Source organism: Nomascus leucogenys, chromosome 3, assembly GCF_006542625.1.
Source record: "Nomascus leucogenys isolate Asia chromosome 3, Asia_NLE_v1, whole genome shotgun sequence".
In the NCBI taxonomy this organism is placed as follows: Eukaryota; Metazoa; Chordata; class Mammalia; order Primates; family Hylobatidae; genus Nomascus; species Nomascus leucogenys.
In genome coordinates this window covers 26,201,225-27,354,657 of record NC_044383.1, presented here as the reverse complement: position 1 = coordinate 27,354,657, position 1,153,433 = coordinate 26,201,225, and the positions used below count along the sequence as shown (strand labels likewise).

At 39.1% G+C, this 1,153,433-nt stretch overlaps 1 protein-coding gene across 3 annotated transcripts; it reads right to left on the bottom strand.

The window, feature by feature from the left end:
- Positions 1-361,172: 361,172 nt before the first annotated feature.
- Positions 361,173-964,149, bottom strand: SORCS1 (sortilin related VPS10 domain containing receptor 1). Of its 3 annotated transcripts, XM_012505615.2 has the most exons (27): positions 963,060-963,794; positions 745,516-745,583; positions 619,610-619,709; positions 566,566-566,724; positions 551,583-551,656; positions 519,494-519,558; positions 497,327-497,445; positions 494,647-494,736; positions 487,301-487,480; positions 476,263-476,409; positions 467,463-467,565; positions 467,122-467,198; positions 464,874-464,965; positions 462,648-462,755; positions 460,469-460,586; positions 458,837-458,967; positions 455,307-455,420; positions 440,360-440,531; positions 417,174-417,360; positions 408,412-408,545; positions 406,127-406,250; positions 399,852-399,964; positions 395,094-395,225; positions 385,221-385,320; positions 366,621-366,726; positions 366,343-366,503; positions 361,173-364,549 (listed from the first exon to the last, which is right to left on the bottom strand). In XM_012505615.2, exons 1-27 carry the CDS (start codon positions 963,615-963,617, stop codon positions 364,485-364,487), a joined length of 3,597 nt encoding a protein of 1,198 aa, XP_012361069.2. In that variant the 5' UTR covers positions 963,618-963,794; the 3' UTR covers positions 361,173-364,484. The 3 variants fall into 3 exon arrangements, with proteins under 3 accessions (XP_012361069.2, XP_030663196.1, XP_003255494.2); XM_030807336.1 differs by having other exon boundaries at positions 361,173-366,503; positions 963,060-964,149; XM_003255446.4 differs by lacking the exon at positions 366,343-366,503 and having other exon boundaries at positions 361,173-364,819; positions 963,060-964,149.
- Between the last annotated feature and the right edge of the window lie 189,284 nt (positions 964,150-1,153,433).

The following is a 1,153,433-nucleotide window of genomic DNA, read 5'->3' as shown; positions in this document are numbered from 1 at the left end:
AACAATGAGAACTCATGGACACAGGAAGGGGAACATCACACTCCGGGGACTATTGTGCGGTGAGGGGAGTGGGGAGGAACAGCATTAGGAGATATACCGAATGCTAAATGACAAGTTAATGGGTGCAGCACACCAACATGGCACATGGATACATATGTAACAAACCTGCACATTGTGCACATGTACCCTAAAACTTAAAGTATAATAATAATAAAAAAGGAGTATTTTTCACTTCTTCCCTATTCTGCCCCCTCATCCACACCATGCCAGTGTTTCCTTGTCTCAGGAATTTTATAGGAGTGAATCAAAAGCTTCAAAGTGAAATGTTTCTTTCATGTCTTTAGTAAAAGTTTAAAATCAGGGAAGAAAATACTCTTGGAGCATTAGAGAAAAAGGAGGAGAGTATATTAGTCCATGTTCATGCTGCCGATAAAGACATACCTGAGACTGGATAATTTATAAAGAAAAAGAGGTTTAATGAACTCGCAGTTCCACGTTTCATGTGGTTGGGGAAGCCTCACAATCATGGCAGAAGGCGAAAGGCCTGTCTTACATGGTGGCAGCAAAAGAGAAATGAGAGGCCAGCAAAAGGGATTTCCCCTTATAAAACCATCGGCTCTTGGGAAACTTATTCACACCACAAGAATAGTATGGCGGAAACTGCCCCATGATTCAGTTATCTCAAACAACATGTGGAAACTATGGGAGCTACAATTCAAGATGCTATGTGAATGGAGATGCAGCCAAACCATATCAGAGAGTCTCTACCTTTCTAGATTATAAGAGGAGAAAATGAGATATTTTTCCCCCCAGACGAGTAGGAGTTAGAGGTCTCTGGGTTTTGCAGGCAGTGGGAACACATTATCCAATTCCGGACATCACTTCAGCGTGCTGGTGAAACATGCCGAGGTTGAAGTTTGGCATACTTAGGGAGGACAGCCCCTGGCCCCTGAACTCCTGGCTTCCCTTGCTTTAGTGAAGAATCACACGCCATCATGTATCACTGAACCTCAGAGCCGCCAGTCTTCCAGGAAACACACGGACTTGAACCATAAGGCCAGCAGCAACAACCATGACAGGATGGAAACTAGAATTTGCTGGATTTCCCTAAAAGCACGGACATCTCCCACAAATGAGTGAGGTATTAATAGAATTCCTACCCTTCCCCCACCCCCCAGTGTTCTTTTGTGCACCTGAGTTTGGTAACTACATCACATCCACCACATGTATCTCACCAACAACAAAACATATATATATCTATTGATTTGCAGGTCTTTGAAAGAAAACAAAATATTTGTGAAGAGAGTTGTATGGACTTACAGATGAGGAAAACAAAATTCTGCCGACAGATTTATCTCCAGCTGGTGCACAGCAGAATGCACTGGACCTGACCACTTCAGGAAGCAGGCACCTTCTCATCTCATTTTATCGCCAACCAGTTGTCAGACATCATTTCATTTCTACCAAAATGGGTAGACTTTTATCTGCAACTGTAAGGTTTTCCTGTAGCCATTCTGCTTTAATCAGAACCATAGCATGGATAGAAAGGTCAGAAAACGATTTGGATCTATGAGGTCCAGCCAGCCCAATGCACAGAGGTGTGATTTTAAGTAACAATCCTGCTTTAGAAGTCTGTACGCATTTCTGAAGCACTGCCATGAATAGTTTTTAAGAAGTCCAGTGGATTTTTGGCATTTTCCTCTAAAGTAAAAAACATGCAAGAAACACAGTATATACAAAATGGTTTCTTAATTCATTTTGTACATTAAAGAACTGTTTGGGGAATGCACATTAGATTGAAGAGATCTCAAACAATAAAAATATTGATGACTAAAAACTTGTGGGACAGAAAACTTTAAAAAGAGACTAAAAGTTTTAGAATGGTAAATATTCTTTATAGCTCTGAGTGTTAAATACTTTTTAATCAGCAAACTACAAAACAGTTGCAGACTACTTGATCTTATCATTATATATGTATCAAAACATCACTGTACACCTCATGAATATGTACAATTACTATTTGTCAATTAAAAATAAAACTTTCTTAAATGTTAAAAATTTTTAAAGCCCAGTAGAGTAAGTTGTTTCATCATTCAACCAAATTTTTCTATTTTAAGATGAAATGTGTAAAAGGATTAAAGAAAAAACAGTGTTACCTATTTGCAACTTAGTACCATGTCTAAGAATAAAAATTTTAGGGACAGCCCCACCAACAGATTCAAAAGTACCATATATCAAATAATTTAGAAAAAAATGAAGATGATATACTCTAGATAACTGTGTTAGAGGATCCAAAATGTGACTGTAATGACAATGAAAACACCGATGGCAAAGGTGATTTAGAGAATTTAAATAACATTGTTTAATGAAATACGTGAAAATTGTATTACATGTAGATTTTAACATGCATTGGTAACCAAATTAATTAGTAAGTAAAAATCTACTATAAGAGTTTAAATAATCAAGTGTGTAAAACAAAGAAAACCTCTTGAAGAATCTTTTCCACTGGGAAATAGCTTATATTTGATGATTTTACGTACATAAAAATATATATACATATTATATGCTGTATATTTATATTTACATATAAATAAAGCTAAACTAAAATATATAGCATTGATATATAAACTGTTATTCTATTCTTACAGAACAACATTATAGAATAAAAATAGTGGCCACCATCATTTGATTTTCTTTTTTAATTTTTACTTTTTGAAATAGCTTTAGATGAAGAAAAGCTGCAAAAGTAGTACCTTTATATCCTTTACCCAGCTTCCCCTAACATATACAACTAACGTAGCCACACTAAAGTTATAGAAGCCAGGAAATTAACACTTCGTTGTCTTTCATGGCCCTGACACTTTTAACAGTGATTGTTTCCTGTAGAATGTCCTTCAATGAGGTTTTATGTCTCCTCATGTTTAGAATGAGGTTATACACAGTTTCAACAAGAGTCACACAGAGGCGGTGTGTCTTTCTCAATGCATCATATCAGGATATACATTTGTATATCTTATTAGTAATAGTATTAACCTTGATGACTTGATTAGAGTGCTGTCTGCCAGGTTCCTCCATTGTAAAGTTGCAATTTTTTCCTTTGTAATTAAATTAATAAGTATATAGTGAAGAGTCAATTTGAGATATGCACATTTTCTATTTCTCACAGTACTTTCCCCCACTAATGTTATCATTCATCAGTGGTTTTTGCCTGAAATAATTATTTTGATGGTGTTTTATAAATGGTGACTCTCTTTATTCATTCTATTTGATTATGTAGCATTTCTTCTTTAGGGATTCTGTTAATATTATTAATCATTATTATTCATTCTCTGCCTTTTATTTCTCCTACTTTTTCTTCTATCATTTTTTAACTCTATCTCATGTTCTTTCTCTTGGTTGATTCTCTGACATTCTTCAAAAACTCGTGTGTTAGTTCATTCTCACATTGCTATAAAGAAATACCTGAGGGGCCCGGCACAGTGGCTCATGCCTGTAATCCCATCACTTTGGGAGGCCGAGGCGGGTGGATCACCTGAGGTCAGGAGTTCGAGATCAGCCTAGCTAACATGGTGAAACCCTGTTTCTACTAAAAATACAAAAAATTAGCCGGGTGTGGTGGTGTGCGCCGGTAATCCCAGCTACTCGGGAGGCTGAGGCAGGAGAATTGCTTGAACCTGGGGGGTGGAGGTTGCAGTGAGCCAAGATCACACCACTGCACTCCAACTTGGGCAAAAAGAGTGAAACTCTGTCTCAAAAAAAAAAAAAGAAAGAGAGAGAGAAAAGAAAAACAAAACCTGAGGATGGGTAATTTATAAGAACAGAGGTTTAATTGGCCCATGGTTCTGCAGGCTGTACAGGAAGCATAGTGAGTGGCATCTGCTTCTGGGAAGGCCTAGGAAGCTTCCAGTCATGGCAGCAGGCAAAGTGGGAGCAGGCACATCACATAGTGGAAGCAGGTGTAAGAGAGCAAGTGGGGAGGTGCCATACAATTTAAAAGACCAGATATCACGAGAACTCACTCACTATCACAAGGACAGTATCAAGAGGAGCAGTGCTAAACCATTCATGATAAATCTGCCCCCACGATCCAATCGATCCAATCATCTTCCATCTGGTCCCACCTCCAACATTAGGGATTACATTACAACATAAGATTTTGGCGAGGACACACATCCAAACTATATCACCCTGTATTAAATTTTTATTTCGGTCTCTTCTTTCTTGTAGTTTATTTTTCATCCTGGAAATAATTTTGGTTTGTTTTTTTTTTTCATTTTTTCTTGAGTCCAATCAAGTCTCTTTATTTCTTTCTACTTTTTGTCTATTTTGATGTTTAGTTTTTAAATTTCTCATTCAATGTGTTTTTCATATCCTCAAATGCTTATTTCAGTATATTTAATTCTATTTGGAGTGTTAGCTTGCAGTTTTCTCTGCTTCCTGGAGAAATTTTTGCAGCTGATGTATTTGGCATTTTGTCTTCTGAATTTTTACAATAGCCCTATATGCATTTGTTAATTTTCCTTTTGTGAATGTTTGTGGTATTGAGGTATTTTACAGGATTTTTAGAGGTACCCTGTTCTGTCCATGTAGATAGTAATGGATTTTGTTGTTTATTCTTGTGGTAGGGGAGGATTTAAAATTCTTAGATACTGTGGCTTGCAGATCCTAAGTTTTATCTTAAAGACCTAAATTTTTCTTTTTTCTTCTTTCCCCTTCATAATCCAAAAAGGGGGTTGTTTCTTCCTTTTATTCCCTTTTCCTCCTTCAGAAACTATGCATATCAGAACTGCTGTTCTAAATCATGCATACTTTAAAGTTTCTCCTAATAGTCTATGCTCTGATCTACCTTGACACTTTTTTAGTATTTTCACACTAATGGCTTTGAATTAAACTTAGGCCTCATAGGTAACTGTGCCTTCTCTCTTCAAAATTATTTTCCATCTATGTTTCTTTGTTACAAAGTCTTGCAGGGGGCAGGGGTAGAGGGGGAGCATGAGAGAGTATAGAGCTAGGATCTGGTGACTTTTCTTTTACTTAAGGTATTCTGAAAATTGAACATGTTATGGTTTTTTAATTATCCAGAGCAATACATACACACACACACACACACATACATATTATCTATATACATATATAACATTATATATACATGTTATATATACATATATAACATTTTATATGTTAAATATGTTGTATATGTTATATATTTATGTTTTATATCTTTATGTAATTCCTCTTTTTACTGTTCTGAATTGTTTTGAGAGGAAATATTGGGTAGGCAGGTTGTCTTCAGCTACCTAGAAAGCTTTCTAAAAGTATTATCTTTTTGTTCCTTTGTCTTCTTTCTAACCTTGTCTCTCTTCTTCTAAACTTCTTTCTTCAGGCTATGTGATTAAAATATAAGCTATAATATTTATGATAGAAATATTTTGTGTTCCAAATCATAGAACACAATTTTCTATGTTTCAAATTTTCACTTGTTTAGGTCATTTGCATTATACACATAAAACATCAAACTATTTAATAGAATTATTTCTCATCTCACTTCTGTATGTTACACCTCCTTTAGAGTTATTCATAGTTCCCTTACATTTTTCACAAAGCTCTAGTCAGAAATGAGACAATGTTTATACTTTTTACAATTACGAATGTCCTATTTTAAGTGATTTTTAATAATTTCTTCATTACATAGTGCCACTCTTGCAAAGGGTATCTATTCTGTGGCTCATTGTCCTTTGACTTTTCTCTTCTGTGTTTCTCTGACACATCAATTGTCAAAACCACAGTATGGCTGGTGACAGCTCCTAAGCTGCTGTAGTCAGTAGGGCGACATTGGCACTGAAATAGCCAGACACAGAGAAGGGTCAGTGGCCACCTCAGCAAACAGCTGTTCAGGTTTCCAGCATGATGAAACCAAAGTGAAGGCTACACAGCTAACCACGGTCAGGGAGAAAACAAGTCGGGAGATAGGAATACACAGAACAGAGAGCTCTCTGGAGGCAACAACTGCCAGGATTCCTCAGACGAATCGTCACATCACATCCTCTCCAGTCCAGCCAGGAACTTCTTTCACTGTTTCTAACTATATCATGAATTTTTCAGACAGGAATGGTAAAGAGGTTTCAACTTGCACACTAACTTTAATCCATCGGCTATGAATTATGGAACTTACATGAGTTGACAAACAGTCAATCCCAGTTTGCCTAGGATGTTATTACCATTTCAGACATTTTATTGAAGCATATTTATTAATAGATTTCTCTTTGATTCGCAGGAGGGTCCTAGTTTCAATCATCAATTACATCGTCACCTCACCTATGAGAAAGACCCTCAGTCTTCCTAAAGTTCCGTAGAAACATTTTTGATTGATTTGTGATGTCTCCCCAGAATTATGAATAGTTTTAAACCTGAGAGAGATGGCTGCAGAGCTTATATACCCCATGTTTGGCATGTCCATGTTAATGTATAAGTACGTTGCAAATACTTTGTTTAGCTAGGAGAGTAAAGGAGCAGACAAACGGGAGAGTATAACTTCACAACATGTTCTATATTGGCATATGTAGCTCACATTAATGACAGTGATGATAGTTAGATATATCAGTTGATTAGGGTAAGTGCTTTATAAAAGGTTTATATCATTGTCTTATTTCCTTGATTGTAAGATGCATATTTTTTGCATTTTATCATTGCTAAATTCAAGAAATGTCTCATAATTGATGTAGTTTAATTACCAGGATATTCTCTCTCAGTGTTACATAAAATAGTAGTGCATTGTACGTGTCTTGATTTACTTTCTGTTCTGGTTGTACCTCCATCTCTTTAGGAAGTCTGTCTTTGGACTATAAGAACTGAAGAATCTTAGAATTTACCTCTCACTGGAGCAACCCTTATTTCTTAAGGGTTATTCTTAGAGTTATTTCTTAACTCTAACGTGGATCTATATTCCAAAGTGTTTCTACAGGACTTTTCCTGAGATCATATCCTTGCTTTGCTTCCTTCTTGTTGTAGGCAGAATGAGACCTCCCCAGAAAAGTTTGCATATCCTAATCCTCAGAACTTGTGAATAAGTATGTTATATGGAAAAAAATTAAGTTTGTAGATGAGATTATGATTGTTAAATTGTTAATAAGCTGACCTTAGATAGGGAGATTATCCTCAGTTATCCAGGTGGGTCCATTATAATCACAACACATCCTTAAAAGTGGAGGAAGTCAGAGTGATGAAAAGTGAAGACTCCACTCACTGTTGCTGGCTTTGAAGGAGAGGGAAGGGGCCATGAACCAAGACATGTGGGTTGCCTCCAGAAGCCAGAAAAGGCAAGGAAATGGATTCTTCTAGAGCTTCCACAAAGGAACACAGTTCTACCAACACCTTGATTTTAGCCCTGGGAGACCTGTGTTGGACCTCTGATCTAGAGAACTCTAAGATCCTAGATCCGTGCTGTTTTAAGCCACTATGTTTGTGCTAGTTGTTTATAACAGTGATAGAAAACAAATGCACTCTCATTTCCTGAACGGCTTAAAATCATTTGGTGACTTGCTACTGCACTCAAGGGTCACCTAACATTCCCAATTTAGCTTACAAGGTGCTGTATGATCAACTTTGTGCCTACATCTGTCAACTCTCTTCTTTCTACAAACTCCTTTCCTGTTCACAGCTTTTGCACATTTTTTTCTTCTCCCAGAGCCACTCTTTCCACCTCTTTTCTCCTGGCCAACTTCCCCTCTTCTTTCAAGTTCTGTTTTGTATTTTTTTAAGGGACTCTATAATGATTTTCAGACTTCTAAGCATTTCATTAAAATTTGGTAAAAATTTAAGTAAATAATCACTATGCATGATTTAATATTTTACATTTATCTCCCCTGCTACATGGTAAATTCCCTGCAAGCCTAGATGTTCATCTTGTTCAGCCCAAGACCCAGTACAAAATCTGGCATAAACTATTTCCTGATTGAATGATCAATTTTATGTTGCAAACAGATGAGATAAACTTGAGAATCAAAGAAAATAATAAATTGCCCAAGGTAACATGGCTGGTAAAAGGCAGATGTAGAATTCACATTAAGGTCTTTTTGGTGTGAAAGTTTGAAGACTTATTACAGAATATTCTTTTATATTGCCTCTTACGGACTTTTAAAAATTAACTTCAGAGTACAATATATAAAATATAAGGTAGGACTAGGTTTTGTAAAAGGCATTAAATATGTAAGCAGAGAATGCACAAAAAAGATAGTTGGGGGGCATGTACACAAATACATAAAATATATGAATAAAGTGGGCAAAGCACTATTATGGAAGAATGGCACTCTGCCCTCATCTGAAATGCCAGAATTTTAATCATGAGGAAGCCATTGTTGATTAGGCTTCTGATTGTTTCTCTGATTTTAAGATGCTTCTCAATATAAACAATAACATCAATGATGTGTTGACCCAGCTTTGAGGTCCCATGGCCCACTGTGACTTTATTAAATGCTATTGGGAAAGTTAATTTCGCTAAATTATTTAAGTTCAACTTCAGTCCCTGAAAACAAAGTTATCCTGCCTAACCACTAATAAATTGGCAGAATGTTAAATAGCACTTCAATTTTGTTTCATTAATGTTCATTAAACAACCAAAAAAGGAAGGAAGTTGATTATGTCAAGCTCACAATTTTTAATTAAAATGGAAAGAAGCTGGAGCTCCTAATTTGCAAACACAGAGCTTCAGACAGCAAACAGATAAAGTTTATTGTGCACTGTGAGAAGACAAAAAAACACCAGTTAATTAAAACTTTAGTTTAAAATGTCTCTACTTTAGACATAAATTGCTGTTTTGCATCTTCCTATAAACTTTCAAACTCCATGGAAAGCATCATATACAAAATCTTAAATATTGATGATGCATTTTATCATACCTTGAATCACATGTGCTTGAATACTTTATTAGGGAGCACATAGTAGAAACAAGGCTTGCTAGGAGTCAGAAAATATGGTTCTAGTTCCGACTTGAGTTTTATCTGATTCATGGCATGATTTGAAATATGTCACTAAATCTTCATGTGCCTCAGTTTTCTTCATCAGTGAAATGAAATAATACTTCCTCAAGAATTTTTATTGTTTGACTTGTCATTATTTGTTCATGTGTGTATTGTTACAATAGGTGTTTGGGCTACATTAAAACTGGGTCCCCGGTTCAATTCAGCATCAGGAAAGAATATTCATAGAGTGGCTTACTTTGTCAGCTGGACTCTTGGGAAATTTGATTCAGAGCCAAGGTGGCAACATGTCAATTCAAAGACTGTCTAAAAACCAGACTTCCTTTTATCTTTAGTGCCTGAAAAGAAAGCTCCATATATATGTATGTCTATCACTAGTCAATTTCACTTTATTTAAAAAATTTTATCTGTACCTTAGGTACACAGAATTATTCATGCCCACTCTCCTGACTCACCCTTACAAAGCTCCTTTTATTTCATTATTTTTCTCTTCATTCTCTTTCCTACTGAGATTCTCCCTCTTCTGAAAAATATTCGCACTAGTATATTTAATATATGTTGTTTTGTTTGTTTGTCTGAGACGGTGTCTCACTCTGTCACCCAGGTTGGTGTGCAGTGGTATGATCTTGGTTACTGCAACCTCTGCCTCCCAGGCTCAAGCGATCCTCCTTCTTCATCCTCCCCAGTAGCTGGAACTACAGGCAGGCACCACCACGCCTGACTAATTTTTTGTATTTTTTGTTGAGATGGAGTTTCACCATGTGGCCCACGCTGGTCTCGAACTCCTGGACTTAAGTGATCCTCCAACCTTGGCTTCCCAAATTCCTAGGATTGCATATTTTTACAATGTCCCTTCTTTATACTTATTTAGATATATGTGTATCCTTAAAAAATACATGTTTGTTGACTAAATTTCTATCTGGATCATCGTTTTCAAATGGCCTACATATTTTCTTTTTTGTGTTTGCTTAACATCTTACTTTCAGGAAAGAGTATTTTACATTACTGAACTATAATTGTTTATTTTTTCTCATACAGTTCTGTCAACTAAATTATGAATTTGAAAATATTTTTCAATATATACTAACCATCACTTGTATCTTTTTCATACATTTTCCCTTTCATCTACTCTTATAGTAAATTTGGTTTGATTTTTAAATGTCCTAACCTGCATTTCTTTTAGATTATACATTTTTTTCCAAACAAAAAATAATCACTTTATATGCATCTTTCCTATAATAATTTTAGAGGTTCTTGATTTTTATTCACCTTGGCCATTATTTGAACAATGAGTTTAGCCTATTTACATGTATTATAACAATTCATTTATTAGGATTTATTCTGAATCTTATTTTTTGTGTTTTCTACTTGCCATATTTACCTTTTGTATCCTTCAGGTGGTTCCTTGTATGTATGGATCACAGTAAAAATGTTCCCTATTATCTTCCTAAACTTAAGAATATTTCTGCCTCCAAATTATAGGCACAAACAAGAATCCAACATAATCTCCCCTTCAGTCTCTTTTACCCCTAACATTTTCTACCTACGGCACCATATGTAGAATTTGGGGTTGAATTATGTCCCCCAATGAGTCTCAGTCCTACCAATTATTAAGTATTTAACTTCACACAAGAAAACGGAATGTTCCCATGCTGAGTTTCCTCATTAGTAAAATGTAACATTTTACTAACACACTCACCTCACACGACTTCTTGATGAATCATTTAATTCTAAAGAAAGGAAGGGGTTCATGCATGGTGATGTACCATATATTAAGACATGTACATTTTAATGACTGGGTTCATATGTTTCCTAGTAATGTGGAAATATGGCTGATTAGCTTCTGAAAGAAGACAGCAGGCACTTGATAAACAGAGCAAAGATCTATTTTATAATCGATTACTACTTTCAACCTCAGGCACTGCGTAACAAGGGAAGCATTGGTGTGGCTTATCACAGTTGTGGAAAGCATGTAGCACTTTGAATATGGGGGGAGCACCAAAAGAAAAACTTCACCTAGTTCATATTTTTCTGTAACCAATATACTAGTTTCTCATTGTACCTTAATCATATCATTAAAACAAAAACATGATGTATGAGAAGCTCTTAGTCCTGACTTACTACATTTTATGAAATCAGGTAATCTCAAACAGACTGCTCCTGACATTTGGAGAACTAGGAACAAAAGTATACGTGGATAACTCCCACCTTCTTCACTCCAACCCCCATCCACTGCCACAGACCTAGCTGGTATGTGTACAGACATCTGTCCAAACATCTACACTTCATACCCACAGGGCCTAGGGCCAGCAACAATTCTCCTTAAAGGGTTAATGTGCCTTCAGCAGGATTGATTTTGGGAAAAGGTCCTCATAGACCCTGAAACAAACTTAAAACAGGTTGAGCAGAGAACCTTCTGGGTCCCAGATAATCTAAAATATGGTCTGGAAGAGAACATAAATACATATTCCAGTTTTGGACATATTTCACTGGCTCCACAGGAATCCTTGTTCTGGAGAAGGGGTGGGCATAGCTGGGAACAGCAAGAGCAGGCCCCTGAAAAGCACGGCATCTCGGACAGGGGTCCCAATAGCTCACATATAAGGATATTACGCATTCCAGATTTCTCCAGTGTCAGATTAGTCAGTAACATCAAGAGGCATCTTCTCCAAAACCATTAAGCCAAGTTTTTCCAACTCACGGCCCACAGGCCTCATGCAGCCCAGGATGGCTTTGAATGCAGCCCAACACAAATTAGTAAACTTTCTTAAAACATTATGAGATTTTTTTTTTTTTTTTTTTTTGCGATTTTCTTTTCTCGGCTCATCAGCTATTGTTAGTCTTGGTGTATTTTATGTGTGGCCCAAGACAATTCTACTTGCATGTGGCCCAGGGAAGCCAAAAAATTGGACACCCCTGCACTAAACTTTTATTGTATTGCCTCCTGGGGTAGCTTAGTGAAGAGATTCCCACGTGTAGTATAACAGAATAACCCTATGTATTTTGTTTGTTTGTTTGTTTGTTTTTAGACATCATGTGTGGAAATTTTGATCCATTAATTCTAAAGTCGATCTGGGAATAGATATCTTTAAGAATCTCATTTGCCTTTTTTTCCTTCTTTTCAGTGTGAGGAGTCATTAGTTAACTAGATTTTTCTAATGGAGATGCTAAAAATCTCTGTTCTTATAAGATATATGATTACCCTAAGGGATAATTCAGAGATCAGCAATGTTCAATATGATTATAGGTGATCAGAAATTTGGTGCACTTTGTTGAGCATAGCACCCATCAGAATACAACCTTAAAACTTGTAAGTTGTCAGGAAATGTGTAGTGTTATATAAGTTTAAAAGGGGCCATTGAGTTAACAGTTAAAAAACAGACAAAAATATTAAACCAAGCGTCAGAAGAGTCAAAATATCTAAACTGTAGTCCTAAACCCACCACTAATTGTTGCTTTTTCTGAATGCTTCACTTCCCTTTCTGAACAAAGTTCCTTCTGTAAAATGATAGGTTTCAACCAAATAACAATTAAGTCTTCCCCTTATCCCTGAAAGTTCATTAATATCATTAATATCTAGATGTATAGTAGTGGAATGAACAGAAGAAGTCTGCAATTTTGTATTGCCATCCTGCCAAATGCCACGGCCTTGGTGTGGGTTATAGCCAAAAAAAAAAAAAAAAAAGGGCTTCAGTTTAGAATATTGTACCTGATGGAATTGGAAAGGAATATTATTGGTTGCTATCAACAAATCAGTCTCAAAGGTAAAGTTCTGCCTGGGAGAAAGTCTAATTATATTTTAATTGGTCTTTCAACCAATTCAATAATATGCATTTAAAGTCAATAGATATCCAGAGCCACTAATGAATGAATTTTAGTATGTTTTTCCTCTCCAGAGTATTTTGGTTAGAATGCCATTAGAATTTTGAATTGAATTTTGGATTTTACTAAAGGCAATTGAGGGAATGGTTTTAAGTGGAAACAGGGTGAAAAACAAGAAAAGATGGAGTAAAAGGAACATCAGTGAATCAGGAGCCTAAATTCTCATCCTCTTCATTGCTCAGTGAACAAAGGAAGTTGTTTATTCCGTCTAGGCTTTTGGGTCCTCATGTATTGAAAAGGGTAAGGTCATTCTATTTGTAAGCAAAGAGGTTTTCAGGGAAGATATACTGAGAAATAAAGATAAACAGTTTTGCATTTTTAAAAAGCGCTGTTGACATTTATGCACCAATGATGACATTCTGAAATTCTTAAAACCTGGAAAGAGTGGTACTTTAAACCTTTCTATCCTCTATGAAGAAGGTTAGGCTTGTACATGCAGTGGAGTAGCGAGAGAAGACAGAGAGACAACAAAATGGTACTCATTAGAGCCATTAGGATGACAGTAGTAAAAAAAAAGTGACTGTGAGAGGAGAATAGAAGCATAGGATCAGGACATTGGCTGTTTTCATTTTCCTAAGACATTCCTGCCTTGAGTTTTACCTTTTTCAATCATCAGACGTGATTCTTGCTGTCCTATTATTTCTTCAAAGCTATGCTCTGATAGGGAGCTACTGAATGGGTAAAGCAAATGTATCCATGTTATTATGTATTTCTAGAAAATATTAACCCGGCCGGGCGCGCAGCGGCTCGTGCCTGTAATCACAACACTTTGGGAGGCAGAGGTGGGCAGATCACCTGAGGTCGGGAGTTTAAGACCAGCCTGGCCAACATGGTGAAACCCCATCTCTACTAAAAATACAAAAAATAGCCTAGCGTGGTGGCACATGCCTGTAATCCCAGCTACTCGGGAAGCTGAGGTAGAATAATCTCTTGAACTTGGGAGGCAGAGGTTGTGGTGAGCTGAGATTGTGCCACTGCACTCCAGCCTGGGCAACAGAGTGAGACTCCGTCTCAAAAAAAACACAAAGAAAATAGAAAATATTAACCCATGTTTTTGTGTATATAGATCTATCTAGATACATATCTATATACACATGCATCTCTCTCTCTGTATATAGATACATATCTAGATACAGATAGATATATCTATACCTAGATTTATACACACATACATCTATATACACACACATATATCTGTAAATACACACACATATATATACACACATATCTATATACATACACACATCTATATACACACACATATCTATATACACACGCCTATATCTGTATATACACACCCATCTATATATACACACATATCTATATACACACATATATCTATACATACACACATATATGTATATACACACATATATCTGTATACACACATATATCTATATACACATATATCTGTATACACACATATATCTATATACACATATATCTATATGTACACACATATCTATATATACACACATCGACATACACACATCTATCTATAAATACACATATATCTATATACACGCATATATCTGTATACACACATATCTATATCTACACAGATATATCTGTATACACACATATCCACACACATATCTATGTGTACACATGTAACTATATATACACACATATATCTATATACACACGTATCTACATGTACACACACATATCTATATATACAAACATACATCTATACACATGTGTATATATTTACACACACGTGTATATATTTACACACACGTATATATTTACAGACACATGTATATATTTACACACACATATATGTCTGTCTGTATATATAGAGAGATTTATCTATACACACACACACAGGCATAATGCACATTGAATGAAATAAAAATTGAATCTGGGTCACTTGAAAGTGAGGTTCTGACACAAAAGAAAATTAAAGGTATAGAATAGGCATGTGATTTAAATATAAATGCGATATAAGGATGAAACAATAAAAACACTTTTTATTAAGCATTTGTAGTATGATGACTACTGTAGTGGACATATTTATATATTATTTCATTTTACTCTTCCTATAAATATATATTTATAAATGAGGAGACATGCCTAAGGCCATGGAACTATTCTAGTAAATGATGCTAGAACAGAAATTTGACCTAACTCCATCTGCGGTTGAGGACTGGACATTTTTGTCTAGCTATGCTGCCTTCTGAAAGCTATGCTAGTTATCTTCAGTTATGTCCATGCAGTCTCCCTTTGCCTTTTCCCTAACTATCTCCAAGAAGAAAAAGGTATTGGAGGAGGGTGCTGTGCATTTCAGTTACTTTTCTCTACACACATTTTATCTTGACCCTTTAATTCACTATGATGTTTATCATCACAGACAAGTTATTTGCCCATGTTTCTGTCTCGTCAACTCAGGCAGAAAACTTTTGTGACAATTAGAACATTTAGCCACTGAACTCTCATCCCCTGTGAATCATACATTAATTAGTGTCAGATTGGATACAAACTGTCAAAATACCCAGATGCATTGCACAGATACCCGAGCTAATCAACACCTTATTTTACTTTCAGTCTATTGAACTATATGGTTAACCACTTTCCATGAGAAATGTACTAATTTAATGTAGCTAATGAACTCACCATCCTGTGAACCAAAGAAAGATATATTTACCTCTATTGTTTTCAAAAATATTTACATTTGTTTCAGCCAAACTAGCAATAGGGGTACTTCCTCTCTTTCGTATCAGATACAATTCATACAGTTATCTTTCAGTGCTTTGAGTATTTTATTGAAGTATTTCTCTGTTCTTATGATTACAAGTATATAGATAGTGTGCTCTATTTCTATTATATATCAGAGCCATTAGGTAGATGAATTGTTTCTGAAATTATGAAAATAGTAAAAAAAAAACTTCATTAACCATTGTAAAACCATGTTTCTTACAAAAGTAAAAAACAGTGCAACCCTTAAAACATATTATTCTTTCTCTTTCAATAACCTAAGAAATACAAATCAGATAATTGATTTTTTAGATAAATGTATAAATTTAAATCATATATCAAATTATAATGAAGTAAACAGAAATACAGGTGGCAACTATGAACAATTATGAGGTTTCCTTGCAATTAAGTCTCCAAGTGAGGGATACATATTAGACACTGGCAGAAGGAATTTTTCACAGAAGCAATGAGATTGGACTGACTTGCATTAGAAAGAATTGCACAAAATGCAGATTTAGAGAAAATCCTTCTACTACTCCACCTGTCAAAACAGCATGGCAATATGAGATAGCCACTTCCCACATTTTCACATTTGGGGTGACAGCTGATTTCAAGTACAGATGCCAACACTTTTTTTCATGTATTAAAGTCAGCAGCCACTCCAGCTAGAAGGAAGGCACCTGCCATCTTTTCTGTCAACATCTGACACTGACTTCTCCATATGCTGCAGGAGAGAATTCATAGACTCTCCTCATGTGGTCCAATGGCTCTCATGCCAGATGAAGGGAGAGAAGTAGCTGAAGTTGTCTCCCTGCCCCCACCCTCCCCCACCCAGCCATGCACAGTTGGTGTCATCACAAGGAGGACTGGCAGTGGAGGAGCAGGGAGAGCCACAGGAAGCATTACTTGGCATCGGGTGAGAGGAGTTATCTCTTTTTTCCCTACTCACTTATTCCCTACATCATCATTTGTCAAAAATGTGTTTTATGGACTAGTAGTTCTAGAAGATACTCAATTTCAAAAAGGATTCCATGAATATGTACATTTAGGAAACACTCAAAATGTTAACTCTCTTTAAGCCCATTTGGGACCCTAGGCTACTAAAGGTACTGAGAACTCATGAATTTCTATGTGTATATATATTTAAAAGTCTATAAAATTATTTTCCACCAAAGATGCTTAAAGAACTATTATCCTGGTCAGGTGCAGTGGCTCACGCCTATAATCCTAGCACTTTGGGAGGCTGAGGCGGGTGGATTCCCTGAGGTCAGGAGTTTGAGACGAGCCTGGCTAATATGGTAAAACTCCGTCTCCACTAAAAATGCAAATATTAGCCGGGCATGGTGGCACATGCCTGTAGTCCCAGCTACTTGGGAGGCTGAGGCAAGAGAATCGCTTGAACCCGGGAGATGGAGGTTGCAGTGAGCTGAGATCACACCACTGCCTGGGCAACAGAGCAAGACTCCGTTTCAAAAAAAAAAAAGAAAAATAAAGAAATATTATTCTATAAAACTCAATTATACATTATTTCTAAATACAAATCTTGGGTCACTCATCCAGGGGAATTTGATTCTTCCTTTCACTTTAGTTATATAAAGAGACACTTTGCTTCAGATAAGCTCTATGTGAATAGAGATTTTTTTTGCTATTATATCCCCCACAATTTATTGTAGCTCTAATGTCTAAAGGAGACTCCAACACATAGTAGTTGCATCACAAGTATTTGTTGAATGAGTTGTAAGCTCTTCTATTGGCCTTGGTTCCTTATTTATTCTCATCCCTTTTATCTTCCCCAACAGCACTTATAGCTCTCTTGGTCCATGTCAGTTTGCCTGGCTGTGAGCTCTCCTGTGTGAGTTTGATTTTGGAGTCTTCTTTGTTGTAAGTCATCTAACTAAATCCTGATCCTCTGTCATGAATCTATTCAGCATCTGTTTTGCCTGACTTGTGTTCTACTCTGACCTCTGATACCTATAAGACCTTTCTGTACCCTGCTTCTTGTTTCCCAGTTCTGACTTCTGTCCTGACAACCCCAATCACCTATGAATACATATGCCACCATGAAAGAACAAGAATAAAGCCCATCCAAGGAAGACAGACCAGTTGGACATGGTGACACATTTAGATGTACTGTGAATCATAAGTTTTCTAAACAGCATACAGTCTGGAAGCACCAATGGGACATATTTTTAAACAATGGGTCAAATGCCAGAAGTAAATCAGTGCCAATGTGCAAATTAGGGAAGCTTACCATAAAATAAGATAAAAATAAGAAATCAGCATATCCAGCAAAAAATAGCATTTACCTTTCATGTGCAAAATTGTCATAAGAGCCAACTTGAGTAAAAAAGAGGCACAGGCTGGGCGCGGTGGCTCATGCCTGTAATCCAAGCACTTTGGGAAGCCGAGGTGGAAGGACAGCTTGAGATCAAGATTTGGAGACAGCCTGGGCAACATAGTGAGACCCTTACTCTACAAAAAAACAAACAGCCAGAAGTGGTGGCTCTCACCTCTAGTCTCACTTACTAAAGAGGCTGAGGCAGGAGGATTGCTTGAGTCTAGGAGTTTGAGGTTACAGTGAGCTCTTATCATGCCACTGCACTTCAGCCTGAGTGATAGAGTGAGATTGTCAAAAAAAAAAAAAAAATTGGCACTGATATTGAGATAACTGAATGGCTTAGATTTGAAAGTGTCTTAGACGCTTGCTGCCTTCTGGAACAGAAACACTTATCATGCATCAACTTTTTGGCCTTGATGTATAACTATAGCACCTTGACTCAATTAATTAGAGAAATTTGACAGGTATGCCTTTTTGTTATTTTAATTTCTCAAATTTTTCAGATGTTGGTCGAGGGATACATAATCACAATTAGACAGGAGAAATAAATTCTGAGAGACCTTTTTGCAGCAAGGTGATTATAGTTAATGATGATATACTGTATTCTTGAAAAATGTAAGGAGAATGGATATTATGTTGCTGTCACCACACACACACCCACACACAAAAGATAGCTATGGAAAGTAAATAATTAATTAGCTAGATATAACTATGCCACAATATATATGTATTTCAAAACATCATATTATTGATAAAAACATATCATGTTATCTGTCCATTTAAAAAGAAATAAAGAAAATGCATGGACCAGAAATCCAGAGAGGTCACCCTTTATTCTCCAATACACCCACAGAGACTCTCAGTGTCAGACACTGCCAACCACCACCACAGACTACAATCAGTGTACAACACTCTGGACAGCATCTGTGGGAAGGACGTGTGGGCAGGGTGAGACAGAGCCTTGAAAGCTTTTTTCTTCTATAATTCAGGCAAACTACATGGTGAAACATAATTAAGGTTCAGCCTCATTTCCGTTCCCTTACAGAACTAAGCTACAACGAGAGACATGGAAACAAGAATAGAAAGGATGATTGGTACCCTTAGGTGGCATGAATATAATGAATTAATTTCCCTACAGCATTCTTATGATTGAACATGCTGTGCTGAATGTGGTGAGCCTGCGACCAAGTGCCAGTCATTCCATGACTGCCCTAGCTTTTCAGTGTGTTTAAAATAGAGTGACTCCTATGCACATAAAAGACATGTGTATCAGGATGTTTAGTGTTTCATTTGTTTCAGTAGCAAAGGACCACAAACACACAACCTAAATACATATCAAAAAATAAGAGATAGGGTAAATAAAGAGTACATAAATAAAATACTCTGCAATATTAAAAACAGTTTAACATATTTAAGTGTGATATGGGAGAAAAAGGAAAGCACAGAACAGTCTGCAAAATATTAAACATTTTCGTGTTTTTAGCATGTGTGCATATGAAATATATGCTTATGTATGCATAATTATCTTACAAAGAAACTGGTAATAACTTTCACCTCTGGGACAGAGGAAATATTCACTACATAACCTTTCCTACCAATGGTAAATTTTAAATGCGCATATATTAAGAAAAATACTACCCCTCACACACACATCTAGACACTAAAATCTATATTTCCTCTCAAAACAAAGAAGAAGTGGAGGAAGGAGGTACCGACCATAAATCACACTTTCATTTTAAAATGTCTAAGATGTATTACCTTTACAATTATTCCAATTTATAATCCACATGGTACTTTTCTCAGCCTGCTATCTAGGTTTATAAAGGATTCATAAAAATTGAATAAAACATTTGAGTATATCTGCATATATCCATTTTCCTTAGGACAGAGTTCATAGCTTCCACCACATTCACAAAAGAATCTAAGAACTAAAAAGTGTTAAGAAATACTGTTCAGTTTAGGCCGACTTTATAGACAGCTTTTACTAAATTTTGTAAATTATTTAGATTACATACGATATTATTTGATAAAATAGCCATGTGGCATGGTTTGCTTGGCAGGGTAATAAATATTCATCATTTTTAGTGAATACTATGGTATGTAATCTGATCTCAGCTGGGTGATATAAATTTACAGCAATGATACCTCACTCTGTGCTTTTCAAATGAGAAAACGAAGACTTCCATGCTACTTTCCAACTGGCTAGCGATTCCTTGAGGCACAGAAAAAAGGGAGAAAAACCTTTTGGGAGTACTCAATTTACTCAGGAATTGTAAAACTTGATTTTATAGTAGAACAAAGTTAGATTGATTAAACAATATTTAAACTTATTTTTGAGCCAACATTTGAGATTTTAAAAATTGTGTGCTCCAAGGATGGATACAATTCTTGGTTATAGACTCCATAGTCCTAGAATTTGCATTTTCTCCCTGCATACTTTGGTAGAAATATTTGAAGATACCTGCCTTATATTAATACTTTACAAATTGCAATGCATTTATACATTTTTATTCCTTTATTCATTCAACATTTGAAGGATCAGTAGGTATTAAAAACCAACATACATATTTCTTGCCCTTTTGGAGCTTGTAATCTAATTCAGATACATCATTTCCTTATAACACAGACAGGTATGTAGGTGTAATTCTCTGGCCAAATAACTTACTTCACCTGAACATTAAATGACAAGCAATCAAAAGACAAAACCAGGTCAATTTTTACTATTTGTAGCCTAATAAGACCTGCTATTATTTTCGTATACTGAAATTTATTATTGCCTAATGTTTGCTTTTCTGGTTGTTCATTCTTCTTCCCTCAAAAAGAAAAATGACATCAAAAGGTAGAAATAGGCTTCCAGGCTGACATATAAGAAGCTTAAAGCTCTGCCCTTACAAGTAAAAACTGACCAAAGTGAAAAATAAACTCTTCTTGGATTCATCAGAGAAATGAGATGACAGGGCAAACCATTTCCCCCAAATTAGAGACAGACAGGTGAATACAGAGAACCACAACCCTCCCAGTAGAAATCTATGAGCAGAAATCTCTATGGGAACCAGGACTGGGACAGAAGAACCTGAATTATAATTGATGAATTGCTGGAAGCTCAGCATGGACATCTCTAAGATTTAAAAACTTCACGGAGAACAAAGTCATAGGGACACTCCACAATATTGTGAGATTTACCTCCAGAAGATCAACCGGATTCTCACAGTGAATATCAGAGAAAAATCCTCCAGTGTTTCAGGCAAGAGGAGGGAGAAAGTAACCGTTTTGGAATATATCACAATATTCTGTTCTTAACAAAGCCTGCCCTCAAGAAAAACTATTTTACCAGAGCCCAAAGAAAAGAAGAGGCTAGGAAAATGAATCAGTGAAGGTAAAATAAAAACTTTTATTTTTATTACTCTTTGCTGATCTAACAGTTAACAGTTTCTTCAAATACCAGTAGCAACAATGTATTTCATTTTACATATATTTCAAATATATATTTATATGCTTATAGGTAAGTGAAATAAATGACAGCAATGACACAGGCATGAGGGGAAAGAATGAGAACTATTTTATTATGATAAAATACTACTGATGAAACAGGATAGTTCTGTTCAAAAGTGGACTTGGATTGGTTGTAAATGTATCAGGTGGGTGCCATTACTTCTAATGGCAAAAAGCACAATTATGTTTGCACTAACCTAATTTATTGAAAACTCTAGGGCAAGCACTAAAATGGTTTTTAAAAAGTATAATTGATATGCTAAAGAAAAAAGAGAATATAGAAACATATACAATGCTTAATTAAAAATCACAGGAGGCCAAAAAAAGTATGAAGACAAAAATAGGAAAAATGAATGAGAGTGGCAAATAGCAAACAGTAACAAATATGGTCAGTATTAATCCAACTACATCAATAAACATCTTAAACATCAATAGTCTAAATACACAAATTAAAAGACAAAGATTATCAAGGTATATAAAAAAGATGACTTGATTATATATTGTTTACAAGAAATTCACTTTAAATACAAAGACACATATAGAATAAAATAAAGGGATGGATAAAGGTACACCATGCTAACATGAGTCAAAAGAAAGCAGGAGTAGCTATGTTAATTTCAGACAAGGGAAGTTACCAGGGAAAAGAGGAGCATTACGTAATGATAAAAGGTCAACTACCCAAGGAGACATAATATTCCTTATGTGGATGTGCCTAACAACAAAGCATCAAAACATGTGAAGCACAAAGAGAATATTATCACAAGAAGTGATAAATGGATCCACTATTATAGTTGGAGACCTTAACACCCCCCTATCGAAAATAGATTAATCAGACAGAAAATTTGTAAGGATACAGTTGAAATTAACAGCATCATCAATCCACTGAATATAGTTGACATCTATAGACTACTTCATCCAGCAACGGCAGATTACACAGTCTTCTCAAGTTCACATTGAACATTCATCAAGATAGATCACATTCTAGGCCATAAAGTACACCTTATAAAACTTAAAATAATAGAAATCATACAGCATCTCTTAGATAAGAATTAAACTAGAAATCAATAACATAAAGACAGCTGGAAAATTCCAAAATGTTTGGAGATTAAACAGCAAACTCCTAAATAACACATAGGTCAAAGAAGAAATTTCTAGAAAAATTTAAAAAATATACTGAAATAAATGAAAATAAAAATACAACTTATCAAAACTTGTGGGATATAGTAAATGTAGTTTTTACAGAAAAATATATAGTATTAAATACATATATTAGTAAAGAAGAAAAATATAAAATCAATAATATAAGATTCTACCTAAAGAAACTAGAAAACAAGGAGCAAATTAAATCCAAAGTAATCAGAAGCAAAAATATAATAAACATTAAAGCAGAAATCAATAACATTGAAAATAGAAATTCATACAGAAAATTGACAAAACCAAAAGCTCGTTCTTTGAAAAGACTAAATTGATAAGCCTTTAGCCAGACTAAGAAAAAAATTAACAAAATTACTAATAATCTCAAGTGAAAGAGGTAACGCCACTGCAGAGCCCATAGAAATTAAAATGATAATAAAGGAATATTACAAATAACTCTATGTTCACTAATTAGATAACTTAGATGAAATGGACCAATTCCTTTAAAGACACAATCTGCCAAAAATAACATATGAAAAAATAAACAATTTGAATAGGACTATATCTATTAAGAAATCTGACCAATAATTCATAACCTTCCAAAAAAAGAAAAGCATTAAGCCCAGATAGGTTTACTGAGGAATTCTACCCAGAAGATACAAGTTGAGGGAATACTTCCTAATTTGTTATCTCAGGCCAGCCTTATCCTAATACTAAAACCATACAAAGACATTGCATGAAAGGAAAACCACAGACTACTATCTCTCACAAACATAGATGCAAAAATCATTACAAAAATTAGCAAATTGAATCCAATAATGAATAAAACGAATCAGACAAAATAAGCAAGTGAGATTTATTCCAAATAGACAAGGCTGCTTCAACATTAGAAAATCGATTAATGTAATTCACCCTATCAAGAAGCCAAAGAAGAAAAATCACATGATTATATCAATAGATGAATAAAAAGCATTTGGCAAAATTCAACAGCCATTCATGACAAAAACTTTCAGCAAACTAGAAATAGAGGGAAACTTCCTCAGCATGATAAAAAACATCTACCAAAAAAAAAATAAAAAGTACAGCTAACACAATTCTTAATGAGAAACTAAAGATTTTCTGCTAAGATCAGGAACAAGGCAAGAATGTCAGCTCTCACTATTGCTTTTCAACATTGTACTGAAATTCCTAGATAATGCAATAAGAAAAGAAAAGGAAATAAAATGTATAAAAATTGGGAAGGAATAAAACTTTTTGTTTATATATGACATGATTGTATAGAAAATCTGAAATAAAAAATTCTGGAACTAATAAGTGAATATAACAAGATTTCAAGACACAAGATTAATATATAAAAGGTAATTATTTTCCTATATACAAGCAATGAACAAACAGAATTTGAAATTAAAAACTCATTATTAATTACATTAGCACCCTCAAAACTGAAATAGTTAAGTATAAATATTCAAAAAGTACAAGATCTGTATGAGGAAATCTACAAAACTCTGATTAAAGATATCAAATAAGAACTAAGTAAATGAATAGATATTTCATGTTTATGGATAGAATGATTCACTATTGGCAAGATTTCAGTACTTTCCAGCTTGATCTATATATTAAATGCAATGCCAATCAAAGTCTCAGCAAGTTATTTTGTGGTTATTGATAAGCTGATTCCAAAATTTATATGAACAGGCAATAGACTGACCTAGAATAGTCAACTCAATATGGAAGAAAAAGAACAAAGTCAGAGTTCTGACACTCCCTGACTTCAAGAGTTACTATAAAGATACAGTAGTGATGGGAGTGTGGTATTGACAAAAAGAAAAGACAAGCAGATCAGTGGAACAGAATAGAGAGGCCAGAAATTAATATAAATATAATCAAGTGATCTTTGAAAAGGCACAATACAACGGAACAAAGATAATTATTTCAACAAATGGTACCAGAACTATGGGACACACATTTGCAAACCAAAGAATCTAGACACATACTTTACGCCCTTGACAAACATTAACTCAAAATGGATCACAGATCTAAATGTAAGATGCAAACCTATAAAACTCTTGAATGATAACAGGAGAAACCTAGGTGACCTTGGTTTTGGTGATGACTTTTTAGATACAACACCAAAGGTGTATATAATCGCTGAAAGAAATAACTGATAAGGTGGACTTCATTAAAATTAAAATTTTCTGCTTTGTGCAAAACAATGACAAGCAAAAAAGAAAAGCCACAGTCTCTTGGAGAAAGTATTTTGAAAAGACCTATCTGATATAGGACTGTTATCCAAAATATGCAAAGAACTTTTAACACCTAACAGCAAGACAATGAGCCACCTAATTTAAAAATAGAAAAATGATCCTGGAAACCTCACCAAAGAAGAAGACACACAGATATGAAGAATATGAAAAGATGTTCAATATCATATGTCATTAGGGAATTGCACATTGAAATAGAGATAGCATTACATACCTATCACAATGGCCAAAATCCGGCCGGGCACGGTGGCTCACGCTTGTAATCCCAGCACTTTGGGAGGCCGAGGCAGGCAGATCATGAGGTCAGGAGATCGAGACCATCCTGGTTAACATAGTGAAACCCGTCTCTACTAAAAATACAAAAAAATTAGCTGGGCGTGGTGGCGGGCGCCTGTAGTCCCAGCTACTTGGGTGGCTGAGGCAGGAGAATGGTGTGAACTGGGGAGGCAGCGGTTGCAGTGAGCCGAGATCACGCCACTGCAGCCTGGGTGACAGAGTGACACTCTGTCTCAAAAAAAAAAAAAAAAAAAGAATGGCCAAAACCCAAAATACTGATATCACCAAATGCTGACACCACAGGAAATCTCATTCACTGCTGTTGGGAATACGGAATGGTACAAACACGTTGAAAGACAATTTGGCAGTCTCTTACAAAACTAGACTCTCGCCATATGATCCAGAAATCTTGCTCCTTGATATTTACCCAAATCAATTGAAACCTTTACAGATATTTATCTGTAAATAGCAGTTTTATTTATAATTGACAAACCTTGGAAACAACGAAGTTGTCCTTCAGTAGATGAAGGCATAAACTGTGGCACATCCTGAAAATGAAATAATACTTAATGCTAAAAAGTCAGCTATCAGGCCATGAAAAGACATGGAAGAGACTTAAATAAACATTTCTAAATGAACAACGCCCATCTGTAAAAGCTACATACTGCACGGTCCTAACTATATAACATCCTGGACAAGGCAAAACTATGAAGATGTAAAAAGATTTATGGTTGTCAGGGGCTAGGTGGGGAGGGAGGGATGAATAGACAGATCACAGAGGATTTTTATGACAACTAAACTAGTATGTATGATACTATAATGATAGATACATATCATTATATATTTTTTTCAAATCCCATAGAATATACACCATCAGTGTGAACTCTAATGTTAACTACTGACTGGGGGTTAAAATGAAGTGTCAATGTAGGTTCATAGATTGTAACAAACGTACTACTCTGGTGTGGAATGCTGATGGTGGGAGAAATTGTGCTTATTGGGAACATGGAGAATATGGGAACGTTCTGTACTTCTCTCTGAATTTTGCGGTGAATCTAAAATTTCTCTAAATATAAGTTTATTCATTTTTTTAAAATGTAATATGAAAATCACTGTCAATAAATAAAGACTCCAATCCATTTTTCTATGGGTGTATGTTTTTTAATCGATAAAAACTTTCGTTCTTTCAATCAAAGAGTTTCTAGTGGAACAAAAGCATTTGGTTAACCACATAGAACTTGGTGGAAACGGATCTATTGATACAAAGTTTTCACTGCTTGCTATAAACAGAGAATCTAGCTAATTAGATGCAAATAAGGCTCACTAACAAACACCTAAATAACTCAGCCTTGTCTTCATTAAGCTACAAGATATAGCACATTTCTCAGGGAATTAGACAAGGAGTATTAATCAAAGATGCTTGCAAATACTAATGAGTTTATTGATTGTTGGCCTCAATGTTACCATCAGTGGTAGCAAACCAAATGACAAGAGTTATTTCAGTAAGCAAATGTTAATCTTCAAAATTTAGAATAAAGTTCATTGTTCACTTTTTAGATATTCTGCTCAAAGCTTTTTTTATGCAAAACTTCTTTTGTAGAAAGAGAGCCTGTATGTAAAGCTGTCTCTCACTGTCTGCTACATACAAAGAGTCATGAGCACTTTCTATTTTGCAGCAATCTGGCGAGCATTTGTGGCTGGGAGAGCTGAAAGTTACCTTTGAAGTAAGGGCAGAGATAAATGGCAGATAACAAATAAAAAGGCAAAAGACTGAAAAGCAAAACTGATTTTTTTTTTTTTTTTTTTAGCTAGTGGCTGACCTTGAAGCTGATTTCTCCCTTTACTCCCATATTCTCAGATTTCAGTAGTTTCTTTTCACTTCCCCTTGGCTAAAGGGACAACTAAGTATATACAGTTGTTAATTGGTCTTAATGTTACCTAAGAGCTTTCCACTCCATCAGTATCCCCTGAAACACGGCAGCTTTCTGTACAATAGTTGCTTGGTTACTTTTCTGTAATAAAACGCCCTGTTCTCTACTGGCTGATGATTCGATCGAAAATTTTAAAATGTAATTTAGCCCTTGTTATTTTCCATTTTAAACTTCTTCAGTTGGGCATTTATCTCATTCCTCGATACCACTGATTTGTTTCCATTAAGATTCCCCATGATCAAGCATCACAATTAGCTACTGTCATTATTGATTCCCATCCCCAGGGATTTGTTCATGGTCTCAAAGTTGACCATAGACAGTTTAGCACTAGTCCGTTGAGACTAAATGAAAAGTGAAGGTAGCAGGACTCTTCTAGCAAAGAACTACCTTACAATAGCAATAATAATAAGTACAGGTACATTATTATGTAGTAATGTTATATAAATTTTAAAATTTTATATATTTTAATATTTACTGTTTCAATTCTCACAACAATCCAATAAAGTGTTGCTTTTATTATCTTCATATTGCAGATTAAGAAGCTGTGAAGCACAAAGGTTTATTTCCCAATTTGATAGTAAGTGATGGAGCCGAGATCTAAACCAATGCAAACTGGCTTTACAGTCTATGTCCTTCACCAGTACAATCTACAGTCCAAATAACTGATATTATTGAATGAGTGATAATACTTTCATTAATAATAGCTGCCTATTCTGATAAAAAAAAAAACCTTCCATCTTTGGTCTGTCTTGGCTCTATAATTCTGTGATTCTTGATTTGTTCCAAGCTTTGAAATCGAACTGAGTGATAATAATCATGCTTAGCTAATGGGTCAGTCAGAACCAGAACTTGGGTTTCTTTGTTCTTTATTCAACATTCTTTCTGTCACTCTTACTAGGGATGTAGAGGTTGAACCATTCTGATAAATTACCATTTTTGTTTCCTGCAACAGTAATTTTCTTATGGTTCAATCTAATGTGGGAGAATGACAGTAGCTCTTTCTTCCTATAAAGATACTACATTCTCTGGATGAAAGTGATAGCGGCAGGAGGCAGAGAAATTCTAAGGAGGCAGGGGTGATCCTCAGTGAAACCCCACGTTCAAGCCAAAGTAGCCTGAAACATGTGGCCCAAAATGAGAACTTCTATTCCTATTTGCCCACTCTCTCCCAGTTGTTTTTTCCTGAATAATGTCTTTCTACCAATCAAATGTTGCCTTTTCCAAAACTACCTACAACCCTGTCCTAATCCTGTACCTATAAAGACCCTAGACTCAGTCAGTAGAGAGGAAAGAGATGGCTTTGGAGAAGGGAGATGGCTTGACTTCAGAGAAGGGATGGCCTGACTTCGGGGAGGAGATGACCTGACTTCAGGGAAGCCTACCTGCCCTTCCTGTCCCCTCTCCAGCTCCCCACTCCACTGAGAGACGTTTCCACCACTCAATACAATTGTCCACCTTCACCATCCTTCAAGTGTCTGTGCAACCTCATTATTCTTGGATGATGCACAAGAGCTTGAGACCCAAAAAGGCTGTCACACTGGCCTTTCCAACTCTCTGGCAGCAGGCAGCCCCCATGCAACAAGGTAAGCAGCCAACTAAGCTGTTATACACAGCTGTCTATGGATGGTGGACCTAAGAGAGCACTGTAAAACTTCCTTTGGGGTTTCGGGGTCACAGGCACCCTCAGCTGGGTGCTGCTGTGGGCACCACCTGGAGCTTGCTCCCACCAGCACCCAGAGCAGCCAGCCAGATCCCGCACTCGCTTGCTCACGCCTGGCCTGGCTGTGGGCCCTGCATGGAGTTTGCTCCTGCAGGCACCCAGAGCAGCTGGCTGAGATCCAGGCTTGCATGCCTACATGCTGCCTCATGCAAGGGGTTCAGTGTGGTGGGCCCAGTAAACACTCACCCCTCTCGGGAGTTCGACAAAAGAGGCCAAGAAAAATCCTGCATCATCTAGGGGCTTGCCTGGATTCTCACCCAGGACGGTGAGTAAATGCAGGTCTGTCTCTTCACCTTTTTTTTTTTTCCCAGACTTCTTGTCCTCAGACTTTCTTCCGAAGGCAGATGAAGCATCGAACCTTCGAGTGGCCAGTTAAGGGTAAATGACACAGCTACAGAGGACAGGATGCAGCCCTGCCAGTTCTCTCTTTCTTTTGGGTAAAAGGAATGTTGTTGTTGTTGTTGTTGTTTCACTTCATGGAGGTCTATTCATCGCATGGGACTGGAATCATGTCCTGGGGCAACTGAAGTCATCTCGCTGAGGCCACTCCTCAGCACTGCTGGAAGGCCCCTAGATTTGGCTCCCTCCGCAACCACCCATTGGGGGATCAGCCCAGACCCCCAGACTTTTTTTTATAGTATTTTCCTTCCTTCTTTCATGGTTTGAAATGGCTTCTACCTCTTCTTTTATAATGTTAAGGATGTTACTACAAACTGTGAAATATTACTAGGTAGAATGAGCATTTGGCCATACCATCAGATATGCAGTACAGAACAATGCAATTTCCGTCTGTTCTTAGAGGCAAGGAGGGTACAATGATTAAGAGTCCTCTCCTGTTGAAGGAACCCATGTGCATAGAGGAAGATGTTTTTTTCCCCAGGAACTTCCTCCCAACCCCTGCATTTAAGCTGCTTTTTTTTTTTTTCTTTTCTCCACCACGTCAGGAGTTTACACAGCCCTGCAAATACCGGGATTTTTTCCATGTGAGAGGGTTTTCTTCCCTACCTTAGCACTCTGCTTATGATAGAGAAGCAACAGAGGAGCAACCCCCACAGCTGCTGGCAGCAAATTTGGCGAAGACCATCTGGGATTTAATTTAAATGAATCCATGCACCCCTGAGAGATCTTTTTGTCCCAAACTCAATTCCAAGCTTCAGGTTGAAGCCCTAGAAAGGAAAACTAGTGTCTGGGCATGGTGGCTCACACCTGTAATCCCAGCACTTTGGGAGGCAGAGGAGGGTAGATCACAAGGTCAGGAGATCAAGACCATCCTGGCCAACATGGTGAAACCCTGTCTCTACTAAAAATACAAAAATTAGCTGTGTGTGGTGATGCATGCCTGTAATCCCAGCTACTTGGGAGGCTGGGGCACGAGAATCGCTTGAAGCCAGGAGGTGGAAGTTGCAGTGAGCCAAGATCACGCCACTGCACTCCAGCCTGGCAACAGAGCGAGACTCCATCTCAAAGAAAAAAAAAAAAAAAAAAACTAAGAAAGAAAAACTAGATCTGAGGGATCCCCAGGCAGATGACAATGGAAGCAAAGGGACACAGCATAGGTGGGCAGGACTAATTCCTGCTGCTTAAACCCTCGTTTCATGGATAGAGGTCATGTTAGTATCCATGGAATAAATGAGATCTAGGGAACTCGTAGCTTACTGACAGTAGGGAGGATAGACAGCATAGGTAAGTGAGAATAATCTGCCTTCTAGGCTCCATGCTTCATGGGTGCAGATCCCACTGGCATCCATGGGTGGCATCTGTCTAGGCCAGTGAGGCTCATGGATAAAAAGATGGAAGGAAAAAGGGGACATCCTTTTTTCTCTCCCTCACACACCCCAGGTTTTCACTCAAAGACAGAAAGGAATTAAGGGATGCCTAGTTACCTCTCTCTTTCAAATGGGTAACCAGCCATCTTTAGTCTACATTCCTCTGGAGCATATCCTAAACAACTAGGACTGCTTTGGCCCTCAGACTATGGAGAAAGAATGTCTCATAGCCCTTTACACAAAGGTCTGGCCAAAGTATGATTTGCAGGAAGGACTTGCCTGGCCTCAGGAAGGAACCATTCATTTCAACACCATCCTGCAGCTGGATCTTTTCTTTAAACATGAGGGCAGATGGTCCAAGGCCCCATATGTACAGGCTTTCTTTACTTTGCAGGGTAATCCAGATCTTTGCCAACATTATAAGATTGATCCAATCCTCCTGCTGGCCAGCGCAGGTAAGGCTGCAAGGGACAATCCCAGAAAACTAAAGAAACAAACCACAGGGGCATCTCCAGCAGGGAACATGCTCCCTCCAGCCCTGCTCCTCTGGGTCCACCCAGGAAAAGTTTCTCCTCTAGCTTGTCCTCTCCTAGAAATCCTCACTCTAGACAGGCCCCAGTCTCACTCCTGCCCCTATGACAGATGCCTAGTGAATATGGCCCTAGTAAGGTCCAGGTCCCCTTCTCTCTACAGGACTTAAAGCAAATTAAAGGGAATCTCGGCAAATTTTCAGATGACCTTGACAGGTATATAGGGGCTTTCCAGAACTTAAACCAAGTATTCGAACTCTCCTGGAAAGATGTTATGTTACTTTTGAATCAAACTCTGATTAACAATGAGAAGCAGGATGATCTGCAAGTGGCAGAAAGATATGGGGATGAGCTTTGTATCTCATATAGTATCAGGGAAGGAGATGAGCCTTATCCAGTTGGAAGAGAAGTAGTACCACTGGATGACCCTAGGTCCCAACAATGAAATGGGAGAATTGAAGGGGAAATATTTTCAGGTGTGCCTACTGGAGGGCTTACGTAGGACTAGATCTAGGCCTCTCCACTACTCCAAACTATCCATGATAGACCAGGAATTTGATGGGAATCCCACTGCTTTCCTGGAAAGGCAAGGGGGGGCCTTGGTAAAACACATGTCTCTATCTCCTGATTCAGTCAAGGGACAATTAATTTATTACTCAGGGAGGCCCTGATATCAGGAGGAAGCTGCAGAAACAGGTCATGGGACAAGACAGTGCTTTACAGAACCTCCTGAAAGTGGCCACCTAGGACTTTTACGACAGAGATAGGGAGGAGGCCCAGGAGAGAGATGAGACACAAGAAAAAGGCAGAGGCTTTAATGGCCTCCTTTCAGGCCCACAAGCTCCAGAATCCTTGGAATGCACCTACCAACTGCTGCAAATGTGGCAAGCCATGGCATTTTAGGAAAGACTGTCCTGACAGCATGAGGGAGCCACCTCGACCCTGTCCAATCTGTAACGGGGACCACTGAAGGGCGGAATGTCCCTGGAGATGCAGGTCACCAGGTCCAGAGCCATTCTCACAAATTGTCCAGCAAGACCAAACAGGTTCCCAGGCTCTTTCCCTGGCTCCAGTGGTCCAGATGACCGTTACCATACAGGAGCCTCCAGGTGATTCTGGTAATTGAAGGGAGGAAGGTGGACCTCCTCCTGGACACCAGAGTGGACCTTTCAGTTCTCCTCTCCAACCAGGGTCCCCCATCCTCTTAGCACAACCATGAGGCACATCTCAGGGAAGTTGTTAACCTGGTATTTTTCCCAACCCCTTAGTTGTAGCTGGGGAAACCTCTTTTTCACCCATGCCTTTCTAATGATGCCTGAAAGCCCAACTCCTCTGTTGACCAGGGATATTCTGGCCCATGTGGGGACCACATCCTGATGGCCCCAGGACAAACTATTTGTCTCCCCCTAGTGGAGACCAATATTAACCCAGAAGTTTGGGCAATTCAAGGTAAAATTGGCCAAGCTATAACCACCATACTGGTCCAGATCCACCTTAAGGGTCCCGCCTCCTTTCCACCAGAGACAACATCCCCTGAAACCAGAAGTTGGGAAAGGACTAGAAGCCATCATTGATAACTTGAAGATGCAACGCCTCCTCAAACCCCACAATAGCCCTTGTAATACCCCGATATGGAGGATACAAAAACCCAACAGGGAATGGAGACCGGTCCAGAACTTCTGCCTTGTTAATGAGGCTGTGGATCCAATTCACCCAGTGGTTCCCAATCTGTATACCCTGATAACTGAAATACCTGAGGTAACTAAATGGTTCACAGTCCTGGACGTAAAGAATGCCTTTTTCTGCATACAATTACACACTGACTCCTGGTATTTGCATTTGAGGATCCCTCCAAACAGACCACCCAGCTAACCTGGACAGTGTTACCTCAGGGATTCTGAGACAGCCCCCACCTGTTTGGGCAGGCATTGTCCAAAGACCTCTCTGAGTTTCTTTATCCTCAGGTTAAAGTTTCACAATAAGTAGATGATGTTCTCCTCTGTGCCTCAACTGAGGAACTCTCTCGGGAGGTCAGTAAGGCTCTTCTTAATTTTCTAGCTAACAGAGAACACAAGGTTTCAAAATCTAAAGCTCAGCTCTGTCAGACTTCAGTGAAGCACCTAGGGCTGGTCTTGTCAGAGGAGACCAGGGCATTGGGCAAAGAAAGGATTAAGCCCATCTCCTCCTTTCCTCTCCCCCAAACCCTTAAGCAACTGAGGGGATTCTTGGGCATTACAGGATTCTGCAGAATATGGATACCTGGGTACAGTGATATGGCTCATCCCTCGTATCACCTAATAAAGGAGACTCAGGCATCTAAAACTCACTCCCTAACTTGGGAACCAGAGGCTAAAAAGGACTTTGACCAATTAGTACAAGCCTTGCTTGAGGCACCAGCACTTAGTCTTTCCATAGGGAAGACATTTAACCTTTATGTGTCAGAAAGAAAGGGAATGACCCTGGGAGTTCTAATCCGGGCCTGAGATCCAGCCCAGCAGCCTGTAGGCTAAGTAAGGAGCTTGATTTAGTAGCCAAAGGATGGCTGGCCTGCCTCCGGGCAGTTGCAGTGGCAGCCTTGCTGGTACTAGAGGCTACTAAGTTAATCATAGAGAATAACTTAAGTGTTTATACCCCACATGATGTGGGAGGACTGCTGTCTTCTAAGGGGAGTCTCTGGCTAATGGATAACTGCTTCCACAGATATCAAGCTCTGCTATTACGGGGATCTGCAGTCCAATTAAGAACGTGTTCCTCCCTAAATCCAGCCACCTTCCTCCCAGAGTAAGCTGGGGAGCTTGAACATAACGGCAAAGATAGTACAAACCTATGCGGCCAGAGAGGACCTTAAGGATACCCTCTGAGAGAACCCAGACTGGATTCTCCTTATTGATGGAAGTTCTTTTGTAGAACAAGGGATCCATAAAGCAGGGTATACAATTGTTATGCTGAATGATATTGTTGAGAGCACATCTCTTTCCTTGAGTATAAGTGCTCAACTAGCAGAGCTAATTGCCCAAACAAGAGTGAACAAATTAAGCAAAGGGAAATAAGTTAACATTTATACTGATTCTAAGTATGCTTTCCTAGTCCTCCATACCCATGCAACTATCTGGAAAGAGAGGAACTTCCTCACAGCTAGTGGGTCTCCCATTAAATACCATCAGGAAATTAACAGACTATTATCCTTGGTGTTCCTCCCACAGGAAGTGGCGGTAATATATTGTAAAGGCCACCAGAAGGGGGCTGATGTAATAGCCAAGGGAAATAGGTTGGCAGACCAAGCAGCTAAATCGGCAGTGAGAGGGCCCCAGATTTCTAATCCACTTGAAGCCCTTCTAATCTGGGAGGGCTCCATAAGAGAAATAAAACCTCAATATTTCTCTCGCAGAAATAGAATCTCTTGGGGATACATCTTTCGGTCCTCAGGATGGCTGCAGTTGGAGGATGGCAAGCTTCATCTACCAGCTACCAGCCAATGGAAATTTCTTGAAATCCTTCACCAGGACTTCCACTTTGGTAAGGACAAAACCTATCAATTGGCCTAGAGATTGTTCTCAGGTGAAAATCTGCTACAAACAGTCAACAGGTTGTTAATGCTTGCAAGATTTGCCTTAAAAACAATCCCCTCAATGGATGGCTTCTTTCCCCCAGAACCCAAAGGACAAGGTGCTACCTGGGGGAAGACTGGCAATTGGATTTCACCCATATGCCAAAGATAAGAGGCATCCAGTACTTCCTAGTATGAGTAGATACCTTCACTAACTGGATAGAAGCATTTCTTTCCATGTCGGGCAGAGAAAGCCTCTCAGGTGACAAAAGTATTAGTTAATGAGATAATTCCTCACTTTGGATTCCCCACATACCTCCAGAGAAATAGTAGCCCCTCGTTCAAGGTGGCTGTGACCCAGAGAGTCTCAAAGGCACCAGGCACACAATACCATCTTCATTGTGCGTGGAGACCACAATCCTCAGGAAAGGTAGAACAGACAAATGATATTATCAAAAGACACCTCAGGAAACTGTCTCAGGAGACACTCATCTCCCCTGGACTACCCTTCTTCCCATAACCCTATTATATTTTAGAAACACTCCTTCAAAGCTAGATTTAAGTTCCTTTGAAATGATGTATGAATGGCCTTTTCTCACCAATGATTTCTTGCTAGACCAAGAAACCTCTGATTCAATAAACATATAACTTCTTTGGCACATTTCTAATAGGAACTGAAACAACTGTCAGAGACCCATTCCCATGAACTAGGGTCACCTGTATTCAACCCAGGGGACCTAATGCTGGTAAGGGTACTTCTTTCCATTTCTTCCTCTATAGGCCCAGATTGGGAGGGACCTTACACTGTACTAACTTCTTTCTACTCTTATGGCAGTAAAGGCCACTGGAATAGATGCTTGGATTCATTATACTCTAGTAAGGGACTGAGAAACTGAGACAGTTGCCTCAGTCAACCCAGAAGAGGACCCAAAGTTTCCTTTGACTGATTGACTTCCATGTTCACTATTACTTCCATGTTAATTATTACTTCCATGTTCATCAAAACTTTATCTAAATAATTAGATAATGTTCCCAAAGTAATTTATAGATTCAATGCCATCCCCATCAAGCTACCAATGACTTTCTTCACAGAATTGGAAAAAAGTACTTTAAAGTTCATATGGAACCAAAAAAGAGGCCACATTGCCAAGTCAATCCTAAGCCAAAAGAACAAAGCTGGAGGCATCACACTACCTGACTTCAAACTATACTACAAGGCTACAGTAATCTAAACAGCATGGTACTGGTACCAAAACAGAGATACAGACCAATGGAACAGAACAGAGCCCTCAGAAATGATGCCACATATCTACAACCATCTGATCTTTGACAAACCTGATAAAAACAAGAAATGGGGAAAGGATTCCCTATTTAATAAATGGTGCTGGGAAAACTGGCTAGCCATATGGAGAAAGCTGAAACTGGATCCCTCCCTTACACCTTATACAAAAATTAATTCAAAATGGATTAAAGACTTAAATGTTAGACCTGAAACCATAAAAACCCTAGAAGAAAACCTAGGCAATACCATTCAGGACATAGGTATGGGCAAGGACTTCATGTCTAAAACACCAAAAGCAATGGCAACAAAAATCAAAATTGACAAATGGGATCTAATTCAACTAAAGAGCTTCTGCACAGCAAAAGAAACTACCATCAGAGTGAACAGGCAACCTACAGAATGGGAGAAAATCTTTGCAATCTACTCATCTGACAAAGGGCTAATATCCAGAATCTACAATGAACTCAAACAAATTTAAAAGAAAAAAATAACCCCATCAAAAAGTGGGCAAAGGACATGAACAGACACTTCTCAAAAGAAGACATTTATGCAGCCAAAAGACACATGAAAAAATGCTCATCATCACTGGCCATCAGAGAAATGCAAATCAAAACCACAATGAGACACCATCTCACACCAGTTAGAATGGCCATCATTAAAAAGTCAGGAAACAACAGGTGCTGGAGAGGATGTGGAGAAATAGGAACACTTTTACACTGTTGGTGGGACTGTAAACTAGTTCAACCATTGTGGAAGTCAGTGTGGCGATTCCTCAGGGATCTAGAACTGGAAATACCATTTGATCCAGCCATCCCTTTACTGGGTACATACCCAAAGGATTATAAATCATACTGCTATAAAGACACATGCACACATATGTTTATTGTGGCACTATTCACAATAGCAAAGACTTGGAACCAACCCAAATGTCCAACAATGTTAGACTGGATTAAGAAAATGTGGCACATGTGAACAGGCAACCTACAGAATGGGAGAAAATTTTTGCAACCCACTCATCTGACAAAGGGCTAATATCCAGAATCTACAATGAACTCAAACAAATTTACAAGAAAAAAACAAACAACCCCATCAAAAAGTAGGCAAAGGACATGAACAGACACTTCTCAAAAGAAGACATTTATGCAGCCAAAAAACACATGAAGAAATGCTCATCATCACTGGCCATCAGAGAAATGCAAATCAAAACCACAGTGAGATACCATCTCACACCAGTTAGAATGGCCATCATTAAAAAATCAGGAAACAACAGGTGCTGGAGAGGATGTGGAGAAATAGGAACACTTTTACACTGTTGGTGGGACTGTAAACTAGTTCAACCATTGTGGAAGTCAGTGTGGCAATTCCTCAGGGATCTAGAACTAGAAATACCATTTGACCCAGCCATCCCATTACTGGGTATATACCCAAAGGATTATAAATCATGCTGCTATAAAGACACATGCACACGTATGTTTGTTGCTGCATTATTCACAATAGCAAAGAGTTGGAACCAACCCAAATGTCCAACAATGATAGACTGGATTAAGAAAATGTGGCACATATACACCATGGAATACTATGCAGCCATAAAAAATGATGAGTTCATGTCCTTTGTAGGGACATGGATGAAACTAGAAAACATCATTCTCAGTAAACTATCGCAAGGACAAAAAACCAAACACCACATGTTCTCACTCATAGGTGGGAATTGAACAATGAGAACTCATGGACACAGGAAGGGGAACATCACACTCCGGGACTGTTGTGGGGTGGGGGGAGGGGGGAGGGACAGCATTAGGAGATATACCTAATGCTAAATGACAAGTTAATGGGTGCAGCAAAACAACATGGCACATGGATACATATGTAACAAACCTGCACATTGTGCACATGTACCCTAAAACCTAAAGTATAATAATAAAAAAAAGAGACATAACAAGAACAACAAAAAAAACGTAAATGTGGCACATATACACCATGGAATACTATGCAGCCATAAAAAAGATGAGTTCATGTCCTTTGTAGGGACATGGATGAAGCTGGAAACCATCATTCTCAGCAAACTATCGCAAGGACAAAAAACCAAACACCGCATGTTCTCACTCATAGGTGGGAATTGAACAATGAGAACACATGGACACAGGAAGGGGAACATCACACACCAGGGCCTGTCGTGGGGTTGGGGGATGGGGGAGGGATAGCATTAGGAGATATACCTAATGTTAAATGACGAGTTAATGGGTGCAGCACACCAACATGGCACATGTATACATATGTAACTAACCTGCACGCTGTTCACATGTACCCTAAAACTTAAAGTATAATAAATAAATTAAAAATAATTAGATAATATTAACATTCAATTACCATAGGTTTCTTTTATCTAAATAATTTGCCAAAAACGGCTTTGGCAAAGCAGTACTACTCTTTGCCAATCTTCTTACAAAACATACTGCATGCAGTGTGTGAATGCCAGGACCTGTGTACCTGAGTGTGCTCATGCAATTCAAACCTGGAACACACCTGTCCAGAGAAAGTTTTGCTGCTTGAAGACCTCCTTTTTTGAATTCTTTCTTTTTCACATAGTATACCCACTGGGTGACCAACTAATCATCTAGTTGTTTCATGTAATTCACTCATAGTTGCCAGCACATGTAATGAAGCTATTCACATACGTATCTGTGTGCCGTAGCTCAACCAACTCTTTTCATAAATATAGGATCCAGCTTAATTTAGGCAGCACTCATCTTCTCAACTTACGACTAGTTGTTACTCTGATTTCTCTTTTTTTTATCACTCCTCCTATATTTTATCACTCCTCCTATACTATCATCACGTAACACTTATCTGTTACCCTCATAACTTGTCTCTTGGGCTCTTGCAACTTTTGTCTAAACTACTCTGAATATCCCATCTCTTCAATGCACCCATCACACTGTTGCCACAGTAAGGTTCATGACACATTCTCTTTGTTATTTTTCTATTCAAAAAAGATTGACAGTGAGTCTCCACTGCTAACTAATGAAAATGTTCTGCCTGGCATTCGAGGCCATCTATTCTCATTCACAACATACTTACCACTTGTATTTCCCCCTCCTCTCTTACGTGGGCCAGACCTCTTACTACAACCCTAGTATGTCTCTGTTTGCTCACCTCTATGCTTTTGCTTCAGCTCTTGCCCTAACCTGTTACCATTATATTCACTTGTCAAGGCTTCAGTCAAACGTCACTCACTATCACAAAAATAAAGCTGTACCTGATCTCTTATTTCAAAATGATGACCTCCTACTCTGAAATCAGTGCATTCTGTGCCATTCCTAAAACACTTCCCACATTTTTACATCCTCAAAATCTCTCTAAGTTTCTTGCAATGGGAGACTATGCCACTAATCTTTGACCCCCTGACAAGTAAAAAATAGTTTACACATGTTTAGCAGCAGTAAATAGTAGTAGAATGAGTGGGTGACAGTCACCTCAATAAACTTTGAAGTCTTCTTTAAGAACTCCTATACCATGGGCCTTTCTTTTTGAATCTCCCAAAGTTCTCATAATAGCTCCTATCAAAGCAGGGGGAGGAGCCTAGATGGCCGATAGGAACAGCTCCGGTCTACAGCTCCCAACCTGAGCAACACAGAAGACAGGTGATTTCTGCATTTCTGTTTGAGGTACCAGTTTCATCTCATTAGGGAGTGCCAAACAGTGGGTGCAGGACAATCAGTGAAGCGCACTGTGCATGAGCCGAAGCAGGGCGAGGCATTGCCTCACTCGGGAAGCACAAGGGGTCAGGGAGTTCCCTTTCCTAGTCAAAGAAAGGGGTAACAGACGGCACCTGGAATATCGGGTCAATCCCACCCTAATACTGCGCTTTTCCAATGGGCTTGGAAAACGGCACACTAGGAGATTGTGTCCCACACCTGGCTCGGAGGGTCCTATGCCCACAGAGTCTCGCTGATTGCTAGCACAGCAGTCTGAGATCAAACTGCAAGGCGGCAGCGAGGCTGGGGGAGGGGCACCCGCCATTGCCCAGGCTTGCTTAGGTAAACAAAGCAGCCAGGAAGCTCAAACTGGGTGGAGCCCACCACAGCTCAAGGAGGCCTGCCTGCCTCTGTAGGCTCCACCTCTGGGGGCAGGGCACAGACAAACAAAAATTCAGCAGGAACCTCCACAGACTTAAATGTCCCTGTCTGATTGACAGCTTTGAAGAGAGTAGTGGTTCTCCCAGCACACAGCTGGAGATCTGAGAATGGACAGACTGCCTCCTAAAGTGGGTCCCTCACCCCTGAGCAGCCTAATTGGGAGGCACCCCCCAGTAGGGACAGACTGACACCTCACTCGGCCAGGTACTCCTCTGAGACAAAACTTCCAGAAGAACTATCAGACAGCTGAATTTGTGGTCTCATGATAATCCGCTGTTCTGCAGCCACCGCTGCTGACACCCAGCCAAACAGGGTCTGGAGAGGACCTCCAGTAAACTCCAACAGACCTGCAGCTGAGGGTCCTGTCTGGTAGAAGCAAAACTAAGAAACAGAAAGGACATCCACACCAAAAACCCATCTGTACATCACCATCATCAAAGACCAAAAGTAGATAAAACCACAAAGATGGGGAAAAAACAGAGCAGAAAAACTGGAAACTCTAAAAAGCAGAGCACCTCTCCTCTTCCAAAGGAATGCAGTTCCTCACCAGCAACGGAACAAAGCTGGATGGAGGATGACTTTGACGAGTTGAGAGAAGAAGGCTTCAGATGATCAAACTACTCTGAGCTACAGGAGGAAATTCAAAACAATAGGAAAGAAGTTAAAAACTTTGAAAAAAATTAGAAGAATGGATAACTAGAATAACCAATGGAGAGAAGGGCTTAAAGGAGATGATGGAGCTGATAGCCAAGTTTCGAGAACCACGCGAAGACTGCAGAAGCCTCAGTAGCAGATGCGATCAACTGGAAGAAAGGGTATCGCTGATGGAAGATGAAATGAATGAAATGAAGCGAGAAGGGAAGTTTAGAGAAAAAAGAATAAAAAGAAATGAACAAAGCCTCCAAGAAATTTGGGACTATGTGAAAAGACCAAACCTACGTCTGATTGGTGTACCTGAAAATGATGGGGAGAATGGAACCAAGTTGGAAAACACTCTGCAAGATATTATCCAGGAGAACTTCCCCAATCTAGCAAGGCAGGCCAACATTCAGATTCAGGAAATACAGAGAACGCCGCAAAGATATTCCTTGAGAAGAGCAACTCCAAGACACATAATTGTCAGATTCACCAAAGTTGAAATGAAGGAAAAAATGTTAAGGGCAGCCAGAGAGAAAGGTCGGGTTACCCACAAAGGGAAGCCCATCAGACTAACAGCTGATCTCTTGGCAGAAACTCTACACGCCAGAAGAGAGTGGAGGCCGATATTCAACATTCTTAAAGAAAAGAATTTTCAACCCGGAATTTCATATCCAGCCAAACTAAGCTTCATAAGTGAAGGAGAAATAAAATACTTTACAGACAAGCAAATGCTGAGTGATTTTGTCACCACCAGGCCTGCCCTAAAAGAGCTCCTGAAGGAAGCACTAAACATGGAAAGGAACAACTGGTACCAGCCACGGCAAAAACATGCCAAATTGTAAAGACCATCGAGGCTAGGAAGAAACTGCATCAACTAACGAGCAAAATAACCAACTATCATCATCATGACAGGATCAGATTCACATGTAACAATATTAACTTTAAATGTAAATGGGCTAAATGCTCCAATTAAAAGACACAGACTGGCAAACTGGATAAGGAGTCAGGACCCATCAGTGTGCTGTATTCAGGAAACCCATCTCACGTGCAGAGACACACATAGACTCAAAATAAAGGGATGGAGGAAGATCTATCAAGCAAATGGAAAACAAAAAAAGGCAGGGGTTGCAATCCTAGTCTCTGATAAAATAGACTTTAAACCAACAAAGATCAAAAGAGACAAAGAAGGCCATTACATAATGGTAAAGGGATCAATTCAACAAGAAGAGCTAACTATCCTAAATATATATGCACCCAACACAGAAGCACCCAGATTCATAAAGCAAGCCCTGAGTGACCTACAAAGGGACTTAAACTCCCACACAATAATAATGGGAGATTTTAACACCCCACTGTCAACATTAGACAGATCAACGAGACAGAAAGTTAACAAGGATATCCAGGAATTGAACTCAGCTCTGCACAAAGTGGACCTAATAGACGTCTACAGAACTCTCCACCCCAAATCAACAGAATATACATTTTTTTCAGCACCACACCACACCTATTCCAAAATTGACCACATAGTTGGAAGTAAAGCTCTCCTCAGCAAATGTAAAAGAATAGAAATTATAACAAACTGTCTCTCAGACCACAGTGCAATCAAACTAGAACTCAGGATTAAGAAACTCACTCAAAACCGCTCAACTACATGGAAACTGAACAACCTGCTACCGAATGACTATTGGGTACATGATGAAATGAAGGCAGAAATAAAGATGTTCTTTGAAACCAACGAGAACAAAGACACAACATACCAGAATCTCTGGGACACGTTCAAAGCAGTGTGTAGAGGGAAATTTATAGCACTAAATGCCCACAAAAGGAAGCAGGAAAGATCCAAAATTGACACCCTAACATCACAATTAAAAGAACTAGAAAAGCAAGAGCAAACACATTCAAAAGCTAGCAGAAGGCTAGAAATAACTAAAATCAGAGCAGAACTGAAGGAAATAGAGACACAAAAAACCCTTCAAAAAATTAATGAATCCAGGAGCTGGTTTTTTGAAAAGATCAACAAAATTGATAGACTGCTAGCAAGACTAATAAAGAAGAAAAGAGAGAAGAATCAAATAGATGCAATAAAAAATGAAAAAGGGGATATCACCACTGATCCCACAGAAATACAATCCACCACCAGAGAATACTACAAACACCTCTATGCAAATAAACTAGAAAATCAAGAAGAAATGGATAAATTCCTCAACAAATACACCCTCCCAAGACTAAACCAGGAAGAAGTTGAATCTCTGAATAGACCAATAACAGGTTCTGAAATTGTGGCAATAATCAATAGCTTATCAACCCAAAAGAGTATAGGACCTGATGGATTCACAGCTGAATTCTACCAGAGGTACAAGGAGGAGCTGGTACCATTCCTTCTCAAACTATTCCAATCGATAGAAAAAAAGGGAATCCTCCCTAACACATTTTATGAAGCCAGCATTGTCCTGATAGCAAAGCTTGGCAGAGACATAACCAAAAAAGAGAATTTCAGATGAATATCCTTGATGAACATTGATGGAAAAATCCTCAATAAAATACTGGCAAACCGAATCCAGCAGCACATCAAAAAGCTTATCCACCATAATCAAGTGGGCTTCATCCCTGGGATGCAAGGCTGGTTCAACATACGCAAATCAATAAATGTAATCCAGCATATAAACAGAACCAAAGACAAAAACCACATGATTATCTCAATAGATGCAGAAAAGGCCTTTGACAAAATTCAACAACCCTTCATGCTAAAAACTCTCAATAAATTAGGTATTGATGGGATGTATCTCAAAATAATAAGAGCTATCTATGACAAACCCACAGCCAATATCATACTGAATGGGCAAAAACTGGAAGCATTCCCTCTGAAAACTGGCACAAGACAGGGATGCCCTCTCTCACCGCTCCTATTCAACATAGTGCTGGAAGTTCTGGCCAGAGCAATCAGGCAGGAGAAGGAAATAAAGGGTATTCAATTAGGAAAAGAGGAAGTCAAATTGTCCCTGTTTGCAGATGACATGATTGTATATCTAGAAAACCCCATTGTCTCACCCCAAAATCTCCTTAAGCTGATTAGCAACTTCAGCAAAGTCTCAGGATACAAAATCAATGTACAAAAATCACAAGCATTCTTGTACACCCATCACAGACAAACAGAGAGCCAAATCATGAGTGAACTCCCATTCACAATTGCTTCAAAGAGAATAAAATACCTAGGAATCCAACTTACAAGGGATGTCAAGGACCTCTTCAAGGAGAACTACAAACCACTGCTCAATGAAATAAAAGAGGATACAAACAAATGGAAGAACATTCCATGCTCATGGGTTGGAAGAATCAATATCGTGAAAATGGCCATACTGCCCAAGGTAATTTATAGATTCAATGCCATCCCCATCAAGCTACCAATGACTTTCTTCACAGAATTGGAAAAAACTACTTTAAAGTTCATATGGAACCAAAAAAGAGCCCGCATCGCCAAGTCAATCCTAAGCCAAAAGAACAAAGCTGGAGGCATCACGCTACCTGACTTCAAACTATACTACAAGGCTACAGTAACCAAAACAGCACGGTACTGGTACCACAACAGAGACATAGATCAATGGAACAGAACAGAGCCCTCAGAAATGATGCCGCATATCTACAACTATCTGATCTTTGACAAACCTGACAAAAACAAGCAATGGGGAAAGGATTCCCTATTTAATAAATGGTGCTGGGAAAGCTGGCTAGCCATATGTAGAAAGCTGAAACTGGATCCCTTCCTTACACCTTATACAAAAATTAATTCAAGATGGATTAAAGACTTACATGTTAGACCTAAAACCATTAAAATCCTACAAGAAAACCTAGGCAATACCATTCAGGACATAGGCATGAGCAAGGACTTCATGTCTAAAATACCAAAAGCAATGACAACGAAAGCCAAAATTGACAAATGGGATCTCATTAAACTAAAGAGCTTCTGCACAGCAAAAGAAACTACCATCAGAGTGAACAGGCAACCTACAGAATGGGAGAAAATTTTTGCAACCTACTCATCTGACAAAGGGCTAATGTCCAGAATCTAAAATGAACTCAAACAAATTTACAAGAAAAAAACAAACAACCCCATCAAAAAGTAGGCAAAGGACATGAACAGACACTTCTCAAAAGAAGACATTTATGCAGCCAAAAAACACATGAAGAAATGCTCATCATCACTGGCCATCAGAGAAATGAAAATCAAAACCACAGTGAGATACCATCTCACACCAGTTAGAATGGCCATCATTAAAAAATCAGGAAACAACAGGTGCTGGAGAGGATGTGGAGAAATAGGAACACTTTTACACTGTTGATGGGACTGTAAACTAGTTCAACCATTGTGGAAGTCACTGTGGCAATTCCTCAGGGATCTAGAACTAGAAATACCATTTGACCCAGCCATCCCATTACTGGGTATATACCCAAAGGACTATAAATCATGCTGCTTTAAAGACACATGCACACCTATGTTTATTGCGGCACTATTCCCAATAGCAAAGAGTTGGATCCAACCCAAATGTCCAACAATGATAGACTGGATTAAGAAAATGTGGCACATATACACCATGGAATGCTATGCAGCCATAAAAAATGATGAGTTCATGTCCTTTGTAGGGACATGGATGAAACTGGAAAACATCATTCTCAGTAAACTATCGCAAGGACAAAAAACCAAACACCGCATGTTCTCACTCATAGGTGGGAATTGAACAATGAGAACTCATGGACACAGGAAGGGGAACATCACACTCCGGGGACTGTTGTGGGGTTGGGGGAGGGGGGAGGGACAGCATTAGGAGATATACCTAATGCTAAATGACGAGTTAATGGGTGCAGGAAATCAACATGGCACATGGATACATATGTAACAAACCTGCACATTGTGCACATGTACCCTAAAACCTAAAGTATAATAATAATAAAATAAAACAAAATAAAATAGCTCCTATCTGACATGTGATTTTGCTGTGTTTCGTATATGGTGAAGAGAAACCCATAGTAATTGAATGTTAATGTTAGAAATTGGGCCCAATGCAATAAATGCCTGTTTTTTAGTTTCTTCTCCAATACTGTTGACCGTCATTTATTTGACATAGTATCTACCTGTGGTTCTCTGAAAAATCAGACTGTCTCTGTCCTCTTAGCCTGTGTGCAATGCTGCTACTTATTCCCAGAATGTCTTTTCTCTACTTGACCCTCAGAATAGATTTCAAAACCCAGTTCCAAATTCTCCTCTACAAAATCCACTCTGACAATTTACTTCCATGTTCATTATTACTTGAATAATAAAATTCCGTGTTTATTATTACTTCCAGGTCCATTATTAGCCCTTCATTGTGGCTCTTACCACATGGCATTATAAAATCATTATTTCATTGTCTTTGTTTCCTACCATACTGTGGTTATTTTAGATTAAGAGACAGCTTTGTTTTATTTCTCTATCTCTTATGTCAGCCCAGAAAAGTTTTCTATATACATATACATAATCCTCAGTTTATATATATATATACATATAAACTCATTTATATATATATATATAATCTTCATTTATTATATACATATATATATATATAAATAAAATATCCTCATTTATAGAAGTGGAAAACAGGCTCGGGACATGTAGGCAATTTGCTCAGCTCTCAGCTTAATTAAGCTAGATGACTAGGATTTGAACATAGCTTTAATCTGACCCTGGATTCTGTCCTCCTAACCAGAGGAGGTTAACTGTACTCTATTCACAAAGACAAGCGGAACAATCTTGATTTTTGATCTCTAGGTTTTTGACCTCTTAATCTATTCCTGTATAATTTGGTTATATATATACAAATCAAAACTAGTTAGTACCAAAGTGAGAAATCAAATTCAAGGGGAGAAAGACTGACCAGTCCCATTCTCAAAGCAAGTCTCTAAACCAAGAGAGGGAAGGGCTTTAATTTGAATAATATGTTACATTTGTACTTGGACTAACTTGAACTGAACTTTTTTATCACCAAATATGACCATAGGTTTGCAGAGGAAACCTATGCAATCTGCCCAAAATATTGAAAGAATGATTCTATAGAACATGACTAAGAGATACTATGGGAGTGAAATTGCCTGATATATGTCATTAAACCCCTATCTTTCTAAAAACTCACAATATTAAGATACTATTATCAAATATGTTTAAAAAAACTTACACATAATTTCTGGGGGCTATTAATCTGCCTATTTATAAATTACACAATGTAAGTCATTCTCCGGACACACTTAAGAGCCACTGTGGGGATCTTTTCCACAGATGCAAACACAGAATACCTTTTTGTCTTTCCTAATTCATAATTTAACTTGTTAAGGAGAACTAGATACATAATTGCTCCTTGAAAGGCTATGCTATGAATAATAATTTATAAAATCACTTGGTGGAAATGATACAGAATAGATTTTATAAAGGTATTTTTAAACCAGATAAGTTCTTTTTTTTGTGCTTTTCGGCTCTGTGTAAAATGTTTGCAATAGCTCTATAAACCTTTAGATAGTCTTCTGTTTACAATATAAGTGGTTGCTATTCAGAAGGTCAAAAATACAGTGGCATTTGAGACTGCTTTGTATGAAGACCTTTATGGATTTATGGGAGTGTTTTGCATTTATTTATTTATTGTTATGTTTCTTTCTCATGCCCTTTAAAAATATCTTTAGAATTCAAGCCAAAAGGCTATTGGTAAGTACAGGCCTGAGAGAGACTGGTGACGGCTATAACTTGGCTCTTCAAAATAGTGAACAACAAACAGCCTTAATACTCTCTTTATCAGGTAATCATCCATCAGAAATAATACACAGAGCTTAGGAACTGGAGGCCCAAATCTACAAATTGTGAACTTTTTATAATAAATATCCAGATATGATTATTATTCTTAAGGCCCAAATGCTTAGATGTTTAATAAATAAATACAGAATATTTTACTTACTTGAACTTGGCTGTATTTTTTTGAACTTCATTAATTATACAGGAATAGATTAAGAGGTCAAAAACCTAGAGATCAAAAATCAAGATTGTTCCACTTGTCTTTGTGAATAGAGTACAGTTAACCAGTTAACCTCCTCTGGTTAGGAGGACAGAATCCAGGGTCAGATTAAGGCTATGTTCAAGTTCTAGTCATCTACCTTAATTAGCTGAGAGCTGAGCAAATTGCCTAAATGTCCCAAGCCTGTTTTCCACTTTTGTCAAATGAGGATAATATCAGTATCTGACCCAGGGTGACCATAAAGACTATGATATAACCCATGTAAAGGGTTTAGCATAGTACCCAGAATAAAATAGATTATCAACAGATGCCAACAACTGTTATCTTTCTGACACTAGGTCAATTTGAAGTAATTAGATGGAGCTGGTCAACTTGCCCAACTCCATCTAATTTCTCCCCAGAGTTGAGCCCCAGTTACATAACAGCCAATATTGAAAATGATTATTACATGAAATAACATATATTTTGTTGTGGCTGTTTATCAGTTGTGGGTAACTCAGAAGTTGGAGTCCAATACCAGATTGAGAGAATGGTTAAGAAAAGGCAGCTACTTTATGAAGAGATCCTATTGTTTAGTATGCTCCTGTGTGATTATTCAGAGAAATATACAAAAACCTAAATTTCTAAACCAGTGTTGCAATACAGTGCTTTCTGTAAGTAGCAAATTAGAAGACTGGCTGTCAGCCCACTTGTAACCTGGAGAAATGTATGAAAAATCTGTCTGTTATTGGGGATGGGTAGTCCTGATTCAGAGCTTGGGGAAATACTAAAAGTAAGTATTACCAGTAAGAGACTGACTCCCTCTGCTGGGTACTAGTTGGTTCTTGTTTTATGGCTCTAGTATTTAAATGGTGAAGGTTTCCTTGTGCTATGACTGTTATTAGCCTCTCTCTGTGTGGGATTGATATGGTTTGGCTGTGTGTCCCCACCAATTTCATATTGAATTGTAGTTCCTAATGTTGGGGGAGGACCTGGTGGGAGGTGATTGGATCATGGAGGCAGACTTTCCCCTTGCTGTTCTTGTGATATTGAGTGAGTTTTCAGGAGATCTGGTTGTTTAAAAGTGTGTTGCACTTCTCCCTTCACTCTCTCTCTCTCCTGCCACCATGTAAGGATGTACCTGCTTCCCCCCTTCAACCTTCAACCATGACTGTAAGTTTCCTGAGGCCTCTCCAGCCACGCCTAACTGTGAATCAATTAAACCTCTTTTGTTCATAAATTACCTAGTCTCAGGTAGTTCTTTGTAACAATGTGAGAATGGACTAATACAGGGATGTAAAGTAAGTTACATCTGAAGAAAAATATCACTCCTGTGTACACATGTCCCTCCACATGGAAGACCGAAACTTAACAGGCCTGGATGATTTCAGCCTGGTCTCTTTACTACTGGAGAACACTGAATGGGTCCTGACGTGGCGAGACCCCATCACTCGGGTGGGAAATAATCTCCCTCATGGAGATGTGACAAGCTGAGAAAGTGGAAGCCCGGGGCAATATCAGAGACTTTGGCAAACATTTGGTAGCAGAACTCTAACATGTTCATGGGGTGATGGAGGGCAGGGGGATTTGTCTTAAGCCTTATCACATAGATCCCCCTCAAATTCAGACTTCTGGTCTTAGCTTCACAAGAGATTATAAATACATCCATTAGAAACTTATAAAAAGTGCCAATTTCTAATGGAAATGTTAAGTGGAAAATCTAAAGTGTCAATATATGAAGTAGATTTTTCACAAAATTTCACAATTTGTGCAACCATTTTTTATTTGATGATGGAATGAGAAACAAAAAGTGAAAGATGTGTACCATGGTCTCTCTTGACTCTAAGAGACTGTGATTGTAGGATCAGCAGATGTTCTTTAGAAACTTGTTTCAGTTCTGTTTGTATTTTCTGTAGGTGTTTTTCTCAGCAGTTAATAAAATTCTTTTAAAATGCCAGTGTCTCAGCTTTTCTAAAGAGAACTGGCTAAAAGATTTCCATTCAGACTTAGACAGGGGAAGCAGGTATGGTGCTGGTGAGAGGGAGAGCTGAAGACCTAAGGCAGGTAAAAGGGTGATAGTGAGTGTCAATCATGGGGACACTCCTAATACTACTTTTGCCTATTCAAATTTAGGCAACTTTGCATTTCAATTTTCAGAAGGAAAGTTGCTATTGTACAGCATCCTTCATCTTCTGAGGGCTCTGCTTCAACAAGTTCAAACCCAGTCATTTCATTCGGCAGAGATGGGACTGCATCTAAGCTGTCTCTGCTTCTGTGTAACTATAGGGAGCTCAAATCAGTATTACTTCTGGCTCTGTCTTTCTTTGCCAATCCCCTCTCTCAATTCAAAGGCATCAGTAAAAATGGCTATTTTCTGTTCCTTCCTTTAGCCTATAACAGAACCATGGTACTGGAAAAGACCAAATCTGCATAATATTACATATGTGATTTACTTCTTCCAAAGAAAGTCTGGAGTGAGCAGTGGAGTCCATTGCTAGTTCTGTTGCAACAAGCGTTTCTTTCAGAGGACTGCTAAAAGGTATATGCTAATTGAAATCCGGAGGATGGGGACTAGGCGTCAGTCAACAGATGCAGTCTGGCTTTGGGGAGGCATTTGTCACAGATAACACTGCTGGAAACAAAGCTGACATACTGATCCTAGAACAAGCTGAGCAAGGAGAAGCTCCCTGTCTCCACAGATACACCAAAGACTGCTTTCTGCCATAAAGCACTTGGGCTCCTGCTGCTGCAGGATAAAGCAGATCAGATGCTAATGCTTCTTGTCTGTGTAGGATGAGTCTGACCTTGTTGCCATGGAAGGAAGACGGCTTTCAGCTCGGAGAAATCCAGCTTTATCTTCTCAGCTACAGAGTGTCATTAAATGAGTGCCCTTTTTGAAGGTACAAAGGAGGAAGAGTGAGAAGAGAGGGTAGAAGGAGAGATAAACTGATGAATAAAAACTGTGCTTTCAGACTCAGTGTACAGCACCTGCATATGGTCAGCTAAGGTTTTAAAAGTAGGTAGAAAGGTAGCTGCCCCCGGGATAAGTTCCTCACAAAGGAAAGCGTAAGGTGTCTTACTAAACTTTATATCCCCAGACCATGACAGTGAGAGTCAAAGGACCCTCAAATATATTTTTGAAAGGAATTTGAACTAAACTGTTTAATGTTTGTTGAGGGACTGCAGGGATTACTCAAGTCAGTTACCTTTAAAGTCAATGTGCTCAGAATGTGTGCCTTTGACTGAGCATCTCCGTCAGAATCACCTGGACCCCAACTCAGCTCTACTAATCATAATTTCCGGATAAGCAATCCTCCAGCACCCAACCCACCTCAGCCCCACCTAATCCCACAGGCCCAAGTGAATAATAAACATGCTAATATTTGAGAGATGCATTACCTAGAATCTCCAGAATGGATTTATCACTGAAAAATCAATGTGGACTACCCTTCATCTGAAGCTTCCCTGTCACACCATGCATTTACTCCCAGTTTGTTATCATCTGGTATTGTTTTCATAATTTCTGTATTTTAAAATTGCTTGTTTGCCCAAAAAAACACATTAAAATGGACAAAGGACAGCAATAGGCATGTCTCAAAAGAAGACACATATGCATCTAACAACTATATGAAACAACGTTCAACATCACTAATCACTAGAGAAAGGCAAGTCAAAACCACAATGAGATACTATTTCACACCAGTCGGAATGGTTATTACTAAAAAAGCTGAAAAAGAACAGATGTAGGCGAGGTTGTGGAGAAAAGGGAAGGCTTATACACTGTTGGTGTGAATATAAAGCAGTTCAGTCACTGTGGAAAGCCGTTTGGAGATTTCTCAAAGAATTTAAAACAGAACTACCATTTGACCCAGCAATACCTTTACTAAGAATATACTTAAAGGAAAATAAATTGTTCTACCAAAAAGACACAAATAAACTGTTCTACCAAAAGACATTTCTATGTGCATCACTATTCACAATAGCAAAGACACAGAATCAACCTAGATACCCATTAACATTGGACTGCATAAAGAAAATGTGGTACATACACATCATGGAATCCTATGTAACCATACAAAAGCATGAAATAATGTCTTTTGCAGCAACATGGATGCAGCTAGAAGCCATTATCCTAAACAAATTAAAGCAGGAACAGAAAACCAAATACCACATATTTTCACTTAGAAATGGGATCTTAACATTGAGTTCACATGGACATAAAGATGAAAACAACAGACACTGGGGACTAATAGAGGGGTGTATTAGTCCTTTTTCATGTTGCTGATAAAGACATAACCAAGACTGGGCAATATACAAAAGAAAGAGGTTTATTGTTCTTACAGTTCCACATGGCTGGGGAAGCCTCACAATCACGGTGGAAGGCAAGGAGGAGCAAGTCACATCTTATGTGGATGGCAGCAGGCAAAAAGAGAGCTTGTACAGAGAAAACCCCATTTTTAAAACCATTAGATCTCGTGAGATCCATTCACTATCATGAGAACAGCAGGGGAAAGAACACCTCCATGATTCAATCATCTCCCACTGGGTCCCTCCCACAACACGTGGGAATTATGGGAGCTACAAGATGAGATTTGGGTAGAGACACAGAGCCAAACCATCTCAAGGGGGAAGATGGGAGGGAGACAAGGGTTGGAAAGCTAACTATCCAGTATTATGCCCACTACCTGGGTGACGGGATCATTCGTACAACAATTATAAGCAATCTTATGCAACAATTTGTGCACAATTTACTCGTGTAACAAACCTGCACGTGTACCCCCTGAAACTAAAAGTCAAATTATATATATTATTTGACTTTTAGTATAATATATATATATGTACACATTTGACTTTTAGTTTCAGAGGGTACAATATTTATAACAATATAAATACTTACATTTATAACTATATTGCTTTATATATATAAATAAATAATTTCTTGTTTGGATATGAGTATTCTTTCCTGAACGGCTTTCTACCCTGTTATTACAGTTGTGTTCTCCAGCTCTAAGACTAGTCTGTGAATTTCAGTTGTGTCCTTTTGGTGCCCCAGCCACACTCAGAGCTCTTAACAGGACTCTCTTTACAGCCTGCCCTGACTTATTACTACTATTCCTCTAAAGATTTAAAGATACTATTCCTTAAAAGATTTTTTAGTATTAAAGAGTAACTCTACTCTCATTAGAAAGACATCCTCATTACTGGTGAGCAATTTAGCAGTATGAATTAAGCAAGATTTTTAACCATACTTACCCAGTAAATAAAATAATGATATAGACTAAAAGAGAATGCTAAATATTAATCATGGGATTATTCAACATATAATGGTAAAATTTGGAAGCAATGTAAATGTCTGTGAAATAAGTTTTACATGCTACATGAGGAAAGCTATTAATAATATTCAAATGTCCTGGCCATGTAATATGAATAAAATATTTAAAACAGTATTAAATCATATCATTCAGTTAGCTCTCAATAGATTTTGTCCCTAAAGACTACCTATGCCATTCAAAATTTAGAGTAACCAGAAAAAAAAAGAAAGGAAAGAAACGGAAGAAAATAAAATTGAGAGTGAGCTGGACTGGGGAACGAGAGAGAGAGAGAGGGAATAAATGAAGAAATAAAATTATTAAAAAGATAAAATAGGAAGAACATAATTATAAAGAGTGCACTAAGCAAGCTGAAACCAAGCCTCAGCCAGCTGTCTCCACAGTGTTCTCACCAGGTTTAATTTATCCAGGACTCAGTGAAGTCACTGGCACAATTGCTGGCTAAGATAAGAGGTCTAAAATTGTGTGAACGTTGCCAAAGGCAGTGGAGTTTTGGAAAAGGAATCTCCCCAAATAAGGAAGAATGTAAGGAAAAAAAGCATTGTTTTGGTTCTTGCCAGGTAAAAGCTGCCTTTTCCCTGGCTAGACACCCTAGTATGATCTTACGTATGGGGGAAGCATTAGATAAATAACAGTAGACAATTCAAGTGTAATGATAATGAATTTTAGGCCACAAACTGAGAGATGCAATGAATCAAAATTCTTTAATTTTTTATTTTGCAACTAAATTTCTATTTTAAGCCCCTTCTCTGCAAAGGTATTGGAATATTTGATCTATTTCAGTTTATCTGCACTTCACAGCTTTTTCTCCCTATGCTGACTCTGAGTATCAAGGTATGAGAGCTCATCATGCTGTTAGTTCAGCTTTTCATTGTTCAGTCACTCTTTGTGCCCATCCACAAAGCCCCATTCTATTAACCACCTCTTTCTATTAACTTTGTGTCATTTATGGCTACAAAGGAGTCTTCCTGATACTTCTGTGCCTTGCAGAGCCACTGGAAATATCAAATATCTGCAAGACTGCCTAAGGCCTCATTTTCCTAGACACATCACACAGCCACTTCCTCTTTATGGAGCCTTACTACCTTTCCACAAATTCTTTTCTTCCCTGTATCCATGCATGTGCAATGTGACTGACTTAGCTTTTCAATCCCTTGAATATGGCCTTGTAACTTGTTTTAGCCAATGCACATGTACCAACCACGGTATAAACAGAAACTTGAAACGTGCCAGCACACTTTTCTCTTACTGGATTGGAAACTTGAGACCATCCTGAAAACGTGAATAAGCCTGAGCTAGACTTTGGTCACCTTAACTCTTTACTCCAAACCAGGGCTGGTGGGATTTTAGTCCCCTCACTAGACTGTGTAAGGTGGATGAGGTTTTTTAATTTTTTACATTGTAAATTGTGCAGCATAGTTGTGTACTGAGTCACAAAGGTGCAGTACACATGGAAAAAGTGATAATGTTAGAGAAACCAGAACTAAAATCAGGAAGTCCTAGAGAAAACAAGCAGCAATGGGGCTTAGAGCCTGAGTGTAATATCCAGTTAGTAACAGGGGCAGGGATGTCACAATAGCAGTGAGAAAGAATGCTGAGAATGTGAGTCCAGTTGCATACAGGTTGGTAGATTCAATGGCGGAAGAGAATTTTTCTTACTTCCATGAGTTTTTCACTGAGAGTAAAGGTGGTCTGGAGAGAATGTGGAATTTGAAAGAAGAACTAAAGTGAGTTCACTAGACAAATGTAGAAGGGTGTCTGGGCACTTCTGAGTGGTCCTGGGTACTCACTTAAAATTTGCTGTTCTAAATTAAAATGGAGTCCTAGTGGTAAGGCTGTGTGATTCCTCCAGACACTGGGAGCAGAGGGAGACAAGTTAGGGAGGAAGTTAGGTTTGGGTAGTGCTGGAGTTTTGTGAGATTGTCAGCGGGTGTCGGGGAAAGGTGGAAGGATTTGAAAGTACATTAAACAACTTACTACAATGATGGACCATGAACCCTAAGCTGGTTAAGAGGGAAAATGAGTACATAAGCCAGGAGAAAGTGGAAAAATTGTAGTCTAAGTGGGTTGGAAGTTCAAATGGAGTTAAATTTTTGTCATGGATGGAATGGAGTAAATGAGCATAAAATATAGAAAATGGTGATCAGAGAGATTTGAAATTTAGGCTTTGGAAAGATGGTATAAATAGTACTGACAACAATGACTAGGCAATTAAGAGACAATTGGGTGAAGTGGTAAAAATATGAGAGCCATTTACAACGAATTATCCCCATGACTGTTACTGTCCCCAAGAAAGATTCCAAGTTAAGGATTAAAAAAAAGTGACTAGTGTTAAAATTGGAAGATTAGTAAACAATAACAACGAGAAGGGTGATATGGTTTGGCTGTGTCCCCACCCAATCTCATCTTGAATTGTAGCTCCCATAATTCCCACATGTCATGGGAGGGACCTGGTGGGAGGTAATTGAATCACAGGAAGGGGTCTTTCCCATGCTGTTTTCATGATAGTGAATAAGTCTCACAAGATCTTCTAAAGGGAGTTCCCCTACACCAGCTCTCTTGCCTGCTGCCATGTAAGACGTAACTTTGCTCATTTGCCTTCAGCCATGATTGTGAGGTCTCCCCAGCCATGTGGAACTGTAAGTCAATTAAACCTCTTTCCTTTATAAATTACCCAGTCTCGGGTATGTTTTTATTAGCAGCATGAGAACAGACTAATACAAAGGGATAGCAAGTGGCCATATATGACACCAAATAGCAGGGGTTTTTGAGGGAGAAAAGAAACAACAGCCACAATTAAGAAAGTCTTATTTCTGGGATTCGTGTTGTAAGGATTATGAGGATCAAAAAATAGTGACGAATTCACAGAGCCTCAAGGGAAGCAGTGAATTCAGTAGAGATGCAGTGTTCTATTCATGGCAAGGAGAAGAAATAATAACTGAAAAGGTTAAAGAGACAGAATTTTTGTGATGCTAGAAGATTTTGAGTATTTTGAGAGTTTTGGGGGACTAATGAACAGTATAATGAACAGGATTTACATATTCACATTGGAGGAAAATCCATCTAGGTGTAGAAACAAGGAATTTTAGACTTGCGATGGTGATTGACATAAGCAAGCACATAGGGAATGATTGGTTCTTTCCAAACTATTTAACAGGGAAAGATAAATTATAAAAAATATACTCTTTTTGAGTTTGGTTGAAGTGGTGAATCACAGTCCTTATGATACTGTTTATCAAGAAGAAGAGCTAGATAAACACATTGTTTCTTACTACATCCTACTTTATAGCCAAGAAGAACTAGAATAAAATCTAGTTCTAAAGAAAAGAAAAAAAAAGGATCATATTCAAAATGACCTCACAAGGAAACTTACATGAGGGGAAAGGAACTAGACTTTAGAACTAGACTTTAGTTCAAAAGGAACTAGACTTTAGCCATGATTGTGAGGCCTCATGATTGTGAGACTTTAAAGTCTCCACAGGTTCTTCTTGGCTATTAAATAGCATGTAGTGTAAATTCAGAATATATTTATTGTTAATAGAGCTCCAAATGCTAGCACTTCAGAAATGAGTATGTGGCCATTGTATTTACAAAACTGTCTTAGACTTTGTCAGATCTCTCAGAGTCTTGATGACCAAGATCAGCGGTTTCTTAATTGGAAATGACTGAGCTTTACTCTTCCCCACTTGGGATGAGTCTAGTTTCTTGCATTAAGGTAATGCAAAAGGAACCAACCTGGCAATAGCAGACTGTTTCAGCAAAATGCCTCTGATGTACTTAGTGCAGTCTATGAAATTTAAAAAGGACCTAGGGATGTAGAGACTTTACATCTCCTTCGCCTCCTACTTAATACATTCATTTTCAAATGCCAGTGTTAATACTTTTCCACCTGCACTTGCTAAAATGGTGCAGATTGATTATAACCTTATCAATAAAGTCAGAATTTAAAAAATGGACTGCAAGATTTAACTTTCAGATCCCATGAATTTCTATTGATTTGGGAGTACACAGCCAGGAGTAGTGAGAAAGTAATCTGCAATTTGTATCAAGGATGCCTATTTCAAATGCCTTTGTGTTCCAAAGTTGTTACACTGCAGAAAAATAGGTAACACTGCTGATGAGAAAAACTCATGAAAATCTTCCTAGATATTATATTTTCCTAAATTCAGTTTTAAATGTGAGAATAAGAGATCATGGTAACCTACTAAATATGGGAACTTATGTACTTTAAAAAAACAAATGTAAGTAAAGCTGTAAAAAAAGGATCATATTCAAAATGACCTTACAAGGAAACTTACATGAAGGGAAAGGTTTTTATTGTAACTTTGTCTTAGAATTTGTCTTTTGGACTTTGAAATGCCTAATTATGACAACAAAATGAGAACTAAAAAAAGAACTATATGAAAAAAGAAATTTGCCTACAGTTTTGTCATTGAATATTTCCATGTGTGACTAATTTTTCACGTTCAAGTAGAATAAAAGTATATGAGTAAAGTTAGAGAATTTAAAAAGTATTATACAAATATTTCTTCAAAGATGGCAATTATTTGGTTTCCTTTACAATGTCTAATTTAGGTGTCTTTACTTCTAGATCAAGGGCAATATGAATTGAGTGGAAGCACCATGAATAGTGATGCTTTCTTACTCACCAGACTAACACAACTAGAGGAATACACAGGCAGCAAAATTATGGTCTATGCCAGTAGAGAACTTACCCTGAACTTGCAGACAGAACATTTATTAAACAATACACATAGAAATCTAAATGTTGCTCATAGAGTTCCTACAGTTCAACATTGGCCAAGGTAAATTGGAGAAGGCCATGGGCTAGAAGGGAGGTTGCCTTAAATGAGTGAAGAGACATGATCTAGAGAGGAGATGGTTTTGAGCGCACGAACATGGACAAAGCAGATTTAGTCAAATACAAACTGCAATACACAAGGATATATCATTGTTTTTGCTCAAAGAACAAGTTTGCCTCAAATTATACATTGCAATATGCATGGATTTGACAAAATATAAACATTTTCTCATTGATTATGTTATTTAGGAAATGCATTTTTTTATTTCAGTTTCCAGATCACATAGGAACATCAAAATTTCTCTGCAATCTCTTTTTTAAAAAACAATATCTGTGTTTTATTTTATACTCTTGATTTATTGAATCCTTTGATTTCCAGAATGCAAAAACACAAACATCTAATATCAATTTTGAATATAGTTCTGGGTAACTACGGATTTACTAAATCACTCCTGGACTTATATACCAGGTTAAAAATTTCTGTATTGCTACTCTGTAATGCATGTTTTCTACAAAAAATAAAATAATTCACAGTGAAATGGACAGATTCATCTCCCTGGGAATTAACATGTTTGTTTTTGTGAAGAGAGATCAACATTAATTAATATATTGTCTTTCCTTCCAGTAGCTTTCAATTTTTTATGGAGAATACAAGACATAAATTGACAGAATAATATGTATAAACTTGCGTATGTCCATCACCTAGCTTCAACAATGAACTTGTGGTGACTCACATTAAATTTATGACCATTCACTGTTTTTCTCTGTTATTTTGAAAAAAATTATATACCATGTAATTTTCTTCATAAGTATTTCAGTATGCATCTCTAAAAGACAAGGGCTTTGTTAGACACAAAAACATCATTATCACACCAAAAATAATTTAAAAATCATTTTCAATGTAATCGAATTTGCAGCTAGTATTCAAATTTCCATTGTCTTACAGAGTTCTTGCTTGTTTTTAACATTTATTTGAATTAGGATTTAAATACTGCCCTGACATTGGGATTGCTTGATATATCTTTTAAATCTCTTTTAATCTATATAATCTCTCTGTTTTTGCTCTGTCCCTCTTCTGCAATTTGTTAGCCAAATAAACAGGGTAATTTGGTTCGTGGACTATTAGAAAATTAATATTTTGTTGATTGCATCTCCATAGTAGAATTTAACATGCTCCCCTGTCCTCTGTACTTCCTATAAATTGGAAATTAGATACAGAAGCTTGATCTAAGTTAGATTTTCTTTCTTCAATACTATTTTATAAATGATGTGTTTTTTTCATTAGGAGGGAAAAAATATCTAGTTATCTCTCTTTTTATGACAGTCAATCTTTGTTGTGGAATGTCTACACTCATTTCTTCAGTGGAGATTGAAAATGATTTAACTTAATCCTCCTTCCTCATCAAAGTTCCAGTAAACTTCCCAGGGCAGATAGATAGAAAAAAAAATATTCTAAAGTGCAGAATTATTTAATACCAGACCTCCCCACCCCACCAAAAAAAAAAAAAAAAAAAAAAAAAAACTTCTTGAATTCTACACCTATTGGTCCATTATGGCTCCAGGAATGTAAAAAACCTAATGCCATGAGTCACCCTATGGGGAACAAGTGACAGATAATTTCAAGTTCACTGTATTTGAAGTCTATGCAGGATAATTAATCAGGTGTTTGTTTCAATAGCTTCTTGATTCTTTAATTTTTGCTAACATTCACGAAAATCCCATCAGTGCTGGAGACTGGTCAGACATTTGCATATCCCAGGCAGGAGTTAATGGATGCTTTTCAGTAGCGAGTTAAGTTGCTTCTTCTACTGTTTTTCCAAGCAAGTTGACTGATCACAGGATCCTCTAGGATCAGAGTCATGTCTGAGTGCATTCTGGGTCATGCTGGTTCTGCTACTGATATTCCCTATTACCTTATCTTTCGTTTTTGGTTTTGTGTGGAATGAGAGGTGCCAAAGAGTAGATGCTCAGATGCTCATTAAATGTTAATCTCCAAATTGAGACCTTTTTCTTTTCCTTCCTTTTTTTTCAGACAGAGTCTTGCTGTGTTGCCCAGGCTGGAGCGCAATGGCGCAATCTCAGCTCACTGCAACCTCCGCCTCCCAGATTCAAACGATTCTCCTGCCTCAGCCTCCTGAGTAGCTGGGACTACAGGCATGTGTCACCGCACCTAGCTAATATTTGTTTATTTATTTATTTATTTAGAGACAGAGTCTCACTCTGTCGCCCAGGCTGGAAGGCAGTGGCGCGATCTCGGCTCACTGCAAGCTCTGCCTCCCAGGTTCAGGCTCTGCCTCCCAGGTTCACGCCATTCTCCTGCCTCAGCCTCCCGAGTAGCTGGGACAACAGGCGACCACCACCATACCCGGCTAATTTTTTGTATTATTAGTAGGCATGGGGTTTCACTGCGTTAGCCAGGATGGAGGTCTCAATCTCCTGACCTCATGACCCGCCCCCCTCTGCCTCCCAAAGTGCTGGGATTACAGGCGTGAGCCGCTGGGCCTGGCCTAATTTTGGTATGTTTATTAGAGATGGGGTTTCACCGCGTTAGCCAGGATGGTCTGGCTCTTCTGACCTCTTGATCCACCTGCCACGGCCTCCCGAAATGCTGGGATTACAGGCATGAGCCACCACACCCTGCCTGAGACCTTTCTTAATTCAGACATTTCCACTTCCAAGATTCCCTTAATGGAACACAGAAAAGTACATTAGGGAGGAGACAATGTTAATGGGCTCGTTTACAACCACAGTACACAATCTGCTTTGCACAATACCTACTACATGGCAGTAAATCATTACTCATTTAGAAAACAAATGAATGAAAATTTTAGCCTGTCTGCACCTTTCAAAATATACTTTCCAGCAAAATAGATAATCCATAGGGTTTTTGTTTCCCAAAACCCATGGGAATTTGTAATAATTACACACACAAAAATTTTCCTTCCCTAATCTCTTCTCCCACAGTTACCGAATGACCTGGACACGTTAAACAATATGCAGTTCCCAGAGATTATCTGATGTTCTTAAATATCTATACCTTTGCAAATTCTGTCATCTTTCAAAAACTTCTCCTAACCTACCTTTTTCCTGCTAACCTAATTTTTAAGACATGCAGCTAAACAAGCATTTATTAAATGGGCACAGGCACACTGAGACACAGATGAGAACAGGTTGGACCCCTCAAAAAATTTGCAGCTCAGGGAAACAGACACGTAGACAAAACATGTAACGTGCTGTGATGCACACCAATGTAGAGATTGTTCAGTGGTGAAATGAAGGGGGCAGATTTCAGCTTGTGAGGCTCAGGAAAGGTTTTTTGAAAGAAAAGAAAAGAAAGAAGGAGAAGGAAGGGAAGGAAGGGAAGGGAAGGAAGGGAGGGAAGGAAGGGAAGAAGGGAAGGAAGGAAGGAGAAAGAGAGAGAAAGGAAAGAGAAAGAAAAAGAAAAGGAAAGAAAGAAAAGAAAGAAAGAAAAGAGAAAGAGAGAAAGAAAGAAAGAAAGAAGAAAGAAAGAAAGAAAGAAAGAAAGAAAGAAAGAAAGAAAGAAAGGGGAAAGAAAGAGGAAGAAAAGAACGAACTAGGTATCCACTAGGCAGATCAATGTTGGAGGAAGAGAATTATAGTCACAGGGAACAGTATGTGTCAAGGCACAGAGGCTTGAAATAGCATGGCACAATTCAGAATTCAAAGTAGGTTGCTATGACTGAAGAACTCAGAGGCATTTTTTTAAATTTATTTTTAATGAATATCCACAGATGGGCAGAGGCTAGGACAGGGGATACCTTACATACTGTACTAAAGAATTTGGAATTTATCCTATAGATAAGGGACTAATGAAGTTTTTTTAAATATCAGGTATGACACTGCTAGATTTGGGTTTTAGAATGATCATTTGGTGGCAATACAGATAATATACTGGAAGTAAATTAAATAGGAGTTTTTGAAATTAGTTGGAAAACTATATGGGAGTAACTAGTTTAAAGTAACTTCATTTAAAAAGGCTTTTTCTCATCTCCTAGCATAGGTTGAGTAAGGTAGTTATATAATTTATAATCGCAACCAGGATTCTTTCCAGGGTGAAGTTGGGTACCAACAATAATTACTCAAGAACATTTGAAGTAAATCAGAATTCTCCCAGGTAAAGTGGGATATACAGTGATCTTAAACTTAGGGTCTCTTGAGGGCTCCAATGGCCCATTTGTTAAATGTTCATATTCCTATGTTTTGCGGTTGTTGTTTTCTTGCTTATTTCTCCAAATAAACTGTATGATTTCTGAAGACAGAGCTGTCTCTCACTTTATTTCTAGTCCCTAAGGTTGTACCAGCTAATGGGAGGCTCCCAATAAATGTTTCTTAATTGAGTTTGACAGTCAATGAATTGAAATCCGATTCAAATTCAAATTAGGAGAGTTGGTATTGGATTGCATCCCACTGAAAGAGAATTTTTAATGTTAGGATATTTGCATTCTTGTCCTTGGTTACAGTATATCTCTTCACTAAATGGCCTCAACTTCTCCAAGACCTCAGTTTCCCATCTTTAAAATGAAAGTAGATACTGCTGACTTTCCATATAATACAGAACATCAGATAGGAAAAGAATGTTGTATAGATATGAGGGTTAATGAAATTTTTCCATCCACTGTGTTCCTAGAACTTTGTTTCAGTTTTATTCTCCATAGCCATTTGTACAAACGTAGCGATGCCTTCTGAATATTAAAAATCAAAAAAGTCTTGGGGAAATATTTTTTTCTGAAGTTTGTCCTCCAGCTCCCTACCAATTTTGTATTTTGCTAACATGGCCAGAATACGTTACATTTTCTTACAACTTTGAAAAACATTAATTCTAAAAACTCCAGGAGCTAAGCTTTTTTTTTTTATTTCATCGACACATATTCAACCAAAACTACAAATTAATAGCGTCATTACTGCTATGTCTCTGGCAGAACCAGAGTTCTGCATAGTGTTTTGCTTCACAAATAAAGCATTTGACTCGCAAGAAGACTACACATGCTGATCCCTGCCCTGCTGTGTTCTCAGACTTTGAGAAACAAAAGTCCATTTTCAAGCCCACTAGTTATTTCTGCTCTTGGAGAACAGTTTTGTAATACCAGTTTGGTGCTGGGTTTCATAATAGCTTAAAATTTAAGCTACCTTAGGTAGCTTGATGGGCCTATGAGGTTAGTTTTAATGTTAAAGCTATTCCAAATAGACATGAGGAAAAAAGTGTGTATTCGCTTTAAGCACAACATCTATATAGAGAATAGAGATACCATCTTAAATATCCCTGACATGGTTTGGCTGTATGTCCCCACCCAAACCTCATGTCAAATTATAATCCTCAATGTTGGAGGAGGGGTCTGTGGGAGGTGATTGGATCATGGGGGCGGACTTCCCCTTTGCTGTTCTTGTGATAGCGAGTTCTCATGAAATCTGGTTGTTTAAAAGTGTGTAGCACTTCCCCCTTAATTCTCTTTTTCCTGCTCCCACCATGTAAGATGTGCCTCCTTCCTCTTCATCTTCTGCCATGATTGTAAGTTTCCTGAGACCTCCCCAGCCATACTTCCTGTACAGCCTGCAGAACTGTGAGTCAACTAAACCTCTCTTCTTTATAAATTACCCAGTCTCAGGTAGTTCTTTACAGCAATGGGAGAACGGACTAATATGACCCCCATTTAATATTTTAGCATGACCTAACATCACATGAGCCAACAGTTTTTCCCACCATACTTTCCAACCTTTGGTTTCTATCTGTTTAAAGATAAACTTTGGCACATGAAAAATTTAAAGAGTTTATTTGGGCATTTGGTGATTCATGAATTGGGCCACACCAATTCAAATACAAGTGGTTCAGCATTCCTCTGGGGATGAGGGGCAGAGAGGGCAAGAAAGTAAACTTGTATAAGGTATTTGCAGAAGCAAAACAAAAAAAATATTTGATTTGTTAAAGTGGAATATCCTGTTAGAGGTTAGCCAAAGTCTCTGATTATTTAAGCTTAAGTTTTGTTTCGTTTTACTGTTTCTTTTGAGCTTCAGTTTGCTTACGTAGGAACCCAAGATGCCTAATGACCTTCCAATTAAATTTTTTTTTTTTTTTTTTTTGAGACGGAGTCTCGCTCAGTCACCCAGACTGCAGTGCTGTGGCACGATCTTGGCTCACTGCAAGCTCCGCCTCCCAGGTTCATACCATTCTCCTGCCTCAGCCTCTGGAGTAGCTGGGACTACAGGTGCCTGCCACCACGCCCAGCTAATTTTATTTTTTGTATTTTTAGTAGACGGGTTTTCATCGTGTTAGTCAGGATGGTTTTGATCTCCCAAGCTCGTGATCCGCCCACCTTGGCCTCCCAAAGTGCTGGGATTAGGGGCATGAGCCACCGTACCCGGCCCCAGTTAAATTTTTTAATAGATCCTTTGCTTTTCTTTGGTGATTAAATTTATTTAGATAGCCATAACTTCATGTTATATGAGTCAACAAATATTGGTTACACAGAAATCCTGGAAATTAAAGCAATAAAATATATCTTATATGGTGTTGGTTTATTTTGTTGTTGTTGTTGTTTTTGTTTCCAATAATAGCTTTTCTGTTTTCTTAGATTTGGGCATCTCTTCATACTTAGGAACTAACCACTTTTCTTTCTTATTTGGCTAGCTGAAAATGATGCCATAAGAATCTTCTATCTGTTTCTCTTCCTTACCATGTTTACTCCTGTGTGGTGATGATAATCATCAAACACTCTCTGAAACTGGCAAAGAAAGGACTGGTCAGCAATAGTACAGCAAATTATTATTTACTAAAAAGGAGGTTGGGTTGGAGATCTCATCCAACCTTAAAATACATCAAAGTAGTTCTAACGTTATTGCCAATTAAGTAGCCAGTTCTAAGCATCTAAGGACTTTGCTTACCTGCAGATCTATTACTTATTAAGGACAAAAGGTTTTGGCTCAAAAAATCCTTATAAACTTCAAAGACAAGATTGTTCGATTCGTTGTTTTTGTGCCACTTAAGAAGAGGATTAAGCCCTCAAACCTGTCCCCTCTCACAGAACTAAGGATGTGTAAAAGCATAAAAATCCTATCTTACATTTCACAGCAGGAGCAGGGAGAGGAGAAAAGAAAGGAGGAATTTTAAAGGCATCCTTTTAAAAGTATATTTGTATTCACCTGCTCAGATATTCCCTGCCCAGTGCCATAATTTTTTCACTTTATCTTATAGGCATGGATAAAGAGGAGAGTGGTAGATAACACAGTCTTCATGACCTTATGCTTTTCCCCACTAACGGGCAATTGCTAAACACTTATATTGAGGAAAGATTTACACTGCCTAGGAAAAAAATCCCATGAAATTAAATATTCAGTCCCTAACCTCATAAAGCTTATGATCATTTGGACAGTGTACATGTACACACTTCAGATGTTTTTTAAAACTTGTGTTAAAGGTGATCATTCTTAATCAGGTTGTCTTCTATTTAAATTATCTGCATTAAATTGATGTGTAAGCGCTGAAAATCAGTACTTTTCAGCCAATAGAGTCACTAAGACAAAGAAGAATATTGAGATCCATAAAGTCTTGATTCTAGCTTCCTTTGCTGTGTCCCAAAAGAGCTGTGAAACCTCGGGCCAAGCCAGTTCTCTTCCATGGCCTCAGATTGTTATCTAGAGGAGCATGGGTTGCATTTTTGCTTTCTTTGAATTCTAAAAGTTTATGGTACCAGAGGAAAGAATTCATGGTATCAGAGAACAATGAGTATTATCAGCCAATGTCCAGGCTACCACTATGCATTAAGGTCTTTTTAGGCCACTGATGAGCTCCTTCCCTAAAAGTAGGACTCGTTATGAAAGGTTAGCTATTCCTTCGCAGTTTGGATGTACATTAGGATTTTCTCGCATTCCACAATATTTCTAGGTGCTTACATTTCAGTTGGTATTAATGAGTAAAATCCCTGACCTCAAAATAACTGGACAAATATTTCAGAACTTAGTCCACATTATTTCCTCAGGGGAAGGAAGCAAAGGCAGGTGTCCCATGGGAGAGCTGACCTTGAAATTCATCTCTGCTTAGACAGCATTTCAATATTTTAAATAGATCCAAAATGCAAGCAGAAGGAGTATTTCCATATTCCTTTACCATGTGTAAAACCAGACACCTCTTTAAAAATAAAAACTACTTTGGAATCCTGTTTGCTGGCTGTGGATGCTGATTAGCTCTCTGTGGAAGAAATTTTGCTTCAAGTATATGAAAAAAGTGCTTATAGTCACTAATGAGAACTCCCATATGGGAATGATAAAGATCCCTGTTACATTCTGTCCACAGGCTGCCAAAAGCCCAGGCTGTGTCCTCTGAAGTCAGAGTTTGATATTCCAGACTGAAGCCTGTAGTAATTTAGACAAAGTGTTGGAAATGATCTCAGCCATTCTAATACAAATGAGTTTAATTGAAGCATTTGGTTATGGGGTGAACGCAAATCAAATATTGTGAGATGTTTCAATTACAGTTATTGGTTCTCTTGAAAGAAAGGTTTCACATGCAATAATTTCATCCTGTGTTCCATTTGCTTCTCTGCACTCTTAGGAATGCTGATTCAATGTCAAGTTTCCTTATTATCACAAGGGCTAATTAAGGCTTACTTAATGGTGGTGTAGATGACATGCTTTATTTTAGTGCAGTAAATGATTAACTGAGTTATACATGGGGGCAATGGCCTAAGCTTTTATCTCTGGTGGTGGTCCTCAACCTGGGAAGCAAAAGACAGTTCACTGGTATAAAGGAAGAAAATATTAGAACTAATATATTTGTATTTATGTTTACTTTTTTAAAACTGCAAGCTTTACTCATATATATGTTGCTTCTGTGGTTACTGTTGTGGTTACTGTTGTTGTGGTTATTTATCATAGTCAATAAAAGATGTTTTGATAGAAAAAGTGACTTTAAAACTCAGAGTTTAATAACTGACACTTCAGTGATGCAAGATGATTAGGTTCTAGAGATCTGTACAGCATCATGGTGAAGTTAACAATTCTGTATTGCACAAAAAATTCCTTGGGTAGATCTCCTGTTAAGTGTTCTGAAGACAACAATAATTAAAAAGAGTAAGTTTGGCAGTCTGATGGGAGCATTAGTGAGTATACTAGTGGATCATCACGAATAATAAACTAGTGACTCAAACATAAAAGAAACCCATACACGCATTGGTTACACAAAAAAGAATTTTAAATTTCAAATGGTTTCTTACTCAAAACTGTTACCCACATATTTTTAGATAAATATATTGTACATTATGTGCTTACATATAATTTTTAACAATTTGAATTTAATATGTGAAAACATTTTCAATAAAAGAAAGCCAAGGTAATCGTTTCTCAGCCTTTTGGCTAAGATCAAGTGCAAAAGAAATTCAAGTATTTTTTTTTAAAAAGAGAATTATTAAGAATATCCTAAAATTGAGGGGGTGGAGCCAAGATGGCCGAATAGGAACAGCTCCGGTCTCCAGCTCCCAGCCCGAGCAACACAGAAGACTGGTGATTTCTGCATTTCTGCTTGAGGTATGGGTTTCATCTCACCAGGGAGTGCCAAACAGTGGGTGCAGGACAGTCGGTAAAGCGCACCATGCGCCAGCCGAAGCAGGGCGAGGCACTGCCTCACTCGGGAAGCGCAAGGGGTCAGGGAGTTCCCTTTCCTAGTCAAAGAAAGGGGTAACAGACGGCACCTGGAATATCGGGTCAATCCCACCCTAATACTGCGCTTTCCAATGGGCTGGAAAACGGCACACTAGGAGATTGTGTCCCACACCTGGCTCGGAGGGTCCTATGCCCACAGAGTCTCGCTGATTGCTAGCACAGCAGTCTGAGATCAAACTGCAAGGTGGCAGCGAGGCTGGGGGAGGGGCGCCCGCCATTGCCCAGGCTTGCTTAGGTAAACAAAGCAGCCAGGAAGCTCGAACTGGGTGGAGCCCACCACAGCTCAAGGAGGCCTGCCTGCCTCTGTAGGCTCCACCTCTGTGGGCAGGACACAGACAAACAAAAACTCTGCAGGAAATTCCGGAGACTTAAATGTCCCCGTCAGTCTGACAGCAATGAAGAGAGTAGTGGTTCTCCCAGCACGCAGCTGGAGATCGGAGAACGGACAGACTGCCTCCTAAAGTGGGTCCCTCACCCCTGAGCAGCCTAACTGGGAGGCACTCCCCCAGTAGGGACAGACTGACACCTCACTCGGCCGGGTACTCCTCTGAGACAAAACTTCCAGAGGAACTATCAGACAGCTGAATTTGTGGTCTCACGAAAATCCACTGTTCTGCAGCCACCACTGCTGACACCCAGCCAAACAGGGTCTGGAGTGGACCTCTAGTAAACTCCAACAGACCTGCAGCTGAGGGTCTTCTCTGGTAGAAGGAAAACTAACAAACAGAAAGGACATCAACACCAAAAACCCATCTGTACATCACCATCATCAAAGACCAAAAGTAGATAAAACCACAAAGATGGGGAAAAAACAGAGCAGAAAAACTGGAAACTCTAAAAAGCAGAGCACCTCTCCTCCTCCAAAGGAATGCAGTTCCTCACCAGCAACGGAACAAAGCTGGATGGAGGATGACTTTGACGAGTTGAGAGAAGAAGGCTTCAGATGACCAAACTACTCTGAGCTATGGAAGGAAATTCAAAACAATAGCAAAGAAGTTAAAAACTTTGAAAAAAAATTAGAAGAATGGATAACTAGAATAACCAATGGAGAGAAGGGCTTAAAGGAGATGATGGAGCTGAAAGCCAAGTTTCAAGAACCACGCGAAGATTGCAGAAGCCTCAGTAGCAGATGCGATCAACTGGAAGAAAGGGTATCGCTGATGGAAGATGAAATGAATGAAATGAAGCGAGAAGGGAAGTCTAGAGAAAAAAGAATAAAAAGAAATGAACAAAGCCTCCAAGAAATTTGGGACTACGTGAAACGACTAAACCTACGTCTGATTGGTGTACCTGAAAATGACGGGGAGAATGGAACCAAGTTGGAAAACACTCTGCAAGATATTATCCAGGAGAACTTCCCCAATCTAGCAAGGCAGGCCAACATTCAGATTCAGGAAATACAGAGAACACCACAAAGATACTCCTGGAGAAGAGCAACTCCAAGACACATAATTGTCAGATTCACCAAAGTTGAAATGAAGGAAAAAATGTTAAGGGCAGCCAGAGAGAAAGGTCGGGTTACCCACAAAGGGAAGCCCATCAGACTAACAGCTGATCTCTCGGCAGAAACTCTACAAGCCAGAAGAGAGTGGGGGCCGATATTCAACATTCTGAAAGAAAAGAATTTTCAACCCAGAATTTCCTATCCAGCCAAACTAAGCTTCATAAGTGAAGGAGAAATAAAATACTTTACAGACAAGCAAACAGAGTGATTTTGTCACCACCAGGCCTGCCCTAAAAGAGCTCCTGAAGGAAGCACTAAACATGGAAAGGAACAACTGGTACCAGCCACTGCAAAAACATGCCAAATTGTAAAGACCATCGAGGCTAGGAGGAAACTGCATCAACTAATGAGCAAAATAACCAACTAACATCATAATGACAGGATCAGATTCACACATAACAATATTAACGTTAAATGTAAATGGGCTAAATGCTCCAATCAAAAGACACAGACTGGCAAACTGGATAAGGAGTCAGGACCCATCAGTGTGCTGTATTCAGGAAACCCATCTCACATGCAGAGACACACATAGACTCAAAATAAAGGTATGGAGGAAGATCTATCAAGCAAATGGAAAACAAAAAAAGGCAGGGGTTGCAATCCTAGTCTCTGATAAAATAGACTTTAAACCAACAAAGATCAAAAGAGACAAAGAAGGCCATTACATAATGGTAAAGGGATCAATTCAACAAGAAGAGCTAACTATCCTAAATATATATGCACCCAACACAGGAGCACCCAGATTCATAAAGCAAGTCCTGAGTGACCTACAAAGGGACTTAAACTCCCACACAATAATAATGGGAGATTTTAACACCCCACTGTCAACATTAGACAGATCATCGAGACAGAAAGTTAACAAGGATATCCAGGAATTGAACTCAGCTCTAAACAAAGTGGACCTAATAGACATCTACAGAACTCTCCACCCCAAATCAACAGAATATACATTTTTTTCAGCTCCACACCACATCTATTCCAAAATTGACCACATAGTTGGAAGTAAAGCTCTCCTCAGCAAATGTAAAAGAACAGAAATTATAACAAACTGTCTCTCAGACCACAGTGCAATCAAACTAGAACTCAGGATTAAAAAACTCATTCAAACTGCTCAACTACATGGAACTGAACAACCTGCTCCGAATGTCTATTGGGTACATAATGAAATGAAGGCAGAAATAAAGATGTTCTTTGAAACCAACGAGAACAAAGACACAACATACCAGAATCTCTGGGACACATTCAAAGCAGTGTGTAGAGGGAAATTTATAGCACTAAATGCCCACAAGAGAAAGCAGGAAAGATCCAAATTGACACCCTAACATCACAATTAAAAGAACTAGAAAAGCAAGAGCAAAGACATTCAAAAGCTAGCAGAAGGCTAGAAATAACTAAAATCAGAGCAGAACTGAAGGAAATAGAGACACAAAAAACCCTTCAAAAAATTAATGAATCCAGGAGCTGGTTTTTTGAGAAGATCAACAAAATTGATAGACCGCTAGCAAGACTAATAAAGAAGAAAAGAGAGAAGAATCAAATAGATGCAATAAAAAATGAAAAAGGGGATATCACCACCGATCCCACAGAAATACAATCTACCATCAGAGAATACTACAAACACCTCTATGCAAATAAACTAGAAAATCTAGAAGAGATGGATAAATTCCTCGACAAATACACCCTCCCAAGACTAAATCAGGAAGAAGTTGAATCTCTGAATAGACCAATAACAGGTTCTGAAATTGTGGCAATAATCAATAGCTTACCAACCAAAAAGAGTCCAGGACCTGATGGATTCACAGCTGAATTCTACCAGAGGTACAAGGAGGAACTGGTACCATTCCTTCTGAAACTATTCCAATCGATAGAAAAAGGGGAATCCTCCCTAACACATTTTATGAAGCCAGCATCGTCCTGATACCAAAGCCAGGCAGAGACACAACCAAAAAAGAGAATTTTAGACCAATATCCTTGATGAACATTGATGCAAAAATCCTCAATAAAATACTGGCAAACCAATCCAGCAGCACATCAAAAAGCTTATCCACCATGATCAAGTGGGCTTCATCCCTGGGATGCAAGGCTGGTTCAACATATGCAAATCAATAAATGTAATCCAGCATATAAACAGAACCAAAGACAAAAACCACATGATTATCTCAATAGATGCAGAAAAGGCCTTTGATAAAATTCAACCACGCTTCATGCTAAAAACTCTCAATAAATTAGGTATTGATGGGATGTATCTCAAAATAATAAGAGCTATATACGACAAACCCACAGCCAATATCATACTGAATGGGCAAAAACTGGAAGCATTCCCTTTGAAAACTGGCACAAGACAGGGATGCCCTCTCTCACCCTCCTATTCAACATAGTGCTGGAATTCTGGCCAGAGCAATCAGGCAGGAGAAGGAAATAAAGGGTATTCAATTAGGAAAAGAGGAAGTCAAATTGTCCCTGTTTGCAGATGACATGATTGTATATCTAGAAAATCCCATGTCTCAGCCCAAAATCTCCTTAAGTGATTAGCAACTTCAGCAAAGTCTCAGGATACAAAATCAATGTACAAAAATCACAAGCATTCTTGTACACCAATCACAGACAAACAGAGAGCCAAATCATGAGTGAACTCCCATTCACAATTGCTTCAAAGAGAATAAAATACCTAGGAATCCAACTTACAAGGGATGTAAGGACCTCTTCAAGGAGAACTACAAACCACTGCTCAATGAAATAAAAGAGGATACAAACAAATGGAAGAACATTCCATGCTCATGGGTTGGAAGAATCAATATCGTGAAAATGGCCATACTGCCCAAGGTAATTTATAGATTCAATGCCATCTCCATCAAGCTACCAATGACTTTCTTCACAGAATTGGAAAAAACTACTTTAAAGTTCATATGGAACCAAAAAAGAGCCCGCATCGCCAAGTCAATCCTAAGCCAAAAGAACAAAGCTGGAGGCATCACGCTACCTGACTTCAAACTATACTACAAGGCTACAGTAACCAAAACAGCATGGTACTGGTACCACAACAGAGATATAAATCAATGGAACAGAACAGAGCCCTCAGAAATGATGCCACATATCTATAACTATCTGATCTTTGACAAACCTGACAAAAACAAGCAATGGGGAAAGGATTCCCTATTTAATAAATGGTGCTGGGAAAACTGGCTAGCCATGTGAGAAAGCTGAAACTGGATCCCTTCCTTACACCTTATACAAAAATTAATTCAAGATGGATTAAAGACTTACATGTTAGACCTAAAACCATAAAAACCCTAGAAGAAAACCTAGGCAATACCATTCAGGACATAGGCGTGGGCAAGGACTTCATGTCTAAAACACCAAAAGCAATGGCAACAAAAGCCAAAATTGACAAATGGGATCTAATTAAACTAAAGAGCTTCTGCACAGCAAAAGAAACTACCATCAGAGTGAACAGGCAACCTACAGAATGGGAGAAAATTTTTGCAACCTACTCATCTGACAAAGGGCTAATATCCAGAATCTACAATTAACTCAAACAAATTTACAAGAAAAAAACAAACAACTCCATCAAAAGGTGGGCAAAGGACATGAACAGACACTTCTCAAAAGAAGACATTTATGCAGCCAAAAAACACATGAAGAAATGCTCATCATCACTGGCCAGCAGAGAAATGCAAATCAAAACCACAGTGAGATACCATCTCATACCAGTTAGAATGGCCATCATTAAAAAACAGGAAACAACAGGTGCTGGAGAGGATGTGGAGAATTAGGAACACTTTTACACTGTTGGTGGGACTGTAAACTAGTTCAACCATTGTGGAAGTCAGTGTGGCAATTCCTCAGGGATCTCGAACTAGAAATACCATTTGACCCAGCCATCCCATTACTGGGTATATACCCAAAGGACTATAAATCATGCTGTATAAAGACACATGCACAGTATGTTTATTGCGGCACTATTCACAATAGCAAAGAGTTGGAACCAACCCAAATGTCCAACAACGATAGACTGGATTAAGAAAATGTGGCACATATACACCATGGAATACGATGCAGCCATAAAAAATGATGAGTTCGTGTCCTTTGTAGGGACGTGGATGAAACTGGAAAACATCATTCTCAGTAAACTATCACAAGGACAAAAAACCAAACACTGCATGTTCTCACTCATAGGTGGGAATTGAACAATGAGAACTCATGGACACAGGAAGGGGAACATCACATGCCAGGGACTGTTGTGGGGTGGGGGGACGGGGGAGGGACAGCATTAGGAGATATACCTAATGCTAAATGACGAGTTAATGGGTGCAGGAAATCAACATGGCACATGGATACATATGTAACAAACCTGCACATTGTGCACATGTACCCTAAAACCTAAGGTATAATAAAAAAAAAAATAAATAAAAAAGAATATCCTAAAATTATTTTCAACTTTCTACAATTTATGTGTCCCATTTATGTGTCTATTTAAGACAACCGAGAGAAAATATACACTAGTTTTACTAACCTTCACAGAATGCCTACAAAGCTTAAAAAATTAATAGATAGGCACATGGATTGAAGAAAATATTCATAATACAAGCAAAAGTAGACAATAAGAAAATGATTAAACTTGTCATAGGTGAGTCCTTCAACAGCTATTGCATAGAAAGAGTACCAGTTAAGTTAGCATTTACAGAAATGATATTTTAATAATGTCATTTAAATAATAAAAATAATTGGCCTGTAATCCCAGCATTTTGGGAGGCCCAGGCTGGTAGATGGCTTGTGGTCGGGAGTTTGAGAACAGCCTGGCCAACATGGTGAAACCCCATCTCTACTAAAAATACAAAAATTAGCTGGGTGTAGTCCTGCATGTCTGTAATCCCAGTGACTTAGGAGGCTGAGGCAGGAGGATCGCTTGAACCCACGAGGTGGAGGTTGCAGTGAGACGAGATCACACCACTGCACTCCAGCCTCGGCAATGGAGCAAGACTCCATCTCAAAATAAATAAATAAATACAAATAAAAATAATTATTGAAACTATAATAATGAATTTCTCTAAAAGCATTCTGTTGAGAGAGTATTTTCAACATGGATTTTAGAAATATCTTTGTTTGATAATTCTGTGGCAAAAATTAATGTATGTCGCTGATAAAATTCCTCTCACCAGTGTATTGTTTCGTAAAAGGTAGAAAACTATCCAATCTACTTAAAAATATCCAAAATATATTTAATGGATTTCAGTCATTTGCTTAAAATAATTTGTATTAGTTTATTAATAATTAATAGGAATTAATTACTAGGAACGATCAGAGAAAGTGAAAATTTACTAAATTAATTTTGAGAAAAACACATAATTGGTGATTGAGACTAAAAATTGAGAAGCTCTCTTTTAAATGTAAGTTTCAGGGGTCCAAGACCTACAACTGATTTTTTAATAGCTGTATTCTTAGGACCTAGGACCAGTCATGAATCCTAGCAGGTACTATTAAATTAAGTTTAGGCTATCTCTGCCTCTTTGCATATTTTAAGTTCAGCATAAAAACTTCTCCATACATAAAACCACAACCTAACTGGATATGTAAACAGACTATAAATTACTCTTGTGCCAATCACTGAGTTTCAACCAATCAAAGTCAGTCGACTAATCACACTGTGCTCAAATAAGGCAAATGCCAAGCGGTAGCCAATCTGGCTATTTCTGTACCTCACTTCCATTTTCTGTATGTCACTTATCTTTTTCTATCCCTAAATCTTTTCTCACTATGTGACTGTGCTGGAGTCTCTCTGAACCTATTCTGTTTTAGGGGCTGCCCGACTCACACAACATTCTTTGCTCAATTAAACTCTGTTAAATATATTTTGTCTAAGATTTTTATTCTAACAATATTCAATAAATATTTGTGAAATGAATGACTAGCCCTATACTGGCTAAATAAACTACAAGACACCCAGTTAAAGTTGAACTTCAGATAAACACCAAGTTGTGTGTTTTTTTTTTTTTTTTAGTGTATGCCCTGTGCAATATTTGAGACATACTTACATGTTAAAAACTATTATCTTTCTGATATATAGATTTTATTTTGTGTCCCATATTCTTATTTGCTGAATCTGACAATGCCATCTCAGAATTTTTTGAAGTTGTACGGGGTGTTTAAAATAATCTAGTGTTACAATTCGACATGAGATCTGGGGGGGGGACACAGAACCAAACCATATGAAAGGGTATCAAGTTAGTTCCATTTGTATATAAAGTATGAAACTCCTAAACAGATATATGTGTCAAGTCAGCCTTGAAGCACCACCAATCCCTAAATCCCTAAGAATTTGTCACTCTGAAAAACAATACTCTTTTGTTTTCATTTTTGCTTAGTACCACTCTTAAAACAGCAATGTTACTATCACAAAAGAGGAAAAGAAATTAATTTTTAATTTCCATCTTTAAATGATATAAAAAACTTGAAGCAGACCATGCTACTCTGAGAAACTGGATAAAATATCAAGCATATGTAAAAGCATCAAGTTCAGCTGTACAGAAAAAATGCTTCACATACACAGGAGATGAAATTGTGACTTCCTAGGCATAGTGCTTGGCACACAGTTGGATACTCATAATCAAAGTTGGACCCTCAAAGGAAAGAGATTAATATTTTACATTAAGATATCCCAAAACCTAATACATTATGATACAACCAACAGTAAAATTCTCAATGAACAACAGTGATCCCTAGGCTAGTAGGATATCAGGTCATGTGCCGATTCTCTCAAAAGAAACCATTACCTCTTTTGTCCTTGGACCTGAAGTCTGAAAAAAAAGTATTTCGCCCTAGTCTCTATCATCCCATATGCAAATTTTCTTTGATGTTCACTTCAAGTGCAATCTTGTCCATGATACCTGAGCTGAAGCTAGAGCAGTGACCATCATTCTCCTTCCTTTGCAATATGTATGACCTTATGATAGTTCTTCTGTTGTTTAACCTTAAGTGTTTGTGTCTTCTCTTTTCGATTGTGCCATGGAGGCTATAAGCTTTGTGTAATCCAACAGAGAACTTTTTGTCCAATAGAACTTTCTGCATTGAAGAAAACAGTTTAAGGCTACATTGTCCTATACAACAGTTGGTGGCCACAGGTGCTTGTGAAGCCATTTAGAAACTAAATTTTTATTTACTTAAACTTTTTTTTTTTTTTTTGAGACGGAGTTTCGCTGTGTCACCCAAGGCTGGAGTGCAGTGGCGCGATCTCGGCTCACTGCAAACTCCGCCTCCCGGGTTCATGCCATTCTCCTGCCTCAGCCTCCCAAGTAGCTGGGACTACAGATGCCTGCCACCACGCCCAGCTAATTTTTTTTTTATATATTTAGTAGAGATGGGTTTCACCATGTTGGCCAGGATGGTCTCGATCTCTTGACCTCGTAATCCACCCGCCTCGGCCTCCCAACGTGCTGGGATTACAGGCGTGAGCCACCGTGCCTGGCCTACTTAAACATTTTTAAAGTAAAAAATCTACTTTAAAAATTTTTTTTTTTACTTTATTTAAAACAATTTAAGTCTAAATACACTCCTGTGCCTACTAGGTATCATATTGGTCAGTCCAGATCTAGAACATCTGACATAGCTTCCTGAATATAGTATTTATTTTTCCTTATTTGTCTTCAAAGGCACAGAAAGACTCATTCAATTATTCTCCAAGTCTCAATGATGCTCTGTTGGATGCCACTTACTAGTGAATTCATTTCCTTACTTGAAAGCTGGTTGGCTGCCAAGGCACTGATCACTTTAGAAAGAAGAAGTCTTACTTTGTCAGGAATATTCTACCATTTTTAGCACTAAATTTTTCACTGTATAGATGACTTATGGGGAAATGTTTAATTCTAGGTTCTCTTTTCGCTCACAATCCTGACTTTCACCCTCATTTGTTGACCTTGCAAAAACATTTTAATATCTACATCAGAAACATTTAATTAAAAATTAAAATATGAAACAGCTACATACACACACATTTATATACAGAGTAAATTTTTTTGAAGGCATGACTCAGTGCAGAATACCTGGACCTTTTTCAGGATAATAACGATAGCTACATTGATGTTCCCATAGCAATTGACTGTTATCAAAACAAATTCACATAGCAGTGAAATTGGAGAAAGGTGAGAAAGTCCCACAAGCAAGAAAGGGTAAAACGGCATTTAATATTCATCATTTTAATTTTCCAAAAGGAGAAATCACACAGATGTAGATATTGGCATAGGAAAACTTTGAATGTACAAGCACGAATATTTTAACGGTAGTTCTATCTATATGGTAACATTTCTACTGGTTCTTTTAACATGTTCATGAATTCTAAGTGAACTAAATTATAAAAATTGAATATATTTTTTGTACAATGAAGACATTCATAAAAATAATGAATGCATCTGTACATGTTCCAAAAGACTTGGATATTCTGATACTTTTCATTTCATTGATGCTCCGATTTCAAACATTAACACCTCAGACATATACCTCAATGAAGCTCAAATAGTTTCTGGTCATTTGTCCTGAACAAACTTTTCTGCTCCTGTGCCTTAGAATCCATCATTTCACCCAAAATTGTCAACTGTTTGACCTTTTGCTGTTCTTCATCTCACATTTATGACCATTCCCTGCATTTCCAGGGAGGATAGAAAGAGGATAACAACACAAATGAAACTGTCACAGTGAACTAGAACAGGAAAAAATACAAGGAATTAGGGATTCTGAATACTGGTAATAGCTATGGCATTAAAAAAAAATACATTCGTCAGTTTATTCACTAAATTAACATTTACAGAGTGCAGGGGAAGTATCCGACATATGCTAGGTATCCACGCTGTGATGGTAAGGGGAAAAGACAGTCCTCCGCCACATTGTTTGACCATGAGAAGTCATCTTACTTTTCTCAACTTTGGCTCTCTTTTCTGTTATTTGAAAGGGTTGCGAGGCTCTCAGTGGCCCTCTTTAGCTATACATCTGTGGATTTACAGCTTTTTCTCTCTGTTAACTTGGAAAGGGGAGAATCTTTCTGTACCTACCCTAAAGCAATCAAACAAAAAATATTTTGGAGAAAAGAGAAGGGGAAGAAGAATGAACAACTGAGAGTTTTTCAGTACTGCTGTGTGCCCTGTGTGAGCTCACTACCATCTCTAGGAATAAATGCAGCAATGGCAATGATATTTTTTGGTTAATAACCTCATAAATATATTTACTATTTCTTGGAATCCTAGCTATTATTGGATCAATTTATTTTTAAGTATCACATGCTATTTGGTGTCTGGCTAGGGAAATGGCCAATGATATCTAGGAATGGGACTACATACCACATACTGCTTTTGTGCAACTGTCCTTGTATTCCAAGATACAATGGCTTCAGCTACATACACACATCTCTAAAACCCTGTGTCTTTTGTTCACCCACTTTCATATGATCTTCCACTTTTATTGCTCAGAACATCCATGTGATTGAAAGTGTGGTTCTCACACAGGTCATTAAATGAGTTTCTCCCTGCTTATAACATCATTAACAGAGCCAGACTGCTTGTGTTGCAGTGTTAAGAGTTCATGGTTATAAACACATGTCTCAAGGGATCAAGTTAATGGTATGAGATGTTAGGATGTTAAGCAAGGTAGGGAACGAGGGGATAGAGTCACACACACAAAAATAAGTGAGATACTGCAGAGTCTGGTAATCTAGTCCCATTATAAAGGAACTATAAGTACACAATCATGAAATTTAAAAGAAAATGCAATGAGAAAGATCTTCCCATGACTCTTCGTAGTTAAGTGTTATATAGTCTTTATGCAACATTGAAAGGATTAAGGAACCTGCCATCTTTAAGGAATGTGATAAGTAGATCCTTGTGTGCAGATTGTGGACTTCAGTTCATAGAGTTGTGCCTTGCAAGACAGCTGTTTCATGGTGGGCATTACTTCAGGGAGGTTACTGCATAGAGACAGCTTTCAGGACATTTTGCTTTGTGATGTGGTGTATAATTTCCCTTAGAAGCCCAATTAAAAAATCTTCAGCAAAGCTGTACATTTTTTTTCAAAGCTTTTGAAGTTGTTATGTACTCCTTTGTATCACTGTGCTGAGACCAGATCATTTCTACGATGAGAGCAAAACTAGCCAGTTTTATTTGGATTAGCCATTAATTTTGGTGAAGTGGAACAGTGAGGTAGTAGTTTTCAGTACTGACCAAATTTAATATGCAAAGCTTACAAAATATCTTTCCTATTACTCTCAGAGCAGCAATGATTCCTGATCTGAAATTATATGCAATCAATTCAGAAACCTGATTTTATTATTACCATCTGTTCCTAGGGTGTATTGGAGACTGCTTCTGTGCCCCAAATATAATTATTTCAAATGATTCTGGACCAGCTTACATATATCTCTCCACCCTGGTGCACAGAGGGCCAAGGCGTCATTATTACTGTCATGATTATTATTTATTTTAATAGTATAATATTAAATAATGTAAAATAATGATTAAGAATATTTAGTTTCAAGAGAAAAGCATATTTTTGTGCCTTTCAATTTGGGTAAAATGGTTTCAACCTTTGAGGTTATTCAACCAGTTTAGACGATCTAAAACATACTTTGTCACTTTGCCATTTTGGACTTTTCTTCTCTACTAAGTACACCAGTACTTTTGGGAGCCCTTTATTTGGCTCACTGAAGATGCATCTTTGCTTATTTTTGGAAGTGATTTTTATAGCCAAGATTTGATATTTTGCGTGTTTTTTTTTTTTTCACCAAATGTCTTAACTATCTGAAAAGTTCTGACACATTTTCCTTAAAACTTTTGTCTTAGGAAGCCATGACAGTGGAAAGATCTCACAGAGGCTTTGGGGTTTTATAGACCTGAGTTCAAATTCTGATTTTAATTTTAAAATATCAGTCAAATTGTTTATCTTCTAAACTATAAAATTGAAGTATATTACTTCACTTCTGTAAGGCTCAGTTTTCTTATAAAACAATACTTCTTATAAAACTATTTTTAAAATCTTTTTTATTTTTGTGGTACAGAGTAGGTGTATATATTTATGGGGTACATGAGGTATTTCAAACAATGCACTTTATAAGAATATTAAATACACATATAGTTTTTTGAGAGGTACATGTGCGTTTATGTGTGTATATCTCAAGAAACTATGTTTCAAGAAACTATGCATATGTTTTGGTTGTAAGATCAAATTTTTTAAATTCCAAATACTTCTCACACTGTTTACAAAAGATAAAATGTTGGTTTCCTGTTTATCTGATTATATGGCAGTAAAACTCTAATAAAATTATCACCTTTACAGTCTGGGGGATATTTCTCTTTCAGTTAAGAAGAATTCAGGGATTCTTTTTCCCTTTGGTAAAAAATTACTCTTCTCCTGAAAAGAGGCTGCACAGATGTCTAATGATCCTATACTTTATACTGGCCAATATACTCTATTAGCAGCTGAGATACCCTCTATTTTTTCAGCCAGAATTGATGTATGCTTCCTGAAGTTTTGTGAGACCACTAATATACTGCAAAATAAAAATATATATTTATTACTTCTGTGCACATGAGGCTACGGGCATGATTCTGATCTAATCCTCTGATGGGGCATTTAATAATATTATTACTTCACTGATCCAGACCAACATGTACCATGGTCAATAAATAAAATGAGGTAAAAATGTCTGCTCCTCTAGTACCTGGTCGGGTTCCAAGTCTGTAATAATCTAGAGCTGAGTACCCAGTTGTCCAAATTAGGACAGGGTTGGGAGAAGGAACCTAGAGGTGAGGCATTGAGAGTAAGAAAATGAAGGTAACTCACGATGTGTCAGAAGGTAAGGGACAGACAGTTGGAAAGCAAGGGCTGGAAGAAGTAGAGAATTGGATCGACTCCCTGAAGCAAACATTCAGATATTCATGACGGCTTTATTTCATAGATGCCTATAATCCTGGATGGAGTCTTGGGGCAAAAGTTAAAGAACCTGCACTAAACAGACACAGACACTACGCAAACTTAGTAAAGGGGTCTCATCCAATTCTTCACGCTATTCATCTAAGCAAGCATTAATTCAGAGTCTACATAATATCCATGTCTACAGATTTCTGCTTTTAGGGAAGCCAGATCCAACAACGCAAATGTATTTTATATTTATTTCACCAGTGTATAAAAGGAAATCACTGATGCTTTGAAGGAGAAGCCACAGACCTTCCATCTTGGCTTCCCTACAAACAACCTTTTATGTACCTTTTTTTAGCGGTCTCACACTGACCCCTCTAACGTCTTTTCACCATAGTCCTAGCTACTGAAAAATCCCATGTATTTTCTAAGATACTGTGAGTCCATATGCTCAAGTGTAGCAATTATTTTCTTTGCTTCCGGAGGGATTAAGAGGTAGATTTTTAAAAGCCAAATAATTAAACATAAAAATGTAATATTATGATCTGTATTTAAGGAACAACAGTGATGTTCACTTTACAAATTACAGAAAATAAAATATAACAAAATCTGTGTAGCTGGGGGAAAGGCAGAGTTTTGTTGTTCCTGGTAAGTGATGGATGATTACCATATTGGAATCTGGAGAAAGGCTGCATTCTAGCTAAGGTTGAGTTACAATTGGATTAGAAAAATACTCCTGTTAGGATTCAAGAAAAGGAAGTAGAATGTTTGCTGGCAGTTTAGTAATAAATGTGCATGCCTCAAGAAAGTGCAAATGTTTGTCTTGTGAAGATATAGTCCCCAGGCCCCATCGTTAAATCAAAACCCCAAACAGGGCATCACCTGTGCCACCATCTTGTGATGCTTTAGTTAATTGGTTGACCATTCTTTTTACCCAAAATGAATTGCCTCTGATAAGCAAGAAGGGCTGAAGGCAGTTTTTAAACTGTCAAAAAGTGATTTTTAATCACTATAAATGTTTTGCTTTAGAATTTAAGAAACCCTTCCCTGCTGGCATTAATATACCTGGGCTCGTAGAATCAATGGTGCTAAGGGACAGAGGATGTGCTTTGGGATTCTCTACATCTGGGTTTTAAGTCCAAACTCTCCACTATTTCAACCACTGCCAGTTAACTAATGACTTCACCCTGGGCGTAGTACTCACACTCCATTACCTTATTGTTCTGTAGAATGAAGATAAGAATGCCTACCTCAAAAAATTTAATCATACATGTGATAATAAATGTAACATTGTCCACCTAAAAGATGGCCTGAAACATACCAGCAGCTCAATAATGTGCTCTCCAATATGGATCTTAAATTCTTGGAGGCTAAAAATACTTCAGTGGGTTTTAAGGAAACTTACGTGGACAAGCAATGCTAATGAAAAAGATATTGAGACAAACTCTCCCTGGAAAAAAGCAATGATAGCAGTTTTCATCATTTTTTGTTTTATTTAAAGACTCCATGAAAAAGAACAAAATAAAAGCATTTTTAGAGTCTTAGGCAACAACATATTTTAGAAAGATTCTATCCGTGATAAGTTTTGGAAAGAGAAAACTCTCAGGCTAGGAGAAATGCAATAGAAATTAGAAGAACAAATAAACAGAGAAATGGAAACTGAACTATGTTGTAAAAAGGAATAGAGAGGAAACAAAGAAAAGCAGAAAAGGAATAAATGGCATAGCTAAAACATTAGGTTTAATGTCTTTATCAAAAATTAAAAAGTAACCTGTGAGTTACAATAACAAATATTCACCTAAAATTCTGGGACCTTTTCCAAGCTACTCTAAAATTAGGAACTTAAGGAATTTTGCTCATTACACTTCCTTTACAAGTCATTAGTAAGGGAAAATAATATGTTACTATTATTTTTTAATCTCAAAATGAATCATTTAAAAGCGGCTCTCCGAAAATAGATTCTGCTGTCTCAACACTTTTACACTGTTGGTGGGACTGTAAACTAGTTCAACCGTTGTGGAAGTCAGTGTGGCGATTCCTCAGGGATCTAGAACTAGAAACACCATTTGACCCAGCCATCCCATTACTGGGTATATACCCAAAGGACTATAAATCATGCTGCTATAAAGACTCATGCATCCATATGTTTATTGCGGCACTATTTACAATAGCAAAGACTTGGAACCAACCCAAATGTCTGACAATGATAGACTGGATTAAGAAAATGTGGCACATATACACCATGGAATACGATGCAGCCATAAAAAATGATGAGCTCATGTCCTTTGTAGGGACATGGATGAAACTGGAAACCATCATTCTCAGTAAACTATCTCAAGGACAAAAAACCGCATGTTCTCACTCATAGGTGGGAATTGAACAATGAGAACACACGGACACAGGAAGGGGAACATCACACTCCGGTGACTGTTGTGGGGTGGGGGGAGGGGGGAGGGACAGCATTAGGAGATATACCTAATGGTAAATGATGAGTTAATGGGTGCAGCACACCAACATGGCACATGGATACATATGTAACAAACCTGCACATTGTGCACATGTACCCTAAAACAAAGTATAATAATAATAAAAACAAGCTACTGAAAATTATTATTTTGAGACCTACTTATGCCCTTGTACCAACTGTTCTGTTACAGAAAAAAAATATTTAAATTTAGGATAAAATAATTTTGGGGCCTTTTTTGGTTTTGTGAAACCAGGTGGCTCATAGTGTAAAAAATAACATCCATGTCCAAAGCTCCTTTGAGAATTGCAGACAAGAACCATAGGATGTTAGTACAAAAGGGATCTCAGGCACTTGTGTTTTATGGATTAGGTCACTGGAGCCCAAAGAGGCAAACCGTTCTTTCATGTGGGTGCTCTGGTCAAAAAACGTAGCAAAGAGAAGCTAGTCAAGTTAAAACAAACAAACAAACAAACAAAACCAAATCTGAATCATAGAAAGTAACTTTCTTGGGATTATCAACACAATCAGCCTTTGGAAGTAAGAACTGTATCTATGCAAATATGTGTCTGAGTATGGGCAGCAGGCTTTGTAGATTGAGTGAAAACATTTGCTTCTCTGCATGACTCTGAGTAGAAATAAAAGAAACACTGATTTTTTTTCCTACATAAAGTAGAAAATGCTTGACTAATCTCTGATTGCTATTTTGCCCCATAGTCTTGCCTATTATTAGGTTTCTTGGCAAATCAGATTCTTTCATTTGCAGTGGCTATAATCACATGAATTACAGGTTTCATTTAGACTCATCTCACCTCTCCCAGTGGGAAGTATCCTTCTCTCACTTTCAGCAGACAAAAATAACGGCTGCCAATATGAATGAGGAATCAAGAATGTTCAATTACACAGCTGATCTCTGTTATTCGTGAACATTCGAGGACCTTGTACCTTGCTCAGAGCTGTGTCCTGCTGAAAAATTTCACTGTGACCGTTTGATTTCTAGAATGTCCTTTTGGGTAATCTGCATGCTGATAGTTATCAAGCCCTGTTATAACCTGCATTCTGTCTGTTATCAGAAACTACACCTTTGCTTCTCTAGGCTATTAATCTTCATGAGACCTTAGAATTTCTGAAGAGTATTGAAACTTGAAACCAGCCTATAGGGTTTAATGAAGTTTCATTTCCAGTTTATTTCGACAACTCCATTTCAACTCTGCATTCTAAATGTTTACACAAGAAGCTTAAGAAAACACTTTTAGAATCTAACCAGAAAGGTAGACAACATGGAGAAACCACATCTGTACATATAGAGGCCATACTCATTAAATTGTTTTGAAGATCAAGGGAAAGAGGAGAGAGGGAAAGGAACATTGATCTGTATAATATACGGCAAGATGGGACTCAGCAGTCCTATCTTGACAGTTGAAGAACTTGATTAAGTAACTTAGGGCACAACCTAGGCATCATCTTCTCCAAAACACTGTCCCAAATACCTTCTAGTCCAAGCTTTAAACTAGGTCAGGTGCTTCTATTGTTACTGTTTTTTTCTTAACAACAATAGTAATAATTGTCTGGAAATAAAGAATGAATGTTTCAGGGCTTACTCTACGATGAGCTCTGTAATATGCACATCCCATGTATCATCTTATTTAGAGCACCCTCTAAAAGTGATGTTGTTTTCAACAAGTTACAGATAAGAAAACTGAGGTGTTGGGAAGTTAAATAATGTCCCCAAGATTACAAAACTACTAACTGGCTAAACTTGGAATTCAAATTCAAACAATATTAGCCTAGAACAAGTCCTCTTGCCTAATCCACTCTGATCTATACATTACACATTCTTTAGAAGAAGAACCCTCTTCCCATTTATTTTTGTATTATTCAAAGTCTGTGGAATGCTTGGCGCATATGTATTTAATATTTGCTGAAAGAATAAACAGAATAATTACAGCAATCTGAAATGCTAACCAAATCTGTCTCATGCCAGTGTTTTTCACACAACACACCCTCTAAAATCAATTTTAAAACAGACTTTAAAAAGGGTACATGCTATTCAAATATAAGGTATTAGTAGAAGTTAGAATATTCACATAAAGGGATGCTCCTGAGTTTGGTTATGATTGGATCTCTTTTTAGAGAGCTATATTGAGTTAGGGGTTGCTTTAGCAAGTTGGATTCTCAACAGTTCTTAAGGGGGCAGAAATCCAAGCATGGCTGCTCCATATGCATGAATTTGGACTGAAAGATTTAGAGAAAGGTTGTGGTAGAAAAGAAAGTATAGGAAAAAAATGAGAAAATATGAATGAGGTGGCTTGTTTTCCTTATGTAACCTGCTGCTTGTTTTATTAAGCATAGGTCTTCTGCAATATGAAATAGTTTGCAAAAGTTTTTAAATAGCCTAAAAATTTAAACATTTAATGATAGAGAATTGTTAACCTAAGCCATAATCTAAAACCAAAGAGAAGGGTTCCTTTAGCTTCTAAGACGTTGGAAGCATTGAGAGCTGAACCCTATGGGACAGTAAAGAGACTCACATTTTATGTCTGTATTTTTACAGATATCCTTAAGGCATGAAAGTTTATCCTTTCACCAGAGACTACAATTAATATTTCAAGACTGAGTTAGATCTGCTCACCTAAAATGGAACAGAAGGCCCCAAGGAAAACAATGTCAGGAGAAGGGTATGTAAAAAGACAAGTTACTGCCTAAAAATGCACCCTTAAAAAGTATGAAAACCTTTAACTAGAAAGGAAAACACGGCTGACTTTTACCTTAAAAAAATGTAATAGAAATTCCTGTCAGGTCTCTTCTGCCTGTGGTGAATATTTAAAGTCTAGATACAATATATTCCTTTTGGAGATGGACTATCAAATCACTTGAGAGTCTTTGAATATAAAACACAGAACCAAACAAATCCAAAGCATAATTTAAGACAGTCTTCCCCTACAGCCCAAGTTAGTCTTTCCACATGGTCAACTTTTCCTAAGGCCCTGGTCCGTAGAAAAGAAATCAGATATTTAAATACTGTTCATGAGGAAAAAAAAAAAAATTCCCTCCACTCTCCCCTGTAGATAGATTACTAAATGGAGTTCATATATTTAAGAAACATTTCAGAAATAGTTACAGATTGAGAAAGCTCCAGTTATAACCTTGCTATCAAATAACTAGGCTAAACCATTTAAAATTGACTATATTGAAACTAAAGTAACTTTTATTGCTATACTTTAGGTGTCTGTCCCCTCCAAATCTTATGTTAAAATTTAATCACTAGTGTGGTAGTGTTGGGAGGTAGGACCTAGTGGGAGATGTTTGGATCATGGAGGTCGAACCCTCATGAATAGATTAATGCCCTCCTGGTGAGGTGAGTGAGTTCTCATTCTGTTAGTTTCCATGAGAACTGTCTGTTGAAAAGAGCATGGCACTTCTCTCCCAACTTGCTCTGCTCTCTTGCTTCCTTTCTTGCCAGGTGATCTCTGCACAAACTGGCTCCCCTTCACCTTCCACCAAGAGTGGAAGCAGCCTGAGGTTTTCACCAGACACCCAATCTTCCAACCAGCAAATCATGAGCCAAATAAACCTTTTTTCTTGACAAATTCCCCAGTCTCAGGTATTCCTTTATAGCAAAACAAAATGGACTAAGACACCTAGGCCTTTTTATAATTAGAAACAATGTATTCAGCTATGTGAGCTGGAACTGCATCTGTAACTGGTGTTAGTAATCCAAGAACCATCGGCCAAATCTGGCCTGCTAATTGGATATGGCCCTTGAGCTAAGAATGTTTTTGTTTCTGTTTTTGTTTTTTGCGGTTAAATCGCTGAAAAATATTCAAAAGAAGAATATTTTATGTCTAAAGATTATGTGAAATTCAAATTTCAGGGCTCTTAAAGTTATGTTGGAACACAGCCATATCCATTCATTTATCTACTGTCTATGGCTGCTTTCACTCCACAACAGCCAAGCTGAGTAGATACAATGGTGCTTGGCCCATGGTGCCTAAAATACTTACTACAGTCTTTTTCAGAAAAAGATTGTGGATCCTCAATTTATGACATTCCTGATTTTTGGGACAACACCAATTTCACATATTATCATCTATTATGAGTATATGTGTCCTAATCATTTGTAAAACATGTACTGTAACTAGAAATCCCCATCTGAGTAGTATAAAGTGAGTCAACTCTCAAAGTAATCAAGTCCATGGAATGAAATAGGCACTTGAAACAGGAATGTATTGCTCTTCATTTTTTTCTTTATTGTTTATTTCTTTTGCTCTCCCAGTTGTTGTTTCTCATTCACAGCCCAGTGAAGAGTCCAGATTTTGGCTGTATTTACTTAATACTGAATGACCACAGGATCCTTCATGGTAAAACACCCTTAGGAACAACATGTGGTTCAGCTTATTGGATATGAGCCAGCAGCTGTGCTGAGAATGTCATCAGGGTTCTTTCATGCACATGGGGCTCTGGCAATCCAAAGAAAAATGAGACACAATCCCTGGCCTTGAAACACTTCCGACGTATAGAAGAACATCACCAAAGCTAGGAAGGCACAAGATGTGTTTGCTAGGTAATCTGGTACTGCAGTTTCTACACTATTATGGTAGTTATCCATAGGTTCTTGGCAATATATAAAAAAAAACCAGCATCATTAGTGTTTTATAAAGACAAATTCGTTCATTTTAAAAACAATTATTTTTTCCACATTTGTAATCTATGTTTTAAGTTAAAGCCATTTTTATTTCATCAAACAATAATGACACAGTTATAGCGATGACAATTGTATATATTTTAATGCTTTATTGACCTTATTAAGGACACGTCCAAAGCACAGAGCCATAATAATAATAATAATAATAATGTGCAAGAAATTCCAAAGTCTAGAAACTGGTTGACAAGACCAAGCAGTGGAATAATGGTTGGAAAAGTTCAAAGATGAGGTTAGTGTGTTCAAATCGCCCAGAGTCATGATTGCCAAGTGAAAGAATTTAAATGTAATTTATGAGTCAAAGGGGAGCCATTAAAAGTTTTTGAGTTAGAGAATGACATAATTAGAGCTGTGCTTCAGGAAGATTAATTTGGCAGCAGGAAGGATTGGCTGAGGAAGAGACCGAAATCAGGGAGCACATTTTGAAGAAGATTGTTACTTCCAAATGAGATGTAATGAAGTCCTGAAACAAGGAACCAAGGAACCGTCACAGTGGGAATGCGGGGCGGGCCGGGGGGGGGGGGGGGGGGGAAGGGAAGAGATGAGAGACACATGTGTGGGGTCAGACTTGATGGGACACTGTAACTAACTGAATAAGAGGATTAGAGAGCAAAAAGAGTCAAAGAAGCCTCCATGCTTAAGTGCTAAGTGACTGGATCAACTTGGGTGCCATCAACAGAAATAGGAAATGGGGAGAAGGAATACATTTGAGAGTGATTGCAAGATGCAATATTAATTCTAAAATAAAAAGCAAAAGCTAGTCTAGATTTAAGTCACAGTGTATAGCCACTGAAAACGGGAATTTGACTAAGTAAGTGCTTTAACACTTCATGTCCTTTCCACTACACTGCTTAGAGCTATGCCTGCCTAGGGCACATACAACAGAAATCTATAGATCTGTATTTCCAGAGGACTGTAAGTTCACTGTATTTTGCAAATCTAAGCAAGCAGATACAGTGAAGGTTAGTCCCCCTTAACCAACAAAGCAACACAGAGGAAAACCATCAAAACATCTAACATTCTTACAGATTCCTTAGTTTCCAGACACAATAATGAGTCTCCAAAATTTCATAGGAAACCTGCATTGTTTGTGTACATTGCCTGGATCCATCGGCTACTAACTTGGCTCAGAAAAACAGCCAGTATGCTACATTGTAAAATTTTCACTCCAACTACCTTAGTTACTAGCACCTAGGACCATGGATCGTAAATAATTCTAACAATTCTAACCTTCAAGAATGTAATGAATTATGAGCTTTTCATCAGAAGACATGAGGATCAATAAAAGCAGAGGGTTTCTAGATAAGCACATTCTATAATTGCTGCTTAGGACTGAATAAATCAATTTAATATCACACTTCAGAAAAGTTTTCAAAAATGTATTTTCCCCCAGATTTATTAGAGTAATAGTGTGTGTTGGTTCATGGTTCCATCCCATTTCTTTTTTAATATAACCTTTTAAGGAAATTTAATTTCTACTTCAAAAGGAGTTACATAAAACATCAATTTTCTATAACTGTATTTGACACATTTATGTTTTATTTTTTTTTCCCTGGAGGAGATGAATCCATCATTCAGTTACTTCTCAATTTATCTTTTCTTTTTTTTCAGTGAGCCAGCAACTTTATCAGGCTTCTTTAGCAATTAGATAACAAATAGGTATTTAACTATTCTTTACTTGGAATCTAACAGTTCAGGTAATGAGGCTGAAACAGATGCATGTCAAGCTGGCCATTTCTTTCCAATTTAATATTCCTTTTGCAGAATAATTAAAAACGCACACTTGCTGATTACCTACACAGTCCAGAAAATTGTAAATAATTGTACACATCAATGCTAAATGCCAATAACTATTAAAAATTCATTTTGATTATTTCTGTTGTAAAAAGCAAATTAAAAATTAACACAGGCCATAACACAACTGCTTGAATTTATTTTGAGGCCTGTGTGTATTAATATAAATGATTAAAAATTTGCTGGTCTTCGAAAAAATTGTTTGCAATGGAAATAAGAGGAATGCTTACAGCTCAACATTGTAAACTCCTCAAATATTTAATAACTGATGTTTTGAATGTGAATAAAGAATCTTGATAAAACTAATGTCATCTAGCTCTTCAAGGCTTTCTTAGTGTTCCTGTCAACAAGGTATTATATTCATGACTTTAAAAGCATGTGTTAAATATTCTATAAGAAAACAAAATAAGAGACATATGAACATACAACAAAAAAATTAGGCATATAAGAGGAAGCTCTTACAGAAGAAGGAATATTAAATGTTAAAGGACGTTACTCTTTAAAGTTCATAGAACTTCTTTTGCTATTGAATTAAGCTCTATTACCCAAATAGCTTCAAGAACTCAAAGTAAAAAGGGAAACAGCAGACCTTGGTGGTCCTATAAACTTCTCACCCAAGGACTTGAAAAGAGAGGAAAGTCCCTCTCCCTTCCTCTCTTAGTTCAGAGTGCCCCACGGAGGCACAACCTTCTGAAGCCAGGGTCCCAAGGGCACATCATTGTAACTCAACCCCAAGAGTAATCAGGATATTTGGAAGTAAATGAAGGATTTTTTTTTTGAGGGGAGAATAATCAATAATAATTACAAAACAGCACTTGTAGAATTCATTTTCAATCAGAGATAATTTTTAAATGAGATGTTGAAGGAAAAGTTTAGAGAGATTACCATGCATCTTGATATCAAAAAATTTTTCATCCCTGGCATCTCGTGAATCAGTTTCCCTGTCTTCATTTTTTATCTTTTAAATTCAGCCAAGTAATTTTCAGAAGACAACACTTTTGTTTTTAAATATTGGGGCTTTAAAAGTATCTTTCCTTTTGTTTTTAATCATATACTTAATATGTCATGAGCCTGAAAATGGAATGGTGACTGGTCATCTTTTATGAGGTGTTTCTAATAAATTGAGGATTTTATATCAAGAATAGGTTTCCCTATTCCTTGAGCAAAGCAAAGTTACAGAATCAGACTCCAGTCTAACCTTGTAAGCATTAGCCAGCATTCTAAATTTTTGCTTGATGCCAAAAGTGTTTGATTGCCCAAAGCATTGTAATTTGACTTCAGAAATTAAGAACTTGCATTAAACTACTGATAATTCATACAAATTCTAGCCCCTAAGTAGCACATACATAGACAGTACAGTATTATCTCCTTTACTATTGAATATTGTATGTGACGATTGTATTAACTTCTGAAAAGGATGCTTAGCAAAGCAACTGAAGCTAACCAAATATAGAGATGGCTTTGAATTATCAGTGTCCTAGTGATTAAAGTTGTAACTAGAGTTAGTAACCAATTTCTACCTTGAAACACGTGCTAAAATTGTTTTCTTGTCTTGAAAATTCTTCTGAAATAGCTTTTTCAGATACTCAGCTGAAAATTGAGTATCCATCCCCTTATCTGGGCCCTTCTACCAATTGCATAGTTACTTCATGGTGACTTTTCTGCCAGTGTTACAAGTGCAACTAATCCTACCAAAGGGAAGATTTGTGTTGAGCCTTTTCAGTAAATCAAGTTTCTGTGCCTGCAACATCCCTCTTAGCTACACTAAACAATCTTCCCAGGGAGAGGGAGGGCGGAGAGAGAAATAGGAAGTTCTTAGCAGATAGTTCCTGCACTCCAGACACACTGATCCCTCATTGCATGGCTGCTTTTATTTTAATCCCTCCAGAGGAGCCAGGATGATGCAGGCATCTAGCTTAGTACATAACCCAGCCAGCTCAGTAACAAAAAGCTTGTGAATAGCAAACATGAAAATCTTTATAAGTAGTAAACATAGAAAGAGACTAGCAGGAGGACAGTAAGTTCTTGATTTCAGACACCATGAAAAATTGCCTCTAGTAGATCAAGAGTGGAATCACACCCCTTTGGAGCACAGACTTAATAACTAAAATAAGTATCCTTTGCTTTTGGAAGGTGCATCAACATTAGCCACAGTTATTTAAAAAAAAAAAACAGAGAGGAAAAGGAAAAAATAAAGATGAAATAAGGAAATGAGAAAGAAAGGAAATGGCAGGTGGATCCTGAAAAAGACACATTGGTCAAAAAAAATTGCAAATGATATTTGTTATTAATATACAGGATATCCTTTTCAGTGGGCTTTAGGACACTCTCAATGGGAAGACTCCAACCTGTCTATAATGACATCCAATTGTATTTTATCTTGTGCTCAATATGGAATTGAATGTCAGTCTCTACAAACAAAAAGGTTAAATGAATCCAAATTGTTCTATTTTACAGAAATAAGTATGATCTCTATGATCTCGTTTCATTAATGTCAAATATATAATGTTTTTGCATTCCTTTTCTACACAGTCTTACCACTATTAGTGAGCAAAATATATAGTGCAGTAATTAAAAGCACTGGTTTAAAAGTCAGAAAAACATAAGTTTGATGCTAAAATCACCTATTACCTGTGTGATCTTAGGAAGACAGTTTGGCTTTTTTATGTCTTAGTTTATTATTTGTAAAATGATGGTAAAAGTATCCATCTATAAGATATTTGTGGGTATTAAGATAATGTAGATAGCTCCTGGAATATATGTATTCAATATTACTTGTTATTATTATGGTGGTATTGATAAGATTGTCAGCATTGTTTTTGAAAATCATTTATTATTTCCCAAAGTAAGTTGACTCTGCTCCCTGGGCTATTTAAAGAAAATAGATACATACTTAGCTTCAGGCTTATACACCACAACTACCTTAATATTTTTCTCTTCCATCTTGGAAAAGAGAATATTCATGGTTTGGGGGAGTGTACTGTACTATGCCTTTTTCTTATCTGCATCAGAGCACTTTTAATTATCTCTTGCAGTGAAACGGAAGAATAAAATGAGGATATACAGTTCAAATTCATCTGGAACAGGATTAATGAAAAACACTCAGTCCAAGTGATAGAGACTAAAAAAATGTAGGTGGCAACTTGAACTTCCTGAGACAGGGCATACTAGGCAGAAAAACAAAAAGCTTTTTCTTTTTTTTTTTTTTTAAAAAAAAAAGCACTAAGATTTTGATAAGTAATCTCTTTTCAAACTTAGTGTATTATTACTAGGACACCAAGAAATATTTTATTCGTAATACAAATGCCCCATAAAAACCAAAATCCTTGAGCATGAGGTCTTTGCCCAACCCTGAAAGCACATTGAGAATAAATCAATGCCTGTTCTTGCAACTTTATTTAAATTGCAAATCCAAATCCCTCGTTACTGCGATTTCTTTTTTTCTGTTTGTTAATATTATCCTTGTTCTAGAAGAATTCGTGAGTCAAAAAGCTCTACATGACAAGTAGACAGACCTCCCCAGAGATTACTTGCAACAGGGCCAGTACAAAATAAATCTGGAAACAATCTATTTGTTGGAAAGATTTGGAGAACCATCTAAAGATTTAGTGTTTGCATGTGCAGGCTCAGATCATTTTTGTTTCACAGCTTGCCCTTGATTGGCAGTGTGGCCATGTCTAAACCTGTTCATCTCAAGAAAGAGTAAGTCAGTATAAGGAATTTATCAAGGTAGCAGTTATTTTTAACACCACAGAACTGGAGACCTGAGCAACTTCAAACAGTAAATCCTAAGTGCTGAGAAAGAAACTCTAGACAGTCAAGTCCAATGCTGCAGAGTCAAGAGAATCTATAACCTGTCACAGACCCTGACAGCTTTAATTTCTCACTAACCTCATTTGATAGATTAGGAAAAAGCAGACAGAAATGGACCACAAAGGAGTTCTTGATGATATAGAGAAATAGTAATTGAAATATAGTAATTCAGTCATTCATCCAACCATCTGACATTTATTGAAGACCTACAAATTGTACGGCATCCACTGAGATAATTGACTTGTGGAACCAACTTGTAAACATGTAATTATCATGTAAGAAGATTTTTGTAAGTATTTTTTTTTTCACTTTATTCATCACAAAACTGTCTTTTTCCCCACATTGGTACATGGAGAAAAGATACATTTTTTAAATCTTTGTTTTTTTTTTTTTAATACTTTAAGTTCTGGGATACATGTACAGAACGTGTAGGTTACATAGGTATACATGTGCCAGGGTGCTTTGCTGCACCCATCAACCTGTCATCTGTATTAGGTATTTCTCCTAATGCTATCCCTCTCCTAGCACCCCTCCCCCCGACCTGACAGGCCCTGGTGTGTGATATTCCCCTCCTTGTGTCCATGTGTTCTCATCATTAGACTCTCACTTAGGAGTGAGAACATGCAGTGTTTGGTTTTCTATTCCTGTGTTTAGCTTGCTGAGAATGATGGTTTCCAGCTTCATCAATGTCCCTGTAAAGGACTGTAGGGACCAGCCCCACAGGGTCGGTGGGTCTCTCCCTGTGTACGGCGATGAGAGAGTGTAGAAATAAAGACACAAGACAAAGAGACAAAAGAAAAGGCAGCTGGGCCCGGGGGACCACTACCACCAATGTGCGGAGATCAGTAGTGGCCCCAAATGTCTGGCTGCACTGTTATTTATTGTATACAAATCAAAAGGGGCAGGGTAAAGAATGTGAGTCTTCTCCAATTATAGGTAAGGTCACGTGGGTCACGTGTCCACTGGACAGGGGGCCCTTCCCTGCCTGGCAGCTGAAGCAGAGAGAGAGAGAGGAGACAAAGAGAAAGACAGCTTACGCCATTATTTCTACATATCAGAGACTATTAGTACTTTCACTAATTTACTACTGCTATCTAGAAGGCAGAGCCAGGTGTACAGGATGGAACATGAAGGTGGACTAGGAGCATGACCACTGAAGCACAGCATCACAGGGAGACGGTTAGGCCTCCGGATAACTGCGGGAAAGCCTGACTGGTGTCAGGCCCTCCACAAGAGATGGAGGAGCAGAGTCTTCTCTAAACTCCCCTGGGGAAAAGGAGACTCCCTTTCCCGGTCTGCTAAGTAGCGGGTGTTATTCCTTGACACATTTTGTTACCACTAGACCATGGTCCACCTGGCAATGGGCATCTTCCCAGACGCTGGCGTCACCATTAGACCAAGGAGCCCCGTGGTGGCCCTGTCTGGGCATAACAGAAGGCTCGCACTCTTGTCTTCTGGTCACACCTCACTATGTCCCCTCAGCTCCTATCTCTGTATGGCCTGGTTTTTCCTAGGTTATGATTATACAGCGGGGATTATTATAATATTGGGATAAAGAGTAATTACTACCAACTAATGATTAATGATATTCATATATAATCATATCTAAGATCTATATCTGGTATGACTATTCTTGTTTTATATTTTATTATACTGGAACAGCTCGCGTCCTCTGTCTCCTGCCTTGGCGCCTGGGTGGCTTGCTGCCCACAAAGGACCTGAACTCATCCGTTTTTATGGCTGCATGGTATTCCATGGTGTATATGGGCCAGATTTTCTTTATGCAGTCTATCATTGATGGGCATTTGGGTTGGTTCCAAGTCTTTGCTATTGTGAACAGTGCCGCAATAAACATATTTGTACGTGTGTCTTTATAGTAAAATGATTTATGATCCTTCAGGTATATGCCCAGTAATGGGATTGCTGGGTGAAATGGTATTTCTGGTTCTAGATCCAAGACACTTATGCGGCCAACAAACATATGAAAAAAAGCTCATCATCACTTGTCACTAGAGAAATGCAAAACAAAACCACGATGAGATAGCATCTCACGCCAGTTAGAATGGCAGTCATTAAAAAGTCAGGAAACACCAGATGCTGGAGAGGATGTGGAGAAATAGAAACACTTTTACACTGTTGGTGGGAGTGTAAATTAGTTCAACCAGTGTGAAGACAGTGTGGCGATTCCTCAAGGATGTAAGTGTAGTTATTAATTGACTACTCCCTAAGCTTATGGCTCCTATTTTTAAAAAATCATGCAAAATAACATTAAAAATAATAAAATTAAAATACACAGAAAAAAAACAAAAAAATGCACAAGGCTTTACAGAGAAAATTATAAAATATTATTGATGGACATACAAAAGCCATTAATAAATGCAGAGATATAGTGCGGAGAAAGTCCTCACTTAACATCAGTAGGTTCCTGGAAACTGTGACTGTTAAGGGAAACAATGTATAAAACAAAACCAATTTTACCATAGACTAATTGATATAAATAATAATTAAGTTTCTATGGCATAATTCTGGTCATAAGATCATCAAAATTCTAAATAAAGACCCAAAATACTTCTAATATTAATCGCTGATATTAATATGAGTTATATGTATATTTAAGAAAGGTTAAGAAAAACAAGGTAATTATTTACTCAAGCTGAATGCTTTCATGGCACATTGTTTATTGTCATGCATTTGCATGATTATGAAATTTACTTTTATAATAATTAACATTCATTCATTCACCTTCCAATCTGCTTATGCAAGTTGAAGGGGCCCATCCTGGGAGGCTGTCCCAGCAGCTCAGGGCACAGGGCAGGAGCCCACTCTGGACAGGATGCCATCCCATTGCATGCTCACACACCCCTCCCCCTGACTCACTCAGACTGGGACCACATTCATATGCCAGTTCACTTCACACGCACATCTTTGGGATGCGTAAGGCAAGTGGAGTACCCAGAGAAAATCCACACAGACATGAAGTGAACATGCAAACCACACAGGCAGGGGCCAGTGCTGGAAATCATTCCTATTTTTCTCAATGTTATAATGAAAAATGTTGAACAAAGCTATGTTATTCAAGGACCTGCTATAATCCTAGAATCATGGATGAGAAGATGAAATAGTAAAAACTTACTGGTGTTTTTCTAATTAAAATATTAAACTAAGGTAATGAAAGTTACATTAAAATCCCAATAGTGTTTTTCATGAAACTTTATGAGTATCTATCTATCTATCTATCTATCTACCTATCTATCTATCACTATAAGATCAAGAGCAGTCAAGAAAATTTTAAAGAATAAGAATGAAGGGAGAAAACTTACCTACTATATAATACCAAAATGTATGATATTATAATAGTATAACTGGCACATAGACAAATTGACCAGTAATCAGAATAGTAAGTGCAGGAAAAAAGACTCATGAGTATCTTAAAACTTGATAATGACGGGAATGGCAGGTTGTCTGGAGTGGCCACTGCCATCACTGCAGCTGCAGCAGGGAGGTGTGGGTGCTGGCTATAGGAGCAGCAGTGGTGGTGGTGGGACCCCTGTGCCCCACATCTCCAGTGCAGCTGACTGTATCACTCCCACCCTCGCACAGCTGGGCAGGACCTTCTCCCAAGCCCAGAGGCTCCACCATGGCAGGAAGAGGGTGGGGGGGCGGCTGGGCTGCCGGTCCTACAGACTGGGAATTTGCTGTGCTTTTCCAGGCCCACCATGGCCACCTATGGAACAACAGGCACCACTTTCTCCCCTAAGGCCCATAAAAGCCCTGGACTCAGCCAGACTTGAAGAGACAACAGGACAACCAGCTACAGAGAGGAGCTACTCTCTCTGCTAAGAGCTAAACACTTGTTGGGACATCTTGCCTTTGAAGAGGAGCTACCCACTGCGGGTCTCCTCTGAGGTGTTCTGTTGTTCAACAAAGCTCCTTCTTGCTCACCCTCCAGTTGTCTATGTACCTCATTCTTCCTGAACACAGGACAAGAACTGGGGACCCACCAAATGGCAGGGCTAAAAGAGCTGTAACACAAACAGGGTTGAAACACGCCCCTTGCACATCACCTTGCAGGTGACAAGAAAGAAGAGAAGAGCTGCAGCCCTTTGGGGAGTTCAGACCTAGGAGCTCCCTGAGTGAGGGCTGTGACACACACTCTCTTTAGGGCTCTGTGGTTCCTGGCATCTCCAAGCTTCCAGGTGCCACCACATTCTGCAGTGTCAATGGAAGCTGTTCATGGTTAAGTCTAGTCCAGCCACAGCCTTACAGGGAGCTGACACCCATGTTGGTGCCTGGAGCTGCCCACCCCACCACAGCTGGTGTGTCTGGCTGTGTGCAGTGGCCAGAGCCCATGCTTGTTCACACACCCCTTGCTGCTCTGCACCTGGCTTGCCCTTGGCAGGCAGGGGATCCAGGCCGGTATTGTGAGCTGAGCACAGCCTGATAGCCCAAGTGGGCAGAATGAGCCCAGCATGCCAAAGCAAAACTCAAACAAAGGTGCCACTGGCCACAGAGGTTTCCATCTGGTGAGAAGACACCCCAAAGATCCCATAACAATAACATACCAGAGATAAAATTATTAACAATGCTGAAATAATTCGTAATTTATATGCATATGTACTTTATATGGTACACAAAAATAATCTACAGACATATTAAGTATCTAATTATAAAAAGCAAACTTTTAAAAACACTTTTCTAAATAAGAACAATTTTAATGACCAGAACATTGAGAACAAATTAGATAGTAAAAGCATAGAATATAAGAGCAAAGATTGATTTATTGAAATAGTTATGTAAAACATGTACATAATGCATAGATAGGTAAAGACAAGTGATATTGAAAGTGACAATAATAGCAATGGACAACACTGCCAATATTTTGTGTTCAAAGTATATAAATATCTCTTTCTCCCTTACATCCTATAAATCGATAGGAAATAAATACAATAAATGGACAGAGATTATGAACAGACAATTCACAGAAGATAAAACACAAATAGACAAAAAATGGACATATGCTCAATTTCACTTGAAATATAAAAAATGAAAACAATAATATATCACATCATGCTGGTGTGTCCTTTTTTATGTTTGAAAATAGAGAGAAACTGGAACTCACTTACTTTACTGTGGAGAGGGTAAATTGGTATAGCTCTTATTAATGAGTACTATGGTAATATCTTCTAGAACAGAAGATGTGTAACTTCCTTCCACCAAGCAATTCTCTTATTCCTAAAAAGCTCAGAAAAGTCAGCAAGGAGTTTTATCACAGAACATTTTTCACATCACGATTTGTAATGGTGAAAAATTAGAAGCATCTCAATATTCACGATAGGAGAATGGATAAATATATTGTGGTTAAGGCCACACAGTGGATTGCCATAAAGCAGCAATGTAAATGACAGAGCTACAGAGCTACATTCATATCTATACCTAGGTCATTACCTGTTGAGCTAGATAAATCTCAAAAAAAAGCAATGTTAAATAAACGAAGTTGCAGTTGGAAAATATAGTGTGATATTACTCATATAAAATGTAATATGGAGATTATAACAGAGTATGATATATTGTATATAATATACATTCATGCATATAGTTTGCTTCTTACAGCTGCACATATATCATTGACAAGTGTTAAAAATATTTATGAGGACAGTAAACAACACATCCAAAATACTGGTTACCTTTGGAATAAAGGGTAGAATGAGATTGGGGAAGCATCAAAGGCATAACCAACTGTAGCTGTAAAAAGAGCAATAACAGGAGAAAAAATGTAATCTAAATATAAAACAGAAAAGATAAGATTTGTTAAAATTAGATGGCAGATACAGATGTTAGTAGTATTCTCCACATTTTCCTTATATTTAAACTAAAATTATGCAAATGTTAAGTTTACTCGAATTAAGAATTTCGAGCCTAAAATGTTTAAGTCTGAACGACTCAACAGGGAGTCCTTGAATGTTTTGAAATCATACAGCAGTAAAATAAAGACCACTTTATTCAGCTGAGCAGCAAGAAGCCCTCAGTGACTGCAAATAAATATAATCAACCTTGACCTATTTCTCAAACTCAGATGTATAACTGTCTTTTTACATCTCTACTTGGATGTCCCAGATGGTTTCCCTGAACTTCCTTCTTAAATGTGCTACGCCTGCAGTCTTCCCATTCTCAGATAACAATTCCGTCTATCCAGTTGGCTCATAAACTTTGGAGTCAGCCATGTCATTTTTGTTCACTTGCCACATCCAGTTATCTCTAAATCTCACTGGCTCTATATCAAAATACATTCATGTTTTACTTCCTACCACCTCCATTGCTACCATCTCCACCCAAACCACCATTTCTCTTGCCTTGATTATTAAAATGCCCCCTAAAGGGGTCCCACTATTTTTATTTTTGATACCCTACATATTCACACAGAAACCAGAATAATGCTTATAAGAAAAGATCATGTCAACATTTTGCTTGAAAATTCCCAATACCTCCCTATAGTGAATGCAATAAGGTGTCACTCAGGTATCGTCTAAAGTAAAAGAATACCATTCCCTAGTTGCTGGGAGTATTGGCTGCTAATAACTGGGTCTCTTTCTAATAATTTTCTTTGGCTGAAGGAAGTTGTCTCATCCAAGTTTGTACTTTCTTCCTAGAGGCAGGTCTCACCCAGTGACTGGCCAGTGCCATGGTGCAAAGATCCAGGCCACTTTAGAAAATCTCTGAAGGGTCATCTCAACTCTAAAGCTTCCCACATGATTTTCGGAGCTTCTGTTGCAATTACATTACAGTCAAACCACTAACACTCTAAGGAAGTAGGAATTGACGCCCACCTGGGGGAAAAAAATGTAAGTAAATTTTCGGTAACCTTAGATCCATAAATAGGATTCTGCACTTTAGGTAAGCTAAATTTTTATAATAAAGAATCTCCCCTTACCTCCCTGGACAGGAGGAGTAACTTAGTAGAGCTGATTTTTTTTTTAAAGGCCAAGATTAAAGCCATGGGGACAAAGATTGAACAAAAGGGTGGCAGAAGCTTTAAAGTTGTAAAAGTATAATGAAAGCAAAGATCCAACCTTTGCACAGCACCTCCTTATTAATGCATTGCCTACAGGCTACAAGGTCATCAAAACCTACATGGCTTGCCCAGCATTGATTTATGTATTCCTTGCAAGAAAAAAATACTTCTCTGAGTCTCTTTGATAAGAAACTATTATAATATTCTGCATTTTGAATACATTTAATGCATGTTCCTATGAATTTTATTATCTAACACATAATGTAATCTTCACACAAAGCCACTAGTGAAATCATTAGGACCAGCATTATTCCCAGATGGCATGAAAGGGCACTCAAACACAACGGCTTTGTTAAACACCTAAGATCACACTAAATTCATCAAGGAGTTTGAATCTTTCTGCTAAATATAATCACGCTTTTCTGTTTCCTGCAAGAAACTGCTGTGCTGTGAAAAGGGGACTAAGAAGCTTCAGTGGATAATAATGAAATCTGAGATCAAAAGTGTTTTCAAGTTTTTGTTAGAAACAAATCTGTTAAGAAAATGCAAACTGTAAAGACACTAAAGTATAGCACAGATAAAACACTACAAGCTCATAGTAAGAAGGAAAAAAAATTCTAAAACCCTTTATTTAAAAGGAGATAATTTAGTACAAGTGAAATTGTGTTTCTTGCACATTGAAAAAACATATTTCCTTTGTTTCCCTTTTAAATTATGAGTAACGTCAATCACTCAGGAGGAAAGAAGCATGTCAGAATATTATAAATCTCTGAAGTTCAATAAAAGCCTTAATTGTCTTGATTCAGAAAACCCTCCTCTGGGATTTCTTAAAATCTTGTTTCATTATAATTGAAATCTAATCAATATGCAGTTCTGATTACTTATACCCGTGAAGGAGTTATTAAGGTTCTGCATACAGAATGCCATAACCAGTTGATTAAGGGGAAAGAAAGTCAAACTCACTGTTAGTAGTAGAGAGAAGAAATAACAGTGGATTGACTTAGAATTCCAGTTTCAATAATTGTGTAGGTAGAATTTAAGTCATTTCACAATTATATTCACTCATCTGCTTAAGATATGGAACGCTGTAATTTCTTTGTCACAAATGAACTCTACAAAGTGAGTTTAAGTTTTCAAGGTACTCGGCAGTGTGAGCCAGGTTGACAGCAAAAGACCCTGTAATACTTCACCGAATGGTCCATGATTGTTATTTCATCAGGATTGTATGGGAGTATGTACAACAAACTTGCATAAAACTTTGTGGCAAAATAAAAACAATGAAAAATTGAGAAACACTCCTTACAGTGTGCCCTGGAGATATATGTATAGGTCATAGACATCCCATGAAAGATAAAACATTGTGAAGAGGAGAAAAACCTATTATGGGCAAGGAAATGCTGGATTTTAGCTGTGTTATTGTGGTAAGTCCAGGCCAACAATTCTTGGCCAGTTAGAAGAATTAGTATACAAATGGGTCCCTGATTTCTACCTGAGGTCTGGATCGGTATTTCTAGACTGACAAACGACAGTTGTTACTTTTTTATCTCTTTTAAATCTACCACAGATTGATATTTTTGCAAAATATAGTAAATATACATTACTAGAAAAATGAAATAAAAAATCAAAGGCATAAAAAATGTAAGCCTTTTTATTATTAGATTTAATAGGCATAAAATTACTTGTAATCTGCTATAAAATTATATAAGTGCTTATTCTCAATTTTAGAACTTATCTCATCATGGACAGGTAACAACTTGCAGAGTGACACCCACCTAAAGAATTGTATGTAGTAGCACTAATTTATTGCTGATAGGTCATGATCAGGATTTAATGATGATGGATAAGTGTAATTAAATGCTTGCTATATATGAGGTATTTTACTAAATTATTTAATTTTTTCATTTTAAATTTTAAGTTCCAGGGTACATGTGCAGGATGTACTGGTTTGTTACAGGGGTAAAGGTGTGCCACGGTTGTTTGCTGCACCTGTCAACCCATCACCTTGGTATTGAGCCCCGCATGCATTAGCTCTTTTGCCTAATGCTCTCCCTTCCCATGCCCCACCTCACTACAGGCCCCAGTGTGTGTTGTTCCCCTCCCTGTGTCCATGTGTTCTCATGGATCAGCTCCCACATATAAGTGAGAACATGTGGTGTTTTGTTTTCAGTTCCTGTGTTAGTTTGCTGAGGATAATGGCTTCCAGCTCCATCCATGTCCCTGCGAAGGACATGATCTCATGCCTTTTTATGGCTCCACAGTATTCCATGGTGTATATGTTCCACATTTTCTTTATCCAGTCTATTATTGATGAGCATTTGGGTTGATTCCATGTGTACTGGTCCATTTTCATGCTGCTGATAAAGACATACCCAAGACTGGGCAATTTACAAAAGAAAGAAGTTTAATTTGACTTAAAGTTCCATATGGCTGGGGAGTCCTCACAATCATGGCGGAAGGCAAGGAGGAGGAAGTCACATCTTACATGGATGGCAGCAGACAAAAAGAGCATTTGTGCAGGGAAACTGCTTTTTTTTTTAAATCATCAGATCTCATGAGGCTCATTCACTATCATGAGAACAGTGCAGGAAAGACCCACCCCCATAACTCAATCACCTCCCACTGGTTTCCTCCCATGATACATGGGAATTGTGGGAGGAACAATGTGATTTGTGTGGGGACACAACCAAACCTCCTAACATTCCACTTCTGGACCCTCCCAAATCTCACGTCCTCACATTTTGAAACCAATCATGCCTTCTCAACAGTCCCCCAACGTCTTAACTCATTTCAGCATTAACTTGAAAGTCCACAGTTCAATGTCTCATCTGAGACAAGGCAAGTCCCTCCCACCTATGAGCCTGTAAAATCAAAATCAAGTTAGTTACTTCCTAGATACAATGGGGGTACAGGCATTGGGTAAATACAGCTGCTCCAAATGTGAGAAATTGGCCAAAACAAAGGGGCTACAGGCCTCATGCAAGTCTGAAATTCATCAGGACAGTCAAATCTTAAAGCCTGAGAATGATGTCCTTTGACTCCATGTCTCACGTCCAGGTCACACTGATGCAAGTGGTGGGTTTCCATGGTCTTGAGCAGCTCTGCTCCTTTGGCTCTGCAGGATACAGCCTCCCTCCCAGCTGCTTTCACAGGTTGATGTAGATCAACGTGTCTGAGGCTTTTCCAGGTGCACAGTGCAAGCTGTCAGTGGATCTACCATTCTGGGGAGTGAAGGATGGTGGCCTTCTCACAGTTCCACTAGGCGATGCCCTAGTAGGGACTCTGTGCGAGGGCTCCAACCCCACATTTCCCTTCTGTACTACCTTTGCAGAGGTTCTCCATGAGGGCCCCACCCCTGCAGCAAACGTCTGCCTGGACATCCATGTATTTCCATTTATCCTTTGAAATCTATGTGGAGGTTCCCAAACCCTAATTCTTGACTTCTGTGCACTCACAGGCTCAATACCATGTGGAAGTGGCCAAGGTTTGGGGCTTGCACCCTCTGAAGTCACAGCCTGAGCTCTATGTTGGCCCCTTTCAGCCACAGCTGGAGTGCCTGGGATTCAGGGCACTGAGTCCCTAGGCTACACATAGCACATGGACCCTGGGCCCAGCCCACAAAACCATTTTCTCATAGGCCTCTGGGCCTGTGATAGGAGGGGCTACCATGAAGATCTCTGACATGTCCTGGACACATTTTCCCCACTGTCTTGGGGATTAACATTTGGCTTCTTATTACTTATGCAAATTGCTATAGCCAGCTTGAATTTCTCCCCAGAAAAAAATGGGTTTTGCTTTTCTATCACATTGTCAGGCCACAAATTTTCCAAACTTTTATGCTCTGCTTCCCTTATACAACTGAATGCCTTAACAGCACCTAAGTCACCTCTTGAATGCTTTGCTTAGAAATTTCTTCTGCCAGATACCCTAAATCGTCTTTCTCAAGTTCAAAGTTCTTCAAATCCACAGGGCAGGGGCAAAATGCTGCCAATCTCTCTGTTAAAACATAACAAGAGTCATCTTTGCTCCAGTTCCCAACAAGTTCTTCATCTCTATCTGAGACCACCTCAGCCTGGACCTTATTGTTCATATTGCTATCAGGCTTTTAATCAAAGCCATTCAACAAGTCTCTAGGAAGTTCCAAACTTTCTCATATGTTCCTGCCTTCTTCTGAGCCCTCCAAACTGTTCTAACCTCTGCCTCTTACCTAGTTCCAAAGTCAATTCCACATTTTCAGGTATCTTTTCAGAAACACCCCACTCCTGGTACCAATTTACTGTATTAGTCTGTTTTCATGCTGCTGATAAAAACATACCCAAACTAGGCAATTTACAAAATAAAAGATTTAATTGGACTTACAGTTCCATATGGCTAGGAGGCCTCACAATCAGAGTGGAAGGCAAGGAGAAACAAGTCACATCTTACATAGATGGTGGCAGGCATAAAGAGTTTATGCAAGGAAACTCCCTTTTTTTTTTAAACCATCAAATATTATGAGACTCATTCACTATCATGAGAACAGTGCAGGAAAGACCTGCCCCCATAATTCAATCACCTCCCACCAGGTTCCCACCCACAATACATGGGAATACTGGGAGTTACAATTTGGTTGGGGACACAGCCAAACCATATCACTATGTCTTTTGCTATCATCAATACTGATGCAGTAAACATATGTATGCATGCATCTTTGTAATAGAATGATTTATATTCCTTTGTGTGTATACCCAGTAATGGGATTGCTGGGTCAAATGATATTTCTGGTTCTAGATCTTGAGGAATCCCTACACTGCTTTCACAATGGTTGAACTAATTCACATTCCCACCAACAGTGTAAAAGTGTTTCTACTTCTCTAACCTTGCCAGCATCTGTTGTTTCTTGACTTTTAAATTATAGCCATTATGATTGGCATGAGATGGTATTTCATCGTGGTTCTGATTTGCATTTTCTCTAATGGTCAGTGATGTAGAACTTTTTTTCATATGTTTCCTGTCTACATGAATGAATGTATGAATTCTTTTCCTATTGTTTTTGTCAGGTTTATTGAAGATCAGATGGTTGTAGACGTACAGTCTTATTTCTGAGTTCTCTGTTCTGATCCATTGGTCTCTGTGTCTGTTTTTGCACCAGTACCATCCTATTTTAATTACTGTAGCCTTGTAGTGTAGTTTGAAGTCTGGTAGCATGAAGTCTGGTAGTTTTCCTTTTGATTAGGATTGTCTTGGATATGTGAGTTCTTTTTTGGTTCCATATGAATTTTAAAATAGTTTCTTCTAATTCTGTGAATGTAAATTGTCATATTTAATCCTTACGACATTCTTGTAAATCTTAATTATTAGCCCCATTTTGCAGATGAAAAAACCGAAGCTCAGAAAAGTAATCTAAAATTTTCCAAAGCTTTTAATGTTAACTTCTACTTTCTTTCTGAGAACTCGTTTAACTAAATGTCAGCTGTACATCTTCACTTGGAAGTTCCAGATACCTTAAATTCAACATGTCCATAATTGAACACAATCTTTCTTTCCATATATATTTCTTATTTGGTATTGTGTAATTCAACCTGCAGCCATCTTAGGTGCTACATACAGAACCTACTTTTCAATAACACAAGGAAATATTGGCCTAATATTAAGCCTAAATATGAGCTGTTTTTCCCCTCTTCTTAAGCTACATTTTATTTATTCTTTATCTACTATAAATTAGACTGGGTCCTGCTGTCATGCACATTTTGTCAGTTCTTACCAAATTCTCAATTTTGTATTTTTACTCAGTATTTTTCTACAACACTCCAAATTACCATTTCAAATTTGTCTCCTTGTCTCCCACTCTCCTGATTTAGATCTTTGTGAACTAAAATCTGACTGCCCAGAAATTTACTGGGACTCTAAGTTGTCTTGTAGTTGACCTTTCTCTCTAAGATCTAAAGAAGCCTTTGAAGGTGAAGCTAGACAGCTTAATATAAGCTTTAAGAGCTCATCACTACAACAGATTGGGCAAATTTCATCCCTGCTATTGTGCAGGCTGCTCAGGAAGTTTGCCAAACACCTGCATTTTCCATGCTTTTCTCCCAGAAATAACTACTCGGTCACTGATGTCTATGACATGAAAGACATTCAAACTTCCAACCAAGAAATCTCACCATCCTCACCTGACCACTTAAAGAAGCTTTGGGCCTAAAATCCAGATATCTTCACCAGCTGCTCTTCAGAATCAGAAACTGGGTTGTGGTTGGCTACAATCATTCATTTTTGTTTTTATTTCGTCATCATAGAAATGCCACTCATTGAGTACCTGATGGCTCACACCATCCGGCAAATATCCTCTAATACCAAGTCTCAACAGATAGTTCAGCTGTTCCTTAATAGATAAGAGAAGACCAAAAGGACCAGGTGCAGGCACTCATGCCTGAAATCCCAGCATTTTGGGAGGGGAAGGTGGATGGGTCACCTGAGCCCAGGAGTTTGAGACCAGCCAGAGTGGGCAACATGGCAAAACTACATCTCTACAAAAAATACAAAGATTAGCTGGGCTCAGTGACATGCAGCTGTAGTCCCAGATACTTGGGAGGCTAAAGCAGGAGAATTGCTTGAACCCAGGAGGCAGAGGTTGCAGTGAGCCAAAATTGTGCCATTGCATTCCAGCCTGGGCAACATAGCCAGACCCTTTCTCAAAAAAAAAAAAAGAAGAAAAGAAAAGGAAAGAAAGAAGACTTAATATCGTGAAAATGGCCAAACTGCCCAAGTTAATTTATAAATTCAATGCCATCCCCATCAAGCTACCAATGACTTTCTTCACAGAATTGGAAAAAACTACTTTAAAGTTCATATGGAAACAAAAAAGAGCCCACATCGCCAAGTCAATCCTAAGCCAAAAGAACAAAGCTGGAGGCATCACGCTACCTGACTTCAAACTATACTACAAGGCTACAGTAACCAAAACAGCATGGTACTGGTACCACAACAGAGACATAGATCAATGGAACAGAACAGAGCCCTCAGAAATAATGACACATATCTACAACTATCTGATCTTTGACAAACCTGACAAAAACAAGAAATGGGGAAAGGATTCCCTATTTAATAAATGGTGCTGGGAAAACTGGCTAGCCATATGGAGAAAGCTGAAACTGGATCCCTTCCTTACACCTTATGCAAAAATTAATTCAAAATGGATTAAAGACTTACATGTTAGACCTAAAACCATAAAAACCCTAGAAGAAAACCTAGGCAATACCATTCAGGACATAGGCATGGGCAAGGACTTCATGTTTAAAACATCAAAAGCAATGGCAACAAAAGCCAAAATTGATGAATGGGATCTAATTCAACCAAAGAGCTTCTGCACAGCAAAAGAAACTACCATCAGAGTGAACAGGCAACCTACAGAATGGGAGAAAATTTTTGCAACCTACTCATCTGACAAAGGGCTAATATCCAGAATCTACAATGAACTCAAACAAATTTACAAGAAAAAACCAACCCCATCAAAAAGTGGGCGAAGGACATGAACAGACACTTCTCAAAAGAAGACATTTATGCAGCCAAAAAAACACATGAAAAAATGCTCACCACTGGCCATCAGAGAAATGCAAATCAAAACCACATTGAGATACCATCTCACACCAGTTAGAATGGCCATCATTAAAAAGTCAGGAAACAACAGGTGCTGGAGAGGATGTGGAGAAATAGGAACACTTTTACACTGTTGGTGGGACTGTAAACTAGTTCAACCATTGTGGAAGTCAGTGTGGCGATTCCTCAGGGATCTAGAACTAGAAATACCATTTGACCCAGCCATCCCATTACTGGATATATACCCAAAGGACTATAAATCATGCTGCTATAAAGACACATGCACACGTATGTTTATTGCAGCACTATTCACAATAGCAGAGTTGGAACCAACCCAAATGTCCATCACTGATAGACTGGATTAAGAAAATGTGGCACATATACACCATGGAATACTATGCAGCCATAAAAAATGATGAGTTCATGTCCTTTGTAGGGACATAGATGAAACTGGAAACCATCATTCTCAGCAAACTATCACGAGGACAAAAAACCAAACACCGCATCTTCTCACTCATAGGTGGGAATTGAACAATGAGAACACATGGACACGGGAAGGGGAACATCACACTCCGGGGACTGTTGTGGGGTGGGGGGAGGGGGGAGGGTTAGCATTAGGAGCTATACCTAATGCTAAATGACGAGTTAATGGGTGCAGCACACCAACATGGCACATGGATACATATGTAACAAACCTGCACATTGTGCACATGTACCCTAAAACTTAAAGTATGATAAAAAAAAAAAGAAGAGCAAAAAAAAAAAAAGAAAGAAGACTTATACTGTTCAGAGGAGGACTGTCTCTTGAACAAGCATCTTGTCCTTGCTCAAGCATTAGTCAGGCTCCACTGACTGCTCTTTTCAACTGGGCCTTGACCTTGGCCCTGTCCTGTCTTTGGCCTGCCTAAGGTAGCCTTAGCAAGAAACCTGCTAAGACAATTTAGTGAGAATCTCCTCGCCCTTGGTATATGATGAAGTTGCTCATTCCCCGCCTTTAATTCCCTACTTTTAAGTCCTTGGCTTGCATTCAGCAAGAATCTTGTTAGGTGAGGTTAACAAGAACCTTCTACCCTTAATGTCTCCTAAATATCCTAATATCCTAAATATCTCACATAACTGTTTCTCACTGACAAATGGAAACTATTTAATCCTGTTATAAGAACAATGTACCACAGTTACATAAGTGAAGACCATAAGTTTTGGATACAAATTTTTTTGTTTCAATCCTGGTTTTGCCACTTACTAACTGTAGGACTTTGGGAAATTAAAGAGAAACTCTCATCTTCATTACCCCATGAGGTTGTGGTAGCGGATGTTAATAGTTAATATGTGTAAAGCATTTACAAAATTGCCTGCACAACATAAATTTCAACAAGTGTTTGTTATTTTTATTCTTGTCACACCTCTACACAAGTAAGGGTTTCATATCAATGGAACATTTGATAAATTTCTAATTTTTTTATTGTTACATAAAATCCTGCTCAATCTCAGGTTGATTGGGTTAACAATTGGGTTGACCCAATTGGACTGTCAGGATAGAAAATATTTCTTTGGAACAGACCTCTAGCATGCAATGCTTGGTATAGTACAAGAAAGAAGATTTTTAGATCCTCATGGCAACAAAATAATAGGATAATTACCATAAATACCCCCCAAAACAGCTCAAGATACTTTATCCCACTTCTCATCATCCATGAGCATTACTGATTCATTCTCTGGTGTTCCAAAAATTATCAATGATGTTTTACACTTCTGAAGGGCCAATTATTTCAGGGATTGGTTAAGAAAAGTATGCTTATAACCAATATTTGACTTTATTTAGTATAAACACAATGCTTCTTTTTTCAGTTAGTATTCCCATAAAGAAAACCAGGTTTCAGAAAAGAAAGCTTAGTTCAAACCATTATATTAAGGTAACTGTTCTTTAAAACAATTCTAAGTACATTTTAGCTTTTGGTACTGTTGCTTAATTTTCTAACCAGAATTGCAATTTGCAAACTACAAAATCCCTGTCAATTAGGGGTGAAAAGAAAATTCGCCACATAATTACCAATGATGGTAAAATAACTTAATTCTCACTAACAGGCATCTTTTATGTATTTTTCCCCTTGTCATTACACAATCATGTGAATAATAAGTTGTAAAGTTCAAGAAGAAAATTCTTTCTACCCACCAAGCTCCCAGACCATTATTTGAAATTCTACAATAGATTGTGTCCATGTTGAGGGAAGGAGGGTGTCAGGAGTTTGTCCAGCTTCTGTGGCCACTGAACCACACAGAAACATGACATATTCTATTGTTTTGGTGGCCAGAGACCTCTCATGATGCCCAGATGTGCAGAGAGGTATTTGAACCACACTTGGTTTTGTTTTGAGCAAATAACAAAGCTCTGTTTTCCAAGGGACCTGTTTCTGCTTTCTTATGAGGTCTGACAAAGCGAATATATTTGTTTCATTTTTTAAAAAATGTAGGCAACCAATACCATAAGTTTGTATAAGGAGCATTAAGCTCTCTCTGACTCATTATGATATACAGAGGCATGTTTACTCCTCTATGGAAGCGCTGCTTAACTCAGGCTGATTTCAGAATTACTTGTCTTCGCTCTTTTCCAACCTCAAACTAATCTCTTCGAAGATAAAAATCACCTTCCTTTTATCTTTGCATCTCTCACACTATCAAGGCCCAATTCTTTGTGACCACAGGCAGTAAATAAATATTTTTTTTAAATTTAGTTGATTATTGTTCATCTCTAAAACCAGAAGTTGTGTGTGTTTATTTAGGGGAAAATGGGCTTTAATGACTTATTTTTTGATTAAAAAAATAAGCTATTTTGCCATCCTAATTGCCATGGACCTGAGAATAGAGTTTCACAGAGATGACTTTAACATAAAGACAAGAAATAATTGTTTCCTCATTCCCAAATGCCAACATTTTGCAAATTATGTCACAAAACTCACCACAGAAACATGTTTTTTTCCAAGGGTAATTCAGAGGAGGAAGAATACTGTTCAGTTTCTATAATGAAAGTGGGTAGAATTTGTCCTTAAAAGCCATGACGAGATTGTTTTTAAGGTTTGTGTGACTGTAATTACCCTGGGGCTGAATGTAGTAAATGCAGTCTATAAAACAAAAAAAGGCAATAAAATTAGCTTCACTCCTTAAATGGTTATACCTTCTGACTATGGGATGGGGGAGAAGGCATTATTTTTAAAAATCACATTCCTCTTGAATTGTTGAATAGAATAGCCCATTGGAAGGCCTTCTGCTAAAAAGAAATATGTAGATCTTCTAATGACTTCCTATTTAAGGAAAATAAAATTATTAAAAATAAATAGTTCAGTGGATTTGTAAATGCTATTCACACAAGTAGAATTGGTATGTCTATTTTCTAAAGTGTTTTCTATGATGTTTAAGAGTTACCCTATATTCAAATGATTTCTTTTGGTTAAGACTTTATGTAGGCTGGGCGCGGTGGCTCACGCCTGTAATCCCAGCACTTTGGGAGGCCGAGGCAGGTGGATCACAAGGTCAAGAGATCGAGACCATCCTGGCCAACGTGGTGAAACTCCGCCTCTACTAAAAATACAAAAATTAGCTGAGTGTGGTAGTGGGCGCCTGTAGTCCCAGCTACTTAGGAGGCTGAGGCAGGAGAATTGCTTGAACCCAGGAGGCGGAGGTTGCAGTGAGCCCAGATCGCACCACTGCACTCCACACTCCAGCCTGGCCACAAAGCAAGATTCTGTCTTTAAAAAAAAAAAAAAAAAAAAGCCTTTATTCAATTACATTTGTATTATATTTGTACCATAAACTATCAACAATAAACATGCCCTTTGTGCTATAGTCACACAATGCGATAGAAACCACAGAGTCTTCAGAGCCAGCCAAAGAGCCCACCAGTTATCAATCTCTGCCTTATAGGAGATCATCTTCATGAGTCTGAGCCACCCTGACCTATTCAAAATTGGGCTTATTTGGGGGTATGCTATTGCAGCATACAAATGCACTAAGTCACAGATACTCAAGGAAACAAGGAGGCCTTTTTCCTCTTAAACACAGAGATGAGCAACTACAGTCTGCAATACCAGCCATGGATGAGAGTGAACCAGCCTTACCACACTAAAAGATCTTGCAACTATCAGCACATGTTAGTAAGAGGGTAAAATTATTGGTGCAGAAATGATGAAGGAAATAGAGTATTGTTTCCATTGCAACTAATAAGGTGGTATTTTTCTTCATTACAAAGCCTTGACTTCCTTCGCAATGAACTTGTCTCTTAAGCTAACCCTCACCAAGTCAGTAGTATACAAATTAAAAATATGTCTTGACAGTAATAATGATTCTAAACTCTATTGTCCAAGGAAACTTAGCCAAAACCCATAGTCCTCCAACCCTCCCACTTCTATAGTACCAAGTATCCAGATTTTCTCTGTTCTATTGGTTCATCATTTTGTAAATACTGAGCACCAGCTCTTGAGCAGGCACTATGTGTGACACAGGGAATAAAATGATCATCACTCTCTTGTTGCTCAGAATCTTATAGTACACACACCTAAGAAAAGTAATTTTAACAGTAGAGTATTGTTATAAGAGTCACACAGCAGGGGGTGGTTGATTCTTGGTTGGAAATCCAAGGAAAACTTCAACAACAGGAAGGTACTATAGCATTACAAAAAAAGTATAAAAAAGAGGAAAGGATGGTTCATGTAGTTCGATAGTTTAACCCCAGATTAGAACTATCCACAACTCCCTATTGCTCTTTAAATAAACTTTAAAGTCCTTATTGACAAGGTCTTTATGGTCTACATGAGTTGACTTCTGATTAACTGTCCAGCATTATCAATGGATTTTGTCCACTAGATTTTCAGAACGTGCGTTTTTAAAGTATTTACTATATTTCTACCATGAACCAAGCATTGTGCTAGGCCCTGGGAACACAGTTGTAATAGCAATTAAAGTCCACATGGGTGAAAAAGACAATAAGTTAATTAATAACCAAATAAAGACAATAAGTTAATTAAAAACCAAATAAAGTTCCTCCTAGGATATATATACATATCCCATCCCTCATACTAAATATTTTGTTTGCTTGTTTGTTTGTTTTGAGATGGAGCCTCACCCTGTTGCCCAGGCTAGAGTGTAGTGGCACCATCTTGGCTTACTGCAATCTCCGCCTCCTGGGTTCAAGAAATTCTCCTGTCTCAGCCTCCCAAGCAGCTAGGATTACAGGTACCCAGCTAATGTTTGTATTTTTAGTAGAGATGGGGTTTCATCATATTGGCCAGGCTGGTCTCAAACTCCTGACTTCAGGTGATCCTGCCGCCTCGGCCTCCCAAAGTGCTGGGATTATTGGCATGAACCCCCGTGCCTGGCCCATACTATATATTTGTATGAGAGCTGGGATATATGTATGTGTGTGTGTGTGTGTATACACACACACACACACACACCCTAGGAACCTGTCGCCATATATATATGTGTGTGTATACATAATATATATATATTATATATATTATATATATACACATAATATATATATATATATTATATACACACACACATATATATATGGCGACAGGTTCCTAGGGTATATATATATATATATCTTAGTTATTGAGGAATTCCTCAGCCATAAGGAGATCTATTCATAGGGCTAGTTTCCAGTAACAGTTGATTAGCAGAAGTATCATCCTCCCTCAATGCAGATAGCACCAGTTGGGGAAAGCGGAATAAAAAGAGCCAAAAAAAAAAAAGAACCACAAGACAAATTAAGACCAAAATATGGCTTTTAGGATTCTGAATACACACTGTACTCAGAATTCAATGACAAATAGCAAATAAAATTAAGGTCTGATGGAATAGGAGATAATTATGGCACGTAGTAAGAATGATGAAATAAAGAAGGTGTGGTAACAGAATAATGAAGTAGGAGTTAGTCTGGGGTGGGTTTAGGGCTTACTGAACAAGTGATAGTTAAGTATAGAGCTAAAGTTTAAGAAGGAACCCGCCTTGTCAAAAGCCTGGATAAAATGCATAGGTCAAGTATTAGTGATATGGACAGGAGGCAGGAGGGCGGGGTCCCCGGCGAGGGCTCCACCTTCAAGCCTGGGCCCACAGCCCTAAATGAGAACAGCCATTCCTGTTTTCATGCCTGAAGGTTGCCCTTTCCAAGACCACTCTGGCCCACCCCGCCCCCTATCCTGTGCCCATAAGAACCCCAAACCCCAGGCTCCATGAGCAGGGGAATGGCAGAGTGGCAGAGCGACAGGGCAGAGAAGGAGAAAAGAGACAAGCAGCTCAATGTTGAGAGGAGAAGAGGCAACTGAGTGTGGGAGATTACAGATAGACGCGGCTTAACTTCCGAAGAGGAGCAGCTGGGCTTCAGAGAACGATCACCCTTTTCCCACTCCATCCCCTTTCCGGCTCATCCATCCCACTGAGAGCCACCTCCATCACTCAGTAAAACCTCTGCATTCACCGTCCTTCAAGTCCATGAGACCTGATTCTTCCTGGACACCGGACAAGGACCCGGGTACCAAGAGGGCAGGGTGTAACAGACTTGTCACCTTGACTCTCCACTGAGCTGGTTAACACATAGCCATCTGCAGATGGCAACTGCTGAAAGAGCATTAACTGTAACACACCTGTAGACACTACTGTGGGGCTGGAGCCCAAAGCTCACCCCAGCCACAGCACCTGCTTGCCTGGGTGCTCCCCCTTCCATAAGGGGTTTGGGCGCAGTGGTTGAGTAAGCAAGCCACAACCCTGATCCAAGTCCGGTGAAGGGGTCCAGGGAACTCTTTTGTCTCATTAGGGTTCTCCAGAGGGACAGAACTAATAGGATATATGTATATATGAAAGGGAGTTTATTAAGGAGAATTGACTCACATGATCACAAGATGAAGTCCCACGACAGGCGTCTGCAAATTTAGGAGCAAGGAAGCCAGTATGCCTCAATCCGAGTCCCAAAACCTCAAAAGCAGGGAAGCTGACAGTGCAGCCTGCAGTCTGCGGCCAAAGGCCTTAAGAGTCCCTGGCAAGCTACGGGTGTTAAGTCAAGAGTCCAAAAGCCGAAAAACCTGGAATCTGTTGTTCGAAGGCAGGAAGCATCCAGCATGGGAGAAATATGAAGGCTGGTAGACACAGCAAGTCAGCTTCTTCTACCTTCTTCTGCCTTTTTCTAGCCACTGTGGCAGCCAATTGGATGGTGCCCACCCACGTTGTGGGTGGGTCTTCCGGAGGGTAGGACTTCCTCTCCCAGTCCACTGACTCAAATGTTAATCTCTGCTGGCAACACCCGGAAACACCCAGGTACAATCCCAACAAGTTGACACTTAATATTAACCATCACAGATCATGAAATGGAAAGTAGGATAATATGTCAGGAGGGATGGAGGGGCTTGATGATCCAGGACTTTGCAGGCCCTTTTAAGGGTCTGGATTTTATTCAAGGCACATATAAAATTCATGGAGCTCTCTTTTTACCTCAAGCTTTTGCACATGTGGTCCCTTTTGCCTGATTAACGCTCCTTCTACCTTATGCACCTGGCTAATTGTTAATCATATCAGAAAAAAAAAGTCTGAATTCACTTTTGCATCCTCAAGGATGGCTTCTATCAGGTGTTCGGTGATTGAAGAAAGGAATGGAAATATACAGACAATTTTTTTCCTTAATAAGACCTTGATACATTGTGAAATAATCTCTCCTTCATTTCAATGACAAATAGCAAATAAAATTAAGATCTGATGGAATAGGAGAGAATTCAACTTTAAGTTTGAGGAAAGAATCTACTTGCCTCCACTGAAGAATATGTACAAAGTATTGTATGTAATTCTTTATACTGTGTACTCTGAATTCTAAAAGCCAGATTTTGCTCTTAATTTATCTCGTGGCTCTTTTTTTTTTTTTTTTTTTGGCTCTTTTTATTCCGCTTTACACAACTGGTGCTATTTGCATTGAGGGAGGATGATACTTCTGCTAATCAATTGATACTGGAAACTAGCCCTGTGAGTAGATCTCCTTGCAGCTGAGAAATTACACAATAACTAAGATATATCTATATACACACACACACACGCACATATCCCAGCTCTCATACAAATATATAATATAGACCAGGCACGTGGGCTCACGCCAATAATCCCAGCACTTTGGGAGGCTGAGGCAGAAGGATCACCTGAGGTCAGGAGTTTGAGACCAGCCTGGTCAATATAATGAAACCCCATCTCTACTAAAAGTATAAAAATTAGCTGGGTACCTGTAATCCCAGCTGCTCGAGAGGCTGAGACAAGAGAATTTCTTGAACCCAGGAGGCGGAGGTTGCAGTAAGCCAAGATGGTGCCACTGCACTCTAGCCTGGGCAACAGAGTGAGACTCCATCTCAAAACAAGCAAACAAAAAAATATATAGTATGAGGGATGCGATATGTATGTATATCCTAGGAGGAACTTCATGTGGCTATAAACACAGTGTTTATACACATGCACACACACACACACGAAAGCAGGTGTGAAAGAAATTAGTACATATGTGTATAGCCACATACAGAAAAATGCCTATATTCATAATGTTAAAAAATGAACAGTTTTGTATTAGGTCACCAAGGTTATTGAAGAATAAAGAACACCAAGGATGATGCAAGTACAGAGAACACTCAGACTCTCTCTCCTTTAGGAAGACAACTGTCTTTTAACAGAGCTATTGATATATGGAGTGTAGCTTACAGGAGGCATGTTGCTAGAACTTTCTAACGACTCTGCCATGGTACTTTCTCACAAGGGGAATGTGGCTATGACTGCTGTTGTTGTCAAGGATGTGCTTAACACATCCCACGAGGAATTTCTCAGCTGCAAGGGGATCTATTCGCAGGGCTAGTTTCCAGTAACAATTGGTTACTGGAGAGAGGAGAAGCATCATCCTCTCTCAATGCAAATAGCTCCAGTTGTGTAAAGGAAAGAAAAAAAGAGCCGGTTGCTGTGAGTAATGACTAATTAGGAAAATTTTGACAAGGGTGTAATTTTAGTTGGTGATTCGCAGCACTGAGATAATTTCATGCTTTGTGAAAATCATTTGGTGAAAAGTTAATTTGAACCTAAACTTTATTTTTGTAGGAATCCAGTCAAATTGATTTGACATTGGCTAATAGTTTTATAACAAGCAATCAGGATGAAAGGACTTCAGGAAAAAATTTAAAAGCCTCTCTTTTTTGCCATGTGATATCTAAGCAGCATCAGAAAGACTCCAGCAGCTATCAATATACACTGAAAATGTGTAATTCAGTTTTGGCTAGATGGGAATGGGAGAGAGAAGTCTATATATTTATTTAACCTATAATTTAGGTAACAGGTGATCTACTCACTGTTCCAAATGCAAAATACTGGCAAATATTTATTTGGCTCAATTTATCTATTTTACAAATATGTAAACATTTCAGTATGCCACATTCAATACAGTCTTTGAAATTCTTAAGTATGAGATGGATGGACCCTTATAGAATTTGGCATCCAAAAGTGACACCAAAGCCTATAAAAGTTATCCATTTCTTCAGATTTCTGAAGGGAATCATAATTTTTAAAATGCGTCTAGCTAATATAATTATTATTTCCTTTGTAGTAACTATTTCTCAGTGGTAAACATATCTTTCTAAATCCTTTAATGCTATGAGGATTTTTATGAATATTTTAAAAATTCACAATCCCACAATGTAATTCATTTTCTATGCTGTAAAATATCCAGAAAGAAGTGTTCTAATCAACAGTCTAAATGACTATTATAGGATTAGTTTATGTACCAATAGAGCAGAGATTGACAAAGTTTTTCTGTAAAAAGCTAGATAATAAATATTGTAGACTTGTGAGCCATATATTCTCTATCACAGCTACTCAACATTGCTATTGTAATTAAAAAGCAGTTAAGATAATATGTAAAGTAAAGGGAGTATATCTGTGTTCTAATTGACCCTTTTTTAAAAGAGCAAGCCATGAGCTAAATTTGGGGCATAGTCTACAATTTTTCAATCTCTACTATAGAGGAATAAGAAACAGTTGATACTGAATATACATTTTGATGATAATTCTTTTATCATTGGGTTGAAACCATCAGCTTTTATATAAGCTACATTAAGGACCAAAAATAACTAAATAATTGTATCTGTATATAAATATATGTGTATATATAATTATTTAATTATTCGTGGCCCTTTGTGAAGCTTGAATTACATATATAACTGAATTATTATATAATTTTATAGTATTTATCTATATATATTATTTTCTATACAACTGTAGAAATTTAAATAATATATAAATAACTATATGTGCATTTCTGTATATACACACACATAGACATACATATATACACACATATAGTTAATTATGATTATGATAAAATATATAATTGAACATCATGGACCATCCTTTTCTCTATTTTCATACTTTATACACAGACACACACACACACACACACAAAAGTAGGAGTGAAATAAATTAGTACTACTTTGTAGCTACTTCTATTAACTCAGTAAAATGTTGCTTTAAAATTATTGTAGATTTGAGAAAATTAATATTTCGGATTGTTCCTTATGCACAATGGCCCGAATGGAGAGCCAAGTCCCATGCATTCTGCTTCCTTGTCTCTCAAATTTGTTTACCTCTCTATATTCCCACAACTGGCCAAGTCATCAGTATCATCTCCTTTCTTGACCACAGCAATAGTTTCTTAACTTACATTCTAAAGCCAATTCTCCATCATGTCTTGCAAGCACTTCTGCAAATCTCCATTCTGTTGCCGAAAGAACAGTGATAAAGGAAACTCTAATCATGTCTCATTTTCCCTCTTGTTTGAGGCTTCCAAAGCTTCTGACTATGTTTAAGGCAAAGTCTAAAGTTTATGTGGCCTACAAAGTCTTGACTTGCTATTCTTTCTTTGAATTTATTGGGGTTTTGGGGGGTTTTGTTTTGCTTATAGACATTTGCACATACTATTCACTAGAATTCTTTGATTAATAATTGTCTCCCTAGCAAGTTTCATGAGGGCAGGTAATATATATTTCAGCATCTAACCTAGTGTTAACATACAGTAGATGATTGATATAGTAAGTGCTCAATAAGCACATGGAAAGCATGACTGAATGAATGAACAAATGAATGATATCTTAGAAACTATATTTAGACATTAATTTAAAATGTTATGCTTTCATGCTGGAAATTGGGCAAAACAATTCATATTACTCTTAAAAATAATTAACTGTATGTATTTCCTTTTTCCCTAGCCTATAACTTTTTCTATAAAACCTTTCAAGAGCCTCTCTCCCTCCCCTTCCCCATGTAGCATTTCAGTCAGCTTTCATCAAATACAACTGATCAGGTATTATGTTTTTTCAGATCGGTATAACTAATTATCAAGTAAGAGCTTTCATTCCCCTTAAAGCATTCCTAATCTGAGACCCTAGGAGGGACTTCAGCGTAATGGAGAGCTGGAAATGTTCCCAGGTCTTAGATCCGACCTGCTGACAGCTTCTGGTTATAAACTATTCAGAGGAGCAAAGCTGTTAGATCAATTTGTCTTGTAGAAGTTCTAAGACAGCTTGCTCACGCACACTTTCTTTCTGATACATTCAGCAGTCTACAGCTCTTTTGCTGAGCTGTCAGAAGACGTGACTTTCCAGCTGTTAAAACAGCTGTCATCTTCATCCTTAAGGGAGCGCAGCAGTTGCTAAAGTTTTGGGGATTTTTTTTTCCTCTGGATAGAATTTGCAAAATGCTTGAAACTTTGTCCTGTGAGAGCTGATCTTCCTCATTCGACGTTGCTACAAAACCTCCTGTATATCCGTGAGTTGTGCAGGTGGAGGCGGAATTGTGGAGTAAGGGTAGAAAGTCATAAATGGACTCAGGATGCGATTTGTAGAGAGAATGTTATTTCTAGATTTGGTGGGCTAAACGGTATCTTTGTTCCAAAATTCAGTTAATTGGCTCAATATTTAAAGAAGCCTTGCTAGTAAGAAATATGAAAGTACCAGAAAGATACTGATATGTGTTAGTCCAAACTGCACCGTTTTGTGAGCTCCCTGCTATTTTGCAGACCTTAGTCAAAGATAAACATTTCACGGGGGTTCGGGCCATGAGAAATCTCCTGCCTAACCACCTGAACACAAGGCAGACAAAGGCCCAACTAAAGAAACATCCCTATCGTATCTTGCTGGACAAAGATCCAAGGAACACCATGATGACATCCCACCAGAACAAGGCCCAGAACCACTTCATCATGGGAACATCTTATCAGTATCCTGCTGGGCAGCAAGCCATACTGCCCAGACCCCTCCCTCCCGTACCTATAAGTACCCCCAGCCTGTAAGCAGTGGTGGGCTCTGGCATTAGGCTGGTCCCCCACTTCTGCAGGTTTTACGCTGGGCAGAAAGCCTGCATTTGCTGTTGAGCCACCCTCTTTCTGTGTGTGTGTGTGTGTGTGTGTGTGTGTGTGTGTGTGTGTGTCTTTCTTTAACCCTTGCCTTCCCTTTCAAACCTAACAACATGTATCAGGAGCTAAATGTTTTCCCAAGTCCCTATTGAATGTCTGAATACACTCAATCATATAAATTCAATATTCTTGATTAGAAACCTAAGTTCTTGGTAAGTTTTCATGATTTTTATGTTACATTTGTGATTGTAATACAGAGGAAAATTGATGTAAATAGATCATATGTATATAATACCATGCATTTCCAACCTTTTTGGAGAAAATAGAAATCATTTAATCAAAATACATCATTTTGCAGATGAGGAAACTTAATCAAAACAACCAAGTTTAAATAACTTACCCAATATCCCAGAAATAGTGAGAGTTTGAGCCAGCATTCAGATATCCTGACTTGTTTTCAAAAGTACTTTCTATTACATCACACATAATTGTATTACTAAAAACTCAATTTTATCTGTCATTCTACAAATAAACTTTTTATTTTAATTAAGATGTATGATTTTATTTTTTAACCATGCTTTAAAATTCACAACTCTAAATTTTATACAAATGAGACTTTTTCCCTCTTGTCTTAAGAAGTGGAATAAAATTCACACATCAACTTACACTAATTAGGTGCATTTGACATCCAAACGAATAGAAGCTTTCAAGAAATAAAAAAAAAAAAGAAAAGAAAAAGGTTACGCACATTTAATGAACTCTCACATTCTTTTCAGAAGAAATTATTTTTGTCTGCTAAATTCGAGTGAACACATTGCAAAATAAAGACCCTGCTTCCACTAGATTTTTGTCTTCAAATGTAGTTTTAGTCACCCCCTCCATTCTGCTCTCCCCAAATCAGAACAGCTTACTTGCAGTAAACCCAAGTATCTCCTAAAGCCCGAACTCTTTAATTACTAGTATAAAGCAAGCATACATTTCTCCCTTAGGTTTTTTTTCTATAAAGATATAATGACATAAACGTATGACAGTAAGTTTCATCTCCATAAAGAAGAAAGGTTTCCATATAAGAAGTGATTGATATAATAGCTGATGTGATAATAACTATTAGCTACTGTGATAATAATAACACTTGTACTACTGGTAATACTATCTACAATTTTTCCCTTTTTGCCCTAATCAGACAGAAGCTTTGATGTGCCTATTTGTTATTTGGCTCCTGTCCATTAAAACAGATAAAGAGGTTTACTGATCTAAAGGATACTTTGTCACACAATCATACAGTTATCTACTGATTCACATCCTGAGCCAAAATAAGTTATCTACAGACAGGACTCTAGCTTTGTGATCTCCTGGGATAAGAAGTCAGCCCCGGCCGGACGCGGTGGCTTACGCCTATAATCCCAGCACTTTGGGAGGCCGAGGTTGGGTGGATCACCAGGTCAGGAGGTCAAGACCAGCCTGGCCAACATGGTGAAACCTTGTCTCTACTAAAAATACAAAACTTAGCCGGGCATGGTGGTGGAAGCCTGTAATCCCAGCTACTCAGCAGGCTGAGGCAGGAGAATCGCTTGAACCTGGGAGGTGGAAGTTGCAGTGAGCTGAGATCGTGCCATTGCACTCCAGCCTGGGCAATAGAGTGAAACTCTGTCTCAACACACACACACACACACACACACACACACACACACACCCACCCAAAGGACATTCAATATTACATACTGAGACATTAACCAAGCCCATCAGAAGCTCTGTCTTAGGGTATTTGAAGGCAAGATTACATAAATGCAAAAAAATGCATGACACAGTAGCTGGTATAAGGTGTGTACTAATAAGTGAAACGAATATTAGAAATTGCTATAGAAGTAGACTGGGAAGCGCAGGATAGTCTGTATAAATAAAAAATCACCAAAGGGTTGCTGACATGGCTTCCTGAGCATCCTGACCTCCTCTTGTGTCCTCAAAATTGATCCCATCCCCTTAGTCAATCTCTGTTCTCACCACCTGAAAGAGCCTAACTCTATCAAAGTGGCTACCACACATTAGGCACTTTGTATATTTTGTCATATGTAATGGAAGCCATTTAATATGTTTGGGCAGAGAGAATAGTGTCACACTGTCAGCATTTTGTCACCTAACCTTGCTTAGTGAACATGTTAATCACTTTGATGTAACAGAGGCAAATAAATCTCTCTTCATAAATTTCTAGTATTCAGAGGTATGCCTTAATTTAAGGAGGCAATTCAACCTCATGTGCCATTCAGAGGTATGCCTTAATTTAAGGAGGCAATTCAACCTCATGTGCCACACTTCCAACATTACCAAGGGATATTTTGAGATGAATGAAAGACTTAAAAACTTAGGATAACTCAAAACCTAAGAATTTAGTATTGATGGGTCTTTTAAGGATGGATATAGAAATGATAACTGCATTGTTTTTCTTTTAGTATTTGTGAACAAAGCTCAAAGGAATAATTAGATATGGTCAATACATCAATATATGCCAATACTTTAACTGAGAAGAAAAGAACAATGCCACTTGGAGGCAAAACTGTAGTATAAAATGTACCCAAACTATAGAATGTTGAAATGGTATCAGTGAAGCCTGCCACATTATCAGGAAGTAGCTCTTACTTCCTGAAAATAGTTACAAAAGTATACCTCCTTGCTTTTTGTTTTGAAAAAGCAAGAGTTGAACTAGAAGAGATACAGGAAAATAAAACCATCCATAAATATGTATACGACACTTAAAATGAAGAGGTTTCAAATAGAAATTGTAAGAGAGAAAAGAGCTAGTTCAGGCTTAAAGGATTTAAACTTGTGAAAGGCATATAGCAAAATGGTCTCTGTGTGTGTTTACTCCCCCTCTTTGTTTCTCTCTGCATGAGCCTAGAAAACTTAAACTGAACGTTACTTTTTCAACTCAAAGACCTAACATTCAGGGAAGTTAAAATAAAAAGTTTCTGTAAGCAACGTACATTTCAAAGTTGGTATTGGTAGGTGACCTTGGGCCATGGTAGATATCCAGTGAGTATTTAGTGATTCGTAACACTTAATTTTAGAGCCTAAAGGAACTTTAGATAACTATCATTTATTGAGTACATATGATGAGCCAGGCATTTTGTTTAGATTATCTCACTTTATCCTCACATCAACCCCTGAGGAGGGACTTTTCTTTTATTTATTTATTTATTTATTTATTTATTTATTTATTTATTTATTTTTTATTTTTATTTTTTATTTTTTTTGTCAGCAAAGCATTTATTTATTTAGTGAAGTGGCTATAATATTGACACACAGATTTGCAGGAGCATCCAAATCTTGAGAGGGGGGGAAAAGCCTTTTTTAATCAAATGAAACCTTTTCTGTGATGGCACCAGAAAGGTTTATATCTTTTTTTTTTTTTATTATTATACTTTAGGTTTTAGGGTACATGTGCACAATGTGCAGGTTTGTTACATATGTATCCATGTGCCATGTTGATTTCCTGCACCCATTAACTCGTCATTTAGCATTAGGTATATCTCCTAATGCTGTTCCTCCCCCCTCCCCCCACCCCACAACAGTCCCCGGAATGTGATATTCCCCTTCCTGTGTCCATGAGTTCTCATTGTTCAATTCCCACCTATGAGTGAGAACATGCAGTGTTTGGTTTTTTGTCCTTGCGATAGTTTACTGAGAATGATGTTTTCCAGTTTCATCCATGTCCCTACAAAGGACATGAACTCATCATTTTTTATGGCTGCATGGTATTCCATGGTGTATATGTGCCATATTTTCTTAATCCAGTCTATCGTTGTTGGACATTTGGGTTGGTTCCAACTCTTTGCTATTGTGAATAGTGCCGCAATAAACATTCCATGCTCATGGGTTGGAAGAATCAATATTGTGAAAATGGCCATACTGCCCAAAGTAATTTATAGATTCAATGCCATCCCCATCAAGCTACCAATGACTTTCTTCACAGAATTGGAAAAAACTACTTTAAAGTTCATATGGAACCAAAAAAGAGCCCGCATCGCCAAGTCAATCCTAAGCCAAAAGAACAAAGCTGGAGGCATCACGCTACCTGACTTCAAACTATACTACAAGTCTACAGTAACCAAAACAGCATGGTACTGGTACCACAACAGAGATATAGATCAATGGAACAGAACAGAGCCCTCAGAAATGATGCCGCATATCTACAACTATCTGATCTTTGACAAACCTGACAAAAACAAGAAATGGGGAAAGGATTCCCTATTTAATAAATGGTGCTGGGAAAACTGGCTAGCCATATGTAGAAAGCTGAACTGGATCCCTTCCTTACACCTTATACAAAAATTAATTCAAGATGGATTAAAGACTTAAATGTTAGACCTAAAACCATTAAAATCCTACAAGAAAACCTAGGCAATACCATTCAGGACATAGGCGTGGGCAAGGACTTCATGTCTAAAACACCAAAAGCAATGGCAACAAAAGCCAAAATTGACAAATGGGATCTCATTAAACTAAAGAGCTTCTGCACAGCAAAAGAAACTACCATCAGAGTGAACTGGCAACCTACAGAATGGGAGAAAATTTTTGCAACCTACTCATCTGACAAAGGGCTAATATCCAGAATCTACAATGAACTCAAACAAATTTACAAGAAAAAAACAAACAACCCCATCAAAAAGTGGGCAAAGGACATGAACAGACACTTCTCAAAAGAAGACATGTATGCAGCCAAAAAACACATGAAGAAATGCTCATCATCACTGGCCATCAGAGAAATGCAAATCAGAACCACAGTGAGATACCATCTCACACCAGTTAGAATGGCCATCATTAAAAAGTCAGGAAACAACAGGTGCTGGAGAGGATGTGGAGAAATAGGAACACTTTTACACTGTTGGTGGGACTGTAAACTAGTTCAACCATTGTGGAAGTCAGTGTGGCGATTCCTCAGGGATCTAGAACTAGAAATACCATTTGACCCAGCCATCCCATTACTGGGTATATACCCAAAGGACTATAAATCATGCTGCTATAAAGACCCATGCACACGTATGTTTATTGGGACTTTTCTTATCACTATTTTAAAGTTAGGATAAATGAGGGTTGGAGAGGCCAAGTGACTTACCCAAGGTAAGAAGATCTACCCACAGATGCTGAAGTTGAACTTCACATTCAGGGGTGAAAGCCTGTATTTCAGCCTTTGCCTTTGAGTGTCACTTATTCTAACCCCCATTCTTTCAACGAGAAAAATTAAAGGAAAAATAGAAACCGATTTTTGAGAGTTTAAATACCTAGACTAAGGTCACATGACAAGTCTACGACATGGTTGGACTTGGAAATGGTCTCAGTGCTATCGGTTCAGAGCGCTGACCTTCCTCCCATTCTATGTTCTGGTTTGCTTTTCTGTTTATAGGGCACTGATCTAAAAGTCATGTGGGATAAGTCTTCAACCTGCTAGGTGATTTTCGGCAAGGCATTTTCACTTTTCTGGCTTATATTTTCTTCATATTTAATATTTGAACCTTAGGCTGTCAACCAAGATTCTTTCCATTTCTAAAATGTGACAATTATTTCCGTGACCTATGACTCTGCTGTCAAGCTATATGGCAAATGCCGCAGCTATGATCCCAACTTTTGATCAAGCTGATCAGTATAGTATAATTTTCAGAACTGGAATCATGGCCTTAGGAGTCAGAAAACCTAGATTCAAATCTCAGCACTATTTCCTAGTGGTGAGACTTTGGGAAATGTATCTAATAGTTCTCAATCTCAGATCTCTCATCTGCAAAATGAAATTAAATATTGCCCCTACTTTAGAAGGTAGTAAGAATCAAGTGTCATGTCTTACATAAAATCTGAAGAACTGGCAGGGTTGAGCACTCAACAAGTGTTAGATGATGATGATGGTGATGATTAGGATGGAGATGGTATGATAATGGTGATATCGGGAGATGTCCTAGGATTACAAGACTTATAAATTGGCTCTCTGCTGTTAAATGCAATATAAATTTGTTCCTAATAATAATCTTTGATAATGATGTACAATAGCGACTAAAATAGAAAAACATAGATGAAGATGAATTATTGCATTTATTCTAAAGGCTGATAGAGTCAGAACTTACACAACTAATGACTAGTCCCTTTCTCTCTCATTCCCCACTACCTTCCTTTCCAACCCTCCCCACCTTGTCTTTCCTTTTCTACCTTTTCTCTTCTTCTTCCTCTCCCCTAATAAATCTGATTTAAGTAGATAATTTCCCTAGCAAGACAATGATAGTGGTTTTATAAGCATATACAATTGTATAAAGGATATGATGCCAATTTGGTAGAAAATATAAATTAATATATTTAATTTATGTACTTATACATGAACATATACGTATAAGTATACAGGTATGTTTTGTATGAAAATTTCCCTACATGTAATATATCTGGATTGTGTGAAATTGTGATGTTTACTTCTTTCTTTATACATTTCTGCCTTTCATAAATAAATGTATTACTTGTAGTATAAGAGGGGGGGACTTTTTAGGTCAAAATCATAGCAAAAATGTTATAAGTAAACATAGTCCATCAGAATCTTATCAATGGTTATTTCTAGGTAGTAGGATTAAAGGTAGTATCTGTTTAACTCTTTATCAGCTACTGTCTTCCCATTTTCCTAATTAAGTATGCACTAATTTTATAATGTTTTTAAGGGTTATTTAAAACCATGTATCAATACTCTAAAAATATGGTAGAGAGATTTATGCCTACAGTTTAACCATTTGACTTATGGACTTAAACAGCTCTGCCTGTGAGACAGCTATAACCTCACACTTCAGAAAGTCATAATTCTTTTCACATTGAGCAAGTCCTTTAATTTATACCTCACTTTCCTCTTCTAGATAATGAAAGATAAGTATTTCCCTTGCAGAGTTATCATGAAGATTAAATGGGAAAATGTACATGGAGTGCCTATAACAATGCTTGGCACTTAATCGACCCCAAACTACCATCACCCCCCACCAATCCAACATTGTCTTTTATTTCTTCTAATGTCTGCAGGGTAAAGAAGATGGAGGCCTCTTGGCCAACAAATTGCTTCTTAATTCTACCTTCCCTTGAGTTCCTAGTATATCTCCGCAGTCCCATCCCATTGTAATCTGTTAAGAGTTCTGCAAAAGATCATAACCATTAGGATGGCACCACATAATGAAAAATTACTGCCTAATTTAACAAATCCTGTATGAACGTCCAAAGGAGCAAATAGCAAGTTGAATTATGACCCCGAAGCAAAGAACTGTTTACCACAGTGCTTGTTCATTAGCTAAAATGCAAGACAATTTGTCTACTCAAAGTAGTCTCAATGCACAGTTGTTATCATCAGTACCGGTGCCATTCTGAAATGATGTGACTTTGAATGGAATTGCTTTGGATAAAAAAATGTCACTTCAATTCACTGTGCATTTGAATTTCATGCTGCTCACCCGTGGTATCTGCCACACAAACTCACAACACTGTGTTTACTGACAAGCCAAAAGAGCAGGATAAACTTCAAGGAGACATTTAGATCTGAATCCTCAATGAGAGAAAGTCCTGAGATTTGGTGATCATTTATGGTCTTATGATGTATGCCAGTGTCTGTCAGCTCTGAGAAGATGAAAGATAATGGATCACTAACTCCTAGCCAAAAAGGATGGTGTTACTAAATAAGGAACTACAGCAGCTATTGTGTTAGGTCAAAGGAAAAGCAGACATTTTCCCCATGGATGTTTATCATGAGCTGTATCAGAGGGTCTGGCACATTGTAGGCATTTTATAAATGTTTATTCCAATAAATTGGTTAAAAAAATAATAATTTATATTAACTTTTTATCTGGATTCTAGTTTCCTATTATATACATATCTGTTAGGAATCAGTCTGCTTTAGTGAATGTCTGAGCTTGATCTTTTAAAATTCATAGCTTCTATTTTTGCGGTAGTGAGACTGGATATGTGGTTACTATAGAGAAGCAGTAAAAGGAATATAGAACCTAGTCATAATGAACAAAAGTAGAATTAAATTATCATTTTCAGGAAATGTGTATGAATAGCTATAATTTACTGCTTATGATGGATCAGGCATTGTAGCATTTTATTTATGATTTCGTTTAGTATTCCCAACACAGTTGTATCACATTGAGTACTATTGTTTCTCTTTTGTAGATGGCAGAACAGTTTTATTATTGCTGTTGCTAAGCAAACTACCCCCAAAGTGTAGTAGCTTAAAACTACAAACATTTTATTATTTATTTCGTATTTTATTATTTGCGGGGATGGCTTTTCTTGGTTCTCCAAAGTCTGGAATCATGTCTAAGAAGGCTTGAAGGCTAGGGTCACTCAAGGATTGAAGGAAGAATTCACCTGCGATCTCCTTTGCTCCCACATTGGGCATCAAGGCAGAAAAGACTTGAAAACCAAGACTACTGAGTGGCTTGCCTTCCTTGCAGTGTGCCCACCTCAGTGTTGTCAGACTTCTGACCTGGTGGCTCAGAGACCCAGGTGTAAGTATTCCAGAGACCAAGGCAGAAACTGCATCATCTTCTATGACCATACCTACTTCTGCCAAACCCTATTTTTTTCCAGCTTTACTGAGGAATAATTGACAAATAAAAATTGTATATATTCAAGGTATAAGACCTGATGATGTGATAGATGTGTACATGTAATGGTTACCACAATCAAATTAATCAACATCAGCCATAGAAAGGGAGGAAAACTTGCCATTTGTGACAACATGGATGAACTTGGAGGATGCTGTGCTAAGTGAAATCTGTCATACTCAATTGATTGAAGAGTCACAAGCCACCCAGACTCAAAGGGAAGGTACATAGTCCCCACCACTTGAGGGGAGGAGGATCAACAAATTTGAGGTAGATGAGACTTAAATAAATTAAGAAACCTGATGAACTTTCAGCCCTGCAGTTGGGACCCAGATTGTTTCAATCTAAATAACAGACCATTAAGTCTTCAATTCAAGTGGCAAACTGAGGTTTTCATGGGGGAGGGGGGAATATTTTGGAATCTGTTTCAACAGCAAACAGAAAATCTGGGGGGAAACATTGTCATTACCAAATTAATTCATATTTTAAGGAGGTTCAGTTTGTAGGGTAAAATACTTCCCCATAACCATTTTTTCACTATGTACATCTTCAACAAATCCTTTTTTTAAAAAAAAGCAATAATGGTATATTGCAGTCCAGTCTCCCTGGATTGTAGAAAATTTCAAGTTAATGAAGTCTGAACTAATCAAGTTGAATGCAGCAATAATTGTGCAGTCCCAGTGAGAGAAGGAAGAATGGTTATTTAGGATCTATTTTGCTTTAGGAGAAGGGTCTGTGGCTTTTAAGGAACTTGCTAATTGTTTGTGCAAGTGCACACACAAATCCCTTAACCCAGTGTTTGTCAAGAACACAAATGTGTCATATTCTGGAAGTCTCCTTTATAAATTGAATAATAGACTTCAGCTCTAATTAACATTGGAATGTACTCTTACACTGTGGATTGTTTTAACTGACTTAAGAGATCATCCAGTCCAGTAGTTATCAAACTCTATGAGGGACAAAGGGAAAAATTTTTGTCTTTGCAAGCCATTCAGTCTCTGTTGCAACTACCTAACTGCTACGGTAGCCCAAAAATGGCCATGGGCAATACATAAACCAATAGACATAACTATATTTAACAAAAATTTATTTATAAAGACTGACAACGCGTCAGATTTGGCCCTTGGGCTGTAGTTTTCTGATCTCTGTCCAAACCTTTTATTTTGCAAATGAGAAAACTGAGGCCCAAAGAGAATAGCATATTTCGCTTTTCCATGTGAACCTGAAAGCAATGGCTGGAATTATCTAGATCTAGAAAAACTCCAACAATAAAGACACATATGCTTGATTTCATGAGTTTTAAACCATCTTCTGATTCTTAGCATCATTAATGAATATTTATTGACTGCCTCCCTGAGTCTCTAAGTTCTATATACTGCATTTGGCTTGCAAAGTATCCATTTAGCTGAGTTACATTGATTATACTGTTTCCTCATTATTCTTACCAAAGCTATTTAGAGCCCTTCTGATTTCATAAGTTTTCAATGTGCAACTCTGAATGTGCTTAATTTTCTTTTATTGGAGCTTCTAATATTCTTTGCATCTCTTCATTTATTCTTCATTGAGGAACCCAGACAACAAAGGATAGTGCCTGTTAATGATGCCACACATCCTCGCTAATGGCAGTTAGTATTTTTCTACTCATATCAAGCATCAGATCTCCCTGTGTGAGCACCCACCAGAGAGAAATGGCTGCAAATGTTCATAGAACAACCATCTTTCCCCTGCTCCTGCCTATCTCTATTCTCCTGAGAACCAAGATCTGAAAACACAGCAGTTTTGAAGTTTCACTGAGATGTTCCTCTCAGAGGCACTTGACCTTGTAGAGCATGAAGTGCGGTTTTGCTCTGCAGTGATTCATTGGATCAAACAATAAAGAAAGACTTTTACTCCAGCTATTTGGGAAGAAAAATTAATCTACAAAAGATGTAGCTGTTTAGAATAGTTCATCTTTTCCATGTTTGGGGCTATGTTGCCCCTCTCAATGGCAATTTCAGTTGCACAGAGAAAAAAATTGTTCTTAAGACATAGTTGAATAAATACATAAATCACATTTTGCATACTCAGAGTTCAAAGAGGTCTTACGTGTCCTTTTGTAGCAGATTAGTTTCTGAAACATCTGGTAACCTATTTGTGTCCCATCCATTGAACAAAAGAAAATACCAAAACTCCTTAGCTTGGCATTCAAGGTGCCCAACACTCATGCTTCATTCTTCCTTTTCAGCTCTATTGTACAGAATTTTCCTCTTACAATTTTATGTTTATTATGGATTTTCCCCAGTGTTTTATGCTTCCGTCTTCAGTGTACCATTGCTCTTGCCTATAGTCTCTTCGTCCTTGCCTAATATCCCTTAATCCCCTTAATTTCCTACCTCTTCTTTGAGGAGCATCCCAAATGCCTATTTCCTCACACAGTTTTTCTTGATCATGCACCTAGCAATTTCTTCAATATTCAACTCAGAAATCTTGTTATTGCTACCTTTATTATGACATTTAGCACATACTCATTTGTATTATAACCATTTATAGTTTTCTTCCTCTTTAAGGTTATTTTACTCATCTCTGCATCTTATTGAAACACAAACAGGTTCTTTTACTCCTCATTAAGGGCATTTAGTAATTATTTAAGGATGAGAGGATGGTTGGATGAATATATTTTAAAAATTGAAATTTTGCATCATTATATTTTGTAATGACTGAGAAAATCTTGATATAGTCTATATGGTATAGATCATGCTGGAAAGATACATGAAATTTAATTAATATATATTTTGCAAAATACCTGAACATACTGCTGTCATTTAAAAACATAATGAGATAACCTCTCTCAGAAATGAGCTATATCCTGAAGCACTTACAGAATAAAAGAATTTATATGAAACCTGAAACCATTTAACTTAATGCTATAAAATATTATATGTGCTATAAAAACATGCTCAGCCATGCCTAATGAGTGAAAAAAAAATCATAGAAATTAAATTTTAATGAATTTCTTCTTTCTCCTTTTCCATATATCATCTAATTTGCTTTTTCTTTTATATATTATCCACTTTAAATATACTCAAATTCCCCAAGAAGTTGGCTAATATATAGTGAATAATAATATTTGTCTCACTATTTTGGAATGATAGGCTAAAGAGGGGATGCTTTAAACCTTTCTCTATAGAACAAATGCATCTTAATTAAAGCCAACAAAATATTTCTCAAAATGGCTGGATTTCAAGTAGACGTTGATGTCCACATCCCCACAAAACATTTTTTCCTTGTCCTTGATTGAAACTAAGCCCTTGTCCTCTTTAGCTTAGGATATTCTCAAAATGTCTAGCAATTTTAATTACGATGCAGAAGGAATTTTAATTATGATACAACATTTAAGTTCTCCAGTTCTACTGGTCCACAAGGAAGTTTAAAATAAGAGTTTTATTGTTGTTTATTTATTTAATAATCAAAAGAAAGTTAAGTGAGAATATAGAGAATAAGAATCATAAAAATCATAGCTATTTAGATTGAGGAAAATTAGACAACTTCAAAAACAAGAATAGAAGACAAATGCAAGGAACTTTAGATACAAAATTCTTGCTAAAGAAGCTTCAATTCCAAGTGCAGTTTTATCTGAATGATATACAGGACTGCACGTAGCTGGCTGTTGTTCACTAAAGTAGAGAATACTCCTTGTACTAAATAACTGGGGAAATGGACCGGTTCTTAGATTGCCTGTCAGAGCCATAGCCCCTTTCTGCATGAAACTGTTTCACCCATAGCCCTCATTTGTTGTTTGCAAAACCCTATGCAGATCCTATGCCCTTGCCCAATCCCCAAGAAATAATAGGATTTAGGGGGACAATGATACCCCCAAAAGTAAATTTTCAGGCTGGTCAGCAACAATTGAAATGCTAAATCCTCAAAAATAAATCATGGGCTGGGTCAAGTAGATTCTCAGGAATTTAAGCTAAAACAAACTAACAAAACCAGAAAATTAGGCCATTACCAGAAAGAGGGATGATCAAAAAATACCTTGAAACAGAATTTAATCCATGACAGGTCCTAATATATAAAATTGTGAGTAAGCCAAGCTTATGGAAAAGGAGCATCACTGAGGGAAAAAAAAAAAAAGATCAATTTATAGAACGTGTAAAATAACAAAATAAGGCCGGGCGCAGTGGCTCACGCCTATAATCCCAGCACTTCGGGAGGCTGAGGCAGGCGGATCACTTGGTCAGGAGATTGAGACCGTCTTGGCTAACATGGTGAAACCCCGTCTCTACTAAAAATACAAACAATTAGCTGGGCGTGATGGCACGCACCAGTAGTCTCAGCTACTTGGGAGAATCGCTTGAACCCAGGAGGCGGAAGTTGCAGTGAGCCGAAATCGCGCTGCTGCACTCCAGCCTGGGTGATAGAGCGAGACTCCATCTCAAAAAAAAAAAAGCAGTGAAACGTTTCAATGGCCCTGGGGTTTCTAGTGATTCTTCCCTCCTGTTGAGCCGCCTCATCAGTTGCATTGCATTTTACCCAAAATGAATAAAGTTATAATTTCCCTTAAAAATCCTTTGGGAGAATGGCAATATAGACACAAATATTATTATTTTTCTCCTAGCTTTGAACCAGTTCATGGTTTCTTTCACTGAGTACTAGATGAAGTGGCTATCTTGTTTTGTAAGAAATTTCGTGTGAAAAAAAATAACTATGCTTCTTTAAACTCTGTAATCCCCAGGATTTCATGTGATGTTTTCACCAAGGAAATAGCAAATTCCCATTTTCCAGCTGATGGTTACTCCTGGAATATGCTAATTGAGTGTGGAATAGTCACAAAAATGTCTCACGCATTTCAAATGTTTCACCTCTCCTCATAGAAAAGCCAATAAAATGGAATTTGCACAAATTAAATGTGGCTGTCTCAGAAGGTGCCCCGAATCTTTACACATGCTCATCTTGTTAAATAATCACTGATGCTTTATATGAAATAAGAAAGCATTAGTCTTTTGCAACCCAAAGAATCTAAATAGACTGGAAAAATCTGAAAAGTGTGCATTATCACTTTGTTTACAGAGAAATTGGAAAGACAATTGGCAAGAACTAAAATTAGCTCTATTCAAAAATTATCAGAGAGAATTGTAGAGCATGCAGCTCACAAAAATCTTATATGTCAGAGGTGAAAAATCAATGGACTAGCTCATGGTTTTATTAAAAATGACCCATGTTTTTCAAGATGGTCTTTCCCATTATGGACTAATTATCTCGCTTTTGTTTGACTTGTCGTTCTGTATTGAATACGCCATGTGCCTTCCCTTCTCCAAACTCTGGACCCACCTTGTCTTCCAAGCATTGCTTCATAGAGGTGTAACTACAAAACTTCTTACCTCAGTGGCAGCATTTTCTATGGCTTTCTGCCCCTGTGCCTCTCTGGGTGTGCAGTGGTAGTGTTGAACAGCTGCTGGAAACCACCCAGCACTCACATATGTGCAAACCAGAAGTGAGAAAAAGTTAGTATCCCAAAGAGTAACCCTTGATCAGTTTGGTGGACAATAAAGGGAGATGTCCACAGATACATTCTTCTTCTGTCCCTCTGCTGGGTAATCCTGTGGCACATTCAATTTGCTACTCAGACCATAGGTGATCACTACAAAAACAGACCATAGGGCACATCTATACATAAGCTCTTCTTCTTTCCCTAATTCCCCCTCTTCAGCCCCTTACTTCTATTCCCTGAGATCACTTTCCAAAATAAACTACCTGCATGCAAACTCTTCAGTGAAATTCTGTTATCCAAGACTCAAATTATCCAAGTGGTACTCGAATTATAACATACCCCAAAGTATGGAAAATAATTATGAAAGCAACTAATATTTATTGAACATAAGCTATGTACCTGGTGGTCAGCAAGTGCTACCTTGTTTAATCTTCATCCCAGGCTTTTGTTGGCTATTTTGATCCCCTTGTTCCACATTAGATATCTGAGGTTCTTAAAGGTAATGAAATAGACAAAGGTTACACAGCTAATAAGAAATAAAATAGGGATTTCAAATCCTGATTGTCTGATTCCAAACCCACCTTCTTTTCACCATGCCACAGGGCCTCCCTTTTATAGAAAAGGGCCAAAGTTGGCCTCTGTACGTTGGCCACTGGGCTGTTTATTTCTTCACATCTGGATGAGACCCATTAGCTTAAAAGCTCTGTAGCACCAAACCTGAATTTTGTATGTCCAGTTGTTTCAACATGGCCATAATAAGCAGAATTTTTTAGCCATTTAGAGCCTGCTTGCTTTGCATACCCCACAAAACTGTGCCAACATCTGCTAGTCATCGGTAAGCTAAGCCCCTGCTCTATACATACCCCATGCCACTGCTGCCTTTTGAAGCTCTCTGACCCAGAGTCTCCCCATGCTGTTGAGTGATATCATGGAGACAGGTGCTGCCTTTCTGATCTGTCTTTCCTTTAGGAGTTCTTTGCCTTCCTGCCTTTCTGGGTGGCACCCGTCACAGCCGCTACATGCAAATTTGTCAAAGGGTCACCTAAAAAAGCTTGTATTTTCTGCTGCCACCTCGTGGCCACATCTTTTTTCTTGCTCAGACTCAAAATCCCTGGAACCCCTTACACTCCCACTCTAGCTTGACTGCTCTTGTAGTCTGTTTATCTGGCTAGCATGATAAAAATTTCACTTAAAAATAAAGAGAGCAAAATTGAAGACTAATAAACACACGACTTGTTTGATAGAACAGGGAATAAATCTATAAAATGCATGACCACAAGAGGTGACCCAGGATGAAAATAAAAATTGATGCCAAGAAAATTCAGATAAATTCAAAAATGTCAAGGTCATACTGGTGTTTTAAGATTTTGAATGTCACATTGACTTAATCTTTCAGATTATAGTCAAAGAAGTTTAAAATGCGAAAGAAGGGAACTTTTTTGATTATATAGTTATCCTCCATGGCTACTTGCCGTATTTCTTAGTAACTAAAATAATATGTATTGGACATTTATGAAAGTAAAAGCAATGCTTTTTCTACATCACATCCTTCAGTGTTACTATTATAAGGGTAATCTTCAGCTGAAGGACTTATGAAGCAGAACCAAGGAAATGATTTTAAAGAATTTTTGGCCAATTTTACTCCAAATATTTAGTATCTGACTCTATTCTAGCTAATGTATTTTATTAATTTTATAAAGTGCCTGTGCTACCAAAGAGAAGAGCCATTTGATTCAAGGCCACAAGCTGGCAAATTTAAACACTGAACTTTACTAATTTTTGACATTTCTATTGCCATAAATTAATATTTCCAAAATAGTCTCTAACGTTCCTAAATTTTATAACCTGGCATGTGACAGTAATCCCCAAATTACATATTACAAATTAGACCAATTACTGTATGGCTTTAGAATGAGGCAGTAAAGAAATTGGAATATGATTTAAGTTGTTACAATGAATGAAGCATATGACTGGAAACTAGTAGCTGGGTATTTCAAACATCCAAAATGCGTAAAGAAGTTTTATCCATTAAAGACCTTTGCCACACGCTGCATGACTTTTGAATACCTCTTGCTTGCAAATACTTCATGTTACTTTATTTCTTCATTTCTAGATTTTAAAATTTATCCTGGCATGTTTTTCCTATTGCATAAAGCATTATATTTCCTTCTTGTGTAATTCTCAAGTAAGTCTAGTTGGCCAATAGTTAATCTAACATTAGATTTTATTCTAGCACCTTCTTGTTTAAATTCTACTAACTTCCTGAGACTATTGTATGAAAAGGCTTCTGGATTCTTAAAAATAAATGTATTTATTATAAGTGGGTTTATTTATTATTAATATTGTGCCTAATACAATCATGCAAAAGTATTCAATATATAAACACATATTATTTCACTATTTTCCTCTTATTCCTCCTTCCTTTTACTTTTCCTCCATATTACATACAAGGTTTTATATTGATTTGCTTGATTTTGTATTTAATTAGTTTATACTATTTATGAATTTCATTTTGTGAGTAAATGGGATATAAAAATATTTGTAACAAAAAGAAGGCTGTTAGTCCTGATGGTTATAAAAACTACTTTTTAGACATTATTAAGAAAAGGTTGTCTTACCTCTTACTGGCTCTGTAGCCTCTAAAAATTAGGTTTTATCACTTAACCTCAGACTTCTCAGGTGTGAAAAGAGAATCATAATATTGCCTCATAGGAATAGGTTGAGGCTAAAAATGAGATGATGCATGCCGGAGTGCCAGGCTCATATAGATAGTCCTCCCTACTCTTATTTATAGTTTGAAATTATACGTTAAAAACAGGTGTTCACCCACAAAAACACAAACTACCATCAGAGAATACTACAAACACCTCTATGCAAATAAACTAGAAAATCTAGAAGAAATGGATAAATTCCTCGACACATACACCCTCCCAAGACTAAACCAGGAAGAAGTTGAATCTCTGAATAGACCAACAGCAGGCTCTGAAATTGAGGCAATAATTAATAGCTTACCAACCAAAAAAAGTCCAGGACCAGACGGATTCACAGCCGAATTCTACCAGAGGTACAAGGAGGAGCTGGTACCATTCCTTCTGAAACTATTCCAATCAATAGAACAAGAGGGAATCCACCCTAACTCATTCTATGAGGCCAGCATCATCCTGATACCAAAGCCTGGCAGAGACACAACCAAAAAAGAGAATTTTAGACCAATATCCTTGATGAACATTGATACAAAAATCCTCAATAAAATACTGGCAAACCGAATCCAGCAGCACATCAAAAAGCTTATCCACCATGATCAAGTGGGCTTTATCCCTGGGATGCAAGGCTCGTTCAACATATGAAAATCAATAAACGTAATCCAGCATATAAACAGAACCAAAGACAAAAACCACATGATTATCTCAATAGATGCAGAAAAGGCCTTTGACAAAATTCAACAACCTTCATGCTAAAAAACTCTCAATAAATTAGTTATTGATGGGATGTATCTCAAAATAATAAGAGCTATCTATGACAAACCCACAGAAAATATCCTACTGAATGGACAAAAACTGGAAGCATTCCCTTTGAAAACTGGCAGAAGACAGGGATGCCCCCTCTCACCACTACTATTCAACATAGTGTTGGAAGTTCTGGCCAGGGCAATCAGGCAGGAGAAGGAAATAAAGGGCATTCAGTTAGGAAAAGAGGAAGTCAAATTGTCCCTGTTTGCAGATGACATGATTGTATATCTAGAAAACCCCATCATCTCAGCCCAAAATCTCCTTAAGCTGATAAGCAACTTCAGCAAAGTCTCAGGATACAAAATCAATGTGCAAACATCACAAGCATTCTTATACACCAATAACAGACAAACAGAGAGCCAAATCATGAGTGAACTGCCATTCACAATTGCTTCAAAGAGAATAAAATACCTAGGAATCCAACTTACAAGGGACATGAAGGACCTCTTCAAGGAGAACTACAAACCACTGCTCCATGAAATAAAAGAGGATACAAACAAATGGAAGAACATTCCATGCTCATGGGCAGGAAGAATCAATATCGTGAAAATGGCCATACTGCCCAAAGTAATTTATAGATTCAATGCCATCCTCATGAAGCTACCAATGACTTTCTTCACAGAATTGGAAAACACTACTTTAAAGTTCATATGGAACCAAAAAAGAGCCTGCATTGCCAAGTCAATCCTAAGCCAAAAGAATAAAGCTGGAGGCATCACGCTACCTGACTTCAAACTATACTACAAGGCTACAGTAACCAAAACAGCATGGTACTGGTACCAAAACAGAGGTATAGACCAATGGAACAGAACAGAGCCCTCAGAAATAACACTGCATATCTACAACTATCTGATCTTTGACAAACCTGACAAAAACAAGCAATGAGGAAAGGATTCCCTATTTAATAAATGGTGCTGGGAAAACTGGCTAGCCATATGTAGAAAGCTGAAACTGGATCCCTTCCTTACACCTCATACAAAAATTAATTCAAGATGGATTAAAGACTTACATGTTAGACCTAAACCCATAAAAACCCTGGAAGAAAACTTAGGCAATACCATTCAGGACATAGGCATGGGCAAGGACTTCATGTCTAAAACACCAAAAGCAATGGCAACAAAAGCCAAAATTGACAAATAGGATCTAATTAAACTAAAGAGCTTCTGCACAGCAAAAGAAACTACCATCAGAGTGAACTGGCAATCTACAGAATGGGAGAAAATTTTTGCAACCTACTCATCTGACAAAGGGCTAATATCCAGAATCTACAACGAACTCAAACAAATATACAAGAAAAAAACAAACAACCCCATCAAAAAGTGGGTGAAGGATACGAACAGACACTTATCAAAAGAAGACATTTATGCAGCCAAAAGACACATGAAAAAATGCTCATCATCACTGGCCAGCAGAGAAATGCAAATCAAAACCACAATGAGATACCATCTCACACCAGTTAGAATGGCCATCATTAAAAAGTCAGGAAACAACAGGTGCTGGAGAGGATGTGGAGAAATAGGAACACTTTTACACTGTTGGTGGGACTGTAAACTAGTTCAACCATTGTGGAAGTCAGTGTGGCGATTCCTCAGGGATCTAGAACTAGAAATACCATTTGACCTAGCCATCCCATTACTGGGTATATACCCAAAGGATTATAAATCATGCTGCTATAAAGAACATGCACATGTATGTTTATTGTGGCACTATTCACAATAGCAAAGACTTGGAACCAACCCAAATGTCCAACAATGACAGACTGGATTAAGAAAATGTGGCACATATACACCATGGAATACTAGGAAGCCATAAAAAAGGATGAGTTTATGTCCTTTGTAGGGACATGGATGAAACTGGAAACCATCATTCTCAGCAAACTATCACGAGGACAAAAAACCAAACACCACATGTTCTCACTCATAGGTGGGAATTGAACAGTGAGAACACATGGACACAGGAAGGGGAACATCACACACCCGGGACTGTTGTGCGTTGGGGCGGGGGAGGGATTGCATTAGGAGATACACCTAATGCTAAATGACGAGTTAATGGGTGCAGCACACCAACATGGCACATGTATACATATGTAACAAACCTGCATGTTGTGCACATGTACCCTAAAACTTAAAGTATAAGAATAATAAAATTTAAAAAATAAATATATTAATAAATTAATAAAATTTCAGAACTCAAACAACCCACATTTTGAAATGGGTAAAAGATCTATACAGTCAGTTAATCAAAGAAAATATACAGGTGGGAAATAAGCACACAGGAAGATGTTCAAAACTCATCATTAGAGAAATACAAATTAAAACAACAATAAGGTATCATTACATACCTATTAGAGTGGCTCAAATCCAAAAATCTGACAATACCCACTGCTGGGGAGGATGCGGAACAACAGGAACTCTTATTCATTGCTGGTGGAAATACAAAATAGTATTTCCACTTTGGAAGACAGTTTTGCAGCATCTTGAAAGCTAAACATAGTCCTAGCATATGATCCAGTAGTTGCCTTTCTAAGTATTTAACCAATAATTGGAAAACTCATCCACACAAAAACCTGCACAAGAAAACTTATAGCAGTGTTATCCAAAATCATCCAAAACTGGAAGCAACCAAGATGTTATTCAATAGGTGAATGGATAAACATACTGTAAGATACTGTCCAATGAAATATTATTATTCAGTGGAATACTCATCAGTAGAATAGTATTAACATTTAATGATAAAAAGAAATATGCTATCAAGCCACTGAAAACACAGACGGATCTTAAACATCGTTGTTAAATAAAATAAGCTAGTCTGAAGAGTTACATACTGGATGAATTGATTTAAGTGACATTCTAGAAAATACAAAATTATAGAAATAGTAAGCAGATAAGTTGTTGACAGGTGGTGAGCACGTGAAGGTTTGAAGAGATGAGGAACACGATATTACACGTTGGCTGCCAGCTGTCCCTCCTCAATATAAGTGGCTTAAAAGTGATGCTATCATGAGGCGTAGAGAAAATGGTCACTCATGCGATGCTCATTGGATCACTTAGGAGTAAAGATGAAATTATACCTTAATTCCAAACTTACTAAAGCACGGTTATTACCCAGTAAGTTGGTATTAATCATCAATATGTCTCACACAGATCCTCTCATCTATATCAAAACCTCAAAACAATAGTGTAGGCTTTACTGTTTAAACCAAACAGCCCATCTTGATATTTGGTCAGACAAGCTTCAACTAATCTATTAGGAATCTTGTTCTTTAATGTTATCCCTGCCTATCCACATGAGTTCCATTAGAAGGAATTGTCTAATATAAAAGCCACATAAAGTTATCACGAGTCTACATACTTTTGTTTCTCATATGAGAGGGCCAACTTTTAAACTGTAGCATTTTCAACCTTTGGAGTCTCCAAAATGTATACCGTGGATGCCTCTAAACGTATAACAATAATGTTGTAACCAAACAAAAGCGTGTAATGGATGAGTGCTACAGACTATAGCTTTCTTTTTGCCCACTAAGAAGAATTTTGGCATGACTCTCTCAATATCCTTTCCATCCCTCTCATCTCTTGCATTTCAAGAATGGGTGTAGAAAAAAACAAAAGGCAAAAAAAAATAGAATGGGCACAGGAAAGAAGGCAGGAGGATTCTGGGAGAGGATTTAGGAAATTATTGCTGTGGTGTACTATTATCACCCTCATGGGGTTCCAAAATGTGAGGAAGAAACTTGAGCCACATTCATGTAATCCTGGGTCTTCTTTTCTTATTTTGACATGCAACCTTCACTGAAGAGGGAGCTAAGTTCCCAAGATCAGACCTTTACTGGGTAGCAGAGTCAGGTCACAGTTCCAGTTCAAACTGGTTACAAAATCTGCCCTACTTTCACTACGCCAAAGATTCATGGTTGGCTTAGATTTTAATTCACCTGCCTGGATTGAGCTCTCAGCTCCTACAGAGCCTGGATTTGAATCTCAACTGTCTGGCCTGTGGCTATAATGGCCTAACATCTCATTGTCTCATGTTCCTCATCTGTAAAGTGGTGATGATAATAATGCACACTCGATAGGATTAATTGTAAAGAATAAACCGTGTAATCTGTGTAGAGACATACGAATATAAATTGGCACATAGTAAGCATATAATAAATGTTAACCAAGACTCGGTTTTCCTTTGGATCACTTCTCGGTAATTATGTGAATTAGGTTGTTTTGCTAAATTTTTAAGGAAACAAAATATTTACATTAAATAAATTATATTTCCTTTGTCATTAATTCCCATTTATTGGGACAGCAAAATCTTGAAAATCTAGTTAAGGTGTTTCAAGAAGTTATAGTGATTATTTTCTTTCCTGCTCATTACTGGCTACATAGATGATACATTTTGTATTAAGTTAATTTGAAATCTCGAAGAACTTATTTTCCAAGGACTGCAATTTTCAGGGATATTTCTTAGTTTAAATAAAGTTTTTTCCAAGTCTCTTTGATTTAAAGAAACAATGATATACATCAAATTGAACACTTGTCTATGTTGCTTACTCTTTCCCACGTGGGCTTGTCACTGACAAAAAAAGAAAATCAGTTTAAATGGAGCTATCACAGATGGTTCACCCAGATAGCAAGGATGCTTTATAAGCTGAAACATCACCCAATAGGAAAAACACATGAACAACAATGAAAAGGTCTCCAATAATGCAGATATTATTATTATTATTATTATTATTATTATTATTATTACAGGGGCAGTTGAACCACATTTTGCATGCAGTCAGTAAAATTTTTTTAACCATGTTGAGAATCCTTTCCCCCCACAATCTGCCTTTGTATCTTAATGCTTTTGGGAACCAGTAGACTAAAAACAATATTATTTATGTTAATTGTGCTGTGAACTGCATTAACAAAAAGGCTTAGAAAACATTTGTGATATTATGCATTTAAATTCTGTCTATATCCTCACCCTTCAGTGACAACAGCATTTGCACAAATGGTGACAGATTGAAAATAAATTCATATTTTGTGACAAGCTTGCAAATGTGAAGGGAATATTAATGGCAAAGCATGAACAAATGGAAAGCACTGGATTTTACAAAAGAGAATTTCAAGTACACCACCGCATCCAAGAATAAGGTTTAAGGGTAAAGCAGGTAACTCATCTACAAGAATTCCTGTAACTTAGACTGGAATAATACACACCTGCCACAGGCAAAATGAAGGGCCACACTGTGAGTGTTTTAACAACGGCATTAACAAACATCTATTCTTAACTCAGACATAGAGAGAAAATCAGAAACTCTGAATGGAGAATCTGTCCACATCAGATGTATTAGTGATAGTGGGTCACAAAGAATGGAGGAGAGCTCATTTGTACTATGTTGATACTCTCACTTGAATAGCTAGGATTCAACAGTTGTCAACGGAGCCCATGCATAATATATGAAAGCACCATACAAGTGTAAACTTGATTGTTGAATTACAGTGATCTCAATTTAATCTTATCGCAATCTCCATACAGGAAGGACAAATATTATCCCGCTACAGATGAGAAAAAAACTAAAACCAGGGAAGTTGTGATTTGCCCAAAATAACAGGCAACTATTCTTCTACATTAATACAATTGACTCCCTGAGAACACACCGTTTCAGAAAAATGCATGGATTTCCCTAAACCAAGTTTCCCAGGCTGAATTCCGTTTCTCATGTATTGACAATCCACTAACATCTTAACATCTTACACATTGAGTAGTGATACTTCTTCCTCTGCACAGTGCGATTTTTGCATCAGAATCATATTATTCATTGAGCGTTGCACAACGATATATCCACACACTTAGAAGCTTAACAATCACATATTCATTGTCTCACAGTGTCCATGGCTCAGGAACCTGCAAAAAAGGGATAATTGATCTGGGTTGCAGTATTATCTGAGGCTCAAGTGAGGAAGTTTCTGTTTTCCAACTTACTCATGTAGTTGGCAGGATTCAGTCTCCTGCAGTGGTAGTAATGAAAGTTGGTTTCTTGCTGACTGTTTCCTGGAGGCTACACTCAACTCCTAGAGGCCACCCACAATTCCATACAACATGGGGTTTTCCAACATGGTCACTTGCTTCCTCAAGAGGAGTCCTTCCTCCAGCAAGTCCAGCACTGCAATGTTATGTAAATTAATCATAAAATTATATACAAATAATGATGTACATCCTGTCACTTTTGTTGTTATATTGCTTAGAAGCAAATCACAGGTGTCACCCACACTCAGGGGTAGGGGATCACATAACAGCATGAACACCAAGAAGCAGGAATCATTAAAGCTCCTGTCTGCCATTGCATGAAATTGGTCTGTGCAAAAATCTAACTGCAAGTGGCCATAGTCACTATTTACTTATGCAATCATATTAATAATTTGCTGTATTTTGTCATTCTTATGAAAAGATTAAAAAATTTGAAACTGTGCCAATATTAGTAATAACAATTTTTAGGCTCACCAATTCAATACTAAACTAGAAATTGTTATGTAAATATTCAGTCTCTGGCCGGTGTTATAACTTGGAAGTAAAAAAAGGAAATTAAGGAACATATAAACAGTCTAAATATATATTGATAATGGCCGTATCTAAAAGAAAATTGTGGGATTTATACTTGGTTGTGGCTCTATTGAAACACTTCTTATAAAATGTAAGGGCACAAGTAAATTTTTATAAGGATCAATTTCATGCAATGGCACATGCATTCACTGTGTGTGAAAGTAAGCACTGCCTCTGGTTAATAAGTGGTCAGTTGGGAGGCCGAGGAGGGCAGATTGCTTGAGACCAGGAATTCGAGACCAGGCTGGGCAACATGGGGAAACATGGTCTCTACTAAAAGAAATACCAATTTATTTTTTTTAAGGGAAAAAGTCAGGCGTGGTGGCTCATACTTGTAATCCCAGAAATTTGAGAGGTGGGTGGATTGCCTGAGCTCAGAAGTTTGAGGCCAGCTTGGACAACTTGGTGAAACCCTGTATATCTGCAAAAATACAAAAAATTAGCTGGGCGTGGTGGCACATGCCTGTAGTCCCAGCTACTATTGAGGTTGACCTGGGAGGATCGTTTGAACCCAGGAGGTTGAGGCTGCAGTGAGCTGAGATCGCACCACTGCACTCCAGCACTCCAGCCTGAGTGACAGAGCAAGACCCCGTCTCAAAAAAAAAAAAAAAAAAAAGTGGTCAATAACTCAAAAGGAGATTCTTTATTTGTATTAAACTTTTCAAGTTTAACTGTCAAAGATTAAATCTCACTATGGCAATGTCTGCTTAAAATCCTCCAATGCATTTCACTGCACATAAAATAGTCCAAAAATCGTTAACATGGCCTGCAAGGCAGCGTGATCTGATTTCTGCTCACTTTCCAACACTCTCTCCCCATACTCTTATCTCAGCTACACGATGCTTGTGTTAACTTCTCAGACAACCCGCACTCCTCTGTACATATAGCTGTGGCTGCTCTCCATGCACTTTCACCATTCACTGACTCTCTTTTCTATGTATTACTAATATTGTAAGTAATTTTTCCTCAGAGAAGCCAAATTGTTTTGTAATTACCTTGTTGAAGATGGAATTTATCTCAGTTTATAATTGCATACTCATTAAAAAATATATACATTATTACTTGATGAGTAACTTTCTATTAGACCAAAAGTGAGTAAAGCAGAGACTGGCAAAGTCCAATTATGCATATGGTATATGCATAATATTCAAATACGATACATATTGCTCAGCACCATGCTTGGGACATAGTAGATGTTCAATAAATATGTTTAAAGATGAATCAATTAACCAAAAAACGAGTCAGGCACCAATGATTACCAGTGTTTCTACACAAGAACTTTCATCTCCCGTTTCCTAATTCAATCTCACATCATTTGCCTCGCTTTCATTTTTTATTTTTGTTTTTATTTTATTTTTTAGTGACAGGTTCTCTCTCTCTCACCTAGGCTGGAGTGCAGTGGCACGACCATAGCTCACTGCATGCTTGACATACTGGGCTCAAGCAATCCTCCCATCTCAGCCTCCTGAATAGTTGCGACTATAGATGCATGCTATTGTGCCTCACTCTAACTCATTGACTGTTCTATGTACTTGTAGAAGCAAATGGTAATCCATTTTCAACAGGTGAAATTAAATGAGATTTTTTAATTTGGATATAGGAATATAATTAAGACTGAGAATAAAAGTATAGAACTTTAGAAAAATTATTTTTGCCTTATTTTCAAAGATGAACATGGTATTAAGATTCTGGAAGTAAAGAAGGCTTTTATTTTCTTTACAGACAAGTGGGGCCCAATCTTCTCCCTTTTGTAGCTTGTGAGTACTTACTTAGTATATAGTTTAAAGTGTGTTTAGGTGTCCATCGAAATCACACACACATACATAACTTTGGTCCTGCAACCTGCCATTTAAGAATCAATCATACAGGAGAAATATTAGAAGACACATATATATAGATAGTTGCTGAGCATTGTTATAAAATCAAATCAGAACTGTCATAAGTGGTGTTTATTAGTAGTAATATGTTTAAATAAAATATGTTATATCCAAAGTATGGAACTATAGTATATAAAAATTATTAAAAAAATGGATTCACTCTTGATGGAAAGATGATAATATGTGTTGTATAATTTCACGCAGTTAAAGAAGTGGAAGAGACAGTACTTCTTTACAGAGATGCTTCTCGACTTATAGTGGGTTATGTCCTGATAAAACCATATTAAGTTGAAAATATCATAAATCGAAAATGCATTTAATACGCTTAACCCACCAAACATCATAACTTAGCCTAGGCTACCTCAAAGTGTTCGCCACATGTTACATTAACCTACAGCCAGGAAAAATCATCTGGCAACACGATGCACTGCAGAGTAGCAGTTGTTTATCCTCCAGTCGTTTACCTCCTGGTGGCTGAATAGGTGCTGTGCCTCACTGCTACTACTCAGCAATGTAAGAGTATCCTACCACATATTGCTAGCCCAGAAAAAGATCAAAGTTCAAAATAAAGTATGTGCCTGCAATTCCAGTGCCTTGGGTGTCCAAGGTGGGAGGATCACTTGGGGCCACGAATTTGAGACCAGCCTGGGCAACATAAAAAGACCCTGTCTCTACAAAAAAATAAAAATTTATCTTGGTGTGGTGGCACATACCAATAGTCTCACCTACTCGGGAGGCTGAGGCAGAAGGATTATTTGAGCCCAGGAGGTCAAGGCTGCAGCAGCTCTGATTACATCATTCACTCCAACCATGGTGACACAGCAATACCCTGTCTCTAAAATTTAAAGAAAAGTTGAAAATTGCAAGTATAATTTCTACCAAATGTGTATCTCTTTTGAACCATCAAAAAGTTGAAAAATCATTGTTGAACCATTGTTAAGTTGGGGACCATCTGTATACCCAAATATAAATATGATCATAAAGAAAGGGGTGGATAAATTCAGGCAAATAAAATTAAGTTTATTTCTGAAGAAATTGTATTATTGGAATGGGGGGTTATCTTTATATATTTATACTTTTTTCTGAATTGCAATGAAGCAATATATATGATCTTTAACTGTAACATACAAATCCTTTTATTTAAGGAATAAGACAAATTTCCTAAAAGCTAAATCTTGGAGGCAGTTTTCACGGAAGTTAAATAATCAAAGAGAATTCATTCTTACATTACAGGAAAATTTGAAAAACTAAAATAAAACAAATTTTGTACTACAGTCTCAAATATAATCAGCAATTATATTCAAATTCAGGAGGAAGAAAGAGATTCAAAATGATTCTGAGATAGGTCTTCATGATTTGCCTATTGTTATTTCATTCCAGCCTTGACATGGAGTTAGTCTGCTTTAATTCTGTTAGAATTAATACACGCTGATTGTAAATAGATCTGGGGTGATCTTTTTCTCCCTCCTACTTCAGCTAAAAAAATTTCCATTTGCTGGCTCTATAAGGGAACTCTATGGGCTCTGCCATTTCACGTTGTTTTGTTGACTGGTCTTCAGTAAATGTTAAAATCAAATGAAGATATCACATGGATCCTTTTGGATATTCCCTTTAACGTCTAAGAACCTCTGCAGAGAAAGCTTGGTTCAACGATATCTAGTTGTCCCAGGGTGGATGTTGCGATCAGTATTACAAAGAGTGAACGCATCTGCTCTTTTAAAAGAGCAGTGGTATATGGAGTAAGTGGAGTCAGCCACCCTTTCTACTACTTCTGCACAGTGGTGGTGAGGTGAGGCTAGTTAGAGTAAGACACCCCGTCACCACTACCAAACATTAATGGTATACTTAATCCATAGAAAGCAAGCTCTTGAAACTTTAAGTCAAATTGCTTCTAATATTGTTTTCTCTACACAAAGCATCTCTGCTGAATTTTCCCTATTGTGACAAGCGATTTGAGTCCTCAAATCATTTCTTTCCTATCATTCAAATCTTAGATCATCAATATTATTTGAAGTGAAAATCTGCACTTTAATAAGATGTTGCAATTATGGCTGAGGTTTATAATCTTTTTGTAAGTAGGTTGAATTTAGAGCAATCCGGATGTTTTCATAAGGAGGCTCTGTCTTGATTTGCAAGGGCATCAATAAGGCAGACATTTCAAGTTGCCTCTAGTCATGCAACAGAAAGTAGTGTGAAGGCCATTTATCCAGGGCATTCATTCCACGCTGGTTCAACCAAGCTCAAAGCATCTGTTTTCTTTATTAGCACACACACTGCTTGAATTACCCTGATAATTGCCTAAACTCTTCCTTTTACTTTGCCTGTGGGGACAGTCTGCCAACATCCAGGGCCTCAACCAAGAACGACAAGAACCCACAGGAGGCTGCATTTCACTCTTTCCAGCTGAGGGAATAATTGGAGCAGAAATACAAGCTAGTCACCAGATTTTCCCACTTGATTTCGGTGCTTATCTGTCCTTCTAAAAATACTCATAGGTATTTTTTTATCAGTGTGTTATAGATCAAACCACATCATTCACTTCAACTGCCATCTAAGGCTGCTGTATTTTTTAATGGCATCCAATTTTCCAAGCAAATGAGAATTTGCTGAATCAAAGTTACCAAGTCTATCAATAAGGTAATGTCAGTTTCAGGATGGAAAAGCTCACTTGAGTTTTAATGAGACATTTATCTTCTGATTATTTTTTGTTAGATTCTAAAAAAAAAAAAAGTTGATCATCTTCCTGAGAAATCTATGGGCTGTAAACTATGCAGTTCAACAACATCACTTTCATTGATACATGCAAGTAGCTAAAAGAGAGCCCACTGTATCCAAGGCATGATTGGGTTGCGGACAGGTCATAAAGACAGAAAAAAAACTTGACCTGCCCCTGCCCCTTTCTCCACTCTAGGAGAATATAATTTAATTAGGAAAGGAAGAGCTCAATTCAAATTGCTAAGTAAGGAATTAAGACAAAAGAAGAAGAAGAAGAAAGAAAAAAGTCTTAAAAGGAGAGCATGGAAAGTGGTTTATTATCTAAAGAGAAAGAAAATTATTTTTGCCTGTGTCAAGGGGCAAAATAAGAAATCAGGAAGATGTCAGAGGAATGAGTGCATATTTGAAGAATAGATTAGAAAAAAATGGAAAGGGGATGTGTCACAAGCAAAGTCTTCAAAAAATCTAGGGTGTCTTTGAACATGATAATCTTTGCTCAGCTATAGTATCAAATAAGTATGTGTTTTAAAAGACTTGGCCAGGTGCGGTGGCTCACGCTTGTAATCTCAGCACTTTGGGAGGCCGAGGCGGGCGGATCACAAGGTCAGGAGATCGAGACCACGGTGAAACCCCGTCTCTACTAAAAATACAAAAAATTAGCTGGGCATGGTGGCAGGCGCCTGTAGTCCCAGCTATTCAGAGAGGCTGAGCCAGGAGAATGGCGTGAACCCGGGAGGCGGAGCTTGCAGTGAGCTGAAATCGCACCACTGCACTTCAGCCTGGGTGGCAGAGTGAGACTCCATCTCAAAAAAATAAAAATAAAAAATAAATAATAAATAATAAATAAAAGACTTTACTCAAACAATTCAGGGAATTGGGAATTCCCAAAGATTGTCCAAAGCCAATATAACAAGTGTCTACACACAAGAAAGAACAAATGCCCAATCTCCAAAAAACTAATGTATCAGTTATCTTATGCTGTGTAACAAGCTATCACTAAACCTAGTAGTTTCAAACAACACACAATTATTATCTCACAGTGTCAGGAGTCTGGGCATAGCATAATGGGTTCTCCGCTCTGAATTTTACAAGACTGCAATCAAAGTGTCAGCCAGCCTATGATATTTTTAGAGCTGGGCAGCAACTTCCAAGCTCATATGGTTGTTGGCAGAATTTAATTCTTTGTGGATGGTAGGACTGAGGCTCTCCTAGAGGCTGTCCCAGTTCCTTGCCACGTGGCCCTCTCCATAGACTGTTCACAACGTAACAGCTTGCTTCTTCAACACTAGCAGGGAGATTCGTTCTCTCCGCTTCCTAAGAAGGAATCTTTTACAGTATAAGCATCTTATCACTTTTGCCATGTAACATTACCTGATCAAGAGAGTAATTTCCAAACACATTTGCAAAAGGCTAATGGTTAGAATTAAGACACGGATCCCATTCATACTCAAGAAGAGGAGGGTACACAAGGGTGTGGTCATTGGGAGCCACCACACATGGAAACAATATAAATGGATTAATCAGGCTGGCATAATAATATTCACAAATACGGACTGGACATTTGTCTTTGTGCAACTATGAATTATAACTCATTTTCATTTTCTTTATGTTTACAAAGGAGTAAAACTTACAGACAGTATCAACCTTAGACCTAGGCAACTAGACTGCTGTCGCTGGCCCTATACTGTAGAGGTCCCTGCTATAGCACTCTCCCAGCTGTGTCTTTCCATATAAAGCAAGAAGTAAGTGAAGCCCAGGAAATAATCAAACTAGGGCTCTGCTCGGGATTGAATGTTTCTGTCTCCCCACTTCACGAATGTGTATGTTGAAACTTTAATTCCCAAAGTGATGATATTTGTAAGTGAAGCCTTTGGGAAGTAATTAGGGTTAAATTAGGTAATGAGTGTGGGGCACTCTTTCTCTCTTTCTGTGTGTGTGTGTGCATGTGTGTGTGTATACACACCAAAGAAAGACCATGTGAGATCATAACCAAGAAAAGAGTTTGGTTTTTTCGTTTTGTTTTGTTTTTGAGATGGAGTCTCGCTCTGTCGTCCAGGCTGGAGTGCAGTGGCGCGATCTCAGCTCACTGCAAGCTCCACCTCCCGGATTCACGCCATCCTCCTGCCTCAGCCTCCCAAGTAGCTGGGACTACAGGCACCCGCCACCATGCCTGGCTAATTTCTTTTTGTGTTTTTAGTAGAGACGGGTTTTATTGTGTTGGCCAGGATGGCCTCGATCTCCTGACCTCGTGATCCACCCGCCTCAGCCTCCCAAAGTGCTGGGATTACAGGCCTGAGCCACCGTGCCTGGCCTAGAAAAGAGTTTTAACCAAGAACCCAACCATGCTGGCATCTCAAACTTCAAGCCTCCAGAACCATGAGAACCGTGTGCTGTTTAAGCCACCCAGTCTATGGTATTTTATTACAGCAGCCTGAAATGATGAAGACGAACTCACATACCTCCACTTTTATGCTGCCCTCTGGGTACTCAAGTCTGCAGAATTCTCTGCCCAAATAGCCCCAAACCTGCTAACAGAAGCATGAGCCCTCTTCCTCAGTCTGTCCTCCCAAGGGCAGAGCATGCCATTGGGATGTATGTACCCTTATATCCTGGGAGTAGTTCAAGGGGCAGCTCTTTAAAGAAGGCATTAATTGTCAGAGATAGGACTTGTGGTTTGAGGTGTCCACAAACATGCTTCAGGCTGGAACCAGGGAAAGGAATTTCAGAGTTAGACATTTGACCAAGTATTCTTCACCCATCCTCTTTCCTCAAGTCACACAAATGTTAGAGCTGGGCCTGTTTACATCTAGAAACTCGAAATCCCACTTTGAGTAGATAATTTCATTCGTTCTCATGGTCTCAAGTGACAACTCACGCAAATGTTTGCCCTCTTTGCTGAGTGAGGAACAGCCTCTAGAGAAGTCAGAATGCAAAACTCTACCTCATTATAAAAGCAAACACATTTTTTAAAAATTGACAACCATTCAGGAAAACAAATAGTTATCTGAAGGATTATTGTGACATAACATACCTGATACACAAATGTTTTAAACCACATATTTTTAAGGGAATAAAAAGATGTGAGTGAAGCAGTTTGTACTCTCATCATGTAATGCATGAGAGAGATAATAAATGTTGGCTGTAAAACTCCAAAGAGCCACTGGGCAAAAAGAAATGAAATTTTTCACAAAAAAAAATATTAACAGAAAGTATTGTTCAGAAGATGAGAAGACATTTCTGACTTGAGGTTTTAGTGCTGAGCACAAGCACTTCTGTACATACTCTATTACCAAAAGATCATAAAAGAATCAGGTATTAATACTACTCCTTGGAGGCTGTCCTGTCTGTTTACAATATGGCATTAGACAGGTTTTGGAACTCAATAGCTTTCTTCCAAGTTTTCATTTTCCAACTTCATGGCCATTCCAGATAAACATCTGTGCTTCATATCATGTGCTGGGCACATTGCTACTGAACTGATACCAAATGGCTTTTCCTCCATCTGTTGCCTGCTGAGGTAACACTTGATTACAATTTTTTAAAAAGCAATTCAGTCAGATCTCAACTTCCACTGTGTTTGACCCTTAAAAGGAAAAAAAAAATCTGGGCAAAAACTCAGTTAACATTAATAGCAAAATGACTTTGCATAGATTGGGCTTTTTGTGGGTTGTTAAAATTTAAGTATCTTTAGAGGTATGTATCATAACGGACCACAGGTTTCCCCTTGTATATGCATAGTAATGTCTGTAACTTCAGTGGTAGAAATTGATTTAATATAAAGCCACAAGAGTGTGGGTGTATATGGATAACATTACAGAAAGTTATTCCCCCTCTTTGATCTAGGCCTCACTTGCCAGTGGCACCTTCTTATACATAATATGGCTAGGTCACACCAAAGTACTGGTCAAGAAGATAAAATCAAATGAGGTTGAATTTACTACTTTAGTTCCATCAGCACTGACTTAACTGCCAATGCCATTTGCCAAATAGATTTTTTAATAATAAAATAGAAAAAGGATAGTAATTTCTGTCATTGTGCCAATAACTAAATGGCATTTATTAAGTACTCTTTAAAATGACTATTGTTTATTACAAAATCATATGTAATTGCCATTCAACATTACTCATCTGCATGAAATCATTACTGGTTATTGGAGTAAGTTGGTCTATGTCAAGGCAAGGCAAGAATAAAACACATTGGTCCTTTAGTGGTCTGAATCTCAGATTTTGAAGTATAGTGTTTTTAAGAGACCATCAACCCTTACTGATCTTGGACCAAATGTTAGGAAGAGCTACTCTTGTGAGAGGTGGAGTCTTCATCACACCACCGGAAAATAAGAAAAATTAAGCAATGTAGTAAATCTTACATTAAACTGAGCATGTTCATTTTAAGGTATCTTTTATTCTGAAATTATGTTCTTTGCACTGAGCTTTTTTATTATCATTTTTCCCTACGAAATAATGCTGAAACTGACAGAGCAGGAGCACCATCATCTCTGACAAACACGGCCACTTTCAATTCCAGTTCCCTTTCTAGCCTCATGCCTCTCAAGAAAATCACTTCTCTTCTAACTGCAAGCAGCCAGGAAGAGCAGACAGTAAAACACAGATAAAACAACTTGGGCACAGAGGAAGGTGGGGGAAAAGTCTCTTAAGGAACTGCCAAACTTCACCCTCATACCATGGGCCCCAGTAAAACAGTGAGCCTTAATAAGCACATTCCTTTCCCTTCAGGTGCACTAAGATAGGAAAGCTAAAAGCAGACTCGGGGGATAAGCCTGCAGCTGCAAAAAGATGTATGGAAACAGACACATAACTCTCCCTGCCAGGTAAGCACAACAAAAAGACACAGAAGCAGTCCCAGCCTCTGATAAACTCTCCCACCCTGAATCCTTCAAAACTCTTAGTCTATAAGAAAGTGTGCCTCTGACCTAACTTGGCCAGAAGACGTCACTCAGGTTTGTTTTCTCTAAAATAAATCTGTCCTGACTGGAGAGCCACCTTTTCGTGTTTCTTTCCTTTTTCATTAATTCCTACAGGAATTAATCCATTTTTTTTTGCTATGATTAATGTTTTTACTTGGGTAAATGAAAACAAGCAACCTTAATTGGCACCGAAAAATTATTTTGAAATTTTAATAGTCTTTGAAATCTAAACATCTGAGGAAGAGTGCTGTATCATTAAAAGGTGCTTTTATATGCACTTTGTGCAGAATGTCTGGGGTATTTTTCTGGAAAACATGTTCAAATAATCAATCAATAGCATGTCAAATAATCAAGATCTTTACAGTGCTTTCTGTTAAGAATAGTGAAGAGTGGCATTTGGCAGCCAAGGCTCAGTTTCTTACTTGAAATCTATAAAGAAATGAAAGTCAAAACAAAGCAAAGCCAACCTCACACCAGGATAACAAAGAAAAGAAAGGGCAAATGGAATAAGTTTCCTCGTATTCAGATTATTCCTCCACACGACCCACTTCTGTGTCTTCATTTCAACATCTGGGAGGTGTCCCAGATTCTGCAATGCATGTGCATGTTAATCACGTAGATTTCAATTTATTGATTTAATAGATTTCTATGGAGCATCTGCTATGGAATAGATATTGCTCTAAGCAGCAGAAATATAATGGTCAACATAATGAACAAATTTCATGGCACTAATATTCTTATGGGATATATGTTTCCTCCTGAATTGTTTTTTGGCAAAAGAATCCTTGCTAAGACCCTTTGGTTATGATCAAAGAAGTCAGAGTTAAACAGAAGTCCATTGAAAGGGTATAAAGGCTGGGTACACTGGCTCATGCCTGTAACCCTAGCACTTTGGGAGGCTGAGGCGGGCAGATCTCTTGAGTCCAGGAGTTCAAGACCAACCCAGCCAACATGGTGAAACCCCCTCTCTACTAAAAATACAAAAGTTAGCCAGGCATGGTGGCAGGTGTTTGTAGTCCCAGCTACTTGGGAGGCTGAGGTGCAAAAATCACTTAAACCCAGGAGGCAGAAGTTGCAGTGAGCCAGGACTGCGCCACTGCACTCCAGCCGGGGCGACAGTGTGAGATGCTATCTCAAAAAAAAGGTGGGGGTAGGGGGGTTTAAAGTATCCATATAATCCAACTGCAAGAACAAAATGTCAGAAAATCATCCTATCTGCTTTCCCTGGAACTGTACAGATTTTAGTTTCTGCTCTTCACTGGTCCACAGAAACTACGAATTCCACAAGCTCTTTGTTTTGTTCTCTTTTAATGTCAATATTCTTGTGGCATTTTCTTTAGTTTCTTAACAGAGAGATTTCCTTTACTTTTAAAATTGTGGTAATATATACACAGCATAAAATTTACTATTAACCATTTTTAAGTATAAAGTTCAGTGACGTTAAGTATATTCACACTGGTGGGCAACCATCTCCACCGTCCATCTGTAGAACTTATGTCTATCTTCCCCAACTGACGCTTTGTAGTCATTTAAATAACAAGTTCCCATTCCCTCCTTCCCCTCACCCCTGTAACTGCCACTCTGCTTTCTGTCTTTATGAATTTAACTATTCTTGTTACCTCATATAAGTGGAATCCTGACAATATTTGTCCTTTTGTGACTGGCTTATTTCACTTCACTTAATGTCTTCAAGGTTCATCTGTGTTGTGGCATGTGTCAGCATTTCCTTCCTCTTTAAGGCTGAATAATATTCAATTTCATAAGGCTAATTCTAGCTCACTCCAGATAATGTTTTTGATTTCTATGCCTACCGACTACTGCTTGATCCTAGTCTTTAGTCTTCACTCAAATTTTCAATAGGTAATTTAATCAACCAGCCCATCAAGGGCTGCCAAGCCTGAGTCAGCCATTCATTCATGTTCCAATTAACAGCAGCCACTGAGGACAAGAGCATGTGTTGCAAACATATCCCTTGGATGCAATTATTTGTAATGCAATTTGCAAAACACGTATAGAATGCAAATAAGTATGGATAGAGTAATGAGTGCTTCATAAGTAAATACAATTACATTCTGAAACCATAACTTAAATTAGGCTTCCAGAGGATACCAGTAATGCGAAAGGTGCTGGCAATGTTCTTTATTTAAAAATGTGCTGTGTGAGTAGAACTAGTTGATTGCACACAGCAAGGAGGATTTCTGTAGAACACATTAGGACAGACAGGATTTCCACTGCACTCCACTCCAAAGAGACATATAGCTTCATATCTTTTTCAGCCTGGTTCCAGAAGTATGTAGTTAATAAGAAAAATAAAAAGCAATTTACATTTGAAAATCCCATAGCAGTTGTAGACACTACCTTAGCCACATGGTATGATATAGTGTTAGCCTTTCAGTACTTTGACACTATTTATTTCTCATGGTTAAAGTATATAGAAGTGCATACGGTGAAGGAATGGGCAGGAAAAAAATCAAAAGAAGGTCCAAAAGAATGGTATTTGCTGTATAGCCTTTTGGAAGACAGAATTTATAGGGTACTTCGCATAAGTAGGATAACTTTTATGTTCACCTGTAAGTAGAAAATGCCCAGTCACACACTAAAAAATAATCTATTAACAACAAAATATTATAAACATGAATACAAAATACGTAGTGAATTTCCTGGCATATAGATTGCACTGTGTTCTCAGTATGGGCAATATTATCCACAGGATGTGAAAACTGGTTTTTGGGAGGTGAAAAAAATGTAGAAATTAGGATAGGTTGTGGCACTCCAAAGGACAGAGTATATAATCAGTTATACAGTATACCCATGATATTAAAAATAATGTTGGGATGCTAATTAGCAAAAAAAAAAAAGGTCTACAAATTATCCTTATAGGAGGATGGTCCATAATTAAAAAAAAAAAAAACAGTGAGAAACACTGTCTTATATTCAACACACAGCAGTTGTTGGGGCAGCAGTGATAATGTTTCTAACAACAGCACAAGAGAAAGCAACCAACGTGCAGCTAAATGAAGACAAAAAGTATAGCAAACACATTTTCCAAGTCAATGGAACATGCTAAATGCTAGTGTACTTGTGGAAGTATTAGGACAAAATGTAAATATGGATGTTGAATGTATGAGAAAAATAAATAGACAAGCTTTTCTCTTAAAAAGTAGATTAGGTGCAAATTTTAGAATGGTCTTCCACGTGATGATTATCCCATATTACCAACTTAGAAGAAATTGAATTTCTTCACAGTGTTGAAATAAGATCAGTGGAAGATAGTAGGAATCCTTTCCACGTAGTTTTTCTGAAGATTGGTCCAAAGTTGGCAAAATACATGGAAGAGGATCAGATAAAACCCATCAACACACTCCAACGTGGAAGGAAGAAGGTAAGAGGGCACCATGGACAACACAGGCAACACATATGTGGAAACTAACATACTGTGACTGATCACCATTGTGTAATAGCTTCTGCAATGGAAGGACAGAGGCTACATCAAGTAAAAAGCCAAAGTGGGTGGGAGAATGTATCCTGATAAAGCAGGAATCTTTTCCAAGTATCTGCTTCAAGAAACTGGACAGACTCATAAGGCAGGCAATAATAGGCACCAGATATAGAGTGCACTTGGTATGATATCTTGATGTGAGTGCTTGTAACACCAGCTTCTTCTTCATCTCCAACCAGCTAAGCCTTCAGATCACTGAGTGGACAGTAAAACTTACATCAGCTCTCCATCTATCTCTAACTGCACATATTTGAACAATAGGGAAATTAAGGAGAGTATAAAAAAAAACCACTGCAAATTAAAGGACTCTATAAACTTTTACTCAATCAATCATAAATAAGCAGGCAGAAATATATGAAGGAATGAATGAAATATTCTACAGCAGAAAAGCAAAAACAAAAAAAAGCACTTAAAATTCAAAGGAAAAGATAACTTGGAATAAAAATGTATCATAGAAATAAAAAAAATTCGAAAAAAAAATCATGTTAGAATCAATAACAGTGCTTTAAAGTGATAAAGTATATTTATATGATAATTATATGCTAATAATTTTTATATCTACCTTCAGTGATATGTTAAAAACATGTGTACACACACCCACAGGAAAAAATGTCATTTACAAAATCACTAATATAAAATAATTGGGAACAAATTTTAAAAGTAAATTCACAATGCCTATGAAATAGCGTATTTATCAAAATCCATATGGAAAACTAAATAAATTAAATATTTAGGCAAAACAAGGCCATTTTGAAATAGAATAATGATAAAAAGTTTCTTCTGCTTTCAAATATTAAAATAGTAATAATGTTAACCAGATTAGTGGAAGAAATTTAAAATTTCCCAAAGAGAAGTTAGCATATGACAAAATGGTATTTTTTAGGTGGGGGAAGGAAGGTTGTTTGTATTTATTAGTGTTTCTAGGACAATTCGTTAATTTGAAAGGTCCTAAGGCCTTGTCTTATTTGAGCAAATTTTTTTTCCTTTTCTTCTCAGTTGACTGAATTCTGTTTTCATCTTAATTTTTTGTGTGTATGACTAAAATAGTTATTACAACAGAGGCTACTATTGAGTTTTTAAGGAAGAGTGTAGTTTAATTTTATGTTTAATTTGGCTCACATAAAAATAAGAGCGTCTCCCTCTAGCACCACTAGACTTTTTCTGTCTGTACCTTGTGATGTAAATGTTGCTATTTGACTTTCACCTTCGTTGTTTCCTTTAATGTGCAAATTTAAGACTATTTAGCTGAAAACTGCCTAGGGTTGTGAAACAGGTTATCAATAATCTGAAAGTCTAAGACAGGAAAAAAAATCTATAAAATGTATTTCCATCAACATGCCTAATATGTCTTTATATGTATTTATGTGTTGTGTACACAGGGTTTCACTACTAAAAATATATTAAAGAGCTCTAATTAATTGGCTTAACGAAAAGTAAAAGCACTTAGATACTAAAAAAGAAAAGACTAGTCAAACGCTTTTTTAACTTTATTTAACTTAAGTAAAATCTTTAATAAATAAGCTAGGTTTAAAATTATTGGTAAAGTAATATTACAAATGTCTTAAGAATTGCCAGCATACATTTTTGTTTGCATTTATCAATCAGTCAGTTTCATACTTATCCCTGCCATATGCCATAAGGTGTCAAAATTTGGCATAGGGGTTACAAAACTATAAACCCATATGGAATCAGAATTATCTTTGTTTTTGTAATTTTTAATAAATAAGACGCTGATATGGGTTTAATGAAAATAGCTGCATCTTGAATTTAGTAAGATTACCATAACTTCTAATCCTGCAGCTCTAGGCAATCTAGTCCAGAGACAATAAGAAGGCTTGTTTTGGGAAAGGAATGTTACCGTTTTTGTTTCAAATCTAAACTATAAACTAAGTTACTCCCAAAGTTAGTTCAGCCTATGCCCAGGAATGAACAAGGACAGCTTGGAGGTTAAGTGCCAGATGGAGTCAATTAGGTCAAATCTTTTTTCACTGTCTCAGTTAAAATTTTACAATGGCAGTTTCATAACTTTAAATTCATGACTATCACAGTTTTCATAAATAATTTAGGTAAATAATTAAAATAAAATAATTAGGGAAATGAAATGGGATAAATACTTGCAGACAAGCTGTTCATAATTTAGAATATAAAGTTAAATTAAATAATAGATATTTCATTATTTGGGCATTTTCCAATAAATATATATTGTAGGAAAATACTCTTGCTAAAAAAAAGAGAGAAGCCATTAAGAAAAGTGAACAAGTTTTGTCTAATTCAAAGCCTATTTAAAGGTTATGTATAAAACAAGGAAAAAGGAACCAGGAAATAAAAAAAGATGTAAAGAAAGTTATAAAAATAACGAGGATTTTTTGAAGTTAAAAAAAACTTAAAGAAAAATAATTTTATATAGAAAAAATATTGTATGGTCAACTTAGCCCTAAAATAAAATAACTGGTTGTTTAAAAGGAAGGATGTTCAGAACAAACCAGAAAGTCTGAGCATGCATGTAATGGTCAGTGTAAGTCCCAATAAGAGGATTTATATGTTTAAAAAATATATATTTTATATAATCAACTTGTCATATTATAATCTTTTGGTTTGCTTAGGAAAAAACTGATATAAAAAAATTTTTAATTAAGGTTATTACATCCATGTATCTTCCCGTATATACTTTCAAAGTCCTTATAACATTGAGTTACAGGACTTTAACTCCTGGGTCTGAAAAGGACACCAAGTCCTACTAACTCTTAAACATTAACAGCAATTGAAGCCTCATCTTCAGGCCCCATAGAAGATGCCAATCAAAATAAACTGCATTCCTGAGTCACAGGGCAAAAACAAATTAAAGGTATTCAATTCTTCAGGGCCAAGGGATTATCACAGAAGAGATGGGCATGTAAGATTGTAAGGGCCAATTTTGAAAGATAAAATAAGTTCAGTTTCTCTACATATTAATCATTAGTGTCAAATGCACACTGATGCAAAAACAGTATATGGATCACTGTGTCAGATTAACAAGGTTTGCTTGAAGTATTAACCAGCTCCTTAATAAAAGTGATAAAGGTTATAAGAGGCTTATGTAAATTATATTTTATAATCAAAATTAAATTTTATAGATTGTTTACAAAATTTTGAAAAACACATGTAATTGGCTTCATGCTGTTTTTATTAGGGCTTGTTATTTAGGAAATTAAGTCACCTCTCTCAAAGAATGAAGGTTTTCACTAAAAACAAAATCCTTGAACGATCGCTTTGGTTAAATAAATGACTCCACAATGACCTGTAATACTATTTTGTCATATCAAATGTTTTAAACCTTTTATATTTGACAAACTTTCCAAAATCAAATTATAAATTATATATTTTTCTAACCTAACTAATCCTTTAAAACATTAGGTTTCCTAAAGTCCAAAAATGACAAAATTTGGCTTATTTGGTATAAAAATTATACAGGAAGCATTTGTCAAATATAAAATGGTGTTTGGTTTTCTTTGGGGTGTATTTGCATAAATGTGTTATTGGTATGTGTTCCAAAGTTATGGGAAACTCCTGTAATTCTAATATAACTTAGTGTACATTATTAGTAATAATCATAATTGTTATGGTAAAATTTCCTTGTCAATTGTATGTTTTAAATATGGCTGCCTTAAAACTTTTTTTCATCCATGGTCAATTGTCTTGTTTTGGTCCTCTTTAGAAAGTGGTTTAATAATCAGCTATAAAACTCCAACAGGTGCTCTTAAATGCAGGTTTCTGATAACTTTGGAGATTGTGACATCAGAATAGAGGAAAAACTTTCAGTACTCATGGAGAGTAAAATATTCATGAATATCAAGCAGAACAGGAATGAACTACATGGACTGAACCAATCTTTCTGACTTTTTGCTTAAAATGTTTGTTGATCCTTGTTTTGTTTTTCAGAGACTTAAAACTTTTCTTTTGAGCTAATGACAGCTTTTAACAGTTTAGTATACTCCTATGAACAAAATTTGGAGCATATTTTTTTTCTCTCTACCTGATTTCTCCAGATTTTGGAAACTATTTGTGAGTATTCTTAACTTCTGGCAATATAGTTGTTTGCATAAGTGCAGTAAGAATCTGTTTTCATTTGTAGCAGGACACAGTTGGAGAAATTGATTATTTTACCAAGGCTTTGACTGGATTGGAATGCTTTCCTTTAAGGAATCAAATTTGACTTATGGGGCCAATAAAGCCCTTGGTAAACTGGCCTTGTATTTTGTGTACACAGTCCTGTACAGGGTTTCTGACCTGTGGTAAGTGAAAGTGTCATTTTCTGACAGGTGCAGAAATCCCAGGTTTATCTTGGAACCTCAAGAGGAGAGGAAATTCACCAAATTCATAGGTAATTGATGGCACAAATCCATGGTTGTGCTGGGCTTTCAAAAAGTCTTATCTGGGATACTTCCTGTGGAGCAAAGTTCCATCAACGCCTATATAAAAAATAATTAGTCTTGCTGCACTGTATACAAATAATTAGCCCAAGTATAATAAGCAAACCAGTCCTACCATGATTTGTCTTTAGTAAAATGGGAAACTGGAGAGAGAAAGAAAACGTTTTAAAATGATTGTACACCTATTTTTAAATTCTAGTTTTGCCTAATGTTTTCTTTCTTTTTTTCAGTGTTTGTTATTTAAAATTTGGATCAAATTCTAATTTTTCTTGGCTATAAGTCTTCAACATACTGTTTTCGACTTTTTTTCCTTCTTTTTTTTTTCCATTTTTGCTGATTCAGACTCACTGAAAACTAAGCTGTGCTGTCTTAAAACCCTGCAAAGTGAAGCCAGACAACTTAAACTTCAGAAGAAAATAACAGCAGCCTATTTACATACATAAGCCACTTTCATACCTGCCTACTAACGTATGGACTTTGGAGTTATGTAGCCTATATTGATTTTTTAAGGATTGCTCTTCTGTCATTGTTTTCTTTCCCTTCCTCCTCACTATTTTCTCTTCACAGGACATGAGACTTCGCAACCTGCTAAAAATGAGCTTTTGGGACCTACCCATTTAGAAATAAATCATCCTAGCCTTGAGAGATCAGATAAAACCTGAGATCAGAGGCTCCAATTATTGGTGGAAGAATTGTGAATATTATATTGTAAGAACATATTGATTGGAGATATTGTTAAGCTATTTTGGAAAATGTAATCTGCCACATTTATAACATTTTCTTTCTTGAAAACATGTATATTAGCCTAGCTGTTATATAAAACACCTCAAAATTTGATTGGTTTAGGACATTAAAGATTATTGCACAGTCAATTTTCAGTCCAATGTGATGTGTGTGTATAGGTGGGCTGGAGATTTGTCCTATATAGTCATTTATGAATCTGTTGTCTTTTAGGCTATAGTTCTAATATAGTCAGCAAACAGATGGCGTATGAATAGTATGAAGAGTTTGGATACAGCACACCTGCCTGTCTTGGGCGAAAAGGGACACTTCACATCACTGCCACTTGCATTTCATCATTTAAAACTAGTACTTCAACTAGATGCTAAGTGTTTAGGATGTGTAGTTTATCTGCGACTAGGAAGAGGAAAAAGCTTGGAAACCCATCTGCCCTTCTCTGTTATTACATATGAGTTATTCACATAATAATTTCCTTTAGCCTTTTGTGTTGCAAATATATTTTCTAGCTATTCATTTTTCTTCTAACTTTGTATTTTTTCTGCTATTCAGTAGAAAAATATGTTACATTTTTATGTAGCTATATTTTTATTCTTTTCTTGATTTTTGTGGTTAGAAAATCTGTATACTTTTATTTTATATTTATTTTATTTTATTTTTTGAGACGGAGCTTCGCTCTGTCACCAGGGCTGGGATGCAATGGTGCGATCTCAGCTCATTGCAAGCTCCACCTCCCGGGTTCATGCCATTCTCCTGTCTCAGCCTCCCAAGTAGCTGGGACTACAGGCACCTGCACCACGCCTGGCTAATTTTTTGTATTTTTTTTTTTTTTAGTAGAGATGGGGTTTCACCGTGTTAGCCAGGATGGTCTCGATTTCCTGACCTCGTGATCTGCCCTCCTCAGCCTCCCAAAGTGCTGGAATTACAGGCGTCAGCCACCGCTCCCAGCTGGTTAAGGCATTTTATCATCAGGACCTTAATCCCCTCATCCATTACCATAGAATAGTCTAATCTTTGTAGAATGTCATAAGCTATTTTAACACAAGCATACTTAGTTAGATGCATCCAACACATAGCATTGCTGACTGTGCAGCACAGTGCCCTACTGAGTTTTCCCTTATTGAGCTTACAGACTGATTGAAGCAGAGTGCACCGAGAAATACAATTAAAAGAAAAAACTATTGATAATAAATCATTCATTGGCTTCCCAACCCATCAAACAATGCATGAGATCATATATTTCTGCCACTCTGCCCACTGAATCATTATGTTCCATGCATATCAATGTACTAATTCCTAAATTTTTCTAGCTATAGAATCTTTGCGTTTGCTGTTCTCTATGCCTGAAACTCTTTTTCCTCAACTATTTGTGCAGCAGGTCCCCATCTTTTGTATCTGAGTTTAAATATCACATTCTCAGAAAAGCCTTCCCAGACAACCCTTTCACTCCCCTACACATATGCACCAATACATAGGACATACCATAAGCGATAATTGCTTTATTAGTATGTGTATTACCTGCCCCACCTCTGGAGTGTAACTTTATGAAAGCAGGAGCTTTATGTGTGGTGTTTTCTAACTATTGTATCCCTACATTTAGAACCACGTTTGCTGCATTATAGGATATATTAGTTATCTATTGCTGCAATACAATAATATCACAAATGTAATAGCTTAGAACAGCAGACACTATTATCTCACAGTTTCTGTGGTTAAGGAATCCAGATAAATTTTAGCTGGGTCATCTGCTTAGGGTTTCACAAGCTTTTAATCAAGGTATAGGCCAGGGCTGCAGCTTCATTTGAGGCTTATCAGGGAAGGATGTACTTCCTAGCTCACTCATGTTGTTGGCAGAGGACACAGTTTCTTGAAACTCTAAGAAAGAGGGCTTTATATTCTTGCTGACTGGTGGCTGGAAGTCTCCTTCAGTTCTAGGGGCTGCCCATAGTTCCTTGCCATGTAAGATTCCCCACTTGCTTCCTCAGAGCCAGCCAGAGAGAGAGAGAGGGTGGGGTGGAGGTTTACAGCAAGATAGACATTACCATCTTATGAGACATAAACACATGATCACAAAATCATGTACATCCCATCACCTTTGCCATATCTATTGAATGAAAGCAAGTTACAGGTTCTTCCTACCCTCAAGGGGAAGGGATCACATAAGATCATGAACACCATGAACACTAGGAGGTAAAAATTATGGGGCCCACCTTAATGTCAGTCTGTTCCACAGGGGCAGGGTAAATATTTATTTATTTATTATTTATTTATTTATTTTTGAGGCAGAGTCTTGCTCTGTAGCCCAGGCTGGAGTGCAGTGGCACCATCTTGGCTCACTGCAACCTCTGCCTCCCTGGTTCAAGCAATTCTCCTGCCTCAGCCTCCCAAGTAGCTGGGATTACAGGCACCTGCCACCATGCCCAGCTAATTTTTGTATTTTTAGTTGAGATGGGGCTTCACCATGTTGGCCAGGCTGGTCTCAAACTCCCGACCTCAAGAGATCCGCCCACCTCAGCCCCAAAAGTGCTGGGATTGCAGGTGTGAGCCATCTCGCCTGGCCATATTTATTGAATAAATTGAATTAATGTTTCCCCAAAAAACTCTGGCATTAAGCAATGATTCCTTAAATAGAAAAGTGAACTGGGATAAGAAGTTTTCTATTCATTCCATACAAGTCTGGGAAGGAAGGATTGAGTGTAGAGGCATTAAATAAAACATATTAGAACTTTGCTTTAACGGATTAAAAAAAAACTATTTTTTCTAATATATTTTTTATTATTTAATCCTAACAGAAACAATTGAAAGTGAAAGACTGAGTAACGAAGGTAGTTTATAAGGGCTTCCGAGGATTTGCTTCAGTTCCCATTATCTCTAAGCACATCTGTCAACATTTTTGATTTCTTTTAGATGAGGTAGAAAGACCTCTGACATTTCAAATGTATCATGCTATTCAGATTCCCATTCTTTGGAATGATTTCAGAGAATGTATTTCAGGAATAAGAAAAGTCATGAATGTCTAATATTTCAAGCACAATAGACTGACTTGTAGGGAGGGAAATAAGAGGTCTGAAGTTTTAGATCAGGTGGCTTTAAGTTCTTGATGATACAGGTGGGAAAGTGTCCATTTATTCTTTGGAGCAAATGAAAACATAAGTCTAGTCAGGCATTTAGCATCAGGTCTTTGAGTGATATATTTCAGTTTTTGCTATGTTTTAATGACAAGTCCAGAATTGTCTGGGGCAAAGGAGAAAGAAGCTTTATGCATAAAACCTTTCATTGGCCAGAATATATTCTATGTGTCTGTATGTCTTCCCAGACTCCAAATTGTCATGTTCAGGTGATTGCACTTGAGGTATTTAGGCTGAAGATTTCTAGTTTATGGAACGTGTGACTTTCGGAAAAATTTTTAAACTCCTTTAGACCCTAATTTCACTCAGTGTAAAGTAAGAACACAGGTATATGTCTGGTATTTCCACAGTGAGCCCACTGATCTGTGTCAGGCTCTTTAGAGTCATTGTTGGGGAAGCTTGTATAAAAATACAGATATCCTGATCCCTCTCCCTGAAGATTCTGATAGAGCAGGCTGGGCTGGTCTGGGACTATGCATTTTTAAATTTTTCCCAGGAGATTACAAAGTATATTTGGAAACTGTGGATTATTAAGTATATTTTGTATCCAACACTCTATGTTTATCCTATCAGAAGAGTTCCAGGTCTTCTAGGTCTTAGGGAGAAATGCTAATCATGAAAGCTTGAGCACTAGGTTAATTCTATCTGAACAAGCAAGTCAAGAGGGAGTATCTAACCATATTTCTAGCTGAAACAGGCTTGGCCTCAACTTTCAACTGTCTCTTTTTTTTAGACAGGGTCTCACTCTGTCCGCCAGGCTGGAGTGCAGTGGCATGCTCACAGCTCACTGTAGCCTTTACCACCTGGGCTCAAGCAATCCTCCCACCTCAGCCTCCCTAGCAGCTAGGACTACAGGTGTGCACTACCATACCTGACTAATTTTTGAATTTTTTTGTGGATATGGGGTTTCATCCACCCTCCTCGGCTTCCAACAGTGCTAGGGTTACGGGAGTGAGCCACTGTGCCCAGGTAAATTTCAACTCTTGTCACACATCATGTGTTGTGGTTGCTCTGATTTCTTTACCCGTTTCACTGCCTTAACCTCTGGCCAGTCACCACCATTATTTTTATGGAGGAATGTTTCCTGTGAGCTTCTGCTTTACCCCATGGCTGCACGTTCCTTGTAACTTAGAGCTAATACTTTTATTCCAGGTCTGCTCCTGAGTATTCTAACCCTAGTTTATTTATCTTCAACATTGGTTTGGATCACGTGAACAAAGAGGATGTCAAGACTCCCACTCAAAAATTTATCAATGGTAGGATCCTAGTTGCATTGTAAGTGGTAGCAAAGGTGCTGAATGACGGTCCCAGGTGCTGAAGAATTGAGTGGATGAAGCAGGAAAGCCAGATCAAAAGGAGGAATAGAAATAAATTTGAAGGTTACTAAAATGATGGAAACACTTTACTGTGTGTGTGACGATGATGATGGTGGGGGTGATGATGATCTGAGTTGCTTTATGAAACTGGATCCTCTTCAACAGCTCCTTCTTCCCCAGAGAAGTAGGGAAAATACCTGTACGCAGTGATTCAAGGCACTATACATGTAGCCAATCCATCTGTGGGTGGCAGAATCATGTCCTCCACCCCAAAGATATTCACATCATAATTCCATAATCTGGAAATATGTTGCTTAATATGGCAAAAGGGATTTCATTTATGTGATTAAGTTAAAGACCTCGAGACAGGGAGAATTTCTGGATTATTTGTGTATGCGAATCTAATAAAATGGGTTCTTAAAATCAGAGTACCTTTGCTGGAAAAAAAGAACCAGAGAGATACAGCACGCGAAGGACTATACCTGTTGTTTCTGGCTTTTAAAATGCAAAAAGGGGGCCCTGAGCCAAGGAATGAAACTTGTCTCTAGAAGCTGCAAAAAGGAAGGAAACAGATTCCCCAGGGAAAAACACAGAGGTGCCAAAGGCTTGATTTTAGCCCAATGAAGACTTCCAAACCACATAACCGTGGGAATATACATTTGTGCTGTTTTAAGCCTTATGTTTGTGGTCATTTGTTATGGCAAAAATAGATAAGAAATGCAATATCCAAAAAATGTTTATCATTTCCCCGGACCTTTTTCTCCAGCTGAACTGGTTCACAGACTATACCTCCCTTTCCCAAATATTTTTGCTTTCTGGAGTTTTTTGCTTTTGCTCACCATTTTACCACTTGTGACATTTTCAGTCTCCCTTTCTTTCATCTGATCCTAATTTCCTTTAAAGTCCAGGCAACATTCTACCTTCTCTGTTCAGCTTGTTAATGTCACACTAAAAGTTGTATATATTTTACTCAAACTTTAATAGTATCATACTCACCGTTCACTTACAAGCTTATAGTACTAGCATTTTTTTCAGTGTTTAACTCTTCAAGAGATATATTGTTTAAATGCAAACATTATTTTACAACAATATAAAATCGCAATTGTGTCCTGAAGGGAAATAGTAGCTCTGTATTGTAATTATATATACAACTGCTTTAAAATCCAAACACATTAAGGCAGAGTATAATAAAATAGAGGTATTTAAATATTTTTAAAAAGAGAGAAAAAATATTTTATGACAGCTACTTCCCCAGAAAGGGGAAGGGATCTCTACTGTCTATCGTGTTCTAGTCACAGAAGGGAAGTGTAATGGTTAAAGGACCTGCTTGAGAGACGGTAAAAGAAATAGCAAGATCTCGACTGGAAATTTGTATCTCCCACAGAGCAACGGAACCAAGTAAGACGGTGGTTCTCAACCACGGTAATTTTCTCACTAACAGGACATTTGACAATATCTGGAGGCATCGTCCTCACTGGGAAATGGTCCTACGGGCATTTAGTGGATATAGCCCATGGATGCTGCTGTTAAGCATCCTACAGTGCCCAGGAATGCACCCCACAATAAGAGTTATCCAGACCCAAATTCAATCATGCTGAAGTTGAGAAACTCTGCTCAAGGGAAACTCTAACTTCAGCCAAAATGGAACATTGATTAATGAAATAAAAGTGAGAGAACTTCTTAACGGATTTTGAAATGAAAATTGTGAATAAAGTTAACAATTTTACTTATTAAGATCTACTATCTAAAAATGTGAAGTCTGTCTATCAAATAACCAGCATAAACTCTTAGTAGGTAAATTATAAATACTGAGGTCATAGGAGTGAGACCCTGGCAGATCACACTGAAAGGAAGATGGCTGGAATTATTAATTATAATTCATAATTGATTGTAAGGTTGTAAGAAATATAATTTTGACCTTGCAATTGTGAAATACCTCAGTGAGGCAGAAAACAGAAACCAGCATGGTTACATACAAAAATTTTCAGGCCAGGTGCGGTGGCTCATGCCTGTAATCCCAGCACTTTGGGAGGCCAAGGCAGGCAGATTACAAGGGCAGGAGTTCGAGACCAGCCTGGCCAACATAGTGAAACCCCATCTCTACTAAAAATTCAAAAAAGTAGCTGGGCATGGTGGCGGGCGACTGTAATCCCAGCTACTCGAGAGGCTGAGGCAGGAGAATTGCTTGAGCCCAGGAGGCAGAGGTTGTGGTGAGCCAAGATCGCACTCCAGCCCAGGTGACAGTGTGAGACCCCATCTCAAAAAAAAAAAAAAAAAAATTCAAAGAGCCCAAATGAGTGAGGAAATATAGACAGCGTATGAAAAAGGATGTGGTGATAAGTCATAATGATCACCATCAGCAACATTAAAGTGGCTTTGTAGAAAGTACTAAGGAAATGAGAGTTCCACAAAGATTCTATTGTTTTAATGCTATTGTTGACAGATACTTAGGCTATTCAACCCCTACATTTTCTGCTTTCTTTGATGAACAAAAAAATGATATGCAATTAATTATGGTAAATGATTACAGAATTGCAGCTGGGTGCGGTGGATCACGCCTATAATCCCAGAACTTTGGGAGGCAGAGGGGGGCAGATCACAAGGTCAGGAGTTCGAGACCAGTCTGGCTAACATGGTGAAACCTCATCTCTACTGAAAATACAAAAATTAGCTGGGTGTGGTGGTGTGTGCGTGTAATCCCAGCTACTCGGGAGGCTGAGGCAGGAGAATTGCTTGAACCCGGGCGGCGGAGGTTGCAGTGAACAGAGATGGCACCACTGCACTCCAGCCTGGGTGAAAGAGTGAAACTCCATCTCAAAAAAAAAAAAAAAAAAAATTACAGAATTCCAACATGAGTGAAAACCTGAGACAGAGGATAACAATTCTAGGCTCAACCTGCATACTGGGATGCTGAGGGAAATTAGTTAGCTGAGCCATATCCATCTCCTTGGAAGAAACAGATAGAATGGGAATGATACAAAGACATTAAAGATGGGCAAATAAAGGTCTTTTCTAGTCTCAGCATGTAGAACACAGATTTTACTAACTTCTGACTGGCAAGTTTTGTGTAGGAAGGCTTCTAGAATTATGTTGCGATGGAGTGATTTGTGGGTTTTAAGAGGATGAAATAGGTTTGCTAAAAACATGAGTAATTTAAAATGGGCAGTATCAAGTGAGTCATATTCCATTTTTATAGAGTTGAAAGATGGCTAAGTCAGACTGATATACACATGATTTAGTAGGATTGCAGTAAGGCATTTGAAAATCCTTTCCTGATAACTGTATATAAAGTATTAAAATAAGTTTAAGACACTAGCAGAATTCAGTAGATTCATAATTGATTGAAGTACCATGCCCAAAGAGGAGCAACTGATGAATTGATTCCCTGCAGGATTTGGTCCCCAGTCTATCTTGATCAACATTTTTGTCAGTGACTTTGGTGAAGGTGTTAGAGGCACTATTTTTCAAATTTGCAGCAACATAAACCTGAAAGTATTCTTGAATAAAATACATTAAAAAATCAGGAACTAGCTGAGATTGTAGGGAAAACCCAATAAATATTCATAGATTTATAGTATATCACAGTTGCAGGAAATTTTAGTCCAAATCTTCATTTTGAAGGCAAGGGGGCTAGGGTACAGGGTGGTAACTTATACAGCTCACATATGGGTTTACAGGAAAGTTGCAAACTTATGGGTTTACAGGAAGACTAACATAAAGTTACAGGCTGATTATCTCAAGCAATGATCTGAATATTAATAAATTGTAGCACTGGCAAAAAAGAAAGAAACAAACAAAAGAAGTTATCAAAAAGCCATCCCATTCTGAATTAATAAAGCTGTAGTTATTGATGACAAGGAGGTAATAGGTTCCAGATTTCTTTCCTCTTACTTCCAGTGTCTGTAAAAAGTATTATACAGCTATTTATAGACACTAAAAAGAGAAATCAGTTTTCTCTCTATGCTGAAATTTCGTGTCTGAAAAATGACCTACATGGGACTGACTAAACATATAAAGAATGCCTTTATAAGGTAAACTGATGTGCTGAGAAAACAAAACAAGAAAAATGAAACTTCAGAGGCTGCAATATTTATTATAGAAATACAAATATATGTGCAATTCGGAGTTTCTGTGTGATGTCAGTTAGCCTATGCACTGGCATAAGAACTTGCTGTTACTGTCATATAAAGTCAGATCAGATGAGGGTGTTAATTTATTTTTCTAAATATGTGTCACACTGCTTTAACATGCAAAAAAAAGTCATACGATGTCATTGTAAGGACAAGCGAAAGTATTGATTATGGCCTCACTCAAAGGAATGACTGACACTTTCACGGCTATCCCAGGGAATCTCAAACCAAAGAAAACTCGATCTGCGAACCTACGAAGGTTGGAAAATAGAGTTCCTATTACCAGCTCACAGAACTAGGATTGAGGGGAATTGAATATTAAGGACAGGGGTGATTATATCTATTAATATGAGAATATAATAAAATATTCATTGCAACTGCATGGATATCAAATTTGATGAAATCAATTAAATCATTCATGTATTCCTTCCTGTCTTCATTGAACAAATTTCACTGAATGTTTATCACATGTCAAGCACAGTGATAAGAGCTGGAGATACAAAAATAAACGAAATTCAGCCATTGCACTCAAGAATTTAGTGTTTAGGAGACACATAAACCTCCACCAACATTTTGCAATGAAGCATAATATGTGCTATGAGAATCAATTCTATTAGGTAAATGGTGATCTCATGGAGAAAGGGATAAACAGATTAATGGAGTAAAGAAAGTTTACTAAGGAAAAGAGAATACAAAACTGGCCATTAATAATCTCAGAAACTTGTTCTGAGTTTTATAGAAATCTCTTCTTAGAACAGAAGAGTCGAGCTGACATTTTTCCAGGTACAGTGGGCCCTCTGTATTTGTGAGTTCAGTATCCAGGGAATCAACCCACTGCAGATCAAAAATATTTGTAAAAACATTGTTTCATACTAAACATGCACAGAGTGTTTTTTTCTCAACATTATTCTCTAAACAATACAGTATAACAGCTATTTACATAGCATTTAGATTGTATTAGGTATTGTAAGTAATCTAGAGATGATTTAAAGTTTATAGGAGGATGTGCATAGGTTATATGTAAATACCATGTCATTTTATATAAGAGATTTGAGTATCCAGGAATTTGGGTGTCCTACGGAGGTCCTAGAACTAATCACCCACGGTTACTGGAATGACTGTACTGGAATATTAGATGTTAATCTGTAACTGAGTTTCTATTAGGTAGAGAAATAGCCAGAAAATCTAGAAATATTCAAGTCCTATTTCAGAATACATCTCTACCCCCAAATTTCTTAAGAGAACAATATAATCAAGAAATAATGGGTACCACAAAGTAGAATAGCAGTGTGTGACGATCCCCAAATCATACACTGAAACATGAATCTCAGATATTGCTGCACTCTAGCTAAACACTGGATATGTAACCACTGAAGGAGAAGGATAAAGGGGAATAACATCAGATCCACTCCTGGACTGGATCCTTTTAGCACTCAGGCAGCATGGAATACACAGTGTGATAAAGCCAGATACATCTATCCACAATAATTACAGCCATGCAAAAATCAGACAAATCCATAGCAATTCTTCCTTGAATAGTCTTGGTGGGGATGAAGACAAGTGAGAAACTAAAGGAGCGATTCCTGGAAACCCTTCTCTTAAATGACCAACTGAGGGATGACACGCTAAGTTGTCAATTAAGAATGCATCTTGGAAGCACATTTTCCTTATCCTTTGTCTTACAGTGTACATGCATATTACAGTCTACAGAGTAGAAATGTAAATAATTCCATACCTATTTCTAGATTCCGATCATTAAGAACAGCACTCTGTGAACAGCAGTTCCTAGTGTTATGTCATTACCAGAACAGACTTTAAAAAATTTAATGGCACTCAAAGTTGTTTGCTTTAACAAACAAATTAGGGCATTAATAAAACATTAACAGTAATAATAACAACCTCTAGCAAGTACCATCTCGATGTTTCATAAAAGAAGTAATCATTTTAAAGCCAAAAATATAGGAAGGGGAACTATTATAGAAAAACCTTTTTAAATGAATAACAATAGCATTAGGAAGGACGGAAAGCATTCTTATTGTGGTACGGACCACTGAAACTGCAACCATACACTTGTACTGGTCCAAAGATGGGTATGTGGAGAAAATTGCTCTACAAACTTTATACTCACTTACTTATACTCATACTGTTTAGAACGAGCATCTTAAGAATTTTGGAAATCGTCATCCCTTAACCAATTGAACATAAGACACATTGGCATATTATCCTTTCTCTGGCAGAGGGAAATATTCATTAAAAGCCACTACTATTGCTCAAATTGTATGTATTTAAAACATTACTTGAGTTCATAGATTTACCTCTGCTCATACAAGTCTTCTAAATCTCTTCAAACCTTACCTCCCCAGTCCTCAATGTGAGTGACCATGGTCGGCAGGCAAGGACATAGAGTGTCTGAGGGAGATTTGGGAGATTGAGCCTGTCTTCAAAGTCCATTAGAACTATTTCAGTTATCAGAGATTATTTTGATGTTGTCAATATTGGAAATTTTTCCATAGTACAAGAATGGTAAACAGTGTCATATTAACCGCAAAATTTGGGGTTTTTCTCAGAATAATGAACCTCAAAACAGTGTTAAAGTCATTAAAAAGAAGTTTTATAAATATATGGCACAGAGCTGTCAAATTGAAAACAACTTCTGAAATAAAAAATAAAAGGAAAATAGTTGCTTTAAGAGTTTTATGGCAAATTCATAATTCAAAGCAAGGCTCTCAAAAGCCACTGTTCCCAGTGAAATTATCAGCTGAATTAGCTTCCTAGTCAGAGCATCCCGTTGGAAATTCACTTCATCAGCATGGCTTTACGTGTAACTAAAACAAGGCAGCTTATGAACAAACACTTAAAGAAAGGGTCTAGTTATGAACTTCAACCAGAAAGGTATTTCCTCTGCCCATTCAATCTGGATTCCTGTGCAAGGCTGCCCTTTATTCAGAGTTATGTGGACAGAGCAGATGCTATTTCATAAATATTTCTCTCCTAAAAAAAGGAGACAAGATTCTCTCTAGAGAAGACCCTGTCACATATCATTCTCTTCAACTAAGTTCTAAATATATTTGCTATGTGCAAAAAGGGACTAACTAGATTTAACCACTAAGCACAACTTTATGGCCCTAATCACACAACACTGACTTGATAAAAAGAGTCAACTAAGTCTCATTTGAATGTAAAACTTCAAATTGCTGTTCATCACTTGAAATTAAATAAGGCTGAACTGAGTTATGCATTACAGTTTCAGCCTTCATGCTCAGTGTGTGTGTCTTAATGAGTCATCTCTCCTTACAATAGACCCTAGTATCCTTTGCCATACTTTCTAATATACAGGTGGATTTTAGATTGTTAATGTCTAAATATCTACCTTGCATAACTAGACATTGCTATCTCAATTCTGTACTTATGCAACACCTTTTGTTTCCCACAAAAGAATCAGATTTATTCCTTTATTACAACATGCTAGAGTCATTAATATTCATTAACTCAATGCCTTGTACTCAAATCACTTGGATAACTTGTCCTCACCACTATATAGAAGATTCTTTGGACCGGCCGTGGTGACTCACGCCTGTAATCCCAGCACTTTGGGAGGTGGAGGCGGGCGCATCGGCTCACACCTGTATCCCAGCACTTTGGGAGGACGAGGCGGGCAGATCACTTGAGGTCAGTAGTTCAAGATCAGTCTGGCCAATATGGTGAAATGCTGTCTCTACCAAAACAAAACAAAACAAAAAAATCAGCCGGGCATGATGGTGCACGCCTGGTAGTACCAGCTACTCTGGAGGCTGTGGTGGGAGAATCCCGTGAACACAGGAGGTGGAGACTGTAGTGAGCCCAGATCATGCCACTGCACCCCAGCCTGGGTGACAGGGCGAGATTCTCTCTCAAAAAAAAAAAAAAAAAAAAGGTTTAGAGTGCCGAGTCTCCCCCTCCTCTCGTTCTCTGTCCTGATTTGTGCCTGGAAGGCTTAAGACTAAGAAATGCATCCCTCCAACTCCCCTGCCCTCTGCCTTCCCATTGGATTTGGCCAATCACGGTGCAAAAGTGGTTGGGGGAGCCATTAGCAAGAGAAGGAGAGCAATATGAAAGCATTTGTTCCCCCCACCCCGCTCTCCGCCTGCCTTACTGTGGTTCTAAGCATGGCTTAGTATCCTCAGGTGATCACTGCCATGACAATGACTTTCACTCTGCTCCGATTGCACTGTTTCCTTTTTTCCTGGGGTACTCATAGCATCTGAGGAGTTCAGCTCCTGGTTAAAACCCTGCATGTGCTTTTTCAGGCCTGCCCCTAGGCAATGACAAAAGTTTTACCTGAGAGGCCTCACGTGGGACAGCTGGTCTCCACATCAACTTGGCGCACAGCCAGTACAGTGCAGTCTCTAGGACGAGTTGCAGCCAAGGGCTGGGGCCCCTCTGGCCAATCACACTGTAACGCAGGTTTGCATTCCCAGCCCTAGCAGCTTCAGTACGAGGTTAGTGTCTCAGGCCTTGGGCAGAGGTCTTCGTCAGGTGCCTCCAACAAGAGCTCCTTACGTGGGGAGACTCCGGAAATCTTGAAGACATTTCTCCACACTCTGACACAATATCTAATACTTTTCCACTCCTAGGCTTTCTTCCCCACTCCACTCCCTACACAATCAGGGTTCATCAACTGCCGAAGTCTTTCGTTTGGGGCTCCCTCAAGAGGGCAAATCTGCCCAAATCTGTGCTGATCCACCTGGCCCTTTACTGGTGCTCTTTTCCATGGGGAAAAAATGGAACGGTAGGAGTAGGTGATTTCTCTAGTTTCAGACTCTCACTTTTATTATTGCAATAAGTGATTAAAGGCTTAACTTTCTCATTTTTGGCTTGTTTTAAATGGCTACACTGACACCTGGCAGCTTAGTTCTCCCTTTCCCAGCTCAGCTGAGTTCCTAACAGCATTTTGCTGCCTGTAGCTCTAGATGCTTCACCATCGTTTGGTGGTTCCCATAACCCTGCCCACACTTCTATAAGTAGTAACTTTACAAAATTCTCATCATTTATTCTTGAGTATGCCATTGTGTTCTGAAAACCTGTATGATACACTGCCTGAAGAGTTTTAATATGCAGGCAATGTTGAATAGCATTGATAGCAACCTTATGTATCATTAGAAGGAATAAGCACTTGCTTTTCATGTTAGTTTCTTAAGGCTTCTGTAATATAATACCACAAATATATTGTCTAAATAACATAGATATATCGTCTTACAGTCCTGGAGGCTAGAAGTCTAAAATTCTAGGTGTCAGCAGTGCCATGCTCCCTCTGAAAGTACAAGGAAAGGATCTGATGCCATCCTCTCTCCTAGCTTCTGGTAGTTCCTTGGCTTGTGACAGCCTAACTCCAATCTTCACATGGCATTTTCTGTGTCTGTGTGTATGTGTGTAGGTGTGTGTGTGTGTGTCCAAATTTTCCCTTTTTATAAGGATATTATTCATATTGGACTAGTGTTATCTGCAATGACACTACTTCCAAATAAGGGCACATTCTATGGTTTGAGGGGTTAGGACCTCAACATACAGATTTTAGGAACACACATTCTAACTCATAACAACCTTGTAAGGGAAGGATTTCATAATGAATTTCTGTGCTTTTTAAATTTTTCTGTTGTTATTTTATATCTCTTTCTTTGGGAAATGGTCTCCCATACTCGGGAGATGCGGTTCAGGTGGTGCTGACATCACTCACATGACCCAGAGCTGGTTAATCAGAATCCTCCATCTAATTAGCCACATTGATGATTAGTTCAGGGATGGGCAAGTGACCCAAGAGAAGCCAATGTGAGTCACCCCCATCCCTGTAATTTTATTGAGGCTATTATGATAAAGGTCCATGAGAATTATGCAAGCCTAGGGCTGCCAGTGCCCCTTTTCAAATAGAGAGAAACTGCCTAACAAGTAAACAACCCTGAGAACAGACACAAGAGCTGCAGTGAAACAATGCCTTGATGATGTAATTTGAGCTCCAGTGTATGAGCTGCACATTTTGACTTCCTAGGTAAAAGAGCCAATAAAAATCTGGGTTTAAATGAATTTGAATTGAGTTCCTGACACACGCAAACAACATAGTCTTAATATATAAGCCAGTGTGGCATAAATAGGTCCAGACTCTAGGGCAGTGGCTCTCAAACCTTAGTGGGCATCAGAGTCACCCGGCAGGATTGATAAAATACAGATTGCTGGATGCCATCCTTGGAGTTTCTCATTCATTACATTTTGGGTGCAGCTTAAGAATTTCATTTTTAACATGTTCACCAGCCCTGATGCTGAAGGGCTGGTGCTGCTGGTCTGGGAATCACACTTTGAGAACTACTATTTTATTTTTACTTTTTAATTTATAAACATTTTTTTATTTGCCAGGAAGACATGGGGAGAACTACCATTTTAGAGAGATCATTGAGGTGGCAGCTTGGTGACTGAAGTAATTCTAGCAAGCAGAACTGAAAATTACATTACTTTTGTTGTTCTTATCAGTTTAAAAATTACAACTGACTGAATGAAAATGCTATTTGGTCTCTGGCATCTTATAAGTGTTTTTCTTTTTCAGTGACATCCAAAACAAAGCCAGTTCCCATGCTCCAGGGCTTCATCTAATTTCCATGCAAATGACTAGATCTGTGGGATGTTTTTGCAATTTCAGAAACCATTTGCACACCTCTTTTAGAGAAGTACTTCATTGCCACTAGACTGATGAAACCGTCCATGGTAGAACTCAAGCCGCAACAATCCCTTGAGGCTAAAGGAATTTATTATTACCTAGCATCAACCACCACCAAAAAATGTAATCACATGCTGCCTGTTCATGTATGATGGGTTGATTTTGACACCAAGCACTCACCTATGACCTTTTTAATGTGAAATTATTTCTACAGGAATGTTCATTTGGATAGCAGCCTCTCTCGAACCTTGATCAGGTCAAAGTATTTGCTCAGTCAGTGAATGCATTTCTGGATTCAAAGTGAACAGGCTGTCAGGGGTGACAGAGGAGAGAATGTAAATGGCAAAAATTCCAAATTCTCATAGCCATGACAGTCAGTGGCATGGTCTAAAGGGTCTACAGTCTAGGGGCACAATACTGGCCTATGAATCTAGAGACATTGGCTTTAGTCTCCTGGTGTTGGCAAAACTGGTATGAACAACCTTGAAAAGTTATTTAACTTGTCTGAGCTTATCTGAAAAGATAATGGATTCAACTAATTGAACTCTACATTTTATTTCAGCTCCCTGTCTACTGTGCATGTGTGGTTTTGATTTCAACTGAAGAAGTGACATTCTGACTTGGAATTCCATCAGATGAAGGGAAAGCATTGTGAGAAAATTCAGAGAAAATCAAACCAGCGTTGGATTCAGACACAACTGGCTGTGAATCCTGGCTCTGCCACATCATAGTTGTATAGCCCTAGATAGATTTACTAAATCACTTCGAGTTACAAATTCCTCATCAGTAAAATTTAAGTAAAAATACTTACCTTGAGTGTTCTTATGAGGATTAGAGTTAATATATGCAAAGCACCATGCATCAGTTCTCAATCAAGGGTGGTATAAACCACTTGATGTTTAAAGAATCTCTGAAAGTAAAAGCTTCTGAATGTGGAACAGATTCAAATAACAAGTAAAAACAAAAGCAGCCAGCATCAGGCCCAGCCCAACAGAGTTCTCTCTCAGTGTCATTTCTTGGCTCCCAACGAAACATCTGATGTGTGCTGGGTTTTGACCCTCATTGGCCTTCAAGCTTTTGCCTCTGTACTGCCCTGAATTACTCTTCAGCTGTGGCTTTACCTTGGCTTTTTTCCTATGTCTCTGTTTTGGCACCTGCTTATCACCTGGCTATACTCTACCCTCTCCAGCTTTGGACTTCTTCAAGTGAGTGTGTTGATGCCTGTTTCTGGCTTATGACATGGTTGCCGTATCCCTGTATGCTATATTTTTCCTTAATTCTAGTATGCTTATACTAATAAGAGTTTATACAACCAGTATTTCTATAAAAATTAACTAAAGTGAAAACTTTTGTTTGCAACTTACTCATTCTTGGTACCACTATGAATGTAAATGAGCAACCGCACTGCTATGACAGCAACAAGAGATAATGAAAACTGTTGAAAAAGTCAAAGACTGAAAGGAGTTTTAAAGACAGAGGCACTGGAACCAATGCAAGACAGCATTTTGAGCAATTCTCTATTTCCAAATTTAATGGTGAGACACAGAGGCACAGATCTCAGGGGAAAAGATTATTACCTATAATGAATAATAAGAGACCGGCATTACCACACCCTAGTAACCAAGACAAGGATGGATTCTGCAAAGTAACTCCAGAGCTGGTAAAACTGTGAAAGTCTGAATATAACAGTCACTGTGGAATCACCAAACCTAATGTTGCATCCCTGATAGCTATAAACAAATTAGATTTATTCAGCAGGGCAGTCCAAATGCCTGAGCCACTCCTAAATCGGCCTAGAGGTAGAAGAATGATCTTAATGATGTATGACAAGACTTGCATTACAAAATAATTTCAATTACTGGATGTGTTAAAAAGCCACTTTGCAGCTGTTAGAAAAATTTACAAATAGACTTTAAATACATCTAATGCAAAACAGGCTTTAACTTTCCTGTTTCAATTCTAACTTCACTCTCACCTGTAGAAACCAGCTGGGGAATGGATCTAGGGACGAGGACAGAAAGCTCCTAAGGAAATTTGGATGATATGAAGCAAAGAAAGCTGTCTTCCAGTTTAGAGGAATCTTCCTTATCCGAATGTCATCATGGAAGAAGATGCCTCATTACTTAGGTTATTTCAAATTAAACCAAAATTCTGACTCAAAAACCTCACTATGTGGGCTACTAGAAGATTACCTTAAAGACCCGTCTCAAGAATTCTCACCAGACTCCTCAGGCCAGCTTTGGAGGTCCTCTATGAACTGGTACCACTTTGCCTGTGCAACCCTCAAAAGCACAAACTCTGTAGTGAGATCTATAGTCCATTTTCCTCATCATTATACCACCTATAAGCTGAGTAATGTGGGCAAGTTATGTAACTGCACCTCAACTTTCTGAACCATAAACTAAAAGTAAGGCCTTCTCATGTAAATTTGGTTTTAGATTTCACAAAATTATATTCTGAAAATGACTTACCTGACACATTACAATAAGAATAGTTTGTATAATTAAGGAACATCCGCTGTTCCACTCACTTTGTTTTCCAACGGCAACAAAGTTTTGCTATTTGCCTCTCACCAAAAAGTTTCCTGAATCCTCTCCAACTACACTGAGGCTGCCTATCCCTGAAGGTTTAATTCAATTCCCCATTACTCCATGAATTCTTCTATGGATACCCCAAACCATAGTCACCTATCCCTTTATTAAACTATTAAATTCAATGTTACCTCCCATTTTCACAACTATAGAAAGCTATTTCCCAATTCAACTGCTTCATATAAGCAATCCTATCCTTCCAGTCAGAAATGAAAGTTGGAGACAAGAAGAGCTGATTTTTAAACCTTTTTGTTACTCATAGTAAGCCCAATGCCATGACATCCACAAAGTATTGTGCAAAGATAATTATCAATAGTATATCCATATTAGTAAGTATTTTTGATGTTCAGTGCTCTCAGAAATATAGTATGACATGGCCATAGTACCGTAAGACAGCCATAAATAAAAATTGGATATTAATACAAGTCTACATAACTGTGCCATCAAAATCAAGAGTACAGTAAATCTGTTTTCCTGGATCCCAACCTACAAGGCAAGGCAGAAAGGATGACTACACACACACACACACACACACACACACACACACACACTCAGGAAACAGGAAAATGAGGCATAAGTTGAATATCTCTCAAGAAGCACTTTCAACATCAAATAACAGAAAACATGACTCAAAATGGACACGTATTTGTTTACATAACTAAGAAAGCCAGGAATGACCAACTGTAAGTCATACCCTGATTGCTCTCTGTGCCCTGGGTCTGATCAGCTGTACTCACACTCTCTTTGGGGTAGCAATATGGTCGAGCACAGGTGTCCCCAGTCCCCGGGCAATGGACCAGTATCCGTTTGCGCCCTGTTAGGAACCAGGCCACATGGCAGGAGGTGAGTGGTCGGCAAGCACGTGAAGCTTCATCTGTATTTACTCACCATTGCTCACATTACTGCCCAAGCTCCACCTCCTGCCAGATCAGCGGAGGCATTAGATTATCATAGAAGCGTGGACCCTATTGTGAACTCCATGGGCGCGGGATCTAGGTTTCACAATCCTTTTGAGGACCTAACGCCTGCTAATCTATCACTGTCTCCCATCGCCCCCAAATGGGACTGTCTAGTTACAGGAAAGCAAGCCCAAGGCCCCCACTGATTCTACATTATGGTGAGTTGTATAATTATTTCATTATATATTACAATGTAATAATAGTAGAAATATGGTGCACAATAAATGTAATGCACTCGATTCATCCCGAGACCATCCGCCTCCCCCTGTCCGTGGAAAAATTGTCTTCCACGAAACCGGTCCCGTGTGCCAAAAAGTTTGGAGACCTCTGGTCTAGCAGATCTAAGCCTCCATTCTGTCATGATAAAGGAAGGAGAAACAGAAAAGAGTGCTTTTCTCTCAGCAATCCCAACAACAGTCCCATTTCATTGTATTGACTCTGATTATCTGCCTGTCAGTGAACCAATTACCACAGCCAGGGGCATGAGATATTCTGATTGACCAGGCTAAGAAGCATGTCTGCTCCTGGAGTGGTGGCTTAGCTGACTCCACAGAAAACCTGTAAGCTGTAGGTAGGAGAAAGAGGGGGTTCCCCTAGGGGAAAGCTGAAATGCTATTATCAGAAAAGGGTGAATAACTTCTAGACAATATAAACAGCACAAACATTTGTGTTCCTCGTAAAAATGACTAGTTAGTTGATATTTAAATCCATAGATATGAAAATCATCTAACTTTCCCACCTCATACACATCTTTTTTTCTAATTCGTGAAGAATATATCCATGAGTGCAATGTGTAAAAACCAAGAGCGATTCTTTGGAGAACTATAGTTCACTGTCTGAGTCTCCTCATTACACAGCTTGTTGATTTCCACAGATCAGTCAGTGGTAAAACTGGAATTCCCAAAGTCTCTTTGCCTACGCTACTATTAAGACCATGCATAAGATAAAAGGACAAAGCACTGGTCTAGTTTCAATCTTCCCATAAAGAACCTACCACAGGCCGGGAGCGGTGGCTCATGCCTGTAATCCCAGCACTTTGGGAGGCCGAGGCCAGTACATTACTTGAGTTCAGGAGTTTGAGACCAGCCTGGCCAACATGATGAAACCTCATCACTACCAAAACTACAAAAATTAGCCAGGTGTGGTGGTGGGCACCTGTAATCCCAGCTACTCGGGAGGCTGAGGCAGGAGAATCACTTGAACCTGGGAGGTGGAGGTTGCAATGAGCCAAGATCACATCACTGGGCAAAAGAGCGAGAGTCTGTCTCAAAGAAAAAAAAAACAAAAATCCTACCACAGAGCTTTGGAAGTTTACAGACAGCAAAGAGTAAAGATAATCAGCCAGTATAATTTTTTTTCTTTTTCATGAAATGTAAAAACAGGATCCAAAGAACTATGATCATTATAGATTCTCATTCCCACCCCATGTTCTCAGAAGCAGATTTATTTCATTCTGGTTAATTGCATGCTGCTTCCAAAAATATGCAATTTAGGGTTCAGTTTGCTCCTTGCTTTATTTTTAATTGCATTTCTGTATTGTGTTTTAATTACTATAATTCAAATCAAATTAGATGTTGTTCTTTTACTTATTTAGAACACAAAATAAAATAAGTAAATCTCTGCCCTACAAAACGTCAAAGGCTTTGTGCAAAAACAGCAACAACAAATATTTATCAAGCACTTGCAGACATAAGACAGGTTCCATTTCAGTCTCAGGAGATAAGTGCTCTGTGGGTGATGAAAACAGGGCATCATGATAGAAAAGGATTGGATGGTCAGAGGAGGCTTGTTTCAAAAGACAGTAGTAAAGTTGAAGTGTGAATTACAAGAAAGGTAGCCACGCAAAAATAAAGTATGTTTCAGTACGCTAGTGCAAAGACCCTGAAAGGGACTGAATATTTATGTACCCTCCAAAATTCATATGGTGAACCCCTACTCCCCAGTATGATATATTTAGAGGTGACAACTGTGGGAGGTAATTAGGTTTAGATAAGGTTCTAGGGTGGAGCCCTAATAATGGAATAATGCTTTTATAAGAAGATACCAGAGTTAACCCCACCCCCTGTTACGTAAAAATCCAGCAAGGTGGCCATCTGAAAACCAGGAGAGGGTTCTCATCAGACACAGAATCTATCAGCACCTCAGTGACAGACTTCCCAGACTGTAAAACTGTGAGAAACATACTTAAACCACCCAGTCCATAGGATTTTTGTTATAGCGGCCCAAGCTGACTGAGACAGACCCTGAAGTGTGAGCAAGCTTGGTGTGTTGGGAATGGAAAGAAGCCACTACATATATGTGAGTATGGTATATTTGTGGGTGTATTAGGGATGGGAGGTAGGGGGATTGGTGGTTTTATTTTGTTTTTCTTGATTACAATAAATTCAGGAAAATCTGGTATAAATAATGAGGTCAGAGAACTGGTCACAGGCCTGGTCAGATAAAATTTTATAAATCAGAGTAAGGAGTTAGATTAAAATCCAAGTTCCACTGAAGGGTTTTATTTCCATCAGTGGGAGCCAAGTTATTGGCTTCAACTTCTTAAAAATTTAACATAAAAGGCATATGGACAAAGGGTTCTATTGAAAAAAATTGAAAGCCAAGTATTTGTTAAAGACATCCAGGCAAGATAGGGTGGTGATTTGAATGACAGCAGTAGGAGCGGAGAGACAGAGAAGTGGGTACATATTTGATGCATTTTGGAAGCAGAGGCAAGAAAAATGTGGTAGTGGATCTTATATGGTAAGAGGGGAAAATAAGTTTGAGGATTGCTCTTAGCTTATTGACATATGCAACTGAGTGGGTGGTTTTACCATTCACTGGTATGGGAAAGAATATAGGAAGAGTTGAGTGAGAATAAGTGACAGTCAAGTACTACATTTTCTTTATCCATTCATCCATTGATGGACACTTAGATTGCTTCCAAATTTTGGCTATTATGGAGTACTCTTCAGCAATAAAAAAGCATGAGATTCTGTCATTTGCATTATGTTAAGTGAAGTAAGCTAGGCACAGAAAGACAAACATCACATGTTCTCACTTATTTGTGAGATCTACAAATTAAAACAATTGAACTTACGGAGACAGAAAATAGAAGGATGGTTATCACAGGCTGGGAAGTGTTGTTGGGGTGGGGGAGTAGGTAAGGTTAATGGCTACAAAAAAATAGAAAGAATAAGACCTAGTATTTGCTAGCACAACTGGGTGACTATAGTCAAAATAATTTAATTGTACATTAAAAGGCAACTAAAAGTATAAATTAAAAAACTAAAATTAAATTAAATTAAAAATAACTATAAATTTAAAAATATATATAAATTTTATTTATTTATTTATTTATTTATTTTTGAGATGGAGTCTCTCTCTGTCGCCCAGGCTGGAGTGCAGTGGCGCAATCTCGGCTCACTGCAAGCTCCGCCTCCCAGGTTCACGCCATTCTCCTGCCTCAGCCTCTCCAAGTAGCTGGGACTACAGGCGCCTACCACCACGCCTGGCTAATTTTTTTGTATTTTTAGTAGAGACGGGGTTTCACCGTGGTCTCGATCTCCTGACCTCATGATCCGCCCGCCTCGGCCCCCCAAAGTGCTGGGATTACAAGTGTGAGCCACCGTGCCCGGCCTATAAATTTAAAAATAACGAATTTAAAATAACTAAAAATTTAAAAATATGAATTTAAAAATAACTAAAAGAGTATGGTTTGTGATGCAAAGGATAGATGCTTGAGGTGATGGGTAATCACCCATTCACGCTTGTGATTATTATGCATTGCATGCCACATCTCATGTAACCCATACATATACATACCTACTATGTACCCACAGAAATTAAAATAAATAACTCTAGTTCAGACCTCTTAAGTCTATGATATCTATGAGAAATCTAAACATGTGGTAAGTAGGTAGTATACACTGGCGCAGAGTTGTGGGAAGAGGTCATGTTGTGAGTAGTGAATTGGAAGATGAAGGGCATATGCATGGTATTTACAGGCAGGAGGCTAAGTGAGTTCGCCTCAGAAGAGTGAGTACTTAGGGAAGAGAAAGGAGTCTAGGACGGAGCCATGGAGCAATGCAATATTTAAAAGCTGAATAGAGGAGAAGCAGTTAGCAAAGTAGGCCAAGAACAAGCAGCCTCAAAGGAGCCTCAAAGTAGGAGAAAAGCCAGGAAGTGTGCTGTTCACAGAAGCCAAGAAAACAGAATGAGAATAGTCATGGAATAAACAGCCACAATCAGTGCTTTTGAACGGAGTTTAAGATAGTTTAACAGTTTAAGACAGTTTAAGAAAAGAACAGAGACATAATCAGTGTGCTGGCAATGTGGATGTCATCGATATGAAATGAGAATAGTCTCAATGGAGTGGCAGGGACTGAAGTACAATTATAGTGGGCTGATAAGAGAATGCAAGAAGATAAGGTGGGAACAGCAACTACAGACCACATTTAAAGAATCTTACAGGAGAACAGGAAAAAAAATAATGTTGGCAGTAGAGTCAACAGAATGTACTTTAAGATAGGAAATATTGAGATATCAATAGGGGATATAGTGATAGTGGAATTGTTCAACAGAGAAGGAGAAATAGATTATTCTGGAAAAAGAATTCTGTGTAAAGCAGACATGAGGTCCTTGAACAGAAGAGGATAGATTCAGGAGACTAAAAGGGGAGGGTTGGTCTCATCTAGGAACAAGAATACATTCAGCCATGGTAAGAGAAGGACAGTCAGAATAAGTATATTACATAAATGCAGGTGGGTTAATAAATATGATGTTGAAAAGATAAATAAGTACCTTTATTCCTATTAGCTCAATAAACTATGAGGGAAATTACAGCTGAGAATTAGAGGTTGTTGAAATGGATGAGGCTTGAAGAGAGAAAATAAGTCATTTGGAGAGTAGAAAAATATACATAATTGGCCTGTAGGGTAGGACTTCTGGAGAATACTGTGTCTACATTTGAAATGAGGAATACACATACTCACTATGTTTGATTATTCTTCACCATTCCTTGGCATTTTGGTGTAAGAAAGAAAAAACAATATTTTAAGGTAAGTTCACTTTTTCTGTGACATAGAGATATTAGACATGAACAACCAAGGAATATTTGTTCAATAAGTGATGTAAAATCTGTAAACACTGACCCTGTGATGCCAAAGATACTGATAAGAGAACATTAAACATTCAGAGCAAAGCGAAAGAAAGTGGGGACTAAACACAGAGAGCAAAGCCTTCCTCAATGAGTAACTAGCAATCTGCAAGACTAAATATTAATATATTGGAGGGAAGAAAAGCCGCCTTACAATTCTACTGGTAAGTGACATTTTTACTGCCAGTGCACAACTTTTGCAGTGTCTGCTTCACCCACAACTTCCCTTCTGTGATAACTTCCCTCCCTGCTCAATCTAAGTTACGGGACCCTGTTGTCTGTTTGCCCTGATGGTCCTCTTTTCATGGCCATACCTGATTGATGCAGAGATGGATATGTTATCCATGTTGCTCCATCCACTTTGTCTTGATTGTTTGAATCAGGATTAATTGATGCTTATCATTTTCTGCTGGCCATTTGATCCAGACCTGTAAACTTGGGAGCTGAAAAATTAAGGAAAAATGCCCCCCTAAAAAGAAAAAGGTTGAAATCACCTGTCTAGAAAGAGAGGGCTTTCTATGCACCTGCTTTGATTTTTGAGAGCTTTACAGTACCAGGTTTCAAACTACCCTTGGACTTGACTCTACTTCCCAACATAAGGTTCTAGGAAAAAGTCCTATATCCTTATAATGAGGTCTGCTCTCTTGCCTAAGCATTGGGCTTTTTGTAATTTTGAAGCGAAGAAATTCCCAAGTCTTAAAGTTAACTTTGTGTAAATATATAAACAGTGTCAAGAATCCTCTCAAAATCGAAATCATTTATTTCAATTTATGTAATTGTTCATATAATCAAACAATACCTGTTCCCCAAAAACCTATTGAAATAAAAAATTCAAAAAAAAGCTAAAAACAAAACAAAAAGAATCTTCTGAAAATCATAAGATGATATGAGGAAAGAACAGTTCAGTGTTGACTGCCATGTGCTTGCTCATAGGATATGAGGAAGAAAGTAAGTATAAAGTGAGGTTCTATCAAAACACAGACTCTTTTCTCAGCTGTACTCAGCTAAGCACTTTTACCAGCTCTTAATGAAAAAGAAAAATGCATAGTGGCATCCCTATGTGTAGCATTGAATGTTGCCATATTAAACCATGCTAATATAGATTATGTAGCAAAGTGTATATGCTTATTCCATAGCGTGGCCTCATTCAGTCTCAATTCATCTTTCTGTTATTTTCATAAATTTCTAAACCTAAGATCCCTTCCAGATAAATTAAAGATAAATAACACAACTGAACAGACACCCTGCATGGCTATTTCAGACACGATTCCTATACTAAGTGTGGATTAAAAGAGGTAAACAACACATCTGAAAAAAAATACGCTGTTTTAACCATACTTATACCCATCTAGGTGCATTACAAGCTGAATTATAATTAAATATTATGAGGAACTATGGCACCCTGGAAGAGCAGTGGGGAGAAAGGACCAAAGTGATTGTCATTGCTGCCAAGTTCTACTATTAATCGAAATTTGCTCTTTGATATCAACCTGGATGCTTTGAGGAATGTGTAAAGATCCACAGTATTTTCATCACTAGGTCTCCTGCCAGTTAGCATGCCACCTTCCCAGGTGAGAAAAAAAGACAAAACAGACTCATGGAAAAACTCCAGAACATGTATGAGGAAAAAATATACTTTTTTATTCCAGCATTGCCAATACTTGATCATTTTGGCTTGTATTCCACTAAGCGTCTGTAATAACTTGGAAAAATCTGTCACATGTTCTTAGTCTAAGTTTAGTGTATTCATCTCTATGGGGATTTAGCTAGTTAATCTCTAATATTCATTTGGGCTTTTATAATTTCTGGCATTAAAAATCAATGCAGACTTTTAATTTTCTTAACCCAAAGTTGGGAATAAAAGTATTTATTCTCTATCTACCTCAAAGAGTTGTTACATATGAAAGCTATCAGACTGGCACGGTTATATAAGGATTGGCATTTAACTGAAAGTAGACAGCTAAGCCTGTATTTCTATTTTAACTATTTTAATGCTTTGTATGAGCCTGCAAATATGGCCTGTTTAATCATTTAGTCAATTCAAAAATCTATACAAGTAGATTAGTAATAACTGCCAAGGGCACTATATTGATTCAATTCAATTTGACAAACATTTATTGAGTGATTATTATGTGCTGTTTCCTGCAATAGGTCCTGACTGTGATATGGTCCCAGATCTTGAGTGTTCACAATCTTGCAGAAAGAGAGAGTTTTATAAGAGAGGCATATTAAGAAAATGCTGTGGATAATTCAGATAATAAATTAATATGGATATGCATGTGTGCATTTGTGTGTATTCATGTATAATTTCAGATGAAGATAAAGAATGGCTAAAAGTAGGTGAATAATGGGCAAAGGAGGTGGAAGTTCTAGCTAGGTGAGTCATATGAGGATTCTCTGAGGTGGTGAATTTGAAAAAGTGGTAAATAAAGTAAGAGGGGTGAGCAACATGAAGATGTAGGGGAATAGTGTTCCAAGCAGAGGGACAGCATGCTGCTGGTCGGGAATAAAGTTGATGTGCACAAGAAGCCACAGGAAAGCCAGTGTGGATGAAGCAATGAGAGAGAAAAAAGGGTGGAAGAAGATTGGGTCAAAGAGGTAACCTGTGACAAATAAGAAACAGCCTTGTTCAGTCACAGTAAGGATTTCATTCTGAATATGATGGAAGCTCATTGAATGGTTCTGAGCAGATCAGTGGCATACTCTGATGTGCATTTTTAAAATGTCACCCTGGCTGCTGTGTGGAGAAATGATGTGAGGAGGGTGAGGAAAGAAACCGGGAAACCATATCAGAGATCAGCATCACTGGCCAGCCCAGAAAGGATGGCAGCTTGGAGTAGGATGGAAAGCAGAAGTGGTCAGATTGGGGATATGTTTTGAAAATAAAGCTTAGAGAACTTGCTGATTACATATAAGGTATAAAAGAAAGAGAAGGATGGAGGAAAACTCACTGTTTTTTATCTCAACAATTCATTTAAAAGTAGTGCTTGCAATTATCCAGAAAGATGAATTCTATAAGAAAATTACTAGGGACTGTCTGTTGGGGAGGTATCAGAAGTACTGCTTGGAGCATGTCACCTTTGACATGCCTATTAGATGCCCAATAGATGTCAAGAGGGCACCTGGATTTTCATGTGGGCAGTTCAAGAGAGAGGTCAGGGCTAGGGATAAAGCGGGGGCTTCATCAGCAATACGTGGTATTTAAAGCCGTGAGTCCAAATTAAATCACCTAGTGTGTGAGGGAAGAATGAACATAAAGAATAACAAGTAATGAAGGCTAAGTGACATCATAGATACAAAGCAGAGTTCATAAGAGCTCAGTCAAAGATGGCTTTAGGAATCTTACCAGAGACAAAAATATGTCTCATGAGGTTTAATGATATTAGAGATCATGGAACATACACACATACGCATATTCACAAACACAAGCAAACACACACACCAAAAATTCCCCAGAACCTCACCAGTACAAAATAGTGATCACTTTTTGTATTGTCCTTTGCTGTCTTTTTTCATATACCTTTATTTTTTCAGAATTATCGTAATACTTTAACCTTATAGTACTCAAATACACAATATAAGCATATGATAGGTAACTGCAAATGTGACATGCTGTGTGGCAGACATGAGAGAAGGGGTCTCTGAACAGTATAATCTCCATGTGATGGAAGGTACCACAGAGAAGGACTCAATAAATATTTGCTGAGTGAAGTAGCAATGAATACCTGTATTCCATAGCTAGCCTCCAAGTCAGAAAAATATATTTGTGGATCACTAGGGGGAAAAATGTCAAAATTGGTCCTATGCTCATTTAAGATCCTTAGGAATATTATTGAGGTGATGCTTCCTCTTTCCTTGGGCAAATGAGCCACAAAGTCACATAAAGACAAAGAAGGTTGTGCATTTTCCTATCAGGTTCCTCATGACACACTTCATTTAAATGAAAGCATAGCATTATAATGAGACTTCTCCAATCTTTTGTTGCTTGACACTGAATTTTCAAAAATTAGTCCAAGTATCAACTAGCTATAAATAATGAAAATGTACATTCCTTGCATTCTTGCTGCTTTCAAAAGGATCATTCTGTGAAAGAAATAATAAACTGGAAAGTCTTAGGAGGAAAGGATGGGCTTACTCATTAGTGTTAATGATGGTTGCCTAGCTGACAAAATTCTGTTTTATCCACAGCTGATTCAATTTCTTTTTCTTATTTCTGTAGAAGAATAAAGTTATACTGAATACCAGGTACTCTAACCAAGACAGTCAGACAGAAACTCCCTTTACTAATGATATAATGGCAGCTACCATTTTAAAAGGCTAGGTTTTTAGTAGGCTTAAGGCAATATCTTTTTTGATCCACATGGCAACCCTATAATATAGTTAAATTATTATCATTGTGCATGTATATGTGCATGTATGCACATACACACAAGGTCATAAAACTTATAAATAAAAGAGCTGGTGCCTGAACTAAGATCTGTCTGATGTCAAAGTTGCAATCTTAAGCACTATGCTACAAAAAAGGTCCCAGAGACTTCCTGTAGCGGTGATTGGCAGAGAAAGTAATATAGTATAATGTGGAGGGGTTTCAGAATTATATAATTCTCAATTCAAATATCAGTTAGCAAATTTCTCAGATCCTCTTCTTGCTCATGTATAGAAACCGAAATAATGATTTGCTTTTCTTGGGACAACTATGAGAATTAAGTAAGAAAATTTATGCTAAGTCATGTAGTATTGTATCTGGTATTACTGAATTCCAATCCCCTTGAAAATACGTATTTTATTGTATTGCAAACTCCTAGCACTGTATTTGTGGAAAAAGCTAAATATATATATGTTGAATAAATCGCATACAATAGGCACTCCTACAAAAACAACTGCCTAATTGCCTTGGGATACCGCAAAACAAAGTCAGTGGGTTATATCTTTACCCTGTAGAAAGGAGATAAAGAAAGGTGACAGAGTTTACTGCTGTAGCTCTGAAAGAACAAGCCTCCTAAATCAGATATTTTACTTTGTGCCCAGCTCGCTGGGTACATCCTAAGGAGACCACAGTGTCCCAGAGTAGTGGAGATCAGCCTATTTTGGTCTGAGAATTTTCTGGACAGTAAATTAACATATATGGCACGTAGCCCTACTAAACATTGCTTATTGTAAGTTGTTGCTTTTATGAGGAAAAATTAAATGGGAGTCTCCTGGGAGCATTATTTTAGAGAAGGATATCCCCTGAGTCATGAGAATACTTAAAGAAATCCGTGGTGCTGCCTCTGACTGTTATCATTCCATTTTCATAACAGATAAATTTCTCTGTGAACCTAGAGGAGAAAAATCTGTGTGTGTGTGTGTGTGTGTGTGTGTAACAACTGGTACCAACCAAACGAATGAGAATCAAGGATGGCAACTGTAACACTCAACTGCCTTGCCAAATTCATGGAACTCCATATCTGACATTAACCTCCAACAAAGTAGAAGAGTCATAGGGTTACCCACTGAATATAGATAAATAAGGAATGAATCGGGACAATACTGAACATAACACAAGGGACTTGCCATCCATAACGTATATTGGGAGAGGTGCTGTACACAGAGGCAATAACAAAAAAAGCCAAACCATAGCAGACCAGATAAAGGCCAACATTTTCCTGTTGGTGGGAATTTAAGTTAGTATAACCTCTATGGAAAATGTTATGGAGATTTTTCAAAGAGTTAAAGTAAGTCTACCATTCAATTCAGCAATTCCACTACTGGGTATCTACCCAAAGGAAATAAGTCAGTATATGAAAAAGACACATGCACACGTATGCTTATTGTAGCACAATTCACAATTGCAAAGATATGGAAACAACTGAAGTGCCCATCAATCAATGAATGGATTTTTTAAAATATGCCTAGCATATACCATGTGATATAGTTTGGCTGTGTCCCCACCCAAATCTCAACTTTAATTGTATCTCCCAGAATTCCCATGTGTTGTGGGAGGGACCCAGGGGAGGTAACTGAATCATTGGGACTGGTGTTTCTTTTTTTTTTTTTTTTTTTTTTTTTGAGAGTCTTGTTGTCGCCAGCTGGAGTGCAGTGGCGATCTCGGCTCACTGCAGCCCCCCCGTTCACGCCTCCCCTCGCCTCTCCGAGTAGCTGGACTCAGGCCCGCCACCGCGGCTATTTTTGTATTTGTAGACGGTTTACCGTGATCTCCTCATGATCCCCCCCCCCCCAAGTGCTGGATACAGCTGACCCCGCCCCCGGTGCTATTCTCTTGATAGTGAATAAGTCTCATGAGTTCTGATGGGTTTATCAAGGGCTTCTGCTTTTGCTTCTTCCTCATTTTATCTTGTCGCTGCTATGTAAGAAGTACCTTTTGCCTCCCACCGTGATTCTGAGGCCTCCCCAGCCAATGTGGAACTGTAAGTCCAATTAAACCTCTTTTTCTTCACAGTCTCGAGTACGTCTTTGTCACCAGCATGAAAATGGACTAATACACCATGGAATACTACTTGGCCATAAAAAAGAATGAAATGTCTTTTGCATCAACTTGAATGAAACTGAAGGCCATTACCATTTTTTTTTTTTTTTTTTTTTTTTTTGAGATGGAGTCCCACTCCGTTGCCCAGGCTGGAGTGCAGTGGTGCGATCTCGGCTCACTGCAAGCTCCGCCTCCCGAGTTCATGCCACTCTCCTTCCTCAGCCTCCCAAGTAGCTGGGACTACAGGCACCTGCCACCAAGCCCAGCTAATTTTTTGTATTTTTAGTAGAGACGGGGTTTCACCATGTTAGCCAGGATGGTCTCTGTCTTCTGACCTCGTGATCTGTCTGCCTCAGCCTCCCAAAGTGCTGGGATTACATGCATGAGTCACTGGGCCCGACCCTGAAGGCCATTATCTTCAGTGAAGTAACTCAGGAACAGAAAACCAAATGCTATATGTTCTCAATACTGTATGTTTAAGTGAGAGCTAAGCTATGAGTATGATACAGAGTGGTATAATTCATATTGGAGACTCCAAAGGTGGAGGAGGGTCTGAAGAGAGTGAGGGATGAAAAATTACCTATTGGCATTGGGTACAATGTACACTATTTGGATGACAGGCACACTAAAATCCCAGACTTCACCACCATACAATTCTCTCCTGTAACCAAAAACTACTTGTACCCCTAAAGCTATTGAATTTTTTTTTTAAAGGCTAACATTTTCAGTTTGGTCTCACTAATTTAGACTGTGGAAATCAAGCATACCTGGGTTTGAGTTCAGCTCTGTCATTTGCTAGTGGAGTGATCTTAGGCAAGTAATTTCTATTCTAAGCTTCAGTTTTCTCATCTATAAGAGGGAACAGTAACAGTACCTACTTTACGGGCTGTTAAAACGTTTAAAAAGAGAATGCTAACACAAATCCTTTACATTTACTAAACGCCCAATAAACATTGATGGAGGTTGCGGTAGTAGTTAGTTCTGAAAAAATGTTAGTCTTATTATGGTTTAGAAACTGGGCTAAATGCATTGAATCCTTGTAATAACTCTATAAAATCACTGCAATTATTTTCCTCCTGCAACAAATGAAAAGACAGAGGCAGAGAAGATGATGGAGAGACTTGACTGAATATACAGCTGGTATGTGGTAGGAATACAACTGCAACCAAAGCAACGGCTGTAATATCTGGGCTGTAACCAACAATGGCAGTAGAAATAGAGGTGGTAATAGCAACACTGTAGAAGTGTGGTAGTATAATAAAAAGTATTAATGTCATCCTTCTTCAATAAGTCATGCGGCAATTCATTTATTTATTCATAAAATATGAAATGAGTATTTGCTTCTTGCCAGGTAGTCTGTGACATTTAGAAAGCAGTGACTAGCTTCCAGAGAGGCTGAGGAAATGTGTACAGTGTACTCTGAGGTATCAGACCAGCCCCACTAGTGTTATGTGACATGGGGAATGTTGCCTAATTTTCTCAGCTTCTTTGGCAAAACTTCATAGGATTCCCACGAAGATTAAAAAGGATAATCATGTAATGCACCTAGAATGTCAATATAGCATTTGATAAATGTTAAACCTGCAATCTTCTCTTCCCTTTAAAGTAATTGGGTAGATTTGTATTTACATTTACAAAGTTAAACAAATTTAAAAAGGGTAGATCAGTGACACTACAATATGTTTCAATATCAAATATGCAGGCAATATCAAATTCCTTTCTTCCTTTCTTTCTGTCTAGCATTCCTCCTTCCTGTCTTCCTTCTTTCCATCATGTGCCATGTACTGTATACCCACTAGAAGTTAAAAATCATCTCTAGGTCTCAGTTTAAATTTCTGTAAAACCCACTACATGTCATTCCTTAATAAAAGTGAACCGGACAATAAAGATATGATTAAATGCCACGTTTAGCCTTCCAGAGCGATGACTCTGTGCTGAAGTGATTAGGAACAGCCTCCCACAGAAGATAAACCCTGAGCTGGCCCTTGAGGATGGAGTATCTGGATAGGAAAAATAAGCTAGGAGGGGCAGAAGCAAAAGGTGAGAAGCTAAAATGTGAGAGATGTTTGGTTTCCAGTAAAGGATATAACTTGGCTAAATACACTGTTTACAGAGAACAGCTATCTTAATTCCTTCATGTTAAAGAAACTTTGGTTTTGTTTTCTTTTTTAAGACGAGGTCTTGCTCTGTCACCCAGGCTGGAGTGCAGTGGTACGACCATAGCTCACTGCAGCCTCGACCTCCCCAGAATCAAGCGATCCTTCTACTTCAGCCTCCAGAGTAGCTGGACCACAGGCACATGCCACCACAACTGGCTAATTACAAAAAATTTTTTCAGAGATGGGGATCTTCCTATGTTGCCCAGACTGGTCTCAAACTCCTAAGCCCAAGCAATCATCCTGCCTCAGCCTCCCAAAGTGCCAGGAATACAGGCATGAGCCACCATGCCAGCCTATAGAAACATTTTTTTAACAATAACCTTGCAGTGAAATCCAATGCATACCTCAGAAAAAGTGGAGGCACTCTGATTGAAGTTGGAGAAGAAAATCCAGAGATCTTCCCACCAGCTTGTCTTTTGCCCCAGAGGATCTGCAGAGCACCTTTGGAGGAAGAAATGTAAAATAAAGAAAAACAGGAGCTCCTTTAAAAGAGCAGTGAAAGCTTAAAAATTTACCTGGAAGTAGCCTAAGGAGAATTTTGAATAGAAATCTGAGTAATCCTGTACACAATGGAAATTGAATGAGGAATTAGAGCCAAAAAAAAAAACATAATTAAAGTTATGTTAAGAAAAAAATAATTTGACTTAGATGGAGTCTGATTTGGCAGATTAAAATATTGCCTACAAGGTGATTAAATGAATATAACTAGAGTCTAGTTGTAGTGCCCCACAAAGATTCTTGTAGGGAAACCAAGATTATGTGAATGGCAATAAAGATCTAACCACAAATATGGATGTGCCTCTGAGTGTCCCCTTCCAGAGAGAAGGAAATGGAGCTCTACTACCTTTTATCAATTTTAGAAGTTTGAATACTTTTGTATATGAAATCAAATACATGAAACTATTCTTCCTTAGTTATTTTTCGCAAATCCATGACAAAGTGAACCTACATTAGTTGTCTATATCTTTAACAGTAGTCCAAAATCCCAAATGAAGGCAAAATTATACTGGTAAATTAGCATTTGATTTGACTCAAAACATGTCTCATTAAACAATCTTAATATGTTACATTAGATGAATGGTGCTGATAGGCTTACCTGTTGAGGAATGCTCCTAAATAAAACTTCTGAAATGTTTTCCCAATTTTTTTTTTCTTTCTATTCTCTGTATAGACCATGTGGTAGGTAGAATAATGGACTCTCAAAGATATCCATGTCTTTTTTTTCTTTTTTTTTTTACTTTTTTTGAGATGGAGTCTTGTTCTGTCCCCCCAGGCTGGAGTGCAGTGGCGCAATCTCACCTCAATGCCACCTCTGCCTCCAGGTTCAAGCGATTCTCCTGCCTCAGCCTCCCCACTAGCTGGAATTACAGGTGCATGCCACCACACCCAGCTAATTTTTGTATTTTTAGTAGAGATGGGGTTTCACCATGTTGGCCACGCTGGTCTCGAACTCCTGACCTCATGTGATCCACCTGCCTCAGTCCCCTAAAGTGCTGGGATTACAGGCTTGAGCCAACATGCCCAGCTGATATCCATGTCTTAATCCCTGGTACCTCTGAATGTGATCTTACATAGCAAAAGAGATTTATAAATGTAATTAAGCTAAAGATCTTGAAACAAGAAAGTTTCCTGGATTATCTGGGTGGTCCTGTGTAATGCTGAGAGTCCTTATAAATGAAAGAGATAGGAAGAGTCACAGAAAGAGATGTGATGACAAAAGTGTAGTCAGAGTGCTGCTGTGTGAGAAACATTCCACTGGCCATTGCTGTTTTTGAAGATGGAAGCGGGGTCATGAGCCAAAGAGTGTGGGCAACCTCTGGAAGCTAGAAAAACCAAGGAGACAGACTCTTTTCTAGAGACCCTACAAGGAATACAGCTCTGTTAACACTTTGATTTCAGCTTAGTGAAACCCATTTTGTTCTTTTGACCTTTAGAAATGTAAGATAATACACTTGTGCTGTTTTAAGCCACCAAGTTTTTTGGTGATTTGTTTTGCAGCAACAGAAAACTAATACAGAACCATTGCAATGACTTAAATGATGGTTAACTAAGAGAGCATCTTGGAGGTCAAAGAAGTTCATCAACTCATTCACAGAGTAAATTCTTATAACATTTTTTCTATTGGCCACCTCACCCCTCTAAAATTTCCCAGTGACTATCTATGCCCTCACATACTCAAATTATCTTGAAAATGCTACTTTAAGACATGAATCAGTTGTGTATTCATGGAAGGTTAAAAAATCATCCCGAGGTCTCAGTTTAAATTTCTGTAAAACAAGATCAATAAAAACACCTATTTCATGGTTTGCCTTTTTGTAGAAGGAAGTGGAAGTTAGATTTAAGCAAAAGTTGTACAGTTTAATATGTGTACTTATCAAAAAACTGTGTTTGCAAGAAAGATAACTGCACCGTACTATGCATTTTGTTGAACTCTCAAGATAAAGACATGGCCTCCACCTTCAAAGAGTTTATAGTCTTACACACTTGATGCTCAGTACATATTGACCCTACAATGTTGGCAAATAGTAAACTCTCAGTAATAATGACTTGTAGTAAGTTCTTATGGTGTTTGCATACAGTAAGTGTCAGTAAATATTTACCAGCATTGCTGGTAAGGATACGTTTAGCTAATAAAAACATGGTGGGCTACTCAATACTTTTAAGCTGTATTAAATATGTTGTATGCATGCAATGATGTTATACAAATATGTATACATTTTCTCCATAACTATACATAATTTACTTGATCAATTATTGGAAATTTGCAACAATATGGCCTGTGTAATATGTCAATTGATAGTAAACCCTAGCATGGTTGTAATTATCTGCTTAAACCATCTTGGAAATACTCCTATGTAGTTGTGATGTACTACGAATTGTCTTTGCTGGTACCTGATGTTAGGGAGAGGCCTGAATATATAAATATTGCACTAAAACTAAAGCTAATGATCTGTGACACCTTGTCCTATATGTCAGATCGACATGGGAAATTTAGCAAATGCAGGAAAGTTTCCAAGCGAAGAGCAGATTCCTTACTTTTCTCACTTTTGATTTTTCCAATGTCCATGTCTGCCCAGCGACAGCAACATGCATCCTTTAGAAGCTGCCAAATGAAAACAGGAATACAAATAGAGTGGCACACTGTCACTTAAGTAAATCACACCAGCCTTGAATCCCAGGGAAGGTGGCAGGGCAAGTTGAACTTTCTTGAAGACAAGATTAAAATGCAGTTCAGGGAAATGTCACTGAAATGAATGCTTCATATTCGAAGGCAACATATATTTAAAGAAAATGAAATCTTGGTTAAAACATTTTTGAATCATGTCTAAGTGTTCCCTATAAACTAGAAAGATTTTGCTTGATTTACTTGGTTCAATTTCTAGGCTTTTTCCCCCTCTGTGCTTATGGCAAGCTATCAATCATCAAAGCTGTAATCAGATTTTGCAGAAGGCCACCAGCATCATTTTCAATCATTTAAAAATTTTGCCAGCCTGCCTCCCTTCTTTATGAATCACAGAGATTAATGTGAAAGAGTTTTTAAATGCATTTTAGGAAAATTAACAAATTATGATTGTTTCTTCTTAACTCACAGCTCACCATTTTACCAAACATTATGCATAGTCTTTGTTATAGCTGCTAACAGTTTTATTGCTCTGAGAAAGAAAAATAGTAAAGGCATCCTATACTTAACATTGAGATGGCTCTTTGGACAGATAATACGGATATTCAAAATAGAAATCTTTAGGGAAAGGTGTTTTGGGGAATACATATTTTACCCCCAGTTATTTTCCTGGATAAATAGCTTCCAAATAAGGCTTTGGCTCAAATAGCAACATAAAACTATGAAAAGAATTTTGTCTCCAGGTTGATCTGGTCCTGTCTTCAGGCTGGACACATGGTCACACAAAGGAGTGTGTGTGTGTGTGTGTGTGTGTGTGTGTGTGTGTGTGTAAGTTTATCATTTAAGATATATTCAGCTGTAAAACAGAAGATTCTGAGTGAGCTAGATAAAACAATATAGTAAATTAATTCTTTCAAATAGAAAGAAGTTAAGAGGTAGAGTGGCATCAGAATTGACTAATTCAGAATCAATACTCTTTCATCTGCTCTCCTCAATGTGTACAATTGACCCTAATCATGATCACACAATGTTGCTATGGCTCCAAATGATGCACACATGCATGACAGCAATCAACAGGAGGAACATTCTCTCTCACCTTCTCAATTCAGTGAGAAAACTCTTTCCAAGAAGCTCCAGGAGACTCCCTTTATTTCCCCTCAGCCATTGACTTGCTAAAGAGATAAGATGGAACCATCATTCTTAGCCTAAACCAATTACTATTTATTCCCTGAGTTAGGAATGGAATTATTTTAATTCCATAACCATGCAGAAGTGAGTGGATATCTGTACAAAATCACATTTACATTAGAATGTGTGGGGTTTGGGGGCTGAGGATGGACAGAGTGTTTGTGAATGGATGTTGGTTAGAGCAGGCATTCCCCAAGCCCCCAGTACTGGTCTGTGGCCTGTTAAAAACCAAACTGCACAGCAGGAGGTGAGTGGTGGGTAAGTGAGCATTACCACCTGAGCTCTGCCTCAGACCAGCAGCAGCATTAGATTCTCACAGGAGCACAAACCCTATTGTGAACTGCACATGCAAGGGATCCAGAGTGGAACAGTTTCATCCCAAAACCATCCCCCAACCCCCATTCATGGGAAAATTTGTCTTCCATGAAACCAGTCCATGATGCCAAAAAGTTTAGGGACCACTGAGTTAGAGCACTAAAAGTGTCTGCTATATGAGCAACTGATCATTTTCCAAAATGGAATTGTACTATATATTTTTTCAATTAAAAATATATACCAGACTTCAATTAAGTCTCATAATATTTAATTATATGAATATACAACATTAGCTATTTGGTACATTTGAAAAGTAACCCCATTTCAAAATATTCATTTCCATTGTGCAGAATATTTATATAAATATATATATCTTTAAATACTGATGCTTTTATTTTTTGAATTAAAATATATTTTTTCAATTAAAAATATATACCAGACTTCAATTAGGTCTCATAATATTTAATTATATGAATATACAACATTAGCTATTTTGTGCATTGGAAAAATATTCCCTTTTCAAAATATTCATTTCCATTGTTTAGAATATTTATATATATAAATATATATTTATATATATTAAAATATATATTTATTTATATATATATATATTTATATATATTTATATTTTTATATATATATATCTTTAAATACTGATGCTTTTATTTGTTTGCCATGAGATATATTTGTAGGAGTGAAAATGTTAGGTTAAAAGACATGTAATTTTGAAAAAAACAAAGATATTACCAGATTATTTCTCTGAAATGCTGTAACATTTCTATTTTGTCAAGAATATTTAAAACTACTTTTTTCCTCTGCACTCCTACCAGGAAAGTAAGTTTTCACTCTTTGGTTTGCCAACTGGATGGGTGAGCAAATTGTTACTTTAGTTATATTTTAACTTCCACTAACAAAAGTAACTTTTCATGTGTTTTTTGACTGTTTGGATCATTACTTTTATAAACCCTCACTGCATATTTTTAAAGTTTCCCAACCCATGCCTAAATTCCCTAGCTTATCATTTAATACCATAAAAGTATTAATAATAGCTATTTCAAAGGCTGTATTTGATCATTTCAAATTTGGATCTCCTATCTGCCTGACTTTAGTATTTATTTTTTGCCTTGGTTTTTAGTCAAATCTCACCTTCTTGTTCATATGATGTTACCATATAGGAGACAGGGCTAATGTGCAGCTCCCACTTGGATGGACAGAACAGTGTATGGAGACTCACACCGTAAACTTTTGCGCCAAGAACCACCACAGGAACATAACAGGAAAACCAAAAGAATTCACAGATCATTTGAAAGAAGCAGCCCGCTGCAGCAAATTTCACAGGGTTACAGCGGGGGAAGCTTACACCCTAGAGCAAGGTCTGAACGGAGCACTGCAGGAGTGAGACTGGCCTTACCAACTGTGTGGGAGCTGAGTGAGGTCTTACACTTCCAGCTATCCCCCACTTCTCTGGTGAACTATTTGACAAAGCAGAGGCAGCCACAATCCCCTCTGGAACATAATCCCTCACTGTCCTGAGAACCACTCCACATGCCCCACGGTTGCCGTGGCAAGCCACGCCCAAGGAGAGTCTGAGCCCAGACCCACCTAACCCTGCCCCCAACTGACGGTATTTCTCCCCCTGTCCTGGTAGCCAAAAGCAAAGGACATAAACTCCTGGGAACTTTATGGCCCTGCCCATCACGTGAGAAATCAGAATATCTACCCTGGCCAACTTAGGGCAAGCTTAGATCCCCCTACTACTAACCCATCTGGTGCTCTCTTGAAAGCACCACCTTTTGGCTGGAGGCCAACCAACTCAGGCCATTACAGCAACTAATGACAGAATAACCCTGTTGCCAGGAAAGAGAAAATAATATCTAATTCCACTGCCTTCAAAATCCTGGCTAACCAGTGGTCCTGAGTCTGTGGACCTCATAACAACATTATTGCTAGCATAACCAGCATTGAGAAAGCCAGCACACTAAACATATCTACAACCAAGGACTCTCACAGTGAGAGTCTCTTTCACTCCCCTACCACCTCCACCAGAACGGTTACTGGTGTCTGCTGCTGGGAGTCATAAAGATGGATCACATCACAGGACTCTTTGCAGATATTCCCCAACACCAACCCAGAGCCTGGTGGCCCCGCTGGGTTGCTACACCCCAAAGGGCATTAACAATCACTGCAGTCTGCCTCTCAGCAAGCCCCATCCTTAGGGGCAGGGGGAGAACAGCACATGGAGGCATCACCCTGTGGGACAAAAGAATCTGAACAGCAGGCCTTGAGTTCCAGACTTCCACTGAAATAGTCTACCCAAATGAGAAGTAACCAGAAAAGTAATTCTGGAAATATGACAAAACAGGGTTCTATAACACCTCCAAAAGATCACACTAGCTCTCTGGCAATGGATCCAAACCAAGAAGAAATTTCTGAATTGCCGGATAAAGAATTAAGAATATTTATTGTTAAGTTACTCAAGGAGATACCAGGGAAAAATGTAAACCAACTTAAGGAAATTTAAAAAACAACACAGGATATGGATGAAAAATTCTCCAGAGAAATAGACATCAAAAAGAAAAAACAATCCCAACTTCTGGAAATAAAAGACAGATTTAGAGAAATACAAAAGGCACTGCAAAATTTCAACAGTATACTAGAACAAGTAGAAAAAAGAACTTCAGATTTTGAAGACAAGGCTTTCAAATGAACCCAACTGGACAAAAACAAAGAGAAAATAATTTGAAAAAATGAACAAAGTCTCCAAGAAATGTGGGATTATGTTAAATGGTTGAACCTAAGAATAACTGCTGTTTCTGAGGAAGAAGAGATATCTAAACGTTTGGAAAACTTATTTGAGGGAATAATTGAAGAAAACTTCCTGGCCTTGCTAGAGATCTAGACATCCAAATACAAGAAGCTCAAAGAACACATGGGAAATTCATAGCAGAAAGATCATCTCCTAAGCACATAGTCATCAGGTTATCTAAAGAAGGAAAAACTCTTAAGAGCGGTGAGACAAAAGCATCAGGTAGTCTACAAAGGAAAACCCTATCAGATTAACAGCAGATTACCTAGCAGAAACTTTACAAGCCAGAAGGGTTTGGGGTCCCATCGTTAGCCTCCTTAAACAAAATAATTATCAGTCAAGAATTTTGTATCCACCAAAACTAAGCTTCATAAGTGAAGGAGAAATAAAGTCTTTTACAGATAAACAAATGCTGAGAGAATTCGCCACTAACAAGCCAGCACTGCTAGAAATGCTAAAAGGAATCTTAAATCTTGAAACAAAACCTTTAAATACACCAAAATAGAACCTTTTTAAAGCACAAATCTCTCAGGGCCTATAAAACAATAACACAATGAAAAACAAGGTATTTAGGCAACAACTAGTATGATGAATAGAACAGTACCTCACATGTCTATGCAAAGATTGAATGTAAATGGCATAAATGCTCCACTTAAAAGATACAAAATTGGCTCACCCCTGTAATCCCAGTACTTTGGGAGGCAGAGGTCAGCAGATCACCTGAGGTCAGGAGTTCGAGACCAGCCTAGCCAATACGGTGAAACCCGTCTCTACTAAAAATACAAAAATTAGCCAGGCATGATGGTGGGTACCTGTAATTCCAGCTACTTAGGGGCTGAGGCAGGAGAATCACTTGAACCCGGGAGGTGGAGTTTGCAGTGAGCCAACATCACACCACTCCAGCCTGGGTAACAGAGCAGATTCCATCTCAAAATAAATAAATAAATAAATAAATAATACAGAATGGCAGAATGGATAAAAATCCACCAATCCAGTATCTTAAACCAAGTATCTGCTGTCTTCAAGAACTCACCTAACACATAAGGACTCACACAAACTTAAGGTAAAGGAATGGAAGAAGATATTCCACTCAAATGGAAACCAAAAGTGTACTAGTCCATAACAAAATGCTAGCTCTAAAGAACTACTGCTATAAAGAACTAACTGAGACTGGATAACTTATGAAGAAAAAGGTTTAATTGACTCACAGTTCCAAAGGCTGTACAGGAAGCATGACTGGGAGGCCTCAGGAAACTAACAATCATGGTGGAGGGCAAAGGGAAGCAAGGATATCTTACCATGGCAGAGCAGGAGAGACAGAGTGTGAAGGAGGAAGTGCTACACATTTTCAAACAACCAGGTCTCATGAGAACTCTGTCTGGAGACAGCACTAGGGGGATGGTGCTAAACCATTAGAAACCACCCCCATGATTCAGTCACCTCCCACCAGGTCCCTGCCCCAATATTGGAAATTATAATTCAACATGAGATTTAGGTGGGAATACAGGCTCAAACCATACCAAAAAGCAAGCAGGAGTAGTTATTCTTACATAAGATAAAACAGATGTTAAAGCAACCACAGGGGGAAAAAAAAAGACAAAGAGGGGCGTTAGGATGACATTATACAATAATAAAAGGATTAATCCAATAGAAAAATACCACAATCCTAAGTATATATACACCTAATACTAGAGCTCCCACATTTATAAAACAATTACTACTAGAACTAAGAAATGAGATAGATGGCAACACAATAATAGAGGGGGATGTCAATACCCCACGGACAGCCCTAGGCAGGTCATCAAGACAGAAAGTCAACAAAGAAACAATGGACTTAAACTATACCCTAGAATAAAAGGATGTAACAGATATTTACGGAACATTCTACCCTGAAACTTCAGAATACACATTCTTTTCATCAGCACATGGAACATTCTCCAAGATAGACCATATGATAGGTCACAAAACAAGTCTTAGTAAAATTTAAAAAAATTGAAATCATATTAATTGAATATGTAATTGTAGAAAACACAATCCTGGCCGGGGTCAGTGGCTCACGCTTGTAATCCCAGCACTTTGAGAGGCCGAGGCGAGTGGATCACGAGGTCAGGAGATCGAGACCACAGTGAAACCCCATCTCTACTAAAAATACAAAAAATTAGCCAGGCGTGGTGGTGGGCGCCTGTAGTCCCAATTACTCGGAGAGGCTGAGGCAGGAGAATGGTGTGAACCCGGGAGGCGGAGCTTGCAGTGAGCCAAGATTGCGCCACTGCACTCCAGCCCGGGTGACAGAGCGAGACTCCGTCTCAAAAAAAAAAAAAAAAAAAGAAAACACAATCCTAAAATTCCCATGGAACACACACAAAAAACTCTGCATAGCCAAAGCAAGACTAAGTAAAAAGAACAAATCTGGAGGCATCACACTTCAAACTATACTACAAGCCTATAGCTACCAAAGCAGTGTGGTACTGGCATAAAAATAGGCACATAGACCAATGGAACAGCATAGAAAACCCAGAAATAAAGCCAAATACTTACATCCAACTGATCTTTGACAAAGCAAACTAAAAACATAAAGTGTGGAAAGGACAACCAATTCAACAAATGGTGCTGGGATAATTGGCAAGCCACATGTAGAAGAATAAAACTGAATCCTCATCTCTCACCTTATAGAAAAAAACTAAAGATGGATCAGACTTAAATCTAAGACCTGAAGCCATAAAAATTCTAGAAGATAGCATCAGACAAACTCTTCTAGACATCAGCTTAGGCAAAGAGTTCATGTCTAAGGACCCAAAAGCAAATGAAACAAAAACAAAAATAGATAGGGCCTAATTAAACTTAAGAGCTTCTGCACAGAAAAAAAAAAAAATAATTAGAGTTAGACAACCCACAGAGTGGGAGAAAACATTCAAAAACTATGTATCCAAAAAAGGACCAATATCCAGAATCTACAAGGAACTCAAAGAAATCAGCAAGAAAAACAAATAATCCCATCAAAAAGTGTGCAAGGGAAATGAACAGACAATTCTCAAAAGAAGATATATAAATGGCCAACTAATACATGAAAAAATGTTCAACATCTCTAATTATCAGGGAATTGCAAATTAAAACCACAATGAGATACCACTTATTCCGGCAAGAATGGCCATAATAAAAAAAAATAAAAATAATAGATGTTGGTATGGATGGGATGAAAAGGCAACACTTTTACACTGCTGGTGGCAATGTAAACTAGAATAACCACTGTGGAAAACAGTATGGAGATTCCTTAAAGATGTAAAAGTAAAACTACCATTTGATCCAGTAATCCCACTACTGGGTACTACCCAGAGAAAAAGAAGTCAGTGTGTGAAGAAGATACTTGCAAACTCGTGTTCATAGCAGCAAAAATATGGAACCAGCCTAAACGCCCATCAACCAATAAGTAAATAAAGAAAATGTGAGAGAGATATATATGCCATGAAATACTACTAAATGATAAAACAGAATGAAATAATGGCATTCACAGCAACCTGAATGGAGTTGGAGACCATTATTCTAAGTGAAGTATATCAGGAATGGAAAACTGAATATTGTATGTTCTCACTTATAAGTAGGAGCTAAGCTATGAAGGCACAAACGCAAGAGAATAATAAAATGGACTTTGGTGTCTTGGGGGGAAGGCTGGGAGGAACGTGAGGGATAAAAGGGATACAACACTACATGTTGGGTACAGTGTACACTGCTTGGCTGACAGGTGTACCGAAATCTCAGAAATCACCACTAAAGAAGTTATCCGTGTAACCAAAAACCACCTGTTCCCCCAAAACTATTGAAATAAAAATTAAAAAGAAAAAAATAAGTAAATTGGTAATTAATTTTATATAATATAATTGCATATTATAATTTTACTAAATTAGTATCCATATCTGTATTTTATTCTCACAAATCAAGCAAAAATCTCCTCCTCATCTCATTTTTAACAAAGAATATTTAATGATAACCTGCCTGTGAAATATTTAATGAAAACCTGCCTATGAAATATTTAATGATAACCTGCCTGTGAAATATTTAATGATAACCTGCCTGTGCTAGGGTAATGATGAACATAACAGTCACAGTTCCTGACCTGGTGGAACTTAAAACCTAGTGAGAGAGGCAAAACACACGCAAATATTTCCCTAAACATTTAAAAATAGAATTGTAGGAAGGGTGGGAGGGGTACAAAAATATAGTTAGAAAACATGAACTACTATTTGATAGCACAACAGGGTGACTATAGTTAATAACAATTTAATTGTACATCTTAAAATAATTAAAAGAGTATAATTGGATTGTTTGTAACATAAAAGGTAAATGCTTGATGGGATAAATAACCCATTCTCCATGGTGTGACTATTATGCATTGCACGCATGTATGAAAACATCTGGTGTATGTCATAAATACATATACCTCCTACACCTCTATGGCAAGTGCTGGAAAGAATAACACCATTTTAAAGCTAAAATTGAGAGAGAGAGAGTAAAAGTTTTAATGGATTATGAGAAAAAGGTAAATACTCTGTTCATCACAGGCAGAAAGTAGTGATGAAAACTAAAAGTAACCTCAACATTCTGTTTTTGCACAAGTAGTAAAAAATGCTCATTTGTTATGAACACTCTAACTAAATGCTTTTCACATTTAATGTGATGACATGAAAGATCTACCTAAGGATGGCTTTGTAGAAACAGAAAAATCATTCCTACCAATGCTCTAATCTCCCCACTCTCTTAATGTTTTCTGCTATTACTATTATAAATTGCCAGGATGTGTGACTCCTTTCCTCAGGCAATACCTCTTCTAAAACAATCTTTCTATATGAAGAGGAAAATGCGTAACCTTTATTCATATTTTAACCAGTTGGTTCCTTTCCCATATTTGCCATCTCCTGACTTATATCCTCTCTAGATTTGCATGTCTTCTGAAACACTAGTTCTAGAGGACCATGACTTTAACTTGCCAAAATTTCTGCACAGCACCTAGATAAACCTTACATACTAAAGGGTTTTTTTGTTTGTTTTGCTTTTCTTTTATTATACTTCAAGTTTTAGGGTACATGTGGACAACGTGCAGGTTAGTTACATATGTATACATGTGCCATGTTGATGTGCTGCACCCGTTAACTCGTCATTTAACATTAGGTATATCTCCTAATGCTGTCCCTTCCCCCTCCCCCCACCCCACAACAGGCCGGGTGTGTGATGTTCTCCTTCCTGTGTCCATGCGTTCTCATTGTTCAATTCCCACCTATGAGTAAGAACATGCGGTGTTTGTTTTTTTTGTCCTTGTGATAGTTTGCTGAGAATGATGGTTTCCAGCTTCATCCATCTCCCTACAAAGGACATGAACTCATCATTTTTTATGGCTGCATAGTATTCCATGGTGTATATATGCCACATTTTCTTAATCCAGTCTATCGTTGTTGGACATTTGGGTTGGTTCCAACTCTTTGCTATTGTGAATAGTGCTGCTATAAACATATGTGTGCATGTGTCTTTATAGCAGCATGATTTATAATCCTTTGGGTATATACCCAGTAATGGGATGGCTGGGTCAAATGGTATTTCTAGTTCTAGATCCCTGAGGAATCGCCACACTGACTTCCACAATGGTTGAACTAGTTTACAGTCCCACCAACAGTGTAAAAGTGTTCCTATTTCTCCACATCCTCTCCAGCACCTGTTATTTCCTGACTTTTTAATGATCGCCATTCTAACTGGTGTGAGATGGTATCTCATTGTGGTTTTGATTTGCATTTCTCTGATGGCCAGTGATGATGAGCATTGTTTCGTGTGTCTTTTGGCTGCATAAATGTCTTCTTTTGAGAAGTGTCTGTTCATATCCTTCACCCACTTGTTGATGGGATTGTTTTTTTCTTGTAAATTTGTTGGAGTTCTGGATATTAGCCCTTTGTCAAATGAGTAGATTGCAAAAATTTTCTCCCATTCTGTAGGTTGCCTGTTCACTCTGATGATAGTTTCTTTTGCTGTTCAGAAGCTCTTTAGTTGAATTAGATCCCATTTGTCAATTTTGGCTTTTGTTGCCATTGCTTTTGGTGTTTTAGACATGAAGTCCTTGCCCATGCCTATGTCCTGAATGGTATTGCCTAGGTTTTCTTCTAGGGTTTTTATGGTTTCAGGTCTAACATTTAAGTGTTTAATCCATCTTGAATTAATTTTTGTATAAGGTGTAAGGAAGGGATCCAGTTTCGGCTTTCTACATATGGCTAGCCAGTTTTCCCAGCAGCATTTACTAAATAGGGAATCATTTCCCCACTTCTTTTTTTTGTCAGGTTTGTGAAAGATCAGATGGTTATAGATATGCGGCATTATTTCCGAGGGCTCTGTTCTCTTCCATTGGTCTATATCTCTGTTTTTGTACCAGTACCATGCTGTTTTGGTTACTGTAGCCTTGTAGTATAGTTTGAAGTCAGGTAGTGTGATGCCTCCAGCTTTGCTCTTTTGGCTTAGGATTGACTTGGCGATGCGGGCTCTTTTTTTGATTCCATGTGAACTTTAAAGTAGTTTTTTCCAATTCTGTGAAGAAAGTCATTGGTAGCTTGATGGGGATGGCATTGAATCTATAAATTACCTTGGGCAGTATGGCCATTTTCACGATATTGATTCTTCCTACCCATGAGCATGGAATGTTCTTCCATTTGTTTGTATCCTCTTTTATTTCATTGAGCAGTGGTTTGTAGTTCTCCTTGAAGAGGTCCTTCACGTCCCTTGTAAGTTGGATTCCTAGGTATTTTATTCTCTTTGAAGCAATTGTGAATGGCAGTTCACTCATGATTTGGCTCTCTGTTTGTGTGTTATGGGCATATAAGAATGCTTGTGATTTTTGCACATTGATTTTGTATCCTGAGACTTTGCTGAAGTTGCCTATCAGCTTAAGGAGATTTTGGGCTGAGACGATGGGGTTTTCTAGATATACAATCTTTGATTTGTTGTTTTCTCAGATTCAAAAGGCTCTTCAAAGGGCATTTTAAATTTGATGTTAGAATGAAGCGTGCCTTGAAAAATTAACTTTTATACACAGATGTACCATTTGTTCTTGGTTCTGAAGCAATATTGTATAAGCATAAAATAATCTTCACTGAATTCTATTAAGACTATATAACATTCTAGACAACTGAAAAGGCTTTTTCCTGGAAATAGATATGGAACACTACAGAACATTTTTGTTTCCTTGGTTGCAGGGATACATTATATGTTAGGGCCAACACATTTATATCACAAGAAAGTCATGAACCAAATCATTTGGAGTTCAGAAAGTTGTTTAAACATGTCAGAGAAGGAATAAATTGTAGGCAAAATGTGGTGTAAAGGTTAGCATTCAGGAGCTCATCTATGGCATTGGTAGTCTCCAGTGTTCATTTGTTTTAAAGATAAATCTAACGTATCACAAATAGAAATCCAATGACTTTAGCAGAGTAGATGCTGACAATCTAAAACTAAGTGAAACAAACCACCTCCAATAAATTCATCAGTCAATGATCATTTATCTTTCATTTTATCATCATATTCTCAAAAACACAGTTAATATTAATTTGTGGAACAGCAGAAATCTGATGTTATAAGAATAAACACAGAACCTGATTTTACAGGATACATTATTCACCATAATAAAATGATGAAATGTTCAATACCCAAACCATGAACATGAGCTCAAAACTAGTCACTTGATGAAATTTAAAAGAAGAAAAAAAGAGAAATAGTCTCTTTGTTCAGATATTTACTATTTCAGTAGGAAAAAAAGAAGAGAAAATATTGGCAAAGTATTTTAATGTACTGTTTTAGGTCATTTGTTATTGTATTTGGAGAGTGTATTTTGAAAGCTTGGATCCAATTGGTTGAAGCTTTGGAGTCATGAGGAATTCTTACATTTTTAATCCAGAAAAGTTCCTCACAAAGGAGAGGATTTAATGTGGGCTTTGGAGTTCATATAAGGTTGGACCAGAAGGAGTTTTCTAAAATGTTCATTATGTTCACTTGTCAAATTGCCAAATTATCTCCTTGTTACTACAGGTCGGATAGTAATCCCAAATGGATTCAGTTTCTTCTTCAGCTTCCCAATTAAAATTAGCATATCCAAACATCAAAATTATTTTTTAAATTTCATCAGAAGTTAGATTTTTTGGTAATTTTATCAGTCTTATGATAAGCTAGAGTCAGAAATGGGCCCCTAATGTCATTTATGCAACCCCACTGTTTTGCTTATGAAGAAACTGAAGTCCACAGGCGTTTGAAGTCATACAGTTAGTGATCCAATTGGATGGAACCTATGGTTCTCTTATTCTTAGAGTAGGACTCTTTCCATCCTAGCACACATGTTCTCTAGCTCAAACTAGACAAAAATAAAAAATTTCATGCTGAGCTTTCCGGTCTACATTTCTCAGGCTCAAGTTTGATCTGCTTTTGAGAAACTATGCTGTTTTGAGATTTTCATGGGCAAAGATAGAAACAGATTAAGTAACTTTGCTTTACAGTCGTATATGATATTTCTCTTAAAACTTGATCTCTATATCTATGTCCCCATTAAATTCTAATAGAGTTGAGTCATAATTTTTAGAAATTACTTGTTTGAAGATCCTCTAAGTCAAGACAATGGATTGAGATACAGAGGACTCATGGTACTATCCTGTGTTGGTAACCTCTTCCCTCATAGTACTTACGTAAGTAAGCACTTACATAAGTAAGTACTTACATAAGTAAGTACATAGTGATGTACTTACATCACTGAATCATAATGACTTTTCCAGTATACCAAAAAATAGCTAATCATTTCATGTGACATGTCAGCATATGTTTGAGGGTGGAGGGTAGGATATGACTATGACCTAAGAAATATTCACAGGCTTATGTTATATTTTTGGAAAAGAGGTACTTTACCATCTCTATTTTCATTCATACAGTGCTTAATTTTACTGGAGGCAAAAAAAAGGACAATGTGAGAAGAGTTCAGCCATGCATTACTTTTTAAAAAAAAGAAACTCTGGAAGATTTTTAAGAATAAGATGGCATGAATATTCCTGCTCTATGAAAGCAACAGAACTATTTTCTCTATGACCTCTTATCTAAATTTCACCAGAAGCTTCTGAGGTTAAAGTTAAATTTTATAATTCATTATTTCTTATCCCTAATTGCAGAAATATTTCTAAAATCTTGAGTCCAAGGCCATAATTTGGAAGTGTGCAGATGTAGCCCACCCTCATTTAAAGTTGATAAGAAAAAAATGAGTTAAAAAAATAGAGATATCCCAAATGACTACACTTCATTCCTCAATATTAAATAATAGACATATCCTCACCACTCTATTACAGTTCTGTTGGCTATGGGTGATTAATTCATTAAAATAAACAGATATATGTTGTGTCTTTGCCATGGCCCAGGCATGGTTCTCCTCATATTTTGGTGGGAAAAGACAGAAATAATGAAATAAATGTATCATATTTCAGGTGATGATAAAAGAGAAGAAGAAAAATTAAGCAGGAAAAAGAATATGGAGAGTAAGACATCACATGGGTGCTTTTTTATATAAAGCAGTGGGGAAATAACTGTCTAATAGGGTAATGTTTGAGCAGAGATTGGAAAAAAAATGAGTCATGTATATGCCTGGAAGAAGAGAATTCCAAGAAAGGAAAAGAAAAGCTCAAAGCCCATGAGGTGAGCGTGTGCTCAGCACGTTAAAGGAACAACAGAAGAGGCCAGGGTAGCTGAAGAAGAATGATTGACAGGGCAAGTGGTAGGAATTGAGGTTGGAAAGATGATAGCAGTTACATCAAATTGAACTTTGGTTTTTACTCTAAGTGGAAAACCACTGGAGAGTTTTGAGCAGAGTGTTAATGAATATTTGCTGCTGTATGCAGGATGGACTGCACAGGGACAAAAGGTAAAAACAGGGAAATAAGAGTCTGCTGAAATGACCCACACGAGAAATACGGCAGCTTGGTCCAGGTGGTAGCTGATGAATGTGTGGTCTTTTTTCTTTTTTAAATTTCAGCTCTTGAACATATTCAGTGGGCTCTTTCTAACCTCATAGATCCTACCTACTCAAGCAGCCTTCTCTCTGCTGAATCTAGCTAGCATCAAAAGATCACATAATATCTCATAAACACATAATTATTGTTTGTTAATTAAAGATAATACAGATTGTTTTAATTAACAATAAAAAAGACCTTCTGGAGCTGGCCATATTCTCTTTCTAGCCTCTGGCTAGGTTGTCACCACTACACTGATGAGCGTTGTTGCGGATCTACTGATTCTCAACTTTGTGTTCAAATATACGGAGGCTTCCCTAGGAAGGATGGTGAGGGAAAACTATTAAATTCTTTCTCTTCTCACTGTGAGACACATTTCCCATTTAACTCTGCTTGGGCCTCACATTGTAAGGTAGGGGTCTAGGTGGAAAAGTTTCTCCCAGAGTGTGAGGGAAAGCCACTCATTCCTAGAGAGGTAGCTAAGGGTATGGGAGAATCCTTCCTACTGCTTTCTCCTCTCTTCCATCCTTTTAATCCACACTGGGTTAAAAAGGGTTGGCTTCTTTTAACAGCCTTTGTGTCATATCATTCTAGTATTTAGCAGCAAGACTTTGTCTGGATGTAATCGGCAAAAGAACTTTGGAGAAGTCTCTCTGGTTACCAAACTGATTGTCTTGCTAAAGAAGTCAAGTAGCTTCTTTTCCTTATTTGAAGCAAAAAACTTGGGAGTTAAGCCTCGGAGATGGAAAGCTACAAGAAAACATGATTTAAGATCAAAATACATCAATTTGTTGTTTGCTAAATATTATTCCTGGAACAGCTATGATAAATGCTGAATATTGGATCAGTGAAGAAATGGTAATTGTTCAATAAATGGTATATATTAGCTTCCTAGTGCTTCTATAACAAATTATAAAAAAAAAAACCTTATGGCTTAAAACAACATAAATTTATTCTCTTACAGTTCTACAGGTTAGAGATCCACAATTAGTCTCAGTAAGCTAAACTGAAGTGTCCATAGGGCAGTGTCCATTTTGGAGGTGCTAGGTTTCCATTCCCTTGCCTTTCACAGCTTTTAGAACTTGGTGGCATTCCTTGGCTCATAGTTCCTTTACAACCTTCAAAGCACATGACTCCATCTTCTGCTTCTGTTACAATACAACCTTCTCTGACTTTGCCCCTCTTGCCTCCCTATTACAAAGACCCATGATTACACTGAGCAAGGCCAAATAATTTAGCAAGATCCTTAGCTTAATCACATCTGCAAAATTCCTTTTGCCATATAAGGCAACATATTCACAAGTTCAGGAGATTAGGGCCTAGACATCTTTGGGTGGGTTCTATTCATCACATGATGCAAGATAAATTGCCTTTCTTTCTCTCTCTTTCTCTCTTTTAACAGCCTTTGTGTCATATCATTGAATTGAAATTGATCCATCAATTGAAGTGTGAAGAATTGAAATAGATCCATCAGTTGAAGTGTGATGAACTGTCATCAATTCTTCAGATTGCCATTGATCCATCAATTTCAATTCTACGAATTTCTCAGAGTAAATTTTTAAATACACAAATATATATTGAAGCTAATTTACTGCCATGATTGGTTGCTAATGATTGCTAATGATTGTGATTAGTATGGGAAGTCTATAGATCTGATAGCTATGATTCTCTAAATTTATTTTACTATATACACTAAATATAGTGTGTGTATATAGAGACAGCAATATCTATATGTAGCAAAATACAGAAATATCTATATATACACACTATATATATATATAGCTCTCTCTATATATATAGTGTGTATATCTATATATACACACACACACTCAAACACACCTAATTGTATTTAAACTTCACACTGTATACCTCAGTAAATTATGCAGAGATTAAAATTTGAATGTTAATTATGACAGCATCATTTATAACATTTTTCTTCCAGGAAGGGTCATGACAGATAAAGTCAAAACATGACAGAAGGCTCCAGAACAATACAGCAACCCATGTTGGTTAATGTAATGTGTCAACTTGCATGGGCCATGGTACCCAGATATGTGGTCAAACAATGTATTGAATATTTTTGTGAGGTTATTTTTGAATAAGATTAACTTTAAATTAGTGAAATTTTAATAAAGCAGATTGCCATCTATGTTGTGGGTGGGTTTCATCCATTCAACAAAGGACTGAATACAACAAAAGACTGACCTCCCTGCTAGCAAGCGGCAACTCTGCCAGCTGATACTCTTCACACTTGTACTGCAACATCATCTCTATCCTGCCAGTCCTCCCTATAGATTTTGGAATTGCTAGTCTCCTTAATCATGTAAGCTAATTCCTTAAAATAAACCTCTTTTGATATATACATCCTATTGATTCTGTTTCTCTGAAGAATCCAAAACTAACATACAAACTTAAAGGCCAAACAAACTATATGTATAAAACAAAAAGGGTAAATATCCTAAATATATAAAAATGTTGGCCAGGCGCGGTGGCTCACGCTTGTAATCCCAGCACTTTGGGAGGCCGAGGCAGGCGGATCACGAGGTCAGGAGATCGAGACCAGGGTGAAACCCCGTCTCTACTAAAAGTACAAAAAAATTAGCCAGGCGTGGTGGCGGGTGCCTGTAGTCCCAGCTACCTGGGAGGCTGAGGCAGGAGAACGGCGTGAACCCGGGAAGCAGAGCTTGCAGTGAGCTGAGATTGTGCCACTGCACTCCAGCCTGGGCAACAGAGCGAGACTCCATCTCAAAAAAAAAAAAAAAAAAAAAAATATATATATATATATATATATATATAAATGTTTTGCAAATTAATAGGGAGAAAATAACCCCAAATGCTACAGGAAAATGAATAGAAAAATATTGGGGAAAAAAGAAAAATACATCTAAAAAAAGCAACGGATAAAAATAAGTACAGGTGCTCTAGTTTTCAAAGACTTATTGTTTAAAAAAGTAAAACAAAAGGTTGGCAAAGATTGAAAAAAGTGGGAACACCCAGTATTGTTTAAAAGGGAAATCAGTATTCACAACCTATTGCTTAAAATGTAAATTGCTATGCTATTTTCTAGGAACATACTAGAAATTTAGTTATACATATCAAGGGTCTAATAAAAGACATTGAATCCATCAATTTCAATTCTATACATTTCGCAAGGTAAATGTTCAAATATGCAAATATATATTGAAGCTAATTTACGGCCATAATTAGTTGCTAATGATTGGGATTAGTGTGGGTCATCTATATATCTGATAGCTGTGATTCTTTAAATCATAGCAATATAAATGGAATAATACACAACCATTAAAAATGTAAGAATATGTCACATATAAAATATATTGTCTATTAAAAACAAAATAGTGACTATAATATATTTTGATGCATTGTACATACATTTATGTACATACATGGGAAAAATCAGAAATCAGAAAGTATATATGACAAAGTTTTAGGAGTGATCGTCTCTTGGTGATACAATCTGAGGTAGTTTTAACTTTTTTCATTTCCTGCAACTGTATTTCTTTTTTACTATCCATTGATTTTTTTATTTGTATATTCTAAATTTTCAAAAAATAGGTTAACCTGGAACAAGAATTTTTTAAAGCTATTCTGCATGAGAAATGTAATGTTGTCAAGTTGCTTTAATTTTAAGTTAATAGTTAATAAATAAAAAATAGGGAGTACAGGAGTAAGGTGGAGTTACCCACTGTAGGAGTAAAGCAGTAAAGAGTACTGATGATACTCTCTGTGACAAGATGTTCTTTATAGTCGGCATTTTGTCTTCCTTGTTATGTAAATACATCGTTGGAAGCCTAAGTTCCATTTCAGTTTAAAGAGCTTAGCTGAGTTAGATCAACTTCTTTTAACAGATAACTTAATCAAATACTGAGATAACAACAGACCAGGGATGTTTTGATATTGTCACAAACTGAAAATAAAGGACTCACAAATGTCCTTCAAGAAATTAGTGAAAGTTAAAAAATACAATAACTGAAACATTTTAAAAATCACTAGAGGGTTACAACAGCAGATTTGAACAAGCAGAATAAAAAATCAGCAAAATGAAGAGAAGTCAATTGAGGTTATCCAGTCATAAAAACTGAAAAAAACAGAATGAAGAAAAATGAAGCGATAATTAGAGACCCGTGAGATATCATCAAGTTCAACAAGTATGCATACACATTCTGCAGAATCCCAGAATAGAAGAGAAAGAAAAAGGAGAAAGAATGTTCAAAGAAATAATGACTAAACTTTTACCAAACTTTAAGAATAACATTAACCTACACATCCAAGAAGCTCAGCAAATTCCAAGTAGTATAACTCAATGCTAAGTACACTTAGACACATGATAATTAAGCTGTCAAAAGATAAAGACAAAGAGAGGATCTTGAAAGCAGCACAAGAGTGTCTCTTTATGTACAAGTGTTTTTCAGTAAGATTAACAGCTGATTTAATATCAGAAATCATGGAGATAGATAGAAATCAGAAGATAGTAAAATGACATTAAGATAGCTAAAAAGAAAAAGACTGTCAACTAAGAATTTTCTATATCAAGTATCACTATTCTTTAAATATGAAGGTGAAATTAAGAGGCTGTGCAGTAAACAAATCTGAGAGAAATTTGTTTTATAGCAGAGCTACCATAAAGCCTTGTCTAAGGGAGTCCTTAAGGCTTAAGTGAAAATACACTAGACAGTGATATGAAAAATTAAAGAAAACCATTAAAGATAATTATGAAGATAAATACAAAGAACAAATTATAAATATATTTTTGATTTTAATAATTGTTTCTCTTCTAAAAACAATTATTTTAAAAAACAACTGCATAAAATACTAATTATAAAACTGAGTTGATATACATACTTTTATATGCACAGATATGTAATTTTGTGCATGACAATAACAGCACAAAGTGGGGAAGAGGGAATGGGGTTATATAGGAGTAAAGTTTTGGCATATCCAATTGCAAAATATTGCATTAAGTTGGTATTAATTCAAAGTAGGTTGTCATAAATTATGATGTTGATTGCAACCTTCAGAGCAACCAATAAAAATAATTTTTAAAATAATATTGTCAAAGAAATAAAAAAATAAAATTATACACTAGCACATATCCATTTAATACACAATAAAATAGTAATGAAGAAATAGAATAATAAGAATGTGTGACAAATAGAAAACAATAACCAATGGAAGATGTAAATCCTACCTTATCAATAATTACATTACATTTAACTGTAGTAAATATTACAACTGAAGTAAACAGAATGATAAAAAGAGTAAAAAATAAAAACAAACACGATCTAACTATATATCATCCATGACAGATACACTTTAGATTCAAAGACAAAAATAGGTTGCAAGTAAAAAGATGACAAAATATATACGAGGAAATAGTAACAAAGGTAAACTGGAGTGGGTATAATAAATATTAGACAAATCAACTCTAAAACAAAACCTGTTACTAGAGATTAAAAAGCACTTTAAAATGTGTTAAATCTATCAAAGCTTTAAGAAGATATAAATATGGCCGGGCACAGTGGCTCACGCCTGTAATCCCAACACTTTGGGAGGCTGAGGTGGGCAGATCACCTGAGGTCAGGAGTTCGAGACCAGCCCGACCAATATGATGAAACCCTGTCTCTACTAAAAATACAAAAATTTGCCGGGCATGGTGGCATGCGCCTGTAATCCCAGCTACTCAGGAAGCTGAGACAAGAGAATCCCTTGAACCCAGTAGGCAGAGGTTGCGGTGAGCCGAGATCACGCTATTGCACTCCAGCCTGGGCAACAAGAGTGAAACTCCGTCTCAAAAAAAAAAAAAACAAAAAATAAAAAAAGAAGTAGATATAAATATATAAACATATAAGCCTCTAACGAAAGAGCCCCAAAATATGTGTATCAAAAATAGGCAGAACTGCAGAACCGGAGGCAGCAATAGACTGTTCAATAATAATAGAGACTTCAATTACCCAGTTGCAATAAATATTGAACAAGACAAAGATAATCAACGAAATAGAAGACTTTAAGAAAACTATAAACCAATTAGACCTAACAAATATCTATAGTTCACTCCTCAGCAACAGAATACACATAGTTCTCAAGCACACATGTAACATTCTCAAGGAGAGAGTATATACTAACCAATAAAAATAAGTCTCAATCTATTTAAAGGATTGAAGTCATATAGAGTATGCTCTCCTACTACAATAGAATAAACTTAGAAGTGAATAATAGAAGAAAATTTTGAAAATTTGGGAAAATGTGGAAATTAACACACTCCTAAATAAGCAAGGGGTCCAAAAAGAGATCACAATAAAATCAGAAAATTTGTGATAATAAAAACAAAAACACAAAGTACTAAAACTTTTTGAATCCAACAAAGACAGTCCTTAAGAAAATTATAAGAAAAAATATAGTAATAAAAATTATAAGAGAAAATTATAGTATAAACACATTTAAAAAGAAAGTTCTCAAATCAATAACCTATTCCTTCACTTTATGAAACTAGAAAAAGAAGACTAATACCCGAAGCAAATAGAGGTAGAAAGCAATAAATATTAGAGAGAAAATAAATAAAATAAGAAATAGAAAAACTAGAGATAACTGACATAACAAAATATTTTAAATAAATTAGCAGAACTGACAAAACTTTTAGCTAGAATGACCAAGAAAACAAGAGAAAAACAAAATTAAGAATGAAAGAGGAGATATTACTATTGACCTTAGAGAAAAAGAAAGGATTTTAAAGAATTATGTCTTTTTTTATGTCATCAATTAGATAACTTACATGAAATGGATAAATTCCTATCCATACACAAACTACTAAAACTGATTTTTAACAGTTGACATTCTGGATAGACATACAACGAGAAATTGAATTAGTAATTAAAAAAACAACAAAAATTTCCCACAAGTAAAGGTCCAGTACCAAATTCACTGGTGAATTCTACCATACATTTAAAGAAAAATTAGCACAAATCCTTCACAAAGTCTGCCAAAAATTAGACCAGAAGAAAACACTTTCCAACTCATATTATGAGGCCACTGTTTCTCTGATGGGAGGCATCAAAGATTTCAAAAGAAAAAAAACAGATCAATATTTCTCATGAATATTGACACAAACATCCTCAACAAACAAACTAAATCAAGAAACACATAATATACACCATAACCATGTGGAATTCATCTCAGAAATCCAGGGTCAAGTCAACATATGAAAGTCAACTAATATAATACATCATATTAATAAAATACAGGACAAAATCTACATTATTAATAAAAGTCAAATACACACATCTCGAAAGGCACAGAAAAATCATTTGATGAAATCTAACACATTTTCATGAGAAAAGCACTCAAAAAACTAGAAATAGGAAATGATAAAGTTTTCTCTGAAAACACACAACTATTAGTCGGGCATGGTGGTGTGTGCCTGTAGTCCCAACTACTCAGGAGGCTGAGGCAGAAGAATTGCTTGAACCCAGGAGGAAGGGTTTGCAGTGAACCAAGATCACACCACTGCACTCCAGCCTGGGCGATAGAGTGAGACTCTGTCTCAAAACAACCAACCAAACAAAAAACAACGAAAAGAAAACACACAACTGACTTCATACTAAATGGTGAAATACTGAAAACTCTGAAGGCATAAATGTCCTTCCTCAACACTTCGATTAACATTGTCACTGGAGGATCTAGTCAGGAAATTAGGCAAGAAAAAGACATAAAAGATATCCATATTAGAAAGGAAAAAAGAAAATTATCTGTATTTGCAAATGGCATAAACTTATATATACAAAATCCTGAGGAATCCACCAAAAAATTTTTAGAATTATTGACCAAGTTTTTCAAGTTAAAAAATACAAGATGCATGTTCAAAATTCAATTGTAAAAAGCAATGTTTTCACAAATAGAAAAAAGACTCAATTGTATTTCTAAACACTAGCAACTAATAATCTTAAAATTAAATTAAGAAGATATTTTCATGTACAATAGCATTAGAAAGAACAAAGTAGAAATACACTTATCAAGAAAAGTACAGGATGTATACACTGAAAACTGCAAGTATTGCTGAAAGGAAATAAATGAATATGTAAATAAGTGTTTTCATGACTTAGGAGACTTAATATTGTTAAAATAGCAATATGCCCAACACTGATCTACAGATTTAATGCAATCGCTAATAAAATTCCAACTTCATTTTTGGATGAAACTGACTAGCTGATCCTAAAATTCATTTTGAAACGCAGTAGACCCAAAATAGCCAAAACAGTCTTGAAAAAGAAAAAGAACAAGGAATCACTCTTCCCACTTTCAAAACTTACTACAAAGCTACAGTACTCCATAGAGCAGCAGTACTGGGATAAGGAGAGAGGTATAGATCAATGGAATAAAATTGAGTCCCCAAAGATGTGTGTGTGTGTGTGTGTGTGCGTGTGTAGATAGATAAATCTTCACACACTCATTTTCTCACATACCACTTACATGTATGTGCTAGTAATGTGTATCACTGTCAATTTTAAAAAATATGTTATTTTATTATTTTTGAAACAATTATTTAGGCTATGACTAAGGAACAATGGCCATCTGGTAGAAGTATATTTAAATTTCAAGGTTACTCATTTTGTATAAAAGGAAAGCAGCCCTGTGAAAGGCTATAAGTGCTTCTATGCAGTTGGTAAAAAAAATCATCCTAGATCCTGATCCAAATAGAATTCTTGATGAAATTACATTTTTTCCTGTCTTGATATCAATGGACAGTTTCAAGTATTTTTGTTAGCTTTTATATAGTTACTTCCCAGATGATAATAGAAAATAAAATTAGTAGTATCCTAATAAATATATAAAGAAACAATTACATTGCCTTTTAAGAGCGGCGAAACAGAAAAATATTATTGGACAGAGAAAGAAATGAATAATGTCTTTCTAACAGCTGGACTATGTGTATGAAATAATGCAGAGCGTCTTCTTTACCAATCAATGTGCTTAATTGAATTCCACATCATGTGAGATGCACCCTTTTTTCTATCCACTGATTTGGATTATATTATATCATTGTCCTACTATAAAGATGGAGGCACCTTCCTTGAGCTCTAACAACTGAACAGTGAATAACAAGAAGGACAAATTATCAAGCCCCAGAAGCCCAGCTTCTGTAATAAAACCCTTTATTACCTTTCTAAAGTGATCCTTGAGAAATGCAGATGGGAAACAATACTTTCATTGATGAGAAATGAAAATTACTGTCTCTTCTCTATGATGAAAATTTATGAGAACAAATAGCAAAAAGATAGCATACTGTCAAAGTGTTATAGTGAGAGCAGGTAAGAATATAACACAAAAGTTTATTTCCACACTGTCCCCCTACCCCAACCTTTGGTTTCTGGTAGGAATGAGTGAAAGTTCTCCTTTTTATTAGACTCCACTGTCAAGTCAGAGCATCATATATTGTTGCAGATTTAAATTGCTATTTTTCTTAATTACCTGGTTCAGATAAGCAAACGCCAGCTAGGCAAATTTTTTCATTTAAAAGCCTCCAGGAGGTCTCTGCTTATATTAGTCTTCTATTGCTACATAATAAATTACCACAAAATCAGTGGCTTTAAACAAAATACATTTATTTTCTCACAGTTTGTGGAAGTCAGAAGTCTAGATGTGGCTTAACTCAGCCTTCTGCTTTTGGTCTCACAAGGCTACGATCAATAAGTCAGGTGAGCTGTATTCTCATCTGAAGACTTGACTGGGGAAGCATCAGCTTCTCAGTTTTTTTCAGATTGTTGGCAGATTAATTGTGGTTGTATGACTGATGGGCTCAAGCTTTTTGTTGGCTCTTCAGCTGGAGACTATCCTCAACTCCTAGAGGCCACACATAGTTGGTAGAAGCCCCCTGCAATTCCTGGACACATGAGCTTTTCCAACTTGACTACTGAATTCATGAACCCTACAAAGAGCTTAGGTGGAATCTTATGCAACATGAGGTAAATGGGAGTAACAGCTCATCATCTTTGCTATGTAACATAAACCAACCAGGGGAGTGATACTTATCACCTTTGTCATATGCTATTGTTTTAGTTTAGAAGAAAACTACAGGTCCTGCCTACACTCAAGGGATGGGGATCACATAAGGGTATGTACAATAAAAGCAGGGGGTAATGGGAAGTAGTCCTAGTGGCTGTCCACCACACTATTTTTGCACTCAGCAACTCATAGACAACCCTTTAAAATTTAAAAACATATCCTTGAAATAAGACAGACATTTTCTGGGACTCGTTTTGTGCTGCAATAACTACAGGGCATTGCTTCCTTCAAGAACATCACTGCAGTAACAACCAGACAATTGGGGCTGAAGGGCTGGAGCTCTACAAGCAAGTTCATCATCAACACCCCATTGGTTATATCCATAAACCTCACATCAAAAGCCCCTGCAATAGGAATACCAATGCAACCCTAGACAGAGGCCAATTTAAAGAGGCCAACCACAAGCTGCATTATAATCTCCCACGAAAGGGGGTGGTATGCATCCTTAACACCTTTGTATTCTGAGACACACTTTATTTTGCTTCTAAAACTAGTAGGCTCAGCCTTTGGTTCCTTGAGGACCCAATTAATTGAAGGCCAAAGCATAGAATTTCCTCTTTCTTTTTTTTCAACTGCAATTGTCTGAAGTTAAAAACTCATGTATCTATGATATTCTAGAGATGAGCAGACCTGTGTTTGTCACCTGTGCATATCTGTAAGGAGACAACAGTCCCCTTCAGGTGCTTGGCTCACTTTAAAAAAAAAATACTTTGTTTTCTTTTATTTTGAGAGACTAAATTATGCCTCAAACTCAGGTCTCACATTGGTGACAGAATCATTAAAAAGTAAGCGTTTGTTCCTGCTTTTGACCTAGCATTGAATCACTTCCAAAGACAACTCTCAATTCTGGAAAAAGTGATCAATTACTAGGAAAGAAAGCACATGGGTCTCCGGTGAAATAATGGCAGTTGTGGATTAAGAGAACAAGTGAGCTTGGGTTGCCAGGAAACAGGCAACATGATTCATAAGTATTTATTTTTTTCCTTTTAGTTCTTAAAACTACCTTTCATGGTGACCTATTTTAGATATGCTCAAAGAATTAATTCCCACTATTAGGTAAGCACAGGGAGTTAGTTATCTTGGTAACATAAAGCAGTTTTAAAGACTTTGTAAGCTACTTTGCTCATTGAGAAGATAAATAGGATGGTGGAATGAATCATGCTGTAAACACCTCACCACCCATCATCCCCCCTGGAGGCCTTCCCAGGTGAACTCATTCCAACAGGCATTTGCATAAAAGAAAAACTCATAAAAACTAAGTGGGAAAAAATTCACTCCAGCAAAAAGAAAGTATCTCCTGGCTTGGGTGGGAGGTGGAGTGGGGTAAGAGAAGGCAAAGGAAATGACTTGAATTAGAGGCCAGAGAGAGACATTTCCAATAATTTCCATGGATTGAATTTAAAAGGATGTCTATATAATAGTTTTCAATCTTGGCTGTACACTAGAATCACTCTGGGAGCTTTTAGGAATGCAGATACCAGGGCCCAGTCTAGACTAATTATATGAACATCTCTAGAGATGAGGCCTGGCATGCATTTAATTTGAAAGCATCCCAGGTGTTTGTAATGTGCAGCTATGGTTGGAAACCTTTGCCTAAAGCCAGAAAGTGACAGCTTTTTATGAATGCAAATGCCCACCTCAGTGCTCTTTTGACTACATTTGCAAATTGTGGGACACATCCACAAACCAGCATCAAGCCCTCTGCGACAGTGCTCTGAATTATTTAAGTCCTCAAAGTGATTATGACGCAGCGCCTTTAGCTGATCCATGGTCCACAGGCTTTTAGGAACCACTGCTCTAGGCTGGTGATTTTGCCTCTTCCTTCTTGTCATCCATTAACGACTGGGGGTTTAGGATGCACCACTGTGGGTTGGGAAAGTTGCCCATTGTTTACTAGATTCACTAACATTTATATTGCTTCTACTTTGGGCTTTTATATACAGAAATATATAATCTTCAGTCCTTGTCCACATTTTGCCAAAAGTCACAAAAGCTGCACATTTATTAATAAGATCTATTCCTACAGGGATTCAAAAAAGGGAAGAAATCATGGGAAGTTTGTGAAGGCAGAGAAAGCTTTATGGAGTTTGCACACATTAAGGGTAACTAGGATGAGAATTACCAGTGAAGGAAGTGAGTATGGTGTGAGATATTTCTAGAAGTGACATCAACAGAGAAATAAAAGGCTAGGACATGTTTAAGAAATAGTAAACATGGTTTATGGTGAGGAATAGTATGAGATGATACCGAAAATGGAGACCAAGAGAGGATTGAATGCCAGCATTTAGGATTTTGTCCTAGAGGCAATAGATCACGGTGTTACATAACAAATTAATGAAGACATTTTGATGTTCATTAAGGTGGAAAAAAACAACTCTAACCACAAATAGGCACATTTTTTGATCACTTACTGACAGAGATATTAGCCAATGGTTAAATGAATATTACACGTAATAGACTGTGTAAGTAAACTTGACAATTTACTCAGAGTCCAGGGTTTGTTCATTTACAGCATTTTTCATCTGCCACCCCTGCCATATTTTGGCAAAGCAAATACACACATATGCATACACATATACATAACATCGTCCACATGCAAAAACATACATAATTACGCATTTGAAGTGGAAAAACAATTTTCTTTACGTTACTCATTCTCTAAAGGGATCATACAAAGAGGGTGCAATAAAGATGTTCAAGACTCAACAGAGACATTGGAGATTTTGTGGAAAGATAAGTGGATTTTTAGATTGCTTTTGCTACTAATTAACAGTGTGACTGTGGGAAAATCACTTCCAACTCAGGGAGTAAATATCTCCAGTGACAGAGAGGCAACTATAGCAAGCCAGTGAGTGAGAGAGAGAATTAAGTCCTTAATATTTCCAGGACTATACAGCATACAGTGTGTGTTTTTAATAAATTAGTAAATGTAGTTGAGTACTTTTCAATTAATAAACTTACTTTCTCTCAACAGTAAAGTAGTAAAATATCTACTTTAAAGCAAATTATTTGAATACAAAATTTGGGATCATATGGCTGACATCATGATTATTCATAGTTTGCCAAAAAGTAAACCTTTGCTCTCACTGTGGCCATATTTTCTGTAACACTCTTGAAAAACACTGAGAGGTGCAGAAAAAAAAGGGAAAGAAGAAATAAATATGAACTAGTCAGAACAGGTCATAACACATTTTCCTAAAGCAAGTCACACACTACCAAATTAAGACCAAACTATTTTCACAACAGTAGAGGTTTCTATAGATTTACTTAGAATTTAAGCAGAATTTACTGTTATCTTTTAAAAATTGTATGAAGCAATAATTAAAATGATTGCTTAGCACAGAGAAAATTTTCAGAGAAAGAGATTTTTATTCCACACACAGATATGTACCAAAACATATCTAAGTATTGGTGAATAAGAAAGAGAACATTAACAGAAACCAAAAATAATTGATGTCTGTTTTTAAAGAAAGGCTTTAAGGCTCATTTATAAACAAAAACTCTTTTTGTATCCCTTTCCATGAACTTATTCAGTGGATTATAAATTGGTTGGCAGACCAGTACTATGGATGATTATGGGACAACAATGTTTTCAACACAGTGGTTTGTAAGTAGTGAAATCAAACATTTTCCAGAGACTGAACTTCCCTTTGCCCTCATAAATTATTCTAAATGTGAGAAATACACTTGTTTCTAGACATCTAAAACCATTTAGGACATAAGCTTCCTCAACACTGGATAAACTTAAGAGGAAAATTCAGAATGTATTTGCACTGCGTTCCTTGCAACTCACAACACTGGCTTTTAACTTATACCTAGTAATTCTTTCATTTTCTTCCACATATTGTCTCTCAAACTTAAAAAATAAAAAAAAGTGTTTTGGTTTTTTAAAACATTTAAAATATATACAGAAGTAGAGAGAATATATAATAAACTACCCATACCCATTACCTACTTTCAACAATTATTAACACATGGCCAATCTGCTATTGGCACCCTGGGTTCTTGCAATCTCCCAGAACAGAAATCAGGAAAGGTCTCCAGACATAGCAGCAAAGAAAAAGAGAAAGATTTATTTAGCTTGTGCACAAGAGAAGTCAGCAACAGGAAAGGAAAAAGGTGAACTCCTCTCTGAGGGCAGTGTGGGTTAGTTTCATAAAACTTTCCTGTAGGAAGGGATCATGTCAGGGCATGTATAGAAGGGGTTTCTCTAGCATTTATATAGTGGCTTTACATGCTTCAACATACACCTCATGTAACATTAGCATTTTAAATTTCTATACCTGGGCGTGGTTTTTATTATTAAAATAAGGAAAAGTTCACTATGAGTTCAAACTTAAGCCTAGCTGCACAAACAGGGCCTCATGGAAGTCTCTAGCCCCCTAAAGCAGATACATGTGGTTAATAGTTTCTTGGGGCCAGGCACAGTGCCTCATGCCTGTAATCCTAGCACTTTGGGAGACCCAGGCCAGTGGATCACTTGAGGTCAGGAGTTCGAAACCAGCCTGGCCAACATGGTGAAACCCCGTCTCTACTAAAAACACACACAAAAAAAAAAAAAAAAAAAAGCTAGGTGTGATGGCAGGTGCCTATAATCCCAGCTACTCAGGAGGCTGAGGCAGATGAATCACTTGAACCTGGGAGCTGGAGGTTGCAGTGAGCAGAGATCGTGCCATTGGCACTCCAGCCTGGGTGACAGAGCGAGACTCCATCTCCAAAATAAATAAATAAATAAACAAAAATTTAAAAAAAAATAGCTTCTTGGGCCTTTGATGCTGATTATCTGGAGATTAAATAAGCTACAGCTTGAGTAAGGGGCTTTCGTTCTTTTTCTCCAGGCCATATTCAAACAGGAAATCAGCAAACTTGCCTGTCTCATTCCCCACTTGAGAGATTTTATGCTCCTTATTGTTAAGGAGTGAAGGTCTTTTGTTGTGGAGCTACTTTCTGCTGAGCAAGGACATAGTCCCTATATCTGTTCCTAGGTGGAGTAGAAATTTCTTGTGGCTTAGTGGAATGGGCTATATCGCTCTTGGATGGCAGTTTCTGGAACAGGCTGGAAGCCTTGCATGACCATTCACTTCGCATAAAACTGTTTTAGTCTAGAAGACATAAATTTTACCAGAAAGTTAAACAAGCATGGTTCAAAGATTAAAAGAAGAAAGACAGCTAACACAGGCCCTAAGAAACGAAGGAACCAAGTTATAAAGGGTAAGGCTGATTGGACAGCACTCCACACTGAGTCAGTTCTTGGGTCCCCTTTACCAAAAGAGTATAACTACATTGCCTGAATGTTAACCTCTACTTGCTCTGTAGTATTTATTTAGGTGGATCAGGCCATAAATAAAAGATAATATAGTGATAGCATGACTAGTACTTAAGGCAAAATGTAGGTGGAATCAATATGTAACAGTTTACCAAAAAAAACCATCCTTTCAATACAGCATGTTATAAAATTTAGTCCACCCAGGTATTTGGGAGTGGAGTGTGTATGGCTTGGGGACTATAGGATGAACAGGAACAACTGAGTCATTCACTGCCTAAAGGTCTTCAACAAAGCAGTATTCCCCAGGCAGGACTGGAGTATTACAGGGGGATTGGCAGGGCTGTATTAGCTCATGCTATAGAAATTTTTCCAGGAAGGGCCATATCCTCCGTTGGGCTTCTGGCCTGCAAGGATATTGGAGTTTGCATGGGTAGCATATGGCTGGCTTGAGTTTTATTTTAACAGGCTTTGTACTGATGGCCTTTCCAGAGCACTGGTGTCCCATACAGACTTTGTCACTTTAGTTAGTATTTGCTCTGGGACAGGGGATGGTTGCTGACTTTGGGGAGCCAAAAGGTCCAGTAAAAAATGGATTTCTTTCTCAGGGGATACTGAGACTTGGATATCTTTCTGTTGGAGGGAAACCGAAGCTTCCAAATTGGATAAGAAAGTCATGAACCATTGAAGGAAGGGAACACTCAGAGACATACAGGAAGGAAGGAATGATAGCCTTAGATCCAGTTTCACAAGTCAAAGGAAAGACAAACATCTTACATTACTATGGTACACTTGTTATCATTAATGAACCAGTATTGATATATTATTATTAGCTAGAGTTTATATTTATTTAAATATCCTTAGAGTTTTTCCTAATATCTTTTTCTGTCCCAGAATTTTATCCAAAATACCTCATTACATTTAGTCATCATATCTCCCTAGGTTTCTGTGGGCTATGACATTTTACAAATTTGTCTTGTTATTGATGACCTTGACAGTTTTGAGGAATACCAGTAAGGTATTTTGTAGAATGTCCCTTTGCTAGAATGGTCTAATATTTTCTTATAATTAGATTGAGTTGTGGATATTTAGGGGAAAATCACAGAGATGAGTGATGAAAGGTGTCATTTTTATCATGTCATATCAAAGGTATATATTTCTACAGCTTATCACTATTAATGTTAACCTTGATCTCCTTGCTGAGGTTGTGTTTGTCAGCTTTCTCCATTATAATGTTATTTTTTCCCTCTTTTTCCATACTTCTCCTTTTGGAAGGAAATCACCATGTACAGCCCAGACTTAAGGAGTGGATAATCACACCTTCCCTTCTTAAGAACTGAATAATCATGCTTTATCTTCTTGAATGCAGAGGATCCACAAAGCTTATTTGGAATTTTTGCATGGAAAATGTGTCATTACTCCCCCATTTATGTATTCATTCCATTATTTACTTTTATCAGCATGGACTTATATTTATTTTATACTTTGGGTTATAATCCAGTATACTCTATCTGTTTTGTATTTACAATCCAATACGACTTCATTTTGCTTTTCTAAGTGTTTCAGCTGTAGCCCTTGGGAGCTCTTTCGGTAGGCTTCTGTGCCCCTTTGATACATACCTTCATCGCTGCGTTTTATTTTGTTTTTGAGTATTTCCTTACTTTCTAGCACAACAAGATACTCCATCCTCATCTTGCGTATTTTCTGCGACAGAAAATACACGATTTCTCCAAGTATTTCTTGTTCCTTTATTGGAGAATGGTATTAAAAGCTAAGCTACTGGGTGTCATTTCTTTTATGCCTTCTTAGCTGACAGAGCAAAGAAACATATATGCATATATTAAACACTCTGAATTCACATATCTATAAACATATTTATATGTAACCACCCATATCTGTATTAAGCCAAACATAAACTTATACTGATGTCTCTAACTCAAATTTATTACCACATGAGTCATTCTAGGCACCTCCCCTTTCTCATCTGTAAACTCCCACTGCAACAGCGACAAACCTTGCTCACACCATCTGCCATCCATTTAATTGTTCAATTCCAGGGTACATGTATAATAAAATTAGATATGTTAACTCATATCTCTATGGAAAACGACTTTATCAACCAGCATATAGTATTTATGCACAGCTTATTTTGCTTTGTTTTTATAGACCCCACTCAGTTCCAAAGTTACTTAATCAGCACCTTTTCCACAAATCCTTCAGTGAGCTGTTTCATATATTTATAATGCAGTCATACTTTTTGCCAAATTCTGCATTTTATCATGGGCTTCCACCAGCTTCCTAAGTTATTTTTTTAAATTTGCATACATTAAGCTTTATTCTTTGTGCTATAAAGTTCAGTGGGTTTTGACAAATGCGTACTACTATACATCAACAATTATAGTACACAGAATAGTTTAATAAACATAAAAAAAATCCTGTATCACCAATTCAACCCTCCTTCCTTCCCAAATTTTCTGCAAGTCCTGATCTTTTTAATGTCTCTATAGTTTTATCTTTTCCAGATATAAGTGGAATCATATAATATGTAACCTTTTCAGGCAGCCTTCTTTCACTTAGAAATGTGAATCTAATATTTGCCCATGGAAAATATTTGCAAACTACCCATCTGATGAGAGATTAATCACCAGAATATATAAGGAGCTCAAACAACCATATAGGAAAAAAATCTAATAAATTAATAAAAAATGGGCAAAAGCTCTGAATAGATATTTCTCAAAACAAGACATACAAATAGAAAGCAGGCATATGAAAATGTGCTCAACATCACTCATCATCAAAGAAATGCACATCAAAACTACAATGAGATCACATCTCACCCCAGTTAAAATGGCTTATATCTGAAAAAACAAAAACAAACAAACAAACAAAAAACAGGCAATAATCAATGCTGGCAAGGATGTAGAGAAAAAGGAACCCTCATATAATGTTGGTGGGGATGTAAGTTAGTCCAACCACTGTGGAGAACAGTTTAGAGGTTCCTCAAAAATTTAAAAATTGAATGGCCATATGATCCAGCAATTCCAGTGCTTGGTTTATACCCCAAATAAAAGAAATTTGTATATTGAAGAGACATGTGCACGCCTATGTTTGTTGCAGCACTGTTCACAATAGCCAAGAATTGGAAGCAACCTCAGGGTGCATCTACAGGTGCATGGATAAAGTAAATGTGGTACATATACACAATTAAGTGCCATTCGGTCATAAAAAAGAATGAGATCCAGTCATTTGCAAGAATATGGATGGAACTGGAGATCATCATGTTAAGTTAAATAAGCCAGGCACAGACAGGAAAGCATCGCATGTTCTCACTTATTTGTGGGATCTAAAAATCAAAATAATTAAACTCATGGACATAGAGAGTAGAAACATGGTTACCAGAGTCTGGGAAGGGTAGTAGAGTAATGGAGGGGAGGTGGGGATGGTTAATGGATACAAAAAAGCAGGAAGAATAAGATCATCTATATGGTTGCACAACAGGGTAACTATAATCAGTAATCAAATGTGCAACTTCATTTGTACATTTGCAGAACTTGGCAAAAAGTATAACTGCATTATAAATATATGAAACAATTCAGTGAATGATACAATAATCAATGTACAACTTAATTGTACATTTTAAAATAACTATAATTGGAGTATTTGTAACACAAAGGATAAATGCTTGAGGGAATGGATACTCACATTGTCGATGATATGGTTGTTATGCATTGCATGCCTGTATCAAAACATTTCATGTATCCCATAAATATAGACAACTACTATGCACCCACAAAAATCAAAAATTAAATATTTTTTTAAAATAAAATTTAGTTTTGAAAATTCAGGAAAAATAAACCTAAAAATAAAGCATCACATATTAGAAACAAAAAAAGATTTGTTCATGTCATTTCATGGCTTAAGAGCTCATTTATCTTTATCACTGAACAATATTGTATGGATGTACCACAGTTTTCTTATGCATTCACTTATTTAAGTACACCTTTCAGTTTGGGATGATTTATGAGTAAAACTGTTATAAGCATCATTTGCAGGTTCATATGCACACATAAGTTTTCAAATAAGCTGGGTAAATACCAAGGAGCACAATCACTGCATCACATATGAAGACTTTATTTAGCTTTGTAAGAAAGTGATGAACTGTCTTTCGAAGTGCATATGTAATAACAGTTTGAAATTCACCAATTACATCCAGCGGAATAAGCCAGTCACAGAAAGACAAATACTAAAAGATCTCATTTATATGTGGAATTTTAAAAAGTGGAACTCATAGAAATAGTGAGTAGAATGGTAATTACTAGGAACTAGGGAGTGGGGTGGGGTGGGGAGATCCTGTTAAAAGGATAAAAAATTTCAGTTAGGAAGAATAAGAGGTCTATTCACAGTCAATAACAATGTACTATATTCTTGAAAATTGCTGAGAGTAAGTTTTAAGTGTTCTCACTTGATATGGTTTGGATATTTGTCCCCTCCAAATCTCATGCTGAAATGTGATTCCCAGTGTTAGAGGTGGGGCCTGGTAAAGGGTGATTGAATCATGAGGGTGGATCCCTCACAAATGGCTTAGCACCATCTTCTTGATGGTAAGTGAGTTCAGGCTCAGTTAATTCACTTAAGACCTGGTGTAAAAAAAGAGTCTGGGATCTCCCTTTCTCTCTCTTGCTCCTGCTCTCACCATGTGACAAATCAGCTCGCCCTTCACCTTCCACAATGAGTAAAACTTTCCCGCGGTCCTGACTAGACGCGCATGCCGGCGCCACGGTTCCCATACAGCCTGCAGAACTGCGAGCCAATTAAACCTTTTTTCTTAGGTATTAATTTACAGTAACACAAGCAGACTAATACATTACCACAAAAGATAAGTGTATGTGAGATGACATATAGGTTAATTAGCTTGATTTAGTCATTCCATAATGTACATATATTTTAAAACATGTTTTACATGATAAGTATATTTAATTTTTAAGTCAATTTAAGAAAAGAAAAGGAAGAAAGGAGGGAAAGAAGGAAGGAATAAAGGCAGGAAGGCAGGAAGGAAGGGAGGGAAGGGGAGGGGAGGGGAAGGGAGGGGACGGGAGGGGGAGTTCCTGTTGCTTCACATTCTCACCAGCAATTGGAGTTTTACCTCGCCTTTTTTTTTTTTTTTTTTTTTTTTTTTTTGGAGACGGAGTCTCGCTCTGTCACCAGGCTGGAGTGCAGTGGCGCGATCTTGGCTCACTGCAACCTCCACCTCCAGGGTTCAAATGATTCTCCTTCCTCAGCCTCCTGAGTAGCTGGAACTACAGGCACGCGTCACCACACCCAGCTAATTTTTGTATTTTTAGTAGAGACGGGGTTTCACCATGTTGCCCAGGATGGTCTTGATCTCTTGACCTCGTGATCCACCTGCCTAGGCCTCCCAAAGTGCTGGGATTATGGCCCTGAGCCACCGCGCCCGGCCTCCCTCTTGTCTTTTACTCTATATGTCCCTTTTGTTCCTTTTCTTTTTTTCTTTTCTTATAGTTACTATTTTAAGGAAACTGAACCTTTGTTTCTAGACGTTTCTATTTTCTTTATTTTTCTGATTTTCCTTCCCCTGTTTCTCTGTCCCCCATATTGTTTGTATCTGAAAGTTAAATCTAGAAGCATGATTAGATTTAGGTTTAATATTTCAAGATTCGATTTTTTGGACAAGAACACTTTATAGGTGATTTAGTATGTTATCCATTGCATCCCATCCAGGATCACCAAATTTCTAGTTCCCTCTTTTTGTGATCTTAAGTCTGATAGGTAGGCTTAGGTGTGGTCAGTCTGATGCATCATTTATAATGGTGCCTATCAGCTTGTCTTCTAATGGAAGATCTATTCATATGGTTGTCTCTTAACTGGTGCCCCAGTGGAAATTACTCTGTCTTCTGTACCTTCTTACTTGTTCTTAGGATTTGTCCAGTTTATCTTGCCATTACAAAGCAATAGCGTTGTTAACAAGTATTAATATTTATTATTTATTTATTTATTTTGAGAAGGAGTCTCACCCTGTTGCCCAGGCTGGAGTGCAGTGGCATGATCTCAGCTCACTGCAACTTCTACCTCCCACGTTTAAGTGATTCACCTGTCTCAGCCTCCCAAGTAACTGGGATTACAGGTATGTACCACCACGCCCAGCTAATTTTTGTGTTTTTATAGAGATGGCGTTTCACCACGTTGGCTAGGCTGGTCTTGAACTCCTGACCTGAGGTAATCCAACTGTCTTGGCCTCCCAAACTGCTGGGATTACAGGCATGAGCCACCATGCCTGGCCCCAAGTATTAATTTTTAAATACGAAATAATTGTTTTCAAACTATAGTCTCCTCATTAGATTCTGATGACAACTAGATATGCTCCACTGTCACATGATAATTCAATTTCTTCCACCAATTTTACCCAGTCTATACTCTAAATAATTTTGCCATTTTATGCTCCTACTTTGTCTCTTCTTGACCACATTTATGCCTGACAGAACTGGGTATACACTCTGTCTTACATCATAAATCAATACCTGAAGCTCTTTAATCATTCTCTTTTCTAAATAGTCCCTGATTTATTCATTTGGCATCTTTTGAGCAGTATTTGTCCCAAACCCAAAGCCATATTGTGAAGCAATCATTAGAGCTGACATCTATCTCAAATGGTTGCTCTAAGACTAAAGGAAATAACACGTAAAGCCCTATCACATTTTTGTCACATAAGAAATACTTAAACATTACTCATTCTTAACACCAACTTCATGTTCTATCCCAGGGAATTTCTAGTGGTGTGTATAAACATTTTATTTTTTCAGGGGGTTGATTAATGCTGAATTGCATTTTCATTGTAGAAATTTGGAAAACTCGTCATAAAAAAGAATATAATGGTCACTTATAATCCTAACATGCAATAATAATGATTGTTATAATTTTAACATATCTCTTTCACTTTTTATGAATATTTTTACTTAGTTGAGCAAATGCTATAATATACAGTTTCGCATTTTTTCATTTAATGCATCCCATAATTTTATGCCTTTTGAAATACTTGGTGAATATTATGCTTAAAGCTACACTATCTTTCATGCAATGCTGTGGATGAACTTTGTCTCAATTGAAATTCTTTACCTTTCTGATTCTATTTCATCTTCCCCGATACAACCCTCTAAGTCCCACCAATGTAAGTCATATCCTTCCAAACTGAAAAACCTCTTTCCATCCCAGCACTTTGGGAGGCCGAGGCAGGTGGATCACGAGGTCAGGAGATCGAGAAAATCCTGGCCAACATGGTGAAACCCCATCGCTACCAAAATGCAAAAAATTAGCCAGGTGTGGTGGCATGCACCTGTAGTCCCAGCTACTCAGGAGGCTGAGGCAGGGGAATCACTTGAACTGGGGAGGCGGAGGTTGCAGTGAGCTGAGATGGCACCACTGCACTTCAGCCTGCGTGACAGAGCGAGACTCCATCTCAAAACAAAACAACAACAAAAAAAACACCTCTTTCCTCTTTTTCGGACCAAATCTTCTCAAGGCAATCTCACTTAAGGATCAAATATAGTTAAGTCCTCAATTAATGTTGTGCATAGGTTCTTGCAAGACTTGAAGCAAAATAACATATGATGAAACCAATTTTACCACAGGCTAATGGATATAAACAAGAATTAAGTTCCTGTAGCACATTTCTGGTCACAAAAACATCACCAAACTTCTAAATCAAGAAAGACACAAGATACTTTTAATATCAACCATTAAAATAAATGCAAGTGAAAGAATCCACCAAATTTTTGCTCAATCCGTGAGTGATGGCAATTGTAGTGGTGGTGGGTTAAATCAAGGAACAAATGTTTGCAAAGCAAAAATTGGAAGGAGCCTCTTCTACCACGCAGTTCAAAAACAAACAAAAATAAATATGGCAGGCTCACTGAGTGCCTTCAGACCATATTGTTTATTGTTGTGCATCGGTATAAATGTCATATACTTCGAGAATTTTTATTTTACAATAGCTTGTATTAATTAATTATATCATTCATCTGCCACTCTGCTTATTCTAGTTAAGCTTAGCAGGAACCTGTCCCAATAGCTCAGGGCCATGGCGGGAACCAGCCTCGGACAGGACATTATCCCACTCTAGGACGGACTCACACACACCCACTTTCACTCAGACTGGGACCATTTAGACATGCCAGGTCACCTAAGGGGCACAGCTGTGGGATGTGGGAGAAAACTGGACTGCCCAGAAAATACCCACACAGAAATGGGGGGAGAGTGCAAACTCCAGCAGACTGTGGTCTGGCCAGGAATCGTGTTTTTTCCCCCTTGTTAATGTTATAATGAAATGACCTTGAACAAAACAACATCACTCAAGGGTCTGCTGTATACCCTACAACTAGAAAACGTCTTTATAAAAAAATTCTCTTAAAAAAATAGGGGATACAAAACAGCAGAGAGCCTTCTAAAGCAAAATATAGCATCCACAACTAAATTAAAGCCCAGGTTGAAATTATTTTTGTTAATTTTAACTACTAGATTGTTCACCTTCAAATTCTATCGCCTTCCTACTTTTTTTTTTTTTTGAGTAAGAGAAAATGGCCACAGTGTGCTAGTCTCATTGGCATGCATTAATGTGTTGTTTTTCATTCTTCTAAACTGATAAAAGTTTCTAGCAACAAAATTGTCTCTTTGAGATCTCAAATGAGTTATTAAAATTCAGCTTTACTTTAAATCTAAATGGATCAGAATAGCTTACTTGTCTTCAAACTAGAGATTTTGCTGTTGATTTTTTACAGTTTGAGACCTTAAGTAGTTTTCAAACCACAAGGTGCTATTCATTTTCCAGAAAATTTGAATTGATGTAAATTTCACTAGAGACTATAACATATAATAAAATAAAAACATATTACAATCACTTCCTTTCCATAGTCTATTAATTTGGTAATCCTACCAAAAAGCTGTTAAACTCCATCTGTCACAATTTTTTTCTTTATAAACCAATTCTATTCATTGTTCATGATTTTGTTACTTTGAGAGGCTTTTACAGGTTCTTTTTTTAATAGCTGTTCCGTTACCGAAGGATTTAAGTTACATTCATTGAATCATAATTACCACAATAGCGGTTCTTTCTATTCTGGAAAATTGATACAATGTTGGCATTCCATCCTATCATTTCCCAGTTCTCAGTAAATTTTCATAAATAACCATCAGCAGTAGTTCAGTAACTTTTTCAACAAAATCCATTAACACCTTAGATGGTAAATCATTCAGACCTTGCATGCTTGTTTTGCCCAAGTGTACCCTTACCTGCTTTTAATCAACAGCTATTTTTGAAAGTATTATGTTACACTGAAATCCTAGAGTGAAAATAATGATTTTGTGTAAAACAATTTATTTCTGTGAAATATAATTCCTATATTCACACCGTGTAATACAGTAGCAATATTCTAAGAAGACAGACATGTGCGTCAGTAACACACAGCATGAAATCTGTGTTCTGAGACTATCTCCTCCCCTGCTATGAGTGCTCCAACTTTACCTCTTCCTTTTGGTTGCATAGGAGAGACATCCTGTTCAGGTCCTGGGACATCTTCTATGGCTTCTGGATGTGAAAATGAATCACATTTACCTAAGTAAATAATAGACTTTGTAGTTGGTTGAATAGTGCATACTTCACACCCGCCACCCCCCGCCACAAAAAAAGATGCCCATGTCCTAACCTCCAAAACCTGTGAATGTGATCTTGTTTGAGAAAAGTATCCTTGCAGATATTAGTAAGTTAAGGATCTCAAGATGAGATCACCCTGATGTAGAGCTCCTTGTAAGAGAAAGCAAGAGGGAAACTTGCGCGTAAAGACACACAGAGGGGAAAATCATGTGAAGATGGGAGTAGATTAGAGTTATGCTGCTACCAACAGAGAAATGCCAAGGATTGCAGGCCACCAGAAGCTAGGAAAAGAGACATAGAGGAGGCATTCCCTGAGAATCTCCAGGAGGAATTAATCCTGCTTACACGTTGATCCTGAACTCTGTCCTCCAACACCATGAGAGGACACATTTCTGTGGTTCTAAGACACTCAACTTGTGGTGATCTCTTACAGCCGCCATAGGAAGTTGGCTCTTGGAGCGAATATGCAAACCTGTAGATAATAATATTTAAATATAAAAATTCTCTACTCTTTCATTCTTTTATAATCAAGTAAAAGTGTGAAATTATCTTTTAATTAGAATCTGCAGAAAGCTATTATTGTTTGTAATGATAGCTTTTAATTTCTTTCAAAGGAAGAGTCCTATCTACAGTGCAATAATTTTATCTAGAGGGTGGGTTGGAAAGATGGATTTTCCCTAGAACTGGCTAACATTACTAGTGCTCAGAGTCAATTACTTTAGCCATTGAAAAGTAAAATTAGTGAGGGATTTATAAGTTTAGCTATTTGTTCCTCTCACTAGATATTGGCACAATTCTGATTCCTAGCCAACAGACTTTAATAGAGGTTGACTACAAATGAAGAAAATACTTGTAAAACTTTAAAAGTGATGTGATGAGGTAAAAAAGAAGGCCTTAGTTGAATGTAATTGCCCTATGAAGAAACTAAAATATTCATAGGTCGTGAGTGGCACATGTTTTACTGCAAAGTCATAAAGTAACTCATCCAAAACTATTCGTCTAGGTCTTTAAAACATGGTGAATACAATCCCTTCTAAGATCTGCCCTTGATTTATCACAGTTCATTCATAGCACCATGACAGATAGTCATCTAACTGCTTCAAAGTCAAGGCACTTTCTCTGAGCAAACACTTCATGTTCTTTCTTATGGGTTAGGAATCCAATAAACAATGTTCAAACTAATATAGAATATTAAGTAAACCAAAAATAACAATATTCAGAGATGGTGAGGGCACTAGGAAACAGGCTCCCAGGGTACGTGAAGGAAACAGAAGGAGATCTGTACAGATACCCAATAAAAATCACCATAAATTTTAAAATGATTAATGGTAGTGATGTCTATCATGATAACATATCAACATACTAAAAATACAGATATAGAAAAACATAGTACAATACTTTACTTGGAATTAAGTTTGTGTAGGTAACAGAAAACCTAAAATAATAGTGTTTTAAACAAAATAAAATCTATCTAGTTGGCAATCCAGGCCTGCAATATGATTTGTTTTACAAAGACTTTAGAGACCCACATTCCTCTAGTTTTGTACTCTTCTGTCATAAAGAAGTGATATTCATTCTTATGATATAAGATAGAGTTCCAGCAATCATTCATATTCCAAATTGTAGAATGGGAAGACTGAGGGAAGCAGGCCAAGAATGGCTCATATATATCTCTTAAGAAATTCCTAGAAATTGAAAGATGACATGCTTATATCCCATTGCCCAGAAGTGTATCATATAACTGTATTTAGGCTGAATATAGTATCTTTATTCTAAGAGGTCATAGGCCCATCAAAAAGTTATATTACAGAAGGGAATAATGAACAAATAGTCATCTCTGTCAAATATATAAATCCTGATATATGAGAAAATATTTTTAAGCATCTATGAAACATTTACTAAAACTGAGCACATACTTATTTAAAATACTGATAGATTTTCCAAAATAGAAATAAAAATGGTATTCTCTGAATGATATTCAATACAATTAAAACATTATATCAAATGATAGAGTATCAAATAATAGAACATCTCTTCTAACTTTAAAAGTAAATCAAAATTTTAATTGCAGTAATGAAAACACAATTTCACTGACCAGCTAAAGCAAAGTTTATTGAAAATAGAGTAGCTTTAAATACTTATATTGTTGAATGAATAATAAGAAATACTTTTTAAAATGGGAAAATTTAAAACAAGGAGATAGCTGGAGTGGCTCATTAATATCAGGTAAAGTAGATTTAATACAGAACTTAAATTATTGATTTAAGAAACCTTTTGGCTGATTGATTTGAGAACTTTTCTAATATGAGTTTTATTGCTATAAATTCCGCCCCCTATACAATGCTCTAGCATCTCACAAAATTTTATGTGGTACTTTCGTATTTCTTCAGTTAAAAATATTTTCTAATTTCCCTCAAGACTTTCTCATTAGCCCATAGGTTATTTAGAAATATGTTGCTTAATTTCCAAGTGTTTGCAGAATTTCTTTTTATCTTTTAGTAATTGATTTCTAGATTAATTCTATTATTGTCAGAAAACATATTTTGCATGATTTCAAAACCTGACAAAACTTGATTTTGTTAAGGTTTAGCTTATGGCCCAGAACATGATTTATCTTGGTGACTGTTTCATTTGCACTTGGAAAGAATATGTATTATACTATTGGTTGGAGAATCCTACATGTCAATTAAATCCAGTTGGTTGATGTTGTTGTTCCATTCTTCTATATACTGAATGATTTTCTATGTACTAACTCTATTAATTATACTGAGAGAGAAGTGTCAATGCCCAACTGTAATTATGAATTTGTCTTTTTTCAACTTGTAAATTTTATGGGTTAAACAAAAAACATTTAGGCATGACTCCAAAAGAACGATGCATTGAACTAAATATTGATAAGGTACACTTCCAAAGAATTACATTTTTTTGCTCTGCAGAAAGATACTGTTAAGAAAATGAAATTACAAATAATAGATTACTTTTTAAAAAATTATAAATCACCCGAAAGAGAGAAAAAAATAACCCGGTTAAATAATCAGCAAAATACTTGAACAAACACTTCACCAAAGAGAATATATCAATGGAGAATAAGCACAAGAAATAATACTCAATACAATTAGTCATTACAAAAATGAAATTAAAACCATCATGAGATATGACTACAAACCTATCAGAATGTCTAAAATAAAAATGACTGACAAGACTACGTGCTGAGAGGACATGATGAAGCAACTGGAATTCTCGAAGATTGCTAGTGGGAATCAATCTTTAGGAAAAGCTTTCCAGTTTCTTATAGATTATACATTTACCATGTGGCCCCTGAAGTTTAACTCCTAGGTATTTAACCTTTGGAAATGAAAACTTAAATTCACACAAAACCTCTGTATAAATCTTTATAGCAGCTCTATTCCTAATTATCTGGAAATTAGGCCAAACTGGAAATAAACCAAATTGACTTTAATGGGTGAATTGATAAACTGTGATATATCTATGTAATAGAATACTACTCATGAATGAAAAGAAGAAACTGTTGATAGATGCAACAACTTGAATAAATCTCAAAGGCATTGTGTTCAGCAAAAGAAGACAGTGTCCAAAGGTTGTAGTCTGTTTGATTCCCCTTAGATGACATTCTTGAAAAGACAAAACTGTAGTAAGTATTCGATCAGTGGTTGCCAGATGAAGAAACTGATCTTTCTCCTGACTGTGGTTAACACAAAAATATTTGCATGCTAAAATTCATAAAACTATACACCAATATAAACTAAATTTTATTCTATATTAATTTAAAAATAAACAGTTTAACAGAACAAACACAACAGACACACATTCATATATGCATATAAACTTCCTGGAAAGGTGCACAAAATATGTTAACTGAGTTTTTTGGAGGGGTTAAAGTTTACATTTTTACTGTATGTACTTTTAAATTATTTTTATATATTAGAATATGTATATAATTATTTCAATAAAAGTAAAATTTAAGAAATAATATTTGGGATTGGATCAAGAGATAAAATAAGATTTATAAAATTGTGCAGAATCTACACATGATTGGTTCTAGATCATTGATACTCAGTTTCCGGTAGTCTGTTCCTCCAGTTCAAACTGAAGTTATCACCCAAAAAAGTCAAGAGAAAAGAATCAGCCTGCCTAAAATGTTCTGAAACTGCATGTGATCGTGAACAAATGTAAACTGGTTGTCCTTGGCTGGATAAGGTCAAGTTAAGAGCTTTGGAAGCATCTATGCAACAAAAAAATCAATAGTTTTGTGTATTAAATGTCTCCACTGCAAGCAAGGTCAGAGAAGAAAAACAATACCACTTTGCATGTAGTGTTCTACAAGCCAAGAGATAAATCCTTTCAAATGATCTGAGTTGGAGGTATACATTATCTGAGAATTGGCAATTTAGCACAAGCTGATAAATCATTTCATTTGACCTAAAAAGTGTAGAGAAGATATGATAGAATGGCACCAAGTGCACGCTCTCTTGGCATGCATATTTTATATGGGTGACTGAGGACTTTTTACATTCCTTTTCTGTATCATAAATCAAATGTACTATTTCAGATATGGGAATCAGAAGTCTTTTATCCACGATTCAGCCACACTGAAAGTCTTAAATGGCAACAAGTTGCTTATTTTCTCTTTTATTTTGTAACAGCAATGCATTTCCAATGTAGTTGTCGAATATCCAAGTAAAATGCCCAGTCACTTCAGGACTTAGTTTTTTACCTGCAAGTATACACCTAAACTATTTCAGCAATCAGTATAATCCACAAATTCTAATATAGGATCCCTTTACAATATAACTCAAATTTGCTTTGTTCTGTATGCCTAGCCTTGGTACCTTAATTCAGGTCCTAGACATACTTGCCCTATTCTAGTAAGTGCTTTTTAAGGAATATTTCTAGACATTTTTCAACTCCAGTTTACTATATATATAAATTGCAAAATTTTCTTCTTAAATCACTGTTCTATTAGCACCATTCCTTCTTCAAAATTAACAGTTCTCTATTTTTTCAATCAATCCTACACACAAAAGCATAACACTTAAAAACCTGCCCCAAGCCTGTTCCATATAAACGTATGCCCTAAATCTGGCCACACTGGGCCCTTTACCATGTCCTGAAGATATTTGGCATATTTGCATATGTTGCTCCTATAGTTGTAAATTTCTCTCCCTTTTAATTTAATCCATATTATTTAGAGCCTTCCATTTCTTAAGGCAAATTTCATATGCCATCTTCTTCCATGAAGGCTTCTCTGTTTAGTTCACAGAGAAAGATGATCTTTCAGGTCTCGGAATACTTACCATTTAAGTTCTGTGGTAACCGCTGGCCAAATACTCCACAGAATCTAATTCTTGTCAATTTCTTATTTCCCTTAGCAATTAGAAAGAACACAGCCTCCTTCCTAGAATCTATAGTACTTAGCCCAGCCCTGGCGCACAGAAAATGTTCAATAAAAACATGTCAAATTATGGAATATAAGATTTACCACTTGTGGCTACAACATAGGGTTTGTATACAAGAAAACAAAGTGAATTAATTAAGCATAAAGAGCCACACTAGAGTGTCTGTGCAGAGGACTTAGGCTCCAGCTGTGGCTACAACATAGAGTTTTTAATCCATGAAATCAGATTTATAGTATATATCATTTCTTTCCTAACACCTAAAATTCTTCCATTTGATAACGTTTGTTTTAGCAACTTTTTCTCACACCTAGAAAAGCATTTTAAAGTACAGCTATCTCTTGGAGGGATGAAGGATTAACTTTCTTATATATTAAATTTATCAATTCCTGTCTTTTGTCAAAAATTCAGGGTCCCCTATTAGGAGACTAGCTTAGACTTGCATGAAAGGCAGGAGGTTTGACTCAAAGTAGAGGGCAGGCTCCGAAGACAAATGTCTCCTGATTTCAGCACTCATGAGAGCTGTGGTGAGCAACAGCTCTCATGCAAGTATAGATCTAAACTATTTCAGCAATCAGTATAATCCACAAATTCTAATATGAAAAATAAAATATGCAAGTATAGATCTAAACTATTTCACCAATCAGTATACTCCACAAATTCTAATATAGGATCCTTTCACAATATAACTCAAATTTGTGATGTTCTTTATGCCTAACCTTGGTACCTTAATTTGGGTCCTAGACATACTTGCCCTATTCTAGTAAGTGCTTTTAAGGAATATTTCTAGACATTATTTTTCAACACCAGTTTACTACATATATAAAAAACAATTATAATTATATAAATTGGATGGGGAGAGGTAGGGAGGGATGGAACGTTAATCCATGGAGAGAGGTAACAAAAGTAAGCCTTGAATTCTATGAATGGTCCACGAAGTGAGCATCCTGCCAAAAATGGCTGCTGAGCCTTGAAACAAAAAAGGTCCTTCCAAGAGATATTGGGGAAATGGGAAGGAAGTTAAAGAAAGCTAATGTTTACCAAGTTTAAATTATATACTTACATCCATGATCTTCTTTGGTCACCATTTTATACATCAAAAGTAGATAGTGCTGCCCCCCTTGTGTAGAGACAGTGATGTGTATGTACTTTTAAAATCACACACACACTTAGAAATTGTGTAGCAAGGATTTGAAGATGATTCTGTCTGATATTAATCACATGCTGATTTCAGTACAACATATTGCTCTATCAGAGGTTAGTTTTTCAGGGTATTTTACTTTAGGCGTGATGAAATTTTGGCACATTACAGTTTCCCTCTCCTCATTTTAGCAGACATTGGTAGTTGATGGCGGTACCCTTTGAGCCTAGATTCTATAGTAGCGCCTTCCTAACATAGTGGTCTGAGAGGCCACTCGAAATCAGAGTTCTTTGTCTGAGCTGAAACTTATTAGAAAAGCCTAATACCACTGACTTTTATCTGTTAATTTATTTTACATTTGGGGGTACATCTGCAGGTTTGTTACATGGATATATTGTATAATGGTGAGGTTTCGGCTTTTGGTTAATCCATTACCCAAACACTGAACAATGTACCCTAAATAGGTAAAATTTTCAACTCTCACTCCCCTCCTACCCTCCTCCCATTGAAGTCCCCAGTAACTATTATTTCCATCTTTATGTCCATGTGTAGCCATTGTTTAGCTCCCACTTACAATGAGAACATGCAGTATTTGATTTCTGTTTCTGAGATATTTCACTTAGGATAATGGCCTCCAGTTCCATCCATGTTGCTACAAACGACATGATTTCCTTCTTTTTTATGGCTTCATAGTTTTCCATGATGCATATATCCCAAATTTACTTTATCCAGTCAGCAAATAATAGACACTTACATCGGTTCCATGACTTTGCTATTGTGAATAGTACTGCAATGAACATACAAGTCCAGGTGTCTTTTTGATAAAACAATTTCTGTTCCTTTGGATAGATACCTAGTTGTGGGATGCTGAGTTGAATTGGTAGTTCTATTTTTAGTCCTTTGAGAAATCTCCACACTGTTTACCATAGTTTAACTAATTTACATTCCCACCAACAGTGCATAAGCTTTCCCTATTCTCCACATCCTCACCAACATCTGTTACTTTTTGACATTTTAGTAATAGCCATTCCAAGTGATGTGAGATAGCCCATAAAAGTTTTAATTTGCATTTCTCTTATAATTAGTGATGATTGTTTTTTCATGTTTGTAGGCATCTCGTATGTATTATTTTGAAAAATGGCTATTCATGTCCTTTGCCCACTTGTTAATGGGCTTATTTGCTTTTTCTTATTGATTTGAGTTCCTTACAGATTCTGTATATTAGTCATTTGTCAGATGCATAGTTTGCAAGTATTTTATCCTATTGTATAGGTTGTCTGCTTACTCTGTTGACTGTTTCTTTTGCTGTGCAGAAGCTTTTTAGTTTGATTAAATTCCATTTATCAATTTGTGTTTATGTTGCATTTGCCTTTAAGATCTTAGTCATAAATTCTTTGCCTAGGCTAATATCCAGAAGAGTTTTTCCCAGGTTTTCTTCAAGAGTTTTTATATTTTAAGGTCTTACATTTAAGTCTAATCAATTGTAAGTTAATTTTTGTATATGGTGAGACAAGGGTCCTGTTTTATTTTTATGCATATGAATAGCCAGATTTCCCAGCACCACTTATTAAATAGGGTGTCCTTCCCGCATTGTTTATTTTTTTCAACTTTGTTGATGCTCAGTTGGCTGTAGGTATGTGGCTTTATTATTGGGTTCTCTATTTTGTTCCATGGACCTATGTGTCTATTTTTGTACCAGTATCATACTGTTTTGTTATGATAGTCTTACAGTATACTTTGGAGTCAGGTAACATGTTGTTTTGCTTTGTTCTTTTTGCTTAGGATGCTCTGGCTATTCAAGCTCCTTTTTGGTTCCATATGAATTTTAGAATACTTTTTTCTAATTCTGTGAAAAAATGATGTTGGTAATTTGATAGGAATTACATTGAATCTATAGATTGCTTGGGCAACATGGTCATTTTAACAATATTGATTTTCCCCATCCATGAGCATGAAATGTTTTTCCATTTGTTTGTGTCATCTACAATTTTCTTGATCAGTACTTTGTAGTTCTTCTTGTAGAGGCCTTTTACCTCCTTGGTTAAATTGTATTACTAGATATTTTTGTTTTTGTGTCTTTATCATAAATGGGATTGAGTTCTTGATTTGGTTGTCAGCATGAGTATTGTTTGTGCATAGACATGCAACTGAATTTTGAATGTTAATTTTGTACTCTAAAACCTTACAGAAACCATTTATCTAGTCTATGAGACTTCTGAAAGAATCTTTAGGGATTTTTAGGTATAAGATCATGTCATCAATGAACAGAGATAATTAGACTTCTCTCTTCCTCTTTGGATGTCTTTTATTTATTTCCCTTGACGGACTGTGCTGGCTAGGACTTCTAATTAAACTAAAGAGCTTCTGCACAGTGAAAGAAATTATCATCAGAGTGAACAGGCAACCTACAGAATGGGAGCAAATTTTTGCAGTCTACTCATCTGACAAAGGGCTAATATCGAGAATCTACAATGAACTCAAACAAATTTACAAGAAGAAAACAAACAACCCCATCAAGAAGTGGGCGAAGGATATGAACAGACACTTCTTGAAAGAAGATATTTATGCAGCCAACAGACGCATGAAAAAATGCTTATCATCACTGGCCATCAGAGAAATGCAAATGGAAACCACAATGAGATACCATCTCACACCAGTTAGAATGACGATCATTAAAAAGTCAGGAAACAACAGGTGCTGGAGAGGATGTGGAGAAATAGGACACTTTTACACTGTTGGTGGGACTGTAAACAAGTTCAACCATTGTGGAAGACAGTATGGCGATTCCTTAAGGATCTAGAACTAGAAATACCATTTGACCCAGTAATCCCATGCTGGGTATATACCCAAAGGATTATAAATCATTCTGCTACAAAGACACATGCACACATATGTTTATTGCAGCACTATTCACAATAGCAAAGACTTGGAATAAACCCAAATGTCCATCAATGATAGACTGGATTAAGAAAATGTGGCACATATACACCATGGAATACTATACAGCCATAAAAAATGATGAGTCCATGTCCTTTGTAGGGACATGGATGAAGCTGGAAACCATCATTCTCAGCAAACTATCCCAAGGACAAAAAACCAAACACCACATGTTCTCACTCACAGGTGGGAATAGAACAATGAGAACAACTTGGACACAGGAAGGGGAACATCACACACTGGGGTCTGTCGTGGAATGGGGGGAAGGAGGAGGGACAGCATTAGGAGAAATACTTAATGTAAATGATGAGTCAATGGGTGCAGCACACCACAGCAACATGGCACATGTACACATAGGTAACAAACCTGCACATTGTGCACATGTACCCTAGAACTTAAAGTATTAAAAAAAAACAACAACAACAACAACAAAGAAAAATCCCTACCAAAAAAAAAAAAGAAGAAGAAGTGGTGGAGCATATACCCTTATCTTGTTCCAGTTCTTAAGGGGAATGCCTTCAACTTTTCCCTATTCAGCATGATCTTGGCTGTTGGTTTGTCATATATGGCTCCTATTTTGTGATATGTTCCTTCGATGCCTAGTTTGTTGAGAAATTTCATCATAAAAGAATGCTGGATTTTATCGGATGCTTTTTCTGCATCTATTGAGATAATCATATGGTTTCTGTTTTTAATTATGCTTCTTTGGTAAATCACACTTATGATTTGCATATGTTGAATGATCCTTGCATCCATGAAATAAAACCACTTGATCATGATGGATTATCTTTTTGATGTGCTGTTGGATTTGGTTTGATAGTATTTTGTTGAAGATTTTTGCATCCATACTGATTAGGAATATTGTCTGGTAGTTTGTTTTTGTTCTTGTGTCCTTGACAGATTTTGATATCCGGATAATACTGGTTTTACAGAATGAGTTAAAGAGGAATCCACCCTTCTTGAATTTTTGAAATAGTTTCAGTAAGATCGACACCAGCTCTTCTTTGTAAATCTGGTACAATTTGACTGTGAATCTGTCTGGTCCTGGGCTTTTTTTTTGCTGATAGATTTTTTTTATTACTTATTCAATTTTATTACTAGTTACTGGTCTGATTAAGATTTCTATTTCTTCCTGGTTCAATCATGAGAGATTCTATGTTTCCAGGAATTTATCCATTTCCTATACGTTTTCTAGTTTGTGTACTAGAGATGTTCATGGTAGTCTCTAATGACCTTTTGTACTTCTGTGGTAATGTCCCTTTTATCATTTCTGATTGTGCTTATTTTTTAATTAATTTTTTTTTTTTTTTGAGACAGAGTCTCACTCTGTCGCCCAGGCTGGAGTGCAGTGGCACAGTCTCGGCTCACTGCAAGCTCCACCTCCCGGGTTCACGCAATTCTCCTGCCTCAGCCTCCCAGGTAGCTGGGACTACAGGCGCCCGCCACCACGCCCGGCTAATTTTTTGTATTTTTAGTAGAGACAGGGTTTCACCGTATTAGCCAGGATGGTCTCGATCTCCTGACCTCGTGATCCACCTGCCTCAGCCTCCCAAAATGCTGGGATTAGAGGCATGAGCCACCACGCCCAGCCCTGATTGTGCTTACTTGAATCTCCTCTCTTATTTTCTTGGTTAACCTAGCTAGTAGACTATCAATTTTGTTTATTCTTATAAAAAAAAAACTTTTTTTCATTGAACCTTTGTATGCTTTTTTTTTTGGTTTTAATTCCATTTAGTTCTGCTCTGATCTTTCTTATTTCTTTTCTTTGTCTAGCTTAGATTTGTTTTGTGGATGTTTCTCTAGTTCCTTGAAATGTGACATTACGTTGTTAATTTGAGATCTTTCTTTTTGATGTAGGCAGTTATAATTGTAATCTTTCCTATTAACCCTGCTTTTGCTATTTCCCTGAGGTACTGGCATGTTGCATCTCTATTTCTATTTCTTTCCATTTTTATTTTTATCTCTGTCTTGTCATTTGCTCAAAAGTCATTCATGAGTAAATTGTTTAGTTTCCGTGTACTTGTGTGGTTTTGAGAGTTCCTCTTGGTACTGATTTCAAATTTTCAAAACCACTGACCTCCAAACTCATTAAAAGAAGTCATAATAATAATCACTACCAATTTACGCAGCACATTTGAAGTGCTGAGCATGATACAAGACTTTTAAAATATATCATACCCAATAAAATTGAGTGAATTTGTTTGCAATATTTGCTACTCCTTGATTTCCAGATCAGCAGGCTTCCTTTTTTTTAATTATTTTTATTTTTTTGAGACAGAGTCTCACTCTGTCACCCAGGCTGGAATGTAGTGGTGCAATCTTGGCTCACTGTAACCTCTGCCTCCCGGGTTCAAGCAATTCTCCTGCCTCAGCCTCCCGAGTAGCTGGGATTACAGACACATGCCACCAGGCCCAGCTAATTTTTGTATTTTTGGTAGAGATGGGATTTCGCCATGTTGGCCAGGCTGAGCTTGAACTCCTGACGTCAGGTGATCCACTCGCTCAACCTCCCAAAGTGCTGGGATTACAGGCATGAGCCACCACACAGCAGGGTTCCTTTGACAGATCATTATGATTACAAAAGTGTTCCTGTCTCCCCAATTTGTTTCCATGTGTCTTTTTCCAAATCTGCACATTTGTTTGAAGAAGAGGTGCTTTCCAAACGGAGAAGAATTCTTTGGCCAAAGCTACCCATTATACACCTGAAACTCTGATAAAGCTTCTTCAAGTTTAATTTTAAGAAATCAAACTAGAGGTCCCACAGCAGTCTGTGTAGTACCTGAACCAGCTAAGGTGCCATCCCAGAATAGACCATTATTTGGTAGTGACAGAACATATGGCAACCAAAAACTGGGCCCATTAGTTGACCAATAATTTTCCTCTTTATCTTTCTTTTCCTTGGAGTATAAATCACATTTATCAATTCATGTTCCTTAAAATATTTCAATGGACTCCTAATTCTCTTAGAATATCCAAAATACAAAATGTTTTCCTGATCCAGCATCCCTCCCACTTCTTCCACTATGTCTTTCACCTTTTTGTCAGCATTCTTCCCATTGCTCACATTGGCTTCACTTTATCGTTTAATCTCTGCTGCCATCCCTCTTGCTGTGAGTCTTCACTTCTTTTTTTTTGAGACTGAATCTCACTCTGTCGCCCAGGCTGGAGTGCAGTGGCGCAATTTCGGCTCACGGTAACCTCCGCCTCTGGGGTTCAAGTGATTCTCCTGCTTCAGCCTCCCGAGTCACTAGGATTACAGGCATGCGCCACTGCACCCGGCTAATTTTTGTATTTTTTTTAGAAGACACAGGCTCTCACCATGTTGGCCAAGCTGGTCTTGAACTCCTGACCTCAGGTGATCTGCCTGCCTCAGCCTCCCAAAGTGCTGGGATTACAGGTGTGAGCCACCATGCCCAACTGAGTCTTCACTTCTTATTCTCTCTGCCTGGAATGTTGTTTCCTTGTTGCTGCTCAGGTTTGGCTTATTCTTCTCCCCTTAGGGCTCAACTCAAATGACAACACCCCTGCCGACTGGTTGTTCTAACTCATTAGCTTGTACATCAACTTCTGGGAGGGTTTCACAATTTCTTTTTTTAATTGGTTTGTTTACCAGTTTACAGAATTTTTCTCAAAATACTAACTTATTGTAATTATTTTACAATGATAATTTCTTTCTTCCTTTCATTATATCATTAAATATTTATTGAGTACCTTTGAAGATACAGGAGTGAACACAAAGTCCTTGCTCTCCTAAGTTTATTTGTTATCAGAGGAAAATAAAGAAATAGAAAAACCAGATATAATCAGTTCTCATTATTTGTGGTAGTTATGTTCTATAAAGTCATCCCTAACACTGAATTAGTGAATACTAGATCATCACTCCTAAGGGAAATATACATTAGGTTCCTGCCGGCCTCTGGTCACAAAATTTTCATCAAGCGATCAATATATAACTTTGTTTTAAAGTGCGTTTCTGTTTAAAGGCATGTTATTTAATATATATTGTTGATTTATTCACATTGAACTCATGGCCAGTAGCACTTTTTAACTCATGCCTGATGAAGCTGATCTAACACATATATTTTCTCTGGAAGGCATACCACAGCCTTCGTGCACTTAGAAACACTAGACAGTACTTTAGCACCATGTTTGGAGGCCCTTTTTAACAGCAAAATCAAGAAGAAAAAGCACAAAGATGGTAAAAATTGGGCACTAAATAGACTGAAAAAAGGACATTTGTTTGCAGTACAGGAGCTGAAAAAAGAAGGCAGAATGTCTCCTTGTTAGACCTCAGCTGAAAACGTACACCTTAGCCTACTCAAATTTTTCACCACTGCCCTTGTCTGTGAATAATGATAAAAGTGCCATGATTATTGATTTTGGGGTTACAAATAAATTTTAGCAAGTAAGAAAATTCACAAATATTGAATCCTCAAATAAAGAGAATCAACTGTAATGACAGATAACTAGAAGTATAAGAAATACTATGAAGAAAGATTTAAAGACAGAGTAAGGAGGGTGGATGGATTATTCTAGATGGCTTGGTCAGGGAAGACCACTCTGATGAAGTGAAATTTAAATAGAGCGTTAAATAAAATGAAAGAGTCATGCAGGTATATGAAGAAAAGAACATACCAAGCAAAGCAAAGACCACATGCAAAATCTGGGGGAGAAAATGTGCTTGAAATGAAAGGAGCTTGACGGAAAAGAAGGAAATAATATAGAGTTGGGGGTTAGGGAACTGATATGTGCAGACCATTTTGAGCCTTGGAGTTCATTCTTGTGGTGTAGTTTTTTATCTAGAATGGGATAGAAAATCACTGGAAGGTTTTGAGTAGAAGAGTATCAAGAGCTAACATTTTTTAAAAGGTCCTTCTGGCTGCTGTATGGAAAATAGAATGTATGGGTCAGTGTTGGAAGCTAGGAGACCAGCTGGAAGTCATCACAATATTCCAGGTAAGAAAACATGGTAGCTTAGGTAGGGTAACAGTAGAGATAATATTTAGGACTCATGGAATTTGGGTTATGTTTCATGGATGCCATTAAGAAAATTTGGCATAGATTGTATATTAATACATCAAAGTGCAGGAGACAGATGAGAGAGGGAGGGACAGGGATATAAAGAGAGATTATAGATGTCTGCAAGATTTTCTGCCAGATTGACTGGAAGAATGAAGTTAGCATTTTGGGTAGAAGCGTAGAGAAAGAATAGATTCTCAGAGACGTGGGTGGTGAGAGGAGAATTAGTTCCGTTTGGGACAGTTAACTGGAGGTGCAAAATAATCATCCCAGTGAAAATGTCAATTAGGGAGTTAGACCTATGATTATGAAATTCAAGGGATAAGTCCTGACTAAAGATAATTGGGGAGACATTTTTTGGGCTTTGATTTTTATCTAGAATGAGATCAAGAAAATTATTGCTTTTAAGCTATGAGATAGATGAGATCAACTAGGGAGTAACTAGAAGTAACCCTGTGAAGAGATCTGAGGACAATGGAATGTACGTTTCAAGAGAGCAGGAATTAAATGGGGCACGGTGGCTCATGCCTGTAATCCCAGCACTTTGGGAGGCAGTGGCTCAGACCTGCAATCCCAGCATTTTGGGAGGACGAAGCAGGTGGACCACTTAAACTCAGGAATTTGAGACCAGCCTGGCCAACACAGTGAAACCCCATCTGTACGAAAAATACAAAAATTAGCCAGGTGTGGTGGTGCACACCTGCAGTCCCAGCTACTCAGGAGGCTGAGGTAGAAAAATTGCTTGAACCTGGGAGGTGGAGGTTACAGTGAGCCAAGATCATGCCGCTGATCTCCAGCCTGGGTGACAGAGTGAGACACATCTAAAAAAGAAAAAAGAATCAAAACAGGAGAGCAAAAATAATACCATTTTCAATGTCTGTCCAATGATATCCACAGTAAATAACATTGAATTGTTTTGGAGAATACATTAAAATTTGTATATGGATAAAAAGGTGCACTGGGGATTTGTTTTCCTTCTTTTTCAATTAACTTTTAAATATGTATTTCGTGTGTCTACGGAGCCAGAAGGAATAATTTTTTAATAGCTAAGTACTTTGAATTAGATTTGATTTTCCCTTTATTTCATTTTATTCAAACAGAAGTCTCACCTTATTGGAACTTGCTTGTGATTTTTCAGAGAGAGACTGTTTCTGCAAATCTGAGCTGATAATTAGGGTAAAGAAGAATTGCTCCCAAAATGTCAATCAAACAGAGGAAGTTTATTCTCCAGTTTGACTTTCCACACCCACTTTGAGACTCACAACTTTCTAAAATAACAATGATAATTACTGTTGTTGTTACCAATGTTGTGAGCTGGTACAGAACAATTTTTAAATGTTAATTCCTGTGTTGGGTCGTCAGCATTTCATCTTTCTCTTTCAAAGCTTGTTGTAACCCCTAACTGAGCAGCCTTCTCAGGAAAATGAGCCCACCTGATTGATTATGCTATAGAGTCAGAGACATCGAAAGGAGAAATGAAAGAGACAAGGCCACACATGGCCCTGTTGTAAGCTTTCCCCTATTTCACTATACACATCAGATAACTAAATTTTCAAAAATAAAAATAGGTGATGTAGGCCAGGCGCAGTGGCTCACACCTGTAATCCCAGCACATTGGGAGGCTGAGGCAGGCAGGTCACCTGAAGTCAGGAGTTCAAGACTGACCTTACCAACATGGAGAAACCCCGTCTCTACTAAAAATGCAAAATCACCTGGGCATGGTGGCACATGCCTGTAATCCCAGCTCCTCAGGAGGCTGAGGCAGGAGAATCACTTGAACCTGGGAGGCAGAGGTTGCAGTGAGCCGCGATCGCCCCATTGCACTCCCACCTGAATGACAGAGCAAAACTCCATCCCCCTCCCAAAATAAATAAAATTAGAAAAATAGGTGTTGTCTTGAAGATTTTGAAACCAAATTTAAATTATAAATCTCCCTGTTCTGGTCTCTACATTTGTTTGGGCATTTGGGGACTTTATAGCATAATACATACTTCCATTTAATAACTGCATTTCCAAATCAGATCTCCTAACATCATTGAATTATTTCTCCAGGCCCCCTCACTTTGAAGAGAGGTCCCTGTTCAGTACTGGAGACATATTCCAAAGGTTTACTGGTTTCTATATAGCTGCAGAAATACAGACTCCTTTTGTTTTAATCAAATGTGCTCATTACTGTATATTTGAACTTTGTCTACTTATAAGCTCTTAGTGGACAACAATATTTTGCTCTCCTACCTCTAAAGCTCATGAAAGAACTTCCAAAATGTTTGTCAAATAAATAGCTTCAAATCATCTGTATCATAATTTCACTTTGACAGTTTTGAGTTCTTGGGGGAAAAGCGAGTAGCCTAGTTAATAGACCAGCTCTGAAGGGATCATGGGAGATCAGCTAACAACTTGAGAAAGACAGGAGATGATGATTACATGTTATTTCAATGAGTATTTAAATCGCACCTTGGAGTCGTTTCCAAGATGGCCGAATAGGAACAGCTCCGGTCTACAGCTCCCAGTGAGATTGACACAGAAGATGGGTGATTTCTGCATGTCCAACTGAGGTACCTGGTTCATCTCATTGGGACTGGCTGGACAGTGGGTACAGCCCATGGAGGGCGAGCCGAAGCAGCGGGGGGAGTCACTTCACCCGGGAAGCACAAGGGATCAGGGAATTTCCCTTTCCTAGCCAAGGGAAGCCATGAGTGACTGTACCTGGAGGAACAGTACACTCCTGCCCAAATACTGAGCTTTTCCCATGGTCTTAGCAACCGGGAGACCAGGAGATTCCCTCCCCTGCCTGGGTCCCACGCCCACGGATCCTTGCTCGATGCTAGCGCAGCTATCTGAGATCAACCTGGGATGCTAGAGCTTGGCAGGGGGAGGGGCGTCCACCATTGCTGAGGCTTGAGTAGGAGGTTCTATGCTCACAGCGTAAACAAAGCAGCAAGGAAGCTTGAACTGGGCAGAGCCCACCACAGCTCAGCAAGGCCTACTGCCTCTCTAGATTCCACCTGTGGGGGCAGGGCATATCTGAACAAAACGCAGCAGACAGCTTCTGCAGACTTAAAGGTCTCTGCCTGACAGCTCTGCAGAGAGCAATGGTTCTCCCAGCACGGCGTTTGAGCTCCAATAACGGACAGACTGCCTCCTCAAGTGGGTCCCTGAGCCCTGTGTAACCTGACCAGGAGACACCTCCCAGTAGGGGTCCTCAGACACCTCATACAGGCATATGTCCCTCTAGGACAAAGCTTCCATAGGAAGGATCAGGCAGCAATATTTGCTGTTCTGAAGCCTCTGCTGGTGATACCCAGGCAAACAGGGTCTACAGTGGAGCTGCAACAAACCCCAACAGATCTGCAGCTGTTAGAAGGAAAACTAACAAACAGAAAGGAATATCAACAGAAAGGACATCCACACCAAAACCCCATCTGTAGGTCACCAACGTCAAAGACCAAAGGTAGATAAAACCACAAAGATGGGGAGATACCACAGCAGAAAGCCTGACAATTCCAAAACTAGAGCGCCTCTTCTCCTCCAAAGGAACAGAACTGGACAGACAATGAGTTTGACAAGTTGACAGAAGTAGGCTTCAGAAGGTTGGTAATAACAAATATCTCTGAACTAAAGAAGCATGTTCTAACCCATCTCAAGGAAGCTAAAAACCTTGAAAAAAGGTTAGACGAATGGCTAGCTAGAATAACCAGTGTAGAGAAAAGCTTAAATGAACTGATGGAGCTGAAAACCACAGTACGAGAACTTCGTGAAGCATATACAAGTTTCAATAGCCGATTTGATCAAGTGGAAGAAAGGATATCAATGATTGAAGATCAAATTAATGAAACAAAGTAAGAAGACAAGATTAGAGAAAAAAGAGTGAAAAGAAACGAACAAAGCCTCCAAGAAATATGGGACTATGTGAAATGACCAAATCTGCATTTGACTGTTGTACCCAAAAGTGACAGGAAGAATGGAACCAAGTTAGAAAACGCTCTTCGGGATACTATCCAGGAGAACTTCCCTGACCTAGCAAGGCAGGCCAACATTCAAATTCAGGAAATACAGAGAATGCCACAAAGATAATCCTCAAGAAGAGCAACCCTAAGGCACATAATCGTCAGATTCGCCAAGGTTGAAATGAAGGAAAAAATGTTAAGGGCAGCCAGAGAGAAAGGTTGGGTTACCCACAAAGGGAAGCCCATCAGACTAACAGCAGATCTCTCGGCAGAAACTCTACAAGCCAGAAGAGAGTGGGGGCCAATAGCCAACATTCTTAAAGAAAAGAACTTTCAACCCAGAATTTCATATCCAGCCAAACTAAGCTTCATAAGTGAAGGAGAAATAAAATCCTTTACAGACAAGCAAATGATAAGAGATTTTGTCACCACCAGGCCTGCCTTACAAGAGCTCCTGAAGGAAGCACTAAACATGGAAAGGAACAACCAATACCAGCCACTGCAAAAACATACCAAATTGTAAAGACCATTGACGCTATGAAGCAACTGCATCAATTAATGGGCGAAAGAACCAGCTAGCATCATAATGACAATTCACACATAACAATATTAACCTTAAATGTAAATGGGCTAAATGCCCCAATTAAAAGACACAGACTGGCAAATTGGATAAAGAGTCAACACCCATCAGTGTGCTGTATTCAGGAGACCCATCTCACCTGCAAAGACACACATAGGCTCAAAATAAAGGGATGGAGGAAGATCTACCAAGCAAATGGACAGCAAAAAAAAGCAAGGTTTGCAATCCTGGTTTCTGATAAAACAGACTTTAAACCAACAAATATCAAAAGCGACAAAGAAGACCATTACATAATGGTAAATGGATCAATTCAACAAGAAGAGCTAACTATCCTAAATATATATGCACCCAATACAGGAGCACCCAGATTCATAAAGCAAGTTCTTAGAGACATACAAAGAGACTTAGACTCCCACACAATAATAATGGGAGGCTTTAACACCCCACTGTCAATATTAGACAGATCAATGAAACAGAAAATTAACAAGGATACCCAGGACTCGAACTCAGCCCTGGACCAAGCAGACCTAATAGACATCTACAGAATTCTCCACCCCAAATCAACAGAATATACATTCTACTCAGCACCACATCACACTTATTCTAAAATTGACCACATAATTGGAAGTAAAACACTCCTCAGCAAATGTAAAATACAGAAATAACTACAAACTGTCTCTCAGACCACAGTGCAATCAAATTAGAACTCAGGATTAAGAAACTCACTCAAAACCGCACAACTACGTGGAAACTGGGCAAACTGCTCCTGAATGACTACTGGGTAAATAACAAAATGAAGACAGAAATAAAGATGTTCTTTGAAACCAATGAGAACAAAGACAGAACGTACCAGAATCTCTGGGACACATTTAAAGCACTGTATAGAGGGAAATATATAGCACTAAATGCCCACAAGAGAAAATAGGAAAAATCTAAAATTGACACTCTAACATCACAATTAAAAGAACTAGAGAAGCAAGAGCAAACAAATTCAAAACTTAGCAGAAGACAAGAAATAACTAAGATCAGAACAGAACTGAAGGAGATAAGAGACACAAAAAAACCCTTCAAAAAATCAATGAATCTAGGAGCTGGTTTTCTGAAAAGATCAACAAAATAGATAGACCACTAGCCAGACTAATAAAGAAGAAAAGAGAGAAGAATCAAATGATAAAGGGGATATCACCACTGATCCCACAGAAATACAAACTACCATCAGAGAATACTATAAACACCTCTATGCAAGTAAACTAGAAAATCTAGAAGAAACGGATAAATTCCTGGACACATGCACCCTCCCAGGACTAAACCAGGAAGAAGTTGAATCTCTGAGTACACCAATAACAGGTTCTGAAATTGAGGCAATAATTAATAGCCCATCAACCAAAAAAAGACCAGGACTAGACAGATTCACAGCCGAATTCTACCAGAGGTACAAAGAGGAGCTGGTACCATTCCTTCTGAAACTATTCCAATCAATAGAAAAAGAGGGATCCTCCCTAACTCATTTTATGAGGCCAGCATCATCCTGATACCAAAGCCTGGCAGAGACACAACAAAAAAAGAGAACTTTAAGCCAATATCCCTCATGAACATCGATGTGAAAATCCTCAATATAATACTGGTAAACTGAATCCAGCAGTATATCAAAAAGCATATCCACCATGATCAAGTCGGGTTATCCCTGGGATGCAAGGCTGTTTCAACATACACAAATCAATAAATGTAATCCATCACATAAACAGAACCAATGACAAAAACCACATGATTATCTCAATAGATACAGAAAAGGCCTTTGACAAAATTCAACAGCCTTTTATGCTAAAAACTCTCAATAAACTAGGTATTGATGGAACCTATCTCAAAATAATAAGAGCTATTTATGACAAACCCACAGCCAATATCATACTGAATGGGCAAAAACTGGAACCATTCCTTTTGAAAACCAGCACAAGACAAGGATGCCCTCTCTCACCACTCCTATTCATTGGAAGTTCTGGCCAGGGCAATCAGGCAAGAGAAAGAAATAAAGGGTATTCAATTAGGAAAAGAGGAAGTAAAATTGTCTCTGTTCGCAGATGACATGATTGTATATTTAGAAAACCCCATCATCTCAGCCCAAAATCTTCTTAAGCCAATAAGCAACTTCAGCAAAGTCTCAGGATACAAAATCAATGTGCAAAAATCACAAGAATTCCTACACACCAAGAACAGACCAACAAAGAGCCAAATCATGAATGAATTCTCATTCACAGTTACTACAAAAAGAATAAACTACCTAGGAATCCAACTTACAAGGGATGTGAAGGATCTCTTCAAGGAGAACTACAAACCACTGCTCAACCAAATAAAAGAGGACAGAAACAAATGGAAGAACATTCCATGCTCATGGATAGGAACAATCAATATCGTGAAAATGGCGATACTACCCAAGGTAATTTCTAGTTTCAATGCTATCCCCATCAAGCTACCTTTCTTCCCAGAATTGGAAAAAAACTACTTTCAATTTCATATGGAACCAACAAAGAGCCTGCATAGCAAAGACAATCCTAAGCAAAAAGAACAAAGCTGGAGGCATCGCGCTACCTGACTTCAAACTCTACTACAAGGCTATAGTAACCAAAACAGCGTAGTATTGGTACCAAAACAGATATATAGACCAATGGAACAGAACAGAGGCCTCAGAGGTAACACCACACACCTACAACCATCTGATCTTTGACAAAGCTGACAAAAACAAGCAATGGGGAAAGAATTCCCTATTTGATAAATGGTGCTGGGAAAACTGGCTAGCTGTAGGTAGAAAGCTGAAACTGGATCCCTTCCTTACACCTTACACAAAAATTAACTCAAGATGGATTTAAGACTTAAATGTAAGACCTAAACCCATAAAAACCCTAGAAGAAAACCTAGGCAATACCATTCAGGACATAGGCATGGGCAAAGACTTCATGACTAAAACACCAAAAGCAATGGCAACAAAAGCCAAAATTGACAAATGGGATCTAATTAAACCAAAGAGTGTCTGCACAGCAAAAGAAACTACCATCAGAGTGAACAGGCAACCTAGAGAATGGGAGAAAACTTTTGCAATCTATCCATCTGACAAAGGGCTAATATCCAGAATCTACAAAGAACTTAAACAAACTCACAAGAAAAACAAACAACCCCATCAAAAAGTGGGCAAAGGATATGAACAGACACTTCTCAAAAGAAGATATTTATGCAGCCAACAGACGTGTGAAAAAATGCTCATCATCACTGGTCATCGGATAAATGTCATCTCACACCAGTTAGAATGGCGATCATTAAAAAGTCAGGAAACAACAGATGCTGGAGAAGGTGTGGAGAAATAGGAGTGCTTTTACACTGTTGGTGGGAGTGTAAATTAGCTCAACCATTGTGGAAGACAGTGTGGCAATTGCTCAAGGATCTAGAACTAGAAATACCATTTGACCCAGCGATCCTATTACTAGGTATATACCCAAAGGATTATAAATCATGTTACTATAAAGATGCATGCAGTCATATGTTTATTGTGGCACTATTCACAATAGCAAAGACTTGGAACCAAACCAAATGTCCATCAATAATAGATTGGATAAAGAAAACGTGGCACATATACACCATGGAGTACTATGCAGCCATAAAAAAGGATGAGTTCATGTCATTTGCAGGGACATGGATGAAGCTGGAAACCATCATTCTCAGCAAAATACCACAAGGACAGAAAACCAAACACCACACGTTCTCAATCATAAGTGGGAGTTGAACAATGAGAACACATGGAGACAGGGAGGGGAACATCACACACTGGGGCCTATTGGAGGGTGAGGGCCTTTGGGAGGGATAGCATTAGGAGAAATACCTAATGTAAATGACGAGTTGATGGGTGCTGCAAACCAACATGGCACATGTATACCTATGTAACAAACCTGCACATTGTGCACATGTATCCTAGAACTTAAAGTATAATAAAAATAAATAAATAAATAAAAATAAAATAGCACCTTGGCTATTTTTGACATTAGTCACTTTTTCCCATGTCAAATATAAGATCTGGAATGAGATATCACTTTTCTCTTTCTAGACATAAGTATCCTGAGACAAGAATGTCTTTGAGTGACTCACAATTATGAATTTCTTTATCTAGTTTTCAACAAATATCTATTGAGCATCATGGATAAGCCTGGGATGTTATGTGTGTAAGTTCTTTGTCATAGGTATTATTATTTTATGGAGAAGCTATCTCTAACCTGTGGTGCTATCATTATGAAGGATCCAACAAAGGTCCCTTTCTGTGTAGAGTAATAGAGTGTTGGCTTATTTGAGATATTAATATGTCCTTTAAAATCAGCTAAGGATAAGAATGCTCCTCTGAGTAGGAAACCCAAAGGGAGCTGAAGAAGGTCAAGTAAGCAATAGAGTTACAATTAGATGTTTATGCTCAAATGAGTTAGAAGTAAAGTGAACAACTGACAAACTTTTATGTGGCAGGAAATAAAGTGGAGTAGTCTCACAGGGAAATCCTTTGCTGGGAAGGAAAATAATCTAAGAACGGCCCTATAAAGGTGTCCTAAGTTCAAAGCCTACATTGCATTTACAGTAGCAGCAGGACCTTCATAGTGTATAAGCTTAACTAATTGTATGACTTCTTTATTTTATATCTTTTCCAATGTTACTTAGCATTAAAAAAAATTTGTTTTGAAAACAGAAGCCTCTTGTGAATGTGCCAGTAGTAGGACAGAAAAGAGCACAGCATGATGATGGAAATAAAAATCAAGGAGCAAAAAACCCTGTACCTACCTGGGTGGCATGTTACAAATTCATATTCCTAGGCCTCCCTCCAGACATACTAAATCAGAATTCATGGAGACAACCTAGAAATTATTATTTTTTAAAAGCATGCTGAGTGATTCTTGAAGTCACTAAATGTTGATCCTTCTGCCTAAGGGGACGATGATGTCATCTTCATCATCTTCCCTTTCCATTCAGAGTGTCATTACACTAGACATGTAACTCTGCCAAGTACTCTAGATTCAATGTTTTCATTACAAAAATATATTTGTTTCCTCTTGGGAGTTTTTCAATGAACTTTAATTTCACCACATTCTTTTAATTAGTAAGGAGAGGTCATTTAAAACATCAGAAAAATAAATTTGTACAACTCTTTATTTAGCCCACATATACTTACCTTTTGACATTCAATTCAGTTGTCAACTTTTCCTGGAATCTTTCCCTTATATCACAGCCCAGTCCAGTCTAAATTAGGTGTTCTTCTTCCATATTATTAGAATACCTTATAATTAACACTGAGACACTGTGGTGGAATTATCTATTTACATGTCTGTTTCCTAAGCCAAACCTTCTTCAAATCAGATCTTGCATTACTTGTCATTCATATTTTTCTAGCATCTCAACCAGGACTTAGAATATGATAAGTGCTCAGTAGATTTTGGTTGAAAACAAACATGTATGCACGAATAAATGAATGAAAATATGGTTCTGAAAGGAGCATTGAACCAAGCAAACCTGAAACTACAATTTTAGGAACCAAAGTTTTGTAGTTTAGTTGACACTTAAGGACACAGACAGACTTATCTGGGAAACAGTTCAGATTACCTAGTTGTAGAACTTTGAGAAAATGAAACCTAATACTTATCTTGCCACCACATCTACTTCCCAAAGCAATTGAAGGGAATAGCTAAACCTACTATTTTTTTGCATTGGTTCTAAGGTGACTAACGTCTTCAGTGTCTTATCAACCTCAGCAACTAACAGATGTTTTTTCACTAAATAGGTTTACTATTTTCCATGCAATGTACAGACTGAAAATACAATTAACCAACCTGAAAACTATAGAGTAATGAAAGAACCCAAGAAATGGGAGAAGAAACAGAATTATTAGTCTTTCAAAGGCTATTTGTGCTCTTGGAGCATCGTGTCTTGCCAAGTAAGGTGGAAAGAAATGTTCCTATCAAGGTGAAATATATATATATATATATATATATATATATATATATATATATATATATATCACCTGGTGATATATACATATATATCACATATATATATACACACACACATACACACACATATATATGTATTATGTATATAGCAGTACATTTAACTATATATAACACATATATTTAAGAAAAACAAAGCGTTTCCCCAGTGCTGAGGTTATATTTGTTTTTACATGTGTTAGATTGTGCTGTGAGACAGCAAGTTTGCAATGAAAGGACAACTTTCTCAGCTCATTTCCAATGGGTTGCCTCAGAGTCACCAGCTTAGCCACTAATAAGTTCTAGTCTAGTTGCTTTTCCACAAATCACCAACTTAAAGTAGTCTCCCATTGGTCTAAGTACAGCAGAAGAAAACAAAACAGATTTCCCAGCACCAGTATGCTGAAATAAGTGAGATATAGACTGGCTCACAGTGGCTTCTTGAATAAATTCGTAAACAAAGAATGTTTTTGAAGGATCAAACTGAGAACAATGAGAACAGCTTATGTTAGCCACCTAGGTAAGGATTGACCTTGAAAGAGTCTAGTTTTTCCATTTCTATTTTGTGTGTGTGTGTTGGGGGGGAGGGTGTACACACAATTTAAACACTTTCACGCTACACATAGTGCCCCTGGTTTTTCTAGAAAATTGCTTAACAGAAACAATCCAAGGCTTAAGGGAATCTCCCTTTCTCTGCCACTCTAGTTTGAAGAACCAAAATTAACTTATACACTATTAGCTTTAAAACATGTATCCCTCTGCTGAGATTTCCTCCTTAAATTGAAAACTTTTACCCTAGCATGAAATGGGATTACAGCTCTCCATTGGAGCCAATCTGTAGACCTTGGGGTCAGGAGGCCTCCTGTTAGTGAAGAGTCTCAGGAGGCCTTCTCTAAACTTTTCTAAACTGATAATGTGAAAATGGGTGCTCTGACATGAATCCATGTCATTAAAAGACCAGGAAGCCATGAAGGTAAGCTAACATTCGCCATACTTGTAAACCACACCATGCAAAGTGTGGTTAATCATACCCCCAAAAAGAAGGCAGCCGAGCAACTCCGGTGGCATCATTGATAAGCCCAATGCCTCCTTCTTCCGTAAACATCCCCCCTTTTTTTAACATTCAATAGTTACACTGAAAGTTAAAGATGACTTTATTAACAATAGTAATAATAATTGTAGGGCTTTTTGTCCGGTAAAATGCTAACTTTTATATATTATCCCATTTAATCTTCTCAAACTATACAACAGAAGCTAGTTTTACTTTTCTGGGTTTTTTTTTTTCATTTTTTACTTTATTTTTCATTGAAAAAATAATACATGCAAATGATAAAATTTCAAATACAACAAAGAGGAATACAATAAAATATGATGTTTCTTACTCTGTGGTTTTCCAGATGACTTCCACAGAAGAACCATTATAACCAATTTCTTAGTCATTCTTTCAGAAACAATCTACATATATAAATCTGCAAGAAAATATATCATTTTTCAAGGCAATGGGTAGATATTATGCACTATCTTACACAAGTCTTGTTTTGTACTTAACTGTTCATATTGAACATTTTGCCTCATTGATGCATGAAACCTTACCAGATTCACTTTAATGCCATCACAGAATAGATATACCATGATTTATTTAACCCTCTCCTCTTGATGAATACCCAGCACAGTAATAATTCATGAATAGAAACAACCTAAGTTTTTTGTGTATTAGCTAGTTTAATCCTCATAATTAGCTCAATGAGATAAATGTTATTATTAACTTCATTTTATAGATGGGGGAGCAGAGTCTTAAAAGAGGTTAATCATGTGCCTGAGGTGACAGAGCTAGGGTTTAAAACCTGGGTACTTAGCAATAATGCTGACCATCCTTTGATTTGTTTATTTGTTTATTTTGCTTATTTTCTCTCTGTCTCTCCTCCTTTTTATTCTTTTTATCACTTCCCACGGCCTCCCAAACGCATACAAATACTTCCAGATATTTTCTCTTCTTTCTCCCTTGCTTATTGGTCAAGTACACTGGCAGAGCCCAGTTACATTAAGCTCAGATTGAATGGACTCACAAATCTCAAAGCAAAAGCTCCTCCTTGAAATGAAATTGTGTTGGTAAAGGTTCCATCACACCTTCCTGAGAAATTATGCCGAAGTACTGTGTTCACAATAGAAGGAACTACCCGAATCTACAAGGCTGAATTCCACACACACTCCTCTTTCTCCTCCTCCTCTTTTCTCTCCTTCTCCTATTTTCTTCCTCTTATTTTTCCTTTATATTCTTCTTCCTGCAACTGTCTTTACTTCTGGTCAATACTATACAACAAATAGATATCTTTGATTCATGTAAAAATAAGATACGCAACCACACAAGCATCTTATCAGTATATGTTCAACTTCTCCTTCATCCCTAATCAGACCATTAAGCTGTTTGTATTGTGTTTTGTTGTTTTGTTTCATTTGTTGATTAGTTTGTTTTTTTCTGAAGATGTGAGGCCCAGTCTGTTCATATACAAAGACTTTGCTTTTTACTCTGCTCTGTCATGTCACCATCCTAGCATTACCTGTGACTGGCTGATAACTGGTTTCAATGCTTCCAGAATGGCCCTGCCCTATACACATAGCTGTAAGAAATCTGTACATCACATTCTGCATTATACCTCTGATTTTCCTGTCCATGACACATAGAACAATGCGCTCTCATCAAAGGAGCCAGATTGGACAAGAAGAGTCTGAGAAGAAATCTGGAAATGTGATAAAACATAGTATTAACAGCAATAAGAAAGTCTGATAGGCTGGGGGCGGTGGTTCAGGCCTGTAATCCCAGCACTTTGGGAGGCTGAGGCAAGCGGATCACCTGAGGTCGGGAGTTTGAGACCAGCCTGACCAACATGGAGAAACCCCGTATCTACTAAAAATACAAAATTAGCCAGGTGTGGTGTCGCATGCCTGTAATCCCAGCTACTCAGGAGGCTGAGGCAGGATGATCGCTTGAACCCAGGAGGCAGAGATTGTGGTAAGCCAAGATCATGCCACTGTACTCCAGCCTGGGTGACAAGAGAAAGACTTCATCTCAAAAAGAAAAAAAAAAAAAAGGAAGACTGATAATGATAATGTTGCCCCACTTGCTATGTGCTGGAGTGTTTACGTGAATGTATTCGTTTGCTAGAGATGCCATAACAAAGTACTATAAACTAGGTGGCCAAACAGCACAAATTCATTGTCTCACAGTTCTAGAGGCTAGAATCTAAGATCAGTGTGTTGGCAGGGTGGGTTCTTTTGAGAGCTGGCGGGAGCAAGTTTACCATTTTTCTGTCCTGGCTTTTAGGGGTTTAATGGCAATCTGTAGCATCCCTTGGCTTAATAATACATTACCCTGATCTCTGCCTTCATGTTCATATGTTCCCCCTGTATACTTGCCTCTGTGTCCAAATTTTTCCTTTTTATAAGAACACCAGTTATACTGGATTAGATTCTGCCTTAATAACTCACTTTAATTTTATTACTTCTGTAAAGACTCTATTTCCAAATACAGTCACATTCTGAGGTGTCAGTCTGTTAGGACTTCAGTATCTCTTTTTTCTGGCACACAATTCAATCCATAACAGTGTATTACCTCATTTAACTTTCATCACTGCTGTTCACTATCATGAACTATCACCCAGACTTAAAAAAAAGAAGAAGAATATTGAGGCTAAGAGAGTTAGATAATTTACCAAAGGTCACAGAAACAGAACATGGCAGGGCTCAGATTTGAATCCACAGCCTGAGTCCCTAACCACCATGTTCTATTGTCTCTAGGTATAATAGTTTTCTCTAAAGCAGAGGTCCCCAAACCCCGGGCCACAGACTAGTACCCATCCATGGCTTGTTAGGAACTGGGCTGCACAGCAGGAGGTGAGTGGCAGGCAAGTGAGTGAAGCATCATCTGTATTTAGAGTTGCTCCCCATCCCTTGCTCGCCTTACTACCTGAGTGCCGCCTCCCATCAGATCAGCAATCAGCAGCAGCATTAGAGTCTTACAGGAGCGTGAACCCTATTGTGAACCGTGCGTGAGAGGGATCTAGGTTGCACATTCTTTTTGAGATTCTAATGCCTGATGATCTATCACTGTTTCCCATTACCCCCAGATGGGACCATCTAGTTGCAGGAAAACATGCTCAGGGCTCCCACTGATTCTAGATCACGGTGAGTTGTATTATTATGTCATTATATATTACAATGTAGTAATAATAGAAATAAAGTGCACAATAATTGAAATGTGCTTGAATCATACCAAAACCCCCAACCTGGTCCACGGGAAAATTATCTCCCATGAAACTGGTCCCTGATGCCATAAAGGTTGGGGACCACTGCTTTAAAGCATGGCTTTGGCAGTGCTAATGAATAGTTTCTATTACAGCATCACCAGTACAAGCAATGATGTCTCTACACCAACTGCATAAATCTCCAGCTAACATAAACACCACGCATTAATCTTATCTATTTATTTTAGAGATAAGATTGTGAGTGATTGCTGCAAAAGGGCGTTTGCTCTTATCTACCACAACAGGAGGAAGAATTATGCCTTTGTCTCTAAATGCAAACTGACCTGATGAGCAAAACATTTCACCATGCAATACTGTTTTGTGGCAATTGTGTGTCATCTTTGATATGGGTGTGTCTAACAAAAAGCTTCTTGCCAACCTTCCCTTTATTTTTAGGACAAAGTCTCAGGTCCTAAATATGACATCTAAAAATTGGCTTCATTTTCCAGACTCACCTCCAGCACCTAATAATATGTGTGATCTCCATAAATATCATGTTGTCCTTTTAACATGGCATTGCCAGAAATGTTCTCCCACCCTATAATGTCTTCCCTATCCTTTGAATAACCCAAATCCTAGCTAAAGTCCGATCATCATTTCAGATGGGTCTACAGTGTTACCTCTTCCAGAATGAATTTCCTGACCATCCCCACACTCCTAAAGCTAGGGTGGGTGCCCTTCCTCAGAACGTACTCTGAGCACCTCTCACAGTTTATTGACCAGATTCAGGTCCATCAGCTTTTCTGCATCTTTTACTTGGTTAAAAGGATCTTGAGGGCAGGGTCCATGTTTGGATCTGAGGCCCAGGTGTTTTATATGTAGTAGGAGATCAGTGCTAAATAAATATTATAAAAACTAGACTCAACTTAAGTTCCTATTGATCCTAGCATCTCTGAAAATCTAAGAATGATTTTACCTTCAAGACAGGAAAAAATACTTTTTGTCTAATCAAGGGAAACAGAAGGTGACTTGACTCCAGTTATAGATTTAGCAAAGGCAAATTTGACAACAGGAAGAAATGGGGGAATACTTTATGGCAGCTAATCTTAAATTTCATTGTGCATAAAATTCAGATTCCTCATTTACTGTAGTAGTTCTGAGGTGGAAAAAGAATTTTCCCATCTTAATAGGCATCAAGAGTGACTCCTAAGAACACTAAAATCTGAGAATAAGTTCTGTAGGTCTTACAATAAAATCAATAACGTGAAAATGTAACAAAATTAATGCCCAGTTTTTTCACCACTTTTCAAGACATAGTGTTATTATTTATTTATTTATTTTGAGATCGAGTTTCACTTCTTTTGCCCAGGATGGAGTGCAATGGTGCAACCTCGGCTCACTGCAACTTCTGCCTCCCAGGGTCAAATGATTCTCCTGCCTCAGCCTCCCAAGTAGCTGGGATTACAGGCATGTGCCACCATGCCAGGCTAATTTTATATTTTTAGTAGAGATGGGGTTTCACCATGTTGGTCAGGCTGGTCTTGAACTCCTGACCTCAGGTGATCCACCAACCTTGGCCTTCCAAAGTGCTGGGATTACAGACGTGAGCCACTGCGCCCAGCTATAGTGTTATAATTTAAAACAAGGGCAAATTCATAAGTCATTCTGTCTCCCCAGCTGTCTCTCTGTCACAGGTCTTTTCTTTGATTAGAGCCCAGTTACGTCATTTCTTCCACTTCTTATTCAGTACAAAGCCCTCCCTAAAAATTTGAGTTTCAGTATCTAATTACACGTCATGGGGCTGTGACTGAGAAACTCATCTCAGATCACCTTATTAAGGCTTCTGAAAATAAAGAAGAGCTATAGCTGAAGTCATGATGTTTGTGACAAAGCAGGTAATTCATCACAGCAACACTCCCCATCTCTAAATACCTGTTTCTAAGTTTGCACTTAAAAAAGGAAATTTTAGATTTTCCTTTTTAAAATGTAAACTTATTCTCAGCCTTGACTGAAAAGTACCATAAGCAAAGATATAAGAGCATTTGTTTAGATAGCACCATGACAAAAAAAGAAATCTGACCTTGTGATGGCCAAACTAAGTTTCCATATCTTAAGTGCCCTACAAATTCTCTATCTTTCCAGAGCATTAAAATAATCAAATTTATGCTCCGGATGAGGGAGATGGCCATAAAGTGAAAGTTCTGTGTGAAATCTCAGGCCTCAGGGGGCTGCCTGTCTTTTGTGGTGTACTAGTTTTATCATGTTAACAAATCACCTAGTACTTACTCCAGGTCGGTGATATTATCTGAGAGGAATTTCACATCCATAGAATTTAAGAGAATTAGGAGCTCTAACAGTCTTCCTGGCTATACGTCTAAAGTAAAATGAGTGAGCTTTCAGGAACTGAAAACATCTTTGGCAATGAATATAACTTGGATGAAAGATTAAAGTCTACCAAAAAAAATGTTGGCCCCGTACCCACAGACTTCATAACTACTCCAAGAACTTCTGTCAAAACTCTGGTTCAGCAAGCTGGCTCTCCTCACCCTCTCAAAGCTATGTATTTATCCCTTGATACAGAATGCTGGGGAGCTCTCCATGGTAGATTTATGGACTTCTACCCACTTAAGACTGAATGAAATATCATCAGGATTATTAAGAATTATGCCTTGATGGTTGCAGTAGTTCTAACGAAGTGAATGTAACCTATACAAAGCAAAAATCAAAAGGATGAACATCTGAGTTAGCTGAGTGCAGCAAACAAAGAGACTTCTTAGTAATAAACTAAATGAACAGATCCATTTGTTAATATTGAGCGTTTTCTATGTGCCAGGCCCTTCCTTTATATGTACTAACTCTCTTAACCCTTGGAGGGACCCTAGGAGTGGGCATTTTCACCAGTCTCCTTTTGCTTCAAGGCTCAACCTGCCGAGCATCACACTAGCAGCAGAACTGTGCATCCTGCCTCTGGTGGGTGCCTCCTTCGCCCCATCTCCTCCACAGTAAAAGAACAGTGGAAAGTGAATCTTGATTATCACGAGATCACTGATGGAAGTTACAAACTGTCCAGTCTATTTACAAAAGACCCTGAATGAGCTTGGATTTGATCCACTATTAGGAATGGAGGTGGAGAAAAAGAACAACTGCTGTCAAAGTCAATGTAAGCTATTTTGAGCTTTAAAATCATTTGCACTCTTAAAGCTTTTCCTCGCTTCCTATATTCAGAGCAGTATCTTTAGTTGTGAGTTTTGACAGAAGCCCAGTGAGCCAAAATCCTGTTACAGCAGTTGCTCTGGAGCCATTTCTACACTGACTGGAACCATGAGGTACTGAACATAACCTATTCATAAGCAGTGAAAATTGAGCTGTTTATTGTTTAAAATCACCAGTGATAGCTTATCAAAATTTGCCATTGTGACACATGAATGGTGTATTTCTAAGCTCCTTACATTTGTTTCCTTGAATTAAAATTCACTAGAGCCTATTCCAAATGCTAATAGTGGGTAGTGAATTGTTTTTTAAGTACAATTATTTAAAAAAAGAGTAAATGTTCATTATTCTCATCATGTGAGACAAAGAATGCTAATACCCTCTACATTTCAGACTTTTAATGATGGATAGGTTCATCAAATTGTGACTGTTTCCTTTAAAAATCTGGTAGGGGAACTACTCCTAAAGAACTGAAAGGTTTCTCTGTCCATTCTAGTACTGGATAAATGAAACCCAAAGCTTGCTGATATAGATCAGTTTTTCGAATTACAATCAGCAGCAGATAGCTTAAATCCATCTTAAATATTTATTTTATAATAATTTAAATGGATTTAATTGACTTTTATTTATTTATTACAGTTTTTGTGAATACTTTGCTCACTAACATTAAGGAACTATTAAATTTATGTTTAGCCTTCCACTTCCACCAAACATACGTTCCTTCACAGAATTAAACACTGCATCGTTGTAGTTTGTTTCAGAAGGTATTTTGGAAGATTTCGGATTTAAAGACATATGGCTGATTCTCTATAATATATTTGGGTAGAGTAAATTGGAATTTTAAAACTTAAAGAAACATGAAAATTCATCTAATTCAGAGGTAATCAGAGCATGTTCAGCGGAATTCTGGTTGTTTTGTGGAGTGGCCTCAAGTACAAAGCTAACTTACTGAGGAGTGAAGAACGAAATGATGGAAAGAACTTTAATCTTTAATGTCATGGAATTTGCCCTAGGATCACCCCATCTCTTGATTGATTGATTGATTGATTGATTGATTGATTGATTGATTTTGAGACAGAGTCTCACTGTTGCCCAGGCTGGAGTGCAGTGGAACAATCTCGGCTCACTGCAACCTCCGCCACCCAGGTTCAAGGGATTCTCCTGCCTCAGTCTCCCAAGTAGCTGGGACTACAGGCACATGCCACCACGCCTGGCTCTTTTTTTTTTTTTTTTTTTTTTTGTATTTTTAGTAGAGACGGGGTTTCACCATGTTATCCAGGATGGTCTCGATCTCCTGACCTTGTTATCTGCCCACCTCGGCCTCCCAAAGTGTTGGAATTACAGGCGTGAGCCACGGCACCCAGCCTCTATATTTATTTCTTCACCATTTTGAGTTTCTTCATTGGCCTGGTCAAAAGCATTCTAATTGAGATGCCTTCTAAACCTGCACTGTACAATATGGTAGCTACATTCCCCAGATGTAAGATGCAGTGACCATAGCTGAAGACATACTTTAACCTAAACCAAAAAAGCTCCACTTTTCCCTGAAGTGCAGCAGCAAGTCCCAGCACACACACACACACACACACACACACACACACACACACACACACACATTTGACTCTTTCCTCCTCTGTCTTGCTGAAGGGTTAAATAACATTTTAAAGGGAAAGACACCAATTATCATTTGAGTTCTGAACCTCAATATAAGGACTGTCAAATTAAAAAGCAGAAAATGGAAGCAGTGTAAGGTTTTCCCCAGTATATTCCTCGGGATGATACAAGGATTGGCTATTAGTTCTCTTAACTTGGAATTTAACATCAATATCATATAATGTTTTGTTTGTCTTGTCTTTGTCCTAGATCTGTAGAGTGTGTGTGTGTGTGTGTGTGTGTGTGGTTTCTTTGGGTTTTTTTTTTTTTTGAAGTTTTCAACATAAATCTGGTAAAAGCAGGTGCTTTCCATATACATTCTCATTCTCTACTAACATTGTATCTAAGAATGCATACCCCTTTGACCCCTCAGTGAAGTCTTGGAATTTTATTATGAATCCAGTTTCTTTGTAATTTTATTTTAACTGGTAATTATATCAAAGTGTCATTTAGCTTGCATCAAAATGGCACATCTTTTTGAGACAAGTTCTAATTTGCACTACTTGTTCTAGTGAAACCTGCCTTCAGAAAGATTAATAATGTGTGTATGTCTGTGCTAAACTACTTCTTGCCATAAGTAAGCATGTAGAAACTTATGCTAAGATCACTGGTTTCTGGTCAAAAAATAGTTCAATGAATTGGTTGAAACCACATAAATCTAGGAAGTTTTATTTATTGCTTTGAGTCTTGCATACTCATTCTTGCATACTCATTCTTGCATACTCATTCTATTTTGGCCCCATTTGCTTATGGGAGATCTTTATGCCCAGAAACTTCTGCTTTGAGACAGGGCCCACATTCAAAATCCTGCTCAATTCAATGCCTGCAATGTGCTTTAAATAATAGTGGTTAGTGATCTGACTGCACTTTAGTTTTCAAAAAGTTTTTCTATGCACTTTCACATTTACAAGTTGTATCTGAGAAGTTATACATGTCAACAAGAAGTGACAGAATTTTCTTTCCCTGCTTTTAGTCCTCTAACAATGTGGAATATTCTCTGAATCAGTGTTAAAATGATCCAATGCCCTTACCTTCAGATTTTTCTTCCTATTCCATCCTACTGACTTTTTAAAGCACATTCTATTGTCTTCTTGAAGAGACTGGAAAGGCAAATCATCAGTTAGTGCATTTAGGCTAAGTAATAGACAATCCAATTCAAAGTATCCTTAATATTAAGGACAATAACTCCCAAGAAGTTCCAAAGTAGGGTAGCTCCAAAGTGATCAGCTTTTATCAGCTCAACAACATCATGAACCCATTGTATATTAGTAAGGGATCTCCAGAGAAACAGAACAAACAGGATATATAAAAAGATAAATAGAAAGAGATTTATTGTAAAGGATGAGCTCACATGATTATGGAACTTGTGAGGTCTTATGATCTGCCATCTGCAAGCTGGAGGGCCAAGAAAGCCCATGGTATAGCTCCAGTCCAAACTCAAAGGCCTGAGAGTCAGGGATACCAATGGTGTAAGTACAGGTTCAAGTCCAAAGGCCTGAAAACCAGGAGCTCCAATGTTGAAATGCAAGAGAAGATGGATTTTTTTTTTTTTTTTTGAGACAGAGTCTTGCTCTGTTGCCCAGGCTGGAGTGCATGGCGTGATCTTGGCTCACTGCAACCTCCACCTCCTAGGTTCAAGCAATTCTCCTGCCTCAGCCTCCTGAGTAGCTGGGATGACAGGTGCGTGCCACCACGCCCAGCTAATTTTTGTATTTTTAGTAGAGACAGGGTTTTACTATGTTGGCCAGGCTGATCTCAAACCCCTGACTTCAGGCAATCCACCCGCCTCCACCTCCCAAAGTGCTAGGATTACAAGCGTGAGCCACTGCGCCTGGCCGAGAAGATGGATTTTTTTAGCTCAAGCAGAGAGAAAGCTAATTTGCCCCTTTTCTGTGTTTTTCTTCTATTCAAGCCCTTAAGATTGGATGATGATTGGTGAGGGAGATCTTTACGAGGTCTACTGATTCAAATGCTAATCTCTTCTGGAAAAGCCCTCACTCAAACACCAGAAATAACATTATAGCAGCTATCCAGCCATCCGGCATCCCTTAGCCCACTCAACTGATGCAAAATTAACCATCACATGTCTGTGATATCGGTCCTCCCTCTTAGCCATTTTCAGCTTGTTGGCTTACCCTCGTGGTCACAAAAAAGGCTTCCGCAATTCTAGATATAACTTTCAGATGTAAAAATTTCCAAAAGAGGAAGGACAATTTCTTAGTATATTTAGGGAAAGCTTTCCTAGAAGTCTCCCTGATTTTCCCTTGCCTGCACTTGGCCAGAATTATATTGTAAACCAATTCCCAAGCCATTCACAGGAAGAAGGAGATGAGATTCCCGGGACTGGCTTAGTGAAAAATATGTCCATGCTTAAGAGAGTGGATTGCCCAAACAAAAGTAGTTCTTTTAGACTCTATTCATAGGCAACTTGCTGTGTCTACATGTCTATCGTATTATGGGAGAGTGAAGCTGGACACTGTGCCTTCACTAAATAGCACAGGATTCAAGTTTCATTGCAAACTTCAGTAAAAACAACAAAAAATGAAAAAGTCTCCAAACAAACAAACAACAACAAAACAAAACAAAACAAAAACCCAGCAACAATGAATGAATCTACCAATTTTTAAAATCTCAGAGAAGAAACAGTTCTGTTTTAACTACTGGAAGATCTGGACAGTCTAAGAAAAATGGGATAAGGTAATTCATTTTAGATTTTACAGGGTTGTGGTCAATATTTTCTTAATGCTGCTGTGAGTGAATTCTGGATAAAGATGCCAAGAGCCCAGAATTTCTCAGAGGAAGAGTCAACAGACAATATATTCTCCCATGACCCAATGACTATTGCTTGTCTCCTTTAGAGCAAGCACAGTCTCTAAGGTGCTGACCATCAGGAAGTCAAGATCCCTGAAAAAATGCAATTATGACATCCGTAAACCTAAGTAGTGTCAGGTTGAGAAATGGACCTCACCCCTTATCTTATACCTATCTAACATTTAATGTGCCCTGCTCCTAAATTTTCAATATAATTTTTGATCCAATATTAGGTTGGTACAAAATTAATTGCAGGCTTACCTACAATTAATTTTGCACCAACCTAATACTGAAGTACAAGGGGAAAAATGTGGTTTTCATATATGCTATAGAACCATTTAAAGAATATTTGCAGCCAGGTGCAGTGGCTCATGCCTGTAATCTCAGCACTTTGGGAGGCCAAGGTGGTGGGATAGCTTGAGCTCAGGAGTTCAACACCAGCCTGGGCAACATAGTAACATTTTGTCTCCAGTTATAAAGAAAAAGAATTAAAAAAACAAAGGACATTTGGGGTGTCAGAGTTTATTAGTTCTTCAGCACTGCAAGATTTTTATGAATATAGAAAATCAACACGAAGCACAAATGTGACTATCATCTTGTGGAGATACTTTCTACCTAATACTCCTCTTAGTTTTATCAGGTTATGCCTAGGGCTACCATTAGCCCAGTGATTATGGGAAAATAAAGGAGTGCAAAGATAATGTAATGTACTTTTCTTCTTTCCTAATGTGATTTTCCTTGTTTAGAAGAAAGGGAAATGTAATAAGCTGTAAGCAATCTGCTACATAAAAGAAGCACTTCACAGCCTTTCAATTTGTCTTCTGACTTATCAGAAACAGAATTTCTTTAAAAAATTTGTGAGTTCACTGAGCAATTGTGGGAGGTCCAAATTCTTTAGAGGTTGGAGTTCAAGAATTATGATACTTTTTATAATCTAGGTGGTCTTCATGGGCCAGGAGCAAGAACTGGCTACAGTTGAACAACCCCTCTAGAGTTCATGCTGTGGTTCATCTACTTGTGAGTCCAAACTCCTGTCTGAGGAGCATAGTGTGACTGAGACAAAATCCATCCTCAATTTGTTATTTATCATTCTCAAGGCAAACCTCAGACAAGCTCATAAGCACATTTTTTTTTTTTTAGTTTCAAGTCTCATTTGTAATCTAAATGCTATTGATTTTCCTACTCTTTGCTAAACCAGACCTTGTTTGCTTTCCTAAGTGATTTTTAGGGGAGGGGACAACTCTCAGGCACTTGGTCCTAAATCTCCCTAAAACTGAAAATTTCAACTAAACCTCTGCAGCATCCAGTCTCATAACTGTTACAAGCTTATTACTTAGATACAATTAGAGTCCCTTTTATTTTGGAAACAGAGACCACCAGAATCCATTACCCTAAGTCAGATAAATGTTGCCCAACATTTATCCAATGAGATATTATTTAATGCTGTTGATATACGGGTGACTTCACTCAATTTAAGGTGGTGGAAGTCTAATATTAGTGTCCAGACAAGAGGTCCCAAGCCACAATGTAACCATTTACTTATCTATTACTACTTACTTATTATTTTTACCCACAGCAGCTCGGGGAACTTGAGCAAATTGCTTAATGCTTGGGGGCTTTTTCTTCATCTATAAAATAAGGGAATTGCACTAAGTAATCCCAAAGTTCTCTTCTGCCTCTAAAACTGGATGATTATACGATTAAATCACAAACAATAATTGTGTCTACTAATCAAATGAGTCAAAAATTTGTTTTAAAAATGATAATGGAAATTATTTAGAATAGTGGGAATAAAAGAAATATCAAAATATATCCTCAGGAACGTCTCTGTATTTGACATCCTCTGAGCCCTCAAAAACTGTAATCGCTTAAACACATACACTGTAGGCAGAAAGAACTATAAATTTTACAGGATGCTTTACAGCTTTACTAAGTGCTTATATGTCTATTACATTGATAGACTTTTACAATAAACCTCTAGATGGTTATTATTATTCCCATTATACAGATGAGTAAATTTGGCTCCGCTGAAATAAATCATTGACTTGGGGATTGAAGCTAGTAACTTGAAACCAGGTTTGAGATTTTGCTGTTTCAACACATTCATAAAATCAAGGTTTTTCCTTAACCTTATTGTGGTGTTAGAGACTACATATGGTCCTTTCCCTGGGCTGATTTCTAATGTTCCTCTAAACCCCTTTTGTTTGTTAAGTCATTATACAATGTGAAGGATTTGACATTTTACAATGTCATCTACCCATCGAATAATGCAAACTTGTCTCCATTTTTCAATTTTTTTGTCTCTCAATAGAGTTTTAATTTTTCTCCATGTAGGTTTTCTCCATGTAGGTTTCAATTTTTCTCCACAATATATTAATTTATATTCAAACTTTTTAAAAAGCATTGTGGGTTTTTCTTTTATAGTTTCTAATTTATTACAAATATTTGAAAACCCTATGTGTTTCATTTATTCATATATAGTTGGTTATTTTAATTAAACATCTTTTTATTTTGTGTTTTATTTAATTTACTTCATTATGGTTAACTTTTTTAAATTTTGTTTGGCCTTAATTTGTTCTACTCTTTAATTGAAAAACAGAATAAAACAAATTTCTTGTCTTGCTGTAAATAATTACATGCTCTTATTAAAAGATACAAATGCTGCAATCAAACAACAAAATAAAAGAATAAAAGCAAATTTAAATCCCACCATTCAGAAAGAGATAAGTTTGAAAAGCATTGTGGTACATTATAATATAAATTTGTTCACTTTCAAAAAAAATTTTGTAGAGACAGGTTGGTCTTGCTCTGTTGCCCAGGCTGGTGTGTAGTGGCATGATCATGGCTCATTGCGGCTTCAAACTCCTGGGCTCAAAGAAACCGCCACCTCTGCCACATCAGCTTCCCAAGCAGCTGGGACCACATGTGTGTGCCATCACACTCTACTAGGTTTTTTTTTTTTGGTAGCAATGGAGGTCACACTATGTTGTCTAAGCTGGTTCCAAACTGCTGCCCTCAAGCAATCCTCCCACTGTGACCTTCCAAATATGCTGGGATTACAGGTGTGAGCCGCCATGCCTGGTCTTTGTCCTCTTCAAAAAAATCTCTGTTCTATAGTTTGAATGTCTCCCCGAAACATTAATGTGTTGAAAACAACCCCCAGTGCAAGTGTTAAGAGGTAAGGCCTCTCAACACAATGAGGTGATTAGGTCATGAGGGCTCTGTTCTCATGAATGGTTAATGTCTACCTTTATCTTGGGAGTTGGTTAGTTATCACAAGAATGGGCCTGTTATAAAAATGAATTCAGCCCCATCTTGCTCCTTTGTGGTCTAGTGCTCTCTTGCCCTATTCCCTCCCACTACAGGATGAGACAGAAGGCCCTCACCAGGTGTGGACCCCTTAACATTGAACTTCTCAGCCTTTAGAACTGTAAGAAATAATTTTTTTCTTTATAAATTACCCAATCTGTGGTATGCTGTATAGCAACACACAATGGACTAAGATAGGGTGCTTACGAGGTGTTTATATTTTCTTTATTTTCCTTTAATTTCTTCTCGCAAAATTGGAATAGTACAGCATATACAACTATATCTTCCTATGTTTATCATTTTTCCATGCCACTCAAATGTAATTTTAATGGCTGCATATTTTAGCATACGGATTCACCAAAACACAATAGCTATAGTGAGTTGAATGGTGACCATTAAAAAAGATATTTCTAGCTGAATCCCTGAAACCTGTGGACATTGCCTTATTTGGAAAAAGGGCCTTTAGAGATGTAATTAAATTCAGGATCATGAGACAAGAAGATTATTGTGGGTCCTAAATCCAATAGATGTCCTTATAAAAGGCACACAGAGGAGACAAACAGAGATGAGGAGAAGGCAATGATACCCCAGAGCCAGAGACTGGAATGATGTGGCCACAAGTCAAGGAATGCTGACAACCACTAGGAGATGGAAAAGGCAAAGAATGTGTTCTTCCTTAGTGCCTCCAGAGAAATGTGGCCCTGATAACACTTTGATTTAAGATGTCGGGCCTCTAGACTGTGAAGGAATACATTTCTATAGTTATAAGCCACTAAGTTTGTGGCAGTTTATTACAGCAGCCATAGGAGATTAATACAATAGGGAATCTGATATTGTTAAACATTTACATTGGTTTCAATTTTGAACATTATCAGTGACACTACGATGTATTTGTGTTTATCTCTGATTTTACACTAGATATTTAATTACTAGCTGAAGAAAGTGAACAGTTTAAGATGATTTTCAGGGAAGTTGTAATAATTGCACTTCCAAAAGCCACATATGATGAACCCTTCCACTGTCATCTTGCCCAAAACATGTATAACAGTACCATTTTATATACTTGATAGGAGACAACACCTTGATATTTGAATTTGGAATATATAGTGTCATACTTGGACATAGTTTCATAAGCTTATCAAACAATTATATTTCTTTTTTGAAATTTTCTTTAAATTTGCAATTTTTCTTGGGGGGTTGCTTATGCAAGAGCTCTTTATGTATTAGTGTACCTTGCCTTTAAAAATTTTACAAATTTACTTTTGCTGGTATTTCATTTGCCTTTCCATTTGATCACATTTTGTAATGCATAAGTTTTATTTTCCTTCTTATTATTGTCAAATATTATATTTCCCCATTATATATATAAAATTATATTTCCCCATTTTACATATATAATATTTCCCTCATTATACATATTTAAGTATTATATATTTAATATATATTATATATAGTTCATATATATTAAGTATATATAATATATATATATATATTTAATATATAATGGGGGAATATAATTTATATAAATTATATTAAAGCATAATAAGCTTTAGTTTTGGCTGAAAAAGAGAGGAGGAAGTTTATAGGTACTAGGAAGGGGTATGGCAAAGCAAATAAGACAGCATGTTGTTGACCTTATTCCCAGCCCAATCATGAGCCCTGTGGAAGGAAGAGTTGCAGCTAACAGCTAGAAGTTCTGTTTACATGTAGGTCTTATACACATATGCTTTCCTACATGCTTCCTACATTTTATTCAAATAGGACTAATTTCCTCATGCACCACCTGCAGTAGGCAGAATTCTAAAGAAGTCTTCCCACCCCCACCCAGATTCCTGCCTCCTAGTTACTCAAACACTAATCTAGGTGCTTCTGTGAAAAAACTGCAGATGAAATGACAATTACTAGTCATCTGATTTAAAAATAGGGAGATTACCCTGGTTTATCCAGATGGACATAATGTAATCACACAAGCCCTTAAAATTGGAATGGGAGGTAAAAGAGGAAGGAGAGATTCAACGCATGAAGCGGACTGAACTCACCAACCCACCACTGCCAGAGGGAGGCCATATGAAAAGTGTGACAGTGTTATCGGAAAGGGGTCCCAATCCAGACCCCAAGAGAGGGTTCTTGGATCTCATGTAAGAAAGAATTCAAGGCGAATCCATAAAGTGAAAGCAAGTTTATCAAGAAAGTAAAGGAATAAAGGAATGCCTACTCCATAGGCAGAGCAGCAGCATGGGCCACTGGTTGCCCATTTTTATGGTTATTTCTTGATTATATGCTAAATAAGGGGGGGGGTTATTAATGAGTTTTCTGGGAAAGGGATGGACAGTTTCCAGAACTGGGGATTCCTTCTCTTTTTAGACCATATAGGGTAACTTCCCGATGTTGCCATGGCATTTGTAAACTGTCATGGTGCTGATGGGAGTGTCACTTAGCATGCTAATGCATTATAATTAGTGTATAATGAGCAGTGAGAAGAACTAGAGATCACTTTTATCGCCATCTTGGTTTTGGTGGGTTTTGGCCAGCTTCTTTGCGACACAGCCTGTTTTATCAGCAAGGTCTTTATGACCTGTATCTTGTGTTGATCTCCTCTCTCATCCTGTGACTAGGAATGCCCTAACTTCCTGAGAATGCAGCCCAGTAGGTCTCAGGCTTATTTTACCCAGCCCCTATTCAAGATGGAGTTGCCCTGGTTCAAACAACTCTGACAAGAGGAATGCAGGCTGCCACCAAGTGTAAAAACTGGGCCCCACCAGAGTCAGTGTATTAGTCTGTTTTCAGGCTGCTGATAAAGACATGCCCAAGGCTGGGCAATTTACAGAAGAAAGAGGTTTAATTGAACATACAGTCTTGTGTCTGGGGAAGCCTCACAATCATGCCAAAAGGCAAGGAACAGCAAGTCACATCTTACACAGATGGTGACAGGCAAAGAATGAGAGAGCTTGTGCAGGGGAACACCTCTGTTTAAAAACATCAGGTCACATGAGATTTATTTACTATCAAGAGAACAGCACGGGAAAGACTTGTCCCCATGATTCAATTACCTCCCACGGGGTCCCTCCCACAACACGTAGGAATTCAAGATGAGATTTGGGTGGGGACACAGCCAAACAATATCAGTCAGCAAGGAAAGAGCAGCCTCAGTCTTACAACTGCAAGAAGCTGAATCTGGGCAACAACCTGAATGAGGCCTGAAGTGGATACTTGCCCAGATCCTCCAGAAAAGAACACACCCCTGCTGACACCTTGCCATTGGCTTTGTAAGACTGTAAGCAGAGTGCCCAGACTCTAAGCTAAGTGATGCAGCATCCAGATTTCTGACCTAACAATTGTGAGGTGATAAACAGGTATTGTTTTAAGCCACTAAATTTGTGGTACGTTGTTATGGCAACAATAGGCATTGAATAGATCACTCTCATTTATACACCGCTTTATTATTCTCGGTGTATTTTGCTTTGTAAAGCTGTGATACCTCTGCATCTTTCCTTTGCCCCTCTACAGTCTGAGATGGAATAAGAGTGGGACACAACTCCTTTTTCTTTTTTCTTCTCCTCATGATAGCAAAACCCACACCACTACCTTACTGATGCTATAGCTGCTCACACCGAGGCTTTAGTCATACATACAAAGAAAATAGCCATTCTTCAGTGCTCTTGCAGTGTTTTACTTAAACATTACTTAAACATTTCCAGAAACTGGCCTCAGGAGATTCAAATATGGAACCAAGTTGCAGACTGTCCCACATCCAAAAGATGTGCTGAACAATTCATTGGCCGCCTTGCTGCCTCCAGCCAGACCACCAGGTTGCCCATTACCCAATATGACCATGGCAACCAGATATGCAAACCTGCATACCCTACCCCTAATGTCAATTCCTGTACTTTGCTTCATAAAAAAAAGCCCTACATGCTCTTTCTGGGGAGCCAGCCAGAGAATCCTTCCATCTCTGCCATCTCCCTTGCACTCTAGCACAAGCCCCAAAATAAAGACTTGTCTGGGAATTCTTCTTGGCCTCTTGTTAGTTTCAGTTACATGGGAAGCCTAAGAGCCTGCGGTCTATGACAAATCTACTCAAATCTCACCTTCCCTTCAAGGCATCACCATTCCTACCAGTCTCATAAAGTCTTTATAAACCTGAGACCTCTCACCTCCTCCATGTCACCTGCTCCCCAGAATACTTCACACTTCTCTCAAAACACTTATTCTATTTAATGAGTAATATAGTTATTTAAGCACAAACTATTATGTCCCCTCTAAATTAAAACTTATAGAAGGCAGCCTTAATTTCTATATTAGCCAGTTTTTTCTGTGTCACAAAAAATTCCAATATCTTAGTGGCTTATAACATTCAAAGCATTTATTCTTCTGCTCTTGCTCTGCAGGTTAAGCACCAATTAACTGATCTAGTTTGAGCTCTGCTGGGCAGATGTGCTGCAGCATGCCCATCCAGCTGTGCTTGGATGCAATCTACGGGTTGGGCTTAGATGTGCTCCATGTATCTTCCTATTTGGGCAGAAAGGGAAGTACTTAGGCAACCTGCTTTACATGGCAGATCAAGAAATACAAGAGGGTACTAACCATCTAAGCACATTTTAAGCTTTTGCTTCTATCACATTCATTAACAACTTATTCACCAAACAAAGTGTCATGGCCCAGACCAAAGTGAAGGAAGGATACATTCACCCACCATGGATCATGGCAATAGGGTAGATTTATAACTCTGCTATAAGAAAGTGAAAAATTGGAAGCTATAATTCAATTCACCTAGGTATTCTCCATGATAATATTCTTATCCTCCCCTTATCTGATGTAAACAAAATGTTTAGCACATTGTCTTCTGTGTATTGGGTGGCTGGCATGAAATTGATTTACTATCCCTCCTTGGCCATACTACAGGAGATTTCTTCCCTTCCTGGTCATTCAAACACATATTCCCTTTTATCATTCTCATAAATGCACTTGCCTATGTTCAATTTAGCAGTTGGTTCATTTATCATTTTTAAACATTACTTTCAGCATGTACTTTTTAGCCCCCTGGATAAGTCATGAATTCCTAAAGGAGAAACTGCTTCATTTACTTACTCTAAGGCTCCTACACAGTGTTTAGCTGAGGGCTGAATAAAGTAAATGCCCAATAAATACCAGATGACTGTTAGTTCCCATTAAAAATGATAAGACTTCTTCTCTGGGAATTTTCAGAATGTGTTGCCTGTCTTTCTATATGGAAAACGTCAGTGGTGCTCAGCTCATTACAAACCTGAGTGCCAGCCTTAGCTACATTTTATTTAAGTAGGAATAATGGTATATAAATTCTCTCACAGAGCATTGACAAGCTGATGTATGACATTTTCTGTCAATCTGGGCTTGTTCTATCAGGGTAACTGACACTGTTCTTGAAATACCTGTGGATAAAGTGCACATCTGTGCTGTTGGGGGAATTAAAGGAATTCCTCTTTGCTTGTAACAAGTTATTGGTGATAATCTAAAGCTACTATTTGTGTGGTTGCTGGACATGTTGAGTTTTTAGAGGAATACACGGCATGAAGAAGGCTTGGAGGCAGAAAGAGTGCTACTGCTGTCCTGGATCACATTCTATAGGACAAAACTGCAGGCAGCGAAAGCTCTTCAATATACTCTTTTAGCTGTAAGGTAATATCACCTCCTTGACTTCATTATTATTCATAGATGTGCCTCTGACGGGTTAATAAACCATTCTAAAAGACTTTGGCATTGCAAATCATGCTATTAAGAAGAACCATGACATTAGAAATTAGACTGAACAAGTTTCTTAAGAATTTCTAGCTGGTTTTATCCCACAGCAGTTACAGAAGACTCTGAGGCATGCTCTGGCTTCATCATAAGATCAGTTGACAGCAGAGCCATTGGTAAAAATAATCACTTTGGTGTGTATACAAAAAACAAATGACTCTCTGTTAACCAGAGGAGCAGAATCACATGGGCTTAATGCTCTCAATGATACTTAAATGCCTTGTGCTCAAACTAAGTAGACCCTAACACTGTAACATCATTATGCAGTCCTGCAGCTACTACAGAAACAGAGAGAGAGAGAGAGAGACTTTTAATGAATTACTGCCTGTCTACCAAAGTAATGGCTTCAACAAGGTTGAAATTCCATAGCATCATTATTTTTGGAGATTCTAGAAAGCATGCTAGAAAGTGTACAGAACCGAAACTGCCTTTGCCAAATTATGACAATAAAAGAAATCTGACATACTCGACTCCATTTTCCTTCTAACCTCTAAGCTGTCCTTGGTCATTCCTGGGTGCAGAACAAGCTAACTTTGAGAGAAGAAATTTAGTTTATAGCTTAACCCTTAATGCAATGATGATAACAGCCTTCCCCAAAACTAAACTTCCTTTATAAAACCCATGAAAGGCCACAGGTTAGAATTATGAGAGGGGCCTGAATTCTGCTAAGATGTAGGCATAAACGATAGCCAGCCATTGTTCTGCAGGTCACAAAATTTGTAACTTTCCCAATTATTCCTGTAGATAACATCATTATTTTAAAGCCTAAGATTGGCCTTTTGAGATTTTTTTTAGACTTTTACATTTCTGAAGATCGGTTGACTCTACTCTGGCTGCAACTCCTGACTCAACATGTCCTGTGGCCTCCATCCAGAGGCAGAAGCAGTGCACGAGGACCATTTTCCACACTCCCTATGATTTCATTCCCAACCAATCAACATTTCCCACTCCCTAGCCCCCTGCCCATCAAACTATCCTTGAAAAACCCTAACCTCTGTGCCTTTGCGGGCACTGGTTTAAGTGGTAACTCCATCAACCACATGGCCAGACTTGCATCAGTTAAACTCTTTACTACAAAGCCACAATCTCAGTGAATTGATTTTGTCTATGTAGTGGGCAGGAAGAACCCATCAGGTGATTACAGGACTTTATATCACAAATATTCCATTTAAGTCATGGCAATACACTGACTTTGGGCAAATCAGTTTATCTTTTGGGGCCTTCATTGTCTCACCTATAAAATGTAAAATAATTTTACCTACCCTCTTTATTTCCTAAGGTTGTTGTGAGGGTTGCATGGTATCATATTTTGAAATGGTCCTGTAATTTAGAAATAATCATATAGAAAGAGACTGACGGTTAATATGTTGCATTTTATAGCAGAGGCAACAGGGGTTCAGAGAACCTGAGTTTCCCAAAGCGATGAGTTAATTATTACCTGTCAGTACTTATGGGATAATGAACATAACAATAGCAATAAACATAGCTAGTACTTACTGAGAATTTACTGTGTGATAACCACTCTTTCACGCATTCTGTGTGTTAATATACGTAGTCCTTTCTGAAACAAACTGTGGAGTAGCTACTCTTATTATCCACATTTTTCAGGTGAGCCATATCAGAGAGAGATTTAAGTAACTTGTCTGAGGTTATACAATTAGCAAATGGTAGAGCCAGTATTTCAACCCGGGAGTCTAGGTTCAGAGTCTATATTTACAGAACAAGTTACAGTCATTTATATGTTTTTTGCAGATATGAAAGATCTGTTTCAATCAATTCCCAACAGTTAATTGAGCCTCAGTGATGAACATTAGGGTAATACTTGCCGCTTTCTAAAAACCTCATATGTAATCATTTTCTAATCTTGGGGAAGTTGTTCTTTCTTGTCTAGGTCTTTGCATGGAGATTTGGTGATGGTGTTGGTGTTTTACTTTGTTTTATTCTATTTCCTTTATGGTTCTGTCCACCAATTTGTTGTGTATTATATCTGAACCCCTTGATCTGTGAATCGGCCCAGCTAAACTCTTATGTCTTGTGCCATAATACACTTTACAAATGAAATCTCACCCCATGGCTTACATTTCAGTCCTGACTTTAAGTGAACTACCAGGCTAAACTCAGTAATGGTTCTAGCAACTGCCCTCATTAAAAATATGCATGGGATTTCTATAAGCAAGTCTTGATAATCCATCCTCGGTGAAAATCATTGTTAGTCTTTTAAAAATGAAAAACTCTGTCTCTCTTTCTGTCTCCTTTTCTCTTTCCCTCTCTTTCTCTCTCACACACACAAATATACGTACTCAAGCAGAAAAAATGTCTAAAGTGTCTTGCTTTTTGATTTAAAAAAAAAATGGGCTTTGTCCTACAGACCAAAATCTAGCTTAGTCATTAAACATTTAAAATATCATATTCTTGGTATTGAATGAAAAGCTCCCAAAATTTAGTTCATGATAGTTCATTGCCAAAATAAAGAAGCAAAAATGTAAAGCCAGAGTAAAATCGTTCTGCACAGTTGCTTAAAAGCTGAAGATTGTCTGGGGATCATTAGGATTTAGTGTCTGTTTTATCCACACACATGGATTACACATGGATTACAAAAAGTCAACTGCATAGTAATTAATTCCTCTGATACTGTATAGTTAGGGTTGATAGGTAGACACGAGCAGTGTGGGAGAGGATTTCCCCCACCAGAAATGTCAGGCAACCATCAGGTGATGGTCAGGCGGTTGTTAAATTGTCTCTCTAAAATAACTGGTTGCAGCCAGTGCCAGGGAAAAGTAGTCTCCCAATAGATAGAAAACACCTGAAGCTGGTGATCAGCAGCTTCCCAATAAGATCTCAGGATTTGGGCAACTGGGCTCAAGCATGCACAGTAAGAGGCAAAATGGTGGAGTTTAACTGGTATATGCCCTTCCTCTAGGAACACTTGACTGGTAAGGGAAAAACACCTCAAATGAGTATGCACACAACTTCAATAAACACACTGTGAATGGGACCCCTCCCAAGTTTGGTTAACAAGCATTTTGTTGAAACTGATCAGTGGGAACAATTGGTTCAGCTAATTATTCATGAAAGTAAAAAAAGAAAAGAAAAGAAAAAAAAAAAGAAAAAGCAATTTGTAGGGTCTGTAAAAGGTCAGTGTGGCGATTCCTCAGGGATCTAGAACTAGAAATACCATTTGACCCAGCCATCCCATTACTGGGTATATACCCAAAGGACTAGAAATCATGCTGCTATAAAGACACATGCATACGTATGTTTATTGCGACACTATTCACAATAGCAAAGAGTTGGAACCAACCCAAATGTCCAACAACAATAGACTGGATTAAGAAAATGTGGCACATATACACCATGGAATACTATGCAGCCATAAAAAATGATGAGTTCATGTCCTTTGTAGGGACATGGATGAAACTGGAAAACATCATTCTCAGCAAACTATCGCAAGGACAAAAACCCAAACACCGCATGTTCTCACTCATAGGTGGGAATTGAACAATGAGAACTCATGGACACAGGAAGGGGAACATCACACTCCGGGGACTGTTGTGGGGTGAGGGGAGGAGGGAGAGACAGCATTAGGAGATATACCTAATGCTAAATGACGAGTTAATGGGTGCAGCAAAACAACATGGCACATGGATACATATGTAACAAACCTGCACATTGTGCACATGTACCCTAAAACCTAAATAAAAAAAAAAAAGGTCTTGCCATAGGTAAACAAGGGGAGTGTCCATGAATCATATTTAAGTCATATAGTGAAGGGTAGTTCCTTGAAGCTGTTTCCCAGAACACAAAAGATTTAGAGGATTTCTTAAACATTGTGGTTTTCAGAATCCCAGGGTTTCAGTAAAGTTTAACATTGACCATTTCTATTGCTGGCAACAAAAGAATATGAAATAATGTACCACCTCAATCCCCAAATGGTATGATCTGAAGCTGCTTTTAACATCATATGTCATCTGATGCATGATGCAAATAAAAGAAGAAAGAGAGGAGGAAGGGAGAGAGGAAGGAAGGAAAGGAAAGGAGAAAAACAAGCAAAACCTATCCATATGATGGGAACTGGAAAGAATAGCAAGTCCACCCAAAACTCATACAAGAAAAGGGCATACTGCTCATAACCTAAAAACATGCAAACCTGGGTCAAACAGGGTCACAAATGACTGCTCAACATGTTTTATCCTCCCTGTGAAATCTTTGCAGATGTTTTCCCACCTTCCTACTGTATCACAGAGAAAGCCACCAAAGCCTGCCTTGCACACTAAATCTGGTGCAAGAACTGCATACACATGATGTAATGCATTGTCTCAAATGCCTCATCCTCCAAAATAAGAAAAGAAAAACTATGAAATGTGAGATACATTAATAATACAAAGAACTTTTCTCTTTATATTTTCTAGTCTTTGCTGTGAAGATTTTCAGAGTTATTGTAAATTTCTCAGCATCATTTCCAATGTGAGTGCATGCTAGATAAATAACCTCAAAGAATTCCTGATGGGCACACTGCATAATAATCCATAATCACTCCAGGAACAAAATAAAGCCCACTTAAAATATCCTCTTATTTGAAGTAAAATGCATCACAGTACAACATATTCATTGCAAAAGACAAGAATATGCAAATCTCTTCCCCACCCCTTTGATCATCATGGTCAATGTCCTTATTACAGCAATTGGTCAGCAAAGAGAAAACTTGGTAGTAATACTCAAAGAACCAACATAAGGTTAATATTGTTTTTTAACAGAAAGGAAAATAATGATACTTGACTTGAAATGCCTATAAGTTCCTCATTAGGATCTCAAAACCACGTTATAAGTTGTCGTTTTTCTCCTAGGACATGATTCGATTGTTTCTGGCTTGTAACTGATCATCACCTCTTTATGCCTATTTTATGGAGTCCCCTCATGAACAGCAATCTGCTTCTCTTAATAGCACCTTCTTTATGGAACACATCATTTTCATTTACCTGCTCTTGGACTTTGTGTTAAATCCAACTAAATCAATTTTAACAAGCCTCTTCTTCAATTGTGAAGAGGCAATTAGCACCCAGTGATGTCACCCAAATTCCCGTAATTATGAAGCAAATGTCTTCCATCTTTCTTCGTAGTTTTAAAATTCTGACAACATGGCATTTTTACTGATCCATTCGCGAATAGAATTTAATTTGTCTTTTTTTAAAACAGTCCCATTTCCCCTAAGTTGTCTGAGTTATGTAAGAAAAGAAAATATCCTGACACCCAGAGAAGTATCTATGAAATACCTTAGTTTTTATGATGCTCCTGCCTAAGGGGAATTCTCTATTAAGAAAGGGGTTGATTCTAGGAGAATATGGTGTCTAGTTGACAGAAATTTTCTGCTCCTTCTCTCATATTCTACCCTGATCTGTCTGCCTAAGTGTAAAATCTTCTCACTAGTTTCTTTTTAGCTTTCTGGTTCTTTAATTCTGGTCTCATTACATTATGCTAATCCTCATCTTGCTGAATTTGTTGCCTATTAGACCACATGCTGAAATAATCAAAATCCCTCTGTGTTACAGAGTCACGATCTTTTTATCTCTCTCTTGGCTGAATGCCTCCTAGATCATTTCAGGATGCAGATCTTTCCAGTGACTAGAAGTCTCTCTTCCCATCCCAGCCTCTTCTATATCAAATACCATAAGAATGGCAGTGAGCTGCCTTTGATTATTTAAAAGAGACCTGTTCTCAAAGTTCCCTTTATTTCGAAGAGAAGACAAAGTTGGTTTCAGTTTGGAAATGGATTTAAAGTTGTCTCAATTTTGTGTCCAGGGAAAATGGCCTATGTTATAAAAGCAGATCCATATGTTTGTATGTATGGTAATTTCACTGGAAACTTCCTTTTTTTTAAATCATAGATAAATGACAACATGCCATGGCTTTCTTTCTATGTTTATTTTTATTTTCTTTTTTCTTTCTTTCTTTCTTTCTTTTTTAAATTGAACCAGCATCTCACTCTGTTGCCCAGGCTGGAGTACATGGGCACAATCTTGGCTCACTGCAACCTCCGCCTCCCAGATTCAAGCGATTATCCTGCCTCAGCCTCCCCAGTAGCTGGGATTACAGGCATGTGCCACCACACTCAGCTAATTTTTATATTTTTAGTAGAGACGAGGTTTCACTATGTTGGCCAGGCTGGTCTTGAACTCCTGACCTCAGGTGATCCACCCATCTTGGCCTCCCAAAGTGCTGGGATTACAGGTGTGAGCCAACATGTCCAGCCTCTTTCTATTTTTAGAAGGAGGAATGAAAGCTATCCTTTCTTTTCTTTGAAAAGCAATACTAAAAATATTTCAAATGCTTTGATGCTTAGAAGAAAAGTAGAGAAAATGGCATTGCACATTTAAACATTATTAAACATTGAACACTTATTATCATGTATACGCTGCAAGATGGAGGGAGGAGTAAAAAAAGAGTAAGATGACTTAACACTGTCCTATCTTCAATGGCACTAATTATCTCATGGGAGAAAAAGAGAAAAACTTAAGAAACAGCATAGAGGTCCTTTCGAAAAGCCTAAGAATTTTTAAAAATTCTTTGGGTTAAGTAATGAAAGGCAAGGGCAGCTAGCGTGAGAACAATCTCCCGAGCAATATTGTTCTGTGTGTTTGCTAGGCTCCCAAGCCTGAAATTATCTTCCCTCTATACCACCTGAATGTGTTCACTTATCCTCAAACCATCTGAAATCACATTAATTAACAAATTGTGTTAAATTAAAATGGTTCTTAAAAAATGAAAGTGCTACTCGGAGTGTTATCATTCTGTCAGTAGCTCTGACTCTTGTGTGAATTATTCAGTTTCCATTTATTTTATGAATAGATAATTCCAGAAGTACCAAGGAGATGGGACAGGGAAGGAGGGTGTGCTCTTGGGGCATGAGACGTGGTTGGGTGGAAGATAGGCAAGAATGGGCCATCACAGTGGGAGGTTTAGGGACATATAAAAGCCTAGATGACAAGTAGAAGGTAAGAGAAGTAGAGAGACAAAAGAGGCTCCCAAAATAAATCTTCTTCTTCAGTTTGCCTAGAGTCAGCCATCTCCTCTGGAATGGGGAAGAAATGGTGCTACCTTCTATTTAGATCCTCACTCCTTCTTGTTCTTTCTTTTTTTTTCTTTTCACCTTCTCTTTCACTTTCACTTCATCTTCTCCTCTTATTCTTTCTCTTCTCTCCATCTTCTGATTCTGTGATTCAAAAATTCAACCACCACACTAGTATTATATATATTCAGTTGCATTACATGTTAAATCAGTTTGGGGATCCTGGTCTGACAAAGGAATTATCATTCTAAAAGAAATATGTTAAGAATTTGCAACAACCAAGTTACACCACATTTTGGAACAAAAACAGCGTGTAAATCAGGTCCAGAATACCATCGGCACGCTAAGGCATGGATTACACAGCTTCTGGTTATACTGATCCTTACTAATTTCCCAAGCATAGCCAACTCTGGATGGCATTGGCCTGCTTCCAGCTCAGATTCGTGACAAACATGCTGGGAAATGATAGAAACACAGAAGATAAAACACACTTTTTTTCCCTTTCCCCAAAATTACTTTTTTTTTTTTTTTTTTTTTTTTTTTTTGAGATGGGTTCCGCTCTGTCACTCAGGCTGGAGTGCAATGATACCATCTCGGCTCACTGCAGCCTCAACTTCCTGGGCTCAAGGGATCTTGCCACCTCAGCCTCCTAAGTAGCTGGGACTACAGGTGTGTGCCACCATGCCCAGCTAATTTTTAAATTTTTTATAGAGATGGGGGTCTTACTATGTTGCCCAGGTTGGTCTTGAACCCCTGGGCTCAAGCAATTCTTCCACGTTGGCCTCGCAAAGTGCTGGGATTACAGCCTGAGCTACTGCACCCAGCCTGCCACAGCTTTGACTGTGCTTCTGTTGGTTATATCCATTCAGAAATAATCATGTTAGTATCACTGTATCATAAATGCTTCCTTGCTTTCATTTTATTGAATATTTTTGGAATCCATCCAAAATACTTTCTATTCTTGATCACTTCATTAAAATCACAAAAGAATATGTCCAGGGTTTAAATGTTGTGTCCTGATATTTTTCTGTATAAATCTTGTATCCCCATAGTCTGACCAGAGTTGATAGAAATAGATCTTTCCCTTACAGGGAAGGAAATTTTAGTGGAATAGGTCTTTCTTTCTGAATGTAACATTTTCACATGGTGTTTGTTAATTCATGGATGTACAGCTATTCTTGAGTTTGCCATGCGATGTTGGTTAAATTATAACTGAAGTCTATTCTCTAGTTTACCAAAGGTCAAAGCCTATTTCACTTAAGCCATGCTTGTATTCATTATATACGGCAAGGTATAAAAAGCCAAAAATTCCAGAGTCCAGAAATGTTCTATACTTCTATATACTCATGGATTGACAGATAATTATGGGTGTGGTTCCCTTTGGTAGAGCTACCATCTCCATTACAGATCCACCATTAGGCCAAATTCCGATATCCGTAGCATGTTTTCTCTCATCCTCATTCAGTCTTTCCTACTGCCATTGTGTTTCTATCTACAATTGCAGAGAAAGTCCATCTAAATTCATGATTTCATTTGGGTCACTTATAATTGCCTATTTTGATTCCCATGAGAACCTGGCATTAAATGATTAAACAGTAGACAAAAGGTGGCATTACTCAAGAAGAGGCCTTAAAACACACACAAAAAAATACAACTATGTCTGCAATTCAGTAAATATAGTCAATATGGTAAATCTTAGTGTTGAATTAACATATGAAACAAAATAAATGCACCACCATATAAGAATAAAATCAGTCCTCCAGAGAGCTAGCAGATGGTTAAGCTTGGATTTAGAGGTCTTAGAATTGTCTTGTTACTTCTATAACCTTCATGATACCCTCTTACCTTCTCATCTGGGTGTGTAACATGCATCCCACCCATAACATGTGCTTGCAAATAATGCTTTAGAGAGTAACATGAACTTAGACAAGCCTATGGACCATCTGAATTCAGAATCTGCTTTTACCTGTGGCTACAGAGGTCTATTTACCTCCAATCTCTGGCAGTCTACCAGACTTAACTGATCCCATAAAGCTGTACCAAAATTCTTTCAACTCTTCAAAGGAAAAAAAAAAAGCCTTCTGTTTTTGGAGTTTTACCTCTGGCAGGTTCTTCCTACTTCTCTCTCACGAATTCAGGGCAGAGTAAATGTCTCTTACCAGGCTAGCTCAGCTCCTATGATGTACTCTCATAGTATGCTAGTATGCTCTTTGTTTCTCTGCTAACATCCACACACACTGTAATAAACTCAGTTTGTGTAACAGTACAATAGTTTAGAGATGAGATGATACAAGGTTGGCATCTAGAATGAAACAACTTCCCCCAGAGGTCCTCTGAATTCCCTGGGAGTGGCAGCCTGTCAAGCAGCACTGTTTTGGTACATTCTGTGGCCATTGCAAAGTTCCCCAAACATTCTGTAACAAAGGTTATAAAGATGGTCCTTGATTGGCAGGTGTCGATGGAGAACTTTGCAAAAGAATTTTATGCAAAATTGGAGTGGAGTTCCAGGGTAGACTGGGTACACTAAGGGACCTCAGCCTCACTGGTTAGAAACAATGGAAAACCCCATATGGAAAGACGCTGGTTTAACAGCACTGAGGCAGGTTGGATCCCAGGGCCACAAGAGGAAAGTGATTAAAATAAGGTAGGAGAGAGTGTCTCACCATTTCCTTACTCAGACTCTATTTGTATCACCTAAAATTCCTCGGATATACACTTCCTGGTGAAGTGACTCATTCCTTCTCATGACTGTTTCATGCAGAACACATACTATCTCAGGTAAAGGTAGTAAATATATTTTTAGGTATGTCACAAAGGGCTGCCACTTTTGCCCTCTGTCACATCTGGTACCGTCTCCTAGGTACCAAACTAATTGTTTTTGTTCTCATCTTTTAGGAATTTGCTGGCCACTAAATAATCATGCCAACCAGACTGTTTTAGACTGGAGGCTTAGGGAAACACTGTGCCAGGAAGAAACAGTCCCAAACTCCTTTCGCTGTAATTTCAATCTTGTTCTTGTTTTATGTGGCTTTCCCTTGATTGTTAGATACTCATATTTCTGGTAGGATCTTTTTCTTCTTCCTTTCTTCTCTACTGCTATTCCAAGGACTTAAATTTCCAGTCAAGTACCTCCTAACCCCACATTTCTTTATAGATTAATCTTACAGTATAATCACACATTTTTTAAGGAAGCCTTTCTACTGAATTATAACTAATATTTGTTGAACTTTTACTATAGACTTGGCACCATTTTAAGCACTTTACATGTATTCACTCTTTTGATCTGTATAGTAACTCTGTGGAGAAAGGTACTCGACATGCTCTATAAATGAAGCAATTGAGACACAAACACAGCTAGGAAATGACAGACTGGGATTCAAAGCCACAGAGTCTAGTTTCAGAGCCCAAATTCTTAGCTACATCATGTTGATACAATTCAAGTATCATCAATGGGGTTAAATATATGCCAGCCCCATCACAAGATACAGCAAAATAATAGCAAGCACTTCATACATAGCTAAGATCCAGATTAAAAGTTTGCGTTGAAATCACTAAATTAGCAATTTAAACTTCTGAAACATAAATTGGATTGTAATAGATATCAATGGGAAGTCTTTGTTTAATCTGGGAAAATAATTATAGTCACCAATGGTATGGCACCTGCTATAAATAGGAAAAAGCAGTGGCACAGATCTATTGATGACTGGTACTATCGTATCTACTTTGGGAGATATGGATTTAATCTTGGATCCAAAGCTGACTTTTAAAGGTCTGACCTTTAAAAATCTACTTTCCTAGGGCTCCATTTCCTCATATAAAAATGGTGCTGGGAAAAAACATTTCGCTAGATGTCTACTACATGACAAGCTCTCTGCTGATAATGTGGATGCATTACTTCATTTAATAGTCTGATAGGTGTTTAGCATCATCTCCAATATATAGGGTGAGAACCTGAAGGTCAAAGAAGTTAAATAACCTGACCAAAGACAATGGCTATTCAGTGACACAGCTAGAATTTGAATCTAGTTCTACTTGACTTTAATATCTCTCAAATTTCAGCTGCACCACACCAGCTTATAGAGATAATATACTTGCTTGTAGAGATAATATGCTAGGACAGAATTTTGAGTTTTGAATGCAGAAATGTATAAGATAAATAACTAATGTTATGACATACCTGGTAAGCATTCGATGTTAGCTTAGCAGGGAGACAAACTTGACTTTACAAAAGGTTTCCAAATTTTATATATTGGTTCTCTAAAGCAGAGATATGGTATCATAATCAGCTAAAAAATATTATGAGTCACATTAAACAGCTTTCAGGATATCTCAACATCAGAAGAATTGATATGTTATTTTAATTGTGGGGTTCTATGCCAACTATATAATTTACCTAATACCTAATAAAGCCTACATGTCCAGCTCTATAGAAGATACTGTCAGGCCCTACAACATGTCACCCAACTCTTTCCTATTTCAGTGTACATGGACTAGAATTTCAACTTCTGGCACATGGATACGTTTGCCATTCATGTCTGTCTCGGGACTCCAGAGCCTCTCTGCCTCTCTTCCCTGTAGCATGAAGTATCAGGGAATTAATGCCCATTAAGAGCAGCCCCCAAATAATGACTGAAGACTATTGGTGTATATATGGCTCAATTTCATCACCTCTCCATTGGTATAACTCTGGGTCCATGTTCCACACTATTTTTTAGAGTTCTCCAGCTAAACTCACAACGAGTCACCCTAGTTGTTTACCATGGAAAGTAGCTTATTAAGCTACACATTCTTTATTTACCTCCTACCCTTTTCCATCTCCCTTCCCTGATTTCTCTACTAATCTATTTGCAACCAAATATTTGTCTCAGAATCTGCCTCTGTGGGACGGTAAAATAAGACAGATTACTTCAGACAATCACATTGGTGGAATTCGTGGACACCAAATAAAAACTCCTCTCTCCCTGCCGAGTTCTGTATTAATTAAAAGTTGTTGTAAGGGAATAAACCAAGTAGAGACCAGAAATATCTTTATTGCTCATTAATCTGTTGAGTATTTCTGGGCAAATGACCCTAACAATGACCTTCATAACCATGCAATAGCACCCTCAGTATCAGGTATCCCTGGACAGGGTATCTCCTGCCCCTTCCAGGTGAGAGGCAGCCCCCCTTAGGAAATACGGCAGAGAGAGTAGAAGCAAATCATAAGTCTTTGAGTATATTACCCTGAGAGAAGGAAGAGAAGAGATCTCTCCATCTCTCCGGGGCAGAGTAAAAATGCAAAGAGAAATGATAAATACTGTACTAGTTGGTATTAATCCACATGAAAAGAAACATCAAGAGTAGAGAAATCATGCTTCTAATATGTATTCAAAAAATTTGAGTCCATTAATATGTAAGACAATACTTTGAACTTTGATGCTGATTTCTTTTTTTAAAAAAAGCTAGATTAGAACTTTTAAAATTATTATTATTATTATTATTATTAATTATTGAGATGGAATCTCACCCTGTCGCCTAGGCTGGAGTGCAGTGGTGCAATCTTGGCTCACTGCAACCTCCACCTCCAGGGTTCAAGTGATTTTCCTGCCTCAGCCTCCCAAGTACCTGGGATTACAGATGTCTGCCATCATGCCTGGCTAGTTATTATATTATTGTTATTATTATTTTTAGTAGAGATGGGGTTTCACCATGTTGGACAGGCTGGTCTCGAACTCCTGAACTCAGTGATCCACCCACCTTGGCCTCCCAAAGTGCTGGGATTACAAGTATGAGCCACCATGCTCAGCCTAGATTAGAACTTTTAACCTAATGTCATTCATAAGGAGCAACTAGTTTTAAGTACAACTTTTTTATCATTAAACATTCCTGCATTTCTTTAACATCACTGAGAAAATGACTAAGAACAAAGGAAGACTGTTTGTACTGTTACCTAGCCTCTTGTCAGCCTTAGATTCTACAGATAATAGCTAGACCAAGTTTTATAATCTTAGTACAAGTCCTAAATTAGTAATGTGTCTCAAATTCTTCCTATTAAAAGAAATTGTCAAAGTCAGAAATGGGCAAAACATCACATTTACAGGTTACATTACAAAATATTTCTCTATATCACATTAGATATAGATTATCATTATTATCATATTTTTAAAAAATTGAAATTACATCATTTAAAAGCCTTAGCAAATAAAAATTAAGAATAATAATGATTTATAACTTTACAATTACAAAGTTAGGAAATTTCAAGGTGTTTTAAGATATTGGACTCAGGTAAATTATAGTGAAACAGATGACCTTAATACTATATTATAACAAAAAAATCATTATATTTAGTAGGCATTCTCTAAAAAATCAATGGCCAATCATAAAAAAAATTTAATTTTATATCTGTTTACTATTGGGAATCTAATAGTAATCCAAGTCATGCTAATAGGCACCATACATTTTGGAAGTCTCAACATTTTTATTGCAGATTAAACAGCTCTCCTTGTATGTTACACAACTTGCCTCTGCCCACTGGCAAACTCTTACAGGCTATTTTGACCTAACTCATTTACCAATTGCCCCCTGAACTCCAAGCCAGCCACCGAAGTCTGTTGAACTATAGTCATTATTGTATTTAACAAACTCTATTATGTTCCTGTACTATATTTTCAGGTTTCTGATGACAGATGCTGTGTGTTATGCCTCACCTGTCCCAAGCACCCTGCTCAGAGCCAGACAAGTAATAGACAATCTGTAAATTTTTTCAATGACCATTTGACATGAGACATCTATATAGTTCAGACCATGAGTTTGAAACACGTACCATTAATATTGTCATATAAAAATTATCTTTCCTATATTAAGCAGCACAAAAATCTGGAGTCTCAACTAAATAATTTATCCAGGAAAGTGTAAACTTAATCCCTTTGACTCTCTTATTACTTTATTTAATCAATAAAGACTAGAAGAGAATATATGAATAAAAATTAAACTTATTCCACCTATACATGTAAAACTCAAAAGCATGAATATCTCTCTTTAATCAAAATGGAAGGATAGAGGGCACCTGAGACACTCATCAGATATGTGTATCACAAATTGCCTGTGATATTTCCTTGCCTAACATTTAACCCAGCGCTTAGGGAAATAACATCCATTATTAGGTCTTCTATTTCTCCACTGAGTTATGATACAATGCTTTAAGATAATCACTCTATTATTTAAATACTATTCATATGTCTTGGGAGAGATATAGGCAAAGAAATTGTTACCTATTGAACTTTACATGGGAATTAATGCAATAGTAAATCCCAAAGTATAAGACATTATTAATTTGAAGCACCACTAGTACAGAATTTGTAACATCTATGATAAGAAGTTGATTTGTAGTTTTTAACAAACCATATATAATCACACATAGGTACACATACACAAACACACAAGCAAAAGGATAATTTATGTCAAAATTATAGAATTAGAATTAGGTTATGCTAGGCCAAATCAATTCCTTTAGAATTTTTTAAAACCTGATTTTTTTTTTCTAACAATACAAATAAACCATATCTGTGGTAGAAAATTGGGAAATGTAAGAGATGTCACCCGTATTTACCTTTAGGCAGATTTGACTATTGATACTTTAGTTTATGTCACTGGTGTATATACTGAGCTTGAATCTTTTAAGTTAGTTCAGATTTCCTAATAGATTTTCTTTACTTTTATTTCTTGTATTTCACACTTTTCATTTATTAAGCAAGCAATGATGTAATTGCTCTGAAGAGCTTTGGAAGTATGAGGTAAGATATGGCATTTCAATATAGTTGACTGTACATGATTTTTTAAAACACATAAAATGGTGTTAAGTTAGCAAGAAAGGATATTATTAATTAACACAGATAGTAAAGTCAATCATCTATTGAGAGAAGAGAACCCAAGACTTCTTGGGGGAGATAGCATAGGCTTCCCTTACCTATTTTATTGTTGATTATACAGAGTAAAGCAAAATCTATTCATGAATTCTTCTCAGGGAAAAAATAGCCTAAACTCACTATAAGAAAACAAAAAGGCAACCAGAGTCCAATGGTTTAAAATCTATGTGAACCAACTATCATTGCACCATGAACATTTATTGAGGTTCTACTATTTGGACACTACTGGAATTTATACAAGACTGAAAAAAATCTTAATATTTATCTGTCTTTGTGGATCCCACTTTTCAGTGGGAGAGACAGATGTCTAAAAAATAGTAATGTCAATTATAATTATGCAACAATGTAGTGAAGGCCGTGGTCAAAGTACATTTGAATACTATGAAAATAGGAGGTGGCAAAGGATTTGCTCTGCCCAAGGACTAAAAGGGGTTTTGTTTTACAAAGGAAGCCAAGAAAACCCATGGGTTAATACATTTCAAAGACTGGTGGATTTTAGAAATTAGTTGTTTGTGTATGTTTGGCATCCATTTACCCATATACCAATAACCACAATAACTACACCGTGATTTTTCAAAGGGAACCCATCTGTCTTCTACTTTCATTCCAAATTTTGACCCATGCCTAGCCAATTAGATGCACTTTAGGCAATCCAGTTAGAGTAACTGATTCAAAGATGGGCCTGCCATTGAAATACATGTATGGGAATTGTTTGTTTTGTTCAGCTGATAGGTAAAAACCCAGTGCTGTCTATACCATAAGAAGGTAGAAACCTGCTTAGAACACAACCCAAGGATAGGACAGAAGTTACGTAGAGAGAAACAGACTAAGCTCTAATGATATTACTTGAGGTCCTGAGCATAGCTATGCATAGAGCAAACTCCAATACTGGGCTTTGTAATGATATGACCTTGAGGAATGGAGGTGTGCAAAAGATTTCCTATAGCTTAACACCCTTTGAATTAGTTTGCATTCAGTTGAAGAGCAGGAAATGCTAAGTGTTCTAAGGAGTTAATGATGAGCATCTTAATCTAAATGCAGTGCAAGATATAAGGAGATAATGAAAGCACCAAGTGAGCAAAGAATAACATTTTTTCTCTAAGAAAGAACCTATATTTATAAAATGTTGTCCCCACCAACATCTGGCATGTGACAGGATATACTGCTTTTATAACACCCCTACCAAGAATAAGAGCCTCTTTATTCCTACTTCTATGAGTCATCATCACCAAACTGTTAGTGTTTGTGCTGATTAAAACCCTCCTAGGAACACTGAATGCTTTGTTTTGTTTCAGACAGATTTTTTCCCCCCCTGCAATTTCTCTTGTTGACATGCCAGCAGTGTTAGAGACAGATTGGTGTGATTCCATTCATTGTTACCTTCTGAAATGAAAGCTGCCACATAATAATTACTGGTGAGAGGGTGCCTGGTTGTGGTGTCACTAGTTGCAGCAAAATAGAGATGGGTTTATTTAATCTCCCCCTCTACAGCAGGCTATTTGTCTCATTATGGAATAGGGAAGCTACTTTTTTTTTTTTAAAGGGAACAGGATAAAGACACAGCTAAGTAAAGATTTGCATGTTTTGAGTGATCGTAGAATTGGTCCTCCCGAACTGGAAAGCTAGCAGAAATGAACAATACTGATTAAAAAAAAAATGAATGGAGAAGATAACAGAAGGTGTTTGCTGCTGTCAAACAGAATGGTTTTCTTTAACTTGATAATAAATCCTCCTTGGGAAGTGTAAGAGTGTCTTTAACTACCAACACAAATCTGGTTAATTCAATTAAGCAATTAATGGCATTTAAATTAACTAGATCAACAGACACTGTTAAAACTGGTACAAGACATGATTATAGTAGGTTATGGAGACAACAATGTTGACATCATTCACTTAAAGAATAATTTTTCAGAAAGGCCAGAGAAGGAAGCAGAGTTGAGTATAACTGAAGAAAGCATCAGCTTAATTATCACAATTGAGAAATGTGCTCACTGTACAGAAGGACTAGAAAGAAAATTACAGGCTAAAAATACTAAGTAACAATGCCAGCTGAGTATCCCAACAATTGATTACTAACTAGTTATGTGAAACTAATGGTGTAGGAAGACATTCCCTGGCTGTGTGTGTGTGTGTGTGTGGGTGTGTGTGTGGGTGTTTGCTTTGTTTTGGTGAAGGTTTCTTTTGCTGGGAGGATATGGGACTGCAATCACAGAACAATGGCAGATTTAGTTCAATCACTCTAAACAGTGGTCATCAGCAGCAGCACCATCCTACAGCCTACTTAACCACAATCTATTGTTAGCTGCCATTACATTTCTTAGGCTAGCTGAATGTGTAGGACAAAGCTTAGCAAAAATTATAGCTTTCCCCAAACAACAACAAAAAAACCCACTAATTTCTCAATGAGATAGGAAGGTGAGATGCAGAAGTTGGGTCACCCAGATATTTTGAGAGTAGTGCATTCCAAAGCCTGTACTTTACTAAACTGCTACAGTGATATTAGCAGGCATTTATTTAGAGAAATTGGCAAGCATGTTGTAGGGAGTCTTGGGTTGTCTAAGAAAAAAAATCAAAACAAAAATTAAAAATAAAAGAAACAAACAACATCAGAAGATGGTATATGCATTGGATAAAGAGCCTACAGTTTTCTAGCAGCTGTAATGGGTCTGGGAGTTTCTTGCTTCCCACTCATTGCACAGACACACCCTCCCCATCCCCACCCCCACCCTCCCCTTTGTGATCCTAAGGCAGTGGCCCATCAAGTATATGGGATTCCTATTGGGAGAAGGACTGACTATGGAAGTTCTGTCTCTTTTAATGATGCTTCCTAGAAGTTGGATTCGAGAAACTCTCAAGAATCTGGAACTTGGAGTCCACTGGTGGATCATACAAATAGTGTGTTAGCAAAACAAAGGCATGCTCTTTGCCGGTTTGCCTAAGATCAACCCAAGCCCTTTTCCTTTCCCCAATCATCTCTTTATGATCATCTCTCCTTTCCCGAAATGTTTTTAACATGTAATGTTCATGTTCAAAGCCGTCCCCATTCCGGAACAAACAACAAAATCATGTCTTCTGCCAGCAATTCTGACGTTTACTAGGACCAGCATTCCTCAGGCTTAAAAAACATGTATGGCCTTTGATTCATATTTCTCACTATTGCTTACTTTTATCTAACCATTTGCTAAGCATTATCAGTTCTACTATTGCAATTTTTCATATATTTTTCTATTATTTACAACCTCATGTACTACTTCAAGAGCTTTCTCACTTACCTCTTTTTAGTCTCTTCTACTGTAATGTGGTATAGGTCACACACTTAAAAAAATAAATGGATGTACAAATACTCATCTCAGAAACTTTTTCTGGTTCACAATTACCCTCAACAATTGCTCCCCATTCATTTAAACTTCTCTCATTTCTACCATTTCTTATGAAACTTTTAATCGACAGTAATTTTTGGACTATATCACTGATGAGCCCACTATTCTCTAGGAAAAAAGTACAGAGAGCTATGTGGGCTTTTTGCACATTTTCTCATTTTAATTTTTTATGATTGATTGTTTTGACTTCTTCAAATGTTTAGTGCTCATTCTCCTTGAGTCCATTTTTAAAAGCATGTAAAAATGTATTAACCATGAGATGAGAAAACAGAAAAAAAAAAAATCTGCATTACTATGAAATGCAGATCTCATCAAAGAGGTATTGAGTAAAACTTGCTTAAGTGCTGACAGGTTGAAAAAAATCTTACCCTAAACATAGTAGTCAGAATAGATTAGGGATTTTCTGGAGTGAATTAGGCTTCATGCACAATCAAGTATATGCTTTATCATTTGCTTTGCTGTGACCAAATCTTGAGCCAACAAGAAAGGAAGAGGTAGTTTCTGCACAGAAATTTTTCATGGTTTTTACAGCTATCCAATTTCTGAAAATACAGGTTCTCCCTTTTTATTCCAACTTCCGAGCACTTAGAATCCCATTTGGTTTTGATTAACTCCCACATTTCCACCTGCCTGCAAGATGGCTCCATTCTGAGTGCCTCCAATTGAACACAGTCAAATTCAATTTACCACATCTCCACCATAAATCATCTCTTCCTTGAGAATTCTCAAGTTTTGTGCATGAGTCCCACCTTTGCTCAAAGCTTTCAGGGGCTCCATTTGCAAAGGTATTAGGTCTAAGTTAAATAATGTGTGAACAGGTTTATTAAACAACAAACAAGTATGGCATTGACAGACTCATCACCACCTTTGACTTACTTCCAAGTTTTGGCATGTTTCTTAAAATCAGTAATGAATATAAGATGCACATACAACTATAATCACCTTCTAGGGCTATGTTAAACTAGGCAAAGCAAAAAATATAATAATAATTTAAATAAAGAAAAATACTTGACCTTATATGGAACCATAATAATTCCTAACAATTACATGCTACTTGCACTTTGCCAGGTCATTGCTCTAAGAGGTTTATCTATATGAACTCAATCATTCCAACAACTCTATGTAATGAGTGTAATAAAAGAAAAATACCACAGTTTCCACCCTTTCTAATATATCCACCACTGTCAGATTAATTTTTCCAAATCATAGCTGAGAGCATAGAACTTATCTCTTATAACTTCAAATATGTTTCTATTGATTAATAAATAAGTTCAACTGCCTAACCTGAAATTCACAGTCCTGCATGTTCTGACTCTAACTTTCCTACCTTTCACCTTCGACTCCACTACTATAACTCCATACTACTGGCTTCTATCTATAAACATATCCAGTGCTTCCCACTTCCACATTTTTTTCCCATACTTTTCCTTCCACTTCTCCTAGATCTGCCAAATGAAATTATACATAGACTCTAGCTATCAGTTTTTGTTACCAGTTTTTTTCTGAAGATTTTAATTAACCCACCTGTATATGACCTCCCCATCTATGAAACTGAATATATTGTTGCAAATCTCTTAGCATTTACCATGTTCCCCCTTGAAATTCAGCAATTTATGACTATATTTTTCTACACTATGTTGAAATTTCAGTGAAGAAGAGTATTTGCCACTTCTTTTTTCAGAACAGAATAAGTTGATGAATAAAAAATAATTAGAACAGTGTCTTATGCATGGTAAATGCTCAATGAATAAAAGGCACTATTAGCTACAGAAACTACTGAATTTTCATGAGAAATCCAGCAGCACCATGGTCCTTGGACTGAAGTGCCATTTTTCCCATTTTAGAAGTGGAGAAGCTGCATCTCAGGCAGGTTAAATGACATTTCCGTATTTTTATATGGCAAATAGTGGTAGTACAGCAAGGTTTTGAACAATACCTTTTTGATCATAAGACTAATGCTTTCTTTAGTATATTTTGCCATCTGTCAACACAGTGGTTCTCATTTATTAAATTCATTACTGGATTCTGAGACTAAATTAAGTATTAATATGTTGTTAATTTGAATTGTTAATGTCAGGTCAAGTCTAGCTTAGTGCCTCTGGTTATAAATAAAGTTTTATTGAGATACAGCCATATCCATTTGTCTACATATTGTGTATGTTTGCATTTATGGCAGAGTAGCTGTGACAGAGACCCATACAGACTAAAATATTTCCCATTTGGTCATTTACAGAAAAAAATTTCTGATCTTTGGTCTATGTCCATGATTCTCAACTCTGATAGACATTTAGAATCACCTACTGTGGAGTCCCACCTCTTGAGTGCTTATTAAATTGATACGGAATGGGAACCTGTGCATTTGTGGTGTTTAAAAACCTTGCAGTTGATTCTAATGTGCAGTCAGGCTTAAAAATCACTGGCAGGGAAATGCCTTTACAAACTGATTGTGATGACAATTGATGCTGGATACAAATTTAGAAAATATAGCTAACTCGCAATTCAGCACGATTTACTCAGTGATTGCATGAGGCTTACAATGTGTAAGCACTAATTTTCTGGCTTTGATAACAAAGCCATTGAAAAGAGGAGAGATTGGCCTCCTGATAAAGGCTGGGATGATTCTAACACCTACTTCATTTCCCTAAACAAAACTACATTTTATTTCAGAGGATCAAACAAAGGCAGTTAATTAGAAGATTATTTGTGCCTTGATTAGAAGCCTCACTTGCTGAAAAATACAGAATGCCACTTACATTAAACACAATTGAAACAAGTGGAATACAAGTTTTGTGTACTTGTGTTGTCAATTAAGTATGTAATCAGCTTATAATTGTCACCACTATTGTCATGACTGTCTCATAATAATGATCCTTGCATAAGTGTACATACACACACGATCTCCATCCCACATTTATGTAGGAATGTTTATAAATCATGCAATCACAATTTTTTGGCTGTGTGTGTGTGTATGTGTGTGAACAACAGAGAAGAGAACTATCTAAACCCTACGAAGATTAAGTTTTATAGCTTGTGTCTTTCTAATTTTATGGCAATGTGATGGTCTCTGTGAATTATGAAAAGAAGTCAGATGAGGGCAAAATCTGTAAAAGGAATGTGTCTAGAGTTTTTATACTCACCTAAGTCACTAAAGGTATTTCCACCCAATACTTCCTACAGGGTTGGTGGAGTTCCTAGTGAGGTAGGAACTACTTCTTCCTACTAGGAAGAATATTCAAAGTATGGAATAACCAGGGTTCAGAGTTTAGTATCTGGTGTCATTAGAATGAGTTATGGAAGCCAGAGAGGAATAATGCTAGTTATACCACTGCTTTTCTAACTCAACTCTATGAGTTAGAAACTAAGCCGGCCGGGCGCTGTGGCTCACGCCTGTAATCCCAGCACTTTGGGAGGCCAAGGCGGACGGATCACACGGTCAGGAGATCGAGACCATCCTGGCTAACACAGTGAAACCCCGTCTCTACTAAAAATACAAAAAATTAGCCAGGCGAGATGGCAGGCGCCTGTAGTCCGAGCTACGCGGGAGGCTGAGGCAGGAGAATGGCGTGAACCCCGGGGGGCGGAACCCGCAGTGAGCAGAGATCGCGCCACTGCACTCCAGCCTGGGCGACAGCGAGACTCTGTCTCAAAAAAAAAAAAAAAAAAAAAAAAAGAAACTAAGCCTATGCCTGTAACATCCTCACAGAGAGCTGAATCCTGCGTCACTGAAAAGAGAAGACAGGCCACAATAATAATGTGGAAAATAATGTTAATAGAAATCGTTACTTTTCCCCCAGAGGTAATGGAAAGAAAGAATCTACCTCTGGTTGCCTCTCTTGGTAGCTTCCTCCCTTTCGAGGGTGTATTAGAGTTCTAATATTAACCATCACAGGAATGATTTCTCTGGTTGTTGAGGCTGCCAAAGTGCAACTATCATTGGTCTTTATTTCTCTCTTGGGGAGGACTAATATGCTAAAGGCTCAATGTGCCACTTGGCCTTTCTGCACTTGATAAGCTACGAGGTCAGCTACTATCTTCCATGCAACCAGCTGGGTAAGTTATTAGGAAGCCTATTCTAAGTTCTCATTCCTGCTATGTTTTTTAATCAAAACAGGCAGAAATGAAGCCTCCTCCACTGATTCAGAATTTGGACAGGGGATGCATGTGATTAACAGTTTCAAACCCTCAACAGTAGTTTCTGGCATATTTACCATACTTTATATGATTCAAAGCATAGGCCCTTCATAGTAGCCCTGCGAGGTCACTGAAATTGGTACTTGTTTCAAATCCCTTTTGAAAGTCTCTGGCTCTCTCCTCCTATTGCACTCATAGAGCTGTAAAATAATCTACTGCAACTTATTTATCCATCTGTCCATCCTTCCGCCAGATTTGTCCCTTTTGGCAGCACACAGGATTGCCCAAAATTCAGGCGTTCCTTCCTTAACAAGCTCCAACAGTTGAATTATCACGCCCAAGAAGTCTTCAATTCCTTAACTAAGCATAAAAGTCACAAACCTGATGGTATGGGCACACCTAGATAAAGAGAGTAGAAGAAAGTGGGACTGCCAACCTCACTCTCTAAATAAAAATTATTGACCTGGTACCGTGTGCTAGGCACTGGAGATACAACAGCAAAACAGCAGTAGTCTCTCGTTTCAGAGAGTTTACAGTCCAATGGCCAAAGTTTACTGGTACATTATCTTGATTAGCCATCGGATACTCTACAAGCCTCACTTTTATGCGTTTGTTTCTTAGTTCTCTTGCTGCTCCAAACCTGCACCATGAAAAGAAGGATATATACTCATAATACTACAGCTACAGGGAAGAAATGACAAAGCTATGAAAAGGCATTTGGGCAATCATCATTAGAGGGCCTGTTTCTCATTCCTACTCTTCTCGGCTTTGTTTTAAACAAGAGCGTGAAAGGGATTTTGTGAAATTGGATCCTCCTCTTTCCCAAATCACAAGACCAGAAAACTACCCATCATAAATAAAAAAGCAGCTCATTCATCCCCATGGCATCTCATGATAAAAACAGAATTTATAACTTAAGGTAGAAATACAGTAGTAGGAATAAACTTTTAAAAGTAAAAATTGTGTTTCCATTTAACTGACTTAATGGAAGAATTACCAGGGAAAAAAAAGATAACAAAAACAAGATAGAGAAAACGGCCAGAATTGTTTCAAAACATTATAGAACATTTTTAAAGAGATAGCCCTGAAGCATCAAAGGCTGTTCAAGATTCAGCAATTAAATAAACACAATTTGTACAACACTCTGAATTATTATCTCAGTAATGAGGAACATTTTTCAGAGATTTGTTCTGCATTAATATACTGGAAAACAGATGGTCATAATAATTTTAAGAACACATCAAGAGTTAACTTTGACCTCAGCTTGCTTCATACATCACAAATCACAGATCCTTAAAATCGGAGTTTGAGTGCAAATTCTGTCTTTTTATGTTCTTTTCTTTTTTTAAAAAAAATCATAAGCTCCAAGATTTCCTTCTTGAAAGAATTCATCAACCTCTCACAGTTTGGAGACACAGAAGGAAATTCGGAAGAATTCTAATCAGTTTGGGTATTAAATAATTGCAATGAATATTGTAATCTTTGCTAACTTAGTCATTATCACTGATTTGCTTTTCAGAATAAGCCAAACACAGGTATCAAATTATATAGTTCATAGTATACTGGTATGTTAACAACGTATTAGTGCAGTTTTTTATATTTCGGGAGGTTGTTTCCTGCATCTAACTTTTATCATGGTGTTCCTCTTATAGTTTCTAAAACCAAAGGTCTGAAACCAATAACGTTACATTTCAAAGAGCATGCAAAAAATAAAGCCCTGCTATTTCTCAGCTGAATGTCCTTGAAAAAGTTACTTAACTTCTCTGAAGATTTCCCATCTATAAAATAAGTACAAAAGTACCTACCTAGGGCTGGGCGCGGTGGCTCATGCCTGTAATTCCAGCACTTTGGGAGGCTGAAGCGGGTGGATCACGAGGTCAGGAGATCAAGACCATCCTGGCTAACATGATGAAACCCGTCTCTACTAAAAATACAAAAAATTAGCCGTGCGTGGTGGCAGGTGCCTGTAGTCCCAGCGACTCGGGAGGCGGAGGCAGGAGAATGGCGTGAACCTGAGAGGCAGAGGTTGCAGTGAGCTGAGATCACGCCACTGCACTCCAGCCTGGGCGACAGTGCGAGACTCCATCTCAAAAAAACAAAAAAAGTACCTACCTAAAAGTTTAACAAGAAATGAAAGAATTGTACAATATTTGTTTTCATTTCTCCAAACAACCCACATCAACCTAGTCATAGCAATGATTCTCATATTCACCATTTTCCCAATTACTCTTTTCTGACATGTATATTAATCTTTATATAAAGAAAGATAATTTTGCTAAAAGGTATCTGGTTTCTGAAAACATGCTAGAAGCAAAATTATCCATGGTTCTCACACTGAATTCAGGTTTTGGATGTGAGATGTGAGTTTTGGCACCAGGTGTGACAATGGTTAATAGCTGCCAAGAAACTGCTGCTGCACTCTAAATATATTACAGTTTGCCCATGTGAATTATCTCCTCATGTTTGCTGAGAGAACAGTGCTTACCTGAAATGCTGCAGTATCATAAAATCATTCTTCAAAAATACATTCTGGTTGAAGGGGAGATATTTCAGTCAGACAAGATTCTCAGGCTGTAAGGTTTAAGAAATTAAGCCAAGTAATCAATGGGTTTTATAGCTCGTAATGGATGAATTCATCTTTCACTTAAATAACCTGAGTAGCTAAAAGCTTTTGATAATGTTCTCATTATAAGATTCAGTTGTTTAAAGACAAACTGTTTTCTACAATCGACCAAGCAAATTCTGTAAATCAAGTTTCTGGCACCTTGCTATTACAACCTTATATAAATATCTTCCTTTCTGAAGAAGATTTTGGGTTCATAGAATATTCATTGTGTGCCTGGACACTCTATCAAGCAAAAAGAAATTATACGTGATTAAATAGAATATATTATTCTGCCTTATTTGCATAGTAAGTCAGATCTACACTGGGTCACTGAGTACTAGTTACAGCATCTAACAAGTTATACCTTAAACCTAACTCTCAATTTTCAAATAGAAATAATTGTAAAGGGATATAGAGTCTTTACATTGTGAAATTACAGATGGATCTTCAAGAATATGTAGACTCTTTTAACATAAGCATTGCAGCTATGTGGTGTCATAACAAATAATTCTATCAATTAAAACAGTTTGGGGTTTGACCCACTACACAATGGCTCATATACCTGCTTTTGAGACTACTACATATTGTGTTAGGGTATTATAGATAGATAAAACTTTTCTTGCAGCCTAGCCTCAAATAAAAGCAATAGTATGTCTTTGCTTACATCACTCTCTGTTCTCCCAATTTCCTGTTTGGATAAGAAGATATTAACTGCCCTATCCTCAATGGAGATGTATACCAAGATAACTAGACCCAAATCATATAGTCACCATTAAATATTTAAATTATTAAAGTATTAAAATGGAAAGTAACAATAATCCAAATTTTATCCCCATTATGATCTTATAATTAACCATTAAGTACATAATAATATAGAAAAAAACTTGTCCGGGCACAGTGGCTCACAGCTGTAATCCCAGCATTTTGGGAGGCTGAGATGGTTGGATCACCTGAGGTCAGGAGTTCGAGACTAGCCTGGCCAACATGACAAACCCCATCTCTACTTAAAATACAAAAATTAGCTGGGCATAGTGGTGCACATCTGTAATCCCAGCTACTTGGGAGGCTGAGGCAGGAGAATCACTTGAACCCAGCAGACAGAGGTTGCAGTGAGCCAAGCTCACGCCATTGCACTCCAGCCTGGGCAACAACAACGAAACTCCATCTCAAATAATAATAACAATATATGAAAAAAATACCATTCAGGACCTCTGTGACAATATTACAATTGAAATTTACTCCACATGTAGACATGTGTACACAATGAAAAAACTATATTGAATGTAAAATACATGCACTAATAATGATGCATCTACACAGTAAAGTGGATGCTCCCAAGTTGGAAAGCTAAACTATGTTCTTCCATTATTTCAGATACATCTGAAGACAGGTGATTCAGGTCCTCCAGAAGCCTATTTATATAATAGATCTGGTGGCCTTCTGAGAAATAACTCATCTCAAGAGAAAAGGAAGATGAGGAACACTAAGTTGGTACATGGACAATAGAACAATGCTGAAGAGGAAGGTCAGTCTTGAGTGGAGAAGAGTATTGACCACCCACAGCTTTATCATCCCATCTTTATAAATTTAGGTCTGACAGTTAAGTCCATTAGTTATAATTTTGCAGTGGCTCATGCCTGTAATCCCAGCACCTTGGGAGGCCGAGGCAGGAGGGTCATGAGGTCAGGAGATCGAGACCATCCTGGCTAACACGGTGAAACCCCGTCTCTACTAAAAATACAAAAAATTAGCTGGGCTTGGCAGCTTGGTAGTCCCAGCTACTCGGGAGGCTGAGGCAGGAGAATGGCGTGAACTCGGGAGGCAGAGCTTGCAGTGAGCCGAGATCGCACCACTGCACTCCAGCCTGGGCGATAGAGTGAGACTCCGTCTCAAAATAAATAAATAAATAGACAGACAGACAGACAGACAGATAAAATAAAATCAGCAATAATAGAAGAGCTGCCTTTACCAAACTTTTTGAAAGCAATGAGGAAATGAATTAGTTCTATTATGCAACCTAGGTAATAGAATAAATCAAAAGTAGGGGAGTGAAATATCATCTTTCTTGGCATCATGTGTTGGTAAATGTGAAATACGTAAGTTAGTGTGAGCAAAGAGCTGGACCAGAGAAAGAAGGAAATGGCATAGCATATCGAGGAGTCTTTGATGGCCTCAGCAGAAGACAATACAACAGCGGAGGAGAAAAACAAATAAAAATAAGCAAGAGTTCATTAGCATGTATCATTCTTATGTCTTTGTGTCCTCATAGCTTAGTTCCCAACATATTGGGTGATGGGTGCACCAGGATCTCATAAATCACCACTGAAGAACGTATTCATGTAACCAAATACCACCTGTACCCCAATAAGCTATGGGAAAATAATAAAAATAATAAAAAGTAAATACATATATAAAATAAAAAATATACTTCATAAAGAAAAAAAGAGTTCATGAGCATGTAAGATGCCCCTTGGATACTTCAATAACTGTTTGGATTGAGCTACATTTTTGTAACCTTTTAGCCTGATAGTATAGGTGATACATAATGAATAGAAAAAATAGAAAAGGCACAAATTAAAGCAAATATAATTCATGTGTGAGCTCATCAAAATCAGGAAGAATTAGAGGAAAGTGGAGTTCTTGTAGATGAGCACAACAAACAACTATAATCATAACAAAATTATATTATTACTGCTATTGTGATCTCAGCTTACCCCTGAACAGGATAGTCTTGTTAATTTTGTAGGTTCACATTAGTATACAATAGACATGAATGTATACCATAAATATGGATACATAGGGATGTCTTATGACTCCCTCATTAAATAAGCCATTTTCTCCTAATTCCTAGAAGTCAACTTTTCCTGTCACTTGTATATTTGCAAATCTAGGCAATGACATCCCTTGAAACATGGAATCATCAGGCCAACAAAATATCTAGACAGCATCAGATGTATTTGCTCTTCTCTTAGTTGAGTGCTAGTAACTCTTGGCTTACTTTCTATTTCCTGGAATTTCTGTAATAAGTACTATAGCAGTTTACCTCCTTCAGAAGCAATCAACACAGTGATTAATATTGACCTATGGGATACAATTTCATATCACTAACAGAGTGAAATCAACATCAGTAGCAAAACGATGCATATTTTAAGCATGATTCAGCCCCATTTCAACAGTATTTAGTATACTATTATACCTGAAGTTTTGTCATTTTCTCAGAAAATTGAATGTTCTAGAGTGATACTGTCTCCATTTATTATTGCTTTACCTAATATTCATGTCTACAATGCAATCAGATAGTACCCTAAATATTGTACCACGACAGTATAATACAACTGAGAAAAGCTTGATGCCATGGTATTAAAGGCAAAATTGATTATAAGACATTACAAAAGAAAGTATCCTTTATTCAAGAATTTTAGAGTACAAATTGATTAGAGATTTGAGATGAACATTCTGTGACAGAGTGAGCTCCAGATCCTTAATCAGTTTCTGAACATTTGAATCTCAACAAATTGCATATTCCCTGACACATGATAGATATTCAAGAAATGCATATTGAATAAATGACTGAATGAATCCTCTAGTTTTGAGAATGCAATAGAGCTGCAAAGATCTACTTTCCCCAACCTCTGTAAGATGAGCCATGAATAATAGATTACTGGACGTTATTAGGTAATTGCTCTATTGCTGACATCGGTCACATGGGATCTGTCCGGGTGGTCTTCCTCTTCACTCTGTATCTCTCTGTTCAACCTACATATTTAGTCATCATTCCCACCATCTCACTTCTGACTCCTCTTCCCAAAGCTCTTCATTCTTACTGTAAGACCTGTGGATTTCAATTTCTTATCCTGACTTTCAAGAGTTTTCATGATCTGTGGCCTACTGAATCTCCTTCCCTATTGTTCTCTTTCCCTTGTCTTTATCCTGTTTCTGCTGGAAATACTCATGGTTTCCTGATCCATCAACATTCAACAATCATTTCCACCTCTATGATTTATGCCATCAAGTTATCCATGCTGCAAATATTCTTTGCTCCCTTCTCCCCTTTCTAATCCCACTCAGTCTTTGATATCTGGACTCAGGCCCTCTTATGGTTTGAATATGTCCCCCCAAAAACATGTGGTGAAGACTTAGCCCCCAGTGCAACAGTGTTGGAAGATGTGGGCTAATGGGAGGGATCAGGTCACAAAGACTCCCCCCTCATGAATAGATTACTGACAATTATAAAAGGGCTCGGTGCTATGAGTTTGATCTCTTGCTCTCTCACTCTCTCTTGCCTTTCTGCCATGAGATGAAGCTGGAAGAAGGCCCTTGACAGTTGCTGCTACCTTGATATTAGACATTCCAGCCTCCAGAACCGTGACAAATAATTTTCTTTATAAATTACCACATCTTTGGAATTCTGTTATAGCAACATAAAACAAAGACAGAAGTCTGATACCAGAAATGGGGCTGTTGCTATCATAAACACCTGAAAATTTGGAAGCAGCTTTGGAACTCGATAATGGGTAATTTGGAGAAGCAGGTTATAAGAAGCCTATACTGTCATGGATGGAGCCGTAAGGGCCATTCTGGTGAGGGCTCAGGAGAGATGAGTTGTAGAAACTCTGAAATTTCTTAAAGATTACTTAAGTGATTGGGATCAGAATATTGATAGAATTACAGATAGTAAGGCCATTCAGATGAGGTCTCAGATAGAAATGAAGAATGAGATATTGGAAACTGGAGTAAAGGCCATCCTTGTTATACAGTTGCAAAGAACTTGGAGGAATTGCGTCCACATCCAGGGACTTTGTGAAGTGCAGAACTCAACAGTGATGAACTAGAAGAAATATCTAAGTGGCAAAGCATCCAAGATACTGCATGGCTTCTTTGGCTGCTTACAGAAAAATAAGAGAAAATAGAAATGCCTTAAAGATGGAATTTATAATTATAAGGGAAGCAGAGATGAAAGATTTGGAAAATTTGCAGCCTAGTTATGTAACGAAGAAAACGATATGTTTAGGAGAACAAATCATGAGTGTGGCCAAACAAGTTTGCTAAGAAGATTAGTATGGATAGAAGAAAGCTAGATTCCATTCATCAAGAAAACAAGAGAATAACCCTGATAACCCTTCAGAGATTTTTGAGGCAAGCCAGAATCTTGAAGGCAAGGCTTCCACAGAGGTGCCAGCAGAACCTCAGGATTTGCTTCCCCTGCACCATCTTGTCTCTATTCCCTGCATTCCAGCATCGTGCTTTTCAGCCACCCCGGCTTTGGCTCAAATGGGCCTAGATGTGGCTTGTGCCACTACTCTGGAAGCAAATCCTTAAACCATGGCAGCATCCACATGGTGCTCACTCAGCAGATGTACCGAACATACAACCTGTGGGGTCACAGCTGCCTCTATCTGGATTCCAAAGGATGTCACTGACAGCCTGGGGGCCCAGGCAAAAATTTGTCACAGGGGCAGAGCCACTGCCCGAAGGATGTCACTGACAGCCTGGGGGCCCAGGCAAAGACTTGTCACAGGGGCAGAGCCACTGCAAAGATCTCCTACTTGGGTAATGCTGAGCAAAATGTGGGGGCAGAGCTGCTACAGAGATTCCCCCACTAATGCAATGCCTAGTAGAGCCATGGCAGCAAAGCCATCTCACAGACCCCAGAACTGTAGGTCCACCAGCATGCAACTGTAACCTGGGAAAGATGCAAGTATGAGACTTCATCCATTGAGAGGTACTGAGTAGACTACACCCAAAAAAGCCATAGGGATGGGGCTGCCTGAGGCCTTGGGAGCCAGTCCCTGCCCGTGTGCCCAGGATGCAAGACATGAAATCAAAGGAGATGATTTTCCAGCTTTAAGACTTAACATTATTTTTCTTGTTGGGTCGTGGACTTACTTGGGACCAGTTATCCCTTTCTTCGTACCTATTTATCACTTTTAGAATGGGAATGTCTATCCTATGACTGTCCTGCCATTGTATTTTGGAAGTACAAAAATTGTTTTGATTTCACAGGCTCACAGATGAAGAAAATTTGCCTCGGGATGAATCCTTCCTTGAGGCTTCCTCCTATCTGATTTATATGAGACTTTGGACTTTTGAGTGGGCACTGAAATGAGTTAACACTTCAGGGCTATTGGGATGGAATGGACGTATTTTGCATGTGAGAAGGACATACATTTTGGGGGTCAAGGAAAGAATGCTATGGCTTGAATTACTCAGAAAAGCATGTCAGAAACGTAATCCTCAATGCAACTCTAATGGGAGGATTTAGGTCTTGAGGGGTTCACCTTCATAAATAGATAATACCAATGATAAAAGGGCTTGAGGCTACAAGTTTGATCTCTTGCTTTCTCAGGCTTTTTTGCCTTTCTGCCTTCCACCATGGGATGACACACCAAGAAGGCCCTCACCAGATGCCTGTACACCGATATTGGACTTCCCAGTCCTCAGAACTGTGGAACTAATCCATTTTATTTATAAATTACCCAGTCTGTGTTATTCTGTTACAACAACACAAAATGGACTAGGACAGGACCTGTGTGAACTGTTTTTGAACTACTGATCTTTTATTGATCTCTTATTCATTCACTGTTAACTTACTATGTGCAAGATACAAAGTCACTAGCTGTCAGAGATGCAAATATCAGTATGACACAGGTCTGGGTTTTTAAATTCTTCTATTTCAGAAGAAAAGGTCAACATGTAAATAATTACAATGCGAAGAGATAAGCACAAACCTGAGTGTGTACAGACCGCTACGGAAATACATTTATAACTCTTATGGTCTTTATCTCATACTTGAGAATGCATTGTACATTTATTGTCTTTGTCATTTTCAGGTGTTGTATAAGTATTCAACACGTTTCAGTTTTTCAACTTTTCTCTTAAATGTGTACACAGAACTGAACACATTGCTAAATTTCCGTTCTTTGATTACAAAACTGAAGGTTAAACCTTATGATTTCAGTGGTCTTTCAGCCTGTGCGTCTCCCAATTGCAGATGTATTCTCACTTCACCCAGCAAATGAATCCATATTTCTAACCCATAGGCCTCCAAAGACTTTAATATTTATGAAAAATGCATCATTTCTACATCAGTACAAACCAATTAATAAATAACTTGTTTTTGAAAGGATTATAGTATTATAAAAGCTTACAATCTAAACAGACATATATTGCTATAAAGAGAGACTATATATCTCTATGGACCTTTTCCTGTCCAATCTCACTCCATGCTTTCTTCCCCTGGGCTTTCACTTTGACTTTATGTGAAGAAGACTGTCTCAAAGAGTGGACAGAATTGGGGCCCCCTTTGGTCCCAGTCTTACTTCTTTCACTAACTTGGCAAAAGTGGCATCCAGAAGCCACATAATCATTCACTATTTCTATTTCTTCCCTTTAGAAGGAAATGAAGTGTATGTATCTTGTTGACTTCAGTGAAGATCATGTGTGACTTTTACATGTGATAATAAATAGGCAGTGCCTGGCACATAGCTATCAGTTAAGTGGTAAGTATCATTTTTTATTAATACATTGTACATTTTACACTTATGTATTCTTATTCTCTAGTAACTTAGTTTTACTCATTAATCATGTCTTTCTGAATCATCTCTAAGATCTTAGAGGGCAAGAAAAATAAAAACATGTAAAAATATTTTTATCCTGCAAGTGTCTGGGTGCATATTAATAAATACTAAATACATGCTAAATTAATGAATAAATATATGAATAAATACAGTGCTTGCTCTGGGCCCCACTTAAATAATGAATAGGTAACACTGAACCTCAAGAATCTTATGGGTTAATGGTTCTATAATCATGGATTCTGACTTACTATGAAAACAATAAACTTTATAGAAATCCCTAAGAAAATAATTTGTTCTTTATTAAAGCTAAAATGAAAAGAAATAAGCCAAATAATATTAAGAATTTCCTCATTTCACAAAGAATGGATGCTTCTTGATGTTGGAATAAAAGACTTTAGATGATATAACCCTTTATTAAATATTGTTTCTAAAACTATCAGATTTAGAAAAGGTGTTTGAAATTAAGTTTGGTGTGGAAATAAGAGGAAGTACATTAACCTAGTTAAGTCTTTTTCAATTTTATGCTAGAAGAATACAAATTATTTTTATCAAAATTAATGTTCATAGTACTGGTTCTTTGATGTCAATGTCAGCTCAGCTGCCTTCCCAAAGCACAAAGTCAGTGCAGGGGCTCAGAGGTTTGTATTTCCCACTCAATTATCTCTAAGAAAGATATATAAAGACATATTTGCATGAGTCTAAGATATATTTGCATGAGTCTTTATCTCTAAGGAAGATATATAAAGATGTATTTGCATGAGTCTAAGACACCAGATCAAAGGAAAGAAACTGAGGGCCATCTGCTTGTGAACAATGGGCTTTATTTCATATTTGATTCTAGTGGGCAATAGGCTTTAGAATGGCAGCTAATTTCTCATTCTAGTTCACAGGGCACACTTGCTATTAAATGAAAATGGTAAACTGGTATATACAAAGTATTCAGTAAATCATAGGTAATGTCTTATCTAAACTTCAAATCAGACCTATTGAAGTAGGTGTTATTATTCTTATTTTGTAGATAATGGAATGGAGACTCATATACATCTTATAAATCTGGTGTCATATAGACCCAGATTTGAAACATGGCTTTGCCAATTTCTAACTCTGTATCTTTGGGTAAAGTGTGTCCTCTCTCTGCTACATCACCTGTGCATTCTCCCCTCCAACAGCTAACTTCGGTGGAACTCATATTTTGTGGAACTTCCTCATTCACGATCTGATCTTTATTCTTAGACTATACAGGCTGGATGTTGATTAGTACTGAGCTTTCTTCAAGTTTATTCCTTTCATATCAGATGCATTCAGATGCATAGCCTAGCTCTCACATTTTTTTTTTTTTTTTTTGAGACAGTCTCGCTCTGTCGCCCAGTCTGGAGTGTAGTGGTACAATCTCCGCTCACTGCAAGCTCCGCCTCCTGGGTTCACGCCATTCTTCTGCCTCAGCCTCCCAAGTAGCTAGGACTACAGGCGCCCGCCACCACACCCAGCTAACTTTTTGTATTTTTAGTAGAAACGGGGTTTCACCGTGTTAGCCAGGATGGTCTCGACCTCCTGACCTTGTGATCTGCCTGCCTCGGCCTCCCAGTGTGCTGGGATTACAGGCATGAGCCACTGCACCTGGCCACTCTCACATTGTTAGTGCCAAGGGAATTTAGAGCTTATTGTTTTGCTTATACATGGCTTAAACTCGTGAGCCAGGGAAGTATTCTAACTTTTCATAAATGATTTGTCTCTTTGATAAAATTTCACTTGATAATTCAGAAAACTACAGGACACCTTCAGTAGATCAGAGCCCAATACTACACAAACTTTTTTATAGTCTTTTCAGATCATCAAGCTGAATAATGAATCTGAAGTTTCCTGATGTCTTTTTTGCCTTGAAGTTTAAATTAGATGTGATATCCCTTGGGTACCATTCAAAAGAGTTCTAATGACGGTGTAAAAATATTGAAAGAAGCTAAATGAGATTCTCTTATTTAAATATACATAACTATATACGTACTACCTTAACTTCATTGAAATGAAAAGGAAAGACCTAACTTCAATGTTAATATCATTCTCCAACTGCCTGACTTTATATATAAATGCCAATAATTTGAAGGTTTTGCAAGATGGAAATTTATAATTACTGCAGATTTCATTAGCTAAAAAGCCAACATTAGAAGGCAAAAACTAGATTTTAATGAACGATTCTTAGGAAGGATGTCATGAATTGGTATCTGGAGAATATAATTATGACTTAAAAATCAAGTATATTAAATGAGTCCAGGAAAGGACTAGATAGAATAAAGATTAAAATAACTTCAAAGGCAGGCCCCTCTTGAACCACTCTTCCCAACCCCTGGGGGAAAATAAAGTAGAAGGGAAAGAAATAAGAAAGAATAATAAACCTGTGTTTTAAAAATGTAATTTGTATTTTAATGCTTTATAGTTGATGGGAAATATTTGAGCTGACAATTTTTACAGTTGCAATTTAACACAGTAAATTAAAGGCTTTGGTAGCAAGTAAATAGATTCACAGTGATTGGTACTGAAATTCAATGGCCTTCCACGGGTTATTGTCCAAACTCTGCCTTGTCAGACTTCATGAATCCAGTGCCATCTTCAGAGCAGTTAATGACCAAGATAAATTGAAGGTATGAGTTTTCCAATGCAGCCTGGGAAGAGATCTGCTGCTGATGGTGATAGAAATAATAAGAACAAGTAATACTGTTTTTATAGCCAAATGTGTAGAGCAGTTTTCCATGCCACGCAGTGTGCTAAACATTCTATATACATAAAGTGTGCTTACTTGAAGAGATGATTTAACAGGGAGGTTTAAGAGTCAAAATATAAGAAAAACCTTCCCTCACAGTCTTAGTTTATTTCTAGTAAGTATTGTGTATTGTGTCATAATAGTTTCACATTAGTTCAACCTGCAGTTTCATTTATATTTTTAAAATAATAATTTTAAAAATAAGTAAAAGGAAAATAATGAGCTCCCTCTACTTAGTAGTAATCATTAAGTATTAGCATTTTATTGTAGAAGCTAACACTTATAAGAAGTTCTGAAATCACTATGTCTGCCTAAGAGTATTGTGCATGCAATAGATCACAGAGAGCTAGCGTTAGTCTTGCAGGGGAGAAGGAATCATAATTCAGTCTAGGTAGTGGTCCAGTAATTCTCAATTGACACTTGTGGTCATCCATAACCCCTTCCTTTTGGCTAAAATTTATCTTCCTTTCTATGGTCTCATTCTGAAATATCTCTATCTCCTGCGATTTTTATTTTATAAATGAAACAAAGATAATTTTTATAGCTCTTTCTTTGTTTACAATTCTGTTGTGGGGGCAACAATAGTAAATCATTTCAAAAACGGACTCTGCTCAATTGTTAGAGACATTTTGGTCCTTCTGAAAACTTCATACTAGTTTGGTGTTATTGTTTTCATGAGAATGCAAATTGTGCATATGTGTATGTGTGAGAGAGAGAAATGATGATTAAGGAATGGACTCATATAATTATAACAAGGAGATACAGAGAACACACTCACAGGCACATTTAAGGCCTCGGATACCGATCTTCTTTTTTTCACTATTCCTCTGCAAATCCTAATTGTAGAACAACAAGACTATTGCCTGTATTTGCTAAAGTATTGTCTCTCCTGCCACAAAATATTTGCTAATACTGACTCTTTACTACCTCCATCTCTGTCTATTGAAATGTAACCCACATTTTAGGAGTCAGCTGAAATGCCACCATGTTTGTGAAGTCATCCATTACCAGGCTAATCACAATCCCCCTCTTCTTCAAAAGCCTTAGAAATATCCTATGGAAATATTTTATATACTGTGATGCTATGTTAGTCATTCATTTTCTCTCTTACTACTTGAAAAATGCTTGAAGACAAGGTCCATGACTTCTGTCTTTATCCTCATTACTGCTCCTTGTTGAGAACTCGGCATTTTGTACAAATTCAATAAATGCTATTGAATGGTGTGTGCCTGAAATGAAATTTAGGTCCTATAGAATTTTCTCCTTCAAGATCTCATTTAAAAATAGTTCTTGCAAATAAGAATTCATTACTTGAGTTTATATACCTTAGGATTACCTTTTTTTTTTTCAACCAACTCACTTCAAATAATATAAACTCTAGGATTAAATGCAAACACTTCGCAATCAGATTACCTAGGTTCAAATCTCAGTTCTGCTGCTAAATAACAGACAGCTTGGGCAAGTTACTTAACTTCCCTTTCCCTCAGTTTCTTCATCTGTAAAATGGACTTGATTATAATAATACTGATTATTATTACCAATCTTCTAGGGTCATTGGGATGCTTAAATATAAGTACATGTAATATAAATATATGTAAAGTGCTTAAAAAGTACCTACCAGCAATAGTGTATGCTGTGTGAATAAATAGTAACTGTATTGCTTTCTGTTAGATAGATGAGAGATTTCAAACTGGCACCCACAGGCTGAACCTATTCTACAGTTATGTTGTGTTCAGCCTAACACTGTTGGCATACACAATACTTTTGAATTTGTTGTCAATATTTACAGAGGGACATTTTGCATAAAATCCAGATTTTCTAGATTCTCTTAGGAAAAAAAAATGGATAAAACAGAGGTCTTTGTTTCTCAAAAGAAAAAAAAATTAGCTGGAAGCAAGCAAATGATGCCTGCCTCGTTTAGACAGGGCATGTGTTCTCTGGTGTTCTGGGATCCGTAGCTGCTTGCTGCCTCCCTAATTCAGAGCCCACATGCCACATGCTGTTCCTCACATCACAGCTTATCTAATGCATTCATCCAAGCTGTCTAGGTGGATGAGACTTCTGCTGCATGTAGAAATTAAATGTAGAAATTTTTTTTAAAAATTAAATTAAAAAATAATTCATGAGTATATGATAAGGCTCACCTATAACAAAAGCATACCTAACCTGTATGGTAGGTGGCTGAGTCTTCTACTGAAAGTTACAAATTATGTTAGTGCTATATTAATTAAAAATATTTTTTCAAGATATATTAAACATAGATAAACTGGATATTGCTTAGAAAAAAAGAAAATAAATAAAATATTGCAGAGAACTGTCTTAGAAACATTCCATGGAATGTAGAAGACTCCAAAATTAAAAAAATAATAATTCATGAGTATATGATAAGGCTCACCTATAACAAAAGAATACCTAACCTGTACGGTAAAGTCACTATTACAACGACTATGATCTTGACCACCTCTCTTACTATTAGTCAGTGTTTATTGAATAAATAGTATTTACCAGGTGCTATAATAAGCACTTTATATAAATTATCTCTAGTACTTAATGAGAAATTTGCAAGTAGGTATTGTCAATTTAAGTATTTTACAAGTGAGGAAATAGAGGTTCAGTGAAATATAGCTACTTGTGCCAGGGTCTGTCCTGCAGACCCCAGCTGTACAATAGGTGAATAACGTACTCAGACACCGATATTCAACGGAAGAGTAGGCTAGTGGGCCAGGCCACTGACTGAAAGAGTTGTAGCAGCCATGGCCCGGAACAGCTGGCCCTGCTGGCATTTATTCAGTACACATTAAATGACAAATGTTTTGAGTCAACACCACTAGAGGGTAATTAACCCTGTCGCCCTCTCCCCAAGAGAGACATCCTGCTCTCAAAAGATCAAAGGTTAGTTTTAGGACCACATGAGTAAACAAGATATTTAGATAAACTCCCTTACATTCCTTGGTACCTACTTTAAGATATTTACTCAAGGTAAAGATTAGGCTGCCTTCAGCCAGATCTATTACTGAAGCTTATGCAACACCCCCGGGCTTCCAAGAAGGTTTGTGACTATTTCTTATAACTATCTTTAAAATGTTTCCCACCAGCCTGCCTGAACTCCCCCATACTTGCCCAAAGTCAGTGCTGGTGTCAGCAAGACAACCCAGTACTATCTGGCTCCACACCCAAAGTTTCTCCATCATGTTGGCTGACCTTCTCCTTGTCAGCCTTTCTGGCTTCTCTTACACAATGCATATCCACAAATAGGGGAAGACTGAAAGGGGGCGATTTTAGCTCCATTTTACATACAAGGAATTAAGTATAGACAGACCCCAAAGAAAGAAAATGACAGAAGTGAGCAAGCATAGTCCTGAAACAAATGCAGACCTTGCTTATCTATTAGAAATATTCTGAAAATATAATTCAGAAAAAAAGATATTGTCCCCATCTATGCTACAGCCCGCTCTATTCACGTCTTCTGAAGTGAGACAAAAGCCTTTAAAGATATAATTTTCAAGCTGTTGATGCTCAGCTCTCTTTTAGAATGTATAAAAACTTATTGTTTGAAAGCTTAACAACCCTTTTCTAACGAGGCAGAGAAACAGTGCAGTTCCATTAACATACAAACTGGTAAGTATATTTCAAGCAAGGGAAAACTCACTGTATGTATATAAACAGTGAATTAAGTACCCATTATTTATTCTCATTAAGACACATAACAAACATTTTCGTAATTCTACTAAGAATTATTTTGCAGTTGCTTGTTAATTTTTGTTTATATTTTTATTGAGCTCTTTGTAACTCAAAATACTATTGTTTTGCTGAATCATTTATAATACTGCTAGAAATTATACTTTACGATGTCTTTTGGGGATGGAGGATCCATTTTGGCAAACCCTGTTATCTTTTCTGATTCTCCAGGAAGCAAAAAATTTAATGCAATACTTCAGTTTCAGAATAAATTACTTTGGATGCCCTGAAATTCTGTCTTCTCTATTTCTTTCTCCAGAAAAAAAAAAAAGCAAGCCATAAATTGCCATAATAATAGTCAGTTAGTTTTGATAGCCAGGTATAAATTTTGTTAGTGCTATATTAATTAAAAATATTTTTTCAAGAGATATTATAGATAAACTGCATATTGCTTAAAAAAAAAAAACAAAAAATTAAAATATTGCAGAGAAATCTCTTAGAAACCAATTCATTTAAGCCCTAGAATTAAATCCAGAGAATGTATAAGCTCTTAAATGTTCACGATCACTCCACTATGGCAGCCGCTGTGTAAGTTTACCAAAATTATTTACAAGAAAATGAGCTGTTACCTCAGAAAAGGGGAAAAACTTGTCTCAAAATCCTTTATATTTGTTCAAATTTTTACACTTGCTAGGCTCCAAGCGCATTAAGGGCAGAAGGAGGGGAGAAGAATCCTAATAAATAACATATGGGGGAAGAATCTCTTTATCTCAATTTACATTACAATGAGTATCGACAACCATAAGCAAAGTGACCAAATGACCAATCGCTGGGCTCTATTGGAATTCACCGTAATCTTATTTAGATTTACCTACCCATTCTGTAGTAATTAAAGATGTCACAAAAATAATGCCTTCCTTACTGTAGTATGAAATTAGCAAATACTATAAATAAGGAATAATCAAATTCAACTATTTTAACAGTGAACTGTCACTATGTTGTTTTTAATCTATATGTACAAAATAATTCGTCATTTATATAGCACCCAATCCCTTGAATATGTCAACACATTAATCTGGCTTTCTGTCTCCTGCAAGTTCTCAATCATCTTTACATGTACAAACAGTCACATTGTAAGGCAAGCAAACATCCTAATATATTCATGCTATTATTGTTCCTTGGAAAAGATCCAGAGCCTCAATAAGGCAGTGATTGGAAATGCACAAAGTATTTTAATATCCTAATTATTTTGATTTAACTTCCTCTAATAGTTTAAATTGATACTGAATTTATTTAGAACCCATTAGAGGTTTTTTGTTTTTTTTTTCCAACAGATTATAAACACAGGCTGAACTTAATCTCAAGACAAAATTAATTATTCATGCTTTAAATTGCCAATACACTTCCAAAAACCTGCCACCCCCTTCTACATTCAGGCTTTTATTTTAATTCCCTTTCCATTTTAGGAAAGTAATTACTGGCAATGTGTATGTCATTCTGAAGAGCAGTGAGACCTTCTACCCACTGATCCAAACACAAAACAGACACTCAGAGCTACAGGGAGAGAAGCTGGCGAGCATCATCAATGCAATATCACCATCACAGGCTACCATTTCCTCACAACTGAGCTACCAGGGTGAAAAGGACAGAAAATCACAAGAACCATCTCTCTTGCATTAAAGACAAGAGAACCAATCACTAAATTGTCTCCCACACACACAGAAAACTCAAGGCTGTCTTCAAAGAACACAATGCACTTCTTTGTAAGTTAACACTTGCCTTTTTAGTCATTTTACTGAGTATAAAATGTCATTTTGGAAAGGAATGGGTTTTTGACCAAATGGAAACATCACATATTCGAACTTGTTAGTAACCCACTGTGGCAACGCAAGACCTTTTGATTCTTAGGTTCCCAAACCTGAGTAGGGTTAGAGAATAACACTGATGATTAATCAAAAACCTACCAATGCCAATGCCAAATGGTGCTAAGCATGTCACACGTATTAATCCAGTTCAAGTTTCAGAGAGGCTTGTAAGTTCTATCTTAATTAATTTTACAAATTAAAAAACAAATACAAAAATTAGAAGGAGGAAGCAATTTGCCCCAAATCCTGGAGATGGTAATAACAGAGGCAGGTCTGTATACCACCCCCAACCCCCACCCCTTTATTTATTTAGTTTTTTTTTTTTTTTTGAGATAGACTCTCGCTCTGGCTCCCAGACTGGAGTGCAGTGGCGCGATCTTGGCTCACTGCTACCTCCACCTCCCAGGTTCAAGTGATTCTCCTGCCTCAGCCTCCTGAGTAGCTGAGACAATAGGCACATACCACCATGCCCAGCTAATTTTTGTATTTTTAGTAGAGATGGTGTTCTGCCATGTTGGCCAGGCTGGTCTCAAACTCCTGACCTCAAGTGATCTGCCTGCCCCAGCCTCCCAAAGCGCCGGGATTACAGGCATGAGCCACCACGCCCATCCTGGTCTGTTTACCTCTTAACCTAAGGTGCTTAACCACCATGATGCTGCCACTCAGCACCAGTGGCATCTGTGTATTTATTCGTTCAACACATAAATCAGAACATTGTTGCATAGGGCCTTGGTTTGTGTTCGAGGCTGTGAAAAATACTAAGATGGTTAAGACATGATCCCAATACTCAAGAAACTTCTAATGTAAGAGGATAGATATACTTAACAAATAAACATTTTGATTATAAAGAATGAAGGCAGCAATTATGAAGAAAATTTAATTTTCCTTCAATAAGAGATCCCCAAGAATGTATTAAATAAATAGGAATAAAATAACAAGGGTGAATACCTTCTAGGTCAATCAGGTAGAATCTGGAAGACCTGCAGTGCAGCTTAGATCCATCACTACGTTCAGCATTGCCTTGGGAAAATCTTTGACTGTCTTGTCCCAGATCCCCCAACTGTGAAGAGGAGGATATATTACCAGATCAAATATAAAAATAAAATATACCAAAAGTCAATAGAAAATAATACAGCTCTATTTAAATGTAAGATGATATTTTCTCCAGTTTCAGCTGTGTAACTCATTTCATCTCTGTCTTCTGATGTCAGGTGACCCACCTGCCTTGGCCTCCCAAAGTGCTGGGATTACAGGCCTGAGCTTTGTCTTTTTCTTCTCTCCCAGCTGATTTTCCTAAGGTGGGAAGGTTTGATTAGTGATGTTACCCAGAAGCTTGGGCAGAGGAAATTATGAGATTAAAAAAAAAATGAGAGAATGGTTCAAGAGGTTTCCCTTTCTTTCATTTTAGTTGAAGGGGCAGATGGAGAGTAGCTCCATAAGTCATCTATCCCAGTAAGGGATGTAATTTATTTCTCTGGTTCCAGGACACAGTATTCCAAACAATCACTGTTAGGTCCTTCTATGTCATACTACCAGCCTACCAATTAATAATCTCAGTAGATATAATGGCCAAATACATGACAAGTTTCTAAACCATAGAGTACGCTGCTCCTTCTCCTTACTCCCTCCAGTGATTTTCCCTTCTTTGTCATACTCATCTACTCAAACTGCAAATAATCTTTGTTTCACTTCCATACCCTCAATACGGACTTCCTTGGTGAAAGTTTGGCTGTTTAATGAAAATCCCTGAAACTGACTTCTGGCTTCAATACTTCATAGCTGTATGAGTTTGAACTAGTTACTTAAAATTTACCAAGGGGTTGGGCGCAGTGGCTCATATCTGTAATCCCAGCATTTTGGGAGGCCAACACGGGAGGATCACTGGAGCCCAGGCATTCAAGACCAGCCTGGGCAACATTGCAAAACCCCGTCTCTACAAAAAATAAAAAAAAATAGTAGTGGTGTGCACCTGTCCCAGCTATTCCAGAAGCTCAGGTGGGAGGCTCACTTGAGCCTGGGAGATTGAGGCTGCCATGAGCCATGATAGTCCCATTGTACTCTAGCCTGGGCAGAAGAGCAAGACCCTGTTTCAAAAAAGAAAACAAACATAGAAACAAACTCCAAAAGCTTACTAAGGTTTAGCCTACTGTAGGAACTTAAATAAGCTAATGGACATAAAACATTCAGCACAGTGCTTGGCACATAATAAGTGAATGAGAAATATTAACTTGTATTGCAATTCATAATCCCCAAAGCCTTAATAAACTCTTTCTCTTCAATGTAGAAATTTTACAACTTTTTTTTTCTGTGCCGCTCATTTGGTCATTAACATAAACTCTTTTTGTTTTGGGGACCCCCTCTTTTAGAATTTTTTAGGTGTGGCTTTCTAATTCAATTTTGGGGAAAAGAATTCATGAGCTATTTGTTTCTGCATTTTCCATAGCATCTAGCAGAATGCATTGATGTGAAAGGCACTCAGTCATATTTGTTGTGTGAAAAAATGAATAAATGGGTGACTCACTTGGCTCCTGGAGTGTGGCCTCTGGATATTTCACTTGTTTGTTCCTCTGCCCTGACAAGAGTCTGATATTTGCATTATCTCCCAGTCTGTGGACAGCTCTTGCCTTTTTCATATTCTGCTGCATATTCTAGGCAGCCAGCTTTCAGCTCTGCACTCCACTGTGGCTTATTAACAAAGAATAAAACTCACACCGGCAGTGCTGAAGGCAGTTAGACTCCAGGGCACCCAAGCAGAGTAGGAGTCTGAATATTTTGTTAATGGACAAGAAAACACATTAAAAATTCAACAGCAGCTTTGAAGCCAAGTGTGGAAAAATGCACTCACCAGATGGGCTCATGGCTCATGCCTGTAATCCCAGCAGTTTTGGAGGCCGAGGTGGGTGGATCACTTGAGGTCAGGAGTTCGAGATCAGCCTGGCCCGCATGGTAAAACCCCGTCTCTACTAAAAATTCAAAAATTAGCTGGGGGCCGGGCGCGGTGGCTCAAGCCTGTAATCCCAGCACTTTGGGAGGCAGAGGCAGGTGGATCACGAGGTCAGGAGATCGAGACCATCTTGGCTAACACGATGAAACCCCATCTCTACTAAAAATACAAAAAATTAGCCGGGCGTGGTGGCGGGCACCTGTAGTCCCAGCTACTCGGGAAGCTGAGGCAGGAGAATGGCGTGAACCCGGGAGGCGGAGCTTGCAGTGAGCCGAGATCGCGCCACTGGGGGACAGAGCAAGACTCCGTCTCAAAAAAAAAAAAAAAAAAAAAAAATTAGCTGGGCATGGTGGTGCGTGCCTGTAATCGCAGCTACTCGGTAGGCTGAGGCAGGAGACTCTCTTGAACCCGGGAGGTGGAGGTTGCAGTGGGCCGAGATAATGCCATTGCACTCCAGCCTGGGCAACAGAGTGAGACTCCTCCTCAAAAAAAAAAAAAAAAAAAAAATGCACTCGCCATTCAAGACATTCTTTCCAGGGAAAACAAAGGTGAGTCCTCACTTGAAAACAGACCCCATGCCTACTACCTGAGACAGAGGAGTGTCACCGAAAACGTCTGGGCCTAAAAGTGAAAACAGGAAGGATCAGATTCCTATCAGTCACTCTCTATGTCAGTTTGGGTAAGCAACTTGCCTATGAACCTCAGTTTCCCTCGTGCAAAAGAGAAGGAACCAGATGTCTTCTCACATTCTTTCAAAATGTACAGTTATATGAATATAAAATGTGTCATACATGGAATGAGACATAGCATGGTAAACCAGAACAGCATGAAGGAGTTTGGTTAAAAATGGGAGAAGCATGTTGATGTTCAATTTAAGAAAATTGAAGCCCCATTTTAGTGGATCAGGCACATATAATTCAGCCAACATTTGACATTATTCAAGATAATCACTTGATTTGGAGTCAGACTATAGACAATAGAGGGAAAGAAGTTAGATGCCATGTGATACAACTCAGAACCCCCCCTAGAGCACTGCTCAATGTAAATAAAAAGCAAGTTATCTTATGTCTTGATATTTTAAAATGAGTTTGCCCTAAAGTACATGTTGTTATGAAGGAAAGCACATACTTTATTTGTTTAATTGCATCTTTTAAGAAGTGTTGACCAGAGTGAGAGAGACACTGTACAATGTGTCCTTACGAGTTCTTGGAGAAAACAGGTTATGAAAACAGGTGAGGTTTTTTGTTTGTTTGTTTCATCTTTTCTGTTCCAAGGGAATGTGAATTCAAGGGCAGGTATCTGAATTTAAGGAATTCCTTGTCCTGCAATTCTTAAGAAATGCAGATTAGTGACCAAGTGCAGTGGCTCATGCCTGGAATCCCAGCACTTTGGAAGGCGGAGGCAGGCAGATCGCTTGAACCCAGAGTTCGAGACCAGCTGGGCAATATAGTGAGACTCCATCTCAGTGGAAAACAAACAAAAAGAATGCAGATTAGAAAAAAATCTAAAAATTTCCTACAATCACCTCATGTCCCTCTGACACCTATATCCCTACACACACACACACACACACACACACACAGAGAGAGAGAGAGAGAGAGAGAGAGAGATCCAGTATCAGTGTCTCTCCCAGAGGAGACACTACGGGTAAAGGGGAGGAAAAGAGAAGGTGGTGGAAGAAGTTGTGTGCCATTTCTAACTATTTTCCAACGACCCACAAATGTTCCAAGTTGCTTGGCAAGCATGCTACACATAAAATTAAATCTGAAGTGCTAATTTGGCACAATTTTTTATTCATAACATCAATTCTCAACATTAATTTTGACTTTTTTTAAAAGATTTCCAACTGGAAGTGAAAAATTACTTGGCAAACTAGTATTTGGTGAGATATATGATGGCGTCCCTGCTTCTGGCTACAGGTGACTAGTGTTCTTTGCCCCTGCTTGGTAGATGGGTGCTATTTCCTTGCTGGGCCTAGTAGCCAGCTTTTACTCCAACTCTGTGCTATTGACTCTGGAGAGCTGATAAATGGAACTTATTTCCCCACTCATGACTTGGTTTGTAAGCTCATAAATCACAGCAAACTCTCTGAAATCCATTCGCTCAAGCCTCCTCTTGATAAACCAGAGGTAGACACCTGCTAGAGGTCAGGAGACTGGCTCAGAGATCTGGGCTCTATACCTACCTACTCTGTTAGGGTCACTAGTAAGTCATTGCCATCATTAAAACAACGACCAGTTGGAACATTTGCCGTTGGAGGTATATGTGTGTGCATGTCTATTGCCATAACCAGGAAGGAGGTGAGGGTTGTTTGTGCCTGCAACTGAGAGAGAGGAAACGAGGTGCAGGGTGGCTATATAACATGCTACTGAAAATCAGAATGCTTAACTTTAGGTAATAAATCTTACTAGCATGTGTCTTAAAGTTGTTTTCTCCACCCACAAAATTCAGGCATTTCCATATCACCCTTGTGATTTTTGCCACATCTGTGTGCTCATATATCAACGAAAATTTTTATTTACCTTGCTTTATTTTCAAGCCAATATCCATCTTAAAGCTTGTCTTAAAAATATAATCCATAAAACTGTAGGTTTTATTTTCTGCTCATGTAGTTTATAATGCATAGTAAAATAAACACAAAAGTATTAAAAGTTTTAAAAAAGTATCTGTGTGGCATCTGAAAAAGTGTTTTCATCATCAGTAAATTGTATAACACACCTAAAAATACTGCTCTATAAGATTCACCACCAGTGATATTAAAGGTCAGTGCACTCGTGCAAAAAAAAAAGACAATTTCTTGATGAGAATGTTTTTGCCTATTGTACTTTTCAGATGAAACCAAGCACGGCTGGGGTATGTTGCAGAATTCAGGCTTGTAAGGGACCACCAAAAACCTCAAGTCCACTTGGGAAACCACCTCCATGTATATGAGATAACCAGAGTACATTAGTTAATCCAAAAGAAAATGCTTTATGATTGGAAAGACAATATACAACACAGAGCAATGCTATGAATTAATGGTTTTAGACTATTGAGAGAACAAAGCTCAATCAAAGTCCTTTACCCTTGAGAAAAAGAGACAAAACTAAATTTATCAATAACCCTGCAAACAAATCTTGGACCAAAATTAACTGCGAAGAACTTTTTAGTAAACCACACTCTATTTAATACATTTAGTTAATTATAAAATTTATCACTTAAAGTGATAAAGGTAAAGTTTGGTTTACCATCATAGACTTTTTTCAGAGTTAGAGGTACAGCAGAAAGGATCAGGCTCTGATGCTCTACTCGGATGTCAGATGTAAGTTTGAAGAACTGGGGCTGTCTGGATAAGTAGGAGCTCCTGAGCTCTAGTGATTTGCCTTGATAATTGTACAGGGCATGGAGGGAGACCAAAGTCCTGGGCAGGCAAGCAGGCACCTTGATCATGCCCTGTGGGCCCATATCATAACTAGCCTTATATATTAATATAAATGGCAACTTTATCAAAAGCAGAACAGACAGCAAAATGTAGATAGCTCAGCCCAATGTAACTTTAATCCTGGGAAAAGTTAGAACTCTTACTTTAGGATCAGACAGTAAAATGAAGAAATTTTGTTCCTGAAAGACATATGTCCACTAGGACATATTACATATTTTACTACAAAGACTTGAATGGGCTTTGGCTGCATTCATATATATATATATGCTTTTGTTGCTTATGCTTCTGGGGCCATATCTAAAAAAATATTTGTCCAGACCAATGCCATGGACATTTTCCCTTATGTTTTCTTCTGGTTTCAGAGTTTCGTGTCTTATGTTTACATCTCTAATCCACTTTGAGTTGATTTTATATAATGTGAGATAAGGGTCTAATTTTACTTTTCTGCATGTGGCTATCCAGTTTTCCAATACCATTTATTGAAGAAACTGGTTCTTCCCCTACTGTGTGTTCTTAGCACCTTTGTCTAAAATCAGTTGGCTATAAATGCATATATTTGTTTCTGGGATCTCTATTCTTTTCCATTGGTCTAAATGTCGGCGGTTTTAGGCCAATATCATCCTGTTTCTGTTATTACAGCCATTTTGTTATTGTTTTCTAGCTGTTCTGTAAATCCTTTGCTCTTTCTTCCTCTCTTGCTGTCTTTGCTTATGGCTAAGTGATTTTCTCTACTGATATGTTTTGATTCCTTGCTTTTTACTTTCCTGCTCTTGGATTTTGCTTTGTCATTACCATGAGGCTTGCAAAAAATATCTCATAGTTATAGCAGACTATTTTAAGCTAGTAACAAAGTTGATTGGGAAAAAAAATCTCTAATTTTACTCCACTTCCCCTCAAATTTTGAATTTGTGTTGTCAACATTTATACCTTTTTATATTGCATATCCTTTAACAAATTATTGCAGTTAATAGTATTTTTAATATTTTTGTCTTTTAACCTTCATAATAAAGATATAAGTGATTTACATACCACCATTACAGTATTCTGAATTTGACCATGTACTTATTTTTATCAGTGGGTTTTATACTTTCAGATGTTTCTTCTACTTTATCTCATCTCTTAGTTACTGGTTGCTATAAAGTTTGCAGAAGCATCCAAAATATAAAAATGTATAAGCCTTACAACAATATTCTTTCATTTTTTTCTTCCTGTCCTTTCGGCTATTCTGTTTTGTTTTGTTTTGTTTTGTTTTGTTTTGAGACAGAGTCTCGCTCTGTTGCCCAGGCTGGAGTGCAGTGTCACGATCTCGGCTCACTGCAAGCTCCGCCTCCCGGGTTCACGCCATTCTCCTGCCTCAGCCTCCCGAGTAGCTGGGACTACAGGCACCTGCCACCGCGCCCGGCTAATTTTTTGTATTTTTAGTAGAGACGGGGTTTCGCTGTGTTAGCCAGGATGGTCTCGATCTCCTGACCTCGTGATCCACCCGCCTCGGCCTCCCAAAGTGCTGGGATTACAGGCATGAGCCACTGCACCCGGCCTCGGCTATTCTTACCATCATGAATTTTTTAACATACATTTTAAAACCCACAATCAATTGTTACTTTTGTGTTAAGCAGTTTATTTTTTAAGACACTTAAAAATGAGGAAAAATGTCTTTTATATTTACCATTGGTAATTATCTTCATTGATTTATGTAAATCAAAGTGTCATTCTGTCATCACTTCCTTCCACCTGAAGAACTTTTAAAATATTCTCGTCGTACAAGTCGACTGGCAGAAAATTCTTTCAGCACTTGCCTGAAAAGTTTTCTTTTACTTTAATTTTCAAAGAAATTTTCTCCTGGGTATAGAATTCTAGATTATCAGATTTTTCACCAGGAGCACTTTAAAATTTTGCTCCATTATCTTCTGGCTTGCATAGTTTATGAGATTTCTTTAAAATTTTTTTTTATTCTTCTTCCTCTTCATTTGGTGCGTTCTTTTTCTCTGTCATAATTCTTAGCTTTGCTTCTCAGTATTTGATGTGTCTTTTATCTCTCAAAGCTTTTGCAATTTTTTGGTTACAGATTTTTATCTTTTTGATTAAAAAATGCTTTTTTGTGGATTTCTATAATGTGTCTGTCTATTGTTTTCATCAAATTTGAGAAAATGTACTTGTTTATTCAAATATTTTTCTGTCACTTCCATTTTTTCTGGGACTCAGATTATATGTATGTATATTAGATCAATTGATACTATTTTATATGTCACTTAGGCAATACTCTTCTAGTTAGTTTTGCTTTTTGTCTTTTTGCTCAGTTTGGATATATTCTATTGCTTCATGTTCAACTTTGATTATATTTTCTTCTGAAATTTCTCATCTTCTATTCATTTTATGCTTAAGTTTTTAAATTTGGGTTTTTTTAAATTTTTAATTTCTAGGTGCTTGTTCCACTGGTTCTTTTATGTATTTTTTCTTCTCTCATGTTAATCTTTTAAAACTTTTTCATACTTATAAAAGTTGTTTTAACATCCTTCTGGACTAGTTCTATTATCTCCATCATTTCTGGTTATGGGTTTTCTTTGTTTGTTGTTTTTTCTCTTGAGACAGAGTCTCACTCTGTTGCCCAGGTTGGAGTGCAGTGGCACGATCTCTGCTCACTGCAGCCTCTGCCTCCCAGGTTCAAGTGATTCTCATGCCTCAGTCTCCTTAGTAGACATGTGCCACTACGCCTGGCTAATTTTTGTATTTTTAGTAGAGATGAGGTTTCATTGTGTTGGCCAGGATGGTCTCAAACTCCTGACCTCAGGTGACCCACCCTCCTCAGCCTCCCAAAGTTCTGGGATTACAGGCATGAGCTACCACGCCCAGCCACTGGTTGTGTTTTTAATGACTTATCTTTTTGCATGTCTTTGGCATGTCTGGTAATAGCTCAATATTGTGAATGTTCCATTGTTGAGTGCCTAGATTGTGTTGTCTTCCTTTAAAGAACACTGAGCTTTGTTCTGTCAGGCAGTTAAATTATGTATGGATTAGTATGGTCCTTTTGCCATTTGTTTTTAAGCTTTTCTTAAGTGCATCTAAACTAGAGCAACCTTCATTTCAGGATAGTTCAGCCTCACTCTTGAAGTATCAAATTTCTGGGAAATTTACTAATTACCGTGACAGATCACTGAGGACTGGACTCTGGTTGAAGTTTCAACGTCTCTTTACTTTCTGTGAGCTTCGGGTCGCTCAGCTTATTATTCTGTGATTCTTATTTTTTCATCCTTGTGAAGTTTCACTCTTTGAGAACCTTACAGAGATATTTAGATATCTTCTTCTACATTGCTTTCTCTTTTCCAGTGTTCTAGCTACACTTGCAGATACTTCAGTCTCCTTGAACTTTGATCTCTATTTTTTCCATTTAGCAAGATCACCGGGCCCTTTTTGTTTTTCCCTTTCCTGTACCAATGGTTTGAAAACTGTCCCTAGGTAGAGAGCCAGGAAAATTGTAGTACTCACTTCATTTATTTTTCATCTCTCAGGTATCATATTCCGGCACTACCTAGTGTCTGAAGTCTGAATACTGTTAGTCAATCTATTTCGCCAGGCTTTATAGTTGTTAGGGTGGTTTTTCATGCTCTTTTATGTGCAAAAATGGAAGGAAACCCCATACTCTCCATATGTATTTTAAATTTTTATAAAGTATACTATGATTGAGCATTTTCACAAGACACTTTGAATTTTCAACTTTCTGAATCTCATATAAAATACGGAATTTTGTATTTCTGTGTCATGCCAAATAGCTAATAAATCATAGTCTTTCTCTTTTTAGTAGAGCAATTCCATTGTAGGAAAGAACAAAGAAGACTTTAAAGTTAATCCTTGCATGATGTCTGAACAACCTACAAAATGTTTCTGCTTCATTGGTAGCTTACATTTGAGTGCCTCCCAGAAGAAATCCCATCCCATGATAGAACACTCAATTACAAAGTGCCTTCTTAAATTGGCCTAAATTCTTTCTTCTTATACTTTCTAATATCTGGCCCTTATGTTAGCCATTGGAATCATTCAGAATTTAATTTTTTACATCACTCGCATCTGATTTGTATTCAAATCAGAAGTGAAGTAGTCTATACGGAATGATGCACGAGTACGGCCCTCAAGTTCCCTAGCCATTCTCTAGTCCAAATTAAGCATTTCCTGGTCCTTAAATTATTTCCCCTATGACACGACTTAGCTCATTCCAGACCACTTTGGCTGCTCTCTTTTAGACACACCTTGTGGAAATTATCAATGGCTCCATTTGTTTAAATGCCATGCATATTACTCACAGTCAACAAGCCTATGTATAGGCAGCCCGTAGCAAAAAAAAAGCATGTCTTTCCCATATATCCAAATTGGGTATATATTTTGTCACTCTCCCAAATCAGGATCTATGTAGAGCTCATTTTATTAGCTCCAACAAATTATTGGCATGGGCCAAATTATTGGGAACCTCTAGGTTCCCAAGACTGTTGAATCTTGGAACATTAAAATGGGAAGGGGTGAGGCAAATTATTCACATGGTGTAAACTCAGTGAAAACCTAACATAGCTCAGGTCGCAGATGGGAATTATTCTTGCTGAGTTGTAAATTAGTGACTTAGCAGTTAATGTGCATGATTGAGTTTTACTAGATCCCTTTACACTCCTTAGAGTAGATAGTGGAAGTTGATCATGCATCTAGAGACAATATGGTCTGTAGTCACTAAATCAGCACCCAGGCTGTGTTGACATGTGCTTGAGCAGAATAAAACAGTGCTGGATACTGCCTTATCTCTGGTATACGTGGCCTCTCCAAATCCAATCTCTAAACAATCCTTAAGTCCCACTGCCCTTCTTGCATTTTTTTATCCCCTTTGTCTCTCTTTTTCGTCAACCTTCCCCCACCCAAAATATCTAGGTTCCAAGTTCTAAAGTTTGTCTTCTATTTTATATTCTTTCAAAAATCTCTTATCTATGCTAAGTTATTCTTATTTCCTTGAGTACTCTTTTTGTTTTAATTTCTGCTTTGCCATCTTATAATGGTGAAGGATGATTTGCTATCTGACTGGGGCATGCTCAACATGACTAATCATTAGGGAAATGCAAATGAAAACTACAGTGAATTATCACTTCGCGATTCTCAGGATGACCACTGTAAAAACAAAAACAAAAAAACCCCACAAACTGCTGGTCATGGTGGCTCACATCTATAATCTCAGCACTTTGGGAGGCTGAGGCAAGGAGGATTATCTGAGCTCAGGCATTTGATGCAAGCCTGGGCAACATGGCGAAATCCCATCTCTACAAAATTTAGCCTGGCATGGTGATTCATACCTGTGATCCTGTCTACTCAGGAGGCTAAGGCAAGAGGATCACCTGAGCTCAGGAGGTGAAGACTGCAGTGAGCAGTGATTATACTCCAGCACTCCAGGCTGGGTGGCAGAGCAAGACCCTGTCTCAACAAATAAACAACAATAACAACAACAGAAAATAAGAAGTGTTCACAAACGTGGAGAAATTGTAAGACTTGTGCACTGTTTGTGGGAATACAATGTTTTAGCCACTATGGAAAACAGTATGGAGATTGCTGAGAAAAGTAAAAATAGAATTACCATAAGATCTAGCAATGATCTGTTGCACAATGATGTGCATATGGTTAATGCTACAGTACTGTATACTTAAAAGATGGTAAATCTTATGTTGTGTACTTCCTACCACAATTAAAAAAAATATAGTGGATACATATAATAAAGGCATTTGACCTTTTTTTTACAAGATGGTGCTGAAGGCAAAGAAGGAAGCTCCTACCCCTCCTAAAGCCAAAGCCAAAGTGAAGGCTTTGAAGGCCAAGAAGGCAGTGGTAAAAGATGTCCACAGCCACAAGAAAAAAAAAGATCTGCAAGTCACCCACCTTCCGGCGGCCCAAGACGCTATGACTCCCAAAGCACCCCAAGTGTCTTCAAAAGACTGCCCCCAGGAGAAACAAGCTTGACCACTGTGCTATCACCAAGTTTCCACTGACCACTAAGTCTACCACAAAGAAGATAGAAGAGAACAACACACTTGTGTTCATTGTGGATGTTAAAGCCAACAAGCACCAGATCAAACAGGCTATGAAGAAGCTCTATGACACTGATGTGGCCAAGGTCAACACCCTGATTAGGTCTTGTATTAGTCAGGGTTCTCTAGAAGGACAGAACTAATAGGATAGATGTATAAATGAGAGGAAGTTTATTAAGGAGTATTGACTCACACGATCACAAGGTGATGGTCCCATAATAGGCCATCTGCAAGCTGAGGAACAAGGAAGCCAGTCCAAGTCCCAAAATCTCAAAAGTAGGGAAGCCAACAGTGCAGCCTTCAGTAGGTGGCCAAAGGCCCCAGAGCCCCTGGCAAATCACTGGTGTAAGTCCAAGAGTCCAAAAGCTGAAGAACTTGGAGTCTAATGTTCAATGGCAGAAAGCATCCCGCAAGGGAGAAAGATGAAGCCTGAAGACTCAGCAAGTCAACTCCTTCCACATTTGTCTGCCTGCTTTATTCTAGCCATGCTGGCAGCCGATTAGATGGTGCCCACCTAGGTTGAGGGTGGGTCTGCCTCCCTCAGTCCACTGATTCAAGTGTTAGTCTCCTTTGGCAACACTCTCCCAGACACACCCAGGAACAATAGTTTGCATCCTTCAATCCAGTCAATTTGACACTCAATATTAACCATCACAGTCCTGATGAAGAGAAGGCATTTATGTTCAACTGGCTCCTGATTACAATGCTTTGGATGTTGTCACCAAAATTGGAGTCATCTAAATTGAGTCTGGATGGCTAATTCTAAATATATATAGCTTTTCACAAGAAAAGAAAAGAAAAGAGAGAGAGAGGCAGGCAGGCAGGCGGGCGGGCAGGCAGGCGAAACAGTAAGCAAAATTGAAGGTCTTTCCTAGAGCTTATGTGGATGTTTTAATTCTATTGACGCCAGTGCTAGATTTTCCTATCAATGATTATGTCTTAAATAAAATCTTTTTTTCAGAGTGGGAGGCAGAGGGAATCAAAAGAGGAGGTTATAGTAACCACGGTAGGAGCTCTGGAAATGAGGCTACAATTTAGTCATCAAACTAAGGCAGCTAGGTTTGCAGAACCAAAAATGCAAATTGTACTATTGCAACTACAGTAGCCAGTGCTTTAGAAGTTTGAACATTAGATTAAAATCATCACCTTGACTTGAACTTGGAAGCTGACCAAGAGCCAGTGTAAATTAAAAAGCTAATGTCCTGAGCTGGAAATCACCCAACTGGCTTCAGAAGAAGCTGCACATTAAATTCAGGCAAAGGAATGCTTCCGTGTTATCCACAAAGTGAGCTGTACCTTATGAGGTTAATGTTGCTGTGACAAGTCTAAAAGTCACTAAGTGTGGCCACAGACACACACACACACACACACACACATACACGATTCTATAGTCACATGAGAGGATTCTGTGGTTTCTGCCCACATGGCTTACATTTCTCCCTCATCTTGTAAGAGCATCTGATTTTCATGTGGGGGAATCACAAGTCCTAGTCAAAGTGGTTGGGATGGTGCTGACCCACCCTAAGACTGAGCTAGACAGACAGCCTAGGTCTTGTCAGAGAAGTTCTTCCTGCTCGTCACAGAGATGGGTCAGCAACTGCACATAATCCAAGCCAGGCTTACTAGTGTTATTTATCACTAGGGTTTAGAGAAAGTCCTTTCTATTTTAGCACCAGTGACTAGTAGGACAGGTAGGAAAATAGCCCGTTTAGGAAGGGAATTACTGAGAAAGATACCCTTCTTCGGCTGCAGTTACTAAGCTGAAAGAACTAAGTTTCTAGAAGCCATTCTAGAGACAAAGAGTGAAATAGAACCAAGGGATAGTTACTTTCCAGATGATACTTCGCAAAATCCTGGATGCAGATGTGTTCATAAAAATCCTTTAGGCCTAAGTCAGTTTGAATTGGTATTCTATTATTTACAACAGGAAGAGGTCTGAAAATAACACTGTACCCAGTTGAATGATGCTATAGACATTTTCTCTTCTTACTAGGTCTATATCTGATATTCTCACCTGATTTGTAAGTTCCCTGAGGCCCCTTCGAAGGACTCAATCTCCTTTGTTACTTACCATAACACATAGCACTATCCCTGGGACATAACAGATGCTCAATAAATAATTGGCGATTAAGTCCTCTCTCCCTCAACCATTCTCTACCATTTCTGCATTTGGGACTCCAAGGTTCTAAGTGGAGTATATACTAGTGGGTGTATCCAGTAGTTTATTTGTTTGTTTCCTTTTTCATGAAACTCAGTGTGTGTTTTTAGAAAATGCATTAAGTTTTTGTTTTGTATTAAAACCAACCCTCCACTCTCAAACACACACATACACAAGAACAAAAGCAGCCTCTTCAGACATCTCTATATCTCAGTACACTCATCAGGAGTGTTTAATTATAAGCTGTTGGAGTTTGAATTACCACTCATTAGCTATGTAACTTGAGTAAAGCATGTCACCTCCCTGTGACTTAGTTTTCTTATATGTAAAGTTGATTCATAACAGGCTTTACTTCATCACATTATTGTGATGAAATAATACTTCACATTATTGTGACAGTCAAGTCATTAAATACATATGAAATATTTAAAACAGTCCACAGAGTAGGTTCTCAACAAATGCCAGATTTATATTGTGGATAAATGTAAGGATGAGTAAAGACTTTTCTTCATAGGGAAAGAAAATCCCTCCAAATGATAGATGAATAGAACAAACAAGCAAAACAAAACAACAAATGAAAACATTCTCATTTTTTTCTCACAGGTGCCAAGGTTATTATTCTCTGATGATTACTTAAAGGAATTGTAGAAACCATTATTGATGGAAACTGAACACATTTTTCTCATTGAACAGGTAGCAAAATGGTACTCACTAGAGTTTAGAGAATGTCCTTTTCATTTTAACACGAGTGACTATTAGGACTAGTAAGAAAATGGACAGCCCATTTAGTCCAGATAGTTACTCCATGAGCGCCAGCTCCATGGCTGCCAACAAACTGGGAAAGAGTCTGTGCCACTCTGAACCTTACCTGGCTCAATCTTGGGCATTGATCATGTATTGCAGTGGAGCTTTGCTGCTGGAACTCATTAAGAAGGAACCACTAAGAAGGAACCAATCTGCCTTTTCCTGAACTGATCCCATCACCATCACTGCCTCTTTCCATTTGCCCCCCCAACTTTTACTTTCATTTTTGCTGTCTCCCTACTTGTTTTCAAAGCCAGTGCCTAAATTTCCATTTCTCTACTGCTACCCCATTTGTTTTAACAGGAAGAAACCACTTACACATTGGAGAAAGGATGTAATATTTTTCCAGGAGACCATAGAATAGGCAGTAGTGTTCAAACTTAAAAATGGACCACTTTTTTTTTAAAGGGGAGAAAAAGCTTTCCAAATCTCAGAGAAAATATTTTGTATCCTAAAATAAGAATCATTGATTGGTAGGGAAAAATTAGGGACATAAGATTCTTCTAGTTAAAATTATGGCTTTGCTCATTACTTGAGGTACAGCTTTGGGAGAGTGACGTAGCTTCCTTGAGCCTCAAACTCCTGGTTTGTAAAACGAGAATATAGTAAGGACTGTCTGAGAGGATGGTTGTGGTGATCAAATGTGTTAGCATGTGAAGAGGGTATGAGTTGCTAGACAAGCAGCAATTTTCTTTTCCCCTCTTTCCTTACACACTTTCTCCTTAGTAAAAGACAGTAATTTACCTAAGAATAAATTTGATTAACTTCAAACTCTGCATTCCATCCTAGAATTCTCCAGAACTTCTAAATGATTTTAATTTGCACACATTAAGCTTCATTTTTTGTGCAGTAAAGTTCAGTGGGTTTCGAAAGTTGCATAATGTTATTTATTCACAGTTATAGTGTCACAGAATGGTTTCACTGTCCTATTCAGCTCTTCCTCTGTTTCTTCAGAACCCCTTGCAATCAGTTTTTGATGACAGTGAAATAAGCTACTATAAACATTCGTGTGCAGGTTTTTGTGAGGACATCAACTTTCAAATCATGATTGAAATAACTAACAGTATGATTTTTCAGACACATCGCAAGACTGTGTAGAGCTTTTTAAGAAACTGACATTCTTCCAAATGGCTGTCTTATCTAGTAGACCCCCCAAGGAGTATATGATTCCATAGGAGTCTGAGTCTTTGAATGACTTTGGCTGTGTGACAGACAGACTCTAAGGTATATCACAATAGTATACCCCACTGGTATTTGTGTCCTTGTGTAATTTCTTCCCCTTGAGTAATCATGGATCTGTGACTTGCTTCTACTCTCACCAACAGAATGTAACAAAGAGATGGGATGTCACTTCCATAATTACTTCATGTTATATACATCTGCGTCTTGCTAGCAGACTTGCTCTGGAGGATCTCCTTGCAGGATTAATGAAGTAAGTGACCATATAATTAAAACTCACATGGGAAGGAATGAGGATCGGCATACAAGAACTTCAGGTGGCCTTTTGGAGCTAAGGACAGCCTCCAGCTGACAGCCAACAAGAAGCGAGGTCCTCAGTTCTACAACTATGGGAAGATAATTCTGCTGACAATCTGAGCTTGGAAGTAGATTCCTCTCTGGTTGATCCTCTATGTGATAACCTAGCCCTGGTCAACACTTTGATTGCAGCCTGTTAAGACAACTACACAGAGGAACTAATTATGCCCATATGCCTGGCCCAAGGAAACTGTAAGTTCAATTTTCATTGTCATCTGTCTTAACATCTTAGTGGTTTACTCATTAATTAATGAGTTAAGTAAAATATTTGACACTTGTGAATTTGATGTTGTATTAGTTAGGATTCCCCAAAGGAACAGAATTGGTAAGATGTGTACAAATACAGAGGGAGGTTTATTATAAGGGATTGGCTCCTACAACTATCAAGCCTGGAAAGTTGAAAATCTGCAGTGTGGGCCAGCAGCCAGAGACCCAGGAGAGCCAAAGGTGCAGTTCCTATCTGAAGATAGTCTGCTGGATAATTCCCTCTTGCTCAGAGAAGCCAGTCTTTTTATTCTACTCAGGCCTCCAACAGATTGAATGAGGGCTGCCCACATTTTGGAGGAGAACCTACTTACTGAAATTCATGAATTTAAGTGTTAATCTCATTCCAAAACACTCTCCAAGTTGACACATAAAATTAACCATGACAGATATTTATATGAGACTGAGGATTTTTTTAATAAATTATCTTTTAACAGAAGGGTAAGGAGTGTTAGCAGCCGTGTTGAAGTGTTGCCATTTCAGAAGACTTCACTGAGATATGAGAGGACAAGCCGTGTGGAAAATCAGAACATTCCAGGAAGAAGTGCAGGGGCCTGGTGTAAGAGTGCACTTCTCTACAAGACAGGCAGGAGGCTAGTGTGGCTGGCACAGTGGGAGCACAGGACAGAGGAACAGGGATGGAGGTTGGAGCTGTAACGGAGCGACAGATCATAGGCCACTGAAAAGATGAAGGATGTAGGGTTGTAATCGAGTGAAATGGTGAGCCATTTCTTGGTATGAACAGAGAAATAATGAGTTAATTTTGCAATATGTTTTGTCTGATATAATTTCAATGAAAATAGGACTTAATAGCAAAAAGTCAGGTGCTATTTCAGGAATGTCTAAGATGCCATTTGAACTGCAGTTCAAAGTATTTAAGGGAATTATCGAAGATCACAAAGGTAGCAAGTGAAGGAGACAGGTCTGTTTCTCTTTTCCCTATGATATGCTGACATCTCGGTCACTCTCAGCAGGAATCATCGAATTAGTCTAGGTAGGAAAAGACCCACCTCCTCTTTTCTTTTCGGTGAGCTCGGGACTAGGATTTGTATGCAGTGATGAAAGCCACTTCTGCCTCCTACTAATGCTCTTTGGCTTAAAAATGTCAGCTTGTTCATTTTCCCAGATTTCAATCTACTCAGTGATATAACGAAACATGTTTTTTCCCCCTTTCCTCCAGTCAAGAGGATAAGAAATATTTCCCTGGATGATGCTGTTACAATATTCAACAGCAGCTCTCTGGAGAGAAAGGATAATTCAAAATCTTAAATAAGATATTCAATTTGAGATTAGTTAAGTGGTTATTTGGCTGAAAGGGATTTGACAAACAAGAAGCACTTCTCTATCTTCAGGTAAAGGAAATATTCAGTTGGGTTTAATTAGCAGTGGGATTTTTAAAAATGAGGATTCTAAGATCAAGTGCAAAATACGGGTCTGTGATTCCCAAGTATATTTTCTCAGAGATCATAGTTAATATACAGACTGTAGTCATGCATTTTATTAACAGTTATGGTCTTGATCAATTCATTTTAAAATCACACAGCTTTCAAGTCTGGTAATTTTAGGCTTGGAAGAGCATACATCGTGAAAAAATGTTGGCACTGAGTTTCTTTAGAACTCCCCAGTAAGCATATTCAACCCTGGCATGGCGGAAATACTTGCAGGTTAAAGTGAGCCCTTGTCTTTGGATTGTCTTTGTATGGATTTCTTCATGGGGCCTGGCGGCTCAAAAACAAAGATACCATTGACCAAAATCTCAACGATGATGAAAAAAATATACAAGTTCTAACAGTGGGAGATAGTGAGTAGCTAGTTTTGCACTGTGAATATTTTACATGTTGTAAGTGTGGGAAGACCTAGGCCACTTCCTCATTTGTCCTTTTGTCCCCCACTATTCTTATCCCTGGTGTGGAAGAAGGCTTTAAGCATGACATGTCAAAATTCTACTCTGAGAGACTGTGGGTATTAGAAAGTAAGAGGCTTGCTTGTTTTTGCAATACTTCACCCATGAAGAATGTGAGCATTTAATGCAAAAGATTCATAATGGAAAAACGTAGCTGCTGTGAGGTAAAGTCACCCCCAAGGAAAAAGTGACAGAAAGGAAGAGAGAGACAAAAGAAGGGAAATGTGAACTCTGGATGGCTATGTGAGCCCCAGGTGTCCCTGTAACATTGATGGGAGAGGCGAGAAGGTAAGACAAAAAGAGATTTTCTCTGGCTTCTGAAAATTATGGGGCTTATGGAAAGCTTTCTGAGATGCTATCGTGCTTTTCCACATTTATAGGGCATAAGCGTATGTTAACATGTTTATTTTTTGCTGTTGTTGTTGTTTTGAGGTAGTCTCACTCTGTCGCCCAGGCTGGAGTGCAGTGGTACAATCTCAGCTCACTGCAACCTCTGCCTCCTGGGTTCAAGCGATTTTCCTGCCTCAGCCTTTTGAGTAGCTGGGATTACAGGTTCCCACCACCATGCCCGGCTAATTTTTATATTTTTAGTAGAGATGAAGTTTCACCATGTTGGCCAGGCTGGTCTCAAACTCCTGACCTCAGGTGATCCGCCTGCCTCGGCCTCCCAAAGCGCTGGGATTGCTGGCGTGAGCCACCATGTCAGGACCATATTTTTTTAAGTTCAAAAGAATGCCTTACATATAATATAAGGCTTAGAAGATGAATATATGCATTTATCTTTTAATTCTTCCAATGATGTACTGTAGCCAGCTCATAAAGACTTGTGAGAACTGATGGCTAAGTTTTTCTGGAACTTGTGAGGCAGTTATTAACCACAGGTAGCTTGAAATTGGCCATGGTAGAAATATTTACACACTGGAATCCAGCAAATGGTACACATCAGGGTTTCCACCCACTCACCCACATGGAGAGCCAGCTGTTAAACCTTTCTCAGCACACTGCTGAGGTTTTCCTCTCACTGCTCAACTACATGCCATGTGTTTTTCTTCACTTCCCATCCTGCTTATAACCTTCTCCTAGATCTCACAGACAGCACAATCTCTGAACACACTTATCCCCACACAGTCCACGTCCTTCCTGACCTCTCACAGCATTTGGCACTGCAAACTGACCTCATCTTCCCTTTCCTCCTGCTATCCTGTCCCGTGCAATTCTGAACTCTTTTCTTGATTCCTTTAAAAAATTCTGGTTTTTTCCTCCTTCTTGCAAATGTATCCATTTTTTAAGAAGCTAAACTGAACCGTCTTCATTCCTTCCCCTTTGGCCAAGCCATTCCTTGCCTAGTTTATATGATTGCTTATTTACATTATTGATCATCCCCTATTTTTCATGGTTCAGTTCTAGGTTAGTATTTCAACAGCCTGCTAGGTGTGTGCACATGGGAGGCCCACTGATATTACAAAGTCAATCTTTCCAGAAGCAAACACATTATCTCTCTGTGTCTCAACAGGTCCTTTGACTTCTTTATTCTTGCCAATGATGCCATCATCTGACCAGTTCCATATACCCTATCTGATGACGACAGATAATTTAAAAAAAAGAAAATTTTGAATAGTTCTTAACATCTAATTTACTGAAAGTCTTGCTAAAAACAACCCTTATAATTTATCCTCATAAATGTTGCTCCTGACGTTCCTCTTGTTCAACACGCTGCCTTAGCTGAGGTCTCCTTGTTTGACCTCTTTACCATTGCACCAGACTTCTGATTTGTTTTCCTGCCCCAAATATCCGCTGGAATGGGAGGCACTAGATGTAAGGTAAAAATCCCTAAGACATTCCAATGATAAACCATCTATATTGGTCTTATTAATAATTCATGTCCCTAAATTCTTTGTTATCTCCCCCTTCAAGAGTTGGAACCCAATTCCTTCCTCTGACTCCTGCCCCTGCCTGTGTTTGAGAGTAGGCAGGACTTAATGACCCAATCTTTTTTTTTTTTTTCCTTGAGACGGAGTCAGAGTCTCACTCACTCAGCTCACTGCAACCTCTGCCTCCTGGGTTCAAGCGATTCTCCTGCCTCAGCCTCCCGAGCAGCTGGGACTACAGGCATGTTCGACCACGCCTGGCTAATTTTCTGTTTTTTTAGTAGAGACGGGGTTTCACTGTGTTAGCCAAGATGGTCTTGATCGCCTGACCTTATGATCTGCCCACCTTGGCCTCCCAAAGTGCTGGGATTATAGGCGTGAGCCACCGCGCCTGGCCAGTGACCCATTTCTAATAATACAATAGAGCAGAAGGGACAGGGTGCAACTTCAGGGACTAGGTCATTAAAAGCACAAGGCTTCCTCCTCATTCACTTTCTCTTGGAATGCTCTAGGGGAAGCTATGTCATGAAACGTCATGAAGACATTTAGGCAGCCTATAGAAAAGCCCAGGTGGGGAGGAACTAAACGTTCCAGTGAAAGCCATGAGATTGAGCTATCTTGGGGGATCCTCCGGCCCACTCAAGTCCTCGTATGATTGTAGTACTGGCCGACAGTTTGACCACAGCCTCATAAACCCTTGAGTCAGAATCACCTAGCTTACTCCTGGATTTCTACCTCTTTGAAACTGCAGAAGTAACAAAGTTTGTTTTTTTTTTAAGCTGCAAAATTCTGGGGCAATATGTTACGCAGTGATAGATAATTAATACACCATCCATCTTACACTCTGCTCCAAAGTAAACTTTAAAAGCAGAGTTCTGAGCATACCATTTCACTGCTAAAAACTTCTAAAGGCTTTGGAATTGAATTTTCTGCTCTCGATAAAGACCTATCTTTTTAGTCTGTTAGTTAAGGCCTTCCATGATCTATCGCCAACCCACCTCTTCAGCTTTATATCCCAGAATACTCTCTATTGCCATTGCTGTTTCAGCCAATCTGGAAGATGATCTATTCTCTGTTTAATATGCTCTTTCCTATCTTAATCTTGTTCCCAAAAGAAATGTAGTACAGTTTTTCATGACGATCACGGAGACTTTTATCTTCATCATTATTTAAAACCTTTTTCCTTAAGGAAATACAGACATGAATGCTTCTCTTAATTACAGCAGAAGGATAGAGATTTAGAATGAAAGATGAAGAAAAGAATATGTTTTGGGTCGGCTGGGTGCGGTGGCTCACACCTGTAATCCCAGCACTTTGGGAGGCTGAGGCGGGCAGATCACTTGAGGTCAGGAGTTTGGGACCAGGCTGGCCAACATGGCGAAACCCCACCTCTACTAAAAATACAAAAAATTAGCCGGGCGTGGTGGTGCATACCTGTAATCCCAGCTACTCAGGAGGCTGAGGCAGGAGAAGTGCTTGAACCCAGGAGATGGATGATGCTGTGAGCCGAGATCGCATGCCCCTGCTCTCCAGCCTTGGCAGCAGAGTGAGACTCCATCTCAGAAAAAAAGAATATGTTTTGTGTCATCTGGTATTTCTGCAGATGAGGACACCGGAATAACTGTTTTGGTTGGTCAAGAGTGTGACTCCATCCTCTATTCTGCTCTGTCTCTCTATTCACTTTGGGCCCACTTCTTCCAGAGCTGCTATTTCTGAACTGTGTCAGGGTGTCCACCATTCTGGCTCTGCCTGACCAGGAGGTATATGAAACCTCCCTGATATTAAAAAATTGTGCTCTATTTCATTCGTCACCTGGCTAGAGAAATTTATCTCTAATCCTTTTCTTTCTTCTCTTTTATCTGTTATATGCTTAAGTGCTGTTCTTCATGCTTTTACTTTGAGGAAAGCGTGCTTATGCAAAAACAGTTAACATTTTTAATTTCACTAAAAAAACAAAATTCTATCTCAGTCCTTAGGCACCAGTAGCTGCTTTAGCAAAGGCAGAATTTTGATTTCTCCTGCCTGGTGCTTTTGTGTTGACGATGGGGGCATCTCAAGTCCTGTTACACTCTGTCCATTTAAACAATCTTAGTCATGTGAGTAAACTGAGGCCTGTTCTTGCCAGACTCCCCCATGGGAATAGAATAGTTAGGCATGAGTCAACCATCTGATATGCCTTTAAAGTAGGCAGTGACTTGTAAATGCTTCCATCCTCCTGAGGTGCCAAACCCCATTCAATTTTTTAATCTGGAAGATAAGAAAGTTATATTTTCTTCTTCAAGACTGTCACATAATTGTGTGACATTTCTTAGACAATGACAATCTGCCAGCTTTCCTATATGAAAAAAGTGTATAGTCTGGGGTACTGACGACGTGTGCTGGGTAATTTTGTGTGCCTACTTGGCTGAGCAATAGTGCCCAGTTGTTTGGTCAAACACAGTCTACATGTTGCCTTGACAGCATTTTTTTTTTTTTTTTAGATCTGACTATCATTGAAATCAGTAGACTTTGAGTAAAGCAGATTACCCTCCCTATTGTGAGTAAGCCTCACCCAGTTGAACACCTTAAAAGACTGTGCTCCCAGGAGGAGGAATGAAATGAATTGTGTCTTAGGAATCAAGACTGCAACATCAACTCTTGTTGGGATTTGTAGCCTGCCAGCCTGTCATGTGGATTTCAGTCTAAGACCCCATTATCATGTGAACCAATTATTTAAAATAAATCTCTCTATATATGTATATATCCTTTTGGTCCTGTTTCTCCAAAGAACCTGAACTAATACATGACAATACTGCATTTATGCCATGTTTATCATCTATTAAACAACCAGGTATAAACATCTGTACTATTGTACTGCTGCTAGCATTGCTTACTACTGCTATGGTTCCTAACCAGCATTTATTGACTGCTTAGTACATACCAGACCCTTCACTAAATATTTTCTGTAGATTATATTTTTAAACCACACATTAACCATTTGAAGTTGCTGTACATCACATTTTATACAATTGAGTTGAAAGAGAAAAAGAAAACACTTAAAAAAAGAGAGAAGAGGAAGGGCCAGGAAAGAAAAGAAAGAAAAGAAAACCTTGCTGGCCCACAACCATCAGTAAGAGGAAGATCCAGGACATTAACTCAGATCTAACTCCAAAAGGCATATTGGTACCAAGACCCTGACCTTCGGTTCAGGACGATCCATTAGTAACTTGTGAATTGAGGCTCTGCCGTTAGAGACTCCATATGCACATTGATAAAAATCTCCTTTTGTAATTTCATTCACTAGTCTTACAAGGGCAATTTCTAAGTCGCTGGCCATGGTGAGAAATGGGTTAATACTGAACAAATAAGGATGACTAGTTATTACCAAAATGCAGTCTAGGAATCATATCTACAGAATGGCCTGCTTCTTTAGAATAATTGAAAAATAGAAGAATCACACTCCATTTAGTTTATTTATGTGGCATCATTGGGCCGCTAAGGGTTTTACAAAAATAAGGCCTTTTTTTCCACTTAAAAATAACTGAAGCATTTCACTTTAAATGCCAAAAAGCATTTTAATAATTGTCAATGGATCTTTAGAAAATACACTATACTCGTGGCCCCTCCCCCATCAAAAAAAAAGACTCAACATAATTCAAATGATCTTTCTGAAGTAGAACCACCATTATGACCATACACCTTTTGTTCATAGAGACACCTTCCAGGATTGCTTACATATTTAATTCTTTTTTTATTCCTTCATTAAAGTGCCTTTGATGTCTTGGATTTTATACATTTCTCTGCCTCTTATAACTTTTTTTTTTTTTTTTTGAGACACAGTTTTACTTTGTCATCCAGGCTGGAGTGCAGTGTCGCGATCTCGGCTCACTGCAAAGTCTGCCTTCCAGCTTCAAGATATTCTTGCTTCAAGAATCCTGCCTTAGCCACGCAAGTACCTGAAGCTACATGCACACGCCACTACACCTGGCTAATTTTTGTATTTTTAGTAGGACAGGGTTTTGCCATGTTGGCCAGGCTGGTCTTGAACTCCTGACCTCAAGTGATCCACCTGCCTTGGCCTCCCAAAGTGCTGAGATTACAGGCCATGAGCCTCCACTCCTAGGCCTCTTATAACATTTTGATTACCTTAGGCTATCTGCTGCTACCTCTCACCAATGTTATCAGCAGTCCTTATTGCTTCTATGCAATGTATTTAAATCCAAAACCATTATGTTTACCGACATCTTCTTTTCAAAGAGAATTGTTATGCTTCCGGCTCCAAATCTCACATTTAACTCCTCTTTATTTCTGGTTTCTCGTGTTTAACATATTACCAAATTTTCCTGATGACACTTCCTCTAATTATTCTTTTTTTAAAGTTTTGTTTTTAATTGACATGTAATTGTACACAATCCTTATGTGATGTAGTCATACATACAATTTTCAGACAAGATTTATTAAAGTATAAGCATTCTCCTCTCTTCCCTTCATCTAGTTGTTTAAAAGGAACCTTTTGGAATGAAGAATCAGGGGAATGGGTAGAGCCTAGATCAGAGATTAGATTTAAGCAGCAATCTAAACTGATTTACACAATAAAGAACCCAGGGAGGTAAGTGCAGACCCAAGTGGAAGATAAAGGAAAAGCTGGAGGAGCGCGGGTTTGACTGAGAGACTCCCAAGCAGTTGTGAGGGGAAAACTGGGAGGTGTAGAAACAGGTGCTTTTGAGAATTGTTGCTGGAGTTATGAATCACATCCCTAGCAATATTCCTTGAAAGATGCAAGTGAGGGTTAGAGTTTTTTTATTACAAGTTGATGACTAGATTGCTACTTTTAAAGTTATATGCTTCAGAGACTGTCCTGTGATTCAGTATTCAGATTGTGTTTGTTGGATGAGTGAATGAATAGACTCATAAACAAATGCTTTCTTTTTCTCTTCCTTTTCAATTATTTATTTATTTTTGAGACAGGGTCTCACTTTGTCACCCAGGCTGGAGTGCAGTGGAGCAATCACAGGTCACTACAGCCTCGATCTCCCCTGGCTCAGGTGATCCTCCCACCTCAGCCTCCTGAATAGCTCAGACTACAGGCATGCACCATCACGCCTGGCTAACTTTTTCCCCGAGACAGGGTTTTACCATGTTGCCCAGGCTGGTCTCGAACTCCTGGGCTCAAGCAATCTGCCTTCCTCAGCCTCCCAAAGGGCTAGGATTACAGGCATGAGCCACCGTGCCTGGCCTCAAATGCTTTATTTTTCATGGGTTGAGAGACAGCTCATGGCTTCAAACCACGGATTTTGTGGGTTATTTTTCTCACAGTTCTTGAACTTTTTTCTACTCATTCTAAGGATCTTGGCTGTGTTCTGCATAGATGGGGATAGAGGAAGGTACCATGGAGAAAAGAACCAAGACTAGCAGTGTGGCTTAGGAAAGAAGACGCAGGAGTCTTTGCTGTTAACTTATGTGTTCATGAAGAAATTGTTGAAACTTGATCACATGAGGTGCTGCTCAAGTCGATGGTCTAGCATGATGCATAGCACATAATCAGCACTCAAAAATACTTACAGAATTGCTTCTAATTTCCCTTTGAGCTCTAGAATTCTGTGCATCTATGATTCTAGCAAAGCAGTGCTGACTTCTTAATACAGATATCTTCTGAGCTCTGAAAATTTGAACTCATGCTGAGTTACTTTCTGCCTCTGCTTCCCAGGAGTGGATGGCAGTAAAATTTGTAATGCCTCTGAAATTATGCAGAGTGGGCTACTGTAATATGCTTAATAAACCATCCTGGCATCACTTTCGTTTTGTTCCTAGAAACTGCCTACCACACATTCTACCAAAAAGAGCACATCGGCATATACACAAAGTACACAAACCTGCTGGGTTCACCAAAAAGTTTCGTCTGCAAAAGAGTTCAAGGCAAGTTACATGTTCACTCACTTTATTTGTTGTCCCCTAAAACTATGCAGAACTAGGACAAAGTCAGCGTTGATAACAAAGGAAAAACGATAATGTGGAGAATGTGGAGGGAAAGAAAGTACAGACAAAAAATTCATTTGAACCTGATAACAAACGGGCGGTTGCTTTTATGTAGGTGGCCCTTCTTCATGCCAGTTTTGAGGGACTGTCAAGGAAGCTCTGAAATTACTAATCAATCCCCAGGGAATTTGGAGGAACTAGAATCCACTGTGTCCCAGAACCAGTGCCACCAAGGATTAAAGCATGTTACGAGTCACCAGTTCAATCTGAGAGGTTAGGAAGCTTTTAGATGTGGGTCTGGTGTGCCTGAGATTAGCTCTGAACACATATTTTTGGTGAATTTCAGCTATTACTTTGTCTTCACTGCATGGCTTAGAAGTGGGGACCTGGCCTTTGCCTCAGCTTTTTGCTGAGACTCCAGATACCTGACAATGGCCCCTTGAACCCAGATGCCCTGATTTCTCTGCCACCTTCTGTCCTACAGAGTTTGCCCTTCCCAACCTCCCATCCCACGTCCCTTGTTCATAACAGACTGATATTGATTATTGTGGATACCCAGGGACCACCTGGCTTAAAACCACCAGCTAGATTGCTGACATAATCACTGATTGGAATCTTGAGGTAATGTGTTTCGCCTATGGGCTTGGGCCCAGCACAGTCAATGTGTTGTATGCCTCTTCAGACACTACATTAAATTCAAGAAGCAGTCTCTCCGATGGGTCAGTCCTGCCCCACCAGTCCTCTCCTGTCTTACTTTCTTATTCCTTCCCACTTGAGTTTCAAAATGCCTCATGACTCATCAGGACATCCCAAACCAGTTCTTTGCTATTTGCAATAATACTGTGGGCTCTCATCAGTCAACAAAAACAAATATATATATATATATTCATATATATAATTCATATATATATTCATATATATAATTCATATATATATTCATATATATAATTCATATATATATTCATATATATAATTCATATATATTCATATATATTCATATATATAATTCATATATATTCATATATATAATTCATATATATATTCATATATATAATTCATATATATATTCATATATATAATTCATATATATTCATATATATAATTCATATATATTCATATATAATTCATATTCATATATGTAATTCATATATATTCATATATGTAATTCATATATATATTCATATATATGTTCATATATATGTTCATATATAATTCATATTCATATATGTTCATATATAATTCATATATATATTCATATATATAATTCATATATAATTCATATATATGTTCATATATATGAATAAAACCAATTCATAGATATATATAACCATTCATATATATATGAATAAAACCAACCAAACCAAAAAAATGCTTAGTAAAATGATTTCAGATATAAAGAGCCACAAGGCTTCATTCTGTATTAAAGAAATTTTCCACTCATGGGCCAAAGCGAAGAAGGAAGGTCTTGCCCTACAATGAGGCCACTGAAGAGAAAATTCATGCATGAGCATGGGAATTACATAGGGGATCCCATCTCTAATAGGTTAAGCCGTATCTATATATATGGCTTATATGCAGCACTCTGGGTGCTGTATGAGCTGCTGGGTTTCAGATGACTCAGTGTTGGTATTTGGAAAATACTTACTCTATATCCGCTTGTTTACTGAAGTGAGTAGCAAATATCAGTTCTTTAGTTCAAGAGAGCTTAGATGGCCCACCTCCCCTATGTACCCTATCAACTAAGGTCAAAAGGAATACGTCTCTATTTGTGTAACTCAAAGTGGGGCTGAGGCAGAATCTGGTATATGCATTTACAAGAATAGCTCTTTTCCTCGTGTAAATTCTTTCCAACAGCCACATTTGGAGCAGAGAACTGCATGTGCATGCAGTTTTGTTGTTTTGAACCATCTCTTATTTGGGGCTTACCTGTAGGAAGACTGGAGGAGTGTATGGGTAGAGTGAAAGAGGATTAGGAATCATGGGTTGAAATTCTGACTTTCCTACTTTACTGGCCATGTGATCTTGGACAAGTGAATTGAACTTTCCAGACTGAAGTTTCTACATTGTAAAGTAAACATACCTACCTTAAAGTGTTTGCAGGTTTTAAATCATGTATTCCTTTATTCCTTATAACATAGCGAATGTACCACAAATCACCACCTTTAACTCTTCTCCTTTCCTATAGCCCATTGCCCTCTACTTATATCAAACTATTCATTCTTCTGTCTGTCTCAACACTGTTTAGGCTATATTTGTGTAAATTCAAGAGGCTAAAAAGATTTACAGTACATTTGGAAATAATATCTAGAATGATGCACTAAACAAAATAACTTTCTGATTTGCCTGCCATATTAAAACAAACCGAATCTGCCCTCCTAGATACACTAGAAGCAATGTCAGGTTGTTTCTACAGAAAAATCCCATCTCAGGTTAATTATTTCCCATGTGCTTGCCAGTGTAGTACTTTAACCAGAGAGAGAGATTTTACCAACTTTCATCTACCCTCCCTCTCCAGATGCCCAGATTTGATTCCATAAATCCCTAGGGACATCTATTAAATCCCAACTAGGAGAAAAAGCTCTGCAGAACAAGAAGGAAGAATTGAATCTTTTCTGGGCATTCTTCCAGACAGAAACTTGGCTGTGCATGTCACTAAGGACAACTGTGTCTGCCTTGCTTTTGTGCCATCTGAAATGCAGCACACTGAAGAATTTGGAAAACAGTCTCTGTTGTATTGAGCAGTTTTCTGATTTACTCGAGCACGTAAGTGGGCTTTGATGTGGAACAGATCCAGTGGGGTTTCTAAGTTTCCCAAGCTTGAGGCCCACCTAGTGTTCAAGTCTTCTTGACCCACTCTTTGAGTTAGCTCAACCTTTCAATTATTATATACCCCAAAGATGAGATTGACATATTATTCATCTTTTAGGAAAAAAATACAGCACAGAAGTGAGCATTTTGGTGTCATAGAGACCTCCCACTCCATGATCATGATGAACAAGTGAATCACTTCAGTTGCCCAAGCTCCACTTTCACCAAATGTAAAAGAAGAAAAGCATTCCTACTTCGAGAGCTTGTGTGGATTAAATGAGATAATGGGTACACAGATGACACATTATATTCAAAATGGTAGCTGCTTTACTATTTTTTCATCATATATTTTTCACTCAAAAACAACTTCCTTATTCTACACTTTTGCTTCATTCATATCTTTTATTTTTAGGTAATGTTTAACTGTGCACTTGGGAATTAAAATCTTGGTAGCCTTTGCCCCTTTGCACTTAGTGTTCACATGTGGTCATACCAGTGTTTGGCCCTGGATTTTTCACTGAGACTTTGGTTCACTCACAACCTGACAATCAGCATTGCTTCTGTGCCCTAGCCTTGGCCAGTGAGAACCTCCTGCCTCCAGTTATTCAGCAGACACTCGGTGAGGCTAGTCCCTGTCATTTGTCAAGTGTGTGTGTATGTATGTATGTACATGTGAGGTATTATATCTTGGTGCTGTTACTAAGTAAGGTTGGCATTCTTCTTGTGGCTGAAAGGTGTTAAGGAAAGTGAGTGGCTGCTGGTTAGGCAATTAAGAAGTCTGCTACACAAGTTAAAGCAAGGGTATCTTCCAGCAGGTTTGCATCTTCTCCCCTAAAAATAACTGTTCTGCCTTCACTTCTCTTGCTTACCCCAGTCATGATAACCGAGGAACAACAAAATCTTCAGACAGTATTGGTTTGCGATACTCAACACACAGTCAAGCAATGGGTCTACGCCCATTAGTAGCACATGTTTCTGTATGTTTATGACCCATAACTAACTACTATTACCGTATTGTTGTTTTATATCCAAGAGTGTTTACTTCTATGTGTATGTGCACATATCTAAATAATGTATAGGCTGGGCATGGTGGCTTATGCCTGTAATCATTCTAGCACTTTGGGAGGCTGAGGCAGGTGGATCACCTGAGGTCGGGAGTTCAAGACCAGCCTGACTAACATAGAGAAACCCCGTCTCTACTAAAAACACAAAATTAGCCAGGCGTGGTGGTGCATGCCTATAATCCCAGCTACTTGGGAGGCTGAGGCAGGAGAATCACTTGAACCTGGGAGGCGGAGGTTGCAGTGAGCTGAGATCGCCCCATTGCATTCCAGCCTGGGCAACAAGAGCGAAACTCCATCTCAAAAGTAAACCAATAAAATAAAATAATGTATAAATATGTATGTACACATATTTACCTTACACTTACACTGTAAAATGTTATTAATTACATGCATGTATATATGTCTGTATATATATGTCTGTGTGTACATGTATATTACATATATACACATGGATCACAAAGTTACAGTTTAAAAATTTTAAACATTTGAAATTTCATGAGCTAAACTGCAGGTGCCATAATTGCAAAATAATATTTGTATCTCAATACGAATTTAAATTGATAAATATAAAGTAAAAAATTGTCTTATCTAGAGAAGTTGTTTTTAACTTATTAAAGGAATTTAAGTATATGCTGTCAACAATTATGAATTTTCCTATAACTTTTATATATTATTTACAATAATTACATAAATAATTAGCAAATATTAGAATATCTTAGAAAGTATATAAACAAAGATGAAGGGAATTAAAACACCCATAGTTTTACAAGTTAGAAATAACTTGTGTTACTATTTTTCATCTCATTCTGTCCTTATTTTCTGTACAAATTATGATACTACGTAAAGTCTTAAATTCTGCTTTCTCTTAACATCACATGAAAAATTTCTCATGTACTTATTCTTTAGAAGAGTTTTAACGAAATTATATTTTATTATATGCATATGATTGTTAACTAGTTTATACATAGTGCTTACTGAATCCTTTTTCTGCATCTACAAGCTTTATTAGTACTCACATAAACAGGAAGATGTTATGAAGATAAGTATAAACGCATATATTGAAATATTTTACTTAGTATTGTTTATAAAATGTTTTATGATTATCTAGAGGCCTTGAGTTTATTTTTAAACATTTCAAATCTTCAGCTGTTTTACTTTTCTTCAAATACTTCATAAATGTCTTTTTCACACCATGTTTTTTTGTTGGTTTGTTTTTGGAGACAGTCTTGCTCTGTTGCCCAGGCTGGAGGGCAGCGGTGCAATCCTGGCTCACTGCAACCTCCATCCGCCAGGCTCAAGCGATTCTCATGCCTCAGCCTCCTGAATAGCTGGGATTACAGGTTTGCATCACCACGGCCAGCTAATTTTTGTATTTTTATTACAGAAGGGGTTTCCCCATGTTGCCCAGGCTGGTCTCAAACTCCTCGACCTCCCAAAGTTCTAGGATTACAGGTGTCAGTCACTGTGCCCGGCCAGCCATGTTTTTCTTTAACAAGGGTTTCTGACCACAACTTAACATTCTTTGGGCCAAAGCCTCTTTCTAAATATTTGTTGCTGGAGTAGGTGGAAATTGGATGATGTTCTAAGGTCTGTATAAGTGAATAGGGCTGCTGGTCCCTACACCAAAAGGTCTCAGGCAGAGATGATAATTTTAATGAGGATTGGCACTATTTCCTTATCTTTTTCCTCTGCTGTCAAGTAGGGTTTCTTCCCTCTACCAGTACTTTTAAACTACCGTCTAAATTATAGTCAGTTCTGCTATCAAGCATTTTTGAAAATATAAATTTGTTCTAATGTAATTGATACATTAAGGAATAATTTGAGGATAATTCAAATGCTGTGTTTGCTTATGCAGGATTTTGTCAATGAGAAAAACTAGATGAATGCAGAAAACTGCACCCAGCTGAAACCAGCTGTGTAAAAGTACATAGAACACATACACACACACACACACACACACACACACAGACATGCACACACACCCCTCAAACATCTACCAGCCGTGTCCACTTGCCTGGTATATTACAGCCACATTATCTGTATTTGGTGTTGCCAATTTCCGTCTGATTTCAGGTAACTTCCCTTCTATCACTTCACAATAACTCACACTCTGTAGGCATTCCAACGCCCGCTCTCATAAGCAAACTTCAAGTCTTTTTCAAGGTAAGTGTTTTGTGCATTTCTTAACTATTCAGTGTGTGTAAAACTATGCTACTATTTTTATTCAGTTTGTACCTTTTTAAAAATGTGTCCGGAGACACATTACACTGAGATATGACAAAGTTTTTGTGTGTTGTGCCCCAGCCCCATCTTTTTCTCTAAGCTTTATGGGCTTTAGTATACCATTTGGCATAGAGGGATGATTTTGGAAACACATGTTACATAATGGTACAACTGAGTGTACAGATGATCTCTGGGAAAGACCCTGCTTACGTGCAATGGAAGAGCTATTTTCCTTTAAACTCAGAAACATTTCTAATTGTTGTTTAGGTTCAAAATTGTTTGTTTTCTGGGCACGGTTGTTCTAAGGTGGCTTTTGAACACACTGGGACCACGCAGGTGTCTAAGTGGCTGTCTCCTTTTTAGCCTTCAGATCCTGAAGAGGTTTTTGTTCGGCATCTGGACATTTTTGTTTCCGAGGACCAACTCTCCCCATCTCCTGCCCCCACCCCTAGTCACTCTGGCCACCCTGTCGCCTATCATGTTTTATTTTTACATTTTGATATATTGAAATTATATGTTTGACGGCATTGCATATGTTACATTAAATTATATTATTTGTTCCTTGTTCCTACTCAGATATTAGTTCATAAAGGCAGACATGTCATCTGCCTTGTTCACAGAAGATTCTCACTGCCTACAACAGTGTCCACCACATACTGTTCAATAAATATCTCTATGCTGTAAAACACGGGTCTCTTTCCATGTGTTTAACACGAAAACTTTATAACAGCCATTTGCTTGTATTTGTCCATCTGGAATTATTTTGGACTTCCCTACTATACAAGCCTCTGACTAACATGCATTTTCATAGTACTGTTAACTCCTTGGGGAATAGGTAAACACATTATATAGTAATCCAGAAATCAAACTTAGACCTTTGTTTTTTATGCTCGTTTCTAGCCATTTTTTTTTCTTCTTCTTAAACTGCAATTATTTCACTTAATGTCTAAGAACAGCTCCGGGAATACAGCAGCTTAAGTGGTAACAGAGATGGGCAGGGATATGTTGATTCTTGACAAACACTAACTGAACATGTAATTAGAGGTGTTAGCCGGGGTAGAGGAATCGGACTGTGAAGCCACCTCAGAGATCATCGCTGAATAAAATGGACTTGCTCACACTACGCTGAAAATCAAGGGCTGAGTTCCAGCAAACATTTATCTAGTGCCCCCTAATGGCAATGCCCAGTCCTACATGCTGAAATAATAAAACGAATAAAATAAAGATCCTTCTTTAAACGAGTGTAGAATTTGGTGAGAAAGGTGTAAGTGCCACACATAAACATACAGCCAAGTTCTAAATATGTGATGTTTAAAGAAAAATACGTGAACATAGTCACAGAGAAAGGAGCACCTACTATGTATTATTTATTGTTTTGAGACAGTCTCACTCTGTCGCCCAGGCTGGAGTGCAGTGGCGCAATCCTGGCTCACTGCAACCTCTGCCTCTCGGGTTCAAGTGATTCTTGTGCCTCAGCTTCCAGAGTAGCTGGGATTACAGGCATGCACCACCACACCCAGCTAATTTTTGTATTTTTAGTAGAGACAGGGTTTCACCATGTTGGCCAATCTGCTCTCAAACTCCTAGCCTCGTGTGATCTACCCGCCTCAGCCTCCCAAAGTGCTGGGATTACATATTATTACTTTTTAGACACAAGGTCCTGCTCTGCTGTCCAGGCTGGAGTGCAGTGGCATGATCATAGCCCACTGCAGGCTGTAACTCCTGGGCTCAAGCAATCTCCCCCAACCCCTCACGTTGGCCTCCCATAGCTCTGGGATTACAGGTGTGAGCTACAGTACCTGGTGCATTTGGGTTGGGGGAGATATATTGGTTATGATATGGGCTGGCCATGAAAGGGGTGCTGTGCCAGTCACCTGCCTGTGTTCTCTCAAATCCATTTCCCACTCCCTCCCGGTTCACTTTGTATTCCAGAAAACAACATTTCCCAGGCTCCACTGCCCACTGGCTTGTGGCTGGGTTTGCGCAGTTAAAAGGATCGGCAACAGCAGAGAAGACCAGAGCAAGGGAAAAAGCAAGCTACTTCTCCCTACCCCTCTGCTTGCGCAGCACCACAGGACAGGCAGTGGTCACGTCTCCTCCGTGGCTCCAGATCCGGCCAGACAAGTCCTCCATGACTTCAGCTTCAACCTGGTGGTCCTGACTCCAAGGCTCTGGTAATACCCGGATCTCTCCAGCACAGGGAAGTGAGAGGCTTCCTAATAAGGCTGATCTTAGAGTTGCCTCACCTGCTCCTATTTGGTATTTTTGTTCTTCCATTAACCCAGCAACAAATTTTCTGTATTAACTCCCCTCTGTGTGACGTGTATAGGGATGCTTGCTGTTTGCCTGACACAGGTGATACATTGCTTCTGATAGGAAGGAGGTGCATGGACTCTGGCCTGGAAAGGAATAAAGATTCAGGAATTTAGTCTGTGGGAATGGAAAGGTTAAGGGCCACCTAAAGTGACAGGAAGTTTCACACATGCTGAAATTGAGCTGAGGCAACACCACTCTCTGTCTGGGAGGCCTTCGGGAATGCTAGGGAGGGTTTTATGCCTGTACAAATGTTTCAGCCAAATATCAGCACCAAATGATGCCCAGGGAGAAATGCCACAGAGCTGAAAAGATGGATCCAGTCTACCACGATATTTCCTGCTAACTTTAAATCAAATATTTGGGACTCTTGGGGAATGACTCACCCATAGTATTTGGAAAGGCAGAGCTGGAAGGGATCTTCTTCTTCCAAATTAGATGCACGAGAGCACTAAAGCTCTTATACGTTAAAATGATTTGCTCAAGGTCACACAGCTGGCGTAGCCAGAGGCGAAATCCTCTTTCCTGATTCCAGGTCCACAGCTGGTTTTACTCATCTGCTGTTGTTTACCACTCCCCATGTTTCAGTTCATTCCATGCAGGTTCAGTCATTTGGTAACCACAAGGTTATGAACAAATTTGAATGGGTTTGTTCCCCATCAATAATTTCTAACTCTGAACTAATAATAATGAAGACGTACTCATTCTAAAATAACCAGCTTGGACTAATTTTTAAATCAAAGTAATTTAATAAACAGACATTGTATAGTTAATTGAAATGCAGGTAGAATTCAGGTAGTACATACATTCTGCCTTGTTAGTAAAAAACAGCAAAAAACCTCGAGCCTGCGGTGTTTACTATTTCTTATGCAATTAGCCTTTATGAAATCCTATACATCCAACACTTCTATATTTAGAATGAACATCAAGGGTTTAGGATTAAAAAAAATACCTGAGGCAAAGACTTTAGAGACATTATCTGTTTAATAAATATGATTGTAAAAGCAATAAACAAGAGCAATTATACATTACACTACATAGTCTTTAACAAAAAATACATCAAAAAAGTCATTTTAAAATTAGAAGTAGTTCCAATACTATAAGAAAACTTTCTTTCTTTTTTAAATTGGCTTCCTATAAAAATAAGTCGGCAAATGAGAGATTTCAATGCTCAGTTGGATTCCTGGAAAACACAGAACAGCTGCCAAGCACCCCATTGCTCTCAAAGTTGCTGTTTGGAACTTCTGAAAAAAAAGCAAAGCAAACCTCTGCATTTTGGACAGTGAATCCAATTAAAAATAAGGCAAGGGAGAAAGTGTTGCTTGGGTGGTTCACGGTAGAACATGCACAGTTTGCATTCTGGGATTTTGGAAAACGTTGCAGTATCGGATTTTTAGCTTGCCCTGAATCTTACCTTCCACATACATCCCTCCCTACACACTCCTCTGACCTTAAGCCCACCAAACGCCTTGTGTGTTTGCACCTGCGATTAGCGAGTAGGTAGGCACTTAGGTCCCTCCCATTTGTAGGCTCTCATTACTGCCTTCTATTTGAGATTCAGCTGGAATGGCCTAGTACAATGGTTCTCAAACTTTAGTATGTATCACAATCATTGGGAGGGCTTGTTAAAATAGATGGCTGGGCCCACTATCACTTAGCAACAGAGAACACCACTATTCATCCCCTAGAGTTTCTAATTCAATAGGTATTGGCTACAGATCCAGAATCTGGATCTCTAACAAGCCCAAGTGATAGTGATACTGCTGATCCAGGTACCACACTTTTGAGAACAACTGGCCAAAGTCATAAGAACAACGAGGTCCTCCTCTCTGAGCAGCACGTTGCCTCACTAATCTCCTACAGATGGGAGGGAGCTTTGAGGAGAGGCACATGAGGATCCTGGAGATGCTGAATCTCTAGCTGGCCATCTTTGGTCCCTTCCCAAAATGCCAGGCATCTCATGTCGACCTCTATTTTTAATTAGGATTTACAGCCCATTCTTCCCTATGTCTTCCCATTCATTTATTTCTTCAACAAATAGTTTTCATACTACTACTCTAGGCAAGGCACTGTGCTAGAATAAGAGTGTTATTCCTTTTTCATACTCTTCTAATTAAAATGAATTGAACTGCAACTCTGAGGACTCCCTGTGCTGGTTTGAGTGAGCCTCTTTTGATTTTCCAACACTTTGTCTTCCAGATTAAATTTGGGAGGCTCCAGCTGAAGAGGATCAATAAGGATGTTTCCTTTGAGATAGGAAGCCTGGCAGGTTGGGGATCAACTGAGTTCTACAAACAGGTGACTGCCTCAGGTATAGCCCATTTCCCAGATTCACATGGGGTATCCTCAACCATAAACATCTCTGCCTGACAAACTTCTGACAGCAGCTTTGCTATTCTTTCTGTGCCTGAACTACATGAAATCATGGGCATCAGGATCTTTAGGACACCCTCATTATCACCAGGGCCTGTGTTATACCCTGTTGGCTTAGGGACATAGCAAAGAAGGAGGCTGAGCATACTAAGAGGTTTATCAGAACTTCTTTCTCCTACAGTTTATAGTGGGCCTTGCCCAGTCCATAATACTAAAGGGGCCTCTGCTGAACAGACTTTTGTTGCCTCTTTCTCTGAGCCTTCTTTCATGATTACCCTGGGAAAAACGGGGTTTCTTCATGCTTTGTGCCAATCTTTTTTGCCAGTCAGTAACTTTTCTCCTTTTATACAGACTTAAATCTTTCCTTTAATGATACTATGATACTCAGAGTTCAGAGAGCACACATGAAATCACTGGGATCATCCTAAATAATCAAACTCTCACCCTAATGTAAGACAAGACCCCCATTTATTCTCTCAGACTGTTTGACACTCTTAAACACAAAGTCCATTAACCTGTTTCTCCTTCCAGTTAAAATCAGTTTTATTTCACAAACATTTCTATTCTATTGTGAGAGTGGAAATACTGGGTAATAGCAACCATCACAGGAGGAAACTGCCCTGCAAAATTGTCACACATTCAAAATATTTCTCACAAGATTCTTCTGGAATCAGATCGCACGAGATTTTCGTTGAGGTGTGAGAACACCACAATTCATCTCTATGCTTTCTTTTCCAAAGTACATGGCCAGGTTTGAATTGCTTTGCATATATCAACTCTTTCACATACAGTATATGTTTCCAGGTGGGAAGAGGCAGGGATATTTGAAAAAGGCAGGTTCTAGAGGAAAAGACAAAGATACATGAAACTGAACCCTGCTGTGCAGGATGCAGCAAGGTCCATGGGCACAGAAGCTGGCATGCTTGGGAATGTACAAAACTGACAAAGGGCTCAGAAACTTGCGAGTAGTGGAGGCAGGGGCGGCACAGGCCAGGCCAGTATTTAGGAAACGTCAGGGTTAATGTCCAGAATCTAGCAATATGTTTCGGAAGAAAAATTGAGAACAGTTGAAGGACAACTTACTTGGGGTTTGGAGGGAAGAGATTCAAAGATATCAACAGATCATGGTCACACATGGATGACAAACAAATGTGAAGACAGGACAATGGGTAACTAATGGGATTCCATTTCCTACTGCAGTTGGGGTAGGAGTAGGGAAAGCTGCAAGGGGAGGCAATCATGGTGGAAAGAGATGAATAGGAAACCAAGGTCCATTTCTGACATTCTTTGCCTCCCTGCCTCCCTTCCTTCCTTATTCTACCGGCACAAAGGGGTCTTCAACTCGCATCTTTGTTCCTGTGGCCACAGAGAGTGCAGAAAGCAGCCTCGTGGCCACTGCTGACCAACAGAGCTACCAAAGCCAACTTAAAAGGGAAATGACAATATGGAAAGTGGAACAGAGAAACAGCTCAGGGTTTCAAACTCCTGTGCATGTCTTTGTGTCTTATGAAAGGAGCTGGGGTAGCTAATCCACCCATCAGCCTTTAATGCTAAAATAGCTGATAAATCTAGAGCCAAGAATATTTCCAAAAATACATGCAGATTTCCTTGGCCTATATATGTTATGAATTTTCTACAAACACGACCGATCAGAAAAAAGAGAGAGAAGAAGAAAGAGGGAGAGGGGAGTGTTTTCCATTAAAATAGAGCACCTGTACACTGCCCCTCCAGACATGTTCTCAGAGTATTGTCCACATGCACAGGCTTAAAGCTAAAAACCCTTGTTGTCTGTGTCTGAAGAATTAAAAAGTCCCGATGCAGTGAGTGTTTGTTTGTTTGTTTGGATTTTGATTGTTTATATTTTATGTTTTGTTTTTGTTTGGTTTTTTACTGGCGTCCTCCATTCAAACATTTACATAGGTAGGGGTTTCTTTTGTGCTTTGATTCTCAGCAACTATGTAAATACTTCCTGGCAAAATAGGAAACAGAACAACAAAGGAAAGAAAAAAAACACAAAGTTAGTGGTCATGAAGGATGATGCACTTGACAAGAGCGAAATTCTTTCCTGATCAGCAGGTCGCCTGTAGCCTTTGGGGGTTTTCCTTAAATTGCATACTGTGCCCCAGCAGATCCCCGCTTTGGCGTTGAAGGCGGAGTGGCGTGTCTTGCTCTTTGCAATCGGAGAGATGAGTCACCAGGTTGAGTAGAAGGGGAGGGAGGGGAGGGTAAAGCTACTCTCCTAAGAGAAAACGTGTAACACTTACTCATTTAATGACACTGGAAAGGGAAAGGTGTCAGAGACTTTGCAATGTGCTGCGGTATCTTCTGGAGAAGGAGGAATTACTGCTTTAATAAAGCAAATAGAGGCTGTGCTTCACACCCTACGGAAATGCGACTGAGAACCAAATGATCCCCAAAATGCACTTAGAAGCTTTAGGAATGAGTAGACAGGGTGAATGCCTCTCTGGACTTGTAGACAGAAAAGACTTTTTTCTTTTTAACCCCAAGCAATTACACATTTATTACTTCACCTCTCCAAATAAAGTGCACTGTGAAAATTGGACACCAGATGTGACTGCAGTTGTTATCATTATCTATGATAGGAGCCAGTCACTGCATTTACATTTCCCCTTAACACAGCCACAGACCTTTCCCATATTCACTTAAAAAGGGTTATGTTTCCATTTACATACTCATTGTTTTCCAAGTAAGATTAAAAATTGTATGTAAAGGCCTTCTAGGTGGCTTGGCATTATCACATTAGCGTGGAGCATGAATGGTTATATAATAATTTATTCACTGTTGTCAGCAATGCAGGATCTAGATGTAAACATATAAGGCTTCAACTCCTAACGCCAACAGACAGGAGGAACCAAACAGAGAAATGGATCAGCAATAGTGGCTTCATAGGTTTGTCTAGCCTCCTGGAAAATTTCTGCTGCAATAAATACCAGAATTTAGCCAGTGAACGTCAGATTCTCTATACCTTGTTGTTGGATTCCCGTGCCTACTTCGCAGGCAGAGAGAGCGCCATTGAAATATGAGAAAGTCCATTTTACAACTTCTGGTAAGGGACAGTCAAAAAAGAGGAAGAAATTTGCTAATCTGCTCTGTAATAGTCTCACCCACCAGTGTTCTCTCTCAGGATGCTCCACTGCCTGGATGTCTGCAAACATTATGCATCTTGTTCTCAATCTTAGGTTCCAAATCTCCTGAGGGAAAGTTCCTAGACTACCAATAGACGTAAAAAAAAAAAAATTCCCTGGATGATCAGGCTGGCCACTCTCATTATGTCACTCCTCTACTGGCGTTCCAGAGCAGTTTGCCCTCCTTAGAGCTGTATCCAGTTGAGGCTACCATGTTTCATTCTAGTCAATACATACCGTGTCCTGCAAACCCTACCCAGCCCTCTGGTCCACCAGCCTTAGCTTCTGAGGCCTCTCCTTCTTATATACTATTAAAGCAAATGCTTTGCTCTTTGCCCGTAAACATATAACATTTCAACATTTTAAGCCCAATATTTTAGTGAGGGTTTTGCAAAAGGAGGAATAAACTAATGAGAGAAAAAAAACTAGATAGAAGCAAGAGGTTTGTTTTTCCCCCATCCCAATGAGAGGAAACAGGGAAAAAGCCATCTCAGCTGTTTCTCTCAGGGGTGTTAGAGCAAAAGAAAGTGGTTATGTCAAGCCAGAAAGGGGTTAGAGAGAGAGTCAGCCATTGCCTACTCAGCTGAACAGCTGATGGCTACTGGGAATCATTTACCTATGAGCTGGGATTCCACCTTCTCATCTATAAGCTGGCCAGGCCTCCTTAGTTCAGTCTGAGGGACATTGGGCCTGCTTTCAGAGTGACTGACTGGACTGATCATCTCTTGTTCTTTCTCATTCTGCATCTGGGCATAAACATTAATCCCCGGGATCTTCCTAAAATATTAATAGAAACCATCACTGCTGTGCACATCACTGTAACACATGCTTCTGAACCTGTCAGGGAGAAGGAAGAGGTCAGGGGTGGGGAGACGTGGATGGAGGGACACGCACCTTTTAAACTTGTAGATGACGAACACTGCCAGCCCCACAAACACCACTGAGAGCAGCATCAGCATGGCAGATCCACTGTGGGTTGGAGTGAGGTCCACCAGAGGGGCTTGGGGAGGAAACAGAGCAGAGAAAGATGAGCAGAGAACTGGGCAGGTGAGACTCTATGAGAGGCTCAAATGTTTCACACACAAGCATGGTAAGTCCCGGAAAACCATGTGGGGTATACACACACGATGCATGTCACATGGCTGACATGGGATGCATCTGAGCCCACCCCTACTCCCACCCTAAATGTTCCTGCTCTGCAGCAGAGCAATGAAAAGCACAGACCCCAGGGCCAGGCTGTCTGGATTCAAGTCCCACTCTAACTAGCTATGCGGTCTTGGGCAAGTTGCTTCACCTTAATGTACCTTACGTAGTAAAATAAAAATAATGGTATATACTTCATTGGGTTCTTATGAGGATTAAGTAAGCTAATGTATGTTGCACATTGAGAAAAGTGCCAGGCACATAGTAAGTCATGTAATTATTAGATTTCATTTCTACTGCTGCTAGTATTATTATTATTAATCAATATTTATAATATAATAAATGTAATAATATTTTATTATACTCTGAGTGTAAGCTTTTTCCACGAAGCAAAACAGATCGCCAGTAAAACAACCTGCAGGAATATATTTGTGAATTCAATCAACCCGTCACCCCTACTCCAGTAGTTGTCATGTGAGAAAAATAATTGGAAAGTTGTCACACGTGAGAGAAAGAACAGCAAAGTGATGGAGCATGCTTGTATTTTTGTACACAGGAAACTGATGGCCAAGTGAATATTTCACAAGGGCAGCCGCTGAGATGCTGAAGGAGGGATATGCCACCTGGCTGTCTCCACAATTTCCCAAAAGCTCTGACAGCCCTCACCAAGATGCTCCAGCCTCTCAAACACAGGGAGTTTTTCTCTCAGACAAAACAGAAGCCTCTGCCTCCATAAAAGAGTCTCCCTCCCTGAGTTTCCCCTTAAGGTGCGGTCTGGAAAACACTTCTCTCCACCTCTACACCTTCCCCCATCTCACAGTCAAACCTATTGTACCTGTAGACTTTGTAATTAATTTCTACCCTCTTAAAAGCTGACATTTTGCAAATGTAGCGCAGCTCACGCATAAAAGACAAGCCACATGTACTCCAGGGAAGCCTTGGTGCTGACCTTTACCTTCCATCAACTTAAGCAAAGCCTGATACCCAGAAATACAGGTGACCTTTAATCACCATTTTCTGTGGTTTTCTCTGGTGTGAGCTGAGAGGGCAACGTTCTAATCACCCAGGTAAAAAAGTTCAAGAATAAGTGACTATAATACTGATGGTCTCAGACAAGACTCTCAGTTGCTTCTGCTCTGTCTGTTTTTTTCAGGATTACATCTCAGCCACTCTGTACTGATACTGGAAAGCATATTCCATCTAACCACATAGTTTTGGTGAAAAATGAAAGCCACCCCTTCCTTCTCAGAAAATAGTCATTTCAGGAGGCACTGAATATAAGGAACCCTCCACTATTTTCTCTCCCCTGTAAGTCAAACATCACCTCAGTTTTGAAATGGGAGTATGTGAGTTCGTGTGTAAAAGATGGGTGGGGTCTCACTGCCGTGGAACACCCAAGGCAAATTTTCTTTTGGTTCAAAATTAGAAAACAAAGCTCTCAATGCCATCGGCAGAGAGGTCCAGAAATTCTTCAGAACTCACCCTGCAACTGGTAGGATGTCATCAGGGGAAGAGAACACCTTCCATTTGTCATAGACATTATCACAGTTGATTTTCACAAATGGAAGGCAGTGACTATGATCCTCATTAAACAGATAACAATGAAGTTCTCATTGATTAGTGTTGTTTTAAAAGGACTTAGTACTTACTAGTAAACGGAAGAACTAAGACTTGAACCCAAATCATCATACACACACACACACACACACACACACACACTTTCTATATTCTCAATCCTGGGCTAATTTCAGTAAAAGACATATTTCTGAGGATGGGGATTAGGACTAAGACTATAGCACGAGAAGCAAATTAACAAGTGGCACAAGTTAAAATATTAAGTTTTAAAAAGAGCAGTAGGAATAATAAATCATGTAGTCTTAAGTTTGGAAGACAGGTATATGTATACATATATGCATACGTGTGTATATATGTATGGATATGTATGTGTGCATGCAAACACATACACACAGAATACAGAAATGAAGCCTCATGTACCTACCACTCAGCTTCAACAAGCATCACTGACAGCCAGTCCTATTTTATCCAATCCCACAACCTCCAACCATTGGATTGTTTTGAAGTAAATCTTGGAAAACCTATAATTTAACCACCTATGACTCTAAAAGATCTCTCTCTCTCTGTCATCATTATCACAATACCATCATCACATTAAGGAAATTATATTAGGAAGATGTTTTAAAGGCAATCTTCTAATGCAAACCCTTAATTTGTCAGGGAACAATGGAGGCTCAGAGAGGGGCCACAGATGATTGGGATGGTTAGAGGTTGAAATAAAGCTAAACTTTTCACTCCTAACTAAATGCTCTTTCAGCACAACCAGAATACCAGTGATATGAAGCAACTAAGAATACTGAGCTTGCTTGAAAAGGTTGGCATTTGAAATAAATGGAAAACTAAGAGAGGAAATTACTTTGTCCAAGCTGTCAGCAACACAGAAAGCAAACTCGCATATGCATGCATGTGCGCACACACACACACACACACACACACACACACGAACCTTTTCCCTTCTCTTTCCTTCCTCCTTTCTCTCCCTATCCCCAGGTTAAGTCTTTCAATTCTAAATCATTTACACTTAAATCATCATTCTTCAACAAGCAGCATTAACACTGTTAAGTAATTAGCATATTATTCTGGGAAAATGAACTTCTGTATCCCATTTCTAAAATGTGTGTTATCCATTCACCCTCCCCATCTCTGCATCAGTCAGTCACTTCTCAGAAGCAGGAAGCAGGAAGCAGGAAGCAGGAAGCAGCCAGCAGCAATGGCCAGAGACTGACTACCACTGCCTTCTGTGTTCCGTGGGTGGCGAATGCTTGCCGATCGGTGCCTGAGTATAAACGGACCTATTATTGCTCCACACAACAGCAGCTGAATTTCTTAGTTTGCCCAGCACTTAGGTGCATTTGTGTGTGTTTTGCTGAGAAATGGAAACTTGTGATAAATGAGCTTTAGCTTGTTGTGTGGAATTAGCATACATTAATCCCTTTCCAGTTGCAGCTTAAACAAGGTAGACGCGTAGGGGAAAGTGCTGAGCAGGTTTTGCCATTATTCATGCACAAAGTAAAACTTGGATACAAGCAGTACTCCAAGTGACTCAACATTTTTTACTTGCACATATCATTTCTAAAATCCTTTCAGGAATTTGGAAATGCACTGAATTTTTATATTTTATTCATGAGGACCTGGGATGATAATAATGGGAACACTTACAATAATAACAACAATTTTCTTGTGAAAAGTGATTGCCATGTAGTAAGTGCTAAATAAATGGTTATAGTTGTATGTATGAGAACAAATTCAAAATTCCACATTTGGGGTTAAGTAATGATATGAGCCCTTTTCAGAATCAGACCTGGCTCTGTCACTTACAGACTAAGTGACTTAAATTAAATCTCAGTTTCCTCATCTGCAAAATGGAGATGAAACTAGTGTTTAGTCTAGAAATTTGTGAGATTAAAATGAGATGGAATTTATAAAGCACTGTCATAGTATTTGGGACAGACTACATGCCCAATATTTCTAACATTGTCATATTATTGCTATCATATTTCTGAAAGTGTATTCTTCTACAGAAAAAAAAAATCCTGAAAAATGATGACAGTTCCCTGGTGAGATAATTTGGGGCAATGATATATACAGCATTCCTCATATGGAGATTCACAATGTACATCAGTATATTAAAGGGTCACAGCAGCCCTTGCAGAAAAGAACACATTTAACTTTACCATAGTCTTTCATAAACTCATTTGACCACAGACCCTTTGCAGAACTAGGTTCCACGTAACACTCTAGGAAATGCCTCTCCCCAGGCACTGCTTTCCCCTGTTGCTGCAGTTTTTTCATTTTGTTTTGTTTTGTTTTGTTTTTAGATGAAGTCTTGCTTTGTCACCCAGACTGGAGTACAGTGGCACAATCTCGATTCACTGCAACCTTCTCCTGTGTTCAATGAATTCTCCTGCCTCAGCCTCTCAAGTAGCTGAGATTACAGGCACCTGCCACCATGCACGGCTAATTTTTTTTTTTTTGTACTTTTAGTAGAGAAGGGGTTTCACCATGTTGGCCAGGCTGGTCTCGAACCCTAACCTTGAGCAATCCACCCTCCTTGGCCTCCCAAAGTGCTGGGATTACAGGTGTGAGCCATGGCACCCAGCCCCCCTTGCTGCAGTTTTGCCCTTTGCTTGGTTTATTTCCAAGTTTTAAGGTCAATAACATGGTAGCATCACCCAGTGAAGCCATGCAGAACAATCTTATTGTTGTCCAGGGTTCACTTTCATTCTATCAAAAGGACATTCCTGGAGAACTGCTACTTGCACTATGACCCTGAAACTTTCAACTCTAATTCTAATCCAAGAGTTAGTGTTGTCAGGATGTTGTAGAAGTAATTTACCATACCTTGATTTTATTTTTTCCTCTCCTGACCCCAAAGTAGACTCAATTCAGGCTTGAGTTACATGCCTTGAATATCACAAAATCCATGTGGTCTGAAGTATTTTTTCAGAAATTACAGTGATATGGGAATAGCACAGAGAAAGTTTATCCAGAATGCAGAATTGGCAGAAAGGCTTCCATTTACAGAGTACTCTCAGTTGTCCAATGGGCCTTCCCTCCATTTAGAAACAAATCCAATCATCAGAGTCTTAAAGTTTGCTATGTTATTGGGAAAAAGCCACAAGACTGCAGACAAGACTAGGTGGGAATTTCCAGGGAAGTCTCTTGTTAAAGTAGCCAATTGGGAGGCCATTAGACTGAGGCAGCTCTGGCATCCTGGGTTCCTATGTAAGCAAACCAAAACCCAAGTAAAGAGTAAATAGTCATATTCTAGGAAAACAAAACTTAACCTTAATCAATTAGAAACCACTAACTAATATCTAACGAGAGACTGTCTACTAGAATGATCCAAAGAAGGCTATTCCTCCATTTTAACCAATCAAATATTTTCTTTGCCTAAGCTTTCACCTTCACCCCATAAAAGCCTCATGCCTTTTAGGGAGCCCTAAATCAACTGTGATCTGGTGCTAACTGATTAATGAATCATTGTTTGCTCAAATAAACTCTTTAACATTTTAATGTGTCTCAGTTTGTCCTTTAGTAGCTCTAATGACAAGTTAAGCATTGTTTCTGAATTTAAACTGAGGGTGAGTCTTCAGTAATATCCACTGACAGGGAGTTGAGGTCACTTAGCCAAGTAATGACAAACATCAGTAACTCCAAGACCAAGCATCATCATAATAAACAGACAAGAGGAGAAGAATGACTTATGGTTTTCTAAGGTTGGAAGGTAATTCCTGGCTATTATGTGAAATATTCCTCAAAGTGTAGTTTACGGACTACCTGAATCAGAATTACTTGGAGCACTTGTGAAAATATTGTTAGCTAGGCTTCACTTGAAAAAAATATGTAGAGTCCAAAAAAAATTAGCCAGGCATCGTGGCAGGCGCCTGTAGTCCCAGCTACTCGGGAGGCTGAGGCAGGAGAATGGCATGAATCTGGGAGGCGGAGCTTGCAGTGAGCCGAGATCATGCCACTGTACTCCAGCCTGGGCGACAGAGTGAGACTCTGTCTCAAAAAAAAAAAAAAATGTATAGTCTTTGAGAGTAGGTCTCCAAAATCCATATATGTGACAAGGTACACAGGTAATTATTACGTATAACAGTTTGAGAATACTGCATAGCAGGCCCCAGCTATTCTCACTCATAAAACTTCCAGTCCTGTATTTAGGGCATGGCTGACTTTTATATTCTCTGGATCACTAAAACAAAGCAAAAATACCTCCCCCTACACACACAAATGTGCCCCTTTGCTGTTGATAGTAGCTCAATCTGGTGATGGCTCCAGAAGAAAGTTTTTTAAACTACCTAAAAGCATCTTGGCCAGGCGCGGTGGCTCACGCTTGTAATCCCAGCACTTTGGGAGGCCAAGGCAGGTGGATCACGAGGTCAGGAGATCAAGACCACGGTGAAACCCCGTCTCTACTAAAAATACAAAAAAAATTAGCCGGGCTTGGTGGCGGGCGCCTGTAGTCCCAGCCACTTGGAGAGGCTGAGGCAGGAGAATGGCGTGAACCCGGGAGGCGGAGCTTGCAGTGAGCCGAGATTGCGCCACTGCACGCCAGCCTTGGTGACAGAGCGAGACTCCGTCTCAAAAAAAAAAAAAAAAAAAAAGCATCTCAAGTATCCCCTAAGTGAGCAGTCAGCCTCATGTAGATATGGATTACATTGCTGGCTCAATCCTCTACCCTTCTCTGTGTCTAAACTTTGTGCAATGAGTTTGAAGCTTGTCTCACCTAAAAGGCAAGAGGTAAAATCTGTTTCTTCATGCCTTGAATCTGAGCTATCATTATAATCCGCATCTGGCAATGGAAGCAATGGTGTGCTAATTGTGAATTTCACAGCCTTGCATACCTCTGCTTTTTCTCTTGGAATCCTACCACTGCCATGTGTGAGCAAGATCAGAACAGTCAAAGGATGAAAGGCCATGTAGAGGCCAGGTTAATTATTCCAACCAAAGCATGCTAGAGCAGCCTGAAGGCAGCTGACCCGTAACATGTGAGACAGACCAGCCAAGATCAGCAGAGCTCCCTAACCAACAACCCATAGCTGATTGCAGACAGACAAGTGAATGTAGATAAGACTAGATGCATAAGCAATAATAAATGCTTACTATTAAGCCACTGAACTTCTAGGTGGTTTGTTACATAGCAATAGCTTATTTACTTTCCTCAAAGGTCTCTTTCAACCGGTTAAACATTCAATTACCAATTATTAACTTTGAGCTCCACATTAGCCAATTTTTGGTATAGTCTTCTATCCCCACTCTCAGGGTGGAATGGTAAAAGTAAGAAGACCATACATATTATTTTCAAAGATAAGACACTTTAAGAATGAAATGGGGTGCTATTAAAGCTTACACTGATATAGCATAGATAACCCAGGACAGTCCTGATCACTCTAGGTATAAGAAACTTGGTGTCTAAAGGGTAGCTTGTCTTATGTTCTGGAATCTTGTCTGTATTTTATATGTGTTATCCTTCTTTCCTTTACTTTTTTTATTCTTTTTGCTAATTTCTCTTGACTATCTGCCTTGCCTTCCCCTGGGAAACTGCATTTCTGATGCATGTTTGTGCCCCTGTTTCCGTTCATCTGACTGTTCCTTGCTGACCATTCTCTAACCAGGAGTTTCCAGACATATCCTCTAGCCTGGCTAACTCAGTCTAGTTACCCTGTGATCATTTCAGTCCCTTTTATGGTCCCCCGTAATCTCAGAAAAAAAGAAATGGTGAAGAAAGAATTTATTAGAAGTTAGGCCAGGCATGGTGGCTCATGCCTGCAATCTCAATGCTTTGGGAGGCTGAAGTGGGTGAATCTCCTGAGGCCAAGAGTTTGAGATCAGCCCGGGCAAAATAGCAACACCCTGTCTCTACAGAAAATAAAAATATTAATTGGACGTGGTGGTGCGTGCCTGTAGTCCTAGCTACTTGAGAGGCTGAGGCAGGCAGATCGCTTGAGCCCAGGAGTTCAAGGCTGTAGTGAGCTATGATGTGCCACTGCCCTCCAGACTGGATAACAGAACTCGATCCTGTGTCTAAACAAAGCCAACGAGCAACCTCATTGCTGCACGCTAGTAGGTAGATGAAAATATCACATTTAATCATATTGCGGGGAGGGATATATTCAGATATATATCTACATGATAAACCCATTATTGTTTATAACACCATAATGATTAAATAACTATGAAAAGCCGCTGGGTCTATGTATCTGTGCAACTACCTAATTACTTGAAGATAAAAAATATATTTATTGCCGGGCGTGGTGGCTCACGCCTGTAATCCCAGCACTTTGGGAGGCCGAGGCGGGCAGATCACAAGGTCAGGAGATCGAGACCGTCCTGGCTAACACAGTGAAACCCCGTCTCTACTAAAAAAAATACAAAAAATTAGCCGGGCGTGGTGGCGGGCACCTGTAGTCCCAGCTACTTGGGAGGCTGAGGCAGGAGAATGGCGTGAACCCAGGAGGCGGAGCTTGCAGTGAGCCGAGATTGCGCCACTGCACCTCAGCCTGGGCGACAGAGTGAGACTCCGTCTCAAAAAAAAAAAAAAAAAAAATATATATATATATATATATATATATATATATATATATATATATTTATTTATTTTGGGGAAAAATAAAAGGAAGAAAAATAAAGGGAAGAAAACATATCGGTACCACGGCTTTACTTAGAAAAGACTTGTAAATAATTACTATGTAGTTAATACGGTGACCAGAAACTAAAGAGACAGATAAACTTACTGGCTGTGGAAGAATTTCACCAATACTAATTTCATCCCTAAATGGAAAATGTTATTGCAACAATTTACTCCACTTTACAGTTCAGAGTTCCACAACTCCTGTTTGGCATCTGCATCCATAATGTTGTGGCTGAGATTATACTGTAGTTTCTAAAACTTCTTGACGAATGGTAATTCTCCCTTCAAGTGGAAAGTCTTTTTCTCGATGTGAAACTGTAGTGCAAAATTCACGATATATCACGACCTAGGTTGAAATTTGAAGTTTCTTATTCCCTCCCAAATTTACTCATAACACATCCAGTGGTAGCAACTGAAGCCTGGAAATATTAATTCTCTAATATCTCTGTGATAACATGTTTTTATTACACCTGCAAAAGAAATTAAACCAGTCAGCAGCAGCCATAGAGGCCAAGATAACACAAGATAACAGTTTTATTAAAAAACCCACACATACCCTTGACAAAGGACAGTTTTCCTACACTGAGCAGCTTAAATAAGGCAACTGATAGACAGGAGCGGGTGGAAGCAATGTTTCTGTGTATTTTTTTTTTTTGGTCATGTTTTTTATTTAACCTGAGGTTTGAGGCTCTTCCTTTGATAAATATTAACCCTTTACCATTTTTATATTGTGCGTTTATCCAGAACTCCAGATGAATAGCGACCAAACCGGAAAGCCCAGCTTAGGGCAACCTCTGAATTCTGAAATATGTACAGAAATATAGTGAAATGTAGCTGTATCATTTTATGCTCACACTGGCACATGAACAGCATCTAGATAATAGTATTTGTTTAACTCTCATAAAACTCACGGCTGTTCAATTACATCTGCCATTAAGATGCCAGTTCACACTTTAATCACGTTTCAACTGCTTCATGGCCACAGCTCTTGGCTGGCCTTTGCCATTCATCTAGATTATGGATTTAATATGCCCCAGATTCAGGGGCATGTTTCATTTTCTCCCCCTTACTCATTGTCATTTGCCCATTCTGCCAATTAGGTTAGCTCCAAATATTCCAAGAAATTAGATTTTAATGTTTATTACTAATTTCCTCCTGTACTTAATATCACAGGCTCTTCTTATTTAATTCATGCTTCTGTTTTAGTGGATGCCTTGAGTTGTAAATCAGATTTATTACTGGAGATAGCCGTTCACCTTTCCTTGTTATGCAGATGGATTTCTCTCTGTGAAAGGCTGTTGAACAGTGGTTGTTGAGACTAGTGAAGAGGCCACCAACATAAGCATCATTAGCGGAAACTTGCTAAAAATGAAGAGTCCTGGGGCTGGGCACGGTGGCTCACGCCTGTAATCCCAGCACATTGGGAGGCCAAGGTGGGCAGATCACGAGCTCAGGAGATCGAGACCATCCTGGCTAACATGGTGAAACCCCATCTCTACCAAAAATACAAAAAATTAGCCGGGCGTGGTGGCAGGTACCTATGGTTCCAGCTACTAGGGAGGCTGAGGCAGAATAATGGCGTGAACCCAGGAGGCGGAGCTTGCAGTGGGCTGAGATTGCGCCACTGCATTCCACCCTGGGCAACAGAGCAAGACTCCTCCCCCCCAAAAAAAAGAAGAAGAAGATTCCTGGCTCCTTGGGATTCTTCACTGTGTGTGGTGAGGCTTAGAAAATCTCTATTTTTATAAAGCTTCCTAAGTTAATTGCAATGTAACGTCACGTTTGAGAACAACTGCTATTTATAGCAGATATCTCCCACCCTGAGTTGGAAAGAGTTTTCTAACTACGGGCCAGGGTTTCATGTATCTCAAATGCTTTGAGGGAACTAGTCAGCTCCAGCTCTTTTAGTACTTTGAGCAGAAGTCCCACCATCCAAATTGCAGTTCATTTGCCCAGTACATAACTTACAAAGTGCAAATAATGCCTAAAGGGTTGTTATTTGCTATTTAGGAGGTATCCATCTAGTTAGGCTTTTGCCTTCTCAAATAAAAGGTCAGTGTTGCCCCTTGCTTGCCCTCTTTTTACTTTCTATTCTCATGGAAATCTTACCTATTCTGTCTTAGAAGAGTCAACAGGTTTTCAGGTCATTTCCCACTCCTTCCTTCTCCCCACCAAATATAAGGACTAAATTTACTCATGACCAAGGGTTCTCATGAGAACAAAGATACAGGGTTTGATAGAGCTTGAAAGATAAACCGGCAATTAAGGCTTTAACTTATCACCTGTCAGCAGGTTCCCCTCACCTGATTATCTGCTATGAGATGGTAAATTAAAGGTCATAGTTGAATGTATATTCTGGTCCTGGTCTTCTGACCTGAGTTTCCACTCCCTATTTCCAGCTTCCTGATGGGGTTTTTCACTTATATATTTGATGACATCCAACCCAACATGAACCACCAAATTTATCGTCTTCGACAACCAAAAAAAAAAAAAAAATCTCCACCTCCCAGGTCTCTATCTCGACTAAATAAATTACCACATCTTGCCACTTGAGTTGTAAACTTCTGTGTATAAATACTTTGTTAAAAAGAGAAATGATAATGGAGTTTTGCCCAAACCTATTATTAAAGAAAAAAAAACACCAAATTCCTTCTAGCAGCCTTTTTTTTTTCATTTTCCAAATTCATTATACCTTATCATCTCAAATTTGCATTAACAAAATTTCTTCATTAGCACACAATGGATGATGGACAACAAAGTTTATAATATACTAGCATATTATTTTTCCTGAATTTTATCCCTCTCCCTCTGCTCATAATTTTACCCTCAGTAAATATACTAATTATGAATATTTGAGGGTATATCTAGAAGCCCCAATCCATGTCAGACAACACATAATTTTATACATAAACCATATAATTTCTGTGCCTTTGCACAACCTGGCCTCTCAACCTGCAATGCTTATTTGCTCTTTTTTTGGTGAATTCCTATTCAACCTTAAAGACTCAGCTTTATTAAATCTTCTGCATAGAACATTTTTTCATTCTCCTTATTTAGAATTTAGTAAAGTTTCATGAGACTAGTATTTGTGCCTCAGGTCTAGCCAGCTCAGTGTGAGTGAGGGCCCTCACTCATCTCATACGCCCTGATAAACTACAGGTTTAAAGGAATAATTTCAAAGTAAGGCATAGAGTCATGTGAAGAATAAGATGATGAATCTAAAAATGGATCCTGCCCTTGAGTAAATTTCAAGTTACTAAGGGCAATGAGAAAACTATTGGCATTTTAGGGATATTTTCTTAACTGCTCAGGTTTGTTCTTCCACAAGTAACTATATGGATCAAATGGTGTGCATTAGATTCAGAGCCTTCCAGATTCTTGCTAGAAAAACTCTCCCTAAAATGACATCATAGCTGTTTTATGTTTTTGTTTTTGTTTTGAGATGGAATCTCACTCTATTGCCCAGGCTGGAGTGGAGTGGCACGATCTCAGCTCACTGCAACCTCCATCTCCTGGGTTCAAGTGATTCTTGTGCCTCAGCCTCCCAAGTAGCTGGGGCTACAGGTGCACACCACCATGCCTGGCTAATTTGTGTACTTTTGATGGAGATGGGATTTTACCGTGTTGGTCAGGCGGGTCTTGAACTCCTGACCTCAGGTGATCCACCCACCTCATGCTCCCAAAGTGCTGGTATTACAGGCATGAGCCAGTGCACCCAGCCCATTATAGCTCTTAAGATATATGATACAGAAGGTCAGGGCAAATGCATACATGAGAGATGGGGAGGACAAGGGAGGCATCACAAAAGATGTGAAGAAGGTTTGGCTGGTTTGTTAAGGTGAGGAGTGTGCAGTCCAAGGTATGTGACCATGAGCTATGCCATGAAGTGAAGCTGCTCTGATACTGAAACCATGTCTTCCAGTGGCCAGAGCAATAAAATAAGGACCAGTGATTCAGTCTCTTTTGGTAACAGTCGCCTACCAGTCGTTCTCCCATTCTCTCTCAGATCTCTCATTCTGGGACTCAGAACTCCAGGAAGGATGGGCCCAGTTTTCCTTCAACTGCCCATTCCCCACAATGTGTATATAAACAATTACAATGCACATTTAAAGAACACCTGCCATAAGAAAAAAATACAAAGATTCCCTAGATGCTTATTGTGTATATGAATGCAAGTCTCCACTGATGAGTTATTTGATAAGAAAAAGCATGTCATGGGGACAGGTTCACAAATGAATAAACTGAATAAACTGGATCTGAAGGTTAACTGCGGGAATGGGATTTTGAATATATCTCTGCAGGTTATAAATTATGCATATAATATATCCATAAAACAGTATTTGTTAAGCACCTGATATGTGCAAGTTATCTGCTAGGTATAATGATGGAGATGATATAAAGATATATGAAGAAGCTGATATAAAGATACGATGAACCATATCCACAAGAAATTCAATAGGAGTGATTCAAAAGGTGATGGTCATGATCATCCTCATCATCATCAGACAGATAGAGATCTAAAAATCCATGCTATTTCTGACAAAGGGAAGACGTTTATCCAGGCAAATGTCTCCGGAAAGATGTCATGCAAATGTTGGCATTGAGCTGAGCCTTAAAGTACAGGTGGACAAGGAGAAATAGGTGAAGAGGCGGGGAGAAATATTCCAATCTGGAATATCATGAGTAGAGGTACACTTTGGTCAAGACAGCAGTGCTTCCAGTCTAACACTAGCTTGACTGCATTCTATTCCCTTTTCCAACTCTTTGTATTGTTTTTGCAACATCATAGCCTTTGTTTGCTAAACATGGACGCCAGCTGCCATCAGGTACTAAAAGTCAAAGGGAGCCACTCAGGCCATGACTCTCCCTCAACCTTCTGGATAACATGCTTTTCGTTCTCCCTTATTCTCATACAGGTTCAAGTCTCTCCTTTCTGCAAAGTGAATTTCAGAAACATACCTGTCAGGAGTGGTTAGACCCTTAAGAAAAACTGCATGAAAACCAAGAAGCACAGGAATGGCTAGGAACAAAACAAGGACTACATTCAAAATTTATCTCAGCTTAGATACCACAGTTGATGAATTCCCAAATGGAACGCGTTGGTGGGTAGGGGACAGACACAATCCAGTCTCTAATGACATTCAGGTATCTGCAAATGCTTTCCTTGTGTTCCCATAAAAGCAAACAGGGAACTGAATTTGAAAACCAAAATAAGGCTAGTAAATTCTTGAAAAGAGACAGTTCTTTTTCCTTGGAGACAAACCAAATTATGCATTGGCTTCTCTCATCAACAACATACTCTGGCTCAAACATTTTTAAAAGAAGGCTGCTGAACATCTGCTGAGCAATTAATGGGATGCAGCAGCATGTTGTAATGGTCCCTGGGAAGGTATTAGCAATCCTGCTTATGAGACATGAAATGTTGCTAACAATGGTTCTTTCTTTTTTTTTCTTTTTCATTTTTATTTTCCCCTGCCTACAGGGGAGATGAGAGAAACAGAAATAGAGTTGAGGTGGAAGTTCTGCATCTAATACTCCTCCCCACTGTTTCTCTTTTTTTTTTTTTCAGGCTTCCTTCTCCTTCTCTTCCTAGCCACCCAAATATTAATGTGTTAACTTCAACCTAATAAAAGCAATTGTGGTGGCTCATGCCTGTAATCCCGGCACTTTGGGAGGCTGAGGCAGACAGATCACTTGAGCTCAGGAGTTCAAGACCAGCCTGGGCAACATGGTGAAACCCTGTCTCTACCAAAAACACAAAAAAACTTAGCCAGGCATGGTGGCATGGATCTGGTCCCAGCTACTTGGGAGGCTTAGGGCTTGAGCCCAGGGGGCAGAGGTTGCAGTGATCCGAGATCACGCCACTTCAGTCCAGCTTGGGTGACTGGGTGAGACCCCATCTCAAAAAAAAAAAAAAAAGAAAAGAAAAGATAAAAGAAGAAACAAAACTGTGGCAAGTGTCTCGGCCCACTGATACCCTACCAACATGCCAAGTTTTCCATGAGTGAAGGGGGAATTCCCTCCACTGTTTTTTGTATATGTGGGGTCTACCACCCTATTCAAAGTGTAGTTTTTTTCTTTTAATCAGGTAGCTAAAGGTAACGTAGGAGCAGTCACCAACAGGAAACAGATCCCTCACATATTTTACTTCCTTATCACAATTGTTGTTCCAGTTGACACATGTTTGTCTGTTGCATATGAAAATCGAGCCCTGAGTGACTGTGCGCCTGTGGACACCGCCAGCTCTAATGCGTTATGACCAGCATAGCCAAACTCAGTATAGCAAAAGTTTCCAAGACTCAGTTATTCCATCAGCCCATGACATTATCTTTGTTTACTTACCAAACTGGAGCTAATTATCCACATATAAATCTATATCTACTCCAGTTGCTGAACTAACCATGACAGAAAACTTAATAATGCCAGTTGATCAGGCTTGGAATTATATAGCCGAAAGACCCTACTATCAAAACTAACAGGAAAGATTTCTACAATGGTTGGAAGTCATAGAATTTTCTCACTCTCTCCAAATTAGTCCAGGCTAAGATTGGGCTTTTATTTGGAAATGGTTTTTTTTTTTTTCTTTGGTGACTTTGTGTTACACATACCTATATTGCGAGGGGTTCTTCTTTAAATCCCAGTGTGCATATCTGGGTCCCCAAAATATACCTCCCTTTTGCCAGCCTTTCTTCCCAGGAGTCTTAGTCCTGCTTCCGAAACTCCTAGTTATAGAATAAACTACAAACATGAATTGGAAACATTTTTCAGTTCTTCCCAACTTTGCATTGTTTTTTGCCATCTGGAGTTTTTACCAGTGGGATTAACATCTCATGGTTATCAGGAATTGACTTCCCTTCCCACACGGAGCTATAAATCCAAGGACCTTTGGATGCCTTTGCTGTATTCAGTTTCTCTGGCCAAGCCAACTGGCCAAACCAGTCTCAGCTAATTACCCACTTTTTGATCTCAATATTTCAGCTCGGTCCCAGCTCTAAACCATTTGTCATTGAAGAAAGTTTTCTTAAGTAACATTTAAAACAAGGTTTCCTTTTTTTTACATACCACTTCTCCCTAAAGTTAAATACGGTAACATATCAATCTTTTAAATTTTTTTAAATTCACACATAACAATTATACATATTCATGGGGTACATGGTGATGCTGTGATACATAAGCATAGTGATCAGATCAGGGTAATTAACATATCCATCATTTCAGTCACTTATCATTTCTTTGTGGTGGGAACATTCACTATCTTCCAAAATGATCTGAACCATCATTAGAGCATAATGCAATAATCAGTTAAATAAAAACCAGACACAGATGGAGGAGAAGTATGGAAGGAAGAAAAAGAGTGAAATGTGAGCAGCCTCCAGAATTGAAGAATGGGAGAAATAGGGTTAGTTCCAGGCCTAGCTTGACCTCCAATGCTCTCCTGTTCAACAGAGCAAGGTCTCTGGACTCAAAAAGGCACTGTTTTCTGATACACCAAGCCTAAAGATAGTGTTCATTCAAAGGCTGCTTATGCTGTAAAAGCAAATTTTGTATCACGAAGGATAGACAAGTTGGCCACAGCCCTTCAAACCCAGACTTCAGTATGGAATATCAGGCTTAGTTGTTTTTAATTTCTAATCTCAGATGGAACAAGTAGTGGCTGATGAAGTTCAGTCTGCTACCTAAACAGGCTTGATGGTCTGATTAGATTAAATAAATCAGTGAATCTTTTAAAACCAATATTCAATGGTTACTTTCTACTCAGTTGACAACATTTGTCAGTGGCTTGGCTATTAGGATGACTACAACTCTTGTTTCTGGAATTTGGTCATTCTCCCATACAACTAGTCATGTGTGACTCTGCCATGTGCTACCCCCATTCACCAAACACCAAAGCTCAACATTTTGGGCAGGAAAAGGCCAGTCAGGACCATCAAATGCCCTGAGATAAGTTGGCAGCCTTTTCTTCAGAGGATTTTCACCAGCATACAATTCAGAAAGTGGCTTTTACCAGCAATAGTAGTTTATGAGGGCAGAGACTCTGTCCCCTATGCTGACAACATTGCTTGGCCCAGCGTAGGCAGGCACTCAGTAAGTATCTATTCAATGGATGTGTTAGGATGAAAAGATGCAGAATAGGAGATGAGCCCTACTCAATCCTCCTTGCTTCTTACAGTCATCTTTTTCAAGGAATGCTCTGAATCAGTCACACTTCTGTTCAAAGGTCTTCATGTCTTCCTAGACCTTGGATGGCTTACTCACTAAAGTACAAACGGCACACCCTGGCATGTTTCCACCCTCCACACCTCCATACTCCATGCTGAGGAACAGTGACTTTAAATAGTGCGATTGAAAAAACAACAAGAACAATAAAATATTCTATGAAATCCAAAAAGAAAAAAGATAAAATCCAAGAGGGTGAGAAGTCAGTGGTCAGCCTGCTTGGCCCTCCGCTAGACCTAGCAGAGCCTCGTGAAATCTCCAGGAAACCAGAGAATGGTGCTTGTAATAGCTACTTTTTTGTCCTCATTTATTCAGCATCCCCAAAGCCCTTAAGGCTTTACTTCCTTGGTGCTTTGGTGCTTACAATGACCTCTTGCATTTAATCCTATCCATCCTTTGAGGTTCTTCCTCGAAACCACCTACTCCATGAAACAATCCTGTATCATTTTGACAGGATGTAACTCATCTCTGCTTTAAATTTCCTCTACAGCTTTAGTTGCTAATAATAATAACAGTAAAAATAAATATTAAAGCTATGTTTCAGACACTATCCTAAGCGCATTACCTGAATTAACTTAATCTTCACACACTCCCACTGGCAGAGATGCTATTACCATCTCTGAGGCACACAGAAGTTAAATGTCTTTCCCAGGATTACATAGTAAGTAACAAAGCCAAGATTGAAACCAATGTTCTGACTGGAAAAAAAAATCCATGTGCTTAAATATGTTACGTAGTCTCTCTCTATATAAGCATTTATGCAGTTTGCTCATTGACTACTCTCCACTGCCTATTCTTCCCATCCCACAGTACCACTGCCATTGCTACACCGAACTTCCCCGCACCACAACCAGGTTATAAGTTTTGTGAAGATGAAGACCACTTTTCACTGGTGTTTGTACCTCATGGAGCACAAGTACGGTACTCTGCAAAAATAAGTACTCAATAAATATTGTTAATTTATTATGAATATATGACAACAATGTCGTTTCTAAGTGCTTGTGTTATCATTGAAAACTATTCTAAGCTACTTGTGTTATCATCTATTCTAAGTTACTTGTGTTATCATTGAAAACTCTCCATAAGCTTAGAAGGAGGATCCCCCATCCTCACCACCACCTTTTCCGTTGAAGAGATGGAAGCTCAATGACATTAAGTAAACTGTAAGACCATGACCGATTCCAGGTTCAGTTCCCGGGTATGGCCCTGTACCACTCCTAAGTTCCTGCTATCTCTACTGTGCTACATTATCCTGAAACTTAAAGAAAGCAAATTATTTGTAATATGAATATGTTGAAAATAAGATTTTGCAGAAAGACCCCCACAAATGTATTTGTTAATGTTATTTTCAAGATTTCTGATGAGATAAATAAAGCATGCTTTCATGTGAGATGTATCTAAGCGGTTCGCTGGCAGTTTTTGCCAGAGACAAGTATAAAATATTACCTTCTCACTGGGTCACCCAAGTTGGAGTGCGGTGGCGTGATCTCAGCTCACTGCAACCTCTGCCTCCCGGGTTCAAGCGATTCTCCTGCCTCAGCCTCTCAAGTAGCTGGGACTACAGGCAGGCGCCACCACGCCCGGCTAATTTTTGTATTTTTAGTACAGATGGCGTTTCACCACGTTGGTCAGACTGATCTCAAACACCTGACCTCAAGTGATCCACCCACCTCAGCTCTCCCAAAGTGCTGGGATCACAGGCGTGAGCCATCGAGCCCAGCCGAAAGTGTCACCTTTTTCTGTTGTTTAACTGGTTCTCCATTAAGGCAGAAACACCAAGCAAGGGAACCCCCAAGATCTGAGGACTGATTTGATTTCTGATCAGCATTGTTACCATCTAGCCTTTTTATGAGGAAGGAAGCACAGACTGGGATTCCCTTTGCCAGAGCCACCAGCCAAAACCCAGGGACATGGACACTGACCTGCTGTTAACTGAGCCGCATGGACGAGGACTCGGACTCCTGGCTTCAGCTCGAAGTGTACTGAGTTTTGGTTGAGCTTGTGGATCAGCAATTCTGATATCTGAAAAAAGAAGCATAGTTAGTGCCACCAAAAGTGTCATACTGATTATAAACAAATAAGCTTAGAAATATTTACTATTTTCACCAAGGCATCACAATATTATACCCGTGAGTTATATAAATAAGGTTTATATGATTTTGATTTAATTCCAGAATATGCAGATACAATTATTTTTAAGCATGACCTGTCTTTACGTACTAATTGCAACAAAATAGGAGAAACTATTAGTGAATGAAAATAATTATACTCTTTAAAAATTATTCTGTATGACCTTAGAAAACTTACCCCCAGTCTTTTGAGAGAATATTTGTTATGCATAAGGACTTAAAAGAAGTATATACAATTTACACATTCCGATAAGATTCATATATATTCATTTTATTTCCATTCTATTTCCCAAACCATGTGATTTTCACAAAACACTTTATGAATATTTATTGTATGGTAAATATAGTTCTGCTAAAATACACAATTGAAACAAAGTACGGCCATAATGTAAGTAACAAATTGGCTAACCTTTATTTCATGCTTATAAATATTATCTAAACTGTTCCTCAGGCTGACACACGGGTACTGGGAAGACCCATGGAATTCTGGACTATGAAATATTTAACCCCAAGCATGGGGCAAATAACTTCATTTGGGTAGAAATAGTGTAAGGTAAGGTTTTATGGATGAGGTAAAACGGTTCGTCTGTTTAGAGTAGAAAACCCACCTCCATTTGCTGTGTCCTTTATAATGTTGAGGAATTTCTGAAAAGTTACGGGGATAACAACACTCCTATTATTTTATTATTATTATTATTATTATTATTATTATTATTTGAGATGGAGTCTCACTCTGTCATCAGGCTGGAGTGCAGTGGCATGATCTCGGCTCACTGCAACCTCCGCCTCCCGGGTTCAAGCGATTCTCCTGCCTCAGCCTCCTGAGTAGTTGGGACTACAGGCGTAAGCCAACACACCCAGCTAAGTTTTGTATTTTTAGTAGAGATGGGATTTCACCACGTTGGCCAGGATGGTCTTGATCTCTTGACCTTGTGATCAGCCCGCCTCAGCCTCCCAAAGTGCTAGGATTACAGGCGTGAGACACTGCGCCCAGCCCACTCCTATTATTTTTATCTGGTCTGCTAGCCTTATTTTTAATATTCTAATAATCAATTTAATGTTTTACTTAACATGTTATTTAAGTCTAATTAGATGCTTTCTGACCATCATTCTGCTAATTAAATTCTTAATTTTTTTTTCCTTTTCTATTTGTTGAGTTTTACTTACTCCAGTGAGTTGCCAAAATAACACCTTTAATCCCTTTATTTGTTAAGCAGGGCCTGACGGCTTAGATAGGAAACAGAGAGTCACCTGCAGAAGCCCCTGATTGGTGATAGAACTGAACTGCCCCACAGATAAACTTCTCTCCTGAACAACAGGAACAGAGGATGACCGTCACTGCCCAGTCATTGAGCACCTGGGATCCAGTGCAAGCCCAGCCTTTCAAATGCTGTCATTTAGCAAACAATGTAGAAAAACAAGATTGTCATAAAACTATGCTGAAAACAAAAACAACTTTATTCTGTATATTAGGCTACTTCCTTTCTTGGGTGCTGGGAATCATCCAGAACGATCCAGGTTTACAGAAGTGGATTTCTGGCCGGGCACGGTGGCTCACTTTGGGAGGCCGAGGCAGGTGGATCACTTGAGTTCAGGAGTTCGAGACCAGCGTGGGCAACATGGTGAAACCCCATCTCTACTAAAACTATAAAAAATTAGCCAGGCGTGGTGGTGCACACCTGTACTCCCAGTTACTCGGGAGGCTGAGGCCGGAAAATCACTTGAACCCAGGAGGCAGACGTTGCAGTGAGCCAAGATCATGCCAGTGCACTCCAGCCTGGGAGACAGAGTAAAACTCTGACTCAAAAAAAAAAAAAAAAAAGAGGAGGAGGAGGAGGAGGAGGAGAAGGAGGGGGAGGGGAAGAAGAAGGAGAAGGAGAAGTGGAGAAGTGGATTTCTAACACAGATTGCATACAATGGTTTTCCTCCGTGTTCTTATCTTTTAATTGGCAGAGTCTTTATAGGAATCAGACAGTGGAATTTTTAGAGGTCTATTACAAAGGTTTTAGCTATGAAATACACACACATACATGCACACACACACAGATACTGAATTGTGGAAAAAATATTTTTTATTCAAATACGAAAGACTTGTCAAAAGTAATTAAGGAATTAGCCTGTTTTGCCAAATCTATCACATGGACTAAAGGGAACTATATGTATTTGTGGAGAAAGACTCCACTTTCAACCAGGTGAAGCCATATTTCTTTCTTTTTTTTTGAGACAGAGTTGGAGTCTCGTTCTTTTCGCCCAGGCTGGAGTACAATGGCGTTGATCTCAGCTCACTGCAACCTCCGCCTCCCTGGTTCCAATGATTCTCCTGCCTCAGCCTCCTGAGTAGCTGGGATTACAGGTGCCTGCTACCACATCCGGCTATTTTGTTGTTTGTTTGTTTGTTTTGTATTTTTAGTAGAGACGGTGTTTCACCACGTTGGCCAGGCTGGTCTTGAACTCCTGACCTCAAGTGATCCGCCCGCCTCGGCCTCCCGAAGTGCTGGAATTACAGGTGTGAGCCACTGTGCCTGGCTGCAATATTTGTTTTTTTATCACTGAGAATGTTTTCTCTTCAAGTGAGATATACAAATAGCTAAACCAGAAAATGGAGTTTATCAAAATAATATATTTTTAATTTATAATCTCCAGGAGAGACCCTTGTGAAAATAATTAACTACTTGGTTTTGTTTTGGTTTATAACATTGTTTCATTGGCTCTATCTGTATTGCTTACAAAATTTTAAGAAGGAAATTTAAATTTTAAAATTATCTGGTAACAGAAAGTATGTTTCATATATTTAACTTGCATCAAAAGACATTCAACAATGAACACATGCTTTGTGAGAAAAAATTTGCATAAGAAAACAAAACTAAATAAAATTTACATTGCATACAAGAATAATCTCAATTAGAACTATGTGCTTTTCTACTGAAATAAATGAGTATGAAACTGTTGACAGATTTGGACAATATTTTAAATGTTTTCCACACCACTTGTAGAAGTGTTTATCCTGTATTTTTTAAAAAGATTACAAGTAGTTACATATATTCTAAAGGATATTATATATGCTGTGAACACTATTTTGGTAAAGTTGCTTATTTCTTACTATCTTTTCTAGCAGAGCACGTCTTAGGTGTTAGTGCTGGCATCTTCACGGAAAGGAATATGGAGCTTAAAGGAAATACCAAAGTTTGTTCAGTTAATATTTGAAGAGTTGAGACTAGACTTTAGCTTTGTTTGACTCCTAATCCTAGGGTATCTCCATTAAAAATATTTTCCTTGAACAAGCTGACAAAGAGAGAGACAGCAGAAGAGTTGGAGAGAACTCTGGCAGGATAGGTTTGTAAGATGAGAAAATACAGCACTTTTATTAATTATGCTGCCTCCTCTCATTCATCTGTGAAGCACCCGAAGTTAAAACATCCGCCCCAATGCCCAGTGACCAATATGGGCTACAGGAGTGGGGATTTCCTAACACCATCCTCAGAGGGGCCGCTTTCTGTTCACCAGTTGCACAATTGGCTAATGTTTGGGAGAGTCTTCAGCTATGGAAAGGAGTAGAATAAGTTGCATTCTACTGAAAAGTATGGCAACAGCCTAAACGAGAAGAAAAACACTTGCCTGATAGAGACTCAAGTGAAATACTGTGTGATTTCTAGGAGGAAGACTGAACCTGCTAAAGCAAATTGAATTTCTTTCTTTTTCTTTTTCTGTCTGGTGAAAAGTGTGTTGTCTTAACAAATTTCATTTATCCTGTATACAGTCATCCCTCTTCTGCTGCTTTCCAGCACAGTCCATTTTCTATTCCACATCAGCTAAACAATCACGACCATAGAAACAACACATTATTCTTGGTATCTGCCTATTTGGTGGAATATGCCTACTATTCAAGTGCAACCTACATTTCATTTAACGTACCACTTGAAAGGACAGTGGAGGCTCAGTTCGAATTTTAGGAAAGCTCCCATCGAAAGGATGTCTTGGGAAGGACCCGCGACAGGGAAAACACCAATGTTCCTTATTGTCTTCTTCACACAAGATGAAGATTGAATGAATGCAGCACTCAGAATCAACTAGATACGGCTGTGGTCAGGGCCTTCAATCAAGAAAGGTCAATTTTTTGCTCACATGTTGTATCCATGGCAGCTATGCAGTGGTGTTGGGCTCGCTGTGGTCACACAGGGACACTGGCTGGTGGAGCGGCCATCACAAGCATTTCCATTCACTACATACAGCACAAGAGGGAAAAGGAGCTAGCAAAATTCTACAATGTGCATTTGAATACTTTAGCTCGGAAGTGGCACATATCACTTCTGCTCCCACAGTCCTGAGGCTCTGCCCCAGCAGAAGAGACTCATGGGTACAGCCCCAACATGTACACTGAAAGCAGTGGGCTGGAAATATTTAGTCACACAGTGATGGTTACCACACAAAGAACACATTCAACGCCCAAACAATTTCTAATGAAACCAAGAGGGGGAAACACCGTCAGATGATCAGAAGGAAAGTGGCAATTCTTGAAACATGAAAAAATAAAAATTTTAAGGACAGTAGAGTAGTTTATAAATTCATAGAACACGTAATCCAAAGAAGTGGTACAAGGTAAAAATACAGATGCAAATGGGCTTAGACAAATTTATGAATGGCAAAGCTACCCTGGGCCAAAATACTAATATTTATTTTGAAGGTGGTAGGATGAATGCAAATCTTACTGAACATAATAGCATTCTAGTGCCATGTTTAGAGAGGGTGTTGCCTGGGATGACCTGGGAGCTGGCTCAGTTGGTCAATCTTGATTCTGCCACACTATTAAAATCTCTTCAAGTAGCAGTTGAGGAATATTCTTTTTGTGTTAAACAGAGGAAGATGTTTTCCAATTCATACATTTTTTGCATTGAATGACAGGGAAGCAATGGAGCCAAATACCAAATTCTAATTAACAGTAGCTCAATTTCATTCCTTCATAACACACACACACACACACACACACACACACACACACACACACACACACATAAATTTAGCCTGATTAAAGTGCCTAAGGGGTCTCCTGGATAATGGTGCATGAAGACACAAATCCATCATAAATATGTGTTTCCTTTGGATTTCCCATCATCCACTTTAAGCTTCTCTCTACCTCCTCCTGACAAATTGGCTCTGGTCTACCTCTTACCTGCTCCACTTGCGGTTATAGTTCTCCTACTTCAGTGACCTTCCTTGTAAACTCCAGAGTATTTTTGTAATTTGACTCCCCATGTTAAGAAGATCTGGACTGATAAGCAAAATGTGTGGATATACAGAAAATAGAGATGAATTCCATTTTATAATAAATTTCTGTTTTCTTAAAAGCTGTCACCCTGCTCCCTGTTGAGATCTGCCTTTCCTTTCTTCCTTAGGTTTCAGGCTCTGCATCTGCCAACCACGTAGAGTAATAAAAACAGCCAAGGAAGAAATATATATATATTTGTGGTTGACATTTTTTTCACATTTTTTTGTTCTTTTTAGATGTTCTAATGTCCTTTAAGGATCCTGAAAGACAACACACCTAGGCTCCTTATCTCCCCAGCACAGCATCACAAACAATCACGATAGAGCATGGTGGTCTTTCCTCCCTACAGGAGAGACAGAAACAAATTTGTTCACCCCTGAGGACTCTGAGGGGAGTAAGGAAGTGGGATGCTTGAGGGGCAGGGCTTGCTCCACATATGAGCAGCTGGCCTCAGGACAGCAGCACGCGCTACCCTTGATGAGGCCAGCTCAGGGCACAAGAGCCTTTTCTCACTCACCAGAGATCCTAAATAAAGGCTGGTGGAACCCTCCCAGGCAGAGGTCACTTGATTAACCCAGCCCGCCTCATCTTGATAACAGGGTCAAGTACTTCTCACTGTGAAGAATTTTCAATTTATTTCACAGACAAGATAGCTCGATCCAAGCCAGCATCGCTGCTCCCCAGGAAGGCTCTCAGAGGAAGCTAAGGAAGGAGGACTGAAAGTCCTTTGCTGGGGCCCTGCCCTCCCATTCTTTAGGGCACATCTGTCTAGGATCCCAGTTCTTTCACTGCAGGGGGATCTGCACTGCACCTTTACAAGAAAGGGGGCCAAGGCGTGAAATGAGGGGATAAGGACAGCCCTTCTCAAGTTTCAGCTGAGATTTAGAGTACAGCCATCAAAGGAGGGGGTTCATTTCTGTTGTTTGGGTTTGCTTTGCATTTGTCTTAAATTTCTGTATAATTTATGACACCAGAAGTCAGCTGCGTTTGCCTCCCAGCATTCCCTCTCCCTTCCCCACAGTGTTCTTTGAGGAATCCATGTCCTTGTCTAGTCTTGGTCCATTTGGTTCATGGAGGGTATAAAACATCTCAGTTGTCACTGACAGCACATTATCCCCAAGACTGCAGGGACTAGCTAAGAGACGACCACTTTAAACAGGTCAGACCAGTGAACACTGTGAACCTGGAGCTCTCGCTGGTGCAATCAGGTGAGAGGTACCGTCTTTGGATTGGGTTGATAAACTGGCTAAATAGAAGTTGGGGATGCCTGTGGCCATTCTGACTTTCCTATGCGTTGGCTTCATTCTCAGGCCAACTTCCCATTGGTAGCCAAGAAAACAGACAGAGAGAGAGGAAGAGAGGGAAGTAATTTAGTGATACTTTTGAGTGGTTCTGAATTCATCTACACCTCAACTGTATCTCTGGACTTCTCAGTTAAATGCATTCAAAAACTCCCTTTTTTTACCCATAAAGTTAAGTGATTAAGTCAGAGCAGAGAATGAAAGGACCCCTCCTGGATTGAAAACTATGGGTCTCCAGGAGACACCCCTGTCTCACAGGGTCTAGACATGTGCCTTGGTTTAATAAGTTGATTTCATGTACGTTTTTCCATCAGGGTAATAATGTTCTCCACAGCTAAGACACTAATTTCTGATGTGCTCTGTTTGGCATTTGTAAAGTCACTGTGTCTACTTTGCTTTGAGTCCTGGAATAGGCTGATACACTGGCAATTTCCTTAAACAAATTTACAGTCTCTAGCTTGGTACTTTACTTTCTTTTCATGCTATAAATCTGCATAACTCGCATGAGCTCATGCCATTCAGACACATTCTTTCCTTATTGTCCTTGTTTTTCTCCATTTTGAGTAATTGCATTCATTAATGTTTTTTCCCTTATTCCCACCATCTTCTCTTCCAATACATGCCCTTGACTATACCAGTCTATTTAATAGGCCTAAACTTATTTTTTTTCATTTTCCACCTCTCTTCTTACCATATAATGAACATGAATGTAACCATTGTCTCTGTACCACCAGTGAACATTTACTCAAGGCCAAGTACTTTGCTGTATCATTTCTTTAATCCTCTCAGATGCTCCATGAGATAAGTGTGACTTTGGCTCAATTATTCAACTTTTCTTGTCCTCACTTTCCTCAAATGGACATAATAAATATCAGAGGTGAAACTAGAAACTGGTTGATATTTATGTAAACCTGTGTTCTAACAAAATAGACAGACTTCTCTACATGTGTGCCAATTCTAAGTCACACAGCCTTCAAGCAAGCTAGTTAGTTTCAGATCTCTGATGACATGGTTCACCGATGACTGATACAGGCTGCCTTGACGGCCACACTCAGCTTTCCGAGAATGCCTTTGCAGGAAACACCCAGAAGAGATGGAGAATGAAGGGAAACAAGAAGTCTAGAGAAAGCAGACAGTCAAAGCAAGACACATCCACACATAAGCATAAGAAGTTTCACAGAATGGACCCCTCTTCTTTCCAAATTTCTCCTCAAATAATGATGTAGAAAATATAACACTTTTAGAAAAAAAACATGGGAAGCGTGAGAAATAAAAGTGCACAGACGATGTGGTAACTAGGAAAAAAAGGTGACTCTAAATCTGTACCCTCTTCCATATTTGAAAAGATTAAAATCTGGGTTTCATGAAAAACCAGTAAGATTTAGAGGAGGTACAACTGCAAATGTTCCTATCTAACGGCTTTGGATAGGGATCTGCTTTCCCTCTAGGTTCTTGACAATGTTGTGATAAGAAATAATCTATTCTTTCTCCCACCAAAAGGCAGTGCAGATAATAATTTGTAGAGTGTGCTGGGAAGCTGAGGTGGGAAGTGAGGTTAGATGCAAATCTGAGGTGTTACCTGCTGCCCACCCTTCAACTCCACTTCACTGTTGAATGCGGTTCGACAGGGCTTTCCATGAGAGCTCTGCTCTTCATTACTTGCACACAGAGAAAATTATACAGGTGAGCCTTCTGTCAAGTGAGAAAGTGGCAGCTGAAAAGAGGGTGTGTGCTAGGAGGTGGGCCATGCCATAATTTGGGGTTGTTTTTAATAAGACTATTATAGAAGGTTCTCAAGTCATCCTGGAAGACTAAAGATCATGGGGCTAGATTATGGGTTTAGTAAACAGAAAATCTCCAAGTACTGGAAGGGAAACAGCCAATATTTACTTAGTGGCTGAGGGGAATCTTATTTTTAATCTATTTACCTGGAAGAACTGATAAATCGAAATCATTTGGTTTCTAAAAGGGCAACTACGCCAAGACTGATCATTTTAACTGAATGGACAAAGAAGGATAACAACGACACAATAATCCCCACTACAGAGATGGGAGAGTTGTTTAAAGTTAAAAGGAGGAAAAGGAAGAAAAAAGAAGACTAAAGGGGAAAAGAGAAAGAGAATCACACAAATACACACACAGATACACACACACACACACACACACACACACACACACACACACTCAAATGCTCCAGAAGGTAGTGGAGATGAAGAGGAGGTGAACCCCACAGGGCAGCAGAGGTGCTCTGGAGCCAATGTTACTCATTACAAACACAAATTAGATCATCAAAGGATTAGTCATTTGTATAAAAGTTGTACCTGTTAAAAAAGATATGCATATCATGTCATTTGATTCTCACGGCACTCTTGTGACAAGTAAGATATTGTTCAGCGACTTGCTTTTTTTTCCACTTGATATCATGGACAATTTTTTGTGTCGGTATACATAGATTAATCTAATTCATTGTAAACTCCACAGAGTATTCCACACTGTAAATAATTTAGCCATTCCCTGCTGATATGGTTTGGCTGTGCTCCCACCCAAAACTTATCTGGAACTGTAGTTCCCATAATCTCTACTTGTCATGGGAAGGACCCAGTGGGAGGTAACTGAATCATGGGGGCAGTTACCTCCATGTTGTTCTCGCGATAGTGAGTTCTCACAAGATCTGATGGTTTTATAAGGGGCTTTCCCTGCTTCACCCTACACTTCTCCTTGCTGCCATCATGTGAAGAAGGACATATTTGCTTCCCCTTCCGCCATGATTGTAAGTTTCTTGAGGCCTCCCCAGCCATGCTGAACTGTAAGTCAATTAAACCTCCTTTATAAATTACCCAGTCTTGGCTATGTCTTTATTAGCAGTGTGAGAACAGACTAATACACCTTAGCATGAATGTTCCTGCATGTGCTTTTGGTGAAGCTGTAGTTAGGATCACCAGTTTATGGGTCAGAATGGAGGCTCAGAAAGTTGAAGACTCCACAAACGGTTGGTGCCCTCACTCTTAAGCCCCAATTCTCCAGAGGCCCCTCAGACTAGCAGTGGGTGTGGCTTTGACTGCAGAGAGAAGCTGAAAACGTCTCCTTTTTCAGGGGGCTCACCTGCTCCAGGTCGTCAGTTGACCTTTTGTTTTCTCCCGCTGGATCCTGATAGGGTAGGACAAAGAGTTCAGCAGTAGTGGGTAAGCCGGGGAGCACCGCCACCAGGATGTGCTGGCCTGGAACCCCTGTGGCCTGAGGGACAGACACAGGGGCTCACATTAGTGCTGCAGAGAAGAAAGCAGAGAAGGGACCAAGTATTTGGTGGGGGGATCCGGGGTAGGCAGAAGACACAAGAAGGGACCTGAAAGCAGAGGCCTGGGCGTATCAGGCAGGGGGTATATGAGAGACAGCACTGGGCTATAGGTCCAGGCTCTGGAGTCAGGCTGTCTGTGATTTAATCCCAGCTTCAACACCGTGAGACCTTAAGCTCATTGCTTGTGTTCTCTATGCCTACATTCCTTTAAATAGAAGACAGGACAGTTGCAGTACTTGTGTTGTTCATAGGTGATTTTGAGGATTAAATGAGTGACACATGAAGCATTTACAGTAGGGCCTCGGAATTCAAATGTTAGCTCTTCTTCCTAGAGAGCATCCCCAAGGTGGGGACCATGCCAGTGAGAAGACCTTCACTTTATCGTCTGCCCCTCATGCCTTAGCCCTTTCCAACCTAGCTTCCTCCATCATCCCACTGGAGTTACTCTTCAAATAGACCCATCACATGCTAACCACCTAACCTAAGATGACATCCCCATATCACAACCCTCAGGAGGCCCCTGTTGACTTTTCTGCAGCATCAGACCTGATCACCAGCCCTGTTCCCTGAAGCACCCTGAGCCCTCCCCTTGGCCACACTGACCCTTCTGTTAAAATTACAGATAGCACTTAAGGACTTCTTGTTTATCCTAGCTCACTGTTCTCTCTCTTGAGCTTATACTCCAGGGTTTCCCCTGAATCCTCTCTCTAGATGCTTCTAGAATCAATAACTGTAATCCCAGCTTCTCTCTCCAGCAGTCCAATTCAGATCATGTTCACCTGTCCAAAATGCTTGCAAGAATTCCCATTGCTAACAGGATTAAGGACATATTCAAGGCCTTTTGCAATATGGTCCCACGCTTCCTTTCCAAATTAATTACCCACAACTCTTATGCTCTTGCCAAATGGGATGATGTACAATTTCTCAATATTTCAGCCTTTTCCTGCAAATGTTTCTGTGCATGTTATCTCCACCAGAATGTCTTTTCTCTGCCTTTGCTACTTATCCTTCATGAGTCATCTTAAAGCTTATTTATTTCATTATTTCCCAATTAGGTGATTATTTGTTTTTGAACTCCACTGTGCTGCATTTTTTTTTGAAGTGGCAAGAAATTCCAGGTATTAGGTCCGACTCTAATGTTTTAAGTTACTTAGCACAATGCCAGGTACTTCCTGGGTGCATTGTGCTATGTAACTTATATTATTTGATGCGACCTCCAACAATGTTACTATTATAAGTAACTTATAATATTATTTTAGGCAACCTCCAACAACAACTCTTTGAAGCAAATATGATTACACTTCACTTTGCAGTGAGGACATATCACATGCTGGGGTCCTCAGGAAGCTGACCCTGAGTTTAGTATGTAGGATGTTTATTAAGAAGCACTCTTGGGAACAACACCTATGCGAGCAAAGGGAAGGAAACAAACATGGACAAGGGAAAAATTGAGCTGCCACGTAGGTCCATGACAACTTCAAGAGACCCCAAGGGGAGACAGAATGGCCCATCAGAGTTGTCTTAAATTGGGCTGAGATGGCCAGGACTTTACATAACTGCACCAGCCTGTCATCAGACATGAGCCACCCTAAGAAGTGACACAACTTGGAACCAGGCTGGTGAAGACTCTGCCCATAGCCCTCCCAGAAAAGACAATAAGTGTCTCCCTGAACAGAGATCTGGGTGGTGCATCTCAATTTCCACTCCAGGAAAGATGGTGGCTGTAGGAAGATTAGACAGTGGTTCAAGGCCATCTAGGAAGTGACTGCTGATGCTTTTGAAGCCTGGTCTGGCTGTGAAGCCTGTGTTGGGACCCAGTGCTCTGTACCTCCCTTCTCCAGACACTGACAAACAACAGCTCCTATTATAGCAAACCCCATACTGTTTTATGCCCTTACTAGACTGTAAACTTGGAGATTGTGCCTGAATAATCTTCATTGCACACAAAAATGTTTATAATGACATTCAATTAAAGATTTCATTGTGAAATGTCAATAGCAAAAGCCATTTTGATGAAGAAAAGGCAAACAATTTAATATCAAATTTTGTTTCATAATGAATAGGAAGAAAACTGCAAATAAGCTGACTCTCAGTTGTACCTCTCATAGGGTTTATTAGTGTACACTTGGCAATGTGGTCCCTTGGGACTTAAAAAAAAGTGGCCAAGTGCAATTACTGATCTCAAAGTCAGTGCAAATTGCTAGGAACCAAGCTCTGCATCAACCGCCTCTTGGGATTGGGTAACTAGAGAGCCTTGGGAACTAGAAGGTATTAATACCACTACCACCGCTGCTATAACCCTGCCCTGAGGGATAATGAGTCAATCTGTGTATTCTGCATATTCCTGATTATGCTACACAGCCGGCTAGAAATATTGATGAGCAGTAATTTCTAGCCTAATGGACAGCTGGTAGAAAGGTGGAGGTACAGGGCATCTGATCTCTAGGTAATAAGTGTGAAGAGAAATCAGCCTGGAAGGCTGGACATTGCTGAGCTAGTGCTTGGTTGATACATCACCTGGGGGAGTTGGACAGATGGAGGACCTATGGGGACACAGGTCCCTAGAATGCTGCAGATGAGAAGAGATGGGCAGTGGGTTCGTTAAAGAGCATAAGTCATCCTTCTTGGACAGCAGAGGACAAAAACCAGTTGTTACCCTAGAGACAGACGGCTCAGGGCAGAAAGGCCTATTCCTTTTAGGGTTGTAGTCTGGTAGTTGTGCCTCCTGGTGGTGATAATGTGTAACCACCAATCATGTCACAGATGCTGAGAGCCATAGAGACAGAGGCGGGTGGCATTGCTCAGAGGCACATGAAGATACCCCTTCTTTACCCCAGTATTCCATCTATCCCTGTTTCTCCTTGGAATAAGGAAAAGGATGGCCCTAGAGTGGAGTGGTTAGGAAACCACAAAAATCAAGATTCAAACCTTGATGGTTTGACTCCAGAGTCTGATCTTTAAGTGCATGACTTTGGATGAGTAACCTAATATCTCTGAGTTTCATTTCTTCACCTACAGAATGGGTAGTTGTGCAATCACAGTTTCAACATCATAAGCTTATTTATTTGGGGGATTAAAAGTGTTAAAATAATGCAAAGCACTCAAAAGAGTACCTAGAATATTTTAAGTGCTAACTAAATATTAACAAAGGTAATGAAGACGGGGAAGACCAGCTCCTTGCAAGAGGCTGGATGTAAGATCTGTTTTCTGAGCAGGAGTTATCTGAATGCCTTTATTTCATCATCTTTTTGTGTCCTGTGGCACCATGTGGTGGCAGCAGGAAAGAATGTTCAGCAAACCTAAATTGATTTTTATTCTGAGCTAAGAATATGCCCCGGGAGTGGATAACTCACTTCTGATTTTCCGCATTTGCACAATAAGCTCAAGCTGCCCCATGAGCGGCTATCCCACTCCTCTGCTCACTCATGAAAGTAGAATAAGGGGCCTGCACGATGGCTCACGCCTGTAATCCCAACACTTTGGGAGGCCGGGGCAGGTGGATCACTTGAGGTCAGGAGTTCGAGACCAGCCTGGCCAACATGGTGAAACCCGTCTCTACTAAAAATACGAAAAAAAATAGCTGGGCGTGGTGGCAAGCACCTGTAATCCCAGCTACTCGGGAGGCTGAGGTGGGAGAATTGCTTGAACCCGGAAGGCAGAGGTAGCAGTGAGATGAGACTGAGCCACTGCACTCCAGCCTGGGTGACAGAGTGAGACTGTATCTCATAAAAGAAAAAAAAAAAAAGTAGAACAAGGAGGGGCAGATGTGCCTAAAAGAAGGTGTCTTCTCTAATTGCCAGTGACATTTGCTCAGGGAAGGATAAACCACAACCACCTTGTTATTCTCTGAGAAACCTTAGGAAGCTTTGTCAAATACACAAAAGCCCAGACATTGGACTCAGGCCCTTAATTTCAATTTTGCAGCTTCATCCTCTATTAGATATGAGAGTTTAGGCAAGTTACTTAACCCCTCTAAACCTCGGTTGCCTCATCTACAAAGTGTGGATAATAATTCCTTTTTGGGGCTGTTACAGTACAGAAATTTTCTTTAAAAAATGAGGAAATAGAAATATGACTAACCATCATATACTGAATGCCCACTGCACTGTTATGCTCACAGTTGCAGAAGTTGGAACCTGGGACCACTCTTACTAATTGTAGTCATCCAAGGACACTTGCATGCTGAGTTCCTTCACTGGCATGTACAGTAGCTGGTTTTATACTTCCTAATGGCCTAATTGTGAACTCTGCTACAGAAATGTGGACAAGGGAGTTTAGGATATACTTGTCCTCCTTCTCTAAGCAGAAGAAGAGTCACAGAGGGCTAGGACCCCATGTTTGTCCATGGTTCCATAGTTGCATCCCCTTTAGGCCCTTTGATGTGTCTGCATGTGTGGGACTCAGGTTTGCAGACATCAGGCCAGAACTTCCCATGGGCTTTAGCTTCTTCCTGCTGGGTTTTTTTGTTTGTTTGTTTGTTTTTGTACAAAGCTCCCCTTTCCGTGAAATTCTTCAAGCACAGAGAGAAAAGGTACCCGGGAAGAGGAGAAACTGTGTGCACTCACTTCCACCAGGGATTTTTTGATGACTCGGCCGATGTCCCTCCTCCACTCAGGGATGTCTGGGTTGTAGTCATCCAGGTTTGGAGAAAAGGACAAGCGAAGAGACCGGAATTCCTCTGGGGATATAACAGTAGATGGATTACTATAAGTCAAATAGTCCTGTCAAGAGGTTTGTTAGACTTTACATTTCATACAAAATGGAGGGTCCTTCCCCTTCACACTTACCATAGAGACCTTTTTAGAAGGCAAGTCACTACCCTGTGAATATCTCACCAGCCCCTTCTTTTCCTTTTTTTTCTTTGTTTTAAGGAGCAGAGAGTTTAATAGGCAGGAAAGAAGGCAGAAGAAAGAAGGCAGAAGAAAGAAGGAAGAAGCTCCCCTGTATAGAGACAGAGGGAGGGGCCTCCAAAGCTGAGAGAGGAGACCCCCCCTCAGACTACCCCTTGCCCGCCTTCCCCCCCTTCTCCTTTCCCCTGTCTCCCCCTTTCCCTCTTCTCTCCCCCTCCCGCCCCCCCCACCCCCCCGCAGTGTGCCAGATACCAGCCAGTTATATGAGGAGGCAGTGTCTGATTTGCACAGGGCTCAGGGGATTGGTTTGACCAGGCATGTCATTCATGATATAGACAGGGAAAAAACTGGCCCTCCCACCCTAGCCTTTTAATATGCAAATGCAGGGTGCCATGTTGTTCTACACACATAGGGATACGTGGGGGCAGCCATGTTGCCAGCCACATGTGAGGGCAAGGGCAAGAAGAGGGCGGGGAATTGCCATGTTTGGTTGGACCCAGTTTCTAATGGCCAGCATTTGCATACCAAAAGTTGCCAGCAGGCTCTAAGAGCTGGTAGCCCTTATTTTCTAAGCCAAACCCCTAACTTTGTTCCATGCCTATCTTTGCAGCCTTTGCCCATTATTCCTAGTTCTAGGTTCTGCACTCCTGGATAGTAAATGATCTGGAGCAACCTGAATGCATGGCAGGTTTACAACCCTGGGCCTTTGCACACACTGTTCTTCTGCCTAGAATGCCCCATTCTCCCCACTGTCCATGCACAACATATTCAAGCTCTAGTTCAAGCACTCCCTGGCTCACTACCCTCCCCCATCACATTTTAATTTTCTTTTTTATGGCACTACTCTGTTTTGTACATACTTTTGTTATTATTATAGGATTATGGAATAATTATTATGATGATTAGATATTTACAATTATCACTGTAATCATTCTATTGCTATTGTTTGTTTGCATGGAAGATTCATTTAACGGAATTTTATTTTATTCAGGGATTTTCTTCATTGCCTCTGTAGCACCGGAGTTAGTTTGGTTCTCCAGGAAGTAAGATGGTAATTACACAGGCAAGGATTATATGAGGGGAATTCTCTGTGCGAGAAAGTGAGCAGGAAGCCACAGGAGTCATGGAGAACCATCGACCACTGTGCGTGCATATAGGACAGTCAGAGAGAGGAAGAAAGAGTGGATGACTACTCTGCAGTCTGGGGAAGGTTCAGTAAGCCTGTTCAGAAGTCTTGGAGCCAAAGTCGCTGGCAGAGGAGTACCCTGCATCCCAGGAATGGTTCAGCCTTAGTATCCCTGCTATACTCTGTCACTGGCAGGGGTAAGTCCCTGGAAGGTGAGCCCTAGCCCTAGCTTGGTGATAAGCTTCAGAGCACAGCACTGGTGGCCTTGGTCAATTACACTCTCTGGAGTTGGAGGTCTGTGAAGCCCATTCTTGTGGCCTCAACACTCCTTACCCAACATAGTGTTTGGCACATAATAGACTCAGATCATATGGCTCCCCTAAAACCTGCCAGTGTCTCCACATTGCATTTAGAATAAAATTTAGATTCTTACCACAGCCTTCCTGGCCCTACATAACCTGGTGGGGACTTCCTTTCCTTTCTCCTGTCCTACCTGGCTTTCCTGCCTTCTCTGTGCTCCAGGACCTGTACTTCCTTGTGCTCCTCAATCCTGCTGGCTCTGTCCACACCAGCTCTCTCCACTTCACTGCACTGTAGCAAACTCCCCTCTCATCATTCAGTCTCTCCCCGAGAGGCCTTTCCAACCACCCAACCTCAGGTAGCCTCCCTTCCACCATCCCATGCACCCTTCATCACTGGACCCTTTGTCTCTTTTTCATACTCAGTACTATTTAAATTATTTTGTTGTCATCGTTATGTCCTTCAAACTGGAATATAAGCTCAATAGGATGATGGCTGATGGCTCTGTGTTCCTGGCCCTTGGGACAGTGTCTAGCACACACAGTAGGTTTTCAGTTACTATTTATGAGTCATTTATAATAAACATTTGTTGAATAAATGTACACTTAACTTGTAGTGGAGGGCTCCTTGAAATTTATGCATTTATTTATTTAATAAACATTTTTTATGTTAAGCATGCCCTTTTGTTTCATTAGGGTCTAAGCGACATTGGGGATGCCAATTTACATTGAGGAAGCATAAAAGCTCACTTGTACATTTCCTAACAATGCTAAGGAGTTATCAAACACATGTTTTGAAGATTCTGACATTATAAGGTATGTTTTCACGGCAGTTAATATATTCCAAAGAGGTATTGTTCAAAGCTTGACTATTTTATGAGTCACTGGTCACCTATGTGAATATTAACCTGATGGAGAACAATGAAACGTATGTTAACTAATAGTGTGGTAAACAGCGGTGCCAAAGAATCACCCATTAAGTCCTCACTTTTTGCTACGAAGATGTAAGTTTATGTCATTCTCACTTTCTCCGTACCTCTTACCAAACTGCAGAGACTTCATCCACAAGGCGGAATGTTTATCTTAGTAAAAGGACACAAATGAGAAAATGATGCAGCTCCCTCCGTAATTACTTACCATACTAAGCAGCATGGCAGGGAGGCAGAATGGCAGGGAAATGTACTTTAAGTTGATTCAAGAAATAGGGGATGTGTGTGGGCGGACTGAAAAGGGTAAACACCAATAATATATATTTTTTGCAGCTGTTGAGAGAGATTAATTCTATACATTTGCATATTTTTATTTACAAGCAAACTTGTGCCCTGGAGCAAATTAGAAGAAACAATGCAAACTAGATTTTATTTCTTTTAATTGATAGTGTGGCTTTGGGTAGACAAACCTTCCCCTGTCAATTTCCCAAATGTGATGCTTTTTTCAGTCCCATCATGACAAGTCTTCATGTTCCCCTCAATCTCAGTAAACTTCAAACAAGTTTCTGTTTCTTCCTGACTGTAAGCTCCTGGACTCCCTTTTCTTAGAGTATTCTGGAAAACTTACAATTGTAAATTCCTTCTCTGTCCCTTGAGATGTAAATCTTCTACAACTCATGAATGTCTTTCTCAAGGACCTGGGAGCCATTCCTTTGAAATGTAATCATCGAGAAAGATAGCACCCCTCCCTATCTCCCAGTCTCTGCGGGGAGAGTAGGAGACTGACTTCCCTAAGCAGCACTCAACTCACACAGATGGTCTAATCACACTGAAAACCCACGTGCTTCCTAAAGTCCTCCAGTATTTTCCCACTAGCTAACCCCAGCGTTTACAAATCTTCCTGCCTTTTCTTTCAGCTGGGTTCAATCTTTCCTGTTTAACTTTGCCTGGTGCAACTGTTGTTTAAGGAGTCACACCTGTCATTAAAACTGTCCGATCATGGAGCCAGGTGTGGTGACTCATGCCTGTAATCTCAGTACTTTGGGAAGCTGAGGAGGGAGGAGTTTGAGACCAGCCTGGGCAACACAGGGAGATCCCATAACTTTCTGATTATGTATATGAATCTCTGGATAACTCATCTGACTGAAGACAAATTAAGGGTGGCTGATGGTGCAGGAATTTGATTAGGAGGAGAACCTTGTCAAATCTCTTAACAAAGAGACATATGATAACCTATTTTTATAAAGACTGATTCACCCTTGGGTGATACCTTTAAAGAAATTGTAGAAAGAGGAAGAAGCAAGCATAGCAAGGCATGGGAGGTGCTTACAAACATACCCTCTGGATTCAGAATTCCTAGCTCGTTTATTATACTTATCTCATTTTCTCATCTGTAAAATGCATAATTATAGAATATTTCTCATAAATCTGAGCAGATTTAATAAAGCAGATCAAACCAAATGCTTAGAACAGATGCCAGTGGCTAGTAAAGTCTTCATCAATGTTAATTACTATCACCACCACCATTGTTATTATCATATTTGTCACCAAACAGCAGAATGACTTTAAGCCAGTAATTCCCTATGTCTGGGCCATAATTTCCTACTTATAAAACGATGGGCTGGACCAGATAAGGCCAAGATTTAAGGTTATCTCCATGATTCTAATGACATCACCAACATGCATAACCAAGAGGACATCTGTTGGGCTAATAGGTCAGTGCCCATTAGTGCAACCTGTGACATCCAAGAGGGAGAGAAAGGAAAAAAAAAATCCAGTGAAAATAAATGTGAATCAGTTAAGTAGGATAGTTTCAGTGAATGGGCCTTGAGTCTAGATGGGTTGGGTTGCAAACACAGCGGCACCACTTGCTGGCTGGGGCAAGTTATTCATCACTCTGAAAAAAACAGGGATCATAATATCACCTGCTTTACACTAGGGTTGTTATGAAGAATAAATGCATTCCCAGCACACAGAAAGGAGATGGAGAAGGGAAGAGAGGCAGACTTTGCCGCACTCTACACAGCCACTGTTTGGCCACCTCGTACCTTGCTAATGGGACATTGGTAGGAAAGTCACAGCCCTGGTTTATTTCTTATTATCTGGGCTGATCAAGCCTTTCAGGAGGAAGACAGAGAGAAGAAATTATAAAATCTAACACCCAGCCATGAAAGGAATAGTGTCCTTAAGGCCTTTTGATCCTTAGATGTGTTCAAAGTTGCTTACAAATTATTTTCCGGTTTTGAAGGTCAAGTTGGCAAGATGAGCATTAACAGAACCTGACTCCTCACAGGAAAATCCAGTCCCAAATTATCTCATCAAAATCAATTGATTCTGGAACTGGGCAATTGACATTATTTGGACCACAAGCTAGGCTGTCTGTCTCTCTCTTGCTCTCTCTCTTTTTTTTTTTTTTCTTTCGAGATGGAGTTTCTCTCTTGTTGCCCAGGCAAGAGTGCAATGGCGCGATCTTGTTCAGTGCAGGCTCCACCTCCCGGGTTCAAATGATTCTCCTGCCTCAGCCTCCTGAGTAGCTGGGATTACAGGCATGTTCCACCATGCCTGGCTAAATTTTATATTTTTAGTAGAGATGAGGTTTTACCATGTTGGTCAGGCTGGCCTCCAACTCCTGACCTCAGGTGATCACCCACCTTGGCCTCCCAATGCTGCGATTACAGACGTGAGCCACCGCAGCCAGCCTCTCTTGCTCTCTTTCTCATCCTCCTTCCTTCCTCCCTCCTTCTGCCTCCTCCTCTCTCTGCACAGCATCTCCTTTTCCTATCTAATTTCCACTTCTTATAGTTCAAAAGCTAATTTTTCAGGATTCATATGTACCATTTCCATATTAATAATAAATATTTTTGCCATGTACTAGTAACACTTAGTGCATATCCATATGACTATCTTTCTATGCAGAAAAAGATTTACCAAAATGAAATCAGTCCATCGTGGGTTTTTTTATTTCCAGTTTTCAATCAATGACTCCATCTTTTCATTTCAGTACACTTTCATTCCATCTAATCCTGTGACCATATTCAATTTCCCCAACTGATCACAAAATTAGCCGTTTGTTCAAATATCCAGTCTATGGCTATGCACAACATATAATTGTTATGACTCTTCCATCACTCTCAATCTAGCAGATAATTTTTTTTATGATACAGATTTGTGGAAAAGGTTTTTAAAGTATTTAGACAATGGCAGATTTCCCTTACTAATCAAGAATTTTAAAGTTGAACTTGAAAAAAAGAGATTTAACATAAGCTATTTTATTTTGTAACCGGTATTCAAATATTACTAACATTCTGAGTCACATGAGTTAGCCTTACAAATCCTAAAATCCACTTTACCCTATGAGTGAGTGAATAGTCACTCTACCTCTAAGAAAACCCTTTCTGGATCTTGTGACACTGTTTTACCAGTGATTCAAATTTCCCTACAGGAGAAGATGAGACTTGCCTCAGCTCTTTCTCAACTACTGCCCTCCATTCTCCAGGTAAAAGTCACAGCTGGGGGATGGTCTCGGGCATCATGGCACAAGAGAACCTCCTCTGAGCATGAAGACAGCAGTAGAGCCACCGAGATGGGCACTCACCATATACTGTGATGGTCTTTTCCACTGAGATGGGCACTCACCATATACTGCGATGGTCTTTGTGTCTTGTAGGATGGCATTCCCAGCTGAGACCTGCACTGTGATGGTATTCATTCCTTCCGAAGTAAATCTGAAGGATATGCTTCCCTCCAAGGTGATCAAAGGCTAAAATACACAAGGGCCCAGAGTGAAAGAAAAGCTCTTTAGTTACAGTTGAGACAGCCACTAACTCTGAGCCAACAATAGGCTGTCTAACCCAGCAGAGGCTCTTCCTGATGTACCACAATGGCACCGAGTCCCTCTATGCCTCCCCATCATCTCAAGTCCAAAGCAGAAAAGAGGCTATTGGAGCAATGACTCCAAGCAAGTCTGCCTATTCATTGTGAATTCCTGATATCATCCTGATTCAGGGCTGGGGAGATGCACAGGTCTTGCTTGCTGGTGGAATATATGTCTCTCCTTATGCATGACCTACTCATATCAAGCAGATCCCTAATACAAGGAAACGATCGAAGCAAATGAGAACAGGGGCTCATAGTAACCCAGATGGAAGCAGCAGTTACTGAAAATCTATAAGCTGCCATGTGTTCATCTCCAGGGTGTACGATTTCTGTAGAATTACAACAGAACATGAATCCGGTACACCAAAACCATACACTAGTTAAACAGCAGTGGCCTTGTATGCTGGCCCCGTCTGAGAAGCCTCATCAGCAGTTTCCTGGAAGTAGCTGCTGTGGAAACAAGCACTAATTGGATAGTGGTTTGAGGATTCAAAATAGAAAAAAAAGAAAAAAAAATTTGGAGGGGTGCCTGCAATACAATCGAATGCTGGGGTCCTAGAGGAACAAATATCGGCCTCCTGACCTCCCTCGACACACTCCTCACAAACATTTATTTCCCATCTTTTCTTAATTAATTTAAAAACCAAAATTCATTTAATTCCCTGTATAGCAGAAAGAAGACTAACGCCCGGCATGTGAAGCCTTTTCAATGGGGTCTCTTCAGAGTCTGGTTTTCTTTTAAAAGGAAAAATAAAAAAATAAAAAACAACAGGGGGTACAAAAGAAAGTTGCTCAGTACGTTCACCTTCTAGTACTAGTTTTCAGGGAAATGACATAGATGCATTCCTGCTCTTCCACTATGGATAGAGGGCCCACCATGGGCTGAGTTTACACACGTAGTTTCAGATGAAATTAAAAAGGGTCTCTTTTCAGTTTAGTTATGGTTGCAGTAGAGGCGAGAGGTTCTTTCCACTGTTTAGGTTCCTCCTGGGCCTGTGCAAAATTATGTCTCCAGCTAAAGCCAAGTTTCAGCTCCAGAGCAGAAAAGTGTTTTTATTAAAATAAGAGACATCATATTTGAAGAGCAAAGTCACCAAGTGAAAGCAGCTCTGCTGGAGGAAGATGGAGGGTTTCAGTCCAGAGCAGTTCATCCCAGTGTCCTTTGGGGCCTCAGCTCTATTGCCTAACTTACATTTGGAAGCACTTTAATTTCTGAGACTGGAATGAGTTCAAAACTGAAATAGACCATGCATCCTGGTGCAGAGGAAAGAAAAATTAGTGGAGGCATCAGAAGGCCTTAAATTTGGCCTCTTATGAAGCAGCTGGAAGAGATCAAAGCAAACCACTCCAGCTGCATCACCCTCACTTTTCTCCTGTGCAAAATGAAAGACTTAGAGTAAATGAGGTGTTAGGTGTCTACTAGATTGAAAATTGCCACTGACCTTTGAGCATAGGGAATATTTGGAAAAACGTATAAAAGTTAAAGCTGACCTAAATAAATAAGAGTTTTGATTTAGGGTAAGGAGGCCATCGGGGGTGGGTTGTAATGGAAATCTGTTGCTTGTGCCTGTCCAGCATCCAGTTGCTTTGTTTTCTTTTGGTAATCACTTCTCCCCTTCTGTAGTTCATGTGGTTCCAAGGAGACTGACTCCCTCACCTACCTCTCTACTCCCAGCACTGTGATTAACGCCTGACCAGTAAGACTCAATTTCAGGACTGCTGTTACAACTTTCAGGAAATAGAATTTAATTTCTCTGCTAAGCTAGGGCTGCTAAGGGTCACTGCAAAGACAAGTACAGCTGGAGAAAAACGTAAACATAGAGGAAGGCAGAGATGAAATGCAGAAGGTGGAGAGGGGCCAGAGAGAGAGAGAGAGAGAGAGAGAACATAATGATGAGATACTTGAGCGCCAAGGGAGCTTGTTGTCCTTGAAGCTACAACTGCTTCTACACTCTTGGGTTCATAAGCCATTTCATTCCCTTCTTTGCTTCAGGCAGCCTGAATTGCGCTTCTGTCCCTAGACCACATGTGGAAGGTGAACCCACCTCCGTGTTGTTTCCGTACCACCACACGTAAGTGAGGGTGCCCACTTGGCTGGGCCACAGCACTGCCGTCGCATTGACCTCTTTGTTCTTTGTGGTGACAAAGGGAAGAGACAGGTGCACGTGCTCCAAGGGACCTGAGGCACAAGAGAAAGAGAGGCCATGGAGGGGGAAGAGCTTCCTCTGCTCTGTTCTCCCTGCTCTGAAGAGAACACACATTTACTCCTGAAGCCCCCAAAACCCGGCTGCCATATTCCCCCAAAGAAGTGTTCAGATGCTTCCCCCACTTTGGAGAAAGAATACATTGAGCACAATTGCATCTTGACATTTTGCACTTACCAATCTTTCTACCAGTTCTAAAACCTGAGTTAGGTGTGTGTAAAAGTTAAAAAAAAATTACAGGTAATTTATGAAGTCCTTACGAACAGGCATCATTTGGGATTTCACAAGGCAATGCAGTCTTTCCAAGAGGTTGTATCCTTGGTGGTGAACCAGAGTCGTGAAGACCTCATAGAATCCATACTGATGAAGGGTGGATGGACAAATCTTCAAACCACTCTCCATGTAATTATCCTTTATTATTTATTGGGTTTTAAAGGTCTGTGTATGTGGGAACGTGTTCGTGCATGTGTCTGCAAAGCTGTCTAGTTAGGTAAGCATGGCACACACACTGTGTTTGGGGTTAAATTAAGTTAATTCAGGACAGAGGTGTGTGTGTGAGTAGACAGAGAGCTCTGTGGTTCTCAGAAGACGCTCACCTAAAATATAGAATGATTTTATCCACAGTGGCCTATAGAAACGGGAAACCTTAATTAGATGTACCAACCTCAAAAAGATATGAATGCCTTCTTCATAAAGAACCACTAGGACCTTTCCTTCAACCCTCAGTCTTCCCTTTGAGTCACTGTTTCCAGGCAAAATGCAGCTTCCTATGCATTTGCCATCCCCATCTTGGTCCCATGAGGTGGAGGAGAGAGGAATACCTTGGGCCTATTCACCTGGTTTAGTACCTCCTCTTCTGCTTGCCCTGTACATGTAATCCCCAGAGTCCCGTGTTGAGACTTTTCCACTCTCTACGTACTTTTCTACTAGGCAACACCATGCACATCTTAACCTTCAAATATCAAATGCATGTGAGGGGCTCTAACACCCCTTTCTGGGCTCTAGACTCCTTCTGGGGGGGTCTAGACTTCTTTGGCTCCAGCAGTCAGATGTTCTCAAGGACCCTGTTAATTCCCTCTCCTGTATTCTCTACAGTTTGGTGATTAATGCTCATATTCATCCAGGAGCCCACTGCAGAAACAGAAAGTCAATTTCAATTTCTTTTTTGTCATTCATATCCATTTAGGAAACTGATGATTTGGTTTCATAAATATCTCTAAGATATTTATCTCACCCTCCCCAATCTGGGGCCCTGGTTCATACTCTAAGTACTTTCTCACTTCTCTTCCAGACTTTCCTGCCTGTAACCTTTCACCACCCGAATCCACCCTCCAAATGGCTGCAACAGTAATTTTTCTAGAAAGCCAAGCTGATCAAGTTACCCATACTTGTTCAAAATTAAGATTCCCATGATCTAGCTGGGTGTGGTGGCTCATGCCTGTAATCCCAACACTTTGGGAGGCCAAGGTGGGTGGATCACAGGGTCAAGAGATCGAAACCATCCTGGCCAACATGGTGAAATCCCATCTCTACTAAAAATACAAAAATTAGCTGGGCATGGTGGCATGTGCCTGTAGTCCCAGCTACTCAGGAGGCTGAGGCAGGAGAATTGCTTGAATCTGGGAGGCAGAGGTTACGGTGAGCCAAGATCACACCACTGCACTCCAGCCTGGTGACAGAGCGAGACTCTGTCTCAAAAAAAAAAAAAAAAAAAAAAAAAGATTCCCATGATCCAGTTATAATAATAATGATAGCTAACACATATTGATTTAAAATCTGTGAGACAGAAAACAGAGGCTGAAAACTTCTTGAGGGTAAGAATTCTTTATATTTATCTTCATACACAAAGACTAGCAGAGTTTCTAAGACATAATAGATGCTCATAGATGCTCAAGTATTCACTGGGTAAAACAAATGATATAACTTCCCATGTCTGTCTTTGTTCATGCTACTCCCTCTTTAGAGAATGAAAAGTCTGGTGATCAGCATGCAGAATCAAACTGATCTTCTGGCTTATAAAGCATATGTTGAGAAGCAGTTGATTATAAGCCAGAACAGTTCAATGAAATAATAAAAGGGTAACATTTACTGAATGATGACTACAACTAAATGTTCTGCTAAGGACTCTGTTTTTCTTATTTTATCCTCACAAAACAATCTTATGAAGTAGGCACTAATATCCTCCCCGTTTAGAGATGAACAAAGTAAAGTGACTTTCCCTAGGTCATACAGCTAGGAAAGCAGTTTGGTTTCAGAGCCCTTGTTCTGAGCAGATGGAAGTGTTTGAAAGAAGCTTTCCAGTCAAACAAAATAGCTATTAAGAGTTGCTGCTTCCTGATCAGGTAAATATGTTCCAGGCATTGGAAAATGCACTTTCCACCGGGTTTCATTTATTGCACAAGTCTTGCCATTTCCCTATCAAATGGTTTGTTCCAGCAAGCCATGTCCTGGTCCACCCCAGGGCCTTTGGTTCTACACACCTTTCTTATGGCACCTGTCAGTCTTCAAATCTCAGTTCCAGCATCCCCTCCTCTGTGAAATTCTTCCTGAGTCCCTTGATCTGAGTTAAATGAATCCATTAGAATACAATGACCAGATAAGCTATGCTAGAAATGCTAGTTACATTCTAAAGAGTTTCATTTTGTCTCTCACATGTGAGCTTTTTTTTTTTTTTTTTGAGACGGAGTCTCACTCTGTCGCCCAGGCTGGAATGCAGTGGCACAATCTCAGAGCATTGCAACCTCTGCCTCCCAGGTTCAAGCAATCCTCCTGCCTCAGCCTCCCGAGTAGCAGGGACTACAGACACATACCACCATGCCTGGCTAATTTTTGATTTTTAGTAGAGACAGGGTTTCACCATGTTGGCCAGGCTGGTCTCGAACCCCTGACTTTGTGATCCACCCACCTCGGCCTCTCAAAGTGTTGGGATTACAGGCGTGAGCCACTGCGCCCAGCTGAGCATTTTTTAAAAGTCATAAACCAGAGTAAGAACAATGCCTATATGTCATTGTCTCAATGAAAAAATTTGAATCTTGTTAGTAAAACATGGTAATTCATTCACTCTTTTTTTTGTTTTGTTTTGTTTTGAGACAGAGTCTCCCTCTGTTGCCTAGGCTGGAGTGAAGTGGCATGATCTCGGCTCACTGCAACCTCCACCTCTGGGGTACAAGCAATTCTCCTGCCTCAGCATCCCAAGCAGTTGGGATTACAGGGGCATGCCACCAAATCTGGCTAATTTTTGCCCGGCTAATTTTTGTATTTTTAGTAGATACGGGCTTTCACCATGTTGGCCAGGCTGGTCTCGAACTCCTGACCTCAAGTGATCCGCCCACCTCAGCCTCCCAAAGTGCTGGGATTACAGGCATGAGTCACCGCACCCAGCCCTGACTCAATAGTTTTTGAGTCCTGTGATCTCTTGGGTATTATTCTAGGTGCTGGGGATACCTGGCATTTGGTGGAGCTTAGGTATTTCTGAGGGAGGAGGGTGCTGAACGCATAAAGCAGAGGTAGGTGATAGAGTGCTATTTTTGAAAGTGCGGTCATGGAAGGCCTCTCAGAAGAAATGGCATTTGAGCAGCAACCTGAATAAAATGAAAGACAGCACCAAGTATCTATTTGGAAAGTTCCAGGGTGAGGGTAGAGTAAGTGAAAAGACCGTGAGGAAGAGGGATGCCTGCCATGTTTGAGAACTTTTCTTTCTCTTTTTTCTTTTATTTTCACATAACCACGTTTTGGTCAATGACGATTTTTTTTTTTTTTTTTTTTTTTGAGACGGAGTTTCGCTGTCACCCAGACTGGAGTGCAGTGGCATGATTTTGGCTCACTGCAACCTCTGCCTCCCAGGTTCAAGTGATACCCCTGCCTCAGCCTCGCGAGTAGCTGGGATTACAGGCACCCGCTATCATGCCCGGCTAATTTTTGTATTTTTAGTAGAGATGGGGTTTCACCATGTTGGCCAGGCTGGTCTCGAATTCCCAACCTCAGGTGATCTGCCTGACTCAGCCTCCCAAAGTGCTGGGAGTACAGGCATGAGCCACCACGCCCGGCCAATGATGAATTTTCTAAGAGAAATTCAAGACACATAGTATGTTGGCCTCCTGGGCCCTGAAATACGTACGTGTGTGTTTGTATAAGTTCACGCTTACATGCATATACATTATCTATGCATACACATATGAAATTTATCTTTCAGATTCCCACAGCCTCTTTTATTCATTTACTTTTCACAGGTTTAAAATACCTGGTTCCTGCTATCCAAAAGCCTGTTCTTTGACCATCTCTGTTGATCACAGAGGGTGCAGTATGCCCTAATGGAGCCACAGAGGTGAAACTCCAGACCCTGGAGGCCCCCAGCTGGCTGGCTGTATTAAGCAGGCAGCTGAACTGGCAGATGCAGCTCCATCAGGCAGGTGCCTGCAATGCACAAAAGGGACAGTAGGTGGCGCCGCATCATTCCATATGAATTTTTCTGGAACGGTGGTTGAGAGAATTGGGGAATTGGGTGAACTGGGTTTCCACTCTCTTTTCTTGTTTGTAGCCCTCCTGTGCTGCAGGAAACAATTGACGCCTGTGAGGCTGCACATTGTGTGTGTGTGTGTGTGTGTGTGTGTGTGTGTGTGTGTGTGGTGTGTGTGTACTGGGTGCTCTGGCCTGCCTGCATTTATGTTCTGGAGACCTTCGGCCACCTAATTAAATATTATGCACATATCATATTGCTATTTGTCTGCAATGCTTTAAAAAGCTACTAGAAGAAATAAGAGTGATTCAAACTATAAAGGTGAGATCCTAAAACAGAGTTTCTCAAACTCCAGTGTACATAAAAATCATACTAATCTGTTCAAAGCAGATTATGATGCCATACTTCCAGGAATCCTAATTCAGTGGGTCTGGGATAAGACCCAGAACACTACATTTTTATCATTTAATTTGGGGGCAGGTGGCTCATTAAGCCACACTTTACAAAATCCTAGTCTGACGTTTGCTGGTCAATAAAATGATGGTGTGAATAGTTGAAAAACTACGTAGGTTTTCCAGTTAACACAGATAACTTTACTCTAAGATGGGGCCAGAAAGTCATCTGCACATGGCCCCTATATAAGGGAACAGCTAAGAGAAGCGCTTTAGGAAAGACTAGAAGATCCACCTTATCTTTTTTTTTCTACTTCCTGTTCTGCAAGTTTACAGTCTTCAGTGATTTTTTTTTCTGCAAGACTGGCTGCGACAGGGCAGCTTTCTGAGCAGAAATCTGCATGCTCTCTAAATCCTCTGCCCCATCTGACTGAAGGCAACACTGGCTGCAGCATGTGTCTCATTAGTTTGCAAACTAGCAGAGCACAGTGAATACCATCCCCAAGGAATTACCAACTGTCAGCCTACAAGAGATTACCAGGCGCCCAGCAAGACCGGCCCACTCCTGGAAACACTACGCAGGAACATTGGCTCCATTTGTTTCAGATGACCTTTGCAAATCCATGTTTTTTTTTCAAACCCCCCGGTTTGGAATCAAATCACTTTTCTGCACTGGAGAGTGGTCGGAATGTGTATGTGAGACAGGCAAAGGGCTTTCAGGATCGCCCCAGAGGGTAGGAATTGGGGAGGGGCAGAGGACAGGCTTGGCAAGCTAAGAGTTGCGGCTAATTGTCCTCTCCCTCACAATCCACCAAGTCCAAATGTATATGCTACTTTGTGATGATAGAAAAATCAAGTTTTACTAGGTGCCAGGGTACCATATATTTTCCTTGATGGGACTTTTGGGAACGAGATGCGCATCTACTTGACAGAGGAGAAAATCAAGGCTCAGAGAGATGGAGTGACTTCCCCAGGAGTTTGAACCAAAATCTGGACCTAGTCAGAATGCCCGACTCAGTCCAATGCTTTTCTTTCCCCTTAAAGCCACCTCTCACTGCCATATCATGGCACTTTGGCATCCACAGTAACTGATGACACCCTCCAGCTTTAAGATGCCTGAGAGTGTGACTCAGTTATGTTCTTGTTCTGACTTGCTTTGAGAGTAAAGTGATGCCAGAGTCACAGTGCTTCTCCAATCCTTGATTTCTCCATCTGAAAGAAAAGGCCAGAAGTCTGTTATGGCATAGATGTGAAGATGAGCAAAATGAGTTTGTGTGCATAGCAAAGCACCCTGGATCCTTTAGGAGGGAGTCGCTAACCAAGCATGTCAGAATCTGCTGAAACAGTTATGACATGAGTTTATATGTATGTGAGTTAGCAAACAGCTTCAAACATGACCTTGCTTTTAACACAATTAGTACCAAAGAGCCAGGCTTAGAAAGAAGTTCCACTATATGAGGCATGCTTATCCAACCACTTAACCCAAGATGAGTCTACAAAATTAAAATCAGAACATGAAACATTCCATTACAAATTATCTTCCTCTAAGGTTAAGGTCAAATATTTTGTCCAATCAACTAGGCTAATGAAATGAAAGAATTGCAAATGAACGAAGAAACTGGTTTCTTTTAGAAGGGTTTCCGCAGCCCTTAATCTTGAGCAGAGACAATCTCTGTGTGTGTTGTTTTCCTCTCGAGGATTTCGTTAACTAGGGAGGAGTCTTGCCGGGGAGCAGTAGACACCCCAAGGGGTATGATCACACACACAGGAATGAGAAAAAAACCTAGAGTGACAAGGAGGTGAAGCTATGGAAGATTTAATGGGAGACCCTGAAAATTTTAGATCAGAAGCTGATACTGGCTTTTAAATCAGTATTTACATGTGATTGGACTATGGTAGATGTATAACAAATTTGTGGTACATGGAACACAATTATAATTTGTAAGGAAGCTAGCTCTCTAGCAAAATTACCCCTTATAGAATAAGCTATGAGATATGACATGATCTAGGTAGGAGCCATTCTCGGCAAATGTGCCATCATTTTTATTGCCAGTTATTTTTGCTACTAATCATTAATGTTTGTGATGTATTGTTAAAGATTTTAGCACGATCATTTCTATGATACCATTGTTATCATTTCCCTATGTACTAACCTATAGGGAGGTATTATGTCTTAGTAAGTGGCAAGTCCTGAAAGTCTATATAGGACGAGTTAGGGATGGGAGCCCCCGTGATGAGTCCTGAACTATGTAGTTGTGTAACAAGCACACTGCTTCCAACCAAAATGTTTATGTTTCTTCAAGATGATCTGTAAAGAGTAGGGAGTAGATGGTAAAAGCTAATGGAGATAGCTCCTCCAATCCCAAGCCGTTCTTGGCACTGACACTGACCTTAGTTATCAAGAGCTAGGATCCTTGTGGCAGGTGGACCTGAGTCTGAAGCCTGGTTCAGGTAGTAGGTAGGCCACTTCAAACAAGTAACTTCAGCTCTCTGAACCTCAACACTTTTTGTAAATAGGGTTACTAATAGTGCCTACTTCCCAGGACTGTTTTGAGAAGTGAGATAATATACATTAAGAGCCTGTTTAGTACAAAGTCTGGAACACATTGTAAACTATAGCCAAAAATAGGCAGATTGAGTTGGCATACTGAGAATCATGTGTAACTTTGTTCAGACCCAAATAAAGGAGTGCATGTTTCTTTGGAGCACCTCTGCTGTGAGAGTACAGGAGACAGAGATCAGAATTACTGACATGTTAGGAAGACTCAACAACCAAAACATCTTTTGGTCATCCCTTAATAGTCTTGCCCTCTCACTGGACCACAGCAGCTAAAAAAGAAAATGTTCTAATTGATACTTTGTGCATTCAGTTTTGTTCCATGGGCAAGGTGCAGAGGAGAGGCATGGAGTAATAATGCCTGGCCTTGAGACTCTTGGACAAAAACTTGATATTTGAACAAGGCCATTCATATAAAGGAGCTACTTTCATTTAAAGGAAACAATTTCTTTAGTAACCAACACAAGTCCTATGACTGGGAAACTCCTTACACCTAACATATCAATGACACATGTTTTAAGCACACATAACTTAGAAGTTATTATTGTCTCATCATACTTACTCACATCTTTAGAATCCCCAATGAGGGAAAAGCTTTAGCGTTTCTTGGAACTGTTTCCTACCATAGTTTCCTTAACACTGTTTTTATACTCTTTCTCTCTACACCACCTTCCTTCTAACACCAAGTCATCCACAGATAGAAGCCCAGGAAAAAGGAGCAAAACTCTAAAAGGATTATTAATAGCAACATATTATGAGAGGACAGAAATAATCAGATGGGGAGAAATTTCTTTACTTGGGCTAATTCTCAGTGCATTAGATTGAGTGGTGCATGTGGATTGTTTTCAACAATTTCTGACCCCCCCAAAACCAAATTTCTTTGTTTCAACCAAATAGCTCTGCAAGTTGCTCAGGTTCAGCCTCCAGATTCAAGTGTCGTATCTTCAAGGCACCCGGGGTAAGCAGAGGAAATGCAATGAGAATTTGAAGCAATCCAGAGAGTCCAGGATTATTCAAATTTTACTCTTTGATTTTCTTCTTACTCTTTCCTTATTTTGATCTCTTAATCATTTCTTCCCCATTCCCCTTCTGCTAAAAGATAACTAGTGCACTTCTTCTAGATATAACATTGTGAATTCAATTTGAAAAGGACACAATATTTAAGATAGGTCATAAACCAACAACAGTAATAACATACAAGTTACATGTAAGTACAGGACGGCGCTGTCAGAACCCAGACTGTTGTCCACCTGCACGGTCACACGGAAAATGCCCACGTTCTGATAGACGTGTTTGATCCCATCTTCCGTGGAGCTGAGATTGACGTAAGACACCGCGATACCATCGCCAAAGTCCACTTGGATAAGTGTCCGCTGAACATCACCCTGAAAAACAACCCAACATCAGAGGAAATGAGTCAGTGTTCGGCTGCTCCTGCCTAGGGGACTGGGGACTACGGCTTGTCCTAATCCCTGGCTCAGGCATGACAGCAGCCCTGGCTCGCTCCTACAGCTAGGAGCATCTGCCTGCCTTTGACAGAATCCCTGTGACATTCCCTGGCAGGCAAGAGTTTGCTGTGATGGACACACTCCAAATCTGAAGGACACCAACTACTGTAAGTTTCAGGGGTTTGAAAATTAATAGTGCTTGATTATCAGCTGCAATGTGATATTCAGTTCCTCCAAAGGCTTTGGTAATAGTCTTAGCATCCACAAGGATAAAAGGTGTACACACATAACTTTAAAAATTTAGCTTACCTGGGTCAGGCACAGTGGCTCATGCCTATAATCCCAGCACTTTGGGAGGCTGAGGCAGGCAGATCACAAGGTCAAGAGATCAAGACCATCCTGGCCAACATGGTGAAATCCCGTCTCTACTAAAAATACAAAAATTAGCTGGGCGTGGTGGCACATGCCTGTAGTCCCAGCTACTCGGGGGGGCTGAGGCAGGAGAATTGCTTGAATCTGGCAGGCAGAGGTTGCAGTGTGCCAAGATCGTGCCAGTGCACTCTAGCCTGATGATGGAGTGAGAATCCGTCTCAAAAAAAAAAAAAAAGAAAGAAACCCAAAAAATGTAGCCTACCTGACTGACATGGTAATGGACCACTTCACTTTCTGTGTCTTCAAGACCACCCCTCAACCCGAATCCCCCTTGTTATTTCTTGTTCCCTAATTGTATCATAGGAAGGATTGAAGACACTTTGCCTGATATCTGCCAGGACACTGTACCCAGCCCTATTATTATCTGAGATAATAGTGGTTAATTCTTTTATGCTTTAGCATTTCAAACTATCAAAATGATCTCATGTTATTCTTCACAGAGTCTTAGTCTAGTCTGGAGAGAGGAGTAGGCAATCTTCTCCCACTTTACAGATGAAGAAGTTGAAGTCAAAAAAGATGTCATCACTCGTTCAAGGTTAACACAGCTAGTAAGTGGCAGTCCTGGGATTCTAACCCACCTTTCTGCATTTCCAGGTCATTCACTATAGAGAGAATATAGCACTGTGGGCAATCAAGGCTCCCTTGGGCATGAATTCTCATGTGCCATTAACAAGCTGGAAGACTTCATGCAAGTCATTCAGTCTCCTTCAGTCTCAGTGACAAATCTATGAACTGGGTATAATAATACCTTCCTGTCTTAAAGAGTTGTTGTAAAAAATATGCAGGTAATTAATTACAGATTAATTGGTCATCTGTACAATGCTACATAAAAAATGACTATAAATCAATGTAGCTATAAAAGACCTACAATTGTCCCTTTAAAGGTTAATTGAAATTGTATGATTCCAAATTTCCCATGGGTAGGCAGAAAAAGATAAATTCTGCATTATAAAATCCCAGACCTGTAAAAAAAAAAAAAAAAAAGAAATGGCCTTTGGAACAACAGTTTAGATTCTTAAGGAAAAAAAGTTGCTTAGACCCCATTGACAAAAACCAGCTTCCTTCACACACAGTCCACCCTTTAACAAATTTTGTTGTTGTTAGCCTTTCCCACTTTCAGGAAAGAAAAAAACAAAAACTTTTGAACTAGAAATGTATTTTCGATTAAGTAAGGTTCATATGGTATCATATTTTTTGAAAAGGCCAAGTTTAAAATGTTGACATTTAAAAGATTAATTCACAGGGAAAAGAAAAGCAGTTCAAATCCTATGAATCTGTGTGACCTACTCCTCTGCTCTATGCCCAGCCAAGCATTGTGTGTGGGGCTCACAGCAGCGGACTCTCAATAAGTACATAGGCACAAATTCTCCCCTAGGGTAAACAGAGAAATTCCATTCAAAACTACAAAATAAATATCCAAAGCCCAGACATTGTGCACTTACTTGAATTCCCTTCACTAATAAATATAAATGTCAACTATTCTTGCGGATGTGTCCTTCATTTAAACAACCAAAGTGGACTGATCAACTTCTCATTCTGTTTCCAGTTAGTTTCCACCCCTAGTTTTCAACAGAGCTTCCGGGAAGCCAGCGCTAGGTGTGGGCAAGGGGAAAGAGCCCACTTTTGAAGCAAGTATCTGAGGGAAACAGCAAGGGTATCTGGGGTTATCCATGGAATAAAACAAGGAATGCAGTTTCCACTAGAGAGGGGGAAGGACATGAGGGAAGAGGGAGACAGACAAGTTTAATGTACTTTGTGGAGACAGAGTGAGCATCAGGCAGGAGCCATCATTTGCAAAAGGACAGAGAGGAGATTCACACCTTCAGTCAACTCTACTCTAGCCTCCATTGAGAGACAGCAGACACTCACACAGCTGGGAAGAATACAACTTTGGCTGCCATTGCTTGAGTCTACCTTGCCTTGCCCTTTCTGTCTGGTCTTCATCACTTCCATTTTGTTGTCCTGGATCAAGCCCAGTTACATAAAAGCCCTCCAATTTCTATCTCTCGTGATGTCTACTGTCTGTCTTGCTGCGTTTTGTTTCATGATAGGATTCCTCATTGTCCATTCATGGAATGTTCTCTGCGTATATAGTGGGTGAAAGGATGGAGCTACTCAATGTTTGGACTAGTGCATTAGTAAGGCTTCCATTTCAGTCAGGCTGTTAGTGTGTTAGGTCAGGTATTTTACATATAATTATCTAACAGATCATACTTTACATGATAGAATCGGGTATTAGGTTTAACATGCACCTGACAGCCCCTGAAGACAAAGGCATGGAATACTCCAGTCAAACGTGAAGTCCCCAGGACCTCCTGATATTGGGACAGGCCTCTTGGCTTGGACTCTGCACTAGGAGATAAGAATGCCAAGGGGCCATGTATGACAGCAGAAGACAGCAGATTATACTCCTGCTGTCGCTTTCCACTAAAGGTGAACAAACTGGATTCCATGCCTTTTCCTTCAGGAGCTCTCAGGCGAGTGGTGAGACTATTACCACTGTAACAGCTTCACACTGGGGCTCATCTGTCATCAGATTCTGGTGTTCCTGGGCTCAAATGACCACTGGAAGCAAGGATGCCAGCCACTTTCAGAGAATAAGAAACTGAGCAAGGGATGGCAGCCCAAGTCCTAATAACTATTGAGTAGGCACACTCACCCTGCCGGTGCTCTGGTCATTCACTTGTTCACCCAACTGTCAGATATTTATTGAGTGTCTATCTCATGTCAGTCACCAAATGGGACAATGTTATTAAGCAAGCAATAGCCAAACAAACAAAACAAATATGGCCTGGGCTTTCATGAGCTTACAGATCACTAGTGAAACACACGCACTTTAATTAACTAATCATGCAAATAAAAATTACTGCAGGGTGACATGAAGGAAAGGTACATGGAGTTGTAAGCTTTTGCAACATGCAGGACTGGAGAGCTGATCTGATTGGGAACTTCAAAGAAGGCTTCCAAAAGGAAGTGATATCTGAGCTGAGAAGACCTGAAAGAAGAAGGTAAATTAACCAAATGGAGGAGATGAATGAGTGAGGCACAAGTGAGAGAGTGCAGGCCAGGGGAACAGAGGGAACAGATGTGCAAAGGCCCTGTGGTAGAGGGAGATAGTACGGTTGAAGAAATTAAAAAAGAAGGAGGAAAAAGAGAGAGAGAACAAGAACATGTTACCAAATGAGGTTAAAGCAGAGAAAAATACCTTTTGGGACTTGTGGGTCAAATTCCTGATTTTTGTCTTTCTCCTAAGAGCAATGAGAAGCCATTCAAGTGTTTTAATTTTCAAATGTTTTTAAAATTTTAATTGATAATAATCACACATTTATGGGGGTATATGTGATATTTCAATACATGTATATAATGTGTAGTGATCAAATCAGGGTAACTGTGATATCTATAACCTTGGATCTTCTTTATTTCTTTGTGTTGGAAACATTCAAATTCCTTTCCTCTAGCTATTTTGAAATATATAATAAATTATTGTTAATGATAGTTAACACTGTACTGTGCTATAGAATATTACAATTTATTCCTCCTGTCTAACTGTGATTTTGGACCCATTAACCAATCTCTCCCTGTCCAGCCTCTTGTAGCTACCATGCTATTCTCCTATTCTGTGACATCAACTTAATGATTCAAGTGTTCTTAGTAGGGGTTTAAGGGAAGAGGGCATGATGGTATTTTTAATTCAAAATGATCACTCTGGCTATGATATGGAGATGAATTGGAAGGGGATCCAAGTGTGCTGGAAAGCCAATTTGGAGGTATTCTAGGATAGATGATAGTAGATTAAACAAACAAACAAACAATCTCGAGCAGAAAATCCTACGCACCTTTCTGTCAAAATTAACTCTCATAGTTTATTGGTTATGAAATCAGTGATTCTGAGCCTTTGATATCAACATCTTTTTTAGGAGTTTTATTTCTTAATCTGGATGTCCAACTACTACCCAAGATCCAGCACTGTTTTGAGGCCTCTCAGATGATGCCCAGTCGTGCTGCAGTCTGAGGTCTGTAGCCGATGCTGGGCTGTAGCAAATGCTGAGGCCCTTTCATTCTGATTGTTGAATATTTGGTCTTCTTGTGGTCAGATTCATCTGAAGATGAACACCACAGCACAAGCTGATGCTATTCTTATTTGATTTTAATATGATGAAAAATCTTTACCAGGAAGCTTTAGGATTGTAAGTACTAAGGGTGTATTAATAAGGCTGGAAATGCAAAGACTAAACTCATTGTTTGTGGACTGGAGCATAATCACAAACCAAAGTGTCATGATACATGCAGCCAAGACTAGCAAACTTCGCTAGGCAAATGAGTTGCTTGGTGGTTCTAGGGCAGAATGTCAACTCCGCGGGGCTGGGAAGTGTCTTATTAATGGCTGTATCTTCAGTGCCTTAATGCAATGATCCTTTTTAGTTCCGTATAATTTGAAAATCGCACATTTCTATTGTGTGTGTCTGTCAAAATTCTTTCTTACATATTATCTCATGTGCATGTTAGGACGCCTAGGAGATAGAAAGGACGGATGTTATTTATGTTTGATATACCAGAAAAACTGGAGCACAGAGGGGTTAAGTAAGATGCATAAAGTCACGCAGCTAGTTAGAGACCTACAAAAGGGTTTAAGAAGATCTGTGCTTTGACTTGACCTATTCAGTTCAGTTCTCTTTGAGTTTCTTTAATTGAAATTACTTGCTTTGTGAATTCAAGTGAGATTGTGCCACTGCACTCCAGCCTGGGGGAGAAGAGCGAGACTTCATCTCCAAAAAATAAAAAAATTAATGCAATTTATCAAATGTATTTATTGTATTGTAAGTTGCACTCTTTCTTTCAGACCAAGAGGATGGTGGTAACAAAGATAAAGCATTATTTTGTTTTCTTGCTTGACTGTATTCCTGGCTTTGACTCTCTTTTCCTCTCTAACAATGATAGGTTGGCATTTACCCAATACTCCGCTTCTGTCTACCTGCTAGTAAAACAGTATCATGTTTAAGCCGTAAAGAAGATAGAGAATATGAGAAACAATTGGTATTCATAATCAGTAGTAAGGAAAGTCTCGTGTATAATTAATTGAAAAATACTTCAATCTAATAAATCAAAAGAAATCATTTCTGAAACTAAATCCGGGCTGGCAAACATCTAGACTTTTATAAAATTCTTTAGATCTAATGCTCTTTAGTCACATGTCCTAATACAGACACAGAATTGAGAAGACTAGTTCAAAAGAAGTGCCTGAGAAAGGCACAAAACCCACATGAAATCCACGTCATGATTCTATTCTCCAAGGGCACTGCTGACTTCTAGAATAGAAAAACAAATATATCAAATGGCTACCAGGAAGCCAATATTAACCTGAGCAATGAAAGGTGTGTGAACCCATCAGTTCCTGTAACACAGATTCAGAGAACACTGGGACAATAAATGCTACGGAAACTCATCAAGGAGAGCCTCAGTCCAGAAGTGAGACTCCAAGATGTCCCTTAAGGCATCAGAGACCCACTGCAGACAGATACCAGGCTCGTATATCAGAATCTGGTCCATGCAAGCACGACAGTGGCCCTCACTCAAGCTTCATCAACATTTTTCTTGGAAGACAGCAGAAACTACATTGCAGAAAAATCACTAGTATAACCCATTTTTAATAAAAAAATAAGCAACAAATAACACAGTAAATATACCATAAATCTGTATGTGTTTGTGTGAGTACAGAGAAAGGTGATGGAAAAGATAACCCAGACTGTTGATATTGATTACCCTGGGAGTAGAGTGAAGTGAGGGGCAGGAAGGCAACAGCTGGATTAAAAGAAAGAAGGAGTGAATGAGGGGAAATAAATATTTCTCCAAATTTAAAAGGGGGTAGAGTACTGTACAACACAAGAAACTACAAAATAAAACATTATACCTCTACTATTACTGTAAATATTTAAATATGGGTTAAGTACATTGGAAATAACCAATGTAATAAAGACCTTGTTTTGACTGATGATGGAATACAACCAACTGAATTTGTTGTTATTTTTGTGTTATTTTGACCACAAAGTAAGATTTTTCACATATCATTAAGCGGCACTGAGTGACAGGAAGGAAATCAGATATTTCAGCCATTTCTTTGTATGACTAAGGGTATTTAGGCAGAGTAGGGGGTATGAAATAAAAGTAACTCACCATTATCCTGCATACCCTACTCTAGGGAGGCAGACTTAGGTTACCAAGGTCTCAACAAGGGGTGGAAAAAGAAATAACAGTTCAAAGTACCCTGGCATTCAGAGAAGAAATTTCATAAGCCAGTGTAGTAAATGCATGGCATGCGACTTTGTACACAAAGTGAGAGTGCAAGTAAGATTGATCTAGTTGGGTGCAGTGGCTCATGACTGTAATCTCAGCACTTCGGGAGGCTGAAGTGAGAGGACCACTTGAGCCCAGGAAGTCAAGACTATAATAAGCCATGATTGCACCACTGCACTCCAGCCTGGATAACAGAGTGAACCACTCTCTCATTAAAGAAAAAAAAAAATAGAAAAGGGAAACAATTGCTCTATAAGATCCCCTGGGTGGTCACTAAGGGAGAAGAGAGAGAATATTTCTTGAAAGTTTACTGTGTCAGAAATAATAGCAACTACTTTCTATATATTATCTTATTTAATCTTTGTATCAGTCTGTTCTCACACTGCTATAAAGAACTGCCTGAGACTGGGTAATTTATAAAGAAAAGAGGTTTAATTGGCTCACAGCTCCACATGGCTAGGGAAGGCCTCAGGAAACTTACAATCATAGTGGAAGGGAAAGCAGGCACGTCTTACGTGGCGGCATGTGAGAGACAGTGTGTGTAGGAGGAACTGTCAAACACTTATAAAACCATCAGATCTCTGAGAACTCACTCACTTTTATGAAAACAGCATGGGGGAAACCATCCCATGATCCAATCACCTCCCACCAGGTCCTTCCCTCGACACTGGGGATTATAGGGATTACATTTCAAGATGAGATTTGGGTGGGGACACAGAGCCAAACCATATCAATCTTCAATCCTAAAAGAACTCAGACCTGTTCAAATTTGCCTAGAGTCACAAGACTAGTTTGAATCAGGCTGTTCTTAACTCCGAGTCCAGCACACTTACAACTCGTTCATAGAAAACACTCAAACTACTCTGTGGTGCTCATTCCCAGATGGGTGCTAAAGAAAGAATTCACTGATGTATGAAACCAAAGAACTTTGTAAGCTTCGCTAACTACAACCCTTTAGAGGAATGCCAAAGTGATGTAAGATGATCCCAGTGTAATATGCCAGGCTCTGTAAAATACCTCAGAAGCTACAAAATGTGTTTGTGAGGATTCTTGGTGGTGTGAGTGTTTGACAAAGTCTGAGATGACTAATCAGGAAACAACTGTTGTAACTGTGTTGGACCTTCTTGTGTGACATTTTATAATAGTAAACTGAGCTTTTCTAGAACAGTTAAAAACCAGTCTAGGATAAAAGGCAGCTGCACATGCCCTATCTTCTGTTCCCAAGCAAGTTCTTCATCCTCTCTGGCTTCTCCTCCAAGAGGTGCTGGCACTGCTGAAAGCCAAAGTTTCCTCACCAAAGCAGCTAGGACAGAGTGTTCCTAGGATGTCTCGTTTTAATCATGCCCTACAGGTGTTTCTTCACTTTCAAAACTGAGCTCTGGAAGATGACTCTAGAATGTCCAAATCCATGCATAATTACAGAGTACTGTCAGTCTTCTCCCCTTGCCTATTCAAAGATGGTTTTCTAAAGCACATGTCTTTCTCCAAAGGTGCAGACCTCCTGAGCTTCTCTGCAAGCAAAACCTACAGTAACTTAGATGCTCTGACCTGGGGGATGAAGAGTTGCCACAGTGAAGAGGATAGTGCAGAAGGTTTTACAATTTTTCTAGAGAACTCAGATCTGTCAAGGCCATGAATTTCAGAGACAGCACACTTTGAACACACCAAATCATTTGCCTAGATTTATGACATTTCACTTTCTCTCAGATGAAATGAAGATGGCTGTTTTTTGAGGCCCTTCTATGAGGACTCAGATCCTTGGGACTTGCCTAAGTAAATACCCAAATACTTCTGGATCTAATGCCCAGATCAAGACATTCCAATAGGAACATCACAAAGTGGTTTGGTCCTTCCCTTAGACATGGGTGATATTACCATGTATTTGACTGAATCCCAAATTTCCCTTTTATGTCTTCTGTACTTGGTGTCTGGTTTAAAATGGAACAGAATACATAAGGCAGGAAGAATACTTAGCTTGTGTAAGCAGATAATGACTACGAGCTGGGGCCTCTGTAATCCCTCTAGATATTGTGGTACAGAGAGGTTCAGAATCTTGACCCACTGCACTTTGGAAGCACTTTTTAGAAAATAAGGGACATTGCTATACTGTTACCACTGCATGGTGGCTGTAGGAATTACATCAGCAGGCTCTGGCTGGAAAACTAGGGGACTGCCAAATGTCATAAATCTTATAAATGTTTTTGAATGACTTTTGGAATTCACTCAAAAAGTAAAAACATTCAGCTATGTAATTAGAACAAAATTATATATACTTCAAAAATAGTAGGAAGTTTCCTTTAGGAATAAATCTCTATAGAACCAGGTTTCCTAGTAGTAAAATATGTAACAGAAATATGTTAGCTTTATCAGAAGAAAGAAAAAAAGAGAAAAAAAGCATGGTATATTCATTGGGAAAATATAGAAATACATAAAATAATGACAAAGAAAATTAAAATCACCCATAATTGTATCGCCCACAGATTACCTTGTTAACATATTGGTGAATACCATTTTAATCAATGAGAATGCACATGGACACAGATTCCACCCCTATAACACTGGAATCACTCACTATAGTATTGTTAGCATTATGCAGTCAACATGTTCAAATAGCTTAAACTTTTATACCTAGTATCACTTGGTGGTCTTCACCAAGTCATAAGACCTCTTCTATGAAATGGATATATGATTTCTTGCCCTGGAAGTCACTTCATCCCCCTTCTAAATTATTAGGTTGTTGTGAATTTATTTTAAAGAGGTGCTGTATATGAAAGAGGTGCCCTACAAAAGTCAGGTGGCAATCTGGGAACTAGAAGACCTAGTTTTGTGTCCTTCGAAAAACATTGTTTATTTGGACCTCAATTTCTCTACCTGTAAATTAAAAATGGTAAGACCTAATGATCCTAATTGTCACTTCCAAGTCAGATAATCTGTGATTTTTACAATCCTATTATTCTTGTTATTGGCATTATTGTGCATCCATATATATATATATATATATATATATATATATATATATATATATATTCTAACATCAATTTGAGCTGCGAGATAAGCTCAGATCTCAGGTAAAGACACAGAACTGATTTGAGTGCTGCTGTCAGGTAGAGACTTTCCACTGCACATTAATGGTAGACCAGCTTGAGGACTAAGCAGCTGAGCAGAGGGTCATGGAATAATAAATGGCAAAGTGCAAAGCCAGAAGCCTGAGGAAGTTACTCACTCAGGCGAGGACTGCTTGGTGTGGTGAAACCCTGATTCAGGGGTGGTGAACACCCATGTGGGTGAAGTGGGACATTAGTATTGTCAGGGCCTCAAGTAGGCAGATTAGGAAACTGAAAATCCAAACTGAAGACTATTTCATGAATCCAGCCTCTGGGATGTTTGCTGAACTGGAACTGTCAGTAATGAGCCAGGTATCTAAGTCAGATTAAAGTTCTTACCAAAGATCTTTTCTTTGAGACCCTAAAGAACAGCAACACTCCAATATATGTGGATTAGTTTTGAGGGGAGAGAGAAGTGGAGCCTTAGAAAGAGTTGCTAACCAATCCAACTTGAACTTCAGACATTAGGCTTCTGGCAAAAGACAACCTATATTGCCTGCCTCATTTCCTTCAACAACAAAAAGCGAGAAGAAATGAAGTGGCTCAATTACCTTGCTAGAGTCAAAGAGAATAATGATGAACGGAGTAAGGAATAACAGGAGAAAGCCTCAAATCTCTAAGGCTCATTGAAATCAGCTTCCACTTCTTTGTATGGAAGGAGAAAACAGTTGAGGCATCTACATCAGAACTAAGCTGGCTTAGAAACTGATACCTGCCTCACGAGGTCAGGATATGGAGACCATCCTGGCCAACATGGTGAAACTCCGTCTCTACTAAAAATACAAAAATTAGCTGGGCATGGTGGCATGTGCCTGTTATCCCAGCTACTCGGGAGGCTGAAGGAGGAGAATCACTTGAACCCAGGAGGTGGAAGTTGCAGTGAGCCAAGATCACGCCAATGCACTCTAGCCTGGCAACAGGGTGTGTCTCAAAAAAAAAAAAAAAAAAAGAAAAGAAAAGAAAGAAACTGATGCCTGCCTCAACTTAACACTGCTTATTAACCCTTTGTGCCACCACTAAAGGCTCCAAATAGCCTTTTCTGCAGATGAAAAAGTAGGTCAAATTCTGTCATGAATTCAGACGAGTGAGTATCTCGCAGAAATTTTTATCAACAGCCATCTTCTCTACCATCTGATGGCTGATAGCATCCTGCAATACTTATGAAGTATTAATACACTGTGGGTACTTTAATGATCCCATAAGTCTTTCAATGTATGTGAAATTACAGATCATTGAAACCTGTCTAATGAGGACACAGTCCTCACGTTTTGGAGTTAAATCTCACAAAAGTGATAATCATGAATTTTCCTTATTAAGTTTCAGTCTTTGTATGTAAATTGAAGTATTACGACAATGAGATACAGATCAGTTTTAATTTTTGTCCCTTGCCTCAGATTTAATTTGAAAGTCTTAAATTATGCAGAGAATTGCATCTCTTTGTTCTTACAGCTGTTTAAAACAGATTTAATTATCTTCCTAAACATGCAGATACTACTTCTGCCTACCAGTTCTCTCAAACTAACACCTCCCAAATCAGTGTTGTTGAGTTCTTCAGACTGATTAGGGCCTTTGCCATCGATCCTGTGCCTTCAGGTTCTTGCATTGGATTTCTCTGGGAAGCTGAGTTATTGTGTTGAAAGTCTATAGGCTCATTAGGTTCTCATTAGTGGTCCAGAGGACATCCATCTTGAGTGAGTCTCCAAGCACAGAGATGCCACCTCTCACAGCATGCTTGGGTCTCAGTGCAAAACACCTTCAATCGGCTTCGTAAAAGTCAGGCATAGTTTGAAAATGTTCGGGATCTTAGACTCAACTTTATGGACTTCTCTACTCTTCTTCCAGTTGGTTCTTGGATTAATTGTTCTTTATTTTTAAGGCAATGATGATGCATAAATGCGTTGCGTGTGCTTGTGTGTGCGCACACGTGTGTTCTTCTTGCATCTGCCACAGTGAGTCTGGGATGGAAGTATGACTGCTCCTTTGCCTTCTGCTGCTAATGAAGGTTCTGTCATGAGAGTACACTTGGAGAGAACCCTAAAAGCAGCAGGAAATGAGGCAGGTGGTATTGATGACATTGGAATTTTTCATCAACCTCAGGATAGCTATGTTGTTCTCTGAGTAACATATCAGGTGAGCCAAGTTGTGGGATTTTGGAGGAATTGTGTTATGGAGGTATTTCTGTCATCTAGGTTTTGAGGGTGACCTCATACGCTATTTGCAGGAAAGAATCCCATTTCTTACACATACTAAATCTGTAATTTTCTGGCTTGAGTCCATACTACTGTATATGAAATTGCAAACTAGTATCAGTGTACCTAGCCTTTATTTTCTGTCAATAAGAAATTCTGCTCTTTGCTCTGGTTTTAGCCATGCTTTCATTGATATTCTTATGCTAGAATTAGGACATGCACTAGGAAAGGATTAAGGAAGAGATTTAGATTTCAGATGAAGACTTTACCATGTTTTGACTGTTTTTCAAATGTTAAGAGTCTTTTCCTTTTAAGTTTCAGTTTTATCTCTATGCTTCTTAGGGAAGCCTATCCAAATCCACATACGTTTATTGAGTTTCTACCAATATGTTAGGCACATTGTACAGAGATGTGGGAATTGCAATCAGGAGTGACACGATTTTTAAAGATATGTATAGTTTACTGGCAGATGCCAAAAATATTATTACAAAATAATGCAATAAATTATTAGCCAAACCAAAACATATATTCCCACAAACTAAAGTCCATTAATGAATGAAAAGTACATGATATAAAATTGGCAGTTGGTAAAATATTTGTCAAAGAACAAATAAATAAATACAAATATCTAACTATTTGCTGAGACAGTTGATTCCTCAGGTCTCTAATGGTTTAGGTGAAATGCAGAGGAGATGGAAATTACATGGAGGGGTTTGTATGCAAGTAACTGGGACAAAGAAAAGAGGCTTAGATCAGTCTGTAACCCAATCTAGCCCCATCAAAGGAAGACAAGACTGTAGGAGAAACTTGAACCATGAGTTAACATGGATAGAGGCACAAGCTGTGGTACTCACGTGAAAAAAAATATTGTAACAACTTGGGGAGGTGAATCTTTGGCCCTCTCTGCATTAATCACACTGTGATGTCATATAAGAACCTAGCAGGGACCTCCAGGTTTCTTTGGTACCTAGAAGACTTGCTTTTTACAGGCATCAGAAGCATGATCTTCTGACTTCAGAAGATCCCTGTATTTATAAAGAATTGGTACCAGAAATGGGGCAAGAGTCAGGCACTATTTTCAAAGTAAATTCAGAAGGATCAAATTCAAATAAGAAATGCACTCATATAGATTTTGAGGAGAATAAAGACACCATGTATTGCTAGTAGGGGCACATGCCAGGGATTTTTTGTTTTTGTTTTGGATTTAATTAAAAAATATTATGGCCTAATTTATACCCAAGCCTCTGAAGAAATACACGTATTGTAAATTCCTCGGGTGTTGCATTCATATCCTACGTTTTTGCAATATTGTTTAGAATAGATAAGCAGTGTCAGGCACACTAGGCATTCAACAAAGGCATCATTTTCCAAAGAGGGGGAACCCAGAGAGGATTTCGCATCTCTCTTTGCTGAAATGTTTTTCCACAAATGGATCCCAAGCCATTAGTATTCTCAGAGAAGCCAGGAGGAAAATTCTGGTAGATTTATCGATTAGTGTCTAAGAATATAAGAGCCACAGGCTAAACTGGCTTGGTCATTGGTGATTTGGCCTTTTCTTTCTACTCCTTGATCTTCGTGACTACTTATAGCCATGGGTTTCTACAGAGGCTTAGGAGCTACACGAAGTTCTTAGAAAACGGTTCCTTCACCATGGAGAAGCAATAGAAAAACAAGATACCACAGATCCCGGATTAGACCCTAGGCTCTAACAGTTAGCAGTTGTGTGATCTCAGGTAAGTTACTTGCCTTTCTGTGCCTCATATAAAATGACACTAAAATGACAATAACACTTAATTTGCACAGAGTTGCTGTTAAGACCTACATGAGATATTTCATGAAAAGCACTCACAAACTGGAACAGTGGTGCTCAATAAATGTTGGAAAATCACATTATTATCATTGTGTCGAGTGTCAATTCTCCCCAGCTTTTCAGAAACACTCTGTGTCTCTTCATTCTGCATTGCTAATCACGTGCACCTCCCGTGCCTACGTATATAATCCAGAGGGTCACAGAGAAATTGAGGGTCTTTTTCTGCAAGGAGGAGTCTGAATCATTAGCACAGCATCTCACAATCACATGTGAGGTCCTCAGGGCCTCCTGATACGAAGAAGGTGCTCTTGGCTTGGTGCTCTGCACCAGGAGAACAGAGCGTCAAGAACCCAGATCTGACAGCTGGAGGCAGCAGATTTCATCCCTGCTGCTGAAGCTTTGCGCGCTCAAGTGGAATGAACTGACTTGTTATCTTTTTTCCTTCTTGTGCCCAGAAGGCATGAATTCACATATCTTTGAACCAGATTCCCCAATCTGTTCCCACATCACTCAACCCAGTGTGAGATGCCTGATGATGATCTTTGTTACATGGAAAGCAGAGCTGAACAGATGAGAACCAGGCCTCTGTCCCTGAAGTGTGTTCTCTATCATTTGCACAAAGGTTGGAGCTAATCAGAAGTTAAAGTTCTTGTTTCAGATATTGCTATATTGTGTTCTTAGAAATGGAAAAACTTTCTGAACTCTGCCATAGTATAAAGATCTGCTGCTTCAAAAGATGACACTTCTCTGGGTATCAGGATCAGGTGCCTCCTGTCTCTGGGAAGACGACCTTCACATTCACCTTGCAGGTAAACACAGGGTGGAAGGTCGGCCCTAAGCGTACCAGAAAGGTTTTTCTTATGTTTCCTTTTTTAGCCCAAAGACCTAAATATAAAGTACTATATTTTATATGGATTTCCAAAATGATTTTTAAGTAAGCTTTTTGTTGAGTAAAATATACATTAAAAACGTACAAATCACTGAATATACAACTTGATTTTTACAAAGTGAATGCATCCATTAACTGCTACCCAGATGAACCAACTGAAAACTGCCAGTACACCCAAAGTTCTCCAATCACTCCACCTCCAAAGTTAACAATTTTCCCTTCTATTACCATGAATTATTATTATTATTATTATTATTATTAAGACGGAGTCTAGCTCTGTCACCCAGGCTGGAGTGCAGTGGTGTGATCTCAGCTCACTGCAACCTCTGCCTCCCAGGTTCAAGCAATTCTCCTGCCTCAGCCTCCCAAGTAGCTGGGATTACAGGTTCCCGCCATCACGCCCGGCTAATTTTTGTATTTTTAGTAGAGACGGGGTTTCACTGTGATGGCTAGGCTGGTCTCGAACTCCTGACCTTGTGATCTGCCCGCCTTGGCCTCCCAAAGTGCTGGGATTACAAGTGTGAGCTACCACGCCTGGCCACCAGGAATTATTAACAGCTTTGACTATTTTTGCATTTTAATTAAATGGAATAATCCAACATATATTCTTTTTAGTCTGACTTCTTTAGCTCAGCAATGGATATGACATTTATCCAAGTTTTTTGCATACAGCTGTAGTTTGTTCTTTTCCATTGCTGTATGACATTCCATTCTGTAAATATACTATAGTTTATGTATTCTACTATTCATGAATGTTTAGATTGTTTCCAGTTAGGGCTCTTATGAATACTTTTGCAATGCATATTATCTTACATACATTCTGGTGCGTATGTGTATGCATTTCTGATGAGTATATACTTCAAAGTGGAAACGCTGGGACATAGGTGGTATACATGTTCAGCTAGAACAGTTAATGTCAAACAAGTCCCAAATGGCAGTCTGTATCTACACTCCAAATAGCATTATATGAGTGACCAGCTGCTCCAGGTTGTCAATAACACCTGGTATTATTAGTCTTTTTTTTTTTTTTTTGAGAGGGAGTCTCACTTTGTCACCCAGGCTGGAGTGTGGTGGTGCAATCTCAGCTCACTGCAACCTTCACCTCCTAGGTTCAGGTGATTCTCCTGCCTCAACTTCCCAAGTAGCTGGGACTACGGGCACGTGCCACCATGCCCAGCTCGTTTTGTTTGTTGTTGTTTTTGTTTATTTGTATTTTTAGTAGAGATGGGGTTTCACCATGTTGACCAGGCTGGTCTTGAACTCCTGACTTCAAGTGATCTGCCCACCTCGGCCTCCCAAAGTGCTGGGATTACAGGTGTAAGCCACCACACCCAGCCTATTATTAGTCTTTTTAAATATAAACCTTCTGATGGTGCACAGTAATATATTATTATAAATTAAGTTGCATTACGTAGGGATGTTCAGAATTTTTTCATATGCTTATTGGCTATTTGGTTACTCTGAGTCATTTGTTCATTTTCTGTTGAGTTACCAGTATTTCCCTTATTAATTTGTAGAATTTATTTATACTCTTCTAATTATGATTCCCTCATTGAAATTATGTTTATTTTGCATAATAAAAAAATAAAAAACATAACAAAATTATTTTATTATTTTATTAATGTAATAATACCTTTTCAATAAGGTATATTATTACAAATACTTTTTTCCCTCTAGGGCTTAATTTAATAATAATAGCTTATTGAAAAGGTATTATTACAGATACCTTTTTCCCCTCTAGGACTTAATTTTTTATTTTCGAAATAATGCCTTAAATAACAGAAATTCTTAATTTTAATGTAGTCATATTTAAAATTAGTATAATTAGGCTGGGCATGGTGGCTCATGCCTGTAAATCCCAGCACTTTGAGAGGCTTAGGTGGGCAGATCACTTGAGGTGAGGAGTTCAAGACCAGCCTGACCAACATGGTGAAACCTTGTCTCTACTAAAAACACAAAAATTAGCTGGGTGTGGTAGCTGGCACCTGTTATCCCAGCTACTCAGGAGGGTGAGGCAGGAGAATCGCTTAAACCCGGGAGGCGGCCAAGATCACGCCACTTGCACTTCAGTCTGGGTGACAAAGGTAGACTCCATCTCAAAAAAATAAAAATAAAATTAGTATAATTATAAAGAAATTTGTTAGTATAATTCCTTTATACTTAATGGGTCTTCTTTGTTGTTTTAAAAAAGTCTTTGCATAACACAAGGTCATGAAGACACTCTTCTGTGCTTTTTTTTAGAAGTGTTATTATTGTTGGGCACGGTGGCTCACGCCTGTAATCCCAGCACTTTCGGAGGCCGAGGTGGGCGGATCACTTGAGTTCAGGAGTTCGAGACGAGCCTCACCAATATGGCGAAACCCCGTCTCTACTAAAAATACAAAAATTAGCTGGGTGAGGTGGCATGCCCCTGTAGTTCCAGCTACTCGGGAGACTGAGGCAAGAGAATCGCTTGAACCCAGGAGGCGGAGGTCGCAGTTGAACCGAGATCTCGCCACTGTACTCCAGCCTGGGCGACAGAGTGAGACTCAAAAAAAATAAATAAATACATAAATGTTAGTATTAGCTTTCTAATTTTGATTGACAATCCAGTTATAATTATGTTTGTATATTATGTGAGATATTCATGTATTCCCGTATGGATATTCAAAATTGTAGCACCCATGTATAGAAAAGATTATAATTTCTCCACTGTACTGCAGTGTCCCATTTGTCATAAAGTGGGTGTGTGTGTGTCTCTCTCTCTATATATATAAAATATATGCATGTATATATGTTTCTTGACTCTCCTTGTTCAGCTTGTGTATGATATACATACATATATATGTGTATATATATATGTGTGTGTGTATATATATATATATGGTAATGTCAGTCATCCAAATTTGTGAGTCACCTTCAAAAGTATCTTTGCTATTCTTCAGGTCTTGACATTTTCTGTAAATTTTATGATCATATTGTCAATTTTAATACACAAAACATGCTGGAGATTTTTATTCAGATTGCTTTTAATTCAGGTCAATATGAAGAAATTGATGTCTTTTTATAATATTGAGTCTTCCAATCCATGATTAGGGTGCATCCCTCCATTCATTTAGGTTTTTTTCAAAATTTATTTCCAAATTTGTGTTGTTTTCTGGGTAGTGCTATTGAAAATAAGTTTTTAGATTTGAATATAAATATTTGTTGTATTTTGATGCTATTATAAACTTTATACACACACAGAATTTTCTACTTGTGTAGAGGGTTTATATGTCCAGGTATCAAGACTCACCCTAACTCTAGTGAAAATATAATGTGTTTGCGATTAGTAATTAACACAGGTTTTAAATTCACACCAAGGGAACAGAATAGAGTGCCTAGAAATGGAACCACAAATAGACAGTCAATTGATTTATGACAAAGGCTCGTAGCAATTCAGTGTGAAATGAAGTCTTTCAATGGTATTGGGACAATTGGATATGCACGTGGATGAAATATAGAAACCTGAAAGAGTTTTATTCAAGATAAATCATACACGTTAATGTGAAACCTAAACAGAAATCTTATGGTATGACTTTACAATGTTGGTTTAGATAAAGCGTTCTTAAGCCTGATGAAAAGCACTGAAGTAACAAAAATCACTAATTTTCAAAATGTAATTATCGATATTTGAGTATATACCTACCATTTTTAAATTTTAATTTTAATATGTTTGAGACAGGGTCTCACTCTGTCAGCCAGGCTGGAGTGCAGTGGCGCAATTATGGTTGACTGTAGCTTTGAATTCCTGTGCTCAAGTGATTCTCTCACCTTAGCCTCCCAAGTAGCTGGGACCACAGACACACGACACCATACCTGGCTATTTTTTAAATTATTTTTATTTTTTTGATAGTTGTCCAAGCTGGTCTCAAACTCCTGGGCTCAAATGATCCTCCCACCTTGGCCTCCCAAAATGTTAGGATCCACCACACCATTCCTATATCTACCATTTTAGTATTTGTTTTCTATTTGTCTCAACATGTTATGTTCTTTTTTTCTCTTTTACTTGCCTTACTTTGAATTAATGAAACCCTTTTAAAGTTACTTTAATTCCCCTGTCAGTAGCTTGATGATAAGATTCTCTTACTACTTCTTCAGTTGTTACTGAATACAGATACTGAAGCACACATTCTGGATATGTTGAAGTCTAATGTAAGTTAGTACTTTTATCTCTTTATAGATGTATCATGAACCTTAAACTACTTTAACTGCATTTAATTTGCTCCACATACTGTGTTATTATTCTAATATATTTTAATTCTACATATATTTTAAATCCCACAGCTTATTATCATTCTTGGTCTGCACAGTTATTATTAATTTCAATTTACCCCCTTTCTTGCTCTTCATTCATTCTATTATTTTGTGTGTGTGTGGTGCCTCTGTCTGGGTCATTTTATTTATATGTGAAGAATTATTTTTAGCATTTCTTTTTATAGACATTGGTTTATATGACAGATATTGCTATGGAAGGAAGTGCTGGGAAGGGAAGGGAATGGCCCCTTTAAATGATAGGGAAGCACGGGGGTGGGGGCGGAAGCGCGTGGTCCCTGGCTAGGGCTCCACCCCTGGGCCTGTTCCCTGGGACCCAGGTGAGGACAGGCCCTCCTGCCTTTGCACCCAAATGTTGTGTTTCCCAAGACCACCCTAGCCTGCCATGCCCCCATCTTGTGCCTATAAAAACCCCCAACACCCTAGCAAGCAGACACACAGGCAGATGGACGTCGAGAGGAATGCACCGACAGGCACCAGCATGCCAGCAGGCCACCGACCAGCAGAACTATACGGAGTTTAGCTGGGGCAGTTGGAGGAGAGCCCGGGCCACTGAGTGGCCCAACTCCATTAGAAAACCTTCCCACTCCATCCCCTTCTGGCTTCCCCCATCTGCTGAGAGCTACCTCCGCTCAATAAAACCTTGCACTCACTCTCCAAGCCCAGGTGTGATCCGATTCTTCCAGTGCACCCGGGATACAGAAAGCCATCTGTCCTTGCGACAAGGTAGAGGTTCTAATTGAGCTGGTTAAGACAAGCTGTCTATAGACCGCAAAACAAAAAGAGCACATGGTAGCAAACGCCTACGGGGGCTTCAGGAGCTGTAAACATTCATCCCTAGACATTGCCGTGGGGTCAGAGCCCCACAGCCTGCCTCCGTTTGCTCCCCTAGAGGTTTGAGCAGTGGGGCACTGAAGAAGCGAGCCACACCCCCATCACACGCCTGCTAGGGGGACAAGGGAACATTTCTTGTTTCAATATCTCTATTAGTGTTTATCTAAAAAACCATTTATGTTTTCTGCAGCTCTTCAAAGGTGTCATTCCATTTTCTTCTGGACTTTTTAAACACCTCTCTTTGATTTTAGATTTCAGCAGTTTGAATGTAATACCTCAGTGATTTTTCTTTGCTCATATTCTTCTTGAGTTTGCTGATTCTTTTAAATCTATAAGTTAATATGTTGATATCTTTCATCAGGCTTGGAAAATTCTCAGCCCTTCCCTTTTCAAAAATGATTCTGGTTCCTTATCTCTCTCCTCTCCTTCTGGGGCTACAATTGCATCTGTGTTAGACCTTTTTATCATTTTCCAGTTGTCTCTTACTGTTTTTTCTCTATATTCTATTTCTTTCTTTTATGCTCTAGATGGTATATTTCCTGCTGTCCTTTCTTCCATTTAACCTCTATTCATATGGGTTCAATTTGCTGTAAACCCAAGTTCTTAATATCAGTTATTATATCTTTATTTTTACAATTTCTATTTGGTATTTCTTACTGATTACCACTCTGAGGTTCAATTTTCCACCTTTTCTCACATTCATGGACATATTAATCATTGTTATTTTACAGGATATCTTAAATAAACACTATATCTCATCCGACTGTTCTTTTCTGTTTTTTCCCCCTCTTGGTCCTGTATCTTGATATACTTGGATTTTTCTAAATGCCCAACATTTTATATGAAAAATATTAGGTAAAGCTCTGGTTTATGTTATTTTCCACTAAAGAAGGTTTACTTTGGTTTCTAACAATCATTTTAGAGTTGAAGAGAATCACTCTAATCGATTCAGAGACTGAAGTGATTTCAGATTGGATTTCTGGGTACAGAGGGCTTGTTCTAATTTGGGTTTGCCTTTACTCCTAGGATAGAGATTTCCAGAAGTTCCAAGAACCAAGTCTTAGATAGTTCACCAGGGTCCTCCTACTTGATAAGTCTTGAATTCAAATTTTTATCTCCCCGAAGGGTAATACTTCTAAAAACTTTAACTTCTCAGCCTCTTATTGACTACTTTCTATGTTTCCTGTGTTACTTAGGTATCACGAAATACCTCAGAGAGGAAAAAGGCCCTGTATGTGTGCTGCTTCCCTGTGCTTTCCTTCTCCCTGGGACATGACCTCATCAGTCTCAGCTTTGGAATATCCTCAAAGTCCAATTTTTATCTTCCAAGCCTTGTGAGTTTTTAACACCTGTTTAGCCAACACTTTCTACTTGGCCTTTTCCTGGAAATCTGAAATCTGAACCTCCTCTATAGTGTGGCATATGAATTGCTAAAGTTCTCAAAAGGAAAATATAGCATAAAATGTTGGACTCACTGCAGTGAATTTCCCATCTCTTAAGAAAGGAATTTTAGCTTCTCAATCCTCTTGACAGTTCTCTCAACTCCTAGTCCTCCTTTTCCTCCTCTTCATTTTTCTTCTTCTTCTCTCTCTCTCTCTGTCCCTCTTGCTCTAAATATATACACATATATTTGGTTTACTGCAGGCCAATCTGTCATAGTCTCAAGCAGAAATCGCCAAAGAGTTTATTTATGTGAAAGATGAGCAACTCCAATTTGCCTAAATTGGCCTGTGTTTTTCTAGTTCCAACTAAAGAATTTTTGGGCACCTTAGTATTTAGAAGATTGGATATAATTGAGAGGCACTCATTAAGGAGATAATCAGGAAAGGAGTATTGGGTTACACAGTCTGTAAATGGCCCTTGGACCAGAGATATGCACATCATTTGAGCTAGAGTTTCAAACTCGTTATTTCACAGTTATTTTTCCTATGAGAATTAAAATACTAAAAATTTTCATCAAACCTGACAAAGCACTCATAATTGCTTCATCTTTCCACCGTCTTATCACACTCCAGAGCCTCCGACTTCTCTATACCCCTAGCCTTGCCATTGTTTTGTTTTTCTTGAAGCACAATGCACAACCTGTGAACTTGTTAGAAATGTATATTCTTGGGCCCTACTCCAACCTACTGAATCAGAATCTTTAAGGATGTGGCCAAGAAAACTGTGTTTCCAAATGCTCCCCAGGTGATTTTCTTATACACGGTAAAAACTGAGGGTCCCTGGACTATCAGCAGAGGAAGCTGGAAGTCAATGTTATATATTTTAATCCTGGATGTCATTGTTAGTCTTTAAAATCCCTTCGTATTTACAGGACTTTACACAATGGTAACCATAATTAGGTACCCAGAAAACGTGACTGAGGATAGGACTGCTTGGTTTAATAATTGAGATGATTTAATGTAAGTACTTATCCTTTAGAGACCATCTTCCTCATTTAAAAGATGACAGAATTCTTGTATATATTCAAAAATATATAAGATAAATTTCATCTTATCCACCACATAAATTCCAGACATTTCAGACAACCATAATCTGGCAAATAATAATGTATGCTTTTAATGAGATCTCTGAGGTGCTACACAATACAAACTCTTAACTGCCAAAGAAATTACACCCAATTATGTTTACATTGGCCTCAGTGCCATATGCATGACCATCGTGTTGCCCTTGGAAAAGAAAACCTGCAGGCTGAGAGGCGATGAAAGTATTAGCATCTCTTAGGTTAGTTTAGTATGTGTACGTATTAAATTATTTCAGGAATATTATTTATGTATTCTGAGAAAATAGATTTTGCTAAAAGCACCAATAAGGCAAGATTAAATCCAACAGATCCTCCAAAAGTAAGAGATTAAGTATGAGTGAAGAACAACTTGCGGTGAAATGTAAGTAATTCAAGAAATAGATCAGGGAAGGTGAAGTGATAACAAAAAAAAAAAAAAAAAAAAAAAAACAAGGAACTAAAAGTAAAATAAAAATTTTTAAATAGCATCTAAAATGGAGAAAGTTGAAATAGATATGGAAACAAAACCATGCTTTATTAAGAAAAGTCACTGGCCCTAGAAGGTAGGGGGGAGATAGGAATCAGTCCTACCTCTTCTAATTGCACCATGAGAGTGACGTTGTGTCCTTGTTCCGCTGTCAGCTTTCCATCAGCCGTGACTATCCGCAGCCCCCGTGGGGCTTTCCCTGGGCACTTCTGTGGTTTGGCAGTGTACTGTTCCCTTACTCCATCAGTGCAATTATTGGAAACCACCTTCCTGTACCTAAATGGAAAAAAGCTCAAGTTGTAAACCAGCTCATTATAATGTGAATCATTCCCACGTTTTTAAATTAGACATAGTGCCTAGCCCTGAAGACCATCAGTAAGCACCTAACCATCCTTCATGCTACTATGAAGAGTAGGGTTAATGCATATAAAGCACCCAACAGAGAGATAATCATGGTCACACGTTGTATCTATTACTAGCATTGTAACTGAGTTTTATTCATCTATTAAGTTAATAAATCACTTCATTTTGGAGTTGTGGGAAATGCACAGAAATAGAAGATACAGCCCCTACTCTCACTAAGTTTATAAGCTAGTTGGAGAGACATAGATGGCTAATCTAGGAGATAATTCAAAGGCTACATAATTAAGGACTAGAATGAGTAATAAATATTGCAAAGGAATTTACAATTCAGAGAAAGAATAGATTATGATAGATATATGACTCAACATTCATAGATCTCATAGAGACTGCTACAGTAATGGTGTAGCACACAAAACCCTGGCTAAATTTGATATTTTTACTCAGTCTTTCATGAGAGGTTATACTGGTTAAATGATCAAACCTCACATTAAAGAGACTTCCGTTTTTGCTGATTGATGCTCTTTTGCTTATTTCTTGTTTTAGCTTTAACAGGAAAAAATAATTCTACAAAATTAACCTATATAATTTATCAGATTCATACAAAATTAAAATTTACAATTTTAGGATGACAAACCTTCAAGATTTTTGAGGTTCAATGTTATCTAGCCATTATCGTTTTATACTGTTGGGTCTGTAGCAACCACTTTATGTATGTATATATTTGATTTCCCAAGTTTACTTGCCTAGAGTTAGTGGTAGAGCCCAAATAAGAGGCAATCAAAGATTAATTTCCACTCTTGTAGACCAGAGGTCAGCAAACTTTTTATATAAAGAGCCAGACAGTGAACGTTTCAGTTTTGCAGGTTATGTAGAATTTGTCACAACTACTTAACTCTGCACTTGCTGTATGAAGGTGAATACAGACAACACATAAAAGAACGTATGCAGCTGGATTCCAGAAAACCTTTATTTACAAAATTGGCATAGTTTTCCAATGCGTTTAAGTCTAGTGAATGCCCTTTCCTCTGCGAGAAAGTCAAAGGAGATACTGTCTGGAAAAGTACTTTGAAGACTATAGATCACTACAATGTCAATTATTAATGCTTAACTCATCTCATACATTAAATATAAGAATTAAATGGGTTAACGTACACAGAGTACTTGAAAGTATCCTAATACTCTTCAAGTGCTCATAAAATATTACCAACTATTTCTATTTAATATTATTACTATTTCTCTTCTCTGTTCAAAACCTTCATGGACTTCATATGACCTTAGGATAAGCTGTAAATTCTGTAATCCTGGGCATGAAGCCCTCCGCTAGCTAATTTAATTCTACTTTCCTGGACTCTTTCTCCCTCATGAGCCTATGTCCATTCTCTTTTTAATCTTCTTGAGAGTACTTCTGTTTCTCCCTCTCTCTTTCTGCTTCAATGTCCTCCTGCATGCCCTAGCAGCTGCCTAAAATTTGCCCACCCTTTAAGGTACAGTTTACTTCTTGTCTTCTCTAAGACAATTTCCCTGAATATAAGAGTAAAATGGCAGGAATTTCATATTTAGAGAGTGCTTACTATGTCCTAGTTATTGTGCTAAGTTCTTTACATAAATTAACTCATTAACTTCAGAAGTATCCGCAATAAGGAAGATGTTGTAATTATTCCCAATAAACAGATGGAAGAATTGAGATTCATAGGTGCCAACTAGTTTTCTCAAGATCAAATAGCCAGGACCTAGACAATTTGTCTCTAGCACACATCCCCTCTTTACTACTGCAATGCTACTTTAAATGGAGTAAGAGTATCCTTCCTCTAAACCCCTAAAAGTATCCTTATGATTTACTTGATAGGAATTCTTTATACCTTGTATGATTTTCTTCCTGGTGTGACTGTGTGAAATTCAAGCTCCTTGAGGGCCTCCTTGTGTTCCAGATATTCAAAGCTGGTAATCAGGAGGTCCATACCAGTAACTGTACCAGTTTAAATGTGGAAATATCTGCATAGTAATTGGTTATCACCACATCCCCAAACCCTTCAAGCATCTCACTCACCAACCCAGCTATGCCGATCCCTGTCCTTAGAGTCCTTGCTTCTCACAATTAGGAAACTTATGGGTTAACACCTAGCCCATGAGGGGGTCACCAAAACTCCGCTCCAGACACGAGATAACTGCCCATGCTGGTTGGTCATTGTTATTCCTAAGCAATTTGAACATCATTCCATCTGATTTTTTTTTTTTGACAGTCTCGCTCTGTTGCCCAGGCTTTACCTGGCTCACTGCAGCTTTATTGTGGCTCACCGCAGCTTCCACCTCCTGGGTTCAAGCGATTCTCTTGCCTCAGCCATCCAAGTAGCTGGGATTACAGGCATGTGCCACCACGAATGGCTAATTTTTGTATTTTTAGTAGAGATGGCGTTTCACCATATTGGCCAGGCTGGTCTCAAACTCCTGGCTTCAAGCGATCTGCCCACCTCAGCCTCCCAAAGTGCTGACTAAAGACATGAGCCACCAAGCCTGGCCTCATCTGATATTTATTTTTTAAAAAATCCTTTGTAGTTGCTTATAAGTATATGTAAAAGAGAAAATAAGGGCAGGTGAGAGAAGGAAATAAAACACAAAATGCAGACACTGGTGTATGATAGCACCCTGGTACCAGCAATAGTAGCAAAAAAAAAATGACCAGCGATGCCACCCAGGTTAATTGTGGCATCTCAGTGAGTTTCACCATGCACCAGAGACTGTCTACAGGTTTCAGAGGCGAGGCACTGTGCAAACTGAAGTCAGGTTATGATTTTTAATCACTCGGCATCCAAGCACACCTGTGATTCTCTCTTGGTGGGCGGCTATAGAAACATGGGTTCACCATCACCACTAGCATCATCAGCTAGAGAATATTCTTTTGTTTGTCACTGTTCTGATCAATCATTACCTTAGGCTTTCCTGAATCCTGCAATAACAGGAGTTCTGCTTAAATCCAAAGCACGAATCCATCCCCCTGGGACTATGCCACAGAAAAGGCTGTTGGTAATTTTTTTAAATGCTCATTAAAAACCATTCTGAAACCATTTTATTTCCTGTATGAAAATGGCATCACATTAGCCCTACCAGACCTGTCCCTGAAATTTAGAAGAAAATTGTGCCGTAATACAGAGTTCATTTACTCAAGTAAGCACACACCTGCTTTTTGCATTACAGAATGGTTCTATTTTCATCCCAGCAGCTGTCCCTGGGTCTGAGTTACATAAATGAATAATGCATTTAATATGTTATTAAATGGGGCTGCTACCTCCGTAATAACAAGGCAACTTATGATTATGTTGGACCTGCGCTCTGAATATTACTGGGATGCATTTAGTTGGTAAAGCATTCTTCAATCTGCCAAGAAGAAAAGTGCTTTGTAATGGCAAGGGAGTCTTTGTACAATTACTGAAAAGGAAACATTCTGCAAATGTGCCTTTGATATTACCGATGGCTCACCAGTAGATAGGATCTTACTACTCCAACAACCCCAATTTCAGCTATTCTCTTCCTCCCTATCTTGATATGCCTCTGTCACGTTTTCCTTTTTGCCCCTACCCTCTTTGACTTTGCTTCTTTGCTACCTGGAAGTCTTAAAAAAGATGAAGGCAATAGGCTGGGCGCAGTGGCTCATGCCTGTAATCCCAGCACTTTGGGAGGCCGAGGCGGGCGGATCACGAGGTCAGGAGATCGAGACCATCCTGGCTAACACAGTGAAACCTTGTCTCTACTAAAAGTACAAAAAAATTAGCTGGGCTTGCTGGTGGGCGCCTGTAGTCCCAGCTACTGGGGAGGCTGAGGTAGGAGAACGGTGTGAACCTGGGAGGTGGAGCTTGCAGTGAGCTGAGATTGCACCACTGCACTCACTCCAGAGCGAGATTCTTTCTCAAAAAAAAGACAAAAGAAAAGAAAAAAGATGAAGGCAATATTTTTCTTTGTGAAAGTAAAACCGGAAGGAAGCATTAAAAGTCTTTGTAATCTGTGACTTTTCTATTTAGTAGGGTTTTTTTTGACATTTTGAGGTGGTGATGGCAAAATACAGATGTTTTTGAGTATTCAGTGTATATTAAGTGACAGTAGCTTAGTAGCTTAGTAGATGTCAACCCCATCTACCCTTTGGAATTAGCTGGGAGTACTTTTAAAATAGATGGATACCCAGGCTCTGCAACCAGAAATGTTGATTTAATTGAGAATTATGGGGATCAGTTTGTTTTTGTTTTTAGGTTCCCCTGGTGATGCTAGTTTGTAGCCAAGGTTAAAGACTACAAATTTAAGAAGTCAAAAACAATCGATGTTGGTGTGGATGTGCTGTAAAGAGAATGCTTATATATGGCTGGTAGGAATGTAAATTAGTACAAATTAGTACTATGTCTATGGAAAGCAGAATGGAGATGTCTTAAATAACTAAAATTAGATCTACCATTCAATCCCACAATCCCACTACTGGGTATCTACCAAAAGGAAAAGAAGTCATTATATCAAAAAGACACCTGTACATGTATGTTTATCACAGCACAATTCACAATTGCAAAGATATGGAACCATCTTAAGTGCCTATCAGCTGATGAGTGGATAAAGGAAATGTGGTGTATATGCACCGTGGAATACTACTCAGTCATTAAAAAAAGAATGAAATCATGTATTTGCAGCAACTTGGATGGAGCTGGAGGCCATTATTCTATATGAAGTAACTCAGGAATGGAAAATCAAATACCACATGTTGTTACCTATAAGTGGGAGCTAAGCTATGGGTACACAAAGGCATAGAGAGTGGTATAATGAACTTTGGAGACTCAGAAAGGGTGAGAGAAGAAGGAGGGTGAGAGAGAAAAAACTACATTTTGGATACAACGTATGCTACTCGGATTACAGATGCACAGACTTCATCACTACACAATATATCCACGTAACCAAAGACCACTTGTACTCCAAAAGGCATTGAATTAGTATATATATAATAAATATATATCTCAAAAATATATAACACTATATATGTGTGTGTGTGTGTGTATGTGTGTGTGTGTATATTTATTTTTTCAAGAAAATAAACACTACTGATCAGAAGGTTAAAACTAGTGTTGTGGAACCAAACTGTCTGAGTTTAAATTCATTCTCTTACTCTATGAATTTGGGCAATTTACCCATCGTCTCTCAAATCTTTGATTCTTTGCCTACAAATTAGGGATAATTATGGAATCTTTTCCTAAAGTTCTTGGGAAGATTAAATGAGACAATGCATTGAAAAGGGCTTAGCATAGATTTTGGCACATTTAGAACTTAATAAATATTAAAATATAAAAAGTTAGAAGAAAGTATTTAAGTATCAAATATTAACTTGCTATGATATTTCAAGTTTCCCCAAAATAAAAGTGACATTCTTATTGCCAAGGTCGTCTTAAGATCAAATCCAATTATGTCAATTCCTTTCTTAAAATCATTCAAAATTCCCCATGGGCTTATTCTAAAGAGTAAAGTTCAGGTTTAAAGTAAAGATCCACGACCTGACCTCAATGCATTTTTCTAGCATCGGCTCATTCCATGGCCTGACATGCGCCCTGAGCCAAGCCATTCTGTATACTAAATGCCTTCTTTTGCCTGGGCTGTTCATTCTGCCCGGGATGCTCTTTCCTACTGGCAAACTTCTACTCATTCTTAAAAAACAAAAAAATCAGCTTCAAAATCATGCTTTTTGTGAAACCTCCTCTTCCCTTTTGTCACGGTAGTTATCACAGGCAACCAAGGTGAAACTGGAACTCTAGGTCTTCTTGTACTCCAGGGGGTGTTATTGTCATTGAGCAACAGTGTTCCTCATTTGCACTCACAATTTAAAAACAGCATAAATAGTCTATTTTCTTGGCTTGTGCTATGTGCATTTGCTTTCAAGGGAAAATACTGCCTTGTTGCAATGACACTAGACTTAATGAAGCAGGAAATGAAGGAAGCCTTGGGGATGGAGAAGGGGGCTAGTCCTGGGTAGAATATATGGCTAAGACTTAAAATCTTCCAAATCCACCACCTTAGTAATGTAGGTGTGCAATGACAAAGCAGCTATATGTGTTATGTTCATGTGTGTAAATTAAAAGAGCTAAGTAACTATAGATCTCTGACATGAAGATACAGGGCTACGATGGCATGGCTTAACAATTAGGGTAGAGAGAGATTCTTCTACCCTGCATCCAGAGAAACTGCTTCTGAAAAAGTAGTAGTGGTGGCAGCCTAGATTTCCTGATCTCCAGTGAAAAGGGATTATACCAGACTTCCAGGCTGACAGACCTCATTGGTGGCTGTATATTAACCATTGTGACTCTTCATCAATAGACACATGCAGCCCCAAAATGGTCATTTATTCTTTAACTGGGATCTCATGTGACAAGGTATGCTCAGGGGTGGCACTGTGTCCACATATCAACAATAATCTTATGTAACAGCCACAGCATCAGCAATCAGGAATAGACTTCCATGGCTGGCTAAGCAGGCTTTCCAAGTTTCTCTCTTCAAGGCAACAGCTCTATGGACTATTCCCCTCAACGGAGTAAACAGACCTAGAAATTAGGGGACAGGCATAAGACAGAAGACGAGGTAAAAAGAAGAAAGCTTCTCTTGCATTAAGCAGGATGGAAGCAGACGTCATTTAATTTGAATAGTAATAGGAATGTGACTTCGTTTTGAACATGAGCTTGATGAAATGGTGAAATGGGACATATGGCCACACACACTTCACTAAATCACTTAATATCAAGAATCATACTGATTGAGAATGCCTCACAGAACCCACTCTCTCAGCCCACCAGTTGTACGACTAAGGTATATGAATTTGTTTTCTATCTTTTGCGCGCCTACAGTCCAAGGAATTCTAATATTGAATCCTTTCAATTGGTCATGGAAATGTTAAAGCTTGAAGGGGTCTCTAAGATCATCCAATACTATCCTTTTGTTTTTCACATAATGAAAAGGAAACACAGTTTAGAGAGTTGCACCTCACACAGGGGACGACTGGCATGTCTGGGACTCTGGACTAAGTTTGGTGTTCTCTTGCCACTGTACCATAGCACCAGGATAAGAATTGTTAATGCCAAGGCCATTGATGTGGGCAACAATCGCCATGTGAGAAAGCAAGTCTCCATGTACAGTTTCCTTCATTTCCCAACCCCAATGTCATGCATGAAAAGACGGAACACCTCATTTAAGAAAGGTTTTCTTAAGAAAGTTGACTCTGTAGCAACCAACAGTTACTGAGTGTGTGCAGTGAGGCTGTATGGTTCTTGGCTAGAAAACAGCTACAGAGGCCCCTGCAGTGATGAGTTTGTAAACAATGCAAGTGATTGCCTTTTCGTGGACTTTAAACACATGCACCATCTTTAGGGCCAATTATTCTCCGTGACGTACACTGAAAAATATCCTTGAGAGGAGATGAGACCAAACATCAAAACCCCCACAAGGCAACCAAAACAGAATCACCTGGAAAAGACCAAAGCCCTCAGAGACACCGGAAATAGCAGATCCAGGAAATGACAGGTTAGCAGAATCTAAGTGTTTTATGGCTTAGGTAGAGAGGAAGTTTTCAAGTTTTTATTTTTAATTGACATATTAATTATACATATTTATAAGGTACAGTGTGATGTTTTGATACATATATATTGTGTAATGATTAAATCCATCATATCCATCACCTCAAACATTTATCCTTTCTTTGTGGTGAGAATATTCAAACTTCTCTCTTCTGGCTATTTTGAAATATACAACATTATATTATTAACTATAGTCACTCTACTGTGAAATAAAACACCAAAAGTTATTTATAAAAAGCATCTTTTAAAACATTCCAAATGTATCTTGATAGTATAAAGATAACTATTTTGCTAGAATTTATGCGTGTATTTTTTCTTGGACCCACTATATATTTGTAAATAGATACTGAACTTAAACTTCTTAAAAATGTCTTTATTGTATAAATATCCCCATTGGAATCTCTTGAATCCGGGAGGCGGAGGTTGCAGTGAGCCGAGATCACGCCGCTGCACTCCAGCCTGGGCAACAGAGTGAGACTCTGTCTCAAAAAAAAAAAAAAAAAAAAAAAAAAAGTCCCCATTGCATATTGAGAAACTAACCCTGGAGAGCAGTAAGAACTGTCTCTGTACCTTGTTCCATGAGGAATTAATGGCCCTTATAAAGAAACTCTACAGATAGAAATTTCTATACATACTTTCTAAAGCACATCTAGAAATATCTCCAACTTAGTAGCAAGAAGAAATCTTTCCCTTGAGAAGATTATCTTGGTTTCTTAGAATAAACCAACCCAATGCCCACTTTATTTTATATTTACAAAATCTTTTACCATTGGCATGAAACAAGCAACATGCTAGTTAATTTAGCAACTTAAATTTTGCAGTATGCTCCCTGGTTCCAAAACAGTATAAACAAGATTTAACCATATATAAGTATCACTAAATGAGCTTGTGCTTGTGGATGTACATACCGAGATATTTATAGATACCGAAAGAGAAACAAAGAGGAATAAACTTGGGGTTATTTCAGCACTAACATGAAATAAAATACAAATGAATACTGCTTTCATTTTATTTGAGCAAAAGGAACTCGCTCAGGAATCAGCTAAACACATTATCTGGCCTGAGTGGCATAAAGGGACAGACGTGCTTTGATGTACAGTGCTTTCATCACTTTCTAATTATGTAACTTTATGAGCCTATGCAGGTTACTATTTTTGTTTTACAAATGAGAAAACAGAGACTTACATTAAATATGTCTCAGATATTATTACTGCAGTGACAATTAAACATCAAATACATGTCTGGACTGTGGATTCATAATAAAAATAAGTTTTTTCCCTTCTTTCTTTACTCTAGAGGAGTCTTCAGACAATAGCTATTGGTGATTGTGCACATTTTATAAGGTGATGACAAGGTGCTAGGCATTGCGCTACATGCTTTACATACAGTGTCACATTTAATCAAATTCTGAAGGCAAATAACAAAATGTTATAGGTTAAGGAACTAAGGTCAAGGAAACAAAGTCACTTACTAAACATAACAGTAAATGGCAGAGGTTAGATTGAACATCCTTAATTGTTTCATTCCAATTACTCCCTTTTTCACCAAACAAAACATCCCCAATTGTATTTCACTCTCAATCCATAACAGGCTGAGGCCCCAGTACCAGCCTTCTTGCTTTCCACCTTCATGTAAAATGACTTGTAGAAGCTGTGAGGGCAGAGGGTGAATAGGGGCAGGGAGCCAATCGTGGAGAACACAGCAGGCTCTACCATTCCACTATGTGGGTGTGAGAAACCCTGATGCCGCTGGGCCAAGGAGCAGGACTGGTGGTTACAGCCACCTGGAGGGACATTCTGTACCGAGTTCACTTTTTATTCCATCCATCCTTTCTAAGTCCTAGCCAGCACCTAAAACAAAAATTGTGCAACTATTCACTTCTACATAGTGAGGATGATAAATATTTTGGCATCTCATCAAAATAGCATTTTATTGGGCACAATAATAACCGATGCCAGGATTTCCCCATCGTGGAGAAGCAAGTAAACCTGAGAACACTGCTATATACACAGGGTAATAAGGTGACAGTGAAAGTAACCACAGACATTTATATAGTGAGGTATTTAAGAACATTTTTTTTTTTTTTAAAAAGGAAAGATTTCCTGCATGCTTCCAAGTAAACTCTCAGAAAGGTGATGCTGGGAGGTTTGGTCGTTCACCCCACTCAATTCATTTTCCCACTGCATGTCTGTACCACGAGCTATGCTGTAAGAAAAGGGTGAGACAAATGAGGTGCCTAGGGAGCAACATTTATGAAGGGGCTCACTCTCTGGCCAGCCCTACACTTGCGATTCCTTTGTGCTTCATCCCAGCCCTGAGGCTAATACAGATTCTGCACTGACTGAGCATGAGGTGACCATGGATGGCTTAAAATGGCACTGGACACAGGGTTCTTGGTGGCTGCTTAACTCTGTAAGCATGCAGGCATTGGCATCTGGGCTTGTCCTTGAGAAAACTACCATTGTGGCCCTTCTCCAGGATCATTTCTTGTTCCTTTTGCATGAAATGACCTTCCTCACCTTATTAATTTGGCTAAATCCTACTTCTCCTTCCCCTCAGCTTTCCTTTACAGAATCCACTGGCATTTGAATTTTAAAGGAGGATGGCACTTAATACAAATGAATCTCTAATTTTTGGGACTCACAGGCAGCCTGTGAGCAGGAAGCTGGTGTTTTAACCCTTATAAGGGAGAGATGTGGCAATGCCTGATACCCAGGTCTGAGACATACCCAGTTGGCTGAGTGGAATTTGCATTATGAGCTAACAGAAACACCTCCAATTGCCAAAAAAGACTTCATTATCTTTGTATTATTTGTATAACAAGTTTTATGGGATGCGAATATTAACCGCAGCATTATTTATAGTGGCAGAATCAACAAAATAACCCAAATGTCCACTAAAGAAGGATGACTGATAATATTATAATACTACTTAATACTATGGAATTAAAGAAATGAGAAAGTACCCTTATATATTCTGACTTAGGAAGATGTTTAGGACACATTTTTGAATGAAAAAGGAAAATAGAAGAACAATGTATCTAGCAGGAAATCACATATAAAAACAACCTCCCAAATTAATTTGTGTATTTTCTCTTGGGACAAGTATTTACTAGAAAATGCAAAGAAAAGTGTTTGGAAGCATGCATATCAAACACATCACAGTTGTGTGGGGGAAACGGGGCCAGGATTAAAGTGATGATGTAAATTGGCTTTTAAACATATAAAATATACACATTTATTTTGTGACTAAATATTTTTAAGTAAAAATCTAAATGTATATGGTAGCATTATTAGTGGCTACACCATTATATACTGAATCTGCTTATAAAATACGACTGAATCAACACATAGCCAAATGACATCTATGGTGAGGGGCTGGAGTGACATTAAGGGAGGCAGAAAGTTCTTTTCCAAGTTCACCAACATTTCACCTCTTGCCAGCTCTTGAGTTGGCTACAGACACTGCAAATGGGAATTCAGTGGTGTGAGGCTTTCTTTGTAGATGATTTCAGGCCTTTGTCCTAGGTAAGAGTCTTCGTGTTCCTAATGCAAAATGTGTAGTTTAGACAACATGCTGATCAGTGGGGTTATTATGGACAACCATTCCCGTGACTTTAGTGTGTAAGGCCCTATTTGCGTATTCACTCTGCCACCTATGAGCATCTTACTTATCAGAGCAGGACATTTGCCATACCCGCTGATGGCTGGTATTTATCATTATGTTCTCTTTACACCAGCTTGCTCACCAATGCTGATGCTTTTCTGCAAAATGTCTAAATGGAACAGGGGAAACCAGTGGATGTGGCAACTTAACAAAAATCATTTGGGGTCAGATGCTATCGTGTAATACCCACTGAAATGAACAAGCCCCTGAGAGTGAAGGTGGGGTCCTAGAAGGTAGTGTTGTAATTTTGTGACCACTAAACATAGCAACTGCATTGACCGACATTTATATACCTGGACACTTATTGCTAAGTTACATTTTAATTGACATTATAATTTTAATTTTATATGGCATACATGGTATTCCTTTTGAATATAAAATTACTTAATCATCGCTGATGTTTTATTTGATGTTAGTCAGAATCTGTAAGATCTCAATGGGCCGGGCACGGTGGCTCACGCCTGTAATCCCAGCACTTTGGGAGGCCAAGGCAGGTGAATCACAAGGTCAGGAGATCGAGACCATCCTGGCTAACACAGTGAAACCCCATCTCTACTAAAAATGCAAAAAATTAGCCAGGCGTGGTAGCAGGTGCCTGTAGTACCAGCTACTTGGGAGGCTGAGGCAGGAGAATGGTGTGAACCCAGGAGGCGGAGGTTGCAGTGAGCCAAGATCACGCCACTGCACTCCAGCCTGGGTGACAGAGCGAGACTCCATCTCAAAAAAAAAAGAAGAAAAAAAAAAAAGATCTCAATGAACTGAAGAGTGAGGGGTCACAGGTGTCATTCAGCCCTGGTCTATGATTGAGTAGCATCTGGAACAATTTGATCCCTCTGTGTTTCAGCCTCCTATCATCAGTACCAAAGACAGACTAATATAACTTCCTTGACTGATTGAGCTGGTTAAAAAAAAAAAATCAATTCTTACATTAGCTTGAGGGGTTTCCAATGCCCTTTACAGTGTCTAAACATGCTAGTACCTGCAAGTAATAAAACTCCTGTCATTTGCATTCCTTCCCCATTAAGTTTAGTTATTTTATCAACCTTTTCATTTTTTCCCCCATGGTACTATGCTAAGACCTCATTGACCCATTGCTGTAAAAGTGTTATTTGTATTTCCTTGGATGTCGTGTTATCATTCAAAAAAATCATAGCTTATTCCTTTATTCAAAGGTTCTAGGAATCCCTAACATCAGAAATAGGAATCATTGCAGTCCCTTTCTATGCCTTTTCCTTCCTTGAAAAGAATGGTATCTATTATTTTGATAATCTTTTAAAAAAATTAAACATATTTAAAATTTCAAATACAGAGTACATAAATGGAAGTCTCATCTCCTCAAGTGGATTCTCTGTACTGTAGCTGGCTCAAGAAAGGAGAAGGGGCTTCGTCAAGTAGAACTGGCTGACTGGTAAGGTTCCTACCTCCTTATTTCTCCTTTCTCCTTCTTCCTTCCCTTTCTCTCTCTCTCTCTCTTTTTTTTTTTTTTAAGAGATGGGGATTTCCCTATGTTGCCCAGGGTGGCCTTGAACTCCTGGACTCAAATGATCCTTCCACTTCAGCCTCCTGAGTGACAGGGACTATATGCATGTGCTACCACACCGGTGCTTTTTAACTTTTTATTATCAGAATTTTCAAATATGTATGAAGAAAAGTAATGTAATAAATTCCCATGTACTCATTACCCATCTCCAAAAATTATCAATACTTATCTGTTTTTTAACACGTTAAAACAAAACTCACACAAATACGTATCTCTAAAAAATGATGCTTATTTTTTCCTAGCCTAGCCAAAATGCCTTTATCATGCCTAAATATATAATTGTTTAATATCACTTATGATGGTTAACTTATTATGTCAACTTGACTGGACCATAGTATGTCCAGATATTTGGTCAAATGTTACACTTCTGTGTGTTTTTAAATGAGATTAACACTTAAGTCAGTAGACTGAGTAAAGCAGATTGACTTCTCTAGTGAGGGTGTGCCTCATCCAATCAGCTGAAGGCCTGAATTCAACAGGCTGACAGTTCCCAAAGTAAGAGAGAATTCCTTCTGCCTGATGGCATTCAAATTGGAACACTGGCTTCTTTTCCTGCCTTCGGTCTTGAACTGAAAGATAGGCTCTTCCTAGGTCTCAGGTCTGCTGGCCTTTGGACTAGAACTACAACTTTGGCTCTATGGTTTCAGGCCTTCAGACTTGAACTAGAACTACACTGTCAGCTCTCCTGGGTCTCCAGCTGGCTGACTTACCCTGCAGATCTTGGGACCCAACTACCTCCATAATCGAATGAGCCAATTCCTTACAATAAATCTCTTTTTTCTTTTTCAGACAGAGTCACTCGGTTGCCCAGGCTGGAGTGCAGTGGCATGATCCCAGCTCACTGCAACCTCTGCCTCCTGGGTTCAAGTGATTCTCCTGCCTCAGCCTCCTGAGTGTCTGGGACTACAGGCACACGCCACCATGTGTGGCTTACTTATTTATTTATTTTTAGTAGAGACGGGGTTTCACCATGTTGGCCAGGCTGGTCTCAAACTCCTGACCTCCAGTGATCTGCCCACCTCAGCCTCCCAAACTACAGTGCTGGGACTACAGGCATGAGCCACTGTGCCTGGCCAATAAATCTCTTTCTAAATAAATATACATCCTATTGGTTCTGTTTCTCCTGGAAAGCCCCAACTAATACATTACCTGAATTGGTATATGTTCAATTTTCCTCAATGGCTCAAATGTGCTTTTTTATAGATCATTTGTTTGAATCAGAATTTAAATAGGTTCCACACACTATTTTAAAGTTTATAGATACCTACTACATTTGAGACAAATTTATGAATTTTTTTCTTTATTATAGTATTTCTTAAATAATATTGCATAAGCCCCATGACACAGAATATTAAATGCCAAATTTTAGAATGTGATTCTGGATTTACAAAGGTCAGAATGCATGTTTATATGTGTCAAGACTGAATATAAAGAGAAAGCAAAATATATTCGTATTAACACTAGTACACTTTTGAAAAGTCAGTGAGTTCCTTTTGTGATTCCAGGTTCCACATCTATAAAACAGAAAATGCAAATATGAAATATGTATTTGGCCTTCCTCATCGTGGATACAATGAGGGTAAAAGGTAACTTCACAGGATTAAATGGCTTGAAAACAAAGTGTCGAGAAAATGAAGACATTTTTATTTTAATATCATCATCATGATCTTCATCCAAGAAACATTTCTCTTTTTTAAATTTGCAACTGGAATCTTATTCTCACATGAAACTTGCACTATTAGTGAAAAGTTGTGCTTCATTGCTAAAATGAACAAAAGCAATTACATAGTGCTGTAAGGAAATATCCTTGGTCCTTGATCAGAAGTAATTCTGTCATTATAACATGTGCTCAAAAGCAGCAAAGGTTGGCCTCTCAAGGTCACTACTCCAGACACTTACCCGGTACTATTGAGGTAACTCTGTCCCAAGCTGCAATCCTTTGATAGAGAGGATGGATTGAACCAAAATGCGGGCAGGCACTGGCCATTGCTGTGTCGCTCATAACCATAGTCGCTGTTAGGAAAGAGCCGAGAAAAACCTTTCAGTAGGTGGCGAAATTACTGAAAACAATTCCATGTCAGTTCACAGCCAAGTTCTACACTAATCAATTAGTCAAAACAAACAAACAAAAACAAAACAAAAAAACAAAAACATAAGCATTCCCTGAATCAATGACTTCTCAAAAATAGAACCTTTTTCATAGAATATCTATCAATTATTCAGGAAAATATTCTACACAACCGGTCATTCCATTTAAACACTCTCAAGCTGAGAGAGTAGATTGTGTTCTCATTAGAAGGATACATAATACAGGTGGCTGGGCCCAGAGATAGCGGTAATGAGAAAACAGGCAGTGGTGGAACTCAACCCTTGGTGAGAAAAGCATCGCAGAGTTTAACACGGCCACATGTGGCACAGTACTCATTACTGGCGATGTCTTTGGGATGCTCTTCCAAGACATCTGGATCTGCCAAGTAGAGCTGAGCCAGGTCTCTCTGTGTACACTCCATATGCTTCAAAATTACAGCCAAAAAGGAAATGTCCTTCAGGAGTGTCACGAGCATTCCCCTAAGGAAATGGATCATACTAGGAAGTTAGTGCTGCCAGTTGGGACTAACTGCTTTAAATCCTCTCTCTACTTTGGAAATAGTCAAGACTTCCCTCTCAGCCTCCTCTCATTCATGCTTCCAGGGTTCTCTGAGTTGCCTGATATTCTTGGCTTCTGGCAGATGAACCTGGGCACAGAGAATGACAACAAATTGCACCTCCACATGCACAGACAAATCGCAGGCATCAATCGGCAAGCATTAGTATGAACTGGCCCATCTGTGTAATGGAGGTGAGATGCTGGCACACAAGGGTCAGGAAGGGAGAAATAGGCTCAGCTCAGGGGCCTGTCACCAGGCAGCTGGTACTTAGAATTTTGCACATACCAGCAGGATTTGGTGCTGGTTCAATGCAGCATGGGTAGGAAGACTTCAGAATTGCTGCCTATAGGACGACCAGTGTTCGCTTCGGGGAGTTACTTTACAAATGCTGGAGAGGGACAGGCAAGGTCATTTAGGGGACTGTCCAGGAGAGGGCCAAACCAAGGTGAAACACTCAGTGACAATCACCTTTCATTATACTACAGCCAGGTGTAATCACTGAAACTCCAGCTACTAGCAGAAACCCAACAAGGTTGTGATAAGCCTTCCCAAATATTTTCAGAAATCATGCAGTGACAGAAATCCCACTAGACCAGAAAACCTTACGATGAACTCCTTCATGATTCATTTCCCACTTCTCAGAATGCATTTCAGCTGGTGGGATGAGTAGCGGATTCCAATCACAAATGAATGCAAGGATTGGGCCAAGACTAAGGGGCACGACGGATGCAGGAGAGGAGAAATCTAATTGCTTTCCTTATCTGGTATTCCTTTCATTCTGGACTAGCTTACAATTGAAAAAGAAAAATGACAACAACAACAACAACAACAAAAGACTGGCTTACTTTGAAGCCTGTAGAAAAGATTCCCAGAGAAGCAAATGTTTCGAGGAGAAATCAGGACATTGGGACATCTCATCTCATTTTTTTTTCTCTTTGGTTTTCTACCAGAGAATAAATTTTGCCTCCTGCTAAAGAATGGCTGTTTCTTACAGCAAAAGCTAAAACACTAATGTAAGATGCTAACTTCCTTTGCAAATCTTCTTTGAATAGGGTAGATGAAGAAGAAGCAGTGGCTTCAGAAAGAGGGATGCAATGAATGACTTAAAATCTCATGGTAGTTTTCCCTGTGAATGCATTTCAGGATGTCAGTCCCGAAGGGTAGTACAGAGATAAAATATTGTTGTCATTGTAATAATATTGCACTAAAACAGAAGTCACAACTGGAGAGGCCCCTGAAGATTTCGTTTTGAGCTCCAATGTAACTGAAGCTCTGTTGCTCTCTGGCTGAGCCCCAAGAGATACTTCATTGGCTCTTGGCTTGGCGTCCTCACCAACAAGGGGGTACAGCTGTGGGCTACTGGTCTGACTGCTGGCTGCCGCTCCTGTCAGACCTTCCTAGTACTATTTACTCAGAGAATATCTCCAGATGTCTACCATAAGAGAAGGCTTAACTTTTCTAAGATATGTGATGTGTATGTACACAGTATCTCAGTTCAATCACTGATATTTTAATGATTCAATATGTAACCTGAGATTGCTATACAGCTAGAAATAAATTGTTGAAGAATGACTTTAGTTCTTATGCGGGACAAGTTTTAATTCTTTAACACATATGTACATATTTAGTGATTGTGTTTTCTAAATTAAAAACAAATAAACAAATACATGAAAAGCAAAAAGAATAGGGAAGAAAACAATGGAAAATGAGATGGAAAATACCAAGGGAGTTACCACCTACTTGTCCTCAATACTTTGTAAGCCTTACCTGAACAATTAACACTGACAACAAGCCAAGGGCTTCACGGTGCCCACAAGCTAGCTTTCTGCTGAGCAAATGTCTCAAGAAGGACTCTATGGCACTCTGAGTTTAGTTAGTTTAACCTCTAAATGTCTCAGCACTTCTCCAGTTTAAATTAGCTTAATCCTGGTAAAGGAAAAAGTCTCCTTTATCACTACGTTCATCGAGTTACAGATTTGCAATGCCATTGAATCCATCCTTGCTCTGAGTTCAGCAACATCTTCCATGAATCTCATAAGCTATGGTCAGCTAACTACGAATTGAAAACTTGCAGGGACAGAAAATTTACTGCCTTAAAAGGCTATTATTCCACTACAGGAAATCCTAGATTCTAGAAAGCTTTCATCTTGAGCACAAATATCTTTGTTTGCTCCCTAAAAAGTCCACTTACTGTTTCCAGTGTTGCTGTTTGAAGCAGCACAGAAAGAATCTGCATTTTTTTTTTTTTTTTTTTTTTTGAGATAGTCTCACTCTGACGCCCATGCTGGAGTGCAGTGGCGCGATCGTGGCTCATTGCAATCTCTACCGCCTGGGTTCAAGCGATTCTCCTGCCTCAGCCTCCCGAGTAGCTGGCATTACAGTTGCCCGCCACTATGCCCAGCTAATTTTTGTATTTTTAGTAGGGACAGGGTTTTACCATGTTTCCCAGGCTGGTCTCAAACTCCTGACCTCAAGTGTTCTGCCCCCCTCAGCCTCCCGAAGTGCTGGGATTACAGGCATGAGCCACCACGCCCGGCCAAATCTGCTGGTAATGAAGATAATTACCAGCCATTTTCCGAGTCCTCTTTCAGTATAAAGAAACTCTTGATTATCCCACATACACATGCACATAGCTAGTAAACTATGAGGTAATTTTATAAGAATCTGAAGCTTGCCACTTAGCCCTATGTATGTTACTATTATTTCAATTCTAAGCTTTCATTCAGGCCCATGTGGATTTGATACACCGAATGGCTCCAGGAGACAATTGCACAAGCTCACCAATCAAAATCAGCCTCAGTGCAGACACAGGGTTCAGATTCCATAGCTCCGGCATATTTTCCTTGCATACACTTCCGCTCTGATTTTCGCTTCTTATATATCCTTTTTGCTCCCATGATACATGCTTCCCCCTGTAAGCAGAGAAGGATCACAGATACTTGGGCACATAGCTTGGACTTTCCCTGCTCCACATGAGTGACATTTAGGGAGACATCTGCACATCTTAGTGTAATGTAAACTTTGGTAGCCCTGTTTGTGCTAACAGCATTGTCCTTTTGCGGTCTAGAGCCCTATTATACAACCTGACTATAAAGGCAATCCTAACAATCATTGAGGATTATTAAATAACATCCTTAATTTTGTATGCACTTATCAAACCTTTATTTGGCCAAGTGTTGGGTGCAATGCTATGAAGGACACACACACTCAGCCTGTATACCTAGTGTATTGCCAATAAATCTGTAGTAATTAAGTTCAATTCCCCTATAATAAAAGATTTATACAGCTGGTCATTTATGAGAGCATGAAAGAGGAACATTGCTAAGAAATATAAAGATCCATTTTGCCTCGATTTATTATGCCTCGGCCCACACAACTTTACGGCACAGATTTTAATGTTCCTCTACCAGACAAGCGAGAGAGCTAAATTCAGTGTTTTCCCACAAAATAAATAAAAGCTTTGAATATCACAATCCTTGTGCATCCCAAAGGAGAAAATACCAGCAATGTAAATGAGCGATTTTATTGTTGAGCCTCTGAATATGGTGGGTGTTTCCAGCTAATGCAGGGCCCACTATCAGACACACTCCTCCTTTTGTGTTTCTGAAAGATCAGAGTAGAATTTTGCTTAATCTACTGTACACCGTCTTTCTTGAGCAAACTCACTTTAACTGGCTTCATTACACATCTACATTTACATATATTACTTAGTCTAGGTTTGAGGTATCTGACGTTTTTCTGCCTGAATATGGTGATAGCTTTGCAGCAGGTACTTCTACCATATCCTTTGAGAGATCTGTGGAATGACTTGTACCTTGGGAAATCAAGGGAGAGACACTTCCATCCAAGCATTTTGATATAAGCTGAATATGTGAGAGGCCAGGACAAATGAAAGTTTTCTATTAATAATTCTGCATTCTCATACCAGAAGTACCTTGCAAGGAGGCAAAAAGTACTATACAGCTCCAAAGAATCAAGGCAAAGGGGAAGAAGGATTTCTCCGGCAACACTCACCCGGCATAATTTTGTTATTTTATGTCCCTGCTTGCATTGCTAGATAAATTGAAGATCTCTTCCTCATCCCTGCCCCCACCATGCAACCATATGACATTCTCGGATGAATTATGTTTGGATCTGAGTGCTGAATTGGTGTTTCATTTTGAGTTGTAAGCCTAAGCCAAGCACATTTGAATTTTATCTCATTATATCCCAGCACAATAAAAACAGAAAGGACTTCACAACAAGCTATTAATGGTGACTTTGTTCACTGCTGTGGAACACAAATGTGTAAGAAAACAGTAGATGGACATTGTGGCCTAGAGCATCCTAGTTCCTATACCTTAGCAACTAGCTTTCCCCCAACACCACTCATGCTTCCTGCCCAGGCCTTAGTCTCAGTTCTTTTCCGCCTACCTGGCTGTGCAGCTGCCAGGGTCTGTAGTCCTCTTCGGCACACCGTCTATCAAAAATGGACTTGTAGTCTACTTTGACCAGCTGCCATTCAGAGCGGTGGCTGAAGTGTCCAAACACTCTATAGAGTTCATGGTGATAAAAATAATTACAACGATAACAACGTAATGAGTAATAACAACAGAGAGCATTTGTGGAGTATTCACTGGGCTAAGCACATTACATGAATCCTATCAATTAATCCTCAAAACGCATTCACGAACAGGGTACTTTTTTTTTTTTGAGACAGAGTCTCGCTCTGCCACCAGGCTGGAGAGCAGTGGTGCAATCTCAGCTCACTACAACCCCTGACTCTCTGGTTCAAGCAATTCTCCTGCCTTAGCCTCCTGACTAGCTGGGATTACAGGCACGAGCCACCACACCCAGCTAACTTTTTGTATTTTTAGTAGAGATGGGGTTCCACCATGTTGGCCAGGATGGTCTCGATCTCCTGACCTCATGATCCGCCCACCTTGGCCTCCCAAAGTGCTGGATTACAGGCGTGAGCCACCGCGCCTGGCCAAGGAGGGTACTATTACTGGATCCACTTCACAGATAGGTAATATGAGATTCAATGAGTTTTGTTAACATTGCAAAAAACAAAATCAAGTCATAATAACAGGTAGAACCAGACCCAGAGTGTTTAATTCAAGAGCCCACTTGTACATATTGTGCCACAGGATTGGTTGGGAAAATATGGTTGAGAAAAACAATCATAAATGCTGTATTCTATGTAGTCCAAGATTAGACTTCTAGGTTATCTTGCTAATGTACATAGTTCCCATGGTTTCCATGCTATTTTACCTTCCCACCAGCCCCTAGTGAACGTGATCAGCAGAACCAAGTACTAATAATGGTTTCCTACATTGCACATTCTACTCTCTTTACGCAGAGAGACTTAAGTATTTACTGAGATGTTTGAATTACCAACCATAGGTTTGAAGAAAAGCCATGAAGTGGCCTGTTGGGTCAGTTTTTTAAAATCTGTTTTGAAAATATAAAAATTGAAGAAAGACAAATTATGGAATGCATTGCTAATTTAGCTATGTTTCCCATTGAGGAAAGTGTAGCTATTAGGCATATTAGATTTTTATTGTTGTTTTCTACCATTAAAAAGTAGAAGTGGTAGGCCAGGCGTGGTGGCCCACGCCTGTAATCCCAGTACTTTGGGAGGCCGAGGCGGGTGGATCACAAGGTCAGGAGATCGAGACCATCCTGGCTAACATGGTGAATCCCCGTCTCTACTAAAAAAAAAAAAAAAAAAAAGAAAAAAAAATTAGCCGGGCGTAGTGGTGGGTGCCTGTAGTCCTAGCTACTCGGGAGGCTAAGGCAGGAGAATGGCATGAACCCAGGAGGCGGAGCCTGCAATGAGCCGAGATCATGCCACTGCACTCCAGCCTGGGCGACAGAGTAAGACTCCGTCTCAAAAAAAAAAAAAAAAAAAAAAGTAGTAGTGGTAGGAGAGAGAATTAGAAAGCTTACCAAGTATTGACTTTGGCTTGAAAGTTTTCATTGATGACCAGATCACTACTTTACAACCTTCCCTTTCTATTTTCCATGTCCAGTTTTCCAAAGGAAGGAACTATTACAGTTTCCTACTTGAAATTCAAAGTCCATGTATTGAAACCCATAGGCAGGGTCATTAATCTTTCACAAATTAATGATAATTACATTCCAGACAAAAATGAGTATAAATGCAAATTCACAAGAACAGACTGTTCTCACGGTTTTCCTAATATGCCTCACAGTTGGGTTAGGTAAAGAGCCAGGGAAAAATACAATGCTTTATGGCATTTTGATGAAACTCTATGTTCTGACTTAAAGTGAACTCATTCCTATGTACCTGAGATTTTCTACATATCCACGTTCTTTATTATTAAAGTTTTAAATGTACAGCTTTATTTCCTATTGAAATCATCACTTCTAATTCCTCTAAGCGCCTCAGTCTGGGTCTCCTAAAAACTATCAAAGAACCAAGAAAATAGCTGCCCACATTTTTCTTCCCTATTTGCTGTACACTCTTGCAGTAAGATGCAACAACCTTGAACATAACAGCTGCAAATCAAACAGGCTTAGCTATGAAACATTTTTGTGGATTACTCTTTTCTATGAAGGCTGGACCACATCATAGTTTTCAACTTACGTCATGATGAGAGTCTCTTCTCCAGGCTCACCCAGAACCCCATCCACAAAAAGTGGAATAGATGTGAAACTGTATTTGCTCCAAGATCTCCCTTCATCAAAACTCAACCTAATGATATAAAAAATATCAGTCATCAGATCTCCAAAGGAAAAAAAAAATGTCATTTCAAAGGAAAGATACTCTCAACCCAGAGATAATACATTTTAAAAGTAGCTAAGACTTTGTCAAAATGAGCCTTTCATATGAATAAGTATTCTTAATTAAATCAGAAAGTAGAAATACAGTTAGCTAAACCATCAGGACACAGATGTATTAAAACATCAATAAAAGGAGAGCTACATTAAATGAGAATAACTATAAGTCTTTTATAACATTGTTGAAAGTTTGGATATTTTATTATTATCTTAGACCTCAAGCTCTTGACCCTGTCCAAAACCTCTCTACTGTCTAACAAGTGATCCTGAAGAGTGATGACCTTGTAAGACTTACTTAGATTTCAACCAACCCATCCCCAAGTGACCAAGTCCTCAGTGTGTCCTTCTTACAACTATAAATCCTGGTTGACCTCACTGAATGAATGAGTACAGGATAGGCTCTTGAAAGCAAGAGAAGATAATTCTTCAATCCTGATGGTCACTGGAATGGTCTAAATGCTTGTATCCTCTCTAAAATTCAAATGTTGAACATCTAATCACCAATGTGATGATATTAGAAGGTGGAGACATTGGGAGGTGATTAGATCCTAAGGGCGGACCACCCATGAAAGGAATTAGTGATCTTATAAAAGAGGCCCCAGAGAAGTGACTTGCCCTTCCACCATGTGAGTATACAGCAAAATGGTGCCATCTATAAGCTCAAAAGTGGAGCCCTCATCAGACACTGAATCTGCCAGCACTTTGATACTGGACATCTCAACCTCCAGAACTGTGAGAAATTAATTTCTGTTGTTTATAAGCCACCCAGCTTATGGTATTTTGTTATAGCAGCCCAAATGAACTAAGATGGTCACCCAGGACCTTTTCTTTGCTCTGCGTTTCTTTATGGATGCCCTTGCCCAAGCTTAGCCTTTTTTTTTTCTCTCTCTTTTGCAGCTTTCCCTTCAGTCTTCAAACTAACTAACAGTAGAAGGAAAACCAGGCTTTTGATTTTGGACAAACTCATATATGGAGGGAACCACTTTCAAAAACACAGTTGAAAGAGCCTATTGATAACTCCTCTGGAAGTTAGTCCTTATACATCCATCTGTGGGACATGCACAGGCAGAACTGTGGAATATCACCTCAAAAAAGAAAAATAAGAAAGCAAGATCAGGAGAAATGAGACTGGAGCAGAACTGTCATGAGCTGATCATCTCTGTGTGGAATGTAAAAATGGATACAGATATTAAACTCCAGGAGGTGTTATTTGGGAAAGATGACTGCAAGAAGTCAAGCTATTCAGAGACTATACCTGATCATGAACATTGTTCTACCTGTAATCATGCTGAGAGAATAATATACTGGTGAGGGTGTGAGGGTGAAAGTATCGTCACACTTGCAAAGTATAATGCAATCTCTCTCTCTGTGTCGCTCTCTCTTTCCTACCTCCACTGTTCTAGTAGACCTTGACATTCTGAAACTGACCCAACTGTCCCATAGTACTGATGTTTATGGTTTCATTGAATAAACACAGAAATTGATCCTCCTTGTCTTAAAACTTGAGAAAGTTACATTTGTCTTATCTGAGTTCTTCTCTCAGGAAACTAACCATCAGGCCTCCCAGGTAGTATCAAGGAGCTGAAACTTACCAGATAAAGGCATCTGGACAATAAGAAGCCAGGCTACTTACCCATCATGATTGCCTAATTGACAGCTTGCTTCCTGTTGACCACTTCCTCTTCCTCACCTCCTCTTTTTTTACCCCTCCCTAATTCCTCTTTTCCCACACCTGGTTACATTTCTTCCCTCTATATAAACTCCTAATTTTAGTCATCACAGAGATGGACTTGGGACTGATTGCCCATATCCTTGGCTGTAGCACCCAATTAAAGCTTTCTTACCTGGCAATATTTGTTGTCTCAGTGGATTGGCTTTTTGTGTGGAGAGTAACAGGACCTGAACCAAACCTCGGCATTTTGGTAACAGATTTATTACAAAAACAGACACAGTTTGATAGCCTGACTCCTAGACTGATCTTAGCAGTGCAGGACCATCAGGTGCAGATCTCACAGGCAGCTGGTGCCCTTACCAAAGATGTCGAATTGGGAGAGATGTGTGTTTCATAGCAACCAGGACTCCACCTTGATCCAGGTACAAAACACTGTGCTCTTCTTCAAAGATCTGGATGAGGAAAACACATACATGGACACACATCCACATCCACACATACCCAGGCTTCAGAGAATCAGTCTTCACATGAGAACAAAAATCCTTCCCATGATAAAAATAGGTTTCCCTAAATCTTTGGGAAAATAAAGCTATAGAACAGTTCTTCCCAATATGGGCTACTGTACCATTGGTGTTACACAAAATAATTTTAGGTGTATATAAAATAAATTTGAACAATGAATATTTATGGGTTCATGCTTAGATTCCTTCATTTTCATGGTAATTTCTATTGATTCCCAGTTATGATGGTGTCAGAATATTGGTTAACTGTCATACATTATACATCTCTAGACAGAGGGAACCTTAGAGATCATTTACTCCAACAGTCTCATTTTCATAAATAAGAAATCTAAGGTTTAGAGAGACGTGGTAACTTGCCTGAGATCATGCATACAGTAATGGATGGAGCTTGGACTTGCTGCATTACAGTGCCCTTTCCAGATCTTATTATTTTGAAGTTACAACTGTTATCAAAGAAAACTGTTCTTGTTTAATTAATAGATGTTCCACCAAAATCATGGTGAGTTCTGTCGTCATCTTTGGGTACATGTGTCATTGGGTCTTTTTCCAAATGTAGAGAAAGAAATTTGAAGTCAAATGGAGACATAATGGAAACAATCTCTAGATCCTTTCTGTATAAGATGCATGCTGTTTTCTCAGTCAGATTATTAGTGTAGCCTTGCCTGGAGTTACATTACAGACAATCTTCTTCCACTTTGTTTATTTCTTATACCCAAGATGCAACCAAAGACTATAGAAGTAAAGACTTCTTGGCCAGGCGCGGTGGCTCACGCTTGTAATCCTAGCACTTTGGGAGGCCGAGGCGGGCGGATCATGAGGTCAGGAGATCGAGACCACAGTGAAATCCCGTCTCTACTAAAAATACAAAAAAATTAGCCGGGCACGGTGGCGGGCGCCTGTAGTCCCAGCTACTCGGAGAGGCTGAGGCAGGAGAATGGCATGAACCCAGGAGGCGGAGTTTTCAGTGAGCCGAGATTGCGCCACTGCACTCCAGCCTGGGCGACGGAGCAAGACTCCGTCTCAAAAAAAAAAAAAAAAAAAAAAAAAAGACTTCTTTGCCTTGTTTGGGGTGTTGGAAAGAAGAAAATGAGATCCTGGCTCTCTATTCTCCAGAGGAAGTTTATTTAGAATAGTCCAGATTTCTACACACCTCCAAGATGAATTGCTATTGGGTTTCTTATGCAAATTTCTTCCCTTCCTCCTCCGCTCACAATATCAGAATCCCACTGAGGATCTATAAAGGGTCTGAAGCTAAGAAATGGCAATTGGAACGTAATGTGGACACCTCTGTCTAAAATTTAAAGCAGAGTGCTCTCATCGCTAAGTGTGATTACCTGTGCATTAGATTTCAATTTACAGTGCTAGTTATTGTATGATAATTAAACGTCAGTAGGTTATTAAAACATATTTATTGAAGTATAACAACCATGCATTAGGCGCATATCTTGTTAAGATTGCTAAACCTCATTAAATGCCTGTTTTGTAAGCTATGGGTATCTAATTTTCATTCAGAAGAAAGGCAGGAAGCACTTAAGCTAAACACACACGTTTAAAGTATTCCATTTCTTCTTTCTCTAACATATGCATCCTGATGGTTATTACTCTGTCTTTTGCACATGAGATTTAAACGTCTCAGAACACCACCTGGGTAATGGCCATTTCTATATCTGCATTCATTCCTATTCTGACTTCAAGGCAAGGGGAATTTATGGAGCCAACTCAGCATTAGATATGTAATCTACCCTTAAGGCTGCATATTGCCTATATGATAAACCCTTAGGAATTCTGGTTTTCATCTGTGGGAAAAATTTGGTCAGACTTAATTTGGTTTCATTGTGACTTATAAACATCCTTACATACAAGCTCTGAATAAGGAACATCTTTATTAAATAATAAAAAATCAAATTCCATAAATATTTGCTACACTCCAAGATTTAAGACTTTTATATCAAAAAGGAAAAATAAACATATTCACAGTCATTAGGATTTATGTGTAGCACTGCTGAAAAAGTTCCCAGATTTGAACCAAGCTGGGCAATTTTTATGTTACTTAAACTTCAGCGATTTGACCCAGGGTATTTTCTTACCTGTCTCCAGGTGTTCCCTGCATCTGAAGAGACAAACATGCTGATGTCAGTGTCTGACAATTCAGAACCTATATTACCTAGAAAGAGAACGGTGCCATTAGTGAAAAGAACTTTCTGCAAAAGCAACAATGGACTATATTGGCACGTGCATTGCCTGAGAAAGATTTTGACTGCAAGCATTCTGTCTGTGCAGGGGTTTTCTGCAGACTTGCTTCAGGGCCAATGGTTTAGGTGCCTTTCAAAAATATTTTCAGCTTGCTCATTAAGTTCCAAGTACAGATATCTAGCTTCTTAAAATAAACACTATTTACCACAGCCAGCAAACCAGGCAAGCTTCTTACCTGATGCCACTATGATGCTTGGAGCTGTGTCTTTGCTAGCAATGATCCCTGATGTGTAGGGATTCTCAGAGACCTTCAGGTGAAGGTGTAGTGAGCAATAGGGCTGAAAAGAGAAATAATGAGTGCCACAAAAATCACATAATCAAAATGGTAATTTGAAGCTCAGAATCCGATCATCCATCCATCTAACCAACCATCCCACTTATCATACATCCATGCAGCACTCCAACCACCCATTGTTATCTATACCTGCCTAACATCTTTCATCCCCCAAATATCTAGTGTCCACTAACTGTAAAACAGCCTTCAAGTTAGTAAAGACCACCTTTATTTTAGGTATAATATAATTTGGTCTTTGTCATTACAGAGCTTACAATTTATATAGAGGGCATGAGATCCTTCTATTAATTAGCATAAAAAGAGAATATTTTAACAGCCATAAAAAATGAAGAGACAAAATAGTATGAGATTCTAGAAGGTGGAGAGACTATGCTGAACTTTGAATCATGAATGACTCCAAAAAGAAAACAGTGCCCGAAGCAAAGATGGATAGGCTATGAACAGTAGGTAGATGTTCAAGAGGTTAAAGAATATTTCAAGCCTGAGTAATAGCAATAACAAAGAAAAAGAAGCAGAAAAGCTGAGCAGCACAGTATGTCGTCAGAAAAGACTGAAGAGGAGAAATAGGATATGAAGCCAGGAGAGAAGGTCAAGTCAAGCTGGGAGGATTTTGAAAAAGTAGGTTGGTATCTCTTAGTCATTCTCCATTTGAGACCTTGGTCTCAGTTGTATAGAAAAAGTATGTGAAATTATCCAAACACCTGCCAGACAAGTGACCCAGTATCTCTACCAGGATATTATCAGAATCAGAATTATTCCATACAAAAGTCATACTTGTAGACAAAACGCACTAGTAGTAAAAATTTAAGTGAAAATGTAAGGGACTTGTTTGTGCAGAAACCTCATTCAAATTATCTGATTGAAATATCAACAGTTTTCAAGAAAAAAGGATAACAAATCTTATATGAATTTTGTTTAAAATAGTTCTTGTACTGAGTTGTCAAAAAATATAAGTTTGTGTTTGAACCCACATTTCTTTTCATATCTCAGGAAGATTACTTTCTAATCTTATCAACTTGAGTTTCTGGAATTACCAATGTATCTCTGTTATTACTTTTATTCTGCTCTGTAAGTTTCAGCCAGCAGACATTCAGACACCTACAGATACAATGATTAAATTTATATAGGATGGAGTAAATGACAAAGTGAAAATGAAACTCAGAAATAAAAAGAGCCAGAACGCTGGTGAAATAAAACAGCAGATCACAATTGGATATTTTCTTTACTACCAACAAAGTAAAACTCTCAAGATGCACTAATAGTAACAAATGATCGGTTTTGCATAAAAATTTCACGTAAAGCTTTCAAAAAAAGGAGTTTTGACTTTATAACGTTCTGTAAGAGTAAAGAGGACAGCCCCTATTAGAAGAAATATCAGGCCTAGACTCTTGGCTTTTATTTGTCCAAGAGGAAGATCAGAACAGGTATAATTAAATGCTGTGGATGTTCCAGAACAGCATAGTACAACACTCAGATGATGTAAGACAGGGTAAACCAGGAGTGCAAAACCAGTTTTCCATGAAAGTCTTCCTGATAACTGCAGCCTATCAGGGTCTCCTCTCCTCTAATCTACAACAATTTATTTCACTATGCACAATCTTGTATTATCTATTTCAGGTATATACAGTTATATCCCTCTAAGCATATACTCTATAAATAGAGATAACTGAGGCCGGGCGCGGTGGCTCACGCTTGTAATCCCAGCACTTTGGGAGGCCGAGGCGGGCGGATCATAAGATCAGGAGATCGAGACCACCGTGAAACCCCATCTCTACTAAAAATACAAAAAAAAATTAGCCGGGCGTGGTGGCGGGCGCCTGTAGTCCCAGCTACTCAGAGAGGCTGAGGCAGGAGAATGGCGTGAACCCGGGAGGCAGAGCTTGCAGTGAGCCGAGATTGCGCCACTGCACTACTGCCTAGGCGTCAGAGCGAGACTCCATCTAAAAAAAAAAAAAAAAAAAAAAAAAAAAGATAACTGATTAAGTACTGCTTTGCATCTTTTGTGAAACCTAGCATAGAATCTAAACAAGATAATAAACAGAAGCTTGCAATATCAAGTAATGCTTTTTTGTTAGGACATGAAAGATATCACTTTACTATTTTACTTAGAGCAATGCCAGGAGTATGTGGGCTGGATTATCAACCACATAATCTGAATAATGTTATGAGCATCTGTGTGGCATTCCAAGAAGTAGACTACTGCTTGTGGATTATCCCTAGACATATGAGCTTAACAGAGGACTTTCTGCACCACCAAACAGAGGACATCCCTAGCCAGGAGAGCACCCAACTTGCAATCTTAAGCCAGTTGCTTGCCTTGGTAAGGGGCAGTTGCCATCACAAAGGAAAGATGTCAGGCCAGGCATGGTGGCTCATGCCTGTAATCCCAGCACTTCAGGAGGCCAAGGTAGGTGGATCACTTGAGGTCAGGAGTTCGAGACCAACCTGGCCAACATGGTGAAACCCTGTCTCTACTAAAAATACAAAAGTTAGCCAGGCATGGTGGCGGGCACCTGTAGTCCCAGCTCCTCAGGAGGCTGAGGCAGGAGAATCACTTGAACCCGGGAGGCGGAGATCACACCACTGCACTCCAGCCTGGGTGACAGAGCAAGACTCCACCTCTAATACAAAACCAAAACAAACAAACAAAAACAACAACAAAAAAAAAACAAAAAACAAGAACAAAGGAAAGATGCCATTTTTCCATTGGCTACCTCAGCATGCCTCTGTTGCTATGGCTTTCAGAGGGCTGAGATACATTAATCTGAGAAAAAAAGACACCAGTTCACTCAGTAACAGCAACATTAGAAATGATCTTTTGGTGCACTTTTTTCTCCACTCTCACATTTGTAGTACTGGATTGCCCCCAGCTGGTATAAGGAAAATATTCTGTGGCTTTTTTCTTTCATTTTCTTCAAGGAAGTTATATAGTCTACACAAAGGTTTATGGAAAAAACGTTGTGAAGTGATTCATCTTCACTTTTTTAACTTAAGCTGTTGTACCGACCAGTTTTGGACGTTTGTCCAAGTTAAGTCATAAACAATTAATATAGTTTATATTAGTATATTTTATCATAATGCTTATCAAACCCCACCAAGTTTCTGGAGGACACAGGACAAAGCTCTCCAGTCCTTATGCACATTTTGCCCAGGCTGGGGGCACATCATAGGCTCCTCTCTTCCTTTCTCTTGTCTTCTGCCTTCTTTTCTCTCATTAGCAAATATGTGCTGAGTATCTACATATGCTAATAGTCACAATAGTTATCTCCAAGTCAACAGAGTCAAAGCACAGCCTGTTCCAAAAGCAGCTCTCTATTTTCCTGACCTTTCCACATTAAGAAAATATGGAAATGTACACCCAAACCACCAATGCCAGCAGCTGACCTACAGAGGACAGAACGACCAGCACACATGCTTGGAAGCTGCCCTTTGCATCCTTACACATAGTCACAGGCCATGGCCTATCATCAATTGGTAAATTCTAGGAGCAACTAGACCGTTAGTCTGCAATCTTTTCTGGGTCAGGTACAAAGTTTGGGGATCTGATGCAAACTAAAGACCAAGAAAAAGTGCACACAGACAAGTGTACAGAGTTTTTCACTTAATTTCAGGGAGTCTGCAAACCCCTGAAACCCATAAGTGGACCTCTAGTTACTAGTTACTAGTTACCTTTCTTTGCCTGATTCTTTTAACCAACAAAATACTTTGGCTATTGCAAGTGTTCAATAAATGTCTGCTGAATTTAACTGATCCGTTATTATTGTTTACTTCAAATATTTATCATTTATTCCTCTTGTCTAACTGAAACATTGTACCCTTTGACCAATATCTCCCTATTTCCCCTGACTTCTAGCCTCCAGTGACTACCATTCTGTCTCCGCTTCTATGAGTTTGATTGTTTTAGGTTCCACATACAAGAGAGAAATGCAGACTTGGTCTTTTTGTGCCCGGCTTATTTCACTTAGCACAATGTTCTCCAGGTGATCCATTAATTATCCACTGTGTTTCTAGCATTGTGGATCCCAATGGGGAATTACCATGTAATGGAATACATTTCCCCACCATGTAAGAAATCAACTTTAAAAGCTGTTATATTACTTAAGGGTCAACCAGCTTCAAATCCCAATTCTTTCTCCTCAGCCTCTGTATCAACTGCCTTTAGATCCTATCTTCATGGTACCTTTATCTCCATGGTATCTAATCTGCATATTGTACTGAAAAGACAGATCAGAGCTTTTGTAAAGAACAAGCTCCCAAATAGTATCCTCAACGCTATTTCCCTCCCGAAATACATACTCATTTGTATAATTTCTTTCCCTGACTTGGAACTCAAATTTATTACATCTTCAATAAAGAGTCAACGGCAAAGAGGAAGGACGTCCCTGGATCAACTGGCTGGGTATGGGGAATTCAGCTCCAGCCCAAATCAGCAAAATATATGGAGTCACAGACAATGCAAGAAAGGTGAAAAACAGATTCTCCAATGGAAGAAAGGTGAAAAACAGATTCTCCTGGGGTAGCTGCCTGCTTAGCTCCAGTAGAAAACTGCCAGATAGGCCGGGCGCGGTGGCTCACGCCTGTAATCCCAGCACTTTGGGAAGCCAAGACGGGCAGATCACGAGGTCAAGAGATCAAGACCATCCTGGCCAACCAACATGGTGAAACCCTGTCTCTACTAAAAATACAAAAATTAGCTTGGCATAGTGGCACACACCTGTAATCCCATCTACTCGGGAGGCCGAGGCAGGAGAATCACTTGAACCCAGGAGGCAGAGGTTGCAGTGAGCCGAGATCGTGCCACTGCCCTCCAGCCAGGGCGACAGAGTGAGACTCAGTCTCAAAAAAACAGAAAAGAAAAGAAGACTGCCAGATGAATCCACAAAGTCAGCACCTCTTTCCATGAAACACTGTGCTTTCCCTAAGGGCCCAAGGATTTGTCACAGGCTCAGTTCAGCTCACATCTTGCCTCTTGGGAGCCCAATCCTGATGCACTGGAGGCAGGTGGACCATGACCTGTAATATTCTATCTAATTGTACAATGCAGTCTTCAGAGGAAAGAAATCCCAGCTGGGCCTTCCAGGCAATCAGTCTAAAAGTCCTAAAAATATAGCCCAAATTACCCTAGATGTTTTATTTCTATAGCATAGATTTTTACCAGGAACACTGCATTCGGGCTGTAATTCTGAACTTATTCCACATCTGTAACAGCCCTGCTGGAAAAATCTCTTTTCTAATCACTAGGCTGTGCTTTCAGTGACACTGTCACTTTCCAAGTACTCACAATCTAAAATCACTTTTTATCTCATCTCTGCCACCAGCTCCCAAGCCTAAAGAAGGTTTTTAACAGTCTTTGTCTCCTGTAGCCCGAAGATTTTCTTTCCTATTTAGTGCCTTTGGCAGATCTTTGTAAAGTGATTTTGGTCTCTCCTCCCTGCTTCCCTTTGTCATTTCCCCTTCTCACCTGCAGCCTGCTTTCTGAAGCTCGGGTTGAAACTACATTAAACAACAGGGTTAACAAAGAAGGAAGGCTGGAAGACTCCTGAGTTCCATACATCTGTATCCCAATAATCCCTCTTTCTTCCATCTTAATGAGCTTCCTGCTTTTGTTAACTTTGGGTTCCACTTGAGCCCATGAGCTTCAGAAGGTAGACAATGTGACAAATCCTCCAGTGGACTCTCAGAGGGAATGAACGGCTTCCATTAAAATCCAAATGCGAAACTGTCACGATACCTTTCGATGGAGTGCATACTCCCAAGTTGGCACCGCTAATGTTGAGCCCCTCCCACACGGGTTGAGCCCCTACCACATGGCAGGTATGATTCCTGGAGTTGATTCTTTGGAATGGTCAAAAAGACAGGCACCGTCCCTAGGTTCATGAAGCCCACACTTCAGCAGGCAAGATGGACAAGAAAATTAAGCAGTACACCTGCTCATTTCAGATAACAATAAGGACCATGAAGAAAAAAAGAGTTAAGACAATTACAACTTTAGGGGATGCTCAAGAAAGTTCTCTAAAATTAAGATAATGAAGCAATGATCTGAAGGCCAAGAAGAAGCCAGACAAAGAGAAGGACATTTTAAGAGAAATAATAACAAATGCAAAGACCCTAAGACATACATGAACATGGTGAGTTCACGGTACGCAAAGAAACACCCCTCCTCCACCCTGGCTTGCATATAAGGAAGAAAGGGAGGAAGGAGAGGCTGGAGACCAGAGAGGATAACTACACAGGGGCCAGATCACATGGGGTCTCATCGCTCATGATATAGTATTTTTATTTATTCTACATGTATTAGAAGCCATTAGAAGGTTTAAGGAAAGAAGGGATATGATCTGATTTTTCAAAAGTTCAAGTTGATAACATTTACACACAATTTTAAAAAACAGCAATCTAATATATAGTAAAATAAAGTGGATCATTAGTTGCACTGGGCTGAGAGTGTGGGTTCTAACTGCAAAGAGGCACAAAGGTATTTTTTAGGGCAATGGAAATGTTGTCTTGATTGTAGTAATGGTTATATCGGTATACATAGATATCTGTCAAACTTCATTGAACTACACTCTTAAAATCGGTATGTATGTATATTTTACCTCAAAATAAAGTTGATTCTTTAAAAAAGTGGTCCCATTGGCTGCTGTCTAGAGAACTGATTGCCAAGTAAAAGTGGGAGGACCAGTTAGAAGCCTGTCACTGTGGATCAGATGAGCAACAATGCTGGCTTGGATTAGAGCGTCCCAGTGGTGACGGGGAAGTAAGGTGATACTACATTTATATTTTGGAAATACAACAAGAAGAGTTTCTGACACTGGGTTGGGGGTGAAGCAGGGAATACCTTGCTAAGCGCTTAAAAGCCATTTTTAATCGTTCATTTACGATGCCAGAGTCCCCAGGCGAGCCCATTTAGGTGACATGGTTAATTCTCTCTCACAGGCATTTAATCTCCAAAGTGCAGAGTAGAGACCAGCTTAAGGAACTGGCATATCCCATGCATCTTTGGTTAAGCAGCACTACGCTCCAACTTGGCTATAGCTGAACTAGGAAGGTGGCCCTGTTTTTTAAAATGCCACCGAACTGTGCCTTGTGTAGAGTAGGTATTCAATAAATAGCTGCTACATTTACTTACTCTGTCACTGGCATTGTGCACTTACTGTAACAACTGGCTTTTTCCCCCTGTAAATTGCCAGTAATAAGGATAGAAGCTGAGTGGGAGGCTGAATTTTAGACTGCTTCCCTGATGCACAGTGACAACTGTGATATCCTCTGCAACTAATAAGGTCAAGCTATGGCTGCTGGCATCTCCTCAACTAGGAGGGTGACCCACCTACAGCTATGAGAGATGAACCTGCAAAGTGACTGTCCAGACTTTATGGGATGGAAGGAAGCAAGCTGAGTGCGGATAACATCAAAGTCAGAACCGCATGAAGAGTGTGAATAACTATATACGTGTAGTTCATACACACACACACACCCCTCCCCTACGAACCCTTCTTACTCAGATGAAGTAGTCCTCCCTCTAGGCTTACACAATCAGCTCTCCTTTTTCTAAATTTAGACACAACTTCTGAAGTGTTTTACAGACATTGATAGTATTAATAATGTTTGCAATTTGCAATTTGCCTCTTCCTCACCTCCTTCTGCATTCACTCGGTACCAAAATTGGGGCAGGCATCAGAGCTACTAAGAGGAATAAGATGTGGCCCTGCAATCTTCCATTTATTAATCTAGTCACATTCAAGTAGCCAAGTAGACTGCAAACTCCTTGAAAGCAGGATTCATCTTTGATCCTCCTTTTGGATGCCATCATATATCAAATATATAAATAAATTCATACTAATCTATATACTGCTCAAACGTAAGGCAACTAAAAGAAAGTCATACTTTAAAGTAGGGGTCAGCAAACCTTTTTAAAGGGCCAGATAATAAATATCAGGCTTTTTTTTCATGATACAGAAAATAAATACCTTGGCCTTTGTTCACCAGTCTCTCTCATGACTGCTCAATTCTGCCTTTGTAGAGTGAAAGCAGCCATTGACAATACGTGAATGAATAAGCATGACTGTGTTCCAATAAAACCCTATTTAGAAAAACAAGTGGTAGGCCATATTTTTCCCACAGGCTATAGTTTGCCAACTTCAGTTTTACGAAATAAGACATAAATGAAGAGAACATATTATAAAGAATACCAATAAGGGTATAAATCAGTGGTTCTTACCTTTTCTGAGGCATAAACTCCTCTGAAAATATGACTAAACATCTCCACAGGAAAATACACCTACACGACTCTGCATTCAGTTCATCAACTCTACAGCTGAATTTATGTATCATTAGTTCTGTAACAGGTTACTCATGAGAAAGTATGTTGCTCAGTGTGTATCCTCACCAGGGATAGAAACTGTCATATTCTCCCTCAAACTACCATTTGAGGCCCTCATCAGAGCTTGGGCGGGAACCAAGGATCCTGGAAGGGCACAAGAAATATGCCCATGTTCTCTCATCTCTTTGGCACATCACACTAGGCAATGCTGTGAGTTTTCTACACCCTTTGCCTTCACGCCCTTCCCCGCTCCCTTTTGTTCATCAACTGAGCAAAAGTCCCAGAATTATCCTCATCCTCTGTTAAATATCCATTTCCATCCCTCTACTGTGTGAGGCATTCTGCTTCAATATGAAGACTCACCAGCAAGCAGTGCACGGGGTCCCCCCTTAGATCCGTGTCCGGCGCCTGCAGCAAACGCCAGTCTCTGCCTTTGTTATACGTGATGAAAGTCTTCACTTGGTTGTCAATCTTCTTGTTAGCCAAGAACATTCCCTTTATCCCTGCTACCTGGGAAAAATTGACATGGCTGAAAAATACATCAATTTGAGAAGGGATAGATTTGTTTACTTTAAAAAAGAAAAGAAGGCTGTCAGAGTCAGCTGAGAGCACCTGTCTTGGAGGAAAGAAGGGTTGACGATGGGGGAAGGAGGTGACGCTCAAGGTATAATGACTTCCCAGGCTACTGGACAAACAACAACAGATTGGTGATCCTTATCATATGGGGGTCACAACAAGAGTTTGATAGGGGCTTCTTATTACCCCTAACATAGGCTGACAGGAGCCTGCAGTTGCCAAGAGATAAATTCTCATGGTTTCAGCTCTCTTGTTTGGTAAGTAATAATAAATAAATAGGGGCTACTTTTATTGTATGCTAGCGTAGCACCCAGAGTCTCAAATACTTGATCTCACTTAATCCTTAAAACACTCCTCTTTGGTATCGTTTATTCTGTTTTACAAATGAAGAAAGCTCAGGCTCATCCAAACAAAGTGACTTAACTAAGGTCACACTGCCCAAGGGCACACAGTAAGTATCAGACTCGGGATTATTAACCCACAACTCTCTGGCTTCACAGCTCATGCTCTTAATGCCTACCTCAATTATCAAGCTATCTGCAGGCATGAGCAGTTGAAAGAGGTCAGTTAAAGCTCCTGAACCAATTACTGTTGCTTTATTTCTGTGTAAGATCTCTCTGTTAAGCCACCAGAATACACTGAACCTAAGAGGACAGCTTTTAAATTTAAATAAATGGCGGTTTCCCTAAATCATCAAATACTCCCTACTTTGTTTTTATAACATGGTTGGTTTCAGCCTAAATAGATGCTATTAATTATTTGGCTCTGAAAATATGATTGTCTTCTCTCTTCTATATGTTAGGTAAGACGCAATAATTAGTAAGTTGTCAAAATATTGCAAAAGCAAATAATTGTGCATTCTATTTTTCTTGTGTTTTGGAGTTTATCAAACACATTCATGCATATTTTACCCTGCTTGCAATTGTAACAACCCAGGAAAACTGGAGGGCAGTGAGGAAAAGGACTGAAACATGTTGAGGAATGCATTCCAATGCTGCATGTACATTATCTCATTTAATACTCAGAATAACCACGGAATAATTATCATTAGCCACATTTTGAGGATGAGGAAATAGACACTTTGACTTGGTGGCTTTCTGGAACACACCTACGGAGTAAGTGAGCAGGCTAACAAGCATATTTGAACCTACTTAACTTGGGCCCTTTATAACATGAAAAATTTTTAAGCAGATTAGTGAAGCAATAGCTGTCACCTCTTCAGACCTTGCCAAACACCAAGCACTATGTCCAGTACTTTATTTACAAAACCTCCAATACTCACTACAAACCTGCACCTGCAGCTTTTAGCCCAATTCTACAGATGAAGAAACTGAGATCACAGAAAGTTGAGATTCACACCCAGATCTGCCTGACTTCCAACATTGTTTCAACAAATACAGCTTGAATTTGTCAATTCTAAGAGGTTGGGTTTCAATCGATAGAAGACACACATTTTGCCTTTGCTTTTGACAGTCAGACCTCATTAGTGTGTACCTGCTGATCTGTCATCTGGGATAATTTATAGTTGGGCCAAATTTGTACTCTTTTGAAACAACAAGCATGTTAAACAACTAAATGGTATAAATGAGTTGCGGAGAGGAATATTTTGAACTATTATACTCAGGAAACAAGGTGCATTCTGGGCAATCAATAGCAGCCGGAACAATTTCTTCTGCATTGTCTAACCTCAACAAATGTGGAAGGCATAAGCTCCAGGAGCACTCTACCTCCCAACAGCAGTGTGTTAATTACAAATAATATTTAGTAATTCACTACACCAGCTCTGCAAGGGCTGCCCACCAGGGAACTCCATATTGGTTTTGCGTATGTTCAAGAAGCTGTTACATACTTAAATATGAATAAACTGCCAGTTCTTTAAAAAATTAAATTACGTAAATCAGAATTTCATAAAGTCATACTGGTCTTTCCTCTCTATCATTCCCAGAAATGACAAATGACCCTGTCTTAGCCATACAGCACTCTAAAGGGTGACAATAAGGGCAGAAGGAATAAAAATGTTACCTATTCCAGTAGTTTCATTGCCCATTTTCCTTCCTACCCTCTCCCTCTTCTGGCAAGGGTGCCAGTGCAGGGTTATGCATGTTTGGGAGCTGGTTCATTTGATTTGCAGAAGTGGTGACTTTATTGGCCCCCGACTGCTTGGCATTATCAAATGCCACTTGAGCAAAGAGCTGCGCTTTGTAATTCATCTCTGGCAGCTTGGCCTTCAGGTTTATCTTGAGGAATAAAAACTTGGCGAAGTAAAGAGAATGTGTATCAACAGGGGACAGAGCTGGAGAGGGTCTGCTTATTGCTTATTTTGCTCTTGCAGCCAAGGCACTTTATCCATTTAAGGTAGAGTTTTTTGTTTTGTTGTTTTCTTTTGCTGCTTTGGCCTGGTCTGCAAAGGTAGTCAGTCCTAGTCTTAGGTTTTTGTGCTATTCACTGTTCCTTTCACTCTGAGCTTCAGAAATCCATCTTTCTGTGTGTCTCACGGAAACCCCTAGGCACGCACGAGCCACTTTCTTCCAGTGCTCTATTCTAAGGTCTCATCTTATGTTTCTTGGAACCTCTACCCTCTCACTGTAGGACTCTGGATATCAAGGGAAATAATACCAAGCATTAGTGCCCCAAATGTGGAATGTGTGTGGGTGTACATGTGTGTACCTGTCTATGCATGTAGTATATGTCTCTCTTTGTGTGACTGTAAGGTCTGAGGTTCCACTGAGGATGAGGGGTCATGTTTATGTTTAGATAATCTCTCTGTAGCCACACTGCATGCATATTTATGGAAGATTGTGGAGCTGAGGGATGGGGTAGGGTGGGGTAAAGTAGTATTTCCTACAGAAGCCATGTCTTCCCATAGACACAGAATTTCTGATAACAAAACTCCCATGGGAATGGTACATCCCACTGTTGGAAGTCTGTCCTCCTTTGGGAAAAGAATTGTTGCCTTTACTGACCTTCTGAATTCTGCATAAAGATCTTTAAGAATTCTGAGTGTGCTGGAATGCTACTTTAGTCCCTTTGCTTCTCCTACAGAGAAATTTGCTATCAGACATCTCAAAAGTAATTAATAGTTATTTCTTATTATTTAATATCATATAAGTCAAGATATCATTTTAATTAGACTAAATATGAAGTGTTATAACTCAAACCTTAAGCATAACACAAAGTCACAAAGTACATCCGTGCATTTCCTGTTGCCAATATGATGGTCTCAGAACACTTCCTTCCCTTCGCTTATCTGACTCTCTTTGTTCACAAAGGCTACCCCCAACTCTCTCAGAAAGCCACTTGATGTGCCTCTATCTATTCATCCCTCAAGATTGAGCTCATAAACCTTTTCCAGAAACCAGAATCTGTTTTCATCCTGATTATCCCAACACTTCTTCTCTGTTCTTTAATTTGTGTCTCATACAGATGGTACCTGTATCTTGGCTGTCAAGAACTGTGGAATCTTCCTATGGGGCTCGATCTTCCCATAAACATCTCTAGTACTCCTTATACTCTTTATCATAAATTAATTCCAATTTTGTCATCCCCTGTGACCTCTCACATTATGGTCTCCTACTCTAATACAACCTTCGGATTGTCATTCACTCCACCAAACTGCTCTTTAAAATTAATAATAGTAAAGTAACTTTATACAAAGAACTCTGTTTGTTTGTTTGAAACAGGGTCTCTCTCTGGCACCTAAGCTGGAGAGCAGTGGTGTGACCACAGCTCACTGCAGCCACGATCTCCTGGGCTCAAGTGATCCTCCCACCTCAGCCTTCCAAGTAGCTGGGACTACAGTTGCACACCACCATGCCCAGCTAATTTTGGGGTTTTTTGTTTGTTTGTTTTCTTTTGTTTTTGGTAGAGACAGGGTTTTGTCACATTGCCCAGGCTGGTTTCAAACTCCTCGGCTCAAGCAAGCCACCTGCCTTGGTCTCCTAAAGTGCTGGGATTACAGGTGTGAGCCACTGCGCCAGCCCCTGTTTTTGTTCCTACTGAAATAGGCAGTAAGAGTTCTGCATTAGAAGGTACAACACCCAAGCCTCTGGTAACCACGACTGGGGAGAAGATGCGAGGAGGAGAAATGGGGAATGACTACTAATGGTTGTAGAGCTTCTGTACTGGACGATGAAAATAACCTAAAATTGTGGTGGTGGCTGTGCAGCTCTGTGAACATACTAGAAACCACTGGATTTTACATTTTAAGTGGGCAAACTGTATCATATGTGACTTATATCTTAATAAAGCTGTTTTAAAGGAAAGATATAATAATAATGGCAACCCAAACTTATTGATTATTAAATTTCAGGTACCAGAGGTTGAACGTCCCTAATCCAAAAATCCAAAATGCCCCAAAACTTGGAATGTTTTAAGCACTGACATGATGCTATAAGTGAAACATTCTACACCTAATCATATGTGATGGGTCACAGTCAAAACATAATCAAAACTCTAAAGAAAAGAAAAATATTTAAGGTGATGAATAATCTCAAGTATACTGTTATTTACTAATTATATAAATGTATTAAATTATTATATATACCCTGAAAATGTGTGCCTATTATGTACCAATAAAAAATAAAAAATAAATTTCTAGAATACAAAAAAACTGTTTCATGCACAAAATTATTAAACTTGTTTAAAATTACCTTTAGGCTATGTGATAAGGTATATATGAAACATAAATTAATCCTGTGTGTACACTTGGGTCCCAGTTCCAATATATCTCATTATATATATAAGCAAATATTCCAAAATCCAAAAATATCTAAAATCTGAAACCCTACTGGTCCCAAGCATTTCAGATAAGGTATACTCAACCTGTACGTGAAAGGCTTTGCAAACATGAACTTGTGAATCTCTGCATGCTTTAGAATTCATATTATCTTCATTTTACAGAAGAGAAAACTGAAGTTCAGACGTGGCTAATCACTTGCCTAAGGTCATCCCACTGGAGAATCTTAGATCTGGACTCCAAGTCAGTCGGTCTAACTACAGAGTCTACACCCTTAGGCCTGTGGCTGTACTGTCTCTTCGAACTTCTCTCTCATCCTAGAGTGGCCTGAGAGAAATATCGTATCAGATTGTTCTACTCAAAGAAATTGTATTTTATTCAGTCATTAGTACATTTACTCTAGTCATTTAACAAATATATTCTGAGCATCTACTATGTATCATATGATCTTCTAGGCACTTGCAGATATAATACGTAGAAGATCTCAACAGCTATCTTTTTCGAGAGTTAAAACGTGCTAGGTGCTGGGAATTTGTGTTTCTTTGGTGACTTGAAGAAAAAAACGCAGATATCTCCCCTGCTTTTTAGGTTTACTTTCTGGATAGTTCTGTTCTGTTCTTATGGGAATCAGTCTTCCCATAAATATCTCTAGTACTCCTTAGGCTCTTTATTATAAATCAATTCAAAGGAACTTATGTATTTGTGTAAGAAAACCTTTTGGAAGCTCCACGCAGAGGCTAAGTTGGGAAGATTCCTGTGCAAGAGTTTTTGCTTATTTCTGCCTTTAATGCTGACTAAAAGATGAATACCACCACCCTCTCAGTCTCAGACTTAAATTACAAATCCTAAGTGCCAAAATTTGAAAAAAAAATTCAAAAGATGAAACAACAACTGTGGCAAGAAAGAGAACATATTCATGGCCACAATTTCTTTTGGCTTTGCGGATGAGATTTTTTTCTCAAGAAAGGACAGCAGGAAGGATAAACATGAGGCCGGGGTGCCTTCACAATCAGGGAACCCATTGGCCAAGAAAAACCTAAATGTTCTTTCCTTCTCTGTTGCCCCAACCAAAGAGCACTCTCCTCCTCAAGAGACAGGAGCCTGAAATAATAGTACATTCTTTTATTTTATTATTATTATTATTATTATTATTATTATTATTATTTTGAGGAGGAGTCTTGCTCTGTCACCCAGGTTGGCACCATCTCGGCTCACTGCAACCTCCACCTCACGGGTTCAAGTGATTCTCCTGCCTCAGCCTCCCAAGTAGCTGGGACTTCACCACACCCAGCTAATTTCTGTATTTTTAGTAGAGATGGTTTCGCCATGTTGGCCAGGCTGGTCTTCAACACTTAGCCTCTGGTCATTCTTCTGCCTCCGCCTCCTAAAGTGCTGGGATTACAAGCATGAGCCACTGCACCTGGCCAATAGTACATTCAATATCCTGTAATAAATGTATCTTCAATAGGAGAGCATTTTTCTTCTCTACCTCCTAACCTAGATTGTAAGAGGCAGTCTTTCTCCAAGAAATCAAGGTGTATGCTATATTATCATAACCGTTGAGTTTTCTCTTTCAAAGAGAGGGTATTCATAATGTACAGAAGACACTGTGTGTAACAGAACATGCCCTGGTCACTGGCTGTCCTTCATGACACCCACCAGGGCTCACTCATGTATACACACATTCTCGTGTATTCTGTATTTGTCAGCCAGGTGGCTTCACTCCCAATACAACCCTTTGCACTCAGCTGGGGTGAACTGTCATTGTCTATTAAGCCAAAGTGCTCTTCATCATCATTAATTAATATTCCCTTCCCAAAGGAGAGAAGGTATCATCCAAACCTGTCAGGCTCCCTCTCATCATCCACACTACACAAAGACATCAGGCATCACTCTTCTCACACACACTCAGCACATTTTTTTTGCTCTGGCCACCATCAGACATGCAGTGCATGATGCACACGACGCACTGGACCATTCATTCTATTCAGGTGTGATGGAGTTTTAGGGCACTTGTTTCCAGGCTTGTCTTACACAAATATGTCCACCCGACAAGACTGTGAGCCATGTGTAAATATGGCCTGAACTTAGCTATAACTAAGGACTTGGCACTAAAGGTGCTGCATAGATAGGTCTCAGGCAATCAAACTTCTGATTCTGTTTACACTGACTTTTCCCCAGATCATTTTCTTCTTCCAGTCTTCTGTTTTCCACTGGTATGCAAAGTCTAACCCTATTTACCCTGCCCTTCTATGTTCTTCAGTCTTAATGCTATCACTCTTCCACAACCAAATACAAGCCCAGATGCTGATCCTTCAGGGAAAATGTGACAGTCTACAGTTGAGAGTTTGCACACTCTAGGGTTTAGGTCCTAACTCTGCCACTTACCATCTATGGGGTCTTGCAAAAGTTGCTGTATTCTCTCTGCCTCCATTTACTCATATTTGAAGTGAAAGTGACAACAGTCCCTACCTCATAAAGTTAATGTATGTATTGAATGAGACAGTATGGAAGGTTCTTTACACCATGCCTGGCACAAAGTGGCCCAAAATATTAGCCATTATTAATGATAGCAACAAAAGTCATTTCTAGTATTTTTGCTCCGAGGCCAACTTTCCTAGCTCTCATTTCTTGGCTCTCTTGAATGGAGTCCAATTGACACTGGTGGAAAATTCTGATATTTCAGTAACTAAACCATACAAGCTGTACCCTCAACACTTTGTCTCCAGCATTTCTCTCTCTCATTCCACACATACACATAGTTCTAGGGTAGAGAACACAGAATCTGTAGCCAGGTTCCAATGTATTTGCAAACAAAATGCTTAATTTTAATAAGCACAGTGCTTCCTTCTGCATTTTTTACAAAGACCCATCAGCAATGCACATCCTTGATACACAGATCTACATGTTTATACATTATACAGTTCACCTCTGCTAAAATAGCCTGAAGAGCTCACAAATGCAGGAATAGCACATAATTGGCATGCAGAAGCAAACAAACAAAGAACAAAGGCCATCTTCTTCACTCACCTTAAATGTGAGCAGACATGCACTCCATGTATGCTATCTCTGTAACCCCCACCTCATGTGTTGCTCATCTTTGCTCCTTAGTAATTCATTTATGGATTTTCTTACTTCTCATTTATCTCTAAACTCTCATCATTCATTGCAATTCTACTGGGAAATTCATGCTGGATGGTTTTCAGCTTCCTGCTAGCCAGAACAATCAGATTTAAGGGAACATTTGTGCCAGGCTCCGTGTCAGCCAATATTCTTTCTATCTAGGTAATCAGCAGATACGGCACTGCCGTTCTGATCACATCAATTTCAATTCAAGTTGCTGTGAACTGTCAGGCTAATAAAACAAAGACTCCTCTCTCCCAGCCCCAGGATGCAGAGCACCTTTACATAATACAGTCACACCACTGCTCAAAATGATGATAATAAGAGCCAGCAGTTTCCCTACAGATAGTCAACTGCAAGAGAGGCACAAAGGGGAAACACAAGATTAACAAAGCAATGTTTGGCATGTCCAGAGGTCGCCTTGTTTCCTCTTTTCATTCCATACCTGTTACCGATGCTTGAATTCAGAAAACTAGTCATGAAAATAGCTGCAAATAACAAGACATTGCAAAGTCATTCCTGTTTAAATTTGTTATTTTTTCATCATCAAGGCACCAATTAAAATGGTTTCATTTCTGGCAGGAAACAAAATTTATCCAGAGGATCAATTCCATGTGGACTCAAAAAGAGAGAAGAGGATAATCAGGAAGGGGAAAATGGAACCTGAAAGTCAGAATATGTTTTTGGGAGACTAAGGATAGAACGAGGGCCAGGAAAGAAAACTGGGGATTAAGCTTGGGCAGTTGCTTTGACTTCATGCCAGTGGATGCTCACAGCAAGAATCCTTCCATTTTAAGTGTTCAGTCAAGGCAAGAAAATGCATGGCATTTCAACAAAACATACTTCAAGTTAAAATGTTTATAATCTATTTACAAATGAAAAGAGAAATGTGGTAATTTACACTTGTTTATGAGAAGACAACTACTTGGTATAGGCCGTAATCCCAGCACTTTGGGAGGCCGAGGCGGGCGGATCACAAGGTCAGGAGTTCGAGATCAGCCTGGCCAATATGGTGAAACCCCGTCTCTACTAAAAATACAGAAGTTACCTGGGCATGGTGGTGGGAGTCCCAGCTACTCGGGAGGCTGAGGCAGGACAACAGTTTGAACCCAGGAGGCGGAGGTTGCAGTGAACCGAGATCGCGCCACTGCACTCCAGCCTGGGTGACAGAGTGAGATTCCATCTCAAAAAAAAAAAAAAAAAAAAAAAGAGACAACTACTTGGTATAAAGAATGTCATATGGCTGCACTAATTGAAATATGGGAAGATGTAGGAATCCAAAATAATATAAATGTTTTGGGCATTTAAACAATGTGGGTAGATGTTAAGGCTATGTAGTGGTGCTTGAACACACTGGAACATAATATTAATGATGCTATCTATGATTTGTTGAGCATTATTGTATTTTAAGCCCTGTGCTCCGTGCTTTGAAAGGATTAACTCATTTAATCCTCAGAAAAATCACATCTAGTAGGTATCATGTTTATCTTCATATTTTAAGCAAGGAAACTGTGGCTCAGAAATTACTGGATTTGTCTCAAGGAATACATACAAGTGGCATCGCTAGGATTTAAGCACAGGCAAACTAAATCCAAAATCTGTACTCTAAATTAAATTTTATTCAACATGAAGTTGAAACTAAATCATCACAATATGTAAATTTCTTCTAGAATACAGTTTGAGGCTGTCGTACATGATACTGTATTTATCTGAAACATGGGCAGGAGAAGAAGTGGAAAAACTTAGGAAAGTATGCAAAAGTTTGCAGTGCATTTTTCTAAACATATACACATAAACTAGACCCTATGCTAGTCTGCCATAATTTCTATTACAAATACCTGGGCTCTAAATTTGGCATACAGTTTACTAATACGCTTTTATACATACACAGAAGTTTAGATACTAGAAGAAAATCACTAAGAACCTCTGAAGGAGAAGGAAGACAGAACACATTGAAAGGAATTACAATGATAGGTTAAAATTTCTTAAGTGAAATTAGTTTCTTTCATACTGGATATACCCTTATTCTTAGACAAACAACCTCTTGACTCACTGCACTTATTCTCAACTAAATGACAGTGTCATTATGACTGTACATATCTGAATCCATTTTAGATTTTTTTCAGATAGAATATAGAATATAGAATTTACACTTCCCAAATTCTGAATGTTTTCAAATGGCTTATTATAACCTATTATAAATCTTTCCTAGCTCATGATAAGACTGACGAATGGCTAAAATCCATCCCAAAGCAGCAGTTTTCTTTTTAGCTAACTGTGCCTTCAATGGCAATTAAAGCATTGGTATTTATCATGAAAGCCAACCAATCCAACATACATGATTTTCTTTTGAATCTTGGCCATTCTGAGAAACAAAGACTCTGCGAAGCTCTGTTCTTGTTGCTGTAGTTGTTTATTTTATTTTTCTGGATTTAGGAGACAAGCACCTGTTAATCTTATGTCATTCTCTGGCCCTGTGAGAAAAAGGCCATTAGCCAAGGGAGCTTATTTAACCAGAAAGGTCTTCAAGTCCAAATGGAGTATCTTCTGACTGGATGCAGGAGACCTTATCCCCTTCATTCTTTCTTCTGAGAGACAAGGGAGTGCCAACCACCATCCCTTTACTCACAGCCCTGTCTGCCTTTCAGAACTATGTCCAAACATCACATGCAGACCACTCTCATCAAATCCTGTAACTGACTGCCTCCCCAGACATTCCGCAAGTCTGCTAAGCCTTCATGTCCTATGGAGTTTGTCAAAAAAGAATCCCTCCCAGAATCCCCCAGAGATCTTCTGTGGATTGCAAATTAACTAATAAAAATGTTCTGCAAATCTCTCCATCTCCCAAGAGAAATGAGGCCACATAAGGAACTGTATTAAAATGACCAGGAAAAGAGTCCATGCGGGGTTTCCATCCGCCAGTTGGGCACTACTGTGGTTTAGGACCACATATGCCTCGTGACATACCTCATAGAGGTCGATCATGATGTTGCCCTCAGGGCCTCTGCTGCTCTGGACATTCTCCAAGGCCAGGGTGAAGTACACACCACGTGTGTCTGAGATGTAGAGGTTGTACGTGTCATTCTGGTTCCATTCTTGGACTGCTGCGAACACCTGATTCTCATCAGTGCTGATAACATGCATGTCCTGTGAAAAGACACAAGGTCGTGAAGAGGGAAAAAGAGTTTTATACATTAACCTGGCAGGCATCCAAAGAGTGTGGAATCAAATGAGGAACACCAGAATGAGCACTTTAATTGAAGATAGCTTCCTTTTGCATATATGAGAAATAATAATTAGTTAAGCATTAATCATATGTTTCCTTTGTCACTTGAGAGGTTAGGCAATAAGGTCATGAGAAAATAGGATGGAGGGATTTTTGATAGATCAGTTTTAATTGCCTCATTACATAATTTGAAAAATACTTTATTAAATATGTATGATTTGGAGAATCAAGCATCCTGATATTTTTGCCAAGCACAAATATGATACTTGCTCAGAAGGCCTATATGGGGTAGATATGAGGAAAAGCTGGAGGAACAGAGAGAAAACAGACAAACCCTGCATCTCTCAGTGTGGCTCATGGACCAGCAGCAAGGACACCACCTGGAAGCTTATTAAACATATAGAACCTTGGGCCTCACCTGGTGAATCGAAATCTGCATTTAACAAGATTGCTAAATAATTACCATGCATATTAAAGTTTGAAAAGCACTGCCTGAATTCAGCAACCCCCAGCCAGTCTCCTCTACCCTCAGCCCTAAGAAAACCTTCACTAGAGAAACCCAAAGTACTAATCCTCATGTTAGTGTGTTCAAAGACTTAGCTGCTTATCAAAATCTAAACTGAGAGGTTCTGCAGGAATCCTCCAGTGAAAAAGGGTAAAAGACAGTCTGCATAACTGATGACGTTTTCAGAGCCTGGTTGTCCTGGAAGATAGAATTAAAGCAAAGGTAGCATGGAGGCAGTGAGCAAATGCCCCCGGGGTGGGAATTTCAAATTCCTTTTCCCCCATTCATAACTCTAGAGAAGTACAATGGAAGCTACCACAGTCCAAAGCTTGCTGACTCAGACTAAGGCCTGCTTTCTTCTTTAGGGGATGTCTGTTCATATGTTCTTGCCTGCATTTTACTCTTTGCCCAAGAGAGTAGACATAAAACAACTTCCAAAGTAAAAAATTAAGGCTAAGTAACCAAAACAAACAAATAAAAACAAAGATTGCATATAACCACAAAGGTAGAAGAACAACGTAGAACAATTCTTGTTTTTGGCATCACTTAGTACTCTAATCTTTCCAGATGCACCATACTCTATTTTAGGAGATCTGACAATCTTCCTGTTAACGATTCCAGTGCGGGGAAATTCTACCTAACTACTAACCTAAATTTCTCATTGTCATATATGCCCATGTTCTCAATCAAGCAGCATTTCAGCTCTGACTCTGCTCTAGATGTGTAGGAACAAGACTCTCTATCCTCTTTAAACTCGTGATCCCAGAGGGAGAAGTCCATATCCAAAGGGTGTTATATTCCTCACCTCTACTCAGGCTCCATATGACATACTCAAGTTTGGTAACATTTTGTAGAAAGAACCCCAAGTGGATAGGTCAAAAAATGAATCCTGCCCATTAATTTAATGAGTGCTTCTATCCGTTGAATGTCTATTTATGTTTCTCCTGGTAATTATTGCTCTCTTTAGGTATCTGCAGGGGGACTGGTTCCACAATTGTTCTCAGATACCAAAATCCACAGAAGCTCAAGTTTCTTATACAGAGTGGCATAATATTTGCATGTAACCTACGCACATCCTCCTGTACACTTTAAATCATCTCTGGATTACTTACAATACCTAATACAATGTAAAGGCTATGTAAATAGTTGTATCATTTATTTAATTTGTATTACTTTGTATTTTTTTAATATTTTCAATCTGATGCAGAACCTGAGGAGACACAGGTCCAACTGTATGATTGATGTTTTTTAAAAAACAGCCTCATCCCTCTCAGATATATTTCTATATTAAATCTAAACTTTTTTCTACTTTCTTCTATCAGCAGCACAAGAAATGAGCTTTTAGAACTGGCATTCAGAATATTCCATTTTTCTGGCAACAGCAACTGAATAGGTGATGGGCAGGTGGCCCACGTAAAGTCAATATGACATGTTCCTAGAATGACTGCAGAGTTATTAGGGAGAGACAAAATTAGTGTCTCACTATTGGTTTGTAAGCAGTAAGAATAAAAAAGAAAATTCCAGATATGCTGGAGACATATCTTAGAGGTAAAGGATGAAACTAATCCTGATGAAAACAGAGTCAGCGGATGGAGAGAGATGACCCAATCCTGTGACATTTTTTGGTCCCTAAATGTGGACCTTTAAGAAGCCCATCCCACTGCCAGACTTTTCAGTTAAAGAAGACAGTCTAGCAAAGTGGCTGAAGCATGGACTTTGGAGTAAAACTACTTGAGCTCAAATCTTGGCTCTATAACTTAGCCATGTGAATGAAACTCTGTGTCTCATAATTTCAATCTGCAAAATAGAGACAAGGATAGTAGGTCCCCCATGGAGTGGTGAGGATGAAATCAGTTAATCAGTGTTAAGCACTCCTAATAGTGCCTGGAACTTAGCATATGCTCTGGGTATGTTAGCTACTCTCGGTTAGTGAGCCCTTACATCCCTTTTGTTGATTAATCCAGGTTCATTTGACCTTTCTGTTTATCGCAAATACTCAAGTCCTAACTATATACACGACAAGAAGTGGTTCACCCAAGTGTTTTTGTTGTTATTGTTTAAAATAAAATTTAAAATTCTTTGAACCGGGAGAAGCTATATCCAAGTGTTTGGTTTCTTTCTAATGGAGAGACTTGTCTGTGGAAATTAGCTCCAGAGCTGTTCCTGCATTGACAACCAAACCTCCCATGGCTCCCCGTCCTATAGGGCAAAGACCTAAATCCTTACCTTGGCCTTGAGAAGCATCAAACAACTATTCCCAATTCATCTTCCCTTCTTTGTCAGTAAGATGCAGCATAATCCCTGAAGCCAAGTTAAAATATCTCAACAATAATCTGACCCCCGCATAGCTAATTCCCACTTCTGTGATTTACAGTGAATTTCTGCACTGGTGAACCTCTGAGTTTCTCACAATAGACATTTGACTAAATAATCCTAGGCTGGAAGAGTAAAGTGCATCACCTATACCGGCCACTTCTCCCAAGACTTTATTTTGTAGATTTGGATAGGAAAACACAGGTGTATCAAATATTGTGGTCTAGGTCACTTAGAGAAGTAGTCACACAATGATAACAGATTAAAATGGCCATCTCTAGATATGAGCTGAGTTCCAATCCTTCCTTTGTTTCATATAATTATGTTGAACAGCCATTTTCAAATGATATTGGTCTTAAATATTTTAATTGAAAAGTTTAAAATATTTACATATCATCTTTCTTTTATGTCCTTCCTTAAATCCTGTTTCTATTGGGAGAAATGTGCTTTTTCTCCCAATGTGGCACTTTATGTTGAATGCTTTAACCGAATCACAGAATCTGAGAGCAAGGCGTGATCTTACAGATTTTGTATTGAAGCCTTTTCTAAAGTCTGCTCTGTAGGACAGCAATGTTGTTAGGATTTTAGTAGACTTGAAAAGGAGGAAGGGATCCTTTGGTAAAACATATTAATTAATGGTGAGTTAAAGAGCTTTCTTGCTCATTGGACGTTCTAAACCTTCAACATACCCGTGAGCTACTGTTACTCTCTAGGCAAGAAACACAGAATGAAGTTTATTCCTTTTTTCAGACATATTTGACCACACAACCAAATTCTCAGGAAGGATTACTAAGGACATTTTATTCTAAGTAACACATATGAGAAAATATTGTTGTGAATCTGAGCTCCTTATTTAAAAAAAAAATAAAGAAAAGAGATATTGACAAACCAGCCCAAGGTTTCAAAGCAAGTTAGTGACAGATCTGGGTCCCTAATCCACGTCTCCTGCTGCAAATCAAGCAGCCTTCACATCACCTGCATCCTGGTCCACATCGATCTTCCACCACGGAGACAACTAGATCCATACTAATAATAATATTACCTTGCTTTTATAGAGTATCTGTCCTCCAAAATGCTCAAAGCACTTTCGTATGTATTGCCTCATTTGTCTCACTTGAGTAGCTCTGAATGGGTTCCCAGCAAGTTAAAGGAAGGAAAACTCACTACATTTCCCTGTCTGGAGGGCCACATGCTCTTAATGGCAATGGCAATATTAAAATCTCCCTACCCACTATCATTCTTTACTACTATATTATTAAATTTTTTTTGAGCACAGCTCAGGGTGACTGTGATCTTTCAGGAGCTGATACAATGGTAGTGGGTGATTAAAGAAAATTGCGCATAAATGTACTGGTTTGTCTCGATTCCTTTGGTCGGCATGAAGCTTTGTTCATTTCCAGTTGCACCAGCCCTGACAGGCCATGAAATATACGCACCTTTGTCGCAGATCATTCCACCCAAGCTGGGGTTTCTTTTTGAAGGTATAATGGGATTGTAATAAAGAATCTCATTGCCTTAAATAATAAACACCCACCTGGACCAAATAATACATTCATTTGCTGTATTAGCCCCTATTTTTTCTAGGAACAAGCTAAATTAATCACTGAGTTCTACCCTCAGAACCCAGATAAGACTGAGTAATGGAACATGCTCTTCTGGGAGAACAGGAGGAAGAAGACAGATGCAAATTTGGGTTCAAAGTAAAACTTTTTCCTTCCATATTGGCTAGATGCCACTGGGGGCAACTGTCAGCAGTGGTCTGTGTGATGGCTATGAACAAGCAATGCAAAGTATCTGTTTCCCAAACCTCCAGCAATGAGTCTACAAACGTTTCTTTGATTTTAAACTATGATTTCTGGGGCTCCTTAAGTCAATGGGATTTTCTTCTTAATGTCCCTGACAGTATATGGAATTTTGAGGGGTGGTGATGCTATGTTTTAATAACAGAAGCTATTAATTTACCTTCAAGGTAAGTAAGTATAATATAAAAAAATACTACCTTGAGAGTCAGGAGACTTAAGTTCTAGCCTCAATTATGCTACAAATAGCATTTGATTTCAACCAAAACTTATGTCACTTAAAGAGTCTATTCCCGGCCGGGCACGGTGGTTCACACCTGTAATCCCACCACTTTGGGAGGCTGAGGCAGGCGGATCACGAGGTCTGGTGCTCAAGACCAGCCTGACCAATATGGTGAAACCCTGTCTCTACTAAAAATACAAAAATCAGCCAGGCTTGGTGGCACGTGCCTGTAGTCCCAGCTGCTCGGGAGGCTGAGGCAGGAGAATCGCTTGAACCTGGGAGGCGGAGGTTGCAGTGAGCCAAGATTGTGCCACTGCACTCCAGCCTGGGTGACAGAGCGAGATTCTGTCTCAAAAACAAAACAAAACAAAACAAAAACAAAAACAAAAACAAAAAACAGTTTATTCCCAAGAGTGCGCATAAGATGAGGATATGGTCTCCATTTCCACATCCCTCTTGAACAACAGCAGCATGTCATTGCATTGAAGATAATTCTTTTTTTAAGGTGCAAATCCTGCAAGTCAACTACTTCATTTATTAGTCAATCAAAGAAACAACAATTTATTTCAATGCTAAAGAGGAAAAAAACAAAACAAAACCCGGCTCTGTTGTATTTATTGAGTTTACATGTTCATTTCTCTGACAGACCTTTCTAAGAGATTATCAGAGGCAATTTGAACAACACTCAGTTTTCCTTTTACATAGTGATGTTATCCAATTCTTATCTAAGGCACAATTTAAATGTTGTAAATTCTTGTCTTATTGGAAAAAAAAACAAAAAAACACTTAAGCCAAATCAAGAACAACAAGAACTTAAATGTATCCAGACACAGACATACATACAGTTCTGGATAATTACCACAGTCATTAACCTCTCAGTAGCTGAAAATAACAACTATGAACATAGCTATAGCTCCTTCGAGTTAACAGTGCAACTCAGTGTGTTACTACCTCTAATGGGCTGAGGCTCACAGCCCACCTTTCACTATGTTAGGGTGAGGGAAGGGTGGTAGCCAAGAAAGAGAATTCATCCTGGAGAAACCAGAACAATCTGTTAACACTGGCTCTCCTGGGAGAGGAGGCCTGCTGTGCCCTTGTGTTATGTCTATTATATAACTTCCTGGGCAGCTATCTGGTGTTGGTTCAAGACAACATACGACAAAGTCACGGATGAAAATATAAGAGAAAGAGGCATGGAAACTCAAAAAAAAAAAGTTATGTATGTTCTTTGTGCAAGCCAAAGGCTTCAAAGTTGAGCTATAACTCTATTTAAACCTGCAGAGTCCCTTTCTTATAGCCACATACATCTCCCTTACTCTAAGATTAAGGCACAATACATTTACAGTTCCTAGTCACTTCAAATACATCATGATGGCAGCAAGATCGCAAATACACAGCTGTGAGCTCCCGAGTCAGTTTGACCTCCACTAGGTGGCGCTCCATATTAACGCAGTTCTTCAGCACTTCTGGAAGGACAGCCTGGGGACGTCAACAGCTGAGGGTCTTTAACTTTTTTGTTTGCCTCTTTTTTTCCAAAGGGTACACCTTTGGGGAAGTCTAAAAAATTAGCTGCGCCTCAGAACTCTAAAGACAACCAGTCTCATAAGTTTACAGGGCGCTGACTGGCTGAGAGAGAAAGCAAAGGCTGGTGCCACGTCACGGCATCACCGCTCAGTAAACAACTGATAATCAAATGGGACAGAAATGGATCGCAGCTGTTGCACTGATACATAACACATCCGAAAAATATTTTGTCTTGTTAGAAAACAAATACATATGGCTTGAAAATCTTTACTATTGAAAAGCAAATCAATTATTAAAATTCATATGAATGTTCCTATAGCAACAATCTCAGAGACAGAGAAGAAAGAAAGAAGAAAGAAAGAAAGAAAGAAAGAAAGAAAGAAAGAAAGAAAGAAAGAAAAGAAAGAAAGAGAAAAAGAGAAAGTAAGATGAAAGAAAGAAAGAAAAAGAGAAAGTAAGATGAAGGAGAAAGAGAAAGAAAGAAAGAAGGAAAGAAAGGAAGAGAAAGAGAGAGAGAAAGGAAGGGAGGGAGGGAGGAAACAGGAGGAGGGTAGTAAGACTGACCAAAGAGACAGTAAGGCAGAGCAAACTTGGGAAACAGAGATGAGAGATGTAAAGAAAACATGACTATGAGAAGCTGAAAGAGTCCTTGGGAAAGGGATGGAGGCTGGCTTCTGTGAATGAGAGTCAAGAGTGAAATGAAGAAAGTGATTTAGGCCATACCTTGGGCAAAGCATATTTCGGAAGCTTCATTTGGGCAAACGCATTCCTTCGGTAGGACACGTAGTAATGTGGCCGCCCTCCTGATGTCAGCTGGATCATAAAAACAAGATTGTAAGAAGCTCAAGCTACTATAACAGGCACAGGTCACAGAACAGCCACCTGAATGGAAGGAGGTAGCTTCCAACACAACAAATGGCATTACTGTCTATTGCGGACAAGTGTAAAGAATTGGCATTCAGTTCAAACACAACTTATAAAGAGTATGTGAGCTGGTCAGAGGCCCAAACTGAACCTACTGGACAAAAATACAATTCTTAAATTTGCACTGTGGCTCAGATGCCAGAAAAAATTTTGAGTTATTTTTTTCAAATGATACTAACCTTGGGGTATGTTGGCTGATTGCCATCACCAGCCCAGGTCTCTAGACCCAAGTCTATGACCCTACAAATAGGTCCCTGTGCCATATCAGAATGAAATGGCCCAAGTCAAACAGTGGCAGAGCTGGAGGCTCACATCTCTGGCCACTGAATTCCAGTTTGATGGTGTTACGCTGATGATTATGGGCACATGGCACAGACAGGAGTGCTGGCATATTAGACAGAAAACCAGGCTAGGATTGGGATTGGTGTCCAAATTCAATCTAGGTCTCTTCTATTTAATTTAGTTTTTTTTTTTGAGATGAAGTTTCACTGCTGTTACCCAGGCTGGAGTGCAATGGCACCATCTCGGCTCACTGCAACCTCCTCTTCCCAGGTTCAAGTGATTCTCCTGCCTCAGCCTCCCGAGTATCTGAGATTACAAGCCCTTGCCACCACACCTGGCTATGTTTTGTATTCTTTTAGTAGAGATGGGGGGGTTTCACCATGTTGCCCAAGCTGGTCTCGAACTCCTGACCTCAGGTGATCCGCCTGTCTCGGCCTCCCAAAGTGCTGGGATTACAGGCATGAACCACTGTGCCCAGCCTTTTAAAAAAATTTTTAAAGCTAAATCTTACTCTATTGCCCAAGGCTAGAGTGCAGTGGCACAATCATAGCTCACTGCACCCTTCAAGTCCTGGGCTCAAGCGATCCTCCCCAGGAGCTGAGACTACAAGCAGGTGCCACCACAGCCAGTTCCCCCCCAGTCTTGTCCAAAGCATGCAGCCCAATGAATCCTGGTGGGTGTGAGAGAGGGCAGGAAGGTACAGAGGGCAGGTAGAGAGGGCAGGTGTGGTCTCCAGCCAGCATATGAGCAACCTGCAGGTACAGTGTCAAGGGCACCACCACCAGTCTCTCTCACTCTCTCCTTCATAGCCACTCTTAACCCCTCTAAATGCCTGGAGTTTCAATGACAGCTGGAGTCTGCATACTCAGAATGTCAATAAATGTGCGTGTTCATCACATTAGGAATGTGACTTGGAAAGATCATCTTCACCGTCATGTGGCCAGATCACCTCTTAGGTGAGGTGTTACAGGATGTTCATGGTGGCATGGGTAAAGACTGTATGAAATTCCAAATGCAGAATTGATTCTCATTTGTAAGTCATAGATGTGGATCACAAACTGTTATTAGAAACCAGAAAAGGTTCCTGGGAGCAGCACAGATACAGAAATGAATTATTATAGACAGAACCAATACGTGTAACTATTCGAATGTCCCTTGACAACTTGATGCTGAAATTGTCAGAGTATTAATTACTAATTTCCCTGAAGAATAAAGAAATGGGGTGTGTGTGTGTGTGTGTGTGTGTGTGTGCGCACGCGATCATATGTGAAACATTTTAAAAGTACACAGGCTGGTGGGCATTTAAACAAATTGCATCCTCAAAGCATGTAATTAAATATTCTAAATCACAATTTCTTGTCGAAATAAATGTAATACTGTCTAGAATGGGTCTTTATATATGTATACTTTTATATATACGTATAAGCTATTTAGTAATTGTACCTTTGTCATTTTTAACATGGAAGGCGGTAACTGAGTTTTTAAATGCATTGTCCAAACAAGCTTAAATTTTTCCTTGAATGCTGAAAAGCAGTGCAGCGTATTTGCTTCTTGTCTCTACTAACAACTCAGGAAACGTCAGCTTCTTAAACTGTTCTCCACTCTCTTGGGGGTGAAAAACCTGGCTGAATACATCTGCTCTGAAGTGTCTTTATTCTAATCACAGTTGGTGCATGACAATAAAAACTGATTACTCTCCCCCTGGCCTCTGCCTCCCACTATCTCCAGCCACCCCACAGCTTCCCTTCCCATTCCTGCTTCTCCACTTTTAAGGTGGGTATTGGGGAGGGGGCTGATTGGCTGACCCTTTCCCAGATAGAAAGAGACTGACATATTTGTTCAGTCCCTTTGATAACTGGGAGCTTCTTTGGAATGCAGGTGTGGGGGACAGATCATACTGTGTATCATCCTAGAGACAATCTCACTACTCCATGCGACGCCTTCACGACCCCATGTTGATAAGACCCTCCGGACACAGCCCAAAGAAACTCACGACTATTCTGTTAGTATAGAAGATTCCACACTCAGTAATTATCCTTTTGTTGAAAAGATAGTGATTTTCCCCTCTCTCCCTACCTCCTTCCCTCCCTGCCATCCTCTCTTTTTGACTCTTAATGGAGCGTAAAGCAGGCAAAAGGGACAGAAACAAGGAAAAGAAAGGTTTCTGAGACAATCAACAGAAGTGGATTTTTTATACCTGAACAAACACATAATGATCCTGAACAATCAAAGAGTCTGGGTCAATGTAGCCTGGAAAAGGTTGATTCCTGTTGGCCTCTGTACAGTTCTGCATTCGGCAAGTTAGATAATGTGAATCTGAAAAAAAAAAAAGGAAAAACATGGGGTTGAGGGGGATATAAGACAGAGCTTTAGAGTCAGGGTGGACGTTTGCTATTTCCCTTACCATTTCCAAATTTCCAATTCTTTTTTTTTTTTTGAGACCGAGTCTCGCTCTGTTGCCCAGGCTGGAGTGCAGTGGTGTGATTTCAGCTCACTGCAAGCTCTGCCTCCTGGGTTCACACCATTCTCCTGCCTCAGCCTCCTGAGTAGCTGGAACTACAGGCACCTGCCACCATGCCCGGCTAATATTTTGTATTTTTAGTAGAAACGGGGTTTCACCGCGTTAGCCAGGATGGTCTCGATCTCCTGACCTCGTGATCCGCCTGCCTCAGCCTCCCAAAGTGCTGGGATTACAGGCGTGAGCCACCGCGCCTGGCCATAATTTCCAGTTCTTTAAACAAGCCTCACAAACTTTGTTAAATCCGTTTTTGTCATTGTTATTATTTAAATTATTATCATTATTATTTTACTTACTTGCTCCTAATACCACCTACATCATCTCCTGGTGCTTCCAACAAGTCTTGATATCCTAGAATACTAAATTATTGCTAATTATTTTTTCCCTCCCAAACCCAAATGAAAATATTTTCAAAAACTGGCAATAATACTTGTGATTTCATGGTCAATTTTTTCTCATTAGTAGATTTCACCTTCACACTTTGATCTTTGACAAAGAGGAAAACACACATACAACTAATCATTCATCATCTAATGATAAGAATGATGTGGTTATAAGATTCTAGGTTAAGTAAGATAAGGGTTTTTCTTCCATAATTCATTAGAAGTAAAACAGAGCCGGGCGCTGTGGCTCACGCCTGTAATCCCAGCACTTGGGGAGGCCAAAGCAGGTGGATCACAAGGTCTGAAGTTCACAACCAGCCTGGCCAAGATGGTGAAACCCCATCTCTACCAAAAATACAAAAATGAGCTGGGCGCAGTGGCAGGCACCTGTAATCCCAGCTACTCAGGAGGCTGAGGCAACAGAATCGCTTGAACCCAGCGGGGCAGAGGTTGCAGTGGGCCAAGATCACGCCACTGCACTCCAACCTGGCTGACAGAAAAAAAAAAAAAAAAAAAAGCAAAACCGAATTGGGAGGAGTTCCTTGAGTCAAGACTTTGCTTTTATTTTACAATTGAATCAGTTAAGACCCTGGATCTCACCTGGAGATAAATACAATATCAGTAATGACAACTCTTACATCAGTTTGGTCTCTATTGCTGGAAATATATTTTAACAGGGAGGCTATTCCTGTTTTTTGAGCACACTATCCTGGCCTCTATCTAATCAGATTATGTTACTCCCTTACTTAAAACCCCTTTTGCCTCATTGCATTGAGAATAAATTCAAACTCTCCACCACCCACCACGCCAACCCTCCAACCTCCCCCACTTCTCAACCATGCTAATCTCTTCTACTCTCTCTGTGATTCTTCGAATCCACCCTACTTTATGTTCAGGAAGTTGGCCAAACTTTCTACCATTTTAAAGACTCTTCATTTGTATTCCCTCTGCCTAAAATGCTTCTCCCCAGGCTGTTCTCAAAGCAGGTTCTAGATTTCAGCTAGCTCACTGTTACATCTGAGGATCTTCCATGATTATTCTTCATCACACACCATCCTATTAATTCTATGGAATTTATCACAATATAAAATTACCTTGTTATTTCTTTCTTACTCAGCCCTGCTCCCATTAGAATGTAATCTCCATAAAGACAAATGCCTTTTTTGTTTTTGTTGCTGTTGCCGTTATTCACTGTTGTGTCCACCAGATCCTGATACTGTTCCTGGCACATAGTAGGCAATAAATGAGTATTTGTTGGAACATGCCACTTATTGAAATATATCCTTTTGAGTATAAAAAATGAGTTATTTTACTTGTTTTTGATGCTTAATGAGTAGGTGGGTTTGATTTTAAGATATCAGAGACTTATGCAGAATTCCATTTTTCCAAATGAAAATATCAGAAGATGATTATTTACAGGAAATTGAGGTGGGGAATAGTATGTAGAGATAGATAAGCTAGATATAAGGATTCACTAAAGATTTCTCTTAAGAAAACTAGGAAGGCAGAATTGTCCAGGACCACCTTTACTTAAGGAACTTATGTGTACCTGTATTCTGCAAAGAGTGCCACTAGGGGGCGGCATGCACTCTTGCTCCCTCTGACCAATGACTGATGGAGTTTCTGATAAACTCTCAGTAGACAATGGTGGAGAGCCCTACACACCATCTTCCTTCACCCTGCTGCCATTTCCGAAGATGGGGATAGCTCTCAAGTGCTTTAACCTGTCTAGTCCTGGTGAAGCCACCTCCAAAATTAAATTAGAGTCCTCTATTCTTCCTTCCTTATCTCCTTTTTCAGGCATTCCTGTAATTTCATGTTAGAGCAGAACACAGGATCTTTTTCCTTAAAGACAGTTTCTGGGACTCATCCCTTCCCAGAACGATCCTCCCTCTAGCGCACAAAATCTTTACCTCACAATTTTACACTCCACCAGACTGTTTTACAGCTTTTAAGTGACTTCTGTTTTCTAAAATGTAGCTTGGGGGTCATAGAAACAATGGAGATTTATGACGATAAGAACTGGGCTTGAATTCTGGTGTGGTTTACTTATTAGCTGTGTAGTTCATAGGAAATCCTTTCATCTTCCTGAGTCTTGCTGTTACTGCAATGCTAATCAATGTTCCGTCTTGGTTTTTCTGTTCATGGTACAGAAAGCAAATCACTGAGACAATGAATGTTGCTAAGGAAGAAGACTTCAATCAGGTGCCACAGCTGAGGAAATGGAAGATTAGTCTCAAATCTATCTCCCTGACAAACTAAAATTAGGAGTTTATATAACAGGGAGGAAATGTAACCATGTGTGGGAAAATAGGAATTAGGGGGTGTAAGGAAGAAGAGCTGATCAACAGGAAGCAAGTTGTCAGTTAGGCAATCAGGATGGGTGAGAGGTCTGGTGTCTCATTGTCTAGATGCAGTGATCTGGTAAGCTTAAGTTTGTTGATGATACCTGGGAGGGCTGATGGTGGGTTTCCTGAGAAAGGAACTCGGATAAGAACTCGGATAAAACAAATGTAACTTTCTCAAGTTTGAAGACTGGGAAGATCAATTTCTGTGTTTATTCAAAAGAAAGCATAAACATCATGTTCTATGGGACAACTGGGCCAATTTCACTGCCTCCTTCATCTATTAAAGGAGGATGCCAATATCAACTATCTTGTACTTTAGCTGTAAGAATTAATTAAAATAACATAAATGCTAGATGTTTTGAAACTCATACAAATGTTAGTTGTTAAGAATGATAATATTTCTTTTTTCTGTTTTGCTGCCTTTCATAATGATGAGAAGTTTTGGGAACACACTTAAAAAGACTAGTTAAGCCAAATTTAAATATTCCAGTTATATTTCTGAATCAGGTTCTTTGGTGAGCTGCTGAACACCCATTCTTCTCTGCCTTTTTGCTGAAAAATCCAGTATTGGATCTGTCAATTCATCTCTTCTCCATGTGACTCAGAAGTTCCCATATGTAAGGATGAATGTTGTCACTCTAAACCCACTTAAGCCTTCCTTCTCCACTTGCCATTGGTTGTTTTAGAAGAGGGCATTTAAACCTAGTACTGGTACATGAGAAGTGAGGAGAGAGCTTTTAAGGGGAATCTGAGAGATATCAGGAGATACAGCAGAAGATCTTCTGCCTCTGTAAACACTCTGTCTCAATGTGAATGGCTCTAGGCTTCTGGTTGCCCAAAGGAGCCAGTCTTACAGTCAAGCTTATATAATGAGTATGACAACTAGATGGAAAGTACCCATTCCCTAATGACATCATTGAGCTGTTGATGGTACTGAGCCTCAAGCTGCCCAACCTCTGTGCTTCTTGTTATGTGAGATAATGAACAAAAACAATGGCTAAACACAATGAGAACTTGATTAGGAGGTCTTGACCTTCAAATTACAAATACAATTTCCAACTAGAATTTTTAAGACTGACACCTAATGAGGACTTGATGCATACACAATTCTTGTTTTGTTTGCATTAGTATCTGATGGCTCTTTTCTTTTCCTTAAGACCTAAATCTCCTCTTCAGAGGTCTCTGTACAAAGGTAAGATGGAAAATAGTAACATATCCTTTTCATGTTTCTAACTCATCTATATAGAAATTATTAATCTAAGGAATTTAGGGAGAAAACAAAGATGGAATTTAACATTTGTTGATCATCTGTGAGCCAGGCAGTCTGAAGCATGTTCACATAGCTATAGCACATTTAATCTTCACAACACTACAGAGTATACCAACTGATTAAGCAGATAGAATGAAGCTAAAAAATAGTGATTTGTAGAAATGGCAGTATGTGGTTGCAATGTGGTCAGGCTGCCTCCAACTTTGATTTATTTCTACGATACTATGTTGCATGAAAAATCCCAGTGAGTTTGGGGCCAATTTTTGTTAAGTATATTTTGGCTTCTATCTAATGTTCAAACAGATACCCCAAGATACAAAATAAGAACACCTTAATATTTTTGTGTGGTAATTTGGCAATATGAATCAAGATACTTAAAAATGCAGGACCAGCCTGACCAACATAGTGAAACCCCATCTCTACTAAAAACACAATAATTAGCCAGGCATGGTGGCACGTGCCTGTAATCCCAGATACTTGGCTGGGAGTCTGAGGCAACAAAATCACTTGAACTCAGGAGATGCAGATTGCAGTAAGCCGGGATCACGGCACTGCACTCCAGCCTGGCAACAACAGTGAAACTCTGCCTCAAAAAAAAAAAAGATACCCTTTGACCTAGGGTTTATTTCTGAGAATTCTATCCAAGGAAAAAATCAAGGATCAATGCAAAGATTTAACAACCAAGATATTTATCAGTGTTATTTATAATAAAAAATTTTAGAGAAAACATAATGGCCAACAATAGAAAAAGAACTTAATAAACTATGGAAAATTTAGAGTTTGCTATTAAAATCTTGCTTTTATGAGGAAATACTTAATATATTTTATTTTATAGAAGTAGGTTACCAATTAGTAATATTATTCCAATGTTAATTTCCTAGCTTTGAAAAATATACCATGGTTACATAAAATGTTAACATTAGAGGAAGCTGGGTATAAAGTACATGTATTCTGTACTATCTTGGGTGACATTTTTGTGTATCTAAAATTATTCCAAAATAAAAGTTTTTAAAAAGTAGGTTACCCAAATATGTGCATTATGGACCTGAGTTTTTTGCAAGTTGTATATATAGATACCTATAAATGTATGTTTGCACAGGAAAAATGAATAAAAGATATGTATGAGATGTCAACAACAGTGGAGAGGCACTAATGTGAAAGAGGTGGCAATCTGTACAACAAATCCCTAGTCCAGCCCCTCTATAGCCGGGCAAGTAGGGGAGGGGGGAGTCAAGATGGACTTGTGAGATCAACTGCCTCTAATCTCTCTGCTTGTTCTTTCTCGACTTCCCATGCCTCATATGGCTGTTGAGCTGTGCAATAAGCCTATCTTTGGTCTGAGAATCACCAAGTGTAAAAGTAGGGACAGAAGAAAAGCCCCAGAAGAGGTCTTCAAACCACTTCTTGCTCTGAGTGGCTCAAAGTGAAATTTGCAAGCTGAAGGGGAAATGATCCATTTTGAACAGTCTGCCCGTGGTAAAGTGTTCCTGGTTTGTTCCCTTTCTCCTCCTAATGGAAACAGAGAGAGATTGGCTGCACTTCATAATGAGGGACCAAGCATTCACTCCCCTTGGGGCTTGCTGTAATAGCATTAAGTATGATGAACTCTTTCCATATTCAATTCTGGTGAGTGTATGATGTGATTCCATAGGAAGTATCCTGTAATTTGGCATTAATTAATGTCAATTAATGCATGCAACTGCTAGACGTTAGAATTAATTTCATTACTTTTCCTACACAGACGTTTTCCTTGCCATAGGTAATTAGGACACTGTGCTGTTCTTTTCAAGCATCTTCACTCACTCTCTGCAACAGCCGCTGCTTAGAATAATGCAATCCCCATCCACCCAAAACCTGTGCTGTTCTAGAGAAGGGAAGCTGCTTATAGAAAGGTAGGCTTTGAACAGAGGATCAGAGGTATAAATGCAGGCTCAAGGCCTGCTAGCTTAGTAAATCACTCCACGTCTCCAAACTCTGATCTAGAAAATGAGGATAAAGAATATCCATCTTGCCAGAAGTTATGGCATTTGATGACCTTAGTGTTGAAATGTGTTGAGTCTAGCACCAGGTTAGACTGTACTCACATAATGGTAGCTGTAGTTGGTATTTAAGTCCTCTCTCTGTAATCACCAATACTGCTCAGTGTGTCTCAAACTAACCACCTGTAAAGTGTTAAGGATATTTCTACCTGAGGCAGCTTTTTTTTTTTTTTTTTTTTTTTTTTTTTGACAGAGTCTCACTCTGTCACCCAGGCTGGAACACAGTGGCAGCGATCTCAGATCACTGCAACCTCCCGAGTTCAAGCGATTCTCCTGCCCCAGCCTCCCGAGTAGCTAGGATTACAGGCGCATGCCACCATGCCCGGCCAATTTTTGTATTTTTAGTAGACACAGGGTTTCACCATGTTGGTCAGGCTGGTCTCGAACTCCTGACCTCGTGATTCGTCTGCCTCAGCCGCCCAAAGTGCTGGGATTACAGGAGTAAGCCACCATACCCGGCCACTTCTTTCTTTTTATATTCTATTTTTGTTTGGGTTAAAGATTTTTTAAGTACGTTTTTAAAAACACCATGAAAAAATATTCTCCTTGTATAATAATTAAGACAAATACAGATCTTCTGCATAGGCAGTACAGTGTGTGGTAGTGGTCAGCAGACAGCACTGCAAAATAAGCAGGGCTACAGGGAGCATGTGGAAGTCATCTCTGCACCCAACACACAGGGCCCATCAGCGGGTGTGGCAGGTGTTCCGTCTTCCTGTTGGAGCGATCTTCTAGGTCGTAGTTCCATCTCCAGCATGGCGTGCTTCTCTGAGAAGGTCATTGACCAAGCTCGGTTTTAGACTATTTCTTTACATAATGGGAGTTATTAGAAGCTTAGAAACAAAACGGATGTTAAAAATCAGACTATGACTTTAAGATCCAACAAATCTTTACCATAAATTATCCACTGAAACCTGTTTCCCTCCCACTGCTGCCAAAACAAAACAAAGCTCCGTGATGTTGCTGGCAAGTCTGTGTCTTGAGGGCTTCTGCTATTTCTAAACAGAATGCTTACTCCTGGCTGACTCCCTGTGTTCATTCAGAGTTCTGCTGGTTTGAACTGCCTTTTCCTTTCCTGTTACTCAGTCCAAATACTTCCTGGACCTTCTTCTGTGAAGTTTTTCCTGGGGCTTAGACAAACCTTTCCATCCCCAGAATGTCTTCATTGATAACAGCAGCAGCGGCATTAACCTCCAAAACAACCAGAGCAACCTTTCCTCGGGGTCAGGAACTGTGCTAAGTGGATCACATGTTTTTTTTCTCTCTTAAACTTTGTTTAAAATCCAGGCCTGACTCGGTGATTCACACTTGAAATCCCCAAACTTTGGGAGGCCAAGGCGGGTGGATCACTTAAGGTCAGGAGTTCGAGACCAGCCTGACCAACAGAGCAAAAAAAATATTACAGATCTCTGGGACTCTATCCATCCATTCTATCATTCAACAAGTATTTATTTAGCACCAAATACTTTAATTTTCCCTAATATTGTAGAAGTTTAATTATAAACAAAGCTAGAAACGATGCATGCAAGCATAAGCACTTTAAAATCACCTATTCCCCATTGTTTCCACTTGGAAACAATTTAAATCAGCAATTTAAGCAATCTGTTTAAAAGCAGAACAGATTTTAAAGCCATACAAGCGCATATAACTTTTCCTTTTGTTCTACTGCTCTATTACTTATTTTGAAACTTCTGTATTAAATGTTCTCACTCATCACGCACACACACACACATGTCAACACACTGCTGTTCATATACAATTAATTCCTATCAGGATTCTAGTGCCCTCTGTCACATGTACCAGCTAGAAATTGAGAATATCAAAAGTGAGATTCTAGTCTTGGCTCCAGAAAGTCTACACAGAGGACAAGATACTTCTGTGAAAATTATAAACTTACATCAAATGTTCTAGCTTGACATGATGAGTTTGTGATTTAGCATTGCTTTCTTCTATGAAATTTCTTGATTTGGGACCAGTGTGATTGACTAAATATTGTATTTTATTGTTGGCCTTTAGGCATTCAGGGAAAATTCTGGGATCATAAAATTTAGCCAAGCATGAAACTAAAAACTGGGAACATGAGAGAGAAAACAAAAGAATACTATTAGGTTGGTGCAAAAAGTAACTGCAGTAATTGCCAAAAACCACAATTACCTTTGCACCAATCTAATAATATAAATACAGAAAGTTCACTGTCCAATTACAATGCAGCATGGTGAGTGCCTGCTAGGAGGAATGGAAGTGCTATGGGCTTGCTGGTGAAATATTTAACCCTCATACTTCTGCACAGATGTTTTACTCTGTGCTAGAAACTTTTCCTGTGACCCTGAATTTATTTCACTTTCTATCACACAGAGCTGTGGACTTGTTATTCCTCCATGGCCTATTTCGCCCTCTTTAGGCTAGAGACTATTTTACTATTCAGTCTATGTTATAGAGGGAATTACTTTTGTCAGGGACGGGGACATGATGGAAAAGCTGAGGGAAAGCCTAGAAGGCTGCCTGGAATGATGACAAGGATAACTCATCATTCCAGAAAGAAGGAGCACTGGGCAGGAGCAGAGAGGCATGAGAGAATGTGAGATGTGTTTGGGGAACACTGGCTGTGTGTTTTGCGAGAAAGTCCTACTGGAAACCCACACTAGAACCTACTTTAGTTGGGTAAAGACAGAAAATCATATACAAAGTCACACTCAATCATGGAGAACTGAGAACCACATCACATAACTTTCTGTGTCCGGAATCGGTTCCTTGCTGTAGGTTCTTGGTCTTGCTGACTTCAAGAATGAATCCACAGACCCTCACCGTGAGTGTTACAGTTCTTAAAGATGGTGTGTCCGGAGTTTGTTCCTTCAGACGTTCAGATGTGTCTGGAGTTTCTTCCTTCTGGTGGGCTCATGGTCTTGCTGACTTCAGGAGTGAAGCCACAGACCTTCGCGTTGAGTGTTACAGCTCATAAAGTTAGTGCGGACCCAAAGAGTGAGCAGCAGCAAGATTTATTGCAAAGAGCAAAAGAACAAAGCTTCCACAGCATGGAAGGGGACCTGAGTGGGTTGCCACTACTGGCTGGGGTGGCCAGCTTTTATTCCCTTATTTGGCCCTGCCCATGTCCTGCTGATTGGTCCATTTTACAGAGTGCTGATTGGTCCATTTTTACAGCGTGCTGATTGGTGCATTTACAAACCTTTGGCTAGACGCAGAGTGCTGATTGGTGTGTTTTTACAGAGTGCTGATTGGTGCATTTACAAACCTTTAGCTAGACACAGACTGTTGATTGGTGCGTTTTTACAGAGTGCTGATTGGTGCATTTACAAACCTTTAGCTAGACACAGAGCACTGATTAGTGCATTTACAAACCTTTAGCTCGACACAAAAGTTCTCCAAGTCCCCACCCAATCCAGAAGCCCAGCTGGCTTCACCTCTCATGTCCAAATTAAGTTTACAAAGACAGCAGAGAATAGGAGAAGGAGTTAAAGAGAGACAGAGACAGAGAGAGAAGGATAAAAAGTAGGAAGAAAAGAAGAAAGCAAGCAAGAATGAAAGTGGGAAGGGGGGAGGAAGAAATGAAACCATTTAGCTCATGAAGGAGAAAGCATACAGTTTCCAGTTTCTTCTCCACGTGTATTATTTTTATTTTTGGAAGGGGGAGTGAGGGGAGAAGGTGTGCACATTTACTTAGATGTGTCTACATGCTATAAGATTAATTTCAGAACAGAGAGACACTGCCTCTAAGACATGTGGATACATTGAATGAACAGTTTCTTTTTTTTTTTTTTTTAGATGGAGTCTTGCTGTGTCACCAGGCTGGATTGCAGTGGCACCATCTTGGCTCACTGCAACCTCCGTCTCCCAGTTTCAAGCGATTCTCCTGCCTCAGCCTCCCAAGTAGCTGGGACTATAGACAAGTACCACCAGGCCCAGCTAATTTTTGTATTTTTAGTAGAGACGGGGTTTCACCATGTTGGCCAGGATGGTCTCAATCTCTTGACCTTGTGATCCACCTGCCTTGGCCTTCCAAAGTGCTGGGATTACAGGCGTGAGCCACTGCGCCTGGCCTCAATTAACAATTTCTTGATTATTTTTATCACCCTCCATACCAGCTATCATACCTGAAACATAGGAGATGCTCAACAAAGAACAGTATGGCACAGTCCTTGTCTCAGATAATGGAATAAAGACAGATGACACGTTTGCCCGCCCCTCTCTCTATTCCAGCCACCTGGCCTTCTGTTATGCCTCAGCCATGCTAAGCATGCTCATATCCATATCCTTTGCATGTACTCTTCCATTTGTCTGGAATGCTCTTCCACCAGGCAGACACACAGGTCTCTCCCATATTTCCATATAGACTTGGCTTAAATACGAAATGCCACCTTATCCGAGATTTCTTCCTTGATGGCCCTCTTTCTCTGATCACTCTCTATTCTCCCTACTCTGTTTTTCTCATACATTTGTAGCTCCACTTCTCATACAAATACCTCATACATTTTTTATAACATCTCCCCTAACTAGAAGGTAAGCTTTATAAGAGCATCAATTCCTAATCATCCCTCATTCATGCCTAGAAGAGCATCTGATGTGGCGTAGATGTCCAACAATATTTTTTGAATGAATGAATAATAGGTCCAGAGTGAAACAGACCTGGCTTTAAATCCTAACTCTGAAACAATGGAAAAAACACTTAATCTTTGTAAGCCCTATTTCCCCATCATTAAAATGAGGAAAATAAGAATAGTATCTACCTCCAAGGATTGTTATACGTAAGGCACCTGAAAAGTATCTAGTGTGCTCACACCAGATAAATAATAGGAATATAATGCATGATCCTAGCATCATTGTTGCTTGAGAATTTACAGGACAAAGGAAGAAAATATGTGAGTAAATGCCAGGGTCTTTACGATGCTACTTTTTTTTAAAGCAGGAGCCAGGAACATTAGAAAAATTTTTTTTTTTTTTTGAGGCGGAGTCTTGCTCTGTCGCCCAGGCTGGAGTGCAGTGGCGCGATCTCGGCTCACTGCAAGCTCCGCCTTCCGGGTTCACGCCATTCTCCTGCCTCAGCCTCCTGAGTAGCTGGGACTACAGGCGCCCGCCACTGCGCCCAGCTAATTTTTTGTATTTTTAGTAGAGACAGGGTTTCACCGTGGTCTCGATATACTGACCTCGTAATCCGCCCGCCTCGGCCTCCCAAAGTGCTAGGATTATAGGCATGAGCCGCCGCACCTGGCCTGAACATTAGAAATTTTTCAGCACTTCGGGATTACCACATCTGCATGTTATACGGAGTGCTGCTATTTTATTCTGAAAGATACCAAAGACCCAAAGCCTAGATCTTTGTCCTAAAGTTAAGGCCTGTGAGTGAAAAGTTTTTTGTGCACCTTTGTTCTCTCAGCCTCAGCATGGAAGATAAGGACACAGACCTTCATGCAGGTGGGTGGGCACCTGGGAAGCAGAGGAAGTGGCATATAATGGCTACAAAGAACCCAATTTGAAAGCTGCCCAGCTGAGCCTGTTGTTGTACTGTCACTATCAGGCTTTTCAATGCTGTGCTAGGAGGCCCGTGTTATCTTATTTCATGCTTTTCTGGGTGGTTGTTAGGGCTGTCTTCAGGCTGCTAAATCAGAGAGGCCAAGTGGATATCACTAGTCATTGAAATCAAGAGCCTTTTGCAATATGAAATATGGGGTCAGAATAACACTGCTAGAAAAAAAAAAAGCATAGTACTAGATTCTGGCTGTACTAGCTAAACCTTGATGCTTTATTTGGGGATAGAAGAGAGGTGAGAATGTGCATTTTCTCAGCATGTCGGGAAGTGGTAAGGATCTGTCAGAATCTGAAGTTGACCAGAAATGGAAACGTCTGACCTCTTCCAAGGTCTACCTTGGAAGTTATTAATAAATTGACTAAAAAAGAAGATAAAGGAAGACTATGAAATGCAGGGTCTAATAATGGCAACTGTTGTGCTACTGCTGGAACTTTGGCCAAAGTGGGGATGCCAATTTGATATTTTTAAATGTGTGTATCAATGCCAAAGGTTTCATCTTTTCTATTCAAAAGATTTGATTTTTTAAAGTTCACTGAAGAAGAAATAAAGGTAGTGAAGAAAAACAAATAAAAATTCTCAACCTCACTCCTAATTAAATATATACAGATTAAAACAATAAGGATATGCCTTTTTAAAATCTGCTCTCAGATGAGTTATATTTGAAAAGTCTTCGATAATGTCCAGGATTGCTGAGGGCTTGCAAACACAGGCATTTGCATACTGATAGACTATTCATTGTTACAAATATTTCAGGAGGCAATCTGACAATGTCTACAAAAATTTGAAATGCATATACTCTCTGACCCAGGAATTTTCCTTCCTCAAATTCTCTTTCCGTTTGCTGCTTACACGAGCTTGAATGCTGACTAACCAAATAAATAATATGTGTGCATGTGTATATATTCGCATTGTTTGAAATAGCCAGAGGTCTCTATATCTATAAAGGTCTCTATAATTTAGTAATTACTAAATATAGTTGACTTTATAATGGGGTTCTATATATCAATTAACCATGAAGTTGCTAAATTTATATGTGCTGATATGAAAAGATTTTTAACTTATATTTGTATTCACAAACACTAAATTTGCCACAACAATTTTTCAACAAGAACATGCGTGTAAGTATATGTGTCTATACATATACATCTTCATCTGTATAAGCCTAAACAATTTCTGGAGAAATACAGCAAATATATATATATATACACACATATATATATATAATAATAAAAAGATGAGGTTTTATATGTATATATATATATCTTTTTATTGTTATCATTGCTATTTTTGTTGGTATAAAAGTAATCTATTTTCATGGCAAAAACACTCTATAGCTGAGATATTGAAGACTTTGAGAACTGAGGTCTCTATTACCTCCCCAAAGCATTTCAGCAGCGCTTACCTTATCCAGATTTTGACACACTTACTGTTCAATATGGAAACTAGGTTGGAAAGCTGGCAGATACGAAATAGAAAATGAGATTTCCAGTTCTTACCCAAGACCAGAATTAGTGGGATGCATCGTTATATAAAGTTGTGAGTTTCTTTTATTTTATTTCTGCTTGTTAAAATGCTAGTTTGAGGTTCATTTCACAGAGTTCTCAGGCAGTCATTTTCACAGTTGGTTAAAGGGCCAAGGTTTGTTGTTCCCCAGTGAATGAGATTAGTCCTTGGGAAACTTGTTATTAGGTTACTTACTCATGCAAATAAACACTGGGACCAGTAATTGTCCCCTGTCCCCTGTTCCTGCTGGCACAGATCACCACCAGTACAGAAACATTCAGGATGTGGGTTGGGCCTTTTATTTCAGAAGTAAAAGGGAGAAGCAACAATGGCCAAAGGTGGTACCGCAGGTTCTCTTACAGATGACCATAATATACAACTATAAATCCATGTGTAATTGCCATGTGAAAAATTCTGATAAAAGTTATGTTATTTTCCTCCAAAATCAAATATGCATAAAATGTGGCACCCAGTTTCAGTGAGGTAGTAAGTCTCCTGCATTCATCTGTTAGTGCTCCAGGACTTCACAGACCCAGTGGTTAAAGACGGCTTTCAGTAGATATACCTAAACAGTGACACACTAATATATTTATTCAACAAATATTAAATGTTTCATCCGGGTGTGGTGGCTCATGCCTATCCACGCACTTTGGGAGGTCAAGGCAGGAGGATCGCTTGAGCCCAGGACTTTTAAGACCAGCCTGGGCAACACGGTGAGACCTTATCACTACTAAAAAAGTAAAATAAAATAAAAATAAAAATAAATGTTTTGGGCTCTAAGTTATCTTTTGGACAAAGAACAGAGATTAAATAAGATACAACTTTTCACACAGCTTTCAATCCAACAGTTTGGTCAGCGTTTTCTCTTTAACTGTATGCATTACACACACACACAAATGCACCTATGTTAGGTAAATCAATAGAATGTAGGTTTCCTTTTTAGTATTTTAATGTACTGGGCTCCTACAATGTACACACACACATACACACACACACACACACAGAATATTTAAACAATAAAATATTTGCTTCATGGATAAGGACCTGTCAATTTGTCCTCTTTGAACTCAGGGGCCAATAATAAATGCCACATCCCATAAATATGTTCAAAAATTTCCAATAATACATCCCGTGATTGATTGTAGTTGAGCCTGCTCTTTTCAGCTCACCTCCCAAGGCAGAAAGTAATACAAGAAAGAATAACATCCTTGTCACAGATGTAAACTACAGGATATCTACATATCAGAGGAGAGTTGGTAAGAAACAGTGCCAACCATAGACTCTCACAGAACAAAAGCTTTCTAGAGGATCTAAGATAAAGTACTAGTTTATATAAATAACCACACATTCCTATGCAGACACTTGTCATTTTGGAGGCAAAGGTTCACAATCTGTGCCATGGACCCCATCAGCAATCTGAGAAAGCCTGTGGACCCATTTTTTCAGAATTTTTTTTTTTCTTTTTGAGACAGAGTCTGGCTCTGTCGCCCAGGTTGGAGTGCAGTGGCGCCATCTTGGCTCACTGCAAGCTCCGCCTCCCAGGTTCACTCCATTCTTCTGCCTCAGCCTCCCGAGTAGCTGGGACTACAGGTGCCCGCCACCACGCCCAGCTTATTTTTTGTATTTTTAGTAGAGACAGGGTTTCACCGTGTTAGTCAGGATGGTCTCGATCTCCTGACCTCGTGATCTGTCCGCCTCGGCCTCCCAAAGTGCTGGGATTACAGGCATGAGCCACTGTGCCCAGCCCAGAATGTTTTTAATGCATACAATAAATTACCCAGAATGGACCAAAAAAACTAATTCAATTAAATTTAAATAAAGTTATCAAAAGATTATAAAACAAATATTTAATACCCTTGTATGTACTTTTTAAATTAATATATTATATATCAAGATCTACTGGCAGGTCTGATAAGTACTACAATTTTGAGGAAAGAATGAGCATAAATAATATTTTCAGATACAATGACTGTATTATGATTTAAAAATTTCTGTGATTTCTATTGCAACAAAGTCGCTTATATTGCTAATACTACTCCAGTTTATTTTCAACCCTTACCATTGAAAGTAATCTTGTAAGTTATAAGGTTTATAAAAATAAAGATATAAGGCAAGGCATGGTGGCTCACGCCTGTAATCCCAGCACTTTGGGAGGCCGAGGCGGGCGGATATCAAGGTCAGGGGTTCAAGACCAGCCTGACCAACATGGTGAAACCCCATCTCTACTAAAAATACCAAAATTAGCTGGGCATGGTGGTGTGCACCTGTAATCCCAGCTACTCAGGAGGCTGAGGCAGGAGAATCGCTTGAACCCAGGAGGTGGAGGTTGCAGTGAGCTGAGATTGCACCATTGCACTCCAGTCTAGGCAACAGAGTGAGACTCCATCTCAAAAAAATAAACAAAATAAAATAAAATAAAAATAAGGATATAATTCTTTTTTCTCATGTAAAAAACTAACGCTTTCCAGAGCTCAGCTCCCCTCAAATATGGGAACTTCAATGGAAACAGAAATTAAGTATAACATGTAATCCAGGGACATCTGAAATAGACCAAAACTAAATTTTGAATAACAAACCCAGATAAAGATTCACAACACACTCCATGGGGAAGAGCCAAACTGGCAAGTGAGGGATTTTTCCTGTGTCAAATGTCTCAGTGTCTTGACTACAAAATATGTGAACACACTAAAATCAGAAAATAATTTCTGGTTCAAAGTCAAAAACATGATGGCCAGGTGTGGTGGCTCATGCCTGTAATCTCAGCACTTTAGGAGGCCAGTGTGGGTGGATCACTTGAGGTCAGGAGTTTGAGATCAGTCTGACCAACATGGTGAAACCCCATCTCTATTAAAAATACAAAAATCAGCTGGGCGTGTGTGGGAAAAGGAAAGAGAGATCAGCCTGTTACTGTATCTATATAGAAGGAAGTAGACATAAGAGACTCCATTTAGTTCTGTATTTGAGATGCTGTTAATCTGTGACCCTAGCCCCAACCTTGTCCTCCCAAGAGACATGTGCTGTGGTGACTTAAGGTTAAAAGGGTTTTGGGCGGTGCAGAATGTGCTTTGTTTAAAGATAAAGGAGAAGGCCGCCTTTAGGAATAAGGTGGGGCTTGCTGAAGCAATACTGCTAAAAGGTTTATGGAGATGTTCGCATATACATTTCAAAGCACAGCACCGGTGATGGTAAAGATAATCATGAATAAATACTAAGGGAACTCAGAGGCCGGTGCCGGTGTGGGTCCTCTGTAAGCACAGCACCGGTCCCCTGGGTCCCGCTTTTCCTTCTCTACACTTTGTCTCTGTGTCTTATTCCTTTTCTCAAGTCTTTCGTCCCACCTAACGAGAAGCACCCACAGGTATGGAGGGGCAGGCCACCCCTACAGGCGTGGTGGTAGGCACCTGTAATCCTAGCTACTGGGGAGGCTGAGGCAGGAGAATCCCTTGAATCCGGGAGGCAGAGGTTGCAGTGAGCTGAGATTGTACCACTGCACTCCAGGCTGGGCAACAGAGTGAGACTTCATTTCAAAAAAACAAAACAAACAAACAAAAAAACCATTATATTATTGTAAAGTATATTTGGCATATACTCTATAAGATGTACAACCTAGAATAAAAATAACGGGTTCCATATACGTAAACAATAACGAATGGGGTCAGGCACAGTGGCTCATGTCTGTAATCACAGCACTTTGAAAGGCCGAGGTGGGTGGATCACCTGAGACCAGGAGTTCCAGACCAGCTCAGCCAACATAGTGAAACTCCCTCTCTGCTAAAAATGCAAAAAATCAGCTGGGCGTGGTGGCGGGCACCTATAATCCCAGCTACTCAGGAGGCTGAGGCAGGAGAATCACTTGAACCCAGGAGGCGGAGGTTGCAGTGAGCTGAGATCACGCCATTACACTCCAGCCTGGGCAACAAGAGCAAAACTCCATCACACACGCAAAGATAAATAAATAAATAATAATAACAATAATGAATGGATGGAGAAAAAAAGAGAGGATCTCAATTAGGAAATGAGAAAGAGGTCAGCCATGGTGGCTCACGCTTGTAATCCCAGCACTTTGAGAGGCAGAGTCAGGTGGATCACTTGAGGTCAGGAGTTCGAGAGCAGCCTAGCCAACGTGGCAAAACCCCATCTCTACCAAAAATACAAAAATTAGCCTGGTGTGGTGGCGCACGCCTGGAGTCCCAGCTCCTTGGGAGGCTGAGGCAGGAGGATGGCTTGAACCCAGGGGGCAGAGGTTGCAGTGAGCCGAGATGGCACTACTGCACTCCAGACTGGGTGACAGAGTGAGACTCTCTCTCGGGAAAAAAAAAAAAAAAAGGAAATGAGAAAGAGATAACACAGAGATATGAAATTCTTAGCGCAATTGATGAGACTGTAACCTGATTTTTTTTTTTTTTTTTTTTTTTTTGAGACGGAGTCTCGCTCTGTCGCCCAGGCTGGAGTGCAGTGGCGCGATCTCGGCTCACTGCAAGCTCCGCCTCCCGGGTTCACGCCATTCTCCTGCCTCAGCCTCTCCGAGTAGCTGGGACTACAGGCGCCCGCCACCGCGGCCGGCTAATTTTTTTTTGTATTTTTAGTAGAGACGGGGTTTCACCGTGGTCTCGATCTCCTGACCTCATGATCCGCCCGCCTCGGTCTCCCAAAGTGCTGGGATTACAAGCGTGAGCCACCGCGCCCGGCCTGTAACCTGATTTTGATAAATACACTGTCGAATTTTGCCCGCTACATTTGCTAACACCTTGCTACCCTGACCTCTTTGTGCTATTTACTTCCAACCTCCTTCTGTTTATTTTGTTACTGTTGTTGTTGTTTTAACTGGAGCCTTGGTTATTGAGACATCTCTTTCTCTCTCTTTTTTTGTTTTTTTGTTTTTGTTTGTTTTTACACTGTGACAGGTCAGGTGTTATGCTTACACCCTTTAAATCAATTGGTAGGTTTTGTTTTTTTTTTTTCTGTTTTGTTTTGACAGGGCTAACTTTTCAAATTAAATCCTTTTATTGAATTTTCACTCTTGGATAGTTTCTGAAGATGCTGCCTTTGCAAAAAAAAAAAAAAAGTGAAGTAAAATAAATAAAATTAGAACTGATATATTTCATGCTTTGTGAAAGCTAAGCCTGAGATGACAGTTTGGCATCATCAACCGCCATGCCTTCAGGGAGCACGGGAATAATGCTGGCTGTAAGAAAATGTGCAGATCACAGAGAGTGATGGCCTCATTGTTTTTAGGATAAAGCGTCATGTGCATTGGATGCCACAAGCCAGAAAACAGCAGCATATGCCCAAAAGCTTGAAAATGAAAGCAACCCAGGATGCCACCAATTGCATCCAGAGCTTCCTAAAGTAGGTGTGCGATCATGGGAAACAGACCCTCAAGCTCTTTCACTAATTTTCTGTTGTGGAACTTTGCTACTCAAAGCATGTTTCACAGACCCGCAGCATGGATATCATCTAGGAGCTTGTTAGAAATGCAGTCTCTCGGCCAGGTGCGGTGGCTCACGCCTGTAATCCCAGCACTTTGGGAGGCCGAGATGGGCGGATCATGAGGTCAGGAGATCAAGACCATCCTGGCTAACACGGCGAAAGCCCGTCTCTACTAAAAATACAAAAAATTAGCTGGACGTGGTGGTGGGCGCCTAGTCCCAGCTACCCAGGAGGCTGAGGCAGGAGAATGGCGTGAACCTGGGAGGCAGAGCTTGCAGTGAGCCGAGATAGTACCACTGCACTCCAGCCTGGGCGACAGAGCGAGACTCTGCTTCAGAAAAAAAAAAAAAAAAAAAAGAAAGAACAAAAAAAAAGAAATGCAGACTCTCAGGCCCCTACTGAATCACAATGCAGATCTTAACAAGGTCCCTAGGTGGGTAGCATACATGCCAAGGTTTAAGATGCGAAGCTCTAGCATTTTCAGACAACCTGGTAAGTGAGGTGAGATAGCCACTGGTAGCCCTGAAAACTGGTCAGCCGGGTATGCGGTCACTCAACATATGCTTAGTGAGATCTCTCTACATGTAGATGCCATGGCATGTACTGGAGACATAACGTTTTTGTTTTGAGATGGGATCTCACTATGTTGCCCAGGCTGGAGTAAAGTTGCTATTCACAGTTGTGTTCATAGTGCACTACAGTCTTGAACTCCTGGGCTCAAATGATCCCCCTGCCTCAGCCTCCTGAGTAGCTGGGACTACAGATGTGTGCTACCATTCCTGGCTCTGGAGATACAATATTGAATATGATATACATGGTCCCTGCTCTCATAAAACTTACAGACTGGTGGCGAGAAACAGTTGTGATTGAATAATCATGTAAAAAGAAAGTATAATTTCAAACAGAGAAGAACGTGATAAAGAAAAAAAAACATAGTTGTATAAAAGCAATCAAAATAAGAAACTCATTTAGATTGAGAGTTTATGAGAGGCTTTTCTAAGAAATAGGCGATTAACCTGAGGTCTGAACCATCCACAGTAATGAATTATGCTCGATTGGTCAGGGTACGGGCAAGAAAGAAGGATATTCCAGATAGAGAAAACAGCATGTACCAAGGCTTTATGGCAAGACACACACCCCTGTATGTTCCAAGAATTGAAAACTCGCCTAAAGGCCTGAAGGCAAGGAGTGAGGAGAGGGCAGACTAAGATTAGGCTGAGGGAATGGGCAGGCACAAGTTATGCTGGAGCTATAGGTCAAGATGAGAATTTAGCTCTTTATCATCAAAGCAATGGGAAGTATGCAAGACTTTTTTTTTTTTTTTTGAGATGGAGTCTCGCTCCTTTGTCAGGCTGGAGTGCAGTGGTGCAATCTCAGCTCACTGCAACCTCCGCCTCCCGGGTTCAAGTGATTCTCCTGCCTCCGCCTCCCAAGTAGCTGGGACAACAGGCACGCACCACCACACCCAGCTAATTTTTGTATTTTTAGTAGAGATGGGGGTCTCACCATGTTGACCAGGATGGTCTCTATCTCTAGTAAGCAAGACTTTTAAACAATGATGTGTTTACTTTTGCATTAAGAAAATATTGATCTCTGTTATGTAGCAGGAACTGGACCTTGGAATCCAAGATAACATCACCTGCTCCAGGGAAATGGAGTAGTCACCACCAGAGCCAGCCCCCCGAGGAGGTGGGAAAGCTGCTCTGATCTGTTGAGCTCATTCTGTGTCAGGCACAGTGCTGGGCATGTTACACGTGGCAGCTTGGCCTGGGTTACAGAGGATGATCCTCAGTCTTGACCCCTAACCTGTGCCCCCACTGACTCCGTCAAAAAATATATTCACTCCCCCAAAAGGGAAACAAACCTTTAGAGATGAGAAATCTCAAGGTACATGCATAGTAATGAAAAATGTGTGGTTTCTGGGGAGTTTGGGTTGTAGGGGTGACCTGCTTTGTTTGGCTGTAAGCTGGTAAAGTGCAAGATCTTCTGCCTTTGTGTTCAGAAGAGCTAAGGAATGGTACACAGGCACAACGGCAGTGATTAGGGTGCTTTTGGATTGTGAGGGATATTTTAGAAACTGGGAATGTCTTGGAAATGAGATGGTCACGCTGGGCCAGCGCTGGGCAGCCTACAACAGCCTCATTGCTCTGTGGTAATTGTGGATAGTCCATTCTCTTCCTCTCCTCTACATCTGGGACCTCTTTCTTTCTCCCTGTCTTTTCTCCCCTCACCCACTTCTATATACAGTTTCCCCCTTTTCTCAGTTTCTTTTACCCCTCTCACCTGGAGTGCTCTATCCTAGGCCTAGCGGTACCCCCTCAAATGCTTAGCCCTTCTGAGGATCCTCCGTACCAGAAAAGGGGAAGGAAACATTCATTGCTGGTGTTAGTAGGTCAGGCATTGTGTGAAGTATTTTATATGCATGGGTTTCTTGAATTCTCACCTGAATAGGCTCTGTGAGATAGACATCACTGTCCTCTACTTATTTACCATATTAGCTTAGCTATATTATTACTTAAGCTTTCTATGCCTTTGTTTCTTCATATGTGAAATGAGAAAAACAACCTACAACGTTGTCATGAGGCCACAAAGTGTAGTCCTGTCCTTCACTGCAGCATAACCACCGAAGTTGATAAGAACTACTGACGGGTGAGCAATTCACTCAACTGACTCTCCTCCTGCTGCCTCTGATGGGGACATACAGAAAAATTCTCTTTTTTTTTTTTTTTTTTTTTTTTAATTCTTTCCAAGTGTTTTGTGAATCTCCAAACAAGACAGTGAGGCATAGCCTGGATGGTATCTGACAAAATAAGGAGACGGAAGAAACAATTCAACACAAAACAGTAGCAGCAGCAGCAACAACAAAACATTTCAGGAATCAACAGTCTGGAGGTATTCTCTTTACCTGGAAAGACACTTTGATTGGATGAGAGGGCTGTGCTGGTATCACCACTATCAAAATATACATATTTCTAGATAACCTATATATTTATATTTATAAGTATATATGAAAATATATATTTATGAAAAATTATTAAGACTATTTTGCATTACTGAAGACAGGAAATGTCTTCATGCCCAAATCACACGATTATTGCCACTGTGCCATTATGCCTGCCTACCTATCCTTAGCTCTTCTGAACAGAAGATACCTGCACTTTACTAGCTTAGAGTCAAAAGAAGCAGGTCACCCCTGCAACCCCAAATCCTCAGAAACCACACATCCACTATTACTCTGCATACACCATGAGATTATCACACAGACTCAGTTCATGACAGAGTCATAGAACTAATATTACTATGAATATTGCGGCAAAGTTGATTTACTTACGACCATCCACAGTTCTGGCCTCAAGATGCACAAGGTCTGGTTCTTTATTTGACCCCATCACGGACCTAAAAAATGGAGAAACATGAAAAGAAACATCCATATTAATGACTTCACGTGTGCCTTAGAGGAACTCGGCAGAGCCCCCAGACTATTAATATCCACAGGCATCTAAACCCACAATCCTTAGAATATATCTACTCTATTTATTTATACAGCCTGACAGTAAAATTTCCACTTAAAATAAAAATGATAATGAAAACTTCACTTGATGAAAGGCAGGCTGCATTCCAGCAAGGATGTTGCATGTTATTAGCTGGGACTTGCATACAGGTCCTATGCATGTTGTGTGTGTACTCTTGCAACAACCCCAGTGACAGTGTATTAAACTTTCAAAACTTATTAGGCAGATGCCAGGCATGCTGCTTCAGCTGGGTGACTCGAACAGTGATTCCCGTAGCACACTGATCTAATTAATTTTTTCACTGAAATGTGCCAAACCATCTACTACTGCCCTATGAGCAAGCCCTGTGACTCAACCAATACAGCAGCAGTTACAGCAGAATGACGATTCTCTGTATTGTCGAACCCGTGTGAAGAGAAATAGATGCACCTCACTTTCTGATACGTGCCTGAAACCATATGTGTAAGCAAAATAAAAGCCTATTTAAAATGCCTTGGAGACACATATTATTTTGTGTAATCCTGCAGTAAGCTGTATTAAATAGAAAATAATTATTATTCTGGAACATAAATAATTTGGGCAATCACATTTTATCTCTAGGATTTTTATACAATGAGATTAATTAAACTTGGGAACATCTGCACTTTTGGAAAAAATCAAGCTTTGCAGAACTTTAATTTATTCCATTTCTACACAGAAAACTGTGAAATGCCTCCAAACTGGTACCTCTGCCTGCCTCCAGCCACTCAGCCCAGCCACTCAATCAAGGCTAGAAAATGCAGATGTTAAAACTACTTATCCCCGGCCGGGCGGGGTGGCTCATGCCTGTAATCCCAGCAATTTGGGAGGCCGAGGCAGGTGGATCACGAGGTCAGGAGATCGAGACCATCCTGGCTAACACGGTGAAACCCCATCTCTACTAAAAATACAAAAAATTAGCCGGGTGTGGTGGTGGGCGCCTGTAGTCCCAGCTACTCCGGAGGCATGAACCCGGGAGGTGGAGCTTGCAGTGAGCCGAGATCACACCACTGCACTCCAGCCTGGGAGACAGAGTTAGACTCCATCTCAAAAAAAAAAAAAAAAGTACTTATTCCTCCAGAGCCTAGTGTGGTATCCACGACCCTACACAGACTGGGTCCATCTCACTTTTGCTGCCTCATCTCCTGCCACACTGAAAGATGTTGCCATTGCCTGAAAGTGCCACACTCATTTCCTCGCCCCTCTGTGAGTCTCTGTAAGCTTCTGCCTTCCGCTTGACATGCTCTTCTCCAGCTTCACCTAACCCCTGAATCATAGTTTAAGACACAACTGAAAAGTCAATTCCTCTGTTAAATATGTCTCATTTACGACAGGGAAAGCCTTTTCCTCCTATCAGCAAGTGTTTGTTATAAATCCTGTAAGATCCTTATCAGAGTTTGTTATAAGGAATTATTTTTGTGTTTTTTCAATATGAAGGCATCCCCTTCCCCCAACAGACACACACACAACACACAAATACAAAAGATACACACACAGAGATACCCAACAAAGCTACTGGAGGGTCTTCTCTTTACACACTTTATATTCATAGGTATAGTTCCTGGTATATAACAGTCAAATGTGAAATGAAAGAAGGAAGGAATGAAGGAAAGACTAAAGAAAAGGAAAGAAGTTAGGAGGAAAGGCAGGGAGGACAAGAGGAAGGAGGTAAAGAGAAAGAAAGCGAAGGAGCTATAAAGGTCTGCGGGTTTTCTGAAGTAAGTACATTAATCATTGTCCTAGGGGAATTCCCAGAACTCTACTTACTTAAACTCATTTTCCCAACTCAAAGAAGCTGAGGGCTAGCTGGCTTAATCACTCTTCATCTGGAGAAAAGAAGTCTCCTTAAGGCCCTGTTATCGCTGTCAATAAGTTTTCTCTGATAGATAACATGGCCTGAAATTCAGAGCCTATGCTTGAAACATTAAATCCTACTTTGTTCTTCCCCTAGGAAGCAGATATTTCTTAATAAGGGTTTCATAATTTCCCTCATATAGACATGAGTGACATGCATTTGCACATTTTAATCACTGGAATCTGCTTGAATCCAGGCAGAAAGTGACCCTTTCATCAGCATTTCCGTTAAGTACTGCAGCGACTACTAGGCTTTGGGTGGTGACTCTCCTCACACTGAAGCATTAACTGGATCCACAGGTGACCTCTTCTGACAAGACCACAAGTCACAAGCATTAAAAAAGAAAATGAGCTGCTTGACAAGCCTCAATCCAGAAAGCTCGGCAGTTAACTGTTTTATTTCAAAATGGGCAGTTACATGTTGTTCAACTGTCCACCTTGCTTTAAGTTTCATCCTTGAAATGACTACCACCACTTATTCCCAGGAGAAACCCAGCACCCCAGAAACACAAGGTTAAAACTAGCATGCAAGCCTATCTACTTGGCTTATGGCTAGTGTCAACGGGAGGCAAAATAATTACCCTGGATTCCGTGTAGCTTTCCAAGTGCTTATGGTCTCAAATAAATAATAGCAGTAGTTTTTTAAAATCTTGTATTATCTTTAATGGCAAAGCTGTTGTTTCCAGTGACATAACCCACTGCCTTATCAACAAACAAAAAAGAGGCAAGGCTGGGTGCAGGGGCTCACGCCTGTAATCCCAGCACTTTGGGAGGCTAAGGCAGGCGGATAACGAGGTCAAGAGATTGAGACCATCCTGGCCAACATGGTGAAACCCCGTCTCTACTAAAACTACAGAAATTAGCTGGGTGTGGTGGTGCATGCCTGTATCGGGAGGCTGAGTCAGGAAAATCCCTTGAACCTGGGAGGTGGAGGTTGCAGTGAGCCAAGATCATACTGCTGTACTCTAGCCTGGGCGACAAAGCAAGACTCCATCTCAAAAAAAAAAAAAAAAAAAAAAAAAAAAGAAAGAAAGAAAACAAAAGAAAAAGAAAAAAGAGGCAAGAGCAAAACAGAGTTCTTTGTTCTCCCCAAATCTACTGTGGTTAACAAACCTCCTTATTCTGCCTAAATGTTTTCTCATCTATAGTAAAACAATTACAACTACAAAACAAAGCTTTACATATGAAAGTCAAACCACAGTGTTTCCAATAATTTTTATTTGATGATGTCCTCACTCCTAGACCTGTGGTCCAAGAGTATCTCTAGCAGTCACAGATGATAAAGAATTATTGCTGCTTTTACTTTATGACCTAGTGAGTTCTTAATTGCTGAGGCCAATCAATGCTGAATGTCTGTATAAGTGCTGATTTTAATGGTCCTGTCATTGACCAGATACCTTAGAAAAGCATACCACTGCAGTTGACCCAAATGATATCATTACTCTAGCCTATATATGTTCCTAAATTTTAGCTGGAGCTACGGAGTTAGGTGGTATTCTGTGTGTTTTAAGACCAACTATGTGTTTCATCATCATCCTCATCATCACCGTCATCATCACCATAATCATCAAAGAAAAACAGCGTCAACATAGAATTTAATACAAAATGAACTCTTCATGGTCTTACTTGCAGAATGAGATCTTGAGACTGATATTCAAGCATCTCTATCCAAAGACGTTGGCAAATCTGACTTCTGGTATTGAGCGTAAGGGATCGGGCACCTTTGTTTTATGCCTCTAGATTATCCAGCACATATCACTGTCATAGTTCATAATGATTTGCCACATGTCTGCATAAATGACTCTCTTACCACACCGGACTCCCAAAGGCAAGTGTTCTGTCTTTTATCACTGAACTCTCTATGCTTGCCAAAGTATGGAGAAGCAAGTTTTCTCAGTAAATATATATACAACATTTTTGCACCAGTCAATATTTACTAATGTCCAATATAGCATGTTATTCATTTCTGGGACTGAGAACCTCTCTGTAAATATATGATAAAAATTTTGTCTAGGATATTTTAATTATTTAAAAAAAGGCAATAGGTAGATGTATCTTGTATACCTTTATATTGCCTTTATGTTGAACCAGGAAAATGAACTCCCTTCTTGAAATGAATTTTATGGAAGGGAAAGGGAGTCTTTCTGTGTACATCCTGGTGTCTGCCTGGGATCTCCTCTCATCCTTCTGCCTTCATAACTCTTATTGCTGTGGCTCAGCTGCAGATGACTGAAGTTGAAAATAGGCTTCTCAGCAGGGACGCCACTTAAGCCAAGTTGGTTATCCTTTCTGAGACTTTCAGAATGATGAACATACTTTTGCACAGAAAAAATTAGGCCATGTTATAATTGGTGACTCATTTGTCAATCTCCTTTATTGACAGACAGACTCAAACCTTTCTGTATCTCTGTGCCAGGCACCTTCATGCCACAGATAGATTATCAAAAAGCATTAACTGAATGGTTTGTGAGAAAAGAGAAGTGCACAAACCAGCCACATCAGCATGTATTATCTGTGTATGTAACTTTTGTTAAGTTAGTTAACATCTCTGTGCTGTCACTTTTTTAGTCTTTAAAATAAGTTAACATAATTTTTCCTGTAATATACATCTTTAAGTACCTAGAAGATTCCTGCACACAGCTAGGGCTCAGGAAATAGAGTTAATTTATTTCTTCTCTTTTTTCCCCCTTTTTATTTCCAGAAATGGGTGGGGGAATATTAATACCTAAGAAATTAAAATTTATGTTGGTATTAAAAAATTCTTGACCAGGCGCGGTGGCTCACACCTGTAATCCAAGGATCACCTGAGGTCAGGAGTTTGAGACCAGACTGGCCAACATGGCAAAACCCCGTCTCTACTAAAAGTACAAAAATTAGCCGGGCATGGTGGCAGGCGCCTATAATCCCAGCTACTCAAGCGGTTGAGGCAGGAGAATCGCCTGAACCTGGGAGGTGGAGGTTGCAATAAGCTGAGATCGTGCCACTGCACTCCAGGCTGGGCGACAAGAGTGAGACTCCATCTCAAAAAAAAAATAAAAAAAAAAATTCTTGATATATCATGGATGCCTTGCTAACAGAAATGATTTATCAAAATTATTAAATGTCATAAGTCAATAGACAAAAAAATGAGTCAATGGCTCAGAGATCAACTATATGAATAAATAAAATTCAATTATTTATTCATTTATTTAGTCAGTGAAACCTTCCAAACCCCTACTATGAAATAAGAATGAGGGCTACATAATTACTGCTCTTAAGAGCTTTAGAACTACAGAAGAGGCAGTAACCCAATGAAGAAAGGGTTCTAACATTCAAGGTGCTATTTGAAGACACAGGAGAAATGAGCTTTCACCTGCAGATGGAAACCCGGAGGAAAAGCAAGGTCCAGGAACCCTTTGGAGTAAATGAATCAAATCTTCAAGTATATGCAGCAATAGGATCAATGGACAGAAGGAGTGAAGAGCATTCTATTTACAGACAAATGGCAGGTACTGGGGCCCTAGCTCAAAGAAAGGATGACCCATATAGGCATCTATTGTAAGTCAATAGGCTGGATCCAGTGTTTCCAAAGTAGATTAGTAAAAGAAAACTGAAAAGACACGAGGGGCCCAATCAAAAAGCACCTTTTGCGTAATGCTAAGGTTTTGTATTTGATCCTGAAAGCCATGAGACAGCACTAAAGAAAGGTAAGCATATACATTTATAAGCAGGTGAAAAGAACTTCAGTCTTGGTCTATGTGTGGTCCTTGCTATTGAGGGAGTATGAGGTGAAGTTGCACAGGTCATCTAGATGAGTTTTGTTGATGAAAACAAGACAAAGCCCATTGCAGCCTCCTGCATCTATACTCCCAGTATCTTAAGTAGGTGTTCGCATTTAGGAGCTATCTTGAAATAAAACCTAAAGATCACTAAAGACAAGAATATGAACACAAATAAATCACACTCTGAAACAGTATACCAGTGATGTGAGCAGCACAACATCAGCCTTCTGAAATACAATCAGCCACATGCAGCCTTCGTAGACATTTTCTACAGAGAAACTCAGAAATGTCACTAGTTTATCATTCGCCTGACATTTTGTCCAAGTTTACACCAGCTTAATATAGTGCCCAATAAATGCTGCAGAGCCACAAAATGTCCTGATGTAGATAACCTCAGAACAAGTATTACAAAATAAATATCATGATGGGATAGCACCTATTTATTCAGATTCCGAATTGCAGTTAATGGCATACGGGAAGAAACGAGGAAGGACCTGCAGAGGAACAGAGGCTGGAAGGATGGAGAACCCTGCCTTCCTCTTCATGTTCCCACAGCCCCTCTCCATAAACAAAGCCCATGAGGGCAACAGGTCCTGTCTGCTACCAAAGTGCCTGGCAGGTATTGGCAGTGAGATACCCTGGTTTCCTCTCCTACAGTCAAGGGTTTCCCCTTCACCTGCCACTATAATTAGGCCCTCAGACGAACATCATCAAGATAACCCTGGTTAAGGCCACAGCTTTTGTTTCTGAATACAGCATCTTAGCCTGAGGTCTCAAGTGCTGTCCAACAAGGGCAAATGGGCCAGATAATCTACAAAGCAGCCTAAGGCGCCATTTAACCTCTCCCTTTAGCCTAAGAAACATGTCTGCTTTCTGCTTTTATTCCTCTGGCCCCCCACACTGTCACATTGGTTCTCCAGAACCAAAGGTACCTACTAAAAATAACAAATAAATAGATCAATAGATAAACAGACAGATAAAAACGATGCTTAATCTCCTTAATGCATAATGGCCTACTGAGAATCAGCATTGCCAGCAACCTGAAGCCCTCCACATGCTTCATTTTTTCATCCTTACTACCCAAGCCAGAAGCCCAAGTGTTTATTGCTATGATGTCTGCAGCAAAGTGTGTGTGTGCATGTGAGTGTGTGTGTGAGTGTGTGTGTGTATAGGTGTAGGGGAGCAAAGCGAGGCACGCAAGTCTGACCTGGAATGAAGAAATACATAAAGCTCAGGAGGGCAGTGAGGAGGTGAAGATGTTTATTGAGCAAAGGGCTTGGTAGATAGGACTAAAAGTTTAAACAACAATGTTTAGAAACAAGCAACCTGTCTCTAGAGACATCACAATGACCAGACCTAAACCAGCCAAGAAGCTTTCTGCAGCAGCTCTCCCCTTCCTTTCCCCACTTTCCCTTTTCTAATTTAATGACTTTGCTTTTTCCATCAGTGTTTCCTTTTTTTTGTTTCCTTCTTATTTCCCCACTTTTATGCCCCCTCTTCGTCTTTGTTGTTTCTTAAATAAATATTTTTTTTTAAGAGGGGCGTGGTGCAGGCATGGTGGCTCATGCACTTTGGGAGGCCGAGACAGGTGGATCACTTGAGGTTGGAAGTTTGAGACGAGCCTGGCCAACATAATGAAACCCCGTCTCTACTAAAAATACAAAAATTAGCCCGGCATGGTGGCACATGTCTGTAATCCCAGCTACTCAGGAGGCTGAGGCAGGCGAGTCGCTGGAACCCGGGAGGCGGAGGTTGCAGTGAGCCGAAATCATGCCACTGCACTCCCCTACCCACCCCGCAAAAAAAAAGGATAAAAGTATGTGGGGGGTCTAAAGACATATCAGGGACCATGCTCAGATCAGTGCTCCTGATCCCCAAACAAAAATCACAGTGCCAATGAGATACAGAGAAATGCATTTCAACTGATCAAAAAGAGCATGAGATTAAGGTAAAGGAAAAGCTTAAAATATTTTTAATAAGGTTTATCTTTTTAAACTTTAGTGGTATCACACCCTGCATATTTTTAGCAACTTGTTAAATGTACTCAATAATATATCTTGGAGATGGCTCCATACCAGAACGTAAAATTAATGAGATAAATCTCTAACTATTTTATTGCAACCTATTAAATGAAAATATCCAATTTATTCAGTCATTGCCTATTGATGGACCCAAAGAAAAAATACACATAAATGGGGAAAAAAAATTGGAGATACACATTAAAAATTCATAATTGTAGTCACTTTTGGTAGAGTTTGGGGTTTGTGGGTAATAGTCAAAGGGATCCTATCCTTATCAGTAATTTAAGAATTTTTATAAGGAAGATGTATATATGCAACAATCTAATAATTAATATAGCTGTACTATTAATAAAAAGAAAATATTCTCCATCTGGAAAATAAAGTCTAAGTGGGTAGTAAACGTGGACAAATCACAAAGGGAGAGAAAAAAGGATGAATGACATTTCCATAGGGAGGAGACCTGAGATTTTCTTAAATCTTGAATACTTAATAAGTCTGATACCATCTTAGTAAGAGGGCCAGGAAGGTGAAAGCCTGGAAGAGTTTTGGACAGAGAGGCAGTGCTAAGGACCTCCTGGAGGGGCGTGCTTGTGTTGATGTTAAATTCAGCATTGAGAGGAAGGAAGTTGGAGATCCTGCGTGGGGCCAGAGGGGCCACAGTAACAGAAGACAGGAGAAGAGAGAACCTCTCTACTTCTCCTCTCTTTATCCATTTCTGTTAAGGACAAAGAACTTCAGACTAGAGGGTAGAGCAAATAGAAGTTTAAAGGAATTGCTCAGCGCAGTGGCTCACACCTGTAACCCTAGTATTTTGGGAGGCTGAGATGGGAGGGTTGCTTGAGTCCAGGAGTTTGAGACCAGCCTGGGCAACAAAGCCAGATCCCGTCTCTATTAAAACTTTTTAAAAAGGCCAGGCACAGTGGCTCACGTCTGTAATCCCAGGGTCTCACTATACTGCCCCAGCTGGTCTTGAACTCCTGGACTCAAGCAATCCGTCCACTTTGGCCTCCCAAAGTTCTGAGATGACAGGCGTGAGCCGCTGTGGCCAGCCAGGGATTGTTTTAAAAGGCAAGGTTAGTGGACTAGGTATTTGAACTACAGACTCACTATGGACGACCAAAAAGGTTAGGTAAATATTAAAAGTAGTAAGAGACCTAGCAAGGAAATAAAAGAATTATGAGGCCAAAAACTGAGAGAAGATGGAAATTCAGAGAAGAAAGTCCTGAGTTTGGCCCACTTTTCCCCTGGGGAAAACTGTCATTGTTTTGGCTGGGCATGGTGGCTCATGCCTGTAATCCTAGCACTTTGGGAGTTCAAGGCAGGTGGATCACTTGAGGTCAGGAGTTTGAGACCAGCCTGGCCAACATGGTGAAACCTCATCTTACTAAAAATAAAAAATTATCCTGGCATGGTGGCACATACCTGCAATCCCAGCTACTCGGGAGGCTGAGGCAGGAGAATCACTTGAACCCAGGAGGCAGAGGCTGCAGTGAGCCGAGATTGCACCACTGCACTCCAGTCTGGGCAACGGAGAGAGAGAGACTGTCTCAAAAAGAAAAAAAAAAGGAATTGAAAATTTAAACCAGGCCGGGCGTGGTGGCTCACGCCTGTAATCCCAGCATTTTGGGAGGCCGAGGCAGGTGGATCACAAGGTCAGAAGATGGAGACCATCTGGCTAACACGATGAAACCCCATCTCTACTAAATATACAAAAATAAATAAATAAATAGCCGGCCGTGGTGGCGAGCGCCTGTAGTCCCAGCACTTTGGGAGGCTGAGGCAGGCAGATCACGAGGTCAGGAGATCAAGACCATCCTGGGTAACACAGTGAAACCCCATCTCTACTAAAAAATACAAAAAATTAGCCAGGTGTGGTGGCGAGCACCTGTATAGTCCCAGCTACTCAGGAGGCTGAGGCAGGAGAATGGCATCAGCCTAGGAGGCAGAGCTTGCAGTGAGCTGAGATCGCGCCATTGAGCTCCAGCCTGGGCAACAGAGTGAGACTCCGTCTCAAAAAAAAAAAAAAAATTTAAACCTGAGCATTTTGCTGCTGGAGATAACCTGACCCCATGGAAATGACATTCCATAAGAGAATTCCAGAACAGCTATCTCCACATGTTTTGTTTGAACACATCAGGCAAGGGGGTGAAAGTAGGCACCCCCAATACATGATGGTTTATTAGATATAAGTTGTGGAAATGCAGTACAGTACTTACATACTAACTTTAGAAAATATACACAAAATAGAAACTAAAATAGGAGCAAAGAATAATCAAAAAGTATCTTTTTCCCACACCTCAGTGAATCACCAATTACCCTCCTAGGGTGCAGGTGCAGGTAAGTCACCATGGAGACTGTTGCTCTAAACTGAGGATTCCTGGAATATCCTTAATATTTAACACCAGGTATGGCAGATGGTTGATTCTGAATTAATTTTTTAATGAATAAGTGAATAAATTTTTGAATATGTTTACTGAGTAACTACAAATGCTAGGTGTAGTTCTAGATATTAGGGGTTTAGCACTGAATAAAAAAGAAAAATCCCTGTACCTTGTGAAGCTTACAATTCAATATGGAACACAGAGAAATTAAAAATAAACATGTCAGTTGATGCTCATAACATTTCTTGAAAGCTGTGTGAGGAAAAATACATAAAATACAAGGCATTTAGCTGCATCAGGAAAAAAAAACCCATTGTTCCCCGGTGTCAATCAATGGCTGGTTTCCATCTATTAAGTGTGAGATTGATGTCATATAGAGCCGCAAGGCTATGCTCTTGTTGGTGTCCTGCTCATCAATTGTCAACAACTTGGGTGAAAATACATGTTGTGTGCCTAGAAAATTCATACATGACACAAGTTCAGGAAAAATAATGACAAGATAAGAGAAAGACATGGTTATCTCTGAAAGCAATTTACTTGCCTAAGGGCATACAGCTAATAAAAGATACAATCAGACTGGAACCTAGGCATTCTAATTTCTCTAGGGCTCTATAAAACACCTGTAAAAAAGGGTAGAGATAATAGTACTGAATAATACCATTGTTGTGAAAGGTAAAAGACGAAATATGTGTAGCTACGACTACTGTCAAGAGTATGAATCAAGGAATCCTTTAGGGACAGAAAGTCTGTTAGAGATTAACTAGTTCAAATACCTCCTGCTACAACTAAGAAAGCCCAGGCTTCCAGAGAGCAAATACCATGTCCAAAGTCATACCACTCAGAGTGTATCAAGGTTGGAATTACTAACCCAGGTCCTTAACTCATCTCAATAATTCTTTTCATAGAAAAAAAAATTACCCCTTAGTGTCTGAGGCAACACAGTGTTAACTAGGAAGGTAATGTGTGTGTCTTACACGCTAAAAAGATAAAGAGAAGCCAGTCTTGATGGCTCACACCTGTAATTCTAGCAGTTTGAGAGGCTAAGGTAGGTGGATTGCTTGAAGCCAGGAGTTGAAAACCAGCCTAGCCAACATGGTGAAACCCCGTTTCTATTAAAAATACAAAAATTAGCTGGCGTGGTGGCATGCACCTGTAATCCCAGCTACTTCTGAGGCTGGGGCAGGAGAATCACCTGAACCCAGGAAGCAGAAGTTGCAGTGAGCCGAGATTGCATTATTGCAATCCTGCCTGGGTGACACAGTGAGACTCTTTGTCTCAAAAATAATATCTCTCTCTCTCTCTCTCTCTCTCTATATATATATATATATATACACACATATATATACACATATATACACACATATATATACATATATACACACATATATACATATATACACACATATATATACATATATACACACATATACATATATACACATATATACATATATACATATATACACATATATACATATATATACACATATATACATATATACACATATATATACATATATACACACACATATATACATATATATATACACATATATGTATATATATGGAGAAATAATGGAAAATCCTGACATTTCAAAATCCTGCAAGCATTATGTGTATTGGAAGTCATAAGCCTAGACATATTTGAGGGGTCCCATGTCCCAGAGACTGGAAACAGACTAGATATTAATTTCTTCAGCTTAGGCCTTAAATAGCAGGGTTTCTAAGTTTGAAGGTGGCTTTTTTGCAGTCACTTGCAAAATGACTAATAAATTCTCTCCCTTCTCAGAAAACACAGTGTCAGTTTTTACAAGGACACTCAGTGCCTGGCCTGTAGGTAAGGCTGGTTTAGCTATCCTTGTAGTCACTTTTCCATACTTCGTCAGATTATGATGACACAAAGCCTTCTCTTGCTTTATTGTTGGGTATTGGTACTTCTGCAAAAATACACTAGAGGCTATTGCCCTCAAATACTTCAATTGAGAATGAAAAGAGATCCAGTCAGTAAAGCTTGGAAGGGAGTAAGAATTGAACTGGGTTAGATATAGGAGGAAATTAGATTGATCTTCATCGCAGAGGCAATTCCTGGGGTGTGAAATGGCAACTGCTCTCCTTAGTAGAGGCTGAGTATCCCTTATCTGAAGTACTTGGGACCAGAAGGTTTCAGATTTTGGATTTTATTTTTCAGATTTTAGAATGTCTGTATATACATACTGAGATATCTTAGGGATGGAACCCAAATCTAAACACAAAATCCATTTATGTTTTTTAACACCTTGTACATATAACCAGAAGATAATTTTATACATTTTTTTTTTTGAGACAGAGTCTAGCTCTGTCACCCAGGCTGGAGTGCAGTGGGACAATCTCAGCTCACTGCAGCCTCTGTCTTCTGGGTTCAAGTGATTCTCATGCCTCAGCCTCCCAAGTGGCTGGGACTATAGGCACACACCACCACACCCGGCTAATTTTTGTATTTTTAGTGGAAATGAGGTTTCACTATGTTGGCCAGGTTGGTCTCAAACTCTTGACCTCAAGTGATCTGCCTGCCTCAGCCTCCCAAAGTGCTGGGATTACAGGTGTGAGTCACCACACCTGGCCAATTTCATACAATATGTTTAGTAGTTCTGTGCATAAAACCAAGTTGTGACTGCATTTCGACCAGAACCCATGGCATGAAGTATGGTATGAAATTTCCCACTTGTGGCATCATGTTGTCACTCAAATATTTCAGATTTTAGAGCATTTAGGGTTTGGGATTTTCACATTAGGGACGTACTACCTGTACTTTGTTTGTTGATGAAAAATTTCTGGAGTTCTGAGTACAAGGTGTGAAGGGATTTGGACCTGGGCAAAGACAGGGAAGTTATTTTGTGAAAATACTTTGAAGGCTATGCCAGTTTGCTTTTGAACTCATTAACTGCTTGGCCAAGGAAATCAGTGTGATGACAAAAAAAGAAAAACACTCCTTTTAATTTATCTCATTTTGGGGTCTGTTTTTAAATCAGTAGTCCACTATGGATGTGAATTCCTAAAGTTGGTTTTGAAAATATCTCAATGTGATAAAGAAAAGAGAGCAGAGGAGGAGGGAAAGGGAAAGAGAGGGAGTAAAAGAGAACATGGGAAAGACAGGATAGGAGAATGAGACGGGCAAATGAAAACACTGGAGACAGAATGAGGATAGAAAGGAAAGACAAGCCAGAGAGAGGAGACTTTCTTTGCTATGACTATTCCACAGGGGTCACCATGCCCTCCTGCTGCCTGGCTGCCACCAATCCCACCACACCACCATCCATCTGGAAATATGTTTGACTGCTTTATTATTATCATTATTTGTATATTTTATTTTATTTTATTTTATTGAGAAGGAGTCTCATTCTGTTATCCAGGCTGGAGTGCAGAGTGCAATGACGCGATCTCGGCTCACTGCAACCTCTGCCTCCCATGTTCAAGCGATTCTCCTGCCTCAGCCTCCCGAGTAGCTGGAACTACCGGAGCACACCACCACGCCTGGCTAATTTTTGTATGTTTAGTGGAGATGGCGTTTCACCATGTTGGTCCAGCTGGTCTCGAACTCCTGACCTCAAGTGATCCACCCACCTTGGCCTCCTAAAGTGCTGGGATTATAGGTGTGAGCCACTGCACCCGGCCTGTATAGTTTATTTAAATAGCATGCTTTAAAAATAACACTGCTTTGAAAAATCTGACTGCAAAAGGAATATGTATTCATTGAAAATATAATACTAAGTATACAGAAGTACAAAAAGGAAACTAAAACATTGTTACAGTCCCTCCATCTAGAATTAACCACCTTTAATATTTTGCTGTTAATCCTTCAGTACTTTTTCAGTGTTTGTGTAGGCACTCTTTTTTCTTTTCAAGACTTTTGCATCATATCACGAACACAGCATAACACATAATGTAATATTAGGATGCACTGTTTTGCCAGCTGTACAATATTCTATAGTTGACTTAACTAGTTTTCTGATCACAGAGTATTGGTAATAGCTATTGTTTTACTTTTATTTATTTATTTATTTATTTACTTGAGATAGAGTCTCGCTCTGTCGTCCAGGCTGGAGTGCAGTGGCACAATCTCAGCTCACTGCAAGCTCCACCTCCCGGGTTCACATCATTCTCCTGCCTCAGCCTCCCGAGTAGCTGGGACTACAGGTGCCTGCCACCATGCCCAGCTAATTTTTTTGTAGTTTTAGTAGAGACGGGGTTTCACCGTGTTAGCCAGGATGGTCTCGATCTCCTACCTCATGATCTGCCCACCTCGGCCTCCCAAAGTCCTGGGATTTCAGGCTTGAGCCACTGTGCCCAGCCATCATTTTACCTTTAGACATGATGCTGCACTGATGATCTTTGTAGGTAAATATGTGTATGCGTCTCTAATCTTTCTGGTTTTTCAATAAGAACAATTGTTATAGGAGGAAATATTGTAGTCTTCCCTTATCCACAAAGTTTAAGTCCATAAGGTATAAGAGTGCTTAAAATGTTCAGAATATTTACCTTATTACTATACCATATTTTTCATGTATTTATTAGTCGGTCAATTTAGAATATTCATTCTTTGTTTTGGGAATTAAAATGACTTAAACACAGAGATTAGTACCCTGCTTACAGGTCTGTTTTGTTTTTCAGGAGCAGACAGGCTTGCTTTTTTCCTTGGCTAAGACAGAGGAGAGACAGAAAAAGGTAAAACAGAGTGTGAGTGTGAGTGTGTGCGTGTGTGTGTATGTGTATAACATCTTCCTTTTGGAAAAGATGTGTGAGTTGCCCAGCTGAGCAAAGAGGAGAGCTCAGAACTACTGGGTGAGAACCCCGCCTCCATGGTCAACCAAGAAAATCAGTCACAGAGAAAGTGCATTTTCTTCTGACGTCTCCATTCCAGGTCAGACCCTAAAATCCTTCTTAAAAAAAGACAAACAAAAACTTCATTAGCCAAAAAGTCTTGCCCTTAATTAGCAGGTCAACAGGATCCTCTGGACAATAGCTCAGAGCCAGGGCAGAGGGACACCTAAAGTGAGAAAGGGATATTAGTAACGAAACAACAAGGGCCTGGTGCGGTGGCTCACACCTGTAACCCCAGCACTTTGGGAGGCTGAGGCGGGCAGACCAAGAGGTCAGGAGTTCAAGACCAGCCTGGCTAACATGGTGAAACCCCATCTCTACTAAAAATACAAAAAATTAGCCGGGCCTGGTGGCAGGCGCCTGTAGTCCCAGCTACTCGGGAGGCTGAGGCAGGAGAATGGGTGAACCCGGGAGGCGGAGCCTGCAGTGAGCGGAGATTGCGCCACCGCACTCCAGCCTGGGCGACAGAGAGACAACGTCTCCAAAAAAAAAGAGAAAAGAAAAATAAAAAAAGAAACAAAACACAATCCAGAATTGAGCTTTTTCACCGTGTTTTTTGGTCTCTTCATTGACTGAGCAACTGAACAATGGTATAATAAACAAAAGGTGAAGGAGGAACAATTATTCCTTCCAGAAGAATTCCAGTTAATAAAAAGAAATGATCAAAATAAAGACAAACTTCATTAGCACACTACAGTAATAATTGCTCTAGGCAAGATTGGCTACAAATACTAAAGTTAGTGCGCAAAACACATGTTCTCAAAGTATCTCTCCAAAATCTTAATCAATTTTCTGGTCATATTAACATATGCTCACACACTTTTTGATACTCATCCTGTCAGGAGTTAGAGCTTAAGTCTCCTTCCCTTGAGTGGGGGCTGAACTTAGTTACTTGCTTCCAACAAACAGAGTATGGAACAAGAAAAAGAGTAACTTTCCAATGGAGAAACCTGGGAGCTTCCAACAAATAGAGTACGAGACAAAAAAAAAGTAACTTTGCAATGGAGAAACCTGGGAGAGACCCCCTTCACCAAGTGATCAAAGTCAACATCATCAGTAGTAAGACATATTGATATTTTATACTCCTTGGTATGACATGATGAGAAGGGTACATCATTTCTGTGATATTCTTCCCAACAATCTATAACCCTGTAATCATGAGAAAATATCAGACTAACTAACCCAATTTGAGGGGCACTCTACAAAATACCTGACTAGCACTCTTCAAAACTGTCCAGGTCATCAGAGACAAGGAAAGACAGAGGAACTCCTATGGATTTGAAGAGACTAAAAAGACATGAAAAATAAATGCAATTTGGGATTCTGGATTGTATCCTGGGTCAGGAAAAAAAAAAAAAGCAGGGGATATTAGTAGAAAACCTGGAGAAATTCAGATAGTCTCTATTTTAGTTCACTGCTTTTTACCAATGTTAATTTTTTATTGGTAAACATTGTACTATGGTAATGTAAGATGTTAACATTAGGTAAAGCTGGATGAATAGGATATGAGAACTCTCTGTATTATCTTTGTAATTGTTCTGTAATTCTAAAATTATTTTTAAATAAAAGAGGAAAAAAATCCTATGCCCAATCTTATTAAGGACATGAATTAGAGCAAAGCCACAATTTCCTACAAAGAGGAAAGTAATCTATTTAGTAAGTCAGCCTCATCACATGGAACGGACTGGTTATGCTGTCATTAAAGCAGGTAAACAACTGTATCACTTCAGCTGTCATGTACTTATGATTCAGGCATTTCAACAATCACAAAAAAATAAAGCTACTTCTTTTTCAAAAAAGTGTTAAGGTTGTTATAGTGGCTCTTATTTCTGAGATGTTCTTATTTTTGATTTATTCATAAGCAGAAAACAATGCTGACAGCCAGAGTTCTTATTTATCCTTGGGCTTCCCTGGTTACCACTGAAAGAACCTGATAGCAGATGACAACATAAAGATGTTGGGTCCAGGAGCTGCTGAAATGTGAGGTCAAATGTAAGGCTTGTGCCTGATGTGGTTGTCTGCTATGTCTCTTTTGGATTCCTCTCTCTTAGGCATCTTGCTTTCCTTGGCTACTGAATTACTCAGGAAGGCCAGCTGATCATAGAAGGCAATGGAAGAGCTGGTTTGTTCTCTGGGATGGTGAAGCAGAAGCTATCCCAAGCGCATAAATATTCTAACAAGTTTCATCCTGTCACAATAGAGTCATAAAATTGCTCTGTTCAGCACATGATAATGGCTTTGTAATTCAATTACTGGTAATATTTGTCTTCTGGGATTTATCTGCCTTAAACTTCAGCACTCATGTAAAACCCTTTACCATAAATCTCATAAATGCAGGTTCTGTCCCCCACCCCAGGGCACGTCTTGCCATGCCTGTGAAAACCTTGACAGCTTTCTCTAAATTATAGAATTGTTCTGTTTAGAGGTGTTGATTTTTTTTTCTTTTTTTTATTTATTATAGTTTAGGTTTTAGGGCACATGTGCACAATGTGCAGGCTTGTTACATATGTATCCATGTGCCATGTTGGTTTGCTGCACCCATTAACTTGTCATTTAGCATTAGGTATATCTCCTAATGCTGTCCATCCCCCCTCCCCCCACCCCACAACAGTCCCCAGAGTGTGATGTTCCCCTTCCTGTGTCCATGAGTTCTCATTGTTCAATTCCCACCTATGAGTGAGAACATGCGGTGTTTGGTTTTTTGTCCTTGCGATAGTTTACTGATGTTTTAAGTGCCAAAGTCAACAATAAAAAATAGTGGGACAGGTCCATTTCCTCTAGTTATTCTCTTTAGAGGAAGATAGATCCTGCCAGAGAGACGAAGTTCCATTCCCAAACAAAAATGATGTTTCCATCCATTTCTCTAGCATTTTTAAGAAGAGATTCCTGCAAGGCATAGGGGGTCAGATGAGATGTTTTCTAAGTTCTCTTTGATCCTGAGATTCCGATGCATAAATACATCAGGGCTCATCACCTACATAGATTCACTAGTCTTACAGTTGGTTTTAGAATTTTCCTCTATCTACTCTGCCTTTCTTTTCTGCTCAGTCAAATAAGTCAACCTTCAATTTTTGGGTCTTCTCTACTCTTCTGTCTTGAATTTAGCATTCTGCATCTCAGTAGTTATCTACTATGACAACCCTATTTAACCTTCAATTTGAAAATGTACTTAAAGATACAGCATGACAGCTAGATAGGAAGAATAAGTGCTCATGTTCTATAGCACAACAGGATGACTACAGTTAACAATAATCTATTATATATTTTCCAATAGCAAGAGCAGAGGATATAGAATGATCCCAGCCCAAAGAAATAAATGTTTGCGAAGATGGATATGCTAATTACTCTGATCTGATAACTATACATTATATGTATCCCATAAATATGTACTATTATGTGTCAATTGAAATATTAAAATAAATAAAATGAATAAATAATGCCACCTCATCCCCATTATCTGTCCTACGTTTTTCACTCACTCAGAAAATATTTATTGAGCACCTCTTCCATCCATTCCAAAATGCTAATTTTTTCTCATTTTAACATCTTGTACATCAGTAGGTATCTTATGATTGTTCAAATGTTATACAGGCATACTTCGATTGCACTTCATTTTATTGCTCTTCACAGATACTGAGTTTTTTTGTTTTTTTTGTTTGTTTGTTTTTTACAAATAGAAGGTTTGTGGCAGCCCTTCATGCAGCAATTCTATCAGTGCCATTTTTCCAAAAGCACGTGCTCACTTCATGTCTCCGTGCCACATTTTGCTAATTTTTGCAATACTTCAAACTTTTTCATGATTATGACACCTGTTACGGTGATGTGTGATCAGTGATCTTTGATGTGACTATTGCGATTGTTTTGGAGTGCCACAAACAACAACCATATAAGACTGCAAACTTAATTGATAAATGGCATGTGTGTTCTGACGGCTCCACAGACCAGCGATTCCCCCATCTCTCTCCCTCTCCTCAGGCCTCCCTATTCCCCAAGATGCAAGAATATTGCAACATTCACTTATTCGTGCTAGTCTGGAATGAAACCCACAATATATCTTAGATATACCTATAGTTTAATTGGCAGGATTTTTTTGCTGATATATAAAATAATAATGCATCTTCCTTTGATGAAAATTTAGACTTTATGATATACAGTACGTGCCACCAACTGTTCTAGGCACTTTGCTGTCTCCGCTCTGTGGTCAATTTCTTCTTACACGTGTGTGTGTGTGTGTGTGTGTGTGTAACAATGCTTTCCTTTTGTCTTCTCCCACATTTACCTATGTTTTCTGCAGAAAATATGTCAATATTGATTATATTGACTAATCCTACATCTCAGTATTTCAGTATTTTGCTTTCAGGATATAGAAAGGGGAAGCATGACTCAACCAGAGGAGGAATATTACCCAAATATACGTAATGTGGCATACACAAATGCTCTCATTTTGGGGAAAGTTATTTATCACATTTAAGTTATGGAGGAGCAGAAATGCCATCATGCTAGGTAGAGGCATAATTTTGCTTTTGTTTTAATTTGGGAGTTATACATGGTTTCAAAATACCTGCACAGGTGACAAGTTTTCAAAGGGTAGACTGTGATTTACTTCTGCCTGAACTATATTTCTCAGAGTCTCGGTATGGTTTCATATTAGAATTCGCCAAAAGGAAATATGAGATTTGGAAGGCAGGAAAGGAGTGCAGTCAATTCCTTCCAAGACTCATTTTAGTTAGTGGTAGTGAGAGAGGCAGATGCAGATGTCCCGACAGGTTCTAGTTTGTCCTTGTTCTTCTCTTCCCAATTCCATGCCCAGTTTTACTTGAGACTGCCTGCCTCGTGACCTCAGGCCCCAAAGCTGCTTGGCTGCAAACTCACTGAGCAGTAGCTATGCAGGGGAAATATCCTTCCATATGCTTCCTTAGGCATTCTCTTTGCAGTCCTACCTAAGCAGCTGCAAGCCCCTTTATGGAAGGAACTGTGTTTCCTACATCTTTGTGGCCAGAATTTGGCCTGTAAAATCACTCCATTGAAATTAATTAAATGAGTTGAATAATATAAAGTTGAGAAGCTACAAATAAAACCTTCAGCTGATTTTCTATCACCTGATTTTGGACAAGAAAGAAGTAAAATACATGCACACATTAAAAATTCCCATTGATAATATAAATTATTCAATCGAATCAAAATGAGATTGCCACATTTCAGAAACACATTAATACCCAACTCTTCCCTATTCCTCTTTTTAGTAGCAGTTAACGTTTACTCATCACGTATGTAACCAACCTGAATGATCTCATTTTAATCCTTATAATGATATCTACCTTCCATAAGGAAGATACTCTTATGAGGACCATTTTACTGATGAATACTGTAAGGCTTAAGGAAGTTAATTAAAGAGCTCAATGTCACACCCCTTGAAAACAGGATTCTGGCAAAGGTATTCTGACTCTAGAACTCCCATTTTTACACATTAAACACCATCTCCTATTGACTAAAGGCAACATTCAAAGTCGATAATTGAATGAACAAGGATAAGCATACAAGGACATGATGCAAACTCAGAGGCCCTTAATTTGAAAGCTAAGTGAGGTGTGATCACTAGAGCCAAGTCAATTCCTTCTAATAAAATTCTAAATTAAGAAGACACAATTATGAGGATTTTTTTTCCCTCTTACCCTCATTCATGGCAATCACTCGCATTCTGCCACCACAGGAATTCTTAGTGAAGTCTCGAGAAGTGACTGAATATCTATTGTTCAAAGATAGAGAAGCTGCAGCCTATGGGGACAGGCATCATCAAGATAAGGATGACAGGAATCAATGATGGCCATTAGTGAATGAAAGTTGCATGAAAAGTGATGGGCTCACACTGCAGCAGGGGAAATTTAACTTAATTTGAAGGGAAAACTTGCTAATCACTGTTAAAGATTAAGAAGTGGAGGAGGGGCGGGGTGTAGTGGCTCAGGCCTGTAATACCAGCACTTTGGGAGGCCGAGTCAGGCGGATCACGAGATAGGAGATCGAGATCATCCTGGCTAACACGGTGAAACCCCGTCTCTAGTAAAAATACAAAAAATTAGCCGGGCGTGGTGGTGGGTGCCTGTAGTCCAAGCTACTCAGGAGGCTGAGGCAGGAGAATGGCGTGAACCCGGGAGACGGAACTTGCAGTGAGCCGAGGCGCCACTGCACTCCAGACTGGGCGACAGAGTGAGACTCCATCTCAAAAAAGAAAAAGAAAAAGAAAAAGAAAAAGGCCGGGTGCTGCGGCTCATGTCTGTAATCCCAGCACTTTGGGAGGCCGAGGCGGGTGGATCAGGAGGTCAGGAGATCGAGACCATCCTGGGTAACATGATGAAACCCCCTCTCTACTAAAAATACAAAAAAAATTAGCTGGGCGTGGTGGCAGGTGCCTGTAGTCCCAGCTACTAGGGAGGCTGAGGCAGGAGAATGGCGTGAAACTGCGAGGTGGAGGTTGCAGTGAGCCGAGATCACGCCACTGCACTCCAGCCTGGGCAACAGAGCAAGACTCCATCTCAAAAAAAAAAAAAAAATTGTGGAGGAGGTGCAAAAGGGTTAGCGAGAGGCATTCATGTGGAGATCATTAGCAATAAAAAAAGAAGAAATACCATGCCTCTCAAGGTAGTAAAAATTTTCTTATCTAGCATTCCTAATGCAGGCACTAGAAATGCCTCAGTACAGACCTTGGGACGGGATCTCTGGGACGATTCTCTGTCACTTCTCCCTGCTCCTTATCCAAACCATACAGGATTCTACTCAGAGGGCAGGAGCTCAGAATTAGAAGAGACTGCCTGGGAGAATAAGGGGAAGTATAAAAGAAGAGCGAATAAAGTCCATTCTCAAAGAACAGGGCTTTCTGAGTTCTTCTCCTGAACTCCATATTCTGAAATGTATCAAGACCTGTCAAAATCAGCAATAAAGGACAGGCTCGCACTGTGAGAGCAGTCTAGGATGAGTCTTTCTGTTTTTGCTTGAATTTCTCTGGTTACAGGGATCTCATTACTCCTTAGGACAGCCTAAGGAGTTAATAAATAACCTAGTGCATAGAAAAGTGTGCCTTTCATGGATCTAAAATTTTCCTTCCTTCAATATATACTTCAGCGATTTAGAATTCTGGCATTTTCATGCTAGAGGGAAATACAGAGGTTACCTGCTATAGCTCTCTAATTTAACTAATGAGGTCTACTCAAGATATTTCAGTCTGTGTGTTGATGGATTTATATGTGTACACGTACAAGCATGTGTAAATCTGATGAATTTTAGTACCCTGTGTGTGTGTATGCACAAGTTTCTGCTGCTCTATTTACTGTAGTACACAAAATAGAAATATGTTAAAGGCAGAGCCTTGAACCTTAAAAAACTTATCTTCTAGAAGGAAATGAAAAGAAGACAATAAAGAAATATATGTGGAGAACATATTAAGTGCTAAGTTACTTAATGGTAATAATGATAATATGTCATTTTTAATTCTAAAAATAAGACTTTGTAGCAGGAAATTGAAGCTTGGGCAGGTGAAATTTTTTCTTGGAATCACCTAGTTAATTAATAGTAAAGCTAGAAATTTACACCTGAATATGTTCATCCTTAATCCATGCTTTTCCTACCAATCACATATATAGACCTGCAATCCGGTACATGGTATGATATATTACATTTTATCTGTGACATCGTGACATTTAAATTCAGAGAAGAAAGAGATTTCTTTTGTCCCTAAAAGCAGGAAGAACCAAAGAAGGCTCCATGGCAGAGGTGGGCTTTGGTATAAGGCCATAAAGATCCACTGTGATCCTAATGACAAAAATCCTCACACAGCATCTTTGTATTCAAAGACGAAAACTGTCCTGGCTCATAATAGGTGCTAAAAATTAATCATTGCTAAAATAAATAAGGACAGATGTAAGAAGTATTGACAGATCCATAGACTTACTAGTGCTTACTATTACTTACCTGGCCTCCTGGAATTTAGCATACAGAATTGGAGTGGGTAGTAGGTCAGAAAAAGTACATTCGAGCCCACAATGGCAAGAACCTAGTTAGATTCTTCCTCTTCAATTTATGTTGCAAACAATGAGGAATGAGACAAATATTTGATTGGGGAGACACAAGAGTCCTTAGGCAGTGATATAGGAAGATGAATGGAGAGGCTTTTTCATTATTTCTCAGTGGGGTGTTGGTGGTGGAGCTAAACCAGGGTAATGCTAAGGAGAATGGGAGAGGAAGTGGGCAGGGATAATACTATGAGGGAAGAACTGACACAACTTGGAAATCTACATATTTAAGAAGAGATAAGAGAGCAGAGATAAATATGACCCAAGAGTGGTCACGCTGGGATATGAGGAATAAGGAAATATGGAAGCCTATTTTTAAAAAGCTGATTCTAAATGGTAAGATACTCCACTGCCACCTCAACATAAATTGAAAGTGAGTGATAGTATTCATTTTGAAGTTTTCTGCAGACAGTGACCTGCTTCATAGCTTTGAGTAAGAGATGAGGCAGAGTGTCTTGGGGAAAAAAAAAAGCCATACCCCTTTCCTAATATATTGTCTATATATCTGGTCATTTTTATCTAATAGAGTTTTATGCTCTTTCTCTCCTTTTTTTGTAACCTTTTTAGACTTCATCCCATTTCCAGTTTGCAGAACCTAGAGAAGGAAAAATGCAGAGGCTCAGTCTCTTGTTACTGAATCCACTAAATTCACGAGGGGCGGGAAGAGGAAAGAGTTGCAGCCATCTCGTGCCACATTCTCTAAGTCTCTTTGGTGTGGGTGGCTTAAAGAAGTCTTAGGGGTGCTGTGCTGAATGGCTGGTATATCTGAAGGAGGAAGAGAAATGGCCATGGTGACCTCGTGTATATAAAACAAACTATCAAACAACAATAAGAGAGATAAAAACCTGAAGTTGGCTTGGCAGCAATATTCAACAAGGCCTTGAGAATGAATGATAATGATACAAGTCAGAATCAGAGAGAGAGAGAGAGGCTATTTTATATTCTGGAGTGTTTTCTGATCATGGACAGGTATGTTATCAAAAGTTTATGAAGCTGCCTCTTTCGTGTCAGTCTTGATACTCAAGGTTAGAGGAGAAAATTTGGGGCAGCGATAATAGGCCAGGTATACAAAAAAAAAAAAAGTCACTTCAAGGGGTAGTGGTGAGGCCCAGTGGATGTGGATAAAGTACCTGCCAATGTAGGATTTTTATGTAAGAAGAGAACTCAAGCTCAAGCCAGACTGTATTGGTCCATGGCAGTGGGGACCATGAAGATACACTGGAGGTAGATTATAGCATAGTGTGCAGATAACACAGGCTCTCTAGCCAGACATACCTGGGTTTAAATTTCATTACTATTGTCTACTAGTGTGAGACATTAGGCAAAATTATATAAGCTTGTGTTTATTTATTTACCTGATTTATTTCTCGACCAAAACATCTCTGGATAATGGGTACCTCTTGTTGATGTCTTCGTATTATCCTCCCCATGTCTTTTGGTAAAAGCACCTTAGTCTCTCCTGGGGCATCATATTCCTTACTTTCTGCCCATGTGGTTTAGTAAAATTGATTCTAGCCCCAGGTCTATCTATGGGCATTTTACTTAATCAGAGCCCATAAGATTTAATTCTAGGAGTTTTTCTGGAACAAGCAAGAAGTCCTTTTTTTTTACATTGGAGTGAATTGGGAAGATAGAAGCTTCTAGAGGCCACTGCAAAGAGAAATTGTGCCCAAGTGAAGCTAAAACAGAGGAAAGCAGAGTGGAATGATGGGGAGAGATCAAGATCTGATGCCTTTAAGAAGCCTATGGATATAGTGGAGTCTAATAAAGTTCCTTCTGACTTTCCAGACGCATAAGCCAGTATCTCTTTAAAAATTTTTTTCTTCTTAAAACAGGATGCATTTTTCTATCACATCTCTTGAAAGAGTCTTGATCAATAAACCATTTCACATCAATTATTTGAGGATTGATTTAAACAATATATGCAAAATACTTAGCACAAGGCTTGGCACACAGTAAATGCTCAACAAATGGGACTTGTTGAAAAAGATGTGGAATGGGAAGTCATTCACATTGACTGGCATTGAACTGTGGGGAAGAATGAGAATGTGTATACATGCTGAAATGCACTGAGTATAGCATAAGGATAAACATTATCCTTCTGCTATATAATACAGATGTCATATAACCCCCGGAGGGACATTCTTGAAACATAGCTGGCATTCCAAAATAACAAAGGTTCATTGCTGAGCCAACTCTTGATTTTCCATGTGTGAATTAGTCACAGAAAATATGTATCACCATTCAGCTGTCCCTACTTCAAGCCAGCTGTCTGTATGTCAGAGCAACATAATCAATAAGGTAAGGCTGAACCTATTTTTAATTAAGTGAAACAGCCCTAAGATTGCATTGTCTTTTGCATAATTAATAGATTGCTGAAGAATTTCTAATGAGAAATGCCTTCCATTGCTTTATACTATACTTGACTCAGATCCTAACAAACCACATTCACTATCCTCGAGTAGAGAATTTGGCTTCTGACAGGAGGTTTCCTTATTTAAGGCATTTGGATACCACTGATCGTCCACCACCATGTTCTTTGTTCAGTGTCAAATGCAGCACCTTAGCTTTTACCTACTGAAGTGCTAAACTAAAATAAAATTTCAAAATTTAAAGTTTTTTCTCCTGTCTTTTATTGGAGGAAGAAAAGGGAGTAAGTCTTGAATTTGAACTGATCTTTCAAAACCTGGCTGTTACAAATTATGTGTTATGTTGGATAAACTACATCACTTCACTTTTCTGTTTCATCAAAATGGGGATAATAACCACTACCATATAATCTTGTTAAGAGGATCAAATAGCATGATTATCATCTGGCTAGCTAGACCAATGTAGTTACTCAACAAATACAAATCCCCTGATGGAATTATATCCTTATGACACTCAGTTCTCCCATCTACATATTTTTTCCCTAATAAGAAAACCCATCTTCCCTTACAGTAACATAATCTTTTTGTGTGTGTGCCTTTTTTTCCCTTTTTAGGAATTACATTTCCTCCAACCTTGAACCATGCAGTTTGATTAGGTCTCAACCCCAGACTGTATTTCAATTCTTGGGGTAGATACATGTCTGACCTACTTGAGTAATGAATTATCTTGTATGTCCTTGATCCAAGCCAGGCCTCTCAGATTCAATCCCTGGAAATAGAGAAAAAGAGACAGACTAGCTTGATGGGGCTTCTAAGCTGTTAAAATGTAAGCCTAGGCTGGGCACTGCGGCTCACACCTGTAATCCTAGCATTTTGGGAGGCTGAGGCAGGCGGATTGCCTCAGCTCAGGAGTTCAAGACCAGCCTGGGCAACATGGTGAAACTCTCTCTACTAAAATACAAAAAATTAGCCAGGCATGGTGGCATGTGCCTGTAATCTCAGCTACTCAGGAGGCTGAAGCAGGAGAATCTCTTGAACCCGGGAGACAGAGGTGGCAATGAGCCGAGATCACACCACTGCACTCCAGCCTGGGTGACAGAGAAAGACAATGTCTCAACAAAAACAAACAGAAAAGTAAGCCTAAAGCTGCTAGTGTCCACCACTGTCACAAAATGGGGAAAGCAAACCTGATCATGAAGACAACACAAAGAAAAACAAAACTAATAGAGATAGAAATAGATATGAATAATATTAACACTGTTACCCAGTGGACATTCAATATGGTTCTTAGGCACAAGGCATGTAACCAACTCACAAGAAGCATCTCATTTGATGAAGTAGGTATTAATTATTTTACAGGGGAAAAAACTGAGTCACACAGAAGTTATGTAACTTCCCCATGATTTTTTTTACTTAGTAAATGGCAACGCTAGAAATTAAACCTCAGTGTCCTTGAACCCCTTGACCTACAGGTTGTACTGCTTCCCAATATAATTGATTTCCAGCACAGGAAACAACAAGACCACTGTTGCTGTCGGTTAAATTAAAAGGACACCTATTCTATTAATGGTAATATTATGCTGTCTCTTACATGATGTCCTATGTATGTAAATCAGTTTTAGAAACCATCTGAACTCCTTGGAGGAAAGTTCATATTTATGGTTGCTATGGTAATATTAATAAAACCAGCTCAATACTCCCATACACTGTTCTTTTAGATAAACATAGAGATTGACCCTTCTGCTGTTAAAGCTTGAAACTTGTATTTGTTTTATCTGAGTTCCTTCCTCAGGAAGGATCTTCAAGCCTCTCAAAAAAAAATTATTAAAGAACTGAAACTCACCAGATCATGAACCAGATGCCTCCTTGCCCCTCCCTAGTTCCTGTTTTACACCCTGTTACATTGATTTCCTGCTATATAAACCCATACTTTTAGCCAGGGAGATGGATTTGAGACTGAGCCCCCGTCTCCTTGGCTGCAGCACCTGATTAAAGCCTTCTTCTTTGGCAATACTTGCTGTCTCAGTGACTGGCTTTTTGTGCAGTAGGGTCTTGACCAAACCTCCAGTGCTTTGGTAACATTAGCAGAAACCACTGTGATAACATAAGAATAAGCTGTTACATGCCATAATTATTTCACAATTGCTATTTATTACTTCCAGAGGTGGCATGACCATTGCTACCAGAAATAAAAATAATTATCAACATGTTAGGTGATGAGGAAAAAATATGAATTTGTCTTCATATCTTCTCTAGGGAAATTCTGTTATTACCCATGGTAACTTAACAATTTGATTTAACACTAGAGAAATCTCCCTCAGTCCCATACACACCCCCAATAGCCAGGTTCCAAGCAGAAATGATTAAAGGAGGTTTCTTTTAACTATACTTGCTGAATTATCCTAGATAGCCCCATAGTTCCTACATAATTTGAAGTAATTGGTTTCCAGAAGTGAATCTAATAAATATTGCTTTGATTGACAACTTTTCTGTCAGCTTAAGGTAGTTGCTCAGAGTTAGAAATTACAGACCATGTGGGCAGAGACCGAGATTTTCATCAACAGTCATGGTACTATGCAATTTACGAGTTCCCATGCCTTCTCTAGAAAAATCAGCTAAGCTTAAGGAACCCTTGTGAGCCATTTGACAAGCACAGTTGGCACTGTGGTCAAAAGAACTTTGGGCTCTCACCATTGATATGCCTGAGTGGGCTAGACTTCCAGGGCTCACAGTCCCAGCCAAGAATGTAAGGCTAAGAGGCAGAGACAACAGCATTTGTTGATTTAGTAGAGCACAGACTTTGGTGACAGACAGCCTTCATTCAAATTCTGGCTCTGGCACTTTCCAGCTGTGTGACTTTAGCCAAATTGCTTACCTTCTCTATGCCATAGGTTCCCTCTCTGTTAATGATGATAATGAAAAGCTTACTTCAGAAGGTTGTTATGAGGATTAAATAGCTTAAGTTTAAGTAGTGCTTGTTGCACTATTAAGACTTGAATGGGCAAGATGTGTCTGTATTCAAAAAAACAGGAGGTTTTATTTCTTTTACTTAACAGATCAATAAGAATTCATACACAATACTGTGTAATGTTTTTATAAAGATAATTTTATGGCTTTTGATCAGAAGAGCTTTGCTAATCAAGCTTTCATATAGAAGATTCCTTCTTCAAGGAATAGGTAAGAAAATATTGCAATTAGCACTGGTAGAAGCAGTGGTGAGGTCTGCTCAGGTTATAATAATGCATAAATAAGACCTCTGGTGACATAGAAAACACTGTATATACATACCACTTACATGGGAAATGTTCTCATCTCGGTTCCTTTTTCTTGCCCATCCTTTCAATATTTTTCATTGTTTCTATTGGTAGGAACCAACTTCTGCAAAGTCCTCTGAATGGCTACTTCCTACCCTCTAGTGCTGGGCACCATGTACAGATATTTGCAGTCATTTGAAAGTGGGACTTGAGAAAAGATTTATCCCTCATGCTTTTTCATTAGCAAAGCAGCAACTCCATTTCCAGGATAAACTAGGAGGACAACATTCATTTATTTCAGTCCTTCATTTGCTTATTTTCTGAGGCCTTTCTACGCACATATAACACCCCCAAAAAGGCAGAGAATGAAAGAAAAAGACATGAACCCTCTCTTCCATAAACTAACTTTATACTTTATAGGCAAAACACACAGAGATGAAGGTTTCTCATGAATACGATACAAAATTAGTTGAGAGAGGGAGAAAAAAACGCTGACCAGAGAAGGGAGATTCAATAAGAGACAGAGTTGAGTTCCTGGAGACAGAAGATGTCAATTTGGACTTTAGAAGCAAGGCTCACAGCATCCTGAACAAGAGCACCAGAGGGAGAGAGGTAAATAAGCTTCTGTGCAACAAAAACCTCCTTTAGTTACAAATGCCTCGTTACGATAGGGGAAAAAGTGGTATCTTACCATATAGAAGTCTCCGTGTTACCTCTGAGCCAGTTTGTTTGCAAATGGCTTGTCTAACTTTTTCAGGCAGTTTTGCTAGCTTTTTAAGAGATTTCTCTAATGTAGTTCTCTGGCTTTCAACTCCCACAGGGGTTTTAGGGCAGTGTTTGAAAATGAGAAAGATAAAAATGCATTCCTTTTAGAAGTTCATATAAAAGCGAAAGAATTGGAGTGGAGGTGGGAAGCTATTATGTACTTTGGTGATCTATTCTGCCTGTAACTCTAAAGGCTGATGACAGGCAGTGTGATTTCAGGAGGAATCAAGAGGAGATACTTTCAACTGCCCTCATTGCAGGGAGCTCATTGGCTCCTAAAAGGTCACTGTCACAGTGATTTCTGAATGACATGAATAAAGGATATTTAAACTCTTGTCTGAGCGAATTCCTTGTAATATGGTTTATAGTAGTAAAAATCTTGACACAACCTAAATGTCTTTTCCACAGGCAGATTAGAGAAATTAGGGTAAGGTAGAATCACGTCTTTGGCAGGAGGTAGGATGTACGCTCAAAGGTATTGATAAATATTAATATCAAAATCACACTAGAATGTTCTGTGCTTTGTTCTTACTTTGCCAGAATCTAAGATCTTGGAAACTTAAAAGCCACAGTTAACTTCTGATATTTTCCTTGTTTTCAATTTTATCCACCCATTCCCATGGACACAGCCACCTCTAGTTTAATTAGGCAGATGAACTGAAGCGGTTAAAGAAAGGAATGCTATTTCCTTTGTCCCTTTCTTTGTCTTGCTGCCCCCTTCTCTCTTTCTCTTCATGTATTTCTCTTTTCCCATACACACATCCCATTAACATATATAGTTTATGTTTTGCATTAATTAGGCATAAGATTTACCTCCAATCTATATTCTTAGAGCAAAATGATATGTAGTCAACTAAAAATAATGATATATGCATAATAAACTGCATCCCTCAAAAAAAACAAGGCATAGAACAGTGTGCACAGCTACCATTTATGTAAATGCAAGTATCTCTATCTATGTATGTTAGGGACTGAATATTTTTGTCTTCTCAAAATTCATATGTTGAAACCATAACCCACTCTGATGTGATGGTATTTGCAAACAGGGCCTTTAAGAAGTGATTAGGTTTAGCTTAGATCATGAGGATAGGGTCCTCATGATGGGATTAATGCCCTGATAAGAAGAGGAAGAGGCCGGGCGCGGTGGCTCACGCCTGTAATCCCAGCACTTCCGGAGGCTGAGGTGGGGGGATCATGAGGTCAGGAAATCAAGACCATCCTGGCTAACATGGTGAAACCCCATCTCTACTAAAAATACAAAAAATTAGCCAGGCGTGATGGTGGGTGCCTGTAGTCCCAGCTACTGGGGAGGCTGAGGCAGGAGAATGGCGTGAACCTGGGAAGCAGAGCTTGCAGTGAGCTGAGATCGGACCACTGCACTCCAGCCTGGTGACAGAGGAGACTCCGTCTCAAAAATAAAAACAAAAAAAAAGGAGGAAGAGAGATCAGAGCTCTCTCTTTCTACCATGTATGGACACAGGCAGACAGGAGCCATCTGCAAGCCAGGAAGGGAGTTGTTAACAGGAACCAAATCTGCCGGCACCTTGATCTCGAACTCCCCAGCCTCCAGAACAATGAAGAATAAATATCTGTTGTTTAAGCCACCCAGTCTATGGTATTCTGTTACTGCAGCCCAAGCAAAGTAAGACTACACACACACAAACACACACACACTAACACACACACACACACACACGCACGCACATTTGGCAATTCACAGAACATTTCTAGAAAGATAATTGAGAAACTAGCAATAGCAACTGTGTCCCACATGACAAGGAGAAGGCCGGCCAGGCACGGTGGCTCAAGCCTATAATCCCAGCACTGTGGGAAGCAGAGGTAAGCGGATCACTTGAGGTCAGGAGTTCAAGACCAGCCTGGCCAACACGGTGAAACCCCATCTCTACTAAAAATCCAAAAAGTAGCCAGGCATGGTGGCATGCACCTGTAATCCAAGCTACTGGGAAGGCTGAGGCAGGAGAATCGTTTGAACAAAGTAGGCAGAAGTTGCAGTGAGCTCAGACCGCACCACTGCACTGCAGCCTGGGCGACAGAGTGAGACTGTCTATAATAAATAAATAAATAAATAAATAAATAAATAAATAACAAGGAGAAGGCCTACAAGATCCAAAATCAGGAATGAGAGGAAGATCTACTTTTAGACTAAATAAAACCTACTTATTTAGACTGAAAATCTTCATTTGAATATGCGATATATGTGTATATAATGCTTTTAGTAATAAAAAGTCACTATTAGATTTTTTTAAATGTCTGTCTCAAAGGTTCCACCAAAATATAACAAAGCAATTCTCATAAAGCCCCTGCAGTTCACTAACCTCCATAATCCATTTGGGGTTTTTCAAAAAGACTGACACATTTTTTAACATTCTCTTAAATTGTTTCTTACTCTAATGTCACATCCTGCCCTGAGGGGATGTGGGCATGTCCCAGTAAGAACAGACCTTATGTGAGAGCACTGGTGAGAACAAGATTCCAATGGTCATTTACTAGGTCATATATGACTAGGTCATATCTTAATGTGCTACAAGATAAAGTGAGACTTACCAGTAGAACCTGTTTGGTACAACCCCTTCTTGGATAAGCTGCCATCTTCTCCCAAATTCAGCAGAGCTGTATAACTGTAAAGAACAGAAATTACTCAGTACTATGGTTCTATAGTACATTAAATATACAAACATCAGTTCATTGGATCAATAGCAATAATAATAATACCTAACATTTATTGAACACCTGCCATATATAAGGTGAGTGCTCCACATGTACCATCTCTATTCCTTATACAAATTCTGCAAGGCAGATTAATATCTTCATTTTACAGCTGAGGAAACTGAAGCTTAGAAGGATTAACTGACTTGTGAGAAATTACATGCCAAATAAGTAGCTGAATGAAATGGAATGCACACCCTGTTCTGCCTGGCGATAAAGCTAGCTGTGCCACTTGACCTAGCATGTGCCGAGCATTGTGCGGAATGCAAAGATGTACAAAATCTAGACCTGGTTCTGGAAGAGCACGCAATGTAACCTGAACCTGGCTCCCATAATGAGAAATGCACGAGGCAGCCAGTGATAAAATAATGCAGAAGACAGGAGCCAATTTAGGGATGCTTTCCAGATGCTGTGGTGAAACAGCTGGGACCTGAATGAATGACAGCATTCAGATGGACAAAAATAGCATTATTCACAGAAGGAACAACATGAGTCAAAGTGGTAAGATAGGCAGGGACAAGATATAAATAAGCCTAGCTTATCTATGTGAGCTTATCTAAGTAATAATTACACATTATTCAGGCATCTAGCCAAGGAGAATCTGTAAGTTTTCTTTCTAAGTCTTTTTTATTTTTCTTTTCTCCTTTTTTTTTTTTTTTTTTTTTTTTTTGAGACAGAGTCTCACTCTGTCGCCCAGGCTGGAGTGCACTGGTGCGATCTTGGCTCACTGCAAGCTCCACCTCCTGGGTTCACGACATTCTCCTGCCTCAGCCTCCCAAGTAGCTGGGACTACAGGTGCCTGCCACCAGACCCAGCTAATTTTTTTTGTATTTTTAGTAGAGATGGGGTTTCACTGTGTTAGGATAGTCTCAATCTCCTGACCTCATGATCCGCCCACCTTGGCCTCCCAAAGTGCTGGGATTACAGGCGTGAGCCACCGTGCCCAGCCTATTATTCATTCTTTGGCCATCGTGCCTGGGGGAGACTGGTTTCCTGGGTACATTTCATGTTTGATATATTTTATAAGTGCCAAGGAAAGATGGGTGACAACTCCCCTCATAGAGATAACAGAAGATGGGACAGGTCACACCATCTTAACTGAGAACCCAAACAGCCAGTGTATGCGTGGCCTGCTTCTTGTTCCCAGCATGTCCTGAACACCTGGTATTTCAGCACAGAGGACTGTACAACAACAGCAGGCACCCAACCCGAGAGCATCCGCTTCTCTCTCTCTCCCCTTTGTCTTCTTTTTGTTAAGCCCAGAGCTCTACTTCTTTCTATAAGTTTAACAGGAACAGAGTTCATACCATTGCGGTGTGCCTATGTCATATAGATATATCTATATTTAGTAACATGCAAAGCTTAATGCAAATGTAAAAGTATCAGGACAGTTCAAAATAATAGTATGTCTGGGTAACAGGCTGAACTCATATACATGCTGCAAGAATAATATATAAACTCTGTGTGCTCCTACGGCTACACCAAAGGATTGCTATTCCTGCTCCCACAGAGAATTCATCTCTATGAGGAATTGTTGGGCGCCAGCATTTGTGGTTCTTTTTTTCTCTTTTTAAATTTATCCCCTAAGCTTGAATCTGGAGCCTGTGGACCACTCAGGTATGTCCCATGACATTTGTTTATATCTTCAAAGAGCAACTTTCTTATTTGTGAGCATATAGAGGCCCCTCAAGCAGTGGGTATACAAAACAATCCACTAAACCAAGCCTCTCTTATTCAGCTCAGTGAGATTCTTTCAATTTACTCTCTCCGAAGGTAACTTTCGGTCCTGGTGGGCTGGCCCTGTCACCTTCCCACACACGCCTTGCTGTGCCTTCACTGAGGCTGCCCACTCTGGCAGAAGTGGCTTCAAGACTTTCCTTCTTCAACACCAGGCGTGTCTTCAGAGCCAGATGAAAGGTCACCTCTTCTATGAACCCTCCTCTATGTACCAAGATTCCTACCAGTCTCATCTCCAAAGAACTATGGAACAAGAGCAGATGCTATCAAACTACCCGCCACGTATTTATGTTTAATTCTCTTAATAGCCTTTCAAGAGAACCTTTCACGAATGCAAGGTAGAAATTCCTTTCTATCTAAAATTACTCTAAAATATCTAAGACCACTTCTTGCCTCTCTAATGAGATTGCAAAGCTTTCAGATGTTGGAAATCCTATCCTTCTACGTGTACAGGTACCTCAAACACAGTAGATGATAAAGGAAAAAGATAATGATTTTGCACCACGTGAATTTCCTAGTCATGTTTCTACCTAATAAAGAACCCAGGTTTCACAATTGGTGGACAAAGAAAATTTATCAGATGAATATGTTTTGCTTCCATGGATTTATAACTAGAGGCGTATACCTAAAAAACACACAAATAAAACACACATCCACAAAACCCTATAAATATCAGTATATTTGAAACTCCCAAGGATTTGAAAGCAGAGTCTTGAATATTCACTTTTAGACAAAACTGCTCTGTATTCTCCACCTACTACTTCAGATATTTTCTCCCTAAAAAGTTAATTGTCCAGCCTGGTGTTATACCTACTAAAAAGAAAACAACAACTCTGCCATTCAAGTTAACGTGTTAATTAAACCCTCAGAGTCTGGCAGCAAAGTGCTCCTCCATAAAGAAGGTAATGGTAGCAAAGCATTTTACCCAATGACTGTCTCAGCCACCAGTGGAAGGCTTTCCCTGTAGAATGAGTCAATGTCCTCTAATAAAATTCATAGTGTTGGCAGCACCTAAGTAAGATTTATTTCCCTCCCTGTCTCTGGCTCCAAGGTTTCTTTTGACTGTCAGAACACAGAACTGAGAACTATCATTACTTCCTGTCACATCAGAGAAAGCAGCAGCAGCTTTCTCTAGCTATGCCAAGCTTAGAGAAAGATAGAAAGATTAGGAAGAGGATGAAAGAGTACTTAAACTAGTTTTAGGAGGGCAATATTCCTCTACTAATGCCGTGTCATGAACTTAAAAATGCCATTCTTGGCCGTATGCGGTGGCTCACGCCTGTAATCCCAGCACTTTGGGAGGCCGAGGAGGGCGGGTCACGAGGTCAGGAGATCGAGACCATCCTGGCTAACAGGATGAAACCCCGTCTCTACTAAAAATACAAAAAATTAGCTGGGTGTGGTGGCTGGCGCCTGTAGTCCCAGCTACTCAGGAGGCTGAGGCAGGAGGATGGTGTGAATCCGGGAAATGGAGCTTGCAGTGAGCCGAGATTGCGCCACTGCATTCCAGCCTGGGCGACAGAGCGAGACACTGTCTCCAAAAAAAAAAACCAAAATGCCATTCTTAGAGGGTTTGATTTTGTTTAGCTAACATTAGTATAAATGTTGAAAAAGAACTGAAGGAGCAGAAATGTTAGAGAACAGGGAAAGATTCTGGTTATATCTGCAATAAGAATGCAACACAGAAAATCCTTTCTGTGTAAAATCATTCTAAAGTATCTGTGACTACATTGCATTAGTAAATACAACTTAATGAGCACAAACCCAGCCCTCACCTGTGCTCAAGATCTATTAGCAGCCTTAGGGCCTAACCCTCCAGACTGTCATTATGCTGGTCTGGGGCTATTAGCACTTCTCTCTCTATTTTGACGTGTTCCTCTCCTGAAGGGTATTTTTTTTTTTTTTTAAAGACATCTTTCACATTGGCTTGTTTCCTTGCCATCTGTCTTTGTTTGCTTTAAGAAGAATGCAGATAAAAATACACTTAATTCCAAAGGATGAAATTGCCAGGGTTAGTTTCATTGAGAGCTTTGAGCCAACTGTTAGGCATCTCTGGCACCATCCTCTGGATGTCTTCGGAGCTGCAAGTTGGATGGTGGGCACTGACAAAGAGGGACGCCACAGCAGGACAAAATAGCCTGGGGGAGGGAAAGAATGGGATGCACTGGTTTTGGGGAGGGAAAGAATGGGATGCACTGGTTTTGCTCAATTCCTAGTCTACAGCAGATGAAGATGGGATGAGAGAAGGGTAGCAGCCATTTCCAACTTTCATTTCCACCTTAACATCCACATTTTGGTTAAATCCCTAGAAGAGTGACAACTTGCTACTAGATAAGAAATTCAACTCCTTGTGGTGATCCACAAGCTTGCAATTGTCAGTGTCCCTAGAAAGTCTTTTCAATATCCCTAAATCGGATCAATGTATCCTCTCTTTTCAGATTGCTAGACAGGTGCACGTGATGGAATTCTCTTTTGCAGCTGGGAAATGAGTGAAAGAGCATCCATTTCACAGAAATTTGTGCTAGGAGAATTCCATAGAAGCTAAGAGTTGTGATAGCGTTTTAAGTCTTTGGTTCATGGGACCAGATGTTGTTCACCACAAAGCTTCCCACGGTGGCTTCCCCGGTCAGGGGTCAGGTGGGCAGTTTCCTGGGGATCCTCCACACAGGCTCCTTAGGAGGCGCCTGTGTTGGTGGAAAACATCCTGCTGTCGGCTCTTTTCAAGGTTGCCTGCCCACTCCTCTTTCCTTCTCTCCTCTTAACATTTTGGAAGCAGGGGGCCTGCAAATTGTACTTCTTGAAAAGGCTGACAGAAAATCCTACCAGTTCTGTTTTCTTTGCCTCATTCTAATACTGCCCTGGGGATGGCCGGGGTACAAAAAGCACTCATCCACCTCATGACTCTCTGCTTCTCACTGCTGTTCCTGCATCCTTTTTTAGCAACAAAGAGATGGTACCTTAAGGACTTCATATACATTCCTAATGCCAGGCCTGAGGCATCATAAATATCAAGTTCTTTATTCCATCACCCTCAATGGGAAGAAAGAGAATCAGTCCAGAGAAAAATGTGGTCCTCAGAAGTATGTTCTGATGCTCTGGTTCCACAGCGTAGGAGGGGGCCAGAACCCATGCTAAGGGGAACCAAAATCTGCAACACTTAAAAGGATTCCGTAAACTTCACTAAGAGCTGACACGAGTCTTTACCTTGGCTGTTCAGTACAGAGAGCAGATAGTGAGAGAGCCATGATGCCCAATCCAGATCCCCACACCCAACCCTGCCCCAATAGATTTAAGTTTCTCAAAGAAAATGTTGTGTATTAGTGATATCACAGACAACCTACAGTAATGTGTAACATTTTGTGCACAGTGTTGTAGTGGCCTATGTTGTAGAGAAAAAGTTTGGAATTTGCAAAATAATTCACAGTGGGCTTTGTAATACAATTAACATGTCTTAGAATGAAGACATGCAGAAAAACTGTTCTAGGGGAATGGGTCAGTCTGTGCAAATAAACAGAGGAGCAAAACTCAGGGTGGTGTTCTCACATTTCTTTGGTCAATAGCAAAAGACCCAGTTTGGCTGGGATGCATTACAGAGTGAAGTAGAAGCTGGGGCTATAAAGAGAGCCTGGAACCAGGCTGGGTAGGTGCAATCTTACCAATACTTGTGGGGAGCTGATGTAGACTGGATCCAAATGTCAGTAAGGTCAAAAGATAAGAGTATCAAAGCTGGACAGTCAGGCTTTGCTGATGAAGGCTGGGCAGGAATGATGGCCTATTGCTGGTTCCATCAATCTCTCCTGCAGCTGGATTTATCAAATTTGTCACTGCCCATTCCCCAGCTGTCACTGAAGTCTGTCACATGCCCTACAGTTGAGGGTGGTGCTGTGAAGCTTGGAAGATTAGACTTACGGAACTGGAGTCGGTTGGGAAGGGAGGGTCAATATATGACTGTGGGAGAGTTTGATTTGTGACCACCTCCTGTGCATCCAGGTCTGCAGGTATATAGGAAAATGATAAGATAAAATCTTGGCCTTAAAGATTCTTATTTATTTATTTATTATTTATTTGAGACAGTCTCGCTCTGTTGTTCAGGCTGGAGTACAGTGGTGCCATCTCGGCTCACTGCAACCTCTGCCTCCAGGGTTCAAGCGATTCCCCTGCCTCAGCCTCCCCATTAGCTAGGATCACAAGCATGCACCACCACACCCGGCTAATTTTTGTATTTTTAGTGGCGGGGGGGTGGGTTTCACTATGTTGGCCAGGCTGGTGTCAAACCCATGATCTCAAGTGATCTGCCTGCCTTGGCCTCCTAAAGTGCTGAGATTACAGGCATGAGCCACCGTGCCCAGCCTCTTAAAGGTTCTTAAAGACAAGTGTTGGTGGCATAGAACAGATGAAGAACTAGCTAAAAATTTGGACATACAAATACCTCTCTTTCAAAGCCTACAAAACTATCAAATAGCACAATTGTGCCTGTTCAAATCTTAAACCCAATTGCTTGTTTTAAAATGTTCATTTCTCCTTATTCTTGTAGCTCTGTTTTTTTTTCCCCAAATGATTAGAAACAGGCAAATCAAACTGTTCCAGGTAGCAACTGAAAAATAATGATACGACCTGTTTAAACATGGTATCTAAGGTGAACGTAAGCCTTCCTTGTTTGCATATGATGGCATTTCAGCTTGAGAATTTGTTTTATAAACAAGTGTTGGGGTTGACATTTAGCGAGCTCCCTGGTTTCCACTCTAATTGCCAGTTTAGTACTTGGATACTTAAATTACTTACATATTCATGAGATTAGAAATCAGCTCTGACATTGGGAAATTTCAAGCACATGAAAATCCTGCCAAACCAGCATGGTATATAACGCTCAACATATTTCTTATAAAAAACCGAGTGCCTTTTAACTTAATGCAGTGCCTTGGGGAAACATGATGGCATTAGGTAGATATCAGTTTCCTAAGTGTTTGTGCTTGTGCAGAAATCATTTGAATATCCCCAGGGGGTTGAATTTCAAGGATCAATTTGTCTTTATCTCAATCTTGCCCTTTTGACATTAAGGGGCTGCTAGGTCTATTAAAAAACAAATAGAGTTAATGTGAAGATAAATACTTTAATATTTAATGGTTTTCTATTATTATAATCAATAATATTTCTAAGTACCACAGATCCATCTGTCCTGTTCCATTCATTCTGCTTCCATGGGACCTTTTAGTGATTGTCTAAAAAGGCATTTAAATTAAATTGATTAAAGTGCCTGTAGCGCTACGTACTGGAAAGACACTGGGATAAGACAGCCTCTGACTTAGACAGGCTTTGTCTAATTCCAGCTGCACCACACCAGGGGTGCTATCTTTCAGGTCTTTGGATAATACATTGGCTGGCATCTACGCCATGTTTGCTATGTGCCAGGCTCTGTGTTCATATTTTGCATGCGTTATCTCAGTATCATCAAATAGTCCCATGAGCCAGGTACTCTTATTACTGTTTCCACTTTACAGTTGGAGAAACTACATTTAAATGACCTACTGAAGATCACAGAGCAGGGGTAGGACCTGACAGAGCAGACAGCTGATCCTCTTACAAGCTCACTCTACTGTCGGTCAGTGGTGAGAAACCTAAATATGACTGAGATTTTGAAAGTGCTAGCATCTATTTCTTTATTAGTAGTCATTATTTCCCAGGGAATGTCTGCCATTCAAAGCAGCCATAAGTATTGCCCTTCCGTGAGGGCTCACTCAGGAAAAGAAAGGAACGATTGGCTGGGCGCGGTGGCTCACGCTTGTAATCCCAGCACTTTGGGAGGCCGAGGCAGGCATATCACCAGACCAGGAGTTCGAGGCCAGCCTGGCCAACACAGTGAAGCCCCGTCTCTACTAAATAATACAAAAATTAGCCAGGCGTGGGGGCGGGTGCCGGTAATCCCAGCTACTCGGGAGGCTGAGGCAGGAGAATCGCTTGAACCCGGGAGGTGGAGGTTGCAGTGAGCTGAGATCATGCCACTGCACTCCAGCCTGGGTGACAGAGCTAGACTCCGTCTCAAAAAAAAAAAAAAAAAAAAAAGAAAGGAACAATTACAAGGAATAAAGAGAAGATTTTTTTATAGATATGTTTATAAATATACATGTAGAATAGATACAAAACTTTAAAAACATTGCAGGACTGGTAGAGAGAGAGAGAAGGCAGAGAACTAAAATTAGTTCTTTTTAAATAAAACTTATTTTATTCATGTTACTAAAATTCTGTCATTGGCTGTTCATCACACTGGCAGTCCATTTTTCCTTTTCTATCAACATATGATTTTAACTGAAAGTCAGACTTCGTTTATGGAGAGAATGCTAGCTGTTAATATTTAGAGTTTCCAGCCGGGCACAGGGCTCACGCCTGTAATCCCAGCACTTTCGGAGGCCGAGGCAGATCACTTGAGGCCAGGAGTTCGAGACCAGCCTGGCCAACATGGTCAAACCCAGTCTCTACAAAAAAAAATACAAAAATTAGCCAGGCATGGTGGCAGGTGCCTGTAATCCCAGCTATTCGGGAAGCTGAGGCAGGAGAATCGCTGGAACCCAGGAGGCAGAGGTTGCAGTGAGCCAAGATCACATCACTGCACTCCAGCCTGGGCAAGACAGCAAGACTATGTCTCAAAAAAAGGAAAAAAAATTAGATTTTCCATTATTTGTAAACAGAACCTCCCTATCAAAGCCTGTTTTCTGCCTTTAAAAGTATGTTTTGGTATCTGACACATATGTACCAAAAAATGTTGAAGGGAAGGCCAACATACAGGCTTTAGGATTTTCTGTTTATTTCATAAACTGCGATCCTTTGGAATTTAAAGAAGATCAGGAATGAAGCAAGTTTTCCACATGTTCTTACTTGGACTGCAGACTCATAGAGCTCCAAAATAAGTGAGTCAATATAAACTTACAAATATTCTAGAACTGCCCCAAAATAAAGGGTGGCCCACCAAACTGTCCTAAAAGTTTTATTCTCCCTCGACAAAACTAATCATTTATTTGAATGTAATTTTTTCAAAAAATCGCAAGAAAAAAAATTAACATCTTCTCAAATAAAATCAAAAGAGAGACCCATGAACAGAGAAAAACAAAGAATGGGAAAGAAGAAAGGACAACCACAGGGCAGCAGATGAGGTTTATTCGTCCTATGCAGTGCTTCTTCTTAAATTTCTGAGGTCACTGTTACACACATAAAAATAAGAAAACTTCACATTGAAAACAAAGCAGAATTACTTCTCTCAAAAAAAGAAAGAATTCTGAAGGTCTGGTGACATTGGACCCACCTTCCTACATGGCAAGAACAGCAGGCTAGAGCTTGACAACATCCCTCCCTCCTTTTAAATGAACACCTGCTCTCCAACTTCCCACAGCCTGGACCCAGCCTCTTTTGTTCAATTGTACTTCTTGCCTGTTTGTGTAGGAACTGCGTTCATGCTCTAGGTGGTCTTGAACGTCCACAAGGGTGGGGACTGCACAGGACAGGAGAAGAGCAGCCCTTCCTGCTCATGGTCAGGGGCAGCAGGCCCTTCTCTGGAGCTACCTGAAGAAGAGGTCTGGATAAGGACAGCAAGGGGCCTCTGCTCTCCAGCCACTCAGCAGCCCGAGTCCTGACAGCGTTCATGTTGGTTTCACAACATTGCACTCTCCCCTTTACAAATCACGTCTCCATTGCAAATCCTAGCAGAGGCTCCATGAGCCCTTACCCCAGCATAGACAGCAAAGCTGAGGTATACACAGATTCTTGTATTTCTCTCCTGTTTTTTTTTTTTTTTAATTTCCTTACAGTCACATCTGCTCTTTGTTTTCTCTCATTTCAAATGTTTCCCAACACATCATGTTTAGTGAGGTGTTTAAGACAGACTGAGAGATGCCGTTGGAGGCAATGTTTTATAGCACAGTTTGTACACTAGTTTATTGCCAAATTAAAACAAAGATGTAATCTGGCAGACTCAGCCTTCTGCTAAGCCTTCCTTGGGTGGTTTCCTGTATTGAGGCAAGAAAGTCAGCTAGCAGTGAAGTAAAGGACTATATCTCTTTTCTCTTATCTGCTCAGTTTCCAAATACAAAGACATTTTTTTAAATGGGTAGAATGCTTGGTTTGCCTACTGTTTAAATTATAGAAATAAAAAAGTAAATTAATAAAAGAAAGCAACATTTTGGTGCTCCTATAATAAATGCCATAGAATTCTTCACACCTTCCACAAGGATTCATTGTTTTAAAAATGTGAGGGGTGGGACTTTATACACCAAGTAGCCCCCTGTCCGCTTGAAACAGAATCTCTATAATTGTATCTATAATGTTCCTTTTTCTGAAAATTTCAGGGCTTTCCAAAGGCACATCCTCACACAGGCCCTTCAGAGGCCAAGTCCAGCTCCTATGTCTTTACTCGGTAAGTCTCAGGGCAGGGTTTCCTATGTACCTATGCTACTTATTTAAGAATTTCTATGGGTAAAGGGCTCCACGCCTTTTCTTTTCAGTCATTCTAGTGGTGCCTGGATAGCCACATCCCCAGACAAGATAGCATTTACCTCTTGGCAACTATGGTGATGGTTAATTTTATGTGTCAACTCGACTTGGCTAAGAGATGCCCAAAGAGCTGATAAAACTTATCTGGGTGTATCTGTAAGGGTTTTTCTAGAAGACATTAGCATCTGAATCAGTAGGCTGAGAAAATCCACCCTCTCCAGTGTGGACGAGCATCATCTAATCCTTGGAGGTGCTGAATAGAAAAGGCAGAGGGAGGGTGAATTCCCTCTTTCTTTTTGAGCTGCGATATCCATCCGTCTCCCCTGGCCCTCAGATATCAGAGTTCCTGGTTCTCAGGACTTTGGACTTGGACCAGGACTTACAGCATTTGTTCCACTCCCACCCAATTCTCAGGCCTTCCAACTTGGACTGAATTATACCACCGGCATTCTTGGTTGTCCAGCTTGCAGATGGCAGATCTTGGGACTTATGAGCCTCCATAATTGCATGAGTAAATTCTCATAATCAATCAATCTCTCTCTCTCTCTCTCTCTCTCTCTCTCTCTCTCTCTCTCTCTCCCTTCCCCTTATTGGTTCTGTTTCTTTGGAGAACCCTTAATAATACAACCACCTAGATGTTGAATATCACAAATAGATTTCTCCTTCTAAGTAAAAAGAAAAAATATCAAAAACCTTGGTTTGTGAATTCTGAGGACATTCGGCCATACACATTTTTCCCTGATTAAAACTACCTTTTAAAATCTTAATATGACCCTCCCATAGAACTGATACCCAGTAAAATTCTATTTTGGGCCAGAAAGGAAAATCTGTTCAACAAAACTCTTTGAGTCCCTTATAATGCCCACATCAAAAAGCCTCCACTGGGATTTAGGCACCCAAAATGAAACACAGTTAGAGCAGGGTACCACAGCTCATATGGGGTCTATCCTGCAGGCCAGAGCTCCAAATTCTGTCCTTAGGAGCTTAAACGTCGCATTCACTGAAGGAGAGAAAAAGCAATGTCAGAGAGATAAGGGAAAAATAAATGTGGCTATGTGTTCAAAAGACAGAGAGTATGCCTTAAAAAAACAAAGAAGCCAGCAAATAAAAAGAAAAGAGGAGGACCCTGTTCATAGGAATTGCCACCTCAGTAAGGCATTTTCTAAGGGACTGTTCACCACAATTTGATGTAAAACAGCATCCAGCAGAGATAACACTGACTAAGATCCTAGCTGGGAGATCTATAGCAGTGACATTAGCAGCTGTCACAGAAAAACTGACGAGCAATACTTACATGAAAGAATAAATGTTCCTGTTTCCTGGGCATGTGCAGTCACTGGCGAACCAACACCAGCACATGGTCCTCCTTGTTGCCACATCTCATCAGTGCTAAAAGCTCCATGACCCATGGGTGCCTGTCAGCTTTTATTTCCATATCACTGACCCACCTGAGTGGCCACAGACCCTCTCAACTTGACTTCTAGCCAATGCCATCAGCTAACGGCTGCGGCTCACCCCCTTCTGGTGAATGCCCCACTCCCTATTCTGTAATTCAAGCCTTGAGATATGGAGGTCTTCTCTGATTCCTACTTGTATAGCTGGCTATCCACAATGTGTTTTTTCCAGTAAGATTTACCCTTCATCAATCTCTTAAAGAAGCAGAGAGGTCAATAGAAAGGCTGACTCTTATCCATCTGTTCATCTCAAAATATCACCTTCAAAAATGAGAAGCCTGGCCGGGTGTGGTGGCTCATGCCTGTAATCCCAGCACTTTGGGAGGCCGAGGCAGGTGGATCACAAGGTCAGGAGTTCGAGACCAGCCTGGCCAACAAGGTGAAACCCCGTCTCTACTAAAGATACAAAAAATTAGCTGGGCATGGTAGTGTGCACCTGTAATCCCAGCTACTCGGGAGGCTGAGGCAGGAGAATCGCCTGAACCCTGGAGGCAGAGGTTGCAGTGAGCCCAGATTGCGCCATTGCATTCCAGTCTGGGTGACAGGGTGAGACTTCATCTCAAAAAAAAAAAAAAAAAAGAATGAGAATACTATCAAATGTCAGGTAGCCCCTTACCCCATTTGTAGAATATCCACATGTGATACCAATTAGTGATTTTTCCCTTTGAGAAAATTTATTAACCTCTTAGATATTTAGATCCTTAGCCTCATACAGAGAAAACAACGACAACAACAAACAGATGAAGACTGCTTCCAACTCTAAAATGACAGGATTCATTGGGTCTGTGGTCACAAAAGATACCTTTTGGTTCTTACCCTTAGCATCTGATGCCAGGACTGCTGTAATATCATCCCAACTGGTCTTGTTTTTGACCTTGTATTACCGTAGTTTATACTCATATTACTACCGATTAACCCTTGAAATCTATAGCTCTAAATATATCATTCTCTGGACCCAAATTTCTGAAGACTCCTAATTAAGGAAACAAAAATTAGTTTTCCTAAAAAATCAAACAGCCAAAACAGTGAAAAATAATAAAGATTAGGTTCCAAAGTGTGTGTGTGTAAATTATAACTACCTACAACAAATTTTAGTTTCAGCCAAATAGAAAAATTTGCAATTTTGTAAACATGATTTTTACAATTTCATGTATATGACATTCCTGTTGTAAAAAATTGGCCTCCCCTACTGTTACAATACAAATCCAACATCTCCATTAAAGTCCAACTGAAGTCATTTTGTAAGACCTCTAGAGTAGACAGATTACTAGATCTCTATCTCCTGAACTTTGGGCTACCAATTTAATGTAATTCATTCAGTCACTTGTCTATAACTAACATTCAGTGACAGCACTGCCTTTGTGGCCTCTCTTAAACTATTGGTCAACTCATATGTGTTAATCATCTATCTCCAGATGGATAGAATATTGTTATTTTAGATCAACACTGTATCATGCATGGCACTTAAAAGAGATGTGGCATCTAATATTTGTTTCTTTTTAAATCACTTTGGAAGGGTACCTACAATTATAATTATCCATACAAACACATTTTAACGCAAAGGAAACCAACGCTAAATACTGTTCACCATAAGTAGCTGGGTTGAAGTCACAGCTCAGGCATCCTAACTGGTCTTGTATCATCCACTCTGCCACAGTGACCATGGGAGGCACTCTTTGAAGTGCTGGGAACGAAAGGGTTACATATTTGGGCATCTCCTCCAGCATAATTGCAAAGATGCAGAGTTTTTACTTAGGCAGGTAAATCTGGCCCTCGCTGTGCTTCTGGCATCGGGGAGGGGGGGAAATTAACCAACTGTCGAATAAAATGTAATAACCCTGTGGATTAAATGACTAATACTCTGTCTGAGCTGGTCAGGCTTTGCCTCTGTTAACTGTACCATCCTGGACCAGATGCACTGTGGCTTGACTCCAGAAACAAAATTGTACATTCTGCTGAAAGGGTAGCCAGGCTGCTCAAGAGGAAAAAAAAAATGAAATGTAAATTCTTTCTATTTTTAGGCTTAATGTGCATTTTATTTGGCAGTAGGGGCATCATGAATAAAACTCCAATCTTAAGAATTTTAATTTGCTTCCTTTAAAATGCTCCTGTCAGTAGAGACCTTGGGAAGTTGCTCATACCATTCTCCTACCTTCAAAAATGCCACCCATCTATGCAAACCCAGACAAACAAAACCCCAGAATACTCCCCTCACTTAGTTAAGTCCAGCATTTCTTTAAATATATGTAATTTCTAATTCATGATTCCTCTAAGGAGAATGCTCAGAATGACTTCACTGAATAATGCATTTCACAAGGAGTATTCTAGTATTTCAACAATTATCCCTCTGGCTTTTATGGCCAGAGTCTCTGTCACATTTGCCTGTGTAAATGCTCTTTCTTTTCATTTTAATTTAATTTTATTAGCTATTGCTAGCCTTTTATTCTACCTGAGAATGCAAGTTCCTTAGAGGCAGGGACCATATGTATGTTATAGCATATATGTCGTATAGAGTACATAATACATATTATAGGATGACATTTTATGGGTCATATGCACACATACACACACACACCTAATACCATGAGCTCATTTAATCCTTTCTTACGAAGTGGACTTCTCCTTCAACCTTACCACCAAGTGAAGAAAAGTTCTGAGATGACTAGGTTCTGCATAAGGTTACCTATATACATCATTATTATTCCTCTGGCCATTTCTCTCAGTGTTTTAGAAAAACCCTACTTCGTGTTCTTAACCTTTTCAGGGTTATGCTTCCCTTTAAGAGTCTGAGAAAAGCCACGGGTCCTTTGCCAAGAGAAATGATCACCAATCCACAAACGTAAGACACTATCTCCAATTCAGTGGGGGTCAGAGGCTCCTGACTGCCTTAAGCATCTATGCTGAGAACTGCTTCTCCACCATGTCTTACTTAGTACACCTAATCTTTATTTGGTAAGTGGTTTCAGATATTTACATGATTTAAACAAGCAACCTGAGACTCTCCTTGCTTTCCCTTGTCCCATTAGCACAGAGGTCAGGCTACCGCTCAGAACAAAAATGATCATTGAGCTGAAATGGAGAGATGATTAAATTAGCACGATTTTCCCCGGAGAACCGTGCTTCATTGTCTCAAACAAGGTAAGTATGCTCACCTTTTGGTCTTGACTGTATGCCAGAATCCAGTCTTCTTGTTTGGGGTGAAAAAGCAAGCTTTGAATGTAGAAGTTCAGCCGGTACTTTTGATAAGTTGCCCCTTCATCTGAGCTGATCAATAAGCTGCTCTCAATCTCCGGGTCTGTGAGTAACATTATCTGCGGCAAAGAATTGTTGGAGAAAGAAACAACAGAAAATTAAGTTTACAAATTTGCAAAACTTGAAAATTAGCTAAATTCTGACAAGGGAAGGACAGGGGCAGGCAAAGAATGCTTGGCCAAACAGGGACCTTGACTCTGTCAGGCTTATTCTTCCATCTTGGATCAATGCTACAGAAATATTTCTACAAAGAAATGAAGGGAGTAGGAGAAGCTGGAAGAATGAGGGATGAAATAGATAACTATATTCTCTTCTCTTTTAGGGGACTCTTTGTTTTATTTCCAAGGTTATTTCCTGAACCTGGAACACTTACCCTTCTTCACTTCTTCCTACTGTGCCTTATGTACTTTCCATTTTGGGGGACTAAAAGACTGGTTATAGTCTGCTGTGGGAAAGGTGGAAGAGAGAGACGATGGAGTCCATTGTTTTTCTTCCCTACCTCAAATCTTTTCATTCCATTTCAATGATTTCCTATGTCATCCTAACCTAGCCTGATTTTCTGAGTCTTAAGTCAAAGTCTAGGCTCTAAAGCTTTCTCTAGGAATTTCACAAAGGCTATTTTACCCCACCACCCTCATCACCTTCTAGCCTACTACATAATTTACTTATTTATTTCTTGTCTATATAACCTCTACTAAAAAATAAACCCTGTGCGAACAGAGATAGCTGTCTGTATAGTTCACAGATGTATTCCCAGCAGCTAGACTAAGGTCCAGTATGTATGGTACACTGATAAATATTTGTCGAATGAATGAATAAATGAGTGCATAGAAAGATGCCCGGAACACTCTGAGATATGGATGGAAGCTTCACAACTTCTAAGTCCACATGACTCTCTAAAACTCTCTGAAAGAAAAGTTGGTTGATCTGCACAGTCTGCACCACAGAAGAAGCTATAAATACGAAAAAATTCACAGCTTCAGACGTTTTACACTGTCTCACTGGGATGCCCAATTTTGTCCAGAGCAATGGGATCAATCACAATAGCAGCAAGATGGAGCAGCTGCCCTCAAAACTGCCTTAAATCCTCTCATTTTATGCCTTCAGGAATGTGTGATAAATTACTTCATTTCCAACTCTCTGTGGGTCTCCTTTCACTCAAAGTGTGCACCTAATGTCTCCAGACAGGTGGCCTTAATGCTACCCATTGACCTCTTCCCCATCAACTCATTAATTGGCACTTTCTGAATTTGGTTCAGGGAAGCATGAAATACGTGCTTAACATGTTGCTGTTATGAAGAGAAATCACTGCAGCCCAGGGCTTAAAGATTACCAGCTGAGGATGCTGCACTTCCCAGAAAGAGAGAGAGAGAGGGTGGCGGGGGGGGGGGGGGGGGTGGGGGGTGGGGGGGGGGTGGGGAACAGAGTCATATCTTAAAAGAGCAGAGTGCCAGGTAAGCACATGGAGCTTTCTCAAGCATTTGGAGGCAATCATATTAAAGCCTCCGAACAGTTAGTGTCATCTTTGAAAGTGGTGTCCTGTCTCTGTAAATGGCACAAAAGGATTGCATGCCAGACACTCTGCCCAAACTCTGTTTATGTTATCCAGGACGAATTTAAGGTTCCTTGCTGTTCTTTCAACCTCCCCTTCTTGAAGAGGAGAAAAGGGATGTAATGGGGTGAAGGCAATGCTGTTGCTGTCAGCTACACTCCCGACAAGATGAAAAGCGCACACAAAGTTGAAGACTAATTGCCTCTTGTACCATGTTCCAGGAAAGCCACTGCCCACCAACCATAAATTCTGACAAAGTTACGGATTTCTCTGTCTCACATTCACCAAGCAGACAGCGTTCCCTCATCGGATGGCTGACAAGGAGCCATCAGGTAATCTGCTAAGTACAAACTCATATGGTTTCATTAAAATCTAGTATATGCATTAAGCAAGTACATTTAGATGGCTCCTGAATTCACAGGAATATTTCCAGGTGAGTTCATATTTATGAACACATAAAAGCTGTCATTTTTTGAATAACAAGCCATCAAATGATCATATTGTTTTGTGTCTCCAATCACAGTTAACAATAATGTAAAACAACCTTTTTGCACTACTGCCAAAAAGTCATTTCCATGGTAATGTGAAGAGGCTCAATTTTATAGAATATCTATTGTCTCAGGCAAGGTGATTCCCTCCCCCACACTGATTTTCTAGTTCCCCGTTAGCCAGAATATGCTTTCCTCTTTTCCCATGAGTATAGCTCTCCCCACCCGCTTCTCCTGGCAGAATACTTAATCAAAATAAAAATTAAACACAATTATAAACTAGGCCTACAGAATATTCCCAAAGCAAGCTGATTTTTATCAATCACTTTAAAGTTCTTTTGATACCCATTTATGCTCCACGTGATCAGACTGCCTAAGACATCATGCATCAGGTAATATTGGGTGCGAGTGGCAGAGTAATGAACGTATTTCCCAACAGATGGAAATTTAATATTATACAAATAAAGCGACTTGTATCCTTGGCTTTTTTTCTGGATATTGAAAATAGGCAGACCAAAATCCCACCTTCTCTATGCAGCCCTCACCTAAAACTCTCCATCTGAGAATTTGACATTTTGGAAATAACGGGAAATAGTCAGAAATTTCCCGGTGAGCTTTATAGGTATGTCTGTACTACAGAAACATTCCAGTGGTTGCTCTCTTAAATTTCTGTTCAATTCTACTTAGAACAAACAGGTCAATCTGGATCCAAATAATTAGTTATTTTTCTTATTGCAGAAACAACTCCATAAGACCTCTAACAGAATTCAAAAGAAAAAAAAAAAACAAACTCATGACCCTATCATTGCAAGTTAAATGATGTTTGTGTTTCTTTCTACTTCTTTATCCACATCTCTATATCCTAGTGTGGATTGAGGATTTTATTTTATTTTATTTTTTTTAAGTTTGACATTATGACCCATTTTTTTTTTTTTTTTTTTTTTTGAGACAGAGTATCGCTGTTGCCCAGACCGTAATGCAGTGACACAATCTCGGCTCACTGCAACCTCTGCCCTCTGCCTCCTGGCTAATTTTTGTATTTTAGTAGAGATGGGGTTCGCCATGTTGGCCAGGCTGGTCTCGAACTCCTGACCTCAGGTGATCCGCCCGCCTCAGCCTCCCAAGGTGCTGGGATTACAGGCATGAGCCACTGTGCCCAGCCCCCCAAATATTCATTTTTAACTGAGCCATAAACACACAAATGCACACACATTAACACACATGACTGTATAACGTACTCCAATTAATCACAACCTTCAAATTAATTAAATTATGATTGTTGTAATGACTGAAACATAGTATGTACCTAATTATTAATTGAATAAGTAAAACCTTATTATTTTAGTCTTAAATTCAAATTCTTTAATAATTTTGCTTCAAATGAATTGATGTTTGTCCTATCATTTTATCAGTAATAAAATATAAATAAGCTAATAAGTAAAAAGTTTAATGAGATCTAAATAAAAAAGGCTTAACATACTTGAGAAATAAACACTGTAAATAATAAATGTGATCCAGTCCTTAGACATAGATGATATTGTTCATAAATGAATAAGTCATATCTTCTCACAAGATTTTCTGCTCAGAAGTATTTTCAAAATAGTAAATTCAAATTAGCAAATATTCTTCAAAAACAATAGATTACATTTCTTAAATATGCCTAACAATCCCTATTTTTGCTAGTTTAGAATGACTCTTTATCCCCTTCTGACTCTTCATGTAACTTTGAACAAATAATGTTTTGTTGTGTTTACTTCTCTGTATTCTGGAGTATGTTCTGGACAACAGAATTTTAGGAGGCATGAATCCAAGCTTCGCAGATTCCTAAATTTAGTAAGCTCTCTAAAAAGAGAGGTCATTGTTTGCCTGGATCAAAGCTTGTTCCATAGTAGGTCCACATACCGTTGTAAATGAATAAAGGAATGAATAAATGAATGAGTCCTTTTCATTCCTGCCTTCTGCCACCTGCAGCCCAGGGACCCCTGCAGCATTGGGATTTCCAGTCCCCTTGAGCAAATCCTTGCTGTTCTGCTTGAGGCAAGGAAGGTGAAGATAAGAGAAAGAGACTGCCTTTATCAGGAAAGTAATTATTCCCTGTTCAGATCCACCCATGAGTGATTAGAACCAGTTTACTTACGCCTTGCAGGGTGTGCCGACTGACTGCACCTGCAGATGAATTGTTTCCATAGAAAGTCAATAATGGCAACACAGGATCCTACCACCCAACTCCAAGCAATCATTCATCACCCACTTCAGAAGCAGGAAGAAACTTTATTTGCTTTTCCTAGAGTAGACAAATGAACATGAAATGCAATTTATAGATTTCAAATACGTCATTTCTTTCTTTTTTTTTTTTTGGTATTAGTCCTTCTGACAGCTCAGTGTCATCAAAAATTAAATGCACTTTGACTGTCTTTGGCTTGCTCCAGATCCAACATATGGCTACAGGAAGTAATTCTACAAAAGGTTGGCAGGCAGCTTTCTGATCCTTCCAGGTGTCGTCTCCTGTGGACCTTCTTCCCAGAGGAATGCTGCTACTATTTAGTTTTCCAAATTCTTTTCCTAGATATGTTTTTCTTGGAATTCCACCATTTATTGGTTTATGTGGTGTGGAGTTAATAAAGAGTTCTTCACCACCTCTGGGCATACACTTCTTTGTACCATTTCTTCGGTCCTAATGGAAAAAGTATTTATTTTATGTGTTGTTCATTATTTGTTTGCTCATTTGTCTATTCTTTGTCATAAATGGGCTGGAATCAAGCAGAGGTAATGGGCTGCTGTGTGGATATCTCTCTTGCTTTACTCAGAGCTTAATTCAGCTCCAGATGCCCATATCACAGGTGCATAATAAATGCTTTTCATAATGATAATGACAACAGCAAAGAAAAACAGCAACAGCAGCAATTAGGCACTCCAGTTATCTACTGCTACCCACTTTATTCAAACAGAAATATTTCTCTCTATAAACAGCATAAAAGTCTATTTGCAAACCTCTGACCTCAAAATTAAAAACAAATTAAGCAAAATGTAATCAGAGAAAGTAAGTCATCTGCTGACCAATGAGGGTGGAAAAGCTACCTATTCTCAACGAGGGCTGAGCACTTATCCTTCCCAGATGAGCTGAGGGAAAGAGCAATTAAGTGCTTATCAACTGGCAACTATTTGGAGGACAGTGTTAGGGAAAGTTGAACAGGATCCCAGAATGATCCATGGAAAGAAAATCACAGAAATACAAATAGTGAAGGAAGGGGAGGAAGGGGATTAAAAAGAAAAAAGCTCAAATCAAGCACACACTGATAGAAATGAGTCTGTAAGAAGATGGAAATGACACAACCAATTTTCCTAAATCCCATCTTTCCAAACTCAGCGAAGCTTACCTATGTGCCATCTTTGTTTAATACCACAAAATCGCGTCATTCAATACTAAGAGATGAACAGAACATTTGGGCAACAGACTGTCTACCTGAGACCCAGAAAGTGATTCAGTGAAATGACTGGGAAACTATGGCATTGTATTTTAAAGAGTTTATTCTGTCCTTTTGATTTCAAACTGGTTTTCTAATGAGGATCCACAGACTCAGATTTTTTAAGGGAAAAAAACAAGCATAAAAAACATTTTTTAAGACAAGATCTTGCTCTGTCGCCCAGGCTGGAGAGCAGTTGAATGATCACAGCCTCAAACTCCTAGGCTCAAGGGATCCTCCTATCTCGGCCTCCCAAAACACTCAGATTACAGGCACGAGCCACCATGTAAGGCTGGGAAGAAACATTTTTTTAAGGAGCATGTAATTTCAGTCCTTCATATGTGTGTTAATTGCCTTGTCAGGAGACCCAATCCATTATTATTTGTAACAATAATGCGGAGTCATTCAGTACCTCTTGCCCAATTCCATGGAGCACACGAAATGAATAAGGTTTATCAGGAATGACAACATATGAGTTACAGTCCTTGGAAGATGATTCAAAAAAGAAAACGTATAGGACATCTCTTCGTATTTCACCTGGGACTACTGAACACAGTCTTCTCCTTTGAGACAATTCAGAGAAACCCAAACGTACAAACACTATTTTAATGTGAGAATCTGCTTCCACCACTGTGAATGGCACTGAACTTCTATAAAGGAAATACATGTCCATGTATATATTTCCATGGCGGGTTGATCTGCAGGGCTGAGCATGGGGCTGGTGCACCACAGACTTGTGTTCCACAGGAAGAGCCATAACCTAATCCTAAACCTGGCTCTAGTCAATGTCTTCATGAATGTGTACTTTTCCTCACAAAATAGAAAAGAAGGGCCGGGTGCAGTGGCTCACGTCTGTAATCCCAGCACTTTGGGAGGCTGAGGAGGGTGGATCACGTGGTCAGGAGATCGAGACCATCCTGGCTAACACAGTGAAACCCCGTCTCTACTAAAAATACAAAAAATTAGCCGGGCGTGGTGGCGGGTGCCTGTAGTCCCAGCTACTCGGGAGGCTGGGGCAGGAGAACGGCGTGAACCCCGGGGAGCGGAGCCTGCAGTGAGCCGAGATCGCGCCACTGCACTCCAGCCTGGGCGACAGCGAGACTCTGTCTCAAAAAAAAAAAAAAAAAAAAAAAATGAAAAGAAGGGAGTGTGCTTAGTGAAGGTCATTCACACCATGAGAAGAAGGGTACACTACAATCACAAGAAATAGTAAGGGGCCTGGGTTTAAAAACTCGGATTTGAATTTCTTCTCTGCTATTATTGGTTGTACCACTTTATACCTTATAGATCATATAATCCTTTTTTTGAGTCTCATTTTCCTCATTGAAGATAGTAGTGATACCATAAACAAGTTGCCATTTATTGAGCTGTTGTGTATCAGGCTCCCTGCGAAAGCTTTAAACTAAATTATTCCATTAAATTGTTTATGAAAACTACTTTAGGTAGATATCATTATGTCCATTTGATATCGGGCTTAGAGAGATGAGGCAATTTGCTCAAGGTTGCACAGCTAGTCAGTGGTAAGGTTATCTATGCCCTGCATAGATTCATGTGAAGATCAAATAAGATTATCTGTGCAAAAGCACTGTTAAGTCTTGTGCAAATATTACTACGTTTACCTCACAAAGGGTGGCATATTTAGTACTTTATGTTCTGCTAAAATATGACAGTTGAATTCCAAAAAAGGGAGAGAGATGTAAATCTGGCATTGCAAATATCTCATTAAAATATTGCCTAGATGAAAAAAAAAGAGGCAGCAAGAAGAAATGGGGTATAAGATAATGGAGAATTTCAGTAACAAGTGTTAGTAAGACACTATATTCTTGAATAAATAAAGATAATTCCTTGGTTTTAAATATAGAGTCAGAGGATCAAACTAGCCAGTCATGGTTCATACCCCAGATTTTTCACAATGGCTCTGGCTTCCTTTACCTTATCCTTCCAGCATGATTCTTCCGTAGATTGGATTTTATGCTTTATCACAAAAATGGATGGGAAAAGGATAATAGAAATGGGCAAAAATATCTGATGTAATGTTCTTATTGGTGGAGAAACATTTTCCCACATGCTAGTTCCCAAAGAAGTTTATGCCAAAGCAAATAGGAACTATTACAGTGTAACTGTTTTCCTAATAAATGCATCCCATGCTTAATTGTCATTTAAAAAAACAGACTCATTTTCCTGGAGAAATTGCTATTATTAATATCATATGAGGTGATAATGGAGAATATGGAATATTCACTAATGCTTAGCATTGGGTCATCTGGTTTAAAAAACTAAACATGGGGCTGGGTGCAATGGCTCACGCCTGTAATCCCAGTACTTTGGGAGGCCGAGGCAGGCAGTTCATGAGGTCAGGAAATCGAGACCATCCTGGTTAACACAGTGAAACCCATCTCTACTAAAAATACAAAAAATTAGCTGGGCCTGGTGGCGGGTGCCTATAGTCCCAGCTACTCAGGAGGCTGAGGCAGGAGAACCGCATGAACCCGGGAGGCGGAGCTTGCAGTGAGCCGAGATGGCGCCACTGCTCTCCAGCCTGGGTGACAGAGCGAGACTCTGTCAAAACAAACAAACAAACAAACAAACAAACAAAAAACCCTAAACATGGTATTTTAGAGGGAAATAATGATGTACACATTCAAAGAATGTTTTTATTATTGCAGTCACTATGATAACTAATTAAGTACCTTGAGAATATTTGAGCCACCTTAAAAATCTCATTATCCTATAGCCCCCATTCCAACCCAATCAGAACACACTTCCTTCATCATTACAAGTCCCAAAGTAACTTCTCTCTTAAATCCCCAAAGATCTATAAATGCCAAAAGGTTACATCGTTTTAAAAGGTTAGCTGCTATCAGAAGGAGCCATGATGCTAAGAGAAACAGACATTCATCTTCTTTGCTCATGGGAAACTTTACAAGAAATGATGTTCATTTAATGATAAGAAATCTCTTTTTTCCACAAGAAATGATAAAGAAACTCAGGTGAGAAGGAAGAGAGAGCAGGAAAGAGAAGCTATCAGTCTATTTTACCATTGATTTAAGTGAGGGAAATCCATTTTTGGTAAAATCTGTAAGTTGTGTACTTGATTTTAGAGTTTGAATAAGTGTCAAGTTGAAAGTCAGGAAAGTTAAATGAAAAGTCCATAGACATTAATCCACTCTAAAAATCAGTGAACAGAATTCATCCACATTCTTCATCCTTTGCTGTATTCGTATCATCATCCTAATGAAGGAGTTCAGGAAATGCCATCCCAAAATATGCTCCTTTGGTACACTGATTACTTCAAACTGAGGGCCCTTGGGGAACAGCCAATGCTTGCAGGAGCTCTCTCTGAGCTCTCCTTATCTGTCTAAAGAGTGATCTCCTAAAATAACTCAATTGTCACAAATTCCTTCCCCAGGAATCTCATCAACCAAAGAGGAACTCAGATTACAGAAGAGACTAGAAGGTGACATTACACCCAGACTGGCTATCACTTGTTCTTCTGAGGGCCCATTCGTCTTTCCCAAAATTCATTTACTTTTCCTTAAATTGCTTACATCCCTCCTCTCCTCCCTCCTATGAAGCGGGCATATAAGCTTTTAGATCTTACTGGGTTTTTGGTATTCACTTTTCTTTCATGTGATGCCCCTGTACATGTCATACATTTGTTTACCTTTTATCTTATTAATCTGTCCAGTGATGGTTTATTTCATGGACTCAATTATGAAGCACTCAGAGGGTAGAGGGAATTTTTTTCCCTTTCCTACACTAACAAGTACGTTTTAATTTTACTTATATTAATGCTTCATGATAAACTGGCAAATATACTAGGGTGTACTGGGGAAGATGAATGAAGTCGCAGCCGCGTGAGACCTTGCTAATGTATTTGACTATTAAAGCTTTCCTGAAAAGACTATGGAGACCACCAGGGATTTCTCTTATACAGGATTTGCAGATTAGTGAAGTGAGAATAGCCTGGTGCAGCTCTACTGCAGAGCTCTTTGGAAGATGGGCCTAGAGGGGGTCATCCAGGAAGAAGTCTCTCATATTAACAATGAGGTCCATTTCATGTAAAATTTTCCTTCCTTCTTCAGTTATTTAATGACAAACATTGATCATCTCAAGTTGTTGTTGAGAGGTGGAAAAGGGTCAATGTGCTTAATTGACATGCCAGAGCATAATTACATCATCTGCTGCTTTCCTCTCTTTTTGGATTTCAGCCACAGCAGGAAAGATAGTAGTGCGGTGTTTTATGAAGATGAATTTTTTCATGACTGCATATTCTAGGTTTAATTCTATCTCAATATACTTACCTCAGAAGCAGTAGAACTGACATAGTATATTAAAGAGAAAAGTAGTTCTGTTCTACTTATGTATTGTATAACAATCTATCTCAGAACAGTGGCTTCAAACCAGCATTTTGTTTTGTTTAAGATTTTGTGGGTCAGGAATTTTGGAAAAGCTGAGCTGAGTAGGTAGTCTCAAATCCACATGATGTCAACTGTGGCGGCCAGAGTTGGATATTTCACTTCCAAGATGGCTCCTTCATTCCTGTATCTGGCTTAGCCTCTCTCTTTCTCCCTGCATGGCATCACATCCTCCAGACCCCCCACGTGGCTGAACATCACATAACATGGCAGTTTCATAATAGTTGAATTTCTTATATAGCAGTGGTTTCCTTCAGTGTGAATGTCCCAAAATCAAGTATTCCAAAAGGCTAAAGTGGAAGGTGCAAAGCTTTGCATGACCCATCCTTAGAAGACCCAGGACATCAATTTTGCCATATGCTATTGGTCAAAGAATTCTGGGCCAGATTTAATGGGAGGAAAAAAATAGACTTCACCTCTCAAGGGAAGAAAAGCGTCCACACGCACACACACACAAACACACACACACACAGAAGGCAGGCCATATTGAAGATACGTAACCACAACTATCTGCTGTAAAGCTTGTCACTTATAATTTTTAAAAATAGATATGATAAAAAGTTGTAATTATTATATTCAATATGAATTAAAATGTCCTCATAATCACAGTATTCCTGGGATATAGATTATCTTGAAGTTGCCAGATTTTTCATTGGGTCTTATCTTAAACTTGTGAAGGCTGAAAAATTCTAATCTGTTATCAGTTTAAGGTGAGTATATTTATTGAAGACCAAGTGAATTGCATTGTTTAGTCCCTCTCAGGGACATTAAGGGAGCCAAGGTTGAGTAATTTCAGTGTGTGAATTTTCAGGGTACATAAATTACCCAGATTAAATTATAGAAGAATAGACCAGTTCAATGTTCATTAAAGTGTGCATAAGTAACTCTCTAATAAGAGAACCTGTATCTAAGCATTATAATCCCCTCATTTAATTAAGGATCTGATACCACGAAATATGGGTTTCTTAAGAGCAAAGTAGTCCTTGTTCTTCTATGCTCACAGGGAAAGCACCAGTATCATTTACAACATAAACCAGAAATTGAAAATAGGATACTTAGTGTTCCCTTCAGTTTGGAAAATGGATCTTAAAATAAACCTACTGATTTTTAGGTATCCTTGGGCTAACAACAACAAAAGGCCATTTAGGTCTGAAAGTGAATGGTAAATGTATTCTAGAAACATACAGAAAGTTCAATTTTTATCATGCCCAGGCCCACATAAAACCATCTAAAATTTTTATTTTATTATTTTTTAAAATTGTATTTGCATCCTGCTGCATAGCTCAATTCCTACTGCTGCTATGCCAACCCTATAAAACACTCATCTGCTCCAAGTTATTACCAACGGGGAATCCACACTTCAAGAAAATAACCACAAAATCAGCTCTCTTAACTTCAGTGGTATTTCTCAACACCCCAAAAGTATTTTGTATGCAAAGGGAACAAAAATGTTGCCTTCTTTACACCTTTTCAAACAACACGATCTTTTATGTCTTTTATGGATCTGGGCTAGTATCTTTTATACAGCTAGTCACCACAATTGCTTATAGGTGAGGATCCTCATCAATCAGAATAACTCCTAATCAAGGACCACGAAGTCCAATTATAAAAGCTCCAATTCTGTTTTGTGACTATACAAAAGCCATTTTCAGACCCAGGTTCATGTTCATGATAAGTTGAATAAGCTCATGAAGATACTGTCATTTTAAAAGTTGTCTGATCTTGATTCAAGAGCTGCCTTGATCATGTGAAAGACAGTTCATAGATGGTTTGGATTTCTTTGAATGTGTCATGAATAGGGTGAACATACATTACATGTTGCCTTTGAAAGTCTTGGCTTATTCCTAAAGCACCATCATAAATATTATTACTGACATTCAGATATGACTTGGATGATAAATTAACTAATTAAACAACCAAAAGATCTCATGAGAATTCACTCACTATCATGAGAACAGCATGAGGGGAACCACCCTCATGATCAAGATCTCTCCTTCAACACCTGGGAATTACAATTCAAGATGAGATTTGGGTAGGGACATAAAGCCTAACCATATCATTCTGCCCCTGGCCCCTCCCAAATCTCATGTCTTTTCATATTTAATAACCAATCATGCCTTCCCAACAGTCCTCCAGAGTCTCAACTCATTTCAGCACTAACTCGAAAATCTATAGTCCAAAGTCTCATCTGAGACAAAACAAGTCCCTTCTGCCTCTGAGCCTGTAAAATCAAAAGCAAGTTAGTTACTTCCAAAATACAATGGAGGTACAGGTATTGGGTAAATGCTTCCACCAAATGGGAGAAATTGGCCACAACAAAGGGGCTACAGGCCCCACACAAGTCTGAAATCCAGCGGGGCAATCATTAAATCTTAAAGCTCCAAAATGATCTCCTTTGACTTTATGTCTCACATCAAGGTCATGCTGATGCAGGAGGTGGGCTCCCACAGTCTTGGGCAGCTCTCCCCCTGTGGCTTTGCAGGGTACAGCACCCCTCCCACACCAGCTACTTTCATGGGCTGCTGTTGAGTGTCTGTGACTTTTCCAGGGGCAAAGTGCAAGCTATCAGGGGATCTACCACTTTGGGGTCTGGAGGACAGTGGCCCTCTTCTTACAGCACCACTAGGCAGTGCCCCCGTGGGCATTCTGTGTGGGGGCACTGACCCATTTCCCTTCTGTACTGCCCTAGCAGAGGTTCTCCATGAGGCCTCTGCCCCTGCCTCAACCTTCTGTCAAGACATCCAGGCATTTCCATACATCCTCTAAAATCTAGGTGGAGGTTCCCAAACCTCAATTCTTGACTTTGCGCACATGCAGGCCCAACATCATGTGAAAGCCACCAAGGCTTAGGGCTTGCACCCTCCACGGCAATGGCGGTGGTCCCTTTTAGCCATGCCTGCGACAGAGGGCACCAAGTCCCTAGGCTGCACAGAGCAGCAGCAGTGCCCTGGGCCTGGCCCACAAAACCATTTTTCCCTTCTATGCCTCCAAGTCTCTGATAGGAGGGACAGCCATGAAGTTCTCTGACATGCCCTGGAGACATTTTCCCCATCGTCTTGGCAATTAATATTTGGCTCCCTGCTACTTACGCAAATTTCTACGGGCAGCTTGAATTTCTCCCCAGAAAATGGGTTTTTCTTTTCTACTGCATTGTCAGACTGTAAATTTTTCAAATTTATGCTCTGCTTCCTCCTGAATGCTTTGCTGCTTAGAAATTTCTTCTGCCAGATACCCTAAATCATCTCTCTCAAGTTCAAAGTTCCACAGATCTCTAGGGCAGGGGCAAAATGCCACCAGTCTCTTTGCTAAAGTATAGCAAGAGTGATCTTTGCTCCAGTTCCCAACAAATTCCTCATCTCTATCTGAGACCACCTCAGCCTGGACTTCACTGTTTATATCACTAATCAGCATTTTGGTCAAAACCATTCACCAGTCTCTAGGAAGTTCCAAACTTTCCCACATTTTCCAGTCTTCTGATCCCTCCAAACTGTTCTAACCTCTGCCTGTTATGCAGTTTCAATTTATATCAGTACTCCACTCTCTGCAGTACCAATTCACTGTATTAGTCTGTTCTCACACTGCTCTAAAGAACTGCCCAAGATTAGGTAATTTATAAAGCAAAGAAGTGTAATTGACTCACAGTTCTGCATGGCTGGGGAGGCCACAGGAAACTGACAATCATGGCAGAAGGCACCTCTTCACAGGGCGGCAGGAGAAAGAAGGGGTGAGCAAGAGGAACTACCAAACACAAAACCATCAGATCTCTTGAGAACTCACTCACTATCATGAGAACAGTTACAGTGGGGCGGGGACCATCCCCATGATCCAGGTCTCTCCCTCAACACCTAAGAATAACAATTCGAGATGAGATTTGGGTAGGGACACAAAGCCTAACCACATCATGGTGTCTCCTCAATTCATAAACAATTGGTACTGGACTTAATTCATTCACTTTGTTACTGTAACACCAGAGGTTTGGTCTAGGTCCTGATGCTCACCACACAGAAAGCCAATCACTGAGACGATGAGTTATTACCAAGGAAAAAGGCTTTAATCAGATGCTGCAGCCAATGAGCTGGGAATTCAGTCTCAAATCCATCTACCTGACTGAATGAAACTGGGGGTTTATATAGCAGGGAAGAAATGTAATCGTATGTAAGAAAACAGGAACTAAGGAAGGGCAAGGAAGCAATCAAAGTGAAAGAGGGGTCCAAGCTTCTCATTGACAGGATGTGGTAATCTGGTGAGTTTCAGTTATTTGATTTTTTTTGAGAGGCTTGAAGGTCCTTTCCTAAGGAACTCAGATAAAACAAATGTAAGCCTCAAGCTTCAATTGACCAGAAAGTTCAATTTCTATGTTTATCCAAAAGGACAGTCTATGGGACTATTGGGCTGGCTTCAAATTCAGAATAAAAGAATGAAGACAAAGAGTGCTCCTAGTGACAGCAGGACAGGTTTTTAAGCTACTTGTCTGATGTCTAGCTCTTGCTAGGTATGAATCTTTGTGTCAAAGATACAATAATTTTGTTTCTTTTCATTTAGTCATATTATTTGCTTTAAAGTTTACGAATTGTGTCCAAATATGAACAAGAAAAAATATGTATTAAATATAGACAGTTTTGAAAAATGTCCCCCCAAACGTACTCAGAATAAAAGAACAATCACTTAAGCATCACTGTGCAGAGATTATTGTCACTGATACTTTGATGTTTGTTTTCAATCTTTATTTTATGCATATATAGATATACACACACATACATAAAGGTTTGTGGGTGTCAGAAAGAGACACAAAGTGAGAGAAAGAGAAATTTATATAGCAAGAGGGTGTCGCATGACACTTTCTGCTTTTTAACCTGCTTTTCCCACTTCAAAGCCACACTGCGAAGATTTTCTACGGTATTCAATATTCTTCTGTGTTATCATTTTTATTGGTGACGTAGTATTGATTGTACAAATATGCCACTATGTAATTAATCTCTTATTTACCAGGTTTCTAATTTTCACTAATATTATGATTAATGTAGATTAATATTTCTGTATGTCAATTACTATTTCCTCAAGTAATTTCCTAGCAGTGAAATTTATGGATAAAGAATATGAATTTTGGCCGGGTATGGTGGCTCACACCTGTCATCCCAGCACTTTGGGAGGCTGAGGCGGGCAGATGGATCATGAGGTCAAAAGATTGAGACCATCCTGGCCAACACTGTGAAACTCTGTCTCTATTAAAAATACAAAATTAGTTAGGCATGGTGGTGCACGCCTGTAGTCCTAGCTACTTGGGAGGCTGAGGCAGGAGAATAGCTTGAACCCAGGAAGTGGAGGTTGCAGTGAGCTGAAATCAGGCCACTGCACTCCAGCCTGGCGACAGAGTGAGACACCATTTTGACAAAAAAAAAAAAAAAAAAAATATGAATTTTGTAACCACTTTTGATACACACTACCAAGTGTTTTTCAGAAGAGTATACTAATTTAATTGGAAGTGCCTATCACAACACTAGGTTTTGTCTGTCTTTTTACATTGTTTTCTAAGATGACTGGAGAAAAAGATTTATTTTATGTCAATACATACCACTTTCATTCCTAATGACAGTGAATTTTTTCATTCCTTTTTCCCTCCCTTTTATCCTTTTGTCATTTATGTTTACTCACTTGAAATCCTCATTTGATACATGGACTGGTCATGTTTTTCTCCATTTAAAATTATGGGTATGTCTCTTTTACTTATTGGTTTATATACATTGTTATTCTTACTTCATAGTCTGTTTATAAGTCTGCTTATGCACACTTTCTATCTTCATCTATGAAAGGGGCCGGGCAAGGATCAGACTACACTGGTCGCGGTCAAGAGATCTTTATTGGAGGTATCGAGCGGAGAAGGAAGAGAAGAGAAGAAAGAGAGCTGCTGGTGTGCTGGGTTTTATATCCCTTGGGCCTACGTGGGGTGGGCCCAAGGGAAGGCGGGAGATGCTTCTTTCTGATTGGCCCTCCTTTGGCGGGTTCAGACAGTGCCCGGTCAAGGAGGGGAGAAGAACCCGGAACCGGCGCCATTAAGGTACCCCTGTTGCCTAACAATCTACATTTCTGGAAAAAGACAATACAGTAGCATTCTGCACATATTATACACACATAGACATGGGTGATCCCAAGTGCGTATTTCAAGCTCGAAGACAATTAAGAAATTAGAAACTCTAAACTGCATATTTCAGTAATTGTGTTCCCAAAATAAAGGAGATGTAGAAAAACATTATTTCTCCTTTTTGTACTATGTCATCAATTCCCAGTCAAACCTTTCTGGTTATCCTTTTATCATAAATTCTAAGATGTTAAAAAATAGCTCATTGCACAAGAAACTCAAATTTGTTAAACTGCTATTTTAAAAGATTTTATACTCACATGACGTTTTTCATTTAAGCATTACACAGCACTTTACAAATGTTAATTAGGATATTCCAACTGGAAATTGAAGCAAATCTCAAGAGAGTGAAATTAGGCATGGAGAGGCATAATCATTCCTCCAAGATTATTCCAGAGCATCTTTGGCATTTCCATGGCTCACACCCCAGTACCTGGTTTCCCAGGACTGCATCTTAACCATTAGAACACATAATAAGCAGGTCTTCTGAACGGTAAGCATGGGCTTATAGAGTAACTAACTAACATTTTAAAATTTGTCTAAAACATAAGTGAAAATGTGAAATAAATAGAAATTCTCTCTTTGACACACGTTACACTCAATTCATAAGTGATACACTAAATGGAACCTTATAATGTGCCTTGTCTATAAAATATTTTAATGAATATATATAAATACTCAAAAAAATTAAAATTTTTAGAATCCTTTTTTAGGCCTTTCAAGAACAAATAGAAAAACACGACTTTTGGAAAAACATGACTTTTTTGAGAGGAAAATTTCATTCTTTGTGGGATGAGCAGATGTTCATCATTCAACCATTCATTTCCTTTTTTTAAAAAAAAATCTAATTTAAGAAGTTTCTGCAACCAAGTGACAGTCCCTGTGCTTAAGACTTGGGATTAAATAATGAAAAAGACACTAAATGCCTTATTACAACTGACAACACCACAAAAATAACAGCTCAGTGAAACTACCATTGCAGAGCTATTGAAATATACAAAATTTTACTAGAACACGGAAAAGCAATTTTTTTTTTCTATTGCTGGAATAAGAGATGCAACCACAGAATACCTGACACCAAAATTAGTTTTGAAGGAAGTAAAGGTGTTCAATAGAATGAATAGGAAAGATTCATGACAGGGGAATCACGTATGCAAAAGCACAGGAATGCGGGCGTGCATTACATGTTTTGGTAATGTCAAGTTCCTCAGGTTGGCTAAAGTTAGGCAAAGCAGTCTATAGCCAGGTTGAAAGATCCTTACTTCCCAGGTAAAGGGATTTTGACTTAAATAGCAACAGAACCTATTTATTCAGGGGCATACATACAGAATCAAGATTTTTAAGCAGGGGAATAGAAAGAGTACAGCTCATTTAGAATGATCACTTTGGAGGTAATACAGAGATTGTGTTAAAGACAAGAGAATGGGGGCCAGGAAGTTCAAGCTAAGAGGTTATTACATTGGTTCAGCTAAGACGAGTGTTTCAGAAACACACAATAACAGCGTTAGGCAAAATAAAAATACTCTTAAATCCAGGCAGATGACCAGTTAAGCATTACCCAAAATATGCCCACCAGGATTCCAAGCATACTTTATAGTTATTTCCAGCCAAATGTATAAGTACTGGCAATTCTGAAAATACTTTTCCAAAACACACTACTTATAAAGCTACTGCTGAGTCTGACAACCAATCCTCTTTAAGGATCTAACAGGAAGAGAGAATAAACAAAACATATGTCTCCCCAATTTAACACTTGCCAACAATGTAAATGAGCACATGTGCCTTTTCAATGTTCAACAAATTCCTCAAGCCACAGAATACAGAATTGCCACAAAGGAAACCATCAGGCTACAAAGAATGATTTCAGTGGCAGACTTTTTCTTTGGCAAGGAGCATAGTGAAATGCAAACATTAGAACCCCATAGTCCACAGACTGACTCTGACCAGCACCCGAGTTCTGTTTGATGTAGATAATATTGGCCCAAAGAGCACTGTTTAACAGATTTTCCAAAAATGTCCAGATGTCCTGGACATTATTCCCATATGACCATACTCTACAAGAACTCTAGAACTGCTATCCCCTATAGAGAGGTCATAAGCTTTCCAGGTTACCACCGCTCAGATCATCTTTTGTTATCTTGTTAAAACTAAAAGCAGGTCTCTGTTGGCATTTCTTATTGATGTAAGGGGAAGAAAGCATACATTCTTAGCTAAAACAAACTATTGTATCCTTCTGGCTGTTCAAACAGAACAACAAACAGATTTAGTGGGCAGAGAGCACGTTAAACACTGGAAATATTCCTCACTTCCTACAACGTCCTATGCTCACTAGCATTGTCTCCTTTTCTTTTTCTTTTTTTTTTTTTTTTGAGACGGAGTCTCGCTCTGTCGCCCAGGCTGGAGTGCAGTGGCACGATCTCGGCTCGCTGCAAGCTCCGCCTCCCGGGTTCACTCCATTTTCCTGCCTCAGCCTCTCCGAGTAGCTGGGACTACAGGCGCCCGCCACCACGCCCGGCTCATTTTTTGTATTTTTAGTAGAGACAGGCTTTCACCGTGTTAGCCAGGATGGTCTCGATCTCCTGATCTCGGGATCTGCCCACCTCGGCCTCCCAAAGTGCTGGGATTACAGGCATGAGCCACAGTGCGGCGCCCTCATTGTTTCCTTTTCTTAAAATAAAGTTTCTGTATTCATAGAATCCCTAGTCACTCCATTCATCAACAATTACCTGGGTAAGTCAATAGGTATTTGAGTTGAGACTCCTGTAGGAGCTAAGATCATAAACTTTCCCAGGGGTCCCCCAATTCTGCTCACTCGCATGACCTTAGGAAATCACTTATTATGTCTCATCCTTTATTTCTGTAGCTATGAAATGAGGCTAACAATGCACAATTCACAGAGTGGGTGTTCATTATGATTTGATGGAGCTAACAATGAATGTAGCATTTTCTAAGTGAAATTAAAAGTTATAACACCATAAGAATTCAACAGTCGTGTAAATTTGGGGGATATCAGAATACAGAAAATAAAACAGGTTCCTTTGGTTTATTAAAGTCTTCGGAAAGTGCATCCTGCAGCAAGAAGAGTCGAAGATAATTTGCCAAATGTATTCAAAGATATAATCTAGTTTTTTTGTTTGTTTTTGTTTTTTTGCCCAGGAAGCTTCCAGAGAACTAAGGTTCTGAGAAACATATTTTGGGATGCTAGTGATTGGTTAGTATCCCTTTTTGGCACATAGCAGATACTTAAGAGTTATCAATTCATTCTTAGAACTGGATCTAGAATTTCTGTAAGGTTTAGATCAAATTCAGTTTTTTTGAGTTTATCTGTGAAAACAAGATGCAAAACAATAACAGTAGGAACACTGAGGACTAGACCACGTGATCTGGGGTTGCTGGCTAAAAGAGGGGTTAGAAGCTCTGGCTATAATGATACTTCCTGTTTCGGGAGATGATCAAATCCACATCATTCTGAGCCATTAAAATAATGGGTGTTCGTGTGATCTTTGGTATTTATAGGGATCAAGGTATTTGCTACATACTCTGAAGTTATCCAGTATAATGAAGGAAATTTGCTACAACTCTAGAATTAAGAAAGAGATTCAATGGGAACATTCTGTAAAGGTGGGTCAACCTCTAAGAGACAGCAGGGGGAGGCAGTGTGCCGTGGAATGAGATACGGGGTCCATCTCTGCCACTGTCTAGTTCTAAGACACTGGGAGAAAACCAACTAACATCTGTGAGCCCCAATTTCATCATCGTCAAATGCTGAGTTAGAAGAGAAAGTTTCTAGTGATCTTCCAGTTCAAACATCATGTGGTTTTTCTGGGGTGAGAGATGCATGCTAGTGAGGTTATGAGCAAATCAAATTTTAGTGAATCAAATTTTATATACCTATAAATTGATATTACATTTTCCAAAAATGCCATTTCTCACCACTAATTGATCTTCCTGTGGCACTGGATCTTAGCATTTTAGTCTTAAGTTTTGCCCTTGTTTAGCAAAACATACAAGGACTGCCTGCTATTTTTTAAAATGTCTGCACTGCTTCTTTGTGTAAAGTGAAGAATTTCTACATTTACATGTTGACAGTTCAGATTTTCTAAAATCAAGGTAAACCTAGGGTGCCAAGGACACAGCAGGCAGAAAGTCTGTGCTAAACGGAAGCTTTAAATTACAGAAACTTCAGCACGTTTCTAAATCTAAGATCAGAAATTTTCAAGATGTAGATTTTCTTGACATACAATGTTTCTCACCAGTCCCTTTATCAAATTTGTTTTTTTCCCTGAAGGTAAATTCTTCTACTGCTGAATTATACTCATAAGTCCCACCCCGGTAAGGCTCAATTGCCAATGATACTTATAAGATTATATTTACTTCTTTGAGCTAAAATGTAAAGGTCATTTTCTGTATTAAAGCTCAGCCTTTACGCTAAATATCTTTCTTCCCTTTTCCTGGGAAAGAGAGAAACAAAGATTGACAGGGACGGGGACAGTGGGGGGTGGGAAGAAAGAGAGCAAGCAGAGTTTGGGAAATAGAAACTTTCACTAAGGGATCTGAAACTGGTTCCCTGGATCCTAACCAAATTTAATTTGTCTAATCCATAGTTGAACTAGAGTTTCCATTCAAACCAAAAGTAAATCTTACCTAGAAAAGAATGTACCTAGCCGGGGAACAGTGGCTCTTGCCTGTAATCCCAGCACTTTGGGAGGCCAAGGCGGATGGATTACAAAGTCAGAAGATTGAGACCATCCTGGCCAATATGGTGAAATCCCGTCTCTACTAAAAACACAAAAGTTAGCTGGGCGTGGTGGCGGGTGCCTGTAGTCCCAGCTACTCCGGAGGCTGAGGCAGAAGACTCACTTGAACCTGAGAGACGGAGGTTGCAGTGAGCTGGAATCATGCCACTGCACTCCAGCATGGGCGACAGAGCAAGACTCAGTCTCAAAAACATAATAATAAAAATAAAAGAATGTACCTTTCTCAGACAGGATAACAACTACTTTTTTACTTATCTTTCATCTTTATTCTAAGAGATTCAGTAAGATTCTTTACTGGGAAAAACACTGTCATTTTGCTCTGGCTCTTTTTATCTGCATCAAAGTGTTTCAAAAATCTCTGATAATTTTGGAATTCCTAGACAATGGCATTTAACCCAAATATCCAAATTTTTTTTTCAAATACATCATTTGGCTAAATTTCTCTAAGACTGAAAAGTAAACTACATGATGTCGTTAACTCTTGGAAATCTTGACCCCAACATCTATACTTAGGTGATTTTCATGAAAACCACACAGATTTTCTTCTAAACTCTGAATACAATCCTTTTCCAATTTAGTCTCTTGCTGAGGAGTTTTTTTTAGCTATGCCAGAATATGTGAAAAACAGAGAGCAGAAACAACCAACCAGGTGCATTCATGAATTTTTAAACCAGGTCTACGGAAAAACATGAAAAACAAAACCTCTCCAAGCACCCTTGGGGTAAAACATCAATCTGAATATTATCCAGTATCATCTCCATGTCTATACCAGCCCCAGCAGATGGCCAATTTGCTTTTACCCCCTTCAGTCCATGCAGCCAGACGCTCCCAGATGATGGCTTTTTCAGACTGCATCTCTGATTGTGCAGTCCAGGCACCCAGGGAGCAGGGCAACCCCGGAGTGGCACACAGATGTAAAAAGTAAAAATAACCACGGAATCCTCTAAAATATGTTTTTAAAACTAACAGTAGGCAGAGATGGGCTAAGATATAAAGCAATCTGACACAGAAAGTTTACTGGAACTTTCCTTGAAATATGAGGTACCATTTCTTATGGGTCCTGATATGGTTTGGCTGTGTCCCCACCCAAATCTCATCTTGAATTCGCATCTATTGTGGGAGGTACCTGGTGGAAGGTAATTGAATCCTGGGGGGGCAGATCTTTTCCTTGCTGTTCTTGTGATAGTGAGTAAGTCTCATGAGATCTGATGGCTTTATAAGGCAGAGTTTCCCTTCATAAGCTCTCTTCTCTTGCCTGCAGCCATGGGAGACATGCCTTTCACCTTCTGCCATGATTGTGAGTCCTCCCTAGCCCCGTGGAATTTTAAGCCCATTAAACCTCTTTCTTTTGTAAATTGCCCAGTCTTGAGTATGTCTTTTTATACTTGAAGTTCTACGGTACATGTGCACAACGTGCAGATTTGTTACATATGTATACATGTGCCATGTTGGTGTGCTGCACCTATTAACTCATCATTTACATTAGGTGTATCTCCTAATGCTATTCCTCCTCCCTCCCCCCCAACTCACAACAGGCCCCGGTGTGTGATGTTCCCCTTCCTGTGTCCAAGTGTTCTCATTGTTCAATTCCCACCTATGAGTGAGAATATGCAATGTTTGGTTTGCTTGTTGGTCAGACTCCAATCTGTTCTGGGTACTGTTCATACTCAGTATCTTCTCTCCAACCTCTATCAGCTCTTTAGGTCTCGTTATCTCAGTGATACATTTTGGTGTCTCTCCAGCTTGTATATTGTTTATTGACTGATGTGAATAATGTAGGGAGGGTAGAACATTCTTTGAAAGTTATGAACAACTGATAAGAGTTTCTGAATGTAGTGTCTGTCAGAATTGTTACAGCCAAGGGATGCAATGAAATAGATTACTGTGCATTTTCTCGCTGGCTCCCAATCTAGGTTTGCGGCAGAGAATTTCTGGGAACCGTTTCCCATTACAGTTGATTTCTGCAAGGACATTTTTCAAATCAGAGTCTCTAAACATCTACTGTACAGATGACTCATGTGAACAAAAGTCACACGTGACCATTTAACAATCAGCCTGTTTTACAGGTTAAATTCCAGGAGACTATGGGGCCAATTTGCGGGGATAGCATCTGAAAAAGAAAGGAATTTCCAAACCTGAGTGTTTCATTAGAAAGAGGAAGTCAGTTGGGCAAGCCACAGGTAATCTAAACAAACTGATGGGAGAGAGTGAAAAAGTACTCATCATAATTATTGCATCAAAGAAAATCTCTTCATTATCAAAAATGAGGACCCTGTGCTTGGGGACAAATTTGGCTACTTGCCATATCAGCTGCAGTTTGGAAACATAATTAACGACTGTGTATGGAAATAATTAATCTTGTGCTCTTGGGGAAAATTGATAGTGAAATGTTGTTTTTCAGAACAGACAACTGAGGATTATGTTGTGGAATTTGGACATCTGTAAACACTGGTTGGGAAGGAGAAACTTCTAGGTCAGCGATATCATGAATCCAGTTTGCATATTTTTTGGTTGTCTTCTTGGACAAGAGATGGACAAAGGTATTCTAGCAACATATCCAAAAACCATGAAAGAACTCTGTTCTAAAAAGCAAAACAGGCCGGGCACGGTGGCTCATGCCTGTAATCCCAGCACTTTGGGAGGCCGAGGCGGGTGGATCACGAGGTCAGGAGTTCAAAACCAGCCTGGCCAAGATGGTGAAACCCCGTCTCTACTAAAAATACAAAAATTAGCTGGGCATGGTGGCAGGCACCTGTAATCCCAGCTATTCAGGAGGCTGAGGCAGAGAATTGCTTGAACCCCGGAGGCGGAGGTTGCTGTGAGCCGACATTGTACCACTGTACTCCAGCCTGGGCGAAATAGCAAGACTCTGTCTCAAAAATAAATAAATATTAAATAAAAAATAAAAATTAAATAAAAATTAAAAAAAAAAAAAAGCAAAACATCCAGAAAGATCCTTGGAATCCCTCTGAAACCTAAGGTCAAGTAACACTATTCTTAAATGTAGAGGACTTTGGGTTTAAATCACCAAAGCCAAATCCTTTCACAGAAGTCTTTGAGTAAACTGTATGTACTTTTTTTTTTTTTGAGACGGAGTCTCGCTCTGTCACCCAGGCTGGAGTGCAGTGGCGCGATCTCGGCTCGCTGCAAGCTCCGCCTCCCGGGTTCATGCCATTCTCCTTCCTCAGCCTCCCGAGTAGCTGGGACTACAGGTGCCCGTCACCACGCCCGGCTAATAATTTTTTGTATTTTTAGTAGAGACGGGGTTTCACCGTGTTAGCCAGGATGGTCTCAATCTCCTGACCTTGTGATCCACCCGTCTCAGCCTCCCAAAGTGCTGGGATTACAGGCGTGAGCCACCACGTCTAGCCAAACTTTAGGTATTTTAAGAGTTTTATCAATGGGAAAAAGGATGCTTACCTCAGTCTCTACATAGCAACTTAGTAATGTGGGAATTCTTTAAATTCTCAGGTGTAGATTCCATCTGCTCTTAGCCTCTTACACCAGGACGTTACTGATATGAAAAATTTGTTATTTTATTTTTAATTTTCCTAAACTTTAAATTTTCATATTTTAATATGCTTGACTTATACATTTTTTTGTTAAATGGATTCTTGCTCTGTCATCCAGGCTGGAGTGCAGTGGCCTGATCTTGGCTCACTGCAGCCTCCCTCCGCCTCCCAGGCTCCAGCGATTCTCCTGACTCAGCCTCCCAAGTAGCTGGGATTACAGGTGCACACCACCACACCTGGCTAATTTTTGTATTTTTAGTAGAGACGGGTTTCACCATGTTGGTCAGGCTGGTCTTCAACTCCTGACCTCAGGTGATCCACCTGTCTCAGCATCCCAAAGTGCTGGGATTACGGGCATGAGCTTCTGCGCCAGACTTGACGTATACTTTCTGATCAACTCTCTTGTTTCAATCCTACAACTTCCATTATAGATATGTCTTCCTGTCTCACTCATGATGAATAATGTAGATCTTATGTTTCTACTAGGTAGTAGGTTTCGTTTGCTAATTTCTTTCACTCGAAGTCAGCTGCCTGGTAAATAGAAATGTATTCTCTCTTTCAGAGGTTGCTGCATCAGGCTCCTAAATATTTGCACTGCCTCCACTCCTGCTCCTCTCTGACTTTCCAAAATGGACATTTAGTCCATTTTCTGCTTAAAATTTCCAATGCATTCCAGTCTTTTTCAGCATAATATTCAAAACCCTCAGCAGCTGGTACACAAAATCTTTTATGATCTTACTCCTGCCTCCCTTCTCAGCTACTCATAACTCTACTTCTCACATCCACAACTCCAGGTTCCCTGCTCATGAACACTCTATGAGCCTATGGATTGTCTTTCTCATTGCTGTTTGCTCCGCCAGACATACTTTTTCATCCCCCTCTGAAAATAGCTGAATTCTTCTTTAATCTTATTTAGAGATGACTCCCCTTGGAATCTTTCCCAACTGTCTGTCTATCTCAAATCTGGGCCAGGTACTTGTCTCATGGGCTTTTAAGGAACCCTGCCTCTTACTTGTCATAACCCCTGGAAGTTAAACATTTGCCATATAATATGCATTTTCCTCTATATTGGAAACTATAGAGAAGATGTATCTGTCCATCTTACCCCTCACGTAGAATACTGTCTCACATATAGTAAAGATTCCATAAATGCTGGTTAAATCAATTAAAGAGGACGACCTTGTTGGAGACAGAGCTGGGGGCTCAGCATAGGACCGTAAAATTTTGGTAAATATTGTTGAGTGGCCTGAAAGTAATCTGAAAACCATGGTGGAATTTGACCCCCTCTTCTGATATATTTTGTATTGCTCTTTCAAGTCCTTTCATCCCCATCCCAGAGTGAAAACCACAAGTCACCTGGTTCACTGTCACTGGTGCAGGGATAGGGTTTAAGATTGGGTCATGTTCCTTCTTCAACAGAAAATTCTTTTTTTTTCTTTTTTTGAGACAGAGTCTTGCTCTGTCCCCCAGGCTGGAGTGCAGTGGTGCGATCTCGGCTCACTGCAAGCTCTGCCTCCCGGGTTCACACCATTCTCCTGCCTCAGCCTTCCAAGTAGCTGGGACTACAGGCGCCCGCCAACACGCTCAGCTAATTTTTTGTATTTTTAGTAGAGATGGGGTTTCACCGTGTTAGCCAGGATGGTCTCGATCTCCTGACCTCGTGATCCGCCCGCCCCGGCCTCCCAAAGTGCTGGGATTACAGGCTTGAGCCACCGCGCTCGGCCTCAACAGAAAATTCTTATCCAGCCTAGGAATGTCACACTGATAGAGGCAAGGTCCATCTTTGTGAGGCTGTGCCATCCACTTTGGAAGTAAAGGTGGGGATGAAAGTAGGCAAAGGAAGATGGTTCCTTGCCTCTTTTTTATCAGAAGTGAGAAGGTACCCATTTATTTTCTCAGCTTCAGGTATATTGAGCGACTGTCCTCTGAAGATCTAATATGGAACTTCAAATATAGATACTACTCTGGCAATTTCCGCATCCTAGAAATTTGGGTATATCAAGCTACAGTTTCACAGGTGAGGTAACAGGTGAGGAGCAATACCACCATCTGAAAGTATGACTCCCATCTGAGATGGGAGTCAAAAGCAAAGCAGGGAAAAGGTACAGCATTTAATAAGAATGACCCTCCTTAATACAGAGAAGCTGCAGGTGTGGACGGAAGGCACTTGTATAGAGGTCCACGGAATTCTTTCACCTTAATCAGAGGCCAATTCAAAATGTAATTGTAATTGTTTCAAATTAAGTATTTATACAACATTTGTTTCTAACTTCAGATTTTAAAATTCCTTGTTAAAAGTACCAAAATGAGGCGAGGCGTGAAGGCTCACACCAATCTAGAACGCAGACCTTGGGCCCAAACCTCTGCTCACCAAACCAAAATCAGCCAGCTTGCAATATTTATAAGAAGCTTAACCAACGTACCAATAAATGAAAATCATGGTTCAAGAATGAGAGTAGTATTCTTGATGTAATGCCAGCACTTTGAAAGGCCAAGGTGGGAGGATCACTTGAGTTCAGGGGTCTGAGACCAGCCAGGGCCACTTTCTGTTTCTACAAACAAATGTTTTAAAAATCAGCCAGGCATGGTGGTGACCACTTGTGGTCCCAGCTACTTGGGAGGATGAGGTGGGAGATCGCTTGGGCCTGGGAAGTCAAGGCTGCAGTGATCCATGATTGCACCACTGCACTCCAGACTGGCTACAGAGTGAAACTCTGTTTCCGAAGAGAAAATAAAATAAAAGAAAAGAAACCTAACAAATTGAAAATCTTAACAATTTAGTTATAAAAATAATCCTTCTGACCGGGCACGGTGGCTCAGGCCTGTAATTTCAGCACTTTGGGAGGCCGAGGTGGCCAGATCATGAGGTCAGGAGATCAAGACCATCCTGGCTAACATGGTAAAACCCCGTCTCTACTAAAAATACAAAAAATTAGCCGGGAGTGGTGGTGGACGCCTGTAGTCCCAGCTACTCAGGAGGCTGAGGCAGGAGAATGGCGTGAACCCAGGAGGCGGAGCTTGCAGTGAGCCGAGATGGCGCCACTGCACTCCAGCCTGGGTGACAGAGCGAGACTCCATCTCAAAAAAAAAAAAAAAAAGAAGAATCCTTCTACATGGTAAACAAAAGCAAGAAACATTGCTTAACCACAACAAAAATCAAAACAAACACACACAACTTAAATTTAATTAATAAAGTAAAAAGAAGCTTATAAGTATACCAGAACCATTACAAAGAACAAAAACATATTTAAAATTCATAAAATAAAAGAAATGCCAAATATAAGATGCTTGAAAAAGGAAGATGAGAATGTAATCTAATTTTGAAATATTTTTCAGTGGAAGATAAGCTTCAGTTATTTAGGAAATCCACTTAAATAGACTTTTCCTAGCATGGTGCACTCACGAGTGATAGTGAAATATATGGACCTCTTAATGAACATATATTACAGCAACCCCTGGTACAGAAGTGTACTCAGAATTAAAGCAGGTTGTCCCAGAAAGAATATCATTGTTTCTAAAGATAGATAACCATTACATAGGATATAAGTGCACTAAGAAATGGTATTCATTTATATTTACTTTTGCAAACTAGCTCCTGGTTATTCAGTATTTTCGGAATGACCATTCACTGATACCCTAAGATTATGTGCAAACTATAATATGAGAAAGTGAATTTCAAAACCATTTGTATCAACCTTGTCATAACCTTTTAAGCCTTCCTGAGCACTACGGATTTATCACTCCCCAGGCCTTCCAAAGGACTTAAAAATGTATTTTACCTCAATATACAGCAGTTAAGTTCATTCACTGTAATCACTTGCTAATGGACATCATAGCTGCAAATTAAACTAAAATGGTGTTTGGAGATAACAAATCAATGGGTTAGATTAAAGGATATTATTGAACAAGTAGCAGAGAGTCTGATAAGGATCTTAAGAAACTAACTAGGGAGATTTGAAAGGATTAACTTACTCCTTGAAGAGGTACCTCTGATGTTGTGAGGCTTGGAATCTATTATCTTTGGGGGCCCCCGTGCAGAAAGCCAGCAGCTGCAAATTACTACTTAGTTTTACAAAGCAAAGTTCAAGTAAAGACAGCAGACTGCAGTAGACATCAAAGGAACTACAATATGTTAAGTAGAAAGGACCTCATGACATTTATAGGAGATCTTTTTTTTTTTTTTTTTTTTTTTTGAGACAGAGTCTCGCTCTTTCGCCCAGGCCGGAGTGCAGTGGCGCTATCTCGGCTCACTGCAAGCTCCGCCTCCCGGGTTCACGCCATTCTCCTGCCTCAGCCTCCTGAGTAGCTGGGACTACAGGCGCCTGCAACCACGCCCGGCTAATTTTTTGTATTTTTAGTAGAGACGGGGTTTCACCGTGTTAGCCAGGATGGTCTCGATCTCCTGACCTCGTGATCCACCCGCCTCGGCCTCCCAAAGTGCTGGGATTACAGGCGTGAGCCACTGCGCCCCGCCAATAGGAGATCTTAAGGTTACTATCCATTTAACTCATTTAAAAAAGATCCTATGATGCTAAGTGCTTTATTCCCAATGCCAGGAATATTAGACAAGTTGCCCAAGGCTACCCTGCTTGTTGACTCACTTGCCATCTATAGCTTCCAATACCAAGCTCGTGCCATAAGAGAAATGATTTGCCTATATGGTATCTGGATGTGCCATTTATTAATTTTTTCTGGATATATACATATAAATCACAATGATCTAAAGGAAATAGACTTTAAAAAAAAATCATGGGGGAGGCTGGGCACAGTGGCTCACACCTGTAATCCCAGCACTTTGGGAGGCCGAGGCGGGAGGATTACGAGGTCGAGATCAAGACCATCCTGGCCAACATGTTGAAACCCTGTCTCTACTAAAAATACAAAAATTAGCCAGGCGTGGTGGTGCATGCCTATAGTCCCAGCTACTCAGGAGGCTGAGGCAGGAGAATCACTTGAACCCGGGAGGCAGAGGTTGCAGTGAGCTGAGGTCACGCCATTGTACTCCAGCCTCCAGCCTGGTGACAGAGCAAGACTCCATCTCAAAAAAATAAAATAAAATAAAATAAAATCATGGAGTAGCCTCTACCCATGGGTATAAATCCTGAGGGACTACAGCCCATCTGATGAGAGAAGCCTTTTTTTTTTTTTTTTTTTTTTTTTTTTTTGAGACAGAGTCTCACACTGTCGCCCAGGCCGGAGTGCGGTGGCACGATCTCCGGTCACTGCACGCTCTGCCTCCTGGGTTGACGCCATTCTCCTGCCTCAACCTCCCAAGTAGCTGGGACTACAGGCGCCCACCACCACGCCCGGCTAATTTTTCTTTTTTTTTGTATTTTTAGTAGAGATGGGGTTTCACTGTGTTAGCCAGGATGGTCTCGATCTCCTGACCTCGTGATCCACCTGCCCCAGCCTCCCAAAGTGCTGGGATTACAGGCGTCAGCCACCATGCCCGGCGGAGAGGAAAGCTTTCAAATAAAGAAAACTCCACCTTCCCTATTATTCATGACAAATGCACAATTGCTTGGCTCTTTTCAATATCCGGCCTTATTCACATAATATCATGCTATAAGTGGAGCTGAGATTGTGTATTTTAATTCCCATAATCCTGAACACAATATCAATAAAGCCATGGGGAAAAAAAGCACATATGTTCACCATCCTACTTCTTGTCATAATTTGGTATAAGATTAATTCAGGGAAACCCAATTAGTTTTCCCTTTCTTTATCTTTCTCTTTAGATTACTTCTCTAAATACTTAGCTTGTACTGCAGTGTTGGTCAATGACACTATCAAAGGTTTTCTGCTAACATAACAATCTGCTTTGAAGAAGGAAGGAAGGAAGGAAGGAAGGAAGGAAAAGGAGAGAGAAGGAATCTCAGTAGGGGAGTGCAAGGACTGTAGATAAAGAACTTTCTCCTTCTGTTTGTGTGTAGAGACCACATAGCAGCACTGAATGGTAAAGTGTCTTTTTTGAAACTTTAAACTTCTGTTTAAATGGCATTTACAACATGATAAAATAAATTGTTTCATTCACTAAGCACTGGGACTCCCAATTACATCTCTCCCCTAAGAACCCCAAGGCCCCATTGCCTGCCCCTGCTTTTTGAGCTCAGTTGTTTGTAGATCCATGCAAGAAAAGTAATTTCTCTTGGTTGGTGATTTCTGGCTGTGGTTTTGCAGGTTTTTCACTGAGATGTAAAACAAAGGCCCTGACTGCTCAGTCATTTAAGGAAGACTCCCTGGAAACTTTCTGCAAAAGGTAGTAATATTAACAGCAATTGCCCTGGCCAGAATCCATTGCAAGTAATTGCATTCCACCAGGTAGTTTGTAACAAAAGCCTCTTCCCATGCAGTCTTCTGCATCTCTGCCAAGAATACAACAGCAGCTAAGCTCCAACTATGTTTGGGTCAAAACAGTTTCTGGAGTGAAGTCATTTAAGGAATACATACAGTGAGCCCCAACTGCCACAGCCTCCTTTGTCATCTGCAATGATTGCTGTATTAGTTTGCAATGTCAATGCATTCTTTACATCTTCCCATTTGCCAAGATTCAGCTCAAATCTCTTCTCTTCCAATGAGTCCTTCAAAAGCCTCTCAGATTGAGATCAATTGCACCCTTTTCCGAGTTTCTTCTTCTACATGGTATTAGTGCCTTTATTTTTATTTTTATTTTTTTGAAGGAGTTTCGCTCTTGTTGTCCAAGCTGGAGTGCAATGGCGCGATCTTGGCTCACCACAACCTCTGCTCCTGGGTTCAAGCAATTCTCCTGCCTCGGCCTCCCGAGTAGCTGGAATTAAGGCATGGACCACCACGCCCGGCTAATTTTGCATTTTTAGTAGAGACAGGGTTTTTCCATGTTGGTCAGGCGGGTCTTGAACTCCTGACCTTAGGTGATCCACCTGCCTCGGCCTCCAAAAGTGCTGGGATTACAGGCGTGAGCCACCGCACCTGGACTAGCGCTGTTTTTAAATATTGAATTCAGCTCAATAAATGCTCATCCTTTTGTTTGTGACCTCTTGGCCCTCACTCCCATGCAATGAGCTAACAGAATATGTGTTATTATCAATATTTGGAGATAAAGTAAGAGTGGCACCCAAAACTGTGTGGTTTTGTGTGCACAACAGAAAAGAGTATATTTATTTATTTATTTACTTACTTATTTATTTGAGGTGGAGTCTCGCTCTGTCGCCCAGGCTGGAGTGCAGTGGTGTGATCTCGGCTCACTGCAAGCTCCGCCTCCCGGGTTCACGCCATTCTCCTGCCTCAGCCTTCCTAGCAGCTGAGACTATAGGCGCCCGCCACCTCGTCCGGCTAATTTTTTGTATTTTTAGTAAAGACGGGGTTTCACCGTGTTAGCCAGGATGGTCTCGATCTCCTGACCTCATGATCCGCCCACCTCGGCCTCCCAAGGTGCTGGGATTATGGGCATGAGCCACCGGAAAAGAGTATATTTAAAGCAAAGTTTCTGAATGTCTTTCTGTTAGCTGGAGGGGTAATCAAAACCAGAGGACTCCACTACCTTCATCCCATTTAGAGATCTTTGTTCTCAATCTGAAACTCCCTCCACTCTAGAGGTGGCAATTTCTTTGCATGTGTTTGAATAAACCAAGTCAAAATAATAACTTCAAGGTATAAGCCTCCAGGAATCATGAAGCAGTTGTCCCTTTTACCGCCAGTTGTAAAGTAAACAAGACATGGGATTCAAGCCAACTCATTAGACTCAGATTCAGTCTTTGCATGATGATTTTCTTTTTTCTAGACAAGACTTTTTTCTTTCTTCTTCTTTTTCTTTTGTTTTGTTTTTGTGGTTGTGAGGGGAGGGGTGAGAATGGGGAGGAATAGGTATACAATAAAATAAATAAATAAATAATAAAAAAAACCCTTCCAGACTAAAAGTCTCCAAGTTCTTAGACATTGGAAATGAAGTTGACCCTGGGCTTGGCACAGGGACAGAAGATGCCAGGGTTGGAGGAGCTCACTCTTCTCTTGGCTGAGATGCTCTGCAGCCAGGCTGCCCTTTTGAGAAGACGGCATGATCCAGTCTGTACTGGGCTCTCAGGAAGGCTCTCTCATCATGCCAGGATCCCCCTGCTAGCCCTGTACAATTCCACTCATCACGGCAGGATCTTGAAAGACATGACAGTCAAAATGCAAAATGGAGATGAGTGACAGCCCAGCTTTGGCAGCACTGGGCAGAGGAAGGCTGAGCTCCTGAGTACAAAGGAAGGGGCTAGGAAAGGGGACATCTGGTGGTATCTGGACCATTTATTCTTCCATCAGTTCTACAGCCTTCATAGACTCCCCTTCACTATATATATATAAAAAAAAATCTCCAGAATCTGTTTGTAGGCTGATGTGAGCACCTGGTGCTCTATTAAAGTGAAAGAACCCTCTTCTGTGTATTTGTGTCTGTCTCTTTTCAAATAACAGTCCTTTTCTTCCCTTGTGTTTTGTTATTTCACTTTAAGGCACATCTATTGTTTGTGGATGGCAGAAGGGAGGCACTACAATTATGGAATAAAACATGTCCATGATTAATAGCATCTTTCTGTGGGGAGGTGAAAAATGTTTAAGTTAGCCGAGAGCAGTGGCCCACGCCTGTAATCCCAGCACTTTGGAAGGCAGAGGCGGGCGGATCACCTGCGGTCAGGGGTTCAAGACCAGCCTGGCCAACATGGCAAAAGCCCGTCTCTACTACAAATACAAAAATTAGCCAGGTGTGGTAGCACGTGCCTGTAGTCCCAACTACCTGGGAGGCTGAGGCAGGAGAATCACTTGAACCTGGGAGGCAGAGGTTGCAGTGAGCTGAGATCATGTCACTGCATTCCAGCCTGGGTGACACAGTGAGACTCCATCTCAGGAAAAAAAAAAAATGTTTAAGTTCAGTGACAGGCAGTAGCCCACTAGTCCAAGCTGCCTTAAAACTACATGAGTACAAATTCAAAGCAATATAACCACCTCTTCACTTATCTTGCAGGCAATGATACATGTTAGTATTCCCAAATTTGTTTTTTAAAAAATACCTGCATTTAAAAAAAGAAATGTTTTGCTTTCAAGGGCTCTTTGAACAGTACTTTGTATCTAATAAGCCTGTGTGGGATGCCTGTATTTCATACCAAGACAGAGTCACTTGCTGGGCTAAGGAATAAAGTTAGAACTCTGGAATAATGGAGTGGAACTTTTGAAAAACAAAATTCCAAGAAGCTCCCCTCCCTGGGCTTAACAAATGTCTTTGAATACACCATAATAGTGGCCTCCCAGGGCTCTGGCAAGTTCAACTGCTAAAAAGCATTCTATGCCATGAAGTAACTAAGAATTATGAATTCCAGTCCCCACTTCATTTCCTAGGTGGAAGAGCAGAGGGGAAAGGGCTACCTGCTCACTGTGCTCTCCTAATGCACTCCTAAAAGCTGTGGCTACCCATTTCCTTAAATTTCAATGATGTTCTGAGCATGTCTATGTACTCTCTTTCACCCACCCAGCAGCCAAATGCAAAATACAGCTGTCCTTCTAGGAGATAAATCATGAGGCTAGTTTTTATGTCAAAGGGACAAATGGAGAAAAAGGGTATAATTTCTTTTGTTTTTCTTTTTTTTTTTTTGAGATGGAGTCTCACTCTGTCGCCCAGGCTGGAGTGCAGTGGTGCAATCTCGGCTCACTGCAACCTCCGCCTCCTGGGTTCAAGCAATTCCCTGCCTCAGTCTCCCAAGTAGCTGGGATTACAGGCACCTACCACCACATCCGGCTAATTTTTGTATTTTTAGTAGAGACGGGGTTTCACCGTTTCGGCCAGGGTGGTCTTGATCTTCTGACCTCATGATCTACCCGCCAAGGCCTCCAAAGTGCTGGGATTACAGTCGTGAGCCACCAGAAGTTTTCAAATCAAAACTTCCACTGTCCAGTAGACGACAGCTGGTTTCAAACACATAACTTCAATATTTTATCCTTGCATCACCAACACCAAGAGCCTTTTCATAAAGAAAAAATGTAACCAAGAGTTTCACTGAAAAATAATACCTTCCTGTTGGCACAGCTCACCTCTGTTTAGTAAAGTGTAGTACTTGGTCTATGTGCAGCAGAACTGCAGGGGGATGGAAAAGTGGCACATGCTTGTTAAAATGCAGATTCTCAGAACTAATGACCTAGAATTTCTGAGAAATAGGCCCCCAGATCTGCAGTTTAACAAGCTCCCTAGGTGATTTTCATATATGCGGACGTTTAAGAACCTCAGTAGTAATTTAGCCACTTCATCCCACTAATCCCTTGAAAGGCAACTGGGCATATCTTTAGGATTTTCATTTATATTGGGAAAAGCAAAAGATATCAAAACATTCAAGCAGCAGCACTCTGCTATAAATGGCTAAGAAACAGAAATTACTGTTACTACTTGCTTCATTGAGCAGTGGCTATTAACTCCCATGCACCCTTGGGGAAATAACTGTGGCCCTAGGGAGATTATACTCTTTAGTTACTATGTAGAGAATGTGAATGTTAACCAAAAACCTCGAGAAAATCTCCAGGTTGCCACATCCTTGCACGGTTACCAGCTACATGACCTGGACAATCCACTCACTGAATCTTCATTTCCTCAACTTGAAAATGGAGTTTATCGTACTTACCTTGACGGTTTCAGAGTGTTTTTTTTTTTTTTTTTTTTTTTTTTTTTTGAGATGGAGTCTCGCTCTGTCGCCCAGGCTGGAGTGCAGTGGCAGGATCTCGGCTCACTGCAAGCTCCGCCTCTCTGGTTCACGCCAATCTCCTTCCTCAGTCTCCCGAGTAGCTGGGACTACAGGTGCCTGCCACCACGCCCGGCTAATAATTTTTTGTATTTTTAGTAGAGACGGGGTTTCACCGTGTTAGCCAGGATGGTCTCGATCTCCTGACCTCGTGATCTGCCCCCCTCGGCCTCCCAAAGTGCTGGGATTACAGGCATGAGCCACTGCACCCGGCCTGGAGTTTTGTTTTGTTTCTGCATCTACTACCACCATACGTGGGAATGTTCTGAGTACATTTCACATATGCATATCTTAGAGCTTACAGTTTATTATAATCACTGATTTGAGAAGCTGGAGCCATTGCTGTTCTATTTCTTCTTTAAAACATGTGAGTGTGGGTTACTTTAAATACCACTTAGCTCAAAAGGCAAAGGCAGATTTCTAGTCCAATTCAGGTCTAGTTGTAAACAGCTTTCTAATATTTTTCTTTATATCTTTCCCTGTGGGTAGTTTTATTAGTTTCTTTTATAAATCTGATATAGAAAAAGTGTCTGTCACTGAAAAAGTGGGGGAGGATTATTCACTAGGATCCATGTGCTCAGTGTTTGATAGAGTAAATGCAACATATATGTATGCATGTATGTATATTATGTATATATTAATAGCTATTATACTACAGAGGAAATTTCATGGAAGAATAGCATCTCTCTTTTCTAGGGAGCTGAGAAAGACTAGTAGTTCCTACAGAAAAAGCAAGTATCTACAGATTTAATGGTAGTATATCTCAAAGGTTAAAGGTAACGATAGAGCCACAAGCTTTGATCGGAGCCCATGAATAAAGCTGTACAAGGGAAAGAACAAGTCCTTCTCAGCACACACATGCAATAATGTAATAACCATTTCTCAGCTGTGGCTTCTCCAAGGAGCATCATTTAGGGCAATGGAATCTAAGCAGATCCTTGCACCAAACATCAGCGAATTGTATTGTCCCTCATGACACTGGCAATAGGTAAGTGAGTAGGACAGGCGCATTTCTTTGTTTCTTTTTCTTTTTTTTTTGAGATGGAGTCTTGCACTGCTGCCCTCGCTGGAGTGCAATAGTGAGATCTTGGCTCACTGCAATGCCCGCCTCCCAGGTTCAAGCTATTCTCCTGCCTCAGCCTCCTGAGTAGCTGAAATTACAGGCACCTACCCCCAAGCCCGGCTAATTTTTTGTATTTTTAGTAGAGACGGGGTTTCACTATGTTGGCCAGGCTGGTCTCAAACTTCTGACCTCATGATCCTACCTACCTCGGCCTCCCAAAGAGCTGGGATGACAGACATGAACCACTGCGCCCAGCCTGACAGGCGCATTTCTGAAATGCATTCCCTCCAATGGAGAAAAGAAACCCAGAGTAAACGAATGTACATTGTGAGTAAAGAGAGGCAGCTGTGGGCCACCAGGAAATCTTAAAGTTAGAACAAGAAATATTGCCTTGTTACAGAAATGGCATGACATCTCCCTGCCATTGAAAATCTATCTTGATTATTGTTGGCAACTCTAATCTTAGAAATATCAAGGGCAGGTGGAGTGGGCTCACGCCTGCAATCCCAAAGCATTGGGAGGCTGAGGCAGGAGGATCACTTGAGCCCAGGAGTTTGAGACCAGCCTGGGCAACATAGGGAGACCATGTACCTACAAAAAAAAATGTTTTTAAATTAGCTGGCAGAGGGGACAGTGGGCAGTGTCATGTGTGTGTCATCCCTATTTACACTGGAGGCTGGGGTGGGAGGATTGCTTGAGCCCAGGAATTCAAGGCTGCAGTGAGCTATGATCACACCACTGCACTCCAGCTGAGGCTACAGAGTGAGACCTTGTCTCAAAACAAAAACAAAAGAAATACCAACGAGAAAATCCATCAACTTCCTTTTATCTGTTACATTCATTCATCCATGCGTATATTTATTCACTGACTTACTGGCAAGTATTTACTGAGTCCTTCCTAGAAACCAGTACTGAGACCCGGACTTACAACAAGGTTTTCTTGGGATCCTCGATACAGAATCCTTTTTTTTTTTTTTTTTTTTTTTTGAGACGGAATCTCACTCTATCACCCAGGCTGGAGTGCAGTGGCGCAATCTCGGCTCACTGCAAGCTCCGCCTCCCGGGTTCACGCCATTCTCCTGCCTCAGCCTCTCCGAGTAGCTGGGACTACAGGCGCCCGCCACCACGCCCGGCTAATTTTTTGTATTTTTAGTAGAGACGGGGTTTCACCGTGATCTCGATCTCCTGACCTCGTGATCCACCCGCCTCGGCCTCCCAAAGTGCTGGGATTACAAGCGTGAGCCACCGCGCCCGGCCTAGAATCCTTTTCAGAATTCTAAAAGCATCAAGCTTATCCTATAAATCTGTCAAGGCTGTTATCCAGAAATGACAAGCTGAATTATTTTACATAAGGCAACTTAAAAATATGACATATGGTTTGCCTTTACATTTTGTCTGTGCTTTGTATTTTATCTGAGATTATATAATTCGTATTTAAAACGTGAAATTTATTGAAGATCTACAGAGGAATCAGCCTGAAGAACACTAGTAAAAACTAACCTTCCAGACAAGAAAACTGGAGCAAGGTTTGGAAAACAGTAAACTATGACAGAAGAACATAGACCAGAAATGCAAAGATCAGGGTTCTAGTTAAAGGCAACCAGTCCCTAACTAGACCTCACATATAAAGCAGCAATGCCTTAACCTCTCCTACCCACCTCATGGTATTTTTATAAGGATAAGATGATTACACATTCATACACACAGTTCTGTAATCATTCTGAAAATATACTATGTTGTAAATACACAAGGTGGTCCTGGCGGGGCGCAGTCGCTCACACCTGTAATCCCAGCACTTTGGGAGGCCAAGGCAGGCGGATCACGAGGTCAGGAGATCGACACCATCCTGGCTAATGTGGTGAAACCCCGTCTCTACTAAAAATACAAAAAAATTAGCCAGGCATGGTGGCAGGCGCCTGTAGTCCCAGCTACTCGGAGGAAGGCTGAGGCAGGAGAATGACATGAACCTGGGAGGCAGAGCTTGCAGTGAGCCGAGATCGTGCCACTGCACTCCAGCCTGGGCGACAGAGTGAGACTCTGTCTCAAAAAAAAAAAAAGGTGGTCTTATATTCTGTCCTTTTATTTATTTTTTAGTTTTTGAGACGGAGTCTCACTCTGTTGCCTAAGCTGGAGTGCAGTGGCGCGACCTCAGCTCCCTGCCCTGCAACCTCCACCTCCCGGGTTCATGCCCTTCTCCTGCCTCAGCCTCCCGAGTAGCTGGGATTACAGGTGCATGCCACCACACCCAGCTAATTTTTCTATTTTTAGTAGAGATGGGGTTTCTCCATGTTGGTCAGGCTGGTCTCCATCTCCTGATCTCATGATCCACCCACCTTGGCCTCCCAAAGTGCTAGGGTTACAGGCGTGAGCCACCCAACCTGGCTTCTGTCCTTCTAATAAACGATATTTGGAAAGAAAAAAGGAAGGAATAAAGGGAGGGAGAGAGGGAAGAAAATAAAGAAGCAATAAACTAAGCAGCTGTAGATACGTAATATCCAATTTCAACAAGGCCCTCTCCCACATATTTATTTCAGTGTTCTCTGTAATTCCCCCGAGTTAGGTATGTATGGGAGGAACATAATGAACCATGGGCAAAACTTTGTATTTGTAATAACTGAAGCCAAATGGTTTGGGTTTGATAATCTTCTGGGCTTTATCAAATGAGCTTGATCAGTTTCCATTGGTACTTGGGTAAGAGAATGCTGACTTGGGTCTCCAGGGAGCCAGATGGCCTCCTACTCATCATATTATACTCCCAGTCTATACCACCAAGGCCTGTGGGGTAGGATAAGTGAGAATCTATGGCTCTTGGGAATTTTTAAGCCCTCGTGTAAGTATAATCTTCACAAGTCTATAACATTTCAAATAGCAAATACAGGGGAGAAGGGAAATATAACTGCAGAAATCACTTCCTCTGCAGATCAAATAATTAATTGCATTTTCTGCATGTGGTTGTTAGCACTAAAAGTGCAAGGGGGAAGTGGGAGGAAGAGGCTATTTCTACAAGAAGAGGCCAGTTCTTTCTGTCAAGCTTTAACTTGCTTAGATCTGGAATTTTAAATCAAACAGGGAAAGGCAAATTTCAAGCTCCATTTACTTTTTAGCAAATTGGGACTTCTTGTCTCAATCTGAGTATACTCAAGACTTCTTTTTGGGCCACTGTGTTTATATTATGGCCATTTGAACCAAAATAATTTGGTTGGTAGAATTTGGCTTCGAATCCCATTAAAATGTCAGCAGCATCAAACCCCTAACACAACAGAAGGTAGTGGAAATAGAAGAGTGAAAAAAGTTACAAAGGGAATTATAAACATTTCAATACCTTTTCATTTTTATTTCTCTAAATTAGCACATCTTTAAGGCTACTGGTCAGTCAGAAGTACCAATCTTGCTACAATGAACATCTGAGATTTCAGACAATCTAGTTCTGTCTCTAAATGCCCTAAACCTAAATTTGATTATAGGAAGAAACTTCTGTTTACCTGAGAGGCTACCAGCCTAGCAGTGTGCTGGCAACTCATATAATTTGATAGGTAGAGGGCTCAGTGCCTGATGTCCCACATGCTGGGACTTTGGTCTCTCTGTCAGCTTGCCATAGAGCATACCCAGCTATGCCTAGGGCAGAACAGCCCTGCAATTAGCAACAAATCATCATCAGGAAGTAATTAGAGAGCTCTGCTGTTTTTTGAAGCTGGGATAATCCTACAGGCAACTTCCCAATTTTTTCCTAATTATTTTATTTATTTAGGGTCATTATTTATGTTGACACAAAAGGTCATTTAATTGAAAATGATTGGTAATTCTGGTGGTCTGCCCCTCTTTTGAAGAAAGCATACATTTTCATTTGCAGGTCCCTCTCTTCTTGTTTGAAAAAAAAAATAATAATAAAACAAAGACTAAAATGAATGCATCCCACCAGTTGCAATGCGCATCCAGCCAGAATTACAGCAAACACTGGCGCTGCAGGGGTAAGAAGCAATGGATTTTAATTGGTGCCTAGGGGTAAAGGTCAGCTCTCTTGGAACAATGGGCATCTATGGTAGTAATTGACTGAGTCCTCTGTGGGAGTCTGTAAATGTCAGCAATGTACTTCCAAATGGAAGCACAAAGGGCTTGGGCTCAAGGAACAAAGACAGTATTAGTGAGTGGAGAAAATATGTAAATCAGTTGGTTAAATAATGCACTAACAAAGCAAAAGTGGTGGACACACACAAACACACCACATCACAGAGATTCAAAAGAAAACAGACTATTTCAATATCAAATACATGCCTTCCTATAAGATCGAACATCTCGTTCCCCAGCACAAGTTCAGCTGTTTTCCTGGACAGCCTAGAATCCAAACACTTTAATTATTTGAGTCAAGTTGGATGGGTTTGGCTCCTAAGAAAAGCTACATCCATCCCAGTGAAATCTGGATACTGATGGGGATAGCATCTGTAATTAAAGTTGTAGTTATTCTTGTTCAAGGGAATTTGGGCCCTTTTTAGAAAGTAGTAGAGAAAAAGATGAAGTACTAATCGTTGAAACACCAGGCCCCTCCTGCTTCCCCACAAATGGGAAGGCTGCTTCTTTTATTGCTATGCTTTACTCTATTTTTCTCATTTCCTCATCTTTCCCAATATTCACCCACTCCCGTGATCCATACCACCTCCTCAGGGTCCAATAAGTTTAGAGAGACTGTATTCTCTACATCAGCAATTTATATAAACTATCTATCAAAGGAACAGTTTATAAGCTTTAAGAGGCAAAAGAGTAGAATGTGTAACAGATAATACCAAATTATTAAGATTCTAGAGAATGAAAGATACAGTACCTTTACCAGTATAAACCTGATGCTCATTTCCAGCTACATACTTCTCCCTTCCATCTGTGAGCTCTCTGCAGACAGGGCCCTGTGTTATGCATGTTTGTATCTCTACTGCCTGGCAGTCAATAAATATTGGTTCAACTAAATGATATTTTTCTGTTGTGAATGTAATGACTTTGTGTTATGCTGATCTGCTTCATTGGTTAGCTTAAGCCCTTTTATGCTGCTTCCCTGACTATGTGAGATTACAGCCCTCTTTAAACTCTTAAAGCCTTTGTCATCTGTACAATCCACTCTACTACCTTACGTTATTTAATTGCATCCCTGAGCTGGGATGGTAAACTCCGTAAGAGCAAAGTGAGGTTCATGCTTCTTTTATATTCATCTTTATGCTTGCAGAGAACAAGGCACGAGCCAGGTGTTCAATAAAACATGTCAATTAATTTCTTCTTAATATTATACCCCCAAATTTCATCAATAGTTCTGACTGGCCAGTAGTACTTAAGATACATGCTGAATATATCAAATCTATAATAAGGTGAATTTTAGTTCTATTAATTCAATATTAATAATGTCACCACTGCCCATTTATTGATTTTATAAGCAAGACAGGAAGAAAGTTTATTGCAACTGAAAATAAATTACATTATTACATAAAAACTGTAATTCAAATAGGTCATGAGGATTTTTTTTTTTTTTTTAATGGATTCTCGCTCTGTCACCAGGCTGGAGTGCAGTGGCGAGATCTCGGCTTATTGCAACCTCCACCTCCCTGGTTCAAGTGATCCTCCTGCCTCAGCCTCCCGAGTAGCTTGGACTACAGGCACACACCACCAGGCCCAGCAAATTTGTGTATTTTTAATAGAGACGGGGTTTCACCATGTTGGCCAGCATAGTCGCGATCTCTGGACCTCATGATCCGCCTGCCTCGGTGGGATTACAGGTGTGAGCCACCGCCTCCGGCTGGACTTTTTTAGGATTTAATTAGTATAGTAAGATATCAGTGGAAATTAACATGTTTTACGAGTCAAAATAGACACTCTTAATCATTTAAATCTGAAAACTACGCCAAGATACGCATTGTGAGCTTGTGGACACTAGGTTCTCATAGTACATACACTGAAAGACTGTTTTCATCTTCCTTTCCCCTTCTCCTTTGACAAATATGTGCATCTCTGTGAAACCTTCCTAGTATCCAAAGATACAGTTCTGTGTACATAGCTATCATGATACGTAAGTACTGTGCTGTAAGAGATTGTTTATACATTCATCTCCTCAACCAGACTCTGCAATCATTAAGAGCAAGAATAACGTCTTATATTTCTATTTCCCAGTTCTTAAAAAAGATCTGGAACAAAATAGGCATTTAATACCTTCTGGTTGAGTTGACAAAAGACAGCGTAAGGCACGGCCATATAATTTGGAACAGTTAAGAAGAGTAACAATGAGACTAACATTTGTTGAATGCTTGCTAGGTCTCAGACACTGTTCTTTGCTGGTTTTGACTCTTTATTTCCCACAACTACTTTAGGATACTGACACAATCATTATATTTTAGTTTGGAGAGGAGAAAACTGTGTCATGCAGGGGTTTACAACAAATAAACCAACAAATAAAATGTCTAAGGGCACACAATTGGTATGTAGCTTAGCTGGAATTTAAGGCCAGGTCGCCTGGCTCCAGGGTCCATTATATTAAATACTGTTCCACAACTAATGACGCCGCTGAGCAAAAATTCATAATGACCACCTTCAAATAACAAAGTGTATCTCTGCAGTGACAGGAAATAGGTGCTGAGTTGGTGTAACTGACGAGTGCAGAAAATACAAGGTATACATATAAATACAAGAGATCACTGCACAGTGGTATGAGGGAGTAGCTGAGAGAGAGAGCATTAAAAGGACAAAAATCCATTAAGTGTGGGCAGCAGCGATGATATTTGAATCTGCTGCAGGGGAGCTGGAGAACCTAGATCTAGGCCTACCACACCCCCACACTTGAGTCATAATTGTGCTTTCCTTCCTGGCAAAACCAATTTCAACCACAGCCATCAACATCTTTTACCCCTTTGAAACCACTCAGGAAGAACAGAAAGATAAGGGTAAATTGTACTCCCTCTGAAAGCCTTAATAAGTTCCTGGTAAATTAGCTCTCCTCTCTCTGAGAGATCTCAAGAGATTCTTAAACTTCTACTGCTGAAAATATTTACAATTTTATTATTTCTTTTTCTTCTACCCTCTGTCTTCATTGTGCTCTTTGTATTAGCATTCTCCCATTACTCTGGTTACTTTAAATTCTTCATAGTAATCTCTGTTGTTTTCTCTCTCTCGGCTTGACCTCTGTATCCTTCCTTCTATGCTTCTTCTCTTATCTGTGAGAGGCTGTGTATTCCAGATATTTTCTTTTTACGTACCTTTTGTTTTTTGGATTCATCCACATTGTCATTTTCTCCACTACAAGCATGTTCATTTCCTGGTGCCAGATGCCGTCAATCAAGGAAACACTTAGCATTCTACTCCCCAAACACACATACTGCCCCAAGCAGCCAGGAAAAGATTTTTCTCTCCAGCTGTTATGTCATATATATCCCATACAGCAGGCCTTTTCACCTATGAGCATCTAAGCCTACTTGTTACCTACAAGCTATAGTTTTTGTTCTGCAAAGCTTAATTTAAGTAGTTGACTTGAAAGGTTGTAAAACAAGAGCACATTAGAGGTCAAGGACCCAGTACAATAGGGAAGTGATGATTGGAGGAACAAAGGGACAAAACCATCAGAAGAAGATCTGGTCAAGGGAAAGGTCAGGTCAGCAAAAGAAATGTCTGAATAGAAACAATTTAGCCCCTGAGGCTGGTGGTGCACTCTTAATTTCTCCAGGGGAGAAATAGTGGTTTTATTAAAGATTCATCCATATTGACTTTGTTTTCATGACAGCACCAGGAGAAAGCTTGGGGCAGTTCTGATACATTGGAGTGAAACATCTCCACCCTAGTAAATATCGTAAATTTCCTGTAGCGGCCAGCATTCATCTCCATCCATCATAAGAGCAGCACAGGCTATTCACTAGAAACAAATGTTCTAGATACAGTATGTCAAACACAAGATGATGGAAACCCCTGAGAAACCACAGGGAGTGTGCTGGAAGCAAACAGACCAGAATGTTGAAAAGACCTCTGACCATTTTCCACAGCAGAGCATAACTTGGAACCAACCAGAAATAATGCATTTGACCTTCATAAAAGGGTAACGGATGGGCACTTAATATTTGGCCAGCCAGACCTCAGAGAAAATGAGCTCTAATAAGGACAGATGATGAGACAAAAATAAATAAATAAGTAGACAGATAACTTTAAAAACAAATTGTTCCCAAAGAAGATTATGCAGATAGTCTATTATGCTTACTTGAAGAATGGTCAGCTTCCAAAAGGTTTCCTTTTGTATCTGAGAATTTCTGATCACTTGGCCACAGAGGCAACGTATTTTCCAAGAACCACTCAGTGATAATAAAACACATGCAGTTTCCAGATCAATCTTCATAATATTTATAGAGTAATTTAGGCTATCATTACCTTGATTAATTTCATTTGTTACAAAGGTATAAAACCAAAAGATAGAGTTCTATTTTTTGATGAAAAAAGCATTATCTAAACTTAGAAGAGATTTATAGGTGGACCTATCTATTACCTTTCTACCTATTTATTGAGCTAGCTAAATACCTGTATCTTTTAAAAATACATAAATGTAGCTAATACAATTTTGAATTACAATGTCAATAACATATAAACTTGATCACCATACAGATATAACTTAGTTTTTAAAGTCACCAATTCATGATTAATATGTAATGCATTAGATGCTTCTTATATGTGACAGACATAACACCTTACAAATGAAGAATAACAAATATGTTAATTAAGCAGGAAGCTTCTTTCTATCAAAAAAGTACTTTGTACTAGGTAGGGCATGGTGGCTCACGCCTGCAATCCCAGCACTTTGGGAGGCCGAGGCGGGCAGATCACAAGGTCAGGAGATCGAGACCATCCTGGCTAACACTGTGAAACCCCGTCTCTACTAAAAAGACAAAAAAATTAGCCGGGTGTGGTGGCGGGCGCCTGTAGTCTCAGCTACTCGGGAGGCTCAAGCAGGAGAATGGCGTGAACCTGGGAGGCGGAGCTTGCAGTGAGCTGAGATCGTGCCACTGCATTCCAGCCTGGGCGACAGAGCAAGACTCCATCTCAAAAAAAAAAAAAAAAAGTACTTAGTACTACTTAATACCACATGAAGTAAAACAGTAAACCACCAGTTAACCTGATCAGTTCTGAGAACCAGGCAAATTAGCAGATATGGGGGACAAGAAAAGATAGGAGGAAGGAAAAAGTAAGTTTTGGAATGTATGCATTGATCAGAATTTATTGCCTGAATCTGATTTATCATTAATTAATTTATTTTTTACTACATCAGTGTTAGATAGACACAGATAATATCCCAGAAAAATCAAGTAGGTACTTACTGTGTAATGTAACATATTGTATTAAAATTTAAGAGTGTAGTGCTATTAGCATTTTTAAATTTATGAATGTTATAATAGGTGCTTTGATTTATATAAACTAATATAGGATATATGGCAATTTCAGGTATAGGTCAGTGTACAGAGAGAAGAGTGTCTTAGAACAGTGTTGTTTTTCTCTATGTTCCAAAGAGCCCACGAGTTCCAGAGGCTTCTGCAGGGACTTCTTGGAGTGACGAGGGGTTGTGGAGTGGGCACTGCTCCTGGCACTCTAACCCTGTTTCAAAGAGAGCATTCTGCACTTACTATTCTGTAGCTCATTTGAAACCCAGGGGATAACTGTTGGAAAATCACTCCGAGTAAAAAGACAGATGCAGCATGCTTTCTTGGATTTTATATTTTTAATGCTCAAGAAGAAAACAGAACAACGCTTCATGGATTGAAACAGTATAAACACTCAGCGGTACCCAAAAAAGGATCAAAGGAGAGGACCTTTCCCTTTGGCCATCATTCCTCAGGTGAAGTGTAGGGAAGTAAGGATTTACTTACTACAAGTCACTTTTATTGAAGTTTGGAAAATGCCACTTCCACTACGTCTCTGAATTCATGAGTGGCATTTTTTTTTTCTTTCTTTTTTTTTTTTTTTTTTTTTCGGAGTCTTGCTCTGTTGTGCCCAGGCTGGAGTGCAGTGGTACAATCTCGGCTCACCGCAACCTCCACCTCCCAGTTTCAAGTGATTCTCCCACCTGTCTTCCAAGTAGCTGGGATTACAGGCACTTGCCACCGCACCCAGCTAATTTTTTGTATTTTTAGTAGAGACAGGGTTTCAGCATATTGGCCAGGCTGGTCTCAAACTCCCGACCTCAGGTGATCCACCCACCTCGGCCTCTCAAAGTGGTGGGATTACAGGTGTAAGCCACCGCTCCTGGCCCATTTCTTTATGAATGAAACATATATTCTTTTTTAAAAGATTAGAGGCAAATGGATGATCTTGTGTACAAAGGGACAGATGAAAGAGTTAGGGTGGAATGAGCAAGTGTTGCTTGTCCACCAAGGGAATGTCAGGCACCCCCTTTGATGTATTATACAATACGCTAGCTCCTCTTGGCCTCGATAGATAATGTCAAGTGAGTGCTATGCAAAGTCCTGGCATTTTAAATATTAATCATGTTCTTCTTGGTTAGAACAGACAAAATTATACATTATGACCTAGAAATGACTAAAACCTACAGAGATTCTTTACTGTTCTTGTTTACTCACTTGAAATACTTAAATTTATAGTTAGAGAAAATAAAGGAGTCAAAGCTGATTTCACAGAGCATTTCATTTAAGTTTCAGCCTAGGAGTCCAAAAGCGAACCAAAGTTCAATTCAAATATTCAGTCATGTATTGGACACCTACTGTATATCAAAATCCTATGCTCAGCACATTAAAGAATACGTAACTGATTAAGGCACTTTATGCCATCTAGGACCTTGCATTCTAAAGGGAGTATTAAACATGGTCAAGAACAACTAGAATCAGAAGTGAGAGTAAAGTGCTAGAAAAAAGAAAACAGATGTCTTGGAGATAAGATGGAGTGAGCAAGTCTCATTAGGGAAATTGATTAACTTTTATGGAAGAGGTGGCATTTAAGATTTACTTTCAAGGTCTAATGATCTTAGCTTATCATTCCCCAGCTGCACGTAACTTCAGACAAGTCACTAAACTCTCTGGGACTCAGTTTCCATATCTGTTAAAGAGTAGAATTTTAATATCCCCAAAATCTTTTAGATTCAGATTCAATGATACATGATTCTTCCTAAGAGAAGGTGGTGGATCCTATCAACCATTCCTCTTTGCTGTCCTCCAAAGTCACATACATGGGCCTGGTGTGGTGGCTCACGCTTGTAATCCCAGCACTTTGGGAGGCCGAGGCGGGTGGATCACCTGGGGTCAGGAGTTCAAGACCAGCCTGGCTAACATGGTGAAACCCCGTCTCTACCAAAAATACAAAAATTAGCCAGGTGTGGTGGTGCAAGCCTTTAGTGCCAGCTACTCAGGAGGCGGAGGCAGGAGGATCGCTTCAACCCAGGAGGTGGAGGTTGCAGTTGTGCCACTGTACTCCAGCCTGGGCAAGAGCAAGACTCCATTTCAAAAAAGAAAAAGGCCAGGTGTGGTGGCTCACACCTGTAATTCCAGCACTTTGGGAGGCCGAGGCAGGTGGATCATGAGGTCAAGAGTTCAAGACCAGCTTGGCCAAGATGGTAAAACCCCATATCTACTAAAAATATGAAAATTAGCTGGGTGTGGTGGTAGATGCCTGTAATCCCAGCCGCTTGGGAGGTTGAGGCAGAGAATTTTTTGAACCTGGGAGGTGGAGGTTGCAGTGAGCTGAGATTGTGCCACTGCACTCCAGCCTAGGCAACAGAGTGAGACTTCATCTCAAAAAAAAGAGAAAAGTCACATACGTGATACACAAAGTACTCAACCAAATGACAAAAGGAATTAAGCATGCTCAGATATAAAGAGACAAGAAGTCAATAATCAAACCCTTATTTATATAAAGAGACAAGAAGTCAATAATTAAACCCTTATTTAGAAAGTGCCACATACAACAGGGTAATTAAAACTTAAATATCTGGAGAAAACACAGCATTTAATGCTGCTATGTACCAAGAGACCCATAGGAATGACCAATGTATTCTGAGGAGCTAGGGTCCTGTTTATAGAATAAAAGTCTTGGAAGAGTCTCTCAGCAGGAATGATGTAAATTAAGTGGTGATAACACAGAAATGAGAAAAAAACTGGAGTGTGAAGGGGGTGCAGAAAACATAAAGAACAAATGCTGTCTACGTTTTTTCTTTGCTAGAATATAGTGTGCTGAGACCACAAGGATAAAACAACTAAAAGAATTGGCTTTTCCAAGTAAAAAACCAAAACAAAACACTTCTTTTTTTCTTTTATTCCCCGGTGAATTCCACTACGGGTTTTATATTCTTTAAACCTTGAAGATGTTACACGATCCCTTGTGAAGGTCGAACAGCTCAGGTTGGTTGGGGGTGATGGGAAAGGTATGGCTGATAAAGACACACAGAGTATATATAAGTTTTATTTTTAGGCAGAATACACATCAACTCAGAGAACTTGAGAGTGAAATTGAGATTTCAACTTTTTTTTTTTTTTTTTTTTTGAGATGGAGCCTCGCTCTGTGGCCCAAGCTGGAGTGCAGTGGCGTGATCTCAGCTCACTGCAACCTCCGCCTCCCAGGTTCACACCATTCTCCTGCCTCAGCCTTCCGAGTAGCTGGGACAACAGGCACCCACCACCACGCCTGGCTAATTTTTTTGTATTTTTAGTAGAGACGGGGTTTCACCACGTTAGCCAGGCTGGTCTCAATCTCCTGACCTCGTGATCCGCCCGCCTCGGCCTCCCAAAGTGCTGGGATTACAGGCGTGAGCCACCGCGCCCAGCCAAGTTTTTTTTTTTTTTCTTTGCTACATTTGTATTAGTTCTTCCCATCACCTTCTGCATCCCAGCTGTTCCTTTCCAGTAAAGGTTAAATCATCTTTTCTTATAGCAGACTGTATGTGACTAATACACCTCTGCTGACACAAACAAGCCTTGGGATTTATCATGAACTGGGGTGGGAGGAACTGCTCTCCCTCTGAGACATGGTGACAGATAGCCAGCCTGCCTCTCCTCTGGCACTGGGACCACTCAGCCTTTTCTTCTGGGCCAACCTCATGTATCAGTGGCCAGATGCAGGTTTCCTTTGAAAGAGACTGAACAATCTAGGCTAATACCTAGGACCCCTCTTTGTATCTCTTAGTCAAGATTTCTTACACTGACACATGTTGAGATTACAGTTTTTACTGTAACAGACCTAGCCAAGGAAAGCTGCTGTAATTTACAGCAGGCTTGCAGGGAAACAGCCAATGGATGATCATTAATTCAAACTGTAAATAAGATCCTGCTTTATTCTGGACTCTGATCCCCGGTAGTGCCCCTAACAAGCTGCCTGCAAAGGCAAGGCATGAAGCCTGCTGTTTCCAACATGATGATTGAAGAACTGCTCTTGTCCACACAAATGGCTAAAAATAGCTATAAGAATGTGAAGGCAAAAAAGGTTTCGGGGAATGCAGAGAGTTACCCTGATGTTGTCAGTTTTATTCCAGTTGCTCTCACTAGTGTGAAAAGCAGAGAGAAGTATCTGGTACAAAAGATTCTGACTTGCTAGATAGCACCCCGGGGACCTGAGAGAATACATACAACTTTTTAAAGGAGTCTGCCCTTTTCACTGGAGGATAGCTTAAGTCCTAGAAGAATTGGAGCAAATGTGAGCACTGCCTTTGTTCTGCATAATTAACAGAGCCTGAAATTTCTTTCTTCTTTTTGTTTTAACATAAATTCTCATTGATTGGAGAAAATATATTCACACTTCAAATGTTGTGCAAGTACTATCTCTTTGATTCAATTATGTCCTTTGGGTGGGTGGAGCACATATTTCATGGTGATAAATTCACCTTATAAGTAGAAAAACTGTGCACAAATATACTGCCATGTCAACTTTATTGATTTGTGTACCACTGTTAAGACCTTCATCGTCCTCCAATATTTCTTAAATCTATCAGCATCTCAGAAAGTGACCATGAAGGCCTCATTTATCTATAGAGGAAAAGATCCCTTCCTTTAGGTTCACTCATAACATTGTGATTTAAACAGCTCAGGACCACCTCTGCTCTGAAGGGTAACAGTCCCAGAGAAAGCCATTCCCTCATAGTCATGCACAGGGACTTCTCTTTTTCTAGAACTAGGGTGTGTCAAGTCTTAAGAACAGTAAAATGCCCATGGCTAAATGCCCTTTTAAACGTCCTTCAGGTAACTATGGACTAATTATGCAGCCTGATTCATGGTATATTGACTTGAGTGGATTTGATGGTTAGGCTCTTTGCTGTATTATTACCTCTCTGCTTCCCTTCCAGTCTTAGCAGCTATATCTGGACTTGAGCATCTCACTACTTAAGTCCTGCTCCTGAAAACAATCCTGAAGTTTCTGGATCATCACCATATATTCTGCAGCTACAGAAAAGCCTATAGTTAGATTTGACATTTGGCATATTTTTTTTTTCATGTTTCTCTCTAACAGCACCAATGAAACAGAGACTATCATTGATTACTCTGAGGTCTCGTCCAGGCATAAATTTCTTCCATTTTCCTGTATTACTTTACAAATGGAGAAAATGTAAATGATTCACCCGGAGTCACCTGTTAGGTGGAAGTAGATTCAAGGCAAGGACTTAGATTTCTGAATCTTAGTTCAGGGATCTTTCAATTACAAAACGTCATGCCACATTTAGTACTAGAATATAGGACCTCTGAGGATGAGTTGCTGGCTTATTTCTCTTTATATCCTACAGTGCATAGCACATTGCCTAGCACACAGTTTGTTGACTGTTAAATTAAATTTGCTAAAAATGTGAACTAGAAGAAAAATCAAGAGAGATTGTAAACATCAATACAAAGCCAACAAACAATTAAATTTCATTATAAAAATAAAAGATATAACTTCAGTTCCTTAATTTGGGACTGCATACAGCAGATCAAAATTGTTTAGATGTAATTGTTGATGAAGTAACCAGCCAGTAAAGGGAAGATAGGAATGTTTGGGTATAGTTCTAAATTTGTGAGGTTGACATTATTGGTTGTGTGGTACTGTGGCCATCAGCCATACACAGCTATATCAATTTAAATTAATTAAAATTAAATGAAATTTAAAATCCAATTCCTCAGTAACACTAGCCATATTTCAAATACTCAAAAGCCATAAATTGTTAATGTCTAAAGTACAGGAAAGCTTAGAAGAAAATTTCTATCATCAAGTTCTGCTGGACACTGCAGGAAGAAAAAAGAATGAAGTGAAGAGAAAACATTAATTAAGCTTTTACTATTCTGTGCTAAGCACTTGAAATGTCTAATTTCATATAATCCTTACAACTTCCCGCAGGAGGTACGTAGGTAGGTACTATAACTCTCCCCCTTTTAAACTGAATCCTACTGTGCTTGGAGAGATTAAGTAAGTCACCATGCTTATATACTTTGTAATCAGTTTAGCTGGGTTTTCTCTCTTCTTCTTACTCCAGAGTCTACGCTCAGCTGAAAAGTTATGACGTTTCTACTGAAGAACTTGAAATGCTTACAGCCAGAGTGAACATTACACTTTATATTAGTGGTTCTTAATCCTAGATACCTATCAAAAGCATCTGGGGGGCTTTATCAAGATATAGTTACCTGAGCCCTAATCCAGAGCAACAGTGGTGGGGCTAGAGCTTGCACATTTGGGGACCACTTTTGACATGCAGCCAGAATTGAGAGTGTACCTTCTGACATGCAGCCAGAATTGAGAGTGATTGCTTAAGAGATATTTTCATCACCTTCCATATTCCAGATGGCAAAATGCAGACCCTACCCAAGGTCACTAACAGTAGCGAATGAAAAATCTGAGATGAGAACATAGACATCAGTGCTACCTTCATAACACATTATGGTTTAGGGTATGTTAATGAATGACACGTTTCTATTTCCTGATTAATACTATTAGTTCATGTAACCTATGTACTACTTAGCAATTGTATGTCAGAATTCAGAATTTGATAATGCAAGTTTATAAAAACAAAGGTATAGATGTAGTACCACTCCCATTCAGGGACAAATAAATGTCTTCCTCATTTAAAAGGAATATTTTCTTCCTAAAAAATGACATATCTGAGGAGTAGATAAGCTCTCTTAATAGGAAATGTATGACATAGTGCAAAGAGTATGACTGCTAACCAAGACACCTTAATTCTAGCCCTAATTATGGCCGTAACTCTGCAATGGGCACAAACTATTTCTTTCCTCTGAATCTCAGTTTTCTTATCCGTAAAATAACGGTGTTGTACATGATGATCTCCAAGGCTTCTTGCAGCTAAGATCCATGCTCGGAAGAGACTAATCTTATCACTCTTTCCAAGCTACTCTATTCTGCTAAATGCACTGCATTCATCCTGACATTTGTGTGCAGACTGAACAAACTTTAAAAATGAAACTTCCTATCTGCTGTAGGACAATGCATTCACTTACATTCTAGTTAATCTATTTGTTCCATGTCAAGGAAAAACTGGGACATCAGATGAAAATCCATCTTTTCTGCTGTCTTGTCAAGACTCATTCTGATTCTTGCAATTGACTGGTCAGAACTCTTAGTAGAGAGTCAGCAGCATCCACCCAACAAGACTCATTCTTTGTAGCTGCCTTTCAGAAATGGTAATGATCTACCTATCCCTCGCCCTCTTACATTCACAGCTGCTGATCTGAAAATTATGATGTGTCAGACATTTTACAACCTTAACATCCATCAACCCATCTTTACATTTCTAATCCCAGCTTAACTGTAATGGATTTTTAGGTAGCTAGAGAGGTTAGCCAACCAAGACAGAAGTCACATCATGAATGAGTAGCATGCTGAATATACATTTCTTACCTTACGCTTGTTGGTAGGACACACATAGAGATAGCTCAAAATGGTTTTCAAACCAACTTTATCATTCAGCTTCTCATAGGTTGTTCCATAATCGGTTGACCTATAATTCAAAAACAGCATTAATGAGGACAGAAGTATACGTCATTTGGCTGCTTGTCAGTATAATGCATGCTTTACATAGTAGAATGGCTCTCAGGAGGTTTCTCAATGATTCATGTGGTATATAATGATGCTTAATTATGTACACAGTAGCATCATGTGAGTGGTTAAAATTTGCATTTAAATTGAATTGGTAAAAATTAAAACTCCATCTCTCTACTGCTCCTTAATGTACGCACATTGCATAAAGAATGTGGTTAATTTAAAAAGATTAAGAGATGAGGGTGTCCCTTGATTTGACCAAAGAAGTAAAGAGTTTTTAGTCAGATATGACATTTCCAAACTTTTACTTTATGTTTGGCACAGCAGAAAAGCAGGTTCTCCTGATTTATCTACAAATTGTGTTTTCTTCCATGAGTCAGGGAATATATGGTGGGTCAGTCCCTTCAAAGGTCAGTCAGTCTTTTCTGAGAGCAAGAAAATGTCTCAATAATAAGTGAGATTTCATGAATTTCATACTCCATAGCCTTTTCCAGTGTTAAGCAATCCTGAGTCAGGAGGACATGACTTCTCGACACTGACTCTGTTTTTCCTATAGAGTCTCTCAACTTTAGCCATTGGTCATAAATTATTCACTCAGATTAAATAAATTGCTTTTAATTACCTTCTCTAAGAAGGTCTACTCTATTTCAGAATTTTAATCTTATTATATCATCATGACAACTATGTACAGTAGGGATTATTATCTGTCTTTGATGAAAATGGCTGAACTTCAGTGACTTGTTCAAAGAAATTAAAAAAATTTCCTGATAAATGGACAGCTAGAAATTGAATTCAGATATTTTAGCCTAAGCCCCATGTTGCTTTCATTATACCTCAGCTTTTTTTTTTTCTTTTTTTTTCCTTTTTTTTTTTTTTTTTTGAGACAGAGTCTCGCTCTGTCGCCCAGGCTGGAGTGCAGTGGCACAATCTCGGCTCACTGCAAGCTCCACCTCCCGGGTTCACGCCATTCTCCTGCCTCAGCCTCCCGAGTAGCTGGGACTACAGGCGCCTGCCACCACGCCCGGCTAATTTTTTTGTGTGTGTTTTTAGTAGAGACGGGGTTTCACTGTGGTCTCGATCTCCTGACCTGGTGATCCGCTCGCCTTGGCCTCCCAAAGTGCGGGGATTATAAGCGTGAGCCACTGCGCCTGGCCTTTTTTTCTTTTTTTAAAAAAAAATTTTTTTTAAGAATATAGATTTGGGCACAGTGGCTCACACCTGTAATACCAGCACTTTGGGAAACCAAGATGGGTGAATCACCTGAGGTCAGGAATTCGAGACCAGCCTGGCCAACATTGTGAAACTCCTTCTCTATCAAAAATACAAAAATTAGCCTGGCCTGATGGCACACGCCTGTAGTCCGAGCTACTTGGGAGGCTGAGGCACAAGAATCACTTGAAACCAGGAGGCGGAGGTTGTGGTGAGCTGAGATCACACCACTGCACTCCAGCCTGGACCACAGAGCAAGACTCTATTTCAAAACAAAAGAAGTCCAGGCACAGTGGCTCACACCTGTAATCTCAGCACTTTGGGAGGCTGAGGCAGGCAGGTCATGAGGTCAGGAGTTTGAGACCAGCCTGACCAACATAGTGAAACCCTGTCTCTACTAAAAATACAAACATTAGCCAAGCATGGTGGCAGGCGTCTATAATCCCAGCTACTCGGGAGGCCAAGGCAGGAGAACTGATTAAAGCCGGGAGGTGGAGGTTGCAGTGAGCCAAGATCGTGCCACTGCACTCCAGCCTAGGCAGAGCCTTGTCCAGAGCAAGACTCCATCTCACAAAAAATAAATAAATAAAAAGGAGATAGACATAAAATGATGTAAAATTTCCTCTCAGCTTTCTTTTCTTAGGAGATTGTTGATAAAAAACATTCATTCATTCATTCATTCATTCATTCATTCATTCATATTTGTAGTGCTCCTAAGACATACCAGACAGTGTTGCTAAGTGCAAGGACATAGCACACAGCCTCTACTCTCAAACAATTTTATTTGAAAGAAAGAAATATAAACAAATATTTATAATATGTTAAGTGCAAAGATAGAGATAAGAGTTAACAATGTTTAGAAATTAAAGTTGATTTAATTAGAAAAACACAAAAATTGTAATCATCTTAATTGATTTCTGAAACTGGTAAAAGTTACAAATTCCTATAGGCCATATCAACTAAGCAGAATTGTGTGTTAACAACCTCACTACCATCCATTCAGTATACACGGTGGACCAAACACTGGAGCAAGAAAGCTGCATAAAAGTGATCCTGGAACTAGGAATTAAGGATTTATTCTGGCTGGAGATTCAAGATATTTCTTCCTAAAATTTATACACAGATGGCAAACAGAAAATGGTCAACACTTTAGAGGATTTAGATGCCATTCCTAATCGCTGAGGAACAAAGTACTGCACAAAACTTCTTGAAAGAACTATGAACCCTGAAAATGGGTAAGTTTAGAAAACAAAATTAGAAAGAGCATCATAGACTAGATGTTACCTTTGTAACAAAAATATATACCTGGCTTATTTCAGGACCAGTCTCTGCACTACTAGAATCAAACACACATTAGCTTGATAGTCAAGAATATTTGAGGAGCATTCCAGAACTATTTCACGGATATCTTATTAATGAATCACAACAAAACTTCTTAACATCTTCCTTCCAAATCTTTTTTCTACAAAATTCATAGCTTATTTGAAGGAATTCCCTGGTATTCTCTAAGAAATATCTAAGATTTCTTTCCTAGCCCAGTACACTTTTTTTTTTTTTTTTTTTTGAGACGGAGTCTCACTGTGTCACCCAGGCTGGAGTGCAGCTCGGTGATCTCGGCTCACAGCAACCTCCGCCTTCTGGGTTCAAGCAATTCTCCTGCCTCAGCCTCCCGAGTAGCTGGGATTATAGGCACACATAACACATCCAGCTAATTTTTGTATTTTTAGTAGAAATGGGGTTTCACCATGTTGGTCAGGCTGGCCTTGAACTCCTGACCTTAGGTGATCCACCCACCTCATCCTCTCAAAGTGTTGGGATTACAGGCGTGCGCCAAGGCACCCAGCCCCTAGTCCACTCTTGGTGTTTTGTCTTTTTTTCCATTCTTATCTTAACCTCCTGAGTCAACATTCTCTTTCTTGTGTGTCTCCCGCATCTTGGTAGCCTTATTCTACTGAGAGGTGACAGCGTGCTGGCAGTCCTCACAGCCCTCGCTCGCTCTCAGCGCCTCCTCTGCCTGGGCTCCCACTTCGGTGGCCCTTGAGGAGCCCTTCAGCCCACTGCTGCACTGTGGGAGCCCCTTTCTGGGCTGGCCAAGGCGGGAGCCGGCTCCCTCAGCTTTCAGGGAGGTGTGGAGGGAGAGGCGGAGAGCGGGAACCGGGGCTGCGCACGGCGCTTGCGGGCCAGCTGGAGTTCCGGGTGGGCATAAGCTTGGGGGGCCCCGCACTCGGAGCAGCCGGCTGGCCCTGCCGGCCCTGGGCAATGAGGGACTTAGCACCCAGGCCAGCAGCTGTGGAGGGTGTACTGGGTGCCCCAGCAGTGCCAGCCCACTGGCACTATGCTCAATTTCTTGCCAGGCCTTAGCTGCCTTCCCGTGGGGCAGGCCTCAGAACTGCAGCCTGCCATGCCTGAGCCTTCCCCCGCCTCCATGGGCTCCTGTGCAGCCCGAGCCTCCCCGACGAGCGCCACCCCCTGCTCCACGGCGCCCAGTCCCATCGACCACCCAAGGGCTGAGAAGTGCGAGCCCACGGCGCAGGACTGGCAGGCAGCCCCGGTGCAGGATCCACTGGGTGAAGCCAGCTGGGCTCCTGAGTCTGGTGGAGATGTGGAGAACCTTTATGTCTAGCTCAGGGATTGTAAATACACCAATCGGCACTCTGTATCTAGCTCAGGGTTTGTGAACACACCAATTAGCACCCTGTGTCTAGCTCGAGGTTTGTGAATGCACCAATTGACACTCTGTATCTAGCTGCTCTGGTGGGGCCTTGGAGAACCTTTGTGTCAATACTTTGTATCTGATGTGATGGGGACATGGAGAACCTTTATGTCTAGCTCAGGGATTGTAAACGCACCAATCAGCGCCCTGTCAAAACAGACCACTCAGATCTACCAATCAGCAGGACGTGGGTGGGGCCAGATAAGACAATAAAAGCAGGCTGCCTGAGCCAGCAGTGGCAACCCGCTCGGGTCCCCTTCCACACTGCAGAAGCTTTGTTCTTTCGCTCTTTGCAATAAATCTTGCTACTGCTCACTCTTTGGGTCCACACTGCTTTTATGAGCTGTAACACTCACCGCAAAGGTCTGCAGCTTCACTCCTGAAGCCAGTGAGACCACGAGCCCACCAGAAGGAAGAAACTCCAAACATATCTGAACACCAGAAGGAACAAACTCTGGACACGCCGCCTTTAAGAACTGTAACACTCACTGCGAGGGTCCGCGGCATCATTCTTGAAGTCAGTGAGACCAAGAACCCACCAATTCCGGACAAACTACCTCCTTTTATTGTATAGTTTCTTTTCTATTCATTATTCTGAACAATACAAGTTCCAGAACACAAAAAAACAGATGCAAAATCTACCTGGGGGCAGGGGATGGTGGGAGAAGAATGAAACGTGTAAATACTGCTACATTAATAAATTTAGCGTGATGATAGGTGGAAATCAGTAAGACTACATGAGAGACGAGAGAATGGTTCAATTTTCCTAGTGGAATAATGAAAAAAGAGACTAAAGGCTGGGCGCAGTGGCTCACGCTTGCAATCCCAGCACTTTGGGGGGCCGAGGCGGGCGGATCACGAGGTCAGGAGATCGACACCACAGTGAAACCCCGTCTCTACTAAAAATACAAAAAATTAGCTGGGCGTGGTGGCGGGCGCCTGTAGTCCCAGCTGCTCGGAGAGGCTGAGGCAGGAGAATGGCGTGAACCTGGGAGGCAGGGATTGCAGTGAGCCGAGACTGCGCCACTGCACTCCAGCCTGGGTGACAGAGCAAGACTCCGTCTCAAAAAAAAAAAAAAAAAGAAAAAAGAGTAAAAAAGTAGGAACTAGTCTATAGAGAGTGTGATGAGTTTCTTATAATTTCTATTAACTTGATCCCTGAGCTACTCGATGACTATTTTTACATTTAAAAAAACAAGCCATAGAAAGGCAAATGAGGATTATATTATAAGGATGCTACATACAATCATCCTTATTTGCATGTGTGTGTGTTTGTGTGGGTGGGTGAGTGGGTGCATATTAAACTCTAATCCCAATGGGACAAGATGACAATAGAGTGACTTAGTCAGATTTATATTAGCAACATTTTTTTCAGAAAGCTTACACTGTGTTATTGGACATTTTTATCTTATTGTAACATAATTCATCCACCAATCCAGATCCCTCAAGGTATCTATCATTATTTTTTGGTGCCATCTCTTGTTTCTTGATTTTACAAAGCTCAGAAGTTAACCCAAATTTTGATAATTCTCCACCCGAGCAGAATTGCATATTTAAATACCATGGCTTTGTAATAAGCAATTGATAGAGAGAAAATGATGCATTTTCACACATCCAAGTGGTATAGATTAGCGGTTGTCCAAGGGTGTCCCAAAGAACTAGAATTAGATAGAGTGTTGACAAGTTTCATCGGTAGAACCAACAATCAGCTGGCGTACATTGCTATGGTGGTACAGAAGTAAAAATAGTAAATACTTTCAAACCAGTTGATAAATAGTTACTGCACCAAGTTCTCTGAGTAGCTGTTCCTGCGAGCCTTATCACCTATGGTCTCTCACTCAGGGGCCTCTCAAGTTTCCTCACAGTCTAGCAATCAAAAGATTGAGGCCTGGCACAGCAGACATCCTCAAAAAACTTGCTCCAGCACCAAGACCAACACACCTGTGCTGATCTGTCGATGCCTTTGCCAATCAGGCTGCTCCCCAGTGGGGGACACAGTGACCTTGGGTTGGCACTGCGTCATGAAAGGCAATTTCTTTCTTTTGTTATTATTATTATTATTTTTTTGAGATGGAGTCTCGTGCTGTCGCCCAGGCTGGAGTGCAGTGGCGCGATCTCGGCTCACTGCAAGCTCCGCCTCCCGGGTTCACACCATTCTCCTGCCTCAGCCTCCCGAGTAGCTGGGACTACAGGCACCTGCCACCATGCCCGGCTAATTTTTTGTATTTTTAGTAGAGACGGGGTTTCACCGTGTTAGCCAGGATAGTCTTGATCTCCTGACCTTGTGATTCACCCACCTCGGCCTCCCAAAGTGCTAGGATTACAGGCGTGAGCCACCGCGCCCGGCCACGGAAGGCAATTTCTAGTGCCCATTTGTAAGCCCTGATTCACAGCTAAGAGATGCTTCCAGTTCTAGTCGCACATTTATGGGAGCCATAGTCTCCTATGGACATGAGCTCCAAAAGAGCAGAGGATGCTTTTTGCCCAACAAAGAGGTTGGGCAGCAGACTGGCTGGTGAGCCGATGTGCTGGTTAAGTATTTTAACTATCATCCCTAGGTATGGGAGAGGACATTTTCCAAGAACAAAAAATATTGAGAAATATATGATTAGTCAACATTTAATGTTCCTTTACTTCATAACTTTTCACAAACTATATTATTCTAATATACATTGTACCTCTTAAAAGCATATTTCATGCGACATTTTCCCAACATATTTGACGATAGGATCCATTCTTGAGGGATATCTAATGAGATTAGTGTTCTGAGAAACACACTTGGGGAAGCATAAGATCAAAGACAAAGAAAGAAAAAGAAAGGTATGGATCTTAATTTCATAAGAAAGAGGAACTATAAAAGTATCTTAAATGAAAATTGCAAACAGAAATGCCAGCCTGTACTAACCATAAAGTGACTACTGTTGTAATAGAAAAACAAAAAACAAAAAAAGGAAAGGATCTTAAAATGTGTATCTTAAATAGTCATAATTAAGATGCGACATATGCAGCCTTGAATTCTTTACTTGTATCATTTAAAAAAAATCATTTCAAAGCAAGCATTTTTATTTTCAGGCTTTGTTTACAGGTTGACGTATCTATAAATGAAAAAGAGAGCTTCTGTCAACACCTATACCGTGCCAGAAGAAGCTAAAAGCTTAACAAAATAAGAATTCCATGAAAATAAATATGCAAGTGATTAAATTAAGGCTTACTTTCTTCTGCTTTTGATCTTTAATCCTTACACTACTGTTTTCACAAATATATCTTAGTGGCTTTTAGAACATTTGAAAGTATGTCTCTATTTAAGTATTTACTATATACATAGAGCTGAAATAAGTTGCTCTGCAGAGTTCAGAAACCACCATCTGAGGCATCCCACGCGCCTTCCAAGAGGTTATAATCTTTTTGAGATGGCAAAATCTCCTATCACGCTTGAGAAAAGGATCAATATAGGATACAGCTAGTTTCCATAGGAGTTGCAGAAATGCAGTGTGTGACTGGAATTCCTTCACTATAATCTTGTGCCATCAAATGGGATCCTAAATAAACACAGAATCATTATAATCTAAATTAACCCATAAGCACAATGACTGGCACAGAAGCAAACTATAAGTGATAGCTTTTGTTACTCATTTTCTAACTTTTTTTCTTGATTGTTTTTGGTGTTCTTTGCTCAATACTTACTAACACCTATAACATGAACCCTCTCAAGGAAAACCCCAACCACTGAAAATAATTTTGAGTTAGGTTGCTTAGAAGAAAAGATATTCATAAAGCAATTACAACATTTTAAAAATGTAGCATAATTTAGTCTATCATATCTCGAAGGATATGTGCTAGTAGTTTTACGTGGTACTTGGATCACAGAGTTAATGGTAAGAACTGGAATATAAGAAATAAAGATTCCACACTCTCCTTCTATAATAATTATGTCAGAATTCCATTTCTGAATAGACCATTATGCTTAAAAATCCTAACAGAAGCTGGGCGTGATGGCTTATGTCTGTAATTCCAGAACTTTGGGAGGCCGAGGTGGGAGGATCAACTGAGGTCGGGAGTTTGAGAACTTCCTGACCAACATGAAGAAGCCCCATCTCTACTGAAAATACAAAATCAGCCGGACATGGTGGCTCGTGCCTGTAATCCCAGCTACTCAGGAGGCTGAGGCAGGAGAAACGCTTGAACCCGGAAGGCGGAGGTTGCGGTCAGTTGAGATCGCGCCATTGCCCTCCAGCCTGGGCAACAAGAGCAAGACTCCGTCTAAAAAAAAAAAAAAAAAAAATCCTAACAGATAACATCATAACAATGAATGCTCCTTGAGTACATACAATGTTATCTGAGCTCTTCACATGTAGAATCCTATGAGATGGACACTGATATTAATATCACATGTTACAAATAAGGAAGACTAAAAAGTGTAACCTGCCTGCTTAAGACTAAAGAACTTGGGAGGTGCACCTGGCGCGGTGGCTCACGCCTGTAATCCCAGCACTTTGGGAGGCCGAGGCGGGCGGATCACGAGGGCAGGAGATCGAGACCATCCGGGCTAACATGGTGAAACCCTGTCTCTACTAAAAATACAAAAAATTAGCTGGGCATGGTGGTGGGCGCCTGTAGTCCCAGCTACTCGGGAGGTTGAGGCAGGAGAATGGCGTGAACCCAGGAGGCGGAGCTTGCAGTGAGCTGAGATTGCGCCACTGCACTCCAGCGTGGGTGACAGACTCGGTCTCAAAAAAAAAAAAAAAATAAAAAGATCTTGGGAGGTGCTGAGTGCGCACTGGCCGGCATCCTTAACTCCATACTGCCATGCCTCTGTCAAAAGCCACCGGGAGAAATCTGCAGTTAAGGAGATGTATTCAGAAAACCTAGTTGAGCATTTTTCAGTAAAAGAAACATTAACTAAAACTCTTTGCGGTTTTATATGGTGTAGACCAAAGCCTGGCTTTTCGTTATACCCATTAAAAGACAGACCTGCCAGGGAAAATTGATTAAATAAAGCAGTTTCAGGTCCACAGCAACACAGGGTGGAAAATAAGTAGTTCTCATATAGCCCATCCCTACACATGCATAGCTTCCCCCATTATCAATATCCTCCTTCAGAGTGTTACATTTGTTACAATCAAAGAACCTATAACGAAGCATAATCATCACCCATAAGCAGAAACTCTCACGAGGATCTATGAGGAAAAGAAGGTATATCCTTTATCTGATCCAGCCTGACTCCTGTGAAGGCTGAAAATATGGACAAAGTGATTGGGCTCAACCAGTTAATGACTTGATGATGCCTTCTCAAGATTAGCAAGATATCTCAGTCTAATAGAAAAAGCAAGTTCTTGAAGAAAAACACAACTGGAATCAGTCACTCACTGTTACCCATTGCAGTGCCTACATGACTTAGTTGGACTCCTAGCCCACTTATGTTGCCCACTGCAATGCCAGTATGTCAAAACTAGATTCCTATTCAGCTTTAACTCTGCTTATTTTTAGCAAACAGGATGTCTGTGGTCAGGAGTTCCTTCCTAGAAATAAACCAGCTGAAGTTAGCAAAATCCACAACTGCAGCTTACTCAACTTCTGAAGAACTTATAGTTTCATTATAATCCAATTTCCATGCTGAATGACACTCCCACCAGTATCATGACAGTTGACAGTTACCATGACAATGACTGGAGGAGACCAAGAAAAAATAGAAAAGAGGCAGCTCCTTGATTCCAGGAAAGTCTCAGTCCCTTCAAAAGAAAAGCATAAATATTCCTCCCCTTGCTCTTCAACCCAACCCCCTATGTTAAAGATACCCTGTATTTGTAACTGCCTGGTTCTCAGGAGCTGGGAAATTAATTTGCGAGCTACGTTCGCACTTCTGCAATTCCATGATGATTGAATAAAGACAGTACTGCTTGACACTCACTTTCAGTTTTGTGTATTGGCTTTTGCAACACCAAACAGGAAAAAGCCCCCTTTGGGGTAACTGAGACCCCCCAATAACATCACTATCTAGTAGGCAGTCAGTGCCCTGGTTTCTACAACAAATAAATCTCTCAGTACTCCACAGAATTTCATGTATAATTTGCATTCCAATTGTCACCTAATAGGATTGCAATATAATTGTGAGCTGCCAGATACCCAATCCCTCTCTTTTCTCTGCCTCCCCCCCACTCCACTCACATTCCAGCCTTGTCCCTTCACTTGGAAAGCTTTTTTCCCAGACACCTAATAGACAACTGTCTTATTGCTTTCTGAACAATGCCCATATTGTATGAAGTGACAGCCTCCCTCACCCACCCCTCAGCACACTCTGCCCTTCCTAGGTGCTTTTATTTTCTGTTCACAATATTTATCCCTATCTGATAGATTTTTACTTATTTTTATTGTGTCTTTCTCCATGGGAACAGGGCTGATGTCTGTTTTGTTCACAGATGTCTTCCTAGCACTCAGAACAGCACCCTAGGCACAGTAGGCACTATTTGCTTTCGACTTCTTCCTAGCCTGATGGATGCTTGCTTTTCTTGTGTTACCCAGTGGACTTCCATGAAAGAAAAATTGAGAAGCTCATATGGTTTGGCAAGGACTTTTGGCTACAATAGCCCCTGCTGTTAGACGATACAATCGGCTGTGTGGAAAGAAGGGACACTAGGATGGTGACTAGGTTCTATGCCCTCTACTTTTTTTTAATTGATAACCTTGATTTTTAGAGCAGTTTCAGGTCCACAGCAACACAGGGCGGAAAATAAGTAGTTCTCATATAGCCCATCCCTACACATGCATAGCTTCCCCCATTATCAATATCCTCCTTCAGAGTGCTACATTTGTTACAATCAAAGAACCTATAACGAAGCATAATCATCACCCATAATCATTGGGGTACATTCTTGGTGTTATACATTCCATGGGTTCTGACAAATGCATAATGACATGTATCCACCACTTGACATCATAGAGAATAGTTTCACTAGGTCAAAAATGCTTGGTCCTCTTCCTATTCCTTCTTCCTATTCCCCTAACCCATAGTAACCACTGATCTAGTTACCCTCTCCATAGTTTTTCCCTTTCTAGAATGTCATATACAGGCATACCTTGTTTTATTGCACTTTATTTTACTTTGCAAACATTACATTTTTTACGAATTGGAATTTTGTGGCATCCTGCAGGGAGCAAGTCTATTGGCACCATTTTTCCAACAGCACGTGCTCACTTCATGTCTCTGTGCCACATTTTGGTAGTTCCTGCAATATTTCAAACTTTTCCATTATTATTATATCTGTTATGGTGATCTGTGATCAGTGATCTTTGATGTTTCTATTATAATCATTTTGGGGTGCCCTGAACCATGCCCATGTAAGATGGCAAATTTAATCAATAAATATTATGTATGTTTTGACTGCCCCACCAACCAGCCATCCACTACCCCTTTCTCCCTCCTTCTCTTTCCTCCCACCCCTCAGGCCTCCCTGTTGCCTGAGATAAATGATATTGAAATTAGGCCAGTAAATAACTCTACAATGTCTTCTAAGTGTTCAAGTGAAAGGGGGAGCTGCACATCTCTCACATTAAATAAAAAGCTAGAAATGATTAAACTTGGTGAGGAAGGCATGTCAAAAGGCAAGACAGGGCAAAAGCTGGGCCTCTTGTCAAACACTTAGTCAAGCTGTGACTGCAAAGAAAAAGTTGTTGAAGAAAATTAAAGGTGTTAATCCACTGAACACAAGAATAAGAAAGTCAAACAGGTTTATTGCTGATATGGAGAAAGTTTTAGTGGTCTGGCTAGAAGATCAAACCAGCTACAACATTTCCTTAAGCCAAAACATGATCCAGAGCAAGGCCATAATTTTCCTCAACTCTATGAAGGCCAAGAGGTGAAGAAGCTGTGGAAGAAAAGTTTCAAGCTAGCAGAATTTGGTTCATGAGGTTTAAGGAAAAAAGCCTTCTCTATAATGGGTAAGTGCAAAGTGAAGCAGCAAGTGCTGATACAGACACTGCATCAGGTTATACAGAAAATCTAGCTAAGATCATTGATGAAGGTGGCTACAGTAAACAACAGATGTTCAATGTAGAGGAAACAACATTCAATCAAAAGATGATTCCATATCGAATTTCAAAGCTAGAGAGAAGTAGTCAATGCTGGTTTCAGAGCTTTGAGGGACAAGCTGACTTTCTTGTTGGGGGCTAATGCAATTGGTGACTTCCAGTTGAAGTCAATGCTCTTTTATCTTTCTGAAAATCCTGGAGTCCACAAGAATTATCCTAAATCTATTCTCCTTGTGCTCTATACATGCAGCAATGAAGTCTGAATGACAGCACATCTGTTCACAGCATGGCTTACTGGATATTTTAAGCCCATTATTGAGACCTATTGCTCAGATAAAAAGATTCCTTTCAAAATATTACTGCTCACTGATAATGTACCTAGTCATCCATGAACTCTGACGGAGATGTACAAGGAAATGGATGTTTTTTTCATGCCTGCTAACACAACGTCCATTCTGTAGTCCGTGGATCAAGGAGTAATTTTAATTTTTAAGTGTTATTATTTAAGAAATACACTTTGTAAGGCTACAACTACCATAGATAGTGATTCCTCTGACAGATCTGGGGGCAAAATAAATTGAAAACCTTTTGGAAGGGATTCACCATTCTAGAAGCCATTAAGAACATTCATGATTTATGGGAGGAGATGAAAATACCAATATTCACAGGAATTTGGAAGAAGTTAATTCCAATACTCGTGGATGACTTTGAGGGGTTTGAGACTTAAGTGGAGAAAGTAACTGTACATGTGGTGACCATATCAAAAGAATTAGAAGTGGAGCCTGAAGATGTGAGTGAATTGCTGTAATCTCATGATCAAAACTGAAACAGCGAGGAGTTGCTTCTTATGGATAAGCAAAGAATGTGGTTTCCTAAGATGGAATCTATTCCTGGTGAATGTGGTGTAAACACTGTTGAAATGACAACAAAGAGTTTAGAATATTAAATAAACTTAGTTGATAAAGTAATGGCAGGATGTGAGAGAATGAACTCCAATTTTCAAAGAAGCCCTACCATGTGTACAATGATATCAAAACAGTATTGCATGCTACAGAGAAATTTTTCATGAAAGGAAGAGTCAATTCATGTAGGAAACTTTATTGTTATCTTATTTTAAGAAATTGCCAGAGCCACCTTAATCTTCGGCAAACATCACTGTGATTAGTCAGCAGCCATCAACGTCAAGGCAAGATCCCCCCACCAGCAAAAAGATTATAATTCACTGAAGGCTCAGATAATAATTCACATTTTTTAAATTATATATATATATATTTTTGGACGGAGTCTTGCTCCGTCGCCAGGCTGGAGTGCAGTGGCATGATTTCGGCTCACTGCAACCTCCACCTCCCGGGTTCAAGTGATTCCCCTACCTCAGCCTCCTGAGTAGCTGGGACTACAGGCGTGCGCCACCATGCCCTGCTAATTTTTTGCATTTTAATAGAGACGGGGTTTTGCCACATTGGCCAAGATGGTCTAGATCTCCTGACCTCATGATCTGCCTGCCTTGGCCTCCAAAAGTTCTGAGATTACAGAGGTAAGCCACCATGCCCGGCCATAAAATATTTTTGATTAAGATATGTACATTGGTGGCCAGGTGCAGTGGCTCACACCTGTAATGCCAGCACTTTGGGAGGCTGAGGAGGGCGGATCACTTGAGGTCAGGAGTTTGAGACCAGCCTGGCCAACATGGTGAAACCCGATCTCCGCTAAAAATACAAAAATTAGCCTGTCATGGTGGCATGCACCTGTAATCCCAGCAACTCAGGAGGCTGAGGTGGGAGAATTGTTTGAACTCAGGAGGTGGAGGTTGAAGTGAGCCAAGATCACACCACTGCACTCCAGCCTGGGCAACAGAGTGAGACTCCATTTCAATAAAATACACACACACACACACACACAGTTTTTCTAGACATAATGATATTACACACTTAATAGACTGTAGTATAGTATGAACATAACTTTTATATGCACTGAGAAACCAAAAATTCATTCACTTGCTTTATTGTGATATTCGGTTTATTGCAGTTGTCTGGAATCAAATCCACAGTATCTGAGGTATGCCTGTAGTTGAAATCATACAGCATCTAGCCTGTTCAGATTGGCTTCTTTCACTTAGTGATATACATCTCAGCTTCCTCCATGCCTTTTCATGGCTTGATAGCTTCTTTTCTAAGTGCTGAATAATGTCCCATTGTCTAGGTACACCATAATTTCCAGTCACCTACTGATCTCAGTAAATCTCAGTTGCTTCCAAGTTTTGACAATTATAAATAAAACTTCTATAAACATCCATGTGCAGAATTTTTTGTAAACATGTTTTCAACTCCTTTGGGTAAATATCAAGGCACGGGATTGTCAGATTGTATATTGAGTATATTTGTTTTGTAAGAAACTGCCAAACTGTCTCCCAAAGTGACTATCATTTTGCATTCTGACCAGCAATGAATCAGAGTTCCAGTTGCTTCACATCCTTCTTGGCATTTGGTGTTCTCAGTGTTTTGGATTTTGCCCATTTTAATAGGTAAATAGCAGTGTATCATTGGTTTTTTAAAATTTGTAATTCCCTAAAGACATACGAGGTTTAACATATTTTATATGCTTACTGGGCATCTGTATATGCTATTATTTTATTATTTTATTTATTTTTGGTTTTTGAGACAGAGTCTCACCTTGTCTCCCAGGCTGGAGTGCAATAGCGTCGTGACCTTGGCTAACTGCAACCACCACTTCCCAGGTTCAAGTGATTCTCCTGCCACAGTCTCCTGAGTAGCTGGGACTACCCTTGTGAACCACCAGGCCCAGCTAATTTTTGTATTTTTAGTACAGGCAGGGTTTCGCCATGTTGGCCAGGCTGGTCTCGAACTTCTGACCTCAGGTGATCTGCTCACCTTGCCCTCCCAAAGCACTGGCATTACAGGTGTGAGCTATCGTGTCCGGCCTATTCTTTCATGAGATGTCTGTTCAGGTTGTCTTTTTTTTTTCCGAGATGGAGTCTCACTCTGTTGTCCAGGCTGCAGTGCAGTTGCACGATCTCGGCTCACTGCAAGCTCCGCCTCCAGGGTCCATGCCATTCTCCTGCCTTAGCCTTCTGAGTAGCTGGGACTTCAGGCGCCCGCCACCATGCCCGGCTAATTTTTTGTATTTTTAGTTGAGACGGGGTTTCACTGTGTTAGCCAGGATGGTCGCGATCTCCTGACCTCATGATCCGCCCGCCTCGGCCTCCCAAAGTGCTAGGATTACAGGCTTGAGCCACTGCGCCCAGCCAGGTTGTCATTTTTTAAAAATGGCTTTAAATATAAATTTCTTTTTTTTTTGAGACGGAGTCTTGCTCTTTCACCCAGGCTGGAGTGCAGTGGCGCGATCTCGGCTCACTGCAGGCTCCACCCCCGGGGGTTCACGCCATTCTCCTGCCTCAGCCTCCCGCGTAGCTGGGACTACAGGTGCCCGCCACCTCGCCCGGCTAATTTTTTGTATTTTTTTATTTAGTAGAGACGGGGTTTCACCGTGTTAGCCAGGATGGTCTCAATCTCCTGACCTCGTGATCCACCCACCTCGGCCTCCCAAAGTGCTGGGATTATAGGCGTGAGCCACCGCGCCCGGCCTAAATACAAATTTCTTAACGTTGAGTTTTCTTTGTTTTGTTTTGTTTTTTTAAGATGGAGTTTCACTCTTGTTTCCCAGGCTGGAGTGCAATGGCGCGATCTCAGCTCACTGCAACCTCCACCTCCCAGTTTCAAGAAATTCTCCTGCCTCTGCTTCCTGAGTAGCTGGGATTACAGGCATGTGTCACCATGCCCGGCTAATTTTGTATTTTTAGTAGAGACGGGGTTTCACCATGTAGGCCAGGCTGGCCTCGAACTCCTGATCTCAGGTGATCCGCCCACCTCGGCCTCCCAAAGTGCTGGGATTACAGGCATGAGCCACTGTGCCTGGCCCTTACTGTTGAGTTTTAAGAGTTATGTGCGTGTGTGTGTATTTCCCCAATTTACTGATATGAGTGACAAATGTAATTGTATTTAAGGTATACAATATAATGTTTTCATATAGGTATACATTTTGAAATAATTACCACAATCTACTTAATTATATGTCCATTACCTCAAACATTAACTGTCTGTGTATGCAGTGAGAACACTTGAGTTCTCTAGCAGCATATTTCAAATATGCATTGCATTAACTAGAGTTACTATGTTGTAAATGAAGTATCCTGAACTTATTCATCCAATAATGAAAAGTTTTTATGCTTTGACTCATATTTCCACTTTCTCCCAACCCCCAGCCACTAGTAACCACCACTCTACTCTCTGTTACTATGAGTCTGGCTCTTTTACAGATTCCATATGTAAGTGAGATCATGCATCATTTGTCTTCCTATGTCTGGCTTATTTCACTTAGCAAAATGTTTTCCAATTTAATTCATGTTGTGGTAAATGGCAGGATTTCCTTTATTTATTCATTTATTTTTGAGATGGAGTCTCGCTCTGTCGCCCAGGCTGGAGTGCAGTGGCGTGATCTCAGCTCACTGCAAGCTCCGCCCCCGAGGTTCACGCCACTCTCCCGCCTCAGCCTCCCATGTAGTTGGGACTACAGGCGTCTGCCACCACGCCCAGATAATTCTGTGTTTGTATTTTTAGTAGAGACGGGATTTCACTATGTTAGCCAGGATGGTCTCCATCTCCTGCCCTCATGATCTGCCCACCTCAGCCTCCGACAGTGCTGGGATTACAGGCGTGAGCCACTGTGCCCGGCCAGGATTTCCTTTTTTTAAGGTTGAATCATATTCCACTGTATATATAATACATTTTCTTTATCCATTGATTTCTCAAACACTTAGGTTGTTTCCATATCTTGGCTATTGTGAATAACGTTGCAATGAACACAGAAGTACAGCTATCTCAAGATAGTGATTTTATTTCCTTTGGATATGCACCCAGGAATAAAACTGCTGGATCTATATGGAGTATATTTAACTTTTTAGGAGCCACCATATTGTTTTCCATAGTGGCTACATATTTACACTCCCACCAAAAGTGTACAAGGGTTCCCTTTTCTCCACATCCCTTGTTATCTTTTGACATTTTGATAAAAACCATCCTAATAGTTGTAAGGTGATATTTCATTGTGGTTTTACCTTGCATTTCCCTGATGATTAGTGATGTTGAACATCTTTTCATATACTATTGGCTTTTTGTATGCCATATTTGGAAAAATGCCTATTCAGGTGCTTTGCTCATTTTTAATCAGGTTTTTTGTTTAATTTTGCTATTTACTTGTATAAGTTTCTTATATATTGTGATGATTGTTTCCTTTGCTGTGCAGAAACTTTTTTGATTAGTATATTCCTAGATTTTCCTTATGGTATCTGTGCTTTTGTTGTCAAATTAAAATAAAATCATTTCTAAGACCAATATTTTTTCTTCTATGTTTTCTTCTAGGAGTTTCATGGTTCCAGGTCTTATGTTTAAGTTTTTAATCAATCTTTAATTGATTTTCATGTATGATATAAAATAAGGATACAATTTCATTCTTTTGCAGGTGAATGTCCAGTTTCTCCAACACCATTTGCTGAATTTCTTTGTATATTGTATATGACAGGTCTTCATCAGACAGGTCTTATATAATTTTTTCCCAGTCTGTGGCTTGTCTTCTCATAATATTGGTATTGTCATTCTCAGAGTTTTAAAATTTAATGAAGTCTGGATTATCCATTTTTTTTCATGGATTGTGACTTTGGTCTTGTATGTGACAAGTCATCACCACATCCAAGATCATTTAGGTTTTCTTCTAGTTATCTTTAGGAGTCTTACAGTTCTGCATTTTACATTTAGGTCTGTGACACATTTCGAGTTAATTTTTGTGAGGGCTGTAAGGTCTGTGTTCCAACTTCCTTTTATTTGTATTTATTTATTTTTGCCTGTGGGTATCCAGTTGTTTCAGCACCATTTGTTGAAAAGACTTTCTTTTCCTCATTGTATGGGCTTTGGTCTTTTGTCAAAGATCAGTTGACTGTATTTATATTGTTCTATGTCTGGGCACTCTACTCTGTTCCAATGATCTATTTGTCTATTCCTTCACACAATAACAAACTGTCTTGATTACTACAGGCTTACAGTAAGTCTTGAAGTCAGGTAGTGAGTGTTCCAATTTTGTTTCCTTCCCTCACTACTCAGTTGACTATTCTGGGTCTCCTACATCTCCATATAAACTTTAGAATTATTTGTCAACATCCACAAAATAACTTGCTACATTTTAATTGAGATTGTGTTGAATCTACAGATCAAGTTGAAAAGAACTGACATCTTGGCATTATTGAGTCCTTCTGTCCATGGATGTGGAATATCTTTTCATTTACTTAGCTTTTTAACATCTTTTATCAGAGCTTCATAGTTTTCCTCATACAGATCTTGTGTGCATATGTTATTAAATTTATGTCTATTTTCTTTTTTGGTGTGTTAATGTAAATGGTAATGTGTTTTTAATTTCAAATTCTGCTTGTTCATTAGTAGTATATATTACTTTCATATATTAACTACAATCTTGCTACAATTACTTATTAGTTTTATTCACTGCTGTTGATTATCTAAGATTTTACACATAGATGCTTGTCTCTGCAACAAAGATAGTTTTATTTCTTCCTCTTCAATCTGTATAACTTTTATTACCTTTTCTTGTCTTATTATGTTAGCTAGGACTTCCAGGTGAAAAACAGTGGTGAGGAGGTATTCTTGCCTTGTTCTGATCTTAGTGGGAAAGCTTCGAGTTTCTCACCACTAAGATCCTAGCTGAAGGTATTTTGTAGATGTTTCTTGTCAATTTAAGAACGTTCTCTCGGCTGGGTGCGGTGGCTCACACCTGTAATCCCAGCACTTTGGGAGGCTGAGGCAGGCGGATCACAAGGTCAAGAGATCGAGACCATCCTGGCCAACATGGTGAAACCCCATCTCTACTGAAAATATAAAAATTAGCTGGGCTTGGTGTTACATGCCTGTAGTCCCAGCTACTCAGGAGGCTGAGGCAGGAGAATCACTTGAGTCCGGGAGGTGGAGTTTGCAGTGAGCTGAGATTGCGCCACTGCACTCCAGCCTGGCGACAGAGCAAGACTTTGTCAAAAAAAAAAAAAAAAAAAAGAAAAGAAAAGAAAAGAAAAGAAAGTTCCCTCTATTCCTAGGTTGCTGAGAGTTTTTACCATGAATCGGTATTGTTTTGTTATTTTCCCTCATCTATTGGTATATTATGTGATTTTTTTTTAGCCCGTTGATGTGATAATTACATTAATTGATTTTTGAATATTAAACCAGCTTTACATATCTTGGATAAACCCCACTTGGTCATGATGCACAATTCTTTCCAAACATTATTGGATTGAGGGGTTTTGCATCTTTGTTCATGAGAGAGAACTTTCTGTAAGTTTGCTTTTTTCTCCTAACGTCATTGGCTGGTTTTTGATATTGGAATAATACTAGCATCATAAAATGAGCTGAGAAGTATTCCCTCTGCTTCTGTATTCTGCAAGAGTTTGTAGAAAATTGGCATAATTTATTTCTGAAATGTATGGGAGAATTCACCAGTGAACTGACTGTGCCTGGTGCTTTCTGTTTTGGAAGATTATTAATTATTGATTCAATTTCTTTAATAGTTACAAGCCTATTCAGATTTCTACAGTATCTTATGTGAGTTTTGGCAGATGTGTCTTTCAAGAAGTTGGTCCACTTCTTCTATGTTATTAAATTTGTGGGTAGAAAAGTGTACATAATAGTCCTTTATTGTCTTTTTAGTATCCATAGGATCTGTAGTGCTCTCTCCTCTTTCATTTCTGACATTAGTATTTTGTGCTCCCTCTCTTTTTTCTTAGCCTGGCTAGAGGCTTACCCATTTTCTTGATTTTTTTTTTTCCAAAAAAACAGGTTTTGGTTTTGTTGATTATCTATTTTCAGTTTTGTTGATTTATGCTCTAATTTTTTATTATTTCTTTCCTTCTGCTTATTATCAATTTAATTTGCTCATTTTTCCCTAATTTTCTGAGGTGGGGGTTTAAATTATTGATTTTATATTTTTTCTTTTTAAATATATACTTTCAACATTGTAAATTTCCCTCTAAGCATGGCTTTTACTGCATCCCACAAACTTTAATAAGTTACATTTTCATCTTCCTTTACTTCAAATTATAGTTTAATTTCTCTTGAGATTTTTTCTTTGATCTATGTGATATTTAGAAGCATGTTGTTTAATCCCCACTTATTTTGAAATTTTTCAGCTATTTCTTTTATTGATTTCCAGTTTAATTTCATTGTAGTTGAAAAACAGACATTGCATAATTTCTATTTGTTTCAGTTTGTTAAGGTGTGTTTTATGGTTCAGAAAGTGGTCTGTCTTAGCAAATTTTCCATGTGATCTTCAGAAGAATGTGTAATCTGTTGGTGTTAGGTGATATTGTCTAGAGATACCAATTTTACCCTGTTGGTTGATGGTGTTGTTGAGTTCAAATATGTCCTTATAATTTTCGCCTACTAGATCTGTTCAGTTTTGAAAGACGATGTTAAGGTCTCCAACTATAATAATGAATTCATCTTTACACTTGCAGTTCTAATCAGTTTTTGCCGCATGTATTTGGACACACTCATGTTAGGCATGTGCATATTAAGGACTCTTATGTCTTCTTGGCATATTGACTCCCCTTTATCATTATGTAATGCCCCTCTTTACCCTGATAATTTTCTTTGCTCTGAAATCTGCCCTGTATAAAATTAATGACTCCAAAGACCTTTTAATTACTGTTAGCATGGTATATCATTCTCTAACCATTTACTTTTAATTTGAATGTATCTTTGTATTTGAGGTGGGTTTCTTGTAGACAACATATAGTTAGGGCTTGTTTTCCTGATCCACCCCATCAATCTCTGTCTTAATTGGTATATTTAGATCACTGACATTTAAAATGATTATTAACATAGTTGGATTATTACCTATCACATTTTTACCATTTTCTTTTTGTTTCCTTTATTCTTTGTTTCTATTATCTTTCACGTTTTCTGTCTTTTGTGATTTTAATTGAGCGTTTTATACGAATTTACTTTCTCTCCCTTCTTAGCCTATTTTTTTTCTCTTCTTTTTGACTCTTTTTAGTATTTGCTGTAGAGTTTGCAATACATATTTACCACTAATGAAGTTCACTTCTAATAACAACACACTACTTCATGGGGAGTGCAAGCACTCTGTCATAACAACTTATTCCTAATTCTCCTTCCCAATCCTTTTATTATTGATGTCATTCATCTCACCTGTACATAAGCATACCAGGTGTGTATGTGTGTGTATAGATATATATGAGCATACATAATTGAATACATTGTTGGTATTATTTTGAACAAAGTGGTATCTGTGAGATTATTACTCAGAAGAATAAAGGTTTCTGTGGTACATTCACTTATTCATTCTGGTGCTCTTCTTTTCCTTACATAGATTTGAGTTTCTGTCCTGTATCACTTTCCTTCTCTCTGAAGAACTTCTTTTAACATTTATTTCAAAGCAGCTCTACCAGTAACAAACTTCCTCAACTTTTGCCTGTCTGAGAAAAGTCTTTATCTCTCCTTCACTTTTGAAAGATAATTTTGCAGGGTACAGAATTCTTGATGTTTTTCATTATTTTTTCCTCTCAACACTTTAAATATTTCATCCCACCACTCTCTTCTTGCCTGTATAGATCTGAGAAGTCAGATGTATTTTTCATCTTTGCTTCTTTACAGGTAGGTGTTCCCCATTCTGCCTTAAAAAAAGTTTTTTTAAAATCTTTGATTATATGAATTTTGAATATGATATAGCTAGGCGGGGTTATGATGGTTTTTGTGGTGGTTGTTTTGCTTTTTGACATTTATCCTGCTTAGTGTTCTCTGAATTTTCTGGATCTGAGGTTTGGTACACTATTTTGCAGAAATTCTGTTATCATTGCTTCATATATCGCTTCTTTCTCTTTCTTTCCCTTCTGTTATTCCCATTATACGTATATTACACTTTTGTAGTTGCCCCACAGTTCTTGTTCTGTATTTGCACTTTGATGGTCTTTTTTTAAGTTTTGGAAGTTTCTGTTGAGGTATCATCAATTTCAGAGATTCTTTTCTCAGCCATGTCCAGTCTACTAATGAGCTCATCAAAGGCATTCTTCATTTCTATTACATGGTTTTGATCTCTAGCATTTCTTCCTGATCTTTTCTTAGAATTTCCATCTCTCTGATGACATTATCCATCTGTTCTTCCATGTTGTCTGCTTTTTCTATTAAAGCTCTTAGCATGTTGATCATACATTTATAAAAATTATCGGTTTTTCTAATTCCAACATTCCTATCATATATGACTCTGGTTCTGATGCTTGTTTAATCTTTAGGAACCATAGTCAATAGGCCTTTAGTTGTGTGGTTGTAATACGGGGAGGCGAAGAGGGAGGCAAAACATTCTTTTTTTTTTTTTTTTGAGACAGAGTCTCGCTCTGTCACCCATTCTGGAGTGCAGTGGTGCCATCTCGGCTCACTACAACCTCAGCCTCCCTGGCTCAAGCTATTCTCCAGCCTCAGCCTCCTGAGTAGCTGGGATTACAGGCATGCGCCACTGCGTCCAGCTAATTTTTGTATTTTTAGTAGACACAAGGTTTCACCATATTGGCCAGGCTGATTTCGAACTCCTGACCTCAGGTGATCCGCCCACCTCAACCTCCAAAAGTGCTGGGATTACAGGCGTGAGCCACCCTGCCCAGCCAGGCAAAACATTCTTTAGTTCTATGACTAACTCTCAGATTTTTTGGGAGCCTTTGCCCCTGGAATGTGAACTTTACCAGTGCTTCTCAGATTTCTTCCCTGCTAAGGTGGAACATAGTAGCCAGAGGAAGTTGCAGTTGCTTATTTCCCTTCCCCCAGTCAGTTATGGTCTGATAGATCCCCAGCAGGTGAGGCTCTGTTAACTAGTTTCTCCTGAGGGCAGGTCTTGTTAAGACAGAATGCTCTTTTGCTGTGCAGAAGCTCTTTAATTTAATTAGATCCCATTTGTCAATTTTGGCTTTTGTTGCCATTGCTTTTGGTGTTTTAGACATGAAGTCCTTGCCCATGCCTGTGTCCTGAATGGTATTGCCTAGGTTTTCTTCTAGGGTTTTTATGGTTTTAGGTCTAACATGTAAGTCTTTAATCCATCTTGAATTAATTTTTGTATAAGGTGTAAGGAAGGGATCCAGTTTCAGCTTTCTACATATGGCTAGCCAGTTTTCCCAGCACCATTTATTAAATAGGGAATCCTTTTCCCATTGCTTGTTTTTGTCAGGTTTGTCAAAGATCAGATAGTTGTAGATATGTGGCATTATTTCTGAGGGCTCTGTTCTGATCCATTGATGGATGTCTCTGTTGTGGTACCAGTACCATGCTGTTTTGGTTACTGTAGCCTTGTAGTATAGTTTGAAGTCAGGTAGGGTGATGCCTCCAGCTTTGTTCTTTTGGCTTAGGATTGACTTGGCAATGAGGGCTCTTCTGTGGTTCCATATGAACTTTAAAATAGTTTTTTCCAATTCTGTGAAGAAAGTCATTGGTAGCTTGATGGGGATGGCATTGAATCTATAAATTACCTTGGGCAGTAACTACCATCGGAGTGAACAGGCAACCTACAAAATGGGAGAAAATTCTCGCAACCTACTCATCTGACAAAGGGCTAATATCCAGAATCTACAATGAACTCAAACAAATTTACAAGAAAAAAAAAAACAACCCCATCAAAAAGTGGGTGAAGGACATGAACAGATGCCTCTCAAAAGAAGACATTTATGCAGCCAAAAAACACATGAAAAAATGCTCATCATCACTGGCCATCAGAGAAATGCAAATCAAAACCACAATGAGATACCATCTCACACCAGTTAGAATGGCCAGCATTAAAAAGTCAGCAAACAACAGGTGCTGGAGAGGATGTGGAGAAATAGGAACACTTTTACACTGTTGGTGGGACTGTAAACTAGTTCAACCATTGTGGAAGTCAGTGTGGCAATTCCTCAGGGATCTAGAACTAGAAATACCATTTGACCCAGCCATCCCATTACTGGGTATATACCCAAAGGACTATAAATCATGCTGCTATAAAGACACATGCACACGTATGTTTATTGTGACACTATTCACAATAGCAAAGATTTGGAACCAACCCAAATGTCCAACAACGATAGACTGGATTAAGAAAATGTGGCACATATACACCATGGAATACTATGCAGCCATAGAAAATGATGAGTTCATGTCCTTTGTAGGGACATGGATGAAACTGGAAACTATCATTCTCAGTAAACTATCGCAAGGACAAAAAACCAAACACCGCATGTTCTCACTCATAGGTGGGAATTGAACAATGAGAACACATGGACACGGGAAGGGGAACATCACACTCTGGGGACTGTTGTGGGGTGGGGGGCGGTGGGAGGAACAGCATTAGGAGATATACCTAATGCTAAATGACGAGTTAATGGGCGCAGCAAAACAACATGGCACATGGATACATATGTAACAAACCTGCACATTGTGCACATGTACCCTAAAACTTAAAGTATAATAATAAAAAAAAAAAGACAGAATGCTTTAGTGTATTTCAAAATGGTTACTTTTGCCCCCTCCCTGCTTGAAGTACAAAGGTAAGTTCCCCCACCAATTGTCACTGTGGGGAGCTGGTAAAGTTCCTGGAGGTAAAACTCACAAAAGTATGAGGGCCCTTCTGACTAGGTACCCACGAAGTTCTTAACTCTCAGACATGTCCACACTGAGCCTCCAGCAAACCATCAACTACTGTTTAAGTTTTTGTAACTTAGCACTGGTTCCTGTGGAAGTTTCTCCTTGTGAGTTTCTGCTCAGGTAAATTGTGATTTGCTGTGTCTGCCTGTTGGTCTTTCCAATTCGGGGGACAGCATTTGTCCTATGACTTCACTTGTAGGATGATCTGAACAGAGTTGTTAATTGTTCAGTTTCTTCAGCTTTTAACTTGCTAGGAAAATGGACAAACTGTGAACTTCTTACATGCTGGACCAGAAACCAGGAGTTCACCTCTCTTCCTTTTAATCAGAAAATCTCTGCCTGGCACCCATTTCCTGATTACTCTAAGTGCCCTGAAAGCAGTGAACGTATCTTTGTTCACCCCCAGATCCCCAGTCCCCAGGACAGTGCTGGCACAATCAGGTGGCTTCTCCACATGAAGGGTGAATGAATGCCTAAAGGGCACGTACTGAACCAGGGATGAGCCAAGCTGCTCCTTCAGTAAGGCTTTAGAAAGCATACAGATATCCTGACCATCTCCTTCCCTACCCAAAACCCCACAGAGGGAAGATGCCTTATTTCAGAAACACAGAGCCATACTGCCAAGGTCACAAAGCAAAGACTCAGGCTATAGAGGGAAGCTTGGGCACAGGAAGCATCAGGGCATTACTCAAATCACTGCCCACGAGATGTCCTGAAAGCGGAACAGTGTTCACCTCTAAATCAAGCAGCTGCAGTGTCTGTGTTTTGTTTCTTTCCTAAAATCATTAAGAGCAGCCACTTTCATTGCTCCTAGTGCATTTGGCAGCATAAAAATAGCTCCGAAAGCCAAGGGCGCATTGGCTGCATCACAGACTCTGCTCCTTAATAACTTAGGATGCATGAGGTTAAAGCAGTGAGAATAATTTAGGGTTTGGAAAATGTTTGCGAGTGAGTCGACATTTAAATAACTTCATTATCATTCATTGACAGATTTTTTTTTAACCTGTCAGTGCAATTGATATTTCTATTACCATGTTATAACAAACCCCTGCACATTTTAAATACAGTCACTGGATTCCACTAGTCTACCCACTGTCAAGAAAATATCTTCAAATCCATTTTTCATAATACCTCAAGAATATAATAGGAAATCTACATCAAACGATGACGTGGAGCTGAAGGAAATTGTCTCCTGCTTTCTAAGGATTCTGCCCTGAAATACGTTTGCCTGTCAGCCTAAACATATAATTTAAATGTGCTGCCGAGACATTATGGTGCATTCTGAGCTGAATGAGCTTCCCTCTCTTTCCTGGATTCCCTGAACCTTTCAGGTTAACTTGCAGAATTAGCTAAAGGGATTAAACAGTAGGTTAAGGGGAAGTCATGTAAAATTGACATAAAAGTATTTCCATTCTGTCATATATCACAGAATTTTTAATATCACATCAAAAGCTTTTATTCTTTAAATATAAGGTACTTTTGTGTTAATAAGTGATAGAAGTTCTCATCTATCTAGTAGTCTGTTCCATTTTTCTTCTCCTAATTATATCTTTATTCTGTGTTCTTGATGTTTCTAGTCATACAGATCCGGTGAGATAAGAAATTTGGGTGCATTTGGCCGGGCGCGGTGGCTCATGTCTGTAATCCCAGCACTTTGGGAGGCTGAGGCGGGTGGATCACGAGGTCAGGAGATCGAGACCATGATGAAACCCCGTCTCTACTAAAAATACAAAAAATTTAGCCAGGCGTGGTGGCGGGCACCTGTAGTCCCAGCTAAGGCAGGAGAATGGCGTGAACCCGGGAGGCGGAGCTGGCAGTGAGCCGAGACTGTGCCACTGCACTCCAGCCTGGGAGACAGAGCAAGACTCTGTCTCAAAAAAAAAAAAAAAAAAAAAAAAAAGACAAGAAAAATCTGGGTGCATTTGATTGGGGTTGTGTGCAGACAGTGACTTTTCTGCTGTAGGTTACCCTTACCACTGACATGTCTGCTGGTTTATTTTTGAGTATAAAAGTAACTTACATTGGCCCTGATACCTGGATCTCTATTTTGCATAAGAAAGGGTAAAGTAATTTAAGCAGAGGTCTCCTGTTGATCTCTTTAGGAGCAAATTGGAGTACTATCCTTCACTAGCTGATGTCCATGACATCCTTCTTATACAAACACACAATTGTCTGTGCACAGTGTATCCAATATGTACCCTCCACTCTAGTTCTACTGCCATTCCTAGGGCAGACCATCACTATTTCTGCTGTGGCTAGAACTTGTTGCAGGAGTCCAGGTAAATTTACTAGCAGCTCCCCCTCATAGATGCGGCCTCTCTCATACCTCCATGTCTCTGCAGAGGCAATATCCACTGCTAAGCAGGCAAGCTGGTACTAGTGAGGAGGGCATAGGGCATGTATTCCTTCTCACCTTTTAACATTCTACTCCACAGTTTTCTTCCCAGGGATGCCACTCCTGACCATGCCAATCAACTAGCAGTCAGCCTGTGTTCTTTCTTCCATGACAACCCAGATTCCCTGGCATTGCATCGTTGCTGTCAATGCTCACAGTTGTCTGTGCTAATAGACTGCATTTTCTAAAGGCAGGGATAGATAATAATTTACCCTTTCACTCTTCTTTCAGTCGATCACAATTCATTTATACACTTCAAGGCTGGACTCAAAAATCCCTTCTTTTTTTTTTGAGACAGGGTCTCGCTTTGTCACCAGGCTGGAGTGTGGTGGCGCGATGTCGGCTCACTGCAAGCTCTGCCTCCTGGGCTCAAGTGATTCTCCTGCCTCAGCCTCCTGAGTAGCTGGGACTACAGGCGCATGCCACCGTGCCCAGGTAACTTTTGTATTTTTAGTAGAGACGGGTTTTACCATGTTGGCCAGGCTGGTCTTGAACTCCTGGCCTCAAGTGATCTGCCCACTTTGGCCTCCCTAAGTGCTGGGATTACAGGCATGAGTCACTGTGCCTGGTCAATATCCCTTCTTTCATTGAACCTTTTCACATCCCTCTGCGGAATGGAATGCCTCTCTCATTTATACAGTATGTGATTCATTTGAATCTCTCCTTATTGGCCTTTATATGCTGCCATGTATTACATTTACATGGGTCTGATCTCGCTTACCAGATGGCCATCTACTAGGAGCAAAATGCATTTATGCTTACTCTTCTGTATCTCTCTCCATCATTTAGCTGCTTCTTACAATCCAGAAGGTGCTCAGTGTTGCTAGGTTGAACCGAACATGCTATCCTGTAAAGTTCTCCTTTATCACCAGAAAATTCAGTTTGAAAAATTTCACATTTGGGTTTTGCATTTCCTTTTGGAGGGTTTGGGAGCAAGAAAACTTCAGGGCTTCCAGCTGAGTTTGTGTTGGGTAGGAATAATTATGAGACATAAATATAAGAGAGATTAGTGACTCACTAAGGAAGAACTCATACAAATGCAAATGCAAAATGTATTATATATCAGTTTGTTTAAATGTCTATAAATACAGCTATGGAAAATAAAATATCCATTTGTCAGTCATAAGGGTAAAGATAAATTTAGGAGGAGAGGAACATATCTTTTTAGCTTTCTGACATGTTCTATCTTTTGATACAACCCCAATCTCCAGGTACTTCTAGTCTGACAGGCAGAGCATCCCTCCTCACACTGTGGTCAAATCTTCATAGGCTGCATTACCCTACACTCCTAAATTATGTGGTTTATGAATAATAGTGAACATTTATTGAGCGCTTAAGATACCACACACTGGGCTAAGCACTTCATAAGTTTTACCTCACTGAATTCTCTAACATCGCACGAGTTAAGTACTGGTAGGATCCACATTTTACAGATGAGGAGACCAAGACTTAAGGAAGATGATCAGCTTGCCCAGTGCCACATAGGAGTGATGAACATGGCCTAGATTCAAACTCAGGCAGTTAGCCTCCAAAGTCAGCATGCTTAATACAGAGATACGGTGAACTGTCCATTTAGATATGGTACTGTTCATAGAATGATGGCAGTGTGTCTGAAAAAGAATCGATTTTTCCTAATGGAGCTCCCAGAACTTACATCACTTGCCTTCCAAACAACAAACCACTGCTGTTTGTAATATTGGCGAGTTGTTATCCTAAATTCAATTTTTTATTAGAATGAGGATCCTTAATCCAAGCTTCTAGTAAACTAGGAGTTCAACTGTATTGAAGGTAACACGGATTACTGCAGACTTCCCCCCAGTTGCAAATGCACTGTGCTTGAAATGAAATGGCATACATATACACATCGTTTATCTTAGAGCCCTTGTTAGAAAATGAATTGGAGCTCCAATTCTGCCAGTGTGTTTCACTCTCTTCTCACACGGTACTCAGTTGGCTGAAGACGCAGTGTTATTGTCCTGACTTAAGAATATGCAAAAATAGGCCGGGTGCGGTGGCTCATGCCTGTAATCACAGCAATTTGGGAGGCCGAGGCAGGCAGATTGCCTGAGATCAGGAGTTCGCAACCAGCCTGGGCAACAAGGTGAAACCTTGTCTCTACTAAAATACAAAAAAAATTAGCCAGGCATGGTGGTGTGCGCCTGTACTCCCAGCTACTTGGGAGGCTGAGGCAGGAGAACTGCTTGAACCCAGGAGGCGGAGATTCAGTGAGCCAAGATCTCACCACTGCACTCCAGCCTGGGGGACAGAGTGAGACTCCGCCTTAAAAAAAAAAAAAAAGAATATGCAAAACTAAATAAAATACTTGCCAAATGAAGTCAATGTTACTTGGCTCTCCTAACTTTTCCATCAAAACATACATATGCAAATTATGAAAAAGGTATTCTAGAAGGACAAGCTACTAAACATATAGCAGTGACAGTGGAATTTACTTGATCCCTTAAATTTAAAATGATTCAAATACCCTCAATTGGCCGGGCGTAGTCGCTCACACCTGTAATCCCAGCACTTTGGGATGCCAAGGCAGGTGGATCATGAGGTCAAGAGATCAACACCATCCTGGCCAGCATGGTGAAACCCCATCTCTACTAAAATACAAAAATTAGCCAGGCGTGGTGGCATGCACCTGTAGTCCCAGCTACTCGGGAGGCTGACGCAGGAGAATCACTTGAACCCAGGAGGCAGAGGTTTCAGTGAGCCAAGATTGTGCCACTGCACTCCAGCCTGGTGACAGAGCGAGACTCCATTTCAAAAAAAGTGTAAGCTGTTCTCTAGGTGTCATAGTCTAATGTCAACTTGTTAGGTTTTTTTCTTGTTTTCACCATAGATGATGGGATTTTCAGTCTCATAAGAAACATGTTTAACTGAGCTTTTGTTACCTTTAGTTTTCTAAAGGTTGAATGAGGTAAAAAATGAATAAATCAATTCCTCATCTGTAATTGGAGACGACTGGACCAGCTGATCTCTAGCTTTGACTCTAACATTTAAGAATTCCAGTATCAGGGAGTTTTAGGGAACTGAACATCTATAGTGAAACCTATTACACACGTGAAAAGTTAAACTTATGGATCAATATCATCCCCAAATCACTGGAGACATTCAGGGTCAGAGTGTCAGGGTGAACGTACATCTTCTTTGTGTATTACACCCTGTCTGTTTTCTGCTTAATTTCTTGAAGGGTGAAATAATTGATGCTATCCAGAAAACATGGTTTGCCTATTTGTGCGTATCATTACAATGTCTTTTAATATCACCATTTATTTTGTCCCTACCCACTGCTTTGAGGAAACCTAAAAATCCTAGAAAATTAGAGCTTCAATGACATTTTAGAAATAATCTCATCTCTCTTCAATGCTTTTTTTTTAAGTGGCAGAAGAGTTTAAGCCCAAGTCTAGTCCTCATTAAAACACTTGTTCTCCATTTCACCCCCAACCCAACACACACAGTTTACCTTCCTTATTAACTGTTTCACAATTTCATATAATTTCATAGGATCAATAAAATAGTTTTCATATAATAAAAAGTTTGGCTGGGCGCAGTGGTTCACGCCTGTAATCCCAGCACTTTGGGAGGCCGAGACGGCGGATCACTTTGGGAGGCTGAGACGGCGGATCATGAGGTCAGGAGATCAAGACCATCCTGGCTAACATGGTGAAACCCTATCTCTACTAAAAAAAAAAAAAAAAAAAAAAAAAAAAAAAAAAAAAAAGTTTCAGCATTCTGATTCTGCAGATGAAGTAGCTGAGACTTAGATTAAAGTAAGTCAAGCATTTAGTTGAGACCAAAGTCATGAAAAGAATCCAGGTTTTCTGATTCTCATGGTAAGATATTTCTTAGAATTATACATTATCAAATAGGCAAAGGCACCTTCAACTCGTCGATTAAAAAAATTTTATAAAGTGTATCCATTTTAGAATTAGCTAATACTGTAAGAAAAAATGTGATAATATTTCTGTAGAAGTTGATTTTCCCGCAAATAAACAAAACAGAAACAAACAAAGAGGTCTACAAATGTAAAAAACTGTGTCCTGCTACACTTCAGAATCATACCCAACTGAAAACTGTAGTTACATTTGGGAGAGGCAAGGTCTAAGAGAATATTAAAAATAAAAATATTATATAAAATGCTTACAGAGGGCTGGGCACAGTGGCTCACACCTATAATCCCAGCACTTTGGGATGCCAAGGGGAATGGGGGGGGGGGGCGGATCACTTGAGGTCAGGAGTTCGAGACCAGCCTGGCCAACATGGTGAAACCCTGTCTCTAGTAAAAGTACAAAAATTAGCCAGGTGTGGTGGTACGCACCTGTAATCCCAGCTACTCGGGAGGCTGAGGCAAGAGAATCGCTTGAACCCAAAAGGCAGAGGTTGCAGTGAGCTGAGATTGCACCACTGTACTCCAGCTTGGGCAACAGAGCATGACTCCATTTCAAAAAAAAAAAGAAAAGAAATGCTTACAGAGAATGAATTCCAGCATCCCTCATGAAATAGAATTCCAGCATCCCTCATGAAATAGAGACGATTTTTTTTTTTTTTTTTTTTTTGCCAAGATACCCTTCAGTCACTGATCTCTATTCCTCCAGTCTGCATGTAGTGATTCCCAACCAAGTCACAGGCAATATCTGTTTCACAAAATCTGGATGGTACCACTGACAGGGAGTAGAGCTCTAATATGCACCATCACACTAGACACGCTGACATTTGCCCACAAGTCCCAGGAGAATTACCAGATTCCCACTGCCTTCAGATTTTCCTTAAAAAAAAAAAAAAAAAAGCAAAGTAGTACAGGAAAAGGTGCCAGTCCCATCTCACAATCTTTCCAGAGTCCCTTCCCTGGATTCTTAAATGCTTTGAGATGAACACAGTGTAGACGAAAACACTCAGATTCTTCTTGGCTTGGGTTCTTTCTGTGGCAAAGGCAAGACCTGAACAACCAGTAACAGATGCTGCAAAATGTTCACCCAAAGCCCAAGACTTTGATGCTTCACAACCCGCACAAAATGTAGCCTGTATGAAGTTAATACAATTATTAGAAACTTAGTATAGAAAAAAATCTAAAGTTGGCTCACTAGAAGCAGCTAGTGTGCCTGGCTGTTACGGAGAAAAATGAAAGTAGTGAGTAAATACAACATCCTCGACTGAGACAACCAGGTGCTCGCATTGGGACTAATCAAGAAAACAACTCAACTCACGGAGAACAGAGAAAAGCAAGGCAGAATGATGGTCCACTGGGGAGCAACACAAAGCCAGGGTAACCTCCCCCACCCAGGGAAGCAGTGAGTGAATGTGTGACTCTGGGAACACACACTTCTCCCGTGGATCTTTGCAACCCTCGAATCAGGAGATCCCCATGTGAACCCACTCCACCATGGCCTTTAGTCTAACACACAGAGCTAAGTGGAGGCTTAGCAGAGCAGCCACTCGGGCACATGCAGAGATGCAGGAGCCTTAGATACTCGGGCTTTCTGAGCTTCCCGGCAAAAGCAGCTGGAACTCTGGCAAAGCAGGAGGTTAGACCCTCATATATACCCTTAGGAAAAGGCTAAATCCAGGGGAATGAGTAGCATCCATCTGCAGGCCCTACTCCCACAACACATCAGGATAAGACCTGCTGATGTGGAACTCCAGCCAGCCACTGGTAGCAACAATTGCACCTCACTGAGCTGGAGCTCCTAGGATTGGGGGGTAGGGGTAGGGGGTGCCATATTGGCTGTTTGGCAGACTTAGCTTTTTCAGTCTTCGGGCTTTGGAAAAACCAAGGTAACCAGGGGCTGAAGTGGACCTCCAGAACAGCACAATTGCTCTGTGAAAACGTGACTAGACTGCTTTTTTTTTTTTTTTTTTTTTTTTTGAGACGGAGTCTCGCTCTGTCACCCAGGCTGGAGTGCAGTGGCGCAATCTCGGCTCACTGCAAGCTCCGCCTCCCAGGTTCACGCCATTCTCCTGCCTCAGCCTCTCCAACTAGCTGGGACTACAGGCGCCCGCCACCACGCCCGGCTAATTTTTTGTATTTTTAGTAGAGATGGGGTTTCACCGTGGTCTCGATCTCCTGACCTCGTGATCCACCCGCCTCGGCCTCCCAAAGTGCTGGGATTACAAGCATGAGCCACCACGCCCGGCTAGACTACTTTTTAAAGAAGGTCCCTGATCCTGTTCCTCCTCACTGGGGGGGGCCTCCCAAACCAGGGTCTCCAGCCACCCTCAGTGGTGTTCACTGGCCAACAGAGGTTTCAAACCTCCCTGAGACAGCTCCCAGAGACAGGGGTGGGCCACCAACTTTGCTGTTTTGGTGACTTAGCTGTCCTGCCCTTTGGGCTTTGGAGAGACATAGGTGACCAGGGGCTGAAGCAGACCCCTGGCACAGCACAGCTGCTATACAAAAATGTGATGACAGCTGCTATACAAAAACATGGCCAGACTGCTGTTTAAGGGGGTCCCTGATCCAGTTCCTCTTCACTGTGTGGGGCCTCCCAACCCGGATCTCCAGCTACCTCCTACAGGTGCATTTGAGCCGGCAATGGGTCCATACCTTCCTGGGACAGAGCTCCCAGAGGGAGGGGCAGGCAGCCATGTCTGTGGGTTCGCTGTTGATCCCTCCAGGTACTGGAAAACCCAAGTTGACTAGGAACTGAAGCGGACCCCCAACATACCACAGCAGCCCTATTAAAAAGTGGCCAAACTGGGCCAGGCGTGGTGGCTTATGCCTGTAATCCTAGCACTTTGGGAGGCCTAGGTGAGTGGATTGCCTGAGCTCAGGAGTTTGAGACCAGCCTGGGGGAACATGGTGAAACCCCATCTCTACGAAAAATACAAAAAATTAGCCAGGCGTGGCAGTGGACACCTGTAATCCCAGCTACTCAGGAGACTGAGGCAGGAGAATCGCTTGAACCTGGGAGGCGGAGGTTGGAGTGAGCCAAGATTGTGCCATTTCACTCCAGCCTGGGCGAGAGAGCGAGACTCCATCGCAAAGAAATAAATAAATGAAATAAAATAAAAATAACAATAAATAAATAAAAAGTGGCCAGACTGTTTGGGAGGCCCAGGTAGGCAGATCACCTGAGGTCAGGAGTTCAAGACCAGCCTGGCCAATGTGGTGAAACTCCAACTCTACTGAAAATACAAAAATTGGCCAGGCGTTGTGGCATGCACCTGTAATCCCAGCTACTCAGGAGCCTGAGGCAGGAGAATCACTTGAACCTGGGAGGTGGAAGTTGCAGTGAGCTGAGATCACGCCACTGCACTCCAACCTGGGTGACAGAAGAGACTCCGTCTCAAAAAAAAAAAAAAAAAAAGTGGCCAGACTATGTGGATGCCTGTTCCTGTATCTCCTCACTGGCCACCCCCCACTAGGGCTATTGAGCCAATAGCAGCTCTGTAACTTCCTGCACAGAGCCCCCAGGGGTAACTGAAAGCCTCTATGCCACTGACTCTGCAGTGGAACTGCCCTGGCTACCCTCCAACAAACAAAACAGCAAAGACCCTAAGTGCCTTATCCACACCTCCAACAAGCTGCAGTCAACCCAAGAAGAGGAGGTCACTCCATCTCCCATGGATCCCCTCCAACCCCACTCATTACCAGACAGGGAACCTGCAGGTTGGGCCCATAGCACAGACCCTCCATCCTGGGCTGATTACACTGAGCGACTGCTGACCTGCATCTCTCTGGGGTAGAGTCCCCAGGAGACATGCAAAAGACCTTTAGCCACACCACTACTAAGGTCTCTTCCTCTGCTATCTCCAAGTTGGGGAAGGAACATAAACCCTGAGATTTTCCCAGAGCTGCAGTGGGCAGCCCAAGAGTGCCAAGCTGCGATCTACAGCCAGAACTCAAGAGGGATAAAAGCCCACCCTTTCGGAGCACTGAGAGGGAACAAGGCTGCAAAGGGGAGGAAACATGGGGGAGCCACACAACCTAGCAAGGATCTACCAACTGACAAATACACCGAAGCACCACCTACTGGATCATTCCTCAAAGCCTCAGCACCAAAAATATCTTGCTAAAAACCCCACTGTGAAATCAAAAACAAGAAGTCAGCTTCAAATAAAAACGCTGCAGAAAACCTCGACCCTGTGAGAACATTTAGAAAAGACATCTATTGACTGTATTTAATCTACACCGCAGTTAAAGGAACACCCACATGCAGAGATGAGAAAAAACCAATGCAAAACCTCTCGTAACTCAAATGGCCAGTGTCATATGTCCTTCGAATCACCACACCAGTACTCCAACAAGAGTTCTTAACCAGGCTGAGCTGGCTGAAATAGCAGAAATAGAATTCAGAATATAAACAGAAATGATCACTGAGATTCAGGAGAAAGACAAAACCCAATCAATCCAAGGAAACCAAAAATCACCATAAAACAATACAGGAGCTGAAGGAGGGAAAAGCTCACACAAAAATACCCTGATATATCTGACAGAGCTAAAAAACACAATATAAGAATTTTACAGTGCAATCACAAGTATTTTTTTTTTTTTTTTTGAGATGGAGTCTCGCTCTGTCGCCCAGGCTGGAGTGCAGTGGCGCAATCTCGGCTCACTGCAAGCTCCGCCTCCCGGGCTCACGCCATTCTCCTGCCTCAGCCTCTCTGAGTAGCTGGGACTACAGGCGCCCGCCACCACGCCCGGCTAATTTTTTGTATTTTTAATAGAGATGGGGTTTCATCATGGTCTCGATCTCCTGACCTCGTGATCCGCCCGCCTCGGCCTCCCAAAGTGCTGGGATTACAAGCGTGAGCCACCGCGCCTGGCCCAATCACAAATATTAACAGCAGAATAGAACAAGCTGAGGAAAGAATCTCAGAACTTGGAAGACTGGTTATCTGCAATATGACAGTAAGACAAAAAGAAAAAATAATGAAGAAGATTATTAAAAAAAAAAAAAAAAACTCCAAGAAGTGTGGGATTATGTAAAGAGGCCAGATCTATGAATCACTGGCATCCCTGAAGGGGAAGGGGGGAAAGCATGCAATTTGAAAAACATGGTTCAGGTTATTGTCCATGAAAACTCCCCCAACTTTGCTAGAGAGGCCAAAAGTCAAATTCAGGAAATACAGAGAATCTCTGCAAGATTCTACACAAGAAGGTCATCCACAAAACACATAATCATCAGATTTTCCAATGTCAAAATGGAAAAAAAGAATGTTAAAGGCAGCCAGAGAAAAAAGGTAGGTCACCTACAAAGGGAATCCCATGAGGCTAACAGCAGACCTCTCAGCTAAAACCTTATAAGTTAGGACAGATTGGAAGCTTATATTAATTTTTTTTTTTTTTTTTTTGAAATGGAGTCTCGCTCTGTCACCCAGGCTGGAGTGCAGTGGTGCGGTCTCAGCTCACTGCAAGTTCTGCCTCCCAGGTTCATGCCATTTTCCTGCCTCAGCCTCCCAAGTAGCTGGGACTACAGGCGCCCACCACCACACCCGGCTAATTTTTTGTACTTTTAGTAGAGATGGGTTTCACCAGGTTAGCCAGGATGGTCTCAATCTCCTGACCTTGTGATCCACCCGCCTTGGCCTCCCAAAATGCTGGGATTACAAGCGTGAGCCACCACACCCAGCCATATTCAACATTCTTAAAGAAAAGAAAATCTTTACCAAAGATTTCATATCTGGCCAAACTAATTTCCTAAGTAAAGGAAAAATAAGTTCCTTTTCAAATAAGCAAATGTTGAGTGAGTAATGGAACACTAAGTATAGAAAGGAAATACTACCAGCTAATACAAAAACACACTTAAATACACAGACCGGTAACAGTATAAAGCAACCACAAAAACAAACCAACATAATAACCAGCTAACAACACAATGACAGGATCAAATCCACACATATCAATACTAACCTTGAATGTAAACTAGCTAAATGCCCCACTTTAAAGGCACAGAGTGTCAAGCTGGATGAAAAAGCAAGATCCAATGAAATGCTGTTTTCAAGAGACCCATCTCACATGTAATGACACCTATATGCTCAAAATAAAGAAATGGAGGAAAATCAAATAGGAAACAGAAAAAAGCAGATGTTGCCATCCTAATTTCAGACAAAACAGATTTTAAACCAACAAAGATAAAAAAAGACAAAGAAGGGCATTACATCATGGTAAAGGGTTCAATTCAACAAGAAGACCTAACTATCCTAAATATATACACACCCAACACAGGAGCACCCAGATTTATAAAGCAAGTTCTTAGAGATCTACAAAGAAACACAGACTCCCACATAATAATAGTGGGAGACTTCAACACTCCACTGACAGTATTAGATCACTGAGGGAGAAAATTAACAAGGATATTCAGAACCTGAACTCAATATTGTACCAAATCAATCTGATAGACCTCTACAGAACTCTCCACCCAAAAACAACAGAATATACATTCTTCTCATCATCGTATGGTGCATAACTCTAAAATTGACCACATAATTGGACATAAAACAATCCCTGGCAAATGGAAAAGAACCAAATTCATACCAAACACACTCTCAGGCCACAGTGCAATAAATGTGGAAGACTAAGAAAATTGCTCAAAACCATGAAATTACATGGAAATTATGCAACATGCTCCTGAATCACTTTTGGGTAAATAATGAAATTAAGGCAGAAATGAAGATGTTCTTTGAAACTAATGAGAACAAAGATACAACATACCAGAATATTTGTGATACAGCTAGGGTAGTGTTAAGAAAGACATTAATTTCTGCATTAAATGCCCACATCAAAACCTTAGAAAGATCTCAAATTAACAATCTAACATCACAACTGAAAGAGAAGCAAGAACAAATCAACCATAAAGCTAGCAGAAGGCAAGAAATAACCAAAATCAGAGCTGAACTAAAGAAAATCAAGACATGAAAAACTATTCAAAGGATCAATGAGTCCAGGAGTTTGTTCTTTGAAAACATTAGTAAGACAGATATGCCACTAGCTCGACTAATAAAGACAAAAGGAGAGAAGATCCAAATAGACAAAATGAGAAATGATGAGGGAGGTGCTACCACCGAGCCCACAGAAATAAAAATAACTATCAGAAACTACTATGAACACCTCTATGTATACAAACTAGAAATCCTAGAAGAGATGGATAAATCTGTGGATACATACACCCTCCTAAGAATGAACCAGAAAGAAATTGATTCCCTGAACAGAGCAATAACAAGCTCTGATATTAAATCAGCAATAAACAGTCTACCAACCAATAAAAGCCCAGGAACAGATGGATTCACAGCCAAATTTTACCAGATATACAAGTAAGAGCTGGTACCATTCCTACTGAAACATCTCCAAAAAATTGAAGAGAAGGAACTGCTTCCCAACTCATTCCATGAGACTAACATCATCCTGATACCAAAACCTAGCAGAGACACAACAAAAAAAGAGAAAACTTCGGGCCAATATCTTTGATGAATATCAATGGAAAAATCCTCAGCAAAATACTTGCAAACTGAATCCAGCAGCACATCAAAAGTTAATCCACCATGATCAAGTAGGATTCATGTCCAGGATACAAGCTTGGTTCATAGGCAAATCAATAAATGTGATTCATCACATAAATAGAACTAAAGACAAAAACCACAGGATTATCTCAATAGATGCAGAAAAGACTTTTGGTAAAATTCAATGTCTTCTATGTTAAAAACTCTCAATAAAATAGGTATTGAAGGAACATACCTCAAAATAATAGGAGCTATATATGAAAAACCCACAGCCAACATCATACTGAATGGGCAACAGCTGAAAACATTCCCCTTGTAAACCAGCACAAGACAAGGATGCCCTCTCTCACTGTTCTTATTAAACATGTTATTGGATGTCCTAGCCAGAGAAATCAGGCAATGGAAAGAAACAGAGGGCATCCAAATAGGAAAAGAGGGAGTCAAATTATCCCTGTTTGAAGATGACATGATTCTATATGTAGAAAACCCCATAATTTTGGCCCCAAAGCTCCTTCAGCTGATAAATAACTTCAGCAAAGTTTCAGGATACAAAATCAATGTGCAAAAATCACTAGCATTCCTATACACTAACAACAACCAAGCCGAGAGCCAAATCAGGAACACAATACGATTCACAACTGCCACAAAAAGAATAAAATACCTAGAAATACAGCTAACCAAGGAGGTGAAATATTTCTAGAATGAGAATTATAAAATACTACTCAAAGAAATCAGAAAAGACACAAACAAATGGAAAAACATCCCATGCTCATGGATAGGAAGAATCAACATCACTGAAATGTCCATGCTGGCCAAAGCAACCTACAGATTCAATGCTATTCTTGTCAAACTACCAAAGATATTCTTCATAGAAAAAACTATTTTAAAATTCATATGGAACCAAAAAAAGGGGCTCAAATAGCCCAGGCAATCTTAAGCAAAAAGAACAAAGCTGGAGGCACCACATTTCCTGGCTTCAAACTATACCACAGGGCTACAGTAACCAAAAGAGTGTGGTACTGGTACAAAAACAGGCACATAGACCAATGGAACAGAATAGAGAACCCAGAAATAAAGCCACACACCTATGACCATCTGATCTTCAACAAAGTTGACTAAAACAAACAACAGGGAAAAGACTTTGTATTCAATAAATGGTGCTGGAATAACTGGCTAACCATATACAGAAGATTGAAGCTGGACCCCTTCCTTAGACTGTATATAAAAATCAACTCGAGATGGATTAAAGACTTAAATGAATAACTCAAAACTATAAAAATCCTGGAAGACAACCTAGGCAATACCATCCTAGACAGGCAAATACCATCCTAGGAACAGGCAAAGATTGCATGACAAAGACACCAAAAGCTATTGCAACCAAAGCAAACATTGACAAATTGAATCTAATCAAACTTAAGAGCTTCTTCACAGCAAAAAAGAAAAGAAAGAACAAAACTATCAACAGAATAAACAGATAACCTACAGAATGGGAGAAAATATTTGCAAACTATGCATCTGACAAAGGTCTAACATCCATTATCTATAAGAAACTTAAACAAGTGTATAAGAGAAAAACAACCCCATTAAAAAGTGGGCAAAGGACATGAACAGACACTTCTCAAAAGAAGACATATATGCAGCCAAAAAGCACATGAAAAAAGATCAATATCATTGATCATTAGAGAAATATAATCAAAACCACAATGAGACAACATCTCACACCAGTTAGAATGGCTATTACTAAAAAGTCAACAAATAACAGATGCTGGCAATGTTGCAAAGACAAGGAAACACTTTTTTTTTTTGAGACAGAGTCTCGCTCTGTCACCCAGGCTGGAGTGCAGTGGCGCAATCTCGGCTCACTGCAAGCTCCGCCTCCCGGGTTCACGCCATTCTCCTGCCTCAGCCTCTCCGAGTAGCTGGGACTACAGGTGCCCGCCACCACGCCCAGCTAATTTTTTGTATTTTTAGTACAGACAGGGTTTCACCGTGGTCTCAATCTCCTGACCTCATGATCCACCCGCCTCGGCCTCCCAAAGTGCTGGGATTACAAGCGTGAGCCACCGTGCCCGGCCGACAATGAAACACTTATACACCATTGGTGGGAGTGTAAACTAGTTCAACCATTGTGGAAAGCAGTATGGCGATTCCTCAAAGAGCTAAAAACAGAACTACCATTCCACTCATCCTCAAGGAGCTAAAAACAGAACTACCATTCCACCCATCCTCAAGGAGCTAAAAACAGAACTACCATTCCACCCAGCAATCCCATTACTGGGCATCCCATTACTGGAGGAATACAAATCATTCTACCATAAAGACACATGCATGTGAATGTTCATTACACCACAATTCACGATAGCAAAGACATGGCATCAACCTAAATGCCCACCAACTACAGACTGGATAAAGAAAATGTGGTACGTATACACCATTAAATGTTATACAGCCGTCAAAAAGGACAAGATCATGTCTTTTAGGGGAACATGAATAGAGATGGAGGCTATCATTCTTAGGAAATTAACACAAGAACAGAAAACCAAATACCCCATGTTCTCATTCATAAGTGGGAGCTAAATGATGAGCACTCATGAACACCAACAAGGGAATAATAGATTCCGGGGTCTACTTGAAGGTGGAGTGGGGGATGAGGGAGAGGAACAGAAGAAACAACAATTGCCTACTTGGCTTAATATCTGGGTGATGAAATAATCTGTACAACAAACCCCCATGACATAAGTTTACCTATGCAACAAAGCTTCACATGTATCCCCCAACCTAAAATTAAAGTTAAAAAAAAACTTGATGTAGCAATGTAGTGTGATAGTTCATTTATTTATTCAACAATTATTTATGGAGAGTCTACCATGTTCCATGACTTGTTCTGGCCACTGACAATGAAAAAAATAAAGAAAATAAAATACAAAATTGATGTCCTCATGGAGCTTAAATTCTAGTGGAAATAGAGTACAAACAATAAACAAACATATAAATAATTTTTAAAGGGATGGTACATACCATGAAGAAAAAGGAATCAGTTAAGGAAAATAGGTAGTTAAAATGGAGTTTACTACTTTATATAGCATAGCCGAAGAAGGCCTCCCTGAAACGCATTTGAGAATAAATCTGAATGACATAATTGGGCCAGTTGCATGTGTTGAGGAAGTATATAACAGGCAGAGAGAAGATCAAGTGCAAGGACACCAAGTCAGACCAAGCTCAGGATATCTGACTTATGACTAGGTGGTGAGCATATTTGAGGCAAAGTCTGTAGGTGAGGAAGAGAGTTGTAGCAAAGATGATCATTCACCATGATAACTGTGGCTAAACCACAATAAGCCTTGCAGACCATGTGAAGTCAGTGGAGGGTTCTGAGAAAGGGGAGAACATGACTTTACTAAGGTTTTAATAGAATAATGGCTCTGGAGTTACACTTGGAAGCTTAGCTCCCAAATGCAAAATAGGGATAGGCATGCCTATTCTCATAAGAATGTTGGAAAAGTTAAATGAGATACTCCCTAGAAAGTTCTCAGCATGTAGTAAGCATTTACCAATATAAGCAGTTACTACTGTGGTTGCAATGGTTAGTCATAATAATTTGCTTCCAGGGGAACACAGGAGATATGATCTGAGGTACCAAAAGACAAAATTAGACAGGACAGAAATTTATTGCTGTCTTGAATCTATTTATCTTAAATCTCAAAGGAAGAAACAAACATAAAGAAAAAAAGAATGGAAAGTAAAGATGCATCATGTTTTCTTAAAATTAACATAATTTCCTTGGCCAGGTGTGGTGGCTCACACATGTAATCCCAGCACTTTGGGAGGCCGAGGTGGGCGGATCACAAGGTCAGGAGTTCGAGACCAGCCTGGCCAATATGGTGAAACTCCATATCTACTAAAAATACAAAAAATTAGCCGAGCATGGTGGCAAGCACCTGTAGTCCCAGCTACTTGGGAGGCTGAGGCAGGAGAATTGCTTGAACCCAGGAGGCAGAGGTTGCAATGAGACGAGATTGCGCCACTGCACTCCAGTCTGGGCAACAGAGTGAGAACCCAGAAATAAATGGGTAATCCCAGGTATTCAGGACGGCTGAGGCAGAAGAATTGCTTGAACCTGGGAGGCGGAGGTTGTGGTGAGCCGAGATTGCACCACTGCACTCCAGCCTGGACAACAAGGCAAAACTCGTTCTCAAAAAAAAAAAAAAAAAAGATAATTTCCTCGATATTTATATTCCTAGAGGATATTTAGCAGGGCATGTTAATAATAGTGGGGCCTATGTAATTTGCATGTTGGGCTTCAAGGACTGAAATACTCCATACTTGAAACCAGGTATCGTTTTCACAAACTTCAGAAAACACTGCTTGAGGAAGGTGAATTGTTGGCATATATTGTTAGAGAACAGACTTTCTGATACCATGGCCTACATAAACTCTTCCGAAACCATTTTGGCCCCATGACTTATTTATTACCCCTGCCAAAGTCACCTACTTTAATTTTCAACATACGTTCCTGCTTTTTAGATTCCTATTTTTCAAACTATATTTCTCTAATTCTCTCAAAAAATAATATATCCTCCAATTCACCTCAATTAGACAGCATTTTCAATTTTCAATAACTGGCTCCAATTTCTAATTGCACCAATAACTCCTTCACCTCAAGGCCTTTGTACTTCTCTCACTTCAGAACATTTAATGTTTATATGCCTACCTTACAAGAAAAGCAATTAGGGGTCACCCTTCCAAAAAGAGTCAGTGCCAGGGCTCGTCACAGTAATGGGCTCTGAAGTCGCCAATGCAGGTTTTGCCAATGACCTGCTGAGTGACCTTGGGCAAGCTGCCCAACCTCTCTGGGCTGTGCTTTAAAAATGCTGATTGACCTCACAAGGTTGCTGGGAGGAATTACTACTAATCAACCTGACTGTGAAACATTTAGTCAATATAGAGTACTTTATAAATATTTACTAATATACAATGAGCTCACTGCATCTAAGAGCCAGGAGATTTGTATAACCACAGAAAACTCTGTCTGGACCTCATAATAACAGTCAACATTCTGCCTGAAATGGTTTTTTAAATCTTATATATTATCCGCATTATGGGATGATTTGGTTTCTTATCCTAAGTGAGGAGAATGAATTAGATCAGGGAAGCTTTAGAAGTCACTTACAAGTCAAAGAAAACAATGATTCTAGTCCATTAAAGTGGCATAATTATATGCAGAAAATAAATTATTATGACATTCATAATAAAGTGTGTGTACAACTGAGCTTATCACTCAAGAAACCAAGTGAACTAAGGATAATATATGACAGACACTGTTTTGTTTACTTCGGATAAAATACTCAATAAAACAAGCAAAGATCCTACTCTTCAAGAGCCTGCATTTTAGCATAAAAGATAATCAATCCAGCCAACCTGACTATTGAGATTTTCTTGTTTACATAAGTACTGAGATGAAAACAAAACTGTGTTGCAGTAAAAAGTGACAGTACTTTACATTGGATGACCTTGGAAAACCTCTCCTAGCAGATGACATAAGCTGGGAGGCACATGGCTGTGCACTGGAAACAGAACAAACTACAAGTGCAAATGTCTTTAACCTGTATTAGAGGAACCACAAGAGAGTCATATGCTTATAGTTCAGAGGGTGATGAATAGAAAGAGGCACGCAGTTGCTAGGTCACGTATGGCCTTTATTGGAGTACAGGATAAGACATTTGGATTTTATTAGGTGTAAAGTAAGAAATCATATGAGGGATTTCAGCAAAGACATGTCATGAACTGACAACATTTTTGTGTTTTTTCTGCTTGTTTTGCTTTGTTTTTATTTTTTAATGTATTATTTTATTTAAATAGCTTTTGGGGTAAAAGTGATTTTTGGTCACATGGATGAATTATATAGTAGTGAATTCTGAGATTTTAGTGCACCCATCACCTGGGTAGTGTACACTGTACCCAATATGCAGTTTATCCCACATCCCCCTTCCACTCTTCTCCTCCTGAGTCTCCAAAGTCCATTATATCACTCTGTATGTCTTTGCTTACTCATAGCTCAGCTCCCACTTCTAAGTGAGAACAAACGGTATTTGATTTTCCATTCCTGAGTTACTTCACTTAGAATAATGGCTTCCAGCTCTATTCAAGTTGCCACAAAAGACATTGTTTCCTTCCTTTTTATGGCTGAATAGTATCCCAGGATGTACATATACCACGTTTTCTTTATCCATTCATTGGTCAGTGGGCACTTATATTGGTTCCATGTCTTTGTACTTGTGAATTGAACTGCAATAAACCTACACGTTCAGGTATCTTTTCATATAATGACTTACTTTCCTTTGGGTATATATTCAGTAGTGGGATTGCTGGATTGAATGGTCAATTTACTCTCAGTTCTTTAAGGAATCTCCATACTGTTTTCCATAGAGGTTGTACTAATTTACATTCCCACCAGCAGTGTATAAGCGTTCCCCTTTCAGCATATTCATACTAACATCTATTGTTTTTTGACTTTTTAATAATGGGCATTGTTGCAGGAGTAAAGTGGTATCTCACTGTGGCTGTAATTTGCATTTCCCTGATGATTAGCAACGTTGACCATTTTTTCATATGTTTATTAGCTATTTGTATATCTTCTTTTGAGAAATGTCTGTTCATGTCATTTGCCCACTTTTTGATGGGATTATTTCTGACAACATTTTTGAAGGACAATTTTGGCCACTGAATAAAATACAGAGTGACAGAAGTAGAAAAAGTAGGGAGGCCAGTTAAGTGACACTGATGGCTTGGACTAGGGACTTATGCTAGGAGTTATTTCTGGGCTTTATTTTTCAGTTAGAAATATAGGCTATGATCAGTTATCATTTGCCTCAAAATATAGTCATTTATAATTAGTTTGATTTATAAATCAAAATAATTTCTATTTATTATTTATATTATTTTCTAGTTATGACCTTTAATATTTCTTCAATTTAAGCTCTTCTTCGGCATAATTCTGATTCAGTGCCTGAACCTTCCTTTTCACTTAGAACCAGGCAATTCCTGAAGCATTCTGGTTAAATATAACACTGTAAAGAATGCAGCTTCTCTGACATTGAGGGTGCGGTTTTTATAATCAACATGAATAATTCAGCAGTGCATTATTTGTGCTTTATTATCGTTTACTTCAACTTGAACTGTAGTTAGAAGTTATGGAGTTTTTTTAATCAGCAGAAGCTCATCCATCACTCTGCATCCCTTGTATCTACCAGGTTATAAAATTCGTTATTTACAGCAACAATTGCGATGTGAAATGAGAATCAGTATTTTGTTCCTCTGACATCTAACCTTAGGTCAAGCACAGGATCTAGGGATGGATTTTTACAGGAAGTGAAATGAAAGCACACTGCTGGAGATTAATGCCAGTCTGGTTGCTCTAGGGAATGCCCTCTCTGGCTGCCTCCCAGAAGAAACATGGTAAGTAATGTGGATTGTGTGTCAAATCTACACAGTGGGTGGCAGTGGAATGACGGACAGGATGTCCAAGTGGTCTGGCATCAGAGTCCATGAGCCTAATTTCTCAAAATGAGTTATGATCTCCTAAAATCCTGTTCAGAGATTGCTTGGGAAAGAAGTCTCCAGGACTCATTACTTCATTCATTCAGTCTTCAGCTCTTTATTATATCATTTATGTTGTTAGCTCTGCTCTAAACTAATTTCCCATGTCACAATATAACTTCTCGTGTCTCTTGCAAATACTACCAACATGAACAGCCACTTCAGTCAGTCCTTCTCTTCCGATAACTGAAGAGGTGGCATTTTCATGTCATTAAGAGATTTTTCCAGAGTAAGCTTCTGGAGGACAAAGACTGTGCCTGTACTGTTTCCTTTGTAAAGTGCCTAGCATAAAGTCTTTATTAATTAGACATTTACCTAATGATTCTGATAATGATGAGGCTAATGAGAATCACTGGCTATTTTTATACCTCGGAAAACATTTCAACTCTTTTGTGCTTTAAAATGCCTGAAAATCTTTAGGGAGAACTTTTCTTTTGCCACAGCTCGATTTTTATACAAATTATGAACAATACAAAATCTTCTCAAAAATTCAGGGATCAAACTCAGGCTGGTTAATGGGCTGTAAGAGAAAATTCTAGTATCAGTCTACTTTTGAACAAATAGAACTCTATTCAAAGAATACAGTGGGGATGGGCACAATAGCTCATGCCTATATTCCTAGCAGTTTGGGAGGTCGAGGAGGGAGGATTGCTTGAGGCTAGGAGTTCCAGACCAGCCTGCACAACATAGAAGGACCCTGTTTCTACAAAAAATTTAAAAAAAATTAGTTGGGCATGGTGGTGCATGCCTGTAGTTCCAGTTTCTCAGTGAGTTATGATTGTGTCACTGCACTCCAATCAGGGTGACAGAGGGAGCCCATCTCAAAACAAAACAAAACAAACAAACAAAAAATACCTGAATATAGGCCCAGCAAAAACATGGGTAATGTTTGGTGACAGGTGGGAAATAAAATAAATATTTGATCTATGTATCTAGGATTTGCGGGATTAGAATTCTAGATTAGAATTTGGGAATATGCAGGTCCTGACAGAATCCAGTCCCTCGGGGAAGCCACACTCTGTGTACAGCTTCAGTGAGGAATTACTTCTACAGATGAATCACCTTTGAAATGCAGAACCATGTTCGGGTTCTGTGGTGCAGAGAAGAGAGGCAATGGGAGGAGACATGCCACAAAAAAGGAGGAAGATTCTTCCATAATACCTGGCAGGGTATTCTTACAGACATAGTGTCTTACTTTTCAGAGGGTAGAAACAACCCTCAGAGTAGTAAGGAGGGTTCCAAATGTCAGTTTGTGTGACTTCAAAGTCCTTAGTCATAATCTCTACCCGATACTCTCTCTCTAACATACTATCCAAGAGTGAATTGTATATTGCTGGTTTCTCTACTCCTACTCCTAGTCTATGAATGTCCCCATGGTATAAATGCCCAGGTCATACCATACATGACTTCAGGTCTCTGTTTCTGGCAAGGTAGTAAATTTTTATGAGCGGACCAAGAGCAGACAGGGCTTTTTTTTTTTTTTTAATCCAGATACTACAGAATTCCCTCACCTTGCCACTGTTTCTCAGCTGGGGTACCACTGTCTTCTGCGGGACTCCTTGTGGGAGGTTATAAACTTGTCACAATAATTAGGCATATATATACTGCAGGGGGCCCGGGGATATGCTATGTTCTGAATGTTTGTGTTCCCCCTAAAATTCATATGTCGAAACCTAATTACCAATATAATGGTATTAGGAGCTGCAGGCCTTGGGGCAGCGATTAGGTTATAAGGCCAGAGACCTCATTACTGGGATTAACACCCTTATTAAGGGGCTGCCTTGCCCCTTTCTGCCATGTGAGGATATCATCTATGAACCCCAAAAACAGCCTTTGCCAGACACCAAATCTGCCAGTGCCTTGATCTTAAACTTCCCAGCCTCCAAAACTGAGAAAGAAATTTGTTTTTTATAAACTACCTAGTATATATATATATTTTTTATAACAGCCTGAATGGACTAAGACAGGAAGTTGATGTCATCACACATAATTTTTATATGTCCCTCTGGGTTTTTGTGTAATTTTTTGTAAAATTTATATGTAATTTTACATATAAAATCCTCTAGGTTTTTTGCATTTTTTACATATATTAATGTTTACAGAATGTGACTCCCATGTAAGTGAGGAAATACTGTATTCTTTTTTTAAAAATTTCTCTGGGTGCGGTGGCTTATGCCTGTAATCCCAGCACTTCGGGAGGCTGAGGCTGGCGAATCACGAGGTCAGGAGATTGAGACCATCCTGGCTAACACGGTGAAACCCCGTCTCTACTAAAAATACAAAAAAAATTTAGCCAGACATGGTGGCGGATGCCTGTAGTCCCAGCTACTCGGGAGACTGAGGCAGGAGAATGGCGTGAACCCGGGAGGCAGAGCTTGCAGTGAGCCAAGATGGTACCACTGCACTCCAGCCTGGGCGACAGAGTGAGACTCTGTAAAAAAAAAAAAAATTCATTGATAACTTATCATGAGTGAGCAATGGTGAGCATGCCATTTATGAAAGTCACATAACTGATGACCACACTGCTCACGGAACTTGCCAACCCTACTCACTTGCATCAGTCTTCACAGCTCTTCTGACAACTTTATTACTTTTGGCAGTGTAATGTCTAAACACTCACATACTAAAATACATTTTTAATCAATTCAGTTATTATATATTACACTCTTTTTATCTCTACATTGTATTACAGTTAGGGGATTATTTAGTTATTTTTAATCACATGTGTAGGTGAGTGTAAGTAGGCAGAATTTTCCCTCCTCCTCTCCTAAAGATGTTCTTCCCTAATGAATACGTTTGATGACATGACAAAAGGGACTTTGTAGATGTTAAGTGTGGTTACTGATCAGCTGTCCTTAAAATCAGGAGATTATCCTGGATTACCCAGGCCGACCTGATATAATCTCATGTGCTCCTAAAGGCAGAAGAAAAAGAGAGATTTAAAGTGTGAGAAGGACGGCCCCTGCCATTGCTGAAGATGAAGAGGGCCAAGTGAGGAGAGCTGTGGGTGGTGTGCAGGAGCAGAGAACAAGCCTTAGCTGTCAGCCAGCAAAGGCACAGTGAACTCAGACCTATAGCCTTAGGACCTGGATGTGCCAATAACCTGAATCAGCACAGAAGAGAACGCCTCCCCAGAACCCCCAGATGGGAGTCCAGCCAGCTGATACTTTAACATCAGCCTTGTGAAACCCTAAGCAGTGAGCAAGCTGAGCTCATCTGGACTTCCGATCTACAGAATTGTGTGAGGTAATATATGTATACACTTTTAAGATGCTAAATTTATGGTAATTTGTTAGGAAGCAATAGAAAGCTAATGTATTTTCATGTGAGATATTAGTTCTGATAAAGCTAATAATGACAGCACAAGGTGGTTGATGGCTAAGGTGGCTGGAATGCAAAGTGTTCACAGTATCATTATTTGGAACTCGGGACAGATATTGATCAGGCTGCAGTGATAGTTCAAAATGAAGTCTTTAGGTATGAGAGTTCCATTTTACTTGTTGAATAAGCATGCTCTGTTCTTCCTGATAGTCAAAGGTATAAAAAGAATTGTTGCACTTCAGTCTTACTACATTTAAAGATACTATGAAATAAAGACTAGCTTTGGTGCTAAAAAACTATAAAATCATCTTTTTTGTGTTAAAAGAAAAAATACCTATGAACATACTTAGGAAAACAAAATTTTTCAGTTGAAGAGTTCCTAAATATGTCACTGAAGGGCATTAAAGGGCCAGTTTTCTAAAGGACAGTCTGTCTGACATTTATGAAGCGGGGAGAAGGATACAGTCTGTTAAAGATTCAGATTCATGGGTTTCTTTCCCAAAGCTTCTAAACCAACAGGTCTTGGAAGTGCTCATAAATCTACAGTTTAATAAGCTTCCTAGAATTAGTACAATCTACTTTGAGAAAAGGTTTAGGTAAGGGAATTATATGAAGAGTGTTTGAAACTCCATAGGATAAACAGGCTAAAAATAACCTAACAAACAATGAAGTAGAAGAGAAATGGAACAAGTGTATCAGTATACCTCTTTGTGCAAATTCAGCTACTACCCTAAGAAACAAGCAGTAGGCCCAGTTTCAAAAGCAGAATAAGCCGGGCGCGGTGGCTCATGTCTGTAATCCCAGCACTTTGGGAGGCCGAGGCGGGTGGATCATGAGGTCAGGAGATGGAGACCATCCTGGCTAACACGGTGAAAACCCGTCTCTACTAAAAATACGAAAAAATTAGCTGGGTGTGGTGGTGGGTGCCTGTAGTCAGTCCCAGCTACTCGGAGAATGGCGTGAACCTGGGAGGTGGAGCTTGCAGTGAACTGAGATCAGGTCATTGCACTCCAGCCTGGGCAACACAGCAAGACTCCGTCTCAAAAAAAAAAAAAAAAGCAGAATAAATCTCCTCAAAAGACATGACAAAGAGCAATGACTTTTGAACAGAGAGGCTATGCGGTCCAGTAATATGACTTTGGGCTTCAGGGACAGCTAGACCTTCATTAACATCCTTACTGGTTCACTCACAAGGTAACTACAGGAATTTTCTCCATCTTTTTAAGTTTCAGTGTATTCCTCTGCAAAATAGGAACAGCAGTGCCTAATCCTTAAGTAAGTGTTGAAGATTAAAATAACTATCGTCATTTTGGCAAACTGTAGCTATTTAATAAATATCTATTCTTTTGTCTGCTCTCTGTTAGAAACAAAAGCTCCAAAGGTGATGAATATATTCCAAATTGACTAATCCCACTCCTGGTCTTTAATCTTTTCAGAGAAAAAAGCTTGCATCCCATTATTTTTTAAAGGCCAGAAAAGGAAATTCATTAACATCTCTTAGTCATTTGTTCCAGTAACATCATTTATACCAAAAATGCCTTCTTCAAATCCCACCTAATAAAACTCGAACCTATTATCTATCTACAACATGTACTCACGAAGTAGAGAAGAAATTAAAATGAGACAGCTGATGTCACTAGAGACCAATGGGCTTAACAGCAAGAGCTGAGAAGATTCAAATTTGTTGCCACCTTACTAAGCTACCATTTTTAGAATAGATTTCTTATCCGGTATCCTATTTATCCCCTGTGAATGGGTAATAATTATGGCAACAATCCCCCTTTGATATGCTTGTATTCATCCAACCAACATTTACTGAACATTCTATTGTATGCCATAGGCCCTGCAAAATACTATGGGCACAGAAATGAACAGAAGTTAGTTGGCTGCTCCCTAGGATCTCTGAGGGCAAGCTTAGCTTAAGTGAAATCTAAGTTACTACCTCTTTCAGATGCTCCACGGAGGCAATAAATACCTAAGTTCTCTGCCTCTGGATTTAGTACAGTTGCTTCTGAGTTATTATTTGTCATTCCCAGCTTCACCCAAGATACCTGGAGAATGAACTGCAATTCCCCTGGTTCCACCATTATGCTGTGAATCTGAGCATACTATTGGGAATATGGTCTACCAGAGGTGTCCAATCTTTCGGCTTCCCTAGGCCACACTGGACGAAGAAGAATTGTCCTGGGCCACACATAAAATACACTAACATTAACGACAGCTGATGAGCTAAAAAGCAAAAAAAAATCATCAAAAAATCTCATAATGTTTCAAGAAAGTTTATTAATTTGTTTTGGGCTGCATTCAAAGCCATTCTGGATTGGGAGTTGGACAAGCTTGGTCTAGGTCAACATTTGGCAAACTTTTTTCTATAAAGGTTCAGGCACTACATATTCTTGGCTTTGTGGGTCATAGAATCTCATTTGCAATTTTTCAGCTCTCCCATTAGAGCATGGACAATATGTAAACAGATAGGTGCAGCTGTGTTCCAATAAAACTTTATTTACAATCAGGTGGTAGGCAGAATTTGGCTGTTGTTGACCCTAGTCTAGATACTTTAGGCTAAAATTCCTAGTTGCTGACTTTTTAGCTTTTTAACCTGAGATTACACACGCACACTCACACTCACACGCACACATACGCAATCTATTTGTGTGGAGGCGGGGTCAAAAACACAAAAACAAAAACAAAACAGTGGTTTTCCTTACAAAGGTATTCACTAGAGAATTTTAATGAGATTAACCATGAATTACATTAGATGGAGATGCAGCACAGGCTTGGATTTGGGACTCTGCACTTAACAACCTCCTGGCCGGGTGCGGAGGCTCACGCCTGTAATCCCAGCACTTTGGGAGGCCGAGGTGGGCGGATCACGAGGTCAGGAGATCGAGACCATCCTGGCTAACACGGTGAAAACCCGTCTCTACTAAAAATACAAAAAATTAGCCGGGCGAGGTGGCGGGCGCCTGTAGTCCCAGCTACTGGGGAGGCTGAGGCAGGAGAATGGCGTGAACCCCGGGGGGCGGAGCCTGCAGTGAGCCGAGATTGCGCCACTGCACTCCAGCATAGGCGACAGTGAGACTCTGTCTCAAAAAAAAAAAAAAAAAAAAAAAAACCACCTCCTGATGATTGTTGAGGTGGAACACTGAATGACTCCATTTCAAAAACAAACACAAAACCCCAGCAAAACTTTCATAGAATCAGGTTCCATTCTGATTACACTGAATGACCATCACCACATACACATTGTATAACATTTCGTCTACAAAAGCCGTATGATTGCAGAAATAATTGTTGAAAGACCTAGAAGAGGTTCTACAGAAGGTGTCCCAGCATCTTTGGAGATATCCATCCAGTCTGTTTTCCTCACCATTTGTGGAAAGCCACTGACATTTCAGAGTAAGATGTTTTTCAATTTGATTTGATTTTAGAAGACCCACTTGTAGCCAACCTGAGATACATGTATGATCAACATGAGCATGTTATAAGCCTTCAAAGTGCTTCTGAATGAGGGGTGAGGTTTATAAGCTTAGCATATATTGTCAGGAATTTTAATAACATTTTCATAGATTTTTTTCTTTTACCCTTTGATCTTGCAGATTCTATGCCATGCTCAAAGATTGAATGGGGGCCATAGGAGCTAAAGTGCAACATCATTTAAAAATATAATTAGCAAATGTATTTTTTTTTTTTTTTGAGAAAGAGTCTTGCTCTATCACCCAGGCTGGAGTGCAGTGGCATGATCTCAGCTCACTGCAAGCTCTGCCTCCCAAGTTCACGCCATTCTCCCTCCTCAGCCTCCCACGTAGCTGAGACTAAAGGCGCCTGCCACCTGGCTAATTTTGTTGTTGTATTTTTAGTAGAGACGTGTTTCACCATGTTAGCCAGGATGGTCTCGATCTCCTGACCTCGTGATCCACCCACCTCAGCCTCCTAGAGTGGTGGGATTACAGGCGTGAGCCACCACCCTCGGCCTGCAAATCTATTAACCAGTGGTCTTGGTTGTATATCTATTGCCAGCTCTACTCATTTCCTTGACTTAAGCTTCTCTGACTCACCAGGGAAAAGAAAATGATGATATTTCCGATCTTGCACAGGTAAGTTGACCTTTCATACAGTGTCACAGCAGGAAGAACCTGGCTTGTTCACTATTTTTTTATGTTGGCATCTGCAGTCCGGTACAGAGTCTTGCTCAAAATTCATAATGCACCCATAGCTAGAGTTCTGAGCCAATAGATTGTTATTTTTTTTGCTGAGAACATAAGTCATTTCTCAAGCCATAATATATATCTACAACCTTGCTTCCTCTCTCTAATTCTGTAAACTACTTAGCATCTGGGAAAGTTGTAAAAACTTACTCTGTCTTCTCTTATTTCCTCTTTTCCTCTCTCCTTTTTTCTTTCTCTCATTGCAACTATATTCATGGCACTCCTACAATGTTCTGTGAGAACTAAGGCTCTTGGATTCCAGTGATATGAAAATTTAAGCATTAAATTCCTTTTTACAAGCTTTTGAATAGTCTAGTCACAGCCTATTGTGGAAAAAACAACTTTCTCTCAAATAGAGTGCTGAGATAATGTAAGATTATCTAAGCTATAACCACCTTTCTCTGGAAGCATCAAAGATTGTCTTTTCTCTTATATTCTGGAAAAGCTTTCCCACTCAGCAGATGAGGCACCTTAACCTTCACATTCTATTTTTTTTTCTTTTAAATTTATGGACACCATTTAGGGAGATTTCAATTCCCATTAATAATATGTGCAATTGATCTACATTTAAGAGAATTTAATCATGTCTTGGTGACAAATTTAGCTTAAAGCAGAGCTTCACTTAGGACTTCCAAGTAAATTTCCATTGAAAAGGTCAATTTCTAACATTTGTCAGTTAAAGCCCATACCAGACAAATTAAATTTTCCTCCACTTGTCTGCTGCACGAACACTTTCAATGCTGAATATCACCCGTGGTTGTCAATTAGGAAAACTGCCACCCTGCCCAAAAAAAATCATAATTGAGAAGTTTTTAAAAGAAGACCTGAATATTTATTTATCCAAGAGTTAGAATATTTTTTCATACTAAAAAGTGATCTATCTCATGGTGGCAATGAAAAAACAAAATAAAACACTGTCTTACTGGATGCTGAAAATCAATTCAATGGTCTAAGTATGTGAACATCTGATATTGAAGAAAGAAGTCAGGGCAGGGCCTAAACCTTTACTGAAGCTTATGAGTTTCACTGGGATACAAAAGCACCTTAGCAATTAGAAATTAACATGTAATCATCAAGGATAAAGCCTGATAAAATCATGGATCCCTTGTTATACTGAAGACAGTGTGTGATTTTGGATAGTAGAAAATCTATGTTGTTTAGAATTTCTGTGGAAGGCTTTATAAAACAAGAAAGATATTGTAAATAGCCAATTTAAACAGATAAATAGAGGCTAAGTGCTACAATAATCATATAATTTTTTCTTCTTGCTTCTCTGTATTTTCTAATTTTCAACTGTATGTATGATTTTTTATTAGAAATATAATAAAGTTTTTAAGGAGAAAGTGGGGGGGAACTTGAAGAAAGGGGGAAGAAAAAATTAGTTTTCAATTTCCTCTAGTCAGCCTCAGATCAAATAGAACTGGATGTTCTGGTTTCTCTCCTTTTTGGATCTCAATTATTGAATGCTTCATAATTAGGCTGAAGAAAAGAATTCATGGCCAAACATCTAAAAATGATTTTTGCCCATGAGGTCAGCAGCAAAGGAAAGAGATTTGGCAGATCTTACAAGAGCCCTTCTTTCATCGTTGCAGGAAATGTGAGCAACTAACAAGGCTGTCTGGAGGACAGTGGAGGAACGGCAGCCTCAGAATAGGGGAAGCAAGGATGCTCAAGTATGATTTACGTGCTTATCTTCTAATATAGTGGAAGAAAAGGTTATGGTAGCCATGTGATATTGTTTGGCTGTGTCCCCACCCAAATCTCATCTTGAATTGTAGCTCCTACAATTCCCATTTCTTATGGGAGGGACCAGGTGGGAGATAATTGAATCACGGGAATGGTTTCCCCCATACTGCTCTCGTGGTAGTGAATAAGTCTCATGAGAACTGATGGCTTTATAGGGGGAAATGCCTTTTGCTTGGCTCTCATTCCCTTTTTGCCTGTCACTACGTAAGATGTGCCTTTCACCTTCCCCCATAATTGTGAGGCCTTTCTAGCCATGTGGAACTGTGAGTCCATTAAACCTCTTTCTTGGCCAGGTGCTGGCTCACTCCTGTAATCCCAGCACTTTGGGAGGCCGAGGCGAGCGGATCACCTGAGGTCAGGAGTTCCAGACCAGCCTGGCCAACATGGTGAAACCCCATCTCTACTAAAAGTACAAAAATTAGCCTGGCATGGTGGCAGGCACCTGTAATCCCAGTTACTCAAGAGGCTAAGGCAGAGAAGCGCTTGAACCCAGGAGGTGGAGGCTGCAGTGAGCCGAGATCACACCACTGCACTACAGCCTGGGTGACAAGCGTGAGACTGTTTCAAAACAACAACAACAACAACACCCAAAACCCTCTTTCTCTGTATTGATTACCCAGTCTCAAGTATGTGTTTATCAGCAGCATAAAAATGGACTAATACACCATGGTGGATTATTTTCTAAATTTTTTTCCTAGATTTTTTCCAGAAATTAGTAATTCTTAGTAATTCTTAGAATCAAACATCACACACACACACATACACTCTGTCATCTTGGGTTGAGTGATAACGTTAACTAAGCTCTCCCAAGATTATAGAGGAGGCTGTCTTTTCCAAGTACCCTGTGATTACTATCGATCTGTTCAGCTCATTGCAACTCAACCTTACCAGGCTGGTCATGAAAGAAGGAAGAAGGATGGATGTTATTAAAGATCCTGAATATCTACTCTGCAGGTATCATTCATTAGAAGTAAACTAAATGTACCAACATTCACGCATACAGAAAAATTATGCAGCAGATCCATTCTCTTTCTAGAATCCAGACCCTATAATGCCATAAAGTTCAGACAGATTTAAGTGGAAGTTTCTACGTGAAAGTGTAATATGGAAGCTCAAATGTATTAGACGATACAAATAACTGAGCAAAGCAAAGGCTAGAGTAGTTATCGTCAGCAAACAGCAGTTATTTATTAAGCTATCATGTGCCCAGGACTATGCCAGGCACTAAGCAGAGAATGTTTAGAAAAAGATGACCAGGGACCTAGAGACTGTGACCTTGAAAATATAATGGTCTTCATAAATGAGAGTCAATGGCTTCTGAAACAGAGTAGAAATATCAATTACAACAAGTCTTACCAACAGATTCATAAACACCACAGAGTACCAATGAAAGCACACATCAGTCACATGAGACAGTATTAATGTATTATCACTAATTCATATACCGTTTAACAACTGGCCATAATTGCGCTTTTTCAATACATGTAATAACATTCAATGAATTGTTAAAACTAAGGAACTGTTGATACATTAAAATGAAAATGACATTTAAAATATGTTAATGAATATTATTTTGAAATAATATCACTACTTGAACTTAGCAATAATTCACATCTTTATAGTATTTTGGGTTAAAAAATAGAAATCAAGATGGCAAAATCATGCCTGACACTCGGTAATCTTAGATGGATTAGAGAGTTATCAGAAAATGAAAAATGTTATTACTTTGGCACAGAGACTATAAGTTTAAATATAACCTCAGGAGGCTGAGGCAGGAGAATCACTTGAACCCAGGATGCGGAGGCTGCAGTGAGCGGAGATCACGCCACTGTACTCCAGCCTACACGATGGAGCAAGACTCCATCTCAAAAATAAATAAATATAACCCCCTAATAAAGAAGCACATATAAAGTGCTTAGAAAATAGCCTTTCAATAAGTGGTAATTATTAGCAGTAAGACAAATAATTAGCTTAAAACATACACATGCACTGACAGTTACAGAATCACTCTTAAAAGGATCTAGTATTGAAGACTTTGGAAATTTGCTTTCTTAAGCTACATTCTGTAATGTTTACATGACTATTATTTTTTCATTACAAATACATTGTTTTCTAACGTGGGCAACTTAGTGATATACACGGTATTCTGTATTCTTTCTGTTGCATATAGATACACTCTAACTGAAGATGGAGTGACTACGTAGACAAAGCTGCAAACTGCATGCTCACCTGGACAGGTTACTCTTCCCTCTATCATTGACTTATTATGTAACATGAAGCAAATTCCCAATTCCCAACTCCTTGGGCCTTAGTCTTGCCAACTATAAATGGTGAAACTGCTGGCTCCTCTCTGCAATCCATGGTGTCATACAGATAAGTGAAATAGAATCTGAGAATGTTCTTGGGTTTTTATAGAAAAATATGGAACACAAACTATTCTTCCATTCTTCAGAAGCTGATTTGAGGTAGTGGTTTATAGAATAGATGGAAAAGAAAAAAAAGTAAAATACTATCGGCCAAATACAGAAGTTAAGTCTCAGGCCTTCTAACTTCATAGTCTGCTTAGTAAGATCAAACTGACCGAGGCTGCTCAACAATTGGAAGGTATTTGGTGCTGGTGCCTGTACATTAAGGAGGTTCATGCCTTTAAAATTTTTTTCATGATAGAAACAGCAGTGGAAAAGAAGAAAATATCAAGACTATCATCAACATAAGCAAAAGAACCAAGACAGCCCTATTTACCATAAAAGTAGGGTCAGTATTTAGCTCAGTACCTGGAAACCATAGATGACCAATAAATATTTCTTGAATGAAAGTTTTCTATCCTGGTTTTACTAGTGGGAAATCAATTAGCCTTGGTTACATTACATAAAATGAGGGTAGTAATAATGTGCTTTGTTGGCTTCACAAGTTTCTATTCCATGACCAATTTAAGTGTCACTTCGATAACCATCTCAAATGGAAATAACCTACTCTCCAACTGGACTGAATATCCTATTTGCATGTCAAAAGATAAATATAACCAACAATGCAAAGCATGAAATGATATCTTATATCCTCAAATAGATTGTAAGCTGGTAAGAGTAGGAGAATCTACGTCCTGGACCTTGCTCCAAACATTGTGCCAGCCACTGCAGGAATGGAACAGAGCTTATGCTGAATAAACTAATTAACCACAGATGTGAAAGCATCTGTAAAATTTGAAAGTATTTAAAATCACAAGGTGCGGTTTTAGAAAGGTTTATGTGACACAAAAAAGTACTGGGAATAAAGATGTGAAAAACATCAAGGTCATTCCAATAAACCCTTTTTTTCAATAGGAGGTAAAATTTTTTATGGAAAGAATACTTGTCTTTACTCAAAAGTATTCAGAAATTAGAAACAATTTTCTATGGGTTCAGAGAAATATGGGGAAAGGCAAGTTGTTACTTTTTGAGATACTAGGTTAAGCATCCTCTTCTCTGGTTCCCCAGGCAGCCAAGAGCTTGGCAGAAAGCCCAATCTCCTTGCCTCAAGACACTTAGTGCCCTAATGGACATACAACCCAGCCACTGCTCCTGCCAACACAGCACCAAAGAACCAAGAAAAACAGACAGCAATTGTAGAGCCTTCCCACCCCAAATATGTTCCACTGACCAGCAACAATGGTGTCACCTGGGAGCTCATTAGGAGTACAGACTCTCACACCATACACCACACACCATCCATAACAAAACAGAGCCCCAAGTAATTTGTGTGTCCATTTAGGTATAAAAAGCACTTCCCGGCCAGGTGCCATGGCTCACACCTGTAATCCCAGCACTTTGGAAGGCCGAGGCAGCCAGATCACGAGGTCAGGAGATCAAGACCATCCTGGCTAACACAGGTGAAACCCTGTCTCTACTAAAAATACAAAAAAAATTAGCTGGGCGCGATGGTTCATGCCTGTAATCCCAGCACTTTGGGAGGCCAAGGTGGGCAGATCAAGAGGTCAAGAGATCAAGACCATCCTGGCTAACATGGTGAAACCCGGTCACTACTAAAAGTACAAAAAAAATAGCTGGGCGTGGTGGCAGGAACCTGTAGTCCCAGCTACTCAGGAGGCTGAGGCAGGAGAATGGCATGAATCCAGGAGGCAGAGCTTGAAGTGAGCCGAGATCCCACCACTGTACTCCAGCCTGGGTGACAGAGTGAGACTCCGTCTCAAAAAAAAAAAAAAAAAAAAAAAAAAAAAAAAAAAGCACTTCCCTAGACCTAGCTTGATATTAGGACACCCTGCTCTTCTGATGACTTTACACTACTATTTCTCAAAGTGCAGCAGGCAATGGAACAACCTAAGGGTAAATTATCTGGGGTTTTTGTAAAAATACAGACTTCTGAGTTCTACCACATACCTAGTAAAGTTACCGGGATGGCGAGCAGAAGTCTGCATTTTAAATAATCACTCAAGGTGCTTCTGATGCACAGTTAATTTTGTGCACTATTCTTCCTTGGTGACTGAAAATCCTTGGCTATTTCCCTCCCATTTCCCTTTCTCACTGGGAACTCTTGACATTTCAGGTTGTCTTTCTCTCCCTCTCCCCACTCACCATTTACACAGATTGAACCTTTTTTTCTATCTCTAAATAATCTAGGGATTGTTTTCCTCTAATAAAATGGCTACACTCTTGATTAAGGAATGTGATAAGCCTGCCATCAATTACCTTAATTGATCTGACAACCTGATTATACCTAGAAAGGGGAAAATTTCCTCAGTGGAGCCTTATTAAAAAGGAGAAAACAAAACAAAGGTCTATGTAATTAAAATGTGATTGCTGGTGATGAGTATGTAAAATCAGCCCTGAGAGGCATTAGTGATGGGAAAACTTTTCTAAATGACATCTTAGGAAGACAAAGGAACACAAACTGGTCAAATAAATCAGTGGGCTACTAGGGGAGAATGCTGAATAGAAACACAAGGGACTCGTCTCAATTCTTAAGTTACCAAAAGTTTTGAAATTAACAAATCCACTCGCTCATGATGTAGAGAGCCCTAACATTGGCCCTGTTTGTATCTCTAAGAACCAAAGTAGAATGTCAGTTACTGGCACCATTTGTGGTTTTACATTTATATACATATATATATATATTTTTTTTTACTGGAAAATCATGCTCAAAGTAAAAGCTTGACACCACATCTCAATAGGAATTGAATAAGTAATCCTATGAAGCAGAGTTCAGAGCATCGATTCTACTTTATAGTAACCATCACAGCTCCAGCAAAAAGAGCAGCAATCAACATGTGCTCCTGATTCAAGGATAATTCCTCTAGTAGTATTTATGATACATTTTCTTCCCTGACTCATTCTTAGTGGAACATATCTTCTGAATTTATCCCCTACTTGAGTAACCCCCAGGCCTTCAGGAACAGGAAAGCAATATGGTTCCTGTATTACTTTACATAACAAAAATATCTAGGTCCTAAGAGTACTAAGAAACAGAATATTATTAATTAGGATGAACTGTCACACTGGAGTACTTGATGAAATTAATCAAGCTGATGACTGGTCTGGAGGGGATAGGAAGCTATTTTTATAGTGCACCTGTAAATTGTGCTAATAACCGGTGGTCCCTTAGAAATCTGAAGAAAAAGTATTTTTAGATGAACAACAAGTTAGCAAAAAGTTGATAGAGTGATCAGAATGAATGAAAATGCCTCTTGTACAGTTAAGTATCGAGTAGGTATCAAATATATGAACGAATGGACAGATCTGAGTTTCCTGTTCTCTTGACCTATATCAAGACAACAAAGTAATCAGAAGTTTCAATTGGAATTCTTTTTTTTTTTGAGAAAAGACCTTGCTCTGTTGCCCTGGCTGAAGTGCAGTGGCATCACCATAGCTCACTATAACCTCAAATTCCTGGGCTCAAGTGGTCCTCCCACTTTGGCATTCCAAGTCACTGAGATTACAGGCATGAGCCACGGCATCCTGCCAGGGATCTCCTTTAAACTGAGTATAACGATCCTCTTTGATAATTACACAGAATAAAGATTAAAACAGACCAAAAGGAATCAGCATCAAAGAAGATTTTTGTCTTAATTTAGGGCTTCAACTAAACCAATCCATTTTCTTTGTTAAAGACATACAGGAGAATTAACAGGCCTGTAGTTTTGACAATCTACTCCCATGCCTAAATCACTTAAGAAATGTACTGTTCTTTCGTTTCCTGTGAGGGTCCAGGGCTGGGGAACAGGAGGTAAACCATTCCTTCTACTACCACAGCGTTCTTAATTGTGTAAGCATCAAAATGCCCTTAATTCTGACCAATTCACTCCAAATGTAACGTTCTATGCCAGACTACATTTGCATGTGACCCTGAACACAAAGCCTTCTCCATGTCTCAGAGCAAAGGTTCCTGGCATTTTATAACCTACATGAGTTTGCTACTAGGCTGATCTGCAGATGTGAAATTGAATGAAATGGACCAAGATTTCCCTTGAAGCCAAATCAAATGGGAACACGTGTCAACAACTCACCAACACTCTTTGGTCACCCTAGAGTTAAACAACAGTTCAAATAGGATTGCAACTGCAATCTACTTCTCTTACTCGTAAACAACCTTTTATTCTAAGTCACCTGGAGTTTGACTTAGTTTAAACAGATGTGGTTATTTACCTACTTCAAATAGTCTCTGGACAATGCCTTCCATCACAGCGTATTAACTGGAAAGCTCAGCGACTGTGTAATTTTTATGCTCCACAGAACACCTAGCACATTTCACTCTTCTGTGCAGGCACTTATCAAACTTTTTTCACAGTTCAAAGCTTTAAATTTGAATAACAAAGTTGTACATACATATATGTTGGGACTTTATCAAGACCCATGATTTATCCACCCATTTATTCATTCATTTATCCATTCATTCTACTTATTTCACAATTTTTCATGAAGTCTTCTTTAGGCAAGATGTAAGTATAAATGAGGATAATTCAACCCTGCCAGAGTTCATAGTGTGTAGTATTACTGGCCAAATGAAGTCAAGTCTCCAGCCCTCTAACTTCTACATGTCTCCAGATAAATTAAACTCCACTTACCAAAATAGGTTATCTAAGAACTGCACATTTCAAATGAAAAATTTTAACTGTATTTTTTATAGTGTCTAAAACTCACTCAATAAAATCACAGAAAAAAAAGGGGCATTTTGAAAGCCTTTTTTTTTTTTTTGAGATGGAGTTTTGCTTTTTTTGCCCAGACTGGAATGCAATGGCATGATCTCAGGTCACTGCCACCTCTGCCTCCCAGGTTCAAGCAATTCCCTGCCTCAGCCTCCTGAGTAGCTGGGATTACATGTGCCCGCCACCACGCCCAGCTAGTTTTTTGTATTTTTTTTTTTTTTTTTTTTTTGTAGAGACGGGGTTTCACCATGTTGGCCAGGCTGGTCTCGAACTCCTGACCTCAGGTGATCCACCCGCCTCAGCCTCCCAAAGTGCTGGGAATACAGGTGTGAGCCACCGTGCCCAGCCTTGAAAACTTTAATCAATTGCCATTCCCCTATCATCACCCAAGCATAGGGCTTTTGGTCACCTTCAATAAATACTTTCAAAAATAATAATGGATGAAGCCAACAAAAGGAATGAGAAACATTTGTTTTGATCTAAAACATTTAGCTCAGATTTTATAACACATATAGTTAAATAAATTTAACTATATTTATTTTTTATTCTTTTTTCCCTATTAGCCTATAAGCTCTCTGAGGGCAGGGGCTATGCACTTCTGACAATTCATGTATTATCTGCACCTAGCACAATGCCTGGCATATATTACATGCAATAATTATGAAATAAATAAGTTAATGATGAATTAAATCAATGCGGTATAATTTTACACACCGAAAATTATAAACATCTCTAAATAGCTTTCAAATTAAAACATAATGTTGCCACATATTGCATGCAAAAAAATTATTAGAAGATTACTGCAGATCATTTCAGTGCACGAGGAAAGGTAATTTCTCTTTTCTTTTGTAGAAGATTCACAGGAAAAAAAATGCGAGTGGAAAAAAAAACAGGAGAAAGAGTGGAGTTCAGCTCAAATGACAAACTAAACATTTTTATTCAATACTTCATAGCCTTCAAAAATGGATAATTATCTCTCCAGCTCTTCGGGCCAGCAGCATGAGGTTGAATACATCATCAGTTCTGATATTAAAACATGAGTTTGCAAGTAAACAGGAAGTTTATCTTATAAAATGGAGCTTTTTATTTGCACAGAAGATTTTCATTAATAACAGAGATGGACTTTCAACTACTTACTACAGCTGTGGCTCTCTCCCTGACATATGGAGCTTCTTAAAAGAAAAAAAATACAAATTAGGAGGATTTTTCAGCAAATTCAATTCCTTTTCTCTCCCAGAGGGGTGGGTGGAAGCAGCAGGTGGCAAATTCATTTTTATCTAATAACATTTGATCATGTGACATATTTTATTTCCACAGTTGATGTAACTTAATGAACAGCAAATTGGGAAAATCCGTCAGCATGTAGGAAGTTAGTGGCGCATGTGTGCGTGTGTGTGTGCGTGTGTGTGTGCGTGTGTGTGTCTGTGGTGTGTGTGTGTGTGTGTGTGTGTGTGTGTGTGTGTGTAGGGAGAATAGAAAGGCCTCTGTGGTGCAGATAAGGGGAAAAGGTTGCTGTTACATGTTCTGGGTAGAAAACTTTTTTTTTTCTTTTTTTAAAGACATTAATTCCAATCCATGTTGACAGCAGTCTAAAGGAATTATAAGGGCTAAACAGACCATCTTTATTAAACGAGATCTGGTGATCTCAGGCAGGTCCTAAAAGAAGTAGATATACAAAAATAAACCCCAAGACTGACAGCAGAAATGCTGGAGACCTCCATGGTAGGGTTACAAGTGCTGTGTGGAATAAACCTGTGTAGCCAATGAAGGAATATGAGGAACTGAGGGAGCCATCAATCTGACAGTTTCCACTAAGAAAAGCAGTTGCTCATGAGTTTCAAACAAAGTTACACTTAGTTTTAGGTACATGTAGTACCACAAAAACAGGCTTTCTAAGCTGGTAAAATAAAAAAAGACTTGTTATTTTATCACATTACTGACATTGCCAAGGATCCTAAATTCTAGAAGAAAGCCAGGAGTTCTGGCTAGTTCAGAAACACTCAATGTAATCTTGAGTAAACAGTTTTTCAGAAGCCTTGGCTTTCTCAACTGATGGAATGGGGATAATGAGAGTATATACATTATTTGGCATTTGAGAGGATTACATGAGTCTTTTTTTGTAAGTACCCCAACATATTGGCTTTTTTCATGATTGATATAAACCAGATGTCAACTGGGAGAATTCCTGATGAAGAAAACCAGGTAAATTTGGCCTAGTCAAGCTTTCATACTGTACTCACCCTACTTCATTTGTCAGTGTTAAGACCTCACAGTTAGATGATTTCCTGCTCTCACCTTCCTCAAGTCCGTTTTGTGCTTTCTCTGTCCCTTCCCTTTGTAGCAGGGGTTTTGAAACATCTGGAATGCCCAGGAAATGATATGAAACAGCTGTGCTAGAGGTCCTCACTTACCCTAGACCCTCATTAATTCTATGCATGACCTGCGACTTTCAGGTTTTGTTTAGAAGGTAAAAATAAATTGGAGATGACCAGGTGTTGGTGGCTCATGCCTGTAATCCCAGCACTTTGGGAGGCCGAGGTGGGCAGATCACCTGAGGTCAGGAGTTCAAGACCAGCCTGACAAACATGGTAAAACCTGGTCTCTACTAAACATACAAAAATTAGCCGGGCATGGTGGCGTGCGCCTGCAGTCCTAGCTACTTGGGAGGCTGAGGCAGGCGAATCGCTTGATTCGAAGAGGTTGTAGTGAGCTGAGATTGTGCCCCTGCACTGCAGCCTGGGAGACAGAGTAAGACTGTCTCAAAAATACTACTACTAATAATAAATTGGAGAGGATGTGGAGAAACTGGAACACTTGCATAATGTTGGTGAGATTACAAAATGGTACAACCACTATGGAAAATGGTATGGAGGTTCCTTAAAAAATTAAAAATAGAATTGCCATTTGATCCAGTAATCCCACTCTTAGGTGTATGTCCAAACAGGGTCTCAAAGGGATATTTGCACACCCATGTTTATAACAACACTATTCACAATAGCCAACAATAGCAACCCAACTGCTCACCGATGAATAAATGGACAAAATGTTATCATACATACACATATATATATACACAAACATACATATATGCCTACACACATGTAATATTTAGCCTTAAAAAGGAAGAAAATTCTGAAACATGTTAGAACATAGATGGAACTTGGGGACATTACACTAACTGAAATAAACCAGTTACACAAAGACAAACACTGTATGATTCTACTTACATGAGGTATCTAAAGTAGTCAAATTCATAGAAATGAAAAGTAGAGGCTGAGTGCAGTGGCTCATGCCTATATTCCCAGCACTTTGGGAGGCCAAGGCGGGTGGATCACCTGAAGTCAGGAGTTTGAGACCAGCCTGACCAACAGAGTGAAACCTCATCTCTACTAAAAATATAAAAATTAGCTCAGTGTGGTGGCAGGTGCCTGTGATCCTAGCTACTCAGGAGGCTGAGGCACGAGAATTGCTTGAATCCAGGAGACAGGGGTTGCAGTGAGCCGAGATTGTGCCACTGCACTCCAGCCTGGGTGACAGTGAGACTTTGTCTCAAAAAAAAAAAAAAAAAAAGAAAAAAGAAAAGTAGAATAGTGGCTACCAGGGATTAGGAGTAGGGGAGAAAAGACAGTTGCTTAATAGATACAGAGTTTGAAATTTACAAGATGAAAATTTTTTTAAGATCTGCTTCAAAACAATGTGAATATATGTAACACGAGTGAATTGTACAGTTAGAAATGGATAAGATGGAATTAAGATGGTTAATTTTAGGTTATATGTTTTTTACATTTTTTTACAAAACAGATTGAAATGAACTTTGACCAACTAGATCCACTCTCCCTGGAAACTTTCCCCAACTAAAGCACCAACCCATAACATATTACAAATATTAACACTTTATATAACTGAAGCTCAGTGTTAGAGTTCACAGGGAGAGATCAAATGACTCAAGGTCACAGGTTCAGATGTTCTTACACATTACTCACTCTATTTCCATAATCTATGCCCCAAATACTGTTTTTTTTTTGTTTGTTTGTTTGTTTTTGAGATGGAGTCTTGCTCTGTCGCCCAGGCTGGAGTGCAGTGGCGCAATCTCGGCTCACTGCAAGCTCCGCCTCCCAGGTTCACGCCATTCTCCTGTCTCAGCCTCCTGAGTAGCTGGGACTATAGGTGCCTGCCACCGCGCCCGGCTAATTTTTTTGTATTTTTTTTTAGTAGAGACGGGGTTTCACCATGGTCTCAATCTCTTGACCTCGTGATCCACCCACCTCGGCCTCCCAAAGTGCTGGGATTACAGGCATGAGCCACTGCGCCCAGCCTGTTTGTTTATTTTTTAAAGGCAGGGTCTTGCTCTGTTGCCCAGGCTGGAGTGTAGTGGTGTCATCATAGTTCACTAGACTCAAGCAATCCTCTTGCGTCAGCCTCCCAAAGTGCTGCAATTACAGGCATAAGCCACCATACCTGGCCCCCAAAACTGTTTATGTGCATTGGTCCAGAAATGACAAAGGTTTTTAGAATTTATTGTCCATGATCAATTTTCTGTTGCCTTTTATGATCCTCTTTCAGTTTATCCTTAATGTATGTCCTACATTAAAAAAAGATATATCTTTTCTATTCACTTCTCCTTGGCCTGACATCTTAATATTTTACAATCCCATCATAAAAACATCAGCTTTTGTGGTTGGGTTTTTCCAACACCTCCATACCATTTCCACACTGGAAATTCGCCTCTGTGTATCTGTGTGTGTACATGTATGTGTGCTTCTGTATGTGACTCAAAAGCCATTATTCCTTCCCAACATTCAAATTTCCTTTCAGGAAATTAACCTCTCTCTCACTAAAAAAAAATGTCATGAATAGGATGGTTTAAAAAAGGGGCCAGAACTAAAGGGGACAAAATCCTTGTCCTTCCACTATGCAGAGCCACAGAGTGAGACTGTAACCAATGCTTAGTCAATAGGACACATGAGCTCAGGACTTTGAACTTTGAGAAACATAAGAATGGGACAAACATTCGGTGTTTGGGCATTTGCTAAACAGCATCCTGACTTGTTAAGGTTCCTATTTTTCAGTCCTCTGGTGCAGCCTTGGCCACTGGCCATTCCTTCACTGGGACCCATGGCGATTCTGTAAACACCACTTATCCTGCACGTAAATTCCCCTTCAGTGAAAACAGCCAGAGTGGGTTGTTGTTGCTTTCAACTAGAAAACGTTGCCTGATGATGTTTATTTCCACAGCTCTTTCAAAAGAGCAATGCCATGGTTGTAATCTCAACCTCCTAGGGCAATGTGAAATCCCCTTACTCTCCTGGTTCTCTATGGAAAGGTTTTGAAACTGTCTCCATGTTTCTAATTCCAGTCTTATCATTTTGCTCTTCAGATTTCTTTAAATCCATGCTGATCAGATACTGTTCTGCCCAATGATGTCCTAAAAACATCTATTAAAATAAACCCACTTACAGCAGAGCCTGCTAATCACCCTCCACCTAATTAGATGTCTGACAGCCAACTTCAGCAGGACTGCTATCCTTCTGCTGGGCTTTCTATGCAGGAGTTTTACAGGTACATTAGGAACCAGTTAACCACCTGCATCATAATTTTCTTCCTCTGTTTACTCATGAAAAGACAACCATTTCAACCATTCCGAAATGAGCATGGCACTGGAAACCTCCCAGCATCAAACAAATGGCCACTGTCACTGATCAAAAGATAATTTTTGCGTAGGGGGTCGGGGGTAGCTGTCAGGGTGCAAATCTAGGATACACTGCTGAGAAGATGTAGGTGGTGTGGCTGACAGCAGTTGGAGCCAGACTTGTGGGGGAGTGGAAGACACAGGGCTGCCAGCCTGATTAGATCATTCTTCTTATTCCCTCTTGGGTTTTCCTTATTTTTTCCCAAAGAAATAGCTCCTAATTGTAATGATCAATTCTGACGGTCCTTTTTCCATTCTAAGCCATTCATTGTTGCCTTTATCTTTATTATCACCTTTTCCCACAAACCCAAAGGCCCATTTATTTATACTCTGTCCACAGCTCCTAAGTAAAGGAACTCACTGCCTGGTCTTGACTTCTTTGGTAAGAATAGTGCTGGGTTTTGGACTAATTTCTTTCTCTAGTTTATAGATTAATTGATTTTAGATTTACATGGTCCTTAGTGGTTTACCAGGCAGATTCTTACTCCATAAATCATTCATTTCTCACAATAATCTTTCCAGGTAGTGAAGGACCCACTCCAAAGTCCTACCAGTAGAACGTGGTAGCGCTGACGATACAGAACCAAGTCATATTTTTTCTGTAATAGTTATAAGCCAACCCTATTCTAAGACATTTGCTCTTCCTGTCAGTCTACACATGAACCCAAGTGGCAGCCATGAAGTTCCCTCTCTGAATTCCTCACTAAGCCCTGGGGATTTAACAATATAGGTTTGGCAAGAAAAGTAAAACATTCTCTATGTAGACTGAAAACTAAACTAGGCATTAATAGGCGAAGAGTGAGGGAAGGAATGGTGGATCCTAAAGAAAGATAAATAAGCAACATCCTGCCCTATTACATATCCCAGTCCTCTCCCCTCAAAACCGGCCAGCTCTCCCTCCAGCACCCCGTGTGGATGAGCTGCGGGACTATGAAGTCAGCTGTCTAGTCTGAAGTTCTAAAAGATCATCCAGGGCTGTGCCATCTCACTTACTTCCTTTTCATTCCACCTGTTTACTATTACTTAAATCCATTCTGCCACCAGGGCTTTTTTTTTTTTTTTTTTTTGCCAAAATGTTTACAGTAGCCTCTGAACTGGTCTCTATGCTTCCAGGGCTGCATTTCCACAAAGCATCTTCCAAATATCACTCGAAGATTTTTCTGTGTAGAGTCTTTTAATGACTCCCAAGGCTTTCAAGATAGATTCAAAATCCCTTAACTTCCTTCATAAGTTCCTGGCACCAGCATGGATCTTTAAATTCAACAATTACCACTTGCCCAAGTGAATGCTTCCTTCCAAGTATATAGGGTTACATGTAAATAGCAGAATAAGCCATGTTATTTCACTATTCCATCCTTTTGCACTCTTTCTCTATACATATTATATACGTATATGTATACGTGTACCTACACACACACACATATTTTTTTTTCCTCCATGAGATGTCCATCTCTTCCTTCTCTGCAAGGCTACTACCTACTCCTCAAACCTCAAAAAAGAAGCTCAAGGGACATCTCCCTCAGAACCATCCTTCCCAAACCGCACACTAAATAGGCATATTTTCCATCATGAATTCTCATGATTGCTCTTCCTATGAATTTTCATTGCATCCTGTTTTTGCATTTGAAATAGTGTACACTTACCACACTGTTGGCTTACTTCTCTGTTTGTAAAAACAAAACTATGAGCTACTTGAGTTCAGAGCCCATGTCTCAGCCATTATATCCCCGGTACCTTTCCCTGTGTCTGGTAACAACGCCTGTTGAATAGAATTGAAATCAAAAGCTATTGATCATGCAATATACAATATCCACTTATATCCTATTAAGCACCCCACTGCTCTCTGTGGCTTTTCTCTAGTTGCAAGAGTCTCCCTCCCCTTCAGTGATTACAGAGTCAGACAGCACATGCAGGTGAATTAACACCCACTGTAGCAGCCCTCAACCAATGGCCAAAAAGAGGTTATATAAATACATCCCTCCTATAGGATAACTCAGAGGTGTGCTCTACACTGACTTCTACACTTTCCCAGTTAGATTAAGTTTCAATCATCCCCAGTGGTGAATGGCTCCAATGGCTCCAAAACATTGGCTGACATTCCATCCCTAACATCCCCACTCTCCAAACTTTATTTTCAGGGTTTGTCTTGCAAATAAATGACTTATATCAGAATCCTACCCTCAGAATCTGTTTCTGGTTGAACTCGACTAAGACGTACCCAATACTATGTTTTTAAGTTTAAAAATAATTATATAACTCAGTGAAGTAGGAATTCATATCATCCTTATTATACAGATGAGGAAGCTGAGGCACACAGAGGTTAAAGTTCGGTAAATTTAGAACATGTCATTGAAAGGACAATCTATCATAAACGGGTCTGCACATTTTGGTTTTGGTTTGTGTGTGTGTGTGTGTGCTTTTTTCCCACTAACTTTCTTCTTCTGATCTCTTTAGCATCATTAATGAAAATGCTCACATACCAGCGGCTGATGGTGCCCTTGATTCAAAAGGCAGCCCTCTGGAGAAGGATTATAGCCCAGCACCTAAAATAGCTGAGCCTGGCAACTCAGTAGAGTGGTAAACTAAACCTCTCCCTAAAATAACACAGAGATCACTCAAGGGGAGTCGCAGGAACAGGGCTGCCATTGTGATTACCTAGGATAGGAGGGATTAATTTACAGGTATTAGAAAGCAGCCCAATGCAATGTACAAACATTTCTATCGGTTTTTTTTTGTTTTGTTTTATAATTTTTATGCAAACTAGACATGGTAGAAAGCTACGTAAGAGACAGAAATTTATCTACAGCACAAATAATGGAGAGGAAAACACATCAAAGTGTTCAACTTTATAAAAATTAAAGGTATGCAGTTTTTTGGTTTTGTTTTTGTTTTGAGGCAGGGTTTCACTTTGTCACCCAGGCTGGAGTGCAGTGGCATGATCTCAGCTCACTGCAGCCTCAAACAACTGGGTTCAAGTGATCCTCCTGCCTCAGCCTCTGAAAGTACCTGAGACTAAAGGCATGTGCCACCATGCCTGGCTAATTGTTCTGTATTTTTTGTAGAGATGGGGTGTCACCATGTTGCCCAGGCTGGTCTCTGACTCCTGAGCTCAAGCGATCTGCCCACCTTGGCCTCTGAAAGTGGTAGAACTACAGGCATGAGCCACTGTCCCTGGCCACAAAGTTAAAAAAATTAGATTTTACTGGCCAGATGCGGTGGCTCACGCCTGTAATCCCAGCACTTTGGGAGGCCGAGGTGGGTGGATCACGAGGTCAGAAGATGGAGACCATCCTGGCTAACATGGTGAAACCCTGTCTTTACCAAATATACAAAAAAATTAGCCAGGCGTGCTGATGGGCGCCTGTAGTCCCAGCTACTCAGGAGGCTGAGGCAGGAGAATGGCGTGAACCCAGGAGGCGGAGCTTGAAGTAAGCAGAGATCACGCCACTGCACTCTAGTTTGGGTGACAGAGCGAGACTCTGTCTCAAAAAAAAAATTAGATTTTACTATTCTATCACAATATTAGCAAATACTAAAATATGATAATGTACAATACTCATGTAATTAGTAAAACAGGCACTCTGGTATAATATCAATGAGAGTATAAATTGGTGAAATCTATTTCAAAATGCATTTGGCATTTTATAATAGGTTTCTTGATACAGACCCTAAACTTGATCTAGCGATTTTTAAAATAGTCTCTAACCTTTAGTCCAGTATTTTCCCGGCATGGATTTGCCTTAAGAATACAACTCACACCCATGTATACTTACATACAACAAAAATTTGTCTTGAAAATCATCAAAATATTATTTATAATAGCTAATTAAAAAGAAATCACCTACATGCCCACTAAGACAAGAAAAAGAAATAAATGATTTAACCATACATTAGAATACTTAAACATTAAAGTTTGAGATTTTGAAAACTACAAAATGGCATGAGAAAATAATATAGACAGCTTAAAAAATGCAGGGCTTATAATTTCATATTTGGCATGAACTTATTTTAAATATTAATAAATCAAGATAAAAGAAAATCACTTGAAGAGATTCATAGTTATAACTGGTAGTGGTCTTATGGGTTACTTTTTTATTTACATTTATAAAATATGCATGCATAATTTTTATATTTATATGAAGTTATTTTAAAATATGAATTTGCTATACTTAGGAAGTAAACCTATAGGTGGTTATTCCTGCATAACAAGACACCAGGGATTAAATTAAAATTACTGGGCCAGATGCAATGGCTCACGCCTATAATCCCAGCACTTTGGGAGGCCGAGGCAGGTGGATCACAAGGTCAGGAGATTGAGGTCATCCCGGCTAACATGGTGAAACCGCGCCTCTACTAAAAATACAAAAAATTATCCAGGTGTGGTGACAGGTGCCTGTAATCCCAGCTACTCAGGAGGCTGAGTTAGGAGAATCACTTGAACTCAGGAGGTGGAGGTTGCAGTGAATGGAGATCACGCCACTGCACTCCAGCCTGCGTGACAGAGCGAGACTCTGTCTCAAAAATAATAATAAAATAATTAGCTGGTAAAACGAAATAATTTATGTAGTGCTCTCTTTGCCTAATTCATCCTCCAAATCTGGAGGGTTCATGCTTCCTTCTTCCTTCCATTTTAATGTTTCCAACCATAATATCCACCACTGGACAGTCTTGTGGTTCATGGGCATTTGCTAATTCTAAGGGTTCATGGACTCTTATGAATGCATTTGTTTTTGCGGTTTCCATTAAAATGGAAGTTGACAAGTATACAAAGCAGTAAAGCCAAGGCCATACAGCTGGTAATGAATTGCTTTCCTGACTGAAAAAAAAAGAGGTTTACTGTGAGTGCCAGTTGCTTCTTGTCCTCTCCAAGAGTTGCGGCACAACAAATGTTACAGAATATAAATCTATAGTCCAAGACAATCCTATTGTTACTTGGCTCTGTGTTAATTTCTGACACCATCATCTCTCCATAATCAGCAAATTTGCCTGAAATTTTGTAAATTAATGAACATTGTTTGTTTTGGAAGATCAAACTGACTCAGCAGGACTTTTTCAGAGAAAAGAAAAGAGTGAAGATTTTGAAGGGAAAGCAACAATAAACCAAATGTATTTTTAATTACCTTTAAATTACATTAATAACAACATTCTCAGTAGGACAAAGGGATCAAATTCTACTTACTATGAGATTTTGCATTAGCTTGGGAAAATGTTTTCTTTCTGCTTTGGTTGGTTCTGCTTTAGGGACTAGTCTGTAGATATTTGCAAATCTCATAATTTATGTCTATGCATGGGACAAAACAGTTTTATTTGCCTGTTTATTGTGGTCTCTCTGAAACAAATGATGGGTTGCATCATTACCACTGCTTTCCTTATAATGACTTCGAAAAATCATCCTTCTTCCCTCAATCCTCACTTAGAATCCAGCAATCAGAACTCTTATCTCTTGAAAAACACAGCTGTTTTGTGCTTATAGATGAAACAGAGATAAATTAATTGGCATTGCCTAAGTTTATGAAGCTGCTACTGAAATCATAGATATAATCCAGCTCCTTTAAATTTCTCTCCAGAATACTTTCAATAGTAGATACTAGGGATATCCTCATTATACAGATCTAATATCACTATCTATCTTATAGGTGGTCATGGAATTTGCCAATTAAGCAGATTTATACCAAATTTAAAAGTTAGACTTGGTCTAAATGTTTATTTAACAAACCTTTACTTAGCGCTTTTTATGGTCATTGAATATCCTCAGCTCTAATCAAGACATATAAGGGCCTTCTAGGAATTTACCTTCTAATGGAGAAAAGGAAATATACATATCAATGGCTCAGCCCCAAAAGGGGAAAAACAAAAGGTGCCACAGAGAGGAATGCATGTAAGTACCATGGGCATCTACTGATGGGGAAAAGAATCACAGCTCTGGGTGTGTGAGGATTGTAGAGGACTGTTGAGGAGAGCAAGCCTGGTGCCTAAACTGAGACTTGGAATAGATCATTAATTGTCAGGGCATCCAGACCTCCATCCCATACTTTGGACAAACCCGCAAAGTCATAAAAAGATGCACAGCTACGGGGCGGAATGCAGCTAAACTATCTAGGTAAGATTTTGGCTAAACTATGCCATGTTTAGAAAAATCTTACCTAATTATCCCACAAATGGATCCAACTGATAGACCCGTTTTGGCCCATTTGTATTGAGATATTCCATCTAGACTAAGAGGAAAAGTTGGCAATGGAGACTTCTGTACTGAGCAATGTTAATTTGCTAACTTCAAGAAGTAAAATTATGTAATTAAACACATTTTAAATAAAAACAATGTTATACTCAGAAATCAAAAATGTCCTACAAAAAGTATTGAGTGAAAGTGGAAATAATAACTGCAATTACAGACTAATTAGAAAATAATGAAAATGCAAACACTGCTGTCAAAAACGGAATATAACACAGCTCTACTGTGTAGATGAATAAATGTTTAACTTTAAATACTTTCATAATAGTTAAAGTTAAAAAGTAATTATTTAATTGAAGAAAGTAGAAAAATAACCGCAATTCTAAAATAGCAGGAGGAAGCAAATAAAAGTAAAGGCAGAAAAGGTTGACTTAGAGAAGGAAAAATAAAAGAAAAATACTAAATTGCTAAATAAATCCAAGAGTTGTTTCTTAGGAAAACATAATTAGTACATTATATTAAGCATTAATGTATGAACCTGGTGAATTTATTTAGAAAATTAAGTTGGAGAAGGAAAAGATAAATGCACAATCTTTAAATTATAAATAGATTTCTCTTTTCAATTCCATGTTGATATATTTGAAAATCTAGGTGGAATAAATACATTTCTAAGAAAATAGACGTTATCAAAATATAATAAAGATTTTTAAATGTTACCAGAATTGTGGAGCAAGATTATAAAACTATTCTTGTCCCACAATTAGAAAACTATTCTTTCCTCCTCCCTACATCACCCTGTTCAAGAAAAGTTTGTAGTGGATGGCCATTTTGCAAGTGATTTAAACATATATAAATTTAATTTCCAGGTAATTTTCTAATTAAAATAGTTATAATGGAAAGGAAAACATTTGCAAAACAAGCTGAGAGGGTTAGGGCTGTTTTTCCAATACTACACCATTTGGCTTTGGTCAAATCTCCACTTCTGTGAGTCTCACCTTCTCCCTCAATAACACAAGCAGAGGGTGCATGTTTACACATGTGTGCCTGTATGCATTTGTGTGTATATCAGAATGATAAATGTTATCGCATGTCTGCTAACTCTATCAAACATTGAAACACTGAATTTTAGAATTAAAAGGCTCTGATTCGCTTTAAAACAATCCCATAATGTATTATCAGTCTCTCTGATAATCTGCAAACTTTTTGTACTATCTCTGAGGTCATAACTAACTTAATTTCTATCCTCTTATAACTCAATGTCATCTACCTCACATCAACAGTCTTCCATCCTTTGGGAAAACTTTTAGGTTTAACCACTTGTATTAGTCTGTTTTCATGCTGCTGATAAAGACATACCCAAGACTGGGAAGAAAAAGAGAAAAAGAGGTTTTTGTTTGTTTGTTTGTTTTGAGACAGAGTCTCACTCTGCTGCCCAGGCTGGAGGGCACTGGCATGCTCTCAGCTCACTGCAAGCTCAGCCGCCTGAGTTCAAGCAATTCTCCTGCCTCAGCCTCCCAAGTAGCTGGGATTACAGGTGCCCACCACCATGCCTGGCTAATTTTTGTATTTTTAGAAGAGATGGGATTTGCCATGTTGGCCAGGCTGGTCTTGAACTCCTGACCTCAGGTGATCTACCTGCCTCGGCCTCCCAAAGTGCTGGGATTACAGGTGTGAACCACCGTGGCTGGCCAGAAAAAGAGGTTTAATTGGACTTACAGTTCCACATGACTGAGGAGGCCTCAGTCAGAATCACGGTGGGAGGTGAAAGGCACTTCTTACACGGCAGCAGCAAGAGAAAATACGGAAGAAGCAAAAGCAGTAACACCTAATAAACCCATCAGATCTCACGAGACTTATTCACTATCACCAGAATAGCACAGGAAAGACTGGCCCCCATGATTGAATTACCTCCCCTTGGGTCCCTCCCACAACACATGGGTATTCTGGGAGATACAATTCAGTTGGGATTTGGGTGGGGACACAGCCAACCCATATCATGACTATAACTTAATTAGAACAATAACAGCTGAGTCTGATTTCAGATACACACCTGATAATCCAGATACATAAATTCAATGTTCCGCTTGGATCCCAAAGGATCTGTCATCAATAGAGTATGGGATGTTCAACTGTAACACCCAGGGAAGGGGCTGAGTACTCAGTTGAGGGAATGTGCCATGGACAAAGTTGCTGTAATATCAAAGAATCAGCATCCAAACACAATAAAGGTATTATAGACCTAAAACAATGCTATTTCACTGTGCTTTTTCTTCCAAGCTAACATATTGACAAAGATTGAAAAACAATGATAATACTCATTGCTGCCAAGTGTGTGGGGAAACAGGCACCCAAATAACTTGCCAGTAGATGCATATTTAGTGCAACTGTTCTAGAGAGTAACCCGTACATGATTTTGCTGGAATCTTTGTAAGATTTTCTTATTATTTCCTAGCAGTGACTTTGCTAGGTCAATGGGTTTTATCCCAGTATTACATACAATAATAACACACTGGAAAAAAACTAATGCTTAATAATAGGAAAACCAATAAATATTTTATGACATACCCATTAAATATTGTGACATATTAAAATAATATAGATTCATACTGACATGAAAATACGATTAGTACACACTGATAGAAGAAATAAAGGATACAGTTCAAATATATTGTCATTAAACTAGCTATTTGTGTCCATACATACAGAAAACAAGGAAGTATATATACCTAAAGATTAACAGTTTTTATCTGAAGTTGCTAAGATTACAGTGGATTTTATATTATTTCAATTATTTTAATACTGAAATCTTAAAAATAAGTAAATATTACTCTGATAATCAGCAAATTAGTAAATATGTTCTTATTTTGATAACAAAAATGAGTATCCATGAATAAGGTTAAAAAATTATGTCATGGCTGGGTGCGGTGGCTCACGCCTGTAATCCCAACACTTTGGGAGGCCCGAGGCAGGTGGATCACCTGAAGTCAGGAGTTTGAGACCAGCCCAACCAACATGGAGAAAATCTGTCTCTACCCAAAATACAAAAATTAGCCAGGCATGGTGGCGCGCACCTATAGTCCCAGCTACTTGGGAGGCTGAGGCAGGAGAATTGCTTCAACCTGGGAGGTGGAGGTTGCAGTGAGCCAAGATCACACCACTGCACTCAAAAAAAAAAAAAAATTATGTCACATATACAGAAACTCTATTAATACTGAAATTACCGTCCTATTTCCAAATTTCTTGGGAGAGTTTTATTAATAGCCACAGACTATTATCCTTTCTCTGACATCTTAAAAGTATCCATCATTTGTCACTCAGCATATGGTGCCTTAAGTTCTTGCTGACCATTTTTCTGGGTGGAGATCTCTCTATACAGGTCAGGACTATATGTCATTATTTATATGTATGTATTTATATGTCCCTCTATGTATTTGAATCCCTGGCCTCTAAATGGCAGCTGATATAGTGTCACACTCAACTATTTTCATTATTTTCCCCTAATGTTGTTGGGTAACAGTTCCACGGGTTATGAGCTGGGGGCATATGCCAGCACCCCTTGTCCTAACTTCCTAACTGGCATATGTCTTAAATACGGGTTAGGAGTTTTTACCATTGAGTTGTTCTAAGAAGTTTCATGAGCACACCATTACGTAGAATATAGATGTCAAACCTGAAGCGGATGTAACTGCCTATCAACACTGATGGTTTCCAGGAGCCCTCCGCTGGATCCTTTTTTATTCTAATGAGCATTTTTGTCCCTTCTCTGGGCTGGAGTGAATGACTTCTGTCCCCTCTCTGGGCTGGTGTGGATGACAGAACCTTCTCGGACTGAGCCACAGCTGAAGAGAGCTATGGCTGAAGCTCTGCTCGGGGAAATTTGTCCCCTGCAAGGCCCAAGCTGGATGCATCTTCAGTGGGATTGTCCATTCTGTCCATTCTTTCCTGACAGCCCAGCAGCCCTTACACACAGCACACCATTAACAATGGAGGAAGCCTGTCACAGAATGGCGCTCTCTGAGGCAATGGAAACCACCCTACGTGAGCAGCTGCGCAGCTCCGCTTTTCCCAGTCAACCTCTGAGCAGTTCATTGGCGACTTCAAGAACGAATCCAACCTACATCTATGGAAGCCATTAAAATCTGCCCTAGGCATCTTCAGCCTCCACCACCCAATTTCTGTTTCTTCAGCCATCTTTAAACTGTCCATTTACTCCATTATTTTTTTTTTTATCTTCATGGTACTTGTATCTTCCCTGTCTTCTCTGCTCCTTCAGATTCTTTGGAAGAAATGTTTGCCTGTCTTCCAAGGTCAGCTGTTTCTTGAGATGCACACCTCAGCTAACCACACAACAGCCACTAGGCAAGCAGTTCCTTGCCCTCTCCACCCTTCTCCTTCACTGGGTGCGGTATCCTAGGCTCCTTGATGTTTGGGAGAGAGGTTCTGACACGGGCTTTTGAAAATCCACAGAACATATGGTCTTTGAGGACTGCATTTAATTTTCTCCTGGCTGTCTGGCTGCCTTGCTTGCCCTCAATCTATTGCTCTCATGCTGAGGACCCTTGCTGATTTCACCGGGGTGAAAAGAATGCATTTCCTTTTGTCACAAGTCACCATCTTTTCCTTGCAAAGTAGCTATAGGTATAGAGTGGAAGGAGAATACAAATGACAGAGAGAGAGAGAATATACTCAGGAATAGAAATTGGGAGGTAGAAATGCAGACTCACACCTAGATGGTTACAGAGAGAGGGATTCTTTGCCCCCAGACCATGCATCAGACCAACTCTGAAATTCACATTCTCATTTCTCTACTTAACCTCTGCAAAACAGCATATGGGCATGCCTTTCCTAGTTACTATGCATTACAGTCTAAGTAGGGGGTGGTGGTGTGTGCTTATCTATCCAGTTGACAGCATAAAATCCCTTTATCCCACATCCTTCCCAAGAGTTTTGTGCATTCTGCGAATGATTTATTTTTGGCTCCAACCTGGTTTCTCCATCTTTTTTACAAATCACCTCCAGTGGACCTCCACTGTCCATGAAATTCGTTCTCCTTTCCTTAATATCTATGCACATACACACACACACACACATATGCACTGACCAAATGATACCTATCCACCCAATATGATTGCAGTTATTGCTATGCATGTGGTTGCTGATGTGGGGGGAATGGTTAAGTCTCCAGAGCTTGTCACAGTGGGGAAGAATCCATGTTGTATATCATGGCAAGAAAATGACTTTAAAAGCTGTCTAGCAATTTTCACTCACTCTTACCTACATACTGGAATTTTTTTAATAGCCATGCCTCTCTGTTTTAGCAAGTCCAAATAACTTATCTAAATATATAATGCAAAGCAATTCTATTCTCTGTGGCTTCTACCTCTAAACTAATATGTGATTTTGATCTCCTTGGCACATGCAACAAGTTTTAAATATAGTTGAGGTGGAAGAAAGTAGTTGATAACTGGGCTCTGGATACAAGAAGCCTGATTTCCTACTGATGTGAAATTTGGGGTAATCTACTTAACAATTCTGTGCCTCTGTCTCTTTACATTGTGTGTGTGTGTGTGTGTATAGAGAGAGAGAGAGCGAGCTCACGTGCGAGAGAGAGCGCCACATTTTATATAGTTAATGACAGTATTGTATTATGGGGTTGCATGAAGCTTAAATGAGAGGAAAAGGTGCTCATCTGGCACCTGGCACAGAGTTAATCCTCTTAAATGTTTGCCTTAGACAGGGGGTCATGCAAGAGGTCTCATCCCATCAGTCACTGAAGAAATGTGTAGTATACAGATAGATTATTACCAATGATATCAGTTAATATAACCGTCTCTCACAGAAGGCAAAAACAGCTCTCGTAATTTGACAGTTGGTTTTCAATAGCACAGTTTTCCTCCACTGAACATATCAAATTATTATCTACTGAACAAAGACACATATACAATGATAATGTGACCACAGCAGTATTGCCCATCCATGGTCCTTCAGTGTGCTGCCAGCAGGATTCTACCTGATCCTGGACCATGGCACGTGCTATTGTTCATTTTTAATTTTTTTCTTTAAATCAACGATATTTCTTAGTTTTGTTCTAAGATAATAACTATGACATCATAGGTCTAATGAGCTGTTAATCATTGCTTAATGTGCATAAGTAGCAATAACTAACATTTTAAATCTGTCTATCCATGTTTCAACTATGATAATTACCTGGATTTGGAAGCAGAATAGTAAGACTTGAATTACTATCCCATCTAGGTCTTATATATTTCTGATGCCTGTTCTTGGATGAATCACTTAAACTCTCTAAGCTCCAGGTGCTTCATTTGGTCCAGTTCACAGATCTCTTGTAAAGATCAAGGAAGAAAATGCAAGTCAAAGTATTTTGTAAACTGTAAACCACTGGGCAAGTGCATGGTGTTAATTTTCCGTAAATGTCCAAGAACTCTTTGTTGTGGCTGATGACACCAGTAGATTAGCTTTCAACAACAGAAAAGCTGGCTTTTCAAAGGGAAGTGAACGTCCTTCATTCATAAGCTCCCTGGTTGATGTGTCTCACTCAGGATTTACAGCAGAGTATACCACCATCCGGTGACACATTGAGATTCCCTTCTGTAGTAGCAGTGGGGTCACTGTTGGTACAGATAACACCACCCTCATGTCCACCGAGGACAACAAAACCTGCAAATGTCCTTTTCTTCTCCTCTTAAATTTTGTTTTTTTTTTCAGTCACACAGCCTCAGCCCTATCCTATTTATAGATTAGCTGCATGCATCAGTACCAGACAGCCAGGATCACGAACTCAGTATTGGGCAGTGTAGTCCCCACAGGCGATGTCACTGACCTCACTAAATACTGTCAGCACCTGCAGTCACAGCATCGGCACCTGGCATTTCTCGGCTGATCCAAGAACTCCTGTGGCTTTGCAGAGTACTTACACCAGTGGTTCTCAATCCTGGTTGTCCATTAGATTCACACTGGGAGATTATTTTCAATGCCAATAACTGGGACCCATCCCAAACCAATTTAATTAGGATCTGTTGGTGGAAGCGGGGGACTCAGGCATCAGTTTATATTAAAAGCTGCTCAGGGGCCGGGTGTGGTGGCTCACGCCTGTAATCCCAGCACTTTGGGAGGCTGAGGCGGGCGGATCACAAGGTCAGGAGATCAAGACCATCCCGGCTAACATGGTGAAACCCCGTCTCTACAAAAAAATACAAAAAATTAGCCTGGTGTTGTGGTGGGTATCTGTAGTTCCAGCTACTCAGGAGGCTGAGGCAGGAGAATAGCGTGAACCCAGGAGGTGGAGCTTGCAGTGAGCTGAGATTGTGCCACTGCACTCCAGCCTGGGTGACAGATTGAGACTCCTTCTCAAAAAAAAAAAAAAAAAAAAGCTGCTCAGAAGTAAAGGCTTCTTCTGCTGCTTTAGGTTAACCGTGGCCAGACGGTAAGGCTACACCTACTGAGCATGGAGAACAGTAAGAATGAAATCCAATTATTGTGCTTAGTTTGGCCAAATCCCGTAAGTCAGGATAACCGAACATGAAACAAAACAAAACAAAGCAAAACACAATAGTGCCCACCCCTGACAGTCCACCTGTACCACTTTTTTTTTTATGAGATGATCCTTTTATTTCTTACATGGGAAGATCTTGTTAAAGTGTGAATTTCTGATTCTCACTCCCAACCTAAAGGAATCAGAATCTCTGTTTGCCAGGGAATTTGCATTTCAATAGGTACCCTAGAGCACCTAAGCCCACAAAGTTTCGGACCACTGCTTTCTAAGTGATTGCATTAAGGATCACTGTATAATCCTTCTGGGGTTTTCCGCCCTGATTGCAAAACAAGAAGAAATATAAGATACAGATTCCTGGTTCTACCCCATGCATCCTTGGTGTAGTCCCTGCATTGCTTTTTTTGTTTGTTTGTTTTGTTGTGTTGTGTTGTTTAATGGAGTCTCACTCTGTCTCCCAGGCTGGAGTGTGTTGGTTCAATCTCAGCTCACTGCGACCTCCACCTCCTGGGTTCCAGTGAGTCTCCTGCCTCAGACTCCCAAGTAGCTGGGACTACAGGCGCACACCACCACGCCCAGCTAATTTTTGTATTTTTTAGTAGAGATGGGGGTTTCACCATATTGGCCAGGTTGGTCTCAAACTCCTGACCTCGTGATCCACCCGCCTCAGCCTCCCAAAGTGCTGGGATTACAGGCATGAGCCACTGCGACCGGCCAGGCATTGCTGAATTTTTTTAAAGATTCATATAGAGTACTGATTAAAAGCCAGACTGTGAGCCTGTGTGATAATGGCAATGCCACTGGACTGTAAAGAAAAAAAAAAAAAAATGCAAGGCTTACATTGCTAAAGTGTCTTTTCTTTGACCAGGTGTCATTTCCAAAACAAACTCCTCCATGTCAATTCTCTTCAGAGTGAGAAAAAGAAAAGTCTCTTTCTTGTCCATTTGCCTTTTGCACACAGAAAGGCACACAAATTTAGAAAGTATTTAAAGCAGTGGGCGCTTCGAATGTTCCTTATTCAACGCCAGAACCAAAGGCTCCCCAGGCATTATTAAACACATTGATGAACGCTGCGGCTGGATTGAGAGAGAAGAAAGGTGCTGCTGGAACTGCGATACACCAATTCTTCATTTAAATATCTTGTAAGTAAAGACCCAGGAACTGACTTCATGGATTTTCATGTGGAGGCAATAGTATTTACATCTCAAAAGCCTACTCTACAGCTTTCTCAGTTATGCTGGCTATTGGGGATTCCTGAATGAGCACAGGATGAAATGCAACTTTATCTATTAGGGAGACAGGGGTTTCGTAGCTGGGTGCTGTGTATGGTGAGGAGGTTATTATGGCATGAACAAATGCAAACTCAAGCCAATTATTGCTTCAACTGCCTGGTGAGCTTTTCAGTAGGACTTTAAGGCATGCAAAATGGAGTACTAGTTCTTGTCTCAGCTCATAACTTCACACAGAAAGATCATTTTTCCTGTAAATGCTGAAGGCAGGGTGAAGCCCCCAGAGCAGGCCACTCAAATCTCACTCAGCAGGTGGCCATTGGAACTGAGCATCTGAGGGACAGAAGCCTAAGAAATGTCCTTGAGTTGCTACATTCTTTTAGGAGGCAAAAGTGAAAAATAAGAGCCACCTGCCACTCACAGAGAAAAGAAAATACAAGCTGACTCCCTTCTGTGTTTGTAGGTCCTCCCCAAACCAAACCAAATCAACCAATACACACATCCATCCAGTGGGAAGATGGCTGTGAAGTTCTCATCTCTCTCAAGTCTCTGATTGACTTCAAAACACTGTCATCAATCATTCTAATAAGCACTTAAAAAGTAAATCAAAGGCTATTAAAACACTTTTGACATTGAGCTTCCTTCCTCAAGCAAACTATAAACGCCCAGAATTTACAACATTTGCTGAAGGAAGGGAGGAGGATGCTGGATTTTAAAAACAAATTTATTAGCTTGTTTCTTATGCTGTTTTTTTTTTTCTCCTTTCTCCCCTTGGGACAGTAATAAACTAAAACTGCTAGATGCTGTTACAGACTGTTAAATTAGTAGTTAAGGTTCTTATCATTATCCAAGCTATTCTGGATTTCCGGGGGGTGATTTATAAGTATGTGCTAGCAAAAAGCCACAAAACACTGTCTCTTTTAACTAAAGGGGCCTGGGGCTATATGACCAACATCTATACACAATGTGCCAAGCAGTAAAATAATACTGTATGTCACTCCCCTCACATGCAAAAATACTGGACAGAACCAAGTAAGACTGTGAAATAAACTGACATCAATGGCAGCCATGCTCTGTCATTATTGTGCATCGTGACTTTGGATAAGTCATTTATCCTCTCTGGACCTCAATTTCAACTGAAAAAGGCATGGATTGACCTAGATCACTTTGAAAGTCCTATTCCAAGCTACAGTCCTATTATCGAATTATCCAATTACCTCATTAGCCAGCACAACATTAATCAGTTACCTCAGGGCTTACGTGAATGACTAGTGTGGGACCTTAATTCTCATCTCTCCAAATTATGGCAGGTGGAAGTGGTACCCCCTCATGCTGGCAAATTTCTAGTCATTCACTTTCTCCCTTCAACACATGCTCAACATTGATCTTGGATTTATACTCCCATTGGCTCCTTGCTCAGTTTCCAATCAGTGGTGCTGACAGCAGGATGTACCCATTTCAAGCATGTGGAGTAACAGATACCAGACTGCGACTGGGGCGAGATAGCATCCACTAACAGAAGGACAAGTGTCAGCTTTTCATTAAGCAGGAGCACAGTGGCTGCTTATCTTCAGCTCAGTTCCAGACCTGCATTTGGTAACTACGCTTAGGTGTCTCAAACTGACCTCAAAGTCAACTTTTCCAAACCTGAACTTGTGATATTCTCCTCCAAAATGGGTCCTGTTTTAGAGTTTCCTCTCTCAGTGAATGGTACCACTATCTGTCCTGTTAGGCATGCTAGGCACCTAGCCCTCATCTTTGACACCTCTATCCCTTTAACTGGTTCATCCCCAAGTGCTATCATTTACTCCCTGAGAATTTCTTACATAGAAACAAACCAATGCATTTCTACCAATAAAACCTTAGCTTATGCATTATCCCTTCCCTGTTTCTATAATATTTTACTACATGATTTGGCAGCACTTCCTCTTCGACCTTTCAAAATACATATTTGCCCACTCCTTCCCCTCCCCATCCCACTCCACTGCCATCCTGCTCACCTCCCTCCTCCTCCTCCCTACCTGTGTGGTCTCATTTCACACCCCACTCTCCCAGGCCCACTCTACTCTAGTCACATTGGAGTCATTTCCATTCCTCTTTCATGTTGTGCTTCTTGGATCCACATGGTGATTTCCCAGAGAATTTGATATGTATGAAATATTTGGGGAACATAGTAGACTCACACTGAAAAAAAGCTGAAAACTGAGGCTGCGTGGCTGTTTTAAGTGAGGAAGAGTGGCTTCATTACAGATGTCTGACTTCCAATAATTTATTGCGCCCTTCCAGTTTGTTGCACTCCGAGTGTTTTGGGACACCTGGACCAAGTGAGAGCCACAAAGTAGGAAGAGTGAGCCATAACCTATTTTGAAGGGACCTGGCTCCAAATTCTCCTCCAGGAAGAGCAATGGAAACTTCTAGGAGAAAGCCAATTGATAAGAAAGGTGCAGGAAAAGATTGCTTGCAATGAAAGGTATCCTAAAAACCTTGATGCCTCTATCGAGACTTCCTTCTAACTTACTTCACCTGGTCAATGTCTACACACCTCTTGCTCATCACTTTACTGAAAAAATCTTCCCTGTCACTCTTGCCTAGGTAGAATCCTCTAGCATAGGCTTTCATAAAGATAAAGATCTGCACATCCCAGTACTTAACTCTGATACTGTATTCAATTAATTTTTTTATTTTAGTGCATTCCCTTTCACTAAAATGTAAACATTCTGAGAGGTGAAATCATTTCTGCTTTTGGTCACTAATATGTTTCCAAGGTCTAGTACATCAAAGGCACTCAAACTATTTATTTAATAAATGAATGAAGTGGAAAGTTGATTGATGGCAATACATTTTTTTTCCATTATACTATTGGCTATTCCAGGTCCAATTTTTTTGTTTCTAATTGTGTATGTGTGTGTGTGTATACACATACACATGATTGTATATATGATTATATATTATGTATATATGTATTATGTATATTATATACATATATAATTATGTGTATATATGCACACAATGATATATAATTGTGTGCATATATACACACACAGATATATAATTGTGTGCATATATATATATACACACACACACATATGCACAATTAGAAATCAGAAATTGGACCTGGAAAAAAATTTATAAAATAAAATAATAAATTATATAAATATATACATATATTTCCATTAAAGATCTCTTCTACATAAAGTTGCTTATATCAGCTTAACAAAGAAGACGGTTTACTTTCCAATTTTTCTTTTATTTTTTTGAGACAGAGTCCCACTCTGTCGGCCAGGCTGGAGTGCAGGGGCACGATCTCAACTCACTGCCACCTCCATCTCCCAGACTCAAGCAATTCTCCTGCTTCAGCCTCCCAAGTAGCTGGGATTACAGGCATGTGCCACCATGAATTCTTGTATTTTTAGTAGAGAGGGGGTTTCACCATGTTGGCCAGGCTGGTCTCAAACTCCTGACCTCAGATAATCTGCCCGCCTCAGCCTCCCAAAGTGCTGGGATTACAGGCGTAAGCCACCTCACCCAGCCTACTTTCCAATTTTTCTTTTTTATCCTGTCATTTTTCACCTGGCCAGCTTGTTCTCAGCTGAAGTCTGATGTTCTTGGAGAGGTGTTCCCAGACCATCCAATCTAACAAAACTCCTGTATAATCTCTCTCAGGGCAGCTCTAATTTTCCATTCCAAATATGATTACCCCAATATACAACAAATTTTGTGTTTCTTTTTTTAACATTTGTGTTTCTTGATAAATTCTAAGCTTCTTGAGGACAGGCACTACATCTATTTTGCTATAATTGTAATTAATACCCAAACCTTGCAGAGTTCCTGGTACATAGTTGGTGCTCAGTAAGTACTGTTGGCTGAAAAATTACTTCCACTAATGGTCTATAGCTTTGGTATCCTGTGCATCAAGGCTCTATATCTCTTGAGGAAAGACATGATATTTTTGCTTGTTTAGTATCCCCCAAGGTACTAAACCCACAGTTAGATTAGGCCGGGGATTATTAACCCTGGAGGACAGATGATTCTTTTTCATGCAGTACATGCCCCGTGTACTATAGCATGTTTAGCAACATCTCTGGCCTCTAGATGCCAGTAGCATCTCCCACACCCTGTTGTGACAACTAAAAATGTTTCCAGACACTGCCAGATATCCTAATGTGGGCAAAATCTGCCCCTGACACCCTGCTGAGAAGCAGTGGATTAAGTACTTAATTTAATCAATGTTGATTAATAGATTGCAAGGTGGCTTGGCAATCTCTGGGTTCTAAAGAGTCCCTCAGACTCTGAGAGGAATTATTCCACTACAGCCAAGGTATAGAACAAATATCTAAAAATATCTGTCAGCTCCTATGAGTGGTGCTCGCTTCAAGTGCTTGAAACTGATGCCAGTTTGGCCAGGAGCCTATGCTAACTTCTTCCTTAGTAATTGTTTTCTCAATAGCTGCAGCTCATTTTGAACATCCTTGGAACAGTACATAAATTTTTATCTTATTTACTATTCCCTGAACTCGCCAATTAAGTTTCCATCATTGTAACTTTAAAAAAAAATCTTCCTGTCCAGGACATCCTCCTGAGGGTAAGAATATGCAGCTGTTTTACTGAAGTGCCTTCTGCCAGACAGCGGAGAACCCAAGCAAAGACGTTTCTTTTTTTTTTTTTTTTTTTGATACAGAGTCTCACTCTGTCGCCCAGGCTGGAGTGCAGTGGTATGATTTCGGCTCACTGCAAGCTCTGCCTCCTGTGTTCACGCCATTCTCCCGCCTCAGCCTCCTGAGTAGCTGGGAATAGAGGCGCCCGCCACCACGACTGGCTAATTTTTTTGTATTTTTTTTAGTAGAGACGGGGTTTCACCATGTTAGCCAGGATGGTCTCGATCTCCTGACCTGGTGATCCACCCACCTCAGCCTCCCAAATTGCTGGGATTACAGGCGTGAGCCACCGTGCCTGGCCAAAGATGTTTCTTAATAGCGAATATCCTGGTTGAACTTTGTCTTTTGCTACGTACTCTCACATACAATGTCTCACCAAACAGTAGGCGTACTGAAGAGAGGGGAGACAGGGAGATGGGGAAGAGCAAAATAAGGAGAGGAGGAGAGGGAGAAAGGGGGAGAAGGGGAGAGAGGGGGGCAGGGAGTATTCAGTGGTCAAAAAAGCAAAAAACAAGCAATTATCTCCTCACCAGAAGTTTCAACATCTGGCTCAGATGAACAGAATAGGCAGGGCTGAAAAAGTTTTATACTTAATTTTACTGAAAAATTAACTACCAGGAGCTTTCATAATAACTTCCTGTTATACAACTGCAAAATAATTGAAAATTGTAGAGTGTATTATACTTCTTCTTCTTTTTTTTTCCTTGGGACAGTCTCATTCTGTTGCTCAGGCTGGAGTGCAGTGGCATGATCTTGGCTCACTGCAGTCTTGACCTCCTGGGATCAAGCAATCCTCCTGCCTCAGCCTCCCAAGTAGCTGGGACCACAGGTGTGCACCACCACACCCAGCTAATTTTTGTATTTTTTTGTAGAGATGGAGTTCGCCACATTGCCCAGGCTGGCCTTGAAATCCTGGTCTCAAGTCACCCACCAACCTTGGCCTCCCATAGTGATGGAATTATTGGCATGAACCACCATGCCTGGCCTGCATATTGTACATTTTAATGTCTTCTACAGTACAGACCACTTAAATACTTCTATTTAAAGAGGTGATGGTATGATAGCTATGCCCTTTTCACTGAAGAAAGGTAAAATATTTGCCAAACCTCACACAATATTAGTGTGAGGCATTTAAATCCAGGTCTTCTGAATTTTAAACCATATGGGTCTTTTCCCCTTTTTGCTCCCACTGACTCTTAAATGGAAAACATCTAATACTACTGATTTCCCATTTTCTGTCCGGCGAGTTGTAGTCTTTTTCTATTACTCTGGAATATGGTCTGCCTGGGAAGAGGATGTTTACTGGGACCCCTGTCCAGGAACATGTAAGGATTCCTGAAGAGATACACATTGCTTCATTATCGGATACCTTGGTTTAAGTGCCTTGGCTGAATTCTGATAGGTGTGTGTGTAACCCGCAATACCACAGAGCATGAAGTGAAAAAAACGGAAATTCCCTGAGCTACTTGGTTCAGAGATGCCTAATGGTACTACATAGTAAATGTCATGAAACTACTCAAAAGCAGGATGTTTTTAGTTCTCACTTCTAGCAAAAAAAAAATAAAAATACATAAATAAAGTCATGCTTTTTTCTATAGATTGGGAGCAACAGAATATGAGTGGAGTGACCATGTATGTCCTGGTTGGTTCAGGACAATCCTAATTTATTCCCATTGTTTCAATATGAATATTTATAGTGCCCATTCTTAAAAAGGTTCCAGTTTGATCAAGATAAACAATATAGTCATGCTAAATATGGCTTGAGTTTCACAATATACCTGATTGGTTTAACATATTATCAGGTTTCAGATTTAGTCACTTTTAAAATGGGTATGCTTCCTCCTCAGAGGTTGTTGATGACGACAGAAAGGTTTTATGGAGTAGGTGGTAAATGCCTCCTCCTTCCAAAGTTATATTATCACTTCCCAAAAAAGCAGCTTTGGACAGCCACCACTGTTACCCCCAGTCACCACTTTATGCCAGAACAACGACCCCGACAAAGAGAAAAGCAGACAGTGAGCACGAGCTGCAGGGAGACACCGCCCACCCACTGGGATTCAAGGCCAACATTCACATCCAAACCTATGTCTGTAACCACAGTGGTAAGTAAACATGACTAGTGACTTAAAGCATGGTCTGTGTTTCTTTCTTTAGGTTTTATTCTTCGGGAGCAATCTCCCTTGCTCCTGCATACAATCTCTGGCAGGCCCCCAGGCTTTCTATTTATTCTTTCATAATAGATAGTCCCAGAGTCACTTTAAATCACATGCATGGTCTTAATTTCTGTAAATAAAATGTCCGGCTGAAGACAGTAATCAAAATCCTGTATACAACTGTATTAAATCCACCCCTTCTCCCTCCCATGTCCTCATCCCTACACCCACCCTGTCCCTGAATTCCCCCACCCTTTTCAGGCTGACACCTGCACTGCAGAAAGGGTGTGTGGTCATCTGCTCTTCAATGAGCCTAATGGAGTTTCTTGACTCAATTTGCCGCCTTGCCCCAGGAAAGCAGGAGAGAAAAGCGTGTAGGAAGTGAGGGCTGTTCTTTTGCGGCTGGGTGGTTTCCAGCACTCTGGGTCTGGCAGATGGTGAAAGTGACTCTTTTTCTTTGGCGCGCTCTTTAGAATCTCTTGCTGGATCTCTGCCTTTTGGTCTTATGACCTGGCCTGGATGGATGCATCTCCAGTCCAAATAGCGCGTCGAGTCACCCTCCTCAACTGCTTGTCAACTTCCAGCTCAACTCCAGCCCTTTTCCCCATGAGGCCTGCTTGTCCCTCCAGAGAAGTCTGCTGAACGAGACCTAAGAGGACCCCAGCAACAGTCTCCATGGCATGCTCCTGGGAAAACACTCCCATTTTTCCAGCTCCAAGGCACCACGGCAAGAACATCTCTAGCTCATCGTCTTGCAGGTGGTCAGCTCTTGCCTCTCCCTCTCAATTTCCCAGGCAGGCATCACATCTCAATCTACAAACCATTTTGATTATCTCAGTCAAACGTTATGTTCCAGCTTTTATAGCCCCAAATTTGGAGAGATACAGGTAAAGCTCTCTTGAAGCCCATACATTCATGGGGCTCAAAGTGAGGGGAAGACTCCTCCTACCCCTACGTGATGGGGAAAGAAAATAGCCCAGAACTCTGATGACTTTTTCTCAAGTTCTCTTCACTCAGCTCCTTACATACAAGACCTACAGAATGCCTCTGCTTCCCTGGTCCTTATCAGGCTCCACTGATGCAACAGGAATCAAATTCCTGAAATAGGGAAAATGGAGTTCAGAGCATAACTTCATCTGGATATAACAGACTTAGAATATTCTCTCACTTTCTCCTCTCTTAATTCCATTTCAATATTCTTTATCTGACTCCTCTATTTGATTGAAGAGTGCAAATGTTATTAAACAGGATCATTACATAATCATTTAATAACAAATGTTATTAAAAGAAGCACTTGCTTAATAAATCAGTGCAAGGGACACAGGGAGTGGGGAGGAAGGAGAAAGTCTGTCTCACACATGCCTTGGAACCATGACATCCATTGCATTGCTACCCCTATAGAAACTATAAGGACTCAGTAAAAACATAAGAAACTATAAACTCTCTGTGGGTATTAATGCTAAGGGTCTAGTGCCCCAAAAGGCAAAACCAGGTAAGCAAGCCGACACCTATCCTCTACCTATTACAAATTCAATCTGAACAATGCTTATTTCTTTGCTATGTTGCCTGCGTTTCCAGAAAAGCCCTCTCTAGGGTCTGACCTCATGTAATTCATGCACCTTATTCCCATAAGGGAAATCTAAGAAATTGCTTTCCATTGTGCTGCATCTCATATCGAGTTGAGAAATCCCCTCTGATCTGCTGAACTTTTGAAGTCCCAGAAGTAGAAAAACATTAAGAAATATAAGAAAGGTCAAAAATCTGAAAATGCCACTTGTAAATGGACAGTCTTATTGAGTAGACAGGTCTCCTCGGGTGGTGAACAAAGCTTACATTAGAGCTTAGGAAAGAATGAAAGGGATAAGTTTCTTTCAGCACTTTAATTTTGAGCCAAGGACAAAGTTATGAATTTCAGAGGCGGGTTCCAGGTAACATATGCTAAACACACAACTACCACTGAGCACTAACACAGAACCTCAACAGAGTAAGAAATTACAGGGTTGCCTTGCTAGGGATGTGGGAGATAAGAGCAGCTGACTTCTCAACATGAAGACTACAGCAGACTCTGGCACCTGGATAGATCTTCTGTCATCCCCTGAAGGGCTTCCAACAATAAACAAACAACACAAATAGACAAAGAAAAAACAAAAGCCTGTTGATAATAAAGTCAAAACTTTGATACCATCAAATAATGAAACCATTCAAAGACATTTTGGGGGTGTTTTCTTATTAGGCTTTTTTTAAGGGTAGCTTTAGGTTCACAGCAAATTTAAGTGAAAGTACAGAGAGTTCCCATATGACTCCTATCCCCCTCCCCTGTACACACACAGCCTCCCCTGCTATCAACATCTCCCCCAGAGTGGTACATTTGTTGCAACTGATGAACCAACATTGACATATTATTATCACCCAAATCCGCAGTTTACATTAGGGTTCATCCTAGACTTACACATTCTACAAGTCTGGACTAATGTATAATAACAATGTGTCCACCATTTTGTATCATATAGAATAGTTTCACTACCCTGGAAGTCCTCTGTGTTTGATCTATTCATCCCTCCCTTCCTGCAACCCATGACAACCATGCAGTTTTATTTGTTTTTGTTTTTGTTTTTGAGATGGAGTCTCGCTCTGTCCCCAGGCTGGAGTGTGGTGGCGTGATCTCAGCTCATTGGAACCTCCACCTCCCGGGTTCAAGCAATTCCCCTGCTTCAGCCTCCCAAGTGCCTGGGACTACAGGCGCGCATGCCACCACACCCAGCTAATTTTTGTACTTTTAGTAGAGACGGGGTTTCACGATGTTGGCCAGGATGGTCTCGATCTCTTGACCCTCGTGATCCACCCGCCTTGGCCTCCCGAAATGCTGGGATTACAGGCGTGAGCCACCACGTTCGGCCAACCATGGACTTTCTTATTGTCTCCATAGTTTTATCTTTTCCAAAATGTCATATATTTGGAGTCACAGATAATGCAGCCCTTTCAGATTGGTTTTTTTGCTTAGTAATATGCATTTAATTTTCCTCTATGTCTTTTTATGGCTTAATAGCTCATTTCTTTTTAGCTGAATAATATCCCATTGTACGGATGTACCAAAATCCATCCACTTACTAAAGGACATCTTAGATGAATTCAGGTTTTGAATGAACTTTGTGTGAATATATGTTTTCATCAATTCAGTTGAGTAAAGGCAGCTTGATTGTTGTATCTTACAGTAAGATTATGTTTAGTTTTATAAGAAACTGCGGGCCGGGCGCGGTGGCTCACGCTTGTAATCCCAGCACTTTGGGAGGCCGAGGTGGGCGGATCACGAGGTCAGGAGATCGAGACCACGGTGAAACCCCGTCTCTACTAAAAATACAAAAAATTAGCCAGGTGTGGTGGCGGGCGCCTGTAGTCCCAGCTACTCGGAGAGGCTGAGGCAGGAGAATGGCGTGAACCCGGGAGGCGGAGCTTGCAGTGAGCCGAGATCGCGCCACTGCACTCAGCCTGGGTGAGAGAGCGAGACTCCGTCTCAAAAAAAAAAAAAAAAAAAAAAAGAAACTGCGAAACTGTTTTCCAGTGTGGCTGAACCACTCTGCATTTCCACCAGTAATGAGAATGAGAGTTGCTGTTGCTCCACAGCCTCACCAGCATTTGGTGGTGTCAGTGTCTTGGATTTTAGCCATCCTAATAAGTGTCAGTGGCATATCACTGTTTTCATTTGCAATTCTCTTACACGGTGTTGAACATCTTTCCCCATGTTTATTTGTCATCTGCATATCTTCTTCGGCCAGTTATCTGTTCAGATCTTCTGCCTGTTTTTGTTTGCTTGCATGTTTGAGTTTTTAAAGAAAGCTTTTTTTATTATTGAGTTGTAATATAGTGCTTGTATAGTGTGGATGACAGTTCTCTATCAGATATGTCTTTTGCAACTATTTTCTCCCAATCTGTGGACTGTCTTCTCATGCTTTTGATAAATGACTTTAAAATAATCTGGCCGGGCGCAGTGGCTCATGCCTGTAATTCCAGCACTTTGGGAGGCCAAGGTGGGCAGATCATCTGAGGTCGGGAGTTCCAGACCAGCCTTACCAACATGGAGAAACCCCATCTCTACTAAAAATACAAAATTAGTCGGGCGTGGAGGCATATGCCTGTAATCCCAGCTACTTGAGAGGCTGAGACAGGAGAATCGCTTGAACACAGCAGGTGGAGGTTGCAGTGAGCCGAAATCGTGCCACTGTATTCCAGCCTGGGCAACAAGAGCAAAACTCCATTTCAAAAAAAAAAAAATCAACTTTTTAATTAAAAACAATTTGCTTTAGTGAGAAATGCATGATAATGACAGTGTCTGAGGAATTGCTCAGTGATTGAAAGGAACATTTTATTGTATTAGATAAACGATGTGGTAAAAATAAAGCAAAGCAAAATTAAAACATGCAAATAAAATTTTGATTTTTAATATTATGAAAATTCCAGTTTATCTATCTATCTATCTGTCTGTCTGTCTGTCTGTCTGTCTGTCTGTCTATCTATCTATCTATCTATCTATCTATCTATCTATCTATCTATCTAATTTGCATTGGGCAGGAGCTACTCCAAAACATATGGAGGCAAAAGCCAAAAGAGGAAACTGAAAAGAAAGGAAGCATAAGAACAAGAGGATAGGTGGTATGGAAGGACTTTGTCAAAAATAATTGTCCACCATCCTCATTTTCTATTTTTACAGATGTTGGTGCTGCTGCTAGTGACAGCCCTGAGAAACAGATTAATAGGGATTCCCAAGTCTTTTTTTTTTCTTTTAATTTTTACATTTAACTGCAGGGATTTGTTTTGTTTTTTATGTTAAGGCAACCTGATTGCAGTGTGAATTAATGCTTTTTATTTTGACAAGAACGGACAAGCAAGATGGATTCCTCGTGTAACTTTCTTAAGTATCTCAGGTTTATATGTTTTCATTCTGTTTTCAACAAACTTCAGATGTTCTGATCTATGCAAAATGACAATTATTTTCCTCACTCACAAGATATATTTACATTAAAGAAACACATACTTTCTAAACCATATCTACTTCAAAAATTATTTTAAAAATAGTAATTTTATATGCTATATTATATATCATATCTTATGTACTTAAAAATCATTTTGTAATGATTATTTGCAAATTAAAATATCAAAGCTCTGGCAGTATTGCTCATTTGGAGAAGAGGAAGACTCACAATTCTGCATAAATGATTGTCTTCTCTATTGTTTTTTTTTTTTTTTTTTGTACAGCAGAAAGGCCCTTTTCCCTATCCTATCTGCCTCTGCCAGGGGCCAGAGCAGCCTCAGATTTTCTTCCAGGGCCCTTTGTGGGCCAGCACTCAGGCTGCCCTCTCTGCATCATTAGTGCTGCACAAGGTATAGCATTCACTCCATGCTTCTGGATTCCTGGATGGGACCCACACTTAACTGGCTGTCCCTGCAGCATAAACTTACCTAAATTACACTGGCTCCCTACTTACCATGAAAATAGCTTGAAATACAGAGGCTAAGAGGCAGCCCCTCCTGATGGCCTCAAGCTTGCTTACTGATACGTAACCTCTTCATATCCCAAGACAAAATCAGATTGAGTCTCTCCAACCCCAGCAGCAATCTCTTCCCTCACTGTTCCCTCCACTTAACAACTGCTTTTAAGAAGTGAGAATATTTTAGCTCAAACAACAAGCTTTCACTTTTATATCTAGAAAACCTAAAATTTGTTCATGCAGCATTTTACACATAATTGCTTCAAGGGTATTTCTGTGTTTTTATGATGAAATTGTACCTTCCCAGCAAAACAACACAAGAGAGAACAATTGCACTGTATATTTGATGGCAACACTAGAGCCCGAGGGAGGGTCCCCATTCCATGGAGAGGTAAAGCCAATGATTTTGGTAAGACTTGGTAAGGGGCAGCAATGACAGGTTTATTGGGCTCTCTAAAATAGTTGTGTTCCTGGACAACTGTGTATAAACAATTTATGAAAAATAAATAATGTTTTATAGACTTTATCAGAAATTTGATATTTAAATAATTCTAAAATAAGACACTTTGAAAGAAAAAAAAAAGACCGAGAAATAATTTCCTAGATGGCAAATCATGAGGCTTATACCAAATATTATACATCAATGCACAACACAAGAGTAGATCAAGATATGGAAAGTGCATTCAATCCCAGCTAAAGCATAGAGTTATTTGTATCCTTAGAGTTATGTTTATCACAGCATTCTTTGTGGTAATGAAAGAATAGAAACAACCTAAATGATAAGCAGGGGGTTAATATTTTTAAGATAAAAATAAACTAAATCCATACAAGCCATTATGCAGCCATTAAGAATATGTGCTTTTTAAATAATTGTGTGCCTTGAATAAAAAGACTAAAGTCAAAAATAACTGAGTTTTAATAGTAGCTTGCTTCCTAACGAGCTATTTAATACTGAACTCATCTCTTTATCTTCCTGAGCCTCAACTGTCTCATCTGAGAAGTGGGGATTCAAAAAAGTAACTGCCTGAATGGGCTGCTGTGAGAATTAAATGAGATGATACCCTTGAAGTGCTTAGCCAATTATAAAGTTACCTTTTATTGAACATTTACTGTTATTAGGTTGAGGCACATTAAATTTCCATTTTTATAGTTTCAAGGTAGTCAACATTTGAAAATCTCATATGGTTAAAACTAACAAGACAGTAAATAAACTAGAGTATAAAGTCTCATCCATAGGAACAAACACAAATACAGCAGGTGTTAACTCTGAAGTAAAATAATTATTAATAGCTTTTAGTAGCATTTACGGATTTTAGTAGCATTAAGATGGTACTAGATCAAGGGTCTCAAACCATAGCCATTCTTCCTCCAAAATTTCTAAGGAATATATATTCACATATATATATATTCACATATATATTCACATATATATTCACATATATATTCACATATATATATTCACATATATATACACACATATATATATACACATATATATATATACACACAGAGAGAGAGAGAGAGAGATAATGACAAATGCCTATGTTGGTTGTAGTATGAGTTTATCCATCCAGTTACTGGAGTGAAAAATAAATAGAAAAACAATACAATAATACATAATACAATACTACATGGCTCAATGTTGTCACCACAGTTTTTCCGAGGTAGGTACTTGGATGAGAGTGACAGGACAGAAAAAAGCTGAGTGCATGATCCTGTCACAGCCAGGCCCTGAGCCTCTAATGTAATACCCCACAGAAGCAAAGCCACATGTGAGCATGCGACCTCACATCTCACATAGACTATGAGCAGACGTGTCCCATTCTGGGAAGGGAGAAAGAGGAGTAGGAAAAAGAAAGGCTAAAAGGTGTCTCAAAAGGGGAAAAGGAATTAACAGCTTCTGACCACCTACCCCCAATAACTATTTTTTATCTATTTTTTGCCTTATAGCAAATAAACTTTCTGCATTTTTCTATTTTTTTCAGTGAAAATATATATACCTATACATATATATTCACTGAATTATAAAATTAAAATTTTATATATATATAATTTTATAGGAAAAAAAGAACAAATCTTTTTAAAATTGCAGTTACATGCAATTAAAGCATACTGGTGATGAGACATATTAAATCATCCATAAGAAATGCACAGGCTCTCATAGGTATGAAAGCAATGGCTCCTTCTGTGTCACTTTGTCTCCATGAATATGCTTTAGTAGTTAAGAACTGCTTCATGTTCAAGGGTGGCTTAGCCTTAGAGGAGAGACTTAGAAGAGGATTATACTTTTAGATCAGAAGAGAATGAATTTTTCCCCAGAACAAATGATTTCTAAAACCCTTAGAAATTGTGCATTACTCATCCTTTTTCCATCTTCTTTCCACTATACATTTTATGTGGGTATCCCTGTGGCAGTTAATAGAAAAAAATTCAAATCACAAAAGGAAAGAAAGAAAGAAGGGAAAAGACCTGGGGTATCAGAATTAAAAAGAGATGTGAATTGGCCCATTAGGGAAAACTGAGATCTACAGAGATGTGGCTTATGTTTACTTTCCCTCCGTACTAACATGACCTTTTATAAAAAGAAAAGCTCTGTCTCATTTTCTTTTTCCCTCTCTAACAATGAAGCCACACTGAGACAGATTACAGTGCTAATCAGCTTCTAGAAAAGCAGATCAACCAAAAAAAGCCTACATTGCAGGCTTTCTGGTCCATTTTCCCTCCATTGTTTTAGTAGCCTGAGTTTATGGGAAATCAAACTTTGTCAACTTAAGCTGCTGTTCCTGGCTGAATTTTGGAGTAGTCAGCAAGGTTCCTATAACAAACAAATGACCACACACAATTGTGAGGGCACTGGCATGCGCATGCACGCACACACACACACACACACACACACACACACACAAGTATTAATCAGAGCACTCGGTTGCTGAGATCCCAGCAAGAAAGATGAAAATAAATGGAGTATGGTCATTAAAAATCCTAAACTAATATTTTGAATATGATGTAAAATGAATGATTGCTAACAGAGAAGGGATGGGAGGACCTCTTTTGCTTAAGAAAATGAATGAATTAAAAGGTTAAGACTGATTGGTTACAAAATCACCAGGAAAGGTCACTCCTAACAGAGTCATTATGCTTAGGGTAAACAGTCATCAGCTACCTGCAAAATAAGTGGCAGGGCTGCTGTATATTTAATACAAATTATTTGCAGAACCCTCAGCTATCCTTGCTTCATTTTGCTACTGGGATACATGGAAGCTGGCATTGTATGTTCATATGTGTATTTATGTATTTGAGCATCTCATTATAAATTATTATCTTCACATCCAAGAAAATAGCCAGCTCACAGGCACACCACCAACACAGGAGGGCTTTATATATCACATGCTTGAATCAGGTGCATTCTGTTTCATCTTGCTTTGTTTTGGTTTTTTCTTCAGAATTTGGAAAGATATGATGGTTCTTAGGAGTCAGGACTTTTTCTTTCTTTATTTTTTTAATAATATGATTAGTCAGATAAGGCTTCTAGGTGAAACTTCTTCAAAAGTCCAGGGAACCTAGTGTTCTAATGCTTCCTCACTAACTCCTTCTGAAACCACATCTGCTCAAAGCCTTCTCAATCAAGACATGGGGAATCTGCCCTTCAAAGAAAAGGTAATTTCAGCAGATCTCAGGGGAGTTTTGCAATCAGAACTTCCTAAGACACAACTGTGGTGGAACTGGCTATGAAATGTATTAATGCAGATACTGTGGCTTTATAATCCCCACCAATTACCACAAATTATAGCCATGTGATTCTGGAAAAGCCACATGCTGTGGAGTTGAATCCTGGAAAAATATACACCAGTTGTCTAATTTCCTTCCTAATTTTAAGAAGGCTCATCAAAATCCTTGCCCTACCCTTCTTCTCCTAGAAGACTCTCAGGGACCAAAAATACTTAAGAGGCATTTGTTCTTAAATCCTATGTAGCGAGCTCCAGAAATACTTTTTTGGCTGTTAATTAATTTAATGTTGATAAGCCTACTTAACGTACACTCCAGTAAACTAGTGACATAAAAGGAAATGTGGTCCTACCATCAAGGGGTTTACAGTAGCAGTAGGACAGAAAAGTGATGAAATATAGTCAGCACAATGGAGCTACAAAAACAACTGCAAGAGTAGAATCTCAGAAGTCAGAACTCACTGAGAAGAGCAGCACGGAAGCGGGTGGGGAAAATACTTGGTAATAAGGACAGGAAACTGTTTCACCATGCTGGCCCTTCAGTGTAAAGTCCTCTGAAAGATGGCAATCTCCCCAAGTGCACAAATAGAGATGTTTGCTCGTTTGTAACTCCCGAACCGGAGAGCCACTAGCTCAGAGGCATCATCATGGGAAAGCCCCCTGCAGTTTTTGGGGATGGTGCTTTATGAATAATGGAAACTTTCAAGAATGATTTTGGTTTAAGAACAGGGATAAGTCCTTCTTTTAGGGTTGTGTATGTCAGCAGTCTGCCCTGGTAAATTATCTGCAGACAGCACAGTCTATCAAAATGAACTCACTGCTGTTCATTTTTCCCGCCTGCCGTGCAGTTTATTAACTACCATCCATTATTTTAAAAACATTTCTGGAATCAAAGGTAAGAGCAAAAAGAAAAACAAAAGCGTAATAGGAGATAAATGCACTGCGAATGCTGGTCGTATGTGCTAGTAAGATAGGAAAAATATCTCATGGGGAAAAACAAAAGACAATTTTTTCCGTAACAGCAGTAATATTCACAGGCTTGAATGCTTCCAGGAAGCTTAGGAAAGCACAGGGTTTGGGGACGTTGACAGTTATACCCTGGGGATGTTCTCATGGGGAAAGGTTGTGTCAAGCAGATCATTAGTCAATTTGATCCCCCATTTACAAAGCACTGATGTTATGTGAATTTTTACCCCCTTCCATACACACTGGTAGAAGCATACTATAGTATTAATATAGTCTACATATTATTATTTTTGAGAACTACCTGACTTTTTTGATATATTTGAGTATATCCTGAAATTTTTAAAAAACAAAGTAGAAAGCATTGTCTTGAGTAAAAATAACTTCACATTTGGCTGCTGATAGCTCCCCTGATACCATTCATTTGGCATCGAATCCCCCTTTCCTGAAGCAACTCACAGCACTGCTGTCACCTGTGTTATTACTGGAATCTTAAGTTGTTATTTAACTTTGTCACTGGTGACAAAGCAAAGGTATACCTTGCTGCCTTAGAGTGATGGTGATCTTTCTCCCCAGTTCCCACCACATATGTGTATGCCTGTCTTCAGCACAATTTATGCTTGCTTCTTGGACAAAATGACACCTTAGCAAGACTCAGGAAAATGAAAATGTTAACTATCCAAGAGAAACAAAGCACCATAATTCCAAGAAATCTAGACAAAGTTTTGCTCTAAGGACACCCTTGACAAACATGCAAAATGAGCTTGTCTGCTCTGCCTTCTGTAGAATCAGAAGCACCTTCAAGGTGAGCACTCCCCTCGCAGCAATGGTAAATTTTAGCTGGTTTGTGCCAACACAGTTGCAAGCTAAATGCTTAAGTGGGGATTAGACTCCAATTCAAACCACTTTCCAGGTACTGCCTCCTCACTTTATAATGTTATAGAATGACTACCAATAGCTGTGATTCTGAAAGCAATCTGAGACCTAGGCCTCTGCAATTTAAAGCATATCAGTGATTTTGTCAACATTAATTTTCCCCACCCTAATTTACGTTTCTTTCACACCACAAAGGGATCTAAGTTTATGATTTACCTGGACAGCACGATCCTGTTCAGGTCTAAATGCAAAAGAGATTACATGTGGATGATGAATTTGCATCCTTGTAAATGCAGAATATTTTAGCCATGACGAATGGCAAGATGGGAGAACATGTTCACTGAAACTAGAAAGCCCGGAAGTAAGGTATCAGCAGCATTAATGAGCAGCTCAGTCAAGCAAACCCCAGAAAAATAATGGGCCAAAGTTCATCGATTCTAGGTACTTTCCAGATTAAAATCACCTGGGTAGCTTTTAAACTACCTGTGTCCTGGGCTCAGTCCTAGGGATTCTGATTCAACTGGTCTCGGGTGGGGCCACACATACACTATTTTAAAATGTTCTCCAGAAGATTTTAATGTTCACAGGATTGACAGCCACTGAGTATAAAATGTATTTAGCATATTTCCAGGCTTAGGATCAATAGAGTGGTAGTTAAAATACAATCAATGATTTATTAATTCATTGATTTATTAAACAACTAGTTAATGAGTACCACTATGTGGTAACTCTCGTGCTACAAGGCCAAGAAGTTGCAAACTAAACACTTACTCTCAAGAAGTCCAATAGTGAAACACAATGATATCTGAACAGACAGTTGTATCCAGGATGCCCCCCAACCCCCAGCTATGGCAGAGGAAAGCACAAAGGTCAAGTTTTACCTGCTCCAACTCCCAGGTAAGGATAGCTAACACCCACAGAGGACTCTACAACTTGTAGAGCACACGGAGCACCATTAACTTTACCAGATATCAATAGCAACTTCAACTATGAAAAACATTTTTGGCTGTGCACAGTGGCTCATACTTGTAATCCTAGTACTTTGGGAGGCCAAGGCAGATGGATCACCTGAGGTCAGGAGTTCAAGACCAGCCTGGCCAACATGGCGAAACCCCATCTCCACTAAAAATACAAAAATTAGCTGAGCATGGTGATGCATGCCTGTAATCCCAGCTACTTGGGAGGCCGAGGCAGAAGAATCACTTGAACCCAGGAGGTGGAGGTTGCAGTGAGTCAAGATCACACCACTGCACTGCAGCCTGGGCAACAGAGGGAGACTCCAGCTCAAAAAAAAAAAAAAAAAAAAAAAGAAAAAAAATTTCAAAAGTCAAAATATAATAGACATTGGCGTGGATGTGGTGAAAAGGAAACATTTATACACTGCTTATGGGAATGTAAATTAGTACAACCTCTTGGGAAAACAGTATAGAGATTTTTTATTTTTTATTTTATTTTTTTTTAGATGGAGCCTCGCACTATCACCCAGGCTGGAGTGCGGTGGTGCGATCTCAGCTCACTGCAAGCTTGGCCTCCCGGGTTCACACCATTCTCCTGCCTCAGTCTCCCGCGTAGTTGGGACTACAGGCGCCCACCTCCACGCCTGACTAATTTTTTTTGTATTTTTAGTAGAGATGGGATTTCACCATGTTAGCCAGGATGGTCTGGACCTCCTGCCCTCGTGATCCACCTGCCTCGGCCTCCCAAAGTGCTGGGATTATAGGCGTGAGCCACCGCGCCCAGATAGTATGGAGATTTTTTAAAGATCTAAAAGTAGATCTACCATTCAATCCAGGAACCCACTACTGGGTATCACAATTCACAATTGCAAAGATATGAAACCAACCTACATGCCCATCAACCACTGAGTGTATAAAGAAAATGTGGCATATATACACCACAGAATACTACTCAGCCATGAAAAAAGAATAAAATAATGTCTTTTGCAGCAACTTGGATGTTGCTGGAAGCCATTATTTTAAGTGAAGTAACTCGGGAATGGAAAACCAACTACCGTATGTTTTCATTTAATAACCAGGAGCTAAGCTATGGGTACATAAAGGCATACAGAGTGACATAATGGACACTGGAAACTCAGAAAAGGGTGGATGGAAGGGGGAGTGAGGGATAATAAATGACATATTGGTTTGCATTTCTCTGATGGCCAGTGATGATGAGCATTTCTTCATGTGTTTTTTGGCTGCATAAATGTCTTCTTTTGAGAAGTGTCTGTTCATGTCCTTTGCCCACTTTTAGATACCATCTCACACCAGTTAGAATGGCCATCACTAAAAAATCAGGAAACAACAGGTGCTGGAGAGGATGTGGAGAAATAGGAACACTTTTACACTGTTGGTGGGACTGTAAACTAGTTCAACCATTGTGGAAGTCAGTGTGGCGATTCCTCAGGGATCTAGAACTAGAAATACCATTTGACCCAGCCATCCCATTACTGGGTATATACCCAAAGGACTATAAATCATGCTGCTATAAAGACACATGCACACGTATGTTTATTGCGGCGCTATTCACAATAGCAAAGAGTTGGAACCAACCCAAATGTCCAACAACGATAGACTGGATTAAGAAAATGTGGCACATGTACACCATGGAATACTATGCAGCCATAAAAAATAATGAGTTCATGTCCTTTGTAGGGACATGGATGAAATTGGAAAACATCATTCTCAGTAAACTATCACAAGGGCAAAAAACCAAACACTGCATGTCTCACTCATAGATGGGAATTGAACAATGAGAACACATGGACACAGGAAGGGGAACATCACACTCTGGGGACTGTTGTGGGGTTGGGGGAGGGGAGAGGGACAGCATTAGGAGATATACCTAATGCTAAATGACGAGTTAATGGGTGCAGGAAATCAACATGGCACATGGATACATATGTAACAAACCTGCACATTGTGCACATGTACCCTGAAACCTAAAGTAACAAACCTGAACATTGTGCACATGTACCCTAAAGCCTAAAGTATAATAATAAAAATAAAAATAAAAAAAGACCAAAAAAATGACATATTGGGTACAATGTACACTACTCAGGTGATGGGTACACTAAAATCTCAGACTTCATCACTATACAATTCACCCATGTAATCAAAAACCACGCGTATCCCAAAAACTATTGAAATTAAAAAATATTTGCAAATAAAAAACGAAAAGAAAATAATTTTTGGAATACCCACTTACAAATGAGGAAAATGACTCAGAAGCATTTAGGTATTTTATAGTTAGCTCTTTTCCCAGTTTGCTTTTACAGTCAGAAGACCTGAGTTTCAGTTATGTTTCTACCTCTTAGAATGTGCCTAGCGAGTCCTTAAAATATTTTATTTACTCTTCACTGTAACCTAAGTTGATTAAATTATTATTATCCCTAATATAGAATATAGAAACAAATGTCCGAAGAGATACAGAAACTTGGTGGAGATAATATTCTAATATTTACCATTTTAAGTCCTCTAATTTAGTAGTCACGAAATACCTGACTTCCTACCTGCAAAATGATAGTGGGTTGACCTGTCTGGGTCTACCTGTAGTCAACCAATAATGAGTTATAATGGATACATTTAAAAAAAAAATTCCTAGAAGAAATAGGAGTAGCAATGTTTTATCATTAGCATTCCAAAATATGCAAGGACACCTGCTGTAAACAAGGCAAATATTTGGGGCAGCAATTATTAGAAATATAGAATGTTAGAGCTGGGTTGAAAATCAGTCTGTCTACTACAAATTTTTTTTCTTAAAAATGAGAAGACCAAGATTCTATGAAATAAAACAATTTGCCCAAGATCACACAATTAGTGGCAGTGCTAAGTTTAGAACACAGGACATGCTCACACCTACTCTCAATATGCACAGAACATACTATTTACTTTTCACAGGATTCATCAAAGTGATGTCACTTTTTACTGTTTTGATTGTCTTTGCAAAAGTTTGAGGGAAATTCAAGTAGGTGAAGCTATTCCAATTTGCATTTAGAATTTCTAACATTTCCAGAAAGTACTTTGAAACTTGAGAATTAAATTTAAGAACTGGTAGCCTGTAAACTCAAATTACCCCTATTATCATCTGATTGGAGCATATCTGAATGTTAACTATTCTTTACTGCCTCCTGAAAATCTGCAAAAGTGATCTTTGCAGTATGGTGCAGGAAGCTATCTATTCTTAAATACTGACTAATTGCTGAAAATCTCACTTCCCCTTTTCTCTAATTTTTGACTTGGCCTCAAGCCATCAGTTGTGCTTAGACTTTGGGATACAGCTCTTCACCAATCTTTTTCCTTCTTGTTTCCATTTACATCCTGACCAGTATCTCATGGGCACTCAGTTGCATAATTTTCTAAGGCAAACAATAAGATGGCTGCTAACTATTCCATGGAATCCTGTTCCCAGAAACAGCACAAAACTGAGATGAAATGCAGTGAAGAGCTACTCAAGTCCAAGACAGGAACATAGATTTGGTTAGACAATCTCAGAGCAGGCTTTTTCTTAACCCTATTGCATCTTTCAGTGAACCAACACCAATACTTTCTGGCATCAAGAAGAGAAGAATGTATGGAACATGCCACTAATGGAGAGAAGTCACATTTAATGAGATTCTACGATTCATCTGGAGCTTCAAATATCTTCTTCCTTGCAATAAGTCTATATGAGATATATATGTGAGGGAATAAGTTTTTGTGAATGCTGGGAAGCTGGAAGCAGACCTACTGTTCAGGAATTTCCTGCACTCTGATTTCCTCCAAAGATCAGGTATGGCCTTGATGATGAGAAATTTGGCATAAACCCCTGAGAAAAGTTACATCTTCATTCCCTTAAGAGGAAGCATCAACTGCAAAGACTGTCCTTGAATATAATGCAAGGTTCAACTCTAAAGGGATAACAGAAAACAAAATAGTTGACTTCTCAGATATGGTAGGAAACTATCCTTCAAGGACAAAATTACTAGCAAGTCTTCATGACCACTCTACTTCTGATAAATTTATGCTGTGGTTAAATACTATCAACTCAATCTAATCTTAAATTAGCATATATGTGTCCACTCCAGTCTAAAATGCAGTCTAATAACCCCATTTACCAGATGATATGGTTTGGCTGTGTCCCCACCCAAATCTCATCTTGAATTGTAGCTCCCATAATCCCATGTGTCATGGGAAGGACTCATTGGGAGGTAAATGAATCATGGGGGTAGGTTTTTCCCATGCTGTTCTCATTATAGTGAATAAGTCTCACAAGATCTGATTTTTTTTTTTTTTTGAGAGAGAGTGTTGCTCTGTTGCACAGGCTAGAATGCAGTGATGCGGTCTCAGCTCACTACAACCTCCGCCTCCTGGGTTCAAGCGAATTCTCCTGCCTCAGCCTCCTGAGTAGCTGGGATTTACAGGTGCCCACCACCATGCCAAGCTATTTTTTTTTTTTTTGTATTTTCAGTAGGACAGGGTTTCACCATGTTGGCTAGGGTGGTTTTGAACTCCTGACCTCAAGTGATCTGCCCTCGTCGGCCTCCCAAAGTGCTAGAATTGCAGGCATGAATCACTGTGCCTGGCCAATCTGATAGTTTTATACAGGGCAGTTCCCTTGCACATGCTCTCTTGCTTGCTGCCATGTAAGACATGCCTTTGCTCCTCCTTCACCTTCCACCACGATTGTGAAGCCTCCCCAACCATGTGGAACTGTGAGTCCACTAAACCTCTTTTTCTTTATAAATTACCCAGTCTCAGGCATTTCTTCATAGCAGTATGAAAATGGTCTAGGCTGGGCATGCTGGCTCACACCTGTAATCCCAACACTTTGGGGGGCCAAGGCGAGTGGATCACCTGAGGTCAGGAGTTTGTGACCAGCCCGGCCAACATGGTGAAATCTCGTCTCTGTTAAAAATACAAAAATTAGCCAGACATGGTGGCAGGCACCTATACTCCCCACTACTTGGGAGGCTGAGGCAGGAGAATTGCTTGGCCTTGGGAGGCAGAGGTTGCAGTGAGCCAAGATCAAGCCACTGCACTCCATCCTGAGCAACAGAGCAAGACTCTGTCTCAAAAAGAAAAAAAAAAAAAAAAAGAAAGGAAGTGGTCTAATACACCAGATGAGGAAAATGAGGTCCAGAGAGGGCATCATTAACCACAGCTTGGACAGGTTAGATATCCATCTCAACTCTATCTTCTCTACAAGCATAAATAATTCAGAAGAGAAGAGGATGCAGAAACTAGGGTCTGGCAGGGAGTGTCAAATTAATAAAGAAAGCAGGCCCAGGAAGTAGAGAGAAGAGAGACCAAAATTCACAATCTCAATCTGCTCTAGTGTACAGGCCTATGTCGGGAACTTGGCACATCAAGTTGATGTTTGTCATTATACACTAGCTTGGTAGCTGCACCTTGATCTTTGCCCTACTACAATGAGTCTAATAAGAAAAATGGCCTGAAGATGTTTTCAGTCTGATGATATCCTGTAGAGTTTTATGTTTGGAGAGATGGGGAACATGGATGAATTAGTTCCCAAGAGCAGAAGTAGCAAATTGATGGACCTCAGGCAACCACACTAGCTAGTAAAGCTAAGCTAATCAGGACGACCATGGATACAGCCATGGCAGATGCATCCTGCGTCCTGCAGTCCAGACAGTAGCTGATCTCACTATTCCTTCCTCCTTCCCACATGCTTCCTGGTGACAGGAGGAGCAATTGTATCATGTGCTTAGATGGCCCAAAGAATAAGTAGGCAGCAGCCATTTTGAGTAACAGTTGTGCAGTTCTGCAGATTCTGTAAAACTACTCAAAGAAACAAAGTGGTTATTCTAAGCAGGGTCCACAAATTCCTATGTCATATCAGCATCAGAACATCAACCTCTGACCTCTGGGGAGCTGCCAAAATGGGAACTCAGAGGCCAGACCTCTATTAATAGTGCAGCACTTGGTGTCAGCAAAACTCTGACTGCCAAGGTTATTGTAGGCTGGGACCCCCTGCTGCCTAGCAAAAGTATAGTCTCCATGTTGTGACATTAATTTGTTAAGTTCTGAAGAGACAGATTATTGGGACTGTGTTTTTGTAACCCTAAAGAGAAAATGTTCCATGTAATGTAGAAGGAAGAGAATAGTGTAAATTCTGACTCTTTTTTGAGGTCAGAAGTGATAGATTCCTAATTGGGAGAAGGGCAATACCAAATTTAAGAAAAATGATCTAGGAAACTGACAAATAATGGCAAAATAAGAAAGAAAACTGACATCATGATAAATAACAATCTAGTTCCAAAGATTTCCAGACAACATTTTCCTTGCCCCAGCAAAGAGAACGTATTCATCAACCTGCAGGCATGGCTAATCCAAGTCTTCAATTATTTCAAAGGGTATATGTTTGGAATAATGCAATGAGTATAAATTTCCCAATTAATTTGGTTTAGGGTTGGAGATGGGGAAGAAAAAACTTGTGAAATTATCTTACTTCTTTCAAACTCAGATAGTTAAAGCGAATTTCACACTGGCCTGACTCGATGTTCTCATTTGAAAGGGGCGATGATGCGGGACATTCAAAGATAAATTCCTTTCAAAAGTCTTTTTAAAGTTTTGGTCCCCAGAAGTGATGGCAGAAATAAATACACCTTTCTGAAAGAAAACGCAGTCCTGTGCCTTTCAGGAATTGATTGCATCTCCCGCTTCTGCAAGCTAAGAAGTCATAATCCTCTGCAATCACAGATTGAAGCCAATAAACCAAAGGTGATGACCTTGCTAATATATCCCAGCAGGAGAAAGAAAGAAAGCCGTGCTGAGGAATAACTCTTCAGCACACCACTTCCCTTTGGAAGGAGGAGAAGAGCTGAAAGTGTCCCAGCCTGATTTTTGGAGGAGCCATACTGTATTTCGGAAACTTCACCTGAAATAAGAAAAAGGTTTTTCTAAAGTTCTCCAGTACTGTTGCTCTCATCTTCCTTGTCCTATGATATACAGGGCAATGCCCCCTGAGCCATGGATACTCGCTTCAGTGCCACACATAGCTCTGGTGGCCTTTGCTCAAAGTTGAGCCAGGTCCATAGTGGGGTCCTGTGTCCTGTTACCTAAAGTGAACTGTCAGGAGACAGCACAAGGTGCAGCCCTTGGGACTGGGAATTCAATGCGCCAGACATTACATTTGTATTTGAACAAATGTACCCCTGCTTTAGTGTCAGATTAGCTTCCAGCACTCATGGAAGCATCATTACAGACATTCAGCATAGCAGTGTCAAGCTACATGCTGAAATTAAATTAATATCTGTCACCTCCCTCAAGTGCAATGACAATAGATTAGAGCAAAACATTACATTTGAGTAAACTATCTTCTCTTAGCCACTGATTACTTGTGCTACCTAATATGGGACACGCTTTATAAGAATTAAACCCACAGATGACACATAGATAATATATTTTTTAAAAATCTCCTTTCCTCATTACACTTAACTTGGCACTTCTTGTTACTGAACATACGACTATGCACCAAGGTCTGTAGTTGGTGTTGGGTATACAAAAATGAAGAAGATAGCATGTGTCCTTCAAAATGTTCCTGGTACAGGTAAGAGATGAATAGAAAGTGCTTAAAATTTAAACCAATACATTCAAAAGGAAAAATACGTACAATAGAAAGAGCACATGAGCAGTAATTTATTCTCTGTGTTGGTCAGGCATGGTGGCTCACGCCTGTAATCCCAGCACTTTGGGAGGCTGAGGCGGGCGGATCACCTGAGGTCAGGAGTTCCAGACCAGCCTGGCCAACATGGTAAAACCCCATCTCAACTAAAAGTACAAAAATTAGCTGGGTGTGGTGACACACACCTGTAATCCTAGCTACCCAGGAGAATGAAGCAGGAGAATTGCTTGAACTCAAGAGGTGGAGGTTGCAGTGAGCTTAAATCATGCCAGTGCACTCCAGCCTGGGTGACAAGAACAAAACTCCATCTGAAAAAATAATAATAAATCCCAGCACTTTGGGAGGCCGAGGCGGGCGGATCACGAGGTCAGGAGATCGAGATCATCCTGGCTAACACAGTGAAACCCCGTCTCTACTAAAAATACAAAAATTAGCCAGGCGTGGTGGTGGGTACCTGTAGTCCCAGCTACTCGGGAGGCTGAGGCAGGAGAATGGTGTGAACCCGGGAGGCAGAGTTTGCAGTGAGCCAAGATTGCGCCACTGCACTCCAGCCTGGGCGACAGAACGAGACTCTGTCTCAGAAAAAAAAAAAAAAAAAAAAAAAAAAAATATTCTCTGTGTGGATAGAGATGGCTAGGGAAAGATTCCACAAAAGATTGTCCGTGTGGGGTTCAAAGCCTAGGCTCTGGAGCTACAGTGGGTTCAGATCTCTTCTTTATACTTAGTATCCTTATGACCCTGTTAGGGTTACCTCCCTATGCCTCAGTTTCCATGTCTACAAAAAGGGTATAATGATAGTACCGATCTCATAAAATTATTTTCGGAATTTGTTTAGTTAATACATATAAAGCACTTGAAGGCATGTCTGGCATATAGTAAATTGTCAGTATAAATGGCTATCAGTATTATTTTTTAGGCAAATTGAATAGAAGGGGAAAGGCATTTCCAGCAAAGACCACAGAAGTACAAGATCCAAGATTTGTGTTTGTCTGTTAGTTTTGTATTATTAATGAATGTTTAGTAGGTGATCCACACTCAACATCAGTGTCACCATAAGCCTATTAGGTAAGTACACTTTTTCTGATGAGAAAATGGAGCAGAGAGACTTAAAAAAAACTCTCCCCACAGTCTCAGAGCTAGTAAATGGACAGAGCCTAGATTCCTGCCCAGACAGCCTAAGGCCAAAGCCCACATGCTGACCCATGACATGGATGGCCTTCCAAGGGCACATGTTGCCTTGGCAGAACCTATAAGTAGTTCACCGTGGCTAGAACACACAATACCCTTCCTTTACTGAGAATTTCAGTAAGTGAAGCGAACGATACCAAGGAATGTGGCTCCCAGTAGGAGAGGGATTGGAGAAGCCAAAGTAAGGTCAACTTAGACTCCAGAAAACTAAACTCTAAAAAGTATTTTTAACTATAAGAGGAAAAGAAATTTTGGAATGGGCTTCAGAGTAAGTAGTAGGGTAAAAATTGGTGACTAGCAAGAAAACCAGTATTACTTCAGCCTAACATCTGAGCGACTCACTCTGTGTTGACAATGGTATCACAGGGACTGCCAGTTGTGGTTAATCTGTAAGTCTTAGTTCTGGGAATAGAGAGCTGCCTGGAGAAAATCTCCCATAACCAGGATGGAGAAGGCTGCTTAGTGTTCCCCAAAGGTGTGGAGGTGGGTTGTCACTCACAAATAACTCGGGGATGTGGGGGGAATTGACAAGTAGATCTAGTTGTTCCATATACGTGCAGAAAAATAGCAGTGTCTTCTCCTAAGAGAGCTGAGTGGATTTCTTAAAAGTAGCTTTTATAAAACGCTTTTCTGATTAACTCCACCTGCTCTGACCAGTTCCCATTCACAGAGTTCCCTGGGGACAAGGTATGTTCCAAGTTTTATAATACAAAAATTCACACTGCTCTGGGTATTATTTTTTAAGAGTTCTTCAGGCTCTTAAATATGAATGGATCGGAGGTCCTACTGTTTCACTGTTTGTCCTTCTCCCACCTCCGGCTTCCTTTTCTTCTTTCTCTATTTGGTCAAGACCTCTTATCTACCACTCAAGCCCCTCAGTTCCCCAACCTCTTGTCCTTCCTCCTGGAAGCATAACCAAATGCCTTCTTGTGTGTTACACAAGCCTCACTGGGACAAAAAAAAGCACAGCCATGCTGACCCCAGGGTGTAGCTTCATCTGGATCTCAGCATTATTCAGCACAGTGCGTGCCAGCTCCTGAGCTGTCCCTCTCCTGTCTTCTCAGTGACTCTTCCATAATGTCAAGTCCCATCTCATGTCCATCTCCCACTCAACATACAATCAAATGGCAGGACACCCCTCAACCCACATCGCTCAGGAAAGCTGATTCGTGGGAGTTCCTATCCTGGCCTCCTTGCCTCCTTTCTTGGTAAAAGGAAAGCTCCCCTCAGTCCACCCCTTGCCCTCCCTGATCTACTACGGCTGGATAATTCCTCCACCTGACCTTGGATTCCATACCTTCCCTACCACTCAATTCTCTATCAGTTCTCTGTCGGTTCTATTCTCCACTAATTTTTCTGTATTTTCAGTCTCTTTTCACTCATTTCTCCCTGGAAAATGTAAACATGGCCAGGTTTGTTCTCACTTAAAGGAAGGAAAATGTTCCTTTAGTCTGTCACCTCCTTTCTGCAAAATCACGTCTTTTCCTTTTATTTCCCTTCACAGCTCCTTCTTGAGAGAGCTGTCTTCATATCCTGTCCCCATTCCCTGACTGCTCATCCACTAGTCAGAGATGCTCAGTGGGCATCACTAGGACAGACAGACGCACCTTCTCAGCCACCTGTTACCCAACCTTCCCTCCAGCACTTCGGCTGAGCCAATGTCTTCTGCATTGACAAATTTGGTGGCTACTTCACACATATTTTTTTTACTTAACTATCTGTGGTGTTTAATGTTCTTCTCACTTGTTCCTCTGCCTAACTTTTCTTCCAGCTTTCAAGGAGCAACTCCTCCAACTCCTCCTCAGACTTTTGTTTGTCTAGAAACTGGGGATCTCCTCGGTTTTTCTCTCATTTTCTTCTGCACACTCTCCCTAGGCTCCTATGAACACAGCTTCCACTGCTTGAGCTCATGCCTTCTAAATATGTCTTCACATCAGTCCTTCTGCCCGGACTCCAAGGCCATGTATACTTTAATTATCTGAAAATTTCCATTTGAGTTGTCTAACTCTCTCTCAACCTCAATCTGTTAAAAAAATAATTTAATAGGCCAGGTGCGGTGGCTCACGCCTGTAATCCCTGCACTTTGGGAGGCCGAGGCGGGTGGATCACGAGGTCAGGAGATCAGATCGAGACCATCCTGGCTAACACGGTGAAGTCCCGTCTCTACTAAAAATACAAAAAAAAAATTAGCTGGGCGTGGTGGCAGGTGCCTGTAGTCCCAGCTACTCGGGAGGCTGAGGCGGGAGAATGGCGTGGACCCGGGAGGCAGAGCTTGCAGTGAGCCGAGATCGTGCCACTGGACTCCAGCCTGGGCGACAGAGGGAGACTCCCATCTCAAAAAATTAATTAATTAATTAATTGTCTCTTCACCTCATCCGCATCTCCCATTCCAAAATTGTCTTCCTCCATCTTCTCCTAGAAAATAATCTCACCATCCTCTGGAATGTCCAAGACAAAAGTGAGAAAGTCATTGCAGATATGTCTCTCCCTTTCACCTTCTCACTCATCCAACAACTGGTCCTGTTCATCTTTCCCTTACAAAATCTATTAAAATCACCCCCACCCTCTATATGTCATACTCCACTTTTCCACTCTCTAAAAAGGTTGGCCCCTTCTCATCTCTTACTTCTTGCTTCATTGACTACTATGTTCATGGTCACCAGTTTTGTTCTTTGCCAGGTGAATCCACAACATGACACCAAGGTAATTTTTTTTGTGTGAAATTCACATCTCATCAACCCTTTTACTTGCCCCAGACCTTTCAAAGATGCATTACTTCCTCTGGGATAAATGTCAGAATACTTCGCACAGAACTGACCCATTGCACACACAGACTGTATTGTGATTTAGCGCAATTTCCTCAATATGCCATGCTGCCAGCACCTACAGGTGCCTGAAATATGGGAAGTACTCACTAAATAATCAGCCTCCCTTACTAGTCTAATTCCTACTCCTTCTTTGAGATTCAGTTCAGGTCTCTTCTCCTCCAGGAAGCTCTTCCTTCCCCATCCAGAGAACCTATGGTACTTCTACTATGGCACTTGACATACTGACGTAATCTCTCATTTATTTGTCTGCCTCCCCAAGAGACTGCAAATTACTTGAGGACAACAATCTGATCTTCTTTATATCTGGATTTATACCAGTTAGCATGGGTCTATGTATGTATGTATTTATACATTCAATTAATTTGCCAAATTTCACCTGAATACCTTTGTGCCAGGCAATTTCCTGGACACAGAAAATAAGACAGGCAAGGTCTCTGCCCTCAGGGAGTTTATATTTTAATGGTGGCATCAGACAATAGACAAGTAATAAATAAAATCATTCTAGATCATGACACATGTAGTGAATGAAAGAAACAAAGAGCCTTGTTTTTTTTTTTGGAGATGGAGTCTCGCTCTGTCACTCAGGCTGACATGCAGTGATGTGATCTTGGCTCACTGCAACCTCTAGCTCCCGGGTTCAAGCAATTCTGCCTCAAACTCCCGAGAGGCTGGGATTACAGGCACGAGCCACCACACCCAGCTAATTTTTTTGTACTTTCAGTAGAGACAAGGTTTCACCATGTTGGCCAGGCTGGTCTCGAACTCCTGGCCTCAAGTGATCTACCCACCTCAGCCTCCCAAAGTGCTGGGATTACAGGCGTGAGCCACCATGTCCAGCCAAGCCTAGCTTTAATAGTACAGATACGAATGGCTTCTTAAAAAGAAGTTGGTATTTGGACTATCACCTGAAAAATATAGAGGATCTAGTCATGCTGAAAGAATAAAGAGACTTTGTGTTCCTAGAAGGTATGAAATTGTGTTCTGAGGATCTTCTGACTTTCTTTGTGCCCAATACAGGACAGTACACTCAAATAGCACTTAATTTCCATTGTTTGATTGCTTATTAAACTTAAATTTTGGCATAAAAGGACAATCCAAAACAGTGAATACATAGTAAAGCCTTCTGAGGAACTATGAGGATGTGGAAGGTAATTGGATGGTGGTGATCTGTATCTCAAGGGACTTCACAGATGTAGAATTTTACCACGTGGTGTTCATACCAATGTACTAAAACGGGAATTCATATTCTAAATACTTCCTGAATCTATAGCCAGGTTTGATATCAGAACGTCAGTTGCTTTGCTTTCTCTAGTAAAATTTTTTGCCTTTGCTTTCTCAGCTCACATTGACAAAGTTATTAGGACCTCAAGACAGTGTTTGCTTTACTGTGTATTTCATCTATTACTTGCTAAAAGGAGAAGTGGGGAACTCAGCAGGGTGTCAATCAGTGAGGCAAACAAGGAGAGCACGGGTGCAAGCTGAGGCCAGACTCTCACAGACAGCCTCACGCATCTCAGGAAGGTCTATAGCACCTTTTGGATGAATACATGTAGATCCTTGTAGAACCAGCTTTCACATGGCGAGTTCTAACATTTTGTTAAAATCAAGGGAGCTGAACAGGAATGCCTAGAGCTCTATGGAAATAACAGATTCCTTGAATCTCTGGGCTTTTCCCACTTGGCACTGGTTATGCTCTTCTTCTTTGACAGCAATGTCATGGAATTTCACGAGGTCATGCAGCACATTATTCAGAACTGTATCACCTACACGTAAGGCAGTAGGTTAAAAGTTTAGGATAGAAACAAGTATATGACACAGGCCTGGCTTTCAGTGACACTAAATCATTTCGTAACATACTGCTTCAAAGCAAAAAGCATTTAATGATACTTAATAAGACCAGTTCTATTTTGGGTGTGAACCAAATGAAAATAAGACATGGTCATAGTCTTTGGATTTCCAGGTTAGTATGTGATATGGTTTGGCTGTGTCCCTACCGAAATCTCATTTTGAATTGTAGCTCCCATAATTCCCACATATCAAGGGAAGGACTTGGTGGGAGGTAATTGAGTCATGGGGGCGGGTCTTCCCCTATACTGTTTTCATGTTAGCGTGTAAGTCTCAGGAGATCTGATGGTTTCATAAATGAGAGTTCCCCTGCACAAACTCTCTCGCCTGTTGCCATGTAAGACGTGGCTTTGCTCTTCCACCTTTTTGTTTTTTTTTTTTTTTGAGACAGAGTCTCGCTCTGTCGCCCAGGCTGGAGTGCAGTGGCGCAATCTCGGCTCACTGCAAGCTCCGCTTCCCAGTTTCACGCCATTCTCCTGCCTCAGCCTCTCCGAGTAGCTGGGACTACAGGCGCCTGCCACCACGCCCGGCTAATTTTTTTGTATTTTTAGTAGAGGCGGGGTTTCACCGTGGTCTCGATCTCCTGACCTCGTGATCCGCCCGCCTTGGCCTCCCAAAGTGCTGGGATTACAAGCGTGAGCCACCGCGCCTGGCCTCTTCCATCATTTTACACCATGACTGTGGGGCCTCCCCAGCACTGTGGAACTGTGAGTCAATTAAACCTCTTTCCTTTATCAATCACCCAGTACTGGGTATGTCTTTATTTGCAGCATGGGAACAGACTAATAATACAGTATGGAAACAGACAAACATCACAATAACTTATGCACACATTTTACCCTGTGTTTAGCACACTTCTGTAACTAACCACTGAAAGTCTGCTCTTAACTAGATTTGGGGTTTCTGCAGGACAGGAACAATTATTTACTTATATGCTTATTCCCACTGACTATGTAGTACACTGCTTGGCATGGCATACAGATAGGTCTAAGAGATGTTTGTTGAACAAAATAAATATACATCTGATAATCATTATAAGTCAAAGATACATAATTCACTACAAGATTAATGAGAAAGAAGCAATTATTTTTGCCTGAGGAGTGAGGGAGAAAGAGAGGTCCATAGTGCCACAGACCAATACACATATGAAAAGATGATCACCATCACTTGCGATCAGGAAAATACCCATCAAAATACACTGAGATCAAGACATCACTTTCATCCAAAATACTGATTTAAAAGTTATGTATTGGAAATTCCAGTCCTGATGAAAGCCCGGGGAAATCTGCAAACTATTATTGCCTTCACGTGTATGATTTGTTGGCACCTTCTTGGAATGTAATCTCAAGTATCATTTACAATATAAATGCATTCATTTTTGATACAACAATATCATCTTAAGAATTCTCTTGTACTTTACGAAGGTAAAATTACCAAAGTAAAAGGATATGTTTACAGATATGTTTATCAGAGCACTGTGTGTAATAACAACTCTTGAGGAAATGAACTAAAGATCTATCGGAAAGGTAACAGAGAAGCAGTGTAGCGCAGGCATTCAGAGAATAGTCAGGAGCCAGCTCTGTCTGACTAATTGGCTGTCAGACCATTGAGCATGCTACTAAATCTTTCTAAGTCTTACTTCTCTCATCTAGAAACTGGAGCTACAGGCTGGGCGCGGTAGCTCACGCCGGTAATCCCGGCACTTTGGGAGGCCAAGGCGGGCAGATCACCGGAGGTCGGGAGTTCGAGACTAGCCTGGCCAGTGTGGTAAAACCCTGTCTCTACTAAAAATACAAAAAAAATTAGCCGGGCGTGGTGGCAGGCACCTGCAACCCCAGCTACTCGGGAGGCTGAGGCAGGAGAATTGCTTGAACCAGAGAGAGGCAGAGGTTGCGGTGAGCCGAGAACATGCCATCACTCTTCACAAGAGTGAAACTCCATCTCAAAAAAAAAAAAAAAAAAGAAAAGAAACTACAGCTACAAAGAGTGCCTATTTTATGGGGTTGTTAAAAGGATAAAAGCACTGAAAACACTTCTTGCTATGTAGGAAGCAATACATAAGTTAATTAAGCATGCAGTTGTTGAATTCAATATACTGTACGATATGCATACACTGGGATGCTTATAAGTCTGGCCCATTTTTTTCAATGCATTCATCTGGACAGACACCCAAGAGTCATTGTTAAGTGAAATAAATCAGGTTGTCATAGTCCAGTGAATAGTATACTTCTCTTTTCTTAAACAAATGAAAAAGTAGACCTACGGTATGTATATATCTGTTGACATTTTTTAGTTGAGTCATAAAGATATGAAGAGAAAAAATAACATCACAGATATCAGGAAAGCTGGATCTAGGTGGTATTTTAAGAAACTATTCATAGTTTTTTAAAAAAAATGTATCTGTATTTTTTCTGGCTCGTTGTAATGAGCATACATTACTTTTGTGATTTTTTTAAAAAAACAAGGTTTAGTAAAATAAATGTAGGCAGGGTGGAGTGGCTCACACCTGTAATCTCAGTGCTTTAGGAGGCTGAGTTAAGGGGATTGCTTGACGCCAGGGGTCCAAGACCAGTCTGGGCAACAAAGTGAGGCCCCGTCTCTACAAAAAAAATTTAAAAATTAATCTGGCGCAGTGGTGTGTACCTGTAGTACCAGCTACTTGGGAGGCTGAGGCAGGAGAATGGCGTGAACCCGGGAGGCGGAGCTTACAGTGAGCTGAGATTGTGCCACTACACTCCAACCCGGGCGACAAAGCAAGACTCCGTCTCAAAAATAATAATAATTGTGTAAGTTCAGGAACCACAAGCAGCTCCAAATGACACAAATATGGAATGGGAGTTACAAAACACTAAGGAATCTAGAATCCAAAGAGTCACAATCCAGAACACCTCCGGATCCTGCCTGAGTGCTTGACTAGCTCCCTTAGACTTTGGAGAGGTACTAAACATTTGTATGCACAGGTGTGAACAGCATCATTAAATCTGTGTGACATGAAGAATTCTCTTGCCTGGAAGTTATCGCACTCTGGTTTTATTATTATCTTTTTTCTTTTTAGGATGTGCATATAGCCTTGTGTTTATAGTGGAGTGAAAACTGGATTTGGTAGCAAAACATCCTTCAAAGCAGGGACTAACAATCTGACCCAAGCCACCCACTGCTCTTCCCCTGGATGTGGCGTGGAGGAGAAGGGAGGTGTTGGGACTCACCCATAGGGCTCGCAGAAGGCTCACAAACACGCACGTGAGTTCCCTTCAGCCTGAACCCAAGGAGTTCTCCAGAGAGCACAGGCTGCCCTCATCCCTACACAGCCTCTGACTCAAGGCTATTATTCACAAACACTACTGGGGAACTTCTCTTGATAATCACGATGTGTAATGCCCATGAAAATGTGTCTCCTGAGAAAATGGGACAGGGCTGGCTATCAATACAGAATCACATCAAAAGCCTAACACATTCTCTCTCCTTAAACTGCACTTGCTTTGTGCCCCTCCAAAAGCAGGTTTTGCTGTTTGAGAAGTACGTACTTCTGGAGACCTAGTTAGAAGCCTGCTTGTGTCCCATGTGGATCTGAGAACAGGACATTGAATTTGAGAAGTCAGCTATGTCAGGCAACCTCTAAGACAGGCACTGCAGGCTGTGTGCTGCTTTAAGAGAGTAGACTTCCAGCTCCTTCCAGAATTGCCTAGGGCTTTCTCACCAGCTAAGCCTCTCTCAACAGAGTGCTGATTGCCCTAGCACAACAGGGAAAAAAAGATGAATATATTTCTTCTCAGAAGTACTATATTCTAGATTTTGACATTTTATTTATCTCAACCTTTAAGCTTATCTTGCGTCAATATGGTAAAACCGCCACGGTCTCCAATTCTCAAAGCTTAATCCACTATAAAGTTAAGACAATTTTAAGGTGCAGTTAATTGTTTTGCATTAAATCATCCCCCTTTCCTCTCAGTTTGACTCCCTGAGTGAAGAACACCACAAAATGAAACAAAAATCACCACCTTGCTCCAAGATTAAGGTGTAATCAATGACAAGACCAACTGGGAGCAAAAGCTCATTAATCTGGTACAGTGACATCTCTCTCTGTCTTCCCTGGTTTGTTGATATCCAGCAAGGCTTACAGCCCTAGGACATCACTATAAGGTCAATAGCCTCTTGGCCTCTTGCCTACCCTACCACCTCAAGGGTATTTGCCAGTTGCCCCTTTCTGACTCTCCAGCTGCTAAAACTTGTAAAGAATAAGGGCTCAATTGAAAAGTGCATGTATCTACTTGCTGGACAAGAAGCCATTTCTCTGTCACCCAGTATTTTTCAGGAATAAGGCAATTGCTGCTCAGAATGTTACAGCACATAGAAAACCCTATCCACTCTGTATATAGTGTTTGTACGTGTGTGTGTCTTTGTGTATATATATATATACACACAATACATATATAGATATTATATAATAATATACACATATATTTCTATAAAATATTATCTTGTTTATTTGTTTGGGTATAGAAAGATCCACCAGAAGGCAGAGCTCTGGAAGACAGATAAGCAATGAACATATGGAGTTCAGTAACACGTCTGTAAGTCTGTAGGCTACTACTTGCTAATTGTGCGACCTTGGGTGCACCATAAAAATGAATTAAGAGGATGTAATAACACATGTCTAACACTCAGCATCATGCTGACACATAGTGAATAACCAATAAAGGTTTTCAGTATTATCATTACTACCATTATCACTAAACCAGCAAGGGGCTGGGTTCAAGGACTCAAAAGATGAGTTAAGACGAGAAAATATCCACATGAGCAAAGTAAAGAAGTAACACTTATCTCATATTTTTATTACAACACTTATGGTTGTGTAAGAGTCTATTTACATTATATGTATCTTATTCTGAGATCTGGCATTTCTGGGCGGCTGCTTCAATAACTTACTCAATACAATTACATAAGGGGGGATACATGCAAGTGTATTTCCCTCTCACCTTGACTGTCCACAGATCTTTGTCCCCCTCTAAAAAGGAACACCTGGCCGGGCGCGGTGGCTCACGCCTGTAATCCCAGCACTTTGGGAGGCCGAGGCGGGCGGATCACGAGGTCAAGAGATTGAGACTATCCTGGGTAACATGGTGAAACCCCATCTCTACTAAAAATACAAAAATTAGCCAGGCATGGTAGCGGGTGTCTATAGTCCCAGCTACTCTGGAGGCTGAAGCAGGAGAATGGCGGGTGAACCCAGGAGGCGGGGCTTGCAGTGAGTCAAGATGGCGCCACTGCATTCCAACCTGGGCGACAGAGCGAGACTCTTTCTTAAAAAAAAAAAAAAAAAAAAAAAAAAATCTGGAGGACAGAGCCTATCTGCTATTGATCTAGGTACACACACACCTTCCCCTCACTGGACCAGATCGTTCCAAGGCATAAAGGAATTAATCAATACAACACTGTTGAATAAATAAAAGAAATAAAATACAATATAATAAAATTATCTTTGGATGACCGTGAAGTTTGTTGTGTTAACTGCTCTGTTTAAGAACAGAGTTACTGAGCACTAGCTCTATGCTAAGTCCTGTACTCGGGGCTATGGGTACCTTGCAAATGTCTAAGACTTGCCTGAGGTCATAGTCCCCAATTTTTGGCATAGGCAGGTTTTCTGAGCATAAAGTACTGAAACCGCCCCAATAGTCCCATAGACACTTCTTTTGGATAAAAATAGGAATTGGCCCTTCCTGTCTTAAAGCTTGAAACTTAACATTTGTTTCAACTGAGTTCCTTCCTCAGGAAAGGCCCTGGAAGCCTCTCAAAAAGTATCAAAGAACTAAATCTCACCAGCTCATTGCATTCAGCCAATGAGATGCCAGGCCCCTCATTTTATTTCCTCACCCTTCCCTAGTTCCTGTTTTCCAACACACTGTTACATTTCTTCCCTGCTATATTAAACCCCTAACTTTAGTGAGTCAGGGAGATGGATTTGAGACTCATCTCCCATCTCCTCAGCTCCAGCACCTGGTTAAAGCCTTCTTCCTTGGCAATAATAGTTGTCTCAGTGATTGGCTTTCTGTGCAGTGACCAGCAGGGCTGAGATTGGATCCCTGGTGTTTTGGTAACAGTATGAGCTGGTGCAGGAGAAAGTCAGTTTGTGCTAGGCCATCTAGTTTCCCTCAAGCAAGGCTGTGCTAGACAACTCAGAACCATAAGGCTTTCTCTTCCTGACCCCTGTCCTCTACCCACCCAGGCCTGTCCCACTCCTCCTATGTATTAACATACCTACGGAGGTTCCATGAACTCTGAGTATGGGCACTGTGAGCTGTTCAAAACTCCTACCGAGGTTTTATATATGACATATTATATATTATAATATAAAATATTATACATATTTTTCCACCTTATTCTCCCTTTTCTAAATTACATTGTCAGTAAGGTACGTGTCATTCCTATTAAAGTACTAAAATGACCAGACGTGGTGGCTCATGCTTGTAATCCTGAAAGTTTGGGAGGCTGAGGTGGGAGGGTTACTTGAACCCAGGAGCTCAAGACCAGTTTCAGTAACAAAGTAGGGCCCTGTCTCTATAAAAATAATAATTTTAAAAAATTAGCCTAGGGTAGTAGCAAATATTTGTAGTCCCAGCTACTTGGGAGGCTAAGGTGGGAAGATCACTTTTATCTGGGCGTCTGAGGCTGCAGTAAGCTGTGATCATGCCACCGCATTCCAGCCTGGGTGACGGTGAGACTCTGTCTCAAATAGTAATAATAATTTAAAATAAATAAAATTATCAGTTTCTAATATATCACATACCTGCAGTAGTCACACCAGTATATGATATATGGCAAATGACTATTAGGCGTATATTTTAAAAATATATTATGTATCTGTGGGTATTGTGTGTGTGTGCATGCATGCATGTGCACGCGTGTGTGTATACACATGGTCATCTCTCAGTATCTGGAGGGGATTGTTTCCAGAACCCCCCCATGAATACTAAAATCTGCAGATGCTCAAATTCCTGATAGAAGATGGTGTAGTATTTGCATATGACTTACTGACCTTCTCCCTAGTATAGTTAAAATCATTCCCAGATTATTTCTAACACCAAATACAAATATGATCTAAATAATTGCTATACTGTATTTTTTTACTTGTATTGGTGATAGTGTTGCGTTGTTTTTTTTTCCCCCAAAAGTTTTGATCCAAGATGGGTTGAATTAACAGATCTAAAACCCACAGATAGGGAAGGCTGACTATATGTATATATACAGTCATGTATCACTTAATGAGGTGGGTGAATTTTAAGAAACATGACCTTAGGTGAGTTTCTCATTGTGTGAACATAATACAGTATACTTACACAAACCTCGAAGGTATAGCATACTACGTATGTAGGCTGTAAGGTACACCCTATTGTTCCAAGACTGCAAATCCGTACAGCATGTTACTGTGTTGAACACAGTATAATTTTGGGCAATTGTAACATCATGGTATTTGTATATCTAAACATATCTAAACAAAACAGGTACAGGAAAAATACAGTATAATTTTACGGGACCGCTATTGTATATGGTTTCATTGACTAAAATGGCATTATGTGGCACATGACAGTATGCATCCTTCAGTGAAATTCATCTTAAGATTGAGAAGCCAGCAGGTCAATTCTCGCCACACTTTCCCAGACTTCACCCAAGTAGACTGCTCCTTCAGAAGGGAAGCCTGATACTAATGGAATGTGATGCCATTTTTTAAATTAACCCTTTCCACTAAGTTTGAAAAGGATATTCTTCCTAGACTGGGCCATTAGTAACAATGCCCCATTATGGAGAGAAAAGCGTACTGAATCCGAGCTTCCACAGTCTAGGGCGACCTGCTCCTCAGGCCCCGCAAGCATGCCCTTTCCACTGTGCAGGTGGAGAGTTATGACTGCTGAAGCCTCTGTCCCAGTGAGACAAAACTGCATTAGCTATTAAATTTCTAATATGCAGACTATACTTTATATGGAAAATGCACTGCAGAAAAAAAATGCTGGCTTTTACTCTTGTACATGGAGATCCATTAGAGAAATCTATCAGGGAAGTATGAAGTTGCTCAGAGTCACAGAGATTCTGATGAAGGGTTACAGAATTGAAGCAATATAGTAGGTGCTGGCTCCTTATTGCACAAAAAATGACACTTTTATTAAGGCCTCTACAAAACTTCCCAGGCTTTCAGCTTACATCCCTGTAACTAGGGACTATACCCAGAACTGGCAGCTTGGTTTTCAGGCTTCAGGCTGTCTAGTGGCTTGAAGGTTGGGTTTCACTGGGGGCTTGTGCCTATCTGCCTAGGAATTTGTCGGCCTTCTACCACTATCACAGTAATTTTTCAAATGAATAGGTACAAATCCCTTAGCATAGAGGAGCTCCTTGAATACCAGCATGACTGGGCGGTTGGGCTACCAAGGGTCTAAAATCATGGATGGGAAACTCTTCTGAGACCCAATATGTATTTTTCTTTCTACCTATGGCTCACACCTTCCCCATTTTGAGCCTATAAAAACCCTGCCCTCAGCCACACGTTGGGACTACCTGCCTTCTGGTAGGGACTACCCACTTTGGGTCTCCTATCCACTGAGAGCTGTTCCATCACTCAATAAAACTCTTCTCTGCCTTGATCACGCTCCAGTTGTCCATATAACCTCATTCTTCTTGGATGCAGGGAAAGAACCTGGGACCCACCAAACAGTGAGTGAGAAAGGAGCTGTAACACTGTAGCCTTCCTGTCCTCTGTTGGGGCCAGGCAGCTGCCCCACACAACAGGAAGTAGCAGTGGGGCCGGGCCAGCCTAGGAGCCATGGGCTAGAGCAGAGCAGTGGGACTGAACAAGCTGTAACACGAATGAGCTGAAACCCCCCCCCAACCCCATTTGCTGTACTGTGTGGCTGGTGGGAAGGAGAGAAGACCTGTGACCCTTCTGGGGGCCCAGACCTCAGCTCCCCAAGCCATGGCTGTGTCATGCTGTAACACCCCCTTTGGAGTTCCATGATTGCTGGTGTCTCCGAGTTTTTAGGGTGCCACCGCATTCCCCTCATCCAGACACCAGCACCCAAGGCGGAAGCCCCTTGCTGTACACCTGGTCCAGCCACAGCCTTGCACAGAGCCAATGCCTGGAGCTGCCCACCCCACCACAGCAGCTGGTGCACCTGGCTTGCCCTTGGCAGGCATGAGATATGGACCAGTAGTATGAGCTGAATGCAGCCTGATGGGCCAAGTGGGCAGAGCAAGCCCTGTGGGCACAAGCGAAAGTCAAGCAGAGGTACTGCTGGCTGCGGAGGTCTCTGGCTGGCGAAGAGGCACTGAAAAAATCCTGTATCATTTCCACACTCTATACGTGTGAAGCAATACAGTGTGAATCCCAAAGATAAGGGTGTGCATGAGTATGAGTATGTATGCCTGTGCTGCTGGTGAGCTGCAGGACCGCCATGGAAGGGAAGTTAGTAAAGGAATGTTGCCCTGGGCCAGGCGCGGTGGCTCATGCCTGTAATCCCAGCATTTTGGGATGCTGAGGCCGGCAGATCACCTGAGGTCGGAAGTTCAAGATCAGCCTGACCAACATGGAGAAACCCCGTCTCTACCAAAAATACCAAAAAATTAGCCAGGTGTGGTGGTGCATGCCTGTAATCCCCAGCATTTTGGGAGGCTGAGGCCAGCAGATCACCTGAGGTTGGAAGTTCAAGATCAGCCTGACCAACATGGAGAAACCCCGTCTCTATCAAAAATACAAAAAAATTAGCCATGTGTGGTGGCGCATGCCTGTAATCCCAGCTACTCGGAGGGCTGACTCAGGAGAATCACTTGAACCCGGGAGGCAGAGGTTGCGCTGGGCTGAGATCACGCCATTGCACTCCAGCCTGGGCAACAAGACCAAAACTCCGTCTCAAAAAAAAAAAAAAAAAAAAAAAAAAGTTTCCCTGGTAGAGAGCCTCGTTCTGCAGACTTAGAGGCTGTGCTGATTCTTCTGCAAGGAGACTTCCAGTCTCACTTCTGCTCCTATAAACTCACAGGTCAGTGAGACAGTGCATAAACACAACCTATTGTACAGGTTATCAAAAGAATCTGGCTGACTAAAAGAAGGGGTCTATAAAGAAAGTAAAGCTCTGGCCTGCCTGGAGATAAAGCCCAGCGCATCACTAAAGGAAACAGAGAAGAAAGAGACAAAGCAAGCAGTGCACATTACCAGGAACCTTCCTGCCAGGAAAAAGTGGGTGGGACAGCAGTAGCAGGCATCACGCTTAAATAACACGGTAATTATTAGCTCCATTTATCTACATACCTCCAAAGCGAGCTCTCCGTGATGCTCCCCAGGTTATAGTCATAGAGCTTTGTCAAAATGAGAATCACCTGAAGGCAAAAGAAGAAATCACGGTTAGTCTCAAACAATTACAATCTCTTAGAACTGAAATGGCCCAAGGGAGAGCTTAAGGATTCCTTTAATAGGCGCTTAACATAATTGAATGAATTGTTACAGCATTTGCCGCACTGACTGGGGAAGGGTTGGCGTGTCTTTCTGCTTAGGCCTATCCTCTCCCCACCTTTCTCCCTGTCACCCTGCAGCAAGGGTTACCTGCTCCTGCAGGCATTTCTTTCCCTAGTGGGTTTAACACTTTTAGGGAAGGCTGGCAGAGCTGCCAAATATGCACACGACTCAGGTACTCACTGAGCAGATGCCTGGGAGAAAGGAAGGTCAATGATTAGTTTCCAGCCCTAGTAGCTGGGTGCATTGAGCAGGTTACCCAATGTGCCTAGCTACCATCTTTTTAGGAGACAGCAAAGAATTATTTGAAAGAATGTCAGTATGCCCATTTATTAAGGGGGATGAAGAGTAATGCTATCTCCCAAAAGAACTGCTGTTTGAAGTTAAATTAGGAAACAAATACAAATTACATATCTATTAGCATGTGGTTTTTTTTTTTTTTTTTTTTTTTTTGAGACGAAGTTTCACTCGCTCGTGTTGCCCACGCTGGAGTGCAGTGGCACGATCTTGGCTCACTGCAACCTCCGCCTCCCGGGTTCAAGCGATTCTCCTGCCTCAGCCTCCCGAGTAGCTGGGATTACAGTCGCCCACCACCACGCCCGGCTAATTTTTTTGCATTTTTAGAGATGGGGTTTGCCATGTTGGGCAGGCTGGTCTCGAACTCCTGACCTCAGGTGATCTGCCTGCCTCAGCCTCCCAAAGTCCTGGCATTATAGGCGTGAGCCACCGCACCTGGCCTAGCATGGGATTCTTAAATGTTAATTCCTTCCCTTTGCCCTATGTGAGCTTGGTTTTAACTTCCTTCTGACTTCCAATTTCTAGGAAAGCCATTAAATAGAAGCCACATTGGCAGGGCTAAACGACAGCATTTTAACAGGAGCAAATCTATTTCATGGGGTCCAGATAATTACTGTGTAATATACTTCTTATGGAACCGTCCATAGGAAACAGAGAAAATCAAAAATTAGGAACAGGTCTCAGGAAAGAAGCCGTAGAATTGCGGAATGCTAAATTTAAGCTATATTCGCTTCACAGCAAATCCTCCTCTGAAACCGAAAGCAGCACTATTTCCAACTTTACCCAGAGGAACCTAAACTATTTCATTCTTTCAGAATTCAACAAACATTTATTAGGAGCCCAGGATTTTGTCTGATGCCAGAAGAGAACACAAAGAAAAACAGATTCAGTCTATGAGTCCGTGATCCAGTTAGGACAGAAGCGCTCAGGAAAGAAAAGGGAAGTGGATAGAGCTATATACCCCTTCTCAGTCACACCGCAACCCTTCCCATCACAGCTGTTCCGGAAGACAGCTTCTTCTGGTGTCTGCAGCAATGAACAGAGTCCACCTGGTTACTTGAAATACATGAGCCCAAGGACACTTGCGAAGATTCCACAGAGCAATGTGTGTTCCCAACCACTGATTTCTCCACCTTTTACTTGCTCTTCTTACGTTAGGGAAAAACATTATGGGTTTGCTCAGTTTTCTGTCGAAGTTCATATTTTCCTCCTGGTACTCATAACCTAGAACATTTGGCCCAGCCCAGCTGTTTCCAACTCAGCAGAAAAATGTTGACATTGATTTCCTGAATTCTTCTCTGAAGGCCAAGGGGTCCGTTCTAGCCACAGTGAGCATAGAACATTCTAACCTTAAATTCCGGGGCTGCAAGCTGCTGAGGAATGCTGAGTCCAAGTTCCACTCTACTAGCACAGCGTTTGAGTTATTGAAGGCACAAGCATCAGTGAACACATTCTGAACTTTTTAATTTCACAGCAAGCAAACCTTAGGTTTGTTCTGAGTTCAAGGAAGGAAAAAAAATTACAGTAACTTAAAAACAGGCAGAGATCCCTGAGTACCTGTCATCTAAGGCCACCCCTCTCCTAAACTACAGCACAGCTTCCTTCCTTCCAGGTCCTGTTCAAAACTTTTGCTTCTTTAGCAAAACGTGAGCATGTGTGAGGTGCGGGGCACCCTATGGACACATCAGATGGCATGCCTGTGGTGGGGGCATATGCTTAACAGACCTATGTGCCAATTAAGTCGCTCTCAGTGCTAAATTTCAATCACCGCCATCCCAGGAACGCTGATCAGTGGCAGCAGGGTGGCTGTTTGTTTGAAGACACAGAATGATGTTGCTACTCCACCTCAGTACAATTTTGCCGAATAAGCCTATAAATCCCCCACCAAGAAAATAGGGGTGTGGGCATAAAGCATTTCTAGGTAGTTGCTCTCCTGATACAAGACCGCATTAAACTAAATAATGAAGTTCAGCTGATCACAGGCTGTGTCTCCCATTCTTGTGATGAGGGAATTCAAAGGCGCCCTGGAGAAGGAACCCTTTAACCCAGCATGTAATGGTGTGGAGCCACTCGCACGAGCACACAGAAATTGTTTAAGCAATCCCAGGGCAGGAAGGCAGGGCGGTAGAAACCGCTCCCTGCCTCTTCTTGCAGGGCTAGTAAAACTGAAATGCCAGTGATACACTCAGGCAGTTTATCAATACAGCACCAGAAGGGGAGTCCTTTATGACATTTGAAAGCATATCTGCTTGAATCAATCTATTTAATCTTTCTGTTTTCAGAACGAGAGCAAGAAAGATGGGAGAACTGCTAACCTTCAGTTATGTTTTCAATCGATTATTTGAGATTTCTTTTTCTTTTTTCCCTTCACTGCCTCTGTGCATTATTTACCATCTTATTGCTGAACAACGATGCATCCTTATGTTAGATATGTTTTGTTGTTTGTTTGTTTGTTTGCTTTTCTGTTACGGCAATACTATTTAACAAATCAGTTTCTGTTAAGGGAGCCAGAGCCAAAATCACTACATTTAAATGAGAAAATGTGAAAAAATGCAATTGTCTCCCTATTCTGGTTATATTCTCTGTTGTCTTTGTGTATTTTTCAAACTCAAAATGGAACAAAATGGAGCTGTTTTGTTTGCTTTCGTTTTTGTTTTGAGATGGGAGTCTTGCGCAATTGCTCAGTCTGGTCTCAACTTCTGTGCTCAAGGGATCCTCCCACTTTAACCTCCCTAGTAGCTGGGAGTAAGGTGCAGGACACTGTGTCCAGCTTTCAGTGGAACTTTTCAATTAAGTGAAATGTTGTATGTGCTTAAATAATATACACATAATTTATTTTTATTCATTCAGCACACAATTTTCATGTATAGAAAAACTCTGAGTTCAAGTGTATTCAAGTTCAACCAAAAAGCAAAGCTGTTTTGATGAACACACATACATCTCAAAATGCATATGAACACATATACCCCCACACAAAGTGGCATATCCATCAGCACCCCATTTATTTCTGTATCTTGTTTTCATTATACAGTGTTCAAACATCCCTGATTCAAAACAAGTGGTCACCATATGGTACTAGCTTTTTAAGGTTCCTCGCTAAATCTTAGGATATTATCTTTAAATAGCTATGACCCAAATTATCTACGACTTGATAACCTTCCCCTATGCCATACCAGGACCTCAGCATCAAGTTATTTCTGGGATTTCCACAGTGACATGCTTCAAGTATCCCCCTCACCAGTCTAGGACTTGCTGTCACCACATGACATCTGCACTTCCTCTTCCACTGTGACTCCTTCTTGCCACATCTATCGCTTACAAAACTTTTGGGAGGAACTTCACTTGGTCCATACTTTTTTTTCTTTTTCTTTTTTTGAGACGGAGTCTCGCTCTGTCACCAGGCTGGAGTGCAGCGGCAAGATCTCGGCTCACTGCAACCTCCACCTCACAGGTTCAAGCAATTCTCCTGCCTCAGCCTCCCAAGTAGCTGGGACTACAGGCGCGTGCCACCACACCCAACTAATTTTTGTACTTTTAGTAGAGACGGGGTTTCACCATGTTGACCAGAATGGTCTCGATCTCTTGACCTCGTGATCCACCTGCCTTGGCATCCCAAAGTGCTGGGATTACAGGTGTGAGCCACCGCACCCGGCCAGTCCATACTTAGAGAGAGGATGCCGGTGCCCACTCACCAAGCTGCTGTTCTCAAATTACTCATTCCTTGGAGGGTAGAAGGGTGCCAGAAACAGTGCCAGGTCAGGTTCTGTGCAGGAATGGGAGAGGGTCCAAGGGAGTGAGCAAGGGCTTCTTCTCCCACAGCACTGAGCCACATTTTCATAACCCGGGCTCCCAAACTATTAGTGACCTTTTGCTCAGGCCCTTACAAAGCTCCTACTGAATAATTCCATCAACTCTAGCCCTCACTCCCTCTGGGTAGGGAGTTGAGAAACCATCACAAAGGACTCTGTGAGAGGAAAATGTCAATTCATTCCTTCCTTCTAGCCCCAACCTCTTTCTGCACTGAGTTACAGAACAAAAACATTCACAAACAGATGCTGGTATATGGATGACTAATAAGACTGTTCCACTGTAAATTACCAAAAGTCAGCGAAAAATATTCTGTTGTATCAAAACGGTAGGGCAAGAAGCCTTATTTACAGGTATGCATTGAAATGAATTAACCTGCCAGCAGCATAAGACAGGCAGTCTCTCCTCTGCCAATTATCAGTCATGTAACGCCTTTGACTATGACAGCATGGTTTTTATTATTAACATAAAATATAATTTAGAAATGAAACCCCAAACATTTAAGGAACCTGAGAACACCTTCCTGGTAATCTGGTTCTACACACAGCAACTTTTGACAACTTATGTATTAACTAAGTATTAGATTGTAGAGAACCAAAATTTTTCTATGCTTTTCTAAATAGAAGCATAGGAATTTTCCATTTCTTTTCTTAAAAACAAAAATATAGTGTCTTCCTCCTTTTATTTACAAAAGAATTCACCCCACAGAAAGTGGGATGGAAGTGAGGCAAGAGACTGGAGGAACTTATTTCCTGGTCCCGGCAGGGTGAAATGAAGAAAACTGCAGAACTAGCAGATGGTGCCAAAGGCAATCTCTAGTTGCCCTCACTGCTCTCCTTAGTGTAAGACACTCCCACCAGTGCCGTGACAGTTGAGAAGTTCCATAGCAACACCTGGAAGTTACCACTCCTTTTCTAGAGATTTGTGAATAGCCCACCCCCTAATTTGCAAGTAATTAAAAGTGGGTATAAATATTGCTAGCAAACAGCCCATACACTGCTACTCTGGGCACACTGCCTATGGGTTAGCCCTGCTCTGAAAGGAGTAGCCATTCTGCTATACATTGCCACTTAATAAACCTGCTTTCTTCTACCATCAGCTCACTCTTGAATTCTTTTCTGAGTGAAGTCAAGAACCCTCCCAGGCTAAGCCCCAATTGTGGGGTTCACCTGCTTTGCATCAGGAGGTTGGGGGGGTGTCAGTGGATTTGTAAGGATACTTAGCCCACCTACTGCTCATCCAAGGACATCTTAGAAAATGGGGACATATCAGGGCTGGGTGTGGTGGCTCATGCCTGTAATCCCAGCAATTTGGGAGGCTGAGGCAGATCACCTGAGGTCAGGAGTTGGAGACCAGCCTGACCAACATGGATAAACCCCGTCTCCATTAAAAATACAAAATTAGCCTGGTGTGGTGGTGCATGCCTTCATCCCAGCTACTTGGGAGGCTGAGGCAGGAGGATTGCTTGAACCTGGGAGGTAAAGGTTGCGGTGAGCCAAGATCGCAAAATTTCACTCCAGCCTGGGCAACAAGAGCAAAACTCCATCTCAAAAAAAAAAAAAAAAAAAAAAAACCACAACAGAAAAGAAAAAGAAAATGGGGACATATCTCTTCACTCTTCAATTAATAATTTGCCTCTATGTCCAACTGTGGAAGCAGTATCAAATCTCAAAAGAAACAAAAGTATGGGCTTAGGATTAGAGTACACGATCCTAAAATGTCTTCCATTCCTTATGGTCTATATTTCCAAATCCTGAATAATGCAGATGATGACTAGGTCCTAGTCTATAAAACAGCACTATTTTGTGTTCCTCTCAACCACAGGTGATTCAGGGATGGCATGGGCAGGTGCTTCTTGTAACACATGGGAAGACTCCACAGCACTCAGCCATACTAATAGTCATAATTGCTCTTGCCTGAGGTGGGCCATGGTCTGGCTTGGGTGAGCAAGGGAACAGCCATATTGAAGATGCCAGCAGGTTGGGCGGTGCTGATGCTGGCTGCCTTTGTCCTACTCCCACCATCTTACAGCATGCCTTAGTGTTTTTTCATTGTCCAAGCTCAGATAGCCACCTCTCTGCTTATTTCAGCAGCTTGCTAGAAACCACTTGTTCAGATGTATTTACAGATCCTGATGAAAGCAAATATGGGGGAAGAGAATAATAAGGAGCCTGAAGAGATTTGGAGTAATCTTTCATGAGAATCGAAGGGTTGGATAAAATAAGAGAGGAGTGTTCAATGGCCAGAAATTTGTTTTTGATTGTTTTCTTTGCACTCCAATTTTAGGGAAAAGAAGCAAACTCACAACACTAGTTTTCCTTAAAATATGCATGTTCCAGATTGTGTGTCTTTGGCTCAGTAAGTATTTATTTGACTTTCCAACTTAAACAGAGGTTCTCATTCTTTTGGGGATCCAAGAATCCTTTAAGAATATGATCTGATACAATTTATGGGCATAAAAGAATAAATATAACTTTAATAGTATTACTCATCTCTTGAATCCTGGGAGGTCATACATCCAAGAATAAGAACTTCCATAATTTTCAGAAAATAAGAGCTTTCTTTAGAAGAAAAGAACTTTCAGCTCCAAAATTCTGCAGATTTAACTCAATAAACATTTATTAAGCTTTGTTAAAAGGCAGTAATTTTAAAATACATGCTGTGCAGAGGCCAGGCACGGTGGCTCACGCCTGTAATCCCAGCACTTGGGAGGCCGAGACAGGCAGATCATGAGGTCAGGAGATCGAGACCATCCTGGCCAACAGGGTGAAACCCCCTCTCTACTAAAAATACAAAAAAATTAGCCAGGTGTGGTGGCAGGCCCCTGTAGTCCCAGCTACTCGGGAGGCTGAAGCAGGAGAATGGAGAAAACCCGGGAGGCGGAGCTTGCAGTGAGCCGAGATCGCACCACTGCACTCCAGCCTGGGCAACAGAGCAAGACTCCATCTCAAAAAAAAAAAAAAATACATGCTGTGAGGATACAAAAAAAAGGAATGATATTTGATATGAGTCTCTAAAAGCTCAGTCTTGTGGAGAGGCAGACCTGTACACAGGTACTTACAAAATATGAGGAAAAAAGATGTGAAGCAGGAGGAAAGTGTTTCTGTCTTTCAAGGAGCAAGTAAGAGAAGTGTAATCAGGAGACAATTCTTAGAAAAGGATGCATTTAAGACAAATCGCAGAAGATGAGTGTGATTCTGATGAAGATGAGAGGTATACAAAGGGTACGGTAAGGAAAGGAACTGAGGGAGAAAGCTCAGGGAGCATTAAGAAAAGGTCAAGTCTTCTGGTTTACCTAAAGGTTAGAGTATGAGTAGGGACCCAACACAATGTCAGAATACAGAGATAGGCTTTGGCACTATTGTGGAGGACCTTAAATATTAGGCTGGTAGTGTGCTCTGCTCAAAACAGAAAAGGCTTTGGAACCAGAAGACGACCAGATTTTGATTTTTAATTATTTTTTTATAGGCAAGGTCTTACTCTGTCACTCAGGCTAGAGTGCAGTGATGCAGTCATAGCTCACTGCAGCTTTGAACTCCTGAGCTCAAGTGATCCTCCTGCCTTAGCTTCCTGAGTAGATGGGACTACAGGCACACACCACTATGCCTGGCTAATATTTTATTTTACTTTATTTTAATTTTTTGAGATGGAGTCTCACCCTGTCACCCAGGCTGGAGTGCAGTGGTGCAATCTTGGCTCACTGCAACCTCTGCCTCCCGGGTTCAAGCAATTCTCCTTCCTCAGCCTCCTGAGTAGTTGGGAAAACAGGTCCCAGTGCGTGCCACTGCACCTGGCTAATTTTTTGTATTTTTAGTAGAGATGGTGTTTCACTGTGTTAGCCAGGGTAGTCTCGATCTCCTGACCTCCTAATCTGCCTGCCTCGGCCTCCCAAAGTGCTGGGATTACAGGCATGAGCCACTGAACCAGGCCTAATTTTTTTTTTTTTTTAGATATAGGGTCTTGCTATGTTGCCCAGGCTGGACTCTAACTCCTGGCCTGAAGTGATCCTCATGCCTCAGCCCCACAAAGTGCTGAGATTACAGGTGTGAGCCACCATGCCTGGTCAAGACCAGATTTTGAGTGCTGGTTTAGCCACCAGATCTAGTAGAATGCCGTTTGCAGCAAGAAACAGAATGCTAATAGTGACTCAAGCAATAAGTGGTTCATTATGTCATATAGCAGGAAGTCCAGAGTTTACGCATTTCCAGGACTAATTTAGCCGAACAGTGTCATCAAGGACCTAAGCAATGTCCACGTGTCCTCTCTGACAGTGTCAGCACTCAGTGCTACTTACCCTCATGTTTGCAAAGCAGTCATAACATTTCTTTTCATCACCTGAAGATGTGGCTATATTCAGCAGAGTAAAGAAGGGCCTCTGGTGTATACATGGGTTTTTGTTGTTTTTGTTGTGTTTTTTTCTACCTAGGGAAGAAACTCTTTCCCAAAAGCCCTGCCAGCAAACTCCCTTTACCCTCACCAACCAGGATTCTGCCACATGCCCACCTGCGGTTGCAATAAAGATGGAGAAAACAAGAAACTGGTATTTCCACTTGACATTTACTATGATCAAAGGTGGGTTCTGCCAGCAAAGAAAGAGTAGGGAATGGCTGCTGAGTAGCAAATACTAGGGTGTACCACTGTGTGATTTTCAGTAAGTCACCTGAAACCTGAACTAACATGTAGCATTTATTTGATGTCTACTCTGTGTGCCAGATATCATAATTAAGAAATTTCAATTATCTCATTGTTTTCTGATGATGAAATTGAGCCACAGAGAAGCTAAGTAAGTTAAATTACCGAGCTAGTAATTTGAAGTCTAACTCACATCACATATGGAATCCTAATCACTGTGCTAAACTTTCCTTTCTGGTATCCTGTCTAATATGAGAATGATGATTACTAAAGGCAAGGCAGAACCACTGAAATGCCCTCACTTTCTGTTCATTTCAAAAACATTTATTGAAGCCCTGTTATCTGTCAGACATGGTACTAGTCACAAACCCTTCTCTCTCACTCTGCCTTCTTCTAGACATTGCTGGAGTATATTTTCTGGATCACAGACGTGCTTGAGTTTTTACTCTTTACTGACCTCAAGTCAATGGCATTTTGTGGTCATTTTAAAATTTAATTATTACATTTTTTTAAAGTTTTGAACCCTGGTAAAATCCTCTTTAGGAATTGATCCTTCCATTTAAATTACTGGAGAACTTGGCTGCTGCCAGATCAGGGGTTCCTGACAGCAAATGCACACGCAGCTAACTGCAGATTTCCACAGATGGTTTTACAGTATCATCATTTAGATTTAAATGAACGCATAATTACACTCTTTTTGAGTTATCAAAGGGGAAAGAAATCAATAACGGCTAAGCTGGATCAAGGTGCTCCAGAGGAGAGTTGAAAGGTTGATAGAAATGTGTCTGGAATTGGTGGGTAATACATACGCACGCACACACCACACACACTCACACACGAACATGTGAAGTTAACAGACAAAAGTAATCTGATATAGACAAACATACTTGACGAAATGAAAAAACAGTAGGAACAGTGAGTTAGTGAAATGAGTGAAACTAATTTGAGGTACAAGAAAGCATCCAGAAAGCAGTTAGTGGATTTTTGCCTCTGAAAAGTATTTAATCCCTAAATGCCCTTTATATTTTGTAGCAGCCCACACATAATTTAATGTCATGTTTATTTATGTCAAATCCTCTGCATGGCACTGAAATTGAGTGAGTGAAACAGCCACTGCATCCTCCCCTGAGGAAATTAAAAGGCAAGCCAACCAACAGTGACGCAGACAGAGCTAGGGACATACAGATAACCGAATCAACATTAGACACAGCAAATTGTAGCACACGGAAAGCCCTAGTGAAGAGCAAAAAACTTTTTGTAAATTTGCTATACCCTCCTGACTCTGTTTCCCCACAGAGCCAGAGGTCATTTGTAGCTAAGACATAAAATCTGCACCTGAGTTGCAGGACTCTTCCTGTCCCAGGAGCTGCCATGTGAGAAATACTGCAGCTCTCACTCAAGGGAACTCATGTGTTTTCTCCCTTTGCTGAAAGCTAAGTTCCTTCCTGTTAGTAACAAGCCCAAAAAATAAAAATAAAAATAAAAAGGTTATAATAAGGCTAAGCCAAACTATCAGACTCTAGTCACAGAGTCAGGTCTTTATATTTAGTAAACAAAACTAAACTTGTCAAATCCACTAGACTTAAGTTGCTTTTTGATGCAAATCTTGAAAATACAACATTTAACCTTTGACAGGTTCGTCTATTTCCCAAGTTCAGAGATGCTATCCACTCAAAAAAAAAAAAAAAAATGCACTCCCTCCAAAATCTATTAATTTCACATTTTCAAACCGGAGAGACTGAGGACACTTGTCCTGTTTCCTCCTCTGCCACCTCCTTCTCCTGTTCTTTATTTTGAATAATAAAAAGAGGATAATTCTCAAAATATATATCCATATATAGTACATAGCTGACCACTGCATATTCTTCTTCCTCTTGGTAAATTATTCTGCCCCAAATGATTTTGACTTTCTTTTACATTAAATCAGGAAAATAAGGGAGATGCTAAATTAAATATTTTTTTCTAGAAAAAAACCAAATAGCTGCACCAATGTAATCCCAAAAGAGTAGCAAGATGAGATAATTATACAAAATGTGAGGAAAATGCATATTCAAGACAAGATCTTTCTACATATGGATAGTAAAATAGAAAAATGAAAGAGGCCTACAGACCCAAAGCCAAGGCTTCAAGACCTGAAATTAACTGGGGCCAGGGAATAGGGGGAGAAGCTGGCAACTTAGCGTGGTTGTCTCCAGAGCTGCAGTTGGAGGAAACCACATAGCATATCTTGCGCAAGCCCATTGTTTTATAGTTAAAGAAACAAACCCTGTTCTCATTCCCCTCCAGTGCTTAGAAGGGAAGAGAGATTATATCCAACCTTCTTTAAGCTAGTACCTACTCAAATTAGCTCACCTGATATGCAGCTGCACAAACACAGACAATGCACAGAATTCTCAGTTTAGAGCTGTAAAACAATGAGGAAATATTTATTGTATTATCTTCTCTCTGAAAGTCTATTAAAAAAAAAAAGAAAAAAAATGCGGGCCGTGGTGGCTCACGCCTGTAATCCCAGCACTTTGGGAGGCCGAGGCAGGCGGATCACGAGGTCAGGAAATCAAGACCATCCTGGCTAACATGGTGAAACCCCGTCTCTAAAAATAATAATAAAAAAAAAGTTAACCAGGCGTGGTGGCGGGCGCCTGTAGTCCCAGTTACTCGGGAGGCTGAGGCAGGAGAATGGCGTGAACCTGGGGGGCAGAGCTTGCAGTGAGCCGAGATGGCACCACTGCACTCCAGCCTGGGCAACAGCGAGACTCCGTCTCAAAAAAAAGAAAAAGAGAAAAGATGTGCCAATACTTAAGAGGGATACAACCCAGGTTTTGTAGGAGCAAGATGGAAGGGAAGTAAGGGCTAGAGAAATTCTCTTCCAGCTTCCCTGATGTGATGATCTCAGAAAGACAGATTTCCATGCTTTCAAATCAGTATCTGTCTGAATTATAGACACTATCTAAATATTAAGATTCTTCCTATGTGAGAACCCACACACAAAGCGAACACACCATTAAGCAGCAAACTGTGTGTTAATGATGAGGGGCCCTTCTATTCCTATGCCTTTATATATTTAGCTTCAATAGGAAGAAATGAAGCAAGTCTTTCCATTTCCACTTCGCTACCTTGTTTTTTTATGCTGTTTATTCACAGGTCTGAAGAAGTCAACTCAATTCTAAAAAGTATTATTTTTCAAGGTTAACACAAGACACTTGCAGGAAGCTAATAAATAATGCTATGCATATTACTGTGTTCCAAGTGTCAGAATATAAACCTCAGTAAGAAACTGGAATAAAAACTGAAAAGAATGCAAGCTTTTAACTTTTTTTTTCATTGTCTCCTCTCATTTACCATAAAGTACAACTAACAAAAGCAACAGAGAGAGTCAATAAGCAAGTATCAGATCTTATCTTTTACTATGGGAAAGTCTTAATGTAGGCAAGGGAGGAAGAAAAACATTTTACTCTCTTAAGAAATTATAGTCAACAATAACAACTGACTTCTCTATTAGCAGATCTTTTGTTTGCCTTGTCTGAGTGCTAAGGTGTGGTGAGACACAATTTGCCTAAAAGGAAATTCAAAGCTTAAAAAAATCTGGCTTGAAACTAAAATGTAAGTAACATCTTAAAATTCCAAGTAAAATGTATTAATAAATAACAAGGCTTTCTGTTAGGGAAAAATCCCACGGAGGTCAAGTGATTTTTATATATTCCTTGTCTTTTAGTCACAGAACCAAAATGTTTCCATGTGATTCTAGTTCTAGTTCTTTACAATGGCATGGCTAGTGGGTGGGTATAAAAATTTAGCATTTTGTTATTCTTTTAAAAGAAACTTAAAATTGGAAGGGACTGGAAAGATTATCTAACTCCATCTAACTCCAACCACCTCATTTCACAAATAGTGTAGGTTATACTTTTAGAAGAACCAGTTCTTGAATAAGGAATATCTGAGAGCAAAAAATAATCTTAATATATCATTTGCTGATTTTGTCTCTGAAGCAGGCCTAGGTACAGAAGGAAGGACTGGATTGGGCCAGTTCTGAGTTGGAAGAGTTGAGGGAAGTAGATCTAGGACCAGGACTAGACCCAGGTTTTGTGGGGATGAAAGTTATTCAAAGTTGAGCTTCTCTTTAAGAAAAATAATACAAAGTCATAAAAAAAAATGAGATCTAAAACTTCATATTTACTATCCCAAGAAATTAGATCACAAGAAATTAATAGTGCCTTAGAGATAGACATACTTTTGTTCTGAGATATCTTCAGGTGGTTTAGCAGAAATGAGTATACAGAAATGCTTTCTGATTCCACCCTGGCTTCCTCTCTCCACCTGGAACAATCGACAACTCCTCAAACTCCCAGCATCCATAGGAGCCAGTGCCCGTGAAGGCTCTGAATCTTAAGCTTCATTAGCTTCACTGTAAATTCACCTTCAGATAGGATTCCCCATTAGATGCTCATTAAGCCTTTTCAATGAAACTATCCATTTTAGCAGTCCTAGGCTATGAATCAGGAGATATGGACCTGAGCCCAGGCTCTGCTGCCGATACTCTGTGACACTAAGAAAGTTAATATACTCTATGGCCATACCACCCTGAACGTGCCCGTTCTCGTCTGATCTCGGAAGCTAAACAGGGTCAGGCCTGGTTAGTACTTGGATGGGAGAAAGTCAATATACTTCTTTGGGCTTCAGTTTCCTCTATGGCTGCACCACATGTTTGCCAGGGTCTCTTCCGATTATAATACCATTCAATGCGGAATACCTTGGCCTACTCTACCTTCAGTGTTGCCAGTCTTAGTAAGTACTATTGTCATTGTTTAAACTAAGAATTCTGAGTCTTCCTTGACTCTATTATCCCCTCCCCTTCTTCCCTCCAAAGGTAACCAACCTCTTTTTTTTTTTTTTTTTTTTTTTGAGATGGAGTTTCACTCTTGTCTCCCAGGCTAGAGTGCAGTGGCGTGATCCTTGCCCACTGCAACCTCCACATTCTGGGTTCAAGTGATTCTCCTGCCTCAGCCTCCCAAGTAGCTGGGATTACAGATGCGCACCACCACGCTCAGCTAATTTTTTAAATTTTAGTAGAGACGACAGGGTTTTGCCATGTTGGCCAGGCTGGTCTTGGACTCCTGATCTCAGGTGATCTGCCTGCCTTGGCCTCCCAAAGTGCTGGGATTACAGGCATGAGCCACCACACTCGGCCAATCTCTAAGTTTTATATACCTCTCCCATCTAACCTCACCTCAGCCTGATCTGGGCTACATCAACCAAAAGACCGCAATGCTTCCGACAACTCTTTTTATTTTTTTTATTTTTTGAGACTGAGTTTCGCTCTTGTTGCCCAGGCTGGAGTGCAATGGTGTGATCCCAGCTCACTGCAGCCTCCACCTCCCAGGTTCAAGCAATTCTCCTGCCTCAGCCTCCCAAGTAGCTGGGATTATAGGCGCCCACCACCATGCCCAGCTAATTTTTTTTTTTTTTTTAATTTTCAGTAGAGATGGGGTTTCAGGCCAGGCTCATCTCAAACTCCTGACCTCAGGTGGTCTACCTGCCTCAGCCTCCCAAAGTGCTGGGATTACAGGTGTGAGCCACCATGACCAACCTGCTTCCGAAAACTTTTACAGCATCTTATCTTGCTTTTCTCAGGTCACCCTTTACACTGTTGCCACCACGATATTTTAAAAAATAGCAGTCTAAACATCTTTCCACACTCCTTAAAACATGTCTGTAGCCTCTCACTGATCTCAAAGTTTAAATTTCAAAATATGACCTCTAAGTAAGAATGGGCTGGCCCCTGTGCTCATGTTCAAATCAGCATCATGCCAGTGCCCCATATCCTCTCACAATTCCATGTGAACTAATACGTAATATCCTCTTGCTGACCTAAGAAATTTCAGTATTTGTTGATCGTCTGACTGAATGACTGTGGTTATATTGATGATGGGCTTTTCCAGGCATTAACAACATGTTTCAGTTACATGAGCAATTATTGTAACTAGCCTCTTGAGTTGAGTCACATCAGAATACCCTGAGAAATTGCAATCTACCAGCATTGCCCTTTTATCAAATTCCAATTTTAGGAATGACATTCCAAATACTTTGGATTTCCTCTTGAAAGCTTAGGCTGATTAAAGGATTAAATGTTACACACAATTCAATGCTGTGTAACTCTTTTGTGAGGGCTGAGTAGTTGTAAAACATGTCTATGATCTAATCCAAAGGTTTATTGATTTTCCTGTCCTTTCATTCAAGAGTGTTAGCTTTCACGCACGGCTCTGTGGGATTTTTGAAGGTTGGCCAGGACACTGCAGAGATCCACTTCCCATTCTGTCAGTTTCTTCTATCTAGGAAAAGACAGCCCTGGGTCAGTGCAAATATAACAGTGTGCAGATTTTGAATCAAAGTTTGAATTCCAGATTTTTCAGCTATTTCCTTTGAGACTCTCAAAATCTCTTCCTCTGTGTAATAGGAGGAAGGCCAAATAGAGTATGTATGGTGGCAGGGTGAGGGCTAATGCAAGAGGTTGAAAGGGCTAGATTCTAGTTACAGAGCCAATTTTAACACTCTGTATGACTTCAGTTAATTCATTTAACCTGTTTTTATTATTAAAGGGGACTGATAAAATTAGAATTCCCCAGGCCAGGCACGGTGGTTCATGCCTGTAATCAATCACACCTGTAATCCCAGCACTTTGAGAAGCTGAGGTAGGCGGATCACCAGAGGTCAGGAGCTTGAGACCAGTCTGACCAATACAGTGAAACCCCGCCTCTACTAAAAATACAAAAATTAGCCGGGCATGGTGGCATGCACCTGCAATCCCAGCTACTCAGGAGGCTGAGGCAGGAGAATCACTTGAACTTAGGAGGCAGAGGTTGCAGTGAACTGAGATCGCGCCACTGCACTCTAGCCTGGGTGACAGAGCGAGACTCTGTCTCAAAAAAAAAAAAAAAAATTAGAATTCCCCTTCTAACTGGATTATCACTGACTTTATTTTTGATTTGTGTCATTCTCCTAAGCATTTTGAATAACATAATCTATATACCTTCTCAACTATCCTTTAAAGCAATATGTCTTACCTTTCTTCTTTTTTTTTGGCCATAAAGTTTGAGTGACTTGCCCAAGATCAGTTAGGTTGGGAGGCTGAGATTTGAACCTGAACAGTCTGAGTCCAAAGCTCAGTACCGTAGACAAGAGTAAACAGATACCTGCTCTCATTACCCATCATAGCTATGTGGAGACTTAGCAAGCTGACAGATTTGAGTTAAATGCTTTAGAGATGAATTACTGTGGGAATAAAGAGAAGGGGACAATCTCTAGCTAGATGCAGGTAGGGACCTTTTCAATCTCTTATAACCAGCTAGGTGCTTTATACGCAGTATGTCATGTAATGCATTCTACAGCACTGGGGAGATGTTTTTTTGTTGCTGTCTTAGAGAAGATGAAAACTGGCTGGGGCTCGGGTAGTACATATTTAATCCTGGATCTTCTTGGCTTCTGATCTGGAAGTAGGGCCTTGAAGGATTGCTTGTGTTAGCTCTTCTACCATTGAGGCTGAGGGGTCATCTTTGTATCACATTCACTGAGATCTCCGTGGATTCCACGGGCAGAGAGCACAAACCCTTGCTCGACCCTCAGCAGGTATAAAACACGAAGGGGTCGTGTTCAGAAAAGAGTGAAGCTTCTCAAGAATTTACAACAAGACCATCTGTCTTCTCCTCTGCTAAGGGAAGACTTTCCTAAACTGAAAATCACTCCAATGTCCCCAGTTCAAAGAAAGGAGATTTCCAGTAAAGAAGGTTAAGGAAGGCTAGAAACAAATGATACCTCTATTCCAAGTGGGAAATCTGTTGCAGGAATGGGTAAGTATGTCCCTGCTGCTTCTCTCACTTTATAATCCCTTAATCCAAAATCAAGACACCAGTGAAATTTAGAAACCCAACACTCTGTCTGCTCCAGAAAATGCAAATCTCCCAGGAAAGAACCCACTTGTTTCCTGGCCTTGTGACAAGGCTTGGGGCCATTGTGAATCACTCTCTGCCAAGAAAAAGAGCCACTGTTCACAACATGGAATAAGAGTGCAAGGGGGTCTTGTAGGTGACTCACAGAGCCCCTGGGGGCAGGAGAGACAAGCATGTCTGCCAGAACTGCTGCTGCTGGCGGCTGTAGAAAAAAAAAAATCTATTTTCTTCAAAATGGAACCTCTTCTTTAGGTTTCCTTCAATTTTTTCCCCCTTAAATCGTCCAAGATTAATGTGGCAAAAATAAAATGCCCCACAGGCTGCTTATTTTGACGCTTACTACAGCACATAAAAGTGAAGAATTAGCATGGAATGAATAATTTATTTAGTGTTTTACGTTGTTTTAAACAAATCACTTCCATGAAAGCAATGTGTATTCAAGCAATAAATCACTGTTTAGCACTCTGTCAGGAGGAAAGATACCACTTGGCAGAATTATTGAATGGCAGTGCCTGGCAGGGAAGCAGGCACAATAAAGATAAAGGTGATGTCCTTGCATAACAGGAATTTGTTTGGATCTGGAGTAGGATAGGGTGGAGTGCGAGTCAGTCATGAGGCTTTTTCTTCCATTTACAAGTGATAAATGAGCACCTACTTGTGCTGCTACATTTGATGTTATGACTAGCACAGGGTAACTTGCTATGACATCATAGCTATCGTTATTTATTTTATGATTGCAATTACTGTGGGCCAAACATGGGGCCAAGGTGATGGGGATATTCCACTGCAACAAAACAATGAGTTCTATGCTCTTAAATTGATCCTTGGGGTCTTCAGACAACTTTATATGATGTGATAAGTATTATGATAGAAGTGTATGCAAAATGCCTAGTAGGGGGATGGGAATCTGGAAAGGTTTTATAAAGATGGTTTCACTGTATCCAGGCCTATTTAGCCAAAGGGCTGGAAAATGTGAAGCACGTTCAATACAGAAGCCTTTGTGAGACCAGAGGAATGCAAATGTGAAGCCCAGAGATGTTTGGGTGGAGAGTGAGTATGGTGATGCGGTACAACTCAGTGACGGGGAGGACAGCAATCAGAGAAGGGTGGCAGGAGAAGCTTAACGAGAGACCCACAAGGATGCAGGGTGACCTTCACAGGCTCTAGAGACTGTGGCCCCTGGATAAATCAGCCGTAGACACCAGAAACCAAAACCAGATTCAGTCTCCAAAGCAAGGTTTTGAAGCTATTATTTACCAGCCTTGCTAATTACCAACGCTGCCTGCAGCAGAACTACAGTAGGAGAAACCAGTTCAGGTCAAAAGAAAGGAGGACCCTGGTACTCTTCTTAAAATCAAGTCAAAGGTAGAACTGTTCTATTACCCCAGCTTTACGCAGTTTTGAGAATGAAAATGCAATCCAAGGTTTTGTTGAGGATGGAAACAAAACAGTTCCTTGGGAGATAAACTACCTCAAATGACAAATTTCAAAATGTCTCTTCTTTTTAAATTGTCAGTGCCACAAACAAAACCTGAGGTCTAACATTCACATCAGCAATGCCTGCAGCCCTCTATCACTCCTGGCAACTCCTGACAATTAGTACAGGCTGATAATTCCTACTGCTTACAACACAGAAGGCCAAGGGCTTGGGTTCTACACATCTGGAGGAAAAGCAAAACCCTCCCATTCTATCAACTGCTTCAGAGAGTTTCTCAATTATCTCATTTCCCTCTGATTTAAATAATAATAGTAACAGCATGTTTCCCTCAGAGTTTAGAGATCCAAAATTTCCCAACCTTACCTTAAATGGTTTAAATGAGAACAAACTTCCAGTTTCTTTTAGGTAGTTTCAACTTTGCCAATATTTTGCTGAAAGCTGGAAACAACACTTCTGGCTACTAGAATGAAGCTGACAGGCACTGAGAAATGTCATGAATCTGCCACTTCTCATCACCTTAACAATATTTGCTGCTTTTTTAAAAACTATGTTGGTGTCAGCATTTTATCGGGCTCAGAGAAAACTCAAAATGCTGTTGGCCAGAAGCCAGCCAGAAATGCTTCACCCTTGGGAAGAAATTAATCAATGAACAACTAACTATTGAAGGTTTACTATGTTCAAGGAAGAGCTGGTAGACCCTGTGGGACAAAAAGAAATGCACGAAATGTAATTTCTGCCACGCAGGAATTTACAATCTAGGTAGAATCTGATTGTCACTCTCCTCTTCAGAAACACTGAAGGTTCCTTTGCCTACAGGATTAACTCCTGATTCTTCAATAAGACATCCAAAGTCCTTTCTATATAGCACATATCTCCTTTCTGGTTTTTTCTGCTGCCACTTCTTGCAATTCTGCAATCCTGTAATACTGACCTTCTTGCTTTCTTTGAACCACAACGAATGTTCAGGCCCCTGGAACTTTCTCAATTTCCAATACACAGTTAAAAAGCCATCGCCTGGCTGGGCGTGGTGGCTCACGCCTATAATCCCAGCACTTTGGGAGGCCGAGGTGGGTGGATCACCTGAGGTCAGGAGTTCAAGACCAGCCTGGCCAACATGGTGAAACTCCATCTCTACTAACAATACAAAAATTAGCATGGAGTGGTGGCACACCTGTCATTCCAGCTACTCAGGAGGCTAAGGCAGGAGAATCGCTTGAACCTGGGAGGCAGCGGTTTCAGTGAGCCAAGATCATGCCACTGTAATCCAGCCTGGACTCTGTCTCAAAAAAAAAAAAAAGCCATCTCCTTCATGAAGCCTTCCCAACTTTTTTTTTTTTTTTAAATTTAAGTTCTGGAATACATGTGCAGAACATGCAGGTTTGCTACACAGGTATATATGTGCCATAGTGGTTTGCTGCACCTATCAACCCATCATCTAGGTTTGTTTTTTTTTTGAGACGGAGTCTCACTCTGTCACCCAGGCTGGAGTGCAGCGGCGCGATTTCGCCTCACTGCAAGCTCCGCCTCCCAGGTTCATGCCATTCTCCTGCCTTAGCCTCCCGAGTAGCTGGCACTACAGAAGTCTGCCACCACACCCGGCTAATTTTTTGTATTTTTAGTAGAGATGGGGTTTCACCGTGTTAGCCAGGATGGTCTCAATCTCCTGATCTCGTGATCCGCCCAACTCGGCCTCCCAAAGTGCTGGGATTACAGGCGTGAGCCACCGCGCCCCACTGCCATCATCTAGGTTTTAAGCCGCACATGCATTAGGTATTTGTCCTAATGCTCTCCTTCCCCTTGCCTCTCACCCCTAACTGGCTCTGGTGTGTGTTGTTCCCCTCCCTGTGTCCATGTGTTCTCCTTGTTTAACTTCCACTTATGAGTGAGAACATGTGGCGTTTGGTTTTCTGTTCCTGTGTTAGTTTGCTGAGGATGATGGCTTCCACCTTCATCTGTGTCCCTGTAAAGGACATGATCTCATTCTCTTTTATGGCTGCATAGTATTCCATGGTGTATATGTACCACGTTTTGTTTATCCAGTCGATCATTGATGGGCATTTGGGTTGGTTCCATGTCTTTGCTATTGTAAATAGTGCTGCGATAAACAGACATGTGCATGTGTCTTTATAGTAGAATGATTTATATTCCTCTGTGTATATACTCAGTAACGATATTGCTGGGCCAAATTATTTCTGGTTTCTAGATCCTTGAGGAATCACCACACTGTTTTCCATAATGGGTGAGCTAACTTATACTCCCACCAACAGTATAAAAGCGTTCCTATTTCTCCACAGCCTTGCTACCATCTATTGTCTCTTGACTTTTTAATAATTGCCATTATAACTGGCATGAGATGGTATCCCATTGTGGTTTGGATTTGCATTTCTCTAATGATCCATGATGAGGAGCTTTTTTTCATATTTGGCCACATAAATGTCTTCTTTTGAGAAGAGTCTGCTCATATCCTTTGCCTACTTTTTGATGGGGTTTATTCTTGTAAATTTGTTTAAGTTCCTTGTAGATTCTGGATATTAGAATTTTGTCAGATAGGTAGATTGCAAAAATTTTCTCCCATTCTGTAGGTTGTCTGTTCATCAGAGTGAACCACCACTCCCCACTAATTTTTGTATTGTTAGTAGAGGCGGAGTTTCACCATATTGGCCAGGCTGGTCTTGAACTCCTGACCTCAGGTTATCCACCCACCTTGGCCTCCCAAAGTGCTGGGATTACAGGCGGGAGCCACCATGCCCAGCCAGGAGATGGCTTTTTAACTGTGTATTGGAAATTGAGAAAGTTCCAGGGGCCTGAACATTCATTGTGGTTCATCAGAGTGAACAGGCAATCATCTGTGCTTCTTTAGTATCATGTTTCTATTACGAGTGAAGCAAATTACTTTTATTATTTGTTTAACCTGTGTCATTCACTGGATTGTGAATTTGTTCCCGCTGAATTTTGTTTTGTTTTTATAATTTCTTGTGCGAGGACAGCACCTGACATAAAGAAAGCACCAGTATATTGTCAGTGTATAATTACACAATATACAAATATGCATCTTTTAAATATGAGCCAATATGGGACAAATGAGATTATTTGTGCTGGAATACCAGCAACCTTGACCCATAGTACGGCTTCAATAAATAATTTGTTTAATCCAAATCATAAATGTCCACTGAATATCATAAAGAATGTTGAACTGCAAATTACTTTGCAGAATGGTAGTACATTTTCAAAATGTCAGAGTTCGAGTGAGCATGATATGTTTGTGGTTCATCATTTTTTTTTTTGAGATAGAATTTTGCTCTTGCTGCCCAAGCTGGAGTGCAATGACATGATCTCGGCTCACTACAACCTCTGCCTCCTGGGTTCTAATGATGCTCCTGCCTCAGCCTCCCGAGTAGCTGGGATTATAGGCACCCACCACCACGTCCGGCTACTGTTTTGTACTTTTAGTAGAGACAGGGTTTCACCATGTTGGCCAGGCTGTTCGCAAACCCCTGACCTCAGGTTATCCACCCACCTCGGCCTCCCACAGTGTTGGAATTACAGGCGTGAGCCACCATGCCTGGCCTGTGGTTGGTTAATCATTTTAACCAGCCTGGTTGGAGATCAGAATGATGTTAGAAAATATGACTGAAAAGATAGAGGACGGCCTTTGTGAGTGGTCTCTCTAATTCCGGACTAAGAAATCCCTAGGAGTCTTTATATGTATAATAAAGTATGGAAAATGATTATAGATTTTTGAGCACAGAGGTGATACATACAGTACTAGAAATACAAAGTTTAATCTGACAGCTATGTAAGGAATGGGTTAGCAAGTATTAAAGTTTTTCTTCAAAGACTAAATAGTGGCTAGGCATGGTAGCTCACGCCTGTAATCCCAGCACTTTGGGAGGCCACAGCAGGCAGATCAGGAGGTCAGGAGTTTGAGACCAGCCTGACCAACATGGTGAAACCCCATCTCTGCTAAAAATACAAAAATTAGCCGGGTGTGGTGGCGTGCACCTGTAATCCCAGCTACTCAGGAGGCTGAGGCAGGAGAATCCCTTGAACCCAGGAGGCGGAGGTAGCGGTGAGCTGAGATAGCACCACTGCACTCCAGCCTGGGTGACAGAACGAGACTCCATCTCAAAAAAAAAAAAAAAAGACTAAATAGTAAGTATTTTTGGTTTGTGGACCACAAGATGTTTGTCACAACTTCTCAATGCTGCAGTTGTATCACAAAAGCAGCTATAGACAATATGTCAACAAATCGACATGGCTATGTTCCAATAAAACTTTATTTACAAAACAGGCAATGAGCCAGATTTGTCTCTCAGGCTGTAATTTGCCAACTCCTGGTCTAGAGAAACAATGGTAGAGAAGACATTTAACAGTCTATTCAAATGTACTGGTATAAAATTTTGGAGGCTTGGCCCAGGGTGGTGGGAGTCGAAATGGAGCCAAAAAAGAAAAGTTGTTCCAGGAAAAAAGAGGGTGAATAATTGCATACTTTATGGGACAAAGTAAGAGAATGAACAGTATCTTTTCATGGTTTTAAACAAAGAGAACTGGGAGCATAAAGGTACCTTTGACAGGCAAGGTCTTCTTAGTTACCCACTCCAGAAAATCTTCCTTAGGAACTTTGGAAGTCAGCAATTCGAAAAGATACACATGTGGAACCCAGAGTCAAGATAATCACAGAATTCTAGAGAATTCTGGTGCTACAGGGGGATTTAGAGATTATTTAGTTCATTTTCTATTGTACCAGATGAACTGACCAGCAACAACAGTGGCCTCAAATCATGTTTGGTTTGTCCTACACAATATTAGCCCTCAGTATGTTTCTAAAAACAAAGTGGCTCAGTTCTCAGCATTGAAAAATATCAGACTGGAGTTTTTGCTTCTCTAGAAAAACAAACAAACAAAAAACTGGAAGATCTGGAGGTACTGCGCTTATCTTCCCACATACCAAAATTAGCTGGAAGAGTGTGGCAGCTACCTGCTGCTTGAAGGATGTGGGCTCTCCATTCATTCACAGGAGCCCCCTGCCATCACCCGTGTGGCCCTCTCAGGCATTTAAGTTCGTGTAGGCTGATTTCAATGCATATGCTATGGAGTCAGACTGCCAGGCTGGTGTCCTGACTCTGCCACTGTGGGAGGTAACTTAACCTCTAGATGCTCCAGTTTCTTCATCATGAAGGTATAGAATATTGTCAGCTCATACTTCATTGGATTATGATGATAATCAAGTGAAATACTGAATGTGAAGCCCAGCCACATGGTAGTCCTTCAAATGTAAGATATTGTGTTTATCATCATTATGGTGAATGAAAGCTTTTTAAAAAGTTAAATAAATTGCCCAAGTCCACATTGGCAGTTGGTGACAGAACCAATGACTCTAGAGCAATTTCCAAAACCCTGAGCATGTTCCACCACAAATACATTGAAGATTATTTGTAAAATCTAACAAATGCATGCCCTGAACCAAGAAGGAAAACAGAGCCAATCAGAGACGATGTTGGGCCAATGTGTCTAACCATTTCCGTGGGGTATGCCCAAATGTAGCACATTGGAACAAACATATAATAATTGTATGTCTGTGATCTACTTTTTTTGCCAAAGCTACATAAAGGAATTATAAACATTTATTCTACCACTGGTAACAGTAAAAACCAGGCCACATGTTAAACCAAGTTTGATGACTTTTAGTTGCATTCTATCCTGGACAACAATAGTAGGTAGAAATACTGGCAAGAATACCCCGGAGCAACTCTGTCCTGTTTTTAAATTCTCAGTCCCTGCCTGCTTCAAAAGTGGAGGAGAAAAAGTGCTAAGTCAACCAACTTTCGCTAATTAGTTATTTCTATTTGGTGACTGCAAATCAATGACAAGCAAACTTCTCATACCTTCATCCTGGCTGAGAAATTTTTCTGCCACTCACCATCTATCACTCTGCCTGTAAGTGGCCTTGCTGAGCTCTGTCTAAATAGCATCCAGTGCTCCTGTTATACATATTCCCTCTTTTCCGCAGCCTACAAGAAAATATGCTGGTGGTAGCTGTTTGTAATAAGCTGAAAGCTTCATGAGACCAACTGTAATGCAAAGGTCATATTTTCTAAGCTTTATAAATTGCAATTTGTAAGGTTATAATGTCACATGCTGTCAATAATTCAAAGTGGAGAATTACAACTGTTAACAGGTCATCAATTCTTCATTCTTCTCCTTCAACACTCATTCCCCAGGGGGCTTTAATTTATTTCGTTTAAGCTTGATTCCTTGAACTTTGAACTGAAGGTTTCATTTGTTTATGAGGAAAAAAAAAACAACTGGGTGGCACAATGCAAGCAATTCCTTAAGTTTCAAGGAATCTGAACCAATACAGAGATCGCAATTTAGATAGGAATGACTCAGAAAGTCTATTTTCCAGGAGTGTAGTGTTCTAGAAAATGTCTTTAGGTTGTCAGTATGCAAGAAGCTTAACACTTATCCCTCCCTCCAGATAAATAAATAAATACAACAGGAAGGAAATGTTGCTGAAAACACTGAATACTGAAAGCTAAAGGAGTTTCAATCTGTTTGCAAGAATGCATTTGTGTTAATTATCTGCCACCAGGAGTCTGTCCAAATGCTTTCTTTGGGAGAGTAATTAAATCTGAATTCTAGTGCAATTGTGAGTGCTGAGCTCGTTGCACCTGGCTCTTTTTTGAAGTTAAAAACTTTTTCGAGTGTCTGATGAGAGCTATGGATGCGACATACACCACTTCTAATAAACACCAACTACAAACAAAATGCTGGGACAACCTTCTAAAGTTCATTTATTTAACTCTAGGTAAAGAACTTCAATTATAGAGATGCAGATGATCTTTCTCATACAACCAACATTCTTTCAAAATAGAGCACAGAGGCTGATGATGTAATCACTTCCCTTGGGTACTTATAATCTCAGAGGACTCAAAAGAATAACTGTATTTTTCATCTTTGGGGATTTTTTTTCTCGTCTCCAACAATAGCCTGAGGCATACTATAAAATGGCCGTGCTCAGGAAAATAACCAACATCCAAAAGAAGAAAGCAGGACAAGGCTTTCTCACCACATTGCCAAGGAACATATAACAGACTGTTTTGTTGTTTGTTCTTCCTGTCCCTCTTTCTTGTGAATGCCCTCCCAACTACTCGATGCTCCTGGTGTCTACTAGGGTTTGAAGTCTTCATGGATCTCCTAAGAGAAGCCCACGAAATAGTGTAAGCACAAAACATTCATTGTGGGTTCCTGAGTTTCTGACCCCAAGACCCATTCAAACATATTGACTTTCATTGTTTTTGTGGAGTTCCAAGTTCCAGGTCACCAAGAATCAGGCATCAATACATTAGCCGAGGCACAGTAATTATTTCTGTTAAGGATTTAGGTACCTAGGAGTTCTCAGGTATAATATTAAAAATTGGAACATAGTCTTCGATTAGATTGTGTAGAAAAGGTTGAATTAGATCCTTTAACCACAATAAAGGCCACTACTGAAATCTAGTCAAAGAAAATATAATCTTTAGACTCAACCAAGACTTGATGCCTATGATTTTCACTGTGCTGACTTGTAAGGATAATATTAATTTGTATGTGTGTATATACATATAGCTAAGTAAATATTGACATAGAGAAATTGCTAACAAAATTGTACTTCTGCCTTCCATGGTAAGGATCACACTTTTTCAGCATACTGTATATTCATTAGCCAAGACAGCTTAGCTTGAGATTTCACAGTATGTTAGTCCGTGAAATGCAGAAATGTAAACAGAGAACTGTGCCCAGTTTCAAGGATGACAAGCTGGTTTAGATTTTAAGGGGGAGTAGGGGGCACATGTCTTTATCAAACTATTACCATTTCCAGAAATCTATTTGAACTCAACATTTAAGAACAATATCTTTTCAAGGCATCCAACTGTTAAGACACTCTCCGTTGCCTTGTTTTTCTTATGGATTTGACTTTGTCCTCAGTTCCTTAAAGGGATCACTATTACAGGTAAAAGATACAGCCAGGATGATTAAGTATTCCAGAAATAACAAAGCTTTGGCTTGCTGATTACAGTTTACTAAAACTGCATTCTAAAATTATCAGAATATTATCAGTTTAAAATTCACCCATTAATATGTTGCTCCCCAGTGTTAATTTCTAAGAATAGAAAAATAACCAAATAAAGAACATTTGATTAGTCCTGAAGGCAGCCTATTGAGAGCTTTTTGATACCAGAGATCTTATTGTATTCACCTTATATCACAAGTGCCTAGCTTCCTGGTACAGAGATTTAATAACTGTTGATCAAATGAATGAAATACTAAAGGTGCTTAAAAAAAAAAAGACATGCAAATGAGTGATTTTTAAATATTTATTTTGGCATCAATATACAGTTTATTTCCTCATTATCTCAGAGGAGGTTTATATATATATTTCTATAAATATATATACATGTCTCTATATATACACATATTTCTATATATATACATATTCCTATATATAAATATATATATACATATTTCTATATAAAAAAATATATATACATATTTCTATTCTTAGAAATTAACGCTAGGGGAGCAACATATTAATGGGTAAATTTAAAACTGATAATATTCTGATATATATATATAGTTGCTTGTATTATTTACAGTTACACTCTAGTATTATTTTCTTATATACTTTACCTCATAGGTAGTAGACAACCTAATGTGTAGAATTCTAAAATCAGAGGAAATCGTTCTTCTCTTTCCACAGGACAATGAGGACCCTATCAGCCTTGCGTTTATTCTGACACAATAATTGAAGAGTCAGCTATCTAAGCAAGAAGTGCTTCCTATTTCCCAAGGAGCTATTTGTTTTTTCTTCACTACTAGAGTTCCCATAAGCAACACTGCCCATGGTCTCTGAAACCAGATTTTGCCCCTATTCGTAGCCAGGAATAGTAGCCAGGAACACTAAGGAACAGTGTTCCCTGGTAAAGATTTAAGTTCATACATACGTTGCCATCTCTGTGTCTGATTTTACTACACAACACTAAATTGAAGAACTTAACACAGAACAGCAGCAACAGCAAAACCGAAGCCTAAATCACCTAAACCGTAGCAATGGTGGGAAATTTTCTAGCAGGAGGACCAAACAGCATAATACTTGTTACCTTTAAGTTGCCTAGGGCCTTAATGGCAACTTGTAAAGGTCATATCTAACTTGGTATTCAGAAGTAGGGTGATAATTAATAAGAAAGCTGGTGAAATATTTTAAAGAAAACCAGTTATTAAAAAATTGTAAATGCAGGAACTAATGGCTTTTACTAACTCCTGGGTTAATGGAAATTAACAATACACGTTATGTCTCACAGGACTTGGACCACATATTTTAAAAGGCTGACATATTTTAGTCAATTATAAAAGGGAACCATAAAGACAAGGACGTCCTACTGAAGTATTATCTCAGTAATCAGAAAGTCGGATTTTAGGAAGATAGCATGGCATCTTATAGGTAAGAGTGATTAGTTTATATTTTTTATGTATTTCTCCCAGGGACACAAGCTTATTTACTAACTCACATATAAATTGCCCAACAGATGTCTAAAGCATTTCTGATTCCTTTGCAAGACTTTAGACAGAGCTAAACTTAATTTCTCAGAAATTTTTCTTTTCTTTTTTTTTTTTTTTTTTAGACGGGAGTTTCACTCTGTCCTCCAGGCTGGAGTGCAGTGGTGCCATCTTGGCTCACTGCAAGCTCCGCCTCCCGGGTTCACGCCATTCTCCTGCTTCGGCCTCCTGAGTAGCTGGGACTACAGGCGCCCGCTACCACGCCGGGTTAATTTTTTGTATTTTTAGTAGAGACGGGATTTCACCGTGTTAGCCAGGATGGTCTCAATCTCCTGACTTTGTGATCCACCCGCCTGGGTCTCCCAAAGTGCTGGGATTACAGGCGTGAGCCACCGCGCCTGGCCTATCATTCTTAATTGTAAAAGTTACTGTTATCACCACCGTTCATGCGGTAGTAAAGGGCATGAAATTAAATTTTATCTTTATAGACACACACTTTTATACTTATTTCACATCTGATTTCAATCCTGAAACCTCATGGACATAGGAATATGATGAAAACATTAGTAAACATGAACCACCTTCTCATTAAGTTGTTGAAAAATATAGGGCAAGCAGGCCGGGTGCCGTGGCTCACGCCTGTAATCCCAGCACTTTGGGAGGCTGAGGTGGCCGGATCACCTGAGGTCAGAAGTTCCAGACCAGCCTGACCAACATGGTGAAATCCCATCTCTACTAAAATTACAAAATTAGCTGGGCATGGTGGTGTGCACCTGTAATCCCGGCTACTCGGGAGGCTGAGGCAGGAGAATCACTCAAACCTCGGAGGTGGAAGTTGCAGTGAGCCAAGATCACGTCATTGCACTCCAGTCAGGGCAACAAGAGTGAAACTCCATCTCAAAATAAATACATAAATAAATAAAAAATAAATAAAATAGGGTGAGCAAATCATGTAGTCATAGTTCTATGATCGTCATGCATGTCCTCTAATGACTTGTGAGTGGAAACATTACATGAAATACGTTATAAACCAAGATGAAGTTATCAGAGGTCTTTGATTTGAAATTACAAAGTGTATTTTTTCTCTTATAAAACATATCCTTATGTCTTTTTTTTTTTTTTTTTTTTGAGACGGAGTCTGCTCTGTCCCCAGGCTGGAGTGCAGTGGCACAATCTCGGCTCACTGCAAGCTCCGCCTCCCGGGTTCACGCCATTCTCCTGCCTCAGCCTCTCCGAGTAGCTGGGACTACAGGCACCCACCACCACGCCCGGCTAATTTTTTTTTTTATATTTTTAGTAGAGACGGGGTTTCATTGTGGTCTCGATCTCCTGACCTCGTGATCCGCCCACCTTGGCCTCCCAAAGTGCTGGGATTACAAGCGTGAGCCACCGCACCCGGCCTATCCTTATGTCTTATGCTACATAGAAAACCCAGAATTATGCTAAAAACACTCTAAATGCCTTGAAGAAAAGAATGAGAAGAGGAAAGGAAATGAATGTCTACAGGGTGTCACCTATGTTCAAGACAACACGTGAAGTCTGTTCATGTACTATTATTTCACTTAAGCTTTTTTTTTGAGAGAGAGAGAGTCTCACCCTGTCACCAGTTTGGAGTGCAGTGGCACAATCTTGGCTCACGCAACCTCTAACTCCCTGGTTCAAGTGATTCTCCTGCCTCAGCTTCCCAATCAGCTGGGATTACAGGTGCGCACCACCACACCCAGCCAATTTTTGTATTTTCAGTAGAGACGGGGTTTCATCATGTTGGCCAGGATGGTCTCCATCTCCTGACCTCATGATCCTCCTCCCTTGGTCTCCCAAAGTGCTGGGATTACAGGCATGAGCCACTGCACCTGGACTCATTTAAGCTTTCACAACAGCCCTACGGTTGTTGGCAATCTTATAGATGATGAATATGTGACACAGAGTACCCCTTTCCCCAAGGGTTCAGTCATTAAGCATAAGATACAGGACCCAAACCTTGTCTATCTCCTCACAGATCTAGTAAGTGCCTTCCACATGCTTGTGTTCTAGTGGTGATCATGATTTAACAATTAAAAGTTAAGAATCAACCTCATATTAGGTAATAGTCATGTCAAAAATGAATTTTGGAACAATGAATACTATGTTTTAGCAGTTTGATTATGATATGGCTAAATGTGGGTTCCTTTTATCTATCTTAAATGAGTTAAGTTTTTTGAAAACAAATTTGGAAACTTTTAACTTATACATGATATATACGTACATACAGCATGTATATTCATATATGTATAACCTATATATACACACACATACATGTGTACACACACATAAGTACAGCACACACATACATATACACACACCTATATATACACACACACACATACACACACATATGTACAGCAAATATATATACAAACACACATGTAAAAAACATGCTAAAATCCCCAAATTTGGTTTAAAAAACTTAACATATTTAAGTAGCTCAACAAATCCAAAATAGGCTAGATATAAAGGAAACCATACTTAGCCATATCATAGGCAAACTGCTAAAATAATCATTATTTCCGTAATTTGTTTTAGACAAGACTGTTACCTAATATGAAGTTGATTCTTAAGAATATATATACAACCGTGTGTGTGTGTGTGTGTGTGTGTGTAACTTTTTTATACCCCATCTCTCTCTTTCCTCTCTGGTACTCTATGTACACAGATTGTAAATTGCTTGATATTTTTCCCACAGGTACTAAAGCTCTGTTTATTTATTTTTTGAGACTTATTCTTTCTCTTTTTTTCCTCAGATTGGATAATTTCTATTCGTCTTTCTTCAAGTTTAATGACCTTTCCTTACACAGTCTCCACTCTGCCCATTTAATAAATATTTTCATTTTAGATGGTATGTTTTCACTTCTGGAATTTTTATTTTGCTTTTTTCATGATAGTTGCCACTTCTCTTCTGTGACCCCCATCTATTCTCTCATCTTTTTCTTTAAGCCCTTAAACATATTTGCAATAGTTGCTTTAAGTCTTTGCTGTTAGCTCTAACAACTGGGCTATCTTCAGGCTGGTTTCTCTTGGCTACTTTTTTCCTTGACAATGGGTAATATTTTCCACTTCCTCTGTATGACTAGTAATTTTTGATTGTTCGTCGAACCTTATGGATGATGTTGCAGGGAACGGGATCTTATCTTCTTCTGAAGAATTTTTTCACTCCTAATAGGCGTTTAAAAAATTACTGGCTGAAAACCTGGAACGTGCAGAGGCTTAGCTTTACATTTTCTTTGGATGAGACTCTGGATTTTCACTTAGGCTTATGGAAAATTCCTTTATTCTGGTACATAGTCTTTATTTGTAAAGAGTGTTTTCATGGAAGGCTCAGCTACTTACTATGCTCCTCTAAGATGGCAGAATTCAAACTCCAAAGTCTGTTTCCCCTGCAGGGATCAGAAACTGAAATCCTCTCTCAGCATTTTCAGTCTTGACAGTTTCTATCTGCTCCTCAGAATTCAGCAATCAGCAAGTATTTGACTCAGATTTTGAGGCTCTTAACTGCCATGACTTCTTCATTCTTGGGACTTCTCCACAATCTCTAGTTCCTCTGGAAGCCCCAAGTTCTACCCATGGACACCTTGTGTGCAGCAGCTCTCTTCTTGGAGCATAGCCACCCAATGCCTTATGGACCGGGGAGTGCCCTCAGGGGAGAAACTGTATAAACATAGTTCCTGCCTATTGAGGTTCTCCTCTTTCATGGGTTAAAACCCATTCAGTTTCTGTCTGTTGTTGATCCCTCTCCACTGCCCTCGAACATTTTTTTCTTCTTCCTCAGAATTTATAATTATTATCTGCAGAAAACCTAGAAATAAGCTGTTCCACTATCACTCTGGGGCTCCTTCTTAAAATAACAACCCTGTCTTTTTCAAGTTCTGTCTACTTTCTTAACCCTATTTTAAATAAGATAATTTTTATTGTATTACAAAATCACTTGTTCACTTATGTTCTAGGAAGACTTTTGTTTTCTTTTCTGAATTTATCCAAGGTGAATTCCCTCAGGGCCAACTTTAACAAAAAGTGATAAAAACAGAAATATACTGACCCTGTTACAGTAAAGGCCATTTCACCAGACTCATCTTCCTCTCTCTCACTATATTACAGAAGAATATGGGAAGCGATCAATCTGCCACTTCTTTCCATGCCCCATGACTTTTCTGTATTGTGTCCAATTAAGCCATCAACAGAAGTAATGGGAAAGGCAGATGCTGACCGCTAGCTCACCTGCCAATTTTGGACAGCACCTTTATTCTACAAATTAAGAGTCATGCCATACTCACTTTCACCTGGGGAGCAAAGGAATCTAGCCACTTACTTCCAAGTTCTAAAACGGTGGTGGCTTTAAAATTGTTATTTTTTCAGATGTGTAACCAGAGGAAGGACAGCATTCATATCTCAGCTGATAAGAAGGCTGGTGGATGAAAAATATATTATCTCTGACTACCACTGGCTAAGGTAAGACTGCTTAACATTAGTTGGAATTAGAGGGTTGAGAATTACACCAGTCTCTCAGTTGGACGTCTTAGCGTCTGAAAAAATCTGCCTCCTTCTGGAGAGAATCCCTTATCCAGGAAGCTACTGGGTCAAAAAGTGAGTAAATAATCTGACTTTTTTTTTTTTTTTTTTTTTTTTTTTTTTTTTTTTTTAGAATTCTGCAAGAAGGTCACCTTTTAAGGCTAATGTGGGACAGCTCCTAGAAATCTTTTGACTGCCTTTCCAGATTTATACACTCGCAGGATGCCTGGGAATTGGTAGAGTAGGAAAAATGCGTTAATATTTAACACTCATATAAGCACTATAAATGGTTGCAATGCTCTACAACAAATAAAAAATCAGGTCTCAAAATGTGCCTTCTTAACACAATTGTAACACTGAAATATCTTCAGAATTTGTAATAACCTCCCAAGGGAAAAAGCCAGAAGTCCCATCACTTAAAACTATAGTATACTAAGCAAAGTGGCAAAGAATATTCTATAAAATAGAATCTTGTACTGATGAGACAAGGATCAAACGTCCCTAGGAGGGGCTTTTTTTTCTCTAATGTAAATGATGTTAGAATACTGCAAGTGCCTGCCAGACACGGTGGCTCACACCTGTATCCGCACTTGGGCTAGCACGGTCAAGGCGAGGAACCAGCTGACCACAGTACCTGCCTACTAAAAATACCAGAAAAATAAATAAATTAGCGGTCGTGGTGGGGCCCTGTAGTCAGCTACTCGGAGGCTGAGGAGGAGAATGGCTGAAGCCAGGAGGTGGAGCTGAGTGAACGAGATTGCCCACGCGCTCCAGCCTGGGGACAAGTGAGACCTGTCTCAAAAAAAAAAAAAATAGAATACTGCAAGTGCCTAAATTTTCCTTCGAGGCTATCTCCCTTGGCAGTACGCTGATTCTGCCAAGTCCACTAACAGCAGTAACCTTGATGTATGGGAACTTAACTCTCACTCCTTTTCTCTACTACCGATCTTCAAGCATGATCCGTTCCTTGTTTCCATTCAGCAGGGCACTTTTGACACTTTAAGATCCACTCACAATGTAGTTTTCCCAGCAGTCTTTCTAATCCTCATCCTCTCCCCCTTCTTGAATAGGGCTTTCTAGTTGCAGCAACAGGCACTGTGCCCCTTCATTTATACACATTTATATAAACCATTCCAAAGCAGAACTTCTCTTTATATACTCATATTTTTTCTTTTTTTTTTGAGACAGAGTCTCACTCTGTCGCCCAGGCTGGAGCGCAGTGGCGCAATCTCGGTTCACTGCAAGCTCCACCTCCTGGCTTCACGCCATTCTCCTACCTCAGCCTCCCGAGTAGCTGGGACTACAGGCGCCCGCCACCACGCCCGGCTAATTTTTTGTATTTTTAGTAGAGACGGGGTTTCGCCACGTTAGCCAGGACGGTCTCAATCTCATGACCTCATGATCCACCTGCCTCGGCCTCCCACAGTACTGGAATTACAGGCATGAGCCACCACACCCGGCCTACCCATGTTTTCTTAATTCAGCCTGATTCACGTTGTTGTTAATGTTAAAGGTCATTTATTGAACAGGTGCAAAGAAGGGCCACCTTGGAAACATTTCTTTTGCAGTGAAAATACCTCTGGAGTAGTATAAAGCTTTCCTTTATAGATTACCTGCTCAGAAACAAGTAGCAAGAGGAGACTGTTACTCTAACATATTTCATCCAGTCAAGATCTGACTAAAGCAAACATTTGCCCTATCCTAAAAACGAGTCCTTCTAACAGATTTGGAAGTCTACTGCTATTTCAAAGTTTTCTTTTTTTGAGATGGAGTCGCTATGTTGCCCAGGTTGGAGTGCAGTGATGCGATCTTGGGCTCACTGCAACCTTTACCTCCTGGGTTCAAGTGATTCTCCTGCCTCAGCCTCCTGAGTAGCTGGGATTACAGGTGTGTGCCACCACACCTGGCTATTTTTTGTATTTTTAGTAGAGATGGGTTTTCACCATGTTGGACAGGCTGGTCTTGAACTCCTGACCTCAAGTGATCTGCCTGCCTCAGCCTCCCAGAGTGCTGGGATTACAGGCATAAGCCACCACACCCAGCCAAGTTTTTCTTTCTTCAGAACAAATGCTGGTCCTTTTGTCATGATGTATGATAGTACAAATCACAAGGGCAAATGGGGACCAAACGTTTGTAATTAAGAATGACAGGACTTAAGGAGATCAGAGAAAATGTAGACCTTCATCTCCCATCTTCCATTTCTACCTGCATCCCATTTATTTAGTTAATGCATAAGGTCTACTTCTGAAAAACTGTGAGTACACTGTTAAAATTAAACAGACAAAAACCACCAATTAAAATAAACTCTTATTAAAAGAGGTTGTAACTTAAGAAAATATATAAACACTTCTTTTATTTGAGGCACACTACCCTTTTGCAAAATGAATATTTTAAAATCTGTGCTTTTCACAGTTATAATAGTGGCTAAAATAATCTTGCTTAAAGGGACCTTCATGCCTAGCCATTGGTTACTGGAGCTCAGTTCTTGTACATCATGTTGAAAAGAAAGCTGCCACTTTTTCACCTGTTCAGTATTCCACGAGACTAACTAATCTGACTTATGCTTATGTTCACCCATTTGTCAAATACCAGGTACAGCATAGAACTTTATGTTCCATTGCCTTTGACTTACATTTTATATTTGACATGGAAGGCCCTCGGGATACAGGAGAGCTTTCCATCCACACCAATACCTATTCAGCACGTGTTCTATCAGCCAGAGTGTTATTTCAGCTTTCATGTTTTCTGGTTGCAGAAGTCAAATGGCTCAATAATTCTCCCCACAGTGACATGTTTGACAAGCTGGATAGGAAGATGACACTCACATCTTGGCCTTTCTATTCCTCAAATAAATGAAACTAAAACATAAAGCAATGAGAACACTTCTAGTTGGATTTAACTGGTGAGCTGGCCTGAGATGTTTGAAAGCCCACAGATCTTAATTATAGTGGGCAATTCTTACTTGAAAATTGATTTTCTCTGAACAGATCTTCTCCATGTGAGTCCTCTACTTATGCCTGTCAGCTTCACTGACAAAAGTAGTTATGCCTTTTGAAACAGAGTCAACAGAACCAAGAATGGGTAAATCCATGATTTTTGGCTTTGAATATCACTAATAATTATCTACTTTTGATTAAAAAAAGTATTACCCCTGGAGCAGAGCTGGATTTTAACTCCCCGCTACATTACAAAAATCACTAGAAGGGGGAAAGGGAAAAGAATAGGGAGAAAGACAGTAAAGAGAGAAAGACAGATAAGGAAAGAGGAGAGACAAGAAGAGGGAGGATGAAGTTGAGGTTGTATAAAGTCATTTTTGCATTTTTCTTTTGTAGCTTCATTTTAAAACTATATAAATGTCTCATTAATTTCTACATTTAGAATCTGATTCTGAGAGTAAAAGTAAATTACTCTTTTGGATCTTTTTTATCTCCACTTCCACCAGTGACAGATCTGAAAAAGATGAAATATTTTACGCAATTAAACTTTGCATGTGATAACGTGACTCATTGTGAATATTGCCTCAAAAACTTAAGAGTGAAGAGAGATATAGAAAATAAAAAGGTGAAGACTGAGCAATCAACACAGGATCACAACGGACAGGCTGTTGGATGCTTGTTTGTATTTACTTCTCGGTACACACCTCTCTCAAGCACTGTTCGGCATGAGCTTAAAAGCACAGGCATGGTGGACAAAGAAGCTCCTGACTTCCGTATATTCGTCCCAATATTCACAGTGCTCAGACTTCCTCTCATAGTCATGATAATGAGGAATTAGAGTGGTCTTCTGGATAAGCTCAAGCCAGGAAAATAGAGGCTGATTTTGGACTTAAAAGCAATAGATCATGACAGAGTAAAAAAATACCATATATGTACTAAAATTTTTTCCAAGATGGAAAACCTATAGGTAGTTCCTAATGATCTATATTGCAGACCCCCTTTTTCTAGTCAACTCTAAAATCCAACTAATTCCTTTTCTTTTCTTTTAGGAGATGGAGTCTTGCTCTGTTGCCCAAGGTACTGGAGTGCAGTGGCACAATCACAGCTCACTGCAGCCTCGAACTTCTGGGCTCCAGTGTTCCTCCCACCTCAGCTTCCCTAGTAGCTGAGACTATAGGTGTACACCACCACACCTGCTAATTTAAAAAAAAAAAAATTGTAGAGATGGGATCTTGCTATGATGCCCAGGTTGGTCTGGAACTCTTGACCTCAAGCAATCCTCCATCTCAGCTTCTCAGAGTGCTGGCAATACAGGCATGCACCACTACACCAGACCTAGCTAATTTCTTTTTTTTTTTTTTTTTTTTTCTGAGACAGAGTCTCGCCGTGTCACCAGTGGGGCATGATCTAGGCTCACTGCAACTTCTGCCTCCCTGGTTCAAGCAATTCTCCTGCCTCAGCCTCCCGAGTAGCTGGGATTACAGGCATGCGCCACCACGTCCAGCTAATTTTTGTATTTTTAGCAGAGACAGGGTTTCACCATGTTGGCCAGGATGGTCTCTATCTCCTGACCTTGTGATCTGCCCGCCTCAGCCTCCCAAAGTGCTGGGATTATAGGCATGAGCCACTGTGCCTGGCCGGGCCGAGCTAATTTCTTACAGTGCTTTCATGTCAGGTTTAGATACTGTATCTCGAGTCAACGTTCTAAGCACCTCTTCAGATGCCCAAGTAGGGCTGGAAACGCTACCCATACATGTCTTTTCAGGAAATCTTTGTGCGTGGGCTCTGACAGTAGACTTCTCACTTGTTTGTGACATCAGCTTTACACAAAGCTGCACTAGTGGTTTTTATTACATCTGACTGCAAACTGTATTCACACTTGAATATTACTCTCAAAGCAGCCCTGTTCCTTTTTATCAGTCCCATTTTACAGATGAGAAGACTGAGATAAAGAGATAAATGACTTAACTATCAAGGACACAAAGGACATGATAGAGGCTGAACTCTGAATTAGAATTTTTGACTTCTAGAAGAGTACACAGGCATTTCTTTTAAAAAATTATTTTCTTAAAGCTAAAAACTGGATAGTATTTTATTCATTCTGTAACAAGTATTAGCTCAAATTAGGCACAGTATCATGCCCCAGTGTTCACAGTTGAAACTGTCTACACTTTGTTTGAATGTATATATAAGGAAAAAAAAATACTCTTTTTAAAGTTGAAAAGCAACAAAGTAAATTTTATTTTTCCAAGGATGTAACATAAAGAAGGGACATTTTCATATATAGAAGGGAAAATGAGGCCAGGTGCGGTAGTTCATGCCTGTAATCCCAACACTTTGGGAGGCTGAGGTGGGCAGATTGATTGACTCAGGAGTCTGAGACTGGCCTGGGCAACGTGGTGAAACCCCATCTCTATCAAAAGTACCAAAAATTAGCCAGGCAATGTGGCCCATGCCTGTAGCCTCAGTTACTCGGGAGGATCGCTTGAGCCTGGGAGGTGGAGACTGCAGTGAGCTAAGATTGTGCCACTGCAGCACTCCAGCCTGGGTGACAGAGCAAGACCCCATCTCAAAAAAAAAAAAAGAGAAAATGAGATGCAAACAAATTCGTAATTCATAGTCTTAGTAAAAACAATAAACCCACTTTGCTATTAATACAAGCCCATTAAAACTAATTAAATTTAGTCCCAAGGACTTTCAGGAAACCTGCATGATATTGAAATTCTCCTACCTACAAAATTGATTTTGGGGGGGGTCAGCTCTTTATGTAAAATGACTACAGCATGACAAAAATCTGTCTGGAATATACTGAATGTCTTAAAAATTAGGAGTCAAAGAAAGTAATATAATCAGGTATCTGTTTCTTTATGAGTATACGTTACTATTCAGTATGTAATTCAGTGCTAAGAAAACCGGGAATTAAAAAAATAGGATTATACCATAGAAGTATCAAATAAGGATGGCATAGATACAGATATAGCAATTGACCTGTATTTAAGCCAACGACAGTTTGGAAAAGGACTCTGAAACCATTTTTTTCTTGAAAATGCTATCAATTTAAATGGCAATTTTGATTTTAGCAGTTGATTAAAACTATTTCAGACAGAAGTATATGCCACTGAGCTGTTTTTGCCCTGAAGTAAAAGTAATGGTTCAGATTCAATTTAAATTTTGCTGGCAAACGTGCTATTTAGCATTACTTGAATGTGAAAATACTAGTGAAGGTTTAACAACTCAGGATATAACATTCTGAAATGGTGCTGAATATTTTTGAAGAGAAGGAGAAGATGAAGAGGCAATAACTCATTGACAGCAAACTGGCTTGAGTTGACATCTCATAAAGGCAGGCACCAAAATGTATTTTGCCCTGCCACCCTTTCTCCACAGAAAGCAAAGTGAATCTATCCGTTTCTCTCATAAAAGTTAAATGGAAACCTTGTCAACAGAATGACTATTAGCAATAACTGAAAGGAGGAAAATAAAACACACAGGAGAGTGGATATTAGCAGTTAAAAAGTAAGAACAGCCAGCCAGGCGCGGTGGCTCACGCCTGTAATGCCAGCACTTTGGGAGGCTGAGTCAGGTGGATCATGAGGTCAGGAGATCAAGACCATCCTAGCTAACATGGTGAAACCCCGTCTCTACTAAAAAAAAAAAACAAAAAATTAGCCGGGTGTGGTGGTGGGTGCCTGTAGTCCCAGCTACTCGGGAGGCTGAGGCAGAAGAATGGTGTGAACCCGGGAGGCGGAGCTTGCAGTGAACCAAGATGGCGCCACTGCATTCCAGCCTGGGTGACAGAGCAAGACTCTGTCTCAAAAAAAAAAAAAAAAAAAAGGTAAGAATAAGGTAACAGAGAATAGAAGAACAGCCTTAGAAATGAGTTTGAATAAAAAGGTACTGCATCTGCCTGGATGGGCAGGAAAACTAACGGGATTTGTTCAGCAGGTTCTATTGTTTTGTTTTTTCTGCTATGCTCTGGCATGGATTGTCAAAGTAAAGCTACCAACAGGTTATCCTACAAGTTGAGAAGGCATGGGAAAAAAAAAGTCCTGTGTGGGTGTGGAATTTTGCCTTCACTTCACTGGGTGAGATATATGTTCATAAAAGTTATCTGAAGTGTTGCTTTTCTAATGCGTCAAATTGCTCTTTTCTTCCTAAGTTAGGGCTACATAGGAAGTTGAGCACTGACATTGCTCAAAAAATATTCGTCATGGTAGAAACAGTAAGCAATTGCAGCAGCAACAATAATAATACAATGCTAAGTGATAATTTTCTAAAAAAGACAAAATCATGATTTTCATGCAGGCATAAAAAGGATATGGGTTAAAGATTTTATTTTACTTATAACAAGGGAACCTGGCAAATGTTGTGACCAGTCAAAGGAGAAGTTCAAAAAGCACCACTTTTTACAGATTAAAAGAATGTAGAAATGAGGCCAGGTGCGGTAGCTCACACCTGTAATCGCAGCATTTTGGCAGGCCGAAGCGGGTGGATCATGACCACCCTGTGATCATGTTCAAGTTCAAGACCAGCCTGGCCAAGATGGTGAAACCCCGTCTCTACTAAAAATACAAAAATTAGCCAGGCATGGTGGCCTGTAATCCCAGCTACTGGAAAGGCTGAGGCAGAGAACTGCTTGAACTGGGGAGGCTGCAGTGAGCCGAGATTGCGCCACTGCACTCCAGCCTGGGCGACAGAGTGAGACTCCATCTAAAAAAAAATAATAATAATAAAAATGTATAAATGAATGTACAAATGCAGGCAAAACTACTTGGGGTCGGGGGAGTCAACTGAGCCTCTATACAAGGGAACAGATTTTGCTTGTCTATAGCTAAAAATTATTTTGCACTGCTATCATTCATCTACAATTTAAATAATTATAAAATAGCTTTCATAGAATCAGATAACTACCAGAAGGGTATGCTAAAGACAAAATGCATATTTTTCTGCCGAGGCACATTTTTCTCCCTAGACCCAGTGAATTATTTGAGCTCAACCTTGGCCCCTAGGATCCTTAGAAATCAGTTATAACCGCACATGAAAGTCAAATGCACAAGTTCTCTCAGACATTACCCTGACCACCACTTGCCTTTCGTTGTACCAAAAAAATCAGAAGCATATTGTTTTCAGCCCTACAGTTTTCCCATTTGCAAATGAGGCATCCCAATGATATCACAGCAGGCAAGAAAAGTGCTGATCATTCTGGATGATATGACCAGAGTGTGTCGCCTGCATAATGTGATTAGTGCTGGTACTCTTTGGGAAGATGAGAAAGCCCAATTTGTAAGGGACTTAAACTCAATGTTTCCAATACTCAGGAAACCTTGCTTAGTTCCTATCTTGCAGTATAAGTAATATCCATGTTTTTTTCTAAAAATGAAGGAAATATGTCTAAAATCACAAGAGAAACATATGGGACTCAATTTCCATTGCTATTTTTTTCTTGGATTTTCTTTTCATTTAGGGAAAAGGAAAGAGGTAGGAGGAATGCATAACATTCTCTTTAACATCCCTTTTTTTTTCTTTATAAAGCTGCACCAGATTAGCCTGGTTCTTTAAGCCCTTACATATAGCACTGCCATTCCAAGGCAGGTACCACATTAAAATTATTCTCTGATATTCTTTCTCCTGGTAATTTTAACTCCCCTGAAGGCAAGAACTATCCATTACTTACCTTTAGACTCAGCACCTTGTCTGGCCCACAGTGGGTGTCTTATAAATAGTTGGTGAACTCAGCCTGTCCCCGGAGCCATTCTCTGTGTGCCTGCCCTCACCTCTGTGTCCCTGACTGTCACTGCCTCTGAACTTACAAATCATTTTCCCATGCTTGCAGCTTTGATATGCTCCTAACACTTCACTGCTGCGACAGATTCTCTTATTTTGACCAAATGCTTTTCTCTTTGACTACATCTGGACTATACTAAATTACTTATGCTGCTACAGAACAATTCTCCCCAACTCAGCCCCCAGTAAAACATTGCCCCAATTCATCTCATCTCTAAGCATGTTACACTCATCCACATAGAAGCCATGTTCCAAGTCATCTGAAGGAAAACTATAAACAAGACCAGACAGAGTTTCCTTTACTTAGGAAACCTTTCCAAGTAGCATCAGAAATGAGAGAAATATATACTCCTCTACTAATGGCTTTCCTGAAATGTTTATATAGACACTGTAGTTTAAAGGGTAAGAGTATAACCTGGCCATTTTGCAGAACAACAAAACAAAAAAAGACAGTAAATAAATTCAAAAACATGCTTCTCCTTGGTGAACCACTTCTCTCCAACATACTAGGTAGCATTCTTTCTCCACTGTCTCCCAAGCTCCTTAACCACTACCTCCCAGTAACCACCCTCTCAAATGGCCACTTCCCCTAGTGGGAAGTGTATGAGTAGGGAGAGGAAAGAGGAAGGACTTTGCATTCGTGACCATATATTCTGGTTACTTCCCAGATTCAGCAGATTTGTTCACTGTCTGCTTCTAATTAAGGAGAAGACCTCACTTAAATGCAACAGATGAGCAGCCTTGCAAATAGAAGAAGAGAAGCTTAATGTACAAAGCCTTCTTATGCGAATGTCAGGCCCCATAATTTCACAAACATATTCTAATACATACATTCACATGTTTATATCCGCTTTTACATAATTCGTTGGCCTCTTATTTAAAAGTGCCTGAGCTAAGGGTAGTGTGTAACTATTCATGCAAAATAATAGCTACAAGAATAAGCTCAGCTTCTGAAAAGCCATGCCTTTGCAGTGTCAAAATAACAGCACTCATAAAGCTGGCTCGGTTACCTGAACTACTAGGGTCATTCACGATGGCCTTTCTGGTCATGAGGATTCCCAACCTCTGGCTTCTTTCATTTTTTTGATGTTCAATTAAGAAACACATTTTGTTTTTGCAAGGAGACCTAGGTAGGGGTGGGATAATGGAGCAAATGGCACAACTTCATCTCGCACTCCTTTTATTCTTAAAGGTGCACTTTAATACGACAGCCAGTCTTAAACTATTTTAAAGGCTGACAACTTGACCTGGAACAAAAATAAGCTGTATTAGATACTTTCAGATATACAGTTAATGCGAAACCACTATTATCTTTTTTACATTAAGAGAAGGGCAGAATGCCATCCCGTTTCATTTCTCCAGTAAATCAAACTGAATTATTCATTAGCACGAAATGTTTCCAATCCACCCCCTACCACATACACACACCATTACCTCATTTTAAAAAACTGGTGGTTTTATCTCCTCTAAAAATAACCTCTGTGATACATTGAGCTCCAAAAGTTTAGGACTTTGCAAAGATTAATTTCTGTGGTTAGTAAAGGTAACAGTCTTTAGAGTAGAATCAGACTGCAAAGACAATAAATGAGCAATTAAGAAGTATGTCCTTGTATTATTTTTGAGTTCTCCCATTTGCTGCTGACTACAGAAGTTTGGTGCTGAATAATTCTTGGAATCTGAGGTTGGTCAGAGGTGACTCTAAGTAAATTCTTCAGAAATAAGTAGTAAGAAAACTTCTAAAGTACCACATTTTGTCAAATGAAGACAGGTCCTAAAATGCCTTTCCAAGAGCCTGCATTAAAATATAGATTTACATAATTCGGGCTTAATGGAAAAAAACAGGTAATGCCCAGCACTTCTAACCACTAAAAACATACACACAATCATACACACACATAAACTGGCAAATATGCACACACGACTGCCACCACCAAACATACATACACACACACACACGCACACACACAAACAGGCAAACATCATTTGTCTTCTCTAAGATCAGATCTCTGGGCACTGCAGTGTGTATTTCACACAGAATCCCATTTTCCGTCTTCTACTCTGACAATTTTGCATCTTCTGTGTCCTGTTTCATTAACAGGAGCTCATCAGAGCCACATCAAAAAGTGAAGATGCATGGTTTCTATTACCATTTATAGCACCATTTGTTTCATTTAAGAAAACGTGCTTAGTCCCTGGCCTTAAATTACACAGAAGAAACAGGATTCTGGAGTTCAGGGTACATATTTATTCTCTCGTCTCTTCACTTTGTCAGAGGAGAAATCACTTTGAGTTGACTTACAAGACAAACTGTTTCCATTTGCACCAGGAGGAGCTTGGCTCTCACAAACAATAATTTAGCTTCAGGGACTTCTGAGCCATTCTTGTTTCCAAATCAGGCACTAGCCTCCAGATTATACCTCCTTAATTCAGGCTTTACAAATTCAACCAAGGGCTGGGCTCAAATTTACTTCCTCATGATGAAAACAGGATTTCTCAAGTGTAACAGGATAGGGGGAAATTTTATTATCTTAACAACTGATACCAGAATTCTTCTGAAGAGTAACATTGGATTTGGTTGAAAATATACCTGGATCATGGTTTGTTGTTTGAAAAAAAAAATCTCAGCAGATGTCAGCTGGGCCAGGCATCACAGGAGGGAATGTTTGGGGTTTCTAGGGGCAAGCTAGAAAGAAGCAGGTGAGGAGGGAAGTAGAGAAGGGGGGGAAGGGGAGAACCCACCTATGATAGGGCAGAAAATTGTACTCCCAGTGACACCACATCACCCTCTCGCCATCAGCAATTAAGTCTGCAGAATTAACAATGATTTGAAATAAATAATTTTTTAAAATGTTGTTACTGTAAAAAACAGAGAAAAGTTTGTACTTTCTTGTGTGCAATGCACACCCAGCAGTTGATGTCAAAGTGGTCCTGAGAACATGCTCCCATCTTTCCCCCAAAAACCGACTGAAATGTTGGGAAGATTTTTAGGTATGAGTCCATTTGGCTGGGCACAATGGCTCATGCCTGTAATCCCAGCACTTTGGGAGGCCGAGGCGGGTGCATCACTAGGTCAGGAGATCGAGATCATCCTGGCCAACATGGTGAAACCCCGTCTCTACTAAAATACAAAAAAGAAAAATTATCCGGGCATGGTGGCACGCGCCTGTAGTCCCAGCTACTCCGGAGGCTGAGGCAGTGGAATCGCTTGAACCCGGGAGGCAGAGGTTGCTGTGAGCTGAGATCGTGCCAGTGCACTCCAGCCTGGTGACAGAGCAAGACTCCGTCTCAAAACAAAACAAAAAAAAAAGAGTCAATTTTACCTCAAACCTGAATTTCTATATGCGTCAAGCTAATACCTGGCTTACACAAAATAAAGGTTTCAATTAGTTTGTACAGGCAAGAAGCTTGAACAAATAAATACAAGATAATAAGTGATATTCATATATCTAAGATACTCTTCAACATATGGGCTCAAATAAATATAATATGAGGCCAAGTATGAAGTGTGGGACTAGGGGTGAGGGGAAGGGGCAATGCCAGTTTAGGGAAGGGTAGGAAAGGAAGATATCAGTGACTATTTTGAGAGAACACTAGAAGACGGATGTTATTTGTAGAAGCAAAAATAGTGGGAGATTTAATAGAGATCATGTAAAGAATTTTTTTGTATAAATTTCTTGACATCTTGCCACTTTGGATTGAAGAATAATAAAAATGTTTTCCTAATGACTACCAGTCTAGTCTCTGGAGTGACTAGCCCAAGTCTTGAATACAGGAGCTCCTTAATGTTAAACTGAATCCCAAAATGAAGCTCGGCATAAAAATAGGCAGAGGGGCAAGAAGGGGCAGAGTGTAGACAAGGCATTTTTAAATGTGTAGTTTGCCTGGAATTTAAGATGTGTGATGGGGATTGTTGCAAAGGGAATATGGTTATGTTGGGCTGGTGCCAGATGGAAAGGTCTCTAAAATAAAATGTCATTACCTCTTTAGGCAGTAGGGAGTGCAAAGGGAGGACTCTTGGCCAGGGAAATGTAGGATGAGGCACATTTCAGACCAATTACTCCAACATCATATACAGAACAGAGAGGGGTCAAGTTTGCTGGTGGAGAAGCCTGTTAGAAGCCTTTTTAGTAATCTACTTACAAGCAAAGACATGGGGGTTCAATCTGTGATAGGAATAATAGGAACGAAATAAGTAGGACATTGTAAGAGATAGAAATAAATGATTTATTTTATTTTTATTTTTCTGAGATGGAGGCTCCCTCTGTCACCCAGGCTGGAGTGCAGAAGCGCGATTTTAGCTCACTGCAACCTCCGTCTCCCAGGTTCAAGCGATTCTCCTGCCTCAGCCTCCCATGTAGTTGGGATTACAGGCACGTGCCACCACACCCAGCTAATTTTTATGTTTTTAGCAGAGACAGGGTTTCATCATGTTGGCCAGGCTGGTCTGGAACTCCTGCCCTCAGGTGATCTGCCCACCTCAACCTCCCAAAGTGCTGGTATTACAGGGGTAGGCCACTGCACCCAGCTCAAATAAACTGTTTATAAGCAGGTATTTCTTCAAGTCAGCTTAACAGCTATTTATTAAGCATCTTCTATGTTCTCTGGCAAAGGCAGTTAAACCTGGCTCTAAAAGGATTCCCACCAATCTGTTACTATTGGTTATATGTGAGATTTGAATTGAAAGAGAAGGAATTTATTAACTTTTCTTTCTTCATCTATTTTCTTTTCCTTTGGGTTCTTACAGTAGTAATGTGTCACATTTATGATTCTAAAGGAAAAAAATCCAAGAATATATAAATTTTAAAAAATGTGTTACACAGCAAATGAACACAGCGAAGACCACTGAATTTGTATGCCAAGGACAAGAACGGCCCTGAGCAAATTAAAAATCATCCTTATCTCATTACTAAAGCAGACCCAGGAGCATCACCACAAAAGGTGTTAAGCTATTAGTTTGTGGTTTTGAATATAGCCCCAAGTAATAAAGCCATGTTTCAATTTAAAATGTTACATTTTTCATGCTTCTCATTAAGCCAAACTAATATCTCTCTCAATAATTCTGAATTAGTAAGGTCAGATTGTATTGGAACTAAAAATAATTATGGAATGAGTGAATCTTCCCAGTCTCCTTTAATTACTGTGTCAGACCAGGAGCCTGGGAAAGCTCCTACCTGAGGCTAATTGAGGAAGCTTCGAGAAACAGACACTCTTTTGGGCTATTAGATGCCTTGTCTCTCTCACTGTGAGCAACTGTCTCCAGCCCACATAGCACATAGTGAAGCAGAAACTCTAGCTAATGAGTTCTCATTTCTATAGCTCCAAAAACCTGGGAGAATGTAAGAACACATAGCATAGCTTTCCTGAATATGCTATACTACATGAATCGGATGTTTGCTGGAATTGCATACTCGCAAACTAAGATAATTGTGCCTAGAAAATCCAGGCCGCATTCCATACAGAGAATGTCGTCTGTGTCTACCAAGAGGCAACTGGTAGGTTCCATGATTGTCTCTTCATAATGGAACAAGTCTGATTTTAAAACCTAGAGGAAATAACAAGGGTTATTTTTAAACAGAGATGTACAAGTGCCAGATCCTTTTGTCCTACTAATTGCTGACATGCATCATTCAAGGTGGGAGTTGTTACTGAGATTCCATTGGGGGACTGACAGTCTTACAGAAATCAGCTTTGGTTTGTATCACTGGGCCCACTCATTACTATAAAAAGTTGTTCTAGGCCGGGTGTGGTGGCTAACATCTGTAATCCCAGCACTTTGGGAGGCTGAGGCAGGCGGATCACCTGAGATCAAGAGGTCGAGACCAGCCTGGCCATAATGGTGAAACCTGTCTCTACTAAAAGTACAAAAATTAGCCAGGTGGTGGGTGCCTATAATCCCAGCTACTTGGGAGGCTGTGGCAGGAGAATCACCTGAATCTGGGAGGCAGAGGTTACAGTGAGCCGAGATCATGCCACTGCACTCCAGTCTGGGCCACAGAGCGAGACTCCATCTCAAAAAAAAAGAAAAAAAAAGTTGTTCTACAATAGGTATTTAGCAGCATAAGTAATATATTTGCAGCTTATATCAGCATCCTTCCAATGGGGTAGCAATATAAGAATATGATGTATATTTATGTATAGCCAAAGTATGCATGTGTTGTGTGTATAGACAGAATGATGAATTCCCGTGTGTGTGTGTGTCTGTCTGTGTGTGTGTGTGTGTGTGTAATAATCCAGAGACTCACTTCCTCTTAGCTATCTCATACAACAAGAATATTAATCTTTTAAATAAATGCCTAAGGCAGAATATTGGATCTAATGCATTCTTAGTGTCTATTTCAGATCTAAAAATCTAGCCATAAAAATGCACCATCATGTTGTACTGTAATCCTTAGGGTAATGACATTACCTGCAGTGTTGGTCTAATTCTGGATGGAGTCTCTGGCCTTGTGAAGGAGGCTGCCTGAGATGAAGGCATCTCACAGAGAAGATCCTGCCTCTGGCTCAGGACTAGTGTGCCTCTTGTCACATAATTAACATGGCCCTGAATAGCTGGGAAGAAGGAAGGGGGCAGGGAATATTATAACAGAAACTCATGATTCAAAAGCAATCCATAGCAAATCCCTTTTTAAAGCAGAGAATACTACTGGCATTATATGTAATAACTCCCGATATCCAAGTTTGTATTTTTAAACAGGTCTCTACAATCATTTTTCAGTCCCCTTCTTTGGTAATTCCTGTATCAGTCTGTTATCACACTGCTAATAAAGACATACCCAAGACTGGGTAACTTATAAAAAAAAGTGGTCAGTGAATTCACAGTTCCACATGGTGGAGGAGGCCTCACAATCATGGCAGAGAAAAAAAGAAAAGCAAAAGGACGTCTTCCATGGCGGCAGGAAGAGAGGTTGTGCAGGGGAACTCCCATTTAAAAACCACCAGATCACATGAGACTCATTCACTATGATGAGAACAGGATGGAGGAAACCACCCCCATGAGTCAGTTATCTCCACTTAACCCCACCTTTGACTTGTGGGGATTATTACAATTCAAGGTGAGATCTGGGTGGGGACACAGCCAAACCATATCATTTCCTGATTAAACTTCATGATTTATCAGAAGCAGCTACTCTTCTGGGAAGCCCTCCTTATAATACTCTTCTATAGGTCCATACTTTGGGTTGCGGGCTGGCATCATTAAAAACATAAAACTTTTCATCCGCACTCTAGTTGAGGCATTTTTAAAGGACAAAATTACAAATTCCCACAAATATGCTGGTATGTATGTGTGGGTGCGCCTGTGCGTGTATGTGAAAGTGGATTTCTAAAGATAGCCAAAGCAGTGACCCTACAAAACAAAACAAAAACAGCAAGTCATCCACCCCTGATTAAACTTTCTCCAGTTGCCTGCCAATATGGGAGGATATTTTAATGTAAACCACTGAAAAACAATATGCTTATACAGAGTAAGAGCCCTGGGGTGGTCACCGCTAAGAAAATTCCAGCTATAGCAATCAATTCTAAGGAAATAATTGAGATATGGTCAAAGATCTCTGCATAAGGGAATCCCATCACGGCATTATTTATAATACAAAATGAAAAGCCAAGACAGGCGTGGTTGCTCACACCTATAATCCCAGCACTTTGGGAGGCTAGGGTGAGAGATCACTTGAGCCCGAGAGTTTGAAGCTGCAGTGAGCTATGATTGCACCACTGTATTCCATCCAGGCTGGGTGAGACAGAATGAGACTTTGTCTCTTTCGAGGGCGGGGGTAGGGCTGGGGGTGGAGAAAAAGCTGAACACTATATAAACTTTAAAAACTAGAGATTGTTCTAAATACAGAAATTTTAAATGTGGAATCATATAGATATGAGAAATTATGTTTTTTTTGAAAACTATTTCACAAATAAAGGCTGAAGATAAAATGTTAACTGAAAGACAGGAATTTTTTAAAAACTGCACAAGCATTATGTTCTAAAAGTTGTATTTCCCTTTTTCCATATGAATACCTACATATTATGTACACTTTGTAATAAATGTTAACACATTTATCTCTTGGTAAAATTCTGCACAATTTTCCTTTTTTGTACTTTTCTGTACCCTATGTATTTTCTACAATAAGATTATTTTACTGTTGTAATCATGGGGAAATTTTATTTAATGAGTGGGACCATACAATATTTTAAAGTGACAAAAATAGGCATATGATTCTCACATATTTCCTGACATTAAAATTATATGAAGATTTCGGTCCCATTTTTATTCAAGATTGTTGACACCTAAATATAACTATCTAAATGAGAACCTAGAATTATTTGGAATGAATAAATATTTCAATTTCTATACCACCATGATAGAAAATTATATCAATTGCCCATTCTTGATTTTGTGCTAATTTGTTCAAGGCTGAGGTGTGTCATCTTTAGGCTGCATTTTGACCCACTCCCCCTTCACATTTCCCTGCATTGTCCAATTTAATACATAGCACAGCACAGCAGCTTTATTTCTTTATGTCTCTCCTATTAGATTTTGAGTTATTTGAAGACTGAACTCTCATTCATGTACTCAACACGTACTTATTGACACCTTAATATACCATAAACCCTATTCTAGGTCCTCATAGTAGAACAATGCAGCAGGGGAGAGGGAGATGTGGATGACAAAAAGCTCTTAACTTATATCCTTGTGTGTCTGTATCCAGCTAGCCCTGTGCTTAGCTCCTGGCAGGTACTAGAAAAGCAGCTGTTCAAAGAAAGAAAGAAGACCAGGAGGAAAAACAGGTGTATTACATCAGAGCAACAAAAGAATAGATGACACAGGGAGACACTATTTAACATAAGTAATGAACAAGTGAAAGAAACCTAGGAAGGTAACAAGTAGGAAGTCAGAACTGTTTCTTTCTGGAAGGAAAAAGAAATTGGACTTTGAAAGAAGGAACATGAAAATAGTAACTTTCAGCCGGGCACAGTGGCTCACGCCTATAATCCCAGCACTTTGGGAGGCCAAGGCAGGCAGATCACGAGGTCAGGAGATGGAGACCCTCCTGGCTAACACAGTGAAACCCCATCTCTACTAAAAATACAAAAAATTAGCCAGGTGTGGTGGCGGGCACCTGTAGTCCTGGCTACTCAGGAGGCTGAGGCAGGAGAATGGTGTGAACCTGGGAGGTGGAGCTTCCAGTGAGCTGAGATTGTGCCACTGCATTCCAGCCTGGGTGAGGAGCGAGACTCCGTCTCAAAAAAATGAAAATATTTACTTTCAAAGTACATCCCACAGAACTGCAGATTCTTCTATTATTCTCATTCCTTTTAAATTAATATTTTCAATGATTATAAATAAAAAACAAACTTACATACTCAAATGCGCTTATAGCAAATCTTAACATTCCAAACTGTTAATTTTTTCTAGGTTAAGTCATTTCCCTTGTATCTCCATGTCCCGACTAGACCTATGCTTAGCATCTAGTTTGTTCTCAATTTTGTAGTAATTAGTTTTTGTGTTAACCTTGGTCTAAAACTTCCCCTGCAATCCCTGTGTAATCATTTGAAATTTCTTCAAAAGGTTCATTTACTATGAAGGTGGTAACTGTGTGTGGTGATTAAAGACAGTCACACATTCTTTGGCCTCTTCCCAAGGCAGAGAGGGGGTCTTTGTCTTGCCCCTTTTAACTGGTGCAGGATCTTGTTTTGACAATAGACCATAGTAGAAATGACACTGTGCCATTTTCCAGATGAGGCATTAACAAACTGTTAGCTTCCACTTCTGTCTTTTGGAACATTCTGCCTTAAAACCGAGCTGCCATGCTGTGAGAAAGCCCAAGGAACACTTTGGAGAGACCCTAATGGAGCAGAAAGATATCCCCTGGCTGAGTTTCCAGGCAACAGCCAGCACCATCTTACCAGTCATGTGGGTAAGCCATCTTGAAAACAGAACTCCAGCCCCCGCTAAGCCCCTCTAGTTCACGCCTCATACAACTGCCACTGGCAAGTCCTGCCCAAAGTGAAGATTCATGACCAAAATAAAGACATGTTGGGGTTTTAGGCCATAAAGTTTTAGGATGGTTGGTAACACAGAAATAGGTAAGTAGAACATTCTGCATGAATCTTTAGAAAACATTGTAAAAACTCAGACCTGTGTTTATCCCTTTATACATGAGCCTTCTAGTAGAGAATACACTAACTACATTTCAGCACCTCTACGCCACATCCCATTGAATACCATGCAACGCTCAGGCCCACATTACGCTTACTTGATAGACGTGCGGTAACAAATGAATATACAACATATTCTTCACTTGTTCTTGGCCAAAAGGCCGAGAAGTGATGAATATACAACATATTCTTGTAGAATTTCAGTGCTGATCTAAATTTTAGCTCCTCCCATGATATTATAAAGTGCTTTGTATGTTGTCTAAAACTAAGATTTATTTGTTTATTGTAGATTAATTATTCACATTAGAAATGCAGTATTAGTTTTATAATTTTTTTTTAAAAAGACTGTGATAACATCAGTTAGACTCAAAATGAGAAGGCAGTTTTTTCTATACTAACATCATATGATTCTTCATCTAGTACCAGTGACAATTTCAATAGTATATAAAATAGTAGTGTTGCCAGTATTTTTCATAAAGCCACTCAAAAAGACAGTATAATTTCATTGGTTTCCATTTTTAAGGTGATAGAAGTCCAAGCCCTCAATGTAATTTATGCAGTACAATTATGCAAAACAGTGTTCTAGCCAAGTCACAAGGTCATTTTTATATAAAACACAAATATACATTCTAAATTTTCTCTGGGACAACTAAACATGTAAATGTTATTTAAAAGAGCATGCAAAGATAATTCAAATACATTGATTAAAATGCAGTTGTAGCATTTAAGATAAATTGCTTCATCACATGAAAGATGTTCCCACAACAGGCTCATGCCTGTAACCTCAGCGCTTTCGGAGGCCGAGGCAGGTGGATTATGAGGTCAAGAGATCGAGATCATCCTGGCCAACATGGTAAAACCCCGTCTCTACTAAAAATACAAAAAATTAGCTGGGCATGGTGGTGAGTGCCTGTAGTCCCAGTTACCCAGGCCGCTGAGGCAAGGGAATCACTTGAACCCAAGAAGCGGAAGCTGCAGTGAGCCAAGACTGCGCCACTGCACTCCAGCCTGGAGACAGAGCGAGACTCCGTCTAAAAAAAAAAAAAAAAAAACAAATGGTTATTGTAACTCTCTATTTTGTTTGCTTTGGTAAGTTGTGGTCATACAGAGATACCAGAAAGATTTGTTATTTGGTTAAATTATTCCACATTGATACAAAAAAAATTCTGAAGGGTCTGAATTAGTTTTTTAAATACATGATCAAGTATGGGAAAAATGCAGTGGTATCTGCATATAGACGTTGAAACAGCAACAATAGGAAAAACTGTAAAATGTGACCCTTGTAAAAGCTATTCCCCAAATATTATCAGGTTGTTTTTGTGTGTTGCATGGAGTAGCACCATCTTTCAATTACAGTTGCTTAGACAATACAATGTATACTGTTCATAAATTACAGACATTTTAGAATTACTTGGGCAGAGAGTTCCAGATTGTTATTTTTTAACTGAAGTGTTCAGCTCTTCTGATCAACATATGAAGGGCAAGTATGAATGTTTAAATTGAGAAGAGAAATCACTACTTTTTTTTCTCCATAAAATAGAATATAGTTTTTAGTATGCAAAATAAGCATAACACAGAACACGAGGTTGTTGAGTTTAGGACTATGGATAAAGTGACCAGAATGACATTCAAAGTTAAGTTTGTACTCAACATATAGAGCAAAGTAAATTCTTCTGTTTCATGTAGTTGCTGAGACAGGCACCAAAATATGCAAGATTTAAAAATATATATATGATTGAAAATATCACAACCTCATAATATGCACAAAAGTATTTTCTGACGAAAATGTTAGACTTACTAAGAAACCTGTTTTTTGACTTCCTTTAAATTGCTCTTTCACCTATTGAGAGATGCAAATAATTATTATCAGAGCGACAAAGAATAGGTGCATAGGGACACACTATGTAATGTAAGTAATGAGTAAAAGAAACTCAGGAGGGTCACAAGACGGAACTCAGAAGTGTATCTGGTACTGATTCAGTATGGAAAGAAGACTAGTAGAAAAACTGAAGTATATCTTAAGATTGAAATTTGAACTGTTGAAAAACTTAAGATGTGGAACTATGTATGGAAGCCAGTATAATCTCAATTCTGAAAAAAGAATCTAATCACTGCATCAAACGTATTTCTAAAATTAGTAACAGTCATCTACAACACCTGTTTTCAAATGTTTGTTCATCAAAGTAACTTCAATATTTGAAGCTATGGAGTTCATAAGTACATTAATTTATACATTTATTAAATGAAATGCTGTTTTAATACTTTCTGAAGAATGGAGTAGGGGAGATTTCACAAAAGATTTATAAAATTGGTTCCCTGCTAAGTAAGTTTGAAAACCCACTGGGCCAGAAAATTTTTCAAACAGTTGCTCTGCAGGACAGAATATGAAAGAAAATCCCAGCCATGCTTAATCATGCTCCACTGAGTTGAGGCCCAGTTACTTGCTCACAAGGCATAGCTTTTTTTTTTGTTTGTTTTTTTTGTAGTTTCTCTGAATGAGTTCTTCCATTTTATGGAAAAGAAAATGCCATTCAGTTAAATATCCTGCATCGGTGAACATCCATCACTCAGTTCATCTCCCCTGCAGATGTGTTTCTCCACAGCTTTGTGACGTCAACCTGCATCAGGCGTTTGCCTTATCCACAAAGCACAAAACTTGGACCATCAGCCCAACTCAGGAAAGTTAAGTAGGAGCCGACTGAATAACTGAGCTAACCATGGGGCCTGTGGTCATTTCGAGAGGCCTCAGATCTCTGAATAAGTTGGCAGTCCCCTTCCTTTTGTAAGACAGAGTTTGTAAGCAGCTTCCAATGGAGATAACGGGCAATCGCAGTGTCTACTGGCAGAGCTGTCCTGCATGGCTTCTTTTCCGCCATAGTGAACGTGTCTTGCAGATAATTTTAGTTTCTCTCACAGAGCTTTCAAACCAGATACCACCCCACTGAGACAGGAACACAATGATTTTTTTCACATGCCCCACCAGAAAATGCATAAGTCAACTGAACCACATGGAGCCAAGCCTTGTGATTCTTCAACACGCTGTAAGATCTGCCTAGACGGATGAAGGCAATTCCCACACACTGGGATGAGCAGGAGGACAGGAACTTCAGGAGGAAAGAAAATAATAATAATTCTGCCCTAATCACCAAGTAATGCTGACAGGTGACTGATAAATAGCAGCTTCCTTGATGTACCTCTTAACTTTTTGGCTGTGGACAAAATAAAGCCCTCTTTCTTGGGTCTGTTTTAGACCCACTCTCCCTTTCACAGAGCATTATCCACAGCATTGAAAACTTGTCAGTTCATATTTCTTAAACCACTTTTCACTTCTTATGCCAATGTCGCCTCCTATGGGGGAATAATTGAAAGTCTGCAATGGAATGTAGTGATTAAACTCATCAAGAGCAGATGATAAGAAACACAACCTTCCACATAAAAGGGAGAAAAGCATGTTTGTCTCCATACAAATTCATGCAAGCCTCAGACAATTGCTCTCTTCTCCTGTAAATGCTGTGTCTTTGCTTCTGCCCTGCAAGCTACCCAATGATCACTCCATTAGATGCTACACGGACTCTTGTTCAATCGTTAACAGCCACAAGGTTTACTTCGCAGCTATCCACAACTCCTTGCAGAATTCCAATGCTCCAAAGAACTTGACAAGTTACCTCCTGCAAAACTGGAGACCAATGAGATGCCTAGAGATTTGTCAGATAATACAAGAGAACAGACAGAATGTTTCACCTTCTCCTTACAATTCTCCTACTTATTTTTAACTTCCTGGAACACCAAAAGCCATTGACTGTATGTAGGGTTCTCTATCCCCAGGCTGTTTTACTGTATGCCATGGAGGTCCTAAGTAAAGAACCAGCTAATCTGCCATACCTGGAATATTCTGGGTTATAAAACATTGGATCACAAGGTTGTCTGTTTAAATATTGAGATATCACAATTTTATATCTATAAGGACTGGTGAAATAACGAGATCTTCATTTCTAAAAGAAAAGAAAAGCCCACAAATATGTTTACTGTTTTATCATTTTTTTTAGTAATTTTTAACATCAGAAGAAGTTCCTTGAAGATAGCATGTTCAAATGTGCCCAGACAACAGGTAGAATCAATTGTTATTGCAGCAGATTTTTTTCGTGAGTTCCTCCAAGACCTTGTCTAAGACTGAAATGGGGACATTTTTGCTTAGTTGCAATTTCACGCTTTCCTTCCATTTTCCACGTTATGGTTTAGCCTCAAGGAATAGCCTTGGGTATCAATCCAGTCTCATCCCTCACACCCTCTTCCCATCTTTATGGCTAGACATTTGAGATATGTCAGCAGAGGCTTGCAGAACTGCAGTGTAGTATAACAATTAAAAGCCAAAGTGCTGGAGTTGAACGGGCTTGAGAAAAAAAAAATTCAAACAGGGATGCTCACAGCTCATAGGGTTTTTGGTGGGAATAATGGAGATGATACATAAGTGTTTGATAATAATAATAGCTAGTATTCATTTAGCTTTTATTATGCTAGCACTTTTTATATATTAACTTCTTTTGTTTTCACCAGAGCTATGAGAAAGATATCATCATCCTCATTTTACAGGTGAAGACTGAGACATGAAGAGGTTAAGGAACCTGCACAGAGAGGTCAAGTTACTTGTCCAGTGTCATAGAACTAGTTCATGGAACAATCAGAATTGGAACTCAGGTAATCTGCCTCTAGTGTCCACATGCTGCACCACTACTTTATAAACAGAACCTGGTACAGAAGGATTGTTAACTCACTGTGACCCTTTTCCTCCATCACTTTCTTAATCCTATAGTTCCCCACAGATACCATGGGATTTATCATCTTTATACTTTTATTTATAACATTGTGCATGTTTTGGCAAGCTCCTCTCTTTGCCCATTTCCTTAACTAACTCTTACCAAATATGAAGGATGCATCCTAAGCTATCAACTCCACTAAGATGTCTGCACCTGTCTCTTCCAGGTTGAGTTGCTTGTTTCTCTTCTATACCTCCTTAATGCCACTTCATGTCTTGGCCTCCTATTATCTGTCAATGTGTCCAATTTTCTCCATTGATGGAGTTCCTTAAGGTCGAGGAAATAGCATTCAATTCCATATCCTTAGGGTCTTGTAGAGTACCTGGTACACAGTTGGTAGCTAATTAATGTTGAATAAATAAACAAATAGAAGTCTGAACACTGCCCCTTGGCTGTCGGAAGGCTCCCTTCACAAAATTAAAATTCACCTGCCTTAAGTATGTTTGGAAGAGGTAGGGTAAGGGATCAAGCTACTAGGAAAAGTTGGGTAATGTGGGTCACATTTAACCGAGTCCAGGTTTCACTGAAATTCAGCAAGAAACCTTGCAGAAGTTAAAATATATATAATAAGTGGCGTGGAAAGGTTTCAGATCTAGCCAGGAACTCCACTGAGCACTGAGATGGAACCTGCCACCAAGTAGAACGTAATCAGATCTGGGTTAACCTGGAGTCACACACAGATAGCTAGCAGGAGACTCTCTTTTCCTTTGAGTAGGCTAATAAGAGGCCATTATCCATTGTATTTTATTTCATTGCTGTTCTCTCCCTTCCTGTAGTATCAGTAGGATTAACATCAATAATGGGGCTGTCTTTGTATTTACGCATTGTAATTAAGCCTAGATGAAACCTAAAGAGCTCTTTAGGGATATTTATTAGCATGCAGAACCACCTCAGCTTGTAGGCTACCTTTGGCCAGTGGTTGGAAGACAGAATTAAATAAAACATCCACTGTGCAATGACACCATAAATTCCCTCCAGGACTCCTCTTGCCAGCGTGTCTGACCTCCTCATGCCACAAGGATACAGAACCAGGCTGCTGAAGATTTTGTTTCTAACAAGCTTATCATGGTTTAAAAGGTCTGTAAAAATGAGTCACCCATGTGACTCTTGACTCTAGTTCCTAATTTAGAATCTCTAGATTGCCACAGAGAAGGCCCCCCCAGTTATTTCTGGCTACCCTTAGAGGTGGCTTAAAAAGAGAGAGAAAAGGCTGGGCACAGTGGCTCATGCCTGTAATCCCAGGACTCGAGGTTGAGGCAGGTAGATCACAAGGACAAGAGATGGAGACCATCCTGGCCACCATGGTGAAACCCCGTCTCTACTAAAAATACAAAATTAGCTGAGTGTGGTGGCACATGCCTATAGTCCCAGCTACTTGGGTGGCTGAGGCAGGAGAGTTGCTTAAACCCGGGAGGTAGAGGTTGCGGTGAGCCAAGATCATGCCACTGCATTCCAGCCTGGACCAGACAGAGGGAGACTCCGCATAAAAAAAAAAAAAAAAAAAAAAAAAAAAAAAAGAGAGAGAGAGAGAAAAAGAAACAAAATAGGGGAGGAGGAAGAAAACATCTTCCAGCTTTTTTTCTGGCCTTTGCTTAGTGTTGCAGGGCATCAGCCTTCTTGTGGGGGCCACTGTCCATTTTTCTGGATACTTCAGAGCTGTTAAAATGTTTCAAGGTGTCAAAAGTTTGCAAAGTTTTCTGTGGCAAAATGAGAAACTAGGAATTGCCAAAATGCTTCTTTCCTCCTTTAGGTCACAGCCAAAATGGAACTGAATTCCCTTGCTTTCTGTTATGTTACAGCAACAGTTCTCAAAGTGTGGCCCCTGGACCTACAGCATCTGCATAACCTGGGAACCTGTTAGAAATGCAAATTGTCTGGCCCAATACCCAAATTTAAAGATACTGGAGGTGGAGCCCAGCAGTCTGTGTTTTAACAAGCCCTCCAAATAACTCTGATGGGCTTTAAAGTTTGGAGATATTTTACAGAATTTCTACAGAAAAACAAGTTTTACTTTTTTAAATTTATCTTTTCACCACATAAACTTATTGCATACAATTTGATGAGTTTGGATATGTACATGTTCTTAAACCACATTCTTTTCTCCCTCTAAGGATGCTGATATGAATTCCTAAAGGAAGGAATAGGCAATTGTGGTTGGAATATGGTCAGGATCACCCTTCCCTTGCAACTACTAAGAGAATATATTACTGAATCAATATCCCCTGCTTAGAGTCAGGATGAATTCTTTGCAAGGACGCTCCTCAGACCCTTGTGAACCCTGACTTCTCTAGCGCAGCTGCATCCTTTCACCAGAGTATACCCTATATCTAAATCACAGAGACAGATTATGCTGAACCCTATGATTCCATGAAGGAAATCATTCATTCAACGCATTCTACAAATACGTGTTGAACACCTACTGTGTACAAGGTACTGTTCTTCCCTTGGGATATGTTAGCCAACAAAGCCAAGACCTCTGCTGTTGTGGAGAGATAGAAAATAGATGGGCCTTACTCAGTAAGTACATTGTATGGTATGTCAGAAGGTGACGTGTGTTATTGCCATCACACACACACACAAATAGAGCAGGGCAAGGAGGTTTAAGGTGATGTTCTTAGGTTTTATTCAGAAGGTGGTATTTGAGCAAAGAGTTGACAAAGGTGAGGGAGTTAGACATGCCAGTAACTGAGGGAAAAGCATTTAAGGCATCAGGACAGTGAGTACAAAGGCTCAAAAGCAGAAACATCCCTGTCTTGGACAGTGACTGTTCTAGAATTAAAACACTGAGAATTGATGCTGTATATGAAAACAATATCCATACTCACAAATAATTTCAAAATGGAAACTATAATAATACCATATCATGCAACACATGGCCTCCTGGCTGTCTCAATGATCTATAGTCTTCAACAATGAGGACAGATGTTTTGCAAGGACTCTCTCCCCATTATCTCCTTGAGAACATTTGATGAATTAGAAGAGTTCATTTGTATAATTTTGAATAAAGGTGACAGATTTGTAAAGGTATCAAAGAAGCAACTTTGGAATAGAAAATACCTAAGTCAAAATAGACTATTAATATAAGAACTACATATTGGGTATAATGTAAATGACTTGGATGATGGGGACACTAAAATCTCTGACTTTATCACTATACATTTCACCTGTGTAATCAAAAACCACTTATACCACAAACCTACTGAAATAAAACAAATGTTTAAAAATAGACTATTTAATATGATAAGACAATTGGCCGAGCAGGTTTAAGAATGTCATTAATAATAAAAATTTGAGAGAGCTACACTATCAGATATGAATATTTTTAATAAATCTATAATATAGTATGGAAGAATAGACAAATTGACAAACATGGAAGAACAGAGAATTCAGAAATCAGCTCACAAGATATAGGTGCATAATGTATGACAAAGGTTGCACTGTAGAATAGTCAGAAAAGATGGCTTTTTCTATAAATGGCACTGAGTCAACTGGATACATCCATACAGGAAAACAAAAAATGAATCCTGACCGTTAAGTTACACTATACACAAAAATCAATTCAATTAGCCGGGTGCAGTGGTGCACACCTGCAATCCCAACTACTCGGGGATGCTGAGGCATGAGAATCACTTGAAGCTGGGAGGCAGAGGCTGCAGTGAGATGAGATTGTGCCACTGCACTCCAGCCTGGGCAACAGAACAAGACACTGTCTCAAAAAAGAAAAAAAAAATCAATTCTAGGTGGATTATATATTTAAATGTGTAAGGCAACACAATGAGATTTCTAGAAGATCATATAAAAGAAAATCTTTGTAACCTTGGAGTAAACAAGGATTTCTTTAATAGGACACTTAAGCACTAACCATAAAAACAAAAACATGGTAAACTGACTATTTTAAAATTGGAAACCTCTACCCAACACAAGAAACCATTATCAGAGTGAAAAGGGAAGGTATCCAATAGGAGAAGATATCTGCAATCCATGTAAGTAATAAACGACTCATACCATAAATGTATAAAGAATCCTTCAATCAAAAGGAAAGATAGCCTAACAGAAAAAAAAGAGGGAGAACACAAACAAGAAATTCACAGGAGAGCTAAACAGCTAATAATCATTTTTTAAATGTTTAATTTCATTATTCTTTAGCAAAACAAAAATGAAAATCACAGTGATATTCTATACATACTCATTAGCAAAGAATAGAAAGACATGAAAATATTGACTTGGTGAAATGTGGAGCCACTGGAACTCTCCTACACAGCAGATGGAACTGTAAATTGCATTAACTAGTTTGCAAAAGTGTTTGACAGAGTATATTAACAGTAAGCCATCCTTACTTTATAAGCCAGAAATTCCACTTCTAGATAAAACTGGCAAAAAGGCATATATTTGAGCCTAAAACACACACAAGAATATTTGTATCAGCACTATTTGTAGCAACTAAAAACTGGAAACAATTCACATGCCCATAAACCATGAAACTGATAAATTAACTCTGGAATATTTATACAATAGAAATTATAAAGCAATGAAATGAGCAAACTACCGCTACATGAAATAACCTATATAAATAAATCTCAGAATTACAAGTTGGTGCAAACAAAACAAAAAACAGACACAAAATAATAGTGTGCATAGTTCTATTTACAGTTGGAGCAAAAACAGGCAACAACAATCTATGGAGTTGAAGTCAGGAGTGTAGTTAGCTTTGACAGAAAAGGGAGTGATGGGGTTCAGGATTCACTACTCTAAAATATAGTATCTTGACATTTGAGGAAACAACAAAAGCAGGAAGTCACTGTCTGATTTTCTATTGCCTTCTTCCCCAAAGCAGACCACAGAAGAATTTTTTTTAAGTTTTAAATTTTTTATTTTTAAATATTTTTTGAGACAGCGTCTCAGTCTGTCACCCAGGCTGGAGTGCATTAGCATGATCTCAGCTCACTACAACCTCCACTTCCCTGGTTCAAGCGATTCTCCTGCCTCAGCCTCCTGAGTAGCTGGGATTACAAGTGCACAAGTGCGTGCCACCATGCCTGGCTACTTTTTTGTTTTTGGGTTTTTTTTGTTTTTTTTTTAGTAGAGATGGTGCTTCACCATGTTGGTCAGGCTGGTCTTGAACTCCTGATCTCAAGTGATCCACCAGCCTTGGCCTCCCAAAGTGCTGGGATTACAGGTGTGAGCCACCGCACCCTGGCACAAAAAAATTTTCTGACCTCCCTCTGAAGCAGTTCATAAGACTCTGAGACAGGTGCCCACCCTATACCCAGGGGAAAGGAATGTCTTTATCTCTAAAGACACAGGGGCACAGAGAAGAATCTGAACAAACTGGTCTTGCTAAGTTCCCCCTAGTTGATTTCCATTAGATCACATGCCCTTTGTCCAAGCACACTTCTCCACAACTCTCCACTCTTTATTAAACCTAAGCATAAAAATACAAAGGGTTCCCTGTTTGAGTTTTCATTGCTGAAGGCGCCTACGTCATACAAAACTTACATTAATTAAGCTTGTATGCTTTTCATTTCTTAATCAATTTTTTCTTATAAGTGCCTCAACAACAACAAACTTTCCTCTCCAACAGCAGGCAGCAGGACTAGATTTTCTGGAGTTCTAGGAATGTTCTGCCTCTTGATAGGGGTGATGGTTTTATAGAAAAATTTTTTTTTCTTTTTTTTTTTTTTTGAGACAGAGTCTTGCTGCCGCCCAGCCTGGAGTGCAATGGCGCGATCTCGGCTCACTGCAAGCTCCGCCCCCCGGGGTTCACGCCATTCTCCTGCCTCAGCCTCCCAAGTAGCTGGGACTACAGGTGCCCGCCACCTCGCATGGCTAATTTTTTTTTGTATTTTTAGTAGAGACGGGGTTTCACTGTGTTAGCCAGGATGGTATCGATCTCCTGACCTCGTGATCCGTCCGCCTCGGCCTCCCAAAGTGCTGGGATTATAGGCGTGAGCCACCGCGCCCGGCCCGAAATGTTTCTTTTATAATAAATAACTTATTGAACAGTGACTTCATGATTTGTGCAAATTTCTGTATGTATGTTACACTTTAATAAGAAAGAATGTTTTTAAAACTGAGAGAAAAATAATCTAGGCTTTTAACAGTACAGTTCGGTGGAAGCAACACTAAACCAAATAGCTTGAAGTTCCAGCTTCTAGGCTCAGCTCTGCTATTCAATAGCTATACAATTTTAGGTAACTTACTTTACCAATCTGAGCCTTGTTTTTTTGCATCTGTGAAGAGGACCTCAGCTCATATCTCAGCTGTAAATATTAAATGAGATTACAATTGTGAACTGTTTTGTAAACTCCTAAGCATCACATAAATATATGATGTGAACTAGTGGGTAAATTGTATTTGTAGATTGTACATCTAGCCTGTAGCCATTATATATAGCCTGTATTTTTTTAAAAATAAACATTTTTGAAAAATCAGATTTGTCATAAATATTGCTTTTCAAATTACAATTAAATATTAGACAATCATGCAGTCCTTGGCTCAAATTCCTGATGGCAACAGCTGAGTAAAAGTTGAGTAGCATCTGTTTTTCAATGGACCATGTACTCTGGCTCACCATAGTCCCTATCATTCATTTGTATTGACAGAATGAGTACTACAGAAATATGAGTTTGGGATCCACAGAAAATGTTATTGCTAGGATTTTTAAAAACTTGTCTAAATTAGAAAGCTCAATCAGATTGCAAAGTTCCAGACTGAACTTTTGGTTCAGGATCTGCTGAGAGAGAGAGCCCATTCACTCTGCCATTTCTTTCGTGTGATGCATAGTTCAGTCTCTGCAGGGTCCTTCTAGCAGGCAACCCATTTAATGCCCTAACCGTCCAAGCAGGGGAAATGCCATTCAATCAAAATGTATAACTAGAATTTCAGAAATGCCAAAGGCATGCTCAGACGGGCTGTACATTTATTTCCAACAGCAGGTATCTGCCAGACGTGCACTTCGTGAGGTGTGCTGTACTTAGCCCATTGGGGCATGACTATCTCTGCCCTTTTGAAACTTACAATCTACTTAGGGAGGCAGCTACTGCACAGAAGTCTGTTGGATAGACAAGGAAAGTAAATGCCAGAGCAAGAGCTGCAAACAGAGTGAGTGCTCTGGGGCCCCAAGGAAGGAACAATCATTGTGAACTACAGAAAATCTGACAAGGCGTTTTAGAAGCAATGAAATCATTAAACATATGGACCTAAAATTCAATGAGCCAAGGCCATCCCATTCCCTTTTCCTAGGCAGTGACCACGAAGGCAATGACCACTGAGATGAAGTCAGTTTGGGATAGGTGCTTTTACCTCAAATTATCCAAGTCACTCTACCCAGACAAGAATGATAAAAACAAGATATGAATAGGACAAATGTCTTTACCTTTTATGCTAACCAAATGCACAGCTTCTAATCTTAGGACTTCACTAATGGCCTTAAAATAAAAATGTTCCTGTCTTTAGAATTGCATGTAGTAAATAGACTGCAGTACAGAATCAGAACAAACTCAAAATGAGTAGGCCTGTAGGATTCTGTTCAAATCTGATTCCCAAAAGTGTTATCTGGAGTATCTGTCCTCTTCAGCCCTTGGGGAAGGAGGAAGAGGGAATGCTGGCATCCGTAAGTTTGAAGAATTTAACTTTTGTTCTTATAGATGTTAGCAAACTAAAGACACAGAACAAAGCTTTAGGGAGAAAATCTACTTGATTTGCAATTTCTAGATGTTTTTGTGATTAAACATAATCTATTAACAGTGATCAATATGCCTCAAAAGGTGCTTTCAGGGAATTCTGTTTGGTGATTTATTTTTTGAACCCAAGCCCTCATGCAGTGTGGGAAAATAAATGAGCTGAATTTGTGTGTCCTGTTTTTCTTCCTGTTATAGCTTTCCCTAATCATCAAGAAACAGACCTTTCTAAAGAATTTTGGAGGCTATGAAAAATTTCAGACTTGATTGGGTGGTTTATTCAGACGATGTTATTTTAAGGAATTTTGGATAACACAGAGCAGCAATCCCTAAATTTTCTAAGCAAAATATTTTTTTCTACAGCACTAAATTCTCAACTTAATCAACTTCACTTTTCCTATATCTACATACATTGTACACACTTTTATTTATAGATATAGAGCATTCATTTGGGTAATTAAACTTTCTCCACTCTTTTTTTAATAAAGAAGGAAACAATTTTAAAAAGGGAGAAGGTCTTGCTATTTATTGAATGCCTATTATATTCCAGATATTTTGCATACAAAGAGACAGGCATAGGGTTTGGGTACACACATGAATACACTACATCAAGCAACAGCCTTGCATTTGGGATCATACTATAAATGCAAACTGTGTGTGTGTCCTTACAGTAGCTACACCTGGGAAGGAAGACCGGCTATGTGGAAAAACTGTTCGTGAATTTAAGAATACGCATATTTGGCCAGGCGTGGTGGCTCACTCCTGTAATCCCAGCACTTTGGGAGGCCGAGGCAGGCGGATCACGAGGTCAGGAGATCGAGACCATCCTGGTTAACATGGTGAAACCCTGTCTCTACTAAAAATGAAAAAAAAATTAGCCAGGCGTGGTGGCAGGCACCTGTAGTCCCAGCTACTCGGTAGGCTGAGGCAGGAGAATGGTGTGAACCCAGGAGGCAGAGCTTGCAGTGAGCCAAGATCATGCCACTGCATTCCAGCCTAGGCAACAGAGCAAGACTCTGTCTCAAAAAAAAAAAAAAAAAAAAAAAAAAGAATACACATATTTATCCCAACCCCTCCTCCCAAATACAGGGCAGTTTTAGAGATTTCATGTTTCTTTGTGACCTTCTTGATCTAAAAATTCGTTAAGAGCAAGTATGTTAGAGTCAGGTAGGCTTAGTCTTGATACCTAATTCTATCATTTCAAACTGTTATAGGCAATTGATAAAATATCTTCCCTAAGAGTTAAAATATCTTTCAATGAAATTTCACAAACTCTTTCACTAGCCTGATCAATTATTTACATGGCTTCCTGAAGTTCTATATTAACTATCTTTTGCTTTGGTTTAAGCAAATAACATCTTCTATTCTACTTTACGTGATTGGGGAAACTGTTTTTTATAAATACTTTATATTAAGTTTTTTTATAAGATGTAGTGATTTAACAACCAGAGAAATGATATTGTTGCAAACATGGAAGCAGAATAGCTCAGCCAACTCCCACTTGTGGGGATCGCTCTGATCTCCAATATTGAGCAATTAACATTTGAGTTATCTTTCCATGAGAAGTTTTGATGAAATTTTAATGGCCCTCTCCCTCATTTACAGGATGGAGGAGGATTGCAGAGGCTGAAGGGAAGGAATACGAGATTTCAGAACCCACAGGCAAGTGGTTCTTGGCATACCCTCTGCCATATGCAAATTTTGGGCATCTCTTCTCTCTTCTATTTAGGATGTTCACTTCTTTCAAAGAACTCTGGTGAAGGCCGGGTTAATTAACTTGCATTCTCATTAGAACAACACAAATGATGACACACACTGGTCCAGAGTCCAGACCAATCTTAAATCAAGACTTTAAGTGGAACCATGGCTGAGGTCCAGTGGGAGCTGTAAAGGACAAGTGAAAGATTATTTAGCAGAATTTCCAAATGTTAGCTTTAGAAACAACCCTTAATTAACAATCATTGAGGTCCCTTATGTGCTAGGTCCCATATGCTGGACATAAGAGATCCTTAAGGCAAGCTCCCTGGACTCAAGGAGTTCACAAAGTAGTGAGCTCAAGATCTCCTACAGTCATTAGCATGTCTAACACCTCCACTGTTAGGTCTAACAATAAGGCAGTGGACACAGGTGATAGAGCAGTACCAAACAAGTGACTTAACTCTGTAGTCAAGGTTAAACACTGGTGATTAGGTAGTTCAACTCCACCTTCATTTTGCCTGTGGGTTAACTGTGGTCTATAGAAATGCATTGTAAATTGACCAGTCAGAAGAACAACACAGCAGTGGTTCAGGGTTTAGGGTAAAGAAAGCACTTGAATCACTTGTTAAAATGTGGATTTCTAGGTCTTACCTCCAAGATTCTGATTCAAGGTGTAAGATGGGAGTAGCTGAAACACACCAGGTAATCCTCCCTCTGGTACAGCACAACACACTTGAAGCACTTTTCCATAGAGTAAAACCGTAAAACCCCAGTAAATGAAAGGCTTCGGCTCCAGAGTGGGAGACCTGGATCTGAATCCGGATGTGACACATGTTCAGAGACGATAAGTGGTCAGTCCAAGTTCACAGTGCAGTATGTGTTCAGTAGAAAGGGAGTCATAATAACTACTTGCAGTGCTATTGTGAGAGTTACATCAGATAATGCATGTAAATTGCCAAGTCCAGAGCCTGTATGTATGTAATTCTAGCCATCATTAGTTGCTGGCCACATGGTGTGCTATTGCAGAATCAGGACCCAAACCCCAGGTCTTTCGATTCTCAGTACACTGCTTTTTCACCGCCACACAAGGATTTCCAGGAAACACTGACCTTCCTGCATCAAACCGAAACGATCAAGGGCTCTCCCTCTCAGGCCAATAACTTTTCTTACATTTTTCTGCCACTCTGTCCCCAAACCACTTCTCTGGGGATTTTAATTTTTTGTATTCATTTTAGCACTTCAGAATTTTAGGCAATATATACCCTTATTTTTCATGCACCAAATTTAACCCCATAAACATGTGCTAGAGGGCATAGGTATCCAAAAAACACAAAGCATAGCTTGTGACATGAGAATTTTTATAGTCTTAGGAAAATAACACAAGTTCAAACTAATAATTCAAGATAGTACACAATTATATATTAATATACAGTAGAGACTGGAAGGACTAATGAAGTTTAAAGCAAGGAGAGGTCAATTTGTCCTAAAATGGGAGGAAAAGACGTCAGAAAGGTCATGGAACCTCAGTCAAGCAAGGAAAAATAGAGGAATTTGCTGTTATTTTGAAAAATTTCAAATATTTACAAATTAAGAGAAACTATTATAATTCTTACTTCCTAAAGCTTTCAAATGTGTGGTCAGAGGATCAGCCACATCAATGTCACCTGGAAGGTCTTAGTTTATTTGTGTTGTTCTAAAAAAAAAAAAAAAAAGAAAAAGAAACAAAAAATAAAACCTAAGGCTGGGTGACTTATAAAAGAGAGGTTCAGGTCATTTGAAGTCAGGAGTTTGAGACCAGCCTGACCAACATGGTGAAACCACGTCTCTACTAAAAATAGAAAAATTAGCCGGGCATGCTGGCATATGCCTGTAGTCCCAGCTACTAGGGAGGCTGAGACAGGAGAATCTCTTGAATCCAGGAGGTGGAGGTTGCAGTGAGCTGAGATTGTGCCACAGCACTCTAGCCTGGGTGACAGAGTGAGATTCTGTCTCAAAAAAAAAAAAAAAAAAAAAAAAAGAGAGGTTTATTTGGCCCATGATTCTGAAGGCTGTGCAAGAAGCATGGCACCAGCACCTTCTTCTGGTAAGAGAATCAAGCTGCTTTCATTCATGGCAGAAGGGTAAGGGCTGGTGTGTGCAGATCCCATGGCAAGAGAGGGGGTGAGAGAGTGAGAAGAGAATTACCAGGCTCTTTTTAACAACCAGCTCTCATGGAAACTAATGAGTGAGGACTCATTATTACCAAGATGGCATCAAGACATTCACAAGGAATCTGCCCCCATGATCCAGATATGTCCCATTAGGTCCCACTTCCAACACTGGGGGTCAAATATCCAAATTGCAGCATGGGAATTTGGTAGAAATATGGAATTCCATGCCAACTCTAGATTTCTGTAACAGGAATCTACATTTTAATAAGATCACGATTTGTGTGTAGGCTTTGAGAGGTAGTAGCATAGTGAGCACAAAAGTACCTATCACCCAGTTTCAACAAGTACCAATACCTGGTCAATCTTGTTTTATTTGTACCTCTGCCCATTTTCTCCCCTTATTTTTGGATTATTTTAAAGGAAATCCCATATATTCTATCACTTCATTGGTAATTTTTTCACAGAGTATATCTTTAAAAGACACAGTCCTTTAAAAAAAATGACTGCAAAACATTTACTGCGCCTAAAATATAGTAATTTATGACTATTATTAAATATTACAGAAGGATTTAGACAGTTAAGGGAGAAGAGTATACTCTATTTTGGAAGAATCAGCAGAGATCTAACTAGCTGGCTTGAGGCTAAGGGTTAGTATTATCAGTACTAGAGTGTTGTGAAGCTGAATAATCAACCACAAAATCACCTGATGTGAAACACAGTCTGTTACCAGTAATATTAATTATGTCCAATGACTTCTGTCAGGTGTTATATCAAGGGTCACACATCAAAATCTAAAAAATGAAAGGCACGGTCTTATCAATGGGTTGCTTAGGTAGTAAAAAGTACTGAAAATGTTAAAACCTTTAACCCTGTAAATGGTTAGTCTATAAAGAAAAATAAACTTCTAACACTCCAGCTGAAAGTTCTAGCTAAAACAGATTTAGAACTATCTGCCTGTCAAAGTCTGAAAGAAGGAATCAACCCCAGTAAATGCTAGCTTGGGTATAAACAGTTCTTGAAGGCTCAAGCAGACTCCAGCTAAACCTTATAACCTCTGTGGGCTTTCATGGATAGTGCCTCTCTTTTGAATCAGGTGACTGAAATTACAATGGAAGCCTGGACATGAAATAAACTATCCTGGAAGCTATTTAGGGGGTTAAACTAGGGCCAGCTGTGGTGGTATTGTTTCATGATGTTTAGTGTATTTGCATATAGAGAAGATGAAGCAAATCAGATACATTGGATACAAGACCCAAAACAAAATAACTGATTACAGGGTAAAACAAAATGGTCAATTTCTGTTTCAGGGGTACTCCAAGGAGAATTTAAAAACTTTGACATGTTTTAGGAAGATAAATGCAGACGGTCAGGCAAAGGTTAACTTCTGGAGGACCCTAGATGTTAGGCTGAGGAGCTGGAACTTAATTCCACAGGCAGTAGGAACCACGGGAGTCTTTTATGGGATAAAAACAGCCCTTCAGGAAGGTGCATCTGACAACGGCAGTCAGCAAGCATGAGAGCCCACAAGTGGGAGGACCAGCAAAGGGATTGCTGAAATAATGCTGGCATGAAGAGATAAGCCCTGGAATGGTTGAAGAAGGTCAATCGAATATCAGCCTTGAGAGTTACATCACCCTCTCTTCACACAACACAAAAGCTCTTGTCTCTCCCACCCAGGACACCATGAATTCCAACCTGAAAATCCACCATAGGTTGCAGGATTGAGATCCCCCCACACACATCAAAAGGAAATCACAGGCATGGAGCTAAGGAATACATGACCCAAATCTGCAGACTTTCAAATGAATTTGGGTTAATTTTCCTTTACACATTGGAATGTTTCAAAGTTTATAACAAGATGGAGATAAAATGTTGTTCACCTGGATTTCTTTAGGTGAGCAGAATAAAGCATTTATTAAGAGGAATAAATTTATTTGAAAGAGATGCCCTGATTAAAGCTTGTAGTAGAGGCTACTCCTAAAACAAAGTTTTTGGGTTTTGGCAGGGCGTGGTGGCTCACACCTGTAATCCCAGTATTTTGGGAGGCCGAGGCAGGTAGATCATGAGGTCAGGAGATCGAGACCATCCTGGCTAGCATGGTGAAACCCTGCGTCTACTAAAAAATACAAAAAATTAGCCAGGCATGGTGGTGGGCGCCTGTAGTCCCAGCTACTCAGGAGGCTGAGGCAGGATTATGGCGTGAACCCGGGAGGCGGAGCTTGCAGTGAGCCGAGATTGCGCCACCACACTCCAGCCTGGGCCACAGAGTGAGACTCCATCTCAAAAAAAAAAAAAAAAGTTTTTGGGTGTTGTTAAAGAGATGCAGAGAAAGAGAGAAGAAAAAAAGATAAAAGAGGAGAGCAAGTGTCATGGGGGAAGGGGAGCTGTGCTGAGTGTGATGTGACACCATGCCATGCCATGACCCTTCACATTGACAGTAAAGCCACCAAATTACAAGATAATTGACATGGGTCAACTTGTACATCTCTGGGTGTAAAGCAATTAAAGAGCAGATTGTCAACAAACCTGAAACCTAGCCCACATGTGCAATTAAATTTCTGCAAGTCAAATATGAGAGCATTTCTTAAAGGAACTCTCTAATGAGTCTTTAAAAATATGAATAAATCATGCCCCAATTTAGTTGGTAATTAAGGTGTTTGACTATCAGGGGTATATGTGTGTGTGTGTGTGTGTGTGTGTGTATGTATATAAAATATATATAAATATATAAATAATATATATAAATATATAAAAATATAATATAAATATATATCATATATATATAATAGAATGGTCCTATAACTCCTCTCTGAAGGCATGACAAGAAAAGAGAAAGCCTGGTTATGTGATTTGTAACTGTTTAAAATAGAGTCAGGGGATGGGATAAGGAAGGAAGATTTGGAAGCCTTCCAAGATCTGGCTGAGTGATGTGCCTCCTCTCACCTGGATAATGATGTTGTTAGGGGCTGACTGAGGGATGAGTAGGGTGATGGTGGCTCTCCATTCCTCACTAATGTCCCCATCTGAGCATCCATTTTCTCATTAATGATCTCCTTGACACCGACTCTATTTACATGACATTGGGATTAATCAGCCAGGAGTTTTTTAGCTGCAGGAATCAGGCAATCCGTGTAACTCAGCGTGGCAGCGTGACATTATCACCAGCTAAGCAATATTCGTTCTGTATGATCACCATCTCCAGGGAACCTGCTTGTGATAGGACTTCAGGTGCTGAAGTCATAAACCATTACACACATCCCCGAGCAGCCGTATGACACCTTTCCTCAAGGACAGCCACGGAAAGCCACACTCTGTATCCAGCCTGATTTATTAGCAGGATCAGCAAGGGCACCACAGAAGTTTCAGTCACCAGCTGCTGCAGGGAAGGATACCCTTTCTCCACTTCTGTGGCAGGTCCATATATACAGAATTACTCGAGACTCCAAACACAAACCATTATCTCTGTGGCAAATTATCTCTGTGGATTTCTGTCAAGGTATCCCTACCACCGCATCACAATTACTCATTTGCCTGCCAGTCAGCCCCGAGTGAGAATGTGAACACTTTGATGGGAAGAACAGTATTCACAGTTCTCTACCTGTTGTCTGGCATAAAAGAAGTCCTCAAAATATATATGGTGAGTGAGTGAAGGAATGAATGAATGAGTTTTGGTGAATGAGATAATGGTTATTTTATCAAAGAAAGAAACAGAAGTTGGTGTTAAATTTGCTTCTCTTGTCTTATTTTATCACTCATGAATTGAATTAATGAACAGTTCTTAACAGGAAGGAGGTGCTTTCTAGCTTGACTTCTGCCAGGTAAATCAGTGGCCACTGTATCTTAATCTGGTAAAGCTTCTCAGATGGTTGAAAAGGAATTCCAGGGTTTACACGAACATATATTGGAAGAAAGCATTAAATAGTTTCTCATATAACTACCCTTAAATGCTCAATTCCCCATCCTTTTCCTTATGTGAAATGGGCGTCAGGGAACAGAAAGAGGCTCATATTAAAACACACTTGGGTTACGCTCCCATCTGCACCACTTCCGGTTTCTGTAACCTTGGCTGACTTGGTTTCCCAAGAGCCTCTGTTTCCTTATCTGCAAAACCAGAGTAGTAATTTAGACCACATGTGATTTTAGTCACTACTATACAGTGTAAGTGAAACGCTGAGTGTAAAGTTTCTAACACATTGCCTGGGACTTCATAGGTGCTCATTAGTAAGAAGACATCATTTTAATCAATCAGTTCTCTTTAGAGAGATTAGCAATATTTGGTTTGTGTGAGTGATGGGCTATATTGGTTAAATCCTCAGGAACCCCTTCATAATTCAATCAAGCACTGTTGTAGAAACCAACCAACAATCCAACCATGGAAATAGTGTTTTAATTATGTGCTACATCTGCTGGTATACCCCAAGGTTTTCATCTGTAAGCCATTCATTCTCTCATTATCTCTCTCCTTTTCACTGAAGGGCATCACAGATTGCATATGCTCACTTCTAAATCAAGGAAGAAGGAAGTAGATGTGTGATCCCTGCAAGCCACTTAACCTCGCCTGACATCTCTTTGTTCATCATTAAAATGAATCAGTTGGACTAGACAATCTCTCGGGTCTTTTGGCTCAATGGTTTGTGATTATAGGAAATGAGCACTCATAGTTCCTAGATACCAAATCATTAAGTCAGTCCAGTTAAAAACTATTAAACCAACTGAAGCCAAATAATTTTCTTAACTTTGCTTTAGTGGGAAGATTACTATATAGTAAGCCCATAGCATGTACAGATACTTTGATAGATGCTGTCTCATGGAATGTCAATCAATAGTTACATTTTCATTTAAGCAAATTCTTGGACAAACCTGACTTTATGTTTGTTTTTATGAGAGGATGTTTTGGTCATTCACTGGCACACTAGCATCATTCTGTAACACTGGAAGGATACCATAAAGGCATTTGCATGATGGCCAATATTCTCTTTCACTAGTCAGAAGAATGGGTTTACCTGTTTTGGAGCATATCTGTCGGAAGAATTCCCACTAAATCTACTTATGTGGGAGCTCACATCCTCCTCACCATACACTTCTCATTCACGCATTCAACTGCAAGTATCAGTCTTGGTATTCCTTTTCCTGCAATTCTCCATAACCACAGTGTGTAGCAAACATTCAGTAAATGTTAGCTTCCTCTCTTCCAGCAAAATCCTAAGAGTGAAAGGAGAGCCACTTCATTTTAATCCTATTGCCTAAATTCTCAATGCATCATTCAATTAATCCAACAGATATATATTGAAACTTTATTTTGGTAAGAATTAGGTACTCTAGATATGGGAGAAGGTAAAGAAATTAGGCCATTGATACTTTAGACATTACAATTAAGAATGGGGAACAGACACTAACCAAATACACCCACACATACCTGCATGTATATATGCATACAAACTCATTCTATTTTCTCACTCCTATCCAAGTTTTAGGTTGGCAGCCAGGCCCTTTATCTTTCTTGTATTAGGGACTTACTAGTGTTGAAAACATAAGCCACATTCTAGGTAGAGGGAACAGCGTATGTGACATCTCTTAGGAAGGAACATCACAGCAATGAAAGAGTTGATGGCAGATGTGTTTGGAAGGCAGAGAGTGGAAAGTAGAGGAGCCTAAAGTGAGCCTTGGAGGGACACACACATGTAGCAAGCAGTGCCATGTCGCACAATAACTTAGAGGGTCCAAAAGTATTTTAACCGTTTTTCTACTTAAAAAAAAATTAAAGACATCAGGAGTGGTCTACTCCGTGTTGCTTTAAGAACATCTCTTTTGTCAGGTCAAGTGCCAGTCTCCACATTCAATACTTAAGTACCAGGTGACCGCAGAGAAGCATAATAATAGCATTATTAAAAGTAATGGCTGTCATTTACTGAGAATGCCTAAAGTTCTAAGCTAAGTACTCTATATCCATTATATAATACTCATCTTCTATCTACACCCTGAGGTAGGCATTATTTTTGTCCCTAAGTGACAGATAAGAAAATGCAGTTAAATATCTTGCCTGAGGTCAATTTGTAAACCCCAATTTGTATGATTCTAACTTCTCTATGCTTTTGCCTGTGTCCCACACTTTGTGTCTCAGTTCTCCACACCCATAGCTCTGCTATCTAGACAAAGGAAAATCACAAATATAACAGGTGTAGGCACATATTCATAAGAGGTTTTAAAGCTGAATTTCACAGAAAAAAGCAATTTAACTTGGTGTTTTCTTTGTTTGGAGGCATATTGAAAAGTTAATGAAAAAACACAGTAGTGGCAAAACTCACTTGATTTTGAACAGGAATAAAACTTTTCTCAATTAATACAAGCCATCATTTTAAAAGCAGGCCTCATTTTTACATTATGCCGAGTTTAAAACTGAAAAGATTTTTTAAAAACCAAAGAAAGGGAAATGGAAATAAAGGGGAAAGCTATACAAGAAGGAAAAATGATTGGATGACAACTAAGAAAATGACAAAATCACAAGGACAAAAAAGGAACAAGACAAACAGCAGAAGAATGAATGAAAAGGGTCACACTGTAGAGGGCACAGGAGATGCCAAATCTTCTGCAATTCACCCAAATCTCAGAATTTCATGCTTCCCATTACTGTTCTTAGAGAAACAATTAGATTAAAAACCACTGCTCACAGTTCTCAAACTGTTCTTTTCTCGGAAACTGGTTTCTGAAGGGACAGCTCAGCCTATGTGCAGGGTATTCATGCAGATGGAAGCAGAGGTCTACACAGAAAATTAGACAAAAAAAGTCAGAAGTTTCTCATCTTGGTTTGAAAATATTGATAGAACCACCTTTTTTCTAACCCCTGGACCATGAGAATTATTACATGTGTCAATAGTTTCTTCTTTCATTTATAGCTAAGCTAGTTCATTTGGTTTCATCAAAAGGTAACTTTCCAGTGATCCTTTTCAACCCTTGCCAGATTTTTCCATTTCTAATGCATTTTTTTCTAGCCATGGCCCATAATATAATCATCAAATGAGCAATCTGAAAGCAATTGATCATGCCTGTAGTCATTTCAAGAATCAACGCCTAGGGCTTGGAGGCACAGAGTAACATCACCTGGCAAATTGCCTTGAATGACTATTTCCATTCTTATTAAAAAAGACTGAGTTTTCTGCAAGGTTTCTGTGATGTTACTAGAAAAGAAAAACATTGCATTAATAGCCTCAAAATGTGAATGACAACCAATTTATATCTCTCTTTTTTTTTTGGTGGGGGGGAACAGGGTCTCACTTTGTCACCCAGGCTGGAGTGTAGTGACACAATCATAGTGCACTACAGGCTGAACTCCTGAACTTAAACAGTCCTCCCTCCTCGCCCTCTCAAAGTGCTGGGATTACAGGCATAAGCCACCATGCCTGGCCAAAATGACATCCTCTCTGACTTACCTCTCTAACACTTCAAACCATATTTGTGTTCCACACCAAACTCAGCATCTTTTCTGCTTCTCTTTAGCTCCCATTCCCAACTTTTCTTCACTAGGACCCTGTGTTTCTGCTTTTCAAAGCCAGAAATCTGGACTAACATTGACATGTTATTCTTCTCCATATGTTATTCCATCACGTTTAGAATCCCAGACATATGCACAGTCCGGTGTACCGTGAACTTTGTGAAGTGGAAAGTCCCACAGGAGTGAAGAGTGCCCACAGGAATCAGTGGTAGCATTTGCAACCTTTTGATAGAGCCAAGAACAGACAGCCTTACTGCTTCTCTGTGGGACTAAGACTCTGAAGGATTGCAGTTTGAATTGGATCTGTTGCCCTAAGCTGCATTCCATATATATAAATAAATGTAACACACGCAGACACACATCCATTAGTAAGAACTCTTGTTGCAACAATTAATAGGCATCAGCTGGGACTAATTTAAGCAAGAAAGGGCAAAAAAGGGAAAGTTATTACATTTATAAAGAGGCATGGCATGGATCAAAAGCCTTGAGGGCTGAAATTAGGACATAAAAACCATCAAGATCCCTGTAGTGCTCATTGTCCATGTTTTTCCTTGATTTCTCTTTACTTATCTGCATTTTTTCCTTTCTTTTGCTCTTCAGTTCACATTCTGGGTGACCGTGTCCACCCTAGAACTCCTGGAGTTTCTGTTTTCTGTCAGTTACAGAAACGGCCGCTGCCCCTCAATTCTACCTCTAGTTTCCTGGAATGGGAAATCTGGTATCAACCAGCAATGAGTTAGGAGAGCTGAGTCACTTACTATAAATAAGGCTGCTGAGAACCTCCCCTTGTTGCCCTATGGATATGTGGAGATGTCTCCAGAAAAGAGGGGTCTTGTGAGTTGGGCGATTCTCCACAGCATCTAATGCCGCAGGGGAAATGACAACAGAGCTGATATTGCTGAAACTGTTCACCGAGAGAGGCAATCATTCAGGGCTGAAACAACACAATTAAGGCTCCTTCCCACCCTCTCTTCACTCTGCGCACCTTAAACTACATGATACCCTCACACTGACTGCTGCAGTCATCAACCTAGCAACAAGAATTGACTACTGCAAGGATTTTTGCCACAATCACCACTGAACCTGTCCACCCTGAAATCTGCCTGTACAATGATCTCACCATCTTCTTTTTTAAAGGAAGGCGTATGTATTTAGTCTGTTCTCACACTGCTATAAAGAACTACCTGAGACTAGATAATTTATGAAGAAAAGAGGCTTCATTGACTCACAGTTCTGCAGGTTGTGCAGGAGGGGTGGTTGGGGAGGCCTCAGGAAACTTACAATCGTGGTGGAAGACAAAGGAGAAACAAGCACATACTCTCACAGCCAGCAGGAAAGAGAACAGGCGCAGACGGGAAGTGCCACACACTTTTAAATCAGCAGATCTCGTGAGAACTCACCATCACGAGAACAGCAAAGGAGAACCTCACCCCCATGATCCAATCACCTCCCATCAGGCCCCTCCTCCAACACTGAGGATCACAACTCGAAATGAGATTTGAGTGGGGACGTACAGCCAAACCATATCAGCATGTTTCTAAAAACCAGTAAAATGTGCTATGCTTTCCCAATCTTATTTTTCATAAAGCCTCAGTCTCACAGCTACAAAAAGACAATAATATGATTCTTGGCAGAGGCATAGCATAGGCTGAGCAAAGTGTCTGATCTCGATAGCAAACAGGTGATGATAGAGAACTTGAACAAAAACACATTCATCTAAAAGTAAACACCAATTTCTATATGCCAAAAACTATGCTAAGCTCTTAGTCCAATTAAGTTAGCAAATTACCACATAACAGTTCAATAAGATATTCTCTCGTTTTACAGACTGCAGATCAGAGAGATTAAATACTCCCATTAACAGTATAAAGAAAGTGGCTAGAGTTTAGCTAGCTAGTTGTTTTCCCCTCCTTGAGGCTTATCGAAGTTTTTGCTGCTTTTCTTAAGTCCTCACCCGCATTCTCTTATTTTCAGAATTCTGCCATCACTAGTACAAGTAAGTGGGTTTCTGCTTCCAGGAGAACTTTCCAGCCATGTTGGGTGAGGGAGCCTGGAGCTGGTGAGCCTCCAGATAAAGAAATACAGAGTTATGCAAGGCAGCTGCATGTGGCACATTAATCACTCCTGATGCTCTGGGAGAAGTGAGATACAATTATAAGCCAGTTAATCCCCTAGTTCATTGGTAGTGGGGTGGGAAAACTGTTAATCAGCATCACAAACACATTTGGAAAGAGGTTTCCAATAGACAGCTTGGAGAGAACAGAGATAGGAAGATCAATTCAACAGGAAAATCTCTTATTTGTCACATCTGGAAGCACCCTGGTTAAGTCTTAATTAGATTGTGTAGTAAAGAAGATCTCAAAAACAGAAATGGTGGGGAGGGGTAGAGAGGGAGCTGAAGGCTGGTGAGTCAATACAGTTGGCCATGCTCCAAGTATCAGAAAAGAGCCCAGAGTCAGGAGCACAGACACTGCTTCATCAGGGAAGTGTACGTGAGAGACATGTGTGCGCTTTCCACCTTTCTTTCCTTCATACCTCAATTAAAAAACAACACTAATAGGCTGCGCATGGTAGCTCATGCCTGTAATCCCAGCACTTTGGGAGGCTGAGGCGGGCAGATCACCTGAGGCCAGGAGTTTGAGACTAGCCTGGCCAACATGGTGAAACCCCGTTTCTATTAAAAATACAAAAATTAGCCGGGTGTGGTGGCAGGAGCCTGTAATTCCAGCTACTTGGAAGGCTGAGGCAGGAGAAATGCTTGAACCCTGGAGGCACAGGTTGCAGTGAGCTGAGATCCCGCCATTGCACTCCAGCCTGGGAAACATGAGCGAAACTCCATCTCAAAAAAAAAAAAAAAAAAAAAAAGCAATATTCATGGAAGAAACAAAGCCTCTCTGCAGCTCCATCTAAAACCTAAAGAATGAAAGACCCATCTCTCCCAGCAGGATGAATTAGTTGGACATTGACTCCCGAACTTTTCCACCAGAACTCCCTTTACAATTTTTCCCCATAAACAGTATGTTTTATTTTTGTAATCAAATATAAAATAATTTACTCTATTCACTCATTTTTAACTAAATTATACAAGAATGCTAAGCTGATCTCTGGATCATGGTGATATAATCAATGTAATCATCATCCAGTCGAAGAAATATCTAAAAGCTGGAATGACTTCGCCATTCTGTATAATCAAGAATACAAATGCATGTACCATTTTAATTGGGCATCTGTAATATAAAAAAAGCTTAGTATATTACCACCTTTTTTTTTTTTAATCCCAAGAAATATCTAGATTAGATGGAATACACTGACCCAGATTCAGATGATTTCCAGGCCCCCTACATCTTTTTAGATGTGGAGACTTATATTCTGTGCCAGTGTTTTTCTAAGGCAACTTAGAGCGTTTGGTCCAGTGAATCTACAAAAAAACAAAAACAAAAACAAAAAAAACACAGAAAAACTTCACATGTAACATTACGCATGGTTCTCTTTGGAGGAAAGCATAATGAATCAGGTGCTGTGCTTCTCATCAGGAATGTGTCTTCCCATTACATGATTAAATGAGAGTACCTTCACCTGAACCCAGCAGCTTAGCGCCCTACCATTCAAGCAACGCCATACCAGCAGAACCATGCTTTTGCAAAATGGAGTGAAAAAAATCTCATGTTTATCATTAGTAACAGATTAAAAGTTAATCAGGGAACTATGTATAGTGTTAAATCATCTGGAGCTCCACGGTCAATCAGATTTTCTACGGATGAGGCATAGGGCTCACTGATTGATTGCAAACATCACCTACAATTTGGGCTTTTCCTCTTCTAACTTGCTTTGCCTGTCAATGGAAAAGCTCCTGTCTCACTTAAAAGCTATTTCACATTTGAGGATCATTAAATCACTAATGTGTTTTAGAACAGACTAATAGGTAAAGGGACGGCACTTCTAGAATACTTACACTCTTAAGCGCTTTACTTGGATGGCCTCATTTAATCCTCACAAATATCCTATGAAATCAAACTTATAACTATAGTTCCCATTTTATATCTCAATACTATATATTAAAAACAATATATAAAAATATATATATTTATAACATATATTATATATAATATATATAGTTTGTAAATAATATATATATATTGTTTGTAAGTGCAGAATCAGGATTTGAACTCACACAGTGTGATTCTTGAGCCTACGTATTTCTAGTATCCCATAACGTTATATTTGCTAGGAGTAGAGCGAAATTAAAAGCCCATCTGTATGTATAGTTTCATTTAATCCAGCCTGCTTGAAGGGGAAAATGTGAAAATGTTTAACAGTTTGGTCATAAGAAATGTTGAGTTATTAGATCCTTTCATTTTGATACAGCAATAAAAAATAATATGAATAAAAATAGTATAACAATTATTTTCATAGAATTTACATTGTAGTAGGCATTCTAAGTAATCTACAGATAATTTAATGTAATGTGTGTAGGTTTTATGCAAATAGTACACCATTTATATAAGAACTTAAGCATCTGCAGATTTTGGTATTCATGGGGTCCTGGAACCAATCTCTCATGGATACTGAGGGACAATTGCATTTGTGAGGTAGAAATGAGGAGTCTTGAACCAGTGCCAGTATTCTCTATGTTCCCAGACATATATAATACAGACCTATAATACATTGAGGAGAGAGTTGATGACACTGGCATAAGTGAACTTAAGTTCTCTGCCCACCAAGCCTAGAGGTGACCTCATCAAGCTATTTGGGTTGACTGGCCCAAAGAGTCAATGCATCTCCCTGAGCTGGTTCCACGGGACTGTTCTTAATGGAGATTTCAACACGTGAGAGCTATACCTGATAGAACAGACTACTGCCTCAGATCCAAAGCACTGAGACCTTTTTAAGCAGCGCTTCCTTCTCATCCTGCATCTCATGAACACCCTCTGTGAAAATATCTGTACCCAGACCACCACCCAACTCTCATTTGAGTGAAGGAAATCTCATGGTTAAGAAAATGCCAAATTCTAAAACATTTAATTGGATGCTATAATCATCCTCCTTATCGTTCAGGCTTCTATTTATAAAGAAGGCTCCATTCTTGCTTGTTTTCTATGTGATTATTTATGTTTTAAATTAGGAACCAGGCTGGGCACGGTGGCTCATGCCTGTAATCCCAGGACTTTGGGAGGCTGAGGCAGGTGGATCATCTGAGGTCAGGAGTTTGAGACAAGCCTGGCTAACATGGTGAAACCCCTACTCTATTAAAAATATAAAAATTAGCTGGGCGCGGTGGAACACACCTGTAATCCCAGCTACTCAAGAAGCTGAGGAGGGAGAATTGCTTGAACCTGGGAGGCGGAGGTTGTAGTGAGCTGAGATTGCGCCACTGCACTCCAGCCTGGGCGACAGACTGAGACTGTCTCAAGAAACAAAACAAAAAATTAGGAACCAAATATATGAAGTCAGTCTACCGAAAGGCTCAGTGATGGTGAGATGCTTCCATGGTGACACAAGTCATGTAACTGGCTGTGAAGTGCGTGAGGGCAGGCTACCACAAGCTCCTGGGGAGGAGCAGTAGGCCAATGTACTCATTTCAGAACTGCATACAGCCCTGATAGCTCAATAAGAATCAAATAACCATAATATGTTTGCATTTCTATCTGGCTCCCGGACTCAAAGAAACTTGAATAAATATTGGCACATTTTATAAATGAACTGTGGGAGTGGGGAAAGCCAGCATCTTTCTCATATAAAATCAGTTTCAGGCAAAATTGTGGAGAAACTTTGTGCAGTTTTCAGAATATTGAACATTATATTGTTTTCCATGCAAATGACTCATCCAATTCTTATAATACCCCTTTGAGGTAAACACCAGAAAAGGATCATTAGTCCCAATTGCTTCAGCAAGACAGGCTAATAGGAGAAACTTGCTCATCAAGAGCCAAACCAAATTTCAAAGGGAGAAACTTTCTATGTGCTTTGTTTTGAGGTCATTTTATTGATTTTTATTTATTTCTTTATTTTGAGACTAGGACTCACTCTGTTGCCCAGGCTGGAGTGTAGTGGCGCGATCTTGGCTCATTGCAGTCTCCGCCTCCCAGGTTCAAGCGATCCTTGTGCCTCAGCCTCCTGAGTAGCTGGGATTACAGGGGTGCACCACCAGGCCCTGCTAGTTTTTGTATTTTTAGTAGAGACAGGGTTTCACCATGTTAGGCTGGTCTCAAACTCCTAGCCTGAGGTGATCTGCCTGCCTCAGCCTCCCAGTGTGCTGGGATTACAGGCGTAAACCACTGCACCTGGTCCTTTATTTGTTTTTAATTCCTCCATGTAGTTATTTACAGCCAGGTGTCACCAAACAAAACTATAGAGGAAAAACGGAGATTGATCAAAGACTGAACTGAAACTTCATAAGCTTCCCTAGATGGGGAAAATGAAAAGAAAAACAAATTTCTCCTACAGCTGTAGAAAATGTGTAGGAAAAAATGTAGGGTGAAGCAGCTGAGAAGGAAAAGCAAGCAAGCACTTAGCCATGTAATGTACACGGGTCCTAAAATCACACAGAGGTGACTTTCAGCTCTGAATCGGCTGCCTAGTAACTATGTGGTCTCAGGCAAACTGCTTAAATTCTCTTTGTTTTAAACTGGTAAAATGGGGATAAAGAGGAAGGTAGACACCGCCCACCCCCAACCCCGGGCTGGGGGTGGGGGACGGGGTGGTGGTGGTGAGGACTAAATGAGATAATGCACATTTAATATTCAATATTATACTCTGTCTTTTAATCCCTGCTCATAGATTAGCAACAATTAGTTCTTTTTTGGAGACTAACAGAAAAGTTACCGAAACCGAACTTTAACCAAAGTTTAGGGCATGATAATCTTTCAATCCTGAATGCTAATAAAAATGCCAAGGAATCACCTTTAGAGTTAATGCAAAATAAAGAGGAGTCATTTACAAAGCAAAACAGAAACTACTAAGCACAATTAAGCTAAGTAATATGAAAGTAATCTAAAAAGTGTAAAATAAAAAAAGGATGACTTTCTTTGTAAACAAAAAGAAAAAAGAAATCACGCCTGTAATCCCAGCACTTTGGGAGGCCGAGGTGGGTGGATCACGAGGTCAGGAGATCGAGACCATCCTGGCTAACAAGGTGAAACTGCTTCTCTACTAAAAATACAAAAAATTAGCCGGGCGTAGTGGCAGGCACCTGTAATCCCAGCTACTTGGGAGGCTGAGGCAGGAAAATGGTGTGAACCCGGGAGGCGGAGTTTGCAGTGAGCGTAGATTGCGCCACTGCACTCCAGTCTGGCGACAGAACAAGACTCCATCTCAAAAAAAGAAAAAAATAGATAGCTCTTATTATTTTGAGATACGTCCCATCAATACCTAATTTATTGAGAGTTTTTAGCATGAAGGGTTGTTGAATTTTGTCAAAGACCTTTTCTGCATCTATTGAGATAATCATGTGGTTTTTGTCTTTGGTTCTGTTTATATGCTGGATTACATTTACTGATTTGCGTATGTTGAACCAGCCTTGCATCCCAGGGATGAAGCCCACTTGATTATGGTGGATAAGCTTTTTGATGTGCTGCTGGATTCGGTTTGCCAGTATTTTGTTGAGGATTTTTGCATCAATGTTCATCAAGGATATTGGTCTCAAAAGTGGGCAAAGGACATGAACAGACACTTCTCAAAAGAAGACATTTATGCAACCAAAAAACACATGAAGAAATGCTCATCATCACTGGCCATCAGAGAAATGCAAATCAAAACCACAGTGAGATACCATCTCACACCAGTTAGAATGGCCATCATTAAAAAGTCAGGAAACAACAGGTGCTGGAGAGGATGTGGAGAAATAGGAACACTTTTACACTGTTGGTGGGACTGTAAACTAGTTCAACCATTGTGGAAGTCAATGTGGCGATTCCTCAGGGATCTAGAACTAGAAATACCATTTGACCCAGCCATCCCATTACTGGGTATATACCCAAAGGACTATAAATCATGCTGCTATAAAGACACGTGCACAGGTATGTTTATTGCGGCACTATTCACAATAGCAAAGAATTGGAACCAACCCAAATGTCCAACAACGATAGACTGGATTAAGAAAATGTGGCACATATACACCATGGAATACTATGCAGCCATAAAAAATGATGAGTTCGTGTCCTTTGTAGGGACATGGATGAAACTGGAAACCATCATTCTCAGTAAACTATCACAAGGACAAAAAACCAAACACCACATGTTCTCACTCATAGGTGGGAATTGAACAATGAGAACTCATGGACACAGGAAGGGGAACATCACACTCCGGGGACAGTTGTGGGGTTGGGGGTGGGGGGAGGGACAGCATTAGGAGATATACCTAATGCTAAATGACGAGTTAATGGGTGCAGGAAATCAACATGGCACATGGATACATATGTAACAAACCTGCACATTGTGCACATGTACCCTAAAACCAAAAGTATAATAATAAAAAAAAAATAAATAAAATTTAAATAACTATAAGGTACCATTAAAAAAAAAAGAAAAAAAAAAAGGATGACAAACTTCTGAAAGTATGCCAAACTAACTGAGAATTCTGGCCCTATATAATGCTGCCCTCTTGTCTGTCCTGTAGAAACTTCTCAAATGTAAATGTGCCAAGAATATTTTAATATTCTTTAGCATGAGCCAAAGTCACTTAAATGTTCTGTTCTGATTCTTTCCTGCTTCTCAGAATAACTGAGCTCAGCCCAATCTTTCTGGAAAAGCAGCAGGAAGAAGCATCCTTCTTTCCTCTCTGGCTCCCCTGTGGGATCAGCTGGAAGGGATGGGGAGCCTCTCAGTCTCAGCAGTCACCAATTAACCACCTCCTAAGAGCTCAGCAGCTGATCTGTTTTTTAAAGAGACTAGACATCTTCCGCCACTGCAATCTGTGTTAAATAGAACTTGATATCTGACCACAATAACCGAAGGTTAAATAAACACATTTCTTCACATAATATAGTAAAATAAGGCTACTTACTAACAACTAAGGGCCCGGAACAGCGGCTCACATCTATAACCTCAACACTTGGGGAGGCTGAAGTGGGAGGATCACTTGAGGCCAAAAGTTCAAGACCAGACTGGACAATGCAGTGAAGCCTCATTTCTACCTAAAAAGAAAAAAAACAGCCAGGCTCCTCCTTAAGTCCAGGAGTTGACGCTGCCATGAGTCAGGATCACAATACTGCAGTCCAGCCTGGGTGACAGGGTGAGACCCCATCTCTAATAAAAATAAATAAGTAACCACTAAACCTAGCAAGCCAGTGGCAAAGTGATAATATTTATATCCTTCCAGGATTCCCAAGTCACTGCTATCACCACACTAACCATGCTACACAATAGCCAATGACTCCATATGATACGTGTGTTGCTTTAACTAATGGCCCAGGGTTTTGGGGTTTTTTAAGTTTTCTTGTTGCCACGTTAATTTTCTCTGGGGGCTTATGCTCAGATCAGTAGGAACTTCAGCAGCAATTTTCTTTTATTGACTTTGGGTTGCTCTCCACATTTAATTATGCCAGATAATAAATGCAGAAATACTATATGGAATCCAAATCACATATCCAGAACACAGGGACAGAACATTTGTGAATTCACCCCTTATCGTATTTGGCCCAAGACTCAAGGACAAATTTCTTCACTGAGCAGCTGAGAAGTAAAATACCCTCTAACTTTAGTATGTAAAGCCAATCTTTAGTTTATAAAGACAAGAAAAGCACCTTTCTGAATTTAAGCCAGTGACAAGAACTCTCTAAGCCTCACTGTCCCCTTCTGCAAAATGATCATGATAATATCAGCACGCATCTCATAAAGAAACCTGATTAGGAGTGTTGTAATGATTACATAAGATGATGTATATAGAACACTTAGCATAGTACCTGGCAGAGTAGTCAAAAGGATTTGGTGATAGCACCAGCAGCAGCATCATTAGCACTTAAAAAACTAATGAGACTGTATAAATGTCTGAAAGCTAGATGGTATTTACCAGCGTTGGAAACTTTTAACCCAGCAATCTATCTCCTGGTATCTATCCTAGAGAAATAATCTCATACACAGCCCAAGGAGCATGGAAGAGGCTGTTAATATAATACATTGTTTGCTATAACAAAAAAAAGTCCTCAAATAACTTAAATGCCCATTATTGACAAAATCATTAAATAATATTTTATTGTACAATGTAATACTATGCAATCATGTTAAAGAATAAGGTAGATTTACATGTACTGACACACACAAAAATCTCTAAGATGTATTATTGCTAAGCAGGAGGAAAAATGCAAGTTCAGAACAAATGTGTAATAGGAATAATTTGAATTTAGGGAAAAAAACAGTAAAATACAATATATTTTACCACATAAATTCCCACATAGTGATTAACCCAGGACAGCACATTGGAAACAGGGTCTTTCTAGCTGCTGCAGTTAAGCATTTCATGATGTTGTCTATCTCTGCCACTTTCTGAAATGTCCTGGCCAAGAATGAAATAGATAAACATTGAGTTGAAAAGCAAGAAAGGACAACTTCTAAAGGGGATTAAAAAAAAAAAGAAAGAAAGAAAAGTGAGAAAGGAGATTTCTGATAACTTCAGCATTAGGATCCAAGGGGGCCTGAAGCTAGGTCTATCAGCTTGACATTTTAGTTACAGGGGCAATGATTCCTCTAGTTATTGAGTCAGTTTTAGTCCCACGTGTGATTTTTAACTTGCAATTGAAATACACTCAAACTCCCAGTTTTTTTTCCTTCCCCTACACCCATGGTTTTTAAACATTTTTGTTCCTATATTCAACAGAATTTTATATAGAGGCCCAGTATGTAAATCCAGCTATCTAGTGAAAGGTGAGGAAGTGAGAACACAGACCTCAGAACCCTTAGATTGGTCTGACAGAGGGGCTAACGTACTACATTTCAAACGAGGCTTTCAGAGCATGTGTCTCTGTTTCCTAGACAAACCAATTAGTGTTAAAGTGCCTCGATTTCTTTATCCCAAATAAGAATAATAATATGTTCCTTATCTATCTTTTAGGCTTTGATAACATGAAAAGCACAGCTCTTAAGGCATTTTGGAAAAATGCAAATCTTTCTTAAATTAAAAATTCTTGTTCCAGTTTCAAATCTGAGTCCATAATAAAGATTTCATTAACCTTAAAATGCACTATTTCAAGCAAAGAGATGGTAGCCTTTAAAACTTCACAGTGCTGTCAACCCTAAAGTACAGCAAACTCTTAAGCACATCTCCTGTAATTATGCTTGAAATAATCACAGTAAATAAAAGGTGATGACAAATCAGACAGCCACAGATCTCCTGCTGTGGTTTAGAACTTGTATCTATCAATTTCATTCTGTCTTTGAGTCTGGTGTAATCATTTCTGGCATTGTAGAATTATCCAGCAGCACAACAAAAACAAGAACTATGAAACGACAATAACAACAACGAATAGCTTTACCCTGGCAGGAAAGGGCCTGGCATTTACCAAATTCTAAAACAGAATTTTCAAAGAGACTCACATCATCTAGATTTATAAAGAGCTTTGGAGAGCATCTAGAATCAGGCTGGTAAATAAGTTTTCTCTCTTATGCTAACTTGGATCTGTTGGGTAGTGACTACTTTTTAAGGCCATCCTACTTCCACATGAATGTGTTGTGACAGATGGGCAATATCTTCCTTGCACATGGAAAAATAAAGTGATGGTTCTCATGCTGTGTACAGGGAACCCCTGATTTTTACCAGTGGGGAAGTGAACTATTTTTTTTTTTTTTTGAGACAGAGTTTCACTCTTGTTGCCAAGGCTGGAGTGCAGTGGTGCAATCTCGGCTCACTGCAACCTCCGCCTCCTGGGTTCTAGCGATTCTCCTACCTCAGCCTCCCAAGTAGCTGGGATTGCAGGCACCCGCCACCACGCCCAGCTAATTTTTGTATTTTTAGTAGAGATGGGGTTTCACTGTGTTGGCCAGACTGGTCTGGAACCCCTGACCTTAAGTGATCCACCCACCTCGGCCTCCCAATGTGCTGGGATTACAGGCGTGAGCCACCACGCCTGGCCGGAAGTGAACTATTAAACACTGACACAGCTTTATGGGTAAGAAGGCCATGTTGGAGCTTCTGTGGTTATCCCAAGAATAAACTTATTTGTTAAGATATTTAAACTAGATTTCTCAATTTATCCCAAAGATCCCAGGCTTCTAATTCATTCTTTTTCATGCTGTGTCACCCATTCAAATACACTATTAACTTAAGCTAAAAAAATTTTGTCAGAAGGGAAAAAATAATAAAAGAGAATTCTGTAAGACAAACCTTTTTAATCATAAGAAAATATTTCCAGGGAAATGTTAAGACCTCTCTCTGGATCGTTAAGATCTAGGCTGGGTAAAAAACCGGAAAGCATCTAAGGAAAAAGAAAACCCCTTTTTGCCCCATGTCTTCAGGGAGGAGGACACAGCAAATGGGAATTTTAGCAAGACTTTTCTGTCACGGGTTTTCATTCAACCTGCAGGTTTTATGTTGGGAGGTAAGTCTTACAATGTTGATTCTGCCGTCTGAATGATTAATGTTCTCCCTTGCCAGATAAAACGATGCTCTTTTCATGGAGACATAAGGCAAACAGGCAATAACTGCACTGAGTTTTAGGAAGAACAGCTCTCCAGCAAACAAAGCAATACAGTTTTTCTGATTTTCTTTAACATTATTTAACAAGGTAACGAGTCTTGGTACTCATTGCGGTGGGCTCCTTCCCGTCCTGTCAAGCTTGCTAAGTATCTAATTTCTCTATTGTCTTCAGCTGTTCAAGGTCATCATGGCCCCCAAGCCACCCTCCTTCCTGCCACAATCTGGCCCTGACCTATCCCTTCAGCCTCACATTTCACCACCACCAGCCCCTTCTGCCAGCCCTATGATGCCTACTAAATTTGGCCATAGAGTGTTTCATTGTGGGATTTCATGATTAATGCCTGTCTACCCCACTAAGATAAAAAGCTCCATAAAGGAAGATCTGTGTCTATGTTCAATAAATAGTCATTGAATGGGGAACCAAATCATCTTTCCGAAAGTCCTGCTCACTTCACGTCTAGGTCTTTGGTAATGTTCCATAAAAGTAGGACTTCCACAGCTTGTCCATACTGATATTCTCCTGGCGGGATGTGACTTTCCTTGCTGTTGTTCCCATTCTTGTTCACACGAACAACAGGTTGCCTACAACCATCAATGTCAATTCTTTTCTAATTTTTCACTTCTCTATCCTGCTAGAAACATCAAAAAAAGCCTGTGATGGAGAACCATGTATACTGAAATCAGGAGATCTTTCTTTTTAACCATTTGTTTTCAATATTTTTCTGGTGATCTTCACCTTGATTCTCAATCTCAATCTTATCTAACCAAATAAATGCCTAGTCATCGCCTCATTAAACAAGAAAACAAGGAAAAGGAAAAGAAAGAAGTCAAGATATCCCGCGTGACTAACATGGCCAAATTCTGTGTTTAGCCTTAAGGATTCAAAATATAAATAAATACATAAACACACACACACATGCTTTCCCCCACAAAAGAAAACTCACTAATAAATAAGAAATATGGCCTGATTTTAAAAAAAACAAGCATTGTAATTTATGAAATAAACAAATAAATAAGAAATAGGTCCTGCATTTAAAAAATGACTCATTCTAATTTGTAAAAAAAAAAAAAAAAAAAAAAAAGTTGGCCGGGCACAGTGGCTCACGCCTGTAATCCTAGCACTTTGGGAGGCCAAGGCGGGCAGATCACAAGGTCAGGAGTTTGAGACCAGCCTGGCCAATATGGTGAAACCCCGTCTCTACCCAAAATACAAAAAATTAGCCAGGTGTTGTGGCAGGCGTCTGTAGTCCCAGCTACTCTGGAGGCTGAGGCAGGAGAATGGCTTGAACCAGGGGGGCGAAGGTTGCAGTGAGCCAAGATGGCGCCATTTCATTCCAGCCTGGGAGACAGAGTGAGACTGCGTCTCAAAAAAAAAAAAAGTGACACGGGTGGAGCCAAGATGGCCGAATAGGAACAGCTCCGGTCTACAGCTCCCAGCCTGAGTGACACAGAAGACGGGTGATTTCTGCATTTCTGTTTGAGGTACCGGTTTCATCTCACTAGGGAGTGCCAAACAGTGGGTGCAGGACAGTCGGTGAAGCACACTGTGCACGAGCCAAAGCAGGGCGAGGCATTGCCTCACTCGGGAAGTGCAAGGGGTCAGGGAGTTCTCTTTCCTAGTCAAAGAAAGGGGTAACAGACGGCACCTGGAAAATCGGGTCAGTCCCACCCTAATACTGCGCTTTTCCAACGGGCCTGGAAAACAGCACACTAGGAGATTGTGTCCCGCACCTGGCTCGGAGGGTCCTATGCCCACGGAGTCTCGCTGATTGCTAGCACAGCAGTCTGAGATCAAACTGCAAGGCGGCAGCGAGGCTGGGGGAGGGGCGCCCGCCATTGCCCAGGCTTGCTTAGGTAAACAAAGCAGCCAGGAAGCTCGAACTGGGTGGAGCCCACCACTGCTCAAGGAGGCCTGCCTGCCTCTGTAGGCTCCACCTCTGGGGGCAGGGCACAGACAAACAAAAATTCAGCAGGAATCTCTGCAGACTTAAATGTCCCTGTCTGACTGACAGCTTTGAAGAGAGTAGTGGTTCTCCCAGCATGCAGCTGGAGATCTGAGAATGGACAGACTGCCTCCTGAAGTGGGTCCCTCACCCCCGAGCAGCCTAACTGGGAGGCACCCCCCAGTAGGGACAGACTGACGCCTCACTCGGCCGGGTACTCCTCTGAGACAAAACTTCCAGAGGAACTATCAGACAGCTGAATTTGTGGTCTCATGAAAATCCGCTGTTCTGCAGCCACCACTGCTGACACCCAGCCAAACAGGGTCTGGAGTGGACCTCTAGTAAACTCCAACACACCTGCAGCTGAGGGTCCTGTCTGGTAGAAGGAAAACTAACAAACAGAAAGGACATCCACACCAAAAACCCATCTGTACATCACCATCATCAAAGACCAAAAGTAGATAAAACCACAGAGATGGGGAAAAAACAGAGCAGAAAAACTGGAAACTCTAAAAAGCAGAGCACCTCTCCTCCTCCAAAGGAATGCAGTTCCTCACCAGCAATGGAACAAAGCTGGATGGAGGATGACTTTGACGAGTTGAGAGAAGAAGGCTTCAGACGATCAAACTACTCTGAGCTACGGGAGGAAATTCAAAACAATAGCAAAGAAGTTAAAAACTTTGAACAAAAATTAGACGAATGGATAACTAGAATAACCAATGGAGAGAAGGGCATAAAGGAGCTGATGGAGCTGAAAGCCAAGTATTGAGAACTACGTGAAGATTGCAGAAGCCTCGGTAGCAGATGCGATCAACTGGAAGAAAGGGTATCGCTGATGGAAGATGAAATGAATGAAATGAAGCGAGAAGGGAAGTTTAGAGAAAAAAGAATAAAAAGAAATGAACAAAGCCTCCAAGAAATTTGGGACTATGTGAAAACACCAAATCTACGTCTGATTGGTGTACCTGAAAATGACGGGGAGAATGGAACCAAGTTGGAAAACACTCTGCAAGATATTATCCAAGAGAACTTCCCCAATCTAGCAAGGCAGGCCAACATTCAGATTCAAGAAATAGAGAGAACGCCACAAAGATACTCCTCGAGAAGAGCAACTCCAAGACACATAATTGTCAGATTCACCAAAGTTGAAATGAAGGAAAAAATGTTAAGGGCAGCCAGAGAGAAAGGTCGGGTTACCCACAAAGGGAAGCCCATCAGACTAACAGCTGATCTCTCGGCAGAAACTCTACAAGCCAGAAGAGAGTGGGGAACAATATTCGACATTCTTAAAGAAAAGAATTTTCAACCCAGAATTTCATATCCAGCCAAACTAAGCTTCACAAGTGAAGGAGAAATAAAATACTTTACAGACAAGCAAACGCTGAGTGATTTTGTCACCACCAGGCCTGCCCTAAAAGAGCTCCTGAAGGAAGCACTAAACATGGAAAGGAACAATCAGTACCAGCCACTGCAAAAACATGCCAAATTGTAAAGACCTTCGAAGCTAGGAAGAAACTGCATCAACTAACGAGCAAAATAATCAACTAACATCATAATGACAGGATCAGATTCACACATAGCATTATTAACTTTAAATGTAAATGGGCTAAATGCTCCAATTAAAAGACACAGACTGGCAAACTGGATAAGGAGTCAGGACCCATCAGTGTGCTGTATTCAGGAAACTCATCTCACGTGCAGAGACACACATAGACTCAAAATAAAGGGATGGAGGAAGATCTATCAAGCAAATGGAAAACAGAAAAAGGCAGGAGTTGCAATCCTAGTCTCTGATAAAATAGACTTTAAACCAACAAAGATCAAAAGAGACAAAGAAGGCCATTACATAATGGTAAAGGGATCAATTCAACAAGAAGAGCTAACTATCCTAAATATATATGTACCCAACACAGGAGCACCCAGATTCATAAAGCAAGTCCTTAGTGACCTACAAAGGGACTTAAACTCCCACACAATAATAATGGGAGATTTTAACACCCCCCTGTCAACATTAGACAGATCAATGAGACAGAAAGTTAACAAGGATATCCAGGAATTGAACTCAGCTCTGCACAAAGTGGACCTAATAGACATCTACAGAACTCTCCACCCCAAATCAACAGAATATACATTTTTTTCAGCACCACACCACACCTATTTCAAAATTGACCACATAGTTGGAAGTAAAGCTCTCCTCAGCAAATGTAAAAGAACAGAAATTATAACAAACTGTCTCTCAGACCACAGTGCAATCAAACTAGAACTCAGGATTAAGAAACTCACTCAAAACCGCTTAACTACATGGAAACTGAACAACCTGCTCCTGAATGACTATTGGGTACATAATGAAACGAAGGCAGAAATAAAGATGTTCTTTGAAGCCAATGAGAACAAAGACACAACATACCAGAATCTCTGGGACACATTCAAAGCAGTATGTAGAGGGAAATTTATAGCACTAAATGCCCACAAAAGGAAGCAGGAAAGATCCAAAACTGACACCCTAACATCACAATTAAAAGAACTAGAAAAGCAAGAGCAAAGACATTCAAAAGCTAGCAGAAGGCTAGAAATAACTAAAATCAGAGCAGAACTGAAGGAAATAGAGACACAAAAAACCCTTCAAAAAATTAATGAATCCAGGAGCTGGTTTTTTGAAAAGATCAACAAAATTGATAGACCGCTAGCAAGACTAATAAAGAAGAAAAGAGAGAAGAATCAAATAGATGCAATAAAAAATGAAAAAGGGGATATCACCACTGATCCCACAGAAATACAATTTACCATCAGAGAATACTACAAACACCTCTATGCAAATAAACTAGAAAATCTAGAAGAAATGGATAAATTCCTCGACAAATACACCCTCTCAAGACTAAACCAGGAAGAAGTTGAATCTCTGAATAGACCAATAACAGCTTCTGAAATTGTGGCAATAATCAATAGCTTACCAACCAAAAAGAGTCCAGGACCTGATGGATTCACAGCCGAATTCTACCAGAGGTACAAGGCGGAACTGGTATCATTCCTTCCGAAACTATTCCAATCAATAGAAAAAGAGGGAATCCTCCCTAACACATTTTATGAAGCCAGCATTGTCCTGATACCAAAGCCTGGCAGAGACATAACCAAAAAAGAGAATTTCAGACCAATATCCTTGATGAACATTGATGCAAAAATCCTCAATAAAATACTGGCAAACCGAATCCAGCAGCACATCAAAAAGCTTATACACCATGATCAAGTGGGCTTCATCCCTGGGATGCAAGGGTGGTTCAACATATGCAAATCAATAAATGTAATCCAGCAAATAAACAGAACCAAACACAAAAACCACATGATTATCTCAATAGATGCAGAAAAGGCCTTTGACAAAATTCAACAACCCTTCATGCTAAAAACTCTCAATAAATTAGGTATTGATGGGACGTATCTCAAAATAATAAGAGGTATGTATGACAAACCCACAGCCAATATCATACTGAATGGGCAAAAACTGGAAGCATTCCCTTTGAAAACTGGCACAAGACAGGGATGCCCTCTCTCACCACTCCTATTCAACATAGTGCTGGAAGTTCTGGCCAGAGCAATCAGGCAGGAGAAGGAAATAAAGGGTATTCAATTAGGAAAAGAGGAAGTCAAATTGTCCCTGTTTGCAGATGACATGATTGTATATCTAGAAAACCCCATTGTCTCAGCCCAAAATCTCCTTAAGCTGATTAGCAACTTCAGCAAAGTCTCAGGATACAAAATCAATGTACTAAAATCACAAGCATTCTTGTACACCAATCACAGACAAACAGAGAGCCAAATCATGAGTGAACTCCCATTCACAATTGCTTCAAAGAGAATAAAATACCTAGGAATCCAACTTATGAGGGATGTGAAGGACCTCTTCAAGGAGAACTACAAACCACTGCTCAATGAAATAAAAGAGGATACAAACAAATGGAAGAACATTCCATGCTCATGGGTTGGAAGAATCAATATCGTGAAAATGGCCATACTGCCCAAGGTAATTATTTATAGATTCAATGCCATCCCCATCAAGCTACCAATGACTTTCTTCACAGAATTGGAAAAAACTAAAGTTCATATGGAACCAAAAAAGAGCCCGCATCGCCAAGTCAATCCTAAGCCAAAAGAACAAAGCTGGAGGCATCATGCTACCTGACTTCAAACTATACTACAAGGCTACAGTAACCAAAACAGCATGGTACTGGTACCACAACAGAGACATAGATCAATGGAACAGAACAGTCCTCAGAAATGATGCCGCATATCTACAACTATCTGATTTTTGACAAACCTGACAAAAACAAGCAATGGGGAAAGGATTCCCTATTTAATAAATGGTGCTGGGAAAACTGGCTAGCCATAGGTAGAAAGCTGAAACTGGATCCCTTCCTTACACCTTATACAAAAATTAATTCAAGATGGATTAAAGACTTAAATGTTAGACCTAAAACCATTAAAATCCTACAAGAAAACCTAGGCAATACCATTCAGGACATAGGCGTGGGCAAGGACTTCATGTCTAAAACACCAAAAGCAATGGCAACAAAAGCCAAAATTGACAAATGGGATCTAATTAAACTAAAGAGCTTCTGCACAGCAAAAGAAACTACCATCACAGTGAACAGGCAACCTACAGAATGGGAGAAAATTTTTGCAACCTACTCATCTAACAAAGGGCTAACATCCAGAATCTACAATGAACTCAAACAAATTTACAAGAAAAAAACAACCCCATTAAAAGGTGGGCGAAGGACATGAACAGACACTTCTCAAAAGAAGACATTTATGCAGCCAATAAACACATGAAAAAATGCTCATGGTCACTGGCCATCAGAGAAATGCAAATCAAAACCACAATGAGATACCATCTCACACCAGTTAGAATGGCCATCATTCAAAAGTCAGGAAACAACAGGTGCTGGAGAGGATGTGGAGAAATAGGAACACTTTTACACTGTTGGTGGGACTGTAAACTAGTTCAACCATTGTGGAAGTCAATGTGGCGATTCCTCAGGGATCTAGAACTAGAAATACCATTTGACCCAGCCATCCCATTACTGGGTATATACCCAAAGGACAATAAATCATGCTGCTATAAAGACACATGCACACGTATGTTTATTGCGGCACTATTCACAATAGCAAAGAATTGGAACCAACCCAAATGTCCAACAACGATAGACTGGATTAAGAAAATGTGGCACATATACACCATGGAATACGATGCAGCCATAAAAAATGATGAGTTCATGTCCTTTGTAGGGACATGGATGAAACTGGAAAACATCATTCTCAGTAAACTATCACAAGGACAAAAAACCAAACACTGCATGTTCTCACTCATAGGTGGGAATTGAACAATGAGAACTCATGGACACAGGAAGGGGAACATCACACTCCGGGGACTGTTGTGGGGTGGGGGGAGGGGAGGACAGCATTAGGAGATATACCTAATGTTAAATGACGAGTTAATGGGTGCAGCAAAACAACGTGGCACATGGATACATATGTAACAAACCTACACATTGTGCACATGTACCCTAAAACCTAAAGTATAATAATAAATAAATAAATAAATAAATAAAGTGACAACTAAACAAATGCAATGATGTATTATAGGTGCTGCATCAGATAGATGGAAAGGGGGGCCAGTTTTATATCGAAGGGTTAACACATGCTGCAGGAGATGGATGGCATTTGATATAAGGCTTTAGGAATTCATATGAAACTGATAGTGCCCTGAAAGATAGGGAGTTTAGGCCAAAAGAGAAGGATGAGCATTTGAGTAACTTCAAATCCTTCAGGCTTGAGAGACCAGGACCGTATTGTGAAGGACCATCAATGCCAGGTTAAAGAGCTGGACTTTATTCTGCAATGGGGAACTGCTGAAGGGGAGCAATCCAATCACACTTCTGTTTTAGGACAGTGGCTATAAGCTTAAGTGTGCGTAAGATTTACACAATCAAACACTGAGATTCTGATCCAAAATACCTGATTTCATTATAAGGGTCCTAGGAAGCTGAATTTTAATTAACCCTGGTGGTTTTCAGGTAAGTACTCTGAGGTCCATACTTTTCCTAAATTTGCTGCAAATAGGAAATTGCAGCTGCCACTATTGACCAGAATGAAAAGGTCAGTAAAATGAATCTGACCTTTCCCAATGTTCCTACTGTACAATTGGGAGGTATTTTCAGGGTATGCAATATCTGACTTGAACTTCATATTTGCTGAGTGTTACAGGGCATGGACAACTTGGGCCCAGCCATGCATTCTGGTTTTCAATTCAGCTCATCACCAATTCTCCACAGAAAGGGAAAAGGGTCAACCTATCCATTAGGCAGAGTTTGCAGAATGCCTAAGGCACACAATAGTTTTAAGGGGCCATGCCAATGTTTTAATTTATTTTAAAGTCAGGAAAAATAATTTTAAGTTGAGAAAAATGTTTAAATAAATAACATGGATATATATTTATGTGTGTGTATGTGCGTGTGTTTTGTGTGTATATATATATATATATTTTTTTTTTTTTTTTCTCAGTTGGGGTCTTATTCTGTCACCCAGGCTGGAATACAGTGGCATAATAACAGTGCACTACAACTTTGAATGCCTGAGCTCAAGCAATCCTTCACACCTCAGTCTCCCAAGGAGGTGGGACTACAGGTGGATGCCACCACGCCTGACTAATTTTTTTTTTTCTTTTTTTGAAACGGAGTCTTGCTCTGTCGTCAGGCTGGAGTGCAGTGGTGTGATCTCGGTTCACTGCAACTTCTGCCTCCCGGGTTCAAGCAATCCTCCTGCCTCAGCCTCCTGAGTAGCTGGGACTACAGGTGCGTGCCACCACGCCCAGCTAATTTTTGAATTTTTAGTAGAGACAGGGTTTCACCACGTTGGCGAGATGGTCTTGATCTCTTCAATTAGTGATCCGCCCACCTTGGCCTCCCAAAGTGCTGGAGTTACAGGCGTGAGCCACTGTGCTCGGCCACCTGGCTAATTTTTAAATTTTTTGTCTCACTATTTTGTCCAGGTTGGTCTCGAACTCCTGGCCTCAAGCAATCCTTCTGCTTTGGCCTCTGAAGGTACTGAGATTACAGGCATGAGTGACTGCATCTGGCCACATTAATATATTTATTGATAATATTTGTTTATCAATAAATATATGTAATACATATTTCTGTACTACTAATAATATATCTATATAAATACAATCAACATATATTTTTATGGATAAAGAGACCCCAAATGCAAAAGTGCCTAAGGTCTACACAAATCAACATACAACCCAGAAAGGATGGGTGAGAAAATGCAGAGGTTTAAAAACTCTTTATACATTGGGTGCTGACATGAGCCTCATCTATGTCAGAGGGTGGGAAAAGAAGCATATTTTTGATATAAACAGGAAGCAAAGAATCTGAAAAGAGGAAGGGCTTTGATTCCAAAGAAGGGATTATTTGGCTTTCTAAATTCCTGTTAGTTGCTGAAATCTAAAAACCTCCCAGAAAAATGCAATCTTGAATTAGGATAAGCCTCTCATGAGGACCCAAAACACTCTGGGTCTACCAGTTAGCATAGAAGGTATGGAAGAGCATAAAGCAAAGAAGGCTTGATATTTCATAAATAGTCCCTCTATCATGATGGTAGCTACATATTTGGATTTCATAAAGTTTCCAGGAAAGGATCATCTGGTATTCTGTTTTGTTGTATTTTATTTTATTTTATTTTATTTATTTTTTGAGATGGAATCTCGCTCTATCGTCCAGGCCAGAGTGCAGTGGCACGATTTCATCTCACCGCAACCTCTGCCTCCCGGGTTCAAGCCATTCTGCTGCCTCGGCCTCCCAAGTAGCTGGGATTACAGGTGTGCACCACCACACCTGGCTAATTTTTGTATTTTTAGTAGAGACAGGGTTTCACCATGTTGGCCAGCCTGGTCTTGAACTCCTGACCTCAAGTGATCTGCCCACCTCGGCCTCCCAACGTGCTGGGATTACAGGCGTGAGCCACCGTGCCCAGCCAGCATTGTTTTATTTTAGATAAAGTCCAGATGTCAGTAGAACAAGTCATTAAAAACAAAACTACCATAGTGGATGTCGATAAGCCCACATGACATTGTGCAACCCTGAAACTTTAAGATTGTCTATACAGCCCTGATAGGTTATTATTTCATTACTGTCGCTTTAACTCACTTTTCCACCAGAAATTTTATTATTAGGCATGGTATCTATTTTACGTAAGGAAAATGGGTTATTCTGATTATCAGAAAAAGTACTTTACATATTTTTGTTAAAGTTGCTCTTATATTCAAACTTCTCACTTTAGCATTCAAAGCCCTTCAACACTTGGCTACAAGCTAACTTCACACTCTGTTCTCTCAATAGTATCCTGCTCTTTTACTACACTCTAGCCAAAACGGACCATTTGTTACTGAAGTGCGTTGCCAATGTTTTCCCAATGTTATGTCCCTGCTCCAGTTGTTCTCTGAGAATGGAGCCCCATCTTTACCCAAGCCCATCTCTCATACCCCTGTTTAGGAAGCTTGCCGGGTGCGTTCGCTCACGCCTATAATCCCAGCACTTTGGGAGGCAGAGGCAGGCAGATTGCCTAAGCTCAGGAGTTCAAGACCAGTCTGGGCAATGTGGCGAAACCCTGTCTCTAAAAAAAAAAATACAAAGAGTAGCCAGATGTAGTGGCACATGTCTGTAGTCCCAGCTATTCCGGAGGCGGAGGTGGGAGGATCACCTGAGCCTGCGAAGTCAAGGCTGCAGTGAGCCGAGCTGCAATCGTGCCACTGCACTCCTAGGCGACAGAATGAGACCGTGTGTCCAACAACAACAACAAAAAGACTTTACTCTCTGGCTACCTGGATGGGGCCTTTCCTTCTTTCTAAGTCTTTTGATACTGTTTTGTACTTTTCTTATTGCCTCAATCATTTTAACACTGTATTTTAGTTATGATTAGGTATTTTCTGTCTTGATTATCAGACTGAAAGTAAGTGCATTACAGAGAGTGAGCTTTCGTATACAGCACTGCATGTAACTGGCGCTCAGTAATGCCTGACAAGGTCTTTGTAACCACATAAATCACCTTAGCATATCATCTCACTGTCTTTCTACTTACTTTGCCTCATGTTTCTTCACAGTCCTTAACACTACTTTAAATCCTATACTCTACATTTATTTGTTAATTTGTCTTTCAATCAGGGTATAAGTTCCATGAGAGTAGGAGGGCATTGTCTCATTCACTGCTGTAGCCCCAATGCCTAGGACTTTTCCAGGGATGTGATATTTGCAAAGTAAATATTTTTCAATGAATTATTTAATAATATCTAATAAGCACTTATAAATAAATATTTTATGGGGTATGTGAAGATGGAAAATGTCTCATGACCTTCAGAGTTGAGCTATCTCCTCTATGGAAGCTTACTTAAGCGTACCTTTTCACACCCCTTCACGTCGTAGGTGACAACATTTTTTGGATGGAGTAGAAAAGCAATCTGTATTCAGCCCAAAGGAAAAACCACAGAAGGGACAGAACCAGAAACAGAAGGATGGCTTTTTTTTTTTTTTTTTTTTTTTTTTTTTGAGGTGGAGTCTCGCCTTTTCACCCAGGCTGGAGTGCAGTGGCGCAATCTCGGCTCACTGCAAGCTCCGCCTCCCGGGTTCACGCCATTCTCCTGCCTCAGCCTCTCCGAGTAGCTGGGAGTACAGGCGCCCGCCACCACGCCCGGCTAATTTTTTTTTTGTATTTTTAGTAGAGACGGGGTTTCACCGTGGTCTCGATCTCCTGACCTCGTGATCCACCCGCCTCGGCCTCCCAAAGTGCTGGGATTAGGATGGCTTTTATGAAGGAGTTATTTTGACACAGCCACATGGCACTAAGGCCATGTTTAATGACAGTAGCGGTAACTTTGTGTTTCAGAAACCTGTCCTAACGACTCTTTAAAAGGAGAATAGCAACACATTGAGGGCAAAAGAGTGTGTCTGAGAGAGAAGCAGACGATATACACCCCAGGGCAGGTGGTGAGCTCTGCTGGCTGAACCCAAAATTTCAGCCATCTAAGAAAATATTTTGTCTGCTACATGCTTGGGTTGGGACCTGTCACAAGTTTAAGTGCTAAAACTTACTCATTGTTACATTTCTATTACTAGGAAACTCCAGCTTCTTTAAATAAGAAAACTTTCCTTTTTGTGTTTCACTTAGCATTGAAGTTTATCTTTAATGTATTATTCAGGTTTGGGCAATGATTAATTAATCAGAATCCTTTTGTAATGGGAGAATAGAACTAGGCTCTTGGCTAAATAACACCAGATGCTCCAAATTAGATTCTGTCAAGCAGATGACAGTGTCAAACATTATTGTTAATTATGCAGTAAAAGTTACAAGAGGCTAAAGATGAATTTGGATTTTTAGGAATAAAAATTTTCCTGGTGTCTTGGATATATGTACGATGCTACCAAAATTCCACCTTTAGCTAATGTTTTGTGTGAAGAGATAATAATCAATAAACGAAACGTAATATACATCAGCTTAGAATTTTGGCTTCAAGCCCATTTAATGAGGGATATCAGCGTATAAAATTAGTTTTTCCACAAGTGTACAAGCATATTCCAAGTGTTTCAAGGAATCTGGCCCACTAAAACATGATCCTGTGAGAAAAGGTCTAATCAGCCAAAAACCTTAACCCTTAACTTTAAAAATTAGCCTAAGGGGGAGATTCAGTCAAAACAGATATATTTGTTAGTTGTATTTCTGAATCTTAGGTATTAGTGGATTCAGTTTAATAGCTGATGCTTACACATAACGGTTAGATTTCTTTCTCTTTTTTTTCTGGCAATTGACTATCTAGGGCTGACAGGTTTTTACAGAAAATGGTCACTTTTAAACACCTGACAGAGAAAAATCACATGTGAGAAATGAATCAATCAAAGAACAGGAGTGTATGCTTGAGACATAGGGAAAATTCCTTTTCCACAATCAGAAGCAGTTGATTCCTGTGAGGAGAAGAATCTAAGACATTGCTTTCTGATTCTGAAGGATGTATTTTGATTGTAGAACAGCTCAATAGAAACCCCAGTGAGAATAATGGCACTCTATTTAGGCTTTATTTCCAGAACCTTCTAGTCCCGCTAAAAGTAGGCACAAAATGGCTTTAGTGGCACCTCTCCTCAAAACTGAATTCTATATAGAATTTAATATGCCACAAGTTCATCTTGTCAGCAGTTGAACGAAAGCTCCTGTGTACTTCCAAGAAATGGATCAATGGACACTTCAGTCCATTCTTATAGTACAGAGGAAATGGGACTGGGTATTTTCTTTTTAGAACCAAAAGTATCAACCAGACCTTCTTAAGTATATATATATATATATATATATATATATATGGTTTTTCAGGCTAGAGAGTGAAGCTCTCTATGTCAAAGAAGAGTGGGCTGAATCTTCCCACTGCTCAGGCATCATCCCTCCCTCCACATCTTTACAACAATCTAGATGAGTCTTCCTTATTCATTCATATATCCTTTCAGTCTTTTATTCATTAAATCGTTTAATATATAGTATGAGCCAGGTTCTGTGTGACATAAAGTTCATTTCTTCCTTCTTTCCTTCCTTTTTCTCTCCCTCTTTCCTTCCCTCCCTTCCTTCCACAAATAACAATTGAGCACCTACAATGGATCAGGCACTCTTTTCAGTATTAGGCACACAGCAGTAAGCAAGAAAGTCTAGAATATTGTTCTCAAGGAGCTTATAGTTTAGTGGATGGCAGCACACAGGTAAACAGAAACAATAAATGAGAACATTTCAAATTTCAGACAGCCACGTGTTATGAGGACAAGAAAACAAGGCACTGGGATAAAGAGTGCCTCAAGTTGATGTAATACTTCAGATCTTTCCAAGGAGCTGAAATCTTACCAGCCATAAAAATATCTAGTAGATGAACAATTGTCCAGGCTCTGAGCTGAGAGCCATTTTGTCAAGTCCATAGGACAGAAGGCTCAGTATGTGTCTAGAATATTGAATTGGAACCTGAAAGATATTTACAATCCAGTGTGGAGGTTCCTAACATGTTTCTAGTTGTCAACGCCAATAGGTGTATGAAGAAAGTTTAGACATTCATCCAGAAAAACACCCATCCATGCTTCTAGGCACACACTAAGTATTTACTATATTATTTCAGGGGGTTCATGGATCTTTTGAAGCCGATTTGTATAAGCCCTGGAGATTCATGGACTCTTGTCAGAGTGGTAGAATGATTTTTAGTGTTATGATGCTCCTCTTAAAATAAGATTGAACTAATTTGTACTGGGTTGCATGTCTGTGCCAAGCGTTTTCAGATACATTAATAATTTAACATTTATAAAATGAAACCAAGAATTCCAGAGATGCAGTGAGTTGCTTAAGACATGCTAATTCATGAAAGGGCTGGTACTTGAACCCAACTTTTTCGATGCTAAACCTACCTTGCCAATATCCTCTTCCTGACTTAGGGTATAAGAAAATTGTTGGCACAGACTTTTCAGTGACATAAATCATCTCTGTGTCCTACCCTGCCTTGGTCTTGCGGACTACTGGTGTTGCACAGAACTGCTTTGCAAAGTCACCCTAAATGGACTTCTACAGTCTAGCCTCAGCCTAGGCTTGGATCTTTTTTTTTTTTTTTTTTTGAGACAGAGTCTCGCTGTCGCCCAGGCTGAAGTGCAGTGGCACGATCTTGGCTCACTGCAGGCTCCGCCCCCCAGGGTTCACGCCATTCTCCTGCCTCAGCCTCCCGAGTAGCTGGGACTACAGGCACCTGCCACCTCACCCGGCTAATTTTTTGTATTTGTAGTAGAGACGGGGTTTCACTGTGTTAGCCAGGATGGTCTCGATCTCCTGACCTCGTGATCCGCCCGCCTCGGCCTCCCAAAGTGCTGGGATTACAGGCGTGAGCCACTGCGCCCGGCTGGCTTGGATCTTTTGTTATTCATGCTTCAATTGTTGCTACCCACACCTAAGAATTTAGAATTTAGTGTCATCTGCAGGTTTCATTAGCAAGCTGCTTATTACAGCTCTTCCAGGTCATTAATGAAGCTATTAAATATGTCTGGTTCTGGACTTCCCTGTGGAGGACTGCTGGCTACTTACGAGGACTCATTTATCATTTCTCCGCACTGGGAATCTATGGACAGCCTCAGACTCAGGGATGACACTCCAGTCCAAATCAAGGATCATTTTCAGATTTCAAGATCTGTCTAATCAAGTTGCATCTCAGGTAACTGAACCTTGAGAGGTATCACTCACTGCTTCTAAGAAAAGTGACCATATAAATTATCAACCTACTGGCATTTTTTTTTTTTTAAAGTTAAAGGGGGTATAATTACCCAGGACAACAAATGTGATGAAACCCTACAGGATAAATCAGGCTGAATGTCACCTTAGTTCTCTACATCTTCAGATTCAAGTATTATTTACTGAGCACCTACTACTTGGTAAGCACATTTGTAAGTATCAGCACTTTAAAGGATAATGCAAAAACATAAGTTAAATTCCAACCTCCATGGTCACAGAAACACTTTCAGAACAACGATGTTACAGAAATCTTAAATCTGCTTCTGCTCTCCCAAGGATTTATTTTCCTCTTCTTCTCATATATCTCTATGAATTCTTATTCTGCTACCTGTCAACTTCTGTTCTATAATGGGAATTTTTTTCATTGAAATTTGTAAATTATATTCTAGTGAAATAGGCCCTTATTAGAACATTAGTGATAGAAAAAGGCCTGAAATAGGTATTTGTAGAAAATGATCCTTTCTTTCTCATTGAGTTCCATAGAAGATTCACAACAATGAAAGGAACTCTTCTCTTTCTCCTCTCACCATTTTTACTGAAAGCCATGTGGCTCTCTATTATTTTAAGGATGTAATCCATACAAGTCAAATATCAGCTACTTTCTGAATATGGGAAAACCATGAGTCAATGATATATCTAACTTTGAAATACATTTTCTATGTCTAAATCAAAAGCGAACAGGCAAAAATCATGCTTTTCCCTCGCTTAGAGCCGCTCAATTATTTCACTCCACTGTCTAAGAAACCCTGTCCCAAGCCAAATTCTATTTAAACTCTTTGTGATTTCCACTAGCAGAGTACTGATGCATTAGTCTCTCCAAATATGTACCCCCCACTTAAACTTTAAAATGCATACCTCTGGGGAAATCCACTTTACACATTTATGATTTATTATATGGAAATAAGAACAGCTTTTAGCAGGCTTTTTGCCATTACTGGAAGCCTTTAAAATCTTTAGTTCAAGAACAAAACAATCCACAGGTCACAATTTGCCACAAGTAAATGATGATAGGCAAAGGTTAGGTAGGTAGTTGTATATAAACTGCAGAGTGAGCAAACATGAATATTTATTCTTTACCAGTTGCATATTTCTTCTTCAATTAGAATTTTTAGTCAATTGAAAAAAAAATGTCTCCAAATGGAAAAGAGGGTTGACTTGTATCTTTGAAGAGTTACAATATTTGCAACTCACATATGGATAGCAATACAAATTTTTCCCACTGAGTTCACTGAAAATGCTTGCAAAAACCTGCCTGGGGCAAAAGAAGAGGCAAATCAAATGATTCAGAAGCAAAATAGGTTTCATTATAAATACAAATAAGCAGAAGCCCTGGTATCTTGTAAAGATTTTGCTTTCTTACCTTCACTGCTAGGGGTTTCCAAGAGCTCCTTCAATCATATAGTTTACCTCCTGCTGCACATACCTTGTCTGCATTTCTGAAATGCACATGCCTGTCTGGCAAACAGCACTCGTTTCTATACAGAGTCCCTATGGGGGTACAATCACCATTGAAGTCAGTAGTTCTGAACCTTTGTTGCACACTTTAGAATCCTCTATGGGAACAAAAAACTGCTGATACCTGGAACCCATCCCAAACAGATTCAGATTTAATTGATCAGTAGGACCCAACTATGAGAATTTTTAAAAGCTCTCCAGGTGAATCTAATTATGTATCAAGTGTTGAAGGCTACTGATTTAGATGAAATTTATTTTTAAATGACTCGACAACAAGTGGTTGAAAACGAATATGCAATATGATTCAGAGAAAGGAAACTAGAAGTAAAAATCTTTGCAACAGAGGTGATGCAAGTGAAAATGTGAACAACAGTGCAAATATTTTAACGACTTTAACATTTTTACTGTGATAGGTTGGTGAGGCAGACCCTGGAACAATGCAGAATTCTAACTATAATAACATTTTTTTTTAAAAAAGTATATGTAATAATTGGGAACTTTTGTTGGGGGGTTTCCTGAGGAAGCTTCAGCTGAGATCTAAAGAATGGGAAAAAATGGACCAGGTAAAGACAGAAAGAGTCCAAGTAGAGAGATTCTCATGTATATGTCACCTATGTGACAGAAAAGAGCTGGATGCGTTTGGTGGACAGAAAGAAGGAAAGTCTGGCTGGAACGGAGTGCAAAAGGGCTAGAATTTTAATAGGGAGTCAAGGATAACCATGGAAATGTCACATTCACAGCCTTGCTGAAAGTCTAACTTGACAGTCTGGGGCAGGAAGTGAAATAGGTCATCTAAATGCTGTGAACTCTACTCCCTGGGACATTCATTAATCAACAGCCAAGCAGCAAACCACAGGGTATGAGCTATGCAAGCCAACAACCAGAGTGGTCTAAGTTGTGAAATTGAGCCCCAACATTTATTTTGACTGGACTTGAACAAATTATTTACCATCTCTTTGCTGCATCTGTATAATGCAATTAATAGTGAACTTTCTTCCTCAGGCTTACTAGGTAAAGATAAAGTGGTATCACATTTGTTGAGTCCTCGTCAATACGACATGCCTAATAAGTGTTAGCCACTCTTATTAGAACTTAGAAGAGCCCATCAGATAGTCAGAGACACAGACATGAACACAGATACCTCTGATCCAACAGAGAATGTGCTGAGGACCATGGGGAGCTGAAATATAATGCTGGAAGAGCACAGAGTGGAAGGGATTAATTTTGAATCACGGGACCAGGGAGGTCTTCATGGAGAGAGAAGGAGGTGTCTGAGTGAAGACTTGAAGAACAGACCACATCACCTTCCTAGTTTCTTCTGGTTTATTTTGCCTACATCAACAACTCTTTTATCCCTGTTACTTTCTGTGTTCTAACCAACATCAAACTCAGCATCAAATTACTAGTAATCTCTCATGTTAAGCCAGAATTTAGAAGAGAAGCAGAGATCTGGCACAGGGGAAAGAGGCATTGATGTAAAGGAATAGATAGTGAGTTTAAGTTATATAGGCAGGTCTTAATACATGTCCAAAGTTTTCCTAGGATACTTGCAATGAAGATGACTTTGGTACATTTTTATTACTTACAGAAAAATAATTTTTAAAAACAATTTTAAAAAGCAAAGCCAGTTTTGTATTTTTACCCTTCACCAGTGGGCAGAAAATATTGCTCTGGGCATATGAGTGCTGTTGTAAGTGTGCTCTGCAGGATCTGAGCAGGCGATAGAACTCGTCCGTTAATACACAAAGTTCTGCACTTTTTTTCCTACCAGGCAGCAGCAACAGCCATTTGATTCAAAGGGAGGGGAGACCCATCAGAGTGACAGGAGACTAGAAAAATAATACAGCTGAACATTTCTAATTAACACCTGGAGTTACCTTGTGGTTTCTTCCAAAATAGAGAAGAGATCAGGATACACCAGGCACCAGCCTGCTAAGAGCACAGACTAGCTCAGCATGAGCCATGTCAGGACAGAAACGAGGAGACATATTCTGTTCAAGGGAGTTTCTATCAGAGCCAGTCCATAACTACCTTTTTTCTTCTGAAGACTGAAGTCACCTAAGGGGATTGCTTTGAGAGATTGCCCCCTTCTTTACAGACTCCCCTTTGACAATCTGAGCTCCAGCCATGAAGAAACAAAGCCATTTAATTTCAGAACCCAGTAGTTTCTTTATGACATTTGGCAGAAAAAAAAAAGTGAGAAGTTGTGGAATGAGCTGCTTGTAGGCATCGGTTGTTACAGGGTAAAAGTGTCGGGGGGGCTTCAATCACAATAAACATCCCATCAACCATTATAAATAATGTGCTCAGGAATGAGAAAGGACCTCATAAAGGAGCCTACATGAAGCAATGTATTTTTATGGTTTAGTAAGCTGAGCAATAGGCCAGGACTCTAGAGATTCTAAACTATCACTATGCCCTGAAAGAACAAGTCATTTACTGAACTCTGCTCTCTTGTCTCATTGGGAAAGCATGAAGCACGATCACTGCCCCACCTTGCAGGGTGACGCAGAAGGAGAGCTAGGAGCCATCCGTGCACAAGACATAGATATAATGTCCTTCTCTTGCCACTGAGCTTTCCTTTTAAGTTTGATTGTTCTCTGCAGATTTCTGAGAAAGAGAATGAGGTGTCATGTATTCTGAAGGCACAGAAACTTGGCTTTGAGAAGGCAGCAACTTACGAGGACAGAGGTAAACTATCTCTTATCATATAATTAGCACATAACCATCAATAGCTAATTCAAACACTTATGGAAAGCAAAATAACATTTCTCTTTCTCACTCAACCATTTATAAGTGATAAAAAGCAAGAGGACAAGAAATGGGGAGATAAGTTAATTCAATTTGCAAATGCAATGGTAAAACGTGTTCTCTGCTCACCCAAACTTCTTCCAGGACAGACAGAGAAAGTCAGAGTTCTGTGTCTAACTTTACTATAGTTTTACAGTAAATAACCCTAACCCAATAATGTAGAAGAGGTTCATGTCACCAAAAGGCCAGATAATTGATATATTTCAAACAAGACAATTTAAGCTGAGTTTATGTTCATTCCCTATTTATGCCTGTCCCCCTTTCAGCATGCCCGGTGGCTTTCTTGTCACCATGTGCACAGAGGCTTTCCTGATTGGCTTCAGAATCCAGTTCCCGCTTTCTAAATCCTCAATCACTTGACCACTATCTTTCCCTGTCCTGAATGTTATCACTAAAACTTCAAAGAGCATGGCTAGGACACACAAAGAAGTAAAATACACACCACTAGAGCATGAAAGACTAGAAAAGAATGAAATCAGCACTGTTGATTCTTAAATCATCAGTGGATAACCACTTTATGAAAGAGATCCATCCCCAGAAAAAACTTATTCATAAAATGAGTTTCTTGAACAGAAATCTTACTTACAAGGGACCATCATTATAATTTCAGCAAATGTATTATTTCTTTTTTTTTTTTTTTTTTTTGAGACGGAGTCTCACTCTGTCGCCCAGGCTGGAGTGCAGTGGCGCAATCTCGGCTCACTGCAAGCTCTGCCTCCCGGGTTCACGTCATTCTCCTGCCTCAGCCTCTCCGAGTAGCTGGGACTACAGGCGCCCGCCACCACGCCCGGCTAATTTTTTTGTATTTTTAGTAGAGACGGGGTTTCACCATGGTCTCGATCTCCTGACCTCATGATCTGCCCGCCTCGGCCTCCCAAAGTGCTGGGATTACAAGCATGAGCCACCGCGCCCGGCCGCAAATGTATTATTTCTTATACACACAGAAACACACAACTCAATATCTAGGTTTAGTTCTTAGATAAAGGAATTAATTAAGATAAAGCCCTGTTCTTTATATACCTGGATTATAAAACGCTATCAGTCTCCGTCTCTTGGGAGTCATATCCTCAAACCTGGGGCTCACTTTTCCCAATTTCTACCTCTGCAAACAAGGGCCCAATTGCATTCGACTCCAAATCCAAACCAAGTAATTCTTTCTTATGTTAAACTGAGCCAGATACAGTTTCTACACATGAGCTGTCACTAGGTCTCCTCTCTCTTCTGTCCTCTCTCCTTTTCTCTCCCTCTTTCCTGCCCTCTCTAAATCTGGCTTCTAACAATGTCTAATAGAACTGCATTATTTGATTTGCCAAGCATTTTTGTTGCTGTTGATGGAAAAAGAACACATATATCCTTTTCACAATGCAACAGTCAAAGGACAGAAATAACAACCTTCCTATAGTGGAAATATGTCCATGGACCTTGTGTTTTGTTTGCTTGTTTAGAGAGGAGTCTCACTATTTTCCCCAGGCCGGAGTGCAGTGGGCATTCACTGGCATGGTCATCGCACTCTACAGCCTCAAATTCCTGGCTTCAAGCAATCCTCTGGCTGCAGCCTCCCAAGAAACTGGGACTACAGGCATGAGCCACTGTGCCTGGCCTTACTGGCCTTGTTTTAAAGATATGTAAGAGACCCAAAATCAACTTTTTTTTAACTTTATTTTTATTTTTTATTGAGACGGAGTCTTGCTCTGTTGCCCAGGCTGGAATGCAGTGGTGCGATCTCATCTCACTGCAAACTCCACCTCCCGGGATCATGCCATTCTCCTGCCTCAGCCTCCCGAGTAGCTGGGACTACAGGTGCCCGCCACCATGCCCAGCTAATTTTTTGTATTTTTAGTAGAGACGGGGTTTCACCGTGTTAGCCAGGATGGTCTCAATCTCCTGACCTTGTGATCCGCCCGCCTCGGCCTCCCAAAGTGCTGGGATTACAGGCATAAGCCACCGCGCCCGGCCTAAAATCAGCTTTTATTCAACATGACAGAGAACTAGGGATTTCTGGTTAATACACATTCTGTCTAATATATAATTTTTATTTAAATAGCCAACGTGGATTGTCATTCAAAAAACCCAGAACATGTTAGTATATTATTAACAATGCAATTACCTTGACTATAATTTTCTTCAATGATTCAGAAGGCACTCCAGGCTGCCTTACTATTTCAGGAAGTAGAAACTCCCAGTGCATAATGCCTGAGTTTGAATCCCAGCCCTGTCACCCATCTGTATGGTCCTGAGCAAGTTACTCACCACTTTTATGCTTCAGTTTCCTTATCAGTAAAATGGGACAATAATACTTATCTCATAGGGTGGTGAGTTAGAATATACAACTGGGCCCGTCACATGGAATCCAAAAAATAAATGTTAGCAATCATAAATACTGGAATTACTAAATATCATTATATGAAAGTACTGGCTGACATGAAATTTTCGTTTATAGTTCAGTTACTTAAGATTTTATTTTCAAGTAATATAATTTAGAGCATTACAAATCTTACTCTGTTTGAATATCAAATGGCAATAAGGTAAACACAATTTTGCAGCTTTTTCGAGAAAACTAGGGACATCACCAACTAAAAAAGCACATTGCTAATAGCTCTGCACTGGGTTTTTATCATGTGCTAAAACTCTTCCCTGTAATGCATCTTGTGATGGAAAATCAATAAGCAATTTTTATATTTTCATTGATCTGAATTTGTTTCTATGATTAGTGTTCATATAAAAATTCCTTAGCATAATCTAAATCATCTCTAACACAAGACATAAAAACCTGTCTTTGTTGTTTTCTCACTGGAACCTAGGGTTACAAGCAGGCCAGCCAACAAGTCAAAACAAGGGAATTCACTCCACAGAACTAGAATGAGGCCAAAAGCAAATCCCACGCACACATTACAAAGACACTCTTTCAGCAAAAGTGACAAATGCAAGCATTCTAGTTTCACTGAAACTGTGACATGATATGGCTATAGTTTCCTACACAATCTTATTTTTCAATGTTCTCTACTTCAAGATAAGGACCCTGAAACAAAAGCAATTACTTTGCTTTGTTTTCCACTGTTTAAAGGCATTATCTCTGGTTGAGACAAAGGCTCTATGCTGTCTGGTAACTGCCCAGATGACAGAAGAGATGCACACGATCCCAGTAAAACAAGAAGCCCAGATTTCCTGTGAGGTCATAAGTGACAACAAAAGAAAAAGTCACTGAAACGCTGTGGATGTCAGGTTGAAGGACCTGCAGCTCTGCTCTTGTAAAGAATCCAAGGGATTCTGTATAAAGGATGGGCCTGTTTAGGGCTTTGACTATGAGCTTTATTATGAAAGGACCTTTGGAGCAATAGGAGATGAGGCAGTGATGAATTCTGTAAAATGAAAGGGACCTCAGAAGTCCATCTGGCCCATCCTTCTACCATCAAGCAGGCTTATGATCCACAATCCAGACAGTAGAGATCCTACTTTATTTTATGCTTTTGGATGTTAAAAACAAAAGTAGATTAAAAAAAAAAAAAACCTCAGTAATCTACTCACAGACTCGAGAGTAGACATTCTACTAAATGAAATAAAATTGAATTACAAAGTACATTAGAATGCCAGAGATTTGATTATTAGGAGGGTCAAAGAATGCTTCTGACAGATGACACAGTGATCTTTAATCTACCATTTGTCCTCATACACAGAATTCTTATCATTGATAGCACATAGCTGTACTCTAGCTGACAAATCTCCTGCCAGACCTCATCACACACACACACACACACACACACACACACACACACACACACACACACACACAGTATCCCATATCAGATACGTACACATGCACACTGGAATATTAAAACGTAGACAGAAGGATGGAAATGACAATAAGGATCTGAAGTTTACATGCTGTCTTCAGAATGTTTTATCCATCTGATTTTCAATCATTTATAACACATTCAATAATCTGTTTTCCCCTCATCTGTAAAAGTGGGGTACTAGTACTGAGGAGGGTTCTCGTAAGATTAAAATTAATTAATAGATGGGAAAGCCATTTGAGGATAGCAAAATGTACAGTGAGGCAAATTTCTTTGCTATAATTTTTTATTGTCATGTGCTTAGTGAAGCCTCAGATGTAGCAAACCTAAAAATGGAAGCTGCCAGACCTTCTCTGCCCTCTGTTCAGACGGGATGGTTCAGTCCTCATATTTCCCAACATCCCCTCAGGCCTCAAGGACCTTCCTTGGGATCAAAGTCATTTTTCTGTGGTCAGGAAAAGGAGCTGCCCAATCTTTATCTTTGCCAACAACCCTTTTCCTTTACTTTGTGATATTTGTGACCATGAGACTCACAGTTTTCTAATCTCTTGACACTTGCAGTCGTGTTTACTCTTAGACAATATCTTTTTACATGAAAAAAAGTACTAAATGTAACTCATTTTAGCACTTCCTTTATTATCTCATACCGTGTCTTTCTTTCCAATGAGATTTTTAAGGAGCCTTAAAAAATCATATTTTAGTTAATTTTATTGAATCACAAGCCTCTAAACTAATGTCTTAAAAATTCTCAATAAATGTGTACTGAATGAAGTCCTCACATTTTCAAATATCTTTTCCCTTTTTCTTTCCAAGTTAAATAAAAAAATTTATCTTCTGTTTCCACTCCAGCCAGATATATCTATGAGTAAAAAATAACAGTAATTTTGCCTGACAAGTATAAGAGCTATGCTAGTGATGTATTCCATCAAGAAAAAGGAAAGACAATTTTAAAGAAAATTAGACATAAAAATGAACCAGTTCACTCTCTGCAAAGTAATCTGATGGTGTTTAACGAGAAGTTTTACCATTTCTTATCATCTGTATCAGGGGAGAACATATACAAACAAAAGATAAAGGATAAAAGAAAAATAACTTGTTCAAAAACATCCGTAATGAATACTTATAACATGAAAACTAAAAGGAATAAATTCCCAAGCAAACATTAGTATGGTATCATAACAAAAAACTACATATCTAATTAAAATGCTTTACTTTCAGTGTACGAAAGAAGAAAAATGACTATTTTTCTAGTAATAGTTTAAAAATTTAGAACACACTATTTTTTAGTAAAATAGATAATAAAGATACCATCTATCAGGTTTTTTGACATCTCTTACATGAAAGCCAACGCAATACATCCCATTTATACTACAGTAGAAGAGAAGAAAACCCTATATTTAAAAAGCCAACATTCTTCCCTTTTTAAGATGATAGCAAAAGCTCCATAACTCGTTACGTTTTCCTTTTTGCCTTTTGTGAACAAGTCAGTACAAAAATACAATAGATCTTGAGTTCTGGTCTAATTATTATTTCACTCCTTTCATTATTTGCTTGCTTTATTTCTCACGTACCTTATGACTTCATTTTCTCTCTCTCATATAATGTTAAAATAACTTAAAATTATTTTGGAAATAAGTAGGGCATACTAAACACATGAATGACTCATTAAAAATTGCAAATATGCCGATTACATGTCAATAGAGAAATACATTAACAGAATAAGGTGAAGTGAATAATATATGTGAAATAAATATTAGAAGCTAATCTGAGCGGACATATTGGTAGCTAACCTTTATTGAGATTTTACTCTGCATTAGACACTGTTAAATGTATGTCACACTTTATTATATCAATTAATCTTCACAGCCATCCTCTAAGGTAGGTATTGGTACCGCACCCCCAAGTCCCTCAGCTTTAGATAAGGAGACACATAAAGAAGTTCAGTGATCTGTCCAAATTCACGCAGCTAGCAAGCTACCTGTGTACAATTTTAATATGTACAGTTTATTTTCTTAACTTCAAAGAGCTTAAATTTATAACAATAACCTTTATTTATAAGGAGAATTGACATTGAATTTAATCTCTTCTAAATTTCATGGAAAAATACAAGCTATCCCTTTGATCTTCAGCATATTTTGCTAACATGAACATTTTTAATTTATTAATATTTCAATAGTATTGTTTTCTAGTATTTCAACCACAACATGGCAGAGGAATGAGGTAGATGAAATTAGTTTGGGTGGTGGCACATTTAGGTTATAATTACAGTTACTTTAATTATAATTATAATTATAAGCATAATTATAATTAAGGCACATTTTTAATTAAAATACTCATGAAAACAGAAGGAGATGTAATGTTAAATCACCACAGGAAGGTAGAACTCTTGATCACCCATCTACCACAGCTAACGATAATTAATGCAGCCTAGCTGGGACATGGTCAGAATTTCAGAGCCAAGAAACTAGAAGTTAACTGCTCAAACACCCCAGAGAGACTCTGCCACAAAAGAGAGTGCAATTGCTCTATTGTGATTGAATTTGCAAAGCACCTAGGTTTATGACATGCCTTTATTACCTCCTTTCCTTTTACGTCAGTATCTCTTTTCTCTCCAATTCCCATAACTCAACAAGATCAAGGATACTGCATCTTGAAATGTGAAGTCAGTGGTAAGGATGTGTGAAGACTCAGGTGTTTTTTACAGTGTTTCGGTCTGCTGTTTTGTTTTTGTTTTTTCAAATAATTCATTGAAAAGGGGGGAAAATCCATATCACCTATTTCAAATTACTCAGGAATAAATATACTTCTATAAAGCCAGACAATCAGCCAGAGTAAGTAAATGACCTTTCCTTGACTCGTAAGAACCTTACTAGGCTCTGTGAGAGGTTCTGTGATGAATGACTGTGAGACACCACAAAGTTAGCTAAGAGAGGAGTATGTACTAGTATAATTATATTCCTACATACATGCTTATGCACATCTGTAAAATATGCATCAAAAAATATAAATGTAAATGGGTATGGGTATGGGTAGGTAAGGAAAAGCATCAACATACAAGGAGTTACTTCTAATTATGGAATACGGGAGTCTGTTTTCTTCTGTAGTTGATTTTCCATTTTCATGTTTTCTAAAATAGGTAGTAGTTTTAAAATAAAACTGTTTTAGAAAAAGTTTCACGAGAAATGGGGATACTTGAATACTTGTATATTACTATTTCTATGAGAGGAGAGCACTCCAAGCTTATGGACAGCTGACAAAGTTCTGCAGGACAAATCATTTAAAATCATTTAAAAGCTGGTAGCTTTTCCCATTCTGGTTAATAAAAAGTAACCATGTGTACCATATCCAGAAAAATCAATTCTCAAGCACTAGGATGTCTGACACTAGAAGATGTTTAATGCAATTTAATATCCTTTTGATAATTGGAAAGGCAATTCACAATGTCATGGTTCCTCATTGTCATCATAAAAAACACAAATTCTCACTGACTATGAGTCTAAGATAAGCCTGGTTATTTGACTTTTCATTTTTGTGTTCTTCCTGAAAGGGACTTAGCTTCATATGTTTATCAATTAATATGAGCACATGTGGGTGCAGATGGTAAGATTGTGACATCAATCCTTAGCTCTCTTATACCAAAGTTACATAGCTGAATGAATTTGCAACTTCTTCCTCATTCCTCCATATTCCCAATGAGAAATGGAGAGTTCATGACAGTAACTCTCTGGCTGCATTGAAATCTGAGTGCATTTTAAAATATTTGAAACGAATGTAGAATGGGAAGAACAGTAAAGATATCAGACTTAAAATGTTCAGTAGAATTCAACACTTTCTAGGCCTCACTGAGTCGAAAAACATTAACCAACCATCTTCATTATTTATACCCCTATTCCATCCCCACTCCTTTCACTAATAATTTTTGTTCACAAATCTTTAAAATCCTTTTAGACGGCAATCTGTGGTTTTCAATTTTCCTTTCGAAAGGAGTTGAAGTCATTTCTATTTTAACATTTAAACATTTTTTCTTAGCTAGGGATAGAAAAGATTGAATACAGTACCAGCAGCTGGGCCTTACCTTCTTAGAATTCTAAACTCTGATCTGGAAGGGGCATTAGAAATGATTTACCCTTATTTGTCCCACCCTTGTCTCCTCCGACACCCACAATCAATTAATGCATTTGGCTTGATTAATTCTAAGTCTTCAACAACCTGACACTCAAAGATATACTTTTCCTACCCGGGGGAAATGGTGAGAAGAAGCAAATCCACTCTAGCTCACAGTTCCTGCTATTCCCAAGGAAACATTGTTTGGGAGCCAGAGGTGATAACCAGTAAAGAGACTGCTTTGCGAAGCCTTTTCTCCAGTCTGCTTCCCATCATGCTCCAGTTTATGTAGGCAATCTTGTATGCTGACCTGCATTTATATGCTGGGGTTTTATTCATACTTAATCCTCTGAAGGTGTATTTTTGAACATCTATCCAGAAGTGAGATCTACTAAATTCTTCCCTTCTCTTCTTTTGCAGACAGCAACCTGTTTTGGTGTTGATACACTGTGTTATATTTTTGTGTAATTATGCCATCTCTGTAAGCTCTACAAGACTTTATTATACATGCCTACTGGTCCTGGAATAGATTAAAAGAATTAACTATTTTTGCAAATAGCTTCCATCTCTGTGATCTTCATTCACCTTCAAGACAACCATGATGGGTAGTCACTGTGATTCTTATTTAATAGAGGAAGAAAGTGAATTTCAGGGTTTGTGCCTAAGGACACCATCTAAATAGTGGCAAAGCAGAGTAGAGAACCTGAAGGAAGGCAACTCCGGCCTCCAAGCACTGTTTCCCTGGGAACAGCTGGAACTGTGAGCTCAAGTGGATTTGCTTCTCCTTACCATTTCCCTCAGGTAGGAAAAGTATATCATTGACTGACAGGTTGTTGAAGACTGGGAATTAATCAAGCCAAATGCATTAATTGATTGAGGGTGGGGGGAGGCAGGGATGGGACAGATAAGGGTAAATCATTTCTAATATCTCTTCCAGTTCAGAAATCCAAGAAATGTCTGTAACATGAATGAGCATTCACTTTCCCTACCAACACCACAGAGCCTAAGAGAGCTCTGCACACACTCGGTATCCCTAACTAATGTTTTGGCTCAGCCATGAGAATGCAGCAAATCACGCTTAATAAAAAGAGCCATGGTTAACACTGAGTGCTTCAAAACTTCTAATATTATGTTGAACATTTCTTTCCTTCCTTCCTTCCTTCTTTCCTTCCTTCCTTCCTTCCTTCCTTCCTTCCTTCTTTCTCTTTCTTTTTCTTTTTTTTTTTTTTAATAGGATTTGGCTCTGTCACCCAGGCTAGAGTGCAGTGGCGTGATCTCAACTCACTGCAACTTTCGCCTCCAGGGCTGAAGTGATCCTCCCACCTCAGCTCCCCAAGTAGCTGGGACTATAGGTGCACCGCCATGCCAAGATAATTGGTTTTGTTTGTTTGTTTGTTTGCTTTGTTTTTGTTTTGTATTTTTTTTGGCAGATATGGGGTTTCTCTATGTTGCTCAGGCTGGTCTCGAACTCCTGAGCTCAAGAGATTCACTGGCCTCCGCCTCCCAAAGTGCTGGGATTGCAGGCATGAGCCACCACTCCTGGCTCTATGCTGAACATTTCATCCATAATCCCATTTAATCCTGCCTGAAATGCTAAGGATGAGTACTATAATTTCTCTCATTTTAAAGATGAAAAAGTTGAGGCTGAAGCTCCCAAGCTCAGTGAGTAGCAGAGACAGGATTCAAACCCAGCCTGTTTGATTCTAGCACCAATGGCTTAACCAATACCTTCCCATTCTAATAAAAACATATTTCTCTAAACCTTCATAAAGTAAGCGCTCAGTCTCTACAGAGACTGAATCTTTGAAGAGAGGTGGCACTCTTAATGGTCACTAATATTTTTATGACTTTTTTTCAAGTGTTAAGTTTGCATCAAATTAATCTACCTGACTCCTTTTCTCATTTGGTCTGGAACGGAGAGGGCAGTTGTAGCTCTGAGTCCATGCTTGGGGTTCCAAGCATCATGATCACTTTCTGTTGCCATTTATTCATGAAATATCTTCTACATTTAACCCTGGAGTTGTCACTGTACTTTGATCCAAGAGCCTCTAATCCCTTCAGGAAGAAAACTACTCTGTGAGTTGCTACCATGTTCATTATCCTTCAATTGCTTTACCAAATAAAAATGTTTTTGAGTGAAATGGGAATGTGTTATGCAAGCCGAAAGGAAATCTAGAAATATTACTTAGTATCTTTAGTCTTCCTTTTCAAATATGGTATCTATCTGAAAGTGAAAAGCCAGCCATCTGCTATAAGGCTCTACAACTGAGTCTATTGCAGTGCACTAGACACTGGAGACCCAAGGCTAATGAGGAATGAAGTACAGTGATCAAGAGTCATTGAGTTAATTATTGTTAAGCTTTGACTCTCATCTTAAGATTCATATGTCTACTTTGTTGTAGTAATTTAATCATTTCTATTATTATTTTTTAAACACTGTCCAAATCCTTTTAGGAAAAACTCAAAATGGGACTGAGTTCTCTAAAAAAAGACTGAGTACTATAAAAGGAGGGAGAATAAATAGTGTGTTCCCAACCATATAAATGGAAGGAAAGGAGAACTGACAACTGTTGACTTGTCATCTTGGGATATGGCAAATCATCTTTCTGGCCATAGTTGGGCCCTCTGTAATATAATCTTGCTTACCTAATTAGCCAACCCTAATACTAGAGGTGGGATTATCACAGAGAAGTTCTATCCCTACTGTGTCCATCACAGCTCTTTGCTAGTTGAGAAACAACTCAGAGATTTAAAAAATGGGGAATGTGGGAGGGGTACAGTAAAACCACAAAGAGTTTATTTGTAGGGTAGCATTGTTTTATGGGAGCTGGCTGAAACTCAAACTCATACTGGAGAGGAAGCAGCTCTAGAGATTTCAGCTGTGGGATTTTGATGTCATTTTTCCTGAGTTCTGGCATTCACGGACTCACCTGCTCTCTAAATGTGTACTATCATTTCTCCTGACTCCTTACTGACATATTAATAGTTTCCCTGGATTCAAATCCAAACCTTAGGAAAAAGAGTGGATAGTTAGTTCAACTTTACTTTTTTTTTTTTCTCCAACAGGTTGCTGTGCAGTTTGCAGACACTTATCTGGGTAATCATCTCCTAATCCTTGTGTGTATCTGGGAAAAGATCATATTGGCCTCATAGACTCAAAACTGCAGGCAGGAACAGTCCCTTTGAAATGGAAAATAAATTAGTCGAGAACTCCAAAACATCCCAGTGTAAATTTTGTATGCATATAACTATATTGGTAAGATATATGGAATGGTGTGTGCTTTTTAGGAAGAGTAGGCATGAAATTCAGTCCATAAATACAGCTTTTTAGAAATGGCTACTTTCATGATTTTATATAAAAAGATTTAATTTATCAGTAAGAGAGGCATGCAACAGCATGTAAAAGCAACTGGAATCGGACTGAGTTCAAATACCTGTTCTTTCAATTATTAACTGTGTGATCTTGAATAACTCACTTTACCTCTCTGATTCTCATTCAGTTTCCTCATCAGTGAAATGGAGATAACAAATAGCACCAACCTCACATGAATTGTTGTGAGGATTACATATTTGTTAAATAAATAAATATATGCTAGTACTCAGAAAGTGCCTGGCACATTAAGAGTGCTATCTCAAGTGTTACCATTAATGATGATGCTGATGACTCAAAGCTCCCATCTCACAAAGATGTCAAGAGGAAGAAGAAAGAAAAATAAAAAGAAACGCTGCTTCCATGGCAAGCTTGGTACAGAATAGTTTTGTTAGCCCTCTTAAGACTCCCTCTCTCATTCTTTCTCTGAGGTTTTGCTTGCCCCTACCAAAATGATGTTACTGAGAGGCATGCGAATTGCTTTCAGAAATCATCATCCTCCTTCCCCTCCCTAGTTTGGAGGAATTCTTTCTAATCTGCTTTCGGGAAGCCTTTTACTACAAATCTGGAATCCACTCAAGATCTGGGCTTTTGGAAAGAAAGACTTGAAAGATCTGTCAACGACAACCATTGTTTTTCCTACCAATTTTCTCACTGAGGCAACTGAACTCCCAGCACACTACCTGCTTGTATTTGGTGAAGCAGTGGACGATAACAAGGGGGAACAACAGACTAATTCCTCAGGATATTATGAAGCCACACATGCCTTATACCAGTTAAACCTTATGACAAATCACCAGGAACCGGGTACTAAACATGGTTAGTCTTTTTCTGAAGGTTAAGTGACCAGTAAGTATTTGAACTAGCATTACTTCAGGCATAAGTCAGCCTGACTCTAAACTTCAAGAGTTATAATCCATTTCAGAAAGCTCACCATGATGTGCCGGGCACGGTGGCTCACACCTCTAATCCCAGCAATTTGGGAGGCCAAGGCAGGCAGATCAAGAGGTCAGGAGATCAAGACCATCCTGGCTAACATGGTGAAACCCCATCTCAAGACCATCCTGGCTAACACGGTGAAACCCCATCTCTACTAAAAATACAAAAACAAAATTAGCTGGGCGTGGTGGTGGGGGCCTGTAGTCCCAGCTACTTGGGAGGCTGAGGCAGGAGAATGGTGTGAACCTGCGAGGCAGAGCTTGCAGTGAGCTGAGATCGTGCCACTGCACTCCAGCCTAGGCAACAGAGTGAGACTCTGTCTCAAAAAAAAAAGAAAGCTCACCATGATCTTTTTTTTCTTGGGGTGGAGGGTGGCATCGCCCAAGTACAATAAGCAATTATATATGAAACCTAACTGGTGAGAGACAGCACATCACTGAGAGATTCCCAGTGGTGCCTAAACATATACTTGTTATTTTGTTGTTGCAGCTGGTTATTTCATCCATCTTTCTGACTATAAACTGAGTTCTCAATCCAAAATGTGCCTTGAATTTATTCTGACATTAAGGGTATACTATTGATTGAATAAGCACTTCCAGAGGAGTGCAGCATTCTCCAGCTAAGGTGGTCCTCCAGTATATGCATTGAGAAATCTATGACCCAGAGAAGAGGGATGTGATCACAAAACTGTGACATCTATGCTTACCCTATCAGCACCTCTAGAGCTGAATTCACCTCTATTATTTCCATATTTCTGAAATTCTATTGCAGACTACATTTTAGAAATCACATGTCTATTTTCTTTCTTTCTTTCTTCTTTTTTTTTTTTTTAGAAGGAGTTTCACTCTTGTTGCCCAGGCTGGAGTGCAGCGGTGCCATGTCGGCTCACTGCAACCTCCGCCTCCCAGGCAGATTCTCCTGCCTCAGCCTCCCGAGTAGCTGGGATTACAGGCACCCACCACCACACTTGGCTAATTTTTGTAATTTTAGTAGAGATGGGGTTTCATCATGTTGGCCAGGCTGGTCTCGACCTCCTGACCTCAGGTGATCCACCCGCCTCGGCCTCCAAAAGTGCTGGGATTACAGGTGTGAGCCACCTCGCCCAGCCCACGTGCCTATTTTTAAAAAGCACCTTTGAATTAGATAAATTAGTCTTTGTTTGAAAGAAGTAGTACAGAATCCAAACAATGTCTTATGCAATGATTATCACCTTCAATGCAAAGAATGAATATTTACCAGCTGCCTCTTTAAAAAAATAAGATATAATTCACATATCCTAAACGTTACTATGTAAAAGCATGCAATCAAGTGCTTTTTAGTATATTCAAAGATTTGTGTGACCATCATCACAATCTAACCGGAAAACATTTTCATCACCCCAAAAGAAACCCTATAGTAGTAACTTCCCACTGTCCTAACTCCCCAGTCCCTGAAAACCACGAATCTACTTTCTGTCTATATTCTTTGTGGAAGTGTCTACTCAGAGCATTTCATGTGAATAGAATCATATAACATGTGACTTTTCGTGCCTGACTTCTTTCACTTAGCATAATGTGTTCAAGGTTTATTCATGCTGTAGTATGTATCAATACTTCATTTTTATGGCTGAGTAAGATCCCATTATCAGTTTATTTGTTCTTGGGTTGTTTCCACATTTTTCCTAGTACGAATAATGCTGCTATGACCATTCGTAAACAGTTTTTTGTATGTGTGTGTGGACATATGTTTTCAGTTCTTTGGTGTACATAGCTAGGAGTAAAATTATTGGATAATATGTTAACTCTATGCTTAACTTTTTGAGTGACTATCAGAGCGTTTTTCACAGTAGCTGCATAGTTTTACACTTCCACTTAATGGTCTCTTTCTGCACTCTGAGAGAAAAAGAGTTAATGAAAAATAACAGAACAAAATTGCAGAATTTAAAAGCTAAGTGTCACGCACTTATCCTCCATTTAAAGTATCTTTCCCTAGGCCTCCTACTATGATTTGGTGGCTACAGAATCAGAGTTCCAAGAAAGACAAATAATTTACTTTCATCATTTATACAATCCATTTCTTTTATTCTTTAAATCCACTCTACTGGTTCTCACAGAATACGAGTAATACAGAAAAATAATACCTCGTTTGTGATTGAACTGTAGCAAAATTTTCACAATAAAATTTCAAAAAGCAAAAATTTCAAAACAAAAATTGTCATTATCACTTACTGAATGACTATGTTACTGAATACTCTTTTGGAGAATCTAATTCATGTACACAGACACACACATACATATATATATAATTTTCCTATGAATAGGTATGCTATATGAAGAGATTTGTAATTATTGTAATAGAAGGTAAGATAGTCCCATAAATGAGGCTTTCTACTGACCTCAGTCAGTAACCAGGTGGCTTTCATGTGGCATCTGCTAGGTGCTTGACACTAAATAATGCAAAAATGCAAAATGTAAACATTTGCTTTGGCTATATCCAGTCTGAGGCTGGGCACAGGACAATGACCGGCAGGAGTCAGAGTCACAGCCCATCTGCCTCAGAGTCAAGTTGCCAAGAGAGGGAGCATGGACCTTGGCAGAGAAAACTGGTTGTCCTCCGCAGCACCAGCCTTTACAGCAGAAAAAATGCTGGTATTTTTTTAAGTGGTTGTTTTTCTTTATGTTCACTCTCCAAATAATTCTCAAGCCTCTTCTTCTTTTTTTATCCATCTATATTTCCTTTACTACCGTAACAGGGTTGAAGTTTTTATGGGCCAGGGCTCCAGTGAAAACTTAACAAAAAGAAAACTTCTCTTTTGAAAAATGTCCGCGTACTCAACTTTTACACAGAGTTGCGGGAGCTTACGTGAATCCCCTGAAGCCAACCTACGAACCTCTTCAAGGACACCTGCCTGCATTATGGTGAGTCATTTCACCCCTGCAGCCCTTGCAGTGTGAATAAGGATGTCCTCCTACAGTTGTTCTGATGAAAAATGTGATCTTTTCTTTGTTGAATTGTCACTGGGCGCACCACATCCCGGGAAAATCATCCCTCTAGATTAATCTACTTCCTTGGATCTAAGAACTGTACTTAGTAAAGCACCCCTCAATTAGCATTTTGCCAACTGGCACTGGTAACAAAGACAGGTTCTGACACTCACACTAGTCAGTCCAGTCAGCGGACAGAAACCACGTCACTTACTTAAACAGAGAGAATTTAAATGGAAGAATTGTTAACTATTACAGTATTGTTAACTAGATAACTGAATATGTAAAAAGAGAACTTGAAGATATTACAGAGGAAGCAACTACAGAAAGCAGCTACCCCAGGGCCGAGAGGAAAATGGAAACAGGTTGGCAATATGAAAACTCAGAAATATAGAGGAGAGACCCAATGAGTTAAAACTCTGAAGATGGGATGCAGCGTGGCTCCTCTGGCATCTCTGGTGGAACACCATGCAATTTGTTCCTGGAGTGTTGGAAAAACTGCAAACTGGATGCAGCTGAAGCTGCAGGAAAGAACTCCTGCTGCCCAAGTGAAGATGCATTGCCGGGATGAAGCTCAGGGTAACAGGAAGGAGACAGGGAGCAAATAAGGAACCAGCCCTGACCCCCTCCTTCAACCCTGCAGTCTTCCTGAAGCACCCTCTGCTTGCAGAGCTTAACAGGGAGCCTGCAGGCAAAGCAGGAAGGCTGCAGAGGCCTCTCCGGCTTCCTAAAGCAGAGTGCAGAGGGGAAGGTTTGGAGCTAATAATAACTGGCACGCAAATTATCTCAACGAAAAGTCTCTAGATTTTGTTAAATTCTGAAATCAGCAATTGAAAAAGTTTTCATCTACATAATAGATGCCTTGGAACGGCTAATAACACTGCCACCTGCACTGAGCACTCCCCATGCTCCAGAGTGTAACGATTTAGTTAACATAATCTGTAATTTCACTTAATCTTCATAACATGAATTCTCTGCTCTCTGAATATACACACATACATGTATGTATACATATATCTACATATACTTACATATATTTATATATACATACATATACATATATATACACACACATATATAGACACATGGCGAGAGGGAGAGAGATCGAGAACACTTGCATTATTTGCATTAACTCTAGAGAGCTAGTGTAATATTTATTCCTAAACAGAACAAAATAAATAAATAAACAAAAAAAAGAACCACCGAGATACCAAGATTGGGAATGTTTGAATAATTGCCCAGAACCTATATGCATATCTGACCTCCAACCCTGTGCTCTTAACTACTCTATATTACCATCCACAGCCAGCTCGGGACACCAGATCTCCTTCTAAAAGGCCACTTTCCTAGTAGGGCACTCAGCGATATTCAATGACACTGATACAAAGGCCCCTTGTGCCCTAACGCTGCAGGGTTACTAGAGTTCACTGGGCTAGGAAAGCACCAGGACACTGTCTGGGTGATGTCTGCTGTGTTCCTATTAAAACCCATTCACTGCCTGGTCTCAATTACTTTTAATTACAATGAGCTACGGCTTCAATTGCATATAGCACAGATATTCTTACATTATTCTTTCCTAATGATACTACTTTACACATAGAAAAAGATTTGGAGAGATGAGATCAGCCAAGGTGGAAAGACCATGAATAAAAGCATAAAGAGATGCAACTAATTTTCTAAGGAGCGTTTCAGCTGACTTACAATTCTTTAAAAACACATTTTAAAAATACAGCAAAATTTTATGAGAAAATCTCCACAGGCATTCATTTAATGCATTTCTTCAATAAAAATATTTATCCAGCACCTATAATTTGTCAAATAGAGGTGACTCAGGTATGGCCACTGCCCTCAAGGATTCTGCCCTCTATAATTGAGGGGATTCTACCATCTACTTGAGTTTACCCTCAATTAGACTTAGAGACATGAATTCAGTAACAACTACTACATATTGAATACTAATGCCGGCAGTCACTGTTCAAAATGTCTGATATGTATTATATCACTAAATGCTCACAACAATCTGTAAGGCAGATAAGTCTAAGTCCCTATTTTACAGATAAAGCGAGGCTCAGAGAATTTAAGCTATTTTACCCAAGTCACATAGCTAATAAATGCTGGAGGCAGAATTTAATTCCAAGTACCAGTCTGACTCCCAGTCCTCTGTGTTTACCTAGGTCATGTTGCCTCCCATAAAAACAACAAAGAAATGCTAAATGTCATGTAGCACTATGGACACCAGTACTACATGGTTGGGAAAGCAAAGAAGGTTACTTTGAGAAAATAACATTTCACCTGGGCTTGGATTTTTTTTGTAACATAGAATTTATTTTTTAGGGCAGTTTTAGGTTGAATGGAAGGTACAGAGATTTCCCATATATTCCCTGCTCCCACACTTATCAATATCTCACACCAGAATAGTACATTCATTACAACTGATGAACCCACATCAACACATCATCATCACCCAGAGTACAAAGTTTACATTGAGGTTCATTCTTGGCCTTGTCCATTCTATGCATTTGGACAAATTTATAATGACGTGTATCCACCATTATAATATACGATGCAGTTTCTCTGCTCTAAGAATCATCTGTGCTCCACCTATTCATCTCCTGCACTCCCCCAACACTGGGCAACCACTCGTCTTTTTACTGTCTCCATAGTTTGATCTTTTCCAGGATGTCATACATATTTGGAATCACGCATTATGCAGTCCTTTCAGATTGGCTTTTTTCATTTAGTAATATGTGTTTAAGCTTACTCCATGTCTCTTCATGACTTGATAGCTCATTTCTGATTAGGGCTGAATAATACTCCATTTTCTGGATGGTGCCACAGTTTCTTTGTCCATTCCCCTACCAGAAGGCATTTTTGTTGCTTCTAAGTTTTAGCAATTATAAACAAAGCTGCTATAAACAGTGGTGTACAAGTTTTCGTGTGGACATAAGTTTTCAACTCCTGTGGATAAATTGCAAGGAGTGCAATTGCTGGATCATTTGGTAAGAGTATGATTCGTTTGTGAGAAATCACCAAACTGTTTTCCAAAGTGGTTGTACTATTTTCCATTCCTAATAGCAAGGAAGAAGAGTTCTTGTTTCTCTACATCCTTGTCAACTTTTGGTGTTTTCAGTGTTCTCAATTTTGGCCATTCTCATACATGTGTAGTGGTATCTTATTGTTGTTTTAATTTGCGTTTCCCTAATGAAATATGATGTGCAGCATTTTTGTTCATATCCTTATTCGTCATCTGTATAACTTCTTTGGTGGCATATCTGTTAAGTTCTTATTGTTGAGTTTTAAGAGTTCTTTGTAAATTTTTTTTAAATAAAGTATATTCTCTTGACTGTTTTCATCAATAACAGTAACTCACCTTTATTGATGTGTTTATTGTTTGTTAGACAGTAGATATTCAAGGCACATCTATCCAAAAGTGGGATGATCTACATCTCTATAAATCAGCCTCACTGATTTGACATTTCAATAAGTACATTTGCATGGAAAAAAAACTTCAACATATTCTTTGGGAGTTTTGTAAACTGAGCAGTTTGGTTTTATAACTAATCAGAATATACTGAATTTGAATTTTATATGTTAAAATCAAGAACTTGAGGTAATTTGAGCACAAGCCAGAAATGGTGGCTCCATAATTAATCCCAATTTAAAAAGTCATTTGCTTATTAGAAAACAGCATGATGCAGTGAAGAGAGTTTGGAATTAGTCTGGCTTTGCTTTCCAACTTTTCTATGATGAAAGGGATTGAAAGCAAAGCCTAAGGAAAGCAAAGGTCTTCTATGATGCAATTTAAGTGCCTTCTGAATCTCACTTTCCTCATCTGTGAAGTTGACATCAACACTCTTTGGAATATATGTTCTAGGCACAGAAGATGGCAGAGGGTATTTGATAAACATTATCCTGTAGAAGCAGGATTGTTGATACTGTCACTGAAAAAATCATGAAGACTGTCAGGAATTCCCAAATTCACAAACATAGAGATGTATCTTTGGGCTCCTGAATTTTCTCCATTCATATGCTTCTAAAGTTACACGTTTCCTATGCACAGATTCACAGAGAAATTGTCTAAATTTGTACCTTTCAATAAAATTTTTAAAATATATATATGGGTAGCAACTTTTGCAGTAGCTGGGGAACTTACTGAAACCTATTCTTCAATCATTCTTTCTTGTTTCCATACAAATTATATGGTGGGTGTGTTCCCATCAAGAAAAGCTACAGCTGAATTCAATTTTCTGCTCTTAAATATCTCTACACTTTCCATTTTCAGGCAACAATTTTCTTAGGGAGCTTCACATTCATTTTATTATTGTCACCAGCCATATCAGCTGACTTTCTTCTGATGTCCTTTTTGAGAAAAGAAACAAAACTTTATTATTTCAAAAGGGTGACACCAAAAAAAAAATCAAGAATATAGGGAATAGCTATTAATTAAGTGACTTTCTGTACAGTGCTTGAAATTCAAATAATAACTTTGACAAAATTGCCAATTATCTCAGATCATGGGCTTCTGAGAGCCAGCTACCCACAAGTTAGTGACACTGTGAATACTAAAGTCTGTTGCTAGGTTTTCGGCACTGTATTTGCTAGAACATTAGTACTGTGAGATAGATTGTATCTAAATACTTACGCTATAGTGAAATAACCTTAGCACTATAGCCTTCTTGGTGATTCACAGAGCATATTAGCATATTAAAGTCTCCATAGTCCTACACTCAAGGAATCTACTTAATATTGCATAAGCCAGCATAGCCCAAACGTGTTTGACTTTGGAAGCTTTTTTAACGTTTTGGTTAACACCTATTAATATTTTGCAGCACTGGTATTTCTCACAGTAATCTCTTCTAAACTACAAGCACAATACACCAGCGAGCACAAAACAGTAACACACAATATTTGAACAAACTACAACACACAATGTTTAAACAAATTGTAATTAATTCATCCAACAAACATTTCCTAGTAATTACTAATATATGAAAGCAAGTTGTTTATTCACATGGTTCATAAGCATAATTCACTCTCCTGTTGTGAGTCAACATTTAATGAGCCCAGGGATGGACTTTTGGGAAAACAACACGTAGCTCTTTGTGGGTAAATTAAGGTACATATTTTATTTTAGCTCCCACCGAGGGGAACATCATGGTGAAGTGGACGCTCCTAGATGTTCCCTGGAGTTTACTTTTCTGAGGTTCTGATGGTGGCTGTTATTCTACTATAGCCCCAAAGCCACATTTTACAATGTCGTAGGAGGAGTCTGGGACATTGGAGTGACTGAAACATTTTCATCATGAGAACAGTTAGTGTGTTGATTCAATATATTTAACTCCTTTGCGAAAAATCTTATATTGCAGTGCTCACATCTGATATGTACACTTTACCTGTTAGCTATTTCAAGATGAAAGCGGCTTGATTACATGCATGTGTTACTTCTAATGACTCTACCTCGGAGGGATCTGCTCTATTTTTTCGCAACCAATCATTTTTATCTTCCTTCATACTTTCAGACTGTTTCTATTGACCTAAAGTTTCACATGTTTCTGTTTTATTTTTCCCCACTAATGTGTTACTAGCTTTTCTCCTGTGGTGTCTCTGAGGCCCAGTATATGGTTTAGCCATTTTTCTAGTTTTGAAAATAATTATTTAAGTAATCAAATCCTCAACACTGAATACCATTTAATAACTATTTTCAGTCCAATTAGATGACATATTTAAGGTTACCTGTTGTATACATTCTAAACTCAGTCTCAAAAATGCTTAAGAAATACATACTATAAACTCTTGCTATTCTTATAAAACTGCTACTACTTACCTACCACTAGTTATTTTCAAATTCATAAATTTAAAGGCACAATTTTTCTGTGGTTTTTTTAGATGTTTACATAGAACAAGTGCAGGATGAAACAGGAAAATGTACATATTTTATACAGACAGTTAATAATTGGTGATGTTTATTTAAGATTTGTTATATAGCAAGCACTGTATTAAGCATTTCACATACTAGATCTCATTTAATCCTCATAAGAATCTCTTACAACCATTTCACAGTTAAGAGGACTGAAATGCACAGCTGAGTACCTGGATCAAGGCCATTCCACTATGAAACACAGAAGCAGGTCTCAACACTGGATCTCTCTGACTCCAGAGTTTTCCCTATTAACCACTAAGCTTTGCTGCCTCCAGAAAACCTACTCTAAATATACTACATATAGCAATGGAAAAGAAGAAATTTAGATGAGAATATGGTAATTAGAAAAGAAGGGAGCATTTAGGAAGAAAGTTAGGCAAATGTTTAGAAAGAGAATTAGGGTGAGAATTTAAAAAACCAGGAAAATCCTTTTCACTGATTTTGCAATTCCAAACCTTCATTTAATGTCTGGGAAATTCATGGTCCTCATCTGTTAAATGGAATTGTTGTTTCCTAATCACTTATGATGAATATAAAGTGTTAGATGAGTAAAGAGAAACTAGAAAATTTTAAAGAACACTCAATATTAGTTTCAAAGTGTCTTTCCAATGTGATGTACAACATTAAATACTGTGTAAAATACTTTGGGACAGTGGGTCTATTTTCAGTAATTCACCAATAAAAATATTTTACTATAGTAATTTAAAATGTTCTAAGATCATGGTGTTAAATAACTTATACTCAGTAAAAGGAGGTTCCATGCTGGAGTAGTGGAAGTGTTTGGGACAAAAAAATAAAATAAAATAAAAAAGATTACTCATTCAATTTAGCCTAGTTCTAGCTCAGCTTCCAGACAATTCAAAATAAGATTAGAAATGAGAAGCTAATTTATCACTCAAGGGACAGGTGCCTGTTTGTGGACACTCAATTATAGGATTGGGACTTTGCATGTGAACGCCTTTACATAGCTTCTTGCCCAGATCTCAGGCTGAAGTATTCTCTGGTGATGAAAACAATTCCAAAAACAATGAATGTCTTTGTTCTGGACACACCTCTTCCATTCAGTTGTGTTCTCTATCGCTCCCTCAGTATCAGATCTTCTCTTCATTTTTCTACCATCTATGTCCAGGGACTCTTCATATTTTGAACTACCTAAAGCTTTGTACTTGATCATTTTTCAGGACCATCAGTGAACTTGACTTACCAACACCCCTCTCCTCTTCCAAGAAAACTACATCCCATATTTCCTAACTTAGCACTTAAAATATTAAGGCCATTTACTGTTTCACTGTGGTTGTATTTGTGTAAAGTACTCTCTGCAACTAGGTTGAGATCCTCTGAGGTCAGCTGTCACATTTTATCTTATTGTATTTTTCACAAATTACACAAAAGGTACTCAAGGAGTTAACTGCTTAAAAATGGTGTTGAGATCGGCTGGGCACGGTGGCTCACGCCTGTAATCCCAGCACTTTGAGAGGCCGAGGCAGGGAGATTACGAGGTCAGGAGATCGAGACCGTCCTGGCTAATGTGGTGAAACCACGTCTCTACTAAAAATACAAAAAAAATTAGCCAGGCATGGTGGCGGGCGCCTGTAGTCCCAGCTACTTGGGACGCTGAGTCAGGAGAATGATGTGAACCTGGGAGGCAGAGCTTGCAGTGAGCTGAGATCGCGCCACTGTGCTCCAGTCTGGGTGACAGAGCGAGACTCCGTCTCAAAAAAAAAAAAAAAAAAAAAACATGGTATTGAGATCATAAAGAAAGACTCTGAAAGACATGATACCTCTCACTAAATATAGGATTTTTACCATTCTTTGGAAGAGTTCCACGGATGTGCCAATACAGACCCTTTCTGGAATTAGGTCATTATTGTTAAGTGACTACAAACTACACATATTTAAAATGGCTACATTCTACACTGTTTGTAATAATGGAGGGTTGGTATTGGTGCCTCCCCGATCTCAGTACTGATTCCTGAAGAAGACAGGAAAGAAGTGAATGGTTACCACTTGCTCTAGGAACCACCACTGCTAACAATTTTTTGCTACATCTTGCCAGTGTAAGGCAAAGAGCCAGAACACAGAAAGGCTGCTAGAGGCTGGGATGTCAGCTAATTAACCCTCAGAAGAAATTTGCGCCCCAGTTCCGAAATGGGTGATAAAAATTTGAGGCCACAGATACTTCAGAAGAAAACCAGGAAGGCCCAGAGTGAGAAAACTCAATCAATCTGACTAGAACCCTAGAAAACTGACAGCTCTGTGGATGTCAGTACACATGCCACAGAAATATCACCAAAAGGAGAACTCCAAGCTAACACAGAAGCCAGGATTTACTCGCCAATAATTAAGGTATCTTGGACGGACCCCAGCTTTCGCCTTTGGCTAGCTTACAACCTTCCTCATGAGCAGCTCCCACCTAAAAGATTAACAAAATAAAATGTATGATTAAAAACAGAGATTTAGCTTTCAAATTGTAACATAATTATGCTCATGCAATCCAAATAATTCTCAGCAGTCTGGAATTCCTCAGAGACCCAACTGAATATATTACAAACACTCTGGTCATAAAGCCCATGTTTCCCAGCAATAAAATTGCTGCAATAAACATTTGGGTTCTTTTCCATTTTTAGGACCATTTTGAACAACCTGCTTCTAATGTATTTTATTAGCTTCCTCAAAGTCTTCCAATGAATGACAAAACCCCCAGTGCTTTGTCTGAGTGGCTGACGTTAAGCCATAATGTTGTTTTGCAGTGTGTAGTCTTCTCACTGCCAAGCAAGGTTTTCTGTTATGTTCCCCTGTGTTAAATCTCTCCCAGAAATACTGTCTGCAACCTATAGGCAACTAGTAAAATGAGATTATCTCCCTTGACCCCAAGTCATGCCAGCATTAGCCAGAAGGGACTGTGAACACTAACAATGCTTTCAATTTAAAGACAATTTTTTTCCTTAGGTTAAAAAAATCTTCTACTTTACTCTCTGAACAACCACCCACAAACTCTTCCCTGAGTTGCATGTGGTCTAGTAACAACGTATTTATTGATAAGGTTTTCCACTGAGTAATCAGACAGTGCATCATTTTATAAAGAGCTTTGCATGTGAAAGGCCTTCAGCAGTTCTGTAACCAACACATTAAGAAACCAAACACCGCATGTTCTCACTCATAGGTGGGAATTGAACTATGAGAACTCATGGACACAGGAAGGGGAACATCACATTTCGGGGACTGTTGTGGGGTGGGGGGAGGGGGGAGGGACAGCATTAGGAGATATACCTAATGCTAAATGACGAGTTAATGGGTGCAGGAAATCAACATGGCACATGGATACACATGTAACAAACCTGCACATTGTGCACATGTACCCTAAAACCTAAAGTATAATAAAAAAAAAAAGAAAGTATTGCACTTCCGTCAGATGCATTTTACATACAAGAGCTAAAAGTTGCTCCACTGCTATGATATTTCAAAAAGCAATTTTTAACAAGTTCTGCTCTTTTTTCATCCTTAAAACCCAGTTATTAAAACAATAATAACACACAATCTCTTAAATTAATTTTAACCTCATGTTGTCAACTGATCTCAATAAAATCTTATAGGAAACTCAAAAGGCACCTTTTGTTCCCAGAGTGTCAGTCCTCACCAGGACCTTTCTTTCTATTCTGCATTTTCTGTCTTTCATGATTATAGCTAATATATTTCTTAAGAGTTACTGTGTTAAGTATATTACATTTATCATAACATTTAGTCACACAACCATAAAAAGAAATGTCAATGCTATTCCCATTTTAGAAGTTCAGAGAACTCAACCAACTTGGTCATAAGCTAGTGAGTACCATAACTACAGTTCAGTTTCAGATCTAATCCTAAAAGCTGTATCTCTAAACACTCTGCTGAACTATCTCTTTAATCTTTCCCTATCTATACTAGAAGAATCCAATCTCATCAAACTTTACAACTCACTGGATAATGGTAAAGTAAGAAGACATCTGGAAATTTTTCCTGAAATACGTCTCAGGTCACCACATCACAGGCTAACCCCAAATAAAATTATCTAATAGGAATCCACCATGAATTTTTTTCACAGGAAATTTTCTATAATTCATTGAAATAGAGAAAAGTTGACTTGACTGCTTTTTCTATATGATGTGAACACGTCTATCACTATACTAAACCATTGTTACATAGACCCACAAGACTTTCCATTTAGAGAACTGTTCTCAACCACCCCTCAAATCTGCCTCCTGTGGGTGAGACACTTGACCCTTGAATGCTGCTTTCTTTCTTTGCATTCTATAGCAATTAATTCTCTCCTTATTCAGGAAAAGCTACTGATAGTTCATGTATTGTTGCTTATGGCTATCACTTAGTCTATTTATAAATGCAGCAGATTTTTGAGACAGTAAATATACAAAGACACAAAGAAAAAGAGTGAAAAAATGTATGATCAGAAGAGAAACAGAATAAGGAATTAACTGCATGAATAGCATCAACTGAAAATGCAAGAACAACTCAAAGATCATCGGCCCTTCCTGTGGCTATCTCAGACATGAGGTATTAGCATGAAGCAGAAAACCACAGAGAAGAATTCACAAAGGAAACCATTGCTGTGAGCCACATGAACTAGCGGGAAAGTACTAGAAAAATTCTCTCTTTGTCTTTGGACTCACAGCAAAGATAACATGAAGAATATTGTGTTTGTATGTCTGGGAAGAAAGAAAATCACTATAAAACTGATAAAAGAGACTTCCCCCAAAGAGACAGTGGCAGTTTCCCATTTGGCATGTTTGAAGCAACAATGCCATTTCTTAATTGTCCAATTTGTTTGAATAGCCTAGTTTTCCTTCAATTTAATTTCAGGGTTTGTTTGATTTTTAATCACACCTGCACTTTCAGAAACTCTCAGAGCAAAGATTTTTCTGTCCTCAAGGCATGGTTTCCCACCTGTCAGAAGAGGGCCTTGTCTGCCCTCAGAGGCTCTGAGGTGAAAATGAAATGGCCTCAAATGTTTGGAACTTTACTTTTCCTACTCTTTAAGAGGAGATTTTTGTTTGGTTAGGTTTTGTTTTGTTTTGCTTTGCCTTTTTTTTTTTGGTTATTGTTGTTTATACTACTTAATTATCATTTTAATTCACACACAGTGCTGTTCAAAGGTGAAGACTTTTGTTTTATTTGTTTACTACCACGAAGAAGTGGTGTTTCTTTCTTTCTTTTTTTTTTCTTTTCTTTTTTGTTTTTTTAGACACAGAGTCATGCTCTGTCGCACAAACTGGAGTGCAGTGGTGCGATCTCAGCTCACTGCAACCTCCACCTCCTGGGTTCAATCAATTATTCTGCCTCATTCAGCCTCCGAAGTAGCTGGGATTACAGGCTTGTGCCACTACGGCTGGCTAATTTTTGTATTTTTGGTAGATATGGGGTTTCACCATGTTGGCCAGTCTCGAACTCTTGAGCTCAGGTGATTTGCTCACCTTGGCCTCCCAAAGTGCTGGGATTACAGGTGTAAGCCACTGCACCTGGCCTGGTGTTTCATTTTGTTTTGTTTTTACAAATGTCCTTTAAGTCCAAAGTCCAAGAGCTGGATTTCTTGATGTGAGAAGAAACCTGTGAAAGTCAGCTGCTTGGCAGATCACGAGGTCAGGAGATCGAGACCATCCTGGCTAACATGGGGAAACCCTGTCTCTACTAAAAATACAAAAAAAAATTAGCCGGGCATGGTGGCGGGCACCTGCAGTCCCAGCTACTGGGAAGGCTGAGGCAGGAGAATGGCGTGAACCTGGGAGGCGGAGCTTGCAGTGAGCTTAGATCGCACCACTGCACTCCAGCCTGGGCGACACAGCAAGACTCCAACTCAAAAAAAAAAAAAAAAAAAGAAAGTCAACTGCTTGAATACAGTATTTGAAAAGGTTTATTATTATTATCAAAGGAAAGGGAACAAAATGAAGATGGAGGTTTTCTTTTCTGGCTCATTGCCTCTGTCTCTGAGGAGAACTAGGAACTGTGGTAAGCAGATTTGAAAGGAAGAATATAAGCTTAAATCTAAAGCAACATCCTATGAGGTAAAATCATTGCGGACTGTCAGTCTTATAGCTCATATATTTCAAATTAGACTTCTGGTTGTGTTTTCTTTCAGTTTTTTCCATTTGATTTTCAAATGATTTTGATTGTCTGTTTGCATTGTTTCTCATATTATTATTCCAATCCCATTTTACTAAACATGTTTTTCAGTTAAAACCCTTGAATGACTAAGACACAACCACTTAGAAGAAAAGACTGTCATGGGTCATACTTTTTTCCTTATCTTTACAAGGCTAAAATGTGGCCATTAGTAGTTTATGAACCCAAGGAATTCTTCAGACCAATTACTTCCACAATTCTAAGAAATGGGACACATTTTCAGAAGATTGTTAACCCACTCCTAGCCTTATAGGTGAGCAGAGCTATTCTAAGTGAAAGCTTTTCTTCTTCAAAGGGAACTCACAGCTTTAAAGGAAAGAGGGCAGGAGGATGAGGGCTGCATACGAGCACTCTAAAAGGAGGCCCTAGAGGGGAGTGGGATGACTCATGCCAATCTATTATGATTCTGACTGGAACGGAGTTATACAAAGGGTCTGAACATGACACCAAGGCTTTAGCATGGCCCTCTCAACCTGCTGTTAAGGTGAAATCTATGGAATGCTGTTGGATGTTCACTCAGGTATGGATTACTCTGACATATCCTTCCATTTCCTACCTAACACAACTTTCTCAACTGTATTCATCTAAAACTACACAGAATATTACCTAGAGCTGATGTGAATGCCCATAGTAGGGGAAACGGCGGGCTATTTTTGTTGTTCTTTTTTTTTGAGACGGAGTCTCACTCTGTCGCCCAGGGTGGAGTGCAGTGGTGAGAGATCTCGGCTCACTGCAAGCTCCGCCTCCCGGGTTCATGCCGTTCTCCTGCCTCAGCCTCCCAAGTAGCTGGGACTATAGGCACCCACTACCATACCCGGCTAATTTTTTTTGTTTTTTTGTATTTTTAGTAGAGACAGGGTTTCACCGTAGCCAGGATGGTCTCGATCTGCTGACCTCGTGATCCACCCACCTCGGCCTCCCAAAGTGCCGGGATTACCGGCATGAGCCGCCACGCCTGGCCAGGAAAAGGTTTTAAATGGACAAGAACTATACTATTTCTTAGCCTCAGAAGACAAATCTCTGTTTAAGCCACAGTCTGTGTAAAGACCACAGATGTGTTTGTGTATGTATATGTATGGGAAGGGAAAAGAGGGGAGAGAGAAGAGAGAATACTGAATTTTCTGGCATTAAAAAAACAGAACATGAAAAAATAAGATGTAATTTTATTTTTGTTTATTTATGAATGGTTAATAATAGTCTACAATAGTTACAAATGCAAGCTCATCAAATCCACACTTTGACTTCTCCATCTGAAAGGTAGAGGTACAGTAATGCATTCCTTGATATACTTCTTAACTAACTTCCTGACCCATAATGAGACTAAGTAAATTCTACAAAACCACAAATACTAAGTATTCAAAAGTCACTGTGAGTTTATTTTTAAAAACCACAGCTTCCAAAATTATTTGAGGCTCTAATCTATCCCATTTCCTGGAAAACACTAGAACCAATCGTTCATGAGACTCTGACTACAAGCTTATTAAAACATTGATGATCCACCAGATATAAACTCTAGGGCATGCAAAACTTCAGAAGCACAGCTTCTGAAACCAGTATCTGGTCTTGATGAGCGTTCAGAGCAGTGTGAAGCCCTCAAAGCTTTTGTTTTATTGAAGAGATCTTGGGTTCCAGATTCATAAAATCTTAGAAGCACAAGTACCTTAGCCTATTCACAATTGAAGAGAAAGAGACGGAGAGAAAGAGAAAGACAGAGATAGACGCAGATAGACAGAGATGTCACTAAATATTTCTTCTGTCTCTAGGTTTCTCTAAATCACTCTATCTCGAGGACTCTGAAAACTATATTGTCTTTTTAGAAAAGCTGATTTGTCCTTCGGCAATACCATTTAAACACAATGAACAAAAATTGGCCAGAGTATCAACATATAATATCTCTACTGACTTAACATGGCTCTCCTCAAATTGGGGTGACTTACCATTAAGACTGAAAATGGTTAGTTTTATGCAAATACATATGAAATTTACTTCCAAAGCAGAAGAACATGATTAGAGCTCATTTTGCAGCTTGCCTTTTATGGACAATCATGCTATGCTTTATTTTATTAAACACTTAAATAATTTATTTACTATCAAATAACATCCTCATTAAAGGCTACAATAAGGGAGATAGATGTCACTCTGAAGACATATGGGATAAAAAAAATGCCAAGGGCAGTTTTGAAGAGAATTGGATAAGTAAAACAAGTTCCTGAGAGCATTTACTTCAGCTCAGAAAATACAGAAGTTTGTTGACACCCAAATATATGTGACACATTGAAGATGGATCTTTAAAGATCCTACTTGGCTGAACACTGTAGAATTATATGAAGAATCCTTTTCAACAACTATACAATGTTTTTCTCAAGAAGAGTATACAATGAGCATTTTGTATTATGCCGAGGCAATTGCATTAAAGACACTAGCTCTACATTCTACAGTCACTCACAAAGCAATTGGAATTTGACAATAAAACAAACCAAGGCCTTTTCCCCATTACCAAACGAATTTCCAAGCCATATTGTTGAAAAGAATGCAGTTGAATAAAGAAGTCCAAAGCCTGGAAGTGACTTGAGGTTTAAAGCACTTCACAGATGCTGTCAAAATAAGGATTTTCAAAGCTTGTTTTCACAGTGAAGAGAATTCGGGCACTGGAGAAGCATCTGTGTAATCTCGTCTAAGCACAATACCTAGAGGGCTCATTGCTTTCCAGAGACATGGAATCATTTAATAGTTTCACAATTCAAACAGAAGTCCTAATCTATTGTATATTATAGTAAAACCCAGCCAAGACTACAAAAAATGTGAATATACAGATGCAAAATTAATCCACTTCTCAAAGCTTGGAAGTGAGCAGATGATGCATTTTATGACACAGGTGGATTATTTTGGGAGGTTGGGGGCAGATACCTAACCTCATTTAAAGACCAGTTTTGAATAACTAAGAGAAGTTACTACACAACAGCTTAAAATATTGAGATATCCTAAAATTATCCTATATTGTTTATACTTCAAATAATAAATTTGTCAAACTATAAATAATATGGCATATTGGAAAGACCATGAATTAGGAGTCAAGTAGGTCTAGATTCAACATTTTCAATATCTTAACTTTGCCATTTATAGCTGTGGACTTCAGGCACATCTGAATTATCTCTTGGGTTATGTGGTTCTCTTTTTTTAAAGCAATTGGAAAAACACATACATCATATAGTCATTAGTTGTATTAAGTGATCTACCAGCATGGTTTGGGAATACAGCACTCTGTTAGTCACATTATTTAACTCCACCTAGAAAATATTACCAGACACAGGGGCGCAGTGGCTCACGCCTGTAATCCCAGCACTTTGGGAGGCCAAGGCAGGTGGATCACCAGGTCAGGAGATCGAGACCATCCTGGCTAACACGGTGAAACCCCATCTCTAGTAAAAATATAAAAAATTAGCCGGGATTGGTGGCAGGCACCTGTAGTCCCAGCTACTCTGGAGGCTGAGGCAGGAGAACGGCGTGAACCTGGGAGACGGAGCTTGCAGTGAGCCGAGATCACGCCACTGCACTCCAGCCTGGGTAACAGGGTGAGACTTCATCTCAAAAAAAAAAAAAAAAAAAAAAAAAAAAAAAAAAAAAAAAAAAAATAATCACCAGACAGAGAAAGAACATCAGACCGAGGGTTTCAATTTTAGATTTTATTTTTATTCTCATGTGGCTTCATCTCTTTTACTTTAAGTCAGTCTTGGGGTTGTCTTTGGTGAGACAAAATAATTGTCCCCTATAAAAGAGAAGGCACTCACTACATTTCACCTGCCACCATTTGGCTTGGCTGTCCCCTCAAACATGGAGTCTTATCAGGGGGGTAAAACAATCCTTCTTTATTTTTTTTTCCTGGAAAACATGGTATTGCATAGTGGCTCTAGCCAGTCCAGTCTTATCAAGTAGCTTTATCCTTGATCCATATGTCTAGTGTTCCTGGAGAAACATGTTTTCATTTAATAAATAAAAGACAATGTAATATAATGGAAAGTTCCTGATACATCTATGTTGATTGGTTCTATTACTTCCCAGCAGTAATATTAGGCAGTTTTAACCTAACGGAATAGTCACTAACTCCTCTCTAAATAACACCATATCTTGAGTCATTGTAAAGACTGAATAAGAATGTACGTAATATACCAAGTCAATTTCCTACCACCTGGTCAATGCTCAATATACAGCAATAGTGAAGATAATGAAGGTGACAAGTAGCACAAGATTAACTGGAAAGTTTCTAGAACCTTATATAGGCAGGGCCATGAGAAGTCATGCGTTTGAAGAACAAAGGTAACATGTATCATGAAGATGTGGCAAAGATGGAATTAACAGCCGAGGAGGGAAAATAAATATCGGCTTAGGCCTCCTAACTGTCTGCAGAAACCTTCCCATAGCTCCTGCCTGTTTCCCTTTTGGTTGCTAGAGTTTCTCAATTGCTGTGGGTTGGGTAATTTGCCTAACCAGCTGAATTTATTTTATTTATTTATTTATTTATTTTGGGATGGAGTCTTACTCTGTCACCCAGGCTGGAGTGCAGTGGCGTGGTCTCGGCTCACAGCAAGCTCCGCCTGCTGGGTTCACGCCATTCTCCTGCCTCAGCCTCCTAAGTAGCTGGGACTACAGGCGCCACCACCACGCCTGGCTAATTTTTTGTATTTTTACTAGAGACAGGGTTTCACTGTGTTAGCCAGGATGGTCTCCGTCTCCTGACCTCATGATCCGCCCATCTCGGCCTCCCAAAGTGCTGGGATTACAGGGGTGAGCCACCGCGCCCGGCCTGAATTTATTTTTTTTAAAGGCTTGATTTTGTTGTTGTTGTTCCCACCCTTTCCCCTGAATACTCTGCACGGTTATACTGGAAGTAGTTAAATTCACCATTTTATCCATAGATCTCAGAATTGTGAGACAAAATTAAGATAAACATTAGGGAGGCAAGCACCTCACCTAGGAAACTCAATGACTGACAAGAGGCTTTTACTCAATGTACTGCATCTGAAGGCAGCCCCTGGGTGGGACTGTGGGATTTCCCTGATTGGGTGGGGCATGGCAGGCACTCTGTTTGTCTGTCTGATGTCTGTGACTGGCTTTCGTATTCTAGAGTATCTCCCGTTCACAGGGGAAATAATGCAAATGGATACGGCAGGCCAACGATGTAACCAAGTGGGCATATTGTTCAATTATTTTACCCACCTTTTCTCAGTCAGCTCTGATAGCTACTGCTGGATGTTCAGTGGCTTCTTGTCTTTACTGTCTGGGCACAGATCACTGGAAGAGATATGAACAATTGAACCAAACTGGGACAGTTAGCATGTGTCTCCTACTCATCTGTAATTTAGATGCAGAGTTTGAGTTACATAAATGGTAGGGCCTTAGAATAAAATTTCATGAACAACTTCTATTGTAGCCCCTGAATTTGTCATGGTTCCTCCATTTCCCAGAAACTTCCTGTTCAGCTTTTCCTAGAATTTTAAGGATCTGCGTACTTTCCAATCAGTGCCTCCTCTATTTAAGCTAATATGAGCAAGTTATTATTTGTTATTACTATTATTTGTTTCTATTATTAATTCTATTACTAATATTAATAGATACATTAATCTAATTCAAATTGCCGTTACCATCTGACTTAGAATCTTGTGATATACAAAAGACATTCATGGAAAATAGGCTGGATTGATCAACTGCTAACCTCTAAAATATCAATGGTCATAATCGCTCAAAGCCAAATTCCCTTATTTTTCATTTAAGTATATGACAAACCTTTTTTTTTTAGAATTTTACTTTTTAATTTTGTTTTGCTGGCATCTTTGTTAAGGTAAACTAAAAGTTAAAGCCAATGTTTTCATAAAATTAACAAATATTAATAGTAAAGCTGATACTACTTGACATGAACTAAAAAATGTTTATTGGGGTAAACAAAAAGTGGCATAGATATTCTAGTTATTATGTGATTCCCATCCAACACATATGAGTAGTGTACATAGCCTATCTCTCTGACCTTCAGAAAAGACTAATTTAAGTCATCCTAGACGCATGAAAATCTATCTTGTCTTTAAAAATTTGCAGAAATTAAAACATATTTTCCATGTGCTTTAATATCATCTAATAGATACTATTTCTGGGGAGTCAGAAAATATCTTTCCTCCTCACCGCTGTATCCTCATCACTTAGCACAGAGCCAAACCTTGAACAGGGGACTCAAACTAGTTCTTATATAAATAAATTAATGAAGGAATAAACAAATGAAAAAGAGGTAAAATAACCCAACAAAAAGACAAAAGGATTTAAGTCTGATGCTGTCAGGCAAAGGCAAACAAGTTATTCCAGATGTAAAACGAATACAATGATATTTGTCACATCTATATTTTTCCAAACCCCATCTTTAACCACGTAAAGCACTGAACACAAGAAAAATGGCGCAAAACTAGATTGAAGTTACTGTAAGTTCTTACAGTCTCAAAATGAACCCACCCATGTCTAACAATACTTATTCCATCCATGGTTACAATTTTTAAAAGGATTGGATTGCTGCAGCTCTTTTCAGACTTAATTGTGAAGAGGGCACTAGGAAGAACGATCCATCGACCCACAAAATCCCTTAAGCCTGTGTTTATTTCACTTTGCAACTCACCCAACAATGACACAGAGGCACTATAGAATGAAAGAAGGTGGAGAGCCTGATGGCTTCCACGCAGAGGGGCTCAGGTCTCTCTCTGGCTCTCTCTGGAATGAATAAGCCTTCTTTTTTTTTTTTTTTTTTTTTTTTGAGACAGAGTCTCGCTCAGTCGCCCAGGCCAGAGTGCAGTGGCATGATCTCGGCTCACGGCAAGCTCTGCTTCCCGGGTTCATGCCATTCTCCTGCCTCAGCCTCCAGAGTAGCTGGGACTACAGGTGCCTGCCACCACACCCGGCTAATTTTGTTGTTGTTGTTGTTGTTGTATTTTTAGTAGAGACGGGGTTTCACCATGTTAGCCAGGATGGTCTCGATCTCCTGCCCTCGTGATCCACCCGTCTTGGCCTCCCAAAGTGCTGGGATTACAGGTGTGAGCCACTGTGCCTGGCCCCTGAACAAGCCTTCTTAATCTCTTCCCACTCACTCAGGATTCCTTGTACAGGGGGCAGGAACACTGCGAGCACTTTCCCCAACAGTGGCCTGTCCTAGTTTATGCATCCCTAAAGAGAACCCTGGAGAAGCATGGGCTTAATTGGACGCCATGAGAGAGGAAGTAAAGGAGAGAGGAAAATGGAATGGGACATGGCAGCCTCCAGTTACCATGTAAATTGTGGAGAAATCAAATGTTTCCCTTATGTGACTAATCATTTTTAGCATTGTCCCTGTAGGAAGAGAGCACAGAGGAGTTTGGACTGATAATTTGGGTTGGGTCACTGCTTCACGAACATTACCTTTCTCATGAGTAAAATAATGATAGTACTAATGATGACAATTATGACTGATAACAATAAAAACCATTTCTATCTTCCAATATTTTTGGAGATATTAAATGACAGAAGGTAATTACTGTGTAAAATTTAAAGCTACAGATAGATGTCAGCTATTATTTTTCAACCGTGCAGAACCCTCCGACACCAAGCCTAGATGCTTAGCTGGGGTTGGGAGATTCTGGGCATGAAAGAGATGGTAAAATTAGAAACAACAGCCTCACTGACTACACACGTAATTTGAACCAAAGCTCTTATTTTGATAAACAGAGTTCTGGAAGGGTTAGCCAGTAAGATTCTGAGCTGGGTTGTAGAACCCAGGTTATTCCCAGTGGAAGTGATATGGAAGGAGACACTGTCAGAAACAACACTGGATCTAGAATTGATTGTCCAAAACAATACGGCCAGGTATCTATTCTAAAGTATACACACACACACACACGCACACACATACATACACACAAAACTGGTGAGTGAAATGAAAGAAAAGATAGCCAGTGACCTAGAAGAGAGTAAACACATGGGAAAGAAAAGCTCTATCTCCATGAGGTGTCTGGAGGAGAAAGCAAAAGCAAGGGAGACCCAAGCCTTCTGTTATGGTTCATCATGGGAAAATACCAACAAAAGTAGTTAATGCAGCATCCTTTACCATATTTTGTCACAAATCTCATCACGCAGCTGCTGCTGACATGACTCTTCTACTAATCCCTTCCTGCCTATGCAACAGAGCTGGTGAGTAGCCCCATTTGAGCCTTCCCTGATGAATCCCATAATCCTCACCACCTGCTTATGGGTTCCCCAGCATCGGTGATGACTGACGCCTTAGGATTCAAAGCAAATGCTACTGTTCTCTCTCCCTTTTCTATGAGTCAGGCTTCTGATGATAACAATCCATTGTTTCATCATTTTATGTGGTCATATAAACAGGAGGAGGATGGCTGAGATTAAGATGGGACATTAATTTCCATTTCCTGGAGGATAACTCTTCTGATGTTTCTAAACTTGTGCCTCTGGCCTCCTGACAGTCCCATAAACTTGGGAAGATGAGTGGAGTGTCTGTTTTAAAGTCATCTTTAGCATTTTGTGCATGGGCATGAACTTCAAATTCCAGAGACCGAGTTCATTTGCTGCTACATTAAGGATCCAAGTGGAGGAGAATAAGTCACTGAGATTCAATCATCTTCTGAAATATTGCTTACCTGAGAGTCCCTTCAAGATAGAGTAACTGCTGGAGACCCCCATGTGCCTCTAACAGCTGGACTTTGGTCCTTCAAAGCCTAAATGATCCATTTGGCTATATTTTATTTTCTTCAACTCATTTCACTCTTCCAGATGGTAAAGAGGGTAAAATGCAAACATCTTAATATTCCGCAATGGCCAAGTAGCTGCCACACAGTTTCATGACCCATCACTCACTTTCTGATTATCCTGTCTTTCCTGTCTTTATGTATGAATGAGCTCCTACATAATGCCATCCGAGTACACGACACTGCACATCAGTACCTAGCAGAGTAGCTACAGGACCAAAAGAGGCCAGTAAATCTAAGAGATTTCCGAGAAGAGCTGCAAAGGTGATTTAAGAATATTGAAAGTTGATTTATGAAGGAAGATAAAAAGATCTCTTACTTAAGCCAACTATGAAAATGTTTGGTAAAGCAGGTACATCCATACATCTGAAGTTCAGAAATGTTTCTAAGCAGGAGGATTGGAAGCCATACTAAAGGCAACTGCAAAATTGGAGCTTAGGAAAGAGAGAGACTCTCAAACTGCAAGATACACCCTCTGTGTGATTCTAAGATGCCAAGAACGCTTCAAGAGCTGATGTTGCCCAAGACTGACATGAGCTCTTTCTGCAGTGAAAACCAGGATGAGAGACAAGAATTCTTCAGGAGATCATCGTTTATGGTTATGGAAGGTGAGTAGTACTGAGGGATAATATCATCCATATTGCATGGTGAGAGGCAATGCAAGCATAGGGCTTGGCACACACTTAAGTGCTGAATGCATGACAGCTAGTGCTGCTCTACTCTCAATGTTATCGTTCTCCCTGCCTTGCACATGACAAGGCTGCGGTCCAATATGCCTGCCAGTTAGATGCTGGGCTCCTTCATTCTTCTTACTGAGCTCCCATTCAGGAATCAAACACGTACTACAGATTAGCAAAGAACAGGCTTAAGAACTAAGCAACCTGCTGTAAGAGAGCTATCACAACTTTATTTTTACACCCTTTTCTCGATAACCATAAGATGCCAAGTATATCTTTTTGTGGCTTTTCACTGGAAAACCAAGTGCAGGACTTGAGAAACAGAAGGCTTTATATTTTACTTCTAAGTACCTATGCCAGACAAATCCTGAAAGCACTTTCAGCTTTTTGGAAAATATTCCCAAGTTCACGGGCTAAAAGAAGACCATAAAAAAAAAACCTTACTGCTTCATGATTCCAACTTTTCTCAAGTTCAATAAGAAAAGAAACAAAGAAACCACGGCAATAATAATGCCAGGTAATGATTGAAGTTTTATGAGCTAGGGAGCTTTCTTTGGTACTTTTCAGTCATTTCTCATTTAATCCTTACAAAAGCTTCATGCGGCTTATGCTTTAGTGGAATTCTTCAAGATTCCATTGCTAGTAAGCACTCGAACTACAGTTTGAACTCAAGCCATCTGACTGCAGAGCCATGATTTTTTTAACCATGATGCAGTACTGGTTCCCAAAATGTATGACTGATTTCCAGATACATGCCCAGCACATACACACTTCGATCGACCGACAGTGCTGCATCCTTGGTCTGAAACATCTCCATCACTTGCTTCAATGTCTGAAATAGCGTCCTGAATGACAACTCTTCATTATACCCTCTCCCCTGCAATCTATTCTCAACTAGAGCAATTCACTTACAAAGCAAGTCTTTTGGCCAGGCGCGGTGGCTCACGCCTGTAATCCCAGCACTTTGGGAGGCCAAGGCGGACAGATCACTAGGTCAAGAGATAGAAACCATCCTGGCCAACACAGTGAAACCCTGTCTTTACTAAAAATACAAAAATTAGTTGGGTATGGTGGTGTGTGCCCGTAGTCCCAGCTACTTGGGAGGCTGAGACAGGAGAATTGCTTGAATCTGGGAGGAGGAGGTTACAGTGAGCCGAGATCACATCGCTGCACTCCAGCCCGGTGACAGAGTGAGACTCAGTCTCAAAAAAAAAAAAAGCGGGTCTTTCATATCACTCCCTGTTTGAAATCTCCCTCAGAATAAAAGCCACATTCCCCATGATGGATGGAAAAGCCTTACACAATCTGCCTATCACTCCTCTTCCACCATGATCTCTCTGGCCTCATCCCTTTCTGTTCTCTGCCTCCTTCACTCTGCTCCAGCTCTTGTAACTTTATCTTCTTGCTCTTTCTTGAACACAGCAGGGTCATTCCAGCCTCAGGAACTTTCTACTCACCATTCCTATGCCTGGACCGCTATCCCTCAGAAGCACACATAACTCATTCCCATGCCACCTCGAGATTTTCCAATTCTTATCACTCTATTTAAAACTTCAAAAACCCCACTTCCCCCAGACTTTCTAACAGTCTCCCTTACTTTATTTTCTCCATAACAGTGATGATCATATAATGCCCTTCATATTTCACTAATGTATATATTTTCTCTTTTTTTAATTAAGAATATAAGATCTATGAGGGCAAACATTTTTGTTTTTTTAATTCTCTCCTACACCCCCAGCACTCAAACAGTGTCATATGGTAATTATTTATCATATGAATGTATAACATATCATCTTTGATATTCTAAGAAACATCCTTCAATCAAATAGAGAATCTTAAATCACTGCAAAATCTTTCTGTTAAGTATTCTTCCAAACTGACATTAAGAAACTCCAATTTATTAGTGCAGTTGAAAAACATTTCTAAATATTACTGAAATCACATTTCTGCTTCATAATATTTTTCCTTAAGCACTTTGTTCTCACTACGAATAGGCTATGAAGGTGAGGTATATAATTTCAAAAAAGGGGGAATGACAGATATAAACCATAGAATAAAAATTATTCACCTATGACTTTCAAAAAATGGTTTTTATTCAAGGCCACGGATCATACAACAGATTTAGAGCCCAAGACATTTTTATTGGCAATAATTAGATACAAGAAATAGAAGTGGCTTTTGTTTAGAATTTTTTCAAAAAGGCTCCATATATCAGTAGTTGTTAATATCAGAGAGGACACTATGCATTCAGTGGGGAATGATAAGGATATAGTTTGCCAGACCAAAAGAAAGAGTAGCATTTGACTTGGTGGGAGGACCCCTAAGAACGAGAGAAGCAACATGGTTAGATGTAAGTATGGTCCCTGACACAGCCAGCCCCTTCACTCTTTGCAGTGAAAACCTTCGCTTGGGAAAGTAATAGAAGTCTCATAGACAGGTTTGATGATCTGTCGGCAAGAGAAACTTACTGACTGATCTTCTGGAACATGGGAACATGGGAGAAGGCAGTCTTTCAGAGTGTCTCTCACCAACGCGGCACAGCTCTATGCTGCTAACAAGATGTAAAAATTCCCCCTGGCCTAGTGTAGGACACAGATGTTACCTAAGAGCACTGGCTGGTCATTAAGGCAAGAGGTGAAGTGACCGTGGAGGAGAAAAAGTTAGGGTAAATGGCCCAAGCTAGGAATTCAGTGGCAGTCACAGCCAGTCTTGGGGAAACATATAGCACCCGCAAGCATTATGATGGGGACTTAGTCTATCAGAGGGCTGATGCCAACGTATAATACAGACAAGGAAACAGAAAGCAATCTGTCTCATCTACAGTTGCATCAGACACAGAGTCAATATGCAAGGCCAAGGGACAACATTCTTTAGTAGGAGCCTGCAACAACCGAAGGGTACACATTGACCTGATGCCACTTCCCCACCTCATCATGCTGCATGTAGCCATGAAACTCATAGTCTCCCTGAACCCAAACAAAGAAGAAAGAGCAGAGGAAAAAAACCGCTGAAAGTTTAAGTGTCTGTTCTAAAAAGTTGGATTTATCCAAAAGGCAATGGATTTTAACTGGAAGTTAGTGAGATAAATTCAAGTGGAATATAAGTATTCCTTCCTTAAGCAGAAATGGGTGCTGGTGAGCAAGCAGTATTCAGTTATGAAGAAATAAAGTTATATTTCTACCCACCTCAGTCACAGTGTATAAATTTTAAATCCACTCTATATGTAAGGGCCAGTGATTTATCAGTGCTGAGTTTTACAGTAAAATAAAAATTTAAAAAGTTACCAATGGCTAAGTATAGGGCAGAAATCATGAGGAATATTAAAAAAAGTTACCTCCCATCCAAGGAGAAACACGGTAAAAGGTGATTCAGCTAAAGTATTATAAAGCCAAATATGAAAAATATCATATGCCCTGCTTACAATAAACCTATAATATAGCCCCAACACAGTTATTTCCAATTGGTGAGTGGAATTCAATTTGCATTTAAAAAAAACAAGAATACAGATACACTTTACAACTTATCCAGGATTTTTCCTCTTGTATATATGAAACCCTCACTGTCTATTACCCATTTCCATCTAGCTGGAAACAACCATATCATTATAAGATATACAGCACTAAGGTGGCAATGGTTACTCATGATTTGCTAATAGATGAACTGCATTTTATCCAGTGTTTGCAGTCACCTTAAATGCAGATAATATATGGCTAAGTTATTGTTGCAAGAAGCAAGAAGTAGTCAAAGTTATGTTTCACTGGCATTTAACAAATGAATAAGACGTTGAAGCCTTTGTGCTTTGCTTTAACAAGTTTTAAAAGGTAAAAGGGACTGGCTATGAGGTAAACAGATTACTAGGTTTGAAATCATGTTTTACCACATACTGTTGATATGACTTTCAACTTCTTTCACCTTGAAAAGGTTAAGTAGTTACCTATGGGGAACACAGAGATCATGTACATGAAGATTTAGCTTTAGCAAAACAACTTACCGTATCATATGCCCTCAGTAAAGCTTTGCTAGAACTATCAGTATTTTTATTAGTTATGTATTTATGTATTTATGTATTTATGTATTTATGTATGTATGTATGTATGTATTTATTTATTTATTTATTTATTTATTTATTTATTTTGAGATGGAGTCTCCTTCTGTCACCAGGCTGGAGTGAAGTGATGCAATCTCGGCTCACTGCAAGCTCCACCTCCTGGGTTCAAGTGATTCTCCTGCCTCAGCCTCCTGAGTAGCTGGGACTATAGACACCCGCCACCACGCCTGGCTAATTTTTGTATTTTTAGTAGAGACAGGGTCTCGCCATGTTGGCCAGGCTGATCTTGAACTCCTGACCTCAGGTGATCCGCCCGCCTCGGCCTCCCAAAGTGCTGGGATTACAGGTGTGAGCCACGGCAGCCGGCCCTATCAATATTCTTAAAGGCCAAATTCCTAACAAAACGGATCATCAACTCACTCTTAACCCAAGATTCTCTCCATAAGCTCCTTTTTCCTAGTTTTCATTTAGATTGCCCATCTCATTTCCCCCATTCACTTCTCTATGCTATCCCAACACACCAATCTTCAATCTTCAAATGTTTTAAACAACAATTAACGTTCTTTAAGGAGAATAACCTCTCTCAGTATTGAGATCCTTTCGCAAAGTCACAGAAACACACACACTCACTTTTACCATGTCCAATTGTGATGAATGCAAGGTTCTGGGAAATGACTGGCCAGTGTTAGGACATAGTTTTCAATAAAGGAACTGAATAAAAACCTTTGTGCTCAGGGAATGAAGTCCAGGAGCACAGCCCAATTTGTGATTTATTTTTAACAAGTGAACAAGGAATGGAGAAATTAAAAAACACATTTTTGGAATTAAAATACTTTCATATGATTTCTTTGTTGCATGCCTTTAAGCAAATTATTTATTTATTCTGGGCCTCAATTTCCCTATTTGTAAGATAAAGGCAACAAAACTGGCTGGATCATTTCCATTTGTCTTCCAGGTCCTTTCCTATGTTCCATCTCCACACTGTGTGTCATAGGATGCCAGTTTTGGTGCTGTAACAACTGGGCCTGCAAAGTGCCTGTCTGAGTTCATAGGAGCAACTGGCTAGGGTTCCAAAGCTGGAATGAGAGAAAGACCAAAGTATTTATACTCTATCCCACCATCCCACTCCACCCCTAGCCCCAGCCTCTCTGCCAGGCCACGCAGGGGCCATATTCTTCTTACCTGGGCCTGCAGCTCTCCTCATCTGTGCCCTCCCTGCTATTACGGTTCCCTCTCAATTCTGGTCACCAAACTCTCAGCCTCTTTAAGACCAGAGGTGATAGCTGCACACTGGCTAGTGCCTGGGTGCTTTCTTATTGCTTATAGGTTTCCTTTAGTTCTGACTTTTAAATAGTCCCTTCATTAAGTTATCTTTAATTTCTAATTTCCATTTGAGTGTGCCATCTCTTTTCTGCCAGAATCCTGACTCACACAAAAATCTACATCCTTGAGCTATTATGAAAATATGAGACAATGTAATATAGGTAAAAATGCCCATTTTATGCCTGTTATACAGTAGGGTGATCGATTAATATCTGGTAAATCTTACTTATAAAACAGTTATTTTTTGCAAAGCACCATTGTGATAAGCATTCTCCTTGTGCAGGTCATGTCTTAGTCACATGTAGACAACCATTAGGTAAGCTGCAAAGTGGCCAATTTTTGTAATATCTAGTTTTTGTTGTTGTTGTTTACATCAGGCATAATATCCAGGTTGCCAAATATTAGTAGGTTATTATGATGTTTCTCAGTATGTCTTTCTTTACCAACTTATCTATATTGAACCCTTTTATCTTTCCTCCCAAGTGAATCTAACTTAGCTCCTTAGTCTCACGCCTCTTTCCCGAACATCTAACACATCACTTAGTAAACAATAAGAGGTCCAGAAACAACTATTGTTTCTGGGAGCTGCTTGCCATACTGAAGAAGTAGTCAGTTGTCCTAATGCAGACTGGTGAGCTGTCTCTATTGTCTAAATCAATAATTGTATGTTTTGTTTTGGTTTGGTTTTTTCCACCATTCAGCATTTAAGCTATCTCCATAAAAGATCTGGTGAGTGCATATGTATCACGTGTCAGGAATGCATATCAAATTGAGAATTTACTGTTTTCTGTCTGGGCTCAGCCAACACCTCGTTGTTAAAGATGCCACTATTTTATAAGGGAAGAGGAAATTTAATGAATGCCTTTGTGGCATAACTTCTAACAATTTTGGAATGACTTCTTTCTGGAATTGAAATTAGTTCCTTGAAGATATTGCTCTAAAACTCCATATTGACAAGAATTAGATCTATTTTTGGTAATCTTTACACATGCATGACTTCTCCCATGTGGCTCTCATGTATTACTCTTGGAAAACACATATTAATATTCCCATTTTAAGAATAAGAAAACCGTAACTTAGAGGTGTTTAATTCCAGGCACAAAGTCACTAAGTAAATGGCAGACAAAGCACTAGAACTCAGATCTTTGGACCCCAAATTTCATTCTTCACTCAATAACTCTTCATGAACAACCAACAATGTGTACAGTACTGAATTAGTACCAGCACGAGCTTCTGCACTATAACTGTAAGATATAGTGTCCACTAATTAAGGAAGTTTTAGTTGCTCTGTAAACAATCTATAGTGAAGACATATATGGCGTTAAAGGCATTGACAAAATTCTACGGCGCTGCAGAGGATGTAAAGAAGGAAAAATTCTGAGAGTAGTAAAGTTGGGTTCAGTCTTGATTGGCAGATAAAAGGTTTTCAGGGCAGCTTGATATAGGATATTTTCTTTCTCTATTAACTACATCGTATATGATATATATTTCTTTATGTTAACTCAAATTTAATTCTCAGGGACTCTTGATTGAGAAGATTTTTGTGTGTGAGACCACTAGAAAATACGAGGAGTCTACATGTCCATCTCTTAATATGTGACCCTTTCCATGAGCATTTCCAAATACTGACCTAATCAACAGTTAAACAAGATTCCCTAAAGGAGTGGTCTATGCGCTATGCATAGATCTTTAGCCTTTGGCCACGTGTAACTATGTAAATTTAAATTAAGTCAAATTAAAAATAAATTAAACTTAAAGTTCAGATTCTCAGTCACACTAATCACACTTAATAGTCTATTAATAGTCTCATGTGGCTAGTGGCTACAATATTGAACAAGGCAGGTATTCCATCACTGCAGAAGTGTATATTAAACAATGCTGGTATGCATTTGAAATTTGTTTCCTTAAAATTACTGAACCAAGGAACTATAGGTTCATCTAACAAAACCATAAAGAATACAATAAAATATTGTAACTAGAAGTGATCTAGATTCATTCTTTCATTTGTTTTGTATGATTTACTACATACGTATTAAGTGCCTACTATGTGCCAGGCATTCTACTTGAAGTAAGAGATTAATCAGCAAAATACACAAGATTTCTGACCTCATTGATCTTAAAACCTGGAGGGAAAACAGATAATATAACATGTAGTTTCAACAGAATGTGATTATTTGCTATTACCTCGAATTTTGTTGCGATCACAGTAAATGGAAACTCTCTTATATTTGCACATGCAGAAAGGAACAGACATGTCTGTCCCTGAGAAGCTGCAATATTTCTGGGTCACATAAATCATCATGCTAACTAAAGGACAGTTTCCTTCCAGAAATTTCCGTAGGTTTTTGAGATGTGAATTTAGCAGCCAGCATTTAAATGTTTTTACCTCACATATATTCAAATATGAGTTTTTCAAACATGAGAGCACATTTGGTAAATAGTAATAATAAGTAAGTAAACAGGCCGGGCGCGGTGGCTCACGCCTGTAATCCCAGCACTTTGGGAGGTCGAGGTGGGCGGATCACAAGGTCAGGAGATGGAGACCATCCTGGCTAACACGGTGAAACCCCGTCTCTACTAAAAGTACAAAACAATTAGCTGGGCGTGGTGGCGGGCACCTGTAGTCCCAGCTACTCAGGAGGCTGAGGCTGGAGAATGGCGTGAACCCAGGAGGCGGAGCTTGCAGTGAGCCGAGATCTCACCACTGCACTCTAGCCTGGGCAAGAGAGAGACTCCACCTCAAAAAAAAAAAAAGTAAGTAAATAGTCTCTTAGGCAGCCTTTATGAGACAGTCAAAGCTATCTTCTATCTAGGGACATCAGAGAAAAGGGCAGGTACTGAAAATCTCAAAGAAAGAGCTTGAAAATCAGCCTTTGGTTGGGTAGGTTTAAAAGTTATCCGAGTTGGTGGGAGAATAGTTCTTATCTTCAGCTGTTTGAGCTGAACAATCCTTAGAGGAGGGAGCACCAGTTCTAAGCAAGGACTTTGGTGGTTAGTGGGCTGGATCTTGATTACTCTCTCCTGACATTATTTTAAGATCTAACTCCTACAGACAGTTCAGGAGAAAGAACAAGGGAATACCCACATAGAAGCAAAAGTTTATCTGTCAAGATTCTTAACGTTACTTTACACTTCTCCCTCTTTAAGAAAATCGTAATTCTTTCTGATGAGAAATAATGGACATGTATTTTTAAAAATATTTTTCTAGAGACAGGGTCTTGCTCTGCAACCCAGGCTGCAGAGCAGTGATGCAGTCATATAGCTCACTATAACTTGGAACTCCTGGACTCAAGAGATCCTCCCTCCTCAGCCTCCTGAGTAGCTAGGAGTACAGGCATGCACCACCACACTTAGCTATTTTTTTTTCTATTTTGGAGACCAAGTTTCACTCTTGTTGCCCAGGCTGGAGTGCAATGGCGTGATCTTGGCTCACTGCAACCTCCACCTCCCAGGCTCCAGCAGTTCTCTACCTCAGCCTCCCAAGTAGCTGGGATTACAGGAGCCTGCCACCACACCTGGCTAATATTTTATATTTTTATTAGAGACTGGGTTTCACGATGTTGACCAGGCTGCTCTTGAACTCCTGACCTTCAGGTGATCCACCCGCCTTGGCCTCCCAAAGTGCTGGGATTACAGGCGTGAGCCATTGTGCCCGGTCTATTTTTTTATGTTTTGTAGAAACACGGTCTCACTATGTGACAATCGAAGAACCAACACTGACATGTCTGTATCAACTAAATTCCATAGTTTACATTAAGGTTCACTGTGTTTAAACTCTATGGGTTTTGACAAATGTATGATGTCATGTAACTACCATTATAGGTTCATACAGAATAGTTCCCCTAAAGTAAAATTCCCCTGTGCTTCACCTAGACAGCCCTCCCTCCTGGTCTCAAAATCCTGTCCTCAAGTGATCCTCCCATCTCTGTCACTCAAACTGCTGGGATTATAGGACTGAACCAATGCACCGGGGCTGAATATGCTTGAATAAAAAATAGTAACCTCAAATTTAAGTACGTTAAGCAAAACATTTCCAGAAACAAGTCTTCCATGGGCTAATTATGTGTGTGTGTGTTTGTGTGTGTGTGTGTGTGTGTGTGTTTCTGTTTGGGGAAGGTTGACTCAATATTCTTTGTAATAAAAATAACTGAAATGTCTTTAAGTATGACATTTTCCAGTTAGCTATAAGTTCTATCATGCTTTATCAACTCTCATTTGGCCCAGTTTGTATATATATGTAAACTAGATGGACCATTTAGTCTTTCAGTTTGCAATCTCTGATCTATAGTGACTCTGCCTATTACCTTTGTTTATTTCTATAGAATATTTAGTGTGTGTTTTCAGTATGGCCTGGATCAAAGATAAGGGAGCTTTCTAGACCTTATGAAATGATTTCTATCTTGGTCATCCTTTCCCCCTAATGACTAGCATAATGCAACACATAATATGTATTTGCTACATCAATAAGTGAAGAATGAACAAATGCATGTTTAGTAATAGTCACTGCATTTTAAGTACTTGTCATTATTGAGCCTTCATTATTTAATCTTATTATTCATTTAGACACTGTGGAGCTGGTTCTGATATGAGAGGATTTAATGTACACGAAGGAAAATGTATGGCCCTTCTCATGCAAGCCAAGCTGCATGGCTCACTGTCCTCAAGCTGGATTTGAGACAACTTCTGGATATAGGGAAGTCATGTGAAATGTCAAGGTGTTGGGATCTGGATCAGGATATAAAGAACAAACAAGTGTTACCAAGGGAAGACTGCTTTCCAGCAGTGGCAAGATATTGGACTGTCAGTGGCTGACATTTTTAATGGTATCAATTCTTTGAGTTACATATAAAAAGGGAAGCTAACTATGATTTGTTAAAGGTGCTTTATTTTGCTTCCTATGCTCAGTGGGCATTTAGTTAGCGTTCTACCTAAGCACTATAAAGAAGAAAGGAGGAAAAAGCCTTGCAAAACCAGAAGACTCTGAGCATCTACATCTTAGATGCAAAGCTATAAACTGTGGTTCTTCGGCTTAACTCAGCCTTTTCTATTCTGATAACTAAATAGGCTAAAAATGCACACACAATTAGAGGGGCAAGTATTTTAAAGAGTATATACTATAATATATTATAAAATGTAATGTAAAAATCTTCACATTTTGTGAACAGAAAAATGTCCTACAATCCCTGTCCACAGTATTTTATTAGCATTATGCTTTCCCTACTGAGGAGTCACAAAAATTCCTGTAATATTGCCTCCAAATGCTTGCTATCAATCTTCCGTCTTCAGTGAAATAGCACCAAAATAATGTAGATAACATTTTTTGCCTATCTAATTCATTCTACCCCCATATCTTTCTCCTTCCAACACTCCTGCCTGGGCAGTTGCCTATAGTCACAATAAACTCAGGAGAATATAACCAGAAAGCATGGTGTAATTTTTATAAATTTTTGAATTATTACTCTTTGACATAGTTTCAGAATTTAGACTTTGGCATTTTTACTTAAACTTATCACAAGCAGAGAAAGAGTTGGATCTGCTCTGCAATTAATCATCTCTGCATTACATTTCCCACAAAACAATGTAAGAAACAAAGGAACAGAAGCCACGCTAACCCAGCCCTTGATGTGCAAATAATTGGCCTGGCCTGGCTTTTGTCATTGTGGATGGCAGTAGCCCCAGCTAAGGTTTATTAATATATGCTCTCTAGACAAACAGAACACTGGAAGTCCTGCCCATCCCCAAGCCCTGTGAAATTCACAAAGCATGCCTCAAGCTTTTCTTGCTCATTGCTTTTCAATGCAGCTTCCTCAGCATAAGGTCTCTTTGTCCAAAAATACTGATTTTGATCTTCCTACTTTTAAATACTGTAGAGTGCCTAAGGCTTGAAAACTACACATTTCTTTGCTCTTGGTTCAATATGCTCAGTGGGAGAAATTTATCATCGGAGTTGTTGCTGTTGGAGAAATACAGAGATCTCCTTTCCCCTCAGTCCCCAAAGCATCTGTTGCCTGGACTTTTGTTTGTATTAATGAAATATGCCATCTGCATTGTGCAGGCATTTACATTTCAGTAGGAAGCAGAGAAAGGAATCCCAAAGAGGAATCCAGTAGCCATTATAAAACCCCTTTGCGCTCCTTCATGTAAAACTTAAAGACCAAATCCTCCTAAGCACCCGTGGCCACTGCCATGGGCTCCATTTTAGAGCCGGGAAATGTCAAATTATAACAGACCATCATTTCACCGCGAGTTGCCTCAAAGGCCACTCTTCTATTTGGACAAAAGATTGCACTCGTGGTTTTTCTTTGCCTTAATGGATGGCAGATTCGTCAGAACCTTTTTGGACACAAATGATAGAAACCCAACTGTATGAAGCTTCAACAACAAAGAGAATGTACTGCCAGTGCAACTGACAAATTCAAGGAATTGTACTGAATACTCAAGGAAATGTACTGCCAGTGCAACTGAGAAATTCAAGGAATGAATCCGCAGGTCTGACTGCCTCAGGGTGCTAAGTGATACTGTTAGAAATTAGTCTCTCCCTACCTCTCAGCTCAGCTTTCCTTGCTTTGGGTTATATTCAAGCAAATTCTCACCAAGTTTAATCCTCTTCCACTGAATTTTACCTCCCCTGCTTTGCAGCCCTAGTTTGAAAGAAGTTCCTATTATCCACTAGCTCCAAAAGAAGTTTGGAAGTTGAATATGTTTGGCTGGCTTTGGTCACCTTCCTTCTCCTGAAACACTGTTTCTAGCCAAGAGAAATACTGCGGCCTCACTGGCAGACCAGAGTCACCTCTCACCTCAGGATCTGGAGTGTGGGAACTGCTCTACTGTACACACGTGGACTGAGACTGGAGAACGGTAAAGGAACATAAGTGCGATGTTCCCAGGAAAGAAAAAAAAAAAGCATGTTTAACAGGCCAGAGCCAGAGATGTCCATTCCAGAGAGGGATGGCTGAAAGACCTTCCAGGATTTGGCAATTTGGAAAAGTACTTAGCCTCACATGATCCTGGTATGAAAGAGCTCCCTTTTTTTGCTCTGCCGTCCTTTACCAAATTCCCTACGGAGTGCAGGAAAGTTCTGTCTAGATTCACACATACTGCTTATCTTTTTCAGAGACAAACGAGGTTCTAAGCTATAGGAAAGAACAGGTCAGGAGTTTGTTGCCAGAGCTAAGAAACAAAGAGCTGGCAAGTGTGAAACAACCTTAGTTGTGTGGGAGATAGGATCTGCAAGAGCTGAACTAGAGGAGGCAAGAATGACCTGAATGCCTGTGGTATAGTCAGAAGAATCAACAGGAGAAAGAAACACTGGCCAGAAAGTCCAATTTCATTTCTCAATAATCAACATATATTTGAAAAGTGCATGATAATTATAATACTGATAATACTGATAGCGATCCTAACACTCAAACAGTCAACATGTATTCAGCGAGTAGTGAATTAATAACTGTGTTTAGCACTTAACATATCTAGCCTAAATGAGGAAATGAGTTCTGGGGGCGAACACAGATGTGGCTCCAATGAACTATCTGGAGGGTCAGGAGAGCCTTAGGACAGAACATGGTGTCTCCGTTAAGATCTGAAGGGCAAGTAGAAGTCGGAGTGTAAGGAAGGCTGATCTAAAGGCAAACAGAGTGTATTAGGGTTCTCCACAGGGACAGAACTAATAGGATAGATGTATATATGAAGGCAGTTTATTAAGGAGTATTAACTCACACGATCACAAGGTGAAGTCCTACAACAGGCCATCTGCAAGCTGAGGAGCAAGGAAGCTAGTCCCAGTCCCAAAAAGTCAGAAGTCGAGAAGCCAACAATGCAGCCTTCAGTCTGTGGCTGAAGGCCCGAGAGCCCCTAGCAAATCACTGGTGTAAGTCCAAGAGTCCATTTGAGTTTGATGTTCGAGGGTGGGAGGCACCCAGCATGGGAGAAAGATGGAGGCCAGAAGACTCAGCCAGTCTACTCCTTCCACGTTCCTCTGCCTGCTTTTATCCTAGCCACGCTAGCAGCTGATTAGATGGTGCCCACCCAGATTGAGGGTGGGTCTGCCTCTCCCAGTCTACTGACTCAAATGTTAATCTCCTTTGGCAACACCCTCACAGACACACCCAAGAACAATACTTTGCATCTTTGAATCCAATCAAGTTGACACTCAGTATTAACCATCACACAGAGCATATGCAAAGTTCTTGTGGTAAGTCTGAGAATGTAGTGATCAGGAAGGAAAGGGCAATTCTTGATGGCTGAAGCACCACATGAGAAGGGTGTAAAGAGGGGAGAGAAGCATAAAAAAATGTCCAGAAAGTTAGAAAGGCAGAAAACACATTCATAAGCTAAACTGGATTTGGACTTCCATGGACCTCCCAGAGCTGATTAAAGGAAGAGATGGTTATGTCTCTCCTGCTGGGTGCAGAAAATGAGAAGTTTGGATGAGGATCTTCTTCTCAAATATTCTCAAAAATCGGAATACTAGGTACATTCAGATGATATAAATGAGACTCACTCTTAAGATAGTATTATACTGAACAGACTTGACCATTATTCCACATTTGGCAAAAGCAAGGTGCATTTCCCCAATAGTAATCATGCAATAAATTAATCAATCCAGCTACAGGATGAGTACCTCATTCTGGTATTTCCCAAATGTGAACAGTGACAGCATATCACAAGCTCAGTCAATGTTTGTTAAGTAGATGTTATTAACAGATGAGTATTAAATGCCTTTTATTTTGGGTCAAACCAGACCTGACAACTACCTATTTATTCTGCATTTATTTATCTCCTGAAGAAGTGCTTTTCTTCTACAAATTATATATCTAAATATTGAACGGCATTATAACAAAAAACTATTACATCTATTAAATATCTTTGGGGATGGCTTTTGTAGAATCACCAAGGAAAAATCACACTCAGCTCTCAGTATCAGGAATAAAGATTCTCCTTTTTAACCATATTTTCAATCAAATTAAAATTATCAATCCTAGAAATATATGTGCATTATATAGACTGAATGTTTATGCCCTCCCCTCCCAAATTCATATGTTTAAACCTTATACCTGGGGTGATGGTGTTTAGAGGCAGGACCTTGAGGAGCTCATCAGGTCTTGAGGGCAGAACCCTTGTAAATGGGATTAATACCCTGACAAAAGAAGCCCCAGATATCTCTCTCATCCCTTCTGCCATGTGAGGATACAAAGAGAAAATGGCCATTTATGTATAAAGAAGCAGGCCCTCACCAGATATCTAATCTACTAGTGAAGCGATTTGGGGCTCAAGAGCCCAGCCTCCAGAACTTCGAGAAATAATTTTTTATTGTTTAAAACCCACCCAGTTATGGCATTCTGTTATAGTAGCCCAAACAGACTAAGACAGTAAACTGTTACCCAGAACTAGGAGTGCTGCTATCCCGAACACCTAACAATGTCCAGGTGACTTTGAAACCGGGCAATGGGTAGAGGCTAGAAGTGTTTGGAAGTGCCTGCTAGAAAAAGCCTACACTGCTGTAAAGAACCTTTAAAAGTGATTCTGGGTAGGCCTCAGAAAAAAAGAAGAGATGCAGAGAAAGCCTCAATCTTAGAAAACACCTATGTAATCCTGACATTAGGAATATGAATGGCAAAGGTCATTCCGATGAGGTCTCAGACAGAAATAAGGAACATATTACTAGACAGTGGATGAAGGTTATCTTTGTTATAAAGTGGCAGATAACTTGGATGAATTGATTTTGTGTTTCGGCACTTTGTGGAAGGTAGAATTTGTGAGCAAGGCAATTGGATACTAGGCTGAGGAAATCTTTAAACAAAGCACTGAAGGAGCGGCTTGGCTCCTCCTGACTGCTTATAGTTAAGTGTGAAAGAAATGAGGTAACATTAGCAAAATAGTGGAATAAGAGCTCACCTAATTGTATCTCCCACAGCAACAATAATTTTTCAGCCACCCACAGACAAAATAGCCTTTGTGGGAGCCTTGGATTAATTTAGGAGGTTGTGAAATTCCAGGGGAGCCCGATATTTAGTAGGGCCATTTTTGAGAGGGTCAACTCATGCCCAGATGGCAGACTTGGTGATCATGGTCCTGGCTGCAGACATGGAAATGGCTTTATCCTCTTGTGGACTCAGCTATGGCCCCATTTTCTCTTGGTCTTATTATAAAAATCATCAGGAAACAGAGCTTCTGCACAGCAAAAGAAACTACCATCAGAGTGAACAGGCAACCTACAGAATGGGAGAAAATTTTTGGAACCTACTCATCTGACAAAGGGCTAATATCCAGAATCTACAATGAACTCAAACAAATTTACAAGAAAAAAACAAACAACCCCATCAAAAAGTGGGCAAAGGACATGAACAGACACTTCTCAAAAGAAGACATTTATGCAGCCAAAAAACACATGAAAAAATGCTCATCATCACTGGCCATCAGAGAAATGCAAATCAAAACCACAATGAGATACCATCTCACACCAGTTAGAATGGCCATCATTAAAAAGTCAGGAAACAACAGGTGCTGGAGAGGATGTGGAGAAATAGGAACACTTTTACACTGTTGGTGGGACTGTAAACTAGTTCAACCATTGTGGAAGTCAGTGTGGCGATTCCTCAGGGATCTCGAACTAGAAATACCATTTGACCCAGCCATCCCATTACTGGGTATATACCCAAAGGACTATAAATCATGCTGCTATAAAGACACATGCACACGTATGTTTATTGCAGCACTATTCACAATAGCAAAGAGTTGGAACCAACCCAAATGTCCAACAACGACGGACTGGATTAAGAAAATGTGGCACATATACACCATGGAATACTATGCAGCCATAAAAAATGATGAGTTCATGTCCTTTGTAGGGACATGGATGAAACTGGAAACCATCATTCTCAGTAAACTATCGCAAGGACAAAAAACCAAACACCGCATGTTCTCACTCATAGGTGGGAATTGAACTATGAGAACTCATGGACACAGGAAGGGGAACATCACACTCCGGGGACTGTTGTGGGGTGGGCGGAGGGGGGAGGGACAGCATTAGGAGATATACCTAATGCTAGATGACCAGTTAATGGGTGCAGCAAAACAACATAGCACATGGATACATACATAACAAACCTGCACATTGTGCACATGTACCCTAAAACCTAAAGTACAATAATAAAAAAATATAAAAAAATAAAAATAAAAATAAATAAAAATAAAAAAAATCATCAGGAAAGAGGCCCAGAAAATTCCATGCACACTAGTACACTGGCAGACAGGCCAGCCAAAGTTGAGTCTGGATGTAGACCCTGAAACAGGTCTGAAACTGAGTTTTAGACACTCTTAGCTGTGGACTGAGAGTAGGCCTTCTCATCCAGAAACCCAGAGGGAGAAATGCCTGCCTGAGTCCCCAGGGTAGGCTTGCCAAACTCAGCCCTACGGCAGATCTTGAAATAGCACTGAAACTCAGCTATAACCCCTCTGAGCTGCTGCTTGTGAGCAATCCTACATGCCCAGGCATCTGGAGGGAAACACGCTTATCTATGATCCTAGAGACAGGACTGCAGACCTTAGTTTCAGCCGCATATCCTGAAGCATCCTTGTGTGTATTGGGCTGTCCTTGCATTCCTATAAAGAAATACGTGAGACTGGATAATTCATAAAGAAAAGATGTTTAATTGGCTCACTGTTCTGCAGGCTTTACAGAAAGCATGGTGCTGGCATCTGCTCGGCTTCTGGTGAAGCCTCAAGGAGCTTTCAATCATGGCAGAAGGCAAAGGAGGAACAGGCATATCACATGGCAAAAGCAGGAGCAAACAAGAGAGTAGTGGGGAGGTGCCACACACTTTTAAATGACCAGATCTCAAAAGAACTCCCTCACTACCATGAAGACAGCACCAAGCCATGAGGAATCTACCCTTATGACTCAAATACCTCCCACCAGGCCCCACCTCAAACATTGGGGATTACAATTCAACATGAGATTCGGGCAGGAAAAAAAATCCACACTATATCATTCCACCCCAGTCCCTCTCAAATCTCATGTCCTTCTCATATTGCAAAATATGATCATGCCTTCACAACAGTCCCCCTGTCTTAACTCATTCTAGTATTAACTCAAAAGTCCAAAACCCAAAGTCTTATCTGAGACAAAGGAAATCCCTTCTACCTATGAGCCTGTAACATAAAAAAACAAATTAGTTACTTCCAAGATTCAATGAGTGTATAGGCATTGGATAAACATTCCCATTTCAAAAGGGAGAAGTCAGCCAAAAGAAAGGGGCTACAGGCTTTATGCAAGTTTGAAACCAGCAAGGCAGCCATTAAATCTTGAAGCTCCAAAATAATCTCCTTTCACTCCACGTCCCACATCCATGGGGGTGATGGTGCAACAGGTGAGCTTCCAAAACCTTGGGCAGCTCTACCCTTGTGGCTTTGCAGGGTTCAGCCTCCGAGGCTGCTCTCACAGCGTGTTGAGTGCCTGAGACTTTTCCAGGTAGGTGCGTGGTGCAAGCTGCCAGTGGATCAACCATTCTGGGGTCTGGTGGATGGTAGCCCCCTTCTCACAGATGCACTAGGCAGTGCCACAGTGAGGACTCCATGTGGGGCCTCTAACCACAGATTTTCCCTCTGTGCTGTCCTAGTAGAGGTTCTCTGTGAGGGTTATACCCCTGCAGCAGGCTTCTATCTGGGCACCTAGGCTTTCTCACACATCCTCCGAAATCTAGACAGAGGCCAAGCCTCCTTTACTCATACACTCTGTGAATCTGCAGGCTTAACACTATATGGAAGCCACCAAGGCTTATGACTTGCACCCTTTGAAGCAGCAGCCTCAGCTGTATCTGGGGCCTTCTGAGCCAAAGCTGGAGCCAGAGGGGCTGCGATGTGGGGAGCAGCATCCCAATGGTGTGGAGGGCAGTGAGGCCCTGGGCCCTGTCCCTGAAACCATTCTTTCCGCTTAGACCTCTGGGCCTATGATGAGAAGGGCTGCCACAAAAGTCTCTGAAATACCTTTTCCCCATTCTCTGGGATATTAACACTTGGCTCCCTTTTAGTTATGCAAATTTCTCTAGCAAGTGGTTGCTAGGTAGCCTGCTTGAATTCCTCTCCTGAGAAAGCTTTTCCTTTCTCTGTCACACAGCTAGGCTGCAGATTTTCTAAACTTTTATATTCTGTTTCCTGCTTGAATATAACATCCAACTTTAAGTCATTTCCTTGCTCCGCATCTGATAAGTAGGATGTTAGAAGCATCCAGGACATATCTTGAACACTTTGCTGCTTAGAAATTTCTTCTGCCAGATACCCTGGGTCATCACCCTCAATTCCAAACTTCCACAGATCTTTAGGACATGGATCACAATACAGCCGACTTCTTCAACAAGGTATAACAAGGGTTCAGTTTCTTTGCTCCAGTTCCCAATAAGCTCCTAATTTCCATCTGAAACCTCAGCAGCCTGAACTTCACTGTCCATATCACTAACAGCATTTTGGTCACAACCATTTAAATAGTCTGTAGGAAGTTCCAAACTGTCCCTCGTCTTTCTTTTTTATTCTAAGCCCTCCAAATTTTTTCAACCTGTGCTAGTTACCCAGTTCCAAAGTTGCTTCTAGATTTTCAGGTATCTTTATAGCAATGCCCAACTCCTTAGTACCAATTTTCTATATTAGGCCATTCTTATATTGCTATAAAGAAATACCTGAGACTGGGTAACTTATAAATAAAAAAGGTTTAATTGGCTCACAGTTCTTCATGCCTAATAGAAAGTATGGTGCAGGCATTTGCCCAGCTTCTGGTGAAGCCTCAGGGAGCTTTCAATCATGGTGGAAGGCAAAGAGGGAATAGGCATGTCATATGGCAAACACAAGCGCAAGCTAGAGAGTTGGGGAGGAGGGGCCACACACTTTTAAATGACTAGATCTCATGAGAACTCACTCATTATCGCAAAGATAGAATCGAGCCATGAGGGATCCACCCTCATAACCAAAACCTCACACCAACTCCCCCCACCCCCCCCACCACCACTGCATCAGGGATTACAATTCAACATGAGATTTCAGTGGGGACAAATATCCAGACTATATCATTGTGACTTGGTTTTAGTCCCTTTAAGCCATGGCTGGGGTCAGGACTGCCTGCCCAGGTATATATTCAGTGACCTAGTAGGAGCACTCCCAGGGACCTGAGGGAAGTCACTCCCAGTTGTGCAACGGGTAACAGGCCTGCTGTCTGCATACCTTCAAGTGGTTCTTCATCCCAGTTCCAGCCCTACTGGCCAAGGTACTAATGGTATCTTGTCCACCAAGAGGTCAGACAAAAGCCAAGCCGACTAGAGACACTGGTAACAGGCTTGCCAACTGTGGGTCCCCTCACGGACTCATGTGATCCAGCTCAATCGCCACAAGACTGCAATCCTATAGGCAATCCCATCAGCTCAGAGACTCAGCATGAGAAGGCTTTTCCTGCCAAAACTAGTCTATAAAGACTAGAAGCGGTATTTGCTCCTTCAAATGCATAGTCATCAATGCAAGGCTACAGAGATAACAACAAATCAGGCAAACGTGACACCACCAAAGGAAACTATGAACATTCTATAATTGACTCCAAAGAAATGGAGATCTACAAATTTCCTTAAAAAAGAATAAAAAAAAATCTTAAAGAAGCTCAAAGAAATATAAGAAAACATAGACAATTTGATGAAATTAGAACAATGCATGAACAAAATAAGAAGTTTAATAAAGAAATATAAACCATGATAAAGAACCAAACACAAATCCTAGAGCTGAAGGATAAAATGACAATATTAAAAAATTCAATAAACAATTTTAACAGCAGACTCCACTATGCAGAAGAAATTATTAGTGAATTCAAAGACAGGCCATTTGAAATTAGCCAAGTCCAGGACCAAAAAGATAAAAGATTTTTAAAAACTGAAGAAAGCATTAGGGACCTATGGGACAAAAATCAACTGTACAAATATATAAACTGTGTGATTTCTGGAAGGAGAAAGGAGAGAGAGTAAGGGACAGAGAATTATTTAAAGAAACACTTACTGAAAACTATCCAGACTTTTGGAGAAATATGAGTGCTCAGATTCATGAAATTTAAAGGGTCCCAACTAAGATAAACCTAAAGAAGAAACTCCAGGACACATTATAAATGAATTATTAAAAGTCAAAGACAAAGAAAATCCTGAAAGCAGCAAGAGAAAAGAGACTTGTCATATATAAGAAAATCCACATAAAGTTAACAGTAGACAGCTCAACAGAAGCCTTTCAGGCCAAAATGGAGTGAGGTAATATATTCAAAGTGTCAAAAGAAAAAACTGCCAACTAACAATACTATACTCAGCAACGGTAATGCTAAAGGGATTCTTTCAATTTGAAAGAAAGAGTTATTTTTGTTTCATGTAACAACATGAAAACATATTAAAGTATAAAGCTCACTGGTAAACTTAAGTATGTAGTGAAATTCGGAATATTCTAATATTATAATGGTGGCTTCCAAATCACTTTTAACCCTAGTATAAAAGTTAAAAAGCATTAAAAAATACTGCAGCTGTAATAATTTATTAATGAACACACAATATAAAAAGATGAAAATGTGCTATCAATATAAAAAAACGGGAAAGGGGCAGTACGAATGTAGAGTTCTTGTATGCAAAAGAAGGTAATTTGTTATCAGCTAAATTACAATATTATAATTTTAGGATGTTTTATGTATGCTCCATTGTAAGGTAACCACAAAGGAAAAAATCTCTAGTAGATACACAAACCATAAAAAGAAAGAAAACAAAGCACACCAATACAAAAATTCAACAAATCACAAAGGAAAACAGCAGGAGTGGAAGAAAGAAACAAAGGAACTACAAAATTGTAAACAATTAAAAAATGTCAATAGTAAATCCTTATCTATCAACAATAACTTTAAATGTAAATGACTGTAACTCTCTAAAGATACAGAGTGGCTGAATGGGTTAAGAAAAAAATCAACAATATGCTACCTAAACTAGACTCGCTTAAGCCTTAAGGAGAAACATAGACTGAAAGTAAAAAAATAGAGAAAGGTATTCTATGAAAAATGGCAACCAAAAGAGAGCATGGGTGGCTATACTTATATCAGACAAAATAGATTTTCAGTGAAAATCTGTTAGAAGAGACAAAAAAGGTAGCTACATGATGATAACAATTGTAAATATATATGCACTCAACATTGAGGCACCTAAACATATAAAGCAAATACTTCAGAAATGAAGGGAGAAATAGACAGCAATCAAATAATAATAGAGGACTTCAATACCCCATTTTTCAACAACGGATAGATCATCCAGACAGAAAATTAATAAAGAAATAGTAGGCTTGAACAACACTATGAAACAAATGGACTTACCAGACTTACAGCAAACATTCCATCCAACAGCAACAACTACACATTGTTCTCAAATGCACATGAACTTTCTCCATGATAGATTACACTTTCGGCCACAAAACAATTCTTAACAAATTTGAGATGACTAAAATCAACCCATGTATGTTTTCTGACCACAATGGTATAAAACTATAAATCAATATGAGAAATAATTATGAAAAACTCGCCAATATGTGGAAATTAAACAACATACTGTTGAAAACTCAATGGTTCAAAGAAAAAAACAAAATAGAAATGAAAAGCATTTGAGACAAATGAAAATAAAATATAACATACCAAAATTTCTGAGATGCAGCAAAACCAGTGCTGAGAGAACTGTGTAGTGATAAATGCCAACATCAAAATGAAGAAAGAGGCCAGGCGCGGTGGCTCACATCTCTAATCCCAGCACTTTGGGAGGCTGAGGCAGATGGATCACGAGGTCAAGAGATCGAGACCATCCTGGCCAACATGGTGAAATCCTGTCTCTACTAAAAATACAAAAATTAGCGGGGCATGGTGGTGCATGCCTGTAGTCCCAGCTACTTGGGAGGCTGAGGCAGGAGAATCGCTTGAACTGGGAGGCGGAGGTTGCAGTGAGCCGAGATCACACCACTGCCCTCCAGCCTGGGTGACAGGGCGAGACTACCTCTCAAAAAAAAAAAAAAAGAAGAAGAAAGAACTCAAACAATCTATTGTTACACCTCAAGGAACTAGGAAAATAACAAACTAGGCCCAAAGTCAGCAGAAAGAAAGACATAAAAAGACCAGACCTGAAATAAATGAAATAGAGACTAAGAAGAAAAGATCAACAAAACTAAGAGTTGGTTTTTCTGAAAAGATACAAATAGACGAAGCTTTAACTAGGTTAACCAGAAAATAAAGAGAGCCCAAATAAATAAAATTAAAATTATAAAAGAGACTTAAAACTGATAATACAAAAATACAAAGGATCATAAAAGACTACTTGAGTACAATTATTCACCAACAAATTGGATAACTTAGAGGAAATAAATAAATTCCTAGAAACATGCAACCTACTAAGATGAATCATGAATAACTAGGTAATTTGAACAGACAAATAACAAGTGAGAAGGTTGAATCAGTAATCAAAAACCTCCCAACAAAAAAATTCCAGGGTCAATTATGCCAAACGTTTAAATAATTAATGCCCATCCTTCTCAAAGTCTTTCAAAAAATTAAAGAGGAGAGGGCATCTCCAAACTAATTTTATGAGGCCAGCATAACCTTCAAACCAAAGCCAGGTAAGCATAATACCAGAAAATAAATTACAGGCCAGAAACCTTGATGAACAAAGATAGATGCAAAAATCCTCAACAAAATACTAGTGAAACAAACTCAGCAGCACATTAAAAGGATCGTATACCATGTCAAGTCAGAAGAATGATTCAACATATGCAAATCAATAAATGTGATGCACTACTTTAAAAGAACAAAGGACAAAAATCATAGATAGTCTCAATATATGCAGAAAAAGCATCTGACAAAATTCAACAATCACTATAAAAACTCTCAACGAATTAGATATAGAAGGAATTTACTTCAACATGTTAAAGGCCATACATGACAGGCTTATGGGAAGTATAATACTCAATGATGAAAAAATTTAAAGCTTTTCCTCAAGATCAGGAATAAGACAAGCATACACACTCTCATCACTTCTACTCAACATAGTATTGGAAGTCCTAGCCAGAAACATTGTGTGCTAATAAGAAAGAAAATGCATCCAAATTGGAAATGAAAAAGTTAAAATTGTCTCTGTTTGCAGATGTCATAATATTATATATATACAGAAAAACTTAAGCATTCTACCAAAAACCTGTCAGAACTAATAAATACATTCAGTAAAGTTACAGGAAATAATATTGACATACACATGGCAGTTGCATTTCTATCACCTAACAAACAACTATATCCAAATTTAGATACAGAAATTGAGATCCCATTTACAACAGCATCAAAAATAAGATACTTAAGATAAATTTGGCCAAGCAGGTGAAAGATACCTACACTAAAAACTATAAAACACTGATGAAGGATATCGAAGAAGACATAAACTAATAAAAACATATCCCGTGTTTATGGATTGGAAGAATTAATATTGTTGAAACGTCCACATTGCCAAAAGTGATCTACAAAGTCAGTGCAATCTCTGTTAACATTCCAATGACATTTTTCATGAAAATAGAAAAAAAATCCTAAAGTTCATATGGAACTACAAAAGACCTGAAATAACCAAAGCAATTTTGAAGAAAAAGAACAAAGGTAGAGGCATCACACTGCCTGATTTTAAAGTATATTACAAAGTCATGTGATCAAAACTGTATGGTATTGGCATAAAAACAGAGACACTGACCAATGGAACAAAATAGAGATCTCAGAAATAAGCACACACATATGTCATCAACTAATCTTTTTTTTTTTTCCTTCTTTTTTTTTTTTTCGAGACGGAGTCTCACTCTGTCGCCCAGGCTGGAGTGCAGTGGCGCAATCTCAGCTCACTGCAAGCTCTGCCTCCCAGGTTCATGCCATTCCCCTGCCTCAGCCTCTCTGAGTAGCTGGGACTACAGGCGCCCGCCACCATGCCCGGCTGATTTTTTTTGTATTTTTAGTAGAGACGGGGTTTCACCATGGTCTCGATCTCCTGACCTCGTGATCCGCCCGCCTCGGCCTCCCAAAGTGCTGGGATTACAAGCATGAGCCACCACGCCCGGCCGTCATCAACTAATCTTTGATGAGAGTGCCAAGAATATACAGTGGGGGAAAAAATCACTTCAATAAATGATTCTTGGAAAACAATATCCATATGCAGAAAAATTAAATTCTTTTACTTACACCATATATAAAAATTAAGTCAAAATGGATTAAAAACTTCAATGTAAGATCTGAAACTGTAAAACTCATAGAAGAAAACATAGTTTAAAAGCTCCCTGACATTGGCTTTGGCAATGATTTTTTGGATATGACAACAAAAGAACAGGCAATAAAAGCAAACACAAACAAATGGGAGTACATAAAACCAAAAAGCTTCTGCACAACAAAGAAAATAACCTACCTAGTGAAAAGGCAGCCCACGGAATGAGAGAGAATGTTTGCAAGCTATCTGTATAATGAAGGGTTAATATCCAAAATGTTTTAAGAAATTCATACAACTCAATAGCAAAAAAGATAAATCCCTGATTAAAAAATGCACAAAGGGCCTAAGTAGACATTTTTATTCAAAGAAAACATATAAATGACTATTTGTATGTTTTCTTTGAAAAATATGAATAGGTGCTCAACTTCACTAATAATCAGAGAAATGAAAAATGAAACCACAATGAGATACCACTTCATACATATTAGGATGGCCATTATCAAAAAGACAAAAGGTAATTATGGTGAAGGTGGGAAAAAATGAAACGCTTGTTCACTGTTGATTGGAATGTAAATTGGTATAGCCATTATGTAAAACAGTAGGAAGGCTCTTAAAAAATTAAATGTAGAACAACATTATATGATCCAGCAATCTCACCCTGGGACTATCTTCAAAGGTAATGAAATAAGCATCTTAAAGAGATACCAGAATCTCCATATTTATTGCAGCATTATTCACAATAGCTAAGACACGGAATTTATCAAAGTGTCCATTGCTGGATAAATGGATAAAGAAAATTATATATACACACACATACATATATAATGTATTATACATAATATACATACACACATACATACATACATACATACATACATACATACACAAGCAATGGAATATTATATAGCTTTAAAAAGGAAATCCTGCCATATATAAAAACATGGATGAACTTGGAGGACATTATGCTAAGTGAAGTAAGCCAGACACATAAGGGCAAATACTGTATAATTTCACTTATATGTAGAATCACACTCATAGAAACAGGAAGTTACCAGGGACTAGGGGATGCAAGAAAGTGGGAAACGTTGATGTAAGCATACAAAATATCAATTTTAAGATGAACAAATTCCAGGGATCAAATTTATGGCATGGGTGGTAATGGATTTATTAATTAATTTGTTATAATCATTATACAAAGTATACACATATCAAATCATCACGTTGTACACATTGAGTATATATTTTTATCTGCCAATTAACTATTTAAAATATAAAAGAAATAATCTTGCTATCAACAGATTTATTAACTGTCTTGGTTTAATTTTATTCCAAGAGCTTGGTGTTAATGAATAACCATAGAAACTATATATAAACTGATACACTAAAGAGTAACACAATTCTTGTTGATATCCACATTTGTCAGAATTAAAATCCAATTTTCAGTTTAAAAAAGAAAATGGGAGAAATGAGTTAAAGAGGGAATTATTAAGCAGAAGGGAAGGAGAACTTAAAGATTTGAAAAATTCTTAGCCTATCCCTATTGCAAAAAGTGAAAAAGCATGGCCAACTGCCTATTTGAAAAGAAGATTAATATGGGTGTGAACTATTAACTTAATCCACCACCCAAGCAGGAAAACTGCCAGTTAGAACTGAAAAGAAAAGAAACAAAAAGTAATGAAGGAAAGCTATCAGGCTTTGTTGTTTTTGCAGTATGGGACCAGAGAGGCATATATCTGAGAACAGACATTATTCTTCAAGACAAGAACAATGACCCCGGGAGGCAATTCAGAGACCATCAGGGCCGCTTTCTCAGGTTCAAAACAGGAGATCATTGCTTTGCTTTCAACAGGCCAGAAAGCCTCTTCTCAAAGCTGTGAGATCAGGGCCCCCCAGAACTCTGAGGTCATGAGTACCCAAGAAAGCGCTGGGGGTGAGAACCCTGCAGAGTAGAGTTTCAAGTTCAGGACTTCTTCCCTGGTGGGCCTAGAAGCTGAAATATTAGCCCCGGTGGGCTTGGAGGCACCGCATGGAGCCACAGCATGGAGCCAGAGCATTATTCTTGACCCTTAATTCCTTCCCTTCTCAAGATCTCATGAAGTTTGCCTTGTAGTTTCAACTTACTTGGCCTCTGTTACTCCCTTTCTTCTTCCTTATTTCTCCCTTTTGAAATGAAAATGTCTAGCCTATGCCTGTCACACGATTGTATTTTGGAAGCACATAATATGTTTTGTTTCAAAGGTTCACAGCTTTAGAGGATTTTGCCTCACAGTGACTCATACCTCGAGTTTCACACGTACCTAATTTAGAAGAGACTTAGAAGAGACTTGGGACTTAGACTTTACAGTTGATGCTAGGATGAATTAAGATATTTGTGGCTAATGGAATGGAATGAATGTATTTTGCATGTAAGAAAGACATGAATTTCAAGGGGCTATGGACAGAATGCTGTAGACTGAATGTTTATGTCTCCCCAAAATTCATATGTTGAAACCTTATCCCCAGTGTAATGATATTGAAAGGTGGGGCCTATAGGAGGTGTATAGGTCATGAGGGCAGGACCCTCATGAATGGGATTAGTGTCCTTATGAAAGAAACTCTATAAATAAGATCGCTTCTATCTTCTATCATGTGGGGACACAGCCATCTATGAACCAGGAAGTGGGCTCTTGTCAGACACCAAATCTGTTGCTGCCTTGATCTTGGACTTCCCAGCCTTCAAAACTGTGAGAAATAAATTTCTGTTGTTTATAAGCCACCCAGGTTATGTTATTGTTAGAGCAGCCAAAACTGATTAAGACAATGTGTTTATTTTTTCTTTAGCTACTAGAAAGCTTGCAGTAAATCCAGGAAACAATCCATCAGTTGAATGGGACCATATCATATGCATATGCCAATGACACATTTATCCTTGGGCTTTATTTTTTTCCTCCACTGATTTATCTAACATCCAATGTCCTTTGATTTAAAAATTAACTCTATCTTACTCCATAAATCTGTGAGGGACTTTGCAAAAAATTACATAAAAGGATAAACAGATCGATGGGTGACTATACAGATGAATTGATATCTAGGTAAATAATATCTATTCAGGTCTTTGCACCCTTATCCATTTCCACTTCCTTTTAGTCTTTGAGGATACCTGCAATAGTAACCACATTTTTTTCTTGTCAAAATAACCATATACTGAGTATGTCACATTTTGGTTGTCTCCTCTATTCCTGGGTACCATAAAATAACATATAACTATGTCTGAGCAATGGATACAGACAAGACATGACATGTATAACTTCCAGGTCAGAATACTTATAATGTGAGGTCCTCCACAGCTCTCTTTTCCAGTCTCAAGAACCAGCAATGCCACAGTTGGTGGACTCTTTAACACTTGGGTCCCTGAGTGATAACTATGCAGATGAGAACTCCCACATGACTCACACTGGTCATATTGTTCTTTGATGCAGCATCGGCTAATCTATCCTGACAGCGATATACCATAATGAAATGAGTACAGAGCCAGTGAAATGGAAGTGGTGGACAAGCCTCCAAAGTAGCTGAACTGGTAATATAGGAAGTGAAGGGAAAAGGCAAAATATCAAAGTTTCACTGCAGATTTTGAAGTACACTTTCAAAACTGCAAAAGAATTGGTAAGAGTTTAGAGATGAATCACTAAAGTGAGTAGGATAGACATAGATACAGCAAAGAAATATTAAATGTGCTTTTATTGTTTACCTACAGAATGGTGGCACTTTGTACATTTTATGCACTCAGCTGAGGTATTGCAACTAGTTTTAAGGAAAGGCTATGGTTTGTATATAAGGGTTGCATTTCAAGAGTCTCTAGCAGTAATCCAATTTAACCCTTCAAGGGAATAATAAAAACACGGGATTTGCAATCGGAAATATCTTACTGTGGCTGAGGCTTTGAAAATGTTACTTTGCTTTGCTTGGCCTTGATTTTTGTTTTATTAGGAAAATGGGGAGTATTGCACCTATATACAGTGTTGATGAGATAATCATATTAAATAATCCAAGAAAATCTTTGGCCAGGGAAAAAGTTCAATTATTGTTAGAAGCCTTCAAATAATTTATTTTACAATAGGAAGTCTAATCCACAGACAGATTAACCTAGTTGTCCAATGTCATGGAGCTAAGAAAAATGTCTTCTAATAACCTATAGAATTTGGGTATTTTTCATATTTCCTGAGGACTAAACAAGTAGATAGGTCACAAGTTAAGTCAAAATTAATTTCAGATAGATAAAAGAGTGAGAGTATTTATCATCCAAAACACGGAGTAGTAGAAAATGAAGGAGGCCTGAGAGTATCTATCTATGGAGCTACCCATTTACAGCCAAGACTGATCACAGCTAACCGCAAATCTGCCCTCACTTAGAAAAGCTTTCCATGGTTTCTTCCAGTTAATTCCTGTATGTATGAATATCTTTTCAGAGCACAAAGCACATGCCATCTAGGATGAGTACCAGGCTTTCCATCATGGCCTGCCTTATAATGCATCTCCTGTGTTATTATCATTCTTACTGTTTATTAGACTTCAAATTGGTTTTACCTTTGCAAGTGAATATATTTAATGTTAGAAATAATTAGAAGTCAAGATTTTTGAGGGTAAGTATTGAATGAATGTTAACTACTTGGCATCTTCATATATCACATATAAATGTATCATACATTATACATCAATACAGCATAAAGCATCTCTTACAGTGCTATGCACATAGCAGGCAGGTAACTTGTATTTGCTGAATGAATAAATAAATACATGAATAAAGAAAGTAATAAAAAAAATTCACTGCCTGTAGGCAAGTACTTGGAAGACATGATTGTACAGTATTATATTATTCTATTCTCTGATGGGAAGTGTCTGATTTAGACTAGAAAATTCAAAACAAGTAAGAGGCCATTGAGACTAAGCAAATCACACCAGTGATACTTATTAGTTTATAGACAGAGACCAAAGACTTATAACATGGGTCACTTGAAATAAGGATAAAGGAAAGGACCAGGAAATTCACAGAAGTAGGCAATCTCATAATGCACAGGATAACCGAATAGATCTTTCCACCTGTTATTCCTCTAAGGAAGGAATCTATCTATGAAACCAAAGATGACTAACTTGAGAGGCAAAGCACGATTGCTTAAACTGGCCATGCATCACTGGCACCAAACTGGTACAACTGAAAATGCGGAAAGCAGGCTATCCACATTCAAGCAAACCCATTTAATTTCCACACAACATCCCTTCTTGTAACATGCTCCTCGTAGGGGAGACCACAGTGAGGAAATCCCTAGGTTCTATGTTTCAGGTCTCAAGTGAAAAAAAAGCAAGAAAAAATGATCTATGCTAAAGAGAAGAGGGAGATGGGGACAGGATGGCTTTGCTTAGGGTCTATATGCCAAAATGCAGAGGATAAAGAGAAAAGCGACCAGCACTTCGAAAATGAGGTTCATGTTAGAAGGTAACATGGCACAGTGAAAATCACAGGTGTCTTTGGAGCTGAAGTCTTCAAATTTATAACATGCAACTTAGTGTCTATAATCTCGAGCAGTTTATTTCATTTTCCTGAGCTTCAGTTTCCCTTATAAACTGCAGACAGTACCACCTGTTTCTCAGGGTTGCCACAGGATGCCATGTGATTATTCGCGAGATTGTCTGGAATATAGTAGCTCAGTAAAATATAATCCCTCTCTGTCAATCCTGAGAGCCATTTTTGACAAAACAAAAGTTTCAGAATGTTGAGAAGATCCATAAAATGCATGGACCTAGGCAAAGCAGGAGCTCAGAGCTAGAACTGGTTATATGAGCAGAAGAAGCATCCCCACTGCTCGCAATCAAAGACTTGGGTTCTCAAGGACAAAATTCATACAATGACATCTTTGGGACCATCCCTTCTAAGCTTTTAAGTTATTTAAAGGAAAGTACAACAAAGAAGGCTAGATGATGCCTGTTATTACATTATTGTTAAGACTGGTGGGAAATGCATTAAATGTAAAATGGCTAACTGTGATTTAACAACATTATCAAACATGATTCTACAGTAAAAAAAAAAAAACACAGGGTATTAAGTAACAGCATATCAATTCCCCAGGGAATATCATTTAGAGACAAGATAAAACTGGCATAACAGTACATACAGTTGGGGAATTGTTACGATAAGGGACAAAAACACATTATTTTCTTGTGTATGCATCTCTATGCATAACAAATATAAAATGTCTGAAAGAAATATACAGTGGTTCCTTTTGACACAAGGACTGTCTGTGGTTTGGGCATGGGAAGAGGGGCTATCAAAGGAAACCAATATTTTTATCTACTATTTTACCTTTTAATACAAAAATATATTTATTATATAATAATAAAAATAAGGAAAAGGAAAAAAGGAGGCAAGCACATCTACCTCCAAAAATTAGTTTGGTGGACAGGCAGTGTCCCAAGGGAAAAAGCACCAGCCACCTGATGGTGCTGTGAATGTAGATGTGAACCTCTGTACTTAGTGCCAGTCTTGAGAAGTGCTATGGAGACTGGTTTTGGCTTTGTCTATTCCAGAGGGCACAAAGAGGTCACCTCATAAGGGAAAATACCCATTCAAATGACATTCTTATTTCTGTCTCTCTGTTCTCACAACTAAGCACAAAACAAGCAAGTGCCTGCCATTCCTGACCTTGGTCAACCCTGATATTTCTTCCATGTACTATTTCTTCCATGTACTTTTCCTTCAAGTAAAACCATTAGAAGTCTGATTTTCATTTCCTTCCTTCTTTTCCCATTCAAAAAGAGAAGTGCTGAGTAGTAAGTAGCAAGAGTTCCACTCCAACGTCAGGGTTCTGTGGCTCTTGCCTCTCTGATCACTTAACCAGGAAAGGTAAGGAAGAAGCTACTCAAACTAATTATAGATAAAAATAGCATGGCATTTGAGTGTCTGTGCTTTTATCTGAAGAAGGAAATAAGGTAAGACCCTAATCTTAAACGATGCATATACGAATAGCTGTAGCATTTAGTTATTTTTATGGATAAAATAGCTTTTTACGTTAATTTTCTTTAACTTTGACACTGATGGCACAATGGCATGATGGCACCTCTGTGTCATTATAAAATGTCTATCATCTCCTTATGGACTAAAAGCAGGAAAGAAAAAAAATAGTCCTGTTTCAGGCTCCAAAGTGAGGTACCAATTTAGCACTTGTCTTCTCTTCTGAATTTGCAGCTGGAGATAAGCTAAGAATTGGGCATGAGGAGGAAAAGGAAGGAAAACTCAAGTTGAAATAATGATAAGTAAATGCTCAGAGTTGTTGATGTCATCCTAGACATTGTTAGAGAGGCAAAGACAGTATCAGTCATTTTGACAAGCCCCTTCTGTTCACTGTTACTGCTTTCCCAGGGAGGCTTTCTTTCACATTTAAGATGAGAAATCATATTCCTCTCCACCCACAATTTCCCCTTTCTTTTTTTCACTTTGTTAAAACATCTAAAAATCATGAGGCAAAGACAAACTGGCAAAAAAAAAAAAAAAAAGGAAGAAAATGAACAAACACAACAAAACTGAATGAAGCCCAAAGTATCTGAAGAGCCACAGCGGCTCCCAACTTACAAGGGGGTATGTGGTAAACATTCTCAATGACGTTGCATCTCCCCAGTAAATAATAAAATAATTGGTACTTGTATTCACAGTTTTGCCCACATCTGATGTTGAAAGCTCAGACTAGATGAACTAATATGCATACGTAATGAAGCAATATAGAAGATAACCATACTGTGGCCAGGTGCGGTGGCTCACGCCTGTAATCCCGGCACTTTGGGAGGACGAGGCGGGTGGATCACCTGAGGTCGGGAGTTTGAGACCAGCCTGACCAACATGGAGAAACCCTGTCTCTACTAAAAATACAAAGTGAGCCGGGTCCAGTGGCGCATGCCTGTAATCCCAGCTACTCGGGAGGCTGAGGCAGGAGAATTGCTTGAACCTGGGAGTCGGAGGTTGCGGTGAGCAGAGGTCACGCCATTGCACTCTGGCCTGGGCAACAAGAGTGAAACTCTATCTCAAAAAAAAAAAAAAAAAAAAAAAAAGAAGATAACCATACTGTTCACATACCGTTCAATAAACAGTAAAAGAAACTAAAATGGACTGGAATTGTGTGAATGTTAATTCTTGAAAGTAAGTTCAATTATAGAACCTTGCAGTGGATAGATGGAAAGTCATAAGGCAGAACCCTTTGAAAGCAGGGAATATGTCAAAATTAGCCCAGTACTTAGCACAGGAGAGAAACACAATAAATAGAATGTATCATAAGTTAATGCTGTAAATATAAACAAGAAACTGAGATGTGTCCAGAGTTGAAGATGATATATTGGATAATTTTTAGAACGCTTAATTTAACTCAAAGTGTCAGGATTTTCTTTTACCTACAGGATATAACTTAGTGTTTAAATTTGCAGGCCCTGGAGACAGAAAATAAGGGTCTAAATCTATGCTTTGTCATTTACTAGCTAGGGGACTTGAACATATTACCTACTGGAAGCTTCAGTTACCTCATTTGAAAATGGAGACAAGGTTGCCAGGTGCAGTGGCTCATGCCTGTAATCCCAGCACTTTGGGAGGCCAAGAAGGGCGGATCACGAGGTCAGGAGATCAAGACCATCCTGGTTAATACGGTGAAACCCCGTCTCTACTAAAAATACAAAAAAAAAAAAAATGAGCTGGGCGTGGTGGCGGGTGCCTGTAGTCCCAGCTACCTGGGAGGCTGAGGCAGGAGAATGGCATGAACCCGGGAGGCGGAGCTTGCAGTGAGCCGAGATCGTGCCACTGCACTCCAGCCTGGGCGACAGAGCAAGACTCCATCTCAAAAAAAAAAAAAAAAAAAAAAGTAAAGAAAATGGAGACAATGCAACCTGTGAAGGTTAGAGTGAGAATTAAATAATATATGAAAACTTTTTGTACCATGCTTCAGTTCTAGTGTGTTTACAGGTATGTGTTGTTATTGTTCTTGCTGAGCCCAGGAGCCCCAGGAAGAGAGATGTGTTCAGCTTGCCTCCAAGTTCATGACTCGTTCTAAAATTAGTTCCTAATTTTGATCACTGCCTGCAATTGACACAAGTCCATCTGAAATGTATTTAAGTCTTGTTCCCTTTGCAACCCTGGTTCCAATGTTAGAATTAGGTATGTAATTAGAAACCTGTCAGATAGGTAACATAAAATGGAATCAGGACCAGTCAGGTTTTAATTTTTCCTTTTTTTCTCCCAAACTGGTGACTATGAAAACTAGCTCCAAAATGCTCTTAACTGAGCACAGAAAACTGAAAAGGAAGGTAAACAAACCATTAATGGCATCAATTCTTCCCTGCAAACATTTTCCTGGGAACTGGTGGTCGATGTGATCTGAGCACTAGTGGGGCAGCACAAAAAAAGATAAAAGAAAAACAGGTAATCTGAGTCTAGGAGTCAGTGATCCATCAACTTGAGGACTTATATAAGAACAAAATCAAAAGTGAAAAACAAACAAAACGAAAAACAGAAAACCAGCCAAACCTGATAAATAAGTGACCGTGTATGAAACGTGTAATTTTCTCTTTACAAAACTCACAGAGCAGATAGTATCTCTCCAATTTGATCAAGGCAGTGTCAGCCTTTTGGTCAGCAAAATGCAATTGTGGAAAGCTGAATTCTACCTCACTGCCCACTCTGCTCAGCTTTCTTTTCTTTTCTTTTCTTTTCTTTATCTTATTATTATTATTTTTTTGAGACGGAGTCTTGCTCTGTTGCCAGGCTGGAGTGCAGCGGCGCAATCTCGGCTCACTGCAACCTCTGCCTCCCAGGTTCAAGCGATTTCCCCTGCCTCTGCCTCCCAGGTTCAAGCGATTCCCCTGCCTCAGCCTCCCGAGTAGCTGGGACTACAGGCATGCACCAACACGCCCAGCTAATTTTTATATTTTTAGTAGAGATGGGGTTTCACCATGTTGGCCAGGATGGTCTCGATCTCCTGATCTCATGATCTGCACGCCTCAGCCTCGCAAAGTGCTGGGATCACAGGCGTGAGCCACCATGTCTGGCCCCACTCAGCTTTCTTAAAGCAAAAATGCTCATTTTCTTTATTTCAGAAAGGCCTAGAAGTTTCACAAATTTGCTCAGCTAGAAATTTTCAAGGATTGTAATGATATTTGACTACAACATGAAAACTGCTCTGGATTTACCACTGGAAGTTGGGAACAGCTTAAGGCATTCTGCCTGGATGTGCTTGATCTGACCAGGAAGGCTATCTTAGAAATGTCAGGAGCATGGATATTCACTCAGTCACTACTCATTCATCTTATTGGTGGTGGCTATATAATTTTTGCATACAGAAGACATTGCTTAGTGCATTTGCCTATGGCAAAGATCTCTGAAAGTGTGGCTTTTGGGACTGCATCAGAAGGCTGGGAAGCAAATAATGAAGGTGAAATAAGGGGGAAAACAGGCTTTTAGCCAACTTGAAAATCAGTATTTCTTGGTCATAACAGGAAAACTAATTCAGTACCACCGACACCTGGTGGTTTGTGTCTTAATTGAATCATTCAGTTCTTTTTTCCCCCCTCTGCTACTAATAACTGAAGTTTAATAGGATTTTAACATTTCCAGCAAAGTGGCACATATCCCTACCTCTCTCAGAAGAGGTAATTGACCACGATTGTATTAAACCATCATTATGGGAAATGCTTCAGGTCCCAGAAGAAATGCTACCAATGCTTGTAAATTGGAGTGCCCTTCCTTTTGTCCCTAAGGTGATTTTGCAGTAAGCTAACATGTTGGGCAAATGTCTGTAACACGTGATTAAACATGATTCAACCTAATTAAATACTTGTTTAAGGTCACATTTATCTCTGCTTGACTTTATTACCTCCTTTTTGACCTTGGCCCTCTTCTTTCCTTCCTAAGTCTTTGCTTTGGAAACGTCCCTTGAGTGACAATAGTCCTTTTCATTTTAGGCTCACTTTAAGCCTAACCTCTTCCAAGAAAACCAACAATCACTTCATCCTATCTAAAACAAACAACAAACAACAAAACAGTCTCCAATGTCTGCTCCTAATTTTTAAAATTATCATTAAACACTTAGATCACCAGCCTAGAAAAATATGACTTACCAAGAATTCCAAGCCATATAGTCAGCATCTTTGAAAACTGTCCTGCACCACCCAGAAAACTGTGATTCATAAACAAGAAAAACGTCTTCGACAGACAGGTATCTACCTTATTAAAATTCTTAGATTTAGACTGTAGTCAAATTTTAATGAGAAATAAAAATAATCTGGCTTCCTGTTGACCTTTAAGAGAAGACCCTTGTGATATGCTGTATTCCATTAACTTAATCTAAACCATTTCCAGCCTTTGGGATAAAGTCAGAAATCCTCGTTAGGGACCTTTCTCTGCATATTTGTGGAGAGTCTGTCTCCATGTCATCAGCTCATTATGAAACACTAAGGACAGGGGACACAACAGTTCTGCTCATTGCAGAGGCACTTCTTTTGATGGATGTGGATTTTATCTCCTTTAATCGTGGGCATTTCCCTGCATCCCAGTTGAGAGGGAGGATCTGTGACCTCAACATAATTGTATTAATGAATCAGTTCCAAGCAGAAGGGACACAGTCTGTCCATGACAGAAAAACGAGCCTAAAAGATATGATAGGAACTAATGAGCAAATTGGGAGAATACTTGTAAGCACTCTGCTTGCCATAAATAGCAACAGCAAGGGAACAGCATACAACTTAGCGCCACAGGCAAGTAGCCTTTCCACCCCAGCCCACTCACTTGAGCCCAGCAGTGGTTAACATGATTTACAGATCTTTGATGGCTTTGGAGGCAAATGAGATGCCAACCCCAAACTTGTTTGTGGCAGGCTGATTATTCTAAGATATGTAATTGCAAAAAAAAAAAAATGCTCATGTTACGTTGGCTTTTCAAGGAGGTTTGCTGATAAACAGCCAGATCTTGCCATTAGCTTAAAGAGATTCTAGATGAAAACTAATTGATTCAGGATTCTATGCTGCTATTTGGGGCATTTCTTATTCTTACGTGGCTGGAACCAAGGAATGCACTTCTGCTTGAATATAGCTCCCTTACTTTCGGCACCATAGTTGAAATTCCAGTTTTCCAGGATATATCTGTTTGGGCCTCCATAGGTCTGGACTCCTCCACTACTTGGATTTCCTTAGAATACATGTCGTGTATTGGCGATTCTATGTCATTGGCATGTCTTTCCGTTCATTTTCTTAAGTATTCTTGCATCCTTTTTGTGCATCTTCCCCACAGGCATAACTTTGTCTATGATTTGGTTAATTCTTAGGACGGTAGGGAAATGGGATCATGTTCCTGAAGATAGCAAAGGAACTTACACAAACAATTGGCTCTAGTCAAGTCCTCCTGTGCGCATCTCACGCCTTTTCTGATTTTGCATCACCTCACTTGTGCTTCCATCCTGCATAGACAGCTTTCCCCTTCTGCCCTCATGCTCAAAGGCCGCCTTTTCATCTGGCATTGTTCAAAGGCATACAGCCTTACCAGATTTCTTCCACCTGGTAGATAGGACCCACCTCCACCTCTGAATGTGAGGCAAACTGAGAGAGTGGGGTGAATGTGGCAATAAAGGCTGGTTTTTGAGTCAGGCATACCTGGCTTTAAATCTTGTCTCTTTCCTTCACTAGCTGTGTGAACTTTGGCCAGTAATGTATCATCTTGGAACCTCAAATTCTTCATTGTAAATTGGTCACACTTATAGTGATTGCAGGTATTACATAGATAGAATACAAGTATTTCTGCAAAATAGCTACGAAAGGGACTGGAACTCAGGAGGATCTCAACACATTATTTTATTTTCCTTCCAATATTTCTACTTACTGCTTGTACACTCTTCAAGATAAGTATAAGGTCTTACAATCTTAGGCAGGAAACAAATTCCATAGCACTTCCATTTCTACTTAGGAAATTTAAGTAATCCTTTTCTCCAGATAAATATAAGCCCTTCTTCCAGATAAAAATAAACTAAGCCTAAATCACGTTCTTCATGAGAAAGAATTTACACAAAAGAAACAAGAGATTAAAGTGTCCTCTGGATGAACACAACATCGGGTTGCATGATGTCCCATCTTGCTCTCACAGTTAGGGAAGTTGCAAATCTCAAGAGTGACCTTTCACAGTCACTGGGCAAGGAGGAAAGGCAGAAGGGGCAATAGAGTCTAGATTTTGAAATCATCACTGTCATTTACCAGCTGGTTGGCTTTGGATAAGTGTCTGAACTTGTTTTCTCATTTCTAAAATGGAAGTAACAACAGTACTTTGTGATGATTAAATATAATGAAACAAATCCATGGAATGTGCTTAGCGAAAACACACAAACACACACCTGAACCACAGCATAGGGAACTGCTGAAGAACTGCTACCATTAGTTCCTTAAGGAATATTTTCCTAGCTGGGACTTCATTAATTCTAATACTCCTTTATCGTGGAGATGGAGCATTTCTTCTATTTTCTCCTTGCTTCATAATGCTGATGCGTGATGTTGATTAACATCAGTTCTTTGGCATTTCTCCCCACTGCCCTTTAGCTATGATCTCAATCTCCAATAAGGTGTCCTGGGTCTTACTCCCAGGTTGTGCCACTATTCCTGGTGATGAAACTCTGATAAAAATACATTAAATTCTGCAAATTTCTTAATAAGAGGGCTGCCTAAAAACATATAATGCACATCTGAAGTCCTTTTAAACCAATAAATTATTTGCAAAAAAGGATGCTCTTTCTCAACACCAGTCTCTGAGCACAAACTCATACAAATATCAAGGCAATAACAAAAGTTTCCGTTCAGATTCAAGACACCAAGTACAAGTCTTGCTGGAGCATGGAGCAGGCTTCTTCAGCTGGTTGCTATTGACAGCAGACTGGGTGAAACTGTTCTGAAGTACCACATGCATGATAATAGCTGTCTAGATACAGCAAATAGATATAAGCAAATGAATGGTCTTGGAACTGTCTGCTGTCATTCATTTAAAAGAGAATCTCTTGGAGGCTGACTACCTTTGTTCAAAAATAAATTTAACTGGAATTTAGTTGCCGTGGGACGAAAGAACATAGAATAAATCCATCAGGCTCAAGCGAGAGCTGCCAGTTCCTTCAACGTTAAGAGAAATACAATGATTGGGCTCAATTGCTCACTGGCATAAAAAGAAGGGAGAAAAAAGAATGTACAAATAACTCTGTTGTTATCAAAGGCTGCACATGAGCCTGAACAATAACATAATTGCCTTTGTTCATTAGGGAGAAACCAGGTGGAGACGGTTTAACGTATTAATTAGGAAAATATTTCACACGAGCATAATTTAAGTTTTAAATTTTACCCACTCTTCCCAATTTGTCATTTAACTTGAAAATGGGAGTGTGTTCTTGTCATCTTACATTCCAAAGGCTTCTTCGAAACAAACCTCTTCAAAGGAAGATCTTTAAGACCCTTTCCGACTGCTCTTCTAATTCTCCTTTCTCACTGCCCCTAATAACTTCTTTGATGGCTTGGATGAAATCTCTTTTTACTTATTGATTTTAGTTACCCCATCACTCACTCTATTGCTATTGTTGGATTCTATGTGAGAGACCACTGATCACTTCCTTAACTTCACAAAAGCTTTGCTTTGTTCAAGTGGGAGTTTCTGTGCTTGTTGATGTACGTTTATCCATTAGGAATGAAATCATGTTGCTCTGCATTACAGAGGAGGATCCACATCATCTAACTTGAGAAGACTTAATAATGTCTTCAATATGTCCAAGTTTTCTATATATTCTAGAGAAAAAGAACCAACTATCAAGGAAGAAAAAATGTTTCACACGCAATAAACGACCATCCAACTGGAGGGAATCACTGTTTTCCAATCCTAATTTTAAGACTTCATTGTGAGTTAAGAGAACCCAAACTTTCTCAGTCAAACCACCAAAAATGAGACAATCTGGATAACCTAGTCACTCAAGCGTCCTTATGTAGAAGCAGAGGAAAATTTAAAAAAAAAATAAGTTTCTCATCTTATGGCTACTTTTATTTACAGAAGGAACAAGTGGACTCTGCTATACAGTTACAAACTGCGGAGCAACAAATAATCAGCATTTCTCAAAATCAAGCTTCACACTTATAATAGTTTTAAAGTAGAAAACATAGTATTAAAGCAGTAACAGATGTTAAATAATTTTGAGAGGTAAACTAGGTATTAAATGATTAATCAAAAACTTTCCAAAATCTATCCAGAAGAGCAAAGGCTGGGAGCAACTTATTTAGAGTTGTAGGAGGAGTTCAACATCATAACGGCCTCACACAGCTGACAAGAGCTTCTGTGCAGCAGACAGGCAATGGATGGCAGCGCAAAAATGTAAAGTCTTTCGACTTAGAATCTCTCTAACATCTTTTGCTCCCACTTCGGCCCTTATCCTACCTGAAGGTGAACAGATTTCCCTATGGACTCTAGGCCCCAGAGCTCCTTCCTCACAGAAAGTTATTTTTTTTTAATCCTAGATTAAAGGCTAGATTACTCTTTTCATTGGAATTTAAAAATACATAAATGAAACTTACTATCTTAACCATTTTTCAATGTACAATCCAGTGGTGGTAAGTACCTTCAAAATGGTGTGTAACCATCACCACCATCTATTTCCAGAACGTTTCCATCATTCCCAAAAAGAAACACTGGCGCCATTAAGCAATAACTCCACGTTCCTCCCTCCCAATCCCCCGGTAACTCCTAGTCTACTTTCTTCTGTCTTTGCAAATTTGCCTATTCTGTGTAACTCATATAAGTGATAAGGGCTAGAATCTGAACCCACTTTTCAAAGCCTCCTTGTTGCAAACACCACATGTAGGTGTCCAGGCCCTATATACACTCTCCTGCTCTTTATACTACCTGTCCTTAGTTCTGAGCATTCTTGCATTTGGGCTTCTTTTGTATTTCTTTTAATGTTTGACCCCTGGTGTTGACACAGACATTATCATTGGCATGTCCTCTTCCCAGGTCTCTGACTTGGATCTTTCGCATCACATTTCTGCCTTATCCTCTGACCCAACTCCTGCTCCTCCAAGTCTTACCTCTTTTTTCTAAAACAAATCTATCAACTATAGAGCCTTCCTCAAAAACTGCTGCTCCCACAGTCTAGATGCAGAAAATCTCTTGGATGCTACAGCATGTTGGATGAAAGCCTCTCTCTTTTGGCTCGATGCAGTGGCTCACGCCTTTAATCCCAGCACTTTGGGAGGCCAAGGCGGGCGGCTTACCTGAGGTGAGGAATTTGAGACCAGCCTGGCCAACATGGCGAACCCCCCCATCTCTACTAAAAATACAAAAATTAGCCAGGTGTGGTGGCAGGTGCCTTTAGTCTCAGCTACTCAAGAGGCACAAGAATCTCTTGAACCCAGGAGGCAGAGGTTGCCATGAGCCTAGATCACAGCATGGCACTCCAGCCTGGGCCACAAAGCAAGACTGTCTCAAAAACAAAAGTCTCTTTCTTTTATACTTTAGAATAATGCTAGGCAGAGTCTGCTACACAGAGGATGCTATCATGAAAATCCTCTGTGACTGAGTTATTGTCAATCCACTTTACAGACTGAGCAGCCGAGGCACAATGATAGGTGGGAAAAATCTTATCTCCCTTTCTTTCCACTTCTTTCTTGTCCACTGCCCTTAGGCCTGCTTCCAACATGAACCACTGCTGTTGGTTGAAAAACAGAAAATTTGTTTTCCATCAATGTTTCTTTATTTGAGAAGAAAGTAGCAAAGTAAAACCTAGAAAGTTAAACTTCTCAGACTCAACTAAGAACTTGTAGATAATTCTCTTTGCCTAGCATTTAAAGGCATCTAATAAAGATTAATTTCTCTCTCTCTCACCCTCCCTCCCTCCCTTTCTCTATCTCTCCCTTTCCCCTCTTCTTTCTCCTCTCTCTCATCTTTCCCACCCATCATCCTTACCTCCTCAAGACAGTCAGGTTTTATAAACTCCAGGCAATCCCATTATTTATTCCTATACCCAAGCTTTACCTATGAATAGACAACTTCACATTTTTCCTATCCAAACCCACCTATTATTAAAAATTCAGTGAGAGCCCCTCTTGTTTAGCACTATCCCACCCATTCTGCTCTTAATTCCGGTGCCATATGTTAATTTACACAACACAGCACTTAATTTTCAAATTGGTAGTTCCTTAGTTCTAGACTCAAGCTCCTTGAAAACTGGAGTTATGATGTTATTTATACCATGTACCCATCATGGTGGCAAGCAATCTTTAGCACACTAACAGTAGACAACAAATACTTGTTGCTTGATTCGATAATTCAGTCACAGCTGGGCTGAAGTTTATCTCCGTACTGTCAATGAAATAAAGGGCTGGCTAAGCAAATTAATACTGTAAACATACAGAATTTGGCCTACTTTATGTGAAAATCAACACACTATTTTAAGCAGCACTTCCGTGCCTAGTTCCATTCAAAGAATCAATGTGCTGATTGTGATTATTGTCTGTTTGCTAAAGCATTAACCAGATTCACTAAGATTACCACGTTCAACAGCCCCGTTGTTACTCCACGTGTATAACCATATTTCTGCTATTCCCCTTCTCATATATTTCAAAAATAAAATAAAAAAAAAAAACAAGACCCTTGCACAACTCAACATACACACAAGCTTTTCCCTTCCTTTGAAACAACAACCACACTTTTGGAAGAGTCAGAGCAATTTTGTTTCGTCCCCTTTATCAGTGTGGGGACAAAGGGAACTCTCCTCACACCCGCTGAAGGTTCAATCTCTGGAATAAACTAGACAGGAGAAAAGACATACAAATTTACTACGTTTGTATTCACGGAGTCTGACAAAGAAAGGCCAGATTGGTTGAATCTTAAATAGAATGTTGAACTACAGAAATAAATAGGAGCTTGAAGGCTTCTGCAGAAAAACTATGAGAAGGTGAGGGGAGGAACTGCACTGTGAACAAAGGTTGTCTTATTGGGCGGATACAGCTTTCCAGGCAGCAGTCCTCAGAAGAACAGGATCCATGGACCTTTGGTCTCCCTTCCAGGGAGCTAATCTTTTGTTTGATATTACAGGAAGGGGGCTCAAGACAACTGCATTCCTTCTGGAAACTTCCCTTACTTAGATAAGGGAACTTCAGAGAAAGCCCCTCCCTGTGTTTCAGGAGGGAAGGGTAGAGTGCCGAAGAAGGTCAGAAAGACCTTGATTTTGAGGCTATTTCTGAAGCCTTTCAATATTCTTTATTTCAGAGCACTCAGCGTGCTGAAGCAGTACATTTGGGGGTATCATTTTCTGAGTCCCAACATCAGGTATAGAAGATGTTTTTATAGAGTTAGAAACCTAGGCTGCTGGAAGGCCTTTGTGGAAAGAACCCACAACTCAGCCTCATTGCCTTTCTTACTTTCTTCCCTTGCGTCTGTTTCACCATCCTTGGTGCATGTATGTAACTGTTGGCACTTGGAGACAACTGTTGCAGTTTTCTAACATTCAGAACTTTAGAAATGTGCCAACCAAAAACAAATCTAGCTATATCCGTGAAATGAATGGAAGTCCAATAGATCCCCAGCTTTCAACTTTAGTTAGATTTTCTTCTGTCTTTTCTGTCTCTCTAACAAACATAAATAGCATACTCAAGCAATCCTTTACACTGTGTCAAAAGACTGCTGAACGAAGAAAACATATGCAGAACTACAGCTTCCAACAAACTTTGCCACAAATTGCTGACATTTCTGTGTGAGTCAGAATTCTCTCCCTATGCACTGCTACTCTTGCTATTACTACTACTAGTAAGTAGTAGCAGTACTACTAGTAGCAGTACTAGTAGTAGTGGTGACAATAAAGGAGTCAGAGGGTCTTCCTGGCCCTGGGAAAAGTAACTGGCATACTTTCACTCTAATAGGTTGGGGACCAGGGGGAGTTAGAAACTGATGTCATGAAGGAAAAAAGGAATTATGTGGCCACAATTAATTCCATGAAGAAGTAACTATCATTTTACTACAAATATTTCACAACTTTTTAAACTTTACGCTTTTAACTCCTACTGACCAGCCTCCCTTCTTTCCACCTCTGACTAAAGTGAATAATTTAAGACTTACATTCCACCGGCCAGGTGCGGTGGCTCACGCCTGTAATCCCAGAACTTTGGGAGGCCGAGGCAGGTGGATCATGAGGTCAGGAGATCAAGACCATCCTGGCTAACACGGTGAAACCCCATCTCTACTAAAAATACAAAAAAATTAGCCGGACATGGTGGCACGCACCTATAGTCCCAGCTAGTTGGGAGGCTGAGGCAGGAGAATGGCTTCAACCCGGGAGGCAGAGGTTGCAGTGAGCCGAGATCGCACCACTGCACTCCAGCCTGGGCATCAGACTGAGACTCCATCTCAAAGAAAAAAAAAATACTTATATTCCATCATTCCACAGTAGCTTAGTGTAACTGGACCACAGTGTAAGGGTTGGGGCGGGATGAGAAATGGGACAAGTCAGCAGAGGAAAAGTCATTATTGTTCCAGATACGCTATAGGGAACCCTGAAGGATTTTAACGGGAGTAACGCAATCAAATGCGTCTTTCAAAAACTTAACTCTAGTTGCTCAGATGATGTCTTGGGCCCTTAGTTGAGTGACCGTGGCTTTGCCTGTGATAAGAAACACACGAGGAAGAGATTTGGAAAGGAGAAAAAGGTGCTGTGCAAACGACACTCATGCTTTTCTGCAGGTAAATATGTACAAATACATCTTTCCCATAAACTCCATGTGGGTGAGGATCTGTCCTGTCTGAACACAGGGCCTAACACATAATAGGAGCTTCCTAAATGTTTGTGAATTGAATTCAAATAGTCAAAAGGGGACTGTGGGAAAGAACTAATATACAGGTAATTATTCGTTATGGTAAATAATTTATTATGGTAAGATCATTAGTTTCTTTTAATGATTTTATGTCCTTTCTAAAACAATTGGAAAATTATTTGCATTATTCACATACGTGCCTCTCTCCCCTATTGAAATATGAAGTCCAGAAGGCTGAAGACTATTTTTACCTTCCCACCTGGCACTGAGCACAGTGCTTTGCACATAGTACATGCAAAATTAAATGCACTGAAGTATAAAAATGGCTGATATCCTCTTCTCATTAAGCATTAAAGAGGCAAAAGTATCATACACATAGATCAGAGTTCCCCTCAAGAAAGAAAAAATATAACCAGACAATTACGTCACCAAACGTAACTTTAATTGTATCAAATAAACACAAGTTGCTGGAAAAATCATGAAAGGGCATTGATCAAACTATCCTCCTTAAACAGCACCTGCCAATCCAGAAGGGTGCTCCTTATAGAAGCTCTGACATAGAATATACATTGGAAGTTTCCTGATGGCTCCAGCTATCAGTGTATCTGATTAACACCATATTGTCCAGAAAGCAATTATGTCCAAGCATTATTCTCTACAATTCTGTAGAAGAAAGAGAGTATTATAATGAAACGACATATATTAAACACCCAGTAAAGTGCCTGGCCAGTAGGAGACCCACAATACCAGACAGCCATTGTTGCATTTATGTTTCTTTTTAAAAGTATTATTAAAATCACATGTCCTTTCATAAAATAATCCCAGGAGATTTCTAGAATCAACAGCCAGAAGACAGATTAGAGAAGCTACTAAAAGCAAAGAGGGAAGAAAATACAGATATTACATATGGTTGTTATAGCAACTGAAAGCAGCCCCTGATCTCTCTCTCATTCTTTCCCACCCCTCGCCATGATCCTGTTTCCAAATAAATAACCTCTGTTTTTTCTTTTAAGTTGTTCATCAAGATGAAAGGAAAAGGTGGCTCTTGTTTAGTAGTAAAGAGGGCAGTTGTAGAAAAAAAAATGGGAAAGAAACAAAAAAAGGATGACAAGAAAAGGTAACTTAAAATCAAGGAGGCAACATCGAGAAATCCATTTACACAAAACTTAGGAGGACATTTTTTCATCAAAGACTTTTCACAGGAATGACTCTGGAACCCACATGCAGGGGAAAGGACAAAAGTCCTGGCTTTCTTCATATAAGTGACCGGCTGAAATCTTAAAAACCGAAAAGAATGAGAGAATGGAGCTCAAACAGTAAGTCTTTATTTTTCTGAGCCCAGTTAGGGGTTCCATATAGCCTACAACAAAAACAAAATGCATCACGTTCAGATTGCATAGCCATCAAAGCTTGAAAACAGTGGGTTTTGCTAGACCACTTTGGGCCTGTAATTGTCAATGTTGGGAGCACACAAAACATATTTGTGTACTGAGCTGTGTGATCGAATCGTTTAGTTTTGGGGAATCACGAATGTTGCAGTAGTCAAGGGTCTTGGAGACCTCAGAGTTTCAGTGCAGGAAAAAAATGAGGCTTAGAGAGGGAAAATGACTTGTCCAAAGTCACAACTGGTAAGTGAGGGGCCCAATTAACAATAATATCCAACAGTTACAAAGTGTTGAGGCACAGCAGTTGCTGTTTTAACTGCCTCACATATATCATTCGATCTTCATAACCACATCGATTATTAAGTCCAGGTTAAACATGAGAATGGCGGCACGGGGAGGTGAAACATCACGGCCAAGATCACCCAGCTAGTAAGCAGGAGTACTAGGTTTCAAGCACAGGCTATGTGACCTCCGGTTTCATATTCGTAGCTAATTCTGTCTACACCGACAGCCTCTCTGCACTCCACCAGAACTCCCCTCCATCCCCTGCTTCCATTTGGACATTTGAGAGGCCCAGTCGGCTCCACCTAACTCTATCTGGGAACAAATTCCCCTCCAATCACTCTACCTTAGACAGGTATAAGACCACAGTCTAGCCCCTACTCTAGATAAAAGCTTGTCCAGTGTTCCATTTCGGAAAGGAAGTGTTTCACCAACAGAAGAATCTGGAGCTTTGTGGTCATAAGGCTCCCCATGGGCCCTTTAACTCTTGGTTCCCATAAGGATATCCCTTATGTAGTTACCAGCCTGGAGACACAGCCATCATTCCTCCAGCCTGGAAGCCAGGCACTAGAGAATGCTGAGAAGTAGGAATGGCAGAGGATGAAGCCAACCTTGGGTGTTACGTAGGCACTGGATGACACAGGTGCCAGAGCATTCCGAGGCCAACTGTACTGATCCCACTGGGTCCCAGCCTTTTTTGACCTAGAGGAACACTTTAATCCAATCTCATCCTGTCCTGGATGTCAGCATATAGTATACCATTCTTTCTGACCAGACTCTGCACCCCCCATCCCCTACAACTCAAATTTCAACTCCTTGAGTTTTTTTTTACTACCCTGCCAGACTAGCTTAAATCCCCTCCGTATGTACTAGAATGTATCAAAAGTGCTGCAATAGTGTCAGTTACAAGAATATTCATAGCAAAAATATGTGGCCCAAAACTGAAAACTACTCAAGTATGCACCATTGGGAGAATGAGGCCAGGCATGGTGGCTCCGCCTGTAATCTCAGCACTTTGGGAGGCCGAGGCGGGCAGATCACCTGAGGTCAAGAGTTCGAGACCAGTCTGACCAACATGGAGAAACCCTGTCTCTACTAAAAATACAAAATTAGCTGGGCCTGGTGGCGCATGCCTGTAATCCCAGCTACTTGGGAGGCTGAGGCAGGAGAATCGCTTGAACCCAGGAGGCAGAGGTTGCAGCGAGCCAAGATCACACCATTGCACTCCAGCCTGGGCAACAAGAGCAAAACTCCGTCTCAAAAAAAAAAAAAAATTAATACTGTTATTTATTTTATATCCTTTTTTACCTACTAAATTCCAAGTTCCATGAAGGCAGAAGCCACGTGTATTCTGTTCATTACAGGATCTCTGACACCTATCATTATGTTCCTGAAATATAATAAGCCTTCTATATGTGTTAAATGAGTTATTGAGCAGATAATCTTCCATTATTATCACAATAATCACAGCCAAAATAATTTATCTTATATTTTCATTTCTGCAAATGGTATGGTGACTAGCACATAGTAGGTGGTCAATTAATATTTTTTTTAAACAAAAGAATGAATCCTCTGTCTCCTAAATGATCTCTCCACCCCTCAAATCCTTTCTGAATTTCATGGCTAACCATTCTTATTCTCATGTGACTTTCTTCAGTTCATTCTTTACTTAAAATATTTACTGGCTCCCTACCTGTCCATAAGAGAAAGACAATACTTGGTGACTAGGATCTGAACTATCTTTGCAGATTCATTGTTTATTATTCTTTACGAGGATCTATGTGTCCAAAGAGAATGTGTTTTCTTACTGCATCCTTTTCATACACAGTTTTTCCCCTCCTATTTTTGCTTGCTTGCTCCAATCCTCAGTAATCCTGCCTTCCGGTAAATTGTGCCCAGGGTTGATGGTCTACACCACTCATCAATCTTTTACCCATTCTTCTTTTAAGATAGGCAGACAGAGACATCAGTTCACATTTACATTTTATTTCTCATGTAGATTATTCACACTTTGAGGACAAAATATCTTCTTTCAGGCTTAGAAATTATTTTTAAGAGTAAAGAGTTTCAGGGCAATTTAATTGTTCATAACTGCACTTCATGTGCAGAGCACATCTTAAAATTTTAGGAGATTTGTCACTAAAGCCAAATAACATACTTTGAGAAAAAAAAAATGTACGTGCCAGGCCCCTGGGTGAGTGAAGCCTCAGTGCCTCTATGCAGTCCATACTTTCCGCTGTCCCTCACTGCAGACTGACCCCCATGAGCAGGCTGGAACAAATGTTCGTTGCTTCAAGATTTCATCCCAGGGACAAACATATTCCTTTCCTAGACTTTCCACTCTTTTCCTCTTCTCTAGCCACGTAAGATGGAGTTTTGTGTGAGAAATTCCTCTGGTGCCAACCAAATGAGGGTAAACAAAATCCATCTCTCCTGGCAAAGTTTCTCCAATCTAATTTGTGTAATTACCTATCTCCCTAATGATGTGCTTATTTACAGATTAAAGCTCCGAATCTAAGCACGAAAATAAGATTAAATCTGATGAATTAAATTCCCATTTGCTGAAATCATCTGGATATTCTTTCTTTAAAAAGAAATTGCAGGTAGAAAAGAGGATAAGTTACTAGTCTTGGAAAGCCAGAAACACATTTTTTAAAAACAGAAACCAAGCTAGTAATAGGCAGAGCTGTGCACTTAGTTTTAGCCATGTTGATATAAGATTGGCTTATTTGGAAAATCTGAAGAAAAAAAAAGTCAAGACAAAATGCAATTTCTATTACTATTTATCTATCTAAAAGCTTTCTAAATGAAATAAAGACACTGCCACCTAGACCCTGTGATCTGGTCCTGCAACCAATTGGTGATTGCAGTGAGCTCCTAGCAAATTCTAGGGGATGCCAGAGAGATTGGGAAGAGAGAGGGGGAGAGAAAGAGAAAAGGAAAGACAGAGCGGAAAAAACAGACAGCAGATTCTCAAAGGTATAGTCAGGCCCTGACACATATACACAATCAGTAGAGATTGGTGAAGCCCAAATACATGAGGGAGTTTCATCACCAAATGGCTGCTATGATGCTCTCCATATGACAAACCATATCATCTAGTCTTTTGGCAAGCTCTTCACTGAACTATTTATAGTGATTGCACAGTCCTTTCCGAGAAACCTGGAGTGACCAACACATAATAATAACAACCCAGGCAGAGCTGGTAACTGGCCCACATTCAGCAGCTCCATGCACCTGGCCAAACACTAAGTGCTTCACGTATGTCCTCACCACACTCCTATGGAGTTGCTAGCATCAGTCCCATTTTGCATTTGGTGAAATGGAGATCTAGAGCGTTTAAGTAATTTCTTCGAAGTCACCTGGCTAGTAAAAAGGGGAGAAAGACTCAAACCCAGGTTCATGGGCCTCCAGTGATTATCTAAAGCATGACATTCCACCCCTTCATCAGAGCAAAGCTAACACTGCAACAGCATTCAAATTAAATCCAGTAATAAAATAATCTCCATCTTGACCTCACAGCCAGTCATGTTTTTCTGTTATCTACCATTCAAAAAGAAAATACATGTGTATTTATGTTTATGTGAACATACATTAAATAGCTCAAGTTTCAGCTACCAAACTTTCCTTGCAGAATCTATGAAGTTGAGTTTACTACAACATCACAATAATTCTCACATACTGATTCCAGCAATACAGGGCTTCAAAGACTTCTAAAAGTATGCTATGTTAAAAGTTGCTGAAATTCAAACTTCTAATTTCATGACATATGCAGTTTTACTGTCAGCAGTAATTCCACAATATCATTTTTGTGGTTTGCTTCTTTGTGGCTGACTTGTAAATGTTGAGTTTTCAAACAAATGAACAAACATTTGTTCTTATTGGCCCACGTTGTCACAGACTGAGCTAAAATTCCACGTTTACTGTGAATGCCTATAATGTTTTTTAAGTGAAATGCATTCTACAACCTGCCTTTAGTAGAAAATTCTTACATTACAAAGACTAGCTCTCTTACCAACCATTGTGATAAAATAGTTAATATTATGTATATATATATTCTTGTATATACCCATACACAGTCCCATAAGAAATTGCTTTCAAGACATCTATAGCTCTATTGTCTCAAGACGTCATTTGATATCCCAACATATAACACACATGGTAATTCTGGCTGAGCATTGGACAAAATGCTTTACATGCATGCTCTCTTGTAATACTCAGGTTAACCCTGTTAGTGGTCACAATATTAGTTTCATTTTATGAATGATGAAATGATCTTGGAAAAATTAAATGACCAGTCCAATATTTCCCAACCAGTAAATGGCAGAACTAGGAATTCAAACCCAGTCTTCAACTACCACATTACACTGCCAGTGTTTTGAACCCTTTATGAAAAGCAAGGGCTTCCACAGTCTGAAGTCCTTCACAGCGTATTTAGTTCAGTCTCTACAGTCCTCAGATTTCTCATCTGTAAAATGAGGACACTGGAGAAGATGACCTCAGAGATCTTTCTTCTTCGTAAGCGACCCACGTTAACTACACTCAATTACCAAAATCAGACTGGTGGAAAAGCAAGGAATGAAAGGCGAAATCCCACATGCACTCAAGTGGAGTTCATAAGATTCTGGACTAAGCAACCCCTTGGGCCAAGTTTTATCTTGGCCACTTTTGTAGAGAGGAACTCAACGGAGGGGAGGGGCACACACACGTTATTTAATACTGAAACAAATTTAAATTATTATTGTCTCCTCCATCTAATAACATAAACTTCAGCATTTCGTTCCAGAGCCTATTGTTAACATTGCTCATACTCTCCAAGCTGAGGAAGTATGCAGTGAGCCCAATGGGGATTATTGGACTATTTTTCAAAAAGGTGGTAGTTACGTAACACAGACTTGCTCTGGGGCAGTGCTCAGATCACTGGCTCAAAATTGTTCCTGGCTCATTATCATGTAATAAAAAGAAGTTATTATTACTGTTCCTAGTCTGTGTGTATGCAGAAGTCCCACGCAGAGTGCAGTGGTAACAGGCGTGGGGCAGAGGAATCCCTTGGGTTTCCAGTTAAGGCCCTAATTGGGTCTATTTTAAAGGCTGCCTGTAACAAGGAGGAGCTTTTGCCTTTGATCATGACTCCCTAGATGCCTGGCTTCGTGTTCCACTAAGGAGCTTCCCCCAGCACAGTCCCAGCAGTATGTCCTGCACCCAGGGAACTATGCTGAGGCAGCAGAGTGATTTTCTGTCTGTGGCACCATCCCTTCACTTCACTGAATACTGCACAATCAAAAACACCAGCATTCACCTTCTTGTAAAATATTCTCATTCCTTCTCCTAGACTTACAGTGCTATGGGAAAGCAGTTCTTGGCAGTTTAAAACACACCTGAATCTCCTTCATTCTAAGGAGTGGGAAGATAAAGTGGAGGAGGAAAAGACATTGGGGCACCTTGAATTATCCTCCCCAACCAATTTAATCACTTTAATCTCCCATGGCTTTCCTATTCAATTCTAGGGAAATGGACCCTAGCTTGGTCCTCTTATTTGCTACTTCCCAGGGGCCATTCTCCATCTATTTGTGGTTTCCAAGTGCAGCCTTTGGCAGAGGTTTGGGAGGAGGAAATGATATTGAAATGTGTGCCCAGGAGATGCAGATTCTAGCAGAGTTCCTACTAGTGATTGATTTTTACGAACGCCAGCTTGTGGTGGGGAGCTTGGATTTTGTGGCACAGAGAACCCGTGCTGCAAGAAGCAGCTAAAAACACAAGTATTCTTCTTCCCTAAGTGTTCAACTACACTCCAAAATGTTTTAAATCCTCTTCGTTAAGTGACATTTCTCAAATACCAGTGTGAGAAAGGCACTGTGTTAGGCATAGTGATGAAGAAAGTAGATGTCCTCTATTCCTTAAAGCTACTTAGTATTCACTTTGAATATGTATTAAACATCACACTCAGAAGATTTATCCACAGCCTAAATTTATATATTTTATTTGTGCACTGGTCTATATTAAAATATCTTAGTATGGCTCAAATGCATACTTTCTATTCCTAGAAATCTCTCTCAATCATTAGTACTTCAGTCTAATGTCCAGTTTCACCTGTGGTTCTTCTCCAAGCTCTTCTTCAATGCCATCATCGCTAGATCATAGGTAGGGTGACACTGACAGGGTTATGGAACAGATGAGGCCTTGGTTATTGTCCAGTCTGGCATTCTCATTTTGGAATGGAGGAAATAAGACAGAGAACTGAAATTACCCTCATTAAATACACAGGAAATTTGTGGTGGAACTGGGGCCAAGACCAAGGTGTCCTGACTCCTAGCACAGGCCTCCCTGTATGTAGTTTCTAAAATTGCTAAGGTCACATATGTTATACCTCCAGAAGCAAAGGACGAAGTAGTATTTAACAGACAAAGGATATCACTCTTGATCATACATATTTTGTGACAGACTGTGCACTGGCCCTGCCCTCTATGTGTTACCTTGAGAAAGTATGTGTAAAAATCACAAGCAGCATCAGTATCCATGGTCAGGCACTCACACAATGCCCTGAAAATGAGTTCAATGGATGAATGACTCCTACAAGCAGCTTTGCAACTGGTCTCCCTTTTTCCTATGTTTCACCCAGATAATTTATTTTTGCTATATATGTTTTTCTTCCAAACTAAAATGCTGATTATGTCACTCCTTTATACCTTCACAATAAAGTCCAAGCTCTTGTTTTGTTTTGTTGTTTTTGTTTTTGAGTCAGGGTCTGGCTCTGTCGCACAGGCTGGACTGCAGTGGTAGGATGTTGGCTCACTGCAACTTACACCTCCAGGGCTCAAGCTATCCTCCCACCTCAGCCTCCCAAGTAGCTGGGACTACAGACGCACACCACCATACCCAGCTAATTCTTCCTTTCTTTTCTTTTCTTTTTTTTTTTTTTTTGAGATGGAGTCTCCCTCTGTCACCCAGGCTGGAGTGTAGTGGCTCGATCTCTGCTCACTGCAACCTCCGCCTCCTGGGTTCAAGCGATTCTCCTGCCTCAGCCTCCTGAGCAGCTAGGATTACAGGCACACGCCACCACACCAGGCTAATTATTTTTGTATTTTTAGTAGAGACAGGGTTTCAGCATGTTGGTCAGGCTGGTCTCGACCTCCTGACCTCGTGATCTGCCCGCCTTGGCCTCCTAAAGTGCTGGGATTACGGGCGTGAGCCACCGCGCCCGGCTTAATTTTTCTGTATTTTGTAGAGATGAGGTTTCACCCTATTACCCAGGCTGCTGGTCTCAAGCCATCCACCCACCTCAGCCTCCTAATGAGCTGGGATTACAGGTATGAGCCACTGCGCCCAGCCCCAAGCTCTTTCAGTCTGGTTTGCAAGGCCCTTTTTGGTATGATGCCTGTTTTTCTCTCCAGCCTCATCTCCCATCCCATCTTCCACTCTGTATTCTCCCTTCCTTTCATGGGCTGTTCCCTTTTGTGCTCTGAGGGGCCACACATGCTTATCCTTCCCCTTAGAGCTTGCTTGTCTCATGTTTTCATCTGGAAAATCCTATTTATCTTTTATATTTACCAGAAACATCATATGTGATATCTTCTTCAAAATCTTTGCTGATACCCTCACCTTACTCCACTCCCATTTGGCTAGATTCTCCTCCTCTGTAAATACCTGTGTGTTGCACATACCAAATTATATTTCAACTATTTATTTCTCCCCTTAGACTTTGAACTACTTGGGAGGAGGACTATTTCTGTGTTCTTAGCCCTACCAGAAAGTTAAGCACATGATAGGGTTAATAATACTAAAACAAAGATGAAGAATTAGTAAACAAAACTCAAAACTGTTGGGTACATGCATCCATGTTTTTAACCATTACCCTCTCCCTCCTGTAACTCTTTGCTGACCACAGATGATGTGCCTGATATCAAAATGGTCAGACACATAGCTAGGCATACAACTCTCACATCTCATCATATACAAGGCGTATCCCTGTGGAATATCACCTGGGTTTAAAGAAAAAGCATGACTCTGCAGCTAGCTGGCCTCTGTCAAACAAACAAGAGCCTGTGGCCTTGCCATATTGGGCACTCGGTATTGAGCAGCTGAGCCCCAATTGAAGAGCCAGGTTCAGCACTGCCTCATAGGGAACAGCTCCACCTGCTGAACTCCTTGACATTCCTCTCCCCCTTCAGCACAGCTTTGCTAGAACCTATCAATAGAAGAGTGGTCACAATTTTGAGAAATGACAGCATCACGATAGGGACAGAGAGACATTTTGCATTCTGTCACTTGCCTGCATTTTTTACAGGATTATAAGGATATATGTGTGACAAATATCCACATCACACTGTTAAAAAGGGGGAAAAAAAGAATAGTTATGTCAATATACTAAGGCTTCTGCAGTGTCTCCTTTAAAGAATTAAGCCATCAGGATGCATGGTGCTATTTAATCTATCTCCCTCTTCAACAAGGTGGCAATAATCTCTATCTTCCAGTGAATGCAGGGGGAGGTGTAAAAGCATTTATATTTCTCTGCTCATATCCACCAGCAAACAATGTGATAAACACCAATGTGGGTGGTAGTGGGAGATGAGATGGGGCAAGCAATGAATAAAGCACAGTGTTTGGTAGGAAAGTCTTGGGCAAACGTATTTGGCATTTCCTGATGGTAAAAGTTAGTTAAACTACCAGGAATTCTGGAAAAAGTGAATGTGACTGAATTAAATGACCAAAAGAAGAAAATGAGGAGCCTGGAGAAAGGCCAGAAGACCAGCAACTTCTGGGAAGGAAACATTTCGTCAGTCTTCCCAGACTGGCAGATTACAAAAATGGTTTTGTCTAAAAGATGCAAAAACCATTTATCATCCTGGTTTTCTTTCTTGATGGTGGTCCAAATACTGCATTTTAAGAAAGTCTGTCCTACTCTAAATCACTGTGCAGGAAAATTTACCCACATGCACCAAGTGTTTTAACGAAGAAAATAAAATAAAGTTATAAACATGATTTTGAAAACAATTGAGCATAAATAAAATTTAAGCAGGTCTAAAAATAATAAAGTCCATTAAAAATACAAACAAGTTGGCTACAAGGAAGTTTTAATAATAAATCAAGGTCAGACAATTCAAATTTGTTCCGATTGAATTCAGGCAACTTAAATGTTAGGGTGAAATATAGCAAGTTAGCAAGTGCACACACACAATCTAACTAAAACAGTTTCTGATTTGGGAGAAAAAAGGACAACTTTTAAACAGAGAGAAGCATTATCCAGGTGAGAGAGGAAATTATTGCAAAAAGAAAGGAGCCCAAATTATTTGCAAAATGACTATTATTTCAGCTCTATTTTTAAGTCAGTGCCTTACTTCACTATCACTGAACTTTAAACAATTTCATCATTTTGTCATGTACACACAAATTGTTTAATCATACCACTGGGGCAAGCATACTGGTTTTCACAGGGAAGTAGCTCTACAGTTTTATTGCACCCTTACATAACAGAATTTGCCTCGAAATTTGAAGACAAAGCAGAGACACTGAATGAGATTATCCAGTTTCAGGTATAATAAGTATAGCTTATAATATAGATGTAGAGCAGAAACATGCGTGTCTGTAAAAATGTCCATCACATACACCCACACACACAAATACTAACTCACCAATGTCCATGATAAGGAGAACCCTAAGAGTTTGTCTCTTTAGTTATAGATTTCTGTAAATGCATTTTTACGGTATTTAAACCATGACAACCAGCACTCCACCTATTACCTAAAAACGTTCATCTCATTTCAAAAAATGTTTCCTCTAAATATTTTCAATTAACTCCGAATGAGTTAGCTTTGGGGGTTTTGAAAAGTCTACTTCCCGAAAAGAATCCTGGATCATAATGTCTCAAAGACTACAGAGCGTGAGTGGATGCCCCATGCTCTTAGCTCATGGAGGATCGAGGCTATGACTGGTTTTCATCATGAATAAATCCCCAGTACCTGGTGTATGCCTGACATACACCAGGTATCCAATTAACAATCACTAAATACAGGAAAAACTTGAGGCTACCTGAAGATGACATGTCATAGTGTTCTAAATGCAGTAGAATATAGTGGTTATGAGCTGAGCTTTTCAGATCTCAACTGCATGGGGTATAAACTGTCTGGTGTTTTTAGACCCCAACTTCACAACTCCCAACTCTACCATCTGCTTTCTATGTGACCTTGGGTTAACCTCTCATCCTAGGTTAAGTAGCTTAACCTAGACTTTAATTTAGAGAATAATGATTGTGACTACTTCCTATTGTACTGGGAATAGTACAGTTCCTTGTACTCATGTCTAGGCAATAATAACAGTACCCGCTTCCTACTGTTGCAGATATGTGTTTCCCCTCAAATAGCACCTGGCACAGAGTAAAAACCCAGTAAGTATTAGTTATTATTATATTAACTATCACCCAAGCCCTAAGTCCTTACCTACCTTTAATTGAAATTCTATCACACCCAAACTTACTTGATAAACCCAGCAACTCTCAATTTACCCCTTCAGGTAAATGTGTCTGAAAGAAAATGTAAGTTTAACCTACAATTCTTTTTCTTATTGGCACAGTGCTCTTAGTTCAGTCCATTATCACAAATGCAATTTTACCTTTCTCATGATGCAATATGTCCTCACCATTTTTCAAACGTTCTTGCCCTGCTGAGACTTTGCATCATGGGCGCTGGTTCTCAGTTCAGCTCCTTAAATGAAGAGCATGAAGCTATTTTCTCCCTCAGGCCTTTGGCAGTGCTAGCCCTAACTAGACAGCCATCAGCCTATCCTATCCACTGGAGCAGCATGCTTTATCAAAGTGCACCCCTACCCTCCCTGCCACATGGGAGCTGTGGCCTCCAATGCATCTGATTTGATCTGAATCTATGCTTCTTTCTCTCTCTCTCTGTCTCTCTCACTGTCTCTCTTTCTCTATCCCCTCTCTCTCTTGCTGTGTCTCATTTTTGGCCACTTTTGTAGAACAATTTGGATGAGACAGCTTAGACAGATTATACTTCAAGAATCAGGACAGTGAAAACTATCCAGGCAGCCTTCCTTTATAGCCTATCAATGCTGACCATTTATCTTCTATACCAAGAGAGGTAAATAAAAAGATTCTATATTGCTTTAGCGTCCTGAAAAAATATGCTTATTGCAAACCACCTATGTGCCAAATACTGGCATATAAAAATAAATGAAATGAAGCCTTGCCCTTGAGAAACTCACTATTAATTGCAGCACACACTAGATGATGCTTAGTGCTTGGAGGGAGACATAGAGAGAATGACCTGGCACATAAGATCAGATCTTTTCTTCATGACATTCAGGCTTCCCTTCTTCTTGAAAGCGTTGGAGAGATCTTCAGAAAGGAGGTGATATCCAAATGAGGACTTAAATAATGGAAAGGATTTAAGTGGACACAGACATGGCAGATTGAGTTTTTAAACAGAGGCAGCAAAGTTTTAGGCAGCTTGAGCAAAGGGGCGGGGACAGAAAATAAATGATCCACTTTGTGACTGGAAGTCTGTAATGGTTAGGAGTGTGTATGCCTTTGAGCCAGGAAAACCAAGGGTCCAAAAAACACTCTCAGGTTGGCATGCAGATGACAACCACAGGACTTTTACTGTGCCTCACTGCTTACATTCTCTCCAATCTCCTAAATCAGGCCTTGGCAAACTTTCCTGTAAAGGGTCACAGAGTAAATATTTTAGGTTTGTGAGCTATACAGTCTCTGTCACAACTATTCAACTTTGTTATTGTAGCAGGAAAGCAGCCATAGACAACATGTCAATGAATGAGTGTGGCCATGTTCCAATAAAATTTTATATCAAATAATTTTCACATGTCATGAAATATCATTCTTCTCTGGATGCTGCAGTCATTTAAAAATGTAGTAACCATCTTTGGCTTGTGGGCCATAAAAAACAGGTGGTAGGACAGATATAGCCCATGGGCTATAATTTGCAAACCCTACATTAAACTACCTCAAATCCTGCCTGCAACAGAAGATAAATTACATCTTTCCCTCTAATGGGGAATGCAAACTTTTCTTTAAAGATATTTTCAATATCTGGATTTAAGTTGAGTAAGAGGTACTAGGGTACTTATAAAGTTGGTGAGCTTTTAAGGCAAATACAATTTTCCCTTCTCCCTGCCCTAAGATTTCAATCTAAACTAAATGAATGTCAAGGAGACTTTCATAGAGGGTATTAAACCAAGACTTAGGTGATTGGAAGGGAGCTAATGACTATCCTCTCTGGGGATAGTCATTTATTTGTCTCAGGTCATATTTGGGATCTGCTGAAAAGCTCTGTCTTAACTAATTTTTGTCTTAAAATGATGAAACTCCTAAATTGATTCTCTACTATCTAGCAAAAAATGCTAGGCAAAAATATCTAAAGTCGCAACACCCTAAAGCCAGATCGGGACCTTGTAACATCATCTCAAACAGCAGTCTGCTGAGACTTCTGTGCAAGGAAAGAAGGGAACTGAAAGACCATGAAGGTATCTCTTCAACTATTTACTGGCTGGTAAGCCAGCCCTGAGAGCACAACTCCCTCTGTCTCTGACTATACATACATTTCCTCCCCAGTTTCATGCTTTCTGTTCTTTTTTTCTTTTATTTAGAAGGTAGACAAGAAGAACGGAAAGGGCCAACCAATTAAAAGCTAACTTTGCTTTCTGGGACTTTTCCATGTATTTAGTGTACATACACTGTCTCCAGTTGGCAAGGCATAACCAAGCATGAATAACACTGGAGTGGAATATTCTATTGCATTTTCTTACTGCTGTAAAAAAAAAATCATGCTTTAATCATAAGTGGTAACCATCCGATTCATCCCAATATACTTGTCTCTAATACTGATTTGAGAAGCATGTCCAAGAAAATACCAAAACAACCACTTTTAAGTCTTTAAAAGCAGAAACATACAGAATAAACAATAAAAAATCCCATCGCCATTGTGCTAATCAGATTTAACTGTGAAGAGAGAGGATGATGATGCTTTAAAATGGTTTTGTGTATGTGCGCATGCATGTGCGTTCTTGATTGTGTGTGTTGGTTGGGTGAAGATTTAGGGGGGCAATTTATCTCTGAGAAAATCAAATTCCTTTGTCGAGTCTGAGGACGAGAACACGACATTCTAAGATGTGGAATCTAATCTGATATTTTAAAACACTGTTAGCCTTGGTTCCAAATATCTTAGACACTGAGATGATGAAGAAAGTGTTCTCCCAGTCACAGCTTGGTGATTGTGCTAACAACCTAAGATCAACCCAAGACCCAAGATATGAAGAATTAAAAACAGGCACTAATGGCCTTTTCTCCTACCCCACCCTATTCTGTCTGCAAAATTTTTAATCTTGTATAAAGACCCAGCTTAAATGTCACTTCCCTTTAAAACCTTACCTCCCACTCTCAGGCAAAATTAGCTGTCCCCCACTCATCTTTGCTCCCATAGCACTTTGCACAAAACTCTATTAGGGCTATTATGCGCTTATCACAGTAAATTGCAATTTATTGTTTATGGGTCTATTTCCACCAGAATATGCACCCTTAAGGGTAAAGATCAGATCTTATTCATCTTTGTATTCCCAGCACTCAGCACAGTGCTGACACAACAGCCACTTAAAACATGTTTTAGTATTTTTATTATTAAAGAAATGCATGCCCATGTTAAAAATTCAGAACAGCATAACTGGCATAAAAGGAAAGGTTAAAAGTTGTCTTTCCACCATTCAGAACATCAGTCCCACTTCCAAAACAAAATCACTCTTAAGAGATTCTTAATAATGCATAAATACTACACGAACCCCTTCCACTCCACACCCATCTGACAAACATATGGCTTCAAAGCCATCACACATGCAATAGTGGCTACCTGTGCATTAGCCACATGTTACATGGTTACATCTGACATGGTTGGGTGCAAAATCACTCAAAGCAAAAGGCAAGTGAAGCACTGTGCTTTTGGAACGGCACAGTCTTCTTAGGACCAGTTCTTCTACGCCCTTGATTTGATTATAAGCTTTTCTCACTCACTGATATGGTTTGGCTGTGTCTCCATCCAAATCTCATCTTAAATTGTAGTTCACATAATCCCCACGTGCCATGGGAGGGAACTGGTGGGAGAAAACTGAACCATGGGAGCAGTTACCTCCATGCTGTTCTCGTGATAGTGAGTTCTCACAAGAACTGATGGTTTTACAAGGGGCTTTTCCCTGTCTTCACTCTACACTTCTCTCTCCTGCTGCCATGTGAAGAAGGAGGTGTTTGCATCCCCTTCTGCCATGATTGTAAGTTTCGTGAGGCATCCCCAGCCATGCTGAACTGTGAGTCAACTAAACCTCTTTCCTTTATAAATTACCCAGTCCTGGGTATATCTTTATTAGCAGCATGAGAATGAACCAATACAGTAAATTAGTACTGAGTAGTGGGGCACTGCTGTAAAGATATCCAAAAATGTGGAAACAACTTTGGAACTGGGTAGTGGGGAGAGGTTGGAACAGTTTGGAGGGCTCAGAAGAAGACAGGAAGATGTTAGAAAGTCTGGAACTTCTAGAGAATTGGAGGGCTCAGAAGAAGACAGGAAAATCTGGGGAAGTTTGGAGCTTCCTAGAGAACTGGAGGGCTCAGAGACAGGATGGTGTGGGAAAATTTGGAACTTCCTAGAAACTAGTTGAATGGCTTTAACCAAAATGCTGGTAGTGACATGGACAATGAAGCCCAGTCTGAGGTGATCTCAGATAGAGATGAGAAACTTGTTGCAAACTGGAGTAAAGGTCACTCTTTGTATTAGTCTGCTTTCATGCTGCTGATAAAGACATACCTAAGACTGGGAAGAAAAAGAGGTTTAATTGGACTTACAGTTCCACATGGCTGGGGAGATCTCAGAACGATGGTGGGAGGTAAAAGGCACTTTTGGTGGCAGCAAGAGAAAATGAGGAAGAAGCAAAAGTGGATACCCCTGATAAACCCATCAGATCTCATGAGACTTATTAACTATGACGAGAATAGCACAGGAAAGACCAACCCCCATGATTCCATTACCTCACCCTAGGTCCCTCCCACAACAAGTGGGAATTCTGAGAGATACAATTCTAGTGGAGATTTGGGTGGAGACACAGCCAAACCATATCATTCTTGCTATGCAAAGATACTGGTGGCATTTTGCCCCTGCCCTAGACATCTGTGAAACTTTGAACTTGAGATAAATGATTTAGGGTATCTGGTGGAAGAAATTTCTAAGTGGCAAAGCATTGAAGAGGAAGCAGAGAAATTCTGGGGGGAGAAATTCAAGCTTGCTGGAGAAATTGGCATAAGTAACAAGGAGCCAAATGTTAATCACAAAGACAATGGGAAAAATGTCTTCAGGGCATGTCAGGGACCTTCAAGGCAGGCCCTTCCATCACAGACCCAGAGGCCTAGGAGGAAAAATGCTTTAGTGTACCAGGCTCAGAACCCACTGCTCTGTGTAGCCTCGGGATATGGTGCCCTGCATCCCAGCTGCTTCAGCTCCAGCTGTGGCTAAAAGGGGCCAATGTACAGCTCAGGCCATTGCTTCAGAGAGTGCAAACCCTATGCCTTGGCAGCTTTCACATGGTGTTAGCCCTGTGGGTGTGCAGAAGACAAGAATTGAGGTTTGTGAACCTCTGCCTAGATTTCAGAGGATGTACAGAAATGCCTGGATGTCCAGGCAGAAGTTTGCTGCAGGGGTGGAGCCCTCATGGAGAACCTCTGCTAGGACAGAGCAGAAGGGAAATGTGGGGTTGGGTTCCCCACGCAGAGTCCCCATGGGGCACTGTCTAGTGGAGCTATGAGAAGAGAACCACTATCCTCCATATCCCAGAATGGTAGATCCACTGACAGCTTGCACTATGCATTTGGAAAAGCTACAGACACTCAATGCCAGCCCATGTAAGCAGCCTGGATGGGGACCCCACACATGGGACCTAGTGGGAGGTAACTGAATCATGGAAGTGATTACCTCCATGCTGTTCTCATAATAGTGAGTGAGCTCTCACGAGATCTGATGGTTTTATAAGGGTCTTTCCCTCCCCTTCACTCTGCACCTCTCTCTTCTGCCATCATGTGAAGAAGGATCTGTTTGCTTCCCCTTCTGCCATGATTGTAAGTTTCTGGAGGCCTCACTGGTGATGCCAAACTGTGAGTCAATTAAATCTCTTTCCTTTAAAAATCACCCAGTCATGGGTATGTCTTTATTAATAGTGTGAGAATGGACTAATACACTCACTGACACTTTTGTCTTTTATTTTCATCTCTTACTCTCTTTTTGTGATTCTCCTGCTTTGTTTATATGCCTCCATCACAGCTCTGTCTTTGTCTCCCAATATGACTTTCTTTGCCTGTGGTCTCTCCGTGTCTCTTTGTCTCTCATCTTTCTTTTTTCCTCCTCTTCTCAATCTGCCTCTGCTCTCTGGCTTTCCTCTGCCTCTCTCTGCCTTTGTCATGCACTTATGTTCTTTCTCTTCCCTTCTCCCTCCTTCCCTTTCCCTCCTTCATTTTCTCCCTCTCCCTTTTCTTCTCTCTCTTAATCATTTTCTGTCTTCCATATATCTGTTATTTATGTCTCTCTGTCTCCTTCTCTCTGTTTGTTTGTTTGTTTGTTTTTCCATCTCTCCTTGTTCTGGAGCTCTCTTTCCAATCAGCACTCACAATCAGTAAACATCCTTACTGTGGCCTTATGATACTAATATTTCATTTTTAAGAGTGGAGACTTAAATGTTGTACATTGGTGCTTATGTTGCTGTGAACATATACAGACATATAAGAGTGCACATATTTATTATGTATATATTTATATGTACTTATATGATATGGAAATGGAGACCAAAATAAAGACAGAGATTGAGATTTAAACTGAAACATATGTTGTTTTATTGGGTGAATGGAGGTCACTGGAATTTCTGGGATATATAGTCAGGCTGGTGAAACTACCATCGATCATTCTCTCTGGAATCAACAAAGGCGATGATAAACAAAAGGCCTGGTAGCACATGCTGCTGCATACCCAGGAAACAGAGTGATCTTGCTCTTTTGCAAAAAGCCTGGACAGCAGACTGTCTCCCAACAATAGTGATTAAAAGGGAAACAGGCAACTTGAATGTGAGCTCTTGTACAGTTGTTGCCTGGAATTCAGTTTTAATGAGGCCAAGTTCACAAACTCATTTGCTCTCTCTTTCATTTATTTTCATTTTAAAATAACTTTTAAAAATAACTCAAGCAATACACATTTATTGAGAAATGACAAAAAAAATGAACAAACACAAGAAACCTTGCATGGAATCCTAACATTCATCATTATCACTGGCAAACATTTTGAGTCATATCTTTCCTGCTTTTTTTCCACAAAATTTTAATTTTACAGTATATAATAATTGAAAAAAACTGTCTCAAACTATTACTATTTCCAGGTATATTTCTTTTCTTTCTTTTTTTTTTTTTTTTTTTTTGAGATGGAGTCTTGCTCTGTCACCTAGGCTGGAGTGCAGTGGCACCATCTTGGCTCACTACAACCTCCACCTCCCAGGTTCAAGCAATTCTCCTGCCTCAGCTTCCCAAGTAGCTGGGACTACAGACACCCGCCTGGCTAATTTATGTATTTTAATAGAGATGGGGTTTCTCCATGTTGGCCAGGCTGGCCTCAAACTCCTGACCTCAAGTGATCTGCCCGCCTCGGCCTCCCAAAGTGTTGGGATTACAGGCATGAGCCACCACGCCTGGCCTCCAGGTATATTTCTAGGGACTTGGGATATATGAGAGAACAACATAGACAAAAACTCTGACTTAATGGGTTTATGTTTGTGCTATTTTGTAATCTTTTATTCTGGTATTTTGTGGACAATTTCCCACTTAAAAATATATATTTTTATAATCAACCTTTTAATGACTTCATTATTCTACAACACACAGGTACAAAGTTATAGGCTGTTCACAACACATGAAAAACAAAAAAAAACTTTCCCAAGGAAATAGCAAATAAAATTAGAAATATTTAGTAAGCAAGTATTAAGTGGAAACAGCTAGAGACGCTGAGAGGGATGCTAAAAAGATTAGGACAGTGCCCCAATCTTCAATATAAGAAAATAGAACTGGAGCGAGAGAACCTAAATGCAGAAACAGAAACAACATCATGAATGTCAGATTACAAACATCTTTTAATAGGCCATACTAGAGCACTATTAATATCAATGAAACTATAATAACAGCTAACCCTTATTGATGATTTAGTGTATGCCAGATGTTCTGTTAAGAAGTCATATTATCTCTGTTAATCATCAAGCCACCATATAAGAAATATACCATTAGTATCCTCATTTTACAGATGAAGGAACTAAGGACAGAGATAAAGTTAATTGCACAAGTTCACATATCTAGTGGATAGTAGAGTTGGCAATTAACCCAATAAATTATATTTTAAATCATGTGTACTTTTTGCCATTTAAGACATATTTTGCCTGTGGTTATGTGGACAGCCAAGGAAGATAATTTTTTAGTATACACCGAATGACAGAAATTTCACCTGGGCGACACTGTACTGTCCCATGTGATTTACAGAGCCTCCCATTCCACCAGGTCTTCACTGTAGGGGGTCATGGTTTCCATTGAGAAGCTGATAAACACTGTGGGCTGCATCTCTCCATGGGAAAAATTAAAGCATATTAACACAAAATTATGTAGACAATGGAAGAAGTCCATGGACTCTTAAACTCACGTGCAAATCTTAAGGAAATGGTTTTCAAACTTGAGTGTTCCCAAGAAACTCCTAGGGAGTTTGTAAAATATACAGATTCCTGGTCCCTTCCCCCTATCAGGGCATTCAAAAGCAGGACCCATGAGGACAGTACTTTGAGAAAAGCTGCCCCAGGCACCTATGAGTGAGCCCATGGCTGCCCAGTTAAGATTTCTTCTATAATTTCAGAAAAAGGCAAGTCAGGGCAAGCAGGGCTGCAGACGATAAATTTCTAAACCAGGGTGCTGAATGTGCCTAAAATAGCCTTTTTTCCTTTAATGATTATAATCAAGAATGTACAGTGGGAATTGCTGAGATAAGGGGAAGATCTTTCGCTTTTAATCTGCTCCACCCACCCACCCACCACCCGGCCCCAAACCACCCGGCCACAAACCACCAAAGGCCCTGCAGCAGAAGGATTGATGGCCCATGATTTTGTGTCTCAATAGCTCCTGTTACTCTGGTTAGGGAAAGATGACTAGAGGCATCAATCTATTGGTCCCAGGGCACAACATGATTAGTTAGTTGTCTGATAACGTGATTCTTATTAGCACTTTCTTTAAAAAGTGTACACGTTGTGCACACCGTCACTGTAGGGTCATTAGTCAGCAGGGAGAAACCAAACAGCCCATCCCACACATCCTCCCAGGATAACAAGATGACACACATTAATAACCCCCAGAAGCCACTTGTGGGGATGGACAGAGGTGGGGGCTTCAACCCAAAGAGCATCATGGAGCAGGTGATTGCCAAGTAAAGTGTCAGTGACCTGACAATGGGGTGAAGTGAAAGGGAGACCCCCAAGATATGTCATTCATAGCAAGACTTCCCCTACCACCCCATCTGCACTGAATTGTGGAGTTCTTTCTAAAGAAACTCAGAAATAAACCCATTCAAAAATAAACTTAAACAAAAATAAACCCATACAATGCATGATTTATAGCACAAAGAGCTTTGGTTCCAGAAAGGCCAAAAATCAAATCCCAGCTCTGCCACCTGCTAGCTGGGTAACCTTGGGCAAGTTGTTTAAGCTTGAATTCTACAGCTTTAGAATGGGGATAACAATACGTAGTTCATAAAGGTGTTGTGAGAATCAAGTGAAATCATGTGGTGATGTTCCAGATCCTATTTCCAGGGAAGCTGTTCACTAAATTGGTGGTTATTTATATTATTTTTGTTAAAGGAGACTTCTGTTATAATCAGTATGTCTTATGTAGACAGAGTTGTCCTGATATTCAGCAAACTTTCCTTTGCTCTCTTCTTCCACTCTCATCCCAAAAGTTAGTAGTAGAAAAAGCTATAGCTGGTAACTCAGTTATAATCCTTGAGCAAGTAAAACCCATTAGCATCAACAGGCAGTCCTTCAGTTTGACTATTGCTGCTCCAAAATGTTGATGGACACTCTAGGTTTCCTATATGGGAAGACGTAGTAAGACCACCTTTAATATTATTTTTAATTAGCTTTTATCTGCATAAGAAAAAGAGAGGAAGAGATGGCTATACCTCCTTTCTACCCCAAGCCGCTATTGCAATAAACCCAGTTATAAGTAGTCTCATCTCTGAAGTCCATTAGCAGTGGAATACATATGGCAGACAGGTTATTACTGGGAACCTCACTTCCAGAAGGTCCCATCATCACTCTTTAAGGTAACTTAAGTGGTTTAAACAATGCCAAGAGCATGACTTTGCATGAGGCTACTTGTTTTGAAGCCCAAGACAAACAACTTGAAAAGCTGAACCCAGAACTCAGGAGCTCTTAGGCCAATATTCACTCTCTTTCCCACAACGGAAAACCTTATGGATACAGGTGCATGGGCTTCAGAAAAACCACAAGGCCAGGGTGCAGCTGTGTTCTAACTCTTGCCTGTGATGGGCTTCAGACAAACCACGAGGCCAGGGTGCCGCTGTGTTCTAACTCTTGCCTGTGATGGGCTTCAGACAAACTACGAGGCCAGGGTGCCGCTGTGTTCTAACTCTTGCCTGTGATGGGCTTCAGATAAACCACAAGGCTAGGGTGCAGCTGTGTTCTAACTCTTGCCTGCGGCAAGCCAGCAGTGGGCCAAACCAAGAATCACTCCTACAGTGTGACCAAATGTTATTTGACCTTCTTCTTCCACTAACTGACCTACTTAATAGGAACATCTTGGTTTCTTTATCTGAGAGTGTAGATGACATTTGTCTTTCCTATATTATAGAACTGTGGTGAGAAAAAATACCTTAAGTAATGGAAGTAATGTGTTGATCTTTGAAAACTGAAGCATTTTGCAAAGAGAAAAAAGGGCTATAACTGATCTAAAGTGGTATAAAAACATTCAGGAGTGCTATAGAAATAGACACAATATCTTTCATATGTGTGTAAAATCTCACATAGGATTTCTGACAGAGCATCCACATCCTTTTTCTTACTCCTATCTACATTCTAGGATAAGCCCTTTTCTTTCATTCTAAATGGTGCACAGTAAGATTCCACCTTTGCTTCTTGCCAACTGTTTGCTTACTCCATCCGTACAGTCGGAACAGAGTTTGAGCTCCTTGATAGGAACCACTGCACTTTTATAGAGCCTGGCCTCACCTCGCAATGAACACATCTCTTCTCTGCCATCCCCTTTGGCCATTGCAGAGACGCTGCTTGGCCAGTTTCCCCTCCAGGAGACACAGGTGCCTTCTCCACACCTTTTAGCCGCAAAATAAGGGACAGTAATTACGACATACACAAAAACAGGACAAATATTTTACATACATTTAGCGACTGAATATAAGCTGGCAGGGAGCCAAATTAATTTATCCTCAAGGCAGCCTGAACAATGATCTCTCTCACCAATAACTTAAAAGAAAGTCCTTTTGTGAAAACTCTGTGTGGAAAATATCAAGGTAAAAATGAAACAATGATGACTCCAGCTAAGGTTTAATGTGCAAATAAGGTCAGTCATGTCTCTCAGTGACCATAAAGGTTTTTATTTTCCTACTGGGCTTGGAATGTACCCAAATTTATTACAAGATTGATGTGTCTATTTTTTGCTTAACTCACATTTTTCAATCATTCCTAAGGTTAAAACTTTGGTTAAACATAGTTTTTAAATCAAGTAATTTAAATTCCTGGATATAAAGAGGAATGTTTACATCTCTTGACCTTTAGTCATGATATCCATTCAGCTAAAAATATCCTTGTAATAATCTCCAACTGTCACTTAACAATCTTCTCTACATTTCAAGGTTTGTCTGAAGTACCTACTCTACAATCCAGCTTGAAGGCCATCCCAGCCAGAAGATGCCCAACTCTCCCCTGACTTCCTACAGCATGTTCTGTCCTCAGAGAACGCACATCTCCTGCTGTCTCTTAAGAAGTTTCTTTGGGTACAAGACCGAGAGCTCATTGAGGGCAGGAATTATTTCTTTTCATCTTGTGTAGCACTTCACAAATATCCCTATGCCAGTGAATGACAAATATTAGGAGCTCAATAAATAGTTGTTGAATTAAAACTAAATACAATAATTTGCGTAAGGCTCTTGGCATAATTTTGGCACATAGCAATTACTCCTAAATGGGAGCAATTATTATTCTCATATATAAATGAGATTAATGTATCTGCTTTTTTGCCCTATTCTATGAACTTCTAAGGTCTCTCTTTAAAAAAATGTGGATGTAGTTCTGACAGTCAACATGCATATCAATGTTCTCTAGAAAATCTCATTAAATAACTAAGAGATTTTTAGTTTCCAATTTCACATGTAGCATTTTTTTGTGGGGGAAGGGGGGTCCAAAGTTAGCAAGTTCCTTAACATGAAGATGTAATACAATAAACCTAATAAACTATGTTTTGCTGCAAACCCATGTGCCCAGATTGAAATGAAGGCCTGCTGGGATCTTAAATTACTTGATTTCCCCTAAACAGATATGCATATGAACTAAGGAAAAACGAAGAACCTTGTGAAATAAAAGGTTTGTTCCCTTACAGGTCAAGGGTATAGGTCATTGTGTCATTTCTACATCCCCAACACTCCTAGTGCACTTTACTTAGTAAATGCAGCAGGTGTCCAGTATCTGTATGAACAAAGTATTAAATTAGTTTTGACCTGTAATGGATTTTACTCTATTAGTGCCATTTTACAGAGGATGAAATTGAGGCTAAAACATTTCAACATGCTATGACTACATATCAAATTTTTGTATACAGCCAGTATTATAACCCACAATTCTTAATTCCCAGTAGAGAACTCTTTCTTCCCGTGAGTAAGTAGCATTTATTGAGCATTTACTAGGAATAAAGCACTTTGTATCCACGATGTTGCCTCCTGAGGAAAAAACCTCCGAAAGATATACTATCCCCATATTTTAGATGGGGAGACTGAGGCTCAAAGAATTCAAGTGACTTACTCAAGGCAATGTGCTGATTTAGCAGGACAACTAAGTTTCTAACTCAAATCTGTTTGATTTCAAACCCATTGCCTTCCAAATCACACCACATTAGCATTCATATAGCACTAAGTACTGAGAGAAGGAATTACGTGGGCTTGCTAGAGAAAGCTAAAATCTTTCATCATTTTACTTTTTAAAAGGTCAGCTCCCCCCCACCGAAAAAAAAAAACTGTATCAAAATGTATAGCCAAGTCAAACATTCACAGCCAATGTGTCTATAATATCAGATTTGTCATTAAATTAGAAAAGGAATCTATTCCTGAAGAACAACTGAGCTGAAAGCTGAATGATCGCAGGTTACCTCTTGCTCACTGAATCACCAGGTGCAGATTCCATGTCTCACTGAAGATGAAGAGGTGGGTGGATGAGAGAACAACCAAATCACTACTTAAGGTAAAGGGTGCAATGTGACAGGCACATGTTAATGTCCTCGCTTTTTTACAAGGAGATGGAGCTTCCAGCTAAGAGTACGTCCTCCTCCACCATCATCAGAAATCAACTCAAGATAGGATTATCTAAAATACAGATTCCAAAAGGTCTGAGTTTTTCCGTCCTACTTTAAAGTCCACTGAACAAGCCCTTCTGTGCAGTTTGGGAATAGGATCACTTTGGGTGACAGTCTCTGTTCTGCCACTGACCTCCTGTGTCTATTTGGCAATTCATTTAGCCTCTTGGAACCTCAGTTTCCTCCTGTATGTAATGACAATAATAACACCTACACATGACATTTCTGTGAAAAATTAAGTGAGATGATGAACGTAAAGCATCTACCCCAAAAGTTGGCCCAGATTGGGACTCAATTTATTCACTAATGTTGGATGGTAAATGTCAAATCCCAGAACAACTAGAAGCAAAGAGGTACACAGAAATCAAGCAGTCCGTCATGTGCTATGAGAAATGTAACATTAAAGATGTCATCATGGCAAAATAGAAGTCAAGTAAAACCCTCTGTTAACAAATCTTGTAATACGATTGCCAGTGAGAAAGGGGCAGAGTGGTGAATTGAAATACTAAACTTAACTCCAGCATAAAAATATGAAAAAGAGATATTAACACCCATCACCTACTTACTACCTACAAAGGACTTTATAAAGATTAATGCTACAGCACTTTAAAATCCCTTGGAAATAAGGAATAAACACATACACCATTATGCATACATATAAAGGCAAATATATATTTTAACACTCTAAGGATTACTATATAAATTTAGATCAGGGCACAGCATGCCTGGGATGAGTAGGGTGGGAACAATATGTTCTTGCTTACGACACCAAGCTCATGACAAATGATTCATACCCAGCACCTTTCATGCCAGAAGATCCCCCCAGGTGTTCCACCAACTCTAGCAACAGTTTCCATCAATCGAGACTGCAGTACAGAGGAATCACATCACACCCACAGACGAGGCAAAACAGACATGTCTTTATACAACTGCTCAAGTCCAACAGCTGAGGGGGCAGGAAAGAGAAGGGAAGGAGGTGAGTGAACCATCCAGAATTCCTCACCAGATTGACAGGCAGCCTATAATTACCATGCATTTGCACCTTGAATGCAGGTGTTGTCATAATCAGAGACTCTTCTTAGCAAACGCTTTTTGCTAAAGATGAGAGGGGTTCACAGGATGTGCATTGCCTGTGGCCCTGAATGGGTTTGGGGGCAGATTTATAGGGGAGGACATCTAAATGTGAAAAGCTAAGAGTCCCCCATGCCCCCCCCCCCCACTCCCCCGGCCACCACCACCACTCCAATCTGGCCCTCCGGTTTAAATTAGTGGATTTCCCACCCTGGGGTAAAGTGAAGTGCTGTTGAGAGTTCCAAACAAGTGTATGAGGCTTTAAAGTCACACTGCCCTCTTATATATAGCCTGGATCCTAATTCTCTGTAGTTAATCTGACCGGCATAGCCCCCACTTTAGAGATGGAAAAAATCCACATTCAGCGGACACTCAACTTGCTTCGGTCAAACCACAAATAAGCAGAACTAGAATTCAGGTCTCCACTCTGCTTTGCATTCTACAAAACTGCCAAAAAAAAAAAAAGTTTATTTATGCTTTCTTTCCCTTTAAAAAATATTTTAAACTTTCTCTGAGTCTGGTCCAGATACGTAGGACTGGCTTTGTTCTGGAGGACATAGATAAAGACTATTTCTCTTTCTCCGCTATCTGTATGTATATACTTAAAAAAGAAAAAGAAGAAACACCTTTGTGTGTGATGACCAGAGCAGAGACTGGGTCAGAAGAGGTCTTTATGGAATAAGAGACTTCAGGGGGCAGAAATCTCACCTCATTAGTTAACATGATTTGAGTGATCAAAACTTTAACACTCATCACCTTATTTCCTACGTTATCTCAGACCTGCCTGCATGTTCAATGCCCTGACCCTAAAAAGCCCTGATAGAATTGTAAGCACCATTTATTATTATTTTTTAATGCTGGCAGTGCTTGGCACCATTTCCTAAATGGAGGTTAAAAATTTGCCAAAGATGTATTCTACTTTTCTCTTTCTTTCCAAGATCTTTCAAGAGACGAGCTAAAAAAAGAGGTCTAATGGGTGAGTGATATTTTACAGCTTGAATTACACCAAAAGCCAGAAACATTTTGAGTCCAAAGTCTTTTACTTCTTAACACAACAAGAGCTAACATGTTTGATGTGTTTCAAATCTCCCCTTAAAGCCAGAAGCTTTGAGTTAATCACTTAAAGCAGTGTGAAAGTTATTCAGTCAGTTTAAGAAGATTCACGTTCAAATTAGAGGATTAATTTTAGTGGCTATGATATGAAAGATATAATAGTTAAGGTAAGGAATGAGGGCAAGGGTCTCCAGAACTTGAGTGGAAAGAATCTCAGCTTCATTTATTTGATCAAACCACTCCTGAGAACCATATAAAATCACAGACTCTGTCATGAAGGAGGAATTGTAGGGAAAACCCTGCTACTACTCTCAGGACAGATATATCAATGCTAAATATTATCTATAATGATGTGCCTTAATACAATTTATATCTACGTACCCAAGGAATTCATGATGACAGATTAGTATTTTAAAATGTTCACAACTCTCATTAAAAAGCTGACAATGAGCACAACTCACTGAAGTGGCACTTCTCTGGGAAGGTTTGTGGGAATTACATCACAACAGAAAACGTTTTGAAAGGTACCAGACTGCGTAAATTGTGCATATTACAAACACTACAATCTCAATTACCTGGTTGAAGCTGTAAAACTTGAAATTTTTTCCCCCATTTTACCAATCCTTGGTTGTTATGTTCTTGTCTATGTCTGGAGAAGTTTCCACACTTTAAAATCACTTTTAGTTATTACAATCAAAGCTGGTTCTTTACTATTTCAACTCACTGAAGTTTCTAGGTTCAATTTAAACGGGAATAGCTCCCTCAGATTGCAGACATGCAAGCTTTTCTGAAAATCTAAAACCTTTCCTGATATGACCAAAGCTCATGGACTTGCATCCTAAGTCCCCTGGAATCCAGCCTCCTGGAATTGAGCAATCCCTTTCCTGCCTTCATAAAGGGAATGTTAAGTCTTTATTTGTGCTCTTCATTAGAGGAGGTCAGGCAATGGGGGAGAACAGGGAGTTGTTGTCACTGGGATATATCTGATCTTCCTGGGACTGACCATGCCAGAGAACAACCGCTCATTCACGGGCTGGAAAGCCCCAGTTCTCAAAACACACTCACTTAGTGCTGTTAGAAGATGCTGGAGAGTTCCTGCCCTGAAACTTGCATCCACTTGGTCCCTAAAGCAGAGGATACACTAAAGAACACCTTATATACTCTCCACTGCAGTTCTACCTTGTGGGGAAGAAGGGTTTAGGAGCCCTGCATGAAATTAAAATAAAATAAAAAATAAAACGCCTACATATATGGGTCTTCTTAATCTTCCTTGAGCCAGTACATAGGTCTGGCAAGTAAAGGGAAAGTCATTTGAGGGGATGTCAGCCTGCCTGGAAATTTAACCCTTTCATCTCTGTATTAGGAGAACTTTAACCCCCCTGTTTGCCTGGTCTTCAGTTCCACACACCAATGCGACCAAGGCAACAGGAAATAGGGATTTGACTCCTCAGTTTGAAGCTGTGGCATTTGGAGAGGACTCTCTCTGATGGTGTTGGTGGGAGAGATGGGGAGGTTGGTCTCCTAGTAGGTGATGCTAACTCTTGGGGGAAGTGGGCAGAGACCAGTTTGCAGCATCTCCCAAGTCCAGAAACCCTATTTCCCCCGAATTCTCCATCAGATCACACAGCCGACTTTAACCCTTTCCATCTTTCCACCCCTTTGCCCTCAGTCCCATTCTACTCACGCTGCTGTTGTGGCCAGACCAGTGGACCATGGCTTGGTTGTGTGCTGAGTCTCCCGTCAGCGCAAACGTGGTGCTGGTCAGTCTCAGCTCCTCCATCCGGAAGCGGGTGGCTTTGTCCGGGTCCCGCTCCCGAGTCCCAGGCTCCTGCTGCCCTCCATCTCTTAGCACTCCCCGGGGGCTCCGACTCGCGCCCTCTCCCCGTTCTGCCTTCTCCTGATCCGCTCCGCTCCGTCTCCTCCGGCCGGAGCGTGCAGCAACCGCCACGGATGCCCCAGTGCCCCGAGCCCGCTCCAGGGACAGCGCTCGGTCCCCGGGGGCCACTGAGAACGGGGGACGCACTACGAGGGGTAGGGGCGTGGCAGGAGCCCTGCCTGACCGCCCCTGGTGGGAAAAGCCCCTAGGGGTCGAGGCCGAGCGTGGGGCCGAGCTGGGGTGCGGCGGGGGGCAGCAGGAGCCGCCGCCGCAGACGCCCGGGGCGCAGAGGACCAAGAGCCCCGCGCCGGCGAGGAGCGCGCTCAGCCGGGCTTGGGAGCCGCCGCCGGCGCCAACTTTTCCCATCGCGGGAGCGAAGAGCAGCGGAGACAGGGGTCCCAGATCGAAGGTGGCGGCGCGGAGCTCTGCGCTGGCGGCTGTGGGGGGCCGGCGCTCAGGACCCCAACTCCATCCAAGTTGGGCCGCGGTGGGGGCGGGCGGAGGCGGCGCCAGGCAGGTGGCGGCCGCTCGCCCGGGCTGGGCTTGTGCAGAGCGCGGGTCCGGACGGAGCGAGCCGCCGCCGCGCGGGGGTGGAGCTGAGCTGAAGTCACTGGCGGAGCGGGCGCGGGCGCTGGCGGGCGATGCGGGAGGGAGGGCAGGCGCTGCCGGGGCTCCGGGCGCCGCGTCCCGCGGCCGAGCTGCGCTGCGCACCGGGTTTCCGGGCGCTGGAGGCGCCGCCGGCGACCTCTCCTCGGCCTCGCAGGCGCTGTCGCCGCCTCTCCCCGCCGCCCACTCTGCGCCCCCGCGGCCGCGGGTCCCGGCGCTGAGTCCGCGCACCCTGCCCGCGGGGGCGGTCGACCCCGGGCTCCTGGAGCAGTCGCTGTGTCGGGAGCTTCCTATTTCTGCTTTATTGTTTCTATCAGTCTATGTTGCTGTTTCCTTTTTTCTCCGTCTTTCTGGTCTTTTCTAGTTGAAGAGATAGGGATGGTTGGGCTTCTGCTCCTTGCCTCTCTTATGCTTCCTGAGTTGGCATCTTGACCTTACCCGCAGCAGAGCCTGTGTGTCCCAGCCTGGGGGAGATCCCGGAAAGGCAGCAGCAGAGAGTGATGTAATTAAATGATCTCGTGTGTGCGTGTGTGTGTGTGTGTGTTAGTTTGGGGGATTTTTTTCCCATTAATTATAACGCTTAGATTTCTCTCCTAACCTCCTAAAGCATTCACTGAATTTGAACCCAATCTTCCTGCATGCAATCATATTTAAGAAAACGCTTTCCACTACGCGTTTTTTAAGCGGATATATCTTGGTTTCCCTAAGAGACTGCAAACTCATTGAGGACAGGAAGATCAAATTTCGAGCAACTTGGAGGAAGTGACCTGCTTTTTGTTTACCATTTTCCTCAGGACGTGGCACAGTACCCTACATGGGAGGAAATTTGCCAGTCATTAGTTCAATAAATATTGATTGTGAGTCTAATGTATATCTGCATAACAAATAAATACAGGAAAGGAGGCACAGTACTTATAGTTATTCTGTGTCACTTGGTGCCCGGCCCAGTGCTACTGCGACATGCTTTGAGATCCCTATTAGCAAGTCTGTGATGGTGCTCTGCCACTGGTTTGCTTTGGGACCTCAGACAAATCACAATCTCTCAGCTTCCTAAGCTTTAAAATTAAATGGTCACATTAGATGAGCTTTAAAAGCCCTTCCGCTCCTAAAATTCTATAATTGTATGATTATAGTATCTGCCCAGCCTAGCACCCCTGCTACTGTTCATAAGTTCAGATGAAGATTTATAGCAGGTGAATGGGCTTTGAAAATGGCAAAGAATTTCTCAAAATCGAATCCTTTTTAGACAGTTTGCTTCTAAGGGTTGAAATGGTTTCAAATTTCTTTGCAGTCTTCATATACGTAATATTCTCTTATGTACATGTTAGTTATTACATTATTTAATGAATATTTACTGATTGAATACATGAATGACACAACAAAATAGTACCAATTCCAGTTTCTAGTTACATTTTTGTTCATTTTCATACTAGAATGATAACCTCACCGAAAAATCTGTATACTGTGTTTGCGATGAGGCCAAGTTCAAAGTAATACAGAGTGATAATTACTCTTCAATTAATGAAATTCTTTCTAATGTTGTCCCAGAAAACGTCTGTTATATCAATCCAATCCACAGAGGTGTTGTAAAATATCGGCCTAAGTTATTGTTCTTATGACCAGCGCAGGAAAAGTGCAAATGCAAGGAGGGCAGGCTTCTCAGCCATTAAACTTGAGTACCTAAAAGGACAAAAGAGCGTCCCGTTTGTCCTTAAAGAAGAAATACAAGCAAAAGCACCTTTATGCCTGGATCCTCCAAAACAGAAAGGCTGTCTGGCAGGCTATGGCCTCTAGATGGAGGAGAGGAGAGCCAGAGGTCCTCTCTCCTCTTCAAATTGCAAATGTTCTTTGTCAAAACCCAGAGCGGTCGTTTTTTCTTTCCTCAGAAAGGTTTTTAGAGCTTTGCAGGATCATTTACTTAATGACTTCTTTCTATGCCCTGCTAACCTCCTTTCCAGTCTGGATAAGTACAAGTACATGGGAATTCCTCCAAGAAAGGAAAACCAGAGTAAAGAATCAGAACCCAAATAAATTATCATCCAAATATAGGCTGGAAGAAGCAAAATGGAAAAGAAGACATTAGTGGATTCAGTTTCCTGGCCTTAGTCTATCATTGCCCTACCAACATTTATGTTATTTTGGTTTCAAAATGGAAGCGCCTCCTGAAGAATGCTGGTACAAGTAGAGTTGATTTTTCCTTCGCAGAATTTACAACCTCTTTTCAAACACACCTGTCAGAATGATCCCTTTAAAGTGAAAGCATTTGCAGTCCATTTGCTGGGAGTTCATAGAGAGCAGGCAAGTTTTTAATGCCTGATTTTAATTATTCATTTGAGACAGAAGTTACACAAGTGTGGATGAAATTGGCTGCAAGTCGTATTGTTCATATGTAGATAGATGGATTCATTTTACTTTTTGTGGCTCTGCTCCCCGTTTACTTTTGCCAACAAACAGAAGAGGAAAGTACCAGTAATTTCCTAAATTATTCCCCTTTTCCAGAAGACTACAATAAATAGGCTAATCATGGAGGGAAGTCTATTTCAAGATGTTTTCAATTCAACAACCCACTAAGCAATCCAATAGATTTGTATTAATATAATATGATGTAATAAGAATGAATCATTTGTTAGGAAAGTAATTGATATCAAAGGCTAGTAGAGAACATAAATCTGTAATTCCAATAAGGAGTCTTTTCATTGTGCACGTGACAAATATGCCATGACTTAGTCTAAATTATCATCATTTCTCATCTGGACTACCACAACAACTGCTCACTCTACTCCATAATTGCACTATTCCATTCCTTCTCTCCAATAGTCATCTCCAAAGATGGCACAAGTACAAGGGCACAAGCACACTGAGGTGATCTATTTTTGTGCAAGATGAAAATAGTAGAATTTGGTGATATATTTAGTTTTAATCAGATTAAAATTTAGCCTTGCTAAAATATTTAATTATTGATTAATATACCTATGTTATATATAGTTTTATATACAATATAAACATATGTATATATATATTCCTATATATGCATATATATGTATAAAGAGAGAGACAGAAGCAGATAGAGAAAGAAGCAGAGGCAGAAAGACAAAGAATAGGAGCATTTATTCATATATAGTCATTGTATACTGATTGGTGTGCACAATCAAAAAAGTGTGGACACTGCCCTACGAAGCAGCAAAAGTAGTCTTTCAAAAGGATAAAAAATATAATTTATTGTAACTGCTTAATACTTCCTGCCAGCTTACCTTCACAAACAGAATAATATCCAAACTCCTTACCATGGCTGACCAAGTACTCACTTCTCAATCACACTTGGCGGGATTCTCTACCCTCATCCTAATATGCCAGCCATTAGGGGCTATCCTTTTCTCTGATGTGCCCAGTTTTTTACAGTTCTTGACCTTTGCACATGCTGTTCCGCCTGCTTAGAACATCCACCCTCCAACCCCACTTCATAAGGCTGACTCCTCTTGTTTGAGACCTTCACTTTAAATATACAACCTTAGAGAGACTTTTCCTGAACCTCTGCCTAAAGAAGAAATTTATTCCACATTTTCTGTATCAGTCTCTTGCCAGATCTTTCTAAGTGTATGTTACAGCATTTAATTATTTTACTTAAACCTGTTTTTTGTTAATAACTTCCAAAAAATCCACATGTGGATAAAGGCCATATCCTTCTTATTTCAACATTTATTTTCAACATTAACCTCATTTCAACATTTCTTTCAGTGCCTAGTTTATTAAGTGCTCAATAAATAATGGCTGGTTAGCTGGGTGGCACCAGTATAACAAGCCTAGGAGCACAACTCTTAGTAACTAATACTTTGTAAATCAGATATATACTCTATGCCAGAAAGTATGCTATGGAGTAATGTACCAGCTCATGCCTTTTTTTTTTTTTTTTACAAAGCTTATATCAGATAAGTACTATCATTTTCCCTACTTCACAGATGATATTAAGTAACCAGGGTCACACAGCAATTAGTGCAAAGAGACAAGGTTTCTATGTAGGCATTCTTATTCCTAGTATGTTCTTGATTTTATGAAATACTGTTTTACTCCGAATCCGACTAATAACAGATAACACTTATTGATGATTTTCTATGTGTCAGGCACTCTAATTAGCTTGAAACATTTTTAGTAATGTTGAGCAAGCAATTTTGGGAAGAAGTGTGCACTTTTTTAGGCTGAGGGGAATATGTATACTCTCCATTTCTATTTGCTTTTATTTTGTGTGTGGGGAGTAGTGTTAAAGAGAGTGGTATAGCCACTCCCCACAAAATCTTACAGCATAAGCTACAGGTTAACTGTCTCATTGGTTTTTGGTCTTCTCTTTTTCCTAAGTCTCTTGATTTCTGATGGCTACTTTGGCTTCAGTTTGCACTAAATCACATTATATGCCTCATCGTTTGAACAGTGTCTTTTAATAGTTCTCAAAATACTTGGCTCTCCTTGGATACCATTGAGACAAGGTGTCTTGTCTTGCATTTCAGATCAATTTCATGAAGAACCACAGAAAGAAAACTGGGGAGAATAATATGCAGGCTATTCTCATTGCCTGCCAACAGAATGATGGGATTTTTTTAACCTGCCCCTTAAAATACTTTCAGGTATCAATAAATAGAGACCTAGCTCTGAATCCAGTAATTGTATCCCTTCTCATACACCCAATCTAAGTGGTGCTAGTAGGAGAACATAAGCCCTCTTATCTTTAAAAACAGGGCTAAGATTATCTACCTAACTCATAAGGATGTTATGAAAGTTAATTCTACCTTGGACACCCGTTGGAGATAACAAAACTATCTTGGATTTGTGTACCCTCTATCTCATCACATCTATAAACAGTTTTTGTTTTGCTTTTTTCCCCCTAGTTTAATAAATCTTGCAGCAGCTACAAAAGATAGGTAGGGGGCAGTTTTTGCCTGTATCTTACAGAATACAAAGAAATTTATCTAAGGTCACAGACTTAGAGAGAAGACTTAGAGCAGATTGTCTTTTTATCCTTTTCCCCCTTGTTTTGCCCAATTCTGTTCCCAATTTGTATATTCATGAATTAAAATTCCACATTATTTTTGTGTAGCTATTATGCAGTGCTTATACAATCATTTCAGGTTTCAAAGGATAGTTTGCATAATTAAATAGGAAAAGAGAAGCATGAAATAATATCACTGTCATTATGTAAACTCACATATGCATATATATTTTTCCAATTTTAATATTCATACTTAAAGTGAAATAGATAAAAATATACTATGATTAAATAAGTTTATGTAAAGATTGTATTATTAGATTTTTGAAAATATACCTTTACCAAAAAGTCTGAGAATGCATTAACATAACTTTATTACAGTCTTAAAATGATCTGAAAACTGTAAAATGTAACTTCTGTGTTCTCTGTTTTCTGTCTTTCTCTAGCCTGTAAGTCTAATATAAAAAGGCTTTGATGTACTAAATCACGAAACCAACTTCATAACACGTTTTCTGGTCCAACTTCCCTAGAAATACAAATAGGAAAAATAAACTCAGTTTATTTTAAACTAAAGTTGGAGCTACATTTCACTTTTGTTGCTTCAGGAATACTGACTGGAGGAGAGGAGACAAAAGAAACAAAACACTACCTCAAAAAACTCTTTAAAGGCCAATGATTGCACAACCAAAAGCTTCTATATGATAAGAAGTCTTTGGTTATTTTAGTCCCCTTTAACAAGAACCTATCCAAAGATGAATGAGGTTAATACAAAGCCAAATTCAGTAGACTTCTGGGGCATAATATTCCAGCAGAATACAACTCTATAAAATGTACAGTAGCCACTGAAAAACAAGATCTTTGGGACCTCTCACTCAAAGCAAAGAGTATCTTACAGAAGAAGGAGGAAACAAATCAAAGAATCAGTAGCACAGTTGGACAGACATTAACTATTTTATGCTGCTTCCCATTTCTCTGTTTGATCTGGACCAAGAGCAGGCCTCCAGTCCAGATATTCCCAACAGTATGCTAAGCTCTGGTAGTGGCACAGAGGGACACCAAAGAGGAAAAGAAGAGAGGCGGTCAAAGGCACAAAGTCTGTTGTGTCTGTCTGTCTTGTGCTGAGAGGCAGTACAGTGTGGGGCTTAAAATCCTAAACTTGAAAATCAAAATCCTGCTTTTAAATCCCATGCATGTCACTCACTAACTGTACATTAGCATTTGACTTTTGGAATCCCTGTTCCTTAATCTGCAAAATGTAGGTTATTTCACCTTCCTCATGTAAAACTGATTTACCTGAGACAGAGTGAACACTCAATACATGTTAGCTGTTAAAGTTGCTTCATACTTCAAATACCAACTTCAGTTTGACACTGTTCTTCAACATGGTTCTCTAGATGGCAGACAAAGAGTTAAAATCCATTCATTTTTTTTAAAAAATCAACTTATTTCCAGCTAGGGTAAAAATACAATTTAAAGACCACCATACCCCAGAAGATATAAAAAGAAGAGTAGAGAACAGGTGTGGGAACGCAGAAGTTTCACTCTGGAAGCAAATTGAAAGGATGGGATAAACTACCGCCTTCTTAGTTATTGCCAATCCGGTGTTTTACGTAAAACACTGTACCATCAATCTGCATCTTTGCAAGTTTCTAGGACATCAACAGTAGATTGGGCAAGAGACTGAGCTTTTAACTATGCACTTGAATTATTCTTTGCAGCTTGAGAAATTAACTTAAGAAAAGGTCCAAGGGAATCCCTTTTTTTTTGGACACGGGGCCTAACTCTGTCTCCCAGGCTGGAGTGCATTGGTGCTATCTTGGCTCACTGCAACCTCTGCCTCCCAGGTTCAAGCAGTTCTCCTACCTCAGCCTCCCAGGTATCTGGGATTACAGGCTTTGCCACCATGCCTGGCTAATTTTTGTAGTTTTAGTAGAGACGGGGTTTTACCATGTTGTCCTGACCTCATATGATCCACCTGCCTTGGCCTCCCAAAGTGCTGGAATTACAGGCGTAAGCCACCAACGCCCAGCCAGGGAATCCCTTAATACATCCCTTATTCAACACATGCAATTTATCTTGTGGAGATAGAGTGTGAAGATATGAATGAGCTTTAATAAGCTGCCTAGACGTAGATCCATGATTGTTGAAAAACTGTTATTAGGATCCACTCAACTACCTGCTCAGTTACTATCATCAGGTATATCGCTATGAGGTATATTATTAGCTGAGGCCTGTTCATTTTCTAAAAGGAGCTGTGGTTCTCCAGGTGTGGTTTAATGAGTCCCTATCTAAGAAGTCAATCGGTTCATTGTTAAACTGGTATTTTATGCCTGTTATCTAAAGGCCCAATTTCTGTAGAGGCCCGCAGACAAAATCTTTTTCTCCATTTCTCCATCTCTCATCCAACTCACTGATATTTCTAGATTTTCGTAGCTTTATCTTCTTAGACTTACATTAACTACTTTTGTTTCTTTGATATCTGCTACCATAGATTTAACCCCAAATTGATGGCCTCCTTCTTTGCAGCATAATTCTTGGTCTGTGCCTGCCATGTCCTGTGCCATCATCCACTAGATCTTGGCATGATATTAGGAAATGTTTGAAATTTATCCACAGACTTTTAAAGGTTCTCATTATGGAGATCATCTTGTAATGTACTTTTTGGTTCTGTTGTTGTAGGTGCTAAGTAGGTAAACAGTATCTCTTTTTTCTATATTCTCTTGGCACTCTATGCCTATTCTGACATTGTACTTTTTAAATTCTCATCTTCTAAGTTAGCCATCTCCTCCATTAGACTGCAAACTCCTGTAGGTTAGGGGTTGTGTCATCTATCTCTTAACCTCAGTCCATAACCTAATGCAGGCACAGAGAAGACAGTGTTTCTTGAATGAGTGAATAACATAGCTAATGTTCTCACATTTTTAATAGCCTTTCTTAATATTGTCAGACGATCAGCACTAGGATGAATCATAAACACCCACCACAAATGTCACATAAAGCTAAATTTACACCTAAGAGAAAACTTGAATCAATGAATATGGCAATTTAAGGCAAAACATCATCAACTGAAAATGTTCCTCTTTTCTAACCTATTGCTATTAGCTGAAGTTAGTTTAAAGAGAACTCTGCCCGGTAACATTGACAATGTTTGTTAGCATTTTTTAAATATTTGAAAATTATATTAAAATTTAACCCACATCCATAAGATTGTCAAAATCTTAATTATATGTTGTTGCTGTGATTTTATTTTTACACACAAATGCAACCACAAAGATGAAGATAGAAATCTTTCTCAGCATCCGAGCAGGATCCTGTACCTTCTCAGTCAATAATACCTATGTGCATCCACTCTGACAAAAGTAATACCTCTTCTGACTTCTATAACTATACATTAATTTTGCGGTTCTTGAACTTATTCAATTAAATCAAACAGTTTCTACTCGTGTCTAGCAGTGCAGAGGGTGTTAAACGAGGAGATGTAGGTCACGGAGTACAAAGTTACAGTTATATAGGATGAATAAGTCTAGAATCTAATATACAATAGGAGGATTATAGTTATTAATATTGTATTATATACTGGAAATGTGCTAAGAGAGTAGATTTTAAGCGCTCTTACCACACCAAAAAAAGTAGGACAAGGAGGAGTAACCATGCGAGGGGATGGATATGTCAGTTTGCTTGACTTTAGTAATGATTTCACTATTTATATATACATTAAAACATAATGTTATACCTCATAAATATATTCAATAACAGCTAAAAGGGAAAAGAAGTTCTTAATATGATGTAATTCAATTTATCAATTACTTCAAACCTTTTCTTTATGGCTAATGCTTTTTATTTTCAGTTTAATAAATCTTTTCCTACCACATGTTTGTGAAATTTTTTCTAGAAGCTGTATTGTTTTGTCATTTATATCTATAATCCATCTGGAATTTCTTTGTATGTATATGGCATGAAGTAAGGTTCAAGGTTCATGTTGTAGTATATGGATGTCAATGAACTCAGCACTGTTAATTTAAAATTTAAAAATCCTTTTCCTTTTGTATTGCCATGCACATTTATTGAAGTCAAGTGACTACATGTGTGTGTGATTGTTTCTGAATTTTCTATTCTCCTTAATGGATCAAGTTTGTCAAATTTTGTGCTAACAAAGCACTTCTTAATTATTGCAACATCATAATACATCATAAAACCTGATATGAAGTCCCTTAGTTCTTCCAGCATGTTCTAGAATCTCACTGTCAACTTCTAGGAATGATGGACTTTTTAATAGGATTGCATTGTATGTATAGATCAATCAGGGATAAATTAGTATTTTAAAAATATTGAGTCCTCCCATCCATTAATATATTATTTTTCTGCATTTATTTTGATCTTTAAATTCTCTTAGCAATATTTGTTAGTTTTCCAATATGGAAATCCTGCACATCTTTCTTTTTTTGTTGTTGTTTTTGAGATGGAGTCTCGCTCTGTTGCCCAGGCTGTAGTGCAGTGGCACCATCTTGGCTCACTGCAAGCTCCACCTCCCAGGTACAAGCCATTCTCCTGCCTCAGCCTCCCGAGTAGCTGGGACTACAGGCGCCTGCCACCATTCCCGGCTAATTTTTTGTATTTTGTTCAGTAGAAACGGGGTTTCACCGTGTTAGCCAGGATGCTCTCGATCTCCTGACCTCGTGATCCACCCATCTCGGCCTCCCAAAGTGCTGGGATTATAGGCGTGAGCCACCGCACCTGGCCACATCTTTTAATACATTTATTTTCAGTTACTTAAGGTATTTGGTGGCATTGTGACTATGATCTATTTATCTTAATGTTTCATTGATTATTGCTAGAATATAAAAACAAAATTAATTTTATATTGACCTTATATCTGGTGAAATTGTTAATTATACTTATTAATTTTAATAATTTTTAGGGCCCTTTAGAATTTTTATGTACTTAAGGATATATGCATATTAAAATTCTACTTCTCTATTTGAAATATATCTACCATTGATTGGTTGATGATTGGCTAGGAAGATGAATATGACATTAAATAGAAATGGTAATAATTTACAATATTGTATGAGGAAAATTGGCTCAAAAGACCAGGGGGAAAGGTTTTATTATTTCACTGTGAAGTGTGCTGTTTATTGGAGTTTTTCTTGCCAATCACTTTATTATATTAATTTTTTAAATTCTTAATTTGCTGACTTTTTAACAACATGAATAGGTTTTGAATTTTATTATATGCCTTTCCACATCTTGCAATATGGTCACGTTTTTCTCCTCTGTTCTGTCAATATCAACTAATTATCAAATGTGAAGCTAATCTTACCTTCCTAGAACAAACTCCACTTGAACAAAACATTTTATTTTATTATGGTGTTGAATCTGATTTGTTTATATTTTGTTTAGGATTTTTGCAAGCATATTCATGAGATATCCTGTCTTTTAATTCCCTTTTGTATAATGTCCTTAATGGATTTTGAAATCAAGGTTAAAGCGGCACCATAAAGCAAGCTGATAAGAGTTCACCCTTTCTCTATATTCTGGGGGAGTTCGTGTAAGATTAGTGTTATTTCTTCCTTATTCGTTTGAATGAAATAACCACTGACATTACTTGGATCTGGAATTTACTTTATGGGAAGCTTTATTTACCATTTATCAACCTATTTAGATTTCTTTCTTTTTTTTTTTTTAAGATGGAATCTCTGTCTGTCACCCGGGCTGGGGTGCAGTGGCGTGATCTCGGCTCATTGCAACCTCCACCTCCCAGGTTCAAGTGATTCTCTTGTCAGCTTCCCAAGTAGCTGGGATTACAGGTGTGTGCCACCATGCCTGGCTGATTCTTGTATTTTTGGTAGAGACGGGGTTTCACCATGTTAACCAGGCTGGTCTCGAACTCCTGATCTCAAGTGATACGCCCACCTTGGTCTCCCAAAGTGCTGGGGATTATAGGTGTGAGCCACCGTGCCCGGCCAATTTATTTCTTTTTGTGTTTGTTTTGGTACATTGTGTTTTTCAAATACTTTATTCATTGCATCTGAATTTTCAAATCTATTGATATAAATTTGTTTTATTATTCTATTACTCTTATCATTTTGCTATCTGTTAGATCTATATTAATGTCCTCTTCTTGATTTCTGATATGGGTAATTTTTGTTTTCTTTCATTGTCCTTGATCAAACTTACTAGAAGTTTATCAGGTTTATTCATTGTTAAAAGCAAATTTGAGTTATTCTTGTTTTGTATATTTTGCTTTAATTTATTTCTGCTTATATACACACATATATATGTGTACATATATTTGAAACTTTTATTCCCCTATAATCACTGCTTTAGCTGCATCTCACAAGTTTTGATATGACCCACTCATTACCACTTAGTTTAATTTTTAAAACATCTCCATTGTTATTTTGTTTTTTGATTCATGAGTTATTAAAATGTATTATATGTAATCCTTCCTTCCTTCCTCCCTCCCTCTCTGTTTTCCTTCCTTCCTTCCTTCTTCCTTCCTTCCTTCCTTCCTTCCTTCCTCCTCCTCCTCCCTTTTTCCTTCCTTCCTTCCTTCCTTCCTCCTTCCTTCCTTCCTTCCTTCCTTCCTTCCTTCCTTCCTTCCTTCCTTCCCTTTCCTTTCTCTTTCTTTCTTCATTCCTTTCCTGCCTTTCTTCCTTTCTCTCTTTCTCTCTCTTTCTTTCTTTTTCTTTTTTTTGAAACAGGGTTTCCTGTCTCCCAGGTTAGAGTGCAGTGCAGTGGTGTGATCACTTCATGCTGCAGCTTTGACTTTCTGGGCTCAAGTGATCATCCCCCCTCAGCCTCCTGGGTAACTGGGACTGCATATGGGCACTACTACACCTGCCTAATTTTTTTCAGTTTTTGTAGAGACGGGGCCCCAGTATGTTGCTGCCTAGGCTGGTCTTCAACTCCTGGTCTCAAGCGATCCTCCCAGCTTGGCCTCCCAAAGTGCTGGGATTACAGGTGTGAGCCACTGCACCTAGACAAGTATTTCTAATTATGTTTTTAAAATTTTCTAGTTTTCTTTCATTGCAATCAGAAAGAATATTGTACAAATTCAGTTGTTTGAAATTTGTTGAAACTTGCTTAATGGAGTTTGCTATGATCAATAATGGTAAATGTTCCGAGCACACGTGAATTAATGTGTGTTCTGCAATATTTACACTTAGTGTTTTATATATGTTCATTAGGTCAAGTTTGTTAATTATGTTGTTCAAAGATTCTATAATTTTGTTAATTTTTTTGGCTTAATTTGTAGTTACTAAGAGAGGTGTATCAAAATTGCCAATCATATGTGTGTGTTTCTCCTTGATTTGTTTTCAATTTGTTATTGACATTCTGAAGATATGTTATTACGGTCAAATATATTTAGAACTGCCATATCATCTTTTAAAATTTATTCTTTCATTATTATGAATTCTCCTTTGTATTATTTTTTGCCTTAAATCGACTTTGTATATTAATATAGTTTTGCCTTTTTTAACTTGTACTGTATTTATTTTCCATTTTTTGCCTTCAATCTACCTTAAAGTCTGTCTTTTAAAACACCACATCGTTTCTTTCTGCCTGTCATTCTTTGTCTTTTTTATAAATTCAGCTTTTTATTTTGAGATAATTGTAGATTCACAGTAGTGGTGATAAATAAATACAGGGTATTTCCATGTACTCTTTGGCCAGTGTTCCCCAATGGTAACATCTTGCAGAATTACAATCAGGATATTGATATTATGACATCTTGACATAAAGTCACAATATGGAACATTCTCATCACTGCAAAGATCTTTATGCTGTCCTTTAAAATATATATTTTTTAATTGACAAATAATGATTGCATATATTTTAGGATTATAGTTAAAAAAAGTACAGTATATTTCAAAATTGCTTAAAGAATTTATTTTTTTACTTTAAAAAGATTTCTTTATATATTAATTGTGCCTATTTATGGTAGACATGTGAGATTTTGATACATTCTTATAATATGTAATGATCAAATCAGGGTATTTAAAATATCCATCACCTTGAATGTTTATCATTTCTTTGTGTTGGGAACATTTTGAATAGTCTCTTCAGGCTATTTTGAAATTTGCAGCAGATGGTACATATACACTGTGGAATACTATGCAGTCATAAAAAGAAAAAATCATTTCTTTGCAGGGACATGGATGGAGCTGAAAGCCATTATCCTCAGCAAACAAACATAGGAACAGAAAACCAAATACCACATGTTCTCACCTGTAAGTGGGAGCTGAATGATGAAAACACATGGACACATGGAGGGGGAACAACACAGAGTGGGGCCTGTTGGAACATTGGGGATGGGAGGAAGGAGAGCAGGAAGAATAGCTAATGGATGCTGGGCTTAATATCTAGGTGATGGGATGATCTCTGCAGCAAATCACCATAGCACACTTTTCCCTATGTAACAAACCTGCACATCCTGTGCATGTACCCCAGAACTTAAAAGTTGGAAATAAAAAAAAGAAATTTGCAGTATATTGTTGTTAACTGTAGTCACCCAACTGTGCTAGCAAACAGTAGAACTTACTCCTGTGTCACTGTATATTTGTACCCATTAACCAACCTCACTTCATCCCTGTCACCCTTCCTAGCCTCTGATAACTGTAATTCTACTCTCTGCTACCATGGGATTAATTTTTTAAGCTCCCACAAATGAGTGTGAACATGAGATATTTGTCTTTCTGTGCCTGGCTTATTTCACTTAACGTGATGACCTCCAGTTCCATTTATGTTGCTGCAGATGACAGGATTTCATTCTTTTTTATTATATATATATATATATATATATATATATATATATTTTTTTTTTAAGACAGAGTCTCACTCTGTCACCCAGGCTGCAATGTCACCCAGTGGCACGATTTAGGCTCCCTGCAACCTCTACTTCCTGGGTTCAAGCAATTCTCTTGCCAAATAGCTGGGACTATAGGTGCATGCCACCATACCCAGCTAATTTTTGCATTTTTAGTAGAGACAGGTTTCGCCTTGTTGGCCAGGCTAGTCTCAAACTCCTGACCTCAAGTGATTCGTCTACCGTGGCCTCCCAAAGTGCTGGGATTACAGGTGTGAGCCACTGTGCCAGGCTTTGATTCTCTTTTTAATGGCTAAATAGCCGTATTTCATTGTGTATATACACCACATTAAAAATAATCCATTCACTCATTGACGGACACTTAATTTGATTCCTTATCTCAGCTATCATAAATAGTGCTGCAATAAACATGAGGGTGCAGGTATTCCTTTGATATACTGATTTCCTTTCCTTTGAATAAAGACCCAGTAGTGGGATCTCTGGATCATATGGTGGTTCTATTTTTCGTTTTCTGCAAAGTCTCTATACTGTTGTCCATGATGGCTGTACTACTTTACATCCCACCTACAGCCTATGAGAGCTCCCTTTTCTCCGCATCCTCCACAGCATTTCTTATTTTGTGTCTTTCTGATAATAGCCATTCTAACTGCAGTAAGATGATATCTCATTGCGGCTTTGACTTGCATTCCCCTGATGATTAGTGATGTTGAGCATTTTTTCATATACCTGTTGGTCTTTTGAATGCCCTAAAATAATTTATTTTTATTGTTTTCACTACAAAGAAAAGTATGTGAGGTGATAGATATGTTAATTAGCTTGATTTAATCATTCTACAATGCAGCCCTTGTATAGACACCACATACTCTCCTTAATTCCTAGAAACCATTAATTTGTTCTCCATTTACGTAACTGCATCATTTCAAGAATGTTATATAACAAAATTGTACAATACAAACCTCTTGAGAATGGCATTTTTTACTCGGCATGATTCTATGGAAATTAATTCAGATCATTGTGTGTATTCAGCACTGCAGTCCAATTCCTCTGCATATTTGCCAGCATTTGATGTTGTCACTATTTTTAATTTTGGCCATTATAATAGGTGTATAGTGACCTCACATTATGGGTTAAATTTGCATTTCTCTTATGGATAATAACGTTAAGCATTGTTTGAAATCTGTGTATCTTCATGAAATGAATCTTCATGTCTCTTGCCCATGTTCTAATTAAATTGTTTGATTTTACACTTTTGAGTTTTGAGTGTTCTTTAACGTATTTTAGATACTGGTCCTTTGTCAGATATATGGTTAGCAAATATGTTTTCCCACTCTTTAGCATGTATTTTTATCCTCTTAACAGGGCCTTTGACAAAACAAAACAGACCTTTTTTTTTTTTTTTTTTTTGTGGCAGGGTCTCTCTCTGTCGCCCAGGCTAGAGTGCAGTGGTGTGATGACAGCTCACTGCAGCCTCAACTTCCTGGGCTCAAGCAATCATCCCACCTCAGCCTCCTGAGTAGCTGGGACTACAGATGTCTGCCACCATGCCTATCTAACTTGTTGTTTTTTATAGAGATGAGGTCTCACTATGTTGCTCAGACTATTCTCAAACTCCTGGGCTCAAGCCATCCTCCTGCCTTGGCCTCCCAAAGTGCTAGGATTACAAGTGTAAGCCACTGAGATTGGCTTGAACAAACATGTTTAGTTTTGTGGAAATATGATTTGGTGTCAATTCTAATAACTCTTTGCCTAATCCTGGAGTCCCAAGATTTTCTCCTATTCTTCGAAAAAGTATTATAATTTTACACTTTACATTTATGTTCATGACTTAATTGGAGTTAATTTTTGCCAAAGGTGTTGGGCTTAGGTCTAAGTTATTTCATTTTATTTGTATTTTTAATAGATATTCAATTGCTCCAGAACTATCAGTTGAAAGGCTCTGACCTTTGTTTTATTTCTGATTTTGATAAAGTATGTCTTTTCTCTTTTTTTCCTTTGTTGGTCTTCCTATGGGTTGTCCATTTTTTTATATTTTCAAAGAAACAGCTCTTTGTTTCATTGATGTTTTCTACCATTTTCTGTATTCAACTTCATTGATTTCTGCTCTTATATTTATCATTTACATATTTATTCTTACTTTGAGTTTATTTTTCTGTTCTGTTTCTAGGGTTCTGAGAAGAGTTTAGATTTTTGATTTGTGATTTTTCCTCTTTTCTAACACAGTCATGCAACACCTCATGGTGGGGATAGGTTCTGAGAAATGCTTCCTTAGGATATTTTGTAGTTGTGCAAACATCTAGGCACAAGCCTAGATGGTATCGCCTACTACACACGTAGGCTCTAGGCTATGTGGCATAGCCTATTGCTCCTAGGCTACAAGCCTATACAGCATGTTACTGTACTGAATACTGTAGGCAATTCTAACGCAATGGCAAGTATTTGTACATCTAAAAATATTTAAAGATAGAGGCCGGGTGCGGTGGCTCACGCTTGTAATCCCAGCACTTTGGGAGGCCGAGGCGGGCGGATCACGAGGTCAGGAGATCGAGACCACGGTGAAACCCCGTCTCTACTAAAAATACAAAAAATTAGCCGGGCGTGGTGGCGGGCGCCTGTAGTCCCAGCTACTCGGAGAGGCTGAGGCAGGAGAATGGCGTGAACCCGGGAGGCGGAGCTTGCAGTGAGCCGAGATTGCGCCACTGCACTCCAGCCTGGGCGAGAGAGCAAGACTCCGTCTCAAAAAAAAAAAAAAAAAAAAAGATAGAAAAGGTACAGTAAAAATACTGTATAAAATATTATAAAATAGTATAACTGAGTAGGGCACTTACCATGAGTGAAGCTTGCAGGACTGGAACTTGTTTAGGTGAATCAGTAAGTGTGTGATGAGTGAATGTGAAGTCCTAGGACATTGCTATACACTACTGTAGACTTTATAAATACTGTACACTTAGGCTACAATCATTTATTAAACATGTTTTTCTTCAATAAAAATTAACCTTAGCTGACTGTATTTTTTAACTTTACAAATGTTTTAACTTATTTCACTTTTTGACTATTGCAATAGCACTTAGCTTAAAACATAAACACATTGTACAGCTGTAGACAAGTGTTCGCTTCTCTTATATCCTTATTCTATAAGCTTTTTTCTATTTTTAACTTTAAAAAGTTTTCGGTAAAAACTAAGACATAAATGCATATATTAGCCTAGGTCTACACAGGGTCAGGATCGTCAATATTACTGTCTTCCACCTCCGCATCTTGTCCCACTGAAAAGTCTTCAGGAGGAATAACACCTGTGGAGCTGTCATCTCCTATGATAGCAATGCCTTATTTCTGACAGAACTGCCTGAGGCAGTTTTACAGTTAACTTAATTTTTTTTATAAGAAGTAGAGGAAGTACACTCTAAAATAATGATAAAATACACAATGGAATATTATTCAGCCATAAAAAGAAGGAAATCCTGTCATTTGCAACCATATGAGTAGAACTAGAGGACACTATGTGAAGTAAAATAAGCCAGGCGCAAAAAGATAAATTTTGCATATTCTCATTCATAGGTGGGAGCTAAAATTTAAAGCAATTGAACTCACAAAGATAGAGAGTAGAATGACTGTTACCGGTGGCTGAGAAGGGTAACAGAGATTGGGGTGGCAGGGAGTGGGGATGGTTAATGGGTGCAAAGATATAGTTAGATAGAATGAATAAGATTTACTATTTGATAGCATAACAGGATAACTACAGTCAACAATAATTTATTATATATTTTTAAATAATGAAAATAGTAGAATTGAAATGTTCCTAACAAAAAAAAAATAGATGCTTGCGGTGGCGAATACCTCAATTACCCTAATATGACTATATTACAAATTGTATGCCTCCATCAAAATATCATGTGTACTCTATAAATGTATATACCTATTATATATCCATACTAAATAAAATAATAAAATTAATTTTTTTAAATGGGCAAAAGACTTGAATAGACATATCCCCAAAGAAGAAATACAAATGATCCACAAGTAAATTAAGAAAGTACTCTACATCATTAATCATTAGGTAAATGCAAATCAAAACCATAGTAAGTATGGTCAATTCACCTTTAAGAATTGTTATTATTGTGAAATTAAGATAAAAAGTGTTGGTGAGGATGAAGGAATATTGGAACCCTTGTACACTGTCATGAGGAATACAAAATGGTGCAACAAATATGGAAAATAGTATAGAGGTTCCTCAAAAATTTAAAAATAGAGTACCATATGTTTCAGCTATCCCACTTCTGGACAGGTATTCAAAAAAATTGAAATCAGAATCCAGAAGAGATATTTGCACTCCCATGTTCTCTTTATCATTTTTCATAATAGCCAAGATGTGAAAACAGCTTAATGAAGAAATAGGTTAAAAAATATTGTATAATCTGAAAGAATTAGAGATGCAAATAAACCATCCCCAAAGCTAGCAGAAAACAAGAAATATTTTCCTAATCGGAACTGACCTGAATAAAATTAAGATACAAAAAAAAAAAAACATTGAAAAGATCAACGAATCCAAGAGTTGGCTTTTTGAGAAGAAATCGATAAGATAGGCTGCTAGTTAGACTAATGAAGAAAAGAGAAAAGATTGAAAAAACCCAATTAAAAATGACAAAAGGGATGTTACCACTGACCCCACAGGAATAAAAATAACCATCAGTACTATGAACATGTCTATGCACACAATCCAGAAAACCTAGAAGAGATGGATAAATTCCTGGACACATACAACCTCCCAAGACTGAACCAGAAAGAAATTGATTCCGTGAACAGACCAATAATAAACTCTGAAACTGAATCAATAATAAATAGCCTACCAACCAAAACAAGCCTAGGATCAGATGGATTCACAGCTGAATTCTGCCAGATGTACAAAGAAGGGATGGTACCATTCCTATTTAAACTATTCCAAAACATTGAGGAGGAGGGACTTTTCTCCAACTCACTCTGTGAGGCCAACATCATGTTGATACCAAAACCTGGCACAGACACAACCAAAATAGAAAATTTTAGGACAATATTCTTGATGAACATTGATGCAAAAATTTTCAACAAAATACTTGTAAACCGAATTCAGCAACACATCAAAAAGCTAATTCACCATGGTCAAGTAGGCATCATCCACAGGATGCAAGGTTGGTTCAACATATGCAGATCAATTAATGTGATTCATCACATAAACAGAGCTAAAGACAAAAAAAACCCACGATTATCTCAATAGACACAGAAAAGACTTTCAATAAAATTCAACATCCCTTCATGTTTAACACCCTCAATAAACTAGATATTGGAGAAACATACTTCAAAATAATAAGAGCCATCTGTGACAAACAAACCCACAGCCAACATCATACTGAATCAGAAAAAGCTGGAAACATTCCCCTTGAAAACCAGCACAAGATAAGGATGCTCTCTTACCACTCCTATTCAGTATAGTATTGGAAACCCTGGCCATAGTAATCACATAATAGAAGGAAATAAAGGACATCCAAATAAGAAGAGAGGAAGTCAAATTATCCCTGCTTGCAGAGATGATATGATTCTATATCTAGAAAACCCCATAGTTGTGCCCCAAAAGCTCCTTCAGCTGATAAACAACTTCAGCAAAGTTTCAGGATACAAAATCAATGTACAAAAATCACTACCATTCTTTTTCTATTTTAATTTTATTATTATTATACTTTAAGTTTTAGGGTATGTGTGCACAATGTGCGGGTTTGTTACATATGTATACATGTGCCACCGTTCTTACACACTGACAGCAGCCAAGTCAAAAGCCAAATCAAGAATGCAATTATATTCACAAATGCCACAAAAATAATAAAATACCCAGGAATATAGCTAACTAGGGAGCTGAAAGTTCTCTACGAGAAGAACTACAAAACACTGCTCAAATAAATCAAAGATGACACAAACAAATGGAAAAACATCCCATGCTCATGAATAGGAAGAATCAATATCGTTAAAATGGCCATACCACCCAAAGCAATTTATAGACTCAATGCTATTCCTATCACTACCATGGACATTCTTCACATAACTAGAAAAAAGCTATTTAAAAATTCATATGGAACCAAAAAAGACCGCAAATAGCCAAGGCAATCCTAAGCAAAAATAACAAAGCTGGAGGCATCACGTTACCTGAAGCCTACTTGACCATGGTGAATTAGCCTTTTGATGTGCTGCTGAATTCAGTTTACAAGTATTTTGTTGAAAATTTTTATATCAGTGTTCAATGGCAAACTATACTACAGGGCTGCAATAACCAAAACAGCATGGTACTGTCACAAAAACAGATATATAGACCAAAAGAAGAGAATAGAGAACCCAGAAATAAGGCCACACATCTATGACTATCTGATCTTCAAAAAAGCTTACAAAAACAAGCAATGAGAAAGGACTCCTTATTCAATAAAAGGTGCTGGGGTAACTGGCTAACCATATGCAAAATATTGAAACTGGACCCCTTCCTTACATCGTATAAAAAAATTAACTCAAGATGGATTAAAGACTTAAATGTGAATCCCAAAACTATAAAAACTCTGAAAGACAACCTAGGCAATACCGTTTAGGACACAGGCAAAGATTTCGCGACGAAGATGCTGAAAGTAATTGCAACAAAAGCAAATATTGACAAATGGGTTTTAACTAAACTTAAGAGCTTCTGCATAGCAAAAGAAACTATCAACAGAGTAAACAGACAACCTAAAGAATGGAAGAAAATATTTGCAAACTATGCATCTGACTAAGGTCCAATGTCCAGCATTTATAAAATACTTAAACAAATTTATAAGAGAAAAAATGCGATTAAAAAGTGGGCAAAGGACATGAACAGACACTTTTCAAAAGAAGACCTACATGCAGCCAACAAACTTATGAAAAAAGCTCAATATCATTAGAGAAATGCAAATCAAAACCATAATGAGCTATCATCTCACACCAGTCAGAATGGCTATCAATAAAAAGTCAAAATATAACAGATGCTGGCAATGTTACGGAGAAAAGGGAACACTTATACACTGTAGGTGGGAGTGTAAATTTGTTAAAGTATTGTGGAAAGCAGTGTGGCAGTTACTCAAAGAGCTAAAAACAGAACTACCATTCAATCCAGCAGTCCCATTACTGGGTATGTACTCAGAGGAACAGAAATTGTTCTATCATAAAGATACATGCTCGCATGTGTTCTTTGCAGTGCAATTCACAACAGCAAAGACATTAAATCCACCTAAATGTCCATCAGTGACTAATTGGATAAAGAAAATGTAGTACATATACACCATGGAATACTATACAGCCATAAAAAAGAACAAGATCATGTCTTCTGCAGGAACATGGATGAAGCTGTAGGCCATTATCCTTAGCAAACTAATATAGGAAGAGAAAACCAAATACCACATGTTGTTACTGATAAGTGGGAGCTAAATAAAGAGAACTCACAAACACAAAGAAGGAAACAACAAACACTGAGGCCTCCTTGAGGGTGGAGGCTGAGAGGTAGGAGAGGAGCAGAAAAAATAAGTATTGGGTATGAGGCTTAGTACCTGGTTGATGAAATAATCTGTACAAAAAACCTCAGTGACATGAGTTTACCTATATAACAAACCTGCATAGGTACCCTGATCCTAAAATAAAAGTTAAAGAAAAAGAAAATATGGTATACACATATAATGGAATATTATTCAGCTTTTTTAAAAAAGTAAATTCTGCTATATACAGCAACATAGGTGAGCCTTGAAGACATCATGTTAAGTGAAATAAACCAGTCATAGAAGGACAATTCCTGCATGAATCCACTTATATGAGGTATCCAAAGCAGTCATACTCAGAAGCAAAGAGTAGAACATTGGCTCCCTGGGGCTGGGAGCGGGGGTAACTGGGGAGTTGCTATTCAGTACATATAAAGTTTCAGTTATTCAAGACGAATAAATTTGAGAGATCTGCTGTGAAAGATTGTGCCTATAGTTAACCCTATAGTTAACAATACTTTATCATACACTGAAAAATTTAAGAGGGTAGATTTCAGGGTGTTCTTATAACAATTTCTTAAAAAGCAACAGAAAAGACATTTAAAAACTTTTTGAGTGTGTTTAGTTTCAGAAGTTGATGATACTGTGTCTTGGTGTGGATTTTCATTTTTTTTCTTTATATCCACTTGGTTTTTGACTCTGTGTAAGTTTCTTGCCAAATTTGTAATGTTTCAGCCATTATTTGTTTGAATTTTTTATTTCTTCTCTTTCTATTCTCCTTCTGAGATGCTGAAGAGACAAAAGTTAGACCTTTAGCTGCAGTCCCTCTGGTCCCTAAAGCTGTGCTCAACTTTTTTCATCATTTTTCCTGTTTGTTATTCAGATCGTTTAATTTCCATTGCTTCTCTTCCAGTTTGCTGCTTTTTTCTTCCGTCCTCTCCATTCTGTTCTTGAGTCTATCTATTGAGTTTTGTGTTTTAGTTATTTCATTTTTCAGCTCTGAAATTTCCATTTAGTTCTTTGTATATTCCCTTTCTTTGCTGTGCCTTTCTATTGATTTGTTGAGACTTTGTGTTTTTACATTTGATTCAAGACTGATCATAATTGTTCATTGAAATATTTTTAATAGCCACCTTAAAATTGTATTCAGATAATTCTAACATTTCTGTCACCTTGGTGTACACATTGATTGCTTGTCATTTTTTCATTGAGATTGAGATCTTTCAGGTTCTTGGTATACTGAGAGGTTCTTGGTTGAAACCTGGCCTCTTATTTAAGCCTTCTGTTTCAGCTACTTTTTCCCAACAAGGGAAAGAATACGGGTGGGGAGTGGGCTGCCTCATTACTGACAGAAGAGGAAATAATTCCATGTTCCCCTCTCAGTCTCTTTGACACAGACAGGGGTGTCTTCCTCAACACTTCTGGTTGGAGTGGGAGTTCTGGTTCTTCACTAGGCCAGCACCAATACCTCCCTGGCTGGCAGGAATTTGATACGGTTTGGATGTTAATCTCCTCCAAATTGCATGTTGAAATATGACCTCCAATGTTGGAGACGGGCCTAGTAGGAGGTGTTTGGTCATGAGGGTGGATCCCTCATGAATTGCTTGGTGCTGTCCTTGTAGTAACAAGTGCATTCTCACTCTGTTTGCACGAGAGCTGGTGGTTGAAAGAGCTGGGTACCTGCCACCTCTCTATCTTACTTGTCTTCCTGCCATGTGACATGATGGCACCACATCACTTTCTGCCCTGATTGTAAGCTTCCTGAGACCTCACCAGAAGCAGATGCCAGCACCATGCTTCCTGTAAAGTCTGCAAAACCATGAGCCAATTAAACCTTTGTTATTTATGAATTACCCAGCCTCAGGTATTTCTTTATAGCATTGCAAGAGTGGACTAACCTGGAGTTTCTTGTATTTCTCCTTGTATAGCCTTCAATGACACCCAAGTGAGAGTGGCCCTTGCTACCAATGGGCAGCGGTGAATGTTCCAACTCCTCACTGACCGTCTCCAGTCCAGGATTTCCACATGATCTCTACTACAGGGAGAGAAAGGCTTCTTTACTGCCTGGTGGGAATGAAAATCCTGGCTCCCTACATCGTCTTCTCTGATCGGGGTTGCTTGGCGCACTGTGTTAGAGCATGAGAAAGATGCAAGTTTGGTCTCTCCGCTTGGTATTAGCTGGTACGGGTGGGATGGGGCTACAGTTTTTCTTTCTGTGATATTTGGCTTGAGTAGCACAGTTACTGAGTAAAAGTTTTGTGTCTTGCTAGCCTGCATCTTTTCTAGTCCTTTGGCTGGAGAGACCTGGCTTTCATTAAGACTTTTGTGTGTGTGTCTGTTGGTATTTCTAGGTTGCCAACTTTTTCAAATCCATATCTGTAATATACAAGGTAACAAGAAAACCAGGGAATTCATCGCTATGTCTTCACTTGTGCTTCAAGGCCCCTAGCTGATCTCCCATCTTGTTTGTACCTTTCAAAGTCATTTTATGTTTGCTAAATATATAATGGCTTAAGTTCTTAAATGTACCACCATCATGAATATGGAGAAGTATGTCTACTCCATCTTCCCAGAAACCAAAGTCAGTCTTTGTCTTTTAATTGGAGAATTTAGTATTTTATATTGTTTGCTGTCACTGTATAGTGCTGTATAAGAAATCACATTTCAAACCATCAAGTTCAAGCTGAAATCACAAACAATAGTCTTTTATTCATATTCATCCATCTGTAGGTTGGCTGGGGCTGGGTATTTTTGGTCAATTTAGCAGGAAGTGGCCAAAGGTGGAAGACTGTTCAGAGAAGTGGTCTATATGTGTGTCATCCCCCTTGGATCAGCAGGCTATCTGAAATATTTTCTTCTCATGGCGATGGCAGAAGACACAGAGAGCAAGCATGACTATCGAAGTGTATTTCAAGTCTCTTCTGTGTCTTATATGCTATCATCTCATTAGCCTAAGCACGTTGCATGATGGAGCCCAAACCCAAAGATCTAAAAAGCTCACTCTGTGCTCCACAAGATCAAAGTAAGTCACACAACTAAACTAAGATCCCAAAATTCTAATTAAGTAATGATACCAGGCTACAAGTTCATGATTACACTTTCTTTATTCATTCTTGATGCTTTATTTCACTGTTCTGCCAGTTTTAGAAAATTATTGGCCAGTATTTCTTCAAATATTGCTTCAAAATCTTTCTGCCTCTCCACTCTTTCTGGACTGCAATTAGAATTGCAATAAAACTGTTACACTCTTTTATGTATTTCCATCCTTTTGATTATAGCACTCTGACATAATTTCCAGTGAAACAATGTTTTTTCTTCTATTACATTCCATTGAATTCTTAGGTTCAAATTACAATTTTTTCAGTGCTAAAATTTGTAATTGACTTTTTTAGGGATTGCAGGCATTATTCTTTCTTTCTTTCTGTCTTTCTTTCTTTCTTCCTTTCTCTCTTTCTTTCTTTCTCTTTCTTTCGTCTCTTGTATTTCTCTCTTCTCTTTCTCTCTTTCTTTCACAGTTTCGTTCTGTCACCCAGGCTGTAATTCAATGGTGTGATTGCAGCTCACTGCAGCCTGGACCTCCTGGGCTCAAGCAAACCTCCCACCTCAGGCTCCAGAGTAGCTGGAACAACGGGCACGCAGCACCACACCTGGATAATATTTTTATGTTTTGTAGAGATGAGGTCTTGCCATGTTGCCCAGGATGGTATCAAACTCCTGGGCTCAAGTGATCCACCCGCCTTTGTCTCCCGAAGTGCTGGGATTACAGGCATGAGCCACAGCACCCAGACTTTTCCTATATTTTCTGGAACATATTAATTGTAATTATCACAAAGTACCTGTCTATGTGAAATGTGAATCGTCTGTGTATCTGTTTCTATTGTCTATTTCACATGCTCTCTCTCTGTCTCTGTTTCTTTGTCCTGTTTTGTTGTGTGCTTATACTTTTATTTGGGTCCTAGACAAAACACAAATATTTAGAGGCTGTAAGTGATGTTATCTCTATTACAATTGTAAAAATATTTCTTCTGGATGAAGGATAGAATACACAACCTTTATCTGGGTGAGATTTGACTTTAGAGTTTATTAGAGCTGCTGTATGTTCTGGGGTCTCAAACAAAACTATGAAAGGGGCTGTTCTACTTCAAAGGGCCTCAAATTTCAACTTTTTGTGTGTGTCTCTAGTACAAAATCACTGTGGATCTCTACTCTTTAATATTCCAGCAGCTGCTAATTTCTGCTACTTTTCTTGAAGTTTTATCCTGCAATATGCAAATCTCGAATTGCAAACAACTCAAGGGCAGATTACATGCATATTTTATACTCAGTTACATGTTTCCTTTATTTGGAATATTTACCCTTAAAGTCTTAGCTGCTTTGTCCACTCTAAACTCAAGCTTCTGTCTCCTTGGCCCAATGTGCTTGCTCCTTTTAATTAGGAAAATGTTCTTCCATGCAGGAGTTGACAGATTCAGGAATAAAACCTTGGGAATATGGAGCTTAACTCACTGTGTGAATTGTAGCCTCTTGAGTCCTCTAGGCATAGTTTATTTTCAAGGCATTTTAAACAGTTATTTTATGTTCTTGCCTAAGTTTTCAGTTGTTTTCAATAGGGGGATTCGTCTGATTCCAGCTATTACATGTTGGCTATAACCAGGAGTCCAAAATATCAAAACACTCTTGTTTTCATGTGACCCCTTTAAATACATCACTGGATTTCAGTCATTGCCAAAAATGTATGACATTTTTATGCTGGACATTTATTTTTATTGACAGGATGACAGAAATTCTTGTCCATCCCTGTCACCTATAGCCCTTAACTTGATTTTGAAACAGCTAATTAGAGGAAAGAAAATAATGAGGAAAAAAAAAGATTGCAATTATAATGATCTGTGAACTCTGTAGTTTTTTTGTCATTAAACATACGTGTTCTGTGCTGCTAAAATATCACCCATTTTCAACCATCAGCAAAAATTTCAAGATGATTCAGATGGAGACTTCCACTGTTAAAGAAATACATTTTTCCCTTACTTTGAAAACTGTAAAGAGTAAACAGAAATGAGTAATACTATAAGACAATTTAGAAGTATCTACTCACATTTGTTCAGCAACAATTGGTAAACTGTTGGAGACATAAATTCTCATGCCCACTCTGGATCTACTAGATTATAAACTATGGGGATGGAGCCCAGTCCTCTGTGTTTTACAACACCTCCAAGTGATTCCGATGCATGCAAAAGATTGAGAACAACTTTGCTCATGCTGGTGGTCCAGAGACTATACTTCAAGAAACACTGTCCCAGAGGAATGATACCTGGTACGCAATAGGTATTAATAGATGTTTATTGATTCGTTAAATAAATAGACGGGATTGATAAGCAAAATTTATGCATGCTGCTATTTTGAATCACTTGCAAGTTGGAAGCAAAGTTTCTAACTCAAAATAGCATTAAGATCACAGATGTTGGTTGGACGGGTTACATGTATTGAATCTTATATAAGAACTTCACACTCATAAGTATTCTATATTCTTAAGTGTTAGGCAACTCCAAAAATGGTACCAAAGGAGAGCTACCCTTCCATTTTCTTGCCCTATAGCAGTGAGATTTGATGTGTGGTTTCCAAACCAGCAGCATCAATGTCACCTGTGCACTTGTTAGAAATGTAAATTATTTGTCCTCAACTTAACTCATGGAATCAGAAAGTTTAAAAACTTTCCAGAGGATTATGATGCACATAAAAGTTTGAGAGGCACTGCTCTAGGATATGTGTTTTTTAAAATTGGCGATGATTCACACAGAAAAGCTAATTAAAGGTGATATTCTAACTAGGCATCAAGGTACAAGAGATGAAAACCTCTAAAGTTACTTTCCAAATTAATTCATGGAAATGTTCAAAGGAAATTCTTTAAACCAGTTCCACAAATTTTGAAACTCTTAGCTGGATTATACATATGTATACACACAACCCTCTCTGTGTATTTATATCAATAGCTATATGTATTTGCGCGTTTGTCTGTATAAGTGTGTGTGTTTGCGTGTGTATATGTACACACATTCATACATCTATACATATCAAAGAAAGGATTTTGTAGGAAAGACCAAGCAACTCTGGAAGAAAGGTGCTCTCATTCCTTCACACAAATCCTTGCTAAGTAGGCATTCCTGAAACAACACAAGAGACTTAATACATGACTTCGGTGACCAAATATCACAGTCTAACTCCCACTAATGAAATATAGATGGTTCTGGAAGGGCTATTTTGTGGTTATCTTGCAATAAGCTTGTACCTCCAAAATTGGTTAATGCGAAGGATATGCAGCGTTTTCTCTTGGACCAGAGGTGGACATATGGAAGAGTAATATTCAGCCTGGGGTCACTGTGGCTCCAGTCCAGTAGTGCCAACAAGAGGTTTCAGAAATTAGAGTTTCGACTCCTACAGCAAGAACTAAGGTGCATCCCTGGATATCTAGGGGCTGCTGAGGTTAGGGTAAGCCACTGCCCACAAATTGATGCTGAGGGTATATGATCTACAGACTGAGGGGTCAGCAAAGAAACTCCAGAGAGTCTCTGAGAGCATCCAAACAAAACAGTTTAGCTCTAAATCATTGCCAAGTGCACAGAGCAGAAAACTAGCTTATGGAATTATCTTTTAAAATAAAAGATTCCATTTTCCTTTTCTGCTCCACCCTCACCCTGTTCCAGCTATGTAGGAGTCAGAAACTATCTAACGAGGTAGGGTGGTGAAGGAGTGAAAGCACTAGGTAATGAAATAAAAAAATAAGTCAATGCTGCGCCTCTTTTCCACTGCATCCTTCCAGGAGATGCAGGCTTCTGCAGGCTGGGGAGATGAGAGCATTTTAATGCTAAGTCAAATTCAAAGTCTGCATTAATGATTTGGACTGGACATTCTAATTTCTGAATTGGGACCAGCTTGTTACTTAAAGTAGCTCCAGGCTATTTTATTGCCAAAAGAAACAAATAAAAATATCATGGACTTGAAGTTTTCTTCCGGGGCAGAAAAACTATCAGAACTGAAGAATGGCGAGAGACAAAAATAAAGTTGTGTTTTGATTATGTCAGGAGTCGTGCTTGTTCAACATACTGGTTACACACATATTGAGCCTTAAACAATTTGATTCGAGTCCAGGAATTCTAAAAACATCAGAGCTGAACCAGTTCTCCGCATGTGAAGCCTGTCCTACGTCAAGTCCACATGCGGACACGTGCCCAGATGCTTAAAGGAATGTTGACTGTGAATTTTATGTTTAAAACAATTTATAAAAATATGAGACAATTTTGTAGCGGCAAAGTGGTATAATAAACATGGAGATTCTGCTTTTGTTTCTGGTCCTTCTTTAAAAACTAGGTCTCTCACTCACTGGCACTGATCTGGGGGAAAGCCTACATTCTTTAGGTCTTATTTCCTCTTTTGTGTAATGAAGAACTAGGCTAGGTAATTTTTAAATGTTGGCAGTTATGATTTCATGACATCAGTATAAAAACAAATTAACATCCGAAATGTGCATTTTGTTCAGGCTCTGGCAATTTACTTGAGGTGTGATTTTTAGCAAGTTTCCTAATTTCTCTATGTTACAATTGCCTTACCCATAAAATGCCCAGCTTGTATTTCTACAGGTGGCTGTGCACCTCAGAAAGATTATGAGTGTTTTGATCATCAGAATGATGGCCTCCAAAAATGGCTTTGCCCTCATCCCTGGAACATGTGACTATATTACCTTACATGGGAAAAGGGGCTTTGCATGTGTGATTAAATTAAAACACAGAGAGGAGTAGGTTATGCAGGATTATTCAGGTAGGGCTAATCTAATCACACGGCTCCTTAAAATATGATAGCTATCCCCAGGTGCGGTCAGCGGGGGACATCATCATAGAAGAATGGTCAGAGAAATGCAAAGTTGCTGGCTTTAAAGATGGAGAAAAGGAGCCACAAGCCAAGGAATGTGGATGGCCTCTAAGGCTAAAAATGGCAAGAAAAGGGATTTTCCCCCAGAGCTTCCAGAAGGGAACACAGTATTGCCGATCCCCTGATTTTCATCTAGTGAGACCCAGCCAGACTTTTAAGCTCCAGATAATATATTTGTATTGCTTAAGCTAATAAATTTGTGGGAATTTATTAGGGCAGCCACATAAAACTAACGCAAGTGTAAACATTATTAAAAGTTCAAAACTCTATACAAACTCAGGCTCCACTGGTGGTAAAGATATATATTCTAAAATGATGTGAAACGAACATTGATTTTTTTTTAAAAAACATACCAGAATACTACCAAAATGCGGAAGAAACTCTAAAGGTTATCTAGAGAACTTGCTTCTTTCATTGCTCATTCTTCTTTGATCCAGATGGTATATTCTGCTCTTAAATACTTCATGCACAGAAATTCAGCAAATACTCTTAGTCACCAAGTTCAGAATATCACAATTTTATTATGGCAAAATTCATTTTATTTTAATAAGGGTAGATTTTATAAAGCACATCATTAATTTATTCTTAGTTGGGCTAGCATGAAGAATAACAAAGTTTTCTCTGTACATTAATGTGGAAATCTATTCCCACATTCAGTAAGTTTTGAGCTAATGCCAAAATTTAGTCCCTTATTCTTGTTTTTTGGTAACACCTGCAATTTATTTGGATATAGGGATTATTTCAATTTTTCGATGTTTGGTTACTGTCAAGGTAGTGCCTCTTTTTTTTTAAATAAAAAACCCACCCTTTTATACCACGCTCTATGATACTGAGCCTGGGACTGTGAAAATTACATTTCTCCTTTGTGGGCTGGCTTGCTGTTAGGCTCAACCAACAAGAAAAGCCAGATAGAATTTGTAAGACTGGGAATGACAAACAAACTTGCTCCTGTTTGTGTCACCACAGAAACTGCTCTTCATCCTGGCTGTGGTGGCTGGTTTCTGTATCAGTGGCTGATTACAGTTTGTCATTCTTCCACAATACAGAACTGGTCCCTTACTGCTGCTTCAGACATATTAGCATGTCTTGCTTAGAGGTTTGAGGTCCACCTTGATGGGGGTATGTTTCTGAGATTCTGAGACACTAGTTCCAGCCTACCAGACCCCCCTCTTCCAGGGCTGAGTCTCAGCTCTGTGGGGTTCCCTTCTCTTCCATCTTCTTCCATTTGTTCTCCCCACCCTCGGGGTCAAAGCTACTTGCTCTGTGATCTCCTTTTGCGTTTTCACTTATCTAATATATGGTTAATTGAATTTGCTTTGTTAAAATTTGGTCAGTTCTTCTTTATTCTTGACTGGAACCTGAATAATATAGAAACGGATAACAAGAATAGTTTCAGGAACAAACCCTCAAAGATAGGAATTATAGATTGGTTTGTCTATGTCTCTGGGATTCAACGCAGTGCTGTACTCCTTGATATAGGTAGGCAGGGCTGGAAGGCTAGTAACACACAGCATTTAGTGAAATGATAATTAGTTAAAAGATCATCCTGGCTGTTTGTGATTCAGTGACCTCGTGTGATTCAGTGACCTTGTGCCATAATGGCACAAAGGATGCTAACAAGGACTTTGGTGTGGAATAACTGCTTCTGAGTGTCGTGGAGTGCTTAAAGAAAGAAATCACAAGCACAGGCCATAGTTAAGGAACCAAAAGACTTTTGTGGTTGCCCCCCAAAAGAATGTCTTATTCTTGTAGCCACAGGGTTAAATTTAATAATCCAGACACAGAGATTAATTGTGAAAGTTGCAAAATTTCAGTTTACATTGGATTTGCAGCTTTGCCAAGTATCTCATGTGAAAGAGCATTTATTGAAAAGTACTGGGGCTATACAATTAAGGTTGGGAGTATGTGAGTAGACTGAGATAAGGCTGAAAATCTTGAATTTTCCATTTATTTTGAATCCTTTCCTTCTAATAGAAACAACCTATTCTCTCGTGTCTGAAGAGTCTGTATATCTCCTTCTTGAAGACATTACAATAACTGCCTGGAGAAGAGGGTGTCTTATAGGAGAATGCCTATTCTTCTCATTCCCACCATATATACACCCTTATTGCCACTAGGGTCATAAATTAGAATCCTAGAGTCACATCTTAGAATCCTTTAGGAGAGCAAGCACAAATTATAATCCAGAAGAAAATAACTAGTATTCTAAACAGTTTCCAAGATTTTGTTAATTTACACCAGCAGAAACCTGGGAAATACATATGAGAATGGATTTTTTTGTTGTTGTTGAGATGGAATCTCGCTGTTGCCCTGTTGCCAGGCTGGAGTGCAGTGGCGAGATCTCGGCTCACTGCAACCTCTGCCTCCCGGGTTCAAGCAATTCCCCTGCCTCAGCCTCCCAAGTAGCTGGGACTACAGGAGCACATCACCACACCTGGTTATTTTTTTTGTATTTTAGTAGAGACAGGGTTTCACCATGTTGGTCAGTATGGTCTCGATCTCTTGACCTCGTGATCCACCCACCTTGGCCTCCCAAAGTGCTGGGATTACAGGCATGAGCCACTGCACCTGGCTGAGAATGGATTTTAACAGTGTCTTTGGTAGCCCCTTAAAGATAAAGCAAGGTAGAATATACTGTGGAATGAGTATTTCTGTCCCCCTTCCAAAAACTCATACAGTCATGTATTAAAAAGCCTAAGTCCTATGAAATGGTTTTTGGAGATATGGGATTGGGGAGTTGATGAGGTCATGAGGCTAGAGCCCTTATGATTGGATTAGTGCCCTTATGAGAGGAGACATAATAGAGCACTAGCTCTCCTTCCCTCTCTAGACCATGTGAAGCTACAGTGAGAAGGTGGCTGTCTACAAGGCAGGAAGCAGGCCCTCCCTCACCAGACATCTGATCTTGGACTTCCCAGCCTCCAGAACTACAAAAAATAAATGGAACTTTTTTAAGCTACCCAGTCTATGTGTTTTCATTATAGCAGCCCAAACTGACTAAGACAGAATATAATCCTTCATTAGTCCAAGTATTTCGATGCATGCACATTTGTCACAAATACTAGACTTAACTTCCTCTAATCTAGAAGAGCTGACAAGTTTTGTTGGTTGACTAAAACTAGAACTTAATGGTTTCCCTCGTTTAATGTGATTGAGATGCCCAACTTCCCTAAAATAACATAAAGGAAAGAATTCAAAGTTCAGGAAGATGGAAATGTGGAATGTAATTAGTATTTGAGCCTTGGATATTCATCATCCTCCCACGACATCCCTTAAGAGTGCCCAGAAGACAACTGGTTTACTAAGGCATTGAGATATACATTAGTAATGAGAGTACTAGTGTCCTTGATAAGCTCTGTGATCACTTTCCTATCTAGGCTGCGAAGAGAAAGAACTCCCTGAAGTCAAAGGAGATGATAGGATCCCAGAAGAACAAAAGACAATTGGCAGCACGTAACTACCTTGGACAAGGTGGGACTATCTACCATACTGAGCTGCAAGGATGTGGTGGAAATCAGAGTCTTTGGACCTATAGGGAAATTTTGAGGTTTGCTAATTGATGAAAATGCTCTAGGAATAAATGGTTGGCCTACTAGATATTACTTGAGCAACATAAAAAAAGCAAGCAAGCAAACAAACAAACAAAACTTCTAATTCTGGTGGGTTAATTGCTATCATTAAGAATCATGGACACTCACCTAGTTTTTCTACCACAGTCAGTTCACAGATCTGCAGCCACTTGTTTAATGGAGGAATCTCTTCTCCCTAAGGATGGCACCTACTGTGTAGCCACAAGTATATATGTAAATATTCCTCTACCTTCCCCAAAGGATATGAGCACTTTAACAAAGGAAATAGAAATACTTAGCATTTATCATGCTCAATAGATATTATATTTGATCTGTGTATTGATGCATTCTCCCACTAGTATAAAGAAATACCTGAAACTGGGTAATTTATAAAGAAAAGAGGTTTAATTGGTTCATGGATCCACAGGCTCTAATTGAAGCATGGTAGGGGAGGCTTCAGGAAACTTAGTCATGGCAGAAGGTGAAGGGGAAGCAGATACCTCTTACCTGGCGGGAAAAGGAGAAAAGGGTCAGAGGGAGGTGCTACACACTTTTAAATAACAACCAGATCTCGTGAGAACTCACGTGCTGTCATGAGAACAGCAAGGGGGAAATATGCCCCCATGATCCAATCACCTCCCTCAAGGCCCCTCCTCCGACATTGGGGATTACAATTTGACATGAGATTTGGGTGGGACACAGACACAAACCATTTCAATCTGACAATAATTCCTAGGAATCCATGATATGACAGTGGTCTTCAAGTTAATTAGAGGCCAATGGAGTTTAGGCAATAGATGGAGTTTTGGTATATGTTTGAATTACAATAGATTCAGTAGTTTTATCCATATCCTGTGTATATTTGTGTATTTCCTCAGTTCTCGAATGAGGAATTCTAATAGACAGACTTTTAAAATGTCAGAAGGCACATATTGTCTCTCTGACCCATAGATTGACTGCTATTGTGAAAGGAAAAGCCAAGTGGAAGCCCCTGGAATTTCTCTTCTCCTACCATAATGCCAAAGGAAAAACCATACCATATCCTTATAGGATTGCAAAGGTTAGTGCTACCACCAAAACCTTGAAATATTTGTAAGTGCTGATATCTATTGTACCTCATTTAGTATTCCTATTTAGCCTATGATAAAGGGAGATGGAACTTCAAGAACAAATGTATCATACACACAATTAGGTCACAACTACAATGGTAGCTGCTGCTGCAGATATGGCAAGGTGACTCGAGAAGAAAATCAGCACAGCCGCTGGCAACTATAACACATGTCTTCAGCTAGAACATGCTTTTATTCTCTATTTCACTTTGCAAGATCTATCCATCAGAGGTAGTTCAATTTTACCCCATGATTCATCTTCACAAACTTGCTTCCTGGCAACATCAAATCTTTTGCTGTCACTCATAGGCTGCAGAAATCTTGAATGTCTTAAGAATGGCCACTATGCTGAGGGTATTGTGCCGATCAGATCAGATGAGCAGAAAATATCAATTACTTCAGTTGCTTTAGTAAGACACCTGCAAGCCAGATTGTGGGAGATGAATTTTATGAAATCTTAGTGACACACCATCTTTGGGCAATTTCTTAATGTCTGATGGTCTGAAGTTTGTTAAGATATCCCCTTCAAGGTGCAAGACAAGTTGCTTCATCATGCACTGTTACTATTAAATGGGAGGCACATTTAATAGTAACTGGTGGGGCTGTTTAAATCTTGCAGGCAGTTTAGATACATTTTAGTGTACTATTCTAACTCTTTTACTGAGAAATCCATTGGGCTAGAGAGACATCAGATGTCCAGTACTCTCCCCTCCATGGTTTGAATTTCAGCTCCACAAAACTTGACCTCCAAGCTCCTTAGCTGCTGCTCTAGCAATAGTTCCTGATCAGTGGTCCCAGTCCTGGCTCTGAAGGAGCTCCTCTAAGCTTTTGGGGTACCAGTACCAGACAAACAACAGACCCTTCTCAAAGACCTGAGTGCCCAGCTTTCTGTAGCTACTTCTAGCCTGTACACGTAATAAGCCCAACTCCTTCCCTTCGTCCACCCAGTTCCAGGGGTAGTAACTGTTTCCTCTGCCTCTGTGATACCTCCAATTCCTATTTTTCTTTTTTTTCGGTTCTCTCATACCAGGTAACAATACATTCTATTGAATTCTTTCCATTAAAATAGGAGGTTTTGTTTCCACCTTCTGGCTGGAACCTGACTGACACTTAAATGGAAATATGTTTGTGAAATTGGCTTTGCTAATGTTTCCTGACCATTCAGTACTGAGAAATTGAAGGAGGAAAATGTTTCCAAAGAACAAAGTGGGATGATTTTCTATTCAGAGAATTAAAATAAACAAACAACTAATAGTGATACTACATGTACAAAAGTCTCTCACTTAATATCTTAGATTATGTAACTACAATTTTCATAAACAAACAATGGCTTAGCTAATTTACATTTTTATTTGGTTCTGTGTTTTGCTCTAAAGTTCTCTTAAACCATTCCTAAATTTAGAAATATAAACATTTATTCTCCAGAATTTTGACACAGCTGGGTCTCCTTTCTCTCTTGCATCTGTGACTTCAAATTCTTTTAACCAATAAACAATAATATTTTCATCATCTGAATTGTCCTCTTGTAGCTTCCGGGCTAGAAAAATAAAATGTGATGGTGAATGCATTTGGTTTTGTGGTTTAGACTATCTCTCAGAAGGTCTTATGTTTTATTCAGTCTTAGGATGTTTCAGATTTTGGGGGTTGATGATGGTGATTGGTAGTTGGTCAAAAATTTTAATTAGATCCAGAGGGGATTTTGGCATGTCTGTGTGGTATAATGTTAGAATTATTGTTTGTTTAGTGCTCTCGATACTGTGATTTATAAAATATGAGGATACACTTGGTTTCCTAGTTTTCAGCTTCCCTTGTTTTTCCCATGGTTCTCTTTCCTGCTTCTCATGGGAAGGAGATGCTGCCATCCGCTGAAAGATGTGAAGTCAGCAGAGACTTAGCATTTCCCAAGACCTTTCTTGCAGACTTTAGCCCCCATGCTGAGGAGACTTCTCTACCTCTAGCACCAAAAGTTCTGGCAATAATTTTGGGAAGGCACCCAGAGAATGCAGGGGATATAATTATCACACTGGGGACCACCTGTTTCATGGAGTTACCATTTTAAAGAGAAAGGTGTGTAATGAGACACAAAGTTTCCTTAAAAAAGAGGGGGGTTGCTCAAAAAATGTTACTCTTTCCAGATTTGCTTTTAAAGGAAAAAGGAAAATGATTTCATAAAAAATGAAAATATTACTTTCAGAAAAGAAAAAGGGAAGTGTTACAGAGGAATCTCAATGGGGACAAAATCTAAGTAGTCTAGGAGAATCATTTTATGCACTCTTCACACATCCTTTATTTTTAATCCAATTTATTGCAAGTGTGTCAGTGTCTGAGAAGCTTCGACTACTTTAGCACAATGAAGGGCAAAAGGAGCTGAATTCAAAGTTGGATTGGAGTTAAACTATGGGAATGCGTGCTTTCTCTTACACAAGACAGATACACAGTGACCAATGGCAAGAAATGTTCTCCACAGCACTTAGGATAACAGGATTTGGTGGTTCAGTGTTTAAATGTTAAAGTCAGACAGACAAAGTTCAAAATTTCAGCACAAATTCTCCAAAAATGGTTCCCATTCAACATTTTTCAAGTTCATAATTTGTTAAGATGACTGTCAAGACTTTGGTAACAAGATGTTAGCATAAGACCTATCTTGATCTAACACTAGGCAACCACTCTTTTATAAAAGCCTGTTTTTACTGCACAGATGAACTGTAATAACATGCTCCGCACTAAAAAGAATGGTTAACTCAACTTTCTGCTTCTGGGATCCAAAAGAAAAAAATTCCCTTGTTATAAGTCTAGTTTATTTCTCTGGAAAGTGGAGATTATAATATTGCCTTTACTATAAAATTTGTGTGTGAATTAATAGTGATCATTCTCTTAATTCATGATGTACTATGTGTGTCATGCCTGGTTTAGAGTAAAGGTCCAATAAACATTAGCTGTAACTGTTACTATTTTAAGAGAAAACATGTACCTAAACCTTTTTTGTTGTTGTTGAGACAACAACAGCTTGTCTCCCAAGCTGGAGTGCAGTGGCATGATCAAGGTTCACTTCACCCTTGACCTTCTGGGCTCAGGCAATCCTCCCACCTCAGCCTCTCAAGTAGCTGGGACTACAGATGTGTGCCACCACGCCCAGCTAATTTCTGTGTTTTTTGTAGAGATGCGTTTCCCCATATTGCCCAGGCTGGTCTCAAACTCCTGGGCTTAAGCAATCCCCCCAAAGTGTTGGGATTACAGGCGTGAGCCATTGAGCTTGGCCCCTAATCAAAATAGGAAATAAGAATACCAGACTGGGATAGGAGCACAGGCAAATTTTGCTGGGGTGGTGAAAATATAGGCATTTTTAAAAATTCTTCAAGTTCACACTTAAAATTTGTGAATTTCACTGTATGAATGTTTTACCAGAAATGGGGATGGGGAAAGAACCATAAACATTGAACTCTAGTTAGTATGTTTATTTTTGTCAATGGCGTGTTTGCTGTTGTGAGGCTACCTTCATGTATTGTAGGACTGAGGAAGTGAATATGGAAAGTAAGAGGAGCCACAGTTCTCATCATTGGAGAAGGGAGTTACAAATATAAAATGGGAGAATACCTCAATATGCTGTAATGGGTTGAATTAGAATTGAAAATATCAATATAAATACACTGATATTTCCAATTATACACACAGATACTGTAGTCCCCCTCTTACTCTCAGTTTGGCTTTCTGAGGTTTCAGTTACCTGTGGTCAATCACTATCCAAAAATATTAAATGAAAAATTTTAGAAATAAACAATTCATAGGTTTTAAATTGCATGCCATTCTAAGCAGTGTGATGAAGTCTCCCGACAGTCACTCCATCCTGCTCAGGACTTGAATCATCCCTTTATCCAGTGTATCCACGCTGTCTACACTATTTGCTCAGTAGTCACTTAGTCACTTAGTTGCCATCTTGGTTATCGAATAATCATCATAGAATCACAGTGCTTGTATTCAAAGAAACCTTATTTTACTTAATAATAGCCCCAAAGCACAAGAATAATGATGCTGGCATAGTGTTATAATTATTCTATTTTATTTTAGTTATTGCTGTTAATCTCTTACTATGCCTAGTTTATAAATTTAACATTATCATAGGTAGGTATGAATACGAAAAAACATAGTACATAGTACCTACAGCTTAGTACTATTCACTATTTCAGGTATCCACTGAGGGTCTTGGAGGGTCTTGAGGAATAAGGGGGTACTACTGCACACACACACACACACACACACACACGGATATGCAGTGGAGTCTGCCCCAGCATGAGCCCAGAATGCCAGACGTGATCCTTTGGCAACTTTGCTGCCTCAGCCTTTTAATAAGCATTCTGCAGCTCTCTAGAAATAGAAGCAAAACCACCTGTGAAGTTGCCTGCTAGCAGCCTACCTGTGACCTGGGTGGTCCCACAGATCTGCAAACCCCCATGGCCTGCATGCTCTGATGACCTCCTACCTCTGTCAGCTCTCTACAGAATGGTGTCTATTGCTTGCCTACCTACTCCTAACCAGCTCTAGCTTGGCCAAACCAGCAAACTTTTCTGCTATCTGGTGGGCTGAACCACAAAAGGGGCCTGAATGCCTTTCGATTTTGTGCTTCCTTGGCTACCCTCCCTCAGCCCTAAGATACCATAGAATGTTTCCTTATTTCTTATAATTGCTCTTTCATTGCAGTTAATAATGCTTTATGTTAAGCTTCTCCTATTTAATCCCCTGATGCCTCTGTCTCTTGGTTAAACTCACACTGCTACATGAACACATAACTAACATAATCATTATTAGAACTAATTTGCATTTTGTGTTCTTTGATATGCTGTGCTAAGACAGACAAAGAATGTCTTCCACCATATTTCTGTGAAAACTATATAGCCTGAACTTTATCACCAGAAAACACTGGACAACCAAGTTGAGGAGCAAACTAAAAAATGATTGATTTGTACTGTTTAAAAATGTCAAAGTCAAGGAAGAATTAGAACGATTAAGAAATTGTATGGATTAAAGAAAACTAAAGAAACTCGATTGGAATCTATACATAATTCGTAATCCTTCATTAGATCTTGTACCTGGTAAAAATATTCATAAAAGATGATATTGGGCCATTTGACACAATTTGAATATCATCTTTTGAATTAGATAAGAATACTGTATGATGTTACACTGATCATTAGAGAAATGCAAACCAAAACCATGATGAGATATCATCTCATGCCAGTCAGAATGGCAATTGTTAAGCAGTCAAGAAATAACAGATGCTGGTGAGGTTGCAGAAGGAAAGGAATGCTTTTAAACTATTGGGGGGAATGTAAATTAGTTCAACAATTGTCAAAGACAGGGTGGTCATTCCTCAAAGGTTTGGAACCAGAAATAACATTTGACTCAGCAATCCCATTACTGGGTACATACGCAAAGGAATATAAATCATCCTATTATAAAGACACACACACACGTATGTTCATTGCAGCACTATTTACAATAGCAATGACATGGAGTCAACTGAAATGCCCATCAATGACAGACTAGATAAAGAAAATGTGGTACATATACACCATGGAATATTATGCAGCAATAAAAAGAAACAAGATCATGTCCTTTGCAGGGACATGGATGAAACTGACAGCCATTATCCACAGCAAACTAACACAGGAACAGAAAACCAAACACTACATGTTCTCACTTATATGTGGGAGCTGAACAATGACAACACAGGGACATAGGGAGGGGAGCAACACACACTGGGGCCTGTCAGAGGAGGGTGGGAGGTGGCGGGGAAGGGCATTAGGAAAAAGAGCTAATGTATCCCTGGCTTAACATCTAGGCGATGGGTTGATAGGTGCAGCAAACCACCATGAAAGATGTTTACCTATGTAACAAACCTGCATATTCTTCACATGTACTCCGAAACTTAAAAAAAAATTTAAAATATTTATCGTGTTAGATTTCCTGATTTTCAAAATTATACCGTGATAATGTAAGAGAATGTCCTTCTTCCTGGGAAATATATATTGCATAATTTTGGATAAAGGGGCATAGTATTTCCAATCTGCCCTCAAGTAGTTATAGAGAAATATGTGTGTGTATACACACATGCACACAGATAGAACAAATTTGTCAATATGTTAAAAACTGGAGAATTTAGATTAAATGTATATAAATATTTCTTGCAATATTCTTTCAAGCATCCTAAGTTAGAAATTACATCACAATTTCTAATATTTTAAAAAGATAAGTGAGTCCAGAGTCTGGCATGAGGTAAGTCTCAAACCACTTAACCTCCCACTGCCTCCGCTGGAGGTTGTCCTCTGCATTCTGCCTCCAGAGGGAGTAATATCTTCACTAGACACTAGACTTGGCCCTACTCCTGCTTTTTAAAATCCCCTATGCCTTTCTCTCTTTGCTACCTGCAATAACATTCTCCCTTCCCTCTGATGGTCTAAATCCTTATTTCCAAAGCCAAACTCTGGCTAATATTACTGACATTAATTAAAGAGGCCTCCCTAAATTTTTAGCTTAGATCACACTGATTTCTCTTCCCCAAAAATGTATTATGCTTTCTACTTCATGTGGTCAAATAATAGCTGTAAAATATTTTGGAAGTGCTTTTATCTCCTTTCTTTTGGAATGGCTAAGCTTCACTATATAACGTAGTGGAGTTTGACAGGTTTTTTTTATTTTTTGAGACAGAGTTTTGCTCTTGTTGCCCAAGCTGGAGTGCAGTGGCATGATCTTGGCTGACCGCAAGCTCCGCCCCCCGGGTTCAAGCGATTCTCCTGCCTCAGCCTCCCTATTACCTGGGATTACAGGCATGTGCCACCATGCCCAGCTAATTTTGTATTTTTAGTAGATACGGGGTTTCTCCATGTTGGCCAGGCTGGTCTCAAACTCCCGACCTCAGGTGATCCGCCTGCCTCAGCTTCCGAAAGTGCTGGGATTACAGGCATGAGCCACCACGCCCGGCCTAGTACATCAGTTTTTTGAATTGTCTCTCTCAGCTACACAATCATTATCTGTATTACCTTGTGGAGGTTGCCTAATCTCTCTGTACCTCAGTTCAGTCTATACAATGGGAATAACAATAGAACCATACTCATAGTGTTATTGGAGGATGAAAAAGGTTGATTTATGATGTAATGTACAAAAAGCACTGAGAACGGTGCCCTCCATGTAGTAAGTGCAACACAGTTTTTTAAAAGAGCCATTACAAAGCCTAATGCAGGGAAAAGATATTTACTACACCCTTGTTAACAGGTTGATTGACTTACATAGTCTTTATTTTTCTCCGTATTGTGAAATTTTAAAGTCCATATCACAACCCCTTTATATTAGTTCTTCATAGCAACTATTATTCTAGACATAAAGATTTTCTTATGAAGCTAATAAAACAAGCCAACCAACAACCAATCAACTAATAAGAGCAAGCCCCCCTCCTCGTATGGCTACTGTAAGAAGTGTTACAGTGTTACTGTAAGAACAAAACACTAACTGCTAAAAAAGAAAAAAAAAGAAGAAATGAATAGAGAAATTCATTATACACAGTAATTGACACTCATTGTTATTTTTGGCTCTTTTCACACATTTTAACGCTTGGGATTGAAATCATTTCAGCTAAAAAGCTTCTCTGAGTTGAGAAGCTTGGATTGATATCTACTATTTGCTTGGCAGCAGGGAGATCTGGCCCAGCTTTAAAACGAGGGAGCTTATTTTCCCACCAAGTCAAGGTAATGTGGGAGGACACTGCCTCGAGTTTAGGGATCTCAGGGACTCTCCTGAAATTTGTGAAAATTAAATCAATATATGGAGCATTTATAACATGCTGTACTAAATTCTTCTGGGGCGAAATCTCTGTCTTTAAGTCCCTTAACATTATAACGTGTGGATTACTGTTATAGAGGGCAACATGACCTAATTCATAAGAAGCAAAAGGATTTGCAGATTCACAGGAAACAACCGTCAGAGCCACCTGAGGAATAGTGCTCAGCAAAAACTCGACAGATGTAGTGTTGTAGGAAACATGACCTTGAAGTTTGGGTGGGATTTCACCTCTGAAGAAAAGGGTGAGGAAATACTAATGAGTTGTGTTTGGATTCACGAATATGTTAGAACTGGCAAACAATGAGACACCATCCTCAGGCGGTAGTCTGTTCAGTTTAATTACAAAGACAGAAATTAATAGTAGTAGACTCAAATATTTAATTAGAATGCCTTTGGTACATAGAGAGTATTCCTAACTAAATTATAATACAAACATTCATCTCATAAACCATGAAAAAGTGATTAAAATCACCAGTAGGTAAAAGCCTTATTTATCAACCTATATAACATAACAGACAGTTGTGTAGCATGAGCTAGGAGTTTAGAACTCCACTGAGTTACTATTGGTATTGATTCCCCAGATGGTAAGCAAATGGGCCATTCTTTCTTTACAAAATAATGCCTTTGGCCTATGCTCAATAAATCATATACTCTGAGATTCCGCAGGGGTGGTAGCACTCAGCCAGCTGGTACTCTTGTGACAATGACCCACATTCACATAATGGTCATCGTAGTAGGAAGTCTGGAGCACAACAACAATGTGAAACTGGCCAGCCCATGAGGTCATGGGGCTGCCCACCAGATGGCCTCTGAGCTCCAGGATCCAGCTGAAGCTGAATGAAATAATTAATGACCACTGACATGAGCATCACACTTTCAAATCTCTGGCAACATAATGATGACCTTCTTCTCCATTATCTTTTTCATTGTTATTTTCTCTGAAAAGATAATACCTCTGAAGGCCAAAAGGCCAGAACAAGAGGTCAGGCTGGCAAGGATAAACGTGGAATTGATTAGAAATGGGCTCTTCCTTTAGGATTGGAAATGACAATTTAGCATGATGGTTGGCACACATTAAGAGATAAGTAAATGAGCCTGTATTAAAATTATTATAGTCATTTGCTTAATATTTCCCTCTTCTTTTTTTTTTTCTTTTTTTTGGAGATGGAGTCTTGCTCTGTCGCCCAGGCTGGAGTGCAGTGGCGCAATCTCAGCTCACTGCAAGCTCCGCCTCCCGGGTTCACGCCATTCTCCTGCCTCAGCCTCTCCGAGTAGCTGGGACTACAGGTGCCCGCCACCATGCCCGGCTAATTTTTTTTGTATTTTTAGTAGAGACGGGGTTTCACCGTGGTCTCGATCTCCTGACCTCGTGATCCGCCCGCCTCGGCCTCCCAAAGTGCTGGGATTACAAGCGTGAGCCACTGCACCCGGCCAATATTTCCCTCTTCCGACTATACATTTCTACTGCCTTTCTTGTTTTGTACCATGGTCTTCACAAATTTCCACATTGGTTTTGAAACCCAGAACATTGATTTTGAAATCTAAACTGATTATGTCTCCCCTCTGCTTAGCCTCCTTCAAGGATTTCCCACAATTCTTATAATAAAGACCCTGTAGCATGGAGTCACAAGCATGATCTCATGTCTCCCTTCTTCTGTAACCTTATCTCATCATATTTCCTGTAAGTCTTTTTGCTCTAGTTCCACAAAAAGAGGTTTCTTTCAGCTGCTGGTAACTTCCCAGATAGGCCTTTGCACACACAGTTCTTGATGCTTGGAATGCCTAGCTCCTCTCTTCTTTACCTGATCACCTACTCATCCTGCAGATCTCAGCTGAAGTATATTTTCTCAGAAAAGTTCTCTCTGACCTTCCTGTTAAGCTGTCATAAACACTCACATTATCACACGCCTTTCTTTCTCAGCATTTATCACAGCTGTAAGTGTCCATTTATTTCCATGATGATTTACTAATGTCCACTTTTCCCACTAGACTACATGCTCCACGAGGGCAGGAAAAATGTCATCTTTTTCAGTATTGTATCCCGGAACCTGGCACCATATTTTGTACACAGTGATTTTCATAAATAATGTTCTGTTCATTAAATAAATATTTATTGAGCACCACAGAGCTAGATTCATGACAATTGCTTAAAATGAAAAGAGAAAACAAAGAATAATGGTCATGGAACCATAACATACAATCAGTATAATATAAAAAAGGAAATGTATAAAGGATAAAAGTTACCACAACAAGTTCAGTCTTCTACAATGGAAAGTTTTCTTGTATGACTCATTTGTGTGTGTGTCCCTTTTGTCATAAGCTTCTGGCTTCCTAGGGACAACACGCTCATGCATAAAGCCAGGACTACTTTTGAGACACCAAATCAGTAGTAAAGACTTGTTTAGAGCTCTGGGTAAATCAGCTTATTGAAAATAATTTTATAAATATTTAAGATAATTATATATATATAGTTTTGAAAGTTCACTTAAAAGTATCTATTTAAATTGTGTGTCATGGAGTAACAATATCTGGTAAAGAATAGCTAAGTCATCTTATCTGCATAGAAATGATAGATCAGCACCATAAAACAGGCTGAGAAAAGTCCAAAAATAAAATAAAAAAAAAGAAATGATAGAACCAAGACACTGATTGTTGGCTGAAAGATAATTTTACAGGCTAAGCTTATTTATGTCACTTTAAAGGTGTCTAGAAAACATCATTTTTCAGAATAAAAAATAATAATTTCCAAATAAAAAAACTAACTTTTAAGGAAAGGTTTGTTTCCACTTATGCTTGAAAACATCTGTTTGAGTGTTTGTATCCATAATTTACTGAACTGTGGAACAAATATACTATATGACATCTGCCTGAGACATTGGATTGTAAATATTTCATGGCTTTATAAATGTACCACGATTAAGTATGTTTTAGTAGTCAACTGAATAATGTTTTACAACATCAAAATGAAAACGTTTTTCTTTTTTGTCTTTATCTGGGAGCTTTGAAAATATATCACAAAGTTCATTTTATTTCTGATATATTAGGACAAAAACCAAAGTTCCCCCGGTAATTCCAAAGAGACAAGGAAAAGAGGCCTGAGTCTGGGTCCACAATTCTCCCTTTTTTTTCCTTTTCTTTTTTCTTTTTTTTTTTTTAGGAGAAAATGCTTTGAAAAATTCTAATTACAAATTTTCAGCTAGACTACAAATTTGTTCTTATATCTGTGGTATGCATAATAATATCCCAAAAGTGTCCACATCCTAACTCCTAGACATGTAAATGTATCATTTTACATGGCAAAGAGACTTTGCAAATATGATTTAAAGATCTTGAGGTGGGATGTGACCATGGAATTGGGGATCATAATTAGAGGGAGAGGTTGTAAGATGATATGCTACAGGCTTGAAAATGGAGGAAGAGGCCACATGCTAATGAATGCAGGCAAGTTCTAGAAGCTGGAAAAGGAAAGGAAAGGGATCGCCCTTTAGTACCTTAAGAAGGAATGCAGCCCTGCCAACACCTCAATTTTCGTCCAGTAAAATCCATTTCAGACTTCTGACCTCCAGGACTATAAGGACTATAAGATATTGTTTGCTTTCTTTTAAGCCACTAAGTCTGTGGTAATCAGTGACAACCATAATAGGAGACTAATATACTATGAAATGGCATATATTTGGTACTCAGAGTATTAAATACATTAATATTGAGTGAAATAAATTAAATGTTAAGTGGGCCTCAAACCAATCAATGAAACAAACAAAATTGAAAACATTTTTTAACACACTATCTTACAATGTCTTTGGTAGTCAAACATATCTAATCAGACCATCGCTTGGGTTTTCTGAAAACTTGGAACAATAGACAAATTTGCTTTGAACCCCTAATTCCATGTCCTGTTGAAGACCAAAACTTTCTAGCCCTGAAATAATACAGCATTTAGTAGGAGTGATAAGGCAAGTTCAGGAATGGTTATAATACAGCAGAGAAATAGTATGGCCACAGATTTTTAGAGTGGGGCGGGGGAGGAGAGGGGAGAGGGAGAAGGGGAGAGAGAGAGAGTAACTAGTTGAGAGAAACAAGGTTTGCTTGTTAAAAAGATAGTAGTTTTAGTCATGTAAAGGTGAATACCTTTATAGGCAAAGGAAACAGTGTGAGTGAAAATGTGATGTTAGGAAATAATGAGGCAGAAACAGAAAATTTGCAGTTGTGAGGGAAGAATGTAATTGGTAGTTTGACAGGAATAGCATTGAATCTGTAGATTGCTTTGGGTAATATGGCCATTTTAACAATATTGATTCTTCCTATCCATGAGCATGGGATGTTTTTCTATTTGTTTGTATTGTCTTTGATTTCTTTTAGCAGTATTTTGTAGTTCTCATTGCTACCTCCCTGGGTAGCTCTATTTCTAGGTATTTTAATTTTTTGTGGCTATTGTGAATGGGATTGTGTTTATGATTTGGCTATCAGCTTGGACATTATTGGTGTATAGAAATGCCACTGAATTCTATACATTGTTTTTGCATCCTGAAACTTGGCTGAAGCTGTTTCTCAGATCTAGGAGGCTTTGAGCAGAGAAGATGGAGTTTTCTAGGTATAGAATCACATCATCTGCAAAGAGTGATAGTCTGACTTCCTCTCTTTCTATCTGAATGCTTTTTATTTCTCTTGTCTGATTGCTCTGGTTAGGTCTTCTAGTACTATGTTAAACAGAAGTGGTGATAGTGGACATTCTTATCTTGTTCTAGTTTTCAAGGGTAGGGCAATGTTTCCAGCTTTTGCCCATTCAATATGATGTTGGGTTTGTCATAGATGGCTCTTAAAATTTTGATGCCTAGTTTGTTGAAAATTTTTAACATGAAGAGATGTTGAATTTTATCCAAAGATTTTTTTGGATCTATTGAGATGATCATGTGTTTTTTGTCTTTAGTTCTGTTTATGTGACAAATCGTATTTATTGATTTGCTTATATTGAGCCAAACTTGTATCCCAGGAACAAAGCCTACTTGATTGTGGTGGATTAGCTTTTTGATGTGCTTCTGGAATCAGTTTGCTAATATTTTGCTGAATATTTTTTAATCTAAGTTCATCAAGAATATTAAGCTATCATCTTCTTTTTGTGGTGTCCCTGCCAGGTTTTGGTATCAGAATGAAGCTGGCCTCATAGAATAAGTTAGGGAGGAGTCCCTCTTCCTCAATTTTTTTTTTTGTAATAGTTTTAGTAGGATTGGTACCAGCTCTTTTTTACACACCTTGTAGAATTTTTCTGTGAATCCATCTGCTCAAGGGCTTTTTCTGGTTGGTAAGACTTTTATTAGATTAAATTTCAGGACTCAACGTTGATCTGTTTAAGGTTTCAATTCTTGCTGGTTAAACCTTTGGAGGTTGTATGTTTCCAGGAATTTATCCATTTCTTTTATATTTTTCCATTTGTGTGCATAAAAGTGTTTGTAATAGTCTCTGAGGGTTTTATTTTGTTTGTATAGCTGTAGGATCAGTGGTAATGGCCCCTTTGTCATTTCTGATTGTCTTCATTTGGATCTTCTCTTTTTCTTTATTATTCTTGCTAGTGCTCTATCAATCTTATTTATTCTTTCAGATAAACAACTTTTGGTTGCATTGATCTTTTGAATGGTTTTTATGTCTTGATTTCATTCAGTTCAGTTCTGATTTTGGTTATTTCTTGTGTTCTGCTAGCTTTGGGGCTGCTTTGCTTTTGTTTTTCTAGTTCCACTGGGTGAAATGATAGGTTGTTAATGTGAGACCTTTCTAACTTTTTGATATGGGCATTTAGTGCTATAAATTTTCCCCTTAACACTGCTTTTGCTATGTCCCAGACACAGTGTTGAGTTTAGGTCCTGAATATGTTTCTTTAGTTTTCTTCCTTGATGATCTGTCCAATATTGTCAGTGGAATGTTGAAGTCTCCCCACTATTATTGTGTGGTTATCTAAGTCTTTGTAAGTCTCTAAAAATTTGTTTTATGAACCTGGGTGCTCCAGTGTTAGGTGCATATATATTTAGGATAGTTTTCTTATTGAATTCAACCCTTTAACATTACGTAATTTCCGTGTTTGTCCTTTTTGGTCATTGTTGATTTAAAGTCTGTTTTGTGTGAAATTAGAAGAGCAATCAGTCCTTTATTTGATTTTCCATTTGCTTGGTAGATTTTTCTCTATCCCTTTACTGTGAGCCTATTGGTGTCATTGCAAGTGAGATGGGTCCCTTTAAAACAGTGTTGGATCTAGCTTCCTTAATCAACTTGCCACTCTATGTCTTTTAAGTGGGCATTTAGCCCATTTACATTCAGGGTTAATATTGATATGTGCGGATTTGATCCTGTTATCATGTTTTTAGCTGGTCATTACGTAGACTTCATTGTGCAGTCGCCTTATAGTGTCAATGTTTTATGTGCTTAAATGTGTTATTGTGGTGGCTGGTAATGATCTTTCATTTCCATGTTTAGCACACCTTTAAGGACCTCTTTAATGTAGGGCTGGCGGTAATGAATTCCCTTAGTATTTGCTTATCTGAAATGGATTTTATTTATCCTTCACTTATGAAGCTTAGTTTGGCTGGATATAAAACTCTTGATTGGAATGTATTTTCTTCAAGAATGCTGGGCCAGCCATGGTGGCTCAAGCCTATAATCCCAGAACTTTGGGAGGCTGAGGGGAGTGACTCACTTAAGGTCAGGAGTTTGAGACCAGCCTGGCCGACATGGTGAAACCCTGTTCTACTAAAAATACAAAAAAAATTAACCTGGCATGGTGGCATATGCCTGTAATCCCGGCTATTTGGGAGGCTGTGGCATGAGAATCGCTTGGACCTGGAAGGCAGAGATTGCAGTAAGCCATGCCACTGCACTCCAGCCTGGGCGACAGAGTGAGACTCCATCTCAGAAAAAAAAAAAAAAAATTAAAAAAAGAATGCTGAATATAGGCCTCCAACGTCTTCTGGCTTGTAGAGATTCTGCTGAAAGGTACACTGTTGGCTTGATGGGGTTCCTTTTGCACGTGGCCTGCCCCTTTTCTCTGGCTGCCTTTAATATTTTTTTCTTTTATATTGTCTTTGGAGAATCTGATGACTATGTGTCTTGGGGATGGTCTTCTTATATAGTATTTCACTCCCTCTCTTTCAGGGACGCCAACGAGCTGTAGGTTTGGTCTTTACATAATCCCATATTTCTTGGAGGTTTTGTTCATTCTTTTTTAAACTTTTTTCTTTACTTTTGTCTGACTGAGTTGATTTGAGGAACTGGTCTTTGAGCTCTGAGGTTCTTTCCTTAGCTAGGTCTATTCTGCTGATAATATTTCTATTGGTACACTAAAATTCTTGTAGTGAGTTTTTCAGTTCTATCAATCAATTTGGTTCTTTCTTAAAGTGGCTATTTTGTCTTTCATCTCTTGTATCATTTTACTATATTCCTTAGATTCCTTCAATTGGGTTTTAACTTTCTCTTGAATCTCAATGATCTTCATTGCCATCCAGATTCTGAATTCTAAGTCTGTCATTTCAGCCATTTGACCTGGTGAAAAACCATTACTGAAGAGCTACTGCGGTCATTTGCAGGAAAGAAGACACTCTAGCTTTTTGAGTTGCAGTTCTTATGCTGATTCTTTCTCATCTATGTGGGCTGATGGTTCTTTAATTTTGGAAGTTGTTGTCTTTTTGGATGGGGCTTGTTGCTATTATATTCTCTGAGGTCCTTGAGGGTTTGATTGTGGTATTATTTGGGTTCAGTCAACTGGCTTCATTTCTGGATAATTTCTGGGGTCCCAGGCTCAGCTTACCACTCCTGGGCTTCATGCTCTAATCTTGGGCTGCTGGGACCAGGCTTGTTCTCTGGCCCTTGAGGTTAAGCACCAGCTGCACTGGAATGTCTGAGGTGTTCCTGGTCTACTGACAACAAACTCTGATGGGGGAGTGCCAGCAAAAACATTTCATTGGGAGCAGTGACAGTGAGGTCCACATTTGAACGTGTGTGCCAGTAGCAGCCGGGTAGTGGTGTGGCTGGGTCTACGTGAGCATGTGTGCCAGCAGCAAGGCAGCAGTGTGGCAGGAGTAATGAGGCAACAGCACTGTGGGGTTCATGTGCTTGCCTTGCTGGCAGTGGGGCAGTGGAGTCTGTGTGTGTGTGTGTGTGTACTCGCAGGTGTGGGGCTGTGGTGGCAGAGTCTGCACATGAAAGTACACCTGCAAATTGGTGGGGGTAGGCTGTGATGAGTGCACATCAGCAACCAGGTGGGGGTAGGCTACCAGCAAGTTGCAGTGGAAAGGCATTTGGGGGATGCTGTGGGCAGGTAAATGTCAGTAGGGACCCAACTGCTAAAGCTTTCTGATATTTAGGTGGGATCTGCCAGTGAAGGAGCTGTGATGGCAGCTTCTGGGAAGTGTCCGCAGTAGAATTCAAAGTTGTACTGCAAGTGGGCATGATCAAGGAGGGGGCCCAGAAGAGGATGGCAGACAGTGGGGTCCTCAGATTAGACCGGCCCTATCCCACGTGCAAGACAGCACTGCATTGTCCAGGTCTGACAGTCAATAAAGGCCAAAGACACACAGAAGAGCATGGCGGGCTTTGGGGGATGGATGTCCCTGGCTGTGCTCCACTGCAGCCCTTCCTACACAAAACATTCTGGGCTCCACACAGTATGATGTACTGTCCCTGTCACTTCTTCAAGTACCTCTCCCTGCCAGCTCAGTTATCCATGGGAGTTGTGGAGTCTCCTTCGGCTAGGATTCTGGAGGTCCATGGTGAGAATGGGCCACTCCCTGCCTACTTAACTCACCCTTTCCACAGGAGCCACTGAGGGCTGGGAATGAGTCCTGGTACTTGGCAGCTCTGTGCAGGGCTCCCAGTTTCCCCACTCCCCGTCAGCCCAGGGTCTGTGTCCTCCCTCCATCCACTCTCAATGTCTTCCTTCCAAAGATCTGCTCAGAGTGTGCCAGACTTCTTGATGGGCTGGTCTCTCAGTGGGAGTTGCTTTGCCTGGCTGCATCTAGTCAGCCATCTTGGCTCCTGAGGCTCATGTTTAATTTTTACATATATTATTTCTAGCTTCAACTTGTCTTAAAGAAAGTAAAGTTTAAGTAGTTACATATTTTGAAATGTCTTATGTGACTACATAAATATTCATAATATTCATTTCCTCCCCACATAATATAATGACAGAATTATTGCTTAAAAGACTTTGGTAGTTCCCTTTGCCTGATTTTTTTTGTTGACCCACAATTATCCATCCTCTCCTTGTTAAAAATAAGGCTTTTATCTAACATGGGGCCCTTCTACCGAAGACTTCATTTCCCTTCCTCCCCTATACTTTGGTGTCTCCAGGAGACTAACTGAACTAGTACTCAGATTTACTTGAATGATCAATGAAAGAAAAAAATCATATATTTTCTTCAGTGAATGGCAGTGTGAGAGGAAAGAACAGGCACATGACTTTAAGTCATGAGGGCTGGAACTACATTTAAGAACTTTTAGCCAGTTATGGGTCATTTGTCTAGGCTAGCTTTAGTTTACTGAATTATAAAATTGGGATAATAGTATCTGTTCTTCATCCCTCTCTGGTTGTGAGTGGTCAACTGTTGTAGTCAGGCATTTCACAAGGATTGCTGATACTGACCACCAATAAATATTTAAGCCAGAAAGCACTTTTAGAAATTCAGTGCTGTCATTTCACAGGTCAAAAAAACAAACAAACAATAACAACAACAACAACAAACGGAATGCACCCAAACTAAACCAAAAATCTCTGAGGTCCAGGGAGTTGAATGACTTTGTCAAAGTCACATGATCCTTAGAAGCTGGGTCAGAAAAAAAGCTTTTTGATCTCTGACACTGGGCCTGGGAATTTTCAATTACACCACTCTCAGCCCATATTTTGAGGCTCAATGCAAACCTTTATTCTTTCTCCTCTTATTGGGAAACAAACAACAGCAAAAACTGTACCTCTGAGTCATTCATTGAGCCAGTTGAATTCATATTTATCTCCAGAGCCTGGCTGCTTTGTGACCTTGCCTGTATTGCATTTTTTAGGCACAAGAAAGAAAGCAGTCCTCCCCAGATCCACTGGTTCGCATAATTGAGAAGTCTCTTATTTGTATTCCTGTCAATGTCAATTGAATGCAGGAAAGCCTGTGTTTAGGATAATAACTGGTCTGAAGTTTATGAAACAAGATTGATATCAGCTTCATAAAACTCAGGCAAAAGCAGTATCTTTTCTACATCTTGCTATGAATTTCATTCTAGGAATCTTTATACTTGGTGACTACTGAAAAATGTTGTAATTAGTAAAAATAAAGGCAAAAATAAAAATAACGATTGAAAATATCTTCTAGGAGCCATAATTTTTGCTAATGTTCTGAAATTCTTTATTGATTTAATGACAAGGGAGGATATACTTACTACTTTCTCTAGTTCCAAGTTTATTTTCTCTTTTTTAAAGAAAGTGAAAACTTCTGAGTATGTGCTTAAATGTCAACATGTTTAAAAATCACCTAGCTTGTTTATGCATTGGAGATTTGGACAGCTAAAATGCATGGCCACAGCTAAATCCTCAAAGTTAGGGTTGTTAGAAAGACATAATTTTTGTGAAATGCAAACTTCTGGAAAATAAGTCAATTATACAACTTTCTAGAAGTCTATCCCACTTCATCTATTCATTTTTGCTCATAAATACAAAAAGCTTGTGACAAATGTAGGGATTTGGTATTTAAAGATATTCTCATCTCTCATGATTTAGTACCACTCACACTTGGCCTTTTCTTTCACTTCTCTAGTTCACAAGCATGATACATTAATCAAATTAACAAGTCATTATTTCCAACACACATACTTTCACTTTTCTTAACTATTGAGAGCCTATTGTGTGTGAAGTCCAAGTTTAGGCTTTTTAGCTAAGAAATAACACCATTTGATTTATCTTTGTTAAACTTTACTCCAGATTAACAAAAATGTATTGATGGCCTGTTGTGATCCAGCCTGCATGACAGTCACTTGGGAGCAAGATGGTAATTAATGGCCCTTGCCTCTGAAGAGCTTACAGCCTAGTTGAAGATTTTACATGGTAAATATTATGCTGGCAGCAAGCAGTGATGGGTTGGGAGACAGACTAACAAGAGATAGTTTCCTAGAGGACATAGTTTCCAAGAGGATTCTTGGAGAATGATGGGCTTAAAAAAATGATTAATGACATTGAAAGTTAAAACAGCTCAAAGAGGGTAAAGAACAAATCAGACTTCAGTGTTCCTTGGTGGAATGCAAAACTTTGCAGACTTTATCCTTTCTGAAATGTCTTCAACCTTCAATCTTGAGTTCTCATGTGCATATTCTTCATGCTCCATTCTTTATTAAAATACTTGACCAAAATGCTGACTACTCCAAGAAGCATTTACTGATGCCCAAAGAAAAAACTTATTTATGTTTCTAATTGTGTATCTAATTGTCTCTAAATAGACTGGAAGACTTTTCCATTTGCATCTATACCTATTTTATATGTCTCCATTGTATTTTGTAATGTGCACACAGCCAACAAATTTTTCATCGCCAATTCAATTTTATTCACACAAACTCAAACACCGTTTCAACAAGTTCTGCCTCACAGACATTCTTCTACGTTTATTAGGTTGCCATAACTTCTATTTGTTACACAGCTTTATTACTGACCACTTTTGGAGTAACCAATGTCACAACTTCCCTTTATTTACACTTGCATGCCTATTATTTTGTACCTATTGTCTTAGACCTGACAGTATCCAAATTCATCGATAATTTTTAAGTTTGGTTGAATGTTAAAATAAAAATGAGACCACTAGCTGGGCACTGTGGCTCATGCCTGTAATCCTAGCACTTTGGGAGGTCAAGGCAGGCAGATTGCCTGAGCTCCGGGAGTTCGAGAACAGCCTGGGCAACACGGCAACCTCCCATCTACTAAAAATACAAAAAATTAGGTATTTTGTATGGTATGGTGGCATGTGCCTGTAGTCTTGGCTACTCGGGAGGCTGAGGCATGAGAATCACTTGAAACTGGGAGATGGAGGGTGAAGTGAGCCATGAGCCAAGATCACACCACTTCACTCCAGCCTGAATGACAGAGCAAGACTCTGTCTCTAAAAACAAACAAACAAACAAAAAACAAAATGAGACCACTGAAATGTAGAGGAAAAACAATCATCTTTTATATACATAGTGTTGGCTCAATTAGATATCCATATAGAAAAAAAGTATCTTTGATCCTTTCTTCGTAACCTATTCAAAAATTAGACATATTATAAGGCCTAAATATGAAAAATAAATTTAAATCTTCTAGATCAAAACATAGGGGAATACCAAAAATGTTGAAGTAGGCAAAATTTCTTAAGCATAACACCACAAGCACAAATCATAGAATAAAAGATTTATGATTTGGATATTGAGGTGGACATAGAGATGTGGTACTCAGATACCCCTTAAAGGAAAAAGTTGCTGCCCAGCTGCTGGGAGGGCTGTCCGTAGACAATATCCAGCCATCATCTCACTTTAGGGATTGCCTTTGGGGCAGTGAGTCAGTTTGTTCAAGGCCATGTTTTTCCAGAGACAGCTATGACCAGAAACTGATTAAGACAGAGGTATAAATTTCCACCATTTTCACCTGATGCAGGACAATTCTAGGAGGTTATATGTGCTCCAGAGCTTTCTTTGCATAGCTGAGACTAATGGGCCTGCATCATTGCCCAACTTCTCCCTTTCTCATTTCTTTCTGTGAGTGCTGATCCAAAGGGTGGTCTCTATAACCATTAGGAACACCAGACTGTCTAAAATACCTCTTGTCTGGAGAGCCCAAACTGCATTAGAAGTCATTCAAATTAAGAACTTATGTTCTTCAACATATTAAGAGAGTAAAAAGGCAAACTACTGCCTGAGAGAAGTTATTTGCAAAACATGTGGCTGGGTGCAGTAGCTCACACCTGTAACCCAGCCCTTTCAGAGGCCAAGTTGGGAAGTTAACTTGAGGCCAGGAGTTAGAGACAAGCCTGGGCAACAGGGCGAGATCCCATCTCTACAAAAAAAGGAATTTAAAAATTATCCTGACATGGTGGTGTACACCTGTAGTTCTAGCTACTCAAGAGGTTGAGGCAGGAGGATCCCTTGAGCCCAGAAGTTTAAGACTGCAGTGAGCTACGATCATGCCACTGTACTCCAGCCTGGGCAACAAAGTGAGAACTTGTGTCTAAAATTAAAAAATATATATATTTGCAACACATACATCTGAAAGTTGTTTTGCATCTAGAATAAAGAACTTCTACAAATCTACAGGAGAAGATGACCGTTATATAAAAATAAAGAAAGGGATTAATCAGGTACTTTACAAATAGAATATCTAGATGGTCCATAGGCAATGCTTCAGTCATCAGTGAGATTACAAAAATTAAAACAAAAACCCAAACCAATGTAATACCACTATACACTCACTAGAAGTTCGAAGATTATAATAATTGACAGTGCTAAGTACTGATAAGGACATGGAGCAACTGGATAACTCATATCTTGTTGATGGAAGTGAAATCTGTTCAACCACTTTGAAAAATGTTTTGGTAATAGCTACTGAATGTAAATATACAGCTACCCTGTGCCTCAACCATTCTACTTTTGGGTATACACCCAGGAGAAGAGTGCTTATTTTCTACATGACTTGCACAAGAATATTTACAGTAGTACTATTTATAATAATAAAAAATTTAAAAATGAATCAAATATCCATCATCCATAACACAAATTTTAAAATTGTGATATATTCATGTAATCAGATAATAGGCAGCAATAATTAGTGAATGAACTACACAAAACATTATGGTTAAACTGTACCTCTTTAATATTGAGTGAAAGAAGCCAGACACAAAAATAAGACATACTGCTTAACTGCAGTGATCATAAGTTCTTCAAAAATGAGCATGGTGTTGGAAATCATCATGGTGGTTTGCTTGGTGGGGGAAGCATTGACTGGGAGGGAAAGTGAGGGAGTCTTCTGGAGTGGTGGAATTGTTTTAATGAGTTTTGATCCAGGAGGTATTTACACAGGTATATGCATGGTAAAAATTAATTGAACCACACACTTAGTAATTGTTCACACTATTGCATGTATGTTATACCTTAGCAAAAACAACAAAAATCTCTTAAGGACTCTCTCTCTCTCTCCAGACTCCACTATCCAGAGAGAGATTTAATTTGACCTAGATTCTATTTTACTTTGGAAAGCACCCCTGGTGATTCTAATCTGCAGCCAGTGTTAAGAGCCACAGATCTGATGAAACTTTCTCACATTATCTATCACAAGTGTAGGATGTCTTGTGTGAATGTCAGCCTTGAGAGTCAATTGGCTTACCCAAGGGAGCATACAACAAATTTGATGCGTGCCCAAGCTGGCCTGGGAACCACACACATCTCCTAGTTTCATTGCACTTCAAACATGACTGCCTTGTATTGTCATTTGCCTCATGTTATCAAGTAAGGACATTCTCATTCAATGCTTTGCAGATCCCATCCCAAGTCCTCACTTCACATGACAGCAAAGTACATCTTCCTGAGCCTCTCATCTTGGTTCTATTAAGTTCACCTCGATGTGCTTAGACTTGAAGAGGGACAGAATTTGTTTCTAAGCAGAATTAAACTACATTTCACAACATAGAAGGTTTCACTGGTCCAGATTTGATAAGCAGCTGGCAATCCCAGAGACATCTACATTGGAAAATCTTTACAAGGACAAACATCTACTGGATTGTCTCTCCCTTGGGGTTTTGTAAGAATTGAAGGGGATCACATGCATAAAACTTTTACCAGACTATTTGCTAAATAAATAGCAATGATCATGTGGGAATAATTGTAACACTAATAATGATTATAATTCTTTAAAAACATAACCACAATAGTTACCAATTTCAGTAAATGTAACATTAGTACGATACTTTTCTCTCTTACTATTTGTATGCCAATTTCATCAATTTACTCAAAGAGTGTTCCTTAGAGCATTATTTCCCCTCCAAAACAGAATCCAGTCCACACTCATGTATTGCATTTAGTTGTCATGACTTTTTAGCACCTTCTAACTTGGAACGTTTCTACAGCCAGTTTTTGTTGCTGCTGTAGTTTATAACATCAGCATTTTGAAATAATAGAATTTCTCTCTTCCTTTGTTAATAAACTGTTACTCACCTTGTATTTGTCTAATGTTTATCCATGGTTCAATTAGGATGTGGATTCTGTGCCAGAATACTACATAGGTAAAGTTAGATTTTTCCTGAGTTATCAATCTAGAGGCACATGATCCCCACAGTGCTTTCATTGATAATGCATATTTGGATTACTCTGCCATAGTATTGCCTGGTATTTGTGCTATATAATTATTATCATTTTTCTTCATCACAAGTAATAAACACTTGGTTGGGAGATCCCTTAAGACGATGCAAATATCCTTGTTCACATCAGAATTTCCTCATAAGTTTACTATCCATTGATGATTTTTGCCTAATCTAATCTTTAGTATGACAGTTTCAAAATGATGACTTTCCAACTCTCATACTCCTTGCACATTTATTCACAGGCACTTGGCATTCTATTGTAAGCAAAAGCTTCCCCTTCTCCCTCACATATTTATTTATCTAGTTAGCCATATGTATAAGTCCATTCTCACACTGCTATAAAGATACTACCTGAGACTGGGTAATATATAAACAAAAGGAGTTTAATCAATTCAAGAGTTCTGCATGGCTGGGGAGGCCTCAGGAAACTTACAATCATGGCAGAAGGCCAAGGGAAAGCAAGGCATAACTTACATGGCGGCAGGAGAGAGAGAGAGAAGGGGGAAAACTAGACACTTAACAAGCAACCAGATCTCATGAGAACTCACTCACTATCATGAGAACAGTAAGGGGGAAATCCGCCCCCATGATCCAATCACCTCACACCAGGTCCCTCCTTTGACACATGGGGATTACAGTTAGAGATGAGCTTTGGGTGGGGACACAGAGCCAAGCAGTATCACCATACAAACTCACAAGTTACTATTTTTCCAACGCATACTAATGTTGATGATCAAGTTGTCACTTCAAACTGGCTCCTTAGTCATTGGAACATGTCCTCATATATTTTTTTCTTAGTATTTTCTTAATTTTTCTCCCCTAAACATGTTCCAGGCTCACTTTTAATCTACCCTTCCCTGAAATCAGCTGTTTCTTCGAGTTCTTTATCCATTTACAGGTGTCATCATCTTTTGAAGTCGACACCACAAAAGGCAAACAATCATGTCCATCCACAAAAACGAATATTTGTGAGGTAATTAGCAGTGTTTTAACACCCTCATAGCATGAACTCTCTGTATTAACCAAGTTGGTCTCTTAGTATCCCACGTATATCACGTCTGATCCTGCCTCTCTGCCATTAATCATGCTGTTTTCACCATCTGTGATGCCTTCTCCACATAGGCAGGGATCCTATGTGAATATTTCTTGTTACTTATTGCTGTTTGTCCTAAATAAACTCTTTTCTCCTCTGTGAAGCTGCCCCTGACTGATGTGGAAGGCTGTGGAGACCTCTTTCTATGACTGTTTGCTTTAAACTATACTGCTTGGCATCATATTTGATCTGTACCTTTTTGGGTAAAACTAGCAGACACTTCTCAGACTAGCTTAGCAAATGAAGAAGACATCCTGGAAGATACCAAGGGTATCTCCTTGAACCCAAGGGCTGGTCTTCATGAGCCTAATGAACTTCAACCAGGATCTGGAAGTCTTGGGAACCCAAGCTGCTACTCTATCCATCTCATTTTCCCTCTTGTTCCTCCTCTCTATTTTCCTGTGAATATTTTCTTTATACTACATTTATGGAGATGTTTTATGAGCTACTTCATTGTACATATTTCAGTTAGGACTCATTCATGTCTTGCAAATTTTTTCAGTTCACATGCTTAAGCTCCCAGCACATGCATTTCTTGCATATCCTTTCAGTTCAAATGCTTAAGGCTCCCAGGAATTATAGTTTTGAAGAGAGAGATCCTATTGGTTCAGTTTGATTCAGTTGTGTACTCTTGAGCCAATCAATTCTGGCCCAATGAGTATGTCTTTGTGGGTGGTATTACAGAGATTCTAGGCCTTAGAAATGGGGTGGAGGGGAGCATGGGCTGTGTGGACAATCAACAAAGAAGTCTACGTTAGCATTTGGTAAAATACTGCGTACTAGTCCATTTTCATGCTGCTGATAAAGACATGCCTGAGCACTGGGCAATTTACAAAAGAAAGAGATTTAATGGACTCACAGTTCCATGTGGCTGGGGAGGTCTCACAATCATGGTGGAAGGCAAAAGACACGTGCTATATGGTGGCAGACAAAAGAAGAGAATGAGAGCCAAGCAAAAGGGGTTTTCCTTTATGAAACCATTAGATTTCATGAGACTTATTCACTACCACGAGAACAGTATGGGAGAAACTGCCTCCGTGATTCAATTATCTCCCACTGGGTCCCTACCACAACATGAGGAAATTATAGGAGCTACAACTCAAGATGAGATTTGGGTGGGGACATAGCAAAACCATATCATTCTACCCCTGGCCCTTCCTAAATCTCATGTCCTCACATTAAAAAACCAATCATGACTTCCCACCAGTCCCCTAAAGTCTTAACTCATTTCTCTCTGTGCATTAAGTCCAAAGTCCACAGTCCAAAGTCTCACCTGAGACAAGGCAAGTCCCTTCAGCCTATGAGCCTGTAAACTCAAAAGCAACTTAGTTACTTCCTAGATAGAATGAGTGTACAGGTAATGGGTAAATATAGACATTCCAAATGGGAGAAATTGGCCAAAACAAAGGGATTACAGGCCCCATGCAAGTCTGAAATCTAGCAGAGAAGTCAAATCTTAAAGCTCCAAAATGATCTCCTTTGACTCCATGTCTCACATGTGTAATTGTATAAAGTATAGTAATTGTGTCTTCTAATTGTGTAAAGTATAGTAACTATATAGTAGCACTGATGCAAGAGGGGGGTTCCCAGTGTCTTGGGCAGCTCCACCCCTGTGGCTTTGTAGGCTACAGCCACTCTCCTGGCTGCTTTCACGGGCTGGCATTGAGTGTCTGTGGCTTTTCCAGGTGCACAGTGCAAGCTGTCAGTGGATCTACCATTCTGGGGTCTGGAGAATGGTGGCCCTCTTGTCACAGCTCCACTAGGTGGTGCCCTAGTAGGGACTCTGTGTGGGGGCTCTAACCCCACATTTCCCTTCCGCACTACCCTAGCAGAGGTTCTCCATGAGGCTCCCACCCTTGAAGCAAACTTCTCCCTGAGCATCCAGCCATTTCCATAAATCCTCTGAAATCTAGGTGGAGGTTCCCAAGCCTCAATTCTTGACATCTGTGCATCCACAGGCTTAACACCACATGGAAGCTGCGAAGGCTTGGGGCTTTCATGCTCTGAAGCAAAAGCCCAAGCTATGCCTTGGCCCCTTTTAGTCATGGCTGGAGTAGCTGGGACACAGGGCACCAAGTTCCTAGAGTGCACACAGCAGAGGGACCCTGGGCTGGGCCCATGAAACCATTTTTTCCTCCTAAATCTTGGGGCCTGTGATGGGAAGGGTTGCCTCAAAGGTCTCTGACATGCCCTGGAGACATTTTCCCCACTGTCTGGGTGATTAATATTTGGCTCCTCCTTACTTATGCAAATTTCTGCTGATGGCTTTTCTCCTCAGAAAATGGGATTTTCTTTCCTATTGCATTGTCAGGCTGTGAATTTTCTGAACTTTTATGATTTGTTTCCCTTTTAAAACTGAATGCATTTAACAGCACCCAAGTCACCTCTTGAATGCTTTGCTGCTTAGAGATTTCTTCCACCTGATACCCTAAATCATTTCTCTCAAGTTCAAAGTTCCACAAATCTCTAGGGCAGGGGCAAAATGTTGCCAGTCTCTTTGCTAAAAATAACAAGAGTCACCTTTGCTCCACTTCCCAACAAGTTCTTCGTCTCCATCTGAGACCACCTTAGCCTGGATTTTATTGTCCATATCAGTGTCAGCATTTTATTCAAAGCCATTCAACCAGTCTCTAGAGAGTTCCAAACTTTCCCACATTTTCCTATCTTCTTCTGAGCCCTTCAAACTGTTCCAACCTCTGCGTGTTACTCAGTTCCAAAGTTGCTTCAACATTTGCAGGTATGTTTTCAGCAGCACCTCACTCTGTGAGTACCAATTTACTGTATTAGTCCATTTTTCTGCTGCTGATAAAGACATACACTGAGGACTGGGCAATTTACAAAATAAGGAGATTTAATGGACTACAGTTCCACATGGCTGGGGAGGTCTTACAATCATAGCAGAAGGCAGAAGGCATGTCTCTCATGGCAGTAGACAAACAAAGAAAATGAGAGCCAAGTGAAAGGGGTTTCCCCTTATAAAACCATCATATCTTATGTAACTTATTCACTACCATGAGGACATTATGGGGGAAACTGCTCCCATGATTCAGTTATCTCCCACTGGGTCCTTCCCACAACAGGAGGGAATTACGGGAGCTACAATTCAAGATGAGATTTGGGTGGGGACACAGCCAAACCATATCACACTCCTTGAATCAATCTTCTAATTGTGTAAAGTCTAGTAACTAATATTGACTTTGCAACAAAGTCATAAACTGTCCCATGGAAGGAGCATTCTCTTTTATTTTTTTCCTGCCCTTTACAGTTGATAATCACATTTCTTAGATCGATTTGTCTATCAACAGATTGGGTCCAGGAGCAGGAATAAGGTAAAAGATACCTTGGTATCCTAGTAAGTAAAATGATATTTGGCCAGGTGTACTAACTTTTACAGCATGGAGATAATGCCAATGTGAGAATGTAAAAAAAAAGCCCCTGGGATGATCTAACTTAATGAGAACAAACTGGGATAGAGTGAGCAGGAGCTGGACTAATTATCTCTTGAATGAGAACAAAATACAAAAAAAAAAAAAGAGACCATCACCTGTATCAAATAAAAAAAAAGTTTCAAATGATTCTCAGGTCAGAGAGAACCAGCTGGTGGGTGTGCACCCACCTCAGCATCTTCAGAAAGGTTCAGCATAGGAAATTGAGCTGCCGGAATGAGGCTTTGGCCATAAGCTCTCCTTTCTAGGTCAGTTTCTATTTTCCCAGTGAGGCCTCACTCCCTGTCAGAGGAGAATATTGTTCCAGGTGCATTAAGGCTCACCCTGGTAAAGAGTTAAGAATGTCAGTTACATCTTAGTATGAATAATGGCTGGAACCAGGGTTGTGTGCCATTTTAAATTTGTATATAGATTATGAGATCTTGTTTTGTCTGGATTTGAATTCCCCATGGTTCCTGGCACAATATTAGTTACACTGTGAGTTTTTCCAGTGATTTACTTATTTGTCCTTATTGTTCCCACTTGGCTTATGGTTCTACTACTTGCCGAACAAACTGTAAGTGGGAGTTGGAGTCAGGAGAACAAGGGCTGTCAAAGTCAAAATAAATATGAAATAAATTTTTTTCTTTATTAAGAGAATTTCAAGTTTCAATAATAAAGCTAAATTAGACCTAGCTGTGCAGGTGCCACCACTGGCTACTGTCTGGGTAAGTTTGGCCTGTATCCCATGCATTGGAGGCGAGAACTTTTAACTTAAACTTTCATCCGTGATGAGATGTTGTCTCAAAAATATAGAAACAAGACAGGACAATATAAAAATTTATGCGCAGTCATCATTTAACAGACTATACAAAACTGTTGGGAGGTAACACATATATTCCCTATTGGAGAAGGATAAAACTCATAATAAAAATGTAAACAATACTTGAGTTTGTAATTTAATATCAATTTCTTGTGCACCTACTGCAAGTAAAATGCTATAATACATAATGGAGAGTCCATGTCAAATGAAAAGTGACACCTCATGAATACATGTACATAGGTATACAATTTTCCCCCAAGATTATTGGGACTTTTGAGAAGATAGTAAATTGCTATTTTTTTTCAGAAAGGAAAAAAGAAACAATCAATTCAACAATCAGGATTTTAGAAAACAAACCAATTTAATTTTCCCCCAAACTTTGAGCAAAGTGTTTTATCAAATATTAGAAGCATTTTATTCTTCTTACATCTCATTTTCTTCTTCTTATACCTCTCTTTTTCTTCCAGCCCCAGCACTCTAGTTCTCTCAATCTCAGTATAAAGTTGAAAAAAAAAGAAAAGCCTTAGTGTTCTGAGAACAACATTTGCAGAAAGGAATAAAATTCCAAATTCTGAAGAACTCTGGAATTTTTCCTTCCAATGACACCTAATAGTCATTTAGCTATACTGATAGTCATAGACACTTTCTGAGACATTTGATTTCAGCTACGCCAAGCTTAGGCAGAAAAGCAAGTGATGAATGAGTACTGTGTAAGAAGAGATTGATCAAATAGTTGCAAATAGAGGCCACTCTCAAAGTTGCCTCAAATAGTTGCATAGAGGCCACTCTCAAAGCATTGATTGATTGATTGATCAAATAGTTGCATAGAGGCCACTCTCAAAGCATAATCTATATTCCCTCAGATTCTCTTTTAATCTCTCATAATCTATATTCCCTCAGATTCTCTTTTACAATTTTTGTGTATCCATCTCCCAATTTCTGTGGGCTTTGCTTCTTTTCCCCTCAACGGCAGGCTGAGAGTGGAACTTAAAGTGAAATCGCACCTTTGCTTTGCTTCTTTCCTTTATTTTTGTTATCTTCTAACTCTCTTATAAGTCTTCCTGGGAAAAGTATCATCACACATTACTTGTACACAAATCCTCAGTACAGGCCCCAGTCCTAGGGAGCTTAACATAAGACACTTGGTACCAGAAGTGAACCTAGAAAGCAGATTCTAATATGGGATTCTGGAGTTGCATTACTCACAGGCATCATGGCAATAAGGACCTCATTACTGGAGCTACATGGAGTCTTAATAGCTTCTGCAGGCCGCAGCAGTGTAATTGCTAGAACTTCCACCTGCAGTGAAGTGAGGATGCACTAGCTTATGTAGTATATCTGACACTTGGAAATAAATATAAGGAAATGGTAGTTGTAAGGACTGTGGAATTGTTTGGTTGTGGAATTGTTAGGTGTCACTGAAAGAGAAAATTACAAGCTCAAGTCAATCATTTATCAGATTAAGGTATGACTTGAATATCTTTGGTGGCATTTAAATAGACCCTCATCTTCTGTACCTGAAGGGCTAATTGTGCCAAAGATCTGGACCAGGACTTCATTTTAAGAGACTTATAGGAAGGTGAAATTTCATTCTCAGCAATCTGCAATAGCAAAGTCAGGGCCCTGATAAAGAAGGGGTCAGACAATGAAAACTGAGATACAAATATATGGGTAGATGCATTTGGCAATTTTGAACCCCTATATTTCATTGAATGCTATGGGCCTACAGAATGCACCAAATCCCTCTCAGTAGAAGATAGAAGCCTCCTCTTGTTTGTGAAATATGCTTTGAAAGACAACGCTTGTCTTCTTTAGACATACTCGCAATTTCTCTCCAGGCCAGTAGATCAATTGCCAGGTTCAGTTGTCAACATAACTCCAATGAGAAAATGCCATCCCTTCTAAGGGAGCATGAGAGTTATTAGAGTTATTCAGCAATGGAGCTTTGGAACCTGATTTACATGTACTAGCAGATAAGAGAAAGACATGGTTTTGAGGTAGCTCTTGAGGGTGTTGAACTTCTGTGTGTGTGTGCAAATATAAAGCTAGCTAAAAGAGGGCCTACCAATATGGGTGCACTGCCCTGTGGCTCAGAATTTAATTCCTTGCAAGGGCCTCTGGAGCTAATTCTGAAACACTGCTAGATTCGCTCATAATTTAAAAAGTAGGGTAGCCAGACTACCCTTAGAGAGTATTACAGAGGAATATATTGTATAAGACCAGAGAATCTACCTGCTGACTGTTTCTGTAACAGGCCTGGAAGAAACTCAGTGTAACAAGATGAAATGAAAAAAGCTCAACAAATGGTAAAAAATATTTAAGACATAGTAAAAGAAAACATCAATGAATTTGAGGCCATAGCAATATAAACTATCCAAACTGAATATAGAGAGGAAAAAAGACTGCATATTAAACAAAACATCGGTGGCTGTGGGAAATTATCAGGTTGCCTTGATGCTAGGCAGATTCTTGGCTTTGCTCAGGAAGTAATTCAAGAGCAAGCTGGTGGCAGAAGAAAACAGCTTTACTGAGGCAGTGGCAATATTACAGCTCTGTGACTGCTCCCGTGAGCGAGGCTACCCCATACGCAAGGTGCTGAGAGTAGCAGCCTAGGGGTAGTTTTGCAGTCGTATTTATATAAATTTTAATGACATGCTAATTAAGGAATGGGTTTTTCAGGAATAGAAAATGGGCAGTAACTTCCAGTTGTTGCCATGACAATGGTCGACTGTAATGGCACTGGTAGGCATGTCTTATGGAGAGGGGCTTTCTATGCCTCTACGCAGTTTCAGTTAGTCCTCAATTTAGTCCAGAGTTAAGTCCCACCTGCCTCCTAACTCATCCTGATTCCCCTATAATAGGCTCTCAGGAAGTGAGACAGGACAGATTTAAGAACTGCAATAAACCTCAAGTAGGAAAAATACAAAGAAAGTCATACCAAGCCACATCATAATTAGATTTTTGATAATCGGTGAAAAAGAGAGGATTTCAGAAGCATCCTGGGGACAAGAGAAAAAAAGGCTAAATTAAGTGTGTATGAGATAGGACTTACTATACATTACTGGTAAAATACTAGGCAAGCAAGAAACTCTTAAAGGAAAAATATTCTATAGAATATAGACTGGCTTGAATATCTTTGGTGGCATTTAAATTGACCCTCATCTTCTGTAGCTGAAAGACTAATTGGCTTAATTTTAAGACAATTAGAGGAAAGGTGAATTTTTATTCTCAGCAATCTGCAATAGCAAAGTCAGGGAGGGCCCTGATAAAGGCCTAGCAAAAATATTTCTCAATCATGAAGGTAAAGTAATAATCGTTTTAGAGGAAAAAGTAGCTCAGAAAATGTGTTACCAGTAGACCTGCAATAAAAGAAATAATTAAAAGAGTTCTTTTATAAGAAGGAAATCATACTAGATGGAAATTTAGATTTACACAAAGGAAAGAGCAATAGAAATTGTTACTATGTGACTAAATATTAAAGACAAATTTTATCTTCTTTAAAAGTTTTTTGAATAGATTATTGTTTGGACTAAAAATAATTCTATGTAATTTACAACAGCTATAGAAGTAAAATTTATGTTACAAATAATTGAAAAACTGGAGAGTAATGAAACTGTACATTTGAAAGTTCTCAAAATGTACATGAAATAGATTAATATCATGTGAAAATTTAAAAATATGTATATAGGAAACACTAAAGCAGCAGTTATAAAAATAAAACAAAGCATAGCTGAAAAGCCATTAGTACAGTTAAAAAATACACAGTAAAAATCAACAATTTAAAAGAAATTAGGGAAGAAAAAAATGAATAAATAATAGGTGAAATAACTAGTTAAACAAAGAACAATATGGTAAATCCAATCATATTGATAACTCTATTAAATATAAATGTTCTAAATATTTGAATTGTAAGGTAGATTTTGTTATGCTAGACAATAAAAACAAGAACCATCTATGCATTCTCTTTAAGAGATACATTTTAAATATAAGAACATTGATAGGTTTGAATTAAAAGGCTTAAAAACAGTGAAACATACAAACACAGTACCTTTCTTGTGGGCTACGGCTATATTATTATCACATAAAGTCTCTTTAGGACAAGGGGTGTTCTCAGGAATAAGGAGAGATATTGCAATTGATATATAAATATATATTCTCTCTATATATTCAGGGTATGTATATATACATTCAGTGTGTATATACATACATGTTACATATATTCAGTGTGTATATACATACATGTTATATACATATATATAACATTCAAGAAAACAATGAATCAACTTAACCTAAGTGATATTAAGAGAACATTCAACGCTAAACAAGAGAATACATACTACTTTAATGTGCACAAATAACATTCACCCAGATAGACCATATTCTTGGCCATATGGTAAGTCTCACAATATATTTAAAAGGATTGAGATGATACAAACCATGCTCTCTGACTACAATGTAATCAAATTTGGAATTAATAAAAGAACAATATGTTGCATATCTCAAAATATTTAGAAATTGAGCAACAAACTCATGAAATATTTCTCAATCAAAGAAAACAAAAGGAGAGATTTTTTTTTTTTTAAATGAGCAGACGGGAGTGGTGGCTCATGCCTGTAATCCCAGCACTTTGGGAGGCCGAGGTGGGCAGGTCACAAGGTCAGGAGCTCGAGACCAGACTGGCAAATATGGTGAAATTCCATCTCTAATAAAAATACAAAAAAAATTAGCTGGGCGTGGTAGTGGGCACTTGTCTCAGCTACTCAGGAGGCTGAGGCAGGAGAATCGCTTGAACCCGGGAGGCGGAGCTTGCAGTGAACAGAGATAGCGCCACTGCACTCCAGCCTGGGTGACAGAACAAGACTCCATCTCAATAAATAAATAAAATAAATAAATAAATAAATAAATAATGAGATTTGTGAAAATTAAAACAGAATATCATTTTTGTGTGATGAAGCCAAAAAAGTGCTTAGAATCAAAGCAAAATGGGCAAATGGGATCACATCAAGTTAAAAACCTTCTGCAGAGAAAAGGAAACAATCAACAAAGTGAAAAGACAACCCACAGAACGGGAGAAAATATTTGCAAACTGCCCATCTAACAAGGGATTAATAATCACAATATATAAGGAACTCAAACAACTCTATAGGAAAAAGTCTCATAATCTGGTCAAAAAATGGGCCAAATATTTGAATAGACATTTCTCAAAAGAAGACATACAAACGGTCAACAGGCATATGAAAAAGGGTTCAACATAATTGACTATCAGAGAAATGCAAATCAAAACTATAATGAGATATCATCTCACTACAGTTAAAATAGCCTATATCCAAAACAAGCAATAACAAATGCTGGTGAGGATATGAAGAAAAGGAAACCCTTTTCTAACTACATTCCCACCAATAGTGGGAACGCAAATTAGTACAACTACTATGGAGAACAGTTTGAAGGTTCCTCAAAAATCTAAAAATAGAGCTACCATTTGATCCAGGAATCCCACTTCTGGGTATATTCAGCACCATTTACAATAGCTGCAGCACTGTTTATTTACTGAAGCACTGTTCACAATAGCTGGGATTTGGAAGCAACCTAAATGTCCGTCAATGGATAAAGAAAGTTTGGTACATCTACACAATGGAGTACTATTCAGCCATAACAAAAGAATGAGATCTTATCATTTGCAACAACTTGGATGGAACTGGAGATCATTACATAAAGTAAAATAAGCCAGGCACAAAAGACACATATCACATGTTCCCACTTATTTGTGGGATCTAAAAATCAAAACAGTTGATTGAGCTCATGGACATAGAGAATAGAAGGTTGGTTACCAGAGGCTGGGAAGGGTAGTGCAAGAGAGTTGAGGGGAAGTGGGGTGGTTAATGGGTATAAGAAAATATAGTTAGAAAGAATGAATAAGACATACTATTTGTTTGCACAACAGGGTGACTATAGTCAACAATAACTTAATTGTACATATTAAGATAACTAAAAGGGTATAATTGGATTGTTTGTAATGCAAAGGATAAATGCTTGAGGGGATGGATATCCCATTCTCCATGATATGATTATTTCACATTGCATGCCTGTATCAAAAAGTATTCTCATGCACCCCACAAATATATATATACCTGCTAGGTACTCACAGAAAGTAAACATTTAAAATTTTAAAAAGTGCTTAAAACAAAACTCATTATGCTTCAATGCTTAAAGGCATTGAAAACCTTCAATGCTTAAAGGCTCAGATGGTTTTCCTGGTGTCTTCACTGGTGGATTCTATTAAATATTTAAGAAAAAATTAATAACAAGGTTATATAAAGTTTCTCAGGTATTTGAACAATTTCTAGATCATTTTATGGGGCCAGTTTTACCTGATAGTAAACCAGTCAAAGGCATTAAAGTAAAATAAGCTGCATACCAATATCCTCCAGCAACATAGAAGCAAGAATTCCTAATAAAATCAAATTTACTATAAAAAGGTTAATTCATCATGATGAAATTAAGTATCCTAGGAATGCAAGATTGGTTTAACATTTGAAAATCATATAATGTAATACACTACAGTTTTAAAAATATAAAGATGTGCAGGAAAAGCACTTACTATATAAAGATGTGCAGAAAGCGCTCTTGACAAAAATCAACATATATTTATGATCAAACTTTCAGTAACACAAAAACAAAATGAAACTTTCTCAAAGGGCAACTTAAAAGCCTACAGATAATATGCTTAAGGTACAGAGACAGATTTCCTGTCCTAAACTGTAGGGATAAGGTACAGATATCTACTCTCACCACTTCTATTCAATATAATATTAACAGTCCCAGTGAGTACAAAGAAGCGAGTAAAACAAATAAAAAACCAAAAACCTTGGATAGAAACAAGTAAAATTGAATTTATTCTCAGATGTGATGAAAAGTCCTATATAATATTAAAATAGTGTAAAGCTAATAAATGAACTTATCAAATTTAGAAGATAGAAGAAGATCCACACATAAAGTCAATTGAATGTTCAAGGAAAACTCGCAAAATCACATTGAAAAAAATATCACTCATAATAGTATCAATATATGAAACAATTAGGAATAATTTGATAAAATAGTTGTAAGATCTATGCACTGAAAACTAAACTAAAACTGAAATTCAGAGAGAAAGAGAAGAAAACCTGAATAAATAGAAATGTACTATGTTCATGAATCTGAAGTCTCAATATTATTCACATATCAATGTCTCTCAATTTGATCTATAGACTGAACATAAAACAAATGAATATTACAGCAGTCTGATACAAATAAAATCGACAAGTTGATTCTAAAATTTTTAAGCAATTATAAAAGAGCTAGCCTAAAGAATTTTGAAAAAATGAGTTGGAACAATATTTTTAGGGCTTAATTATAAAGTAACAGTCATCAAGAAGGTGTCCTATTTGTGCAAGGACAGACATAGTTCAATGGGACTGAATTGAGTCCAGAAATATATCCTTACATACAAGACCACTGAATGAAGTCTCCATGACGGTAGAGATGAAGGCTATGCATAGATGCAATAGCATGGCTACATTTCACCAAGGCCACTAAGTACTGCTGCTGATGGACATGCAGCCTCTCAGCATCAAAGGCAAACCCTGATCACTTGATGTGATACCAACCAACTTCTTGAGGGTTGGCTAATTTTGTCCGTCCTCTTCAGCTTGAAAAGGACAACTATTTATTGTGATCAGGAGTCACACAGGTTGTGAGTAATGGTTTGCTTTTCCTGATTGTGGTGGCTAGCATCATTATCCAAGGGTTAATGCATTGTTTGAATCAACAACATTGTTCAGTGGATACTATCACCTCAAACAGAGTGACCACTTTATGACAAGAAAAGTACAGCTATAGCCACTGACTGGGGTATCCACTGGTCCTATTATACGCTGCATCACACAGTATTTTGTGATGGATTTGCCTTTGATGCTGAGAGGTTGCATGTCGATCAGCAGCAGTACTTAGTGGCCTTGGTGAAATGTAGCCATGCTATTGCATCTGTGCACAGCTTTCATCTCTATCATCATGGAGACTTCATTCAGTGGTCTTGTATGTAAGGACATATTTCTGGATTAAATTCAATCCCATTGAACTATGTCAGTCCTTGCACAAATAGGACACCTTCTTGATGACTGTTACTTTATAATTAAGCCTTAAAAATATTGTTCTGACTACTTTTTTCAAAATCCTTTAGGCTAGCTCTGTGCATTTACTGCGAATGTCTATTAACATTGTTCCCTTTTTTATATTAATTTTTTTGAACAAGAAACAAACAGCTGGGCACAGTGGCACACACCTGTAATCCCAGCATTTTGGGAGGCTGAGGAGGGTGAATCACCTGAGGTCAGGAGTTGGAGACCAGCCTGGTCAACATGGAGAAACCCTGTCTCTACTAAAAATACAAAATTAGCCAGGTGCGGTGGCGCATGCCTGTAATCCCAGCTACTTGGGAGGCTGAGGCAGAAGAATCGCTTGAATCTGGGAGACGGAGATTGCGGTGAGTCCGAGATCGCGCCATTGCACTCCAGCCTGGGCAACAAGAGTGAAACTCCATCTCAAAAAAAAAAAAAAAGAAAGAAGGAAAGAAAAGAAAAGAAACAAACAGTGTCTTCATTTTGCTCTCCCTCAGTAAATTATAACTGCCATTCAAATGAAATTGACAACACACTTTCTTTTAGTTTTTCAGGTGATGCATCAGGCATCTCTTGCTACTTCCTTGAACACGTTTCACCTTAAATCAGTAATTACACTAGACATGGCCAGAAAGATGTATGGTAACCCACGGTTCAGATGCCTCAGTCATTAAGGTCTGTATGATGCCATCTGGCAACTCATTTGAACCAACAGAAGTCAAATAATACAAAATTTTAGTTAGATCTGGCCAGGGAAATCAGGCAGGAGAAAGAAACAAAGGGAATTCAATTAGGAAAAGAGGAAGTCAAATTGTCCCTGTTTGCAGATGACATGATTGTATATCTAGAAAACCCCATCCCCTCAGCCCAAAATCTCCTTAAGCTGATAAGCAACTTCAGCAAAGTCTCAGGATACAAAATCAATGTGCAAAAATCACAAGCATTCTTATACACCAATTACAGACAAACAGAGAGCCAAATCATGAGTGAACTCCCATTCACAATTGCTTCAAAGGGAATAAAATACCTAGGAATCCAACTTACAAGGGATGTCAAGGACCTCTTCAAGGAGAACTACAAACCACTGCTCAATGAAATAAAAGAGGATACAAACAAATGGAAGAACATTCCATGCTCATGGATAGGAAGAATCAATATTGTGAAAATGGCCATACTGTCCAAGGTAATTTTTAGATTCAATGCCAACCCCATCAAGCTACCAATGACTTTCTTCACAGAATTGGAAAAAAACTACTTTAAAGTTCATATGGAATCAAAAAAGAGCCCGCATTGCCAAGTCAATCCTAAGCCAAAAGAACAAAGCTGGAGGCATCACGCTACCTGACTTCAAACTATACTACAAGGCTACAGTAACCAACACAACATGGTACTGGTACCAAAACAGAGATACAGACCAATGGAACAGGACAGAGCCCTCAGAAATAACACCACACATCTACAACTATCTGATCTTTGACAAACCTGACAAAAACAAGAAATGGGGAAAGGATTCCCTATTCAACAAATGGTGCTGAGAAAACTGGCTAACCATATGTAGAAAGCTGAAACTGGATCCCTTCCTTACACCTTATACAAAAATTAATTCAAGATGGATTAAATACTTAAATGTTAGACCTAAAACCATAAAAACCCTAGAAGAAAACCTAGGCAATACCATTCAGGACATAGGCATGGGCAAGGACTTCATGTTTAAAACACCAAAAGCCATGGCAACAAAAGCCAAAATTGACAAATGGGATCTAATTAAACTAAAGAGCTTCTGCACAGCAAAAGAAACTACCATCAGAGTGAACAGGCAACCTACAGAATGGGGGAAAATTTTTGCAATCTACTCATCTGACAAAGGGCTAATATCCAGAATCTACAAAGAACTCAAACAAATTTACAAGAAAAAAACAAACAACCCCATCAACAAGTGGGCAAAGGATATGAACAGACACTTCTCAAAAGAAGACATTTATGCAGCCAAAAGATACATGTAAAAATGCTCATCATCACTGGCCATCAGAGAAATGCAAATCAAAACCACAATGAGACACCATCTCACACCAGTTAGAATGGCCATCATTAAAAAGTCAGGAAACAACAGGTGCTGGAGAGGATGTGGAGAAATAGGAACACTTTTACACTGTTGGTGGGACTGTAAACTAGTTCAACCATTGTGGAAGTCAGTGTGGCAATTCCTCAGGGATCTAGAACTAGAAATACCATTTGACCCAGCCATCCCATCCCATTACTGGTATATACCCAAAGGATTATAAATCATGCTGCTATAAAGACACATGCACACGTATGTTTATTGCGGCACTATTCACAATAGCAAAGACTTGGAACCAACCCAAATGTCCAACAATGATAGACTGGATTAAGAAAATGTGGCACATATACACCATGGAATACTATGCAGCCATAAAAAACGATGAGTTCATGTCCTTTGCAGGGACATGGATGAAGCTGGAAACCATCATTCTCAGCAAACTATTGCAAGGATAAAAAACCAAACACTGCATGTTCTCACTTATAGGAGGGAATTGAACAATAAGAACACTTGGACACAGGAAGGGAACATCACACACTGGAGCCTGTTGTGGGGTTGGGGGTTGGGGGAGGGATAGCATTAGGAGATATACCTAATGTAAATGACGAGTTAATGGGTGCAGCACACCAACATGGCACATGTATACATATGTAACAAACCTGCACGTTGTGCACATGTACCCTAGAACTTAAAGTATAATAAAAAATATATATATATTAAAAAAATTTTCAGTTGGATAGGAGGAAGACATTCAAGAGATCTATTTTATAACATGCAAGCTATAGTTAATAACATGTTGTATTCCTGAAAAGTGCTGAGATAGTGGATGTAAAGTGTTCTTATCACAAAAATGGGAATAACTATGGGAGGTAATGGATTTGTTAATTAGTTAGATTTAACCATTCAACAATGTACATGCACTTCAAAAGTCACGTTGTAAACTATCGATACATACAATTCTATATGTTAATTAAAGAAATAAATAAAAGAAGAGTGACAAAAAAAAAACCCAAAACAAAACACCAAGAAGGTTAAAAAAAGAACTACAGCCAATGGTAAGTGGAATGTGAAAGAATGGGTCAGCTATTTTTTGGAGATAGGAAGATAAAGACCAGCTATATCCTGGAGATTACAGCAATGGGGACTATAGCTCATCTTGCTAAACTTCTTCTTGAAATTTTCTCTCAGAAATTGTGCCCAATAATAAGTTTGAAAGTGTATCACAGCATGCAGTAAATGTAATGTGAGAAGCAAGTGGATTTCAGTGGCGCCAGTGGTAGACTAGAGGGGGTACTGGTGCTGTCTTGCTCCTACTGCCTCAAAGCCATTTTACTGTTTCTATGAGCTCACTCCCAGCTTCTAAGTGCTTTGTTTTGCTATGTCTCATCCTTGTGACTTTCTCCAGAAGACTGACCTTGGGCTACTAGAAACTCACCTGCAGGCTCATGTTAGACATTTCTGGAAACTTTTATCTGACTGGCATCTCTTAGCCACTGACTGAAAGGTCAATGAAATCTCAACTCGTTTGCCTGAAAGTGGGGCAAACTTTAAGTTGTAGATTTCTATTCTGGAGTGCCCAATGAGATCAGGCTGATGTTTTTTTTTGTTTGTTTGTTTTGCCAATCATCACATCTTTTCCTGGCTTTCTCCTCTTCCCTGACATGCTGTTATCCCTTGCTTTCTTCATGATTTGTCCTGGGAGCATGCTCTTAATAAATCACTTGCACACAAATCCTCCTCTCAGGGTCTGTTTCTGGAGAATCCAATGTAGGACACATACACACAACCTCTATTTTCATTTTTTCACACCTTTTTGATTAACATTGTCCATAATATGTGCATATTACACATTTTAAAAACCCCAGTTTAGTTAAAAATAACTGATGAAAGTCCCTCCTTTGGAGGTGTCCTTTTAATCCTCTTTTTGAATAGGCCACCACTAGAGAGCTGGTGCAGATGGAAAGGTAAGGATTAATTTATTTTTCTCAGAAGAAACAACAGGTTAAAATTGCGTTTGTGTGCACATGTGTGTGGTGTACATACATATAGAGGTAGAGACAGAGAGGGAGAAGCAGAGGAGAGAGAGAATGAGCTAGAGAGAAGGACAATCAGCAGTCACACAGGGGTGTATAAACAGCATCTCTTCTTTCAATGCGTTTCAACATACATTTATTCACCCTCTAACATATGTATAGGACAATGATGAATATGTCACTCTCTATCTTCTGAGAGCTCATGGTCTAATGGAGAAAAGATATGTAAGCTTTGGTAATTCTAAGCCTGGCCTTTGGTAATCCAGGGTGCCCTGTGAAAAGTGTTCTAATGAAGGTGAATATTCCCTGGTACCCGTGATGATGGAGAAATAGTAGTCAATGTGTGGTGCCTGGGGGATTCTTGGGAATGTGGAATTTAATGACCTTGAATTCTAAAGCAAGGTTTTTTTCCCCCAAGAGTAAGACTGTAAAGGCTTCAAAAGCTGTGGTTCTATACTTACCACATGTCAAGTAAAAACTTTTATGGAGTTCTTATTTGCAATGATATTTCATATTAGCTCGTGTGAAGATTTATCAAGATTGTTGAGTCATTTCCTGGGTTTATGGTTTGACTGTAAAATAATGACATTGATTTATTTAAAAACATAGGCCATGATTTGTGTAAATATAGATATTTCCTGTGCATAAAAATTCTTAATCTCCTGGATTGTTCTTGTCTCCTCTGTAAAATGGGGGCTATAATACCTTGCTTGCAAATATTGGAGCTGTGCTTTCCTTAAAGTCCCTAGCACAATCCCTGTATAAAAGATTCTCAGTAAATTTTTCCTGTGATTCCATTATGGGGTATACCATTCCCAGGGTTAATGAACAGTAAGTTATTTTTTAGGGAATTATCAAGAAATAAAACCAATTCATACACATCAATGACGTGCCAAGCCATATGCCTGAGGCAAAAGAAAAAGCCAGTAATATGGATCCTGTGTCCATTTAAAAATTTTATATATTATTCAACATTGATTGGTTTTGCATTAATGTTGATTTAAAAGCATTGGATTAAGACATGATTTCTTTCGATTATTGGCTTTTTTGGAAGTCTCTAAAAATTGCCCCTAAGACAAGTGCCTCACTCACCTCACCTTAGCTCCGTTGTTGAACACATTCTCATTCTCTTATTGATGTTTCTGCTCTTATATTGGATGTCGTGTTGTGCTGCCTAGATTTCCCTGGCTAAGGATTAGAGTGGCCAGTCCCACAGAGGCCAAGAGCTACTGGCATCTCATACTGGTGCTGAGTCCCTTCCAGAGATCACCCTTAACTAACGGTAGCCGCCTTGTCTAAATCACATTGCCTTTCCCAGGGGCATCTACATACAATGAATGGTAGGTGTGGGACAAAAAGGTCCAGTCCCCTTGTCCCAGCTTCAGAAGACTCTAAAGAGCTATCCAAAGTCCCTGGAGGATTGTTTGAGGCTTTTGTTGTGGCTGCGTCCCAGCACAACTTCTCCCTCTGCTCAGTCTTACTTCCTTCACTTTCCCACAGGAGTTGATTCTAAGAGCATTCTCCAATACATTTCCTGGCACCCCAATATCCATCCCAGAATCTGACTCCCAGGAACAAAATTTGTGACAGTTGTGACCAGGGGTGGTCTGAAAGAGGAGATCTTAAGATGGGATTTCAGAGCTGAAGCACCCACTGGCAGGCTGGCAGTGAGGACCCCATCACTGGTGTTATGTGCAGCACAGACAGGCCCTGGCACAAGATAGTAATACAACATTATACGTTTTACCAGTAGGGAACTGGGATCCTATACCTGTGAAAAGAAGTGCACCAGAAGGTGCAATATATCTGATACTTGAGAAATACTGGGAAATAGAAATTAGAAGAACACTGTTACTGGATGAAGAAGATAATAAGGCCAGGTGTGGTGGCTCACACCTGTAATCCCAGCACTTTGGGAGGCCAAGGTGGGCAGATCACAGGGTCAGGAGTTTGAGACCAGCCTGACCAACATGGTGAAACCCCATCTCTACTAAAAATACAAAAAAATTAGCCAAATGTGGTGGCGGGTGCCTGTAATTCCAACTACTCAGGAGGCTGAGGCAGGAGAATCACTTGAACCCAGGAGGCAGAGGTTGCAGTCAGCCGAGATCGTGCCACTGCACTCCAGCCTGGGTGACAGAGGGAGACTCCATCTCAAAAAAAAAAACCAAGATAATAAAAGGCTGGGGGCGGTTCATTAGTAATTAAAAATTGGAAATGAAAACAAGAGGACCTCCTTGTAAGCATTTATAGAGATTCACATATCCTGCAGCTAGAAGGCAGAAAAAGAGGAAGACAGTCATAGGACTTACTCAGAAGACTAATAGAACTTCAAAGAGTGTGTGGGGTTCTCAGTCCTGGTAGGTCTGCTAGGCCAAGGTCAGGATCCTAATTGGGAAGAAATAGAACTTCGAGGAATAGGATTAGGTTGATGAGCAAAAAATGTTGATTCACTAGATTCCCTTCAATTCTCCATGCTTAGAGAAGTGTACTACTTTTCCCTATTACTCCACACCTCCACCCTCTTCATTGACGATTATGCAAAAGCCTCTGCTTTGCTTGATATGGTTTGGCTATGTCCCCACCCAAATCTCATTTTGAATTGTAACTCCCACAATTCCCACCTGTCATGGGAGGAACTTTGTGGGAGGTGATTGAATTATGGGGCTGGGTCTTTCCTGCACTGTTCTCATGATAGTGAATGAGTCTCGTGAGATCTGATGGTTTTCAAAAATGGGAATTTCCCTGTACAAGCTCTTCTCTTGTCTGCCACCATGTGGGAAGTGTCTTTCACCTTCCACCATGATTATGAGGCCTCCTCAGCCATGTGGAACTGTAAGTCCACTAAACCTCTTTCTTTTGTAAATTGTCCAGTCTCAGGTATATCTTTATTGGCAGCGTGAAAACGGACTAATGCAGTGCTAGACAGCACCTCCATTCTTGGCCACTAGATCAATAGCTAAGGTTAATGCACAACAGGATATAACCAGCAAATTCTGGGGTTGTTATGGAGGAAAGGGACTATAAAAAGAAGGGAAGACCTAGCAAACATACACAGACAGAATTTGGGAGAGTGTATTTGGAACTAGATTCTGAGGGTGTGGAATAAAGCATGGTAGAATATAGAGTTCGACTTGGGAGAGTTTCTTGACATGAAGCTACTTTCTTGGGATTTGAAGAAAGTGAGGCCCTTCACTGAGTGAAGAAGAAATGCCAGAATTTTTATGGAAGAAGGTAGATGAAGGAATCAAAAGATATAGAGAAGTGGTCTTAGAATTACATACCATATAAGTTTTGAAAATCCACTAGATGAATGTTTTTCCATGGGAAGATTTGAAAGACCATCCATTTATCAAAGCAATGAGGAATGTGCTGCTGAACAGGGAACCAGTGTCACTGAGAAGCTCAGAGGTCTCTATCCTCTCCTGCCCTGGGTTACTATATAGTCTGAAGAGATGCAGGCCACCTGGGCATCCCACAGAGCATCACAGTAATGAATTTATTGATGACATCATGCTAATCAGACCAGATAAGAAGTGACAATTTCACTAGAGGACTTGGTAAAAGACATGCACTTCAGAGAGTGGGATATAAAACCCATGAATATTTGGAAACTTGCTACATCAGTAAATTATTTAGGGATCCAATGAGCCATGCCAGGAAATCACCTCCAAAGTAGAGGACACTATTGCATCTCACAATGTCTGAAGAAGCAGCACATGAAGAAGGAAGCACAATGCTTAGCAGACCTTTTTGGCGTTTGGAGGCAGCAGTTGCATCTTGGGAATACTGTACTGACACACATATTGGGGCACATGAAAAGCATCAGGAAAAGGCTCTGTAGTAGAACCAGGCTCTGGTACAAGCAGCCCTGCTGCTTGTTCTATATGACATGTAAGGCCCTGTGTATTAGAAATGACTGTTAGGAAAAAACGCAGGACGAATTTCTAGCAAGACCAAGTAGGAGACTCACAATGTAATAGTGTAGTGTTCTGCAGCATGACAAGGTAATCTGCAGTAATGTATTAAGCTTTTAAAACCAGCCCTTGGCAGGCAACTGAACCCTAATCGATACAGGATATTTGATAACGAGAAATTAAAGTCCATTCAGGCAGAAGTGTTCGCCATGAGTTGGGTTCAGATACACCCTCCAAGCCACAAGAGCATGAAGGCCCAGCAATAATGCACACTAAGATGGAAGTGGTACATCCAGAGTCAGGCATGAGCGGAGCTAGAGGGCACAGGTAAACTGCAGGTGGCCTAGACTCCTGTATTATTCACCACTATTGCCCCGGTGCCTTTCTAGCAGTCCCTGCTTTTGGCTGCATGAAAGGTCCCCATAATTCTCTGTTAGAGAAGCATGAAATCCAAGCTTTGTTATTCTATACAATCAAGCAGACTAAATGACTTGGCCAATTTTTATCAGTCAGCCTCTGTAATTGGCCACCCCAGTGCTGTCACAATAAACTCCTGTGCCAAGTAGCTATGGTGGCAAGCATGGAAGCAATGTTTGGGACCAACAGCTTGGGCTCCCGTTTACAATGTTTGTTCTAACTCATCTAGATGCTGAATGCCCAACTATCCAGAGAGAGACAATACTGAGTAGGACACCAACCTCTGAGAAGAACTACCTACCTGGTGCCAAGTGTGTCAATTTATCCTCTTCCATTCTGTAAAGGATAGTAAGTCCGCTTGATGTGAATAGGTATTTTTTTCAAATTCAAGGAATAAGTTTAATTTTGGGGCTAATTGACCCTCCCTTAGCCAGTATTACTACTATAATAAGTCTTACAAAATGTATGATTCACCACTGTGGGCTTCTATATGAGACTGCATTAGAGAAATTGTCCTACTTTTCAGCAAAGGAGGTGCAGCAGTGCACATATGACCATGCTATCCATTGCTTCAATTACAAACACACCACCCAGAAGCTGCTGGCCTGCCAAAGTGATGAAACAGGTTGTTGAGGGTATAACTAAATCCCCAGCTTGGAGTGGACACCTTGTGAGGGTAGGCACCAACTTCTAAGATGATGTATATCCTCTAAATCAATGCTTTTTATCTGGTATGATGTGTCTAACAGATAGAGTACATGGGTCTGGTAAGTAAGGGGAAGAAATAGTGGTAGTCTACCACAGAATCACTCCCAATGACCCAGTTGGAACAATTTTTTTTCTGTCTTCCCAATCCTGGGCTCTGCAGGTTTAAAAGACTTGGCTCTCAGAGAATGAATGCATCAAAAAGGGAAACACTAAGAGAACCATTAAATTGTAAGCTATGACTACATCCCCATTACTTTGGGCCCCTTGAACTGAGGGACCAGCAGGAAAGGGGAGGTGTTGTCATGATAGCAAGAATAATGAATATGATCACTGGGAGGAAGTAGAGATAATTTTCTACCATGAAGATGAAGAAAAATATGATCCACATTTTTGTCTCTTGATACCAATGTGGGCAGTTAATAGACAAGAGCAACAGCCATAGCCTGAGAAGGGTCTCAAGCTCTTAGGAATACAGATCTGAGTTTCCTCACTAGCAAGCAAACTAGACAAGCAAAGAGGAATCTAGAATGCATAGTATAAAAAGGAGGTGATGGCCAGGCATGGTGGTTCATGCCTGTAATCCCAACACATTGGGAGGCCAAGGCAGGAGGATTGCTTGAGGCTAGGAGTCCAAGACGAGCCTGGGCAACACAGCAAGTCCCTGTCTCTAAAAAAAAAAAAGTAAAACAAAAAGAAAGGAGGTGATGAGTGTAGTTGTGGCCTCAAGACAAGAGGCAGTGGCAGGGGTAATTTTTCCTATACTTCCTCTTGTAAGTTTACTTTAATGAAAGACATCACCTGAATCCTGAAGAAGCGGCTTCCAGAACATATATGAAGCAAGTGAATCCAAGTGACTCATGGGAAAAGCTGCTGTGGATGCTGTGTGTCACTTTCTAATCCCCCCACTTCAGAACTGAAGCTCTTATTCCTCCAACTGCACATGGTTTTGGAGACTAAGATTTTACACATGTATCCTCCAGATCTTGCCTTCGGCTGAAAAGAAACACCTTGCCCAACATCATACCCTCTTCTCTGGGGGCAAATGTGGAAATATAAAGGCCCAACACAGCTGTATCCAAATTTAGAAAAACTTCAGAGAGTCTTTCCAATCTCAAGTTTCCCCTTAAGATCAGCTGAGTCCTTTGTTATGACTGCATCACAGCTGAATTTCTCCTTAACAATTCTACTTCCTTCACTTCTTCTATGGATGTTGATCCTGAGACCTTTCCTTAAAATTGTTTCCAGAGTCTACTCCCTGGGTGCCCTGATTTTTGACAGCTTCCTTCCCCAAACTGCACCATCCCTACCTTAAAACTCACTCTTCTACTGTCCCCTAACACACTTGCATACAGGCTGAATTGTCTAAAATTCCTAATTTCTTTCACTGCCTTCCCACTAAGTGAAGATTCATTTTTAATCTGTGGTACTGATTTTGCTTTCTCTGTTCGGTAAACTTGCCCTTTGCAATTAATTCCAAGGTTGTATTCCCTGTGTCCAAGTGAAAGTAAAAACATGGTATGCATTATTTGCCCGTTTCAATAATGTCAAACCTCTTGCACCTGATGTGTTTGACAGATTCTAAATTGAGAAGCATTTGAATTGAGAAGACCTGAGCCTTGTAAATGTACTTGTCACTGCTGAGACATCATCCTCAAAGACAGCATGAGCTGAGGATGCACAGAGGGCACACCACCTAAGTAAGATGAACACGAAGAGGCATTTTGGAATTCTGTTTTATGCATTAGCAAATAAATAAGCCCAGTTCAACCTATATGGGAGAAATCAGGGAAAAAGAGGCAAAGTATAGCCTGAAGTCTTTACTCACAGGGGTCACTCCAAGGGCTTTTCATCTTGAATTTTTTTAAAAAAATGACTATTAATTTTCTCCAGCAGGGTCTCTTGCTGTCACCCAGAGCAGGAATACCAGCCATCATGGCTGACATCTTTTCTCTTACAGTATTAATAAAATTAAACTGCCAGTCTTCATTTACCCTGATGGCTTCAGTACTGTACACTTTTCTCATGAGGTTTTTTTTTTTCCTTCTTTTCATTAATTTTAAAGAAGCTCTTCGTGGGTTTAAAACCCTTATGTTCAGATTGGCATCTCGAGATGAGACCTAGGATACTGGAGGTAAAGACATCAGGACAAATGAAGGTTGGCAGCATAAAAGAAGAACATATTTTCTTCCTTTAATGACTTGAAATTCTCTGAGTATAGAAGGCTTGGGCGAGTTCGAAGCCCAAAGATGGCTTCATTGTTGCTGAGGGATAGACCTGTGAACTGTGTCCCAGGATAATATCAGACTGGAGATGAGGAGTGATCTTCATGCCAGACAGGTAGGGTTGCTTGCAGGACAAGTATTCACTCACCCAGGTGATCACATCTCCAAACTGCTCCACCAGAGGCATCCCTGGAGGTGGCATTGTGTCACCCTTCTTATCAGTTCATTTGCTGGAGCTCCATCACAGAGTGTGTTTCATGGATTCAGGACCTGATACAGCCCTCGAATGAACTGGACTCTCCAAATTTAGCAACACGGTGTAGAAATTCTTGAAGCTGCCATTGCACTCACTCACCTTCTCACATCAAATCACCCATCCAGCTTGATTTTGATTAAATCATCCATTAGGCTGGTTTGCTGTGGAGGATCTCCTCATTCAATTTCTTGGTCTTTTCTTACCTCTCATTTTCTCATTTACATAGACTCCTAAAGCATTCCTGCTGCATTCCTTAGGCCCAGCCCAGATTCACATTCTGTTCTTTCTCTAATAGTATTATTCTCAAGTCAAACCCATATCCCTTCACCCTCCTAATAGCTAAATTTACATTCCCTAATTATGTTCAGAAAGTTCTATGGCTAGCAATCAGTTATACCTCCTTAGAAACCAGTTTACTTAGCTTGGAGTTAGAGGAAAGCAAACTAATAAAAGAGATTCAGCTAGAGATAAGAATGAAGTTTTATCACTTATGGAATATTTACCTTTTAAAGGAGAGTACGAACTAACCCAAGCCTACGTTCCCTAAAAACATGCTTGTGTCTTATTCATGTTTCTCTGTCCCTCTGTATTTTCCATAGTGCATTGAATAAGTGGAGAGTTCAAATAAAAGTTGAATTCATTGCAATCAAATGGATTAATGTTAATGAAAGAAACTGTATGGAACATATTCCATGCAGCTGCTTATCTTTGTAGTTAAAATCAGAAAGACTCAGAATCTGATTTTAGCTATCACATAGTTGGGTAAGTGTGTGTTTGGGGCAAAGAATGCCACACTCCTATTTCAATTTCCTCATCTACAAAATGGGCATAATAATATTACCTATCTCAGAGGATTGATATGGGGATTGCATGAGATATTCATAATATGTTCTGCACGTAACATTCACATAGGTAATGCATATTAATAATAATAACAATAATAGGAATAATAATACAGATAGTTATTTCCATCTCTTGTGACTGTGGACTTAGGGTCAATTTAGTGGATCAATCCTCAACTATTTCTTTGATTCCTTTGAAGTGCAAGAAAAATAGAATTTCTAATATGTAAAAGCCCATTACTATTTCTAAAAATAATACAAGGGAGTGAGATCATTGTGTCTGAATCTTATTAAAAGAGAGAAGTTGGCAGACTTTTTCTGTAAAGACCTAGACAGTAAATAATTTAGGTTTTGAAGACAACACCTAGCCTCTGTCATAAATATTCAACTCTGCCATTGAACCATAAATGAATGGGCATGGCTGTATTCCAATAAAACTTTATTTACAACAACAGGAAGTGACCTGAAGGAAGTGAAGCCAAAGGAAAGTACTGAGTAAGTGAAATTCACCATTGAGTGATGCCTCATTTGAGTGATTTTCAAGGGCTTGTTTTCCATCTAGCATCCAGAAGACACCACTCTATCCTAATAATAAACTGTACATATGTGCTCAACAACAACAACAAACTCTACACACACACACACACACACACACACACACAGATGTGGATTTGGTCCCTCAGTTACAGTTTGCGTAGTGCATCTGAGGTCACGGTGGAATAGGTGAATCAGGGTTGATTCACTATAATTTCCATTAAGGGCTGACATGTGGAACTCTAGAAAAGGCCATCCTCTTCCCACACAGAGGTGATCTAGTTATATCAAGAAATACACGCTTGGCACAGAGGCTAGTAAGATATAAATTGCAAGACAATCCTAGGACACGCAGCCAAGGTAAATGGATTCAACAACTAACTTCAGTATGTCAATCTAGTGTTTTCAGGTTATGTTTCTTTGCTGAGAAAATGCTTGATTAGAAAATTAGTTACTGTACTGGGCCTCCAGTTTTAGTCCATTGGACCTTGAATGAAAAATAAAGAGCAGGAAGCATTTGCTGTTTTCTCTACACATACAAATGAGCGAGAATCCAGGGAGGAAAATACGAAGTCTTCAGTTTTTGATGTGCATTGTCTCATACCCAGAATGTCTTCTTTCATTAGGCTATTTATAGGATGTGTCCACAGCTGACTTAATTATGATACAAAATCAGTGACTTGGAGAGGCTTACCCCACTGAGAAAGAGAGGAAGAGTAGAAGAGAGGGAAACCTGAACTCCAACCAGGTTACCACTGAAAGGTTACATGGGAGAGTTCTGGCCATGCCACCAAGCTCCCCAATTTTTTCCTCCAGCCTTTCAGTCTAGGTAAAAACAATGCAGACTTCAAAACAAGCCTAGTAGCCCCCACTTCTGAGGAGACTCCGCACTTTAAAAAAAAGAGAAATTTAATGGCAGAAACTGTCACCAGTTAAGATAATTAAAATGATCAAGCAACCAGAATAGAATAATCAATATTGGACAATATTCTACAGTCTCTGACCAGCCTCAACAAAGTAACAAAAGTACCAAATTCTTTAAAAAAATCACTTCTCAATGATTATTTATACATAAAGTTACACTAGTTCAATCTGAGTCTGATGATAATAGATCAAACATAATTATAAATTGCTCAACCTTCATGAGCACACCCCAGCTTAATTTGTGTATGGCCAGATAACAGTATGTGGACTGTTTTTTTTTTTTCCTTTTAAAATTTGAGGCTGTGGTTGGAAATACAAATTGCCAAACAAAACCAAATTACAGAAACCAGTCTATTACAGCTTTCAGAAAATCATAAGGGACATTAAACTTGAATGAACATTACAAGAGCTAAAACTCAGCTTGAACTGATACATGTTCATTTCAACTGCATTTGATTATTCTTGCTATATTATTACTATGTTCATAACTGTTGTGATATTTCAGTACAGAGTGATTTCTCCCCAAATGTAATGTGGCTTGAAATCAAGAATGCCAACAGTGGTTTGTGTTGAGCCCCATTTTAGAGGCAATTCCTCAGGCAGTAGTTCACTCGGGAAGCTCAAAGCAATTTGCTGGTCAGAGCTTGAACACTTGTAATTGGAGAGAAAGATCCTTTGGAAAAAACCACCTAATTTAAGCTTAAGCATTATCTTTAATAATTGCATCTTCATGTACTGGTGCTGCAACTACATAATGTACCAGGCTTTCGGACAAGGTACTATCTCTGTTGTAATTGCCTCCCTTCCTTTAGTCTTCCTGGTAAATTCTTCCTCTTCGTTCAAGTTTCACCTCTAATAGACGCTCCCTTTTATTTCTCCATGTAGGGTTGATTCTAAAAAATGTATAAATAATAATGATAACTTATAACATTTATTGTTTTCATGTGTGTAAAATTATAGGGTTTATCTATAATATGTTGCATTTTAATGTAAATTAAAATATGGATTTTAATCTTCTGTTTACATACCCATCTTCTGCAACAGACTATTACTTTCTCAACAGGGGAAATGTGCTTTGCTCAACTTTGTATTTGCGTATTCAACACAGTGATGACACCGAACAGACATAATAATATTAATTGAGTAGATTTCTACCACTGTGAAATGAGGATAATGGTATCTGTGCTTTCCATCTTATGGATTTGTTGTAAGAATCAAGTGAAATAATGTGTATGGAAGCACTGTGTTGACTGAAACATATTCTGCACATATCAGAAGTTCTGCTAATCTCTCAACTAGACAAATATCATCTGTATTAGCAACCACAGAGATCCTTGTTAATACAGCTGGAATCTAAGTGTGGTGAGAACCCAAGCTCCCTTCCTCCTCAGCAGCTTAATAAGAATAGAAAAATCTAACGCATCCTGTGTTAAAAGGCAGAAGTGTCCATTGTGGTTTTTCTGAGGAAAATGTAGACTCTAGAGAAATGTAGGGTGTGACAAGATGATGAGATGTTTTGAATTTAAAATCCCATTAAATATTTATTTACAGATATTCTTCTGTAGTGTACACTTTGCCGAACAGGTTTGCCTCTGAAATGTGAAGTCTTTCCCCTCCTCTGAAGTAGTTAGCTAAAGAGAGAAAGGCTATATAGCACTTTCTGCTTCATTGTGATACATGAGAATGTACATTAGCCCAAATGTTTACCCACAGTGAATTAAAAAATAAATTGTGTATATGGGTGCAGGGAACTACTATAGAGCAGTTAAAATGAACTATTACTAATGCTATACTTGAGTGATTCACACAGGCATGCTATTAAGCAAAAAAGCCAGTGTTTTAACAGAAAGCACACTATATGATTCCACATAAGTGAAGTGAAAGAATAGGCAAAAAGTAGTATGTGGTGATGGAAGTCAAAATAGTGGTAAGTTCTGGATCAGTTTTTGAGTGAGAAAGAGACTGAGAGAGGCCCAAGGGAGCTGGAAATATTCTATATAGATATGAAAGTTATTAAGCTGACCGTTTAAGATTTATGCACCTCGCTCTGTATGTAATTTCTCAATAAAAAGTGTGACATAACAAAGGAAGGTAAACCTGCTCTTGGGGGATGAGGTCCATGAGGAAAATATATGAGAAGAGACACAGATTCACTCTTCTCTCTTCCTAGATTAGACTGGTTGTCCCTAGAGGGAAGAGATTATGGTTGGCTTACCTGGCTCTCTATCTCCGTTAACATGCTCATTCTTTTGTTGTAGATACATTTTGGGCTGCTTTCAATTTGTGCTATGATGAATAAAGCTGCTCTAACATAGTTTACATGTCTTTTTCATGGTCACCTGTACCAATTTCTTTTTGGTATATACTTAGCTGTAAAATCATATGTGGCACCTAATAGGTGATAAATAACCATTTGTTAAATAAAAATGAACACATGAGGAAATTAATGAGTAAATAATCTTAAAAATGATCCATGCAGAGTGCAGGGACTTTGCTCCTTTTAGGGGAAGTATGTTGCAAAAGGCTGGAGATGGGATGGGAAGGGATGAGATCTGGTTCCTAAAGCAGGACCTGATACCATTTACCCAGGGGCTGATTTCAATCCAGAAAGAACATATATAGTGACTCTGCCCTGAGATGCAGGCTAGAGCAAGTGGGGTCAGGTAGAGTCGGCTACGTGGGTATGCTCAGCAATCACTGGTGTGGCCCCTGTCCCTTTGTGTGTGTTACTGGAGGGGTCCAGGAGGAGGAGCAAGAGGTACACAGCTCTGGCTCTGCTGATGGACAACACTCTATCATCTGGATAAGTCACTTTAGTTTTCCGAGTGTCCCTTTGGGTCATCTCAAAATTGGTGAAAAGGCAGATCACTGCACTTCTCTGACATTCCTGATGGCAGATGAGAGTGAGGGCAGCTACTTGTGGGTTGTGGCACAACCTAAGCAACTTACAATAGCCAGTAAAAATTTTTTCCAGTATCGACTTTCAGTTTTCAAATTTGTACAAATTTGCTCATTTGAATGTATAATACACCTATGTGTTTTATTGTAAAACAAAGTTTATTTATAAAGGCATAGAAAACTGAAACCCAAGTCATGTTTAAGTCTTGATTTCCAAGGTCTCTTGGCATTATTATCACATACTCTGGATGTTGGTGAATTCAGTACCAAATCATCTGCAAAGCAATTTCCTCAAGTTCAAGAAGACAATCCTCTTCCACCCCTCTCAAAAATCAACTGGCAATTAGTTATCTTCTATTTCTTTCTTTCTTTCTTTTTTTTTTGATACAGAGTCTCACTCTGTTGCCCAGGTTGGAGTGCAGTGGTGTGATCTCGGCTCACTGCAAGCTCCACCTCCTGGGTTCTAGCAATTCTCCTGCCTCAGCCTCCCAAGTAGCTGGGACTACAGGCACCTGCCACCACGCCCGGCTAATTTTTTTTGTATTTTTAGTAGAGACGGGGTTTCACCATGTTAGCCAGGATGGTCTCGATCTCCTGACCTTGTGATCTGCCCACCTCAGCCTCCCAAAGTGCTGGGATTACAGGTGTGAGCCACCGCTCCTGGCCCTGTTATCTTCTATTTCATAGTATTCTAGCCTGAAAATAGTTGCCTAGTAATTTATGAGACAGCAAACTTATATAGGTTTCTTCATTATATCTTTGAATTCAATCATTCTTTATTAACTGATAAACTCTTGCCTTTTTAGTTATCCTACATTTCCAAATCTGTGATCAAGTAAGATAGACATCATTAAGTGAAAAGTCACTCCGGTTTCTAGAAAATTGTGTCATGATCATTTCTTAGTGCCTGTGACAGTTAGTCCACTTACTTCCTGACAATAAGCTGTTGAAAAACTTCATTTAGAATTTGTATTCATTATTTTCATGTTTTCTTTCTCTTAGTAATTAGATTTATAATTGCAAGACTTGCTCTGACAGTAGTAAACAATTGTGTTTACCATTTAAGAAGAATGCCTGTGCTTCTGAGAATTAATAGATGATGACAAGTGCCAAGATTGTGTAGCAAATTAATATAATATATTCTAATATGAAAGTTGCTAGGGAGACTTTGCCAACTTTCCTCCTCCTGCTGTCTCATACTCAGCGAAAGCCTGTGAGGGGCCAAAGGGAAATTCTGCCTAGGCTGTAGCCCTCGGGAGAACATTTCCACAATGAAAATGGAGAAATTATAGAACCCTTAGGCTGTCTCCACTCCTTGAAACAGGAAGAGAGAAGTTCCAGTCCCAAGTAGGTAAATTTGCTTTAAAAAAACATTATTAAAAGTAAGGATACAATTCTCAGTTTGAAAGATCATCCCAAAGGCACATCTCTCAGACATCACAAGTAACAACTGCATGCCGTAGAAAATAATTTTTCATCCTTAGAACACCAAATCATCAATAGGTTGTCTTTTGAGAGAAAAAAATCTACATGAGAAATAGGAATTAATCTGAAGAGGAAAAAATGTGCTGCTGCCTTTACAACAGACTCTTTATTTACATTTGACAATACATGCCATAATTATGTGTATTGAAACAGATCCCTGAAACCAACTTGTGTCTCATGTAACAGTAATTCATATTTATGGATCATTGCTGACCTAGTCTTTCCAACCACACAGATGATAGAAACTCCCTTGCTGAATGAAACAGCCTCTTGGAATCAGCATCATATATTGTTTGCTTGAGCTGAATGATAGTAAATAAAACATGAGATGGATATCAATTATCCCTGATCTTCTAAAAATTTAGAAAATAATGCCCAAAAATGAACCGAGAGACTGATGTCTTGGTTTATCTCTATAAAACAGACATTTTAATTTTATTTAAAGATTAAAATAAGAATTAAGTATTTTGTGATAAATAAATGTGAGGGTTATCTTCAAGAAGCAGGTTATTTGCTTCCAACTGCAGTTGAAGTCATATTTAAAATAACTGTATTTATACACACATACATATGTTATATATAATATATATGCATGTACATACACACACGTACGTAGTGTATATAATGTATGTGCATGTGTAGTTAAAAATAAATGCATTTAGGGAAGCTTGCATACATCCAAAGAGTACAGCTTAGCATCCCAGATCAAAACTCAGATCATTACTCATACTCCAGAATTCTACCCACATACTCTCTCTCAGTCTTTGTTGCCAGCCCCTCCCCCAAGCCCAGGTAATGTCTATTCTTGCTTCTATTAACATAGATTAGTTTTGCTTCTTTGGGAATTTATATAAATAAACTATCTATGAGCATCTACTCTTTTATATCTGTCTTCTTTGGTTGAACATTCTGTGTATGAGATCCAGCCACATTTCTGCATGCAGTTGTAATTTACTCTTATTGTGTATACTATCAATTTTGTAAATATACTACAAAGCTTTCTTCTATTATTGATTGATATTTGAGTAGTTTTCTTAGATGCATTTTAAATGATGTTTGAATGAACTTTTTATAATTCTATAATTGAAATACATATTATATAAGATACAAAATAATATGTTAAACTGTAATTTGGGAGAACAAACAAATAGGTGTGAAAGAAAAATTGTACCAGACAGAACTGAACAGGCAAGGAAGACTTTAATCAAGAATATTGCAATAGGCGAAGGAGATTAAAGTCAACTCCACTGAAGCAAAAGGCAGGTGAAATTTTAATCACTGGAATGAGCAAGTGGGATAGTGCTGGAGGACATTAGGGTGGAGATTAGCCTGGTCTATGTGATTAGTCCCTCTGTGTTTGCTCATTGGCTTTTATTGGAGTTAGTTTGTACTTTCCCACAGAGACAGGAGATAGCGGCACTAACTTACTTGATGATTATATTTCAAAGATATGGCTCCCAGCTCCTTAACAAAGACTTTGGTTATAAAACTGGCAAGAAGCTAGGAGAAGACTTACATCTCAAAAAGGCAGAGAAAGAATTTATAATTGCAAATTTTCTAAAGTAAATGCTCTAGGAAAAAGGAAGGGCCTATGGTGAGGAAGAAACCTGTTTAAAGTTTAGTAAACTAAGGGGAATGCTAAGGTAATACTGATCATTGGAAACATGTTAAAATAGTACCAGATAACACCATTGCTGGTTGATTTATTTTTCATTGCATGTATTCCATTCTGCAATTTTTATTTTTTTCTATCTGTAATAAATATTTTAATCAGTCTCATTATGGATTATTGGCATCTACTAATAACTGAAAACTTACCATGTACAACCAAGGGTGCAGAACAAAACAAGGCTTCTTTGAGTAACATGCCCCAGAGGGAAGAAGGAAAAAAGAGGTCAGTGAACAAAGGATTCATGTAAAATTTACTGATCACCCTGAGTTCATGTCAGAGAAGAAAAGCAAACCAGCCCTCCAATCCTCCAATCCTTTTGATGACCTGTACAAGCAGAAAAATACACAGTTTTCAAAGAAACGTGTCCAAGGAGAGACACATTTTGATGTCAACTATGTGATCATGATAATTTAAAATATGAGGGAAAAGAGACACACAAAGATGACAATAGCTCAAAACTAGGATGTATTAAAATGTTATGCTATATAGCCCTGGAGGCCTTTCATCTCAAGGAATAGTGTCAGAATTGTACTTGGATTAATTCCCCATAACTCTCACGTTTCATGAGAATTCAACATATATCTCTACATTGCACATCATTATTTCCACCCATCCTGTGCCCAACTTTTCCTTACTCTTAGATAATTAATTCCATTCTGAAGCCCTATTCTGTAGATTGTATATAAATATCAGAAATATGACATAACCAACTTTTTATGAAACTTTCCCCCTTATGACCTCAGAGTTTGTTTACATCTGTACCAGCAGACTGCAGTTGTATTGCAGAAACACCACTGCTGAACACCATCTCTTTGGGGGAGAAAGTTTGAAAAAACTGGGTTAAATTAATTAAAAATCAAAAAGGTTTCTGTACATAAGCATTTCTTGGAGACTTGAGTCAATTGTGATGCTTCAAGGGAGTGAGAATTCATTATGAAACATTTCTAACTATTTTTGACTAAGTAATTCTTTGTGTGTTTATGTAATTGTGTGTGTGTGTGTACATGTACACATGTAAAAACTATTTATCATACATGGAATATACAATACTTTGATACACACTGAGGACTAAGCCCAAATTCCTATCTATGAGGTCTGTGGAGTCATGCCCTACAAACCACAAATTCTCATCAGATGAGCTTTATTTCACCCCATATATCATGACTTCCTTTCCAATTTGACTTGACTCTAGCATAACATTAGGTGACAAGGAAGAAAGTCAAAATATTTTACCCCCAAACATGTTCCTTTGCCATATTTTGAAACGGCCCTGCAGAGCTGTCCTTTGCGGGAGGAAATTTGTATTTGTCAAGAATCTCTATTAACATAGCTAGATCCTTTTCTTCCAGGCCCTCTCAATCCTGAAGAGATTAATTTAGAGTCTAGCACCTTTTAAAAGGTCCGAATAGTTAACATTTGTCATCTATTGTCTCTAAGGGCAGCCACTATAACCCTCCAAAAGAACCTTGGTCTCCACAGTATTTTATCTTAACCCAAATATTTCCTTTCTATTGATCCTAAGTCTTTAGACAAACTCACTCAACTGTCAACCAGAAAATGTTTAAACTTACCTGTTCCCTGGAGGCACCCCCCCCCCAACCGCCCCCACTTTGAGTTGTCCCACCTTTCCGGACCAAGCCAATGCATTTCTTAAATGTGTTTGATTGATGTCTCATGCTTCCCTAAAATGTATAAAACCAAGCTACACCCTGACCAGCTGGGGCACATGTTCTCAGGACCTCCTGAGGGCTGTGTCACGGGCCATGGTCACTCATATTTAGCTCAGAATAAATCTCTTCAAATATTTTACAGAGTTTTCCTCTCTGTCGACAACACTGATTAGAATCTCAAAACTCAAGTGTCTACAAGGGTAAGACATCTATTGCAAATGAGTAAAGGAGACAAGGTAGGGACTTTGACAAACTGGGAAGAGCATGTTCACAAAAAGCGAGCAGCCACTGCTCTGCTCTCACTGATTGCTACCATGCAGAAATTTCACCATAGTATTTTCAGATCTTTTGTTTTTCCAAGAGAAGAGAATAATCCAGTTATTTATGTGAAATCTTCCTATTTTTGGATATTAGCAAATAACTTAGGGTTTTTTTAAACACTGTATAGGTGAAACAAAAGAACCTGTCACACAGATTGAATCCACAAGCTGCCAATGTGTAACCTCTGAATAGCATACATCTGCCACTTTGTGACATCTTTTGCAAACCATAGTCTTATGAGGATATTTAAATCATGAATTTTATTGTGTAAATTTTATGTGCAGAAAGAAAATATTAATTCTTTTATTGAACATTACTTACCAGGCACTGTTTTGAGCACTCAAACCTACAATATTTCATTTAATCTTTACTTTGGGAAGAAATACATGGTTATCCCTAATTTTCAGACCACAAAATAGAGGCTTTTAAATAGATGAAGTGGCCTGTACAGGTCAAAATATTAGTAAGTAAAAGAGGTGGGATGGAGGGTAGGCCTGACATTAAGTCTTGATGCCTGACCATTAATGCTATGCTGCATAACTCTTCTCTTCTATGAATCAGTGTATACATAATGTATGTCCAATTACTGTCTCTTTAGTTTATACAGTTGAATATAAACTTTTTGAGGACAGGAACCATGCTGCATATATATTTTTTTCCTCATACCTTAACATTTTGTTAGACATATAAGATTTTTTAGAAAATGCTGATTTAATGAATTGATGTTTGGATGTGGGCCTGTTTGGTTTTTCTTGCTCTACTGCAGGAAACAATACATAAAGCTGAGCATTTTGTTGCCTCTCAATAATTAAAGTCAAGCATATTTTTTGAGTAATATTAAAGTAGTATAGGTGGTGGACAAGACAATGCACTTGTCTTCCTGTCAATAACCTTGAATTTGATGCAAGTTTATCAGTAACTAGTCATTGTAGACCTTAGTCTTTTCATTTCTAAATTAAAAAAAAAACATAGATTAGAAATCCCTAATTTCAATAACTGTGTGATTGGTTCATATTGCTGGGAGATCAAGCTTGAAAATTAAAGAATGTACTGACTCTCAGACTTAAAGTTCCGACTTAGGGCTGGTTTCAGACGTGGCTTGAATCATGTCACCAGGATCCTCTCCTCTCCATCTCTTAATTCAGCATTGCTTTTCATTGTGTTTTGGCTTTATTCTCAAATGACTTTCTCCTTGTTATGTGGCTGCAGAAGATCCACATCTTATATCATTTTATCTTGAGGTCCAGCTGAACAGAGGAAGCTTCCTCTTCCCTAGGCCTTAACAGTTATGCAGAGCCAGGCCCTCATTGGCTCCAAAGAGGTTGAATTCCTATCTGTGAACCAATCACTATGGCTAGGGAGATTAGATCTGTTTACAAGCTTATACCATAAGTATAAGAGTTCACATTAGAATCTCCTGAGGAGCTTTGAAACATACTTACACTGTTTCCCACCCTAGAGAAATTAACTTAGAATATCTAGAGGTGAGAGTCAGGCATTAATTTTTTTAAAGCTCCCTTTGTGATTCCAGTGTGAATCCTGGTTTGAAAAACCCCAGTTCAAATAATTTAGGACACAAACCTGAAGTCGTGACTAAGGCAAGCTCATTTCAAACACATGACCTGAGCCTTGGTAAAGGGTGATATGTCAAATGAATTTTGGGCAACTCTTTAGCAGAAGATGTTTGATGCATACTGGATTTTAAAAATCTTGGGCTCTACTATTTTGAACAAAACAAATTTGGACTCCTTTTTTTTCCCCATGGTGCATCCCTTTTTCCTTCCTATCATAAAGTGAGAGGTAAGATTCCCCTGGGCTCCCACAGTCATGTGGCTTGGCATATCAAGTAGCCTGAGAGCTGGGAGTTAAAACCTGAGGACATTCATGTCTCTCTTTCTAGAATTATAGTCTATACATTGGTCATCAACGGATGCATTAAGGCCTCCCCCAGAGATGGCTCCTTACGACGTTACCCTGTTCTGCAAATTTACCTATGACTTCCATCCACAGTATTCACATCATTCTTATGCTCTCTTGAGAGTTAATTCTTCTTATAAATAACTGACATGTTCTCCTGAAGAAAAATGTATTCCCAGATTCATGAAAATGTAAATTAGGATTTTTAACTACAAGCTCAACAGGCTGGACTCATTCTCCATCAATAAAGCATGTCAGAGCAATATAAAACATCTAGAAAAAACAAGCTGTGCCTTAAAATAATACCCAGACACCTGACTGCATCTTCCAGAAAATAGAGACGTTAGCTGAGGTCCATGCATCAGAATCTCAGAAATTCTGAAATGCTCTCAATTCTAGGGAACTCATCAACATCCTTTCAGTGCTGTAGCAGGTATCTTCTATGCAAAATAATTTCTTTCATAGTCCAAAAAGCTAAATATATTATACCTAAATACATTTCCCTTCTAGGCATTTCCACCTCTGGCTTCTCTAACATTCCTTGCACAGGGGTCCAGCCTGTTCGCCATGTTCTCTACGAAGATCTTCAGAGGTGTAACCATTGATGATAAAAAGACAACATAAATTCATACCTATGTTATGACAGGCACTGCCCCAGTTCTATATAGTAAATGCTTTCTCTGCAGCCATATGAGTTAAGGAGCATTCTAATTCACTTCCAAAGGTGATAACCCTGAGAACCAGAGAAGTTAAGTAACTGGTTTTGATTTTACACAACTACTAAGTTGAAAAGTTAGATTTGGAACTAGGGATATTTTATTATACCAAATCTTAAGTGTTAACCTATCAAGGAATCTAATTTAGTTTCCACAAGGACACAGTGTCTGAGGTTTTGAACTTTTTAAGAGTAGCGCCTTGTTCATTGTGGAGTGCCCTGGACCTCGTCCAATGCTTGGCACAGACTGGATGCTCATTAAAGAATTGTTGAATGAAAGAGATAGGCAGGTGGGTGGTCATGATGCATTTGGCTGTGAAACGATGTTTCAACCTCCTACTCTTTTAACTCATACTCAAATTTGACAGCTCTTTGACCAACTAAATCTGTTATCATCAAGGAAATAGAAGCTTCTATATTCCTCCTGGCAGGTTTGGGGCACCAGATTATTTCTTTTCTTTTCTTTTTTTTTTGAGATGTAGTCTCACTCTGTCGCCCAGGCTTGAGTGCAATGGCGTGATCTCGGCTCACTGCAAGCTCCACCTCCCAGGTTTAAGGGATTCTCCTGGCTCCACCTCCTGAGTAGTTGGGATTTCAGGCATGAGCCACCATGCCCAGCTAGTTTTTGTATTTTTAGTAGAAACGGGGTTTCACCATGTTGGTCAGGCTGGTCTCGACCTCCTGACCTTGTGTTCTGCCTGCCTTGGCCTCCTAAAGTGCTGGGATTACAGGCGTGAGCCACCGTGCCCGGCCGTTTATTTCTTTTTATTTGTTCTCAGGCCAAAGAAGTAGCAAATACTTTTCTGAACTGTATAACTGCATCTTCCTTTCCTATTTCATCTGATGTCTCTGTTTTGGCCTTATCGCTAAATCAGTGCATATAAGAAAAGGTATAGTTTTAAATATATATAAAAGACAAAAAGAATAATCCAAAAAAATCAGTGATTGAGAATGTTACCTGTGAAGATGGAAAGAGGAGAAAAAAATTAAACAATAGGAAGGAAACCGTATAAATGTAGAAATCAATACGATTTCCAAAAATAGAGAAAATTCAATAAAATTGATATATGTGTCTTGGAAAATAATAATATTAGTAATTCTGTAGCTAGACTGAAGTACAAATAAAGAACAAACAAATTAATTCCCAATATCAGAATGAGAAAGGAGGATATTACTGCAAATCCTATAATCGTTAGTAAGACAATAAATAAAGTCGTTCCACTTTTGGAAAGGTTATGTGAGAAGATCTGTAGACCTACTCCCTAGTGAAACAAACATATCTTGTGAGTATTATTAAAAAGCAACAGTAACAATTTAAATTTTCTGGAAATTATCCTATGGGCATACCATGAAGAAACATTTACTCAAGAAATCTACTAAATCTTAGAAAGAATGGTGAATTTGTGGCACTTGGTCTGTGACCTGGTCCCTCCCTCCACCTTCCGTAATGCAGCATGGTGCACCACTCTAGATGGGGATAACCAAAAAGACAATGGTCCCTCTATCTTCAATTCTCAGTCAAAGGATGTGGCCTTTCACTGGGATGGACACGTCCCCCATGTTTCACATCACTTCTCAGCTGCAAATTGCCAAGACTAGATTCCTGGAAAGTGTGGCTGAGAAGTCAGGGAATCCCTTCCTGTACTCAGTCCCTAGTCACAGCATGGAGGTTCTACCTTAGGTACAACAGGCCTAGAATGCTGAGCCTTTATTGGTCTTACTCCAGCTTGCTTGTAAAGTGGAGATTCTATGCTGAGGAAGGCAAGCCAAGAACATCAGAAGCCACTGACCCTGCACAATTCTCTACTTACACAGCTGAAGTGTTGTTTTGAGAGAAGCAGACTTTTCATTCTTGTCCACAGGTTTGGAGCTATGTCTTGGAAATTTTGCCAAGGAGAGAAGCTGTGCATAAGAAAGAGCTCCAAAGCTTTCTCTGAATGAACTGATTTCATTTGAGAAAGAGGGTGGAGTCGTTGAAACTAAAGCCACTTTTGAAAATAATGGGGATTTTGGTGACAAATGATGAAAGGTAGGCTGATAGAAGAAAGCATCAGCAAAAGTGAAGACAGACTAGTAGAGATAATACAATCTGAGAAGAGAAAGGAAAGAGAATGAAGGAAAATGCACAGAGCCTCAGAGAAACATGGGCTACCACTAAGTACACTAACATATGCATTATGAGAATGACTGAAGGAGAGGAGAGAGAAGAAACAGAAAAGAAATAATAGTTGAAAACTTTTCAATTTTGATGAGAACACTAATAATTTAAAATCTCAATGAAATCCAAGTAGGATAAATACAAACAGACCCACACCAAGACACATCATAGTAAAAATATTGAAAGACAAAGAGAAAAATCCTCAAAAAATTAAAAGGAAAAAAAAAAAGAAACGCCTTCAGAATAATTATATGAGGTCATATTATTCTGACACCAAAAGTAGGAAAAAACATGAAATAAGAAGAAAATTGAAGTCTAATATCCCTTATGAATATAAATGCAAAATCTGTAACAAAATACTAATAAACCATATGTAGCAACATATAAAAAGGATGATAGACTATGATCTAGTTGGATTTATCCCAGGAATGTATGGCTTCTTTAATATATAAAAATAAATTAATGTAATACATCCCTGATAGAATAAATGACAAAACCTAAATGATCATTTCAATACATATAGAAAAATCATTTTACAAAATTTAACACTCCTTCATGATAAATAACTCAACAAGCCAGGCATAGAAGAGCTCTTCTATAACCCGATAAAAGACTTCTATGAAAAGTCCCCAGCTAAGATCAGACTTAATGGCAAAAGGCTGAATACTCTTCCCCTAAGATCAGGGAAAAAACAAGAATGACTTCTCTCTCCACTTCTATTCACCTTTGTACTGTGGGTTCTATACAGATGAATTAGGTAATATATGTAAATAAGTAGCATAAGATCAGAAAAAACAACTATCTCAATTTGCAGATAATATCATCTTGTATATAGAAAATCCTAAGGAATACACTAAAAATTATTAGAACTAGTAAACAAGTTCAGTAAGGTTAGAGGATACAAGGTCAGTATAAAGAAATCAATCGTTTTTCTAAACACTTGCAGTGAACAATCCAAAATTGAAATTAATAAAGTAACTACATTTATAATAACATGAAAAAGAAAAAATAGTAATACATGTAACATAAAAAGCAAAAAATTATACTCTAAACCTACAAACACTGATAAAAAATTAAGGTACATGAAGAGTAAGTCCATGAAAAGACATTTGATGTTTATTGACCAGCAGACTTGATATTTTTAGGATGTAAACACTTTCCAAATTAATTTCAAAACTCAATGCAATCTCTTTCAGAATCCCAGCTGTCTTTTTAGTAAACATTAATATACTAATTTCAAAATCTATAAGCAAATTCAAGGGTCCTAGAAGAGATAAACCAAACCTAAGAAAAATAGGTGTTTCCAAGGGAGAAAAGAAATCTAAAAGTTTGGAAAATATATTTGAGGGAATAATCAAAGAAAACTTCCCTGGCCTTGCTAGAGAGCTAGATAGAGCTATCCAAATACCAGAAGCTCAAAGAACACCTAGGAAATTCATTGCAAAAAGATTATCACCTAGGCACAGAGTCATCAGGTTATCTAAAGTCAAAATGATGGAAAGAATCTTAAGGGCTATGAGGCAAAAGCATCAGGTAACCTATAAAGGAAAACCTTTCAGAGTAACAGCAGATTTCTCAGCAGAAACCCTACAAACTAAAAGGGATCAGTGTCTTATTTTTAGCCTCTTTAAATAAAACAATTATCAGCCAAGAATTTTGTGTCCAGTGAAAATAAGCTTCATAAATGAAGGAAAGATACAATCTTTTTCAGACAAACTAATGCTGAGAGAATTCGCCACTACCAACCCAGCACTACAAGAACTGCTAAAAGGAGCTCTACATCTTGAAAGAAATCCTTGAAATACACCAAAATTAAATCTCCTTAAAGCATAAATCTCACCGGACCTATAAAATAACAACATAATGAGAAAAAAAAAAAAAAAAACCCAAGGTATTTAGGCAACATATAGCACGATGAAAAAAGATATTCCATGCAAATGGACACCAAAAATGAGCAGGAATAGCTATTCTTACGTCAGACAAAACAAACTTTAAAACAACAGCAATTTAAAAAGAAAAAAAACCGGAACATTATATAACGATAAAAGGACTAGTCCAATGGGAAAATATCACAATCTTAAATACATATGCACCTAACAATGAAGCTCCCAAATTTATAAAACAATTGCTACTAGACCTAAGAAATGAGATAGACAGCAACACAATAATAGTGGGGGACTTCAATACTCCACTGACAGCACTAGACAGGTCATCAAGACAAAAAGTCAACCAACAAGCAATGGACTTAAACTATACCCTAGAATAGATGGACTTAACCGATATTTACAGAACATTCTACCCAACAACTGCAGAATATACATTCTATTCATCAGCACATGGAATATTCTCCAAGATAGACAAAACATATGATAAGCCACAAAACAAGTCTTACAAATATAAGAAAATTGAGATTATAGTAAGTACTCTCTCAGAACACAGTGGAATAAAATTGGAAATTGACTCCGAAAGAAACCCTCAAAACCATGCAAATATACAGAAATTAAATAACTCACTCCTGAACTATCATTGGGTCAACAATGAAATCAAGATGGAAATTAAATAATTATTTGAACTGAATGATAATAGTGACAAACTATCAAAACCTGTGGGATACAGCAAAGATGGTGCTAAGAGGAAACTTCATAGCATTAAATGCCTACCTCAAAAAGTCTGAAAAAGCACAAATAGACAATCTAAGGTCACACCTCAAGGAGCTAGAAAAACAAGAAAAAAAACCAAACCCAAATCCAGCAGAAGAAAATAATAACCAAGATCAGAGCAGAACTAAATAAAATTGAAACAAACAAAAACAATACAAAAGATAAATGAAACAAAAACTGGTTCTTTGAAAAGAGAAATAAAATTGATAGATCATGGGAGAGATTAATCAAGAAAAGAGGAGAGAAAATCCAAATAAGTTCAGCTAGAAACAAAACAGGAGATATTACCACATAAATACAAAAGATCTTTCAAGGCTACTATAAACACTTTTATGTGCATAAATTAAAAAACCTAGAGGAGATGAATAAATTCCTGAAAATATACAACCCTCATAGACTAAACCAGGAAGAAAGAGAAACTCTGAACAGAACAATAACAAGCAGCAAGATTGAAATGGTAATTAAAAAGTTACAACAAATAAATTTCAGGGCCAAATGGATTCACAGCTGAATTCTATCAGACATTCAAAGAATTGGTACCAATCCTATTGACACTATTCTAAAAAACAAAGAGGGAATCGCCTCTAAATCATTTTCTGAAGGCTGTATGAGCCTAGTACCAAAACCAGGAAAGGACATAATAAAAAAAAAAAAAAAAACTACAGACCCACTGATGAACACTGATACAAAAAACCTCAACAAAATACTAGCTAATCGAATCCAACAGCATATCAAAAAGGTAACTAACCATGATCAAGTGGATTTCATACCAGGGATGTAGGGATGGTTTAACATATACCAGTCAATAAATGTGATATACCACATAAACAGAATTTAAAACAAAAATCACATGATCATCTGAATAGATGCAGACAAATCATTTGATGAAATTCAGCATCTCTTTATGATTAAACATCCAGCAAAACTGGCATAGAAGGGACATGCCTTAAGAAAAGCCATCTATGGCAAACCCACAGCCAACATTATACTGAACAGAGAAAAGTTGAAAGCATTCCCCCTGAGAACTGGAACAAAACAAGGAGGCCCACTCTCACCACTCCTATTCAATATACTACTGGAAAACCTAGCCATAGCAATCAGACAAGAGAAAGAAATAAAGGGCATCCAAATCAGTAAAGAGGAAGTCAAACTGTTGGTGTTTGCTAATGACATGATTGTATACCTAGAAAACCCTAAAGTCTCATCAAAAAAGCTCTCACTTGTAATGAATTCAGCAAAGCTTCAGGATACAAACTAATGTACACAAATCAGTAGACCTGCTATACATCAACAGTAACCAAGCTGAGAATCAAATCAAGAACTCAACCCCTTCTAAAATAGTGGAAGAAAATAAAAAATAAAAAAATAAAATGATACCTAACCAAAGAGATGAAAGACCTCTGCAAGGAAAACTACAAAACACTGCTGAAAGAAATCATAGATGACACAAACAAGTGAAAACACATCCCATGCTCATGAATGGGTAGAATGAATATTGTGAAAACAACCACACTGCCAAAAGCAATCTACAAATTCAATGAAATGCCCATCAAAATACCACCATCATTCTTCACAGAACTAGAAAAAACAATCCTAAAATTTAAATGAAACCAAAAAAGAGCCCACACAGCCAAAGAAAGACTAAGCAAAAATAATAAATCTGGAAGCATTATATTACCCAATTTCAAACTATACTATAAGGCCATAGTCACTAAAACAGCATGGTACTGGTACAAAAACAGGCATATAAATCAGTGGAACAGAACAGAGAACCCAGAAATAAAGCCAAATACTTACAGTCAAGTGATCTTCAACAAAGCAAACAAAAACATTAAGCGTGGGAAGGACACTCTATTCAACAAATGGTACAGGGATAATTGGCAAGTCACATGTAGAAGAATGAAACTGAATCTTCATCTCTCACCTTAAACAAAAATCAACTCAAGATGGATCAAAGACTTAAATCTAACACCTAAAACCATAAAAATTCTAGAAGATAACATCAGAAAAACCCTTCTAGACATGGGCTTAGCCAAAGACTTCATGATCAAGAACCCAAAAGCAAATGTAAAAAAACAAAACAAAACAAAAAAACAAAGATAAACAGATGGGACTTAATTAAACTAAAAAGCTTTTGCACAGCAAAAGAAATAATCAGCAGAGTAAACAGACAACCCACAGAGTGGGAGAAAATCTTTGCAATCTATACATCTGACAAAGGACTAATATCCGTAATCTACAAGGAACTGGAAAAAACCAAACAACCTCATCAAAAAGTGTGCTAAGGACATGAATAGGCAATTCTCAAAAGAAGATACACAAACAGCTAACAAACATGAAAAAAATGCTCAGCATTGCTAATTATCGGGGAAATGCAAATCAAAACCACAACGCAATACCACCTCACTCCTTCAAGAATGGCCATAATCAAAAAATTAAAAAAAAAAAAAAGATGTTGGTGTTGATGAGGTGAAAAAGGAACACTTTTACACTGTTAGTGGGAATGTAAACTAGTACAACCACTATGGAAAACCATGTGGAGTTTCCTTAAATAACTAAAAGTAAATCTGCCATTTGATCCAGCAATCCCACTCCTGGGTATCTACCCAGAAGAAAAGAAGTCATTGTATGAAAAAGATAATTGCACACACATGTTTATAGCAGCACAATTTGCAATTGCAATAATATAGAGTCAGCCTAAATGCCCTTCAATCAATGAGTGGATAAAGAAAATGTGGTGTGTGTGTGTGTGTGTGTGTATGTATACCATATATATATATATATATACACACACACACACACACACACCATGGAATACTACTTAGCCATAGACAGGAACAAAATAATGGCAATTGCAATAACCTGTATCGAATTGAAAACCATTATTCTAAGTGAAGTAACTCAAGAATGGAAAACCAAACGTCATATGTTCTTTCTCACTCATAAGTGGAAGCTAAGCCATGAGGAGGCAAAGGCATAAGAATGATACAATGTATTTTGAGGCCTTGGAGGGGAAAGGGCGGGAGGAGGGTGAGGGATAAAAGTCTACACACTGGGTAGGTACAGTGTACACTGCTCCGGTGATAGGCGCATCAAAATCTCAGTAAACACCACTAAAGAACTTATTCACGTAACCAAACACCAGCTGTTCCCCCAAAACATATTGAAATAAAAAAAGTTATGTTTACACTATACTGTAGTCTATTAAATGTGCAATAGCATTATGTCCAAAGAAATGCACAGATCTTAATTAAATACTTCATTGCTAACAACAACAACAACAAAAACCTGTAGATGAAGGTGGCTTTACTGGTCAATTTTACCAACCATATTAAGGGGAAAATAGTACGAATTGGACACTAATGCTTTCAGAACGTGGAGGAGAAACAAACATTTCCAAACACATTTTCTGAGACCACATTCATCCTGATAGCAAACCAGACAAATACGTTATAAGGAATAAAAATTACCAACCATTTCCCTCATGAATAGATAAAAAATCTTTATGATAGTATTAGAAAATCAAATCCAAATTGTGTAAAAATGATAGTATATTACAGCTGATTGACATTTATATCAAGAATGCAAGATTGATTTAACTCCTGAGCAACAATCAATTTTATTCATCATGTTAACAAAATGAAAAGAAGCCCCATGTGATTATCTCAATACATGCTGAAATAGCATTTGACAAAAGTCAACATACATTCATTATAAAAAAAATGGAACAAACAAGGAATAGAAAAGAACTTCCTCAATCTGATAAAGGACATTTATGAAAAACCACAGCGAAAATCATACTTACAGATGAAAGAATAAACATCATCTGGTTAAGATGGGAATAATACAAGGCTATATATTCTCAGCAATTCCATTCAATATTGTACTAGAGGTCCTAGTCAGTTTCATGATGGAAAAAATTAAATTAAAAGCATAAAGACAAGACAGGAAGAAATATAGCTGTCTTAATTTACAGATTATATGTCAGTAAGTTTTTAAAAAATCTACTAGACTAAGAAGTGAATGTAGCAAGGTCATATGATACAAGTTTCATAATCTTGAATTAATTATATTGCTATATACTAGCAATAAACAATTGAAAATAAAATTACAAAAGCAATAATATTTATAATAACATCAAAATATGAACCACTTAGAAATAAACAAAGCAAATAGGGTAATATATTGCATGGCCAGAAGACCAAAAATTACTAACAACTAAAACTAATATTTCTACAAGAAATTTCTACAAGAATATTTCTACAATATTAAAAGGAATAGAGCAGTAAGATCAAAGGAATTGTGTGTGTGCACGTGTGTGTGTGTGTGTGTGTGTGTATTCAATTGATTTACAGTAAAAGTGTCAGGGTAATTAAATATGTGAAAGAATAACCTTTTCAAGAAATGAAGCTGGAACAACTGGTTATCCATCTGGAAAAAAAATAACCTTGACCCTTACACTATATAAAAAAGTTTACTCAAATAGATCATATAACTAAACTGAAACCATACAACATTAAGCAATAATAGGAGAAAATCTCCATGATCATTAAGGAATCACAATTTTCCTCAATAGGCCCTAAAAGGCAAGAACCACAAAAGAAAAAAAATTGATTAAGTGGACTTTGTAAGATTTGGCTTTTGTCCCGGTGTGGTGGCTCACACCTGTAATCCCAGCACTTGGGAGGCCAAGTTGGGCAGGTCACCCGAGGTCAGGACTTTGAGACCAGCCTGAACAACATGTTGAAACCCCATCTCTACAAAAAAAAAAAAGAAAGAAAGAAAAAAAAGAAAAATTAGCCGGGCATGGTGGTGCACACCTGTAATCCCAGCTACCTGAGAGGCTGGGGCAAGAGAACCACTTGATCCTGGGAGGTGGAGGTTGCAGTGAGCTGAGATTGCACCACTGCACTTCAGCCTGGGTGACAGAGCGAGACTGTCTCAAAAAAAAAAAAAAAAAAAACAAAACTCAGCATAAGTTTGAAAGTTAGACTATCTTCACTGAAATGAGGGTGGTATTAATATCTACTTGGAAGGGGTGTTGTACATGTGAATGGCACATGGTAGAGGCTTCTAAAGTGTTGCCCATGATTCCTGGGGCTGTATAGCACGTTTCCATAAAGATACATACATTTTAGATTCAATTTCCCCATCCTTCACAATGCTTTTACTGTATTGATAGCTTTAAACATTACATACCTATTTTTTTAAATTGTATGTTTAGAAAGGCTGGAGGGTTTACAACTCAATAGTTTTTATAGTCCTGCTTATAAGAGCTGATTAGGCAAAGGGAGGCAAGAAACATTCTTCGTCATCTTGTAAACATGAATATTACTTGTTATTCACTTGATTACTGCCCTTGCAATTGTGATTATGTTCAAAACCCACAGAGTGCTGCAAGGTATGTTAAACAGCTAATATACTTAGGCACTGTGCTAAGTGATTTATACCTATTGTCTCATGTTATCTTTATGGAAACCTTGTGAGGCAGGTAATATCCTAAATTTATAGATAAAGAAACTGAGGGTTAACTAGGGCCACTCACTTGTGACGTGAGTCACCCTGTATTTGATTCCACACCACCCTCATTCAATACCGTACAATTAGCTAACTAAATGCACTCACGTTCATTCATAATCTAGATATGATCAAATAGATGTCCTGTGAAAGAAGCAGTGGCAATGAACCAGGCCTATCTCATTCTTACAACGTTTCAAGGTTATGTAAAACATCTATTCCTTCTTGAAAAATCTTTGGCATGTGAAAATCCCTGAAATATCTTTGATCATAGAATCACAAAACTAGTTAGCTAGAGGCAAAGTGAAAATATTTCAATTCAACTCCTTCCTGTCTGAGATGCCTCGAAGTATAAGGTGCCTTGCTCAAAGTCACGTTGGAAGACTAGAGGCTTAGCTTGCCAAATTCCAAATTCTATCCTTTTGCAGTGATTCCAACTGTCTCCAATAATATGCTAGATACAAAATCTGGGGAGGATGAGAATGCACCGTGAATCAGAGGAAAACAGGCAATCCTGGAGCTTTCCTTACCACACACCAAGAAGGATGGTGAGGATGTAATAGGAGCCGGCAGCAAGTCTCCCGGAGCCGGTGGTGTGGAGGAGGTGGGTGAGCCAGAAGGCAAATATCATCAGCATCAGACGCGGGACAGACAGCTTATTGATTTTCTTTTTACTTTTAGTCACGACGCAAGTCGGTAAATAGCAGATCATGTCGTGGGAGCCAAGCTGGAACCTGGCAACATCAAGAAGGAGCGAAACACTGAAGGGAAGGCTGACTCTTGCCGCAAACATCTCACATCCATCAATCTCTCCTGTGCAGCTCTTTAGGTCATAATTAGGTAACTAATTATGGCATTCTGCCAAGTACTGCAAGGTGCCACAGTTTCCTGCCCGGAGTCCTATAGTTCTTTCTAATGTTCACATTTAGATGAGAGGAACAAGGAAGCTTGGTTGTTTCCTTCCTGGGAGGAGGCTGGTGCAGGTACCTCCATTATCATGTGGTGGTAGATGAGGGGTGTAAGCACGGGATGGGTGGAGCCGCTGTTTATGGCCCAGCATCTGCTGAGAAAAACCTATTCGGAGTTAAGTTCAGAGGTCTTAACTTCCAGACAGCCAGGGCACAACTAAATTACAAACTGTAACTGTCACCCAAACATTTTTAGTGCCTCAACCCATCAGATGATGAAAGTGGTCATGGGTTGTGATCACCAGGAAGATCTAAGGCCACTGTTATAAAATGGGTCAGGAAAGCAAATGTTTGGCCCCTAAACGATCTGCATGGGAGTGTCTTGGCCAGCATCGGTGGCAAATGAACAAAAGCATCAACTTCATCCGGAGAAAGGCCTGCTAACTTAACTGGGAATGAGGGTCTGTGTCACGTCACCAGGAAGTTCACCTGTATCGGCAGAGGCCCTGGGATAGAGGGAATATAAAATCGATGGTAGAAAAAGAAAATAGAGGGAATATAAAATCGATGGTAGAAAAAGAAAGTAAGTTATCTGTTTAGGCCTAGAAAACAGCTGTGGTAGTGAGGCTTCTAATTAATATTACACATCTTCTCCTTATACATTTCATCCAAGAAAAAAAAAAAGAAAAGGTAGCCTGCCAGAATCCTGAAAAATCTCCTCCCCGAACTAATATAAGTAGATCAAAGTGCCCCCAAGAGGCAGATTGTAGCAGACACAGTGTTGCTACAATCCCTTTAGGATGAGCACACCCATTGTCCCAGCTGCCGGTAGGTAAATAGCCAATAACTCAAAACCTGGCTGCCCTTCTTAGCATTCGCACTTGGGTGAAGACAGCCATTTGTCCTAGATTGGGCAGGCCTCATCAGTGAGTGGGAGATAAGAGGGTGGAACGGCTTGGAGGATCAGTGGAGGCCTTTGTTGTCATTGTACAGCAGCCAAATTTATTCCTATGCCCATCCTGCTTCCTTTAATCCCCAAAGGTGTTGATCCTGGCAGTAACCCTCTGTGTTCTTCCTGTATACATCCTGGGAAGCTAAACTGTGACCTTTTCTCTGTCCCGTGCCTTTCATGCTTTGCTGTAGTTTTGTACTTAACACCTGGGATAATTATTCTTCAGCTTTAATATGTTTTGTAGGCAGATATATGGGCAATAGATTGTTCCCAAGTAGTAAATCTGAAAATGCCTATACATTGCTGTAAATTGTGGGACATAGTCTCTCAGGGATAAAATTCTAGAACTACACTTTTTTTTTTTCTCCTTTTGGCACTTTAAACAGATCCTTCACTTTGCTTTTTGCTTTTAATTACTCACATGATTAAATCAGCCCGAAGGCTATTATTTTCTTGAAGGTAATACATCCTCCACCCAACTCCCCCTGCCTCTGAATGCTCTTAACTTATCATTTCGTTGCTTTGTAATTGTTTACATGTGATTTGCTTAGGTAGAGCTTTCTTTGTAATTTTTCCTCCTTGGGATTCCTAAATATGATTGAATCTTGTCAGTTAAAAATTGTTAGTATTTCTTCAAATTTTTTCTTCTGAAATGTCTTACTTCGTGCCTTGTATATCTTTTAAACATATCTCATGAGTTTTTTATAGTCTTCTTTTTTTCTATTTTCTATCATTTTTGGTCTCTGCCTTAAATTTAGATATTTTCTACAGGCTTTCTGTTATTTCAAATCTGACATTATATATATCCAATACTTAATTTTAGTGATTGAATTTTTCATTTCTAAAATTTTAGTTTTGACACATTTTCATGTATTAAGTCTTTGTTGAGAATTTCCCTCCTTTCCTCTATTTTTGAATATAAGAATTATAATTATTTTAAAATTCCTGTCTGGAAAGTCTAACTTTTTTTTGAATTTTCCTTTTTTCTTTTACCCCATTTATTTGGTGGGTGGCACTTAGTCTTTGTTTTTTCTGTATATTATAATTTATTGATTGAATGATGGACTTCTAAATGAAATGAAGTTGGGAATCTTGATGATGCTTTCTTTCTTCAAAGATGCTTAAATTTTGTCAGGCAAGTCATGTTGCAGCAAGTAAGCTTTATTCTCTCAAGAATGGTTCTAGGTTTTATTAATCTATTTCAGTTTTGGGTTTAATTCTAGAGAATGGTCTTGACTCCTAAAGCTAAGCCTTTTTGGAATATCGAAGAGATCCCAGGGTGTTTATTAAGGCCCTTCTTGGCAATATTTGAACTCCAATTTTCATCTCTTCAGCACTGAATGACTGCTGGTATCTCTGCTCCTTAGATTATATTTTGTGCTGTGTTTTGTGGAGTTTTCCCAGTGAGTGAAGAATATGGGGATACTCAATGAGAATAAAAATGAGAATATTTGTATGGAGATTTTGGGACTTCTTTCTATGTGATTCTCTCTCTTCTAAGACTTTGTCTCTTATAGTTCTGCTGTCTGGTGGTTCTGGAATTTAATCTCTGACACTAAAGATTCTTAAATCCACTGAAATTGGTATTTAGTACTTGGAGACATGTTCCATGCACTGCACAGTGGAAAATGCCGTCAGAAAAAAGTCAAAAGTAATGTGTTGCTCACCTGTGTATTTTCCTTGTCTCTCATATTATGGCCCTTCAGGTACTGTTTGAGTTGGTTGCTCTTCAATGCAAACATATAACCATATATATCATATATGTATGTATGTGTGCATATGTGCAGTTGGCCCTGTATATCTGTGGTTCCACATCCATGGATTCAATCTACTGTGGATTAAAAATACTTAAAAAAGGTTGCATCTGTACTGAACATGTACAGACTTTTTTCCCCTGTCATTTCCCCCAAAAAACAAAGTATAACAACTGTTTATATAGCATTTACATTGTCTTGGTTTTATATGTAATCTAGAGACGATTTAAAGTGTGCAGGAAAATGTACAGAGGTTATATGCAACCATACACCGCTTTATATCAGGGATGTGAGCCTCTGCAGATTCTGGTATCCTTAGGAATTCCTGGAACCAATCCTCCACAGATACCAAGAGAGGACTATATTGATAATTCTTTTTAGTGGGAGAGTTCATCTAATCCAATTTATAAGCTGGATCTCTGCCTTTGCTGCTAACTTTATCCGTTTATCTTTTACTTCAATGTGGCTTACACTTTAGTGTTCTAAAATTTTTATTATTCTCTGAATACTGCTTTCTTTTATACCTTTGTTTTCACATATGGTATTTTCTCTTTTTTCCGTACTTTTCCTTACCTTATTGACTTTATAGGGGTCTGCTTGTCCTTTAAGTTAGCACTCAGCTATCTTTTTTCTTTTTTTTTTTGATGGAATTTCACTCTTGTTGCCCAGGCTGGAGTGCAATGGTGGGATCTCAGCTCCTTGCAATGGCCGCCTCCCGGGTTCAGGCGATTCTCCTGCCTCAGCCTCCCGAGTAGCTTGGGATTACAGGCATGCGCCACCATGCCCAGCTAATTTTTGTATCTTTAGTAGAGAGGGGATTTCACCATGTTGGCCAGGCTGGTCTCAAACTCCTGACCTCAGGTGATCCACCCACCTCGGCCTCCCAAAGTGCTGGGTTTACAGGTGTGAGCCACTGTGTCCGGCCAACCTGTTTCTTTTCTCTCACCAGGATGAAATGGTTGATTTTCCAATATGATACCTACAGTTTCTGTCGACTGCTTCCATAAATAGAGGATTTTCATCCTCTATTGTAATCAGATGTTTATTTTTGTGTCTTCTTCTCTAGATTGTGAGGTGTTTTTTTTAATTTAGATGACTCTTTTGTACGTTTCAATATCTTCAGAGCCTACTAGTATAGTGCTTGACACATGACACTTGCTGGGTCATTTTGTAGTTGGTTTATCAATGAATATTTTTGCTTCTGTCACTATAGATTTTGTCTTCAAAGAGATTGCTTGAAAGAGGTGATCTTTGAGCCCTATTATTCATTGAAGAGAAGGGTTTGATCAGATGGGAAGTTTCTTCTGTCACTATCAGTCTGGGAATTTCCCAATAGACAACAGGCACTAATCCCAGGCTTTCATGTTGGTTGAATTATTTGGACATATTAATTACAGTAAGATTACTTAATCCCAACACCACCTTCCCTTTTTAATTCACATTTCCTCCCTACCTCACCTGTACATCCTCATAAAATGCGACACATTCATTCTACTTTGACTAATACTATTTAGCCTTACATATTTCTCCCTTTCCCCATACTTTGGGAAATTCAATGTATCCTTCAAGGGTCAGGCTATATTTCCTCCATTTCACGAAATTTCCCTAACCACCCCATGCCTCACTGTTTCCTTATGTCTCTGAATATATATCATTAGGCTTTCTGAGATTCATACTATTACTTGCCAATTTTTTTCTGCGGATTTTATTTTGTCCCCATAATAGATGCTGCTTGAGGAGAGGTAGTAGGGATTTTATCATCCTCTTATTTTTTCAACTCTCAATAAATCAGCACATTGGTGAGCTTACAAGGGAATCACAGGAAATATTGTCCAATTAGATGTTTAGTCATGTGTCTTTCCTGGCTGGGAATGTTGCAATTATATTTTCTAATAAAATATTACCCCTACTTTAAGCAATATTATCTTAAGAGCTTAGTGACTGTGACCTTATCCAGTTTTCCATACCTTTACCACTAGTTTGTTTACTTAGTGTTCTTCCTTATATTGACTTTAAATTCTATCAACACTACTCACCTATGCACTTTTAGCCTCATCCCAAACATAAAATAATTAGTTAAATGGCCTACATAAGCTTTATTTCTTCCTGATATCTGCAAAAACGGTTATTTTAAATACTTTTTTTCTGTACCACCTAAATTCCCCTGCATGTCATTATGGCTATACTGAACATATGAGGATTAAGGCAGTCTGATCTTCTTTCTACTCTGTCTTGAGTTGCAGAAATACATTGTACTGCAATTAGATAACGTTCCCGGTGTGAGGCAGCTTGGGTAATTAATCCAAGCTCCACTACCTGCCTTTTGTTCCAACCTTGGCTTTTACCTGGTTGGATTAATTTCCATATTATTAGCTTTGAATACAGATTTGCTCTTTCTGTCTTAATGGTTTAGACTGAAAAGTTACTTTAGTATTCTGCCTGGCCTTTTAATTAGACTGCTTCTCATTTTGACCATGCATCTCCATCTGCTTCCATTTAGCCTGGTTCTTGTGAATTGTAGTAATGGTTACAAGGTGAAATGGAGTCAGACACATGTAGCTAAAGGAAGTCACTAACGATGAAAGCTAGTCATGCACTCTAACTCTGCCAAGCGGTAGCGGACAGTGTACTCACTTATGCATCAAACCCAGGTCTGTCTGCAAGTGATCCTCAGAAACGCATTTCATTTCTTTAAAGCTCAATTTTCTCCTCTGAGAAAAACGTGTGAATATTAATATGTGCCTGCTGGGGTTTATGTGATGATTAAGTGAGAAAAGAAATTAAATGTTATTATTATTTCTACCAAAAGAAATACTCAATAACTATATGGCATTATTATTATTATTTTGTTATTATTGTACTTATTGCTATATCAGTACCACTATTTACAACGGTCCCAAGTAACTGGATCAACTCCAGATATTTCATTTGTTGGCAACTTTTAGAGAATTCAGAGTGTTGCCTGCTGACTCACTCTGGCCTGGCATCTGGGACTCCAGCTCTATTGGCTGCTTGTGGAGGCAGCTGTTTCCTTCAAAGGCAAGTCTTTTCTCTGGGAACCACGAGAGCAGAGAAACACGAAACAAAAATTGAAAGAAGTAATTCTGTTTATTATTTTTTTCTGAGATGGATATTTGCTAAGAATTAGAAAGCAGGACCTGAGAATATAGGAATTTTTCAATGGAAAAAGATATACAGCAGATTAGGAAAACACATATTAGTTCGGGCAGGTGACATGTCAGCACCCTTCCTGTCAGGGAGAAAAGAGAAGTGAATGTTGAGTAGTTCACCTTCAAAGGGCAAGTGAGCAGAGATCTGATTAATTTCTTTATTGAGGCACATTTTTCTCCGGAGAAAAGTTCACTATATTCAGAGCATTAATTCCACATCCACCAGTTTGCTACTTTTGCACTTGTCGTCCATTAGGCCAGAGTTTGAAGTTTTTGATGGTTATTTATCATTGGCAAAAGGAACCCATCAGCTGCAGGAGAGAGCAAGCTCTTGCCCATGACAGTGGGGTGATAAACATTGTTTGGCCTTTTTGCTAATTTTAATCAATAGTAAGTAGTTGCTGCTTGCTGAAAGCACATGGAGAGGTATTTAAGTGCCCTGGTCCATGGTGGTGAAGGGGGAGTTGATAAAGATGCCAGGGATCAGACAGCCCTGCAAAGTGACCACGGTGATGATCAGGTGCAGGGTGAATTGCCTTCATCCCAGTGACACATAATCCAAGATAGTTTCCATGAGCATTTTCCCGTGCATGAAAATCAATTGCAAGTAGATAAGAAGCTATTGCTTCTGGAGATACTGATTAAAACATTGTATTTACATGTAGTTATTTGGCCAGATATCTCAGTCCATTTGGGCTGATGTTACAAAATTCTATGAACAAAGTGGTTTAGAAACAACATAGGTTTATTTCTCACAGTTCTGGAGTGTAAAAAGCCTAAAATCAAAATGCTGGGAGGCTCAGTGCTGGTGAACTTCCTGGTTCGTAGGCGGTTGTCTTCTTGCTGTATTCTCACATGGGAGAAGGAGAAGCAAGCTCTCTGGGGTCTCTTTTATGAGGGCATTAATCCCATTCAAGACGTCTCTGTCCTCATGACCTAATCACCCTCCAAATATTACCACATTGAGGATTAGGCTTTAACATATAAAGTGAGGGAGGAACCATATCAACAATCTGTAGCACCAGACATTTATTGAGTACTGGGTTGAGAGGCACTAGGTATTTAGTAATGTGAGTCATCTGAGTTGTTCTTGAGGCTGAGGTCTCAAAAACACTCAAAAAGTCAGAGGATATAAGAGAAAGAAGACAATCACATATGTCTGTGCTTGAGTTCCAGCTCTACTTCTTACAGCTATGAAACATTTAGCAAACGATTTCCCCTTGCTGAGCTTCAGGTAAAATGGACAAACTAAAGCTCAGAAACGGGAAGTAATTTTTTAAATCGAGTTAATGATAATAATAATACCTGCCTCAAGAAGCTGTTTTGAGGATCAAGCGAAAAGGTGTTTGTGAAAGAGCCTGTATTAGTTTATTATTATTTCCGTAAAAAGTTGCCACAAACTTGGTGGCTTAAAACAACACAAATTTATTATCTTACCGTGCTGCTGGATGGAAGGCCAATGCAGTGCAAATCGGCTAAAGTCAAGCTGTTGGAAAGGCTGCATTCCTTCTGAAGGCTCCAGGAGACAACCTGCTTCTTTGCCCTTTCTAGTTCCTAGAGCCTATCTGCATACTTTGGGTCAAGGCCCTCTTCCTCCATCTTCAAAGCCAGGAATTGTGGGTCAAATCCTTTTTCATCATGTCACTCTGAAAGCCTCTTCTGCTTCCTTCTTGCACATTTAAGAACTCTTGTGATTACATTGGGTCCACCTAGCTAATCCAGGAGCCTCTCTCATTCTTAAGATCCTTGACTTAATCTGATCTGTTGAGATCCGTTTGTCATGAAAGGGGGTTCAAGGATTAGAATGCAGTCATTTTTAGGGCAAACATTATTTTGTCTACTACAGAGCCCCAAACCTATGGGAGCTCTGCCGATGGTGCTACTGGCTTATTGGAACACAGTGGGTTTTTATTGAAGAGTTGTAGAGGGATGACAGCTATGTTTATCTCACTTTCACCATTGTCTGAGAAGCCACTTCGCCTTTCCTTAGGCCTAGTCTGTTAAGAGATAGGATAGTTAATTTACCTCAATGCCTTGATAGGTCTATTTAAAATATTTTGTGTTTAAAAAGTTTTCTGTAATATTTTGCAAGGCTGGTGTCAAGCTGCCAGATGTGGGGACAATGAGCCAAATTGAAAGTTATCAATCAAGCCCTTATTCCCTGAGACAGTGCGTGCAAGAGGCAGATGAAAAAATAGGTTCCAGATCCTCAGTGTTTCGCTTTTCCCCATGGAATGGCACCAGGCTAGGGTTGGATGACAAGCAGTGCAGATGAAGGAGTTGCCTCACTGCTGAGAAGCCATGAAGAAAAGGCTTTTGCCTTTTTCTGGACCCAGGGGGCCAGATGAAGGGATTGGGGGAAAAGGCAGGAGTGGAAAAATATTTTATTTTCAATTGTCAAATAATATTCATTAGATTTATGGGGTACAATGTGGTGTTGCAAAACATATATACATTATGGAATGTTCAAATCAGGTTAATTGATATATTCATAGCTTAAATACTTATCTTTTTTTTTGGTAGTGATAACATTTTAAATCTGTTCTTTAAGCCGTTTTGAAATATACAATACATTATTATTAATAGTTACCATGCTGTACAGTAGAACACCAGAACTTATTCCTGAAGGCTAACTGAAACTTTGTACCCTTTGACCAACTTCTCTCCTTTCCCAGCCCACAAACCCCTCCTAAAGCCCCTCATCACCACCATTCTACTCTACTTCCATGAGTTCAACATTTTTAGATTTCACATGGAAGTGAGATTACGCAGTGTTTGCCTCTGTGCCTGGCTTATCTGACTTAGCATCAGATAAGGTTTATCCACGTTGTTGCAAAGGACAGAATTTCCTGTTTTTAAGAGGCTGCATGGTATTCCACTGTGTTTAACACCACTTTTTACAAATCCATCTGTTGATACGCACTTCAATTATTTCCGTTATCTTGGCTATTGTGAGTAATGCTATAATGAACAAGGAAGGGCAGATATCTCTTCTACATACTGATTTTAATTCCTTTGGATATATACCAGTAGGGGAATTGCTGGATCCTATGTTAATTCTAATTTTTGTTTTTTTGGGAAACCTCTATACTATTTTCTGAAACGACTACACTAATCGATAGCACCACCATCGGTGTATAAAAGTTCCCTTTTCTCCACAAGAAGTGAAAGAATTTTGGGTCAGAGTGAAGAAAAGTTAAGGCCTTTGATAAAGAGGCCTTAGGAGAGGCTCCTGTGAAGTGCCTTAGAACTTCCAATGTGGAAGCCTCGAAATGGATTTGGCTGAGCCTGGGTCCTCGAATGCAGTTTCCTTCAGAGAACTGCAGTGCACTATGTACTAGGTCTCGTTTGGCAAGTACAGCTTTCCCCCACAAGGCCTGTCAGACAGAGACCTGTAATTGCCTGTGGTCAGGCCTGAAAGATCACACATAGGATTTTGGCTTGGGCCAGACTCGGTAGGTGGGATGCATTAAAACACAAACAAAAATATTAATTGACCCCAGAGTAATTACTATGATCCTTTGTAGTTGTAAAATGGTACTTTCTTATGGAAAAAAAGCATTACTCATTTGTGGGTAGAAATGACACTTAGAATTGCAGGAAGTGATGTATAAGTAACCATGTTTGTCATAAAATGTTACATACTGAACTTTTCCCATGCAATTTGCATAGAATTGCTATAGAATCAGGCCTGGAATTAGAACTTGAATCCGAAAACCCAAGTCCAGATTTTTGCTTGTGAATTTAGGCTGCTTTTCGGTAATTGAAGCAGGGATAATTCTTTTTTTTCCCCTTAGTTTAATATATGTGGTAGCAGAAAAAGCAAGGAATCTTTTGGTCTATACATGTAGCTGATTTTAGTAGGATGTATAGATTTTAGCCTAGAGAAAGATGGGGCTGAGGCTAGACAATCTTTTACGGTCATTTTCTTCACTCCCATTTGGCCAAAGCTGGAACATTGCTGGTGGCACATCTTCCATGACTTTGTCCAGTTGTGTTTTAAATAATTCACGTCATTGCCCTCTTACTATTTTTCCTGGAATCTTGTTCTACCACGTAATGAAGCTATTAAGGAGTTCTTGACATGATATTCTTATGTTCAATTCTGGAGAAATTTTCTTTTAGTCAATTTAACCTCAATAAGGAGATCAATAAGTATAAAAATTAAAAAGCAAGGAAAGAAAGCGGTAGCAAAAAGGATGGGGTAAGGGAGTGGCATTTTGTTGGTTGGGTTGGCTTTGTTTTGGCTGGAGGGGAGGAAGGAATGCAGACAGGTAGTGCCAGGGCACATTAAAGGAAAGGATGAGTTGAGGAGAGAGAAATAAACATGTCTCTCCGAATGGATGTGAGGCAGGACTAGCAGCCAAGAATCAATAGCAAATTCCCTGCCTAATTTCTTCACTCTCCGTGTGAAACGAACCTCAAGGTGCTGATTTTGGTAATTTCTGTGCATGTGGTCAAGTCTCAGGTTGTTAACTTCAAATTGATACTTAACCATTTAAAAATCCATTTGTACCTATGTTAATCTGCATAACAAAAACTGGAACATTAGCACTGGAGAGTTTGGGGAATGGAACGAGAAAGGTAGTTTTGAAGGAGATTTATCTCTTCCACATTTAAAATTGTAACATATCTGTTGCTTGTCTCACCCACAACCACTTCATTCCCTTCCTCCACCCCTGAAAACTCCCTCCTATTCTCAGTTTTGAAACTGTGAGTTCTCAAGGTACTGAATTTCTACAACTAATAGGAGACTGGCAGGTAGCACTCAAGAAGGCTTTGTCATTTCCAGAGATTACAAAAAGCACCAGATTCTTTCCCACTCTACCCGTTAGGGTAGTGGGAAGCAGAGTTTCCAGGTGGGTGCCACAAAGGGTAAGGCATCTGATGGCATTCTTAGGGTTTGTTTGTAAAAAGATACTCAGGTGTAGGAGTGATGTTCAATGAAATATTTCTTTATATCACCCCAAAGCAGCAATATTTTAGGAGGAATCAAGATGTGTTTCATCTTATATCCATTTGATGCCATAGTTTTGTTAATGGTGGAGGGTGTCCAGGTTGTTGGCATTTTGAACAAAGAATTGGACAAAATGCACAAACCAAGCAAGGAAAGAATGAAGGGATTTATTGAAAATGAAAGTACACTCCAGTGTGGGAGCAGGACCAAGCATAGCAGCTCAAAAGCCCTGTTACAGAATTTTTGGGAGTTTACCCCCTAGAGGATTCCATCGGTTACTTGGTGTATGCCCTATGTAAATGGAGAGGATGAAGTAAAGTTACAAAGTCATTTACTTGATCTACGCCCTATGGAGAGGATATTGCCTGTCACAGCTGAAGTGTGAATCAATTGGCCTTATGTTCCCTGCCTCCAGACCCTATTTTCCTGCGTTTTACTCTCCTGTTAACCCTCCCTCCATCTCCTAGCACAACTAATGTCGTTTTTGGAATAAAATTCAAAATCTTTAACAGCAGGCCCTGACTGATCTGGCCTTTGCTTGTCTCTCCAGTCTCATCTCTGGCCATCTTCCCCGCATCCTGTCCACACTGGCCATGACCAGCGTCCTACAGAGTGGCACATGCCTCCACACCTCATGCCTCCACATGCTGTAGTTTCCTTGGATTTTACTGTGCTATCCAATATCATCCTCTTTCTCCAATGAAACCTCACTTACTGTATTATTACTTAATTATCACATCCTCAGAGAAAAGTTCTCTGACCACCCTTACTCCCATTCTAGATCAGTTTTTCTGTCATAAGTTCTCATAAGATCCTATACGGTTCCCCCAAAGCAATTATAGTTAATCACACTATTGCATAGCTAAACACGCAGATGTATCTTTTCCTACTGGAAAGAAAACTTTATGAAGACAGAACCCCGTCTATTTCACTGTCTGGTACCACTGGTCCTTAGGACCGTGCTGCTACAAAGTACATAATGCACAGCTTTTTGTTGGATTAGTCACTGTATGTTACAACCATATCTGAGAATGAATGGAGAGCAACTGCCCAAATTCAAAGACCTTTGTGAGACCATTAAAAATAATTGAATTGAGAAAACAAAGCATTTTCTACGTGGAAACATGTTTGCTGCCTTTTTAAGTCATCAAAGAAATATTCCAACTGTGTGCTAGTATATTGTTATAATTCCTGTTTATTCCACACTCCAAACACACAGAATATCTCTACTTAATAGTTATCTTTTCTGTTGTGGATGGTGGACAATTTCTCCTATGCTTCTGTATCTTTTCATATATGTGTCCATGTGTGTTTGTTTGTGTATATGTGTGTACTTTTTATTTCTAATTCAATCTGTAAACAGACAAAAAAGGATAAATTTACTTTTTTACAGCAGAAAGTGCATTGTTAAGTAAACTCTATTCAGTGGTGTGCTGGGGCTGGGTTCTATTGGCTTGTGAGAGCTGATTGTGTGCTCTGATCAATTTTGTTCAATCATGTCAAATACGTAATGTGAAGTCAAAAATGGTAGGAGTATTTACATCATGAAAATTGGCCAACACTAGAAATCAGGGCTATTTTTGTTTTGAGAGTCTGTTGCTAAGCATTTACCAGCAAAAAATGGTTATAATACTAGTTAAGGTTAACAATAATTGCCTATGTCTTGAGAAAATTAATAGTTTCTCAGAGCAGTCTACAGTTAATGGATTGGGGTGATATATCAATTAGGAGATCCAAATTCATGTAGATGTACGGACTGGATTAGATGAGCGAAGGGATTCCCTGTTAGAGATAGGCAAAGTTTCTCCACATTCGGAAACTAAATCATTCAAAGATGTGAATACAGTGAACCGGTAAATTTAAAATCCAGCATTTACAGGTGTCAATTTTAAAAAGAGGCAATGCTAGTAATTTTAGGAGGAGAAATCTATTCCAGAGTTGTTGCTGGGATAAAAGGACATAGGTATTGTAAAAATATGAGGGAGTAAAAAATATTTGATGGGCTTTTTTATAGAAAGACTCAGGAGCTTGAAAATTAGGTAAGCAGAAGCATAAAAATTGCTTAAAATAGTTATTGTGCTAAGTCTGCAGTGGTGAAGAGCATTCCACACAAAGTGATAGAGACAGTTGCAAACAATGAATCTATTTCAGAAATAGGGTTTTATAATCACAATTTTTAGAAAATGTATGAGTTGGAATTGAAAGTTTAGCCAAGCATGATACTGTAACAACCTAAATTGAACGGCCAAAGATCCAACAAAAGATGACCAGAGATGAGGTACAGAGCTCAGCCCAAATCTGTGGGATCTAGGGGATTGATACCCATTTCCTGTGATGTCCTCAATCCTTGTAGATTTCCTTTCACCTAGACTCTGCTGTACTCACTGCCCGTTTTACCCAAAAGACAGTGAGATTTTGATGCTTCTGGTAGTCATTATCTTCAGAATGTAGCATCTTTAGCTATTATCTTTGCTTTCTTTGTGCATAGCATAAAACATGGCTGAAAGTTATGTCAAGTGTGAAAACAGTCATTCTCTGCATCTAAGTCACATTTCATTATTCTCACCTCCAGTTCTAATAATCTCCAGGCACATCCTACCAATGCCTCTTACATATTTTGGTCCTACTGCTGAACAGCTTTAAATTTTCAGGCCTGGCTAATTTACACAGACACCCTCTCACGGGATGTTAAAGCAAACACAACAGAGCTCTCCTGGGACGAACTAAAACAATGGGATTTTCTTTTTCTTTCTTTTTTTTTTTTCTTTAAATCAAATAGTAGGTCTCAGCCACGCAGGTGGTCCAGCTTTGTTCACTGTTGTGTGTTTTAACTAAGCTTGTTTTTGAGTCATACTGTAGGTTCCCTGCTGAGTGTTCCTGGGTCGTAAGGTTCGTGGGGTTTCTGAGAGGGCCTCTGTCTTCTCTTATTGGGCTCTGTGGTGGATCCTTCAAAGATTATTGATTTTTAAGGTATTTGGTTTTTATAGACTGATTTAATTCACACTAATTTCTGAAATCTACCCAAAGTTATTTGTGTTTCTGTCTTCTGCTTGTGAAACCTTAGTTTTAATATATTAGGTTGGATGGCAAAGTGAAATGTGGTCTAGAATAGAGTCTAATCTCTGTGTTGCTACCACCTAGCTGAATGACCTTGAGCAAGCTACTTCATCCTTTCAGGTGTCTCTTTCTTCATCTGTAAAATAAATAACTCTAAAGCTCCTTTTTCTCTAATATTCTATGAAGACATAGCACAGAAGTCAGAATACCTTAGACAGTCTGGAGAGGGAGACAGCTGCTCTAGTCCAGTGAATACTCCTATAAGGCTGAAGGAAAGATCAATAGATATTAAACTGTCAAAAGGTAATGCCTTTATTTTCTCCTAAAAAGGTGTGTCATCCATACTGTATCCATATATAATGTTACTGCAACAAGGCAAGATAAGAGAAAATAGCAGGGGAGATAAAAACAAATCTTACTATTTGTCAGACCCTGTGCTGAATGCTTTGCACGTATCTTCTTACAATGCAATAGCTTCAAGAGGCAGGCATTATTATCACCACCTTACACATGAGCCTTAAAGAGATTAAGCAATTTGCTTAATATCATTTCACTAGTAAATTATGTATATTGTATTCCAATCCAACTCACTCTGATGTAAATAACACTGGCACCCCAAGAGGGAAAGAGACTGGTGCCATCCCGTATTTTTTGTTAAGTGGCTGGATCTAACACCTGGATAAGTTGACTCTGGATAACTCTATAGTCCAACTCTACAGATTCTGGAGAACTCTATAATCCATCTCAGTATAGACCGTAGGAGATTTTGTTCTGGGATGTGTGAAGGAACCTGGAACTCACATGTATCTTTCAGTAGTGTAGCCCTCTGACTAAATAAGAAAAATAAATCTTGCTTATATCAGACTGTTGCTATCTGCCCTTTGTGGGAGACAGCATCTCTGCCATGTTCATCAGCAATGTCTCCAAGGCCATGATCCTTCAACTCATCATCCAGTTTCCTGAGGAAGTGGAGAGTGAGTGAAGTTGATTGATTGAATGGTCCTGTGCCCAGAAAACAACAAAACGATTTTAACCCTGAGCCATGTTCTACATTCAGCTCATTGCTAACTGCAAAGACATTCATCTATAAAGTAAACTCACTGTGCTGTTTATTCCTTTTTATTTTTTTATTGTTTATAAAAAACAATGTTTATTTATTGTTTTTTTTTGTGTGTGTGTATGTGTGTGTGTGCATTAAAATGACAATAAACTGGAATTAATGTGCTTACTCTGAACCCAGAAAGAAGATACTTAGTGGATACTTAGGTAATCTTTATGCTCTACCAGGAGGGTATACATGCTTTGAGTTGTCTGTGAAACACTGTAGTATGTTAAGTTATCCACCTATTTTTGGAGTGGTATTCAATGACTAGGAAACCCTTGCTAATGTGATGAAGGCACAGATTATCCATGTCAGCCAAATCACTCAAGGTAATGTCCTCTAGAACTTCTAAGCTAAAAGTGACCTGAGGAACATTCTGGTCTAGTTTTACAATGGCCAGGGATGAGATGTTGTGCCCAATGAGAATCTAATACAGGACTTTGACCCTCAGTAACAAATATCCCTCTGTATTCATTGGTAATTAATTTTAAGTTGTAGGAAAACCTCTTGAGTTAGTTTAAGATTAAAATTAAAATACACTTAAAGGTTAAGAGAAGGTTTCAATGAGGCAGAAGACAGGTTCTGAGTCTCAGGAAGGAATGGAAGCAGAAAAGGGAAAGGTATTAGGCATGTAGGGAGCTCCTTGGGCCTCTCCCATTTCTGCTTTATATGATCATTTTTGTCTTTCTCTGGAGACTAGCTTTTCCCCTACACTCACACTTAATTACACAGTAGAAAGGGCTGTTCTTTGTCTGTGTAGAACAAGAGTAGTTGTTCAATATCAATGAAAATTTTTTGATTGGCCCAACTTGTATTGGATGTTATGGTAGACTAAATTATTGGTTCTAATTTGTCACTTCCTTGTATAAGAACAACAACATTCACACTGTTGTTATGCCTTTATGTTGGGTAGATACTATCCTTTGGGCATTGGCATGTGATTTGCTTTACTTTGGCTAATGGACTTTAAATGGATATGGCAGAAGCAAAAGTTTTAACTGTGCTCACATGGTTATCCATTTATGCTCCACTGATCTGTCATTAGAAGAATGTACTCTACATTGCCACTGTTCCTTCAGCCTGGACCTCAGAGTAAACATACATGAAGTAGACATAAACCAAATCTGCAACCTGGAACTAAGCCAGTTTACATAACCCAGACTAAAGTCCTTTTGCAGACCCATAAAATATGAATAAGTACTTGTTGTTGTAATCTTTTGACACTTTGGCATGATGTAGTATGTAATGTTATTGTGCAATAGTTGACTGATAAAGAAATTGGTACTGAAAGTGAAGTGTTAACATAACAGATGTCTAAAATATTGTCTTCAGGACTGTTAGTAATTGGTGAGAAAACACTGATACGAAGGTAGGAAAGTGGAAATCCATTTTATGTGGTGACAACATATTTGGTAAATCTGTCTCTCACCTGTGGTAAATGGGAAGACAGAAAATATTCCTAATAAAGTTGAACATTCTGCCAAGTGGTTTAGAAGCTTAATATTGAAAATATTAGTTGATGGCTACTAGGTGAATTTGGTAAGTTACATTAAGAAAAAAACTGAAATCAGGAAAACAATTTGCAAATATAATTGATAAAGAATATATACAGTCCATATATTCTAAGATTTTCAAAGTTAAAAAATAAATCTATCATTTCAAATATTTGGCCATTAAAACACAAAGTTTTAGGATGAATTACAAATTGTGGACATTGTCTTGAAGACGTAGCTTAAGGGCAAAAGAAAGTTCATGATGTGGTTGTCATACTCTTTGTTAAGAACCTCTGGAATGGGTGTTGAATTTTATCGAAGGCCTTTTCTGCATCTTTTGAGATGATCATGTGGTTTTTGTCATTGGTTCTGTTTATGTGATGGATTACATTTATTGATTTGTGTATGTTGAACCAGCCTTGCATCCCAGGGATGAAGCCAACTTGATGGTTGGGGATAATCTTTTTTGATGTGCTACTGGATTTGGTTTGTCAGTATTTTATTGAGGATTTTCACATCTATGTTCATCAGGGATATTGGCCTGAAATTTTCTTTTTTTGTTGTGTTTCTGCCAGGTTTTGTTATCTGGATGACGCTGACTGATAAAATGAGTTAGGGAAGAGTCCCTCTTTTTCTACTGTTTGGAATAGTTTCAGAAGGAATGGTACCAGCTCCTTTCTGTACCTATGGTAAAATTTAACTGTGAATCTGTCTGGTTCTGGGCTTTTTTTGGTTGCTGGGCTATTAATTACTGCCTCAATTTTAGAACTTGTTATTGGTGTACTCAGGGATTTGATTTCTTTCTGGTTTAGTCTTGGGAGAGTTTAAGTGTCCAGGAATTTATCTTTTTCTTCTAGATTTTCTAGTTTATTTGCATGGAGGTGTTTATAGTATTCTCTGATGGTAGTTTGTATTTCTGTGGGATCAGTGGTGATATTCCCTTTATCATTTTTGTTGTGTCTATTTGATTCTCCTCTCTTAAACTAGGTATTGATGGAATGTATCTCAAAATAATAAGAGCTATTTATGAAAAACCCACAGCCAATATCATACTGAATGGGCAAAAGCTGGAAGCATTCCCTTTGGAAATCAGCACAAGAAAACAAATGCCCTTTCTCACCACTCCTATTCAACATAGTATTGGAAGTTCTGGCCAGGGCAATCAGGCAAGAGAAAGAAATAAAGGGTATTCAAATAGGAAGAGAGGAAGTCATATTGTCTCTGTTTCCAGATGACTTGATTGTATATTTAGAAAACCCCATTGTCTCAGCCCAAAATCTCTTTAAGCTGATAAGCAACTTGAGCAAAGTCTCCAGATACAAAATCAATGTGCAAAAATCACAAGCTTTCCTATACACCAATAATAAAAAAACAGAGAGTCAAATCCTGAGTGAACTCCCATTCACAATTGCTACAAAGAGAATAAAATACTCAGAAATCCAACTTACAAGGGATGCGAAGGACCTTTTCAAGGAGAACTACAAACCACTGCTCAAGGAAATAAGAAAGGACACAAACAAATGGAAAAATATTCCATGTTCATGGATAGAAAGAATCAATATTGTGAAAATGGTCATACTGCCCAAAATAATTTATAGATTCAATGCAATTCTATCCCCATCAATCTACCATTGACTTTCTTCACAGAATTAGAAAACACTACTTTAAATTTCATATGGAACCAAAAAAGAGCCTGTACAGCCAAGACAATCCTAAGCAAAAAGAACAAAGCTGGAGGCATCACACTGCCTGACCTCAAACTATACTACAAGGCTACAGTAATCAAAACAGCATGGTGCTGGTATCAAAACAGATATATAGACCAATGGAACAGAACAGAGGCCTCAGAAATAATGCCACACATCTACAACCATCTGATCTTTGAAAAACCTGATAAAAACAAGCAATGGGGAAAGGATTCCCTATTTAATAAATGGTGTTGGGAAAACTGACTAGCCATATGCAGAAAACTGAAACTGGATCCCTTCCTTACACCTTATACAAAAATTAATTCAAGACAGATCAAAGACTTTAAACGTAAGACCTAAAACCATAAAAACTCTAGAACAAAACCTAGGCAATACCATTCAGGACATAGGCATGGGCAAATGCTTCATGACTAAAACACCAAAGGCAATGGCAACAAAAGCCAGAATTGACAAATGGGATCTAGCTAAACTAAAGAGCTTCCACACAGCAAAAGAAACTATCATCAGATTGAACAGGCAACCTACAGAATGGGAGAAAATTTTTGCCATCTATCCATCTGAGAAAAGGCTAATATCCAGAATCTACAAAGAACTTAAACAGATTTACAAGAAAAAAAACAACCCCATCAAAAAGTGAATGAAGGATATGAACAGACACTTCTCAAAAGACGACATTTATGCAGCCAACAAACATGAAAAAAGCTCATCATCACTGGTCATTAAAGAAATGCAAATAAAAACCACAATGAGATACCATCTCACTCCAATTAGAATGGCAATCATTAAAAAGTTAGGAAACAACAGATGCTGGAGAGGATGTGGAGAAATAGGAACACTTTTACACTGTTGGTGGGAGTGTAAATTAGTTCAACCATTGTGGAAGACAGTGTGGCAGTTCCTCAAGGATCTAGAACAAGAAATACCATTTGACCCAGCAATCCCATTACTGGGTATATACCCAGAGGATTGTAAATCATTCTGCTATAAAGACACATGCACACATATGCTTATTGCAGCACTATTCACAATAGCAAAGACTTGGAACCAACCCAAATGCCCATCAATGATAGACTGGATAAAGAAAATCTGGCACATATACACCATGGAATACTATGCAGCCATAAAAAGGATGAGTTCATGTCCTTTGCAGCGACATGGATGAAGCTGGAAACCATCATTCTCAGCAAAGTTATAAAGTAACACAGGAACAGAAAACAAAATAGACTGTATGTTCTCACTCATAAGTGGGAGTTGAACAATGAGAACACATGGACACAGGGGGGAGAACATCACACACTTGGGCCTGTAGCGGGGTAGGGAGATAGGTGATGGACAGCATTAGGAGAAATACCTAATGTAGATGACAGGTTGGTGGTGCAGCAAAACACCATGGCATGTGTATACCTATGTAACAAACCTGCACTTTCTGCACATGTATCCTCAAACATAAAGTGTGTAGATAGATAGATAGATAGCTAGATAGATAGATAGATAGATAGATAGATAGATAGATAGATATAAAGAACCTCTGGAAGGATTAAGAGGATACAATGGTATACTTTTGGCTAGAGAAAAATCATTCAGAAGTGTAAAAGGCATGACAACATAGAAACCTGATAAACCCAATGTTTTCTTAATTGTAGATTGAAAACTTTTCTATACAGAGAGAAAATGGGAATCTCAAAATTACAAATGGCAAAAGGATTTCAAGTGATGTATAAAGGTTCTTTATTTACCAGCTTTCTCCAGCCTTGCTTCCATCAAGTTTGACCGTGTTTCTCTGACCCAGAAAACCTGAAAACACGGTTGGATTTCTTGTCCTAGGCCACCTAGTCAAAATCTACACCTTGCTTGATGTGTCTTTCTCTTAGGCCTGACTAGATGGTAATACAGTGAGACAAAGAACAGCTGAGATGAGTTACCTACAAGCTTTCAAGAAGGAGATGGCTGTCAGACAGAGGAGACAGAATGCCTCAGCATTTTATTGTGTTCATGAAAACTGTCAGAACACCTAGAAATACATTTAAATAATAATGAGTTCTGATCAACCAAATGAAAAACAAAAGAAACGTAAGTATCTTTCTTTTCCTTTCTCTTTAATCATTAAATTTGAAACACATAGAAACATACAGCATTATTGAGAAGGGTCTCATCTAAGTTTTATTTTTCCAAGTCAGTTCCATACTTGATAAAGACATACTTGGGGACCAGAGCAAGCTGGATATAGAGAATAGGCAACAGAATGCTCATCTCTTCATGCCAAGCCTCCACTGGCTTGTAACTCAGACAAAAGTCAGATGCCAAGGGGCTTCTGCTGCCTCCACCTATAAATACTCAGTAAATGCCAATGCTTAGATCTTAGTGTAGGTATACATATTCCTTTTATCTCCAAGAGAAAAAAAAAAGGATTCATTAAGCTAATCAGAATGAAAATGGTTAGCCACATACAGCATGCTAGATTTGGAGTCAAAAGACCTGTGCCCTGGGACAAATATAATCTAGCCTATGTAACACACACATACTCTTAAATTTTACTTTTTTTCCTCCATTGGTAAAATGGGGAATAATGGGAGGTAAAACAAGATGCTTCTGTATTAATCTAATACAAGAAAGAATTTCTCATCTTTTATTGCTTCATTTCCTCCATGATTCTCTCATACTTATTCTGGTTTTACAGTGTAAGATGCAGCTTATGCTTGGCCCATGTCTATTGATGTTGACATTCCAGATGCAAAAAAGGCACTTCCTCTGGTTCTCCTGTGCTAGATTAGTAAGCAAAGCAGCCTGTACTGAAGTCCTCATGGGGGAGGTAAGGATAGACTGAGGGGATAGGCTTCTTTCTATAGTGCATGTTTTCCAGAAAAACAATCTAAAACCCACCTACTAGAAATTATATTTTCCTAAAAGATATTTTTGTTCAATCTTCCACCAGGGACAAGACTAAAATATTTTAGCACGCCTCTTCATTTCTTCTTTTTCTATTCATCTTCTACTGTCTTTCAGCCACACATTTTCTTCCTTGACCTAATAAAACAGTCCAGTGACTATGTTTGTTTACTTGAGTTTGCACTTGGAGTCTTTCCTTCTAGCCAAGAAACACTCCTCTAAGAAAATTTTTAGTGAATAACATTTTCTCCATTCCATTCCATTCCATTCCATTCCATTCCATTCCATTCCATTCCATTCCATTCCATTCCATTCCATTCCATTCCCCATCCCAGAACTTCTGTTTAAGGCATCCAGGACTGAAGACCTTGCTAAACACACATCAAAACAAAGCCCCTGTTTTCTTATTTTAAAAAAGACTTTTTAATCCAATTGTTATTGACACTTTGGATTTTTTTTCTTAAAACTGTTCATAAAATTTTGTTAGCTTAGGCCCCACAAAACCTAAATTCAACTCTGCCTTCCTCCTATATATAACCTTTTCTAGAATGACTGACCAGAAGTCTGAAAATGCATCCATGAAGATGTCCACTTGGTTTTCGCTCAATACTTCCATGCTGCCCAAACTTTGCTTACGGCAAGAGGGGCACTATAACAGAAAAAGGAAACTAGATGACTATTGTCAACGTCCCAGAGTCTCACAGGTTCAATTGTGGCATTGCCTATCAAATATGAGAGATGGTTAGAGGCACAAAAGATGGGTAGCATTTAAAAAAAATTGTGTTTTTAATTTTTGTGGTACATAGTAGGTGTGTATATTTATGGGGTACACAAGATGTTTTGATACAGGCTTGCAATGCATAGTAATCACATCATGTAAAATCAGGTATCCTTTCCCTCAAGTATTTATCCTTTGTGTTATAAACAATCGAATTATACTCTTAGTTATTTAAACATGTACAATTAAATTATTATTGCCTATAGTCACCCTGTTGTGCTATCAAATACTATGTGTTATCAAATACTATTCATTGTTTGCAACTATTTTTTTGTACCCATTAACCATCCCCACCTCTTCTCAGCCTCTTACTACCCTTCCAGTCTCTAATAACTATCCCTCTACCATCTCCATAAGTTCAATTATTTTGATTTTTATATTCCACAAACAAGTAAAAACATGTGATGTTTGTCTTTCTGTGCCTGGCTTATTTCACTTAGCATAATGACTTCTGGTTCCATCCATACAGTTGCAAATGACAGGATCTTATTCTTTTTAATGGTTGAAAAGTACTTCATTGTTTATATGTATCACATTTTCTTTATCCATTTGTCTGTTGATGGACATTTAGGTTGCTTCCAAGTCTTGGCTATTGTGAATATAATCTTCATTATATTGATTTTCTTTGTTTTGGGTATATATCCAGGAGTGGGATTGCTGGGTCATATTATTCTTAGTTTTTTGAGGCACCTCCAAAGTGTTCTTCATAGTGGTTGTACTAATTTACTTTCCCACCAACAGTGTATAAAAGTTCCCTTTTCTCCATATTCTCACCAGCATTTGTTATTGCTTGTCTTTTGGATATACACCATTTTAACTGAGGTGAGACAACATCTCATTGTAGCTTTGATTTGTATTTCTCTGATGATCAATGATGTTGAGCATCTTCCTGTTGGTCATTTGTGTGTCTTCTTTTGAGAAATGTCTATTCAAATCTTTTGGCCATTTTAAAATAAGACTGTTAGATTTTTTCCTATAGAGTTGTTTGATCTGCTTATATATTCTAGTTATTAATCCCTAGTAAGATGGAGAGTTTGCAAATATTTTCTCCCACTCTGTGAGTTGTCTCTTCACCCTTTTGATTGTTTTCTTGCTGGGTAGAAGCTTTTTAACTTGATGTGATCCCACTTGTTCATTTTTGGTTTGGTTGCCTGTGCTTGTGGGGTATAATTTAAGAAACTTTTGCCCAGACCAATGTCCTGGAGAGATTCCCCAATGTTTTCTTGTAGCAATTTCATAGTTTGAGGTCTTACATTTAAGTCTTTATTGCATTTGTATTTGATGTCTGTGTATGGCAAGCGATAAGGGTCTGGTTTCATTCTTCCTCATATGGATATCAAGTTTTCCCAGCACCATTTTTTGAAGAGACTGTCTTTTCACCCAGTGTATGTTTTTGGCAACTTTGTCTAAAATGAGTTCACTGTAGGTGTGTGAATTTGTTTCTGGGTTCTCTGTTCTATTCCATTGGTCGATATGTCTATTTTTATGCCAGTACCATGTTGTTTTGGTTATCATAGCTCTGTAGTATAATTTGAAGTAAGGTAATATGATTCCTTGAGTTGTGTTCTTTTTGCTTAGGATAGCTTTGGCTATTTTGGGTATTTCGTGGTTTCAAAAATTTTAGGATTTTTTTTTTCTATTGCTGTGAAGAATGTCACTGGTATTTTGATGGAGATTGCATTGAATCTGTACGTTGCTTTGCATACCATGGACATTATAACAATATTTACTCTTCCAATTCATGAACATAGAACCTCTTTCCATTTTTTTCGTGTCTTCTTCAATTTCTTTCATCAGTATTTATAGTTTTCATTATAGGTATCTTTCACATATTTGATTAGGTTTATTAATAGGTATTTAATTTTATTTGTGACTATAGTAAATGAAATTACTTTTGATTAATTTTTCAGATTGTTCACTGTTAACATATAAAATGCTACTAATTTTTATATGTCGATTTTGTATTCTGCAACTTTACTGAATTTGTTTATCAGCTCGAATACATTTTTTGGACAGCCTTTAGTTTTTTTTTTTAAAATATAAGCTCATATCATCTGCAAACAAGGCAAATTTGACTTCTTCCTTTCCAATTAAGATTTCCTTTATTTACTTCTCGTCTGATTGTTGTAGGTAGAACCTGCAGAATGTGGTGAAAAACCATGTTAAAACTGGGCATCCTTATCATGTTCCAGATCATAGGGGAAAGGCTTTCAGTTTTTCCCAATTAAGTATGATACTAGCTGTGGGTTTATTATATATGGCTTTTATTATGTTGAGATATGTTCCTTTTATCCCCAGTGTTTTGAAGGTTTTTATCATGAAGAAATGTTGAATTTTTATCAAATGTTTTTCAGCATCAGTTGAAAAATTAATATGGTTTTTAACCTTCATTCTGTTGATACGATGTATCACATTGGTTGATTTGTATATATTGAACCATCTTGGTCTCCTTCATTTTTTGGAAATACTTTGAGTAGGATTGATATTAATTCTTCTTTAAATGTTTCATAGAATTCAGCAGTGAAGACATTGAGTTCTGGGCTTTTTATTATGGCTTTGATCTCATTACTTTTTATTGGTCTATTCAAGCTTTAGATTTCTTCCTAGTTCAATCTTTATAGGTTGTATGTGTCTTGGAATTTGTCCATTTCTTCTAAATTTGCCAACTTCTTGGCATATTGTTGCTTATAGTAGCCATTAATGATACTTTGCATTTCTGCAGTATTGGTTATAATGTCTTCCTTTCAATCTCTGATTTTATTTATTTGCATCTGCTCTATTTTTTTTTAGGCTGGCAAAAGATTTGTCAATTTTTAAATTTTCAAAAACCAACTTTTTGTTTTATTGATCTTTTGTGTTTTCTTCATTTTAATTTTATTTATTTCTGCTCTGATCTTTTTCTTTTACCAACTTTAGGTTCAGTTTGCTCTAGCTTTTTCAGTTCTTTAAGATGCATCCTTAGGTTGTTTATTTGAAGTTTTTCTTCTTTTTTTGATGTAGGCACTTACAGGTATACATATTCCTCTTAGTACTGGTTTTGCTGTAACCCCTATATTTTGGTATGTTGTATTTCCATTATCATTTTTTTGAAGAAATTTTCCAATTTCCTTTTTAATTTCTTCATTGACCCACTGGTTATTCAGGAGCATGTTAATTTCCATGTACGTGTATAGTTTCTAAAATTCCTTTCATTAATAATTTCTAGTTTTAGTCCACTGTGGTCAGAAAAGATGCTTAAAATTATTTCAGTTATTTTGAATGTTTTAAGACTTGTTTTGTGACCTAACATATTGTCTATTTTTGAGAATGATCCATGTGTTGAGGAAAAGAATGTGTATTCTGCAGCTGTTGGATAAAATGTTCTGTAAATATCTATTATGTCCGTTTGTTCTGTTGCCGCTTTTAGGATTCTTTATCCTTGCACTTTGGGAGTTTGGTTAAATACCTTGAAGTAATCTTCTTTGGGTTAAATCTATATGGTGTTTTATAATCTTCTTGTACTTGAATATTGATACACTTCTCTAGATTTGGGAAATTCTCTGTGATCATCTTTTAAAATAAACTTTCTACCCCATCTCTCTCTCTCTCTCTCTTTTTTTTTTTTTTTTGAGAGGGAGTCTCACTCTGTCGCCCAGGCTTGAGTGCAGTGGTGCGATCTCAGCTCACTGCAAACTGTCTCCTGGGTTCAAGCAATTATCCTGTCTCAGCCTCCTGAGTAGATGGGATTAGGAGTGCACCACTATGCTCAGCTAATTTTTGTATTTTTAGTACAGATGGGGTTTCACCATGTTGGCCAGGCTGGTCTCAAACTCCTGACCTCAGGAAATCCACCGGCCTCAGCCTCTGAATTACAGGGGTGAGCCACCCTATCTCTTTTTTTTTAAACCTCTTCTTTTAGGCCAATAACTCTTAGGTTTCTCCCTTTGAGGCTATATTCTAGATCCTATAGACATGCTTCATTGCTTCATTTTTTAAAATTCTTATTTCTTTTGTCTTCTCTGGCCATATATTTTCAAATAGCTTGTCTTCAAGTTCACCAATTCTTTCTTCTGCTTGATCAATTCTGCTATTAAAAGACTCTAATATATTCTTCACTGTGTCAATTGCAATTTTTACCTCCAGAATTTCTGCTTGATTCTTTTCAATTATTTTAATCTCTGTTAAATTTATCTGATAGAATTCTGAATTCCTTCTCTATGTTATCTTGAATTTCTTTGAGTTTCATATTTTCAATTCTCTGTATCAAAGGTCACATATCTCTATTTTTCCTGGATTGATCCCTGGTGCTTTATTTAGTTCATTTGGTGAGGTCATGTTTTCTGGGATGGTATGGATACTTGTAGGTGTTTATTTGTGTCTGGGCATTGAAGAGTTAGGTATTTTTGTAGTCTTTGTAGTTTGGGCTTGTTTGTACTTGTCCTTGGTAAGGCTTTCCAGATATTCAAAAGAACTCCACTCTTGTTATCTAAGTAGTATCTACTTTAGGTGGCACCTCAAACCCAGAAATTCTATGGTTCTTGCAGACTCATGGAGGTACCGCCTTGATGGTCTTTGAAGAGATCCAGAAAACTTGTCTGGATTACAAAGCAGAGTCTCTTGTTCCCTACTGCTACTTTCTTCCAAACAAACAGAGTTTCTCTCTATTCTGAGCCACCTGGATCTGCGGATAGGGTGACACAATCACCCCTGTGACCACTAACACTATGTCTGTTCTTGGTCAGACCTACTCAGCACTGGGTGTCACCCAAGGCCTGCTGTAACCACTCCCTGGATAGTTTAAGGCCCATGGGCTCTACAATCAGCCAGTGGCAATGTCAGCCAGGCCTGTGTCCTTCTCTTCAGGAGGGTGGGTTCCCTTAGGCCCTGGATGGGTCTGGAGGTGCTGTTCAGGAGCCAGGGACTAAAGTAAAATACCTTATAAGTCTATCTGTTGTTCTATTGTATTGCAGCTTGGCTGGCATTCAGAGCACAAGACACAGTCCCTCCCACTTTCCCCTCCCCTTTCCAAAGGCAGAGGAGCACCCATGTATACCACCACCACAGGTCCATGTGGAGTATTGCCTGACTACTGTTGATGGTCCCTTAAGGCCCAAGAGCACTTTACTCACCTTGTGGGGAGTGCTGCCTGGCCTGGGACTCACCTTTCAGGGCAGTGGTCTCCCCTCTAGCCCAGAGCAGGTCTAAAAATGCCATTTAAGAGCCAAGTCCTGGAATCAGGGACCCCAAGAGTCTGCTTTGTGCCCTACCCACTGTGGCCGAGCTGGTACCTAAGGTGGAAGATAGGTTCCCCTTTACTTTTCCGTTCACTTTTCTCAAGCAGAGGAAGTAGTAGCTGGAAATGTGCTGAGTCTCTTACTTGAAGCCAGCAAGTCACAGAATCTCAGCCAAGGCCCACTATGTACTACCTGTGTACTGCTAATGGTTATTCAGGGCCCAAATATTCTTCAGTTAGCAGATGAGGAATCCTGCCAGAGCTGGGTCCTTCCCTTTAATGCAGTGGTTTCCCTTCTGGACAAGGGTGTATCTGGAAATGTTTTACTGGAGGTAGGGCCTCATGACTCTGACTGGTGCCCTATCCTGTTGTGGCTGAACTGGTATTTAGGATGCAAGACAAAGTCCTTCCCACTTTTCCCTCTCCACCTCAAGCAGAAGGAAGGGGTCTCTTTTGGAGCCACAAACTGTGCAGCCTAGGGTTAGGGCAGGGGTAATGCCAACATCCCCTTGGCCACCCTGGCAGTTGTCTCAGTAGGTCACATGCATCGCTCCCTGTCCACTGGCTCTGGACCAGTGCAGCAGTAGGACTCGTCTAGGAGTTATAGTCCTTGTGTCCTAGACTGCCATTCAAGTTATTTGGGGTCCCACAGTACTTAAGCCTGCAGTTCCAAGGCTTGCAGGAACTCAAGTTCTGATCACTGGGATCAACAATTCTCCTCTGGCTAGGGCTGGCTTAAATGCTTCCTCCGTGGGTGGACATCAGCTGACTTCGGTCCAGTTTTGCTTTCTGCTATAACAGGGCAGTGGTGAGTTCAATGTCTCACAATTTCTGTGCTTCCTGGTTCCCAAAGCGTAGAATCACTCTCTGAACCAAGTTGCTGCTGCCGGAGGATGGGAGAGGAGTGTTGTTGGCGATTCAAGATTGTTTTTCCTACCTCTTTAGTGCCCCTTTCAGCTATATGAAATTAAAATGAGGTACTGTGAGTTCTTACCTGATTATTGGTTCTTATGAAGGTGTGTAGATAGTTGTTCAATTAGTGTCTTTGTGTGTGTGGGGGTACAATAGATGGAGCCTTGTATTCTACCATCTTGCTCCACCCCAAGTCCAAAATTCTTTGGAAAGGACATTATTTTGGCCCTAGTAGGAAGTAAAATAGGGCCATTAGACCTTAAACATGTGTTTGGAGTTAATAAAATTACTTTATGGGGAAATCCTAAAATCCATAGAAAAGAAAACTAGTAATTCACTATATAGGGTCACTGGAGAATTTTAAAATGGGCAGTAGGGCAGCACATACTATTTTAAATTGCTAACCTTGTCTGTTTTAGAAGTTGTCACAAAGTAAAATAGAAGATTTTTTTTTTGAATTTCAAAGAAAAATGCATTTCAAAGGAAACAGCAAATAGAGTGTTTAAAATCACTGGGTATACTCCAAGAGAGAAGTCTGAAAGCAAAACTATCAATTTTAAGTGAAGGGATGAAGCAAGGAAGTAAAGGCTTTCTGATGCTCTATGAGATGTGATTATTAACGATAGCAGAATCTTTTCAAAATGCCTCAGTAGGTCATGTATTGTGCTGTTTTACAATATAAATTCAAAACAAAAACCTGTTGCTTCTTGGACCTCACTGCCTGTTGCCTAACCAATACCACATTTTTTTTTCCTCTTACTAACCATCAAGTTGAAGTCCCGTTTCTGAAAAATAAATAAAACTACTGCAAAATATCAGAAAAAGGAACAGTCTTCACCCCAACCTCTCTCACTACAAGCACTTTGTATCCCTGTGTGTTTGTAAGGATTTTCTTGGTGTTTCAGTGGGTTTTCATTGCTTTTTTTTTTTTTTTTTGCTACTTTCCCATATGGTTGCCAGGTACATTTAAGGAAGAAATAAGAATTCTATTTCTAACATGGTCTTTAAAAATGAAATTCAGAGAAATAAATATTTAGGATTTCTGAATTGTTGGGTTGTATATTTATTGTATCTCCATAATGTTAAAATTTTCAGTTATTTTGCTGTTGTCTTACCAACATGATGATAATTTGAACAAAAAATATATTAAGTTTTATGCACTTTGAAGGATGCAGAGTTGATTAGGATGCAGTCAATGCTTTCACAGAAGTTTTAGGTGAAGAAAAATAACACTAGAGAAAAATATTTATAACATATGTCATTTACTTTATCTGAAGTTGCTTAAAATGACCAAATTCGAGCATACAAGTCTATCTGCCCAATAACAGCAAATATAGCATCTGCACCTTCATAGTCTCTTACATTGAGATCAGTACTTGGCATAGAGTAGATGTCCAGTTACGTCTATAATCTTTAGAATTATCAGAGAGTTCTACAGCCATACAGAATGTAATTGGGCAGCTAAAAATACATTAGACACTTTACTATCAGGGTGATGCTGGCTGCACAAAATGAGTTTGGAAGTATTTTCTGTAATTCTATTATTTGGAAGAGTTAACAAGGATTGGTACTAATTCTTCTCTGAATGTTTGGAAGAATTCAGCTGTGTAGCCATCTGGTCCTTGGGTTTTGTTTCTTAGGAGTTTTTTTTTTTTTATTACTACTGCAATTCTTTCATTTGCTATTGGTCTGTTTGGAGTTTCTTTTTTTTGTGATCCAGTCTTGGATGGTCTATGTTTCTAGGAATTCATCTATTTCCTCTAGGCCCTCCAATTTATTGGCATTATAATTGTTCATAATAGTTCCTTATGATCCTTTTACTTATGATCCTATTTATTCTGTTATGTCGCTTCTTTCATTTCTGGTGTTATTTCTTTTCTTTTTTTCTTCTTAGTTGGTCTAGCTAAGAAGTTGTCCATTTTGTTTATTTTTTCAAATAACCAATTATAGTTTGATTGATTTTTTTCTATAGTTTAAACATTCTCAATTTATCTCTGCTCTGATATTTATTATCTTCTTCCTTCTGCTAACTTTGGGTTTAGTTACTTCTTTTTTTAGTTCTTTGAGGTATAAAGGTAGGTTGTTTATATAAGCTCTTTCTTTGTTTTTTTGTTTGTTTTGTTTTGTTTTTTTCCTTTTTTAGAGACAGATCTTGCTCTGTCACTCAGGCTGGAGTGCATGAGCATGATTATAGCTCATTGCAGCCTTGATCTCCTGGGCTCAAGCAATCCTCCTACCTTAGCCCCATGAATAGCTGAGACTGCAGGCACACATAACCACTCTTGGCTAACTTTTTTTTTTTTTTTTTTTTTTTTTTTTTTTTTTTTTTTTTTTGAGACGGAGTCTCTGTCGCCAGGCTGGAGTGCAGTGCGCATCTTGGCTCACTGCAAGCTCCCTCCGGTTCACGCCATTCTCCTGCCTCAGCCTCCGAGACTGGACTACAGGCGCTCGCCACCACGCCGGCTATTTTTGTATTTTTAGAGACGGTTTCACCGTGGTCTCGATCTCCTACCTCGTGATCCGCCCGCCTCGCCTCCAATGCTGGATACACGTGAGCCACCGCGCCCCACTCTTGGCTAACTTTTAAATTTTTGATAGAGACAAGGTCTCACTATGTTGCACAGGCTAGTCTCAAACTTCTGGCTTTAAGCGATCCTCTTGCCTCTGCTTCCCACGGTGCTGGAATTACCGTCTTTCTCTCTCTCTTTTTTAATGTAACTGTTTATTGTTATAAACATCCATTTTATTATTGCTTTTGTTGCATCCCATGAGTTTTCTCTAGACAGTGTCTTAATTTTTATTTGTCTCTAGATATTTTTAAAATTCTCTTTTGATTTCCTCTTTGACCCAGTGTTTGTTCAAGAATGTGTTATTTAGTTTTTACATGTTGATTAATTTTCCCATGTTCTTGCTGTTATTGATTTCTACTTTTATTCAATTGATTAAAGACATAAATATAAGACCCAAAACTGTAAAACTATTAAAAGAAAACAAAAGGGAAATTGTCCTTGATATTGGCCCTGGCAATGACTATTTGGATATTACAGCCAAAGCTGAGATAACAAAAGTAAAAACAAACATGTGGGATTGAATCAAACTAAAAGCTTCTGCACAGTAAAGGAAACAAACCACAAAATTAAAAAGGCAGCCTTAGCTAGCCACATGCAGAACATTGAAACTGGACCCTTACCTTTCACCATATATGAAAATTAACTCAAGATGAATTAAATATCTAAATGTAAGACCTAAAACTATAAAATTCTTACAAGAAAACTAGAAAAATCTCTTCTGGACATTGGCCTAGGCAAATAATTTAAGACTAAGACCTCAAAAGCAAATGCAACAGAAACAAAAATTGACAATTGGGACCTAATTTAAATAAAAAGCTTCTGCACAGCAAAATAAACTATCAACAGCATAAACACAGCCTATAGAATGGGAGAAAATATTTGCAAACTACACATCTGACAAAGAACTAATATTCAAAATCTATAAGGAACTTAAACAAAGCAACAAGAAAAATCAAATAACCCCATTAAAAAGTGGGCAAAGAACATGAACAGACACTTCCCAAGAGAAGACATACAAGCAGCCAACAAACACATGAAATAATGCCCAACAGCACTAATAATCAGAGAAATGAAAACTGAAACTGCAATGAGATACCATCTCACACCAGTCAGAATGGATATATTAAAAAGTAAAAAATAACAGTGAGCATGTAGAGAAAAAGGAATATTTGTACACTATTGATGGGAAAGTAAATGAGTTCAATCCCTGTGGATAGCAGTTTGGAGATTTCTTAAGTAACTAAATCTAGAACTATTATTTGACCCAGGAATCCCATTACTGGGTATTTGCTCAAAGGAAAAGAAATCATTCTACCAAAAAGACACCTACACTCATATGTTTATCACAATAGTATTCACAATAGCAAAGTCATAGAACCAACCTAGGTGTGCATCAATAGTGGATTAGTTAAAGAAAATGTGATACATATACATCATGGAACACTACACAGCCATAAAAAAGAAGCAAAATCATGTCCTTTGCAGCAACATAGATGCAGCAGGAGGCCATTATCCTAAGTGAATTAATGCAGAAACAGAAAATAAAATATTGCATATTTTCACTTATAAGTGGAAGCTAAACAAGGAGAACATATGGACATAAAGATGGAAACAACTGACACTGGGGACTCCAAACTGCGGGAGGGAGAGAGGGGGCAAGAGTTGAAAACCTACCTATTGGGTATTGTGTTCACTATGTGGTGGTGATGAGTTCAACAGAAGCCCAAATCCCAGCATTATGCAAAACACCCATGTAACAACCCTGTACGTGTATCCCTTGAACCTAAAAATTAAAAAAAGGCAGCCTTTGGATTAGAAGAAAATATTTGCAAACCATATATCCTATAAGGGGTTAATATCCAAAATGTATAAGTAGCTCACACAACTCAAGAGTAAAAAAACAAATAAACTGATTTTAAAAATGCAAGGAGTCTGAATAGACATTTCTTAAAAGAAGAAATCCATATGACCAATAGGTATATGAAAAGGTGCTCAGCATAATTAATCATCAGGGAAATGCAAATTAAAATGGCAATGAGAAGTTATCTAGTACCATTTAAGATAGCTGCTGTCTAAAAGACAAAAAATAAATATTGGCAAGGAAGTAAAGAGAAGAAAACCCTTAGGTATTTTTGGTGGAAATGTAAATTGGTATAGGCAGTATAGAGATTTCTCGAAAAATTACAAGTAGAACTGCCTGACGACCCAGGAATCCCTCTGTTGCCTGTATGTCCAAAGGAAATGAAATTAGCAGCTTATAGAGATATCTGCACCCTCATGTTTATTGCAGCATTATTCACAATTGCCAAGGTATAGAAATAATCTGTGCCTACCAAAAAATGACTGGATTAAAAACATATGTTATATACATTTATGCAACAGAATATTATTTAGCCTTAAAAAAGAGATACCACCATTTACAATAACATGGATGAACCCAGAGGACATTATGCTAAGGGAAATAAGCCAGCCACAGAAAGAAAAATACTATATGATCTCACCCATATGTGGAATCTAAAAAAGTGGTGTTGGATAAATAGAAACAGAGAGTAGAAATGTGGTTACCAGGGGCAGGGGGGCAGGGAGGGGAAAAAATGGTGAGAAGTAGGTTACTACTATTACCATTATTGCCTTATTTATTCTACCTAAGTACAAAGATCTACCGTATAGCATGAGGACAATAGTTAATAATATTGTATTGCATACAGAAAATGCTAAGAGAATAGATTTTAAGTGTTCTTACCAGAGATAAAATGGTACTATGGAAGGTGATGGATATATTAATTTGTTTTACATGCAATAACAATTCATACACTATGTATATAAACTATATAAAACTATCAAAACATCACATGGATACCTTCTATATATACAATAAAATAAATTTTTAAAAGAAGAATAAGACACAATCACTCAACTCACTGGAGGTGGTGAGATGATTCATAATTCAGAACAATGTAAGACTTAAAAAAAAGTAAGTCCTTACAAAGGACATGGACAGACACTTCTCAAAAGAAGACATCCATGCAGCCAACAAACATATGAAAAAAGTTCAACATCACTTATCATTAGAAAAATGCAAATCAAAACCACAATGAGATACCATTTCACCGCAATCAGAACGGCCATTATTAAAAAGTCAAGAAACAACAGATGTTAGTGAGGTTGTGGAGAAACAGGAACACTTTTATCCTGTTGGTTGGAGTGCAAATTAGTTCAACCATTGTGGAAGATGGTGTGGCAATTCCTGAAAGATCTAGAACCAGAAATACCATTTGACCCAGCAATCCCATTACTGGGTATATCCCCAAAGGAATATAAATCATACTATTACAAAGATACATGTACACATATGTTCACTGCAGCATTATTCACAATAGCAAAGACATGGAATCAACCCAAATGCATATCAATGATAAACTGGATAAAGAAAATGTGGTACATATACACCATGGAATACTATGCAGCCATGAAAAGGAATGAGACCATGTCCTTTGCAGGGAGGATGAAGCTGGAAGCCATTATCCTCAGCAAACTAACGCAGGAACAGAAAACAAAACACCGCATGTCCTTACTTATAAGTGGGAACTGAACAGGGAGAACACATGGACACAGGTAGGAGAACAACATACCCTGGGGACTCTCAGCAGGTGGGGTGGGGGGAGGGTGAGCATTCAGAAAAATAGCTAATGCTTGCTGGGCCTAATACCTAAGTGTTGGGTTGATAGGTGCAGCAAACCACCATGGCACACTTTTACCTATGTAAAAAACGTGCACATCTGATGTACCCCAGAACTAAAAATAAAAAATTTTTAAACAATCAATTCGTAACTGACAGCTTCTTGAAGGTAACAGTGTTACCTAATCTGCCAGCACATTATTCAGTGTTTCTCACACAAATACTTCTCAATCATACCAAGCATGAAAGAACAAGCCAAAGTTTACATAGAAACTTAAGACTCCTATTAACAATAAAGGTTTAGTGGAATGTAAAACTGTGGCTTTAATTTACACATTTATAAATTTCTATTTTAAGGATGTTACAGATTAAGTCTTGTATAAACAGAGCTACATGCTTTTCAATATCCTCACTCATTTGAATACATATAAAAATAACATGTGAGTCACAGGCATTTTCCTTTCCACTTGTTTTCCCTGATGTATTTGCTTTGTTGAATAAAAATGGGAAAAGTATCAAAAGTTACAGTGTTCTAAAAGATATCACCAAACCCACTCAGAAAGTCTCAGTGGCTGTATTAAAAAATAGCTGATATAAAAAGAAAGGAAGCAGAGTCATTATTGCCACTATATCTTCATATGTATATATTATGGACTTTCCAACGCAAGGCCCTAAAAACTATCAAAGTTAATGTAGCTTTCTAAAATATGTGCCTTCCTATTTCAAATTAAAGTAGCATTTCTCTTCCATTTCCAACTCTGCCACATGGTACCAGGGCCCACAAACTGACTCTTTTTCTAGCAGCAATTTATGTGATGGCAGAGCCATTGTTCTCATTATCCTTCGAGCAAGGACTGGCCTCACCTGGTCTAACTCTCCAGCCTAATTTTCTGTGGCTTCTTCACACGTTGTGCACCATTTTAATTTCAGTCTTGGTTAAGATCCCACTGATTCATGAATGCCCTATACATGTCCTATCCTCCATGACCTTGGACTTTTAGTCAATGATGATTCAAAGCCCAAGATAAGTAATACCTAATTTATCTATCTGAGCTCTCATGCCATTTTGTACACACCTTAAAATATTTTAATGGCCTCCCATAAAATCCAAAGTCTTGACTATGCTCTATGATGTTCTATATTGTAGATCCCTGCTAACCTCTCATCGGTCAGTTCCTGTTTTTCTCCTAACCCACCAAGCTCTGGCCACACTGACCCTTCTTTCAGTTTCTGAGAAGCTAAGTATCAGGGCTTTTGACAATTTCATTCTTACAACACACAACTAGCACAAGCGTCTTTCTGTTCTTCACTTGTCCACTTTCTACTTATCCATGGGTTATCAGCTTCAGTTAGACATAGAAGCAGCCTATGAGGGTGTTTAATAGTTTATACTCTGTTGAAAACATGACAATTTTATATCTGAATTCTTTCTCTTACTAGAGATTTGACCTTGAAAAAAAATGCTTAACCTCTAAAGCCTTAGTTTCCTCTTCCATAAAATGAAAATAATAATTTAAATAGCTAGAGGACTGTGAAAAAATAAGATAATCCAATAAATTTCTTGAAAATGGAAATGATAGTATAATTTGAAAATCTTTCCAATGGCCCATAAAGTAGGGTAGTGTCTATATAAGAACAAATGCACAAATGAACAATACGTAACCACCTTGGAAAACATCTGTGTTAACACTGGCTGAAATATTTTCAACATGAACCACAAAATACAGGAATGTGGGGATAAAACCATCATCAGCCACAATAACAATGGTATTATAATATTTTCTGGGTGACACAATACAAAAACTAGTTTTCTAGTATTGATAATCCCCAATACACACACAAAAAGATACATGAATAAAAATGTGCTCACTGGAGCCTCACAGCCAGCTTGAAAGCAACTGCAGAAGCCTAGAGGCTTTGCAAACTCCAAAAGTGAGTGACTGCAGGGGGTTAGTATGAGTCCTAAAGGGGATGAATGCTCTGAGTCACACAACCTCTCAAAGTCAGTCATTCAAAGTGTCCTTTCATTAAAATCTCCACACTGAGGAGTGGTACAATCTAGACAAAAGAAAGCCTTAAAAAAAAAGTGAAAGAGAGAAACATGATTAGGAGCCATCAGGAAATAAGGAAGCATAGTTTGAATATCACACCAAAACAACAGAAAAGGATAGTTTAGAGCCACAAAGCATATAAAAATGAACTTCTTACATAATGAATAACAAAAGAATTTTGAAAATCATATAAAAGTTCTTATAAGAAAAGGAGAATAATATTTCTACCTCAGTGAAAGCATGCCAGAAAAAGATGAGAATTATATGTCAATGAAAGATAAATTATGTAAAGATAATGACACAACATATATGACACAAGTCATAACTAGAAACTCTTGGACATATCTTAGATCTTAGTAAAGAATTACCAATAAAATTTAAACAATCATTTTACAGTTAAAATTAACTATGAAGGAATAGAGAGTGAATAATAATGCAAAAACAAAGATGAAGAAACATAAAAAGGATTTGAGAGGAAGTAGTAAATTTAAAGATATGCAAGAAGATTCAGCATGATATAATCGGTGTCTCAGGAGAATGACAAAAATTATAGAAACGGACTGAAGCGTAGAAACTATAATTCTAAGTATTCTAAGTATTTTTTTCTGAAAAAAATAACCAGGTTTAAAATTATGTGTTAAAAAGGCTCGTTGCATACTTAAGGAAAATTGACCCTGAATGACCAATGCTGAGATATATTTAGTAAAATTTCTAGACTTTAAAGAAGAAGAAAAAGAAAAACAAACAAACAAAAAACACTTCTGGGTATCCCAGCAAAGTTGCCACAACACTTGTAAGTGAATGAAAATCAGTTTATCATCAGTCTTTTCTACAACAACACTTTAAGAAGTGTTGTTTCGAGAAGAAAATACAGTGATATTTTTAATATTCCCAAGGAAAGAAAATGGAATCAAAGGATTTTTTAATCCAGACAAATTGACTTCCAAATATAAAGATGGAAAATAAATTATTATGTATAACATATAATTCAGGGAATATTGTTTCTATGAGTTCTTCTAGGGATTTCTACTAGAAAACAAACAGAACATCAAAAACAAATATATAAAGAGACAATAACATAAGGACATGAATATAAAAATAAAATAATTTTGATCATTTTTATAAATAAGCACTCGTGTGTGTGTGTGTGTGTGTGTGTGTGTGTGGTGTGTGAATATGCTTGATTCTTGATAGGAAAGTTGGGAGGACTTAGAGGATTGCCTTAGTGGGAGTAAATAAAAGATGAAAGTGAGTTGTGAGCCTGGAAGGTAAAGAGCCTTGTGGGTAGCAGGGATGGTACTCAATTCAAAAGGAACAAAACAGTCAGATGGAACAACCAGAGTAGTCATGAAGGAACATATTCCCAAATATTGGGAGAAGACAGAGTGGAGATGGGGGTCAATTAGAGATTTCTTGTAGAAAGGCTCCAGAGGTAGTTCTTCCCCTGAGCTGGAGTGCCCCTTAGTTAGAGGTTGAGATCCAAGAGGCTGACTGGAGTGGACAATCTCAGGCTGGAGGCAGGACTCCAAATGGATGATGGAACAAAGAACAAAGAGTTTAAGAATCAAGCAAGACAGCAGCAAACAGAAAGTGATCTCAAAACATTTTCACAAACAGCATTGGAGAGTTTTTGACTCTCCTTCACTTGTGAGTGTATACGTAGGCCACAGCAATATCAAGTTGTTTTAAAGTTTCAGAATTAGCTTCAAAATTGTGGGTTGATGGGCATCTAAAAAGAGGGAGAGGCATCTGTATTAGTTATGGTTCTTCAGAGAAACAGAATCAATAGAATATGTATATAGAGAGGGAGATCTATTTTAAGGAATTGGCACACATGATTGTGGAGGCTGGCAAGTCCAAAATCTGCAGAATACACCATCAGGCTGGAGAGAGTCTGAAGACAGTTGGCTGGCAGAATTCACGCTTGCTTGGGAGAGTTCAATCTTTTTCTATTAAGGCTTTTATGCGATTGGATGAGGCCCATTCATATTATAGAGGGTAATCTTCTTTACTCAAAGTGCACTGATTTAAATGTCAATCTCATCTAAAAAATACCTTCATAGAAACATCTATATTATGTTTGACTAAGTATCTGGGCATCATAGCCTAACCAAATTGACACATAAAATTAGCCATTATAGCTAATTAGCAATTATAGCCAAAATTAGCCATTATAGCATCCTAGATTATAACAACACCTTACCTTAGTCTAGAATTGAGATTGGAAATATACTGGACATGTATATCCTGAAATGGTGGTTTCTGACTCCTAAATTACTTTCAATGACCACTGCTTCCTGTCCTTCCATATCACTGGGAGGAATTAGCAAAATGCCACTTCCACTTTGCCAATTATACAACTCATTGTGGTCATCAATTTTTTGATGTTATTTTTTCACTTTCTTTACTCTTCTTATGTCCTACACACCAATTTTACCCTGTCAGTATGGTCTATTTTTTATATTGTGTCATAAAAACATGAAGTATCCAACCCCTCTCTCTTCGTTGTTTTCGAATGGAAAAATTCAAATCTGATTAGACCTCTCTTTATGTCAATTACTGCCAAATATCTATTTCCAGCTCTGACTTTTACTAACAATTTTACCTGATTCCTTAGCATTTTCACATGGAAAAAGGCACTGAAAACGTAAAATGGCCAAAATATAACAATTGATTCCCTCCATAAACTGTTCTTCTTCCATCTTCTCCATGTCAGTAAAGCCACTATTTGCTATCCAATTGCTCCACCTAACAATCTTAATTTCTTGATTTTTCTTTTCCCCTCAACCACCACAATAAAATATCACACATATTACCAAATTCATTGAACTTTTTTTTACAACAAATATGTTGAATTTATCTACACCTCTGTACCTCTACTACCATCATTCTGTACATTCCATAATCATCTCTTACTTGGATTACTACAATCACCTCCTAACTAGTCTCCCTTATCCTAGTATTGCCCCTAACTCTTCCTTACCCATTTTTCACTGGGTAGCTAATGGGATCATTAGAAGCATAAATCAATGTGGTTGTCATACTTAAAACTCCCCAATTCAATGTCTCATGCATTGATGGTGCAAATGTAAAATGGAATAGCCATTTTGGAATATGGTTGAGTCGTTTCTCATAAAGGTAGACATATATTTCTCATAAAACAAGCAATTGCACTCCTAGGTAATTATCATAGAGAAGTGAAAACTTATATTCATATAAAAACATTTATACCAATGCTCATACAAGCTATGTTTGTAATAGCCAAAAGCTAGAAACAACCAAACATCTTTTAGTGGGTAAATGGATAAACACACCATAAAGTAACCATAAAATGGAAAACTATCCGGCAACAAAATGAACGATTAATACATGCAACAACCAGGGTGGATTTAAAGGTGTAAATAAAGTAGGTAACATCATTTTTGATGCTTGGCTGCTGACTCTTTCAAACTCCACTACTCCCTCTTCCTCTCTTGCCCCATATGTGGGCCAGGTGATAAAAATGCTTGAAGGCTTTCTTTTAATGCTGGTGGAAAGTTAAAACCACACAATTTGTGGACTGCACATGGGAACCCACATCCCAGTCCATCTTTCTATCCAATCAGCAATAAAAAGCAAAGCCAGTAGCTCCTTTTGTGCTTGCTCAAGGTAGTTCCAGACCCATTTGGAAGCATGCCCTGCTCTCCCTCAAAGCCTCATGATGTGAGCATTAAATGTTTTCATAGCCTTTTGGTTGGTATGTGGCATCTAAACCAAATTTCAGGTCAATTGTTCTTTTCATCTCTGTAAGATGAGCATAACAAAAGGGCATTATGCTGAGTGAAAAAAAAGCCAACTGCAAAATGTTATATGTTGTGTGAATCCGTGTATATAACATTGTAGAAATGAAAAACAGTAATGAATAACAGATCACTACTTGTGACTGTAAAGGGGTAGCAGGAAGAAATTTCTTTGTAGTGATAGAACAGTTCTATACCCTGATTGTGGTGTGAGTTATATAAATCCATACATGTGATGTGATTTCACAGGAACACACACACACACTCTACACGTAAAACTGATGAAATCTGGTCTGCAGTTTAGTTACTAGTGTTTTAGTAGTGTTATATCAATGGCCATTTCTTGGTTTTCACAGTACGTAGGTAGCATAGTTATGGAAAGCTGGTTGGAAGGCATACCGGAGCACTGTCTGTATTACTTCGGCAATTTCTTGTAGGCCAAATTATTTGAAAATAAAAAGTAAGATAAAACAAACATTTAAAAATTCTCTTCAATGTTTTCTCATCTTCCTAGAGTCCAATCCAAAACTAGACCTTGAATTTTTGACACCCTCAGTCCCTGACTCCCTCCTTAATCTCATCTCCTGCTGTTTCTCTCCTTTGGCCACCTAACAGCCACATCGGCCCTCTTCTGTTACCTGGAGCATGCCAGGCTCAGTCTTAGCTTAGGACCTTTAGAATAGCTTTTGTCTCTGTCAGGATTATTCTTCTTCTGGATTTTCATGCAGTTCTGGGAGAATACTAAAGACAAAATAAAATCACAGAAATTTCTAGCATCCTGTCATTTACAGTGCAGGGGAAGAGATGACTATTGATCAAATGATGCTAATAAGAAACACTCGATAAACACTACAGGCAAGTAGCACATGGTTCTGTGAGCATCAATAGTAAGGAGGCCCGATCTAGTCTGAGGAGGCAGTGAAAGCCTCTGTGAAGGTGTGACACTTGAGCCGAGATGTGAAGGCTACACTGAATTTATCTATGTGAAGAGCAGCAGCAGAGAGCTCCACGTAGAAAGAAGAGCATGTTTTCACTTATAAGTGGGAGCTGAATGATGAGAACACATGGACACAATGCGGGTTGCGGGGGACAACACACACTGGGGCCTGTCTATGGGAGGGAGTGCATCAGGAAAAATAGCTAATGGATGCTGGGCTTAGTACCCAGGTGCAGTAAACTGCCCAAGTTCACCTATGTAACACACCTGCACATCCTGCACATGTAACCCCAAACTTAAAAGTTGAAGAGAAAGAAAGAGAGAGAGAGAAAGAAAGAAAGAGAAAGAAAGAAAGAGAGAAAGAAAAAGAAAAAGAAAGGAAGGAAAAAAGCAAGCAAGCAAGCAGGCAGGAAGGAAAGAGAGAGAGAGAGGTAAGGAAGGAAGGAAGGGAGATGTACCAAGGTCCTGTGACGGATGGGATGGTAGGTGGAGAGGAAAGAGGAGTGTCACAAGTAGCAGGATAAAATTTAGGGACCTAGGAAGAAGCCGTATCACTTAGAATCTTCAAGACCATATCAAGGATGATTTTGCTGTGACAAAAGACTCTGCCTCATAAGGCTGGCTAGAAACTAAAATTCCCCACTTAGCAATTCATTCTTTTCAACTTAGAGTCTAAACACAGATGGGAGGGAATTATTCTGATGACTTGGTGTAAATGATTTCTCTGAAAACAGATTTTATTGGGGGAAGAGTGAATTCTTTCTCTTATTAAAGTCCTGAGTGAAGGAAAGGAAAATACTGGGTGGTTACTTCAAGCTTCAGTCCATGGAGGCCCTTATAGCAATGCCTCAGCGGGAGCAGGAGAGTGACATATCTCCTAGTTGTTCCTAGTGGCCAAAGCCTTTCTTCTCTGTGAATGGTAAGGATCACATCTAGGACTTGGGGGTCAGAAAGCAGCAGCCCTAGAGCCATCTATGTGCTCAGAAAAACCAGCGAGAGCTCAGGCCAGTGTGATGTGGTGTGTCTGCAGAACAGCTGTGGAGCCTGTGGTTTTACACTTTCATAAATTACATGATACAGGGAACAGCTATTGCTTGGAGCTCCTGAGTATTTGAAAATAAGAATGACACAAGATTTGGCTCAAGTTAGCCAGGTTGCTAAGCAATTATGGGCATAATGTGATTCTAGATTTCACCTTCCTCTGTCTCTTCGGATTCCTTGAAGTGTTACAGTTTCTTTTATCTTTTGTCTCTCCTGTCCTTCTTCTTGTTTTTTTCTGCTTCCTCCTATCTTCCTTTTGCCTTTTCTCCTTATTTTGAAAAGGAAACTCACAGGTGTTTGACAACCCAGTGCTCACTGTATATCTTATAGTCCCCAGTTTGATCATCAACAACCAGTTTCCAAATTTTACAGATGGTCACTGTCCACAGGCATAAGTCAGTTATACCTTCAGGAATACCTAGAAGCTTTTTTCTTCCAGTTACTCCCAGAAAATATAAACCTCCTCTCACCTCATATATCACCCCACGCACCTGTTTTTCAACCCCTGCTCCTTTAGGTTTTAAGGCCTCTGATGCAATGACAAAATTCATGATGGTGCCTTGAAAACCAATGGCAGGCCAGGCGCGGTGGCTCACGCCTGTAATCCCAGCACTTTGGGAAGCCAAGGTGGGCAGATCATGAGGTCAGGAGATCGAGACCATCCTGGCTAACACAGTGAAACCCTGTCTCTACTAAAAATACAAAAAATTAGCTGGGCATGGTGGCGGGCGCCTGTAGTCCCAGCTACTCTGGAGGCTGAGATAGGAGAATGGTGTGAACCCGAGAGGCAGAGCTAGCAGTGAGTGGAGATCGCGCCACTGCACTCCAGCCTGGGCGACAGAGCGAGACTCCGTCTCAGAAAAAAAAAAAAAAAAAAAAAACCCAATGGCAGAGAGAGGCTGCCCCACATGTCCTGGCCCAGACCATCCAGTTTAGTGGGACGGACCTTGTAGGAGTCTAAGAGCTCACTTCAATGGGTAGGATGTATTTTCTAGTGCAGTGATTGATTACTTCCTCTAAAAATGAAGGAAAACCTCCTTAGCTGAGGAGTGTCTTATTAAGAAGTCTTTCAAGCACTAAATGCTTTCAGCATTCTCTGGGCAGTAATGGCATTGCTGAAGTCACAGAGAAATACAGCTCTTCCCTTTGCGACATGAACACCTTCCTGAAAATCAGAAGTTTACACGCTAAGGCAACAGCAGAAGGGATTTAAGGCAGTGTCTGCAACTCCAATCAGCAGGCATATCTTCCTTGGTTTTCACATAGCATGGAATCTTTGAGTTCTTGGAATGGGATCCAAAGTTGAGCTGCTTGAAAAGCCAAACTATGGAGAAATTACTCTTTGGTGTGTCTGCAGACAGTGAAATGCATACGTTTTCTCTTGTGCTTTTATGTGGGCAGGAGGATATTTAATTGGTGATTGATGCAGGAGGGATGGGGAAAGAGAGGATGGAGCAGAGAGAAATGAGGGGAGCATATCCCTGCCCAGTTGCTTGGCTCAGTTTTGGTTCCTGAAGAGGGAATGTTTAAGGAAGACTGTGAAGAAGCTATTTTAATTGGAGTTCTGTGAGTCTGTGGCCAAAGTAGCGTAAATTGTGAGTAGCAGCTCAGAAGACACAATGCTGTGTGGAGCTTGGAAAGAACCATTTCCCAGTGCTCAGGAACTTTGCGACTGATGGACTTGGGAGCATGGAGCCTGGCTCCCCAGATACAGGCATTAGTGTTCTCAGAAGAACAATAAATGGAAAGCAATGAGACAGAGGAGAAGGAGAGACAGATTAGAATAGACTAACTGGCTGATAGATGGGGCCATCCCTGGAGACTCTGTTACAGATTCTTGGGAGGATTCTGATGAGGTATTTTGTGTACTTTATTCTCCTGGAATTAAGCATAATTGAGGACTTAAGTAATGTTAAGCAAAGTTTGGGGCCCTTGTGTAGAAAGAGCATAGGCCAAGATACTAAAGTTCTGAGTTTGGGTCCTGCTTTGACTACTAACGAAATGTAAGTTTTTGAATAAATTATTTCCTTTTTTGTGGCTGCAGTTGTTTTTTCATTTTAAAATAAAGAATTTGGGGCTAAAGACCTATTAGCTTCTTTCAGATTTAGTAATCTAAATCTTTTTTCAGTTCTAAGCTAAAGAGATTCTTGAAAATATTAGAAGCATTCAGATCAAGGTGTTTCCATGCTTACACCTGTTCAGTCACTCCCTGTTGCATATGGAATGAAACCTGAGCTTGGCTCATGGTCTCAAGGTTCTTCTGCCCTGGCCCTTGTCTCCCTCTCCGGTCTCTCTATTATTTCTTCTAAAGTCTCCTTGCTTCAGCTGCATAGGCCCTCTTTGTATTCTTTTACTCTTCTGAGTTCATTTTTACCTCAAGATCTTTGAAGATCTTCTCTCCTCTGGTTGGAAGACTCTTCTCAGAGGTTGTCACAAGCTGAATTCTTCTCATTATATTGAAAAATAGTTCAAATGTTTGTCAGAGGGACCTATAAGTAAAATCATAACCCCTACCCAGACGTTGTTTCTCACATTTTCCTGTTTTAGTTTATTCATAGCGCTCTTGATATTCTGTAATTATTTTGCTTGTTTGCTTATTTGCTCTAACTCTTCATCACTGAAAATTAAGACTTTTGAGAACAGGAAACTTGGTTGTCTTATTCAGCACTTAGAATAGTGGCCAACCTATAAAAAGTGTCAAAAATCCTTCATTTAATGCATGAAATAAATGAATAATAAATAACTCAGCATCTTCATTATTGACTGGTCACAAGCGTGTCTCAGAAGCAATAGCGTCTATAAAGACTTGAAAAGGGATCCTTTTAAACTTTAGCTTAGATTTGAGGATATTGTTTACTCTTTCTACGTTTTTGAGTAGTGATACATAAAATAGGTGACTTATTCACCTAGATTTCAGCCAAAGTGAAGTCGGAAAACAACAAAGGAATGTCCTCAAATCATGTGAATACGAGTAACATTTACGGATTACTTAGTCTGATCTGGGCCTTGTGCAAGGAACATTAGTACTGTTTATCTCCTTTCGTCCTCACAGCAAAATTGTCATACAGATGTTTTAATTCTCATTTTTTTTCAGGTGAAGAAGCAGGAAGTCACTTGTCCAAGCCTCATAGCTAGTGAATAACAGGTTGAGAATTGCAGGTCAGAGAAACCCAGATTTTGTGTCTCTGCCAGATGGCTTCCCACATACTTTATAATGTTACTGCTATGCCTGAAAAGAATTAGTTTTGTGACATTTAAGTCCAAGTGATGCTGGACCTAACTCCATGTGGAGCCTGAATTTTCCATCTACTTCTGAGACAAGGGAGAAAAGAGAGGTGTTGTCATTTAGAGGACATATAAAACCAAGGTCTTTGCCACTTATAGTCAATAAAATTTTCACAATGCATTTTCCGTGACTGTTCTGGATAAATTCCAGTTGGAGCAATTAGCTTTAACACCTTTAAATGTCTGCAATACTTTCAGTTGTTTAGTGTATTCTGAGTGTCCACCTAATTTGTAGTACATTAACCACAAACTGTGAATTTCAATTTCCTCCAAACTCCAGAAGAGAAAGCGCATCCCAAGGAGGAAGAAATAAGGCAATCAATATATTGTAGGATATATGACGGATACATATGAAGGATAGAAACTCTTGAGAGTGGAAAGAAGGGAGAAGAGGAGGGAAGAAGATACAAGGGAAAGGTAGAAGAGCTAAAAAAGGAATAAAATATAATCATAATTATAACCATAATCATATTAACATTTATTGAGCTTGAATGATTATTATGTTCTAGTTCATATTCTATGAATTTTCAATTATTAATTCATGCACCCCTTAAAACAATTCTATGAAGTTGGCAATATTATCCACATTTTGCAGATACGCAAACTGAGGCACAGAAAATGTAAGTAATTTGGTCAAGGTCACTGATATATGCAAGAAATGGATGCCATATGCACTGGATGTAGAGTCTGCATTCTTAAGAAAAATGATATAAAATCTGATGGTATGGCTAACCTTAAATATGTTTCTTTGAGGTGGAGTTATGGAGAGATCATTGTTTCCTTGTGTGTATGATGCATTAAACAAGTCTCCTAACCTCAAATATCTTTCTCTTTAGGCTATCAATGATAAATGAAATATCTTAAAAGATGTATTTCATTGTAATAACTACTGTATAATGTACTGTTTTAATGAGAACATGGTATAGTTTGCTATGCATATTTAGTAGCTCTGAGTATCTCTCCTCTCTTCTGGGTTATAAAAATCAAGGAGAAATAGGGAGAGGCACCATTAAGAGTAAACCTAGAATGGAGAACCCATCTTAGACCAGAGGATTGAGAAAGCCTTTCTCTTTCTTTCCCTATTGAAATGAACTGAACTCTCACCTAGTGACAAGGTGAGAACATGGAGGATGGTAGATTTGCTCTCGCAGGTCTAGCCTGGTCCTCTCACCAAATGGGAGATGCAGCCAAACCATTTACAGGGCTTTTCTCTCCATAAAGCATGCAGCACAGGCAAGAAATTAAAGGTCAGGAGATTGGGCTTACATAATCAGACAAATCACTCCTCTTATTAAAAAGAAAAGAGTGAAGGGTGGAGCCATAGAGGATGGGAAGCACACCTTCAATACCCTTTTTTTATTATTGAAATGAAAGAAAGCAAATAAACAGCACTCCTCATGAAGTACAACAATCCTTTTCAACTGACACCATCCAAGAGGAGATAGCAATGAACAGACACAGAACTAGAAGTTGAAATGCCTAGGTGTGGAGGAACTGGAGGATCCTGCACATGGGTATCAATTGAAGAGGCCTGAACTGTGAATGGATCCTCTTGAGTGCCCGGAACACAGCATGAAGGCTGGATTTGACTGTGGTGTGACTGACTGTGATACCACATAAAGGTAGAAAGTTGAAAGGAGAACTGGAGAAATGCTAAAGATAACCTGTTCTCCTCTTTTTCTTAATTTTACTGTTGGCATCTGACTCTAGTGTAAAAAGTAGACTGAAAAGATCATATTATACTATTAACAATAACAACTGCAGCTGCCATGATTTCATACATTTTTCTAAGCAGCAACTTATATTTAGTTACTTCTGTATATGGATACTAAGTATATCTGTCATAACAAAGTAATGGGTGGTTACTCTGATCATTTATAATTCTTAAGGTAGTCAATGCAATATTGTTAATATATTGGCCACTTTGAGTGACAGGGTACCCAGGAAATAACATGTCATTCCCTAGTTTTCCATTGCCAGTTGGTGATAATTGCAATTCAGTAAAAAACATGAAGTATTCTGATGTTATTTATAATAATGTCAGTGGAAACAAGATAAGTTGGTATTATAGATGCCATTAAACATTATTCAGATAGGAAAAGAAAACTGTTGTGAATGTAGGAGGTCCAGTTTGCCTTGTTGAAAATGTGTTGAGCTTCTCTTCTCAGATAAGATTTTTTGTTTGAATGCATGTGTTCCTCCAAAATTCATATGTTGCATTTAAACCAGCCGGTCATGGTATTAAGTGGGGCCTTTGGGAGGTGATTAGGACACCAGGGCAGAGCCCTTATAGGTGGGATTGATGCCTTACTAAAAAAGCTTGAGGAAGAGGATTAGTCCTTTTTGCCCTTCCACCTCTCACCGTGAGAGGACACAATGTTTGTCCTCTTTGGAGGATACAGCAACGAGGTGCCATCTTAGAAGCAGAGAGAAAGTCCTCACCAGACATTGAATCTGCAGGCACCTTGATCTTGGATTTCCCGACCTCCAGAACTGTGGAAAATTAATTTCTTCTATTTATAAATTACCCAATCTGTACTATTTTCTTATAGCTGCAGAATGGACTGAGACAATTTTGTCATCTCAACTGGTGAATCATTTCACTAAAGATTTTTAACTATCAAGTGTTTTTCAGAGATTTTTCTTTTAGGAATTTAAATGCATTGATTATTTTGAAATTATACATGCAATTGGGGCAAGTGGTATCTTTTTACAAATTAACATTTTCACAAAAATATTAGTGTGTATACATCTTGATGAACTCTTTCGGCAGGAATAATAATTTCAGATGACAATGTATGGATGGACTAAATTGGCCACTCCACAGATTTATAGTAGGGTATGCTGGTGTTTACAAGCTAACAAGCATTGAGACCTGTTAGCTTTTCATTTTCTTTTCTTTGATTTATATGGACAGCATAAATTAATCCATACATGGCATCACAGTTAATGGGAATGTGTACTCTACGTGTTCAATTAAATGAAGAGACATGGGGACACTTTTGTTTTTTCCATATGTAACTATTAAATGTTCATGGAATAAAAAGGCATGGTTGAAACCATTTTATCTTTACAGTTTTTGTACATTAGTGAGTTTTATTCATTTATCTCTTTTTCTGTTGTTATTTATCTGTGACTTCTCATGCAGACAAATTAGAGGGTTGGTAAACAAACAGGACCACAGAATGTCAGAGTTTTTTTAGAGATGAGCTGGTTCTCAGGTTGCAAAACCTTCTGTCTGCTACAAGCTCATGCAGTAAGTTGGAGGCAGAGTAGAAATGAAAACTCAGTTTCTCAGGACTCCAAGATATTTTCATTATATTGTCCTTGTTGGTATATTTACCACAATGCAAAGTAGGTAAACATAGCTTTATTTACATGACTAGCCCCTATTATGTACCAGGGACTATGCTATGGCACTGGAATACAGCTAACTGTGAGCAGAATAGACACAATCCCTGACCTTGGGGTAAGAGGTGAGATGTTAAGACATCAAACGTTACTATAAAAGCAATAGAAGGCTGGACGCTGTGGCTCACGCCTGTAATTCCAGCACTTTGGGAGGCCAAGGCAGGCGGATCACAAGGTCAGGAGATTGAGACCATCCTGGTCTAACTCAGTGAAACCCCGTCTCTACTAAAAATACAAAAAATTAGCTGGGCATGGTGGCGGGTGCCTGTGGTCCCAGCTACTCGGGAGGCTGAGGCAGAATGGAGTGAACCCGGGAGGTGGAGCTTGCAGTGAGCCGAGATGGCGTCACTGCACTCCAGCCTGGGCGACAGAGCAAGACTCCATCTCAAAAAAAAAAAAAAAAAAAAAAAAAAGCAATAGAAATCTATTGAAGAATCTGAAGCAAAAGTTTGACAGGGTCAGAGTTACATACTATTAGACTCTTACTACCTGTCTGCAGAATGGAATAGATAAACAAGGCTGTAATCAGAGAGTATGACAACAGATGAACAAAAATTATGATGTTGAAGATGAAAAAATGTTTGGGAAATACATTTAGGAGGGTGAAACCTTAATTTGGTGTTTACTTAAAGACAGGAGAGATACAAAAAGTGGAGCCAAAAGTAACTTCTCATTTTCTGAATTGAGTGACTTTGTTGATGTTGTTGATTTTCACCGTGGGGGGAATAATGTTTTCAGTTCTGGTGATATACTCAGAGAGAGATGTCCTGTCAGCAGTGGGATATTCAAGTTTTGCCATAAGCTGTAGTATCTAGATTATGGGTAGTTAACCAAGCTGTATTAGTGGAGGTGTTCAACAATAGATCAACTATAGAATGCAAAGGAAAGAGGCTTAGAGAATAACAAGTGAAGGATGAAAAAGGGGGAAAAAAGGAGAAAATCCTATAGAGAACAATGGGCATTGGTCACAGATTAAGGGAGAAAATTAAAGGAGTCAGTTTATGAAAGAGGGAACTGTCGACGGTGTTAAGTAATGTCAGAGAATAATAAAGATAAGGGCTGAAAAGAGTTCACTATGTTTTTTTTTTGTTCTTGTTGTTTTTCTTTAAGAGACGGAGTCTCGCTCTTTCGCCCAGGCCAGACTGCAGTGGCGCTATCTCGGCTCAGTGCAAGCTCCGCCTCCCGCGTTCACTCCATTCTCCTGCCTCAGCCTTTCCAGTAGCTGGGATTACAGGCGCCCGCCACCGCGCCCGGCTAATTTTTTGTATTTTTAGTAGAGACGGGGTTTCACCGTGTTAGCCAAGATGGTCTCGATCTCTTGACCTCGTGATCCGCCCGCCTCGGCCTCCCAAAGTGCTGGGATTACAGGCGTGAGCCACCGCGCCCGGCCAAGAGTTCACTATGTTTTAGAAAAAAGAACTTATTTTTGACAAAGGAGTGAGGAATTCTTATGATATTATGAGGGAAATAAACTGGATTATAGTGGGTTGAAAAATACATGACTACAACAGGCATAGATCAATTTCTCAGGAACTTTCTTTTTGGACAGTGAAGAATTAGGGCTATAGAGGGGTCTATGTGACCCTAGAAAGGTTTTCTAATTATTTAAAAAAATATTTAGAGAAGTGGCCGGGCATGGTGGCTCATGCCTGTAATCCCAGGACTTTGAGAGGCCAAGGCAGGCGGATCACTTGAGGCCAGGTGTTCAAGACCAGCCTGGACAACATGGTGAAGCCTCATCTCTACTAAAAATACAAAAATTAGCTGGATGTGGTGGTGCATGCCTGTAATCCCAGCTCCTCTGGAGGCTGAGACAGGAGAATCGCTTGAACCCAGGACACAGAAGTTCCAGTGAGCCGAGATCGCGCCACTGCACTCCAGCCTGGGAGTGAGATTCTGTCTCAAAACAACATCTATCTATCTATCTAATCTATCTATCTATCTATCTATCTATCTATCTATCTATCTATCTATCTATCTATCTATCTATCTATCATCTATCTATCATCAAGAGATAGAGAGAGACAGAGAGACAGACATAAGCAAGGATAAAAGGTGGAAAATTAACCAAGAAAACAAAGTCCCAGAAGGGTGGGTAGAGAAGATTTTCGAAATATAAATGGAATGATTAGTCTTGGAGGGAGAATGGAACATTTCTTAGTGACATAAGAGAGAAAGAGAAGAAGGTATGTGCTGATGGAGGCCATCTTATGGGTGCTGGGCCAGTATGTTGGGACTTTTTAAAAAGGCTTCTATTTTTTTCTGGGATTTGGAGCTAGCAGGTACTGATGGAGGACCACAATTTGTATAAGGGATTTCCTGTTCAAAGATGCAGGGTTCCACCTGTACTACCCCTCAGTCCTTTCCGTGTGTGTAATTTTACACACCAACCAAAATGAATTCTGTGAAAGCAACCTGGAAGACAGATGTCACAGCCAGCAATAAGTGTCAGACCTGTCGTGAAGCAATCCTTCTGATTGGTTGGATAACAAATTTTTAGAAATCTTTAGAAATTGCAAGCTGAATCCATACACATAATTTCATCCTCCTCTTGCACAGTTTTATGCTTAAGACCATGTTGAAGGGGGCCCTTCTGCTCCAAAGCTATGTGATTGTATACTCTTCACTTAGACTTTCTTATTCAGAGTTCTTATCCATAATATGGAGGAAATATATACCTCACAGAGATGTTGTGAAGATCAAAATAGAACACATATGGACATTTCTAGTAAGTACTCTTCACTTACAAGAAAATAAATCCCAACACCAGCTACTTTAAATAATAAATGGAAAATACAAGTAGGGGATGAGGCTGTCTCATGGAATTCAAGGATAGGAAACCTGCCAGGCTTTGCACACAACTGGAACTAGGGACTTCAACGCCTTGTCCTTCAACAAGGATTTGTTCCTTGTGTCTTGTCTCTGATGACCTCTCCATGGCTACTTCATTTCCACCCCACCTTTTAATGCAAAATTTCCCCTTCCATTTCTCTGGTCATTGGACATAAAATATGTTAATCAATGGTTCCAGATCTTTATTGTTTCTCCCATGGACATGGAAACCATGAGCAAACAATTTCTTTTTTAGTCCAAAAAATGATGGGAAGAAAATCACATAGTTTGGTCTTAGTGTCTCATCTGAATCAATCAACTGTTAGCAGGAATTTAGAACAACACGCGGCAAAATTGTGCTTCTTTATGGCAACCGGGAGGTTGATGGCGGGGGTGTGTGTGGGGTGGGGGCTAGTCCCGCAAAAGTGCCAATTTGAACAGAAGAAAAAAGCATCAATACATAAATAATGATGTGCTACATCTGTGGATGATATTGGTGCAATTATAAATAATTGGCTATTATAAGACTATACATTATAATCTATTATCCACTGGTCCCTGTATTCTTCTGGAGTGTTTTTTTTTTTTTTATCCTACAGTTACGTTAAATGGACCCACCCCAAGTCTTTTTTCTACTTTATTGTTCTATTTTATGTTTTATCATAGGGTACTGCAAGTGTCCTTTCTTGCCATCTAATGGAACTATTTCCACAATCACACACACATACACACATGCACACATATGCACACATACATCAGACACACACCAAATGTAGGACAGGAGGAATCCCATCTACGTTTCTATATTCTCCTCTGATTAGCATCTCCCTTCTCACAATCTTCTCCCTCTGGCTGAGGTGCTCTTGGAGCTTCTTGCTAAGGAGTATTGTTCTGATGAACATCAAAATATTCACAGTGGCAAAGATTCCACTGACTCCCTATCCTGCAGGAAATTCCAATAATTTTGCCACTTGCTTCTTTAATTGACAATAAATAATATGAATAAAGTATAATTCAGAAGAAACAAGAACAAATTACAAAGCATTTGTGCAAACGTAGCCTTCATTAAACATACTGTTTCTTAAGTATACTAATTCCCTTCTACAAGTCTTTGAAATTTGTGTTGACTTTCAACTGAAATAGTCTCTCCTCAAACCTTAGTAGGGGCTGGGCGCAGTGGCTCACGCCTGTAATCTCAGCATGTTGGGAGGCCGAGGTGGGTGAATCACTTGCGGTCAGGAGTTTGAGACAAGCCTGGGCAACATGGCGAAACCCCTTCTCTACTAAAAAAATAAAATAAAATAAAATAAAGTAGTGGGGCATGGCAGGAGCCTGTAATCCCAGCTACTTGCAAGCTGAGGCAGGGGAATGGTCTGAACCCAGGAGACAGAGGTTGCAGTGAGCCCAGATCCCACCACTGCACTCCAACCTGGGTGACAGGGCGAGACTCCGTCTCAAAAAAATAAAATGAAATAAAAAATAAAAAAGCTTTGTAGGGCTTCTTCCCTCATGCTTGCAGATCTCTCTCTATTCAAATGTCACCTTTTCAGAGAGACAGTTCTTAAGGGGCACTTCTGAGCATTGCCTGTCACATTAATTCTTCTTTATTGGACTTCCTCACTGAGACTACACGTTCCATAAGGGCAATGTTCTTGTCTCTTTATCATTGTATCCCTAGCACTCAGAACGATTCCTGCCATATAGAAACATTCAGATATTTTTTTGAAGAAATATAAAAATAACTGACAAAGAGAATCTGGACCTTTCAGAAACAATGTAAAGAAGAAAATAGGGATTAAAATCCTGGTTCTATAGCATAATAACCTAAATCCAAAGCAGCTTTATGATAGACCTGATATTACACCACTGATAAGGACTGAGAGAGACGAGAACAAATAGTGATTATACCTTGTTTTTCCCTTTAAGCAGCACCTATTGCAGACAAGATCTCGATGAAACTTCACTGAAATGCTACAGTCAGCATGTACAGGAAGTTGGATGGGCATATGGACCTTTGAGTCACAGAAATATGGTTTCCAATACAAGTTAACTATTGCATTATTATGCAATAGTTATTTAATTTTTCTCTGGGTCTTCTCCTGAAATGGGAGTAATACAATTTACTTCATAGACCAGTCGTAGGACCTAGGTAAATGTATGGATGTAAAGTGATTAGCCCAGAATGTAGTCTACAGAAAGACTTCAAAAATATTAACTATTACTATTATCATAGGATGTGAATGAGAGAAACAAGGCTTCTACTTGGAGTTCAGTGAATGATCTGATAGGCCTCTGAAAAAAATATATGCAAAGTCCCAGATCTCGTCCTTGACAAGAAAATGCCGTTGTAAAATGATAGAGGATAGGAAAAGTCACTTTCAACCTGGCCATGACCAGAAAAATAAAATGATAAAGGACTTGTCATGCTGTCTCAAAGACAGGGATCACTTCTGATCAAGTATCAGCCAGAAAGCGCTTCTATTTGGAATGGTTTACAGTTCTCTTTATGGGGCCTTTATGCAGACTGGAAAAAGTCACTTTCTCCAGTAGAACAATAACTAGAAAACCCTGGTCCTACAATGTCAAGGGATCCCATGGGGACCACCCGGGGGAGCGAGTGAGGCAGAGGTTCCTGGTTTGGCAAGAAGAGAGATCCTGGGCTAAGTTTCAGCTTTATGATCTCTATGCCCAGGGAAGCTTTCTGTAATATCCTCATCCTGCAGCAGTTCCCAGTGCTGGCGTCACCCAGTGAGCCTAGCCTACAAGACACAGCACCTTAATTTGGGAAACCATTACCCATTGCTTCTGAAAAATCAGAATATGGCAGAGAAAGGATAAAAGCAGGAATTGTGAGGTTATTCAGCTGTAGACTGCAACTTTACTAGCCTCCTCCCAGAGGGAGGCTCTGGAATTTGTTCGAGAGAGAAGTTGAGCTTCGTTTACACAGTTTTGTTGCAAAAAACACCCGCAGGGATCGAGGCTGTTCTTCCCTCCCAGATCATGGGGACACTTATTTATCTGCTTTTATTATTTCTTTTTTTTTTTTTAAATTGGGATGCTCTTGTAGGGTTATGGTGTTTACCCTCTGGATGTGTTTTCTTTTTCCTGTAAACACTACTGTCTCCACAGTTTTGCACTTGTAGGTCAAGGGAATGATTGGGAGCATAGAAATTTTATTCATTCTGCCAGGAAGTTGTGACTAAATTAGGATGACAAGAACTACAATTTCTGCCCATGTACACTATTTTCTGATATTGTTGGGGAATTTGGAAAATATTTTGTCTAATTTTCTGCACTTTAACTCAAATTGGCATAATGTGTCATGTTTCTGCACCTGCTCAAGGAACTTTGTGGCTGTTGTCAATTGTATCCAATGTAAGCTCTCTGGCTGGATGTCGAAGTTTCTGCTTGTTGGTTTATTCTACCCAATTCACCATTATTTTTCCCTTTTTCAGAAAACTCTTTTCCAGGCAGCTTAGTCTATTCATTGCCAGACATCTTTGCCAAAAGTATTTATTTTTTATTTTAAAAATTCAATTTAGTATAGCAAATGATACATGAATTTTGCTGTGGAAAAATGCTAAAACATTAGAGAGCTTGTGTGGCAGAGTTTGGCTGGTTTTCGAACAAATCTATGTTTTCTTAATGGTCCATGACCCAACATCTAATTTACTCCACATAAAGCATCTTCCAGATAGTGGTGTTGAGAAGAGGGTATGCTTCCCCCATTTCCTCTCTCTTTCTCCATCAGTCAGCTGAGGATGACAGGATAATTTCCAAATTACATGTTGAACATGGTGGAGCCATAACTTGGTTAGCCATGATTTCTGAGCCACCACTTTAAGAAGAGCCACTCAAGAGAGCTATACGGTCCAGAACATCTACATTGAAACCTTCTTATAAGACGTAGGAAAAATAAACCTTTCTTCTTATAGGACTCTGAAATTTGGGGACTGTTTGCTATAGAGATATCTGATTCTACAGGTTGCAAGAACTTCCAAGGTTGAGAGAGTGAATTGATACTGCGTCCCTTAATTAACTGAAAAAAAGTTAACCCCATCTCCATAAAAGTAATTAGTAATAGCCATCAAATAAGAAGAGAGTTATAGAATAATGGAAGAGCCCTCAAACTTGTCTGGCTATTAGAATTTCCCAGGTAACTTCAAAAAATAAGAATGCCTGGATTCATCCCCCAGATCGCCAAATCACTGATTTAGACCTAGGGCATAGGTCTAAATCAGTGTTAGCATTAAAAAAAAAAAAAACTCTCCAAATGAATCTAACATACATGTAGGATTGCGAACTGAATTTGATGGACTTCGAAAACAGGTGGCACATGAAAGAAACAGATGAGTGTAGAGGGAGGTAGGAGCTACAGTGAGATTGCACTTCTCACCTAGATCCCACCAGCCATGTGTGTCAACAACATTTTGAGGATTCTTACTAATGTACTCAATTGGGGAAAAAAGCATGATAAATATATATGTTTCAGCTTTTTTTTTTTTTTTGACTTATGGGAACTGGAACCTGGTGAAAAAGTAGTGAACAGACTGCCTCTAATGAAGGCTGAGACTTCAGGGTGATACACTGAAATGTGGACCCAACAGTCCCATTACTGGGCATATATCCAAAGGCATATAAATCCTTCTATTATAAAGACACATGCAAACATATGTTCATTGCAACACTATTCACAATCGCAAAGACATGGAATCAACCTAAATGCCTATCAATTATGAACTGGATAAAGAAAATGCACTACATATACACCATGGAATGCTATGAAGCCATGAAAAAGTATGAGATCATGTTCTTTGCCAGGATATGGATGGAGCTGGAGGCCATTATCCTCAGCAAACTAATGCGAGAACAGAAAACCAAATACCACATGTTCTCATTTACAAGTGGGAGCTAAAGTGGGAGCTAAATGATGAGAACACATAGAGGAGAACAACACACAGTGGGGCCAGTCAGAGGGCAGAGGGTAGGAGGAGGTTGAGGATAAGGAAAAAATAACTAATGGGTATTAGGCTTGATACCTGGGAGATGAAATATCTGCATAACAAACCCCTATGACAAAAATTTAGCTATGTAACAAAGCTGCACATGTACCCATCACCTAAAAATAATTTTTTAAAAAGAAATGTGGAACTGACGTAATTTCTCTGGGTTCCCTCTACCAAGGTGACATAGGTGGTGGGGGATAAGATGGGTAGGTGGAGAGAAAGAAAACAAAAGAAAGAAAATAAAAAAACATGAAAAAATAAAAATAGATCTAAAAGAAAAATATATTTCAAGGAAGAGAGGAAAGTTATTCATAATTTCTCATCATTACTTCATAAAAATAATTTTCTTTTAATAAAATAACTGAAAGACAAGATAAATGGGTGACAGAAGCAGATGGCAGAGAACACTGTAGGTTTGGGTAGCAAATTCAAAACAACGTCAAAATTAATACCTGAATGGAAACAAGGAACGACATTGACATCATTTTGAATTGAATTACTGATGGAAAGGAAATGTTTAATTATAACAAGAGCATATAAAATAAATTGATAAACATCTTTCAATGTAAGGATAATTGGAGTACTTAATATGAAATATAATTCAATCCAATATATAATAAAACAAGTCCAGAATTTTTTTTTTTTTTTTTTTGAGGCGGAATCTCACTCTGTAGCCAGGCTGGAGTGCAGTGGCATGATCTCGGCTCACTGCAACCTCTGCCTTCTGGGTTCAAGCGATTCTCCTGCTTCAGCCTCCCAAGTAGCTGGGACTACAGGCGTGTGCCACCACACTCGGCTAACTTTTGTATTTCTAGTAGAGATGGGGTTTCACCATGTTGGCCAGAATGACATGTTTAGAATTTTAAAAAACTGTATCCTAATATTGAAAGCTCAAGAAATATTCCATGACAATTTGATATAAAATATTCAAGCTGCCAGTTAAACTATTGAGCATCAAGAATACATGCAGACATTTCAGGCATCAAAAATAAGAAAGCACTTACAAGGTAAAAATAAATCAGATGAGCCTCAGATTTCTCTACAGCAATGATGTTCTGCAGTTAAGAAATTATGGTCCAAGAATATTATAACAACCCAAGGTATTCAAACATGAAGGTAACAGGTGGGCCCTCAAAAACATGAAATATCTCAGGGAATGAAGCATCCATGAATCTCTCTAATTAAAAGAAATCCAATGATTAAATCTTGTGATTTAAGATATTATGAAAAGGAATCTCACAAAAAATGGATAAGCTGCACATTCAGGATAGATGGTAGGCAGTAAATAAATGTATACATAAGACGATGTCAAATTTTGCTTACAGAAGAGATTAAAAGAAAGTTTTCAGTGTAAAATAAAGTATCAGGAGGGAAGAGGTAAGGGAGAAGAAGCAAGTCTGAGCAAACTATTATCCTTGTCTTTCACAGTAGGAGTGAAGTGTTATTACATTAAACTGAAACACAAGGTTAAGAAAACACTTTCTCATGATTTTTTTCCCTTAGTTTTTTTCAACCTTTAAGCTATAATTTAGGTAATAATATGTCTATGGTAATGCATCACACATTTTAAATTCAAGAACTCCTTTACTCTCTTTTGTTAAGTTAAATAAAATTGAAATGAATACTTTTTTAAAAAAGCATCTCTCTACAGTATAAAGCCATATTTAATAATACCTGTATAACTATCTATTCATAATTTTGGAATTGTGTGTATCTAATATAAAAGATGGTTACTTTCTGAGTGGTGTGATGTGGAATGTTATATTAAATGTGTAGCGTGGAACACTGAAATACTTAAAATAAACATGCATCATTTTCACAAAAGAAAAAGTAGAAGCAAAATGCAATAGTTAATGGTAGTAAACTGTAGGTATAAGGATGTTTATTGTTTTTTCTTGTTTCTGTATTTTTGTCTTTTCCCACTCAAAGAAGATATACATGTAAAATATCCTTTGATGACATTCAAAATCTTGTTCCTGTCCTGGAGATACCTGTTTTTATAATACTACTTTGGTGGGTCTCCTTTCAGACCCTTTTTTCTATGTCTGTCCCAACATACTTACATATGGAGTCTCATTTTTATTTATGTTTATGTAATATTTTCATACTGTATATTTTGTTCCACTGCTTTTTCTTTTGAATTGCTAAGTTATGAATATCTTTACATTAAAGATAAAGATCTATCTTATTTAACTCTGTAAAGTATTTTATAATATAGACAATCACAATTTCTTTAGCTATTCTCCCACTTTTTTTGGTTATTTCACATGTTTCCAAATCTTTGCAATTTAATTAGATGCTAAAATAAGCATCTAATTGAAGTGAATATTTTTGGGGTCACAAGTGAATTTTTCTAAGGTAGACGCTGAGAAGTGAAAATGAGGGATTGTTAGGAATACAGATTATTTTTGCTATCCAAAATGTCTTTACAAATTTATGTTCTCATCAGAATTATACATTTCTAAACAAAGTTCTTCTCCAGTTCTAATCCATGTACCAACTCCCTGCCTACTTCAACTCACATTTTACAAATCTTATCTTCAGAGTGAATTGATGATCCCAGTAAATGCTTGAGTCAGTCTCTCTTTTTCTCTGAGTGTGTATCATGATTTCATGTGGGATAAATATTAATAAACAATTGAGCCATTATGTGATGAATGTTCTATGGATAGGTAGAGAGGAAAATTAGGGAACAATCAACCCAAGCTTTAGAATGTGTCAATGTCAAAGGAAGTTTGAATTGTCTTAAAAGGTAAGATTATGGTCTCTGAGTATAGCAGGAGGGTGAATGTTCCTGGAAAATACATAAAAATAAAATATTTGAAAAACCAGGGTTATAGTTACAAAAACTTACGTCCCAGGCAGGTAACACATTGATGAAATTGGTCAAGGATAAGAAAAAGAACATTAGAGAGAAGATAATGTCGTGACCTCATTGTTGGCAGACAATAGGAAAGGTGACAATAGTGACCAACTGAAGAGCTTAGGCCCCATCTACAAAGCAAACGGTTACTATGCACATCTTCACTGCTGTGAGCCTTTGACGATCCAATGTTGTCAGGGATGATTTTTGCAAGAGAAATTAAAATTCTGAATAACTGTGTATAACTTTTTGATTTCTATATGCAGGTTATTGTTTCAAAAATACACATATTTAAATATTGTGAAATTCAAAGACAAATTTTAGAGTAACAAACTCATTCTGATTTGCCTGGGACTATCCCAGTTTTAAAATTAAGAGTCATGTATCCCAGGCAAATTAGGACAATTGGTCACCTTCATTATAGGATCACTCCTTCTGTGGCCCATATCTAGCTCAAGGGCTGCCATTTGTAACTTCAGAATAAGTATAACCCCTCATTTCGAGGAAGTGTAAGGGGTTCCATTTCCACTGTGAAGTTTTAAGGGAAGGTATTGCAGAATTGGTGGAGGCAATGTCATGTGTATGTATTATTTGACATTAGAGAAACAATAACTGCGCTTATGAAGAACTAACTAGTCCAAAAGTTCACTGCAGCTTTGAAGCTTGTTGGTATCTTCCAAAAGCCAAAATTCACTACCTAGTTAATTGGTTTATTACTGAAATTAAGTCAAGAGGTAAATTCCTCCACAGTCACATAAAATCCCTGATCCTCTGTATAATGTTACTTTCCAATTATTAAGGATGCTACTACCTTGAAATTCTTCTTCTATGCCTCTATTTCCCCTGCTGCAGAAGATTTCAGCATTCAGATTCAGATTCTCAAGTACCATTAGCAACCGGCTCTTAGGTTTCTCTGCTCCTCAAAAGATGCAGCAGGAACAATAAGTATTATTTTTGATGAGAGAAAAATTCAGCACTCCTATCTAAGGATTTCAGTTGCACTGATCACCATAGTAACTAGACAAAAATATAATTTGAATAATACATTTGAAAATGATGTGGTACAGAGGCCATGCCTGGGAGGAACGGAAGAAAGAGGGAGGGAGCAAAAAACACACATCTCAGTCCTTTATAGAATAATGCAAATATTTGAATTAGAAAATGCCAATGTTGAATCATTAAGAGTTCATATTATAGTGAAAGCAAATGAGATGCAGAGAGGTTATGTGACTTTTCCAAGTTTACCCAGTAACTATAGCTGGAGCTTTAGTTCTTGTCTCCTTAAGGCAATGTATGTTTGTTAAAAAATAACTATTTTCCCCAAAAGGTAAGATAAGCTAATTTACTGGCAAATAGTTTTTTCTTGTTCTCAAAATGGATAATGAGGAATATTGCATATTGCACTCTGTTTAGTGTTCTTTCAAAAGCCAATGTTGACACAGGGATTTTATCTGGGGGGTAATTCTAAGACATACTAGAAGAAAAGGTGGGGAGAAATATTGCTTAGTAAGAGGAGGGAGTCAATAGAGGATGCATTGTCAAGCAAAGCACTGTTCGGTGTACAAGGCTTAATCCTTCTGGAGAACTCTTGAAGCCAGAATGATACATGTTTCAGAGTTATTTCACCCAAAGAATGAAAAAGAATATGCATTTGTATATTCCTACTAATTAGTCCTTTATCGAAGGTTATTCCCAGGTGGTACTGACTCTCTCGAGTGGCCAGCATACTGAACATGTAGCAGACCAAGCAGAAGTGATCGAAGAACACTTCAGATAAAGAGAAGCGTATGATTGTAGTTGGAAGACAGTGGGGTATAGACAGCTTATATGCTAGGCATCACAGACTCTATTACAGTCCACCTCCTAGGCCATGTGTCTCAGGGATGTGTTAGGTTTACTTTGTCCCGTCACTGATGAGAGAGAATGAGAGAGACAGAGGTAGAACTATAGTTTTTACCACTGCCATTGTTACTAAAACATCTACTGCTATACAAGATCTTTCTTTTTTACCAACCATTCTAAAATCCCCTTCAAATTTGCACAGCACTTTGGCTACTCTAGATTGATTAGCCTGTAGCCTAAACCAGACCTGTATCCCTATGAGGTATGTTCTATTTATTATGACCTTGTTAGGTTAAGGTTGCTGTAGTTGCCCATTAGTGGTTATTACTGAGGATAGAAGTAAAAAACGTACCCAAGTGAATACCTTAAATTGCAGACATGAATCTTCTTTCTCATTGTGTAGCAGCAACCAGGTCTCATGATAATTAGGAGGACTACCATTACCAGAATAGAAACTCCTTTCTTTGCCAGCTTATATAATGGCAATAAGAGACCAAATGGCCAGTAACATCTATATTCTTAGGTTTAATAGAACTTTTATTTTGTCTCTCAGCAGAAGCATTCTCACCTTGGAAAAACAGATTAAAAAAAAAAAATTTTTCTGAGACAGAGTCTCGCTCTGTTGCCCAGGCTGGAGTGCAGTGGTGCAATCTCGGCTCACCACAACCTCCACCTCCCGGGTTTAAGCGATTCTCCTGCCTCAGCCTCCCAAGTAGCTGGGACCCATTCCTCATTCCACCTTCAGGTTTCTCACTCACATGTTTTCCCTACTACACAAATTACCTCATACAGTGGCTGTTGTTTCAAGGTATAAAACAAGTTTTTAAAGAGCAGCACCTTAACACCTCAGAGAACGATTCCCTCTAGTGCCTTACATATGCTTTACAAGGTCATTTCAAGATTCTCTTAACTGGTAATATCTGAGAGATACAGTATATGGGAGTATGAGTAGATTCCCTGGTCATTTGCATTATCTTGCACCTCCTTCACAGTGAAATGGATGTCATAATACTTAGCATGTGGTGACAGCTCCAATAATGTATTCACATGACATGCTATGGTCAGGTGCTTAATATATACAAGACCAGGTAGCACAGCAGATGTTGTTTTATTCATTCACTTAATTAAGTATAAGTGAATTTATACTAAATGAATCTTATATGCACAGCTTGTTGAATTCTTCACATGTAATCACCTATGTAAATCTAAAACATTAAGATATACACTATATCCAGAACCCAGGAAAATCCCCTCGTATTCATTTCAAGTCAATATTCCCACAGAGGTAGTCTTGAATTAAACATTCTAACGTGTAGATTATTTTAACCTATTTCTGAGTATCACGTAAGCACATTGGTATGTTGTACTATTTTTGTTTCTGGCATCTTTTACTAAAGTTTGTGAATGTTATTCATGTTATGTGTATCAATAATTTGTTTGTTATAATTTGGTTTTTTAATGAATATACAATGATTTACTCATTCCACTGTTAATAGACATTTGTAATGTTTTTAGATTTTGGCTATTGTAGACAATGTTATACTCATATTTTGAGGGATTTATGTATAGTTTCTCTTGGGTATGTTCCTGAGACTGGAACTAAAAACATGGATATATATTTACCTTTTATAAATTACAAAATAGGTTTTCCAAGTAATTGAAGTAATTCACACTCCCAGCTATATTTGAAGGTTCCAGTTGCTATTATTTCTGCTAGCATTGGCACTATGTTCTTTCTTTTACTTACCTGATGGTTTGTGGTGTTATCACATTATGCTAATATTTGCATTTCCATGATGAGTAATGATGTTGAGCAAATTTTGATATGGTTATTAGTCATTTGGTTATTCTCTATGTTTTACTTAGTTTTTTTTTTTCTGTTACTGATATTTGACAATTATTTTTGTATTCTGAATATAGATGAATCAAATTCTGTTGTCAAATATAAGTATTTGACAAGTATTTGGCCTAGAGAATGATGTACTTTGATAGACAGATGTTCTTAATAGGCTTTATTGAATTTCAGAACATTTATTTATCTAAGTACATTATTCAGAAATTGAAAAGGCAAAACGTAGACTTTATAGACCATATAGTTGTTCTAGTTACCTATTTCTCTGTCTCTCTCTCTCTCTTTCCCGTTCCCCCCACTTCTTCTTGATCAGGATTTATAGAGTTTTTTTTTAATTACTTTAATCCCTTCAAAGAACTAATCTTTAGCTTTATTGAATCTCCCTTTAAAATTAATTTTATATCTATTCTATCTCTTTTATTTATATTTCATTTTTTTTCTACTTTCTTTGGTTTTAGTTTGCATTTCTTTTGATCCTGTTCATAATTGGAACCTGAGGTCTTCAGTATTCTCTTTTTTTTAATTTGAATTTTGACTGCAAATTTCTCTTCTAATTGCTGTTGTAATTTTCCAACATTTTACTATAATTATTTTGAAACAGATAGCAATGATCAGAAAATTTTATGGTAAATAACACTACTCACCCTCTATATTTTACTATTAATATTTCACTATATTTGTCTGATAATATTCCTTCCTTCCCCACTCCATCTTTGTTTCTTCCCTTTCTTTTTTCCACCCTTCCTCCATATATCATCTTTATCCCGATAACAAATAAATCTTATTTTTCATACATTTAAAAATACACTGTAGCCATCTGTACCCCTATAAATGTTATGTTACTTATAAAATTAACTGGTATTTAATTTTCAATTTTTTTCCTTTGATGTAATATTACATAAAAGAAAGTACACAAACCTTCAGTCTATATTTAACTGAGCTTTGGTGAATGCATATAGATATGTAACCCAAATTCCTACCAAATTATAGAACATTACCACCTGAGTTGTTTCCAGTTTGAGGCTTTTGTAATTAAAGGTAAAATGAAGATTTTTACAATTCTTTACAATTATTTCTATGAACATATGTTTTTATTGATTGTATGTAATCATCTGGGAATCACACAGGAAATGTACGTTGAGTCTTATTTTAAAAACTAGGAAAATTTTGAAAGTGGTAGTACCATTTTACATTTTCTTTTACAATGTATGAAGATTTAGTTGTTCCACATCCTTGCTAACACTTGGTATTGTCAGATTTTTACATTTTAGTCATTCTGAGGTGGGAGGGGGCATGTAGTGTCATCTTGTTGTAGCTTTAATTTGTAGTGTCCTAATGACTAATGATATTGACCACATTTTAATGTGCTTATTGGCTATTACATAACTTATTTTATGAAGTGTTTGATTCTTCTGCCCATATAATAGATTGGTATTAATGTAATATTGGCTTGATCTTATTTTATGGATGTTTAAATAATTTTTATATCTTGGATACTAGTCCTTTGTCATATATGCTTTGCAAATATTTTCTCCAAATAATTAGCTTAGCTATTTATTATCTTTAGGTTGTATTTTGCTTTGTGTGTAATATAATTTTATTTTATAGTTATTTATTTTTGTAACCAGTCTCAAAAGCCTATATTAAACCTTAAGTCATAAAGATGTCCTTTTTTTGTTTGTTGTTTTAAATGCTTATGATGTTACCTTTAGGTCTGATGATTTTTTATATCATGTGAAACAGGGATGAGTTTCATGTTTTTCATGTAGATATATTGCACCATTTCTAAAAATGCCTTTCATTCCATTTCTATTTGGCAACTTTGTAAAAGAGGAAGGTGCTCTATTAAGTGTAGGTCCATTTCTGTACTATATATTCTGTTCTGTTTATCTATTATCAATTTATATTCCAGTATTCAGTGTATCTTGATTATGGTAGTTGTATATTAAGTGTTGAAGTCCTCAAACTTTGTTATTTTTCCAAGTTTACTTTACACAATCTGGGCTCTATGTATTTCCTTATACAATTTTGAGTTTGCCAAATTCTATAAAACTTCTGCTAACATTTTGATTGGGATTTTTTTGTTTCTAGATCAATTTAGGGATAATTAAAACCTTAAAATATTGACTTTTTAAATCCATGAACACAGTCTATCTCTCCATTTATTTAGACCTTTTAAATTTTCATTCAGCAATCTTTTATAGTTTCCTGTGTAAAAAACTATTGAAAACTCTAAATTTATTCTTAAGCTTTTTGTTTTATACACTATCATACACTGAATTTTAGTTTTTTGACTTGCAGTTCCAATCACCTTGTGCTTACATATATAAATTAATAAATTTTTAATCATTAACTTATATGTTACAAATGCTAAATCAATAGATTTTGTATATTCATTAGTATTATCTAAGTAAACACTCAAGTTACCTGCAGGTAAAGAAATATTTATTTTTTCCATTCCAAATTATTATGCTTTTATTCCTTTTTCTTGCTTTATTCTAATGCCTGGGACCTTCAGAATAGAAGTGATAGGGGAGTGCATTCTTGCTATGTTCATAAAGTTATGAAAACAATATTCAGTCTTTCATTATGAACTATAGGGTAAGCTTTAGAATTTTATTGATTGTCATTTCCATAATTTTATAGAAATCTAATTATAAAACGTACTTTTTTGTCTTATTTTTCTACAGAGCATCATTATTTTGAGATTCATCAATGTTGCTGTGTATAATTAATTCATTTATTTATATTTCTCAGTATGTTGCTCATTTCCTTATATTGTTCACTACGTTATAACAGAACATTTCACCTATTCACCTCTTGATAGATATTGGTTTACTTCCAGTCTGGGCTACTACAAATAAAGTGGCTATAAATATTGGTGTATTAGTCTTTTTATGGACATATTCTTTAATTTTTCAAGAGTAAATATACAGGTTGAATAGCTTTATTGTATGATAGATGCATATGTAAGTTTTTAATAATCTTTCAAAGTTGTTCAAGTTATTTATATCATTTTACTTTCTGGAAATGTATGAGGGTTCCGGTTTCATCACATCATTGACAACACTTGGTATATTAAGTCTTTGATATGAGCTATCATAATAATTACGTGATAGAAACATATTATGGTTTTCACTTGCATTTTACTAGTGACTAATGAAATTGTGGCTTTTTCTTGTGTTTGTTTGCTATCCATATAGCATATCTGGCAAAGTGTCTGTTCAAATTTTTGTACTTTTTAATTTAGTTCTCCATTTTCTTATTAAGTTTAGAGTTGTTTGTATAGTCTGATTACAATTCATTTATATAATTGTGTGTATATATATATTATGTGCAAATATCTTCTCATAGTCTGTGGGCATCTTTACACTGATTGATTGATTGATTGATTGATTGAGACAGAGTTTCACTCTGCTCTTGTTGCCCAGCTGGAGTGCAGTGGTGCAATCTTGGCTCACTGTAACCTCTGCCTCCTGGATTCAAGCAATTCTCCTCCCTCAGCCTCCTGAGTAGCTGAAATTACAGGCACCCGCCCCCACGCCCAGCCAATTTTTTGTATTTTTAGTAGAGATGAGATTTCACCATGTTGGCCAGGCTGGTCTCGAACTCCTGACCTCAGGTCATCCACCCACCTCGGCCTCCCAAATGCTGGGATAAGCCACCACACCCAGCCAAATTTATTTAACAGTATATTTGATAGAGTTTTAATTTTTTAAATTCAGTCTAATAGGTATAGATATAGAGTTATTACGTGCATACAAATTTATAATTGTAATATCTTCTTGTTAGAGTGATCTTTTCTGTCATGAATCTCCCTGTTTTTGGCTTTTAATATATTTTTTTATAAAAATATTCTTTGCCCGAGATTAGTATAATTACACCATATTTCTTTTTTGTTGGCTTTTGATTGGTGTCTGATTTTTCCATTCTTTTAACTTCTGTTTTCTTAATTTTTAAGTTTGTTTACTTATAAAATGCATAGATATTTTTCCAGTCTGAAAACCTTTTTCTTAAAGTTCTTATTTCATTCACATGTAAGGTAAAGGATGACATGTTTGTTATTGTATATGTCATCTTGCTATTTTTAAAATATTTTATTTTGCTATTAATTTGTCACCTTCTTTTGCACTGATCATTAATCTGTAATTTTTATTGTCTTGTATAGTATTTATTCCCTATTTACTAGTTCTGGAGTGGTTTACCTGGAAATTTTTTAAAAGGTCATCTTTAATGTCGTCTATATATTTTTGCCATGTCCCAATTTTAGAACCTTACCAAGTTACAAATATATTAGCCCTCTTGCATTTTTCTATCATTATACATTCTACTTAGGTTTATTAGACTAAAGATTTTGCTATTGTCATGGCTGTGGATCATTTTATATTTACGTTTATATTTTCTAATATGTTAACCTGCTATTGCTATCTCATTCTTCCAGACTGGAAAGAAAGGAGCATTGATATAAATCCTACAGGCATAAAAAAATTAAAACGTTGTGAAAAAATTAAAAAAATTACAACTGTTAAAATATTATGCCAATATTTTAAAAATATTGAGTGTAGCAAACAAAATACTTTAAAAATAGAACTGGCCAAATCTGACAGTAAAATAAATAGAACTTTGAAGATTTTTGTATCAGTTAATGAACTGAAGAGTATTATTAAAAAGTAAACTTGCAGCAGAAAAAACCCAAACCTACATGAATTCACTCGTTATTTTTTCCCCAAAATATTTAAGAAAAGACTGTCATCAGTCTTAACAAACACTTCCAAGGAATAAAAAAGGCAGGGCAAGTTCTGTCTTTTTCTGAAGCCAGCATAATTTTGATTCCGAAATCTGACAAGGACATTACAGGAAAGGAAATTACAGACTGTACTGGATGTCCTAAGCAATGTCATACGACAAACAAATTAAAGAGAAGTCATATGAATGGGAATAGAGAACATACAAGTATCATCCTCAAATGATCTTATTTTTGTACCAAGAAATCCAAAAACAAATCTTAAAAAAAAAGATTGTACTTAATAAGTGAATTAAATGAGGTCCCTGGATTCAAGGTCATTATAGAAACATAGAATATATTTTATTTAGTATTGTATAAACAAAGAAAAATGATACAAATAAACAATAAAAAGGTGCTGAACTTCATTTTGAAATAAAATTATTATTTTAGAACGCTTTTAGATTTATAAAAAAATGTGAAGATAACACAGATAGTTCTCATATACCTCTCTCCACCCTCTAGCTTTCTCTATTATTATTGACAACTTGTTAGTATGGCACATTTTTGTTGTTGTTGTTGTTATTGAGACGGAGTCTCTCTTTCGCCCAGGCTGGAGTGCAGTGGTGTGATCTCGGCTCACTGCAAGCTCCACCTCCCGGGTTCATGCCACTCTCCTGCCTCAGCCTCCCAAGTAGCTGGGACTACAGGTGCCCGCCACCATACCCAGCTAATTTTCTGTATTTTTTTAGTAGAGATGGGGTTTCACCATGTTAGCCAGGATGGTCTCGATCTCCCGACCTCGTGATCCACCCGCCTCGGCCTCCCAAAGTGCTGGGATTACAGGTGTGAGCCACCGCACCTGGCTGGCATGTTTGTTACAATTAATGAGCCACTACTGAAATAATATCCTTAACTTAAGTTCACACCTTATCAAGATTTACTTTTTTGTGACCCACTTTACTTTTTCTATTGTAGAATCCCACCCAGCATACCTCTTTATATTACATTTGCTTGTCATTTCTTTTTTTTCTCAACCTTTGTCTTTAAACTTTAACTATTTCCTCAGGATAATGCCCAGTCGTGGCCTTTGCAGATGCATTACTCATACTTTTAAAAAACTTTTATTTTACATTCGGGGGTACATGTGCAGGTGTGTTACAGGGGTAGTTTGTGTGTTGGTGAGGATTCTAGTGTGCTTATTACCTAAATAATGAACATTGTACACCATAGGTAATTTTTTAAACCCTCGTCCCCATCCCACCCTTTTCCCTTTTGGAGTCCTCAGTTGTCTATAATTTTCATCTTTACATCCATGTGTACCCATTGTTTAGCTCCCACTTATAAGTTAGAATATGTGGTATTTGATTTTCTATTTCTGAATTAGGATTCTTTGGGCTGCAACAGTTTCTTGGACTTCTCTTGTTTTTGGGGACTTTGAAAATTTCGAGAAATACTGGTCAGGTATTCTGTAGAATAACTCCTGACAGTTGCATGATACTTTTCTCATGTTTAGACTGGGATTATGGGTTTGGTGAATACAAAGAACCTAGAGATAAAATGATACCTTCATCAGATTATATTAAAGAGATATATGATTAATATAGCTTATTACATTGATGTCGACCTTGATCATCAGGCTGAGGTTTTGCTTGTCAGATGAGACGTGTCTCCACTGTAAAGTTTCTCTCCCTTTCTCCTCCCCTCTTTCCATACTGATTCTTTGGAAGAAGCTCAATATGCACAAACCACACTTAAAGATTGGGGCATTCTGCTCCACCTCTTTGAGAACAGAATATGTATATAAATTATTTGGAATTCTGCATAGGAGATTTGTCTCTTCTTTCTCATTTACTTACTACAAGAGATTCGCTTAATTTTTGTTAATTTTTTAATTAAAAAATTATTATTATTATTATTTGAGGTGGAGTTTTGCTCTCGTTATCCAGGCTGGAGTGCAATGGTGTGATCTCAGCTCACCGCAACCTCTGCCTCCCAGGTTCAAGTGATTCTCCTGCCTCAGCCTCCCTAGTAGCTGGAATTACAGGCATGCACCACCATGCCCGGCTAATTTTATTTTTTAGTAGAGATGGGGTTCCTCCATGTTGGTCAGGTTGGTTTTGAATTCCCGACTTCAGCTGATCTGCCTGCCTCAGCCTCCCAAAGTTCTGGGATTACAGGTGTGAGCCACCACGCCTGGCCTAAAAAAATTATCTTTTAAGTATGTAGATATTTGGGGGTTACCTGTGATAACTGAATATATTTACATAATTTGAAAAGATCAAATGATAATAATTGGAATACAGGTCACCTTAAATATTTGTGTTTTCTTTATGCTAGAAACAGTCATATTATTCTCTTGTAGTTATTTTGAAATCTATAATAGATTATTGTAAACTGTTGTCATTCTACTGCTCTATCAAGTGCTAGGTCTTATTTCTTCTATCAAACTATCTACTTTTACCATTAATCAATCTCCCTCCCTTCCTCCTTCCCTTCCCCACGTCTGGTAACCACCCTCCCCACTACTTGTCTTGGCCTCTAGTAACCACCAGTGTACATCTCTGTGAGATCTACCTTTTTAAACTCCTACACATGAGTGAGAACAGGCAACATTTGTCTTTCTGTGCTTGATGTATTTTACTTAATATAATGACCTCCAGTTCCAATTGTGTTACTGCAAATGACAAGATTTCACTCTTTTCTATAGCAGAATAATATTAAATTGTGTATACATACAACATTCACCTTATCCATTCATTGACTGCTGGACACTGTGGTTGATTTGTTGTCTTGGCTATTGTAACTAATGCTGCAATAAACATAGGATGCAGATATCTCTTCAATATATTGATTTTCTTTCTTTTGAATATATACTCAGTTGTAGAATTGCTGGATTATATGGTAGTCTTATTTTTAGTGTTTGAAAGAACCTCCATACTGTTTTCCATAGTGGCTGTACTAACTTTACATTTCCATCAACAGTGTATTGTACAAGTCTTCCCCTTCCTCTGCATCTTCACCAGCATCCTTATCCACTGTCTTCTTGATAAAGGCCATTTTAACTGGGGTGAGATCATATCTCATTGAGGGTTTGATTTGATTTTTTCTGATGATTAGTGTTGTTGAGCATTTTTTCATATATCTCTTGACCATTTGTATGTTTTCTTTTGAGAAACAGCTACTCAAGCCTTTTGTTTTGTTTTGTTTTGAGACAGAGTCTGGCACTGTTGCCCAGGCTGGAGTGCAGTGGTACAATCTTGGCTCACTGCAACCTCTGTCTCCTGGGTTCAAGCAATTCTCCTGCCTCAGCCTCCCTAGTAGCTGGGATTACAGGCGTGCACCACCATGCACAGCTAATTTTTCTATTTTTAGTAGAGACTGGGTTTCCTCATGTTGGTCAGGCTGGTCTCAAACTCCTGACCACAGGTGATCCACCTGCTTCGGCCTCCCAAAGTGCTGGGATTACAGGCATGAGTCACTGCACCTGGCTATCTATTCAAACCTTTTGCCCATTTTTTAAATCAAATTATTTGTGGGTTTTTTTGTTTTGTTTTTTTGCCAGTAAGTCGTTTGAGCTCCTTATGTATTCTGGTCAATTCTTTACAATAGATTGCAAATATTTTCTCCCATTCTGTGGATTGTTGATTGTCTTCAGTTTGTTGACCATTTACCTTACTGTACAGAAGATGTTTAGCTTGACATAATCCTAGTTGTCTATTTTTTACTTTTGTTGCCTATGCTTTTGAGATCTTATGCAAAAATATCTATACCCAGACCAATATACTGGAGTATTTCCCCAATGTTTTCTTTTAGTGGTTTTATAATTTCAGTCTTAGATTTAAGTCTTTAATCCATTTTTATTTTTTTTTTCTATATGCTAAGAGACAGAAGCCTTGTTTCATTCTTCCGCATATGGTTATCCAATTTTCCCAGCACCATTTATTGAAGAGACTTCCCTTTCCCTAGTATATGTTCTTGGCATCTCTGTCAAAGATAAATTGGCTGTAAATGTGTGGACTTACGTCTGGGTTCTCTATATGGTTGCATTGGTCTATGTGTCTGTTTTTATACCAGTATCATGCTGATTTGATTACTATTTCTTTGCAATATATTTTGAAGTGAGTTAGTGTGATGCCTCCAGCTTTGTTCTTTTAGCTCAGGATTATTTTGGCCATTCAGGGTCTTTTGTGGTTCCACGTAAATTTTAGGGCATTTTTTCTACTTCTATGAAGAATGTCACTGGTTATTTTACTATTCAATTACATTGAGTCTTGTAAATTGCTTTGGGTAGTATTGTCATTTTAACAATATTGATTCTTCCAGTCCATAAGCATAGAATATCTTTTCCATTTGTTCATGTCTTCTTCAATTTCTTTAATGAGTGTTTATAGTTTTCTGTGTATATATCTTTCACTTTTCTGAGTATAACATCATGACATCTGTGAACAAGACTAATTTGATTTATTCCTTTCCAATTTAGATATTCTTTATTTCTTTCTCTTGCCTAATGGTCCTGGTCAGGAATTCAACTTTTATGTTAAATAACAGTGGTGAAAGTGGGAATCCTTTTAATATTCCAGATTCTAAGATTTGGGAAAAAAAAATGGTTTCAGTTTTTCCCCTTTCAGTACCATGTTTCTTGTTATATACGTTCTTAATTATTTTGAGGTATGGTCCTTCTATAGCCAGTTTGCTAAGTGTTTTTATCACGGACCGATGTTGGATTTTATTGAATGCTGTTTCAGCATCTATTGAAATGATCGTGTGGTTTTTGTTTTTGGTTCTGTTAATGTGATGTACCACGTTTATTGACTTGCATATGTTGAACCATCTTTGTGTCCTTGGGATGAATCTCACTTGATTATGGTGAATGACTTTTTAAAATGTGTTGTTGAATTCAGTTTGCTAGCATTTTGTTAAGGATTTTTGCATTTATGTTCATCAGTGATACTGGTCTGTAGTTTTTTTGTTGTTGTTGTGTTCTGTCTGGTTTTGCTTTTAGAGTACTTTTGGATTCATAGAATGAGATTGGAGGTATTTTCTGCTCTTCATTTTTTTTTTTTTGAAGTGTTTGCCTAGAATTGATATTAGCTTCTGAAATATGTGGTAGAATTCAGCAGTGAAGTCAACAGCTCCTGGGCTTTTCTTTGATGGGAGACTTTTTATTATGGTTGCAGTCTCTTCACTCATTGTTGGTTTGTTGGTATTTTCTATTTCTTCATGGCTTAAACTTGGTAGGTTGCATATGTCCAATAATTTATCTATTTCTTCTGAATTTTTAAATTTGTTGGTGTAAAGTTGCACATAATAGACTCTAATTATTCTTTGTATTTATATAATCATAGTTGTTGTCTCTCCTTTTTTATTTTTGATTTTATTCATTTAGATCTTCTCCTTTGTCTAGCTAAGATGTGCAGATTTTATCTTTTCTAAAAATCAACCTTTCTTTTGGTTGATTTTCTGTACTTATTTTTAGTCTCAATTTCATACATTTCTGCATTGATTTTTATTATTTCTTTCCTTCTGCTAATTTGGGGTTTGGTTTGTTCTTATTTTTCTAGTTTCTTGAGGTACACTGTTATGTTGTTTACTTAAAAACTCTACTTTTTTGATATAATCATTAGTATGTGCTTCTTAGCATTTAACAGTATCTCTTAATACTGCTTTCATCGTATCCCCAAAATTTGGGTATGTTGTATTTTCATTTTCATTTGTTTCAAGAAATTTTTAAATGTTCTTTTTAATTTCTTTATTGACCCATTGATTATTTAGGAGTACATGCATCAGTGTAGTTTCTGAGGTTCTTCTCTTATTGATTTCTAGATTTATTCCAGAAAAGATACTTGATATGACTGCTACTTTTTTGTATTTTTTGAAACTTCTTTTGTGGTCTAAGATATGGTCTATTCTGGAGAATGTTCCAGGTCCGTGCCTGGGCATTGTAGAGTTAGGTATTGTAGTCTTCAAAGTCTGGGCTTGTTTGTGCCTATCCTCCTTGAGAAGGATTTCCAGGGACTTTCGAAGGAACTTGAGCTCCAAGTCCAATATCACTTGTGTTTTTACAGACTCACAGAGGTATCACCTTGGTGATCTTGGACAAGATCTGGAATAATTCTCTTTACAAGGCAGAGACTCTTCTTTTCACTTACTTTCTTCCGAACAGTCTCTCTCTCTCTGTGTGCTAAGCCACCTGGAACTGGGGGTGTGGTAATGCAAGCACTCCTGTGGCCACAACTACTGGGATCACACTGGGTCAGACCTGAAGCCAGTACAGCACTGGGTCTTGTTCATTGTAACCACTACCTGGCTACTACCTATGTTCACTCAAGGCCCTAGGGCTCTACAACCAGCAGGTGGCAAAGCCAGCCAGGTTTGTGTCCTTCCCTTCAGGGCAGAAAGTTCTTTCAGGCCCCAGGTGGGTCCAGAGATGCTGTCTGGGAGCTGGAGATTGGAGTGAAAAATCTTGGAAATGTGCTTAATGTTCTAGTCTACTGTGGCTAAGCTGGCACCCAAACCACAACATGAAGTCCTTCCTGCTCTTGCCTCTCCTGTGCACAGGCAGAGGAGCCTCTCCCTGTGGGTCCCATCACCACTGGCCCATGGTAGGTTTCTGCCAGTCTACTGCAGATTTTCACTTAAAGCCCAAGGGCTCTTCAGTCAGCTTGGTTGAATTCTGCCAGGCCTGGAACTCACCCTTCAGGGCAGTGGGCTCCCCTCTGGTCCATGGCAGGTCCAGAAATGCTGATCCAGAGGCTAGGCCTGGATTCAGGGACCCAAGAGCCTGCTTGTTGCTCTACCCTGCTCTGGATGTGCTAGAACCGAAGGTGCAAGACAAAGTCCCCTTTAATTTCTTGTCTGCTTTTCTTAAACAGAAGGAGTCTTTTACTGTAGCCACCACAGCTAGGAATGTGCTGGGCCACACAGATAGTCAGCACATCTCAGAGCCCCAGGCCCACGGCATACCACCTGAACATCACTGCTGGTTATTCAGGGCCCAAGGGCTCTTTAGTCAGCAGGTGATAAATCCTGTCAGGACTGGGTCCCTCCTTCAAGGCAGTGGGTTCCCCTTCAGCCCAGGGTCTTTCTAGAAATGTCTGGGAGCTAGAGCCTGGAAAGGGGGCGCCCTATCCTACTGTGGCTGAGCTGATTTCCAAGATGCAAGACAAAGTCCTCTTTATTCTTTGCTCTCCACCCCTTATGCAGAAGGTAAGAGACATTTTCCAGACTGCAAGCTGCACTGTCTGGGTTTAGGGGAGGCATGATGCAAGCACTTCTTTAGCTGCCCTGGCCTGTGTCTACCTAGCTCATGTGCCACCCTAGTCCTCTGGCTCTGAGGATTTGCAGTCTTTATGTGTTCTAGACTGCCTTTCCAGTTTACCTGGGACTTCAGAGCACTTTGGCCTGTGGTGCCGAGGCTTGCTGAGAAGCTATAGTTATGACTGACAGGATGGGTGATTCCCCTCTGGCTAGGTCTGATCCAAATTCTCCCTGTCTGTACCGGCACTGGCTGAGCCCAGCACAGCTTTGCTCTCTGCTGTGACAGGGCAGCACTGAATTCAATGTAATGTCCCCCAGTCACTGTGATCTCCCTCCTCCAAGTGCACAGATTCTCTCTGGCTGCCGAGAGGTTGGAGGCAGAGACTCTGTTGTTCAGTGAAAGAGTGGCAACTGCTATCCAAGACTGTCTCTGACCCTCTTCAATGTATCTCTCAAGGAGATGAAGTCAAAACCAGGTATTGTGATTGCTCATCTGATTTTTGCTTCTTGTGATGGTGCTTTTCTGTGTGCAGGTAGTTGTTAAAATTTGGCATTCCTACGTGGGTAAGAACACTGTAGGCTTCTATTCCACCATCTGGCTTCACTCTCAAGATGGTCTTTTGTATAATTAGGCTATACAAGTTAGATATCCACATCGGAGAAAAATGAATCTCAATTTCTACCTCATATCGTATATAAAAATAATTGCTAGATGATTGGTTGTAGACCTGAATTAGAAAGACAAATGAAAGCTTTAAAGGAAAGTAAAGGACAAAACCTTCATTACCTTGGAGTTGACTAGATTTTCTTGTAGAGTAGTGACAAGCAAAGCACTACGTTAAGAAATGAAAGAAGTAATACATTCTGCTATATTAAAATTCAGAACTTTGACTAATTAAAACACATATTGGAGATGGAAATGCAAGGAGTAAGAAGATATTTGTGGTACACTGGACAAAGTAGTCATGTTTATTGTTAATCCCTAAAATTCAACAATAAAAATGCAGAAATATTTCAGTAGAAAAATGGACACAAAAGATGTTTACACACTTGACAAAATAGGATATTCAAAGGGCCAATGAAACTGAAAAGTGCTCAACTTCATTTATCATGGAGAAATCCAAATTAAAATTATAAGATAGCATTACAAAACCATTAGAAACAGTAAATTATTAAAGATGGGAAATATCAAGTTCTAATCAGAATATAATAACTCTCATGATAGTGAGAGAAAGGGTAATTTGGTACAACTATATTGAAAATTGGCACTACTATTCAAGCTGGACATATTTACACCCTCTGAACTAACAAGACGACTCTTAGTTCTATATCTAAGAGAAATATGTACAAACATTTTAAAAAGGACATTGACTAGAAGGTTTTTTAATAAGCAAAACTGGAAGCTATATAAATTCTAACCAACAGTAGAACGGATAAAAAATTGTGTTCTAGTCACACAATGGAATACACTACGGCAATGAGAATAAAAAATTCATGAACGATCTTACAATAGGGACAAATGGTATCTTACAAACAACATTGAGTGAAAGAAACCAGACACGAAAAGTAATAGAATTCCACTTGCATAAAGTACAAAGCAGGCAATACTAACGTATACTGTTCGAAGTCAGAGTGGTGCATTCCCTTGGGGGATAGTGACTAGAAGACAGCATGAGCAGAACTTCTGGGTATTACTAATGTTCTATATTTTGTCTGGATGGGTTTAGTTTATAAAAAATCACTAAACTGTATATTTATGAATGGTGCTCTGTCCTTCAATCATATTATATATCAAAATTAAAAAACACACATGCACAAACTATCATTTTGGGTTGAGCTGACCTCACAGTTGTGTACTTCTCTGGTATAGGTACTCTAGATTCTTCCTACATTAAATCCATCAGATGTTCCCTTTTCCAGTACAACTAGCTGTCCTCTAAGGAGCTAGTGCCTGCTTTTCTGTACCACGGCTTAGCTGTCCTCTAAGGAGATAGTGCTTGCTTTTCTGTACCACGGCTTTCGGTTTTCTTCTCTGCCTCTTGTGTACCTCATCTCCTAGTTCTACAAATATTGAAAGAAGGTGCATTCTCTTTACTCCCTATTATTTTGTTTCTTATCCACATATCACCCCATTCTCATCTTTTCTGTGTTGTTCATCTCTACCTGGAGATATAAGATTTTGCACATAGCCCTAATGAAGCCATGATGTTTATAGCGAATCCCAGAGCCATAAGAATTTTCCTATGGACAGAGAACTAATTTATCCACCACAGGATCTTTGGGACAGGACTTCTTTGAAGGTGCAGGATGGTAGATACTTGCAACACGTGCTTTCACATCCCACTTGTAGTCTGGTGGTTATCCTTCTCTTGAGTCAAAGTTCACTTGAATTTGAGAGTGGGTGTGGTTCCAACTCACCCTCTCTGCAGATCTTCTGAGTCCTTCTCAATGCCTCTTCTCTAATCTCTCTAGGATTCATTTGGTGACAGATGAAAAATGTTTAATACTCTTCCCCAGGAAGGCATTTCTTCACATTGTGAAATATGCATTTAACTTGTGTTGCCTCTGGTAACACAATTCATCTTACCCAAACCATTATTAATAATACAATGTTTAACCCCCAAATGCTTTGGATGACACTGATCTGACTGAATGTTATTTAAAAGCATGCTTCCAAAATGCCATCAATTACACTTCCTTGGTTATTTTAGTTTTCTTTTATTGCACCTTGGCAATGCATAATAAGCCTATATTGAAAAAATGAGACATCATACAGCATGAATTAATTAAACAATTTTAACAGATCCTGTGGCAGTGCTTTTAGAGCTAACAATGGCAAACTCAGATAAATTTTGAAAAAAAAAGTCCCGTTTTTTTCTCCCAAACACAACAGAAATTATAAATATGTTGGAAATAATTTTTTCCCTTTTATTTTTTATGCATTTTTTTAAGTTCTTCTAAAAAGAGCAACTCTTGTTCTAGGCAAGAGAAAAGACAGGAACTGATTACCTTTTACTGGTGGATCAGGTTATTCTAGAACAGAGAAGCTGTTCAAGTGTCTACTACACTAAGTGTCACTTATACATGTGACTTATTTCTTGGCTGATGTTCTTTTATTTTTTGGGCAGGAGAAGAGAATCAGTGAATGGTGTTTTCAGTCCACCCTTGACTTCACATTGTGAAATATGCGTTTTATTTTAAATCTGCATAGTCTTTCTTCAAATGTCATCTCCACTTAAGTATTCTTTCCTGGAGTTTGTGAGTCTCCATCTAGCCTGATGTAGTAACAGATTAGGATGCACTTGCATAGTGTTGTAGTTACTTACACTCTGGAATCAAACAATTATTTTAACTTTCAGTTTTGTTATTTACTAGCTGTGTGACCTCAGGAAATTTACTTTGTTTTTCTAAACTTTAATTCCTTAATCTGCAGAAAAGCCAATGGTGTAACTCTCAATACAAGGTCAAAAGCCACAGCATTTGGAGGGCTGTTGTAAGTCTTGAGGTCTGAAGGCTGAAGAGTCTAGAGATCTGATGTCCAAAAGCAGAAGATGGGTGTTTCAGCTCCAGAAGAGACAGCATGTATGAATTTACTTTTCCTCTGCTTTTTTTGTTCTTACCAGGCCCTCCACCAATTGGATGGTGCCTGCCCACATTGGGTGAGGGGAGATTGTCCTTAGTCTACTGATTTAAATGCCAGTCTGAACATCACAAACATACCCCAAAATAATGATTTACTAGATATCTGGGTATCCTTTAATCTAGTCAAGCTGACACTTGAAATTAACTATCAGAACCATCCTGAAGGCTATTTTTAAGTTAGTGTGTGACAGTTACTTATTTATGACTGTCTCTTTCTTGTTTATTCTTGTAATCCAGATGCCCAGAGGGCCTCATGGTCACCAAATATCCAGGTTAAACTAATTTAAAACAAATTGAAACTAATTTAAAAATTAATTTGGGTCGGGTGCGGTGGCTCACACCTGCAATCCCAGCACTTTGGGAGGTGGAGGTGGGCGGATCACTTGAGGTCAGGAGTTAAAGACCAGCCTGGCCAACATGGTGAAACCCTATCTCTACTAAAAATACAAAAAAATTAGCTGGACATTGTGGCCTGTGCCTGTAATCCCAGCTATTCAGGAGGCTGAGGCAGGAGAGTTGCCTGAACCCGGGAGGTGGAGGTTGTAGTGAACTGAGATCGCGCCACTGCACTCCAGCCTGAGCAACAGAACAAAACTCCATCTCAAAAAAAAAAAAATTAATTTAGTTCTACCACCACCATCAGTTAGATAATATATGAGGCATTTTTCAAGATTTCAGCAAAGTGCCATGTGACTTCTGACTCAGCGTTACTTCTGATTCCGCATTCTGAATCACTACATTTCTGCTTCTCTGTGTGTACCCTCTCCCTAACAATTATCAACCTGAATGAATCCCAGTGCTTTCTTGTGACTCTAGTAGATCTTTCAGAGGATTTTTAGATTTCCTGAGATCTGACAGGGACAGAGCTGACATTATGCCTTGCAAAGCTTTCTACTACCTTTCTGGCTGTGCTGTCCTCTGCTTACCAATTTGCTTTCTTTCCACTTTGTTATGGATTATTCCCAAGAATTCAAAATTTTTCTCTGCTTATAATGCAATTTATCCTCTCTCTGATATCTTGACACTTTGGCACCCACTATTCCCTTCTATCCAACACAATGATCAAGATATTCCTTTACAAATAAAAGAGAGCTTTTTCCCTGAGAGAATTTCAAGCATCAGCTGTTATGATAATACAATTTTTCTTTTTGAAAACCTATATCAGGAAAACTATAAAATACATCCGTATAGATTAAAATGTAAACTTGAAAAATGAAAAGGCACCGACTTTGTGTTGCTTAGCACTCTCAAAGTCATCAAAAGTTTAGTTCTCCCTAAGCAATTTATAAATTTTGAGTGATTGCAAAGGAAATACCAACAAAGTTTTTATGGAGCTGGAAAAGTTGGTTTTAAAATCTGTATGGAAAAATAAACACATAAAAATAGGGAAATACTGAAAAGGAAGAGCTGTGAAAGGAATTAGCTCTATCAAACTCGAAAACATTACAAAGCTTCTGTATGAAAACTGCGTTACTCACAAATGAATAGGCAGGACAATGAAATACAGTGAAACAGAACAGAAATTCAAATAGACACAACTACCTATGGAAATCTATGTAATAAATGTGGTATCTCTAATTAATAAATCAAAGATAGACTTTAAAGTGAATAATTACCTATTTAAAAATTCACAGTATTAGATCTAATCATCACGTCATACACAAATACAAATACTAACTATACAATTCTAAAAGAAAATCCAATTCCTCTATAACCCAAATATAAGGAAAAGCTCTGTAAGTATGACTCAAAAATCTAGAGTTCATAAAAGTAAAGACTGATAAATTTGACTATAAATAATTAAAAGAAAAATAACCTTTTCATGGTACAAGTCTTATAAGCAAAATTAAGGGAAAAAATTAGAAAAATGCTTGTAACATATGTCATAGACAAAGGTTGATATCCTTAAAATAAAAATAACTTACAAAAATTGAGAAAAGTACTAAAAATTCCATAGAAAACTAGGCAATAGATGCAAAAAGTAAGCTGTAGATGTGAACAGACAATTCACCAGGGAGATATTAAAATGGACCTTAAATTTACGAGATATTCAAATGCAAATTGAAACTAAACTGAGATACCATTTCTCACCCACCACATTGGCAACAATTTGAAAGTAAGTGCAGCTTGGGGAAGGAAATTTGGCACTATCTAACAAAACTATGTGTGAATTTGTGTTTTGTCCCAGAAATTACTCTTCTAGGAATTCACTCTGAAGATACACTCTCAACAATACAAAATATGTATGCAAACATTTTAGCATTATTTTAATTGCCAAATATTGGATGCCTAAATATCTAGACAGAGAAGACGAGCTGAATAAACTATGTTGTATTTATGAGGCTTCAATAGAGAATAAAGAAAATATGAACTAAAATGATGTGATTTCCAGTATGAAGAAATCTGAACACAGGAAAGGATATATACTGTGTAAGAAACTTGTGGAGAGAAGAATATCACATCTCTTTACAAAGTGAAATAGAGGGAGGATAATGTGATAAACAATGAAGCTAATAGTTACAAGGACTTCAGGAAATGAGAAAAAATAGAGAAAGGACTTCAGGAAATGAGAAAAAATAGAGAAAGGAGTGACATTATATAATATAAAATGGATACATTTATACAAAGAGATATTGTAGTTATCTATTTTGAGTTATGGAAATACAAAAAATTAAATCCACAAAGGAGAAGAGCTAAAATTAAAATTATACACAAACAAGGATATTTATGATTGTACCTCTGTCTATTCTGATCTATTATAATTTGATACATATAAAGCTCACAATATTTTATTTCTTTTTTCTTGTTCTTTTATTTTAGATTCGAGGATACATGTGCTTGTTTGTTACATGTGTTTATTGCATACTGGTGGGGATGAGGCTTCCAGTGTACCGGATATCTAAGTAGTGAACGTTGTACCTATAGGTAATTTTTGAATCCTTGCCCTCCTCAGTGACCCCAGTGTCTATTATTTCCATCTTCATGACCATATGTACCCATTGTTTAGCTCCCACTTATAAGAGAAGATGCAGTATTTGGTTTTCTGTTTCTGTGTTAATTTACTTAGGATAATGGCCTCCAGTTCCATCAATGTTGCTGTATAAAACATAATTTCATTCATTTTTATGGCTGCATGGTATTCCATGGTATATATGTACCACATTTCTTTACCTAGTCAACTGTGGATAGACACATAGGTTGGTTCCATGACTTTGCTCTTGAGAATAGTGATGCCCATGGTGAAGAACATCCAAGTGCAGGTGTCTTTTTAATATAATAATTTGTTTTCCTTTGAGTGGACATCCATCAGTGGGACTGCTGGGTTGAATTACAGTTCTATTTTAAGTTATTTGGGAAATCTCCACACTGTTTTCTATAGAGACTGAACTAATTTACATTCCCACCAACAGTGAATAAATATTCCCTTTTCTCCACATCCATGCCAACATCTTTTATTTGTTGACTTTTTAATAGCCATTCTGACTGGTGTAAGATGATCTCTCACTGCAGTTTTAATTTGCATTTCTCTGATGATTAGTGATTTTGAGCATTTTTTTTTCTCATTACAGCATTTGTTGGCTGCTTGTATTTCTTCTTTTGAGAAATGTCTGTTCACGTCCTTTGCCCAGCTTTTAATAGGGTAGTTTATTTTTTGTTTTGTTTTTATGTCTTATTGAGTTCCTTATATATTCTGGATATTAGTCCTTTGTCAGAGGCATAATTTGTAAATATTTTCTCCCATTCTGTAGTTTCTCTGTTTACTCTGCTGGTTATTTCTTTTGCTGTGAAGAAACTTTTTAGTTTAATTAAATATCATTTGTCTATTTTTGTTGCATTTGCTTTTGGACCATTCATCATAAATTCTTTGCATAGGCCATTGTCTGAAAGAGATTTTCCTAGGTTTTCTTCTAGGATTTTTAAAAGTTTCAGGTCTTATGTTTAAGTCTTTAAATGATCTTGATTGAATTAATTTATTTATATGGTGAGATATAGAGGGTCCAGTTTCATTCTTCTGCATATGGGTAACCGATTTTCCCAGCTCAATTTATTGAATAGGGTGTCCTTTCCCCAGTATTTATTTGTGTTGACGTTGTCAAAGATGAGTTGGTTGAGACACGTGGCTTTATATCTGGATTCTCTATTCTGTTCCATTAATCTATTTGCCAATTTTTGTACCAGTACCATGCTGGGTTTTTGTTTGTTTTTTGTTTGTTTGAGACAGAGTCTCGCTCTGTTGCCCAGGCTGGAGTGCAGGGGCATGATCTCAGCTCACTGCAAGCTCCACCCCCTGGGTTCACACCATTCTCCCGCCTCAGCCTCCCCAGTAGCTGGGACTACAGGTGCCCCGCCACCAGGCCTGGCTGATTTTGTTTTTCTTTGTATTTTTAGTAGAGACGGGGTTTCACTGTGTTAGCTAGGATGGTCTCGATCTC

Bases quoted from the DNA above. Each gene is read 5' to 3' on its own strand.
- SORCS1 (XM_012505615.2), bottom strand. From the start codon at position 963,617: ATGGGAAAAGTTGGCGCCGGCGGCGGCTCCCAAGCCCGGCTGAGCGCG. The intron at 745,584-963,059 runs GTGAGTAGAATG...TTTTGCCTTCAG, and splicing joins GGTCTGGCCACAACAGCAGC to GTGATTCTCATTTTGACAAA. The intron at 399,965-406,126 runs GTGAGTGCCCAT...TTATATCCCCAG, and splicing joins AAAGACCATCGCAGTATATG to AGGAATTCCGGTCTCTTCGC.